This window comes from Neofelis nebulosa, chromosome 2 (genome assembly GCF_028018385.1).
Source record: "Neofelis nebulosa isolate mNeoNeb1 chromosome 2, mNeoNeb1.pri, whole genome shotgun sequence".
Taxonomy (NCBI): Eukaryota; Metazoa; Chordata; class Mammalia; order Carnivora; family Felidae; genus Neofelis; species Neofelis nebulosa.
The window spans coordinates 95,542,330-96,695,762 of record NC_080783.1 but is presented as its reverse complement, the minus strand read 5'-3'; the positions used below and the strand labels follow the sequence as shown (position 1 = coordinate 96,695,762).

General features: G+C 41.8%; 6 protein-coding genes and 1 non-coding gene across 28 annotated transcripts; 4 read left to right on the top strand and 3 right to left on the bottom strand.

The window, feature by feature from the left end:
* The first annotated feature begins 106,334 nt into the window (after window positions 1–106,334).
* On the top strand, window positions 106,335–107,006 carry LOC131503776 (large ribosomal subunit protein uL22). The gene has a single exon (XM_058715461.1). The coding sequence runs from the start codon at window positions 106,376–106,378 to the stop codon at window positions 106,928–106,930; it is 555 nt and encodes a 184-aa protein (XP_058571444.1). The 5' UTR covers window positions 106,335–106,375; the 3' UTR covers window positions 106,931–107,006.
* A 20,996-nt stretch (window positions 107,007–128,002) lies between these two features.
* On the bottom strand, window positions 128,003–128,109 carry LOC131505754 (U6 spliceosomal RNA). Its single transcript, XR_009258530.1, has one exon. It is a non-coding gene; the product is annotated as a U6 spliceosomal RNA (small nuclear RNA).
* Window positions 128,110–292,104: 163,995 nt separating this feature from the next.
* On the top strand, window positions 292,105–629,261 carry MGAT5 (alpha-1,6-mannosylglycoprotein 6-beta-N-acetylglucosaminyltransferase). 6 transcript variants are annotated; one of them, XM_058694949.1, is made up of 19 exons: window positions 292,105–292,184; window positions 339,071–339,120; window positions 416,377–416,756; window positions 434,998–435,162; window positions 481,796–481,912; window positions 488,391–488,467; window positions 489,524–489,613; window positions 505,069–505,140; window positions 507,296–507,457; window positions 510,825–510,994; window positions 514,252–514,386; window positions 519,981–520,114; window positions 535,770–535,903; window positions 584,053–584,202; window positions 593,715–593,861; window positions 601,542–601,658; window positions 608,831–608,905; window positions 622,074–622,231; window positions 627,825–629,261. In XM_058694949.1, exons 3-19 carry the CDS (start codon window positions 416,516–416,518, stop codon window positions 628,021–628,023), a joined length of 2,343 nt encoding a protein of 780 aa, XP_058550932.1. In that variant the 5' UTR covers window positions 292,105–292,184; window positions 339,071–339,120; window positions 416,377–416,515; the 3' UTR covers window positions 628,024–629,261. The 6 variants fall into 6 exon arrangements, with proteins under 6 accessions (XP_058550932.1, XP_058550923.1, XP_058550906.1 ...); XM_058694940.1 differs by having other exon boundaries at window positions 292,108–292,184; window positions 416,374–416,756; XM_058694923.1 differs by lacking the exon at window positions 292,105–292,184 and adding an exon at window positions 292,334–292,472.
* TMEM163 (transmembrane protein 163) lies at window positions 611,810–875,369 on the bottom strand. 4 transcript variants are annotated; one of them, XM_058695092.1, is made up of 9 exons: window positions 875,046–875,369; window positions 869,424–869,543; window positions 738,199–738,242; window positions 736,735–736,826; window positions 683,639–683,735; window positions 645,637–645,748; window positions 637,984–638,034; window positions 637,202–637,343; window positions 634,904–635,917 (listed from the first exon to the last, which is right to left on the bottom strand). In XM_058695092.1, the coding sequence occupies exons 1-9, from the start codon at window positions 875,245–875,247 to the stop codon at window positions 635,857–635,859; spliced, it is 921 nt and encodes a 306-aa protein (XP_058551075.1). In that variant the 5' UTR covers window positions 875,248–875,369; the 3' UTR covers window positions 634,904–635,856. The 4 variants fall into 4 exon arrangements, 3 of the variants coding, with proteins under 3 accessions (XP_058551091.1, XP_058551075.1, XP_058551086.1); XM_058695103.1 differs by lacking the exon at window positions 637,984–638,034; XR_009251633.1 differs by lacking the exons at window positions 634,904–635,917; window positions 637,984–638,034 and adding an exon at window positions 643,478–643,635 and having other exon boundaries at window positions 637,241–637,343.
* Window positions 875,370–978,402: 103,033 nt separating this feature from the next.
* ACMSD (aminocarboxymuconate semialdehyde decarboxylase) lies at window positions 978,403–1,034,353 on the top strand. 3 transcript variants are annotated; one of them, XM_058695069.1, is made up of 10 exons: window positions 978,403–978,514; window positions 984,614–984,658; window positions 993,356–993,452; window positions 998,673–998,722; window positions 1,000,151–1,000,387; window positions 1,004,676–1,004,769; window positions 1,007,340–1,007,435; window positions 1,008,461–1,008,633; window positions 1,026,969–1,027,067; window positions 1,034,148–1,034,353. In XM_058695069.1, the coding sequence occupies exons 1-10, from the start codon at window positions 978,458–978,460 to the stop codon at window positions 1,034,187–1,034,189; spliced, it is 990 nt and encodes a 329-aa protein (XP_058551052.1). In that variant the 5' UTR covers window positions 978,403–978,457; the 3' UTR covers window positions 1,034,190–1,034,353. The 3 variants fall into 3 exon arrangements, with proteins under 3 accessions (XP_058551052.1, XP_058551042.1, XP_058551062.1); XM_058695059.1 differs by lacking the exon at window positions 1,034,148–1,034,353 and adding an exon at window positions 1,031,251–1,032,352; XM_058695079.1 differs by lacking the exons at window positions 978,403–978,514; window positions 984,614–984,658; window positions 998,673–998,722; window positions 1,034,148–1,034,353 and adding an exon at window positions 1,031,251–1,032,352 and having other exon boundaries at window positions 993,378–993,452.
* A 6,834-nt stretch (window positions 1,034,354–1,041,187) lies between these two features.
* CCNT2 (cyclin T2) lies at window positions 1,041,188–1,082,462 on the top strand. 11 transcript variants are annotated; one of them, XM_058694985.1, is made up of 11 exons: window positions 1,041,188–1,041,364; window positions 1,042,169–1,042,250; window positions 1,044,180–1,044,206; window positions 1,062,747–1,062,875; window positions 1,064,266–1,064,326; window positions 1,066,637–1,066,699; window positions 1,069,889–1,069,934; window positions 1,071,548–1,071,711; window positions 1,075,695–1,075,765; window positions 1,076,287–1,077,445; window positions 1,077,547–1,082,462. In XM_058694985.1, the coding sequence occupies exons 1-11, from the start codon at window positions 1,041,207–1,041,209 to the stop codon at window positions 1,077,612–1,077,614; spliced, it is 2,028 nt and encodes a 675-aa protein (XP_058550968.1). In that variant the 5' UTR covers window positions 1,041,188–1,041,206; the 3' UTR covers window positions 1,077,615–1,082,462. The 11 variants fall into 11 exon arrangements, 10 of the variants coding, with proteins under 10 accessions (XP_058550968.1, XP_058550975.1, XP_058550954.1 ...); XM_058694992.1 differs by lacking the exon at window positions 1,044,180–1,044,206; XM_058694971.1 differs by having other exon boundaries at window positions 1,076,287–1,082,462.
* A 3,450-nt stretch (window positions 1,082,463–1,085,912) lies between these two features.
* On the bottom strand, window positions 1,085,913–1,152,971 carry MAP3K19 (mitogen-activated protein kinase kinase kinase 19). Of its 2 annotated transcripts, XM_058694845.1 has the most exons (15): window positions 1,152,814–1,152,971; window positions 1,148,609–1,148,711; window positions 1,142,628–1,142,823; window positions 1,130,139–1,130,327; window positions 1,127,537–1,127,691; window positions 1,124,970–1,125,085; window positions 1,122,001–1,122,116; window positions 1,113,433–1,113,529; window positions 1,105,069–1,105,147; window positions 1,103,558–1,103,808; window positions 1,099,695–1,099,738; window positions 1,095,233–1,097,680; window positions 1,092,929–1,093,078; window positions 1,091,151–1,091,848; window positions 1,085,913–1,086,292 (listed from the first exon to the last, which is right to left on the bottom strand). In XM_058694845.1, exons 3-15 carry the CDS (start codon window positions 1,142,799–1,142,801, stop codon window positions 1,086,226–1,086,228), a joined length of 4,584 nt encoding a protein of 1,527 aa, XP_058550828.1. In that variant the 5' UTR covers window positions 1,142,802–1,142,823; window positions 1,148,609–1,148,711; window positions 1,152,814–1,152,971; the 3' UTR covers window positions 1,085,913–1,086,225. The 2 variants fall into 2 exon arrangements, with proteins under 2 accessions (XP_058550828.1, XP_058550837.1); XM_058694854.1 differs by lacking the exons at window positions 1,091,151–1,091,848; window positions 1,152,814–1,152,971 and having other exon boundaries at window positions 1,148,609–1,149,596.
* Between the last annotated feature and the right edge of the window lie 462 nt (window positions 1,152,972–1,153,433).

Sequence of the window (1,153,433 nt, the reverse complement as noted above, 5' to 3'; positions counted from 1 at the left end):
CCTGGAGCCTGCTTCCGATTCTGTGTCTCCTTCCCTCTCTGCCCCTCTCCCACTTGTGTTCTGTCTCTCTCTCTCAAAAATAACTAAATATAAAATAAAAAATTTAAAAAGGAGGTAGAGATAGGAGGTGAAGTTTGGTTTAGCTTACTGGGAAGTATATGCTCTTTCAGTAGCTAGGAATCCTGTAGTTATCACAATTGTAAACTTGAAAAAGACAAAGATGAAGAAGAAGGGGAGGAAGAGGAGGAGAAGCAAAAAGGATGGGGAAAGAGAGGAAGAGGGAAGACTGAGAGAGAAGGAAGTAAACAAATAAGGAAAAGAAAGGAAGGGAAGAAAAGGGATAAAAATAAAGGACAAACAGCAAGAAAAGGAAAAGAAAGACAGAAAATCAATGAAAATGGAGGCAAGGAGAGGGGAAATGGAGAAGAAAAAAAGAAAGAGGTCAAAGGAAAAGGAAAAAAATAGAAAAAATGGAAAAAGGGAAAGAAGGAAGGACATAGGAAAGTTTAGCAAGAAAAGGCAAGAATGAAAAGAGAAGTAAGAAAAATTGCGAAGGAAGGGAGGAAAGAAAATGGAAGCAGTAATAGAGAAGTGAGAACAGGAAGTGAGAAAAGGGGTAGTGAGAAGAAAGGGAAGGTAGAAATGGAAGTGATGAGAGGGAAGCAAGGATAGGACAGGAGGATGGGAAAAAGGGAGGGAGGGAGGGAGGAGAGAGGGGAAGAGGGAGGGAGGGAGGGAGAGAGAGAGAGAGAGTGGAAGCAAAGCTATTTTCAAATACACATAAGAAAAGTAAGTAATGGCTTCCATGTACATACTCAATTCTAGGTGAGGGTTCTCCCTAGAACCCTCATGCCCCTAGTTCCTCTTGGCCAAGCCCAACTGCACAAGAACCAGACAGAACTCAGAAAGGATGAGAAAACACAAGGAATGACAAACGCCCTTTGCTTAATGTGCCCAGGGCAGCATGAGGAATGGGCTTGTGCTGCCTGAGCCAGAGGGAAATCCAGTTAATGAAAGATTTTTGTCATGTGAGCCAGGTTTAGCAACTCCCTACCGTGAAATCTTTGTTATCCAAAGCATGAAAGAGTGAAGGAACTGACTACATCCACTCATGTTTCCCAGGTGCCCAATGCTCTGCTTGCTTCCCCTCCCTCACGGGGTGCCTGCGGCCCAGCTGCGCTGCACAAGCTTGGAGAGAAATACTATTTATTCCAGAGCTGTGGTGGCTTCTAAAGAAAGTTTTAAGGATGTGAAAGATAAGTTGGTATCATTCCTGCCCTAATATTGAGCACGTCGCCAACTTCTGTCTCTAGGGTTTACGTGAAAAGGAATGGAAAACACACGCTACAAACACTTTTTGCCCGGTGCTAGGCCATAGCAGATAAGATGCTAGTGGGCTTGAATGGAATGCTACTCTCTTTCTACTTTTAAGATCTTGTGTGATCAAAGGATTCCAGCTGTGGAAACCACTGTCCTCTGTTTACAAAAGAAATAAAAGGGGGTGCATGAAAACTCTCATTTTTTAAGTAGAGCACGGAGAGTTTTCATGACTTTATCCCTACAGATAAATGAACATCTGGTACTCCCCCACAACACCTAAAACCTAGCACAGAATTTGCAGGTTGCAGATGTCTACTCAAACTTGAAGCTGTATGGTGTATGGGAAAGAGCCCTGGACTCTTACCCTGGACTGGCGTATTCTCCCTCCATTTTGACAATAACCAAAGAGAAGTCATCCAGCAAGTCACCAAACAACACGTTGTTGACTTCTTCATGTAAACCTGACAAACTGATTTAGTTTAGGGGTCTCAAGCCAGCAGACCTGAAGCTGGATCTGACTAGCAGACATGCTGACTGTGGCAGCTGCTGTGTCCCCAGATTTTCCCCTAGGCTGCCCAGCCCATAAGTCTGATGGCATTCTCCCAGGTTAGCCAGTCTGAAGGTCTTCACTATGGTGATGCAGCACACATTCCCCCGAGGGAAAAACAGACAGGCTAACATCATGCCACATTCCTTCCCACCTCTGTGACCTGTTTGCCCAGGCGCCTTGGGGGGCTGCACTTCTTCTGCCCATTTCATAAATTTTGGGCTTTCTTGGGGTCCTCCACATCCCAGTCTACACAACACACCCTGGGTGCTTGCTTCAATACCCAGTGCTTCCCAGGCTGAGTGCTCATGACTCCCCAGACTACATTTTCATCTCTAAGCTGCTCCGTTTTTCTCCTGAGCATCTCTACTCAGATTCTCCCAAATACCACAGCCTCAACATGTCTGAAGTGTACCCCGCATTTTCTCTCCTCCCTTCTCTAGAACACCACCCCTAGCTGCCCTCACATACCTCTCTCCTTCCAACCTCTGAACTTCGCTGATCTTCCATTTGCTTGGAGTAACCCCTACTCCTTTCTCTGCCTGAAGCACTCTTTCTCATCCTGCAGGTACCAGCTTACTTCCTCATGCAAGCTCTCTCTGACCACAAGACTGCTTCTCTGTGTTCTCACAGCTCCCTGGATTATTACCTCTCTCACAGCACCTGTCACATCTGGGCAGTCCTGCTTTATTCTCCCATTTACTGTCAGCTCCTAAAAACAGGCTCAGTGCCTTGTTTACCATTGCTTCTACTGTATCTAGCACCGTACTTGTCCAGTAAATAACTACTGAATAAGACAATCAAATTAAAGACACAGTGTTCCTCGCTCCTAAAAATGTATAATCACCTCTAAGCGTCCTTTTCTTCATTTCTTTCTCCTAAGCTTAGCTCATAAATCAATGACCTGCCATGATACATTCTTTTGCAGTTACTATCCAGTGATGTAATTTGTGCATCGGAGCAAAAGCTGTTGTCTGCATGGATTCTCCTGTGTTTAAGTCACTGTCTTCATGACAGCAGGCTGTGCACTAAAAGAGAAATGTTTGCCTACAAGGGGAGTAAAAGTTTACCATTTAATTCACAAGTGAGCTGATTTGGTAGAACTGAATTCTACAGGAAATTAGACCTCCCTTGCTGGGAAGGCTTTTCTGTGCCTGGTTAACACACATGACATGTTTCTGGTGTTGCTGAGAACTGGTCCACTTTGCATGTTCACAGAGGGTGGACCTCTCTCTATCTCTCTCATCTCCATCCAGCTTCTGACCCCTCAACACTCATTGCCACTTCAAATGGCCCTGGCGTAGGGATCAAGTGTTGTGTGCCTGGTGACATATTTGCAATTCACCCATTTCTTTAACTTGACCTTGGCAACAGGACAAGGTGGTTACGGTGAAGATTAATGAGACAATTATTTTTACAAGAACACAAACAGCCTGACTTGGCTGTGTTAACAGCAGCCCTGATATGTGTTGCTTTAGCATCAAGATTTAGTTCCTTGAATTCTGAGCAGTGGAAAGTCAATGCAAAGTGTGCTTTGAGGTAATCGCTTATAATGGAGAAAAGTAAATTAAGATAAGGCTTGATATCATTACAACAAACACTATTAACACTGAAGTCTCTTTAAAAATACAAGGATAGAGGGAAAAGCCTCAGAACAAGGTCTTGGCACCACCCGTCACTAACTCTGGCACTCATACAAGCCATCTAAAGACTCAGAGTCTCAGTTTGCTCATCTTTAAAATGGAAATAATTGCCCATGAAAAGGAAAGGAAAAATCAGAATTAATGTAAGAAATGGCTGGGATGCCTGGGTGGCTCAGTCGGTTGAGCATCCGACTCTGGCTCAGTTCATGATCTCGCGGTCTGTGGGTTCAAGCCCCAACTAGGGCTCTGTGCTGACAGCTCAGAGCCTGGAGCCTGCTTCGGATTCTGTGTCTCCCTCTCTCTCTGCCCCTCCACTGTTCATGCTCTGTCTCTCTCTCAAAAATAAATAAACATTTAAAAAATTAGTGTAAGAACCAGCTGCAGCCACTTTTTTAAAAATATTTATTTTTGAGAGAGAGAGAGAGAGACAGAGAGACAGAGAGACAGAGAGACAGAGACAGAGAGACAGAGGGCAAGCAGGGGAGGGGCAGAGAGAGAGGGAGACACAGAATCCGAAGCAGGCTCCAGGCTCTGAGCTGTCAGCACAGAGCCTGACGTGGGGCTCGAACCCACAAACCGTGAGATCATGACCTGAGCCAGAGTCGGATGTTCAACCGACTGAGCCACCTAGGCACCCCTACAGACACTTTTGTGAAATTAGGAATTCAAATCTGGGAAGATAGTTCTTTATTAAGGAAAATACCTTATAAGTTTCTTTGAGAATAAAGCCAGGCCCCTCCAAAGCATGGTCTGAAAAAAAAAAAAGGTTGAAGAAAATCAAAGTTAGAGAAAATTTAAGCCCAGAGCAAAGGGGCAGAGAGTCATCAGAAGTGAGAGAAAGGAAAGATGGAGTCCACAGAGGCAAAAAGAAGGTTCCGACAATATGCAGTGGCTGAATAAGGAGTTTCCCTGTGGTGAAAAGTGCTCAGTATATTTCTGTGCACAAGAACATCTGAATGGAATTTGAAGTGGTTTTTTGCCTGTGGTGTAATTACCTTCCATTTCCCCCCAAACTTCAATAAAGTCTGCAACACACAGCAATCTGGAATGAGCGGTGAATGGTCAGGATGAAGAAAGGCTGCTGAAGGGCAGCACCCCCACAGGTCAGGCAGCTCTCTGAAGCACACACACTGGCAGTGTGGGCTTACCCGGGGCTGTGAAACCTCCCTCACCAGGGCCCCAAGGGGGGCTCATCATCGCTCCATCCTCTTCCTCAAGCTTGCATTCCCTGGAAATTTATGGAACCATGAATTCCTGCTGGCCCCAGACAGAAGGGAGACTGGAGCCCTTTTATTTGGATACTCAAGTGGAAGGGGACCCCAAAAGGCTGGAGCGCCCAGATGCTCTTGGGTTTCATAGCTGTCCTGACCACCTCATAGAGATGCAGTGAGGATTGGATGGAAATAATAGATGTGAAAGGAGCTACACAAAAAAGCTACTTTCACAAAGTAAAATAGCTATTGTGGAGAAAATAATTTTTACAAGCAGTTTCAATAACATACAATGCAGGATACTAATATAATTAAAATTCACTATTACATTTGAGTTTGTGACCCACTTCTTCCAAGCACTCACCAAGCAATAAGATTTGTAGCTCACTGGGGTTCATTAGAAAGGGTTCATAAGGACCCCGGCTTCGGGTGAGCAAGAGCCCCACTTTAGGTGAGCCCTGCTTCTCTCTCTGTCTCTCTGCCCATCATAGGGTTCTCTTTCTCTCTCCCTCTTTCTCTCCCCCTCCTTCTCTCTCTGCCCTTCGTGGGATTCTCTCACTCTCTCCCCACCCCTCTCCTACCTTGCTCATTTGCACCCTGTCTCAATAAAAAAAAAGGAAAAGAAAAAGAAAGGGTGATAATAAGTTATATCTTGCAGTTGTTATAATATTCAGATAACCATATGTGTAGCTTCAAAGCATACTTTATTAATAAAATAACAGTATTTATAGAGAATTATGTGAGAGATGCTGTCTATGGATGGATTCACAGAGAAGAAGTGCTATTTATGGTCACTGAGCCCAGAGATTATAAAGAAAAAGAAGAAAAAAAAAAACTGACAGAAACTTAGCAGGCAAAGCATCTGTCAAATCTGAGTTCCAAGCCCAGCCTAAGCACAAACTAATCGTAACCTTGAACAAACCACTCAGCTTCTCTGTTCTCAGCTGTAAAATGGTAATGAATATGTCTGCTGTCCTATCTACCTCTCAGCACCGTTAAAAGGATAGGATAACACACTACATATGAAAACCCTTTAACTATGAAGTCCTCTGAAAAAGAAGGCATCACTGTGAAGAAGTCTGTTTTTGAGGGTTTGCGGGTTTTGTTTTGAGGGTTTGCTTTCTAGGCATTTTGGTATTAGATGAACTCTGCATTAGCCTGCTCATGCTGCATAAAATATCTGTCCTCTTTAAAAATACTCAGTGAGGGGCACCTGGGTGGCTCAGTCGGTTGAGCGTCCGACTTCAGCTCAGGTCATGATCTCACAGCTTGTGAGTTGGAACCCCACGTCAGGCTCTGTGCTGACAGCTCAGAGGCCGGAGCCTGCTTCTGATTCTGTGTCTCCCCCTCTCTCTCTGCCCCTCCCCTGCTCATGCTCTGTCTCTCTCTGTCTCATAAATAAATAATCATTAAAAAAAGTTAAAAAAAAATACTCAGTGATAAATCATTCACCAGGCATCCTCCAGGGGGAGGGGAGTGGTTGTGGTTCTGCCCCCCTCCCATGTTCTGGAGAATAGAAGGGCAGGAGGCAGCCTGGATGGAAAGTGATTCAGCTCAGGATTACCCTCTGATTGTTTTTATACAGGTAAAAACTGGAAGAGAATACAAAATACTAGAAAATAATAACTGCATGGGTTAGCATAGTGAGATTGAACACCCCTGTTTTATGTTTTAAATGCTTCCTTTTTTATAGCTGCAATGCTCTTATGCAATAATAAAAACAAGGAAGAAAAAAAACCCTGACATGCACTTGGCAACACCTTGCAGTCACAGAGCATTTTCACACAGAGCAATTGGATTCTCACTACTGCTCTGTGATGTCGAGGGGGCACTGTTACTGACCCCGTTTTACAGCTGAGGAAACTGGGGCTTGGACAGGCTGAAGAATCTATACATTCTTTCCATTCTTGGGCTCTACTTCCCAGAAGAAAAGGAGACACTGCTTCAGGGAGGAACTAAGAGAGGTACAAACAAGCAGAGGTTTGCTTGGAGGACCATTCCAGAAAGAGGCAAGGTGAGGCTGTGGCTCAAGATGAGACAAAGGCTCTGAAAAAGTGGTAAAGATGGCCAAACACATGTAAGACAGTGTTGATCTTGCCTGTGAGAAACCAGCCTTGTATTTTCATGAATTTCTTGGCAAATGAGCCAAGAAATCCTTCCTCCCCTCAGAGTAGGATACAAACCTCAGTGCACACAGACATGGTAGGGGGACTGGGAGCACTGGGATGTGTGGCAGTCACAAAATGTTTCTTGTAATTTGATGACTTGGAAATTAGTCGAGGTCTTATAGAAGAGAAAATTGTCCGAGAAGAGCTGCTGTAAGCTAATACCAAAAAGCAGTGCCTTGGGGACAGCAGGGTGGAGATGCACACTGGTGGCCCACAGATCAAACTGAACTCTTGGATATACCATTTGGAGTTCCCAGAGCTATTATCACAGGTGCTGGTGTCATTTTCACACGAATCAGTTGCCAACATTTTACTATGGTTGTATTTAACACAAAAATCTAGGTCTCTAGCTTTTCTTGAAGATATCAAATGTTCTGACTTCCTAGGCTCAGGACACCTGCATGGGGCAATTTGCTACAACATTCTCTGCACCTCCCCAGACACCCCCAGCTGAGGGTCTTCACATACTTTATCTGGATGGCCCTGTATGCAGTTGAGTTCAGGACCCCTGCTCTAGAGCTCAAGCAAAAGTTTGGACGGCAAGCCCAGGTAGGCACGAGGCAACTCCCAGGACCCAGGCAGCCAGGAAACTTACTCTGTCTTGTGCGGTTCATACTCTGTTTTCTCAATTCCCACCTGCCTGAGGTGTCCAGACTTAAAAGTTGACCGTGTCCCTCCCTAAGAAGTGGAAATCATGGCTGAGCACTAGTGCGGGAGCACACCTGGAATGTTTACCAGGAGACCAAGAGCAGAATGGATGGGTTCAGGGTCAAAAGCCATTGGGGGCAAATAAACAGACAAGCAGCAGCTACAAGGGCTCAGCATAAGGAGGTGTGGAAGAGATCCCCTCAATTCAGGTGATTCTCACCAGCATGCCTTTTGAAGACTCTGCATGCCACTCTCATGGGGGCATTTCATCCATAAGACCAAAAATGGTTGTTTCTGAATCCAGTGCCACTGGGCAAGAGGAGGCTGGGGGGGCAGGGGGATAAGGCTTCCATCAGGTTCAGCTCCATGCTTGTCACACTAAAGACCACAATCAAAGTTATTTAAGAAATGAATGATTGGATCAAGTCTGCATCTGAGAGGCTGCTGGTGGGAGGGCCACTGGTACCTGCTCTAGGGAGGGCAACTTGGCTATAGCTAGTAAAACCACCAGAAGACTGGCTTTCACTTACAACGCATCAAACCTACTTCTTGGAATTCATCTTCTAGATACACGTGCACAGGCACAAAATGACATGTATATAAGTTTATTTACATGTAGTTTTGTTTACATGAGAGAAAAATTGGAAATAATCCAATGCTTCTCAAGAGAAGATTGCTTACACAGTTTATGGTACAGCCAAAGAATGGAATACTACACAGCCATTAAAAAATGTGAGACTCTCTATGTACAAATAAAATTTCCAAGAACTGAAATGAAAAAAGCAAGATATAGAATAGTATACCTATAATACCTTATAATATTATATATATATATAATAATATATATAATATACATATATATAATATAATACCTAATAATATATTACCTTATAATATAATACCTTATAATATAATATAAAAAAGCAAGGTATAGAATAGTATACCTATAATATAATACCTTATAATACCTATAATACCTATAATATATTACCTTTTCTACATAAAGCACAAAAGATAAAAGTCTATATTCATATTTGCCTTTCACACTTTACATACACACCCTCAAAAATAAAAAGAATGGTTACCTATTTGGGGCAGTGCAGGAGGATGAGACAGATGGGAGGGGGGTAGAGGCTGGGTGGGAGAAATCCTTTTCAATGACCCCTTTATTGTTTTGCCTTTTGAACTATGTGGACATGTTACCTTTTAAAACACAAGTGCATTTCTTTTTTTTTTTTTAATTTTTTTTAACGTTTATTTATTTTTGAGACAGAGAGAGACACAGCATGAACGGGGGAGGGGCAGAGAGAGAGGGAGACACAGAATCGGAAGCAAGCTCCAGGCTCTGAGCCATCAGCCCAGAGCCCGACGCAGGGCTCGAACTCGCGGACCGCAAGATCGTGACCTGAGCTGAAGTCGGACGCTTAACCGACTGAGCCACCCAGGCGCCCCAGTGCATTTCTTTTTGAATGTCAAATTGGGAGGTGGAGGCATCAGTGGGCCTGGGTGTCAAGAACAGCATGGCTAGAGATGAGGGAGCACCTTCACCTGGCAATACAGTGCTACACTGTTCTCTTGAGGTCTCTAAGAGCCACAGAAGCTAGGTTCCTGCTCTGGCACATGGCACCAGTTCCCTGGAGGTACCTGAAGAAAGGTGAAGGCCCAGAAGCAAACTTAACAAACTTCTTTAGGACGCTCATGGTATTCAAGATTTGGAATAGTTCAGTGACAGAAAGTGACATTCTTATAATTCTTAAAATATAACTGATTATTTACATATGCTGACCAAATGTTAACATTCACAAAAGTGATTCCATTGAATGTGAGGGAAGCAAAAGAGATAGCACTGAAAGTATTGTGTGTTTGTGCAGAAATACAGTGGGGTTATGTGAAGATCTTTTCAGATAATTTCAAATATATTTCTCACCCTGTGACTCCTTGCCCTTAGGGCTTCTAGGCCATGGTCTTGGTGCTTTAAGGGGGAGTCAGCTCCCTACAGCAAATAGTCACAAAAGATTTTGGTTTAAAAAAAAAAAGCTTGAGGGGTACCCGGGTGGCTCAGTCAGTTGAATGCCTGACTCTTGATTTTGGCTCAGGTGATGATCTCAGGGTTTTGGGATTGAGCCCTACATTGGGCTCCATGCTAGGCTTGGAGCCTGCTTAAGATCCCCTCCCCCTTTCCCCCTTACGCACTCTGGCCCTTTCCTACTTGCTCTCTCTCTCTCTTTCTCTCTCTCAAATAAAACAAAAAAAAAAAAAATAAAAGAAGCTTGAAATCCAAGCACTCTTCAAAAAGAAAGGAACATCTAGATTTTTTTAGTCCATCAGGAATGAAGCCTAAAGAACCAGATGATGGCATTTCTTTGGTGGTTGTGGGAAGGAGGAGGAAAGAGATGAAAACAGAGAGGACTTCCTTTTTTGCATTTCTTTGGAAGGTGCAGGCAGATGGGAAACATCCAGACAGGTATAGAGGAGGCAGGGAATAAGACATGGTAGCCAGTGGCAGCTCCCACAGGGGCAGAACAAGAAACCCCCAAGCTTCCCAAAGAAGTCCCCTGTCACAGACTGAACTGTGTACCCTGTAACATTTGTATGTTGAAGCCCTAATGTTTAATGCAACAGTATTTGGAGTTAGGGTCTTTAAGGGAGTGATTAAGGTTAAATGAGATTATATGGAGGGACCCTAATCCAGTAAAATTGGTGTCTTTAAAATAAGAGCAAGAGACTTCAGGAATGTGCATGCACAGAGAAGAGGTCCCATGAGGACACAGTGGGAAGGCAGCCATCTGTAAACCAAAGAAAGGTCTTTGCAGAAACCAACCCTACCAGCACCTTGATCTTGGATTTCTAGCCTCCAGAACTATGAAGAAATAAATTCCTGGGGTGCCTGGGTGGCTCAGTCAGTTAAGTGTCAGGCTCTTGATTTCAGCTCAGGTCATCTCATGGTTCTGTGCTGATGGAGTTGGCCTGCTTGGGATTCTGTCTTCCTGTCTCTCCTCCCCTCCCCACTCAAGCTCTCTCTCTCTTTCTCTTTCTGTCTCTAAATAAACAAGCATGAAATTCTTTTTAAAAGAAATAAATTTCTGTTGTTTAAGCCACCTGGTCTGTAGAATTTTATTAGGGCAACCTTAGCTAAGACACATCTCAATCACCTCTTGTGCCACTGTCAAGTGTGATGTCCCAGCACTATCATCATGAGTTGGCTTTGTGTGTCCCCTGGTGTGCCATGTAGGGCCTCAGAGGTCCTAGTGGGGGTCTTGGAGGTGCTGCAAGCCCAGGTGGCCCAGAAGAAGCCTGGGGTTGCTAAAGATGGGTGGGAACTTTGAAACCAGATACAAAAGGTAGGAGGAGTATCTGCTGCGTGAACACCAACACATCAAGTCATCTGGACAATGTCATGGTTCCTAGTCAGGGGCACCAGTCCTGCACATCGCCATCTTGCCTGAGGCCAGGGAGCAACCAGAGCATACCCTGTGGATGGTCTTCCCTCCACTGCCCTTGGTCACCTATGTTGGACCCCTCCCTCCATTCACCAAAGGACCTAGCTGTCCAAGAGAAGATGGGGGATGGAGGAGGGTACAAAAATAGGAAAGGCAGCATTTATCCCAGAAGGAAAATTACCTGGAGAGACTGTTCAAACTACTGATTCAGACTCAGATTACCAGATTGGACTAAACTAAGTCTCTTCTGGGACTTCTTACCTCTTTCACAGGAAGGGACCTCATAAGGGAAATCATATTAGTAATAGGCAAGATAAGGAAAACACATTTTTCTGCACATCTACTTGTGGTTAAGAGTAATCTATTAGTCCATAGATATTTTTATGAGTATATACATCTATATGTATGTGTACAAACATATATTTTGTAAAAGACCATCAAGTGTGTTACAACGGAGCACTACATTCAAAGGAAGGATTGAATGCAGCCTAAATTTTAGAAAAAATTTCTCCCTGATTTAGCACCCACCCGAGAAGCCTCTGATAGCACTTTCCGTCTGTGGCCAAAGGTCACATGTCCTGATACAGTATGACCCCGCTGGCTGCATTTCTTATTTCCAGGATCCATCTTCCTGCCCCTTCACAGTGGGAAATCTCACTTCCTGGGGACCACAGTGTCTATCCACTGAAGACTGATGAGTGGGATCATTTATCTTATGGTTTACCTCTCCCACAAAATGCTACTACTGCAGGATACAGAGATGTGATGGCTCACGATCCTCACTACAGGTCAAAAATAACAGAAAGGGGAAAACATTGAATGGACAGGTGAGATCCCCAGGTTACTTGTTTTTGCTTTGCTTTTTTAAAAAGTAGCGGTGTGTGTTTTATAGTTGAGAAGCAATTCAAAACAAAACAAAACAGAAATGTCTTTTTAAAATAGGTTTTTTGTAAATATTAAGCAATCAATAAGTATTTATGGAGGAGGCAGACAATCCCAGAGCCCAGGCACCTTGCAGGATCTGGTCCTGGCTCAGACCTTAGGGGGACAGCAGCCTGACTGGTTAACAGGAATAACAAAAATTGCATCCCACTGACCAGGGAAATTTTGAAAATGTATGGTTATTTATTTATTTATTTTTTTTTTTTTTTCTTCATCCACACAGTCACTTCATGTAAAGAACACAGCTCTTCATTTGTAAATGTTTCGTGGTGTTTGGGCAACTTTTGGGGTCCTCTGCAGACATCGTGCCCATTAGCAATCCTAAATGTTTTGAAAGATATCTGAGTAGGCTCATGCTTAAAGCAGGCAAGGCCATTCCATGACCCCAAATAAAGACCTAGAATGTACCTGTCACATTTCGCATTCACAATCCAGCCAAAAAGGTTTTTTTTTTTTTTTTTTAAATTTTTTTTTCAACGTTTTTTATTTATTTTTGGGACAGAGAGAGACAGAGCATGAACGGGAGAGGGGCAGAGAGAGAGGGAGACACAGAATCCGAAACAGGCTCCAGGCTCTGAGCCATCAGCCCAGAGCCTGACGCGGGGCTCGAACTCACGGACCGCGAGATCGTGACCTGGCTGAAGTCGGACGCTTAACCGACTGCGCCACCCAGGCGCCCCAAAAAGGTTTTAAAACTTCCACCTTGGAGTTGGCAAAATATGTAATGGAGAATGATAAATAATCACATAACTGTTCAGAAAGCCACCTGCAGCTCATCAGCAGAATTAGAAACCAGCTCTTCAAAGAGCAACCCCTGATCTCAGATCAAAGGGAAAAAGTGAAGGAAAAAATCCAGACAAATCTTTCACTTCATTGTCTGCTGACCTCCTGAAAACAAACAAACAAACAAACAAACAAACAAACAATAATAATATACCCAATGACATTGTGGCAATATATTATGTCCTCAGTCTCTTTACAGAACTCTCCTTCAATCATCAGATCTTGGACTGGTGTGTGTTTCTTTCATGAATGAAATGGTTTATCTTTTTGAATATGATTCTTTCCCCTTGTCATAAAGATGCAGAATAGTGATTGATTTTGAACTCTGGGTTGGCTGGTTCTCTTTTTGTTGTAGTTCGAAAGAAAGAAAGAAAGAAAGAAAGAAAGAAAGAAAGAAAGAAAGAAAGAAAGAAAGAAAGAAAGAAAGAAAGAAAGAAAGAAAGAAAGAAAGAAAGAAAGAAAGAAGGAAGGAAGGAAGGAAGGAAGGAAGGAAGGAAGGAAGGAAGGAAGGAAGGAAGGAAGGAAGGAAAGAAGAAAAGAAAGAAAGAAACAAAAGTTGGAGATATTCACTTGGAGACATTCACTTGCATTATTGGAGACACTCACTTGGATGGTGGTTGGTGGTTATTATTACTAGTTAATACTTAATTGATTACCATGTTCCTGGCACTATGCTGAGCGCTCATGTGTCTTATTTGGTCTTCATAACAGCCCCATGGGAGATGCCATTATTATCCACATGTGGTGGGGTGGGGGTGAGAGTCTGAGACAGAGAGATGAGGCACCCCAAGTCATACGAGTGGCAGAGCTAAGACTCAACCCAGGTCTGTCAGGTGTCACGCCAGGGCTCTTGCCCACCCAACTACACTGATCTCCATGAAGCTGGGAGATAATCTATCCCCAGAAAATAGTAAGGGGAAGAGAATAAAAAGAATATAAACCAAGTTGGGATGCTTCCAAGGAGATGCCTGTGAATGTATGTGCCTGAGGAGGAGGCTGGAGAATTGAGATGGGCACCCTTTTACCTTATAGTAAGGACAGTGTAGTAAGGACAATGAGGGAGTTCCTATAATTACATAATTTATCAAGTGGCTCACCTTTTGTTTAACTTTTTTCTATTTCTTTGTCTCATAAAGAAATCAAAAGCAATTTTGTATCATTTTAAAGGCAAGAGGATGGGAGAGAAAGTGGTTGCATTCTCTGCTGAGACTTCATAAGGAGAGGGTGAGCCAGGGCCACGCAGGAGGAAGGAGGAGTAAGTCTCTCAGCAGGGCCACAGGGGGAAGGGAAATTGTGCAGGCCCATATACTTCCCCAGGGTACGTCTCTGGGCAGAGCAGGTTTACAATACTGCCAGTGTCTTATGATCAAATTAACTTTGGTTGATCGATTAATCTCCTTACCTACCTTAATGATGCCTGAAATGCATCACAGAAAGTTCTATTAGACGGAACTGGTCCAAAACAATGTTAGAGGGTCAATAGTAAGTCAGTAATATCAGTGTGGGCTCAGAGTATATGGAAACTGGGTTAGGAAAATATTAAAGTATATAATTTTAATATAAAAAATCTTAAAAGTTTAAATCGCTTTAAGATGATTTACATTACTAAATAATTAACCTAAAGGATTATCCCACAAATTTTAAGTCTTGAACTAAAAGAACTCCATTTAGTTCAAGACATCCTATTAAAATGAAAACATGACAGAGTAATAAGATTTTAGGGCAGGAATAGCAAAAGGGCTATCTGGTAAACAGTCTATCAGTAACTAGAAAGAAATCAAAGAAACCTGGGTACAGATTTTGGCTCCACCCCTTAACCAATGTGATATTTGAGGCAGGTCATGTAGTCCTTGGGGGCTTCAGGGTTCTCCTCTCTAATTGGGGACTCTAGCCACACAACATCATTTTACTGTGAGAACTAATGACTCGACATATTGAAAATGCCTGGTCCATGGTAGGTGTTCTGATGGGGGCAGAGGAAACATGCATTGATTGCAGCCCTACTATAGGTGACATTCTTTCACGGAAATTCTCTGTTTTCACAACAATCTTCCATTTTAAGGAAGGATGGAGGATTAGAGAAGTTAAGTAATTTGCCCAGGTTTACATAGTCAGTCAGTGGTAGAACCCAAATTCAAACCTGTATTTTGACTTATAGTGGAGTTTTCCTTCTACTTTAGCAGATGGTCTCTCAAAAGCGAAACAGTAATGACGAGGGAGAGGCCTCATTTGATTTCATCAAACTAGGCCACGTAGCAGCCCTCTGCTCTACCTCCAGGGAGTACAAATTCTATGGTAAAAACCTAGGGTACATTCCCTTCTGTGACACTACAGACCCGATGACCTCTCAAGTGTCCCTGCATTCCCCAGAACCTCTGTACCAGGCCAAGTGGGCAGTATTATGTTATTACAGGATAACACGCAAATCCATGAGGTAAGCACCAGAACTAATTGGGCCTGGTTTGCTATAGATTCAAGTTTTCTGGCTGAGCAACTTGTGAATTGAATTAAGCTAAAAACATGTGACATTTCTGACTTCCTCGAGTCCTGGGCATTGTTGTGTTTTTTGAGAGCCTTCTCTGGGCATTTGGGGTCATGAGTCAAAGAGCCAAAATGCCCAGTGCACACAGCAATGACCTCTTCTACTAACACAAGGGGAACATAGAGAGGGTGGGAGACAATGACAAGGAAGAGAGAAAGAGAAGGGAGTTAGCATTCATTTGATGCCAACCATGTGCTAGGCACTGCATGAGGCACTTTGTATCTTTAAATTTTTTGGCACCATCTACAGTAATTTTTATTACACCCTTTTTACATGGCGAGTAATTTAAAATACTGGTATTCGTAACTTGGCCTTTAATCTTGTCAAATGAGTCTGCTTTTGCCAAATATGAAGGGAGCTCAGAATGACATTTAGCTGGGATTCAGGCAGGTCTGACAACCTGGCAAAGGAGGCCTCCCAGAACATTTCTGCAATAAGACGGAGGGGCCTCCTACAGAGAACTCATACCAAGGGAGGTGAAGGAGAACAGGCATATGTTTGTTGGGTAGCTAAGATCTATTCCTGACCTCTTTCTTATTAAAATAACCTAAATATTGGTAGGAATATCAATATGCATAATTGGACATTTGTTTCTCTAGACTTCCTTGAAGGTAAAAGTGACTGCATTACTGAGTTCTGGCCAATAAGACATGAACAGAAATCTGCAAGGAAATTCAGGGAACTTCCACTTACGAAAAAAAGGAGAGAAATGAAGGTGGTACCACACTTTCCTGTCTTTATTCTGCCTTAAACATGGATATCTGCAGTGGCAGCAGCTACCTGATGACCATGACGCAACAGTATGAAGGAAAAAGACCAAAAGGTTGGCAGAGAACTTGCCTGATATTATTACTCTCCTCATCTGCACCAACAACACTGACCTCCAGATTCCTTTTTGCATGACAAAATCGACTGTTGATTTAAGCACTGTTTTTGGATTTTTCTATTACTTAAGATCAAACATATTCCTAACTGATTTACACAGCATTAAAGCCTTCCTTGGTTTGGGAAGGAGGTTCTCATTCAACATGGATCTATTGCTTTGTCTCCCTTTCCCTTTGCACACTGGACCATTGTCAAAGTACTGAGGAAAGTAGAGGGCTCATGGACAAAATAAAAGTTAACAGAGCTCCTTGGCTGAAAAGACTTTACCCCTCTAACAATTTAATTTCAAACAGGGAGATGTGGTATGAGTTACAGCTCTTTAGGTTCAAAGTGATAGAAAAGGTACACAGATTGATTCAAGCAAAATGAGGAACCAATTAGCTCACATACTGTCAATCCAGGGAGTGGTCAGGCTTCAGGCACACTGGATCCAGGGGCTCAAACATCATCAGGCCTGGATGTGTCCCAATTTCTCTGCTGCACTTTACGTTAGCATCTCTCTTGGAAAGTCTCTCTCTTCACTGCACCCCACTAGCTCTGGTCTTACATTCTCAAAACTGCAAATCTAGCAGACAGGGAACACCTGTCTCTCTCCTGGTACTGCCACAAAAAAAGTTGAGCTTCATTTGCCTGATTTAGGTCATGTGCCACCCCCAGCACTGATGCAGGAAGTAGAAGAATCAGGTCTACCCAAATTACATGGACAGATTATGGGTACAAGGTGGTTTCCCAAGGAAAATATACTCCCAAAAGGTATAAGGAATTCTTGGCAGGGAAAAGCAATGCCATCACTGTTGAGATGCTCTTCTCAGCTCTATTACTTAATACTAAAAAGGCTGGGTCCCAGAAAACCCCACAATTCAGGTGTGGTGGGAATATCGCTCCTTCCTGTATTAAAAAAAAAATCAGACAATTTCAAGAAAGAGATCTCAGATAGTAATGGTATAAGGAATGGGCTTTTGGGGGGAGAACATCTAAGATATCACCTAGAGATATTACTAGATTCTGATGTCCTATATCAGAAGGTAGAATCTGAACCGTGGGCTACCTGGGCTGTGTATTACTACAATTTTTTAATTATTATTATTATTCCCAAAGGCTAGTAAGAATAATGAATTAGACCATCATCTGACAACTGCTGAGTGTTGCCATGTGCAGGATAGTTAGTGGGCTCAGAAATTATTGGCAAATCGAATACTAGAAAACATGCCAGTCCTAATGGATTTTACAAATATCTTCATTCAAGCATAGCTAATAATGCAAAGCAGAACATGCAGAGAACTGATACTAGTTGTGCAGAAAAAGATTAATGAATGCTGAACATGCCAAGGAAGAATCCACAGGAAAGAATGAGAATTTAGGATGTCAAAAGAGATATATCCTTGTTATGAAAAGAATAGCCTTCTTACAAATCAGGACTTTTCTCTTGCTGCTTCTACGTTCCCAACATCTCCAAACCAGCAGTACAAAGGCCACGTTTGACTTTCCAAAATAAAAAAAAAATTAATGTTTTATATATTTTTGAGAGCTAGAGAGAGAGAGGGAGAGACAGAGAGAGAGGGAGACACAGAATCTGAAGTAGGCTCCAGGCTCTGAGCTGTCGGCACAGAGCCCAACATGGGGCTCGAGCTCGCAAACTGTGAGATCATGAGCCAAAGCCAACGCTTAACTGACTGAGCCACCCAGGCGCCCCCTTTCCAAAATTTACCTATTCCTCAGGACTGACCCAAGAAGGGCAGGCAGAGGTGATCCACGAGGACTCTGCAGAGACAGAGCTGAGTGCAGTGGGTGGGCTGAGATGGTGCCTCTGAGCAGGTACAGAGTCCTAGAGGTCCCAGGAGCACACACAGAGCTGGTCCACAGGCCAGCCCACTCTCACCTAATGTGATCAAGCAGCAGCTGCAGGAGAGAGGTGGGCCCTACTTACAGGGCACGCAGGATCAAGGGAGGGCGCTTTGTTTTCTTAGGATAGAGGACACCTGAGTGTGTTTCCCTGCTGAGGAAAAGATTCTGTTTGAGAGGCAGACTTGCACACCCAAGAGGGAAAATTTTTAGAGCAGGATTCCTGAGGAGGCAGGAGGGCTCTCAGAGACAGAGAAGGCTTGGCTTCAGGCTGAGGAGGAGAAGTGTGAGTAACTCTCTTGGAACAGGAAAGCAGCTCCAGCTGGCCCGGCCAGAGACTCCATGGTCAAGAGCAGAAATTCCAAAGTCAAGCAGAGCTAGGCTCACATCCCTGGTCCCCACTTCTAAAGCTGGGTAAACTTGGGCTCCACTTATTCATCTAAAAAAATAAGAATTTTATACTTCTATCATATAGTTACCTTAAAGACTATATGAAGTAATGTACCCAAAAGGCTGGTCTACTAGGAAAGAGTCTAATGTGAACTCTAAGACATAGTAGCAACAAAAAAGAATAAGGCAGATATTTACACACAAGTATGACAAGATCTGCAAGACATACTTCTGAGGGTCTTTTTTATTTATTTTTGAGAGAGAGAGAGAGCACAAGCAGGAAAGGGGCGGGGGGGAGGGCACAGAGAATCCTAAGCAGGCTCCGTGCTATCAGTGCAAAGCCTGACACAGGCCTTAAACCCATGAACCGTGAGATCATGACCTGAGCCAAAGTCAGACACTCAACCAGCTGAGCCACCCAGGTGCCCCCATACTTCTGAGTTTTTACAACAGGAAATTACAAAGTAAAATATATAGTAGGATAACATTTACATTTAAAAGTCCAAGTAACTGCAGTGGATTGAAGAACATGATATATAGGTAAATCTCTGAGCTCATGATTATAGAAAAAGAAACCTAGTAAGAGAAGAAATTTTCAAGGATACTAGGGAACCAATTCATTATTTTGAAATTAAGCAAATAAAGGATTAAATCGAACATTTCTTTTTAAATTCCCTATACAAACTGCACTTCAGGCTAATCAAATAGTTGACAAGGGGAAGTTTCCCAGAATATTACAGCTAATAAAAAAGAAATAGCAGAATTTGGGTAGCACCATTTGGCAACCCCCAGTGAATTAATGTGTCTGACTACTAAGCATCAGTGGATGTCAGCATCATAAAAACAAAACCAAGAAATTAGGCACCTGCTTACAGAAGAGTACAACATCTCCTATGAAGGAGTCCTGCCAAAAAAAAAAAAAAAAATCAAGTCTGAATCTGATCCCACCTCCAGAGCAACAACCAACTTACAGGAAAAATTGAGACAAAGGGATATGTTAAATAGCACCAAGGAAATGTCAGCATTCAAATCCAAACTGTGGAAAACTCTGAAGACAAAGCCCAGTTTCTCAAAAACAAAACAAAAATCTGTAATAAGAACAAAAAGCATGGAAACCTAAAAATTAAAAGGAATTTTAAAAAGTTACCCAATGGTATGTGTGAGCCACATCTGGATCCTGACTAAAGAAGCAAGTTGTTAAAAGAAATAGTGAACGCTGGAGACATTTTAACACAAACTAAATGTTTAAAATACTTAAGTGCTATTAATGTTTTTGGCACCCCAAACCCCTGCTGGGGTTAGGGTCCCTGCAGACAGGAGCCAAGAATCCACATCCCAGTGTTTCATTAAAAAATTTTTCTCCCAGGAAAAATTGGTAAGGGAGTGGGGGAAGGAAAAGAGGGAAAAAGAAGAAATCAGGCAAGGATACAATTTGAGGCAAAGTCCCAGCCTCAGCCTGACACTGTAGGGAGTTCTGGAGGGGAAATCACACTACAGGGTTGGTCCCACCATGAAGTGAGGGAGCTGGTGTTCAGGGCCAGGTGCCAGTCACTGACGTTAGAGAAGAGCGGGATAAAAGGATGTTCTGGCTTTTGGTCAGTCTGGGATGGTGACATGGTCTACATCATCCCTTCTGAAGGGCGCAGTCTTAAATGTGGAAAGGACTGACAGCAATTTCACCAAAGCCTAGGGCCCTTTATGCAAATCAGTCCCTGGGGCAAGCCAGGAGTGTCCTCAACCTCCCTGAAGCACTTATGCAAATCTGGAGCTAAAAGTGACATGTCCTGAAGCATTGTTAACAGTTATCTTTCTAAAATGTATCACTTCCCAGAACTGAGGTCAATGAAGAAAGTAGACCAAATATTATTTGTACTTTTCTAAATGAGTTAAGGTGACCTAAAATATTTCCCATAGAATACAAGTTCCGAACAATGCTGTAGGAGACATGCAAACAGGGTTCTCTGACCGACAAAGTCTGAGAGAAAGAACCCACTGCAAGTTAAGTAGGTGCCTTTACTACAGGCCTTCCCAGAACTGTTAATGTGCTGCTGGGCAGTATGTATCTCCCAAAGGCAAGAATTTCCCAAACCAATAATGTACACCCTGAATTCTAAGATACACATTTCCCCCTCATTTTAACATCTCTGAAATCTGATGCATCTTTCATGGATCTTATGAAATTGGGTTGAGTGGCTACAAAACTAAACATTTTTCATGTACAGCTTCTCATGCTCCAAGTCCAAGTCCATCCTCAACAAGCTCAATGGCAACTCAAAGGCCTACGATGTGCCCGGCATGGAGCTTAGTTTTCAAAGTAGCTTCTACCATAAATGAGCAACTGATAGATCAGAGGAACTGATCTCATAGCACCATAAAGAATTTGGATTTTTATATGATCTATCAGTGCCAGACACGGGGTGAAAGTCTAAGCTCCCTGCTTAGTCTGGCATACACCTACCTAGATATCAAGAACCACCCCCAGCAGATGCTCCCCTAGAACAGACCTCTCAGCCTTCACCGATGGGCAGACGCGTGCCAACAGCCCATCCATGGGGCTCCAGGCAGCCGCTCAGCAGTGTCCACACAGCTTATGACTCAACCAACATTTTTTCAGTGGTTTTGACTCCTGCCACCTTGTCAACTATCCCCTTTTCTCCCGGATACCTTTTGCCCTACTTTACAATGTTTTTCATCTGCTGCGGACTGAGTCAGGTAACCAAATATGCTAGAATGGAGTGTAAACTGTGAGTCAAACAGTTCTGAATAAAGGTCTGAGGTTATGAGGAGGGTTCTGGACTTGCTCAGGCTTCACAGTGTGGTCACTGGGTAAGGAGAGGATGGGATTATGGAGCAGGGGCCAGGAGAGCCCACCTTGTTTTCAGGCTGGACCCTGAGGGGGGTGCCCATTAGCAGTCACCCAAAGGGGTGTTCTGATGTTGGTCTTAGTTCAGGCAGCTCCTCTAGGAGATGTTCCTTCCCCAGGCAGTGGGGCTCAGCTTCCCCGGGGAAGTGGGGCTCAGCAGGAAGACAATCCAAACAGTAGAGAATTCCCGGAGGTCTGTTTGTGAGTACAGCAGCTTCCCAGTGAGCAAGAACTCAGAGTCCACCTACAGTTGGAGACTGAGGTGAGGGATGCTCCTGCCCCACACTGGTGGCAGGAACAGAAACCTGGACCATGCAGGGTGCGCAGACTGAACAGGAAAGACAGAGGTCGCATTTTGTGGTTTGGGCCAGCTCTATTGCCCCTCCGTGAGAATCACTCAAGATTCAGGGTCTCCTGCACAGGAAAGTGGTGACCCCAAATGACCCCAGAACAAGGCAAGTTCCTTCGGAACCAGGCCACGGACCCATTGACAGGGGATAGCTGACAGAGAGGGCAATTCCTTCCCCCAATTTGAAGTTTTGAAACCCACTCTGCTAGACAACCACAGCCCCTCTCAGGGTCACCACCACCAGGGAGACAGATTTAAGATAGGAGAGGCCCCCAGTGAGCACCCAAGACAGGTTGAAGTTACAAGAGCTCTGACAGAGGCCTCAGCTGCACAGGAGACCCCCAAAGCCCTGCCTCAGGCCTTCCTTTGATCACTTTTGTGGCCTCAGCTCCAGGCCAAATGCCCATCCCAAGGCTGACCTCAGTGACAAGGGTTAAAGTTCTTCAGGGACCCAACCTCTCTCCCTTGCTGGATGACTGACCTGGGCTAAGGACGCTGCATCTGTCCCCTGAATGATGAGGGTGTTGACAGCAGCAAGCCCCAAGGCTTTTTTGATCAGTCTCACCTGGTGGCTCAGGAGGCCAACCTGTAAATGGGATCTCACTAGGACATTTTGGGTTTCTTTGGAAGAACCATCTTCCTGAGGTAATATTGAACTTGAAGTGACAAGGAGAGAGATAAGGTGAGACAGACATTTGATCAAGTCTCTGACCCTCATCAGACTGGCAGAATTCTCTTCAAAGAAACAGTATTAAATCACCCTCTTTCTGGCCCCTTTGCTCCTTGGAAAAGCAGCACAGAGACAGCAGCCTTCATTCACTGCTTTGTTCGCACAGCTGGGCCAACCGGAGTGTCCTCTCCAGCACCCTGCACCTGCACTACACAGACACCCCACGCTGTGGGCCCTGTCCCCTAGTCTCACTTCCCATATGGTCATTGCATGGCTGTTCCCTGCTCAGGAGTAGGAGCCACCCTTTCAGGGAGAACACAGCTGGCACAGGGGCCTCCACAGCCAGCATTTCATCTACTGAATTAGGAAACATACTGCACTTACCATGTGCCAGGCCCTGGCCTTTGTACTTCACAAATACTAACTCATTTCACCTTTGTAATAAGTCACTGAGGTAGTTCTATTATTATTCCTATTCACAGATGCAGAAACATAGACACAAAGAGTGATTTACCCAAATTTCCCCCAAAGCCAAACTTTACACGCTATAGGTCCTCATTAGTTATGGATCAAACTGAAATCTTACTGATTGTGTGTGTGTGTCTGTGTGTGTGTGTAATAAAAGAGAGAGAGAACCCATGTGTGGGGTGTATATAACTGCTCCTACATTATTACAAGCAGAACTTAGTTTTTGCACACAGCTTCTCTTTAAAGACAGGTCTCTGTGGCTTGAGTAGGGGTTTGTGCTTAAAGTAGAAAACAGACCAGGTGATATCTTGAGGACTCTCTAAAAAGATATGTCTTGATAGTGCCTGGTATGCCAAGCACCATGCCCATCATTTCCCCTACATTACTTCATTCTGAACGCTTATCACCCCAGTGATGTCAAGTTTCTTTATTGCGCCCATTTTCAAGTTGAGGAAACTGAGTCTTAGAGGGATTAAGTGATTTGCCCAGGATCCTATAAACATGGTCTAACTGCAGACCCCCAGTTTTTAGCCTTTCACATTAAATGCTGAGGTGGTAAAGGGTAAGGGCTTATTTGAAGTGAGGATAGTGGTTTATTGTCCTTATTGGTAAATACAATAAATGCACTTATCAAATTGGTGATAATGAAAAATAATAACAATTTTAACTGTGGGGGAGAGTTTGGGGAAATAGCTACTAAGATACCTCTTGGGAGAGAGTAAACTGGTACACATTTTCTGGAGTGCAATTCAACACAAAAGCCCTTAAAAGTGACTATGCTTTAATTCTGTAATCTCATTTCTAGGCATTTTGCCTAAGAATGTAATTGGACAATTATAGAGACACATGTGCCAAGCTTTTTACTGTAGAAGTTATTACAATAGCAAAAATCTGGGAAAATCAACCAACAATAGGCAACTATTTAAACGATGGAAGGCATGACAAAATACTTAGGCATCCAGGGAAAGTGCTGCTGTAAACCGATATACTGGCAAGGAATGACACACATGATTTATTTAGGTTGACGTATGCAGGTTACAAACCAAAGATAACTTTTCCATGAAAAATTCTGCAGATCAACCCACCCACGGTGTTAGTAATGGCTATTTCTGATTAGTGAGATTTTAAGTAACATTTTTTCCTCTTGATTAGCTGTATTTTCCCCTATAAAATAATAATCATGCAATTTTCCCAAAAATAAAAAATATTTTTAAAAGGGAGCCCTAGAGAGGTGCCCTAGTGGTTCAGTCAGTTAAGCGTCCAACTCTTGACCTCAGCTCGGGTCATGATCTCATGGTTCGTGAGTTCGAGCCCTGAACTGGGCTCTGTGCTGACAGTGGGGAGACTGCTTGGGATTCTCTGTCTCCCTCTCTCTCTCTGCCCCTCCCCTACTCATGCTCTCTTTCTCTTTCTCTCTCTCAAGATAAATAAACTTAAAACAAACAAACAAACAACAACAACAACAACAAAAAAGGGAGCCATAGAGCATAGAAAAAGGAAGTCACGGGAATGGTCCTGAGGAGTACTTCAGGCAAGCATTGTGTCCTGAGTCCCATAAGAAATCCCATACTGAACAGCAACGAACCAAGAGTCACCCTGGCATGGAGGCCAAAATGGGTGAGAAAGAAATAAAAGAACATATCTACCAAGAACCAAAAAAATCTAGGTATTAGCCAATCATGAAAGCAGATGTAGCAGAAATTATTTGAGAGGGAGCTTTTTTTCTTTCCCCTGTAAATTGATTCTAATGCAGTAACTGCCCCTCCAGCAGAGAGACCTGAACCTGGGAGGCCCAGCTGACAGGGAAGGGAATCATGAACAATTTCATGAGCTCAGGTCAGAGAACCAGCACCCAGCATGGGCAGACCACTAGGAAGCAGCCCAGGTTCTGGGGTGACCTTGATCCCCATTAACTGCCAACAGCCCCACCCCATCTCTTTGGGAGCCCCATGCTTTTGCAGCAGAAAGTGCTCACTTCCTGCGATGCTGGGGAATTCAACTCCAAGAATGCCAAGATCCCCAGAGGCTTGCAGGGAATGGGGTCGTTTCATACCTTCCTTGTAGACATGGGAATTGTGACAGCCTTTTTGTAAAATTGTCTGGAAACATCCATCGAAATTAGCTGCATACATACCCAGTAGTTTTACTCCTGGAAACCATCCCACAGAAATAACAGCACCAGTTCAGGAAAACGCATCTCCATAGGTCAGGTACAGTGTTTAAAGTGTATTCTAGAGTTACATTCCTAATTTCCAGATGTTGCTGGTATGGGGATATCTAATCAGGTGACAAGAAAAGATTCCAAAGTGGGGGGGGGGAAGGAAATTCCAAGTTGAAAGTCAGGGAGGCAGGAGGCATCCCCACACAGGACAGGAAGCACCATGAACTGTGGAGGCCAGGAGCATGATCCAATGTCACTCCAGGGGTAGGAGGGCTGGTGTTTTAAATGTATCTCAGATGTATTTCAGTTAGGCATTGTAAGACACACAGACAGGGAATGTCTGTCATGAAGGAAAACATCTTTATACTCATAGTTCTCTAGAAACAGAAGGCACAGCATGCCACACGGGGTGTCACAGGGTAGCAGCAAAGTCAGTCAGGAGGCAGAGGGAGGGAGGAGAAAATATGGGCACGAGCCTTCCCTGTGGTTTTCACAGGGAGTAACCAGTGAGGCAAAGCGAACGGCCTAGGATTGGCCAGTCTGAGTACTTTCATCAGGCTCTGGGGTGTAGAGGCTGTCGTCCCTAGGTGTCTAGAACCTGGCTCTGGTGTGATTAGGGCCAGAGTGTAGTGTTCCCGGAGTATGAAAGTCTGAGAAAGAATGGGGCGCCTGGGTGGCTCAGTTGGTTGAGCGTCCGACTTCGGCTCAGGTCATGATCTCATGGCTCGTGAGTTCGAGCCCCGCGTCGGGCTCTGTGCTGACAGCTCAGAGCCTGGAGCCTGCTTCGGATTCTGTGTCTCCCTCTCTCTCTGCCCCTCCCCCACTCATGCTCTGTCTCTCAAAATAAATAAACATTAAGGAAAAATTAAAAAAAAAAAGTCTGACAGAGGAGTGTCACCTGGGTGGCTCAGTCGGTGAAGCATCCAACTTTGGCTCAGGTCACGATCATCAATGTTTATAAAAAACAAGAATTCTTCATCACCACTATAATTAATATTTGCGACTTAAAAGATCTTTTCCAGGGCACCTGGGTGGCTCAGTTGAGCGTCTGACTTCGGCTCAAGTCATGATCTCACGGTTTGTGAGTTCGAGCCCCACGTTGGGCTCTGTGCTGACAGCTGGGAGCCTGCTTCAGATTCTGCGTCTCCCTCTCTCTCTGCTTCTCCGTTTGCACTGTCTCTCTAGACATATCAAAAATAAATAAACATTAAAAAAATTTTAAAAAGATAAAAGTCTGACAGAGGAGGTGGTGGGGTATGGGCTTTGGATTGCTTGGTTTGCATATGACAGGTGCACTCCCAGGTAGGTCCCTTACTGCCTCTAGGAATTGGCTAACCCTGGGAGGGTTAGTAAGGTCACAGACATCAAAACATCAGAATAAAAAAGACATGCTTAATTCGGCTGGACAGCCTCCACCATCCACTGGTTCAAAATCCTCCACTAGAGTCCAGAAAGCTAGGTGAGCCAACTAATCAAGCTGCAGAGACAGAATCATAGAAAAGTCCCCATCCTATAGGGACCAGTATGCAAGGGGAGAGAACCTTAATGTCTAAATTTGGGATTATGACCTAATTTCAAGACCCAACATGCCAGGCAAAGGCCCAGTGTGACTGCTGCTATTTTCTCTCAGGGTTACATTTCTCTCGGGGCAATAACCTGCAGAGAGAAACTGGAGCCTGAAGCCCCCAGGGGAATAAAGGAGGCACTCGTGGAGAGAGATATTCTTTCCTCTCTTTGCCCCAAGCCTAAATTACAAGGACTTGGCTGGTCTTGGAGACTCTAGGGGAGGTCAGGAAATGAAGCATGCTCTAAATAGGACGTCTGCCTTCTAATGATGCGTGTGCATCCGAGAAAGGAATGAGTTAGCGTTTCCACCCAAACCTGCTCACCTGCACTCCCTCCCTGCCCAACCTAGGTGGACCATGCCTTCCGGTGGGTAGTACCACCTCACTCACTCCAGTTACTTACTTAACAGTGACAGTTAATGGGGTGCCTGGGTGGCTCAGTCAGTTGAGCGTCTGACTTCGGCTCAGGTCATGATCTCACGGCTTGTGAGTTCGAGCCCCGCATCAGGCTCTGTGCTGACAGCCCAGAGCCTGGAGCCTGCTTCGGATTCTGTGTCTCCCTCTCTCTCTGCCCCTAACCCACTCGCATTCTGTCTCTGTCTCTCTCAAAAATAAATAAACATTAAAAAATTTTTTAAAAAAACAGTGACAGTTAATATTGGATTCGTCTGAAAATTTAATAGAGAGAAGTTTTGTCTTCATTTCAGCCAAAAGCTGGATCTCGTTTCAAAGTGCTTATAGTACTTGCATAGAGGCAGATATCTGCCTCTCCTACATGACTGGCATATGAGATGGTCAGGAAAAGAATGGGAATGGCCCCTCTGGCCCACCAATATCTATAACTAATGGAAATTCTCTTAACTGTGAGAGCTGCGTACTTAGTTGCATGCTGTCTCCATCTGCCACGGAACCTGGCCAGCCATATTGTCTCACTTAGTACCTCGAGTCCCCATAGCACAGTCTGAGGCAACTTTGGAAGCCCCTTGGCTATGAGAAATTCCTTGATATCCCTGGATTTTTCCTGAAAAGGTCCCAGCTTGAACTGCCCACCCTACTTTCATTTAAGGAGATGCCTTATGATCCCAGGTGGTTTTTGGCTGCCTGAATTAACTTATCCATGATGAGCCCTCACTGTTTACTTGCCCTTTCCTGCCCCTCTCCCTCCAGGACGCTCCGCTCTTCAAAAGATAAGCAAGTCACTAATCTATACCCTGAGCCCTAAAATGGCACAGATATGTAGCCCCAGTTTGTTATTATCTAATGAAACATGCCAACACCCACCAACTAGCCCTTTTCTCCCCTCCAATGGAACAATGGAACAGAAAACACAGTTCCTGATGATTAATAATGATACACCCACCCTGGGAGGCAGGGCCCAGCTCTGTGATGGTCCCCACCCTGTCGGACTATTAGCTATTGGAGTTAACTTTAAAAAAGGTCTCATAAGTCTGCATTTCTCAGACTCTGAAGAACCTACAAATCCTATGGGAATCTTATTAAAATGAAGATTTGATGCCTTAGGCCTGGGGTGGACCTAACATGGTATTTTGTTTCACAAGCTCCCTGGTGATACTGATACCGCTGGCCTATGAACCACACTTTGAGTGGCAAGGGCATAGGAAACACAGCTCTGAGCATCAATGCATGTATATAAACATGTGCTTCCTAAGGCAAATATCTGCAACTTAAAAGGGGACACTGCAACAATGATCTGTTTGCCTCTTTCTGAATTGGACTGCTTTAAAGATCTCTAAATTCTCCTTATGGCTTCAAGGTGCTATCATTTTGATAACATTTATAACCACATCTTCTAAAAAACTTCTTGCACCCAACCCAGTTTCAAAATTTGACAGGGAGAAATAGAAACAGCTGAGAAAGGAACACACCTTTGGATGCTGGGTAAGTCCCCAGTGACTCAGTGCCCCAGGTGAAATCACTGATTTGTGGATGTGGAAATTGAACTGGAAAGGACTCCAGAAATAACAGCTGGTAGCTGACATCACCTGGTGGCTCAGGGGTGGGCCCAGATCAGGCTGACACCAGTCCTGCCTTGTGCTGTGGCAAGGGGAGCTAACGCTGACGTGCCCACCTGCATTTTTGTTCATAGCCATTTTAGAGGACAAATCTTAGGGTAATTTGACAAAAAAAAAAAAACCCAAAATGTTTTGGAGTTGGATGCTTTTTTATTTTACTTCTCTTTTTTTTCTAGTTTTGCCTCACTTGGAGGTGATATTTGTTCACTGTCCTGTGGCTTTCATAAGCTGTGCCGTAGACATCCTACTCCCTTTGTACAGACTAAATATTTAGATAATACAGGATGAGATCACTGGGGAGATGTCACAGTGAGGTCCATATCCTAACAAAATGAAGCTCTTTGTTTTGTTTGTTTTTTGTTTTTTTCCAACTGTTCAGCCCCCAACCTCTCCATTTTCAGAAGGAAGTCTTGCCTTTAAATGGTCTGCCCCCTTCCCAAATACCTCTCCCATCACACCTCAACTTGATTCTCAGAGAGCTGTGCCTGGGAACCTCACAACGGGCCCTTAATGAATGGACAAAGCTTAGGTGCTGGTGGTAGGAGGTCTGTGCTGAGATTCGTCCCTGCTGAGGGCACCTGAGCTGTTCTTTTTTTTTTTTTTTCTTCTTCTTCTTTTCTATAATTTATTTATTTTGTATAATTTACATCCAAGTTAGTTAGCACATGGTGCAACAATGATTTCAGGAGTAGATTCCTTAAGCCCCTTACCCATTTAGCCCATCCCCCCTCCCACAACCCCTCCAGTAACCCTCAGTTTTTTCCCTATATTTGAGTCTCTTGTTTTGTTCCCCTCCCTTTTTGAATGCAGATTAATGCTCTCTGAAACAGATTCTAAGCTATCTGGCGCCACCTCCTGGAAAATTGCAAACATGGCAAAAGGGCAGATTCCCCCACATGAGTCCCAGTAAAAGAAGAGAGAATACTTCAGCTCATTTTATGGTTGTTGCCATAATAGTATATTGCCTGTATTTCTACCTCTAGTATTGGGCTTTATGTGCTATATTTTAATGTCCTTGAGCCTGAGAAAGCGCACAAGACTTTTCAAAAGAAGCATGGTTTACTGGCACAAAACGGATTAGTTTCAAGAGATCGTTAATGCCCTTGAAGCAGTCTTTGTGGATACAAAACAAATGGTGGGAAATTTAATTGGTCCTCCATTATAGTATTGGAATTAATTCTACTTAATTTATCAAGTCATGTGCATTAGTGCTCTGATTTTATATACTTTTATCTATCAATAAACATTGTAATACTTGAAAAAAAGAGACCCATTCCTATTTGCACTAAAAAGGTTACCAGTACCAGTTATCAGGTTTGCGTAGTGAAGTGGGAAGAACACAGCATCAGGAGCTGTCTCAAACTCTGGCCAGCCACCCTGCGTGTCCCTGGGCAGTTTGCCCACCTGTTCAACTTTACCATTCTCAGCTGTACCAGCTGCCTCGAAGGGCTGTTACTTGGGTCAAATGTCCTAAAATTCCTAAAATTTGGTCCTAAAATGATCTCTTTACAGTAAAAAGGACTTTCTCTTAACCCATATTCTAACCCCAATCTATGATTGTCATATGGATAGATAATGACTCCATGGTCTCTAGAATGATCGATCTTGTTTTGCATTTGTCCAGAGGGTGGGAAGTAAAAAGCACTCTCTGAACATTTTCCATTCATCTATTCTTAGCCAGCACCCCATGGATATAAATGTCCTACTTGCCACTTGGAGGTCTTAGGGTTCTAGAAAGAACAGTGGTCCTTTAGTGGAGCCACCCCCTCAGATGCTCAGTGAGCTGTTAGTATATAGGACTTGAGCTCTCAGATGAAGTATGAAAGGTCATGAGAGGCACAAAGATGCTATTTCTAGCTCTACAACTACCTGGCTGTATGACCTGGCCTCTGAGCCCTCCAATTGTTCCTAAATCCATACCACGTAGGCAGTGATGAGTCTGTCTATGCCCATACCAGCCCTGACCCCTCTCTAAGAGTTACTGGAGTGACTACATATGCTGGAAACAGTAAACCAAAACTCAAAAATGCATGGCAGGCTCACATGTTCCTTGAAAAGCATAATTAATTTTCTCAGCTGCCTTTGTATTTGTAGGTGAATATGTGACACAGATCTGGCCAATGGAAAGCTAGAGGATGTTAATAGATGAGAAGATCCATTAAAAGGGAGGTGACTCAGCTGGCATGTTCCTTTCACCTCTTACCCATTCTCTTCTTCCTGCCACAAATGTGAATGACATGGCTGGAGAATGGCAGCCATCTTGTGGCCATGAGACAAGCATGTACAAAGGATGATGGAGCAGAAAGATTGTAGAAGCCTGGGTCTCTGATGACAGCATAGAGCTGCCCTTCCAATCTTGGACTATGTCCAGACTTCACACTATGTGAGAAAAATAAAGCCCTTTATTGGAATAAATCATTATATTTTGAATATCTGATATTTGATGCTTAAATAAGCAGTTATTATTAAATAAACAACTACCTAGTCAGTCATGGAAAAAAGGAAAGTTTTTTGCCTTTTCATAATCAATATTATTACAGGTACACAGTAACTCTGGCACTAAATAGGCACTTGTTATTTGCCTACCAATTCCAAATCCACACAGAGGAATTCATGCCTTATTTACCTAACACCTAAATTTTACTTCCAGTTGCCATTTCAACCTTGAAATTTCTAAATTTGAATCATTTTTTTAAATTTTATTTTTAAGTAATCCCTACACTCAATGTGGCTCCAACTGAGCAAGCTAGGCACCCCCTCCCTAAGTTTGAATCTCAACAATGGAGTAAGATAAAATATGTAAAAAGCTTAGCACAATGCATGGCACATAGCATTTAATGCTGTGAATGCATTCAGAAAACTAGAGAGTTAACTAAATCTGTACAGTAAAGGGATATTATATGATAATCCCAATGGAGATGTGTTCCTGAAATACTAATTTATCATACATTACAAAGAATGATGGGTTTATCTAATTGTATATACTACAGTACAAATAATAAGCAGATTAATTAAAAATAATTCACTCATTTTACATACGAGTGAAAGAAAATGAAATTCAGAGTTGTATACTTCTAAGGGGAACTACACAGTGCCACAATGGCAAGAAAAGCCACATGGGGAGAAAGTTCAAGAGTCATTCAGGAGGAGGTAATCATGTGGCTCAGGTTAGACTCTGCCAAAGCATGGTCCTCAGCAAGAGTGTGAAACTGTCCCTGGGGACTATACACCCTAATGCATAGTTCTTTTCTCAAGAGTTCAAGTGGCACATCCTCCCAATGAAGGCCACATTTATCTACAATGCAGACAAGCCACGGAGGTGGACAGAAGGCTTGTGGAGTCCTGGGAGCACTAGGGAATCCAAACACAGCTAGCTGGTCAGTACAGTCTCCCTCCCTGCCTCTTCTACTCTGTGCAGTGTTTGAATCTGTCAAACCGATGACCAGGTCTGGCCTCAGATATTTTTGCTCATGGTCCTTTTCTTTGTTCTTGGAGGCGGATGAAGAAGCCCTCTGATATCTTCTGGGTGAAGAGCTGCTTATGAAATATAACATTTCAGGGCACTTGAGTGACTCAGTCAGTTAAGCATCTGACTGGATTTCAGCTCAGGTCATGATCTCACTGTTCGTGAGTTCAAGCCCCACATCAGGTTCTGTGCTGCTAGCACAGACCCTGCTTGGGATTCTCTCTCTCTCTCTCTCTCTCTCTCTCTCTCTCTCTCTCTCTCTCTTCATCTCTCTATGATCCTTTCCTGTTCTCTCTCTCTCTCAAAATAAATAAAAACATTAAAAAATATATAAGACGCTTCAGAGGTGGGCTGGTGGTTGGCATTGGTAGATGTGGAGAATGACATTGCCAGCCTTTTAAGATCCAGCTGGATCGTCTGCCTATGTTTCTTTAAGATAGGCTCAGGCCCTTAAGTTACACATTTCTTTGGTCAGTAATTGTGGATAGAAATTATTTACTAAAACACAAAATAATTGGCAGAGAGGTTACAGAGGAATTAATTATCCTCATTGTGAAACATACTTAATTCAAGAGAGTGAGAGTAGAGGGCTCCTTAGCATGGAGGGTTTGCATTAAAGGACACCAGCCCTCATTCCTGAAGAGCGTGCAGGACAGTTTCTGCCCTTACACCTTTTGAATGGAAGTATACAAGAGTACTCAGAACAATAATGGAACTTTTTTTTTTTTTCAACGTTTTTTATTTATTTGTGGGACAGAGAGAGACAGAGCATGAACGGGGGAGGGGCAGAGAGAGAGGGAGACACAGAAGCGGAAACAGGCTCCAGGCTCCGAGCCATCAGCCCAGAGCCTGACGCGGGGCTCGAACTCATGGACCGCGAGATCGTGACCTGGCTGAAGTCGGACGCTTAACCGACTGCGCCACCCAGGCGCCCCAATAATGGAACTTTTTAATGGTAAGCTACAAAGAACCTTTTATACACACACACATACACATACATCTTTTCGCTAGAGAAATAAGTTCAAAGACAAATAATGTAATAAATTAATACAACATAGATCAATTAAATGGAATATATATGTATTGGCTCTGAAAAAAATTATTCATTCCTCTCCCTTCCTAACAGATAAACCCTATACCCTTCCTTTCGAAAACTGGTGTTAATGTTTTGCCTTGTGTCAGGCCCAGTGTTAGAAATTAGAAATAAAAGAAGGATAAACATAAAAGCTGCCCTTAAGGGGAAGTGACATAGTACAGTGGTTAAGACCTTGGAGCCAAACTGCCTAATTGTGAATACCAGCTCCACTATTTATGAGAAGTGTAGTATGGGCAATTATACAACCTCTTTGTGAATCAGGTTTCTCTTCAAAAAAATGGGCATAACAAAAATACCTACCTCATAGCATTGTTATGAAGAGTAGATGAGGAAAGTGACATCGTCAACATGGCAAAATAAAGTGTCCTACAATCTTCCCCACAAAGAACACTGATTTCACCCATCACTCATGGACAAAATGGCCTTTGTGGATGTTTGGGTGTTCTTCAGAGAAGTTCCAGCACACTGTTAGAACAAAAACAACCCAAGATTGGATACACTGATGAGGATAAGAGGTACGGTTTCACTTTCTCCGTGTTTCCCCTGCAACCAGGTAGCACAGCACAGTGCTAAGAGAGAACTTCTTGGCCTGTGACACCTCCCACAGGAAAAAGCAAGAGCATGTACATCATAAATAAGTGCCCAGCTTCCCTCGCTCTGTGAGACATTGCTAAAGAGATCCCTTTGTCTCTCACCCCTATCAGAACACTGAGTTGTGAGCTGCATAACTGGGGGACAATGAGTGGCTGAGAGGACAGCAGCCAGGACTCAGAATGAAACATATCAAGTGGATGCAGATCCCACTAACCATCAGTGACTCCTTGGGAAGCTTCACCTGTGGATCCCACCAGCTGGCCCACAGTCATCCCCAACATTTTGAACACCTCACCCACAACCCCCCACCCTATTTCAGTGTGTCCTACCTTACCAATGGTGGTAAGAGGGAGCCTTTGCAGGTGGCTAGTGAGCATGTGCAAAAAGGCAGCCTGACTCTACAGGACTGAGAAAAATCACACAGACCTGAGAATATAGCATCCCCCTAAGGAAACCAAGCAAAGGGAGGCTGTCAACAATCAGCCTTCCCTTGCAGGCATACAATCTTAAATTTAAAGTAATTGGTAAGATGGGGCACCTGGGTGGTTCCGTTGTTTAAGCATCCGACTTCAGCCCAGGTCATGATCTCACGCTTAGTGAGTTCGAGCCCTGCGTCGGGCTCTGTGCTGACAGCCCAGAGCCTGGAGCCTGCTTCGGATTCTGTGTCTACCTATTTCTCTGCCCCTCCCCTGCTCATGCTCTGTCTCTCTCTGTCTCAAAAATAAAGACATTAAAAAAAATTTAGAGTAATTAGTAAGAATTGCCCCTCAGGGCACCTGGGTGGCTCAGTCAGTTAAGCAGTTAAGCGTCCGACTTCGACTGAGGTCATGATCTCACAGCTCATAAGCTTGAGCCCTGTGTTGGGCTCTGTGTTGACAGCTCAGAGCCTGGAGCCTGCTTTGGATTCTTTGTCCCCATCTCTCTCTGCCCCTCCTCTGCTTGTACTCCACACTCTGTCTCTCTTTCTCTTTCTCAAAAAAAAAAAAAAAAATAAATTAAAAAAGAAAAAGAATTACCCTTCAAAGGGAACAAGAAATGTGGAGTAGGTGTATCCACAGAAAAGATCTGAAAAAGCCTCAGAATTCCTAACAGAACTGAAAGAAGGTATTTCTCTTCCAACGCCAGTCAGTAAAGACTGGAGGAGGTAACTGCTTCTTCAAATGCAAAGATAGCAATGTAAAACTGCAAGGAAACTAAAAAGTCAAGGAAACAAAAGGCACCACCATAGGAACACAATAATTCTCTAGTACTGTCCCTAAAGAAATGTAGATCTATGACTGGCCTGATGAGGAATTCAAAATACCTATTTTAAGAAGATCAATGAGCCACAAGCAAACCCAAAAAGAAAATTTAGTGAAGTCAGGAAAACAAAACAAGGACAAAATGATAAATTTACAGAAATGTAGAAATCATTTTTAAAAAGAACGAAACACAAATTCTGCAGCTGAAGATACAATGAATGGAGTGAAAAATGCAACAGAACATATTGACAGCAGACTGATATGGAAGAAAGACTCTGTGGAATAGAAGACTGGTCATTCGAAATTATGAAGTCAGAAGAAACACTAAATGAAAAAGAATAAAGAAAGCCTATGTGACCTGTGGATTACTATGGAGAGAATCAATCTACACATTAGTAGAGTCTCAGGAAAAGTGAGGTAGAAAGGGGAACAAAGAATATTTAAAGACATAATAAATAACTTAGAATTTCCCAACTCTGAAGAGAGATTTGGACATCGAAATTCATCCAGATAACTTATATATACCGCCATAATTTTAACTCAAAACAATCTTCTCCAAGACACATTATAATAAACTGTCTAAAATCAAAGACAAAGAATTTTGAAAGCAGTGAGAGAAAAAACTTCTCACAGACAAAGGAAACTACATAAAGTTATTAACAGATTTCTCAGCAGAAATCTTACAGTCCAGGAGGAAATAAAATGATATAGTTAAAGTGCTAAAACAAAAAAGTACCAAACAAGAATATTTTAACCAGGAAGGCTGTCCTTCAGAAATGGAGACAAAAAGACTATTCAAACAACAAAAAGCTGGAGGAGTTTACCTCCACTAGACCTGCCTCATGAGAAATGCTGGAAGTGTTTCATTTCCTAGCTAAAATGAAAGGACACTAAATAGTAAACGTAAATGTAAACATATGACAATATAAAACAATATAATCAACTCAGAATACTCTAAACTGTAATATGCTGGGGCATTAATCACTTAACTATCATGTAAAGGTTAAAGGACAAAGGTATTAAAAACAACTATAGCTACTAATAATTTGTTACTGGATACATAATTTTAAAAGAGGAAAAATATGACATTAAAAAACAAAATGTAAGAAGAGGTGTAAAAAGGTAGAGTTTTTGTATGTAATTTTCAGCTTAAAATAGACTTAAAATTTTTTTTAATATTTATTTATTGTTGAGAGATATATACAGAGCACAAGCAGGGCAGAGGCAGAGAGGGAGAGATACAGAATCTGAAGCAGGCTCCAGGCTCTGAGCTGTCAGCACAGAGTCCGATGTGGGGCTCAAATCCATGAACTGTGAGATCATGACCTGAGTTGGACACTTAACAAAATGAACCACCCAGGCACCCCTTAAAATAGACTCTTCTATTTATGAGATTATTTATGTAATTCTCATTGGAATCATAAAGCAAAAATCTATTGATACACAAAAGACAGAGAGAGGGGAATCAAAGAATACCACTATGGAAAACCGCTGATTCACAAAAGTTCACAAAGGAACTACAAAACAGCCAGGAAACAATGAATAAGATGGCATTAGTATGTTCTTGCTTATCAATAATTACTTCAAATTTAAATGGATTAAACTCTCCAATCAAAAGGCAGAGAGTAGGCTGAATGGGGAAGCAAAAATAGGACCCGACTATATAATGCCTGCAAGAGATTCATTTCAGCTTTGAAGAGACACATAGGCTCAAAATGAAGGGATGGGAAAAAGATATTCCATGAAAATGGAAACCAAAACAAAGTAGGGGGAGCTACACTTATACTAGACAAAATAGCCTTTAAATCAAAAGCCATTAAAAAAACACAAAGATGATGATTGTATAATGATAAAGGAGTCAATTCATCAAGCAGATACAATAATTGTAAGTATACATGCACCCTATATCAGAGTACCAAAATATATTAAACAAATACTAAGAGATCTAAAGGGAGAAAAAGACAATAGTCCGATAATAGTAAGAGATATCAGTACCCCAAGTTAAATAATGGATAGATCACCAGACAGAAAATCAACAAAGGAAACATTGGATTTGAAGTATACTTTAGACTTTAACTGAATGAACGTAATAGATATACACAGAACACTCCATATAACAGCAGCAGAACACAGTCTTCTCAAGTGTGCCCAGAACATTTCCAGACTAAATCCTATGTTAGGTCATAAAACAAATCACAGAAAATTTAAGAAGACTGAAGTCTTAGCATCTTTTCTGACCACAATGGTATGAAACTAGAAATCAATAACAAGAGGAACGTTGAAAAATTCACAAATATGTGGAAATTAAACAATACACTCTGAAACAACCAATGAGTCAAAGAAGAAATCAAAGAGAAATTAAAAAAATATCTTGAAACACATGAAAATGAAAATACAATATACCAAAATCTATGAGATACAGCAAAAGCATTTCTAAGAGCAAAGTTTATAGTGATAAATGCCTACATTAAGAAAAAAGAAAGAGCTCAAATAAACAACCAAACTTTACACCTCGAAAAGTATTAAAAGAACAAGCTAAGGCCAAAGTTAGCAGAATGTCCACACTCAAAGTCTACCCAAAATCTTCTGCAGATTTAATGCACTCTCTATCAAAATTACAATGGCACTCACAGCTAATATCATTTTGAGTGGAGAAAAACTGAGAATTTTACCCTAACATCAGGAACAAGACAAGGATGTCCACTCTCACCACTTTTATTCAACATAGTACTGGAAATCCTAGCCACAATAATCACACAATAAAAAGAAATACAAGACATTCAAATCAGTAAGGAAAAAGTAAAACTTTCACTATTTACAGATGACATGATACTATATATAGAAAAACACAAAGACTCCACAAAAAAGATTACAGAACTGAAACATGAATTCAGTAAAGTCGCAGGATATAAAATCAACATACAGAAATCTGTTGCATTTCTATACACCAGTAATGAAGCAGCATAAAGAGAAATTAAGGAATCAATCCCATTTACAATTACAACAAAAACAATAAGATACCTAGGAATAAACCTAATCAGAGATGAAAGACCTGTGTTCTGAAAACTGTAAAACACTGATAAATTTCAACATGACACAAGGAAATAAAAAGACATTCCATGTTCATGGATTGGAAGAACAAATATTGTCAAAATGTCTATGCTACCCAAAGTAATCTACACATTTCATGCAATCCCTATCAAAATACCACTAGCATTTTTCACCGAACTAGAACAAGCAATCCTAAAATTTCATGGAACTGCAAAAGACCCTGAATAGCCAAAGCCATCTTGAAAAAGAAAAGCAAAGCTGGAGGCATCACAGTTCTGAACTTCAAGTTATATTACAAAGCTATAGGAATCAAAACAATATGGTAGTGGCACAAAAATAAACACATAGATCAAAGGAACATAATAGGAAACCCAGAAATAAACCCATAATGATATGGCCAACTAATTTTTTTTTTTGAGACAGAGAGACACAGAGCATGAGTGGGGGAGGAGCACAGAGAGAAGGAGACACAGAATCTGAAGCAGGCTCCAGGCTCTGAGCTGTCAACACAGAGCCCGACATGGGGCTTGAACCCACAAACCATGAGATCATGGCCTCAGCCAAAGTCAGATGCCCAACTAACTGAGCCACCCAGGCACCCCAGTCAATTAATCTTCAACAAAACAAGAAAGACTATCCAATGGGAAAAAGACAGTCTTTTCAACAAATGGTGTTGGGATACTGGACAGCAACATGTAAAAGAATGAAACTGGACCACTTCCATACACCAAACACAAAAATAAATTCGAAATGGATGAAAGCCCTGGACATGAGAACTGAAGCCGTAGAAATCCTAGAGGAGAATTTAGAGGCAGTAACTTCTTTGACATCAGCCATAGTAACTTCCTTCCAGATATGTCTCCTGAGGCAAGGGAAACAAAATAAAAAATAAACTCTTAGGACTACGTAAAAATAAAAAGTTTCTGCACAGTGAAGGAAACAACCAACAAAACTAAAAGTCAACCTATGGAATGGGAGAAGATATTTGCAAATGACATATCTGATAAAGGGCTAGTATCCAAAATGTATAAAGAACTTATAAAACTCAACATGCAAACAATGAGTAATTCAATTTAAAAATGGGCAGAAGACATGAACAGACGTTTTTCCAAAGAAGATATCCAGATGACCAACAGACACATGAAAAGATGTTTGACATCAATTATCATCAGGCAAATGAAAACCACAAATAAGATATCATCTCATACTTGTCAGAATGGCTAAAACCAATAACACAAGAAATAACAGGTTTTGGTAAGGACATGGAGAAAAAGGAACACTCATGCACTGTTGGTAGGAATGCAAACTGGTACAGCCACTCTGGAAAACAGCACAGAGTTTCTTCAAAAACTTAAAAATAGAACTACCCTATAATCCAATAATCACACTACTAGGTATCTGCCCAAAGAATACAAAAATACTAATTCAAAGGGATACATGCACCCTGATGTTTAAAGCAACATTATCTATAATAGCCAAATTATGGAAATATTCCAAATATCATCAACTGAAGAATGGATAAAGAAGATGTGGCATATATATATATATATATATATATATATATATATACACACATATATATATATATATATATATATATATACACATATATATATATAAAATGAACTATTACTCAGCCATAAGAAAAGAATGAAATCTCTCCATTTCCAAGGACATGGATAGAGCTAGAGAATATCATGTTAAGCAAAATAACAGAAAAAGACAAATGCCATATGATTTCATTCATAAGTGGAATTTAAGAAACAAAACAAACAAGCAAAGGGGAAAAAAAGAGAGAGAAAGGGAGGAAAACCAAGAAACAGACTCTTAATTATAGAGAACATTACCAGAAGGGAGGATGGTGTGGGGATGGATTAAATAGGTGATGGGGATGAAGAAGTGCACTTGTGATGATCACAGAGTGATGTACAGAACTATTGAATCACTACCTTGTACACTTGAAACTAATATTACACTGTATGTTGACTAGCTGGAATATAAATAACAGCTTTTAAAAATTCCAATGACATTTTTCACAGAAATAGAAAAACAATCCTAAAATTTGTATGGAACCACAAAAGAGTCCAAATAGCCAAAGCAATCTTGAGAAAGAACAAAGCTTGAAGTATAATACTTCCTCATTTCAAACTATATTACAAAGCTTTAATAATAAAACTTTATGGTACGGGCATAAAAACAGACACACAGACTAATGAACAGAATCAAGAGTTCAGAAATAAACCTTCCATCATACATTCAACTAATATTTGACAGAGGAGCCAGAAATACTCAATGGAGAAAAGATAGTATCTTCAATAAGTGGTACTGGGAAAGGGCGCCTAAGTGGCTCAGTCAGTTAAGTGTCCAACTTCAGCTCAGGTCATGATCTCACAGTTTGTGGGTTCCAGCCCCATGATGGGTACGGTGCTGACAGCTCAGAGCCTGGGGCCTCCTTCGGATTGTGTGTCTCCCTCTCTCTGTCCCTCCCCCGCTTGTGCTCTCTCTCTCAAAAATAAATAAATATGAAAAAAAAATAAGTGGTACTGGGAAAACATGTTCACATGCAAAAGAATTTAATTGGACTTCATTGTTACACCACTCACAAAAATTAACTTGGATTAAAGCTTGAATGTAAAATCTTAAAACTGTAAAACTCTTAGAAGAAAATATAGTGGAAAAGTTCCTTCACATGGGTCTTGACAACGACTTTGGATATATCACCAAAAGCACAATGAAAGCAAAAATAAACGAATGGGACTACATCAAATAAAAAACTTCTGCAAAGCAAAAGAAACAACCCACAAAATGGAAAGGCAATCTGTTAGAACAGGAGAAAATACTTGCACACCGTACATCTTATAGGAGATTAATATTCAGAATATACATGGGACTCATACCACCCAATAACAAAAAATATTTGTAATCTGATTAAAAATCACCAAAAGGGGGCGCCTGGGTGGCGCAGTCGGTTAAGCGTCCGACTTCAGCCAGGTCACGATCTCGCGGTCCGTGAGTTCGAGCCCCACGTCAGGCTCTGGGCTGATGGCTCGGAGCCTGGAGCCTGTTTCCGATTCTGTGTCTCCCTCTCTCTCTGCCCCTCCCCCGTTCATGCTCTGTCTCTCTCTGTCCCAAAAATAAAAAATGTTGAAAAAAATAAAAAAAATTAAAAAAAAAAAAATAAAAAAAAAAAATAAAAATCACCAAAGGACTCAAATAGACATTTTTCCAAAGAAGAATATGGATGGCCAAGGGGTACATGAAGAAGTGCTCAACATCACTCATCATCAGGAAAACACACATCAAAACCACGATATCATCTCACACCTGTTAGAATAGCTACTATCAAAAAGACAAATGATAAGAAATGCTGAGAAGGATGTGGAGTAAAGGGAATTCTTGTGCACAATTCTTCTTGGTGGGAATGTAAATTGGTGCAGTCACTATCAAAAAATAATATGGTGGTTCCTTAAAAATAACATACAACAAAATAAAAATTAAAAAATGAAATGAAATAAAATAAAATACAGTACTACTATAGGATCCTGTAATTCCACTTCTGGATATTTAACTGAAGAAAAAAAGCAGTAACTCAAAAAGGCATCTGCATTTCCAGTTCATTGCACAGTATTTACAGTAGCTAAGACATGGAGACAAACTAAGAGTCTGACAATGAATAAAGGGATAAATAAGATGTGGTATATATTTACCAGGGAATGTTATTCAGCCTTAGAAAGAAGGAAACCCTGCTATTGGCAACAACATGGATGGATGCTGAAGGTGTTAATTCTAAGTGAAATGTCAGAGAAAAACACTGAATGACCTCATTTATCTGTGGAATCAAGAAAATAAAAGCTGAACTCATAGAAAAACAGAAGGGTGGTTGACAGAGTCTGAGGGGTGAAGGAAATGGGGAAATGTTGGTCAAAGAGTACAATCTTGCCATTAGAAGATGAAGTTCTGGGGATCTAAAGTATACCAACGTGACTACAGTTAATAATACTGTATTATATACATGAAAGTTGCTAACACAGTAAATCTCAAATGTGCTCAACACACACACACACATACACACAGGTGAAGGAAATGTTAACTAACCCTACTGTGGTAATTGTTTTACAAAGTATGTGTATCAAATCATGTTGTACACCTTAAACTTACAGAATGTTATATCTTGATTACATTTCAATAAAGCTGGACATAACAAGGAACGAAGATTCACTGAGTTAGTATTGTTAAGTACTCAAGAGTTAAAATGTATTAAGTGTTTTTAAATAAGTAAAATAAAAGCACATACGGTTAAGGGGCAAAAAGAGACACGTAACCAAGCAATTTGAGCAATGTGAAAAGTGCTGTGATCGAGGTGTGTTCTAGAAGCCAAAGAGGGAAGAGACAAGCCCTGAAGAGAAGGTCAGGAAACACTCCTCAGAGATGAGGAGGAAGATGGTCCTAAACCTGAATTCTTCAGGATAAGCAGAAATCCTCTGGAGAGACCAAAGAGGAAGCAGAGACTCTAATATCCAGGCCTCTAAGTTTCCCTTCTTAGTTTATCTGGTATCTCCACCTTCTAGGTCCTCTCAGGCCCGGGAAAGAGACAAACCCCGAAGCAAGAAGTACTCTCAGCTGGGCTGAAAGAGAAACGCTCTGGAGTTTTACTTTCAAAACCTCCTCCCTGATTGGTCAGTCCTCAGACAACTGGTCAGCCGCCCCCTAATTGCCATCATGTTTCACATGTGACCAGCGTGACTGGGCCAGTTTCAACCAGAGGCGTGCTGCATCGGTGATCCCCACGGAGCCTACAAAACAGCTGTTTGCTCTAAGTCTGAAGAGCCCCACACTGTAGGAGTGAAGAGCAGAGCAGTGTCTGGAGGGCGGAGGAAGGGGAGCCCTCGGTGAATGCTAGCCTTCTTTGGCTGTCCCTGAAGGGCTTTCTTCCAAAGAACTGAAGCCCAGCCTGAAACACCAGGTCTGATGGATACAGGACAGTGGTATCAGAAACCTCCTCTTTCACCCTAATCCTCCTGGCTGTGTGCCCGTGAGAAGAGAATTTTCCAGACTAAGCAACAATAGCAGGATCTTACTTCCTATTCTGAAGCCTCACAGGTAAGAAGACTCTGGCTTTTCTTCTTTGCAGAATTTTGTTAATGTTTATTTATTTTTGAGAGAGAGAGAGAGCAGAGAAGGGGCAGGGAGAGAGAGAGGGAGAAAGAGGATCCAAAGTGGGCTCTGTGCTGGCAGCAGAGAGCCCAATATGGGGTTTGAACTTACGAACCAAGAGATCATAACATGAGCTGAAGTCAGATACTAACCAACTGAGCCACCCAGCCCCGCCCCCCTGAATTTTTTTGAGCTTTTATTGAGAGAGAGAGAGAGAGAGAGAGAGAGAGAGAGAGAGAATCTCAGGCTTGATATTGTCAGCGTGGAGCCCAACATGGGGCTCGATCTCACAACTGTGAGGTCATGACCTGAGCCGAAATCCAGAGTCAGACAACCGACTGAGCCACCCAGGAGCCCCTGCAGCAGAATATTTTAACAAGGCCTGTGGGCAATCTCCATTCCATTCCCTACCTGGGTGTGACTCTTCCACCTACCATATTTCCCCATTTATGCCAAGTGGCTTCTGTTGTAACAATCTCTACACAAGTTAACTGATATCCCAAAGCAGCAGATATAGGGGGACAGGTGGGTAAGTAAAAACAAAACAAACAGAAAGCCTGCCTATCACTGCTTGGCTTTATCTCCAAGAGACCAGTTCCCAGAGCTCAAGTAGTGGGCAGCCATCAGAAGAAGTAATACCAGATTAATGTTCATCTAGAATTTATCAGTTATATAGCTGCATGTTAGTACCTGCTGAGTGTACTTAAGGAATGTTTGGTCTTGGGTGCTATAGATTTATAGGATTCCCATACCCTTACAAGGGGAGGGGTTCTTTTATACCAACTATTTACTGAGTTCCTCAAGTATGTGTGCAGCATGAATTAATGACTATAGCATTAGTAGCTTGGTTCTGTGTAGCCCTGGGATATCCACTTTTTTTAAAGTTTATTTATTTTGAGAGAGTGAGAGGGAGAGAGCGAGAATCTCATGCAGGCTCTGCACTCTCAGCACAGAGCCCAACATGGGGCTCAATCTCACAACTGTGAGATCATGACCTGGGCCAAAATTGATAGTCCAGCGCTCAACCTACTGAGCCACCTAGGCTCCCCGCTCACTTTTGTTTGTTTGTTTGTTTGTTTTTAAATTTTTTTAAATGTTTAGTTTTGAGAGAGAGGGAGAGATAGAGAGTGAGCAGGGGAGGGGCAGAGAGAGAGGGAGACAGAGAATCCGAAGCAGGCTCCAGGCTCTGAGCTGTCAGCACAGAGGCCCACGCAGGGCTTGAACTCACAAACCGCGAGATTATGACCTGAGCCGAAGTTGGACACTCAGCCGACTGAGCCACCCAGTGGCCCCTGTTTGTTTTTAAACTGAGGCAGAGTCCTAGAGAAAAGTCTCTGAAGCGCCTATCTCCCCTATCCCTGTTCTGGAAGTTGGAGAACAGCTCCATGCACAGCTGGTGCCCATTCTGTTGCATTTCCATTGGAATTTGTCTCATCAACATGTCTTGCCAACTGTAATCCCTAGTCTTATGGTTCTCAGCTGTGGTCTCCAGGAAAGCAACATCAGCATCAGCTGGGTGGGACTTGCCAGAAACACAGATTCATGGCCTTTGTGGGCCACAGCTACTCAACTCCGCTGTTGTACTGTGAAAACAGCCATAAACATTATGTAAGATGAATGAGCTTGACTGTGTTTTAATGAAACTTTATTTACAGAAATAAACAGGAGGCCACATCTGGTCCCAGGGAGGTAGTTTGCCAACCTCTGAGCATTTTATGTGGTGTTTCATCAATCAGAACCTTTATTACAGCCTGTCGCTGATGCTGGGTTCTTTTGAAGCTTGTATTCTTTGTGTGTGTTCTTTGGAAATTATATTTACCCACAATAAAGTGTAACTATTGACTACAAAGCATATCTTTTCCAAAGGCCTGGGAAGGATGTGATAGCCCCATTGTACCATGAGGAAACTGAGGCACAGGACTTGATTGGGGCTTGCCACGCTGCACAGTTAAGTGTGTTCCTTGAGCACAAAAGGCTCCATTTCTGCAAAACATGATAGAAACAGTGTCTAGTGGAGTGTGACAGTAATCCAGGACTTGTAATTACATTCAATTACACTGCTCATCCTAATCAAACTTTCTCCAGGAAACAAGTTTCACTTTCCATGATCTAGATAATTCATACTATGCTACCTCGTCTACTGGGGGGCGGGGAGCACCAACCAAGAAATAATAAAAATAGACAAAGTAGTTAATTATTGGCTTATGTATTTCCCTAGATTTTATCAACCAATGATCTATCTGGAGATCCTATTCTGTTTACAGAGCAGCTGGTACTCTTTTCTCACCATTAGTAAAGTATAAACATTTTTCTTTTTTTTATTTATTTATTTATTTTTGGGACAGAGAGAGACAAAGCATGAACGGGGGAGGGGCAGAGAGAGAGGGAGACACAGAATCGGAAACAGGCTCCAGGCTCCGAGCCATCAGCCCAGAGCCTGACGCGGGGCTCGAACTCACGGACCGCGAGATCGTGACCTGGCTGAAGTCGGACGCTTAACCGACTGCGCCACCCAGGCGCCCCAAGTATAAACATTTTTCAACAGGATAGGGATAGTTCTCAACTGAAGAGTGTGGGCTAATGTAATTCCTCCAAGGTCAGGGGGGAGGGTTGGGATGAAGCCTTCCAGCCAAAAACAAAATTATCAAGAAAATGAGAGACTAATGTGCCTGGGCTACTTCACCAAACACACGAGTGGAATACCACGTATTAACTACTGGTGATGGAAAAAGTGTGAAAATATGTGTAGCATTTTCTCATTGCCTTTTGAATTGGCATAAGCTATGTTATCTGAGAGTAACAAACCCCCAAATTCAGTGGCTTAATGCAACAAGGGATTTGGGGTGATGCAATTGCTTCTTTAAGGAAGCTTTCCTCCTATTGCAACTCCGGAATCGGGTGGTTTTAATCTTGGAGCTCTGTCCCTAAAAACACAAAGCCTTCGGCAGGATCGCATGCCCAGGAAAAGACAGAGGGGTGTGTGGGATGACTACCACCTCTGCCTGCAGGTGGCCCAGAACTAGGCACATGACTCTGTCTAGTTGCAAGGAGGCCTGTCTTCCTTATGTGTGGAAGAGAAGGAGAGCTAGATGTGAATCCAGCACTACTGGAACTCATAATTTCAAACACATTATCTCATGTATCTTTCCATAGCACCAAAGGGAGGTCTGCTGATATCTAAGCCAACCACAGCTTAGAGAAGGATTGAACAAGGAGTGTTATTTAATTGAAGTACAGCACACAATGTTATATTAGTTTCAGGTGCACAACATACTGGACGATTGTATACATTACTTGGTGTTCACCAGGATAAATGTAGCCACCATCTGTTACAATGCAATGTAATTACAATATTACTGACTTGAGTTTACTCCCTATACTGTACTCTTCATTTTTATGACTTACTTTATAACCAGAAGTTTGTACTTCTTAATCCCCTTTAAGTATTACACCTATCCCCTCACCAGTTCTCCATATTTAAGAGTCTGGGTTTTTTTGTTTTTTTTTTTTTAAGTTTTTACTTTAACTCCGGTTAGCATACAGTGTAATATTAGTTTCAGGTGTACAATATAGTGACTCAACAGTTAAATACACTACCTGATGCTCATCATGAAAAGTGCACTCTTTAATTCCCATCACTTATTTAACCTGTCTCCCCACTCACCTACCCTCTGGTAACAATCAGATTGTTCTCTATAATTAAGAGTCTGGGTTTTTTTTTTTTTATTGCTTTAATGTTTATTTATTTTTTTGAGAGAGAGAGAATGCAAGCGGGGAAGGGGCAGAGAGAGAGGGAGACACAGAATCTGAAGCCGGCTCAAGGCTCTGAGCTGTCAGCACAGAGCCCAATACGAGCTCAAACTCACAGACTGCAAGAACATGACCTAGTAGAAGTCAGATGCTTGACTAACTGAGCCACCCAGGGACCCCTTAAGAGTCTATTTCTTGCTTTGTTTCTCTATTTCTTCCCCTTTGCTTGTTTTGTTTCTTAAATTCTACACATGGTATCTGTCTTTGACTTATTTTGTTTAACGTTATACTCTCTAGCTCCATCCATGTCATTGCAAATGGCAAGATTTCATTCTTTTTTGTGGCTGAATAATATCCCATTGTGTATATATGCCACATCTTTATCCATTTATCAGTTGATGGACCCTTGGACTGCTTCCATATCTTGGTTATTTTAAACAGTACTGCTATAAACATAGGGATGCATACATCCCTTTGAACTACTGTTCTTACAGTCTTTGGATAAAAACCCAGGAGCATGAATGCTGGATCATAGGGTAGCTCTATTTTTAACTTTTTGAGGAACCTCCATACTGTTCTCCAGAGTGGCTACACCAGTTTGCATTCCCACCAACAGTGCAAGAGGGTAGCCCTTTTTTCACATCCACGCCAATACCTGTTATTTCTTGTGTTGTTGATTTTACCCATTCTGACAGGTGTGAAGTGATATCTTCTTGCATTTCCCTGATGATAAGTGATGTTGAACATCATCTTTGGCTATCTGGATATTTTCTTTGGAGAAATGTCTGTTCATGTCTTCTGCCCGGTTTTTAATTGGATCATTTGTGTTGGGGGTGTTGAGTTCTATAAGTTCTTTATATATTTGTATACTAACCCTTTCTTGGATATATCATTTACAAATACCTTCTCCCATTCCATAGGTTGATGTTTAGTCTTCCTGATGGTTTCTTTCACTATGCAGAAGCTTTTTATTTTGATGTAGTCCAAAGAGTTTATTTTTGCTTTTCTTTCTCTTGCCTCAGGAGACTTATCTGAAAAGAAGTCGTTACAGCCAATGTCCAAGAAGTTACTGCCTGTGTTCTCCTCTAGAATTTTTGTGGTTTCAGGTCTCATGTTTAGGTCTTTCATCCATTTTGAATTTATTTTTGCATATGGTGTAAGGAAGTGGTGCAATTTCATTCTTTTGTATGTTGTCCAGTTTTCCCAACACCATTTGTTGAAGAGGCTGTCTTTTTCCCATTGGGTACCCTTTCTTGCTTTGTCAAGCATTAATTGACCATATCATTGTGGGTTTATTTCTGGGTTTCCAATTATGGTGCATTAACCTATGTGTTTATTTTTGTGCCAGTACTGTACTGTTTGATTACTACAGCTTTGTAATATAACTGGAAGTTCAAAACTGCAATGCCTCCAGCTTTGCTTTTCTTTTTCAAGATGGCTTGGACTATTCAGGGTCTTTTGTGGTTCCATACAATTTTAGGATTGTTCTGTGAAAAATGCTGTTGGTATTTTGATAGGGATTGCATGAAATGTGTAGATTCCTTTGGGTAGCATAGACATTTTAAGAATACTTATGCTTCTGATCCATCAACACGGAATGTCTTTTTATTGTGTCATCTTGAAATTCTTTCATCTTTGGTTAGTTTATTGCTAGGTAGTGTTTTGGGTGCAATTGTAAATGGAAATGTTTCCTTAATTTCTCTTTTTGCCGCTTCATTTTTGGTGCATAGAAATGCATTATTGGTGCGTAGAAATTTCTGTAGATTAATTTTGTATCCTGTGACTTCACTGAATTTGTGTATCAGTTCTAGCAGTTTTTGTGGAATCTTCAGGGTTTTCTATATATAGTGCCATGTCATTTGCAAATAGTTTAAGTTTTACCTCTCCATTACAGATTTGGATGCCTTTTATTTCTTTTTGTTGTATGATTGCTGTGGCTAGGACTTCCAGTACTGTGTCATATAAAAGTGGTGAAAGCGGACATCCTGGTATTGTTCCTGACTTGAGGGGGGAAGCTCTCAGTTTTTCCCCATTAAGGATGATATTAACTGTGGGTTTTTCATAGGTGGCATTTATTATTATTATTATTATTTTTAGATAGCCTCTATTATGTCAAGGTACATTCCCTTTAAACCTATTTTGTTGAGGTATTCATCATGAATGGATGTTGTACTTTGTCAAATGCTTTTTTTTTTTTTGCAACTGTTGAAATAATCATATGGTTCTTATCCCTTCTCTTAGTGATGTGATATATCACATTGATTAATTTATGAATATTGCACCACCCTTGCAACCCAAGAATAAATCCTACATGGTGAATATTTTTTGATGTATTGCTGAATTTGGTTTCCTAGTATTTTATTGAGAGTTTTTGCATCTGTGTTCATCAGGGATATTAGCCTATAGCTCTCTTTTTTAGTGGTGTCTTTTCTGGTTTTGGTATCGGGGTAATGCTAACCTAATGGAATGAATTTGAAAGTTTTCCTTCCTTTTCTATTTTTTGGGATAGTTTAAGAAGAATAGGTTCCAACTCTTCTGTAAATTTTAAGTAGATATAAAAAGGGGGGAGCATCTGAGTCTTAATTTCAGCTCAGGTCATGATCACAAAGTTGTGGAATCCAGCCCCATGTCAGGCTCCACGCTGAACATGGAACATGCTTGAGACTCGCTCCCCCTCGCTCCCCCTCGCTCCCCCTCGCTCCCCCTCGCTCCCCCTCGCTCCCCCTCGCTCCCCCTCGCTCCCCCTCGCTCCCCCTCGCTCCCCCTCGCTCCCCCTCGCTCCCCCTCGCTCCCCCTCGCTCCCCCTCGCTCCCCCTCGCTCCCCCTCCCCCAAAATAGTTCAGTAGGGTTTGCCTGTGAAGCCACCTGGCTCTGGACTTTTGGTTGTTGGAAATATTTTGATTACTGACTCAATTTATTTGCCGATTATCAGTCTGTTCAAATTTTCTATTTCCTCCTGGTCTAATTTTGGTAGTTTATATACTTCTAGGAATTTATCCATTCTTCTAGGTTATTCAGGTTGTTGGAATATAGTTTTTCATAGTATTCTCTTATGATAATTCTGTGGTATTGGTTATTTCTGTTCTTATTTATGACTTATTTATTTGAGCCATTTCTTTTCTTTTTGATAAGTATGGCTAGAGGTTTATCAATTTTATTGATTTCCCCCCCCCCCACCAAAGACCCAGATCCTGGTTTCACTGATCTGTTCTATTGTGTTTTTCCCCCCCACTTTATCATTTATTTCTGCTCTAATCCTCACTGTTTCCTTCATTCTTCTGGTTTTGGACTTCATTTGTTCTTTTTGTAGCTCCTTTAGGTGAAAAGTTAGGTTGTTCATTTGAGATTTTTGTTACTTCTTTTTTTTTTTTAAAGTTTTTTTAATGTTTATTTATTTTTGAGACAGAGACAGAGCATGAGTGGGGGAGGGGCAGAGAGAGAGGGAGACACAGAATCGGAAGCAGGCTCCAGGCTCTGAGCTGTCAGCACAGAGCCCGACGCGGGGCTCGAACCCACAGACTGCGAGATCATGACCTGAGCTGAAGTCGGACGCTCAACTGACTGAGCCACCCAGGCACCCCAAGATTTTTGTTACTTCTTGAAGTAGGTCTGCATTGCTATAAACTTCTCTCTTAGAACCACTTTTGCTATATCTCAAACGTTTTGGACCATTGGTTTTCATTTTCATTTGTTTCCATGTACTTTTTTATTTATTCTTTGATTTCTTGGTTGACTCATTCATTGTTTAGTAGCATATTATTTAACCTTCATGTATTTGTGGTCTTTCCAGATTTTTTCTTATAGTTGACTTCTAGTTTCATAGCATTGTGGTCAGAAAATATGCATGGTATGATTCTGATGTTCTTAAATTTGTTCAGGTTTGCTTTGTGGGCTAATAAGTGATCTATTCTGGAGAATGTTCCATTTGCACTTGCAAAGAATGTATATTCTGTTTTAGGATGGAATGTTCTGAGTGTATCTCTTAAGTGCATCTGGTCCAGTGTGTCACTCAAAGCCATTGTTTCCTTGTTGATTTTCTGTTTAGATGATGTGCCCATTGATAAAAATGGAGTGTTAAAATCCCCTACTATTATTATATTACTATCTATGTGTTCCTTTATGTTTGTTATTAACTATTTGATGTATTTGGGTGCTCCTATTGTTTATTTTGTTTTTTTAGATTCCACATATAATATGTGAAATCATATGGTATTTGTCATCTCAGTATAATGCCCTCTATGTCCATCCATATTGTCACAAATGGCAAGAAATCATTGCTTATTTTCTACGGTTGAGTAATATCCCAGTACACACACACACACACACACACACACACACCACATCTTTGTTATCCATTCTATCGATGGATATTTGGGTTGCTCCTATAATGTGGCTATTGTAAATAAGGCAGTATACATAGGGGTGCATATGGTTTTCAAACAGATGTTTTCATTGTTTTGGGGTGAATATCCAGTAGTGGAATTACTGGATCATACAGTATTTCTATTTACAAGGAGTGTTTCTCAATAGCCCTGACATACTGTGCATACATAATAAACACTGTCATTCCCAAACACCTATTAAACACAGGTCCCTGATGTCCCAGTTCTTTGCACAGGCCTATTCGGGTTTTATTATGATTGCCTCTACCCTTTGTAGGATTCAGATCAGCTGAGGAATACAGACAGAAAGGTTGTCTGTGAAAGAGGGAGGCCAGCAAATTCAAACCACTAAAACCAAACACAGAAATGGAAGTGAAGATCAATCTGTCTTGAGTCTTTCCACTCCCATTGGCTCTGTCACTCAAATATGGCACATCTACCCTTGAGAATCTCCTGTATCCCACTTCAATATCTCAGACTGAGAGATGATACTGAATTAGACCCTGAAAGACAGAAGCTCCAGGACTCCTCTTTCTTGCGCCAATCCTCTTCCCACCCACTCCTCACTGTCTAAAACATGGTTCTTAAATACCATTGCCTGAGCACCTACTGTGTGCCAAGCATGGTGCTAGAAGCTTTATATGTATTATCTTACTCATTACCACAACAGCCCTATGAGGAAGAGGCTGTACTTATTTTACAGATTAGGAAACAGAGAATGAACTACGTTAAGTAATTCCTATACAAGTGTACACAATTAACAGGTGGTAAAGCTAGAACCTACACTCAGGTCAGATGACTCCAAAGCCAGACTGTTATATCTGTTGCATTGCATTGTTTTCCTAATTGTTGCTTTTGTAAACATTTGTCAAACATTTAGAGAGTGCCCACATTGTCCCTGCACTTTCATGAGTATCGACAAGGCAGAGAGCTATGCCCTCCAGTTGTTCACAGTTTAAATCAATGCCACAAATGTGGTAAAAGATGTGCTTACAATCTTTGGGGATCCCTGAGGCAAAAGCTGTAATCTACCTGGAGAGGATGGAGAAGATTCAAAGAGGAGATAGAGCTGTTCTGAAGAGGAAAACTTGGCTTGGGAGGGATAGGAGAGAAGATCGTCACTAGGCACTCTTTTGTGCCTTCAAAATCAGGATCCCAATGGGACAATAGCTGACATGTGGAATTGGTGGTTAACAGGTTCCTAGTGGGGACACATAGATCACACATATTTCTGGCTAGCCACGGCTACCACAACACCACACCACACTTGGAATAGCCCTTGGTTTAAGGCCAGCAAGGCCAAGTGTCGGGACTTTGCTTAGGATTAAATCTTCATTCAAGTGCCCAGAGTGAGGATGCAGCCAAGCCTGCTGAGAAAGAACTAGAACCTTGGCCTTGGGCCAGGAGTGCTTCCAAACTCCCAGGTGAAATTCATCTATAAGAGTTTTCTCTGAAGTAGAGGAAGACTGGCCCTAGAGAGGAAGGGGTATAGTGTAGTGGTCTGAAGCTGCAGTGCCCAGAGCAGCAGAAATACTACCTGGAAATTGGTTAGAAGTACAAATTCTCTCTTTTTTTTTTTTAACGTTTATTTTTTGAGACAGAGACAGAACATGAATGGGGGAGGGTCAGAGAGAGGGAGACAAAGAATCCGAAACAGGCTCCAGGCTCTGAGCTGTCAGCACAGAGCCCGATGCGGGGCTCAAACTCACAGACCGTGAGATCATGACCCGAGCTGAAGTCGGCTGCTCAACCGACTGAGCCACCCAGGCGCCCCAAGAAGTACAAATTCTCAAGCTCTATCCTAGACCTGCTAAATGGGAAACGCTGTGTCCATTCTTACTCTGTGGTGATAATCCACTCCAAGATTTTTTTTTCTCTCCCCAAAGACACAGGAGCTTGAGAGGCCTCCTAGGGTTGTTCATTCAACCCTTCCGTGGGCCGATGCCTCCTGCTCTGCTTCTCTAGGACCAACTAGGGCCACTTCTTCTTCTTTTTTTTTTTTCTTCAATATATGAAATTTATTGTCAAAATGGTTTCCATACAACACCCAGTGCTCATCCCAAAAGGTGCCCTCCCCAATACCCATCACCCACCCTCCCCTCCCTCCCACCCCCCATCAACCCTCAGTTTATTCTCAGTTTTTAAGAGTCTCTTATGCTTTGGCTCTCTCCCACTCTAACCTCTTTTTTTTTTTTTTCCTTCCCCTCCCCCATGGGTTTCTATTAAGTTTCTCAGGATCCACATAAGAGTGAAAACATATGGTATCTGTCTTTCTCTGTATGGCTTATTTCACTTAGCATAACACTCTCCAGTTCCATCCATGTTGCTACAAAGGGCCATATTTCGTTCTTTCTCATTGCCACATAGTACTCCATTGTGTATATAAACCACAATTTCTTTATCCATTCATCAGTTGATGGACATTTAGGCTCTTTCCATAATTTGGCTATTGTTGAGAGTGCTGCTATAAACATTGGGGTACAAGTGCCCCTGTGCATCAGTACTCCTGTATCCCTTGGGTAAATTCCTAGCAGTGCTATTGCTGGGTCATAGGGTAGGTCTATTTTTAATTTTCTGAGGAACCTCCACACTGCTTTCCAGAGCGGCTGCACCAATTTGCATTCCCACCAACAGTGCAAGAGGGTTCCCGTTTCTCCACATCCTCTCCAGCATCTATAGTCTCCTGATTTGTTCATTTTGGCCACTCTGACTGGCGTGAGGTGATATCTGAGTGTGGTTTTGATTTGTATTTCCCTGATAAGGAGCGACATTGAACATCTTTTCATGTGCCTGTTGGCCATCCGGATGTCTTCTTTAGAGAAGTGTCTATTCATGTTTTCTGCCCATTTCTTCACTGGGTTATTTGTTTTTTGGGTGTGGAGTTTGGTGAGCTCTTTATAGATTTTGGATACTAGTCCTTTGTCTGATATGTCATTTGCAAATAACTTTTCCCATTCCGTTGGTTGCCTTTTAGTTTTGTTGGTTGTTTCCTTTGCTGTGCAGAAGCTTTTTATCTTCATAAGGTCCCAGTAATTCATTTTTGCTCTTAATTCCCTTGCCTTTGGGGATGTGTCGAGTAAGAGATTGCTACAGTTGAGGTCAGAGCAACTAGGGCCACTTCTTAAGAGCCACACATTCTCATTGGCTTCTGGAAAGTCATTACATGACCTAGAACAATTTGAGAATGAACAAAGGAACTGTTGGGTGTATCGACATGTGGCATGATGGGTTGTTTGCTTGGAGAAGCTAGAAAGAATTGAATGGGACTGGGTCTTCAAAGGAGAGGCAAAGAGAAGAGACCTAAGACTTCTGGACTACTACTGGAAACTAGTTTTGAGTTATTCGACAAGAGGACAGTCATGCTTAAGGCCTTGTCCTAGGTGCCAAAAGCAGGAGACAGAAAATATAGGAACTCCAACAGGGAAGCCGTTGGACAACAGAGCATTTCAATTTAGCACACTGTTTGCTGAACATCTACTCTGTGCCAGGCACTATGAAAGCAAAGATGGAATGCTGAGGAGTGGTAAGAATGTAGGTCCTGTAGCCAGATGGCCTGGCTTTTTATTGCCACATAAGGTGATGTTCATCCAGTAGTAGCTACATAGCCTTGCTTGCTCTGTGTATGGTAGCATCTCATCTTAGTGGTCACAGTCTTGCTTCTGGTTGCCCAGTGCCTGGATCGTCCTAGTTGTTATAGCTTGTGATTATCATCCATGATGTTTCTTACTCGTGGAGTGTACTTAATGGGTTAAGTGTCTTCCGCCTCTTTCCTTATCTATAAAGCGGGAACAATAACAGTATCTACTTCAAACATTATGAGGAATAAATGAGTTAACATAAGAACTGTGCTTAGAACAGTGCCCAGTGCATAAGTTCTTAACATTAGCCATCATAATTCTTTTCTCCCAAAGCAGAAATAGTGCCTGAGCAAAGTCCAGCTTTCCCAGAGTTAAGATGTCCAGACAGAGTGGCCTGAGTTGCTAAAAGCAGAAACTTGCTTCCCATAGTGACTTAATTCCAGGGCTCAACACCCACAATCAAATGAGAGCAGCAGGAGGTAGCTGGATGGCCACATGGTGGGAGTGATGACACCATTGCCTATCTCCAGCCAAAACAGAGACCCTGCACATGCAGACAACTTTGCTGTCCTCCAGAACATGCAGATGTTTTGGCCCAAGTGCTGGAATAGGCTCTTGGAGCCCATTCAAATGTGGAGAAATATTTAGATCCAATTGAAACCACTCCAGATTGTTGGCTCTTATTTTAGATAAACAGGATAAGCAAACTTGGCCTAAATGAGAACTGGTAATAAATACTCTCTTTTCCTGTTTTCTACTTCTTTAAAGTCAAATGCTCCAAGTCTAAAGGTCTCATGGGGAAATGAGCTTGTTTTTATTTGGTTAATAACTGAAATTCTTTACATTATGTAGACCTTTCACATATGTGCAATGTTCACAATACAGCTAAGAAGAAATCAGGACAGGTGGACTTAACCCTCATACTAGACAATTGGAAATCAAGGCTGTGTGAGTGTAGTTTTGTCTTGATGCTTATGACCATTTCCAGTGGGGGACAATGTGTATGAACCCATCAGTCTCAAAATGTATAGCCCTTCCTCTTCACCAACCAGTTGGATCCCTCTTTCAGTATATTACTTTCCCAAACACTCACCTACCACAGATTGGGTTGAAGGTACCCCATAGGCACAGACCTCCACACACATCATCAGTAAACATGTGGCCTCAGGCAAGGAGCAGAGTGACTCATTCTAGCAAAGACTGAAGATCCCTAGCCATTCTCTTACCACTACCTCCCTTCCACACCAACCATTGAATGCTGCTTCTACACATGTTCTCATACCTCTGGTCACAAAAGAGAGAGTTAGGTTTATATCTTCTGTCTCCTAAAATAGGCATTTGAGAATGGGGAAGAATGAATTTTTTTTTAATATTTAAAGGAACTACACATTTTTATGGAGAAAGTCAACTTCGTATACAAACAGGACAATATGCAAGTATTAAAACGAGAAAGTTAATGTACTGTGCAGCTTTTCAAAGCAGACAAGGGCAGGAAGATACCACAATCAAGGAGAAAATGAACTATACAAAGTACAAATGTACAACTATATTAATATATTTTGGGGCTCCAATCTACCAAAGTAAGCTCTATTTCTTTACAAAAGTGAATAAGCAAATTAAACCTTTCCATTATGTGAAGTCATGAAATCAACTAAGACACTAAAGTACTTTTATTGTGTAACACTCTTCTAAATTTAGGCCAGTGAGCACCAACACTATTTTGTTAGGCAATTAGACAACAATTTAACAAGAGGTGCCTAGTATGTGTAACTTGATATTGGTGCTTCTCCACTGCAGCCAGGGAAAGACCCACTGAGACCACACAGTGCCTCTCTATAAACAGTCCAATCGGGCATCCAGTTGCACCACATGATGGCATGAGAACAGGAGGATGGCCAAGGACCATCAATTCTTTCCAAATAAGTGTAATTCTTCTTGGTCTTCGGATATCACACTAAGCACTGATCCAGGCCCTCCATCATCCCTTTCTCCTGCCCTGACCAGCCTCCAGCCTTTCTCTTTGCCTCGAACGGACCTTGGCCAGATTAATTTTCCTAAACCAGACATGGGTAAACCAGTGGTAGCAGCCAAGCTCCTCTGCCCCAGGGAGTGCCCCATTTGCACAGTCTGGCCCTCCTACCTCTCAGCCATACCAACCATTGCTCCCTAGCAAAATCTGCCACTGCACCTAGAACAGTTTTGATGTGACTGTTCTATCTACCTTCATCCACCTGAGAATACCTGGCCACCTTCTCCTCACTTTCTCCAAGTTCCTTAAATTCCAGTTCTTGACTCCTCTAGTCTAAAGGGCTCTCCTTTTCCAACTTCTAATAGCAATAGAATTTGCCATGGCTCTATTTGCCACCATGCAGAAGGAAAAAATTGTGCAGAAGAGTAAAGCCAGTGCACAGAGAGAAGCTGAAATAGGAAGTGGTATTTATGTATGAATCTAAGGATCTTTCAGTCCTTTCTGAAATTAGGCAAATTGATCATTTTTTATACACCCCTCCAACCACAATAGCTAAAATAAAAAATAAAAACAGTTTTAACAGAAGACAAAACTAATGTTGGCAAGAGGATTAAGCAAATGGAACTCTCATATACTGCTAGTAAGAGAGTAAATTCCTCAATCTTTTTGAGAAAACAACAACTAAAGTTTAGCATACGCTTGCTCCATGAGCTGGCAATTCCTATAAAGCAAATGCACAAATGCACCAGGGGAGACACACTGGAATGTTCACAGCTGCATTAACTGTAATACCCAAATACTAGAAACAATGCAAATGTGCATCAACTGTAGAAGGAATTCATAACTTGCATAAGTAAAATGATGTAAAATACAGCAATGTAAACAAATGAAGTTAGCCCATACTACAACATAGGTAAATCTCATAAAGATAATTGGATGAAAGAAGCCAAACACAGCAAGAAAATGGGGTAAAGGTTAGAAAGGACATGAAGGAGCTTTTGAGATTCCGATAATGTTCTGTTAAATGAACTGGAGGTTGGTTACATGGACGTGTTTGTTTTGTGGAAACTGATGAAACTGCACTCTGACAAGAATTTCTCTTACACATGTTACAAATAACTTATACTAAGGTGTGTGTATGTGTGAGAGACCTACTGACCCAGACCCAGCCCCAGACCCAGCCAGAGCACAGGCAAAGGAGGAAATAGTCCAGAGAGCATGAATAGCATCTGTAAGCACGGAGGGCTGGCTTCATGGGCGTGGGATCTGTGCATTGGCAGAAGACCCCACACAGATAGGGTCCTGAACTCGGTTCAGTGCTCTACTGTTGCTGTCTTACAACTCTTACAACTTTTAAGCCTGTATTTTTTTTCTCACCCTGAGCCCTGCTGATTTCCTAGCCAATTCTGAGTACAGGTTTCTTGCCAGTTCCCAGTATATCTAGTCGATCTGAGAACAGGTCACTGAATTGAAGAGATTCAATCACCAAGAGCACTTTGGGATAGCTTTTCTGGGTAACCATAACTGCAACTGCCTTCACTATAAAGTCCCAGAGAAGTCAGTTGATGTTAAATCCCACAGTGGGTCAACAAGAAGTGGGGGGTGGGGGGCATCGTGGAGGGAGCTGCTACCCTCTGGGCCCTGAAAAGGTTCCTGAATGAACCAGCAAAACCACTTGGTCCAGTCAGATACTAGGAGGAGCATTGTTTCCCCACTCTGCTGGTTGCTACATTTCTGGCTTCTTTTCCTATTAAGGGGTAGAATTACAAATTTGAGAACAACTGGATGTGTTTATCTTAGCTCCCCCTTCTGATGGTTTCTGGTACATCTTTAGGGGAGGGTCTCTGCAGCATGTGAGGGAGGAGGCTGCCTTTTCAGGTACCACCAATTTTTTGAGGGGGAAGGATGAGTGTGCCGAATTCTGGGGGCACTAACAAATGTAAACCATACCCTCCATCCTGGTTTTTACAGCTAATAAAGGTGACATTTGGCTTAGACATTCCTCTCCTTTGTCTTAGTTTTCAAATCATTCAGAACCTGGCTGGGAAAGGGAGCTGACCAGATTTCTGACCACCTAGAAAATTGCTCTGCTTTGTCGCCTTTTTAAAAATGGCAGTGGAATTCTTGTGCGAGAGCCACCTTCAAAGTTTCATGACTGCGTTCACAGGATGAAAACCCCCCTCCAGGCTGGCCTCTATGTGCTAGGTTTCCAGGCAGGAAGTTCTGCATCTTAGAAAAAATAGCCTTCTCCTCTCTCCAAATACTAATGAGCTTGCTTCTTCTCTCCTCCCTCCCACTGCTGGGTGCCTTTGCAGGGAGGAATCCAGTCTGTCATCACTGGGCAACCAGACCACCAAGGTTAGTGACTCTCTCAGTCCTAGCAGGTAGGCATCTCACCCAAAAATCGCTTTCTGCTAAATTAAATCCAATTTCATACCCTGGATTGAACAGCTGATACCACAGCTTGACCATGGGCTCTATTTTCTGCCTGAATTTTTCTCAGAGTTAATCTGCTGAAGGCCCGGGAAATTTTCTGGGGTTATTCCACATAAAAGGAAGAACTCTTATTTTCAACTGAGATAAAATTACCAGGGTACACCTCACTCAAATAACTGCTCTTTCTGACTCTGGTTAACCAGTCTGGTGATGGTACTCAATTTCCATTAGCTCCAAGGAAACTTTTCTTTCTCATGTGATGGTAGCAATAAGAACATTTTTTGTTTACCTGCTATCAACCTACAGAGTTCCAAATAGGAGTGCTGCATTTTGTCACTTTCTCATTTTTTTGAGAACTTGTCCCTCGGTGACTTATTCTATTCATGTGAACTTCAACCTGCACAATTTCATGCTACCATTCATTCATTATCTGCTTATTCATTCAGCAACATAGCACTAAGTGAATGTTCATTCCCCCCCCCACCCTACTATTCTTCTGCAAACCTTTGTTATTCAGTGCCTTCTTCATAGCACCTTTCCCAAAAAACCTTCCTTGATTAAGTCCATCTTATTCCGATGAGGGCTCTCTGATCTGATTGATTTCTTCTGTGCCTACTCACTATTAACAGCTTCGTCTGAAGCAAACTGCTTCATCTGGTTATTACCAAACTCCCAATTCTAACACCCATGGCTTCCTCACATACCATTAAGCTGTATTCATGTCCACAGATTTTCAAATGGGGAGGAGGATTAGCAGTGAATCAGTCTAAAAAGAGGGTCCTTAAAGGTCCTTTGTAGTTTATAAAAAGCATATCCAGTATTTTACTATATTTCAAATAATATTTGTATTGATTTTTGCAAAAGAAGCTATAGTTTGAAGTGTAGTTTGATAAAATATCCCTGAGCTATGGGAATATAAAGAAAATATAATAATTCTCAGTGGGGACATGTCACTCTAGGGAATGACCAGACCCTGAGCCAGGAAGGCAAGGTTTTTCTCTCTGTTTGCCCTAGAAGTACTGGGTTCATCTCTGCCCAGAATATGTTCCATGTTTCATATGCCTTTGTTCTAACTCTTTCCTTGGAATTCCCTTCCTTCTCCATTATGAAGTCAGTGAGTTCTCAGTGAAATCACTATGAAATAACTATGTGCTCAGTGAGGTATTACAAACACCACTGCATACTTTGACTTTCTTGGTTCTACTAACTATAAGTGACCTTTCTTCTGAATGCCCTATAAGATGCCTCACCTATGGCTCAAATTTCACTGTGGCAAATATTAACACATTTTTATCCACCCACCCTCATGTAAGTTCCTTGAGGGTAATCATCCACAACAAGTATGACTTTTACTCCAGAACTTTAGGATACAACAGAAATCATTCTTTCTCTAAACCAAATTAAATTAGTTCTAAGCTTTGCCACCTGACTGGAGAAGTGTTAAAGTTCAGTCTTTGGTGGGCTACCTCCTCACATCTGCCTTCCTCTGTCCTCCTTCCACCACCATGAGACTATACAACGATACTGGGTTTACATGGAACCAGGTAACATGGACAAGGGGCTTCTCCTTTTAATAGAGTAATACCAGCCTTGGTGCTCCCTTTCTAAGCCCACATGCACAGTTTGAATGAAGTGGCCCCACAACCTCATGTTCATATCCCAAGTCTAGGCTAAAGCTACTCTCGACAAGGCAAATCTTGGTCTCTTCTGAACCCCATGTCCTTCACCGTCGTTGACGTTGACTGTGTTCTAGCATCTGCCTTGGCATCTATTTTATATGTACTTACTCCCTCCAGTGAGGCCCACCTCTAATCCTGAAAGGAAGAAATCATCTTAGTCACATTTTTATCTCCTGCCAGTAGCTCATGTAGTGCCTCAAATTTAAGGTATTGAATGAATAGTTAATCATCTTCTGTTCTTTCCTCTTCAATCTCAAGAGGTGCTTTCTGGAGCATACAACCCATAGTGTATAATTCAGCCCCAAAACTCCCCTGTCAGCCACTGACACAGCCCCAGTAAATTTCTTACCTGTCATCATAGCTATTTGCGACATTACATAATCATGTTTCTTTGTGCCACTAGGCAGCAAGCTCCATAGGGGTAGAAGTGACATCTATTTTTGCTCTCTGTATTCCCTGTCTAGAGGTCTGATATCCAGTGGCCATTCAAATAATGACTTAAATAATAAAGGTCTCGTCCCCTTACCATCAAGGTATTTCTCCTCCAGCCACGCTTTTGGTTTCTGATATGTCCAAAGCCATGGGGTAATAGTTCTCCCCTAAGGTAAAAGAAGAGGCTCCTCCCACTCCAGGACCTTCCTCAAAAAGCAGAACATCCAGATCTTCATCCAGCTCTAAGCCACATTGCACCACCTCCGCCTCACCTTCATGTCTCTTTCCTGTTAGGAAAACTCCATACCCCTTTCAACTTTTTCTGCTTCCAAGAGAGGTGCATGCAAGCTTGAGTAGGAATGACAGGTCGCTCACATTTCCGTATAAAAAGCCCTTTAGGGGTCATTCAGGTCATTCTCTAAATACTATTTTCTACCACTAGCATGTGTAGCAATAGGGATTTTAACATGTTTGAAAATAGCAAAGAATTCAATTAATGTTCTGGACACTTGAAAACTAACAGTTGTGTGAATGACATTGATCTCATTTTAGACTAGTCTAGGGATCTGTGAGGACCCTAGTTTCTCAGTACTCATGGAAAAGATCTTAGTTACTTAAAGTTTAAATGGACCTCTTCTAAAAAAAAAATAAATCTAGGGTCTAGATCTGCACTTTCCCACATAGTAGGTATTAGTCATCTGTGGCTATTTAAATTTCAATTAAAAATTAAATTTCTCTTAGGGCACCTGGGTGGCTCAGTCGGTTAAGCATCCGACTTCGGCTCAGGTCATGATGTCACGGTTCATGAGTTTGAGCCCCACATCAGGCTCTATGTTAGGCTCTGTGCTGACAACTCAGAACCCGGAGCCTGCTTCGGATTCTGTCCCCCCCCCCCCCCCGCCCCTCCCCCATTCACACTCTCTCACACAAAAAACAATAAACGTTAAAAACATTTTTTTTTTAATTACATTTCTCAGTCTCACTAATCACATACCAAGTGCTCAGTAGTCACATGTGGCTGGTGGCTACCACATTGAACAGTGTTCTATCATATTTCAGTACAGAAAGTTCTATGGAATGGCACCACTCAAGATGCCTTGAGCACACACCAAGTTGAAAACTCATCTCTGCAAGAGGACTTGCATTAAATTGGAAATGTTCAATAAACAACCACCTTTTTTCCTATGTGCCAGATTCTGTTGTACCTGCTTCACACACAGCATATCATTATATATTCACAACCTGGGAGATAAGTGGTATATTCCTACTCTTCTAAGCTCATTTTATAGCACTGCCATTGCAAAATATCACAGACAGCATGGCTGTGTGTGATGGAAAACAGAAGACCAGTACAATGAGTCAGATGAATGGCTCTACTTACTCACTTCCCCTTTCTTCCTCTTTGCCCTCTGACCATTTGGGCATAAATGTGTCGTGATGAGATGGGTTATAAATCCAAACCGAGAGAGACAGTAATGTTAGTAATAAATCCTTCCCAGAGCCCTGCCTGAAAGGGAAGCCTCCCAGGTGGGGAATGAGCAGCCACCACTCAGAGCAGGGCCAATGTGGGGTACCATATGGCTCAAGTTGAAACAGTTCAGGAATGCCATCATCACCCACTGGGATTTTTGTGATGAAATATGCTAATTACAAATCAGTATGATGGGCAGGGAGTAAGAAGCACCAATTCTCTTCCACAGAAATAAAAATAACATGCAGCCAGCTCTCTATTAAACACAGAAACTGGAGCAAGGAGAACATAGGCAATTAGAGTTATAGACAAGTCCAAAGCTTTTCTTTAGCAAGTGAGCTCATTTTCAGAGGCTTCAAAACTGATTCTAATGTAATAAACAGAGATGGCAATGTTGTGAATGCAACACACACACACGCGCGCGCGCACACACACACACACACACACACACACACACACACACAGCTTGACTTGGGAAAATCCCATGGGAACCAGCCCAGATACCCATTCAGGCTTGACATGCTCCTGCCGAGCCTTTAGTCATCATGTTCATAAACTCACCACTCTTTCAGGACCTTCGGGCTTAATGCAAATTAATTAAACTGCCATGCAGCTCATTTGACCATTATTGAGGTTTTAAAATAATTAAGAGTGAAAGCAATTGATTAAAGCCTTTCCAGGCTGCTGTAGCGGTTTATGAATTATATAAGTTCCATATTAATGTGGCTCCTCAGTGACTGCAGGTTAGCTGGGGGGATATTAAGATGGAATAAAGAGGCAACAGTAGCCATGACATCTTTTTGTTCTGTATTCCCCAGCAGCTTTCCAGGGCATCCAATGTGGAGGCAAAAAATTACCATATTATATTTCAATAACATTTTACAAATAGGATAATATTGCTTGTCCCATTTGATCCTCCCACTAATTCTATTTGGTAATTTGAATTTGGTAAGCCTGGTGTTACTCTCTTTATTTTATGTGAAAAGAAATTAAAGCTTTAACAAGTTAAGAGCCTCACAGAGCAGGAATGTAGTCAAACACCCAGGACTAACTCTCAATCCAGTGTTCCTCCAGTATACCATGGTGCCTCTCTTAAGGATAATGGTCCTCCAAAGACAGTTGGAACCGGTCTGTAATTTCTAAAGAGAAAAGTTCTTTACTTTGGCTTAAAACAAGGATTCACATATTGAAATAGAGAAAGATTTTCACTAAGGGAAGAATAGAAATATTTTTGCTGTGTTTTCCCCTTACATTCCATTAAAACTACAGAAAGAAAAAAAACCAGAGAAATAACACCATTTAATTTTTTTAAGTTTATTTATTTTGAGAGAGAGAGAGAGAGAGAGAGAGAGAGCAAGCGCAAGCAGGGGAGAGGCAGAGAGAAGAGAGAGAATCCCAAGCCACTGTCAACATGCAGCCTGACTCAAGACTCAGACCCACAAACCATGAGATCATGATTGAGCTGAAGTCAAGAGTTGGACCCTCAACCAACTGAGCCACCCAGGTGCCCAAATAACACCATTTTAAATAAGGAAGCAAGCACATAGCCAAAACATAATGAAGTACACCTTGCACATACTACAAGATCTGAGTCTGAGGGAATATGGTGAGAGCTACCCCACCTACCTCAGACAAGGGTGTTCCAGAAGTTGGGGCTGTAGTTAGATTTAGAATACACGATGTATTGAATGGACAGGTACACAAAGAGCACTTTTAGGATGCTGGAAACATTCTTTACCTGGTTAATGGTTAAATGAGTATGTTTACTTTGTATACTTAAGGTTGGTGTACTTTTAGGAGTATTATACTTAAGTAGAAAGAAATACATTTTATTGCCACAAAAGTCATAGTCAATGATCATTACATTAAAGCCAATGATCTTACCATTAAAGATCCAGTGTCAAAGATAGTCATAGAAAAGATAGAGGACAGTTCTATTAGAGGACAGTTCTATTAACTGAACACCTATATAAATTTAACTCTACAGAGTTCAGTTCTTCATTTTTTTAATTATGAAATTTATTGTTAAATTGGTTTCCATAAACACCCAGTGCTCATCCCAACATGTGCCCTCTTTAATGCCTATCACCCACTTTCCCCTCCCTGTCACCACTCCCCCCATCAACTCTCAGTTTATTCTCAGTTTTTAAGAGTCTCTTATGGTTTGCCTCCTTCCCTCTCTGTAACTTTTTTTCCCCTTCCCCTCCCCCATGGTCTTCTGTTAAGTTTCTCAGGATCCACACAAGAGTGAAAATATATGGTATATGTCTTTCTCTGTATGACTTACTTCACTTAGCATCACACTCTCCAGTTCCATCCATGTTGCTACAAAAGGCCATATTTCATTCTTTCTCATTGCCAAGTAGTATTCCACTGTATATATAAACCACAACTTCTTTATCCATTCATCAGTTGATAGACATTTAGACTCTTTCCATAATTTGGCTATTGTTGAAAGTGCTGCTATAAACATTGGGGTGCATTTGCCCCTATGCATCAGCACTCCTATATCCTTTGGGTAAATTCCTAGCAGTGCCATTGCTGGGTCATAGGGTAGATCTATTTTTAATTTTCTGAGGAAACTCCACACTGTTTTCCAAACTGGCAGCTGCACCAGTTGGCATTCCCACCAACAGTGCAAGAGGGTTCCGGCTTCTCCACATCCTTGCCAGCATCTATAGTCTCCTGATTTGTTCATTTTAGCCACTTTGACTGGTGTGAGGTGATATCTGAGTGTGGTTTTGATTTATATTTCCCTGATAAGGAGTGATGTTGAGCATCTTTTCATGTGCCTGTTGGCCTACTGGATGTCTTCTTTAGAGAAGTGTCTATTCATGTCTTCTGCCTATTTCTTCCCTGGATTATTTGTTTTTCAGGTGTGTAGTTTGATGAGTTCTTTATAGATTTTGGATAGTAGCCCTGTATCCAATATGTCATTTTCAAATATCTTTTCTCATTCCATTGGTTACCTTTTAGTTTTGTTGATTGTTTCCTTTGCAGTGCAGAAGCTTTTTATCTTCATGAGGTCTAAATAGTCCCTCATGAATATGGATGCAAAAATTCTCAACAAGATACTAGCAAATTGAATTCAACAGCATATAAAAAGAATTATTCACCATGATCAAATGGGATTCATTCCTGGGCTGCAGGGCTGGTTCAGTATTCACAAATCAGTCAGTGTGATCCATCACATTAATAAAAGAACCATATGATCCTGTCAATCGATGCAGAAAAAGCATTTGACAAAATTCAGCATCATTTCTTAATAAAAACCCTCCAGAAAGTCAAGATAGAAGGAACATACTTAAATGTCATAAAAACCACTTATGAAAAGCCCACAGCTAATATCATCCTCAATGGGGAAAAACTGAGAGACTTCCCCCTGAGATCAGGAACATGACAGGGATGTCCACTCTCACTGTTGTTGTTTAACATACTGTTGGAAGTGCTAGCATCAGCAATCAGACAACAAAAGGAAATCAAAGGCATCAAAATTGGCAAAGATGAAGTCAAGCTTTCACTTTTTGCAGATGACATGATATTACACATGGAAAACCTGGTAGACTCCACCAAAAGTCTGCTAGAACTGATACATGAATTCAGCAAAGTCGCAGGATACAAAATCAATGTACAGAAATCAGTTGCATTCCTATACACTAATAATGAAGCAACAGAAAAAGAAACTGATCCCATTCACAATTGCACCAAGAAGCATAAAATTCCTGGTAATAAACCTAACCAAAGATGTAAAAGATCTGTGTACTGAAAACTGTAGAAAGCTTATGAAGGAAATTGAAGAAGATACAAAGAAATGGAAAAACATTTCGTCCTCATGGATTGGAAGAAAAAATGTTAAACTATCAATACTACCCAAAGCTATCTACACATTCAATGCAATCCCAATGAAAATTGCACCAGCATTCTTCTTGAAGCTAGAACAAGCAATCCTAAAATTTGTATGGAACCACAAAAGACCTCAAATAGCCAAAATAATATTGAAGAAGAAGACCAAAGCAGGAGGCATCACAATCCCAGACTTTAGCCTCTACTACAAAGTTGTAATCATCCAAACAGCATGGTATTGGCACAAAAACAGACACATAGACCAATGGGATAGAATAGAGACTCCAAAATTGGACCCACAAAAGTACCTCAAACTAATCTTTGACAAAGCAGGAAAGAATATCCAGTGGAAACAAGACAGTCTCTAACAAACGGTGCTGGGAGAACTGGACAGCAACATGCAGAAGAATGAAACTTCTTACACCATTCACAAAAATAAATTCAAAATCGATAAAGGACCTGAATGTGAGACAGGAAACCATCAAAACCCTGGAGGAGAAAGCAGGAAAAAAACCTCTCTGACCTCAGCTGCAGCAATTCCTTACTTGTCACATCTCCAGAGCTCAGTTCTTCAGAAGGGCTAGGAGAGAGGAATCTGAAAGAGAAACACTGCCAATAAACTATTCCTGTTTTCTTTTTAATTTTTTGATTAAATTCTTTATTTAGATGTAATTGACATAGCCATAAAATTCACCTTTTTAATATAAATTCCATAGGTTTTGCACATATTTTTTCCCCACTCAGTAGGTTGCCTTTTCGTTTTATTGATGGTGTCCTTTGCTGTGCAGAAGTTTTTAAGTTTAATGTCCCACTTGTTTGTTTTTATTGTCTTTGCTTTGGTGACAAATCTAAAAAAATCATCTCCAAGACCCATGTCAAGGAGCCTAATGCCTATATTTTCCTCCAAGAGTTTGATGTTTACTTTCAAATCTTTAAACTCTTTCAAGTTAGTTTCTCTGTATGGCTTAAAATAATGGTCCAGATTCATCATTTTGTGTATGGCTATCCAGTTTTCTCAGCACCATTTAATGAAGAGACTATCCTTTCCTCCATTGTATATTCTTGATTCATTTGTCATTAATAAATTGATCATATATGCATGAGTTTATTTCTGGGTTCTCCATTCTATTCTATCAATCCATGCATCTGATTTTATGACAATATCATACTGTTTTGATTACTGTAGGTTTGTAATATAGTTTGAAATCGGGAAGTAGGCCTCCAGGTTTGTTTTACTTTGTCAAGATTTCTTTGGCTATTTGGGATCTTTTGTGGTTCCATACAAATTGTAGGATTTTTTATTTATCTGTAAAAAATGCCATTGGAAATTTTTTTTTTAATTTTTTTTTCAACTTTTTTTTTTTTCAACGTTTTTTTTTTTTTTTTATTTTTGGGACAGAGAGAGACAGAGCATGAACGGGGAAGGGGCAGAGAGAGAGGGAGACACAGAATCGGAAACAGGCTCCAAGCCATCAGCCCAGAGCCTGATGCGGGGCTCGAACTCACGGACTGCGAGATCGTGACCTGGCTGAAGTCGGACGCTTAACCGACTGCGCCACCCAGGCGCCCCTGGAATTTTGATTGGGATTGCATTGAATCTGTAGATCATTATGGGTAGTATGGACATTATAAAAACATTAATTCTTCTAGTCTATGAATATAGAATGTTTTTTCCATTTATTTGTGTTTTCTTCAATTTGTTTCACCAAGTTCTTATAGTTTTCAGAGTACATGTTCTTTACTTCCTTCATTAAATTTATTGGGGCGCCTGGGTGGCGCAGTCGGTTAAGCGTCCGACTTCAGCCAGGTCACGATCTCGCGGTCTGTGAGTTCGAGCCCCGCGTCAGGCTCTGAGCTGATGGCTCGGAGCCTGGAGCCTGTTTCCGATTCTGTGTCTCCCTCTCTCTCTGCCCCTCCCCCGTTCATGCTCTGTCTCTCTCTGTCCCAAAAATAAATAAAAAACGTTGAAAAAAAAAATTTTAAAAAAAATTTATTCCTAGGCATTTTATTCTTTGTGATGCATTGGAAATGGGATTGTTTTCTTAACTTCTCTTTATGAGAGTTTATTATTAGTATATATAAATGCAACTGATTTTTTATATTGATTTTATACCCTGTAGTTTTACTGAATTGATTTCTTAGATCTAACAGTTTTTTATAGTTCTTAGGGTTTCTAAATATAACATCATGTCATCTGCAAATAGTGACATTTTTAATTCTACCTTTCCAATTTGGATGACTTGTATTTCTTTTCCTTGCCTAATTGCTCTAAGACTTCCAGCACAATGCTGATGAAAGTGACAAGAATCACCATCTTTGTCTTGTTCCTGACCTTATAGGGAAAGCTTTCAGCTTTTTACCATTGAGGATGTTGTTAGCTATGGGTTTGTCATATATGGCCTTCATTATGTTAAGGTATATTCCCTCTAAATTAATTTTGTTGAGAGTTTTTTTTAATGGTAAATGGTTGTTGAATTTTGTCAAATGCTTTTTCTGTATCTATTTAGATGATCATATGATTCTTATCCTTCATCTTGTTACTGTGCTGTAGTATTACATTTATTTTCTGATGTTCACCATCCTAGCATCCCTAGAATAAATCCCATTTGATCACAACGTATGATCCTTTTAATAGATTATTGAACTTAGTTTGTTAATGTTTTGTTGAGGATTTTTGTATCTATGTTTGTCAGGAATATTGGCCTCTAATTTTCTTATCTTGTATCATTTTTGTCTGGATTTGTTTTCAGGATAATGGTGGCTTTCAAAAATGAGTTTGGAAAAAAATTTTAAAAAATGTGTTTGGAAGAGCCCTCATCTTATATTTTTTACAAGAGTTTGAGAAAGATTGGCACTAATTCCTCTTTAAATGTTTGGTAGAATTTGCAGGTGAAATTGTCTGGTCCTGAACTTTTGTTTGAAGGTATTTTAAATTTATTTTAACATTTATTTATTTTTGAGAGACAGAGAGGGACAAAGCATGAGCAGGGGAGGGGCAGAGACAGAGGGAGACACGGAATCCAAAGCAGGCTCCAGGCTCTGAGCTGTCAGCACAGAGCCCAATGCAGAGCTTGAACCCATGAGTGGTGAGATCATGACCTGAGCCAAAGTCGGACGCTTAACCGACTGAGCCATCCAGGTGCCTCTGTTTGAAGGTTTTTGGTTAATCAATTTCCTTACTAGTAATTGGATTGTTCAGATTTCTATTTCTTCATGATTTAGTCTTGGTAAGTTGTATGTTTCTGGGAATTTAGCTATTTCTTCTAGGTTGTCCAATGTGTTGGTACATAATTATTCATAGTAGTTTCTTGTGATGTTTTGTATTACTGTGGTATCATCAGTTTGATGTCTTCTCTTCCATTTGATTTTGTTTCCTTTGTGAGTCTAGTTAAATATTTGTGAATTTTATCTTTTCAAAGAACCATCTTTGAGTTTCATTGACTTCTTTCTATTGTCTTTTTAGTCTCTGTTTCATTTATTTCTGCTCCAAATCTTTGTTATTTTCTTCCTTCAACTAACTTTGGGCTTTGTTTCTTCTTTTCTTAGTTTTTTGTGTTATAATGTTAGATTGTTTATTTGAGATTTTTCTTATTTCTTGAGGCAGAGTAAATCTTACTGGAAAGCTAAGCATATAGTAAAGGTAGTGGATTAATCACTTATAAGACTAATGTGAAGTTTAGAAGACAAAAGTAAAAATAGCTATAATTACAATAGTTAAGAGATACACAAGAGAAAAAGATGTAAAATCTGACATTGAAAACAAATGTTTTCAATCACTGTGAAGGGCTAATGCTACAAGTGCTTTTGCTACATCCCATAAGTTTTGGTATGTTCTGTTTATGTTTATCTCAAGGTATTTTTAAATTTCTCTTTGGAGTTCTCCTTTGGCCCATTAGATGTTTAGTAGCTGGAATTTTCCAGTTTTCTTCATGTAATTAATTTCTGGTTTCATACCATTGGAGTTGAAAAAGTTGTTTGATGTTATTTAAATATTTTTAAATGTGTTAAGACTTGTTTTTTGTCTAATATATGATCTATCTTGGAAAATAGTCCATGTACACTTGAAAAGAATAGGTAATCTGTTGCTTTTGGATGGAAGTTTTCTATAAATATCGGTAAAGTCCATCTATTCCAGCGTGTCATATACGGTCAATGTTTCCTTATTGATTTTCTATCTGGTTGATTTAACCATCAATGTACATGAAGTATAAAAGTCCCCTACTATTATTGGATTTCTGTCTACTTTTCCTTTTAGGCTTTTTAATATCTGCTTTATATATTTGGATGCTTGCATGTTGGATGCATAAATATTTACAAATGTTATGTCCTCTTGTTGGATGGATCCCTTTATTATTATGTAATACTCCTCTTTGTCTCTTACTACAGTCTTTGTTTTAAAGTTTATTTTGTCAGATGTAAGTATAGCTACTCCAGCTTTCTTTTGCTTTCCATATGCATGGAACATCTTTTTCCATCCTTTCATTTTCACCCTGTGTGTGTCCTTACATCTAACGTGAATCTTTTGTCAGTAGCATATAGATGGGCCTTGGGTTTTTTTTTTTTTTTTAAATCCATTCAGTCACTCTATGTCTTTTGATTTGAGAATTTAGTGCATATACATTTACAGTAATTATTGACAGTTGTGTATTTATCCTATTCTGCTGATTGTTTTCTGGTTCTTTTTATAGTTCCTCTCTGTCCCTGTCTTGTTCTCTTCCTTGTGGCTTTATGCCTTTTTTTAGTGTTATGTTTATATTTCTTTCTCTTTATTTTTTGTGTATTTATTATAGGTATGTGGTTACCATGAGGTTTACATATAACCTATATCTATAATATTCTGTTTTATGTTTTTTGATGTCATATTTTAGATCTTTTTATCTTGTGTATCCCTTAACTAATTAATTATATAGCTATTGTTACCACTTTTGTCTTTTAAACTTCATACTAGCCTTATAAGTGATTAATCCTCTACTTTTACTATATATTTACCTTACCAGTAAGATTTACTCTTCCATAAGTGTTTCTTGTTACTAATTAGCACTCTTTCTTTCCAGCTTAAAGAAGTCCCTTTAACATCCTTGTAAGGTTGATTTACGGTTGGTGAACTCCTTTCTTTAGCTTTTGCTTATCTGGAAAACTCTTTCTCCTTCCTGCAATCCTGATAACTTTGCAGGATAGAGTATTGTCAGCTGGGTTTTGTTTGTTTGTTTTTTTTTCTTTGAGCACTTTGAATATATTGTGCTACTCCTTTCTGGCCTACCAAGTTTCTGCTGAAAAATCTGCTGATTGTCTTATGCAGGTTTCCTGTTTTTCTCTTGCTGCTTTTAAGATTCTCACCTTGTCTTTAACTTTTGAAATTTTCATTATATTGTGTTTTTGTGTGGATCTCTTTGGGTTCATCTTATTTGAACTCTCAGCTTCTGTTTCCTTCCCCAGATTAAGGAAGTTTTGAACCATTATTTTCTCAATAAGATTTCTGCCATTTCTTCTCTCTCTTCTTCTGAGAGCCCTATAATGTGAATGTTATCCCATTTGGTAGTGTCCCATAAGTCCCTTATGCTATCTACCTTTTTTTCCTCCTGCTTGGATGGGCAAATTCTACTTCCTTGTCTTCAAGTTGTCTAATTCTTTCTTCTGTTTCATCTAATCTCCTGCTAGACTCTTCTAGGGTGCTTTGTAGTTTATTTATTGTAATCTTCAGCTCTGTGACTTCTGTTTGGTTCTTTATTCATTCTCCAAGTCTTTGTTGAAGTTCTCACTGTGTTCATGTATTCTAACCAGTTCAGTGAGCATCTTTATGACCATTACTTTGAGCTCTTTTTCAGGCAAATTACTTTTTTACTATTGTATTAAATTTTTATTAAAACTTTATTAAATAAACTAGTTAATAAAATTTATTAAATAAGCTATTTAATAAAATTTATTAAATAAGCTATTTAACAAATTTTATTAAAGTTTTTTCATTAAAGTTTTATTACATTAAAGTTTTTTTCCTGAGGTTTTTATCTTGTTCTTTCATTTAGAACATATTCCTCTGTTTCTTCTTTTTGCTTGACTCTCTGTGTTCATTTCTATATAGTAAATGAAACAACCACCTCTCCCAGTGTTGAAGGAATGGTCTCATGTAGGAGATGAAACTTGTCATTCAACCCTGACTTGGCTCTTTGTCATCTCTCCAATCCTTGTGCTTGTCCAAGCAGTCTATTATTTTTTTAATGGCTCTCAATGGTTGAACATGTGCCAAGATCTGTCACTGTCCCCTATAGGTAGGATCTCAGCACCTAGATTCAGCCTGTTTGGAAGCCAGACCCTCTGGGAGCATCTTTTAAAAATATGCAAATATATACATTCCTTTGGGACCATGAGCATGAGCCCCACTAGCCACCAGAGCCAGGTAATCAGGAGATAGCCCCTGATGGTAGCAGCATCCATAGAACTGGAGTTCCAGACGTGAAAACCAGTGTGTGTAAGCTCCCCTCCAGGAGATATCAGTGCTCTTGATTCTGTTAAAAAGAAAGTGCAAAGATAACACCCACTCTCCTATATCCCTAGAGAGGATTACAGTCTACCTATACTTGTGTGCCTTTCATGGTGCTTCTATGAAGGTAACCTAATAGGCCTCTTTCACAGAAAGACTGGGTGCTTCATCTGTAGCTTCTCTGTAGTGCTCTGGGGATGGTAGCTAGGTAAGAGCTCTTTCTCCATTTGTTTCAGTCTTGTGAGACCTACAAATGATAAGCCTGGATGGCCATCACAGCCAGATGATCTAGAGGTATTCCATGGGTGGCAGTCACAAAATTCAGCATGCCAAACATGTATACGAGCTCCCTTTCAGGAGAGATACTGGTGACCTGAAGTGAGGCAGAGGGAAATCACAAACCCACTGGCCTCAATTGGCTTTCAAAGATAGATATTTTGGTAATCACTGGTGGTGGTGATTAAAGTTGTGATGCCTAATGTGGGGTCAGAGCCCTTTTATAGTTATGGAGAAGCTTAAGCCTGTGAGTTCTCTCCTGGTTATGGGTCACCACATCGAGGCATGTGGTTTATGGCAAGATTGTGTCTCAGCCTCTTCTTCCAGCTTGGATGTGGGTTTTTTTCTCATTTACCCAATGTGTCGGAGTTGCTCAGTTAGTGCTTGGATTTTTTTCAGTGAAAAATTTTCCATATGTAGCTTTAGATACAGTGTTTCCATGAAAGGAGGTAATTTCAGGATCCTTCTATGTCACCATCTTGAATTGGAACATGTCTTTTTTTTTTTTTTTTTTTTTACATTGCTAGATTAGTTTGACAGTATTTTGTAAAGAATTTTTTAGTCTATATTCATAAGGGATATTAACCTATAGTTTTCTTACGTTGTCTTTGTCTTGTTTTAAAATGAATTGAGAAGTGTTCCTTCTCTATTTTCTGGAAGACTATATAAAAATAGGTGTTGATTCTCTAAATGACTGGTGGAGGGGCACCTGGGTGACTCAGTCAGTTAAGTGTCCAACTCTTGATTTCAGCTCAGGTCATGATCTCGCATTTGAGCCCCACACCAGGCACTGCTCTCAGCGCAGAGCCTACTTCCAATACTCCATCTCCCTCTCTGCCCCTGCCCTGTTTGCACACGTGCTTTCTCTCTCTCTCTCTCTCTCTCTCTCTCTCTCTCTCTCTCTCTCAAAAATAAACTTTTAAAAACTTTAAAAAGAAAACAAAATAAATGATTGGTGGAATTCACAATGAAACCTAGGCTTTTTTGGGGGAATGTTTTTGATTACTAATTCAATCTCATTATTTGTTAGAGATCTCTTCAGGTGTTCTCTTTCTTCTTGAGTCAGTTTGGGTAGTTTTTTGTTTCTTTCTAGAAGTTTGTCCATTCCATCAGTTTTCTAATTTGTTGGCATGCAATTATTCATGGCCATATGATCATTTTTATTTCTGTAAGGTCAAGAGTGAAGCTCCCCTCTTTCATCCCTGATTTTATTAATTTGAGTCTTCTCTCTTTTATTTCCTCATATGCCTAGCTAAACGTTTGTTAATTTTGTTGGTCTTTTCAAAGGACCACTGGAGTAAACAAAAAGCAGTATTTATTTATGTTCATTGTAAGAATTCCCCATGTAGAGAGGCTCCATTTCAGCATTCAGCAGCTGAATGTCATGGAAGATCCAGGTCACTTCTGTCTGTCTGCCCTGTGATTCTCATGTTTGCTTGGCTCCTGTTTGCCCCTCCTCATGGCTGCCACCCTGCAGGTATCTATGCAGACCTGATAGCATCCAGTAGAGAAGTAAAAAACAACGAAGTATTTTCAAGACTTTCCTGCAGATCCTCCCCTGTGTTTCATTGACAGAACTGAATCACATGCTCATCCCCAGTACAGTCTCTAACAACGCATAATGAGGACACACAGAAGATGATGAAACCCAACCAAAGTTATAACAAGAAAGAAGGCACCCAATAAATTCTGCCTGCTGTTTAAAAGGTAGTTAAACAAATGTAACTCTAATTCCTGACAGCTTTTCATAATTTTGTACTTATTTTAGAGAGAGAGCACAAGTGGGAGAGAAGGGCATAGGGAGAAAGAGAGAGAATCTCAAGCAGACTCCACACTCAGCATGGAGCCTGACACAGGGCTCGATCCCATGACCCCTGGGATCTGAGCCAGTATCAAGAGCTGGATGCTCAATCGACTGAGCCACCCAAGCATTCCCATTTTTCACAGTTTTAAAATGAATTTTAGGAAGTGTGTGGTTTTTTTTTTTTTAATTTTTTTTTTAACGTTTATTTATTTTTGAGACAGAGAGAGACACAGCATGAACGGGGGAGGGGCAGAGAGAGAGGGAGACACAGAATCGGAAGCAGGCTCCAGGCTCTGAGCCATCAGCCCAGAGCCCGACGCGGGGCTCGAACTCGCAGACCGCGAGATCGTGACCTGAGCTGAAGTCGGACGCTTAACCGACTGAGACACCCAGGCGCCCCTGTGGTGTTTTTTTTTAAGAAACTGATATCTCACACTGGAAGAAACATTTGGCTAAAGTTAACACTTACTTGGGATTCTTTTCTTCATATCAATAACAATATTTTTTTATTTTACAAATATGCATGCTATAATCCTAAATTTCTAAAAACAAAAAGAACTCATAAGGGGTAGTTATTTTTACTCAAATATAAATATCCCCAGGAGTGGTTATATTAAATAAATGTAAACTATCCATAGTTATTTTTTATGTCATTACCAGCCATCAATATCTTGGTCCTAATTAGCCCAGCTTGGTTTATCTGTCATATTAGAAAGCAAAACAGAGCACAGTTTGGGAAGAAAGAAGAGTTTGGAAAGTTGATAGAACTGAAAGGGATGTTGTGGTTGGGAGAGGCCTGGAGGGGTCCTGAGCAGCTCTCAGATAGCAAAGAGCCATGTGGGATAGGCACATGAGCTCTGGACAGATGGTTTTCCTGTATCTCTCCCTTCTAAATGCACAGAAAGCCTCTTGTGGAACATTCGAGATCTGAACCACAGTATCTATTTAATATTGACAATATGGCCTTGGGCCAGAAGTTGATGATACAAGGATGAATACGACTAGGTTCCTGCCCTCAAGCACTCACAGTCTAATGGGAAAGATGAACTCATAAAATGCAATTTTGAGCGTAACAATGGAGGTACAATGGCATGAGCTACAGCAGCTGCCCAGAGGGGGTGGTGATTAATTCAGTTTCAAAAGGCAGAGACAACTCTATAGAGAAAAAACAAAAATCACAGGATGCTTTTGAGTTTATCACGTATACAGCAGAAGAAAGGATTTTCCGGAAACTGAGCAGAGGTTTGAAGCAGCGTGACCTGCTTCGGGAACCGCAAGACAACTGATGTTGATAATAGTGTGGCAGTGGAAGGCAATAAAACCAGAGCAGGGAGATGGGGACTAGACCTCAGAACACCTTTCTTGCCTTGCTAGGGAGAGTGAAGCTTATCCTGGGGATCATGGGAGTCATGAAAATTTTTAAGCAAAGAAATGTCCCAATTTGCATCTATGGTGAACACACCGGATCAGGCCAGTTGGAAGGCCCATTAAAAGGGTGGTGAAGATGATCGATGTTGGAACTAGCAAAGTGACAGTAAGAAAAAACAAGAAAACAGGCACTGTCTATGAGGCTTGGTGGAAAAAAAGCAGTAAAATATGCCACGTAGACCTCTGGTTTGAGCAACTAGATAGGCATATGCTGGAAGTGAGGTCAACCCAAAGCACGCTGAACCCAAGGTGTCATTGGACAGGCCAGGGAGGGCTCATATTTAGCAACTCAGCATAGGTATCTTCCCAAAATACAAACTAGGAGGCGTGAGGTGGCATCTCCCGAAGATACAAAGGAGGGTCAAATTGCCTGGGGAGAGAAGAAAAAGTGTGAAGGGACACTAGAGGGGCCTCCTCCATTCAGGAATGAGGGAAGCGGTCCACAAAGGAGACTGAGCAATGACAATCAGAGGTAGAAGGGGAGACAAGAAAAAACAGGCCATTTGTATCCAAAGGTGAAAAAATTCCTCAAAGTGAATCATGGTCTCTGTTAAAAGAAATTTTTTTAGAGGGGCACCTGGGTGGCTCAGTGGGTTGAGTGTCCGATTTTGGCTCAGGTCATGATCTCACGGCTTGTGAGTTTGAGCCCTGCATCAGGTTTTGTGCTGACAGCTCAGAGCCTGGAGGCTGCTTCGGATTCTGTGTCTCCCTCTCTGCCCCTTCCCTACTTGTGCTCTCTCTCTCAGAAATAATAAATGAATAAGCTTTTAAAAAACTAAAAGAAGAAAAGAGGAAAGGAGATGAGAAGGAGGAAGAAGAGGAGGAGACACATCCATGCATCATTGGCAGAGAATGATCTCTAAGTGTCCCAGAACTGTGCTGCTAGTTTTCTCTGCCATTTCTCTGGGGAAGGGGGGATGTGGACAGATGAGGCCTATGTATGCAGGGACTGGAGGGGGAGGAGCAGAAGCCTGAGCTGCTTCTAGCCACCCATCCTCCTCCATCTACCTGGCCTTGAGTGGGGGAGCTTTCTTGGTCATTTTGTACAGCAAGTGCATTCTCAAATGGAGGTTTCCAGCAACTAAATATTAGGAACATTTCAACCTCCTTCACAAGTAGTCCTCTTCCTCCACCTGACTTCATGAGAAAAAAACCTGAGTCCCTCCCAGAGGCAGCTGAGGAGAAGCCTGAGCAATTGCTTTCCCTTTGATTCCACTCTGCCACGGGCTGTGAGCTACCAGCAGAAGCTTCGTGCAGCCGGCGGCCCAGCAGTGGCCTGCTTGATCTGCAGTCTGAAGGTGGATGGATCTGTTTAAGGACCCCCCCCACACAGAATCTATGAACATGGCGAAGACACCATCCCAGTCAACTTAGGGAACAGGGGGAAAACATAATTTTACCAAGAGTCTACTCAGTGCCAGGCACCAGGTTTGAGCTACATGTCTGGTAGCTCATTACATAGCTGCTGAAGTATGGCCTTTCCTGCCTGTTGCTGAAACTCAGCTGGGGATCCTCCCTAAGACCATTTCACTATTAGTGAATGGCAGAGACAGGGTTTGACACCATGTCTGCATGTCCCAAAGTCCAGAATTTTTCCCTCTATAGTTTCTATTATTTTTGTAATTTGTAGACTTTTTTTTATACTTTATTTTTGAGAGAGAGAGAGCACACAAGCAGGGGAGGGTCAGGGAGAGAGAGACAGACAGAATTCTACATCAGCATGGAGCCCGATGTGGGGCTTGAACTCAAGAACCCCTGAGATCATGACCTGAGACAAAATCAAGTTGGATGCTTAACCACTTAACTGCCTGAGCCACCCAAGTACCCCTTATTTCTGCATTCCTCAGATTCCAATATGCAGATGAGCCTGGGATAAAGACATGTGTCCCTGCAATGTTGTACGCAAACTGAATTTTTGTAGCCCAGGTCATATTTCAAGTATCCTAAGTTTCGTGACAAATCCTCTTTCTACATAAAACAACACTTTCTGAGAGCAAAGAACCATTCCCTAATTTATCTCCAGTTTCGTGTGTCAAGTTTCCTTAAAGTGGAGCTCACCTCTGCCGCTAAAGAAACCGAATACCTTAAAAAAGCACCAAATCCAGAGTCTCACTTTGTTTTCAGTGAGAGCCAGGAAGCAGAGCCGGGGAGCTCTCACAGTGGCCCCTGGAGGGACACCCCACTGTTCTGATCTGTTCTCTGCAGGCAGTTTCTCTGTCCTGAGGAGCCAGCCAGAGCCCAGGGCCGCCTCCTGAGCCCCACTCTCTCAGGTCATTGCAGACTTTTGTTTCTGCACATTCTTGGGAGTTCCGGGGAGGTGCGCAGAACCTGGCTCAGCGCAGATCTGCCCCTACCTTCTGGTCAGGTGGACCTCTCAAGCAGAGACAGGCTCTGGGAGACTTGACTGCTTCGCTTGAATGTATCTGGGGAACTGACTCCTCTGCCTAAGCTTAACTTAAGTCTCTAGGCAAGTTTGTCCTTCCCTTACTCCACCCACCTTGTCATCAAGTTGGTGAATCGGATGGCAAGCACGGGACAGCTGCATAAACACCCTCCCCCTTGCTGCGTCTGTTGTGAATTTATGAGGAAGCTCATGTAAGTCCCCATATACCCTCATGGGCCGAGTCTGGTCAGATGCTGTCCTCTTCGCTTGGATTTAAACTCTACAGCAGGCTCATCTTTTGTGCTGGTCCTCTGTGTCATCCACCAGATGTTTCATGGTCTCCTCCTGAGCACAGTTAGGATTGTACTTCCCAGCCCCTTTAAAGATGGGCCTGGACATGGGGCCACTTCAGTCAGTAAGATGTAAGCAGAGGTATCACATGTCATTTGTTAGGCAGAAACTTTAGGAGCCAGCTTTATTTTTTTTTTTTTTTTTCAACGTTTTTTATTTTTATTTTTGGGACAGAGAGAGACAGAGCATGAACGGGGGAGGGGCAGAGAGAGAGGGAGACACAGAATCAGAAACAGGCTCCAGGCTCCGAGCCATCAGCCCAGAGCCTGACGCGGGGCTCGAACTCACGGACCGCGAGATCGTGACCTGGCTGAAGTCGGACGCTTAACCGACTGCGCCACCCAGGCGCCCCTAGGAGCCAGCTTTAGAAGCACTGAGGTAAAGCTGCTGTCAGCCTGGGTCCCTAAAAGATACTGAACAGAGCTGCTTGCCAAACTCCACTGGTCACGAAGCAAAAAAAGAAAAAAAGCCAAATGCTTTTTATGAATTCGTCTTTCCCATTAGACTGTGAGTGCTTGAGGGCAGGAACCGAGTTGAGTTGTATTCATCCTTGCCTCCTATGTAGCCAGCAAGTATTTCTTGCACTTTCCTCCCTCACGTGTTTGCATTTCCTTCCCTTCCAGATCCCAACCCAGATGCTCCCTTCCTCCTTTTCTCCTCCTCAGGCACCCATTCCACAACCCCCCCTTCTCCTTCCCTGTCGGGACAGAACTGCCATGTTGTTGGCCATGTTCTCCACTCAGAGGGATTCTAGGCTCTTGGAGACAGAGAACCTATAACCAACCCTGAGTTCTTTGTTCAGCCCCAGACTCAACACACAGATTTGAGAGCTTAAGAGGTAATTAATAAATATTTGCCAATTGACTGGTAAATGCCTTGGTTATGAAGTGCCTCTGGAGTTCTAGGTACTAAGTAATGAGAAGAATACTAACAACCATCATAATAAATGAGCTGTTACCATGTGCCAGCTACTGTGATAGGCACTAGAAATATATTATTTAATCCCATCGCCATAGTATTGTTGTCTCTCTTGCACAGATAGGTAAGCTAGGCCATGCCAGGCCAGGTTAAGTAACTTGTTCAGTGTCACCCAGCTAGCAATCCTCAGAGCCAGAGTTGAAATCCAAACCTGACAGGCTCTCAAAACTATAAGCAGCCTTTTAAAGGTGGGGTGAGGGGGAACCCAGACTGTTTTTAGATGGCCATATCCTTGGCTGCTGTCTTAAAGTGCTTCAGTTTCTCAAACATTTGGCGTGTTCCTTAAAGAGTGTGAGTGAGTCCCAGTTTGCCAGCTAGACATCGGTCTCTATTCTAGGACCTGAAAGCGGCCACTAGGTGGCACTGAAAAAGTGTGTCTGAGACACAAAAGCCAGCAAGCCAGGGTGTTTCTGGCTTTAAGGGGTTCCTAGAGATGAGCTGTGCAAACAGGGAGGCAAAGCTGCCCAGAAGGAAATAAGCCAAGGGTCAAAGAAATGGACTGGAAAACATATTTCCTGAGGTGGTGATTGCTGATAGAAAAAGATAGCAGTAAATCTGCACGCTCGTATTTCTGTGAAAATCCTAAACCTGAGAAATGCAGACTATTTAAATACATCTGTTTACCAGAAGCACACAGAAATCCCCATGAGTTCTCCAAAGAAAGGAGAATTATAGGCGCAATCACTGACAGCAAGGATGTCCAAACACCTTAAAAGTCCCTGTTGAAACAGCAGCTCTTAAATGATTCAACTGCCTCTTAGCCAAAACACATAGCAACAGCCATAAATACACTGTAATTAAGATCACACTCGGAGCAAAGGAAACTTTGAAAATATTTCATTTAGTATCTCCAAGGAGTCCTAGATATTCCCCATGAATGAGGGCATTGTCAAATTATTTAGCTAGAGCCAGCTGTGCATTGTCTGAGTGAGAAAACACCTAGAGATTGCTGTGTTTAGTAGGAAGGACGGCCCACTGGCCCACATCCCTGACCTCAGGGTCCTGCTGGAGTCCCGGGTACATGCTGTGTCCCATACCCCTGCTGCTCGAAAGTGGTTCACAAAGCACTTCCCAGCTGTGAATTGTCTGCCGATATACAAGGAGATAAGCCCAGGATGTGAGAGTGAGCCCTGGAAATTTGGATAGCAATCAGACCTTGCCATGACATTGGGGCTGTGATCAGTTCAACAGGGTCGGACCAGTTGAAGTACTACAAATGTGCTGGTGAGTCATGGGTGTCAGGAGATAGGAACCAGCCCTGTGCGATAAACCTACTTGCCGATCTGAAACACAATGGCAATAAACTTGAGAAGAACTGTCCCAAGGCAGATTTCTCCAGCTCTGTCTGCCCAGGGCCCCAGCCTTGCTTGGGAGGCTAAGGTTGCTAGCTGGGTAGTGATCAAGGCCGTGTGGGGTTCCTTTGAAGTCAGGGAGAACTAGACCCCACTGCCTCTAGTTACCAGCTGTGTGGTGTTAGGCACGTTACCTTTGGATCTTTTGGATCTTTCGTTTCCTTAGTCCTGAAATGGGGCTAATATTATATACTTTACCGAGCATTGGGAGAGCTTGGAAAGAGAGAGATGTGGTGAGATTGTGAACACTCTGATGGTTTTCACCTCTTTCTCAATCTCTCTCTGTAAACGGTGCTCTTGATCTGTTTGGAGAGTTTTTGAAAATGAACTCCTCTTGGTCCTCACGAGAACATTTGTTATTCCTGCCATCTTGAAGGTTCATTAGAACCAAAGCTCTGGATTCAATCAGTTACCAAATTCTTCTGGGAAGAGAGGAGAGTATTATAGAGAAAAGAAGGACAAGGGGGTAAGGAATAGTGTAAAGGGGAAGGAAGCATTCTCTTCCTTCCAAAGAAGATCTTAAGACCTGACACAGAAGAAGTGAAGGATGAAGAAGGCCATGGAGCAAGAGCTCAATGCTGATTCTACAGGAAGGTTCCAGAAGAGAGGGTCCACAAACCTGGAAGAGCGGAAAAGGTCCATGGGGCCTAGAACTCCCGGGACGGTCTGGTCCTGGTCCCAGGACAACTGGGTTCTGAGTATCCCAGTTCACAGGTGAGCCCAGCGCCCCTCACTTGTCTCAGGCCCTGTATATCCCTATCCCCAGGGAGATCTTAACTTTGCCCCCAGCATCTCATCCAGTGACCACCTGGGCAGGTGAGGCCATTCCAGGACACATCACCTTGCGGCTTCCTGTTATCCTCTCATCCAGTAAATAATATCTGAACACCTGCTAAGTGCCAGGCACTGTTCTGACACTGGACACTCAGCAGTCAACGTAACACAGTTCCTTCTGTCCTGGAACTCATTTTCCCCGCATGGTGGGAAGAAGACTAAGAAATGTCAAATAAATGACAGTCCTCCCCTGTCACTTGCTTCAGCATAGACAGTGTGCTCTGTGAGTATTTAACTTTACACTCTGGACAGGGATTTTCCTGCTGAGGCCCACAGATCGAGTTCAGGGAAGTTCATGAACTTGGATGGGAAAAAAAAATTACATCTTTATTTTCATTACCTCTAACTAGAATTTAGCATTCCCTTTAAGCACGAATGCAGACAACCGTAGAAGTTCCTGTGACTTTGCAACTAGTAGAAATTACAGATATTTGCACGTTCCATTACTGTTGCAGGTGTTTTAAAATATCATTTATGCTCATCACTGCTCCCCCAATCCTGGCAGTTCTGAGACCTGCCACCAGACTTTAATATTTAACACATTGATAAAGAAGCACATATATTATTATATTACATATATCTGATTTTCAGTTTTTATGACTGTATTCAACATACCTGGTTTTCTTCATTTACAAGCATTACTCGTAAACATTAGTGTGGGAAGGGATCCCTGGGTTTTACTACCTCATCAAAAAGGTCCAAGGCACAGAAAGGATTAAGAACCTATGCTCTAGGGTCTGCTGTTCCTTAACATTTGAAGGACCCTTATCAGGAACCCACACCTTCCAGTTAGCCCCCCATTAACAATCCCAATTAGTCATGCACACCGTACAGTTCTTTTTTTTTCTTTAATTTTTAAATTTTATTTAAATCCAAGTTAGTTAACATATAGTGTAGTGATGGTTTCAGGAGTAGAACCCAGTGATTCATCACTTACATGTAACACCTGGGGCTCATCCCAATAAGTACCCGCCTAATGCACATCACCCATCTAACCCCTTACCCCACCCACCTCCCCTCCAGCAACCCTCAGTTTGTTCTCTGTATTTAAGAGTCTCTTATGGTTTGCCTATCTGTTTTTATCTTATTTTTCCTTCCCTTCCCCTATGTTCATTTGTTTTATTCTGAGGAAGCTTCCCAATCTGGCTATTTTGATCAGTGCTAGAAGGTTTCTAAATTAGCATCTGGAATATTAAAAGCCATTTTTCATTGGTCCAATAGTGGTGTTCAATATATGTAGAATGAAGGCAAATACTGCTAGGCATGCATGAACCTCTATGAAGAGGAATATAAGAATCTAGTGAACCCAGAGGCCTAAACCCTCTGAGTTGGGACACCTGAACTGGGACTCCCATTTGATCTTGTGTTGAGATACCTAGAAGACATTCCAAGAGCATAGTTAAGCCATCTGCCTGTCTTGTCTGGAATATTATCTCGACCTTCAGCCAAAGCTTTGTGCAAGGTGCTGTAGAAGGACCTGGGGAACTGAGGGCTGAGGCTTCCACAAGTCTACACGACAACGTTGTATGACTGTGCTTGCTTGCTACGTTATTTGAATGAGTGGCAGAATCCTCGAGACCTGCTTCCCTTGTGCCATACTACCTGGAAGTAAGGTGGTGGGAAGGAGACTTGGAGAGAAATGGAGACCACCCAATGAGAACACAAGCTATTTAGAGAACACAAGCTATATGAGGACACAAGTGGTTAGCCACCACCACTTGCATTAGGCAGAGACTCAGAGGCAGGCAGAGGAGTGGGAAGGTGTTGCGTGGGCAAAGGGAAGGTTTTGGGTATGCTCTCATTGCTGGTTATTGGTATGAGGAAGTTGGAGACAGACTAATTAGAAGCAGAGGATCTCATGTGATTAGTTTGGGGAGTATTTTTTGCATTCTCTGGTTGGTCCTGAGTTGGAAGTGAGGACCCAAACAAAACAAAACAAAATGGGGAAGTTGGCGGTCGTTGACCATGTCCTGATCTTTCTGGACTTGTTGCTGCAGAGGCTGTGGTTTGGCTTCCTGGACTAGTTGCCAAAGAGGGTGTGGAACAGAGTTGTATTGCCATATATGGTCTGGTCACTGTGCATTGGCTCTTCCATCTGTCAGGGCCTATAGAGCTCACCTACCTCTAGCAGTGACATACAAGGGATGTCTGCCAAAATCAACCTCAGGGCTATGAAAGGCCTATTCTGCTTAGGTCTGTTGACAGCAGGTACATATGCACACTGACATCTCTAGCCCAGTAATGGTCTTGAATACCTTGTAGGGTAATGTTGAGCCAATGTCTCATATTTTTACTTGGAACAGCCATAGTAAATATGTCTTATCCCCTGATGTTGTGATGTGGTTAATGATACCCAATCCATAGGTAAAGATCTGGACACAGTCCCTGACACTGAGAACTTAAGAAAGTAGAGCTTCTCTCTCTCTCTCAAGAAGAGGTAGCATTTTGCTAAGGAGTTAGGATCTATGCCAGTACATCTCAACCAGGAGCTCCCCAGGGAACATTTGGCAGTGAATGAAGACATTTCTGATCATCACAAGGCAGGGGTAAAAGATGCTATTAGCGTCTAGTGGGTAGAGGCCAGGGTTGCTGCCAGACATCCTTCAATACACAGGACAGATCCACAGCAAAGAATTATCCAGTCCCAAAGTCAGTCACGCTGAGGCTGCCTGTCCATGGAGAAAAATGGAGGAAGTGTGGCTAACAGAGGGGTGTTCTGGTGACAGGTCAGCATAGTGATCAAGAGAGAGGACTCTGCATTGAGAAGGTGGCTTGGAACCCGTGCCTGCCACTTCCTGGAGACTCCAGACAAGTTGCTTAACTTCTCTATTAGTGGTACCTCTCTGATAGGATTTATTGTGAACTGATCTAAGCCAATTACATCTCCTACATTTCTTAGGTTCCTTAAGGCACATACCAGTAACCTAAGGGGGTTGAGGTAAGGGAGAGCTGGCCAGCTCTTTCTCTACAAGCCAGCCGTCAAGACAAAAAGAAAGGAAATTTCAAAATTCTACCACACATGAAGACGTTTGTGAGCAAGCCACCCAGAAGTACTTCTAGTGCCTGTCTGTAAGGCCCACGAAGTCCCAGCTTTCAGTCCCTAATGGTCCACCCCTCTTTCCCCCAAGGCAGATACACAGTGAGGAGGAGGCAGGAGTCTATTAATGTTAATCAGCCACCAAATCTTCCTCCTTGCTCATGGCTAGACACCAGACAGATCAGGGCTTTAGCTCTCCTGAGTTATTTCTAAAAATTCAGGCTGGAGGTTTCTCTGAATCTTTATACCCAACTCATGCTAGGGTAGAAAACATTTCTAAAATATTTTATCCAGCCCAAATATCTTGAAGATCTGCTTGCATTAGCTTAACTGAAAGCCCTCTTTCCCCCTCCCCCCATGCGTGCGTGCGCGCGCACACACACACAAATATATTGTCTAAACTAAATCCCGACAACATAACAGAGCTTAGAGAGATCACATGTATAAAGCATTTAGCACTGTTCCTGGAATATTAGTAAATATACAATATATGTTTGATATTAATGTGATCATGTTTAATTTTTTAAGTTTATTTATTTATTTTGAGAGAGAAAGAAGGAGGGCTGTAGGGGAGGAGCAGTGAGAAAGGGAGAGAGAGAGAGAATCCCAAGCAGAGTCCGTATTGGCAACGCAGAACCAGATGCAGGACTCGAACTCATAAACCATGAGATCATGACCTGGGCGGAAACCAAGAGTTGGACGCTTAACCGACTGAGCCGCCCAGGCACCACTTAACCATAATCATTTTAAAAGCCCCTCCTCCAGCTCCTTGAAGAAAGGAAGGACAGTTTTAATATCTGAGAGTGGTGTAGGAAAGAAAGGCTGTGGCATTTTTTGAGCAGCTACCGTGAAGCTACCCACTTCACACGCTTTGTGGCATTTAACTGGCACAACTACCTGGCCAGGTGGCTTGATTATCACCAATCCCCATATGAGGAAGCTGAAGCTCAGATGGCACAGGCACCTCGCCCACACAGCCGGTAGGTGCCAGAGCCAAGACTGAAACTCTCTTGGATGGGAAAGTCTGTAGTAGCCTCTGCCGCCTCCCCAGAGTGTGCTGTGAACTCTCAGTGATAGGGAGATATTCAGACTCAGAAGTATCAGGAAGATAAAGCTGGAGGAGTAGGAGGCAAGTGGGAATTACACAGAATCACTGCTGGAGGCTGCCAGCCAAGATTTCCGTGGGAGACCAGGGGACATGGTGTGATAGATGGAGAGCTAACAGGGTATTCACTTCTTGGAGGTTGTCATGGGGTGGGTTCTCTCAGAAGCAGAACTTGAACCAAAGATTTGGTGCAGGTCACAAAACAGAGAGTAGGGGCAGGCAGCAGGCTGGGGAAGGGGAGAGGGCAGACTTTTGTACAACCACACCACTCGGCATCAGGGTGGGGCCATGGCTCTTAGGCAGCCCTTGAGCTCTTCAGGCTATTCTGGCTCTTCAGTTAACCCTGGAGTGATTGCTCCAGTGAACTTGGGCAGTCCTCTGAAGGCACACAGAGGTGGGGGACCAACACACAGCAAATAAAAGGAGTCCCCGGGCTCTGGGCAGGGCACCAGCAGCGTGGTGGTCATTGCCAGGTCATGGCCAGGATCCAAAGGGATTTATCCTTCAACATCCAGTAAAATCCAAGTCCTTCCCCTGACCCTGCTGGCCTCCTGGCTGACCATGCCTAGACATGTAACTCAGTCCTCCTGCTCTTGCCTCCCTTGTTCTGCTCCAGCCACACTGGCCTCCCCACAGTCCTTCAGAGACACAAAGCACACCCCAGCTTCAGCCTGTGCAGTTGCTAGTCTCTGCTCAGGACACTCTTCCTGGAGAGCTCTCACTTTTTCCAGGGCTTGCCCCAGAGGACATCATCTTGCCCCATCACCCTTCTAAAAGTTGGGCCCCTGCCCCTCTTTCCTTTACCCTGCGTGCCTTTTCCCCATCACCACCTGATTTTGTATTTTTTTTAAATATGAAATTCATTGTCAAATTGGTTTCCATACAACACTTGTTGCTCATCCCAACAGGTGCCCTCCTCAATGCCCATCACCCACTTTCCCCTCCCTCCCACTCCCCATCAACCCTCAGTTTATTCTCAGTTTTTAAGAGTCTCTTAGGGTTTGCCTCCCTCCCTAACTTTTTTTTTCCCTTCCCCTCCCCCATGGTCTTCTGTTAAGTTGCTCAGGATCCACGTAAGAGTGAAAACATATGGTACCTGTCTTTCTCTGACTTATTTCACTTAGCATAACACCTCCAGTTCCATCCACGTTTCTACAAAAGGCCATATTTCATTCTTTCTCATTGACAAATAGTATTCTATTGTGTGTATAAACCACAATTTCTTTATTCATCAGTTGATAGATTTAGGCTCTTTCCATAATTTGGCTATTGTTGAAAATACTGCTATAAACATTGGGGTACAAATGCCCCTATGCATCAGCACTCCTGTATCCCTTGGGTAAATTCCTAGCAGTGCTATTGCTGGGTCATGGGGTAGATCTATTTTTAATTTTCTGAGGAACCTCCACACTGTTTTCCAGAGTGGCTGCACCAGTTTGCATTCCCACCAACAGTACAAGAGGATTCCTGTTTCTCCACATCCTCTCCAGCATCTATAGTATCCTGATTTGTTCGTTTTAGCCACTCTGACTGGTGTGAGGTGACATCTCAGTGTGGTTTTGATTTGTATTTCCCTGATGAGGAGTGATGTTGAGCATATTTTCATGTGCCTGTTGGCCATCTGGATGTATTCATTAGAGACGTGGATGTCTATTCATGTCTTCTGCCCATTTCTTCACTGGATTATTTGTTTTTCGGGTGTGGAGTTTGGTGAGTTCTTTATAGATTTTGGATACTAGTCCTTTGTCTGATATGTCATTTGCAAATATCTTTTCCCATTCCATTGGTTGCCTTTTAGTTTTGTTGATTGTTTCCTTTGCAGTGCAGAAGCTTTTTATCTTCATGAGGTCCCAATAGTTCATGTTTGTTTTTAATTTCCTTGCCTTTAGAGATGTGTCCAGAAAGAAATTGCTGCGTCTGAGGTCAGAGAGGTTTTTTCCTGCTTTCTCCTCTAGGTTTTTGATGGTTTCCTGTCTTACATTCAGGTCCTTTAACCATTTTGAGTTTATTTTTGTAATGGTGTAAGAAAGTGGTCTAGTTTCAATCTTCTGCATGCTGCTGTCCAGTTCTGCCAGCACCATTTGTTAAAGAGACTGTCTTTTTTCCGTTGGATGTTCTTTCCTGCTTTGTCAAAGATGAGTTGTCCATACTTTTGTGTGTCCAATTCTGGAATCTCTATTCTATTCCATTGGTCTATGTGTCTGTTTTTGTGCCAATACCATGCTGTCTTGATGATGTCTCCTGCTTTGGTCTATTTCTTCAATATTACTTTGACCTCCCTATTTGAAGTCTTTTGTGGTTCCATACAAACTTTAGGATTGCTTGTTCTAGCTTCGAGAAAAATGCTGGTGCAATTTTGGTTGGGATTGCATTGAATGTGTAGATTGCTTTGGGTAGTATTGACATTTTAACAACATTTATTCTTCCAATCCATGAGCACGGAATGTTTTTCCATTTCTCCATTTTCCAATGTATCTTCTTCAATTTCCTTCATAAGCTTTCTATAGTTTTCAGCATACAGATTTTTTACATCTTTGGTTAGATTTATGCCTAGGTATTTTATGCTTCTTGGTGCAATTGTGAATGGGATCAGTTTATTTGTCTTTCTGTTGCTTCATTATTAGTGTATAGGAATGCAACTGATTTCTGTACATTGATTTTGTATCCTGCGACTTTGCTGAATTCATGTATCAGTTCTAGCAGACTTTTGGTGGAGTCTACCAGGTTTTCCATGTGTAATATCATGTCATCTGCAAAAAGTGAAAGCTTGACTTCATCTTTGCCAATTTTGGTGCCTTTGATTTCCTTTTGTTGTCTGATTGCTGATGCTAGCACTTCCAACACTATGTTAAACAACAACGTTGAGAGTGGACATCCCTGTCGTGCTCCTGATCTCAGGAGGAAAGCTCTCAGTTTTTCCCCATTGAGGATGATATTAGCTATGGGCTTTTCATAAATGGTTTTTATGACATTTAAGTATGTTCCTTCTATCTTGACTTTCTGGAGGGTTTTTATTAAGAAATGATGCTGAATTTTGTCAAATGCTTTTTCTGCATCGATTGACAGTATCATATGGTTCTTATCTTTTCTTTTATTAATGTGATGTATCCCACTGATTGATTTGTGATTGTTGAACCAGCCCTGCAGCCCAGGAATGAATCCCACTTGATCATGGTGAATAATTCTTTTTATATGCTGTTGAATTCAATTTGCTAGTATCTTGTTGAGAATTTTTGCATCCATATTCATCAGGGATATTGGCCTGTAGTTCTCTTTTTTTTTTTTTTTTTTTTTTTTGCTGGGTCTCTGATTTAGGAATCAAAGTAATGCTGGCTTCATAGAATGAGTTTGGAACTTTTCCTTCCCTTTCTATTTTTCGGAACAGCTTGAGAAGGATAGGTATTATCTCTGCTTTAAATGTCTGGTAGAATTCTCCTGGGAAGCCATCTGGTCCTGGACTCTTATTTGTTGAGAGATTTTTGATAACTGATTCCATTTCTTTGCTGGTTATGGATCTGTTCAAGTTTTCTATTTCTTGAGTTTTGGAAGTGTGTGAGTGCTTAGGAATTTGTCCATTTCTTCCAGGTTGTCCAGTTTGTTGGCACATAATTTTTCATAGTATTCCCTGATAATTGCTTGTATTTCTGAGGGATTGGTTGTAATAGTTCCATTTTCATTCATGATTTTATCTATTTGGGTCATCTCCCTTTTCTTTTTGAGAAGCCTGGCTAGAGGTTTATCAATTTTGTTTATTTTTTCAAAAAACCAACTCTTGGTTTCATGGATCTGCTCTACAGTTTTTTTAGATTCTATATTGTTTATTTCTGCTCTGATCTTTATGATTTCTCTTCTTCTGCTGGGTTTGGGGTGTCTTTGCTGTTCTGCTTCTATTTCCTTTAGGTGTTCTGTTAAATTTTGTATTTGGGATTTTTCTTGTTTCTTGAGATAGGCCTGGATTGCAATGTATTTTCCTCTCAGGACTGCCTTGGCTGGATCCCAAAGCATTTGGATTGTTGTATTTTCATTTTCATTTGTTTCCATATATTTTTTAATTTCTTCTCTAATTGCCTGGTTGACCCATTCATTCTTTAGTAGGGTGTTCTTTAACCTCCATGCTTTTGGAGGTTTTCCAGACTTTTTCCTGTGGTTGATTTCAAGCTTCATAGCATTGTGGTCTGAAAGTGTGTGTGGTATGATCTCAATTCTTTTATACTTATGAAGGGCTGTTTTGTGACCCAGTATGTGATCTATCTTGGAGAATGTTCCATGTGCACTCGAGAAGAAAGTATATTCTGTTGCTTTGGGATGCAGGGTTCTAAATATATCTGTCAAGTCGATCTGATCCAATGTATCATTCAGGGCCCTTTGTTTCTTTATTGATCCTGTGTCTAGATGATTGATCCATTACTGTAAGTGGAGTATTAAAGTCCCCTGCAATTACCACATTCTTATCAATAAGGTTGCTTATGTTTGTGATTGTTTTATATATTTGGGGGCTCCCATGTTCGGCACATAGACGTTTATAATTGTTAGCTCTTCCTGATGGATAGACCCTGTAATTATTATATAATGCCCTTCTTCATCTCTTGTTACAGCCTTTAATTTAAAGTCTAGTTTGTCTGATATAAGTGTGGCTACTCCAGCTTTCTTTTGACTTCCAGTAGCATGATAGATAGTTCTCCATCCCCTCACTTTCTTTTTTTTAAATTTTTTTTTTTTCAACATTTTTTATTTATTTTTGGGACAGAGAGAGACAGAGCATGAACGGGGGAGGGGCAGAGAGAGAGGGAGACACAGAATCGGAAACAGGCTCCAGGCTCCGAGCCATCAGCCCAGAGCCCGACGCGGGGCTCGAACTCACGGACCGCGAGATCGTGACCTGGCTGAAGTCGGACGCTTAACCGACTGCACCACCCAGGCGCCCCATCCATCCCCTCACTTTCAATCTGAAGGTGTCTTCAGGTCTAAAATGAGTCTCTTATAGACAGCAAATAGATGGGTCTTGTTTTTTTTTTATCCATTCTGATACCCTATATCTTTTGGATGGAGCATTTAGTCCATTTACTTTCAGTGTTGTTATAGAAAGATATGGGTTTAGAGTCATTGTGATGTCTGTAGATTTCATGCTTGTAGTGATGTCTCTGGTACTTTGTGGTCCTTGCAACATTTTACTCACAGAATCCCTTTAGGATCTCTTGTAGGGCTGGTTTAGTGGTGATGAATCCCTTCAGTTTTTGTTTGAGAAGACCTTTATCTCTCCTTCTATTTTGAATGACAGACTTGGTGGATAAAGGATTCTCGGCTGCATATTTTTTTTTTCTATTCATCACATTGAAGATTTCCTGTCATTCCTTTCTGACCTGCCAAGTTTCAGTAGATAGGTATATCACTAGTCTTATTGGTCTCCCTTTATATGTTAGAGCATGTTTATCCCCAGCTGCTCTCAGAATTTTCTCTTTATCCTTGTATTTTGCCAGTTTCACTATGATATGTCATGCAGAAGGTCGATTCAAGTTATGTCTGAAGGGAGTTCTCTGTGCCTCTTGGATTTCAATGTCTTTTTCCTTCCCCAGATCAGGGAAGTTCTCAGCTATGATTTCTTCAAGTACACCTTCAGCCCCTTTCTCTCTCTCTTCCTCTTCTGGAATTCCTATTATAAGGTAATTGTTGTGTTTGATTGCATCACTTAGTTCTCTAATTCTCCCCTCATACTCCTGGATTTTTTTATCTTTTTCCCAGCTTCCTCTTTTTCCACAATTTTATCTTCTAATTCACCTATTCTCTCCTCTGCCTGTTCAATCCAAGCTGTGGTCAACCCCATTTTATTTTGCACCTCATTTATAGCATTTTTTAGCTCCTCCTATTTCTTAGTCCCTTGATCTCTGTAGCAATAGATTCTCTGCTGTCCTCTATACTTTTTTCAAGCCCAGCAATTAATTTTATGACTGTTAGTCTAAATTCTTGTTCCGTTATATTGCTTAAATCGTTTTTGATCAATTCGTTAGCTGTCGCTACTTCCTGGAGTTTCTTTTGAGAAGAATTCTTCCGTTTCGTCATTTTGAATAGTCCCTGAGGTGGTGTGGAACTGCAGGGCACTTCCCCTGTGCTGTCTGGACTAACTTGTGTTGGTGGGTGGGGCCACAGTCAGACCTGATGTCTGTCCCCAGCCCACCACTGGGGCCAGAATCAGACTGGTGTGTACCTTATCTTCCCCTCTCCCAGGGGCAGGACTCACTGTGGAGTGGTGTGGCCCCTGTCTGGGCTACTTGCACACTGCCAGACTTATGGTGCTGCTTTGATGGGATCTGGCATATTAGCTGGGTGGATCCGCAAGGTGCACAGGGGCGGGAGGGGCAGGCTCAGCTTGCTTTGCTGTAGGTGGTCCCCTGCGGGAGGGGCTCTGCAGAACTGGGAGGGAGGCCGACCTGTCAGAGGGATAGATCCACAGAAGCACAGCATTGGGCGATTGCGTGGTGCAAGCAAGTTGGGTGACCAGAACTGGTTCCCTTTGGGATTTCTGCTGGGGGATGAGCGAGGGAGATGGCACTTGCCAGCCCCTTTGTTCCCCGCCGAGCTGAGCTCTGTCTTCCGGGGCTCAACACCTTTCCCTCTCAGTGTCCTCTCACCCTCCCTGCTCTCAGGGAGCAGAGCTGTTCACTTTTAACATTCCAGATGTTAAGTCCCGCTGGCTGTCAGAACTTACACAGTCTGCCCCCTCTGCTTTTGCAAGCCAGACTCGAGGGCTCTGCCTTGCTGGGCGGGCTGCCCCTCCACTGCCCAGGCTCCCTCCTGCCAGTCCATGTAACGCACACCACCTCTCCACCCTTCCTACCCTCTTCCGTGGGCCTCTCATCTACACTTGGCCCTGGAGAGTCTGTTCTGCTAGTCTTCTGGCAGTTTTCTGGGTTATTTAGGCAGATGTGGGTGGAATCTAAGCAATCAGCAGGACGCTGTGAGCCCAGCGTCCTCCTACACTGCCATCTTCTCCTCTCCTGGTTTTGTAGTATATGTATTCCTTTGTTAACTTGTTTATTGTGTGCCTCATGACAGAGAAATGTAAGCTCTATGAGGTCACGGACTTCTCTGCCTGCTTTGATCACTGTTTCTTCAGTTGTCTAGAACACTGGTACAGAGTACAAGTCAATAAATACTTGCTGAATGAATACATGAATACATGAATCCCTAGAACATATTGCCTAAGACAGCATTACTGGTAGCCAGAATTCCCTGGGGAAATGTATTATAAATGCAGATTCTTGAGTCATTCCCTGACTGGAAAGGAGAGGAATGCTGAGGGTTCCCTTGGGAGTGTTACCTCCCATACAGCTGTGCAGAGGCCTCCAGAAGAAGGTGCAAGGTCAGTAATACAACAAATATCTGCTTGGCTACCCAGAGAGCCTGGGCCTTGGCCCCAGGGTCCCAGCCCTGCCCTCTCTGCCAGGTTGCCAGACCCCAAGCCCATCCAGGAAACAGCAGAACTGTCAGATTTAAGGGATACCTGTGAACTTAAAAAAAGATAGCTATCAGGGAGCACCCATGGTAGACAGACATTAGAGGGCCCTCACCACTTTTCACACTCTAACCCTTCTTGATTCTCTGACCTCTGGGAAGGGAAGGTCCTCAATACCAACTGAGATTGATGCTTAGAGTCAAATTCTTTTTCAATAAATAAATCACCAGTAGCAACTTGGTATTTTAGTTATTTTTATAACTCACTTTGGGTAAATTAATTATATCTACATCATTTTAACCTTGTTATAATATGCATTCTTTAATTTATTTCTCAGTAGTGTTGATATCTAATATTTACTTGGTGTTAAATGCAAATTATATTCAAGAAATATTAATGCTTTTGAAACTCCTATTAATACACATATTTGAGTTAAAAGATAAAGTGAGAGTATTTCTGTGACCAGAATCAGATTTAATTTGATGTAGAGAAAAATTGATGGAGATGTCTTTTAAATACGGATCCTGGACTCCAACCCAGTTTCACTGAGCCTGAGCCTCTGGTGGCAGGGCCCTGGAATTTGCATTCTTATCAGGCTCCACACAAAATTCTAGCACCTTCTATAAAGTTTGAGAATCCTTGTGACATTTTGCCCTCAGGTGAGTGAGAGGGAGGGATAAGAGCTAGGCCACCCCCGTGTTCCTGAGCACTTGGTGAGGGACCCTGTGATTAAAAGCCTACCTCCCTTTCTTTTAGACATAGAAAAGGCTATTCTCTCCTGGCCCAGAAGACTCTGTCTCTAGAGGCCTGCTGAGGTGGCTAAATAAACCAAATTGTAACAGGCAGGCTTGACTTCATTAAAAAAAAAAAAAAAGGCTAGGGTAGGGGGAGAGAGAACAAAAGAAAAATAGTAGAATTGCCAAATATAAAGGTTAATACTAAGAATGATGTCACTTAAGGTTTCTTTAAGACATAGTGGAAACATTAAAGAAAACAGAAACTCCTTGGAAAGCAGCCCATGAGCTGGATCCAGAGAAAATCTCTGTGGCTTAAGGGAAAGAGTATATAGCTGTGGTGGAGACACCTCTGGTTCGTGCCTGGCTCAGCCACGCATTTGCTCTGTCCTTCTGGGAGAACCATCACATGATCTTTGCCTCGGGTTCCTCATCTCTAAAGGGTGCACAGTTATCTCTGCCCTTCCCCTTGACCTTTGAAAAAGTGGACTGGTGGAGTCTACTGAGAGAAAATTCTCACCTTGGTCATTCATGCCTATACTCTGCAAGATGGGGCAGGAACAGTTGTACCCTCAGTCTCCAGCATTTACTTACAGTTGCTTGACCACAGCAGACCCCTGGCCACCAATACTTTGAACTTTCTCTTCTTTCTTCCTGAAGAGTTTCTCCTTGCCTCCATGTTGGCTTGTGGTTCTTTTTTCTTCCTGGAACATTCTTTCATCTCCACATGCTGCCTTCTTATCATTCAGACCTCAGCATAACTGTCACCTCCTCAGAGAGACCTTCCAGGCCTCCTCTGTCAATATTATTCCCCAATTCCCTTCACCATCCAGGCACTCTATTACAACGTCCTCTTGTATCTTTGTTTTAGGACTTGGCATGCTCTGAAATCATCTAGTTTATCCATTTGTTCACAGGTTTATTGTCTACACCTTCACTGGCATGTGAGTTCCTTGAGGGCAGGAGCCTTTTCCCACAAGCACATTCCCTGAAAAGATGCCCACACATATCCAGAGAATGAATGAACAAGTTACTTGTCCCCCTCTTGTTGCCTCGAAGTCCACCTCCTCTCTGTTCCACTTTCAATTCTCTCCTTTGTCTCTTTTGATCTTTTTATCTATGCCCTTCCCCCAAGCCCCCACCTGTTCCTCTTTGGACTATCAAAGTTTCCCCCAGATGGTGCTGGACGGGAAGATTTGGGGCCCTTCCATTCCATCCAGGGTATTGGTTTGATATCTAGCCTCAGAGGGAATCGTCGAAGACAGTCAACATTTCTCTAGCTAACGCTACTAACAATATGTCTCTGAAGCATTATTTTGCCCACACTTTCTCCTCATCAAAGATGGACTTCTGGCCACTCAGTCCAGGAAGGGAAGAAATGGGGAGGTGGAGGGAGAAAACTCTATCCTGCCACATTGTCTGTCAGGCATTGGTGGGGATATGTGTGAGCTCAGAGTGGAAAGGGCTCCAGAGGACTAAAATAAGACTATCTTCAGATAAATAAGCAGAAAACCCACCAACATAGGATCAAGGCTGCAAGCTGGGGCCAATCCTTCTAAAGGAAGAATCTGTCTCTGACGAAGAAGTTGGTCAGTCCTAGAATTAGGTAAATGTTTATTTACCTTCATTACTTGCCAAATACCTTGCTGAGAGATTTCCTGGCATTATCTCCTGTAATCTCCCCAACAGCCTTTTCTTTGCTACCGTTGGCCTTATCATCAATGGGAACAGGAAGCATATCTTCTGTTTCTCATAATTCTTTTGCTTAATAGTTTGTCCAAACATCACAGTACAGAAGACAATACTGGGAGGAACAATCAACATTGGTGAATTGATTCCTCTAGCCCGGGGGTTCCTTCCTCCCTTCTTAAATAATCTCCCTTCTTAAATAATCTCCTCCCTTGGCTTCTCTTTGTACAACAGCTGTATTGCCCTTCTTCTCTTTCATCTGTGAGGAATACCTCTTTCATCTTTCTTTGACAGACATCACTTCTTATTTTATTTTATACATTTTTTAAAGTTTATTTTTGAGAAAGAGCATGCACAAGTTGGGGAGGGGCAGAGAGAGGGCGAGACACAGAATCTGAAATGGGCTCCAGGCTCTGAGCTGTCAGCACAGAGCCAGATGCAGGGCTCGAACCCACAAACTTCTAGATAATGACCTAAGTCAAAGCCAGATGCCCAACTGACTGAGCCACCCAGGCACCCCAGACATCACGTATTTTAAAGCAATATAGCCTGGTGGATGGGTGAAGGTAGTAAAAAAGCACAAAATTCCTGTTATAAAATAAGTCCTGGGGATATACACCATAGTGGCAACAGTTAATAATACCATATTGTATATTTGAAAGTTGCTAAGAGAGTGGATTTTGAATTTCTCATCATGAGAAAATAGTGTAACTATGTGTGGTGATGGATATTAACTAGACTTACTGTGGTAATTTTGTAATATATATATATTGAATCATTATGCCATGAACCTGAAACTATATATATATATATATATATAGTTATATAACATCATGTCAATTCTCTCTCTCGTATGTATGTATGTATGTATATACACACACACATATATGTAGTGATATATATGTGTATATGTACATATGTGTGTGTATATGTATGTATGTATGTATGTAGTGGCTGGGGAAATGGATAATGGATGTTTGAAAATAAGAGACCATGTTTGAATTCAAGTGCTGCCATGAAATAGCCGTGTGATGACATTGGGCAAATTAACCCTTTGTGTCTGTTTCTCTAAAGGGAAATAGTTCTAAGAATAGCTAGTTCTAGAATTATCTAAGAGTTATTGTAGAGAGTTAAAGTGTAAAGTGCTGTCACAAGGACTTAAAATGTGATGAAAGACAAAACGCAGTACCTAGAAGGGAAAGTCAAGCTGGAGAGAATATTTTGGGGAGAAGATAGTTAAGTGCTGACCACATGATAGTGGGTGGGATTTGTTGTTGCGAGCAAAAGAAATTGCATTTGGCTAACTTTAACAAAAAAAAAAAGGAATTTATGAAGATACTGTGGTGCTAACCCACTTGAAGGGTAATCAGAATGGTCAGCCTTGGGAAGGATGGGTCTGTAGGGATCTTGACTGTTGAAATTCATTTAACAGTCTGATTCTAGGTATCACACTAAGATGATTTAGCTCCAGTTGCCTTCCATTCTAATCCTCATCTCAGTGCACTTAACATTTGAAATCCAGGACAGGGGGCACCTGGGTGGTTCCGTCGGTTAAGTGTCCGGCTTCAGCTCAGGTCGTGATCTCACAGTTTGTGAATTTGAGCCCCGTGTCAAGCTCTGTGCTGACAGCTCAGAGCCTGGAGCCTGCTTCAGATTCTGTGTCTCCCTCTCTGTCTGCCCCAACCCCACTCATGCTCTCTTGAAAATAAATAAATGTTAAAAAAAATTAAAAAAAAAAAAAGACAAAAGAAATTCAGGACAGAAAATCTGGGTCAGAGGTTACCTCTTCTCTTTGGGGAGCAAGGAGGGTAAGCACAGTAACTGATAGTCACCAAGGTCACAGAGAATGGGGCAGGGGTTGAAATCCCCATCAGTTTCCTATTGCTGCTGAAATGAATTGCCACACGCTTAGTGGATTAAAATAATATGTACACTTATGATTTTACAGTTCTAGAGATCGGAAGTCCAAAATCTGTCTCAGTGGACTAACACCAAGATGTCAGCAGTGCCCTGTCCCTGCAGTCTGCACCCACAGTCTTATGTAAATAAGGTAATCTTGGGCTATGCCATCACCTGTGCCATGTACTGTAACCTGATCGATGGAGTGCTGTCCCCTCACATTCAGAGGTCCTGCCCACACTCAACAGGAGGGGATTATACACACCATCTGTGTATAACGTCTAAAAGGTACCTTCTAGGGGTGCCTGGGTGGCTGAGTTGGTTGAGCATCTGACTTTTGATTTCGGCTCAGGTCATGATTTCACAGTTTGTGGGATTGAGCTTTGCATCGAGCTCTGTGCTAGCAGTGCGAAACCTGCTTAGGATTCTCTCTCTCCCTCTCTTTGTCCCTCCCCCACCCTCTCTGTCTATAAATAAACAAACAAACAAGCAAATAAAATGTACCTTCTAGCAAAGTGAGGATAGACAGGTAAACAGATTGTAGTACAGGATAGGAGATGTTGGCACAAAAGCATGTATGAGAATTTATGGGCAAAAAAGTCAAAGTGTCTGGAGCAGGAAGAGAGAAATTGGAGTTCAGAAAGCAAGCAAATTCGGAACTGAGTTTTGATGGATAAAATTTGGTCTCTAATGTGAGCTGCCCATATAAACCAAGGGGGAACCAAATTCAGATTTCTTGATAAAAGACTAATTTAATCTAGACCATTGCTGATTCCAAAAATCCCAGAAATTAAATCTAGGCAGAATTAATCACCTAATCAGCCAGTCAGGCCACTCTGACTTGCTTTGGCAATTTAAGAGAGCTTAGACAACACATCTGGAGCTCATTTCTAAAGCTTGCTGCATCTTGAAATTCTTCTTATTTTAGGATTACTGGTGAATTTTCAGAATCTCTTTGCTTAAAAAAAAAAAAAAAAAAAAACGCCATAAAGGAGGAGGCACATGTGGAGTTGCTGGGAGGAAAAATAGTCATGGTATTGTCTAGATAGTATGGTAGTTGAATTCGCCAATCAGCCAGTTGCCCTGGGCTTATTAGTTCCTTTTTAATCTTACATTGCAATATAGAACTGCAGGACGGCGTGAAATGTGAAAAAGAAAAGAAGGGAGGGAGGGCGGGAAGATTATTAAAGCAAGCACAGAAATGAAAGGGAGCAAGTGGGAAGCAGTGCATGAAGTTCCAGCTGACTACCAGTGATTGATCACTGCACCACTGGACGGTGGAGGGGACGTGGGGGTCCTTATTCCCTAGACATTTCTTTTTCATCAGGTCTGGGGTTGGCCCAGCCTGGAGTTAAGCAAGCCCAAAAACTTGGAGAATTCAAAGGTGTGTCAGGTGTGTGTGTGTGTGTGTGTGTGTGTGTGTGTGTGTGTGTGTGAGAGAGAGAGAGAGAGAGAGTATTTTTTCAAGTAGCCTGTGAGCAAGTTTATAAAATCAGGTTTACAGAGGGATATGTGAAGAAAAGCAGTAGTCTCTGTGGATGCTTCCCCATCCCTGTTTTCAGCCGAGTAGTTCCTGCATTGCCTACACATACTGTATTTATGTCACTCTAGCTTTGTGTACTAATTCGAGGAGAAATCTCCTGACTCTGTTTAGTAGATCAAGGTTTATCTCACCTGTAACATCATACCAACCCCTAACTTCCACTAAAACTTCCTTGAAGCTTTACCACTATTTGTGTTTCCTGTAGTGATTATTGTTATCACTTTCATAATATTCTACAACCTTTATTTCTTGTTGCATTTTCCATTAATAGTAGTACCTCTTGACTTTCTCTCTTGTGTTGGAATGGTTTAACAAGGATGTTGGCAAGTGACAATAGTTACATAGGATGTTAATACATGGACCATAAAAGAGGTGTTTTGTGTATAAATATGTTTAAGAAATGCCAGGAAAATAGAGTAAGTTTCTCTATAATTGGGTCATCTCAGACGCTTTGATGTGCAAATGTGTGATATAAAGCTTCAAAAGGGCATGTGATGTGCAGAATTTCTCAAACTTCTGATCCTATCATAGGAACTTTTTTTCTATGGGACATCTATTAATATCTTAGGGAGATGTTTGTGAAAAGGTAGAGGAGGCAGTCTCCTGTTTAATGTGGTAGGAGGAGCACCAAAATCTCCTTTTAGCAAAACAGGAGTGAACTGCTCACACACCAAGCACCTGCTACCTGCCAGTGTTACAGCAAGCACTAGCACATTACACCCCATGATCTCTGGCCTAATAGCATCTCCATTTTACCAAGAGAAGGACTGAGGTGTAGCAATGCTGAATAGTTTGTCCAGCATCCCGCAGCTAGTTCAGTGGCAGAATCAAGATTCAAACTGAGGCCTCAGGTTTAGAATGCCCTAACTTCTCTATCCTATCTCCCTCATGGCTGCCACACTGCCTGAAATGCAAAAGTGCTTTTAAAAGAGCTTAGTCATTTTAACTAAATTTCTGTGATCATTATACTGGCTCTTACCTCTATAGAGCAAGTTATAATACACCAACAGGATTTACTTTCATTATCTCATTTGAGTCTCACCCAACCTTGTCACACAGGTGGAGCTGATACGTTTATAGAAGTTGAGTGTTCTGGCCAATTCAACATAGCTAACCAAGGACAAAAATAATCAGGAGTTTGCCTTATTACTGGCTATATCCACAAGCGTTCAGTCTCCAGATTTAGCAAATAAAAACATAAGACTCTCAGTTACATTAGAATTTCAGATAAAGAATGAATAACTCTTTCATTGATAATTCTTTAATGTAAATAGGTCCTGAGCAATATTTGAGACATACTTCTAAAATACTACCCATTATTTATCTGTAATTTTTACCTGCATTTTATCTGGCAAACTTACAAGTGAGAATAAAACTCAGAACACAGGATTGAGAGAAGGACAGGGGGACCAGGACAGAGACAGGGCAGGGGTCCCCAGTGAGGGGCCAAGAAGCAGTGTGAGTCTGTGTTGTCTCTGAGCGACTAGTGTGTGCCAGTGGATTAAGATGGACCATGAGATAATGATTCTCTTAGCTTTCGGTACAGCCAAGCAAGCCTGGGGTGGCAGGAACACATGGTCAGGCACCACTCCCCACGGGAGTCTCTTCCAGGGCTCCCTGAAGGATGCCCCAAGTGTGGTGAGGTTCAGTGGTGGGCCCATGCTTCTCTCAGGTGGCATCCAGAATATTTCCATCTAGACCTCTATGTCAGCAGCCAGCTGCAAAGCACTCAGCTGCTAGTCATGAACAAGGGACTCATGGGCCTGCTAGAGTTCATATTCCCCATGCCCACGGAGCAGGGCACACAGCCCTGTGTGCAACTTGTTGGGGTAAAGGTGGCCAGGGGCTCCTGGCAGGTGCAGCTCTAGGCAGTGTGGCCCCAAATCTCTGTTCCATATATATTTGTGGCTGATTGCTCACACTAACATCCTGGCTAGCTTCCTGGTTAGTCATGCATGTTCTGTAAATTGGAGCTTCACTGTTATTTTCAAATACTTGATATGCAGAAGATAGTTGCATTTGTACTCTGTTTGCATTGTTATAAAATAAAATTTAACATACCATTTGTCAATAAAAGGAAGCCTATTAAAATCTTTAAATATAACTTTAATTCCTGTAAGCATTTGAGTGGTTGTAAAAAAAAAAAAAAAGTTTCAAATTTTTTATCACCTCTGTGTGAAACTGTTTTCAATGGTGATGATGAGAATTTGAAGAGAACACATTAAAAAGGCAATTAGGTTTTGCTTGTAACCATTTCAACATAAAACTTGATAGAAAAAGCTTTGTTGGCTTCCACTCCCACTTAGGATGTAGAAAGCCACAAGAGAACATTGCTCCCACCCTAACAACAAGAATGAGCCAGATAATCTACAAAATCATAATTCTTTAAAGGCTGTAGGAGCATTCAGGTTGTAAAGAGGCCTGCTGAACCCAAATCCAAAAAGTGGCAATGACCTCCTACGAGAGCTGCTTTTATGCTTGGCAGTACAATGAATGGAAAGAGGAGACTGATCAGGAACCAACAGCTGAACATTTAGCACAATGTTAAGGGGATTTAAAATCCCCAAGGGCTTGGACACAGGAGTCTGCACCCACCCACCGACTCCCTTGGACCTTCACAGAGAGCTCACGGGACACTCTGAGGATAGGGAAAAAGACAGAGAGCCCCCGAGGCACAGGTGTGGGGAGCCTGCTGACATCTGAGCAGAAGTGAAGGGAACCCCCCAGCGCTCAGAGCGTGGCTGATTATGAGGCAGAAACCTGCCTCTGGGGAAGGATCTGGAGAGTTGAGGAAAACCCCTCCTCTTTTCCCAGGTGCTGGTGTCTAAGGAAAAGTGAGAAATTCCCCCTGACACTTACGGCCTCACCTTACTAGGGTAGGTCCTTTTTCATATTTGGGGAAGGACTGGAGAGCTGAGGAAGACACCTCGGCCCCTGCTGAACTTCTAGGGTAGAACAGGGATATTGAGAGAAACTCCAAGCCTTGAACTGAGGACCAGGCAGGGGCCATGTGTAGTTGGGAGAGGGCGGGATGTTAGGGACAGGCATAAGCCAAAGGCACACAGGGTCTGTGAAAGTCTAAGAGAGGAAGAACTGATCAAATCTCCCCAAGCATTCATATCACAAGTCTTGCTAAAGGGAGGCTGTCATTCCTCTATTAAATAATGTGAAGCCTCTAGCAAACTGAATCTAACTAAAGCAGCAAAACCTTAGGACCAAGATCAATTACAGACAAGAGTGTCTCAAACCTTCCCAGTAATGGCCTGCCAGACCAAAAAAAAAAAAAAAAAAAAAAAAAAAAATCCTACAGGTTCTACCATTTATGTATAATTCATAATGTCTAAATTCAACCAAAATCAAATTAAAAGGCACGTGAAAAAGGAAGCAAAAATTACTTTTCTTCAAAGAGAAAACAGTAAATAAAACCAGACCTGTAGAATAGAACAACTGTTGGAGTTCTCAGACAAGCACTTTAAAATAATAATAAACATATAAAATGATAGAGTGGAAAAAATAAACATGTTTGAACAGATGGACAATTTCAGAGCCAAATGGAATTTCTAGAAATGAAAAATGGATTATAGATAAAGGATCCTTTCAATGAGTTTATTAACAGACGACACATTGGAGGAAGGAATCTGTGAAATTGAAGACAATCAGTTTGTTTTTGAACTCTATTCATATTCAAAATATATATGTAGATATAGATAATATAGAATATATAATATTCAAATAAACACTTAATTTGAGTCCCAGAAGAAAGAATTGAATGGATACATTGAAATGTGAAATATGTGAAAAACATTAACCGAAGATTGAATAAACGCAGCAAACCGAAAGAAGGACAAACACAATTACCAATAAAAGCACTTTTAGACACATCATAATCAAACTGCTGAAAGCAAATATAAAGAAAAAAATCTTAAAAGCTGCCAGTGAAAATAAGACACATTATATAAAGGGAATGACAATAGAAATTGCAGCTTCTCCCTGGAAACAATGGAGCCCAGATAGGGAAAAAAATCAATCTGGAATTCTAGTTCTAGTGGATTATTTTCCAAAAATAAAGGCAGGCAAAATAAAGATATGTTCAATAAGGTAAAAGTGAAGGAAAGTATCTCAGGCAGAACTCTACCATAATGAATACTAAAATAAATGATTTAGGCTAAAAGGAAACAATGCCAGATAGAGACCCAGTTCTTGAGGAAGAAATGAACACCAGAAAGAGAAAACATGTTAGTAAAGATAAACGGCATTAAACACACACATGCACATGCACACACACACATACACACATTTTAAAGGCTCTTGGCCTTTTAAAGTAAAGTAATAACCATGCTATGTGAGGTTCCGGCATATTTAGAAATAGAATATATGGTAAGAGCACAAAGGATGAGAAAGTAAGTAAAGCACATTATTTTAAGATTCTCACATTGTACAATAGTAGAATAATTTTTCATTGCAGATGAGGCAAGTTAGAGATGCATGTTGTAATCTCTAGATCAACCACTACAAATTAAAAGTACATAAAGAGACATAAATGATAATAACACAGAAAACAAAAGTAAAAATACTTAATTCACACACACAAAAAGGCAGAGGAACAAAAACCATAGAGCAGATGGAACAACATAAATTGAGTATCACTACAGTAGATTAAAACCCATGTGTACCAGTAATTACATGTGGACTAAAGAGCCAAATTAATAGCCATAGATTGTCAAACTGGCTACAACACACACACACACACACACACATATATATATATACACATATATATATATATATATATATATACACATGTATATATATACACATATATATATATGTGTGTATGTGTGTGTGTGTATATACAACATATATATGTTGTAGCCAGTTTGACAATCTATGGCTATTAATATATAGCCAATATATATATATATATAAACAAGAAACACACTTCACACAGAAAGACAGAAAAGTTGGAAGTAAAAGAATGGAAAGGGGGAATGGATATAACATGCAAACACTAACCATTAAAAATCTACCATTATTGTATTTTATAACCAAACTAGACTTCAAGACAAGTATTACCAAAATAGAGAGGTTTGTCATAATGATAAAAGGATTAAGTGATCAAGAAAAATAACAATCTTCAGTGTGACAGAACTAAAGAACAGATAGACCTACAATAGTTGTCGAAGAATTTAGCACCTTTCTCTCTGCAATGGATAGGACAACTGACAAAAAATAATTACATATATACATATCAAAGACATGGAAGATCTAACTCGACTTAATTGACAGCTGGGGAACACTACACCCAGCAACAGAAAAGAATCATGTAATCTCCAGTGCACATGAAAAATTCACCAAGGTAGACTATTTTCTGGGCCATAAAACAAGTCTCAATAAATTTTAAAAGTCAAAATCATTCAGAGTTTATTCTCTAGCTGCAACAATATTAAATTATAAATCAGTGACATTAAAATATTCCCGTAGAACTTTCTGCAGTGATAAAAATGCTCTGTATCTGTATTGCCCAATGATAGTTACTGTCCATGTGTGACTATTGGGTACTTGAAATTTGGCTAAAGTGAGCAACTGAGTTTTTCATTTTAATTAATTTAAATTTAAATATCCACATATGGCCAGTGACTACTGTGTTGCATAGTAGAAATCGAGAAAATCTCCAAATATATACCACACACCAAAAAAGATTTCAGGTGAATCACAGATCCAAAAGTAAAAGCTAAAACTATAAAGTTTGTAGTATAAAGCCTAAGAGAATATTTTCATGACTTTGATATGAGTGAAAAACTCAGAGAGAGGGGCACCTGGCTGGCTCAATGGGTTAAGTGTTCAGCTCTTGGTCTTGGCTCAGGTCTTAACCTCATGGTTCAGGAGTTTGAGCCCTGCATCTGGCTCCATGCTGATGACGCTGAGCCTGCTTGGAATTTTATCTCTCCTTCTCTCTGCCCCTCCCCCTCTTTTGCACTTTCTCTCTCCCTCTCATATAAACAAACAAACAAACAAAAAACATTGAGAAAGCAGTAACCATAAAATAAAATATTGACAAATTGAACTTCATTTATACTAAAAATTTCAGCATGCAAAAGAGTATCATTAAGATGTGGCACCTGAGTAGCTCCTTCAATTAAGTGTCTGACTCTTGATTTCAGCTCAGGTCATGATCTCATAGTTTGTGGGCTCCATGCTGACAGTATGAATTCTCTCTCTCTCTTTCTCTCCCTCCCTCCCTCCCTCTCTCCCTCTCTCCCTCTCTCCCTCCCTCCCTCCTTCCCTCCTTCCCTCCCTCTCTCCCTCTCTGCTCTTCCCCTGCTCAAACACTCTCTCTCAAAGTAAATAAATAAACTTAAAAAAATACCGTTAAGAAAAGAAAAGCAGCTCTTCCCGTAAGCGGCCTGAGGTGATCTCTGAAAATGGTTCGCTATTCACTTGACCCGGAAAACCCGACAAAATCATGCAAATCAAGAGGTTCAAATCTTCGTGTTCACTTTAAGAACACACGGGAAACTGCCCAGGCCATCAAGGGTATGCATATCCGAAAAGCCACCAAGTATCTGAAAGATGTCACTTTGCAGAAGCAATGTGTGCCATTCCGACGCTACAATGGTGGAGTTGGTAGGTGTGCCCAGGCCAAACAGTGGGGCTGGACACAGGGTCGGTGGCCCAAAAAGAGTGCCGAATTTTTACTGCACATGCTTAAAAATGCAGAGAGTAATGCTGAACTTAAGGGTTTAGATGTAGATTCTCTGGTCATTGAGCACATCCAGGTGAACAAAGCCCCCAAAATGCGGCGTAGAACTTACAGGGCTCATGGTCGGATAAACCCATACATGAGCTCTCCCTGCCACATTGAGATGATCCTTACTGAAAAAGAGCAGATTGTTCCTAAACCAGAAGAGGAGGTTGCACAGAAGAAAAAGATATCCCAGAAGAAACTGAAGAAACAAAAACTTATGGCCCGGGAGTAAATTCTGCATGAAATACATGCAAATAAAAGTAAAAACAGAATGCTGGTTGTCTGTATTATTAAACGTATTACAAGTATCCTCAAAAAAAAAAAAAAAAAAAAAAAAAAAAAAAAAAAAAAAAGAAAAGAAAAGCATAGGTCCCAGGTGAGGAGAAAATATTTGTAAGACAACATTGAACTGAATATAAATATTCAGAATATAAAGAACTCTTAAACTGAGAAAAACAAATAACCTAAATAAAAACTGAGTAAATTCTTAAACACTTCACAAAAGAAGATTTATAAATGGCTGATAACACATGAAAAAAGTGCTCAACATAATTATTTGTCAAGGAAATACAAATTAAAACAATAATTAGGTATCATCACAAACCAACCAGAATGGGTGGGAGTACAAACAAGAACACCACTAACCACTGACATAGATGTGAAAGCAACAGAACTCTCCCGCATTGATAGCAGAAGTATACAGTGATACGATTACTTTGGAAAACAGAATTTTGTGAAAAGCTAAACACGCATCCGCTGTATCACCCAGCCACTTTCCGCTGGGTATTTATCCATGGAAAATGAAAATATATGTGCACAAAAAACCTGGTGCAAGAATGTTTATAGTAGCTTATAGTAGCCCCAAATTGGAAAAAGCCCAGGTATCCATCAACAGGAGACTGGATAAGCAAACTATGGTATATTCACGTAATGGAATATTAGCAATTAAAAGTAACAAATTATCAATACATGCAATAGGCTGAATGAGTCTGCTTCATAAAAGGAGCAAGACACAAAAGAGTATATACTGTATTATTCCATTTATATCAAGTTCTAGAATAGGCAAAGCTTTCTACAGTGATAGATACCAGATCAAGTAACTGCTTCTAAGCTACAGACATTCACTGACAGCAGGCAAAAAGGAACTTTTTAGGGTGATAAAATGTGCTAGTATATCTTGGTTGGGGAAGATGTGTTCACTGGTCAAAAATGATCAAAAGCATACACTTAAAATCTATGTATTTCATTGGATGTAAGTTAAGCCTCAATATCCATTTCTAATAAATTATAAAGCTTTGTTTAGAAAAGTAGGGTTAAGTTTCTCACTAAACAGTTTAAAATACTTTTGTCTATAAGTGTAGTACAAACTCAATATATAATAATATCATCTATAATATATGTATATTTTCTCCTAATCTCTTATATTCTTTCACCAAGCCTTACCTACATACTCCAGAATGTTCTGCTGTTTTTTAGTGTGACAAGCAAATGTTAGGCTTTTCCACATGTGCCACAATCTGAAAATGCTGAGAAGCTCTGCTCCACCTGGGAGTGAAAAGGGGGGCAGGGAGAAGCCTGGGAAGAGAGAGACCTGTTTGGGAAGCAGGATGCACAAAAATGTGAAGGGATATCTATGTTATGGGGGTTTTGTAAGGATTAAAATGAAATGGAGTCTGTGAAGACATAATGGGATTATGCATCAGAAGTTCTCGGCACAATTCCTGGTTCCGTAGTAAGTACTCAGTAAATACTATTTCCTCTCCCTCTTGAGCACTATTATTTTGGAAGTGTGGATCTGGTCTCTCTATATGGAAACCTACAGGTTGTATTTAGGGAAATGTTTTTTCATACCTTTATTTTCCTATTAAACGAGGTTGAAACAGTCAAGGGATCCAGTTTGGGCTGCTCTTCAGAAATGAGCTATGTGAAAAAAAAAGAAAGAAAGAAAGAAAAATAAAGAATATTCTGAGTCTTCGTAGTTATGGTCTTCAAGTATATGCAAATAAGGAAGTCAGAATTCATTAATTGGTCTTTGTGCAATCATGTGAGTTGTGAAAAGGACAGAGTTCCTACAAAACTAATTACTTTGTCGAAATTAAGATTACAGTAGGCAGCTTTTCAGAAATATAAAGACTGTTTTTCTAGACAAGAGCCAAATACTTATTTAAAATATCAAAGTTAGAAATTCATTTATTTATTGGCATACCTAGTGTTCAAGAAGAATTAAAAAAGTTTCTTCAAACAGTCCTTATGACTTAATCTCAAATTAACTTAGGAAGAATATGTCACTGTTTGATGAAAATGTCTCTTAAGGCAGTTTTGAGCCAGTAAAATGTAAATAAAGAGTTATTATGTTTTTTTAATGTTTATTTATTTTTTGAGAGAGAGAGCATGACCAGGGAAGAGGCAGAGAGGGGGAGACACAGAATCCAAAGCAGGCTCCAGGCTCTGAGCTGTCAGCACAGAGACTGATGGAGGGCTTGAACTCACAAGCTGTGAGATCATGACCTGAGCCAAAGTCGGACGCTCAACCAACTGAGCCACCCAGGCGCCCCAAGAGTTATTTTTTACATGGTACTATTGTTTTAGACTTGGGGTAAGTATCTCTGGGTGTTATTTCATGCTTGGAAGAGAAGGCATGGAAAGCTAGGTTTCTTTTTGGCTGTGACGTATTACATATTTCTCCAACATTTAACTTTTATTTTTTTAATTTTGGAAGACATTTATGGGACACCCACAATATGCTGTGTCACACACATTCCTGAATTTGATTCTCACCGCCTCCTTCTCCCCTTTTACAGATGGCACTGTCAGGGGACAACAAGGGTGGTTGGTTTGTTTACCTAGGGTTCAGAGTTTATAGAAAATGGAGCTGCAGGTTTAAGTGTCACACTGTCCCTATTTCCTAGTGGTTTCTAAAACACCACCTGTCCCTGTGCACCCCACGCTCCATGAGTGAGTCTGAAGGAGAGACACCACTATGATGTTAAGAACCCCTCTGCCTTTTGCGGAGCACCTGCCAGGCAGGGAGACCTCAGAGCAATGTGGTCAAGAGCAGAGGCACCCAGCAGACATGGGATCCTATCAGGGCCCTGCTGGGTGGTGTCTCTGCCCACCCCACAAAGAGTTTTGGTGATGTTTGCTTTTTCTCACTTGTATGCACTTAAAAGAACTTCTGGCCTAGGATCCCTGCCTCCCACCCCCCATACCACGTTCAGCACCACCTTCCCAAGTAGATCCTAGGTGCAGACAACCACACATTTCCCTGCCTGCCAAGGACTGAGGGGGGAATGGGCCACTAGGGTGTAAGCATAAGCAGTACCTAACCACCTTGCATGACTCAAGTGGCACAAAAGGCACCCTTGAGAAAAGATATCACTGATAACTGTCTGTTGCAAGGCATGAAACACCATTGTATTCCCTTTTTAAGGGCCTCTTTGAACTGTTTCTGTTTTAACAAGTTTAAGTGACTTTTCTTAGCTAAGTCTAATATCTCAGCTAACTCAGGAATTGGTGAACTTGGTTAAAATGACTCCTGAGGAAGGCAAAAGGCCAACAGATTTTGCTTTTTTACCTTGGAGTTACCTTGGGCATCCATCCATTTTGTCCCAGGTGAAGCTCACATCTTTATTAACCTGTAGCTTTTCATTTGCCCCATATTGGTTTTATAAAGTGGAAACAGGGATTTGGAAACAACATCCCACTTAGAGTAATGTTATTGACATTAAGACTACTTATCTATATGTTTCCAACAGGTTACTGTTTATATGCGGTTATCTGAGACTTAATTATAGAAGCTTCTAGGACACACTTGACTTTTGAGTGACCATCTGTTGAGTGTCAGGCACTTTACATGCATTTCTCTAATGATTACATTATAACATAGATATAATTTTCCCATTTGACCATTAAACACTCACCATTGTATTCCCCTTAAAAGAGCAAAGACTCAGAGATGTTAAATCATGACGAAAATAATAGAGATAATAAAATTTAGGAAGCACCCACTAGGTAACAAGAGCTATGCAAAGTACCATGTACAGACTTAACAAATAGTATTTATTTCTCATTTTCTCTTCAAAACAGCTCAGCAAGATTGTTACTATCATTATCTCCATTTCACAGATGGGAAAGAAAGAGAGAACAAGTCACTTGTCCAAAGTCATGTCATTGGTGAGTGGCAAAGCTGGGAGTAGAACACAGGTCAGATTGACACCTAAGTTCACACTCAACCACTCCACTAGATAGGCTACCTTCTCTAGAATTTGGATTCCAACCCGAATATACTTTGTACTGCCATATTTCCTAGTAAGAGACACCAACCACAGGAAGCCACTCACAGGGATGATTTAAACAATTCAACTAATTTAATTGGTCTGTCCTGTAATAACCTAACCTAAACAACACCCTTCAGTGTTGGGAGCATACACGTGGACTTTGTTAGACCCATTCCTACTCTGCCTTCTATTGGATGGATGGTCTTGTATATGTTATTCAACCCCTCTGAGATTCCATTCCTGATACCTTAAATGGAAAAATAATAGTACCCACCTGGGAAGATTGTTGTAGGGATTAGATGAGAAAGTGTTGGGAAAATCTTGGCATTTGGTAGATGTTTGTAAATAATAGCTATTGTTATAAAACATACCCAGTAAAGATATACATATGTCTATGTGGGGGAAAGACATATGTGGGGGGAAATATTACCTTTGTTTTTAATCATAACCTTGCTATTATCTAGCTGGATGACCTTGGATATATTACATAGTTTCCTTGAACTCAATTTACTCACAGATAAGAAAAGAACAAAGGGCTAGATGAGTTCTAAGTTACCTTTAAATGCTAATATTTGATAATTCTATGAATGTGCATGAAACTGCTTTGTAATCTAGAAATTACTATAGAATGTACCATATTGTTATTGCCATGATCACTTTTTTTTTATTTGTTATAGAGTTGGGAAAGAGAAGAGTAGAATGACACCTCTTGACTGCTTTATGTGTGCTATTCCATTTCTTTCTCACCTGCCTCCTAAGGTGCCAGTATTTTAAAACAAATATTACAGAATAATCTGAAGTTCAAAAGGATAAAATGACTTGGCTAAGTTAGGGCAGTTAAACAAGAGGAGATAGCTTCCAAATTTACATCTATCTGTCTTACCCCATATGCAGCCTTGAAAGTGGCCTCTGAAGATTCACCAAGCTTATCAGGGACTTTAGGAACCAAGGGGAATTGTTTACCTGTGGCTGCAACAGTGACCTCACCATGGCAGCAATTTTCAGGATTACACCTTTCCATGGATCTCAGCCATGGGGATCAAGAGAACCACCGGGGAAGGGAAAGGGACATAATTCGAGACACCCCGACCTATCACTAGGTAACTAAAATACACACCACATGCTCCAGCATATAGGAACACCCACACAAAAATGAGAGCAAAAATTTTGTTTGAAAGAATTTGCTATCCCCCTCCCAACAAAAGTAGAGAGGTTGTCATTTAAAGAAAAAATTAATTTATAATTTATACTGTTTCAGTGTTGACTTATAATGGGGATAGCATAATTTTAATTTGTAATTTGAAATATTGAAATGGAAGACTCTGAAATTTTTGAGTATTTTTTAAATCAATTAAGCCCACAGCAAAAGCCCACAGAAGGTACACAGAGTTCCAGTGTAGACTTTGCCCCTATACTCACATGACCTCCCCATTATCAGCATCTGCACCTGAATGGTACCCTTGTTACAATCAGTGGACCTACACTGATACATTATCGGCCGAAGTCTATAGCTTACATTAGGATTCACACTTGGACATTCTGTTGGTTTAGATAAATATAGAATAACATATACCCACTATTATAGTATCATACAGAGGAGTTTCTCTGCCCTAAAAACCCTGTTCTTCACCTATTTATTCCTCCCTGCACCCAACCTCTGGCACCTACTGATCTTTTTACTGTCTCCACAGTTTTGCCTTTCCCACAATGTCCAATAACTAGACTCACGCAGTACCCTTTACAGATTGGCTTCCTTCACTTAGTAATTTACATTTAAGATTCCTCCATGTCTTTTTATTGCTTGATAGTGAAGAGGAGGAAGAAATTTTCCTTTGTCCAAGGTTCTTTTAGGTAGGAGAAAGAATTAAATTTACATGACACAGATTAACAGCAGGGAAAAAATGAAATTTTATTGCACGTGCATAGAGGCTCAATAATGAAATTGAGACCCAAAGAAATGATCAAGACAGGTGGTTTTTATACTGCATAAATAAAGAGACAATAAATTGTGGGGAATATACAAGATAAGGAAAAACAGGTGTTTGGGAGCTGTAGCAAGGAATTCTAACAAGAATTTGGGTTGAGCTAACAGATTAGTAAAAAGTAACAAAGTTTGTTTCTACAGCTTTCTCAGCTTTAAAGTTCCTATCTCTGGTGATAAGGATATTTTTTTTTTACTTAGCACCGAGAGGTTACCTTCATATGGATGATTTATTTCCTACTTTCAGGGGGACAGAGGAGGATGTGTGTGTCCTTGAACCTGTTGTTTCCCAAGTAGCTTCAACTCAAAATAATCAGTTGCCATTGTGGTGTGTTTGGGTGGAATGCCCTTAGCCTGGACAACAACTCATTTCTCTTTAGTGTCAGATAATATTTTATTGTCTGGATGTACCACTCTTTATCTGTTCACCTACTGAAGACTATCTTGGTTGGTGCCAAGTTTTGGCAATTATGAATAAACATCTGTGTGCCAGTTTTGATGCGGACATGTTTTTAGCTCCTTTGGGTAAATACCCCAGGAGAATGAGTACCAGATCTTATGGTAAGGCTATATTTAGTTTTGTAAGAAACTGCCAAAGTATCTTCCAAAGAGGCTATGCCATTTTGCGTTCCTAAGAGTAGTAAATGTGGGTTCCTGTTGCTCCACATTCTCACCAGCATTTGGTGTTGTCAGTGTTCTGTATCTGGGCCGTTCTAATAGATGTGTAGTGGTATCTCGTTTTTTTAATTTTCATTTCTTTAATGACATAGGATGTGGAACATCTTTTCATGTGCTCATTTGCCATCTATATATCTTTGGTGGGGTGAATGTTTGAGTCTTTTACCCACTTTTTAAATTGGGTTGTTTATTTTCCTATCGTTAAGTTTGAAGGGTTCTTTGTATACTTTGGTAACAGTCCTTTATCAGATGTGTCTTTAGCAAAATATTTTCTCCCAGTCTGTGGCTTATCTTCTCATGCTCTTGACACTATAAACATTTTAATACTTAAAGCTGTTAAGGTTATAGCCCTGGCTTAACACCTTCTCCACTCTGTCTGAGGCTGGGAAACTTTAAGGAATATATCACTAACACTGATGCCTCCTACTCCCAAATACCAAAAATGTTATCAAGATAAATTACCTGAAATTTAGATCTTATGTCAATATTACCAAGTGGTAGTGATCTGCACAAATGACCATGGCCAACTTTTCTCAAAGGTTTTTATGAAAGAGCATTGGGAATATCATACATGCAGACTGCTGACTCAGAAAGCACAGAATCCTGCTACAGAATCCACACTGCACTATATCAGGAGCTTAACCTGAGCCTTTGCTCTGACAGTGACTGTTGCTAGAATTACAAGTTGGTAGACCCTGAAGATCAAGTCCGTTTGGCAAATAAGCATTCGTTACTCTCATTCTAATATCTGTCAGGTGACCATTGTGTTTATGACACAAATAAATTATAAAGACATAAATTTCTCAAGGTAATTACAATCTTATAGGCACTACAGGACATGTTTATGGCTACAGATTGGCTTTCAGGTAAAAGAGACAATAAATCTTGAGAATAAATGGTGTACCATATCCGTAAAATCTTAGGAAGAAAACTTAGAGTTCATTTCATCTACTCTCCTCTTAATAAAAGAATCAGAAAAGTCTAGATAGGAATTCTGGTTTCATAGGCAAGTTATTTGATATCCTTAGGACTTTGCCTTCTCTTCTGCCTAATAAGTACACTAGATTACTGGTTAGAACAGTTGATAGAACAAAACTATTTGCTTCAACTCTCTCCTGAAACCCTTTTAAAATTACAGCAAAGAATTTTTTTAGTCAAGCAAATCAATCAACATGATACATCACATTAATAAAAGAAAGGATAAGAACCACATGATCATCTCAATAGATGCAGAAAAAGCATTTGACAAAGTACAGCATCCTTTCTTGATAAAAGCCCACAAGAAAGTAGGGATATAAAAACATACCTCAACATCATAAAGGCCATATATAAAAGACCCACAGCTAATATCATCCTCAGTGGGGGAAAACTCTCAGTTTTCAGGTCGGGAACATGACAGGGATCTCCACTTTCACCACTGTTGTTCAACATAGTGTTGGAAGTCCTAGTCTCAGCAATCAGAAAAAAAAAAAAAAGGCATACAAACTGGCAAGGAAGAAGTCAAACTTTCACTCTTCATAGACAACATGATATTCTGTGTGGAAAACCCAAAAGGCTCCACCAAAAAAACTGCTAGAACTGATACATGAATTTAGCAAAGTCGCAGGATATAAAATCAATGTACAGAAATCAGCTGCATTTCTTTTTAATGTGTATTTTTGAGAAAAAGAATGTGAGAGCAGGGGGCAGTTAGGGGGGTGGACAGAGGATCTGAAGCAAGCTCTGCTCTGACAGCAGAGCACCTGATGTGGGCCTCATTCTCACAAACCACGAGATCATAACCTGATCCAAAGTTGGACACTTAACAAACTGAGCCACCCAGGTGCCACAGTTGCATTTCTATACACAAATAATGAAGCAGAAAGAGAAATCAAGGAATTTATCCCATTTACAATTGCACCAAGAACCATAAAATACCTAGGAATAAACCTAACCAAAGAGGTAAAAGATCTATACACTTAAAACTGTAGAAAAGCTTATGAAAGAAATTGAAGAAGACACAAATAAATGAGAAAACATTCCATGCTTATGGGTTGGAAAAACAAATATTCTTAAAATGGTCTATACTACCCAAAGCAATCTACACACTCAATGCAATCCCTATCAAAATAACACCACTGTTCTTCATAGAACTAGAACAAACAATTCTAAATTGTTTATGAAACAAAAGATCCTGAATAGCCAAAGCCATATTGAAAAAGAAAACCAAAGCTGGAGGCATCACAATTTTGGACTTCAAGCTGTTTTACAAAGTTGTAATCATCAAGACAGTTTTGTTTGGCACAAAACAGACACATAGATCAATTGAACCAGAATAAAGAACCCAGTAATGGACCCCAAATGTATGGCCAACTAATTTTTGACAAAGCAGGGAAGAGTATCCAATGGAAAAAAGACAGTGTCTTCAGCAAATAATGTTGGGAAAACTGGACAGCAACATGCAGAAGAATGAACCTAGACCACTTTATTACACCATACACACACACACACCCCTCAAAATGGATGAAAGACCTAAATGTAAGACAGAAAACTATCAAAATTCTAGAGGAGAAAATAGGCAGCAACCTCTTTGACCTCAGCTGTAGTAACTTCTTACTAGACATGTCTCTGGAGGCAAGGGAAACAAAAATGAATGATTGGGACCTCATCAAGATAAAAATCTTCTGCACAGCAAAGGAAACAATCAACAAAACTAAAAAGCAGCCTATGGAATGGGAGAAGATATTTGCAAATGACATATTGGACAAAGGGTTAGTGTCCAAAATCCGTAAAGAACTTATCAAAACTCAACACCCCAAAAGCAAAAAAATCCAGTGAAGAAATGGACAAAAGACATGAACAGACACTTTTCCAAAGAAGACATCCAGATGGCTAATGGGCACATGAAAAGAAGCTCAACATCACTCATCATCGGGAAAATACAAAGATCACACCTCACACCTGCCAGAATGGCTAAAATTAACAACTTAGGAAACAACAGATATCATGGAGAAAGGAGAACACTTTCACAGTTGATGCAGCCACTCTGGAAAACAGTATGGAGTTTCCTCAAAACATTAAAAATAAAGCTACTCTATAACCCAGCAATTGCACTACTAGGTATTTATCCAAAGTATACAAAAATGCTGATTCAAAGGGGCACATGCACCCCAGTGTTTATAGCGGTTTTATCAACAACAGCCAAACTATGGGTAGAGTCCAAGTGTCCATTGACTACTGAATGGATAAAGAAGATGTGGTATATATACACAATGGAATATTACTCAGTGATAGAATGAAATCTTGCCATTTGCAACAATGTGGATAGATGTAGAATGTATTATGCTAAGTGAAGTCAGTCAGAGAAAGACAAATACCATATGATTTCACTCATGTGTGGAATTTAAGAAACAAAGCAGATGAAGATAGGAAGGGAAGGAAAAATGACAAAAACAGAGGGAGGCAAGCCATAAGAGACTCTTAAATACAGAGAACAAACAAGGGGTTGCTGGAGGGGAGGTGGGTGGGGGATGGGTTAAATGGGTGATGGGTATCAAGGAGGGCACTTGTTGGGATGAGCACTGGGTGTCATATGTAAGTGATGAATCACTAAATTCTACTCTTGAAACCATTATTACACTATATTTTAACTAACTTGGATTTAAATAAAACTTAAAAAAGAAAAAAGAATTTTTTTAGCCAAAAGCATCAAGAGAATGGAAGAGAAAAGAATCATGAGAAAAATGCCTGTAGGCAGAAAGAAGCTAACTTCTTTCCGAAACCAAGTCTGGAAACCAGCCAAGTCACAACAATTCAAGAATTGAGAGGGGGACATGGCATTCCTAAATGTGGGAGAGTATAATGGGACAGAAAACAAAAGTATTGGTTAAAAAACAGAGAAACCTCTGGGTTCCTGCTCCAGCCACATGCAGTCACACTGTGACCTTCCTTCACAGCAACATAAGACTGAAGGAAAAATAAGACCAACGACTAGGAAACACCAGGAATAGCAAGGACTGGGCTGCTACACAAAACAGCCCAAGAACAAGAGGATTGAGCAAAAGCCTACATTTTGGATGAAGAGGTCCCAAGCCCCCTGTGTTGGGTCAATTAAACAGCCTCTGAAATGCTGACATCCTAATCCTCAGAACCTGTGAATGTGTTATATATTGTGTGGCAAAGAGAAAATAAGAAACTAGAAGGAATTAAGTTTGCTAACAAGATGGCATTATAATAAGGAAATTACACTCGATTATCTAGTTGGCCCAATGTAATCACAGGGGTCCTTACAAATGAAAGAAGGAGGCAGAGGCAGAGTGGTTCAAAGGAAAATGAAATTGCAGAAGAAAAGCAGTTTGCTGGCTTTGAAGATGGGTAAAGAGGGCCATGAGCCAAGGAATGTGGGTGGCTTCTAGAAGCTAGAAGAGACAAGGAAATAGATTCTGTTCTAGGGCCTCCAGGAAGGAAGACAACGGGAACCTTGACTGTAGCCCAGGGTGACCCGTATCAGACATCTATCCTGCAGGATCATGTGATGGTAGGCTCTGTGTTGTTTAAGCCACCAAGTTTGTGGTAATTTGCTACAGAAGCAACAGGAAATTTATACATCCCCTGAGAAAGCATGAATTTACTGCAAGCATGTCAGTTAGAAATATGGAGTAAATTTTAGAATAAATAGCTGGGAGAATTGAACATAGCTGCTCCTGGGGAGAGGGAATTGGTAGTGGGAGAGAGTAGATAAGGGGTATGCACTTTCTTATCATAGATCCTGTAAAACCACGTAACCTTTAAAATTATGTTACAATATTATGGTAAAAAAGATACAACTAAAAAAGATTTTTATATGGTCAACTTGGGAACCATGCTCTGAACAACTGAGCTAACCACTTACTGCCCAACCACCCTACAACAAGCAAGTGTGTTCTGTATTACACTATTCCATTACAGGGAATTTTTTTAAATTTATTTTTCACTACATTTAAAAATTTTTAACCTTTATTTTTGAGAGCGGGGGGAGGGGCAAAGAGAGGGAGACACAGAATCTGAAGCAGGCTCCAGGCTCTCAGCTATCAGCACAGAGCCTCACATGGGGCACGAACTCATGAACGGTGATATCATGAGCTGAGCCAAAGTCAGATGCTTAACTGACTAAACCGCCCAGGTGCCCCTATTTTTCATTGTATTTTAAACCTATCTCTTATAACGGAGATATTCAGTTTTATGTGCCTAAAGCATAAACACTTTACATTATCATATTTATGAAACCATGAAAAAAATCATGTCTATGTGCATGCAACAATATGTCCTTTACGGTTTTATCATTTGACCAGCGAGACATCCTATAATCTCTTTGTTCCTGCCATGTTCAGCTCCTTATGATCACTATTGACATGCGGTCTTCAGCATTCTGAAGATTTGGGGTATAAAAGATGGCTGCTTAGAGTAAGACATTACTGTATTGAAGTATTTCTCGTCTTAAACTACAGACACTCTAACAAAGTATCCACAATAGAAATAGTCTTTATTTCTATCCTATTATTATTATAAAAATAATTTGCTATTAGGACTTGAAGCCCTTCCAGAATGATAAACTGAAATTCAGAAGCATGGTTATTTCTCCAAGGTCGTGTTGGGAATGTGGAAGGGTCATGCAGGAGACTCTGGTGTATTGACTACTACAGCTCTTCATTTGCTATATTTTCTTAAACTGTTTTTTTAATGTTTATTTATTTGAGAGAGAGAGAGAGAGAATGAGAGAGTGGGGGTGGAGCAGAGAGAGAGAGAGAGAGAGAGAGGGAGACACATAATCCAAAGCAGGCTCCAGGCTCTAGGCTCTGAGTAGTCAGCCAGAGCCTGATACGGGGATTGAACGTGATGAACCTGAGATCGTGACCTGAACTGAAGTCCCACACTTAACTGACTGAGCCACCCAGGTGCCTCATTTGCTACATTTTTAATATTGTCTAAAACATTTTTAAGAGGATAATTTTTCATTAATCTCTATTGTACACTTAAAAAGTGAATGTGGGGTGCCTGGGTGGCTCGGTTGAGTGTCCAACTCTTCATTTCAGCTCAGGTCACGATTCCAGGGTCGTGGGGCCCTGTGTAGACTTACACTACATGGTCAGTTCATTTACTGCAGCCAACTGTAAAAGCACCAACCCAAATTTCGGCTCTGAGAGCTTTCAGCACAAGAAATATGGTATTAAGATTTTTCTCTCTCTCTCTGCCCCTCTCCTTTGCTTGTGCTGTCTCTCTCTGTTTCTCAAAGAAAAAAAAAAGAAAGAAAGAAGCACCTAGATGGCTCAGTTGGTTGAGTGTCTGGTTCTTGGTTTTGGCTCAAGTCATGATCTAATGGTTCATGTGTTCAAGCTCCACATTGGGCTCCATGTTGCCAGTGCAGAGCCTGCTTGGGATTCTCTCACTCTCCCTCTCTCTCTGCCCCTCCCCCTTCTTGGCTTATGTGCATGCTTTCCCCCCTCCTCTCTCTCTCTCTCAATTAATACATAAATAAACTTTAAAAAAAAGTAAATTCAAGTGATGGCTGTGAACACCTATCTCAAACTCATATCACAGCATATCTCTAATGACCTGTTACACTTGTGTTGAGAAAATATGTTAAAATGCCGCTGACATCATTAGTTTCTGTGTAGACTTATACTACGTGGTCAGTTCATTTCTGCAGTCAGCTGTAAAGGCATCAACCCAAATTTCAGCTCTAAGTTTTTAGTGCAAGAAGTATGGTATATTTATACAAGCTATTCTATTTGTACTTTAACCCATGTGAAGAAAAGTTGATTATTTTAATTATTACCAGTCTGTAGGGAGTTATAAACAGACTTAATATTATGCTGTCACTAAAGCATAATTAAAGGATTTTTTCCTTTAGCTGATATTATAAATGCTAGCATTTGTCCTAAGTATTAATTTTGAATAGAAATTTTACAAATTGTGATAACGTTCCCATGTATAGATGTGAATGAGTGATTTAAGTTAATTTCATTTTTACTTTGATTTCAAATCCTTCTTATATTTTTTTCATTAAATAACTTAATTTTCTCCAAATGAGAACTAGTCCCTCTAACTCTTTCTTTGTATCCCCATAAGCACGTGTTCCTTTGTTAAGCCAATTCAACCACCTGGTGCTGAATATTTAAAGAAAATCTCGAGCATCTGGCATTAACTGTCAGTCTTTCTGCATCTGGTTTAGCTGTGATCTTTGTATATTTATGTTTAGTCTTTTCACTGACATTTTATAAAGAAAAAGGAATGTGGGACAAACTAGGAAATGAGAATGAGTAAAAGTAAAGCAACAATGATATGATGTAGGAGAATCTTTATAACATCTGGTAAGAAAAATGTAAAATTAGATGATTATAGAAAGTTTTAAATCTCAAAAAAATGTTTTAGAATTTATTGTGATAGGTAAGATTTCCTTATTTTATAGAGTATGGTAAATTAGACTGGTTGTCAAATTTGGATTATCTTCCAAAAGGAATGATCCATTCAGTCTGATGTTGAGCATACCCTGAAGTGGTGGTTTTAGAACCTTTATGGGGCAGGTAATATTAAAGATTTGGGGATGATGAGCAACAAGAAGGTAGAAAATGTAACTACTTGTGTTACCCATCTGTGTAAAATAAGTAGCTGAGCTTCACAACTGGGGAACATTAAGACAACAAAAGTCAGTTTTCCTACTGTATGATAAATGAGAGGAAATTATCCACTAGGTCCTGAAAACATTACCAGGAGCTTTCTGTGTAAATAACAACTGAATTAATCCTAATGGAAATGAAAGTGCTATAGCTTGTACTTATCTGAAAATCCAATAGGTCACCGTTTGCTGTAGAACTGAGTCAAAATTGAGAACTATTGGTTAACTTAAAATATGCCATGAAATGATAAAAGTATAAATACTTGGGACACAGATTGAAACTGTAGTGTAATTCCACAAATTATCCTTTGCATTTAAAAAATACTAAAATATTGCCCCTTTGTCCAATATTTGCTAAATATCTTAATGGATATGGTTAATACCTATTTCATATGATTTTTCTGAAGATTAAGTGTAAATTTGCATAAAGCACATGTCAAGCACAGACCTTCACTCTTAGAAAGCTTTCTAATAAATTATAGCTATTAGTTGCTACCTGTTCGTCAGACTCCCAAATAAGTGGATATCTAAGTTCCAACCCAACTTTCCCTTGATGGAGACCTTGTCATTTCATTAGGTCATCCATTCCATTGTTGGATCACTCTAATGTTTAGAAAGACAATTTTTATATTGAGTCAGAATCTGTATCGGTTTTTGTTCATTGGAGCAGCACAGAACATGTACTCTGTCTTCTACGTGGCCACACTTTAAACATTTATATGCAGCTACATCCTCTTCCTCTAAGTCTTCTCCCTCTTGATAGTTCTCTTTAGAAAGCTGAACCTGGGAATGACCACAGTAGTCCATACGAGTGCAGCCAGGACAGTTTAGACTGGGGTTACCTCAGGATTTAGTATTTCATAATTATCAAACCCTTATTCCTGACACTATTAATTGGAGCTTAAATTTGTATGTTATTAGGTCATTTTGCATTGCAGATGATGAACACATAATTAGCTTGGGTTAAAAGGGAAGTCATTAGGTTCCAATAGGTTATTAGAATAGAATGATAAGGACAGAGGAAGAATGCAGCTGAGCTACAGAAATAACTGACCAAAGAACCTAGATTTAGACGGAGGTCTCTCTTCCCATCTCTCATCTGTTCTGCTCTCCACAGACCACATTCCTCTGCTGCCCCAATGGTGGAGACAAGGCCACCTACAAATGCAGAGCTTTACCTCTTAGAACCCACCCTTCCCAAAAGAAAACAGCTTACCACTCTCTGATTCTACGACTGTCATATTTTAAAGTTATATGAACTAAATAATCATTAAATCAGAACTTTAGAAATTTCCTATTTCAAAATCCTCATAGATAGATTCTTCCTCTTGAATCTAAATGTCCAATCCTAAACCCACCAAATGTGGCCAGGAGACAAGTTCGTATTATGATTTAACTGCTTTGGTTGTAATCATTTGGGTTAGGTGAAGGGGCAATGTCCGGGAAATAGAAATTTTCTAAAACAGGACAGATACATGTGTTACCAGAAAATACATTATTTTAGTTTTTGTTTTTTGACTGGACTTTAACCCCCCTATGTCATTTGTATTTAAACTGCAATGTAGTCTGATGTGTCCCATTCTGTACTTGTGACATTGGCTACCTGAAACTATGACATCATTTATGCTCATAGAAGTTCAGCAAGTCTTTGTAACCTATTGAAATTTTGTATAATAATTTCTCATCCAACATGTATTATTAACATATTCCAATTGTCTGAAGTCTGGCTTTCACATCTTCATGAGTGTGTGATAAAATGGACAGAGTCATGGACATCCTTGTTGCAGTCTATTAGAAACTTCTTTCAGGGTTGACCTGGATCCATTAATCTACACCTTTTGGGTACAATCATTCAACCAACCATGATGTCTTGGAGATGAGTCTTTCTAGAAGCACATAAATGTAAATGTCAGAGAAACTGAGGTTGGAAGATTCATCTTCTCATCCCACGGGTGGAAGCTATTTAAGGGGTAGCGTTCCTGCAGTATCAAGAGAGACAAATTCTGAAACAGTGACCTGAAGTGCTGATTTCCCCCTCACAGAGGAAGTGGTTTTTGAAATACCCTGTAACACTGTGCAGATCCTTTTCTCAACAAGTCATTTTTCTTGTGATAAGAACTCAGAAGTTTCCAAGAAATGCCAGTCCTGACGGGAAGGACAAAGGCTCTAAAGACCCAGGTAGAAGGAGTTGGGACAGTGCCTTCAGTATGACGTCCAGGTGCTGGCCCAAAGGCCAATAATCTAGGCTACCTCTGTCCTGTGTTCTGAGAAACTCGCAGAACTCAATGCAAAGTCATGCTTGGAAAGCTCTGATTTCCCTGAATATTTTCTCAGCAGACTTCACTTGATAACATCTTATGTTCTAGGTACTTAGTTTTTAACTGGTGTGTCAAATTGTGTTGTCATTGGCATGAATGAACCTATGCCATCCATAAACTGTTAGGTACATTGGTGCTAAATATTCAGTCTATTAATCTACCCCTTCATTCATTCAGCAAGTATTAACCAAGCATTTAAAATGGGTCAAGCTCAGGGCGCCTGGGTGGCTCAGTCAGTTAAGCATCAGACTCCAGCTCAGGTCATGACCTTGCAGTTCGTGGTATTGAGTCTTGCATTGGGCTCTGTGCTGTCAGCTCAGAGCCTAGAGCCTCTTCAGATTCTGTGTCTCCCTTTTTCTCTGCCTCTTCTCCTCTTGCACTCTCTCCAAAGTAAACATTAAAAAAATTAAAAAACAAAATGGGTTAAGCTCTGGTTACCAGAAGGGAGGTGAGTAGGGGTGGATGGGTGAAATAGGTGATGGGGATTAAGGAGTTGCACTTGTGATGAGCACCAGCTGTTGTATGGAAGCGCTGAATTACTACGTTGTATACCTAAAACTAATATTACACTGTATGTTAACCAACTGGAATTTAAATAAAAACTTAAAAGGTACAAAAAAATAATAATAAAATAAAATGGGTCAAGCTCTGGGGAGAATTTGGTTCACAAAACAGATATAGTCCCTGACTTGATGGAATTTAAAAATTAACTCTCGGGGCACCTGGATGGCTCAGTCGGTTAAGTATTCGACTTCAGCTCAGGTCATGATCTCACAGTTAGTGGATTTGAGTGCCACATTGGGCTCTGTGCTGAAAGCTCAGAGCCTGGAGCATGTTTTGGATTCTTGTCTCCCTCTTTCTCTGCACCTCCCCCACTCACACACTGTCTCTGTCTCCCAAAAATGAATAAACATTAAAAAAAAATTTTAAACAAAAATTAACTCTCTGCTTCAACCAAACTAGTCTGCTCACTGACCACTGAAACTTCTAACACTTTCCTGACCAATCCCCAATCCTCCACTCCAGGGTCTCCTGTTTAAATCCATCTCAAAGATGGCTCTTTCACAAGACTCTCCAAATAACACAGTCTACCGTGCTCCTTCTGCTGAGTTCTTGTAACTGAATTGCTTATATACTCATGGACAGCGTTACATTTCTTAAAAAGAAATTAGCTTTTGAGTGGAACAGATCCATGTTTAGAACCTACCTCATTGACTTACTAGATTGTATATTCATGGATTCTTTACTATTTCTGAACCACATCTGTAAAGAGAAGGGTAATGCCAGTTTCATAGAGAAACTGTAAGAAATCATTTATTCCACATGGCCTTTCTTTAAATCCAAACATGTAGTTGTCTGGCAGTGGTGTAGAGAAAAGAGAATAGTATCTGGAGCTAGAGCATGAGTGCCTCTACACTTCTAGGCTTTTGCTCCCTTGGAAAAATCACCCAATATCTGTGAGTCTTAGTTTCCTGGGAGGAAAAATTGGGATAAGAATTCTTCATAAGGTTATCATGAAAAGGAATTGAAGGAATGGATAGAAAAATCCTACATGAGCTAGAAAGCACACCACACATGACAGATTCTGTCTTGGTGACTATTATGAAGGTTTCCCAAGTGTAGCTGTTGTCAGCCCAATTGGGGCAGTGAACCCATCTCCTGATTTTCTTCTCTACCTCCCCTTTTCCTACAGCACACAGAAACAGTCAGCAATCCTGACTGGTGAATGCGCGCACACACACACACACAGACTGTTCATATTCCATTTTATAAATTTTTAAATAAAATACAATATACAATATGCAATAAGTGCACAAATGTTAACATAGCTTGATGAATTTTTACAGAGTTCATAAGCAGTCACCCGCTCAACTCACAAACATTACCAACAACTTGGAAGCTTCAACCTCATATCCCACCCACCCAAAGTTAACCACTATTCTGACTTCCATAACCAAAGATTAATCTTGCCTGTGTTTTTGTGCTTAATATAAATAGAATCATACAATATGAATTCTTATGTGCGTTCAGGCTTATTTTACTCAACATTAAATCTGGAGATTCGCTCTTCATTGCATGTAGCAGTGGCTCATTCTTTTTGTTCGTCTGTGCTATTTATTATATGAATATAACAAAACTCATCCAATCTGCTGTTGGTGAACACATATTGTTCTGGTTTGGAGCTATTTCAAATAATACAATGAACATTCTTGTACATGTTTGTGTACACTGTGTATGTATTTCTGTGGGTTAATACCTATGAGTAGAATTACTGGCTCATAGAATATGCATATGTTCAGCATTAGTAAAGACCATGAAACATTTTTCCAAAGTAGTTGCATTAATTTACACTCAATTGGCCAGCAATGGATGAGAGTTCAGTTGCTCCATTCCCGTGCTGAGATTTAGTATTTTCTGTCTTTTTTTGACTAGCCCAGTGACAGTATAATGGAATCTCATGGTGATTTTAATTTGCATTCCCTGGTGATTGATGAGGCCAAACATGTTTGCATATGATTATCAGCCATTTGGATATCCTCTTTGATGAAATGACTGTTTCAGTCATTTGCCTGTTTTTATATTGGATTAACTATTTCATAATGATTTTTCATTCTTCCAGGCATGAGTCTTTTTATATGTGTTACCAATATATTCAATGTTGTTTGCTTGTGTTTTCATTTTCTTAATGGTGTCTTTTGATGAATAAGAACTTCCTAATTTTAATGTAGTCCAAGTTAACATTTTATGGTTGGTACATTTTATATTATATTTAGAAAACTTTGTTTACCTGAGATAATAAGGACATTCTCATTTTTTCCCCAAAAGCTTCTCTTTTCTTAACTTTTGTATGTATAAATCTGTAATCCACCTAAGATTATTTCTGTAAGTAAAGATTAGTTTTTTTCCATGTGGGTAGCCCAACAACCCAGCACTATTTATTAGGAAGAGCATTCATTCTATACCACACAACAGTATCACTGTTAGCAAATATCAGGTAACTCTACAAATGTGGGACTCTGTTCTATTCCATTGGTTTTTAATCTATCTTTGTGCAAACTTCAATCTGTCTCAATTTTAATCACTTCATGACTGTCTTGACATCAGATAGTGTAAGTCCTCCAACTTCTTTCTTTTTACTAATGAAGTTCTTAACAATTTTTGACCTCTTTACATCCTTGCATGGATTTAGAATTGGCTTGTCAATTTCTACACAAAATATACTGAGATTTTGAGGCACCTGGGTGGCTCAGTCGGCTGAGCGTCCAACTTCAGCTCAGCTCATGATCTCATGGCTTGTGAGTTCAAGCCCCACATTGGGCTCTGTGCTGACAGCTGGGAGCCTGGAGCCTGCTTCAGATTCTGTGTCTCCCTCTCTCTCTGCCCTCCCCTGCTTGCACCCTCTCTCTCTCTCAAAAATAAACATTAAAAAAATTTTTTTTAATCTGAGATTTTAATTAGGATTGTTGAGTGTAAAGATTAATTTAGAGAGAATTTACATCCTAACAGTTTTAACTCTCCTGACCCATGAAGAGAGTGGTGGAGGACTCTTGATTTAGGTATTTTAAATTTATCTTAGCACAGGTTTTTTTTTTTCCATTTTTAAATCTTTTTATTTTTTAATTCCTTATTTGAGTATAATTATGCATAATGTTACATTAGTTTCAGGTGTACAACATAGTGATTCAACAACTCTATGTGTTATGCTGTGCTCACCAAAAGTGTACCTACCATCTGTCCCCCTACAATGCTATTGCAATACCATTGACCATATTCCCCATTCTGTGCTTTTTATTACTGTGGCTTATTCATTCCACAACCAGAAGTCTGTATCTGCCATTCTCCTTCACCCATTTTGCCCTTCATCCCCCTTCCCTCTGGCAACCATGAGCTCTTTATATTTATAGGTCTGATAGTGCTTTTTGTGTGTTTGTTTACTTGTTTTTTAGATTCCACACATAAGTGTCATAATATGGTATTTGTCTTTCTTAGTCTTACTTATTTCACTGAATCTAATATCCTCTAGATTCATTCACGTTCCAAAAATGAAAAAAAACCCACCACCACCAAAAAGAAAACCCTCATCTTTTTTATGCTTGTATAATATCCCTGTGTGTGCATGTGTGTGTGTGTGTGTGTGTGTATCACATCTTTCTTATACATCCATCCATTGATGGACTCTTAGGTTACTTTTATATGTTGATGTTACAAATAATGCTACAATAAAATAGAAGTGCATATATGTATTCAAATTAGTGATCCAGAGATTGTTTTCTTTGGATAAGTACCTGGCAATAGAATTACTGGATCATAGGATATTTCTGCTTTTAATTTTTTTATCTCTCTTTCTTTCAGCTTCCTTTTTCTCCATAACTTTATCTTCTAGTTCACCTATTCTCTCCTCTGCCTCTTCAATCCGAAAAATATGGAACGCTTCACGAATTTGCGTGTCATCCTTGCGCAGGGGCCATGCTAATCTTCTCTGTATCGTTCCAATTTTAGTATATGTGCTGCCGAAGCGAGCACTCTGCTTTTAATTTTTGAGGAACCTCCATAATGTTCTCCACAGTGGCTGCACCAATTTGAATTTCCACCAGCAGTGCATAAGGGTTCCTTTTTCTCCACATTGGTGCCAACACTTGTTATTTCTTGTGTTTTTGATTGTAGCCATTCTAACTGGCATAAGATGATATCTCTGTAGTTTTGATTCCTATTTCCCTGATGATTAGTGATGTTGAGCATCTTCTCGTGTGTGTGTTGGCCATCTGTATGTCATCTTTGGAAAAATGTCTGCTCAGGTCCTCTGCCCATTTTTTTTTTTTATCAGATTTGTTCTTTCAGTGTTTAGTTATATAAGTTCTTTATATATTTTTAATATTAACCCCTTATCAGATACATCATTTGCATATATCTTTCCCATTCAGTAGGTTGCCTTGTTGTTTTGTGGATGCTTTCCTTCACTGTGCAAAAGCTTTTGATTTTGATATAGTCCCAGTAATTTTTCTTTTTGTTTTTCTTGCCTTAGAAAACATATCTAAAAAAATGTTGCTATAGCTGATATCAGAGACATTAATACCTGTGTTCTCTTTAGGATTTTTATGGTGGCATGTCTCACATTTAGGTCTTTAATCCATTTTGAGTTTATTTTTGTGTATGGTGTAATAAAGTGGTCCAGTTTCATTCTTTAGCATGTAGCTGTCCAGTTTTCCCAGCACCACTTGTTGAAGAGACTGCCTTTTCCCTATTGTATTTCTTGTCTCCTTTGTCATAGATTAATGGACCATATAAGTGTGGATTTCTGGCCTCTCTGTTCTCTACTGATCTATGTGTCTATTTTTGGGCCAGGAGCATACTGCTTTGTTTACTGCAGCTTTGTAATATATCTTGATATCTGGAATTGTATATCTCCAGTTTTTTCTTTTTCAAGATTTTTTTTTTTTTTTTTGTCTCTTGGGTTCTTTTATGGTTCCATGCAAATTTTAGTATTGTTTGTTCTAGTTCTGTGAAAAATACTGTTGGTATTTTGAGAGTATTGCATTGAATCTGTATACTGCTTTGGGCAATACACACAACTTAACAATATTAATTCTTCGAATTCATGGGCATGGGATGTCTTCCCATTTGCTTGTGTTGTCTTCACTTTCTTTCATCAATGTTTTATCGTTTTCAGAGTACAGGTCTTTCACATCCTTAGTCAAGTTTATTTCTAGCCATTTTATTCTTTTTTGTGCAGTTATAAGTGGGATTGTTCTCTTAATTTCTCTTTCTGCTACTTCATTATTAGTGTATAGAAACACTATCAATTTCTGAGTATTAATTTTGTATCCTGCAACTTTACCGAATTCATTTATTGCTTCTAATGCTTTTTTGGGCAGAGTCTTTAGGGGTTTGTGTATAGTGTTCTAGTATCTTCAAATAGTGACAGTTTACCTTCTTCCTTACAAATATGGATGCCTCTTATTCCTTTTACTTGCTAACTGCTATGGCTAGGACTTCCAATACGATGTTAAATAAAAATGACTAAGTGGGGGGCGCCTGGGTGGCGCAGTCGGTTAAGCGTCCGACTTCAGCCAGGTCACGATCTCGCGGTCTGTGAGTTCGAGCCCGGCGTCAGGCTCTGGGCTGATGGCTCGGAGCCTGGAGCCTGTTTCCAATTCTGTGTGTCTCCCTCTCTCTCTCTGCCCCTTCCCCGTTCATGCTCTGTCTCTCTCTGTCCCAAAAATAAAAAAAATAAAAAAAAATGACTAAGTGGGCATCTTTGTCTTCTTCCTGACCTTAGAGGAAAAGCTCTGTTTTTCACCATTATGATGTTAGCTGTGGGTAACATGGTCTTTATTATGCTGAGGTATGTTCCCTCTAAACCCACTTTGTTGAGAATTTTTTTGTCATCAATGAATGTTGTACTTGGTCAAATGCCTTTTCTGCATCTATTATGATCATATGATTTTTATCTTTCATTTTGTTGATGTGCTGTATCACATTGGTTGATTTGCAAATATTGAACCATCCTTGTGTTGCCAGAATAAAGCCCATCTGATTGTGGTGAATGATCATTTTAATGTTTTGTTAAATGCAGCTAATATTTTGTTGAATGCAGCTAATATTTTAATGTTTTGTTGAATGCAGCTAATATTTTGTTGAGGATTTTTGTACCTATGCTCATTAGGGATGTTGGCCTGTGGTTTTCTTTTTTTTGTAGTGTCTTTGTCTGGTTTTGGGATCAGGGTAATTCTGGTCTCATAGAATATATTTGGAAGCTTTCCTTCTTCTATTTTTTCAAATAGTTTGAGAAGAATAGGTATTAACTCTTCCTTAAATGTTTGGTAGAATTTACCTGTGAATCTCTCTGGTCCTGGACATGTATTTTTTGGTAGTTTTTTGATTACCAATTAAATTTTATTACTAGTGATTAGTCTGTCCAGATTTTCTCTTTCTTTCCAATTCAGTTTTGGAAGATTGTATGTTTCTAGGAATTTATCCATTTCTTCTGGGTTTTCCAGTTTGTTGGCATATAATTTTTTGTTGTATTCTCTTATAATTATTTGTATTTCTGTGGTACCAATTGTTCTCTTTTATTCTGATTTTATTTATTTTGTTCCTTTGTCTTTTTTCTTGGTGAATCTGGCTAAAGATTTATCAACTTTATCTTTTCAAAGATCCAGCTCTTGGTTTCATTGATCTTTTCTATTGTTTTTTAGTGTCTCTGTTATTTATTTCTGCTCTGATCTTTATTATTTCATTCCTTATACTCACCTTGGGCTTTGTTTGTTCTTCTTTTTCTAGTTCCTTTAGGTGTAAGGTAAGATTGTTTATTTGAGCTTTTTCTTATTTCTTGGGCTAGGCCTATATCACTATATTATTTCCCTCTTAGAATTATTTTTGCTGCATCCCATAGATTTTGGATGATTGTTTTTTTATTTTCATTTGTCTCTGTGTATTTTTTAATTTCTTTTTTGATTTCTTCATTGGCCCATTGGTTGTTCAATAGCATGTTGTTTAACCTCCAGGTATTTGTATTTTTTTTTCTTGTGGTTGATTTCTAGATTCATATTATTGTGGTCAGAAAAATAACATGATACGATTTCAGTCTTTTCAAATTATTGAGACTTGTTTCGTGTCCTACTATGTAATCTATTCTGGAGAATGTATTGTGTACTTGAAAAGAATGTTCTGTTGTTTGTGGATGGAATGTTCTGCATATATCTGTTATGTTCATCTTGTCTAACATCATTCAAAGCAGTTTCCTTATTGATTTTCTACCTGAATGATTGATCCATTGATAAATGGTGTGTTAAAGTCTCCTACTACTATTGTGCTACTCTCAGTTTTTCTCTTTATGTCTTTTAATACTCTTTTTATGAATTTAGGTGCTCCAATGTTGGATACATAGATATTTGTAATTGCTATCTCCTCTTGAAGTCTGTTTTGTATGATAAAAGTATTGCTACCTTGGCTTTTTTATTTTTCTCCCTTTGCATGGTAAATGCTCTTCTCTCCCTTCCCTTTAATTCTGTATGTGTTTTTAGGTCTGAGGTGAGTCTCTTGTAGGCAGCATGTAGAGCAGTATTTTTTACCCATTCTGCCACCTATGTCTTTTGATTGGAGCCCTTAGGTCATTTATATTTAAAGTAATTATTGATGTGTATGTACTTTGTGCCATTCTGTTATTTGTTGTCTGGTTGTTTTTGTAGTTCTACTCTACCCCCTTCTCCTCTTGCTCTCCTTCTTTGTGATTGATGAGTTCCTGTAGTGTTATGTTTGGCTTTCTTTCTATTTCTTGTGTATCTATTATAGATCTTGGGTTTGTGGTTACCATGAGGATCATATATAATATCTTAAGTACATAGCAGTCTCTATTAAGTTGGTGGTCATTTAAGTTCAAACCCGTTCTAAAAAAAAATCCAAAAAAGTTTATTTTTGAACTCCCTTCTCCACATTTTATGTGTATGCTGTCAATTTTACATCTTTTTATTTATAATCTTCTCATGTCTGATTGTGGCCATTTCTCTTCCACTCAAAGAAGTTTCTTTAACATTTCTCATAAGGCTGGTTTAGTGGTAATGAACTTCTTTAACTTTTGTTTGTCTGGGAAATTCTTTATCTCTTCTTCAATTCTGAATGATAGTCTTGCTAAGTAGCGTAACTTCAGTTGTAGGTTTTTTTTCCTTTCAGCATCATTTTGATGATACATACTTTGATACATACTTTGAATGTATCATTTGGCAAAGTTTTATACATTTTAAATGTAGAGGTTTTGATCATCTACCATTAAATGCATTCTAGATTTGATGGGGTTTATGCTAATGTAAATTATATCTTTTTAATTTTAATTTTATTTATATATATATTTTTTATTGCTGGTAAGTAAAAATACAATTGATTTCATATACTGAACTGGTCCCAGCAGCCTGGATAATTCACTTGTCAATTCTGGTAGTTTGTCTCTAGATTTTTAAAAATACTTTTTATGTACACAATCATGTCTCTGTATAATGACAACTTTATTTTGTCTTTTTTGAAACTTTATGAACTTTTTTTTTCATTGCCTGTTACATTGGTTAAGATCTCCATTTTTCTTTTAATAAAAGTAATTATAGCAGATGCTAGTAATCTCAAAAAGAAAGTTTTAAATCACCATTAAATTGATTTATCTTCCTGGTCTGGTAAGAGTTTTTAATCATAAAGCAATACTGTGTTTTATCAGAAGTTTTTTTTCTGTAGCTATTAAGATAAGTTTATTTATCCCCACTGTATTAATAAACTATTGTTAGCTTTCTTAGAATAAACTTCATTTGGTTGTGATGCATTACCTATTTTGTATGTCACTGAATTCCATTTGCTACTATATACTATATTTTTACATATAGGTTCATGCTACATATTGGTCTGTACTTTTCCTTTCTTATAATTTTTGTAACTAATTTGGTTATCAAGGTTATGCTGGGCCCATAGAAATACTGGGAAGGGTACCTTCTTTTTTGAAAGAGTATACATAACATTGGAGTTATTATTTCCTTTAATATTTACTAAAATTCACCAAAGAAACCATCTGGGCTAGGCACATACTTAGTGGAGAGGTTTAAAATAAAACGTTTAATTTCTTTGGTAGATATATGCTATTCCTATTACTCTCTTATTGTGCTGGTTTTAGTAAGTTATATTTTTCAAGGAATTTATATAAATTGGCATAAAGTTATTTAAAATGTGTTCTTTGCACTGTTGGTGGGAATGCAAATTGGTGCAGCCGCTCTGGAAAGCAGTGTGGAGGTTCCTCAGAAAATTAAAAATAGACCTACCCTATGACCCAGCAATAGCACTGCTAGGAATTTATCCAAGGGATACAGGAGTACTGATGCATAGGGGCACTTGTACCCCAATGTTTATAGCAGCACTCTCAACAATCGCCAAATTATGGAAAGAGCCTAAATGTCCATCAACTGATGAATGGATAAAGAAATTGTGGTTTATATACACAATGGAATACTACGTGGCAATGAGAAAAAATGAAATATGGCCTTTTGTAGCAACGTGGATGGAACTGGAGAGTGTGATGCTAAGTGAAATAAGCCATACAGAGAAAAACAGATACCATATGTTTTCACTCTTATGTGGATCCTGAGAAACATAACAGAAACCCATGGGGGAGGGGAAGGAAAAAAAAAAAAAGAGGTTAGAGTGGGAGAGAGCCAAAGCATAAGAGGCTGTTAAAAACTGAGAACAAACTGAGGGTTGATGGGGGGTGGGAGGGAGGGCAGGGTGGGTGATGGGTATTGAGGAGGGCACCTTTTGGGATGAGCACTGGGTGTTGTATGGAAACCAATTTGACAGTAAATTTCAAATATTAAAAAAAAATTTTTTTAAATAAAATTAAAAAAAAATAAAATGTGTTCTTTTAAATGTGTATAGGGGTCTATACTAATGTCTCTTTATTCATTACTATATTAGTTAATTTTTTTAAAATCAGTATTGTCAGAGTTTTATTAATTTGACTCATCTTTTTCAGGAACATACTTTTGATTTTATTGACTTTATTTTTTTTCCTACTTTTTATTTGTGCTTTTATTTTTTATTTCCTTCTCTCTTTGGACTAATTTTGTATGTGTGATATTTTGTTTTTTTCTGTTTTTAAAGATGGAAACTTGAATCAATGACATATGGAATCTTATTTTCTTTCTAATATACACATATTTAAGAATATAAATTTTCCTGGGGCATCTGACTGTCTCAGTCAGTTCAGCATGGAACTCTTGATCTCTGGGTCATGGGTTCACATGCCACATGAGGTGTGGAGCCTACTAAATTTTTAAAAATTTATATATATACATATATATATTTATATATAGATTTATATATACATATAAATCTTCCTCTAGGCATTGCATAAATTTCTTTCAGTTTTTGTTAATCTGACTATATGTTTATCTCAACTTTATATCTGAAGGACATTTTTTTTGATCAATATAGAATTCTGGGTTGGCAGTTATTTCCTTGATCATGATTTAGCTGTTTTCCACATTTTGATACACCATATATTCACTGTCATTTAGTTTAAAATATTTTCTAATTTCCATTCTGTTCCCTTCTTTGATTCATGGATTCATTATAATTTTATCACTTAATTTTAATTTTTTAAAGGTTTATTTATTTACTTTGAGAAAGGAGAGAGAGGTAGGGAGGGAGTAAGGGAGGGGCAGAGAGAGGGAGACAACAAATCCCAAGCAGGCTCCACAGCTATGAGTGCAGAGCTCAACATGGGGCTTGAACTCATGAACCGAACCGTGAAATCATGACCTGATACAAACCAAGAGCTGGACGCTTAAGTGACTGAGCCACTTATGCTTCCCTTATTGCTTAATTTTAAAACAGTTGGTGCTTTCTTAGTTAGCTTTTTTTGTGTGTTTCAAAAGTAATTCCAGTATACTCAGCATATTCTTCATGATTTCATTCCTTTGAAATATGTTTTAGGTTGCTTTATGACACAGCATATGGTAAATTCTGGCAAAGTTCCATGTGCATTTGAAAAGCACTGTGTATTCTGTCATTGTTGGATGCAGTGATATATACTGCATTAGATATCTATATCTATATACATCTGATATGTATATATTTATAAAATATCAGGTATATATATTAGACATATATATCCTAATATATTAGATATTTAAGATACTTTCAGGTTTTTGCTCTTATAGGTAATTATACAATATACATCTTTCTATATATGTAACTTTTTGTTCTTGTTGAATTATGATCTTAGAGTAAATTCTCAGGAGTGGTATTACTAGGTCAAGGCTTAGGAGTATCTATATGGCTTTTTTTTCTTTATACAACATTGCTTGCTAAAAGTATTCTATCTAGTTACAGTGTGAGTTATGATGCATGAAATCACCAAATACCCCACAGTGTTAGGTGTTGTAATTGTTTTGTTAATCATGTGGATACTAAGTTGTAATTTAAAGTTGATGGTAACTTTAATGTCCCTGTTAACTAGACAAGGTAAACTTTTCCAAGTGTTCATTTACTATTTCAATTTCCTCATATAAATTGCGATGCATCTCTTTTACAATCTCCTGGGAACTTGATAATTTTGGAATAAATTTGATGAGTAATTTTATAATATCATCAATTTGCCCTTGGCTTACATATTTGGTGTGAATGTTTTTCCAATCTATTATCTTTTGTATTTTCGCTTTGCTGTTTTTCCACCAATCATGTTCATTTTGTGTCGATTTGAATCTATTCATTTGTTTATGACTACTCTTATCACTTCAAAACTGTGACAATGTTTGATTCTGTCCCAACTGAATATTTCTTTTTTCTTCTTCTCCAAAAGTTTCTGTTAATGTATTGTATAGAGCAACACTGTCCAATAAGAATATAGTATGAGCCACATAGAGGATTGAAAACTTTCTATTAGCCACAGACTGAAAAGGGAAAAAAAATGGGTGCCATTAATTTTAATCATATACTTTATTTAATCCAATATCCAAAATATGAGCAGATTTTGCTTTGCCTGTCAATAGGCATGAATTTCAGTTACTACTATTTAGTTAAGTAATATTAGTTCTGCAATAACACAGTCCAAATTTTAGTTACTATGGCATATTAACTATGAGTACTTGCATAAACTGCAAATTTTGCTGCTAGACTTCAGTCCACAGATGACTACATAACCAATTAGCTATTTATCAGTGACCAGTCATCTCATTTCTCTCAAAGTCTGTTGGTGATGGGTGACTACAGATCTGCTATTCAGTTCACGAAGAGACAGCAAAGTGTGTGGTTGTGTTGCCTTCTTGTATCTCAGTGGTAAATCCAGGTAACATTTTACAAGAATGAGTCATCAAAAGAGAAAATTGGCCAACAAAGGTGAAAGGGCAGTGAAAAAACAAACAAAAATGGTACTGCCGGAATTGAAAGTAGGTGTGATAAGAAGACAGATGACTGGGGCGAGATGACACTTCACTGCCCAAAACACTCTCGAGGTTCTGCTGGAGGAACCTAGGAAGGCAAACTTGTCAACGCAGTAAGGAACGGGTTGTGATGAAAGGGTGCAGATGTTCCAGAGGAGAGGACACCAGCAAAAAGAAACCCCACGTTTAAAGAAATTTTCAGAGATTTCTCACATTGGGAATGCAAAGGATAAAATGTCGGGACCTGATCTCAGAAAGGACTATGACAATTCACTAAGGCTCAGGAAAGACACTTACTTGCTCTAGACTAGAAATTATGTAACAGGAAAGCAGCAAGCATTGTTCAAACCAAAGTTCAAACTTTGGTAAGTTTATTACAAAGAAAAAAAAGCCACTTTAATTCTCATGCTTCTAATATTTGTAAATTACTATGTACCAAATAAACTAATTCTGATTTTCACTGCTGCAAAGGTTGATAATGGACAGTAAGAATTTTTCATATTTTGGGGTGCCTGGGTGGTTCAGTTGATTATGCATCTGACTCTTGGTTTTGGCTCAGGTCATGATCTCATGACTTGTGAGTTTGAGCCCCACACCACTTGGGATTCTCTGTCTCCCTCTCTCCCTGCACCTCCCCACTTAATGCACTCTCTCTGTTTCAAAAATAAATAAACATCTAAGAAAAAGAATTTTCATATTTTGACAAAAATTTTTAAAAGTCACATAATAATCATAATTTCCCCCCATTGATTAGTTAATGATCGTTTGTATGGTTTCAGTTTGTGCAGTCCCTTTTATGGTTCTGCTCAGTCATGCAGAGCAAGGACTGCCTATATTATCATTTCAACAAATAACATAAAATTTTGAAATAGATTGCATTCTCTTTTTCATACTAAGTCTTCAAACCACAATGTGTGTTTTACACTTTCAGAGCATCTCCACTCAGACTAGCCACGTTACAGGTGCTCAATAGCCACATAGGCTGGTAGCTACAGTATTTGACTACTCGAGTCTAGAGTATTCTTCCTTTTCAAGCCAGAGCAGAAAAGTGTTTGTGCTGGTTGGAATACAAGTAACTGACTAGAAACTCACTGTCCAAACAAATCAAAGTTTAATGTGGGCAACAATAAAGGGATATACTTTCTCCCTCAGTGGTAACAAAGGCACGGTCATTACATCAGCTCCCTTTGGAAGAAAGGCTGAGAAAATAAGTCTTGAATTGTTCTCATAAACTCATTGGAATCAGTCTTGTTGGAATAATATGGGGCAGGGATGGGGGGAGGAAGAAGAAAGAACGAGTCTTCCAGGGAAAATACTGGCTCCTTAGTCCCCCACATGAGCTGAAGCAGCTTGGCTCATCTAGGCTGCAGGGCGATTTGTAAGCACGTTGGGTTAACACATTATCTCTGAAATACCAGAGTCTGAGGGCCTCTGAATAGTGAGTAATTTCCTTGGAGTTTTGAGAATACTTCTACAAGTTAGTGAAGTCAGCAAATTATTTATTTGATTTCCTCCTCAGTTTCACATTCTGGAAATTCCCAGCAGCCTAATAGCAATGGCAACAACACCTGCTTGGCTGTTGGGTTGCAGGCATCTTTCTTCCTAATATCCCCCAAATGATCACCCTGCCTATTGTCCTAATATCTCTAGATTTTTCCTGTGTGAACAAGATTACAACTTCTCTGCCACTTTCTTATCCCAGCTCCATCTGGGACAATTGTCCCATAAATATTTGTACACAGTTAACGTGTGACGTTAGATGCAAAGTGTGTGTGGGCACGCACGCACTCAAGCTACTACACTCTAAGGTATTCCTTATTCATAAGGAAAAGAATGTATCAGAGCAGTTTAAAGCACAATCTTTGAAAGCAAAACTGAGTTCAAATTTCAGTGCTATCACTTACTAGATAATGTAATCTTGAACACGTTACTTAAATATTTTTGTGCCTCAGTATCCTCATCTATAAAATGGGAATAATAATACCTCCAACTTCACACAGCTGATAAAGGAATTGAATGGGATCATGCATGTAAAGTGCTTGGTTAATGTTTGTCACACTGTAACTGCTAAAGCAAAAGCCATTTCTCAATATTGGTGTTGCTGTTATTGTCATCATTTTATTATTAGTGTTATTGCTGTTCCAACCTTTGCTTGAAAAGAGCAAAACTAAAAAAAAAAAAAAAAGTGGTATTTGGTAAAGATGTGCTTGGGCAAAGGGCGTCCTTGCAGAAAACCGTATACTATGCCAACTATCTGCACCACTTCTCAGAAGTTCTCTTCTCTGGTGTATCTTGTGGTAGTCCTGCTGCTTCAGAACCAATCCCTCCACCCCTCGGGAAGGGCCTCACCTGCACCAGCAAGCATCTTCTCTCCTCTACCTTCCTCTCTTTGGCTCCAGTCTCCCAGCTCTTTTTAGTTTCTTTTAAGTTTAGACTTAAACTGTGGCTCACTGATACCTCCATATGGTACAAAATTTTAAAGACATGAAAAGGTAATAATAATATATCTTTCTCCCATCTCTGTCTTCTATATCCAGATCCCCGAGACAACCACTGTCACAGGGGATATTCTATGCATAGATAGCAAATACGTACATGTGTATTTTCTTTTTGAAACCCCCGCACTTTGAAACCCCTGCACTTATTTAATAAAACTTAGAGATTATACCATGCTAGTGCCTTAAAAATCGCCTGATTCTCTGTAACAGCTGTATTATTTTCCATGGGGTAGATATACCATAATTTATTTATCCAATCCCCTAAAGATTGTTTCAATATTTTATTATCATAAATAATGCTGCAATAAGTAACTATGTACATATAATGTTTAAATACATTGTTTAAATATTTTATTATCATAAATTATAAAATTGCTTCAATATTTTATTATAAATAACGCTGCAATAAGTTACCATGTGCATATGTAATCTTGTACATCTGTGAGATAAACTAGAAATGGAATATTTAGATCAAAGTGTAGGTGCATTTTTAATTTTTGTAGATTTGGCCAAATTACCCTCTGTGAAGGTTTTGCTAATTTGTAATCCCACTAGTAATATAATAGAGTGTCACTTTATCCACACACTCTACCTGTATAGGTTGTGTTCAATTGTATGACCTTTTCCGTGCTTTTCTTTAAGCAGAGTAATCTCAACTTATTCAATACTGTGTATCTCTGGTGATATGTTCTTATAAAAAATGTTTTTGTCTCTTCTGCATTTTCCTACACTCCTTTGCAATGTACCTGTGGCATCGAGGCTATCTTCTGTCCATAGCCCCAGACCCTTGATCCTCCTCTTCCCCCTCTGTGCTTGTGAGGATCTCCTCCATGATGCCTGTGGGATTTGCATGATCTGGGTCAGCCCAGTTGGGGCTGGGAGACCTCTAACAGGCCTGGGAGCAAATGGCTTAGAGTGAGGTTGCTATCTCCCACCCTGAGTCTGAAGCACCTGCCAAGGGAGGTGCAGGATGGCCTTCACCAAATATATATCCTTGGTGATTTGGCCAGATGCCATTGACTAAATCATGGCATCTATCTACATGGGAATACCAGACATCCCTGAAAAATGAATGAACAACTGCATGAATCAACACAGATCACAGGGATGTATGCCAAGCATAAAAGCAAGCCACATAAAATACATGCCGCATAATACTGTGTCTATTAAGTACTAAAATGAGCAAACAAAATGATGTAATGTTTACTAATGTAAACATGTATGGTAAAACTATATAAATCATAAGAGAACAAAAAATGCAAAATTCGGGATCATGGTATTCTGGCAGCAAGAGGAGCAGGCAGGATGACCTGACCAGGAGCATCAACACTGTTGATGATATTCTCTCTCTCTCTTTTTTAAATGTTTTATTTGTTTTTGAGAGAGAGAGAGAGAGAGAGAGAGAGAGAGAGAGAGAGAGAGAGAGAGAGAGATTGAAAGCATGAGTGGGGGAGAGACAGAGAAAAGGGGGGTTACAGAAGATCAGAAGCAGGCTCTGTGCTGACAGCAGACAACCTGATGCAGGGCTCAAACTCACAAACCACAAGATCATGACCTGAGCCGAAGTCAGACCCTTAACCGACTGAGCCACCCAGGCACCCCAGTGTCAGTGATATTCTTTTGCCTAATTTGCATGGTGGGTTTCTGGATGTTCATTTTGTTCCTCTTCTTAATAATTTCTATGCTACTTACATCATTTGTATGTGTAACTCTTTCATAATTTTAATGGAAAGCTACAGAAATATAAACTAGAAAGAAGGTCATGACATATTAAGGGAAATCAGACAACAAAATAATGTGTACATCATGATCCTTCCTCAAACTAGACACAAACACACACAGACATACATGCATACACACACAAATTCTAGATAGATATTGACCACAGTGATAATAATGGGATTTGAGTGGTGGAATTATAATTTTTTAAGACTTTTCTTATTTTTCTGATATGTATTTCTGATATGTATTGTTTTCAACATACATACCATTTTTTGTAATAACGTATTTTGAAATATTTTTAAAATGTGCCAAGTACCACTACCAAGTATTTAATAACAGCTAACATGTAACCAAGCTCACTCTATGCCAGGTTCTGTGTCAAGGGCATTACAAACATTTTCTTACTCAGTCTTCATGAAAAGTTGGGGTAATTGGCAGCAATATTCCCATTCCACTGAGGACAAAACAGAAGGCCTGACAGGTTGAGTAACTTGCTAACAGACACATAGATAGTCAGTGGCAGGGGCAGAACCCAACTCAGCCTGTCTTCCTGTCAAGCATGTGCTCCTGGCCAAACTGTCATGCAACACTCACTGGCCAACAGAAGCCCGAAGGAGCTATACAATGCCAAAAAATGTTAAGGGTCTAGGATTTCACCTTACATTTTAAGCTAATAAGCTACCCTGTTGCTTTTTCATGGATATTGGCAGAAGACACAAGACTCATGGGTCAGAGACAAAAGCCTTTGGCAGTCACAACCAATGAAGCATGAACATTCTGTTGATTTGTATCCATTCCTCATGCCCCTCAAGTACCAGAGGGTGACACAGGCAGACCTTGATGAATGCCTGCACACACGGTGGGCAGTGCGGCAAGAAAGGAACACTGGAGGATCCACCACCTTCACAGCAAGTGGAAGCAACCTGCTTTTTGTCTAAGAGATTATCCCATTTTTTAAGTTGCTTGTTGCAAACACAGTGCTGAGAAATATCTCAAGAAAAGATCACTCAGTGCCTTGCATATCTAGCAAGAAGGTGCAGGGCCCATGGAAGGTTGCTCCCCAACATATAACCTAGACTCTTTGAGCTGCAAATTCTAGAAATCCAGCTCAAATTTGTTCAAACAAAACAAAGGATGAAGAAAAATGAATTGACTTAAAACTCCTATTTCTCTCTTTTTCTTTCATCTCCTTTCTTCTACATTGTCCCCACTCACTGATAAGCATTCTCCTTAATATCATAGGAGGGCTGCCTGTAACAATAATCCCAAACTGGAACATGATTTGTTCCAGCCCTTCTAACAGAAGTCCTGGAGTTAAGTCTCAGTGGCTATGTTTGATCTGCATTGGGTCCCATGTCCATCCTAAACCAGTTGCTGGGACCAGGTGAAACAGTGCTCTGGGTCCCTTCCTGGGTCCCTTACCCACTTCTAGAGCCAATGGTGGGGTCCGTCCCACCCTAATCATCTGTACTGATGGTGGGATTTTCCCTACAGAAAATCAGAGTGCTGTTAACAGAAGACAAAGGTGTGGATGCTCCACAGACAAAATACACGCTGTGTCCAGGAATGGGCTGTCTCTAAAACATCACACATAGCAGACAGTAAGCTAGTTTGACTGACAAGATGAAATGTAAGGTATTCTGATAAGATTTGCAAAATTCCACATATCTCAGGGGTACTTATGCAGAAATGGTTCCCAACTACTGGTGCTCCCCATGACTTTCGATATTTGAGGCAATTATCAGAAGGTTGTAGCAGCTTGACTGCACCCAAATGCAGTGTGCATGGGGATTTGCCAATACAAAAAGGAGGAAGAAAAAAAGAATGAAACAATTCCAAGCTAATTGGTTTATAATTGATTCCAGTGCTCTCCTTCAGTCTCATGCGTTCTTTCTTCTCAACTCCCCCTACAATGAAGAACCAGGAATAAATAATATTCAAATACAATCATACCCAAGGGAAAAATTATCTAAATACCCAGGATTGCTTTTGTTAGAACACAATATTTTGGGTGAGTAGGGAGCATACCCTTATAGTGGCTTAAGTATCCTTAGCTAAAAGTAGCAGAATCAAAAAGATTGCATCACTCCCAATGCATGGGCTAGGTTCAGGTTCTTAAGGAGGAATGATAATTTTCCAATGGAGATTTGTCCAATTTCTCCTTTATAGCTATACCACTATCATCACCACCCCTTTCTGATTTCAATAAAGTAGCACCTAAATTTGTTATAAATGTAGTGATGCCAGATGAGAGCCACTCACTCAGAGCTCCCCACCTCACAGAAAGGATAAGGACTAAAGATGTCTCTCACAGGTACAGTCCTCCTGGCAAAGATGTCCTCAATAAAGGGCTATTCAGTGGAATATAGAACAGATAACAGGGCAGAAAAGTATATGAGTATATGAGATGCACCTGAGTATAGAATGGGAGCCAAAAAAAAAAAAAGTTGGTAGTTTGAGCTAAATTCAATAGTAGAACAGCCTGGCTTTCTCCTCTCTACCATGCAGTGCTACTTCTCCAACTCCTGCCAAGCCATCAAGTGAAAATGCAAATATTGTCATTTCAAGAAAATGAACTTCTGTAAAGAGAATGTGTTGGCTAGAGGAAACGCATCACAGACCTCAAAAGCCATTATTGCCTATTCAACGTTCTGAGTCTCCCCTCCTTCCTTTTCTACCTCCTGAAGCCTAACTAACAGAACCCATGTCATTATGTCCAGTTCTTCCATCTTTATTCTCGGAGATGCTCTTTCCAAAGAAATTTCATCATAGAGAAAGAGTTACTGGAGGGCAAGGAGCATGTACTACTTATTTATTGCTATGTAACTAATAATTCCAGAGCTTACCACTTTAAAACAGAAGACATTTGTAATCTGTAGTTTCTGAGGGTTAGGAATCAATGTTGCTTAGCTGGGTGTCTCTCCTAAGGCTGCAATCAAGTTGTCAACAAGGACTGAATCATCTCAAGCTCTAACATGGGAAGAAGCCAAGCTCCCCTACATGGCTGTTGGCCAGGGACATGAGTTCCTTTCCACGTTGACCTATTTATGGGGCACCTCGCAACATGGCAGCTGGCTTTCCTCAGAACAAGCCAAAAGAGAATGGGACAGAGTGAACAAGATGAAAGTCACCTAATATTGGATTCTAATGTTGGAAGTGGCACACCATCACTTCTGCCTTTTTTTTTTTTTTTTTTTTTTTTTTTTTTTTTTTTTTGCTAAAAGCCCTATCCAAATGGAGAGGACATGGTCATAAATACCAGGAGGTTGGGATCACTGGGGCCTTCTTAGAGGGTTCCTACCCTCTATCCAGTCATGTGATATGCCTCACACCTAATAGGGAGCCAGGCAAATGGTCAGCTCAACAATACTTGCTACACCACAATTAATCCAGTCCAAAGGACTCATACAAAGCAGAATAGGATACAAGGAATAAACAATGGTGTGGTAGGTATGAATTTTATTCTGCCAACTCAAGTGTGCAAGAATTAAATCTTCTATATCTCAGCCTAATTTTTATTTGAGTCCTCATCCTGCCTGGATGGCAAAAATGTACTCTCAGTCCATGGGAATCCACTTCCCATTTGTCCTGGGCACAAATTTGTAGTCCCATTTGTAGTTTTTCATTTCAAAAGAGATTATTTAGTGGCAAGACCATGGGGGAAGAGAGTGGGGGGAGGGCATCTCCTGGTCCTTAAGTCACAGGTGTTGGAGGAATTATGTCTCACCACATTTGCTCCTCTGTCACCCGGGCACAACCTGAGATGTGTGCCTTTAGGGGCCACTCTTCTCCGTTCCCTTATGACCCACTGTGAAGTTTCTGAGCCAGAATGGGACACAGAATTCTCTCTCTGGTCCATCTTGTGAGATATCTTGCTTAGACACCACTCATCTAGGCTCTTGTGGCCTCCCAGGACTATGGTCACAGAGAAAGTTTATAGAACCCTCTGCTCTCCAGTGCCTCCAAATTCTCTGCAGCTGCACAGGCTCCCAGGCCCTGCCTTTGAAGTAGGGTGCACAATGGTCCTCTCAGACCTGCTAGCTTCTCTGCTCTCATTGCCACCCCTCTTTCTCTCTCCTCTTCCCTCTCAGCCCAACCCTTAACCCAGAGGACACTTTACTATGCACTGGATAGGAAAACAAGACCCGATTCCGTGTTGACCTTGGACATTTTCCCTCAGAGGCACTTTCACTTCCTCTGTCTTCACACTTTCCCATTATGCCCCTGCCCTATCCAGGGCATTTCACCCCTTCTCCCTCATGGGTCAGGCTTCAGAAATAAAGCCAGTGCCTGGCAGGCTACCTCCTGCCCTTCGAAGCCCTTACCTGAGGCACTGAACACAGAATGGAATCTTATTTGCACAGGAAGTCAAAGAGAGAGGAGAAGGGAAATCAGAGGGGCTCTTCCTTCCTTCCTTCCTTCCTTCCTTCCTTCCTTCCTTCCTTCCTTCCTTCCTTCCTTCCTTCCTTCCTTCCTTCCTTCCTTCTTTCTTTCTTTCTTTCTTTCTTTCTTTCTTTCTTTCTTTCTTTCTTTCTTTCTTTCTTTCCTTTCTCTCTCTCTCTCTTTCTTTCTTTCTTTCTCTCTCTCTCTCTCTCTCTCTTCTTTCTTTCTTTCTTTCTTTCTTTCTTTCTTTCTTTCTTTCTTTCTTTCTGTGATTCTTTTTAAAAACAGATCATTTTCCACAATGGCAAATAGTTTGCACCATGTTGGGAGACCTCGGAAGTGTTGGTTGACACTCTGCAAAAACAAGAGCAAGCTCAGGGAGCCAAAGGGCACATAAGGGTAAAAGTGATGTTAGTTACACACACAGATGGGAGACTGGAAGAACAAAAACTGCTCTGCTCATCTCTCTGACAGATGACACTTTCTGTCCTCTCTCTGCTGGCTCCCTTGGTCTCACTATACATGGGCCTCTGGTCCACTGCCTTTAACCACTGCTGCAAGCAGACACTCCTGGTGTCTCCTGAGATTTTCATGATGTGGACACACTCCTGAAAAGGTGCACAGCCTCCACTTGTCCACATAGACTGTCCCTCTGGAAATAGATGGCCCTCTAGAAGAATCTTGGAATCTCACGAGGTGGCAGGCACATTATTATTACTAAGGAAATAGTATACTAAAAATGTTTAAAGCAGCATTTAAACTACTAAACTACCTTACTGCCTTTAAGCTTCTCCCAATTCTCACATCCAAAAGATAGCTATTAATAGCTATCACTGATAAAGAAACTGAGACCAGCAAGACCGGGATTCAAGATGTGAACTCAGATAGTTTCATGCTAAAATCAGTGATCTTTCCATTAAAATATGGCAAAATGAACCTTGGCAAGTAAAAAATAGTAAGGAGCTGAGCAATTTTTTGGACTAGTATAAGCAATCAATGTACTTAATTGATAGACATTCATTTTCTGCACTTTGTTCCAAAAAAGAAAGGTGGTAGCAGCAGGAAGATTAGAATGTTCTCATGTGATTTCTGTTTGCTTGCTTTCTGCTTTTACAAAGAATGGTAGCTGGAGGTATCAGAAAAAATTTTAAGGTATTTTTGTGGCTGATTTGTTCATCTGAGAATTATTGTCAATTAGCTCAATTGTTAGGGTATCTTGAGAGCAAGTATTCAAAATCCAGGTGAGGCAATCAGCATGGTCCACCCAAGACAGCAGGGAAGCAGCTCAGTACAGAAATTCCTTCTCCCATAAAAAAAAAAAAAAATCAACTCATCACAAGTATTGGGTTAATCATGGGATAATTCGCATTGTTATTTAGTTCTCAGGGGCCAGTTCTGGCCAAGCCTCCTTCTGTGCCTGAGGAATTCTGTATAGAAAGATGGAACTGCTACCACAGAAGGACTTTTATGGGGCACTTGGGTGGCTCAGTACTTTAAGCGTCTGACTCTTGGTTTCGGCTCAGGTCATGATCTCACAGCTCCTGAGTTCAAGCCCCACATTGGGCTCTGCACTGACAGTGCAGGACCTGCTTGGGATTCTCTCTCTCCCTCTCTCTCTGCCCCTCCCCTGCTCATGCTCACTCGCTCGCTCTCTCTCTCTCAAAATAATAAACTTAAAAAAAAAAAGGACTTTAATGCTGACCAAAGGTTCTCAAAGTAGGAGCCAGCAATGATTTTGCAACTGGTACAACAGCTCCAAATAAACCACATGTTTTCTGAAGACAGAGCATTTAACATTTCTCCACATTATCCTTTATGATTTCTCAATTATATATAGATACCATTATGAATTGATAAAGCACACATTCTCATAAAAAGCATTTTTTAATTCATAATAGATTTTGTCTTTGTGTACTAAGATAACAAAAGGTTACTATCATTGAAAAGTACAATTTTTATCCTTTGAGGAGTCAACAATAATGTTTTGTGTTATAAAGGGATCTTGATGCTTTAAACGGTTGGGAATCACTGATGCAAGTTACCCAAAGGATCCATGCTCACACATTCTGGAAGCAAAATAATTGAAACTGATCCTGGGTTAATGCAATCTCTATCAAAATCCCAATTTTTGCAGAAATTAACAAGGTCAACCTAAAATTCATATGGAAATATAAGGAACCTAAAATAGCCAAAACAGTGCTGAAAAAGAAAGAACAGGGGCACCCGGGTGGCTCAGTTGGTTGTGTCCAACTTCAGCTCAGGTCATGACCTCACGGTTCATGGGTTCGATCAAGCCCCACATTGGGCTCTGTGCTGAATGATTGCTCAGGGCCTAGAACCTGCTTCAGATTCTGCGTCTCCCTCTCTCTCTGCCCCTCCCCTGTTCATGCTCTGTCTCTCAAAAATAAATCCATGTAAAAAAAAATTTTTTTAAAGAAGAGAAAAAGGAAGAACAAAGTTGAAGGACTCACATTTCCCAGTGACAAAACCTCCTACAAAACTACAGTAATCAAGACAGTGTGGTACTGGTATAAGAATAGGCAAATAGATCAACAGAATAGAACTCAGAATCAATTAATAAAGCCTAACATTTACAGCTGACTGATTTTTCAATGAGGGGGTAAAGACAATTCAATGGGGAAATAGTAGTCTTTTCAACAAATAGTGTCACATGCAAAAGAATGAAGGTGGATCCCAACCTCACACTATGTACAAAAATTAACTCAAAATGGATGATGGACCTCAATGCAAAAGTTAAAACTTTAACACTCTGAGAAAAAAAAAAATGGGAGTAAATCTTTGGATTACTTTGGTTCTTTGATATGGCACCAAAAGTACAAGTGACAAAAGAAAAAACAGATAAATAGGACATCATCAAAATTAAAAGCTTTTTCTACTTCCAGGAATGCCATCAAGAAGTGAAAAGACAACCCACAGAATGGGAGAACATATTTGCCAATCTGATAAGAGACTACAATCTATAATATGCAAGGAATTCTTACAAGTCAACAATAAAAAGTCAAATAACCCAATTTTAAAATGAGCAAAGGATTTAAGAGACATTTCTTCAGAGAAAATGTACAAATTGAAAATAAACACATGAAAAAATCAGTATCATTTATCATGAGGGAAATTCAAATCAAAGCCATAATGAAATACCACTTTACACCCACTGGGATGACTAGAATTTAGAAAAACATGCAATAATAAATATTATTAAGAAGGTGGACAAGCTTTCTAAAACAGTTCACCAGTTCCTCAAAATGTTAAGTGTATAGTTATTGTATGACCTGGAAATTCCACACCTAAGTATATACCCAAGAAAATTAAAAACTTATGTCCACACAAAACCTGTACACAAATGCTCATAGCAGCATTACCCATAATAGCCCCAAAGTGGAAACAACACAAATATTCAACACCTAATAAATAAACAAAATGTGCTATATCTACACAATGGAATATTATTTGGCAATAAAAAGAAATGAAGTCTGATACATGCTACAATGTGGATGAGCCTTGAAAACAATATGCTAAGTAAAAGAAACCAGTCACAAAAGGCCACATATTGCATTATTCCATTTATATGAAATTTCAGAAATGGGTATATAGAAGTATACAGTAGGTTAGTGGTTGCTGGGGCCTGGGAGCTGACTGCTAACGGAGGTGTCTCCTGGAGTGATTACAATATTCTGAAATTTGGCAATGTAATGGTTGTATAATTCTGCAAATACACCAAAAACCACTGAGTTATACAGAGGTGGGCAAACCATTTCTGTAAGAGCTAGATATTAAATATTGTAGGTCTTGGGGCCATACAGTCTTTGTCATAACTACTCAACTCTGTCATTGTAGAGCAAAAGCAACCATAGGTCATGTGTAAGTGAATGGGTGTGGTTGTGTTCTAGTAGAACACAGCTATTATTTACCAAAACAGGCAGCAGTCATCAACCCACAGATGTAGTCGCCAACCCTTACTCTAGATGGTGAAGTCTTTGAGGCAGAGGCTATGCTTTATTCATTTCTAGGTCCCCTGAGTGAGTAGGGTGTGCTCAGTATATGACTACTTGAACTGAACGAGAATGCCCTTGCACCATTTTCCTTCCCTGAACATAAGGAGTTGCTAGTATTTCTTATTGCTCTTGCCCTCTGGAAGCACATGGGGATATAACAACCAGCTGTCCCCTGGTTGGCTGTGGAAGGAGCACTGCAACCTGCAGACAGCTGGCCTTAGATTGAAAGGAAAGGGATGGAAATAGGATAAAAGCAAGTACCAACCAAGTGATGAAAATTAAACAGGAAACCCACTTAACACTTGAGTTGCTGCCATCTACAGCGTTCCTACCTAGAGCGACAGTACTGGTCAGAGGAAATAGCTCTGGTCTAGATGTCTGCCTAGAGGTGCAATTTAGTGCAGACCCATGCATCTCTAGCATGTCTATCGCACCAAGTGGAAATAGAGTCTGTGTTTCTCCCCCAAGAAAGACTTTGACCCATTTTTCTAAATCCAGCTAAGGCTGTGTTACAGTCTTTACCCAGGAAGCCCACTTGCAACATTTATCCAATATCTCCAAGGAGGAAGGAGGGTAAATGCATTACATTTGCCATCCTGACTGAATGAGGTTGTTTCAAACTGTGCATGTCCCCAGACTCTTTGCTCCAGCACGGGCTAAGAAGAGAGATGGAGCAGTAGGGTTGTGTTCCTTTAAGGGCAGTGTGAGAAAATAGGGCACATTTTCCCTCCCTGGGTTTTCCCAGTGATGAGTGATGAGGATGTTCCATTGATCATTTCTGTTCCTCTGCATTCATAGGGCTCAGCTCTCTCCAAATAACACAGCCCTGGTGTTCTCCCTTTGGGAAGACACCACAGAGTGAGCAATAAGAACAAGCTCTGAGCTGTCTGCCAGTGGCAGGGATGGTCACCCTCTCCCTCTGATCTACTTAGAACTTAGTGACCTCAGTACAGTGGCTTATTGTAGATACCACTAAGATAATTAAGGATAAAAACCAACCTCTATAACACCACCTTAGAGTTGTTTGCTATTCAAGTAGAGAATATGTTGGGGGAAAAATTAAGGAATGTATTAAGGAATCTTCTATGTCACAGAACATGTCAGAAATGGTGCTATAAGGCTGTGCTTCTGTTTTTGCACAGGGCTAATTTGCATGTTTGTTATGTCAAGAAAAAACAGAATATGATATTTAGAAGATATAGGTATTCAACATATTCAACATATTGATCTGTGTGTCTTTTATTATCTTTTTAAGTTTTGGATACCAGAGGGAAAAGTTAGCAGATGCATTAGCATTGAGCTAGAAGGGACAAGAGAAGTATCTCTGTCTGGTGTCTCCTCAAAGGCGCATGGGAACAAGGATAAATGGGTATTGCCAACTTGGTCACAAGCTAACAATTGGAATCAAAGATCTGTCTTTGTTCAAGACGAGCACACATATCTCATAATAATTCTGCATGGCTGCGATGCTCTGAAATTACCAGCCTGGCTCCTTGCTGCATCCTAATGGCAGGCATTTCAGAAATTGGTACTGAGGGTACCAGGCTGGGATAAGTTGTGGACATGAGGATAGAGCCTCCCCTTGAAAACGTGAAGTGGTTTGCAAACATTTTTACTTACAGAATTTCTAGGTTGCAATAAAAACCCACATCATGGTGTGAATTTTACTTCCATAAATCAAAAACAAAACAAAACACAAGGCTATGTCATTAGGACACTTGCTGCTGCCAAGTAACTGAACTTACTAAGAAGCTTATACCATAAGTTATTAGATCACATAATATGAAGACCAGAGGCAGGGAGGGGACCAGGAGCATTGTATCAGAGTTCAGCTCCGTATCTCTGCAACTTCTTACTCACACATTCCTCTTGTGCTGCCGTCATCAATAGACTAGTAGCTAGATGGTTATAGCTGGTCAAGGCATCTGGACAGTAACAGCGCTGAAAGGAAAAGGTCTCTACCTTGCAGCCCTTTGTTGGGATCAAGAAACCCTAGATGCCTCCCTGCAGGATCACCTTCATGCTTCATAGGCCAATGGCTCAAGGGCCAATTCTGACTGAGATGGGAACCTTGTAAGTAGGAGGCCACGTGTTTCAGTTATCCATTGTTGCATAACAAACTGCCCGGGCTTAACAGGATAACAGGCAGTTAACCATTGTTGCGTAACAAACGGTTAAAGAAACTGTTATTGGGGTGCCTGGGTGGTTCAGTCGGTTAGGTGTCCGACTTTGGCCTCAGGTCATCATCTCCAGGCTCGAGGGTTTGAGCCACACATCAGGCTCTGTGATGACAGCTCAGAGTCTGGAGCTGCTTCCAATTCTGTGTCTCCCTCTCTCTCTGCCCCTCCCCTGCTCATGCTCTGTCTCTCTCTCAAAAGTAAATAATAAAAACATTTTTAAAAAAGAAACTATTATTTTATTTGCTCACAATGCTATGAGTCAGGAATTTGGTTGGACCCAGTGGAGAAGATTCATTTCTATTCCATGATAACTGTTTCTTTGGACAATTGGATAAGACTGTTCAATCGGGGCTATATATCCGGGACCTAGAGTTTGGTTCTTGGCTGAGTTTCTTGGTTGTCCTCCATGTTGAGAGCTCATATGGTTAACTTGAGCTTCCTCACAGCATGGTGATCTCAGAGTTCAAAGAGCATAGTTCCAGTGTGCAAGTGTTTAACAGACCTCTAGTTTATCACATTGCCCAATATCTCATATCTCATTGGCCAAAGCAAGTTATCTGGCTGAGCCCAGAGTCAATATGGGAGGGAATATACAAGTGTAAATACTGACAGACATGGCCTACTGGGGCCATGAATACAACAGTTATCACATCAACAGTCTGGTTCATCCTGAGTCCTATCCAGCCCTGATCCTGTGTCCCAGTTCTGATGATTGTGCTTCTGTTGTCTCCAGTGAACGTCTACCTTTAGCAGCTTTCTCTATACCCACAATCTAAGTAACAGGTAATCTATAAAAATACAGCAACACCTTTCTCCTCTGCACCTCAGAAATTTTTCCAGACTCTACCTTTTTTCACTCCCCTTTGAACCTCTTCTCTCTCATCTGCTTATCCATCTTTTCTATCTATGAATGATACTATATCCACCCTCTCTTCCTAGCATCTTTCAAATGACAACTACTACATAGGACAAGCTGTTTGAGTCTGGGCTTCAACCCAGATTCTGCCTCTTAGACTATCTCCTTATTTACATGCACCAGAGTCTACTGGATGTGATGCTCATCCCAGGGTTCTGCCTGGGCTTCTGGGTCCAGCACTTTAGACTCTGCATGGCTGAGGAAAGCACTCAGATGTCTGTGTTTGCCTCATGATCCTGAGCCCTTGACTTGGAATTTATTTCGGACCATGTTCCTCTAGGACTCAGCTACCCCTGTTCTCCCCACAGGAGAAGCCCATCCCAGATGTGGAGATTTTGCTGTTGGCTGAGACTTCTCCATGGTAAAAAGAGTTACCTATCTTTTAAGATGTCCAACATCCCCAGGTCCAGGGATCCCTTTATATACTGTCTGCCTGGGAGGACATCCCTGCTGCTTCATTATGAACAGGACACTCAAACCAGCTTAGGCAGGAGATGGGGATTTATGGGCTCACATAATGAAACCATGTGAAGGTAGAACCAGCTCCAGAAATAATGGATGCGAGGACTGGAGCATAGTCCGGACCTGCTTTCTAGTTCCACCTCTCACCATGATGTCTCCAAATGTTGGCCTCACCTTCACTTTCTAAAGACAGCTTTCTCTAATGTCAGGAACTGTGGCCATCAGGAGTCCTGGAGTCTCTGCAACACTCAGAGTAAAATTCTTTAGCTTTCTCTCAGAGCAGATGATTTTATGCCAAAGCTAGTTAGCAATAGAGACGAAAGACAGGTTTATATCTTCTTTTAAAGTGTTTATTTTTACTTCTTTTCCTACCTGTTTTGACCTGTATATGGAAGGGAGACAAGAAGTAGGAGAATGGAGAATAAGCAGCTCAAGTCCATTGGTCTCTCGGGTCCTAGGAGTCCCCATGGCAACTGTTACAGTGGTCCCAGGTGGGTCCAAGACCCATGAAGCTTCCCCTCCTTAGGGTGGCTAAGGAAAGGCTTTTACACACTTGGCTGGGTATATAAATCCAAAAACCCTTAGCCAAGACCTTTAGAGTCAGATGAGTTTTAGAACTTCCCTGATTTTAGACACATAATGTATAGAGTACATACCATGTATTATATATCACCCCCAGTCGGGTGTGAAGCCACATTCCATAATCAAACTCATTAACTGTTCTATGATAGAACGTATGAATATTCACACTTCTAGGATAAATGATGTTTATATGGATCCTCTTGTTAGGTTAGGTCAGCCTTTGCTACTAAATGCATAATGTAAAACCTTTTGGTTTTCAGAAATTGAGGATTTCAAAATAAGGGATAAGAGCTTGTGGGTCTATAAGGAATGTGGAAAGTGATAACTAATACCTGGACTATTGGTTCCCAGTGTTAAAGATGATCTCTGATGGATCTTGAGTGTGTGATCAATTGAACTTGTGTCACGTGCTTATGCTTGTGTCCCACATCCCTATCCTACCACACCATGGCTCCACTATCAGGAACACCACAAAGCACCCCTTCCCCAATATTCCCTGCCTTACTGCTACAATCTGACAACAATCTACTTTCAAAAAAGAGGTGACACTTACAATGGATTGTCTGTCTCCTATCAGAAGATCATCACTGCCACCTCCATATGGCCCTACATTCCTGTTCCCCTAGATTGTCATAAGATGTCCTCAATCTCAGGTCTCTCTTCTCCACCTGGCCTCTCATCCCCATAAAGTTCAAAATATCCCCTAATCAAACCCAATTTCCTATTCCTTCAAACTCTCTTACTGTTCCCTCTGAAACTTACAGCACACCATCAGCAAATTCTCTCAACTCTTAAGCACTGAATGTTTCCTTCTCCTTATTCTGGTGAAGGTATGCTCTTCCTGAGGACCCCTTTCCTCACCCCCATAGTCCTCTCAAGTCATAGATTTATCTCACCCTACTCATACCACTAAGCCTGAGAGCAGAAAATGTCCTTACTCCTCACTGCCATTTTCAGACTTTCATTTTTCCTGTATAAACACACACATACACATACACACACAACTTCTTTGAAACTTATGCCCCATACTACAGCATCTATTGCTCCTCCTTATTGGAGTCATTTAAAGGTCTTTGGGTTACTCCTCTTCATTTCCCTTTCTCTTCCTCTTACTGCCCCTACACAACTTGATGATTTTGCTACAGATGATAACTCCAGGACCTTTACTTCTCAATTTCTCGATCTCATCTCCACCTGCTTTGCCCACCCAACCTCTACTTACCCTCACGTTATTCTTGTCATTACCTTTTACTGAACCCTTCCATAATCTGTATTTTGAATATCCCATTCTGCAAACACAGTCTCTCAAGCTTCTTCCCTCTGTACTGCAATTGTACTGATTTTTAGACCACATTGAGATCTCTAACCCTGCCATCATTTGACTGTCCAGTTGTACCCCAACTTCCTTCATTAGATTTCATGCTCTATTATCATAAACATTCCTTCACAGATATAATCAACTCATTTGCTCCATTCTTCTTCTGTCATACTCACCTGGCAGAAAACTCAGTCCTGGTTAAATCCAACTTTCTGCCTGCTCCATACCCGCAGAGCTGAAAGTGGTCAGAGAAAAGGCATAAAACTAGGATGACTTATCTCTGTTTAGTCACTCCAGTGAGCCTATAGTGCCATTTGTCACTCCTACCACATTCCTTAGTCAGCTCACTCCCACTCAATGGTGAGTAATTCACACCTTCTTTTCTCTTCTCAACTTGCCCACCCTCTTCCCATTCCTACTCTAAGCTGAAGACCTTGCCTGTTATTTCATGGAGAAAATAGAAATAATCAAGAGAGAACTTTCATATGCCTCCATATGGTTTTCTCACCCTCTTATACTCATACTTTTTTTTTATTATTCTATATGATCTTTCATTTCAACTTTTCTCTGGGTGTTTAGTTCAATCTCTTCCTTCTGAAGATCATCATTCCCATCTCACTTTTTCGCTACCATGAATTCCACTATAACCACCTCAAATAGGTAATGGTAGCTTCCAAGACCATCTGACTCCCAGTAGGAAAACCTGATTAGTCCAGCTTGGGTCAAATGTGGATCAAGTGCACCTCCAGTCCAATCAGCTGTGGCCATGGAAGAGGAGTTACATTGCACATGAGACTCTTAGAAAGAGACCTTGCTCTGAAAAGATGGTGTCAGGCAATTAAAAATAAAGGACGGGGAAGAAAAAGGGAGAAGAAAATATAGGGTAGCAAATAGCAAAAAACAAAACAGAAAACCACTCCAAAATTCTGTCTTCCACCGAAAAAAAAAATGAATATAAGGCATTTAACAATTTAAAGAACATGGCTTTGTAGAAACTACTGAGGAGAAAGGGAGCATTACAAGAAAAATCTGAGGAAAGCATAAGTATAATGAAATACATATTTTTTCTGCATCTCATAGACTGTAAGAGTTCCAGAGCCCAGAACTGTCCCTACCGATATTTATAATATAGTATGTAACCTGGTACCTAGCATCCAGTATTTGTTGGATTTAATAGAATCCTCTAGAAAATAATGTGGGGGGGGGGGAATGACAGAATCATGAGCCCTGCAATTCTCCTCATCTATTGACAGCCAGAATTCAAGTTTTCCTGGAGAGGTGGATTTTTCTCTAGCACTGAGTACTGTAAGGAATTATGAAGATAAATCTTTATTTGGGTGACATTTGGTCACATAATGGACAATGGCTTCATCTAAAGCTTTGCAAAAGATTTAGAAGTGCCCTTCAACTGTCTGTTTCTTATATTATCCTTCTCTAAAAGCCAAGGGCATAACGCTACATCATAACTTCGGGATGGCATTTCCATGGAGAGATGAGCTAATGTGGTGAAGTGGGCTGCTTTCTGACCAAAGGCAGGAAGAAAGCTGAGAAAACCTGGATATGTGGTACTGAGCTATGGGTGGAGGACTGGGAGACAGAGAGATAAATCAGAATCATCTGGGAGAATTTTTCAAAATGTAAATCTTCCTCCCCTGCCCCCAAACACTGTGATTCTAATATTGCCTGGGTCCCTGAAAGTAGGGATAGGGAAAGATCAGAAAGAATACTGGCATATATATTTTGAAAAACACAGCTCCCTTTCCCCACCTCTCCCCCTCCTTTTCCCCTCACTGTCTTGAATACCAATGACCTAGACTGATGCATTTGTATTTGATATGTCTTTCTCAAATATCAGTATACATTTTATGTATGCATATATGTACATATTTATATGCCATCTCATTCCAGAAAGGATGGCAGATGGCTTACAAAGCTGCATAAAATACAAAAAAGGAGCACAAAAAATAGAAACAAAATACCAAAGAGAAAAAAAGTTGGAAATTTAAATGTGAGTAGCCCTAAGTGCATTTTCGCAAAATTCAGTTGGCTTCGACTCAAGAGAGGCTGAGCTCACTGAAAGGAGACACAGAGCTGAATGCAAGCTGGGTATTCAGGGAGCACATAAGACTTAGGCACCAGAGAAACCAACCATCTGTCACCTGACTCTTGAGTTCTTACAAAATGGAAGCAAACTTACCTGAAAGAGAGGTGGGCAGCAGGAGTCCCATTTTGTAAAACCAGGGGTGTTTCAGGGCCCCCATTAGAAAGCCTGGCAAAGATAAAAGTTAGAATTTAAGAACTTAGCAGACAAGGTTAAGGATTATTATTATTACTTGGTCTTCTTATTATCTCTCCTACCCAGAGAGATGTCTCAGATTGAGACATCTGGAATCCAGCCTTTATTTATTTATTTATTTATTTATTTATTTATTTATTTATTTAAATTAAGTTAGTTAACATTTAGTGTAGTATTGGTTTTAGGAGTAGAATTTAGTGCTTCATCATTTACATATAACACCCAGTGCTCATCCCAATAAATGCACATCACCCATTTAGCCCATCCTGCCACCAACCTTCCCTCCAGCAACCCTCAGCTGCTTCTCTATATTTAAGAGTCTCTTATGTTTACCTCCCTCCCTGTTTTCATCTTATTTTATTTTTCCTTCCCTTCCCCTGTGTTCACCTGTTTTGTTTCTTAAATTCCATATATGAGTGAAATCATGTATTTGTCTTTCTCTGATTGACTTATTTCACTTAGCATAATATACTCTACTTCCATCCCCATTGCCACAAATGGCAAGATTTCATTCTTTTTGACTGCCGAGTAATATTCCAGTGTGTGTGTGTGTGTGTGTGTGTGTGTGTGTGTGTGTGTACGTGTACACATACATGAATACATACCACATCTTCTTTATCCATTCATCAGTCAATGGACATTTGGGCTGTTTCCATAGTTTGGCTATTGTTGATAGTGCTGCTATAACTCAGATTCCATCCTGACCAGTCACTGAATTACAAATTAGATGTCTGTGTCTTTCTAATCCCGGTTCTATTTGATTGATGTTGCTTATTACATAAAACAAATGTATACCTGGAACATGACCAGGCATTTATGTGAGATCCCACGATAGGACTGAAAATATTGATATACATGCAGACTGTTAGGGCTGGGAAGGCATTTAGGTGAAGGGAGGCAGAGTATCAATTAATTTCATTCCTGGATAATAATGATTATACCTAATATTACTCATGACTTGTTTAGTGCTGAATAAAATAAACCAATCATGTATATGTCTTAATACTCTGGGAAGAGTACATTCTGGTTTGCTCTATGATTTCAAATCCTTCATGTAGTTATCATAAGGAATTGTATATAGGTATTAAAGATATAATTTACTGATTATACAAGTTTCAGGATATATAGGGACAAATTAACAAGGTAAAGCAAATACTTAAGAGTATTTATGTAAAAGGATGAGAAGAAATTTTTCTCTCATGGCTAGGTCTAATGATAAGAATAGATACTAAGTTTTTACTAAATGCCTGCTATATACCAAGCTCTTTACAGTGTCTCTAATCCTTACAACTTCCATGAAGCCATACCCCATTCAAAGAGGAAGAAATTGGAATCCAAGTTACGTTTCTTACAAAAAAGGAAGAAATAGGAATAGAATCCAAGTGACAATAGCATCCTTTCCCAATTCTGTCATCAATTCACCTCAATACTGAAAGTTAATGATGCAAAGATAAACTAATTAAGAGAAAAATGAGCTGCCTTGTTAGTTTGGAGAGGTGCCTTACTAATCTCCTTGGGACCCAGTAGAATGTATGTCATGATATAAATGTTGACCAATGAGGTCATTAAATTATGTTGATTCTCTCTCCTAAATTCCTCCTCCACTCCTTCTCCACTCCTGCCTTAGTTCAGCTGGAAGAAATGTAAACTTTAACCAGGCAAAATTTACTGGTAAGGGCTCTCTAATGTTTAATTTTATGGGTCAACTTGACTGGGCCACAAGGTGCCAAGATACTTGGTCAAAAATTATCCTGTGATGATGTTTCTGGATGAGATTAACGTTTAAGTCTATAGACTGAGTAAATCAGACCTCCCTTCCTAATGTAAGTGTACCTCCTCTAATCAGTTGAAGGAATGAATAGATCAGAAGAGCTAAGCTTACCCTCAGTGGGGGAAAGTTCTCCTCCCGGAGAGCCTTCAAGTGAAAATATCAACTTTTTCCTGTCTTCATACTTGAAATGACACCTCAATTCTTCTGGGTATCAAGCCTTCCCATCTTCAGACTGGGACAAAACCATCACCTCTCCTGGGTCTCCAACTTGCCAATTCACCTTACAGATCTTGGGGACTGGCTAACCTTCATAACTGCATGAGCCAGTTCCTTATAATAAGTTTGTGTGTGTGTGTGTGTGTGTGTGTGTGTGTGTGTGTGTGTGCGCGCACACACCCACCTCATTGGTTCTCTTGAGAACTCTAATACAGGCTCAATGAGCAGAGAATCAATATCTGATGATTTAGCTCAAGGAGATGGGAATATGGGAATAGGTATTAACATTTTGCTTGGTTGGTTAACAGAAATATGCATCCAAAGGTGGTCTCCAGTAAATGATGAAATGCTATAATATCCTTGGTGTACTGTACAGGAAGGTATTCAAGGACCTAAGGAGATTAGAATGCTATAATGGATTAATAACATAAGACCTCCTCATCCATTCTGGAAGGGCCCAGAGGACACACCCTTCTCTAAGTCTGTAATAATCATGAAGGGACCTTCTCCCCCAGCATCCTTAAAAGAGTTGGTGGCTGCCGTTCTCTGTAGGTCAGATATTAAAGTGTGAATTGTGATTCCTAAATGCATTGGGGATTATAGGATTCTGTGGGGCCAAGTGACAGAAGAGTCAACACAGTAATCAAAATAGTCTGGCTCACAAGCTCTTTGGTATTGACTGGTTGATCATGCTGTCCTTAATACTAAAAGAGGGAGTCTATTAAAGTCTTATTTTAACTGTATAGGCAGAAAAGCTCTACGTCTAGTGAACAGAAATCTGGTTTAAGTCACCAAACAATAGAGTCTATAGAGTCTACAGCCTCTCAATCAATTCCCAGGCTTGAGCCAGTTTACCAACTCAGAGTCTATGGACCCTTAAAGAAAGGGTCTACTACACTGTCAAAAATTTATGTTGTTTACCTCCCTCCCTGCTTTCTCCAAAAGGATCTGTGACTATTTTTTAAAAAACTTTTTTTTCAACGTTTTTTATTTATTTTTGGGACAGAGAGAGACAGAGCATGAACAGGGGAGGGGCAGAGAGAGAGGGAGACACAGAATCGGAAACAGGCTCCAGGCTCCGAGCCATCAGCCCAGAGCCTGACGCGGGGCTCGAACTCACGGACCGCGAGATTGTGACCTGGTTGAAGTCGGACGCTTAACTGACTGCACCACCCAGGCGCCCCTGTGACTATTTACCAGGGTGACTATGCATTAAGGAAGGAGAAACAATAAGACTTACCAGGTATTAGTGGGACACACAGTCTGAATGGCACTAATTCCTGAAAGTCTGCAGTGTCACTGTAGTCTACCTGCCAGAGTAGGGGTTTATGAAGGTCAAATGTCTAGTGGCCTTTTGGTTCAGGTCCATTTCATCGTGGGCCCAGGGGATCCCTGAAACTATCCTCTGGTTATTTCCCCAGTTCTGGAGTACATAGTTGTAATGTACATACACAGAAGAATCCCCACATTGGTTCCTTAGTCTGTAGAGTGGGGGCTATTATGGTAGGATAGGCCAAGTGGGAGCCACTAGCCCTCTATACCTAGGAAAACAGTAAACCAAAAGCAACACCACATTTATGGAGAGGCAGAAGAGATTAGTGTCACCATTAAGAACTTGAGAGATGTACACATTTTTGTATAACTTTGTATAACTAGCCTGTAGTAGTTTGTCTATAAGGAAAACAGCTGGGGTATGGCTGTCTTAAACATAATAAGGTGGTGACTTCTATTGTGGCCACTCTTCTGATGTGGTTTTGTTGGTTGAAGGAAACCAACACACCTCATGGGACCTGGCATATGCAGCTATTGGTCAAAACTCTTTTCTCTATTAATAAGACCATCAGAACAATGCCAGCAATTCATCTTCACTGTTCTACCTCAGGGCTATAGAAACTCTCTAGTCCTATCTTATAATTTAGTCTATAAGGATATACCACCTGGCCAAGATGATGAAATGGCCTTTTGAAGACTCAGTTACAGCTCTGGGTAGGTGGCAAAATATTGAAGGGGTGGCACAGTGTCCTCTAGGAGACAGAAAGTGCTCCGAATCAGCATGTGATGCTATTTCTCCATAGCCAGGATTCACAGGTTTGGGAATCAAATGGAAGTGGTACCACTTACCATGACCCTTAGTGATCCACTAGAAAACTTTTGCTGTCTGTCCCCTTGGCTTTAGATTCTGCTGGGCTAGAGGTCTTAGTTCTAAAGGGAGCAATGCTTCCACTAGCAGCACAACAATGACTCCATTGAACTGGACTGCCATCTGGTGATTTTAAGCTCCTGTTCAAGTTAATCAACGGGCCAGAAAATGTGGGGAAGGGGGAGTTACCTTCTAGGCTGGAGTCATTGATCCTGCCTATCAAGGGAAAATTGGGTTGCTACTACACAAGAACAGTCAAGAGGAATATATATGGATTACAGATGATCCTCTGAGCCACTTCTTAGTATTCCCATGCTTTGAGATTATATTCAGGTAGGACTACTAATGGCCCAGACCCTTCAGCAATGAAGGTTTGGGTAACCCACCACCAAGCAAGGAAGCTCAATAAGATGAGGTGCTTGTTGAAGGCAAAAATATGGAATGAGCAGTAGAAGAAAATAGTTATAAAAACCAGCTACAACTCTGTGACTAGTTGCATAAAAACTGTAATATTTATGAATAGTCCTTATGTCAGTATGAATGTTCATATGCTTACTGACTGAATATGTTCCTTCCTGTCTTCCCCTTATCATCCTACATCAGCTGTATTCATAGATATTAACTTTATTTTTGAGTATTTAAAGTAGAAGATATACAAGAGGGAGTATGGATCTCCTAGGGGAAGAATGAACATTATCCAGAGCCAAAAAAACAAAAAACAAAAAACAAAGAACTTCATGTCCTCTTTAAGAGAAAGAGTATTTCTGTTTGCACACAAGTTAGTTGTGTTACAAGGGAACTTGGCTTCATTGTCTTTATTTGGAGATTAAGTATGGTTTCAGGAGTGTGTATGAGTACCAAATGGTCAAGAAGGGGACTGTGGTAACTTTACAATGTGTCAACATGAGTTAGGCTGAGCTACATTTGCTGGAATTCCCTTTCCTGTGTGTTTCTGGTCAGGATGAGCCACAACAGCTATTCTTGTGGGAGACTGGGGTGGGTGCTGGCAAAGAAAGAAAAGCAGCAGGTGCTTTGTAGCTCACCCATGTTCTCACTTATCTGCTGGCTCATCTCATTGGTGTGAGGGAGTGCTCAGGCCTGCAACTGCTCTAACTTCCCCTAAATCCTTCTTCAACTTCAGCAACTCCTGGGCCTGGTGTGTGTTTCACTTCCAGATGAAGAGCCTGAACTTTTGCGGGATGCCCATAACACCAAGGACAGAGGCAATGAGAACTGACAGGGGTTTCAGTTCATGCTCATGCTCAAGGGCTCCAATTTGCCCTTACTCACACTTCACATAAGTTTATATGTATATATAATGTATTACATATACTTGACTGTGTAGAACAGGACAGTCCCCACTATTTATTGGTAAGGAGATACAGATATATAGATATACCTAGACATATGTTCTCCTGGTGGTTCTGCTTCTCTGATTGAATCCTGACTGGTCTGATACAGAATACTGGGGGAGCTCTTGGTGACAGAGACCTCAACCACAGTGGTGTCAGGTTCTTGACTTTGAGAGAAAAAGATTCAAGTATAACAAAAGAAGCTTTACTGCAAAGCAAAAGTACATGGTAGAGAAGAGAAAGTTTGGGCACACTCAGAGAAAAGATCTGAGTCTTGTGGATCTGGTGGATGTGGAACTCTGATTCTTATGTACACAGAACATTCACCTGGAGTTCTGGGAATAGTGGGGGGGATTTCCAAGAACACTGTGTATCATTGCACATGTTCTATGTTAGCTACTATGTGTAGGTGCAGTCTGATTTTTCTGGCATATACACCAAATATACTCTGAATGTGCTATTGTCCCTGTAGTGTCCCCAGTGGAGGGGTCATTCACAGTCACTTGCAAACTACATGGGTCTTGTGCCTCTGCATGCCTTGGGCTTGAGCAACAGCAGGATTCTCGTGACACTGAAAAACTGCAGGTGTATTGCAAGGTTGACTAATGGCCACAACCTATGTTAGGTGTCAGACTCAGTTCCCTGTTTTTTGTTCCTCGGGCAATTGCCCAGCATTTCCCTATTCTACCTGCTTCAGGTACATAGGTCTAGCTCAAAGGGCTAGAGACTCGTGACCACCAGGCACACATCCCATGAGACTTTGGAGAGTTCCCATCCTGGGCAACTGCCAGCAAAAAACTCCCAGCTCTGTGTCTAAAGGAGACTTCACACCTTCACGGCCTCTTCTTCTAGCCTGATTCTTTTTCCCATTGCACTGTCTCAGGGAGTGGTTTATGATAGGGATGATTCCAGAGCAAGAAAAGCTGAGTAAATGAGAAATGACTGCCAAGACCCTTGAATTATGTCCCAGGACTAGAAAAATCACACATCAGCTGTGCTTTTTGAGGACCCAACTTTCCTTCCTTATCCCTGACCATCTTGAGAGAATATGATTTCCTGCTCCTTCCCAGTGAACCATGAACCTCCTCCAGCCTTTGACTAAGAAGCACATATTCCTGTCATGTGAAACTGCACATATTCCTGCTCTTGTCTGATAAAAGTCTCTGAGTTCCCATTCTAAAAGACTTCTGTCCTGCCACCCACTATCTCTAGTGTCTTCTCAGTAAACTCCACCGCTCCCCCACACTAGCAGTTGACCTGACCATTCCTGGAGGGCCGATAACATCATCTTCCACCTTTAATCATCCTGATAATATCAGGTGTGTAGTCTCCCAAAGCTATTTTTCTAGTATGGATCAGGAGCAGGGAAGGAGACAGAATTTTCCACTCAGGAGTGAAGAGGAAGGCAGGACTCCCCAACTCTCCCCCCTCACTCTGGGTGTCAGAGGGGTGTGATAGGAGCCCCCTCTTTCTCCAGGACATCTCTACCCCCTCTGACTCTCTCACACTTCTCCTTGCTCTGGGACAATATCACCCGAGTCATAACCAGGGGGCCCTGTGTCTCAGCTACACTGCAGGGTGCACCCAAAGGGGCTTGAGAGACTGGCCAGAGTGAGGGGTGAAGTCCGGAGTAAGGTAACACCAAAGTCAAGAGCCCTATTTGGAGAGTGAATCCTTGATACTGACTCACTTAGCATGCAGGAGTCATTAAAAATACCCTTACATCCTATAAACAAAAAAGTATATATAGGGTGTTTATCTCAAGCACTCTGTAGAATACTCAAAAATGCCAAACAAGGTGAGTGTTCAATAATAGAATATTGAGCAGCTATGAAAAATCATGTTTTCACTATTTTTAGTAAAAAAGAAGTGACCACAAAATTCTAAATCCTTTTTAAGAGTAAGTGAAAGAATGATATAAGCCCATTAGTTTATTTGCTTCAAATTTTAAATTACTATGTGTCTCCCCACCCCCCCAAAAGTCTCAAGCTTTTAGTAGTGTTTCCTTTGGGGAGTACATTTGGAAAGGCAAAAATTTGTCTTTCTCATTATATGCAATTCTGAATCCTTGGGTTTACTTATCAATAATTATTATTATTGTATATTTTAAAATTACAATGGTTTTGAAGACTGTAAGAATGGTTTTAATTATCATGGTTTTGAAGACTGGAAAATGACACAAAATGTTTAGGACAGGTTAGTTTTTAAAAGTAGGACACAGAATACGTAAAGGCTAAAAACCCACAAAATATCACTAAGAAAAGGTGGTGGGGGGGTGGAGAGAAATGTATTAAAAAGAACGAAATAATTCAACACGTAAATGCAGATCATTTCTGGGTATTAATATTATATGTGACTTATGTCCTCCAGGATACTTTTTGTATTTTCAAAACTTATTTTTTTAATGTTTATTTTTGAGAGAGAAAAAAAGCATGAGGTGGGTGATGGGAGGCAGAGAGAGAGGGGACGGACAGCTGATTGCTGACAGCAGAGATCCCAATGTGGGGCTCGAACTCACAAACCATGAGCTTATGCCCTGAGCCAAAGTCAGATGCTTGACTGACTGAGACACCCAGGCACCCCTGTATTCTCAAAATTTCTAAAACGTAAATTACTTTTTAAATCAGAGAAGATAGACATTATTTATTTTTATAGTCAGGTTTTCTATTAATATAAAGCAAAGCACTAGGGCCAGGGCAGCTGTGTGGAGCTCACATTTCTTTATGTTTTTCCTCCAAAACAAAATTCTTTGGGGACAGTTTTTCTCATGGATACTGCAGTGGCTGTGTTCTTGTGGAGAAAGTTAAGGAAGAAAACTTGGGACCATCTTGCCCCAGGAGTCAGCTTCATGGGCCACCTGGACTGTTGGCTGCCTGGTCAGGCACTCCCATTGTCAAGGGCAGCTATTGCCTCCACCTTATCAATTAACTAGTTGTTAATTAGCCTTCCTCTTACGCAGACTCTTTTTATCCAATTCTCTGATTCATTTCTGCTTTCAAGCATCATTCCCTGTATTTTACCCATAATATATATTGAATGGACAGTATTTACCTCATTGCCAAAAAAGCTCTTTCATAGCAGGGCCAAAACCAGACATGCAACTCAATTATTCCACCATTTATTCAAGCTCCTAGTGTGTGCCAGTCATTGCTGACGCTAAGGATTTAAAACTTACACTGGCATAATCCTTGTCCTTTGGGTGTTCATAATAAGTAGACAGGGAAGGGAGCCAGGGAGGAGCAAGAAACAGGTTTAAAACTAATGGGAATCACTAGTAGTGATGCTAATGAGCAAAGGAAGACCATAGTCATTGCCATAGAAATAGAGAGAAAACATAGGATAGGGCGGTGGAGGAAAGCAGAGCTCAAGCTTATCCATTTTCTGAGAGGTGTGGTCCCAGAATCAACAGCAGCAGCATCCCCTGGGACCTTGTTAGAAATGCATATTACTGGGCCCCACCCCATCATCCTAGAAATCAGAAACTCTGGAGGTGGGACCCAGCCATCTGCACTTTAACACATCCTCCTCCTTCCCCCCTTCTGTCCCCTCAGCCCAGCCCCCACCGTCACCATGGTGTTATTCTGACATCTGCTGAAGCTTGAGGACCACTCATCTCAAATTTAGTGAGTGGCAGATTCTAAACTCAGGAATGCAAAACCACAGCAGAAAAAACCTGGCACAGATGAGTCACCTGCGCCTCCTGGAAAGACCAGAAAATGTGCCCCTGATAAAGGCTCTCTCAAGATAAGCTACCAAAATGCCCCATTCCAATTGCAAATTGAGATCTGGGACCATTTATGATGTGCTAGTTCCAAAGGTGAGTTCAATGCCTATTGGAACAACTCTGAGGAAGTACTCTATCGCCTGTATTTCAGCCCTTCCCAGGAGTGCTGAGCTCAACAACAGCCAAAGTCCATGAATCTAGAAAATCATGTAAATTCAAGCCTGCACAGGTGGTGGGATGTGATAAGTGCTTTATTAGAAATTTGAACACAATGCAACAGAGCACACAGGAAGCAATCACTGCTGCCTGGAGACAGTTAAAAGAAGTCTTTACCAGCAAATGACATTTAATATGGAGCTTCAATTACTGGTAGAATTTTACCAGGTAGAGAAAAGATCAGGAGCAAAGGTCAGGGATGTCTCAAAGGGCTCTGGGTGGGCGAGAAGGATAGAAAGGTATCCTTGAGCCACATTAGGAAGAGCCCAGTACTGGGCCAAGGAAGATAAACTTGCCTCTGCATAAAGTGGAGACCTTGGAAGGATATGAAGCAGAGAAATGGGGTGATGAAATAGACAAATAGATCATTTGGTACAGGAGAAAATGGGTTGTAGAGGGGCCAGTTAAATGAGATGCTGGGTGATTATTATTTTTAGTTCTTTGTATTTTTTTTCCATCACGAATGTATTTTAACGACCACTTCCTTTGTAATTAAGAAGTGCAGCCTTGGGGCACCTGGGTGGCTCAGTCGGTTGGGCGTCTGACTTCAGCTCAGGTCATGATCTCGCGGTCCGTGAGTTTGAGCCCCACATCAGGCTCTGGGCTGACAGCTCAGAGCCTGGAGCCTGTTCCGGATTCTGTGTCTCCCTCTCTCTCTGACCCTCCCCTGCTCATGCTCTGTCTCTCTCTGTCTCAAAAATAAATAAAACGTTAAAAAAAAATTTTTTTTTTAAAAAAAGAAGTGCAGCCTTGAAGAGAAGTGACAGAGGACATAGACGCCCAGGAGAGCCACCTAGACTTAGGAGCTGAGAAGAGCAGGGATCAGGGCCACAAGCGGAGCATTAGCACTGGCAAAGAGGAGGGGCTACTTGTCCTTTGAGATCAGAAAGAAGGGGATAAAAATTCATGAAATACAAATTTTTGGAAGTGGAGTAGAGTTGAGATCATTTGTGCCAGAGTGCTCTGTTTCCTCAGCAATGAAAACAGCAGGATCATCGCCCGAGAATCCAGGGCCAGGGCTGGAGGTGGGAGCTGGAGGGGAGCAGCAAAGATCTGGAACAACTAACAGCCAGCAACACCCCCTGTGGTGTGTGTTATGCATCAGGCACAGTGCTAAGTGTCTTATGTGTATCAATTCATTTAATCCTCACAACAAAATCAGGAGGTAGACACTATTATTATCATACCCGTTTTATTTTTTTAAACATTTTTTAATGTAAAGTTTATTTACTTTGAGAGAGAGAGAGAGAGAGAGAGAGAGAGCAAGCGAGCTGGGGAGGGGCAGAAAGAGAGAATGAGAATCCAAAGCAGGCTTCACGCTGCCAGTATGGAGCCCGATGTGGGGCTCAAATCCACAAACTGTGCGATCATGACCTGAGCCGAAATCAAGAGTCGGAAGCTTAACTGACTGAGACACTCAGGCGCCCCTCTCATACCCATTTTATAGAAGAGAAAACTGAGGCACAGAGAGGTCACAACCATATAGGTGGTAAGAGCCCAAGGCAGGATTTGAACCCAGGCAGTCACCAACCAGTGTCAGGCTTTAGAGAAGGAGTACTCCCAGGATGACCGAAAGATCATAAAGTGGTATTGAAACCTCAGACGACTTTAAAAAGCACCTCTGTGCCATGGAGCCCATCAGAAGTCCTGTTTGACCCTCTCCTACACGGAGAAGGCTGAGAAGGGCTGTGGCACGTTCTCTGGAGGAAAGACTTCCGGGCCACCTTCAGCGCTGCGGGGGCGCAGATCTGCAGCCCCCACGGCCTGTGAGAAAGCCGGGGCTGGCGCGTTCCCATGGGGAAGGCCGACCGTGGGCAGCAGGCGCCTGCTGAGCAGCCGGCCTCGTCTGGTAGAGCGGGAGCTGCGGTGGGAGGAAGGCCGCTTCCCAGCCCGGAGTCCTCGCCTCATCCAAAATGTCGAATTGGAAGTTCTTCAAGTATTTGGGGGAAGAGCAGCTGCCAACTAAGCTGAATCAAAAGATCTAAAAATAGTTAAAGAAAACACAAAGACAGAATGTGAAAATCAGATTATTTGGGAAGCCAAGCCAAACTTAGGAAAACTACAAGATGGGGGTGGGGGGGGGGCAAGAAAACAGAAGGGCAGCCTCCCTCCGCAGTGACAATTACACCCTTGGCTGTTGTCTCTTTGCTTAGCTGTGCTCTCTCCACCGCTCCTCGTTGGTGCAAACTCTCAGGCATTCACCTTGGCAGCCCACCTTATCTAGTCCTGTGCTCGCGTCGAACAAAATCCTGGGATGGGAAAGGGTTTCAACACCATTCTCTCCCATCGGTGGGATGGACCCATCTTACATGCAAGGGTGCTAATTAAACCTAAAAAAGTGCCCAGGCCCTTGGTCCTTACATGAAACATTTTGAGGTGCCCACAGGAGACCCAGCTAAGGTTTGGGTCAGTTAGGATGCATTTGGCTGCCACATCAGAAAACCCTCCCAAACAGTGACTTCACCCATATATATATTCACCCTGCATTGTCAGTGCCTCAGTGTAGTGGGGGCCGGGGGGCATCCTCAGTGTCTGCCACCTGAGTTAGAGGAAGGCTCACAGTCTGCTCAGGCTGACTTCTTAACACCCTCCTCTTCCTAGGGGGTGGCAACATGTTTCCCAGCTATGATCTGTGTTAGTCCCTCTGGCCTTCTCTGTCTTCTGGAGGCAACTTGCATTCCTCAGCTTATGGCCCCTTTGTCCATCTTCAAAGCACGTCACCGCAACCTCTGTTTCCAAGGTCACATCTCTTGCCCCCTCTTCTGACCTTGCCTACTTCTTTGTAAGGTCCCTTGTGGTTACATTGAGCCCACCTGGGCCATCCAGAACAGTCAGACTCTCGATCTCAAGATCCTTAATGTCATCTGCAAAGTCCCTTTTGCCATGTCAGTTAAAACATCCATAGGTTCTGAAGATTAGGACATGGACATCCTTAAGGGGGCATTATTCACCCTACCACAAGGTCTGAAAAGTATTTTGTTAGCTATGTTCTCTCTGCTCTCACTCTAGGGAAACAAGCCACCCTTCCTAAAGATTTATGTCAGATAATTCTAGAAATTTCCACATGTGTTCCTTAGCCCTGTGGGCTACCCTGTGGCAGTTTGGCTGTCCCATGGCAGATATAATTAGGTTAATGGTGACCCTTTAATTTGGATCACCACGGTGATGCTTCTTGACAGCATGTGTCAGGGGTTTCCCAGTTATTAAACACTGGATCACACAATTATGGAATCCAACAAGTCCAAAATCTACAGAGCCCAGTTTGAGTCCAAAGGCCAAGACCTGCCATAGAACCAGGAAGAGCCGATGTTCCAGTTTGAAAGGTACCAAGAAGGAGAATTCTCTCTTACTCAGGGAGAGTCAGTCTTTTTGTTTTATTTGGGCCTTCAACTGACTGGATGAAGCCCACCCACATTAGGGAAGTCCATCTGTTTTACTCAGTCTGCCAATTTAAATATTAATCTCATCCAAAAACACTCTGAAAGAAACACCCAGAATCATGTTTGATCAAATATCTGGGCACTTCGTGGATCAGGCAAGTTGATGCCTCAAATTAACCATCACACAGTTTCTGTGACAGAGGTGGCAGATGTCCTGCTCAGGCCCCACTGAGCCCTGCTGGCATGGGTGTCACCAAGCACTGACACAGTCACTGGTACCCACTGGTCTGCACTGGGGGTGCCCAGAGGCCCCCAATACTATCGCCTATCAGCATAGTCGACACCAGTGGGCTGCTGCAGGCAGCCTGAGGTCCCACAAAGAAGGCAATAACATAACCAGTGTTGTTTGCATCAACCCCTTATTGGGGCCCCTGCTCCCAGCAGAGCCACACAACATGGCCCACCTCACTTCATCTCCTTCCTTACTCTTTGAACCAAACTACGCCCTTGAACTTTCTCTTCCCTTGCCTCTCTTACCTCCTCCCCCACCATCAGGTATCCATGTGATCAGCAAGCCTGAATCGAAAGATAAAAACAATCCACAATTTCAACCAGATTGGGGAGCCTGCTGAAGATCTCAAAGTCTTTGAAAGGAAAAGAATTAGTCTTTGATGTCAGCAGTGCCCTAAGTATCTGGGGGTGGAGAAGAAGTTGGAAGTTGGGGGGCATTGGGATGAGACTGGGGGCCTCAAGTTATACCAGATAGGCCCTGTCCTGTCTGCTGGCTGAACAGTTTTTTTAAGAACAATCCGGTTTACCAGCCACCCCCCACAGAATCCAGCCTCCGGCAGCCTTGCTGGTCTTGAGCCACCCTGGAAACCTGAGCATACGCCCTCAGGACTCGTCTCCCTCCCCTGACAGTGAAGAGCAAAGCAGCTGAACAGAAGAGTGGCTCTCCTCAGCCTGGCTTATCAGTCAGCCCAGCTGATCTGGACAGATACAGATTTCCCAAGACCATAGGAAAAAAGCATAAATATTTCATGGAAACATAATCTAGTTGAGTGTGTGGAGGTTGGATAAGAAAGCCCTCGGGGGTGGGCAAGCAGGATCAGCACAGTGCAGGTGGTGCCCTGAAAGCTGAGAGCTCAGAGGCCCCCCAGAAGGCGGCTGACTTCTTGGGCCTGGCCCGCAGAGGTTGGCGACAGCAGGGCCATTGAGCAGGTTTCAGGTTCAGGGAGCACAAGCTACTCAGGGGCCCTTAACAGAAACCTTCCAACCGGGTCAAGGAAGGGGCTGACTTTCAATCTGCGCCAGACAGGCACCTGTACAGCTTGTTTCCCAAGGGTGAGCCATGAGTACTCGGCTCACAGCACAGGGTAGCAGCTAAGAGCACAGGTTTGGAATCGGCCAGCTCTTGGTCTCAATTCCTGCTTGGCCCTTCGTAGGAAGAAGATATGAAGCCATTTCATCTCTGAGTTATGATTACATATCTATAAAGACCTGTCTCATGTGAAATTTAATGCCAGCATCTTGAACAGCTCCACAGTGTCATTAGGGACCTAGATTTCTCTTTCTACTGTATCTTCCTAGCATGTGGCTTCCATTGTCAAGGTTACTAATGACCTAAGAAAGCCTTGGAGCTTCCAAGTGGCAGGCTAGAAGGAGGAAAGTCAAATGGCAAAAAAAAAAAAAAAAAAAAAAAAAAAAAAGAAAGAGAGAGAGAGACCTCTTCCAGTTTATTTTTAAGCAGCCTATCCTGCTCATGTGACATACATTTATGCTTCTTTTTCAAAGAGGGAGCCTGGTCTCATGACCAAGCTATAAGGTACAGGGGCACCTGGGAAATATGCTTTTATGGGATTTGTTGAATTAGGTTTATTGCTCACCACCTCCAAATAAAATCAGGCTCCTGTTACTAAGGAGGTAGGAGAAATGAATGTCCAGGGAGGCAACAAACAGTTGCCACAAAGCCTCTATCCTCATGAGTCCCCTTTTAGGTCACCCCATTACAGCTGTCCTGCTCACTTCCTCCACTGGCTAGGACCAGGGGTGGGCTTCCAGGGCAGGACTGGGGCTAGGTCACAAAATGTAAGGAGGCCGTCGCTCTCAGGTTTGTGCCAGTGCTGACATTATACTTGCGTGAACCTGAGAGTGAGATCCTCCTTAAATTTTGCATCTAAGGCACCTGTTGTGGGGAGGGGGACAGGAATCTCATCCCTTCTTTCTTCTTATTATGCAGAGAAACTTCTTTCCATTCCATCTGGTTTTCCACAATAAACAAACCTATGTGAACCTCAGAATTTAGGTTAGCTTAGAGTTCTCGGAGATCTTGGACCTCTTCTGACCCTCTAGAACACAGAGGTCTCACCCTCATAGCCACATATTCATGCCCCCCAGAGAGCAGATGAACATGTGTGGATGCTACCTTGCCAGGATGGGCAAAGCCAGTCAGCCCCATGGCACAGCTTCTCTTTGCTGTGGATTTCAGAACTGCTGCAAAAGGCTTGGAAAGAAGCAAGGGCTGCGGCTGGCATTGTTTCCCGCCCCGCCCCCCCACCTCCCACCTCTGTTTCAAGTTCTTCCAAGAACACACCAACCACACTAACACTAGCATTTCTATACCAGCTGGCCGAAAACAAGTTTGGATATGTTGTGGCTTCCATATACAGTGGGTTAATTTCCAGTCCAATTATAATAATGGTAATAATTGGCCACACTCAGGGAGCTGGAAATTACCACTATTTTTAACTTGCATCACTAAGGCAAATGGTTTTATGTACAGCTGGTTCCAAGAGGTCTGAGTTTTCTCCAGCTGGGAAAGTCATGTACCAGAGTTACAGCCCATCCCTCTTTTCTCTGATGTTCTTATTCTAGTATGGCATCACCCACAAGTCCCAGGCTCATGGGACCATCAACCTGTTTCTTCCTTCTTGCTCTTCCTTCCCAGCTGGCTCTCCAAACCAGCAGAGATCTGATTTATCCTATTACCACCAGTGGATACCCAGTGTCTCTTGAACTCTGAGCCCCACTCAGGGGCCCTATCCTTACCCCAACATTCCCAAAGAATGTGTATTCCTAGTTTTATTTTGACAACGCTCTTTCTGAACCCTGGCGTGGATCTCCTGGCTCCAGGCATTTTTCTGACATCACCACAAGGCTAATCTCCTCTCTCACAACCTTTGCCAAGAGAGAGGAGGTGTTGGCAGAACACCAGGAGGCCCACACTTACTAGGAATCAGGAGGAAGGGAACAAGGCAAAGGAGACCCTGCAGCTTTCATGTCTTGCCCCATGGATGAGAAGGAGCGGGTCTAGAGAATTTCTTGTGAAGGGCCTAGAAGACTTCTGGGGCAGACAAAAGCCTCTGGGGAGGGGGAGGGGCCTGACCCTTGGTTGCACCATCTCTTTCTGTGATGCTTGAGTCTATCTCCTATCTCCCCTTCTATACCATGAACTCCTTAAAGGCAGAGATTGTGTATTTTGCTGTCATCAGCCAGGACAGTTTCTGACCCTGTCTGTCCCTAGTAAGTATTTGCTAAATGAACAAATACCATTGGGCACTTCTACAACCTGGATATGCTCAGACCTCACCAACCGAAGATTGAAAATAAGTCACATTAATATCATTCATGTATCATATATGTCATATTGGAAGAAGCCTATAGACAGTTTTCCTCTGTGTGTTCCTCACTGGTTGTAACAAATGGATAAAGGAGAGGACAGAGAACACTAGGGTGAGGAGAGAAAGGCATTCAACTTGGGTACAAAATTTAAGAGGATACCAAAAACTCGGTGATCAAGATAAATAGTATTGTGGGGCGCCTGGGTGGCTCAGTCACTTAAGCGTCCAACTTTGGCTCAGGTCATGATCTCATGGTTCATGAATTTGATCTCACATCAGGCTCTGTGCTGACATCTCATAACCTGGAGCCTGCTTCAGATTCTGGGTCTCCCCCTCTGCTCCTCCCCCACTCATGCTTTGTCTCTCTCTGTCCCTCAAAAAAAAAGTTAAAAATTTTTGAAAAGATAAAATAATATTTTATCGCACCTGTGTTAGTTTCCTAGGACCACCATTATAAAGTACCACGAGTGGATAGCTCCAAACAACAGAATTGTACTTGGTTGCAGTTCTGGAGGCTAGAGGTCAGAAGCCAAGGTGTCAGCAGAGCCATGCTTTCCTCAACAGCTCTAAGGATGAATCACTCCTCGCCTCTTCCTAGCTTCTGCTGGTTGAACAAGTCTCTGGTGTTCTTCAGCCTGTCACTGTGTCACTCTACTCTCTGACTCTGTCTTCATGTGTAGGTCTTCTGGTCTTCTTTTTGTGTCTCTGTGTCTCATGTGACCCTCTCACAAAGGCACCAGGCACTGGACTTAGAGACTGTCCTGCCCCAGCATGACCTTATCTTAACTAATTACACACACAACCACCCTGTTTCCAAATAAGGTCACATTCTGAGGTTCTAAATTTGAGGGGGCATTATTCAAGCCAATAGAGCAATATTTTTTAATCAAAGTTAATGCAAAAAAAAAAATCCATGAAGAGGAAAATTTTTGAATTCTAAATAATTTTTTTGACTTTTTTTTTTTTTAAGTTTTGAAGAGAGACCGAGTATGAGCAGGGGAGGGGCAAAGAGAGAGGGAGACACAGAATCTGAAGCCGGCTCCAGGCTCTGAGCTGTCAGCACAGAGCCTAACGCAGGGCTCGAACTCATGAACCACAAGATCATGACCTGAGCCGAAGTTGGATGCCTAACTGACTGAGCCGCCCAGGCATCCCTTAAAATTCTAAAGATAGGATCCACCCCTGCACCAGCATGACGCACTTCATTCACCTCCCCACATGCCCAGCCCTGATGGAAAAAGCCTCCACAACAGTGTCGGGGAGATAGAAAGACACTATAATCATGGGTTTCTTCTACCAATTTGCTCTGTATACCTTCTCCTGAGGAACTGCTGTCTGTTTCTGGGATTTGACCTCTCAGGTGTCAGGGAACACAGGCAGTGTTGCAAATACTTCTTTTCCCTCTGCTGCCAGTTGTCCATACTCACAAGATCCATTCCTAATGAAAGGCAGGCATTTTGGAGAGAGGCGGGGCCCATGCTCCCTGTCAGATGAGATCTAATTATTGCCAGTGAGGGTCTGAGAGAATAAGTCTGAGAGAATGAAGACAAGAAGAACCCTCCCCAAGGCTCCAGCCCTGCAAGGAACCCTAGGAAAACAGACCTGTGTTTGCACAGCAGACTTACTGGAATTTCTAGAGAAGCCTACCCACCCTTTTACAGAACTCACAATTTCTACTTGTCCGTTGGTTTCTCAGCAAGGGAACATAAGAAATAGCACTGCCTGGGTTGCAGTGATTCAAAAAGTAGGTCATAAATATCCTTGAATCAAATTACTGGGGCTAATGGCTGGCAGCGGACACCAGAGCATGCAGCTTCCACATGGTTTGTTTTTCTTTCCGGAGTTGTGGAGGCAAAAACACCAAAATTTTCAAGTCTCTCTCACTGTGAAATAAAGAAATGGCAGATAACTCAGTATGTTTAATATCTACGGATTTTTTAGTACCTACAAAATTCCGTGTGCTTTCTAAATGTAATTTCCATGAAATCAAACCTATGAGGTTGATACTGAAATGAGGAAGTCTCAGAGAGATATCTGACTGGCCCAGTGTGGCCTTAAGCGTGATGTCAGGATCTGAACCCAGGATGTAGGCCTTCCTCCGAACACCCTCCATCTGGTTCACAGACCCAAACAAACTAGGAATTCTGATAGATTCATGACGCTACAGCTGACTGTTCTTCTGGGAAATTCAAAGACTGAAAACAAATTTGCTTTATATCACAAGCCTTTGAAATGGGCGTTCCATGACCCAAGCAAGTCCACTTCTGGGAATTTGCCCCAAGGACACAACAGATAGTACATGCAAACTTGATCTGTAAGGCTGCTTCTAGCCATGTTACCAATGATAGCAGAAAATGGGGGGTGGGGAGGGGAATATCCCAAATAAGAAATGTTTAAATAAATTAATATACACTTACAGTTAAGGTAACCCAGTCTTGTGTAGTTACCCTGTTATTTAATACTCAAGTAAAATAACTGGACTTCTCATTCTTTATGACACAAGGATTCCTGAATATGTCTCACAATCCATGGGAGTAACTGTAGTAGTTGGAGGCAGCTGTCACCTCCTGACTTATGCTGCTCTTAACGTCTAATGTCTTTTGGCCGTATTTTTACCCTCCTTCCACCTTACTGAAAATATGGAAACAGCCCCCCTTCCTTCCTTTCTCAAGGAATCAATGGGGTGTACAACTGTGTGGGCAATAATCTTTCCTTGATTTTTATGATAAAATAATATAAGATAAAAATAAAGCTTAAGTGTCAAAGTCAGACATCAGCATCCCTACATCCATCTTTTGTGCTTCAGTACAATGAGCTTCTTGCTGACAATCTCACCTCTTTGTCCTGGCCCATCTTCTTATTTTCTATCCAAGTCCTTCTCCCTTTCCTGGGTCCTAGGCCACAAATCCCTGACTCCAAACTCCCAAAGAAAGTCAAAACTCTACAACTCTCAGAACAACTCAAGGAGACAACATTTTTGCTGACATTCATCTCCCTTCTTAAAAAAAAAATTTTTTTTAATCTTTTTTAAGGTTAATTATTTATTTTGAAAGAATGAGAGATAGAGAATCCTAAGCAGGTTCCTCGCTGTCAGAGTGGAGCCTGATGTGGGACTCAAACTCACAAACCATGAGATCATGACCTGAGCTGAAATCAAGAGTCAGGTGCTCAAACGATTGAGCCACCCAGGCACCCCATATCTCCCTTCTTCATCTAAAACTTTGGCTCCAGTGAAGGCATTAGTTCTTGCCTTTGTATAATCTAAAGGCTCATTAAAGTGTTTCTTTTATCCCAATTAAACAATAATAATAATTTCTCCCTTACATAAATTGTGCTGCCACACCTTAGAGAAACCAAGAAAAACTGCCAATAGCTTTGAAAATAGCAACGTATTTTCCTTCCCACCAGACATTTAATTGAATTCCTCAGAGCCATTAAAAGTCATGTTGTAGAAAAGTATTTAATGACATGGAAACAGTGTTCATGGCATATGGATAAGTGACAAAAAAAAAAAAGACCCATCACAAAGTACGTGCAGCAGAATCCAAATTATGTGAACGTTGTGTATATATTTGATTATGATGAGAGGGTAGGATTTGGAAACATATTGTTGTGTTTTTCTATTTTGCCTTCCTACATCCATCTGCCTCTGGGCCAGGCATTGTTACAGATGCCAAGGGAAAGAATTACTCTTCAGCTTTTGACATTCAAAATAAGAATTTCCACCTGAGATGAGCTTGAAAGCTGGGAACTAGTAAAAGAGGGTCATTCAATATATCAGTGGCTTTGCATAAGGGATAAGAGGGAAGAGAAATGGAGACAGTTGGGGAGATATCAGGGAGAAGAAGCTGTGTCCCCTGAGCTCAAGGGACCGAGGGCAGACAGAACCTTACCCTAGTCCCTCTGGAAACTTGGGGCAGAGACCACTGTGCAAGGCAAGCTCAAGGCACATGACCAGTAAGGCAAAGAGACACAACTGAGTCCAGCTAGCATCCCCTCAGGTCATGGACTCCTAGTTAGGACAGGGACAGGTGACAGCATGAGGGGACCAAGCCAGTCAAGAATAAATACAAGATACAGCAGAAACTAAGGGGTCTATAGTACCTCTGGGAGCTATGGAAAGACTTAGCAAGCAGGGGAAGGTCCCTGGCCCCTAGCCAATCTGAGAAAGAACAGGGCACACATCAGCAGTCACAGATGTCAGGAGCACATGCCAGCAGAATGTCCAAAGATGAGACCATGCCAGCTGTCTCTCAGCACCAGGGAGGAACACCAGCACAAGGCCAGGGGTCCCTCTGGCCATGTGGACAAGGACATCCAAGGCCCATATTCCCAAATGCCATTTTGAGAAGACCTGGATGAGGCGGGCAAGGAAAGAATCTGAAAGACTGAGCAATTGTCCCAAGAAGGCACATTAAACCTGAAGGGACTGTATAAATTATTGGCATGGACTAAGCTGAAACTCCAATGAGCTAAACTGAACATCTTTTCTAGCAGTCCCATGTAGCAGATGGAGTAGGAGTCAGAGTGGGGCACAGTGGTTCACAGGGTCAGATTATAGAGCAGTTCTCAGACTTCAGTGTACATTAGAGTCACCTGGAAGGCTGGTTAAAGCAGACTATCTCTGGGCCCACCCCCAGAGTCACTGACTCCTGAGAGGTCTGAGGTGGAGCCTGAAGAGTTATATTTCTAAGGAGTTCCCAAATAATGTCTATGTTGTTAGCCTGAGGATGACACCCTGAGAACCACTCTTATGGAGAGTCAAGAAGCTCCATTTTCTTTGCAAAACTGAATGTAATGATGTTAGGCTTGTCTATCTACCTACTGTCCTACCTGTCTATGACCAGAAGTACATATACCAAATGGTAGTGTGGCTATAACAAAGGTGTAGGATTATAGATAATTTGTATATTCTGAACTTTTCTAATGACCTAAAATGCACATGCACTACTTTTAAAATCTGGAAAAAAAAATATATATATATATCAAAATTGTTATTCTAAAGATAAAAAGAGTTGGTGGTTGGGAACCATCTTACACAGTCCAAGAAAATGAGACTGATCAAGGGGTCAGACTCTCACTCTTCCTTCCAGGCCTGGGCTGGTCCTTCCCTTATCTGAATCTTGTTCTGTGGATACTTTACAGGAAAGACCGGTCTCTTGTATAGATAAAGCAGTCACAAATTAGGTGTTATTTAAGTGATGAAGCAAATCCCACAGACCCTTAAATATCTCCTTCACCTGCCTGCTGTGGCACCAGAAATTATTCAGTAGACTAAGCCCTAAAGAACTGTTGGAGATGTCCAGTCCCTGACTTGGCCTCTGTGTTAACTGGTAAGGATCAATGCTTGCTTTCCAGACAGGAAAGCTGTCATATAATAGAACATCTGGATTGACCACAGGTTAGTAGGAGACAGCACGGGTCTAGGGGGCTGGGACAGGTGACAGAATGGTTTTTCTGGCAGGTTCAGTACCAAAAGTTCAGTGCACACAACCCAGCCTGAGGTAGACAGCTGGGGACATCCAGAGCTCAGTCCAGGGAAAGCGGACCTGGAGGGAGGGTCTAACGATGGACTTGCACAAACAATGTTAAGACTGAGAAGCTCGTGCCCCTGGCTTGGCAACGGGGCAACTTGGGATGTGCTGCAGTTCCCAGCGGGACCCGCGCTGCCTCAGGGCAGCTAATGTGCACAGGGGTTTGGCGGAAGACTTGCTGCAAAGGTCAAATGGCCAACACAGGTGCAAGTAGTGCATTTCGCACACGCTTAACTTTTAAAAGCAGTGGGAGTGTTTGTCCTTTGAATGCGTTGGGATATCTCATTTTCCTAAAGCAAAATTGTCCACACACGAAGTGGTGCTGGAGGCTCAAACCTGGCTCAAAATGAAAACCACAGAGTGTGTGGGGATTCTTTTTTAAGAGAAACTTCCAATCTTACAGAGACCCGACCTGCCCCCCACCAGCACCACCGTCCCACCTTATTTCCAGTCTGTTGCCTTTGTTTATAAAAACAGCTCAAATATAGATTTCTTCAACTCTGCTTCAGGGACATCCCTGGCTTAGAGGCTGAGCAGGCTGATGTATGGCTCTGAGCACACCAAAAGGAGCCATTTACTTAAGGCATTAGAATCCATCCTGTTTGGCTCTAACAGTCTGTTGATGTTATTGCCCTCCCTGTTCAGGGAACAAATCCTTCAACAGACAACATTAACAAGCTGTGGAGTGGTTCTATTGAATTCTGCCCCTGAGCTGACGATCCATGACTTCTGTATACAGGGTGATGCATACATTGCACACAGGGACACGGACGGCCAGCTAGCTATACAGCATTTGTCCATTCCCTGCTATTCTCCCTACTTGTCTGTGAGTTTCTCCAGGACAGGGTAGAAATCATGTCTGAATCTTCACTATAACAGTGAGTGCTTAGCCCTGAGCCTGGTGCATGGCAGATTGACCAATGTGTGTTGAATGAAAGTACAATTCAGTAAATACATAGTAATTATAATGGCTCCCATAGAGACAGCATTTACTGTGTATCTGAGAGTATGTTAAACAACTTACTTTTGTAATTCCATGTAATCCTCCTAACAAATCATTATATGGATAAAAAAATGAGTGGGGGTAGGAGAGAATTAAATAGGAAAAGAAAAAGAAAAGAGGGAAGAAAGATGAAGGGAGGGAAGGAAAGAAAGGCTGAGGGGAGAGGGAAGGAAAAAGGGGTAGGGTGGATAGAGAGGGAGGACAGGACAAGGAGGGAAGCAGTGAGGAGAGGTGAAAAAGAAAGGGATTAGAATGAGAGAGGGAGAGACGGAGGGAGGGAAAGATTTAGAGAGACAACAGCTGGCATGTGCAAAAAGCTTTGCCCAAAGGGAAGCCCTGGTCCAGCACAAGACACTGGAGATTCTAGCTGCACCAGCAGAGTGCACCATCTGGAGGGTTGACCAGAGGAGCCTGGTGCAACGCCAAGACAGCAGTCAGCACCAAGGTTCTGACGAGAGTGACCTGCTGGACAGTGGGCTCTGGCCAAAGGATTCTCCCTGCTGGCCAGATTTGAAAACCGAGCAGGCAGGCTCAGTACAAGTCTGTCAGCAAGTAGTGAAGCCGGACATGCTGGATTAGGAACAAGAGCCCACACTCTAATCCAACGTTACAAACAGAGAGGCAAGAATCCAGTTACAAGACAGAAGCACAAGGGGAGACTGTTGCATCCACACGACTCCTGAAACAGAATGCTACGGGCACCAGTGACAGTCACAACAAAGTTTATTGCAATGAGAGGCAAGGCAAACCGATTGATCGGGACCGACACTTTTGACCAGAGTGCGGTCTCTAACAGCTGGGATACAGAGTTTTTATAGCTGACTACGTCATCTTATTATCACCTGGGAACAGAACAAAGGAATAGTTCCAGGTAGAAACAGTTCAAACAGGCCCTTGCCCCAATCCAATCAAGCGCTAATCCGTCCCTTGACTGATAGGATAAGGCTGTTATCTCTTAACCTATAGTGTTAAAACAAAGCTGTTATCTCTTAAGGCTACAGGTTAGCCCTACCCTTACAGAGACCAGGCAAGATGTCTCATCAGACACTAAGGGGAGATAGTTAATATATTACAGCAAACTGTTCACCTATTTGTTTTTAAAGTAAGGGCTTCCTTGGGTGGGGTGGGGAATGTGATCGTGATAAAATAAAATTAAGCAATACAAAATAGAACAAAGATCAAGTAGAACAAAGGTCACAAAATAAAACTCTTTAGATTGCATTGCCTAGGAGTAAACCTTGTTACTGTTAGATTTCATTTCAGACAGCTCTCTAAGCACATATACACAGAGAAACATAACTAAATGGATGGATGGACTCACTTATGGAAACTTGAATAGGTAGATATTTAACAATTGTTACTTTCAGAATATTAAAATTCATTTTACTTGATTTTACTTAAATTTTACTTAAATTTGCATCCCAAATTCCTACTTCCTCATGGGTTGAAAAACCTTAAGCCCAAAACATGTTTTCAAATCATACCAGACTGTGATATTGCCTTAAGGCACTGAGCAGAAGCAAAATGTGTTTCTTCTTTGGAGGATCTACCTTTATCCTGGGTCCCTGAGAATTACTCCAGAACAAATTCCAAGGAATACAAGTAGCTTAGAATTTAATGTCACAAAACAGAGGAAAACAAGGCATCATGTTTGAGAGTAAGCCAAAAGAAAAAAGGTCTGAAACAATATGAAATATTTTAGGTATTAGAATTGTCAGATATATAATTTATAATTATGTTTAATATGTTTAAAGGAATAGAGGGGGCACTTGAAAATCAGCAAGAACTAGAAACATAGAGTATACCCAAGTAAGAAGAGCTGAAGAGAAATTCCAGAAATAAAAAATAAAAAATAACCTAATAATTGAACTTAAAACTTCAATGGCTACAAAGCAGATTAGTCACTACTGAAGAGAGATATGGTGGACTAGAAATTAAGCACAGACAAGGAGATGGGAAAATTAAAGAATAACAAAAAAATAAATGAACAAAGTTAAAAAGTATCAAGGATGAATTAGGAAGGTACAACATATGTATACTTAGAATTCCAGAATGGAGAATGAGGCAGAAGCAATCTGAAGAAATAAGAGCTAACACTTTCTAAAGGTGATAAATTAGTCTTGTCCACAAATTTTAAAAGGAGAATAGATAAATACAGCCTGGGATGCATCATAGTCAAACTGGAAAATACCCAAAACAAACAAACAAACAAACAAACAAACAAACAAAAAAACTATCATAGAAGTAGCCAGAGAGAAAAGACAAATTAATTTCAAAGGAATAAATATTAAACTACAAACCTCTTTACAACATAAACCAGAATGTAGTGGGATGAGATCTTCAATAGTAGAAATAAGCAATTATGTGGTATCTGTAATGTGCCTAGAAAAGTTCTAAGAGCTTAACTTGCATTAACCCATTTAATCTTCAAACTCACAATGAGGTAGGCACTGTTATTACTCTCATTTTGCACACAAGAAAACTGGAGCAAAAACCTTAAATAATTTTTCCACATTTATACAGCTATTAAGCGTCAGGATCAGAATTCAAAGTAAGTTAGCCTTGTTTCTGAGACTATGCTGTTGACTACTAAATTAATTTTCTATATTGAGAGAAATAACTCAATTTTTTACCTGTGAAAGTATCTTTCTATAATGAGGCCATAGGTAGTTTCCTCCTCTGGTAATGGCAGGCTACATAATTCAATTAAAATATTGAATCTGTAATTAAAAGCTTTCCCACAAGGAAAATCCCAGGCCCATCTGGCTTCCCTCACAAATTCTAACAAATATTTAATAAAAAATGAAGCCAATATTACCCAAACTCTACCCAACTAAAGAAACTAGGGAACATCCCAAATTCATTTTTTGAAGCAAACATAATAATACTGATATCCAAATGTAGCAAGAACATTCTAAGCAAGCAAAATTATAAGTCAGTCTCACTCATGAACATAGATGCAAAATTTTTAACCTAAGCATTAGCAAGCCAAATCCACTAGGACATTTGGAAAAATCTGTTCAGTTAAAAATGGATTCATTCTATGATCAGGCAATCACAGTTCTGGGAGTTTGGTCTATAGATTTAACTGCCCTCATATAAAATGACAGTGTTCACTACAGTATTCATTGCATCATTGTTTGTATTAGAAAAAAATTGGAGACAACCTCATTAAATAAATCATTGTACATCCATACAGTGGAATATTGTACAGCTACATTGAAATAAATAATGACAATCTTTATGTATTGATATGAGAGATTCCTAAGATATACTGTTAATTTTAAAAATCAAAGTATAGAACATATATTTACAGTATGCTGGCTATTGTGTAAGAAAGTAGAAAAATAAGAATTTATATTCACAGCTATTTGTATGTGAATATTAAGAAACACCAGAAGATTACAAAAATCCATCTTTGTGGGAAAATGTGTGAGGAGGTGGATTGTAGACAGTGATAGAAGAAAGAATTTTTTATTGACCTTCCCCTTTTATACCGTGTTTTGAATTTTTGAACCATGGGACTATATTATAAAAACGAAATGAATAAATATCAAAGAATAATAATGTGGGAAAAAGGAAAACAAGATTACAATGAAAATATATGACAAGAACGTATAGGGAAAGAAAGTAGAGCATGACTGGAATTGATATCCATTATTTGAGATATTGAGCAAACATGTTGGTTAACTTTGGTTAACTTATTACATTCATAGTAAGTTAAGTATTAAGGATTTTCATTCATGTTCATAGGCTTTTACCAGAAGAATAGATATGGTATTAATTAACTCCTGAATCCATAAGAGAAAAAAAAATAGAATAAGAAAAAAATATTCAACTCTTCCAAAAGAAGAGAAAAAAACCACAATGGAAAAGGCACAACAAATACAACACACAACATAAGATGATGGAAATAAATCTAAAAATATAAGTAATAACAATATACGTAAATAGATTGAATGTTCATTAATAAACAGACTGCCAGAATTTTTTAATTATGTGCTGTATATGAGAGTATGTAAATAAAAGTGCAGATACAGGAAGCTTGAAAAAAAACAAAAATAATAGAATGGAAAATCTATGCCGGGTAAATATTAACCAAAATAAAACTATGGAAGTTATACTAATACCAGAATATATCAATTTTAAGGCATAAAGCATTTCTTGAAATAAAGTTTAACTTATTCAACATTTGATATAAGATTTATTTAACTGAGGGCTGCCTGGGTGACTCAGTTTGTTGAGCATTCAACTCTTGATTTTGGCTCAGGTCGTGATTCCAGGGTCATGGGATCAAGCCCCACATTAGGCTCCGTGCTGAGCATGGAACCTGCTTAAGATTCTCTCTCTCTCTCTCTCTCTCTCTCTCTCTCTCTCTCTTTCTCTCTCTCTCTCTCTCTCTCTCTCCCTCCCTCCCTCCCCCTTCCCCTCTCCCCAACTCACACTCTGTCTCTAATATCTATTTTTAAAAAGTTGCTTTAATTGGTATAATATGCATCTAATAGCATAACCTCAAAAAATATAAGGCAAAATTTGACAGAACTGCTAAGATATATAGATATGTATCTCACAATCATAGTGAGAGATTTTAATATACTTGGAAAGGTATGGTTTCAAGCAAACAAAAAAATAAGTGAGGATTTAAAAGATTTGAACAACATAAACTATCTTGACCTAATATCCATACATGTAATTCCAGACCCAATGATAAGAGAGAGCATGTGAAGCACACATTAGCATTTGTGAGAATTGACTTTGTACCAGGCCATAAAATACATCTCAATAAATTCCAAACATCTAGTAGCATCAGACTATGCTTCATTACTACTCTGCTATTAATATAGGAATTCACAACTAAAAATGCATATTACATTATAACATCTAAAGAAAATCAATTCCAATCTTACCTAAGCTACCAAGAGGTTATAAAATAAGAATAGCACACTCCAACTCATTATGAGGTGAACATAATCTTGATTTGGAAACCAAGCAAGATGCTATGAGAAAGTAACATTACAGTCCAACTCCACTCATGAGCACAAATCCAAAAGCTCTACAATAAACATTATGCTCTAGGGGCACCTGGGTGGCTCAGTCAGTTGATCCTCTGACTTCAGCTCAGATCATGATTGCACTGTCCATGAGTTTGAGCCCCATGTTGGGCTCTGTGCTGTTAGCTTCAGACTTTTTGTCTCTCTCTCTCTCTGCCCTCCCCTGCTCGCTCTCTCTCTCTCTCTCTCTCTCTCTCTCTCTCAAAAGTAAATAAAGATTTTTTAAAAATTTCTTTTTAACATTATGCTCTATTAGAAGAGCAAGAAAGAGTGGTAGAGATACCGAGGCCAGAATAGGGGATGGCATAAAGGCGGCATCAGACCAAGGAAGAACGCACCCATAGCCCCTGCTCATCACTAGAGGACTTCAGCTCCCTGTTTTACAAGAGTTCTGGGTCTCAGCACCAAACCCAACTTTAGCGTGTGTGTGTTGGGGGCAGGGCACAGAGGGGAGTCTGCACCTTTCTACTCTATGATCAACTTAGCTGTAAAATCTTGGAGTAATTCTATCTTTGCTGCAGAACTTTGTACGTGTTATCTCACTGTGTTCTTTCATGTCTTGTTCCACCAGTTCTTTTTCCCACGGCCTCTCCATTCACCTGTTGGTTGACTCGATTTTATTACGAAGTAGTTGTTGACTTCTTTGCTTCCAGAATGGCTCACATGTACTTATTCTCTATTCTTTAATGTTTGTTAATTTCTGATATAAGTGTTTTTTCATCATACCTTCCCTCATATGATTGTAGATACTGTTTCACTGAGTGTTGCTATGGAAGGTCTAAGGATAACCTGACTCTTGTTAAAAAGACTTTCTTATCCTTCATGGCAACCTAAAAAAAAAAAAAAATGATTCTTTTTTCTTCTCCAATAAATTTAAAAGGATATATCTCAGGGTCTACCATCCAGACTAATGTTTTTCTACAGCACAGTGGTCTTTTACATCCAACTCAGGCATTCCTTTCAGGGAAATTTTTCTTCTATTCAGTCTTTTAATAATTTTTTTTATTCCATTTGTTGGGTATTCTACTTCATATTTTTCACCACCTGATTATTACCACCTGTCTTTTGTAGTTGTTATCTTTTCTTTTTCTAATTCCTTTAGTTTCTTTCTAAATCATTTAAATTTATTGAAATTATCTCTAGCTTTTCCTGGATCTCAGTGATTACATTTCCAGGCATAATTATTATATCCCTCCCTATTTCTAATTTAGTTATTACTTCTATAGTGATAGTGCTTTCTTGAGTCTTCGTTTTTGTTCCTTAGCTTTGCAACCTTCATTTTTAGCTCTTTCACATGTTATTATCATGTAATTTCTGGGCTCTTCTAAAAACTGAATTCAAATTCTTGTTAAATGGTATTAATATAAACATTTGCAGAGAATTTTCCTGTTTCTTGGATTCCTTTTCCCCAGAATAGAATCTTCAGCTGTCAACTACATTCTATGCTCCTTTCTCTCATTGTTATTATTTATATTATTACTATTATTTTTGATTGCTATAGGACATTGACTTAGTGTTATTTGGTTTCCTTTTATCTTGCTTATGCTTACCAGGGATGATTTCTCCTCTGATGGAAGAGGAATGAATTCTCACTGATTTCCTTCCTTCCTGAAATCTGTTTCCCATCACTCCAAACTTTAATTGAAGGGCTAAGTATGAAACTCTATCTATGTGAAGACAGAGGAAGGAATTAGTTTGATCTCTGTAGGGAAATTGGAAAATGTGTCTTGGTTGGAAGACTTTGTTGGAAAATGTGTCTCTGACCTCTCTCATGTTAGCTTCAGCTAAATGTCTTGTAAAGTGTTCATTCCACTTAATAAAGTGGGCAACGTTAGTGCTACACATCAGCTCTGGATTATACTCTTAATACAGCGTGACTCCTTAGAGACTACAGGTCATAGGAGACTGTTGGCTCCAGTTGCTTCCTCTTTGCACCCATGTCTTCCCAGCAGCTCCTCTTACTTCCTCACATGGAAATGATCCTAAGCTTCCTCTTCAGCTCTTATTCTTTTTCCTTACCAATTTGTGGATATTTTCAAACATTCTCAGGATTTTGTTGATTAGTCTTCTTTTCTCATGTCCTACTTCTTGGAGTTGGAAAGAGAAGTATTCAGCTTCTCAATCACCACTTTATGATGGTGTTGTGTGTGTGTGTGTTTTAATTTGGTTGCTGTTAGTTTTATATTTGTATTTGGTTTTGTTTTTTTGCTGCTTTTATCTCTTTAGACATAGAGGGAAATAAATCCTATGCCCCAACTTCATTCCACTACATCTATGTGGAAGCTAGATGAATACATCCTGACATAGAGAGATAATATATAAGTTGTTGAATAAAAAAGCAGGTTATAAAATAGTATTTGCAATTATTTTGTTCTTGAAACATTTGATCAATTTAGGTGTGCACGTATCTCTATCTATATTGATGTGTCTAGATATAGATATAGAGATATAGACTGTATATGTATCAATATATATAGATATATATAACTATAATATATACATATTATTTTTATATAAACTTATATTGAATAAATCTTACATATAAATTTGACAAGATATATACCAAAGTGTTAATATTGGTATTCCCTAAGTGAATAGTTTTCACTTTCTTCTTTTTCCCTTACTACATTTCATAAAATCTCTATAATGCACATTGCTTTTTTTTTTGCATTGCTTTTTTTTTTAATGAGACATGCTATTGTTTCCTTTTGTTCTTGATTTTATTTATAGCCTGTCTTTTTCCAAAATGTATTTTACAGGGTTTTCAGCAGAAGAAACATACAATGAGATTAATGAAATAGAAAATCAGGACCCAGGGAAAAACAAAGAAAGCAAATAAGAAAAGGGGGAGGAGGAAAGGAGCTGCAAGGGTGCTATAATTCTGTCCTGAAATAAGGTGCTACCATCTTTGGCCTGGAGGGGCCAGAGGCTGTGTTGGTTAGTCAGTGGGATCCACTTAGGAAAGGGGAGTCATGCAAGGGGATGAAGCGGAGACTGAACCTACCTCTGCCCTGGAGCTGGAGGTTATTTGCCCATATATCCCAGCAGAAATTACAATATGTAGCCATGTCTTCAATAAAGAAGCTGCTCTTTACGCCAGAGGCAGCCCAGCCAGTGCCATCAAGAAACATAGAGGAATGTGCTTACAGGAAGATTCAAACAAATCAACATTTGGAACATTAAATAGGACACTAAAACTGAAAGCTAACATGGAAACAGTTTCGGAAAATGGCTAATTATTCTCCGCTGTAGGAATAACGCCTTCACATGACTGTAATGTTTGAGGTAGATTATTATCTAGGTATGTGGGTTGGATGAGCAACCCAGCTGCCCTTCCCAGGCACACATACCTAGACTCTTCTTTTGTTTGATGCTGCCTCATTTTTGTTAAGCATGGCAGAGTCCATTTCATCACCTACCGCCTACCCAGCCCCAATCCTAATGCCTCCCCACACTGTCTACAGGATAAAATACAACTTCTGCAAACTGATATTTAAAGCTCTCAACAATCAGTCACACCCCATCCAACTAAATTATTTCCAACTCAATTAGCAAAGACTAAATTAGACTGATAGATGGGGGTGTATAATGCATAAGCTGCTCCCTAAAATCTGATTGCTTCACAGGAGAGATAAGTATACAAATGCCAATAATACAATGTAATGGTAGAATAGTTTATTCCTCTCTGTAAGGTGAAGGGGCTGATAGAGAACCTGAAGTGGATAGGTGTCATCTGAGCTGGGTCTTGGAGTAGGAGGGGAAAATTGCTGGTAGGTAAGCTAAAAAAGGTTATTCCAGGCAGGATGAGAAAAAAGTACAAAGGTGTGAATGTACATTTGGGGAGGAGGGAGACAGAGAGCAATCCAGAGATGGTAAAGTATAGCAAGGCTGTTTCTACAAAACACAAGGATATCGATGACATCACATTCAATGGGAGGCCATTTGTATGAAATACCATGTGAATGGTGCCCCATGAAGCTGTGCAGCATCAGTGGCCCCTAAGCATCCAAGTGAGAATAACTGTACATGTGCCTAAAAAGATAGGTTTAAACGAGGTTATGAGAGACTTGAAATTCTAAGCAATTTATACTGTGTTCTGCAGAAATTAAGAGAGCTATAGGGAATTGATAAGTCTTGGAGTGACTCGATCATGTTTGAGTGTTCAAAAAGATATATTTCTTGAAAGATCATTCTTAAAGGAGGCAGAAATGTGTGTGTGTGTGTGTGTGTGTGTGTGTGTGTGTGTGTGTGTGTGTGTAGAGAGAGAGAGAGAGAGAGGGAGGTGGGGAAAGAAAGAAGCAGAGACTAGAACTCATTGAGGAGGTGATTATAATAGTTTTGGCCAGTGATCACAAGGGCCTTGACTAGAGCAGTGGCAGGAGAATCAAAGGAATGGGATACATGAGACTTTTCAAGATGGACTCCGGTGAAATGAGTGACCCACTGATGCGGTGGTAAGAGAAAAGGGGGAGTCAACACACCCAGGGATTGGGTGACTGGGTGCATGGGAATGGTATTCAGCAAGACAAGAAATTCCAGGTAGGAGCCCAGTTGCAGGAAAAGATGATGAGTTCCATGTAAGATATGTAAATTTAAGAGGCTTACAGAACATTAGAATAACTAGAGAGGTTTGGGATTCATTAGCAAGGTCCTGACTCAAAATAAAGAATTGGGAATTATCATGTCAGTAGCAGTTGAAAGTCATGTAGTTAGGTTTACAGCTTTCGGCTCTGATGTAGACAATTGCAGTGGATCATCACACTCTCTGTAACAACCAGAAAAAAAGTGGCTATGACTTCCCCAAACTGTATTTTTAGATAACATTAGAGAGTTGCAGAAGGAAAGAAGTCTAAAAGACCAAAGTACCAACAAAGGGTGAGACCTCCCTGAGTGAGAAGAGACCAGCATGTCTCTCTGTGAGTCTTGACCCAAATCCGTGGAGAATCTAGTCTATGATAGGTAGAAGAACTTTATAGGGATAAGGAGAAACCAGTGGAGCTTAGAAAAACTTTGTGGCTGGCAAGAAAATTGCAATCTGTAAGAGCTTTAAATGCTGAACTAGTCCCCTGTGCACCGATTCTGCCTGTGTCACTTTTGCTGGGTCTGCAGGCACAGCAGCAAAGGAAGCTAGAGCTGGGCTGGAGAGCAGAGAGAGACATCCACAGTCATACAATGCTTGGCATCCAGAGTCCTGCTGGAAGCAATGGCTTATAACATATACAGGACAGTACCTTAACCTCTATCTCTCACCATGTGCAAAAATTAACATGAGGTGGATATGTGAAATGCGAAGGCTGAAATTATTTTTTAAAATTATCAAATTGGACTTGGTCAAAATGAAAACCTGATAAAACACCATTAAGAAAATTAAAAAGTAAGCCACAGCCTGGGAAAAAATAGTCACCATCTATATCTGCCATAACTTGTATCTAGAATATGTAAAGAATGCCTTGAGAATCAATAAGTGAAGCTACCCAATTAAAAAAAATAGACAAAAGAGTTGAGAAGGCATTTCAAAAAGGAAGATATCTGGATGACCATAAAGCATGTGAAAAGGTGCTTAAAATAATTAGTCATCAGGGAAACGCAAAAGAAAACCATGGAAATACTACAATACAACCACCAGAATGAGCTAAAACAAAAAGCTGACAACTGTAAGCATTGGTGAGGATGTGGGCGATTAGAATTCTCAGAAATGGCTGGTATGAATGTAAAATGTAAACCACTTTAGAAAACTAGCACTTTCTAAAACATGTAAGCATAAGCTTTGTCTATGGCCTAGCAATTCCACTCCAAGCTAATTATCCAGGATATTGTAAAACTATATATCCACAAGTCTTATGAAAAGTTTTTCATAACAATTTTATTCGTAATGGCCAAAAACTACAAATATTACCCATCAACAAGAAAATGGATAAACAAATTGTGAGATTTTCATACAATGGAATACTAACAGACAATTAAAAAAAACCAAAGAATGAACCAGTGATGTATACAACATAGAAGAATTTCAAAACATTGTGTTAAATGAAGGAAGTAAGACATAAAAGAGTATCAACTGCATGATGTTATTTATATGTAATCCAAGGACATGGAAAAGTAATATACAGTGATAGAAGGAAAAATAATGTTTTCTTGGCATGGAGGGTGGGAATAGGCATTGACTGGGAAAGGGCATAAGAAAGCTTCTTGAGTGGATAGAAATAATCTGGGTGTTTTTTTTTTTTAAATGGAGCCCAACGCAGGGTTCGAACTCACAAACCGTGATATCATGACCTGAGCCGAATTCAGATGCTCAACTGAGTGAGCCACCCAGGTACCCCATGAAATATTCTAGATTTTTATTTTGTTGGTTATGTAATATATGAATATGCAAAAAAAGTCATCAAGCTGTACATTTATGATTCATGCATTTTCCTGCAAGTAAATTATATACCTCTAGATATAATACTTTGAAAAGACTATAATTTTACCTATGCAGTATTCTGGCAGAGAATGCATAGCCTCAATCTAATCTCAAGGAAATATCAGATGAACACAAAAGGAGGACATTTCTATTTTTTAATAAAAAGTTAATGTCATAAAATATAAAGAAAGCCTGTGGAGAAGTCCAAGATTAAAGAAAGCTATAGAGACATGATAACTAAATGCAATGCCTGACCCTAGATGGAATCCTGAATTGGAAGGAAAGAGTGCTATAAAAGATAGTTATTAGAAAAACTGGCAAACTGGGATGTAGACAGTAGGTTAAAGCATTGTATCAGTATACATCTGTGAAGTTGACAACTGTACCATAGTGATGGAAGAGAAGAGCCTTATTCTTAGAACATACACCCTCAAGAATTTATAGATAAAGGGTCATGATATACATAACTTGCCTTCAAATGATACAGAGACAGAGCAAATGATAAAGCTAACAAGATTAAGATAAATCTAGGTGAGTTTACTTTTCATAGTATTGTTTTAATTTTTCAAATTCTTGTTGATATGAAATTATTTCCAAGCAAAAAGGTTTTTAAAACAAGAACATTTTAAAAGATGCCCATAGAGTGCCTGGGTGGTTCAGTTGGTTAAGCATCTGACTTCCACTCAGGTCATGATCTCTCTGTTCATGAGTTCAAGCCCCACATTGGGCTCTCTGCTGCCAGCACGGAGCCCGCTTCAGATCCTCTGTCTCCCTCTCTCTTTGCCCCACCCCCCTACCCCCACTCATTCTCTCTCTCACTCTCTCTTTCTCTCTCTCTCACTCTCAAAAATAAATTAACATTTAAAAATAAATAAAGAGGACCATAGTAAGAAAAGAACAGGTTATGTTGGATATGTGTTAGATGACCATCCCAGATTGTTAACAGTTGTTGTTTCTCAAAGGTGGGTTTTTGTAGAGATAGGGGATAAACATTAAATTTTTCCCTATTAATTGAAATTTTCTGTTTTTAATATTATCAGTGAAAAGGTTATTTCAGCCTTTCAGGTAAAAGGTTGGGTTTTTTGTTTTTTGTTTTTGTTTTTTTTTTTTTTTAAGTAAAAAATGATCATTGAAATGTGCGTTGACACATGTTCTATGGTAGCTCAGGCTTGGAGCAACAACCAAAACTTAAAACACCTAAGTCTGTTTCATCATTTAAGACTCAGCTCATATTCCACCTCTTTTGCAAAGCCTTCAGAAAGGATTCTTTTAGATTATAAGTCACACACACCCAACCCAAACTAATAGATACCAGTGGTGAGTATGTTGGCTGTTGAAATACAAGGAAGGCTTGAACAAATAATACAAGGAAGGAAGAAGTTATGGGTGGGCTGTCTGAACAATGGGAACCATGGGATAAAAGGCCACCAGACTCTCCATTTTCTGAATCTCTCTTCATTTAAGCCCATTCTTTCACTGCAGCCCATTTTTCTCCAAATGGCAAGAAATATGCTGCCTACAGCGCATTGGAACTTTATAATGTACACTCTTAGAAAAAAATGGTAACTCTCAATTTTAGTATGAAATATTTTAGGGAAGGAAGTAGATAGGTCAAGCTTGGTCGAGTTCCTTCCCTGGATCAATCAACTATGAAATCGGAGGTATGGATCAGCTTTTGTGATGTCCCACCATTAGACCAAGAGTTGAAATTATGTACAGAGTTGGAAACTCTTTCAGAAGACATAAAAGGAGATAATACAATAACACTCTCCCATAATTCTTAGTTTCTAGCTCTCAGATCTTCCACTTGTGTTATGCTATTTGTGTGTTTCCCATAACTCATCAGTAGACTGTAAGTTTATTGGGGTAGGGACTATGTCTTTTTCTTCACAGATATTCTCTAAACTGATGGCATAATGTTTTCCATATAACAGATAAATTACAAGCTATAAGAGGAGAGAGATGTTTTCCACCATTTTCACTGAAACTTGAACTGTGTCTGGAGCATGGTAGATAATAAATATTTGTTGACAAAAGAATAATATATACTCAATCAATATAAGATGGATGGGTGGGTGGATGGATGGATGGATGGATGGATGGATGGGTGGATGGATGGAAATATGGGTATTCTTCTGGTAAAGAAGATATCCTCTGGGGAAACCAAGGTATGCTTCCTAGTCCTGGGTTGGTGGAGCTAATTGCGGCCACCAGGCAAGCACAGTTAATTAGCATTGGAAAGATTAGGCTCTACTCTTGACTTCATCATCAGCTACCTGTGCATTGCAGCCTTAGGACTGTGGGTGAATTGGAAGCTAAATCAGTCTTCAAAAACTCTCTCTATGAAAGATGAAAAGACATCTAAAAACTCAGCATAGAACACTTGATATATGTATGAATTCAATTAGCAAACTCTTTTTTTAATATGTATATTTTTAAGCTTATTTATTTATTTTGAGAGAGAAGTAGAGGGAGAGAGAACTTGAGTAGGGGAGGGGCAGAGAGAGAGAGGGAAAGAAAGAGAATCCCAAGCAGGCTCCACACTATCAGTGCAGAGCCTGATAAAGGCTTTAACCAACTGAGCCGCCCAGGTGCCCCTCAATTAGCAAACTCTTGGATACCTACTGTGGACCAGATCCTATTCAACATCTGGGGGCCTGGTAGAGAACCAGACAGAAATAGATGTGATAGTGCTGTGAAAGAACAGTAAATATGCTAGCAAGGTATACAACAGAGAGATAAATCTAACCTAGCCTTGGGTCAGGAAGGTTCCCTAGAGGAAGTGACATTTTAAGCTCAAACTTGAAGGGATAGACAGAACTTAACAAATTAGAGATCCTGGAGACAGGGAAGTGTTCCAGGTAAAGGGTATGAAAACCCACAGCTTGACAATTAAGAGAGCTGAAAAATAACCAACTATGTGAATCAAGAGTTATCAATAAGAATGACCATTATAGTCTCATTTATAGGACTGAAAAATTTTAAAAAGGGAATGATTCAATAAACTGTGCTGTAGAGAATTTTTAGGGCAGTGAAAGTCATGGATACATGTCATTATATATTTGTCCAAATCCGTAAAAAGTACAAGAATCAGCCCAAATATAAACTATGGACTTGTAGTGATTACATGTGTCAATGTAGGCCTACCAAGCGTAACAAACATTCCACTCTGGTGGGAGATTTTGATACTGAGGGAGGCTATGCATGTGTGGGGTCAGAGGGTATGGAGGAAATTTCTGTACCTTCCCCTTAATTTTGGAGTGAACCTAAAACTTCTCTTTAAAAAAAGTCTTAAAATAAATTAAAATGTCTTAAATAAAAAACCTTAAAATACATAAATAAGCCATGCTATCTATACAAAAGAATCCAACAAAGCATTAAAAACAAGACTACAGGTGAGGTGCCTGGGTGGCTCAGTCAGTTGAGCATCCAGCTCTTGATTTCGGCTCAGGTCATGATCTCATGGTTTATAGGATCAAGCCCCACATGGAGCTCTGTGCTGACAGTGCAGAGCCTGCTCCAGATTCTCTCTCCCTTTCTTTACCCCTCCCCTGCTCACGCCCTCTCTCTCAAAATAAACATAAAAACAACAACAACAACTCTACAGATGACAAGATATATTAAGTTTTTAAAAAGTGCAAGGTGGGGTGCCTGGATGACTCAGTCGGTTAAGCGTCTGACTCTTGATTTCAGCTCAAGTCATAACCTCATGGTTCATGGGTTCAGCCCCACATCAGGTTCTTTCCTGAAAGTGTGGAGTGTGCTTGGGATTCTGTCTCTTTCTCTCTCTGCCCCTCCACTGCTCACTCTCTCTCTCTCTCTCTCTCTCTCAAAATAAATAAATATTAACAAAAACAATTTTTTAAGTACAACAAAAACAAATTTTTAAGTACATATACAATCAATATGATCAAAATTTTGCTCTATCTCAATTTTATTGTATGTGTGCATTGCACGTATAGGCTGATCATCCCACAACTCTACCTATAGTATCTGAGTAGTGGAATCCAAGTGACGATTTTCTACTTTGTGCTTTCCAGTATTTTTCAAAAATTTTTCAAATGAACAGATACTACTTTTGTTGCAGGAAAAAATGTTAAAGAAGAATCAGTCTTGCTTTCTTGCTCCCTCTCTCAGTGTGTTCTCCCCTGTGCAGAGCACCAGTATGCCTAACGCAGGCCAGGCTGATGGCTCAGCTAGCAGGCCAGGCTGTGCCACACAGCAAATCTGCATCCCTGGGGTCCCTGTGGTGCCACATTCCATGGGAGGCTTCACTCAGGGTTACCTGGGGTTGTGCCGATCCTGTTCCAGCCTCCTGATATGCAGGCATTTTCTCCCTCATGCAGGTTGTTTTACCTTCACTGCATGAGTGCCAATGCTCTGAAAGTGACCTGGCTCAATTAAAGGAGCTTTACTGAGGGGCTTGACTGCAGGAGGAACACAGGAGATGGAGTCAAACTGCTCCTAGTGAGTAGTCTGATGACAAGGGCTCGCCCCTGTGAACACAGCACCAGGAGCAAGTAGGCCTGAGTCTCCTCTGAGCGATTACAGGCTGCTGCCTCTCTGGCACCCATCACCACCTCCCCACCCGATGCAGCAGGGGAGTCCCTCTGCCTGCAAACAATGGACTCCTTCCAAGATGGGAAGATCCCATGAGCAAGGCAGGAATGGGGTGGGTGGACGCTTCTGAATATGTATGCATGCAAGTCTTGTTTCCAAGCATTTGCTCTCAGCCTTGCCCCACAGTGGGAATCCCTTGGAGAGTTTTCCAAACTAATAAAGCCTGAGAGCCACACCTAGAGGTCCTGACCAAATTCAGCTGAGATGTGACCTAAGCCTGGGGATCTGATGCCCTTTTCACCTTCCCTTTAAGCTTTCGTTGCATTTTCCCCGTTCAGCTGTTCCCTGAACAGGAATGCCCTTCCCATGTGGCATACTACCGTCTCTCTCTCCTTTCCATCTTTTTTTTTTTTTTTTGAGAGAGAGAGAGCACACACCTGTGAACAGGGGAAGGGCAGAGAGAGAGGGAGACACAGAATCCAAAGCAGGCTTCAGGCTCAGCTGTCAGCACAGAGCCCGACATGGGGCTTAAACACACAAAGCGTGAGATCATGACCTGGGGTGAAATCTTACGCTTCACTGACTGAGCCATCCAGGCGCCCCATCTCCTTTCCGTCTTTTAAGCCAATTCTGAGATCCCATTTCCTGGAGGAATTTCCAGTTCTCCTGTTAAGGCTGTGTGGTCTTAAGGCAAGTCTTCCAACACTGTAGGGTCAGCTTCAAGGTGTCCCCTCCCTGAGATGTCAGTAACAGCCAGAGTGCAGCCCTCCCCTCAGCAGTCTTGAGTTTTGGCTCCTCCAAGTGTTAATAATTCCAGCCCCTTCTCTTTGTTCCCCAGTTCTAGAGATATAAGCTGCTTCCTACAATGCTACCTCCTTGATACAGTAATACTGAGCAGGAGTAAGCAAATCTTTCCCTGGCAAAGGACCGTATGGCAATTATATTACACTTTGCATACTACATGGTCTCTTTTGAGACTATTTAATTTTGTCATTATAGCACAAAGCAGCCATAAACAATATGCAAGTAAATAAGCATGGCTGTGTTCCAGTAAAACTTTATTAACAAAGGGGTACCTCGGTGACTCAGTTAAGTGTCTGACTCTTGGTTTTGGCTCAGGTCATGAACCCAGGGTCACAGGATGGAGCCCCAAGTTGGGCTCTGCACTGGGCGTGGTGCACTTAAGATTCTACCCCTCTTCCCACCGGCTCATGCATTCTCTCTCTCTCTCAAATAAAAAGAAGGGGGAGAAAACCTTTATTAACAAACACAGGCAGTAAGCCAGATGTAGCCCACAGATTGTAATTTGCACACCCCTGCCATACTCTCTTTTTATCCACTCAGTTACCTAGTTAACAACTTTATACCTAGTTATCAATTCTTTATATTAAATTCTTACTGTTCAAATAACTATTGTGATTTCTGTCTGCTAACTGGACTCAGCCTGATATATTTTATATTAAGTAGGGAGAAAAATTTAACGTATTCTCTTCAACACTACTGGATTGTTTGCATTTTTTATAAGCATATTCTTTTTTGGAAAAATTAGAGCTAAAAATGTGTTTGCCTTTAATAAGCACTTAGTACTGCCGTTTGTCTGCTTTCACAGCAAAGGGAGATTATTTGTGCTAAATACTTCATTTCATTTAAATTTTCCCTCTGAGGATAAAACAGTTATATTCTCAGAAGTATCGCTGCTTATTCCATTGTGAATTTTTGCTGAGATTTTGGCAAATTGTGTTTGAAATATATATTTTTAGGAGAGGAAGAAGTTAAAAAAAGTCTGCCCTGTCAACCTTAGGGTGGTTGTGAAAAACCGATTAGATAATAGATGGACAAAAAGCTTTGAGAAGTTAAGAGTGCTGCACAGATATGAGGAGTTGGAAGGAAACACAAAACCTTTTCAGCCTTCCTAATAGCGGCTCTTAATGTACCTTAGGGAAATACTTAATCTACTTATTTTCTGGTTTTTAAGTGCATTTCTTGTATGAGCGGATATTCCTTGTATGTTCTTCCTAGTCACCTGCGTTATGTGTGCACAGGATGTGGCAGGCAGGGGCCATGTGTCCACCCTCAGCAGAGCAGAGCCATGGGTCACTGAGCACTTAGTAAAAAAAATGCCTTGGGATTAAGAGTTGGTAGGTGATAGGGCCTACATCCTACTTCTTTGTCTGTGATGGCCCCTAAGAGAATCCCCTCTCGTGGAAGCTTTGCATTCCAGGGTATTCTTTGCCAGGGAACGTCTGGGGAAGGAGGAAATTTATATTACACCCTAGAGCAGAGTTCTTGTCTAGGGTCTGTGTCCTTGGTTGAACAAAAATACTGAAGTAAAGCATTTCCTTTCATTCTAATATAGGTAACAGTGTTGGCAGTACCTGTGACCTTATTCCTGCACTAAAAGAAATCACGGGCATTTTCACATCACATTACAATTGTTATATCTGGAAATATATCCTATGCTCACCATTGCTTTGAAATCCAGGACAGTTATTAAACCCACTGCTTTTTTGGGGTAAAATGTTACTACGAAGCACATATGTTACAATATCTTAAATTTGGGTTTTTTATGTATTTTGGTAATTAAATTTCAATATAATTGGTTTCCTTTATAATAATATATATTTCATGTTATGCATTTAAGGAGACCTATAGTCTTCACCAGACTGCCAAGGAGTACAGGGCACATAGAAGGTTAAGATATGGAAAATAGATATGTTCTCCAAAGATGTTTTGTTATTTTTGTTTTTCAGTATATATCTTCATCCTCACTGGGTGTGCTCTTTAACTCCCAGATTCTTTTTTGTTTGTTTGTTTGTTTGTTTGTTTGTTTGTTTGTTTTAATATATGAAATTTACTGTCAAATTGGTTTCCATACAACACCCAGTGCTCATCCCAAAAGGTGCCCTCCTCAATACCCATCACCCACCCTGCCCTCCCTCCCACCCCCCATCAACCCTCAGTTTGTTCTCAGTTTTTAACAGTCTCTTATGCTTTGGCTCTCTCCCACTCTAACCTCTTTTTTTTTTTTTTTCCCTTCCCCTCCCCCATGGGTTTCTGTTACGTTTCTCAGGATCTACATAAGAGTGAAACCATATGGTATCTGTCTTTCTCTGTATGGCTTATTTCACTTAGCATCACACTCTCCAGTTCCATCCACGTTGCTACAAAAGGCCATATTTCATTTTTTCTCATTGCCACATAGTATTCCATTGTGTATATAAACCACAATTTCTTTATCCATTCATCAGTTGATGGACATTTAGGCTCTTTCCATAATTTGGCTATTGTTGAGAGTGCTGCTATAAACATTGGGGTACAAGTGCCCCTATGCATCAGTACTCCTGTATCCCTTGGATAAATTCCTAGCAGTGCTATTGCTGGGTCATAGGGTAGGTCTATTTTTAATTTTCTGAGGAACCTCCACACTGCTTTCCAGAGCGGCTGCCCCAATTTGCATTCCCACCAACAGTGCAAGAGGGTTCCCATTTCTCCACATCCTCTCCAGCATCTATAGTCTCCTGATTTCTTCATTTTGGCCACTCTGACTGGCGTGAGGTGGTATCTGAGTGTGGTTTTGATTTGTATTTCCCTGATGAGGAGCAACGTTGAACATCTTTTCATGTGCCTGTTGGCCATCCGGATGTCTTCTTTAGAGAAGTGTCTATTCATGTTTTCTGCCCATTTCTTCACTGGGTTATTTGTTTTTCGGGTGTGGAGTTTGATGAGCTCTTTATAGATTTTGGATACTAGCCCTTTGTCCGATGTGTCATTTGCAAATATCTTTTCCCATTCCGTTGGTTGCCTTTTAGTTTTGTTGGTTGTTTCCTTTGCTGTGCAGAAGCTTTTTATCTTCATAAGGTCCCAGTAATTCACTTTTGCTTTTAATTCCCTTGCCTTTGGGGATGTGTCAAGTAAGAAATTGCTACGGCTGAGGTCAGAGAGGTCTTTTCCTGCTTTCTCCTCTAAGGTTTTGATGGTTTCCTGTCTCACATTCAGGTCCTTTATCCATTTTGAGTTTATTTTTGTGAATGGTGTGAGAAAGTGGTCTAGTTTCAACCTTCTGCATGTTGCTGTCCAGTTCTCCCAGCACCATTTGTTAAAGAGACTGTCTTTTTTCCATTGGATGTTCTTTCCTGCTTTGTCAAAAATGAGTTGGCCATACGTTTGTGGGTCTAGTTCTGAACTCCCAGATTCTTATATGCACTCATCCCAACTATAAATTCCTCACCCCACTCAACTACAGAGAGCATTCACCTCAGCAACCTTGTCAGGTTGCTCGACAAAATGAGGGTCCCTTCCTTTGAAGATGGTTGACAGATTATGGGTATTTTTTTTCCCTTGAAGAAGACCTTGAGGTCTTAGTTACTACATCATTAGCTTATTAAACTAGTCTGCTCAAGAGTAATTTTAATACATTATTGAAGAAAATAAGACCTCAAATTCCAGGTTTTGAGGAAATCTTTATTATTTACCCAAAAGCCTTGGGGCGTCTGGGTGTCTCAGTCAGTTAAGCATCTGACTTCAGCTCAGGTCATGATCTCACAGTTCATGAATTCAAGCCCCAGGTCAGGCTCTGTGCTGACAGCTCAGAGCCTGGAGCCTGCTTCTGATTCTGTGTCTCCCTCTCTCTCTCTGCCCTTCCTCTGCTCACACTCTGTCTCTCTCTCTCTCTCTCTCTCTCTCTCTCTCAAAAATAAATAACATTAAAAAAAATAAACCAAACTGATCATGGCTAAATGTGCCAACATGGCAAGATAAACTCTGTGGTTATTTTCCTTTCCTTTCCTTTCCTTTCCTTTCCTTTCCTTTCCTTTCCTTTCCTTTCCTTTCCTTTCCTTTCCTTTCCTTTCCCTGAAAGAGAGAGAAAGAGAGAGTGGGGGAAGGGCAGAGGGAAAGGAAGAGAGAAAATCTTAAGCAGGCCTCACGCCCAGTGCAGAGCCCAACTCAGGATTTGATCCCAAGACCCTGGGATCATGACCTGAGCTGAAATCAAGAGTCGGATACTCAACCAACTGAGCCACCCAGACACCCCAATTATAACTGACTTTTAAAACAGGTCACACTCTATTTGTTCAGGAGAACTAGAACTTCAGGGGTTTGTTGTTGTTGTTTGTTTTCCAAGGTCTAAACCAGCAGTATGTGACATGAAGTTTTATTGCTGGGGGATGAAAAGAGGATAGATTTCTTCTGCAGAATGTCATGTCTCCATCTTACTATACCGAGTTTATAGTTTTTTGTATGAATAACACAGGGAAATGTCACATGGTAACTATCAAGTCAAGGAGTTGCAGGGCAGGGAAAGAACAATTTTTCCTGGCAAGCAGTGGCAAGCTACAAAAGCAAGCAAAGAATGTTGAGAATCACACAGGCCACATTAAAACCCAAATGAGCCTACTATTTGGGCCTCCATATGATTCATTGAGACTTCCTTAAAATCTTCACGACCTCTATAGTGGATGCCAGAAAACAACACTTCGTGATTTTGACCTCATCCTTGAAAGATATTTTCAATGGGTGCATTGAGTTGTAAGTTGGCAGTTGTTGTTTTGAACCAGATTGAGGATATGATTTTCTGGCATCCATGTTTGGTGTTGGGAAGTCAGGTGACAATCTAATTGCAACTCCTTTGGTTGTGACCTGTCTTTTCTTTTGGTCTTTTCTTAAGATCTTTGCCATTAGTTTTCTGTAGTTGTGGATTTCTTTCTTTTCTTTGTACTCTTCCTTAGGGTTTCTTATACTCCTAAATCTGAGGATTTGGGCAATGTTCTAAAAAAAAAAAATCTCATAACATTGCCTCTATCCCATTTTCCATCTCCTCTATTTCTGAAATTCCAATAGCATGTATGTTAGAACTTCTCACTATATTCTCCTTGTCTCTTCATTGCTTTTTCATATTGTCCACCTGTCTGTGTCTCTGTGTGGCTATCTGTAATTTTCCTCTCACTCAGATTTTGGCCTGAAAATTACAGGCACTCTTGTCATCTCTTCAAGGCTTTTGAGAAGATTTTAAAACTATATTTTGTACAGCATTTCTGGCAGTTTTCATTAGTACGGTTAGTTTGTATCCTTAGGTCACCATATTCCCAGAGGCTAATGTCTGTGGTTGGAATCTGATGATTGAAGCTATACTTAGGTGTTAGAAAATTTGTCCCATTAAATGGGAACCTGGTCTAGGTGATTTGTAGGGAACCTAAAATATGTAAACATTTTTGACCACATGCATGTGTTTATTTCTGGACGCTTTATTGTATTTCATTGATCTATGTGTGTTTTTATGCCAGTACCATACTGTTTTGATCACTATAGGTCTGTATTAGAGCTTGAGATCAGGAAGTGTGATGTCTCCAGCTTTGTTCTTCTTTCTCAAGATTGCTTAGTCTATCTTGGGTCTTTCATGGTTGCATACAAATTTGGAGGCTGTTTTTCCTTTTTCTTTGAAAAATGCCATTGGAATTTTGATAGCATTTGCATTGAATCTATAGATGGCTTTCAGTCTATTTAGTAATATTTAATAATATTAGTTCTTCCAATTGATGAACATGGAATATCTTTCTAATTTTTTGTGTCTACTCCATTTCTGTTATCAATGTCTTGGAGCTTTCGGTGTACAGATTTCTCACCTCCTCGATGAAATTTATTCCTAAGTATCTCAATGTTTTTGATGCTGTTGCAAATAGAATTGTTTTCTTTGTTTTCCTATCAAATATTTTATTGTTAGTATATAGAAATGCAACTGATTTCTGTATGTTGATTTTCTATCCTGCAACTTTACTGAATTCTTTTATCCTAACAGTGTGTGTGTGTGTGTGTGTGTGTGTGTGTGTGTGTGTGTGTGTAATCTTTAAAATTATCTCTATATAAGATCATGTCATCTGTAAACACAGATAGTTTTACTTCTTCCTTCCAATTTGGATGCCTTGTATTTCTTCTTGCCTAATTGGGACTAGGCTAGAGTTGAGTATGATGTTGACTATGGGTTTGTCACTTAGGCCTTTATTATGTTGTGTTATATTCCTTCTATACCCAATGTTGAAAACTTTTTTATCATGAAGTGGAGCTGAATTTTGTCAAACAATTTTCTTCATCTACTGAGAGGATAATATGATTTTATCCTTTATTCTATTAACATGGTATATCATATTTATTGATTCAGATATGTTAAAACATCCTTGCATCCCAAGGATAAATCCCAATTGATTATGGTGTATGATATTTTTAATGTGGAGTTGAATGTGGTTTGCTAGAATTTTGTTCAGAACTTTTGCATCTATATTCATCAGGGATACTGGCCTATAGTTTTCTTTTCTTACAGTGCCCTTAATTTCAATTTGGTATCATGGTAATGCTGGCCTCATAAGATGAATTTGGGTGGGTTCCGTCCTCTTCAATTTTTTGGAAGAGTTTGAAAAGGACTTACATTCATGCTTCTTTAAAATTTGGTAGAATTCACCAGTGAAATCGCCTGATCATGGGCTTTTTTTGTTGAGAAATGTTTGATTATTGATCCAAACTCCTTACTTGTTATTTGTCTCTTCATATTTTTTATGTCTTCCTGATTAATTCTTGGCAGGCTATGTGTTTCTACAAATTTTTCCATTTCTGCTAGGTTATCCAGTCTTTGCCAGGTGACGTTTTTGTATTTTTGTGGTATCAGTTATGTTTATTCTTTCATTTATAATTTTGTTTATTTGACTCCTCTCTTTGTTTTTCTCGTTGAGTCTCACTAATGGTATGTCATATTTGTTTATCTTTTCAAAAAAAAACTCTTAGTTTCACTTTTTTTTCTATTTTCTTTCTAGTTTCTTTAATTATTTCCTTCCTCCTACTAACTTTGGGTTTACTTTGCTCTTCTTTTTCCAGGTCCTTGAGGTGTAAAATTAGGTTGTTTATTTGACATCTTTCTTTTTCTTTAATGTAGGCATTTATTATTATAAATGTTCCTATTAAAACTGCTTTTGGCTATATCCCATAAGTTTTGGTATGTTGGATTTTCATTTTCCTTTGTCTGAAGATACTTTCTGGTTTCCCTTTGATTTCTTCTTCTTTGACTCATTGGTTATTCAGTAGTGTGCTGTTTAATTTCCATGTCTTTGTGAATTTTTCAGTTTTCCTCATGCTATTAATTCCTAGTTTCATACCATTGTGCTTGGAAAAGATGCTGGATATTGTTTCAGTATTCTTAAATTTGTTTAGGGTTCCTTTGTGGCCTAACATATGATCTATGCTGTCAAATATTCCATTTGTGCTTGAGAAGAATATGTATTCTGGTGCTGTTGGATGGAATGTTCTATATGTCTGCTAGGTCCATTTGGTCTGTAATACTATTCAAGACTACTATTTCCTGAATAACTTTCTGTACGAATGATCTATTCAGTGTTGGCAGTAGACTATCGAAGTCCCCTGTCATTAGTGTATTGCTGTCTAGTTTTCTTTTCAATTCTGTTAATATTTGCTTTAAGTAGATGCTCCAATGTTGGGTGCATATATATTTACAATTGTTACATTGTCTTGATAAATTGATCCCTTCACCTCTACGCAGTGGCCTTCTTTGTCTCTTGTGATCAATTTTAGCTAAAAGTTTATTTTGTCTGATGTAACTACTCCTATTCTGTATTGGTTACATTTTCATAGAAGACCTTTTAGCCAGTTTATCTATGGGTAAATACAGTATTAGGGTATTCTGAATTTGACTACATATTTATGTTTACTAGTGAGGGTTTTTTTTTTTTTGAAGTTTATTTATTTTTGAGAGAGAGAGAGAGAGGCAGAGAGAGAGGAAGAGAGAGAATCCAAAGCAGGCTCCATATGGTCAGCATAGAGCCTGATGCAGAACTTGATCTCACAACTGTAAGAGCATGACCTGAGCCAAAATCAAGAGTCAGATGCTTAAGCAACAAAGCCACCCAGGCGCCCCATCAGTGAATTTTTTCTATTATATGTTTTCATGTTGTTACTAGTGTCCTTTTATTTCAACCTGAAGAACTCCCTTTAGCATTTCTTGTAAGGCAGGACTCATGGCAATGAACCCCCTTAGCTTTTGTTTGTCTGGGAATGTCTATCTCTCCATTTATGAGGGATAATTTTTCTGTGTATAGTATTCTTGGTTGGCAGGGCTTTTTCTTCTTTCTTTCAGAACTTGATCATCCCGCTTCCTCCTGGCCTGCAGGGTTTCACAGAGAAATCCTCTAATAGTCCTGCTAGGGGCAGGAGTTCCCTAAATGATGAATTGTTTTTCTCTTGCCACTTCCAGAATTCTTGTCTTGTCTTTGACATTTAACATTTTGATTGTGATGGGTCTCATAGTAATCTTTGTGATGATCACATCTGGGGTCCTTTGAACTTCCTATACTTTAATGGCCATATCTTTCCCAAGATTTAGGAAGTTTCCAGCTACTATTTCTTTAAATAAACTTTATTCCCTCTTTTCTCTCTCTTCTTCTTCTGGGACTTCCATGATGTACATATTCATTTTCTTGATGTGTCCTATAATTTACATAAGCTTTCTTCACTTTATTTCATCCTTTTTTTTGTTGTTGTTGTTCTAACTGATTATTTTCAAATGATATGTTTTTTAATTCACTGATTTTCTTTCTTCTCCTGATTATCTGTGGTTAGAGTTCATCACTGAATTTTTTAGTTCTGTTATTTATTCTTCAGCTCTAGGATTTCTGTTTGGGTCTTTTGTATGAATTCCATTTTCTTTATTAAACTTCTCATTTTCATCATGCATTTTTTTAATTTTGTTTAGTTGTCTGTGTTCTCTTGAATTTCATTCAGTTTTGCTAAGATAATTATTTTGAATTGTCAGGTGAACCATAGATGTCTACTCCTTTGGGGTCAGTTATTGAAGATTTATTACTTTCATTTGGTGGTATTATATTTAATGGTTCTTTGTGATCCATGTAGCTTTGCATTGGAGTCTGTGCCTTTAAAGGAACAAACATCTCTTCCATTCTTTATTAGGCTAATTTCATCAAGTAAAGACCTTCTCCTGTCCGTTCCCTGGGCTGATGGGATCACCTCTAGAATCATAGTTGTGCTTGGTTGAAGCCAGATATGAGGCTGTTGTTTGATCTGCATTGGAGTCCACAATTGGCCAGCTTGTTATGAAGGGCTCAAGCAGGCTTGGATCCTATCTAGTCCCCAGATGGATGGCACTGCTTCCAGTACTTTGTTCAGCTGATGGCTCTAGAACAAGAATTTCCAAGATAGGGTCCTCAGTCAGCAAGCCTATTCCCACGGGCATGGTGGGTACGGCTCCCACCAGGCTCCTGGGAGGGCTGCTGACTGGTTACTGGATAGGTTCCTGAGTAGGAAGGAATGGCCCTGTACTACAGCTGGAAAGGGCTGGAACAAAGCCCCTAGCCCATTTCAGGTTCCACATCCATCATTCAGGTCTATAGTCCTGGCTTTGTTACAAAGACAACAAAAATTAAAATAGATAACTAAGACTACATTGAACTAAAAAGCTTCTGCATAACAAAGGAAACTATAAGAAAAAAGAAAGGCAATCTTCCAAATGGGAGAAAATACTTGCAAATCATATATCTCATAAGAGGTTAATGTCCAAAATACATAAGGAACTCATACAACTCATAGCAGAAAATCAGATAATCTGATTTTTTAAAAGGTCAGAAGATTTGAACAATTATTTTTTTTCCAAAGAAGGCATACAGATGACCAACAAGTACATGAAAAAGTTCTCAACATCACTAATCAGCAGGGAAATGCTAACCAAACCATAATGAGATATCACCTCACACCTGTTGGAATGGCAACCATCAAGAAGCCAAGAAATAGCAAGTATTAGTGAGGATGTGGAGAAAAGGGAGCACTTGTGCACTGTTAGTAGGAATGTAAAGTCGTGCAGCCACTTTGGAAGCAGTATGGAGGAGGTTCCTCAAAAAAAAAATAATAATAATAATAAAAATAAAACTACCATATGATTCAGCAATTCCAGTTTGGCGTATTTATCTGAAAAAAAAAACACACGAACTTAAAAAGATATATACACCCCCATGTTTATTGCAGTGTTATTTATATTAACCAAGATATGAAAATAACCTAAGTGTCCATTGATGGATGAATGGATAAATACATACACACGATGGAGTATTATTCAGCCATAAAAAAGAAAGAAATCTTGCCATTTGTGATAACATGGGTAGACCTGAAGGGCATTATGCTAAGTGAAATAAGACAAACAGAGAAAGACAAATACCACATGATCTTACTTAGATGTGGAATCTAAGGGAAAAAAATACCAAGCTCATAAATACAGAGCAGATTAGTAGTCACTAGAGGTGGGGGGTGGAGGATGAGAGAAATGGATGAAGGGGGTAAAAAGCTACAAACTTCCAGTTATAAAATAAATAAGTCATGGGGATATAATGTACATCATGGTGACTATAATTAATAATATCATACTGTGTATTTGAAAGTTGCTAAGAGAATAGATCTTAAAAGTTCTCATCACAAAAAAAATCATAACAGATTTGTTGACAGATGTTAACTAAACTTCTTACTTCTTACTTCATTTCACAGTATATACATATATTGAATCATCATGTTGTATACCAGAAATGAAAACAATGTTATATGTCAATTGCATCTTAATTTTTAAAAAAGAATAATAGAAAATATAACTGAGTTTAACAAGATAAAATACATTGTATGATAAACAAATATTAAAAAAATGCAACAGATATTACACTGTGAAATTTTACTCAGAACAAGAGAAAGAACTACATATAATTGCTTAAAATGGAATGTACAAAACCTATAAAGGAAAACTCTAAAACATTCCTGAAGGTAATAGGAGAAAAGATTAGAAACAAGTAGGATTCCAGCAGTAAGAGATCAGGTGAATAGAGCATGGCAAAACCATGCAGTGGAGTACTCTACAGCTAGACAAAAAGGAAGGCAGAGACTTTCTATGTACAAGAAAAGAAAGATCTACAGGTTGTACAGTAAGTGAAGAAAGCAAAATGTTTAACAGTGCCTTTACTATGCTACTTTTTTATGAGAGAAAGCAGGGAAATCAGAAATATTCATACTTGCTTCTATTGCAAAAAAAACTGGATAATAAACCAACAATTAATGTAAATAGTTACCTATGGGGAACAAGCTGGGTGGAATGGATGGAAAAAAACTAAGAGTGAACATCTCTTACATACTTTTTTGTGTTGTTTTGATTTGATTGAAAGTGTATTACCTATTCAAATAAAATAAAATTTATCCAAAATGTTCAGGCAGGAACATTTCTCTAGATGCATATATTCTTTTTAGACTCTACTAAAGGTTTTATTAGCACCAATTCACAAAAGGCGCCATTTTTTATAATTGTAACTAGCATAACACAATTTCAATTCGTTTCAACTGAAATCCCACATTATGTTATATTTGCATAAAGCAATTACTCCTCTCTATGGAGAAAAAACAACAAATCACATTCTCTATATTAAAGTAAAATGTTAAATTTCCCATTCTCATTATATACTTGTTTTTTAACTACCTTCTAAAGTTTAAAGGGATATTACACAAAGTTCTCTATGTTAAAAAAAAAAAACATGTTTTAGAATAACAAGATTCTGAAAGTCACAAAAATCTTTAAAACAAAACAAAACAAAAAATACCTCCACATTCTTGCTATTTCTAGAACGAGAAATTTTTATTCCTTGGCTTGTGTTCTTTTAGTAACAAGTTAAATGTTTTTGAGCTTAACACTATGGTGGAAAATAAAATTCTTGTTTTTCAAGGAGTTTAATTCATAATTTTTAGGTTTTTTTTTTTTTTTTTTTTTTTAATTTATTTTTGGGACAGAGAGAGACAGAGCATGAACGGGGGAGGGGCAGAGAGAGAGGGAGACACAGAATCGGAAACAGGCTCCAGGCTCCGAGCCATCAGCCCAGAGCCTGACGCGGGGCTCGAACTCACGGACCGCGAGATCGTGACCTGGCTGAAGTCGGACGCTTAACCGACTGCGCCACCCAGGCGCCCCCATAATTTTTAGTTTTATACAAATAAATTCCCACACTTTTCCTAGCCATGAAAGCACACATATTTTAGGAAAATATTTCAACAGAAGCACTTATAGCTTTATCAATAGAAGCTTCATATTTTCAATCAAGTATTTTTGAACTATTTAGTTGGAGTGTTCCAACTTGTCAGTCATCCTTGAGACTCTGCAATCACGAAATAGCATTTTAATTCAGTACTCAAACAAATCTGTGTTTGTTTTTCTGAATGATTGTATCTTTGGGGAATTTGCCATGATCTAGTATGTTCCATTGTGACCAGTCATATGAAATTTTGAGACCTAATGGTTATGCATCACTCCTGTGAAGCTTGCTGGGCCTGTATGTGACCACGCTGATGGGTGTGCAGTAACTTCCCTGGCATTGTTCCACCTGTATTTCTATCTAGAGGGCTTCACCCAACCAATGGAACTATTCCAAAATGAAATATTTATAGTAAGACCATGAAGAGAAGACTCACCATTACCAAGGAGGCCATACACTCAAGCCCATTACTGACTTGTTTTCTAGTGCATATCTGCTGAGGTTAGGAAACTGATTACTAAACTATCTGCTGGGGGTATTGGGCACAGATGATCAAGATGAGTAGGAGCTCAGAGACACTGAGATATGAGGAATGTGACAAGAGGGCAGGAGGAAATGTCCTTCTAATAGACACAGCTAATGGCTAAAGCAAGCGAAGTAAAGATGGTTAACAATTCTATGGGAATATGGAAATTCAACACTTTCCAGTCTATGTCTCAAGTCCCGAGGTCATATGACCTGCATCTCCAAAGAGTTCTCTACTACTTCTTTGCCACCTTCACATAGTCTCCACTCAGTGGATGCTACAAGGTGACCCCTTTTCCCTCTAAAGTAGGGGTCAGCAAATGTCTTTTCTATGGAACCAAGGGACCCTGGGTGGCTCAGTTGGTTAAGCATCTGGTCTTGGTTTTAGCTTAGGACATGATATCGTGGTTTCATGGGTTCAAGCCCTGTGTCAGGTTCTGCACTGGCAGCATGGAGTCTGCTTGGGATTCTCTGTCTCCCTCTCTCTCTGCCCCTCTCCCACTCGTGCTGTTTCTCTCTCTCACTCAAAATAAATAAATAAATTTTAAAAACATCAAAAAAACCAGATAGTAAATATTTTAGCCTTCGTGGGTCATAGTAACTCAATTGCAACTTCTCAACTCTGCCAAAGACAACACAAAGACAATGGACATAGCTGTGTTCCAATAAAACTTTATGGACAGTGAAATTCGAATTTCATATAGTCTTCACATTTAATGAAATAGTTGTTTGTTTTTTTTTTCTCTCAACCATTTAAAATGTAAAAACCATTCTTAGCTTGCAGGCCATACAGAAACAGGTGGCAGGCCAGATATGATCTGTGGGCCATTCATTGTGTGCCAGCTGCTGTTAGCAGGAAAACAGGTAGAGTATAAGTTGGAACCATCCTGGGCCATCCCCTTACAATGTTACATGGGCTGAGCTCTCTGCAGAACCACATGTTCATTATGATAATTGGTAAGGCCTCAGACCATTAAAAGTCTGAGAAAACTTTAAGATCTTCATCAAAAAGTCTACCTAATTCTTGCTTAATGTCATAATTTTTGCTCTCTGTCTTACCCAAAGCAATTCAAGCTTATGGATCTTGAGGTTAGAATTTAATGTTTAAAGCTTTACACAAAAATTGGAAAACTTATGCCATAAAATTGTAAATTTAATCTGAGTCTATATTGAGGTATGTGTTTTTAGAACAATGTCTTGGTAGGGGCCTCTGGGTGGCTGAGTCAGTTAGCCATCTGACTTCGGCTCAGGTCATGATCTCGCAGGTCACGAGTTTGAGCCCCACATTGGACTCTGTGCTGACAGATCGGAGCCTGGAGCCTGTCTCGGATTCTACGTCTTCCTCTCTCTCTCTCTCTCTCTCTCTCGCTCTCGCTCTCGCTCTCGCTCTCGCTCTCTGCCCCTCCCCCACTTGTGCTCTGTCTCCCCCTGTCTCTCAAAAATAAAAAATGTTTAAAAAAATAGACCAATGTCTTGGCAAAGTAAAACATCTGTTTTCCTCTAGGGAAATCATTTTCAAAGTGTGGTCACCAGATCTATAGCATCAGCATCACCTGGGAATTTAGAAATGTAGATCCTTAGTCCCACTTTAGGCCTATTAAATGAGAAATTGAAGATGAGGCCCAGAAATTTGTGTTTTAACAACCCCTTCAAGTGGTCGTCATATATGCTATAGTTTGGAAACTACTCTCCTAGGAAAATCTTTGGACCCTCCAGAAAATAAGCATATTATAAGTAGGACTTGGGATTACCATTTCATAAGAGAAGGTTGAATGTGTTTGACCTGCTGGTGGGTGAAAGGCATCCAATTTCTGGTCAAGTCTGGGATGGTTCTGGACCAACCTTCCTGCACTACAAGCAGCACATATGATGACAAGCTGCTATACTGGATAATCCAGGCACACTGGTGGTCCTGATTTGTTCTGGCCCATCTCCTTTCCCAGGTGTCCCCTCCAGCTGATAATATTGACTATTAGAAGGGGCATGGAACTTAAGGGATGACTGTATGGGTGTAAACAAATTGTAAACAGGGTAAAGGAGACACACTGCTGGCTTCCTGATGGACTGTTTCTCATCAGGGCCCCATTCTTTAAGTCATATAGTTTTATCATGGTTGGTAAGTGGCAAGAGGAAATAGATAATCCTTAAGAAAAGCAGCTTCAGTGGTTGCAACAGCCCACACAATTTCCTGACTAATCTCATCTGTGTAAGTGATATGAGATATTGGCCATGGGAGAAGAGTTAAAAGGTATTGGGAATGAGAATATCCTGGAGAGGAGAAATAATGCATTGGTGAAGTGAAACACCAGAGACCTGAGTTGGGATCCTGAGTTTGGAACGATTGCATGAACAGGGTGACATATGCAATAATGTGCTGTAGGTTCTCAAAAAGGCAGCATACTCCTCTGCTCACTTTGAACACAGGTGTTAGGGCATCAAAGTGGCCACATAGACAATTTGACTTCAGTTAGAGCAGAGGGTGCTCTAAGCTGATTTCTTATCTCATTCAGGTAGCTGCCCACAAACAAATGAGACTTCTGCAAGGGTTAAATCCAAGCTGTATAGTGCTTGTGCCTTAGTCATTGTTAGTTTTCCACTGTAGTTTGTCCAGATAGGAGAATCTGGTCCATATATTCCATGTTCAAAGTGCAGAACATAGCTATATTTAATTTACAAAGTAAGTATAAATTCAGTATACATAAAAGCCAAGGAGTAAGGTGTGTTCCTTCATGAAGGGTTCAGAGATAGTTTGAAGTCATCTAGTGAGATGATGGCTTACTGCTTTCCTTTTGTTCTCATAGCAATAATCATATAACCATATAGTGGACAGCATACACAAATGACAACATTGAAAAAGAAGCCCAAGTGTAAGAAAACTGTGTATTTCTATCTGTGATGGGATGTAGGATTGGTAGGTGAAAGGCAAGAGAAATGTTAGCAGGAGTGGTTGAAGCAAGTTGGAAGGACATCTTACATCCTGTTTAAATATAGAGCCAACATGTGGTAGTTTCTGAGGTCTCCTAGGACATTGATTTTGCCAATGCCCTGAGTTTTAAAATAGTAGCAATTTATGGATGGGGTTTAGAGAAGAGTTACCTTCAGAGTGTGAGGTTATGATCCATTGCTCTTGTAAACTTTTAACTTGGAGGAACTTAAAATTAGCTTCCTCCCTTTCTTTAAGTTTTAAAGCAGGATGGCTGCTCAGATGAATTCAATAGCCAGTCTTGGCTTATTGAAGGCTGCATTTTGAATTCTCTCAGAAACTTGGGGAAACTGTCCATATACTAAAATTTGGAGAATGTCCCCCACAAGGCCTTCAATATTCTCCACCATGGAAAATTGCCTGTAGAATTTCAAGCATAAGACTGAGATAGGCAATTCTCATCCATGATATTTACCACGACCTGGGATAGAAGTACAAATGGATATCCACATATCATTTCTACAAACACTTAAAAGTTATAAATCAAAGTTGCAAATTTTTAAATAAAAGATGTTCTATCATCCTACGTAGAAAAAAGATACTTTTATAGTGACCTGGAAGTCCATATTCAAGTTAAAATTCTCAGACTCCTGAAAATTCCATATCAAACATGGGAACATGGACAGAGTCAGGCTCAGGTCTGGCCTTACTCTTCCCAGCCATGCTCTGTTGCATAGTCCCAGGGACTGCTGCATGTGCATAGACACCCAGCCATCTGGCTAAGCTCCATCCAGACACCTGCAAAGATTCCCCTTCTCCCCACACACTCACTGTGGGCCTACGCGAATGGATACCAATGGTACAATCAAGAACAAACTCAAGAGAGAGCACTGTGCAAGTTCCAAAAGCAGTCTTGGACCTATTTGTACAAGGAATTCTGGGTACCCAAGCACCCAGAGCAGGATCTAAAAGATGATAGTGGTGGAGGTGGCATGGGCTTCTGGAGGAAATTAGGGGGACCAAACTGGTTTGTCTGGATCTGCCTGACATGCGTTTAGCTCTGAAAGTCCTCTTTCCTGGGAAACACTTCAGCCAGATGCTAAAAGTCTCACTTTTCAATGTTACATCAAAAGATTAAAGAGAAATTCAATATCCATAGGACAGCCTTCAAAATAGAAGCTGAAAGCAACACTGTTTTTAGTGTCAAATTAATATGGTATAGATTATCCATCTTCCACAATCACTGTCTCATTTTTCCCCAGCCCACCCCCACCAAAAAAAAAAAAAAAAGAAAAAGAAAAAGAGGAAGACTTTCCTAATGTGATTTTAAGAACCTTGAGGGCATTTGTCTGACTTCTATTTATACCCCACTAACTTTTGGATAATTATCTCTAATATAGAACTCGTAGGTACACTTTCCTTATGTCATGTATTAATTTTTTTCTGTTTAAGCTAGCCTAACACAGAGATAAGGAGTTCTAAAGGGATCTAAAAGTTCTTCAGACGGGGGGACAAAGATGTGGCTGGTTGACCTCAGGAAGAATTAACACTCACCCTTGTTGAGGCTCAAAGCTCCTGCCAGAACCGTTTTAACCTCCTCCTCTGTAAGATCTGCTATATCAAAAACACTTTCAAGCTTTGTAGTGAGTCTTCCCAGTTCCTCTCTAAGTTTTGCGAACACTGTGGACATGGCTACTACTTTAAACCCAGCCCAGGAGACACAGGATCCTGAGGGACAGGACAATAGATGGATTTTGACAAAGGGGTTCTTAGGGTATAAGTTTAGAATTATAGATAATTATAGAATATTATATATTATAGAATTATAGAATATTATAGATAATATATAGAATTATAGATAATTGTAGAATTATCAACATTAGTATAATATTCATTCAGTGGAGGCCTCCGTATCTATATAATATGCATTCAAGGACTCTTTCTCATTTACCATGAAAAATAGAACTTCCTAGTGTTACCAAATGATCTATGCCAGCTGCTAACTCAGGAAAGGAACTTGTGAGCCCTGGCACTTCCCCACCAAACTGCTCCGACCCAGGGAATCCCAAGGGGGCCGGACAAATCAGAAGCACAGCTCCTGGCTGGGTTTGCCAACACTGTCGCCAAGCAAATTTGGATAAACTCCTCGACAGAGAAGCCAATCTTAAAGAGTTGAAGATTTGGAAAACAGAAAAGGAGAAATTTATTTCAGGTCCCAGCAGCAGGGGGAGGTGGTTGTAACCCACCTCTCCGCCTGCAAGATGGATACTAGAGTTTTATAGAGAGAGATTTGGGGGTGAGGGTGGGAAGGACAGGCAGTGTGTACAAGAGAGCAGGCCTAGAGCTTGTGGTCATGGGCGGGGGTTGGTATGTGTTCAGCTCACATTCATGAGCAGGGAAGGGGATGTGTGGGGAGTCGTCTTGTGGGCATTCCATTGCAATCAGGGCTTTTCTGGCTTGGCAGTTGGAATGATTTAATCATTGCAAAACACCTTCATCAGTGCCTCAAGAAAGCACACTGAAAAATAAGAACAGTGGGTTTTGATTAGAGCATGAGTTAAGCAATCTTGTCTATTTCTGGTTTTAGCTGTTGGGGTCTATAGATGAGTAAGAGGGCTTGCTACCCTAGGGTAAAAAGCTCAGTATTTTTTATTCATTTTATCTAGATAATGTTCTCTAAGGGACTTCTCAGCTCTTATCAAGATGCAGAGGCCAGGAAACAGTCCCAGGGCCATACTCTGGTAGGGCTGTGGGAAAAGCACTCAGGAAGTCTTTTCTGGGTACCTAAGAAGGCCTTTTTTTTTTTTTTTTTGAGTGTTGAGTCAAGTTTTACACACTTTCTAGGGTATTTGTGTGGGAAGCACTCCAAAATGTATCTCATGTAAGCATCTCTTCCTGCTTCCATCTTAACTCCATCTGCTCAAGATAAATACTCCACAGGTTTTCCCTACATTATGACCCATCAGAAGGAAAGCATAATTTCAAGTCCTCCCTTCCCATATTTTAACCAACTTTATAGACCAAGTAATCTAGTGGCTTCACATGAGCTAAGTAGTTATGGGAATCTTTTTCTAATCCTTGGACGCAGCAGTGCCCTATGTGTGGTCAACTGATTTCGACCAGGGATAAAAACTGGACACTCAAATGTTTTATGGAGTTATTGGGGAGGACAAATGTTTCTTTACCTTTCAAGGTAATTGTGGCTGGTCTAAGAATAAAATTGATATGAGACAGAGTAACAGGAGAAAATAGGATTTAGTTATCTACTGACAGGGTCTCTTTAAGAATATGAGGCCCATGGGTAGGCAGGCAGGCAACTGAGGCTTGCTGCCATCCAGAGTTAAGGAGAAGAGGGTAGGGAACTGCGACTTCAAGGGAAGGAAGCCAATTCATAGGAAGATGGAAAAGAGTAAATGTTTAGTAAATAAATGTTTGCTGGGCCATCCAGAAACAATAGGACAGAGAGGAATTTTAACAAACACACTTTGCAAAGTTGCCCCCTGTCTACCAACCCTTAGTTCATATTATAATGTAGCTATCTATGGTGTTGGTGCCTTCCTGGGACAGCATCTCTAAATTCTTTCAGGTAGTTAGGGGACGGAGACAGATTCTTCCCTTTATTTCATAAAAATCATCAGACTAGGGAACCCTGGGTGTCTCAGAGGGTTAAATGTCCAACTTTGGTTCAGGTCATGATCTCACGGTTTGTGAGTTTGGGCTCCACATTGGGCTCTCTGCTGTCAGCACAGAGCCTGTTTTGGATCCTCTGTCCCCCTCTCTCTGCCCCTCCTCTGTTCTCTTGCTCTCAAAAATATAAAAACTTTTTTTTTAATTTTATAAAAAAATAATAATAATCAACTAAAATAATCTGGCTAAAATAACCCACATGCCCAAAGGACACATTTTGTGTTGGCAAATTTTGCTTCCTCCCAGGTTTTTACAGAAAAGCTATCATAGGTAGAAATGGGTAACAAAGAATAAAATCAAGGACAGCCTCTGTTTATGACCAGAATTGAAATGACCAAGCTTTCCAAACTGAAACTGTGTGGGTTCAGCGACAGCAGCGTGGACCTCAGACAGTAAAGGGAAGTCAAGAGTAAGAACTGAAAGTCCAGCAGTGGAAGGCTACAGTGTCTGCCCTTGGTCCCCATGGTGCTGTCCTCTTCACTGGCCTCCAGGGCCACAAGGTCATAGTTCCTGCTGACTACCTCAGATTGGAAAAAAATGCCAGTGCCTCATATTTTTTAGTAAATTCTGTCATTTACTAAAATCAGCAAACAGGACAAGGAAGGAGGAGCACATTATTTCCCAAAAGCAAGTATTTCATTTCCCCGGTCTTATTACTACCTTAAATTTGGGGGTCAGCAAGCCTTCTTTATAAAGGGCCAGAAGGAGAGTAAATATGTTAGCCTTTCCAGGCCATATGGTCTCCATCACGGCTGCTTAACCCTACTGTTATAGTGGAAAGCAGCCACTGAATGGGGTTGTGTTCCAACAAAACTTTATTTGTGGACACTAAAATTTGAATTTCATATAATTTTCAGATGTCAGGAGATATTATTCTTTTGATTTTTTTCAAAAGAATTAAAAAGTTTCAAAGAGGGGTGCCTGGGTGGCTCAGTCAATTGAGTGTCCAACTCTTGGTTTTGGCAGGTCATAATTTCACGGTTCATGAGTTCAAGCCCTCTGCACTGACAGTGTGGAGCCTACTTGGGATTGTCTCTCTCTCCTTCTCTCTCTGCCCCTCCCCTACTGGGTCTTACACTCTCTCTCTCTCTCTCTCTCAAATAAATTTTTAAAAAGTTTAAAAGCCATTTCATTAAATTACACAATTTAAAATGGTTAATGGTTCTTTTTTTTTTAAGTTTTTATTTTAATCACCCTGTGCTCATCACAAGTACACTCTTTCATCCCCATAATCTATTTCACCCATCCCCACCCACGTCCCCTCTGGTAGCCATCAGTTTGTTTTCTATAGTTAAGAGTTTGTTTCTTGCTTTGTCTCTCTCTCACTTTTTTTTTTTTTTTGTTCATTTGTTTTCTTTCTTAAATTCCACATATGAGTGAAATCATATGGTATTTGTCTTTCTCGGACTGACTTATTTCACTTGGCATAATACTGTCTAGCTCCTTCCATGTCATTGCAGAAGGCAAGATTTCATTCTTTTTATGGATGAGTAATATTCCATTGTGTATATATACCACAGTTTCTTCATCCATTCATCAATTGGACGATGGATCAATGACTACTTCCATAATGTGGCTATTGTAAATAATGCTGCTATAAACATAGCATATATATATAGCACATATGCTATAAACACAGCATAGCTATAAACATGTATAAAGGGGTACATGCATCCCTTTGAATTAGGTGTTTTTTTTGTTTTTGATTTTGTTGTGTGTGTGTGTGTGTGTGTGTGTGTGTGTGTGTGTGTGTGTGTTCTTTGGGTAAAGACCCAGTAGTGTGATTGCTGGATCATAGGGTAGTTCTATTTTTTTAACTTTTTGAGGTATCTCCATACTGTTTCCTGGAGGGGCTGTGCCAGTTTGCATCCCCAGGTTAATGGTTCATTTTTATGTTACAAGAACTTCAACTCAATAAAAAAAAAAAATAATTAAAGCTATTTTAGCTCATGTGCTCTACAAAAACAGACAACTGGCTAGCTTTTGCCTATGGGCTACTGTTTGTCAACTCCTGCCTTAAAGATACAAATGTTATTTTAGATACCTTTATGCAGAACTAGATTAATACTTAATACATTATTTTATGTAAGATCTACTAAGTAAGCTATGTGTGATAATCAATATTGTTTTAGAAATGAAAAAAAAAAAACAAGGTATACATAGATTCATTAATCTCCCCCAGATTATGTCCCACAACCTAATTGTCAATGACAATGTAAGGATCCTAGGTCTTTCTGTGTAACTTTTCTTCATGAAAATTATAAAAGCTAATATATATTGAGTATTCAGCATGTGCCAAACACTGCTCTAAGTGCATTGGAACAGTGCTTCTTAACCAGAGACACTTTTGCCCCTCGGGAGAGGGACATTTGGCAATGTCTAGAAGCCTTGTCAGTTGTCACATTGTGGGGAAAAGGTGTTTACTTGCATGTAGCAGGTAGGGGCCAGGGATGTAAACATCCTGTAATGTACAGAACAGCCCTTCACAACAAGGAATCAAGCCCAAAATGCCTATCAGACTGAGGCTAGGAAATCCTACCTTAGATATATTATCTCATTTAATCTTCAGCATAACCCTAAGAGATAAGTGCCATTATTATTCCCCATTCAACAGATGAGGAAACTGAGGTATGGAGAAGTTAAGCAACATGCCCAATGTCACCCAGCCAGCAAACTGAATTTAAACCCAGGAAAACTGGCTTCCCCATGCTATACTTCAGAATCACAACTGAAGTTGATAACTATACATTAATTGGTGAGATTATTTTATTCTTCCCCTAGACTCAAAGGGGCTTGGACCATATTCTTACCATTCTCTTCTTATCATTGTATCCCTACTACCTAGCCCAGGGCCTGCTCCAGGGTAGATAGTTGGTGAATGAATGAATGAATGAATGAACGTATACTTTAAACACAGGTGACTTCAGAACCTCTTCTTTTACCATCAGTGGAACTTTCCATTTCCCTCTTTTTCTCAACAGATAGGTAGGTAAAATGATAGATAGATAGATAGATGATAGATAGATAGATAGATAGATAGATAGATAGATAGATAGATATCCACATAAGTAGATTCTTCACTGAACTAAAAATCACCTCTTTCCCTTCCAAAACCCTTTTCCTCCAGTTTTGGCGAGAACTATTTTTAAATCTTACTGCACACATTTCTTCGCCTTAAACATTGAGCTGAATAATTAAACTCAAACATTTACTTAGTGCTTTTAAACTCACAGAGGACTTTCTATCTATATTATCTTGTCTTCACAAGAACACTGTAGCAGGTGTTCTACTATTATTATACACCTCACCCCCATTTGGCAAATGTGAAACTGGGGCTCTGAGAGGGACAGTGACTTGCTGAAGGTCACGCAGCCAGTAGATGGTGGACCTGGGACTGACCGCCATGTCTTCTGAGTCATTTCCTCATTTTCTCTTCATTTAGGCCTGCTTCTGCCTCCCATCAGATAACTCTGCCTTGAGAATTCAGGGTCTCCTTCTGCCCGTGGGTTGCCATATACAGGATCCACTGGGCTACATGACAAGTGGTTATGCCCCAAACAGTTCCAGGTACTGTCTTTTCTGTGCATGTGCATTTATTATGTATATAATAATACAGGTTCTTCTTCCCTCAGTCTTTCAGTCAGCATGCCCATCTACAGCAGCCCCCCCACACACACACACACCCTATATTGGCCAGGGTTCTCCAGAGAAACAGAACAAACAGGATACGTACGTAGGAAGAGATTTATTGTGAGCAACTGGATCATGTGATTATGGAGGCTGAGAAGCCCCGTGACCTGTCTTCTGCAAGCTGGAGGCCCAGGAGAGCCAGGGGTGTAATTCTACTCTGTGCCCTGAGACACGAGAACCAGAGGGGCCAATGGCATGAATCCTAGCCCAAGGGCAAGAGAAGACGGATATCCCAGGATTAAGGGATATCTGTCAAGCAAGCAGGAAACAAGAGGCAAATCCCTCCTTCCTTGGCTTTTTGTTTTATTCAGGCCCTCAAGGGATCACATGATGCCCACCCACACTGGGAAGGTCCGTCTAACATTACTGATCCACAGATTTGAATGTTAATCTCCTCTGGAAACACCCATACAGACATACCTAGAGATAATGTTTAATCTGGGCATCCCTTGGCCCAGTCCAGTTGACATGTAAAATTAGCCATCACATATCCCAATCCCTTCTAACATGATGCTTCTAACCTGCTTCAAGATAGAAAGCCAGCTATGTGGACTGATCAAAGTCATACCCGATAAGAAAATAAACAGGTTTGAGTGAAGGCCTGGGAGGTGGTCTTTTGAGTAAGAAGTAGGAGCTTTGAAAGCACCTGGGTGGTTCAGTCAGTTGAGCACCCAACTCTTGATCTCAGCTCAGTTCATGATCTCACAGTTTGTAAGATCAAGCCCCACAGGGGGCTCTGCACTGCCAGTGTGGAGCCTACTTGGGATTCTCTCTCTCCCTCTCTCTCTCTGCCCCTCCCCTGCACATGCACTCTTTTTCTCAAAATAAATAAATAAAGGGGGAAAAAAAAGAAGGAGTAAGAGCTTTCGTGCCTGGTCTTCAATTAGTTGTCATGTAGCTGAGTGTGCAGGATAAGGACAACAAACTCGATAATCTGCATGCTGGGTCAGGAGCATGGGGTTTGGTAGAGCTTCGTAGGGTGGCCATCAGGAAACAGGCCACTAAACAGTTTTAGCCTGGGCTTTCTAGAGGATAAAATTGGTCTCAGAGGTGGGAAATGTTCAGGCCAGCTCTCAAGTCTGAGTCAGAGATTCATCTAGGAAATGCTCTCTATAGTCTTGGGTAGCTGTGGGAGCAGCAGATTTCCATCTCCATTGTCCTAAAGAACCTAGGACTCCTGCCATCTGCTACTTGCTGTCCCCCAACCCGTCTAGATTTAAAGAGACATCTCTACCTGAAAAACTCCCTCCTTCACCACCAACATGATTCTGATGGAGGCAGAGGTCTCCCCAAGAAGAACTGACATGGAATCCATACGGCCCAGGGCTTAGGGTTGAATGATTGTGTTAGAGGTTGTAACTATTGTACAGGTGAGATGAAAGTATGCACATCAATCGCTTCAAACCATACTTGAACATTCAGTCAACTCCAGTTACTATTGCTGCTTTTATTATTTTACTACTTACTATTCCGTAGAGATCAATCTATTAAATCCATGCCAATAACTCCACAGCTTTCGGGGAGCTTCTCAGTAGAAAGTATCTTCCATTTTGTGTCTTGCAGTGATGTTGTGAATGGGTGGAAAATCTGGACAAATGGCCTTATAAGTGATGTGTGTAAGAAAGTATAACGTAAGCAATGTGCCAGCACCACATACTTCCTATGTGACTAGGCGCTTTTCAAAGTGAGTTCTACATAGGTTAATTCATTTAATCCTCATATCACAAAGAGGGAGACGGTATTATTATCCTCATTTTACAGATAAGGAAATGAAGGCACAAGTTTATTCATTTACTAAGTTTTGCTGTCAGGATCACACTTCATACTTCATCCTCCTGGAGCATTCTCCTTTTTCCTCATGCCTTCTCCCCCTTTATCCCCTACTCACAGTTGAAATCTCACTGAGATTTGGAGGTAGATTTCTGACAGCAACCTCCTCCCAAGTGACCTTTCATGATCTTGCTGACTCAGTGGGTTCCTTCCCTTTTGTGAATCCTCCAGAACTTTCTTTTCTTTCTCCACCTCACGCCCCAAACCTGACACTGCCATATAACATAGCTATTTGTGATTTTGTCTATATTCTATAGTAGAGTTTGTCAAAGCACAGGTGTGAAAGCAACTAATGTGTACTGAAATGAGTTGTGAGGTTGTGATCAGCATTTTCAAAATTAATTAGAATAGAGTAAGAGTAAGAATAAGAATAGAGAATAGAATAGAATAAAAGAAAATATCAGAATGTGTCCCATGCATTGAGAGCAAGTATCATTTCATGAGATTTTTATATCAGTAAGGTATATGTACATGTGAGGTGTGCACATGCTGTGTTGCAACATAAAATAGACTTCTGCTGGAGTTGTTGTTTAATGGGTATGGAGTTTCACCTTTGCAAGAAGAGTTCTGGAGATCTGTTACACAACAATGGGAAGTACTTAACACTACTGAAGTGTATACTTAAAAACAGTGAAGATGGCAAATTTTATATTATGTGTTTTTTACCACAATTACATATAAAATTTTCAAAAGGTATTTCTTGCTATATATATCAAGGTCCTAAAATTTTGAGAAATGTTGTTCTACTAGACTGAAATCATTTTAGGGCTTAGAACATGTGTGATTTCTCTTTTATTCTAAGCAACATACACCTAGCACAGCTCAGAGTAAGCTCATTAAATGTCCCTTGAATTGAGTACGTCACTTATCATGAATGTGCTTCAGTGGCCCATTGTGAATAATCCATGCTCTCTCCCTCCCATAGTTACAGCTGCCACAACTGTCTCTGACAGCAAATACTGGGGTAGGAAAATGGGGAAACCCAGGGTGAGGTATATGAATGGAAAACAGTTCTCTGGTCCTCTATGTCCCCTGCATTGCATTATGGTAGGTAATCTGTTTCCTCTTTGAATGGGGATCCTTCCATACAGCCCTCAGTATCCCGGCTGTGTACTGGACAGTGTTAGCTGCTTTGTGCTTCTCAAGAGTTCGTGTTGTCTCTGCCAGGGGAAGGCATGGCTTCCCTGGGTGTGGAGAGCCCCCTGAAAAGCTGATGCCTTAATTCCTCCCAGGACAGGTCCCCAGTGACTGCCTTCCTGCCTGCAGAGCTGGGAATGGGCATAAAGGCTGTGCCTAGAAGGTGCCTGGAGGCTCTCATGGAAACTACAACCACGTGAAATCAGAGAATGAGTGTCCCTCCTTGGAGAGCAGTATTCTTTGTATTGCCGCTAATGGATTAGTGGTCTCTCAGGGACACTATTCCTTTGCAAAGGCCCAGACAAGCCTAGAAGGATTGAGGTGGGGTGGGCAGGAAGAGTGTTCTCACATGACCATAAATAGTACTAGAAAATAATATAACCTATTGTGGGATGGGGTCAGTGCATGAATAAATGTTCTATGTAGGGAGATATTTTACTTTATTAATATGGACTAGAGAAATTGTGATATCTGAGAGAATTAGTGTATGTCTTTGGGAGTTGAGTCCGTAATTACCCCCAGGAAAGCAGAAAGAACAATCTGTGTGAGTAAACCTGACATTGACAGCAAGAGCTCAAAAGCGACCCACCTCGAGTGCCAAGGCCCACAGAAGACAGTCCTGCTCTGCTTAGTGCTGGAGATGGCTGTCTCCAGAGGGGTTGGATGGAGGAGAGGGAAGCGGAACTTAGGTAAGCCCAGCCCTCTGGGCCAAGGCAGTGGGCCTTTCCTGAAGCCCTGGAGGTCTGAAGGGACTCCTCTTCAGGCTGCTGCACTGCACAACTCCAGGGGCACTGTTTCCACTACACTCAAAGTAAATGGCACCTCTTGAAAGTGAGTAGCGAATATACCAGTAGCCTCTGGTCCTCTTTCAAAGGAAGCTGACCTGAGGGGAGGGAACAAGGCTAAGAGCTGGGGCATGTGGCACTCTAGGAAGAGCTAGTGGCCTTTGCTCACAGTTACCACAGATGATAATATAAAGTACAGTGTAATAACTGTTTTCCTCCCATGTCGCCATTTCCTTCCTTACCCCTCCTCACCCCTCAGTGAAATCACACTTCCCCAGATGGCCTTAGGAGAGGTTGCTGGGAAAAATAAAGGGATAGGGTGACAGGTCAGAGGCTCTGCCCAGGTTCCTGTCCTCCGGGTGGAGGCAGTGACACCATGGGGCCAGGAGCAGGAGTCCAGGGCTACTGAAGCTGGCTGGTGTGTGGTATAGGAGGAGGCACATGGCTGTGCTGGGGGAGGGGAGAGGAGCCTGACTCACAGAGGAATACCTCAGGGATGCACATTTGATAAAAGCTTCTTCCCCCTGCAAATATTCCAGAGGAAGCACCCCTCAAAGGGAAAGGCAGACACTTGGGTTGCACATGCCTTTTGGGTCCAAGGGGAATGAATTCACTGTTCTCAATTTTTCAGAACTGTGGAATGTTATCTGACTTTTGACCTGGAGAATCTTTTACCTTTTTTATTTTTTCTCCTTTTAAGAGAATGGCATAAAAACAAATTAAAAAAATAAAAAGCTATGCTCTTACAAATCAGAGGAAAAATATTTTTTCCAGCTATTTTCTCTTGGAAACAAATTTCCTGTTCACATTTCATTCCTTCAGTCTTCCATTGATGTATCCGTTGAGGAAAACTCTTTTTTTTTTTTTTTTTGAGAGAGAGAGTTCGGGCTGCAGCAAATGGGGGAGGGGCAAAGAGAGAGAGAGGAGAGAGAGAGAATCCCAAGCAGACTCCGCCCTGTCAGTGCAGAGTCCAACAACCCATGAATAGCTAGATCATGACCTGAGCTGAAACCGAGAGCTGGATGTTTAACTGTCAGGGCCACCAAGGCACCCCAAGACTTTTTTTAAATTTATTTATTTATTTATTTTGAGAGAGAGAGAGCATGCACATGCAAGTGGGGGGTGGGGGGTGGAGCAGAGAAAGAGAGGGAGAGAGAGAATCCTAAGTAGGCTCCTCACTGTCAGTGCAGGTTTTGATCCCACAAACAGTGAGATCACTACCTGAGCCAAAATGAAGAGTCAGCCACTTAACCGACTGAACCACCCAGACACCCAGAGGAAGACTCTTAATAAGTTGCCCCCTTGCTAGGCCTGCTAAGTGCAAGAAACCAATAATGGCAGACCAGGTCCTAACATAGGAATTGCTGATGTCTGTCCATTTGGAGCCAAATAAAAGCAATCAGTGGCCAATGTCAGCCTCTCATAAAAAAGAGCATGTGTCCCTCACAGGAATTCTCTCCATGGAGGGAAGGAGCAGTGAATCAGAATCTCGGCTCTGAAGGGAATCTGGTATGCCCACCTGCAGGAGCCTTGTTCCCAGGCTGGGAACCCTTTGTTCCCAGTACTGAAGGAGCTCCATTCCCAGTCCTTCAGAGAAAGTGACATTTTAGCAGTCTTGAAGAGAAGGAAATGTTTCTCAGGTAAAGAAGGCAAGGAAGGCTGTGACTCAGGAAAAGGGACCAGAATATGTATACAGAGGGACAGACCCTTGGAAAAAATGTGAGCATTTAGGAAACTTCTAGAGGTCAGTCTGACTGAAGGGTGCCCAGATGGGTGGCAGGTGGGAGCGATGAGAAGCGAGCCTGAGCAGGGAGAACCTGATCAGATCCAGGCTTGAAAAGCTGGAGAGGGGCGCCTGGGTGGCGCAGTCGGTTAAGCGTCCGACTTCAGCCAGGTCACGATCTCACGGTCCGTGAGTTCGAGCCCCGCGTCAGGCTCTGGGCTGATGGCTCGGAGCCTGGAGCCTGTTTCCGATTCTGTGTCTCCCTCTCTCTCTGCCCCTCCCCCGTTCATGCTCTGTCTCTCTCTGTCCCAAAAATAAATAAAAAACGTTGAAAAAATAAATTGAAAAGCTGGAGAATCCATGCAGCTCTCAAGTATTTCCTATGTGTTTGCAGCAAACTTGTTTTCCCCTATTTGGATAATAGTAAGTATTCAGCTGCCAGAGGGGGGTGGGGCGGGGAGAACTTTCAACAAGGCTCAAAGAAACCCATACCTTGACGATTCACTCTATCTGATGAGCACTAAATTAATTTCCATATTAATGCATTATGTGGAGATAAGACACAGAAACACAAATTTCAAAAGATACGTAGGACTCCTACTAAATTTCTGAGGAATGTAGCGTGTGCATTAGTCTGAAGCCCAGGAAACCTAATGCAAGAGAGATTTGCAGGGAGCAGCTGAACAGAGATGGATTACCCTGAGAAATAGGTTTGGCTCTGGAGCCGATGTTTTCTTTTCCTCTGTGAATGGAACAAGATAAGACACATTTCTTACAAAATGTAACCATTTCTGGCATGCTTTCTCCCAGATTCCCACCCCCCTGGTAAGTGCTGCCAAGCACAGTGGCCTGCTCTCAGCAAGACCCAGAGAGTTCATTATCCAGCCCGGTGGGCCTCTCCAACCAGGGCCCCGGCGACCCCTGCTGATGAATTGTGCAAATCCAGGGAAAATGCCAGCTCCTGAGTGTCTCTGGCTTGGCTCTGCGCTCTGTCAATCCAGCTTTGGATGATGAATAGATGAATTTCCCATGTGGCCAGAGGCATCAAGGCAGCAAAGCACCATCATCACTGGACTTCATCCTAATGCCCTTTTAACCAGGCACCAAGGAGAAAAGATTGACTTGAAAAAAATTCCCCAGACAGGCTCAACGGAAGCCAGCAGGATAAGCGCCACTTTCTTGGAAAGGCTAATGGACTGGGGGTAGAAGAGTTTTTAGAAAGTACCAATAAGGGCTTCAGGCCTCCCTGGCCAGGGCGGAGACTGGCTGGTGGCCTGCCTGGTACCTTTCTACACTTCTGCAGAGAGTCCCTCACATGCAGAGCATGTGAGCTACCCTGTCCTGGAAAGAATGGATGGAGACCAGGACAAGAATTTTGTCTGCCCTGACCTGGCCGTGTGACCTGAGACGAGCCATTGAACCTTTCATTTTCCTCTCCCATTCAGTGAAGAAGTTGCCCTGAATGATCTTTAATATCCTTGTAAATGTTAATATCCTATTATTCTTATTATCCTGTTAATTAACAGCACCTTGTGCTTTCACACTGTGGAGACACTATGATGAGCCTCCTAGATGACCCTTCAATGAAACCTTTAATTTCCTAGCAGTCAAGAACATGAGTGAGAAGATCTGACCCTACAGAGAGAGCTGCCTTGCCAGAGTCCCAGCTAGTCCTGAGACGTCTCACGTGGATGGATGTGGGGTATAAAGGCCTGGCCTCTCTCCCCCCTAATGACGCTACACCAAGAGGCATTTTAGCTCCAGAGCTCTCCACGCAATTGGCCAAGGCCTTCATTGGGTCTCACCTTCTCCTTCTGTCAGTCATGCTCCAGCCCCTTGCTTCCACAATGGTGCTCCTACAACTCCTTCTTAACAAGCAGCCTGCATGCTAACCCCTTTCTCAGAGTCACTTCTAGGGAGCCCAGCCTGCCACGCCATTTCCATAGAGGCGTGCAATCTGAGCCTCTGACTTCACCCCTACCCAGTCCTTCTCCTTCGTTGTACAAATGAGGAAATGAAGACTCAGAGAGTGACTCACCAAATTCATTCCATTGGCAGAACTAGGGCTACATCTTTAGTCTTGGCCCTGTCACCTGCCCTCCCCAACCCATCTCATTTTCCCTGAGCAGTGGAGAGAGATGTGTAGGCAGAGAGATGAATCAATTCATCCATCCATCTCCACGGCAAGGAAGAATAATAAGCAAATGCATGAATTCATGAGTTATTCACTGCCTTTACTTTAAATAAATAAACCATCAGTTTTCATTTGGAATTTTTTTTAACCTTCTTGAGAAGCCAGATCACGTAGTCACAATGAGCTCTGGATTAGGAACCAGGAAATGAAGTTTGGTCTCAGCTCCTCACGCTTGCATTGCAAACATGCTGCTGTTTGATATTAGGCTTTTTCAGATTCCAAGACAGACTTCTGGGGGAGAGGGGGCTGGGGAGGTGCTTAATCATGCTGTCAAATAATAACCAGTGATGATGATTATGTAAGATGTCATTGGGGGAAGCCGGGTGAAGGGTATATAGGAACATTCTGTGTTATTTTTGCAATTTCTTATAGTCACAATTATTTCAAAAGAAAATAGCTTTAAAATAATAGTAACCAATGATTTCATTTATTCCAACAAGAAATGGATAACTTGAGGTGGGTGAAGGGGAAAGGTGGGCGGGTAACAGAACATATTCAGATTCCTTTGTTGCAGGCCTAGTGTATTCTAAATGCCACTCAGAGAGATGGGGAGTAAAGAAGATTGTACCATCAGGCATGTATTTTTAAAAGTATGTCCTTCGCTGGACGCCTGGCTGGCTCAATCAGTGGAGTATATGATTCTTGATCTCAGGGTTGTCAGTTCAAACCCCACATTGGGTATAAAGATTGCTTAAAAATAAAACCTTAATTAAAAAAATTTTTCAAAATATGTCCTTCGTGTCTGAAAAATCTAATGACTGAGATTCTTTAAGTCAAAGGCTTGAAAGGTGTCTAATGTGCTAGCATGTGCTATCCTATTTGAGTTGAATCTCCAAGTGAGTCTCTCCTGCAACCAGGACTCCCCTCCACTGTGTCTGACAGGCTTCCTCATTTTCCAGGTGGAAACCTGAAGCCCTGAGAGGTAAACAGCTTGTTCAGGTTACCCAGAGAGTGGCTGATTTAATATAATAAAAGCAGACAATTCCAAGTTGTAAACAGACACCCAGCCAATGGTTTGGAGAGCATCTTGTCATGTTTCAAGAGCCTAGTGGGGGCAGCGGGAGCCACGCACAGCTGGGACCACTGGCCTGTGCAATGGCATGAGGGATTGTCCCCTCCAGCCACAGTCTCCAGTGAGCATCACCAACAGCACAGTCAGGCAGGGTGTCCAGGGCAGTCTCCTGGGAAAGCAACCTGAAAGCAGGAGCTGTTCACGAATCACTCAAGAACTAAGCATTTTCAGTTTCGAAACCGAACCGCATTCCAGCGTACTGTCAATTATAAATCAAATGTCACTTTGAGAAGAAAAAGAACCTAATCAACTGAATGGAGACTGCTGCCTCCTATTACAATGCCATGCAATAAAAGGTCCATTTCTTCCCTAGCTCTAATTTCCTCCTAGGAAAAGGCATGTTTTTGCAGTTACTAACTGCAGTTAATTTTTGCAGTACTAAACAAAACTGCTTTTGAGTCAAAATATAAGTTACCTCGGTAGTATTTAACATCCAGTAAAATAATAATGGCCTCTATTTTGTGTTTCAAAGTCAGAAGTCCTAAGAAGAAGGGTTTGAGGTTTTATCCATGCACATTTAAAAGCATATATATATATATATATATGCTTTTAAATACATATATATATATATACACATACACACACACACATATATATATTTTTAATGTTGATTTATGTTGAGGGAGAGCATATGCACATGCACAAGCAGGGGAGGGGCAAAGAGAGAGGGAGAGATAATCCCAAGCAGGCTCCGTGCTGTCAGTGCAGAGCCCGACACAGGGCTTGATCTCACAAGCTGTGAAATCATGACCCAAGCCAAAATCAAGAGTTGGCCATGTAACCACCAACTGAATCACCCAGGTGCCCTGAAGGCATATACATTTTTCTTTCTTTAAAAAAACATTTTTTTTTAATGTTTACTTATTTTTGGGAAAGAGAGAGAGAGAGAAAGAAGGCAGGGGAGATGCAGAAAGAGAGAGGGAGACACAGAATCCGAAGCTGGCTCCAGGCTCTGAGCTTTCAGCACAGAGCTCAACGCGGGGCTTGAACCAGGAACTGCGAGATCATGACCTGAGCTGAAGTTGATGCTTAACTGACTGAGCCACCCAGGGGCCCCAAGGCATATATATTTGTTGTTGTTGTTGTTGGAAGTTTATCAATTATAGATTTATAGTTAATTTACATATGGCATATATATTTTTAACTACTTTTTTATTGAAGTATAGCCTGTATACACCCAAGTGTACAGAACTGATTATACATATTATATACCTACCAACAGTCTCTCTGGCCAAGATAGAGAACATTTCCAGCACCCCAGAAGGTTCCTAGAGTGCACAAATGTTTACATAATATGTAAATATTATGTAAATTGAGGCCACCATCCTTCACCATCTGGTTGGCCATTTCATCTGAGACCTGGGATAGACCCCGCCCCCCCTCCCCCCAAGGTAGCCAGCTGAGATGGGAGGAAAGATTTATCCTAAAGGCACACTACTCCAACACTCCCCACCCATGCCCTTGAGGACATTTTCTTGACAAAGTAAAAGAAGCTTTAAGGCAAGGAAAAAGGGGTTGAGTGAGGATGGTAATGAATGTGAAATTTAAGGAAAACCCAAACTTGGGCCCGGGCAGAAAGGTAACAGTGAAAACTCAGAGGCTCAATGTGTAAATTACGGTTTTCAATTAGGAATAATAATGCTTATAAGCTTGTTTAATAGCTACTGCGTGGTAGAAACATCCGTCTTGGTATTTTTAAATCCCTGAATTGGCGTTTGCATCCAGCTGCCTTATCTCTCTTTTTGATTATTGAATCAATGACTACGCATCAGTCTTCATTTTTGTTTTTTCCGGTGGGAAATTTCCTTAAACTCTGAAGTGAAGATTGAAGAGCACACAAAGCCCCTGTCAACCCAGGATTTTGGATCTGACTTTGCCAACCTTCTTCATTTTAGGACACATTTAAAAATCCTTCATAATTAGAATCTTCTCCCCGGAAGGTTTCCTCTATGGGAGGCACAACTATATACTCCTCAAATTTACAAACTTATCTCTATCTTCCAAAATTCAAATCCTAGTTCAAAACAGAGGTTTAATAGCTTTCCCCACCTCCCAAAAGCACAGCCTCACGTGTTTCTCATTCAGGCCTGGTTAGCTGATGAATTGAGCCAAGCTGTATTAAGGACTTTTTTTTTTTTTTTTTTTAAGACTTCACGCCCAGTGTGGAGCCCAACACAGAGTTTGAACTCAAAACCCTGAAATCAAGACCTGAGCTGAGATCAAGAGTCAGAGACTTAAGAACTGAGTCACCCAGGTTCCCCATATTAAGGACAATTTTTTTTTAGTTTTTAAAACTTTTTAAAATATGATTTATTGTCAAATTGGCTAACATACAGTGTGTATAGTGTGCTCTTGGTTTTGGGGGTAGATTCCCATGATTCATCGCTTACATAACAACACCCAGTGCTCATCCCAACAAGTGCCCTCCTCAATTCCCATCACCCATTTTCCCCTCTCCCCCCTCCATCCACCCTCAGTTTGTTTTCTTTTTTTTTTAATTTTATTTATTTTTTTTTAATTTTTTTTAACGTTTATTTATTTTTGAGACAGAGAGAGACAGAGCGAGACAGAGCATGAACGGGGGAGGGGCAGAGAGAGAGGGAGACACAGAATCCGAAGCAGGCTCCAGGCTCTGAGCTGTCAGCACTGAGCCCGACGCGGGGCTCGAACTCACGGACCATGAGATCATGACCTGAGCCGAAGTCGGATGCGTAACCGACCGAGCCACCCAGGCGCCCCTGTTTTCTGTATTTAAGAGTCTCTTATGGTTTGCCTCCCTCCCTCTCTGTTTGCAACTATTTTTTCCCCTTCCTTTCCCCCATGGTCTTCTGTTAAGTTTCTCAAGATCCACATATGAGTGAAAATATATGACATCTATAAGGACAATTTTAAATAAGACACCTGACACTGTGGACTGGAGGGAGGCCTTTCATATCAGGTGGGATTATTACCCCATTAGGTGACCCCTGACCAGCAAAGGAAAGAAGGCAATAAGAAGACAACATTTCTCAGAGGAGCCAATTCATTCTTACAATCTGTAAGCCCACTTAGCTCCCCTTGCAATCTACTTTAAGTGAGAATTTTGAAGAAATACCACATCCCTAGGAGCTCAGAATTTTCTTTTTCTTTCCCAAAAGTTGGGGTTTGAGTCATCCTGTTTCAATAGGAATGGAAGACTATGCACATGCAGAACAAGTGATCCCAGTTGAGTTCAAATTGAAGTCTTGCCCCTGCTATGGAGCTAGAGGGCTCTGGTCATGCCTTGGAATTTCTATTTACATTGAACCAATATATACAGAGAGATCTGTTTTCTGGCTTCAGGAAGGAAGAAGTGTTTTGTGCACAGATGTTTGGAGAGAGAAATCCCATCTTGGCCTGAAGTCTTACTTTCTTTCCCACCAGTTATTTCTTACAATGTTTTTCTGATCAGTATACATAAATATCACACATTTATTATAAATATTTCAAACAATTTATAAAAATACAATACAGCAAAACCTTGGTTTGCAAGCATAATTCATTACAGAAACATGCTTATAATCCAAAGCACTTGCATATCAAACTGAATTTCCCCATGAGCAATAATGGAAACTCAGATGGTTCATTCCATACCCCAAAAATATTTATATAAAAATGATTACAATACTGTAATACAATACAAGATAATAAAAAAACAAATATAAAGAAAAAGAAACAAATTAACCTGCAGTTCCCTTTGAAAACCTTTGTGGCTGGTGTGAGGGAGAGGAGAGAGGAAGGTTATTGTAGGACGACTTTCACTGTCACTAACCGAATCACTGCTAGCCTATTGGCTCACTGGAATCTTTTTCTTTTCCATGCAGCTTTAAAAAGGAACCTATCCAATGACACTTGCTTTTGCCTCCTTTTGAGGATTTCTCAGAAATGTGACATTGCATGGTCGTTAAACAGATTCATTGATCACACTGCTACAGCCTTATTTGGGTGGTGATTTTCTACAAAATTTTGCATGGTTTCCCACATTTTACACATCTCCTTAATCTCATTTTAAGTGAGGGATTCCTCTGCCTTTTCCTCCTCCTCCTCTGCAGATGAGATCTCCTCCATAACCTCTTGCTGTTGCTCGCGATGCAGATCTATCAGTTCGTCAGTGGTCCACTCCTGGCCATGTTCCTCCACCATCTCTTGAATGTCATCCTCATTCACTTCCAGTCCCATGGGCTTCCCCAAGCGCACAATTTCATCAACACCTGGTGGCTCCCATTCACGGCAAGCCCCTCTAAGCCATGTCCAAGAATGCAATCAGGCCACAGTTTTCTCCTAGCAGAGTTGAGGGTTCTCTTTGTGACCCCATCCCAGGCTTCATCGATGATCTTGAAGCAGTTCACAACGTGGAAAGGATTTTTCCAAAACTCTTGGAGGGTAAGGTTTGTTCCTTCGGTCCCTCAAAGCATCACTGAAATAGTGCTTTGGTGTAAAGCTTTTTAAAGCTCAAAATAACTTGCTGATCCATGAACTGGAGGATTGGAGTGGTGTTTGGAGGAAGGAACTTGACCTTCATGAACTCAGATTCCTCCAGTAAATCGTTCTAAGAGCTTGGAGGATGAGCAGAAGCATCATCTGTAACCAGCAAGGCTTTGAGTGGCAGATTAATTTCCAAAAGGTATTTCTTCACTGCAGGACTGAAGACCTGGTTGAACCACTCAGTGAACAAGCTATGAGTGACCCAAGCCTATCTGTTGGACCTCCACAGACCATTTAACTGGCTCTTCTGCACCTTGCATTTCTTGAAAGCTTGTGGATTCTCGGGATGATATATGAGCAGGGCTTGACTTTAAAATCCCCGCTTGCATTAATACAAAACAAGACAGTGAGATGGTCTTTCACGGGCTTGTGACCGGGCATTATGTTCCCTTCTTCGGTAATGTAGGTCCTCTTTGTCATCGTTTTCCAAAAAAGCCCCATCTCATCTCAGTTAAGAACTTGCTCCTGCAGGTAACAGTTGGAAACCATGAGTTTCTGGAACTTGTAGCGAATGCCTCAGCTGCCTTAGCGTCTGAACTTGCAGCCTCTCCATGCCTCACTACTCTACGGATGCCACTTCTCCTCTTAAAGTTATCAAACCATCCCCTGTTTGCCTTGAAGCCTTCTTTGTTTTCTGTTGATGTACCTGGCAGTTTATTTACAAGGTTGGTATACAAGGCCTCTGCCTTCTTGCAGATAAAGTTCTCAGTCACAGCATCACCTGCTAGTTGCTTCTCGTTTATCCAAACCAGAAGCAACTTTTCTACATTTTCCAGAATATGTGGTCATTGCTTTGATATTCTTGTGACTCCTTTTGCTGCATCTAGGCCCCTTATTTCTTCTCTCTTCTTTAATATTTTGCAAATGGCCAACGTAGACTTCTTATAAAATCTTGCAATTTCAGCCACTTGCATACCTCGTTCATACTTCTCAATGATTTCCTTTCTTAACTTCCATGATAATCATCTCCTTCTTCTTACTGCCTTTCTGTTCAACCTCTTTCTGCATGGGAGCCATTGTATACGCTTGCACAGATGTTGACTACAGTCAACTTTTGTCATACACTGTAACTGGCAATAAGACAGCAGAGAAAAGGATCTGTGTCTGCAGGCAGCCTGACCTAGAATGAAGCAAAGCGTCCCTAAGCTTACTCTTGTATGGGAAAACAAAGGACTGTCCATAGGTGCTTTGAAGTGACAAAATATACATAGTGCCAGTTGTGGGCACCTTCCAATGTTCTGAAAAATCACTGATTTCTTCCAAACACCATGGCCTGAGACGGAGCATCTGATCATGGGAGATGATCACCCACAATTTTTCAGTGAGAGAGACAGAGAGGGAGAGAGAGAAGAACGATTGGCTCAGTTGTGATCATGTGACATTCAGCATCACGTAATACTCGTATTGCAAGACATCCCTCATTTATCAAGTTAAAATTTATTAGAAATGTTTGCTCATCTTGCAGAACACTCACAGAACAAGTTACTCACAATCCAAGGTTTTACTGTACTTTTAAAGTATAAAATATAATAAAATATATCACACTATTCTAAGATAACCAACACGAATGTTTGGGTGGCCATCTTGTAAGCATCTCTTTATGTCTACATACACACAACAATGTCATTTTGCAAAAATTGGACCTAGCACAAATGATGATTTTTCCTGAGGATACCTTTCCCCACCTCTCTCTATCCTGACCCATATCAGCAGCCCACCCCCATTTTCCACAAGTAATTCATGTGTCTTAGCCAGAAAGCAGAGCCTTTGGCAAGGGTTTGCATGCAAGTTTACTTGGGGAAATGGCCCAGGGAACAGGAATGAGGGGAAGTGACCCAGAGAACAGGAATGAGGAAGTGGAAAGAGTATAAAGCAGGGTAGGAAAAAAAGCAAATGCAAGGGTGCTTTATTGAGCTGGTCACTCCATGAGCAACCAGGGCTCCCTCTAAGGAGTTGTGTAGAATACGCCTCAGAGTGTCCACCTGTGGGAAAGAAGGTGGAAGCACATATTCATTCACTAGCTTCTATCTCTCATTGGTTAAGGATTGCCACATGGAGTATTAATGCTCTCTTAGAGATTGTTCATGAGTGAGCAGATGCCAGACTGGTTCAGAAATCACCTATAGGGTGGCTTCAGAGAGGCCCCCATGTAGACATTGAGAAATGAGATGCAGCTGAGGGAAGATGCTAGAAGGTTATTATCTGCACAAAGCTGGTCACTGCAACAATAGACACAGTTAAAGATAGGTTGGAGAGATGTAAGGCATGAGGCATGAGAGATGTCAAATGTGGTTTACTTCTTATACCACTCAGAAACACTCATGTCCTCCTTGGAGTCTGGTCAGTCACAGGGTCCTTAATGTGGTAGCCAACAGAAATTTCTACAGAAGGCATCATGCAGGACAGTTAGTGGACTAAGCTTCGGTCCTCCCAGCTACAGATGGTCCCAATACCATTGGTGTTGAGTGTCATGTCTCCCCTACACCCATTCCAGACTTCCCTTACCTTCAGCCAGACCTTCATCTTTGCAGAGTTGGGCCTTAGTTCCCTTACCCCTATTGGGTCATGGTTACTGGGATGGACCATTTATACATAGCATTTGGATTGAAGCATCAACATTTCATAGCTTCCAGACATGCTCCTTTCTTACCCCATTGGGAGTGGCAACCCTAGGTCTTCATAGTATTCAGAGTCAATTATCCCTAACAATAGATTTCTTTATGATCCACTGACTCAAGGAATCTAAAATGACTAGGCAACAGTTGTAATTTCAAGTTCATCAGAACCCTCTGGTGTAAGCATGCCTCAAAACCACTTACCTTCAACCTGGGAAACTTCTAATCTAATAGAATATAAAGTTAAAAGTGGGAAGTATAAATTCTTCAAGTGGATCACTGGGAGTAATGGCAAGAGTGGCTAATCCTTCGTTTACCCCTTGGTTCCAGGATCCATGTATCTAGCTATCAAGACACAAACCATTGGTATCCTGACCATTGTTATCCTAACCATTGGTTCAGTGCATATAACACATCCTGAAAGCTACACTCCAACACCACTGAGTGTTGTGCCCAAGATTACATCTTAATGGAGTCTTTAGCAAGTTTTCATCCTTCTATTAAGCTGTAAACTTCAAGGTGATGTGCATTATAATTAGTGACTCCTACAGTTATGCATTCAATGGCACACCTCCTTTACTTAACTGAAGCAATGCTGTATATGCTCTATGCTTATAAATCGGGCATTCTGTAGGCCCTTGGATGGTGATGCTGACAGCCTGGAAGGGGATATCATATCCTGAGTAGGTGTCAATTCTTATAAGAACCAATTGCTACTCCCACCAGGGTGAAGGCATCTGAAGAGATCTACCTGCCACCAGGGAGCTGACTGATCTCCTTGAGTAATGTTATCACATCAAGGGCTTGTCTACAATTTATTTGGCTGGAAATCTGGCATTCATCAGTGGAAGTGGCCAGATCAGCCTTCATAAAAAGAAGCTCATGCTGTTGGGCCAGATGTATAGCCTTGATCTCTGTTACTCTGGCATTCAGGGAACTATTGAAGAAGCCCTGGGGTGGGCCAGGAGAGAGGCTGGCTGTTATTCCCACAAGGTGGACATTCTCCATGGGAGATGCTCTCTGGTGAGAATTAACATGAGACCCAAAAATCTTACCACCGTGCCCACTCCAATGGGCAGTTATGTCCTTCCATTTGGTTCTTTATACTAATAGAATCTTACATAAAGACAAAAGTCAACAACTCCTTTACATATACACATATACTAAAACATATGTTGGGTTGAATTGTGCAAAAATGGGACCACATTTCAGATACATTTCTACAGCTTTTATTTGCAACTCAAATCCCTCCAAATCATCCAAAAGATTTCTAATTCATTCTGATGTCTGCATATTATTTCACAGTACAGATATATCACCATTTATTCCGCCAATTTCTTCTCCTGATGGAAAATCAATTTATTTCCAGTTCTTTTTTTTTTTATGTGAAATTTATTGTCAAGTTGGTTTACATACAACACACAGTGCTCATCCCAACAGGTGCCCTCCTCAATGCCCATCACCCACTTTCCCCTCCCACCCCATCAGCCCTCAGTTTATTCTCAGTTTTTAAGAGTCTGTTATGGTTTGGCTCCCTCCCTCTCCAACTTTTTTTTTTCCTTTCCCTGCTCCATGGTCTTCTGTTAAGTTTCTCAGGATCCACATAATTTCCAGTTCTTTAATATTAAAACACATCTGCAACATACATTCTTATGCACATTTCTGACATCCTAGTGTTAAGCTCTATGGAGAGAGGGATTCAAGGCTGAAAGTCATAAGGACATATTGAGACTGGATACAAGCACTGATGCTTCAGGACCTCAATGATAAAGCACAAGAGACCATCCAGAAGTCTCATCATTGGAGGACACAAATAGCCCAAGGGTTTAAGGAACAGTGGGTCAAGAAGACAGTGTTCTCTCAGGGACATCGGCAGCAGGCAGGACAGGAGCAGATGTGTTTCTTTTTCTTTCTTTCTTTCTTTTTCTTTTTTTTTTTTGATGTTTTTTATTTTTGACAGAGAGAGAGAGAGAGAGAGCAAGCTTGAGCGGGGGAGGGGCAGAGAGAGAGGGAGACACAGAATCGGAAGCAGGCTCCAGGTTCTGAGCTGTCAGCACAGAGCCCGATGCAGGGCTCAAACTCACAGACCGTGAGATCATGACCTGAGCTGAAGTCGGACGCTCAAGCAACTGAGCCACCCAGGTGTCCCATAGCAGACGTGTTTCTGAGCGTAAGTGAAGCACTCCTGGAGACTCCCAGAAATCACCGGGGGAGACTGTGCCCAAACCTTTCCCAGTGTTGGACTGTGCCCAACATTTCCACAGTTGCTCCATGACAATTTGTACCTTTGGGTTGCAGCAGCTTGGGGACATCTGGGTTAAACAGGAAAGGCCCCCATGTTCCTTTTCAAGGTAGCCATGGTTCACATCTCTGTTTTGAAAAATTCAAGGGATTTTAGACACTTGAAATAATCACAGGGGTTCTACATTTTGCAGAGCAATCTAGAGAATTGCCTAAGCAGCTTTGTTTCTCCTCAATAGTAAGAGTAAAATAAATCTGGCAGGCGAGGATGCTGGGAATATAAATGGCAAGTGTCAGAATGATAAAAGATTCCATAAAGTGTGTGGTATGAACAAGAGAGAGAGAGAATTTGGACACATTATCCATTTTCCCTCCCTCTTGTTGGCTCTTAATTCTCCATTTTATTATCATCCTTTTAAAATTAAATTCTCTGTGAGGGACTTCCAATGGAGGAACTATGTCCAGAAGACCCTGCCTGGGGACCCACTCCATTCATGAATATCAGTCACCTGGGTTTATCCTTAAGCTCACAGTGTACTTAAGTAGCCAGTAGAAGAATGGTTAAGTGTTCACTCTGGGAACAGTCTGTGTAACTGCTAAGTCATTTACATAATAATTTTCATGGATCTCTGTGCTGTCTTCACCTGATTCTACTCTTCCTATGCATTCAGACACAATTACAACATTTTAGATATCTTTAAAACTCAGAGGGTAGAGAAAAAGACAAGGCAGAGCAAGAAAGGAAAAAATAATTAATTTCTGAAATGGCCACAGATTTCCTGCCCTACTACCTGCTCATTGCTATCTTTGCTGCCTCCCCCTTTCAACTAGAAGCTTGAATCCTATCCCCAGGGCTCTGTGATGCTTACAGGATAACATTCAGTCTCCCCTACCAGGTTTTCAAGGCCACCCCCAGAACTCACCTTTCAATTTGATTTCCTGCTGCCCCCCTCTCTAAGCAAAAACTTGTCTTGACCACTCCTCAAGTCTCTCATTGCTTCCCACTGTAAATATTTCTTCTGTCTGGATTTCATACTCTTTGTCCCCCTTCTGATGTCTTCTCTCTATCCATCAGGCTCCCCTTCCTTTAGAATCCAACTCAAGCCCCACTCCCTTCAAGAATGTTTCCAAGAATGTTAGCTCCCCACAGGGAAGGACTTTTCAGCCTAATTCATTTACAGATCCTTCCCCATGGTGCCTGACACATAGTAGCTGTTAAATAAATACATTTGCTAAATGAGTGAAAAGCTAAGTCTACTCCTGACTCAGTCCATCTCACCACCCACCAACTACGAGAACATCTTTCCCTCTTACCACTTAGATCCTTCATGGTACATTGCCTCATCTGATCAGGCAACTGTTGCACATTTTGTCTTCTTGTCTTCCTTGTAGACAGAAGGATCCTGGAGGCTAAGGATATCTTTCAATTCACCTTTCCTTTGAGCTGTCAATTGCTAGCACATCACTTGGTTAATGCTGTCAGCTCTGTACTTTACTTTTAAATTCTGCAGCATCAACAGTGTAATAAATACACACATTAATTTTCATCCTCTACCACCCCCAAGGACAGGGGTTAGTTAGTTTGAAATTTCTAATCAGGCATCCACACACCATGAACCTTTAACCACTGTTATACCCAGTCAACACTAGAGGGTTTCCTGAGAGCCTAAGGGATGCTAGAAAGTTTTTTTTTCATCTCTGAAATGTGTAGTGTTCCAGGTATGTGAATTGCCTACAAATATTGTTCAGGCATCTCTGACATTGCTTAAACAGAGCACCAGCCTCTCTCTCTTGGAAAATAGCAACAGCTTCCTAACGCAGTTCCTTGAACCCCTCTCTCTCCTGTATAGTCTTCAAGGAGACTATCCAACTCTAATCCAATCTTCACCATGCAAAATAATATTTCAAAAACATGAATATAGCTGCTGTTTACTCATTCTCTTGAAGCTTCCAGTGGCCTCTGTGTGATGCACAGCAGCTGAAGAATTTTAAGGCCACTAACCCTTCCCATGCACACTTCTCTATCCTCATCTGTCAACATTGATGCCCTGCTGTGCCTCCTCCCACCACACACACATACACACAACCTTTTTGTTCCACATGCACTTAGACCACTCATGCTGTTGGATGAACAGAGTTTGGGGATTCAGACACATGCCATTTCCCACCTTATCTGTGCCTGCCGAATGACAAATGGTGAATTGTGTCTAATAAGCCTCTGTAAGGCACTTCATCTATAAAGCAGAAATACTTCTCTCACTGCTAATTCTTCCCTGCAGGGATTTCAACAAATCCATTGAGGATTCTATGATTTTCATTTCTCAAAGTTTTTTCTCAAAGAAAAAAAGAAACTTTGAGCAGAGGGAGAAGTTGAGGGTGAACTCTGTGTATCTTTGCTTCTGTGTAAATTCTTTTCAGTCTTGGGATATACAATAATATACTAGTCAGGAGAAGCTGTATTCAGGGATTGAATCTCTGAAGCTGTATTGTTTGAGCTCATATCCTGGTGTCATCACCCACTTCCTGTGAGACCTCAAGCAAGTTATTTAATAGCTCAGTGACTCATTTTCTGGATCTGTTAAATAATGGTAGTAACAGCATCTATTTCTCTGGATTTTCATGAGAATTTAATTAATTAATTAATTAATTAATACCTGTAAAGTACTTAGCCTAATGCCCGACACATACTGGGGAATCAAAAGGGCATTAATTATACAGCACTCAACTGATAATCCAGAGATCACTTTATTGTTACCTGGATGGTATTATCACAGGCAGAGGGCAATGGAGCTTGGTTGAAAGAACACTGTGTTGGAGACCTAATTTCCAGTCTCACTCTGCCACTTACTGTGTGACATTTGCTAAACCCTTCCCTAACTCTGCCTGGTTTTCTCATTGAGAGTATTGCAAGAAGCAATGCTATTCAAATTTTAGCAGTGGAACCCTTTTTCTAATGATACCTTTTTTTTTTAACGTTCATTTATTTTAAGAGAGAGAGAGAGAACATGAGTGGGGGAAAGGCAGAGAGAAAGAATCCCAGGCAGGCTCCCCACTGTCAGCATGGAGCCTGATGCAAGGCTCGATCTCACGGTTTGTGAGATCATGACCTGAGCCAAAATCAAGAGTCAGGCACTTAACCTACTGAGCCACCCAGGCGCCCCTCTGATGATACCTTTTATGGAATTGCCGATACAGAAAACAGAATAATGCTGTTGCTACCTTCCAGCTATCCCTGCCCAAACCCTCCGAGATCCCTCTGGGCACCGCAGAAGTTCTGGCCACATAGTTAATACTCAATAAATATTAACTATTATCATTGTGGTTGGTTGTGGATGATGACAAGGGAAGCACTGCTGTGCTTGGCATCCTGACTGGCCATTTACTCATGCACGCTTTCAACAAATATTTTTCAGAGAGTTGGGTCATTTGAGGCACGTCGTCTTTCTACCATGAGGGTGGTAAATTCTCTCCATGGCCCAGTCGCAGTCATAAGTCATAAAGAATCTAACACAGTGATGGGCGTCTGTAGGGACTGGTGCCGATTCCAGGTGCATTCCACAGTCACTTTACTAATTGTTCAAAAGCAAAACCAGTCTCTGCTAACTAGTCATTTCCTTTTTTAGGAATAGCTTTGCAGGAGGTAACACTGAGGAAACAGCCTGAGTTGTCAACCCAGGAAATTCCTAGATGACTCAGTGTGCAAATAAGTCAACAGTGGGGAAGTGGTCCCATCTGGTTGCTTGTATATACCAGGGAAGAGAAGAGAAAAGCAATGACACCTTTGGGAAGGACATCCTTAAGACGGAGTAGAAGTCCCTTCGTGGCCACCATTAGTAGGGAGAGGCTTCTGGAGAGAAGGATAAATCTTTGGGGCCCAGTTTCCAGTGATCACTACACATGTGGAGTTTCTCCCCTCACTTGCAACCGTATAGGATGGGATGGCAGTTTATTAAGGAAACCAGGGAGGTCTCCTCACAGATGCTGCCCTTTACTATGTATCACCCTATGTGACACACAAAAGCTGTGTGTTTTCCACCTATTTCTACATTGGTCTGTGCCCTTCCCATCACTGTTCTTTAAAGAACTGGTCCATGCAGAGGCAGGTGGGGTGAGGGCATTGGCAGGCTGACCCAACAGAGAGATTGGGCTCTCCAAAATTCAGTTTTAGGACACTGCTAGGGAGTGAATGGTGTCCCCCTCCCCCAAATTCATATATTGAATCCCTAACCTCTCATGTGACTATATTGGAAATAGAGTCTTGAGGAAGTAATTAGGATTAGATCAGGTCATAAGGGTGGGGTTCTAATCTGATACAGTTGGTGCCCTTGGAAGAAGAGATACCAGAGAGTTCCCTCTCTTGCTCTCTCTGCACACATGCTTGGAGCAAAGGCCAAGAGAGGACAAGTGGGGACACAGAGAGAGCTGCCATCTACATCACCACAAAGAGAAGTCTCACCAGAAGTCAAACCCTGCTGACACCTTGATCTTGGACTTTCCAGCCTCCATAACTGTGAGAAGATAAATTTCAAGCCACGCAGTCTGGTATTTTGTTATGGCAGCCCAAGCTGACTAAGACAGAGACGTTTGTATGGTTTAAGGGGATGTCTCACATAGGGCTTGGGCTGCTGAGCTGGCTGAGGAAATGTATCGGGGTGTTTTATCATTCCCTAGACAGAGACTTTATGCTGGCAATCAGAGCTGACTCCATTCTACTCTTTATAACTCTCTGGAAACATTCAAATCCTCTCTGGCAAGGCATTTGTTCCTTTGCAATGTGGCAAATAGAGCTTCAAAAGCCTCTGTGAGACCAGGTTTTTGAAAACCTGGCTTAGAGTATAAATGACTCTCGGGGAGGGTTTGGGTTTGTGCAGCATCACTGCTAACGAACTCAGAGTGGGCCCCAGGCTCCTCCACACTGCAGGGCTGAGTGCCTGGTGGATGGTGGTAGAAACATGCTTCCAGTCCAAAACAAACCACATTGTAAAATAAATAGCAATGCATCCACATAGATGAGGCTGGTTATGACTGTAAAAATGCTCATTGTAGAAAAATTGAAAAATTCATTTAAGCATGAAGAAATTTTAAATTGCCCATAATTCCATTGCCTAGATGCATTTCCTTCTAGTCTTATGTGTATGTGTATGTGTGTATGTACTTTTTTGAGAAGAATTGGGATCATACTATATAAAGTAATATATAGTCATTTATATTTATATAATAACTTTGTCATTTCATGTTATGTATTATAAGCATTTTATCAAGCCATTAAGTCTTCTCCGGGAAAAAAAAAGATAGTATTTTAGTGACATTTAATAATGTCATGTGATTTTTACCTAACTCTCTATATTTACTAATATAAAAACATGAACGGGTACCTGGATGGTTCAGTCAGTTAAGCGTCCAACTCTTGATTTCAGCTCATGTCATGATCTCACGGTTTGTGGGATTGAGCCCCAAGTCAGGCTCTGTGCTGACAATGAGGAGCCTGTTTGGGATTCTCTCCCTCTTTCTCTGACCCTCCCCTGCTCACTCTCTCTCCCTCTCTCAAAATAAACATTTTTTAAAATTTATAAAAAACACTAAGGGTAAAGGGAAAGGGGATGATTGTAGCTGAATTTCCCCATGTTTAGCACTCCTTAGTAGTGACCGCCAGTTACTAGAATGGGCTACCAAAAGAAACTGTATAATGTTCTTTCTCTAGAAGAGTTTGTGAACAGAATGTAGCAGGATTCTTGCACAGAGAGTCGTGACACTGAGGTTTTTCTTTCCAGGAAGCAACTTTACTCTCGCCGGCATGGCACGGCTCAGTTGGGTTTGTATCCGAAGAACTGAGCCCCGAACACCATGTTGCATAGTTTTTTATATATTTTCTACTTCTTTGTCTCCCATATATGGTAACACACAAACATGCAGTCTGATTAAGTGGTCTCATGTTACAAGGTCATGAGGGATATTGTCACATATGCATATAGCCGGGTTGCCTTGAGGGTTTTTTTTTTTCTTTCCTTAGGGAGGGGACCCTACCACAGGAAGAGTTCCACCCAGCTGAAGTGGCTTCAGCAGGTGCTGCAGTAGCAGATCAGGACAATTTTTTAAAAATATCCAGGCATGCTAGGCATTTGGGTTCTACTTAGTCACTTAGTTTTTTACTTTTTTCCTGTTGTCCAGACACAGCATTAGGAGGATGCTGACAGACAGGCAGGGGCATCAGTCTTCCTGCAGCCTGACACCCAAGATCCTAGATTGACGAGGCCAACCCTTCATCTCATGGGTCAGAAAATGAGGCCAACAGAGCCAAGGGTGAGCACGTGTGGGGGCAACGCTGAGAGCTCAGCCCTTGCCCTTGATGCTGACTTCCTGTCTTGGTCTATTCCAGCAGCTGTAACAAAAATGCCACACACTGGGTGGCATATAGATAACAGACAATTATATCTCACAGTTCTGGAGGGTCTACGTCCAAGATCAAGGTGCCAATAGGTGTGGTGTCTGGCAAAGGCCCACTTCTTGGTTCATAGATGGCTGTCTCCTCACTGTGTCCTCACATGGTGGAAGGGGACAGGGAGCTCTGTGGGGCCCCTTTTATGAGCACTAATCCCATTATGGATTAGTTCCATTAGGATCCCTCATGACCTAATCATGTCCCAAAAGTGCCACCTCCCAATACCATCACTTTGGGGGTTAGGTTCTAACATATGTAACATAGATTTGGGGTCACATTCAATCAATAGTACCCTCTTTCTCATTTTTTATTATAATGAAGACTTGTTCAGGCATAGAAAAAGGCACAGTAAAATAAGGCAAGTACTTTGTGGCCACCACTCAATTTCAGAAATAAAAATATAAACAAAGCCTCCCATGTTCCTTTTCTCCCATCCTGCTCTTCCTCCTCACCTGACCCCCAAGTGGTGACCACTGTCCTGAATGTCATTCTTCATGCCCACAAGGATTTCATTATCTTTACTACACCTGTACATATTAGATAGTATATATTCTGCATGCTTTAGTTTATATACTTACTGTCATACTTTGGGCTTCTGCAACTTTCTTTTTTTCATTCAACATTTTAAAAACAATTTACCCATGTCTTAACACCTGTAGTATTCTATATTAGGGATATTTCATAGTATTTTTACCTATTGTCAGGTTGTGAACATTTAGGATATTTTAACCATGAATATGGTGAAAATGAATATTCTTGCACGGGTCTCCTGATACTTCTAGTGCTTTCCACTAGGCTACACAGCCTGTGATGATAGTGACTCCACAAATATGTGTAGATTCTAGTTACATACATGCTGTCAGTAAATGTGTGTTGTGCCATCCTGGAGAGAGTGGAGAGGGAACAGAGCACCAGTGGAATGGATGAGCTGGACCCAGAGCAACATGGCAGGTAGAACTACATGTAAGAAAAACCCTGCTAAAAAGTGGAATGAGGATGTTTACAGCAGTGTATTGACAAGAACCAAAGCATGGAAAGAGCCCAAGTGTCCATCGATGGATGAATGGATAAAAAAGATGTGGTGTGTGTATACACACACACACACACACACACACACATACACACACACACACACACACACACACAAAATGGAGTATTACTGAGCAATCAAAAAGAATGAAGTCTTGCCATTTGCAACAATGTAGATGGAACTGGTATTATGCTAAGTGAAATTAGTCAGAGAAAGACAAATATCTTATGACTTTACTCATATGAGGACTCTAAGACACAGAACAGATGAACACAAGGGAAGGGAAGCAAAAATAATATAAAAAATAGGGAGGGTGACAAAACATAAGAGACTCTTAAATATGGAGAACAAACAGAGCATTACTGGAGGGGTTGTGGGAGGGGGGATGGGCTAAATGGTTAAGGGGCATTAAGGAATCTACCCCTGAAATCATTGTTGCACTATATGTAACTAACTTGGGTGTAAATTAAAAAATAAATAATTTTTTTAAGTGGAATGGGGAAAAGAAGCTCCAGGAAAAAGTGTGTACCCCACCCCACCCCCGATCAATTCCTAAACTCCTCTCCTGGAGGAGCTCTGAGGCCTCTAAGAGATGTAGGGTCATACATCAGTATTTACTGGTTAGAAAGGGTTCAGTCTGACTCTAATTTTGTTGATCATTAAATTTAAAATGCCATGAATGTGAAAGTTCTTCTGAAATATTTGACTATCTGGATCTGAAACTTTTTTTTCCACCACTGTCTCTGAGTTTTTTGGAATAGCTATTTAAAAAAAATTTTTTTTTAATGTTTATTCATTTTTGAGAGAGAGAGAAAGAGAGCGTGTGCATGAGCAAGCAAGTGGGGGAGGGGCAGAGAGAGAGGGAGACACAGAATCCAAAGCAGGCTCCAGGCTCTGAGCAGTCAGCACAGAGCCCAACACGGGGCTTGAACCCACAAACCATGAGATCACGACCTGAGCTGAAGTTGGAGGCTTAAGCCACTGAGCCACCCAGAGGCCTCTTGGCATGGCTATTTTTTAAGAGAATGCATGCTCCAGAAAACTTCAAGTAACCCTGTAACCTGATGTTTATTCGTCTGAAGTTCTACATCCATCACCCTCTGGGTTTTTTTTTGTTTTGTTTTAATTCCAGTGTAATTAACATACAGTGTAATATTAGTTTCAGGTGTACAATACAGTGAATCAACACTTCCCTACATCATCCAGTGCTCATCACCACAAGTCATTCCTTAACCCCCACCACTTACCTCACCCAGCCCTACACCCATCTCTCTATTTTGTTTTCAAGATTCTCAGAAAAAGTTAAACATTTATTATTCCAATTTAGTCTGCTATAGGAAGTGCTCAGATTTTTGCCCTGAGTTTGGAGTTTTTAATGAAGCTAAAATTAAAACTGCTCTCTTGACCCAGCTACAAAGGGCCTTCCTTTATGTAATGGCCTTCACTCACATGAGAATCAAGCTTATTAGTCAACCATCCCTCACAGTAAATGAAATTCTCTAAATCTCAGTGAAACAATGTTTGCCTTTGGCCCTCTTTAACTAAAAGAGAAAAGGGTTTAGACACAAAGAAAACAGATAGTTAAAATTTGGGTTCCTTTCCTCCCCAGAATGTGCTCCAAAGTAGGTCAGACTGTGGTGCTATAAATCTTAACAATTCTCTTTAATTCTTTCACTGCTACACTTGGGGGCTTGAAGGAAGGGGGAACTTGTCCAATTAATTAAAGAAAAATCGCAGTAGGAAAAGAAAGGCTCCTCAAGTGTTGAAGGTCTTCATCTCCACCCCCAATGAGTTCATCACCGTGAATTTTATTATCGTAAGAATCACTGGTGCTGAGGCAGTTATACAATGGATGCTTCAGACCGCAAACATTCAATCTCCCTCCTGGTGTCTAAGAAGGAGGCTGACCCAGCTCCAGAGACAGGGCAAGACTGAGCTCCTACAAGGGGAACCTATAATGAACCTTCACCATTCTGAGCTTGATGTTCCTACCCAGAAAGCCCAGAGAAGGGCTTTTCCAACTAAGGATTTGGCAGAAGCTTGTTAGAAAGCATAGAATTTAATGGAGGTGTGTGTGAGTGATGTGAACACGCTAAACGCTTTGATATTCTCTGTGTGCATATTTTTCCTGAATCCAAATCCTTTCTTTTCTTTGGCCCCTAACTTATACTTCTACCTTAACCATGGAGCGGTACAATTGTTCCCAAGAGCAACCTTGCCAGAAAGTAAGTAGTATAGTTTTGCCACCTGATCCAAAGTTTGTCAGTTAATTTTTTTTTTTTAAGGTTACATATCTGTGTCTTCAAAAACGTTTAAATTCCTTTTTCTAAATCATAACAGGCCAGCAAAATCTGCAGGGCTTTAAGGGATTTAAAAAAAAAAAAAAAAAGAAAAGCCTATAGCGTATTCTCTTACCATGTCTGACTCTACAAGAAATTATTCCAGAAAAATGACTCCTCATTAAACTACCCTGGAATAAAACCTTCCAGTGTCCCCCAGTTAACCAATCCAGGACAACACAGTTATCATCAACACTCTTACTTCTATGTGTCTAAAAGATAGAGGCCCTTTTATAGCTTTCACTGAAAGGAAATACATAATTCTAATTAATGTCTATAAAGTTACAATCTTAAATACATTCTTCAACTATTGCCCAAAATATGTGGCCTAATAAACAATCCCAAAACTCAGTGATGTAATGGAAGTATTGATTTCTTGCTCAGGCATCTGTGTGGGTGGTTAGATTGACCTCAGCTAGGTTGGCATCAGGCTGTGGGTTGGGACTTGGGCTACTCCATTTGTCCCTCATTCTCCTCAGATCAGTGGTTTCAGATGATCTCCTGGTGGGGAAATGCAAGAACACAAAGAATGAGTCCATGCCTACCAATAGATTTAAAGTTTGTGCTCGCTCTGTGGGTGAATTGTTTTTGTTTCTTTTGGGGGGGTGGTGGTATTTTTAGTTTAAATGAAATACTTATTTTAAATTAAAAAATAAAATAAAGTCTATGCTCACTTTCCAAATATAAATATTCCTTTGGCCAAAGCAAATCACATGGCTAAATCCAACATCAGTGGAGTAAGAAAATAAACTCCACTTCTCATGGTAGGAACTGTATACTCACAAGTCAGAGGGTATGGATTGAAGAACAAGTGGGGTAAATAATGTGATCTATCACTCTAATGTTTTCTAGTTTATTTTTTAAATTAACAAAATTTTTTTTAGAGAGAGCACAAGCATAAAAGAGGGGCAGAGAGGTAGAGAGAGAGAGAGAGAGAGAGAGAGAGAGAGAGAGAGAGGATCTTAAGCAGCCCCCACACTCAACATGGAGCCCATTTCAGGACTTGATCCCACGAGTCTGGGATCATGACCTGAGCTGAAATCAAGGGTCGGACATTCAACCATTCAACCAACTGAGCCACCCAGGTGCCCCTTTAAGTTTTTATTTTAATCACCTGGTGCTCATCACAACAAATGCACTCTTTATTTCCCATCACCCATTTCACCCGTCTCTCCCACCCACCTCCCCTCTCTAACCATCAGTTCTCTAAGAGTTTGTTTCTTGCTTTCTCTCTCTCTCTTTTTTTGCCCTTTGTTCATTTGTTTTGTTTCTTAAATTCCACATATGAGTGAAATCATATGATATTTATCTTTTGCTGACTGGTTTATTTCATTTAGCATTATACTCTCTAGCCCACCTCCATCCATGTCATTGCAAATGTCAATATTTCGTTCTTTTTTTATGGCTGAATGATATTCCATTTTATATATATAAATACACACACACACACACACACACACACACACACACATCCCATCTCCCTTATCCATTTATCAATTGACAGACACTTGGGCTGCTTCTGTAAGTTGGCTATTATAAATAATACTGCTATAACATAAGGGTGCATATATCCCTTTGAATTAGTGTTTTTGTATTCTTTGGGCAAATATCCAATAGTGTGATTACTGGATATTAAGATAGTTCTATTTTTAACTTTTTGAGGAAACTCTTTACTGTTTTTCAGAATGGTTGCACCAGTTAGCATTTCCACCAACAATGCAAGAGGATTCCTTTTTCTCCACATCCTCACCAATGCCAGTTGTTTCTTGTGTTTTTGATTTTAGCCATTCCAACAGGTGTGAGGTGATATCCCACTGTGGTTTTGATTCACATTTCCCTGCTGATAAGTGATGTTGAGCATTTTTTCATGTGTCTGTTGGAGGTCTGGATGTCTTCTTTGGAGAATGCCTGTTTGTGCCTTCTGCCCATTTTTAAATGGATTATGTGTTTTTAGGGTGTTTAATCTTTTCTACTTTAACTAAAGCAGCAGCCTATAACCCTTTTAGGAACCTTAGAAGACTCATACAATCTGATAGACACCCTGGATTTGAATTTTGGCTTTTCCACTGACTGACTAGGAAAACTATAGATTATTCATTTTTTCCAGGCCCAGTTCCTGAATCTGTAGAATGGGAGAGTAAATAACTTATATGACTATTCAAGCAACTGAATGAGTCAGTATATATATAAAGCTTAGAATAATGTGATGTCCATAGTAAAATGGGCTCAGTTGATAGTAGCTGCTGGTATAGGGTTATTCAATAGACATTTATTGACAATTTACTACATGCTAGGCATTTTGCTAGTGTGTGGTGATAGAAAGATAAATGATACAGTTCCTGAAGATGAAGAATATTAATTATGTTTGAAACAGGTAGCAGTCACTAGGATAGAAATGTATGGGGAAGGGAAGAGGTACCTGAAGCATCGGGAAAAGACTCCTGGTAGAGATGACACATAGAGTCTTAGAAATTGAATAGAAATTTGCCAGATAGGTGAAGAAGGGGATTCAGAGAGGGCATTTCAGGCAGAGGAACAGCCAAATAGCTCAGATGACAGAGTCATTCAGTGGATATGTAAGAAGGAAGGAGAGAAACTGAAGAAGTATGGTTGGGACAGGGGACAAGTTCAGTCATCAGAAGTTTACTTTACTAAGAAGTTAGATTATATTCTCAAGTCCATTAGCCCTCCAGTTGTGTTCAGACTGGAACTATTTACTTAATGACATCTTCTCCAATTTGCATCAATGCTACATCATCCCATTTAAACTCCTATGACCTGGTACAGAGAGAAATTTGGAGTCTGTTGGACGAGAGATCTTCAGTTATAGTTGCTAGAAGAGAGACAGGAACTTGGCTGCACCTTCAATTCTGTGAAATTCAGCAAGGGTTTAATGGAGTGTCCTTTTGTGCCAAGCACTCTCCTTGGCACGTGGGATGGGGGATTGGGGTGGGGTGAAAAAATGGGACCAGACATGAGTTCCGCTTCCAGAAATTCCAAACCTGAGGGTTGGGTTCTAGCTATAGGAAACCCACAGTATGTCCCATAGAATTGCTGCAGCAGTCACATGTGCCCTATTCCTTCAGCCTCCAACAAGCTCCATTCACTTTGGGGGTTACACTTCCTGCATCAATAAGTGGGGATCACCTCCACTGGGCAGGATGGGTGAGAAATGCTTTCCTGGGTTCCACCCAATGCTGACCTTGCCTCTCCTCTCCACACTCCCCACTTTTCTCCTGAGGAAAGAAGATGGAGTCAGCAGGGGGAAGGTTGAGGAATAGGAGAGGCTTGGACACAGGATATGTTGCCTCTACTTTGGAAAGATAAACTGCTTGTAAAGCCCAATTCTGTACCTCATGAGCATTGAAGACACAGATTTTAGGAATGAATCAGTAATGAGTTTCTGCTGAATTTTTAAGTTTTAGCTGTCACACCATTCAGTGGTCATTACCCCTTTTTGATGAATCCACAAGGTTTAGCTTTGTAATTCCCAAGAAATTCTGAGCTTCAAGAGAGACTCTGTATTGTATGCTAGTGAATCCCTCAGGCCATGATTTTTATTTATTTATTTTTTTGTTGTTCTTTTTTTGGAGAGACAGTGTATGAGCAGGGGAGAGGGGCAGAGGGAGAGGGAGAGGGGGAGAGAGAGAGAGAAAGAGAGAGAGAGAGAGAGAGAGAGAGAGAGAGAGAGAGAGAGAGAGAGAGAGAATCTTAAGCAGGCTCCATGCTCAGCCCAGAGCCCAACACAGGGCTCGATCCCATAACCCTGGGGTCATAACCTGAGCCGAAATCAAGAGTTGGATCTTCAACCAACTGGGCCACCCAGAAGCCCCCATGATTGCTCTTTCTAACAGTGGATCTATACCTCCCCATCTAGAGTGCTCTAGTCCCTGGGGACCCCTCATGCTGCAGCATCCTCCTGCAGGATCCACCTCCCTAGATCCTCATCAACCTTTAGGCCAAAACACACTCTGCTTCAGCCACCTGAGTTCATGCCCTTCGTTCTCACCATAACTGGCCCCAACCCTTAATGCCTGGACCTCTAAGAAAATGGTCTTGTCATCTCCTCTTATGAATATTGGGTGCCATTTTATTTCATCTCACCTCAAGACATCTGGAACCAAAGATCAGCTCCTGACATCTGGAGCTCCTTCTAGGCCAGTGGATAGGATTCACCCTCTTTTGTGGATGATGTTGATGGAACTGACCCCCACTAGGAAGACATTGGAGGCAGGCCTTGCCTTGACCTGAGTCAAGCAGGATCCAATTTTCCAATTCTATTCATTCCCTGCTGCAGCTGTAACAACTTACCACACGCTTGGTGGTTGAAAATTGTCCAAAGGGATTATTTTACAGTTCTGGAGATCAAAACTCTGAAGTGGATCTCACTGGGCTAATACCAAGGTGTCAGTAAGGCTGCATTCTCTTCTGGAGACTCTAGGAATCCTTTCCTTGCCCTTTACAGCTTACGGAGGCCACGGGCAGCCCTTGGCTGGTGGCCCCTTCCTTCATTGTCAGAGCTAGCAATGGTGGATTGAGTCTTTTCCCTCTGCATCACTCCAATGCTGGTTCTTCTGCCTCCCTCTTCCACATTAAGGACCCTGAGATTACACTGGGCCCCCTCGACAATCCAGGATAATCTGCTTTAATCAGTCAGTTGATTAACAAGTTTAATTCCTTTTGCTCCTTTAATACCCCCTTGCCAGGTAACCTACCATTTGCACAGGTTCCTGGGCTTAGGACAGGGACATGGACATGTCTGGGGAATCACGGTCCTATCAAGCACACTAATCAAGGAGAAGTGCAGGACAGACATTTCCCAAGCCTGGTTAGTGGGACAGACACAACCGGAGACAGCCACAGGGTGGAATGCTTCCAAATCGGAAGGGCAGAGGAAATACAGTAAAGCATTTCCTCCCCTCAAACTTGTCTTATCCTCAGTATTTCAAGCTGCTAAAAAAGCCGGCGGGGTTGAGGGGTGGGGGTGGGCTTTCCCTTTGTTTAAAGCTGTTGCTCTGACATGCTAATGATGGAGAACTTCTCTAAGCCTTCAAAGAGTGGAGAGGGCAGATGAGACAGGAGCTAAAGCCTGCCCTTCTTCCATCTGCTAGGGGTTACTTAACCTTGTTCTGCGGAGGTGTTCCTCACATATTCCAAGAGGATTAGGCCATCTGCCTCCCTGTCTGTAATTACTTGCACACTTGTGCTTCTGCTCTTAGTGCACTATGTTATTATGTTTCGGGCTTTTAAAGTATGACTTGTGCCTCCCTTTTCTGAATTCAGACTTCCTCAGACGATGGCACAGATTTTCACTTTGATTCTAAGCCTCTGCCCCTTCAGTTCCTGAGAGAGGGCACTGAGCTTAGTGGGTGCCCAAGCGGCTATGGCACTGGCTGTATAAGGAATCTCTGGGGGATGTTTGGAGTCCTCGAGTGGCAGGGAAGCCATAAGCATGCTCTCGCTTCCCAGGAAGGGGGAGTTGCAGTAAACAGGAAATCATCTGACATCAATTGTTAGCCTTGTGCGAGCCGTTCTGCTTTATAACCCAGGACAGCATGGAAGGGCTGCTGGGCATCTAGAGCAGGAGAGACTAGGAGGGAGGGGGGAAGGGGATGGTAAGTGAGCGTGGTACATCTCACCACTTTGTCAGCAAAGAGAAAAATACTGGGATGAGAGCCAAGCAGAGGAGTGGACAGATTGTCCCCTGTGTCCCCAACCTTAGAGGCAGGGACAGTGATGGCAATGGCTTCATAGGTGATCGGAGAGTGAACAGGTTAGAAAAAGAGCAGCAACTTCCTCTGCCAACTTTGTCTGGTGTCACGTGCTCTTGTTATGATTTCAACGTAATACTAACAACCAGCAAATCAACAAATTACCTGGTGGGAGAAATTATTGAAAGAGCTTTCCTTTTAGAGAATGTGCTCGGAGAAAGTAACTGCTGCCCTGAGCACCGGCCCCAGCCGCATCTCTACATCTCTAGTCCATTCCACCTACCCACCCATCCACCCATCTGCTCACGTGCGCTCATGTGTCCACCTGCCCATGTGACCACCCCTCATCATTCTCCACCTGCCCATGCCACTAACCTACACCACCACAGCATCCAGCCTCCAACTGCCCGCCCCCCACTGTCTCACACCATCACCCCTCAGCCAGCATCCACCTGACTGCCCCCTCCTCCCCTGCTAACCCACACCACAGCCAGTTCATCCATGCTCCATCTTTTTTGCTGAAAAGGAGACTACCTCAGCAAGATGGCAGGATAAGAGGTCTTCATTCCCAATTAGGAGGACTGGAAGACTGGAGGGCAAGAGAGTCAGAGCACGTAGTCTGTGGCTCTCCCAGAGGCACATGCTCTTGCAGTGCGAGGAACCACACATCCTACAAGGATGGACATCTTGTCTGAGTGTGTGTGCTGGGGAGAGTTGACCTGGGACCTGCCCTAGTCCCCAACCAGGATTCTGTTGGCATTTTTTTTGTTGGAAAGGCACAGAAAGCCCCAAATGAGTATTCAGAACTCACCTGTATCATAAGACTTTAGCTAAAGCAAATTCTGAGTGTGAACATAGTGTCTATAGGTGAGATCTTTTCTTTTTGAGTATATGACATAGTCACATGCTATTAAATTTAAAAGGAACAAAAGGATACACGGTGAAAAATCCTTCCCCCACCCAACCCCTGGCTCCAGGTACATAATTACTTCACTGAAAATAGCTAACGCAATTAATTTCTTGCATATCCTGCCAGAAAAATGAAATGCATGCACAAGTAAATGTGTATAAGTATTCTCTCCCCTCCCTTTTAATCTTATTTTTAAATTTTTAAAAATAGACTTTTTTTAAAAAATCAAAATATATTAACATACAATGTTATATTAGTTTCAGGTATACAGCACAGCGATTCAACAATTCTACACGTTACCAAAATTCACCATGGTAGGTATAGTCACTGTCACCATACAGTGTTACTGCAATATTATTGACTGTATTCCCTATGCTGCACTTTTCATCCCTGTGACCTATTTATTTTATAACTAGAAGCATAGGACAATTTTAGGTTCAGAGCAAAATTGAGAGGTAGGTACAGAGATTTCCTATATACCTCCTGCCCCCACACATGCAGGGCCTTCCCCATTAGCAATACCCCCCACCAGGGTGGTACATTCACTATAATTGATAAGCCTACATGGACACATCATTATCATTCAAAGCCCATAGTCTATATTAGGGTTCCCTCTTGGTGTTGCACATTCTAGGGGTTTCGACAAATGCCTGTTGTGTATCCATCTTTATAGTATCAGACAGAATAGTTTCACTGACTTAAAAATCCCCTGTACTCCCCCTATTCCCACTGACCCCCTGGCAACCACAGATTTTTTTTTTTTTTACTGTCTCCATAGTTTGGCCTTTTCCAAGATGTCATATAGCTGGAACCATACAGTATGTAGCCTTTCCAGATTGGCTTCTTTCACTTGGTAATAAGCAATTAAAATTCTTCCGTGTCTTTCCACGGCTTGATAGCTCATTTCTTTTTAGCACTCAATAGTATGCCATGGTCTGGATTTACCACAGTTTATTTATCTATTCACCTACTGAAGGACATCTTGGTTGCTTCAAAGCTTTGGCAATTATGAATAAAGCTGCTATAAACATCTATATCCAGGTTCTCATGTGGACATTAAGTTTCACCTCATTTGGGTAAAATACCAAGGAGTATAACTGAGGTGTTGAACAGTCTCCCGTCTCTTTTTATCAAAACAGTAGCTTTCCATGCACAATGTTCTGCATCTTGCTTTTTAAATTTATGTTTTGGAGATCACTCCATATCAGTTCTGCTTAATTCTTTTTTTTTTTTTTTTTTTTTTTTAAATTTTTTTTTTCAACGTTTTTTATTTATTTTGGGGACAGAGAGAGACAGAGCATGAACGGGGGAGGGGCAGAGAGAGAGGGAGACACAGAATCGGAAACAGGCTCCAGGCTCTGAGCCATCAGCCCAGAGCCCGACGCGGGGCTCGAACTCACGGACCGTGAGATCGTGACCTGGCTGAAGTCGGACGCTTAACCGACTGCGCCACCCAGGCGCCCCAGTTCTGCTTAATTCTTAATGGCAGTTAAAAAAAATACATGGAAAGGATCACGAATCTAAGCCTATAATAACCAGGACAGCTTTTCCTTTGGTGGCTTTCTTATGAGACATAATCTGGAAGATGAAATTTCCTGTTGAGGAAGAAAAACATGGAACAAGTAGTTCATCAGCCTTAAACAGTTGGGCAGGGGATTACTTTCTGGAAATAGGGACATCACCATGGGGTACACAGGATGGTAGCAGGATTTGAAAAAAAGAACAAAGGATCTGGAGACTGAAGCTGATTGAGAGTCTGGCTTCCTCTCTTACTAGCTGTGTGGCTTTAGATGGGTCATTCATGAATAAGGACCCTCCATTTCCTCATCTGTAAGATAAAGCCAATAAAAGTGGATATCTCTGAGGTTTTGAAAGAGCCAAAGGAGATAGCACCAAATGGCTCGCTCTGTTTATTCTCGCAGCAACATTTGCCAAATGCTGGCTGTACATCACACAGAGTTCCAGGAACTGGGATGCTGGGTAAAAAGATGGCAAATTCCCTCATGCCGGTGAAGCTTCTGCTCTCCTGGTATGGGGAGACTGAACATATAAGCAAACAAAAGATTTCGAGACGGGGAGCTATGAAGGAAATAAAACACGGGGACCCAGTAGTGAGTGGTTGGACGGGGAGGTCGTAAAAGTGGCCTGCTCAAGAGCTCCCTGCAGGGCTGGCACCCCACCCCTGCAAGGAAGGAAGGGTGTCCAGGCTGTGAGCAAATTCTCCGTGCCCACTCAGTGCCCAGGGAATGCCACCCTCGGGAAGGAAGGTTGGTATCTTTTTTTTTTCCAACAGAATCTTCTCTTCCTAATACTTTCTCTGCCATAGGCATGTCTGGGGCCGAGGGCACGAAGCAGGGCAACAGAGGCCATGGGCCTGTGTAATACTTCTCTGGAACAGATCTGGAACAGGAGACCAGGGGGTGAGCTCCCCCAGCGAATGCATCTTCACTGCTGCCTCTGCAGCTGGGACAAGCTGCTTGTTGTTTTGTTTGCGTTGTAGGGCTTTTTTTTTTCCTGCTAACACTGCAAAGCCGTGCATTTGCGTATATCTGTGCTTGTAAAATGGTGTGCATCTAAAAGGGGAGAAACCAACACATATATAAATGTATACACATATGTAGCCGTATTTCTAAGCTCTTGTGTGCTTTTGAAGTACATTGAGAACAAAACATTTTCTCAGATTCACCCTCCATTCAAAAGAAGGACTGGAGCAGCCCCAGGGGAAGTGAGAGAGGGCTGGTGTGTCTTAAACGGCAGTAAACTAATCCGCAGAGGACTCGCCTGGACTCCTACCCCCAAATACCCCAGAGATTACTGAGAGGCTCCCAGCCCAAATCCAAGTCATTCCCTAGCAACCTTGTAAATAGTAGTAGTAGTAGTAATAACCATCCTTTATTGAAGCATGCTATACACAAAGTCCTCAGGCTAAGTCTAGTCCATATATGTCTAATTCTTACAACAAAACTCCAAGATTATTACTTCTGAGGTGGGTCTTAGGAACTTGTAGGCAGGGGAGAAATCAAAAGGAGAATCTGTGCCATTCTCCAAGGAAGGCTTGATTTAAGTTATATAACTTGACTAAAGGCACAAGCTAGTCAGTGGCAGAGCTGGGATCCCTACACAGACCTATCTGATTGTGAATTCAGCACCTGTCTACCTGGAGCACTCCATTCAGGCCCATGTCTCCCCCTACAAGTCACTGGAATTGTCAGATTGCTTATCTGCTCCTCAGGGATCCCACTAGACCGCCAGGCAGAGCCAGTTTCCTACACAGTGCCCGTGTTCTGGCTCCTGGTGGTGAGAAGTTCCGTGTAACCTCTGACCGCAGCTTGCAGCATGGAGGGAGGCCTGACCCTATCTGTGTTGCTGTCCCATGCGGATCCCTGCCTCTGTCTGCCCTCCACTGACCAGCCTTAGCAAGATGGAAGACAGAATAGAAATCTATTCCAGTCTTTTCTTCTTCAATCAAAGCTTACCTATTCCAAAAGTAGTTTAGTTGTTGCCCAAGGCCAGGTGAGTGGGGGAATGGGGCATGACCACTAATGGGTAATGGCGTTCCTTATTGAGGTGATGAAAATGTTCTGGAATTAGATACTGGTGATGGCTGTGCAGCACTGTGTACTAAAAATCGCTGAATTGATCAATTGTATGGTATGTCAAATATACCACAATAAAGCCACTGAGAAAAAAAAAAATCCTTAGCTGCCCCATTCCCCATCTTTTCGTGGCTAATGGGTGATCAGGTGTGGTGAGTTTTAAATATGTCTACAAATCTTTGATACTCTTCCATTCGACAGATGGCATTTAATTACCTTCCCCTTGAGTATGGGCTGGACTTAGTTAACTTCATCCCAAGGAATGGCGTATGCCAGCAGTGAGAGAGTGTGATTTCCAAGACCAGGACATGGACGACATTTGTAACATCTTCCCTACTTCTCTCTTTCTCTCTCAGATCACTCACTCTTGAGGAGAGCCCACAGCCATGTTGTGAGGATACTCAGACAGCCCCCCGGAGAGGTACACGTGATGAGGAACTGAAGCTTCTTGCCAAGAACCATATGAGTGAGCCATCTTGGAAGCACTCAAGGCATCACATGCAGACTGCAGCCTCTGCCAGCATCCAAACCACATCCTCATGAGAGACCCTGTACCCGAACTGCCAGCTAAGCTGCTCCCAAATTCCTGACCCACACGAACTGTGAGATATAAATTTTGACTGACTTAAGCCACTAAGTTTTGGGACAATCTATTACACAGGAAGAGATAACTTTAGATACAGTAAAATACACATTAGGTGGTTCATTAGATTTTATTGGCTAACAATGTGGACAAATGTTGGGTTACTGTTTTATCCTTCCAGAATAACACCTTTCTATTTTAACAGAGGGACCCTGGAGACACAGTGCCCCAATTCAGAAGCACCGTGACAATGGTGAGCATTTCAGGCTTGATGGCAGATCTGTTGGGAGGTTATTTTTGGCCCAGGGCTGGGAAGTTTATGTGACTTCTAATCACTCCATGCAGCCAGCTGCCTGTTCTTGGTAGGAGTGTCCCTGCCCATTCCTCAGGCGTCCCAGAGAGACAATTCCTGTCAGAGGCAACATGGGCAGAGACTCAATAATGTCACCACTGTCCAAGTGACAGGAGAATGCTCCTCTCTCTGCAGGCTCTCATTCCCCTTGCTTTTTTCCATGGCACCAGCTCCCTTCACTTTATCTCATCTCCCATGAATAAAGTCAGTCATTCTCTCCTTTATCTCCTTCACTGAGGGGGTCTTTCTATCGCAAGTAAATTATGTCTTTGCTGCCTGCTGACTTTTTCTTTTTTCTTTTTTTTTTTTTCATTCCCTCTGTCTCCTTTGACATTTGTTTCTGCTACAGTCCTCTGGAAATCCTAGAATTCTGCTAATTTACCCAAAGCTGGGGATTGGGGTATAAGAGCCCTGGAGACCATAGCAATTACTTCAGAGGTTTTTATGCTTGGCTGAAACAGAAAAGATGAGCACACGCACGCACACAGCACACCATCACAAAAACAGCAAAAAGGGGAGCGTAATGACTCAAACTTCGCCGTTGACAGGCCTTCCTCCTCACACTGAGGCTGAGGATTGTCACTGTATAACAAAAAGCAAAACCATTCCTAAAGGATTAAAAATAATCTCTCAAGCCTATAATATCTCCTTCTCCATAATCTGTACCTTCCAGTGTTTCATTTCTCCATCTACTTTTCATATGTTCATAAATTTTCTGTCTTTCCCTAACAGTATGAACAATTGCTCAGTATCCTAACTCCAGGTTTTGAGTTTCGTGCTTTCATTGCTAATCCTCTTTTAGAAACCAAGAACTACGACGTTGTGACCCCAGGTTTCCCATATTGAGCCCTCAAAGAGCACTGTAGGGAACTCACAGGGGAACACAGGATATTTTACCTCTTTTGATGGAAATGCAGCAAGACTCCACATGGGGGGACAGTAGTCTGAGATAGTTCACAGTTTCACATTAGACCCAAATAGATTCTTTTTGAGAACATTATGTATTTGAAAAGCTGGGGTTTTCGTGGGCATGATGATAAAAAGGAAATGTCACCCCAAATTCAATGTGGAACAGAAAATGAAAATGGCAGTCCCCAATCTGATTCCAAGGTTTGAGAAATTATATAGTATCCAACAGCTACATATGCCCCATTCATAAGGAATTGTGATCTTTTAAGAAGGGAATCATGATATTAGTTTTTTTCTTTAATTTATGTGGTTTTTTTCACATGGCAATGATTGTTAGGACATAAATACCTATTAAGCTGCTTCGACCCACCTACTTACCACGTGGTGTTTCTTTGGGCCTCAGGGCACTGGGGAAAAATAACTGACATACTAAGAGAGCAGTGAACTGAGAAAGTTTAGGAATCTCTCTTGTGACCTGTTGTGCCCTGGCCTCGCCCCATCCACCTCTATATTCCCCTGTCCTCTGCATCCTATGCCTTGTCATACGTAGAGCACTGGGCTCTGTTCCTCGCACTCAGCATGTCTCTTTGCCTCTAGGATTTCACACATGCCCTCCTCTCTGTTGGGAATGGCTCTTTTCTTTCCATGCTGTACCCTCTCATAACACCTGTATTTGCAACTATAATAGCACCTATCACATCGTATTGCATTTATTTGCTTGCTCCCACTAGGCAGCGAGCTTCTTGAGAGTGAAGAACAGATCATGTTCGCCTTGGTATACCCAGCATTGGCTGACCAAAGGATAGGGGGTAAGCCTGTTACTGGAAGCTTAATTGAAAATTCTGCTGGCTAGATGCTGCCTCTTACCCTCTCCTACACAGACAATCCTATTATCCCCAACCTCCCCTGCATCATCTGTACTGCAAGCACAGAGACCAATCATGGATCAGGTGGACTTTCTTCCCCCAAAAAGAACATCATTTAACATTTAACATACTAACAAGGTGACTTTCTGTTCCTCCGAGCAAGGCCCTTCCTCCCTTGGGTGCTCAGTTGAATTACCTGTGAAGGTGAGTATAAATATGCTCTATCTGCCCAAAGAGAAGGCAGCGACCAGTTCACCTCTGAAGGTACACTCACTCCAAGAATCCAGGATTGTACAGTGATTTATGAACTTAGAGTTTCCAAACCACTAGAGCAGAATTTATGTGCAAGACAAATGGACCAATCACGTGCAAAAAGAACTTGTTCTTAATGTGAGTGATGAAATTCATTAAATAAAGGAAATTCTTTTTAATTGGTATGTCCAGATAATTGAGGACTCAGTTCATTGTCCTTGGCCTAAATCAGTAGATATTTTGCATGGGTTTAGGGCAGGTCTGAACCTTCAGTGAGACCTTCCCAGGGCCCAGGTTTATTCCCAAGGCCAACTTTGAACCCAAATAATTAATTTTTCCCTACCTTTCCCATGACACTTTGCTCAAAACCACACGATGCTCTCTGTCATTGCCTTCTTTGATATTTTGGATGGTTTACTCACAAATTTCACCTTTTTTCCTTGAACTACTCTCTCCTAGACCTTCTACTCTCTTTTTCAGGTTTTAGACCCCATCCCAACTGGTTCTTTGCCGAAACTTGTATGCGTATTTAAGCCTTATCCAAAAGATAAACCATCTTCCTTGGTCCCTACACGATCCTGTAGTTCTCCCTCCACCCCATACACCCAAGCTTCAGGAAAGAGTGGTCTGAGCTTGCTTTAACCAGGGTTACTAGGACTTACTAACCTCCATCTAGAACATACCCTCTTCAGGGCTGATGTACCTGACCCTATGGTCAGATGTCCATAGCATCTGACCTCAGCCTCATCTGCCTCTCTCTTCTCTGATACTACTGGTTCTCAGACTTCCCTGGGAGGGCTGGTTCAAAGATTGCTGGGATCCATCTGAGAGTTTCTAACTTAGTATACCTGGTCTAGCACATACATTCCTAACAAGTTCCCTGGAGATGCCAAAGATTCTGGTCTTCGGGCCACACACTGAGAAGCATTATGGGGAATAATTTTGTCTACTCTCCTGTTTGCAGTGCCCTGACCTTCAAACATTTGGAAGTATCTTGAGACATTTTTTGGTAGTCACAACTTGGGTGGGTGAGTGGTACTGGGATCTAGTGGGCAAAGACCAGGGATGATGCTAAACATCCTAAAATGTGTGGAACAGTCACACACTTACCCCCAATAAAGAATTATATGGCCAAAACGGTTAGTGTTACTAAAGAACCCTTGAGAAACCCTCCTCTAGAGACTCTGTCCCAGGCTGGCTGGTCTCTGGTCACCTGCTCTCTGTTTATCCACTCGATCCCTATTGCCCTTTGGTTCCTCTTCGTGTATATGTCTTACCCGTCTCTAATTTTTCATGTCACTATCCCTCCTTATTTAAGATTTCATCATCTCCCATATGGATTACTTACTGCAGTAGCTTCTTCGAGGACTTTTTGACAATAAGGTCATCCCTTCCAAATTGATATGAATTCTGAGTATGTGGCATCCCTAATTAAAAGCTATCAATGCCTCCCTTCCCCATCAGTGCCTCAATGAGGAGATGTCAGGACCTTGGAACATGCTGACTCCTGCCAGCCTCATGAGTCTGTTCTGCCCCTTCCCCACACGCCATGTTTCTGCCCTGCAAAGCTAAACACAGTTGCCCAAAGATGCCACTTGCTGCCTCATCTCCAGGTACATATTCTGTTTCTTCTTTCTAGAAGCCTCTTTATTAATCTCTGCTTGGCTAATTCTTTTCCAACCTTTAAGACTCAACTCTAAGTGCCACATCCTCCAAAGAACATTTTCTGAGCCTACTCACTGGCTGAGTTAGGAGTTATATCTGTGCTCATCTATCCTAATATGAATCTCATGGAAGGGGCAGCATAGCACAGTATTCAACACTATACCTCTGACCTGAATTGCCACAACTTAAATCCCAGTTCTGATGCTCACTAGCTGCGTGATCTTGAATAATCTACTCAACTGTCTGTGTATCAACTGTTTTGTCTGTGAAATGGCCGTGATATGGTACCTACCTCATCAGGTTATTGTGAGAATCAACTGAGTTAATATGCAGGCATACCTTGTTTTATTGTGACTCACTTTATTGTGCTTCTCAGATATTGCAATTTAAAGGTTTGCAGCAACCTTTGTGTCATGCAAGTCCATTGGTGCCATTTTTCTAACACCATTTGTTCAGGTCATATCGCTTTGTCACATTTTGGTAATTCTCTCTATCTTTCAAACATTTTCATTATTATTACATTTATTATGGTGATATGTAATCAGTGATCTTTGATGTTTCTATTGTATTTGTTTTGGGGCGCAGTGAACCACGCCCATTTAAGATGGCAAACTCAATAAATGTTGCATGTGTTCTGGCTACTCCATGAAATAGCTATTCCCCATCTCTCTCCCTCTCTTTGGACCTCCCTATTCCCTGAGACACAACAGTATTGAAATTAGGCTAATTCATAACCCTCTAATGGTCTCTAAGTGTTGATGTGAAAGGAAAAGTCACTCATTTCTAATTTCTTAAATCAAAAGTTGGAATGATTAAGCTCAATGAGGAAGGCACGTCAAAAGCCAAGATAGGCCAAAAGTGAGGCCTCTTGTGCCAAACAGTTGACCAAGTTTTGAATGCCAGGGAAAAATCCTTGAAAGAAATTAAAAGTGGTACTCCATGGAACATATGAATGGTAAGAAAGCAAAACAGACTTATTGCTGATATGGAGAAAGTTTTGGTGCTCTGTTTAGAAAATCCAGCCAGCCACGTATTCCCTTAAGCCAAAGCCTAATCCAGAGAAATGTCCTAACTATATTCAATTGTCTGAAGGCTGAGAGAAGTCAGGAAGCTTCAGAAGAAAAGTTGGAAGTTAGCAGATGTTGGCTCATGAAGTTTAAGGAAAACTGTATCCATAACATAAAAGTGCAATATGAAGCAGCGAGTATTGATGTAGAAGCTATCCAGAAGATCTAGCTAAGATAATTAACAAAGGTGGCTACACTGAACAACAGATTTTCAATGTAGATGAAACAGACTTCTATTGGAAGAAGACACCATCTTGGATTTTCATAGCAAGAGAAGAGAAGTCAATGCCTGGCTTCAAAGCTTCAAATCATAGGATGACTCTCATGCTAGGAACTAATGCAGCTGGTGACTTGAAGTTGAAGCCAATGTTTATTTACCATTCTGAAAATCCTAGAATGTTTAAAAACTATGCTAAATCTATTCTGCCTGTGTCCTATAAATGGAACAACAAAGCCTGGATGACAGCACATCTGTTTGCCATATGGTTTACTGAATATTTTAAGCCCACTGTTGAGACCTACTACTCAGAAAAAAAGATCCTTTCCAAATATTACTGCTCACTGACAATGCACCTGGTCTTCCAAGAGCCCTGATGGAGATGAACATGAGATGAATGTTGTTTTCTTGACTGCTAAAACAACATCCATTCTGCAGCCGATGAATCAAAAAGTCATTTCAACTTTCAAGTCTTATTATTAAGAAACACATTTCGGGGCGCCTGGGTGGCTCAGTCAGTTAAGCGGCCGACTTCGGCTCAGGTCATGGTCTCACGGTCCGTGGGTTCGAGCCCCGCGTCGGGCTCAGTGCTGACAGCTCAGAGCCTGGAGCCTGCTTCGGATTCTGTGTCTCCCTCTCTCTCTGACCCTCCCCCATTCATGCTCTGTCTCTCTCTGTCTCAAAAATAAATAAACGTTAAAAAAATAAATTAAAAAAAAAAAAGAAACACATTTCATAAGACTATAGCTACCATAGAGAGTGATTCCTCTGGTGTATCTGGGAAAAGTAAATTGAAAAGCTGTGGAGAGGATTCACCATTCCAGATGCCATTAACGACATTTGTGATTCATGGGAAGGGGTCACTATATCAACATTCACAGGAGTTTCAAAGAAGTTGACACCAATCCTTATGGATGACTTTGAGGGGTTCCAGACTTCAGTAGAGGAAGTAACAACAGGTGTGGCAAAAATAGGAAGAGAACTAGAATCAGGAGTTGAGCCTGAAGACGTGATGAATTGCTACAATCTCGTGAAAAAACTTGAACAGATGAAGAGTTCTTCTTATGGATGAATGAAGAAAGTGGTTTCTTGAGATGGAATCTACTCCTAGTGAAGATACTGTGAAGGTTGTTGAAATGACCATAAAGAATTTAGACTATTGCATATACTTATATGATAAAGCATCAGCAGGGTGTGAGAAAACTGACTTCAATTTTGGAAGTTCTACTGTGTGTAAAATGCTGTTGAACAGTATCACATGCTACAGAGAAATCATTCATAAAAACAGCAAATCCATGCAGCAAACTTCATTGTTGTCTTGTTTTAGGAAATGGCCATAGCCACCCCAACCTTCCACCATCCTCATCAGTCAGCAGCCATCAACATCTAGGCAAGGCCTTCCACCAGTAAAAAGATTACAACTCTGATTACGACATCTGAAAGCTCAGATGTTGGTTAGCATTTTTTTTTTAGCAATAAAGTGTTTTTTAATTAAGGTCTATACATTTGGGTTCTTTGGAGATAATACTGTTGCATACTTAATAGACTCTTGTGTAAACAAAAGATTTATATGTACTGGGAAACCAAAAAAAAATTATTTCACTCACTTTACTGCAATATTCACTTTATTGCAGTGTTCTGAACTGAACCCATTATACCTCAGAGGTAGGCCTGTACACATAAAGCACTTAGAATAGGGCTTAGCAATTAATAAGCAGTTTCATAGTGATGGCCATTATGATTATTATTTACTTCTCCCTTTACCTCACTGAATGGTAAGCTCTGTGAGGATAGCAACATGTCTTTGATTTGAGGCTTTGCACCTCAAATAAGGATAATAGAGTTTCTCGCTTTCTTCTGCTACCACAATGGAAAGCCATCAAGAGATAATGAATGTATGAAAAGTATAGAACAATCATCAACTGTAAAAGATTTATTTTCCTTACCCACTTTTTTTTTAATGAATCTGGAACAAGGGTCACTGGACTAACCTATGATTATTTGCATACTGCTCTTCACAGAAAAGTTACAGAAAATGTTAAGTGAGAAATAAATTTGCTGAGGCTCTAAGAAGCTAGAAAATGCAGGGAACATCTTCAGGTTACAAAATCATGCTGGTCGGTGATCAGCATTTTCCAAGGAGTATGTCAAATCATTGTTCCAGATGATACTAACAAATGTTTTCTGCTTTTTAGTTTGGGGTGGGAGAGTGGATCTATAATGAAATAAATTTGAGAAATACTAGATTAAACAAATCTAAACAAGTTCCTTTGTGGGATGACTTTTCAGAGACTTTAATAAGCTAATCAGCACCATGAATTTCTAGGAGGGGATCTCAGATTCAAGGGGACAAAATTTCCTAAAGCTATCTGACTTTAGAACACTTTTCCATCAAGGGTCTTGGGAAACAAGTGTTTCACTGTACACACTTTCAAAACACATGGTAGAAAACATTGATTCAGGCTAGCTCTCATGGATATAACATATATATTTTATGTTATATCCATGTCTGTAAATAACTTAAGATATTAAATAACTTACCCAATTGACACAGCCAATGCAAGAGTCTGAGTCCTGCCTGGATTTTTCCAAACAACCATACTAATGCCATTCTCTTCTTAAACTCTCAGAAAATAAAGGCCTGAGGCTTCTGATTTTGTTCCAAAGTGGTTTTCAACGTCAAATTCCAGATTCTCAAATTCTCAAGAAATTTCAATGCAAAGTTTGTGAAGAACATAAATGAAGTAGATTTCATCTACTTTCCAGTCAAATTTTGAATGATCCTAACTTCTCTGAAGTTCTAAATCTAACCTCCCTCTCAAGACCTCTTCTTTCAATGCCTACATATAAGAGGAGCTCAATTAATACTCACTGAGCATTGAATCTTCCATAATTTTTCCTATCAGTGAGAGACCATCTCCTTCCCCCCAAAATACATTTTCTGTGCTCTTCAATGGTAGTTTTCATAACCTCCCATATAACTATTTATACACATTCTCTTTCCAGTACTAGATTACAAAATCCTAAAAGAAAAGATCTTTGTCTCATCCATCCCTATAAATTGATACCAAAACTTGATCCCAGGGAAAGAGCTCCTATAATAATTTACACATTACTATAAATTAATGTTCATCATTCCTCATCCCATATTAACCCAAGCAGATTAAATTTATGTTGCAGTAACAAACAGCCCCAAGATTGCAGTGATCTAAACCAATAAAAGTTCCTCACATGTGTTACAGGTTTCACGTGGGTCAGCAGAGAACTCTGCTCCATACAGTCATTCAAGATCTAAACTCATGGAAGGTTTGACCAGTAACCTCCTTGGTCACTATAGCTGGGAAGTGTGCTAGGGTCTCACATTCAGCATCTCCTGTCTTGACCCAGAAGTGACACAAGCTACTTCTGCTCAAAGCCTGTTGGTTAGAACCAGTTGTGTGGTCTTTCCCAACTGTGGAGCTGGGGAGGGGGGCAGAGGAGCCTAACCATCTCATGCGACCAAAAGAGAAGGAAAATCAGGTGTAGGTAAATTCTGTAAGTCTCTACCATACTGTGAGTCTGTAAAAATTAAGCTTTATTTCTAATAATGGAATGAGGACATTATACCCTTATTAAATGCTTAGGGTAACTTGACTAATGAATGAATTGAAAGTTAGAGGTATTTCCAAGAACAGAGAGTGTTCTCTCTGACCTTGGGCAAGTTTGATCACCACTCTGGATCCTAGTTTTTTTTTTAGTCTGTAAGACAAGAGAGTGGATGACATTACTTCTAAGATCCTTTCTTGCTCAAATATTCTAATATTCTATGGTGTAGTAGGGCATTTATCTCCCAGATTGCCCTCTTTTTATCTATAAAAGAGATCTTGTTAACAAAGGCCCAGCCACACTGGACAGAACTATATCTTGAACACCAGTTGTTTTTTTGTCCGAAATAAATGGGAAACTACAGAGGAGAGAACAGTGCAGAAAGAAAGGATCCAGAAATAGCCTTTCCTTTCAAGCTGGAGTCAAGCAGGAGCCTTGAGCAGACTGGAGACATCCACTTTGCTTTGGGGAGATGCCAAAGTTGTCTCTTCAATCAAAGGGGATTTTAAGAGGAGCACAAAAATTCTTTAACGTTCTCTGAGCTGCTCTCTGGCCCTGGCCCAGGAAAGAATGTTATTGTAACTGAGACGCCAGGACATCTGGCAGTGTTATATTCTTGTTTGGCCCAGTACAGCTCTTTATTTATTAAAGCCTCAGGTCTCCTCAGGCCATGGTTCAGTGTATTAATTTATGTAGTTTGCCTCCCTAGAGAAAAGACCGATTTGAATACCCTCAGCTTCATTATGACCAGGTTTGTTGCTGAGATATTAATGCTGAAGCTTTTTATTTCCTCTCCTTTCTTATTACGTCTGTAATAGGAATGTGGGGCCCACTCTAGGCAGCATTCAAGATCCAACACCTCTCCCTTCCCCTTTCAAGTGCCCCTTTCTTGCTTCGCTGTACCAATATGAATTGGACTCTGGATTTAGTTCATTCCATTGTAAGTTAACAAACCTGATATTTCCTGAGTGCTAAATATATGCAAGTCCTATGTTAGTGTGAATTAAATGAGACCCAGTCCCTGCCTCAGAGAGCCTAGGAATGGACAGACAGTCCCTGACAATAGTTCAACTTATGATTTTTTGATTGTAGGATGGTATGAAAGCAATAAGAATTCAGTAGAAACTGTGCTTTGAATTTTGAATTTTTATCTTATCTTGGCTATACGTTATACAGTATGATATTGTCTTGTGATACCACAGCTCCCAGTCAGCCATGTGATCAGAAAGGCAAACAACCAATACACTTACAACCATTCTGTACCCATGCAACCATTCTCTTTTTCTCTTTCAGTACACTATTCAATTAATGATGAGATAGCCAACACTTCATTATAAAATAGGCTTTGTGTTAGATGATTTTGCCCAACTGTAGGCTAATATTAATGTTCTGAGCACATTTAAGGTAAGCTAAACTAAACTATAATGTTTGGTAGGTGAGGTATATTAAATGCATTTCCACTTATGATATTTTCACTTTAGGATGGGTTTATCAGGACATAATTCCATCTTAAATCAAGGAAGGCTTGTACAGGGGAGCCATACATGGAGACAAACTTCTCCAGGAGAGTGTGGCAGGTGCAGAACTAGAGATCAGTCCAAGAGGAGGGTTGGGGAGGAGGGAGTGGGCAACCCTGCCCAAGAGGTACAGGTGAGACAGATTTCTAGAGAAGGATACTTGACCCAGGTCCTGAAAGATAGGTAAGAGTTTAGCAGATATGGAAGGGTATGTGTCTGGGACAAAGTGTGATGGAGTAAAATAACATTCCATGCTTGAGGAACTTCAAATAATTTCAGTTGGCTCAAGCATGAATTCACTCAAGCATGAGTGAGAAGAAGTACAGAAGTGAGAAAGGAGCCAGATCATGGTGGACCTTGTTCTTTGAAGATGATTTAAACCATTGTCCTTCCCAAGAGTGTTTGGAGAATGGGTTCTCAAAGACCAAAATGTCTCCTGAGGTCCTAAAATACATTTTGATTGTCAAGCAGAGTCCCAGGGGAAAACGGCACTCTCACATTATATGTTTATTTACAAAGGGACCATTGGGAGGGGCATGGTATAGAATAGCCACAGGGAAAGTTCAGTGTCCAGGAGGCCAGTGGCAAAGGAGCTGTCATCACCATCAGGCTGAAGGGATGAGGGGACGGTGTAAGTCTTGGACCTCAGAAGGGGAGAGTCATGTAGAAGAAAGATGTGTAGAGTGCAACCAGTAGAATAAATCCCCCAAACACCATCTCCCTTTTCCCTCCAGTCTTCTGCCAAGTCTTATCTGTAGGCCCTAACTTAACCAGAAGCTAGAGTCCATTGACATACCTAGAATCTACTTTGCAGGGTATGAAAGACAAAATGCACCAGACAATTAAAAAGATGATATGCAGGCTATTGCAATAGAGAAAACATTCATAATGAGCAATGACTCAAATAACAGGAAAGGGGTCTGGGTTTTGTAGAAGCAAGTAAATAGGGGAATTGTGAAGAAGAGTGGAGATGGGTCTTACCTACATCATATGGGAAAGGGTGATTTTTTGTGGTCAGTCATTTCCCTGAACATAGAAGGATGGGAGAATTTCTTGACTGTAACTTGAGCATAGACCTCAGATGAAGTTCAATATTGTTGATTCCTCTGTCATTCAAGATGAATGTGTATTATTCATTCCTGAACATCTCGGAAGCAATCATAAGCCTCCTGAGTGGGACAAAGCAAAATCTAAGAAATAGTCTATCAAGTGGGAATGCAAGCTGGTGCAGCCACTCTGGAAAAGAGTGTGGAGGTTCCTCAAAAAACTAAAAATAGAAATACCCTACGACCCAGCAATTGCACTACCAGGCACTTATCCACGGGATACAGGTGTGCTGTTTCAAAGAGACACATGCACCCCCATGTTTATAGCAGCACTATCAACAATAGCCAAAGTATAGAAAGAGCCCAAATGTCCATCGACGGATGAATGGATAAAGAAGATGTGGTGTATATATATATACAATGGAGTATTACTCAGCAATCAAAAAGAATGAAATCGTGCCATTTGCAACTACGTAGATGGAACTGGAGGCTATTATGCGAAGTGAAATTAGTCAGAGAAAGACAAAAATCATATGACTTCACTCATATGAGGACTTTAAGAGACAAAACAGATGAACATAAGGGAAGGGAAATAAAAATAATATAAAAACAGGGAGGGGGACAAAACAGAAGAGACTCACAAATATGGAGAACAAACTGGGGGTGACTGGAGGGGTTCTGGGAGGGGGGATGGGCTAAATGGGTAAGGGGCACTAAGGAATCTACTCCTGAAATCATTGTTTCACTATATGCTAATTTGGATGTAAATTTTAAAAAATAAAAAATGAAATTAAAAAAAAGTCATTTGTATAAAATAAATTAATTAAAAATTAAAAATTAAAAAGGAGTGCACATCCTGTGATGAGCACCAGGTGTTGTAGGGAAGTGTTGATTCACTATATTGTGCAACTGAAACTAATATACTGTATGTTAACTAACTGAAATTTAAATAAAAACTTTAAAAAAAGAAAAAAAAGAAATAGTCTATCAAGGATTGTTGTTGGCATTGTTCCTATAAAAATCAGTTGAACCATTTGTTAGGGGTGATGGCAAAAATCAGGGGTTTTTTTTACTTGTTTTTTGAGAGAGAGAGAGAAAGAGAGAGAGAGAGAGAGAGAGAGAGAGTATCTGTGTGTGAGATCCAGGGAGAGGGGCGGAGGGGGAGAGAGAGAAAATCCCAAGCAGGCTCTATACTCAGCACAGAGCTTGACATGGGGCCTGATTCCATGAACTTGGGATCATGACCTGATCAAAATCAAGAGCTAGATACTCAACCAACTGAGTCACCCAGGTGCCCCCAAGATCAGTTTTTTTGAAGTTATGGATATCAGGCATCTTACATGAAAAAGAGAAATATTAATATAGAAGGTTGTATTAAGTTGTCAGGAGTTGAAACTTGAGGGTAACCAGTCTAGTGGAATCCAGGTCAGTGGAGGAAAATCTTTCAGTTATGTAACACCACTCATTGGGTTGCTTAAAGCTAGAATGTCAGTGCTCTGGGGATGTGCATGGCATTGGTTACCTCTCATATATGGACATGCATGACCTAAGCATTTCACTGGACCTGCTTCCTTAGTGGCCCCGACAGCAGCTTGTCCAAGAAAACATCTGGCTTATGGTCTGCTACAGTGATGACTCCTCCAAGGCTTATATCAAGTCATTGGACTTTGGCTCTCAGGGCTTCTTCAAAGGCCCAGAGCAAGGCAACTTAGAGTTCCAACAGACAAGAATCTGGCTGGTCAGGTTTTAGTTCTCCATGACACCAGGTCAGGTGCAAGGGAGAAAAATTGAAAAACTTAGTGTGGAGTGTTGTAGCTAGATACCTAAGGAAATGAAAAGAATTGAAAATTTGGTATTATTGACAATGTGAGCAAAGTGACAGGATCCAATCCAATTTTCAGATAGATACCACAAGTGGTTTTTCCAAGGGATGGAGAAAGAAGAAAGTCAACTAAATTTCTATCACATAGTGACAGAATTTGTTTATCAAATTATCTGCTCTTTATGTAGGAGCACAAAATAGCTCAAAGGCAATGAACAACAGGGCCAGAATCTGATAACTGGGAAAAAAGTGCTCTGGGCCATGCAGTTTTCTACTGACACAAAATTTCCCTTTACACTCACCCTCCTCTTATTCAAAAATAATCTCAAAGAAAGGCTATTCCTGATCTGCAAATAAGGATAGTCTCATCAGATATGGCCTGATGATTTATATAAATGAAGCAAGAATCATAATTTACCATTATATAGGTCTTCTTAGATTTGCTTTTCTGGAAGCTTTCAAAAAGAATCTCAGATTGGACTTCTAAAAACCTTAGGAAGCTAGGAAGTCAAGGCAAGAACTTACCACAGATCTCATCTGTAGTACCTATAGATTTCAGTGAAATCCACTCTTCTTGGGGTTCCAAACAAAAATCCTAATTTGCTGGTCTTCCCAAATATGTGACTTTTATACTCACCTGTTACACTAGAAACTCTTAGTATAGAAGAGTTTTATTTATATTTATAAAAAACTCTTAGTTTTTCCAAGACAGCTTTGTAAGCATTGGCTCCCTAAAGTCAACCTTTGTTTCTTATAAGTGTTTGGTCATGGAGCATCAAGGTGATTTAGTCAATTGAGTGTCCAACTTCGACTCAGGTCATGATCTCACAGTTAGTGAGTTCAAGCCCCATGTCAATCTGAGCCTGCTTCGGATTCTGTGTCTCAGTCTCTCTGCCCCTCCCCGACTCGTGCTCTGTATCTCTCTCTCTCTCAAAAATAAATAAACAGTAAAAAAAGTGTTTGGTCATATATGGTTAAATGAGCATCAGTCTCAAATATGTCATTCCAAGTAAGGCTATGGTTGCATGACTAATGTTTCCAATTGTGTTGCTAACATGGAAGACTGGTAAGGATTGAACCTATTCAAATAAGTATATTGCCATGAAGAGAGAATATTTAATAGTTCCTGAATGCTGGAGAGCTCAGGCAGGGAGAAAAAGTTAAATGTGTTATTTCTGGTTTTGGGTTTTTTTTAAATGTTTATTTATTTTTGAAGGAGAGAGAGGCTGAGTGTGATCAGGGGAGGGGCAGAGAGAGAAACAGAGACACAGAATCTGAAGCAGGCTCCAGGCTCTGAGCTGTCAGCACAGAGTCCGACGCGGGGCTCAAACCTACAAACCGTGAGATCATGACTTGAACTAAAGTCAGACGCTTAACCAACAGAGCCACCCAGGCACCCCTGTCATTTCTGTTTTTAAAAGCATAATCTATTAAATTGTTATGAGTTATAGACAGTTTAAGAGAAAAGATACCTTAGTGGCTTCTTTATATCCAGAAAATGGGATATTAAAATATGAACACTATTTCTAACACAAGCCACATTCATCCTTCATCAGTCAGTACTATATAATAAATTCTCTTTCCACTGCAACTTGAGTCAGCAATCTCATGAAGCCATCTGTTTTTTGACTAATGTCTTGGAAATTCTGATTCAGTCCATTTGTCTCTAAGTTGTTTAAGTGAGGCTTTCAGAAGTCTGTCCCCAAAAGTACCTGGCAAAGTCCCTTTCCTTGGGTCTCCTGTTGAAGAAAATCCACTTGGGCATGTACCTAAGTGGTACAGGCAAGACCACTCACGGAAGCATCAGAGTAAAGCAAAACTTATCTGTAGGTGACAAAAGACTCAAAATGATTGTAGTTAATTTATTACTGATCATGTTCAAAAGTGAAAGATCTGGGGGCATGTACCTTGCTCATTTGGTAGAGCATGTGACCCTTGATCTCAGGGCTGTGAGTTCAAGTCCCATGTTGGGCACAGAGCTTACCTTAAAAAAAAATTCAAAAATTAAAGATCTGATGAAAGTTCATTATAAGAATAATGTAGCTGAAAAGTAAATTGAGATGTTTCTGTGGTGTGCAAAACAAAGTGAATCTAAGACATGTTTTAGATAAACTATAAACATGATGATTCGTCCTATTTTCAAAGAACAGTAGATATTGCATCTTTTGTTGTTTTTCAATCTTTATTTATTCATTTTGAGAGAGAGAGACCGAGAGAGAGAGAGAGATTGAGAATCTCAAGCAGGCTCCACACTGTCAGCCCAGAGCTTGACACGGGGCTCAGTCTCTTGAATGGTGAGACCATGACCTGAGCCCAAATCAAGAGTTAGATGTTTAACCGACTGAGCCACCCAGGCTCCCCTTCATCTAACTTTTAAAAATGAATGAACATAATCTTTGAGAGAAAAATATCATCAGATATAGCATGTAATAATCCTGGGACATAATATACAATGAATATTAAGTGCATAGTTAAAATATACCAGGAATATACTGATAGCATCAAGTAAAGAGATTCAGTAAGTGTGGAGTAGGTCCTAAGTATCTGTATATTAATAAAATTCTGTAGGTAAGTAATGTGAATCCTCACTTGAAAACCACTGGCCTGGATGCTAGATTCAAATTAAAGAAATAAAGTTGTTACCAAATTAACATTAAAAAAATAAATTATGACAACAGTATACTGTTGTTTAATATTATGCAAAGTAGCACTAAGACTTTCGTTAATAGAAGCATATCACAGATGGGGAGCCTGGGTGGCTCAGTCCGTTAAGCAGCTGACTTGAGCTCAGGTCATGATCTCAGGATTTGTGAGTCTGAGCCCCACATCAGGCTCTCTGCTGTTAGCAGAGCCTGCTTCAGATCCTCTGTCTCCTCCTCTCTCTGCCCCTCCCCTGCTCACTCTCTCTCTCAAAAACAAATAAACATTTAAAAAAATAAAATAAAGAAGCATATCACAGACAATGAGGGAGCTTCCCATACATCATATTATTTCTAAACATTTATATTAATAACATTTTACCCATACAGATTTAACCTAGGGAAGGTTAGCTCTCTTTTCTGATTTGACAATGTTTTCCATACAACTCATCTATGGTAACATATCAAATAAGCCTAATTATTTCCAGCACCTCTCTTCTCATAAGGGAAAAGAACAAATTGCTTGCGATTTTTCTGGGGACCCTCTGGGAAATCTTAAAGACAGACTTAAAGACACCATTTAGGATTCAATTTAGGAAATGCAAAATACCAAAACTTGTCAGGAGAATTTGAACACTGGTTAAAATTAGGTCATGGTGGGAGTGGGGGGGAGGGCACCTGGGTGGCTCAGTTGGTTGAGTGTCCGACTTCAGTTCAGGTCATAATCTCGCGGTTTGTGAGTTTGAGCCCGGCGTCGGTCTCTGTGCTGACAGCTCGGAGCCTGGAGCCTGCTTTGGATTCCGTGTCTCTCCATCTCTTGGCCCCTCCCCTGCTCATGCTCTGGGTCTCTCTGTCTCTCAATAATAAATAAACGTTAAAAAAATTAAAAAAAAAAAAAAAGATTAGGTCATGGGTTACTGAGAATAATACATGGCTACCAATGTAATCGAAGTGACAGTAACAGAATTAAAAAGCAAACATAGGAGATACTGTGATCATAAAGAACCTAAAATAGCTCTTTCAGAAGTGAAAGACTTTGTTCTCAAATAATCACAGACATGACAAAGTCAACATAAAGCAAAGGAAATTATTCTTATAATACACAGAATCTTTGTCATCTGGGCAGATTACACAGAAGGTACCAATAAACTTTGATAAAGCAACCAATAATCTCAGAAAATCTTGTCATTTTGTTAGGGAAAAATCTGTTGTATCATGGCCGACAGGACTGATAAGGGAATTTCAGTCCCTGCCTCAAGATGTCCCTTCCCCTTCCCGGTTCTTGTTCCCACCCTGCTTGCTTCAGGCGCCAAATTACTACTAATGAGGAATGCGGAAATGGCAGACTATAAATTATCCCCTCTGTTGATGCTCTGGGCTCAGATCTCTGGAGAATGATCTCCTCTGGGCCCACCAGTGTAAAATAAACCTCTTGCCTTCCAAGATCTCCGTGTGCTGGTTCTTCTGCTGGATGATCCAGACCAGTTTCCGAAACAATTTTAATTGAGAAAAAAGCAAATTCTAGTTTTCATCAGTACAATTGGCGCTAAAGATTTAGAAAAAAAAATTTTAATGTTTATTTTTGAGAGAGATAGAGTGCGAGTGGGGGAAGAGCAGAGAGAGAGATAGGAAGATACAGAATCTGGAGCAGGTTCCAGGCTCCACACTGTCAGCACAGAGCTGGATATGGAGCTCAAACTCAGAAACCGTGAGATCATGATCTGAGCCAAAGTTGAGGCTTGGTCGGTTGGGCAACCGACTTTGGCTCAGGTCATGATCTCGTGACCTGACTGGGTTCATGAGTTTGAGCCCTGCATCAGGCTCTGTGCTGACAGCTCAGAACCTGGAGTCTGCTTCGGATTGTCTCCCTCTCTCTCTGCCCCTCCTCCACCCTCTCTCACTCTCTCTAAAAAATGAATAAACATTTAAAAACAATTAAATTTAAAAAAATCTTGTAAGTAAATTATAAACCTTAGCCAACTTTGATCATGTCAAGTAAAATTCCCTTCCTTCAAGCTTTCTATAAGCTTTTATACTTATTGAGGTTTATCCTAAAACTTCCTATTTCTCATTTTGGAACAACCAATCATTTTACTTTAGGACAAAACTGCTGTCTCTTTCTCTCTCTCCCCCACCCTTTTTTTTTAAAAAACAAAAACAAAAACACACCCCCTTTAGTACAATTTCTCAAAGTGGCAAAAAGTAGACATGTTTGTTAACAAGCCCAAAGATATAGCCTCTCTGTATCTTATGAGAACTTTAGAAATATTCATTTCATGTAAGTGCTTATTTATCTTTAAGCCAATCAGAATAGAGTTCTTTTAAGAGATTTTATAATCTAATTTGATAATACCATCTGAATTTTAAAATATATTATAAACTCACAGACACATATACACATGAATCCAGATAGTGTATAGATTCAATTTTAAATTTCACATAAACACAGATATAGAAAACTTCATATCAAAGAGCTGTTCTCTTATTGGGTATAAATTCTTAATCGATTTGAGCTAAAAACAGACCAACTGACAATGGAAAAGAGTAACACGATAGATTATCTGTCATCGCTCACCCATCAGAGACAAGAGCTCTATAAACCATCAATCTATTTGCAGAAATCACAAATGGTCAGATCATAAAACTGGATGAAGCTGGGATTAGACATCAAGCAAGTAAAGGTAACTCTGCTTCCCGCAAGTTTGTGTTCTGCCACTCCACTGTCAGGAAAGACCTACATGAGAACAGTACCGGCTTTTTCCATAAAACTGAAAATCCTTTTCAGATTTCTTCCCATTACTAAAAACAGGTACTAATGTAAGTCTTTCATAAAAGCAAAATGGCATAACTCGAATTTTGGGAAAGTGGACATGTTCTTTGTTTTATACCATTTCAGTTTACAAAAGATTTCATAGGAGCACTCTACTTTCAAATAGTGGGGGAAAACTGTCCTCAAAAAGAATCAAAATAAACTCCTTACTGTACTGTCAACGGGCAAGAGTCTGCAACAGGACTTGAAGTCAGACGCACCAATGGGTCCCCCAGTCACCAGTCACAAATGGAGCACAAGGGGTCAACACAGGGGTCTGGTTACTTGGGTGGAGTAAGTGAGCATCTGAAGGAGAAACCCAACCCAATCTGCGTCATGGCACCAAACTGTCAAAGACAAAATGCACTGGATGATGGAGGAGGTGGGTTGATTCAGGCTGTTGCAATAAGGAGAAAGTCTATTAATGGGGAATCCCAAAGAAAAGGAAGAAGATCTGGGGTTTTATAGAGCCACGTAGGTAAGGGAATTGTGAGGAGCAGTGGAGGCTGTTGTGATCTAAGTCATAAAGGAAGAGGGAAGGGTTCTTTGCCTTCGACTGTTTTCTGAAACTCCAAAGGGTGGGGGATTTCAGAAAACCAAAAGATAGGAGGATTTCTTAACCATTGTTGTTTTCCTTGGGCTCAGGTAAAATTTAACATTGTGAGGGCTCATCAAACAAATACACGTAAGCTGATGGTTATTATTGTTACGTTAGTGGCTTTGACTTTGGCACCATACCACAACAATCATTGTAATCCATTATAAGATGCATCATCAGATTTTTGTTTTACTGTATATAATTCAAACACTAACATTTAAAGGTGATTTATCTTTTGAAACAGGCCCCATGGAAGCATGTAGCTTGTGCAAAAGCCTCCACAAACTGTGCTGGAGCTTCGGGGCCTTGAGGGTTAGGTGAGAAAAGGTGAGGCTGGAGAGACAGCTAAGGACAGGGTGAGGAGGGCCCTTTGGGCCCCTTCACTAGTTAACAACCCAGGCTACAGAATAAGGGGCATGATGCCATCTTGCTAAGAGCCTGAGACTTGGGGCCAACCTCTCTGGGTTTGGAACCAGATTTTGCCTCTTACTGCCTCTCTGATCTTGAGCAAGTTACTTAACCTCAGTTGTCTTTAGTTGTAAAATGATACTAACAGCATCGGCTTCCAAGGACTTTTGTGATTTAACACAAATAAAACACCCAGAACTGTGTCTGCAATGTACTGTTAGCCACAACGACTACCAGAAATTTGATTGTTGTTGTCACTCTTTTCTACTTTTCTTGGTTAAGTGTTGCTCTCTGGGAGCACTGTCACAATGCTGATATTCTTCTATAGGTGAGGCTCATTGACCCAGTCGGGCTGGATTTGGAGTTGTGGGTGGGTAAGGGCTCCACTTGATACTGCCTCGGCATAGCTATTTAGGCAACAGTGACTAGAGTAATTGATCAAGTCAAAGAGTGAGGTTTTGGAGATCGGGGTGTGGGTTAAGTCCTGTTTTTGTGAAACAAAGTGTTAATAAGGGTTTGCACTATATGGCTCCAGGAAGCTTCCCTTGACATCAGTATCTACCCAGTGCCCCTGTCTAAACTTCTGCTACAGTGAAAATGGGGAGTTCAAGTGAAATGGACAGGAAGAAGCACCAAGGGCCTAAATATGCCTGAGGCTTGGAATGCACAGAAAGTCATGAAGCAAAAGCAAAACGTTCAGGGTGCGCCTGGATGGCTCAGTCGGGTAAGTGTCTGACTCTTGATTTTGGCTTAGGTCATGGGATCGAGTCCCACCTTGGGCTCTGGCACTGAGTGAGGAGGCTGCTTGAGATGCTTTCTCTCTCTCTCTCTCTTTCCCTTTGCCCCCTCCCTCGCTTGCACACACTCTCACTTTCTAAAAAAAAAATTATATATATATATATATATATGTATATATATATATATATATATATATATGTGTACATATATACATATATATATTAAAAAAAATCAAAGCGTTCAGTTTGTTTATTGAAATACATAGTGTGTTTCATCAAAATATAGAAATTCAAAGAAAAGCAGCATCTCACCCTTCTCCTAAGGGTAGACACACAAAAGTAGATTTGAAGATTCTTGTCTGACACAGAGATTATTCCAGACTTCATTACCAATGCAAACTTGATTTGCATCTAGTTCCCAGTCCAAGAGAGCTGGTGAATTATTCTGGAGCCTGAGGTTTCTTAGATCACTGTGCAAGTGCCTGCTGGCTGCAGACAAGAGCCACTAACATGGTTCAAAGCCAGCTCTGTCCCGTCTCACTCAAGAATGGCACTGCTGGGGCATGGAGCATGGACTGAGAGAAGGTCAGCAGGGACCACCACTGTCTTTGGAAGTCATGCAAGCAAAATCCCCATTCTTTCCCCATTACTGACATAAACTGTAATTTGTAGCCTGAAAACATTAGGGTGAAATATTCACACACGCACCCTATCCCCCAGCTCCTGCAGCTGCATGGAGGACAAAGAGCAATGCAGAAACTGAACACCCACAGCAGAAACATCCATAGAAAAATGCCTATTTCCAAATTAATTTGGGTAGTGTCACCATTTGCTTTACTGCCGTGTCAAGCTCTGTGTCCAGGGGCAGAAATGTTGTACACAAATAGATTGTTAGTACTGCAGGGAGTTGAAGTTTACTCAATCATTATGAGGGCCATGGCCTTCCAAGCTTTTGACCATGACCCAGAGTAAGAAAAACACTTCCTATTAGGACCCAATGCGCACATCCATAACTGAAGCAAGATTTCCATGATCTAAAAGCTCCCACCATGGCTCAATGCTAGCTATCATCCTGATGTCACCAAAACACAGAACACGGAGTCAGTGAGAGATGCACACAATCGGCTGTTGGCACACAACTGCTACACACCCACAACAGTAACAGCATAATTAAGACAGCTGAGGGGCGCCTGGGTGGCTCAGTCGGTTAAGCATCTGACTTTGGCTCAGGTCATGATCTCATGACTCGTGGGTTCAAGCCCCGTGTGGGTCTCTGTGCTGACAGCTCAGAGCCTGAAGCCTGCTTTGGATTCTGTGTCTCCCTCTCTCTCTGCCTCTCCCCCACTCATGCTCTGACTCTCTCTCAAAAATGAACATCAAAATAAATAAATAACTTTTTTTTTTTTTAATTTTTTTTTTTTAATGTTTATTTTTTTTTGAGACAGAGAGAGACAGAGCATGAATGGGGGAGGGTCAGAGAGAGGGAGACACAGAATCTGAAACAGGCTCCAGGCTCTGAGCTGTCAGCACAGAGCCTGATGCGGGGCTCGAACTCACGGACCGCAAGATCATGACCTGAGCCGAAGTCGGCCGCTCAACCGACTGAGCCACCCAGGCGCCCCATAAATAACTTTTTTAAAAAGACAGCTGAACAGTATTGCAAAAAACACTTTCAGAAACCCTTTCTAATTTCCAAAATTTGTAAAACAAAGAAGAGCATCAACACAAAATGCCTGAAAGCGTTCTTTAGATAATTTTCTGGTCTTTGGAAGTCTTTTTCAGTAAGGCTGAAAGTCTCCCTCATTATTTTAACTTCTGTTGAGGACATTCCAAGAAAGATGATCCCTCTCTTTTACATCATTGCCTTCTCCAATTTTTCTCTGGTCCCACTTTGATTCAGCCCAGACATTTTCTTTGGAAGCAGTTTTAGCAAAGCCCTGACAAATTAAGTTTAATAAGCTATAAAATGAAGAGTGTGTATGTGTGTGCTAAATTCACATGACTCTAGGTATTCTGAACAGATGTGGCCATTGGTAGGTCTTCCTTAGGCCTTAAAATTATTGTGCAAATAAAAGAATTATATTGCTGTTTAATAAACTACCCTAAAACTCAGTGGCATTCAACAATAAGCATCCATATCTCAGATCTGAGTGTTAGCTGTGGAGACTATCTGCTCTTACCTGGGCTTACTCTTGTGTTTGTGGAGCAGCTGGGGGCTCCTAAGCTATGTTTGCATGGGGCGGCTTTTCTCCACAAAGTCCCTCATCCAGCTTGTGGGATCACTGGACTAGACTCGTAGAAACACTCCTCGGGGCAATGGAAATAGCTCAAAAGACAGGAAGAGATTTGAAAGACCCATTGAAAACATCACTTTTGCCTCCTGTCTATTAGCCAAATCAAGTCACAGGGCTAGGCCCAGAGTTCAAGGGTGGGGAGGACACCCCACCCACAGAGAGAGGGCGCTACAAACTGACACCACAAAGGACATGGTTCCAAGGAGGGGTGAAGAATTAGGGCCAGTGGTAAGCTGAATAATGCATGCAGAATGGCACATCCTAATCCCTGGAACCTGAAAATATGACCTCATATAGCAAAAGGACTTTTCAGATGTGATTAAAGTAAGGGTTTTAAGATGGAGAGATTATCTTGGATTTTTGGGTGACCCAATGTAACCACGGATCCTTCTAAGAGGGAAGTAAGATCAGAATTAGAAGAAGAAGACAGGGGTGTGCCTGGGTCGCTCAGTCTGTTGAGTGTCTGACTTTGTCTCAGATCATAATCTTGCGGTTTGTGAGTTTAAGCCCCACATCGGGCACTGTGCTGACAGTTCAGAGCCTGGAGCTTGTTTCGGATTCTGTGTCTCCGTCTCTCTCTGCCCCTCCCCTTCTAACGCTCTCTTTTTCTCTCAAAAATAAATAAACATTAAAAAAAAAGAGAGAGAGAAGAAGGATATGGGAAACAGAAGGAGAAAAGGTGATGTGATGCAGGGCCACGAGCCAAGGACTGAGGACAGCCTCCAGAAGCTGGAAAAGGCAAGGAGACAGAATGTCCTCCAAAGTCTCCAGAAGCAATGTAGCCCTGCCAACATCTTGATTTTAGACTTCTGACCTCCAAACTATAAGAGAATACTTTTATGTTTTTTTAAGGCACTAAATTTGTGGGGGTTTTTTTTTGTATGGTGGAAAATGAAAAGCAGTACAGATTTTGGTATCTGGATGTGAGGTGCTGCTGTCACAAATACCTAAAAATGTGGATGTAGCTTTGGAATTGAGAGCATGATTTAAAGTTTGAAAAAGACTAGATTGCCTTGAACAGTCTGTTAGTAGAGATATGGATGTTAAAAACTGCTTGTAAGGGCTCAGGAGGAAATGAGAAATATGTTGTGGGAATATGGAAGAAAGGAGATTCCTGTGGTAGAAAGGTTAGCTAAATTGTGTCCTATATTTATGTGGAAAGAATTTGTTAGTGATGAACTTGCATATTTCACTGAGGAGATTTTTTTTTTTAAGTTTATTTTGAGAGAGAGAGAGCATGTGTGAGCAGGCAAGGGGCAGAGAGAGTGGGAGAGAGAGGATCCCAAGAAAGCTCTGTGTATTTGCACAGACCCTGACACAGGGCTCAAACTCATGAGCCATGAGATGCTGACCTGAGCTGAAACCAAGAGTCAGACACGTAACAAACCGAGCCACCCAGGCACCCCAGCTGAGGAGATTTCTAAATAAAGTGTTGAAGATGCAAACTACCTGATTCTTATTGTTTGTAGTAAAATACAAGAGGAAAGAGATAAATTGAGAAAAGAAATGTTAAGCAAATGGAACCAGGAATCAATAATTTTGGAAATTCTCAGCCTATCCAGATTACAAAAAAGACCAAAATTAGGAGACTTACAATCAGGAAAGAAAGCCTGGAGAGGAAGCTGAGTGTGTGGGTGGGCAATCTTCTGGAAGTACCTGGGAAGAAATAAAATGTCACTATATTCTGTCTCACAGAGGGCTCCTTGAAGAGATAAAGCATGTGACTAATGGATTTCCTCAGCCATCTCATGGGCCTATCCAGGAAAAACCTGTAGAGGAGACTTTTGTCTAATGGTGGGAATCTCTGTAACATACATGGGAGACCCACAAGGTTCTAGATGATGTTATATAAGAAATGTTGTCACTTTGAACCAAAGGGGACACAGAGGGGACAAAGTAAAAAAAAAACACTCTTGGACTCCCCAACTTCCATAGGCAGGAAACAGGTGGATCAAACTACTTAAGTGAAAACATGTTCTACTCTTCATGAAAAAGAAAGAATGACTCAGGATAAACTCCCATCCTCAGGGATTTGAACCAAAAGCCACAGAGGTTTTTAATTACAGCCCTTGAAATAGTTTTCACAGGTAGATTTCAAAATTGTTTGGGATGAATGACTTCTTCTTTCCCTCTATTTTATTCCTTTTTGAATCGGAATGTCTATAACTATTGTCCTAGGTCTGTCTTATCATTGTATTTGGGGGAGCCAATAACTTGTTTGTTGGTTTCACAAATCTATGGATGGAGAGGAATTTTGCTCCAGAATGAATCGTACCCAGAGTCTTACTCATTCTTGATTTGGATGAAGTGATTTGGGACTCTTGAACGGATAATATTCAGAGAGATTTTGAGCTTTGGTTTGATGCTGTGACAGGTTGAGAATTTGGGGCATAATGGAAAGGGGTAAATGTATTTTGCTGTGGGATAGATGTGAATCTTTGGGGGCCAGAAGGTAGAATGTGGTAAGCTGAATAAGGATCCTTTAAATATGTTCACATCTTAATCTCTGGAACCTGTGGATGACCCTCTAAATGGCAAAAGGGAATTTGCACCTATGATTGTTAGACTATTTAGATGAAGAGATTATCCTGTATTTTCCATGTGGGCCCTAAATATAATCACAAGGGTCCTTATGAAAAAGAGGCAAGAAGGTCAAAGCAGGGAGAAGGTGATAGGATAACAGAAACCGGGATTGGAGTGATGCAATGAGGAGCCAAGGAGTGCCAGAGCTTCTAGAAGCTACAAGAAGCAAGGGGCAGATTCTCCCTTGGACCATCCAGAAGGAACCAACTCCTGTTGACACCTTGATTTTAGCCCATTAATACTCATTCTGGACTTCTGATCTGCACTGTAAGATAATACATTTGTGTTATTTTAGGCCACTATGTTTGTGGTAATTTGTTACAACAGCAACTGAAATATATATATAGGACCAATATAGGACCATTAACACAATGTTATGTAGAAATAAGCCTAGCTCCCCCACTTTTACATACACAGTAAAACTTTGGTTTGTGAGCATAATTCATTCTGGAAACATGCTTGTAATCCAAAGCACTCATACATCAAAGAGAATTTCAAAAACCATTGGCTCAGTTGTGATCATGTGATATTCAGTATCAAGTACTACTCTTATTGCAAGACATTGCTTATTTATCAAGTTAAATTTATTAGAAATGTTTGCTCATCTTGTGGAACACTCACAGAACAAATTACTCGCAATCCAAGGTTTTACTGTAATGCCATCTTAAGCATTAGAATTATTTTTTAAATATAGGCTGTTATTTCTAAATATAGAAATATATTTAAATATAGGCTGTTAATGGGGCGCCTGGGTGGCTTGGTTGAGCGTCCAACTTCAGCTCAGGTCACGATCTCGTGGTCTGTGAGTTCGAGCCCCGCATCGGGCTCTGGGCTAATGGCTCAGAGCCTGGAGCCTACTTCTGATTCTGTGTCTCCCTCTCTCTCTGCCTCTCCCCCGTTCATGCTCTGTCTCTCTCTGTCTCAAAAATAAATGTTAAAAAAAAATTTAAATATAGGCTGTTAATATAGGCTGTGCATTCAAAGATATGCACTTTGTGGACATTTGACATTCTCAAATGTGACTTGGTCTTCTACTGGAACCAGCTCATTTTCCAAGAGAAGGCATCTTTACTTTAAAAATGAAAGTCAATGATAGGGTGCCTGGGTGGCTCAGTTGGTTAAGCTTCCAACTGTTGGTTTTGGCTCAGGTCATGATCTCAGGGTTTGTGTGTTCGAGGCCTGTGTTGGGCTCTGTGCTGACAGCATGGAGCCTGCTTGGGACTCACTCTCTCTCCCTCTCCCTCTCTGCCCCTCCTCCACTTATGGTCTCTCTCTCTCTCTCTCTCTCTCAATAAATAAATTAATTAAATAAAATGAAAGTCAGTAATAGGATCTGAAATACAGAAATCTATAAGCAACTGTAAACACAATTAAAAAGTTAAAGTAAAAAATTATATGTGATGGAACAAAAATTATTGATGTAGGAGCACTGGTCGTCACTGAAAGGAATTTTGCAGTTACAAGGCCCCCTCCTCCCTTTTCATTGTTGCTTGTTGGAAGCCAGAAAATCTACATCATAAAGGTGGAAGCAGTAGGAAAGGAACAAGGAGAAAAGAGAGAGAAAAAGAGTTGGAGCAAGATGCCCTGGAGCTTTGTAGGCTGTGATCAAAGTGGATAGAATATCGAGAAAGGGAATTTTAAAAAATATATTGCTGTAAATGATATAAATGGATCCTCTTTAAAGTTTTCAGGCAAGACAGAATAGCAATATATACAAGTTTTGGATTTCTTCTGTGTGTTGGAATGAAGATACATAGTACATATCTGTATTGTTATTTTGGATCCTTTCTCAAGAGTTACTTTATCATTGAGGAGTACTTTGGTTTGCAAGTGTTAGAAAAGGGAGATAGATTATATCTTAACAAGTAGGGAGGGATTTGTTTCCCTCACAAAACAAGAAGCCTGGAGGCACATGGTTTTGGGCGTGGTTCTTCAAGAGCTCAGGTTATTTTCATCATAAGTACTGATCACCTGAGTGGCTTTTACACTTAGACTTATATCCTATATTTGAATGATGGCTGCTACAGTTCCAGGCATCATGACCTCATTCAAAGGCAAGAAGTACAAGGGTGGCCAAGGTGAGCACCTATCTCCTCCTACATCTCTATTAAAAGGAAACAAATCATTGTTTTCAGCATCCCTCACCACACTTTTCCTTAGATCTCATTGGCCAGAACTGGGTCACTGGTTGCCCCAACACCCAGTACTTGTAGACAGGAGAATGCAAGAATCTGGCTTTCCAGACTGTAGTAGCATGTAGTAAAGAAAATGGGACTGGGAATGGCTTTTGGATGGTTCTCCATTGGGGTTTGAGGAAACGAGCAGTCTCTCTTATTTTCAAGGGGCTCCTGGTTGGTGGTCAGCAGATTTGGGAACTGAGTGAGGGCTACAACTCTGTTGTGAGGTCTGGCCTCCAGAGAAAAGCCACAGCAGTGCTTTTCAAAAATGCTGGCATTCCCTTCCCCAGTGGGCTTCTCAGTGCTGAGACAAATATGTCTTCTGGGGCATCTTGGAGAACATACTATTGGAATACATAAGTAGGTGACACCTGCTGAATCTTTTATGTCATTTTCCCTAAATTGTTGGATTGCTTTCCCTACATAGTATCAAGGTATTTCTGGCATGTTGCCTTCATAAGAACTTCAGCATAGACCTTAAAAACCAAGACTCTAGAACCAGGCTAACTGATTTGAATCTCAGCTTCACCACTTATAAGCTGCATGTGGGAAATTGTTGTGTTGCATCCACACGACTCCTGAAGAAGAATGCTACGGGCACCAGTGACAGTCACAACAAAGTTTATTGCAATGAGAGGCAAGGCCTACCGATCGGGACGGACACTCTTGACCAGAGCGTGGCTTCGAACAGCCGGGGTACAGAGTTTTTATAGCCAACCACATCATCTTATCATCAACTGGGAACAGAACAAAGAAATAGTTCCCAGATGGGGGTAGAAACAGTTCAGGCATGCCCTTGCCCCAATCCAATCAAACACTAATCCAGTTGATTTTCCTTGAACTTTTGTTTCCTTGATTGATAGGACAAGGCTGTTATCTCTTAACCTACAGTGTCAAAACAAAGCTGTTATTTCTCAAGGCTACAGGTTAGCCCTACACTACAATTTAACCCTTACAGTTGAAGCTCCAAATGCCTCAGTTTCCTCTTTTATAAGTAGGCATGATAATACATATCTCAAACTTATTCTTAGGATTGAATAACAATATATGAAAGTATTGCCTTTTTTATAACTTTTCTTCTTAAAATTTTTTAAGTGTTTATTTATTTTTGAGAGAGAGGGTAGTGAAGGGGCACAGAGAGGGATCTGAAAGGGGCTCTAAGCTGACAGCACAGAGCCCAGTGCAGGGCTCGAACTCATGAACCGTGACATCATGACCTGAGCCAAAGTCGGATGCTTAACTGACTGAGCCACCCAGGTGTCCCAATAAGTGAAAGCATTTTAAATAGTGCCTGGTACCTAGCAAGAGCTACATGCGTGTCAGCTAGCATGGTTATTTATGCTCCCCCTGAAGTCTGGATTTCAGCACCAACTGAGCAGATGATTAATATTATCCCCAACTGCTCACATAAGCACTTTGGGTCTAGAATTTTGATAACTGCTTCCATATCAATAGAGTCAGCCCAATCTAAAGCTGCCTTCTTCCTTTTTTGGTCTAGAATTTTCAGAATCTCTTGCCACATGTATTTCCCGGACTTTGCTCTTACAAGTTAGCAGACTGTCAAAACTCCATGTGATGGTTAAGTTTTCTTCAGGGTGTATCTTTTCATTTGGTCTCTTGAGGTATGCTAGGAACCTCATCATTGCCTTCATTTGTTTGGCAAGGGAAGGCAACACATAGAGGGGTGTGATGTACATTAAGTCATCTGAATTTTCTCGTGTCTCTCCATTCAGTCATCAGAGTCCTACTCTGTTCTAATCAATGTCCTTGGTTTCAGATAAGAGAGTGTTTAGGCTGTGAATTTAAGTGATTTTGTAATTCAGTGACCCACAAGATCAATTTTTGTTTTTAGTTTTCACCTATCTTGACTTCTAGTTGCTAGAAAAAAGAAACTTTATTGTTATTGTTGTTGTTTGGTTGTTTAACTGTATTAGAAATCACAGAGAAGTCCCTCATGTATATGTCCTTTGAGCTGAGAAATTAGGAGTCAGAGCTCATTGTTCTCTTTCTCTAAGCTAACTCCAGGAAAAAAAACAACAGCGACAGCCACTTTACTCCCACTTTAGTTCTTGTGTTCCTAAGCTGCTACTTGGTTTCCCCAGAACTGTTTTCAAAGGGTGCTTCATTCTATGTGAGCACAGTGTTAACTGAATAAAGCATTTTGCTACTCCATGCCCTAAACTGCCTTCATGAAAACCGTGTCAACCAGCTGGACTTTCAATCCTCCGTCTTATTCAAACTAGATAACCCAGCCATAACTTCTTCTGTTTTCCTGAGGGTTTGTGTCTGTCGATTCTAATGTCTGTATCAGTCAGGCTACTTAACTACAAGGAACAGAAACATACTCTACCTGATTTAATGAGAAGAGGAATTTATTTATTTTTTTTTTTAAACGTTTTTTTATTTATTTTTGGGACAGAGAGAGACAAAGCATGAACCGGGGAGGGGCAGAGAGAAAGGGAGACACAGAATCGGAAACAGGCTCCAGGCTCCGAGCCATCAGCCCAGAGCCTGACGCGGGGCTCGAACTCACAGACCGCGAGATCGTGACCTGGCTGAAGTCGGACGCTTAACCGACTGCGCCACCCAGGCGCCCCCAGAAGAGGAATTTATTTAAAGGAAAGCTTAGAGTTGGGCTCAGGGGCACATGCGTTTAGAAACAACGGCTCAGATCTTTTCATAGAACTGGTAAGGTGAAGACACTGCTTTCTCTACCACTGTATACGAGCCATGCCGGCTTCCACTATCAATACCATGGCACTGGTCATTGTTACCACTGTCAGCAGCGCCATCTCAAAAACTTGATCACCTTTGCCATTGGCGTCTTTAACTTCCACAGGGATTACATAGTACATAAATCCCAAGCTTTTAAAGATAGTTCAGGTCCTGAGCAGGAAAAAAAAAACAAATCAAAACAAAACAAAACATTTTTATTTCACAGAGACCTGCTTTAAGACTGAAGCACATAGTCCCAGCTTTATAAGGTTTACGTACACAATTGTTATTTGTTGCTTATAACTTTCATACAACTTGAATAGGTTAAGAAATGTGATTTGTGTTTCCTACCTTAAATATCCCCTTTAGATTTTAGTGTACTCTTCAGAGTGATTTCTGCCCTGATCTTCATTTCTTCTTAGTTTCCTGGGGGTGGGCATCATACTGTAATGGAAAGATTTGAGCTCTGGAGTTTGGAAAACTTTGGATTCAATCCTGACGCTGGCCCTAATCAGCAGTGCCTGTTGGTGAGCATATTACTTAATTTGTCAAAGTCTTGGCTGCTTCTTCTATAAAATGGGTATAGTAAATCTGCTCCATGAGTTGTTATGAGATCAGTATAATTCACACAGAGCTTAGTAAGAGATGCTGAGAAACAATGGGCTTGATTGTGTAGACAGAATTGTGTTTTCTACATTTATAATTGAGCAATTATCTAAAGTATGTTACATGGGACGAATATATGGAAAGAAGTAGAGCAGACTTAGCAATACCAGCAGACACTGTTGCATTGTTGTGAAGTAATTCCAAACACCTTCCTTCTTTTAACCTAACATCCTTTGTTCACAAGTGGTGGAAATGCCCAAAATCAACCACAGTTCCTCCGGTAAGCATGACCTTGACCATCAGCAGCCAGGGCTTTCACTATTGAAATCGCACTGTGTTATTTTCTTCCTCTCTAAGTTTATAATGAATTCTCTCTTGAGAGGACGTGATGAAGTACACAACTCCATCCTAGTAAGTATCTTTATGTTCATAAGCAGTATCTAAGAAAAATACTTGAGGGGCGCCTGGGTGGCGCAGTCGGTTAAGCGTCCGACTTCAGCCAGGTCACGATCTCGCGGTCCGTGAGTTTGAGCCCCGCGTCAGGCTCTGGGCTGGTGGCTCGGAGCCTGGAGCCTGTTTCCGATTCTGTGTCTCCCTCTCTCTCTGCCCCTCCCCCGTTCATGCTCTGTCTCTCTCTGTCCCCAAAATAAAAAAAAATAAAAAAAAAAAAAGAAAAATACTTGAGATAGTATTAATTTCCTTCAAAGGCATTGTAAGTATATTATTTATTTAAAAAAAAAAATTTTTTTTTCAACATTTTTTATTTATTTTTGGGACAGAGAGAGACAGAGCATGAACGGGGGAGGGGAGAGAGAGAGGGAGACACAGAATCGGAAACAGGCTCCAGGCTCCGAGCCATCAGCCCAGAGCCTGACGCGGGGCTCGAACTCACGGACCGCGAGATCGTGACCTGGCTGAAGTCGGACGCTTAACCGACTGCGCCACCCAGGCGCCCCTGTAAGTATATTATTTATATAAATAAATAGAATCTATATATATATATATAACACAAATATATTTGTATCATGTAAATACACATAATGTGTGTACATATGAATATTACACCCTTAAACTTTATTTCTCTATATATACATATATTTTTTAAAAGGTCCTGAAATAATCACTGTATGTAATATCCTCTATAGCAGTGGGTCTGTGATGTTTAAATGACTGATGTCTTTCAGAAATCTCTAGGCAACCCGGTGGTACAGTTATTAACCACCCGCAGGAACTTGGCTTTGAAGCAAATCTACTAGATTTAGAATTTGTACCATCCATATTCAAAGCCCAGAAAGTCTTGGCCACCAGATGTCACTCTTCTTCTATTTCGCTTCTAGTGCCCTAAGCACTGTGAGACCTTATTTTCTAACAAGGGACTGAGAAAAATACGTGCCTCGCAACGTTCCTGGGATTTCACCAAAAGGTCTTATTAAGAGGAATAGTCCTGCCCTTACAGATTTCCTTGTGGCTCTTGAGTATCACCTGGACAGTTTCAGACAGCTGAGAATTGTGGGCTCATCCGTTCAAAAAATGTGAGAGCTGTTTACTTGAGCTTGAAGTAAAAGGTAGGACTGACCTAATGTGCCTTGAGAGGAGAGCTAGCTAAATGTAAGAGAGGCCATGAGGTGTGTTCTACTAAGATCCTGGGGTCAGAAGATTTCCCTAACCACTTGGGTGGCCCTGAGAGCTCACTTACAAAATGAGAAAGTGGGGCTAAGTCATTTCTAGGGTCTAAAAATTCCATGATCAGTTTTTAAATGCCTCTGTTGAGGATTGTGGACAGTAGAACAGGGTGATCTAAATTCAGGACAGAAGACCCTAAGGAGGACAGTGAAGTAGATATGGAGAAATCCCACAGGGAAGGTAAAGGGAAGTTGAACCTGATGTAGTGACTAGTTACAGGGCCTGAAACTTGCTGCGGTTATGAATCCTGTCATTTTGACCCCTAGGTGATCCACTAGGCCACTCTTCTTCCATTCTAGATCCTACTTAACAATGATCTATAATGCTCAGCGATGCAACTGTACAACATTGTCTCTCCCAGGGTTTGGTTGGATTTAACATGTCTTCTCAGTCAATGTCTGTGGTACCTTCAGGGCATGGGATGTGTTTTATTTCGTTTTGAATTTACAATAGTACAATGTTCAGCTAGCTCATCCGGAGTGTTTGTAGAATCCAGGGAGGGAAGGAAGAAAAAGAAAGAGAGATGGGATTCATTTATTGAGCGCCTACTATATGCCAAGTATACCTAAATACTTTTCGCATATTTTATTTCATCTCCAAAATAGACTCCTGAGGCAGCATCATGCTCATAGATAAAGAGGCTGAATTCAAATGGCTAAGTGACTTGTCCAAGGTCAAAAAAAAACCAAGTGGTAGACTCAGAAGGCTACCTATAACCCATTCTGCAAAGGACACTGAGACTCAGGACATTTATTAAAGTTGCATGCACCTGTAAATGGGTGAGCCCCCAGTCTTCCCTCACTGGGCTTCACTGCTGGAATGCCCCTAGTGTTTAAAAGCCCCTGGACTGCACCACTCGGGAGGATGCTTCGTCATATGAACATTTGCACACTAACCCCGACCTTGCTAGAATATTATTTATGGCCACGACTAACCTGTCTCCCTCGCTCCTTTCTCCCTTTGGGCTGCGGAATTGAAAGGTTGCTAGAAGTCCTCTCCCACAGAGTTGAGAGTTTGCAGACGGCCCCTGAAAAGCTGGGGCGTTCCGAATTGGCTGAGCGCTCTGCCTGGGAGGGCGGGGAGTTTGCCCAACGTCTCTGACCAGAATCCTTGCCTTTAGGAGCCGAGAGCCCAGAAGCGGGGAGAAGTTGGAGAGGTTAGGCAGGGGGGTGTTGGAAGAAACTGCGGACAGACCCTCGCCCTGGTAGGCTAAGCCCCCGAGGAGTGTTTCTGCCGCGTCCGAGCCGTGTGTGGACGCGCCGCGCGCGGCCCCGCCAGGGCTGGGAGTTTGTAGACCGTCCCTGCCGCGGCCCGCTCGGCGGCGGCCCTGCGGCTCCGGCGGCAGCCGCGGCGGCCCCGGGCGCGATCCAACCCAGGTAGCCGCGCCGCAGGCTCGGGGCGCAGCGACCCCGTGCCCCGCCGTGTCGTGGGCCCCGCGGGGACAGCGGCTGGCGGGCGCTCCCTGCTGCTACTGCTGCTGCTCAACAAGGAGGTGAGAGCTACTGGGTCGGGGAGATCGCGTCGGGCTTGCCATCCCCGCGGGGAGATGCACGCAGAGGGGACCACGGAGGGCGCGGGGAGCTGAGCGCGGGCGGCGAGAGCCTGCACCGAGGGCGGCGCGGCCAGGGGCTTCCGCCCGCCGCCTGCGTGGGTGCCCTGGCTGCAGCCGCTCTGCGGGACCCGGGGAGTGTAGCGGGGGACGCGCCTTGAGGCGCCCACCTGCCCGGGGCAGCCCTCCCCAGGGGAGGCAGGAGGCCCCCCAGGGCCCTTTGGGAAAAGGACTGACCAGAGGAGGCTTTGGTGGCGCGGACCGGAGGCGAGCTGCCGGGGATGGCAGATGGGCGCTCGGACCTCGGAGGAGGCTGGTGGGGTCGCGCTGCGGGTGTGGGCCGAGCTGGGGTCCCCGGGACCCGGGCGCGCAGGGCGGGCTCCGCCACCGGCCAGGGGAGAGGAAGAAGGGAGGTTGGCCCCAGGCCCAGAAGAGAAGGGATGCGGCGGCCGGAGCCGCCGGGCTGGGGGACCAAGGAAGCCCGAGGAAACCCCCACCCCTAGGGGCCAGCCGCCGGCCCCGCGATCCCACCCGAGCGCTCCGCCAGGCTGCCTGGCCGAAGAGGCTGCGGGGAGCGCAGAGCCCACACCCGCGCACACACTCCCCGAGAGCATGCTCAGTGCGGCCCTGGGAACTTCCTGCCGAGTCGCGAGCCGCCCCGGCCCCCTCCGGGTTGGCTGCGAGCTAAGTTGGGGGAGACCGAGCGCGTGGGTGGGGGGCGCGGCGCCCGCCTGTAGCCCTTTGGTGCCCCTGGCCCCTGCCTAGCCTTTGCTCAGCTCCCGACGCTACTCGCGCCGACCGCCCCCGCGGCTGGGAACGGGGGTGTGGATGTCATCCCTCGCTCCCCGAGGCCAGGTCCGAGGCTGGGAGGCCAGAGGCCTGGCGGTGCGGTCGGACCCTCTCTCTATGCACTCGCTGAGCGCGCGGACCTCGCGCAGGGAGCAGACTGGGTGGAAGGGGGTGTGTGAGCCGGGGACGTTCGCGCACACACTTGCTGTCATACACAAAGCCGTGGTTTCGTAGCTACCGCGCGCAAGAGGGAAGAGGTGGCGCTTGCATTCATTGTCCAGCCGCGTTGCGAGCGCCAGCGGGGTGCTCTGCGGGAACCATGCGATGCTTGAGGTTCTCAGATGCCGGGGTCGGGGTCTAGAGCCCGGTGCTCCTGGTTCTGACTGCCAAGCCCCGCGCAGGGGAGGGCACAGTTTGTTTGCACCTGGCTGTGGCCGCCCGTTTAGGGAAGGTTGGACATTTATGGAGCTGTGAAGTTGGGGAGGGGAAGGCTAGGGTTTGTACCGGGCTCGATGGGATGGCCCGGTGCACCTGGAAACACAATTCAGATTCGAGCATGAGCAGCAGGATCTCATTCTAAAGAGAGGCAAGTGGGGGGCTGGTGCCCCTGCCTGTGTTCATTATCAGGACCTGAGCAACTTGGCTGGGTTTTACTCCTCGAGTACCCCTCCCCACCCACCACCATGTTAGCTACTGCATCACCCTTATCCTGATCCTTGACGCAGGATCAGACCTGCCTTGTTTTGATTCACTAAAACAAAAAACAGTTTTTCGCGATGGGCAAGCCCATCACAGATCTGACTTAATAAATGAGTTTTCACCACCACCCCCACTTCCTGCTTTCCTACAAATTCTTCTTGTTCTTGTTCTTGTTCAGGGCTGAGGTAAGCAACCTTAACTTTGTCAGGATTAGAGTGACACTCCATTTTCTAGAGGCCTTTTTAGTTTTCTCCCATTTACCAACTCAATATAGTTGGAGTGAAGTGGAGAGGTTCTGAAAAAGGCCATGATAGAGGAGGGTGAAGAGGGTGACCCTTCTGCCCCTTCTAGGTGCTGCGACAAGAGGAGAAGCGAGTGCCTCTGCCTGACACCCACACTCTGGCAGAGCTGGGTGCTGGCTTTTCCTTTGGTCTCCACCTTTGTTCCAGCTTGCCTGGGTTTGGGACACTTGTGACCAAAATCACTAGGAGAAAGGAGTCTGCAGGCCTGGGTTGAGGCTTTGGGGGTTTGCACCTACAGGAGCAGTTGCCGGCGCTGGTGTTAAGGCGGACTGCGATGGCGGGAGACTGGGGGCTCAGACTCTGCCCATATCTGTCAGTGGCATCTGGGTGCTCCAGCCGTGCTGCAAAGCAGCTCAGGGGCTTTGTGATCCCAGCAGTGCACATTTCAAGCGCTTTGTGTTCCAAGTGTGAATAGAGCAGACATATACACTCACACGTATGTATGTATATGTACATTCTCATAAAGAAGTATGTGCCTATGCAATGTTCTTCAGTAGCATCTTGGAGCTGGAAGGGACCTCATTTCAGGAGAGCACAGGAATTCAAATTTTCTCCCTTCCCATTCAGTTTCTCAGTTTAAAAATAACTAAGCCAGCCTTCTGCCCAGCTGGCCTCCAAAAGCATTGAAATGCTAGTCCCCCTGTGATTCTAGCCCAAGGGGAGGCCTTTGGTTCCTCCCTTAGAAGTGTGGCTCCTCAGGGTCCATTGTAGATGTCCCTCACTTAACATCACCTTTCCAAATGCTCCATGTGGCTTGGGATCTAAGTCATTGCAGAGTCACCCTCAGATTGATTTTGTCAGGGGACAGACAGTGACCGGTATGTGCAGCAGAGATGTCCAGAAAACTGCATAGAGTGGTCATCATAAGACTTGGGTTGGGAGGTTCATGTCCTCTCTCACACTTGTGATCATCTAGGTGGGTAGTTGCCCTGCTCCTTGCCAAGAGATGTAAAAAGTAGTGGGTACTCATTTTATTCCCTCCTCCTTGTGTCTTTCGGCCTTCTGGGTCCAGAAAGGAGGGGTGGTGGGGGGGGTGGCTTTCTTTGTTGATATTATTGTAGTAAATATCAGGAAAGCATATACTGCCAGGAGCTTTGTCTCAGAGGGTTTATTGTGATGAGTGTCAAAGTTTGAGAAAGGGTTCTTGTGTCAGGTGATCAGTTAGTTGATAGTTTTGGCTGAAGGAAGATGTATGTGTTCCAGAATCCAGGTACTTTTTAAAAAAGAAGGGGAATAATTTTATATTGGGGGAGGATGCCATTGTGGGTGACAGTTGAGAGGTTTGGGTCACAAATAAATCTGGTACTTGTCAATGCAAGTTTTACTAGGCTGCCTTTAAAGTTCTCAAGTGCTTTGAAGTATAGAGTCACTCCTAATAACCAGAAGATAATTGTACTTTCTAATTTGTTTGAAATTGAGTAAAGATCTCCCGACCTTTGTTAAAGTTTCTTTCTTTAAAGATTTTTTTAAATGTCTTTGTTTTCTTTTTTTTTTTGAGAGAGAGAGAGAGGGAGAGAACTAGTGGGGGTAGGGCAGAGAGAGAGGGAGACACAGAATCCAAAGCAGACTCCAGGCTCTGAACAGTCAGCACAGAGCCCAACATGGGGCTTGAACTCACAAGCCGTGAGATCATGACCTGAGCCAAAGTCGGACACTTAACTGACTGAGCCCCCCGGTGCCCCTTAGAGTTTCTAATCTAAGTCTTGTCTCTGTGGTATCTTACATCTTGTGTCAACATCAAAAATCTGAGCATGGTGTGACCCCTGCCAGCTGCAGGTGTGTTCATTGAGTGTTTATATGGCAGCTGCCATGAGCCATGCCCTGTGCCGGTGCTGAGTATAAAGACGTCCTTCTTCAAAATTACCTTCTCACTTTTAATTTATCTGACCTTCTCTTTCAGTGTGTTAATGCAAACTAATAGCTCTTGGAAGGTCGCCAAGTTGGGTCCCAGGAGCCTTAGTGCTTTTAACCATGTTCTCTGTTGGCTGGAAGCATGGGGACTTGAGCTGTGTTTGCCCACTTGGGCTGTGTTATTTATTTTTTCTTTCATTGCTTAAATTCATGTTTCCCCAACTTTGTCGCATCTGGAAAGCTGTATGTGTGCAGGAGAGGGGTTGGAAGAATCACTTTATTTCTTCAAAATCCTGGAGCTGTCTTGTCTGAACACATAACTTTCTGCAAAGAGAAAAGGAGCCTTTCTGTCGAGGCCGTTTGTCAGGTCTGAAAAATCTGGACAGGCCATGGGGATCAGCTTTCATGGCTGGGTTTGGTGGGGTTTTCCCTGTAAACCGCCCCCACCCTGCGATGCTTGTGTTAAGGCCTGCTGGACCTTGGCCCCAGCTGAGGAGGTTATATATGATGGCTAAGGAGTATTTCTCAATCCTGTTGGCCATGCATGAATTTAGGAGTGAGGTGTATCTAAGTACTTTATTACTTGCAAGAGTTAAATACTGGTGTTTGCATTTGATTCACTTTTTACCCTTAGAATAGAATAACAGCGTCACTTTTGCATCCCTCTGTGATTTTTGTGGCTGGCCCTGGAGGGAACGTGTGCCACCCACCCACTCCTGTCTAAGCTGCAGTCCTTAGTGTTGTAGTTCTGAGCACAGACAGCTTCTAAGTCCTGTCATGCTGGTGAGATGCTTTTCATAAGTATCCTACACAGAACAGTCTTCCACTATAATAGTTTTGGAAGTATAATAGTCTTTCATGTCTCAGTCCACCCATGGAAGTGTGTTGTGTTGGTGATCATCACAGATATTATGTGTCTTAGTGGAGAAGTGTCAAGAAGAGGTGAGCAAGAAAATAGAGATGGGATGAAAAAAAATTACCTTCTGTAATTGACATGGTTGCAAATGTTTCTTTTGTATTTCCTTTACTCTTTGCTACGACAGTAAGGTGGATACTATTGTTATCCCCATTTTATATATTGGGAGACTGAGACCTTTGCAAGGTCGTGAAACCTGGCCCAGGTCACAGCTGGCAAGTGGCTGGGCCAGGATTCAAACCCAGGTGGTCTAGGTCCGGAGTCCATATTAGCTGCGCTATGCTTAGTTAAGGCTAGCAAGCTCACCCTGTTCCAGCCAGCCCTTCCTTTACAACCAAAGCCAAGAGGCAGCTTAGACACTCAGGGGTTGAAAAGCAGCTCAGGGAGATTCCTCCTGATTCCTTCTCTTTCTAGCTGAGGGCATAGAGGTGCAGAGGGAGAAGGGCTTATCAGCCAGTGGGCAGTAGTGACAAAGCTGGGTTTCACTTCTGACCCTTGGTCTATAGGAGCAATTGATAACAACTGATAACAGATGTGTACCTGCTTTGTCTTCAGAAATGATTCAGGAAGCAAATGTGATAGTTTGTCATTTGACATCTGTCTCTCCCATCCTAGAACCCCCTGTAGGCACACATCCGACTTCACCTTGGAATCTGGTGGGGAGCAGGTGGTATGTCCACATCTTTTTACCATCCCCATGTGGGAGAATCTGAGCAACTTATATTATACCTTTAAGTGAGGTATTCCCTTCTGAATGTTAAGTTTGACATTTTAAGAATACAGTCTGGAATCGATTTTACATTTCACTCTTAAATTCTCTCTCTCTCCTTTTCTGTGTGTGTGTGTGTGTGTGTGTGTGTGTGTGTCTGTCTGTCTGTCTGTTTCTGTCTGTCTATGTGTGTCTCAGGGCTTCTGGCCCCACTCAGCATTGATTTCCATTCTATAGGAGCATGGGGTAGGCAAGGGGTGACCTGGCAGAGGCCTCAGGGCTTCTAATAAAGGGTCCATGAGGACAATCCCACAGTGTCTGTGGATTCCTGGAAGGATTGCTGAGGCCCTGAAAAATATTCCTCTGACCACTGGAATTACCATACTTGATGGAATCTTGCAGTTGGATGCAACAGCAAGCACCATTTCCTTTCATTTTATTCCTTGCATATGACCAGCATTGCATTGGGCATCCCGGGGCTCCTGCCTGTTCCAGATTCTGAGTGTTTCTGGTTAATAAGTAGTCCCTAGGTGCTCAAGGAGTTTAAAGTCTAGGCCTGGTCAGGGCCACACAGAAGAGTTAAGTTCAGTTAGGAGGCAGTATGCAAATGAAGAACACATTAAGTCAGCCCTTGTGACCACTTTGGGCCTCAGTTCTTCTGTGGAAAAGTAAGAGGGGATTGAATGAGCTCCAAAGTTCTGTTCAGTCCTAACGTTGTATAATCCCATACATATGGCAAAGGAGGTGTGGCATGAAGAAAGAAAATTCCCTTACTGAATAAAAAAAGATTGAGGAAAACTCAAGTTGTTTTTGCTTTTGCTGGTAGACTCCCTGTAGTAGACAGTTGAAATGCTTACCTACGAGGAACCAACCCTCTATTATCACTATTCTTCTGGGATGTTTATTTTTGTATATTTAGAAATAAAAAGCCTTGGTCCTTACTACTCCGCCTAGAAATAACCTGTTTCCCCTAGTGAAGCTGTTTTTTCCTTTGGGAACTTGAGATTCAAAGAGCAGAAGATGACCAGGCTCGCGGAGTTCTGTGGTTATGTGGCACTGTGCCCTGGGGAACGAGGCTAAGGATTTACCCTGCCGCAAGCTGGGCCAAATTCTGTGTACATACGTTCATTACAGCTTCCCCGCCAAACAACTACATTAAAAGAACAGGCAGTTTGATATCAATCTCCTTGTAGGTCCTTTTTTTTTTTTTTTTTTAACCATCTGTTATTTTCACTTCCGATTTTTTTAATTTACTAGTGCTCCTGCCAGTGAGTTTTCTACATGACCGACTCTTTCTCTTATGCATGTTTTTTTAGGAGAGCTCCACCTCTGCCTCATGCTAAGTAGGATCTTTCTGTGTTCCTTCGGTGCGTTTCTTGATATTTCTTTCCTATTTCTGTGGGATTTCCCTCACCCCCTCTCCTGTAATTTTTCAGAGCCACCGGGGTTAGAGGCAGAACTAAGTGGGGATTTGGAGGGGAAGGGCCTCCCAAGGGGACATTATGTGGGTGATCTTTCACTAGCCATCATTTAGGACATACAGATGTAATTCTCTTAGGTGAATGTTACCATTTTTCTTCTATAGTTTCACCATTCCTTTTTTGTTTCTTATTTAATTTTCTGAGGTCCAATAAGCTTCAGAAAGGGAAAGTTGTTTCCTAGGTTGGCTAAAAAAAACAATGCATCTAGCCCCAAGGACTTCTCAGAAAGGAGTATAGAGCTCTAGAAGGCACCCTCCCACAGGACCTGTGCCCCTGGCCGCTCACATAATCAGCTGGGCATCCTGCCATCCTGGGTAAACGTCCACCGTGACAGGCGGGTCTGTCTGCAGTTAGCCGGCTGTCTACGTGCAGGTCAATTCAACGTTCTGTGATTCTGGTTCTTCATGTGTCATACGAGGCATCTCTTAGCTTCTCCTACATACGTGGGATTCTTCTAGTATGCCTTCTTGGCTGGGTTCAGCATGCTTATCTAACTCTTCTTTCCTTTACTGTCCTTAATATTCTAGGTGTTCTCCTAGTTTTGAGGGCCTCTTTGGTTGTGCTTGTTTGCAGTTCTGTTTAAATCAATCAGAGGACTTTTTGTGGACATTTTTTCCATAGAGAGAGCACAATTCTTGGGCTCATGAAACCCAACAAACTGGTACTACTGTGTGAAATTGTGTGTGTATTCATGTCTAGGCTGTTAGCACTCTGCCTCATTGTTCTGTTATCTACAATAAGAAGTAGGAGTGGTCAGATTGGAGCTGCAGATCTGGAGTAGCCCTCAATTAAAAGAAGTCTCCAGAAAGTTGGTGTGGAAAGATTTTGTTAATACTGTTTTTCTCCTAGCACAGTCTTATCAGCTGTAGCTAGGATGTCTTTGGAGATTGTATGGCTAATGATTTTATTACACTCTCCTATAGACTGCAGTAAAGTGTTTTCCATGATAATGAGTTGCTTATTCTATCATAGTGCCTTTTCTCTAATTGCCCCTAAAACAGAATCAGATACAGCTTTCCATTTTTGTTGCCGTGCCTGGTTAGTGTTCTCCGAGTTCCGGTTTCTTCCTCCCACTCCAGTGACTTTGAGAGAGACTTTTCTGTTTCCTCATCGTCAGCCTTTAGTATGAAGATTATAAGATTACGCAATCTTTCTATATATAACCACAAATTTAGTGGCATAAAGCCACACAAATTTATTGTTTTATATTTCTGTAGGTCAGAGAGACAACACAGGCCCCTTCATCTAAGACCAAATGTCCACTTCTTCTGGAAACTCTAGGGAAGAATCCACTTCCTTGCCTCTTTCAGCTTCTAGAGGCCACCCACATTTGTAGGCTTGTGCCCCCTTCCTCCGCGGTCAGAACCAGTGATGCTGAGCTGAGTCCTTGTCCCTCTGCCATCAACCTGGCTCTCTGATGATAGCTGGGAAAGGTTCTCTGATATTAAGGATCTATGTGATTAGATTGGGCCCTCCCGGATAATCCAGGATAATCTCATCTCAAGGTCCTTAAGGTAATCCTGTGTGTCCTGTAAGGTAGTGTGTTCACAGGTTCCAGGGATTAGGACGTGAACATCTCTGGGGCCATTTTTCTGCCTCCCACAGTGCTCTAAAATCTTTGTAAAGAATTTTGTTTGTTTGTTTGTTTGTTTGTTTTACTGTTTATGTAGATCTTCTTTCTGTTGAGGAACTTTACTGTCATAGGAAATTTAGGCAAATTCCCCTCATCTTTTTGAATATATTAAAGTCAGCTATTTGCAAAACACTGTATTTAGGATTTAAGTCCTGCTTTGGTTGGACATTGAGCTATGCACATTTATGTGTCGAGCCTTGTGTAATTATCACCAGTCCTACTTCTGTGAGGAAACTGAGGTACTAAGGAAACTTGCCCAGGGTCATGAAGCCAGAATGCAAAAGTGGATCTCATTGATTGTGAAGTCTGTGTTCTTTTCACTCTTTCTGCCTCAGAAGTGATAATGGAAAAACAAAATGAGAAATGGTAAGGGAAATGTAAAATAATGTCAAATTTCTCTACTTCTGCCAACATGATAACAGACAATAAATATTGCCTGTGGTAGATTAATTGCACTGATGGCCCCAGTTAATGGCTTCCCTGTCCCTACACTTTTTGCCTTATAACTCTATAGTGCCCTTTTCTTTCCTCCCCCTCCCCCCCCCCCCCCCCCCCCCCCGGGATTGGCCATGTGATGCTTTGGCTAGTGGGATGTTAGCAAATATCCTGTGAACAGAGTTAAAAAGAGCCTGCATGTTTCTGATTGCCTTTTACACAGCTGGACTTGCTCTCTTAGATCCCTGCCACCACCTGGCAAACATGCCTAGGCTAGCCTAATGGAGAGTTCTGAGAGACACATGGGATGAGCCAAACTGTGTCAGCTGAGGCCATCCTAGACCAGCCAGCCTCCAGCTGAACTGTTGGGTGCTTAGAGTCTCCTGAACATGCCTTGGCAAGGTCAGGTAAATCTGTCCTAGATCACCAGAACCATTCAGCTGACCTGTAGAGCTGTAGAAATAATCGATGATTGTTGTTTCAAGCCACTGAGTTCTAGGGAGCTTTGTTACACAGCAACTGCTAACTGATACACCCCTCATCTCAGATGTTTGAATAGCATAAGAAGTATTTTTAATGTCTGTTTGAATATCATTTTGGACTACTCATAACTAATTAATATTTTTATATTTTAATGTTTTTTGGGGGGGGGCAGAGAAAGAGGGAGACACAGAATTTGAAGCAGGTTCCAGGATTTGAGCTGCCCGGCCCAAGAGCCCGATGTGAGGCTTGAACTCACGGACTGCGAGATCATGACCTGAGCTGAAGTGTGACGCTTAACCGACTGAGCCATCCAGGCACCCCTAATTAATATTCTTTTAACACATTTAATACATTTTAAAATATTCTTTTAAGGTTATAGTTTAGGCTGGAGAACTTGCCCATTGTATCTACCCTTTTTCTTTCTTTTCTTTTCTTTTCTTTTCTTTTTTCTTTCTTTCTTTCTTTCTTTCTTTCTTTCTTTCTTTCTTTCTTTCTTTCTTTCCTTCCTTCCTTCCTTCCTTCCTTCCTTCCTTCCTTCCTTCCTTCCTGAATGTCCTTTAAATTCTTATCAGTTTAAGTCCAAAGCAGACTTGCTTTTCCTCCTCAAAGTATTTGTTATTTCTAGTACAGTGGGTTTGACCCCAACCTACAGTAATAAACACATATTAACTCTTAACTCACATATACATGTATGTAACAGTAGGAAGAGTTTCAAGAAACAGTAGCTACTCCCCTGCCACTGATGTCCTCAGATGTTTTCTATTCCAGGGGGGCCTGGTCTCTTGATTTTGGCTTAGATTATGATATCACAGTTTGTGGGTTTGAGTCCTGTTATCAGGCTGTGAACTGACAGCACAGAGACTGCTTGACTGCTTGGGATTCTCTCTCTCCCTCATTCTCTGCCCCTCCTGCACTGTCTGTCTCTCTCTCTCTCAAAATAAATAAATAAACTTAAAAAAGATCTATTCTATTCTATTCTATTCTATTCTATTCTATTCTATTCTATTCTATTCTATTCTATTCCATTCCATTCCATTCCATTCCATTCCATTCCATTCCATTCCATTCACTTAAAAAGTGCCGGTCAGGAGACAGCACTATGGCCTGCTGCTTATTTTGTAAATAAAGTTTTATTAGAACACAGCTACTCCTATTTGTTCATGTATTTTTTGTCGCTGCTTTCAAGCTCCAATGGCAGAGTTGAGTAATTGTGACAGAGATCATCTGGCCTGCACAGCCTAAAGTATTTACTACCTGGCTCTTGAAGAAAATGTTTTCTGACCCTTGCACTGAATTGATTTCATAACCCATCAGTTAGTTGCAAACCTTCATTTAGAAGACACTGTTCAGGTGACCTTTAGCTCTTCTGATACTCTTCTGCAGGTTACACTAAACAAATCTGGCACATGTGAAAACTACTTTTCCTGGGTCATACTCAGACTTTCTTTTCTATTAACTTAGATTCAACAATTAAGTTTTTGTGATTTAACATTATATCCAACTGGGTTATATAGGAAACTTTTTAACCATTTCTAAAATGTTTCATTTATGGGGCGCCTGGGTGGCTCAGTCGGTTGAGCGTCTGACTTCGGCTCGGGTCATGATCTTGCAGTCAGTGAGTTCGAGCCCCGCGTCGAGCTCTGTGCTGATGGCTCAGAGCCCGGAGCCTGCTTCAGATGCTGTGTTTCCCCCTCTCTCTCTCCCCTCCCCTGCTCGAGCTCTGTCTCTTTCTCTCTCTCCCTCTCTCTCTCTCAAAAATAAATAAACATTAGAAATTTTAAACAAATAAATAAATAAAATGTTTCATTTTAAGAAATATTATCCACCCCCTGCCCCCTTTTCAAATGTAAATGAGGCTTTCTTGTGGAAACTAGCTGGAATTAAAATGGACACAAATTCCATTCAAGTGCTAGTTATTTATTCATTAGATTGCAGCAGTGCTTTTTTTTGTAATATAATGGAGTCCATTAGTGGAAGAGGTAGAGAAACAGTGATCCTGGCCTCTTTCACCACACCTTTCTGGCAACTGGTCCTTATTGCCACATTTCTGAATTAGGGTGCTATTATTCCTGAGCATAATACAATTTAAACACATTAAATCATGGACTTTTGGGGTTGGAAACACTTTGGGGAAAAAAAGTGTTTTTTCATTTAGACCCCTGCATTGGGCCCTTAAAGGCCAAATTTTTCTCACACTTAAATTTTCCAACTCTGTCAAGGAAGGACAAAAGTGTTATTTATGTTGTAGGGCTAACGTGATTGATGAGAAGGAGCTGAGGCAGGAAGGGTTTCAGAATGATCTGGATATATCTTTCTAGAATCTGAAATGCCAGGTGAAGAATGGTCACTGGCTCACTTATTTATTGGCAGTAAAAAAGAAATCAAAACAAATGAGCTTCAACTATAGCATGGAGAGTTTACGTAAAATCTGAGAAATGTCCCCCAAATGAGGTAGCTTCTTTGACGTTAGAATAGATTCTCCTGAGAATTTTTTTTTAAATTTTTAATATTTATTTTTGGGAGAGACAGAGAGAACACGTGGGAGAACACAGGAGACACAGAATCCAAAGCTGGCTCCAGGCTCCAGGCTCCAAGCTGTCAGCACAGAGCTGGACACGGGGCTCACACTCACAAACCGTGAGATCATGTCCTGAGCCGAAGTCGGATGCTTAACAGACTGAGCCACCCAGGCGCCCCTCTCCTGAGTATTTTTGATCCTAGCTGCCTCCCTTAGTTCAGGTAGGTGGTTGGACAGTTGTTATTAGTAAGACCCTCTGGCAACAGAAACCTGATGGAGCTTGCTTCAATAAAAGTGGAGAATTCACATTAGGGCTCCAGGAGCAGGAGGCCACAGTCCATCTTAATTCTCCCTCTGCTTTGTGTTTTTGTTTGTTTGTTTGTTTGTTTGTTTTTTGTCCCAAGGACAGGACTCTTGGTAATAGCATTAGCTACAGGGGAAGCCACCCAGAATGACTAATCTTTCCCTTGTAACACAAATTCCAGTTTCCTGGGCAGTGTCTCTTCAGTGGCCCAGCTTGACATCACCCAGAAGTGGCCAGAACTGGAAATTGCATTGTGGATTTGGGCTAGCTCCAGGGAGTCTTATGGGGGGCTTTTTAGAAATTTCTGGGGGTAGTTTTGGTTGTTAATGATTGAGGAGTGCTACTAGCATTTATTGGTGGGGACCCAGGATGCTAACCATCTATGATGGGTAGGACAGTCTTGCACTCCAAAATGTATCCCATGTCCCACTATGAGACAGTCATGGACAACAAAGCCTGTTTACTACCAGAACCTAGAAACCTATTTTAAAAGAAAACAAAGAACATTTTGTATGTTTTACTTAGCATTGACTTTCTCAGCTGAAGAAGAAGGATTGTGCTTTGTTTTGTTGGGAAATTTACCAAGAGGTGTTTTCCATTTTGGAAAAACATACCACCCATGGCATCACCATGTTACCGTGTCAGTCCACATTTGTAGCTGACCCATTTGTTTTTTTTATTTGACATTAATACACAAGCATCTAATGACCCCATTATGCCTTCTAGATTTGTCTTGCCCAACGAATTGCATATGGAAATACACGTTAGGTTTGTTATCAGTTATTTTCCTTTTATTCTCATTTATGTTACTCTTAGGGCAACAAGTGTATATGTTTGAAATTGTGTTTAGGAGGGTTATCTAAGGATTTGATTTCAGTTAGTAAAGGGATATTAGAAGTTTGTATAAGCTGGGGACTTTAAGGCTGATAGAGTTTAGAACACAGCACTAGGAGAAGTCATTTGTAAAGTCATTTTTTCCTGTAGCCTAATGATTCAACTGAATTAAATACTCTTGGCACTAACCATTTAGAAAAAAAAAAAAAAAAAAAGTGTCTCCTGCCTTTTGTGTAGCTGACTGTGAAAAAAGGAATAGAGATGTTGGCCCCATACTGCTTCTGTCTGTGGATGGTGGACTCTCCATGGTGCAGACCCTCCCCCCGCCCCCACCTCCACCTGCTCTGTGGTTTCTGGCTCCTGCTGGGCCAGGGCTTGCTTGTGGGTCTCCTCATCATCCTCTCCTGTGGAAGAGCCATAGGAATAGAGAATGAAATCAGATTATCACATAAGTTTCATGTGAACTACTGCAGTCCACTCTGTCAGGTTTCAAGCTCAAGCTGTGAACTTTCATGGGAAAATATTCACATCTTGATTTTCACTAACCTCTAACCAAAATGGAGCAGTCCTTAGCTGTTGAATATTGGCCATAAATTGCAGTAATATTGGTATTGTCTATGACTTTGTCACCCGTAGAAATTCAATATTTTCATATCATAGATGTCTGACAGATATCTGAAAATATCAATACTCATTATGACTTTAAAACTATGGTGGCTATTACACCTGCTGCTAGATAGTGTTATTTATTTATTTAAAAAATTTTTTTTTTCAACGTTTTTATTTATTTTTGAGACAGAGAGGGACAGAGCATGAACAGGGGAGGGGCAGAGAGAGAGGGAGACACAGAATCTGAAACAGGCTGCAGGCTCTGAGCGGTCAGCACAGAGCCCGACGCGGGGCTCGAACTCACGGGCCGTGAGATCATGACCTGAGCCGAAGTCGGACGCGTAACCGACCGAGCCACCCCGGCGCCCCTAGATAGTGTTATTTAATGAATGAATAAAGGAGCATATGTGTTATTATATCACAACTGAAAAAATATTTTGGTAACTGTATTTAAATATAATTGACTTCCTCCTTAATCCTGTGTGTTTCATTTTATGCATTTAAAAAGTCCTGAGAAGGGGTCCATAGATCTCCCCAGTCTGCCAAGGGGATTGATGGTGCAGAAATCCCAGTGTAGAATGGTAGAGTGCTCTGGATGGTACTGTCGCTGTCCTCTCTCTTCTGTATCTTGGTAGTTGACAAGGCCTCTTAACATGGCCTTTCCCCAGGACTGCCAGATATGGGTGTGGAAGGGATGTGGGTTTATCTCCAATTGGCTTATTTTCTTCTTAGACCAGACCTGGTCAAAGGAATGAGCTTGATTCACCCTTGGCTCATTCTTTTATCAGACATGAGGAGACAAGTTTGTCAGAACATTCCTCTGGCAAGGCTGTATTGATCAGTACAAGGTACGTGATGCATTTAAAGCCAGAACATACTGGTTATCTGAATCCTAAACAGAAGTGTGATTTCTGGTTCAGTTTTTCAAGTAGAGAAAAACCACAGACATTCCGCAAGAAAATTCCCTATGTACATAAGAACTTCTGTCTTCCTCTTTGTCTGCTTCAGAGTTACATAATCACGACACAACTCTAAGAAATGCCCCTTGCCTAAGAAATGTGTTGCACAAATGGCTGTCAGGGGTGTTCTTCTGTTACTGTATGGCTTGTGGGGGAGGGGCATTTCCTAGAAGTTAGGGTTTGGGGTCCAGGTAGAAGCTCCATGGATGGTCTCATTGCTGCCTTGCCACCCAGTGAGCCCAGCCTTAGAGGGTGCTGTGCTGTGGCTGTAACTGGATTTCTGGGAATGGCCTCAACCTTTTTCTGTTTCTGGAAACTTCTTAGTAGGAAATGACTTTGCCATGGGAGAGCCCACTGCACTGTTCTTTGCTGTCCTCCAGACACAGAGTCATTGTGCTGCCTTGTGCATCTTTTTCCTCTCACAGCTTCTAAGTCTATATTTAGAGCATGAAAATGCTGAACATTTCCTTTCTAATTTTTTAGAAGTTGAGCGTCGGGAGGAATCTTCGCGCATACAACATTAATATCCTGGACAGCCATATTACATAGTAATGGGAATAACATTTTTTTATTCTTTGTTTGAAAACCATATGCTGAAGATTGGAACTGAGTAGTTTCAGATTTTTAACCTCCTTTTTCCTGTGGGTTTAGTGATTGCCCACATTTCTCATGGAGCGGCCTACCCCTGCCCCCCGCCATTACCTGATAACGTTTCTGTCGTCTCGGACTGAGGAAAACATACGTGTATGTAACAAACTTATTAATGAAGTGACAGCGTCTCTCTCACTCTCTCTGTCTCTTTGGAAAATGGAACAATAACATTCTATTGATCGTGAGCTACCGACTGCTGTAGATTTATATGCAAGATTGGGGGTACCACTTGGCCTAATTTTGTTTTTTTTAAGCTTTAGGTAAGTTTTTATGCATAACCTGCTTATTATTTTTTATTTTAATTCCAATATACTTAACATACAGTGTTCTATTAGTGTCAGGTGTACAATATGGTGGCCAACAATTCCACGGTATTCAGTGCTCAGCATGATGTGTATGCTTTTAGTCCCTTTCACCTATTACACCTGTGCCCCCACCCACCTCCCCTCTGGTAACCATCAGTTTGTTCTCTGTAGTTTAGAGTCTGTTTTTTGGTTTCTCTCTTTTTTTTCTTCGTTTGTTTCTTAAATTCCACATACGAGTAAATGAAATACGTTATTTGTCTTTCTCTGACTGACTTATTTTGCTTGGCATATATACCCTCTAGATCCATCATTTGGCCTGATTTTTATTTTATTTTTTATTTTATTTTATTTTTTAATGTTTATTTATTTTTGAGAGAGACAGAGTGCGAGAGCATGAGTGAGGGAGGGACAGAGAGAGAAGGAGACTCAGAATCTGAAGCAGGCTCCAGGCTCTGAGCTCACAAACTGTGAGATCATGACCTGAGCTGAAGTTGGATGCTTAACCAGCTGATCCACCCAGGCGCTCCCAGCCTGATTTTTAAAGTGAGATACCTCAGATCCTTTTATCAAGGAAACTGCCCTACATTGGATCCATAGGCCAGGATTCTTTTGGGGAAAAGTTTGAGAAAGCAGGAAATTCACCAACTTCATTGGCTGAGGAGTGGTGATTTTTTGCTCATTTTGAAGGCTCTCTTACCTCTCCCCTCCCATTTTGAGCCCCATTCACTTGGTCTGGTGTAGTATGAATTTTGATCTTAATCCTGACTTTGTGGAAAGAATCAAAAACATGCAAAAGACCTGGAGGACAGGAACTTAAATATCCATGAGTGATTCATCTCCTGGTCAGGTGAATGACAGAGTTAAATGTGCAGCTGCTGGGTTCAGATAGATCCTGTTACCATTTCATAGATCTTAGCACAATGAAAAGTGGAACATCTATGTGCCGTCTTCAAACAGACAATCGGAAGGTGAGGACCTCCCATACAGAGTAATACCTCTAAAAGTGGACCTCTTGAGCATTTAGCTGGTGTTCAGGGGAAATACCAGGCACTCCTGGGAACCAAGCCTGGAGCATATTGTCTAATTTCATGCTGATGACAGTCCTGTAAATTAGATTCCCTTTTTTTCATTTAACAAATGTGAAACGAGGTTCGGAGAAGTTAAGTGTCTCATCTGCAGTGACTTCACATGATTGTCAGGTGGCCATATTATTTTATCATCCAAATCTGAACACTTTTGAGTGTAAAAGAGGATGCTAGTAATGATTATGCTGGGATTATAGGCATCCGTGGTAGTTATGGCCCCCTTGCTAATAAAGTGCAGATTGGGAGTTTAATTCAGGGCTCTGGTTCCAAGGCCTGCCTATTCTCCATGAGATGTATTAGATCAGGTTGCCTCATCTACAGATGAGTTGGTCAGGCATACACTGAATAACCTTCTAAAGAGGAGTTTTATGCTAGGTATAGAGCCAAAGAGAAATGCCTCTGAGGCTAGGTAAAAGTTCCCTTTGGCAAGAGAAATGTCTCCTAGGGATGTTCTTTCATATAAAAATGTAGAAAGGGTTTTCTTGGGAAGGCAGATGGTTTTTCTCTTCCTCAAAAGTGGTTTTCCATTATTTGTTTAAAAGAAGGGGTCTGCTTTAGCATTTATAAGAAAGATAAAGTGAGACTCATAAACTCTCATATCCAGGCAAACATCTTCATAGCCAGTAGCTGTGATGATACAGAGTGATATAGTAGATTCTTCCATAGTGAGGTGTGTAGATGAAATTTACTACCCCTGTTTTTAGCACTCTGTCCATGACTGTTATTATCAAGGCAGATTTGTGTGGGATAATCATTACTGTGGGATGTTAAAATGAAATCCCAGCACTTGAATATATAGCACTGCCAGTATTGGACATTCCGGCTTGTGATGAGCCTCTGTGCCTCTGTGAGCCTCAGACACACACATGTGAACACACTCAGCAGAGGTGCAGACACAAAGATAAATGAAGCTCAAGGTAGTTATAACTGACATTACAGCCCAACCATGAAAAGTAATAGAGAACATCACATAGCTCCCCAGGATTGTTTATTCCCTATGTCATATTCTCTTGCTGCCTTCTAGGCCCATTGAGGTGTGAAAGCAAAAGTTTCCTAACAGCAGTTCTGTAAACACCAGGCCCCTAAAAAAGTCCTGCCGGATTGCCATTCATCAAGTCAGCGGTGTCAAAGAATGACATGCCATTCAAAGGCACTGCTGGAAACCTAGACCCTGCAGGCGGATGGGTAAGAGGTATGTGGTTGGAAATTTGGGACTTGACTTTCAATTGAGAGCTGTTACTTGGCCTTCCTTCTACACCCAAGTGCCTTGGGGCTCTGCCTTCTGAACCTTGGAACACCCCTAAAAGACAGTCCCCGAGTGAACAAATGAAACCTTCGGTGATGAAGCCTTCTGCCATCAGGAGTGACCAGTGGGCCAGGAGAGATGGACATTGGGGGGCAGGGGGCTCAGGGATTTGCACCTGCTCCTGTGATTTGTTTAAGCCACTCCCTGAAGAATACAACAATCTCTGGTTGTTGTCTTTCTAACATCCAGACTGTAAAAACTACAGATCACAAGACGAACAAGAAAACAGGGCTGGAGAAGGGGAAGCAGGGGATAAATGAAGTGGCCTAGGTAGCAAGCAGCAGCCTTTCTGCTGTGGAAGTGACAGATCGTGGAAGCTGCAGAACAGCTGTGCTGGCTTGGGTAACGAGGGTCTTCTGGAAATGGAGGAGGAAAGATCAGCTGGGAAGTCCGAGGTCTGAGGGCCCATGCTTTCCCTGCCACTAACTAGCTCTGTGAGCCCCTGTCTCTTCTGCAAAAGTGGGCAAGTTGGGTCAGATGCTCTCCAGCGTGACTTCCAGCTCTATAAGTCTTTGATGCTGAGCCACCAAACCGTCTTTGTAGGGCTCAGCAAACATTTACTGAGTACTTAGAGGTCAGGCATAGGGACACAAAGGTGAGTGCAATGTCTGACCCTGTGTCTGCAGTGGGGGCCTCTCATAAACCCTCCCCTTGTTCCCATAGTAATAAGAACAGCTGAGTCTTATCAGTGTTTGTTATGTGCCCGGGAGTTATGGATACTTCCCTTTGATTTATATCTGTTAGCTCTTTTAATCTCCCCAAAAACCCTGTAACGTAGGTACAATTGTCCTAGTTTTAGAGATTAGGAAACCGTGACACCGAGAAGTGAAGTAACTTGTCCAGTTTTATAGTTAACATGTGGTAGAACCAGGATTTGAACCCCGGGAGCCTGACTTTAGAACCCACACTGTAGCTCCTGTGGTGTGTTTGTGTATGTGGTGAGGGTGGGGGTGGGGCGTCACACCTGTTTGTTGTCACCTTTGCTGGACTGTCAGCTGCTTGAGGGCAGCAACCATGTTTGCCTTGTTAACTTGTATTCCTAGTGTCTGGCTTAGTGTAGGCTCTGGGGTGTTTTTGTTGAATGGGTGGGTGGGTGGATGGATGGATGGATGGATGAGATCAATAGGGTCTTCCGGGGAGCTTGTAGTCTCAAGAGGAAGACAGATCCATAAACATCTAATGGTGGGCATTGTCAGGTGGAAAGAGTGCTTTGTCTAATCTGGGGCATCAGGGAAAACTTCCTTGCAGATGATGCCTCAACTGAGCCTTGAAAAATGTGCTGCCGAATTTGGGGACATCAGGTGGGAAAGGCATGCCAGGCAGGGAGATAACTCTCAGAGATAATGTGGGATAACTCTGGCATTGCTTCAGTGGTCAGCTGTTCCTGGAGCACCTCTAGAGGGCAAGGCAGAGAGGCTGTTGGAGATGGGGCTTTCCCTAGGAAGGTGATTGGGCTTGCTCCTGAGAACTGTGGAGAGCTCCTGAAAGGGTTTAACCAAGGGAGTGACATGGGCAATTTTGATTTTCAGATGGGGTGTTCTGGCTGCAGTGTGAGGGGTGGAAGGAACAGGAATGAGGTTGGGGCAGGGGGAAGAGCTCCTGTGGTGGTCTCAGCAAGGGATCATGGCAACTTGAAGTGGAGGTGCAGGGAAAGAAAGGAGGCTGGAGGGGTGAGAGGGGAGGGTGACTCTTATCTTTGGACATGGTAAATTCAAGGCATCCTAGGTACTTCCACAGGAGTGCAAAGCTGGGCTGAGTCTGGGAGGCTAAGGACTAGGGTCAGTGTGGGTTAGGCATTGCTCATATCAGGTGGTGGTTAAAGCCTAGAGAGTGCATGACATCACCCTGAAAACAGTGTTACCCTGGGAGAGACAGTCCCTGGAGGCTAAGCCAGAAGGAAACCCTGTGGGAATATCTAGAGAGGCCTGGTCCTGCCAGAGCAGAACATGGGTTTTATGAGATGGATAATCCTCATTGTAGTGATAACATTTTTTTTGAGCCCTTCCGGGGTGTCGGGCGTATTTATGAGCACTTTGGGTACTTTTACTTCTTCTTCATAGAAGCCCTATGAGGTAAGTGTTCTGATCCCCATTTCACAGCTGAGCAAAGTGAGGCACAGAGAAGTCACAGTTACCAAAGTCCACATGCATTACATGACCAAAGGGCTCTGCTGAGATGAGGCTGCCTAAGTTTTTAATGTGGACATCTCTGAAGACCTTTGCAAATTCCACCAAATGAATCAGAGGCTGAGAAGAGAAGGGAGGGTATTGGAGCTGTCTTGAGGGCAGGAGGACTTAGGGTCAAGGTGGTTTTAAAGAATGAAAGAGCCAGCTCAAAAGGGGATTTTGAAGATGTAGTCAGGAGCTGGTCTGGGGTCTCAGGACCACCGCATTAGGTGAAGGATCATTACATGCAGGAGGAGGGAAGAGGCCTGTGGGAAGGGGGAGAAAGAGGAAAGGGGGAGGGGAGAAAAGTCAGGGAGGGGAAGGAATAAGAAGGGGGAAGCCTGGAGGGAAGAAATCTGGAGGAGCAGATCTGTGGTCAACCAGGAAGTATCCAGAAAGGTAAATCACCCTAGACAGACTGAAGGCAGGTTAGTGGTTTTCAGGAGTTGGGATGAAGGGGAAAATGGGGAGTAACTACTTAATGGGTTTCTTTTTGAGATGATTAAAATGTTTTGGAACTAGACAGAGGTGGAGGTTGCACATTATTGTGAATGTACTAAATGCGACTGAATTGTACATTTTAAGGATTAATTCAATGATAAGTGATTTCTGTCTCAATAAAAAAATAATTGGAAAGGGGAGAGGTGGGAAGGAAGCAAAGTGGGTCACATCCGACGACCAGATTTTTCTGGCCCCTGCCCGCTCCCTGTTATGTAATGGTTTTATTTTCATCACCTCCCAACAACTGACAGAATGCTAGCACTGTGAGATTCAGTTCTCTCCTACAGGAACAGCATGGGAACAGCACGACACACAGGGAATGCTCAGTACTGAGCACTGTTGGAATGAATGAAGGAATGTTGAGCGGATGGATGAAGCAAGTCAGGCAGGCTTCTGGAAATGGACCCGGGGAAGGGGGTGTCGGTTTGGAATCGTTGGCTGAGGATAAAGGGAAATTGGAGCGCCCTGAGGACAAGAAAAAGCCTGAGTTTCTGGTGTCAGAAGAGCTGAGGAGGATGGGAGCGTGAAGTCACCTGGTAACACTGTTCATGTGCTTTCTGTGTATTCATCTCCTTTTTCTGGTACTGCTCAACTGCCTGAGTGCAGAAGAGAAGGTAGACTCTTGCGTGAGATCAGGTTTGTTGGGCATTTTGCTGGATGATGAGAGTGGGAAGACAAGGACTTGGGAAGAGAGGGCTTTGGTAATAAATGGCTCAGGGAGGTAGGGGAATCTGGGAGGGGTTGGATCTGAGCCCTAGAAAATGGAAACAGAACTCTTAGGTGTGGGGGCAGGCCATCAGTGTTGGGAGTGGAGACCAAGACAGCTGACCTGGATAAGGTATCAGGGATGTGGCTCAGGTGGAATGAAGGTGAAGGTCACTGGGCTCCAGGTGGCTACTGCGTTGCAAGCCCAGACCAGTGATTTCCAAAATTTGGGACTCAGGGTAACCCGTGGGGTATGGGAAAAGAATGTGAACAGTTTAACTTACATTTATTTCCATTAAAATCAAGGGCCTATGTGTTAGCAATATATACATGTTTATTATTTTAAAAAGAATGAACAAATCTTAGGGGCGGATGCTTACTTCTTACGAATGGGATAGGTGACCAAAGTAGTGGTGAGGACTACTGGTTTGGTCAGTTGGAAAGGTCCTTGGATAGTCATGTTTGGAGGTGAAGTCATTTAGAAGAGCAGGTCACATGGCTTGCTGAAACAGAAGTTCTGTGTCTCCTGTGTCTCTGTCACCATTTTCTGGTTGACCAAGTAAGGGTGGATACCTACCAGAAGGGCATAAGTTTTCCCTGGAGTGAGTGGCTCTTTGCAAACCCCTTATGTGCTACAGACCACCTTTTTTAAGTGACTACAAACTATGTGTTCAACATTCCTCGTAGAACTTGAATACCCACCAACTTCAATTCTTCAACTAGAATTCATTTCCACCCTTGAAACCTGTTTTTGGGGGGTTGGGTTTTTGTTTTTGTTTTTTTAAATTGGATCTTTTTTCCCATTTTTTTCTGACTTTCTGGATATTCACTGATGTTCTCCCCTCTCCCCAAGAGATTATGACTTAGGGAAGTTTTGTTTTGTTTCGTTTTGAACCTGGGATACCTTTTTCCTTGCAATTGAAATTTGAGCTGAGACTGGCTCACAAGATCTGAGGAGGGGAGGGGTGGGCATGGAGGAAGAGACTGGTCCTGAGCCAAGGTGACCTGGCTTCTAATTCTGACTCTGCTGTTCTGTGCTTCTGGGCAAGTTGCTTCATCTCTCTGACATCTGTTTCATCTTAAAACTGGAGGGGTGATTATTTGATAGGTTTGGGGGGAAATTAAAGGAATTAATGATACATGCAAAAGTCCCTTAAATGTGCTAGGACTCCATATGCTAGTTCTTTCTCCTTGACACTTCCCACCCCACCTCCCGTTTCCTCTTAGGCTCGCCTCTAGTGGACTTCCAGTCTGACGGAAGAGGCGGATAAGAAAGAACAAAGGGCATTATCTCTGAGACTTCCTCTGGGGCTGGATTAAAGGTGTCCGTGATGTAGGCCAGCCCATGTTTTCCTCGTGATCTTTGGTGTGTTCCTTGCCCCAGCCTTTATTCTGATTTAAGGACAGTTTGGGGCATCATCCCAAGTTCTTTTATGGTGTTAATGTTGAAACAACTCATTAATTATGAACCTGCCCCTGTGTCGTTAAATGTGTTCATAAGGAACCGATTTCATAGGGGGCAGAAGAGAAAGTAATGTTAACCCCTACCCCTAACCCCATTTCAGATATTAAATCAAAGGAAATGAGTTCTGAGAATATTTTGAATTAACATGTTTGAGTCGGGTCATTTCAAAAGCCCTAGTGTGGTTTTGGAATAGGAAGCTTCCTGTTTGAAGATCATCACGTTGTCCGTGGCCAGGAGACCCTCCCCAGCCTGTTTGCGACATCCTGTAGCCAGACCCTGGGGAGTGCTGGGTGCCTGTCCCCAAAGCCAGGTCTTTACCTTCGCATGAAGACATGTGCTTGCTTGGTGGATCTGACTGTGCTTCTCTCTGCATTTATTTGGAGTATTGTTACTCCTTCAAGAACGGAGGAAGAATGGCAGAAGTTTAAACATCATTCTGGAGTCTTTAGAAACGTTGTGAAGAAGAATAGGCCTGTGAGCTCCAGGTGGCCAGTGATTTCCAAAATCTGGGGCTCAGGATAACCCTTAGGGTATGGGGAAAAAATGTGAAAAGTTTAACTTATATATTTTTTTCATTAAAACCAAGGGCCTGGGTGTTAGTAATATATTTATGCTTATTATTTTAAAATGAATGAACATATCTTAGGAGTGCGTGCTCACTTCTTACAAATGGGATAGGTGACCTGTCTGTTGCTAGGATAATTGGGTGTGAAGGTCCCTTCCTACCCCAGGAAAATATTTTGTTGTTTAGTTAAAAATGACTACCTTTTCATTTATAACTGGAATTTCAACACAGATATTAATGTATTTGGGGCTTCCCCCCCGCCCCCGCCCCAAGAGAGTTATGATAACATCAGGCTCTGTTTTGAAATTCCTCATCACTTTACTTCTGTATTAGTAAGTGGGCTAGTAGTACAACATAGTCGTGAGCATCAGAACTAACTCAGGAAGAGAGCCTAGCACTGTCCCTGAAGTATCATGGTCACTCAAGACATAATAAGTGGTATTCTAATTTCAGTTTAAAGAAAAAAAGCACTCCGATTCTATGCTGGCAGCATAGCAGTGTATGAAAAGGAACCAATTGATTAAACACTTAGAAAGTTTCAAAAACCTCCTTTTAAATCCCAAGATATTGGCATTCATGTGATGGATGTCTTGAGGAAGATAAAAACAGTTGAATCTTTTTAGTGGAAGAAACAGATCCTTTCACAGGAAGTGGTACTCGAAAAATATTGCTGTAATTAAAATATACAGTGGAGTTAGTTTCCAGGAAATGTACCGTTTTCATGGCTTGAAGGAGCCTAACAGAGTTAGGAAAAAAAAAAGAAAGAAAGGAACAGCCTCTCCTGGAAATTAGCATTTTTCCCCCCTTCTCTCCTGTTTGAGATCTTTCACCTGGTGATAGAACTGATGTTGGGATGAATGGCTCCTGGAACTCTGTTGTAACAGCGCCTCCCCTTCCCCCTCTATTCCTGGGAATCTGTGAGGTTGAGAGGGAAACACATTCCATCTTTATGCACAATGAATGCTAACTGGAATTCGGCATTTTATTCATTTGTGAACATAGGCAACAGACCACAGTAGTATTAGAAGTATCCTGACATGGTGCCCCTGGGTGGCTCAGTCAGTTAGGCATCCAACTCTTGATTTCGGCTCAGGTCACCATCTCATGCTTCCAGAGTTCTAGCCCCACATGGGGGGCTCCGTGCTGCCAATGTGGAGCCTGTTTGGGATTCTCTCTCTCTCCTTCTCTCTCTGCCCCTCCCCTGCTTGTGCAAATAAATAAATAAATACTTAAAAGAAATTTATGGAAGTATCCTGATTTTGTCACCAGTAAGTTCATGTCACATTTTGGTGGTTGCAGATATCCCCAAATATTATTACACTCCTCACTACTTCAAAATGATTATAGATAACAGCTGCTATTAGATCTTGTTACTTGGTGTCTTGATAAAGAGCACCCATTTTTGTATCACATTTAAAAACTAGTGTGATAACTAAATCTGAGTATAGTTTGTTTACTCTGAAATTCTTTGAATTTCATTTGATGCCTTTGAAAAGAATGATTCAAATGTCCAGCGGTCGCACTCATTTGCCAGTGGGGTCCATGGCATACAAAAAGTTAAGACCCTCCTTCCTCTTCTCCTGGGGTTTAAATTTTACCCTAACAGACTAGGACTGGTGGAGTGGCTCTCAGCTCTACCTGCCCATTAAAATTGCCTGGTGATTCCCAGTGCCCAAGCCATACCCCACACCAATTAATTTGAACTCCTGGAGGTGGGACCTTAGTGATTACAGGTGAACCCAGTGTGCAGCCTAAGTTGAGAACCATTGGTCTGTATGTTCAGATAAACCATTGTACTTCTCTTTCCCTTCCTTCCTTATTGTTTAAATAAGAAATTAAGTTTTATGCTCATGGCAGAAAATTCCAACAGCACAGAAGAGCAGAGCTCTCCCACTTTTCTAGAGATAACTGTTGCTAACAATTTTTGTGCATAAACAGTCATTAGAGACCCACACATCCACACGGTATATCTATAGTGGGATTGTATGCACGTGTTACACCATACAGACATATCTTACACATTGTTTTCACTTCTATCATAGAGAGCTCTCATTACAATTTCTGAGCTAGATTGGTCCTTGAGATTAGAAATTCTCTTTCAGACTTTGGTGTTTTTGATTTGTCTAAAACTAGGGAACCTGATCTCTGTAGGCCCAGTTCAGGAGTAATTTGGAGACCATGTATCCTTATTTCCTTCTTTTAGGAACTGGTGCAGTAGAGAGGAAAGAACAGCATTGGCCCATCTGGGGTGTGGGACTCTTGGGGGCATATTGCTTATCCGTGTAAACTTCTTTGAATCTGTGTGCTTATCTGTCAGTTGGAGACAAAGAATGCCTCCTCACAGGGCTGTTGTGAAAGGTGTACGAGGTCTGTGACAGGTAGCTATTATCATTATCCTCCTTGCTGATTGTGTTCCCCAAAGGAGGTTGAAATGTTCCTTGGGCACCTCAGAGTTTCTTTTCCTATTAGTGTGCAGGTAGTGGAAAGCACAAGGGAAATTAAAAAAAAAAAAAAAAATCCTTGCGTACCTACTATAGAGACTCTACAGACCCTACCCCTATATCTTGGGGTTGCTATCCTCTGGTTGGATTAGGAGTTAGGTTCAAGGCCACACTGATGATGATTTTGCCTTATCAGCTGTTCTTAGCTTAGTGCATATACCTGGTTAACAAACTCATAGAAAGGCCTCCACATGCTTATTGACCCACATCTTTGCATTTCATCTCACTTGCAATTTGTGTTCAGAGTGAGAGCCAGTATCAGAGCTCCTGGCAGGAGACAGAATTCACCCCACATGGTTTGAATGAAGACTAATGAAAGGGACAGTCAGTCACAGAGGTGCTGGCCAGACATGATAAGGCACCCAGGGACTGCCAGTAGGGGAGAAGCAGTATCAACACTAGGGCCAAGGAGGCAAGAGGAGGAAGTAGGTTCACCAGAGCCCAATGAGATCTAGGATTGGAAAGGGGCTTCCCAGAAAGAGCTGTAATCTAGAAGAATGGTGCCCAAAGATGTGGCATCCAAGGAGAGAGGGAGCTTGGAAGGAATGCCCTCACCTCTTTCACCCTTTCTGCAGTCCCCTACTGGGCCTTTGGTTAGCTGCTCCAGTGGGAAGGCCAGCAGGCAGGGGAGCCCAGGTGATGTAGTCTGCAACTATTGGTGGTCAGGGCACAGAATAGGTCTGAGAATGGGTCGGGGCCGGACAAACAATAAGCACGTAACCAGCACAGAGCCGTTGAATGTTGAAACTGTGTGAAGTGCCTTCCAGAGAACGGAGTACGTAGATGGTGCCCAGTAAAATTTCCTTCTCCTTGCCTCGTAGGATTTGGATGGCAGCTTATTTACACTTTTCTTAAAAGAGCACAAGACCATTGAGGCAGAGAGCAAAGGAGGAAGAGTTTCACTTACTAAAAAGCAAACCCTTGAATCAAGATTTGTCATATTTTTCTGAGCTCAGAGAAGCTGTCCATGTAAGTTGTCCCCCAGTTCATGGCTGCCACAGGGCAGGCAATATCCCAAAGACATGAAGGTCCAGTCGAGGAGATGTTAATTTGGAAATTCCCTCTCTTGCTCCTTGTGACACCCATGCCTGGAGGTTTCCGGTAGTCATCTCTGGTAGCTAGGAAGTCACACCGGTGCTGGAGCGGCCTCCCTTTCACTCTACAGGTTGCATCTCAGTGCTCAAGACACTGGGCTGCTTCTGTAAGTTGAGCCTTCCAGTGTATTTGAAAAGTGAGCAAATTCATATTAAGATTAGAAACACCATAGGGAATCTTAAATGTTTGCATAGAAGAACGGAACGCTTTTTAACACAGGGCAACATAATACAACTTAATCATGCTTCTCGCAAGTTAATTATAGGAGTTACAAATATATGGAGACAGCACGCTATAGGTGGTGTGGTCTGGTAATGAGGTACCAGTTCAAAGTTAATGACAAAATGCCTTCTGTTTCAACTCCATTGTATCTCTGTGAGGCTCTGTGACTTCTAAGTGTTACAAGTCTGGATTTGAGGCTGCTGTGAATTGGGCTCTTGCCAAATCTACACCCTGTCTCTCCATGTTCGGTGTCCTTTGATTCTCGTTGCCTCTGTGCCTTCTCTGACTCAGGCTTGGAGAGAGTCAAGGTTGGAGTGTGTCTGCATTTTGCATAATTATCCGGCTGACAGAGCATGAGGAAGTGAACCTTGCAGGAACTTCCCTTCCATGGGGACAGCTCTCCCTTTTGTCTCCAGATGTTGACTTTTTTAGATCACTGCTAGTCCACAGAGACCTTAGTGAAGGAAAATAAATGAGGTAAATGTAAAATCAATGTCTTTTTATTTATTTTTTTAAAATAATTAACTACTGTTGAAAGATGTGGGGCCCGAGTCTTGGCTGATGAACATGGAGAACTGTTTTTTGTTTTTTGGTTTTTTTTTTTGTTTTGTTTTGTTTTGTTTTTGTGAACTGTGTTTTATCTCCAAGTTACATGCAGGTGTGACTGAGACCCTCTTTTAAAAGTATGAATGGTTCTCTGACTCCAGCTGTAGATCATCAGTGCGTTAATGAAATAGGGAAGGGGTTTGCAGCATCAGTTACATAAGGACTGAAGGAGCTTGTTAAAAAGGCAGGTAGGTCTCAAGCTGGTCCCCCACTCCAGTCCCAAGGCACGGCTCCCCATCTCAGGTGGCTCAAGAAACAGAAACACTGCAACATAGGATGTCGACCCCCTTTAGCTTTTTTAAAGGTGCTGATGCTTGATCAGATCTTTGGTTTTTTTTTTTTTTTTGGGGGGGGTCAAATCAGCATTGTAAAATTACTCTGCACCTTCCTCCAGACTACACTTTTTTGTTGAGTTTTGTTTTGACCCCCTGAACTTCACACAGCCTGTCATTGGCAGGACAGATGCTCAAGGGCTAATTTCCCTGGAGAGGGATCCTGCTGTCACATGGTGGGAGATGCTGTCTTGTTTAAAAACAGAGAAATAAAACCCTCCATTGAACTCAGTGGTCTCCCTGAAGAGGTCTGAAAAGTAATCCAGTGGCGTGTGTTTGTTTCAAGCCTGTGTTGTTATTAATGCTGTTACAAATGATAATGCTTTCCATTTACAGGCTTGCTGTCTCAGAGGAGTTTTATGTATTGCATACTAGACCCTGCTGGGTGATTAAGCCACTCACTCGGCATCTTACAGGCCACTCGAGGACTATTTGCTTATGGCAGACTACCGCACTTCTTGGAGCGTTTGCTGAGTGGCGCATTCACTGGTGGTTATGGCTCCTTGGGAAGGGAGTGTCCTCGGGGCCTAATGCTTTGGGGGTTGAGGCCCAGAGAGATGGGGCTGTCCTTCTGATCCTATCCCTTTATCTTTCCTACATCATTAGAAGCTTCTTTGTGGGGCAGGGGCAGGACTGTGGCTTTCTTTTTAAGGTCTTTTATCCCATAGGGGAAAAAATACGGGAGCCCTTTAAAAAACAAGAGGTGGTTAACTCAGTACTTTTGTAAATAAGAGGAAGACACAGCATTTTCCACTCCGTGTTAAAGTTTCAACCTAGAAGACAGAGAGACCTGCTGGCTAATTAAGGCAGTGAGGGTAAGGAGGAAGAATATGGGACACATGAATGGTGGGGGGATGGACAGATATGCAAGAGAGCTTCCGAAGGGGCAGTTTGCCCACTTCTGTAGTGTTTAAGACCCAACGCTTCCAAGCTCTGAAATCCATGTGGCCCTTTCAGAACTGAAGTAGGGAGGCTGTGACTGATTTACCTAAAGAACTGGTGCTATCATTGCCCGCCCTTTCCCCAGGCTCCGTGCTTGACCAGTCCATGCTGCGACTGGACGTGCCAGGCAGAGGGCGAAAGCAAGTCTCATCTGGGGAGACTGGAAGCCCAGCAGAACCCCCATTCCACCTGTCATGGGAGACAGGAAACCCAGCGGCTCCACTGGTTGGTTGGCATGTCCCCGCAGCTGGCACAGATCTCAGTCAGTGGCTCTGATTCTCAGGCTCTGTAAGATGACCCTTTCATCTGAAGTCGGCTAACAGTGATCACACCCCTCAGACTCTAAAAAAAAAAATTTTTTTTTAATGTTTATTTATTTTGGAGACAGAGGCAGCATGAGCGGGGGAGGGGCAGATAGGGAGGCACAGAATCCAAACCAGCCTCCAACCTGTCAGCACAGAGACTGATGTGGGCTCGAACTCACGAACTGTGAGATCATGACCTGAGTCGAAGTCGGATGCTGAACCAACTGAGCCACCCTGGTGCCCCAGCTCTCCACAGACTCTAAATCTAACCCAAGAAAATGGCCGAATACCAGCTCTCTCCAAGACCTGTACATTTTACCAAGTCAGAGGTAGATCTTTTGCAAGCCATTCTGACAAATGTGCTGTCTGTCATACCCTCACTAATGAGGGGTGAGGCAATCCAGGCAAATGAAACTCCTTGCTCAAGTATGACCGAGAAGCCTCTTTTTACATCTAAGTTTGATTCTGATCATTGTTTATGAGGGTCCTGTGTGAGGCTATCTTGGCCATGTGTGGCCTTTCCTGGTGAGTAACCGCATCCATTCTAAACAGGGAAGGACTTTTTCCTCAAAATGCTAAAGTTTAGGGATAACAGTGGCTCAGATTGAAGAGGCCGAGTGTGATATTTCTGTCACAATGACAGCCCTGTGTTTTGGGTTAGTCCCACAGGATGGGAGCCCTCTTTTTAGCCCTTATTCTAATTCTGTGATGGGAGATGCAGGGGTGGGTTAGGACGTGTACTGACTTTGTTCGGGACTTTTAGAACTTGGCAGGCAGCCTCTGGGAGAATCCCTTCTTTCTCTGCCACCTGGGCATTTCTCTTGCCTGGACAGCTGTCTCCACCACCACACTGGCCCAGGCCACTACCACTTCTTGCCTGGAGGATGCAGTGGTCTCTGCTTCCATCTGTGTACACAGCATCCACAGAGAGCTTTTGGAAATGCAAACCAGATCACTGCCATAAGCCCACAGCTCCTCTCTCCCTCTGAGAGGCAGCCTGTCGAGGTGGTTGAGGGCTTGAGTGCTGAAGTTGGTTCAGCTCTGTTCTAATTTTCACCAGCTGGGTGACATAGGGCAACTTAATTAACCTCTGTCTTCATCTGTGGAGATGCTGATGCTGTTAGAACCTGCATATGAGTGGTTATAAGGATTACATGTTTATTGGAGTATTTAGACCGGTGCTGAATGTTAGTTAGGTTTATTGTTAGGATTCTGCCTAAAATTCACGGCATCCTTACAAGCTTAGACTCCATCTCATGCTCTTGATGAAGCCTATGGGGTACAGCAAGATCCAAGGCCAGGCAGCTTCTCTAGGCCAGTTACTCCTGCTTCCTTCTGAGTTTTCTACCCATGCTGGCTTCTCTAAAGCACCAGGCTCTCTTCTTCCCCAGGGCCTTTGCACAAGCTTGACCTCTGCCAAGAATGTTTGCTTCCTTTCCTCTTTTCTTGGTCAACTCCTGCTCCTCCTTCGTATGCCAACATAATTGCTTCTTCCTCAGGGAGGCCTCCCTGGATGACTGAGGTGAAAATAGGTCCACATCATTCTCTGTGGTATCCTTCCCCACCCCCATTCTTTTCTTTCATAGCGTCTGCCACAGTTGGTAATTCTGTATTCATTTGTATGTAGGGTTTCTTGATCTTCAAGCTCTCCTGTGCTTTAAGCTCCATGAAGCCAAGAATGGGCCTACACCACCCAGCACAAGCCTGGCTTAGGGCCTGCACTACTCCCTAACTTGTGACGAATGAGTGCTCCTACCCTAGCTGGAATTGTGAGCTTCTTTCCTGGACCCTCTGTTGTTGTATGACATGGTGTTTATTTGCAGAGACCTTTCCAAATAACATTTCTAGGTCATAGGTCAGCCGTGAGGCCAGGAGATGGAGCTTAGTGGTTCTCAAACTGTAGCATGCATTAGAAACACCTGGAGGGCTTGTTAAAGCACAGATGGCTGAGCCCACCCCCATAGTTTCTGATTTTGTAAGCATGGTGTGGGGCTCTAGAAGTTGCATTCCTTTTTTTATTTTTTTATTTTTTGAAGTTTGTTTATTTATTTATTTTGAGAGAGAGGGAGAGGGAGACAGAGAAAATGCGAGGGGAGGAAGGGTAGAGAGAATCCCGAAGAGGCTCCACACTGTCAGCGCAGAGCCCAACCATGGGGTTAGAACTCATGAACTGTGAGATCATGAGCTGAGCCCAAATCAAGAGTCGGACACTGAACTGACCGAGCCACCCAGGTGGCCCTAGAATTTGCACATCTGACAGGTTTCCAGGTGATGCTGGGGCTGCTGGTCTGGCGGCCACGCTTTGAAAACCACTGCTAGGGGAACTCCAACAGTGCCCAGAGGCCTGCTAGGTCATGGAAGGTCACGGAGGGAATAAAGGGCTAGGAGAAAAATAAACAAGCTGGCTTGTTATGGGCGCTTCAGGTAAGTTTGTCCTACTTCCTGCCGTCCTCACTGAGCATAATTCTCTGTGCGGTTAACAACCTCAGAGTGGGAACACCTGCTCTTCCTACTTCTTTTATTGCTCGGGTGGTCAAATGCAGGGGCTATACGGGTTTGAGGTCTGGGATCCCTCAGGAGAAGAATGTTTTAAAGGAGCTTGTTGTAATCATGCTGTTAAGACCCCAAAGCTAGATCCCCAGGGGTTTGATTGAAGCTAGATTTAGCATAGTTGTTGACGGCAGCTCCTTCTGCGGCGTGTTCTAGCAGAAATGTGCCTTGTGAAGGACACTTGAGTGGGCCCTCTCGGGTTCCTCTTCACTGACTGAGAGCGACAAGAAAGCTCTTAGTTTGCAGTGGTCCTAGAATAGGTAGGCACTTTCCAGAAGCGTGATCTCCTTCCTCGTCATCACAGCCGCCATGCTGTGTTCATGGCTTTCAGGGGCTTTACATGGGCCCCAGCGGCAACTTCTTCCCCCGTGTCGGAGCGGGGGACTGGTGTTGCCGCAGCCAGGCCTTTGGCATCCAGGTTTGACATCCCTCCTGTGGATGTGCCTTCAGGTAACTAGCGTCTCGGTCTTTCCTGGCTTATAAGATGGGGATGATGCTACACAGGGCAGCTTAGGGTGTAGGGGTGAAAGCAAAGGAATCAAGTTGAAAAGGCTTGCCACTTCTTCACTGCTGTGACCCCGAGCAAGGTTGAATGTTCTGTAGTCTCCGCATCACCCTTCATCGTGTGGGGATTAGAATGGTACTTGCCTCTTGGGGTTCTTGTGAGAGCTGGTGGGATCCAGGGCAATCCCTAGTTGAGATAATGGTGTTGTGCCGACGTTGAATGCTTGGTTTTGAGAAACGCATTGTGGTTGTGTAAGATGTTCACGTTAGGGACTCTGGACAGTATATAGGGAAGCTGTACTGTCTTGGCAACTATTCGGGAAATCGGGAATTATTCCCAAAGGAAAAGTGTATTTTATCTTATTAACATTTATTCATTTATGAGAGAGCGTGTGAACGGGGGAGGGGCAGAGAGCGAGGGAGACACAGAATCCGAAGCAGGCTCCAGGCTCCGAGCTGTCAGCACAGAGCCCCACGTGGGGCTCGAACCCACGAGCCGTGAGATCATGACCTGAGCTGAAGTTGGATGCTTAACCGAGTCACCCAGGTGCCCCAAGGAAAAGTATATTTTAAAAAGTGTGAAGCATCCAGCAAAGTGCTTGGGATTTAATAAGATCTCAGTAAACGGTAACTCAAAGGGTCATTTTAACCAAAGTGTGTTGTCTGACTGACTACTTTGCAAATGGTATATTAGGGGGCACCTAGGTGGTGCAGTCAGTTAAGCATCTGACTTCGGCTCAGGTTCGGTTTGTGAGCTCGAGCCCCGCTTTGGGCAAGCCCCACTTCTCTGTCTCCACCCTCACTCACTTGCATATTCTCTCTCTCTCTCTCTCTCTCTCTCTCTCTCTCTCCCTCCCTCCCTCCCTCCCTCCCTCTCTCTCCCCCTCCCTCCCTCCAAAACAAAACAGAAAACACAAATGGTATATTAGTTTTCTACTGCTGCTATAATAAATTGCTAACGAGTAGCTTTAAATAACACAGATTTGTTAACTTAGGGTTCTGGAGGTCAGAAGTCCAAAATAGGTCTCATGGAGCTAAAATGAAGGTGTCAGCAGGACTGCATGTTTCCTGGAGGCTCTGGGGGAGACTGTTTTTTCCAGCTTCTAGAGGCAGCCTTGTATTCTATGCCCCATGGCTCCGTCTTCGAAGCTAGTAATCAAATCACTTTGACTTCTGCCTTCATCGTTATATCTGCTTCTGACTCTGACCCCCCTGCCTCCCTTTTTTAAGGATCTTGTGATTACATCTGGCCCATTTGGATAATCCAGGATAATCTTTTAAAATCCTTAACTTAATCATATCAGCAAAGGCCCTTTTACCTTGCCAGGTAACATGTTCATAGGTCCTGGACAGAGATGTCTGTGGGGGAGCATTCTGCCCACCGCAAGTGGTACCTGTTCTTTGATTTTCTTGGGTGAAGTTTATGCGCAGGGGGCAGAGAAAGGAGCTTTGCTCTCCAGCTGTTTACCTTGGAGGTGTGAGCTCTGTGTGGGTGGGTGCCAAGGGTTCAGGCCACTGTTTAATGTCTGTAGATGTGTGTGATGCACAGCTGAGCGTAATGTTACTGAGTGTCCATACGGTCCGTATTCTTGACTTGTGGGCTTGATACTTTTGGGCACAGAAACGGGGATGCCAGGTATGTCTTAGCAGATCATGCTAATGTATGTTCTGTTGAATCTGAAAGCTGATAACCCCAAACCCCTTATAAGCATGGGTTGTGGGTCGTAGATGAGACTGGATGCCACACTCCCTTAGTTCCTTGTTCAAGGCCCTTTTCCTCTTTACCTGCCCCTCTGTGCATCCGGGCTGTCTAGCATGGAAGCCACTTAGCACCGTGTGTTTGGCTGTTGAGTACTTGAAATGCAACTCATCTGAATTGAGATATGCTGGAAATATAAAATACACATCGAATTTTGTGAGGTGAATGTGCTAACCACTATACTAGGGACACAAGAATACACATTGAATTTTGAAGACAGTGTGGAGAAAGGAATGTGAACGAGTTCATTAATGATTAATATCAATTACATGTTTTACAATACTTTACGTTGGGTTAAATAAAATACGTTATCAAAATTAATGTCACCTGTTCCTTGTTACTTTGTAATGTGGCTTGGAGAACATATAGACTTGCATATGTGGCTCCTATTATATATATTTTTTGGACAGTGCTAGCCTAAATTCTGCTAATCTATGGTCTGTGTATGAAGGGTCCCCATTATTTCTGTCCGTGCCATGTAAAAGCCTTCCCCAGAACTTCTTTCTTTCTTCCCTTCCACCCTTCTTTTTGTCTTTTCCTTCTCTTTCTCACTCCACACTCCTTTTCTGTTGGCTTGCAAGGAGCCTGCTAAATGAATCCGTGGAGTTGGGAGTGTTAAATCATTTGAATCATGACAAGGTTGCTCAGAGAGAAAGGTGGCTGGTGCTTTACGCTGGCTCGCGATGTCAGGAAGTTAATCACTATTTGAAGCTCACGATTCTTCCTCTTTCCTCCCTAGGAGATTCTGGGTTTTTTGTTTATCTGTTTTGTTTTAATTGGGGGGTGGTAGCATTTTTTTTTTTTTTTTTTCTTAAGAGCTCCCTCCTTCTCTCAACTGTGCCCTGAAAATAGCTGCTCTGGAGAAGGGCAGTGATCTCGTGCTCGCAAAAGGGCCACAGAATCATCTGGGGAGCAAAAATGCAGATTCCTGAGCTCTGTGCTGCTGAGTTTTGCCCAAAATGAGGCTGGATTTACACCCAACAATTCGGTAAGCACATGTGTCTGACTGGTGTGGCCGTACAGCCCAGGCTAGCGTTGTGTGCCTCAGTTTCCACTCCTGAAAAGTGCCCACTGGTTTGCCAGAGCCGCTGGTGGGAAATACTGATGAGGAGGGGCACCAGGTGTCCCTGGGGATGGGGTTGGGGGGAGGGGTCGGCCAGTGTCCTGGGGACACAGGTGACCATCCCTGCTCCCTAGCACCCAGCACCTGAAGATGGCTTGTCAAACCTGAGACGTCATTCTTCATTAGCACTCAAGTGAGAGGTCAGTGAAAGGGCACACGGTCGAGAGGGGCCAGTCCCGAGGTGATGAGCGAGAGCTCTGTGGTTAGACAGTTGGGGTGCACGTCCTTGGCTCGGCCACCTGTCAGCTGTGCGACTTTGTGAGGTTGTTCTGACTCTGTGTCGCAGTTCCTGCTTCGGCACGTGGTTGTAGCTCCCAAATGGGTCTGTCCTGGAAACTGCACGGGGGCCTTGGCGGGTAGGTGAGCATCCAGCAACACCAGCCACTGCTCTGCTGCCCCGCAGCCTTCACTGATGTTCTCCGATACTTGTCAGGAGCGTCAGGCTTCCACCGGCCCGGAGGGTGCAGCTGACTTGGCCATGTGATCGAGCCCCACCTGCGAGCCCTGAGGTGGGTGTGGGCTGGGGGAGAACAGGGAGAACCGGGCAGCTGGAGCAGGTGAGGAGGCCCCGGGCAGAGAGCTGCCTGCAGTACTCACAGATGCGCAGTGCGTTGGCGGGTCTTCAGAGAGATGGAGGCCCTTGTGAAGCAGCCCGGTTAGCTCACGCCCCTTGGATTCTGACAAGCTCTCCCGCCTAGGGCCTGCATCAGAGGGGAAGCTTCTCTCTGCACCAGACGACTTGGTAAGGTAAGAGCCCCTGTGCCCCAGCAAGCCCAGTGTGGTGAGCCTGCTGGGCCCTGCTCTGGTGGCCGGGGCTGGGCCTGAGAGCCCCCGGAAGAAAGTGAAGTCATTTTCCAGCACTGTGCAGTAAAGGCTGTGGCCGAGAGGACACGTATTTCTGGCGTGAACCTGGTTACCTGGTAACTCCTATAACTTCTGAGCGCTGGCCTCGTGCCCTTCCTCTGCCCTCCAGCAGTTGAGACCTGGGTCAAGGATTCCACCACCTCCCACCCGCGATGCCCCGTGGGCCCCAGGACAGGACCTTGGAGGAGCAGAAAGAAACTAAGTAGCCCCCGGGGCCCTAGGTAGGCAGAGAGTGGGAGCCCCGGGCCTCCCTGTGCTCTGACTGCCCCTCTGAGTTTGCAAAACCTTGCAAAATGTATCTGAAAGAGTTTTATGTTTCTTCCCATTAAAGGGTATCCTCCTGGCTGGGACTGTCTTTAGTGAAGTTTGTAACATCTTATCCACTGGAATGTTCATTCCATATCTGTGAATATTTTTTCTCTCTGCACTTGGGGCTCTTTTTTGTTAGACTGGTTTCAATCACAGATTCATTTTTCAAAAAGTAACCAATAGTAGCAGTGTGTTTTCCATTCAGGAATGGCCTTGCTAGTGTTATGTGTAAATATGAGCAGCTATGAATATTTAGAGATTGACAAAGCTATAAAAATGAGGAGGCACATATTTGCCTTGAGGAAATGAGTCTCCTTGCAGCTCTCAATGTAATTTTTATGCATTCCCTGTGTGAGGACTCTGGCTCATGACCCAGGAGGTGGGGGTTGTCAGCCAAAAGGCCGGCCTGGTTTACGAGCTTAAAGAATGTGACCGGAAGGAGATGACAGATGTGAGCAGGGAGCACGACGTTTTTTTTGTTTGTTTTTTGTTTTTTGTTTTGTTTCCTTTTCCAGTTGTGTTTTGTTTTGAATTAAAATCCTCTTTAGTAAATGCCATTAATTGAGCTGCTCACCATGTACTGGGAATTTCAGATAAAGTCCCTCACTTAATCCTTAGACTGACTCTTTGAGGTTGATTATTTATCACATTTTAGGGATAAAGATACTGTAGCTTAGTGGTTGAATAATTTCCCCGAGGTCCCACAGCCAGGATCTGAATAGAGTTGGGATTTGAACACAGGTGATTTTAATCCTTGTAACCATGTTGTTTCTATGCTACATGTCTCGTCATTCCCCCCCCCCCCCCCCCCCCGCCTTTAAATGTTTATTTTTGAGAGAGAGCCTAAGCAGGGAAAAGGGCAGAGGGGCGCGGACAGAGGGTCTGAAGCAGGCTGTGTGCTGATAGCAGAGAGCCCAATGAGTGGCTCCAACTCACAAACCGTGAGATCATGACTTGAGCCAAAGTCGAATGCCTAACCGACTGAGCACCCAGGCGCCCCTCCTGTCCTCTGAAGGAGGCTTACTAATAACAGGAGAAAGAGGGGTAGAGTAACATTTGTTGAATGTCTACTGGGTGCTAGGTGCTTGGCTACGTGCTTTACCATTGTTTCGAACCCTCCACTCTCCTGGGGGTAGGTACTATTATTACCTGGGTTTCACAGAAGGTGAAAGGGAGGTGTAGAGGTATTAAGTGCCTTGCCAAGCAAGTGGTGGAGCTGGAATTCATGAGGCAGAGGCAGCCCAGAGTCTGGGCTCCGTCCTGCAGCATGGAGCCTCCATGCGCTTATGGTGAATAAACTGTGTATTGAAAGGGTCTTAGTGGTCTGAGAATCCAGTCAGACTAATGGGCTTACAAGCATGGATTGGGGCTCTTTTCAGTGGATTATCAAATATTTGAGAAACATCGGTTTTGTGTAAGATTCTGAGTCTAACATGCTCCTCTGAGATCTGGAAAAGTATGACCTGCCCTGTTCTTGAGGAGCTGACATTCTGGTTTTGAATGTTACCACACACAGGAGGGAACAGCACTTCAGGTTTGGGAAAGTTTCCCAGAGTAGATGTTTGTGATGTGGGAGGGGTAAGTTGAATGTGTTGAGGGCAGGGAAGACATGGTGACAGGGAGAAGAGAGAGTAGTGCTTTGTCTGCCCTGATTGAGGAGGGCGGACAAGGCCAGGGTTTGATCTTAGAAATGGTGGCCTAAGACACCTTGTGAGACGGTGTGCGTGCGTGTGTGTGTGTGTGTGTGTGTGTGGGGGGGTTCCTGAGGTGCATCTGGCAGGTTATCAGGAATGGATTGGGAGGGAGGGGGATGAGGCTGGAGAAGGTCCACCAGGTCACAAAGCCATTGTTGTGAGCCACTGAGCAGGAAGGGTTAATGCTGGAACTTTCATTAGGTCTTGTAATTCCATGGGCAAAGGTGAGTAATGCCCTGAAGACAGGCAAGGGTGGGCCTTACTGATATGACTGAGGCGAGAGAGGAACATTTATCCAGGATCAGATGATTTTCATAGGCTCTAAGAGAGGAATGTGTTAGTTTATCTCCCTTTCACTCCACAGGAAAGAATTGATTTGCATTTTTATTAGAAAACTCTCCACCTGGATTTCTTTTCCTAGCTCTACAGAGTTCCCATTCATTACTTTCTCATCGTGGTGAGAGAGGCCCAGGTGTGATCTGGAGTCTGGGACTGATAAGGGCAATTACCTGAAGGCGTTGGCATTGAAGGTGGCACGTGGACTTGGGCCCACCACTTTATAACCCATGTTGGCAGCCATGGAGACTGACTTGTCTTGGGCATATTGTGCAGATAGGAGGGAGCATGGGAGAGGAAAGCAATGAAGAACTGACCAAGGGAAGAGCTGCTATGCTCAGTGCACTTGGAGGTTGTAATCCTCAAAGGTCAGGTCAGTTACCTTGATGTTTAACATTCTGTGTGCTGTACCCCAGGCTTTCTAATCTAATAGTAACCAACAGTATGTTCCTAGGATCTTGGCCTAGATGGGAGCTGTACCCAGAGTTTCTCAAGTTTTTAATTCCTGGAAATCTTTGAAGTAACTCCTTCCAGGTCAGGTGTCACCACAGGGACAGAGGCTCTCTTTTCTAACCTCTGTCAGACTTTGATTGTCACCAAAGGCTTGTCTCATTGCTAATTATCCAACTTTTAGTGAAGGAGTTGGGTGAGAGTGATTTGAGAAGTGGTGTCCTTGCATTGATTTCTTTAATCATTAGAAACAAGAGACCAAATTTGGGGATTTTGTCTTGCCAAGGAGGAATAGGGGAGATTAACTTCTTGAGAGAGTGTTTCAGTGAGGGTATGCCTCAGGGACACCCTTGTGCATGCGGCTGTGGTTGCTGCTGAGTCTTTCCTGACCTACAGTTGGTTAGCATGGTTATTCTCAAATGGAAGGGCTTATGATGATTGTTTCTTCTCATTTCTCTTCTCCGAGGCCTGCCCTTTATTTCTAAGTCTACAAATGACCTAACTTGTCACGGAACGTTATTCCTTAAAGGATGAGCTCCAAAGACCCATAGGTATGGCCACAGTTGGTCGGATGGTACCCTTGATGAGTTCTATGGTGAACAGACTCAGTCCTCCTGCACACTGTTGGTAGGATATTAAATGAGAGCGTGCCTTCTTAGAATATCTCTGCACCAGCACCACCCGGTAGTACTTTCTGCCATGACGGAGATGTTGTGTAGCTGAACTGTCCAATACGATAGCCACTAGCCACATGGAGACATTGGACCTTTGAAATGTGGCTGGTGTGTCTGAGGAACTGCATTTTTAATTTTATTTTGTTGTGATTGAATTGAGCCACATGTGGTAAGTGGCTACCATACTGGACAGGACTGCTTGAGGCCATGACCAGACATGACCGATCCCTGTGTTAGGACTTGGGTATAGGTCTCAGTTGGGCAGGCTTGTCTGTGCAGGGAGGGTTAAGACACTGCATAGTCTAGTGGACATTAGTCTAATAGCACAGAACCGTGACATTGTATTTAAATGTTGAGATGCAAACAAGACTTAGGTCGGTTGGAGCTAGAGTAGGCAGGAAAGTTTCTTAGAGGAAAATGGCATGTCTGTAGTTGTCAGGTCTTCTGGAATAATGTCTAGGCAGCCATAAGTGTTCTATTTACTCATGCTCTGGGGAAGTAGTGTGGAATGGAAGACTCCAGGCTTGGGAGCTTGACAGATCTGTGTGAAGATGGTGGTCACTTAAGCAAGCTAGGTAGCTTTCTGAGCCTCAGTTTCTTCATCTGCAAACTGTGTGTAATTGTACCTCAAAGAGCTGTGGTTATGTTAACTTATACAAGGTACCTGGTGTCTTGGTACATAGCAGGTCCTCAGTTAATGTAGGCATTATCCTAGAAAATAGGATTAGCATGTATGTGCATACTGAAGCTGCATGTTGAGCCTGAGTTTATGCTCCTTTTTATCCTCTGTAGAAGGCGACCTGTCTATTCAATACCTATTGAGCTAGGAGTCCTGAGACTGTTGTAGAGAGTCTAGAAAACACAAGGGTGGGAAGAGACAAGTAATACACAGAGGGACCCTTGGAAAATTGAGAATTGTAGTGTGATAAATCAATTCATCTCTGGAGTCAGTGGTAAGGGCACAGGTTTACTGGTGCATATTGCAGTCTTCAGAACTCTGGCCTTTATTCACCTCCCCTTCTGGAGGAGTAGTCAGTGGAGTTTACAGCTTAAACACTCTGGGTTTCTGGGCATTTATTTGCATGGCACCTTAAACACATCCTGGAGACAATTCCATTATCATTTCCTTATCTGCATTCTGTGTTTACTTGAACATGAGGTTGATTTAGTATCTTACAAGAACTGAACACTGTCTTCCAGACATCATTAATCTAACCTTTCTTATCCAGCATAAGTGTGAAATTAATCAAAAAGGAAAGGGAAACTAATAATATGCTGGTATTCACAATTCATCAGGAGACCTCACAACAAGTATGAAATTAACTTCTCCAAATTAATACACATATCAACAAATTAAAGGTAGGGAAAAGGATTATTTATTATTTAGGAAATGCTCCTTAATGCTTCCTGCTTTGATAATTAGTTAGATGATGGGTGGTGTCTGGTGATAACTGTTGAGTATTGTGAGGTTACCTTAGGACCACAGAATGCATTAAATCGCCTCCCCCAGCCCCCATATTTCACTTAAGTAAATGAGATACAGCCGGATGGCTAACGTGTGCTTGTTTGATGTCAGTTGGAAAAGGTGCGCCCAAACACTTGGAGTTTTGATTTCTATTTACAATAAGCTAAAATTTGATCCTGGGTTCTGTGTTTCCTTGTTATGACATGTGGTATGATCACTTTCAAAGGATACATTATTGTGAACACATTATGGGAAAGAATGGAGTGTTATAATTATAACTCTCTATTACAGCTTTCGCTGAGGTTGATAAAGGACAAGCTTTTGTTACTGAATTGTTCCTGTAATTACAGCAGAAATAACAGGCAGCAGTCACCTTCCATTAGGGGTGGGCAAGAAGGATCCTTACTATTTAAGTGATCACATAAGGTGCTGAATGAATCATCATCAGCCTCATCATGAAGAATTAAAAATAAACGGAACAGCTGACATCATCCTATAGCAGGTTTTATGGATCCGAGAAATGCCAGATAGTTGAAGGAAAAGAGCTGTATGTTCTGATGCCCCAGCCCATGTGTTAATAGCCTACTGGAAGTGGTTCTTAAATTTGAGCCAGCATCTGAATCTCCTGGGCCCCAGCCTAGTGTCTTCTAATTCAGTAGGGATGTGGTGAGGTCTGAGATTTTGCATTGCCAGCTTCACAGATGATGTTGATATTGTTGATTTGAGACTGCATGTTGAGAACCTTTGGTGCAAAGAACAGAAACAGGTGTAATTTGGGGAAGGTTCAAGCAACTGAATTCCAAGATTAATTCCTTGGTGCCTGTTAAAATAATCTTGATGAAAATACTAATCACTCTTGGGGATGGTGTGCAAGCTTTGTCAAGGGATTCTGCTCTTCCTGACGTTGTGAGTGAACCATAAAAAACAAGGGTAAACCTAGATAAAGGGTGTCCCTGGCTCTCCCGGCCCACTGTCCTCATGTCTTGGTAAAATCTTGGATAAATGTGTTTTTTTTTTAACATTTTATTAAAAAAAATTTTTAATGTTTATTTCTGAGAGAGAGAAACAGAATCCGAAGCAGGCTCTGCACTGTCAGCTTGGAGCTGGACACAGGGCTCAAACTCACAAACCATGAGATCATGACCTGAGCAGAAGTTGGATGCTTAACCAGCTAAGCCACCCGCGTGCCCCTGAATCTTGGATAAACTTTGATGGATACAAATATCTCTAGAATTCAAGTTACCTATGTATGAATTCTCAAGTTGCAAGGTTTGAATTTTTTTTACTTGTCCATCAAACACATTTTACCTGGGGACCATCTGGAGGAGAACAGTCATTTTAACTAAGGGTATTGCAAGTCCCCGGCCACTGAATCATTGTTATTGTCACACCTGCTGTGCAAAATAGCTGTTAGCAAAATGAAAATCTGATGTAACCAGCATTACGAGAGGCTGTGGTTCCAGGCTTCTGACTGGTTCTAGAGCTGCCTTTTTTTATCCTATGAATGATCGTTCAGCAGTAGCAGAATCCCTAATATTTGTGGAGGGTTCCCTGTCTGTCTGAGGTGGTAGCTGTGGTTCTGGCTGTGTTGTGTTAGCTCAGATGAATCCCACTGCCGTTCTGTGAATGAGACACCATGATCACCTCTGTTCAGACACAAGAAGATGGAGACTGAGAGAGCCACTTGGTGGTCTTCACACAGCTTGTGAGCATTGGACTTCTCTCTTTGAGTCCAGGCAGCATGAGCAATGTGGGGCAGATTTAGATTGGACTGTATTTGGGGGGAAAGTTTCAATGGCATTGCAATGAGAGGCCTCCCTGAAATGGAAAGGTGCTAGAAAGTTTTGAAGTATGTTGCAACCAAAAGTATTTAAGGTTAAGGTTGTGTAAGTTCTGATGTCAAGGATCGCTTTAGATCTTTGTAACTGTGCAAAATTTCACTGTGTGGTGAATTTAGCTGCCCTGCCCCACATAAGATGAAAGCCATTTGAAGCCAGCATTGCCATTGTGGTTTTGTTTTGTTTTGTTTTTTTGCTATGTGACTATCTGATATTATCTGATATTTGATCAGGAAGATTGAATGATAAAAGCTTATAAACATGCTTATGATTCTCTCGTGGGTACCAGTAGGTACATCTTATCATTTGAAATGATTTCTGTAGGCATGAAGATACTTTGGACAGAGCCATACACTCCCTTCAACTATTTTATCACATGAATACATGTATGGAACAGCATTGGTGCTGTCCATGAGCCACCTTGGCTTATTAACCTCCAGAAAAGGAGACAGGGAAAGACTGTTTTGAGCTATGTCCATGGTTGTTTGGCATCATGATTCTGAGACATGGAGAGACATGGTTCATAGGGAATAAGACGGTGAAAAATGAGTGTAAACTTGAGAAGGGGATCAACCCAGAAGATTCTGGTGCAGAAGGACATGAGGGGCGAGGAGGTGTGAGATCCCTAGGTCTGGAATTGGCCACCATTATCATGTGTTACTGGATCCAAAGGAGATTCTGTAGCGGTGATTCTCAAACATGCAAGGGAAGGGGGTGGGAGGCAAGAAACTCCAGGGCAGATTCCTTATAGAATACCACCCTAGAGTGCAGAGCTGGTCAAGTAGGGTATTTTGCTACCCATTTGTAATCTCTTTTATCCAAAATAACAAATCATGGGGTTAAATGTTGGTTGAAAATGGGATTCCAGCTTTTCCTGGCTACTTTTTCACTTTGTCTCCTGTGATCACCACCTTTTTCTTTTTAGATTGAATTGAATTCCCATGATGCTTTACAAATGCTCTCCTAATTTAGGTGTAATTAAGAAAGGGAGGAAAATCAAAGCATGAGCCCAAGAAGAGAGTGAGGGAGCCTATTAATGCCCAGAAAACAAACGTGTGGGCGAAATCTTGATGAAGCTGTAAAGTGCTGCTGTTCTGAAAATGTGGAAGGAGAGGAGTGCCTGGGTGGCTCAATGGGTTAAGCATCAGACGCTTGGTTTCAGCTCAGGTCATGATCTCATGGTTTGTGAGTTTGAACCCTGCATCAGGCTGTGTGCTGACAGTGAAGAGCCTGCTTGGGATTGTCTCTCCTTCTCTCTCTGCCTCCCCACTGCCCATTCTGTCTCTCGTTCTCAAAGTAAATGAATAAACTGAAAAACAAAATGAGGAAGGAGAAAGGACTTCCTTCCATGTTTTCTTGATCTAGAGACCTAGCTAGAAGTGACTATAAGTTCTCATTAATGTTTTACTTATTTAGCTCCTCAGCAAATGATAATTTAAGATGAGTTGAACATGAAAGTTTGCTGAGGATAGGAATGAATGGCCCTTTGGTTTCATAGTGACCATGAATTTTGCTAATGATAGAGCCAAGGGTAATGCACTTGTTTTCATAGGACTTGGGGAATAGCTTGTGTGATGCTTAAGGGGAAATCAAGGTTGAGTTTTTAGTTAATGTATTATCAAAGAAAAATTCAGATTTGAGAGCATTGAAATTTTTTTGGGGGGAGGAGGCACATCATGCACATTTAAAAAATCATACAGTCTTAACTGCTCGATCCCAGCCCTCACTCGGAAAATTGCCCTGTAATGCACCAGTTGAGATGTTGATGAAAACAGACAGAAAAGAGCAAAAACACAGAAAGTAGGCCTTTATCATTTAGGTCTAAGGCACGTGGATATTCATTTTGCTAGCTTATGCCACTACACATGATTGAAGGGGTTTTGATATTGACCAAAATGCTCAGGATTGTTTTCTTAAAATACGTCTTGATGACTGGACTTGGTGGAATTAGCAGCTTCTTTGGTTTCACAGTATTGCATCCTTATAAACTGTTCTTTCACCTCAGAGCTGTGTCCAAATGGAGACTGATATAAAAAGGGGGCCACACGATCACTGACATTGACGGAGTGCTTTCTAACCTTCCATCCTTACTTTTTTTTTTTTTAAATGAAGTCCACTTAAAAAAATTTTTTTAATGTTTATTTGAGAGAGTGCATGCAAGTGGGGGAGGGGCAGAGAGAGAGAGAAGACAGAGGATCTGAAGCAGGCTCTCTGCTCTCAGCACAGAGATGTGGGGCTCGAACTCCTAACCATGAGATTATGACTTGAGCCGAAGTCGGCTGCTTAACCGACTGAGCCACCCAGGTGCCCCTGACCTTCTGTCCTTCTTCAGTAAACATTTCTGAGGTAGGACTGATGGCTGGAGTTGGTGGTTTGGAATGACCGCTGGTCAAGCCTCTTCCAAGTGCCCTGGCACACAGCTGTCTGGTATTGCTCAGAGATCATTGACACACAGGTGGTAATGCTGCGAGGGGTAGTTAGTTGTATGCTGTAGACCATATAACAATTTTGATGTAAAAGATTTTGATTTAAAAAATAACCAAACTCAGGGGCACCTGGGTGGCTCACTTGGTTAAGCATCCAACTCTGCATTTCGGCTCAGGTCATGGTCTCACTGTTCGTGAGTTCAAGCCCCCCCATTGGGTTCTGCATTGTCAGTGCGGAGCCTGCTTGGGATTCTCTCTCTCACCCTCTCTGTCTCTGGCCCTCCCCTGATTGTACTCTCTCTCTCTCTGTCAAAATAAATAAACTTAAAAAAAATAGCCTAATTCAGACATTTTGTAGCAGAAAATGATGCATCATGTTCTTCCATGAGGTTCTTCAGTGGTGAAGCAGTTGGTTAGTCTTAGAATACTTCTGGGCAGTCCGCTTGAAGATGGGTCTGTGCAGCATGGTTTTTATTTTTTCCTCCCTCCTCCATTCCCCCTGTCTCCTTCCCTCCCTCACTGTTTAACTATTTCAGTTTTCTAATTCTCTGCTGACAAATTCCAGGAATATCAGAAACATGCAGTATATATCTGTTAAGGGACATGTACCCCCCCCCCTTTTATTTTATAAACGAATATTATAGAGGGAAAATACTAGCTTTATCAGAAGCACATAGATCTATTTCTAAAATGCTTTTCACTCTTTTTTTTTCTTCTTCTTCTTGAAGGTGAAGTGGCTACAAGTAATCTGTTCCATTTGAATGAACAGGCATGTAATTCAATTGGGTTTATCTTCTATTGCAAACTCTTTAGTTTTGGGTAATAGAGCTATCTGTTTTTAAAAATGTGTGCATACATATATTTGGAACTGTGTGTGTATATTAATGCAGTCTAGTCCGGAAAGCATTAGAATTGGTAAAAGCTTGGGTTTAATGCCTCCTGAGATTTGGAGAAGCCCCATCATTGCCAAACATAGTCTTGCTCCTACTGAGCTAATAATGGATGATTTGGGGTTTGGGGTCTTAACACATGCGATCATACAATTTTTTTTTTTTTTTTTTTTTTTTTTTTTTTTATTTAGGTGAATGCCTTTGGGTGTTGAAGTGATCGGGCTTCCCAGCTGGCTATTTTTAGGCTATCTCTTTTTGGGAGACTGTGTTGAAAGTCTCCAAAATGGGAGAAATAAAGTCCATAGAAGGTCTTTGTCAACCTGTTGGCAATAGATCAAGTAGTTAAAGAGGAGAAACTTAACAGTGTCTTGTCTTTGTGATTTCAGGAGTGATTACTGTTCTGAAGTGAGCATTGGAGGAGGATCCATTAGGCTATGTAAGTACTGAAGTAAGCAGATATTCATGTGGCCGATTACAGACCCAGGATATTTGCCGTTGGGAGGGAGAAGTGCAAATAGTTGAGTCAGATGTTAGCATTTGGAACTGTGAGAATATAGACACCTAGTCCCAAAGGGCTGAGAGGTGGCTTTGCTAGTGCCGCTCCAATCCTGAGGGGACATCTCTCGCTATCTGGTTAAGGTCTGGTGGAGCTTAATCTTTTGGGATAATTGGGTAAGGATATTTTAGCTGGTTAGAATTAGTCACGTGACTAGAGCAGAAGTCCATTGATTATTTTATTCAGTCATTATCAAACACAACTTGATTTAGCTCGATCATGGCCGGTTACCCTGACACGGAATGGCTGGCTCCTTCAGAGCCAGTCATCCCAAACCTGACACAGAGGGTCATGGTGGGAATAGAAGTCAAACCGATGAATTGGACAGAATGATTCCTAAAGACTGCACAGTCTCCGAACTGTCTATATCAAGGAGCCATTGCTCAAGAAGTACATGTACTAAGTCCTCAGTTATGAACATATTTTATGGGGGAGGAAATGTGCTAAGTACTTTATTATTTGAACTGTCTGAATAGCTCATAGCAATTAAAATCAGTGTCCAGGCCACCCTTGAGGGTTACCTTGATGAATGAGATGTTCGACTTGGGAGCAGAGTATTTGGATTTCACAGTCTGATAGGATTTGGGTGTCAGGGTTATGGGGCTAACAAAATGAAACATTAAACATACTTAATTCCTGTTTCTTTGATGTATGTGGGTCTTTGAACACACTTTGTCTCTAACAACATCACAGGGGAAAAAAATACCACAGTGGGGGGAAAAAACACCCCAGCAACTCACAAGCAGATGAATGTCTGATAGGAATAAAAGCCTTAATGTTAGAGCTAGAAAATCATATGACCATGTGACTTTTATCAGAGGCTTCTCTCTAGCTGTGACCTTCAGAGTTTGTCCTGCTGGGAGGAACCAGAGAAACAAGAAGTGTCTCTTTTGGAACCTCAAAGGGATTCTGAATTTCTGAAGATGTGGAATTTTGTCTAAGATGAAATAGGCACATTTAATCCATCTCCCCCACCCCACCATGTACACACATGACTTAATTGTAATGGGACTTCATTTCAGGGGCTGGACAACTGAACAGTGTATCTTCAGGAGTCTGTTTGGAAGTGAGTTTACTGCTGACAGAGCAGTTCGTTTACTGCCCTCTGAGACTTGGCAGGCATGGCAGCTGGGGGTAGTGGCTGATGTCCTGGAGACCTGGAGCTGGGTCTGAGGTCCCTGATCCCCAGCTGCTGGGGCTTATGCTGTGGGAAGGATGAAGATCTTTCTGCCTATCCTGTGCTGTGATCCCCTCCTCCCACCACCCCGTGTCTGTGTCTGCCCTTACCTCCTGCTCTCAGCTGTGCACTCTGTGGGGTTGACAGCCTTCATGGAGCAGACAGACGTGTTGGCATTGTGTGGTACCCCTGGGCTTTGTCTATCTGCCACCAAATATGTTGTCACCTTCCCTTTTGAGCCTGCCATATCTAGCTGCCTTTGAAGGAGGCCTTTTGGCTCCTTTGGGAATAACTACTGAAAGAGCAGCTGTCTGTCAGCCTCCTCCAGAGCCGTCGAATTGGGCTATTGTCAACCTGTTGTTGGAAGGGTTCCCAACAAAGCAGACTTGGCTGGCATTGACATTTGTAACTGGGAAGCCATATCACAGATGAGTTTGCATTTCTTTTTTTTTCTTAAAATTTATTCATTTATTTAGGGAAAGAGAGAGCATGCATAATCAGGGGAGGGACAGAGAGACAGGGTGAGAGAGAGAGAGAATCCCAAGAGGCTCTGCAGTGTAAGTGCCGAGCCCGATGTGGGCTCAAACTCACGAACTGTGAAATCATGGCCTGAGCGGAAACCAAGAGACTGACGCTTAACCGACTGAGCCACCCAGGTGCCTGAGTTTGCATTTCTTATAATCCTTTTAAGTAGCCTTCAGAATAGGAAGCAGGTGGCTTTCACACACTTAGGCACCTCCCAAGAGTGTGGACGTTGTTGGGTCTTCCTGAAGGCAGAGAAACAGATCACCATCCTTCCCACACCATCTCCATTCTCAGGAAGTAGTTGCCCTGGCTTTATCTTTATGTCGATGCGTAACCATATGAATCAGTTTAGGTCAGGCTCTTAAGAACAAATAACTGTTTAACTCTGATTACCACAGAGCCTGTGAAAAGAGAGGAAAATAGATGTCAGATAAGGCTTTTCAGGGGTACTTGGGTGGCACAGTCGGTTAATCATCTGACTTCAGCTCAGGTTATGTTCTGATGGTTGGTGAGTTCGAGTCCCACATCAGGCTCACTGCTGTCAGTGCAGAGCCCGCCTGGGATCCTGTGTCTGTCCCGCCCCCCGCCCCCCGCCCCATCTCTGTCCCTGCCCTGCTCTCATGTTCTCTTTCTCTCTCAAAAATAAGAAAACATTAAACAACAACAACAAACAAACTTAAAGGCTCTTCAGATGGGCCTTGTAGATCCCATACCTGGTTTTTTTAATGCCCCAGTTTTTCAAAGAACCACCTTCTAACTTTCATTTCTTAAGACCTGACCTGAAGAGAAAGATGCAGTGTTTGTGGTAAAAATAAAAACCAGAGCCACACCGGGAGATCTTGTGAACACATACAACCAAAGAAAGTGAAGAAGGTGTGAAGTGGAATCAGAATGCCTTTTACTTACTGTGGGTCTAGTAGACTGTAAATTCCTTGAGGGCTAGGATTGCCCTTAACTGTTCTTCTCAGCACTAGTGGCTGGCACAGCTCCTGGCCCATGGCAGCACAGCGAGCTGAAAGAATGAGTCTAAAGTGGGAAAGGTTTTTGGTAGAAAAAGGTGTGTGTTTTAATATTCCGGTAGTATAGACATTGAAATATGTTCATCATCAAATTAAGATTATGGGATTTCAAGTTAATGATGTTTTCCTGTTGGCGTCAAAGATGAGTAATCTTGGAAGAGGTGGGGGCTTAGATGGCAGGCCTGAGATGTGATTGAAATGAAACCCCTTCTCTGCCTGTGCTCAGATTTCTTTCTGCGGTTCTCAGGACATTAGTCATGTCTTAGGAAATGTCAGTGCCTGACCTTGGCTGTGTACTGTGCAGCCAAGTCCAGTGTGTAGGTGGCTAGCCTGCCTGCAGTGGGGTAGGAAGAGACTCTTGAGCCAGCTTGATAGTGGCCACAGGCTTTCGGAAGACTGGTACCTGAGGAATATCTGTCACCATCCTGGCCCTTTGCCTGTGGTGCACATTGGCATCTCATTCCTCTCTCTCAGAGCCCAGCGAGTGCCCCAGAGACGGTAGGACTGCATGCTGGGTAGCCCCCACCCAGTACTGATGGACGGGCATGGTGGATGAAACCCTGCTTCTCTCCCTGCCCGAGGGAAGGGACGGATGTGGCTGCGGGGGTAGAGGACATGTCATCGCCAGGGCACATGTGTAAGGGTAGAGCAGTTGTCTTCATAAGACATGCCTGGCTTTGACTGGACCTAATCACAATTCTTGGTCTCTGGCAAGAGCTTTCAAAACAATGTCATGTATCTTTCTCTGATTTTACCTGAAAAAATAAAATGTTTAAATATTTCAAGTATCCAGAGAAGTGCGGAGACTTAACTAAAACACTCAGATACCCCCCTCCACCCCTTCCTCACCGTATCTGGTGGCTCCCTTTCTGATCTCCTGATGACACATGTCTTCTTAACTGTGAAAGGTGCTTCTGTTAAAATTACCATACTTCTGTCCTTGGACATTAAAAAAAAAAAAATTTTTTTTAACGTTTACTTATTTTTGAGGGGGTGAGAGCATGAGCAGAAGAGGGACAGAAAGAGAGACACAGAATCCGAAGCAGGCTCCAGGCTCTGAGCTGTCACCACAGAGCTTGATGCAGAGCTCGAACTCATCAGCAGTGAGATCATGACCCGAGCTAAAGTCGGACGCTTAACCAACTGAGCCACCCGGGTGCCCCAAGTCCCTGGACATTTTTAAAAATGGGGTCTGCCTGGAACCTAGACCTGTAGCACCCCCCAGCATACCCACACTCTGAGGATGGTTGGTGCTATCTGGATCTACCCTTACCTGTGGTTTCCTTTGTTCATTCTTTCCTTATGTCCTTGCTATCAATTTGCTTTTCTCTCTGTTCAGTTTCAAGAAGATGTGTATGTGTTTAAATCCCTCTCCAGCTAGTTCAGGACTTCCTTGTTTTTTTTTTTTTTATTTTTTTTATTTTTTTTTTTGAAGTTTGTTTTTTGAGAGAGACAGTGTGAGTAGGGGAGGGGCGGAAAGAGAGGGGGAGGCACAGAATCCGAAGCAGGCTCCAGGTTCCAAGCTGTCAGCACAGAGCCCAATGCAGGGCTCAAACCCATGAACTGTGAGATCATGACCTGAGCTGAAGTCAGATGCTTAACCAACTGAGCCACCCAGGCGCCCCTAGTTTAGCACTCCCTTGTAACGGTTAATTCAGTTTGCTGCTTGGCACAGCTAATGCTGTCTCCACGTCCTATGGCCTTGCAATGATGAAGGCTGTTCACTTCATCATACCTGGTGCCACACACAGAGACGACTCACTCTGTTGAGAGCCTCTTATGTCTCCCAAAGTCAGTATGTAATTTCCCATGTATGTCAGCCTCCCTGGAGGAGAGAGGTGATGGCCATTTTATTTTGTCCCTTCAGGCTTGGAGCGATGGATAGACAGCATCTGTGGGGCAGGCTGAGGCTCTCCCTCAGGTTAATTAACATGGGTAAGGCCCATGGACAGGTTTCTAGTCATTTATTCTCTTACCGTGACCATTTTCTGGGACCAGAGTCCTGTGTTATTTTAGCTGTGTTGATTGATCATTCACTTAACTCTTCATTTTGATCAGAGCCTCCTGATAGCTTACAGGAATCAGTGCCCACAGCTCGTGTATCAAAAAGGCTTCTGGGAAGTTTGCCGCCATTTATCTAATGAGATACCATCTTGAGAGGGGGTGGGTGAGCGAGTTGCCCAGCCAGGAGGTTGGAGGACAACCCAGGTGAGGCAGGGAGGATTGGGGAAGGCCATGTGGGAACCCTGGGAATTGGGCTGAAGAGTTTGGGGGTTCTCGGTGACTGGAGAAAGAGGTTTTTAAAACTTCTAAATCATCGTGGATTGGTACAACAAAAATAAATGATTAGGAAGTGAAATTAGAAGAAAAAAAAAAGTCCAGAATACAAGACTTCAGTTTTATTAGTGGATTCAAAGCCAGAAAATTATCCTGTCACATTGCCATAAAAGCTACCAAAACACTTACCCTCAAGTTTGGTGCTTTTTCTTTACACACTAAGTACTTTGTAGACTGGCCCTGCTCTGTGAACCTCCCACCCCCAACTTTGAGTAGCACTGGTTTAGGAGTCGTGAGTCTTAGCTCTGTACCTCATATGCTGGGAGGCCCACCTTTGCATCTCTGCCTCTTGGTTTTTATGCTAGAAGTTGAAAATTGGCTAGCACAGCACTGTTCTCCCCGACGGGAAACAGGGGACCAGGAACAGGTGCTTATTCCTGAGTCTCCCGCCCAAATGGGTTTCCTTGTAGAAATCTTTCTAGAAGGAACATGCTGGGGATTATTTCATATGCTCCTTTGGTCATCTCAAGCAGATGTCTGACCATTTCTTTTGGAAGGTATGTGTCCTGCATGAGGGACCTTCTGTAACAAATGGATCTCCCTTCATGTATGTGTGTGGCTGTGTGTGTGGTCGGTTTGCACCCAGTGTAAGTTTTTTCTAGTTCGTAGTTCTAGGCTAGTGGTGGTGGTGTGGGGTAATGATCCTTTTAGAAGTCATTTGGTGACCAAGACCAAATCGGTCCTGACATTGAAGACAGGCCCTTCCAGATGCACTCTGCAGGGGTGTCTGTTGTAGTCTGTGGTTTGTGGGGAGCATGCAGCAGCCAGCCAGGCCTGGTAGCACATAGCCCCTTGCCATTCATATTCCATTACCCAGAACTCAGTCACCTGGCCCACCTTGCCAGAAAACATAGTCTAGCTACGTGTTGGGGGAGAAGAGAACGTGGATTCACGGAGTAGCAAATGTTGTCCATAGCCTCCCTTCTCCCGATTCTCTGATTCACTTAGCAGAACCGTGTTCGCTGTTACATTCTTTTATCCACGTGAACTCATTTATTCCCCCTTTTATGCCTGCTCATGATGATGGTCAGGCATTACATTTTTATGCAGTGGGGTGAGAAACAATGGAAAGCAAAGAGAATGGAAGTTGCCTCAATTCACGGACAGTGATTACACAGGCTGCTGTCAGCAGCCAGGAATGACCAGTGCTGACTATGAGAGAACATTGGCTATGTGCCATAGGCCACATTTGGGTTTTTTTCAATCCAGGTATTTATGAGTTGAGAGTAATGCTTAGTATTTAAAAAGTAAATAGCACTTAAGCAGAAGGAAACCATTGGTGCAGGGGCAGCCAGTAGCCCATGTTGAAAGGTGGCCGTGGTGATGTAATTTGATAAAAAGCTGAAGTAGCTCTAATGTTTCCATAAGTATGCTTTTTCTTCCTGCAACAGTGAATTGAAACGCGCACACACATGCAAGAAACCCCCAAACCCCGAACACTTTTATTTGCTCTCAATCCAGGGAAGCCAGAGAGTCAAAGTAAGGGAGGTGAGATTGTGGGAGGGTGTGGGGTGCAGGTGAGTATGGGGGGAGAGTCTGGGCAGAGTTGCAGGGCATAGCATCCTTTGGGAGCCTGTGTGTACTTGAGTGGCGGGAGAACTCGACTAGAAAAGTGAGTATGGAGGGGATGGAAGTGGTGAGATACCAAAAAGTCTATCTGTGGCAATCCAGAGATTACCAGCCAGGAGGTTGTCACACCCCTGGGACTGCAGCATGGTGGGAGCTGGTGGTGGAATCACAAAGATAACGCGGGGCCTTATGGGAAGAGCTGCATCCATGGAGGGGATGCCGCTGGGCAGAGACCCTGGCTTCCTCCCTGTGCTGCCCTCCTGGCTTCGGCTGGTGCCTCCCGTAGGTCAACCCTGCATGAAAACCAGATGGCAGTGGGCTTTGGGAGATGTGGTTTCCTAGCATATGTTGCAAAAAGGGCACGGCGTGCAGAGAATGGATCTAAGAGCAAAAAGGTGGATGGTTGCCACAAGGTATGTAACCTCTTGGTGGAAAGGAAGGGAAATAAATAGATACAGTGAGAGATTGAGGGAAAGAAATAGGAGTTTTGGGACCTTTCCTCCATGCCATATTCCCTCTGTGTTTCTCTGTTACCACCTATGTCCCCCTTTCATCATTTTGTTAGGCTTTTTACACCATGTCATGTTTTTTGGAGCCTTTTGTCTCCCCAGTAATGGCTAACATCTATTGACTACTCACCGTGTGCCATGATGGTAGAGTTTTCAGTGCTGTATCTGTCTTAATTCATTGAATCATCCGAGCAACTCTGTGAGGCAGGTTCAGTCAGTCCTCGTTATTTGAAGATTCTGTGAGAAATTTGCCTCCTTGTTAAAATGTATCTGTAACGGCAAAATCAATAGTTGCGGTGCTTTTGTGGCCATTCACAGACACACCCAGAGTGCAGGGAGATTTGAGTTGCCTGATGTGCACATTCCTAGCTGACACTGACCAATGCAACGCTCTACTTTCTTGTTTCAGGTCTCACACTGTGCCTAAGTATTCTCCTTGTGGTCTAATTAGTACCCCTCCTTTGGGGGAACTTTTGAACTTTTCTTGGGTGATTTTATGGTTTAAAATGGCCCCTGAACATAGTGTTAAAGTGCTATTTCGTGTTCCTAGGTGCAGGAAGGCTGTGATGTACCTTACAGACAATTGATGTGTGTTAGCTAAGCATCATGAGGCATGAGTTACAATACTGGCTGTGTTAATGAGTCAACAATATGAAATAGGTGTCTTAAAACAGAAACACAAAACATGATTATGAATTGATCAGTTGACAGAAATGTGGCTAGAGGCTCACAGGAACCTAATGCTATGTTTCCCGTGGGAGCACTGGTTCAGCATTCCCTAATTCAAGGTTCACTGTGACTTTGTAGAATGTAACTGTGGCAACTAATGACCATCAGCTGTACTAGTGTTATCCCCAATTTCTAGGCAGACTGTGGGGCATGTAGAGGTGAAGGAAGTGGCCCAGTGTCACCCAGTAGGATCAGAACCCAGGCAGTCTGGCGCCCGTCACTTTGCAGCTCTGTGCTCTACTGGCTGTGTTACCCGTTTCATACTTGTTTCCACCCTTACGGATCTGCTGTTGCTGCTGGTGAGTCCAACCCTAGGGCTGTTTTCAATGATACAACTCCTTGTGGTAAAGCCAAGGGTTATCTCTGGTTGGGAATCAGGATGTGTATAACTCTGCAATAAAGGTAATAATATTTGACATGTGCATAAAAACCTCTGCGTGTTTCACGTGAGTTAGTTCTCACAGAGGCGCGATGAAGTGCACGTCAGCCTCCGTTTCATAAATAAAAACTGGCGTCTAGGGGGGTTGTGATTTGGGCAGGGCCCCAGGGTGAGAAGGTGGTAGAACAGAGTTTCAGAAACCCAGGCTTCCTGGCTTCAAACCCTTTGGTCCTTGTGCAAAATTGATTAGGCCTCTCACTGAGGCCCTGGGGACTGGATGCCTGCCTGGCCACGGATACCCTCCTTTTCTGTTTTCATTCCACCCTGATCTGGAGCAAGTGTAAAATTGTGTGTAAAATAAGTGATTCCAAGGACGGACCAGAAATATTTTCTTTAAAATGACTGTGTAACAGGGTGCCTGGGTGGCTCAGTCGGTTAAGCGGCCGACTTCAGCTCAGGTCATGATCTCGCAGTCCGTGAGTTCGAGCCCCGCGTCGGGCTCTGTGCTGACAGCTCAGAGCCTGGAGCCTGTTTCAGATTCTGTGTCTCCCTCTCTCTGACCCTCCCCCGTTCATGCTCTGTCTCTGTCTCAAAAATAAATAAACGTTAAAAAAAAATAAATAAATAAATAAATAAAATAAAAAAAATAAAATGTGTAGGGGCACCTGGGTGGCTCATTCGGTTGTGTCTGACTCTTGATTACGGCTCAGATCATGATCTCATGGTTCAGTTTGTGAGTTTGAGCCTGGCATCGAGCTATGCCCTGTCTATGCGGAGGCTGCTTGGGATTCTCTTTCTCTCTTTCTGCCTGTCCCCAATTTGGGCACATGAGTGCATGCTCTCTCTCAGAATAAATAAAAATAAAACTTAAAAAGAAATAAAACGTTTATTTCCATGTATATAGGAAGTCTTTCATGGGCTAGAATGAATGTTTCGCAAAGATGTTGATTTGTTTTTTCTGTTCGTGAGGGAAATATTTGAAAATAAATAAAAAATAAAGGAAAAATAATTTGAGAGGGCTGCGGGCATTTCCACAGTGGCATACTCTTGCCTGAATATTGTTCCTGCCTTGTCTCTTTAGTTTTCTTTTTATATTTAAGTTTATGTTTCAATAAGAAATAGATGTGCTTGTGAAGAGTTAAAAAGGTACTGTGGAAAAAAAAAAGCAAACCAAAGTGCCCCTTCCCAGGGGCAAGCGCTGTGCCTGATTTCTTGTGTACTTTTCCAAAGGTGTTCTAACGTCCAACACAGTGATTCTCAGCTGGCGGTGATCAGGGAACATTGGCACATAGTGGGTGGAAGATGGGAGAGTGTTACTGGCCCTGAGGTAGGTAGAGCCCGGGGGTGCCCATGCACACCCTACAGTGTTCAGGACAGCCCTACAGCAGAGTATCAGCCCCTATACTCAATAGTGCTGAGGTTGAAGAACCCTTCCCCACCTTCAAAGTAAACTACAAGGGCCTTCTTAACGTGTGAAATACAAAAGCTTTTATGTTTGAACTCTGACATGTATTTTGTGTCTTCAGAAGGCTTTTGTTTACTTTTTTTTTTTTTTAAGTTTATTTATTTTGGGAGAGAGCATGCGCATCCCCACCCTGTGTGCATAAGCAGGGGGGCAGAGAGAGAGGGAGAGAGAGAATCCCAAGCAGGTGCCTTGCTGAGAGCATGGAGCCTGACATGGGGCTCGAATCCACAAACTGAGATCATGATCTGAGCTAAAATAAAGAGCTGGAAGCTTAAGCGACTGAGCCACCCAGGTTTTTTTGCTTCTGGTTGTGCCGCAGCTGCTGCTCCCTGGTGGGTCACTTGGGCGTGGTCCTCTCCAGGTGTGCACCAAGGGGTGTGTCAGCTATAGAGACTAAAAGTAATGAAACTGACTTCCTCTCACCTGATCTGCTTTTTTGCTATCACAGTGCGTGGTCGGTTCTAAACAAAGCCAGTGATAAAATACTCATAAAATACTTGGGGGAGGGGGGGACTCTGGTTCGTCTAAGTTCTAAATAATTGCTGCTAATAATGTTATGTAAATATATGTTAATATTTATTTGTACGTACACGCTTAAGATTAGTATATGCTACTACTTACCATTTAATAAACGTTGTATTCTATATGAAAATTAATTGAGAGAATTCCCTGTCCTGGCATTCCTGACACTCGAGGGCTGAGCTACAAATGTTGCTTTGATAGTAACTTCCTAACAGTTCAGAGCTGTCGGAACTCACTTTAGGTGCACTTGCTGCCTCCAGCCCTTGTGGTACAACATATCCCTGTGTTTCCAGAGAGCTTTACAATAAATGGTAGCGCAGTTTAAGAAGAAAAAAATGGAACTTGAGTTTCTTCAGTTCTGTCACTCTGTGTGACCATTTGGAGTTTTTACGTGTGATGGAAATTTAACTGCGAAAGATTGAGAACTCCTAAGTGTAATGTTGTTTGGTAAGTATATATTTCACTTCATAGAAGAAACATTGTACTGAATTTTAGAAGTCACTTTAAAAAGTGACAGGTTAAAAAAAAATGTTGGTTTAAAACCTAAAGAAAGACTCAAGAATGTAATGATGATGGATTATTGTATGCACATTGCTGGAAATAATGTTGTCAAATGGAAGTGGGACTGTTAAATAGTGATCTACCCTGAGTGTCCCCTATACTAGGTATGCTGTGAGGAGGACTGAGATCTTTAAGAAAAATAGAGGTGCACCTACCTGGGTGGCTCATTCAGTTTCAATGCCCAACTTCAGCTCAGGTCATGGTCTCGCAGTTTGTGAATTCGAGCCCCCATCGGGCTCTAAGCTGATAGCTCAGAATCGAAACATTCTGTCTCTGTCTCTCTGTCTGTCTGTCTCTCTCTCTCTCTCTGCCCCTCCCCTGCTTGCTGTCTATCTGTCTCTCTCTCACAAAAGTAAACATTAAAAAAAATCATTAAAAAGAAAAATAATTGAAATGAAAGTGGGCCCAGGAAAGCACTTGGTTGCTTCTGTTGATCTGGTTTCTGTTTGTGTAAAATCAGTGCTCTTTGAAACGCCACACAGGATTGAAGTTCTGACCCATTAAGGTCTTTGTGAAAGTAGACATCTTGCCCTCCATCGTAATGTTTTATTTTTTATTTTTTAAAGTTTATTTATTTTGAGAGAGCACATGAGCAGGGGAGGGACAGAGACAGAGGGGAAGAGAGACAGAATGCCAAGCAGGCTTTGTGCTGTCAGCGTGGAGCCCAGTGTGGGGCTCAAACTCGGGAGCCAAGCTGTGAGATCATGACCTTAGCCGAAACCCAGTCGGATGCTTAACTGGTTAAGCCACCCAGATACGCCCATCCTAATGTTTTAAAACTTTGTTGATTTATACATAGAGAACAGTGTACAAGTTAATTGTGTGCCGTGTGATTAGTTGTCACACCTAAACACTGCTGTGTCAGTGTACCCAGATCAAGAAACAAAACGTGAACAATACCTGGAGGCCCCCTGGTGCCCCTTTGTAGTTGAGATTTCCAGTGACCCCATCTCAAGCATAACCACTGGCCTGACTTCTAACAGCACAGATCAGTTGTGCTGTTTTTGGATGTTACATAAATGGAATTCATCATACGGTACATAAAGAGAAGACTAATTTTAACCCATCTCTCTCAAATTTGATTGTGACTAGAGACATTTGAAATATTTCAAAATGTGCCAGTTAAACATCTTGACGACTTTCAGTGGTAGATTAACAAAAATTTCCAGTCTAGTTCGTGTGTGGCTTGACCAGTAGAAGCGCTGGCCTTCAGGGTAGTACCATTTAATATGCTTGTTTCTGTAATGAAGAACATAAGCAACTTAATTATGATGTGACTTGCTGGGCTTTGGAGTTGTATGCGGAAGGCAGAGAATTGTATGGACATTAAATCGGAATTTGTGTGTTGAAGTAATCCAGTTCATTGGAAGCTAGAGTAGCTTACAGGCTTACAGTGTGGTCAGTAAGTTGCATACACCGTCTAGAAGCTTGTAATTGGATTTAGATTGGAAACCATAACATGGCAGTGGAAATGTATTGCATCAGTGTATTAGTTTCACACTAACGTTTTCTGAGGAGTAAGCATATCTTGTCCATGGAGACAGAATGGATGGGCCGTTGAATAGTTTGGGCCGCAAGGGTCTGAAATTGCCCTTCACGTAATGGGAGGAATTCACTCAATTTGAAGGCCCCTGGGAATGTTGAACTCTTCAATTAACATAAAAGTATTATTTAGGAAAAAATAGCCTTGTCTGCAACCGTCATCCATGGTGAGAATCTGTCTTCTCACCCGTTTCTGGATCTGTCAGAGGCTGGCTCATTCACCATGAGCTGTGGCGGCCAATTCGAGAGGTTGGTGTGGCTCTGACTGAGGTGTTACGTGGCAGCGGGCCACACAAGATGTGAAAAGTGTTTGCCGCACAGCTTCTCTTAGTCCCAGCAGAGATGAAAAGGAACAGCTCTAGCGAAATTGCTAAGTCAGGGATGTTTGTCTCTGGGAAGCTGCTTTTTGCTCACTTAATTTTTTGGTCTATAAAAAAACATTCTTTCTTCCCTGCTTACTGGTGTCTAGCCATCTCAAATTAAAACAGGGAAGAATCCTATATGCCTTATTCTTTGAAACTTCTGTATATCCCCTTGCGAAATATGGGGTTTTTGTGTGTTGGTTGGTAGGTTGGTTTTTTTGCATCTTCAAGCCTCAGATGCAGGAGAGGCAGTGCTTGCGAATAAAAACCAGTTCAGGAAATTGTATCTGAGAGGGGAATTGGATCATGTCGCTCCTGGCCTTCAGGCTCCACCCATTCTTCAGCTACAGGGGAGCCGCAGGTCCTGCTGTGGCATTCAAGGTCCCTGGTCACCTTGTCTTGCTGCTCAAGCCTCAACCTTGCACCCCTGTTACCCCCTGCATCCCAGGCAGGCAGGGGAATATGCCCTTGAGTGTGACTGTTGATTGGTGCCTCTGTTCCATGCACAGGTTTTTTTCCCTGTTGGGGATGCCTTGCTCTCCCATCCACATTTCATCTTTCAGGGTTCCTTCCAGGGCTTTCTTTTTTCAAAGAAGGCTTCCTTGATCCTCCTGGATAGGATGAGAGGCATTTCTTCTGTGTTCTTGTGATATCCTGCATATATCGTGTACTCTTTCATGCATACAAGTTCTGCTGTGCGTCCCGCATCTAGAGCAGTACCCTGCACATAGTAGGTGCTCAAATCACTTGTTGAAATGAATGGACTTCACTTTTTATGTTCTAATGATCAATGGATGTGTCTGTCCCCTCATGACAGTTTGAGAGCAGGGCTTGTGCCTGTTCATTGTCACATACTCTATGCCTGACGAAGGTACTCAGAAGTGTTTGAATGGAAGGCAGGGGAGAGCATTGGAGAGGCAAGGGAGAGTTTTCCCTGTATTATAGTCATCTGTATTAAGTCATGAGTGTATGCACAGAACCTACTCCTGTGGCTTTGTGGTCAGGTGTATCAGAATCCCAGAATGCTGTGGGGTAAGAACTCTAATATTCGTCCCACCCCAACCGCATCCCCACCCCTTGTTTTCCAAATGGGAATGCCTCTGCGTATGGAAAAGTGTTGATGAGAGTGTTGATCTCCCAGAGAAAATGCTTGACAGTGATGATGTTGATTAACTTGCTGATTGCCAATGCAGGAAAATAATCAGTAAAAAAGAAAAACTAAAAAAAAAAAAGGAGGAGGGAGGTAAAGAAAAAGTGGGTTATGTAAAGGCAATATTAATTATCATCCTTTAGAAGAAATGGTTGTCATTTTCGATATAATTACTGTGCAGCCCCATAAAGGCTCTGTGTGTGGCATGTCTTTTTTTGTTTCTATAGTAATTTTGGTGTTGTGTCCCCAGTTCATTATAAAGGTGTTCTTTTTTCATTCCAGAAAAAGACAATAAGTGATGGGGTAGAGTTTTCCTATATATTTGAGTCTTTCTTTCCCTAACCTGCTCAGATCTTTGGCATTCACTTACTTGCCAGTGAATGCCAGTGGGTAGTGGGATGAAAAACTAAGGAAAAAACAAATTCTGTAGAAAAGCAGAGAGAGGTGACTTTTAATATTGAATGCATTCTTTGAAGATGCAGAGACCCCTGCCCATATGTGCCCTGTCCTGTCGGTTGGATTGTTCCTGGTTCAGAAGAAGGGATTCCATGTTGCAGGATTTTCCCTGGTGTCCCGAGAGCCCACCATGGTAGAGGCTCTGCTGCCTTCACAAGTTTGAGGACCCCTGGATTACAAACAAATATCAAAAGGACATTTTCTTTCCCAGGCCTGAGCTGGGAAGGCTCTGTTAGTCATGGTGAGCATGTCTGCTGCGTCACTACCAATGTCCAGGGAAAAGTTGGCTTTGACCACCTTGAAAGTATCGAAGGCAGCTTTAGGGGTGAAATTTCAGGCAGCGGTGAGGTTTTACTCCCCGTCTTTCTTCACCTTCCCCAGTCTGTGATGAGATCCCCACTTTTCACTCAGGCCTGTGTTCCATTGAGGGGGCCTAGGACATACCCTCCCAGACCAGAACACCTGTCAGTCACTGATTCCTCACAGTAAGGTGTAGGGACAGATACATGTTTTCCCCAATAGCGGTTTTAAAGTTCAAAGCATTGAGGTATATAAGCAGTGAGCTGAAATATCACCAGTCTTGTCTGTCTCCCCTACTAGACTTCAGGAAGCCCTCTGACCTAGGGCCTGTTGGGGCTTATCATGTTCCCAGGTCTGGGCCCACAGTCACCACATGGAAAGAGCTCAGTGAGAGGTGGCTGAGTCTGTGCATGAAAGGTGGGCACTGGAGACATTTTCTGCCCACTTGGAAATTCTGTCTATCCATTTACTCATGGAAAGGAAATGTCTACTCCTTACTTCACATTATGGGTGAGTTTATCAACCGAGTGGCTCTTGAGGTCTTTGTGTAAATGTTGGGCTGTCAAGTGGTTTTGTAGGGTGACCTTGTCCTCTTAGTATTGGAATCATAGGGTGATTGGAACAGCTGGCTCTGTGGAAGGGAAGACGTTGCCTTCTGAGTTTGCTGCCAATAAAAACTGATCCAAGAGTGGGTTGTCCCTGAACAGGTGGTGTGGACAGCTTGGATGCACAGGATTGAAGATCATGAGTTTGACCGCATCATCAAATTCATTCATTCCTTCATTTGACATGTATTTATTGAGCTCCTACTTTGTACCTGGCTCTGTTCTAGGCAGTGGGGATGCAGAGGTGAACAAAAACAGAGGAAGTAGAGAAACTGGCGAGTCACCTGTCAGGTGGAGAGGTGGGAGAAGAAGAATCAAATAAGACAAGGGGTAGAGAGCAAGTGTTGGGTGCCGTGTTAGATGTTGTGGCCCAGGAGGCTGCTTCAGGGAGTGATGTTTGTGCAGACACCTGCATGGCAACAGAATCCAGGCAGTGTCCTGGGTGAAAGGAGTTCCAGGTGGCGGACACAGTATGTATAGGTGCTTGAGGCAGGAACAGACTGGACCCATCATGGAGGCATGTGGGTAGAGTGAAGGGAACAAGGTGCTAAGTCTAGAGGTGAGTAGGGATAGAACATGCAGAGCCTTGCTGGCCAAGGTACAGAGTTTGGGTTTCATTCTGTGATGTATATGTACAGAGTTTTGAGCCTGGGGGTCAGGGTGACCTCATCTGATTTGTATTTATAAAGGTCATTTGGCTTGTGTGGAAAACTGGCTGTAAGGGGCAAGGGGCATAGAGCTCAGGTAGGAATGACAGTTGTCCAGTGTAAGGTGTTGGTGGCATAGACTCAGGAGGGGTGGGAGATGGTGACAGGGGTTGGGTACCTCAGGTCAGAAGGATGTGACCCCTCTCTGTCTTTATCTCCCACTACCTTTCCATGATTGATTTTACTGCAGCCATATACATCTTCTTGTGCTTCCCCCATATCTATACTCATTCTGTGTCTCAGAAACATCACTTATCGGGGCACTTGGGTGGCTCAGTCATTGAGCATCTGCCTTCTCCTCAGGTCATGATGTCATGGTTTGTGAATTTGAGACCCCGTATCGGGCTCACTGCTGTCAGCATGGAGCCTGCTTTGGATCCTCTGTCCTCTTCTCTCTCTGCCCTTCCCCTTCTTGCTCTCTCAAAAATAAAACTAAAATTAAAAAAAAAAACACCCCAAAAATGTCACTTGTCATAGCCTCAAATTCTACACATGTATGCACGTACACATATGTGCTCCCACTCACTCATTGCTTCTTTGTGTCTCCTGCGGACATGTGAGTGCCATGGTGTCAGGCAGGTACTTTTTGTCATATTTATTGTGGAGCCTGAGTGCCTTAGAATGCTGCCCAGCACGTCGTAGATGCTCAAAATATTTACTGAAGGCGTGCATCAGGTGGAAGGACAGCCAGCTGTGGTCTTTTTTGTATAATTTCTGCTTGAAAAATCAGCACCATGACTGCCCGAGGTTCTAATTGCAATGCTAAAGAAACCGAAAACATCAAAGTGTAATACCAATTTAATCAAAAAGGGGAGGCACACTGAAGAATATAAGTAATAGGGAAAAAAGAGGGGGGAGGGGGTTTGTTGATCATGGGAAGGTTCTGCCTATGGTGGGGGAAATAACCAAGGAGCAACTAACTTTGAATCTGTTCATCTACTGCAGTGAAATTTGCCAGTTTCATTTACATCTAGTACTGTCTAGCTGTTTGTTGTCGCTGGAAAAGACTTTCGGGGATATAATTAATCTCCCCCAGTGTTACCTGTGTTCTCAGGTAGTTTTTCTGAGCTACAGTTGAAGCTGGATAATTCTGTTACCAGAATGCACACATTGTACAAGGAGATCAGCTTGTGCCTGTCCTAAGGACTGAGAATGGGAGCAAGTGTGGGTAGAGAAGAGCGGTGACTTGGGGCCCCTCAGAGGGGTGGGTGGCCAGCATTCATGAGTTTTCCACCAGGCTTGTGACTAGGGGTCAGCTTCTAGAGACAGAGGGACTTGTTTTGAATCCTGGCCCCTCTACCACGTGACTTTGAATAAGTTCCTCAACCTCTCTGTGCCTCAGCACCATCGTCTATAAAACAGGAGTAACAACAGCACAGACCCTATGAGTTTACTATGAGGAGTGAGTGAGTTAATACATGTAGAAATTCTTAGAATTATGTCTGGGATAGCAGTTACTCGAAACATTTCAGTTTTTATTAAATGGGGAAAACTTTATGATCATTAATAGTTGGCATAAATTTTAGCGGTTAAAGGTTCTGTCAGTTGAACCTGGGTATTGGATCCCTGTACAGCACCTGAGTCAACTGGAAATGTGTGTGTTTGTCTGTGTGTGTGTGTGTGTGTGTGTGCGCGCGCACGCGCGTGCACGCGTGTGTGTGTGTGTGCGCAAGGTGGGGATGGACTCTGATACCAAATGATATACTGCAATAAAATTCTGATGCTAACCACCTGGAATTAGTGCAGATCCCATAAATTAAAAGGTACAGTCCCCAACAAGACAGCTTCTACTTCAGATGCCAGCTGTAGGTAGGGTCCCCAAACCACTAACGCTTCTAACCAGCTGGCTACTAATCTAGGAGTTCATGACTCCCTCAAGTTTGATAACTCACTAGAATGACTCACAGAACTCAGGGAAGCACTGCATTTAGGATTACAGTTTTAATCTAAAGGATGTAAATCCAGGCCATCCAAATGAAGAGACACAAAGGGTGAGGTCTGAGAGGATTCCAAAGCCGAGCTTTCGTGCCCTCTCCTTCTGGGGTTAGGGTCACCTTCCTGGCACATCAACATATTCATCAACCAGGAAGCCTCACTGAGCTTGGTGTCCAGAGCTTTTATCGGGCTTTTTGTTGCATTGGCATGATTGAGTTCATCCACGTGGCCAATGATTTAATCAATCTGAGCCCCCCTCTACTTCCCAAGATTGGGCAGGCTCAAGATCCAGCGTTCTAATCGCATGGTTGGTCTTCCTGATGATCAGCTTCCAGTCTGAGTCTTCTCATCTCTTAGCATAAACTCAGGTGTGATCCAAGGGGCTTGTCAATAACAGACACTTTTGTTACTCAGGAAATTCCAAGGAGTTAGTATCCCTTTTAGGAACCAGGGACAAAGGCCAAATTCTTTATTGTACAATAGGGGATATTTGAGAGAGCAAGGCACAAGATGGTGGCCTGGGAAGGGAGCCCAGCTTTTTGCTTGTCTCTTTGTTAACTGCTCTAATGCAATGTCAGATTGGACTTCCTGTGTCAGGTTGGGCTGATGATGAGGTAGTAGTAACATATATTAGCTTTGATAGCGCTAGCTTTCCTTTCTTTGGAATGACTTTATTTAGTCTCATGGTGATGAAGTGGTCTTTTGGGATTTTAGAATGACCTTCTATTAAATAAGTCACTAAGACAGCTTTTTTTGAATTTGAGTCTTTAAAAAATAGAGCTTTGAAACTATTCTGTGGCACTGTGTGAATAGAGGAAGCCGCTGACCGAGTTGTCTTTTTGAACCTCAGAGGTAGCCTTCTCAATAAGTTCACCCCAAATCTGATTGGACATGGGGTGCTAGCATTTGGATGGGCAGTCTTTCTGCATCAGATGTTCTAAACCACTGACGACCTCAGCTCTGTTGATCTATAGGCTTGTGATAAGACCTTTTCCTGGGGCTTCTTTGTTATTCTCAGTAGTCATTCCTGAAGGCTCACCTGATTTTCCCATTTGTTCTTTGATTCCTGTAGCAAATGCGGTTTTTACAGTCTATTTGATTCTGTTTTTCCTTTGGTATTGCAAAGGAAATGTGAACTCACTTAATGTGAGCATCACAGTATAAGCTGGTCCCTGCAATTAAAGATTGAGTGTATCCAGAGACTTTTTTTTTTTTTTTTACCTTTTATGAAGCATTTATACCATGCTCCCCAACTTCTGTTTGATAGCACTTTCCAGAAGGGCTTATGGGGATCTGATTAGGGCCCAAGTGGCTGAGGCACCCTAAATAGATACAAAACTCATAGGAGGCCCTTGTTTCCAAATCCTGTTTTGTTTTTATTGTGGTAAAATATATATAGTGTAAATCGTATAATCATTTTGTAGTGGTCCATGGCATTAAATACATTCACCTTGCTGTGCAACCATCACCGCTACCATTCATCTCTTGAACTTCTTCATCTTCCCAGGTGAAACTCTGTACCCGTTAAACAGCTCCCTGTACTTCCCACTCCAACCCCTGGCAACCACTGTTCCTTTTCCTGTCTATGACTATGCCTATTCTAGGTATGTAACATAACATAGAATCCTACAGTATTTGTCCTTTTGTGTCTGGCTTCTTTCACTTAGCATGTCTTCAGGGTTCATCCGTGTTGTAGCCTGTGTCACAGTTTTCTTCCTTTCAAGGCTGAATAATATTCCACTGCATATATATACCACATTTTGTTTATCCACTCATCTGTCACCAGACACTTGGATTTCTTTCATCTTTTGGTTATTGTGGATAATGCTGCTGTGAACATGAGTGTGCAAGTATCTGTTACGGTCTTTTCAGTTGTTTAGGATATGTACTTACAAGTGGAACTGCTGGATCCCAAATCCTTTGTTTACACAAGAAAACAAGCCCATTCTCTTTTGTGTGATTAGTGTGAACAGGTATATTGTTACATGCCAAAGGAGTAAACCCAGGTGACTTTTTGGTGAGTGAGCCAATGAAAAGTTAATAGTCTACTTCCGATTTAGTTTGCTGGATCAGAGGATGGTGTCCATCACTTAAAGGACTACCACACCCATAATCATGTTGAATATGTTGAACAAAGATTAGGGAGCGATTGGCACGCTACATTTTCATTGATCCCTCTACCATGTGTTAATCTTGTCCTTTCCTCTCATTCTTTTTGATAGTTGCCCGTGTGATTGTATGGTGTCGTGGTTAAGAGTCTAGACTCTGGAACCATTGTTTGTGTGGGTACAGACTTCAACTCCATTTGCAGGTGGACACATTACCTCACCCTCCTGTGCCTCATTTTTGCCATTCATATGATGGAATTAATATACCTCAAACATGTAAAACCCATAAATAGTACCTGGCACATAGTAAGTGCCTAGTAAATGTTGTTGTTGTGGTTTTTATTAGCAATAGTCATTTGCACCTATTTAGTTGGCAAATAATTTAATTGGCACCTATCCGATTGGGAAAAAATTGTCAAATTTAAGGGACAGTAGAATATAGATAATAGAAGCTTTGGTAAAAGCATATGGGATACGGGTATTCTTACACTTTATTTCTGAGGAGTGTAAATTGATATAACTTTTCTGAAAGAAAATGTGGGAATATTATGACATCAAAAGCCTAAAAATCTTGTTAGTTGACTTTGCAATTTCTTTACTCTAAGGAAATATCTGAAATTGTAAAGGTAGGACTGAAAATTTATTATTTTTTAATATAGAAGAATAAATGCCTAATACTGTGGGATTATTTAAGTAAAACATGTATGTGTAGCAGAGTACTATTTAGTTTTTAAATTGTGGTTGAAAAATATTATCATGGCAGTGTTTAAAATGTGTTAAGACATAAAAGCAGGCTATAAAAAAGCAAGTATAATAACATGATACACATATATGTGTATGTACACACTGTGTGTGTGTGTGTGTGTGTGTGTGTGTGTGTGCGCGAGAGAGAGAGAGAGAGTGAAAGCGAGAGTGAGAGAGAGAGAGGAGGTGGAGGGGTGGAGAGGAAGTAAGAACTATCCCAGAATCTTACTAGTGATATCTGCAGGTGGTGGGATGATAAATGGTTTTTAAAATTTTTTTGTGATTTTCTGGTTTTTTGGCATTGAGTAAGTGTTATGTTTCCATTAGAGAAAAAGGCAGTAACTTCACTTGGGAAAAAGAAGATTCTTGTTGGTTAACTTGAGGTTCAAAGACAGCAAGCCCCAGAGGGAGAGCACTGCCAAGTGGGTTCCTGGCACCCAGCGATTGGCTGGCTTTGTGCCCAGGCTGTGCTGTCCTTGCCTCTCTGGCCCTTCTGCCCAACCAGACTCCTGAGTCTCGGCTTCAGCCTGAGCAAACCGTCCCCCTCACCAAGTCTTTTGGCTTCCGTGAATACAGAGCAATCTCTCCTTTACATGCCCAACGTCTTCGTGGTTTCTTAAAGAGTTTCTAGCGGAGACACTGTGGTGTTTGCTGGGATTCCTGAACGTTGGAAGGACGTTGTTTAATCAAGCACGATGAAAACTGGTTTTTGCGGGATCCCATTTTTGGATCTCATTTTCCAGTCTCGTTAAGTCTTCCTGGCATGCCTAACGCAGACACTTATGTCCTTGTAGTTTTGTGCATAAAAGGGTAAAAATAAACTTGCTTTGCTGCTCAGCATTGATCCTGAGCAATATATCTTCTGCTGGACACGGGCGCCAGATGGTGTTGCACTTCCTACTGGTTTAATGAATAGGCATTTGCAGAGAACCTTGAATTGCTCTTGAATCGTTCTGTGCACCTTAAATGTGAAACTCTGCCAGTGGCAATTTGCATTTGTTTCTGTTTTTTTTTTTTTTTTTTTCTCCCTGTCTTGATTTTAGGAAGGAGAAAGAGGTGACATTGTTTCTCTGGAATGATTTCCTGTGAGTTGAATTAGTTTTATTGCTGGTGTTGTATAGATACATCTTCCTAAAAAAACATATGCTGTGCCAGCTTCTGGGAAAAGTAAATTTCTTCTCTGAGCATTCTGCAACGGAAGCTTTAACACATACTTGTACTTCTGCATTAGTTGGAACAGGATGCATTAGGTGTGCATGAAGGGGGCCAGAAAAAGTGGTGCTTGTGGCTGTAATATCACCTCTGTTAGGATGCTCCACCTGCTTTTGGGATCATTCATTCTCAAAACCTTGGGCAGTGACAAGGAGGCAAGTCGTAGAATATGACCTCTTGAGTCTACCCAGTAGTTGGTCAGCAGCTTGAACGAGGATGAGGTGTCTTGCAGTAATAAAAAACGTTTGAATCAGTCTAGTCTTTGGCTCACAAAGTTGTAAAATATCAATGGGGAGGATGTTTAGGATCAAGAGTTTTGGTCTTCCCAACATGAATTCATTTCCTGCTCCTGGAGGTGTAGACTCCTCAGACTACATATGGAATTACGGTTTTGCTCCATTCATTGAAGTGGGTTCTGAAATCCTGCCTCTTTCCCCCGCCTTTCTAGAATCTTCCTCAATATGGCCCTCATTTTCTGTACTGGTTAAGGCCCTGGTGAAAGACCTTCTGTGAGTGTTTGTATCTCTCCTTGTAATTGGTATTTTGTGGTTCTCAGGGTCCATGCTGCCCTAGGAAGCCAGTACAGAGCTGAAGTTGAGGGCTGTTGTGTACTGATGTACAGGAGTCTCTTCTCCGTGGTCTGTGTGAGTTGCCCAGGCTCTTTAGGTCCAGCAGTATTTTATTAGTGGCTGTGGCTGTGGCGGTCAAGTATCCATTTTACTTCCATGGTCTTTGATCTCCCCAGAACACAGTTGCCATTGGTGGTGTGCTGAATGGAGACTGTCAACCTCCAGGACTTTGGAATATTCCTGTCCACATTTGGGATTTGTTCAGGTTCCCAAACCAGTGGTTCATTCCTCACCTGCCCAAGAAGGTCCTTGGTTCTCAATTAGCAGGTATTGTATTTCATTCGAATTCGTTTTTGAACTTGACTTAGAAAAAATTTTCAAGTATGAATTTCCTTTTTTGGAGAATGATTTATCTTTTCAAACGTTCTGAAAGAGTCTTTTGATTTCAGTCTGGGCCTTGTGTGTAACAGTTGTTACTTTTTAATTCACTTAAGTTAGAGTATAATTTTCTAGGAGCTACCCTAGAAATTAGAGGGAAGAAAGATCCAAACGTTTTAATCATGGAGTCAGAAATGTCCCGTAATACCCTGTTTTTATCTCCAGTATTGGCCATAGCACGTGGTTTTGTAATTCATGTAGGCTCTTTTCCCCTTCACTTACTGTGAGCTCCTTGTGGAATGCATTTGCTTTGGTCTCCTTGATCTTTGAATTCTTAGTACCTGCTGCATTAAGTGAATCCCATTGTAAGGTTGCCCTTTTAAATGTCTGTAATCTTTATTGCTGGGATGTGTGTGTGCACCTGCCTGTGTTTTGGAAAGATCTTCATAGTGGGCTCTGTGATCACCTTTACCAGAATTGGTTTTGTTTGTGAGGATGGTATTGTGGGAGCCTATTAATCAGTGCTGTGCCGGAGAAGATCCCGGGTTAGATCTGTGAGCACCTGGGGTTGGGGGGTGTGGTCTAGGCTTTGCTGTGTTTACCACTGGTTTGTGTTCTCCAGGAAGTCACTTAATATACCTGGGCATCTAAAACAAGTGATCTTGAAAGTTAAGATCCACCTTTAAATGCTATGATTTTAAGAATAAGGAAGATCTGTTTTACTTTTGGGAATTCCAGGGTAAAAGGTTAAGATGATCCTCGCAGAATAAAAAATAACTTTATCCCAGTTTATCATTTGAGGTAGCTCCTCTTAGGCCTCTGTTTAGTACCCTCGACATGGTATTTTTTAATAGTTGAATTTTCTCAGTGGCTGTATTGTTCTCTAACCTTTGTTGGACATTTGTTTAGTCCCTCTGCCAAGCTATATGCGAATAACAGAAGTGGAAAATTTCTGAGCCTAGACTTGGTCCAGACAGACTTCCCTGTGCTTGGGAATTAGGACCTATGACCTATCCTTAATGTTTGAAATAATAGTTTCTTTTCTTTTCTTTGAAAAGATTTTAGGCTGTTGCTCAGGTACTAGCATGGGATGTATGTAAGATTTTTGTTTTCCAGATCTTAGTGTTAAAAAAATGGATATAAGAAAGCTTCTTAAAACAGTGTTTAATGTATATATAAGTGTTTTCTTTTTGTTTCAATGTAGGATTTATTTTCAAAGCAAACTGATAACAAAATGACAGCTCAGATTTCGTAGTGTGCTAGCAAATTGTTTTTCTGTTAGATGTAAAATTGCTTTTCCATTAAGTGCAGCTTCTAATAAATAACAGTTGATGCTCTTAAGTCTCATGGATCTTTAGCTCCATGTTTATCCTTAAAGGCTGTGATTTCTAAACAGACTAAGGTGTAATAGTTTCTGGGGGATACTTGTATTTATTGGATTTGCAAGATTTCCTTAAGTCATAGGCTATGCCTTTGAATTTTCAAAATTACTCTCCAGATAACACAGTTAATTCAACAGTTTCATTCATTAGTTGACTGGACATTGATGGTGTTTCTGCTCTCCCAGGTACTGACATGTAGTGGTGGAGGTTGGAGGGTGTGGTCAAAGATATAAGGATGAATAAGTAGTTCCTACCATCGAGAACCTAGCAGATTCAAGGGTGAACAGGAAAATACCCCACAGTATACTTCAGTACATTTTTTAAAAGTCCTCTAAGCCCTTAGGAGTTGGGACATATTTACATTTTAACTTGGCTGTGATGTTGAGGAATTTTCTAGGTCAGGAAGGGCCTTCTAGGCAGAGGGAACAGCATTAGCATTGGCAAAGCCATGCTAAACTTGTTCCAGAAATTGTGAATAATTTACATGGTAGTTATTGGAAGAAAATTCACTTCAAAAGGTAGATGGAGGCATTCATTGGCCAAAAGAGGAAAGCTTGTATTTTCAGGTAGGTCTAACACTTAAAATTTGAGATTTTGGATTTTAGAGAGGTTTTGAGGTCTCCTGATTAACTTGCTATCCTTTGGAGTCAAGGACTATAGTGTCTGCCATATTGTTAGGTGAAGGAGGAAGAGGTGAGTATGGAGGGACCGTTTCTTGATAGCAGTTATTCTTACCATATTCCCTGTAGAAACGAAAGCCCTTTTATAGGATTCTTGTGTAGCTGCTTTAACAGAAACCCAAGACAGCAGTGACTTATACAAGATACAGTTACACTAAAGTCACCTAGGGTGGCATTCTAGTGTTCTGCTGAAGTCTCCGGCCCAGGCTTCTTCTATCAGGTTGCTGTCCTGTCTCCAGTACTGCTCTTTGTATGGCCCAGGATAAGGGAGGAGAAAGGATGGGTAGACAGGAGAAGGGGGGGAATATGACCCAGAAGTTGCACATATTTCCTTTACCCCTATTACACTGGGCAGAATTTGATCTTGTTGCCACCCACTGCAGGAGATACTTGTGCTCTGCTCTCTTTGTGATTCTATAGAAGGAGAATTTGGGGGAATGGTAGCTGTCTAACACAGCTCTTTTTGGACCTTGTTATCGATAGCCGAATCTGTTGGTAACTAGAAATAAAAGGTTCTTTAAACCCTGAGTAACCAAGAAGGGTAGCCATAGCCTAGTTTCTTGGAGTTCCTTGTATTAAAGAACGAAACAGATTTTATTATCTCTGCCTCTTCAGACTCACTGAGTCTATTAGCCATCGTCAAGCAACCCTCCCCATGAGCTTCACCATCCTGGGCCATGCAAATGCAGTGCTGGGCATGCATATTTCTTGCTCTCAACGTCTGAAGATTTCCGGCATTCTGATGCAGCATTCTGCAGACCTGTCAAGCAACTGGTAGCAGTGTCCAGGAAGTTTACTGGAGGATGTCTTTTGCTCTTGAGTCCAACTGGACGTGAGGCATAGCTGTCTTGGGCCATCTGGACTCCCTCCAAGGTGGCTGAGATCTTTGGGGGCATTTGGGTGGAAAGCAGCCTGTGAACCTGAGTTCTCTTAGTGTGGGTGGACACAGCCCACTCTTGGCATACTTCTTTTTTTTTTAAATTTTTTTTCAACGTTTTTTATTTATTTTTGGGACAGACAGAGACAGAGCATGAACGGGGGAGGGGCAGAGAGAGAGAGGGAGACACAGAATCGGAAACAGGCTCCAGGCTCTGAGCCATCAGCCCAGAGCCTGACGCGGGGCTCGAACTCACGGACCGCGAGATCGTGACCTGGCTGAAGTCGGACGCTTAACCGACTGCGCCACCCAGGCGCCCCTTGGCATACTTCTTAAAGCAGCTGCTCACAAACCTGTCTCATGATCAAATCACCTGGAGGAGGGGCGGGTTAAATTTGTGGTTTCCTGTCATCCACCATAGCCAACCAATTAAGCAGGTTCTCAGGGGTATACAGGAATCAGTAACATCCTCTGCCATGTGGGTTTGGTGGTGGGCCAGATTTGACGGCCACTGCTTTGTTGTAACCTTTCTCTTACTACTTGAAACTCTTAGTAACTGTATATATCACATTTCCCCTCCCACTGAAGAGTGTATATTACAGCTCAACTTGTGTTAGGCACTGGGCTGTTTCTGACGCTCAGTAAGTATGAACGAGACAAAAGTTGATTTTCTGAATGAATGGTATTTGTGTGTAGCTCCCTGGTTCCCTTGAAATGTATTCTCATGACATACTAAGTTGTCTTAAAACATTTTGGTTAACAGAAGGTAGAAATTAGCACACCAGGAAATGTTGCATGTGTATTATTTCAGAGAAATTAAATACTTATCATATCTTCCAAAATTGGTGATAGCTCTGAAAGTAAACATTAAATTCCATTCTGGAGTTTTTCTGCGAAGCCAGTGTTTCTTAGGGAAATCTTTGCCACATCATTTGACTACATTCTTCGAGTACTGAATTCCCTTCCTTTCTGAACGGTGTGTCTGTGCCTCCCTTCCGTCACTGCTCACAGGAGGGCAGTATGTTTTCTGGTTTGCTCCGAGGACTCTGATGCTTGTGTATCCTGTAAGACAGAATCTCCTAGGATGGGGCTGGGGAGTCTTGCTGCCAGTCAGGCAAAGTGGTAAAAGCTTTGGGACCAGCTGTTGATTGAAAGCCACTTTCTTTTTTGTGCCACCTGTGGACCGTCAGGCTGTTCTCTTCCGGAAGCTGGCTTTTCAGGGCTGGTTGCTGGCTGCAGCTGTATTTCGTGTGCTTGCTCCATTTTTTTCCTAAAAGCAGTAGCCAGTACCTCGTTCTTCCATTCACTCTGTGGGGATGGAGCATTAAATCTCTGTTTAGAAAAACATAACGATTTTTACCCTGTTCTGCATGCTGGTCTAACAACTCACAAATCACATTGTGTGATTTTTTTTTTTTGGTAACTGATCATTCAAATACTCATCCTGTGGTTTTGTTCCTCTCCCCAGTCAGGATTTTCTTTTGAGGGCTGACCTGGATTCCTTTGCCTTCCCCCACCCTCCCTCGTTATTAGAACCTTTAACTTTGGGGAAGGTTACCCAGAAATCCTTCCCTTGGGAAATGTCTCTGCATAATGGTTAGTATCCATTGTTGCTCATCAATGTTGGTGATTGAGGGAAGCAGGTATTAATTGGGTAGCGACTGGGTCTCTGTATGTGGAGGTAGAGCATATGGCAATATTGAACATGGTCCTTGCTCGCAAAGGACTTCAGTGGCCTGACAAAAATAGCGCCCCATACACAAGGTCTTAAAGTCATTGACTGAAGTATGTTGTGGAATACTTGAGGATTTATTTTCTGTCTCAGGTCCATGCCTTTGAGATTAAGAATTGGTTACGTAGTCCTGTGCAGACAGCAGTGTCTTTTGTTTGGGCAGTCAGAAATATTTTACCTGGCTCTCCTGCTCCACAATAAGGGCTGAGGAAGTCACAAGTTTGGGGAAGTATTCCAGAAATATATGAATGACTGACCTTAGTAAGGGCATTACTAACAGTCAGGCTTGAAGGGTGTTAACAGTTTTTGTGCCAAGGGAGTGGAGCCTTTGGCCTGAATGCTCCAGACAGGGCTGCTTGGAAGTCCCTTGATGTCATCATCCTTTGTGAGTTCTTCTGGAAACTTCTCTGATACCTGAAGTGATGCTGCCTTGGCAGGGAGGGGCACAATTGTTCTTCTGGACCATGGCAGGTGTTGGCAGTTACTCTGGTCTCTCTCTTTTTTTCCCACTATTTAGATGCTCTGTCCTTCACCTTCACACTCTGTGCTTCTGTCCTTAAATGTAATTTGGTTCAGGTCAAGTGTCCTTAAAGATGTCACCTCTGATAGCTATTAGCTCTTCTCCATTCATTCACTCACTCACTTAAGGAATAGTTGATCACTTACTGTGCACAAGGCCCTGTTCTCAACACCAAGGATGCCGTGGTGAACAAAACAGATGAGTTCTCTGTTCTCGTGGAGCTTATATTCTGGTATGCAAAGTAAACAGGGTAGTTTCAGATAAATATCCACCTGCGAAGGAAAGGGAAAGTTAAAGAGGAATAGGCATTTCATACAATGGTCAGGGAAAACCTGATCCCCAACACTGGAATTACGAGTCCAGGAGGAGTCAGCGTGGAAGGGACTTGCCGTCAGAGGAGAAAGCATGCCCAGAGACCTTGTGAGGTGGGAGCTAAGTGCTGCTTTGTGTCAGGGGTAAGAGAGTAGGATGGAGTGAGGTTGGTGAGGTAGCAGAAGGCCAGATCTCCACAGTCTGCCTGTGGCCAGAGGAAGGAGTTTTGAATTTCCCTCAGGGGCAGTGGGAAGTCCACGGAACAAAGAGGACAGCCCTAGGGAAGCCGTGTACATGGCCTCACGTCTCTGTCAGTGCCAGTGTTCTTGGTTAGCTGCTTGTGTGTGGACATTGGAGACCCACGGGCCGGTTACAAATTCTGTTTCCTTCCTGGAAGTGACATGGCCTGCCATCATCACTGCCTTAATAGATTGATCCCACACAATCAAGGCCTTGATCTGCCACAGCAGAAGCTGTACTTTGTGATCATCTTGACTAGTAGAGGTGCTGCGGAAGGAAAGTTTGGGCCACTCTGCCTGCCTGCCTATCCCCATGTTGCTGTGCTCCTTCTTAACTCCCACTGGTGTGACAGGAAAGGGAAGGTGAATCAAGGATGTCTAGAGCCAGTCACTGTTCCCCACATTCCCAGGGCTATGGCTCTCTTTGTGTGTTCTCCTCTTCCTTTTCCTTCCCCATTTGGGGCTCTGCCTAGTTTTCATCTCCTCCTCTACGTTTCCTATAAAATATTATCAGGGCTCATAAAGACTGAAAGGGCTATATAGCATAATAAAACACACGTCCATGGACTTTCAAGTTACAACGCTGCCTGGGTTTTATATAATCTACTTTGGATCTTGAATATAGATGGAAAAAAAATGGATTTACCCTTCAATTTGTGTGTGTGTGTGGGTGCTTATTTACCTGTGGTATTTATTTGTTCAACTGCCTTTATTAAAGGCCCTCTTTGTGTTTGTTCTTACTCTTGGTACCGTTTCCCAAATGGGTATGGGCATGGCCTGATGCAGGTTGACCTGTGAACCAACTGGTGGAATCAAGTGTTAAATGATAGTATAAAGGTGGGGTCTGTGGGAGCACCAAAGAGGTGCTCTTTGGTCTGCTGTCTTTGAACTGGTAGAATTGGGAGGCGGGATGTTAGAATCCTCTCTTAGGCTTTGGCCATAGTAAGTAAATTGTTTTTGCCCTGCCCTTTGTATTAACGAGCTTCTTTGCTTTCATATTTTCTCTCTGGGAACCAGTGAGTAGGAGAAAAAGATGGGATGATGGGGAGGGTTGGAGGAGAGTATGCAGCCACATGCCCTTTCAAAGCCCCGGGAGGCCCCTCGGAAAAGAAGCCACTGTCTTCTGCCACACCCAGTCAACCTATGACAGCTCAGAGTCAGGGTGGAACAATTTTTATGATTTGTCTTCAGATCCTTTTCTCCTTTTGCCTTCAGGGTGACCTGTGCCTGTCAGATCCCCGGAGGCATGTGTTATTGTCGAGTGAGGTAACAGCTGCACAATGCTAATGAGAAAACTGAATGGTGGTTTGAGGTGGCCTTGGTGGCCGCCAGGCGCCAGCATCTTTATCTGCTTGACACATGGCTCAGGAGTCCACGTTCCCCATGCCAAGTGCCTGCTGCTTTTTCTTTTTTTATTGTTATTAATATGAGAACAGCAACTACCCATCCCTCCAGAAGCTGCTGATTAACACTCAGGCTTAAACTGCTCCAGGCTAATATGTAGTTTGCTGTTTGTAATACAAGCTGTCAGCATTGGGTATGGTTGTTAAACTATTTTCCTTTCTATGATTATTAATATAATAGTTGAGTGATACTAATGAATACATGCAAATAGTTTTATAACATTATTATTATTATTACTGAACAGCCTTGAACCCACCTAATCTAAGACCTTGGACTTGCCAGTAACCCACATCTGTGTGTTCCTGTTCTCTCCCAACCCCTGCCTTCTGCCCCAGCAACTGCTGATGAGAATTTGAAGTTGATTGTGCTCTTGCCCAGCCTGTCCACCCTGTGGCTGGCCCAGGGTCTGTACCCTGATAGGAGTGTAGCTGTGGGTGTCCGCCTCTTGCTGCCAGCCTGTATGGCCGGCTCACTTTTTCTTTCTGTTTTTGTGAGTCGGTAGGTGGGGAGTGTCTTGGGACTTCCCCTGTTAGTGAAATTAACAACAGCATCTCAAAGAATAGATTTGAGCCACGACTTTTTTTTTTTTTTTTTTCTCACTTAAAAAAATTTTTTTAAGTTTATTTTGAGAGAGAGCACGAGCAGGGGAAGAGTAGAGAGGGAAGGGGAGAGAGAGAATCCCAAGCAGGCTCTGCACTATCAGTGTGGAGCCTAATGTGGAGCTCGAACCTGTGAACCATGAGATCATGGGCCCCAGAACCCCAGAGTCAGACGCTCACCTGACTGAGCCACCCAGGTGTCCTGAGCCAGGACCTTTTAAAATCCTTAATCCTGTAAGGCCCATTGTTTGCTTTTACAACAGTTACTTTGTAATGCTCTCTGTGCCATCCCAAATGCAGGTGATAAATAATACAACCTACTAGCATGCACAATTAAAAAAATCAGTGCAAGTTCCTGACTAATATAAAAGAGAAATGAAAGTAATGTATAATCATATAGGTAGTTCATTATCTAAATGCTTGCCCCTCCCGTCCCCTGCTACACTGAGAAGACGAAAGGAGGTAGTCAGATAGATCCTGGTACTTACTGGTAAAATCACCTATAAATGTAACAACTCTGAATATGGGGTCAATTTGGTGACTCATATTCCAGAAGTGTCATTGCCATCAGTGATGCAATTTTATTTTAATGGTTAATAGCTTGGGGTAAACTTCAGAACAAATAAAGTATATTCTTGGCTCACTGTACATGATAGTTGCATTCTGGGAAAATTGAGATTATGTTAAAACTGTGCAAAAAAGTAGTTTGTCCCCATACATGCACCTGTCTAGTAGGTCCTAATTTCCACAGCAGGTCAGAATCCCTGGCACTGCTTCTCATTATAATGCAGATGCCTGGGCTCTACCCCTGGTGATTGTGCAGCAGTGGGCTGGGACTCTGGAATCCACATTTTTAGGGAGCATCCTAGGTCATTCCTGTGTAGTTACTGGGTCCAGGGACACGATTTGACACACTATGTGAAACCATCAGTCTTGACTCACCTTGAGTGCTCTCTGAGAGATGTTCTAGGGAAAGGGGCTACTGAGGGCTTAATATTTGTTAGGAACAGTTGTCTTCCGGGGTGCCTGGGTGGCTTAGTCGTTTAAGTGTCCGACTTGGGCTCAGGTCTGATCTCACCGTTCTTGAGTTCAAGCCCCGTGTTGGGCTCTGTGCTGACAGCTCAGAGCCTGGAGCCTGCTTCAGATTCTGTGTCTCTCTTTCTGACCCTCCCCACTCGCACTCTGTGTCTCTCTCTCAAAAATAAATAAACGTTTAAAAAAAAAAAAAAAAAGAACAGTTGTCTTCCAAGTAAACCTTGGGTCAGTCATAGGAGGAATGATCAGAATTTTGGTGATACCTGGAAAGTACATTTCTAGCTCCATGATTCTTGCATTTAAAAAATCCATTTCTTCTTTTTTTTAAATGTTTTTTCATTTTTTGAGGGGGGGAGGGGCAGAGAGGGATGCATAGAATCTGAAGCAGGCTCCAGGCTCTGAGCTGTTAGCACAGAACCCGACGTGGGGCTTGAACTCATGAACGGTGAGATCATGACCTGAGCCGAAGTCACACGCTTAACCAACTGAGCCCCCCAGGCGCCCCTATAGTCTGATTTTAGAAGAACGAAAGCATTTTCGTGGGCCTGTGAAAGTGTCATGGGCCCTAGGTACTGTGCGTGCTAAGCTCTGCAGGTGACCGGGCCTTGTACCTTTCTGAACATTGATTTCTGCACCTGAAGAAATGAGATAGTAGTTACTTGGCTGGTATGTTGTAAGCATTAAATAGTATGTGAGCACAACCTCCAACATAGCTACTACCTGGCACAAATCGGAGGGTTGTACAAGGGCCAAGAGGAAGCATTGTATGTAAGAACGAGCTTTTGTACAGGCACTTATAAAAGGATCAAACTTGTCCTTTCACTGCTTAATTTTTCTTAATCATGTTTGCATGGAGATCCTTTTCCTTATCTTCCTTCTCATTCATGCCAATATTCATTGCATGTATCCTCGTGATTCCCACCATCTGTTAGGTTTGACACCCCTCCCACCCCTTTGAGAGGATCCTGCGGTCACGTACAAATCTTTTAAGGGAGAGTTTGCTCTTACTACTGGTGGGAGTGTTTTTCATCCCGGTACTAGAAATTCTAATTTCCGCCTGAACGTACTGGTGCTGTACCGTGTCTCCTCCTTCCCAGGCTGCTGACGTGAGCTCTTGGGAAGGTGAATTGAGAGACTCGAAAGAAAACTTGAGTGTTTGCAAGTGGTGTGGTGCCCTGGGGTTGAGAAGCTGGGCAAGCCAGAACTCTGTGAAGGAACAGAAACAATACAAAATGGAACATTAGGGAGCCAGCTGGCTGGTGGAAAGGAGAGAACAGGGCACATGTGGGGCAGAGAAGCCAAAAGAGGGAGTCAGGATGAAGGGCATGACCCCAGGATGGAGAGCTTAGTGCCTTCTTGTAGTAGCCCAGGAAATCATTCTTCCTTAAAACCAAAGACACGGACTAAAACAGTACCTTTTAAGCTAATCTGATAGTGCCCTTGGGTCGTAAATCCACTCAGCAGCTCATGAGCAAGTATTTATTGAGCTCTCGACAGGTGCCAGGCGCTGGGGATACTGTGGCACAAAGGGATCTGCCCTCAATGAGTGTGTATTGTACTGGAAGGAAATCACACCCTGCATCAGTAAACTAAGAACATTTCAGGTATCCCTGTGTGTTCTGAAAGTGGCAGAGTAGGGCAGTATGAAAGCATGTGACTGAGGGGTTGCTCTCACTAGGCTAGAGTGAAACACGTTTGAGACCAGGCTTTAGGGAGGGAAGAGGACAGTAGTGCCTAGATCTGGAGGAGGGGTATCCACGGCAGGAGGGGCAGCAAGTTCAAAGGGCCTGAATCGGGAACAAGCCTCAGCATGTTCCAGGAGATGACAGGTGGCCAGTGCATGTGCCTGCTGGTAAACAGGGAAAGGAAGGAGAGATTGAGGGCTAGTCCGTGGCCAGACCACATACATCGTGGCCCAGTGTGGACTTTGAGTGTATCTGGAAGCCCCTGGATAGTTCACACTTGGGAGTGACCTCTGATTTATACTTGAGAATGATGACCACCTGCTGTGTGCAGAGTGAAGGCTGGTGGGTGGGACCTGTTGCTGTGACCTGGGTGGGTGGTGAGGTAGCTGGGATTGGGATTGAGGGGGTGCAGACGGTGGAAAACAATCAGATCTGGGGGAAATATTGGAGGTGAGCTGAAGGAATTACTGATGGAGTAAATATGAAAGGTGGGATGGAATGAGGAGGATGTGAGGGAGGATGGGGTTTTGTTTGAGCAGTAGGTACCATTTATTGAGCTGACGTGTGCCTCCACATGAAATCAGCAGATCTGTTTGGGGCCGGCTGTGTTGAAGATGTTCCTAAACGTTCCAGTGGAGCCGATGAGCAGGCACTTGGATATTTGGCTCTGGTGCTCACCCATGTGAGGGGTCCAGGCTGGATAGATGAATTTGATGTCATGGGACAGGGTGCACACGCTAGAGGAGAGAATAGAGCAGAGGTCTGAGGACAGAACCTGGGGGTGTCCCAACGTGATGAGTTCTGGGAAAGAAGTCAGCCAGGGAATTGCTGTAGTGTCCTGAGAGGGCAGATGAGTGAAAAGGAGCAGTTCTAAAAATAGAAATAACTACAGATGACAAAAAACCAGCAGTATAATGTGCCCTGAGAAAGATTAGTGATTAATAGGTGCTTAAAGCTAGGATGTTCTAGCCCTGGACTGCTCAAGAGCTACCTGAAGAGGCTCTTCCTAATTGAGGAGTATGATCCTGTAGAGTGTTACATTGTCTTATATTTGTGGTAGGGATTATTGGCTTTCTGAGCAAAGCCCTTTGACATTTGTGGATGGGAGTATATTCATTATTATTAACAGGAATTCCCTGAAACGAATGTCAGTTCTTTTTTCCCCCTAAGCTTTGCTGTCTGAGTTACCATAAAGTTTATTTAAGGAGCTTGTGATTGGTGAGAGGAAAGAGGGAAGGGTGATTTCTGAAGCTTCTAATGGCCACTTCCTGCCAAATCTTGGCATTCTTTCACAGCGGATGGGGAAGAGGGATGTCATTTGTGGATACAAAGGGCCCCAAGGGTAGTGCTGGAAATAGTAGGGATGGGCTAACTCCCTCAACTCACCCAGGCCCTCTCTTGATCTGTAGCATATTTGGGAGAAAAGGGGGGGTGTACTAGTCTCCTATTGCTGCTGTAAGAAATTACCACGCTTAACGGCTTAAAACAACACAAATGTATCTTAAGGTTGTAGAGGTCACAGGTCTGAAGTGGGTAATAGGCTGAACAATGCCTTCCAAAGATGTTAGGCTCCAACTCCTGGACCCTGTAAGGGTTCACTAGATGGAAAGAGGCTTTGCAGATATAAGTAAATGAAGCATCTTGAGATGGAGAGAGTATCCTGGATTATAGAGATGGACCCTGAATGGCATCACAACAGAGCAGCAGAGAGAGGAGGGCTGTAGAGACACAGAACAGGAGAAGTGTGGTCATGGAGGCAGAGATTACAATGACGGAATCACAAGCCAAGGAATGCTAGCAGCCATCAGAAGCTGGGAGAGCAGCGAATGTAATGTCCCCTCAGGCCTCTGGTGGGAGCATGGCCCTTCTGACACTTCATTTCAACCCACTAAAATAGATTTGGGACTTCTGAATTCTAGAACTGAGAAAAATTTCTGTTGTATTAACCCACTAAGTTTGTGGTAATGTGTTAACGGCAGCAGTGGGGAAACTAATACAGAGTCGCACCGTGATCTTTTCTGGAGGCTCTAGCAGAGAAAGTTACCTAACCTTTTCAAGCTTGCACGGGCTGCCCCCTTCTTTACCCCGTGACCCCCTTTCATCTTCAAAGCCAGTCTTTCTTGACACTTTTTATTGATTGATGCTGAAATCTGGGTCAAACATTTGTTGACACTTTTTATTATTATTATATTTATTTATTTTTTAAATGTTCATTTATTTTTGAGAGAGAGACAGAGTGTGAGCAGGGGAGGAGCAGAGATAGAGGGGGAAACAGAATCCAAAGCAGGCTACATGCTCTGAGCTGTCAGCCCAGAGCCCGACACGGGGCTCAAACTCATGAGCCGCGAGATCATGACCTGAGCCGAAGTCAGAGGCTTAACCGACTGAGCCACCAGGTGCCCCTTGTTGACACTTTTTAGACGTTGACTCTTGTGCTTCTTTCATCCACATGTCCCTTACAATTGCATGGGACCCACCTGGATAATCCACTATAATCTTCTTAAGGTCATGTGTTTAGCAGCCTTCATTCCGTGTGCACTTGTAATTCTTCTTTGCCATGGAAGACCCTCCATTCACAGGTTCTGGAGTAAGGACAGGGACGTTTTGAGGGGCCATTATTTGACTTACCACAGGGTGGCAGGTATTCAACACTGGTATGTCAGGTGAAGAACTAGATCTTTCTGAGAAATCTAACTCACTCATCTGTGGTTACACGGCATGTTTTCTCCTCCTCCACCTGAGGCTGACACACTTTCATGTTTTGGCCTTCCAGATCAAGCTTTCTTAAGGCACAGGGCAAACCCCATGATGATCCTAACAGGACAAAAAAAGATAGTTGCCTTCTGGAGACTCTAATCATTTGCTCCTGCCAAGCTCAAAAGTGATTTTAAGAGCCTAGCAATGAATGAGCTTGGAAGGCCCTGCCTTGCACAAGTGTCACTGAGATGAGACACCAGGCTGAAATGATAGGTCTTGTTTGTGCTTTGCTCGGTACCGTCCCCTGCTGCTACCAAGCCGACCCCAGGAGGTCAGTGCCTGCAGTCTTGGCAGAATGGCTTTCCACAGCTCAGGGAAGCTGCCAGGAGAGAGATCCACTTTTACTCTATTGGCTTGTTACTTTGTGGTCAAAACTCAGTAAAGATTCATGAATCTTAGCTGGACAGCAGCCACACCTTGTTTGAAGGTGAAAAGACCTTGTGTTCTATTTTTCAAAGATTTCCTATTTGTCACACTGTCTCCTAACCCCATCAGTTTTGTTGCTGTCATTCTAGTGAGGCCTGCCTAGGGAAGATAAGTGAAGGATCCCTAAGGACACAGCCAGTCAGCCCTTAGAACCAGTGGTTTCTGAATCTTGACTGATTTTTTTTTTTTAAGTGAACCATTATTTTCCAAACTTCAGCCAGTTTTTATTATGTCTGTGTTACTCCCTGTGTTAGTTCCTTAAAATACTTGTTTTCACATTTATTCTAAGTCATTTATTTTGTGTTATCTCATTCTCATTGACAGCCTATGCACACTTGGGGATTTGGTGTGCTTGGGCATGCTAAAATAAATACTTCACTGTTAGAGTAGAGTGTATATACTGTGTGTACCACAGTTTAAATGTATCACACTCAGAAAAAAACTGTATTAGACCATGCTGACTTTCTCAGGAGTCCAGTGGCCAGGGAAGATAGTCTTTGATGACTGAGTCATCAGACAGACTTGTTTTAGCTTCAGCAGCTAAGCAGGTGGCAGCCTAGCCAGTTAGGAGCTTTTCAAGCAGAGTACCTGTCAAGCAGGGAGTGGACATACCTTTATTCCTAGCAAGCAAAGGGGTGCAGCTTCTTGTTCTAGTATTTGCAGTATAAATAACATGCATATGTACATACATGAAAAACCTTTATCTCTATCTCATTTGGGGATAGAGCTAAGGGAGAACTTACATTACTTCTATATGAAATGTTAAAGGAAATAGTGTCAAAATAGAGCCTTTGCCTGAGCCGTGGTAAGCCGTGGAACTCAATATCCAAGGGATGTAAAAATTTAATAAACGTAACTTGCTGTATCTACTTGGTCTTGTTGGCTGGGCTTTTAAAAAAATTATTATGGGGCACCTGGGTGGCTCAGTCAGTTAGGCATCCTACTCTTGATTTCAGCTCAGGTCGTGATCTCATGGTTCGTGAGTTTGAGCCCCACATTGGGCTCTGCACTGATAGTACAGAGTTTGCTTAGGCTTCTCTCTCTCTCTGTCTCTCTGTCTCTCTGTCTCTCTGTCTCTCTCTCTCTCTCTCTCTCTCTCTCTCTCTGTCTGTCCCTGTCTCTCTCTGCCCTTCCCCTGCTGTCACTCTCTCACTCTCTCAAAATAAATAAACTTAAAAAAATTCTTTTTCTTTTTATATTCTTTTTATATCATGTTCTTTGTTTAAATAAGACTTTATCTGACTCTCAGCCTCTGGTGAGAATAAAAGAATTAAATAACAAAGAGAATCAGGAAAGGAAAGGCCCCATTGGTGTGATCAATGTCAGTTTTTCCAGGTGTTGCCTATTGGTCACTGTTCTCTCAGCATAGAGGAAGCTACGTCCATGGAAAGACCATGACCTGTCCTGGTACCCTGTGTCAACAGCATTTACCTGTCTTCTTCTTTCTATTGCTTTGGGGTCTTCTTTAGGGGCAGGGAAATTGTGTATGGGGTTGGCTTCTTTGTACAACATCCTAGAACACCTTAAAATAATGAACTTGATTTCTGGGCCTCTTTTGGGCCAGCTTTGAGAGAATGTAAAATCAGATTTCTCTGGAATTGGGGAGCATGCCCAACTTCCTTAAAAATTAAGGACCTCCTTTTACCTGGAAAATTATGAGCAAGACTTGGATTTCCCATGCTTGCAGTGTGTTTCCCTCCTCTCCATCGTCTTCCCGTTCTTCTCCAGAAATACTCCTTTATGATTCAGTTGTGACGTATAATTTTTTAAGGAGATGTCAATAAGACCTTGAGACGTGCGTGTCTGTTGAGTGACCGTAGTAAATGGACCTTCTGGGATGCTGAGCTCCACATGGCATAGTTGCTGATTTGCTGAAGCTGATGCTTAAGTGAAATGTTTGACTCCTCTGCTCCTTGACATTGAGATACTGTTTTGCTTTTTGGAAACGCTCTGTCTGGACAGGCCTTTTGAATATTTGCATTTTATTTCCAGAGAGCCTATGCTGCTGACTTGGATAAGGGCCTCATGTTGCATACCCTCTCACTTCATTTTCCTGGAGGAAAGAAAGGCAGCCAAGTGACAGGCTGGCAGCAAATTGGAGTACCGGACTGAAATTGCAGGGCCATAAATAGGTGGCTTGGTGGCTGAAGTGCCATTTTGTCTAATCAGATATTGGCTGGCTTTACAAACGTTAAACACATCCAGGTAGTGAGACTTGGGAGTCTCTCCTTTGAAATCTTGCATTCTGAGATAAGGAGAATCATTGTCAGATGGTTTTAGGTTCCAGCTGGACCCCAAACCCTTGGCCCACTTCCACCTGTGATTCTGATGCACATCATGAAATCCAGGATTGGGGGAATGAATGAGAATCTTAGAGTCTTTTTTTTTTTTTTTTTTAATGTTTATTCATTTTTGAAAGACAGACAGAGCACAAGCAGGAGTGGTGCGGAGAGAAAGGGGGATACAGAATCTGAAGCAGGCTCCAAGCTCTGAGCTGTCAGCACCAGAGCCCGACGCGGGGCTCGAACTCACCAACCGCAAGATCATGACCTGAGCTGAAGTCGGACGCTCAACCGACTGAGCCACCTAGGCGCCCCAGAGAATCTTAGAGTCTTGAAAAACTAAAGCTGGGAGCATACCCAAGCCAATATTCATTTTTTTTTTTTTTTTTTAAACCAAATGAGGGAGGTTCAAAGAGTGAAAGAATTGGCCCCAGGCCACAGCACTAGGGAGTGCCTAAGCTGACTAGGCACTTTTTCTAGAGTAGCCATCATCAAGAACCTTGGACCCACCTAACTAATCCGCATTTTGATGGAGAGTCACTGAGGCAAATAGTCACATAACTAAGAACCTAGTACCCTTGATTTTATTTTTAACTTTTTATTGAGATACCATCTATGTGCAGAGAAGGGCGCCCCACAGGTGTGTAGCCTCATCGATGAAATTCCACGGACTGCACACACACTCCCCCTCACCACCCAGATCAACAGGACTTTTGCCGACACTTCCAGCACCCCCTCGTGTTCCTTTTTGGTCACTCGTTGTCCTATGCCTGCAACCACTGTCCTGATGTTTAACAGCACATGCTACTTTGTTCTGGGTTTGTGTTCCTTCTGTAAATGAACTCATGCAGTATGTACTATTGTATGTTTTACTTTGGCTAAGCGTTTGTGAGATTCATCCATACTATTGTGTATAGTTGCAGACCATTCTTACCTCATTGCTGTAGAGTATTCCATTGTGTGAATATGCACATTTAGTGGTCCATTTATTGATCTGTCCATTCTACCAAAGATAGGCAATTGGATGATTTCCAGTTTTCCACAGTTAGGAACAGTGCTTCTCGAAACACCAGTATATTTCTCTTGGTGAACATAGGTCCACATTATGGTTGAGGATACCCTGACTGGTGGAGCTTCCGGGTCACAGGGCATGTGCATGTTCAGCTTTTGAGATATTGCCGGTTTTCCTCAAAGATTGTACCAACTTAGACTTTTGCCAGCAGTGTCTGAGCACCTCTGTCCCTTATATCCTCAGTACGCATAGCATTTGCTGTCCTTTTCACCTTGGCCGTGTTGGTGGGTTTGCATTGTTCCAATGTTGGGGATTTTCAGCTGACCCTTTATATTTGATTCTGAAGGAGTTGCTTATGGGCTTTTGTTTTGTGCTTATAATGGCCTTTGTAATCTTCACTGTTTTTAGATCCTGACCTTAGAAAGACATTATTAAGTTTCCAAAGAGGCTGATGTGTTGTAACAGACTTCATGATCTTTCAGCTGTTCAGCCAGAGAGAAGCTTGTGGAGTTGGTGGCTTTGACGAAATAACATTCTGCTCTCACCATATGTTTGGTCTGTTGCAGTGAGATCAGCAGGAATAAGGAACAAGGTCCAGATCAGGCTGGCTCAGTTTGGTCTGGTTGAATTTGTTAGCCCAAAACCTGGACACTTTCAGTTCTACATGGGGGACTCGGCAGGTGAAAGATGGCTAAGTCTGAAGCTTGTTCACATCCAAGTTCTGAGACTAAACTCGATTTGCAGCTTTTGAGTGGGAAATTCCCCCTGTCTTAACCATGCCAGAGGGGTTGCAAAGATGGAAAATGAAGATGAAGTAACTCAGAACCACTTGACAATTGAAAACACTACCATAGAGCTGCTTCTTAGTCCAGGCTTTTTGTTGTAGGTGTTGTTGCTGTTGGTCAAGGCAGTTTAATGATCTAAAGACTTTAACGTGAAGATTCTGGACGCAAATTGAAGCTTAGCTAGAAAACAGTGCTGGTACGTGAAGCCTGCTGGAGAGACCCAGGTCTCCTTAAGTAAGCAGGTAATGAGTCATTTTCCGGCTATTTTCCTGAGAGTTTCACACCCAGCATAGGAAGGTGATTAATGAAGACAGATCTGGCATTGTTTTTAGGCTGCTTTCCCATGTCTGCTCTTCATCTAGGCACTGTCTTAGGTGCTCTGTGAAAGAGGGTGGTGGGAGTTGGGGTGAGGTCTCTAGAGATGTGATTCCTGTGTTTGACATCCCTTGAGTTGGGGGCCAGCTGGCCGAATAGATTGCAGGTCTGGTCTGCATAAGACAGGAGTCTTGCTTAGCATAGGGATGCTTTTGCCAGAAAATAAAGCCACTGTGGGCTTGGCAGAGAGATGGCCTTCAGTAGGGCAATGGGATGCTGTTTCCTAGGACCCTGATGACTTGTTTCCTCATTAGCTACTCTTTGGATTGTGTAAGGAGGTTGTTAGCCTTTCTAGGAAGAGAGAAGTCCCCGGAGGTTGGTAGGATCCTTAGGGGCTCCATGTCTGTCATACCCAGCATGGCACTGGGGAGAAATTGAATGAATATCTATGTTTTCGGGATATGACTTTCAGGACTTTGTCATTACTGTCATTACAAATGTGTCATTAATATTGGGTGGAAGGGGATGAGTGCGGCCTGAAGGAGTGTTGGGGTGTGTGTAGTGCACTATAGCAAGTGTGTTTTTGTAGCTGAAATGAAGGAAAGAAACTTTTTTTTGAGTACTGATAGCTGCCAAGGACTGTACCAAGGCTTTGGATTTTCATATTCTCTCATTCAATCTCATTTGATTCTCCACTTGCATTATGTGAAACTGAGGCTTGCAAGGCTTCCTAATTTGCTAGAGTCTCCTGGGAGAGTGTTGGGAAATAGGTGTGGCTAATAGCTGAAACTGAACTGAAAGCCACCCTCAAGAGGAAATACATCAAGGAAAGACACTGTCAGCCCCCAATGCATTGTGTGCCCTCAGCAAGGCCGTTTGTTAACGTATTTTATTTCAGAAATTTGGTGGAGTTCAGAGGCTTGCTGCACCACTGCAGCTACAGCCAAGGCAGGTTTGGTCACTAGGACTTTTTCAATTTTGAAGGCAAGCCCTGGGGTTCCTGACCTGCTGGGCATTTCTGACTTTTACAATCAGAAAAGAATAAAGCAGGGCTCTTATCTAACCTCTTGCTGAGAGAAGAGGTCCACCAGAGTGAGTTTGCCGAGTGCCGAAGACCTGTCTGTACTGAGACATGTGGAGCACAAAACTAGGCATTTTACTGACTAAAGGGGGGAAACAGGGAGGGAACTGAAGGACAAAAAGGGATCCTGACTAGAAAAATGTTTTTATACATTGCCCTTTCCAGAAGGATTTGATGGCATCACCAGAGACTGTTGGGTAGGTTCACTGACAGCTGGCTCATGGGCAGGTGGTGTGTGTAGAGGGTGGACGAGATCGGCCACCAGTACATGTGAACCACTGTTATTATTGGCTGTCAGGAAGGGTAGTGGGAAGTGCATTCTTGATGGTCCTTTTATACTGCCTTTCCTCAAGAAAGCTGATCAGAATGCAGAGTGGTAGTGTTACAGATGAGGGCACTGAGGAAGCTAACTTCAAGTAAATCCCTCGTACAGTTTAGAAATCGCTTGTTCAGATACCTTCCAACAGAGCACGTCCTGAACGCCTCTTAACATGTGGCCATGCTTCCCAAGAACTGTGGTTCTCAGTGCGCACAGAACAAAAAACTCCTAGCCCTTCATTCTACAGACATCACTGCCTAGAAGTCAGACTGTTAATTCATTGTCAGTTAGCTATTGCCACATGACAAGCTACCCCAGCACTTAGTGGTTGGAAACAGGAAGACTTTTATTGGTGTTCCTGGGTGTGGGGTCAAGTGGTTCTTCTTGTTGCAGCTGGATTCACTCACATAACTGGGGGTCAGTTTGCTGGTCTTAGCTGGGCTTTCTTACATAATTGGGGCATTGGCTGGCTGAGTCTGGTCTAGGATGGTCTCACCTGGGATAGATGGACTGCCTTCCACATGGTCTTACCTCTTGCAACAGGCTAGCCCAAGTCTGCTTTGTTATGCTTATAACATATAAGCACATATATGTTATAAGCTTGTAACAAACCATAGGCTTATAACAAACCACAACATATATTTGTGGTTTTAAGAGGTAAACAGAACCATGCAATGAAAATCTTTTGATACCCAGGTTCAGAACTGGCATACCTCAACTTCTGCTGCATTATCATTCAAAGCAAGGTGCAAGACTAGGCCAGATGCATAGGGTAGAGACCCTTTTCAATGTGAGCTGCTATAGAGTCTCATTGCACAGGCCATGGGTATAGGGAGACCCTTAATTGGGGCCTTCAGCCGTTCATTCTTTTATTATTTATCCCATAATCCTTGGGATTCCTGAGCAATCCTTCATTGTCTTGTTCCATTCTTTAGTCATTAAAACTCAGGAGTCGGGGGCACCTGGGTGGCTCAGTCCATTAAGGGTCCAACTTCAGCTCAGGTCACAATCTTGTGGTCGGTGGGTTTGAGCCCTGCGTTGGGCTCTGTGCTGACAGCTCATAGCCTAGAGCCTGCTTCAGATTCTGTGTCTCCCTCCCTCCCTCTCTGCCCTCCCCCACTCATGCTCTCTCTCTGTCTCTTAAAAATAAACATTAAAAAAAAAGAAAAACTCAGGAGGGACTATGTACCATTTATTGTGCATTGTCTCTAAGGAAGCCACCAAGACTAGTAAGATACCAGCCTTGCCCTGCAGAAGGTCATAACCAAAGGGATGAGAGAGATGGACATGAAGGCGACCAAGAATGAGATAATTAGAGGAAGTCTGTGTCCAGAATGGCTGGGAACCCAGACGGAGTGCCCCAGATCTGAGTGGTGCAGCTTCCAGAAGAGGAACTAAGTCACCCAGGAACTGGGAGCAGGACATGACTGAAGAGAAGGGCTGAAAGAGAGGGTCTCCAGCAGGTGGAGCAGTGCCTGAGTGGGTAGGGGAGGCAAAAGAACCTCAGGAGCTGCTTCCCGAATGCTTGGTTTCCTGTAGGGGGGGAATGGCGGGAATTAAGGTTGAAGAGTGTCCTTGGGCCAGGTGGAAAAGCTTGCCATCAAGGGCTGAGACATAATTGATGGCCAAAAGGCCCTTGTTAGCACAATTTTTTTCTCCATCCCAGTGACTCATGCACTAAATTTAAAGACAAGACAAGACTGTATGATTGTTGTACCCTAATGCTCTTTCCTGATCAAAAAGAAGGCAGGGAAATGTAGTTCTGTGGATTCCAGATCATGTGCTGAGGGGCTCTGTGGGGATCACAGGAGAGTCACAAGGGTGCCATGGGATATTCCCAAGTTTTGAGGAAAACACAGCTACATCCGCCAGACACTACTCAACTATTAGCATTGAGTTGTTTGGACCTAACTGCATAGGAAATGGAGCTTTTACTATTACTTTTGAGCCTAAGGGTATCATGAAAAACTGCATCAGTAACGGCGCTGTAAAGTGAGCAAGTTTGAGCTTGGGTACCTCTGGTGAAGTCATTAAGAGTACTTGGCTGGAATCCTGCCCTGTCCTTTTATTAGAGGGGTGACCTTGGGCCGTGCATGATTTTCTCTGACCTGTTTCCTCATCTGTGAAGAGTGGAGATGGCAGTCTCCCCCGTCCCCCACCCCCTCCCCTCGCCAGATTATTTGGAAGGAATAAATGAGTTCACAGAAGCAAAGAGCTTTAAATGGAGCCTGGCACAGTGTAAGCACTAGTAACAGTGGCTACCTTACTACCCTTGTTAATTCAGCATTGCCACCGTAACTGGACTCTTGCTAGGTCAGTTGTCTTTTCTTGAAGGCAGGGCAAACACAGCACAGGTACCCCTGTTGGGGAAAGGAAGGTCTGCAGAGAAGTTCATGAGCCTTTGAGCAGCAAATAGGACTTGAAATTGTGCCTGAGATTGGAGCTGAAATGGGACACTGCTGCACATCGTTATCCTCATCCAGAGGATCTCCCTCCCCCCACCCCCCCAGGCTCTCATTTCAGGAAACTTACTTTCTAAACACAGCTCTGGTTTCAAAGTGATGTACTCAGGCACATGCATTCATATTTTGTCCCTTTCCTATGTACCACTTCCCCCACCCCAAGTCAAATGACCCGTCTCTTTAGAAAAAGGCTCAGATGAAAGGAGCACGAGATGATGTCTCTGCCTTGTCAGGTTGTGCATTAATGGAAAGGAGCAGGACGGCCTGATGATGTGGGGGCGCGGGCAGGCGGGAAGGGCTCCTGCAAGTGCGGGCACATCCTCTCTGCACATCAGGTAGGCTTTTGTCTGTAAGTATAAGCTGATTTGTGGCAGCTCAGGCAGCTCATTGTCCCCCATTTCCAGTTGGTCTCCTCTTTTTTTCTGATGAGAGCATCAGCTTGCAATGGGGTAGATTCGTGGGCTGTGTGTGTGTGTACACGCAGGCGCACACATGTGTGAGCCTGTGGGATGCTGTTGTGTTTCGTTTTTCTGTAGCAGGGATCTACCCACTTTCCTCCTCATCCCTCTGTCCCCGACAGTCAGTCCCCTTTTGTCCAGGGAACTTTTTTCTTGCCTTGTCCCACAAATGTCGCTCTGACTGCTTCTGTCTCCAGCTCGTAGCTGGGAGTTGGCTGTGGCCTCATTTCTCATTCTGATCGTGTTCCTTTCGGATTCTGCCAAATCTCTTCTGCATTTGTTTTTCACCTCGGCACTCTATTCTGTCAGCAGTTCAGTGAGCCCTTTCCAAGCTAATTTTTCCCCATTTGCTTTTTAATTAGTTTTCCTCTCCTGCTTCTCCTCTCCATACCTCCATCCCGCCATCCTTCTGTGGATAACCAGCACGCATCCCACGATTTCTTGCACGCTTTGAAGAAAATGTGGGTCGGAGCAATGCCAATCATAGTTATTGTTTCCAGGCTTGTGGCTTTGTCTTGAAATTTTCAGTTCGTTTGTCATCTTGCTCTGGAACAAGGTATGCGACCTGTTTGCTGGCATTTCGTGATCTGCAGTAAGTTTCCAGAGACAGGGACTTGGTATCTCCCATGGAGTATTTGTTGGAAATGATTTGCATTTTAAAAATGAAGTGCTCTGAGTGTTAACCTGTATCTTTAAAACAAGCCTTGCAGAAGCCAGGCTTTATTGTATGATTCAGGCACAGTCTAGGAAACTCCTGAGATGTTAAGTAACCTTTAGTGTCTGTGTGTTTTGGGGGGGAAGAGTGTTCATAGCTTTTATCAGATTCCCATAGGAGCCTGTGGCCTCCAGATATTAGGACGCCCTGCCTGGGTTATTTAGAAAGCCTACAGAGACTTGAAACTATAATACGTGATCTGGAAGCAAAGGATAGAGGCTGCAGGAGCACACAGAAACCTGTTTCTAGGGAGGATGAAGCCCTTTTGGGGCATCTGGCAAGGCACAAGTCCAGGATCCAGAACTATGACATTTAAACAAAGTGGTACTAAAGGAGCTTGAGATGAATTTTTGAGAATGTGTCCCCCCCCACCCCCACCCCCACCCTCTGTACTAATCCCTTACACCTTAAGGGGTGGCTTCTGATAGATTGATTAAAAAAAAAATGTCGTTGCCTTAGGAATTTCCATTCTAAAGCACACCGCACCAAGCTCTGTCCTCTGTGGCAAGTTTCGCTCCGACCCCCAAGTTAGAGCAGGGTGCAGCTGCAGGGAACAAAGATGGCAGTGACCCCTGCTGGAGCTCCTTGGTCTTTGCTCCTCAAAGTGGGGTGCACAGAATGGCAGTGTCAGCAACACCCGGGGCCCTATTAGCTAGGCAGACTTGGAAGGCCTAGTGAATCACAACCCACCAAGTAACCAGATTCTGAGGTGATTCACACAGTAAAGTTCAAGGAGTCAAGTTCTCTTGCAGCCTGTTCCTTGGGCAGCAGCCAGATCTCTCTGAGGCGTACTGTCGTGGGACTGTCCCCTCGGTGTTTCAGATGAAGTTCTGATTGCCTGTCATGTTGATGATGAATTTTCATGCAAACTGATTTAGACACCTGTCTATATGCCTGTATCTGATTTTGTACCTTTGGTTTTGTACCTTTCTGTGAGCGTTCACAGGCAAATGCAGAAAAATAATCCTTTTTTGACTATCTCCTTGAGGTGGGGATAGAAAGATAACATCATGCCTGCCAGGTGCAATCACCATAGAAGGTTTGGAGGATTCAAGCACTAAGACACTGGTTGTGCTTGTGAGAAGTCTGCTCCAAGGAGATAAACATAGAAGAGGGTAATTTCATCTCCTTGTATTGTGTCTTGTGATGGCATAAGGGACAACACAGAAGAGAAGGTGGCTCTTTGCCCTACTGCCCTGTAGTCGCTAACACCTATATACATTGGTAGGGATGATTAAGACATTTCTAGAGCTTTTCCAGACTTCTGACCTCTTGAGGGAGCTGCCCTCCTGCCTCCTCAAACTGAATGAATAGCACCTTTTGTGTGTTCATGTAAGTAGCTTAAGTAATCATTTGTTTGCTTACCAGCCTGCTGGTGTGTGGCTTGAGAGACAACTGTGTGTTGAGTACTTGTTCCACTGCTTTACCCCTTGGCTTAAGAATTCCTGCTTCCCATTAAGGGGAATGACTTCCCCTGCTAAGACTTTGTGTCTTCATGATCTCCAGTTGAAGGCATGTTACATGATCTCCAATTAAAGGCATGTCACGTTTAAATTTAATGCTTTTCCTTCTGAATTGCCTAGCGGAAACATGGTCACTAATCTCTGTGGCAGAATAAACCCCATTTGAAGATTGAGGAGGTAGATTTTGGCTCTCTTGATGCAAGATTGTTAAGAGGTTTGCAAATGACCCTACCTTATATTTACTTTCTGGTTACAGTTACGGAACAAAGACTATCTGGCAAAGAAGTCTCTTGTTTGTAAATCAGCCTTTCATTTTTTTTTTCCTCTTCTTTTTGAAGTAGGATCTCTTTTTCTGTACCCTGACTTAATTTTCCACACCTCTTCCTTTGCTTTAGAGTCCAATAAACTTGGGATCAAATTCTGGAATCACTTACTTGCTGGATATGCTTTGGGAGTACAGTTAGCTAACTCTCTGAACGTCATATGTAAAGTGGGGAGCAAATATTTTAACAATGATAATTAAGAATGAAATGTGATGGTGTATGCAGAGGGTCCAATAGAATTTAAGCAATCATTTATTTGATATTGAGCGCCTAGTATTTAGCAGTTGCTGGAACTATGTGCTAAGCACTACATTGAAATATACTTTGAACGAAAGCAGCAAACACAACCCGCCATTGTTAGATCTTACAGTGCTTTACTGTCCAACTAAACCAGCATGTGAGTCAGGGAGCACAGAGGTGTGAAGTAGCCTGCGTTAGGTTCCGTGGGAGGTTGGAGAACCACGACCCAGTACTCCATTCCTGCCAGGGTCGCCTCATAGGAATGAGTCCAGTCTTAGTGGCTAGTCCCATTTTTCAGGAGACGCCAGAAACCCAGATTTTTATGTGAAATCTCCCTGTTTTTCACTTGTTGGTAACTAATTAAAAAATAGAGTCTTCCTGACCTGATTTCTAGTCTAGCATCAGATAACAAGGGTGTATCCTTATGAACAAAAGTATTTTTGATGTTCTGCCCTCTCTGATTCATTGCTTCACCACAAAGCACAGCCCTTATCTCCCTCCCATCTTTTCTTCCATCCTCTCTCCCGCCAAAAGGATACGTACCCAGGGTCTGGGACCCAGGGCATGGTCTCTACTCTCCTTCTTGGGAATCATGGGTTGTAACAGTAAGAGACTTGACTGTGGAATTGTCATAGTCTGTGAATCAAAACAGTTTAAAGGGCCTATAGTGGATTGAGCTCTGGGTGTCGTCTTTTTATGACCTTTTTTTTTTTTTTTTACAATTTTTTTTATGTTTATTATTGAGAGTGCGAGAGATAGAGCACAGCAGGGGAGGGGACAGAGAGAGAGAGGGAGACACAGAATCCAAAGCAGGCTCCAGGCTCTGAGCTTGTCAACACAGAGCCCGATGCAGGGCTCAAACTCATGGAACTGTGAGATCATGACCTGAGCCAAAGTAGGACACTTAACTGACTGAGCCACCCAGGTGCCCCTTTATGACTCTCTTCTAATAGCTGTTTATGCTTGAACCCCAAAACTAAAACCTGAAATGGTGAGTTTTAGAGACGAGCTCATCTTGGCAGGACCTGCATTCATTCTCCATAGAGTCTTGCATTTATGAGCCCTCAAGTTCTGAGGTACAGCTTTTGCCTTAAACAAATAAAAATGGCCTCTCCCCCCAAAAGTTGGCACCAGCCTCTCTGTTAGTAGGATGTTTTTAACAGGCTGTATTCTTGAAAAGTTCAACTCTTAACACACACTTTCTTACCTTTGAATTTCACTGCATGGTTTCTGAGGGTGAACTGGGCAGGGAGGGCTTCTTCAGTGAGACAAGGCTCTTGGCTTACTCTGGGATAGCATCTCACATGGCCTCAGAATGTTTGGTGAGCTTATGGTGGGTGGGAACTGCACATGCTTCTGTCAGTGCATGCATTCTGGAATGGCAGCTGCTGGTGCTAACAGGTTGTCTGGTCAGTAGCTCTGGAGATCGCAAGTGGGAAGGAGCCATGTTCCTTTTACCTAGACCAGGGCCCCAGTATAGATTTCCGCTCACCTGCTACCTGTTAGAGAGATCAGGCACAGCCTGGTTTAAAGGCTCCAGCAGGGAAGAATTAGATCCAGAGAATACCAGGCTCGTGGCAGTGGTTTCCAAGTGAGAATAACAGCACAAAATTGGAAGGATTTATACAAAGAGAGTAAGCTTTCTGATAAAAGAGGAAAGGTCAGAGATCTCTTGGTCACTGTTTCAGGGCATGGTAATGAGAATAGCACAGAATTAGCATGGGATCAGTCACAACAGTAGCACCTGTTGTTATGTATGTGTGTGATTGTGTGTGTGTGTGTGTGTGTGTGTGTGTGTGTGTTTAGGAGGGCAGGGACAAAAGAGTCAAGTGGAAGTGAAGAAGGGTGTTCCTTTGAAAGAGACTTGAGAAGGATTCTTAGTATTAGAAGGTAAGCCTGTGGCAGACGACAGGGCAAAATAGGCCCCAGCCAGAGGGTAATACACAATTGACCTTCCCTAGATACATGTCTGCCATTTCCTAACTGTATTTGAGAAATGTGTCATTACTGACTTGTGGCCTCTCAACTTCAAATTTGTTGCTTTGTCTGTTCTGTGAAACTTGATCTGGGCCCTGAAATAGTTTTCCTTTGCAGCTGGCACCACGTTAAGCTTTGCCAGTAGAGGGCACTGGAGAAGCATTGCAGGAGGCAGGAGTTTTAGAGTCTGATTCTGCTCTCTGGAAGGGCTCTTCTAGAGTACGTGTCTTCTCCAGTGTCCTGTTCCAGTGGCCTGTGGCAGCCAAGAGCACATACTGACCAGCAGTTTCCCCTGGAATGCCTTTGGGTGATATTGTAGCACAGTGCCCCCATTGAGATACCTCTTTGTTCCAAAACTGTTCTAAAAGGTTAAACATGATTCTTTGGTACCCTAAACGACATGTTTCCAGATGGCCAACTGGCACCACAATGGCTTCTGTGTCATATAGCAAGTCCTAGCTGTACCCTTTCTTACAAAATCAGTATCTCTACCCTGTGGTGGGTACTTCTTCCTTATGTATTCTGTCTCATGCCTGGAGTAATAGCCAGTCTTTGTCTATGCTTTAGAATTCCTTGTATTACTTGGTGCTAGTCAGCCTCTTGTCAGCCCAGTCCCTGGTTGGAGTTCATGATCGTTTATGTTAAGATTTTCTTGTTCAACTTTCTTGTTGAGTTGCTGTGTGATTTCCATTGCATGATTGAATGCTGAATGATGTAACACACCTTAAAAAAAAAAAAAAGAAAAGAAAAGAATTGTCAGGAAAAACTGTGAAAGACTCTGAAATAGGCAAAAAAGATCACTTAGTATCCAGTGAACCTTTCTGGGTTATCTGTGCCTTTCATTTTCTTTGAACTGTGTTTAGTTTGGCAAGTTATAGAAAAGGATGAGTTATAGTAATGGATGCAAGTGATAGTAATGGAAATGATTCTTGTTCAGAGAAATTGAAATTAATTCTGTTCAGTGGAGGGACTGTTGATCCCTCCCAAGAAACATTTTATATGAACAAATTTATTTTAACTTTCCTGATTGCCTACATATGTGTGTGTTCTTTGTATTCTCTTTGAATCTGTTGTGATAGCCTTCTGATTCCCTTTTAATTAATGAGCTAAATAAAATCTTTGATAGATGTTCATTTTATATTTGTAAGAGTCATTATTTTATCTTTAAAAAGAATCTTATAACAGTATGATGTATTAAGAAGCTCATGAGATATGCCCACTTAGATTTAAAAAATACCACAGCAAATGGTGATAAAAAATAGCTAGAAAACAGATTTAAATGCATTTTTAATTCTTTATAACTGGACACAAATGAATAAATAACATCATTTTATTTATAAAGAGAAATATTACAATCAGTTTGGAAGATGGAAGGTTAAGACTCATAACATACCCACAGAATGGGAGAAAATATTTGCAAATTACATACCTGATAAGGAACTTGTATTAAGAACATATTAAAAACTCTTAAAACTCGATAATAAAAAAACAAGTAACCGAATTAAAAATTGGGCAAATAATAGATAATCCCCCTAAAGAGACACAAATAGTCAATTAGTGCATGAAAAGACGCTCACCATCATGAGTCATCAGGGGTGTGCAAATCAAAACCAGAGAGATACCACTATATACCCACTAGGATGACTGTGGTCACAAAGAGATAAATGTTGTCGAGGGTGTGCAGAAATGAGAACCTTCATACACTGCTGGTGGGAATGCAGAATGTTGGAGCCTGTTTAGAAAACGTTTTCATAGTTCTTTAAAAGGTTAAACGTGGAGTTACCATATGACCTATGCTAGGTCATATGGCATAAAAACAAGAGAAATGAAAATATGTCCATACAAAAACTTGGACATGAATGTTTATATAGCATATTTAGTCATAAGAGCCATCAGTTGATGAATAAACAAAATGTGATCTATCTGTACAATGGACTGTTATTTGGGTATAAACAGAATGAAGTATCCATCCGTGCTAGAAGAAGGATGCACCTTAAAAACATTATGCTAAGTGAGAGGAGCCAGTCACAAAAGACCACATATTCTATGGTTCCATTTATATGAAACGTCCACAGGAGGCACTTTTAGAGACAGGAAGTAGGCTAGTGATTGCCTATGGCTTGGGGTAAGGATGGAGGTGATAACTAAAGGGTATGGGGTGTCTTCTGGGGTGATGGATATGTTCTAAAACTATTGCCATCATTGCCCAACTCTGTGAATATACTAAAACCTGGTGAATTGTATCCTTTGACTTGGTAAGTCGTATGGTATGTGAATTGTATCTCAATAAAGTGACAGAATTACCAAAGAAAGACAAATAAACATCAAATAGGCCACATACCTCAGTGATGGGGGGTGGGTAAATGCTGCTTGTACATGAATGTACAGATGTATTGTCCACATGTCAGAAGATCACCATAGATTTTCCTTTTAAGATGTCCTCTCATAAGGAGCTTTTCTTTTGTTTTTTTAATATTTTAAAGTTTATTTTTACTTTTTTGTAGAGAGCAAGTAGAGGAGAGGGACAGAGCGGGGGAGAGAGTAAGACAGAGACAGAGAAAATCTTAAGCAGGATCCACAGTCCATGCAGAATCCCATGCAGGGCTCGATCTATGATCATCACCTGAGCAGAAATCAAGAGTCACAACTGATTGAGCCACCCAGGTGCCCTGGAACTTTTCTTTTTAACTGGGGACACCATTCTTTCAGGGGAGATTACTGCACAGTGAAATGAACAGTTGCACGATTTCTTGATGGGTGTACTTCCCACCCCCTTCAGCCTCCATGGGGAGCACTTTGGAGAATTGATGGTTTGTCTGAACTGTTACTTTTCCTCTTTCTCTATCACTACTTAGTTGTTTGTTTTATTTTATATCCTCGTCTCTCAGGATCTTGTGATAGTGATTGCTGAAGGAATCTAATTTAAAATTATCTAAGTTACAAGTGATAGTAAAAATGACATCTAGACTTTTGATCTACAAAATATTCAAAGAAAACCAATGGGCTAGAACAATGGACTACAGTAACCATATGAAATGTATTGGGAATAAACAGAAAGTTTTGCACCTACATTCGGAATAATCAATTATACCAATCCGGAATGGAGAAACCTGGCTTAACAACAATTCCAATGATAAATAAAGCCATGTTGATTTTTAACTGGGGTATGGCGAGGAGGAAGGTTGAATAAGAGCCAAAGTTTGCTGTGGCTTTCAGAAAAGTTAACTCCGTTTTGTTCAACCACTTACTAACTGAATGGCCTAGGGCAGGCTACTTAACCTTACTGTATTTCCATTTCCTCATCCATCAAATGGGGTAAGAGTATTAGCCTTAAAAGATTGAGACTTTAAGCCAGGTTAATATTTGTGAAGCCTTAAGGTTGTACACGACATATAGTAGGTGCTATATGATGATGATGGAAATGATAGAAAAGTTACAGAAGTAAGGGATCCAGATTAAGGGATGTGACAGTGCCAGTACCAGTGCTTGGCAAGACTCAGGCCCCACTGGGAACACTGGGATCTGGTTAATGGGATCATTGATTTAAAGAGCGTATGGGCAGAGGGTGGCCCTCATGGGGGAGGGGCTGGGAGATGTGAATGCAGTTTAAGCAAATAGTTACTATCTTTTGTAGGAAAGAACTTTTGTGTTAGAGGACATGGGCACAAAAACCTCACACATCACATATGTGATGTGGAGTAAACTAGGGCCTACCAGAATGGCAGTGTGGGTTAGCACAGAGGGTAGGGGCTGTGCCCTGTAGTAGTGTCTCAGCCTTGGGTTTCTCATCCATGAAGTGGATATTATATTGGCTGTGAGGATTAATTCAGATATACATGAAGCACCTAGGTGGTACATAGCAAGTGCTCAAGAAATAGTACCTCCTTTTTTTTTTTTTTTTTAATGTTTGTTTATTTTTGTGAGAGTGCAAGTTGGGGAGGAGCAGAGAGAGGGAGATAGAGGATCTGAAGCCAGCTCTCTGCTGACAATAGAGAGCTCAATGCAGGGCTTGAACTCACGAACTGCAAGATCATTGACCTGACCCGAAGTCTGATGCTCAACCTACTGAGCCACCCAGGTGCCCCAAGAAATAGTAATTTATATACAGCATCCCCAGTAAAATAATCAGAGAAATAAAACAAATACAGAAACAGCCGTGGCACAGACATTTAATGAAGGTCAGGAGAGCGATACAGAGTGCTCTGGGATTTGGAGAAGGGACAGATTGTGTCTGTTGAGGACTTGAGGTGGCAGTGCTTCATTTGAAAATGGCCTCTCTGTCGATAAAGATAAGGGGGGTAGAAGATGAAGAACATGGTGAAGAGGCTAATTTCTGATAATCAGTGACATTGTAGAAAGAATCCTTTTAGAGAAGGTAACAGGGGCTGGCTATTTCTCAGCCCCCTTCTACCTTTAGGAATGTTCCTTTATTGAAGGGGTTCCTGGAGTTTTGATTCTCTTCTCAAAGAAATGCATTTCTAAGTGAAACTTGAGCTGTGGCGCTCTGCCTGGGAAGTGTTTGTGCAGGACCCTCTTCCCCTCCTCCATAACTGGACTCCTACCAGAAAGAAAAATGTGAAAACATTGGTTGTAAGCAGTTCAGTTTTGAAGAGGGGGTGGGGGGAGTCTTTTTTACCTCTGATTCCCCATGGCATTTAGTTCCTTTTATAGGAATACTAGAATCCAAGAACCTCTAGATCCTGTGGGGCATCTCAGTTGGGTAGTTGGATAGCCCTTTTCTAACCGGAGGTCTGTGGGGTCATGTGACTGCATATGGGGTTGGATGGGAGAATGAACTGACCACGGCTGCTGTGGCAGATCAGTGATCGCCCTTGGCACCTGCTGTGCCAAGTTGTGCATCTCCTGGTACTTTATGCCCAGTCAGCTGAGGGAGGGGGAATTTTTACACTCAGGAAGAAGACTGTTCTGTCAGCAATATATCATAGAGTGCTGTAGAACCTTCAGGCAGGTTTCTTAATCCTCCCTCACAGACTGGCTCCTCCCATTTCCTGTCTTGGTGAATGACACTACTTTTTCTCAGCTGACCAAGCTCTAAGTCTAGTGGTCATCCAAGCTTCCTTCTTCCCCATTCCCTCCACTGGTCACTGCCCATTGTTCTGCTGATTTGACCTCTTAAATGTTTCTGGCTCCTGGTTTCTACCTATTATGCCTACCACTACTCTGTCGAGGTCTTTATTTGACTCATTTGTCACCCAGAGTTGCACGAACTGCCTCCCTGGGCTCCTGGGCTCCAGCTGTATTTCTTCTTCAAATTCCCTACACAGCAGCCAAGATCAGATATGGAGTTCTCTCCATTCTTAAAAGTCTCCAGTGACTTACGTTGTTGGGGTAGTGGTTCTCACTGAACAGGGGAGGTTTTTCAGAATCCTCTGTAGACCCTTTTCAAAGTATTTAGGGATAGGTCCCATGCTGGTCCCATAAGTAGAAGGGGAGCACAGGGAAAGGGGTTTGGGCTTCTTTGTCATGGAAAATCTTCCCAAATAGGTAAATAGGCAATAATTAATGCTTTAAAAAAGAAGCTATATTTATAAATAATTATTTCATGAGAACCTGTGAGAAGAGTGTCCCATGAACCTAGTTTTTCCCCGATGGTGTCATCTGATATGCTCTAATACAATGTTAAAACCAGGAAGTTGACGTGGAGATCTTGCTGTTGACTACAGACCTCAGTAATGCATTTTAACGCCTATTTCTCTTGCCAGGTTGGAATGTAGCACTTCCTGTTTCATGAACTATTGGATTATTTCTTGACTTCGTTGGCAAACACTTTAGGAATAGCATGGACAAACTTGATTCTGGGAGTGGTGGTAGTGTGTGTAAGATTTTGACAGCTACTACTTGTTTATCCTTATAAAGTGGATTATATCCCAAAGAGCTTGCCAAGAATAAATTTGAGCAGCGTAATTCTATCTGGTGACCTAAGGTCATAACTTTCTTACGTGAAAAGTCGAACTGCCACAACAGGTTTTGTGCTAGAAGAATAGTACAGACATTTATTCTTCTTGATTCTAAGATGCAGTTCTCTTAAAATTATGTCAGTGTGAGTTGTTTCCCAGGCATGTGTAAATCTTGTTTTGTTTTATCTTGTTTAGATTGTAAAACATAAAGGCACAGAGCTTATTTTATTGTTGTTTTTTTGGTCTTGTTTTGGTCATAATTCTAAAATACAGCATCCGCCAATGTATGGCTCCGTACAGTGAATCATAAAGAGTAGTTTTGCTGCGAGAGATGGAATATTACTATGGGTTATAATGAATTCAGTGGAATGGATCTCAGACTTGTAGGTGCTAACCTAGGAGATGGTTTGAAGTAGCCATCTTTATTAATACTGGGAATTCGTTTTGGTGACTGAGTTCAGCTTGGCTTCCTTATCAAAACTGATGGACCAGATAGAAGCGTCCTTTGTATCAGTTGTGGTGACATTTTGCTGACACTTGCCTGCATTTTTTGTGTTTCACACAGATGTGCTTGCATCTTCTGAGAAAGGGAAATAAAGAGCAATAGGAAAACCACTATGTGCTTCAGAATAAAACTGGGTCAGAGAAAGCAGATAGTAGGTTTTTAAATGAATTCTCCCATCTGAATCTCAGAAGCCTTTGGGGCTCCTTACAGGAGTCCTGAGACTTCTTCAGGAATACCCATCTGTTATCAAGGGCTATTTGATATCAAGGGCTGATATCAAGGGCTATTTCTATAACTTTCCAAAGGAGAACAGGGCCAATTCATGCCAGTGCTGAGATTTGAATCTAGATCGAATTCTCAAATCTTTGTACCGCTTTCGATTTCTTCCCTGTCCAAGCAAGATACTCTGCATTCAGTTCTGACCCTCTTGAGTAATTCTAACGCGGGCTTCTGAGAGGAACACAAAGGCAAACTTCTTTCATGGGTGAGGAGCTGCCTTCTGAGGTATATCTCTGAATGGAGAATTGGGAACACACTAGGTGCCATTTCCCTTGTTGATGGGTAATGACCTCATTAGAGGAGAAGGAGCCTTCATGGCCCAAGGAGAGAAAGAGGCATCCAGCTTAAAGTTAGTTGTTCATTTGATTCATTTCTCTGTTTCTCCTACTTCGTGTTAGTGAAGTAGGAGAATGCCTATATTTTCCAAGGACAACACCAGCAGGCATCTTTATTGACCAAGGGACTTCAAGGAATTTTCCCACCGTATATTGAGTCCATTTGCAGAAGGACATGAATCTCTTCATTCAAGGAGTATGAATCTTAACAGGGAGCAAACTGTGAAACCAACATGTATGTTCATATAAAGAATTATCAGATTATAGGGGATGGGCGGGCATGCACAAGGGACAGCAGTGTGGTTCTGTCTTTCATCTAGGGTGACCGACCATCTTACCCTGCCTGTGATGGGAGGGTTTCCCCTGGGGGGCATTTCCAATGCAAACACTGGACAGGATTGGTCATCCTTAACTTCAGTCTTTGGTGGCCCTGGGCCTGTCACTTAGACTTTCTGAATACTGGGGCCTGCATCTCTCTTTTTCTCTAGATGACTTAGAATCAGTCATCTTTCCAGTTTCTTAGGATTGGCAGTTAGATGTGACTCATTCACAAAGTTGCACTGGGTAGAGCATGTGGACTAAAAGCTAGTGCTCTGTAGCCACTGACAGTGATGATCAGAAATCATTTTAAGAACAGTACTGTCTGCTGTTGAGAATGTTAAGAATGGTTAGACAAATAGGATAAAGTAACACACTTGTTATGATGTGGACTGAGCAGATGAGCAAGATTGTAAAACTCCCTTAAACTTTGGCCCACCTAGAATTCAAAGAAAAAAAAATGAGAACAAACAAAAAAACTAAATTAGTGCTACCATTTATAAACAGATCTGACCCAAAACGCTGGGTTTCTGGATTCTCTGGAAAGTGTGGACAATCTGGTCACCCCAGACTATGTTCCCTTAAGTTACCCAGGGGCTGGAGCTGAGAGGTGGTTCCCTTTATAGATGGGGCATGTGGTCTCTGGCTCATCCCAGTCCCCCCTCCTTCACCCCCTCCCTTTAGACGCGTTCCTCCTCTTTTCTCCCTGCTTACTTAATTATCTATCTGGTAAGATGTATACTTTAAGTCAGTAATTCTCAACTCTAGCTGCACCTTAGAGTTTTGGGGTGCTTAACATTTATAATGGTTTCCTGACCTTCTCAGACCAATCAAATTGTAATCTGGAGGAGGGGGCTGGGCTGATAGGTACATTTTAAAAGTCTGTCCTGGTGATTTTGATGCCCAATGAGGATTGAGAAAGTGCCTTAGCTTGATCCAGTGCCTTAGCTTGACCCTGGGGTGTGGTTTTTGATGGGGAGAATGCTCTTGGAGGAAATGAGGAAACAGTTTACCTGATCCCATTGATTTGGGGGCAGTCACAGTGTCAGTTAAATGTTAACTCACTGGGGAAAAAACTAGGAACTTTTAAAAAGTAAATATCCCAATAGCGTATTCACAGCACGTTTTGCTAAGGTATTAATAAATTCCCCCCAGCTGCTGCTGTACTGCTGTAGGCATTTAAATCATTATAGTAATGACCACGGTTTTTTGCATGGAGTGATTATAAAAGTATTTTTAATGGGCTTGTAAATCTAGTGGTTATGAGAGGCAAGTGACATGAATTTAGTGTATTTGAAACAAGGGATAAAATGGAGGGGGCACAGTTAAAATGAACTTTGGTGGTTTTCTGTTTGCATAATGGCTTCATTTGTCTATAATTCTCTCACTGTAGATCAATTTCTATAATCTGTTGCTCCTCCCCCCCCCCCCACCGCCTCCTTCCACGATCATATTCTGGTCATCCTGAATTATTAAAATAGCTAGCATATAAAATTTTGTTCTTCTCATTTGATACTTAAAATGGTAGGGACTTAGCACCTATTTCTGCTGCTTGATTTTAAGGACAGACAAACGAAGTCTTGGAAATGTTAAGTGGCTGGTTCAAAGCTCTGCCCCTTGTCCTGGAACTTTTGCCCCATGGTTCCCTCCCTTTAGTCCAGGGTGGTTCTCCCCAGGTCTGTTACCTGCAGAGAATCCAGCTATCTCCAGCACTGTGTACCTTTCCCTAAGCTTGTCACTTGCACTCAGTGACTTCAAGAACTTTGTTTTATTCACCTTTTATCTCCTGGTGTCTAACCTGGGGCCTGGCAGTAGCTGGAGTTCTGGAAATGATGGATAATGAAGAAAGAAACTCAGTTCAGTTCATGGGTCTCCATGAAACCTCCTGGGGCTTCTCTCCAGTCCCTGAATCTTTGAGACCCACTGGTAGTGAGCCCTGGCTAGAGGCCCCAGTTGGCAGCGTTCTGTGCTGCCCTGTGTGTGTTGGGGGGAGTGGGAGTTTTCTCCAAGGGCAGGGACTATCTCTTGAACCTTCAGTGTTTTCTCCATGATCTGTAGGACCCTGGAGAGCACACATCGAGCCCTTTCATAAATGTTTGTCTGATGGGGTCTCAGTTCTCTAGTTGGCCTCTCATTGCCCTTTTGTCCAGTGTTCTGGAAAATACTCTAAAATGCCACTCTGATGTCACTTTGATGAAATTGCAAGAGAAAAATAGATTGATTTCTCTTTCTAAACTGGTGACATGTGTTAGTAATCTCTCATTTTCCCCAGGATAGCTTCTGCAGTTGAAGGGATGTGCCCTCTTGCTCTGTACCTGGCTGGCTAGTCCTAGGAGCATACCTGCTTTTGCTCACTGCTTAAATTTTACTTGTTCCTCCTCATCTCTTTAAAATTAAGTTCCCACCATGAGGTTCCATACTCAATTTGTTCTGGGTTCTTCTCTCTGTCATGGGAGCCAAGACACCTTGTAGCAGAGATGCTTCCTTGACTGGGCTAGGGGTTAGGGGGAAATGAGGGGGTGTTTGTGGGATCACTTGGGAAGTTGTTTTCATTTAAAATCCCCAGAGAGAAGCCCAACCCAGAATGAGAAAAACTGAATTTGGAGAGGAGGATAAGCGAGGCCTCTGCTCAGGGCTGTATTTTTTTTTTTTTAAATTCCAGGTTTTGAAAAAAATTCCAGGTGATTGTTATATACCTTTCTGGTTCCTCATTTGAAAATATTTGGCATACAGGGTTTCCTTGAAGAAGCGGGGGCAAAAGCCCAATCCTCAGTGGAAAGCAGGTCATGTTGATGAAGTGTTTATTGTTATATGCCCAATCACGTGATTTAATCCCTTTGGTTTTTTTTCAAGGTTGCTCCATGTATTTATTTCAAAAATTTGGATACCTTCTGGACATCAGGCTATCTGGCTAATGCATCCTAGAGCACTGGTTAAGAGGCTGGACAGCTAGAGTCTCTAACAGCTCTACCGCTTAGTAGCTGGCTGACCCTGAATAGACTGAGTAGTCTGTGCCTCAGTTTCCCCCACTGTGAATGGGGGCTGTTGTACCACCTACCTCATAAGCTGAGAGGATATATAAAGGTGATAACTGGCAGCTTTTACAACAGTGTTGATTAGGACAGCCCCACCTTCATGGAGCAGATCGTTTGGTCGCAGTCAGGGTTCAGAAGAGAAGCCGCATGGTCAGCATATGTGACATACGGGGGGCTTTTGACCCCATCAATGCTTTTCCTGTCTTATCATACAGTCTTCTCTCCTTTTGCACCCTGTGCCCCTTCAGTGCCTTATTTATCTATAGATGAAGAGCTCACCTATATGAATTTTTCTAGAAATCTTCCAGAACTCTGTATTTACGTCCTGTTAATGAGTGATGTGGTGTCATTATTATGAAAATTGGCTTTGGTTGGAACCTACTTAGAGTGGTGCTCCCAGGCACTCCTGAGATCTCTCTTGCCCTTAATGCTAACTGGCTCTCAATGACTGTCCTTTCCTGCAGCTACCTTTTGTGCTGTAGTCTTCATTAGGGAACCCTCCATACTTTGAAGATTCCTAATCTGTTCTACAGGAGTAGAACTAGAGGTTAGCAGTAGAAACTAAATGACCAGACTTGTTATGTCAGGGTCCTTGGTTTTATACAAACAACTTAGTAAATAGTCTAAAATTTCTTGAGGAGAGACTATTCTGTTTTTGTGATCTATCTTCTTCTTTTTTCCACTTTGAAGGGCTCTGTGATTACATGGAACCCCCCTAGGATAATCCAGGATAAACCTGTGTTACGGTCAGCTGCTTAGCAACCTCAGTTCCATCTACACCCTTAATTCCCCTCTGCCATGTAATATAACAGGTTCTGGGGATGCGGGTGTGTACATTATTCTACCTACCACAGCTGTCTTGCTCTTCCTTGTTTAATTACGTGGTATCATGATATGTTCCAAAGAGGATAAACAAATAATACAGGAAGATAAAAATACATTTAAAATTTAGTCAGAAAAAAAAATGAGGCCAGGAGAAAAGAAGGATGGGAAAATAAGAGTCAGGAATAAGGTTTAAATCCAAAATAGACACCAGTTTACCTTCTGGAAGGGGACTGTGATTTTGGCTCTGAGCTTTCCCTAGAGGCTCTCATGAAGAGGGAAGCAATGCCAGTTAGAGTGTACTGTGTGATGGAATAAAATCTGACCAGTTGTTCAGATGCCTGGATGGATATTCTTCCCATCAAGATGAAAGAGAACTTCCTTCTCTAGGTCCTCCTGGGTGCATGCAGTATAATCAGCAAGCCTTTGCCAAGTTAAAAAAAATTTTTTTAATGTTTATTTATTTTTGAGAAAGAGACAGAGTGTGAGTGGGAGAGGGGCAGAGAGAGAGGGAGACACAGAATCAGAACTGCTGAGCTGTCAGCACAGAGCCCGATGCAAGGCTCGAACCTATGAAATCGTGACCTGAGCCAAAGTTGGACGTTTATCCAACTGAGCCACCCAGGGGCCTCCAGCCTTTGCCAGGTTTATAGTGAAAACCTAGTGACTGGTTTTACCCCTCCCTGCTTTTAACTGCTTTCTATTTTAGGTCAAATATGCATTGCTTTGAAGACTTCTTTCGAGATCTGTGGTCAGCACCAGGGCAAATCCAGGAAGATTAGAAATCTCCAAAGCCAGTGGTTCCCATCTGGTAGTTCTCAGGCCCTAGGGATTCTTGAGGGTACCTTGCCTGAGCTTTCATTCCAAATGACAGTGATGTCTGTCTGTTGTACCTTTTGTTTGTTTGTTTGTTTGTTTGTTTGTTTGTTTGTTTTGAAGGCCATTAAATAAAAAATGTTTTTACATACACAATCTTGATCCCTTTTTAAGATGGGAGAGTTGGAAGACCCACCAGCATTTACCGAGAGCTTAGATCATGGTTAGTAGCTTTCAGAGGAGTATTCTGCACTAGGAGGCTGGGAGGTGTTTGAAATGATATGTTATAATAAAAAAAAAAATGTTTATTTATATCCCTAATGGACTGTTGGTTAAAGGCAGGATGCATTAGGAACCCTCAGGTCAAAGTATGAATTATTGAGCATTGAGCTGATAATTCTGCCGATTTTCCTCCGGATTATCTTCCCTCTCGCCAAACGTTGCATTCATCTGATCAGAATTCTTTTTTGGCATATCTTACAGTATTTCTTAAAAATCACTATTTAGAAAGAGAAAATATTATGACTGTGATAGTTATTTCATCTTTTAATTTATTAGGATTAAAGATTCATACACCTGCAATGTGTTATTTTGGAGAAATGCTTTCATATTTCTACTGGAAACCACCTGTCTTACCCTGATATTTGGAAACCAAACAGAAAAAAATATAAAAATAAATTTCTGGGGGTTTGAAGATGCCAGTTAATCACACCCTCCCTTCTGGGTTCTGAACTAGAGGAAATAGAAGAAGCCAGACAAAGATGAAAGTACAGTGCCAGGTACATTAGAGTAAAGCTGAGTTGGAAGATATGTCTAGGTTGCAAAACTTTCTGATCTGCCCTAGATGGAATCCACACTTGTGCCCAGGTGATGGCCTGGTAGCCAAGGGTGGGCTCTGCTGGGTGGGGAAGCCCTGTCCTTTTGACCCTTGGAGGCCAGAAGAGAGTGAGAGTGCCCTCCCCCCCCCCACCAGGGCAGGAAACCCAGCAGCACCCCCTGCCACTCCAGCTTAGATGCTGTCCTTCCTCCCCTCCCCAGGGGCCTATGAATGTGCTGATGTAGGAGCAGGAATAGTCCCCTTTGTGGTTTCTTCTGCAAAATGGAGTGCACATTTTGCAGGAAGACATGTCCAGAGGAAGTGAAGAGTCCTTCCTTTATAAACCATTTGGTTTGTTTTTAAACTCAGATGTAAGAAATCCAAACATCAGGCAGTCTTGTTTTGATGCTTGTCTTGTTTTGATGCTGGGGCTATTAATTAGATTGCTATCTGGTTTTGAATATACATTGGTTCCCACACCAAATGCATACTAATAAGATATACTTTTGGGGCTCCTGGGTGGCTCAGTCTGTTAAGTGTCTGACTTTGGCTCAGGTCATGATCTCACGGTTCATGAGTTCGAGCCCCATGTCTGGCTTTGTGCTGACAGCTCAGAGCCTGGAGCCTGCTTCGGATTCTGTGTCTCCCTCTCACTCTGTCCCTTCCCCACTCTCACTCTGACTCTGTCTCTCTCTCAAAAATAAACATTAAAAAAAAAAAAGACATAATCTGGGGGTGCCTGGGTGGCTCAGTCAGCTAAGCATCTGACTTCAGCTCAGGTCATTATTATCTCATGGCTCATGAGTTCAAGCCCCGCATCGGGCTCCGTACTGACACACCCGAGCCTGGAGCCTGTGTCAGATTCTGTGTCTCCCCCTCTCTCTGCCCCTCCCCTGCTTGCACTCCATCTCTCAAAAATAAGCATTTTAAAAAAATTTTAAAAAATATATACTCCTGGAATTGATTTTATAGACAAATCATACTTTTTTCTTACAGAATTAACTGCTGTGTGTTACAGACTAAATGGGCAAAAGGTGATTTGTCATTAATCATTTTGAACATTAACAAAGATGATATCAAGATGAGTGGACTTCATAAACCTCACTATCTTGTTTTAAAAATGAAATGTGATTTTATTTTAACGTTCCATCTTGGCCATATATATGTAAAAATTAAGACATGACTAAAAAGTTCTAAGGGGTGTGTGTGTATGTGTGTGAGGCGGGGGGAGGGAGAGAGAATGTTAAAGGAGATCATTGTCACAAAAAGTTGAGCTAAGTCAATCTAGAACAGTGGATGGATTGTGTATCCCTTAAGTCATCCTTCAGATATAGTTTCTTTCAACAAAGCTTTGCAAGGCTTTCAGTGGCTCTAAAGTCATTTATGTGCCCTGGAAAATATCAGATATAGAGGCATTTCCAGAAACTCAATATTGGTTGAGATCGTCTTATGCCAAATTAAGGCAGCTTATGAATATGGTTACCTTATTTGAAGGCTATTCACTTTGAATTCAGCTGGAAAGTACTAGTGACTGGTAAGTGGGTGTTCTAAAGTGAGCCTGTCAGCAATTATAAAACAACAACTCAGCCCCAGTGATGTTGAGCTTTGAGCAGAGCAAGGTATATGTTGAGAGGCTACCTGGGGTGACTTACTGTATGGAATTATTTGCTATAACAGAGTTAAAAATTGGAAGACATGTATATAAACTGTCTTTGATTTTAGCATAGTGGGTCAACACCCCACGGTCAGAAAGCATCACCAATTGTCTTACATGTCCTTGTAGTTCACAGTGATAAAACCATGCCCTCTATATTTATAAGTCTCACTTCAGCTGGATGTTTTTTACAGTAATAAGAGTGTAAGACAGCTAGTCTTAGTGACATGACTCCAACTTATTCAAAAGTAATATCAAATCACTGAGTTCTGTGTACATTACAAAAAAGGGAAATTGCACCATATTCATCATCCCCTCCTGAAAACTAGTGTCTGATTTGCCCCCATTCATACTATACCAGATGAGAGAGCAATGCATGTCAGACTTTAATGTGCATCTTGTTGTAAATACCATTTCTGATTCATTCAGTCTGAAGTTGGGTCTCAGATTTTGCATTTCTTTTTCCTTTTTCTTTTGAGAGAGAATGCAAGAGCCAGGGGAGGAGGGCAGAGGGAGAGAGAAAGAGAATCTTAAGTGACCCTGGGGTCATGACATGAGCCAAAATCAGGAGTGTGATGCTCAACCAACTGAGCCATCCAGGTGCCCCAGATTTTGCATTTCTAACTATAGTCCTCTCAATGCTGCTGGTCCACAGACCAGATTTTGAGTAGTAAGGTTAATAGAAGTGCTGGTAACTACAAACATTGGTAAACATTGAGGGTGTTAGAATAACCTCAAATAACTTCTCATCTTTGGAGCCAGATGCCAAGGAGAGGTTGATAAAAGCCCTAACAGTCCAGTATTATTCTCAGTAAGTCCTTCCACGGTCTGGTGGTGATCTAACAGGGCTCTGTAGTGGACTACCTCTTCCTCAAAAGCTGCCTCCTTGGACAGGGTTCCTTGTTCATTGGCCTGGTAAGAGCAGCTTGCAGTTCTTTAAGGAGAAAATCAGTGTACCTTGCAGAGGATTGTATAGTAAGCCAGTGGATCTACACTTGGGAGCAGAGAGTTTATCACAAGATAAACTCTTTTGAAATGTTCAGATAAGGTCACATTTTGGGTCCCACTGGATAGGAACCACAGAGTTGATAAAAGGAGCATCTTTCCAAGGATGTCATAGTTCTCATGTCTGGCCTGGTATTAACATCATTAAAGAAGCTTTAAAATAAGAATACCCCTGCTTGGGCCATACCTCAGACAAAGTGAATCAGAATCTTTTGGTGTGAGACCTGGACATCTATGTTTTTTTTTAAAAAGAGCCCAGGTGATTACAGATGGCATCAAAGTTGAGAGAGTCCCAGGTTTAGGCAGTCTGTAACTTGGAGAGCAGGAAACTCTACTGAGATGCCTCATTCTAGCTTGAGTTAATTTATCATTTTGTGTAATCCGAGGGCTTATAACCAGGTCACAGTCAGGTTGACCCAAGATACTTAGTTTTTTAGGAGAGTTAACTTAAATTTAATAATTGGGGGACAAGTCAGCTTATCAATTAGCACCTGATGATTAAATTTTTCCCTAAGAGAATACAGTTTTGGGGGCACCTGGGTGGCTCAGTTGGTGAAGCATCTGACTTTTGATTTCGGTTCAGGTCATGATCTCACGGTTCATGAGTTTGAGCCCTGAGTGGGGCTCTAAGCTGACAGCGCGGAGCCTGCTTGGGATTCTCTCTCTCTCTCTCTCTCTCTCTGCCTCTCTCTGCCCCCCCCCTCTCTCAAAATGAATAAATGAACTTAAAAAAACCCTCCAGTCCTGAGCATTTGTAACTTGGATCTGCCAAAGCTTAGGGGTCTGCGCTCCATGTGGATTTACTGTAGCCCCATTTTAGAAGTGATGAGAAGTTCATTATAAGCCTTAAATTGGATAAGACTCTGGCCACGTCACATTGTGTGTGTTTGCACATATGCATGTGTTTGCACCTTCTCGCTTACCAGCTAGTTTAAAAAACAAACAATTTAACTTGGTTGTTTTTATCAAATCAAGTGCTTGGAAGGCCATCCCATTTCTGCAGACAGTGCAGCTGAAACACTCATGGGATAGGCCAGCACCCAGCCTATGTCCATCAGCTGGAGAAGGAGGGGTCTTACGGGTGGGGTGATTGGTTTCTAGGGTTCAGGGAGCACTTAAAGAATAATGAGCTGCTATCTCGAAGGCATTGCCCCCCTTTTTGGAAATGATTTTGATGGTATTTTTGACTTTTTAAAATTAGTGATGCCATTTGGGTCCTGTTGTTTTCACGGGTGCTTTCTACATATAGGAAGTTGCCAGAGTCTGATCCTCAGAGAAAAAAGTGTATTGTATACTTACCATAAAATTATTTTGTAGCTTTACTGTCCTTTGGCTTTCAGTGAAAGTGAATCTTTTGAGCATTTTAACATTGAGGAGACCTACCTAACAAATTTACACACTGTGATCTTTTCACAGACCATTCCTTTCTTTCTCCTTAGTCATCAACCTGTGATAATGTGAGTTCCTGGTTTCTTGGGCTAGAAGCCAGGTGACAGTCCTGCTGGATTTTTAAAAACTGATGCAGCTCGTTTTTGCCTTCTCCAAGACTTCTTCCCTGTGTCTGTTGATTTATAGACTAGGGTCTTTGTGGGGTAGAGCCCCAGTGCCATATACTAATTAGTAAATGGTGGCACAGCCAGCCTTGGAATGAGCTTCTCATCTGGCACCAAGATAGTTTTGGCAGTAAAGGATGTGAAAGAGAGACTCCTCTGTCTGTCAGGCAGCTAGGGGCAGCATCAGGAATCAGCCCTCCTCCCTGTGGCCTTCAACCTTAGCACAGGGTCTGTGCCTGCTCATCTTCAGGGCTGGTGATTGATTCCTGAATTTACCTTGGTTTGCTTCTCCTCACCTTGCAACCTCGTCCTTGGGGCTGACCTTTTTGGAGTCTCTTCCTACTGAGTGGGTAAGGTCCTCCTAATTGGTTAAGACAGTAGTTCTTAACCAGGATGCTTTTTTCCTTTAGGGAACGTTTGGCCGTGTCAGGAGGCATTTTTGATGGTCATAATTGGGAGTGGAGGGTTCTAATGTTGTCTAGTGGTGGAAGTTCAGAGATGGTGCTACATCCTACAGTATGCAGGACAGTGCCCCATGACAAAGAATTATCTAGCCCCAAATGTCAGTTATGCCAAGGATTGAGAAGCCCCTGGATTAAAGGAACTTATTATATTTTTCAAAAATCTGTGCTTTTTGCTTTGTTTTAATAGATGTTTTCTGAATTCTTGGAGTTGCTGTGGTTTCACTTTTTTGGGATGGGAAATTCTGTGAACTGTGAATAACCTATGAGCGTGGTGAGTGAAACTCACAGAACATGTGACAATCTTATCTGATCCACCAGCGACAGCTTCATTCTTACTCCTTTGTCCACCTTCCACTTTGTCCACCTGTCCAGTAGTGTGCACACCCAAAGAAGCTAAGCCAGAATGAGATCATCAAGTGTTGGTTTCCAACTGTTTGCCTTCCCTACCACGCCCTCTGGTGGAGATGGCCCTCTGTGAAATGGCCAGAGGACGGTTGGGAGTGAGAACGAGGGCGGGGTTAGAATAGGGCCGGCAGGAAGGAGGGCCTGTTCTCGATGCAAAGTCATTAACGTTATTACTGTATTCGAAAATTAAGTTTGCTATTGATGCTGGGTATGGAGCCCTGAACTGCATTCGGGAGGCAATGTAAGTGCAAGGCAAAATACCTACTTCAGATGGGTGGGGTTGGAGGTTTCTCTTTCCCCACCCACTAAGAATGCAGGTGCAGCATAAGAAATGAAAACACTGGGCACAGGACTGTCTTGGTTTGATTGCTTCACATGTAAAAGGGACTGGGCCATTTAAAACCCAGACATAAGAGAAAAACAACACTGAAACCCAGACATGAAAAAAGCTTCCCCAAGTATCCTAAAGGTGTGTTGTTTTAATGGGTGTCTTTCAGTTAGTGACTCAAAATAGGACTTGTTTAGCCAGGTCTAAAGGGAGCAGGCTGTTTTCATTGAGAATGTGTTTTTCCTGTTTATAAAGAAAAGTACTAGAATGGGTTAGAGGGCCAAGTCCTGAAAGTGGAAAGGAAGGGCTCCTGTTCACACCTGTTGGAGCCAGCACTGCAGTTGGTTCCTGAGATCCTTTGCTCCCCAGGATGGGAGGTGAGCTCAGTGGTCCTCACAACTGTCAAGGATTCCCACTTGAGATTTGGGGCTCTTGCTGGGCAGGCCCTACAACTGGTTTCAAGATGGGCCCTCCAGGTTAGTGAATAACCTCAGAGCCACTCCCCAGGACTTTGGACTTACTTTGGAGGGAAAACGTGCCTTCTGTTTCCTTCTGTTCTCCTCAGCCTCTACGTTTAATGGCACGAGGCCACCCTATTTAGAGCAAGAATCTCCCCCCAGACCGTCTCTATTCCCTATACTAGTAATGTCGTTAATGTGTATTTTTCTTCCTATCTGTTGATTCTTCCAACCCCTTGAGGTTGGTGGGACATGGCATTAGACTTAGAGTTCCTGCATATCACTGGAGTGTGATTTCTGATTTGTGTTTCATATTGGTAAGTCTCTTCCATTTTGAGTTTATGCAGGCAGCTGGTTAGATGTGGCTAGGTATGCTAGAGACCACATCGCGTTAGGAAGCAGGACCTGGCTTGATTCTGACTCTAACTGGAAGACATAACGTTTTCTGGTCCTCAGTGTCCTCTTTTGTAAGTTGAGGGTCTGTACCTAGTTACTGTTTTCCTAAGAAAGACCTAACATAGTGTCCCAGTCTGTCTGAAGGTATTTTACATATTTTAATTTATCATATTTCCTTTAAAAGTCGATTAGGCCAGTGAGTTGCTCTGGGGAGTGCAGTGGGTTGTTTGGTAAGATGGTGTATGGTCTTTACAAGGTTAGGACCCACTTGATTTCTGTATCACATTTTGGTTGCCGACTTGTGGAAACACAGATTCATCTCAATGGCAAATGGTAATGATGCCTGTTATTTTTTAAAAGTAGTTTCCCAGGAGCACCTGGGTGGCTTAGTCAGTTAAGCACCTGACTCTTGATTTGAGCTCAGGTCATGATCTCATGGTTCGTGGGATCAAGCCTGCATCGGGCTCTGTGCTGACAGCATGGAGCCTGCTTGGGATTCTCTCTCTCTCCCTCTCTGGGGAGTCAGACAAAGAAGTCTCTGAAACTTAAAATTTATGACTGACCCACATCTAGCATTTAATTAGGGTATCAGACAGTTCTTTGTCATATAGTTTTATATGAACAGATATGTAGTCTTGAATTTTATAGAACAAATAAGCAAACAAAACCACTGCCAAGCATCAACATTCTGACCAAATAACATAGAAATTCAAAGTTCAAACTCCACATGTACAAAGATAGCTAAGGAAGTTTTGTGTAAAAATTTTTCTAACAGATTTTTTTAAAGAACATATTTTAGGGGTGCCTGGGTGACTCAGTCGGTTAAGCATCCAACTCTTGGTTCCTGCTCAGGTCATGATCTCACGGTGTCATGAGTTCGAGCCCCATGTCAGGCTTTCCACTGGCAGCATGGAACCTGCTTGGGATTCTCTCTCTCTACTCTCTGTCTGCCCTTACCCTACTCGTGCTGTCTCTGTCTCTCTGAAATAAATAAATAAATAAACTAAAAAAAACCACATTTTAGTTTTTTTATTTTTTATGTTTTTATTTTTGAGAGAGAGAGAGCGTGCGCAGGGGAGGGGCACAAAGAGAGAGAGAGAAAGAGAGAGAGAGAGCCAGCCAGCCACAGAATCCAAAGCAGGTTCCAGGCTCTGAGCTGTTAGGACAGAGCCCGACACAGGGCTCAAACTCGTGAACTGCAAGATCCTGAGCTCAGCCAAAGTTGGATGCCTAATTGACTGAGCCACCCAGGCGCCCCCAAACGAACATACTTTAAATGAAGAAAACCAAAATTCAAATGAAAACATTTCTGGAGCCTCAGAGATGGAAACCTCTCTGGGAACCCTGAAGTCCTTTAAGCCACAGTTTGAAAACCAGTAACTAGGATCCTTTACCCCCTACTCATCCAGCTCTGACAGTGTTCTGTGCTTCTGTGACTTTCCCCCTTTCATACATGTAGAAACTGAGATGGTCTCATCTAGGATAACATGGCGCCAGTGAGTGGAGCAAGCTGTAGACCCAAGGTTTCCAGGCCTGGAAGCATGTATTCTTTTGGCTCCTCCTCACCACCCTTTCTGGCATCTTTCTGTGATCATACCATCTTGGATAACCGGTTATGAAACAAGCACCCCTCCTCCCCCCCCCCCCCCCCCCCACTTGTTCCCCTTCACGTCTCTTGTCTTAGATACCTTTTTGTTCCCACAGTCATTGTCCTTTCTGGAATTTTTTTTCTAGAGGTTTGTGTTTTTTTGTTTTGTTTTGTTTTCTTTCTCTTTTATTACCTATCTGCCACCATATCCTCTGTAGTTTAACCCCATCTAATCAGGGCACAGTCATTTCCCACTGCGATGTGACAAGATCTTGGGGTAAAAACTTCTGACAGGTAAGGTACAAATATAGACTCAGAGTGCCCGGGTTCTTTGTGGTTCGCACCAGAAGGAGGTCTTGGAGGTCATTGCTCATTTGTGTTTCTTCATCTCATTTCCACCATCCTGCCCTTTCATCTAGCAGACACTTAATGACCATCCACTGTGTGCAAGATACCACTATTCCTTGCATTTCCTGTGTTTATGGTGCCTATACACCCTGTAGCAGAGATGTAAGAAAGGATTATCCTGTAGAGTAGTAGGTAAGAAGCCCCTCAGAAGAAGCGCAGACTGCTCTGAGTATTCCAGGGAGGATAAGCTCTCTTCAGTTTAGGGAGTCATGGGAGGCTTTATGCAGAAGATGGGGTTCAGTTGTGAGATATGGGCAGGATTCCCCAAGGCGACATGGATGAGCATGGTTGACTTAGGATTTCTTAAATGTTACTGCACAATAGGAAGGAAGATAGGAAGTAGTTGAAGTGGTACATGGTGTGTGGCTAGGACAGAAGAGGGATGTGGATGACTTGGTTTGAGCACACCTGGCCCATGGGAATGTTGGACCAGCCAGCTGTGAAGGGATTGTCCTGTGGGGCCGTAGGAAAAGATGAAATCTCTGTGGTTGGGGTTGGCATTGCTCCTGAAGGGACAGGCAATCCCAGCCTCCTTCATCTTCTAAAGAGAATGCTCCTGATGTAAGAAATGGGCCCCCCAAGGATATTGGATGGGTTCCTGAAGGAACTGCTTCCTCAGTCTCCATTGGAGCTGGGCTGTTGTTCTCTGTGTTCACACGTGGTTTGAGAAATTGGTATCTGGCAGGCAAAGCAGGCCTTGCCTTGTAGGGCAGCGTCTGAGGTTGATTGGGAGCTTGTAAGAGCAGCCATGTCTGGTGAGCTGGTGGCAGATTTCTCCATGTAATTTCCTTCTCTTAGTAGGCCTGTGGTCAGCCCTTAGTAATGGTACCACTGGCCTTGACTGGGCTGTGGGAAATGGGGAGGCGGGGAGAGGTGGGTCCTTGCTGGGTCTGCAGTGGCCCATGCCACTGCCTTTCATCTGCCTTTCTCCTAAGTACAGCTCCTCTTCGTGCCCCCAACTTTGGAGGTGAGTTTGCTTTTTACAGTAACAGCTTTATTGAGATATGATTTATATATCCTAAAATTCTCTCCTTAAAAGTCTATAATGCAGTGTTATGAATACATGCACAGGATTGTGCAACCATCACAATTAAGTTTGGAACGTTTTCATTATCCCCCAGATAAACCCTTGGTCGTCACCTCCCAATTCCTCCATTTTTGCAAGCCCTGAACAATGACTGCTATATTTCCTGGGTCTGTAGATTTGCCTCCTCTAGACATGTTATAAAAGTAGAATGATACAATATGTAGTTTTTTTTTTGTGTGTGTGTGTGTGTGTGACTGCTTTTTATCGCTTTGCATAGTGTTTTCAGGGATCATCCATGTTGTAGCACATATTGCAACCTAACTGATTCTTACTGGTTTAGTAGTATTCCATTATATGTATTTTTCTCATCTATTTGTTGGTTGAAGGACTTTTGGGTTTTGGGGGGTTTTCTGGTCTATTATGAACAAGGTTGTTGTGAATGTGTACAAGTTTTTATGTGTGGGCATATACTTTAATTTCTTCAGGGAGAATTTTAGGAGTGCAGTTATCTGGGTCACATGGTAATTCTGTGGTTAACCCTTTGAGGAAGTGCCAGAATATTTTCCACACCAGCTACATGGTTGTACATTCCCACTCATAATATATAAAGGTTCCGATTTCTGTACATCTTCACCAGTACTCGTTCTTGTCTATCTTTTTGGATTATAGCCATTCTAGTGGGTATGAATTGGTATCTCATTGTGGTTTTAATTTACATTTCCCTAATGGCTAATGATTTTGCTCATCTTTTCATATGCTTTTACTTTTTAAATGAAGAGAACTGACATATTTCCTTGCCAAAGATCTTTGATCAGTTTTGGAAAGGTGGAAGCCAGATTTTATTGTGTGGAGGAGTGAATGGGAAGGAAGGAAATGAACGCTGCTATTTTTGAAGCACAGGAATGGAACAAATGGGTCTTAGGGCATTGAGTGGCAGTGATGGACCTAGAAGCTTAGCTCATTGCAAACACACTTGGTGCAGACTTCTTCATGGAGTCGTGACCTTGGGCTGGCATTACTCAGGTTGGCAACAAGGGCTTCTGAGATAGACTGTCTGCCCTTTTAGTGTCTATTGGCTCCATTTTGCCAGAGGATTCTACCTACATTAGAAAGTCTGGAGACAGGCAGATTTTCTGCTGGATTGACTGCTTTTTGATCACTATTCTGCAGCCTCTTGATGAATTTTGTGGCCATTACTGATGGTGATCATTAAGTCCTTTGATGGCTCCAGCACCTTCTGGTGAGGATTGCTGTCCTGTTGTCCTCCCTTTACTGTGGAAGTTAGGGGTGTCTTCCAGATAATGATTTGGAAGAGGTTTTTAAAATTCTATGTTGGTAGGAATTGTACAGATGAGTTCTAATCCACTTCTCTGCATGTGCTGTGGCTGTGCTAGAATAGGTGCTGTTATTTCACACTGTAGATTCCACTGGAGAAGAGACTATTCCTGACAGCTCTGTGGTTACTTGAAATCTGGGCCCTCAATAATCAGAGCTATTCTCTGAGTTTGGGATTGGGGATTTTCACTCCCAATTTGTATGTCTCTGAGCTGGTGTCATTTAACCTTGGCTGGCTTTCTCGACCACCTTTTTTGCCCTGCAAATGTGCCACCTGGGCAGTTGTGACTCTTCCCAAGGTCAAGGCAGAGAAGCACGCCACCTTCTAGTGGGGGCCCTTGTTCAGTTTTTGGGCCTGGCCTTGCCCTTGCTTCCACTTTGCAGCCTTTAGCAGCTTCTTCAGGGGATTCACTGATGAAGTGGAGTGGAGTTGCGTGTCTAAAAGTTAACAGGTAATTCTTGCATACATTTGGGGTTCCCCCTTAAAATAGTAAAGAAGATTGCCAGATGACTGTCATTTTAGTATAGCATCTAGTGTACTTGCCCTAGGAAAATCCCTTCAGCCCTGGGGTACAGTTGACTCACTGCTGTGAGTTATCAAACAGGAAGTGCAGTCACTTCCTAAGGACCCAGGGGCAGCCCCCCAGTTCGAGTGGTGGCTTTAAAACAGAAGCCCCATGAGGCTGAGATCTCTCTTGTGTTGCTTGTTAAGTCCCTGGGGACCGGTAGCAGGAAGTGCTCAGGATCCACCATAGAAGGAGTGGAGGAAAGAAAAGCCAGGTGCTGCTCACCCTTATTTAGAAGGGCTGAATAGGGGCATCTGGGTGGCTCAGCCAGTTAGGCGTCCGACCCTTGGTTTCGACTCAGGTGGTGATCTCACAGTTGGTGAGTTTGAGCCTCATGTCGGGCTAACAGTGCAGAGCCTGCTTGGAACTCTCTCTTTCCCTCTTTCTCTTCCCCTTCTCTACTCAGGCTTACTTGCTCACTCTCTCAAAATAAATATATTCAAAAAAAAAAAAAAAAAAAGAAAAGAAAGAAAGAAAAGGAAGGGCTAAATAAAGTGCCAGAGTGCCTGGAGGACAAATTCGCTGGGCAGCAGGTGGTGTATTGTGCCCCTGGGGCTGGTGTCTTTCTCTGAGAATGCACATGGAGGGAGGGTCCCTTAAAGGATGTCATGGGATCCCACTCAGGTGAAACTGGCAAATAATCTGTATAGACAAGTGTTTCATTTTACTTTTTATTTAAGAGAGAGAATACACACATGGAGGGGTAGAGAGAATCTTAAGTAGACTCCACAGTCAGCACAGAGCCCAATGTGGAGCTCAGTCTCATGACCCTGAGATCATGACCTGAGTCGAAGTTAAGAGTCAGATGCTTCTTCGGGCTCTGTGCTAGAGCCTGGAGCCTGCTTCAGATTCTGTGTCTCCCCCTCTCTCTCTGTCCCTCCCCTGCTCATGCTCTGTCTCTTTCTCTCTCTCTCAAAAATAAATAAACATTTAAAATTAAAAAAGAGAGATGCTTAACTAAGCCACCCAAGCACCCTAACAGACAAGTGTTTAAACTGAAGACTAGCAAGGGACTTTATGGGCTGTCTGAAGGGCTGTCTGAAGCCATTGTGACCAGAGTTGGGGCTTGGGGAACAGACCAGGTTTGGATTATCAGTGTGATCTGCAGAGGGCCAGCCAGGTAGGGAGAGCAGCTTGAATGAATACGGGGAGACCCTGGAGAAGGAGTTATGGTGTGGGGTTATGGTGATAACTGAGCAGCAGGTGCAGGGGGTGTGCCTGGGATAGAAGAATTGAAGTGTTACAGTATTGCAAAAGGGAGTTTGAGCCACACTGTATAGACAGTGCAGTGGTATGGCATAGAGGTGACATCCATCTGTCTGGGTCGGAGGCTCTCAGACTTGAGTAGGCATCAAAGTTGCCTGGGAGACTTGTTGAAGCACTGATTGCTGCCTGCCCCTCACCCACCCTCCAGAGTTGCTGATTAAGTAGGTCTGCATTGGGGCCTGGGCATTTGCATTTCTCACTGGTGCTTCTGTGGAGTTAGGGACCATGCTTTGCAGAGCCAGTTGCCTAGAACTCAGGGGGTGGTAATCTTGCTCTCTTAAGGGCCAGTAGTAAGTGTTTTAGGCTTCTGAGCTACATAGGATTTCTGTCACATTTTCTTCTTTGTTGCTTTTTACAACCCTTTAAGCGTGTGTACAAACAGATGTTGGCCATAGATAAACAGGCTGGTGGGGAAAGAGGGGTGGCATAGGGGAGACAGGGCATGGTGGGACAGGCTGTACTATCCTAGGCTGTCCCTAGCTTATCCTTCTGCCTCATAGCTGGTGACCTTTGGCAAGTCCATCTCTCTGTGCCTTTGTTTCTTCATCTCCAAAACAGATGATATTAGTAATTTTTACCATGTAGGACTCTTCTAAGAATTTAGTGAACTAAGGCACAAAAAGCATTTATCCCACTCCCTGGGACATACCTAGAATTTATTTATCAGTTGCTGTTGGCAGTGATACTACAAGCTACTAATGGCTGTTCGTAGGTGAAGAAACAGTGAAAAGGAAGACCAACCCAGATCCACCGTATTATAGATCCTGAAAGCCAAATGCTCCAAGAGCTCACCATCATTTCTTCTTAGATGGCTTACAAAGAAGAATGCTTTGAACTAAAACATAACGCACACTCTGAATACATCCTGGGTTAGGACCCCATAGGAGCTCAGCTTTTCCCTTGGCACACTTACAAAATGCTGCCATTTGTAAGCTGGCTGGTCCTTGGGCCCAAGACTCTGATTGAGGGGTTGGAGAGTTTGGCCTACTTATAACCCATTTACAACCTCTACTTGAGCCTCATTTTTTTAGGAAGACTGATTTAAGACCTTGGCCCGAATAGGGCATCAAATAGGATCTGCCTGATCAGGATCGAAACTGTGCCTTTGTACCGTACTCACATTTTGCTGCATGGTGTGAGTGAAAGTGAGAGTTACAGGAAAGGAGTCTTAATCACGTGCTCCATATTTTCTGAGTTGAAGTATGCAAATGAGTGCCGAGGTGCCTCTTTCACTCATGGTAGCTAGAACAGGAAGATCACCGGGTACCCTGGCATAGCTTCTCTGCGCTGGTGCCCGAGGAGAGGCCACCTGGTGGTTCCTGAGAGATTCAACTCCTCTCTCTCTGGACACTGCTAATGAGAGCTGGCCACACTTACGTAATACGGGGGCTTTCTCCCCTTTCCTGGTCTAGCCCCCTGAGGAGGCGCCCACTTTCTTGCTCACCTCTCCAGCAGCATGCTCAAATCTTTGCCAGAGCACATACTAATGACTTTGTAAGCTCAATTTACAGATGCACACGACTACCCTATGTTGATAGGGCTCTGCCCTCCACTTGGGTTTTTGCTGACATTCAGTAGAATACCCTTCCATCTCCTCCCCACCTTGTAAAACAGGCTTCCTGTTTTTGAACTTGGTCCAGACTGGAACAGCCCTGCTACACCTGTTAACATAGTCAGACACACATTTCCTCCTCTGTATTTGTGCAGCTTTTGTCGCCTAGCCAGATTTCCCCTCTCAGCTTACAGATCTGGAATCATAACATAAGATATTGAACCAGCAAATGAAGAAAAAAGGAAGTTTGCATTTTGGAGCCAATTGAGTGAAAACGTGGCTTCTGGTTTGTTTCACTGTGTTTGGCCACGACCACTCTACTAACTTTCCCCCTTCTTCACAGCAGAATGGAAATGAGGAAAGGAAATCAGCTGACGCAGGAGCCGGAGTGAGACCGACGTGCCCACAAACCCAGCCTGCACCATGAACTTGTGTCTCCCTTCTGCGCTTTAAGAGCCAAGGGCAGGTGAAGTTGCTGGAGAGCAATGGCTTTCTTTACTCCCTGGAAGTTGTCCTCTCAGAAGCTGGGCTTTTTCCTTGTGACTTTTGGCTTTATCTGGGGTATGATGCTCCTGCATTTTACCATCCAGCAGCGAACTCAGCCTGAGAGCAGCTCCATGCTGCGTGAGCAGATCTTGGACCTCAGCAAGAGGTACATCAAGGCGCTGGCAGAAGAAAACCGGAATGTGGTGGATGGGCCATACGCCGGTGTCATGACAGCTTACGGTAAGCGTGGTGCTTCTGGGGTTTCTCGATGGGATGTGGCTTTACCTCAAAGTGACTCCAGAGGCTCGCAGCCTTGGTTTTATCATGGATTGAGTGCCTCCCTTGCCACTGCCTTCGTGGCAGGGAGTTGCACACAGAGGGACACTTTTAGAAAGTTAAAGCCATGTCCTTGGGGAGACTGAGTTCTTGTGCACACTGACACTCAGTCCCAGGACCAGTGGGGGCAGAGCAGTAGCACTCGGTTGTGTGTCCAGCTAGCTCCCTTTCCCGCAGCACATTTCTGGATTGCACGATCTCATCCGGGAGTATGATCAGGGAATGTAGAAAAATACTCTTGTTATCTTTCCCTAAACAAAACTTAATTAAGGCTGTGTGGTGGTAAGGTACAGAGGGTGGGGAGGAATGCAGGGTAGAAGGAGGACTAGGGGAGGAGGGTGAGGTAAGGACGGGGCGGGGGGGCTGGGGGGGATGAGAAACTCAGAGTCCAACGTGTGCCTCCCTCTGGCTAGTATGTAGGACACTTGGTCTTATGTGCTGGCTAATTGCTTTAGTCTTCAGCTTCTTCAGTGTTGTCTGCTCTTGTTTCTTGCCCTTGCCTCTCATTGCCCTTATTTCGAAAGAAGTCTTTTTGTACACGTTGCTTTTTTTGTTGGGTACCTAAAAACTCTTTTAGAAATGAGGTTGAGGGGAAAAAAATACATACAGAATATTATTTATTTTTCTCTTGGCAAAAGTTATGCTTAGTATAGAAAACTTTGGAAGCTGTAGACATGCAAAAGAGAAACCCAAGAATAAAGAAAATCACATATAAACCTACTTTAGGAACTAACCACAATTAACATGTCACTGTATATTTTTCTGATATTTTATGTATATGTACAAAAATATGTGTATATGGGTATATGCAAAATACTTGAAAAAGCATACATACACAATACAAACAAAAATTGTAGATGAAATTTGGATCGTAGGACATCGTGGGGAGCCTATCTCCCAGCTCTCCTATGATCACCAAGGATGAGAATGGACTTACTCCATAGAAGATGTCCTGTCATTCTTGCTCATTGACAAGTCTAGTCACTGAATGCAGACTTTAATGGCCTCAGGGTTTGGGACCCAGAGGTGTAATATAAATGAGATGCAAGAATGGATTTGGCTGAGGTGGAAAGGTTTGCTGTTATACATTGTGACACCACAGTTATGGACTCTAAAGTATATGAAGTTCAAATGGTGATTTCCTGAAAATGTATAGCAGCATTTTGAAGCTTGAATTCAAACACAGGAAGTCATACTTAATTTGACATAATTTGTTTTTCTTTTTGAAAGTATCCAGGAAATGTGGTTACTTTTAAATTTCAGCTATATGTTTTGGTAAGGAGAAAATGGTTGCTTTTAATGTATAATGTGGAAATTTCTTTTTCAGTGCCTACTGAACACTGTCAGTAGTGCCTACTGTTAGAATAATCACGCTGTCTGCTTTTAATCTGTTGGATTTGGCAATGTCAATAGGTATGGGCTCTTAATATGCCTGAATAAATGCCACCTTTTTTTGATCTGATGGATAAAAAATGAGACTCCATTTTGAGAGTCCGCACTGAAAAACAACTAGGTAGTTTTTCAGAGTGGATTTTTAAATAAATCATGGACTTCAGTCTTCTATATTTCCCAAATATTGTAGGTAAGCCATCAGAACGAATAAATAAAGCAAATCGTCACCATTAGTGTCACTCATGTGTAACAAGCAAATATAACAAGTAAAATAGACGCCTCTTTCAGGTTTCTGGTTCGGTACATTCTGTGTTAAATATTTTGGGGAATAGGGGAGTAGTTCCTTTGTAATTTCCTCCTTCTGTTTATCTCAGTCTGTCACACTTTTTCCGTGGGAAAGAAGAAAACCCATAAATGATAAATTTATAGAATTAGAATTTTCCTAGTTGTTTTGAATGTTTTTATTTCTTGTTTGCTGCTGAACATCTTCCTAGGCTAGGCTTCCTCGGTTTTCTAAAGGGTAGTGATCTGGTCTTAGCTTTCAACCTCACAGACCTCATGTGTTGTAGAAAGTTACCAGAACCCCACAAAGTTAGAACTTCAGCCCCACATTATATGCTTATAAACGTAGGAGTTTGGAGCTCAAAGATACTACGAAAATTGATAAACCTTAGCAAAGTAATTTTTCTTTTTCTCAAAAACAACAAAGAAACAAACAAACAGCCCCTGCCGGCAAATGCAACACACACTGCTGTTTTTCTCTTTTCATCTCATCAGCTAGGCATGTCAATCAAAGTGTTCTTTGGAGCTGAGTTTGTGGAATTTAACTGGACTGTTCCTGTGCGCTCGAGGCATTGGATCATCATGTGGCGAAATCCCACTAAAACAGTTTGTCATCTGGGCACTTGTGGCATGTGGAGCTAGATAATTCTTTGTTGTGGGGATTGTTCGTTCATGCAGGATGTTGAGCAGCATCTCGGGTGGCCCTACCCACTAGATGCCAGTAGCACCCCCCTGGTTGTAACCACCAAAAATGTGTGTAGACATGGGGGGCAAAATTGCCTCCCTCCCCACCTTGGAGAATCACTGCACTAAGAGTGAAACAGCAAACACTAACAGCATCTTATGGAAGTTTTCAAGCAGATACCTGGTTCCTGTCACTTAAAATTGGACAGCTTAGCTTTCTCCATTTCTCAGTTCTGGGCACCAACAACTGGGATTGAGCAAGGCGATATAGTCCAGGGCCAGTCATAGAAAGCTGGAGAGCCATTCTGCTGATGTGTGCTTCCCCTGGATTCCATCAGTACCAGTTATGGGCACATCAACAGCCAGGCAGCTCTGGTGGTTGATGTCAGAAGATGATGCCGGGGCGTCTGGGTGGCTCAGTCAGTTAAGCGTGTGACTCTTCATTTTGGCCCAGGTCATGATCTCACGGTTCATGACTTCGAGCCCCCCATAGGGTTCTGCACTGACAGCGTGGAGCCTGTTTGGTATTCTCTCTCTCCTCTCTCTGCCCTTCCCTTGCTCGCTCCTTGTTTGTCTGTCTCCCTCTCTCTCTCTCTCTAAAAATAAATAAATAAACTTAAAAAAAGATGCAGGGACTGCAGGATGTTCAGTGGTTTAGTTGGATTGGTGGAGTGGGGATGAAGACACATGAGACATGGGTTTGCAATCTCTTTTTCGGCCACAGATGCAGCCCGTGTACAGAGCGCTGGCTAGACGTCTGCTCTGAGAGAATGAAGAACTGATCCTTTATGGCTGGGATCTGTGCCCACTACGAAGTAATCCCATTAATAGACCAGAAAAGAAAACCACCCTCTTTCTCCCATCCTCATATTGGCATCATCAGAGGCTCTCAGTATGCTACAAACGTGTCTTCAGTAGCCCTGGAAGGTATTTGAGGAATCGTAATAGCTAACTTTAGATTATTACTGATTTTTTAGAATCCCTGGCTTGAGGTCCTAGAGCTGAAGAGTTCAGCAAACTCTTCCCTGTGGGTCAAATTCGGACTTCTGTCAGTTTGAGTAAATCAACTTTTATTGAAACAGAACCACTCCCAATTATTGATAACAACTGTAGTAACAGAGAAACATGGTAAAACAGGATTTATTTTACGGGACACCTAAAACCTGCTGACTCCATCTTTCAGTAGTCCCCATAATTCAGTCTGAAACACTCATTGGAGTGCCCCTCCTTGACTCACAGTTTCCCAGGACTTCTGGGGTCTGAGCTATGGTCAGCAAGCTCACCACGGGTCATAGCATCCTGTTCTTATTTGTAAAGCCTTTGGAATCCTCCTTGTCTCTTGGTTTGTCTTCTAGGGATCTTTGCGTTACAATGGCAGAGTTGAGTAGTTGCCACAGGGACTGTAAAGCCTAAAAGGTTTACTGTCTGCTCCTTTACCAAAAATGTTTTTTCTTTCTTTTTTTTTTTTTTAAAGTTTATTTATTTTGTGAGAGAGGGAGTAGGGGAGGAGCAGAGAGAGAGGAGTGGGAAAATCCCAAGCAGGCTCCTCACCACAAACACAGAGCCCAACTCAAGGCTCAAACCCAAGAACCATGAGACGACAACCCAAGCCAAAGCCAAGAGTCAATCCAACCTACTGACTGAGCCACCCAGGTGCCCCCCCTCCCAAATGTTTGTTAAGCCCTGATCTATCCCCAGGGGAGTCTATCTAAGGGATTTTGTTTGGTATGCTAAGACTCTTTCATCTCTGCGTTTGAATTCACTGAAGACATCCTTATAAGATGTACGTCAACATGTCTTATTTCTCTGTCCTCTGAAAATGCTTCTGAGTGGCAGGAATGAGGTTAGGGGGAGCCAGCCAGTTTGGCTTTGCCACATCCTGGCTGCATGGCCAGGGCCCTAGGGACCCAGACTACTTTGAGAGTGAGTATCCGTTCCTATCTTACTGTGTGATTGTACCGTGTGAACAAGGTGCTGCATGTCAGGGGGTGTTAGTTTGATTAGTCCTCAAACGATAGCAGGACTTTCAAACATCTCATCCCCCATCCTTGTTCTGACTTGAAAAGAGACTTCTCAACTTCTTTTGGGGTTTGGTAATTCAGAAGTAGTGCCTGGAACACGTCCCGGGTAGCCCGTGTAGAACAGTTGGAACATTCGTCTGTGCGGGATGGAGGGCGTTTCTCGTGTGCTCGTCTGTCAGTCCATTCTTGGGGGAATGTGCACAGCCAGGGCCTTCTGTGCAGCCTGAACTGCCTCTCCCAGGCCCGTGTGGCAGGGCCATGCCTGTCGCGGGGATTGTGTCATGAATTCTGTTACCCACCCTAGTCAATGCCCTTCTTATTTCTGAGGTGAATTGATCTCTGTCTCTGGTGGCCTGACCCAAATTCTGATGCTCAGTGATCACCTCTTAGCTATGACACAGGCCCGATCCACCTATGTTCTCTAAGTTAACAGGAATGGAATCTGGGGCAGTGAGAGACTACCTCCCTTTGTGGCCCATCCATATCTTATTCACGCTGACCTTTCTCGCCTGTTTGCTGCTCTGGATGCCGGGACATGGCTCTGGACTGGTCACCAGCTTTTCTGCCACCCCCTTCCCCTATGCCCAGTATTCTGTTTTCCTGCTGCTGGCTTCCCTGCTTGATCTCCTGCTCTGCCTTAGCTCCTGTCTCCTGGTCCCCCCTGACTTCTTGAGCCTCTGCTGTCCCCTCGATTGGCTGTTAGCCTTCAAGCCTAGCACTTTGGGGAATGACTGTGCCCTTCACAGATATATAGCAGTGCTGTATAAGTTTTGTGCATACAGCTAGGAAAAGATGAACAAGGTCCTTGCTCTCATGGAGGCTGTGCTCATTATGGAAGGGAGAAACACTAACTGACATAACCATCAGATAGTAATAAATTCCAGGAAGAAAAATGACAGGGATATGTGATTCTATTATTTTTTTAACGTTTGTTTATTTTTGAGAGAGCGAGGTAGAGAATGAGCAGGGGAGGGGCAGAGAGGGAGAAGGAGAGAGAATCCCAAGCAGGCTCTGAGCTTTCAGCACAGAGCCCAGTGTGGGGCTCAGTCCCACGAACCGTGAGATCATGACCTGAGCCAAAATCAAGAGTTGGATGCTTAACCGACTGAGTCACCCAGGCACCCCAGGATATGTGATTTTTAAAAAAAAGCACTTGAGGAACTACTTGGAATGAGAAGGTCAAAGAAGGCCTCTCTCAGGAGGTGTCTATTAGCCCTACTGACACCAGAGGTTGCCGGGTAGGGTGCAGAGGTGGGGCAGAGCTCAGTTGAGGCAGAACAAGTGAGGCAGACGGCAGGGTGTGTGCCTAAGGCCTGCATGCACCCTCTAGGGACCCAACGGACTTGCTGTAGCTGAACGAAGTAAGCCAGGAAACATGTGGAAGGTGGGCCCTGTGGGCTGTGGACCTCAGTGTGATGGGAGAGGGAGGGAGGTGAAGGGGGATGGATGTTCTTGTGAGTGAGCCTGGTCTGCCCCTTCTTGGGGGCTTTGACCCTGCACTGTTATCCACTGTTACCTCCACTATGGGAAGGGAGGTAAGTAGAAAGGAAGTGCTTCCTGTTACCTTAACGAGGTAGGGCTTGCATACCGCAAGCCCTGGAGAAACATGGTAGGGTTTTTGGTTGCAGATCAAGGTGCAGTGGAGCAGTAACTCCTTTGGGCTTTAGGTAGCCCTCATTGACCTGGGGATTCCCATTTCTGAGATGTTAACATCACTTGGGGTTCTGCTCATAGGCTAACGGGAGACCCTCACGGTGATGCCAGTGTGGCTGCCTGAAGTAGCTCATAAAAGGTAGCCCCTGCTCTGTATTGCAGACCGGGGTAACGTTTGGAGAGTTAGAAGAGTCTTTACATGTGTTTCATTCCACCTCTGCTATGAAAAAGAAGATGAAGAAAACTTAGGTTGGATTTCACTGGATATAAAAAAGCCTGTGGGGACACCTGGGTGGCTCGGTCAGTTAAGCATCTGACTTCGGCTCAGGTCATGATCTCACGGTTCGTGGGCTCTGTGCTGACAGCTCGGAGCCTGAGGCCTGCTTCGGATTCTGTGTCTCCCTCGCTCTCTGCCCCTCCCCGACATGCGCTGTCTCTCTCTGTCAGATATAAATAAACATTAAAAAGAAAAATTTTAAAAAGCCTGTGAATGGTGTTTTAAAATTTTACTTATTTGCTTTTTCCTTTTTGCCTCTGTTCCTATAAATAGGATCAAGGGCCTGTTGTGTTGGAGGGCTGGGGTGATGGGGAACACCACCACTGTCGAAGCAACGATGCTCACCCTTGAGGGAAACACACTGATTTGGAGGGACACTGGTAGGCAGAAAAAAAAAAAAAAAAAAGAGAGCTGGGCTGTTTGGTGTGTCTGAGGAGGACGTGATTACAGGGATGTGGCTGGTGTGATTAAAGAAAGGCCTTTTCTGCTTTAAAAAGCTTAGGACCTAAACCAGGGCTCTCTGGGCTTGGGGCTTCTCCAGGGGTGTGTGGTGGCTGTCCCCCCACGTGGCTCTCCCCTCCAGGCTCCCCGCCTCTCCAGAGCCAGGCCCGGTTTCCAAGCACGCCCAGCGAGGCCCCACGTCTGAGGAGCGCCTCAGGGGTGACAGTCAGAGCGTGTGTCTCCGGAAGGGACTGGAGCCTCTTCTGCTCCCCTGGTTGATGAGGCCTGTTGTTTCCTGCTTCACTGTTGCTTCAAGTCCCAGCTTGAGGAGAGAATGTGCATGATGGGGTGTGCCTCTTGGACTCAGGGTGTCCTGGGCCCTGAAATGAGGTTGCTCCCCTTGCCTGGCAGCCTGTCACAATGGCGTGCCAGTGTGGCCACCCTCAAGAGCTGTTGACCCTTCCCCATCTGCCTAGAAGTCACAGCTGTCTTCTGGGACCAGCTGCGTGGTGGTGGCTGAGCGATGCTGGTCCCTGAGAATCTGCCTTTGCTCTTCCATGTGTGTGCCTTCCCTCCCCCCATAGCTCCTCCTCTCCTTCTGTTCTTTCTCTCTTTCATTCTCAGTCTTCATAACGCCTAAATCTCCTATCGGCACATATTCATTGGATTTGTTCATCGTCTCTCTCCCCCACATAGCATGCAAGCCCCCAGAGGGCAGGGGTTTTTGTCTCTCTTGTTCCTGCTGTAGCCCAGGGCTTAGTGCGTACCTGGCACTTTCTAGTAGCCAGAAGTGATTAGCAGCAGCCCCCTTGTCCTCACTCTACCTGTGTGGAACAGTTACAGCTGGGGCTAATTTGAAAGTAGTGTTTTTAGTAAGACTGGGAAACAGAAAGAGATTGCCTGTGGACTGTCTGTCCAGGTGGCTCCAAGTAGCTGTTATGCATGATTCTAACCTGGGGGCAAGTGTTTATTCTGGAAGGTAGTTAGCGTTTATAGGTGGCTATAGAAGGATTCCTTGCCAGGTGTGTGATCTTGGGCAGGACACTGATGTAGTGTTTTGTTTGTTTGTTTGTTTTTTAATTTTTAATGCTTGTTTATTTTTGAGAGAAGAAGGAGACAGAGTGTGATCAGGGGTGGGGCAGAGAGAGAGAGGGAGACATAGAATCTGAAGCAGGCTCCAGGCTCTGAGCTGTCAGCACAGAGCCTGATGCGGGGCTCCAACCTACAAACTGCCAGATCATGACCTGAGCTGAAGTCGGATGCTTAACTGACTGAGCCACCCAGGCGCCCCGGTAAATGAGGTTTTAAAAGCCTGCTTCCTCTTTTTAAAAATAGAGATATAATAATATCACTTACTTCATAGGCTTGTTGTAAGGATTACATGTTACAAAGCTTATTTAAACGCTTAGATTAGTGAAATGCATTCGGCGTGGTGAATTATCACTAACCTTGGCCTGCATGTACCTACATCTGTTACCACCCAACCAAAATTCTTCATGTGAACCGGACACTGTTTCTGTGTTTGAACACAGGGCTTCAGGAATGTGTTCCTGTAGCTGTCCTCGGCATTTACAGGGGATGACCTGAGCAGAAGTAAGCTCTCCCCAAGAGGGAGGAAGGCAGGCTTGCCACTACCCTCCTTCACAAGACTGGGCAATGCTTGTCTGCTAGAATCACCAGGCAGGCCTGCCTTGGCAGCACCCTTGCTGGGTCCCATGCTGGCCAGGCTCGAGGACAGCTGCCCTGGTCTCCAGACACATGCTGTTTGGCTCCTCCCTGGATCCCTTTTTAAAGCGTGTTCGCTCCACAGAGTGACTTGGGCATTTTGGAAGTGGGAGATGTGATGGTCGTTACCCTGTTCAAAAGAGAAGGCTTTCCCTTGTGGGCTGTGAGATGAGCTGGATTTGGTGAGCTCACTTTGTCTCTGAAGAAGGCATTGCTGTGGGTCCTGTTCCTGGTACAGGAGGTGAGGGAGAGGGAGTAGTGGGCTGTGGCTGCCCTTCCTTGACAGGGAGGTGTGGGCCCACAGGTCAGATTGGGACCCTCCATAGCAGTGGGCTTGACCTCCCAGAGCCCAAGTTCATTTCTCTTCTGTAAAAAGGGCTGAAATGCTTGACTCCTATTATGTGCAGCTGGCTAGATGTCAGGAAAATTGACACAACAGCCCAAGAGTCCATTCTGGATATCTGTAGATTCCATAAAGCACTTGATATCGTCAACAGTCCTAGATAAGATCTTTTCTCAGATTCCGCTGCCTAGAAAGTTCCTTGAAATACTAGCGACACCCACTGTAGCACCTCAGGAATAACATTTGCTTCTGGTATGCACTGGACTCAAAGCTTAAAGTGTGTCCTTGCAGCCTAACCCGGAGAGAGCAGTAGTCAGCAATACTGAGCATCTGAGACATGGTGTGGGTGCCTGTGACAGCTACGGGAAGAGGGCATGTTTGTGACTTTAAGTACAGGTGGGTTACCCACCAGGTGGCTTTAAGAATTCAAATGGGAGGGGCTCCTGGGTGGCTCAGTCGGTTAAGCTTCAGACTTTGGCTCAGGTCATGATCTCTCCGTTCATGGGTTTGAGCCCTGCATCAGGCTCTGAGCCTGGAGCCTGCTTCAGATTCTCTGTCTCCCTCTGTCTCTGCCACTCCCCCACTCACACTCTGTGTCTCTCTCTGCCTCTCAAAAATGAATAAATGTTAAAAAATAAAAATAAAAAAGAATTCAAATAGAAGGCAGTGAGGGTCAGTCACTGAAATGTTTCCGGAGGTGTCTTCTTACCTGACATCAGGTCTTGGGGCCACTATCTTTGAGTTGTAAGGGTAGAACTCACTGCACTATATGTATTTTCAAATAGCTTTTTTTTTTATGCCTTCATGATTGTCAGAGTACAGTGAATATTCATATAAAACTGAGGGCACGTAGACTGGAGGTAATGAAAAACCTTGGACTCTTTTCGGCACTTAACCTGGGTAGGCTTGTTTTCTCTCCTAACGTGAAAGAAGAAAAGTTCATTTTCAGCTTGTGCAGCTGTTTGAGTCACCATTTCCAAATGATTCAGCACAAGATAGAAGATGCTGTCAATAAAACACACAAGGGCAAGGATGATCCAAGCCCATTTTTTTAAATGTTTGTTTATTTTTGAAACCGAGAGAACATGAGCAGGGGAGGGGCAGAGAAAGAGGGACAGAGGATCTGAAGCAGGCTCTTCATCGACAGCAGCGAGCCCCAATGCGGGTCTGAAACTCGCCAACTGCTAACCGAGAGATCATCACCTGAGCCAAAGTCAGACACTTAGCTGACTGAGCCATCCAGGTGCCCTTACCATTCTTAGAAATAAAGAAGAATATAATGTAAAATACTTCTCACCTCCAAATCCAGATAAATTTTGATTTCCCTCCTGTCCTTTTTTAAAATGTGGAGAGATACATGCACATCTGCTCATTTCCAAAAAAAAATTGGAATACTTTATGTGCAGCTTTTAAAACTCTTCTTTGTTGTATTTCCTTATGCCATCAGGTATTTTTAATGGCCATACATGTGTTTTTCATCCATCCATTCAAAAAATAATCAGAGAGCTCCTGATGTTAATAGCCAGTGGTGATAAACAGAGATGACAAGACACCTGCTCTACCCTCCCTGAGTTCCAGTCCAGTGATTTATTCTCTTATGAATGGATGGACATAGATAACTTAATTTTTTTCTTGGGCATTTAGGTAGTGTCCTGATGTGTCTATAATAAACAACACTACAGGGTCCTTGTATGCGATGAATGGACTGTATTTTGCGTATTACTAAAACTGTATTATCTTTCTGTGGAAAGGTCATTTTAAAATTAAAAATACATAACTGATGAAAGTTGACATTCCTGGCAGTGAGTGGAAGTGAGAGGTTGGGGCTAATTCTTTTTTCATTAGCACCTTCCTTTCTCATTAGCGCCCTGTCTTTGCTAGTTTCTCCCAAGAAGCAAGTGAAGCCGTTTCTTGTTGGCACTCTGCCTCTCAGGGCAGCCTTGGTGAAGAGGGACATGGATTAGGAGCAAGCACAGATGCAAATTATTTTTTGAAGTTCATATGTAAATCCTTGTTCATTGCACAGTTGGTTCTGTGTCAGCGAATCATGGTGGCTGCACCTTAAACATAGCCAATTGTGGCTGTGCCCAGAGTCCTTGATTCATGGGGTTCTATAGATTCTGATGGAGTGCCTTGAGGACAGAGCCTGGTAAAGGTTGGCCTGGAGGACAGCAGGCTGGAGAACCACTGCTTTGGAAGCATGAGCCAAGGGAACGGAGTAGGATAGCATCGGCCCCAAGTGATGCCTTTCTTGATCATTCCTCAATTACTGATTGCCTGGGTGATCTGGGCAGTCGGGGTTTGCTGTCCTGTCTCAACAGCTTTAGCCAGTAGACCTATATACTGATAGACCTTCTTCCTACCAGTAGGACTCCCTTTCTACTGAAATCCCATCTCCTTGGGCTCCAGCTCAGGCAGCAAGTCTAGCTGACAGTGCAATCTCCTTGGCTGTCCTGTTCAGGAATGTGGTAGCATCTTTCAGCTCCTACTCACCCCCTAAAGTCATGGCTTTCTGAATATGAAAACTTAAAGAAGCTGTCAGGGCACCTGTTCTGAGATTTTTGTCGATCTTGCCCTTGATAAAAGCACTTCTGGCATGATAGAAAGCAAAGCTTACTTTCCCCAGAAGGACATTTTATATGTTTTCAATTGCTTTGATCTCATCTTTATCATGTACAGTAAGTTTTAGGAATACAGAATTGCGGTAGTGATGTTGGGATTAAATTTTTATGGCTAAGGCTTTGAAGCACAAACAAAATTTTAAAAGCCTTTTAGTAATTGAAAATTGTAATCCTGCTGAGGACACATTTTACTGCTATAATAACTGTAAAACACAATGATAAATATAAAAATGTTACACTAGAATTTGGAGGAATATATTTGCCCTAATTTCTTTGCTAAGCTCTGTGGAAATTATTCTTGGGTGAACAGTCTTATTGGATAAATGGATTATCATTAAGACTAAAACACAAAATGTTCTAGTATTAATTTAAAATTGCAATAAGACTTGTATTTTTGCAGGTTTAACTGTAAAATGCAAAGGTGAGAAATAATTTCATCACCTACAGAGGTATAATTTCTTTAGCTTTATTGGTGGGAAGACCATAGTCCACTTACTTGGTTCATTCATTCATTTGTTCATTTACTTATGTAACACACACATAACTGAGGACTATCATGTGCCAGTTGGTAAGGATACAAAGATGGGCTTGAAGCCCTGTGTGTTTTATTGACACTATTTTTTATCTTGTGTCCAGCTATCTTAAAATAGTGACTCAAATAGCTGCTTGTTGAAAATGACCTTCTTTCATATTGAGAAAGAAAACATCTCTGTCCAGGTAAAGTGCCTAGAGAGTCCAACTTTTCTGATTGCTTTATATTCCATTTTCATTTCAAGGCTGCAGGTTTGGAAATGGAGACTCTTGATTATTTTTGGTGTTGGGGAGTTGCTCACGGAAGAGTGGCATCAGTGAATCTTGAGGATGGTTGGCATATGATTTAACAAAAACACATGGCAGAAGCCCAGAGGTTAGTCCCAAGAAGTGTGTTCAGAAGCAGCAGGTCAGAGATGCTTGCTTGCTGGCAGGTCCATAGTGGTTCTTAAGAGGCAGTGTGGCATGGTAGGGAAGAGCTGTTGGGTCTGGAACCAGACTGTTTGAGACTGAACCCGCAAGCTGCAGTCACCTGGAACAAATTACTTAACTTCTCTGCTCTGTTTTATCATCTATGAAGTGGAAATGGTAACAGTGATACATTCCTCATACTCTCATGGCAGGACTGCATGTGTTAATCCGGGAGAAGTGCTGAGGACAGTAGCTGACACACAGAAAGAGCTCAATCGATGGCAGGGCAGTGGCAGTGGTGGTGGTGGTGGTACAGGGTCGAAGTTGTGATAGTGACCGTCGGCATCCTTCTCATCATTGTGACTTCCTTTAGTTGTACCATGTCACACAGTCAAAATGGTCACTCTCTGGTAGGTGGCGTCAACAAGAGATAGTAGGTCACCCTTATTGGGGACTGTATTTTAGGAATCAAGAAAGACTATCTTCTTTTTATTTTGACTTTTTTTTTTTTTTTTTTAAGTATAGTTGATGCATGATGTTACGTTAGTTTCAGGTCTATGACTTAGTGGTTTAATGAGCTTATTCGTTATGCTATGTGCACCGCTAGTGTAGCTACCATCTGTCCCATCACGTTGCTGTTACAATATCATTGACTCTATTCCTTATGCTGTGCCTCTTATTCCTGTGACTTACACGTTCCATATGTGGAAGCCTGTGCCTCCCACTTCCCTTCACCCATTTTGCCCATACCTCACCCTCTCCTCTGTGGCAGGTATCTGTTCTTTGTGTTTATAGGTCTGATTCTGCAATTTTGTTTTTCTTTTTTCAGATTCCACTTATGAGTGGAACTATATGGTATTTGTCTTTCTTAGTCTAACTTATTTCATTTAGCATAATACCCTCTAGGTCCATCCATGCTGTCTCAGATGGCATGATCTCATCCTTTGTTATGGCTGTGTAATATTCCTGTATGTGTGTGTTTGTGTGTATGTGTGTACCACATCCTTACCCATTTGTCTATTGATGGGCACTTAGATTGCTTCATAATTTGGTTACTGTAAATAATGCTGCAATAAACATAGGGGTGCGTATATTTTTTGAATTAGTGTTTTCGTATTCTTTGGGTAAAAACTAGTAGTGTGATTACTGGATCATAGGGTAGTTCTATTTTTAAGTTTTTGAGGAACCTCCATACTGTTTTCTAGAGGGGTGAAGCAGTTTGCATTCTTAGCAGTAGTGCACAAATATTACTTTTTCTCCACATCCTTGCCAACACTTACTGTTTGTTGTGTTTTTCATTTTAGCCATTTTGACAGGTGTGAGGTGATGATACCTCATTGTGGTTTTGATGTACATTTCCCTGATGATGAGCTATGTTGAGCATCTTCTCATGTGTTTGTTGGCCATATGCATGTCTTCTTCAGAGAAATGTCCATTCATGTCTTCTGCCCATTTTTTATTTGGCTTATTTGCTTTTTTGTGTTGAGTTGTGTAAGTTCTTTATATGTTTTGGAGATTAACCTCTTATTGGATATATCATTTGCAAATATCTTCTCCCATTCAGTAGGTTGTCTTTTTGTTTTGTGGATGGTTTGTTTCCTTTGCTGTGTGAAAGCATTTTATTTTGATGTAGTTCCAGTAATTCATTTTTGCTTTTCTTTGCCTTGCCTCAGGAGACATATCTAGAAAAATAATACTATGGCCAATGTCAGAGAAATTAATATCTGTGCTCTCTTTCTCTTCCAGGATTTTTATGATTTCAGGTCTCACATTTAGGTCTTTAATCCGTTTTGAGTTTATTTTTGTGTACGGTGTTAGAAGGGGATCCACTTTCATCCTTTTATGTGTATCTGTCCAGTTTTCCCAACACAATTTGTTGAAGAGCCTGTCTTTTTCCCATTGAGTATTCTTGCCTCCTTTGTCATAGATTAATTGACCATACGGTCATGGGTTGATTTCTGGGCTCTGCATTCTGTTCCATCAATACGTGTGCCTGTTTCTGTGCCAGTACCATACTGTTTTTAGTACTACAGCTTTGTAGTATATCCTGAAATCTGAAATTGTGATACCTCCAGTTTTTCTCTCCTTTTTCAAGATTGCTTTGGCTATTCAGGGTCTTCTGCAGTTCTGTACAAATATTAGGATTATTTGTTCTAGTTCTGTGAAAAATATTGTCAGTGTTTTGATAGTGATTGCATTAAATCTGTACATTTCTTTGGGTAGTGTAGACCTTTTAACAATATTCTTCCAATCCATGAGCATGGAATATGTCTTTCCATTTGTTTGTATAATCTTAATGTTGATGTGACAGTTGTGTAATCTACCTAAGAGGGTGCTCCACCAGTGACTGTCACCAGTAACTTTGGGTTAGGGGGCTCTGTCCAGTAGTCCTTGTTGCCTTTTAACAAAAGGCAAAAAGTTGCAAAAGGTTACCAGCCCTTGAGAGACCATCACCATGGGCTAGGCTTTGGGAAGCCCCTGTAGGGAGGAGGGCCGATTCTTTCATTGTTTTTCCCATTGTATTTGTAGCAATGCCTGCAATGCCTCAGGGGCATCAGTGAATTGAGGTCACACATAATGCAAGTTCAGTGACTGTTCTCATACTTCCATTTCCTCTCTACAAAGGGGCAGTGAGGAAGATGAGGGTTGGGAGAATATGCTTAATTCTGTGGTTCTCAAATGGGAGCAGTTGTTTACCCCCCTCCCCCTGGGACATTGGCAATGTCCAGAGACATTTTCTGTTGTAACATGAAAGGATTGCTACTGTCATTCACTGGCTAGAAGCCAGACACCCTTCGGTGCACTGGCCAGCCCTCCACAACAACTAATTACCCAGCCCAAAGTGTCAATAGTGTCAAAGCTGAGAAACCCTGATTTAACCTGTTCTAGAGGTTCAGGGCTTCTGTGTCTAGCTAATCTCAATTGCTGGTAGTAGTTAAATACCATTTTTACCTGTGTGGACTCTGGCTGGTGCGAGAGCCTGCAGGCAAAGAGGCTGGAAGTGGAGGCCATTGCTGTCCTTTATCTGAGGGGTGGTTTCTTAACACTGTGGCTGCTTCCTCGTGGTACCATTGCCCCCATCTGCCTTGCTGGCCCCTGGCAATCTTCAGAATTCTGGAAAAGCAGTTGATGCTTTAGGTTCACTGTAAGAACAGAGCTGGTGGCTGACCCCTGCTGTTTCTGCCAGCTAAGGGTGTGCCAGGGGCAGACTGTGAGTCATGCAGACCGTGGGACTGCAGCTCTTGGAGAGCGAGCTCATGACCCTTTGGATAAAGTGGCAAAGCTCTCTGCATCACTCAGGAAGAGATTTCTTGAGGAAAGATGAGAGCATTTCCCAGAGGAAGGTTTCATTTTTTTGTCTATGTGTATCGCAGGCTGTTACGTAGTGATTATTAAGGACATTTTATACATATTAACTCATTATGCCCATGTAACAACCCCAAAGAGGCAAGGGTTCTTACCACTCTTTTACAGGTAAGGAAATAGGAGTGGAGAATGAGGACATAAACTCAGAAACCTTGGCTCCAGAGTCTGGGCCCTTAATCACAATGGTACGGGTGAAAGACACTGAATTTCACACTTGGTTTCTTCTTCTGCCCTCGCGCTTGACTTTTGGCTGGGCCAGTGAGGCAGCCGGGAATTAGGCCAGCCTGACTCAAGTCCCCATTCTGGTTTATTATTTCTATAGCTGTGAGCATGTTATTTCATGTTCTTATCTGTAAAATGAAGTCATTTTACCTCACCTACCTCACGGAGAAGGGGGTTTCTTAGATTTGCGTGTGGCTTGCAATGGGCATTTGGGAAACATTAGTTCCCTTCTGCCCTTCTCGATTATAATGATATTTTTAGCTCTGTTGCTCTAATGTTGTGGCCAGCTTCTTCTTACCTGTAGGAAGTATACATGCTGAAGAGCAAAAAAATAGGCCCGCTCTGGTGTTTGTTAGAATGAACCGACGAATCACTCCAGAAGTTAACAGGGTGAACAAGTCTAATGTTCAGTTTGGGGAGGGTGGTGGGGAGACCATGCTTCTGCCCAGCACAGAACACCTAGCTTCCAGGATGAAGGTGTAGGCTTGGTTTCTGCTGGTAATTTTTAATCCGCTCCAGCCATGCCTCCCATCTGTAAACCACTAAGAAACACAAACTTCCATGCTAATGATATACCTTTGCTTCCATTCTGATGACTTTCCTGTCCCCTTGGCAAAATGGGACTGCCCGAGTGCCTCGCGGCCGGGGTTCAACGTCATTTGGCTGTGTTCTGGGGTTGGTGAATTGATCTGGTGTATACTTCTTTCCTGGCCAGGTGAGATTACCTGCTCGGCTCAAGTTCACCCTGTTCCTAGTAGGAGGGGAAGTGGCAACCTTGCGTTTGTCCCTGTTTAGGACTTTGCACATCCTACTACCCACATCATGCACTTCTCCCCTGGACGGCTCCCAGTTCATTAATGAGGCCCGATTCTATTCACATGGGTGGCTGGTCTGTTGTCCTTCTGACTTCCTCACATGTACAAGTCAATATCTTTCTTTAATTATGAGTTTCCAGAGAAGAGAAGCTAAATTAATCTTGTACATGTGGAATACCTTGTGTACAAACTTAGTAAACATTTACGTATACATGAGGATAAAGTGTCTGTAGTTTGTCCAGAGAGAAGTGCAGCATTTAACCCAGTCAGATGTGTAGGAAAGGAATCCAACTCTATTTTTTACTTATGTGTATTTTGAGAGAGTGAGAGCATGAGCAGGGGAGGCGCAGAGAGAGGGAAAGAGAGAATCCCAATCAGTCTCCGTGCTGTCAGCACAGAGCCTGATGTGGGTCTCGAACTCATGAACCATGAGGTAGTGAATGAATGACCTGAGTTGAAATCCAGAATTGGACACTTAACCAACAAAGCCATCCAGACTCCCCAAAAGGGAATCAGCTCTTAAATGTAAGCATCGTGAGAAAATAGCCCCAGCATCTGGAACAGTGCCTGGCACGTAGCACTTGTTTCATAAAAATTTCTTGCATGAATGAATCTTGTCTTAATTTAAGTATCTTTCTAAACTTCACTACAGATACCTTTGAGTTACCCAGCATGCCTAGAATCTAGAACTGTAGTTTCTATTATTTCTGTAAGTAACCAACCGAAATAAAGACTTTGCATAAAAAAAAAAAAAAATTAGGACATACTAGAGTATATAGCACTAAAAATAACAATGAAATTGATAGGATGCTAAGTAACCCAGAGTTTTCTCTATCAACTTAGTAGCTGGAATTAATTTTATGTCACTTACTGCCTTACATGGACTGCAGAACAGACTGATTTGTGCTCTCTGGGCCACTGTCATCTTTAAGGTATGGTTTGTTAAGGGGGCATCTGGGTGGCTCAGTCAGATAGGCATTTGACTTAAGCATTTGACTTCAGCTCAAGTCATGGTCTCACTGTTCGTGAGTTCCAGCTCTGTGTTGGGCTCTGTGCTGACAGCTCGGAGCCTGGAGCCTGCTTTGGATTCTGTGTCTCCCTCTCTCTCTGCCCCTCTCCCCTGCTTGTGCTGTGACTCTCTCAAAAGTAAAATAAACATTAAAAAAATTAAAAAAAAAAAAAAGATATGGTTTGTTAGGGCAGATGTTTAAGCAGTACTTTTTGATTGTGCCACCCTTTGTTCTTAATGTCAGAGACAGAGAGGTGGTGGGGGGGAGAAGAGAAAGAGTGAGCGAGCGCATGAGCCAGACAAACATACAAGGGCCAAGGAATTTTTCAACTCTTTGCATTTTCTTTCACAGATCTGAAGAAAACACTTGCTGTGCTTTTGGATAATATCTTGCAGCGCATTGGCAAGTTAGAGTCAAAGGTGGACAATCTTGTAATCAATGGCACGGGAACAAACTCAACCAACTCCACCACGGCTGTTCCCAGCTTGGTAGCACTTGAGAAAATTAATGTGGCAGGTAAGAGCAATTGTCCCTGACATGGAGTCAGACCCTGCTTACAACTGGGAAAAGACTAAAGCAGTACAGTGGTTCTTACTGGTATAAATCCCATAAACGTGGTATGGCCCTGGAAAAGCTCATTTTAAATTTATTTTTGATGAACATGTTAAAACACGTTTTAAGTCTCATCATGATGTGTAATATCTGGTGGTTTCTGTGACACATTTCATGAAATGAGCTCCTGGAATTCACATTTAATGAGGAGATTTGTAGCATGGATAAAGATGAAATGAAACAGGTTATCTGGGAAGCTCATGCCGGTTAGAGGTTCTTTCTCCTTCCCATTTTTATCAGTTTCAAAAGTCTGTTCCATATAATAGACTGTCTCCTTCCTGTTGTTAAAGAAGAGCCACCGTTGTAGAAAATGCCTCCTATGTGTATATGGGGAAATGTAAATTCTAGAAATGGCACTTAGGAAATAAATGGCCCCTGCCTGATCTTGGCCTGATTCTGTAGCCACTCATGGACAAAACCCTGCAGTTTTCACTGGGATGCATTTTGTCTAGTCCCTTCTTAAAATTGGATGAGAGAAGAAAAATGGATTAAAAACAATGCCCAAGTCACACACAGCACGTACTGTCCATCGCTTACATCAGATTCCCCATTGCACTGCCTGGGGTTGGCCTCTGGGTCTTTGTGGTTGAGCCAGGACTTGGTCTTCTTAGGGTGACCACTGTCATTTCTTAGAAACCCAGGACAGAGCGAAGAGCTCAAGGTTAGGATGAGGTGCTTTGGGTGAACAGTTGTGAGTTGTCTACACTCGTGGTGGTGGTATCCAAATTCTAGTTAGTGGATAAAATAAGTAGCTGGGTTATTTTTTGGTACTTTGAAAATCTAACTTAGTACTTTCTGGTTTACCTCTACCCCTGACTTGTAGAAGTGCATGGACTTAAGTGGGAGCAATTCTTTTCCTTTCCTACCTCCCAGTGTCAAAACATTTAATTGTTTCACATTATGCAAGCTTGTTGTATTACCTTTCTGTTCTGTTCTGCCCTTTAGCAAGTGTTAAATTACAAAATATATTTCTAATAATCCAAAGTATCCAACCAAACAAAGGTATTAAAAATAACTTTTAATTACAACACAGAGACAGTGTCATCTGGGCCATAAATCCTATCTTCCCTGCAGTTTCCAACAGTTTCTGTAATTAGACAAGAAAACCTCCCACTGTGTTGAGCTGCTTATTAATAAATGGAAGCCATGCCTCTCCGGTCTCTACTCCCCCATTCCTGTCCCCAGTAGGAAATGCTATTGAAGAGGTCCTTTCTGGGTTCATGGCATTCTGCATTATCCTGTTTCCAGACGTGGAGTGGGGTGTTCTGCCTTTAGCTTTGCTGCCTCCCACTGCCTCTGTTCTATGAGGCCCACGTAAACATACCTGTTGTCATTCTCGGCCCTGGTAAGGGATCTTGCTGCCGCTGACTGTCCTGTTTGTGTGCCAGGCTTACAGGGAGACTTCGCTGCCTGGGCTCCAAGCCCCAGGGTACAGAATTGTGGGTAGACGTCCAGGAATGAAATAGTGGAGGGAGGGAGTTGGTGGCTCCTTCTTTCACATGGGGTTCCAGCCCCACGTATGGAGCTAGCTTACTCAAGTAACACAAACCTCTTGAACACATTCTCTAAGTCGTTGGCTCTGAGTGGGTCTCCTTTTGATGTGCCACTGGTTCTGTGTTTACGAATAATTACAGAACCAAAGTATTTCATGTGTTCTTTTAGGGGGGAGGAGGGAGAAAATTTAGAGTTGTGTCTAATAATTAACCTCATTGTCACTCCTTAGTATATTTTGTGTGTGATACACTTTTGAGATTTTTAATGGACATTTAGGAAAATAATATATATGCATAAAATCACACAAATGGTGATCCTGTAAGTGGAGGTAGCTGTGAAGGCTTCTCACACAGGAAGGTAAATTTTGAAGGTGGGTAGGATTGAGGCATAGGGGCCTCATGGAAGAGTTACAGACTAGAAATGCATCATGACCCAGAAAATAATTGGATGGAAGGGGAGGAAACTAACATCTAGCAACCTCCCAGTAAATAACCAGTTACTGTTTGGAACTCTTGGAGGCACATGATTGTACTCTGTCTTCTCAACATCTACAAGAAGCTAGTGGTTTCACTGGTTTCATGGAGTTTAAGTGTTTGGGCAAGGGGGGACCTTTGATAGGGACCTGGAGCTCCCTGAGCTCAGCTTAAGACCTAGCACCATATAGAGTGTGTGCTCCATCTTTCTTATAAATCATCTTGTAAATCATCACAAATGGGTGAGTTTAGAAAAATAGGTCACTATTTTCTTAGAGGTTCCTGGAGAGCTGACAGTTTTCTGGGATATTTAACAACCTGTCTGATAAAAAAAAAAAAAAGTTCTCTGTGTCTAATTGTCTGTTTCTTTGACCAACCTTTGCGAAAGCAAGCTTGTCCCTATGTGTGCATGTGCATTCCTCCCTTAGCCACTGTGATGGCCGCAATGGATATAGAAGTGAAAGAAAGAATGGAGGCATCGCACTTTATTTCTCCCAGAGGGTGGTGGGGCCTTTATATTTTGTCAGTCAAACAACATATTTCTAAACTATTTGCCATATCTGTAGATTGTGGTGCCAAAAAGAAGGACAAAAACTTAACTTTATAACCCTTGTTCAGGATAAAAAAAACCATTTATTGCTGCTTTTGCCCTCTCTGATCTGTGGCCATACGGTCCTCATTACCTCTCTTGTCGTAGCAGAAATGGCACTTGAGCTGTGAGAGGGTTCATTTTTATAGGGTTCCAATGCTGACTGAGTGAAGTTTTTCTTTTTCTCTTTTTGCATTAAGACATGTGGTAATTGCTCAGAAATGTTCTCCCTGGTGTGTCTTTACTGCTTACTCTGGTGTCTTATTGCTTGCTGATGTTTCTGATTGCTTACTGTTGTGTCTTATTGCTTGCTGATATATCTTCTGGTTGGCTATAAACTGCTTCTAAATTGGGTACCATAGCAGTTGAAGAAGAGTTCCTTAAATTTATTTTCTTTTTAGGGATAGCTCTGTGTGTGTGTGCGAGTACACGTATGCATGTGTGCACGTGCGTGTGTGCACGCATGCGTGAGTGCTCCCTTTCTCTGTTTAGCTGTGTTCTCTGTACCTTTTATCCAAAATGGCTTTTCTTTCCAAATTTATCACTCCTGGGCTTTTTTATTATGTGCAAGTGATGTTCCCCTAGAGAAGTTTAGCTGGAAATGAACTTGATTGAAATCAAGAATTAGATTGAACTGCATTTTCGAGCTTGGTTTATCTTGTTGAAGATGAAGGTGAATCGAAGAAATGAAAACCCAGATTTAAGAAAAATTCACACCCTTCAACCAATTGCATAGTAAATCAGTTTCTCTAGATATATTCCCTGAAAGAACTTAAATGTTTCTTTGCCAAAATTATCCACTTTCAGAATGACATTTTTGTTTTTGGAAAGACCAATTCCTCTTTTCTCTACTTTTATTATCTTAAATGATGAAGTGGAGGGAATGGCATTGGAACTAGAATAGCATCTTTGCCACGTGCTAACATAGGGAGAAGGTAAAAAAATATGTGACAATGACAATGCTGGCCTTCTGGGGACTGACAGTGTCCACTTAATCTGTTTTGTCCCTAACGTCTTATTCAAAGCCTCCCTGTTGGGAGTGCTCAGTAAATGCCCACATTGATTGGATTATGCTGGAGGGGACGGCATTTGGTTTCACTGCTAAAAGAAGTTTCTCCTTCTGGTTTCTCTTTTCCATTTCTGCTCGTGGGGAATTGCTTGGAAGTGGTGCTTGGTATCTTATTTCCCTTTCTCAGACCTTAGAAGACATCATCAATGAAGTCGAATTTTTTTTTTTTTTTTTGGGTGGGGGGGGTCTGTCATGGCTGAGCTTTGTAGAGATACTTCTGTGCTGTGGAGCTTTTATAGAATGTGATGGGTACAACTCTAGATTATAATATTTTGGGTAATGGGTGCATTGTGCCTCTCTCTCCATCAGTTGAGGCAGTAAATGCATGTGTCCCTCTGCATTTATTTATTTATTTATACTTTAAAGAGCTAGTTGTTGTCATTCAACATAAGCTGAATAACTGGCCAGCATTCAGGGTTAGCTAGAAGGCACAACTTAATGATAACATTTCTTTCCTGTTACGATCACTTACAATTACAAGGTCATTTGGGAAACACAGCCACAAAATTGAAGATGCAGGCACAACTCCAGTGGCTGTTTTCTAATATTTAGTCTAAACTGAATGTTAGCTAGCCCAGCATTTTCCAAACATCAGTAGCCGCATGCAATGTATTGCAGGTGAAGTGCAACATATTTGAGCCTGGATGCTGTTCTCAATAATAATAATAAAAGAAGAACCATAATTATTATTCTACCACTTAAAAGTTGAAAATGAAAAATGTCCCTGCTGAGTTTCAGGACTTGCATTTCGAAGTGCAATTTTCCCCCTTTCGTGCTGCTAATGGACCTTGAAATTAAGTTGCACCTGTGTTGTTTCCTTGTTTGGGTTACCCACACTGTCATTTGTGGGTTGGGTAGCACCTGAAATGCCCCAACCCTGTGCTCAGCTTAACAGGTGGCTTTCTCAGGATCAGGTAACAGCCAGGCAGTGGCACCCCCCCAAATGCTGCCAAGAAACGGGGCAGAGAGCAAGAGACAACTGTGTCTTTCTCCTGCATGTCTCTTTCTGTTTCCTTCTTTGTAGGGGCAGGAATAAATATGTGGCTACCTGTCAGGAACAATTCTTATGGTATCTTCCTAGAAAAATCTGTCATTGTTGGTGTGGTTTTCACATTGTGTGTGGTCATGGTGTTTTGGTTTTTATCATGAAGAAGGAGAAGGAGGGCAGGAAGAGGAAGACAAAGAAAACTATAGTTGAGAAGAAGTGATGCTGACCTTTGAGCATGGTATTTATAGCTCTCATTCTCAGCTGCAGGCGATTTTGCCCCCCTGGCCATACTTGGCAGTGTCTGCAGACATTTCAGTTGTCAAACTGAGGAAGTGTTATTGACGTCCAGTAGATAGAGGCCAGGGATGCTGCTGAACATTCTACAGTGCACAGGCTAGCCGCCACTACAGAGAACTATCTAGCCCAAAATATCACTTGTACTGTGGTTGAGAAACTCATATCTACAGGATATTGTTGGAGGTGTTCCACTTATTACCATTGCAGAAACATGCTGGAGATGTTGCACTTTCCTGATGAGCCAGCTGAGACCTAAAGTCTCCTCCTCTCTTCCTAGCAAGGTTTTTAGTTGTTGTTGTTGTTGTTGTTGTTGTTGTTGCTGTTGCAAGTCCTCAGCCCCAGCAACTGTTAGCTTTGCAACCGATCTTTGAGACATCCAAGAAACAGATTTTCATAAATTCCCAGAAGGCACTTTTGGGCTCCTGACCTTAAGAAACTCCATTCCTGGACCCAAACCAGTAAATTTTTGGCAACACACATTTTACTCCTGCTTATATAGAAGGTAATTATTTCTTTTCATGAAAGAGCTGCTAATTCAGAATAATGATGGCAAAGTAGTCTGAGAGAGTGGATTTAAATTACAAAAATGTTTTAGAGGAAATTCTATTTTATTAATTTTAAGCAGAGTATGTAATTATCAAGACATGAGAGAGTAAATTAAATTAGTTAAGGAAAATAAGACAGGTCCCCCAAAATCTACTTTACAGCACGGAACACCCTACACTGTGTTTAGAGCAGTAGAAAAGGAGACCATCCTGAAAAGGTAGGTTGAGGGAATATATGAAGAGTTTTCCTTATAAAACTCAGGAGTTTGTATTTGTTCTGTAGGCAGTGACAGCTGAGGAGGGTTTAAATAAAGCAGGAGGATAATAAGATGAGACCTGTATTTTCAGAGAAGAATTGGTGGCCATGTGGAAGTGGGGTGCTTTAAAGGGGGTCCTCTGGGAAGCCAAGTGAGAGAGTTTAGTGCACTGGACAGGGGAAGGCCTAAAATGAGGCATGTGCGTGATGCCCAGGGGAAGGGGGGGTTGGAAACCCATGTCTGGTGGAGCTGATGTGAGTAGGACCTGGTGGACCATGAACGAGGATGAGGGAGGAGCTGGTGTCATGACTGGGTGATGCCTTTATTGATGAAACAAGCCAGCAAAGGCGGGATCTTGTGAAGACAGTACCCATATGTCAATGTGGATTGCTTTGTTGCGAGCCACTTGTTTAGGAATATCAGCGTAAAGGAAGTTGGGACATTGGTTTCAGTGCTCAGGACATGAAAGACTTCGCGGAGGGCGGTGTTTTGCAGCCAGGCTGCCCTGGTTCAGCTCTCGGCTCCGTCAGTTCATTCCTTTGTGACTTTAGGCATCTTTCTTAACCTTTCTATGGCTGTACAATTGGGGAAAAAATAGTAGTTACCCATTTCATGGGGATTATTTGTGAGGATTAAGTGAGATAAATAAACTACTTAGATCATGCCTCATACAAAGTCAGCACTAAATGAGTGTTTGTTGTTTATTAGAATATCACCACTGATAGTGAATAAAATGACTAATATTTGTGTAGTGCTGTATAGATTAGAAAATACTTTCATACATGTTTCTTCATTTGAGTGCTTTAAACTTTCAGTTTCCAAATAGACCTTTTTTTGTCAATCCTTCCTGACCTTTATGAAAGGCTTAGTAGGAAACCCACCTGTTTATCAATAATTTCTTTGCAAGAAACAAAAAACCGTAAACAGAAAGGGAGTTTAGGGCCCATGCAGTTAGCTAGTTCCAGAGATGGTGCTGAGCTCAGCACTGCTGGCTACAGACGTGGGGACCATCTTTAAGAAACTCAGCTGTACCGCCTTCTGAGTTGGCTTCATTCTAAGTCCATCTTCCCAGGGTGGTAGCAGAAAGGGTCACAGAAGCCTCTAGGTTTCTGGCAACATTCTTGGGGAAGATTCTGATCATCTTGCCTATCCATGACCTAGTCACAGTGCTCAGTGACATCTTGATTGGATGTGACTGGATCATGCAGGTCACCCTGGGGTTTCAAACTGGGGACAGGGTCCCTAAACAGATTGCAGGCAGCAAGCAGATAAAATAGGAATGACTACCAGAGACCCTTACCACACTGTGGTTTGGATTCCCACAGTTGTCCTAAGGCTGACTCCAACTTTTCTTGAGGGTTCAGAGGACAAAGCTTCTAGAATGCTGACCTTTCGTCTCCCATTTTATTTTATTTTTTTAAATGTTTATTTTTGAAACTGAGAACAAACTGAGGGTTGATGGGGGGTGGGAGGGAGGGTAGGGTAGGTGATGGGCATTGAAGAGGGCATCTTTTGGGATGAGCACTGGGTGTTGTATGGAAACCAATTTGACAATAAATTTCATACATTAAAAAAAATGTTTATTTTTGAGAGAGAGAGAGAGAGAGAGAGAGAGAGAATGAGCAGGGGAGGGGCAGACAGAGAGAGAGACACAAAGAGAGAAAGAAAGAATCCGAAGCAGGCTCCAGGCTCCGAACTGTCAGCACAGAGCCTGATGTGGTGCTGAAACTCATGAACTGTGAGAACATGACCTGAGCCGAAGTCGGACGCTTAACCAACTGAGCCAGCCAGACGTCCTCTCCTGTGTTAAAGGCTGCTGTGGCTGAGTGCACCAGCTGTGCTAGAGCCAGCCACACCCATGCCATGCTGTTTGTTTATGCTCTTATACATTTACATGTTTTTGTCCTCAGCCTGGAATGACCTTCCGTTTTCCTGGCTCTAATTTACCATCTTTTCCAAGACTCATCTGAAACACTGTTTCCCATAAAAAGTCTTCCTGAGATCCTTCCAAGCCTTCTGGTGCCCTTGCTTTGTATTCGCATGAGTGCTGTGTACATCCTTGGACTTTCCCATGCTTTGCCTGTCTCCACAGCCAGGCTCTAAGCTCCTTAAAGGCATGGGCAAAATACCCTACATTTTTCTTTTGGACCCAGTACCTAGCTGGGAGTCTGGCAAGATAGCAGGTTCTGAATAAGTGTCCGGCTGAATGCCCTTCTCCCTCTCTGGGACATGCGCCAGGTCAACCACTGTCTTAGAACTTTTATCAGGATGGCGATGGCCACGTGGTCAGTTCTAGATCACTGTGTCTGCCACAGCCTGCTTTGACAGTTTCCTGAATAGTTTAGTAAGTCCCAGAAGCACCTGGAAAGCTGACTGCTAACTTGTTCAAAGGGGAAAATGCTTTTGCTCTACTACACTTTCTGAAAACTAAGGTGTTGTAATAAGATAATCTGTTTTGTAACTTTTGGTGGCTAGTTATTAAGTAGGATTTCAACAGTTCAAACTAGCTATACTACAAGAGATTGCCCCGAATGAATATTCCTTGCAGAAATGCAGGAACCTACCAATCTTAATGCCTTTGGACTTCTTACTGACCTTTCAAAGAGTACGTGGCTTTTCTTCATTTCAAAACATCAGAGTATGTATTCCTGTGGAGAATCCCGTTCTTCCCAGCCACTTGAGGGTGAAGAACAGGAGCCCTTAGGAACGTGCACTGTGGGACTGACCTTGACACTTGTGTAGGCTTTACTTTTGTTTATAAAAATGTCCCCACACAGAGCTGTTGAGTGGATCAGAGATGGGACATACTGAAATAGATCTGTTTGTTTTAATCAGAAGGCAACTGATCCCAGTTAGTCTAATTTGGCTAAATGAGGTATGTATATACAGTTGTGCTATCAGTCTACATATGGTATTGATTTAGTAGACATTCTGCAGCCACAGCATAGCATGTGGTTTCTCACAGATACTCCCTTGTCTTGGGCACTCCATCCTTTACCTGTTTGTTTGTTTGTTTGTTTGTTTGTTTGTTTGTTTTTTAATGTTTGTTTATTTTTGACAGAGAGAGAGAGAGAGAGAGAGAGAGAGACAGAGCATGAGCAGGGGAGGGACAGAGAGAGAGAGAGACAGAATCCAAGGCAGGCTCCAGGCTCTGAGCTGTTGGCACAGAACCTGACCTGGGGCTCAAACTCCTGAACCATGAGATCATGGCCTGAGCCAAAGTTGGAAGCTTAAATGACTGAGCTAAACAGGCACCCCCATCCTTTACCTGTTTTTATTGACACATATTTTAGTAGAGGCATTCCAAAGCCTGAGATTTAAAAATTGGGAAAAATTGTAGAATTAAAGTTGTTTCAGTGAGGGTGGGGGACTGTATCTGTTTCTGGGTAGTTAAAACAGTTTCTTAGGTACAGAAGCTTGTGGGGTTTTGATGGATTTTCTTCTAAGCTGTGCTTTTTGGCTTTGCATACCCATAGCTTCTAAAATTAGACGATCTAAATGAAAATCAGTTACTAGTTTTTGTTGATGTTTTTTCCTTCTCAGCGTATCTCAGAAAAGGAAGAGAGAAGGCCGATGTGGTGAAGGTGGCCTGAAATTTTTTGCTGAGTTTAAAAAGGAAGCAAAGAGGTATATAGTTAGATGTGTCACTCAGAAGGACACAGCTGCCCCACAGTTCTGGGCAGCGGATGTCATCTTCATTACTGGCCACAATGGTCTCCTTTTTCTGTGTCTACTTTACCTTTGCACATTCAGCAGACCTCATGCTCAGGATCACAGCACCCAAGTCCATTTATGTCAAGCTGAGGACCTGTAGCATTGACAGAGCCAGCAGGGGGACTATGTGTCTGGGGTCGACAGAAAGTTGAAACTGCATTTTGATTGGCCTTGTGAGAGCTGGCCGATGACACTGTTAGCTGGTTTCAAACTGTCTTGACCTTTCATGTTGGTGAGCTTTTTAAGTCAACATTCACAGTGGGAACTTTCTACCTCCATGCAGCTAGAGATGGGCTCTTAAAACAGTCATTACAGAAGGGCTACAATGAGCGTCAAATGAAGGATTTGTGCTGATGCTCTCCCTACACCCCTTTGTTGGTGACAAGATTGAATGGCAGCTATAGGATTGTGGTTTAGACACAGACTGGACGCTGACAGCCTGGATCCAGTTCTAGCTGTGCTACCTATCTGTGTGTCTTTGTAGACCCAGTCAGTTTCCTCATCAGTAAAATAGTGATAACGTACCTGCACCAGGGGATTGTTTTGAGGATTATGAATTCATACATGGGAACCACTCAAGGCCAGGCACAAATTAAGAGCTTGGTAACTTTTGGCCATTGGGACATGCACTTCTTAACCAGACTGAGAATTTGACCTGTGAGCCAGAGTGTACATGGTCATTGCTTATTGAGTGTGTAAACTACCCAGTGCTAATGCTGTATTTTGTAGGGAAAATAGTATAGACAACATGGGGAAAGGGATTTTTGGAAGCTGCTTGGCAGTCACAGGCTAGACCTAGTCTTTGGCGTTAGACACTCTTGAACAGAACTCCTGGCCCCCTTTTTTAACTCCTTGTTGGCATCTAGTTTCCACTGAGCCTCAGCCTCACTCTCTGTGCAATGGAGATAGTGATGCCAATGCTTATCCTCACATGCCCGTGAGGATGCAGTGAGATCATGTATCTGAGAGTCTGGCATGGTGTCTTAACCCCACTTACTCACAGACACTGCCCTTTGGGGTTAATAACCTCATTAAGAGGGAGAGGGCACAAACATAATCTGGCAAACACTGTCGTATGTTTTATACAACCAACACTGCCTGGATGGTACCAAGCCTTGAGTCAGACAGCGGAAATGCAGCCAGGTGAGAAACTAGGGCTTCTGTTGTGAATGGAGGACCACACCGTGTACTGGAGGAGGAAGGAGTGAGTATTTGGCAGTGCTCACAATACCTTTCTTGACCCTCAGCCTAGAGCTTCTTTCACCCTAGTTCAAGAGGACCTGTTGGCTTTTCCTGACCTTTTGGCCTTGGGAATGACCTTTAAACTCTGTAGCCATCCTAAGGACAAGGATAGGGATAGGAGTGACTGACAGGAATTGGCACAGAGGAGTTTTCGTAATCCTATGGTAGAAGTCATGCAGTTCTGGTGACAGCAAACTGCAGAAGTCTGGAAACTGTGCCTGACCCCTCCCTGTCTTCTCACTCCATAGTAGGGAGGATAATTCCTGTACTGTAGAGCTCAGCTCTCAAGGGAAGACAGTCATTAACCTGTCTAAACTTTATGCTAATAGAACTTTCTCAATAATTGCTTTCATTAAGTATGGTTAATATGAGCAGTACAAGTTATGGCAAGATTAGCAGGAGAACAAAGTAAATATTTAGGACTTTATTTCAGGGTTCATTGGGGTTGGGGCAAAGAGAAGATTAGTAAAAGCTTAATCTAATGGTGTCTGCCATCGAAACATAATAGACCACTTGACTGAAGTTCCAGTGGTTTCTCCTCAGTGGCTCTCTTGAGCCCAACCGGGTGTCTTATAGGTGATGGTTTGAGCTATGTTCTCTCCTTACATTTTGGCCTCTATCAAACAGAGTAACATGGTGAGAAACTGCCTTCCCTCTACTTCCAGCAATGTTGTGAGGATTAACAAGGTGGGTTTTGGCCCATGGCTATGCCATGTAGGGAGGACTGTTATTCCCTTAAAGTAGAGGGCTGTTAGTAGCAGCTGAGTTGGCCAAGAAAGCCCATGATGAGTGCTTGCTTGTGGTTGGACATGCTGACCTGTCTTCTAAGTGTGCCGAGGGGTTCCCTTAGCTGTGGTTTTCATGCTTCTAGGCTACCAGTGACGAAAAGTAGCCACAATCTCTGTCTTTGACTTTATGTAATAATAGGGTGGTGTTTTCAAAAGGAAAGACTTTATGCACTTTTATATTATAAAAAAGGATAAAGTTCTGCTAAAAATTTGCAAATCAAGCAGTAAATCAGGTGAGGAGAGAGTGGGGAAGGGGGTACTGTTTCACATTGGGTAGGTTGTCAGGGCAAACCTCTGAAATGACACTGAACAGACACTGAAATGAGTGAGGGAGGGAGCCATGAGGATCTCTGAGGGAGTTTGTTCCATGTAGAGGGAACATGATGAGACCCAGGTGTTTGCAGCGACAGGAGTACAGGCTCCATGCTCAGGCTGCTGGGGTTTGAATCTGAGTTCCAACAGTGGTGTGACTTGGGCCAGCATGTGGAGGGAAGTAACATCTCTATCCCCTCATCTCTACTGTAGAAGCTAGCTCCCAGGACATTGGGAGGCCACATGAAAAAGTGCATATGAAGAAGGGCTGGCACACAGTGCTCGGAAAATAATGGTCATCATTATAATGATCAAAATGGTTTCAGCAAATGGTTTTAAAAGGCTCTCTGTGTGACTTTGTTCCATAGACCTTTTAACCAACGCTAAGGAGCTTTAAAATTGTATGAGAGGCACCAAAGTGGGGGAAAGTTCTATTTATTTCAAGGAATAAGCTAAATATAGTCAAGACTTTAGCAGAAGGATCACACATTTTGGGTGGGATTTGGGCTTTTGGTCATGAGGTGGGCATAGTTTGTGGAGATCAATTTCTTGTATATATGTTCCTGTCTATTCAAATAAAAAAACATTATTGAGGAATGTAGTGTTCATTTTTTACAGAAACCATCCTCTGGTTTGGGAGTGTTAGTGTGTGACCTTGAGTCCTCAGAAAGCCACAGTGAAGTTGTCTTTAGTTCTTTGTGCTATTTGTGAGGCTTGACCTACCCTGGGTTCTTGGTCATGGTTTAATGTGTCCTGAAAGATGGTACTTGGATAAGTAAGTCATAATGGTATGTCTAGATCCAGGGTCCAAATTTTCTTACTGTTTGAGTTCAACTACTCTGTTCCCTTTGACTTGGGTTAAAATCTTGGGAGTCATGGGTGAAGGTCTGGCCCTACCTCCCAGTCTGCACAAAGCTCCCTTCTGTAGATGACATTCAGTCTCTGACAACTCTGGTCTTAGTCTCCCGGTGGGGAGACTCACAGATTCCCCTGCCCACTGGGTTCTCTATGTGTGTTGCCAGGGCAGCAAAGACTGGCTTGGTGGCTGGCTTGGCTAGGTGGCATTAAGAAGATTTCAGAACATTAGCCAGCCACAAGCTGAAGGATACCAGGCTAGGAGCTGTGAGCTCTGTTGAAGGAATATAGGGCCAGGACCCAGGAGGTCTGGGTTTTGGGCCTGCTGCTGTCAGAACTGACTGTGAGATCATCCATTTTGTCTATTTCTTTTTTCAGAGCCAGGCTTTCATGGCCTTGTATATTTTTTATTTTTTTAAGTTTATTTTTAGAGAGAGAGACAGACAGACAGACACACACACATACAGAGGGACACACAGAATCCAAAGCAGGCTCCAGGCTCTGAGCTGTCAGCACAGAGCCAGATGTGGGGCTCACACTCACGAACCACAAGATCATGACCTGAGCCAAAGTCAGACACTTAACCGACTGAGCCGCTCAGGTGCCCCTCATGGCCTTTTAGAAGTGAAAGAGATTAGCATGACCTAATCTTCCCTCCGAAATGAGGAACTGTGACCTTCCAAAATCCTTGATGCATGATCCTCCAGTCTTATCTGAACAATTCTAGATGTCACATGAATTCCGTGGACCACATTTGCATCATAGTCTCCGTCAAAGAGTAGCTGACTGTGGCCCATGGGCCAAATCTGGTCCACTGCCTATTTTTGTAAACACAGATTTAAAATACAGTCTTGCCTGTTTGCCTTCCTTACATGGCTGCTTCTGTGCTTGTGCTCCAGAATCGAGAAGTTGTGGAAGCTGTCATGGAGACCTTATGGCCCCCAAAGCTGAAAATACTTATGATCTTGCTCTTCATAGAAAAAGTTCGGTGGCCCTTGGTCCAAATGAATGGTGCTCCCTGGAGTGCAGCACCAGCCTGTGCCCTGGGGCCCTGGGAGGGCTCAGCCACTGTAAAAGATAACTGCCTAGGTTCTCCGGGCAGCTCTTGGTGGGTGCTTCCACTTGCTGATCCTGGCTTCGCCTTTCAGACAAAGTCCTACTCATCTTGGCAGACTTGGGTGATGTGTCCCGTGGCATATTTCTTTTCAGGCATACGTACTCACCATCCTCGGGTCTGCCACCGGGCCATTGTTGGTACAGAGTCTTGATCCCTTCCCCTCCGGTTGCCCTCCTTTGAGCACACTCCAGTTTGCCAGTACTCTCCACTTACAGTGGGAAGCCAGAACTGTGTTCGTTCCTCCAGAAAAGGAGGGATCCAGAGCTCAGAGGAAAAGAAGGGGGGGCCTTGCCCTCTGGTTCTGTGCCCTGGGCCTCTGTGTAACCTGAATGTACAGCAACCACAGCATGCTGCAGCTGTGACTCCAGGACCAAAGCTTCCAGTGTGTTCTGTATGGGCTCTTGTTAAGCCAAGTTGTCTCCCTATCCCTGTTCTTCTTTGCCCCCCTTTCACACTCATGTCAAAACTTATTTATATTCCCGGAATATGGAATTTTGACTTGATCCCTATTAAGTATTATTTTACTTATTTTGTAAATATTTAAATGTTATATTGACTCTTGAACGTTTTTGTTGTCTGCTGAATTGTTAGTTTTTTCTTCCAGATGGGTCTTCAGTATTTCATTTGGCTTTCAGTCCACACTTGAGATAGCTTCCAAGTTGACACGGTTCCATAGGTGAACATTGTTTTAGTATAATTGCTCACCCCGTACAAATATAGCTAGCTAGCCTGTCACTCTCCCATTATAGTGTGAAGGGGTTAAAGTCAAGATGTCCTGTCATGGGACATTTCCCTTTTTTCCCCATTCCTGGTCTTAGTACCCTTTTAAAAAGGGGCAGGGAGGCAGCTGTGGATACTGTTAGTTTAATTGGTATTCTCAGTACTGTTAAGTCATCTGTTTAATAACCTTCTCTAGAATTTTGCCAGAAATTCATTAGAAGCTTATTCTAAGTTTTCATAATCGTATGCTTTACCATGTTTGAGTATGAAGGAAACATTTTACTATCTCTGGTCTTCTCAACACTTCCTTAATCATGGTGCAAACCTTCCTCATCCTTCAAATCTCATCATACATTGCCATTCTATAGATTTTGACAGTAGAAATTCAAGGCAGAGTTATTGAAGGCAATACAGAAAATACTTAAAGCATTATATGAAATTATGGTGAAAATAATCACCTAGGTATGCCTCGTGCGGTTATTTGCAGAAGAGAGCTCACACATCCTTTCCAAGTTGATCAAGTTCCCTTTGAAACAGCCACTTTCTTAGTAAAAGCTGCAGTTGTTAACATTTGACACGGCCGGCAAGTCACTGCCCAGTACTGGTCTTTGTAGCCATTCTCCTCTCACCCATTCTCAAACCTGGCACTTGCGGCACATCGATTCTGAGGAGTCCATGGAGGGCTGAGTACACGGTGTTTATTCCTGAATGTAGCTGAACAGATCAGATCTGTGGATGTTTACAAAACAGAACCAAAAAAGATAGAACCACTGTTTATCGATGGCTTATTGTGTAACAGACACAAATAATCATTTCAAAATACTTTATTTTTCTTAGAGCAGACCTGCAAAATAATTACTCCAATTTCAAAAGCAAAGCAGGGTAGGACATGGTGTCAAATCTGCCCAAGCTGGTGAAAGCCTGAGCGGGATTCAGACCCCAGTTGGATTGAACCTGAGTCTGTGTTCAGAAATGCTGCCCACAGCTGGGATGATAGAATTTCACTGAACATCATGCAGAAAGATGACACATGGGGTGTTTTTAAAGACAAGAATAGTTTAAGCTCAGGAGGGAAGACAATCTAAGAGCCAGGACCTTTTTGTGATTTGATGTGATGGGAAATGTTTCCAGTGCTAAGCATACTTTGTTTTCTGAGTTTTGATTTTTTTTGGTCTTCTTTTTGTTGTTGTTTTTGTTTTTTGATGTCATGTATTAATTGCCGTTGAATTTTCTTCTTGCCATTAAATATTCCAAATGAGATCATTTTCTCTCGAGAAATACTAAGAACTGTTTTCCAATTTTCATTTTTTTCCTGCCTTAAAAATTGGAAACACTGTAAAAATGCTTGATAGAGTGATGCAAAGTCATTGTAGGAAATTTGGAAAATAGAGAAAAGAATAAGTAAGAAATAAAAAGGACTTGCAATCCTATTATCTAGAGCACATGACTATTAACATATGATTATTGTTTTCTACTCTTTTTCCTACGCATAAAAACGACAGTTGTACTCCGTGTAATTTTTAAGTCCTGATTTTTAAGGGAGCATTCTCTCATTTTTTTTTTATTCTTTAAAAGCTTTAATTTTTCTTAAAAAAATTTTTTTAATGTTTATTATTTTTGAGAGAGAGCAAGCAGGGGAGGGTCAGAGAGAGAGTGAGACACAGAACTGGAAGCAGGCTCCAGGCTCCAAGCTGTCAGCACAGAGCCTGACGCAGGGCTCAAACTCACAGACCGTGAGATCATGACCTGAGCCAAAGTCAGCTGCCCAACTGACTGAGCCACCCACGTGCCCCAGCTTCAATTTTTTCTTAAGTTCATGTATTTTGGGGGATGAAATGGGGAGGAAGGGCAGAACGAGAGTAGAAAGAGAGAATCCCAAGAAGGCTCCACACTGTCAGTGCAAAGCTCTGTGCTGGGCTTGGACTCAGGAACCATGAGATCATGACCTGAAGTCGGACACTTAACCGACTGAGCCACCCAGGTGCCCCTAAAAGCTTTATTTTTGAAGTAACTATGTAATATAATCTTATTTCCTTAACTAGGTTCCTATTTTTAAATCTCTCCTCCCTTTTTTCCTGTTACAAAGATGATTGTAGTGAACCCATATCCCTATCTCTGATTATTGTCTTGGGAGAAATTCTTAGATGTAGAATGACTAGGCCTGAAGTATAAGCATTTTTTAGGTTTAATTTTAATTTTTTATCAAATTAGGACATGTACATAATTTTAAACCTCAAATACCATGGGCTTATAACAGTCACAGTCCCCTGCCCCCATTGCTGACTTCAGTTCCTCAAATACATATATACCTTTAACTTGTTGAGTTATTTCTTCTAATATATGTTTTCATATTTCTCATTAACATGTTTATCCTGCTTTTCCTTATCTTGCAATTTTCAACATTATCTACTGATTTTCTGTAACGGGGGATGGGAACTTAGCTTTTTGACACTACTTACAAACCTACATTGTATTTTGTGGTTCTACACCATTGCCCACACATTCTCCCTCATCCTCCAGAACCCTGATATCCTGATGCTGTTGTTGTTGAATGAGGGGTCAGTGCTTACTCTATAAAGACACTGCTTAGTCATCTAGTTAAATGGTATGATAATGAATTGCCTTTTTGGTACATCTTTTTGTTTCTCTCAGAGTTAATAATTCTTAAATTTCTTAGTTTTAATTAATTAGAACAATAAATATTTACTAATTACTTTCAGGATGCTGGAAGTACATCAGTGTGAACAAAACAGACAAAAATTCTTGGCCTTACCAAAATTCAGCTCTGAGTTTTTCCATCAGAACTGCTCTTCATGTGGCCAGCAGATCAAAGAGTCCATCAGATACATTTTTTATTGAACACCTTTCTTCCCGGAGCCTTTTACCCTGCTGTAGTCTGACCTGGTGGCTTTCTGGACCTGCTGTTCAGTTGTCCTGGGGTTGTCTGTTCCTGTGCCTTGGGAAGAACCTTTCCCTTCTCCTGTGTTGTTGGGTCTCCTAGTTCCTGGATTCATGTCTTCCTCTTTTTTGGTTTATTCCCTCAACCGGATAAAGCTCATCTTCTAGTAGTTTCCTCAGTACAAGGGGAGAAAATTTTTGAAATTTCTTGAGTATTGGAAAATAAGATTTTAAAAAATTGAGGCATAACTGGCACATTATATTAGTTTCTGATAAACAATACATTGATTTGATATTTGTAATAAGTCTAGTTAATGGAAAATATTTTTATTCTATCTTGAATGATACATTGGTTAAATGTAAAATTAATTGAATGTAAAATTCTAGGTGTAAGAATTATTTTCCTTAAAAACCTGAAAACCTGTTTCTTTGACTGGTTTTTGGTGTTGTTTTTGGGAAGTCCAGTGGCATTTTCCTACCTGGGTGTGACCTGTGGCCCTTCTGAAAACTTCTGGAATTTACTCTCTGCCCTGTGTTCTGACATTTCTTGAGCTGGTGTGGGCCATATTTCATCATGATTCTGACCCCTTCATGGACTCCTGCCATTGAGATGTTTGGGTCTTTCTTGTGTGGAAAGTTTTCTTGAACTATTTATTTAATCGTCCTTGCTCCTTACCCTACCTCACGTTTCCTTTTAGAACAGTAATTGGAATTTGCACATACATGATTGATTTCCCGTTTCTTTATGCTTAACTTTGCTCTCCTCTTACCCTTCTGTTCATCTTTTTGCACTATTTTCACAACTTTGTATGCAGCTTTTCTCCTGAATGTGTTAATTCTTCTATTTTAGTCTTCATTTACCAGAGTGCTTGTTCTCTCAAGGTTCCTTTTTTTTTTTTTTAATTTTTTTTTTCTTTTTTTTTAAAAAAAATTTTTTTTTTTTTAACGTTTATTTATTTTTGAGACAGAGAGAGACAGAGCATGAACGGGGGAGGGGCAGAGAGAGAGGGAGACACAGAATCGGAAACAGGCTCCAGGCTCCGAGCCATCAGCCCAGAGCCTGACGCGGGGCTCGAACTCACAGACCGCGAGATCTTGACCTGGCTGAAGTCGGACGCTTAACCGACTGCGCCACCCAGGCGCCCCTTTTTTTTTTTTTTTTTTTTTTTAAAGTTTGTTTATTTTTGAGAGAGAGTGAGAGAGAGCAGCAGAGGGGCAGAGAGAGAGGAAACAGAGGATTCAAAGCAGGCTCTGAGCTGTCAGCCAGCACAGAGCCTTGATGCTGGGCTCAGACTCATGAACCATGAGATCATTACCTGAGCTGAAGTCGGATGTTTAACCTACTGAGCCACCCAGGAGCCCCATCCTTCTTTTTCTTTCTTTCTTTCTTTCTTTCTTTCTTTCTTTCTTTCTTTCTTTCTTTCTTTCTTTCTTTCTTTCTTTCTTTCTTTCTCTCTCTCTCTCTCTCTCTCTCTCTCTCTCTCTCTTCTTTCTTCCTTCCTTCCTTCCTTCCTTCCTTCCTTCCTTCCTTCCTTCCTTCCTTCCTTCCTTCCTTCCTTCCTTTCTTTAAATAGCATCCTTTTCTTGTTCTGGTTTTATGAATCAATATATTTTTTGCTTATCTGTTAGATACTTATTCCAGGATTACAGTATCATTAAATAATTTTGTTTTCTGCATTATTGCTGTTTCCTCTAAGTTTTGTTCTTTTTTTTCTCTCTCTTTCTCTCAAGGAGTTCATTTTGATTTCTTTCATGTTAGAGTGTTTTCTTGAATGTTTGGTAACCTATCGGTGTTACTTCATATTTGAGGGAAGGCCGTATGCAGTGCTGTGGTTTGCCGTGGATGAGGGTTGACAGCTACTGGGTCTTCTCACAGGGAACCAAAGATGGCATGAGAAGACCCCAGATGTTTGTACTTGTCTTTTCTCTCTCTGGTTAGTTTCCTCAGAGATGAGTTCACAAGTGCCCAGGGGACCAAACGTGTCACTGCTAAAACTCTGCTGCACAGCTGGAGACAGGGGCCTTTGAAAATAAGGAGTAGAGACCTCACTTGCACTTCTCTAGTCTCTCTGCTACTCTAGGTCTAGAACCTTTTTTGTTCCAGCATCTCCAGAGAGCCAACCTTTGCTCTTTGTGACCTGAAGTCTCTCTTGTTAACATGTTAAGACTAGATCGACATTACATGTTACACTCTCACCAATTAAATGCGTATTCCTGTTTTACATTTTCTAAATACTTGGTATTTTCTTAAAACAAAACAAAACAGGGGCGCCTGGGTGGCGCAGTCGGTTAAGCGTCCGACTTCAGCCAGGTCACGATCTCACGATCCGTGAGTTCGAGCCCCGCGTCAGGCTCTGGGCTGATGGCTCGGAGCCTGGAGCCTGCTTCCGGTTCTGTGTCTCCCTCTCTCTCTGCCCCTCCCCCATTCATGCTCTGTCTCTCTCTGTCCCAAAAATAAATAAAAAACGTTGAAAAAAAAATTTAAAAAAAAAAAAACAAACAAACAAAACAAAACAAAACAAAACAAAACTTTCCTGATATAATATATAGAAAATGATATTTTACAAGTGTTTCTGTGATTACTAGAGAAGTGGAATGTTTTCCCTGTTTCATGGGACTTGTATATTATATGAATGTCCTGTTCTTGTCTTTGTTTTTATTCTCCTGAGCACCCACTGAAGTTTGGATTCTGTTGCTGCTGTCTGGAAATGAAGGCCTCCTTTATTTTGTTGGTTTTGTGTGATTATCTCCCCGACATGGCATTAGCAGCCTCCTTTGAGGATAGAGACACTGAAATGCTTTATCTGGCACATGATAGGCATTTCTTATCAGAGAGGTCAACATCAATTCAGCTAAAAGCCTCAGTGGCCATTCTAGACCTGTTTCTGCCTCTTAAAGTGCTATATATGAGTTAGACCAGATGGCCCATAGGCCAAAATGGACCCCACAGCCTATTTGTGTAAATAAATTTTTTCTCGAACACAGCCATGCTTATTGGTTTAGGTATTGCCTATGGCTGCTTTTACATGACAGTGGCAGAGGTTGAATACTTGTGATAAAGATCATTAAAATCTACAACATTTATGGTCTGGCCCTTTAAAAAAAGTTCACCAACCCTTGAACTAGACATTTGTTTGTTGCTTAACACCCTGTAAGTATTTGCAAAGGCTCGTGAAAATTGATGGTTCCTTATTCTCATGAATAAAAACTAATAAGTGTGATTGTCAGGCCTGCTGCAAAAACTAATAACTAAGCTGACACTGGCAGTTCTTTTTCTTCAGACGATATATGTGAGTGAAATCCTACCCTTCTGTAAATTTCCCAAGTACTTGGTTTCCAGGAATATTGCTTTTGTAGCCAAATGGTACCCAAAAGCCATCCCACTTGCATTTTCCCTCTCTTTCTCCATTCCCCACACCTTCTAGAAATACCAGATGTACAAAAGGGGCTTAATGTGCTCAAACCTCTCGTTGTTGCTGTTTTCACAGCACTGCAGAAAGAAATTGTGTTTAAACAATAGTAAGCAGTAGGGGCCCCTGAGTGGCTCAGTAAGCATCTGAATCTTGATTTCAGCTCAGGTGATGATCTCACGGTTTGTGAGTTCCAGCCCCACATCGGGCTCTGCACTAACCATGCTAAGCCTGCTTGGGATTCTCTCTCTCTCTCCTCTCTGCAGCCCCTTCTCAAAACAAATGAACTTAAAAAATAACAAGCAGTAGACAGATGCCAGTGGTTAGCATGTGGAAGCTGAAAGACTCTTCACATGTTTAAACCACCAGTGGTTTTTGGACATCCTTCAGCTCACTTGTCTGTGGGTCCCCAGGCTTCCTCCTGTGGCTTCACCATTGGGGCCATCACCTCCATCTCCTTGGAATCCAGAATTCTCAAGGGCTGTATTTCTGCCGGGGTGGAGCACCCTGGCTTGGCTGTTGCCTGTTGCATGGTCATTGCTTGATGGGGCTGCTTTTCTGCCGTGTAGACCTGGCCCTGCCTCGCGGACTTTATTTAGGAGGAGAATGACTGCTGGGCGCCATGCTCTCGGAGACTGCTTCTCTCTTGCTGTGTGCTCACATCCCCTCTGTGGCTCTTCCTGAGCATATGCCAACAAAATGCCCGTCGTTCGTGGCCTGGACCCAGAGCTGTCAGCAACTGCTTCTCACATGCTCACACGTGCTGTGTGAGGCAGGGCGTGCTGACGGAAGCACAGTGTGTGTTAACGGATAGGGATGTGACAGGCTCAGGTATGGTGTACAGCTATATATGCAGAAAGGGTCAGCACAGCATGTCTGAGGGTGCTGTCCTTGGAAAGCCCTGCTGGCAAGGTTGGCCCCATGGCTGGCATCTGGGAAGTGGGATATTGGGAGCGTTCCTGCCATTCCCCAGTAAGAGTGGCTCACTCTGCCTAAACTGTGCAAGTAATATGTTTATGCCAAACATGTGCTTTCCTCCTGGAAGTCATTACGCTTGTCATTTGAGAGTCCACTAGGAGAGGACTCTAAAGCTTAGGCCTGGTGACCTCTGGACTGCACCCCCTGTGCCTTTCCCTTTCCTGACCTCGTCTGGCATCCCTATGCTGTAATAACTCTTAGCTATGAGTCCTCCACCAAAGTTGGGAGGGGTCCTGGACACCTCCCTCTGGTAAAAGGCCTTATTCTCAGGGCTGGCTCTCAGAATGTCCAGACGTCTCCAGGCTATGTGAATTCGAGACAGACCAGTTAGTGTCTGATCATTCTACACACGTATTCTTACGTCCATCCTCTCTTTCAGAAAGCGTACACTTGAAACCAGTGGAGCGATATCCAGAAGAGCCACCCCCACCAGGTTTCTCATAGCCAGTTGATGCCCGGTGGTGTGTTCTTCTCTTTGACTCTTTGACCATTTCTGGTGGGAGCTGTGTGTTCGTTCTTTCTCTGGTTATGTGGCCAGAGGGGGTTTTGTGGGAAATTAAAGCAAGTGATAGAGACCATTTCCACTTAACAGTGCAATAAATTGGGGGCTGGTGGTTTGCTTGCCTTCTTCCTTCTTGTTTTGTCTTCCCATGCAAACCTGCATTCCTTCCCGCCTTGTATTGTGTCTTAACACTTTGTTTTGTACTGAACTCCAACCCCATAATGGTCCCTCTGAAACCTCTCCGGATCTTCCTTCAGTTCCCCATTGGACATGTGGCTTCCATGGCTGGTTTTAAAAGGGGTGTTCCCTCCCTTCCCATGCCCCTGCCTCCCCCCCACCTGAAAATGGCCACCATCAGGTTGTCCAGGCATAACTAATCACTGTGACGGAGGGGCTTGCCGATTCTGTGGCTTTGTCTCTATTTGGTGTCTGCTGTCAGCAGAGAAGGAACACACCAGAGGGACCGAAATGCAAAGCAAGACCCAACTCGTTAGCAATTTACCATAGTGATAAAAAAGCATAGCAGAAAACACTTCTGTTTGGTGGAGCCAAGTAGAGCTAGAGCAATCACTTGGTGATTACATAGGATACACAGAGTCTGAAAATTAATTGAGCCTCTATTAGCTGCTGGGGCCATAATGTAAGATGAAGGCGACAAAGACATCACTTTCAGGGAGCTTACATTCTAGTTGGGGATACAGGCAGTAGACAAACAGGTTTGTGTGTGATAATAATGTCAAGTAGCAGTAAGAGCAATAAAAACCAGCAAGGTTAAGAGAGAGAAAAAATTACCTCAGACAGGGTGAGAGTGCATTTTGCATGACTGGGAAAGGCCTCAGAGAAAGTGCAGTGTGAGCCAAAATCTCAATGAACTGAGGGAGCCACTACCTGGAAAGACACTGAAGACTGAGGAGATGGCCAAGTGGGAGACAGATGGTCCAGGAGTCCATTCCTTGGCATGTCCATAGTCCAGAGTGAGGCCCCAATGCCCCAGTGCAGCAGGTGAGGGCAGGAGGGATTGGAGCTGAGGTAGGAAGCTTTGTAGGCCAAGTTAGGGTCATTCATTGGCTGGTGTGAGGATATTTTTATGCTAACTATGGAGCAGCTGTCAAGATTACTTGTAGAGTCAGTTTTTCCTAGAAGCTTATAAAACTTGGGCCCTGCTAGAATAATATGATGTTCTTTATTTGGTGGTCACTCAGGCAGCATCAAGCGTTGCTTCGTCTCCCCCTTATATCAGACAAAAACTGGTCCTCTTGGGACCTTCCATGATGATGCATCTACAGGGTTCCCCTCACAAATTTTTTCACACGGAGGTTGTGTCAGACCAGGATGGGATGACATATGTGATTATATCATCTTTTCTTTGTTTGGCATTTGACATTTTTAATTTGTGAAAGTGTCAGGCTCACTTAGAATGAATGAGTAAAATGGAAGCTTTCCTTCACGTTGGCAGATAAACAGTGCCTCATTTAGTGAGTCCTTTTTAGGTTGTGTCTGTGTCTTTGGAATGGAGTGTCTACCAGGAGAGGTAGAACAGGAAGCAGTACTAGAATGTTCCACCGGTGGTCTGTTTTGGAGAACAGTGAGGAATGTCATGTGCTCAAATGGTCCTGCCCTTAAGCAGGAGAGCTGGCTCCATGCTCTTTCCAGTCCATCGTGTGGTATCTGGTAACAGGAGGGTCTGCTTCTGTTGCCAGCCGTAATCAATATCTTTTTTAAAAAAAGTTTATTTATTTATTTTGATGGAGGGGGGGTGCAGAGAGAGAGGGAGAGAGAGAGAATCCCAAGCAAGCTCTGCACCATCAGCCCAGAGCCTGATGTGGCACTTCATTTCACCTCTGAGATTGTGACCTGAGCTGAAATCAAGAGTCAGTCACTCAGCTGACCAAGCCACCCAGGCACCCCACTAATCAGTAGTTTTCATTTAAGGATACATTCAATTCTCGTTTCTTTAATTATGAAATTAGAGGATTTGGGTTCCAACCCAGACTTCTACAACTTTAATAGGATTTAGGTTTATTCCCCCGCCCCCGCCCTGCCACACCCCGGCCAGTCCAGGGTCCCAAATGTCACTGAGTGGGTTTTCTTCTTCTTCTTTGACTTGGGCCATAGCTGGTGGCTGAATTTCCATTTGAAGTCCTCTGTTCCATGAACAACTCTTGGAACCATTGGTTGTACCTCCTATAGACTTTCCATGACACACAGGGAATCTATCAAAGCACGTGACTTCCTGCTTATACAGCACTTTAAAGAGTCACTGTAGTTGAGCCAGATACCTAAGTTGATAAGAACTGGTAGGTACCTGGAAGGCTGAGTTTCAAGGCGGGGCCTCCAGATAGCTTCCCGATGAAAGAGGTTATGGGCCTCCACTCCTCCTTTCCCAGATAATGTGCCTGGCTCAGGGCAAATCCACTGTTGCCACTGGTAAAACTAGCAAGCAGTCATGCCTCTAGGTGAGTATAGGTCCTTAATAGACCTTCACACATGAAAGGTAGTGTATTCTTGTTTAATGACAATTTGTTTTGGGTACCACTGTGCACCCTGGCCCCTTCTGCATGCTTTTATAACATGTATATGATAATAAGTGTTACTATTCAGTGAGTGGAAAATATGCAGATTGAAAACTGGATGGTGGATTCATTAAATTGCAAACAAATGCATTATCAGTGGGCACTTGGTTCTAAGCACTAGGATGGTTACTCATGCTGTGATTTTAGTATAAAAAGCGTGAAGGGAAATTAATGCATGCCTGCAGGTGTTAATATGAATAAATGCTTTGCTGCTTTTTTTTTTTCCTTCCACATATCTACCTCTGTCTTTCTCCTTCCCTGCCTCTGTTTATTCCTCTTCCTGTAAATTGAAGAAAAGCCAAGCTGGAAAACTGTCTGTATTGATAACGGCCAAGCCCCTTGAAGCTAGATTGACTGACATGGGGCTATACAGCAGCTCCCAGGGCTGAGTCTGTGGCTTTGCTAGAATGAGGTGAGAAACTCTTCTGTCCTTACTCTAGGTCCCTTCTTGCACAGAGCACTATGGCAGGTGTAAAACACACTGGGGAGATGGGAGGGCTGGACCACATGCTCTGGAAGGCAACTTGATCCCTTGGCTCCCCTTCCAGTTTCCTGCCTGCTTGTTCTCTGGATGTTGGAGTGTCCAAGCAGGTGAATCATGCAGGGAATAGTGTTGGAACTGCTTCACACAGCATTTCCAATTCAGTAGAGAGGGCCTGTCCACCTTTCTTGTGCCTGAGTGAGGGACAAATAAAGGAGAGAAATGAAATTGTATTCTGCATTCTTTCATGGTGGCTGACCTGCACTGTTCCTGATATTAATTACAAATAGCACCACCTGTTGTGTGGCTTCATGGACCTTTTAAGCAGTGGGAAGACCTTCATGCCAGCATTAAAGTAAGTGTCTGCATTTTCATGTTTTCATTTTTATTTTCCTCTGTTTCCAAGTCTTAACCTAGAGTCCCTACATAAGGATTTTATTGGGATGTTACGTGATTTTGCTTCAGAAACCACTAGGATTTAGTAGTCAGGGTATGAGATTCATACTTCTGGGACAAATATAGACAACAAAGTAACAGAGTCTAACAAAGGGTTTTTATCCCAAGTTCTTCCCACTGCAGGTCAAGTTCTGTCAGAGGGCATGGTGGTTCTGCATGGTGAGGGCTGTGGTTTTATAAAAGGCAGATCCAGATACATGGTTTTCAATGCCATATACATCGATTTACATTTGGTGGCTCTGAAGGGGTTTGAAGATGCCAGAAAAAAAAAAAAAAAAAAAAAAAACTGGAGACTTGGAGTGGGCAGAAAAATCTAGAAATTACAGTTAAGTTGAATACAGTCATAGTAGAGCCAGACTGTGCTAGAAGGATGTGCTGAGGCTGGCCGTGGAATAGAGACCCATATCAGCTATGTGGCTCTCCTCATTCAGGCAAGGAAAATGCAGTCATTCTGGGGTCCTCTTTCAGTCATGCCAAGACATTAGAGCTATGAAATAGAATGTAATAGGAAAATAATCTTGATGGTGTCGATAATGGATTTCCCTGTGATTGGCCTTCTCTTTTGTTCTCTTTCTCTCGTCTCGGTCTTTATTTTAGTAGGTGGCTTTATTATCATTATGACGGGTATTCATTCCATTTTGACCAGCACACAGATTCTCCCTAAGTATTACAAGAGCAAAAGTAGTGGCCTTGCTGGCAACCTGTCAGTGATGTTGCTGGCTTCAACCAAACGGGCAAGGGCTATTGAGAGTTTCTGTAGGAAGCATCAGGAGTACTGTGGGGCAGTGTTGATACCCAGCAGGACCGGGTTCAGGAAGCTTGGGTGACACCAAGCTGCAGTTTGTATTTCAGTTTCTTAAACCTTCTCATGACAAATACTCCCCCATCTTCATTCGGGTTCTCCTTGAGGATAAGGGGGATGAGTGCTCTGGTTTCACAGCTTTCCTTCCAAAGCATGGGAATCTCTGGGTTTAGGATTTGTGGTGGGACCTCAGAATGACTGCGGTTTTATTTGAGAGGTAGAAAGCAAGGTGAAAGCCTTCAGAGGTGAAGGGTGGTTCATCTAGTAGCATTTGGCAGCTTGAAGCACATGTTTGTTTGTTCATATTTGAATTTTGACTCTTTAGATTTGCCATTTAGGCCAAGAGGGGAGGGAGGTGGAGGGAGAAGGGAGTGGGCAACAGACTAAATGCATTAAATTTCATCTAGCATGGAGGCAGAGCCAATTATATTTGAGCTGCTGTAGTTTTCTACATGGCTGTGTACCAGCAAATTGGGGTGGACACATAGTACTCCAAAAATACAAAAAACAAAAAGAAAAACCTCACAATTTAAAAGTCCACTACTACCTTATATAGCTAGGTGAACCTGGACATCAGTTTCTGGAATTTGTGGGCACTAAACACTAAATGTTAAATTTCTTGGTTTGTTATTGAGGGAGTGGCTGGCACATTCAGTTTGTCTGATTTCCTGTTCTTAATATCCTTGGCATCAAGTTTACATTGGTAAAAGGTTGTTAAATATTCTTTCTTTTTTTTTTTTTTTTTCCTTTGTAGCATATGACTAGAATTTAAGGTTCTTTTCCTTCCTCTTTCTTTTTGACCCTCTTTTGTTTCTCCCTTTCACTTTTTGGAATTAATTTTAATCCTTGGAAGAAAAACCACTTATTCTTTACAGCATATATGAAGGACAGACAAAAATAGAGAATCTTTTTATACAGCTGACCTTATTTTGTACATGTTGTAATCTATGTCATGTAAACTCTCTTTTTTCCATTACTTACCTTACCTTGCTAAAATAGCGGAGTTGATAGCCTTATGCCTGGAGTTGCTGCTGTTCTTGACCCCAGCTCAGCAGGGTACTTTCTAGCAGGGCAGGGCAGGCTGAGAAAACCAGCAGCTTCATTGACATAGAGGGGGAGGCTGATGTGATTTGGAGCGGAGTATAGCAAAATCCCATGTCCAGTCAGTAACAGTAGTGATCTTTGGAGACAAAGGGGAGCACAACTGGCTGAACTAGATTAAGGTCGCCTTCTGGTTTGGGGCAAGCAGTGAACCAGAAGACTAGCCACATGTTTAGTATGGAGATCTAGGAAAGAAGACTGGCATAAGTAGCTTTTCTAAGCTCTTCACAAATCTGTGTAGGAGAGAACAGAGAGGGCCACACTGTCTTCTCCTCCTTAGCTGACTATGAACTTGTGTGTACGTACAGAGGCAACACAAGAGGACACAGCAGAAAATAAGAGCCTGGAGAGATTTAAATACTGCTGAATATCGAATATGCTACTGACAAACCAATCTCAGACCAATATTGGTTGGCTACTAAGCTGCACAGACATAAGGGTGATCCCTAGGACTCTAAGCTTAAACACTTTAAAAACTTAGAATTAAAACACAAACCAGGGGCACCTGGGTGGCTCAGTCAGTTAGGCAGCCGACTTTGGCTCAGGTCATGATCTCAAGGCTCGTGGCTTTGAGCCCCACGACGGGCTCTGTGCTGACAGTTCAGAGCCTGGAGCCTGCTTCAGATTCTGTGTCTCCCTCACTCTCTGCCTCTCTCTGCTCAGGCTCTGTCTCTCTCTCAAAATAAATAAAATAAACATTAAAAAAAATTTTAAAAAACTCACAAACTTAAACACAGACATCTCAACAGCCAGATACAATGGAAGAAATGCATTCCACAGATTTAGTCGCGGTAAATTCCTAAACATACAAAAAAATAGCAACAACAGCTCTGGAGGTGGAGTGAGGATCAGAGTCCAGAGCTGCTATAATATATATCCAAGATGTCTATTTTTAGCAAAAATTTATGAAACATGCAAAGAAACAGCAGGTGATGTATACTTGTGGGGGAAAAGCGGTTACTAGAAACTGAGTGGGCTCAGATCACGAACTTAGCAAAGACTTCAAAACACCTTTTAGAAGAATGTCAGGAAACCATGTTTTAAAAATTCAAGGAAAATATGATGACAATGACACAATTAGGGAGAAACTATAAAAAAGAGCCAAATGGAAATTCAGGAGTTCAACAGTAAAATAACTGAAATGAAAAAGTTCACCAAAGGGACCCATGGTGATATTTGAGATGTCAAAAGAAATAATTAGTGGGCCTAAAGATGATTACAAATGATCCAATCTGAAGAATAGAGTATAAAAAGAATGATGAATAGTAAAGTCTCAGAGACCTGTGTGAATTCAAGCATATTAGTATGCTATATATATATATATATATATATATATATATATATATATATAGCATACACACACACATACCATATACACACACATACACATATATATATATATATATATATATATATATATATATATATATAGCATACACACACACACACATACCAGGAGCTGAAAAAGAAGAGGAAAAAAAAAGATCAGAAAAAACATTTGAAGAAATAATGGCTGAAAACTTAAAAAAAATTGATAAAGACCTATATATTCAATGAATCCAGAGTAAAAAACACAGAGATTAACACATAAGCACATCATAGTCAAACTATTGAAAGAGAAAATTTTGAAAGCAATAAGAGAAAAACAACTTATCCCATCAAAGACAGTGGTAACTAGAAAGCAGTGTTGTACAAAGTGGTGTAAGAGAAAAAAACAGCAAGTAATTCCACTTCCAGCAAAACTATCCTTCAATAGCGAAGGCAAGATGAAAACCTGTTCAGACAAATGAAGACTCAGATATGTTGCTAAGTAGACCTGCCTTACATGAAAAACTAAATGATCTATCTCTTATGCTAAAAGAAGATGTCACTAGATGCTAACTTTGAATCCACACAAAGAAGTAAAGAACACAATATAAGGCAAATGTATGGGTAAAGATACAAGATTATAGATAGAGGTGGGTATGTTTTTTTTTCTTAACTTGTTTAAGATTCTATAAAAATAACTATAACGTTGAGTTGATAACACATATTGTGATTTAGAAGTTTAAACATTTGTATTAGAAGAAAAGTTTCAATCAATAACTTAAGCCTCTACACTAAGAAACAAGAAAACGAGGAGCAAAACCAACTCAAAGCAAACAGGATTCAGAAAATAATATAAGGTGAAAATCAATGAACTAGAAATCAAAACAATAGAGGAAATCTGGGGCGCCTGGGTGGCTCAGTCAGTTGGGCGTCCGACTTCGGCTCAGGTCGCGTTCCTATGGTTCATGTTTCAAGCCCTGTGTCGGGCTCAGTGCTGACAGTTCAGAGCCTGGAGCCTGCTTCAGATTCTGTTTCTCCTTCTATCTGGCCCTCCCCTGCTCACTCTCTCACTGTCTCTCTCAAAAATAAATAAACATTAAAAAAATTTTAAAAACAATAGAGGAAATCAGTGCAACCAAAAGTTGGTTTTTTGGAAAGATCAAGAAAATTGACAAACTCTTAGGTAGATTGATGAAAAAGGGAACAGGAGATAAAGCTACCAAAATCATGAGTGAAAAGGGAACATTACTAATGACCTTACAGAAATTTAAAAGATTATAAGGGAATACTATGAATAAGTTTATGCCATCATAGTAGCTAATGTTGATGAAATGGACAGATTTCTGGAAAGACACAAATAATCCATACTGACTCAAAAATGTCTGAATAACTTGATAACAAATAATGAAATTGAATTAGTCCTGAAAACTCTTCTTACAAAGAAAACTCCAGGCTTACTTGGCTTTACTTGTGAACTTTATCAAATATTTAAAGAGGATGTAATACCAATCTTTCACAAACTTTCATAAACTATAGGAGGCATTCCCTCCCCACCCTTTCTGTGAATCCACTATTACTTAGTTGAACAAAGACCTCACAAAGAAATCTACAGACTATGGACTCCTATGAACACAAACACAAAAATTCTTAAAATCCAAAAATACCAAGTCCAGCAACATATAAAAAGGATTACACATCATGACTAATTGAAATTTATCCCAACAATGCAAGTTTGGTTTAACATTCAGTAATTATTCACATATTGCCATAGTAATAGAACAAAGGTTAGAAATCACACATCACCTTAATAGATTGAGAAAAAGCATTTGAGAAAGTTCAACATTGACTCATGAAAAAAATTCTCAACATCATAGGAAAAATCTACAGGTAGTATCATATTGAATAGAGAAGAACTGAATGCTTTTCCCCTAATATCAGGAAAAAGGCAACATTAGCAAATTATTTCCATAAAGACTTAGAAAAAATAACCTAGATTATTAAAAAAACTATTAAGTCCATAAAAATGTTGTGTTTTCTTTTTAGCTAAATTGTTTAAGGTCAATTATTTTCTTTTAGAGTATAAATGTGTATCTCTTTATATGTTAATGTTGAATTCTTTGAATAAATAATATAATTAAAAATTTAGCATTAGAATATTATTTCCATTTTCCACTCCATAAGTCTTGTCCATATTTTTTTCACCATCTCTAATGCCCAGAGAATTGCAGAGCTATTTTTAAGGGAACTGGACATCATTCACATCAAATTCTGTTGGTACAAATCTTTGCTTATCAAAATTTAACACCAACAAAATAAATTTCTGAGTTTCCAGTTCTTGGAAACTATTTTCATTGTGACATAAATTCAAGACCACAGATGAATTTGTATGGTCCCTTGAAGTCTGTTTCCGTTAGATGTTACCCGAAGTACCTCAAAGAACCAAATCTGGGCTGGGAACAGGGGAAGGGTGGTTTTCTATGGTGGTTGAGTGTTGATGTTTGGTTGGGGGCTATTTGTGTTTGGCTCATAGGGGCCATGGGTTGGAATTGGGCTGGTTAGGTGTAATGTGTAAAAGCTGAGACGATTGCAAGGCAACAAGCATGAATGCAGGTTCAAACTCTAACTTGCTCTGAATGAGGAGGGTGAAAGAAGAATGGAGTAAGAAAGTGACATTTAAAAAATGATTCTTCCCCTTTCCTCTGAAAAGAGAGTTGTCCCCATTTGAGAATAATATTTTTGCCCAGGTCTTTTTGACAGCACTTTTCCATCTTGACCAGAAACACATGAGCTTGTCATTTCTCCTTCTCCCTAGGGGTTCATATTTGACCTTCCCCACCACCATCACCATATTTAATTCACAGAACCTGTATCAATTGTGGGAGCCGTTGTTGTTCTGTCATTCTGGGGAATACAAAAATAGACTGGTACATGGCCACTGACCCTGCAGAATTTAGTCTTTATTGACTTTGCAATTATTTTTGGGTTATGCTATTGTGCACATGCAAACATACCCCAATTAGAGGACAAAGTGAACACAAGACAAGCTCTAGAGGGTGCAGTACAGACGAAAAATTTTATGGAAGTTCACAGGCAGCCTGTGGGTATCTACTTGAGCTGAAGTGTTCTTGCAAAATTTCACGCAAAAGGGAGAATTTGAGCTACACCTGCAGGCTGTGTTGGATATTGAAAGTTATTTGAATGACCTTCACTAAGTTGAATAAATGGAAACAAGATTTATATTTAAACTTCTGTAACTCTTTGATTTTGCTTTATTTTTGAAAATAGGGGGCACCTGGGTGGCTCAGTTGGTTGAGTGTCTGACTTTGGCTCAGGGCATGATCTCACTGTTTGTGAGTTTGAGTCCCGCATTGGTCTCACTGCTGTCTGTGCTGTCTGTGCGGAGCCCGCTTCAGATCCTCTGTCCCACCCACCCCCCCTGCCCCTCTCCCACTCGTGCTCTCTCAAAAACAAAATATTTTTAAAAATGGGACGCATCTGCATCAGGATCTTGTTTCAGCATGATGAACTACTAGTATTGATGAGGGTGGTTGCACTGTCTGTTCTGATTCCATAGTGGTAGGTCCAATCCAAATGGGAAGAAAAGCTAAAAGAACTTGGAGAAATTCTTTCCCTCTCTTATCTAGGATTAACATAATATTTAGATAAACATTTAGTATTTACCCCCTCTCTCGTCTTTTATTCCTTAACAATTTCAAATTGGGTATGGATAGGCTCCATCCAAAAAAAAAAAAAAAAAAGTTTCCTCTTCAAAGCTGTCTTTAACCCCATAATGTGTGTCCAAAAACCTCCTTGGGCAATGTTCCCTTCCTATAGGAAGCACTCACCCCTGGAACATATAAACCTTGCCTCTTCCCAGCTTCCACCTCCCTGGCTTTCCCTTTGCCATTCATGGAACTCTGTGAATATCTCTCATTTGGTATCATTCAGCTTTTGTCATATAGTTATGAAACTCATTAGTGATTACTTTATAAAATTTTTTATTATCTTTAATAATATCCTGTTCTACTCTTGTGATTCTAGGGAGTTTTCATTCCAAGAAATGAGACATTTATTTTTTATGTTGCTAGAATCCTTGCTTTTTACTTTTATATTTTATTATTATTTGAATTATTGTTAAAAAAATTTTTAGTAGACTTAACATACAGTGTTCTGTTACTTTCAGGTGTATAATATAGAGATTCAACAATTCTACACATTACACAGTGCTCATCATGATAAGTGTACTCTTAATCCCCATCACCTATTTCTCCCATCCCCCCACCTGAAATCATATGGTATTTGTCTTTCTCTGATTTATTTCCCTTCACATAATACTCCCTGGATCCAGCTGTGTTGTTGTATTGGCAAGATTTCATTCTTTTTTATGGCTGAGTAATATTCAATGCTATATACACACCCCACATCTTTTATATATGTTCGTTCATTGATGAGAACACTTGGGTTGCTTCCATAATTTAGCCATTGTAAAGCTGCAGTAAACATAGGGGTGCATGTATCTTTTTGAATTAGTGGTTTTGTATTCTTTGAGTAAATAGTAGTGGAATTACTGGATCGTATGGCAATTCCATTTTTAATGTTTTGAGGAACCTCCATACTGTTATTCACAATTGCTATATGAGTCTGCATTCCCACCAACAGTGCCTGAGAGTTATTTTACCTCCACATCCTCAGCAGCACTTTGTATTTCTTGTCTTTTTTATTCTAGCCATTCTGACAGGTATGAGGTGATGTCTTACTGTGGTTTTGGTTTGCATTTCCCTGATGATGAGTGATGTTGAGCATCTTTTCATGCGTCTGTTGGCCATCTGGATGTCTTCATTGGAGAAATGTTTGTTCATATCTTCTGCCCATTTTTAAATTGGATTGTTTTTTTGTTGTTGAGTTGTAAAAGTTTTTTTGTATGTTTTGGATATTAACCCCTTATTGGATATATCATTTACAAATACCTTCTCCTATTCAGTAGATTGTTTTTTTGTTTTGTTGATGGTTTCCTTCACTATGCAAAAGCTTTTTATTTTGATGTAGTCCCAAAGGTTTATTTCTGCCTTTTTTCCCTTGCCTGAGGAGACCTATCTAGAAAAATCTTGCTATGGCTGATGTCAGAGAAATTTCTCTGCGTTCTGTGTTTTCTTCTAGGAATTTTATGATTTCAGGTCTCACATTTAGGTCCTTAATCCATTTTGAGTTTATTTTTACATAGGTTGTAAGAAAGTGGTCCAGTTTCATTCTTTTGCATGTAGCTGTCCAGTTTTCTCAACACCATTTGTTGAAAAGATGGTCTTTTCCCATTGCATATTCTTGTGTCCTTAGTCATTGATTAATTGGCCATATAACCATGGGTTCATTTTGGGGCTCTCTATTCAGTTCCATTCATCAGTGTCTGTTTTTGTGCCAGTACCATACTGTTTTGATTACTACAGCTTTGTAGTATATCTTGGGATCGGGGATTGTGATACCTCCAGTTTTGCTCATCTTTTTCAAGATTGCTTTAGCTATTTGGGGTGTCTTGTGGTTCCGTACAAACTTTACGATTATTTGTTCTGGTTCTGTGGAAAATGCTACTGATACTTTGATAGAGGTTGCATTAAATCTGTACATCTCTATGGGTAGTATGGACGTTTTAACAATATTTGTTGTTTTAGGCCATGAGCATGGAATATCTGCATTAGTATTCAGTTTCTTTCATCAGTGCTATATAGTTTTCAGAGTACAGGTCTTTCTTTTCCTTAAGTTTATTCCTAGATATTTTATTCTTTTTGGTGCAGTTATAAATGGGATTTTTTTCTTCATTTCTTTTTCTGTTACTTCTGTTAATGTATACAAACGCAATGGATTTTTGTATGTTGATTTTGTATCCTGCAACCTTACTGAATTCATTGATCAGTTCTAGTAGTTTTTTGGTGGAGTCTTTAGGGTTTTCTTCATGTAGTGTCCTGTCATCTGCAAGTAGTTTTACATTTTTCTTACCAATTTGGATGCCTTGTATTTCTTTTTGTTGTGTGATTGCTGTGGTTAGGACTTTCAGTACTATGTTGAATAAAGGTGGTGAGGGTGGACATTCTTGTCTTATTCCTGATCTTAAGGGAAAAGTTCTTAGTTTTTTACTGCTGAGGATGATGTTAGCCATTTTTTTTTTAAATATATATATATATATGTTGAGGTGTGCTCCCTCTAAACCTACTTGGTTGAGAGTTTTTATCATGAATGGATGTTGTACTTTGTCAGATGCTTTTTCTGCATCTATTGAAATGATCATATGGTATTTATTCTTTCTCGTTGATGTGATGTATAGTGATTGCCTTTTGATCTGCTAGTAGGTGGCAGAAGTTATGATTAAATTAAGGTCTATGTTCTAGTGAACAGAATGGAAGTAAAGTGAGATTAATTCCTCCCAGTATTGGTTGTTCACTGTAACTTTTGCAGGAGCAACTGTTCTCTGACCCTTCAGTTAATTACTGTATGATTGCTGAAAAATGAAAAATTCCTAATTACTCCTGTTTCCCTCACTTAGACTCTTTTTCCCTTTTCAGTACTTGTTTAGGCACTTAGTTTGAGAGGAAGCAAGCCACATATCACAGGCTGAGAAATCAGGTTGCATGTTGTAAACTGAATTCAAGTGATTTCTGTCAAAGGCTACAGACAGGGAGGAGTGAAATCACAGGCTTTCCTCTGTAAGTGTCTTTCGGATGATTATGTTTCAGGACTGCTGACTCTTTGTGCACACACGTGGCTACATTTTAGAGCAAAGGCCATTACTTAAACCCCTCTTGAGCTTCAGGCTGAGCACTGTAAATACTCCATTAACTAGTCCACTCCAAATAAGGGGCACCTAGATGCAGTCAGTAATCGAGAAAAACACATTACCAACAGATTGTACTTGGCCCTGAGATTATAATTTCCAGAACAAAGATTAAATGTCAGCTCTCTCTGTGCTTTTTTAACCAGTGTAAACTAAGGGAGCCCCTAGCACAGTCACTCCACAGTAAAACAGGTGATATTGGAGGCCCTGGAAAGTACAATTATTTGAGATGCTTTAAGACCTGTATGAGTTTATTGGAGAATAAACCTTGCCTTCTGAAGGTGCTTGGCAAAGGTTAGTGGAGATTAGCAAAGGAAAATAGTGTTCCTTCATATGTACTCCTCAATCACAGAGAAAGCATACATTTTTAAAGCAACTTAGCTTAATTTTTATGTCAGAGCAAAATTACATAGAATGCAAGGCACAGATCTTAAGTGGCACCATTTGATGAGTTTTGATAAATGTGTACATCCACAAAACCAGCCCTGCAGGGCAAGATACAGAACATATTCATCACCCCAAAATGTTCTCTCCTGCCTCCTTCCATTCAGTCTCCATCCCCCATAGGCAGTCATTTTTCTGATTTCTATCACCATAGATTAATTGTATCTGTTCTTGGGCTTCATAAAAATGAATCATACAGTATAAACATTTTGTTGTGTCTGGCTTCTTTCAACAAAATATTTTTTTAGAAATCATCCATGGTGCTGCCTATATCAGTAGGGTTTTTTTAAAAAAAATTACAGAGTAGTTTTCTGCTTTATGAATATAGCATAATTGATTTATCTATTTTCCTGATAATGTACCTGTGAGTCATTTCCAGTTTTGGACTAATAGGAATAATGCTGCCAGAAATACACAAGCTCATCATTTCTTCTAAGTAGTAGACTGACTGTATTCCTGTAAGTTGTTAATAATTTTCTCTTATTCTTTTAACGTCTGCATGACTGGTAGTAACATCCTTTTTTTAATTGCTTATATTGCTCATGTGTGTTTTCTCTTTTTTGTGATCACTTTTGCTAAGGGTTATACATCTTATTCATCGTTTCAAGGAACCAATTTTGGCTTTGCTAATTTGTCTCGCAGTCGGGATTAAATAGAAACGTAGAACACTAGGAGCGGATGTGTGTGGGTGTGTGTGTGCAGGTACATGCCCACACAAGTGTGTATGTTAAGGAATTTGTTGAAGGGCTTTGACCTTACAGAGTAGTGGGAGCTGGTTTAACAGTTTCTCTAAGTCTTTGTGTCTGACCCTGGAGCTTGAAATGCAGGCTAGGCAGCCAAGAAGTGAGGATATATGTTAACTAGAGTAAAGTAAGAACCTGCTGGAACCCAGAAGACTAAACTGGAGTCCATGATGACAATAGTAATACCTTTTGTTTTTATTTTTTGCCTCTCACCTTGGGGTGTGGAAGTTTATAGAAACTGGGGCCCTTTGCCTTGAAATGAAAGAGATTTGGGTGGAAGTAAATCATCACTGCTCTAGCTCCTAGATACCAAAAAAAAAAAAAAAATCTGTAAATAGTCACACTGACAAAAGGACTGTGTAGGAAAAGGGTTGACAAACTTTTTCTTAAAACATGAGATAATAATAAATATTTTAGCTTCGTGGACCGATGATCTCTGTTACAGGTGTTTGACCCTGCCATTGTAGTGCAGAAGCAGCCATAGACAATGTGTAAATGAATGGTGTGGTTGTATTTCATTAAAGTTTATTTACCAAAAAAAATCCACAAAAAACAAACAGTGGACCGTGAACCATGGACCAGATTTGGCCTCTAAGCTGTAGTTTGCTGTCCCCTGTTCTAGAGATTTTGATATACCTTTTCAACTTAGCACAGTCGGCCTAGGGTTAATATTTATTAACTTTGTGTTTAGTTCCATTATTCCTGCACCCTTGGTTCTATTGTTAAATATTTTACATCTACAGATGTTTTTAATTTTTTTTTTTAAGGTTTATTCGTTTTTCAGAGGCAGAGAGACAGAGCGTGAGTGGGGGAGGGGCAGAGAGAGAGGGAGACACATAATCGGAAGCAGGCTCCAGGCTCTGAGCTGTCAGCACAGAGCCAGACGACCCAGGCCGAACTCAAGGACAGCAAGATCATGACCTGAGCTGAAGTCGGACGCTTAACCGACTGAGACCCCTAGGCGCCCCTACATCTACAAATGTTTTAAACCTCACTATACCCTATTATGACTTTCATATTAGACGGTCAACTGATAAAGAAATTAAGGGAAGGAAAAAACCATAGTCTTTGATATTTCCCCTGGTAGTAGCATTTATGATGCTTTTCATTCCTTTCTATGATTCTAATTTCCATTTGATGCTATTTTCCTTTCAGCACAGAGAACTTTTTTCTTTCTTGCTTGCCATGCAGGTTTGCTGGGGTGAATTCTCTCATCATTTACTTACCTGAAAATGGCTGTTGCGGGGCCAGCATTTTTCAAGGGCAGAGATAAAGAATGCTGGTAGAAAATTCTAGGGTGATGGTAGTTTTCTTTCAGCACTTCAGAAATACTGTTTCTTTATTTTCTAGCCTCCATCTTTTTCTGATGAGAAGTCAGGTCACATTTCTATCTCTGTACCCTTTTATGTAATGTGTCTTATTTTTCTCTGCTGCTTTCACCATTTTATTTTTGGCTTTTAGCAGTGTGGTGCTGAGAAATGTCATTGTTTTTGTCTTTATGTTGCTTGTGTTCCATTGAGATATTGGATCTAAAGTTAATGTTGTTCACCACATTTGGAAAGTGTTCAACCATTATTTTTTTAAGTATTTTTCTTCCCCATTTTGTCTCTTTTCTACAAGTGTTTTCTCCTTAGTTTTTATTGTCTTCTGTCTTTCAGATTGAATAATTTCCATTTGTTTCCAGTTGATTGATCCTTTCTTTTGCATCTCCAAACTGTTGTTAATTCCGTTTTGTGAATTTTTCATTTTAGGTGATGAACTTGTCAGTTCTATTTTTGTCAGTCTATTTTTTTTAAGTGTTCCTTTCTTTGTCTTTAGTCATATTTATAATAGCTGCTTTAGTTTCTTTGTCAACTGCCACACTTACATCATCTTGGAATATATTTTTGTTTACTGCTTTTCTTGACTTTGGTTCACTTTTTCCTGTCTCTGACTGTATACTAATTCTTTATTATATATTGGACGTAATAATGATACATCGTAGTGTGTCTGTATTCTGTTACTGTCCTCAGAAGAATGTTGATTTTTGTTCTAGCAGGCAGTTAAATTACTGACTTACTACCTTGAACTTACCAAGACTTGATTTTATAGTTGGTTGGGTATGCCTGTTTCAGTTTTTTTCCTAGTCTTAGGAAGTATTAAGTCCTGGAGCTGATGCAAGGACTTTCTGGGGTTCCAGTGGAAGGCCTGAAATGTTAATCAAACCTCTCTGTATTGTGAGGATTCAAATTCAGACTCCCCTTCAGTAAATAGCAGCTCAGCCTTTGAATACCTTTAGATCTTTCCATGGAGTCTCTCCTACAAATGGTCTCTTATGGGGCAATTCAAAGATTTCAGGGTAGTTTATGTGTGGATTTTAGGGCTCCCCTTCTTTGGTTCCCTCTTTTTGGGAATATCCTATCTCAATTTCTGGCTACCCTGACTGCCCAAACATAATCCTAAGACTGTAGCCTTTTACTTACCTCCTAGTCATCTCTCACCACCCAGACTGAGAGGTCCCCCTCAGGGGCAAAGTGATATAAATGTGGATCTTATCCAGGGCAGTGCAGTTCACTTCTTTTAAGGATCAAATTCCTTCTGTCTACCCCTTTTCCTTACTCTTCAATGTCTTATTGTAAGTATTACCTGTGGGAAGATTATGCCAGGGTAAGCTTCTGTACAATTTCCAGTATATAATTTCTCAGCTTTGTTTTATAAAAAAAATCCCAAATTAAATTGATTACCTAGTTACTGCCCTAGTAGGGCAGTTTAGCAGTCTGCCACGGCCAGCAAACAGTTTGAGTTGTTTTCCTATCACTGCTCTGAAGTTCTCCTGCTCCTTGGTATGTATGTCAGGTCTTTTTTGCTTTTGATACAATAACCACCATTTCTAGGTTGGCAAGGAGAGTGTGCCCCTCCCTCTGCCCTGGACACCTTGGCTAGGGAGTAAGTGAGTGAGTGCAGTTTGTTTTGGATACTGGCATGGTGAGACGGGTCTTCTGAAGGAGATCTTCAAGTAATAATCCCCCCACTAGAAGATGAGAACCCTCCAAGAACTGACTGAATTAAAAATGAAAATTCCAGTCTAAGGATAGACCACTTCCTGAAACAAATTCCCAGGCATTTGAAAACCTTTGAGTTTCATTTACTAGCCTTTTCTATTGAGTAAATGAATAGGATTTCAGGGTAACATAGTATTTAAGAATATGCACATTACTCTTATAACTTGATAAGCTGAGTATCCCTGTCCAAATTTACATGGTCTAAATACCAGGCATGATTTCTTTCCACAGGAAGAAAAACCTACTAAGGGCTAGGAGAGGTAAAAGGAATTAAGTTGTAAGACAGCCTCATTTTTAAGAGACCTACCTAGCCAAGCACCTTTCTAACAGGCATAGTGTGTAGGTTTCATGCCAATGGCCTAGCAGATTTCATGCAACTCTGGATAAGTCAAATGAGACCTAAAAATTAAGCAGCTCTTAGCCTTTCTTCAAACTTACATCCTCAGTATTCTGGGACGTTAGCTTCTTTTTTTGATTTTCAGTTTCTTTTTCCAGTAGCCCAAACTTACTATCAGGGTGTCATCTTAATTCTAAATTAACTTATAACTTATTTTTCCATGCTAAAAAGGGAGAAGGGAAGCTATAACCAAGCAACCAAAACAAAATGAAAACCTCAGTTCCTATGAGAGAGTGAAAATAAAAATTTATCTTGATCGCCTATGTAAAGAATAATCAAAATACTTCCTTGTTGCCTGTAGATGTCTTGGGTGTCCAATTAGAATCTCTGTCCTTTATAGCAGCTGCCATAAAGGCTTGTGACAGGCAATTCAAAAAAGGGTCATTGTGTAATGTGGAAAGAACACACCTATTTTTGACAGTTGGTACAATTAAAATAGCCTAGCCCATCTCCCACAGTTACTAACTCTGTATTTCTTCCCTTCCTTCTTAAATTTCAACAAAGAAATAAACACACACGTGCGCGCGTGCACACACACACACACACACACGCACACACAGTGTAAACATTTCTCTAGTTTCCTAAGAAAACCCAAACTCCAAGCACCTTTGGCAATTTGAGACAACAGTCAGAAACATGTGAGCTTTGCTTAAGTCACCTGTTTTAGATGAAAAATGGAATCACTTGTATTTGGAGGAGATGAACAAAGGGGCATACACTCCACGCTCCAGGGGCATGCTGCTGTTCCAACCAGGGCATTATGCTTTCTTTACCAGTAAACTTCATGTGAAAAGGGCAAGTTAAGTTATTTTTTTTTTCAATAAGCAAGGGCTGTGTGCTACCTGGCTTATTGGAAAAAAATAGGTGTAAAAATCACTTTGGGTCCCCAACCTGAGTATTTGATGTAGTTTTGCAAGCATAATGTTGAATTTTTAATGACTGTCACCTACTTTCCAGCATATTTTCTTAAACATAAATTGACGACTGGGGATGCACCCAAATCTGTCAGTATGGTATGTTATTTTGAAAAATATTACCTACTGAAACTTTATTTCCTGGAAATATGACATCAGTATAATTTTTTCTTTTGTTGTTTTCCTTTTTCTTTCTTTTGCTTTTCATGTATTCTCCCAATTTAATGACTGCTGTGCTCATTTATTGTAACTGTGTGTGTGTGTGTGTGCGTGTGCATGTGTGTGTGTGTGTGTATAGTACCCATGTGGAATATTTTATGTCCCTTATATTATTACTAAAGAAATACTATTAAATGCTAAAGAACATTTTGTTGCAGAAGAAATGATAGCAGAAATTAAGTATAAACTTACAGAATATGGCATTTGCATAGAAATGAATACATGTAGATTTATGCATAAAGAGAACTCTGATTATCCAAATCATATTGCAAACTCAGTTTTATTTTCTAATCCCAGAGCTATTAGAATATATAGTACATGCTGTTGTGCTATTTATTTCAAAAGACTTGAACTTTTTTTCCTTCCATAAATCCACAGCATTTTAATCACTGCCTGTATCTCACACTCTCCCAAACATTGTGACATAAAATGAATCAGAGATGGGCAACACAGACATAAAGTGTATGCAGGCAGTAGGACAAGGGTATTGAGCAAATAGATGAATTGAGTGAATGAGAGCTGGTGTGGGGACGTTTCTGTGTGTTGGAGGCAGTCTCTCTTCCACATGGTCTTATCTCCCTCGGCATTCCACATTTGACTTTGAAGGTTGTCCTGAGGGTGACGTGAAGCAGTAGAATGAACACCAGGCATAGTACCTGGCACGGAAGTGGTAACTCAGATGTAGAAGGTTTTGCTGACTTTATTTATTGCATGAGGAAATGTAGACTCATGATGGTTCACTAACTTGCCTAGGTTGTCCAGCTGGTCAGTTGTAGAGAGATACTCCCTGCTGAGGTCTCTTAGATGACCCTTCCAGCCCTGCCCTTTACAGTACAAATTCTTTGCTCACCTTTTCTACCATTTCCATGGCTGAGGCTGGAGTGTGGTCAAGTACTTGAAAAAACAGCATACAGGAGTGCTGCTCTGTCTTAGGATGTTTTATCATGCCTCCTCCAGGAACAAGTTGCTTCCTAGTGAGAAGATATCCAACATGGTGGCCATGATGGCATTTTTTGAGAGGATTAATCTACCATTTGAAGATTAGAGAGCACAGGTTTTTATGGCTTTATAACTTGAGAGGCTGATGTCTTGTCCTCTTAAAAATACCTGTGAAAATTTGCAAAGGATTTACTACTTACTTACAAAGTAGGCACTAGTGAGAGTTTAATTAAGTGAAAATGACATTTTCAAGGGCAATTTAAGAAAGGCATTAGAAACTGCTATCAATGAAAAGGAGGGGTTGAACCTTGACTACCGTCTTTATAGACCCTGTGTTGGAGAATATCTTGAGTTTCCTGACCAGCAAAAGACACATTTTGACTCCTTGATGACAACTCACTTTAGGTATAAACTCTTCCTGAAGACTTCATACACTAGTATCTTTTAGCGTGCTGTGGTCAAAATTTTATTCTTAAACTATGGCTGATGCCCCCTTAAAACTTTTTTTTTTAATTTCGTATTTTTCAGCATGTTGCTTTTCTACTCAGAGACTGACTCTGAATTACTGCCCCACACCATTCTACCCAACTTTGCAAGTGTGTGCAGCCATCCTCCTGTTTCCTGCAGACGCGAATTGTGTTCTAAGCTGGAATTCACGATTTTGTAGCGTGACGTGCTACAAAAGCTTGCCCTTTCCAACCTTATTTCTCGTCCTGCGTCCTCTGCTTTAGCCAACTTGGTCCCCCTTCACCCTCCCCACCCTCTCAGACATTGATGATTGATTGGTAATGCTTATCCACTGGGGATGGACTTGCTTTTTTGGTAGAACACTCTGGGAGTTGGAATGTGAGATAAAAATCTGTTTTCCATTTCTGGCCTTTCCTCTTCTTGAGTTTCCCTGCCTTATTTTACCATTTAGTCGACTGGTTCCTAATGGTGGCTGCCCATTAGAATCATCTGAGGTGAGGGGAGCATAAAAAGGGATAGTGGCTGAAGCATTCCCCAGACTATTTAAATCAGAACCTTGGGAGGGTGGGGTATCTTATGAAAAGCTCCCCAAGTGATTTTAATGTGCAGAGAGGGTTAAGAAGGGCTGATTGATTCTGTGATCTTGGCCAAGTTACTTAATCTCTCTGGGCCTCAGTGTCTTCTATGAAATGGGGATTACATGCATTTATTGCTTGGGCTTCCTGGGAGGAGGATGTGAGATAATGCACGGGAATGAATTCTAGGAGGGCGTAGTCGGCGTTCTGTCCATGTTGGCCTTTGCTATTGCTGTTCGTCTGTATGCTCAGCTCTCACATTCCCTCCTGAATATTCCAACTTGTACTTTAAAGCTCAACAGAAACCTCACTTGTTTGCTGATGACCGCACATACAAATTAAGCTCCTGTAACACCAAGACCTAAAAATGAGTGTTAAAATGAGACGGGGTGGTTTCTGTTTCACGTGATAACCCAGTAACAAGCAGTCCAGGCCTGACGGTGCTGCTCCGCACCGGCCCTTGAGGACTCCTGACCCCCATGTTGCCGGGCCGTTGCGTGTCCATCTTCCAGCCCACAGGAAGTGGGCCAGAACTATAGATTCAGCCACACAGATTGTCCTGAAGTTGGAGGTTGCTGACAATTTCCTCTCCCATCCCATCTCTTTGACCTGAACAAAGTCCCACTGAGCTACAAGAGAGGCCCTAACTGGATGGCCAGCTGTTCAGCTAAACGGTGGCATGAAGGGAGATGAGAACTGAGAGAAGGGCAGGGGGCCTGAGAAGTCTAGGCCACTGCACTCAGCTTCTTCCTCTTCTTGCCTGCACATCTGTGGTCTGTGTTGCCAGACCATATTCTGTATTGCACAGTATGTTAACTACCCTTTCTGTTTTGTGAGTTTTAGTTACATTCTAGACTCCCTCGAGGTGAAGATGGCTTTGTATTCCTGCAGACACACTTCTTAGGAGGGTGCTAAAAGCATTACAGATGCTCATGTAGGTGCAGTCTTTGTTGAAAGAACCAGTGGCAGATTTTTGTTTTTTTTATGATTTCTTATAACAGCTTTATTGAGATAATTTGCGTACCATACAATTCATCCATTTAAAGTATACATTTCAGTGGCTTTCAGTATATTCAGAGTTGTGCTACCACATCACCACAATTTTAGAACATGTTTGTCACCCCCGAAAGAGATCCTGTACTGTGAATTTTCACTACCCCCTCCCAACCTCTACTTCCCCCAGTTCTAAGCCACCACCAGTTTACTTCTCTCTCTATAGATCTCCCTATTCTAGACATTTCATATGTATGAAATTACTTGTCTTTTGTGGCTGCCTTCTTAGACTCAGCTTAATGTTTTTAAGGTTCATCCATGTTGTCACATGAACCAATATGTCATTCTTTTTTATGACTGAATAATAGTCACATGGCTATGACACATTTTGTCTATCCATTTATCACTTGATGACCATTTGGGTTTGTTGCCACTTTTGGCTCTTAATAATGCTACTGTGAACATTTGTGTATAAGTTTTTGTGTGGACAGAGCATTTTCATTTCTCTTGGGTGTGTACCTATGAGCAGAATTGCTGGATCAGATGGTAACTCTTATTTTTAGCTTTTTAAGGAACTTCTAGACTGTTTTCCCGAATAGCTGCACCATTTGAGATTACCACCAGCAGTGTTTGAGTATTCTGATTTCTGCACATCCTTGCCAACACTTGTTACTATCTGAGTCTTTAATTATAGCTCTTTTACTGGCTGACATGCTATCCCACTGTGGTTTTGATTTGCGTTTCCCTGATGACTAATGATGGTAAACTTTCTTTTTCTTGTCAGTGGCAGATTTTCTGCCCACTACACATATGTGCTCCTAGGTGTGTGATAACCACCCTTTTTTTGCCTGGATATTCCTAGGAATCTGACATGTTTTTATCAATAGAAAGTGCCTGGAGTGTTATCAGAATGGAGGGGTGGTGTGTGTGTGTGTGTGTGTGTGTGTGTGTGTGTGTGTGTGTGTGTGTGACATTCTTTTAGACTTGGCCTCTCACACTGGAAATCTTATGCTAAGGTCCTCTTCTTAATTATGTTTCACCAACAACATGGAAAACGTTATTAATGCTGACTTAAAAATTTGTTTGGCAGATAACCCTGAAAAAAACCACAACAATATTGCAAGAGGGCATGACAAAGGGCAGCATAAATACTCTAGGATTATTTGGCTGTTACTGTGTTTTCATGGTCCTCACAACTGCCTTCTTTTTCCATATTGGTTCCATTCTTGAAAAGTACCTGGAGAAGCTGTACATTGAATATGATTTTCTCGTTGACTTGCATGACGCCCACAGCATTGGTGTGTGGGCAGTCCTGAGGCTCTCGGTGTTTAGCAAGTCCATAAGGTCCTTGGAGGTGTAGCAAGGAGTAAGAATTTGTCATTTCAGTCTTCATTATTGACTTTTGAGATTCCCTGTGCAGAACGTGAAGGTGGTGGTGATGGTAGTGGTGGGCCTTTTAGTAGCTGGGAACAGTGTGGTGGTAATAATCTTGACTAGAAGATAGAGGCCTGGCTTGAACATGTAGCATACCTTGCATATGGGAGATGCTTAATGAGTTTTCCTTAATCACTGGATGAATAAAACACTTCATCTCTGTAAACCTCTGTAAAACGCATCAGGAAACATCAGCAATTTGCTGATAGGGCTTCAGAAGTCCTTTGCAACTGTAAAAATTTCTGGTACAATGATTGTATTTCTAGCTTCCCAAGTTAAAAAACAAAATACACACCATTCTTTTCAAGGTGCCCGGTATATATCCCTCAGGGTCTGTGAGTGAGTTGTGTATGTTACCCACTGTTGTCCCCGGCTCCTTTTGGTGGGCAGAGAGCTTCCTGTTCCCGTGAACCCTGGGGCTGGAGTGACTCAGTTATAGAAATTAAATCACTTTTTTTATAATGCCAATGTAAAGTGGCCCTTAATGAATATTTGCCAAGCTGAGAATGACCGGTGAGGTCATTTTTAATGGGAGATTATATTTCACCATGGCTGATTTCTGTCCGATTTACTGCTATTAGCTCCTGAAGCCAGGCCAGCTGATGGAAGTGCTGGCAGGAGTTTCGTCTCCAGGCTGAGCACAGAGATGGAGTCCGTTCCCAGATGGCGAGGAACAGCTGGGCCAGTGGCATGCACACGTGGGTGCTTTGCAGGGGCCATCTGATAACGGGGGCTGCATGTTCCTATCAGGTGTTCTGAGAGAAACACTGCCTTGTCCTACACACAAAATGCAATCACTGGAGACCCTTTATCTTTTGAGAGGAAATATATGTGGGGTGACTTTTGGCGGAATCGAGCCCTCACTCGTGTAGATGGTCATCTAAGCTTTTGGCAAAGGAAGTGGACGAGGAGACTAAATTCAGTTCCCTAAAACTTCCTGGGGTGAGGTTTCTGAGATTTTTTTTTAACCTACTTTTTCTTTACTTTCCTTCCCCCTCCCTATAAAATAGCTCTGAGGGAATCAGACATCCTTAACCTCTCAGATGCATATTCAGTTCTAGATCCAGAGTTAATGGTACTGTTGTATAAGTATGTTCTCCAGTGTCCCACACTTGAAAACAAGTGCCATTTCAAACACTAGTCATCCTTGTTATAATTAATATACAGAAAACTGAGTGTTGACAGAGGAAGCTGTCTTTTTGGTAAGGTCAGCTTTCACTCTGAAGTAACTGTTCTGTGTGGGACTCACTTATGACCACCTCCCCCTCCCCTTCTCTGTCCCCTCCACGTCCTCACTTTATCATCATTGCCTAGGATTATGGACTCAGGTTTCTTATGTACAACGCCACCTAGGAGCCTTGATAGAATCAGGATTAAGGATGACACCTGATTACAGCCTCCTCTTTTTTTTTTTTTTAAATATATATGTATATCTCTTGATTTCTCTCTTGTTCAGCAGTAAAGAGCAGTTATTATTAACTTGAAGTTAGCATAGGTGAGTGTTTCATGAGGCAGCATGGTTAGTAGTTGACGATGCTTTGAATAAGCACACGACAGTCTCTCCGTGTATGTGTGTTGAAGTGGGCAGCTAAAACATAGAGGGATCCTTGTACGGTACCCAGTGAGTCTTGCATCGGACGTAAAATGTGATGACATACATGCTGTATTTCTCACAAAACTATAAGCCTCTCTTTTTAAAATCCAGTAAGGTGTGAACATCAGTAATTCACATGGGGGATAGGCCATGTCCTGCTCCATGCGTCTGAAATGACTCTTCTTTGATTGCTGCACCTTCCTGCCATTTTTCCTTACATCAAACCCAAATTCCTTTGCCTCTATTGATGTGTAATCCAGAACTTGAAATGCTTGGTACAGTTACTAGACATGAGGATCTCCTACCCCCTTTCTTCTGTCTCTCTTACTCCCTTCTCTGGAACTTGAGCTTTTCACTCCTTTGTTATATCCGTCCATCCGTTTGTTGAGAAGAGTTCTGTGCATCTGGCAGTGTGCCAGGTGCTGTGTTGGGCACTGGGCCAAAGCACTGAGGGGCCTATCCTGCTTTCCGGGGGGCTGGCTCAGCTAACGTGTATCTTGCTCTGTCATATGAGGACCCTCCACCCCCACACCGTGAGGGCGCAGCCCATGTCTTGTAGGGATACAGCTTTGACATTTCAGCACGTGGCAGGCAGCAGGCGTTTGAGAGACAGTCCTGGTGACTGTGGGCTGAGTTTGGAGGTATGTGCTGAGGATTTTAAAGTTTCCCCTTTCCAAGCTATAAGATGAGGTCACTGCCTTCCTTTTCAGGAGGCTGTGGTTAGTATAAAATGTAACCATGTATGTGCCAGCACCTTAGGAAGGCAGGTGATACCTCCGGGGAAGTTAGCACCCATTTTCATTTCCTACATCACCTATTTCTGTCCTCAACTATCTCTGAGCCTGTCTGTGCCCTCCTTCCTTCCTCAGAGGCAGGCAAGCAGGAGTAAAAATCCTCAGTGTGTCTGATTCTATCTCTCTGTCTCTGTTGCTTCCATGTATTTATTGAAAGTGCTACTGTTTCAGCACATCTCTCCCTCAGCGTATATGCCTATGTGGGGACTGTCACGGAGAACTTGACTCCACACTTGACAGGGACACCTGCTCTGTGTGTGTTTATGACCTCTTTTGCCACTTCTGTTCCTCCTGCACACGTGTTGCTCCTGAGTGGTGAGCATCTTTGAGCATAAGAAAAGGGTTTTTTTCTTTTCTTTTTTTAAAAAAATTGTTTTTTACATTTATTTCTTTTTGAGAGACAGAGAGCACAAGTTAGGGAAGGGCAGAGATAGAAGGAGACACAGTATCCGAAGCAGGCTCAAGGTTCTGAGCTGTCAGCACAGAGCACGAAGCGAGGCTCTGACTCACAAACTGTGAGATCATGACCTGAGCCGAAGTCGGATGCTTAACTGACTGAGCCACCCAGGCACCCAGGGTTTTCTTTTTTTCTTGATGTTTGTTTATTTTTGAGAGAGACAGAGTGTGAACCAGGGAGGGGCAGAGAGGGAAGGAGACACAGAATCTGAAGCAGGCTCCAGGCTCCCAGGTGTCAGCCCAGAGCTCATTGTAGGGTTGGAACTCAATGAGCTGTAAGATCATGACCTGAGCCGAAGTTGGATACTTAACTGACTGAGCCACCCAGATGCCCCAAGAAAAGTGTTTTCTTAGGTTAAACCCAATATCCAAGCCCCTGCTGTACTGTGTGGGTCCAGGTGACTGATAAAACAACACAATTTTCACGCCTAGGCTGTCTGCCTTTTGTGTAATACCTGGTTGACAATGCTATATGGTCAGTGCTGAGGTGAAGTCTTTGGTGAAAGACACACTTGGGCTGGTTTGGGAGGGTAAGGGATGAAACTGAATCCTGAACAGTAGTAAGAGCTGAGCTTCTTTGCTTACGTTATCATCTTTCTTTTCCCCTTGCCCTTTTACCATGAAAAAATTTGACACTGGGAGAAAGAACATCAGGTGAATGTCAGAGAGAAGAAGCTTCCGGTAACATACTGTGGCAGAATCCAGTCCCTTTTTTGAAAGTGCTTAATATATAGTAAGCTAAATCTCCCCTGAAAAGCGGTAACATTAACCATTTTTGACCTGAATTTTTGTTTTTTAACCAACCTTATATTGCAGGGTCTTTCTCTAGGTCGCAGTGTCTTCTGTGTACAGACTAATAAAAAATGTCATTGAATGAGTTTTCGTCTTTGTGATCGAAACAAAACGGGGAGCTTTCCTCTTAGATGTGCTGAGACCCCTTAGGACCTGGGAGGTGATGGGGGGTTGTGCTCAGTTTCCTGGGAGTCAGGTTACTGGTGGTTGGATTTAGGGAGTAGCTCCATCCCTCCCTGGGAAGGCCTGCACTTTCTATTTCTTCCTTTCATGGATCCCTCCAACCCCAGAGCCTAAAGCCATTTAACTCCACTTCTGGACGGCATTGCTTATGCAAACTCGTCACTCTGTAACTAAATAGAAAACCCGTCATAAATTAATGGAATTGCAAAGAAAACCCTTATGGATTAGTTGACGAACTGCCAGGTGGAAGAGAAGGAAAAACGCTGCTCCAGCACAGGTCTCTGCTCAGTCTGGTTGTCCGGGAGCTGAAGAGTCAGCGGGGAGAGGTGAAGCAGGTGCAGCAGGTGTGTTTATTCAGTCAGCCGGCACTTACTGAGTGCCTGGTGATGGGGCATGGAGACATAACCTTCCCATCACTGCCTTACATCCTAGGAGGCAAGTGGGCACATGTGGAGGAAAGAACGAGATCACTCACTGCTGTGAGAGAGACTTGAGAGGGAGGCAGCACTAAATCCTAACTAAATTCTGGTTTGGCATGGGAAGGAGGGATTGGGCCTAATTCTTCCGTGGGTGAATCTTGAGCTGGGTCTTCAAGGGCGGGGCTTTAACCAGGTGGTGAAAGGGTAGGGGCAGAGGAGTGTCTGCAGGAGTCCTCAAAAAAGTCATTTCATCAGATCTTTGCAGCAACTAGGATCCTCATTTTGTGACTGTCTTGGCATAGCAAATATAGGGGTCTGTGCCTGTTTTTGAAAACAAAGTTTTATTGGAATACAGCCACGCCCATTCATTTTCCTATTATATGTGGTTGCTTTCCTGTTATAATCCACAGTGGCATAGTTGTGGCAGAGACAGTGTGGCCTGCCAAGCCTCAAATATTTACTCTCTGGTACTTTGGAGAAAAGGTTTGCCAACCGTTGGCATAACATATTGTTATTCCTTGAAACTCTTTATGGAAAGGACCCACACTGTCAGCAACCAGGCTTTCCTTGCAGGCCTTCGTGGACCTGTTGGTTTATGTTACCATCTGGTGATTTCTGTTCACTCCATGGTACCATACCTCTAACTCTATAGACTCTAGCTTCCATAATTTCTGGCTCTGGATGTCTGGAACTGGTGTAATGCTTATAGTGTGTGAAAGAAGGGGGGAATTTCTCCGTAATCATCCCTCTAAATGTCTGATTGCCCCGACCCCCAGCTGTTTCAGACTTCTGCTGTCTTGGATCCTGTGCTATTTATTTGCTTGGTAAACGTTACCAAGCAAAATCAGAGACAAAAATAGGATAAGTAGTCACTGAAAAGTGCCTCTGTCCTTTGGTGAGGCATTTGTTAGTGGTTTCTGAGGCTGGCTGTCCCCTTACAAGTGAGAAAGGAGGAGAGCTATAGGGAGATGTACCACCTCAAGCCTGCATTTATCTCAAAAACGCAGAGAATGCGTTTCTAGAAGATCCGTGCTTTTGAAATATTGCTTTCTTAGATAGAGTATAAGTGGCATGGAATTATATAGCGAATGCCAACTTTTTAAGCACGCACTGTGGTCTGTGGCGAGAGTCAGCTGTTGGGAGTGCCAGACTAGACTTTGCACAAATATTAGCTTACTTAATAAGAGCTGGATGAAATAATGGTAGTTATTTCAGTGCTACAGACGGAGAAACAGAGGCTCTGACAAGCTAAGTATCGGCCATGTTCACTACTAAATGACACTGCCTCCAGTCCATGAGGAGGGTATTGATTTTATGCTGTAGTTATCCAGGTGGCGGGTGGAATGGTGATGAGAACACTGAATCAAGAGGTGAAGAATCTGTTTCAGACTGTCAGAGGAACTAATTTTCAAGGGACAGGTACAATTTCTGTTTTAGCCCCAGCAGCCACCAACATTGAATAACACTGTCAAACAATACTGTAGTTTGGGATCTAATTTCTCATTAGTACTTTGAACAGAAAATTGTCAGCCATAAGTAATTGTGGCATTTTCCAAACGTGTCTGGAAAATACAGTTGGTCCTCAAAGAGAAACATGTAGTTTTAGAGCTGTCCCAGTTTCCAGCTAAAATGATCATTCCTAAACATAAGGCTGATCTTAACTATTCCTTTCTTAGAAGCCTTCAGTGCCCTGCCCTTCCCTTCCCTCAGCTTAAAGTCTTTATCAGGGCAGGGACGCCTGGGCGGCTCTGTCCATTAAGCATCTGACTTTGGCTCAGGTTATGATCTTGTGGTTCATGAGTTCCAGCCCCACAATGGGCTGTCTGCTGTCAGCACAGAGCCCACTTTGGATCCTCTGTCCCCCTTTCTTTTTGCCCCTCCCCCTGCTCGCTTGCTCACTCAATCTCTCTCTCTCTCTCTCTCTCTCTCAAAAATAAACACTTGAAAAATAAATAGTCTTTATCAGGGTGCTTGCTTGAAGTCTTTCTGGTTTGGGCCCTGCCTGATTTCCTTTCTGACCACTCAGTACCTCCCATTTCTGCATTCCACTCAGTGTGCATCCTTGCATTTGGAGCCTGTTCCTTGAACACCATCTCTACCTTGCCCCTTCACCTGGCATACTCCTGCTTCATCTTCCTATCTCCACTAAGATGTCACTAGATCCAGGAAGTCGTCTTTGACCCTAGAGACTGGGGTGGGTGTCCTTCCCTTGGCCCACCCCAACATAATGTCTATTACACTGTTGTTCAGTGGTTTACTTGTTTGTCTGTGGTCCACCACTAAACAGTAAGCTTTTTAAAGGCGTTCTTTTTTGTTCTGACTCTTGTCATCAAAAGGAATAGGAATCCCCTAGAGCCAGCTAATAGAAAGGGAGTTTATTGTGAGGAAATATTTGAAGCATAAGGAGATCTTTGCAGAAATGTAAGAACCACGTCCAGAAGATGCTGTACCTTGCTGATGTGTCTGGTTGCTTTCTCCTCCTCTGTACTACCGTTCTATTTGCCTATTTTTTGCCAGCTTCTCAGCTCAAGCACATGTCATGAAGGTATTCCTGACCTCAGTTTGTCTGCACAGCCTGACATGGCCCTGGTGGTCCCTCCCAATCTCATGGCTTCATCTCCTGCTCTCCACTTGTTTGGTTTCTCTTACCAAGTTGCAAATTTCCAAGCAAACCCTCTGATTGGTGTAGCTCACCCGTTCAGGCTGGGCCACATGCATCATAGGTCTCTGGCCATCCTACAGGTGGGCTGTTCTTGGGCCAGGTCCTCACTGCAGACCAGCTGGACCTATTGGCAGCTGGAGAGCTTCCACAGTTCAGAGCATGGCTCCCAGTATAGACTTCCTGTTTCTGTTTCCTTCCCTGCCCATTGCTTACAAAGATGGTAGGTTTGTGTTTCATAAACTTCATGGTATCCTTTGTTCTATTTCATCTTTGCAGATATCATTAATGGAGCTCAAGAAAAATGTGTATTGCCTCCTATGGATGGCTACCCCCACTGCGAGGGGAAAATCAAGGTAAGGCCCAAGTAATGTTTATTCATTCCCTTCACCTTTTTTCTTCACTAACACCCTCTTCCTTCTCCTCCCCTCCCCTCTCTCTAACTCCCCAGCAATACAGATGGCAAGCAAGCCCTTTAAGGGAGTCATCGAAGGGATGCCTCAATTCTGCCAGTTTGGGGCTGTGGCCATGACAACCCTTGTGTGCTTATGCCAACTTCATGGGGTCAGTCCACAATGGCTCTAACTGGTCAGAGTGAAAGAGCCTGGGCCACTTTGGGCTCCTGCTGTGTCTTTGAAGCTGCCTCCCCCTGGCTTTCCCAGCCTCCAGCAGGTGATCCTTCAAGGGCCATTGACAAGGAGCTGCCATTATATAGAGCCCAACTTCCCTCTCCCCCAGTCCCCAGGCCCCCCTGCCACGAGTTCTCCAGATTGTGATTTAAATGTCACATTTGCATTTGCAGCTGAGTAACCTGAGACATTTGGACACTCTTTCACTCTTAGGATTTTTTTTTTAAAAGTTCTTTTTATATGGCCTGCCCTGAGGGAGACCACAACCCTACTCACTAGTTTTCAGAGAAAAGTCTTGGTTCCAGTGTATGCTTAGGATGGTGAGCGCAAACCCCAGAAGCATTAACATGGTTCCTCTGTGGGACTCACACATGCCATGCACACCTTGCACGCCTGCTCTCATTCACACTGTCTGTTCCAGGACCTGTCCTGTGGCTTATGCAACTGTAGCTCTCTGGGCGAAAGGGGTTTTGATTAGGCAGTTGCTCTTGATAAAACTCTCCTGGCCACTGCCTGTCCTGGGCTTTACTGCCTGGTGGTCTCACGGCCTTCCTCTACCCTGCACACCTCTGCTAAGGCCCAGCTCAAGCCAGCGTCTACCTGTGATTCATCTGGAAAACTGGGCATCTGTTGTCCTGACCTCAGCTCACTGACAATGAACCTCAGGCCCGTCTGAGCCATTCACTTCTCCTTGCCCTTCATAGCCTTCTCTGTCATGGGATGTACAGGGCCACCGAACGCAGTCTGCTTGTAGATGTCCTTACCGGGTTCTTGTTGTTTCAGTGGATGAAAGATATGTGGCGCTCGGATCCCTGCTACGCAGACTACGGAGTGGATGGGTCCACCTGCTCTTTCTTTATTTACCTCAGTGAGGTGAGTTGCTTCTTTGGCTTCAGGGTGTGGAAATAAGTGGTGAGCCTATTGTACAGCCTGAAATTTGTGTATTGTTTTTACATGGTGGACCTGTTGTTCCCTGCTCTTTAATAGGGTGATTTTTTTTCCCTTGAGGAAAAAAAAAAAAAAAAAAAAAAAAAAACCCGGGCTAATGTAGCTATTTACATTTTCTTTCCTCAGTTAAAAACAATCTAGTAAAATAGGGGCACCCGGATGGCTCAGCTGATTGAGCATCTGACTCTTGGTTTTGTTTCAGGTCATGATCCCAGGGTCATGGGATCAAGCCCCATTGTGGGGCTCCATGCTGAGCCTGCTTGAGATTCTCCCCCTCTCCCCCTGCCCCTCTCCCTTCCTCCCTCTCTCTCTCTCAAAGTAAAAAAATAAAAAAATTTAAAAAAATTAAAAAAATAAAAATAAACAATCTAGTCTAATACATGTAACATAAAATTTGCCATCTTGACCATTAAGTGTATAGGTCAGTGGAATTAAGTATATTCATATTACGATGCAACCATCACCACCATCCACCTTCTGAACACGTCATCTTGCAAACCTGAAACTCTACCCATTAAACAATGACTCCCCATTCCGTCTCCCTCCTGTCCCTGGAAACAACCATTCTAATTTGACTTGTGACTACTCTGCTTGTGACTACTCTCATTATTCATATAATTATACAGTATTTCCCTTTCTGTGAGTGCCTTATCTACGCATCATGAACTCAAGATTCATCCGTGTCTTATTATAGCATATGTTAGGCTTTCCTTCTTTTTTTAAAGCTGAATAATACCACATTATGTTATATACCACATTTTGCTTATCCATTTATCCATTGATGGATATTTGGGTTGCTTCTACCTTCTAGCACTTGTGAATAATGCTGCTATGAACATGGCTGTACATCTCAGTCTTTGAGACCCTGCTTTCATTTTTTTTGGGGTGTATATCCAGAAGTGGAATGGCTGAATCATATGGTAATTCTGTTTTTATTTTATTGAGGAACCACGACACTTCTCCAAAGTGGTTGCTCCATTTACATTCCCACCAGCAAGGCATGAGGCTTCTGTGTCTTCACATCCTTTCCAGCCCTTGTTGTTTTCTGTTTTTTGAAGTAACTGTGCTAATGGATGTGAAGTGGTAACTCATTGTAGCTTTGGTTTGCATTTTCTTTTAAAAATTTTTAAAGTTTATTTATTTGTTTTGAGAGTGTGTGTGCATGCGAGAGTGTGTGTATGTGTGTGAGTGTGTGTGCAGGGAAGGGGCAAAGAAAGAGGGAGAGAGACAATCTCAAGTAGGCTCCATGCTGTCAGCATAGACTCTGATGCAGGGCTCGATCCCATGAACCATGAAATCATGACCTGAGCTGAAAGGGATGCTCAACCGACTAAGCCAGCCAGGCGCCCCTGGTTTGCATTTCATTGATGATCAATGATGTTGAGCATTTTTTCCTGGGCTTTTTGGCTGAGTTAGCAATTTGCTTACAGGCTGAGTTATTTCCAGCCTGAGCTTCTTTTCCATTTCTACCCTTGAATTTAAATTGCAGCTTATTTTCTTTTTTTTAAGTGTTGCAGGACATTTTACAGACCATCTGAAATTTGTCCCAGGCTTTGATGATTCTCATGTCACCCTGGAGGGAGGTGGGGTAGAGTCAGGACCATATGGGGACAAGTACAGGGGAAGAACTGAGTAGGGGATCAAAAGCTGGCTTCTCCTCCACGCTTCATGGACAAATGCAGCCCGAGGGGCTTGGGAACTGGGTGCTGTCTAATTTCAGAGGATGTGCCCTTGCGTGTGCTATTGCCATAATAACAGCTCCATGATGCTACCACACAAGAAGGAGAATGCCTCCGTTTTGAGCCTAAATGACATAGTCTTTCATGTGGGACTCAGGCACCTCTCTTCTGTGTCACGGGGTGACAGGGAACAGCTTTGGGGGATGGAGGCCAAACCAGTATTGCCACAGGGCCTATGGCCCTGAATTCTGTGCAGTGTGTCTCTTTACTTTATGTCCCTTTCCTTTTTAAGATCCACTTAGACCTTTTTTTCTTCTTTTTTACATGGTCACACCATGGCCACCCCATGAGACTTTTTTTTTTTTACATGGTCACACCATGGCCACCCCATGGCCATCATAAGAAGCATCAGAGCTAATGATAGTTAAAATACCTCTCGGAAATTAAAAGCCCAGAGAGTTGGTTGTGTGATGCTCCTATTAGCAGACTGCCGGCAAATTAATTCTGTAGCATTTGAGCGTGTTTTTGGCTGAGGTGGCCTGTGCCCCACCTTCTCATCTCTTTCTCCAGAGGAGTAAGGCGTGGGGTCTTGGGTGAACCTGTGCTCCAGTGAGAAGTCAATTTAGAAGCCCCTTTCTAGCCCTGAGGAAAAGGTTCCTCATTCAGTTTAATTTTCAAAAGTTGCCTTCCTCTTTCCACTTGATAGAATTCAGCCAGAGTCCAGCTGTGCTCCCTGATTGACAGGTGGGGCTAATTTCCTGCCTTTCTGAGAGTTTGCATGTTGGGTGTGCTACTGAGTTACAGGTAGAGCATTACCTCCCATGTCAGCCTTCCCTCCATCTCCTGAGCCAGAGCTGGGAAGGTGTGGAAGAACAGTCCAGATGGAAAGGGACTGAGATTATTGGTGACCCAGTTCCCTTCCATTGAAACTGCCATGCAACCCAACTCACAGTGAAGGAAGGATGTCGATAAGGTGAGAGAAAAGTGAGGTTCTGATGAGTGTGGGACAGACTGGGCTGTGCAAAGATGTGATGAATCATATATTCTTTTTTTAACTTTTTTTTTTTTTTTTTTTTTGAGAGAGTGTAAGTAGGGGAGGGGCAGAGACAGGGGGACAGAGGATCAGGAGTGGGCTCTGCACTGACCGTGGCAAACCTGATGTGGGGCTTGAACTTAAGCACCGAGGTATCATGACCGGAGCTCAACCGACTGAGCCACCCAGGCGCCCCAATGTAGTCTTAATACTGGAGCCCAGGTGTTTCATTGCAGAACCTGTAACTATTTTTTCCCTTTCCAAGGTGTGGATTGGTGCTTTATTAACCTTTACCTCACTCTTCTTACGCAGATGATCAGGCTTTTGTTTTGTTCATCTGAATTCAGTTCAGTGAGCACTTACTGAACCTCCCTTATATTCATTGAATGTCAGCAATTGGTGAGAAGGAGTTTTCTTGGCACCATGGTATGCATTCATTAAGAGTCTAATGGAAGAGGAAGAATGGAGGCAGGTGGTGGAGCCTGGACAGGGTGGAGAGAATTTCCCTGGGGAGAGAACCAGGAAACCCTTTTAGTTTAAATCTGAAAATAACCTTGGAATTCTGGCCTTTAAAAAAAAAAAAATGCGTTTTATCATAGCATCTTAATAGATACTCTTTAAGAGCTGGAGAAGAATTTCACCACTGTGGCCTCTTGGATGGCAAATACTGCCTTTCAAAAGTAGTAATTTTAATTTTGTCTTTAAAGGATCCTACTGTGAGGATTCCTGAGTGTATATGGGAACATGGTTAGAATAGAGCCGGGCAGATGGATGACGTTCAGTAAACACGGTCGGCATTTTTATGGGTTTTGATAGTGTCATTATTTGCGTTCAGTTATGGGGACATTTTATGTGGGAGCTCGATTTTGTTTTATAATTAGAACCAATTTCTGGTTCTAATTCATCATTCTAATTTAATTTTAGATCCTTTGACTTCTGGTAACGTAGAAATTCAGCTATTCCCTGTGACTTCTTCTCTCTGCATATGGCCCTTGTGTTTGCATTGGAGCTGTGAGCTGGCCCTGTGGAAGAACATTGCGTCCCTGCCGTCGTTAATCTGAAATGGCTAGAGGTGGTTTTTAAAGCCAGTTAATTCTGTGCTAGTATTTTAAAAATCCTGGACAGCATCTGGTTTCTGGTCTCGGCTTTTGTTTTGTTTTCCCTCTTGCTTTCTTGAAACCTTCCTTCTTTTTTTTGGTACTTAATTTAACCACATATCATATGCCAGGTTTCTCTTGGAATTGGAAAGACAATTAAGACAGACATCTTCATTTGATTTGTTTACTTGATCAACAGATGTACCAGTGACTTTTCCTCTTAATCCTTCTTGAAGAGCCAGTTCTGGCTTCTATCTCTGTGTTTAACCTCAGAGCTTTGACAGATAAAAAAAAGGACTTGAAGTAACAACGGTCAGTCACCAGTTGAATTGAGGCATTGAGATTCAGCCCGGTCCTAGGAGGTGGCACTCTGCCTTCATTTTTCTTACCCTGGGTCGTCTCCATGTGCCAACTTCCACTGAATTATGGGGCTGTAAACTTGTGCTTGTACCCTCACTAACTTGCAGTCTACACGTCTTTCTTAGTAAATCCCAGAAAGTGCAACCATCAATATTTCCCCACATTATTCCCACAGATGCTTGCTATGTGTCTGACACTGGACTAAGGACTGGATGTGGTGGTAAGGAGTTTGGTGTTGCCCTTGTTTGGTAGAAGACAGTAGGAGAAGAATGAAACATTACTGAGCCCCACTATAGGCCAGACACCTCAAATGTACAACCTCACTTAAACCTCTCCCCCGCTCAGAGTAATAGCCAAATCAGAGCGGCTCAGAGTGGTCAAGTGCTTAGTGTTTCTGCACTTGGCATTACTGTTGCCCCTTCATGTCAAAGGAAAACTGAACTCAGGTAAATAAGTGATTTACTACCTTTGACTTTGCATTCACTTCTATGCTCCAAGCCTGTTGTGTTTGAAATATGGCTATTTGAGCTAATTTGAATTAATGAATCTTCATTGCTAGTTTATGAATACTCAAAATTTTGATACCCTCCCTCAAAAGGAGAAACAGCACTGATTCTCCTGAGGATGTAACTCATGAAAACCAGGTGCTCAGCCATTTCTAGTGGTGACAGTGAATGAATGATTCATTAGGCAGCTTTGCATTTCCAGATCATCGGGCAGTTTATTTTCTGTATCTGTTTTTGCGAGCCATGTAACTATTCCCCTCATAGAGACAAGGCTCTATAAAGTAATTACTCTGTCATTGTTTCAGGTATATTAACTTAGCTCTCTGCAGGGCCTTTTACTGCTAACAGATTTTAGGAAATTTGGAATGAATTTCTTTACCTCTCTTGATATTACATTGATAGATGATGCTGATATACCTGACACCCACACAGTTTTTTTCTTCTCTTTACACAGTTATTCTAGCAACTAGCAACTATCATACCCTTCTAGACTTCTTAATTTGTTTGTGCTGTTTTTTTTTAAATACTTATGTTGCCTTTGCATGTATAGTTGCTCGGAAATAAGCAAATTACCCAGCGATCGATGGCTGGATCTTAGGATTTATACAAGCCTGTTGCTTCAAATGCCAATTTGGGCTGGACTAATGAGTGTGTGTGTATGTGTGTGTATGTAGGTGTGTGAGACTCCTTCATGAAGGAACAAAAGAAGCAATTTCATGCCTTACTCATCAATCTGTGTCTTCTATTTCACGAACAACAGGCAGAAAGGTCTTTGCCTTTTTCTGTTTTCCCTTGGCAATATGTAAAACTAATATTGGCTGAGTATGCTATTAACCTTGAGTTTAAATTCAGCGTACTTAATCCCTTGATTAATGCCAAGATTAATGCCCAACAGCAAAGGTTGAAAGCTTAAATGTTTGTGAATGCGAGCATGAAATGAAATCCTAATAACCAGTACAATGATTTGGATTTATGGGCTGTGTTGGCTGCTAGAGATAACTTAGAAATGGTGTTGCATAGACTAATTTGTCAGAGTGGGCAGCGATGAAGAATTGACTGTTTTGGTTGCGGGAGAAAACCTGAATGAAAAAACATAAGTAACATTTTGGGACAGGTCAGGGAGTTCTTTAAAAATATCACTAGACTGTTGCCTGAGAATACCAACACATACCTTTTAAACGTGTAACCATTTGAGATGGGAAATCCCCTTTCTGTGAGATAATATTTCTTGGCAGTAAAGCAGGTAGCAGAAATTTATGATCTTCTTTCTACTTTTTGAGCTCAGCCTTTACTGGTACCTTTTTCATCCGTGTGTTTTCGCTGCTCTCATTACCTGAATTCTAACGCATCCTTAGAAAATTGATTTTTTAAAAACAGTTCCTGAGTCTACAGCTCAGTGTTTGTCAGTCACCTTAATGGATCTGTTGGTTCTGTGGGCTCAGACTCCCCCACACTCCTCCAGGCTTATCTTCTTGGTGACACCTCCTGTTGGTAAGCTTCACATACCACATCATTTGTGCTTAGAATTCTTGCTCTGCCTGCTGCCTTAACAAAAATTAGAAGGGAAAATTCCAAGACTGGCAAACCCCACACCAACACCCCTTGGCTCCTTCCTTGAAACCCATGTGTCAGACAGGGCTTCAGTGCAGTCGCCTCCAATTTGTGTTTTGCCAACTTTTCAATACTGTCTCCTGCCATTTCTATTGCATGCCAATAAAATCACTGTAAAATTTTTATGTTTTGAACTTTTTTAATGTGGAAAATTTCAAACATACCAAAGAGAAGAGTATAACAAAGTCCCATGTACCTATGACTCAGTTCAGCAGTTGTCAATTCATGGCCAATTTCATTTACTCCCTCCGCTGGTCCATTATTTTGAAGCAAATCCAAAGGTCTTAGGATCTGTGAATGTTTCAAAATGCATCTTTAAGACTCCTTGGAATCCTGAATCTACTCCCAGTGTAACTGATAATAATACCATCTTATATCTAAAATTAACATAATTCCTTAATATCATATAGTCCCAGGTTAGTGTTTGCATTTTCTAGGCAGTCTTGTAAATTAAAGGTTATTTATTTGAACTGGGTTTCAAGCAGTGAGCATACATTAGAATTGTTGGTGTCTCTAAAGTCTCTTTTTAATTTTAGGTTTCCTTCCATCTCTTTACCCACCCCCTTTTTTTTCTGTTTGTTTTGTTTTTAAGAAACTTCTTCATTTGTCTTAGTTTGTTATACTCTGAATTCTGATGATTACATCCTTGTGTCATTGTATAATCAGGTTCTCTCCCCACTTTATTTCCTGTAAATTGATAGGTAGGTCTGAGACTTGATCAGAGTCAGACTTAATTTTTTTTTTTTTTTTTTTTTTTTTTTTGCAAGACTTCTCCATGGATGGTATTGTCTACTTCTCTCAGGAGGCACACAGTGCCCAGTGTCTCTGTTTTTATGATGTTAGCACCTGTTGATGGTTGGCGCCTGGGTTCATTAATTCATTAGGGGTTCCTTCTTAATATACCAGGAATACTTGATGAGGAGAGGTGACCACTCCTCTAGTATGTAGTTGCCAGGAGAGGTGGCTCATATAGGAACCATTGTGTCTCTGTTGGTTTATTAACATCTTCCATTGGGCCAGTATTTTGTTAGTATGCTTTTTGGTTTTATCATTATGAAGTCATTGATTGAAACATATTTGATATGTTCAATCTACTCCAATTATTTTCTTACTGGTTCTCAAACTGCCCTTTCTTTGGCCAATGGGAGCCAATTAATATTGTCTTCTGAATCCTTTTGACATGACTCTGATGGTTACTAATAGTTTTTATTTATCTAGTATGACAAAACCTTCCAGATTCATCCTACACAATTTCTACCCTAGACCTGAAATTGGCCGTTTCTTCAAGAATCACTCGTTCCTGTTAGTAGGAGAGCACAGTTTGGGTGCCAGAAGCCTTCATTGCTCTCGGGTTTTGCTGGGTGCTGGGGGATATAACAATGAACAGAAAGGTGAACATTCCTCATTAAGGTTATGTTTTATAGGGGAAGACAGCCAAAAGCAAAAGTAAAATATATATCTTTTAGATTGCAATAAGTACCGTAGAGAAAAATAAAACAGGAGAGGGTACTAAGAAGTGCTTACAAGGAATGATGGTGTCAGTTTTATTTTATTTTTTTAAGGTTTTATTTTTAAGTAATCTCTACAGCCATCGTGGGGCTTGAACTTACAACGCCAAGATCAAGAGTCACATGCTGTACCGACTGACACGAGCCAGGTGCTCTGATGGTGTCAGTTTTAGATAGACCAGTAGGGAAATGCCCTACTGAGAAGATGACAGGATGATATTTGAGCACCAATTTGAAGGAGGTGAGAGAGTAAGAGGTGCACATGTCTGGCAGAGGTGTTAAGTGGGCAGTGGCAACAATAAGTTCAAAGGTCCTGGGGTGACCATCAACATCCATTATTTTTTTTTAATTTTTTTTAACATTTATTTATTTTTTGAGAGACAGAGAGCATGAGCAGGGGAGGGGCAGAGAGAGAGAGACACAGATTCTGAAGCCAGCTCCAGGCTCTGAGCTGTCAGCACAGAGCCCGACATGGAGCTTGAACTCACCCACCGCAAGATCATGACCTGAGCCGGAGTTGGATGCTTAACGGACTGAGCCACCCAGGCGCCCCTAACATCCATTATTAAAAACAAGTGCGTGGAAATTAATCTCTGGGGAGATTTTTGTCTCTTGTTCACAGAAATAATGGTGTCTGGCATACTTATTTATTGAATGAAATATTTTATTTAAAGGCTTTTTTAAAAAAAAGGCAATAGAAGTTTTATTTGTTCTGAGTAACTTCTCCCAGCTATCACCTTTCTAACCTTGAGAAAAATGTGAAATTTGTAGCATTGAAAATCTGTTAAAACATTGAGATGTGAAGCCAGGGGTATTTCAAGCACTTATTAACAATTGAAGATAATACTCTTTCATATTAGATGTATGAGGCGTTGCAGGGGTTCAGATTGGACGGTTAGAATGGAATGGACCAGTTTTATTAGAAGGCACAGTTTTTTTGCCCATGTTTTATTCTCACTGTCACTTTAGCATTATTTGCCTGGAACTATGCCTCAGGCAAAATTGCCTATGAACAGAGAAGAGGAACTCTACCCGCGTTTAGAATGTGACTACTTGTGTAAATTGGGTGCCTTTGGCTATCAAAGTGTAGATGCAGCCCAGTGGGTCCAGTTTGCCACTGGGCCTTGCACAGCAGGAAGCATGCCTGGGGACAGCTGGTTGGTCATAGGAAGCATGTCAGTGCGTCTCCGTGTGGTTGGCTGCAGAGGAATTCATTTGCTGCCTCTCCTGTGTGAAGGAAGATTGATGCTGCTTCTCCTGCAGTGATTTGGGATGGATTTTTGAAACTCTATGACATGCTGTCTTTAGCACCTTACTAGTTTTTGGCACGTGGAATACTTACTGTAGCTTTGGTTTAAGTTCTTACCCTTCCCTAACCACCAGAGAACTATGTTGGATTGCTCAGCCCTTGGCTCCCTCTTGCACATTGGAACTTTTTGCTGAAAACATTCCTGCCTCCCTTGATAGGGGGCAATAGTACCATATTCTAGAAAACACATGAGGCTCCATTGCCTGCCTGGATACAACTACCTATGTTGCCTATAGCTTTCCATCTCGTTCTTCTTCACTGAGATCAGGGGAAAGCCTGTGTCACCTGCCTTGGTTGTATTGTTGGAAGGTTCTCATGAAGTGATGAAAATGGGGAAATGCCACATACGTGGAAAAGCATATCCTCATGAATATCTTTAGTGCTCAAGTCATGTCTTTGAATTATTCACCACTCAAACTGTGAATATAATTTGCACAAGTAGTGAGTGTTCCAAGGGGGAAAAAAAAAGTAGAGTAAGGACACAGAGTGGCCAAGTATGTGGGTCAGGAAGGCTTCTCTGAAGAGAAGTTAGAGCATAGTGTGGAAGTAAGGGACTGACACATGGAACTCTCTGGAAGGAAGAGTGTTTCAGATGGAAAGAATAGTAAATGCCGAAGTCCTGAGGGTTACCAGGTAAAATACAGGGTACTCAATGATAGTTGAATTTTGGGTAAAGAGTAATTTTTTTAAAACTATAAGTAGGTGACAAAGACGACATGGGACATACTTGTACTTTAAAAAAATTATTATCTGAAATTTTGATTTAACTGGGTATCCTTCCCCCACCCCCACCCCCACCCCCAATATATATACATGAATCTGGCAAGCTGTGTGAGGTAGGAATGTTCTGTTTGGACTTGCCAGGATGGTCTCATGTGTAGAGAAGGGGGAGTGAGGCAGGCACCGTAAGGATTGAGGTGAAATTCTATAGGATCTCAGTATGAATTCTGTGTTTTATTCTAAGTGCAAGGAGAAAGCCACTGAAGGGTTTGAGTTAGCGTAGGATGTGATCCAATTTAGGCTTTAAAACAATCACTCTTGCTGTACAGAACAGACGTTGGGGGCAAGAGTTGCCAGCAGGGAGCCATTCCTGCTTTCATTGCTTTTATAGCACTTGCCACACAGTAGGAGCAGAGCAAACTTGTTTTGAAGGATTTTATATAAAAGATTTAGGAAATAATATTTTAACATTGAAGACCGTGCTTGCAGGAGTGTAGGACACAGAGGTCTGGTTTCTGTGCACATCACGTGGGATGAAGCACATAGGCTCTGGGGCAGGACAGATGGCATATCAGTCCTCAGCTGTGGGTCCTTCCTGTTCTGTGTCTTCATCTGGCATGATAAGTGGCCTTTCCCAAGGGATTATTTGAAGACCAAATGAGGTAATCAGGTGCTTATCCTAGTGCTTGGCTCCCAGGAGAGTATAGCTTTTGTTTTTATCCTTTTTTCCCTCACCTGTCCCCCATACACAACCATTTTGAACAAACAGTATGGCCAAAATATTAATCAGCTCAGGTGTTTCATGCAGAGGACCAGTCTGGAGAGCTAAACCACTTACTGATGTGTAGACATCTTTGACCATTTTCATTGGCATTTTGAAACTTGAGAAAGGGGAGTGAGTGGGGTAGGGAGTGGGATAGGGAAGTCCTTTTTTTTTTAAGTATATATCTTAATGAGTAAATTGATTTGATATGTCATCAGTATGACAAATGCATGTATGTATATGTGTGTGCCTATATATGTATAGTCAGTGTATTAAATGAATAGATACATAGTCAACTATATCCTTTGGATATATAACCAACTGGCCCCATTGGATGATGTAAAATTATCTTTTCCAGATCTTAGAGTTTAATCAGTCGGATTACAAGAGGTCAGTGGAGCCAACTACTTGATTTTGTAGTTGAGAACACTTAGAACCCAAGTGGTTTAAGGTTATATGCAAGTTGTTGGCAGAGCTGGGCACAGAATTCATTTTGGCTAATTCCACATTCAGGGCTCTTTCCCTACTCAGCAGCTATCTGTTCTCCATGAAGGTTGACCTTTAAGGATGGCTGTAATGTGTCCCGGTCAGGGGAGAGGCAGGCCGCACTCGTCACCCACCCCTGCAGCTCACTGGTGAGCTTACCTCTGGAAGTCCCCAACCCCTTGGAGCCTTGATTTCCTCACATGTAACCTGGTGATGGTCCCTGTGTCACAGGGCTCTTGAGGGGTTCAAATGATGTAATGCATGCTAGCTTATTTGTTTTTTTCCCCAGAGACCTTCACTTATTATAAACCTTCAGTAAATGTATGCTTGTATAATGTCATTCCTTTAAAAATTATTCTATTAATAAACATTCATTATAAAAAATCATTGTGTGCAGATTAGCATAAAGAAGAAAATGAAAAGCACCCATAACACCATCATCCAGAGATAAGCTCACCTTTCTTATGCACTTTTCTCATTTAATTTTGATTGCACTTACTATCTGAAAAATACAGCATGAAATTCTATATGTCAGTGATCCATTAGAGCAAAACACTTCACATTAATCACAAGAGAAGAGGCTGTAACAGTGCCTCATCATTATTCTTTCAGAAGAGTAGAACGTTACTATAAAGAGTTATACCAGTTATGCATAAATACATGCATCTGTGTGTTAAATCTCCTATTAGTTTTTGCTGTAATCTTATTACTTCTTTTCTCTCTTGTAAGATCTAACTCAAGGGGCACCTGGGTGGCTCAGTCGGTTAAGCATCCAACTTTGGCTCAGGTCATGATCTGGCAGTCTGTGAGTTCGAGCCCCAGGTCGGGTTTTGTGTTGACAGCTCAGAGCCTGGAGCCTGCTTCTGATTGGTTTCTCCCTCTCTCTCTCTGCCCCTCCCCTGCTCATTTTCTCTCTCTATCTCTCTCTTTCAAAAGCAAACATTAAAAAAGTAAATATATAAAATCTAACTTGAGTTGTAAATGTATCTACCAGCAATTTCTTTTTTCTTAAGTATAATGAATTGTCCATTCTACTACAGACCTTGAAAGTAAGCGTGACCTACTTGAGCCGTTGAGGGCCTTTGTTTTTATTCACATTGTGTATGATTAAGCTGCAAAACCTTCTCAGGTCAAAGAATTTTACATCATTGGGAGGGGGCATGTCAAAAATCAAATCAGTTAATTTTGTATCTCCTCATTCCAGAAAGGTGATTTATAGGTCCCTCTCTGTGGAATACATTTTAACATTCCAAATTTCTAGCGTGGTTGGTCTTTTTCTGTTTTTCCTTCCTCTTCATTTTGTGGCCTGAAGATAGTGTGTTAAAAAGATTGGTTCTGTGAAAGGAGTTTGCCTTCAAATTGAAGGTTATTTGAGTAATGGTTTGGCTCCTCTATTGATTTTTGTGTGCCTACTGCCATGAACTCAGGTGGTTTTCAGTTCTTAGACGTGCTGTGGTGACTTGCGGACTATCCTTGGAAGTGGGCGTGAGGAAGAGCTCCCCAGTGCCCAGGAGCCAGGCAGGGGTGGGAGTGAACAGTGCCACATCCTGCGTTCCTGCTCCCAGGGCAAATACAAAATCCTGTCCCAGGGAGGGCCCCCAGGGTCACAGTTAGAAAGGTATGGCCAAAGGAATGGGTGGGAAAAGGGAGCAGGCCGATGCAGGCCCTGAGGGTTCTGAGAACAGAAGAGTTGGTAAGAATGGACTAGAAATCATCCACAGCAGGAAAGCGGTGGGCTCATGCTGGGGTCCAGCTTTCTTGGTAGGATGCCCTGCTAGGGGGTTAGACTCCTTAAACGGCCCCAGGTAAATCAGGCAGAAAACAAAATTAGGGATTAGGAGGTTGAGTTATTAGCCTTGAGCAAGATTTTCCCTGAGTGTTATTAATGACACTCTTATTTAGGAAAATGTTGCTCATTTGAAGGCTGTTTGTTTCAGTACTTAGAGTTATTGCCAGTACTGGCTTGCTTCCAATCTTGGTAATCCTCTGAGGTTTCAGGGGGGAAAAAAAGTGTTTTTTTCTCCCCATGGAGAAATAGGTTTATGTATAATTTAATTATTTTGTTGGCCAGTCACCCTATCACTGTGTACAAAAACAGCAACCTTAAAACCCCACTATCTTCATTAGGTGTCAGGATGTTCATGATTGGTTTGTCCTCCATTACGAGTGAACATGTAGCAGAAAGATTCCTTGCTAAAAGCTACAATACACTGACTCCATATTCTGCACTTTCAGGGATGCCCTTGAAGCCTTGCAAAATATTACCCAGTGATTTAGAGTAACAAGAAGTGAGATGGATGATCAGTTTCAAAGAGGAATTAAAGTTTTGAATATTCTGTAGTGAAGTCATATTTCAGAAGATCACCTTGGACAGTATTTTCATCAGAGGGAGTTTTGGAAGGTTCTTTTTAGGACGGAAGAGTGAGGAGGGAATGTGTTCTCCTTTATCAGTATCTCGTCTTGCTAATCCCTCTCCTTTCGGTTGACTTTCTTTATTCATCGTCTTGTTTCATCTTTCCCTATTATGCTATTTGTGGGGAAATTTTTTATCCTGACGTGTTGCCGTGAACATTTTGTGACTGACTTAGTGTGAGGCTGACTTCAGATCTGTGCTCTGGTTGCTCGTCATCCTTCTTATATGAGGATGAAGCTCTCACAGTGGAAAATGCTAGCTGCGGTCCATTCGAAGCCTTCACGTTGCAAATATGCTTCTAGCAATGTTTTATTGAGTGCATTTACAAAAATTTAATTTGAATTAAATAATTCATTCTGCTCTAAGAATACAAGGTACAGATGTTTGCACTGCTGCTGGGACCAGCTGAGGCTTCATCTGCTTGCAGGCTGCTTTTCGGCTGATTTTGCCTCATTTTTCACATTTGTGGAGCTCCAGATATTGCTTCTCCTGGTGATATTGCTGTAAGGTCTCCGTAATTAGACACGGGCATCCAAGGCAAGCTAGTATTTTCGTATTTTATGAGTAGAAGCCCATTTCAGCTTTCCTCCTGGGGAGTCCTTTTGAGTCTCTGAAGTCATTCACAAATATGGTAGAGTCTAATTTTATGCCACAAGAAAAAAAAGAGAATATTGCTCTTTTCCTATCCAGGGATTCCACCCTCCCCCAAGCTTTGTTCCCCTCCACTTACTGCTTTCACTTCATTTGCAACAGCAGATGGCTTTATGCAAATCACCCAGTTATTTTGGTCATAGTAAAAATCACCTTGCATTAAGAGCAATTTCTAGATTAGGGAAACTGCTGTGTTTATTTGAAAACACACCCAGGGCTGGAGGGCAGACCATCCCGACCGAGCCTGTGTCACTGATCTCCAAGGCAGTGGCCGTACGTGTACCTGCCTGCTCGCTGGCCCTCCGAGTGCCCCCTGTCCACTTGCTCTGTTCCTACAAGTCCATCTCACCAGAGAAAAATTGTAGAAAAAAATACTTTACATGGCTCTTTCTTAGCCATCTTTTAATAATCTCACTGCATATTTGTACGTGGGTAACGTGCCACCTTGGAATTGTATGGCCAGCAAGATTAGTCAGTGCAGTTCTCTTTTTTCTTTTATCAGAAATGGTGATTTTTGCCTACTTTTCTTCCATAACCTTTTTGAAGTAATTTCTGTAAAACCTTTTCCTCTTTCCCCCAACTCTCTCAACTTTTGTGCATTTGACAGAGCAGTCCATCTTCTAGAATGGCTCTCACAAGATTACTGAGGGTTTTTTTTTTTTTATCCTTTTTCCTTTGATCTCTTTCTCCAATAGTTTTTACCATCTTCTTCCTTGAGATGAGATAGTGTGCAGTGAACAGCCATAAAATGAGGGAAAGCCTTGATCAATTAGCCTTAAACGATCAGCTGCTTTCCTAATTCTGAGATAAAAGATTGAGCTCCGTGCCTAAAATGCCCTGCTGTTTCCTTTCCAGACATGCCACAGCAGATAATGAATCATTCCTGCCTTCCATTCTCATTCCCCTGCAATCTCAGTCTTGTCCCTTTCTGCTGTAAGACCCCCTCTCCTTCTGGTGGAGACACGTGAGGCTTACCCGGTGAAGGAATCAGTCGCTGTGAAGTACTTTGAAGGACAGATGTAAAGTGTGGACTGTGGGCTCCACAAGACCTTTGCTATTATTGTTTCATCTGAGGGGGCACCTGTCTCTGTACTACTAGCTGAAATCATGAATATTACTGATAGTAGTAATAACCACTTAAATGTAGTGCTCCATGTGCCAGGAAGGTTGTGTGGTGCTTTGTTCATACATGAATTAATTTCCAGGTGAACCAGCATACTTAATGTCTCCAATGTATTTTTCAGGTTGAAAACTGGTGTCCTCATTTACCTTGGAGAGCAAAAAATCCCTATGAAGAAGCTGATCATAATTCATTGGTGAGTTGGGTTGTTGGGAACTAGGCTTACAATGTGGTTCTGATGCTAAGTAATACGTGTGAAGTCTTCTAGAAATGCCAACTGTAACCTGAAATAATGGTAACCTGAAGAACTTGTATCCGCAGGCCTGTGCAAATTTGGATGGTCAAATCAGTTAAGCCGTAGTGTCTGTTTATTGAGCAATTCTCTGAGGGTTCCTGAGTGATATGCTACCCATAGGAATAAGACCTGGTGCCAGATGTGGGGGCGCTGTGTGACCTAATGAAGGTGATGGTTGAAAACAATGTCCGCACCTGTGCGAATGCCGAATGACAGTCCAGTGGAAATGAATGTGGAAGTGATGATTTTAGCCTTCAGGGCTTAGGACGGGTCCAAAAAGAGACAGTGTCTTTAGAGCTAAATTCCAAATGATGAGTGAGTTCATAGTAGATCAGGGAGAGGAAGGTGTATCTGATGTGCAGCAGAAAGGTGCACGTGCAAGGGTTGGTTTTCAGGGAGTAGAGCATGGTTCAGTGGACGAGGCCATAGGGGTTTGGATGAAGATGGTTTGGGGGAAGATGAGATTGAGAAGATCACGAGTGACTGTGAAAGGTTTTCTGTGCCACCCCAAAAGCTTAAGTCTTTATTCTTTAAACCAGGGATCAGCGGAGTTTTTCTGTAAAAGACCAGATGGTAGGGGCGCCTGGGTGGCTCAGTCGCTTAAGTGGCCGACTTTGGCTCAGGTCATGATCTCGCGGTCTGTGAGTTCTAGCCCTGCGTCGGGCTCTGTGCTGACAGCTCAGAGCCTGGAGCCTGCTTCGGATTCTGTGTCTCCCTCTCTCTGACCCTCCCCTGTTCATGCTCTGTCTCTCCCTGTCTCAAAAATAAATAAACGTTAAAAAAAATTTTTTTTTTTTTTAAAAGACCAGATGGTAAATATGTTCATCTTATCAGGCTGTAAGGTCTCTGTTGGAATGGCTTAATTCTGACCTTGAGTGCAGAGGGCAGCATAGACAGGATATAAATGAGCAGGCATGGCCATGTTCCAGTGGAACTTTAGGTTACCAAAATAGGCAGCAAGGAGGATGAGGATCTGGCCCCCAAGCCACAGTTTGCTGACCCATGCTGTAGACCATGAGAATCTTGGGAGATGGCTGGGTCAAGGAGGGATCAGGTGAGTTTTGAGAATGAAGTGTGATGACTCCTGAGAGAGGGAGTTAGCATGTTCTACATGTTAGATGAAATAAATACAAGTGTTACTGTTTTTCTGTTATTTCAGTCACTGGTTGTATCCAACTACATTAGAAAAATGTTCTTCCTGGCTTTTAAATTATTCTGTCCTGAATTTTAAATTTTATGTTTTTATTTTTAAATTTTTTTAAATGTTTATTTATTTTTGAGAGAGAGAGAAAGACAGAGTATGAGTCGGGGAGGGGCAGAGAGAGAGGGAGACACAGAATCCGAAGCAGGCTCCAGACTCTGAGCTGTCAGCACAGAGCCTGACGCGGGGCTCGAACTCACGGACCGTGAGATCATGACTTGAGCCGAAGTCGGATACTTAACCGACTGAGCCACCCAGGTGCCCCCTGAATTTTAAATTTTATTTAGCTGTGGTAGGAAAATGGTATTCCTGGCTTTTAAAGTCCTTAGAAAATAATGAACTTTTGTTTGTTTGGGACTGGGACAAAACTGTAAGATGAGCATTTGTCCCCTGCTTAACTTTATGGACACAGGAAGGCTTTTTGGCACCCCCATAATGCCAACAAGCCTGTTATGAATTGATTTTACTTTTTCCTGGAGTCTGCTGCCTCTCAGTAGATCCAAGGGGTGATAAATTTGGGTGTGGAGAATTTCAAGGTACATCAAGCATACCATTTGTAAAAAAAAATAAAATAAAAAGGCATTGTAATATAACTCAGGGCTTTGCAATGACTGTGCTGCCTTTCTCAATTTCTAATTTTTTAATGATGTCCCTTACAGCATATCAGCAGTCAGGGGCCTTTAATTTGTAATCCTGGAGCCTTAAAGTAAGGCTGTGCAGCAGACAAGCCTCACTTTTGAAGCCCTATATTTAATTGACTATCTCTTTCAAGTTTTCAAATGTCACATCATGACAACTATTAGGCTTTCTGACTTTTTATCTTCTGTTCATTTTTTATTAAATTTTTGTTTCTAGGCGGAAATCCGTACAGATTTTAATATTCTCTACAGCATAATGAAAAAGCATGAAGAATTCCGGTGGATGAGACTCCGGATCCGGCGAATGGCTGATGCATGGATCCAAGCAATCAAGTCCCTGGCAGAAAAGCAGAATCTTGAAAAGAGAAAGCGGAAGAAAGTGAGCTTCTGATTAATTCAGTTCAGTTAGATGCCAGTTTTCTTTTAAAATCGGATTTTGCTTGGAAACAAGACTAAGAGGAATGTCATGTCTCCAGTGATATTCCCTCAGGGTGAATCTGCTCAGTGTCTTGTACAGCCATTTTTGGGCTTTCCTATCCCCAGTTAAAATAATCCTGCTTACCAGGGACCGGCACACATGTTTCTTGGGTGAAGCCAAGCAGGAATCTCGGCCTGTAAGATTTCCCTCTGAACCATCCTGTCTCCTCCTGTGGCATCAGGAGACTTAACCCTCTTGGCTCTACCCAGGTACAGCCTTAGAGAGCGGGCTGTTCCATTATAACAGCAGTCTCCTGTTTGGGGTATTTGTCAGTTCTGGGGTTTGGGCAATTGGTGAGTTCCACTGCTGCTACGTTGGGTTGGTACTTGGGCTTATGTTCCTGAGAGAGAGAGATGCTGTCAATTAAACTAGAGGCAGTTTGTTTGAAGTTCACGAGGACTTTATTCGAAAACCTCTGGAATAACCCTGAGCGTGAAGGATTTTATACCCTGTTAGTTATAGGTTCAGTGGCCTTGGCTTTAGATTAACTGTTCAGATGACAAACAGCAGAGCAAATTAAACAGTCTTTAGTATCCGCATATAAAAATTAATTAAAAATGACTTTGGTATTCCTAATTTGACTAATTTGATATCCTCAAGAAAAGGAAATACAGATGAACTTGCGGAACCCCAAGTCATACTTTATTGATTCCATTTAGATTCCTTGAGTTTATGAGACAGCCGTTCCAAATGTTCAGGTACCAAATAGTCCTCTGTAGAAGAGTATGAGGTCCAAATTCCAGGTGAGCTGTGAGAAATAGAGTATTTTTATATAATCCTATGCAATAATCTCTAGGATATATTGTTGGAGGAATAAATATTAGGTGGAGAAATGTGAACATTATTTTTAAAAGCAGAATTGTATATATCTGTATACCTACAAGTATACGTAAAGTTTTGTACATACGCACACATGACCTATATATAATATTACATTTATGCTTCCTCATATTGTTAAAAATAGAAGGATAAACCATGAAATTAAAAATAAAGGAGATGGATAATAGTGTTGGTTACACAATATTGTAGATGTATTTAATGCCACTCACCTATGCACTTAAAAATTATTAAAACGTTAAATTTTGTGTGAGCATATGTTGTACCACAATAAAAAGGGTCAAATATGGGGAAAGAGGGACTAGCATGGAGGCATAGAAACTAGACTTATCTAAACACATCTTACTTTGTAGATTTGGTGCTAGAAGCATTTTACATGGTGTAAAACAAAATTTCACTACAAGAAAACCGTACCTAAAAATTACTAGGAAAAGAAAACATGAACTGACTACATACTCATTTTTGCAGTAAACACACGGAGAAGGGCTGTTCTTAGTGACTAGAACACAGTTAGTCAGCATTTCTGAAGGAGTATCACAAAGGACCAAAAAACTGCAAAATATTTTAAGAGTTTTACTAATTGTGTAATTGGTGATGGTGTAGATATTCTCATTGTGAATCCTTTGAGCATATTAGAATAAAGCAAAATACTTATGTTAGTATCCTTGAGAAGTGGGATTTTCAGTGTGGGAGAGAGGAAATAACATATGTAAGGTAATGTTATGTAAAGATCCTGTAGTCCTGAGTTTGAAGGGGAGGTACCAGAATGAATTTATGATTTGTTTTATGCTGGAGGAGAAATAAATTTCAAGCTATGTCCATTGAAAAAGGCTATGGACACTGATCAACCAGAGTCCCCTAGGCTCCAGACCTTGAACTTTAGATATCATCTCCACTGGATGGTATAAGAGGTTCTTGGAAAAATTGTTGGTGAAGGTCTGAGATAGAAGTTGTACATGATGAGCTTGGGACACCTGTCATACCAGAGAGCAAAGTAACTCTCCAAGCCTACTAGAACTATGTCAGAAGAACTTAGAAGTCAACTTGAACAGCCTCCCATTGGCAAGAAGGGACAATGTGATAATCCATAAGGATTATAACTACGGTTTATTTGAAACACATCAAATATACTTCTATCCATGATTTGATAATGACACCTTTAAAAAATTTCACTGATGGTCTTTAGAGTATGCTAAAGAGCAAATTGTAATTTGAAAACCGGTAAATGAAGGGCAAGAGTCAAGTATTTACCAGGCTTTTTCTATATAAACTGTACTTCAACAGAACCAAATAGTTGATGGAGGGGAGATGTTTTAGCTAGTAAGTACAGAAGGAGTGATAGAATATGACCATTTTGCGACCCCTGTGGATTAATGCATCTAGTTAGTGATTATCAGTAGCTGCTAACATTACCAGAGACACGCGATGTCCCCACTGGCGGAAGTACACAGCACTACCGATGCAGTAGTATTGCCAGAAGCATCCAATGTGAGTTTGATCAGGCCTGCAGATCTAATTATTAATTTACTATAAATACAAGGGATGGAAGAGTCTGGTGTATAATCAGCAAAATCCAAAGACTCTACTGGAAATACTACCCAGTCCCTTGGACAAATAAATGACAACTCTCCCCACCGCCAAAGGATGGGGTTAAAGAAGCCTAAGACGTAAATGAGACAATTAACAGTTTATGTACTTTATTTGACTTCTGACTCTAAAAACTGCCCTTGGGAGGAAAAAAAAAAAAAAAAAAAAAGGAACAGTTGAGGAAGTATAAACATTAGCCGGAAAATGAATGATATCAAGGAATTAATAATTTTTTAGGGGTGATAGTGATGTTACCGTTATATTTTTAACTGAAGATTTTTTCCTTCTAGAGATACAAACTGAAATATTTGCAGATGAAAGGGTATCTTCTTTAGGATTTCCTTCACCATAAGCTATAGTGGTTGGGAGAAAATGAAGGGTATACATTAAATAAGATTTGCCATAAGTTAATAACTGTGAAATTTATGTGATGAGTATGTTGGAATTGACTACATTGTCATGTCTGATTTGGGATATGTTTGAAATTTTTTATGTTAAAACCTTAGAAATATCCCAACTGTGGGGGGAAAAAAAAACCCAATATTGTTAAAACGATATTTTATCGCTCTGGCTTACTCTCCATTAATTCTGATTCTCCAAATATATCCTTATTTTTCAAAACAGATTGTCCATATCTCCTATTCATACCCATAGAAAGGGCAGTAGTGACTTTATTTCCTTCCATTTTGGGGGTACTTTCTAGAAAAATGTTACGGCACATTATTTCATTAGAACGTAAACAATACTTTAGAATTGGTTGATTGCTTTTGGTGTGTTACTATGGAGTTTGTACTCGGTTCAGTAGGAATCAATATATGCTTCTCCTTTGTTTTGTTTTTTTCAGGTCCTTGTTCACCTGGGACTCCTGACTAAGGAATCTGGATTTAAGATAGCAGAGACAGCTTTCAGTGGTGGCCCTCTTGGTGAATTAGTTCAGTGGAGTGATTTAATTACATCTCTGTACTTACTGGGCCATGACATTAGGATTTCAGCTTCACTGGCTGAGCTCAAGGAGTAAGGAGATTACTTTTCAATTTTAAAATCAGAATACAAAAAAGAAATTGTAAACTCTTAAAGCCCTCTATTAGTGTGTAATTTCTTGTGGAGGAAAATGAAAGTGATAATTCACTAAACAGGAGATAAGAAGATTATTTTCAGGAGCTAAATACATACACTGTGAAAAAGATAGTATGTTTTCATTGTAGCTGCAGGCTCCAGAGGCTTCATAAATGAATGCCAGAAAATTCAAACTAAGGAGCTTATTCTTTGCTATTACAGGTGCTTCCAACATGTGCACCACAAAACATTATTGACTTTCCTAATTCCCTGTCTCTTGCTGAAATTCATACCACTCCCTATTCAACTTCAAGCTTTCTAAATCTTAAAACAGAGCAGATTCCTTTTTTATAATTTAATTTGGGTAGAATGAGTTTCTTGAAAGCTCTGATTCCATCCTTTTTTTCAGTAAAGCCAACTTTCTAGTCTAACTGTGTTCACTCTACCTGGCTTTTCTGTTTCACTGAAACCTACTTCTGGCTTTAGCCCTCTCTTAATCTCTTTTTAGATTGACACAGCTGGCTAGGCAGGAATGCTTATAGCCCCCTTCACTCCTTTTGGATAGCTGCCCATGGAGACTTACTACCCAGCAGCCAAGTGATTGTGTTGCAGTGTCAAATGTTCCAGATGAAATGCCTTGAGAGAACATTCTAGAGCTGGAAGGGTGTTAAAATATATCCCACCCTGCGTCTACTTTATTGTCTAGGATACTGATGCCCGGAGAGGCCACATGTGTTAGGTCCAAAGTCCACACAATACATGGCAGTGTTGAGGTGAAAGCAATAATATCAGCAAGATGATACAGTGTCATATTTTAAATGAGTTCTATATGCTAAAACCATGATAAGGGCATTAGTTAGTGCAGTGTCAACAAGTTATGACAACTGGAATATTGATGATGACTGGTAACAGTCAACATTTGTCAAGAACCTACTGTGCATCAGATACTGAGCATTTCATGTATTCTATATTACTCAGCCCTTAGCACAAACTTTTGGAAATAAGTGCCATTGCTTTCTGCATTTCAAAGATGAGGAAACGGAGGTTTTCAAGGTCACATGGAAAACATGTGAGAGAGCTAGGATTTGAGTTTTATCCTATGACTGTGTTCTTGACCACTGTACTACAATGCTTCTTTTGGATCTAGATCAACCTGAGATCTTCTGAACCCTTAAACACCACCCTTGTCCCTTCCACGTGCTGCCTCCTGCTTACTTTAAAACATGTTGTACACATGACCCATGAAGTAGATGCATTCATACATTCAGTAGTTGTTCATTAGTGCTCTCTGTGGACTAGTTCTTGCTCTGAGATGTAAGGAGATGACCAGCATGTGTTCAAGGAAATGCCAATCTTTTGGTAATCATAGCTAATATATTATATAATAATTACACTAATTGCACTGTGATTAGTACTAATTGAGGCATGAATGCTAGAATGTAAGCTAAGGGAGTGCAGAAACTGAATATTGCTCACTATGGTGTATGTGGCACCTAGAATAGTGCCTGGCACCCATTGGATGCTCGTGACTATTTACTGAGCAAATGAGAGATGGGGTGAATGAATGAATGAATGGGTGAATAAATGGAGAATGTGGGATCCCTAGGGACAAGTGCTTCCTAGGGAGATCAGAAAAGGCTTAAAAAGGGCCTACCAGGCAGAGACTTAATTTGTTGGTCAAGAAGTCTATAGAGGTCTTTAAGCATTGGTGATGGGACCAGATGTGTTTTATTTAAGAAGAGAATTTTGGGCACAACATAGAGCAGCGGTTCCTGAATATGCTTGCACATTAGAATCACCTGGGGATCTTTATAGACTCCCAGAGCCTAGACTATGTCCCAGACTAATTAAATCACAATCTTTGGGGATAGGACACAGGCATGAGTATCTTGATGTCTCCAGGTAATGCCAATGTGCAGACAAGTTTGGGAACCCCTAAAGAGACAAGGTGGACCAGGAGTCTACCAACTCTGGCTCAGCGGGCCAAATGCAGTCCTCTGCCTGTTTTTGTTACTAAGTTTCCATGGGAACACAGCCACACAGATGGTTTGTTTATGTATTGCCTAAGACTGCTTTTATTCTATGAGGGCCGAGTTGAGGCAGAGAACATGTGGTCTGCAAAGATGAGAGGATTCACTACCTGGCTGTGTACAGAAGTATTTTCAAATTCTCGGGAAGAAATACACAGCCTCGTAAGGTCAGTAGGCCAGATGACAGGCGAAGGGTGCCTGAAGCAGTGTCAATGTGGAGCTGCAGAGCAGAGCCCTCCTTTGAAGTAGGATCGCCATAATTCGGTGAAGGACAGTTATGCGGTGTGAGCAGGGATAAAAGGCACCAGTGATGGCTGATGTTTGGGTGAATGGCAGTGTAGTTTGGTTAGCACTTTTTTCTCCCGCATCTGAAGTTGGCATACGATCAGGTACGTGGGTGCTCTCAATGCAAGGGTGGGTTTCTATGGATGGGTGAGGAGATGGGTGGATGGAAGAAAGGGTAGTGAAAAACCATAAACCATGGTGCCAGGTATGTAATACAGTCTACTTGGAAGGAAAATTTGACACAGAAAAAAAAATAGGAAACAATATAAGACAGTATAGAAGTTTATATTGTAGCAGCTAGAAATGGACATTTAGGAGGTCAGTATGGTCTGGAGTAATGAGAACAGATTATGTGGGGGAAAGTGAGAGTCACAACTCAACGAATATCTGATATACATTAGGCACTTTCTACTTAATGCCTCATGTAACCACCCAAAGAATCTCTGACAGGTTGCTATCTTACTGTCTTTTCTGTAACAAATCCTGTTTTGTGGTAGATTGGGGTTTTTTGTTTGTTTTTGATGAGAAGGAAAGACCCAGAGAAGTTAGTGACTTGTCTGAAATCTCACAGCTGCTAGTGGATTTAGATAGTAGAGACAGATTCAGAGCCAGCTCTTCCTTAGTTTCAAAGTGTGTGTGTGTGTGTGTGTGTGTGTGTGTGTGTGTGTGTGCGCGCGCGCGCGCGCGCCTCACCATTTGCTTTTGCCAGAGTCAGAATCTGGACTCTGGATAGGCCTTGATGAGTGGGTAGAATTTGGATAGGCAGCAGATTGGGACAGGCTATGCCATCCTCCCCAAAAAAATTCTTGGGAGGTATATTTGGGTATTAATGTTGCTAAGTGTAGTTAGCTTGAAATAAATTATTTTTTTTATGTTTCCTCTCTTGTGCCCTTTTCCTAGAATAATGAAGAAGGTTGTAGGAAACCGATCTGGCTGCCCAACTGTAGGAGACAGAATCGTTGAGCTCATTTATATTGATATTGTGGGACTTGCTCAATTCAAGAAAACTCTTGGACCATCCTGGGTTCACTACCAGTAAGTGCTACATGCTGTCCTAAAGTTTATAGAGCTATTTTATTTTTTATTTTTTTTAACAAGGGTAACATGGTTACAGACAGAAAAAGCTTATCAAATATTATCTTTTGGATAGTGTGGAGCGGGTTTCTCATTCCTAATTGAAATTCAGATTCTCCACAGTGACTTTATACTTTCAAAGGCTATTCATTCTTTTCACTGATTTCTTTGAGAGAACAGAAAGGGTCCAACTTCCTCTTTACCTTCCCTGATGCTCAGCTTACCTCTCTCAGTGCGCCTACGCCATTCTCATTTGTTTAAGTAACAATTCGGATAAAACGTGGAAAATGTCACTTCTTGTGCTCCTCAGATTTGAGAGGATGACTCATTTCTCTTCGCCTTTCCCTCATCAGTTGTCATTTTTGGAAGAGAAAGCTGTGAATACGTTGTCTGAATGCTGGGGTCTTGCACTTTTTAGGACAAGACCCCTGCTGAGCATGACTTGAGTGCATGTCTTTATCACTTCAGAGAAGAACCCATTGTTCTCTGCAGTGTGGGAGTGGGGCCATGTTTTTTTGTTTGAAATGATTTTACATCGTGCACAAGCATGGCACTAAATAACAGTGAATTACATAATGAAGTTTACCAATTTTTCCATTTTCTTCCAATCTTTCTAAAAAAGGTTTAGTTTGATGCTACCATACCTCCAGCATGTCTTGTAACACTTACGTGCATTTTTAACAAAATGAGTGTAGCTGTAAGTTTCAGCCTTAGGCAAAGTATCCAGTTTGAATTTAATAATAATTTTTGAAGAAGCAAGCTTTTTTTGTTAGCTTCCACTTACTACAGCTGGTACTGACTTTTATTTATGGTCTCTCAAAGTTTACAATAAACGTAAATAAACATCATATTTTATTTAATGGTGTCAGTGGTACCTAAATTTGGTTAAAAAGCATGATGTTAGTACCACTTGACTGATAGTGAATGTTGATCTATAGTTTAAACCAAATTCTTAAGAAAACATTTGGAAAATCTTTCAATTAGCATGACTTAGAAATTCCTCCATGTGTTTCTTTTTTATTGTTTTTGGGTAAAGAGCTGTTTTGATGTGTTCTTCTAACTTAACCAGTAATTGAATCCATAACGACTTGAACTAGGTCTGTTTCAGGTTAGTTTCTAGTTTAACATTATTTATTAACTTTAAGCTTATGTCAGATTGCAAGTCCTTTAGAAATTCAAAAGAAATAAAAAGTCAAAATAGTAGGAATCTTCTCCAAAACACAGTAGAGAAAACACCCATTTTCTGTAGAATTTTCTTGTCAGTAGCTGTAATTTTTCTCACTGGGCGGTGAAATACGCAGTGACAGAGGAAAGGGATTCATTGAGAAGAGATTGTGTATTTTTCATTTTGTTTTGGATATAGTTTCATGAGAAAGCAAAAGCAGAATCTTGGTTTGGGCCAGGATAACACTCTACCTTCTGCACCCCTTTTTTCCTGTTCTTTTTGGTTTTTTCCTTGAAACCTTCATACATCTCAGTTATGTTCTCATCACATTTGTTCTCAGTTATGTGGAAATAACCATCTTTCTTTCTGGTTAATAAGCCATGTAAGTAAATAATCATTTTTCCCCCTTTTTAGCTTCAGTATTAAAAAAAAAAAAGAAAGAAAGAAAGAAAGAAAGAAAAGCAGAGCTCTTGTTCTCTGGCATTTAGCAAATGGCAGGCATCTGGTAGATGTGCAAAAGGAACAAGACCTTACGGGCATCTCTAGACTCACATATCCTCACCATTAAGAAGGGCTGTTGGGATGGAAAAGTGTCCTCAGTGGTAGTGTTTAGGTCAATTAAAAAGGACTGTTTCATTATTAAAATGGTTACCACTGATGGGTATTTGAAACTTGTTGGATGAGAAGGGACCATCTCAGAGGGTTTTATGGAAGGGTGTAATATTTATCTTCCCTTTCTTTAATTAATTATCTACATTAGTGATACTAGCTGGCAGGAGGTCTGTTAGGACTTTGGCCCTGCGGTCTTTGCTATGTGATGAAGGTAAGATTTCATCCAAAGACCAAACAGGTCCTCTAGAAAGTTACTTGCCCATTTCTTTCCCTTTTGAAGATTAGATATTTTCAAGACTGTCTGAATTCATCTTTGTGGATGGTAGATGGTATGAATTCCCTTAAATCCATTAACTCTGATCTTTCATTTAGGAGCAAACCTTGAGTCCTGTTGATCTTGGAAAAATACTTTTTTTTTAATTTTTAATTTTTTTAATGTTTATTTATTTTTGAGAGAGAGACAGAATGTGAGTGGGTTAGGGGCAGACAGAGAGAGAGGGAGACACAATTCGAAGCAGGCTCCAGGCTCTGAGCTGTCAGCACAGAGCCCAACGCGGGGCTCGAACCCACGAGCTGTGAGATCATGACCTGAGCCAAAGTTGGACGCTCAACCGACTGAGCCACCCAGGCGTTCAGAAAAATATTTGTAAATTCTGTCCAGTTTATGTGGGGACCCAGGAAATTCAGTTAAACCTGTTTGCAATGCCTACATGCAACTAGTATACCTAGGGACTGCAAAACTCATAACTATTTTGCTTCATATGAGTTTTTAGCTGACATTGAGGACACACAGGAAAGTGAAACACAAATAGTACAAGATATACCATGGGGTTTTTTTGCTTTATTTTAGAGAGAGAATGTGAGTGGGGGAGAGGGGTAGAGGGAAAGAAAGAATCCCAAGCAGGCTCCACGCTCAGTGAAGAGCTCAGTGAGGCTCGATCCCATGACCCTGGGATCATGACCTAAGCTGAAATCAAGACTTGAACATTCAACTGACTGAGCCAGCCAGGCGCCCCAAGATAAACCATATTTTACATCAAACTCCAAAGTAGAAAGTAGGTCCTGCCAAGGAAGTTGTGAGCGTCCATCTTATAGTAGTGTGGCTTGCAGCTAAGAGAATGTTCCAGGAGTCATTTGGCATTACTGCAGCGATTCCTGTTAGAAGGAGGCCAGCTGCCTCGGGCAGCAAGGCAAATATCTTTTTAAGTCATCGGGCTGTTCCTGATGCTTCAAACACACAAAAGGCATTAGAGGAACTACATAAATATTAACAGCACAAACCCAGTTCCAAACACACAGCTGTAGAATGTGATCGAAGAAGGAAAACTATAATGTTAAAGCTTCTCTGCCGTACACAGAGATCATTCCCCTGCCTCTGGTTTATGAAACAAACCCAGGTCAGCTAAAAAAAAATGGATGATTCCCAAACCAAAGCCTAAGTGTAAGGATGTAGAATTACCAGTTTCTCAGACATTCAATCATTCATTCTATGGCTTTCTGCTGGGAAGAAGCCAAACATCAATAGCACTGTGTCTAAGTCTGGGCTTGCAGGCATTAGGCTCCTACCAGTCCTCTTTACTCATCAGTGTTCATCTTAATGATCCAAATTCACAATAAAACCAATAAAACACAAAGTTAAAATAATAAGCCAAAGCTAGAGAGGAATATACCCTGCTAGAGTCGATTGCAAATGAGTAGAAGTAGCCAAAGCCTTCAAGACAAAGGTTTCTCATGATAAGGGTGACCTGTTCCTCCCCACTGTGCCTGCACAGAGCACTGTAATCTTTGAGTCCCAGCCCTGGCCCTTCGACAGGAGCTGAGCAGCTCCATCTGTCAGTGTGTGTCCCTCTGTGTCCTCTTCTCCAACGATCTTCTACAGAGCAAGCACTGTCATCCCTGCTGTTTTCTGAATGATGCCATCTTTCACAGAAGAAAATGCACTGGTTTCAACCAGTGGCTTTTGTATCTTATTTAAAAAAATAAGTTAAAGGGTTAATTAATGTTAGAAGTTTAAATTTTAAAAAGGGATTTTTATATAAATTTTTTAATGTTTATTTTGAGAGAGAGAGAGAGAAAATGAGCATGTGTGATGGAGCTTGTGGGAGGGGGAGAGAGAGAATCCCAAGTAGGCTCCATGCTGTCAGTGCAGAGCCCAATGCAGGGCTTGATCTCATAAACCATAAGATCATGATTGGAGCTGAAATCAATAGTTGGATGCTTAACCAACTGAGCCACCCAAGTGTCCTTTCTTTTCTTTCTTTTTTTTTTTTTGTTTTTTACATAAAAGTTTTTATATTAAAAATATATATAAGTTAAGGAATGGGAATCTTTTATTAAGAGTAAAGGAAGTTCCCGAGCTATTCAGAGAATGGGGAAAACACACACTGGTCAGTTCTTGGGTCCCTAGCTTTCTTTTTCCTGTACTGTGGGCTTCCATTTCTGTCCACTTCTTGGCTGCCAGGCTGAAGATGCGTTCTTTGTGATATTGTGAAAATTGTCAGTGTAATGGTAGCATGTTCCTTGAGAGCCACACAGGAATCAAAAATAAGGAAACATTTTGTATGGTCGGCTTGTATTTCCTTCTGCCCTCTTCCTTTTCCTCCCTTCCTTGTCTAAACAAATGGTGGTGATCTCTGATGAGAAAATTCTCACACTAAAGTGGCAGTCTACTCTTGATTTTTCTGGAAAATCCAATCTGATGTTTGCATTTTATTTTTCTGAACCACACAGTGATGTAAAAGAAAAAAAAAGTTGAGAGAATGCCTTCATAATAGTGAGAAAAGGAAGAAATAAACGGAATCTGATACTTAGAACTCACTTGTTCTTATCTGATTCTAAAATGTGGGTTTTAAAATTTATTTGCTTTTATGTTTATTGGTCCATTAATAGCCATCCAGAAGTTTTGCAGATGTATAACCACAGAAAACAGACTATTTTTATTGGCCAGGCACAAGCTAAATTTACATTAATGTTTTGAGAATCAGTAATGAAATGAATGTAAGCAAATTCAGTAAATTCTGTTTCAGCATCAATTCCTTTCTTGGAATTGGGATTGGTCACTCTCTGAGTACTCTAAAGCAGTGATCAGTAGGCTCTTTCTGTAAAGGGTCATGTAGTAAATATTTTAGGCTTTGCTGGCCACATGGTCTCTGTGGCAACTACTGAAGTTAACTGTTAGTGAGTAAAAGTAGTCATAGACCATAGGTAAACAATTAGGCATGGCTATGTTCAAAGAAAACTTCATTTTTGAACACTGAAAATTGAATTTCGTCTAATTTTCATGTCACAAAATACTGCTTTAAAAATTTTTTTGACATAAAGATCTTACAGTAAGTAAGCAGATGGGATCTGCTTGTAATGGTTTGGGCTCAGAAGTCACACATGGCGATGTTTGGTATATGTATTCTGGAGTCTCTCACTGCCTGCCCAGTAGGGTTTCTGATTAAAAGTATTTACTAGGCCACCCCATGGGCTCAGTCAGTTAAGCGCCCAATTTCAGCTCAGGTCACGATCTCATGGTTTGTGAGTTCCAGCCCCACATTGGGCTCTCTGCTGTCGTTGTGAAACCTACTTGAGACCCTGTCTCCTCTCTTTCTGTCTGCCTCTCCCCCACCCACACACAGGCACTATTTCTCTTTCTCAAAAATAAATAAACATTAAAAACAATTAAAAAGTGTTTGTCCATTTTTGGCTGTCCCTGCAGGAGGGGTTAGAACTTTTAACTTCGAAACTTCGGGGTCAAGGTTGTAGTTTTATCCACATTGCTTTTTCCTTTTAGGTGCATGCTCCGAGTCCTGGACTCATTTGGCACGGAGCCAGAGTTCAACCATGCTAACTATGCCCAGTCTAAAGGCCACAAGACGCCCTGGGGCAAATGGAATCTGAACCCACAGCAGTTTTATACCATGTTCCGTGAGTATTCATGCCTTACCTCGGCTTTTCAGAATGCCACCGAAGACAAATGGGAAAAGAAACTAGATGGCCATGTATTTTGGGTTATGATTTCCCAGGGCTCTTAGCTGTAGGAATGTGTGCTGTGGAGTCTTTCCCTTGGGAGTAACTGGGTTTTTTTTGTTTGTTTGTTTGTTTTGTTTGTTTAATTGGAATTGAAAGGTCATGTGAGCATTTTGTGAAAAGCCTTAGAAATTTTCTAGAGGAAAAAAATGTTCAACATGAAGTATCACTGGAAACCATTTGAGAAAGTACTTCGTGTGGACTCTGGACTGGCAGCCACTAAACACAGTTCATTCCACTTGGTGCTGCATAGGGTCTCCTTAATTACTGATGAGGAATGAGGTCTTTCGTGTAGATACACTTTCCAAAAAAATAAGTCTTAATTATTTAAGCATCAAACCTTATAAAGAAAAAAAGTCAGCTTTTTTTTTTTTTTTTAAGTGAAACTATTTTAAGCTCAGTATCATACTTAATCAGCTTCTTAAGTACAGGCCCCACAATGAAATCTCACTTTCTCTTGCTCACAAGGTGTCATTGTTGCCAAGAGCGGTGATAATTTTAGGAGGTGTTAAATGGACACCTAAAAAATGATGTCCTAACTGACCCCAGCAGTAGGTATCTGCGTTTTTCTGTTTCCGTATTGTTCCTTTCCCACTTTTATCATTTTTTACTGCTGCTATCAATTTATCACCTCTAGCCTCATTACATTTTTAATTAGCTGAGGACTGTGGAGGAAAATCCCAAATTTGATAGTGATCATGCCAAAAATAAGTTTATGGTTGAAGTCCGCATACCTTGGTGATGAGATGAAGTCCTATTCTAGAAATGAAAGGTCACGTGAGTGAAACATCAGTTCATTTGGATGCTCAGAGTGGAGAATTCACATTTTCCAAAATTATCAGAATGATTTTAATCCAGAGATTTTCATCCTGGAGTTAGCATCTGATCTGTGAATCTCTTTGCTTTGCTAAGACCCAAGGGACCCGTGGCCTAGTTTTTCCCTGTGTGGTTGCCCCTCCCCTTTGTCTGCAGTCACCTGAAGATGACCTTTTTCTCAGTTTCACTAAACATCACGAAGAACACATTGGACTCATGCTTGCAATGTGAGGTGTGAGACCGAAGAGTTAAGAAGGGTTATGGCAATTGGGAGATGGTGATTTAAAAATCAGCTCATGGCCAAGCATTTTCTTTAGCCCGGAAGGATTTGTGAGAGCATGTTACATGCATGGTGAACATGATAATTGTCCCTGGAGTTAGATCATCCTGCTATTGCAGCCTGTCCTGGAGCACAGTTTAGGGGCTATACTAATATATGGCATGTTGGGTGTCAGATGGCTGGCCAGTACAGTAAGGCATGATTGGAGTTAACCTTTGGTTTGACTTTGTTGTGTAACTTTGAGGGGCTGGGATGAGGTGGTACAAAATAACATAAGATGTGATCCAGTGATTTTCATCAAATCAAATGTTAGTTGTGTCTAAAATGGCCAGACTTGCCTGAACGATATGCTATGTGTATGCCCTCCACAAGATGGTGTTGCCCGTATCCAGGAAATAGAAATAGGAAGTGTTCCAGAAAGTATAAAGTTCTCTTTTACAATGTTGAAATTCAGAGTCCTAACTACCTGTTTTATTCTCCGTGAATGGAGGATTTCAGCAATGTTGGTTGACTGAGTTGAAAGGAATTCACTGCTTAAAATTAAAATGAAAACATAGATTAATTCCCATTTACCTGGGAAGGGGATGAATTTCCTAAGTGACTCAGAATTCAGCAGGAATCGGGGAAAACGGATACATTTGATGACCTTTGAAAAAAAAAGTAAAAAGAACCTGTGGGGCAAAAACATAAGCAAATTCTATCTTGGAGGGTTGTATTCTTTAATATATAAAGAGCTTCTAAAAACTGAAGAAAAAGTGGTGTGATGCAATTGGAAAATGGACAAAGGCCATTACTTGTTTAGAGGAAAAAGAAGCTTATTGCTCCAAACATTTGAAAACACATTACCCTCACTCATCATAAAGAGAAATGCATATTTTAACTTCACCAAGATACCATGTCCCAAGGATCAGGTTGTCCAGAATCCAAAAGTTGGCAGCATAGCTATTCCATTGGTGAGGGTCCGTCTTTTCCCGCCCTGCTAGTGAGCATGGTACTAACTGGGGGACTGTAGTTGTCACAATTTAGCAAAACTACCAATACATCTTTCCTTTGACTGAGCAGGTCATATCTAAGAGTCTATCCCAGAGATAAGTGAGCAAAAATTAAAAATGGTGTGTGCGTAGGTCATTTATTGTGGCGCTATTTGTAATAGGCAAAGACTGGAAATAACCCAGATGTTTTTAATAGGGGACTGGGTGAATGGCATGGTCCACTGATAGAGGGAAGCAATGTGAAACTGTAAAGAGAACTGAGGGCAGATGGGGCACCAGGGTGGCTCAGTCGGTCAAGCATCTGATTCTTGATTTTGGCTCAGGTCATGATCTCACAGTTCATGATTTTGAGCCCTGCATCCAACTCTGCATTGACAGTGAAGAACCTGCTTGGGATCCCCTCTCTCCCTCTCTCTCTCTGCCCCACCCCTGCTTACACTCTCACCCTCTCTCTCAAAATAAATAAATAAATAAACTTAAAAAAAAAAAAAAAAAACAGTGAGGGCAGTCCCCACTGTCTGGGGAGATGACTGGGATACTTTATGTGATAAAACCAAAATGCAAGGCAGCTTCTCAACCTGTTCCCTTCTGTCTAAGAAGGCAGTGTGTGCGTACATTAGTGTGTATGGATTTGCCTGTACTTTTGAAGGAAATTATGCAAGGATAAATAACAAGCCGATGAAAATGACTTCCCTTGGAGGAAAGGTGTGCAGGATCAGGGATAGAAAGTAGATTTTTTTTAATGTACCTTATTTTGACTTTGCAACCATGTAAATGTTTTGTGTAATTAAAAAAAAATCATTCACTAAAAACTGAAAACAGATTGAAAACATGAAACAGGCCCAGTGTTCTATCAGATGAGTGTGAGTGTCCCACGCAGAGAAAATAATTACTTCAGGAGTGACTTTTAAAGCTCAGTCTTTGGTCCATACATTCATAATGGGAAATACTTAAATTGATATTTGAAACCTTTACAGGTATACTCTAAGAGCCGCAATTTTCAGGATATGAGATCAGGGGGAATATTTAAAGAATTTAAGTAAAGACTGTATAATCTTCAGCTTAACTAGGAAGTATCAATATAAACTCATTCTTTATCTTTAAGAAGGAAACGTTTCCTAGTTCTGTACTTTGAAAAGGATCAAGAGTAAAGACAACCCAGTAGTATGGAATATCCTTGGTGCTCAGACTGGGAACCCTTAAATACCTTTCCCACTACAAGGAACCTCATACTCAGATAAATAGCTGACCCCAGGTCTAGCGCGGGAAACTTTCATAATGGGACATGTCGACATGCCAGAAAGCAAGGAAACTGGGATGGAGTCAGAACGATGGCAGAGTCAAAGATGGGGTAGTTTGAGAATCACAAAGAACAGCTACAGAGGACTGCAGTCAAACCGGTGACAGATACTCCATGAGTCCAGGATGATCCTCCAAACAAGAAAACCCACAAAATCAATCTGTCCCCCTTTCAAAGTTGCCAGGGCACCACTTCAATACTCTGTAAAATAAAGGGAAAGAATCCAACTTTGATGCTGCCTTTCTAGGACAAATTGTACTTGAAGATAATCAAAGAGCTGATGAAAGAAAATTGTTAATCATGAAGAAATCACAGCTAATAAATGCCAAAGGAATAAAGAATTGGAAACTCAGCATTTTGGGGGCACCTGGGTGGCTCAGTCAAGTCAGTTAAGTGTCTGACTCTTGATTTCAGCTCAGGTTGAGCCCTGTATCCAGCTCTGCACTGAGAGCACAGAGCCTGCTTGGATTCCCTCTCTGCCTCTCCTTCTGCCCTTCCCCTGCCTGCACTCTCTCTATTTCTCTCAAAATAAATAAACTTTAAAAAAAATCAGCGGGGTGTTTGGGTGGCTTAGTCGGTTAAGTGTCCGACTTTAGCTCAGGTCATGATCTCATGGTTCACAAGTTTGAGCCCCATGTTGGACTCGGTGCTCACAGCTCAGAGCCTGGAGCCTGCTTCAAATTGTGTCTCCCTTTCTCTCTGCCCCTCCCCCACTCATGCTCTGTCTGTCTCTCTCTCTCTCTCAAAAATAAACATTAAAAATTTTTTTTTAATAAACTTAAAAATATAATCATTTTGGTAGTCCTGAAGAGACAGTGGAGCAAGGCAGGAGTCGTCTGTGGTTGCTTCAGCCATCACATTACAGGTTGATGGCAAGCTTTCTCATGGATGACACTGTCTTAAATGGAGGAAATAGGGACATGAAGAAGGAAATTAAGCAGTTTGAGACCTTTATCATGTTGTGATGTGTCTGGGCTGGAGAAGTGACACAAAACAGTGACTCCCAAAGCCTGCCCACAGAGAACTCGAGTGCCTCCTCAAGAGGGGGTCCCATTCTTTCCATGTGTCAAAAGGGTGGATCCGGTCTACCATAGTCATCCCCACAGAATCCATTCCCTCACCTTCTGGATAAATGTGGCTATTCTAGTGGTCTGAAGGGGAAGACTGTTGCTTTGAACATGAGGAAGTGTCAAGTTATATTTATGTATTGTTAATTTTTTTTAATGCGACAAATCTACTAGTGTTTACTGTGTGGGTCGATAGTAGGCATTGTGTAGTTGAGGTATAAATCTTCACATGTATTACAGGTGCACTAGATGGTGCTCTGCTGGTAAGTTGCAAAATGGAAAGTGTGGCTCCGCAGAAATAGTGTTGCACTTGTAGAAGTCTGTTGTCTTTCCAGTCCGGCTGTTGTGTGACCAGATTTAGCAGTGTTCGGGCACGTGTGGAGTGCAGAGGGAGGCTGGGAAGCTGGTCAGAAAGGACCCAGAGGAGGATAAAAAAAGAAAAGGCACCATTGCTGACACATCTGGAGGATCAGTGACCTGAGGTTGTCCTGACCAGAGCGCTTTTGCTTTTAAACATTCAGAGCACACGTCTTGCTTTAAAGCAGCTTCTATTTCTGCTCTAACTCATCTCCTCCCTAAATTGGTGGAGTTTTTACAAGTTGAAAAACCTGATTTTTCTTGTTTGCCCCAGATCTCAGAATTTCATGGAAACTGTTCTCTTTGTGTATTCGGTTTGCATTAGGGCATTTTTGTGCGTGTCATCAAAGACCATTCTGGACGCCTCCCTGAGTGGCTTCTACACGGACCAACTGAGTGGTCAGACAACACTGAGTCCTTTCGGCTACATGTACTGAGTGATGATTTTTTCCAAGAAGCTGCAAAGTTTGGTGGTTCCTCCCTCACGGTGGGCCCCTCGTGCTTGCACTCACCTCTTGTCCACGCTCCAGGTGGCCTGTGGGCTGGGCACTAAGGCCATCTCTTGCCCCACAGTGAGATCTTGAGAGCTCAACTTGGTTTGGGCTATCCCTGATCAGAGACTACAGTGCCCTCCCTATGCCCTTCTCTCTCCACCTCCGTACCCCTCCCTGGATGCTGGCCCCAGTCCCCCTGACAGCCCGCTGGTCTCTGAAGATGCCCCCCCAGATGCCTCCCCACTCTTGCTTCCTTCAAATCACTCTGAGAGCAAAACTGTATTTTTTTTTTCCTTGAAGAGTCTATTTAAAAGACTTCCCCTATCATCCCAGTTAAATTGAAGACAAAGGTAACCCAATTTCAAAAACAGAAAAAGCCTCCCCTGATGGAAAAAGGCCCCCCATACCCTAATATAAGCATTATTTTATTTTTCGTAGGTATATTTTTACGTAGTTGTAAATACATAATGAAATTCTGTATCTCCTTTTTTTCCCCTTCACTTAAGAGATCATAATATTTTTCAAGGTTCTGCTTTTAAAATCACAATTTCCAAGGCTGTTTTATAGTCCATCAAGTGACTAGCTCCTAATTTGTACCTATTTGGGGAAACTTTTGTTGTTTCTTGTTGAAAATTAACTGCTTTCTCTGGGCTTGACAGGGACTTGGCTTGACCCTATATTTAGGCATTATTTCAGTCGGCAGTCTGTGCTCTAAGGTACATACTGCTTTTTCTAAACTCCTAAAGGCTGTCTTTTATTTTTCTCAGTTCCTGACAAGGTGTATTGTACCTCAGTAAATGAATGCAAGCCATTTTCCCGTCCCATTTCCAAGATAAAATAAAGCCCTGAAGTTGACGACTTATACCTGGAGTTACCCGTACTTGGATAGGTGTCATTACCTGCATGACACCCTCTTCCACAGCTTCATCTGGCTTATGTAAAAACATCATCAGTGGTGAAACGTCTTTATCTGATTTGTGTTTCTTCCTCCCCTTCCCTGGAGACAATAGCTGAAAGTAGAAATAGCAGTGATGACCAGATTCCTCACCCCCGGTCTCAGGCAAGTTTGTCCCAGACATCCCATCATTGGAAAATTTCAGTAACATCCAACTGTCTGCTGAACAACCTCACCGTTCATGTCACCATCAGAGAACATTTTCTGTTCCCTACACAAAATCCGTTTGTATTGGTTTATTTTTAATTAATTAGTGAATTAATGTTTTGAGAGCCTGCAACATTTCGGCTGTCATTCACAATCTGAAGACACCAATTTGGCTTCTGGGTGCTCACATTGTGCACTTGCAGTCAGGGCTGGGGAGTATTCAGCATTTCTCCATACATGTAGAAGTTTGGGGCAGAAAAGACAGGGAGCTGTCATGGAGTTAAGTGAAGAGGAGGCTGGGATTCTGGAGGCATTAGTTGAGAGCCTTCCCATTTCACCTCCACCCCTCTCCTTTCTTTACACCATCTGGCCTGTCTCATGCTGTTCATCTCCTCTTGGCTTTTATGCATCTTCCAGGGTGTCACGTTTTCTCTGACATGCACATTGCGTGTGTGTTCCTGGGTCTGGAAGCCCCTAGCCCTTACCCCCAACACATACACCCTTGCTTATCCTTCAGGGAAGCGTCCTGTCCTCCAGAAAACCTTCTTTCCCTGAGCCAGGCACTGCTGCTCTACGATTCTTGCACCTGTGTTCCAGCCCCAATTCCTACCTTGTGAGTCCCATAAGCGTACTCACTGCTCAGTCCTCCATACCTAAAGTGGTAAACATCACTGGTGATAAATAATTGTTGAATGAAGAATAAAAAGACTCCATTTTTCCCAACTACAGAATGGCACTAATGAAAACATAAGTTAGATCATGACACCAAGATGCTCACAAAGACATGGCATCTTACTGTAGGGAAAGACCAGTCATCCCAGTGGCCTCAAGGCACCAGTACCTGTCTGGCCTTGTCTCTTACTCCATGTCTTCTTCCTCACTGCTCTGTAGCCCCCTACCCTGTGCCTTAGGTGGGCCAGGCACGCTTCTACCCCTGGACCCTTGGATTAGCTATTCCATCTTCCGAACATTCTTCCCTTAGACTTCTATGTCTCTTTCTTGAGGTTTTTAACTCAAATGTCACTGCAGTAAGACCAACCCTGAGTCCCCCTCTTTTAAATACAACTTCTTTTTCGCCCCATTTCCTGTGGCCCTTCCCTGCTTTATTTTCCATGTATTACCAGGCAACATTTATGCTTCACTTTTTTTTTTTTTTTTTTTTTTCCCTGCCCTGGAATCTGAGACATATAATAGAGTGTTTGTCTGTTTGGTTCATTGCTGAAACTCCCAACACCTTGAAGAATTCCTGGCTTCTGGTAGGCATTTATAAAATAATAATTGAGTTAAATTAAGTTGAACAATATTGCCTGTTCTGTTTTAGTCCATGCAACAAGGTAAGGAAGAGTGAGATGTGTTATACAAACTTAAAATTACAGAAGCTTCTCTGTTGAAACTGCATTGTACACCTGAAACTAATGTAACATTGCATGCCAGTGATACCTCGCCCTCCAAAATAGGTTGGAAAAAAAAAAAAAAAAAAAACACCTTACAAAAGTTTCTTAGGGCCAGTGGCTTCGAGTTGCTCTCTTTTCTTCCCATGGAATTTGTTCATGTGGTTGGGATTTCCAGAGTTCATTTCATACTCTTCTTGTTGTTGACATTCTAACTCTGAATTTCTCCCAGAATTTGGGGCTCACGGTCACGTTTATTTGCATGATCCGTTGAAATAGTGGCTTGTAGACCAAAAAATTCTGCCTGACAAAACAGGACTTAAAGAAATGAGCCACTTTCCCTTCTTGCAAATGATAAACCTGTTGGTTTCAGCTGAGATCAGTTGCTTCCATATACAATTTTATTTTTAGGGCCTGACAAGCCAAGGAGTTGTTTGTGATTCAAACTGCCTTTTGGCCTTTGACTTCGATCAGGAGGACTCTTGCCTTTTATTTCTGTGCAGACCAGTGAGTGATAGCATCAGGCTTACAGTTCCTTTGTCTGAGTCTCAGCCTTCAGGAGCGATGTTCTTCTGAGGAGTCCATTCCCTCCTAAATTGCTTTTTGACACTTGAGAAATTTGCTCTCCTGTGCCTTTGTCAACAGTTCAGGTGCCCATCATTGCAGCCCAGCTGTACATAATAGTTTCCCTAGCTTGCATCCTGACCTCTCCTCTCTCTCCCCACCTCTCTCTCTCTCTCTCTCTCTCTCTCTCTCTCTCTCTCGCGCGCGCGCGCGCGCGCTCTCGCTCTTTCTTTCTTTCTTTCTCTGAGCTCATCATCACCACCATTTGAAAAAATTCAGTTTTGGTAAAATTTGAAGTATAACATCACTAGCTGTGTAGTTTTTTTAAAAGCAGGTAACTTCTGGGGTGATGTGACTGCATTTTTCAGTAAAGTTTTTTCTATGATGCCAGTTACATCATCAGGATCTGCACCAACATTCTGAATGGCAGTCAGTATTCTTACCCTCTTTGTTAACAAAGTCTTCAAATATACAAAAAGGGTGAAAGAAGTGTACAAAAGAAACCCATGGCCTAGACTCCACAATTAACAGTTTTCTTTACTTGTTCTGTGACCTGTCAATCCATATGTCTCCCTTCTCTCTATTCATCAGTCCGCACTTTTTTTTTTTTTTTTTTGATGCATAAAAGAAAATCCATAGGTGTTCAGCATATCATTAACTAGACTTCAATACTGGTCACCAAACCAATTGTTTTTCTTTTTTTATCTGTAACATTGCATTATTTTACTCTTTGTGTCCCCAAATGAATGTAAGCTCAGTAAAGGGAGCTTCATTTATGCTGGTTTTATTCACTGGTCTATGCTCAATTCTGCCCAAGTTGTTTTCTGGCTCATAGTGAGTACTCAACAAATGTGCTGCTGATGAATGAGTTGATAGTACTTAGAAACCTGTGATATTAAAATTTTACAACTCTGCATCACTCATTTGTTTCCCTTCTTCCCACCGTCAACTTTGTGACCTAGATTCAAAGATAGGTTAGTTTATCAATTAAAAAAATATTTATTGAACACCTGTCAGTAGGCATGAACTAGGTTCTGGAATAGAGTGATAAGCCGCCTTGGCAAATGGTTAATTCCACGAAGAACAGGCTTTAGTTTTGGAACTTTTGTGCAAAGAGCCTGGTGCTGGGAATAGTTTAGGCATGACCTCTGATGCTTGTTAATGTAGATCAACCTACAAGAGTCTGTCACACCAGTTAATTAAGCATTCCCCGTTGACTTAGTTGTGTGTGCTAAAGATATTTGCTCAATTCCTACTATGCTCTGGGAGTCGGCATAAGACATGGTTCAACCTCAAAGAGCATGCAATCTGTCATGGGAGATATTAACGTGTGAACGGGGCTGTAAGTCTTCCTGGACTAAGAGGAGGGCTACTTACCTCAGTGTCAGGAAGTTAAGGAATCCCTCAACTAGGAGGTGGAGGGAGCTGAGCCTTCAAGGGAGGAGGAGGTAAAAGACACACCAGACATGTGCCAGCACAAGACAAGATGGAGAACATGCATTGCAAACCCCAAGTAGGTCATCAGAGAGCAGAAGTATCAGAGGGTGACCTGAAATGAAGCTGGGATGACAGGTAGATTGGCCCGTGCTTCATCTGGAAGGCGGTGAAGATTTTTAGCCAGAAACTGCCACAGTTACATGATTGTTGCAAAGAATACTGTGTTATTACAGATGATGTATTGGAACAGGGAGCAGGGAAGGAGGAAGGGCAAAGCTGACGGTACAGAGACCACTCAGAAATCCACTGCAGAAGTTAGAAGAGCGAGGGACGCCTGGGTGGCTTGGTCAGTTGAGTGTCCAACTCTTGATTTTGGCTCAGGTCATGGTCCCAGGTTGTGGGATCGAGCCCCACATTGGGCTCCATGCTGAGCGCAGAGCCTGCTTAAAATTCCTCTCTCCCTCTCTCCTGCTCTGCCCCCTCTGTCCTGCTTGCTTGTGTGTGCTCTCTCTCTCTCTAAAAAGAAATAAAGAGCTACAAGAGTGTGATCATCTACAATACTAGTTGATTTCAAGTTGGAAACATCCTAAACATCTTGTAGGATGTATTAGTCTGGATTTCTGTCTTGTCAACTTGGTCACAAGGGTTCGTTGGCTCTTGTCCCTGGGAATTGTTGAAACCAGCTTTAGGTTGAGCTGGATTTGGGCTTGGAGGATATCTTTATTTTCTCCCTCTCTTGTCTTTGCCTTTCTCTGGATTCACTGGCTTCATTCTCACGTGGGCACACAGATAACATCTGCAGCTCTAGACTTCCACCGTGTCTGCTTGGTGATTGAAGTAACTGACTTGTCTTGGAGCAGCTGTGATACGTGGGACTTGGATCACACACCTATCTTTTAAAATGAGCCATAGTCACGTAGAGTCTTCTGTATTATGTGTCTATCCTTGGAGGCATGGGGCATGGAGACAGCCAAGGGGTCAGGACTGGCGGCACTCCAACCACCTAAATAAAACAGAATTGCATGACTTGGGGTAAGTGTGGTTCTATAAAGCGATCTGGCAGACCAGAACCATGGGGCATCCCAGCTGATGGAAAGAGTTCATGCCCTGAAATACTATACTAATTTAACAATCAGTGATGAGCTGTGGGTATTAACCCACAAAGATGCCTATGGTGCATTTGTAAGTGAGTAAGAGTAGGTATAGTAAGATCCAGTTTTGATTTTAGGATAAAAAAAGTCATAAGTATAGGGGAAAAATCCACCAATGGTAGTTATTTCTAGGTGGTAAGGTGATGGATGGCATCTTTTATTCTTACATCTTTTTCTGTGGTTTACAGTAGAAAGTTTTACACAGAGGCTATGTCTCTGTTATAATCAGGAAAACCTAAATAGTCATTTCGACGAGGCCAAAACAAAACAAAACAAAAAACTTCCCTGTTACAGAAGTCCTGACAAGAATCAAGGTCAGAACTAAGAGTGGTGCAGAGGAGGAAGAGGGTTGAGATTTTCGAGCAAGTGAACATCATCAGGACTTGGTAAGGGCTGAGGAAGGAGCCCAGGGTGGGTCTGTAGTTTCTGCCCTTGGCGACCTGCTGGTGTGGGAGTCCCCAACGCGGAAGCACCAGCTGTGGTTAAAGGCCAGCACAGGAACTTTTAAAACGAATATTTGCACATTTTAGTGCAAGTGCTTAGGACTTAGTGGTGGAAAGACAGACTTCAGAGATGTAGGCACTGAAAGAAGGGTCGATTTGACTGAATACAGTTTTTTTAAGGTTATTTATTTGAGAGAGAGTGTGCTCACGCACACACATAAGTGGGCTAAGGGCAGAGAGAGAGAGAATCCCAAACAGATTCCCCAAACAGATTCAGCACCAAGCCCAATGTGGGGCTCAAACTAACAAACCAGGAGATCATGACTTGAGCTGAAATCAAGAGTTGGGTGCTTTAACCAACTGAGCCCCTGACCAAATAAAATTCTTGAATTAAATTTGAAATGAGGATGTTATTTATTATTGCTTGGTAGGAATAAATGTCTCATTTATTAAGTAGTTGGCAAACTGTGAGGGCAGAGACTCCTCTTGGTGTTGTCGTCTCTCAACACCTCGCATTTAACCTGGTTTTTTACAGAGTGCTCTAAAATGGTTGTTGTTGAATGAATTATCAAGCTAACCTCCCCATAGTTCTTAGAAGAAATCATCGCTGTGATCTGCTTAGGAAGCCCATCAGGCTGATTTGTAATCATTTGTAAATAGGTGTTTCCAAAGTACTTAAAATAATGCTTTTCTTAAAAAAAGAAAATACTTGTTCTGAGTTATTTTAAGGCCACTGTTAATGTTTAGCAAATCCCCTTCTGTTTGTCACATGTAAAAAATCAGCTTGGTCCCACAAATATGTAGCATAAGTCACTCAAGAAACTGGGGTAATCTTAGCCACATTTTTTCCCCTTGGGTCTTTTCGTGTGTATTTTGGTCTACCTTGTAGCATTATTTTCCTCAGAAGCGTGTTTACCACTGTAGACAGAGCCCAGAAAATAAAATATTTGGACCACGAGGCTGTATGTTAAAATGTTTTAAGGAGCTTGGGCTCTGAGACCAGCTGGTGTGGCTCTGAATCCCAATGTGTAATTTCCTTGCGTGCAGACTTGGGTAGTTGAAGTATCTCCCCCCATTTTCTCATGTGTACAAACAAGTTAAAAGATTGTCATGAAGATGAAATGAAACAGTCACTGTAAAGCACTTAGCACAGGACACCGCACATAGACAGTACTCAAATCTTAGCCATTTAAAACAAAGTCACATTTGTTCACCACCTGGGATGAGTAATTTCCAAAAGTGCAGGATTTCCTGTATCCCACTTATGACGAAAAGTTTCTTTAACATTTATTTATTTGCGTGTGTGAGAGAGAGAGAGTGTGAGAGAGATAGAGTGTGAGGAGGGGAGGGGCGGAGAGAGAGGGAGACACAGAATCTGAAGCAGGCTCCAGGCTCTGAGCTGACAGCACAGAGCCCAATGCGGGGCTCGAACCCACGAACCAGATCATGACCTGAGCTGAAGTCGGATGCTCAACCAACTGAGCCACCCTGGTGCCCCTATGATGAAATTTTTAAAATTTACCTTGACATGTAAATACTTTCTCTTTGAAACCCTCCCACCACAGCTAAATTCTCTATTCCCATCTTCAGGCAGAGCAAAAGACAAAGCTTGGGATGGAGTTGGATCTCCACAGAAAGGTCATTTCGGAGAGCTTCAGTCTCTCTTGATGACTTTTGACTTATAATTAACTGATTTTAGGAATATGTGTGTTGAGACCATGGCCCTCAGGGACGATGTCACCAGGCAGGTACCCAGCTGCTGGCCAGCTCCTTGGAAGGGAGCCACATCAGGGCTTGTAGCTACTTCTGAATCACCGGCTAGGCAGGTTGCAGCTGCATGACCCCTCCTGGCCCCCTTGCCCGGTGTCCTGTGGCAGGTTCGGCATTCCCTGGGAAGATTCATGGGAGGTCTGACCAGCGCCAGTGAAATGTGGCCGTGCCATTGATAGGTGCAGCCTTGAGTCTTCTCCACGGTCCTTACCAGCGCTTACAGGCCACCCATCCCCAGCTAACACCTCCAGACCAGAGAGAGGAGTCAAAATAAAGTGTTGGCGTGAAAACTCAGAGAAGAGCATGTCTCTGTAATTGTTCATACAATGTCAAAATTGATTTAGTACCAAATGACAGTCGTAAAGCAGTCGTAAAGAGCCCACTGTTTCTCACAAGTTTTTTAAATAGGTTGTTGGCTCTCTCACCCTCACTGTTTAAGCCATAAGCTATGGGAATTTTTGACGCAAAAATACATACATGTATGAGTTATTCTTTTCTTTTTTGGGCTTTGATGATTTTATTTTTGACTCTACCTTAGTATGTTATATTTTTTCACCCTTTGAGTTGTTTCAGATGATAGATTCAAAATTCACCCTTTTAATGAAGTGCCCATATAGGGACTGGATAACTGAATTTCAGAGAAGATTACGTAAAGCATGGAGGTTTAGTCACCATATACATTTTCTGAAGGTAAAAAACACAGACTCAAAGTTTAGACAGTTTTTATTTCAGAATTTTGACAGCTAGAAGTTTCACAAAGAGATGTTTTAAGCTGCATTACTGACCTTTTGAATGTGCTGTGCTCTCTTCCCCGCCCTCATCCTCCTTCAAAGCCCCTCACCACCAGCTCCTCAAAGAGAAAGAAAAGGCAACCATTGCCCCTTGTTGACAGTAGAATTTATTCACTCATTTACTTTCCAGCCAACTGCAGCCATTGCCATCGCCTCTGGGCACTTGTTCAAGAACACAGAAATGAAATAACAGATTGGCCAGACCGAACACAACTCCCCAGTCACAACCCTATTATCTCCTCATTCTGTCACCCCCATTAGGCAGAAGCCTGGGAGACTAGATGGTGATAACACAGTATTTACGCAGCTCGTTCATGTCCACAGTTCACGGCTTTCCGCTGGCGTTCCCTCATTCATCTGTGTGCGGGGCAGAGGAGAGTGAGGCCTGGGGCTTTAGGTTCCTAGGTCTTTGCACAGGCCTCCCCCTGCCCATTGTAAAGGTTTTCTGTGCAGGTCCCCTGCCTGGGAAAGAGCTCCTGCAGCCTGAGGAAACCAGAGTAAGACAAGGGGGCCAACCGGCTCCGTGTGCTTAACCACCTCCCTGGGGAAGGAGTGTGATCAAAGCCATACGTACCCCGCATTGTGTGGATTTGCCTGAATATTAAGTGTCTCTCCATTTAGGGTATTTATAGCCGCTCTATTCAGGTCAGAATCAAGCAGAGCAGTTGCTTTATTTAATATTATGGGGCCTCTGCAGGGTCATTTCCTGAAAAACACATTTCTCTGGGCAGAATGTGTAGCAGAGGAGGGTCTCTGTTTCAACTACAGAGAATTGTTTTCTGATTGTTGCCTTCCAGTGAAATTCCTCTTAAAATGATAGGCACAAGAGACCAGTGTTGGAGGGAGGTGTGGGGTTGCTTCCCCACTGGATCAAGTGTTGAACTAGAGAAGTTTGAGAACTCATGTGAAAAGTGATCCAGAGGAAGATGCCTTGCTCTTCCAAGATAGTCTGTCTTGTAGACGAGACACTGCTCCTTGTGGTGGTTGGCTTCTCAGGGTGGCTTACATCCCAGTAAGTTTCACCTTTCTTTCTGTCTTCATTCCCTCCATCTGTTCAGTGTAGTTCCATAAGGACATCTCCTGTTAGTGAGTAATTCTTAGGGGAGGCGTTGATTGGTTTGGCCCCCGGCTCCCTTTTTACCCAGCTGGCATGAGATCACATGGCATGGGGCTGCCAACAGTGGCCTCACCCCTATGAGAACCCTTGATTCAACCCTGCTCTGGCCATTTGTTGGTAAAGCCAGGAAGACAACATTTCTGTCAGGAGATAGCGGGCCTTGTGCTAAGGAAATAGGAAGGAGGAGAGCACACAGCAGAATGCTTTTCAGACAGATGTATTTTATAGGCGGGGGTGGCGGGAGAAAAAGGCAGGATTTGGTTCAGGTTAATCCATCCTGGAGAGAATTCTTATGTGAAGGTTCTGCTAGGAATATGTGGGAGTAGGCAATCCCCTGCCTCCCCCTTCCCAGGTTAAGAAATAGAACAGGGTAAAATGAAAACATCTAATTATGTGCAAGATGGTTTATCTCAAATTTGTGATTGTTGCTTCTTCTTGCTGATTAAATCCTAACTGCCCTGTCCTTTCCTTTCCACATCAGCTCATACCCCAGACAACAGTTTTCTGGGATTTGTGGTTGAGCAGCATCTAAACTCCAGCGATATCCACCACATTAACGAAATCAAAAGGCAGAACCAGTCCCTTGTGTATGGCAAAGTGGATAGCTTCTGGAAGGTGAGTCGGTCTGTGTGTGTGTGTCTCTCTCTCTGCCTCTGAAAAGAAGCTTGTTGGGTAATTTAATTTAACTTTGATCCAGGGAGTAATCAAGCCAAGTGCCCAGGGCTTAATGGGATCTGCTTAGAAGTGAACAAGACTATGCAAGGATTTGGCGGTTCAGCATGTGGGTATCTAATAAAGGCTGTATCTGCTCGTTTGCACAGTGGTTGCACAGAAAACCCCTCCACTCTTTGTTGAAAGTGACATGTTACAGCTTCTTTCACATCCTGTACTTGCTTCTAAAAGCGAGGGCCCTGCAAGGGCTGGATATCTTTCTGGAGCAAGGCATTGCAAGGCATCCCGTACCAGGTGACTCTGCCTGTGCCTTTTGGGACATGGTGTGTGAAGCTAGAGCATTGCTCTCTGCCTGGGGGAGTGCAGTGGTCTTCTCATGCCCTCTTAGCTGTGGGCAGCACCAACTACCCGGGAAGGGAAAACACCTGCCAGGGCTGACTACAGGCACTTTCCTCTGAGGGATCTCGGGCGAGGCCACATCCTTGGCTATAGCCTGAGCCAGGTTTTCCAAAATCACTGGACCTGGGGACCTCCTGGATGATTTCCAGAGTCCATCTGGGAGAGGTACAATAGGAGAGGAGCTGGACGAGAGAGTGTGATCTGTTGACATGACTTCCAAACCTTTTTATATGCAAAGTCTCCCTGTGTATGCCACTGCCATAATTTTGATTGAGGACATGTTTGTATAGGACACAACAGTCTCCAGAACTTCAAAACATGACTCTTCCTAAACATAAAAGCTATCACTTTCCAGAATGATCAGGGACTGTGGTCTCTTGTTGTGTCTCTTGTATTGAGGAAGTTGGAAATCTGACCACTGAGTGAGCACAAGTGGTGTATGGGGTAAAGAACTCCCTGCTGTTGATTTTCTGACCCCATGTTCAGAAAAGAAAACGCCTTGCTGTCCTCTCTTCAGTTCTCTGATGCTAATGATACCAAAGGGACAGTTAAATCAGCCTATTTCCAGGGAAACTGATTTAATTCCAGGTAACTGTCTTTGCTGTAAACAACTAGAATTCTCCCTTAGTTTAGTACTGTGATCCTCATCGGGGGACACTTTCACCCCCAAGGGACACTTGGCAGTGTCTGGAGACCATTTTGGTTGCCATGACTGAGGGAGGTGCCATTGGCTTCTGGGAGATAGAGGTCAGGGATGCTGCTGACAGGGCACAGGACAGCCCCACAACAGAATTACCCGGCACAAAATATCAGCCGTGCTGAGGCTAAGAAACCTGAGCTGGTAAATAAGATTTATTTCTTACATCCATTATTTCGCATTTTCTCCTCTTGAGTAAAATAAAATCATGCAAGACTAAATGGTTATTTAAGACGTTCCCATGCACTTAGACATCTTTGCTTCCTTTGCATCAAAACCTGCCCTGTGTCAGCAGTTTTCAGCTGACTTTCAGCCAAAGAGGTTAAAAGGGACACTTTGGGTGTTGTCATTCTCAGCTCAGTTGTGAAGTGAATGAATCATGGCACTGGGTTTAGGAAGACATGGGCTCTTTAAAAAAAAAAGCGTCACTCCTTTCTCTCCTCCACACCTGCTCAAAGGAAATAGTTTGCATGTCTGTGTGAACTTGACCTTGCAATTATATCACTTCTGTTTTGGAACCAAGTGCAGCTTCCTTTTAGGTGCCTCTGGCAGTTTTTCAGTTTCCCTAGAAAAACAAAATAATACATTGGTTCTGAAAGCTTTTTGATCACCTTTTTTGGGATAAAGGAATATTTGACTCTAAAAGAATGATTTTGTTGATGCCAGTCAGAATCCCAGAAGTGTTAGCTGTGTTGGCCCAAGGGATTTGTGGCATGATTTGGAAATCCTTCTGAAACTCCACAAATGACCCAACCTTCCTCTTACTATGAGTCATCCAAGTATTAAAAATGGGTGAGTGGCAGTGTGTCTAAATTAGTCTTCAAATACCTCAAATCTGGGATGTTAACTTCACTTTTATAGATTATTGCCCAATACTCTTTCTTTTTAATGTTTATGTATTTTGAAGGGGGGCGAGGAGGGAGGGAGGCGGGTGGGTGGGTGGGAGCAGGGAGGGGTGGAGAGAGAATCCCAAGCAGGTCTACGCTGTCAGTGCAGAACCTGTCACAGGGTTTGATCTCATGAACTATGAGATTATGACCTGAGCCGAAATCAAGAATCAGATGCTCAACCATCGAAGGTCACCCAGGCACCCCTATTGCCCAGTATTCTTGGATGAGAAAAGGCCCAAAAGATGAAAAATGTGGTGAGGTTTTTACATCAGTTCAGGACATCTCAAACTTTTGAACACAATACAGTGTGTGAGAATTGTTACTTTTAACAAGACATCCCCGTCCTCATAGTGGCTAGTGAGTGTGCACAGAATACAAACGTACCTTAAGTGTGATGTTAGTGCATCCACATTTCCAGGGTTCATCACTGCCTTTAGCCTGCAGGAAGTATTATATATTGTTTTTCCTAATCCATGCCCAGTCTCTCCCCACCCAATCTCCTTTGTTTCTAATCTCTTTGGGAAGAGGGGTGACCTGTGTCCTGGGAGGCTGAGGATTTTAGTGGGGGCATGTGGGCAGTTACATGTTTGAAGTCGACCATCTCGGGATGTCCTCCTTCTCCCTCAGATTCTAAGACTCACTGAAATTCTGAATATGTCTGCTGTGCCTTCAATCCTGTTGTATGTCCTCCCCTCTTTTGAGGGAATCTGCCTAGCTGCTGGGACACTTGAGTGGGGGATGCCACCACATGCCCCCTCCGCCCTTGGCTCAATGGCTCAGTGGGTTGTCCTCTGACCCAAGGCAGCCCAGCACACTGGTGTTTGGCAGCCATGATTCTGGCTCAGAAAGCCAAGCTGGACCCAGGAGATTCTTCCCTTGGCATTGGAAAAAAGAGGGGACCATGAGCCGCACAGACAGGAATCAAAAGGACATGTCCAGAGTTGTGATCAGGCTGAGGCAGAAGCTTCCCAAGAGTGCAGTAATTAGGAAGTGGGACCGATTTGGAAACAGGATGCTGTTGAGAGAATGATGGAACAGAACCCCAGGGAGGAGAGGTACCACCCTGAGAGAGGTGGGGTGCTCTGGAGGAGCCAGGAAGGAAGAAGAACAGACAGAAACCACCCATGCAATGTGCAGAGAAAGAGAAAGTAGCTGCCAGAGTTCCTCAAAGCCTTTTTTTTTTTTTTTTTTTTTTTTGTAGATCATATATCCCTTTATCACGCTCTGTTCCCTTGCAGTATCCTAAGGGGTTTCTGTTCCTTAGAGTCATATGTAGGATAGCTACTAAATATTTGTCTTCCCTGCGTTGCAAATGCTTATGAAGAAACATAATTTGTTAAATATAGAGGCTAAGAAGGAGTGGGCTACCTCTTAAGCTCCCCCCAGTTCTGCCTGAAATTGATGGCAGACGGACCTGTGGTCTTATCCTGATGTTACAGTACATAGTAGAGAGGTGGGAGGGGACCTTGCTGCCAGAATGCCAAAGGCACCCACTTAGGAAGCATCACTAAGCAGCCAAGACCCTTAGCAGCACATGAGACTGCTAACAGCTTAATCCCAAGTACAGATATCTGTCTTAGCCCAGGAACCTATGGGTCTGAGTTCTTGATGTCTTCCTCTGGGGCATCCACTGATCAATCTGATCACTGGCATCCACTAACACGTGCCTAGAAGAGAAGTCTACCCAGTGTGGTGGCCAGATTCAAGGCCCCTCAACATCCTATTACCAAAGTCATTAGGGAATGAAAAAGTGGTTGATTTTGTAAAAATAAGACATTTAAAACATTGTGGAAATTAATATTAATTGCTGTCTTGCTTAGCTGTATTATTTATTTCCATATTTCTTTAAAAATACTATCCTGAGGGGCGCTGGGTGGCTCAGTCAGTTAAGCATCCGACTTTGGCTCAAGTCATGATCTCACGGTCCGTGAGTTCGAGCCCCGCGTTGGGCTCTGTGCAGACAGTTCAGAGCCTGGAGCCTGCTTCGGATTCTGTGTCTCCCTCTCTCTCTGACCCTCCCCCATTCATGCTCTGTCTCTCTCTGTCTCAAAAATAAATAAACATTAAAAAAATAAAAAATAAATAAAAATAGTATCCTGGGCCTAATTGAATCTTGTATTGATGATGCAGGGTCAGCATTTTACATAGTTGTGATCCCACCTTCGTGTTCTCATTACTTACCGATGTATCATTGCTGTGAAAGTAAATGTCTTAAAGGTCTTGCTTTGAGCACCTCAGGGGAATAAGCACAGCCTCTGAACAACCAGCCAGGGCAGCTTGTGAGGTAATTAACTGCTTTGAGCCTTAGGTTCCTGGTCTGTGAAATGGGTATGATAACACTACCACATAGAGCAGGGCTTCTGGGATGTACTCTTGCATATGAATCACCCAGCATCTTGTTAAAATGCCCATTCAGACTCAGACCTTCAGGGCTGGGGCTGAGACCCCCAGGGGTGTTTCTCACAAGCACCCAGGTGCTGTTGATGAAAATGCATTTCAGATAGCATGGCCTTGGGGGTGTTGGGGATTGTGTGAGGTCCCTGGCCCTGACTAGCTAGCCAACCAGTGAATAAATAATTCCTTTTTCCCCTTTCCTTTAGCTTTCCTGCTGTATTTGTCAGGCTGCCAGCTGTCACACTACTTATCACTACTGTTAGCACCTGATTACAGTGACCTCCCCTCCCCCCCCCCCCATCCACCCAACCCACCCAGTCTCATTTCCCACTAGCACATTTGTGGAACCTGGTCCTTTAGAATGGAGTAAACCTGTGGTAAGCTGTGGGCCCTGAGAGGAAGTGAGAGGCGTGGTGTCATCTGCTGTCCTGCTTTGTAGCATCTGTGCCTGCTGGGCCGTATTGCGTAGTGGTCAAGGACACAGGCTTGAGCCCGATCGCTGTGTTCAAGTTCTGCCTCTTTCATCAGCTGCTTGATCAGGAGCAAGTTCTTAACTTCACTTGGCCTCTTTTCTCAGATGGATGATAATAGGGTTTCTATAGCGATTAAATGACTTCATATTTGCAAAATGCTTGGAACAGGGCTTGGCACACAGTGAGTCCACACAGTGATATTATGAATAGCACTACTGGGCCAGATAGAAGACATAGAGGGAATTGATGGGAGTATAAGATGGAGAATAGAGCCTGTGAGGAACAGGTAAATACAAGCCTGTCCAAAGATACTCAGATTCCATTTTTTATAAATACTTTCTCATGTTTATTTATTTCTTTTGAGAGAGAGAAAGAGAGAGGGCACAAGCATGGGAGGGGCAGACAGAGAGAGAGAGAGAGAGGGAGAATCCGAAGCAGGCTCCATACTGTCAGTGCAGAGCCCAACGTGTGGCTCGATCTCCTGAACTGTGTGGTTGCGACCAGAGCTGAATTCAAGAGCCAGACACTTAACTGACTGAACCTCCACTTTCCAGTTTTTTTAAACTATGTCAGTGGTTGGCAACCTCTGGCTCTCTAGCCATATCTGGGCCTCTACCTATTTCTGTAAATAAAGTCTTACTGGAGCACAGCTACACCTGTTTGTTGTCTATGGCTGCTTTTGCACCCAAATGGCAGAGTGGTATAGCTGTGACAGAGACTCTATGACCAGCAAAGCCTAAAATACTTATTATCTGACACATTACAGGAAGTTTTCCAACCCTGAAACTACACCATGTCCCGTGTAAACCAAGTCTCTCTTGGAGGACACATTTGGCTAACCGTCCTAGGCATGGATCTCATCAGATGTCTTTTTAGCTTATTCCAGGGGCTCTTGATCATGTTCTGTATGATTGAGGCTGATGGGTAAGCAGCACATGGAAAAACAAAGTGTCAATTTACCAAATTCCCTGTTACTCCATGACAAAGCCTCAGTCCCTGAGCCCGGCATTTCTTAACAGGCATTTCACACAGTCTGCCGCTTATTGGATAACTGTCGCCTTGGTGGTGAAAGAGGATCTCAGCTTAGTGCAGGGTTAACATTTCTCTGAGCCCTCCATAGCCATCACTTAAGGAGGCACTCCCCGATTCCTCATGAGATGGTGAGACAGCGGCAACCCTCTTTCACCATCTTGGTTTATAGATGAGGAACTGATTCAAGGAGGAGGAGGGACTTGGCTAAGGTCCTGTAGCACATGATGTGACAAGTGCAGAACCAGGATCAGGGCTCTCTCTGTCTCTCACCTCCCCTCTTGAGCACATGCCTCCTTTGCTTGAGGAGCTGTCCTGTGTCCCTCCCCTGGAAGGTGGTTCCATGTTGAGAGCAGGATTCAGAAGCCAGGAAGCAAGGTTCGCATGAGTGGCTAACATGCACAGCAGGCATCCTGGGCAGAGGCTGGTGTAACAGGTAAAACACTGCTCCTGGTTGCTCACTACACAAACAGGGAGGCCTGCGACGGCCCTGCAGCCAGTTTTGCAAAGAGTAAGTTGATAGACCTTTGTGAGCAATTCAAATTATTACTAGCTCTGGACCCCCAGGGCCTGGCTTACCTGAGCCCTAGCCTGCTCAGCAGCAGCCAAATTCATCTAGTCCCCACTGAATTTGGAAAGCTTCTTTTTATCTAAACATCCATGACCATGTAGTTCTAAAGCATGGTCTAAGACAACACGTAGGCCCACAGCCAGAGGCCTATGAAATTGGGCACTAGGCCATCTAGAAATGTGATGCAAGCTTTGCCTTCTCTGTCCCTAACTTCCTAGCTTTCTAACTTTGTTTTCTGTGCAGCAGCAGCTGCCAGAGTGATTATTTTATATATATATATTTTTTAAATGTATATTTTTGAGAGACAGAGAGCAAGTGGGGGAGGGGCAGAGAGAGAGGAAGACACAGAATCCAAAGCAGGCTCCAGGCTTTGAGCTGTAAGTGCAGAGCCCGACCCGGGGCTCGAACTCATGACTGTGAGATCATAACCTGAGACAAAGTCAGATGCTTAACCGACTGAGCCACCCAGGCGTTCCAAGAGTGATTGTTTTAAAAATATAAATGGCATTGTATTACTCCTCTTCTCAAAACCCTCTAGTGGCTTCATTTTAAACTTAGAGCACCTTACATTTATGGTGAAATGCAGTCTCCGTCAAATGGTTTAGTGAGGTTCTCTGCAAGCAAGCCATGTCTGCTCTTCACCCACCATCTCCCTCAGCTCCCCCAGGCTCTGGCTACATGGAGTCCCACGCACCCCTCCCTTCCCCCCGAGGGGCACAGCTGCCGGCTGGAAGGGCTGGCTGCTGCCGGCTCTAGCTTGCCCTAGCCCTAGCCTCCAGGGGCCACCCTGTCACATGCACCCTCAACCAGATGTCATCCCCCCCACCTCTATCACAGCATCCTCTTCCTTCCTTTTAAACAATGTTAATCACTTTGTGATCATGTATTTCTTTTTCTGTCAGCCTCTCCTGGTTAGACTCTAAACTCCTTGAGGGCAGAGCTCACTGATGGTGCTTTACCCAGCACAGTGCCTGGCACATAGTAGGTGCTTACTAACTACTGGATGAATGAATCCATCTCCTCTCAATTTCATCTAATTTATCTGATTTATCTGGGAATCTTCACATACAGCTTGGAATGTGTTTCGCTCTGGGCATTGCCCTATGCTCTCTGGTCCCAGGGACACAGGAAGAAGGGATTTGAGGAAACGGAGTGGAGCTACATGGGTGCCGACTCTGCAGCCCCCACAGATGTGTCAGGAGGTTTTCAAAAACCCTGGTGACGTGAGCAGTGAAATGGCCTGGAAGGAGGACATTGCGCGGGGAGGCTGGGGGCCCGCCTCGGGGCCAGCTCGGCCGGCATCTCTGTGATTTGGGGGCAGGCACCCCCAAACATATGCATGGAAGTATTAGGGAAGAGGAATGAATTACTGATCCACACAACATGTGTGTACCTCAAGTTAGTGCTGAGGGCAAGAACTAAACATCAAAAGAATCTACAAGGTTGATTCTACCTATATAAAACTCTGGAAAATGCAGATTGACCTATAGCGACAGAAAGCAGATGGGTAGTTGCCTGGAGAGGGGTGAGAGACAGGCGGGCCCATGTCCACTGTGGTTGATGATGGTGTGATGGGCTCACGGTAGATCTTTATGTCAGCACATATCAAATCGTATGCTTTAAACATGCATGGTTTCTTATATGCCCATTATACCTCCGTAGGGCTATTAAAAATAAATCCATGTTGGCCAACAGTGACCTGTGGGACAAACCTGGCCTCTGGCCTGCAAACTAAAAATGGTGTTTTTACATTTTGAAAGTCATAAAAAGAAAAACCAAAAAAGCAAAAGAATATGTGACAGATCTTGTATGTTCCCACAAAGTATAAAATGTTTACTGGCTGTCCCTTTGCAGAGCAAGTTTGCTAACCCCTGAGTGAGAATAATAATTATTCCCCTATGTTCTTTGGAGCCCTGGGGACTAGCTACTATGGGAAGTCAGGGGGCAGCCTCACAGTGGCCCCACCTATCACAGCAGCTCTGATTTACCTGTGGCATAGGTTTGGATTCCCAGTAAGACTTCACTGGGGAAAGGGTTTAACTGCTTTAAACAGCCAAACATGTTGAAAGTCTCTAGACTAGTCAACTTCTGAGTCTGAGATAGAATCCCATTCTAAAAACTATATAATTATCTAGCTTACTAATTTGGTTGACTTGGGCTCAGTTTAAATTAATGCAAAATTGGAAATGGGAGTAGTTTGGAAAAATGCCATCTTATTTTGCAATAGGAATTAGCTGCTCTTAGTATATTGTTTTAATGAACCCCCAGGGACCTTTGTAATTAAAGAATGTATTGGAATCCTTGAAGCGAACACAGTTTTATAGGTAGGTTAAACCTTGTCCTGTTTGTTTTTTCTGATTTTTTTTTTTTTTGGCTAGACTTTTCTTCCCAGATAATGCAGAGATAAACCAGATAAATTTAAACCTACCTTGAGTTAAATGGGTATACGTTTTGAAATAATGAAATTGGAATCAGTTCTATTGAGTTTGCTTGAAAATTAATGTGATCATGGTTCTTGCTAAAAAGGTATTCCAAAACATCCTTCTCTCTCCCCAGTTTTATTCCCCATGGGAGAAAGCTTAGGTAGGAAAGATCCTCTGGGGGTATAAGCCTCTCTAGGGCAGACACTCAGCCATCCTCAGTCACTTGTGCATGGGTTTCCTCTCTGGCTCAGTTTCTGGCACAAGTTAAAGTGCAGTCATATCACATAGCTTTTCTGCCAAGTTGAAGTACAAGCTTGGAGTTGGGGGGAAGGGAACAGAAAAGAGAAACCAAATGCAAAGAGAAATATCTGAAACAAACCATTGGCTTTTAAGTTCTAAGGACCATGGTGCAGGTGACTTAAGGATTGTTCAAAAACAGTGTTGGTTGCGTGCTAACTGTAACCGAACCCCGGGTGCTATCCGCTGTAAACACATCATTGTGCGGTAAGCAAATGAGTGCAGGTTTGAACATCACTTTGGGAACTCAGAGAAACCGTGGGCAGCCTTTTTTCCTGTCTCATCAGCTTTGTGGTCTGTTGTTTCTGTTGCCTGTTTCAGCAAGCTTTTTGCTCTCATCTTAAACCCATTGAGGTTTCCTTGTCCACTGGCAGAGAGAACATATTCTCCTTGTCGTACTTCTGTTTCAGCCCAGAAACACTGATTAGAGACAGTCTAGAGCAGTTGGAGGAGCCCTGGATGGAAGAGCAGGCACCCAGATTCTAATTTCAGCCACACCACTCCCTGGCCGTGCCTCCTTGCAGTTCATTAGCCCTTGGGTCTTGCTTTCCTCATCTGTAAAATGAGGCAGAGGACTGAATGTTCTCTTGTTTTGCTCCCTAGAGTTCTTATGATTCTATAATCTAAACTCTTTCTTGGCCTTCTCTAATTCCTTCAAGAGCAAGGGCACAGAGAAGATGGCCTACAGGACAACTTTATGGGCCATCAGAAATAGGGCACAGGGATGATAATTGGGCCAGGCCAGGCACAGAGTCCATAAAACCAACTGTCCAAGAAAAGGATGAGGTTGCTGTGACTTAGCATCCATGTGTGTAAAAGAGATTTAAGGGATTAGTTGACAGTAAGCTCATGTGAGTCAAAAGTGTGGGAAGCTGCCAAGAATTGATAATGGACCTTCAGTTGAGGCATAACATGTAGAATGAGGGGCCAGTAGTTCCCATCCATTTGAGAGCACCTAGCATCTCCAGTTCCTGCTAATGCTCAGGGTATGTTGGGGCACTTCCTTCCTCTGCTGGGTGAGGCTGGCAGTGCTACAAGCATGGACTGCAGGGCTAGACTGGTGGGGCTCCATCCTGGCTCTACACCGATGAGCTTGTGATTGCAGGCAAGTGCCTTAATCTTCCTATGCTTCTGTTGTCTAATCTATAAAATGAGTGGTAATAATAGCACCTACTGGAGGGTCCCTATGAAGATCACATGAGTTAATAAATGTAAAACTGTTAGTTTTATAGTTCTATAATGCTTGGTATTCATTAACGTCTGTTAGTTTTTGCTGTTACTAATATTATCTAGGCAAATTAGAGCTTTTGGGTTGAAAGGAGTAAAATGTGGGGAGACTCAGAGCCTACTTTATGTAGGCTGATGGAAGAAATGACATGTCTGGCCAAGAAAAAAAGGCTTCACTGAGGCGGGTGGGTGGGTGAGGACTCCAAAGGGATGGCATACAAATTAGGAATCAGATTGTCCTGAATGACCTTCTGAAGGGTGGGAAGTGGACTGCTAGTGAACCTTCTGAGCTTTCAAAGAATAACAGAGGAAGCTTAACTCAACTGCCAGCTCCATCCAAAGATGAGGTGAGCCACCTGAGAAGCCATAACTCCCTGTCATTGTTGGCTGAAGGGACATTGGCAAGGCTTTGAGAGAGGTATCCCTAATTCCAGTAGGACATTGGACTGCCGAAATTGTACCAGTGACTCAGAGGTTCTGTGTTTGTAGAATTCAGGTGGAAAAGGGTAGGAAGACGAGGGACAGGAAGGAGCACTCCAAGGAGGAAGAATTTATTCATGGGCTGACACTATCAAGAAAACATGCTGGGGAGGGGGGTATCTGGGGGGCTCAGTCTGTTAATCGTCCAACTCTTGGTTTCGACTCAGGTCATGGTCTCAGTTCATGAGTTTGAGCCCTGCATTGGGCTCTGTGCTGACAGTGTGGAGCCTGCTTGGGATTCTCTCTTTGCCTCTCCCCTGCTCGCTCTCTATCTCTTTCTCTCTCTCAAAATAAATAAATAAACATTTAAAAAAACAAAAAAAAAAAAGGAAAGAAAGAAAACATGTTGGCCAGTTGACTGCTCTTTTGTGAAGGCCCAGCTGTATGCCTAAAGTAACAGATACAGCCTCAGACCCCACAGACCAGTTTTAACTCACAGACATTTTTCTTTAACCAGTATAATATTTTTTAAATAGGGGAAGTTTTCCACTTGGGAGAGTTCATCTGAAAAGCCAGAAGTCTCAGCTTCTCTTAACAATGCAGATGGTGTGGCAAATTGGACTCTTAATTCCTCACATGCCAAACATTGGCTGGAGCTTAGTGGTGGCTGCATCAACATATAGGTTAGGGGTTGTTCTGGGGATGACAGTCCTTCCAGGGCCTTCTCTAACCCCTGTGTTTGGCCCTCAGAGGTATTTGAATATTTGACCTTGTACTGGGGAGGCAAGGGAGAAGATACTTTTGTCTAGTTCTCTCAGAGAATAGGTATCCTCTGAAGAAGGTAAAGTTCGAGAAGGAACTTTGAATGCAATCCTGAATTCCATGTTTCACCCAGGCCAAATCATCTCTTGAATGGCCTGTTCAGAAGTCTGGCACTTTTTGAGGCATGAGGGTGGACCAAGCAGAAGACCAAGTTCCTTTTTCTCCTCACACAGCTCCAGCAGGAACCATAGGTTCTTAAAATCTTTGTTAGACTCAGAGGCTTTTCTTTCTTTTTCAGAGCCCATCCCATGAGCACTTTCCAGTCAGCAGCCCAGCTCTAATAGGAGCTTCCAGAGCTGCCTCTGACAGGTTACCTTGTGGTTGAAACTAAGTTTTTTCTTAAGTTTTTTCTTTGGGTTGGCAGTGAGGGGGTGGGGGTTGGCATTGTTTAGGGAAAATGCATGGCTGGAAACTCTGTACCTAGTACCTGGAACCTGTTGGGTCATTGCTCTTGCATAATGTAATAAAGTCTTCAGGTTTCTTTCCACCTATGAATGGAGACCTCTCTTTAGAACTCCACTGACAGATCCCCCCATAGCTGCAGTGGGAAACCATAACTCTGTGTTAAGTCCATGCGGACACCTGGTGTGTTCTTTGGCATAGCATTGATTTATTGGGTGTTTTTTTTTTTTTTTTTTCCTACTGAAATGATTTCCAATCTATGTTCCAGGGAATGGCCCAAAAGCTTAAGTTGGTTCTCATAATCTAGGTCAATGGTAACAAATTTGCCCGATGTTAAATTCCACCTGGGAATTTGTTAAATACCCAGATGCCAGGGACTCCCCTCCAGCTAGTCTAATCAGAATCTCCAGGGAATTGTATGTTCAACAAATGTTCCAGGTGATTTTTTTTAAGAAGGCAAGTTTGGGAAACACTGTGCCAGCTAGTCACCCATTTTCCTACAACAGAAAAATTCTACTTGCTTCCTTTCCACACATGGTGCACGGCTGCCGTGTGGTCAACAACCACCTCACACTGTGAGCAATACTTACGCCCTTGTTTTACAAGGCTGAATCCTGAGTCTGGGCCCTTGATTGCCAGGGCAGCACACCAGCCTCATGGCCCATCCCCCACAGATCCGCCTTTTTATTTCCATGGTAATAGCAAGTCCCCTAAATAAATCCATGCAAGGGTACAGTCAGCTGACAGAGGTTCTCAGGAATGCTTGCCTTTTAGCTCAGTCACTCCTATGACACTTTGCAGAAATGGGAGTGGCTACAGAGCACTTGCACATAGAAGCACGTATCAATTTCACAGGTGATAAAACAAAGTCTGAGAGATGGTTAGGAGAACCAAACCCACCTTAAGGTATGGAGGAGTGATAGTCTTGATGTCATTCCTTGGACCGCAACATTTATACTTTAGAAAAGTCACTGATGGTCCAAAGGTTTGGATGATGAATGGGAGAATTTTAGGCTTTGTCTCAGGTGGCTGGGGAGGCGTTTGAGGGGCCTCAGGGTGGAGAGTAGTTTCCTTGGTGCCCCTCGTGAGAACCGCCAGCAGTTGCCTACTCTGTCAGAGACTGGCAATCCTCCCAGAGGCATAAACAGCTGAGTGCGAATGAGTGCAGCTGTGAGAAGAAAACATATAAAAGTATCATGGGTGAAAAGAGGCCCCTTGTGCTCAGCAGAGGGTCTCCTCCAAAAGCCAGGACTGGCTTGGGTAGCAGGAGGCTGAGGCAGCCAGCGAACATCCTGAGGGCGGGGTGCTTCTGGAAGGTTCCAAAGCACTGCCTGCCTGCTCTAATTGTGCTGGGATGAGTTCATTTGTAACTCTTAGTAAACACAGCTGTTGTGGTTGTAATTTGCCTCGAGGCTTTTTACTATTACTCCAACCCTAACAGTTTGGCAGCCGATCTGGGAACAATGGTGATTAGGGGATGGGGAAAGAAGTTGCTGTCTGAGAACCGGAGGGAGAAGAGCAATGGCTGTCCGTGGACAGAAGCCACTAAGCGAGTCCAAGTGTGTGAAAGCGCACACTGTGGACAGGGGGACAGCATCCAGGTGGTGACCAAAGGGCCTTAGGTGGCCAAATGGTGAATAGCATGGGGAGAAGTCCAAGAACCCGTGCAGCATGGCAATATTGTTCATTCAAACAAGAAAGGGTTAAGACTGTGCTTGGAAGGAGAGACCTAATCCTGTGAACTTAGGACAGTCTGAGAGTCCCAGCTTTCTGAATGTGATTGGGCACAGATGTGTAAGAATAACTGAAATGATGTATCGATGATGGTATTTTCCCCCTATTGGACACTGTTAAAGCACAGCGTATAGGAAAACTGTTTCAGATGAGAATTCTAGGTATAGTCTGAACTCTTCCAAAGGCAGAGTTGCAGCTTGAGGGGACATACCTATACCCAGCCATGCCAGGCAGCAGTGGTTGGGCCAGGGGGGCAGAGATGCATTGTTGGATCCTGAGATACTGAGGACCAGGGCAAAACTATGGGCGGGGGTAGGGGTGGGTGGGGTTCCCACACACCTCCTTGCAGCTTCTCAGCCCAACTGAAGTTGTTCAGTCCCAGGGGACTTGAGAGATTGCCAAGGACGCTGCCACCCTCCCAACTCAAGGAAGACTGCCTGGGAAGGAGAGGAACTTGGATGTCTTCATTCTTTCTTTGTTTCAGGATTGAAAGTCCCGGGGCTGTCCCAGCTTCGTCCTGGGAGAATAAAGTTCATTCCCCATGAGCACTGCTGGGGAGCAGTTCAGACATACCTGAGAAAATGATGCTTTTAAATGAGTTCCCTGTGGTCTTTACATCAACCCTTGTTTGGAAGCTTAGCATAGAGAGCACACTCGTGGCTGTAGAAAGAAATCAGAAATTGGATTTCTGGTTGTTCTTGGGAGAGAAAAGCAAAGTAGCAGTATTGCTTTAGAAGGAAATAGAGAAGCAACTGAAAAATCTGGGAATGTGGATTCAAATAGTCCAGTTGAAGGCAGTTTGACCTCTTTCTGCTGCTGTCTGCACTGCCATGGATAAAAGGTATGTGGCTGCTAGTGTGAGATGGCCCCCAGGTAGTTTCCCATTCCCACTGGAATTCTTGAGAAATAATTTTTGGTAGAAGCTTAAACCATGGAATTTACACAGTGGAACCTGCTACCTCACTGAAGAGTCCTGTCATTGAGACCTTAAAACAGGTCCTGCAAGGACAGAACTTGTCGATAGAGTTTTATGTGAAAAATACAGAGTGGGAGCATATTTCACCTTGTGGGGTGTTTGTTGGAAACACCATCCACCATTGTATTATACAAAGAGGTAATATAACATTGAGACACAGTGGTAAACCAATTTAGAAAAAAATTATAAATGTACTGTGTGTGCTTCTAAAATCATATTTAGTGTCTATATACAATTTCATACTTAAATAAAAATCATATAAGCAGCATATGCTCATAAAATCTGGCTATGCAGCCCCAAGTACTGAGAGTCCATCTGTACTCAAGATAAGTCAGGACTCCCCCTCAGGAATCCTGGTCCAGCCTCTAGGGACTGTGGAGCTCCAGGGAACACTGGAGTTATCTCTGCTCATTTGGAATGTTTACAGCTGGCTGGCCTTTGCTTCTCCCTTCCCTGATTCTATTTCTGACTGGATAGAGCCCCTTGGGGGAAGTGACGATGGTAACTGCCAATATTTGAGCACTTCCTATGTGCCAGGCATGATCCTCGAAACAACGCAGTCAAGTCAACACTGGTATTAACCCCATTTTCAAGTGAGGCACGGAGGCAGGTGGAGGTGAAAGTCTCCCAAGCAGTAAATGGCTGAGTCAAGCTTTGAGTTGAAGGGGCATATAGTGTAGCCAGTCCTCTTGATGGCCTCCTAAGGAATGGGCTCTGTCTCTCTGTGGCAACTTCTTTCTCGTACATGTCTCTTCAAATCTCAAGAGGCCGAATTAAATCCATGATGGCATAGGACACATTTCGACAAATAGTTCTGTAGGATTCTTAGTGGAAGAGCTAGTGAAACTGAATGGGTGAGACTTCTTTGCCTTTGTCTCAAATCTAAAGACTTTTATAATAATATAATACAATAATAAAAATCTGGCCATTTTTATTATTTGTAATGATTTGTTGTAATGACTCTTTCATCTGGGACCAGTTAGGAACCTACTTGTATATCAGGACTTACAGAGACATGTCTGCCCTCTGGGAGCTTGGTCAGAGACAGAAGTACTGATCTGGCCATGTGAAAAATAGGGGAAATTGAAAAATGAAATCAAACTAGGTGGTAGAGTACCACGTGATTTTGAAGGATAAGTCAAGAGTCTGCAGACAAAACTCACAAGACATAAGTTCTGGTCCACGTGCTCTTGGTTTGGGGGAATCCACCTCATTTCCTTAATTAAGTTCCAACAGGCATCTCCTAGTGGAAGAGGGAAGAGAGGGCCAGTGGTTATGGTTGGTGGGAGGCAAAGGGCCTGTGAAGCCTTGACCTCTGTCCTTCTCCGTCCAGGCTGCTGAGGGGTGTTGACTGCAGAATGGGAGTGTGTAGGGCTACCCCATAGACTTGTCCACCATACAATCCCAGAGGACACCATTCCCATTGCACGGAATGGAGTAAAACAGGGTACACCCCTGTCATTCCAGACCAATTAGTGATCATTCCAGGTCGTCAGAGCCTGCTACGATTTGGCCAGGCCTCCAGATGGTGCTAGTATACTTGCCGGGAGTAATGCCAGACAGGCAGGAGCTTCCCAGCAGCCCTATGGGACAGCACAGCTACCGCATTTTCCCAGGAGGAAATCAGGGTCTGGGAGACACGGATTTCATGCCCCCTGCCAAAGAGAGGCTGCGCCTAGTCTAAAGGCCTCCTTTTTCCTTTTTTCCTCTATTTCCTCCCTTCCCCCTCCTTTTTACTTTTCCCTTCTTTCCTCTCCTCCCCCTCCCTTCTTCTCTCTTTTCCTTCTCCCTTCCCTTTTCTCTTCCCATTTAAAATAAAATTTGTTTCATTGGCTAGAAGTGATGTAGATCATTGGCTGCAGTTGGTGGAAAGAATTGTCCTAAATTAGTGTCTCTGTTTTTTGTTCCTCAGAACTCCACGATGATATTTTTGTGGAGTTGGCATTTGGGTCATTTAAACCAGTGGCAGTTTGAGGGGTGCCTGGGTGGCTCAGTCGGTTAAGCATCCTGACTTCAGCTCAGGTCATGATCCCTCACCTCGTGAGTTCCAGCCCTGCATCAGGCTCTATGCTGACAGCTCAGAGCCTGGAGCCTGCTTCAGATTCTGTGTCTCCCTCGCTCTCTGCCCCTCTCCCACTTACACTCTGTCTCTCTCTCAAAAATAAACATTTAAAAAAATTAAAAAAAAAAAAAAAAAAACAGTGGCAGTTTGAGTAATAACTTGGAGAGGCAAAGGTGTGGCTGCTTTTGCAGACAAATCCCTCACCACTTGGACCACAGGGTGATTCCTCCTCAGGCATCTCTAAGCACAGAGTACCACCTAATCTGGAAGAACCTTGTTGGTGAGCCATGGGTAGGAGGCAAAGGATCCCTCCTCCTTACCCAGTACCCTGTTGGATGCAGCTGGAACTACCAGGCCTTCTTCCATTCTTCACCTGAGGCCAGGATCCAAAACAATACATGGGTTTTGCTTACTTACATCTTGTGAGAATGTACTAGCTCTTGGAGGATCATAATGCAAGGGTTGCGCCTCCGAACCTGAAACTCAGTTGGCCGACAGGGTAGGTGTTTCTACCGATGCCATCCAACGTGTGATGACCTCCGTAGACCTGGACAGATCCCAGCTCTGACCAAATCACATCAGTGCCTCAACCATGTGCTTACCCTTCAGATGGGCTCAGAGCACCTGTTATGCCTGAAATAAGAGTCAGACAAGAGATACTTGTGAAATACAAGAGATACTTATTAAACTATCCCAAGCTGGACAGCATGCCCATGAACTTCTCCCTTGGATCCACCAGAAGTGCATTCAGCTGAAATGAGCAAAACGCCTCACCAATAGGGATCAAACAGGGCTTACCCCTCTCACATAACAAGGTCTTGAGGTCAGCAGCCTGGGGTAGGGGCAGCTTGTCCACATTAGAATCACTAAAGACCCAGGCCTCTTCTGTCCTTCTGCTTTGTCATCCTTATTAGCACATTGGCCTACTGCCTTCTGCTCGCAGAGACTGCTGCAGCTCCAAGCAAGTATCGTATCTGTGGTCAGAGCAGAACAAAGGGTGAAGGGGCTGGAGCTGGCCATGTCTGTTCCTTTTATTAAGAAACAGAAGCTTCCCGGGGCATCTGTGTGGCTCAGTCGGTTGAGTGTCCGACTTGCTCCCATCATGATCTCGCAGTTCATGAGTTCAAGCCCCACGTCAGGCTCTGTGCTGACAAAGCAGAGCCTGCTTGGGATTCACTGTCTCCCTCTCTATCTTCCCCTCCCCCATTTGTGTGTACACTCATGCTCTCTCCCTTTCTCTCTCTCTCTCTCTCTCTCTCTCTCAAAAATAAATAAACATTTAAAAAAAAAAAAAAAAAAGACACAGAATCATGCCCTGGTCATCTTTCCAGTATATTTCTCATCATTCAACCTGGGTCACATGGCCATCCTTGGTCACAGGGAAGACAGGGAAAGTGGAGGAGGGGACAATTGTGATTGGCTTATCAATCAGATTCATTGTTCCTCAAGAGTGTTCAGATTCTTATAACAAGGTAGAAGGGAAGGGAAATGGATTTTGTGTGTATAGCACATTCGCTTACCCCTTGCTCTTTCATCAAAACCAACAGTTGGGATAACAGAGCACATCAGAGACAGTACTGGTAGAGATAAAGTCAAAAGCCTGTGTCCTCCCAGGACTCTGGCTTCCTTAGCTGACGTGACTTGGTTTTTCAAGGGATCCTACCATCAAAACTGGTAACTTTTTTCATAGGTTGGTCCTTTCTCCTCAACCGGTTTCTCTGCACCTCTTTCTAGATCAGACCTGCCGCCAACTTCTCTTGTACAGAGAACAAGCTAATGCTCACACTGGCCCTATCACCAGGTGTGTGTCCAGGCAGGTACTTCAGGCTTAATTCTAGCAGTCTTCAACAAAATCCATGTGGTTTCTACACCCAGCATGTGCCTAGCCACTTTTCCTAGCCCTCCACTCTCTGCCGGCTGCTGGCTTAGTGCTGCTCACCTCCAAATTCATCCTTTCTAACTGCTCTGTGAAAACGAATCTGGGCCCTAGAAATATTTTTCCTTTGCAGCTGGCAGTAGAGGGTGCTGGAAAGATATTGTAGAAGGAAAAGGATTTTTGTGCCTGGTTCTCTAGTGGCCCCTACAGCCCCCAAGTCCTGCAGCCATGGAGGGGACATGGGGACCATGAGGATGAGCCAGAGTGTGTGAGCTCAGAGCTTATCAGCTGGGACACAGCCTGTGGCAAGGTTGCAAATTTTTTTTTTTTAATATATCATCTCTGTCTCTCTCTAATTTACCCCTACCACAGTCAGATTTAACAGGCTGTCCAACCATATAAGTATAGAAAACCCTAGAGGCAGGATGTAGCAATTAAGAGCATGGGCTTTAGAGACAGATCAGGATTCATTTCCAGGCTCTACCACTTACTCTCTATGTGCTCTTCTACCCAACACCTCACTAATCTGAGCCTTAGTGTTCCCAGCTGTACAATGGGGGTAGTAAGTACTGACCCACAGGGTTATCTGGAATGCTTGAGGTCATTGTCACCAATGAACATATGTACTATAAGGCTGGGCACATAGTAATCTCTCCATAGATACTCAATAGCCGTGGCTATTGTGGAGGCACCCCGGCTCTCAGTGGGTGGTTGGCCTGGATAATTCCTTAGTGCTCACCACTTCGCATCCTGGCTATAGTGGATGGGCACCTGGCTGCAGGCCTCCTGCCTTGCCTCATCCATGTATCTGCTGTCCCCTCTTTCTCTTCTCTGTTCTTACCTCTCTCTCCTGCTCTTCTTTGTTCTAATGCTTCTCTCAGTTCTTTCTCCCTATATTTAAGCTTCTACTGTAATGAATTAACAATGTTGGATGAAACAATTTAGAAATATTTGCTTAGGGCTTTGCAGAAACACATGTGCGTTTGTTCTGAATATTTTATTCTCTTGTGATGACGCGTTAGTATTACTTGTCTCTAGGGTCCCGTGTTCCCTTCTAGTTGTGTTCTTTCAGAAATGAGATGAGAAGGAAGCATGATTCTGGCCGTGACCCAGAAGACAGATGAGTCACAGCTCAGGAAGAGACACAAAGGTCCCGGTGTAAGCGGTTTCTTGTCCTTGTGGGGAAACATCTGTAACTTTCGAGGGCTCCCCTTCGCCAGCTGGATATGGAGTTCAAAGAATTAAATTTCATGCAGGCAAACCAGCAGACAGCGACAGTCCCCTGGCACCTGAAACCCAGAAAAAGTGGCTGTGTGGGCGAGTGCTGCCTCTGATGTGGCCGGGACTTCCACAAGCCAGCGCCTGGGGCCACACTGTGGCTTCGTGATGGCAGGCACCCAGGGGTCCCATTCACATGGTGAATCCTCACTGCCTGGCCAAGCCCTGGCCACAGGAGTAACAAAATAATATTTGAAGAGAGTGAAATGTGAACATGTGGACCGGTGGACCCAGAGAAGTGTGCTGTTGATTCCGTTAATAATAGCAGCTCTAGCCTTTTTCAGGGAAAGAAAAAAAAAAAAAAGTGGTTGGCATCCTGAAGCCGTGTTCCCATGGCGAAGGGTTAGACCATGGGTTCTGGAGTTGGTCCTGACTCCATCAGTTGCCCCCTGACCCTGGATACATTTTAACCTCCACGGACCCAGCTTTGTCCTCTGGAAAAACAAGAATGACACCGACAGTGCTTGGGTCGTAGGGCTGTAGAGATGAAATAAGGAAGGTCAAAGAGGGCTTAATTTAGTGTCTGCCACATAGTAAGTTCTCAAGGAAGGTTTGCGGCAGCTTCCTCTCCCTTAAGTCAAGGAAGGTGTCACTCAGATTCTTAGAGCTAAGAAAGGGATTAAGAGATCATTTTCTGGTCCGCTGTTTCTCAAACCTCTTTACCCACCAACTTTTTTAAACTTCATCAGGAAATAGGGATCATAGTACACATCTCATGGGCTTTGGGGAGGGAGTAAGCTAGAAATATACATGCAGTGTGGTTCCTGGCATATGGTAAATGTGCAATAAATGGTAGCTATTATCTTACTACATCTTATTATTCAGCACCAAATCCTTATTGTCTGTGATTGCACTTAAGTTAGAAAACAGCTTTGTGCCATTACAAGGCAGGTGAACCTTCCCCAGGCTTGCTGTGCTGCAGGTAGTGTGGAAGAGGAGGGGGGGCTCTGATGAGGGGCAGACCACTCCCCTGCCCCCTCACCACCCAGCACCTGTAGCTTTCAACAAGCCACCTGTTCTCTCTGAGCTTCGAGTTCCTTATCTACTGCCAGCAGGTTTGCTATGGAGATGTCAAAGGAGAAGGGTGTAAATGTTGGGGCCATACCAGAATGGGAGCCGTTGTTCTTAAGGTTCTGTCTTAATTCCGGGTTCTTTCGCTGCCATCCATGTGGTTAGCTGTTGCCATATTTAGATTTGTGTGTTTGCTCTGCCCCAGCCAAGTGGGTTATATTCAATTTCTAACTTTCCACAGGGCAAGAACCTTGCTTCATTTATTCAAAATACATGTGTCTTGGGTGCCAGACATTGTTCTAAGGTCTGGTACTGTAAGAGTAAATAGGTTGTAAACTTGCCTTCAAGGAGCTTATATTTGAATAAGGAAAAAGAGGGCAATAGATGACTGAACAATTATATAGTACAGGGAAATGTTGAATAAGCAATAGTAGAACAAAGTAAGGACATGGAGAATGATGGAAGCCCCTCTTTTTTGAGTGGGGTACTCTTTTTAATGTACCTCTACCCTCTCCCCAAATTCTAGTAAAGCCCTTAAAAATAGAAGAGGCTGTGCATTTTGTGTGGAAAAGAGTTCTGATTTCTTTCTGAATCATGGGAAGGTTGAATTTCTGTCTTTGACCTGATTATCTTGACTTTATAGAATAGTTGTGGTTCCAGGTATCCAGATAAATGCCTGGTAAGAGTGGTTGTTTCCAGAAATGGCAACATTTTTCGGAAATCCTGCCCAGACTCCCTAATGAATTTCATGGTCTTAGCAGTTTCAAAACTTGGATTCAGCTGTTGTGAATTTGGCCTTTAGAGGTCTGTTCTCTCAGTCATTTCAATGAGCAGTTCTTTAGAAGTTGATTTTAGCTGCCTACATTCCCTGGGCCCTTCCTAAGTATGGATGTAGGTCTTTTATGGGAAAAACATATTCAAAATGTGTATTTTTTAATGAAAACTGTTACTTGCCTAATAAACTCCAGTGATGTGAGACTGGTTTGAGTTCTCAGGAATGTGGAAGAGCCTATAGGAGCTGCCCATTTATAATGTCAGCCCTGGAGTGTTGTGGTGGTCCCCAGCCCTACCTGCCGCTCTTAGGTTACTTGGAGAGCTGTTAAAAATACCAGTGCCCAGGCTCCTCTCCCTGACCAGTTGGATCCCAATCTCTGTCACCCAGGTGAAAGCTCCCCAGGTGATTAATGGGCACCCAAGGCTAACCACCACTGTTGTAGCAACTTGTGGGAAGTTTTAGGCTGCCAGGCAAGCTGTTTCAAAGGGTGGTTTTCAAATAGAGCATGCATCAGGATCACCGGGAGCTCAGCAGAAGCAGGGATCATCCCAAGATTTGGATGCAGTAAGACTGAATGGGACCTCAGGATCACAGATGTTTGAGATGATTTTGGTATAGGTAGTGGGTGAACCAAACTTAGAGCTTTTCATCCTCTGCACCACCCCCACCATGATTCCAGGGTTGAGAACTACTGTACTGAAGAGGTGAGGGTAGAGATAAGGGTCTCTTGACCAACCTCCACTTCTCAAAGATCTGGTTAACCTGTGTCTGCTGTTGGCCTTTGTCAAGCATCCCAAGGCCAGCAGCCCTCAGAAAATTGGAGCTACCGCAGTCTCCCCCACCCCCGGCCAATGGCCATGACCTTCTGCACCCACGTTTTGAGTTGTCTGCACAGCAAGCATCAGGTGTGTCTGCTACAAAACCTGTTTATGCCACATACCTGTTTGGAATTACATAGTCCCATTAACTATTATCTATTTACGTAAACCAATGCAATGTAACGTGAAAATAAAGAACAGTCATTTATGTACCAACATGGTTGTAGCTTTGGACGGATTTGATGAAGGTTAGTCCTCCAAGAAAACAGATTTGCTGCTAAATTATGGGTGGTTTAGAAACCAGTAAAATAATGGGAAAATAAAAATTTTGAGGCTCCATTTACATTGTTCCACAAGTACCTTTAAGTTTACATGACATTTTAAGGAAACTTGAATGATCGCATTATAGTTTTAGGTTAAAATAAAACATTCATGATATATAGGTATCTTTTCCAATTTTTCTCTGCTTTAAAGGATTCTATTAGCTGATAACTACTTCCCCCTCTTATGTTGACTAAGAAACAGTAGTGATGTCTGTTGTGGGTGAGAGAAGCTGTGGTTAGCAACTAACATACTAATACAGCATCAACTTTCTACTTGATTGTTATTATTTTTTAAATTTTTTTTAATGTTTATTTTTGAGAGAGAGAGACAGAGCATGAGTGGAAGAGGGACAGAGAGAGAGAGGAAGACACAGAATCCAAAGCAGGCTCCAGGCTCTGAGCTGTCTACACAGAGCCTGACACAGGGCTTGAACCCACGAACTGTGAGATCATGACCTGAGTTGAAATCAGATACTCAACTGAGCCACCCAGGTGCCCCTCTACTTGATTATTTAATGTTTGTTTATTTTTGAGAGAGAGTATGAGTGGGGTAGGGGCAGAGAGAGAGAGTGAGACAGACTCTGAAGCAGGTTCCTGGCTCTGAGCTGTCAGCACAGAGTCCACACAGGGCTGGAACTCATGATCAATGAGATCATGCCCTGAGCCCAAGTCGGACTTTCAACTGACTGAGCCACCCAGGTGCCGCTCTACTTGTTTATTTAAACAACAGTACATAACTTACTGAATTTTCTAGTTTTCTTATAAAACAAAGCACCTCTAATTTAAATTAAACACTGAAAAGAGAAATTATCCAAGGACCCATTATTTATCTAGCTAGTGAACTGTGTACTTCTTTAAAAGATTTGCTTTGGGGGGGGGGGGTATGTATGTATGTATGTATGTATGTTATTTATTTATTTATTAAATAGTTCTTTAACAAATTGGTTTCCATTACAACACCCAGTGCTCATCCCAACGAGTGCCCTCCTCAATGCCCATCACCCAGCTTTTGAGAGGCTCCTGGACAGCTCAGTTGGTTGAGCATCCAACTTTGGCTCAGGTCATGATCTCATGGTTCGTGAGTTCAAGCCCTGCATCAGGCTCTGCACTGACAGTATGGAGCCCACTTGGGATTCTCTCTTCCCTTCTCTCTGCCCCTCCCCCACTTGCACTTTCTATGTCTCTCAAAATAAATAAACTTTAAAAATAAAAAGATTTGCTTTGAAATTTTCCTCTTGCTGGCCACCCTCGGCTACTTTTGGTACTGTTGTTGTTCACTTTTACCAGCTGGTATCCAATTGTTATTTATACGTGGTTGATTGCATCCTTAACAGATCTCGAACCTTTGAATCAGGAGTTGGCAAACTGACCCAGAGGCTCACCATCTGTTTTTGTATGGACCATGAGCTAAGCATAGTTTTTATGTTTTTAAATGGCTTAAAAAATAAAAAAATCAAAGAATAATTGTGATATATGGAAAAATACACGTGATTCAAATTTCATTGTTTCATAAAGTTTTATTGGAACACATCCACACCCATTTTTTTTTTACTACTGTCAGTGGGTGCTCTCACCCACAGTGTCAGAGGCCAGTAGTTGGAACACAGACTTCATGGTCCACAAAGCCTAAAATATTTTTTTAATTCAATTTAAACTTTAAAAAATAAAATTCACCTATTTCTTCCACCTCCTCGACCTCCCACCTCTGGTAACCACCAGTCTGTTCTCTTTATCTATGAGCCATATATATATATATATTCACACAGAAGTGAGATCATATGGCATCAGTCCATCTCTTTCTGACTTGTCCTTCTGACTTATCTCACTTAGGATAATGCCCTTAAGGTCTGTCTTCTCACAGTGTTGTCACAAATGGCAAGATTTCATACTTTTTTTATAGCCGAGTAATATTCCATTGTATGTCTATACATCTTTATCCATTTATCCATTGATGGACACTTAGGTTATTTCCATATCTTGACTATTTTTACATAATACTGCCACGAACATGGGGGTACCTATATTTTTTGAATTAGTGTTTTTGTTTTCCTTGGATAAATACCCAGGAGTGGAATGGCCGGGTCATAGAGTAATTCGATTTTTAACTTTTTAAGGAAACTCCATATTGTTTTCCATAATGGTTGCACCAATTTAAATTCCCATGAGCAGTGCATAAGGGTTCCTTTTTCTTCATACTTCACCATTACTTCTTGTCTTTTTGATAATACCCATTCCAGTAGGTGTGAGGTAATATCTCTTTGAGGTTGTGATTTACATTTCCCTGATTAAGGATATTGAGCACCTTTTCATGTATCTGTTGGCCTTCTGCATGTCTTTGGCAAAATGGCTATTCAGATCCCCTGCCCATTATTTAATTAGATTCTTTTTTTGCTTTTGAGTTTTATGAGGTGTGTGTGTGTGTGTGTGTATGTGTGTGTGTGTGTGTATGATATTAAACCCCTATCAGATAAATGACTTGCATATATTTCTTCCATTCTCTAAGTTGCCTTTTCATTTTTTGATGGTTTTCTTTTCTGTAGAAGCTTTTTAGTTCAATATATTCCCACTTGTTTATTTTTGCTCTTATTACTTTTGCTTTTGGTGTCAGATTAAAAACATCATTACCAAGACCCATGCCAAGGGCTTATCACCTAAGGGCTTACCACCTATGTTTTCTTCTGGAGTTTTATGGTCTCTGATCTTACCAAGTCTACAATACATTTTGAGTTAATTTTTGTGATTGATGTAAGAAGTAGTTGTCAGTTTTTTCAACACTATTTATTAAAGAGACCATCATTGTATATTCTTGGCTCTTTTTGCATAAATTAATGAGCCATATATGCGTGAGCTCTCTGGTCTGTTCCATGGATCTAATGTCTGTTTCTATGCCAATAGCATATACTGTTGCAATTATTATAGCTTTGTAATGGGAGTTTGAAATCTTCTTTCTCAAGATTGCTTTGACTATTTGGGGTCTTTTATGGTTCCATAGAAATTTTAGGACTGTTTGTTTTATTTCTATGAAAAATGTCACTGGAATTTTGATAGAGATTGTATTGAATCTATATATTGCTTTGGCTAGTATGGACATTTTAACAATATAACTTTCTCCAATTCATGAGCACCGAATATGTTTTCATTAATTTGTGACTTCTTCCATTTCTTTCATTAATGTCTTGTAATTTTCAACATACAGGTCTTTCACCTCCTTGGTCACATTTATTCCTGGGTATTTTATTTTTTTTGATGGAACCTTAAATGGGGTTGTTTTTCTTAATTTCTCTGTCTGATAGTTCATTATTATATAGAAATGCATCAGATTTTTTGTATATTGATTTTATATCCTGCAGCTTTACTGAATTTCTTAATTCACAAAGCCTAAGGTTTTTTCTTATCTGGCCCTTTAAGAAAAAAGTGGTGGACCCCTGACCTAAATGCCAGCTCTGCTTGAGACTCTTGCTTTTTCAGCTGTCCTTCCAGGCGGCCACTGTTCCTAGTCCTACATTGTTCCACTGTCCTTGAGGGCTTGCTTGTAGCCTGCCTTTAAAGGAAATGTGTTGAATGTAACTGGGTCAGTTTTTCAGGGGTTCTTTGTTCACCTACTTAATTCTGGCCAATCCTCTGGTGTGTGAGAACCAAGCTCCTAGTTCTCTAAACCATAAAATATTTATAAAATCAAACCCCAGCTTTTAAAAATGCAAATGGTTTCATAACTATTTGATTTTTTACGAATACACATTTATTTTAAGTTCTGGAAATTTATTTTGGTGTCACCATTACACTTTTGAAGTTCGGAGTATGAGCACTTCTGATAGATCGTGGTATTTGCATTCCTGAGAAATCTCAAATTATGAAGTCACAGACTAATAATAGAATTTATGAGAAAAGCAGAGTTGAGCAAGGCCAATGCAAATCTAAACACCTTTAACCCACAGCCATTATAAAACATAACAAGCCTAGTAAAAATGGTATCAGAGTTTCAAAAGACACATTTAAAGCCTAAAAAGTAATATACTAAATACACAACTTTACCCTTAAACAAATCCAATTAGCATGCTTGGGTAGTGGGGGACGTTGGGATGATTTGAGGCTACTTTTACTGTATGAAACAGGGTAGTGTGCACAGTGAAGGACAAGAACCCCACAGGAGCACTTCCATGACGGAGCCTGTGGCCACAAAACAGGCGTGTTGTGTACTACCATGTCCCTGTGTGGCTTCTTGCATGCATCTAAGTGATGTATTTTGCATGAAGCTGCTGTTACTGAGTCTACAGAATACTAATGTGCTGGGGAAAGATAGAACGTGAACCACAGTGACTTACGTGCTTCACCGACATCCTTCCCTACTTTATCCTTCCTGTATGAGCTTATTGACCTTGAAGAAACATGCATTTTAACAGAACTGCCTGCACCTCCTCCTTTATTCTCTCTCACTTCTTTTCTTTCTCTAAATAATATTACTCACGAAACAGCAGGATTGGCAAGAGAAACTGAATCCAGTGACTGGCCCCAAAACCAAGTAGATTTCAAGTAAGCATTAAAAATCTCAGGGCAGCAGTCCCGTCAAGACAGCATGTATACACCACAAGGTATATTAAATCTACAGAGAATGAAGAATAAAAGGGTGACTGGAATGCCATTAATCACTTAATCCTTCTCCTGCCATTTAAAGCCCCTCACTTCTGGCTCCCAGTTTGGGAAACTCTCAGCTGCTGATTGAATAGCCTGTTCACATGGGCTCCATTATGTACAAATACACATCAGACAAACTGGGGTGGATGTGGAGGGCAATAGTGTTTGTAATGCCACTAAAATGCAAGGTAGCAAGGTAAGCCCCAAAGAGCAGGTTATAAACATACATATGAAAAATTTTAAAGACATGTAAGGTTGGGTACTTACTTAAAAATATGTTTCAACACATGTATGAGGCATGACAGCAGAAAATGAAAAATTGTTGTTAATATGACACTAGAGAAAGATAATAAAACCACTGATGGTATAGGATATTGAGCATTCTCTGGAGGAGGAAGAAATACAAAAAAATGAGACTTTGATAAATGCTTGTTAGAAGGAAGATAAATCTAACATTTTTTACACAGGGCTTATAAAGTGAGGTCCTATTGTTCCTAATGGATGGAGAAAATATGGAACAGCTAAGCAACAGCCATGCTAAGCAACACTAAAGGCTTGGAAGGTGAGATAAGGTGTGAGTAGCACCTTGTTATCAGCCAGAATCACATCACAGTAAGCTCTGAGAGCATTTTGGTATGCTGACAGAAATCCTTAAAAGAATGTCAAAGCAAAAATTTGTTGCAAAGTATAGTAATGGGTTATTTTTAAATGTGCAAAATTAGCTTGTGAGTGGACTATGGAGAATCAGTTCAGTGTCAGAATATGAGCAGCTGTCAGAGGCAAAATAAGAAATGTTTGAACAAGCTATTGATGGAAACTGCAGAAAGGTGAAATAACCTCAGAGGTGTTAGAAGAAATGCCATTCAAATGAGGGACTAACTAGATTAAAATGGTAGTAGTAGTTTCCCAAAACTAGAATGTTGCAATGGGTAAGTATATCAATTAAATTAGGAATTTAAAAAAGGCAATTTAGGGCTATTTTAGTGGCCTATTATCAGGGACCCAGGCTGCTTCTGCCCTTCTACTCTGCCATCTTAGTAATGACGCCTATCTTCAAAGTTACCTCTTGGTCCAAGATGACTGCTGGAGCTCCAGCTGTTATGTCCTCAATCCACTTAGGATGCAAGAGAACGAAGGGAAGGATAGAAAGGGTGTACTTCCCTGCTAAGGCAAGCCACTTTAAAGAGCCCTCATGGAAGTTGTACCCAGTCTTTACCTCACTTCCTAATAACATTGGGAAAAATGATCTCTCAGTGGGGACTGTTGCTGCCCCAGATCAAAGTGTGGTTCTGCTGAAGGAAGAAGAGGGTAGCCAACAGCTGTCTCTACCACAAAGTGGATATGTGCTAAGCCAATCTTTGTATTGAATGAAAGGGTAGGGGGAGGGTAGTAGTATATACCCAGGTAATACGTGTGCAAGGGACATCTCAGCATAAGCAACAGTTAGGGTGAAGATGAAAATAAAAACACAACAAAAACCTTATCAGAGTAGACTTATGTCAGAGGCCACTTGCCCAGATATAAGATACATATATTGCGTTCTCTTTAACAAGCTGGCACAAAGACTGGCTTTTGTAGAACGGTGGCAAAGAGCTTCATTCCAATCCTGATTCTGCCATACAACTTATTAGATGACCTTACTGATGCAAGTGTTTTGATGTCTGTGGGCCTCAATTTGTCCATTTGTAAGGTGTAAATAGCAGTTAGTCCTTTCCTCCTAAGATGGTTGTGAGGATTAACTGAAATCCTGCATAGAAAGTTGTAGTACAGAGTTGTGAGCTCAGCACACGGGGGCACCACACCCTCTAGTCTGGCTGTGTCTGTGCAGCTGGAAGTCCTCTCTAGCCAAGAGTAAGTCACCTGCCGGTAAGTCACCTGGCGAGCTCTTGCATCATGTCCCCTTATGCTGGATGGGGAGGGAGGAATCACACCCATCCTCACGGCCAGTCCTGAACAACACAGAGAGTTTTTTGTTGAAGGGGAACAAGAAAGAGCAGGGAATAGTAGGGGAAAGCAGTCGTCCCATAGCTGTGAAGGGTTGGATATTCAGTTATGTGTCCAAGAACTCCAAAGCCAGAAGAAAAATGTGTCTGTGAATGGGAGACTGTCAGCGGAAGGCCCCAACAGAAGATGAATGGTTGGGTGATTGTCAGAGAATCAGGACACTTGCAACACAGAATTCTGTGATCACAGCAGACACAGGAGACCACAGAATCACCAGTTTGATTTCATGGGGGTCAGAGCTGGGGTTTTAGAAGGATGCACAAAAAAAATGAATTAAGGAGAGGCAGAGAACTAAAACATAAGGTTAGAGCTGTCTAAAGCTTAGAAGTTGCCACCTCTTACCCCAAAAGTCAAGGACAACAACAAAAAAGCATTCTCACTTTTGAGAGTTTGAAAGCTTTTCTCAGAATAAATTATAGTGACTCTTATTTAGGTGGAAAATTTATCCATTTATCATAGAAAAAAATTTAAGTTTATTTGAAAGAGAGAGAGAGAGAGAGAGAAAGAGAAAGAAAGTAAGTGGGGGAGGGGCAGAGAGGGAGAGAGAGAATCCCAAGCAGGTTCCGTGCTGTCAGCACAGAGCCAGACGCGGGGCTTAGACCCACAAACCGTGAAATCATGACCTGAGCTGAAGTTGGATGCTTAATCAACTGAGCCCCCCCAGTCGTCCCTATCATAGAAAACTTGTAATGAAAGTATAATATAATGAGCTTCCATGCACCCATCCAGCTTCACCAGTTATCAACTCCCAGCTCTTCCTGTCTCCTCTGTATCCCTCACCCTCAGATTATTTTAAAGCAAATCCAAGACATCATTTCACCCCCACGTATTTCAGCCTGTACCTCTAAAATACAAGGACTCTTAAAAAAAATCAACCGCAATACCATTATCACACCTAAAAATAATTGATAGTTCTTTGTTGAATACACAGCCCGTGTTCAGATTTCATAGATTGCCTCATAATTTCTGTTCATTTTCTTCAATCAGGTTGCCAACAGGAGCCACACACTGTGCTTGGGGGTGTTCCTGAACTCCCCTTTAATGGGAGTCTGTTAAAAGAACCAATTTATCCCATAGAGTTTCCCCCAGCCTGAATTTTACTCAATGCACACTCATGGTGTGGTTTACTCTCCTCCTCTCCCCTATTTCTTTAATGGGTAGATAAGATATTACAGCTTGATCAGATTAAGGTGTAATTGTGCAAGGCCACTTCATAGGTGTGGCTGGGTAGTAACGTTGGGAGACACTGAAGTCTGTTTTTCTTCCTTCCCTTGATGTTCTCAGCCATTATGACTCATTGCCTACATCCATTAGTTCATTAGTGCTCGCAAATGGTGATAGTCTAATTAAGTGTCTTTATGAACTCACTTAATTTAAATATATTTGATGTTTCTCAGTCTGCTGAAGTTATTCTTACTGATGTTTTATTGACTTTTAAATTTAGCCCATTTAAATATCATAAATGCTAAGTTTGGGAACGTCTGAAAAGCCATCTGAGGGGAAAAGACCTCGCTAACATCTGCACTGAGATAGCACCCCCTGCCTTTTCCAGAGTCCCTCCTTTTTTTAAAGGAAAGCTTTCTTACTGTGATTTTTTTTTTTTCAAGTAGAGTAAAGCCTTGGCCTCTGCACTACCTCCATATGCTTTACCAGCTGAACTAGAAGACCTACCAGCTAGATGGGTTCCCCCATGATTAATTTTTTTTTTTTTTTCCTGGAGACCCTGAGGCCTGCAGTCATGCACATATGGTACCTAATGGCTTGGTGGGTAACTTAGTTAATGGTGTGTGAAGGTGACCTGAATAAATTTGAGATCAGAACTAATGTGGAATATGGCAAGCTGCTCTGATAATAAATGTGGAGTACTTGTGTTTCTGCCTAAGTGGGTGTTAGGTGACTGTGGGGGAGAAAGTACAAAGCCCTGAGCTCAGAAATTCTGTCAAGGACACAGGAGACCAAATGCCTCCTCTTCTGAACCTTTTTAATGAGGATGTTCACTGTCCCTTTACCACATTCTACTGGAATTTTAAAGCTAATTGTCACTCCCCTTTTATAATTACTCTTTCTCATTGGGAACTACAGGTGACCAAGACAGGGGCATTGGTGTGGTTTCATCAGGTTTTTCCCAGCCTTCCCTCTAGGAAAAATAGATGCAGACAGAATTTTATTTGTTCACTCCATTTTGTTGACAAGTGATTATTTGCAAGCTTCTCTTCAGGATTATACTGCCACTTGGTCTTCAGTTTGTTTTTGATTGTGGCAACCATGTCAGTGCAAAAAAAAGGGGGGGGGATCAGGACCTCCCAATCCATGGGTATTAACTTATTAAAAAATGTATAGTGCTGTAATAATATTATGTACATTATAATAACGTTGAAAACCGTAAGCAAAGATTTTCATATTTTTTTCTGCCATCCCGGTGAATCTTCCAGTGCATGTTACTTTGTGCAGTCCACTTGATTAGTTAGATCAGGGAGAGTGTGAGTTTCCAGCAAACACTTGGTACCCTCCAAACAAACCAGACCCCAAAAGCAAAATTCAGCTTCAGCTAATTTTTATAGTCAGAAAAGGTGGAAAGAAGTTAATTATCTTCAACATAAAAGTTTCTATTGTTTGCAGAAATGGAATTTTATTTTGAATCGCATGGCAGGGCCCCATAACCATTTCAGAGGGAGGACTTCTCCAAAGACTGTACTCTGTTTCCACCAGTATCTGTCCGGAGTTGCCTGTGCCATCACAGAGGACACATTTAAGTCACATGTTGTATATTCTAGTCTATGAGAATTAAAGCCCTCAACCCCGGAATCTGGGACCATGGTCACTGAATTTTGCTGAACAGTCACTGCAGAGTTCCTTTCAAACATGAAATGATTTGGGCCCAGATCTTCCCCAGGAGTGGACCCCTTCTTACCCACTGCATGGTTTGTCTTACTGAACGAATGTCACATCTTCAGTATCAGGCCAACTCTCAGACTTCTGTGCTCTTTGCCTTGTTTCAGACCTTAGAGGTCTCTGCTCTTGGACTCCTGTTTCATTTAGTTTCTAGACTAATGATCAGAGGTGTATGGACTAGGTCCTTGCCCCCCCCCCCCACAAACACCCCAGGAGCTTGGAAATGAAGGACAGTAAGGACACACACCCAGCTCAATCCGTGTTGACCAAGGTAGGAGACAGTACAGAGGGGGGAATTCAGGGTCTTTTGGCAGACAGGACAGGGGGAGGGTACAGGTCATGCTATTCGTGATTTGCTTGAGGAAAATGTCAAGAAGAAGTGTCACTCTGAGTACTTCAAAAGGAGGCCTGCCTGGGATGGTCAATGGCAGGCAGCATTTAAGCAGGAAGGAGTCTCTAAAACAAAGACTGGAAGCAGCAGTTAGCCACGAACATGGCATAGAGAAGAAAGGCTTGACTAGTACAGAACACAAAGTTTAGAAAGTGAAGTCCTGAGAAGATCTAAACCATGGCACAGCCTTTTGTAGTTCCTGAACCACTTATGCACATCATCTCCTATGATCTTTGGGCCCTCTCTGGAAGGGAGAGTGGTTATTACCTGAAGAATCTGGGTGCAGGTGGGTGAAACCACTCACCCAAGGGCACAGAGGGAGAGCTCAGGCTGAAATCCAGATCTGACTTTGGTCCTTTTCCCTGTACCTACCTTCCTAGGACAAGTTATGGTGGGCATTTGAGTTGGGGAAAGACCTTCAGAGCTCAGTGCCTGAGAAATGTGAGGAGATGGAGGAAAGGTACTGATTGCGTGGGAGAGAAGAGTGTATGGAAAGTACGAAAGAGATTTTCCAAAATGATAGTTGATTTTGAGACCTCAGCTTTGCTTCCGCGTGTATCATAGTTGTGTCTGTTTTCAAGCTCCTGCTTCTAAATTAGATACTGTAGCTGCTTTTCCTTCTAAAAACACTTATTTGCAACATTTTAGATTCAAATGTGTATGAATTAAGCTGATCACTTTTACTTTGCTCTCTTTATGTTTTCAAAAAGTCAGGAATGAAGGGAAGAAATTTCAAGAGATGTGATTTATTTCAAGGAGGTATTTTTCACTTCCTTCGTAAAAAACAATCTTTCATGTAAAGGCCAGTGGTTAGCTGTCCTTTGAAGGGAACCTTCACTGCTGTGCCAAAATCAGAATTTCAGTCTGGACACTGTGGCTTCCTCAAAAAATGCAGAGAGATTATGCCTGGAATTTAGAACATTGCTCTCCATTTGATTGGAGCAGAGGAAGGAAGGGGCCCAAGAGAGACTTGTGTTTTAAATGGCCTGGTTTATCACATGTCAGGTCCTAGCCTTTACAACAAAGATGTGTTGACACTTCCTATTCTGAGGAGAGAGATTATGTACATTATTACAAAGTGACACATCCATCATGATGAAGTTGTGGGTATTAATGGGTATGGCACTGGGCTGAATGCCTTGGAGAGGAAATTTACCAAGCACAGCCCTTATGCACTCTAGCTTGACAGAGATGAGGAGCACCAGAAGCGAGCTTGTGCTGTCCCACTCACAGGTGGAGCTCCCCTTGGTCAGAGGCCCAGTGTCGAGGTCAGAAGACCCCTTGGGGAGTGAAGGGCCTGCCCTACAGCACATGAAGACATTGCACGCTCTGAGATCTGTGCCTTGTCTCTGACATAACAGAGTGCTGGGTGGAGCTTGGAGAGGCACAGTGGAGAGTGGGGTGTGTGATTGTGTGTGTGTGTGTGTGTGTGTGTGTGTGTATCAGACAATGTGGTGGTAACTGTGACCCCTTCACATAACAATGAAAAAAATCTCATTTGTTTTTGTGGATGCTCCAATGAGATAATAGGGCAGGTATAAGAATAAAACCCTACATCTTTTCATTCTTGACCCATACTGCCTACTGAAATTTACACAGATGTGGATGGATGCCCAGAAACAGCCAAATTACTTCAGATTAATGCGGGGATAGGGGGTGAGGGGTGGAGGCCTGGCCTGCCGGTGGAAAGGCAGCCACAGGCAGAGACCAGTTCTCTCCTCTCTGACTCTGAATAATGAAGCAGGATTGGTGACAGGTGACCCAACCCTGCCATCCATTCTCGAAGACCGTTTTTACCCTGAATGCCTACTGCTGGTAAGAGCCACCAAGCAAAAGGATCTCCAGAAAGTCCTGCGTCTTTTTGAAGCAGTGCTGTTCACCCTGGCTATATCCATTCCAACAAGGAGAACTTCCTGGCACACTAAATTATGTCTTCCTCGGAGATGTCACCCTCCCGTGCAGACTTTGCACTCATGATCTGGGATGGCATCAGAGGGCGCGTTTGTGATCTGTATGAATCTGTTCATTTGTCCTGATTACCCCCAAAGAGGTGCTTTTTATACTCATTAGGGCTCCAAAGAGAAGAACAAATACTACCATAGCATCAAATCATTGTATTCTCTTAGAGGAAATTAAGTAGAAAATGAAACGTTTTTCAGTCCCTGACTATGTGTTGCTGTGTTTCTCTACAACATGATATCCTGGTGTTTGTTTGTTTTTTTTTTTAATTTAGAATCACATTAATAGAACTGGTCACAGTCACCCACCACACCCCCCCACACCCCCGATGCTTTTGCACAGTCCACGGAGAAACACTTCACTGGAGTATAAACCCCTGTCCTTTGTGTGGGGTTCAGCAGACTGTAGCTTTCCTTCTCATTCTGGGGTGGGAGAGCCTCGCAGGAGGGTGAGGCCTATGGGGGGCCCTCTCTCTAGAACGCACGCAGTATGCACTTCCCCAGGGAGGTGGGTTCTGGCTCATAATGACTTTTCTCTTCCTAGTTGCCCCCTCACTTCCCAGATTTCTACCTTAGTCACTACATGTGAAATGTGTCCCTTCAGGACTGCCAACTGTGATTTTGGACATAAGTGTTATTTTTTTTTTTTTTTCCTGTTTGTAAGGTAATTACTTGTGGAAAAGCTAGAAATTGCAGGAAAGCAATTACTTTTCCTCCCAGCATGCAGTGTTAACCAGGTTAGATATGTGTCCTGCCTGTCACTTTGTGTGTTGTATATGTATCTTGCATCATATGAAAGAAATTGTTTGAAATTGGTAAAAGTGTTCTGCGATGAACTATAAGGTAGATGGACAAGTACAGCTGTACTGTCCATTAGCATGAATATATGAAGAATGGATTCTGACAGAGTCAGTGACAGATGTACAGAATTTATTAATACATGAATGAAAATAGAAAACGTGATGGAAGAGATGAAAATAGAGATAGGTTTTTCCCCTTTTATAAAAGAGTATATTGAAGTTACTAAAAAGTATTAATAATCTCTTACTTTTTTGTTTTCACATGGTAATCCTTTTTAATTCTTAATTGACATATCCAAAGTTCAGAAAACAAGGTGTCCACTTTTCCAGTCATTATTCACTTTATGGTTACTACTGAAAATAATCTTTGACCTAAAGGAGTAGTGTTAACAAATGATCCCCTTTGGGCGGCAAAGGCTCCAGGTGCAGGCACTTCATGCATTTTCACTTGGAGACCCACCTGGGTCTGATTCTGAGGGAAGTGGAGGTAGAAAGTGGATGGTTCCAGAGTTGGAACCCCTCCCCCCTCCAGGTCATTGGCTGTCTTCAGTGGAGGGCAGTTTTCTATTCACCTTAACAATAAGCACTAAACAATCAGGAACACGTTTGCTGGTAGGAGAGGGAACCTGGGTGGCCATCAGCAGTCTCTGCGCCTCATTTCCTTTGCAGACTATTAGCTGTGTAGTCTCTGGGAAGGCATGGAGGAAGGTGCTTTAAGTCACAATTTAAAAATCATGGACAGGGTGCCTGGTTGGCTCAGTTGGTCAGTTGGTTATGCCTCCAACTTCAGCTCAGGTCAGGATGTGTGCTGACAGCTTGGAGCCTGGAGCCTGCTTCAGACTCTGTGTCTTTCTCTCTCTCTCTCTCTCTCTCTCTCTCTCTGCCCCTCCCCCACTTGTTCTCTCTCTCTCTCTCTCTCTCTCTCTCTCCCCCTCCCTCCCTCCCTCCCTCCCTCCTTGATTTCCTATCTCTCCCTCCCTCAAAAATAAATAAATATCTTTTAAAAATCATGGACTTTAGGGCTCAAAGGACCTTTAAATCAACAAGCCCCTCATTTTACAGCTGAGGAACTTGAACTTGCAAAAGATAAAGCAGGTTGTCCAGGCTTATCTAAGCAGTACTGGGTAACCTGCAGGTTGTAGCCCGGTCCGCTGTCTCCTACACACTTCACTCTGAAATAGCCTTGCACACATTTACCCAAGAAAAAGACTTTCTTCAAATAGTGTGAGAAGTTCACCAGGGAAAAGGTCGTTCCAGGTCAGACCCGGGGAGTGAACTTCAGGCACGGTGTTTGCCGAGGAGTATGCAGTTGGCAGCTCCCACGGGGCAAAAGTGTGGTTTATGAGGAAGCTTTCCATCCCTGGATTTTTTTGCAAAGTGAGATGACATTAAGGGAGGGGAGTTTACCACCTTTTCCTTTAAACTCTCTGGCCCATCCATCCACCCACCTCTTCTCTCTCTCTGCACCCTTATTGCTCAGATTTTGCCTGGTGCCTCTTGCCCTTCTCTGTCCTGCTGTCTGATAAAGGGAGTGACCTGAGTCCCCTGCCATGATCTTGCCACCAGTGTGGTTGGAAGGATGACAGAATGTGGCCTTTCCCCACCTCTTAGTGAAGTGAGGCTCTCTATCACACACTTCTTTTAAGCATTAGGTTCCAAACTAAAGTCATCCACACCAAATCCAGACTTGTTACATGCATACCCCACCTGGACTATTAATTACTTAGTATTTTTAATGGACTCATTTTGAAAATAGTTATTTTAGCTTTTTCCTAAAGAGTTAATAAACATGAAACGCCATGGGTGTGTTTTTCTAAGCCATATTTAATAGGCTTACAACTATTAAAATTAAGAATTTTTATCTGTGCTCTACCTAAGATCATCTCATATATGTAAACATTAAGTTGAAAGAGTGGGATTCTGTCGAATTCAAACATGAAACAACTTTTTTTCTCTCTTGAATTGCACAAGTCTTTTTTGCCCCTTGGATGCAGTTTTGGGCAAGTCCTATAAAACTCGCAATTAATAATTAAAAAAAAAAACAAAACTCTGTTACTTTTAGTTTTAAGAATCATCCAAGTGCAGTAATTAAAATACCTACTCTGATTTAGTAGTGGAAACTTTGAACATCATCTCAAGTTAAGCTCCTTTCCTTCTGCTTCTAAGTGCTGCTTTGCCTGAGAAGCCTGAGATGGACTTATGGCACCCTCCCAAGGCTGTTTCCAGCAGCCCATCCTCCCAGTGCCGCCTCCTCGAACAGAGCCCTTCCCCATAGGATCCAGCTGGGCACCACTCTGTGTGGTCCACACCTGCACCAAGGGAAACCATTATCCATTCCTTTGAGAAACCCTGGGAGCTCTGGCCATTGCTGACTCCTCCTGGAGGGCATCCTCCCAGCTCCAGGCTCCAACCATGAGGCATTTCAAAGCTTGGGTCTGGCACTAATCTGTGTACCCCAGAAGTGCCCAGGGATGCATGTGAGGCTCTCTGAGTGGTCCTCTAGAACCTTGCTCACCTGCTTAGGTAGAGAAGGGAAACCAGCCAACAGCTTCCCAGGGATGACCTCCCTCCTCCCCTTCAGGGTGGTGGTACTTTGAGTACTTGGTACCTGTTGTTTGGTTGCTGGCCTTTGGGACCTCAACTTAATTGGCAGGAGAAGGCCCAGGTTCACACCTGTTACACCGCCTACCGGTGTGAACGTGATTCTTTGAATCCTTCCCTGAAGACACACAGGACAGTCCCACCAAGTGGCCACTTGTCCTCTGCTTTTAGACCACATCTGGTTGTTGGGCTCTGGTCTAAACCCACCAGGACCGCCTCTCCTCCACTCTGTCAGCAGTGGATGAGACTCCTGGGTCACCTCCGTTCAGTCTACAATTCACTGACCCCATGCACGCTCTATTTAAAAAAAAAAAAAAAATCAAGTTCAGTTTTGCCAAGGCCACCTCTTGGTTTTCTTTTCCCTCCATTTTGACACCTGGAGGGGTGGCAGGGTCTGTTTTCAACCCATCAGCCTGTTTTCTGAGCACAGTAGCATAGCTGGTGGGCTTTGTTGCTCTTGGCCTTAGCAATCAGAGCAGAGTAAGGGGCATCATTATCCCTTAGTGACTGCATTTGCATGGGGGGGAGGGGATGTGAGGGAAGCCAGCTTTACAATTTGAAGACCTCCTGCCCTTCCCATAGTAGAAAGGAGAGTTGATTGTTTTCACAAACTGGCTGGCAGGTCCCCAGAGCCCTTTAAGAGGCATTTGTTAAATTGCAGAAAGCTCTCGTGCTGAGGCAGAGATCCCTGAAACCTGAAAGTGCTGGGAAAATGGGGAAGTGTGCCAGCAAATCAATGGGTTCAGACAGAAAGGTCTGGGGGTGGGGCGGGCTTGGGTTCCAGTTGGGCTGGGAGGCGAAGGCTTTAGCCATCTTGGGACTCATTTCTAGTTTGTCCCTTTTTATGGTGTGGGGGTAGTGTGAGCACCATATATTTTTAAATAAAGGTATATATTTAAACAGCTTTCATGTACATTGTATTCCCAATTCTAGCTCAGCACATATAAAAGGTGTCTAATATAATTGGAAAATGATATTATCCCATATTCCTCATTCCATCAGCAAAAACAGGGCTGATGGCTCTTTGCACATTACCCATTCAGCCACAGAAGTCTAAATTTCTTCTGAGAAATTTCTCAAATCTCAGCATCTCTTTAGGTCAAACACCAAAATGTTCACCTAAACAGACAGTAGAGAGTAAGTCAAGGACTGGTGAATATAGTCTTCCCTTTCCCTCATTCCACATCCATTCTTTATCCTCCACCCAAAACTCTGAGGTAGGTAGGTTCTAGAACCACTGGTATCATACTTACAGAGTGCAGCTTACATGCAACTACTCGCCCATTGCCCTGGATGAGTTGTAATTTATGCCACATGAGGCCCAGTCAAGAATAAGTGTGGAGCCTGGCACAGTGAAAGGAAGAAAATTCCCTTCTTTTTGTTTTGCCCATGGGCTCGTAGGTGGGCCACAGTCCAGGCTGGAGACAAGAGTGCAAGGTTCCCCTTATTATTCCCACTATAATTATTAAACATCATCCTTTCTCCTGGAAAGGTAAGGATTTAGAGAGACGGGGTCAAGGGTGGTAGGTTTGTAGAATCTTAGCTTCCCAGAGACTTCCAGACTTCTAGGAGGCATGACTGAGACTTAGCAAGGACCACCCCTCCCCAACACACACACCCAATACACACCTTAACCTTGGGTGGTTACTTGCAATAAATGAGCCAAGGACTGTAACATCTAATTATTCTATAATGTAAATTGTTTCTACTTCACTGCTGAAATTCACAGGTTTGCATTTTAGAACTTCTAATCTTGGAATAAAAGAATTGTTCATCCTTGTTGAATTTTAGACTTCAGAACAGGCTGATGAGGTAGGGTTCTGTTTTTTTATTTTATTTTATTTTATTTTATTTTATTTTATTTTATTTTATTTTATTTTATTTTATTTTATTTTATTTTATTTAATGTCTCCGTCTCTTCCTCCCTCCTGTCTTTCTACCTCAAAACTCCTGAGAGAGCTAGGTTATAAGGAAGACAGCTCGACTCTGAAATACAGCTTGTGTGGTTTGTACCTCTCATTTTATTTTCATTAAAATACACCCTTAGGTAAAGTCATGGACCTTAAGCTCATTTGCTGGGAGAAGGTTTTGTTGCAGAAAGAAGAATCTGGCTTCTGAGGCAGGGTGGGAAGGTGGGCAGGACCGAGTGGCAGAGTTAAGTCTGAGATCCATTAATAATATTGTGCTCGGTGTGTCCTCTCTGTGTTCTCATACAGCCAGTACTTGCTTCCTGAGCTCCTGCTCTGTGCCAGGCCTCTGCACACTGAGTCTTCAGTGTCTGCCCTTGAGAAGTTCACAGTCCTGTTGGGTGGGAAGACAATGATAAAGCAGCCCAAAGAGGCCAAGCAGGAAGTGACTGTTAAAAAGATAAACTGAGGCACATTAAAAAGGTTAAGAGTTTATTGGAAGAAAAATCAAAGTCAGGCAGCTCCAAACCTGATGCAGTTAGGAGCACTTCCCTGACAGTAGCTGGGGAAAGACTTACGTAGAGGAGGTACGAAGCAGAGAAAGGAAATTATCTCATTGGCTATGGCTTACAGCTTTGTTGGCTGTTTGTGATTGGTTGTCTCCAGCGTTTTTATTTCATAACCTTGAGGCATTTGCCAGCTCAGCTTATGTAGGCCACCGTGGCATTCGAGCCACCTCAGTCTAATGGCCTCCTTGTTTCATTAATTTAACAGTACTAAAGACACAGAAGAGGTAGCAGCTAACTTCACCTGGGTGAGCCCAGGGATTGCCATCTTGCAGAGGATGAATAGGGAGGAGTCCAGGAGAGAAAAGGAGGCCAGAAGAAAGGGGGTTTCAGGCCGAGGCAGTGGCAGGTGATATGTATGCAGGAGAGCAGAAGAGGTTTGGGAGCAAAGACTGAGCCAAACGTAGGTAGACCTGACACAAAGGAAAAGAGGAAATAACAGGAGATGAAGCTAGAAAGCTTGGAGAAGCCCACATTGTGAAGGGCCTGTGTGCATAGCTGAGAAGCTGATCTTTCACTGCCATGAAGAGCCTTTCAAGACTTCATATAGGGGAACTAAATCTTCATTTTTGGAAACTAGCCCTGAGGACAGTAAATTGAGGGGTTGGGGGCTTAAGGTCTTAGCCCAGGGCCTCTAGAAAAAAGGCCTGAGGCAGATGCAAGTATTATTCCTTACTGGGGAGGGAGGTGCAAGGCCAGAGGCTGTAGGAGTGGAGGAGGAGGGAAGCGAGGCCAGGAGAAGCTCATGGGGATAAGATGGAGCGGACAGCCATGTTGGCTCCTGCTGAACAGACATTGAAGCGTGGTCCCTGGGCGCTCTGCGCTCCTGGAAGGTTTGCAGAGAAGAACTCTACTTTGGTATAGTCTGCAGAAGAGAGAAAGAGGGGAGTTTTATTTGCCCTGCCCCCTTCTGTATTCTCATTGTCCCTGGCTCACCTCCCAGGAAACTAGTGGCCCTGTCCTTCTGGGATGCTCTTCAGCATAGCAGGCCCCACGATCCCCCACTGCATCTCACAGTGTAGCTTCTGTCCTGTCTGAATGCACAGGGCAGCGTCGGTAGCGTGAGCACCGACTGAGTGAAAAAGTAGAGTAGGCAGTAAGGGGAATCTGAGAAGGCTCATAAGTGTGCACCACCATTTAGACAAGGAGCTCACCTCAGAGGCTGTCATTATTCAAGGAGGAGCAGATAGATGCTGTGAATGCAGGAGGCCCATGTAGAGAAAGACTCAAAAGATCTTGGTTCAGTAAAATGAACCAGTCCAACCCCAAGCTTTCAAGGAGTTTCGTCACCGTAGTAGTTAGTACAGGGTTTCTGGGGTAGTTTGGGGCAAGGAATACTGTATGGACTGGGGTTTCTTACACATTTTTTTTACTATTTTTTTTTAATGTTTATTTTTGAGAGAGTGAATCAGAGCACAAACAGGGGAGGGGCAGAAAGAGAGGGAGACACAGAATCAGAAGCAGGCTCCAGGCTCCGAGCTGTCAGCATAGAGCCCAACATGGGGCTCGAACCCACAAAACTGTGAGATCATGACCTGAGCCGAAGTAGGATGCTCAACCGACTGAGCCACCCGGGCGCCCCTGGACTTGCATTTCTTAAAGTATATGGTTGATCATTATATATTCATAAAACCAAGGAATAAACCATTTTCTGTATTTGTAGGGGAGGAAATGGAGGCTACTGCATTTAAAATGATTAAAAATTCATAACGGTCAAAATAAAAATCCAGTCTCAGTGTACTGGTCGGGACTCTTACTGCTAAAATGGTAGAAGCCCAGCTTTCCTGGCTTTGGCCACAGCAGGGATTGCCTGACTCTGGGTACCCAGAGAACGGCAGGGATGCATCTGAAACATGACTGGAACTGAGGTTCAAGACCCTGCCAGAACACTCACTCTCTCACATTTGACCTTCTCTGAGTGAGGACTTAATTTTTCTCTGTCTGGACCTTGACCTCCATGTGCTGGCTCTAGCAATGTGGCTTTGCAGCCCACTGCAGAGGGCCTGGCTCTTCCATACTCATCATCTCTTCCTGGGAGGACGCCACTAGCTAGGCACTTACCAGGTGCTTTCCTTGGACCAACGAACTCTGGGCAGGGCTGTATAATAGTTTTTTAATTTTTAGTTTATTCATTTTTTTTTTGAGAGAGCACACACGTACCAGCAGGGGAGATGGTAGAGGGATAGAGAGAATCTCAAGTAGGCTAAGCGTGAAGCCCCATGACCTTGTGATCATGACCTGAACCGAAATCAAGAGTCAGACGTTCAACCAACTAAGTCACCCAGGCGTCCCATTGTATAATTATTTTCTTTTATAATGACAGGTCACAAGGTTACCATGTGGATGAGGGGAGTTAGAGGCCAGGAGAAAGGATGGATATGCCTGCATTGGAGAGCAGGGGTATTGCTGGGGAGAAGAGTATATGATATCACTGCAACCAAAAGTTCAGAGTACTGACATTTGCCAAAGCACATTCCTGTACCCCTAATTCACTGGCTAGAAAAGGAAAGCGCTCTTGATTCTACACTTGTACTGTCTGCCTCTCCCCCTGCTGCAGAATGGCACATGTATTGCTTTAGATTGAACTGCTTTCCTAAAGCTCTCTTTTCAAGCTCTGAATATCTTATGACCAGTTTTGAAAATGCACCTGCCTCCAGCCACAGACACACTGAAAACACTATTCCTTTGCTCCAGTGTGTTCACTCCGTGTCCTTTGCATCTCCCCTTCCCCCTTCTTCCAAATGATTTTAAGTAGATTTGACTTTTAATAGGTTTGATTGGTTGTTTTTAATGGGAATTTAAATTGAACTAGTGGCTGACAGAGTTCTTGGGCTTCAAGTTGCTCAGCTGGGACTGGAGACATTTCTGGACATGTTTCTCTCAGCCCCCCGAGAGGGGCGGCGGCCCACCGCAGTGTGATATTCAGTACAGGATGCTTGTGACTGCATCTCAGTAATTTGTAAGTGATAGGGTTTGGGGAGTAAATAATTTTCTTTGACCTTGGTCTTTTAGGTCAGAGATGGAAAGCTTTCTAGGGAGTGATCCGAATCTAGTTCTTGGATCAACAGGACAGTCAGTTCCATGGTAGTACCTTCTTCCTGGGCTTGGATATCCAAAATAAGGGAAGGGAGGGACATGCTGGAAAACATCTGCACCCCTACACATCTCCCTCTGGATTTTTGCCCTTCCTGTGTGTTGGGAAAGGCAGGTAGGGCCATGCTTAATTTAAGAAACATCAGCACCCTATGTCTTAAACACAAAAGTTAGCGATGTACATCAAACAGAGAAGAAGATCCCTTGAACCTCTTCCTGGCAAGAACTGAGTCTTCCAGTGACATGGAAATGGTGCAGACTTTGAAGTCGTACAGACTGGTTTCTGTATTTTCTTGATTGCATGTATTTAAATTTTTTCTATTTTAATTATCTAATATATCACATACCCACCCCCAGATTTATAGATGTTAATATTTTGCGATTTTTAAAAAAATGTTTTTTAGAGAGCATACACAAGTGGGGGAGAGGCAGAGAGAAAGGGAGAGAGGGAATCCCAAGCAGGCTCTGAGCTGTCAGTGCCAGGCTTGATGCTGGGCTCAATCCGTGAGATCATAACCTGAGCCCAGATCAAGAGTCAGACGCTTAACCAACCGACCCACCCAAGCGCACCAGTATTTTGTGATTTTTAACAGAGAAGTTATAAATTACAAATATCACTGAAGCTCTGTCCACCTCCCTACCTCCTCAGTAATCTGTATCCGGAAGTTGGAGTCTGTCATCCCCATGCATACTACACTACAAACATCCATATGTGCGAACATTGTCCGTATGCAGAATATCGCTTTATGTGGTTAATAAGTGATGTTGAGCCATACACATTGTTTGGGGCTCCGTCCCAGAGCTGCTGCTCCCTTGTAAAAATCTTGGACAAGGTGCATTGCCTTTGTGAGCCCCCAGGGAGACGTGTGAGGATACCAGTCGTATGAATCCTGGCACAATCCAGGTGAGCAAGGATCAAGGCCTTGAAAGGAGGAGACAAATTTGATGTGTCGAGTGACAGTGGTGATTCTAGTGCAGGTACTTAATGAATCTGGTGCACATTAATGGCCATCCTGAGATCAAGAGCACACAGGGGGATGCTGGTCAGGGAACCTTGGGGGACGGCTTACCTTTTGGCCCTGTTGAGTTGGAAATGCCTGCAGTACATCAAGACCGCCAGGGTTAGGAGGCAGTTAGATATTTGAACCTGAAATTCCGGCAACAGTCCTAAGCTGGCGTTGGCTCTTCGGGCCCCTTTGGCATCCAGTGAGCAAGCATTACCTTTGGGCAGGGAGGCTGCTTGGTGTGAGCGGCTCCCCTGCACCTTTACCTGGAGCCCATGGCGTGATTCACCCTCAGCACATTTCTGCGCAACTCTTGACAGGCGGCAACAAGAGGCCTGAGGTGAATCACCTAGCTGTCAGGTCAGCTTCAAAGCTTAGAGTTCTGTTGGAAACATTTGTTTTCCTCTGATAACCTGTTTGATTTTGTTCTCATTCCTGAAATCACTTAAATCCTCTCTGAAGGTAATTTCTCCTTTCTGATTTGACCTGGCCTTAATGTTAATAAATTCACAGACTTTATTATTAGCCCCTGCACATGCTTCTGAGCTTGTCCCCTTGTTGTGTTTCAAGGAGGCCCAAACTCTTCTGGGATTGATGGTGATACATGTGTTGTATCCTATATATTGTTCACTCCCCAGGCATTCGGTCCAGGAATCCCAGTCTTGCGTGTGTCTGTCTGCAGTGAGGATTCTCCAGGACAGGAACCAAGTGGGCCATTCACTCTTTGTCACCTGCTGGCCAGACCTAGTTCATGGGCCTTTGGTCTATCTTCACTAGTTAGCAGCTGGCTTTTCACAAGGAACTGTCTCTTTTTGCTTAAAGGAGAGAGGCCTGGCCTGCCCAATCCCTGAACAAAAGCCCAGCAAGATGTCCTGACCGGCCTCCTTTTGGATGATAAGAATCCACCCAAAGTAGCTCAAGCAAACTGTGGGGTGGGGATACGTTTGGGCAGCTGCTGTTATTATTACTGGAAGAATCCAGAAAGATCTGGGAAATTTAGGATAGGGAACAGCTGTGGATGGAGTGGGACCGGGTTTTCTCTGTTCTGGGTCTGTTTTCTTTTCTCACTCTATCTCATCATCTCCTTTCCTCCTCCTATCCCTCTCTTGCTCTCTCTCTGTGTCATGCTTAGAGGGGTGATGTCTAGGTCCCTATTATTACCAACTGTCTGGCTCAGTCTTCCCCTTTCCTCCTTTCAGCTCTCATCTGGTTCTCTTTCTACTTCCACCCCCCAAAACTGGCGGCTGGCTTCCTCAGAACTTGTATCTGGATCATAATTACCCAGACTCCAGCACTGAGTGACCTTTTGGCTCTATAGCCCACAGCCATCTGGCAGTGATCTCTCTGTGTACAAGACTCTGAGCTCCTGAGAGAGGCTCCTATTGGCTCAGCTTCTCCTCCTGAGCCTGGCCACACTGCCCCAGGCTCCTGCCTAGCCTAGAGATGGGTCCCCCTTGGGTCAGGCACACCCCACCCTGGGCTGGTCAGCAGTGTCAGGGGGCAGGGTCACCAGATTTTGTCCCCACCTACCAGGGGCTGTGGATGAGGTTGGGATCCCTGAGAAGGGGTTTTGTGGGGACAGGAGTTACCAGGTACATGTGGCACAAGAACTGTATGATAGAACCCCTCAAAGTAATTTATATCAGCAAGGTGATCTTAAATTTGTTTCAGCCTACAAATAGGAAGCCATAGTTTATAAAACTGTTTCTAGTCACCTCTGCATTAATTCAAGGGTGTACATCTCTGAAGTGATAAATTTAGTATCTTCTAGCCATACTAAACATGGCATGAAAATTAAACTTTCAGTCCACGTGTTCATTTTCTTTGTACGTTAGGGGGCAGGCATGGACTCGGTTGATTCTGAACAAAATCATCTTGGTGCATAAAATAGAGAATGGGAACTAGATTTGTTTTTCCAGCCATGAAGACTTTTGATAATGGGTTTGAGACATGTGTCTCACAAAATTGAGCGTCCTTTGTGATCTTCTCTACCAGGGCAGTGCCTGGCAGAGGGCAGACCCTGAATCCAGCTCAGAACTTTGTGGGGAGGCAGAAAAGTGCTGCTTCCCTCCCCCCATGAGAGCCCCTTGCCTGTCTCCAAGCTCTGTGGCTGCTGATGCCACATGCCTACATCCCTTGCAGTCTTTACTCATAAAACTGGCTATTAATACATTTTCCTGGAGTGTGTGAAAACGGGCTTAGAATGAGGGAAAAAAAAGCTTGTCCCACTTTTATACAACTGGAAAACATTACAGAACTTGAATTTTTCAAATTAAAAAAAAAAAAAAAAAAGCAACCTACCAAATCCAGCCTGTGCTTCTTAGTCACACGGAAATGTGAAGAGGAAGGGAAAGTCACTTCTGCCTCACAGGTGGTTTTGATTTAGAAAATGTGCCTCGAAATTCAGTACAGAAAAGAGGTTTTGTTTTGCTTCTAATAAAAATAAAACTACTTTTGAATGTTTCAGGGTTCATCAAAGTTTACATTTAGTCTTTTTTACATTTTTGTCTACCTGGCTATTCTCATGATCTGTCCAGCTACCGAGCCAATCAATGTATATTGTGGGAAACTCTCATCTTCCCCCCGGTCCGAAGTAGGTGGGATCCAGTTCTGACAACATGCGTTAATCATAACTAGAAATGCTGGCAAGAGCTTGGGATGTTTGCATTCCTCAGGGACAGCTTAGCATCTCCAGCTAAATATTTCAGCCCAACTGACTGCCTTCTCTGGGCTTTCCTTCCCCAAACATCCTCCTCCGTAAGGCAGAGGAGCCAAATGCAAAGTGTTGGGTCCCTGATAATTTACAAAGTGAGGATAATACTTTAAAACTCTTGGCCTTGAGACACACCTGGGTGGCTCAGTTGGCTAAGCCTCCAATTCTTGGTTTCAGCTCAGGTCATGATCTCACAGTTTGCGGGTTCAAATCCTGCATCAGGCACTGACAGCATGGAGCCTGCTAAGATTCTCTCTCCCTCTCTCTGCGCATCCCCACTCGTGCTCCCTCCCTCCCTCCCTCTCTCTTTCCTTCTCTCTCTCTTTCCCCCTCTCAAAATAAATAAACTTTAAAAAGATAAAAAAACAAGACAGTTGGCCTTGAGCTATCATTGGTATTCAGTAATATACTGCTATATTTTCTGTTCTTCCTTACAGAATTGTACAGCAGCAATATGACTATGTTTGCCCTCAAAATCCAGGCATATCACTTTTAAAAGAAATATTGGGGGTCAGATTGCCAAATTCCTACAATTTCCATATTAAGAACTCCATCTCTGTGGCCTCCAGCTATGAGACAGGTTGTTAAAAGGATGAAAAGAAAAAAATGCCTTCCCCTTGTGTCCCCTCTTTAGAATAAGAAAATCTACTTGGACATTATTCACACGTACATGGAAGTGCATGCGACCGTTTATGGCTCCAGCACGAAGAATATTCCCAGTTATGTGAAAAACCATGGCATCCTAAGTGGGCGGGACCTACAGTTTCTTCTCCGAGAAACCAAGGTAGGTTTATAGGAATTTTTAAAACGTCCATCAGTGATGTTTACTGGTTGTTTCTGTTGGTGTTGAAAACGAGATCAGAATCTCTCATGCTGTCTTTTCAATGCTGTAGTAACTTATGAAGTCATTTCTGGGCAGTGGTTTTCTAGATCAGCTATAGCTTAAAAGTTCGTGAATTGTGGAAAGAGGTTGCTACAGTTGAAAGCCTGCTTACCCAGGACCTACTCCGTGCCAGGCATCAAGCGAGGGGCTGGGGATACAGTGGCAAACAGAAAAGGTAAGGTCCTGTCTTGAGGGTCAGACCTTGTGATAAAGAAGCAGCTTTCACAGCAAGCCTGGGGTGCTCAGCAACCCTACCTCTTTAATCAACATCGCTCAAGGAGTCGGGCCACCAAGTGGCTTTTCTTGCACCTCTTCATTCACAGATTTGTACTGGACCCTGAAGAAGTTCAGATGGGGGAAGAGTCCCTTCAGGCTCTGGGCGCAGGGAAGACACTGTGAAAGATGTCGGAGATGAACAATTGGCGGGTGGGGGGCAGGTGATACCCAGGACACACAAGAAGGAGAGTCAAGTGGTGGAGACAGAGATGACACATTCAGGAGAGAGCCACAAAGCAACCCAGCTGCTCTATTGCTGGGAAATAGTGGAAGGTGACTTTTGGTAAGGAGCTGAGGGGCTGGTTGTCCCAAGCATAGACCCCAGGGTGTAGGCAGCTTCAGACCCCATGATGCAGGCAGCTGGGGGAGCCACTGAGCGAGGTCTATTTTAGTGACATGCTGAATGCATTGTTTTGAACCGGTGCCTGTAATTCTGCCATGAAAATACCAAATGATGTTAGGGACTTGCAAATAAACCAGAGTTTGGCCTTAAAGGGCCAGACCTAGTGCAAGGGATGTAAGAGTAAGAAAGCCAGTGTGAGCCCTGCCTTGAAGCATAGGACAGCTTATTACCAACAGTGATTTTCTCAGTTCTGGGCCCTGACTGGCTGTGTTTTCATTTTTAAGGTAGCAGGGAGGCTGAGTGGGTGAGAGGCTCTGTGGCTTAATAGCGACTTTTTATCATTTTATGATACTTGGATTTGGGAGAGCAGGTTCACATATGCTGCCTTGTTTGATTCTCACAAACAAAGCCGTAGATGGGGAAGGTACTGTTAACTTCATTTTAAACAGCAGAAAGTAGGCTAGAGCATTTGGCTTGCTCACAGTCACTGACTTTGCCTGGGCGGGGTGACCCTTACGCATGATTTTTTTTTTTTTTTTTATTGCAAATTAAAGGTCTGTTAGGCCCTCAAGGCACCATCCTCCTGAATAAACACCCAAACTGGAGAACATTTATTGGACACTCCCTTCCCAACAGAATAAGCATCTCCCTCCTGCCTCAGTTTCCCCATATGTAACTGCATTTGATCCTTTCTATCTCTAAGTCATTCGTCTGGTGCCATGAATAAAATAGATGGATGAATTATTTATCTCCTTGGCCAAAGATCTGGTTTGTATTTATTAAGATTTCATTTCCTTACAAGGTCATCTGTAGTCTGATGCTCGTGTGTGGCAACCCCGGAGTGAAGTGTGTTCCCCACTTTGCACTCTTGGCTTTCTGTTCTTTTTCTGTCTCAGGATGACATTTTAGAATCGTGAGGATGTCCGGGCCCTTTAGTGGCAATGCTATTTTTGCCATTTGCCTCATTTTACTTCTCCCCACATCAGCTGGTGGAAAAAGCTCGAGCCTCTTTAAAATTACATTTGGCAACGCTGGCTCTCAACAGCGTGTCATTACTGTCTCGCACACTCCTATTAACCCAGCCTCGTGAATGTCTTACTCAGCCTTGGAAGTTTTGAAAGAACCCTGACTTACCTACCATCCATTTACCCTGTCAGAGAATGGGGAATAGGCCGAAGCAGAGGCCGCTGATATCCCAGGGAGGAAAAGAGAAGAGGCTTGGAATATCCGGGCCGTGATGTCAGAGACTGCCTAACAGCCAAGGACTGCAGACCGAATTTTGAGTGTGAGGGGCATATATTTATCCTTGAAAAACGGGTGCCTTCACAGGATGTCACTGATCCCATTTTGTATTGCCTGCTCGTCTGACTAGAATATATTAAAGCCCTCCGAGTGGAATTATGGCTAAAACAGTTGGCAAATATGATGGAAATGAGGCGCTGTGTCGCCGAGACTCCCCTTATACCCAGAACACAGCAGCAGGCACTAAAATGAATGGATCTCGGGCTTTGAAATAATGACACTAAAGACCAGTCAGGCTTTGCATTTATAACCCTTTCTGCCTCTAACTCCTTCCTCTGTGTCTCTGAGCAATTTAAAAGCGATTTATTCCAATCCACGTTGAAAGTGGAGAACTGGAGACACAGAGAAGTAAATGTCGGTAGAACGAATGGGATTCACACGCTCCTCGGGCTCACTGGAGAGGAAAGCGAGTCTGGTGCTGCTTCAGGTTTGGAGACGGGCTGAACTGACTGATGTTTAATCAGCTCCTCACTTATTATTTTTCTTTATGACACGTCTTTGAAGCCCTGCACCCAGGCCCAGGAAACCCTTTGCTCAGCAGTATCTCGCCCTGGCATGCCACAGGGGCCCATGTGTCATCAGCAGAGTCCGGCTGAAGGGAGCCTATGAAGATGGAGGAATTTGGTGTGACACTAAAAAGGGGCTAAAAGAGCCAGGGAGTTGTTGAATCTAAAAGACTCTTCTAACAGGCATATAAATTTGGATGCATTAATTATTTATCGGCGGACCATAGACAAGGCTTTCAGTCCAGCAGACTCCGGGAGTGCAGCTGAAGCCAGCACAGGGTGGCATGTTTTTATTTTGGGGTTAAGTCCTCATCACTTTTGATGTGATTTCTTTCTTCTTCCTAATTTTAGCCTCTTCGTGTCCACCTCCTCCCCAGTCTTAGCATGGGAAGCTCCTGATAGTATGGAGCATTCCTATCCTGTATTAGATTGGAGGCACATTTGGAGTGAGCCACAAGAGAACGTATTTTTCTACAGTAAAAGCCAAGAGCAAATTCTGGCTGTGGCAAACAAGCAGGGAAAGCCACTGCTGTCTGTGGTGTTACCCTTGGTACCCAGACCTCTGGCCATTCACCCTCCAGCACTTGGGTGGGTCATGACCTATTTCCCTACCCTATCAGCTCATCAGCTTAGCTGTGGAACTCACTTAGAAGCCTGGGCAGGATTGGAGGATATGCAGTATATGCTGTCCCTTTTCCATCCCATCCCCAGCTCTGGCACCCACCTCCCCCGCCCCCAGCAACCATGACTTTTCCCATGAGCTTGGATATAGTTGCTCAGTCTCTCAAGAATCCAGGGCTACCACCCCTGGAATCAGACTGTCATGCAGTTCCATGATGGCAGAGGGGCTTTGCTTGTTCTGTTTACAGGTACATCTTCAATGTCTAGAATAGTGCCTAGCTTGTAGAAGGCTTTCAGATAATTATATAAAGAATGAAGGAAAGAGTCAAGATGAAATCCATTAGCCATCTGGGAGCTTGGGACCATGCCCGAAAAACTGAGTTCTTGCTTTGCTCATGAATCACGCACCTAAATCTCCAAGACTTCCACAGCAAGCGACGCTGTCCTTCTGACACTGCACGCCTGCCTCTCTGTGGTATTGCCTACACATCACACAGGTGTCGCCTGTGGGGGAGAGCCCAAGGGCTTCCTTACCGACAGAGCAGTCCACGTTCCTTCTCAGATGCTGAAATATTCACCCTCAGACAGTCAAGGAGGCTTCATCTTATGGCCAGTATCTAAGGTTATTCCTATTCCAGCCAGATGGGGAAAACATTTTGTATACACATGTAATCCTCTCTCCCTCTTTCCCTCCCACGTATGTATGTACAATTGCACAGTTGTAGCGAGATGATTCAGTACTTGCTCTGACTTCAAGGACAAAAGTGCATCCGCACACTCAAATACACACGAAAACATTCAACATCTCTTCATCCTCATGAAGACACAAGACTGCTGGAAAGATCTCATCTATTAGTATTTATTCTTTTGCTCATTTTCCCTACTGAATACATCCCAGGCCTCATTCCAGGCATTCTTGCTACAGGGATGACTAAGGAGTTTTGCCCAAGATGAGTGTACAGGCATGGTAGAGGAGACCAGCACGGAAACTGGGGACTATAGCAATGCAAAAAGTGCACAGGTAGAGGTAGTAATAATAAAAAATAGTAATACCGACGTAGAACTTCTGGGATATTATAAGCAGGCTCAACCATTTAGTTGTGTAAAATGTTGCACCGTGACTTGTGAAGCCACTCATATGAGAGGATGAGCCTGCTCCTGGAGGACAGGAACTGATTTTCAGCCACATTTTAACACAGCGCATCTGTGTCATCATGGTACACATGACCGTGGGGATTTATTATGGCAGTGACAGCCATTTTCTCTCACCCTCACCTGTGCCTTCTCCATGAATTATCTCTTATCGTGAAAGTCCTCTGTGCTCAGTACTATGAGAGCCCATCCTTAATGTGACGTGAATAGGCCTGTTGTGCTGCCTTACACCTTCTAATGGTAAACTTTTCATGCTGTCATGGCGGGAGATGGCCAACATCCACAGTTGTCAATTTACCCAAATATTTGCTTACCCCCCCCCCCACCATCTCCATCTCCAAATCAGTGCATGTATAGTGAATTGTAGCACATTGGATTATGAACTGGGGTTTCCAAATGACTGAAGTGTATGAACTTTTGGTTTTGATATTGTGGTTTGTGTTTGCTTGTGTTTTGTTTTATTTCTGAAAGGCTACTTAGAAAAAAAGGATAATCTGGGTGTCTACCCAGTGAGCTGGTCTCCAGGAAATAGCCTCTGACATAGCAGCTGACTCTGACAAACTTTGGGCACTTAAACATACCTGACACGTATCATTGTCTTGTCTCCTTTGCCTTTCTACCTCTTCACAAGAGAATCTTCTTGTAGTTTAGGTTAGGGGCTTGGGCAGCCCATGAGAGGGTGTAACCAAACCTGTATAGAAGAGATTTTGGCCATGTTCTGTTTCTTCATCATCAAGTACAAAAGGGAAGACACATGTCCAGAAAAAGACCCTTCAGGCCACTTGAAGGCATAACCTCTCAGGAGAATACATTTCCTCCACAATCAGCCATTGTATGGATTCTTTTTAAAGATATAAAATGTATCCCTATTACCAAAAATCCGGGGATTTCCAATCATTATATGAAGAATAAACAAGTAAGGCTTAGCAGTCGTACATGCTCATGGGACAGGCCTTTCCATGAGGCAGTCACTGTAAACCATGTCTGCTTCCTCGTCTAATGGCCGTCTCTCCCTTTTTTTCTAAAAAGTCCAGCTACTTGATGAAACAGTGAGAATTCGTAAATATGCATGCAGGTGCTGAATATCGTGTAAAACCCACAACCACAACTCGGGCACACCTAAACCCCAGCTAAACAATACAAGGTCACGTACATGCAGCTGCATGAAGTTGAATCTGGTTTTGAATTTGGACTACTGTTCAGTGAACGTTTACTTCAGTTCCAAACCTTGAAATACATCATGTGCATGAAATACCTCATTTAAGCCTCACACCTGCCCCGTGAAATAACTATTATTTTCACCATTTTACATATGAATAAACAGTGTAGAGAGCTTGCGTGACCTTGACTCCAGTCCCATAGCTGGAGAGAATGTTATAAATGGACCTCCGATAATCCATAGGAAGTGGCAGGTAACTCTTTCCCTCAGTTACAGAACTAGGAAGTGAGCTGGTCAGGATTTGAACTTTGGTCTGCAGTTAGACCCCGTACAGTTAGTTACCGCATTGTCCTGATCACTGGGCCAATATTCAGTTTATTGGATAAGCTGAGATTGATTCATTGCTCAAACTCCCTCCCAAGCCACTCCGCCAATTTAGCTAGTTCAAACTAGTCAGAAAAGCTTATGTTGAGAGTGTGTCTTCTATTTTGGATTATCCTGCTGTTCCCCATCAAGAGTGACTGGAAACTGGCTAAACCCATGTAGAGTCTTCCTATGAGCCACCTTTATCCGTGTTGAAAGGAGTCCATGTTAACTACTCCAGTTAAGGGTTTAAAACAATTGTTTCTCCTTTCACACAGAGTAATAAGACTGAGTGGTTTTACTGAACCGTTTGTCAACATGTAGGAATGTCCCAATCCTATGCTGTGAATAAAATCTGTGGTGCTCCATCCATTCTCTTTTAATAGTACTTCAAAAACTTAATTTCAGAGCATTTAATCCCTGGATTTAGAACTGCTTAATGAGGGCGCCTGGGCGGCTCAGTCGATTGAGCGTCCAACTTCAACTCAGGTCATGATCTCACGGCTCGTGAGTTGAGCCCCGTGTCGGGCTCTGTGCTGACAGCTCAGAGCCTGGAGCCTGCTTCAGATTCTGTCTCCTTCTCTCTCTCTGCCCCTCCCCTGCTTGATCTCTCTGTCTCTATCTCAAATGTAAAAAAGTAAACATTAAAAAATGTAAAAAAAAAAAAAAAATGCTTACGGATGGGACAGAGTTGCAGCCGTGAAGATGTTCTGTCATCTGGAATATCCTCATTAGATTCTGGGCTTCTGCAGGCCAGATGAAGTATAAATAAAATATGCCCAGTTTCCTCCTGAAAAGTTAAGCCTCTGTGCTTGAATGCATTCTTAATGGTGTGTCTGTCCCCCCCATGCTAAAGATATCTGTAGGGAGCACAATGGAAGCTGGGGACTAGGGGAAAGGAAATTTAGTGTGGTAAAGACACCAGTGTGGCAAGGCCATGGCATTCAGAAGTTTACGGGATGTTCTTTAGTGGTGATGAACTCTCTCTGCCTATGCTTTTGTGATTCAAACCTCAGGTGTGTTATTTGACCTTAATACATCTGCTCCATTATAATGTCACAGGTAATGAGTACACGGGAAGCAAGAAAAAATTGCTTATTGACAGAAGTGACAAAGAACTGTTATTTTGGTGTTTCCAAGTCTTGCATTTCCTGCAATCCTAATTAGTGTGACAAGAAAACTCATTGCCAAGAAATTGTATGGTATTTGCTTAACCTTCATTCTAAAATTGTGAGGCTTTGGAGAGTTAGCCCAAAATGTTTACTTTATGTGTCCTGAGATATTTTGATGCCAGCAGGGCAGCAAAGATGGTGCAAATTGTTATTCAGATATCATTAAACCTAGGTCACATTCAAGTCCATTAAACAACAGCTTCAAATCCTTTTAATTAATGGGTTCAGATTGGTTGGTCTGAAGGAGCTAATTACATTTTTTTCCCAGGATTTTCTATTTAAATAGACAATTATTGTGCTTCCTGCATTTCCTCCAAAGTTCTTTGCAATTTAGAGTTGATGAAGGTATCAGCACTTTATGGCAGGCCCTGATTTTCAGAGGTCAGGACTCACTGTAGGCTCAGGTCTCTGGCTAAACCCACAGAGACCCCTGTCTGCATCTTCTGGCACCTTTCTTCTCAGAGTCAAAAGGATCTGGAAGCCCTGTGCTTTCCTGTACCCAACCACCACCTGAGAGAGGTCATCTTTTCCCTGGGGAGATCTTTCCCAAAATCTGATAGGGAGCAGATCACAGAGCTCAAAAGCCTCAAGGATGGTAACCCTGGATTCTTCATATTTAACAAAGCTGTGATCTCTTGGGACTAGTCCTTCCCACTCTTGCCTTCCATTTCTCCTGCTTCTGTCAGGCGTCCGCCCCCCATTCCCACCCCTGAGCCACATGCTCAAGCCACACCCTGTACGCTTAAGTTCTCTTTGATAATCTCACTCCTTTCAACTACTTAGTAAGAATAAAGAACATCGAGAAAAAGGGCCTCCAGATGGTGGTGGAAATGCCCCTTAAATCCTCTATCTTCCAGGCTCCTGCTAACGCAGTGTTCCTCACCCCCATGTCTCCAGTGGATCTGCCCAAGGGGAAATGCCCCCAGCCAATAGTGGGAGCTCTGCTGGCCACTCAGAACCTCTCTCCTCAGTTTACCCAGTGGATGTCCCTGATGGTATATTTGGTCATGTCAAGGTTTACAAGAAACAAAAGGACAAAACAAGCAAAAAAAAAAAAAAAAAAAAAAGTTAGCTACCCTGTTTCGTGCAAAAAACCATACAGTCATAGGATAGGGAGTCTAGCCACAAAACCTGGAATTTTGTTTCTTGTCCCAGAAAAACTCCTGTGGGGGCTACGTGATTCTCCTGTATGCCCAGCAGGTGCCAGCTCAGTGTTCAGTCCTGGAATTGAGTGCCCAGCACATACTTTCTGCATCTCTCAGTGGTGCCCAGGGAACCTGGCAGCTTGGACTCCAGTCTCCCCAGACAGAACCATTCTAAGTGACAGTTGATTTTAGCAGCTGCAAAAGATAGAATTTTTGGGAGAGGGCCCCAGGAAAGGAGAATCAGGCATGCGATATATCCAGTTCACCAATATCCTTCCCTCTCGGGGGGGGGGGCCTGGCTGTGTGGGTGTTCCTCAGTGATGGCAGAAGGAACGATACCCTGGGGCCCAGTTATCCTGTGGCGATTGATATGCCCTTGGAGGCTGGAGTGATCTCAGCATTGGCTCCTTGGTGTGGTAGGGAGATCTCAAATCTCACCAAGCCCAGACTTGGACCCTGCCGTCGATAGCTTACAGCCCTCCAGCAGTGTAAAAGGTCCCGAGAGGGGGAGATGCAGTGAGGCATTTCTCTGAGATGCCGTTTCATTTTTGGACCCAGGAACCATTGCCAGGGAGCTGCAGCAAGGCCCCTTTGTCCCAGCAGCTCTGAGCTACAGTTTGCGCGAGGACTTGAAGAGTGTGTTTTTGCCGCCATCTATTGTCTGCCATTGGGAAAGCAGACTGCTGGCTGCCCATTTAGCCACTCAGCACCCTCTCCCCTCGACTGAGGGGGGAGATAAAAACAAAGTTGTTGGTGTCCCCCAGTGAAAACCCCATTATGAAAACCTGTGTTTACTGACCTACCATCATTTTAAAGCAGCTCCGTTTGAACTGTAATCAAACCACCAAGTGACCTTTCTGTCCCTCCACCCAGCATCACTGAAAGGGCCTGTTGTTCCTTTGCTTCAATGAAGAAACCTTCTGTTTAGTTAAGCAAGTGTTTTTCCAGTCATGTCTCCTGGTGAGTTACAGAAAGATTATTGTTGGGTTTTGGTTTTTGTTGTTGTTTTTTATTCTTTTAATACCCCCACCTCCGTACCTCCTCAACCGCCCACCTCCCCCACAGCCCCCTCCATGCTTATTTCTTCACTTTTGTTTTTGTTTTGTTTTTTGTTTTTGTTTTTACAAAGGAGGAGAACATAATGAGCTGAGTAGCTTCATGATCCTGTAAAGGACTCTGGTACTGTTTTGCAGTTCCTGATGTGAGCTGCCTTCTCTTCACCACCACTACCCCCCATCCCCGCCCAGGGTCTGGGAACCTTCCAGAGTCTCTGAGCCTTCCACATGGGAATGAAGCACAGAAGAGCCCCCTGTGAGCCAGGGACGCCAGTCCTGACTGATGTGTTTATATGTGGTGTGCTTTTCTGTGTTACAGTTGTTTGTTGGACTCGGGTTCCCTTATGAGGGCCCAGCTCCCCTGGAGGCCATCGCAAATGGATGTGCTTTTCTGAATCCCAAGTTCAGCCCACCCAAAAGCAGCAAAAACACAGACTTTTTCATTGGAAAGCCAACACTGAGAGAGGTAAGCATCTATAAAAACAATCATTCTACTTTCAACAATATGAATACCAGCTACTTACTGAGTGCTAGGAGCCCATTCAGATCCCCTAGCGTTGGGCTGCTGGTATCATCAACCTCACTGGACATAGTTGGACGGAAGGAGGAGGCGGAGGATGGGCAGGGGCTCAGGGAGGAATGGCCGATGCTGTCTCCTAACTTGGTGGTGGCACAGCCAGGACTTGCATCCAATTCTGTCCCTCTGTGAACTGTGGCGTCTTTCCACTCTGCCTCAGCCCTCTCCTAAGGCACGCAGACATCTCCAGCCTTCTAAGTAACTGAGCTCTGACTTTCTGAATGTTTAGAATTTTTTGAATAAGGAAATCAACTGGCTAATGTGTATTTTTGAAGAACCAGCTCCCGTGATAGGCTGTGGGGAATAAAGGGTGGGCAGTGGAGTCCTTAACTGTCAACCTTGAGAGACTGAAGTCATGTGCCTGGTATTTTAGGCCACCATCAGGAGGCACCGTTCTGATGCTTGAACTGTTTGCAGAAGCCTTATTTGAATTGCTTTCAGAGATCCTCTTGAAAATCCATAGTGGGTGATGAATCACCACTGAAGGCAGTTGGATTCGATTTGGGGCAATAAACAAGTCATTTAGAGCATGTGAGTTATCAAGCTGGGTGTTTCTGTATCTAGTCAGAAACAGGTGTGTGCAAGAAACCGTAAGATTGATTTTCTTATTTCTGTGGCTCTGTGGGCTGCTCACGAGGAGGAAACCTCTACGAGCTAGAGTCCTTGGATTGCCCCTGTCATTTGGGGCTTTCTACTGGGGGACGACACAGGTGGAAACCCATGACATAGATGCAATATAGCAGCACTATTTTTTTTTTTTTAAGATTTTTAAATTTTTTTATATGTTTACTTATTTTTGAGAGAAGGAAATAGAGTGTGATCGGGAGAGGGGTAGAGAGAGAAGGAGACAAAGAATCAAAAGCAGGATTCAGGCTCTGAGTTGTCAGCACAGAGGTGCAGGGCTTGAACCCACGAACCATGAGATGGTGACCTGAGCCAAAGTCAGACGTTTAACCGACTGAGCCACCCAGGCGCCCCAGCAGCGCTGTTATTAAAGCATGCGTTTTTCACTTCTGCTACTTTTAAACCTTTCCAGGTAGATTCTTCTGACACCTCCCCCACCACACACACCAAAAAGAAAGAAAGAACATGAAATGCATTTTCCATGCTTATTGTTTTTGCTCAGTCAGAGATCTTACCAATTCACCGAGCTGATTATTTTGAGAGTTCTCTTTTCTGACCCTCCCTGTCAGTCAGGGTGACAGGCCCAAAGGGGATGGAGGAAGAGATCCATAGGTTTTTGCGATCTACAGATTATCCTCAAAAAGAACCTGTTGCCCACACAACCTCTGAAAAGGGTTAACTGTGTGTGTGTCGTCTTGCATGCTTGCTTTTCCTTCTGCTAATAAAATAAATTTGAATTCTTCACATTGAGGAGTTGTTCCTGTTGGGGAAGTCATTCCTCAGCAATACCTACTGCACACCTGTGTGCCAGGTGTTGTGGGAGGGGCCAGGGCACAGACCAGGAGCGTTCAACCTGGCACTGAAGAGCTGATTCTTGGAAAGATTCGAGAAGATGTTCCGTGGCAGTGAGAACATCTCAATCTAGGAATCTCTGTAACTGACAGAGATGTAACTGACTTCTCTGGAAACTTTGGAGTTTGGGATAGAAAACTTAGGCTGATAACTTCAGCTCAGGTCATGATCTCACGATTCGTGGTTTCAAGCCCTGCCTCAGAGTCTGTGCTGACAGCTCAGAGGCTGGAGCCTGCTTCGGATTCATATTCATATTCTCTCTCTCTCTCTCTCTCTCTCTCTCTCTCTCTGTCTCTCTCTGTCTCTCTCCCTCTCTCCCTCCCTCCCCCCCCCGCCCTTCCCCTGCTCATGCTCTCTTTCTCTCTCTCTCTCTCTCTCTCTCTCTCTCAAAAATAAATAGATGTGAAAAAAATTTAAAAAAAAAAAAAAGAAAATTTGGGCTGATAAATCATGCCCACATTTTAATTTAGGTGTAAGAAATCTCTGAAGTTCTTCTGCCTACCTTGTAATAATTATTTGTAATTTTGTTTCTTTTTCCGCCTTTTTTGGGGATTAAACATACATAATTTAAAACAGCGTTTTAACCATTTTAAGTGTACAGTTCACTCGTGTTAAGTATGTTCAAAGTCTTGTGCAGCCATTGCCACCACCTACCTGCAGAACTTACTCATCATTCTAAACAGAAACTGTGTTCATTAAGCACAACTCCCCATTCTCCCCTCCCCGCAGCCCCTGGTAACTTCTCTTCTATTTTCTGTCTCTCTAAACTTACCAAGTGAAATCATATAGCATTTGTTCTCTTGTGACTGGCTTGTTTCACTTAGCTTAAGGTTTTTAGGGTTCATAGCATGTGTCAGAATACCATTCCTTTTAGCGGCCAGATGATATTCCATTGTGTAGATATACCACATTTAATTATTTGTCTGTTCATCTGTTAATGAACACTTGGGTTGTTTACACTTTTTGTCTGTTGTGAATAATGCTGCTGCGAACATTTGTGTACAGGTATCTGCCGAGGTTCTTTTAATTCTTTGGGGCATATACCTACAAGTGGAATTGTTGGAATTTACTTTTTGTTTTGAAATAATTTTAGTCTTATGGAAAAGTTTCAAAAATAGTACAGAGTTTGGGTATATCCTTCATCCAGCTTCCCCTAATGGCAACACATTACAAAACTGTGGTAATCAAAGCTAAGACATTAACCAGTGTTACCTAAATTACAAACTCGATTTGGACTTCACCATTTTTTCCACTAATATCCGTTTGCTCTTCTGGGATCCAATCCAGGACCTACGTTGCATTTTATTGCCACGGCTCCTAATCTCTTCCAGTCTGTGACAATTGTTCAGTAACTTAATTGTCATTCAGTTTTAACACTTTGAAAGAGTACTCGTTGGGCTTTTTGTATACTGTTGCTCACTTTGGATTTGACTGATGTTGTCTCATGGTTAGTTTGAGATGACACATTTTTGGCAAGAATATCACAGAAGTGATGTGGTCTTCTCAGTGTATCCTATCAGGAGGTGTGTGATATCAATATGTCTCATTCCTGATGGTGTTAACCTTGATCTCTTGGTTAAGGTAGGGTCTGCTAGGTGTCTTTACTATGAAGTTACTGGTTTTCTCTATAATGGAGGAAATATTTTGAAAGTATGCAAATATTCTGGTTTTCTTCAACCTTTTGCCCATTTATTTTTACGATATGTTGGTTGGTCTTGCCTACAACAGTTATTCTGGTGGTTCTGTAGTGATTTTCTTTTTCCCTCATTGTGATTTTTTTTTGAATACATGAGCAGCAAAGAAACCTGTCTCTTTTTTACTGCTGTTTCTATATATGAGCCTTTGGACAGTGATAAATCAAAAGCATCTTTAAGACTATATTGACAACTGGCACCTTTTTGTTATTGGTGTTTCTAAAGATTTTGATGACTCTTTGCTACAAATGAGTATTTTTTCCTGAAAAAATTTAGGACACTCAAGCACAATCTGTTTCCCAGTGAATGATGTAATGTCACATAGATCAGAGCAGCCAGTATGAAATTATTGAAGAACGAATGTTCATCATTTCCTATCAGTTGTCATCATTTAGTAATTTGCTTTTCATTGAGATCGTGAAGGGCTTTGATTTTTCATGGCTTAAAGAGAATAGGCATAAGAGCTGCCCCTACCAGGCGCTTGGTCCCTCCCATCCCTTTAGATAATTCCACCAGTACGTAAATGAGACTCGAGTTAGAATGGCTCTCTGGGATCCTCAACCATTGCTCAGCAAGTGACTTCACACAGATGACTCCATCAGTCCTGGGCTTCCGCAGGAGGGCCAGGATACAGAAGGTCAGTTGACAGATGCTCGTTGTGTCCCCACAGGGTTCATGGTAGTAGTTGCTGCATTGGGGAAATTTATCAAGACCCATTTCCTATTTTCCAGGAGCTCAAATTTTGATATGGAAAGAAACAGCTAAGTCAGTCACTGAGAGGGTGTCGCCTGGGAGTTCTGCCAAGTGGAGAGTGTGCTGGGTTAACTGAAAAGGAGGTGGTGCAGGAACTGTGCTATAAAGGCAAAGGAGGAAAGGGGGTTTCACACTTAAGAGGCATGAATGTTGATGAGCTGCAGGGAAATCCCAAGAAGGTCACTTTGCTTTATGCAGGAGGGCAGGTTCCATCCGATGTCTGTCTCCTTCTCTGCTAGAGACAGTGCAGAGAGCAGGCTGGGAGCCAGCAACATCACACAGTTTTGGGAGGACTCAGTGAAGTTGACCTCAAGGCCTGGTGGGCCACTCACTCTGCTCTTTCAGCCCACAAAAGCCACAAAATCCCCCTGGCCAAAGCTACTTTTCAAAGGGAGAGAGCTATCAAGAGTTCTATAGATGTTGAAGGGTCAAAAATCTCTAGAAATTAATTTTTTTTTTTTTTTTACTCTGCAAATGGAAAAATTTTAACCCAAGTAGACATAATTACAAAGCAATTTTTTGGCTCCCTTGCTAGTCTTTCCAGTTAAGCAAAAATTGATCCGTATAAATCAATCCATATAAATTGCATATATGTCCCTCCTTTGCTTTGAAGAGAAAAAAAGTCTAAGTTTCTAAATGAGAGTTTCATTTTATTTTTGTCTTTTACATTGGATCAATTTTTAAAACCACGATGTACACTCGAGGGAAAAAGTTCCATAACGCCTTAAGTAATGTTGTTGGTTCAAGCCATACTTTCAATGTGATATAAATTGGATTTTTATCTTTATACTGGGAAACACATTAGTAGGTTCTTAATCATTATTTGGACATTTTGTAAACCATTAGAAATTCTCTGGCTTCAGGATTTTTTTCCATAAAGAGAACTCATGTTCTCCTTAGAAATTTAATAGCTGCTCTGAAGTAATGTCTCATATTTAATAAGATTTTCATTACTTTTACAAACTATACTCCAGTAAATTTACTGATTGATGTAGCTCAGATCAGACGGTTCTCAATAAATTAATGGGGAGGAGCATAACATTCAGAGGGGAATAATGAATCACAAAACGCCTTACTCATAAAATTAAGTAACTCTCAATAAATGTAAATGAATAAAATAATAAAGCCTCGGCATTTTGTATTTTCCAAGTGCTTGGAGCAACCTTGCAAAAAAAAAACAGGGACCTTATCAAGGGGAGGGGGCGAGAGACTGCCAATATGTAAAAGGCTGTATGGGGACATTGACAGCAACTTTAATTTACCCTGATTCCATTGGAAGAAGTCATCAGTTTGTTCTCAAGGCCACCAAGTGAAATGGTGTGACGTTTTGCTCATCAGGAAAGGTCTAATTCAGGCATAAATTCAGTCCTGAGGTGTTTTTTTTCAGGTTGGCAAGTTGTAAGAACGGATTAAAAGCCTGGAGCTTACTTTGAGCTTCTTTTGGTCTTTGCTTAAGAACCCAATAAATACTTTAAATTTGTCGTCTTCCTTTCTGTCAAAAGCTAATATGTTGTTGAAGGGTCTAGATTTGAATTTGCTCTGCTCCTTCCTGGCACTGTGGTCTTGCAGAATTGTAAACCGCTGTAAATCTCAAAATCCTCATTGATACCCCGGAAACCTGGTAAATTATGCAGATGCAGGTGATTAGCACAGTGCCTGGGCCAGCCAGGGGCTTCATTGATAGGTGTTGAATCTAAAATGTGAGCTGAGGGAAAAAAAGAAAAATGGATGCTTCCAGGCCTATGAGGCGACGGTCATCTTGTAGGTTCTATCACTGACCACGTGGCTGAGCAAAAGAAGAGGGTACATGTCAGAAGAAGGGGGAACTTAACAGGCCAGCAAGGGGCATGATTGTGACAGAGGAGGCAGGAGCAGAGTCTAGGATATCTTCTCTTCAGAATCATGCTTTTCTTGAGAGGATGCTGCTGATGGCTGGGGGCTGAGGCCTGGTGACCTATATTCTGAGTTCCCTGCCCTAAGTAGTGTGGGCACACAAGTGGTGAGGTGGGATACGAAGAATGGTGGCTAGGAGTGAGATGGAGAGAGGCCAGTTAAATCACCCCATCCTCTGAGGATACCAGAGACAGAAGAAAGAAAAAGATAACCAGCTTAGCCTCTAAAGCAAGAGCCTCAACCCTACCAGACCCAGCACCTGTTATACTACAAATATATTATCCACTCTTGTGTCCTGAAAAAAATTAATAAATAATATGCCCTGCCTACTTATGTAATTTCAAAAAAGAATGATTCCCTTAACTCTAATATAAAGGAAAATAATTCACAATAAGGAAATACATATTTCAGTCTGTAAGTAGTTAAGAAGTATACCATTCCCAAGAACTATAGTAGAAAACATGTCTCATCCCTCCTTAGAATGAGTAAGTTTGTGTCTGAGAAGAGTAAAACATACAGCTGAACATGAGTAGCCCTTTTTGCTTATAAGCGATATTATAAAGGAGAAGCCAAGTTAAAAAGTGTCTATACATACATAAGTATATATGTAATTGCCGTTTATGTGAGAGCTACAAACACAGACTGGTTTTGGGTATGTTGTAATGGAGACTCAGGTAATCTGAGTGACATTGACTTTGCTGCCCTAGTTTTTCCAAAGTTGGTAACAGCTTATTGGTGAAGTTCCAACGAAAACAGAGTACAAACATCCCTTGATTTACATGGTAATTATGTTCCTGGGAAATTCAATCTATATTAAAACTGTGCCAAAGAGTTAGATTCTGTGAACCCACATGAAAGCCAGCGGGGCACATGGAAGCTGTACGGGAAGTGGATGGCCTGCCTTGGGCAGGACTGTAACCCATAGTGAGGCATCATCTACACTCCCTGGTCCTCACCCACGGATTCACAGATCAAGGGTAGCACCCCCAGTATTTGTGCAAGCTGAGAATGCTCTCACTAATATCCAGAAAGCTCCCTTCACCACTGCCTGAAAGGATACAAGAAAAAGGTGGAAGGCAGTTGGAGGGGTAAATTTAGCTGTCAAAGAATGGACTCTTCAAGAACTGAGAATCACCAGCTTTCATACTGGGTTTCTTTGGCCACCTTTGTTCTTAAAATAAAACCTCTGAATTTAGAACTTTGCTGAATCCACATTATCTTTAGAAGTATTGAGGGTCCAGTGTTATGCTAATGATCACTCCTGAAAGCATTTCAAAATTCTCTGTTTTTCTGTAGCCTTATTTCTTTCTGTCACATTTCGTATATACAATTACTCGCCCTCCTATGACTTTAAAGCTCTTGACTATATTGTAATTTATTTATGCTTACCTGTCCCAATTGGTGTTTTATAGCAGATACTAGTTTGATCTAGGTGATTTTCAGGGCTGGGTTATGACCAAGAGTGAAATGTTCATTATATCTTGGTGTGACTTTGGGGGTTGAAGCCACCTGTACCAACTGCCGTGTTCCCTGGTTTTGACCTTTTTCCAAGTGGGATTCAAGCTGTGGAGCTCTGACAGTTTTGTTGGTCTCCACTTATAGGTCCTCAGGAGGTTTTGATCATCACGGAAGGACAAAAATGTCTTGTTACCTATGCAAGCACAATGCCATAAAAAGCATAACACTTCATCTAGCACAGAAGGTGGAAAAAACAAAAAGTATCTGTGAGACTGAGGTGCTCTTTCTTTTCCAGCTGACATCCCAGCATCCGTATGCTGAAGTGTTCATTGGCCGGCCCCATGTTTGGACAGTTGACCTCAGCAATCAGGAGGAAGTGGAGGATGCCGTGAAAGCAATTTTAAGTCAAAAGGTTGTCTCTTTTATTCCATTTTCCCCCATCTGTACTGTGAACTGAAATGTGTGGGCCTCACAGGCCCTCTGGTTGAGTAATTAGAAGTTTTCCTCACCAGCTTCCCTCTGGGATGAGAAAAGGGCCATGGTGTTGGATGTGGCCGGGGGAGGGTTCATGAGTGCTCTGGCAGACAGGAGCAGAGCTGGTACTCCTGTGTGGATTCTACAGACCCTTTTGGCATGACTGCTGGGTCCCAGATACAGTAGTAGGAGTTTGAATTACACTTGTTTTAGTGCCTAATTGTGTACTTCTCACCGAGATCAGAAAACACAAACCTGCTCCCCTACAAAAAGTAAGAATGATAGGAACTATTAAGGAAATACTGGGAAGTGTTTTTATATAACATTTATTTATTTGTTTTTTTTTTTTAACCTACACATCTTTTTGTTTAAGTTTATTTATTTATTTTGAGAGAGAGAAAGAGCACATGTGTATATGCAAGTCAGGGAGGAGCAGAGAGAAAGGGGGAGGGAGAGAGAATCCCAAGCAAGCTCCTTGTTCAGCCCGATGCCAGGTTGGATCTTACCAACCATGAGATCATGACCTGAGCTGAAACCAAGAGTCAGAAGCTTAACTGACTGAACCACCCAGGTGCCCCCAATTAAGTACCTACCATATGCAGAGCACCCATGGAGTCCCTATAGGGGACACTCACTTCTGTAGACAATTGAGGCTAGCTCCCTGCCTGTAGACGCTCACCACCCAGTAGCAATGGGCCAAATTAGCCTCTCCCAACCCCTAGACTGCCTTGGACGCTCTTCGGGTGCACCCTGCTATCTGGACTCCTCCTTCCAGACACTGCTTACACTCTGTCACAGAGAAGCATATAGACATGGCTGTACTGAAGACAGGCTGGAACGCTTGAGTTGAGGTTCCAGCTCTACCACCTACTTGTAGCATCCCCTAGGGCAGTTACTTAATCTCTGAGCCTTAGTTTCTTCATCTCTAAGTAGGTTTGTATTATCTACTATATAGGTATTGGTAAGGATTCAGTGAGATAGTGTAAAGCCCTTAAGCATACCATCTACCACATAATAAGTGTTTAGTTGACATTACCAAGTCACTATTACTAATACATATATAATCATTTTTGTTACCAACAGTCTGGATTTGCACTAGACTGTCAGCAACATGAGGACAGGAAATCTCTCTCACTGCTGTACTCTCTACCCAGTATAGTGATTTACCCTGTGGATTAAGAGAGAGAGGAATAGGTGTTTGCAGACTATGTTCAGTGCCAAAAATAATATGCAAAAGATCAAGAAGCAGAAGTAGGGGGAAGTTTCAGGAAAATGCAGCACTGAGTTAAGTCTTTTAGGATGAGTAGGAATTTGCAAAGCTAAACCGAGAAGTGGACCCAGATGGGCATGGGTCCAAGGCACAGTGTGAATAAAGGGGAAGAGGTTGAGTGGAGTGTGGCCCCACTGGGCTACCTCAGAATATCTGCCACTCATCCATGGCTCCACCACCAGGGAGTCATTCCTGTGGAGATCGATGGTTCTTTCTTTCTTGAGTCCCTGAGTCCCTCAGAGGATTAGCTTCTTAGGGCTACCATAGGAAAGAACCACAAACTTGGTGGCTTTAACAACAGAAATTTATTCTCTCACAGTTCTAGAGGCTAGACATCCAAAATTAAGATGTCGGCAAGGTCATGCTCCCTCCAAACAAAGCCTATAGTGGGGGAGTTCTTCCTTGCCTCTCCCACCTTCTGGTGGCCCCAGGCATTCCATAACTTGCAGCTATAGCACCTCAATCTGTGTGTGTGTGTGTGTGCCTGTCTTTCCCATTCTTGGAAGGACATTGGTCATACTGGACTAGGGACCACTCTAATTCAGTACGACCTCATCTTAACTTGGTTACCTCTGCAAAGACCATATTGTCAAATATGGTCACGTTTACAGCTCCTGGGAGTTTGGAATTCAGCATTATCTTTCTGAGGGACATAATTCAACCCACAGCACTTGCTTAAGTGCACATGCCCTTGAAGATGAGTAATTTAAAAGCTAATATAAAGGCAGAAAATATTGGATCATTGTGTACAAACTTTTTAGGTACTAGATCCCTTTTGTCCACCAAATGGGAATGCCTGATACAAAGCACAGAGAGTGAGGCACACGGAGTTGTACTTGATCATTCCTACATGAGATTGACTTCACCCCATGGAACCTCTGGTGCTCTACATTTTAAAACCCTGATCAATCTTTTTCCATCTTATTCCAAAAACTAAGATCACATAAGGAAAAAAAAAAGTAATTATAATAGTAGCTCTTATGTAGAGAGAACTTTCTACACATCTAGAATCTATCGATATCTATATGAGCCTGGTCTCATTTAATCTCACTTAATTCTTGTACAGATGAAAAGATTGAGGTTTAAAAAAAATAACTATGAAAAAAAAATTAACTATGGGCATCTGGGTGGTTCAGTCAGTTAAGCATCCAACTTCCACTCAGGTCATGATCTCATGGTTGGTGGGTTCAAGCCCCACACTGGGCTCTGTGCTGACAGCTCAGAGCCTGAAGCCTGCTTCAGATTGTGTGTCTCCCTCTCTCTCTGCCCCTCCCCCACTCACACTCTGTCTCTCTCTCTTTCTCTCTCTCTTTCTCAAAAATAAATAAACATTAAAAAAAATTTAAAACAATAAAGAAAGAAATTAAGTAATTTATCCCAGATCACATAGCTAGTAAGTAGTAAAACACCCGGATTGAAACCTAGGTCTTTTTGACTAGTGTGTTAAGATAATATAAAATTTAAAAAGGAGAAGAAACATGGAATGAAGTAAAGGGAAGTATAAGTAAGTAAGTTGAGTAAATAAGTATCTTTTAAATGAAGGCTGAAGTTGGTAATGAAATTAATACAAAAACTTATTGCCATAAAAATCCTTATGCTTGTTAGAAATGGGTCAGAAATTTAGTGCCAAGCTTTCTCGTATTTAATTACAAGACTTTAAATTTCATGACATTCAAAAAGTCAAGGTAGCATGACCCACCTAGAGATGACCCAGATGTTGGAATTTATTCAAAAGCAACTTGGAAGTACTAAGATAAAGTATTAAAAGATTTGTTAAAAAAGGTGGACAGTATATGTGAGCAGATGGGGAATTTCAGCAGAAAGATGGAAACTTTTTCTCAAAGCCAAAGGAAAAAATGCTAGAACTGAAAAATACATCAGAAATGAACAACTCTTTCAGTGGTCTTATCAGCAGAGGAAACTACCAGTGAACTATTCAATAATAGACTTATCAATAGAAACTATGCAGATTGAAACAAAAAGGGGGTGGGGTGGGGAGAATGAAATTTAAAAAGAACATATGAAACCTGTAGGACAATTTCAAACAGCCCAGTTTATGTGTAATTGGGATCGCAGAAGGAGGAGAGAATGGCCAGAAGAAATACTTGAAAAGATAATGGCTAAGAATTAATGAATGACATCACCCTGCAGACCCTGGGAGCTCTATGAACCCCAAGCAGGATAAATATGAAGAAAAACACTTAAGTATACATCGTTGCCAAACTGCAGAAAACAAAAAGTTAGGGGAAAAAAATCCTGAAAGCAGCCAGAGAAAAAATGTGAAAGCAGCCAGAAGAAAATGTATTACATTTAGGGAGATAAAAATATGAAAGACCACCAATTTCTCATCAGAAGTAATGGAGACCATAAAAAGATCCCTTGGAGGCAGAACGTGTAGGGCCTTTAAAACAGGCCATGACAAGGATTCAGAGCTTTAAGTATGATGGGAAGTTTTGAGCAGGGGAATGGCATGACCTAGTTGCCATTTGAAATCATCAACAGAAATTGCAGAATATGTCTGACGTAAAATCCTAAAGTTAGTAGATAGAGGAGATCATTAGGACTCAACTCCTGGTCTTCTGGTACCTTCTGAGACCATCTCTCATTGAGTGATGGCAACCCTCGTCTGTCAGGTGGGACCATGGTGGGGTCAGCTGATCTCTGAGAGCATTTCCCAGTAGGAACTGTACTCTGACTTAATGAGTGGGTACTAAAAGAGACAGTACATCTCAGAAGAAGGGAGGTAAAGAGGAAAAAAGGAAGGAGAAGGTGGGAAGTTATTGGGAAGTTTGTAGCAGGAACTACACAGTGCAGCCTGCAGGCATCCATCCTGTGGCCATATGAAAAGCAGTCCTTTTCCCACAAAGCAGGATGGCCAAGAACACTTCCCCTGTTTCTCCACAACTGGCCCTACTTGGGTTTCTCCAAGTAGGGATGTGGACTGAGCATTCCCTTACATTCTATTCCCCAAGAAGGCCTTGACTTGCTGAAGGATTATCATGCAGAAAATTATCACACACCCCCTACTCAAATCCACACAATAGCTCCCACATCAAAGGCTTAGCAGTGTTCTTTATATCAAAAGCCAGGAGTCTGGAGAACTTTCCCACACAGAGGGCCCTCCCTGTTCCTGTCCACAGCAGGATGGCTAATGGAACTCACTGGTAGGGCTGGTTTAAGAATACAATTACCCACTTTTTTTTTTTTTTTTTTTTTTTTTTTTTTTTGCTTTGCTTTTCCTGTAGAGGAAAATTATTTGGCTTCATATTATTTAAAATAGTTAATGGGCCACAAAGCAATTAATGAGTCAGCATCCCTTTGGTTAAATTGGGTTAGATTTGTAGGAGGATACAGAAAGAGCCATTTTTCTGTATTTATTGCATTGAGCCGTTTGAATTAATTCACTTCCATTTCTAATAAATGACCTTTGGAATAAGTTGTAGGAATGGCCCCAGAGTATTCAGCCTGTTTCCCATCACATAATTGGATCTGTTGATGTCATGGCAGATGGCCACTCATGTTTATTTCACTCTAGAAATTCAACTTGTCACCATATAAATGAGCTTGAAATGCCAAGTCTTCTGCTGTAGTTTCTTTCCATTCCTTCTGTGAGCCTTTAAGAGGAGACATAGCTGTAGGCCAGTCATAGAAAGCTTCTAGAACCACTCATAAGTTGAGTAAATAAATATCCTTTAAAAGAAAGGGCTATGAAGGGCTATATCTGGGTCAGAGAGGGCAGAGCAAGTGTAAAAGCTTGAGATGAGAAGTGGCAGGCTTGCAACATGGAAGTCAGTTTTCTAGGTATTTTGAGCTCTTTTGAGGTGATCTATTAAGGAACAAAATGACCTGTGTTCCTGCAGAATAGCTCTGCCTTGATAGTATAATACTTATGGCTCAGCCTCTTTTAGCTCTATCTGGATGGTTGTGGGCAGGAAAGGCTAAGATAAAACCGGTGTGATTTTATGATTGCTGATGTGAAGATATATTATGAAATTAACAGTCATGGTTAAAGAAGACTTCACATACAATGTGTGAATCAACACACACACAAAAGGGGAAAAAGTGCCTTGATACCAGCTGTTTGGCTGCCCGTGGAAGGATGTCTTCTCTGTCAACTGTTCCGTTTTACTCAGGCTTCGACTCTTAAGTGTTTTATCCAGTTATCCACCCTATAAATTTGAGATAAGCAAGTGTAGATAGACCTAAGTGGGAGATAGTGAAGGTGGCCCTCTATCCCGTTGCTGGCAAGTACTGTTGGGTTCTCTGAAGCTGTAACAGACTAGATTGCTAGTGATTTTGTGCCAAGTGAAATTTCCATTTCAGGTTGGTGATGTTTGCTGGCTGCCCCCAAAACACAAGCCTTGTAACGTTGGCATATTATACTGTGCAGCAGAGATCAAACCTACATTCTTCCCCTTTCCCAGGTGTCAGTATATTGATCATATTGTCTCCCCAACCCCAGAGAAGCACCTTCTGGGATATCCCAGAATCTGGTAAGATGCCCAAATTCATAAGAAGGCAGTTGTTAGGAGCAGGGCTTTAATGGTGAAATTAACAGTGTATAATTCTGGTATATACCATCAAATAAAGCTTAGGCTCCTTAGTATAGAAATCCCTTTGTGGAAGGGTTGCCTGGGTGGCTCAGTCAGTAGAGCATCCAGCCCTTGATTGCAGGTCATGATCTCTCAGTGGTGAGATCAAGCCCCGCATCAGACTCTGAACTAGGTGTGGAGCCCTCTTGGGATTCTCTCTCTGTTTCCCTCCACCCCTCCCGCATTTGTTACATGCGTTCTCTCTCCCTCTCTGTCGCTCCCTCTGTCTGTCTCCCTCTCTCCCTCCCTCCCTCCCTCCCTCTCTCTCTCTCTCTCTCTCTCTCTCTTTCCCTCTCTTGAAAGGAAGGAAGGAAGGAAGGAAGGAAGGAAGGAAGGAAGGAAGGAAGGAAGGAAGGAAGGAAGGAAGGAAAGAAAGAAAGAAAAAAGGAAAGAAAAGAAAATTAAAAGAAAAATCCTTTTGTGTTAATGCAGTGAACCTCTTCCCAGCCTTGTTTCACCAGCCTTCCTGATCCCAAGCTCTACCCACCTGCTGTTCTTCTTGAATGTCTAACCCACTACTTGCTCTACGTGAAATGCCTTCCCCATTTTGGCTTGCTAGAATCATAAATGGCTTTAAAAGCCCAGCATAAGCAGAAGTCTGCTTTGACCTTCTGGCCTCCCAAGACCTATGGCTGAACCCTCGGCGGCACTTAATTACTCTTTCTGCCCCACAAGTTCTTTACGTATGTGCTCACCTCACCTGCTAATGCAGACCAGTGCCTTAGTCACCATAATGGGTCCTTAAAGTAACCATCATGTGCTTTTCTTACACCATTGAGCATGCATGTATTCAACAGGTGTTTGCTGAATTCCTGGGTGTGCCGCCCAGCTCAACACTGGGATACAAAGACAGCCCAGCAGCCATGGAGCCTGCCCTGTGGGGCTTTCACTTCTAACAAATGATACTCTCCACCTTTTCTTGAATGCCTACTGTGTTCTAGACCCTGAACTAAGCACTTTACTCTTTTTTTTTTTTTTCATATAACCTTCAGCTTAAAAGAGGTAGATTTTTCTTATCACCATTTTACACATGAAGAACCTGAAGCTCAGAGATGGTAGGTAATTTGGTCAGGGTCCCACAGCTAGTGTGGAGCAGAGTGAGGTTGTAAACCCAGGGCTGTTGACATCTAAGTTCATAGTCTTATCCCCTCATGAGGCACCTGAGTGTGAGTGAATCAGGGGAGGATTGGGTAAGTGTCCTAGGTTCTGTGTCCTCCTCTTTCATGATACCATGTTCTGTTTCCACAGATTGAGCCATACATGCCATATGAATTCACATGTGAGGGGATGTTGCAGAGAATCAATGCTTTCATTGAAAAACAGGTAAGGCTCTTCAGATGTTCTTTTGGCCCATGACCCCAGGGAGCTCTCATGAATAGCTAAGAGCTCACCATGTTTCTGTGGTTATTTTCCTGCTTTGGAAGACTCCAGAAGCTGGATAAATGCTTGGTGAAAATTTGAAGCACACACTGTCATGGTCACCCAGGAGACTTAGCCTGTCCTTGGGTTAAGAATGTTCTTTATGATGGTAGAAAGTCACAACGGAAACTTAGGATGGGAGAGACTGGATGATCAAGTTGAAGACCTCCATAACTATCAGACTTGTGCCCAGAATGGGTTCTGAGGGGCATCACAAAGACTTTGGTGATGAGGGAGAGAGAGAAATGGTTTTCTGATCTTGCCAGATCTTCATTTATTACCCTAAAAAAGGCAAGGATTAAAACCAGGGGGTTCTAAGCATTCCCTTAATACATGTTCAAAAATTCCAAATATGTTAGGACTTTTCAGTGGTTTTCAAACATCTTTTAAAACACGACCCCTTTTCAAATGAAACTTTACACAAAACCTAAGTATCTAAAACAGATCAAAGGACGGCTTCGGTTCTAAAGTAGGGGGAGGGTTCCATGAGTCCCATCACCCCCAACAGAGCTTGCACACTGTGGCTTGTGCTCGGGGCGGTAAAGGCCAAGAGCACCATTGGCATCCTTCTATAAAATCTCAATTCCTTCGTCTTCAAAAGCAGCTCAGAGCTACAAATAGATTCAGAACCCCTGTGGGCAGAGCAGTATGAACTCCTTGACCACATTCAGAAATGGGGGTCTCCTCTTCAAGGGCAAAGCAGAATGTCTTGGGGCGATAAAGAGATCTTTACACAATAGGGGATGAGGACTGTGCAGGCTAAAATAGAAATGGCTTATTGAAAATGTAAGTAGGCATAGACTGGAGGTCCAGGGTGGTTTTCCAAGGAAAGGTTTGAGGTGATGGACTGGATGCTGCTGTTGGAGGGGGAGAGCAGGAGGCACAGGCTCCAGGGTGGTATGTGTGCTGTTCTGGGTGCTTGTTAGTGGCCAGAGGGCATGCTCTGCAGCCCCCACAACTGTTTGGTTGTATGACTTGGACATGTTACTCACCTTTTTGGGCCTTAGTTTCCTCTCCTATAGAATAAGGACAATAATAGAATTTGTAGGCACAAAGTGGTTAGAACAGAGCTAGCACATAGTGCTCCATAAATGCAAACTAGTACTGTTGCTTACATAATATGGTGCTATATATCCTATCATAGTCTATAATTATATTGTGATACAATATAATGCAATACGATACAACTCATTGGACTTCACCCCAAGAGCTAAGCATCTGAATCATCATCTTATTCAGTCTTTAAATTTTTTTTTAATGTTTATTTATTTTTGAGAGAGAGCATGAGTGAAGGAGGGGCAGAGGGAGAGAGAGCGAGGAGACACAGAATCCAAAACAGTCTCCAGGCTCCACGCTGTCAGCACAGAGCCCGATGTGGAGCTTGAACCCACAAACGGTGACATCATGACAGGAGCCAAAGTCAGATGCTTAACCAACTGAGCCACTCAAGCACCCCTCATTCAGTCTTTATATAATGCCTCCATTAAGAATGACCACATCAGGAGCACCTGGGTGGCTCAGTCCCTTGAGTGTCTGACTTCAGCTCAGGTCACGATCCCATAGTTTGTGGGTTCAAGCCCCACGTCGGGCTCTGTGCTGACAGCTCAGAGCCTGGAGCCTGCTTCAGATTCTGTGTCCCCCTCTCTCTCTGCCCCTCCCCTGCTCGCACTCTGTCTGTCTCTCTCTCTCAAAAATAAATAAACATTAAAAAAAATTAAAAAAAAAAAAAAAAAAAAAGAATGACCACATCAGCATCCTAAACTGGAAAAGCCATTTACCTACAGATGTCATGGCCGTGAGTACCAAACATGTCATGGGCACACCGTCTCATTTAATCCTTGCAATATCCTGGGAGGTGGTAGGAATAACTGCTGTCTGCATAGTGGGGACCAAGATCTGCAGTTTTGGGCTCCAAGTTTGTTGCTGGTTTGGTCTGAGCCCAGGCCATTGGTGGCAGATGCCCTGGAGCTTTTCTTCCCATCTTCTTTTACCTCACGGAGCCAGCTGCTGGCCCTTCCCAAAGGTGCAGAAAAGAGCAGTGGGTTCTCCCCTGGCAAAGAGTTTTAAGCTATCACAGCTCTTACCACCATTACAGGAACCAAGCTGAGATTTTACTAGAATCCCTGCAGCAGATTCTGAAACCACTTCCTCCTTTCCTGTCTCCACTTCCTCCCAGGGAAGATGGTTACTCCACCACGTATAAAAAGACTCTTTATCAAGTTCATTTGGAGGCTTGGAGACCATTGAATCTCAGCCAGTCCTTAAAAGTTCTCATGTGGGCTGTTCACTGTAAATCTATTACTGGCTTTCCCTTCACACAGGAAGCTGGTATTCCCTACATTGGCCTTGCTAAATGCTCCATAATGCAAGAGCACACCTGGTCCATTCACCTCTATGTCCTATGTGCCCCACCCAGCACACAGTAGGGGCACAGTAACACCCATTGGAAGGAAAGAATAAATGAAAGAGAGCATGTGCACGTGCTTATGCTTTTTATTCCTGTGTCCCAGGAGCTAAGAAGCTAATCTTGGACCTTAAGATTTGGAATACATGCTAATACAACCGCTTTCACTTTAGCTCCTTGGCCCAGACTTGTGCATAGCTCTGCAGTTCGCAGAAATCCAAAGGCTTCTTTTTTGCCTGCTGTTGTTGATTCACCCATCCACTGGGTGAATGGTTGTCAGCTGGAGTTCCCTGTGGACTGTGCTGGGAGGCAGGGAAGATGTCAAGGGACGAATTCCCATCCTCAGGTAGCTTTGGGTCTCACAGAGATGCTGGTCAAGTCCATAGGCAATGCCACCATGTAACTGGGATGCTTAGGGATCACATCACTCGGGGAGAGATGGGGAGAGTCTATCCAGAAGCATTTTGCAGGAGAGGAGTCCTGACGGCAAACTGGGGCTGGGGAGGGGCGATGGGTACAGGGAGGACTCTGCAGATCACTGTGCAAAGGCCTGGGGAATAAAAGAGAAATTGTGGTGAATTATCACAAGTTTAGCTGTGACTGAAGAGAGGTGAGGTTGGACAGGCTGGAGGAGGAAACACATAGTAAGATGACACTCAGGTTCAGCTGAAGAATGCAGATTTGATTCTGGCACAACAGGATGAGGGCAGGGGGACTGTCACATTGGTATTTTAGGAAAATCCTTATAGGAATCTTGGTTTGGGGCATTTCCTATTAAACATTCTTTCAGTGCTGCCCACAATCCCTCAGGAAACCTGTTTCAAGTTCATCCCAAGCCTCTGTGGGAGAGTTTTGTTGAAGCCGTAATGTTGCCCCAACTTCAGAGTGGAGATGGGAAGTCAAGACCCCATTGACTCACAGGTTGGGTCTTCTACCTCTGACAAATATCTCCAGGCCTCAGGATTTTAGAGTGTTTGTTATTTCTGCAGTGAGAATATTATCAAAGAGCAGTGAGACTGGAGAGAGGGGTGTTTCTGGTGTGAACAGGAAAGCCTCAAGCTCTGAAGAGGTGCTGGCCGCCCAAGCTTCTGGTCCCTCAAACTGTAGGAGTGCTGCAGCCCTAATTAGGCTGATCTCTGCCTTCAGAGTCTTCTGTGTGATCTGCCAGGGGAACAGGGAAGCTTTTATCTCAGAACCTTTTCAAGGTTGTCCGTCATGCTCACACAAGGCAGCAAGAGCCAGAGGAAGCCAATTGACCACAACTGAGAAAGCCCCAGGCTTCAATGTACGTTGAGCGGTTGACAGCTGGAAACCTACCTCATACCCAGCCAACCCCGGGCTCACTCACCCAGTGGGAAAGAGTCCTGACTTGAGGAAAACCACTTGCTTTTTTCTCTTAATGTCCCCCTCTACATACCACCCCAGCTTTGCTGGACTGGAAATGTTGATTTGGGTTGCGTGCTCTTCTAAAGCAGATCTCTACAAGAGGTGCTCTCTCTAGCCGTGGGGGAAAAGCCAGAGGGTGGTGGCAAGGCAAAAATCCCTTGTAATCTAAAACCAAGAGCATTTTTCTTCGCTAACCTGAGCATCCAGGCCTGTTAAGGTTCTCATTACGCATTTCTTGGGAAGGATTTAGGTATTTGCCTCAGGCCAGAGAGTATAGAGCAGGTCCTTTGGAAGGAACGGCAACGTTCAGGTTGATTTCTGAAAACCATGCATTTGTTCCTCAGTCTTGTTTTCTACTTCCTGTAAAGACCCTGTAAATACACAGAATGACTATGCTCATATTAAAGAGCTGTATAATTCATGGAGAAAGCATTCTGAAGATACAGAGGGAAAAATGAGTTAATTCCCAAGAGTCACTGTGAAATCAGCTTCAGCTCCTGGGAAATATGGCTTATCGGGGACCATCTTAAACCTCCCTGGGGAGTGTTCTAGATGCAAAGACAAGCCTGGTAGTGAATCTGAATAGTCCAGGGTAGCAAGGAATGGTGGACAGAAGATGCAGGGAAAGATGAAAAGGAACTAAAGAGGGGAGAGGGTTGCCTTCAGTTTGGGGAATGTTTGCTCTTTGGAAAAACGGATGGCTGCTGTTTGCCTAGCCATTCTCCATCTCAGACTGAGTAATGATTAAGCGCTGGAGCCTGGAGTCTGGCTCTTGCCCCACTCTCTGTAGCCTTGGGCGAGTTCCTAACCTCCCTGTCCTATTGCTGCTTCTGTGCAGTGGGGATAACACTACCTACCCCATAAGGTGGATGGAGGAATCATGTAGGGCTGAGAACAATGCCTGACACAGAGCAGGTTCTCGGAAAGCCTCAGCTACTTGCTGATGCAGAAACCCAGCACCCAAATGAGGTATGCTTTTTAAACAGCTTCGTTGACATGTAAGCTACAGATCATAACTTCTCTGTGAAAGGATACAATTCAATGATTTTTTAATCACATTGATAGAGGTGTGCACTTACCACCACCATCTAGTTTTACAACATTCCCATCACCCCAAAAAGCTCTTTGCCTCTGTGCCTCTTTGCAGTCAGTCCTCACCCCAGCTCCCAGTGACACACTGGTCTGTGTTCTGTCTCTGTAGATTTGCCTTTTCTAGAGACAGCTGGCTTCTTTGACTCATCATAATGTTTGTGAGGTTGATGCAGAGTCATGTAGCAGTGCTTCATCCTTTTATTTATTGCCGAATAGTGTTCCACTGTATGGATACATCACTGTTTATCCATTCACCAGTTGACGGACATGTGTGTTATTTCCTGTGGCTAATGTGAAGAGTGTGGCTATGAACAGTCACATGCATGCGGATGTACGTTTTCCTTTCTCCCGGGTAGTGTCTCAATACAAGATAAGTAGAGGATGTGGGACATCTCTGTCTAACTCCTTTAAGAGTGAGCTTGTTGGCTCGTTGATTTGCACGTGTAGAGGTCATCCATGGAGACCAGTCACTACACTTCAGCATCACATCCACCTCCTGTTGTACCTGTGGAGACACACATCCACGCCCACTGCTAAGAATCAGTCCAGGGACCACCTGTGGACAAAATTCACTCTTTTGAGGACAGCACAGGTCAAGAATGCTGGGTACCAATGGGTAACAGAAGTCTTTAATCCAGTCTTTATTAAACACCATTTTTGTGCCAGACCCTGTGTCTCCCAGCTATAACCTAAATAACAAATGTGATCCTTACCTTTCTGATAGCTGGCTGATTTTGGCCCAGACCCCAATTTCAAGGCCTAAAACCTGTCCCTCTCCCTCCCCCCGCCACAAATTCCTGGCCTTAATTCCTCTAGATCCTGCCCCCAGACCTGAATCTGAACCCATCTTCTTGGCTTCACATAGTGAATTTCTACAGAAATCCACTTGGACCTAATCTGTCATGGATGTAGTAATGGTTTGGCCAGGACAGATGGGGCTGGAGGGCTTGTGGAGGAGATCCTATCACAAACAAGGAGAGAGAGGAACAGGCAGGCCCCTCCACTTCATGGGGGAGGGGCAGGGAGGCAGCATTCCATCATCTTCTCTAGCTCTTTGGCTGTTTCTGGGAGTCACTTTTTCTCCATGCTCGGACTAAGCCTTCACTGCAAAGGCAGCACCCTTACTTCTTATCCACAGTAAGTTGTCTTCACTCATTCAAACATTGCTTTTTCTCATAAATTTGTTGACAGTAAACCTTCCTTATTAGAGTCACTGCAGGAAAATTTCAGAATAGTCATGCAGATTTAAGGGAATTTGGTAGCTGGTTGGAATAGTTGTTAGAGAGGAATGCAAGTGTTCTGTGTTCAAAGTGGGCTTATTAACCAGATTGGAAACGACTGTGTCTCGTTCTGGCTGTATAAAACTGCTCTGAGTTAGGAAGATATTGTCCGTTTCTCCTTCTACTCTCAAAGCCTCAGGAGGACAAAACCATTCATTTCAGTTCAACAGCTCTTTATTGAGCACCAGTTATCTGCAAAGCACCATGTTTGTGGTACTTCCTCCTGTTCAGCCTACAAAACCCAACCCAGAAGTCTCTATTTCCTGGGACCCTTGACTGAGTGCTCCCACCGCCACACTTGCTGTCCCCTGAGAGTTAGTCATTTACCTCCTCTAGGTGGCCTTTACATCCTGTTTGGACCTCTACTTTCTATTCTTCTGCAATTCTTTAAATGTTGGCCTCTCTTGCCAGACTGTGCGCTGAGGCTTTGAGCCTAGAGACTGTGTTTCACGTATGTTCATGTTTCCAGCACCCAGCGTAGATTTGGATAGGTTTTGGTGAAGTTTAGAATGGATGAATGAGAACCTTCAAAGCCACCACATGATACGAATGTTTCACAGAGGTGTGTTTGAACTCCAATGCCTGGGTCAGTCCAAGGCCAGCCTCTCTATCCTGCCTCTGCTCCTTCTCTGGCTGTCTTTTCTTTTTTTTTTTTTTTTTTTTTTTTAATTTTTTTTTTTTCAACGTTTTTTTTATTTATTTTTGGGACAGAGAGAGACAGAGCATGAACGGGGTAGGGGCAGAGAGAGAGGGAGACACAGAATCGGAAACAGGCTCCAGGCTCCGAGCCATCAGCCCAGAGCCTGACGCGGGGCTCGAACTCACGGACCGCGAGATCGTGACCTGGCTGAAGTCGGACGCTTAACCGACTGCGCCACCCAGGCGCCCTCTGGCTGTCTTTTCTGAGCACAGCACATCCTCTCACTCCTGCCCAGAACTTTCCAGTGGCTTTCATCTTACTCTTAAGGAAAAGCCAAAGCTGTGTGGGGTGATTCCCTCGGACCTCCTGGACCCCATCTCCTGCTGCTTTTGTCCCCCAACACACACACACACACACACACACTCTGCTCCTACTACGTGTAACTCTGTGGTCCCCTGGAAACCTGCTAAGCACTCCCTTGTCACAGCCTGTGATCTTGGTTTGCCTCTGCCTGGAATGTTCTTCCCAGATGCTTGCAGGGCTCATTCCTTTACTCCTTGAGACTTTTCTGAAATGTCCCCTTTGTCAGTGGTGCCTTATCTAGACACCCTCTCCCCTAACAAATCTTAATCCGTTTTTCCTCACTCATTCTTTCCTAGAGCCCTTACCACCTTTGAATATATATATATATATATATATATATATGTGTGTGTGTGTGTGTGTGTGTGTGTATGTGTGTGTATATATAAATGTATGTATACATGTATATATAATGTATGCATGTACATATATATGTATATATAATGTATGCATGTACATATATATGTGTGTGTATATATATATGTATATATGTCTTTCTCATTGACGGTAAGGAGGCAGGGGTTTCATTCCTTTTTTCTGAGTCACCAGTACCCAAGGGCCTAGAAAAGTCACTTGCACAGAGAGTAATAGTAAGAGCCAACCTGTAGATGGCAGTATTTATATCAGGCACTTTTCTGAACACTTAAAACATTATAGTAGCTACCCCTGATATGCGGGGTATGTGTTCCAAGACCCCCAGTGGATGCCTGAAACCTCGGATAGTATCAAATATATATAATATGTTTTCTCCTGTGGACACATACCTATGATAAAGTTTAGTTTATGTATCAGCACAGAAAGAGATTCACAGCAATAATAAAACAGTTTTAACAATATAGTGTCATAAAAGTTAGATGAATGTGGTTTCTCTCAGAACAGCTTATTGTCTTGTGTTCACCCTTCCTGTGATGCTATGAGATGATAAAACACCTATGTCAGGAGATCAAGTAGGTGAATCACTCAGGCACTGTGAGGTAACATCAGGCTTACTATTGACCTTCTGACAAACCCTCAGAGGATCATCAGCTTTGGGACTACGGTTGACCACAGGAAACTGCAAATGGCAGTAGGTTTGTGGGGGGAGGGAGGACTACTGTGTAGTTAACTGAATCCCCTCTGCAGCTCTGTGAGGTAGCAAATGATACTTACTTTATCTTAAAGTTGCGGAAACTGAGGCAGAGAAAGATTATGCAACTAGCCAAGATTACTTAGCTAATAAATGGAGGAGCTAAGATTCAAACCCAGACAGTCCAGAGTTCTGAACCCGTGGGCTTTCCTGCTTCTTAGCAAGTGTTTTGTTGACTGGATGCATCTGTGAATGGGTAAGAGAGAATGAGTGCTTCCAGCCAGAAGACGAGGCAGGTCGGCATTGACATATTTGCCTGTTCCAAGGCTGGAGGAAACAGTGAGGGCTTGCACTCAGAGGTGAGGCGAGACCTGTTACCGGGCTGCCAGTTTGGTTGTGCCCTGCAGGCACCTGGGCAAAGAGGTGGCTTTCACAGGTGAATTGTCCTGTCCTGTCCTATTCAACATTTACCTCTGGATCTGGTAGCAAATAATGTTCTACCTTGCAATATTATCTCTACTATCTCTAGGTGCCTTCTTGAGAGTCCCCTCATTTTATCTCACCAGAACTATATAAGGACTGAAGGACAAATGATATTTTCTCCATTGTAGCTGTGAAAGCAGGCAGAGAGCTTGAGGGCCATCTGTGGGTGTACCATACCTGGTGGCCAGAATCGTAAACCTGGTCCCCACACTCCCTCCTGCCTCACCTGGTGTCATGCTTACCAGGACATCTTCAGAGTTTCCAGATGGCTCACCAAACCTTCAAAAGGTTCCGCTGCTATTTTTACTAATTTTTATCCTACTGGCCCCCAGACCAGCCCCCATGAGCCATAAAGCAAGCATGACTGGGGCCCAAAAGTTCATGGGCGCTTGAGCTCAGCTTGCCTGTTGAAGGGAGCCTGGAAGAGGCCGACTAGAGTGGTTGACTGAGAAATGAGCCAATGGGGCAGGTCCACCCTGCAGCATAGCTTTGAGGGCACATCCCTTCATGCAGACCTCACAGTGCCAACCTGCCCTTCATAGGATGTGCTGGGCTCCACGTATCCAGGGCTGCCCTGGCTTCCACAGACGCCAGCGCTGCTGTGCCCCCAACCCCTGTACAGGGCAGAGGCGACCCCTCCGTGGAGGGGCAGGAGTCAGGAGATGAGTGTCAGTGCAGCACTTGGCTGTTGGCCAGCCTTCTGTCAGCTCCGTCCCTTACAGTCTGTCAGCATCGCTCCACGGACAAGCAGTGCAGGCAGGAGCAGAGCGGGTAACCTGCCCGAGCCAGAACGGGGGCACAGCTCACATCTGCGCTCTCTTAAGTCAAAGCACTTTCCTTGGCACATCACCTCCTGGCCTAACACAGCAGACAGAGTATTTCTGCTTGTTTCGGTTTTACTCCTTGGACTGCTTCACATTCTTCACAAGGCTGAGAATTAATGAGAAACAGTGTCTTAAGAGTCTACCAGATTCAGGGATGTGTAGGCGGCTCAGTCAGCTAAGTGTCCAGCTCTTGATTTCTGCTCAGGTCTCACACGGTTCATGGGTTCAGGCCCCACATCCGGCTCTGCATTGGCAATGTGGAGCCTACTTGGGATTCTCTCTCTCTCTCGCCATCTGTCTCTGTCTCTCCCTGCTTGCGCTCTTTCTCTCTCTCTCAAAATAAATAAATAACTTTAAAAAAGAAAAAAAAGAGTCCACCAGACTCAACAAGTGTAGAGATACTACCCTCCACTCTAACTGCCTGTAGGTGTCATCTGAGAAAAGACATTCTGTGTTTTCTTACAAGGTATAAAAGCCAGAATTTGAGCCATTAGCTCTCTTGGGTTTCCAGTTCCCCCAGCCTAATCCAGGGTTGGGCCAAGCTAAATTCTGGAAGCAAAGAAAAATTCTCACTTGGCTCCTAGTATAGACAGTATAATCTGATTTGATTTCCTGTGTGTTTGTCCATCCTGTCTAGTCACACAGCAGGCTTTGGTGTTGGATTTAAAAATCTCTTTATTATAATATTTAAAGGCTGTAGAAGTTCTAAGATGGCTTTTCAAGAATTATAAGCAAAGTTGCTTGCATTAGTGAGCCAGAAAAAGAGCCAAAAAGCAACACTTAACGTTTTCCAAATATCTGTGCACCTACTCGGTGCTGACCAGTAACTCCAGTGATCATCACGTGCTTTCCTTCTTCCTGTTTGGTGACAGCCATCTTCATGGGACGGACAGAGTACCAAAGGCCAGCCAGTGAATTTCCATATGCTCCCGGGGAAGGGAGGGACAGCCATCAGTGAACAGTGATCTTCTGTGGGGTGCCGTGGGTCTGTGCAGTCACCCAGTTATTGTGCTGCCTGTGGCTTAGCAGGCACATGGATTATGTTCAAGATCATTGTGAATCTGAGGAGTCAAGTAGGGTCTGCTTACTGCTCTGTCTGTGGTAAGCCCAGACACTCTGCTCCCCCTCCCACCATGCATCACTTTCAGCAGGTTAGCCTGGATCCTAATATCTCTAAACAATCCAGTGTATTTCTATCATCTCTGCATTGTTAGGCTTTCTGGAATCTTCTGTCTTCAGCTGATATGAGTCGGTGTTCAAGGTGTCTCAACCACACGCAGTAAAGGATTTGTCTTCGTTAGCCACCAAACTCACTCAGCCTCGAGCAGTCCAGTCCCCTCATGATAGAATCGTGTGATATGGAGGGCCACAGTGGGTTTGCCCTACTTGTTGGGGTCTGCGTCACTGATTTGAGGAAACTAGAATAGAACCCAGCACTGACTACTCACTACCTGCCAGTCAACTTTCTCACCATGTAACAGCATCACGTCTTTCAGGGAGGAGGCGAGGAGAAGCAGGAGCCTTAAGAAGTCTCAGTGTCATCATCTTCACTTTCCTAATGAGTCAGGATGTACCCTCAGAACTGGCTGCCTGCAGGGCCTGGGGAGTGTCCCCTTTGCTCTTTTCTGTTTTCTTTGGCTCACTAAAAGTCGTACAAGCCCAAACTTAAAAAAAAAAAAAAAGTGCAAGCAGTACAAAAGGGCCCTCCTGGGTGTACCTCCGGCCTGCTCCCTGGGGCTGCACCCACTTCATTGCTAAGGGACAGGACAGCGGCAGGCCCTGCCTGCAATGCTCCAAGTGACCAGCCCAGGGGCCAGGGTGGGTATGAAACATTTCCTCTGCTGGTGCCAGTTCTGGGAGCCCAGGGTCCTGAGATTACAAATCAGCTCATGTACACAGAGCAAGGAAAGGAAACATGAGGACACAAAATATTCCAGGAGGACATACACTGAAAAGTAAATTTCCTTACCACTCCAGACCATGTTACTTAGTTCCCTTCTCAGCACCACCCACACCAGACAGATTCTTGTAAGGAGTTGATGCGTGTTTGGAAGAACCTTTCCAGCTCCTCCCCCACTGCTTGACACAAATGAAGACACACTGTACACCAGCCTTCACCCTGCTTCTTTCAGCCCTCAGTATGTCCTGAAGAGGTCTGCATGTCAGGACATAGGAATCTGTTGCATCTTGGAGTATAGTTTGTGTTTAAACAGTTAGCTGTAGTCTTTTGCTTCTACTCTGGCAGTGCTGCTGTGTTACCCTGTGTGGGTTTCTTTGAACCCCATGTGTCCCCGTATGTCTGTAGGGTGCATTCCTATCAGTGGAATTCAGAGCCCAGGGTCCTGAACCCCTCTGAGTACTCCCGAGAGCTAGTCTGCCCCAAGAACAAGTTAAGCACATGTGGCTGCTCAGGTGTCCTGCCCAGGCGCCACCTTCTGCAGCCTGGACAGCCCAGGGACTCCGCAGTTTCCCAAGGTTTCCAACTACACTGTGCAAGCCAAGCAAGCTCTGGGAGCCAGACGTGCATGAGTTCCCACCACGTGCATGAACAGGCAACCTGTTCAGGGTTGCCTCAGCACAGCCCAAGTGCAAGCCTGGGGTTCCAGGTCACAGAGAGCTTCCTGCTCCTCATCAGCCCTTTCTCCAGCTCCTCCTGGTCTGCTCGTCACCCAGGGCACCCGATCGTGCCACACAGTGGCCCTCCCACCCACGTCACATCCCTCTACCCACACTGTGACTTCCTGGGACACGCTAGATTCCTGCACTCCCTCTAGATCCCAAAATGACTGGCCCTGCCTCATTCTGCATACCCGCTGTGGCTTCTATGCTGCAGGTGCCTCTCTGTGGGGGGAGGGGGGGCCGGAGGGGAGGGAGTTGGGGGGGGCAGGTCCCTTCACGTCCTATCCTACGTCTTCTGACTATTTCTCTAGCTGTGACATTAGTGCCCCATTATCATTATTGTCACCTAACGAGCCCTGAGCGCCACCAAGGCCGTGGCCCCACAGTAGGCTCTCTCAGCCACACCTGCAGACTCCCTTTCTTCATGAAGTCTGACTAGCACTCGAAAAATGGTGTCATACAAGGTAATTGCCAAATTGGGTAGACACGGTCAAAGCGTTGGGAATCAGAGCCAGAACAGAACAGCTGGTGAAGGTGGGCCCAGAGGTAGACCTTCAGGGGCAGTGACTTCTCATGGTGGATGGATGGGAACGATGAGGATTAACAGCAGCTACTGGCAGGTGCGATGCTGTGCCATGTGCACATGCCTTGTGCTCCCATTCATCCTCAAGCCCTGCGTGGGAGATACTGTTGTCCCCCTTTGTGGCTGAGGCAGCTGGTGGGTAGAGAGAGGTAAAGACCTGACCCAAGGATGTGTTCCAGCTGAGCCCGGTTGCAACCCAAGTGTGTGTGGCTCCCACCTCCTGGCCTTCGCTGCTCTCTCGGCGGGATGCTTCATCTTGTGTGGGCAGCTTGGCGTGACAGCCATCCCCACCTGAGTCCTTGGTCCCTGGACTGATGGTTTCATTGTCATTTTAGGATTTCTGCCATGGGCAGGTGATGTGGCCGCCTCTCAGTGCCCTGCAGGTGAAGCTCGCCGAGCCCGGACAGTCCTGCAAACAGGTGTGCCAGGAGAACCAGCTCATCTGCGAACCTTCCTTCTTCCAGCATCTCAACAAGGACAAAGACATGCTGAAGTAAGTGCAGGGGTGGGGAGGGCCAGCCCAGACTCCAGCTCACCTCCGGGATGCCATTGTGCCGAGAGGGACAGGGTTTGGGGAGCAGGTGGCAGCATGGTCCCCCTCTCCGCCCTGCCCCACAGAACATTAGGCCAGCAGTTCTGGTGTTAGATGAGATCACCTGGCATGCTGATATATTTGGAATCCATATGGGGGTGTTGTATTTGCATAAATAACACGGTGTTTGGAATTGGAAATTGTGGGATGTGTTCATTTGGCTCGTGATACACCCAAGATCTGTGGGAATGGAGATGGGCGCAGAACCACAAACATGGAGGGTCCTGCTCCTGGGCTCCCCTGGCAGAAGCCAGGTCTGCAGAGCCTGATCCGTGCAGGTGGCAGGTCATGGTCCATGCTGAAGTGTGGAGCCCGAGAGGAATGAAAAATGAGCATAAGGAGCTGGCTTAGAACTGCCCACGGCACATCCCTTGCCACCTTCCCCTGCTGCAGCTCCCATCCCCTTTTGCACTTGATTGCGACACCCTTGGAATTCAGTACATTACAGGGGCCTGAGCAGGCCTGACTTCCCAGCCCCTTGGCAGGGAGGCGGGTGCAGCACAGGCCAGAGCTGTGCCCAGAAGAGGCCTTCTGTATCGCTTGAGTTTTTTCTCCTCTTGCCTGCATTACTTTTAGTGATCCCATTCATTTCCCTTTGCTTGGCATTTTGATTTTGGCATTTGCAGATCCCAAATTTCTACGTGAGGATTCTTCTGGCCTCTGAGTCATGACCTCTGTCCGTGCTAAATCTGTACTCCCAATTTCTATTACACCCACCCTGGGCCACATATTACTTAACTACCTAGCCCCTCCCCCTCCCCCCTTAGTTGCCCTGATTAAGCACTTTCCCTTAAGAGACTTGCTATGTCCCAACCCAGGTACTGAGGAGAGCCATGGTACCGTCCAGTGGTACCGTCCAGTCTCGAGCAGGATGTTTCAGGAATAGTGCACTCACTGCCCATGGCTTGCCTGTCTCCCATTCTGGCTTCCTGCCCTATTACAGCGGTTGGCCACTGTGGTTGTCTGTGCACAGAGGTCTGAGCTGGCCTGGTCCTGTGTGTATGTCTTCTTATTCTCAAATGTGGTATAAAACCCTTCTTAGAGAGTTTGGCCTGTAGCATCTCACCTGCAGGAAAGCTCTCAAGCAGGGATGTGGAGCATGCTATTTTTTTTACCATTCTTTTTATGTGAAGGCCGAGTTCAGAGGCTACCTTGATTCTACTATCAAAACAAATGCCAGAAGAGAGGCAGTGTGGCATCCTACTCTGCGACCAGTAAAACTTTGTGATGGGGCGGTGGTGGTCTGATATTTAAGGGAAGACTCATGGTACTAGAAGCTTCCATTTCCAAAGTACATATCCTGAATTCTCGGGTTCCAGGAGGGGCTTCCTATTGGCTCCTTTTGCGGATAACTTCTGTAGCAAGGTTGCTTTTTGAGAACCCTGAGTATCTCTCTCTGGTTATATTGGAAGTGTGGTTTCGCTGGGGATAGACTAGGGAGTGTGCATACAGAGCTGTCCATGTACAGTCCTTGTCTCCACCTCTGGAAGAGGAAACATAAGGAGCTGCATCCTGGGAATGGAATCCAAGTGAGACTCCTCTACTTCATGGTCCTTGATTCCTGGCCAGGCAGGAGTCCGGGCTCCCACCTATGTATGATGATCACGACCTGGTTCAGATAGGACAGAGCCCCACACAGCAGGCCTGTCTCTGGGACAAAGGTCTAGATCCAGTGGAGGGACAGGAAGGAGAGCCAATGGGTTAATTTCCTCTGCTCCACCCACTTTCTTACCTGTAAAATGGGGGTATCCTGTGTGAGGGTGAGATAATGCGTAGCTGGTGCCCAAGACAGAGCAGAACAGCCCCTTCATCCAAAGAGCCTTGGGCAGCGGAGCAGGCTTGAGGCTGCCACGCTGAGACCAGAAAACCAGTCCCCTCCCCAGCCTCCCTCTGCACCTCTCATACCATGCAGAGCCCATTAGAGTGGAAGGCCTTGTGGGGCTGTCCCATGGCCAGGCCCTGTGCCATGGGATTGCTTAACAACCCTCTCCCAAACCCCATCATAGCTACGTGGGTTTTCTCCCAAGGAGGCTGCAGTGAATGCTAATTTTGTAATAAAGCTGCCTGAAATTAATTCTGTGAATGTAAGAGCCCTATTGAATACCTCGTTCCTGCACTTGTAAATACCGATAATGTTGTAGAACCCCAGCTATCTGGCGGTCTATTGAGTACCTCCTCACTATGACACAATCCTGGCTCATCCATATTCATGGCCGATTAGCAATGAGTGGCTCCCACAAGCCCATGCTACTTTTTCTTCTCCAACTTGGGGCCTGGTCTGAGCGTAATCTCCTTTTAGTCTTTGGGTGTCCGTGACCTTGAAGGTCCACCTATCCTCATATCACATAGATCAAGGCCTTTGGAATGTGCTCTTGTCCTGAATCAGGGGGAATCAGGGAGCTGATGCTGGAGCTCCTGTTCATGCAGAGCCTGTCGTAAGTGCTGGAGAGGTGACCACAAAGTCTTGTGCACAGAACATGCATGATTCAGGTGTGGCCTGACGTGACACAGACAGACCAGGGGCGGGGGTCCAGAGGCAGAGGCCTCAGCAAGAGCCAAAGTCCATGCTGGTGTGGCCCTGTAGGGAGGACCTCAGTTCCATAAACAGGAGCATGTGTTCATGTGACACCTCATTTGTAAGTTTGCTACCTATTTTGGTGCCTGAGTCCGAGTGTTCACAAGTGAGTTTGGGGGACTTGGTGGATTCAGGGTTGGAATAGGCAGGGGGAGGGGGTGAGAGAGGGGAGGAACTCAGGAGCGGGGAAGAGACCAGCAGATGGGACCTTGTTTGCATCCCTTCACCCTGTGTGTGTCTGTATGTCAGGAGGAATGGGTTGTTTCTATCCCCAAAGTTGGGGCTTTGCCTTTTTATTCTTGGTCAAGAGCTATAAAATGTAAAGCAAGAGCTGATGGGCCTCAGAATCCCACTGCCATCCTGTAAGAGGCCATTTGGGGAGAGGTCATCACCACAAGGTCCTACAGAGAGGAAACAGTGTGCTAAGGGTCTCTGAGTGAGAGAGAGAGAGAGAGAGCGAGAGAGAGGGAGTGTGTGTGTGTGTGTGTGTGTGTGAGACAGAGAGAGAGAGAGAGAGAGAGACAGAGACAGACAGATATCACAGGAACAGGGAAACTGAAACAACACACATGCTCTGAAAAGGCAGGGGATCCACCGGTGAGGAGTGAGGACTGCTGGGCATGGAGGCTGGTTTCCAGATGCACTCTAGCAACTAATTCAGCAAGGATGGTGGAGTGCTCTTCCTGCCTGCCCAGTGCTGTGGGACAGGGGCCTACATGCTAATAGAAGGGAAAGCTCCCTGGGGGCCAGGCGGTTGGATGGCATCCACAAGTGTGTGGGGCCCCATATTAGCCGAACCCACAGGGAGCTGCTTCATGGCAGGTCACATGGAGATCTGGGGAATACCAGCTGCTTGAGCATTGTGTGGTGGTATTTGGACCCCATCCCCAGGCAGGCCGCTTCTGCTGCAGCCTCAGCTGAAATGTGTTCACAGACAGGCACATGTGTGTGCTCACATCCCAGGAGCATGTGCCTGGGTCTGAGTTAGGTGACCAGGGGCAGGAGCCATGAGGCTTTCTTCATGGCTTCTCCCAATTATACCCCTCCCGTGGGGTCTCAGACTGGTTGTAGAGATTTCCAACTCGGGTCAGCATCTACTAGGCAGATGGCTGGAGCTAAGACTTAGCAACTGCTAGAATTCACCTAAATAAAGAAATAACCTAAGCATAAATCTGTATTCTAAAGCTACATTCCATCTGGACATTTCTAATGCACAGTTGAGTTTTGGAGAACCCTTTCTGTGCGTAGGCCAGTGGAGGGGTCCTGTGAGAAGGACCTGATAGCCCCAAATCTCTGACTCCTTTTTTCTCAAGGAAATCCATAAATCCCCACTTCCTGTCTGTGCCGTCACTGGGCACCCACACCCCCCAGCTGGCACACCAAGACCAGAGGTGTTAGGGCATTTAGAGAAGTCACAGAGCTCCCTGGTGACTACAGGAACAACATGACAGTGGGTGAAGCCCTCCTGAGCACCAGGGACCAGGCAGGCAGGCCCAGAGAACTCTTCAGAAGCCCCAGCAGACGTGCTGGGAATTGCCCAGTTCACATTGGCAAGGGCAGGCGCGGGCCGGACAGTTTATCGGCTGGAGGAAGACGAGAAGGGGCAGGAATAACAGTGAGTATGATGCTTTTCCCCTGACATTTGGAAGCTTCCCAGAGGCAGCAGGAAGCCTAGAGTGCCCCATATGGGTCCCCATCTTGTCAGCAAGAATCAAGATTTATGTGAACAAAGCAGAACAGAGATGGTTGGCCTGTGTGTAAATTCACACCCTCCAGCAAGGGAGGCAGGTGACAGAGCCAGTGTCTGCCAGGCCAGGGTGATCATGGTGACAGTGGCGGTGGTTGTAGTAATGATAACGGCTGCTGTTTATTAAATACTTAACCCAGAGCTACCCTCTGCCCAGTGCTCTGGAAGCACTAATTTAATTTCTGCATCTCCCCTGTGAGTTAAGGATTATTTGATCCCCCTCTACACAGAGAGGCTTGGTCATTTCTCCATGGTCTCACAGCTCATAAGGGATAAATTCAGGACTCATACTCAGATCTGTCTGGCCCCCCTATACTTTTTCTCTGAACTAGTCCCCACCTGGCATATAGGACACGGTGCTGGGCACCTGCTGAGGCCTCCTTGTTCAAGGGGAGACCGTGTGGGTGGGACCGGTGTACCCCAGACCAGAAGAGAAAGGATACAGCTCTTCTTTGAGGTAACAGGCCAACACGGTTGGTTGTCCCCAACCTGAGGAAGCACAGCCACAAGGGTTTGCAGTCAGGGCTTGGATTCGGACTCAAGCTCCACATGTCCAGAAGCCTCAGGCGCTCATGTCTCAGGAAGTGGGCGGGAGGGAGGCTGCTATTGCCACACACCAAGGTGACTGTGGAGGTCCAGTGAATTGATGCCCTGGGACAGCACCCTCCCCTAGGAGACCATCTGATTGCCTTCCAGTGGGAGACTAAGGCCATGTCCCATGAATTTTTTTTAAACCATCAATAAAAACATTAAACATCGTTTCTGAAAATCATTAAATAATGTCCATCTTTGCCCCAGTCTCACTCCTCTGAAGTAACCATTGTTAAGGCTTTAGGGTGTAGCCCTCTTACCTTTTTAAGCACAAGCTGATCCCAGTCTCCATCTCATTCTGTTACTTAACCTTCCTCAGGTTACGTTGCAGACAGCGCTTCCGTAAGCAGCCTTGAATACACATTCACACACACACACACACACACACACACACACACACACCCCTTTCTCCAGCCTGGATTCCTAGTGGTGGGGTAATTGCTAGGTCAGAGGGTGGCTACCCTGTCCTTTCTACAGCAGATGAACCAAGCATGCTCCCCACACCTGAAGTGGGATGGAGGTGCCAATGACTAGGACAGTGCCCGCATCTCCAATCCTCATGCCTTTCTCTTCCTCTCCAGATATGAGGTGATCTGCCAAAGCTCAGAGCTGGCCAAGGACATCTTGGTGCCCTCCTTCGACCCCAAGAACAAGCACTGTGTGTTTCAAGGTGACCTCCTGCTGTTCAGCTGTGCGGGCGCCCACCCCAGGCACCAGAGGGTCTGCCCCTGCCGGGACTTCATCAAGGGCCAGGTGGCTCTCTGTAAAGACTGTCTATAGCGGCCACTGACTCGGCCCCACACGCACTCTGCTGGGGAAACGGTGGCCCCAACACCATCGGGGCAGGGCCAGGGGGCAGACGTCATTCAGGGACTCTCGCCAGAGCCTGAACTTGATGGTGGAAGGTTTCAATTTGGTATTTCTCCTTCTGCGGTCAGAGCACCATGGCAGAGTTTTCCCCAAAATGAAACGAGCAGATGTCAAGTGGGGAGCCTGGCTTCTCACTGGCACAAGTTCATTTTTTATTTCTTGAGGAGACTGTGTCTATGAGGCTGCTCCGAGGTAGAAGGAGAGTCTCAAGATGCATTTAAAACAGAACCAGAGGAGGAATGGAGCTTGTTGGAAAGAACTTGATACGGGAACATTCCTAAACCCATTAACTTATTTATTTGGGTGGGTGGGAGGGGGAACGGGAGGGCAAAGAGGGATTGATCACATGTCTTGTTTCTTTGATTTCCCACTGTTTACTGTCCACCTTCATTGTATTATTATTCCCGTCTGCTTCCGGAAGGAAGCAGGAGGGAGACAGGGTGCACTGTGGGGCTGGTGGCTCGCTTGAGGGCAGCTGCAGGGATCTGGCTCCTCAAAGTGGATGGTGGCAGAACAAAAGAAAATCTTGTGTGTGCTTGACAGATGGCAGCTAGAAGACGGGCACCTCCTGGGTGCAGGGACGTGCCTGTGTTGTTCTGAGAGCCCAGCCAGGGACCAAAGATGGGGCTGCTTTGCAGTGAGAGCTCCTTTCCTTGACCCTCCCACTTGCCCATCTCACACACACACACACACACACACACACACACATACACACACCTCGGCCCTAATTTCTGATGAGGATCCCTTTGGGAAAGAAAGAACACGACTGGGGAATTGACATTTGCTACTTTGTGGTAAATCTACCCTCCCTTAAATGCCACTGGAAGGAGGAAAGTACAAAAAGGGGACTAAAGATCATGCTTATTTACCCCTAAAGAGGTTTATCTGAGCTGGGGTGTGGACACCCATGAAGCTGGCCCCTGAGAACCAGTTCCATCACCAGAGCTGTGCTCCAGACAGATGCACTTGTGTCTAGTCCTTCTCATGTCTCATGTCACCGACGTCCCAGAAATGAGGCTCTCAGTGGACCTGATATTGGCCGGGGGAATAGGGCAGGCCAGGACGAATGTGGTGGGCAGTCCTGGCCGCTCACCCTTGGGTGTGGGTATGTGTGTCTTGCATGGGGTTGGAGTCTGATGCTGACTCTTCCTCATATTCTGAGTTGGCAGGTTGGCCCCGTCAGTCATTGGATGCCCCTTCCAAACCCTGGAGTCCCCAGTCTCTGCCTTGGTGTGAGTTCCCCGCCCCCACCCAGCACTGTTTCAGTGCTCTGGCTAGAAGTGTGTGTGTTTCCTGTGAAGCCCCTGGCATCTTCATGCTGATAATAATGAGTCCTTTTCTCCCTCTTACAGAACATCCCAGTTATGAGCTGTGGTGTCATCCATCTAGCCCTCACTGGTGGTTTTGAGTGCCTTGGTCACCTAACACCGTGCTCCCCACCTCCCACAGCAGTCCTGTGCTTCCTAGCCCACTCCCTGCCATCTGAGACAGCCAGCCCAGCCTCAGCCAGACAGAACTGTTCGGCAGGGCCGATGGCTGGTTGGGCCTTCGGGAAGTGAGCTAAATCACGAGGATCACACGGCAGGTGGAGCCTTTAGGTAGCGGAAGTCAGATTGTGCCCTAGTGCAGAAGTAATATCAAATGCACAGCCAGCCTTTTTTTTCTTAGTCTATCAGTGGGTCTGAATTGTACCTCTGATCCCAGAGAGTGAAGGGGGTAAGGCGGAGCAGCCAGGGTCTTCCCCACCTCTCAGGTGGCCCCTGAGCACATGTGACAGACTTCTGATAGGGAGACCTCTGCCCTGAGCGTCAGTGCAGGGGCCCCTCAGGAACTAGCAGAGAACAGCTTCTACCTGGGCCCAGCAGCAAGGGTATAAGTCCAAAAGGAGTCTTGGTTATAGGGTGTGAGTGTGTGTGTGTGTCTGTCTGTCTGTGAGTGTGCGTGCATACGTGTGTGTGTGTGTTCCTGAAGTTTTGCAAGGGCAATGCCTGCTGTGAGAGAAGCAACGGCCTTCTGTGTTGTTAGGAGCAGTTCTTCCCTAGGAATAGGTCTCTTGGTTTCACCCTAGGTTGTAGGAATTTGCTTGAGTTCCCAGGGCTGCAATTCCTGGGCCAGTGCCGCCCTCTCCTGGGCTTTTGTGGGAGCTTCCAAAAGTGAAGATGTCATGCAGGCATTGGACCAGCAGGGGGAGCCTATGGGCTGAGACCGATTTCTCTAGCTCAGCCAGATTAACCCATTTTGCAGAGCTGTTTAAATAAGCACAGGGACTCAGAAAACAAGGAAGTTGAAAGGCAACATTCCCAGAAAGATGCTGTGCCTGCATGGTATTCCAAAGGCTGCAGGGATTTATGGATTTATGGATTTATGGCTGTCCCGTTTGCTGAGCTCAGGGCCTCTCCGCCTCCCCATTCCTCTCTCCTCTGTATCAGGACTCAGGTCAAGCAGTCCAGCAGAGCACTTTATTTCCTGCACTTGAAGATCCCAGCTGCCCACCCCCCAGCCCAGTAGTGGCCGGAAGTAAGAAGAGTTCTGCAGGTGGGGAGCTGCTGCTTCCCAGGCAAACCCACACCCCAGCTGTCCAGGGCTTTATGAACAGAGGCGGCAACACCCAAATGTACAGCAGCTCCCAGGCCACCAGAAGCGTGGCCCAAGTCTGGTCTGTGACCCACAGGAGGAAATTGGAGAGGGCATCTCCATCTGCCCTGTGTGAAAGGGGCACGGTCCCTGGCTGCCCTGGGAGAGAAGGGTGCTTCTCAGAGTAGGAGCTGGGAGCCTTTGGTGGTTCTGCTACTGCCAAACTGAACGGAACCCTAAACCCATTTTTAATTGATGATTTCCACAGGGACAGAAATCCCGAGTCAGGATCAGTGTCTTCCTGTGTCCTAGGCACACCTTGCCTGGTCTGTTTTTGTATGTTTTTTTTCTAAGTGAAATTTGGCTTCCTGCTCCCCACCCCCCTGCAATGTTATCCTAAATTCTTAAAACAAAAAAAAAAAAAAAAAAAAAAATGAGGGAAATTTATCTAATTTATTAAAAGAGAGAAAACTTTCCTTTGAAACATAAACACTTTGAGAAGTAAAACTCCTGAAAGGGGAAACACACTTACTTTAATGCCAGTAAACACCTCATGTATCTCATGTATATAGTTTGATTTGCACATGTAAAAATGGAGATACTTTTTGCATTTTTGCCTGGATTGGGTTTTTGTCACTGCTTTAGTTGGCTTTTTTTGTGTGTGTTTGCTCTATGTTTCAAAATATTAGGAATCTGTTTCTTTGATATTTATTGTTTTCACTTTTGATGTGCCTTTTCACTTTTCTTTGGGATTGGTTTTTAGAATCTGGGTACCATTTAAGGAAGATCACAGACTCCTCCAGTTTAGAAGACACATCCTTGTATCACTGCAGATGTGCAGGCTGGGCTCCAGAAATGCCCTCCAAGCCCCCGGGCCACAGCATAAATGCCCACACACCCGTACGAGGCCACAGGAACCCTCAGGAGAAGGACTGGCTTCCTCCAGACCAGTCTGTGCCTCCCTGGCTGCTCCGGGTCTTTGGCTCTGAGGACAGCTGTTTGCCAGTGTGCTAGTGGGCCCGTGCTGCCTGCCAGCCATGTCCTGGGTGAGGTCTGAGTTCATGAGCAGCACTAGCCCCAAAACACTTTTTCTGATCATCATAAAGGGAAAAGAATAGGCACCCTTTTTGTTTCCTTAGGGAACACAGGGTTTAGTAAAGGTGATGAAACCGTATGCTGTGTACAGGTGTGTTTGTGCTTTTTAGACCAGACTGAGGGAGACCACCCCATTTCTCCAAGGTGGTTTACCTAGATTGTGTATATATAATTGGGACAGTACTAGCCTCTTCCATGACCCCCAAATCCTTGATTAAAAAAAAAAAAAAAAAGTCTATTTTGTTAACGACAGGCTCTGTTGTGTTACTGTTCCAAGCCTGGATTGCTTTATTTATTTGAAAGTATTTTATTTTCCATATTGGCTTCGTTCTAATCCCATCCATCCCATAGGGCTGCAGAGCGCCCCCCAAGGGCAAGAGATGGATGGACATAAGTAGATCCAGACTTCTTTAGGAAGGTGGGAATTTCCTAAAGCCGAGGGTGAGTTCCTTTCATTCTTGTTGGCTTCAACAAAAACCAGAAACTCAAGTTTTTATAGCAAAAGGCCAAATTAGCTGTACAGTCTCAGAGGCAGAAAAAAATTACCCTAGCTTTTGTAGCACCTAGGGTTTTTGTGAGGATTCAGTGTTTAGCAGTGTCTGGCACGTAGTAAGCCCTCGTAAATGTTAAGTATTGTTATTAGCATTTCATAAAATTTGAGAAGGAATACCTACAGGAAGATACTATTCCCAGTTGATGGAATGTGGTAGGAATTACTGGTATAGGTTATCCAAGCCCCGTGCGTGCCCGTCCTGCTGGTTGAAATGTTACTGTATCCCTGAATGCACTGACTGATTTGCAAATATGCCTGACTTCAGCCCCAGATGAAACTAGGCTGTAGGTATGTGTAAACTGGAGATGAGAAGGGTGACCCACATGCTGGACTTCACCCCTCTGGTGTCTTCTGGACCATTCCAGGGTTCTTCTCTGCAGAATTGTTTGAGCTAGAAATTAAAAATAAGTTCTCTAACAGACTCTACCCCTTAAATCAAGCTTAACTACATTCCTCTGAAATGAAATAATACAGACTTTCTGTGTTGTTATTTACGGAGAAAGGAATGACCAGTTGAACACTTTCTCATCCCCCAGGAAGTCCCTTTGCTGTTCCCTGCCGGCCAGGGTGGCTCCTCCACAGTCCAGCCCACAGGGATCAGACCCTGGGCTGGTTAGCTGCCATGTGTTTGTTCTGGCCCCAGTCCCCGAGAAGACTCACCTCCCCTCCAGGCCAGCTCAGCCTGGGGACCCCCCCAAGACTGACCAAAAGTGGAGCCAGGGGGTGTGAAGGGGCGGCGGGGGAGTGGGGTTAGAATCACTCCTGAGGGCTACTGCGTTTCAGTGGTGTTTTCCCAATACACCTCTGTCAGTTTTCTTTTTGTTTTATTGGGTTTTTAGTCTCTTTCTTCCTTGATTTATTAGAGTTTTGTCTTTCTTGGCACTATTCTGGATAGACTGCAATTGGGAATATGGAGGAATTTGCTGGAGTGTAGGGTTTTTCTAAGTTCCTTTGGATGCTTTACTGAATCAGCAGTCCTGTACATCTTTGGATGTAAGATTGGAATTTACCTTCTTAAAAGCATCATTCCCTTTACCCCAGATTCTTTGGAGCCTTAGGACTAGCCCCACCCTCCCCATGTGTTGAGGCACAGCAAAGGGCAGCTGTGTGCTCCTGTGGTGGGGGGGCCCATGTCTGGGGAGGGGGGGGGTGGCAGGGGTGGTAGCAGGCACTCAGGTGGGCAGTGCCATGGGCCTTGAAAGCCTTGCTGGCACCGGAGGATGGGAACTTAGAGTCCACCACCTCCTCCAATGCCAAGGTGGGACAGACCTGGGAAGCATTTTGCTCACTGTCATGCCCAAGTATTAACAGGACAAGAGCAGGATAATCAATGCCAAAGGAGATGGTGATACCCCTTCTACTGTAGTTGCTGTCATAACCTTGACGTCCTTAATCTAACGGCCATTTGCGTCTGTGTCCCCAAACAGCTCCTGGTACAACCATTTTCTATTGTTCACTTCTGGGGTGACGTAGTGCAGGATTCTACAAATAAGGTGTCACTGTCCAAGTGTACTGTACCGGCATAGAGAACACTGCTTTGTTTTCCACTGTTGTAGAGAAAACTAGGGAGAACTTTATTTTTCAATAAACTTTTGTTGTGTGACAGGTGGCAGTGGTTTTTGGGGGTCATTGGGCGGGGGGGGGTGCAGGGTCACCGATGGAACAAATCCAGCTGTGTCCTCCAGTGCCGGCATCCACTGAGGACATCCCACCATCTGCAAACACCCTGTGGAAAATGCTAATGAGAAGGTATGTTTAAGGGGTGGGGAGGGAAGGGTTTTACTATGGAGTGTTCTATCACATCCCCCAATACTGATGTCAGAGCACGCCCCCTGCTTTGCATTCACCTACAAGGGAACAGAATTGGCAAGAGAACTCATGGGCTTTGTTTTCTTTTTGAGATGCCCTGGAAACAACAAAGGTCATGGCCAGCCTTTCTGCACCCGGCGGTATTCCTGGCTACTGCCTGGAACGCAGACACCATGCAGTTCTCATCATGCATCTATGGGACTCAGATCCCCAAAAGTGCCAGCAAAAACTTGAATGCTTAAGTTTGGGGGGTACTACATCATAGCTTCCCCTCCCTGAGCTTCCACAATGTAGATGAGCTACAGCGAGAAAACGTGCAAAAAAGAAACCTATCGAATCTTGCATTTCCCAGATCCACTCATACAGTCGACCCTTTTTCCCATGTGACATTTTAACATCCCATAGAACCTCCTCAAAATGCTGTTGGAGGAAGGAAGCTACACGGGAAGCGTCAGATTGAATCAAGGTCAGTGACCCCTCAGAACGAACCACCTCCCCTCAGCCGGCCTGAGACAGCCCCATGGCAGATGGGGCACGGCGGGCAGGGGTGAGGGCTGGGGGGCAGAACCCGGCAGTCCCAGGCACCCCCACATGCATGTGCAACCACCCTACCTCACAGGGTCTGCAGAGCCCATTAGGACCGTCCTTGAGGGTCTCCCCACTCACCACCCCCAGGCACAAGTGACTCCTTCCACATCATCCTTCACACCGGAGTACCTACCCAACACAGTGACGCTCCAAGATAACCTCCCCGTACCATACAAAACAGGTAAAGGTCTTTATTGGTCAGACACTGTTGCTTGGACAAGCTGCAGTGCCAGAGGTACAGAATGTTGTGTGTCGGGGGAACATTTTTACAGAATCTATACCTAATGTTACATCAACGGAGAACATCTTGTTCCTTACAGAGGGGCAAGCCATCTCTAACAGACTGTAATGTACCATTACCACTTAACACAGCATATAGATATATGCATAAATGGATAGATTATATAATTATTTATTACAAATAAACTGTAGTTTCACATCTCTCAAAAATGGATCCTGTTTTTACATGTATGTTCAGGTTCTGAATGTACAAGAAAGGGTCATGTGCTTAGTTCAACCATGCAAAGCTCATACGTGTATCACTAAGTACTTTTAAAAATAGAATGGTCTCCTTTTGAACTCTGTTTAGATTGGGGATTAGTAAAACAGTATGAAACTAATGAAATACCTTGATAGAAATTAGGAAATGATCTATACTGATGGTTCTGGGTATGTAAAGGGGTGAGGGACAGAAGGTACGGTCGTCCCTTAAAATCTGCCAGGAGATACAAGAGTCTGGAAGTGGAGGTGGGTCTGGGCAGGTGCTATCCAGATCAGGCTTCAAGCACCACAGAGGAGCTTTTTGCCATGTAGAGATTGTATCCTACCCACAAAAACATTTTTACTCCAGGAAATAAAAAAGGTCAGTTCTCGCTGGAGGTGGGGAAGCCTGTCCTCACCCCTGTGCGTGTTGTCCTAACATATTTGACAGGGGCAGTGGAGCAAGGGGGAGCAGTGTGGACCGACCAGCTGGGCAGACCTTGTTCCCAGGAACACAAAAACCTCCTAAAAAGTAACTGGACGTTCAGTTAAATATTGGCACCATCTGCCTGCGTGGAAACCTGGTCCTCTTGACTGTCTTCCTGCGGATGCCGAGCAGCCCGCTCTGGCCCCGCTGGCCGCCGTCACTCAAACATCTCGTAGTGGCGGGTCTGCCTCACCCTGGGCACCATGTCAATGAGGAGTCTGCAAAAAGCAAACACGCAGGTCACCCCAACAGCCCTGGAGCTTAAGCACTTGGGGAAGCAAACAGAAGGCTTTTTTAAAGCTATAAATCACATACAGTAACATTCAACCTTTTTATAAACAATTCAGTGTGTTTTGGTATATTCATAGATTGCACAAACCCTAATTAGCCACTGTCGAATTCCAGAACATGTCTATCGCCCCATCCCCCCTGCAGTCAGGCCCCGGTGGTCCCCTCCTGTGGAACCTGCTCATGTACTCTTGGTCTTTACGCTTGGGCCTATTCTGGACATTTCGTATGTGTGGAATCACATACGTGATCACATAACGTGGCCTTTCGTGACTGGCTGCTGACACCACGCTTTTGAGGTTCCACCACGTTTTGGCATGGGGCAATACTTTGTTCTTTCTGGGGCTGAGGAGCACCGTGCGGCTCTACCATACTCATCCACTCACAGACTTTTGGGTTGTGCCTACTATCAATAACTTTGCTGTGATGGTTGATGTGCAAGTCACTGCGTGGCTGTGTGTTTTCATGGCTCCAGAGTAGACAGCAAGAAGTGGGAACTCCGATGTTGAACATTTGCAGGAACGACTCCTGTTTCACATTGAAACCAGCAATGGGTGATGCTCTAGTGTCTCCTCATCTTGGCCAACGCTTATGGCCCATCTTTATTATAGCTACCCTCACGGGATCCAGGAAGTGCGTCAACAATGAGAAACACAACGCCTTTTAGAAACCGTTCTCTCAAAGCCCAGCTCTAGCCCGGATGTGTGAATACCGAGTCAGTGATGGCTGGGCAGCACTTCTTCAATGAGAGGACTTATGGTGGGTTTATCCTCACAAGTGGTCCTTTTGCACTGACAAGTCCCTTTTGTAAAAAGTTTCCTTAGGTGGGGTCTGTCCGGGTGGTGCTGCTGGGCCCTGCCCCCTGATCATTCCACAGAAGCAGGCAGCAGGAGGTGCTTACCCAGTGTGTCATTACAGAGAAAGGGAAGGACACACATCCTCAAGCACAAAGAGAGAAGAGGAAGACCGTGGAGCAAGCTGTCAAGACCACAGATAGAAGTAAGCCTCTGACAAGTGGCCTAGGCTTTAACTCCTAAAAGCCCTTGGCTCCTTTCTGTGCCAGCCACAAAAACCTCTGACCCCTGCTGGGGGCTTTTCCAATCACCTAATCTCTCCCAGGCTCGGGAGTGTCACAGGTACAAGGGGTGACTGTCAGGAGTGGAAAATATGGCACTCCTGGCCACTGGGAAAGCAAAGACAAAAGGAGAACTTACTTGACCCCGTAGGCAAATATGGTGAGGCCGATGAGGACGCCTATGCTGCCGTCCAGGTACCAGATGGCCGCGTTATGCTTGAACACCTCCGCACTCAGAAGGATGGAGAAGCCCATCACGCCACCCACAAGGGAGTTAAACCCTGGAGAGACAGCAAAGAGAGGCTGACAGCAGTGCCAAGTAAACTTTCTTAGCCACCAATGAAACCACCCAAAGGCCAGGCGTGCCTCCACATCCTGTGCTGCAAGGAACGCTGCCCAGAAGCACTCGAGAGTGACAGCCACCACCTCAGACACCCACATGGTGCCTTGGCAAGTGTCCAGGCCCTGCCAGGCACCGAGGCCCATGTGACACGTTTGTCGTCACTGTCCCACACACGAGAATGCAGACCTCAAGAGGAGCAGGGGCTTCTATCCCTGTTGAACTTGTAGGGTCCAGGACAGCATCTTTACACAGGAGACACTCAAATCCTTGGTGGCTCAAATGTCTGCTGGACCAAAGACCAACCTGGAATCTTCTGCATCGTATCAAGTCAGATCTTTATCCCACTTAACCAGCGAGAGAGCTAAGCTGAGCAGAGTGAGGCTCAACCCGTTGACCGAAGGTTACACAGATTGAGAAAGGCAGGCTGGGACTCTACCTGAACCCATGTCCTTTCCCTCCAGAGCCTCACATCAGCTGGGGATTTTCACTCTCCAAGAAAGGAAATGCAAAGTCTAGAATTTGTGACAGGGTTGCAGAGATGGCAATCAAAACAGAACCGGGCGCTAACAGATACTGACCAGAGTCTCCTTTCACAGATGGTGCCTCATTTGATCCCCACTTCATTTGACCTGTGAATTTTCAAAAGCCACATGGGAATGAACAGCTTGGAGTGGCCGCCGGGGGTCACACCTGCCTCAGCCTGACAGTAACCCCGAGAGAAGCTCTAGGCCCACGCACCTCCCCCACAACAGGCGCCCCTGCGTGTCTGGGGCAGCGCCACCTGCTCAACCCAAAAGCATTGGCATCAGGTTCAAGCACAAAGATCGGGACTGAACCACCTCATGTGTATACATAGCGGGCCATACATGTGGAGAGAGGAGCTGAGCAACGCCTACATCCAACCCCTTTCTCAGGATCCAAGGAGTGGACTTGGGCAGGCCACTCCCCAGTGACGGGAACAGCTGGACCTAGTGGGCAAGGAATGATGGTCACTGAATGGGACCCTCCCTCTCTCCCCTCAAGTCTGCCTTCTCCCCACTCCAGCTCTCTGCTGCTGCCATGACCGTGGACTGCTTAGAGCACGTTGGTCCAGACAACATTACATCATTTTCCCAACACCAACCCACCACCCACTGTCCGAAGCTGCTGTCCCTGCATAGAGCCAACTTCATCTCTGTCCCTGCTCCTGAAGCATCCTTCCTGGAAGAAACCTCACATCCCCCTTCTCAGACTCCTTCCTGAACCCCATGCCACCTCCACCACAACCTCAGCTCTGCTGCCCTTCACACAACTCCTGGAAGAGCTGTCTCCCTGCCACGGCTCCTGCTCCAGTCACCCTTCCTCCTCCGGCTCCACTGTGGCGAGGTCATCAGTGACCAGGCTGCCGCCTTCCAGGGATCATAACCTGTGCTCTGCTTCACAGGGCTGGCTCTCCTCTCTGCCCTCCACCCATCCCTTTCCCATCCTACTGCTGGATCCTTCTCCTCTCCCCTGGGGGCGCCCCCTTCCCCGGTGCAGTTGTGGGAACCCCTCCTCTGCCTGTGCCCTCTCCATGTGCTCTCTTTGTTCTGACCTTCTGCTGAGCTGGAAACCCACCCCTAAGCATCTCCAACTGAATATGGTTGAAGCGAAATCTCAATTTTTGCACCCAAACACCTGGCCCTCTTGCTACCTTCTCTATATATGGTGCCACCATCCACCTAGTCCAAAAATCTAGGACCCCGTCCTTAACATCGCTCACACCCAAAATATCAAGTCTGACCAGTCAAGTGATTCTTTCCAGCTGTTACCTCCCAAAGTCTACCTCTCACCACCCCTGCGCACCTGCCCCTTGACTGCACCCCTGCAATAGCCTCTCAGCATCTTCCCTGCTTCCCTCCTCCCCACACAGCAGCTGAAGGCCTCCAATCGAAAAGCTGCCCAATTCTGAATAGCATTCAAACTCTGCAAGGCTGACATGAGCAACCCCAGCCACCTCTCCCCCATCACACACACGGACCTCCCAGTGCATTGTGCTCCAACCACACTACCACCTGCATCAGCCAGCCCCGGCATCCCCCAGAGCCTCTAGACTCATCACTGTCAGCCTGTACCCCTCTTTCTGGGGTGTCTCATGCTGCCTCCTTCCCAGCCTGAACTCTCAGCGCCTGAAAGTGATTCCTCCATACCCATCCCTCCTCTCCTACCTTCTCATTCGTGCTGTTATCAACCTTCTGCAGAGCTCTTCCCTTCCAAAGATGGTATTTGTACTTTTTTTCTTGTTACAGATATAAGCTTAAGGACAGGGGTTTTCTCTCTTGATATATTCCAAGTCCCAGAACAGAAGCTGAGGTGATTACTGCATTAATCAATGAGTTAATAGATGGAGGAGAGGAGGGAAGGAAGGCATGGAACATGGCCTGGGCTGTGCCAAGAGGGCTCCTACTTAGCAGCAGCTGGACTCAGCTGTCCTGAGAGAGGAAGCCATCCCAGGCAGGGCCTGTGGTTAGAGTGCTAGAGAGACGCCCCGGCTCCCCACCTGAGAGGGGAGGTTGGGAGCTCAGGCAGAGATTTTGTTCCCGCAAGGCAGAGGGATAGTCAGAGGCTCCCTGGAGACTCAGCTTCCCCACTCCCTTCCAAGCTTGCTCAAGGGTCATGCCTGGAGAATGCTGCCAACTCAATTTCACCTGAATAAAGGTGATGGGGACTGGAAAAGGCAAACACCTCCACCTTCCCCCCATCCGGGGGCCACATCCTCCAAAGGCCAGGCCAGGGAACTATGAGGACACAGAGGCCAGGACTTGCTGGCAGCCTGGAGCTAGGGAAGGCTCTGCCTGCACTCCCATGTCTAGCCAGGCCATCCCTGCCTGCCACCCACAGTGAGCACCTCCACCCTTCACCAGAGGTCTCTTCTGATGGCCAGCCAGCGCAAGAGCTAGCTCTAGATGCCCTAGAGAGAGCAGGCCCCACCCCATTTTGCCTCCTGGCTTCCCCACGTCAGTGTGGCCTCTGTGTGGTTGTCATCTATGCTTCTCTGTGCTCATCTACCTTTAGACCATGAAGAAATGGGCTCACCATCCTTTCCATCTCCACTGTCCATGCAGCGCCTGTAGCAGACGCTTCTAAACCCTATGTTTTAAAAGCATCACGGCCCACCTGTAGCCCTTTGTCACGGCAGTGGGAAGCTTTGTGCCAGCTGAGTCCATCCCGGGCCCTGGCATGTGGAGCACCCGGGCCCTCCCTCCCTCTTTGGTTAGCCCATGATGTTGCCCTCTAAAATCACATCCTCAGTGGTGCCTCACCCCTCGTGAAGTAGGCAAACAGCAGATCTGGAGAAGCAGAATTTCCTTCCTGTCCACTGATCCATCAAGATCCCATTTCCCCTTCCTATTATGAGAAGCACACATTGACCCTCTTGCCTCCAGCTGTCCCTTGCATCTTCCTGTCCTTTTTAATGCAAGGACACAGGCTACCTGGGCTGCAGTTAACATCTTGGGCTTTCTCAAAGTTGGGGGAATTTTGTTTCAGGGTGGCTAGAAGAAAGGGGGAGACAGGGAGGAGCTGACCACTGCCCCAGGGCACACTGGATTCATCTGCTCCCCGCTCCATCTTTATCAGGGGCACAGGTGAGCCCCTGGAGCCCTCAGAGAAGCAGGTGGAGCTCAGAGAAGATGCAGAGAACAGTGAGAGTCCCCCAGTCAGCCACTAGGTGTCCGCTCAGCTCCACCAAGTCACCTTGCTCTGCTGAGGCCCAACCCACGCAAGCAGCTAGTACACAGCTAGTGAATTCACTGAGTCTCCCCTCACTTACACCTTCTGGGAGCAGCTTCCAACTTGCTTGGCTCTGCTCACCTTTGCTTAGGGCAGAGCCCGACGCAGTTCAGCCCCACCTCTGTAAGCCTGCACAAGAACACTGGGACAAGCACCAGGGACTAGGGGACAATCCCCTCTTTGCCCTGCCACATCCTTCTGAATTGAGCGCCTTTGCAGCCAATCATTTCACATGAACCCGGAGCTCACAGTAATGCTGGCCAGGTGCATGCAGCACACAAGGCCCAGTGGTCACTCACTGCTGGGTCCCCCCACCCAGGCTCACAGCTTGTTCCTGACCCCTTGGTTAAAACCAGAGCTGTTGTGAAGCGTAAATGCTATTATCACATTAAAAATGCAAAATAACATCAGAGGCTTTAAGTAGAGGCTCTGGAGCAGCTGGGTGGCTTAGTCAGTTGAGTGTCTGACTTCAGCTCAGGTCATGGTTCATGAGTTGGAGCCCCACGTCGGACTCTGTGCTGACAGCTCAGAGCCTGGAGCCTGCTTTAGGTTCTGTGTCTCCCTCTTCCTCTGCCACTCCCCTGCTCGCTGTCTCTATCTTTAAAAAAATATTAAGAAGCTCTGACCTTAATGACTAGGTAAGAGTCTGCAGAATTAAAAACATTAATTTTATGCAGAAAATTCTAATTAAAGTTTTTCATGTGTTTGAAAGCCATCATAGCCTCTTGGTGTTCTAGATCTTGAGGGAATGAGGACAGTTGGCCCAGGCCCCTCAACTCAGGTTTCCATCTGTCCCTGCTGGCCCCTAGCTTGGAACCTCCCCCAGGCACCTTTCCACAATCTTCCTCTGTTTGATTTGTACTATTAACTTGCTGCACAAAGTCATTCTACCTTAATGTTTATTTTGAGAGAGAGGGAGACACAGATTCCGAAGCAGGCTCCAGGCTCTGAGCTGTCAGCACAGAGCCTGATACAGGGATCGAACCCACAAACCGTGAGATCATGACCTGAGCTGAAGTTGGACACTTAACCAACTGAGCCACCCAGGCACCCCCTTAAATAACACAAAGCCAACTTCAGCCTAGTCCTGACAGGAACAATCTCATGTTGACTGAATATTCAAAGCAACAAAACCAAATAAGATTTATTGCACTGTGTGGCAAGAGTGGGAAATTCCAGAATTTGCCCACACTCTGTTGTCCCCCTTTTCCTAAAGATCCGCTCTCTGGCTGTAAGGACACAACCCAGCGACAAAGGATCTGGTGGAGTCAGCCCGACCCAGTTCACACACAGCTCCAACGTGGGAAGGGCCACCACTCCAGGTGACAGAGGAGGCCTGCCCACCCTTCCTGCACCAGAACTTACTTCCCTCTTGGGAGAGAAGCTCCGGGCTTGCCCCCAGCCTTTGGCCAGACATGGGAAGGGCACTCCCAGGCAACCACAAAGGATGCCCTCCAGAACCAGCCCCTCGGAAAAGCCCCTGACAGTAAAGATAGGCATGGCTCCTGAACCCCACTCTGCCCCTGCCTCCCAAAGGGATGGAAGAACAGAAAGGAGATAGTTACACACAGTTCCCTAAGATCTGCTAATCAATAAATGAGCAAAACTGGGACCCCAGATGATCCAGTTAGCAGGAGGCTGTAATTACTGCTGCACAGTCGGCTGGTGCTCCCACCAAGCAAGAGACTGTAGAGCTCGCCGACCCCCCAGGGGCCACTTATGGGTAACAGGCTTGGGATGAGGAACTGGCTACTCTGCACTTTGCAACAGTGCTCTCTGTCCTTCTGTATGTGTGTCTCTCACCAACCCCATGGGCAATTCAACTAGGAGCCCAGCCCATTTTACAAATACTATCACCATTTCAATTCCCCCCATCCTCCAGCCCTCTGCCCTCCTCCGTCCCCAGCTGCTGCCACCCCCTTGGCTCCCCAGAGACTTCTCCCTGCTGCAGATCTCCTTCCCTTCACTCTGTCCTCCACCCTGACAGCCAGAGGACTCTTTAGAAAACATCCATCATGTCACCTCCTCTGATAAATATTTAACAAAACATCCAGAATCCTGTGGATCTGAGGTCCTGCAGGATCTGACCTGTGCCCCTTCCCCCTGCACCCTTCAGGTACCCCAGGCTCTCTCCCCATACCATCCCCTCTGCCCAGGAATGCACCCCCCCCCCCCCAGCTTCTACCTGTTGGTGGAACAGTTATCACTCAAACTGTCCACTTCTCTTTGTCATGACCCCTCCCTGGTGCAAGACTGCTTGTGTGTAGTTGGTTTTGTGTGTAAAAATTAAAGAGTCAGAAGTGAAAATTTTAAAAAACATACTTATGGGGGCACCTGGGTGGCTCAGTTGGTTAAGCATCTGACTCCTGGTTCCGGCTCAGGTTATGGTCTCATGGTTCCTGAGTTCGAGCCCCTCATTGGGCTCTGTGCTGACAGTGCAGAGTCTGCTTGGGATTCTTTCTCTGCCCTTCCCCTGCTTGCTTGCAAAATAAATAAAAATAAACTTAAAAAAAAAAAACAACATACTTATCATTGTGGTCTTCTTGATACACCTTATAAAATGGTGGGAGTTTAGAAGGACAATGAAGCCTAAACAGAAACTCAGTATCTGGAATATCTAACTTTAAGTAAAACTATCACTCAAGGCAGAGGGCCCCTTATTCTGAGAAGAAGGGGTCAAGCTCCAGGATCATGGTGGGGGGGTGGGAGGGCGGGTCTGACTGCTGGGTCCACACTCAGGCTTCTGGGGAAACACTGCCTGTGTCTCCACTGCAGTCAAGTAAACAGATAAAATGCTGATGCTCTGCAAGCCAGGGGGCTTTGTGACTTAGGTGCCCAGCTCAAGACTGGAAGAAGAGCCCCAGGTGAGAACGTACCACTGGGAGCCTGGAAAGCTGTGCTGACCGGCCCAGCCTGCCCCACACCTGCCTCCTTTGCCCCTCATTTTCCAGGTAAAGAGACACAGAGAAGGAGGCACAGAACCGCCACTGGAGAAGCCAGGGTCCAGCCAGGTCCAGTCAGGCCTCTGCCCTGTTTGGGCCTACAGGGCCCTGTCAGGGTGGTGTCCCTCAGAGCAACATAAAGGAACCTCAAAGGTGGCTGGAGAACCCACACCCAAACCCCTGCCTGATGCCCATACAGCCTTTAGCTCTCAGCCAAGCACACCCTGTGCTTTCATCCCGGAGTAGAGAAAGACTCCGTGTCTACACAAGGCATTTTCTTTCTCAGGTTACAAAACACCAGACCACAAAGATCACAGAGAAAGACCACTCCTGCTCAGATTCTGGGTGTGCCCCCAGAGAGAGAAGGACACCCATATGGGCCAGGGTCTTATGGGACCATATACTAGGCTCAGCTTAATGTAAAGCGCCTATAAAGCCACAGTGTCTCAGTGGGTGACAGAGACCTCAGAAGACTGGTCCAGGCTGTGGCCTCAGACATTCTCATGTGACTGAACCACAAGTTCTTCAGATCCGGCTCTGGGAGAAATCAATTCATGTATCTCAGAGAGGTTATCTAATTTGCAACTCCACTTCTGGGAGCCAGGACCCTTCACAACAATGGGACAGAAACCTGAAAGAGGTGATTCTGATCCTGTGTTAGGAGGTGGTTTCCACAGCTAACGTGGCACTTAGCACAGTGCCAGGCACAAAAGAACTCTGTAAAACCCAGGTGGTCCCTTGCTACTGCAGCATCATGTTCTAACAGCAGCAAACACAGGGCCTGATGTGGGCCGAACCCTGCCCGCCCCCAGCCTGCCCTGGGATTCACCTGGGAGCTTGAGAAGCCAGGTTGGGCCACCTGGGTTGCACACACAGCGTCCCTCACATTGCTGAACACAGAACAGCAAAGAGGAGGGTTCAGTGCCAGTTGCTGATCCTTCTGCTATTTTAAACCGCTTTTACTGCTTAAAAAGCTTGGGTTTCATATGGGCAAACGGCCTCCGCAGCCCAGGAGAAAGGTGGCACGTTCCAAGTCCAGAAGCAAACACCAGGCCCTGCAGGAAGTGGCACTTGAGGAAGACTGGAAAGCTGGTGTTCAGAATGTCATGTAGGAGCGCTAGACACGACAGGGTCCATCTTCCCTGGTGTGACGTGGGATCCTGGCCCCTTGGACTGGCCATGGAGGCAGCACCAAATCTCAGTGTGCATCGAACGGGCTGGGGCGCTGGTGTAAATATGACTTCCTGGGGTCTGGCTCTGGAATCTGTATTTTTAACAAACACCACAGACTGGGAAGCCCCAATCTACCCTGTTAAGAGGTCCGAGTGGAGGTGACTCATGAAGTTTATTAAATTCCCAGGGTACCAGATATCTGCCCTAATATGGGAATTCTGAGAGTCATTAAACAGCCTGGGGAGGGGAGGATGGTGAGGAATAGATTCCAAATTGTTGAGCTCTTGTACAGGACAAGCAACTGAATAGTAGCTTCCCTCACTGGGAGCTCAGCCCCCAAAAATCAGGCACATTGGCCTTACTCACCATCTGTTATGAGTGCTCTGCTGGTCAGAACCTTCCCCAGCATAAACTTCAACACAGCCAAGATGCTGCAAAGGATCCCACTTAAAATGGAGACGCTGAATAGGAAGTCATCCTAGAAGAGAAAAGTTCCAGATTTCAACAGTTCACCTCCTGCTAGAGCAGATTATCTGCAAACCACTTGCCTTAAAGATCAGCTTTGTTCCCAGAACAAATAATCAGGCGAGTATGCTGCCACCAGGTGGGAGTATGTTGCTTATTCTCATACCTCAGTTACCTGTGTCACTGGGAATTGGAAAAGATGATCAAAAACAATCCAGATTTATATTTCCTTAGACATTAAGTATTTCTTTTCCTTCAGGATATTCCCCTTCATGCTATTCTGCCAAAGTGTTTGGCAATCACTGATCAATAACAGAATTGGTCAAAATGCTAAAATCAGCATGTGCTATGTGGGGTTTTTCACAAGTAATTCAAAAAGCAGCTGGAGAATAGGGGAACATGTAAGTACACCACTGGACTAAGAACACTTCAACACAGAGCTGACTGAATTGGCCACAGGGTCAATTATGGCTGAAGCTACCTAGAACCATGTTTTAGCCTTAAATTCACACAATGCAATTAGAAGTTCAAATATAGCCCTCAAGGTGGGGAAAAGGCATCTAAAAATATAGTCTGCTATTGACGTTATCTTAGCACTTCCTATAAGTTTTTACCTTCGCTTTGCAAGCAAATGAATGAGTCACACACACAAAGGCAGGCACCACTATCTCATGACATTACGGTCCACTGAGCTCCTCAGCCTGGAGCTCCCATGCGTCACTGCCATGAGACTCAGCCTCCAGACTCTCTCCAATATTAAAATGCAACTTCCAGCAGAATGTGATAAAGCATTACATATACACAAAGAAATAGGATTCCTTAAGCATCTTATTATCTAAATTCACTAACCTAGCAACAGAAAGCTGGGAAGAAGGAAGACAGCCTGTTTTCCCAGTTTTGAAACTAAATAAAGTCATTTGAAAAGTCACCTCCCTGGAAACATGATATCTGCAAGGCATGAAAGCATCTCCCCCACAATACTAATCGACAGTGGTTGATTTTAACTTAGGTGCCCAGATCCTTTGCAAATACTTCTGGGAGGTGCAGCTTAATTCCCTCCTCCCTGAGTGTGGGCTGGGCTCATGATGGGTATCTAACAAATAGGGCATGAAAAGGGGAAAATAGTAACCTTTCAGTGGAGAAGCCTGGCATTAATAAACCCATTAATAAGTTATGCCAATACCATGTGCTTCCTGATGTGACATCATGAGAACACGTCTTAGTGTTCTACCCAAAAATCCATAACCTCAGCTGAATCTTGAAAAACACCAAACAAACTGAGGCACAGTCTACAAAATGCCTGACCACTACTCTTCACACATGTCAAGGTCTTGAAAGACAAGGAACAACCAAAAGAAACTAATTGGAGACTAGGGAGAGAAGGAGGACTAAATCCAACATGGTGTCCTGGATGGGATCCCTAAAAAGAAAAAGGATATTAAGTGGAAAAGCTGGGGAAAATGGAATGGAGCCTGGAATTTTATTAACAGTTTCGGTAATCTCATAGTTTGGGCAAATGTGCCCTAGTAATCTATGTGAGATATTAACCTCCAGGGAGGCTGGATGAAGGGTATACAGGAACTCTCTGTAATATCTTTGTGACTCTTCTATATATCTAAAGTTATTTCAAATTTTAAATTTATTTAAAATAATCACCTCACTGAATTATTATTATTTTACCTCCTCAAATTATCTATCAGTAATGACTGTGCCAAACTTAACCTCTTGGCAGATCCCAAGTCCCTGCTGTGGATGAGGTGACAAAGCAAGGTCAACAGGGAATGAGGATAAGGGTGGGGCAAGGATCTCCAAATCCCATCACCCTTTGTGCAGGGACTCATTCTAATCATGGGTGTTGGCACCCACAGGACATAATGCAACTGTGATTAAGGAATCACATGTCAATGTAGACCCAGCTGCTGACAGGCTTCAGAAAGCCTAAGTTGGGAGAATGACATAATCAAGCACACTGAGACCCCAAATTCAGAGGCTGAATTCTCACTTTGTTCTCCTCATACCTGAAGCCTTTCTGATTCCATTCAATCTCTCTGTTGACAAAGCCCTCATCTCTAAATTCCCAGGAGAGAAAGTCTGCATTCACCCCATCTGAGTCCCAAAGAGCTGGGGTGCCCTCCCCCCAGGTGCATCTTTAGAAGAGCCACTATGGCTTTGGCAGTCCTCTCCTGGGTCTGCTAAACCCAGGGGGCTCACTGCTGAACAGGGGCTTGGCTGAAGGGCAGTGATGCACCAGCAGACCTTTGCTCAAATCTGGACTTCACTGCTTACTGGGGAAACAAGCCCGAACTCTCAAATCTCAATTCTCTCTTCCATGGGGTAGCAGATAATGTGCAATAAAAGGTAGCAATTGGTGTTAAAGGGCCCAAGCACATTATCCATGCACTAACTGATTCCACCAAACAGCCACACTAAGTGCTAATGATGAGCCCCAAACTATGCTAAGCATTGCTGTAAAAGAAACGTAGCGAACTTGTTACCCAGAAAAAAAGTATGCACAATGAAATGTAAATAGAGGAAAAACTATTAGTGGGACCCACAGTGGCTTGTCAAAGCTTCTGCTACAGATCCCGTGTCTCTGAGGCTAGGCCAATAGGGGTCAAATGCAGTTCCAGTCCATCTTCCAGTACCAGTTGTCCTTGCTCTGCTTTGCTCTGCGCCCACATTTCCTTCCTTCCAGGCAGCCCTGCTGACTTCAAGGACAACAGCCTGACAGATGCTTTTTCTGCAGCCCCCAACCACCCTGCAAAGTCTCATCCCTGCAATAAATCCCTATTCTGTACAATTTAGAGTGGTTCCAGTTCTCTGATTGAACCCGAAATACTACTTCAGAAGGATGCTTCAAAGTGTTTAAAACAGTGCCTGGCTGCTGAAGAAGGTCAGCAAGAAGACGTACTGCCAGGTGACCTGCAAGCTGGACCGGGCAACTGGAAGCTCCCCACCCCCCACTCTGTCCTTAGAATGTGAGTTCCACTTGCCTTCCCCACTGCCAGAAGCTGTCCCAAGGATATAGCCTTGAAACAGAAATGTGGTGTTGGGGCTGTCTGGACTGGGTATGTGTCTGAACCTAGTTAAAACCTCTATATATAAACGTTTGAGATCTGGTGTACAGGTTTATGGAAATCTGCTTATCTTGTGGCCACCCAAGACAAGCCTCATATATAAGTTCACTTGCTAATAGAACCTGCCACCTACCAATCTGAAGTGCTCTTCCTCTTTCTTCTATCTCTTCCTGCCCTCAATGCATGGGGGCCAGGTTCAGATTACACCTGGGAAGCCCTGAGGAGCTTGTGAACTAACAGCTGGTGAGCCAGCCAGGAATGAGGCATCTGCAGGGTAAATCCTAAATTGGCCATCAATTTCTATGTGGGGAGAGATGGCCCATATATTAGATGCTTGTGGACAACTATGTGAGAGCGGAGGTGGCCCAGAAATACCTGTTGTTTCAATGCACTCATCTGAGGAACCGCACAAAGGACACCGAGCAAAGAGAAACAAATGGTGCCACAGTGTGCTGGCCTCGACTGTGGGCAGTTCGGCTGGACACTGATGCCCAACTAGAGGCTGGAGTTCAGGTTGGAGTTGGAGGAACAGCTGAGGTTAGAGAAGGACATGCAGTGGTCCGATATTCTGCTGGCTTCAGGGCTGGCCAACAAGGTGGGAGAGCAGGATAAACAGCCGGAGACCTTAGTATGCCCTTTGGCAAAGCTAGGAGGGTGCAAGGACCTTGGGTGAAGATCTAGGCTCTTGTGACAAAGCCTTGTTAGGATGCTAAGCAGTGGAATCTCTGGTAAAGTGAGGAGAATGAAGAGGAGGATGTGGTGGTAACTGGTGAGGAAACAGACCAAAGAGCCCCATGCCATCAACCTTTAATAGAAAGGAAAATTTTAAATGGCAATTAAAACACTCCTAGGAGAAAACGTGCATTCTTTCTCAGTCCCTTTAAGTTGTAAATCTTATCTTGCCTTTGAAATGTAAGCACCCCAGGAGATAACCACAAGAATCCTCACAGAAACTGAGGAGGAAAAGGGGGAAAGAGGATTTTTAAGTACAGACTGCTAGAGGAATTTCTTTGTCCCAAATCTAGTCATCAGCCTCCATCAGGTTTCAGAATGAAAGTGATGGGGTCTCTATTTATATCTGTATGTTTATGTATGTCTATGGATCTATGTTATGTGTGTGTGTTGTTTTTATACCTCCAGAGGGTACTGACAAAATTATTCTGTAAAGGAGCCCTATTTAATTGGCTTCAAGAAAAATAAGCTTTAATAACAAACATGAACTAAATAACATAGAACTAAATAACATAAAACTAAAACATAGTTTTCTTTCATCTGCTAAAAGGACAGTTTTCTTGCACTATTGGTCTTCTTTTGATGAGATTATGAAGTTTTTATTTACCTTTTAAGTAATCTATCCAGGAAAAAAAAAAAAAAAGGTTGTTTTGTCAAAATAATTTCCTGTGCTTCATGTTATCTCTATCATGTCTTTGATTACTTAACAAAACTGCGTTTCTGACAAAAAGGGAGTGTGTTTTTTACAACTGTGTAACTTTCTGCATTTGCCTTTGAAGTCTTTGTCACTTTGGTTAAATAGATAACTAAGTATTATTTCACCGTGACCTGTGATCCTATTTAATCAAGTGTTTTTAAACCTTTGGGTATTTTTTACAAGCTTCCCCAAAATCAAATTCTCAATGAAATCTTAACTATGAAAAAATTTTGGAATATTCCAGAGGGTCCCCAGAATATTTCAAAAGATACATGTTCTTGAATGAAATCTGGCCATTTGTAGCAATGTGGATGGAACTGGAGAGTGTTATGCTAAGTGAAATAAGTCAGGCAGAGAAAGACAGATACCATGTTTTCACACCTATGTAAATCCTGAGAAACTCAACAGAAGACCAGGAGGGGAGGGGAAGGAGGAAATAGTTACAGAGAGGGAAGGAGGCAAACCATAAGAGACTCTTAAATACTGAGAACAAACTGAGGGTTGATGGGGGGAAACGGGGAGGGGAAAGTGGGTGATGGGCATTGAGGAGGGCACCTGTTGGGATGAGCACTGGGTGTTGTATGGAAACCAATTTGACAATAAATTTTATAAAAAAAAAAAAAAAGATGTATGTTCTCCTTATGAAAGGAAGATGTTGAACTAATTAGGCTTATTTGGTATGTTAAATTTCTTGGGAAGCATTGTCAAATATGAATGCTGCTAAACTTCCTTTAGGCATATTTGTTTGAAATTTCTAAAAATCTGGTATGTCCTGGTAAAACACCGTCAGTCATAATTTCAAAATGTATGTCATAAAAATAACCACATTCTCTTAATTATGTTTTAATGAATTTTCTTCAAATCTTTAACCTTGGACATTTTTAAGTCTTTTGTCATTTTCAGATTTTATTCTGATGCTTTGACAAAAAGTGTTCCTGCAAAAGTACTTCATCGTCAAGGAGATTCATAGAAAAGATTCTGACTAGTAACGGTTTCCGATAACTAAGATCCATTTTCCCTCATGTGGAAGGGACAATAATGAACTTTTCAAGTACTCCCCCAAGGCTACCTGCATAGCCCCACAATATGTCATGGGATGGTAACTTGAGACCTGTCCCTGTGTCTCCTTTCCCCCTATCGGTAAAACAGGCCCATGACACTGATGATCTAACGTTAACATGTGAAGACTGCCTTTGCTGCAGGCACTGTGCAGGCTTCGCTAGAGTATCTGCAAGGGGGAAAATGGGCAGTGAACCCACAGAAAACTCAAGGCCAAGGTGCCGCAATAAGGTTCAAGGAGTTGTTTGGTCAAGTAAGATTCTCATTGTCTCAGAAGCTGTGACTGATAAGACACCAGCCTGTTCATCCCCTAGGAGTGTGAAAGAGATACAAGCCTTGGTAGGGATCTGGAGTTTTTAGATGATTTATATTCCCCACCTGGCACAGTGCCCCTCTCTCTCATGCCACCTGGTAAAGAAAGGGCACATATGGGACTGGAGATTAGAGCAGCAAGTCATGTTTGAGAAGGCAAGAATATTAATGACACAGATGAAAGCTCTGGGCATCTCCCATCGAGAGCTACCATTTGAGTAAGATGTGTCTATGACTCCAGAAGGTATGAGTCATACCACAACATGTGGCAGAGACAACAAAGGAGAAAGTGCCCCTAGGATTTTGGGTCCCAGATCTGGAAGGGGACAATCCCTGATATACCCCCACAGAGCAATTGCTCCTAGCACTGTGTATAGCATTCCTCCAGATGGAGCCTCTCCAGAAGGAATCAACTGCAACAGCCACTTGGCTGCCCAGAGCTATCCGTGAAACCTAGCTATTAACCCTCGGCACTGACAGTTGGGCTGTCCTAAAGAAATTAACCTATGGCTTAGACAGTGAGAAACCAAGGGATGGATGAATCATAAGTAGACCCTTGTGGGATCAGTATGTATGGAGGGGCATTTGGTCTGCCTGCAAGAGCCTAAGGCAGTCCTTGCTATTTTCTACATCCTGGCTAATAAGGCATTGGATACCTCTGACAATCAAGAAGCTGATGCCCTAAAAAATTAAAAAAAAAAAAAAAAAGAAGCTGATGCCCTATCCCAGAACGAGCCCCAGAAACAGACCCTTCAATAGATACCAAAAGAACACTGGGTACATAGAGAGTGGCCAACACAATGTCATGAGATGGCATATTGCCAAGGATGCCAAACGACACTTGAAACACAGTGACTTGGATATTGCTGTAACAGCGTGTCATGTGTATTCTAAACACCCAAGGCAACTGCCAAAGGAGTCCAAGGCCAACTACCAGAGCTCTCAACCGGTGAGGGTGGCAAATTGATTAAACGGGTCCCCTCCCTCTGAGTGAGGGTTCTAAATATGCCCTGGTTTGGGCAGACACTGAACCTGCCCTAAGCTTTCCCATGTCACTGTGCAAATCAGGCTGCTCCTTTAGGGGATTTAAAAAGCTAAGTACCATGTATGGACACCCTTGTTGAACAGACAGTGATCAGGAGGGGTCACATTTCAAACGTCATAACAAGCAAGACCAGGCAAAAGAACATGACACTGAATGCAGGTTCCACCTCCCCTATAACCCATAAGTAGCAGGGTTGGTATAAAGGAAAATAGAGTATTAAAGGAGCAGACTAAATTACTAACAAGTAAAACCACCGCAACCGGGTGGACTAAAGTACTGTCTCAGGTCTTAATACATTTAAATGAGCAATCAGGAGGGTCTGTAATGCCATATGCCAGACCAGGGACCCCTGCCGAGGCCCCCAATACCATAAAGGTATGGAAGCTGCCGTTAAGAGCCACTGCCCTGACTCTCGCTGTGGATCAACACTGAGAGAACACCAAGCCCTCTCACGTCAGGGAAAAGGAGTTACCTACTGAAATTTGCAGTGGGATGTCTGCCAAGGCGGGTGAGTTACTTCAAACCCTGGGGTAAGGTAGAATTAATCTCCACCGAGATCCTGTTGCCCTGATGCATGCACCACTGAAAGAGGGGCAAAGATGGGGGTCTGGTGTGTCACATCTCGCCCCCAATCCATCATCCTCATACCTGACAGTGCTGCGTCCCCCAGCAAACACATAGGGCATACACCACCAGGTCAAGTTTCTAAAGCTGCCAACCTCCCCATCCTCAAAGCTAGGTGGGCATTTTTTTCTTTCCCACTGGTACAATCATTTGACTGCCATCTTTGTTCCTTCTACTGGCCTAGGGATAGGTTATAGCCACCCAGCAATCCTTAATTGATAGCCAAAAGTCCTGTCCTTATTGAAATGTCGGTAATGAGAAAGCTATCCTCCAAAATTGGATAGCCTTGGACATTACTACTGCACGATTATCTGAACAGAAGGTTCTCTGTTCGTATCTGATGAGTCTGCTATTGTGTCATCTTTATTAAATCACATGATGGTACAAGTGAATACCGAGTGATGTGATGCCCAGCCTAGGGGACTTACTAAATTGTTTGAATCATGGGGCTCTTGGTGGAAAAAGCTGTCACCTGATTATGGGAATCACTGTCTTACTTGTTTTTTCTCTTGCACATGCCTGCATGGTTGCTGTGGCATCTGCCAAAGAGCTGCCAAATGAGCCACTCCCAAGCCAATGGGCCCCCTTGCTTGACCAATCAGAGAGAACGGTGGAACAGGGGCATGTAAGATTGTAAAAGCCGGTCATGAGGGCTGAAATGTTGGAGGAGGTCATCAAGAACACATGACCACCAGCTGGCCTGTAAACTGGACCTGAACACTTGGAGGTTCCCCACCCCCTCCTCTGTCCTTGGAATGTGAGTTCCACTTGTCTCCGCCACCCCACCCTCCCATTCCTAAAAGGTGCTCCAGGGATACAGCCTTGAGACAGAAATGTGGTGTTGAGGCTGTCTGGACAACGTATGTGACTGAATGCAGTTATAACCTCTATATAAACTTTTAAGATTCTGGCAAGCAGAAATTACTCGTCTTGCAGCCGCCCAAGACAAGCCTTTTAAGTCCCCTTGCTTATCACACCTGCCACCTACCTATCTGGAGTGGGCTGTCTCTCTTTGGTTTGTCTCTGCCCTCCACTTATGGGGGACGGTTTCAGATTACACCTGGGAAGCTTCCAAGGAGACTGCAAACTAATGCTGTCACAGAGTAAATGCTATATTTAAATGTGGAGAAGCCAATATGTAAAACTCAGGCTTTTCCTGTCCGTGGATTATTTCTACCAACCACCCTCTGCTTCCAGGATCAGCTCTGAAGGAAAAACCGCTTTCTTAAAGTCTGGGAGAACAGAGATTGTGGCCATCTCAAAGCCTCCCCCAGAACTAGGAGGTTTTGTTCACCACTGCTGCACTGATCTGCCTCAGAAAAAAGTAAACCCTAGGACCTAGGCTAGCATAGACCTGCCAAACTCCCTTTCCCAAAACCAGCTTTCAACATCCTAGAAATCCTCTGTAATTTCCCCACCCAAGCCCACCTGGCTCTCCTCTCTCCACATAATGCCACAGAGAAGTAGTCATCAGCTTGCTTGACACATCAGTCCCTGTTACGGACTGTGTTCCCCCAAAATGTGTATGTTGAGCCCCTAACCCCAATGCAATGGTTGTGAGATGAGGCCTTTGGGAGGTAATTAGAGTTAGATGAGGCCATGAAAATGAGGCCCTCATGATGGGATCTGTCCCCTTCTAAAAAGAGGAGGACATCTCTCTTGCTCTACCTACATGCCCTGAGGAAGGGCCAGGTGAGCCCCTTGTGAAAAGGCAAGCTGTTTGTCATCTAAGGAGAGATCCCTCACCAAACTCTGTTCCTGTTGGCACCTTGACCTTGGAGTTCCAGGCTCCGGAATCATGAGAAATAAATTCCTGTTGTTCAAGTCCCCAAATCTATGGTATTTTGTTACAGCCTCTCCCACGCGGACTGAGAAAGTCCTGAATGTATATAAAAAGGAGTTTCTGAGAGGATCCCTTCCCAAAGGTCAGGAAGCCAGAGCAGATATGGCTAATGATGAGAAACTGCAACCCACGCAGGTATGTGCCGCCACTGACTTCTTTCAAAGCATAGCCATACCAGTCATGTCGCATTTAATTCTCATAGCCCAGCCACGTGGGAATCTGACGTGGAGAAACAGATGCACAGAGGCTAAATGACTTGCTCAGGGTCACTCAGCTAATGGCGGGACCTGGATTTGTTCCCAGCTGTAACATGTACCAGAGTGTCTCCTCTATGGTGTCGTCAATCTCGCTCATGTTTTACTGAACTGTGGACTCTGTTAAACAGGGTGATAGCCTTCTCCTGGTTAGGTATTCAGTTTTCACTGTTAAAGGCAGTGGGCCCCATGGTTTCTCACAGCTGAATCTTTATTTAATTAATAGAAGATCAGGGCAAAAAGGTTAAAAAAAAATAGCTACTCACTCATAAGCCATGGACAAAAATATATTAAAGGTAAATGATACCTGGATTATGTCCATGCTGGCAAGCCTCTTTATGACCTTGTCATGCTGCAAGCCTTTTATAACCATCTCAAAGCTACAAAAAATTGATATACTTTACTACACAAAAAGTAAAACATATGCAGGGGATATGTTATACACAAATACACAGTAGGAAAAAAAATATTATCACAAACGGTTAACCTCCCTAATATATAAACAGTTCTTAGAAATCTCTAAAAAAAGTCCAAAAAACTAACAGAAAAGTGGGCAAAGGACAATTAGAAACAACAATTAATTTTAAACCTATGAAAGACACTTGAACTTACTCCTAAAAGCAACAAAACCAAATCTACACTGAGATATTTTTACCTAACCAAAAATATTAACAACTTTTGCTGCTTGAAAGACACTATTAAGAAAATGAAGGAAAAAACATTTGCAAACATATTTGTCAAAGGACTTGTATCCAGAATATATTAAGAATTTCTACAACTCCCTAAGAAAACAGATGACTCAGTTTTTTCTTAAACGAGCAAAAGATATGGATAAACATTTCACCAAACAAGATATATGACTAGCTAATAAGCACATGAAAAGATAGCCAAGATCATCAGTCAATGCAGAAATGTAAATTGAAACCACTGAGATATGACTACATACACACGCATTAGAAGCAGTAAAATTAAAAAGAGGTAATACCCTCAACGGTGAAGATGTGGGGTGAATGGAATTCTCATATGCTGCTGGTAGGAATATATATCACTTTGTATAAACAGACTGGCCATTCCTTATAAATGGAGACTTACCATAGGACTCAGAAATTCATTGGTATTTACCAAGAGAAACAAAAGCTTATGTCCACACAAAAGCCTGTACACCAGTGTCCTAAGCTACTATTTTCATAGTGTCAAAAAACTGAAAGCAACTCAGATGTCCAACAACTGGTGAATGGATAAACTGGGATGTGTGCCTACAATGGCATACTAGTCAGCAGTGAAAATGAACTAACACATTCAGCAAGAACATGGCTGCACTGCAAAAGCATTATGCTAAGTGAAAGAAAGCAGGCATGAGGGACTAAATTTATTATTTCACTTCTATCACATTCTAGAAAAGGAAAACTACACTGACAGAAAGCAGTTCAATGGTTAAGGACAGGGGGTAATTAATACCCTCAGAAATGCATAATGGAACTTTTGGAGTGACAAAAATATTCTATATTTTCATGGTGTTGGTAGTTCTGTGACTTATATGCATCAAAACCCACCAAATCCTATGGGCGAATTTTACTGTATGTACATTATATTTCAATACAACTATATTTTTTTAAAAAGCAATTCATCAGGGCATCTGGGTGGCTCAATCTCTTGATCATCTGACTCTTGATTTCGGCTCGGGTCATAATCTCACGGTTTCATGAGTTCAAGCCCTGCATCAGGATCTGCACTGACAGTGTGGAGCCTGCTTGGGATTCTCTCTCCCCCTCTTTCTCTCTGCTCCTCCCGTGCTCATGCCATGTCTCTCTCAAAATAAATAAATAAACTTTAAACAAATTTTAAACATTAAAAAAATTAAAAAGCAATTTATCTCAGGGATCCTTAGGTGATCCTTACTAATATTTACATAATTTAGCTTATGAAGATTATCATAATGTACATAATGTTCATTATCATAATGTGAGTCTGAAGACAGATATCAAAGCATAGTCATTATGAAGATTAAATCAGAGGCTTAGAGAGGTCAGTAGTAGAACATGGGCCCAAAGGGTCTGACTTCCAGTCTCATGAATTTCCGAATGATGTATTTGCACTGTCTGAATGAGTCAACACTCCTTTTTATAGACTTATCTCAAGTGTTTCCTCCTCTAGTAAGTGTTTCCTGACAACTCACACTCTAAGAACTAACACTTGCACTCCACGCCCCCTCCCTCTGTACCAGGTTCACATGGGTCCCGTGACACGGCCTTGCACTTACTTCTGACAATGTCTCTCCCTCCTACAACCTCACTAAGAGGAGAGATCCTTTCTCATCTACCTCAGTATCTACCCCAATGTAAGAAAAAGTTTTTGTGATATGACCCCAGACCAATCAGAATGACTAGTATCAAAACCACAAGAAAGTAAACGCTGGTGAGGATGTAAAGAAAAAGAATCCTCATGCACTGTTGGTGGGAATGTAAACTGGTGCAGCCACCATGGAAAATAGTACAGAAGCTCCCCCCCACCCCAGATGAAAAATAGAACTACCATATGATTGAGTACTTCTACTACTGGGCATTTACCCAAAGAAAACAAAAACACTAACTTAAAAAGAGACATGCTCCCCATGTTTATTTCAGCATGATTTACAATAGCCAAGGTATGGAAGCAACACAAATGTCCATCAACAGACAGGTGGCCAAAGAAGGTGGTATATATACTGGAATATAATGGAATATTACTCAACCATAAAAAATAATGAAATTGTTCCATTTGCAACAATACAGATGAACGTAGAGGGGGGCATTATGTTAAGTGAAATAAGGCAAAGAAATACAAATACTATATGATTTCACTTACATGTGGAATCTACAAAATAAATGATCAAAACAACAATAACAAAAACAAACCAATTCATAAGTACAGAAAACAAATTGGTGGCTGCCAGCGGGGAGAGGGATGGGGAGAAATGGGCCAAATAGGTAAAGGGGATTAAGAGGTACAAACTTCCAGTTATAAAATAAATAAGTCATAAGAATGAAAAGACCAGCATATGGAATATAGTCACTAATATCGTAATAATATTGTATGGTGACAGACGGTAACTACACTTACTGTGGTGAGCATTTGTAATGTATTTAATTGTTGAATCACTATTTTGTACACCTGAAATTATTATATACGGAGTATACTTCAATTAAAATTTTTTAATTTTTTTTAACGTTTATTCATTTTTTGATAGAGAGAGACAGAGTGTGAGCAGGGGAGGGGAAGAGAGAGAGGCAGACGCAGAATCTGAAGCAGGCTCCAGGCTCAGAACTGACAGCACAGAGCCCAACATGGGGCTAGAACTCACGGACCGTGAGATCATGACCTGAACTGAAGTCGGGTGCTTAACCGACTGAGCCACCCAGGCGCTCCCATTCAATTAAAAATTCTTAAAAACATACTGTAGTATACAAAGGGATGTCAAAATCATAATCAGCAGTCTTTTACAAGCCATTTTATGGAAGACACAGAAATGTTTATCCACATAGCCACTGGGAACCCTCAGGGAAAGCCAAGAGCGTGGTGTTAAAAACCTAACTTAGGAAAGGCATTTTGGGGGTAGAGGGGATACATAAAGAGGCTAGGCTGACTGGTTCTCTAATGGTCAAACAGGATGCTGGGATGTACCTTGGAGTGGGAAGATGTACCACCCAGGGAGTGTTCTTGAGCACCAGCTGTTTACCTGGACTGTTGGAGGGAAGCAAGACATCGGTGAGAACAAGACTGAAATTCTGGGAGGCTTGACCCTCACACTCATGCTCCAAGATATCAGACAGACATGGGATGGACCTGAACATATCCCTCTGTTCCCTGCCAGCCAGGGCTGTGGGACATAGAGGCTTGATGGCAAGAACACTCCCCATGCCCATCACCACGGTTGCTGAGCTCCTCTTGTCCATGATCTCCCAACCCAAACTTCAGGACAGCTTAGCAGAAGCTACCTTAGCCTGCTTTCAACACAGACTCTGTCTTTCAGACCACATGTGACAAAGGCCAATAGTCCATCAGCCTATTAAAATAAATAGTTTTTCCAAGAGCTAGTAATGCCTCTGTAATTTTCCTACTTCCTTGATCTCCAAATGTGAAAAGCAATGCTTTAACTCAATGGAATAAATCTCTTCAGGATGAATTCCAAGAATCTGATAGACTTCAGTGATACAAAAAGCTTTCCACCCCACTCATTAGTCTACACCAAGACTAATCCCGTCTTATCTAAGAGACTGAGTCATTGAGACACGCCCCAGCATCACCACAGCCAGCCCCCCAAATCTGGACCACCACCCGACAAGGGAGAGCACACCGTATAACATACTCTTAAAATGAAAGAGCATTAAAGCTGGAAGAGGACTTAAAGACCATCTGATCTGGGCTGCAGATGGGAAAACTGAGGCTAGGAAAGAGCAGGTGATTCCCCCCAAAGACATCAGAGAAATAGTAGCAGAGCTCAGTGTTCCCAGCCATGCTCCACCTCTCCCGGGGCAGCCTGACACTACCAAACCCCTTCTAATTCTCTAAGCCCAGGTTGGGATGTGGTGAAAGCCACAGGATTAGTTTTAGGATTCAAAGGCAATTAGGGGAGGCAATAAATCCTGATCTGGGGGAGGACCTTTGTCAGATGTGTGATAGTTATCACATATCAGCTCAGGAGAACTTGGTCTGCCCGATCTGGACTTTGGGTAGCTCTTCTCTAGGAGAACACAGGGCCCCTGCACTGCCTCACACTGCCTGCTAGCCTGGCAGATGAGAGCCACCACGACCTGATGTGCCCTGATAAGAGGAAGATCTTTTCCACCTCTTCCCAGCCAGCCAAACTTAACCAAACCAAGTGGATGAAGCGGACTCCTCTGCCCTCACCTTTACCGCTCTCCCCTTTTCTCACTTTGCTCCAGTCTCTGCCCTTCTCCTCTAGCACATGGAACATGCTCCTACCTCAGGACTTTTGCTCACGCTGCACTCCCTCTCATTCCCTCACTTGCATCATACTTGTGCTCAAATATCACCTGTTCAGTGAGGTGATCCCTCCCCATCCCCTGATCTTTTTTTTAAAAATAGTATTTTTCACATTTAAACATATGTGTGGCCATTTAAATTTATAAGTAACAAAAGTGAAAACTCAGTTCATTTGACTAGCCACATTTCAAATGCTCAGTAGCCACATATGGCTCTTGGTTATCATGTTGGAGAGTGCAGATTTAGAACATTTCCATCATCACAGAAAGCTTTCTTGGATAGTACTGATTTGGAAACAAGAAGGTTATTGTCTCTGAACTGGGATAAAGCTAGGCTAGGAGGTGGTCGAGACAAGTGCAGGAGAGGTGCCGATAAACATTACGACCTGGCAAATGGTCAAAGGAAGCAGTTAGGCAAGGCAATCAGCCTTGAGTTCAGCAAACAAATACAGAGCTAACATTCATCACAGCTGACTAACACCCAGCCTCAAAGGGGCATCTAGGGATTAGTTTTGTTTGTTTTAAATATGATATACCTTTTTATTGAGGTGTAATTAACATACAATAAAAGGCGCAGCTTTTAGACATTTGATTTGACGCATTATGTCAATAGTAACACCCATTTAACCACTCACAAAACAAAATATAGAACATTTCCATTACCGTAGAAGATTCCTATGTGTCCCTTTCTCCACCCCCTGCGACCACTTTCCGACTACAATCACCTGAGAATAATTTCGTCTATTTTCTGGATTTTACATACACAGAACCACACTGTATGTATTGTTCTGTCTGGCTTCTTTCTTGTCAATATAATGTGGTTGAGATGTAGCCATGTGCTGCAGGCACCAAGTGTGTTCTGTATTGTCATTGTGTCTTACTCTAGTGATTAGTTTCACAGCCCTCCACATGAAAGGCTTTTTTATAATTCAATCTAAACACCTCCTGTTGACCTCCTGTTGACACTAGAAAAACACTAGTGTTTCTAGTCAGCTTCCCTAAGGAGATGGGGGGTTGACAATGTACAGAACAGGTGAAGGAACAGGAAGGAAGCTGGTGGGGTCTGGTCCCCACACCTAACACAGGAGACCACCTGCTGTCGAGAGCTGTACCTACAGGTCAAAATACCAGGGTGAAATGAGCTCCAGTGGACAAGCTGCTAGAACAATCTCTCCCAGCAGCCTCTAAAAAGTCCAGCCTAGTCATTGACCAAGGTCTTGGCTGTCAGGCTGTCTCAGGGAAACCTTCTAACCCCTTTGACTTGCTAGGCTCACACACCTCCACCTGCTCTCCCTGCTAGGGACATGTCCTCCCCCACCCCAAATCATCTGTTGTAGCCCTAATCCACACTGTGATGGCATTGAGGAGTGGGGCCTTTAGGAGGTAACTGGGTCAAGAGGGTGGCGTCCTCACGAATGGGATTAGTGTCCTCACAAGGATCTCACTCTCTGTCATGTGAGGACAACAGCAAGAAGGGAGCCATCTGAGGGCACCTAGGGGGCCCAGTCGGTTCAGCTTCCAACTTCGGCTCAGGTCACGATCTCATGGTTCATGAGTTCAAGCCCCTCATTGGACTACACACTGACAGTGCAAAGCCTGCTTGAGCTTCTCTCTCCCTCTCTCTGCCCCTCCTCTCTCTTCCCTCATCTTCCCCCCACAAAATAAATAAAATAAACTTTTAAAAAAAAAGCCAGGGGTACCTGGGTGGCTCAGTCAGCTAAGTGTCCGATTTTAGCTCAGATCATAATCTCACAGTTTGCGAGTTCAAGCCCCATGTCAGGCTCTATGCTGACAGCTCAGAGCCTGGAGCCTGCTTCAGATTCTGTGTCTCCCTCTTTCTCTGCCCCTCCCCCACTCACACTCTGTCTCTCTCTCAAAAATAAATAAAACATTTTTTAAAAAAAAGGCAGCCATCTGTAAGCCAGGAAGAGTGCTTCTCACCAGACACCACATCTGCTGGCAGCTTGATCTCAGACTTGCCTGCACCCAAGGTTGGGAGAAATAAAGGTTTACTGGTCAAATCACCCCATCTATGATATTTTGTCACTGCAGCAAGACACACTACCACATTGCCCATCACTCCCACCAGTAACCCTTGCCCCAAAACAGAGGTAAGCGAACACCTGCCAGCCAGAGTCCTCTTGTGACTGATTCACACCATCACATAAAATGGACAACCCGTGTCTCTGGCTGATCAGCAGCCAGAGGCAGTTTCTAACACCATAGCACTGAGTTTCTGCATCCTTCCTGCAACCACCCCCATTTTTCCATACAGCCTCATCTCAAAGCAATTTTATTCATGGTGCTGCTCACAGGAAAACCTTTCATACAAACGATTTTTTTTTTTTGCAGTTTCACTTGTCACCTCCTACTTTAAGCTTATTCCTTATCATTGTTGACATCAGCAGTCGCAATTTGAGGTCACAGTGAACTGTGGCCACTAACACCAGATAGGGGCTGTGTCTGAAAATCCAACTCGCCCTTTCCCCCAAGAACAACACTTTCCCTTTTCATAACATGTGTGACAGCACGTGGGGGGATAGGGAGGCTCGCTTGCTTATGCTTGCAAAAAAAAGGCGTCCTTTGCTTTCCTAATGAGGACAAATTTCAAATCATCCTGACACTACATGTGTTACAGAATTATCCAGGGAAATGCTAGTGCTGGCTGAATAATAAATGTGTATCGATTTATGGCCCCAGGTGAAATTAAAAGTCACTCTCATCCTCAGATCTTTTCATCACACCCCCCTTCCCCAGCCAATGAGAAAAATGGCAGATGTGGAGGAAATTACACCAAGCATGAGCCCTCAATTTCCCCCCAGTTATTAAATTATATTGACAAATTGCCACGGATTCACATTAAATGACTTCACAATTTTTAAATTAGCATCAGACCACTTTGATGTCAGGCGGTCAAGAGTTGGTGTTCACACACTCATGCAAACAAATGTTGTGCAGCCACTGGACCTGGGCCACTGGTGGGGCTTGGGATCCCAGTCCCTTGGGATTTCTGGCCAGATTGGCTAACCTGACAGTGGAGGACCTGCAGTCGTGTGAAGGGAACAGATGCCCAGATCCATGGGCACCACAGAGCTGACACTGCCAGAGTCACGAGGTGCTTCAGAGGAGGACAAGATGGCATCAGCCGAGGCACTGTGACTGCGTCAGGGACAAGGGGGGCACTTTCAAGTGCTTGGCTGCCATGCCAAGAGGCAGCCTGGCTTCTGTCACACAAGGCGGCAGTCTGATTGCTGTTTTCTGATGCAAGATAGGAAAGCCAGGCTCACGGGGAGCAAGCATCCTAACCCCTGAACGCTGACTGCCACAGAATTGGAGATGAGCCATTCTGGAGGCAATCACACACTTTCTCCCCCTGTAACCATGGGACATTTAAAGGAAGTGATCCCTCTGGGGGTCCCCAAAACCTGAACAAAGCATGAAAACGCGTCAGCTAACCCCTCATGACACAGAGCTACTGCTGCGTTTGAACAGCTCTGTTTCACAAAGGAAGCACGATCTTCTGGCTGCCTGCTTTTCTACCTTTGTTGGTATGAATAACATGCCAATACCCCTATACCAAACTAGAGAGTTCCTTATGTAACAATCCTAACAATGCAAGCCATACTACTATTAATGCCCATTACAGACAAGGTTTTTTTCCAAAGCCTTAATAGACAATTTAATCTCATTTTAAACATAAACATTTCAAGATTCCTGCTATGTAGAAATTATGACTATAAACAAAAAGGCTAAGTAACCCGCCTAGGGTCGGGTCACACAGCTGGTCAGTAATACAGAAGGTATTCAAACCCCTAGCTGTCTGGCCTAAATTCTACTACACGTAGATATATAGGACAGTCTTCCTCTAAAGTTGCCTGATGGCCCTGACTTTCAATGTTGATGAAATAAAAGGAAAAGAACAAATAATTCACAATGCTAAGAACATTGGCAATGCCTTAAAAACCAGAAGAGATTCCAACTGAAGATACTGAAATAGTCACAAACATACAGGTTTTCTAAGAACTACTAAATGGAAGCACAGGGATTTTTCTTTTCTTTTCTTTTCTTTTTTTAAGCATAACCCCCCCCCCCCCCCGCCGCCCAAGGACAATAGCCACAAAACCATGTCAGTTGAGACAGTAGACAAAAGAGTTGTACCTGCCAGAAGGTACAAAAAATGGTGGAATCTTAGAGCAGGCGGTAAGGGCGAGAACATATCAGAACTCCTGAAAGTTCAGGAATCAATGCCACTAGGTGCTACTGCAACAGCAGTGAAAGAGGTAGGACTAAAAGGCGGGGGTGGGGGGGGTGAGATTAACTGACAATGTCCCTAAGAGGCCTGGGCCCCCTCCCCCACTGCTGAGTGTGTTGGTACAGTTCCCCAACAGGCAATAAAGCATATGCACTGCAGAGAGCAAAACAAAGGCTCTTCACACTGGGCACGCCAGGTTCCGCTGGAGGCAGGGGTTATTACTGCATTGAAAAGAGATGTTAAGGTAATTTACCTACTACCCCACAAAGTTGAGTAACCCACAGAATAGAGAAAATGACTTTAAGTGCATAGAATAAAATAATAAAATATGTAGACTTAGAAACAAATTATAGTAGCATACATCTAGTAAGATATAAAAAACTGTGCTTTAATAGGTGCTTCTAAATTAATGTATTAAATCGCAAAATAAAAAAGCAGATCAATTAAGAACAGTTATTTTGTAATAAGCACAAAAAATATTTTGAGATATCTGCCAAAACTAGTCTTAGACAAACAAGATCTGATTTTCATTGGTGACAAAGTTACAAGGACTCTAATATTGCCAGCTGTGGTTTATTGCCTAATTTTATGATGGAAAAAAAGGCTAAATTTCAGATAAAGGGTAAATGCAAAAGAAGACATGATTTCTTCCCAACCGAAGTTCATGGATCCTCTAAATACCATCCATGAACCCAAAAACTAGGTTAAAATCTCCTGCTCTAGCATTAAGATCATATTTGAGAAGTCTCACCCCCATACAATCATAAATACATTTTTCTTAAATATAATCAGATAGCCAGCCTTTGGGAAAGCCAGAACACTGAGGGCGAATGGAAGATCTTGCCTTCTAGAGGGACCAAAGGGCTTTAAACAACAAAAACAACAACAAAAGCAGGTTATTAAATAGCATTAAATTTCTAAAAAGCAACACTAGCAATACTAGAAGACAGTGGAGCTTCAGAAACTCACTTCCATCCAGGAAACCTACCAAATAGTGTGAGGCTAGAACAGCAACAGTTTCAGACATTTTAAGTCTCAAAAAATGTTGCCTTCCTTCTGTCTGTTCTTAGAAAGCTACTTAAGGATAAGCTCCTCCCCAACAGTGGAGCACACCATGAAAGACAACAACATGGGATCCAGTAAGCTACAACCCAGGATTACAGTGAATGAGATCCCAAGATAACAACTGTGGAGCTGACCTAGAATGTGCACATGTGTATGTATGTGTGTGTGTGTGTGTGTGTGTATGTGTGTGTGTGTGTAATTTATATTACATGTCATTTGCTAGCATCAGGGAACACACAGTGTAATGCAAGAAAGAAAAAAATAAAAGAAAAAAGTAAAGCCATGTAGGCTCAACTACAAATAATATTTACAATCCTCATAATAATATGGAGTGTTGATCTAATCAAAATGCCAATGCAAATACACTGGGAGGTAATGAGGGATGCTTAAAGAGCCCACCAGAGTAAGAAGTCAAGAAAGCATGCCTGTAACTGACAAAGCAAAAAGTAGCAACATATGCATGCTGCTTAGAGAAGTGGAGGTTGAAAGTTATAAATGGCTGCTTCTAGAAAGGGGGTGATTTTTTTTAATGACTCTTGTAGAATAAATGGTAATTTAAATTATAAACATGCACTACTTGGATAAAAATCAAAACTCAATATAAAGAAAATACTTCAGGGCAGTAATTTGTGAGTATATTAGTCAGAGAAAGAGAACCAGTAGGGTACCCATATTAAGAGATGTACTGCAAGAAGATGACTTGTATGACTGTGGGGACAGGCAAGGCAAGTCCAAGATCCAGGGTGCCAACTGGCCGGAAGGGCAGGCTGGAACACAGGCACCAGCTGAAGCTGCTCTCCACAGGAAGAGTTGCTTCTTCCTCAGGGAAGCCTCCTCTCTGCTCTTAAAGTCTTTCAACTGACTGCATCAAGCCCACCCAGATTACTGAGGATCATCTCCTTTACTTAAAGTCAACTGATTACAGACATTAATCACTTCCATGAAATTCCTTCCCAGCAACACCTGAGTAGTGTTTGACTGAATAATTGGAGACTACAGCCTAGCAGCTGTACACGATGTTCAACACGGAAACCTGACATCACACTGGGTAACACACTTAAACTCCTGCCCTGCTCTGTTAGTCGGTTACCCTAAGAGCTCTCACTGTGGTTCAGTCACCAGAGAATCTGAATTGTTTTTCACATGTATAAATATCAGGCCTTCAGGACACCTGGGTGGCTCAATCGGTTAAGCATCTGATTCTTGATTTTGGCTCAGGTCATTATCTCGTGGTTTGTGAGTTCGAGTCCCACATCAGGCTCTACACTAACAGCATTGAGCCTGCTTGGGATTCTCTCTCTCTGCCCCTCTCCTACCCTCGCGGTCTCTCAAAAAGAAACAAAAGCTTTAATATACATATTATATAATATATAATATATAATACATAATATATAATATACAATACATAATGCATAATACATAATATAATATATATTAATATATATTAATATATAATACATTATATAATATATAATGTATAATATATAATACATTATATAATATATAATATAAAATACATAATACATAATACATAATATATAATATATAATACATAATATATAATATATAACACATAATATATAATATATAATATATATATCAGGGGTCCATTGGAGGTCCTTATCTGGCAGAGTGTAGGTGAGGTCAGATTCTAAAACTTGCCCAGCGCCTAAAAGATACAATGTGCAGAACACACTTCTGTGCAAAGTGTTTTTGCTGCACCTTCCATAAATGTCTATTTTGTCCCTCTCTTAGTCTGAAAATAAAACGGGGGAAAATGAAACACCAACAGCAAAAATTAAAAAGGAAAAATAAAAAACATAAAACTTACTTACCCGCCCCCAAAAACCAAGTGTGAACAAAATAGCAGGAACTACTAAAGATGAGAGCTTAATGAAGTAGAAAGCAAATCAGCGTGATCCATGAAATCAAATGCAGGTTTTCTAAAAAGATGAATAAACTTTTGGTAAGCTGGCTTAAAAAACAAAAAGCAACAGCACAAATAAACATTAGCAATAAAATAAGGCACGTAAGTACAGATGGATTTAAGGTTTTTAAAAAATCTTTTGCGAATAATATGAGCAAATTCAATGCAATAAATTTGAAAGCCTAGATAAAATGGGGAATTTTCTAGAAAAACTAATTTTGAAAATTGTTCCAAAACTATAAACTATAAAAATGTTTGAGGCAGCAGGGGGAAAATATCAGGAATAGTGGTGATAATAATAATAGAACAAAGTGCTGAACACTTTTTAAAATGCTTTTTACATTAATTAACTGGGCTGATTCTTACAACTCTATGGGATAGGTACTAATATTGTGTTTATTATACGTATTTTACAGAGGAGAAAACTGGAACCAAAGCAGTGAGATAACTTGTCCACGTCTCACAGCTAATGCACAGAGGCAGTCTGGCTCTAGAAATCACTATCTTAACAGAGGATGTACTTTACTGCCTCTCCAAAAGGCAATAGGCTCCACTTGGCAGGTAAGTTCTACTAAAACTTAAGGAACAAATAATTTCTACAGTATAACCAGTACTCCAAAGCACAGAAAAAGAACAGAAAAGCTACAGAACTCATTATATGTGGTGCACAAGGACAGGGTCTTTAGACTAATGTCACTTATGAGCAAAGATGAAAAAATCCTAAATGAAATAGTAAGCAAAAATGAGCAATGAATTAAAAGAATAATACTTTCTGGATGAATAGGGTTTGTTTCAAGAATTCAAGGATGCCTCAATATTAGAATATTGATTAATTAAAAATATTAACCTCTTAATGGAAAATAATTATCTCAGTATATACAGAAATCGCACTCAAAATTCAGCATCTGTTTGTGATTTTAAAAAAAAAGTGCTCTTAGCAAACAAGAAATTGAATAGTCACTCCAAAATCAGCAGCAAACTATTTAACATTGTATTGAAGACCTTGGCTAATAAATAAGAAAAAAAGAGAAATATTGGAATTGGAAAGGAGAGAGGAGCTGTTGTTCAAATAATACATCCAAAATAATCAACTGATAAAACAAAACAAAACCTAGCAAGGTTATAGGTTAACAAGATCAATATCCGAATATTAGTGTTAATTCAGTAATAATATAGAAGTGAAAGAAGTATTAACCCTTAAAATAGCAACAAAGCTCACAAAATATCAAGGAATAATCTTAATAAAAATGTATAAAGTCCTTATGGAGAACAAACTTTCACTACCGGACATAAAGACTATGGAGAAAGACGAAATGGAAGGGAGGATTCCCTTACTGGGTTGTTGATCTTATTATCATCAGCTCTTCTTTATATATTCTGGATAGAAGTCTTTTGTCTGATATACATGTGTGTTATCTGTGCTGTCTGGTCATTTTCTTAATGGCATCTTGGAAGAGCCAAGGTTTTTTATTTTGATAAACTCCAATTTTCAATTTTTTTTTTATTTTAATGGCTCATGCTCTTCATGCCATATCTAAGAAATTTTGCCTGTCCCAAGACTGCAAAGATGTCCTCCTTTGTTTTCTTTTGGAAGCTTTGGAGTTTTAGATTTTACATTGAGGATTATGATCCATTTTGAGTTAATTTCTATATAAAGGCTGGTGTCCATTTTTGTCCATATGGCTACCTAGTTGCTCCAGAAACATTTACTGACAAAACTTTCCTTTCCTCCATTGAAATGCCTTAACACCTTTGTCGAAAACCAATTAACCAGATATGTGTGGATCTATTTTTGGACTCTTTATTCTCCTTGAACTCATTTAAGCCAATAAGAATCTGCTTTCATCCGTGCTTGGTTTCTTCTGTGTAGAAGTCTGTAGGCCCCTGGCTATAGGATGCATGAAGAGGTCAGTCTTGCTGAGGTAATGGAATTATTCTGTTTGAGGTAACAAGCCTGGGACAACAGTGATGTCTGACACCACAAATTTCTGCCTTTCTTTGTGCAGTGCTGAGGAGATATTGGCAGAGGGGATCTCAAAGACCTTGAGTGTGTGTGTGTGTGTGTGTGTGTGTGTGTGCGCGTGTGTGTTTTAAGTATGAGATAATACAAATCAGAGTTATGCTTGAGAGCATGTCATACTGAAGATGATCTGTCTATTGCTGATGGTAGATCCAGAAATTATAGAATAAAGGTCCACCAGCTTCCTTAGAAACTTCTCTGGTCCAACAGCAGTATCAGCCAACATTTATTCAATAGTTATATGCTAAGTACATTACCTACATCTTTTTGTTTTCTTAACAGTCTTACAAAGAGAGTACCATTATTAATTCTTTTTTAAAAACAAAGAAACTGGGATGAATGGGTGGTTCAGTTGGTTAAGCATCCAACTTCGGCTCAGGTCATGATCTCACAGTTCGTGAGTTCGAGCCCCATATCGGGCTCTCTGCTGTCAGCACAGAGCCTGCTTCAAATCTTCTGTTCTCCTCTCTTTGCCCCTCCCCCGTTGATTCTCTCTCAAAAATAAATAAATATTAAAAAAGAAAGAAAGAAACTGAGGCAGAGAAAGGATAAACAACCTGCCCAGATAGCTCTAGTTAAAAAGTGGCAGAGTTGGGACCTATGTCCCTGACTTTAGTTCCCACATCCTTAGCCACAAGACTACACTGCCCCAGAGTACTCACTCACAGCTGAGGGAACCATTAAAAACTCACTCCCACGAATGAGGCACTTGCCTCAGGCAACCTGAGGCTGGCAAGCTGACTGGTGGGCAGCACCTCTGTGAAGCCACTTACCTGGTCCCAAACCTTTATGCTTGCCCCACCTTTCTTCCTCATTTCCTTCTTTTCAATAGTGTTTGTTTTTTTTTTTTTTTTTGTCTCAAAAAGGACACCATAACGAATGGGCTTGTAAGACTGCCAAGTGCAGGCTGAGGGGAGGCAGGGTTTGAAACTGAGGTGACAAGAAGAATGGGAAGGGAGGGGTGAGTGTTTTCAGATAGAGCACTTTCAAGAACAGCACAGGCTGAAGGGAGGTGGGGGGGAAAAGGGCTAGAGAGAAAATGACTGGGTAAGAAGGCAGGGAGTGACTAAAGAAAAGGAATGAGGGTAGAAATGAGATTTCCAAGGAGGTGGGCAAGGAGGGAGCTCAAAGGGTTAAGTGTGGGAAGCGGAGAGGTCCTGAGAGGGAGGGTAGGAAGAAAGAAAACTGACAACAGAGGTGTGGGAAGGAGACTTGTCAACCTGTCTCCACCCTCTGCATAAGGTAGAGACTCCCTGAGAGCATAGTAATTGGCTTAAGAGCCTAGAAATAACTCCTACCAAGCCAAGCTATAGTGCTGAATGCTAAACACTTCACAGTCAGTACAGATTACTGCACAAGGAGGAGCCTACAGCATTACACAACCTGAGCTGGGAACAGTATCAAATCCTACAAATCAAAAGCCTATGAATTCAAGAATCAGTCACTTCAAGGGGCGCCTGGGTGGCGCAGTCGGTTAAGCGTCCGACTTCAGCCAGGTCACGATCTCGCGGTCCGTGAGTTCGAGCCCCGCGTCAGGCTCTGGGCTGGGCTGATGGCCCAGAGCCTGGAGCTCGTTTCCGATTCTGTGTCTCCCTCTCTCTCTGACCCTTCCCCGTTCATGCTATGTCTCTCTCTGTCCCAAAAATAAATTAAAAAAAAAAAAAAAAAAAGTTGAAAAAAGAATCAGTCACTTCCACAGGTAGGAAAATCCTTGGGCACGTTCTTGGCTGTAACCTTGCAAGTACAATCCTGAAATGTCCTTTACAAGAGGTTTATCTCTGGTTTTGCTCCTAAGAGTGGAATCCCACATGCGGCTCCTGCGGGAACACCACAGACCTTCTGCAGAGCCAGCCCAACCTTCAAGTGTGGGAGACACTTGTTGAACAGATACACCAATGCAAGAAGATGGCCACTATGCCAGGGGCTGCCTTCACATTCAGCAAGGACTGGAGATGAAACAGAGCAAGAAAATGAGCAGCTGAAAGGGGTTCACTTTCATTGCTAGAAGTTCCTTTGTTCTGGTGGGTAAGCTGGCATCTGAGACAAGAACTTAGTAGACAGATAGTCAAGGGAGACTTGAAGGACAACCTTGCTACTCAAGGAAGAATCAAAATTATGCTAAGCAAACATTTCTGACTTATAACACAAAGTTATTTTTCCCTTCTTCCTTTGCCTCCTCCTTCTTTGCATTTTTCTCTCTCAATTCCTTCTTCCTACCCAGAGACACTGGTGCACAAAGGAAACAGAGAAGAGACAGAGGGGGGTGGGGGAGAAACATGAACACAGGCTCCTGCTGCCACTGCTATGCCTATAACAGCCTCCTCCTCCTAGACTTCACCCTACCCTCTTCTCTGCAAGAGCCCACCTTGCTAATTCCCACTCCTCCTCAGATGTTATATGGAGGGTCTGCTCCTCCAAGAAGGCCCCAACACACCTCCTCCACCTCTAGGCTTAATATGGAAGCATTCACTGTATTCTCACATGATTGTTTCTATTGCAACCCTTATCACCATAAACTGAATGTATCAGCAGATGGGGCTTTCTCCAACTGTGAATTCCCTGGGAGCAAAATCCAGCTCCTATAAAGAAGTCAAGGGCTTTGCAGAGCAATGAAAAAACTCTAGCCACTAGTGCTATTTGACTTTGAATCCTCAGTGCCTAGACAGAAGGTCTGGGGACTAGCACACATTCCAATGGTATGATTATTATAATCAACACATAGCCATATATTATTTATCGCCAATCTGTAGCTATTTTAATTACAATTGTAATCACTATTACTGCCACATGACCACTTAAGGAGATTGGACCCAGACAATAGCTAGGAGCTCAGGGTGAAGAAGTCTTGGTCCACTACAGGCAGAAGAAGCAATGAGCCAGTCCAACTAAACAGGACACTGAGAAGCTCAAGAGCAAGGATGGGACTGCTATGGCCTTAGAATCAGAACCAAGATACACTCTTTCTTTTGTGAAGCACAACAGCTTAGAGAGCATTTTCACATTCATTGTAACATTTCTTTCTGGTGGAGTAGGTGACCTGACGCCCATCTACACAGATGAGAGTCTTGCTCAGAGAAGAGACATGATTTACTAACAGTCACAAATCTGATCAGTTGGGAGGTAGGCTTGGAGGTCAGGTCTTCCCACAATGTGTTGAGTGTTCTCCCAAAGACTGGCCCAAGATTAGCTATGGCCCCCTAATCTCAGAGAAAACACCACCAGCTCCATCCAGCCAGGGGACTGAGGGACCAAGTCTGTGGTTATCTCAGGTCACAACTCAGGGTGACTTTGATCAGTGATTCGGAAACACCAAAAATCAGAATGTTGGGAGCAGCAGCCTCAACAGTAGCACTGTCTTCTAATGACTGTTATTTTAAATAAATGGCTCATTTGATCTTATCCTAAACCTCTGACATGAGTATTATCTCCAGTTTACAAATGAGGAAGGGTCAGGGAGGCTAAGCAACTGGTCTCATGGGTAAGGACAGGCCAAGAGGGGCCCACACTTCCAACAGATCAGCCTGCCACACCCACATACTTTCTGCCATGCTAAGCAGCTCCCCTAAAGTGCTTCCTTCCATGTGGTTCCATGCATCCCATGGCTCCTCTCATTCCATACTTGTCACACAGCATTCTGAATCGCCTCTTGGCTAACCTGCCTGTGGGGTTTTCAAGAGGCAAATAATCTGGACAGAGAATGGTAAGGAGTGGAGGTAGCAGGAGTAGCCAGAAAGGCTAGAGATGGGACTTGCTGGGGGCCTGGACCTCCCCTTCTAAGACAGCCCTAGCAGAAGCCCCTTTCAGTACAAGAGCACAGGAGGGCCAGACCTGAAAAGCCAAAGAACAACAGGACCATAGTAGCCCCAGAGTACCAGCAGCCAAGACAGCTACGAACTAGGAGACAAAGGTTCAAGCCTAGGCTCTGCCGCTGACCACCTCAAGGAGATCACTTCAGCTTCAGAGCCCCCACATCTACCAAAAAGTAGAAACACACCACCCGTCCCTTCTCAACATAGGCAGGGCATGCTGGGGGTAAAAACGGTAAGAAGGTGATGTTCTTTTCAAAGCAACCCAAAGACACAAGGCAACCACTACACTTGAGGCACTGCCCATTCTCCTGACTTCTAGAAGCACAGTTCAGATAGAGTTTCTGAGAAGGTTATTTTGGAATCTGTTTCATTAAGGATCCGATGTGGTCATGTGCAGGTTGTGCAGGACAGACTGCACCATTTAGTCATGAAGCCCTTGCAGTAGAAGGCACAGATTCCTGTGCTGGGGCCCCTGGAGAGCCCAGTGGTCTGGCTTCTCCAGCACGACGCTGAGGGCCCAGCGACACACCCACAGTTCAGTCACTATACTTCATAGTTGGGAAATTCCTAATTGCATAGCTTTCTTAGTCAAAGCTTACACATTCTTGCAATTATTCTCACTCTGAGAATTGTGCAGCTACATTAAAAAGAAAGTCGTTGATGTGCCTGGGTGGCTCAGTTGGTTGACTGTCCGACTCTCGATTTTGGATCAGGTCATAGTCCCATGGTGGTTGGACTGAGTCATGGGTCAGGCTCTGCACTAAGCATGGAGCCTGCTCAAGATGAGAAAGAGAGAGGTGGGGGAAAGGGGAGGGAGGGAGAGAGAGCGAGAGGGGTGGAGAGCAAGAGGGAGGGAGAGAGAGAGAGAGAAAGAGAAAGAGAGAGAGAGAGAGACAGACAGACAGACAGACAGGGGCAGAAGGTTTACTTGAACAAATTATAGCTGAGAACTTCCCTAATCTGGGGGAGGAAGCAGACATCCAAATCCAGGAGGCACACAGAACTCCCTTCAGACTCAACAAAAATAGGTCTTCACCACGGCATGTCATAGTGAAACTGGCAAAATACAGAGATAAAGAGAGAATTCTGAAGCAGCTAGAGACAAATGGGCCTTAACCTACAAGAGTATTACCTTACTACATAAGGGTAGTAGCAGACCTGTCCACTCAAACTTGGCAGGCCAGTAGGAAGTGGCAGGACACATTCAATGCACTGAATAGGAAAAATATGCAGCCAAGAATCCTTTATCCACAAGGCTGTCATTCAGAATAGAAGGAGAGATAAAGGCTTTCCCAGACAAACAAAAACTGAAGGAGTTCATGACCACTAAACCAGCCCTGCAGGAGATCCTAAAGGGGACTCTGTGAGTGGAATGCTGCAAAGATTACAAAGGACCAGAGATATCACCACAAGTGTGAAACCTACAGATAACACAATGACACTAAATCCATATCTTTCAATAATAACTCTGAAAGGAAATGGACTAAATGCCCCTATAAAAAGACATAGGGTATCAGAATGGATAAAAAATTAAGATCCATTATATGCTGTCTACAAGAGACTCATTTTTTTCTGTCTTCTTTTTACATTTTACATTTTCATTTTACATTTACAGTTTTTTTAAATATAATTTATTGTCAAATTGGCTAACAGACAGTGTGTACAGTGTGCTCTTGGTTTTGGGGGTAGATTCCCATGATTTATCGCTTACATACAACAGCCAGTGCTCATCCCAGCAAGTACCCTCCTCAATGCCCATCACCCATTTTCCCCTCTCCCCTGTCCCCGCCATTAACCCTCAGTTTCTTCTCAGTGTTTAAGACTCTCTTATGGGTTTGCCTCCTTCTCTGTTTGAAACTATTTTTCCCCCTTCCCTTCTCCCAAGGTCTTCTGTTAAGTTTCTCAAGTTACACATATGAGTGAAAACATATAATATCTGTCTTTCACTGACTGACTTATTTCACTTAGCATAATACCCTCCAGCTCCATCCACATTATTGCAAATGGCAGGATTTCATTCTTTCTCATTTCCAAGTAGTATTCCATTCTATATACAAACCACATCTTCTTTATCCATTCATCATTTGATGGATATTTGGGCTCTTTCCTTGACTTAGATATTGTTGAAAGCATTTTAACCTGAGGATACCCTCAGATTTAAATCGAGGGGATGGAGAACTATCTATCATGCTACTGGAACTCAAAAGAAAGCTGGAGTAGCCATACTTACATCAGATAAACTAAATTTTAAACTAAAGACTGTAACAAGAGACAAAGAAGGTCATGATGATATAATTGGGGGTCTAGCCATCAAGAAGAGCTAACAATTGTAGATGTTTATGCATCCAATTTGGAACACCCAAATATATAAATCAAGTAATCACAAATATAAGCAATCTTATTGATAAGAATATGGTAACTGCAGGGGACTTTAATGCCCCACTTACAACAACGGACAGATCATCTAGCCAGAAAAATCAACAAGGAAACAATGGCCCTGAATGATACACTAAACCAGATGGACTTGACAGATATATTCAGAACTTTTCATCCAAAATCAGCAGAATACAGGGGCGCCTGGGTGGCGCAGTCGGTTAAGTGTCCGACTTCAGCCAGGTCACGATCTCGCGGTCCGTGAGTTCGAGCCCCGCGTCAGGCTCTGGGCTGATGGCTCAGAGCCTGGAGCCTGTTTCCGCTTCTGTGTCTCCCTCTGTCTCTGCCCCTCCCCCGTTCATGCTCTGTCTCTCTCTGTCCCCAAAAAAATAAATTAAAAAAAAAAAAAAAAAGAAATACTTTAAAAAAAAAAAAATCAAAATCAGCAGAATACACATTCTTCTTGACTGCACATGGAATATTCTCCTAGACAGATCATATACTGGATCACAAACAGCCCTCAATAAATATAAAAGAATTGAGATAATATCGTGCATATTTTCAGATCACAATCCTATGAAACTTGAAATCAACCACAAGGAAAAATTTGGAAAGCCTCCAAATGCACGGAGGTTAGAGAACATCCTACTAAAGAATGAATGTATCAACCAGGTAATTAATGAAGCAATTAAAAAATATATGGAAGAAAATGAAAATGAAAACAGAACAGTCCAAACTCTGTGGGATGCAACAAAGGCAGTCTACAGAGTAAAATACATTGCAATCCAGGCCTATCTCAAGAAACAAAAAAATGCCAAATACAAAACCTAACCACATACATAAAGGAACTAGAAGAAGAACAGCAAAGAAACCCCAAAGCCAGCAGAAGAAGAGAAATAATAAAGATTAGAGCAGAAATAAACAATATAGAATCCAAAAAACAAAAACAAACACCAGTGTAACCAATCAATGGATCTAACAGCTGGTTTTTTGAAAGAATAAACAAAATTGATACACCCCTAGCCAGACTTCTCAAACAGAAAATAGAGAGAACCCAAATAGCTAAATCATGAAATGAAAGAGGAGAGCTCACAACCTACACGAGAGAAATACAAACAATTATTAGAGAATACTATGAAAAATTATATGCCAACAAGCTGGACAACCTGGAAGAAATGGACAAATTCCTAGACATCCACACACTACCAAAACTCAAATGGGAAGAAATAGAAAATCTGAAAAGACCCATAACTAGTGAAGAAATTGAATCAGTTACCAAAAATCTCCAAATAAATAAGAGTCCTGGGCCAGATGGCTTCCCAGGGTAATTCTACTAGACATTTAAAGCAGAGTTAATACCTACCCTTCTCAAGCTGTTCCAAAAAACAGAAATGGAAGGAAAGCTTCTGGACTCATTCTATAAAGCCAGCATTACCTTGATTCCCAAACCAGACAGAGACCCCACAAAAAAGGAGAATTATAGGCCAATATCCCTGATGAACACAGATGCAAAAATTCTCAACAAGATACTAGCAAATCAAATTCAACAGTATATTAAAAGAATTATTCACCATGATCAAGTGGGATTCATTTGTGGGCTGCAGGGCTGATTCAATATTCACAAATCAATCAATGTGATACATCACATTAGCAGAAGAAAGGATAAGAACCATATGATCCTGTCAATAGATGCAGAAAAAGTCTTTGACAAAATACAGCATCCTTTCTAAATAAAAACTCTCAGGAAAGTCAGGATAGAAGGAACATATGGTAAAAATCATATAAAAATCATATATGAAAGGCCCACAGCTAATATCCTCAATGGGCAAAAACTGAGAGCTTTCCCCTGGGATCAGGAACATGACAGGGGTGTCCACTCTCACCACTGTTGTTTAACACAGCGTTGGAAGTCCTAGCATCAGCATTCAGACAACAAAATGAAATAAAAGGCATCCAAACTAGCAAAGAAGAAATCAAACTTTCACTTTTTGCAGATGACATACTCTACATGGCCTCCACCAAACAACTGCTAGAACTGATATATGATCACCAAAATCGCAGGGTACAAAATCAATGTACAGAAATTTGTGGCATTTCTACGCACCTATAATGAACAGAAAGAGAAATCAAGAAAGCGACTTCACTTATAACTGCACCACAAACCATAAAATACCTAGGAATAAACCTAACCAAAGATGTAAAAGATCTGTATGCTGAAAACTACAGAAAACTTACAAAAGAAATTGAAGAAGACACAAAGAAATGGAAAAACATTCCATGCTCATGGATTGGAAGAATATATATTGTTAATACTACCCAAAGCAATCTACACATTCAATGCAATCCAAATAAAAATTGCACCAGCATTCTTCTCAGAGCTGGAACAAACAATCCTAAAATTTGTATGGAAATACAAAAGACCCCAAATAGCCAAAGTAATGTTGAAAACGAAAGCAGGAGGCATCACAATCCCAGAATTTAGCCTTTACTACAAAGATGTAATCATCAAGACAGTATGGTATTGGTACAAAAACAGACACATATACCAGTGGAATAGAGTAGAGAACTCAGTATTGGACCACAAATGTATGGCCAACTAATCTTTGACAAAGCAAAAAAAGAATATCCAATGGAATAAAGACAGTCTCTTTAGCAAATTGTGCTGGGAGAACTGGACAGCAACATTCAGAAGAATGAAACTGGACCACTCTCTTACACCATACACAAAAATCAACTCAAAATGGATGAAAGACTTAAATGTGAGACAGGAAACCACCAAAAACCTAGAGTAGAAAGCAGGCAACAACCTCTTTGACCTAAGCTGCAGCAACTTATTACCTGACATGTCTCTAAAGGCAAGGGAAATAAAAGCAAAAATGAACTACTGGGACCTCATCAAGATAAAAACCTTCTACACTGCAAAGGAAATAATCAACAAAACTAAAAGGCAACGAGCAGAATGAGAGAAGATATTTGCAAATGACATATCGGACAAAGGGCTAGTATCCAAAATCTATAAAGAACTTACAATCTCAACACCTGAAAAACAATCCAATGAAGAAATGGTCAGAAGACATGAATGGACACTTTTCCAAAGAAGACATCCTGATGGCCAACAGACACATGAAAAGATGCTCAATAGCACTCATCATCATGGAAATACAATTCAAAACCACATTGAGATACCACCTCACACTGGTCAGAGTGGCTAAAATTAACAACTCAGGAAACAACAGATGTTGGCAAGGATGTGGAGAAATGGGAACCTTTGTGCATGGTTGGTGGGAATGCAAACTGGTGCAGCTACTCTGGAAAATAGTGTGAAGGTTCCTCAAAGAGTTAAAAATAGAATTACCCTACAACCTGGCAATAGCACTACTAGAAATTTATCCAAAGGATACAGGAGTGCTGATTCGTAGGGGCACATGTACCCCAATGTTTATAGCAGTACTATCAACAATAGCCAAGTTATGGAAAGAACCCAAATGTCCTTCAACTAAAGAACTAAAGTCCAGCAACTAAAGAAGATGAGGTTTATATATAGAATGGAATAATACTTGGCAATGAGAAAGAATGAAATCTTGCCATTTGTAACAATGTGTATGGAGCAGGAGGGTACTATGCTAAGTGAAATAAGTCAGAGCAAGACAGGTATCATATGTTGTCACTCAGTGTCACATTTGAGAAACTTAACAGAAGACCAAGGGGGAAGGGAAGGAGGGGAAAAATAGTTTCAAACAGAGAGGGAGGCAAACCAAAAGAGACAAATACAGAGAACAAATTGAGGGTTGATGGAGGGGGAAGTGGAGAAGAGGGGGAAATGGGTGATGGGCATTGAGGAGGGCACTTGTTGGGATGAGCACTGGGTGTTGTATGGAAGCGATGAATCATGGGAACCTACTCTTGAAGCCAAGAGCACACCGTATACACTGTATGTTAGCTGACAATAAGTTATATTTAAAAAAAAAAAGATTCTCTCTCTCTCTGTCCCCCTCTGCCCCTCTTCTGTGCACATATACATGTATGCACACACACATGTATGCACACACATGTGTATATATATATATATATATCTCACTCAAAAAATAAATAAACATTAGGAAAAAAAAAAGAAAGAAAGAAAAATAGCCACCAGGGATCAGGCCTGGGGTAGGGAAAATGCTGCTTCTGACAAACCCACAGTCAAAACAACCTGATAGAAATCACACCTAAAAAGGTAGTTCTGCTTCCATTGACTGGCTATTATATATAATGCTACAATAAACAGAGGGGTACATATATCCATTCGGATTAGTGTTTTTGTATTCTTTGGGTAAATACCCAGCAGTGTTATTACTGCATAGGAGGGTATTTTTTTTTTAATTTTTTGAGGAACCTCCATACTCTTTTCATCAGGGGCTGCACCAGTTTGCATTCCCACCCACAGCGCAGATTTCCTCCAAGTGTCCATCAATAGATGAATGGATACAGGGGTGCCTGGGTGGCTCAGTCAGTTAAGCGTCCGACTTCAGCTCAGGTCATGATCTTGCGGTTCACGAGTTCGAGCCCCATGTCAGGCTCTGTGCTGACAGCTCAGAGCCTGGAGCCTGCTTCTAATTCTGTGTCTCCCTCTCTCTCTTCCCCTCACCTGCTTGTGCTCGCTCGTGCGTGCTCTCTCTCAAAAAAATAAATAAAAGCATTAAAATTTTTTTTAATAGATGAATGGATAGAGAAGATGTGGTATATATATACAATGGAACATTATTTATCCATAGAAAAGAATGAAGTCTTATCATTTGCAACAACATGGATGGAGCTAGAGAGCATAATGCTAAGTGAAATGAGCCAGTACAAGAAAGACAAATACCATATGATTTCACTCATATGTGGAATTTAAGAAACAAAACAAATGGAAAAAGGGAAAAAAAAGAGACAAAAGAAGAGACAAACCCAAAAACAGACTCTTAACTATAGAGAACACATTCATGGTTACCAGAATGGAGGTGGGTGGAGGAATGGATGAAATGAGAAAGGGATTAAAGAGTACACTTATGATGAGCACTGAGAAATGTATAGGATTGTTGAATTACTACATTGTACACCTGAAACTAACACGGTATATTAACTACACTGGAATTAAATATTTTTAATGTGTATTCATTTTTGAGAGACAGAGCATGAGCAGGGCATGGGCAGATAGAGGGAGACACAGAGTGTCAGCACAGAGTCCCATGTGGGGCTCAAACCTACAAACTGTGAGATCATGACCTGAGTCAAAGTCAGACACTCAACTGACTGAACCACCCAGGTGCCCCTAATTTTTTTTTAAAAGGCAGTTCTGGGGTGCCTGGGTGGCTCAGTCAATCATCTGACCTCAGCTCAGGTCATGATCTCAGGTCCGTGAGTTCGAGCCCCTGCACCAGGGGAGCTCAAGCCCTCCTTCGGGTGAACTGGGACCCCGCTTCGGGTGAGTGCCACTTCTCTCTCTCCCACCCCTCTCTTTGCCCCTCATTCACTTGTGCCCTCTCCGTCCCTCCCCCCCACCACCCTAAGGAAAAAAAAAAAGTCAGATATGCAGTTGAGGGCAAGGATGAGGCTGTAACTTGGACCTAAATTCATGACATCACGGCCCTGAAGACCAGTCTCCTGGTTTCAACCACCACAAGCATACTTTATTTGGCCTTCATGAAATTGTCCACCCACTCCCAACCAGGGTTTTCAAAAACATTTAATGAGTTGTCCATTCATTTCACATTAAGCACAGGCTTCCACTGTCTGGAAGACTTGGAAGGTTTGACATCTCCGGGGCCACACACCCGCACAGCAAGTCTGCACAGCACCGCTAGAGGGCAGGCCTTTCCTCCAGGCACACTTTGTCCCCATGGACCACTGGTTACACTAGAGCTTCTCCTGCGTTCAGGACTGGCTTCGGTGAGCATCTGATTACACCTCCTAATTCAGATGTGGAAAAATATTCATGCTGAATTACTGCAGGCCAGGGGTCAGGGGTCTGGCCATGGCCTGCTGGCTTCCCCAAACTTCCAGAGCAGAAAGTGGGAACCCAAAGACTTGGGACTGAAACACTGTCAGCTACCACCTGGTATTCTTTTCTTAGAGTTCTGATGAGATGACCATAAATGGGTCTGATTCTTAAATCCCACACCAGAACTGATAAAAGATGCAGTGGGTGTGACTTCTCCAAGGACAGGTCCAGTCTTGCACAAAATCATGGACCTCTTCGCCCTCTCTGAAGCCTACATGGGACAGGGCATCAGACATTTATATCTTGGTGTGCAGTTTCAGTTGGTGACCTTCTTCCCTTAGGGGTATTTTCACTACATGATATGAGACTGTTCCCAGGTAAAGAGAGTTCCACTAGCAAGAGAAAGACAAGGAGGGTCCTTGCAAAGGTCCCTGAGCACAGCTACCCATTCCTTATCAAGTTAGCCCAGCTTCAAATTAATGGTTAATGCCTAAATAAATGAATGTCTCAACTAGCTTAGTGCTGAAAATTCTCACCAATAAACATTAGAGTGGAGGCATATTTCCATCCCCTGTAAAACACAAAGATGTTATCTGACAGACATCTTAACTAATCATACTTAATGCTTTCAGCTGTAAATTTTACCTAATGTCCGGGTTCTGACAGAATGGAACATAGGATAGCAAGTTTGAAGGAGAAAAAGGATGGAAAAGTCCAGGATGCCAGCCCACGGGGAGATCAGAGTTAGGGAATACAATCAATCGTGAGACTAAGAACACAGAGGAGTAAATAGGAATATTCCCGTCAGCTAGCTCTGCTCCCAACACAGCCTGAAAGCCATGGGCGGGTATCCATCTTTCCTCTGCCATTACTGAGATATTAAAGAACAAGCTTCTGGCCCCTGTGACAACAACAAATAACAGTGAAGATCCTGGTGAGTTACCGAAGGATGGCTCTGATCTCAATTTCAGTTGTGGGAGGGGGGTAGCAAGTTCAGGCAGCCAGTGTCATTTCTCTCCTAAATGCAGTGAGATGCCCCATTCATTTTAATCCTCCCCATAAACACAAGCAATACCTCACTCCAGAAAGAATTAACATATATTTTTCTAAAAGTGAAACGAAAGTTCTAAGAATTTAGGCCTTGTCTAAGATGGTGCATGTAGCCAAACTCAAATCAAACTCCATCTTAAGAGAAAAGCCCATATTTTTGCATTTAAATCACTATGTGACTTTTAAAGAGAGAATCACTGTAATGGCAGCATCTTCGTCTCTCGGTAAGTAAGCCAGCTGCTCTCTATGAAGATAACCCGATAGGAGACTATAAAAGATTTTTTTTTCAGCATTACTAAGAGAGGGGGGCGAGAATCAGACTGCAGGTAATGACTCTCACCCAAAGAACAAAGCAGTCAAAGAGACTTTAATATGAAATTGCATCCTCCAGTTTCTGCATCCAAATGTCAGTTGCGCCAGAAAAATCCAATGTGAATGGATTTATGTGAGATGCAAAAGAGAAAAATAATTCTTATTACAATAACCACTGAATAGACAAAGGGCACAGATTGGATCACTCTGCTATACAAGCATCATCCCATTTCTTCTTACATAAAAGACTTATTGCTCTAAAAATAGTCAAAAAATCTAAGGAGAGAGACACAGAACCCAGAACCACCTCAACTATGTGAAGTTTTTTCGTCTTGCCCAGGGCTTCTCTCTGCCAAATCATTCACATTCTTTAATGAATTCTTCTACACTCCTAAAACATTGTTTATTCTCTTTCCACCTGCCCAACTTCCCCCAGTAAATCCTTTGTAAGAGGTAACATAGGAGGCTGGTACCTCCAGGAAAAATTATTAAGGAAGAAGGACCTTACCACTTCTGGGAGCAGCCTAGTTGAGAGGTCATGGATGGCTTTGACCACTATGCATATGGATGACAGAAGGAAGATCACCCCCAAGATGACACAGGCTCTGTAAAGAAACAAAACATTGAGAATCTTAACTGTGAGAAGTCCACTCTGCTGATTCATGCAATAACACAACACAAAAGGCACTGGTACCCAACCATAATTTGCCACACTCCCACCATGACTGTCCATAGTCTCAGAATTGAGAATCTCTCCCTGAATCATCTCTAGGAGAATATAATTTAGAGTGTTAACAGCAAAACCAACCCCATGGAAAAAGGGCTCACTATCCTACATAATCGCAGAGTATCCCATGAGTGCTAACATGGGAGGAACTTCAAGACCGTTAAATCCATCCCTCAGGCCCAAAAACAAAACACGTTGGTCCTCTTCCAGCTGGAAGGTTCGGTGTTTAACAGCAGAGTGAAGGCTCTGGCATGAGACATCCCAAGTTTTACCATTTACCATGCTTGCTCTTCGCTAACCTACTGAACTTCTTTTAGTCTTTATATCCTCACCCGTAAAATAGGAATAAAATTTCCCACCTGAAGATGAAATGAGCATCAAAAAATAACCCATCGATGTTGGCTTAAACAAAGGCAAAGTCTACTCTGGCTATCTCTTTCTGATATGGCATGATAGACACTATTGTATTTTCCCAAAGATAAAAAAGAAGAATTATTAGTAACAACAAAAGATAGAGTGTTTATGCCAAAGCGGAGTAGAACTCTTTAAAAAGGAGAGGAGAGGAGAGAAGGAAGGATGAGATCAACCAAGGCACCACAGGAGGAGGCAGGAGCAAGTTAGGGATGAGGTCAAGGGGAAAACCAGAGGATATACAGCCAGGGGAATGGGGTGGGGGCTAGTAAGAAGTCTGTGAGGCCTCAGGACATAGGAGCTCTCTCTGGCAAATCAGACACAACAACTTGCAAGAGAAACAAAGATGAAAATGGAAAGTAAACAGGAGGACTTGATGATAGTAATACAAGAGTCAAAACATGAAATGAAAATGAAAAAAAGAGGAAAAAGTGAATGACTACAGTTAGCCCTAAATCATTTCTATCCCAACCTGATGACTCCATCACTTGGCAGCCTCCTCAACCCTTTCCCCTGAGCTATCAAATAAAACCGTTTTTCTTCGTCCATCTTGGAGTCCCTTCTCTGGATTAACAGAATGGCCTCAAATTGCCCACCTAACATTGAAGTAACACTTGCTTAGAATCCTAATGAGCCTGTGGACAGACATGGTCCCCAAAACCTAAAAGTCAGAAATAAGCAGGTAAACAAGGTTGCTTGGAGCTCACTCAGTAGGCTTCTAATGCACACTCTAGTTGTAGGTTTTAGTCTTTCAAAAACACAGACAGGAAGAAGGGATCATTGCAGACTGGTGCAAAACACAAAATATAGAGATTGTTGGAAAAGCAATGAATGGGTTGGGGATCCTGGTACAGACTCAAGCAAAAGAGGATCTGGCCCTATGAATCAAATGGGTGAGCTGCCCCCGGTGCCATACATCCTCATAATGAGCCTGGGGGAGAGAACACATGCTCAAGATAGAGAAAAGATATTTCAGGCAATAAGTATTCACTGATGCAGTGGCAGGAGGGAAGAACACTGATTTGAGGCATTGAGCCTGGGGCTGGTAACCCAGTCCTGGCAGGACTATGGGGCAAAAGAGGCTGCAGCCAAGAGAGGTATCGTGAGGGAATGAGGCCCATCTAACAGAGGGTCTTTAGTGACAAGATACTGGAGCAAGACCAATGAATCCCAGGGCTCGGGGAATCAATGCCCCCAATGCTCTGGCCCCTGAGACCTAGCTATGCCCACAGGGAAGACTGCTATAGGCCAGCTGTGACCAGCACTTGAAATAACCACTCCTCTCTGCAAAGACTGTGAGCAGTCCCATTATAGGAAAAGAGCCTAAAGTCAGGGTAGGCCTCCGATATAAATTTTGTGATGTGCTTTTCTCCATTCAAAAAAATTCCTGAGTGTCTACAAAAGAGACTCTCTGTGATTCACCCTTTGAGATAAATTTAACCACCAACTCAGTGCTTCTCAACCCAAGGGCATTCTGTACTCGTCTGGGATGGTTTGTTTGTTTGTTTGTTTGTTTGTTTGTTTGTTTGTTTTTTCAACAGCTGCTCAGAGACCACTCCAACTGTACCAGAATCTCTGGGGGTGAACCCAGACATCTACGTTTTTTTGAAAGATCCCTAGTAATTCCCACATGCACTGGGGCTAAGAGTCCTGCACCTAAACCCAGGAGAGGCTGTGTCCTTAGGGAGCTTCCACTGTGGTGTAGAAAACCACAACTCCCTGGACAGAAGGCAAGGAGGGAGCCGTCATCCCAGCTGGTGAGGAGGGAACAGGTCTAATGATCCCTAAGGGATGTGTAGTGTATCTTTTTACTGAGCAGCTTTCTCTCCCTGAGGCACAAATAGGCCAGCCACCACTTGGGTGCTAGAACTTCTACAGACAGTTTATTACAACATCTTCAGGAAGTTTTCATCTCCATACTTCTCTGGAGTAGGGGGTGGGAGAAGAAACAAATGTCTGAGCTTCTAGCTGACAGGCAACAGTAATGCTACAGGAACCTATTTTCTCCAGATGACTGCAGACACATGACTGCAATGCACAAAAAAGTGGATTTGAATTTTGTTTACATTTCTTAAGGAGACAAGATGTAAAGGATGTGATGGTCGCCTTACATAATATCTTGCTTATATATCTTTAATCAAAATTACACTACAAATCTCCTAAGGGCAAGAACCATATTTTTATTTTTATTTTTATTTTTTTTAATATATGAAATTTATTGTCAAATTGGTTTCCATACAACACCCAGTGCTCATCCCAAAAGATGCCCTCTTCAATACCCATCACCTCCCCTCCCCTCCCTCCCACCCCCATCAACCCTCAGTTTGTTCTCAGTTTTTAAGAGTCTCTTATGCTTTTGCTCTCTCCCACTCTAACCTCTTTTTTTTCCCCTCCCCCTCCCCCCCATGGTTTTCTGTTAAGTTTCTCAGGATCCACATAAGAGTGAAAACATATGGTATCTGTCTTTCTCTGTATGGCTTATTTCACTTAGCATAACTTCCTCCAGTTCCATCCACGTTGCTACAAAGGGCCGTATTTCATTCTTTCTCATTGCCACGTAGTACTCCACTGTGTATATAAACCACAATTTCTTTATCCATTCATCAGTTGATGGACACTTAGGCTCTTTCCACAATTTGGCTATTGTTGAGAGTGCTGCTATAAACATTGGGGTACAAGTGCCCCTATGCATCAGTACTCCTATATCCCTTGGGTAAATTCCTAGCAGTGCTACTGCTGGGTCATAGGGTAGATCTATTTTTAATTTTTTGAGGAACCTCCACACTGTTTTCCAGAGTGGCTGCACCAGTTTGCATTCCCACCAACAGTGCAAGAGGGTTCCCGTTTCTCCACATCCTCTCCAGCATCTATAGTCTCCTGATTTCTTCATTTTGGCCACTCTGACTGGCGTGAGGTGATATCTGAGTGTGGTTTTGATTTGTATTTCCCTGATGAGGAGCGACGTTCAGCATCTTTTCATGTGCCTGTTGGCCATCTGGATGTCTTCTTTAGAGAAGTGTCTATTCATGTTTTCTGCCCATTTCTTCACTAGGTTATTTGTTTTTCGGGTGTGGAGTTTGGTGAGCTCTTTATAGATTTTGGATACTAGCCCTTTGTCCGATATGTCATTTGCAAATATCTTTTCCCATTCCATTGGTTGTCTTTTAGTTTTGTTGATTGTTTCCTTTGCTGTGCAGAAGCTTTTTATCTTCATGAGGTCCCAATAGTTCATTTTTGCTTTTAATTCCCTTGCCTTTGGGGATGTGTCAAGTAAGAAATTGCTACAGCTGAGGTCAGAGAGGTCTTTTCCTGCTTTCTCCTCTCAGGTTTTGATGGTTTCCTGTCTCACATTCAGGTCCTTTATCCATTTTGAGTTTTTTTTTGTGAATGGTGTGAGAAAGTGGTCTAGTTTCAACCTTCTGCATGTTGCTGTCCAGTTCTCCCAGCACCATTTGTTAAAGAGACTGTCTTTTTTCCATTGGATATTCTTTCCTGCTTTGTGAAAGATTAGTTGGCCATACTTTTGTGGGTCCAATTCTGGAGTCTCTATTCTATTCATTGGTCGATGTGTCTGTTTTTGTGCCAATACCATGCTGTCTTGATGATGACAGCTTTGTAGTAGAGGCTAAAGTCTGGGATTGTGATGCCTCCTGCTTTGGTCTTCTTCAAAATTACTTTGGCTATTTGGGGCCTTTTGTGGTTCCATGTGAATTTTAGGATTGCTTGTTCTAGCTTCAAGAAGAATGCTGGGGCAATTTTGATTGGGATTGCATTGAATGTGTAGATAGCTTTGGGTAGTATTAACATTTTAACAATATTTATTCTTCCAACCCATGAGCACGGAATGTTTTTCCATTTCTTTATATCTTCTTCAATTTCCTTCATAAGTTTTCTGTAGTTTTCAGCATACAGATCTTGTACATCTTTGGTTAGATTTATTCCTAGGTATTTTATGCTTCTTGGTGCAGTTGTGAATGGGATCAGTTTCTTTGTCTTTCTGTTGCTTCATTATTAGTGTATAAGAATGCAACTGATTTCTGTACATTGATTTTGTATCCTGCGACTTTGCTGAATTCATGTATCAGTTCTAGCAGACTTTTGGTGGAGTCTATCGGATTTTCCATGTATAATATCATGTCATCTGCAAAAAGTGAAAGCTTCATCTTTGCCAATTTTGATGCCTTTGATTTCCTTTTGTTGTCTGATTGCTGATGCTAGCACTTCCAACACTATGTTAAACAACAGCGGTGAGAGTGGACATCCCTGTCATGTTCCTGATCTCAGGGGGAAAGCTCCCAGTTTTTTCCCATTGAGGATGATATTAGCCATGGGCTTTTCATAAATGGCTTTTATGATGTTTAACTATGTTCCTTCTATCCCGACTTTCTTGAGGGTTTTTATTAAGAAAGGATGCTGAATTTTGTCAAATGCTTTTTCTGCATCAATTGCTAGGACCATATGGTTCTTATCTTTTATTAATGTGATGTATCACATTGATTGATTTGTGAATGTTGAACCAGCCCTGCATCCCAGGAATGAATCCCACTTGACCATGGTGAATAATTCTTTTTATAAGCTGTTGAATTCGATTTGCTAGTATTTTATTGAGAATTTTTGCATCCATATTCATCAGGGATATTGGCCTGTAGTTCTCTTTTTTTTTTACTGGCTCTCTGTCTGGTTTAGGAATCAAAGCAATACTGGCTTCATAGAATGAGTCTGGAATTTTTCTTTCCCTTTCTATTTTTTGGAATAGCTTGAGAAGGATAGGTACTATCTCTGCTTTAAATGTCTGATAGAATTCCCCAGGGAAGCCATCTGGTCCTGGACTCTTATTTGTTGGGAGATTTTTGATAACTGATTCAATTTCCTCACTGGTTATGGGTCTGTTCAAGCTTTCTATTTCCTCCAGTTTGAGTTTTGGAAGTGTGTGGGTGTTTAGGAATTTTTCCATTTCTTCCAGGTTGTCCAGTTTGTTGGCATAGAATTTTTCATAGTATTCCCTAATAACTGCTTGTATTTCTGAGGGATTGGTTCTAATAATTCCATTTTCATTCATGATTTTATCTATTTGGGTCATCTCCCTTTTCTTTTTGAGAAGCCTGGCTAGAGGTTTATCAATTTTGCTTATTTTTTCAAAAAACCAACTCTTGGTTTCATGGATCTGCTCTACAGTTTTTTTAGACTCTATATTGTTTATTTCTGCTCTGATCTTTATTTCTCTTCTTCTGCTGGGTTTAGGGTGTCTTTGCTGTTCTGCTTCTATTTCCTTTAGGTGTGCTGTTAGATTTTGTATTTGGGATTTTTCTTGTTTCTTGAGATAGGCCTGGATTGCAATGTATTTTCCTCTCAGGACTGCCTTCACTGCATCCCAAAGCGTTTGGATTGTTGTATTTTCATTTTCATTTGTTTCCATATATTTTTTAATTTCTTCTCTAATTGCCTGGTTGACCCATTCATTCCTTAGTAAGGTGTTCTTTAACCTCCATGCTTTTGGAGGTTTTCCAGACTTTTTCCTGTGGTTGATTTCAAGCTTCATAGCATTGTGGTCCGAAAGTATGCATGGTATGATCTCAATTCTTGTATACTTATGAAGGGCTGTTTTGTGACCCAGTATGTGATCTATCTTGGAGAATGTTCCATGTGCACTTGAGAAGAAACTATATTCTGTTGCTTTGGGATGCAGAGTTCTAAATATATCTGTCAAGTCCATCTGATCCAATGTATCATTCAGGGCCCTTGTTTCTTTACTGACCATGTGTCTAGATGATCTATCCATAGTTGTAAGTGGGGTATTAAAGTCCCCTGCAATTACCACATTCTTATCAATAAGGTTGCTTATGTTTGTGAGTAATTGTTTTATACATTTGGGGGCTCCCGTATTCAGTGCATAGACATTTATAATTGTTAGTTCTTCTTGATGGATAGACCTGGTAATTATTATATAATGCTCTTCTTTATCTCTTGCTACAGCCTTTAATTTAAAGTCTAGTTTGTCTGATATAAGTGTGGCTACTCCAGCTTTCTTTTGACTTCCAGTAGCATGATAGATAGTTCTCCATCCCCTCACTTTCAATCTGAAAGTGTCCTCAGGTCTAAAGTGAGTCTCTTGTAGACAGCAAATAGATGGGTCTTGTTTTTTTATCCATTCTGATATCCTAAGTCTTTTGGTTGGAGCATTTAGTCCATTTACATTCAGTGTTGTTATAGAAAGATATGGGTTTAGAGTCATTGTGATGTCTGTAGGTTTCATGCTTGTAGCGATGTCTTTGGTACTTTGTCTCACAGGAACCCCCTTAGGATCTCTTGTAGGGCTGGTTTAGTGGTGAATTCCTTCAGTTTTTGTTTGGGAAGACCTTTATCTCTCCTTCTATTCTAAATGACAGATTTGCTGGATAGAGGATTCTCGGCTGCATATTTTTTGTTTTGTTCATCACATTGAAGATTTCCTGCCATTCTATTCTGGCCTGCCAAGTTTCAGTAGACAGATGCGTCACTAGTCTAATTGGTCTCCCTTATATATTAGAGCACGTTTATCCCTAGCTGCTTTCAGAATTTTCTCTTTATCTTTGTATTTTCCCAGTTTCACTATGATATGTTGTGCAGAAGATCAATTCAAGTTATGTCTGAAGGGAGTTCTCTGTGCCTCTTGGATTTCAATGCCTTTTTCCTTCCCCCAGATCAGGGAAGTTCTCAGCTATTATTTCTTCAAGTACACCTTCAGCACCTTTCCCTGTCTCTTCCTCCTCTGGAATACCAATTATGCGTATATTATTTCTCTTTAGTGCATCACTTAGTTCTCTAATTTTCCCCTCATACTCCTGTATTTTTTTTATCTCTCTTTTTCTCAGCTTCTTTTTCCATAATTTTATCTTCTAGTTCACCTATTCTCTCCTCTGCCTCTTCAATCAAAGCTGTGGTCATCTCCATTTTATTTTGCAGCTCATTAATAGCATTTTTTAGCTCCTCCTGGCTGTTCCTTAGTCCCTTGATCTCTGTAGCAATAGATTCTCTGCTGTCCTTTATACTGTTTCCAAGCCCAGTGATTAATTTTATGACTATTATTCTAAATTCACTTTCTGTTATATTGTTTAAATCGTTTTTGATCAGTTTGTTAGCTGTCGTTATTTCCTGGAGGTTTTTTGAGGGGAATTCTTCAGTTTCGTCATTTTGGATAGTCCCTGGAGTGGTGCGGAACTGCAGGGCACTTCCCCTGTGCTGTCTTGAATAACTTGTGTTGGTGGGCTGGGCCGCAGTCAGACCTGATGTCTGCCCCCAGCCCACTGCTGGGGCCACAGTCAGACTGGTGTGTACCTTCTCTTCCCCTCTCCTAGGGGCGGGATTCACTGTGGGGTGGTGTGGCCCATCTGGGCTACTTGCACACTGCCAGGCTTGTGGTGCTGGGGATCTGGCGTATTAGCTGGGGTGGATTGGCAAGGTGCACTGGGTTGGGAGGGGCAGGCTCAGCTCACTTTTCCTTCGGAGATCTGCTTTGGGATGGGCCCTGCAGCACCAGGAGGGAGTCAGGCCCACCAGAGGGATGGATCCGCAGAAGCACAGTGTAGGGTGTTTGCAAGGTGCAAGCAAGTTCCCTGACAGGAACTGGTTCCCTTTGGGATTTTGGCTGGGGGATGAGCAAGGGAGATGGCACTGGTGAGCACCTTTGCTCCCAGCCAAGCTGCGCTCTGTTGTCCGGGGCTCAACAACTCTCCTTCTCAGTGTCTTCCAGCCCTCCCGCTCTCTGAGCAGAGCTGTTAACTTATAACCTTCCAGATGTTAAGTCCCGCTCGCTGTCAGAACACACTCCATCCGGCCCCTCCACTTTTGCAAGCCAGATTCGGGGGGCTCTGCTTTGCTGGTAGGCTGCCCCTCCACCCCGGCTCCCTCCCGCCAGTCCGTGCAGCGCGCACTGCCTCTCCACCCTTCCTACCCTCTTCTGTGGGCCTCTCGTCTACACTTGGCTCTGGAGAATCCATTCTGCTAGTCTTCTGGTGGTTTTCTGGGTTATTTAGGCAGGTGTGGGTGGAATCTAAGTGATCCGCAGGACGCAGTGAGCCCAGCATCCTCCCAAGCCACCATCTTCCGATGTCATATTCTGTTTTTCCAAGAACCATATTTTTATAGCTCAGTGTCTACAGGAGCACATAGCAGGTGCCCCATATGCATCTGTAGAATGGATGTAGTCACTAACCAATTAAGTAATCAGAAACTGATTTCTAAGTGTTCCCACACGGAGTTTAAGGGACATCAACTACTTACTCACACATATGTGAAGGGGAAAGACACTCTTAATACTTTAGCCAAAATGCCTATGGAATAGCCCACATTGTAAACCCACTCTGAAATGTAATGGAAATCAAAAGAAATTGATGGTTTGGTTTATTAATGTTGAATTTTACCAAAGTATAATCATATTTTCTACACAAACATACCTGTGAATACACTTAAAAATGTTTTAAAGCCCTATTTTCATCCTGTTTTAAATGTGTTGCCAATTCAAAAACCACAGTCACCCTTCCTTAAACAGTGCTAGGAGCTTGCATGTCAAAGTTGCTCTCACAGCCTAAACCAGCTATTATTAGCAGAGAGTGTGACGCTATTTTTTAACATTTTATTAATAATATATTGTGTTTACATAGCAGCTTTGTCCTCAGGCACTCAGAGTTCTGCACATCAGCTCATAAATTCCCTGGAGGCCACTCACCGGATCTGAGTTTCTGTTATTCTGTTATTTTCAGTCTGAGAAGGAAAGAAGTGTGTTTCATAAACACAAGTGGTCAAAATGGGAAAGTCAAGGATTAGGGGGCTTGCCCAGTATCACCCAAGGAGTTTGAAGTCCACTCAAATACAACCCAGTCTCCTGACTCCCTCCCAGAGGCCAGACCCAGTCAACCACCTGGCCACTAGAAGGTTCTTGGCATCCATGTCACATCCTCACGACTCCACTACCCTGGGAGAGCAGTGGCCTCCAGGATGCAGGGAAGATTTGGGTCAGGAGCCAACACTATATGGCTGCTTCCTTCTGCAAGTGTATGCTGCTTCCTGCTTTGGGAGGAGGCAGAAGGGGGAGCAATGGTGGGTAACTGCCCCATCAGCACATCCTGGCCTTTACCTGGAGAGGCTGGCCTGGCAAGCAAAGGGCAATGTGTCCATGAGCCTGACAGCACTGGGCAGCCAGGTCACTGGAATGAACACAGATTCCTTCTCCCTCCTGCCCAAACCCCAGAGGTGAAAAACATAATGATTCAGAAAGAGGCAAAGGCATTGTCCCCATCAACATAATCCCCCAAATGAACACATACTGAAGTTGAATTTAACCAGGACCACTGGGTGTCAAAGAGTGGTCTAAAGATCAGCAGCACCAGCATCACCTGGGAACTTGTTAGGACAGCAAATTCTTGAGTCCACCCCAGATCTGCTGAATCAGAAACTCTGGGGACGGCATCCAGTGATCTGTGTTTTAAGCCCTTCTGGTGTTTCTGATGCACAGTCAAGACAGAGTCTGTATTAGTCTTACCCAGGACACATTTAATGTCTGAAAGAAGACGAGTAAAATCTAGAGAAATGATTAAAGCCACTGGCCATCTCTTTTTCTTCTGCTAAAGGCGACAAACTGCTCACTGTGCACGGCACTGTAATTCTATGAATAACCTTGCAGTAAGCATTCATTTTCTTGCCTCTGAAATCTTAACGGCAAAACCTGACAGATACCCTCACATCCAAAAAGATGTCAGGTTGAAAGTCTTGTCCCTTACCAATTGTTGGTTTGAAGGTCTGTGGTTCACATTAATAAAGCATAAGTCTTATACCAATTCTAAGTTATTTTCCATGAGACCCAAACAGCCAAACAGAAGTTTTGTCTAGTCATCCCCTAATTTACAAAAGCCCTAAAACACAGTAGCCCTGGTAATTAATCAGTTCAGTCCACAGCTTAAAGTGTCAATGTTTTATTTATCATCTTTCACCCTGGTGCCCAAAGCATTTGTAATCTGGGCCATCATTCAAATGTGAAGTAATGAAAAATAAAAGACTGTCAAGTGATGAGCATACACACAAGTACTTAGAGAGGCACAATATCTGTGTTATTTTATTCTAGGTCCTCTCTCACTCCATGTATTCTTCCATTTTAAATAAGGCCACAAAGTCCATTTAGAGGCAGGATAAAGGGAAGGAGAAAGTGAGCAATGAATGCTTATCAGCCATTTCTCATTCTCTATAATGGCTATGCCAAACATTTGCCTCAAGATCACCATCTTCCTCTTACCCTTGATTCTCCTAAAACTCTAGACCCCATCTCCTTTCCTACCCACTTCCCATCTCTCTTCTCTACCTTCCATCCATGTGCTGCACTGTGAACAGGTTGTGATGTGAAGGGAAGTGGCTTGGATGAGGAATGTTCCCTCAAACCAGAACTCTCTAGGCAAATGGTCCTTACCTTCCCCTGGTAAGATCAGCCTCAGCATGTAACCACCAACTCACACATAACCACCTCCCTCAACAAACAACCTTTTGTTCATATCCATATGAATATACAAGCTGACTAGAACCCACCCAAGTAAAATATCATTTACACAGGACTTTTTTTCCTAGCTTCAATGTTAGGGACAAAAGTCAACACAAGGGATTTATAAAAGAATTAGATTCTATAGCAATGCAGTCCAATAGAATTTTCTGTGATGGTGGAGTGTTCTATTCAGCACTAGCCATATGTGTCTATTGAGTGCTCCAAATGTTGCTAGAATAACTGAAGAAATGAAATTTTCATTTCAATTACTTTCTATTAATTACAATTTAAATGGCCACATATGGTTAGTGACTACCTCATCAGGTAGTGCATCTCTAAAGGCTGCACTGAAAATACAGAAGTTCATCAATGTATGTATATATGCATGCTGTCTGTATATATTCTCTTTATATCTATCTATCTATCTATCTATCTATCTATCTATCCATCCATCCATCCATCCATCCATCCTCTATATTTTCTTGATGAAAGGAAGGGAGGAAGGGAGGAAGGGAGGAAGGGAGGAAGGCAAGCCCAGAAGCTACTTATCAGGATCAGGTAAATTTATGTGGGCTAGCAGGGTCTGCTGTAGGAAATTTTGCAAAGATGCATCATGCCTTTAGTATCCTCCACAAATGAATGCATCATTTCTCTATCCAGTAAAGCCCTCCAACTCCCCAGGTTTACATGCCAAGTCTCACTCTTGTTCTCATCTAATGTCAGCCAATCGCAGCTATAGCTACTGTTCCACCAGAGGTAACTGCATTTTAGAAGGGGATTTGTACTTCAGTCGTTCACATTTTAAGGTCTACATGCCAAGTCCTGAGGCTAAGGAAAATGTCATCTATTCACAGCCACCGGAGAGCACAAATGTAGGAAAATCATCAAAGGAAGTCATTACTTATGAATGTGAAAATGGGCAAGGAACAAAATGAACAAATGGAGTAAGGTGGTGAAATACAACCTGGGGACAGAGTGGGAAGGAAGGATGGCTCTGCAGTGGGACATTTGAGCTGGGTCTAGAAGAATGGACAAGAATCATCAAGCAGGAAAAAATGGAAGGCTAGGGAGGACACTCAATGCAGAGTGGACTTAATGAGCAAAAGTGTGAAGACATAGCACTGTGGTGCCCTGCTTCAGGGAAAAGTGGAGATGCTACATATGAATATGTTCATGCCCCTATTTAGGACAGGTCACATGTTAGGCCACAAAACAAGTCTCAATAAATTAAGGAAAACTGAAATCATATCAAGCATCTTTTCTGGCCAAAATGTTATAAAACTAGAAATCAATTACAAGAAAACAAGTGGAGAAAACCACAAACATAGGAGGCTAAACATGCTACCAAGCAACCAATGGGTCAACAAAGAAATCAAAAGAGAAATTTAAAATACACCCAGAGACAATTGAAAATAGAAACACAATGGTTCAAAATCTTTGGGACACAGAAAAAGCAGTTCTAAGAGGAAAGTTTATAACAATACAGACCTACCCCAAAAAACAAGAAAAGTCTCAAATAAACAATTGAACTTTATACCTAAAGGAACTAGAAAAGCCCAAAGTTAGTAAAAAGAAGGAAATAATAAAGATCAGAATGGAAATAAAAGAAATAAAAACTAAAAAAAATAATAATAAATGAAACTAAGAGCTAGTTATTTGAAAAGACAAACAAAATTGATAAACCTTTAGCCAGATTCATCAAGAAAAAAAGAGGGGCACCTGGGTGGCTCAGTTGGTTAAGCGTCCGACTTCGGCTCAGGTCATGATCTCACAGTTCGTGAGTTCAATCCCCGCGTCGGGCTCTGTGCTGACAGCTCAGAGCCCAGAGCCTGCTTCACATTCTGTGTCTCCCTCTCTCTCTGCCCCTTCCCTGCTCATGTTCGGTCTCTCTCTGTCTCAAAAATAAATAAACATTAAAAAAAAAGAAAAGAAAAGAAAAAAAGAAAGAAGGGGTGCTGGGATGGCTCAGTCAGTTGAGTGTCCAACTTCGGCTCAGGTCATGATCTCGTGGTGTATGAATTTGAGTCTCGTGTCAGGCTCTCTGCTGTCAGCGCAGAGTCCACTTTGGATCCTCTGTCTTCCTGTCTCTGCCCCTACCCCATTCTCACACTCTCTGCCTCAAAAATAAATTTAAAAAAAGAAAGAAAAAAAATAAGATTCAAATAAATAAAATCATAAATCAAAGAGAACTCAAAATCCAAACTACAGAGATACAAAAGATTATATACAATACTATGAAAAAATATATGCCAATAAATTGGACAACCCAGAAGAAATGGATAAATTCCTAGAAACATACAATCTTGCAAATTAGATTCATGAAGAAACATAAAACATAAACAGATGAATTACTAATAACAAAATTGAATCAGTAATCAAAAATTCCCAACAAACAAATGTCCAGGACCAGATGGCTTCCTAAGTGAATGCTACCAAACATTTAAAGAAGAGTTAATAGCTTGTACACCTGAAACTAATGTAACACTGTATGTTAACTATACTGAAATTAAAATTAAAAACTTAGTAAAATTTAAAAAAAAATTAGGAACAGAGGCTTTGAAGAAGTAGGGGTGAAAAAAGAAGAGTTAATACTTATCCTTCTCAAACTATTCCAAAAAATAGAAGAGGAAGAAGTGCTTTCAAATTCATTCTACAAGGTCAGCATTGCCCTGATAACAAAACCAGATAAAGACACAATAAATAAATAAATAAATAAATAAATAAATAAATAAATAAATAGTTATAGGTCAATATCTCTGATGAACATACATGCAAAAATCCTCAACAACATATTAGCAAACTGAATTCCACAACGCATTAAAAGGATTATTCACCATGACCAAGTGAGATTTATTCTAGGAATACAAGTGTGATTGGGTATCCACAAATCAATCAGTATGGTATACCACATTAAGAAAGTGAAGGATAAAAATCATATGACTATCTCAATAGATATAGAAAAAGCATTTGACAAGATGCAATATCCATTCATGATAAAAACATTCAATAAAGTGGATTTAGAGGGAATATACCACAACATGATAAAAGCCACATATAACAAACCTACAGCTAACATACTCAATGGTGAAATGCTGAAAGCATTTCCTCTAAGATCAGAAGCAAGACAAGGATGCCCATTCTCACAACTTTTATTCGACATAGTACTAGAAGTCCTATCCATAGCAATCAGACAAGAAATAAAAGGCATCCAAACTGGTAAGAAAAATGAAACTATCATTATTTGCAGATCACACGATATTATATAAAGAAATCCTAAAAGACTCCACCAAAAAACAAACAAAACCTCTTAGAAATGAGTTCAGTAAAGTTGTAGGATACAAAATTAATAGAGAAATCTGTTGCATTTTTTAAAAACTTTTTTAATGTTTATTTTCTTTAACATTTATTTATTTTTGAGAGACAGAGAGAGACACAGAGTACAAGCATGGGAGGGAGAGAGAGAGAGAGGGAGACACAGAATCCAAAGCAGGCTCCAAGCTCCAAGCTGTCAGCACAGAGCCCGATGTGGGGCACGAACCCAAGAACCGTGAGATCATGACCCGAGCCAAAGTTCAGTGCTTAACCAACTGAGCCACCCAGGTGTCCCAATGTTTATTTCTGAGAGACAGGCAGATTATGAGCAGGAGCGGGACAGAGAGAGAGGAAGACACAGAATCCGAGGTAGGCTCCAGGCTCTGAGCTATCAGTACAGAGCCCAATGCAGGGCTCAAACCCACAAACCGTGACATCATGACTTGAGCTGAAGTTGGACACTTAACTGATTGAGCCACTCAGGCACCCCAGTTGCATTTCTATACACTAATAATGAGGTGGCAGAAAGAGAAATTAAGAAAAAAAATCCCATTTACAAAAAAGAATAAAACAGCTAGGAATAAATTTAACCAAGGAGGTGAAAGACCTGTATTCTGAGAACTATATGACAATGATGAAAGAAATTAAAACAAGATAAATAAATGGAAAGATATACCATGGTCATGAATCGGAACAATACTATTAAAATGCCCATACTTCCAAAAGCAATCTACAGATTCAATGCAATCCCTATCAAAATGGCGATAGCTTTTTTAAAAGAGTTAGAACACATAATCCTAAAATTTGTATCAAACCACAAACACCTCAAATAGCCAAAACAATCTTTAGAAAGAAGAAAAAAGCTGAATGCATCACAATCCCGGATTTCAAAATATACTACAAAATTGTAGCAATCGAAAGAATATGGTACTGGCACAAAATTAGACACACAGATCAGTGGAAAAGAACAGAAAGCCCAGAAATAAATCTATGTTTATATGGTCAAATTAACCTACAACAAAGGAGGTAAAAATACACAATGGAGAAAAAGAAAGTCTCTTTTGATAGATGGTGTTGGGGAAATTGGATGGCTAAATGAGAAAGAATGAAACTGGACTACTTTCTTACATCATACACAAAAATAAAATAAAAATAAATTAAAGACCTAAATGTAAGACCTGAAACCATAAAACCACTAAATGAAAACACAAGCAGTAAACTCTGGAACATCAGCCTTAGTAATATTTTTCTGGATCTGTTTCCTCAAGCAGGAGAAACAAAACCAAAAATAAGTGGGATTACATAAAACCCAAAAACCTTTTGCACAGTGAGGGAAACCATCAACAAAAGGGGAATCTATTGAATGGGAGAAGATATTTGCAAATGATATATCCAATAAGGGGCTGTTATTCAAAATACACAAAGAACTTACACAACTCTATACCAAAAAAAAAAAAAACATACTCCAAATAAAAATGGGCAGAGGAACTGAATAGATTCTTTTTCCAAAGAAGACCTATAGATGGCCAACAGACATGTGAAAAGATGCTCAACATCACTAATTATCAGGGAAATGCATATCAAAACCACAGTGAGCTATCACTTCACACTGGTCAGAATGGCTAGTATCAAAAAGACAACAGAAAACAAGAGTTGGTGAGGATATGAAGAAAAAAGAATTCTTGTACACTGTTGGTGATAATGTAAACTGGTGCAGCCACTGTGGAAAACGGTATGGGGGTTCATCAAAAAATTAAAAATAGAGATACCATATGATCCAGCAATTCCACCTCTAGGTATTTACCCAAAGAAAATGGAAATACTAATTTTAAAAGATATATGCACCCCTATGCTTACTTACATTATGCAAGATATGGAATAGAAGCACCTGAATACCTAACAACAACTGAAAGGATAAATAAGATGTGATATTGGGGCGCCTGGGTGGCTCAGTCGGTTGAGCGTCCGACTTCAGCTTAGGTCATGATCTCACAGTCCGTGAGTTCGAGCCCTGCGTCGGGCTCTGTACTGACAGCTCAGAGCCTGGAGCCTGTTTCAGATTCTGTGTCTCCCTCTCTCTCTCTGCCTCTCCCCCGCTCATGCTATGTCTCTCTCTGTCTCAAAAATAAATAAAAACATTAAACAAAAATTTAAAAAAATAAGATGTGATAGATATAGATCTATAGATATACACACATACATATACATACACGCACAGACAGACATACACAGAGAGAGACACACAATGGAGTATTAGTCATAAACAAAAGAATGAAATCAGGGCACCCAGATGGCTCAATGAGTTGAGCCTCCATCTTCAGTTCAGGTCATGATCTTGGTTTGCGGGTTCGAGCTCCACATGAAACTTGTTGCTGACAGAACAGAGCCCGCTTCAGATCCTCTGTTCTCCCTCTCTCTGCCCCTCCCCTGCTCATGCTTTCTCTCTCAAAAATTAAATAAATATTTAAAAAATTAAAAAAGAATGAAATCTTGCAATTTGCAACAACACAGATGGACCTAGAGGGTATAATGCTAAGTGAAATGAGTCACTCTAAGGCAAGTAACATATGCTTTCACTTACATGTGGAATCTAAAGACAAAAAAGCAGAAACAGATCCATAAGTACAGAGAACTGGTAGATGCTGTTGAGGGCCAGGGGGAAGGGCATGGATGAAATAGGCAAAGGGGACTAAGAGGTATAAACTTCCCAATACTGTATAAAATAAAAAAGTCACAGGGAATGAAAAATACACCATAGGGAATATAGTCCATAATATTTTAATAACTTTGTGTGGCAACAGATGATAACCACACTTAACCATAATGAGCATTTTATAATGTGTATAATTGTCAAATCACTGCATTGTACACCTGAAACTAATAATTGTCTGTCAACTGTACTTTAATTTTTAAAAAATGTTTTGATTTTTAAAAAAGTGAAGATGCTATTCCTAGAGCATTTGCCTAAGGAGAGCAGCCATGCGAGGACCACATGAAAAATGTCCCTCTGTGTCCTGAAAGTCCCCTCAAGATGGCAGATGCAAAATCCATGGCACACACAATGGCTCTTAGATGGTTACATGGACCAGAGTGTCGTATTTAATAGTTATGTATTTCAACATACAGAAGGAAAAAACTTGGTTATCATCCCATGCCTTCAAAGACTCTATTGGGAAAAATTAAGATTATATTTAGACAAATATTCAGTAAATAACAGCATAGGTGGTATGCAGATAGGACAAAGATGATCAAGGTGAAACACACATGTCTGAGTAATGACAGGAAGTCACTGGAGGATTTTAAGCAAGGAAGACCCATGGTGTCTGTCATCAGGGCTTTACAAAGACCCTCTGACTGGGGGTGGGGTTTGACAGGGTTGAAGGGAAACTAAGAGGGGATCAGCTGGGAGATAGTGCTCGTGGCCATGAACACAAAGTGATGACTCCCTACCAGGGGGCCAGGACAGCTGAGAGGGATCAACAAGGAAAGACACTAAGGAACCTAAATTGATCAAACTTGGGAACTGACTAGATATGGACAGTGGACACCAGGACAACCTCGATTTTGAGACTGGCTGAAAGAGAAGTGGTGCCCATTGATGAGCAGGCATCGTGAGGCTGGAGTGGGGAGCTGGCAGGGAGTCTAGTTTGGGACTTGCTAAGCTTGAGGAGGAATACCCAGACAGCCAGATGAGCTTAGTCAAAGAGGCATCTCTTAAGGCTGGTCTCCCAGGGCCATTTTCCTGGGGCCCCCAGGTCTCACATTGTTGTTTCTGTGGTGTGGAGAGAAGGAAGGAGAGAAAATAAAAAGGGAACAGCCATCCTAAGAGTGGACAAACCCTACCTAACACCTCTACTTCCAATATACACTACAAGGGAAATGCATGTCTAGACCCAGGACCCAGGCTCTTTGAACCCATCAATACTGATTTGACACCTACTGTGTTCTGATGCAAGGATTCAGCCACAAACAACAAAGTGAATAAACACTTGCTCTCCCAGAGCTTACCCAGGGAGAGTCAGACAATGAGAAGGTAAACAAATGAGCATATGCTGTACAGAAACATAAACAACATAGAGAAGGAGAATGAGGAGAGTATTATTTTTTTTAAGATTTTATTTTTAAGTAATCCCTACACCCAAGGTGGGGCTCGAACTCGCAATCCTGAGATCAAGCATCACCTGCTCTACCCACTCAAGCCAGCCAAGCACCCCAAGAGTGTTCTCTCTGATGATAAGACACTCAGCCGAAGACCTAGAAGATAGGAGAGTAAGCTGTGCAGCTAACTACCTGGGAAGAACACTCTGGGCAGGGGGAACAGAGGGCAAGGGCTTGTGCACAGAAGGGAACGCAGCTTATTCAGTGAAGAGCTAGGAGGCCAGCATGGCTGGAACGCAGCATCCGCTCAGGGCCTCAAGGTCATAACCAGAACATGGGCCTTTACTCCAGGTGGGATAGGAAACCAACAAAGGATTGATCAGAGAAATGATTTCCGTTTAAACAGGGTGGCTACGGCCACTCTGCTGGGAACAGGCCAGTGGAAGCAGGAAGACCAAAGGGAAGGTAACTTCAGTGAACCTCAAAAGAAATGATGCTAGCAGAGGGCAAAAGTGAAGGTGGGGAGGGGCAGTTCCTGTGAGATCCAAGGCACGTTTGCTGATAGTTCACTATTTGCTACCTAGTGAAGAAAGAAGGGGACTGGTGGTTTTTAGAAAGATTTGAAAAGAATTTTCAGGATGAACCTTTGTTTCTCAGGAGAATAAGAATATCCAGAAATCACTACTTAGGCAAACCGGTTATTCGAAGTGAACCATTTAGGAATTTTCAGGAAAAAAATTTTTTCAGTTTCAGCTCAGTTATCTGTATCAATTTCAATTTTGTCTATGCATAGTACATGGTAATAGCCTCTGCAGAGAACAGAGGGGGAAGGAGAGGCTTGCTTTTCCCTTCATACCGTATCATGCTTTTTGTGTTTTTTTAAAACAATGTGCAGGTACCACCTATTAGAATAAAAAAAAAAAAAAAAACACCACATCAATCTTGAGACTAAGGTTATTTCCTGACGGTCTACCAGATGCCAAAAAGCCTGCCATGTACTAGATACAATGACACAAGAGTCCTTTTCCTCCAAGAGTAGAGAAAGAGGGTATCTAAACCACACAGGAATCTTCTAGGGGCGCCTGGGTGGCTCAGTTGGTTAAGTGTCCAACTTCAGCTCAGGTCATGATCTCACAGTTTGTGAATTCAAGCCCTGCATTGGGTTCTGTGCTGACAGTTCAGAGCCTGGAGCCTGCTTCAGATTCTGTGTCTCCTTCTCTCTCTGACCCTCCCCCACTTGCTCTGTCTCTCTGTCTCTCAAAAATAAATGTAAAACAAAAAAATTTAAACCACACAGGAATCTTCTAGAGAAGTTGAGATTGGAGGTGACTTTGAAACACCCAAAGCAGCTAGGTTGGTAAGCAGGAGTGAAGAGTATATTCCAGGAAAAGGGAAATTATGTGCAAAGGTGTATTAGAATTCACTTGTTCAGCATGCTTTCATGACAAACCTACTTTGTGCCACCGGCACTGCTCTAGGGAGGGAGTCATGCAGATACAGGGGGAAGAAGCTTCCAGGCAGAAGGAAGAGCAAGGGTCTGAGGCAGAAGACTGCATGCCATGATGGAAGAACACCAAGGCAGCTGGTGGGCTAAAGAGGAGTGAGGGAGGGGGAAAAGGATGAAAGTGAGGTCAGAGGGTAGGGGTCATGTAAACTCTTAGATCTACTCAAAGGATCTAGGCTTTATAAAGATAGGAAGCCACTGGAAGCTGTGACTTGGAGATGCTGGGATGTCACATGTTCTAACAGGATCACTGTTGCCTGCCAAAGACAACCAGGGAGGACAGTCAGAATGCTGCCGCAGTGACACAGGCCAGAGGAGCAACCAATGGGTTCTGGGCCAGGAATGCAACATGCAAAGGGTGAGCCATTGGATATCTTCTGATTTCAGATTTTGGTCTGATCAGGGATATATTCTGAGGGTACAGTTGACAAGTTTTGCTGACATGTAGCTGAGATAAATAAGATTCAATGATTGGAGGTTTGTGACCTTGAAGGATGGCGATACCACTTCCTGAGTTAGGGAAGACCACAAGAGAGGCAGGTTTCTTTGAGGGGTGGCGGGAGAGGGGGATCAGGAGTTCAGTTTGGGACACACTATGTTTGGGATGTCTGCTAGGCAGCCAAGTGGAGGTGCTGAGAAAGCAGATGGAGATAAAAGTTTAGTTTTGGAGAAAAGTTCAACTGGGGACATAAACTGGAGTCAAAAGATTGTATTTATATCCTTGAAAGTGGACACGACCATTTTTTAAGAATCACAGTGCTTGAGTAAGACTGGAGTGAATTCTCCAAAAGGGATCCTGGCCAGGAAGCCAGGCAGAGAGGTAGACAAGGGTCAACGGCGAAGAACATCATGTACTAAGCTAAGGTGTATATATCTTTCTTATGAAAACCATGCAGAGCCTCTGAACACTTTGAAAATGATGGAGTAAGAGGATTAGAATTGCATTTTCTTTTTTTTTAATGTTTATTTGTTTTTGAGATAAAGAGACACAGCGTGTGAGCAGGGGAGGGGCAGAGAGAGAGGGAGACACAGAGTCTGAAGCAGGATCCAGGCTCTGAGCTGTCAGCACACAGCCCGATGCGGAGCTGGAACTCATGAACTGTGAGATCATGACCTGAGCCAAAGTCAGAGGCTTAACCAACTGAGCCACCCAGGTGCCCCTAGATTTGCATTTTCAACAGCTGATGTGGGCAGCACCTCTTAGGAACATCTGCTGGGGCTTCTCTGCTCCACATCCATTCCCCTTTCAGTGGTAGCAGGCCTCAATCCTCCTCATCATCCCCACTGTTCTCAAAGGGGGAACTGATAGCCACTACAGCCTGCCTTGAACCAAGCCACCCAACCCAAGCTTGGCCTGATCAGATATTCTTCCATGGACTCTGAATCCATGATAAATGATAACAAGGAAGGGAAAACAGAGATGCTTCATCCCACTGTAGGGATGACCGGAAGGTCAAGCTCAGCTGGGACTCAACCAGAGGGGTTAACCAATGTCTCTCCAGGTAGTCAGGCTTCCTACAGAATGGCCAACTCCCCCAAAGCAAGTGTTCCTTGGGAATCAGGTAGAAGCTGCCAGGCCTTCCTTGGAAGTCATGCAGCATCGTTCCAGAGTGTTCCGTGGGTTACAAGTGAGTCACAGACCCGCTGAAATTAAAGGGAAGAGAGAGAGATACCACCTGTTGATGGGAAAATGACAAGGGAATATTGGGAAGGCGACATACGAGGTTAGTAAATCCTTTGCTTCTGGAGACTTCCTTGCACTAGGACAAAGGTAGTTCATGCTGAGAGCCAGGTTCTGCACGGCAGTGGACAAGAGGATGAATGCATGTCAGAAGAAACTGGGGAGGTCAGTTCCCAGGAGGCCTGTGGCAGATTGCATCACTGTTCATAACAACTTGATCCTCCACATTCCTTCTCTTGCCACGTGCTTCTCAGCAACTCTGTGCAGGGGAATTGTGCATCCCACCCACTGTCAGTCTTGGATGGGGGACTTGCGTTGGCCAATTGAATGTGAGTAGGGATGCCATACACCACACCTGAGCAGAAGTTCTGCATGGCTGGTTTGGCCTTACTTCTGTCCTGTGAAATAAGCACAGAAATCCTCCAAGAGGAGTTATTTAACCAGCCCAAGACTTGAAATACAAACTCCATTCGTATGAACGTGGCTATCATCAAACTTTGGCTTAAGTGGGAAATGATGGAGAAATTCACGTGTGTGGTTTAAGTAAGGCACTGAGATCTGGAAGTTGTATGTTACCGCAGCAAAACTGACAGATAGGAGGTTCCTGGAAGAGAAAAGTCTTATGGTGGTAGCAGCAGCAGCAGCAGCAGCAGCAGCAGCAGCAGCAGCAGCAGCAGCAAAAAGCTATCTCAAAAAAGGAGCCCCTGGACCGGAGCACATGGCTGCCAGTTAAAAGCCGTGAGAGAACACCTGTCCGATGGCAGCTTTGTTTCTGCAGGCAGGAGTCCACTCAAGGTTTAGTCCACCCTGAAAAGCAGGCAATCCCATTGTCACAGATATGTACAAAAACCACTCCTTGAATGATTATTTTTACTGAATCAAAAAAATATATACAAGAACAGAAGCCTCCTTATGACCCCTGGACCACCCAAGAGGCACCAGGCACCAACCCTCCTGTCCTGTCTCTCTGGGACCTGAAAAGCTCTGCACGTTCAGGACACATGCTTATCAGCAGGATTTGGTTAATTGAATCTTTTCTTTCTCTTCATCCCTAAAAAATACTCTTATCATTTGCTTAGTAACATATTCTCCAGTGTTCCTAGCCTACTTGATCGTGGTATTTAAAGTAATTGGGTTAAACTGTACACTCCCTTTGATCCACTCCTGGGAATCTATCCCTAAAGAAAAAGCTTTTTGGAGAAGAATGTTCATAGCAGCATTATTTACGTTGAAAAGTGGAGAAGTTAAATGTGCCACAAAAGGAATATTGAAGTTACTGTGATACACTAATTCAGGAGACCATTAAGTGCTATTTAAGAGTGCTTTTGATGATAACAAAGTGTCCAAATGATAAAATATTAACTGAAAAGTCAGGATATAAAATTTCATATATACAAATTAGAAATATATAATACAGAGGCGCCTGGATGACTCAGTCAGTTGAGTGTCCAACATCAGCTCAGGTCATGATCTCGCAGTTCATGGGTTCAAGCCCCGTATCGGGCTCTGTGCTGACACAGCTCAGAGCCTGGATTCTGCTTCGGAGTCTGTGTTTCCCTCTCTCTCTGCTCCTCCCCTGTTCACACTCTGTCTCTCTCAAAAATAAACATTAAAAAAAATTTTTTAAATACATAATACAAATAAGTCTAACCTAAACTAGGGGAAAATTTTGGGCAGAAAATATACTAAAAAGTAACAAAGAGGGAGAAGATAGACTTCTTTCTCTTTTACTTTTCTGTATGTCCTACTTTTATAATGCAAAGAAAGTTTCTAAAAATGCCTTCTCCAGCTACCTCACTTTTAACATTTCCTTTTATCGTATCCTCATAAGACATCAAATGCTGCTCACTATCAAGTTTCAAACTTGGTGCAAATTAATCAGGTTTTAACGGAGCATCTCCTGCGTGTCCTGCACAGTGCAGGGGCACAGGTGGAAGCTGTGCTCTTGGGTCAGTTACAGCACAGTTGTGGGGACAGTATAGTAAGCTTCTATTCAAGCTCAACTGCTCATGTTTCCTCTTCCAAGACATGGAATTTTTCAATTCAATTATAAGTAAAAAAGGAATGATAAAATAACAAAAACAAAAAACACTACTTTCCTCCGAAAATTGTGAACGTAAGTAAGATGATGAATAAAATGCCACATGTCAGTAAGATAATATTGAACATTGGTAATAGGTAGGTAAAGAAAACATTTCTAATTTAATCCTATAGCATTTTCTTCCAGTCCTGGGACTTCTGGTAAAACCTCTCACTTAGCATGCCCTATCCGAAAGAGAATCTTAGGACCAAGTGCTATGGATATGAATTCCTCAAGGCAGACATGCCCTGGCATGTGGGCAAGAGTCTGTGACTTCCAGAGAACTTTCACAGACTTGTGGACTTCTCATCAGTGATGCTTCTGGCAAGTTAGGCCAAGAGAAGGGCAAGAGCGGAGAAAGAGAGAAGGGCAAGAGCGGAGAAAGGCCTCAGAAAAGTCTGGGCCTGACCAGGATTGTAAGGCTAGTCAACAGCTGAATTGGGCTCAAATCCAACTGTGAGCCTTGAAACATAGATAAGTTGGAATTTTCTTTATCTGTCAATTTGAACACACAAATTGTTGCAGAGTTTATGTCCAAACTGTTGGATTGCTGGACTCACTGAGTTGGGGTGGGGCTCAGGAGTTCTGAGTTCTAGATCTATCACTGCCTTTAATTTAGGGAAGAATAAGAAAATAGTCCAACTTCTCTAGACCTCGGTCTCCTCCTTTGAAAATGAGCAACTTTGACTTAATCATCAAGATCCTGACACTCTCAAATTCTAGTCTAAATGTAGCAATGGGAATTCTGGCTCACTAAAGATTTTTATTTTAAATCAATAGGTTTGAGGCACAGATTTAGTGGCATAACCAAAATATAAGTGAACAGTAGGTATCATTTACCTACTGGCAAGCTAGAAGGAAAAAAAATACAAGTTTCACACTGAGCAATGTGTGAATTATGGGCTTCCTTTAATATATTACTACAGGGCTGTCAGATGGCAAAAAAGATCCACCATGTTTTTGGCTGAATCTTGCTTATTTCTGCAACTTCCTTGTGACCTATACGCTCTACTATTTTGAAGGGCTGACATTTCTCAGAGTAAGAGAGAAAAAATAGATAATACAAAAAGAGAGTATTTTAAAAGAAAATGTTATTCATCCACTGAGTTGGGAAACTGGTTTTCTAAACAGAAAAATGATTTTAAATTGTTTGAATATCAATATACTCTACCCTCACTCTATGATAACTTAGGAAAAGCACAGGAATGATTAATCCTAAAGCCTTTGCCTCAAGGAGCTAGTTCCTAAAAATTCTGGAACTTTAAGCTACATTGCTATCTCTTACTGGATTCGCAAAAGGCTAAGTCTTCTCTTTAATACACAGAACTGAGTTTACATAGGCCATTGATTTGGTCCCTAAATCAGTAACACAAGCTAAAATCACCACCCATCACACCATCTTAAGAGATAAACGTTAGTGTCTACACATCCATTATCATTCTGCCTATCTTAGGACTGCAGAAATTAAGGAATTTAAACATAACCTGCCATAGTGCTAAATAAATACAAAGACATGTCAAAGTAAACTTGGGGCCAGATATTTTTACCCCCTGGGGATCACCTGAAATATCACAGGGGGCTGGGAGGTATAGCAGATGGTTTTGAAGTCACACAACATCCCCTGGGCCATTTCAGACTGCAATTGTCAACCCAGTGGGTGACTCCATGCTCTGCAACAGAGTCCCAGCCCAGGATGCCATGAGGTATACTTCTCAGAGGCTGGTGGCATTAAGCCCCCACTACAGAAGCCACCACAATAGCACATCTTCAGTCTTTGTCTCTCTTCCTATTTCCCTCTCCCCTCTCCTCCCTTCCCTCTCCTGGGATCCTGCTTCCTGGGATCACTCTCAGAATCACTGCCCCATCAACTACTTGCAGCCAGGTCCTTGGAAAGAATTTGAAAGACAGGGATGCCTGGGTGGCTCAGTCAGTTGAACATATGACTCTTGATTTCAGCTCAAGTCATGATCCCAGGTTCAAAGGATCAAGCCCTGCTTTGGGCTCTGCACTGAGCATGGAGCCGGCTTAAGATTCTCTCTCACTCCCCTTCTGCCCCTCTCCCCCAATCACACTCTTAAAAAAAAAAGACCATGAAGGACAAACTCAGAGTCTGACCGTCAACATCCACATGAGCAAACCAAATGTGGATCCAGGACAGCAGCTTCAACATTCTCCTGTTTTTGCAGATTAAATCTGTCCACAGCTCTCAGAACTGGGTCATTCACCCAGACTCAAGTCTCCAACCAATTGGGCACAACTGTTATAGGAATTTATAATTCCCTGTTATCTTACAAGAAACTCACAGATCTAAGAGCAAGGCAAATAAACGGAATTGGAGAGCCAATAGAAGTGAGACTTTCAGGGGCACCTGGGGGGCTCAGTCAGTTAAGTGACCAACTTCAGCTCAGGTCCTGATCTCGCAGTTTGTGAGTTCAAGCACCGCGGCAGGCTCTGTGCTGACAGCTCAGAGCCTGGAGCCTATTTCAGATTCTGTGTCTCCCTCTCTCTCTACCCCTCCCCTACTCACGCTGTCTCTGTCTCTCAATAATAAACGTTAAAAAATTTTTTTTAAAAAAGTGAGACTTTCACCCTTCAAATCATTACAAGGGGCAAGGAGGCAGAAAGAGATATGGGCTTCCTGTGGCCAGATGAACACTGAGAGTCTGGCCCCCAGTCCTCCTGATGGCTGGCACTGTCCAGAATGGCAGGGAGGGCCTGAGGGCTCTGTCATCTGGAAAAGCTCAGAGAGTCAGAAAAGGAAAGTGATGTGAGCAATCTCTAAAACACATGAATGTCCACTGTGATGGGCGACTACAGGGAGAGGCGGGTATGCATAACTACATAACTATATGCCAAATGCATTCAGGGCCACATTTTTAACACAAAGCAGAGGCAAAGACAGGTCACATGACCAGTCCACCATTGACATACTCATCTGAAAACCAAACTCTTATGCCAACAGGCAGGGTGGGGGGGGCAGGGGGGATGCAGAATGACAGAGGGAAGAAACCTTGTTATAATTTATCTAACTGTACACACTACCACCTTAGAGAAGAAGGGAGGATGGAATCATTTTAATAAGACAACCTGTCACTCTGTAGTTAACACAGCCATACGTTCCCCCCAAAAAAGAACTAGGTCAACGTCCTAAAAATGACTGAATTGTCAATTCGTTAATTAAGGATGTGGACACCTCCCATCAGGAATTATCATACACAATTTCTGTGACATCCATTGTAATGCCCTGATTATTGGCAGCAACCATGAAAGCTCAGCTGAGCCATCCGTCTGAGGCAGCAGAGCAGTGCTCAAAGTGCGGGCTCCAGAACTGGTGTCTGGCCACACTGCAGTGTCAGCACTTAGTGGCAATCTAGACCTTAGGAGAGCTTATTTAACTTCTCTTTCTGCCACTCTCTTGTTGTCTGTGTAATGGGATGGTGGTAGGAATGTTGTGAGTTAACTCATGAATAGAGCTTATTTAGCACAGTGCCTGGCACAGGGTTTAAGGAATAAAAAAGGAGCTATTTGGATCATGCACAGGATGTAAGTGATCCAAACGCCAACTCCTCTCATGTTCCTGGCCCATACTCCCATGTATCTGTGATAGAGGGCCCACAGCTCACCGTCTGAAGTCCAAAATGCCTCTTCCTCAACAACCTCACTTTCCCATTACTCACCCCGTGGGCCAGTAGGGCAGATAGTAAACTTACATGCAGAAGACATCTGTAACAAACACGTCTACCCAGAGCCCCTGGCAAAAGGACCATGACAGGAAGCCTCTGGTCCCCAACTGACTGCTAATCAGAATCAGCTGTGGGCCCTTTAAAAATTCAGACTACTGGACTCCACCTTGATATTTCTGACACTATAGTCTGTAGTAGGGCCTAGGCAGGCATTGTTATTTTTCATTTTTTTTGTGTTTGTTTATTTATTTTAATCTTTATTTAATTTTGAGAAAGAGAGACAGAATATGAGCAGGGGAAGGGCAGAGAAAGAGGGAAACACAGAATCTGAAGCAGGTTCCAGGTTCTGAGCTGTCAGCACAGAGCCCACGGGGCTCGAACTCATGAAACACAAGTTCATGACCTGAGCCGAAGTTGGACACTTAATGAACTGAGCCACCCAGGCGCCCTGCTTGTGTTTATTTTTTACAAAGCTCTCCAGGTGTTTTATGAAGCAAGAGGCCAGAGAACTTTTGTTCTAAGGCATCAGCAAGTTAGTGGTTCTCAACCAGAGTGATTCTGTTCCCCAGTGGATAAGAGGACATCAGCAATGTTCGGAAACATTTTCTACTGAATTAAGTTGGGGCAGGGGTGCTACTGGCATCTATGGCTAGAGCCCAGGGATGCTGATAAGCATCCTAATATACACAGGATAGCCCCACACAACAAAGAATTATCTGGTCCAAAATGTTAATCATGCCAACCATGCCTATGACATGCCAGCATATGAATCCTACTCTACGCCCTTTTTAGAGTGTAGGATCCTTTTGGGGGTGTCCAGAGAATGGACACCAGGTTCCCCATTTCATCAATGGGGGCCAATTCACAGAGCCATGAGAACCGAATTGGGTAACACATGTTGGACTGGTGAAGAACAGTTTTGAAAGAGCACTGATGAGTTCACACAAAACCACCATAACCTCTGTGCACAACGGGTAAACATAAACTTCATGTAGGAAGAGCTCACCGGTAATTCCAACACTGGAGACATGTCAGATGACAGAGCTGTTCCTTTAGACCAGTGAGTTCCAGCCCTGCATGATGAAGAATACCTACTAAGTGGCGGGCACTGGGGAGAGGCTCTGTCTACACTACCCCATTCACTCCTCACAACTGTCCCTTAAGACAGATATTATCGACCACCTGGAGCAGTTGAGGAAACCAAGGTTCAAAGGATTTAAGGAGCATGTTTAAGCCTGCCAAGCTGGGCTGTGGACCTCCTCCATATGTATCACTAGAAGCCCATACCATGGCCACCTAGCATCCTACAGTCACCAAGCAGTGTGCTTGTCATCTTGCTCCACATCTCTGTTTCTCCAAAGCATGATCTGAAGCACATATTATACCTTGCACACCATGGCCCCACCCTGGATCTGTGGAAGAGAGAAAAATTTCTGAGAACCAGACACTGTCCTTTGATGGGCTTTGTTTGAGCATCTTACTGGGGCTGGTTACCGGGGTTTTTTTCCTGCAAGAGGCAGAGTCCGACTCTGCTGATAAGCCCAACAACCAAATCCCCTGAAGACAAAACAAAACAAAACAAAACAAAAAAAGATGTTGGCTCAAATGATCAGAGAGAAGAAAATATCTGAATTTGCACCCCTTTATTTGGGGAAGCTAGCTCCAACGAAAAGAAAAGAGTGTCACCACGCAGGTTGGTCTCTTAAACTATTCTGGCACTAACAGTGTCTGAAGGGCCAGCATGTTGGGGCTTTGTAGATCCATGGATTGGATAATTTGCCCCCCAAAAGTCTTACAGTGGGGGTGCATTTATAAATAATCCACTGTGCCTGTGTGGGGCCTCAGATCTAACAAAGACTTTATCAACTGTGACTGTTATTTTGCCAACAACAGAAGCAGTCTTGTAGGGACAGGTTGCCAGCCACATGGGACGAATGATTATGGGAACAATAAAAAGGAGAGTCATTTATTATTCCCACCATAATATTCTACTGGCTTATCTAAGGCTCATTACAATTTGCCCTACTGCTATAAGTACCCTATTTTGCTCTAATTTCTCTGCCCAATAATTTTGAATTAAAGTAACCTGCCATTGCTTTTTTTTTAAACAAAGGGGAATGAAAGATCAGATTCCATACATGTTGAAAGAGAAATGCCATGTGGCTCTGAGCAGCCCTTGCAATGCCCATTGCCTTCCTAATTACCAGCCCATTGGCTTCCTGACAGATGGAAAAGAATGACACTGCCCCTCACAGAGCTTATATAATGAGGCCCTGGGTAATCACAACTCAACATTCAATCTCCCCATTAATGCCAGAGGTGGTTCAGCCAAATTAGAGAATTAGGGTCTGTGGATAAAGACTGACACATGTGTACACAGTAATTTTATTAACCATTAACATGCTTTGTGTAAAAAGGTTTCCAGCTCAAAATCATGAAAGACATCAGCAATTTGCACCCTTCACTGACTTAATAGCTTGTCGGTGGGTGTGGAGGTGGGGGCTGGATTGTGTGCACTGTCACTGAACTGCTACATCACAGAATAAAAACATCACCAGTCAGTCAATTAAGAGAATTATTCATGGACTTGTTAAAAGGTCACATGCCAAAAACTTCATTTAACAGAAAGGAGATGAGGTGTGGCATTCATTTTTTTTTTTTTTTAACTCAGAGATCACTGCAATGGGGACAAGCAAAATCTCACTTAGAAATAAAGCTATCACTAATGTCTTTCAAAACCCATTATTCAGAAAACTACTAGGGCACTTCTGTGCCCCATCTCAAACCTTCCAACTTCCCAGGCATCTACTATTTCATCACTATCCTGCCACCTTCCTCTGCCTTAGGCAAAGGACCAGATATGTAACTCATCTTGGTTTGAATTACTCCAGTCTCTTCCAGGCACTTAGGATCAGTATGAATAAGTAGTTCTTCCCATGATCAAAGGAATAAAACTTCCATTAACAGAGAAATGTGAAGAAGTGGGGAAGGACTCTTGAGTCCAGCCTCAAGAAGTCATGTACCTCCATTGATTTTCACCCAGGGGAGATATCTATCCCACCATCACCCCCAGGAGACATTTGGCACTGTCTGGAGACATACTTGGTTGTCACAAGCAGGTGGAAGGTCCAAGTAGTATCTAGTGAGTAGAGGCCAGTGATGCATAGGACATCTCTACAGCAAATAATTATCCAGCTCAACATGTCAATAGAGCTGAGGTTGACACATGCTGTTCTACTCCAGTATTTTAGAGCTTCATAACCCAGTGTGACTCATAGACCAAAAATATTGACATCACTTGGGAGCTCATTAGACTCTCAAGTCCTTATCCAGATCCCCTGAACCAGAATCTGCATTTCAACCTCCCAGAGTGATATGTAAGTACATTAAAATTTGATACACACTCAGAACAATGGTTCTCCAAGTTGCCTGCTCACTGGAATTACCGGGATAGCCTGATAAGCATCAAGCATTTTAAAAGCTCCTCAGATGATTCTAATGTGTAGCAAATGTAAGAATCATGGTCTTCAAAAAATTAAGTTACTGTTACTCAAAGTGTGGTCCCTGGACAAGCAACACCAGCACCACCTGGTAACTAGTTAGAAATGCAAATTCTTGGCTTTATTCCATCCCTCCTGATCAGACACTCTGGGGTGGGGCCAACAGTGTGTGCTCTGACAAGTCCTCATGGGATTCTGGGGCCCTGAGTCTGAGCAGCACTGCAGCAAATAATATGTTCCCAGGCACCTAGCAGTTACTGATCATTTTGAATTATATCACTGTGTTCTTCCACTCATCATAAAATCAGTCACTGAGGAGCATTATGAGGGCTTTAGTTTCCTTTGTTGTGACCCTGTAAATATTGTATGAAGGTGTGTCCAATAGAACATATGGTGTGTTTTTCAGACTGACCTCTGGGTTAAAGGTGCAAGTGTACACAGTTTGGAACCACTCAAAGGAGCTTTGACCTCTAAGCCTATATTTAGAGACTCACTGAAACCAAATTTGCCCCCTACTCCTGCCCAACATACCAGAAAGGAAGATGGGCACCACATGCAAAACACTACAGAGAGCCTGCCCTAGCACCTGTTTGGACTTCATGGGGCATCTCTTCCAATCAGCCTTTCAGACCAGGAGACCAGGTGTGGAATCCAGAAAAGCTTTCCGGAGGGGGGTGTCTCTCTCAGGGCACTAAGGTTAAAGTAAGTGGAGTGAAGAGCCAACAGGAAGGAGAACTTCACGAGAAGAAGATAGGGATGCCACAGGTCTGCATATAGCACAACAAATTCATCTGCCAGGCTATAGAAAAGGATTTCTGAAGAGAGAAAGCTGGAGAAATGGTTTGGACCAGGTCTGGGATATCCCCTGGGTGTGACTGCCTCTGGTGCCAACCACAGGCCTGGGCATAAACCTTTCATAGCTGTTTCAAAGCTAGATGTGCTCGGCCTACAACTGGTCAAAAACCATGGCTACTTTCACTCTTCACATTTAACACTATCTTTTCTGATGCGAGTAGGGAGAAAGAAAGGCATTTTTCTGTGGTTTAATCAAAGAAAAAGGGACACTTCAGGGATCATTTAGCCTAACGATAGAATTTCATAAAACCACCAACTTTGTAAAAGATTTTAAGTAAATTATCCATGTCAACCATCTCTCAGAGAGAAGCTTTATTAAGATCTACTGTACGACTATGTTAGACAAATCGACTGCCTGACATCAGCCTTTATGCAGTTAATAAAATTGCTGTACCTAAAACCAGAGCTAACATTACTTTGGACATGGCAGTGAAAACACTCCAGCAATGCAGGGGGCTAATAGGTCCTTTAGGAAATCAATTCCAAACGTTACTGTTTCTAAAACTCTATGTCTGGCTTTGTCCTAATTGGGCCATTATAATTTATTTTAAGAAGGACATGGTTAAGACTCATCTTCCATGCCTTGTCTTTTACCAACCCCAATCAAATTTTCACTGGGAAAGCTAATAATAAAAGCTTATATAAAATATCACTATGAGACAGCAAGGTGCAGTGGGTATACTGGTAGACACTGACGAAATCTCCCATCATCCATGGCCTAAGCCCTGACCCCTGAACTACGTTACATCCTATAAAAATCCTCACCTCAAAACAAAGCAGTGGCGAATAACTAGTTTTCTAGCAAGCAACTAACTCCAGTAAGTCTATCTCCTGTGCTCTTCACCTCCTTTCCAATCATAGACTATTTTTCAGACATGACTACAGATCTTCCTTGACTTATGATGGGGTATGTCCTGTTAACCCATTATAAGTCAAAAATATCTTAAGTGGAAAATGCATTTAATACATCTAACCTACCGAACATCATAGCCTACTTTAAGAATGCTGACAACACTTACATTAGCCTACGTCAGGGCAAAAACATCTAATGTAAAGCCCATTTTATAGTAAAGTGCTGACTATCTCATGTAGCTTACTGAATGCTGTACATGTAACTTACTGAATAATGTACTGAATGTGAAAATCAGAATGGCTCTAAGAGTACAGGGTGGTTTTGACTATATCGGGTGCTTGTTCTCATGATTATGTGGCTGACTGGAAGCTGCCACTGCCCAGCATCATGAGAGAGCACTATAGTGCACATCACTAGCCTAGAAAAGGTCCAAATTCATAATTCAAAGTATGGTTTCTATTCAGTGAGTACTGCTTCCCCACCATTATAAAGTCAAAAAGATCCTAAGTCAGCCACTATCTTTACTGGCCATAACTAGGAGAAATCTCACCTTCTTGGTAATTAATTCTTCATCACTTCACCTCTGTTCCTTCATTCTCACTTCCCCTGGTTCCTTACTAGGCCTTCCTGTTCCTGCTCTTCCAGTGTCCTGGGCAAGGTCACCACTGTTACCTCTCCTAACCTCGGGACTCATTCTGGTCCCAGTTGAAACCAAGAACACCAGCTTGAAAAATGTCAAGACTGAAAGAAAGGATGCTCAGAAATAAATCATCATGACAGTGGGGGAAACTTGGATTAAGTGAGATTTAAGAAAATACTCAGTCAACTTAGAGTCACAATCAAAAGAATAGTGTAAAAGTCTATGTTAGACATAGGTCCAAAATAGGCTGAGCTTTGAAAAACATCTTTTCGATATTTAAGGCAAAAGCAGGAAATCTTTTCAAGTGCCATTCAGAGCAAAATTCTCAGGTAGGCTGCAACTCAAGACAAATGGTCCATGTTAGAAGACAAAGAAAAGCCAAAAAAGTACCACTTCCTCTTCATTTCTTCCTCCTGGCCTTCCAACCAGTCAAGGAACAGAAAATAAAACTGCTGAAGAGGACACAGAAGTGCAACAGGACAGACTTGTGTAGAAGCCCCTGGTCTCTAACAAGATCCAGGTCCCAAAACCCATTAACCCAAATACAAAAGATCATTCAGTGTTATTGTAGAGAATCTGTCAGGAGTCTTTGAAAAGGAATCAGCGCAAGGAAGAAACAATTCTTCAAGTCTAGAAATAGGTTTCCATATTTTTAAGTAGATCTTGGAAATTAAAGATTAATAAGAACTTGACTTCAAACACTTAGATGACTTAATTCAGCAGATTTATTAGATTTATTACAAACATTCCAAAATGAAAAGATTTCATCCAACTAACCAAGGTTCACCAAGAATAAATCACACTGGCCTAACTTAGTTTCCTTTATAGATGGCTTTACTACCCTAGTAAACCAGGATATTGCCTTGGCTTGTACACTTTGATTTTATGAAGCCATCTGTCAAAAGTTTGTCATAACATTCTCATGAACAAGACAAAGAAATGAGGGTACAGTTAGGTGAACTAAACTCCTAATTTAACACAACATTTCCAGAAATTTTGATTAGTTACACACAATCAATTTGGAGGCCTCTAGTGTCATTTAAAAAAAAATTATTTTAAAAAGTAAACAGAGTTGTAATGGACATCACTTTGCCTCTTCAAACAAATTTTTAATGAAAATAGCCACTTATTAGATGGAATATAAATTGCCATAAACTTCTCAGAGAATAATTTAATAATATGGATCACAACTCTGACTAGCAATCCCATCTCAATGAATTTTCTTCCTAAAAAGTAATCAGACACATGCAAGAATGTACAAGGCTCTTCCTTGCTGTATTATAATGAAGAAAAACAAGTATTTAACGAAAGGAGAATGGTTAATAATGGCGCATCCAGAAGATGCAACATTAAGAAACACTTAAAGTGAAGTCTATTAAGATTCTTTATGACAGAGATGCTCATACTCTAGAAAGTTAAGTGAGGAAAATGTAGGATGCACAACACTTAATATTAATATTAACTCAATTTTGTAAAAATGCACTTAAACCTGTGCACATGCATTAAAGAGATGGAAAGATTTTTTTATTTTTGTTTTTTCTCCTTTTTATTTTATTTTATATTTTTATATTAAATATGATTTATTGTCAAATTGGTTTCCATACAACACCCACTGCTCATCCCAACAGGTGCCCTCCTCAATGCCACAATGGAAAGAGAATTAACCACTGTCTCTGGGTAGTGGGATGAGAGGTGATTCTGATTTGTACACTTTGAGATTTTCCAATTTTAAAATAATGAATAAAGGGGCACCTGAGTAGCTCATTCAATTAAGCATCTGATTTCAGCTCAGGTCATGATCTCACGGTTTATAAGTTCGAGCCCCATGTCTGGCTCTGTCTGACAGCTCACAGCCTGGAGCCTGCTTCAGATTCTGTGTCTCCCCCTCTCTCTGCTGCTCCACTGCTCACACTCCGTCTCTCTCTTCTCAAAAATAAACATTAAAAAAAATTTTAGGGGCACCTGGGTGACCCAGTCAGTTGAGTGTCCGACTTCGGCTCAGGTCATGATCTCACGGTTCATGGGTTCAAGCCCCACGTCGGGCTCTGTGCTGACAGCTCAGGGCCTGGAGCCTGCTTCGGATTCTGTGTCTCCCTCTTTCTCTGCTCCTCCCCTGCTCATGCTCTGTCTCTTTCTCAAAAATAAATAAAGATTAAAAAAAAATTTTTTTAAATTTAAATAATGAATATGCATTAATGTAAAATCATTAACTGTTATTCAGATTTTTTTTTTCCTACTTGGTTTTCAAAAATCATAAAAAAGAAAGTTTTGGGTTTCCAAGTGAAGGCTGATGGGCCAGCACTCAGGTTTTAACAGCAATGCAACAGGGAGGGTTTCTTTTTCTTTTTTTTTTAAGTTTATTTGTTTATTTTGAGACAAAAAGACAGCATGAGCCATGGAGGGGAAGAGAGACAATCCCAAGCAGGCTCCTCACTGTCGGTGTGGAGCCCAATGTGGGGCTCAAACTCATGAAATATGAGATCGTGACCTGAGCCTAAGTCAAGAATCAGATACTTAATGGACTAAACCACCAAGGTGCCCCAACAGGGAGAGTTTCTACACAGGGCGAAGGAAACAGAGCACCTGAGGGCCCCAACGCCACATCAAATTTAGAGACTAGACCAGGCCTTCACAGGAAAATTATAATCATGCAGGTTAGGAAGCCTCATATCCTCATTTGAGTCCGAAACCAAAAGTAAGAAATATGTAGGGGGCTGAAGGAGGGGCAGTCTCCTTCTCCTTTCAAGTTCATCCTACAAAAGTTCCCATTTCTTTAGATGCCCAAGGAATAACTTCACCATGGACACCCTATGACTTTACTCTTTAAAGAGGCAGTTAGGAGGAAAAAAATGGAGTTCCCAACATGTAATGGGTCCAGTGAAATGCCCCAAAAAGTCTTCCTCAATAAATCTACACAAATCATTCTTATGCATTCAGAAAAAAGCCCTGAATTACTAGTTTAAGGCTTTTAACTCAATAACATATGCCGTCTTTGGAACAAAATCTAATAACCTGGGCCCCCCACTGGGATGGGAGGGGAGTGGAATAAATCAAAGTAATTATTTCTGGAAAGTAGCTAATGTGCAAATAGATTTTCTCTCACAATAAAATTTTCCCAACACACACACACACTTCCTCTGAAATGAGTCAATCAAATATTATAAAGCTTAAAGTGCAAAAAGAAACTGATTTACATTCTTTTCTATATTTCCTTAACTATGCCTTGATTCTTTCCAGCCTGAACTCCAACTTTTATCAGCTTCTATCATAATCTGGTTTTGATGCAGAAGAGGGAGTAAGGAGGTTTACATTTATTCTGCTTTGCCATCAAAATTCCTCCTTTAAAACGGGGGATACATATGTTGGCTTATATGCTAAACCTCTCCCCAAATAGTATCTCGTGGAGGTGCCTACCTCCCCTGCCCTGGAACAGGTAGAAAGAAGCAGTGGGCAGAGATTGACCACAGTATGGTGAGGTAGACCTGAATGAACCTCAGGTCCAAACAACACACAGCTAGTCTCAAGCACTGTGCAATTCCTCCCCAAACCTTTCAATAAGGCCAGACTTCTTGGACTGCCACAGAGATCAGGCGCAACAACACATGCAGAAAATAACTCTCAAGTCATTTCTTTCTCCCAAACCTTTCATCAGACAAACCCTTCTCCCACAGCTCCTTTGCTTTTAATAAGATATGATATTTGCAAAGCATCAATTCAATAATAAGGAAATGTGTATTTGGTCCTGACCATGCTTGCCACTGCCTCCAACAATCACGTTGCTGGAAACACAGAGTCGCAGGTTAATTATGCAAAGGGCAGACCCAGCTTTGCATAGCCTATTGTTTGTAAGCCTGTCCCGGGCTTTAGTTACTCATGATATTCGGGAAAGCAATCTCATACAGACCTGCAGCTGTGCCCACACAGTGACAGGGGCTTGGGGAATAGTGCTGGCTTGACGTGCATATAAAAGAGGTGAGCCTACCCTTCCCTGCATATGTTCCTCCTTCTCCCGTGCATTTGTGGCTGGCAGCATTTCCAATCACAGTGACCACCCACCCCATGAATAACCAAGATTACAGATCAGTGGCAAACAACAACCCCACCATACTTGGGGACTGACAGGTCTCCTGTGTAAGGCACGTTCTTGCCAACAGACCAGCCTTCACCCTCATTCGGAATACAGATTGGGCTAGGATGCACCAGGGGATTGTTAAACTCACAGTTTAGTTTTCTCTCATTACTGAAAAAAGTACCCCATATTTCAAACACAGGGCCTAGAAGAACACACAAAGAGGTGTGCATAGATTCAAGCAGAAGCAGTAACAGCAACACAGCTTAAAACAGCCAAAGCTTGAGGAGGGCACCTTTTGGGATGAGCACTGGGTGTTGTATGGAAACCAATTTGACAATAAATTTCATATATTGAAAAAAAAATTAAAAAATAAATAAAAAAATAAAACAGCCAAAGCTGAAACAACTCAGATCTCCTAATACGACACTGCAAAATAAATTATGGTACAGCCAACAGCAGAATTCCATGAGGCCATTACAAAGAATGAGTGAGATATACAGGCAGGAAATTTTTAAATGTCCTTGGTTTTATATTAGGAGGAAAAAAGCATGTTGCAAAAGCAATGTCGACAAAGACAATCCTATTGTCATTTACACTTAGTCGTGTATGTATATAAAGCATATGGGTGTGTACCATATTTTATTTACACACAAAATATTCTGGAAGCACACACACCAAACTGTTCATTGTGATTATATTTCATGGGGGAGGGAGGAAAGGATGAGGGTAAGTATGAAAGAGAGAAAACGTTCACTTTAAATTTTGTTAATTTAAATGTATTGTTCTACAAATATGTACCACAGTCAGTGACATGAATAACAATATTTTCATTTTTTAAAGAAATGACATAAGGCCTCATATATGAACAAGAATGGCAGAATTCCCTTGTGACCAACCACCTGAGCTCTCTGACATTAATTACATAATCAGATCACTTCACCCCCGGCTTAATGACTTGCCCATGGCTTCCCACTGTTCATATAATCAAGATCCCTCCCGAGGGTCCCCAAGACCTGGCCGCTTCAAAGCATCATCTCCCGCACTAACTGGGTCCAGCTACAGGAACCTATTTTTTCAACCCTCCAGACACACCAAGCTGGTTCCCACCCTTAAGCCTTTGTTTTGCCAACCCGACTGCCCAGGGATGCCTTTTCTCCAGGCTTCTTCACACCATCTGAAGTATCGGTTCAAGGACCTTCCTTGACACCTGGCTTCAGAGGACCCCTCCCCATAATCCCGGTTACATTTACCTGGAAGATTTTCTTCACAGCTCTCACTTGTCTCTGCAATTACATTACTGTCCATCCTCTCCTTTCAGGCCCATGAGAGTGGGACCTGGTGGGTTTCTTGTTTCCTGGTACCTCAGGAAGTACCGGCACATTGTGGGCTCTCAGCAACTCGTTGTTGGGTGTTAGATAATGCATCTCCTGATAGGAATCTGATCAGCACAACTGGACCTTTTCAAAATACATTTCACCTTCTCACATATGAAACAAAATGGACACCACCTTGACAGAACAGCTACCTGACCACAAACTGGATGCCTAGATCATCATTCTCCACTCAGAAATGCAGATTACCTGGAGAATTCAAAATCAGGATGAAGTTGAGATTCATTGTTATTTCAGGGAAGTCCATCAAGATTAATTTATCCGTAGTAATATTTATTTATCCACAGTAATCCTTACTATGCTTGGGAAAGGCAGGAAAGTAAGTTTCTCCGTGACCACCTTTCCTGAGTTGTCAATCCAAATGGCCAAATGAACCTTGAGGAAGGTGTTTAGCCAGGTTGGTCTTAACTGGAGCCAGCAAAATAGCTTGCTCAAAAAACGGGTACAAGAGGGTATTGAGATACAGGGGCCTAAATATGTCATTTTTTCAAACTTCCATCTGTTCTCTCAGACAGGACTTACCAAACAATTCTTCATATCACTGCTATTTTTTAAGGATACTCAATTTCAGATGCCAGCATGTACCTTAATATTCTGGAAGAATTTCACCTGTGATAACCTGGTGTTCCCATGATCTCTTAGTGGTTTTGGGAGAGAGGGAGAATCCAAACTTTAAGAGCAGGTAAGGTCAGTGTATCGCTTGTTTTTAGGGTACTTCCATGCCACTGACCTATCTTTTGCATAGGTTTTCTCATTGAAAACGCATGCACAGAAAAAGACAAAGATTTCTTGGCTGAAAATGCCAAGGAACAAATCCTGTTGGGTGCTAAGACTCACACTAAACAATCACTTTGTAGCAACAAACACAAGAGCAAATAGAGACACCTGGCCTCCCTGTCGCCCTAGGAAGGCTACGGAGGACGGGAGTTTAACCCTCCCGTTTAAAACTTAGAGCAGCCTTCCTGCCCAATACTCAAGTCCTCTTGGGGATCTTCCCCTCTGGTGACCTGTGTTTAAGAAGTTAAGTTAAAAGGAAGGGATAAACAGGGAGCTGCCCTATCAAAAGGCATAAATTTTCAGTCGTACAAGATGAACGAGTTCTAGAAGTCAGCTAGACCACACTGTGCCCCTAGTAATAATGTTGTATATACCCACTTAAACATTCCCTTAGGGTAGATCTTACATTAGGAGTTTTTACTACAATAAAATTTTTTAAAATTTAAAGAATTTAAGTTTATTAATTTAATTGCATTTAAGAAATATATTACTTTTGGGGCGCCTGGGTGGCTCAGTCAGTTGAGCCTCCAACTTTGGCTCAGGTCATGATCTCATGGTTCGTGGGTTCAAGCCCCGTGTTGGGCTCTGTGCTGACAGCTCAGAGCCTGAAGCCTGTTTCGGATCCTGTGTCTCCCTCTCTCTCTGCCCCTCCCCTGCTCATGCTTTGTCTGTCTGTCTGTCTGTCTGTCTCTCTCTCTCTCTCTCAAAAATAAAAAAAAATTTAATTCAAAAAAGAAATATATTACTTTTATACGCAAAATTTAATATTTATTTACTATATAACATAGATATCTGTATGTGTGTATACACACACCTTTTTCAATCCTTCAAAACATGTTCTTCTTTGGTTCTTTTCTGATATCTCCTGCTGGGCAGTTAAGACAGTAATCTTAATATTAACCTAACAGATAAGGAAATGAAAGCAAAGGATAGCTACACTATGTGTAGCAAAAATAGACTTAAAACACAGATTTATTTATTTTATTTTTTTGCCTCTCAAGTTGGGGCTAAAGTTTGGGGCTGTTCACAGCTGTTTTCTGCTAAGTCTTACTTCTGAGCCCACGGTCACACCTGTCATCAGCACACAGGGAATCCATGAGGCTTCTCACCTGAGCAGGACAAACACAGTACTGCCCCAAAATGAAGGCAGCACCAGGCTTTGGAGTCCAGCAGGGCTTGGTGCAAATCACCAGCACTAATCCCAGCTCTACAACTCTGGGCAAGTCACTGTACCTCTCCATATCCATTTCCTCATCTATATAATTGGGGTAGTGATACCTATACCTCACAGGATTGTTCTGAGGATTAAATGAGACAAATCAGAGAAAGTACTTAGCACAGTCCCCAAACGATGGCAAGAAAATCAGTGGTTAATACTGGCCTAAAAGTTTAACTTCTAGATCAAAACCTATCAGATCAGAACAAAAATTCTACAAAAACCCCTTGACTCCCTACCAGACCATAAAACCCACAGCTATATGTTGAGGGCCTACAGGCACTCTGAAAATATGCAATAGAAAAGGAAAAAGAAAAAGAAAAGGAAAAGGAAAAGGAAAAGGAAAAGGAAAAGGAATCTTCCATTGCCAGCAGATGCTGATAGTATTTCTCCCAACAGGGAGAAAAATTAAGAAAACCACATGGATATCCAGACAAGATTCTTATGATGACCATACTACACATCCACTAATAAATTGGCATCCTGTTTTTATACATCAGTTCTATGAGCCTAATTAATCTGAGTCTCCTATATTTGTGTCATTAAAACCAAAACTCAGTCTATAAGGCCATTAGCCAGACTCTGCAGAGCCATAAGGAGGCCAGAGGACATTATCAATAGGGTGATAGGCCTCTTGAAGGAAACTTCTTCCAGACAAACTACTTTACTAGCAGGGGTAACATAGCTTCTAAAGGTTCTATGGCATTAAGAGGAAGAAACAAACAGGGGGAAAGTATGGTGACTTTCCAAATGCATAAGAACCTTCAAGTATAAATCAAAACCACGATAAGACACCACTCATACCCACCAGGATGGCTAGAATTAAAAAAGCAGATAATAACAAGTGCCGATGAGGATGTGGAGAAATTGGAACCCTCATACACTGCTGATGGCAATTTAAAATGGTGCAGCTACTTTGGAAAAGTTTGACAATTCTTCAAATGTTAGATACAGAGTTATGATATAGCCCAGCAATTTTCACTTATAAGTACAAAGCCAAAAGAAATAAGAACATTATTTCCATACAAACACATGTATACAAATGTTTACAGCAGCATTATTCATAATAGCCAAAATGAAACAACCCAAATAAATGTCCATCAACTGATGAATGGATAAACCAAATGTGGGACATCCATATAATGGAATATGATGTAACAATGAAAAGAAAGAAATTACTGATACATGCTACAAAGTGGAGGAAGGCTGGAAACATTATGCAAAGTGACAGACTAAGGGAAGGAAGAAAACATGTGGAGCCACAAAGGACCACAGAGCGTATAAATCCACTTCTATGAAAGCTCAGGATTAGGCTAAACTATATAGACCAAAAGATTAGTGATTGCCTAGGACTAGGAGCAGGGGAAAGGCAAGTTGGAAGTAGAGGAAGCTAAAAGGAGTGGGGCTTCTTTTCATGGCAATGAAAATGTTTTGATCAATGCTATGAATATTAAAAACCATTGACTTATACACTTTAAATGCATGAGTTGCAGGCTGTGTGAATTATATTTTAATAAAGTTATTTTTAAAAAACATGGTTAGGGGCGCCTGGGTTGCTCAGTTGGTTGAGTGTCTCTTAATTTTGGTTCAGATCATGATTCCAGGGTCATGAGATCAGGTCCTGCATCAGGCTCTACACTGAGTAGAGAGCCTGCTTAAGATTCTTTCTCTCCCTCCCTCTGCCCCTCCCCCCTCTCAAAATAAATAAACATTTAAAATCAAAACACCCTTATCTCTATTTTTCCTGGCCAATCTACTATTAAAAATAAACCCCATTTATGAGATACCTACTCTTTGTCAAATGCTAGGCCAGGCAACTTACTTATATTATCTCATTTGTTTCTCCTAACAATTCTATGAGGTAGGCAAAAAACAAACAAACAAACAAAAACCCAAACAACTCAAATATTCCTGTAGATGCCTTCTACTTAGTGATATGAGTAGGCTGAATCCTGATACAGGGAGATGCTGGTAAAACCCAGATGACTAAAAACTCAAAGGGTGCAACTATTTAGAGAAAGGCAGGAGATGGGGAGAAAAAAATCACCATAATTCCATGAAAATGGAAAATTCCATGTGAAAAATTCCATCATTTCATAGACATCCTTGCCCAGGGAAGGCTGCATACACTGGCAGGTCCCTTCAGAAGAGGAGTAATCATATGTAAAAGCACCCGGTGGTGCTGATGTGGAGTACAATAGCACCCAGTAGGATAATCAAAGGAAGGCAGTACAAACATCAAGGAGATGAGTGAGAGTTTTATTCCTTGTTCCCAGACTGGCTTGCTTTTTATATTCCCCCAAAAGGAAAAAGTATCTTTGATAGGATTACAAAAATAGCATCTGTACCTTATAAAATATTTTTCAGAAAATGCAAGCTGTAATAAAGAAGAAAGTAGTCATCAAGCCATAGCCAGCACCAAGAGTTGGTGTTCATCAGTAGTCAATGGTACTACACACAGTTAAATTGAATTGCAATGTTCAAAAGCTAACACGCAGGAAAAGATCTGGAGACCAAAGGGAGAAGAAATGTGCCCTGAAAAACTCTGACCCTGAAACTTCAAAGATGACTATGGAGAAACCAAGTCCACAGACCTGTCCTCTGAAAATAGGACCACTGAGAGAAGGCAAAGAGCCTGCCGAAATCTCCCACCACCAAAAGTGGTCACAAAAAGAGAATGACCCCATTCTCACCTGTCTACCTTAAACCTCCCCACTTCAAGGAAGGTTCCTGAATTAAATCTGTTCACCACAAAGCACAGGGACCAGAGTGGAAGATGGAGAAATGACAAATATGGTGACTTCCAGGCTCAGGTTTCCAAACAGTGACCATCCTCAGGTGAAGGGGCCAGGCCCATTCACAGTGTTGGGCCCTGGTGTCCTTGGGGATGGAACCCTCTCCACTCAACAAATGCCTTGTTCCAACAGTGGGTGCCAAAGGAGAGGCCACAGCCACGGACAAAGGTGTGTTCCTGCTCCTTTATAACAAACCCACAGAGCCCTTGGCCCAGGATCCAGTAGGTCCTACACAGCTGCCAACTTGATATGAAAATAAGAACCAAAGCTTCAAAGAGCATGCAAGAAGTCCAGGCTGCAGCTAAGACAAATGATCTTCATTTCTAAGACCTTTGAGACACAGGAGGGCCATGGTACTTGTCACAGCAGCCATTTGCCAAGGGACCAAGACATGACAGCTGCTCCTGGGCATGGCATCCTGCCCCTAGATTGCCCTAGCAGTTTATCTATGTCTGGCCAGCAGCCAACCATTTCCCTACCTACCAGAGTTAGAACCCAAGCCCAGGACTGAATTTTCAGTTGTATTTTTTTATAGCTCTTAATCCTTCTGCATCCATACCACTTTTCTTCTCCCTTACAATTAAATCTGGCTTGCAGAAAATTGCTAAGAAAGGGCATTTCCAGGAGGAAGGTTGGGGGGCAGAGCGGGGGAAGGAGCTGGAATGAAAAACTGGTAAAACAAAGACACACAAACGATCATTTGAAGAGGCAGTGTTGCCTAATGATTACAAGGAAATTTCAGAGCAAGCAGAAGGTAGGTTCAAACCCCAGTTGTATCCATTACCAGCCGTGAGCCTTCAGAAACACTATTTCCCTTCTCTACCAGGTGTCAAATAATACCTCTACCTAACACAAAGCCCAGCATGATACCCAACACACAGGAGGTGTTGAATAAATACTTATCATCTTAATAAAAGTTATTGCAACTTTACATAAGATGAAGAGCTCCCATGATTCAATCTTTCATTCTGCATCTCTTTAAATGAGCAACTAGTAAATGCCAGGTGGAAGAAGGTTAAAAGATTAAGACACTTAAGGAATACCCTTGCCCTTGTGAGCTTAAAGTCTTTGAGGGCAATAGACACTCAACAAATATACCAATACATAAATTAATGCAGGTATTTAGACCTGTGAAAGAAAAAAAAAAAACCATGGCACTGCAAAAAAAGAATATGGTGGGGGTGGGGGTGGGGGTGGGAGGGGCAAGGCAGGAAAGATCTGATCAGTTATTAAGGTGTACTTTCTTTGTCACCTAAGTTCTATAGCCTGTGTCTGGGAAATGGTTCAAAAAGGAAACAAAAGGATCCTCATTCCCATCTGAAATTCTGGCAACCCAGTTCCCAAAAGAAATACAAATGCCAAAACAAATCTGAGAATGTGCTCAGCCTGATAACTAAACATGTGCACCTTAACGTGGAGAATTCGATTTCCCACCTGGACAAGTAGCTCAGCTCAAAAAGAATGGTAGCACTTAGTGCTGGTAAAGGTGAGTCAACAGACATCCTCACCCATACTGGTGCAAATGTAAATTCGTATGACCTACTTGGAGAACAGTTTCACACTGGGCATCAGAACTATAAGCATATTCTTCGACCCAGACTTCTAGTAATTTATCCTCAAGAAATAAGAAGACAAGCATTATAATACGAACGTGTAAGGACAGTTATTTCAGGTTGCTTCTAGCCCCAAGAAGCTGGAAACAACCTGCATCTTCAGTAGAAAAGTACTTAACAAAATATGTTAAATCCATGCACAGAATACTGAATAGCTTTCAAAAAATAACATACCTCTATTTATCCAAAGATGGGAAAATGTCCAAAACATGGTGGTAAGTAGAGAAAAACCAGTTTGCATAAGGGTATATATAGATTATCTCTATTTATGTAGGAAAAAAAAAAAGATGTATGTGCACACACCAACACAATACACAACTAAACTTTAGCTATGGTTCTCCCTGGAAGGCTCTCTGACAATTGCTATGTCCTTTGTACCTGTATGAATTACCTTAACTTTTTACAAAAATCATATATTACTTTGTTGTGCCCCACACAGATGAGATTTGTTTTAGGGGTGGGATGAAGAAATGAAATCAGGAAATCAAGCAATAATAATCTTTTATTACCTCACTACACTATTACCCCATGTCCCTAGGTCAAAAGCAACTTTCTCAATATGCGAGTATATGTCTGGGTTTTTAGATTTTTTTCCTTGCAAAGTCCTTTGTTCTATACTGTTCAAAGGAAATTAAAACAAAAGCATAATTTCAAAGTATCCCACTATGACTATTGAAAAAACATTTTCAAAACTCCAAGGATGGAAAATAAGTGATCTAACATTTTTTGAGCACATACTCATGTCACATTCAGTATCGTGTCTTATCTTCACCACAACACCATTTGGTAGTTGTCACAGCCCACCCCCTTTCACAGAGGAGGTAACTGAGGTTTCGAAAAATTCGTGCGTCACTCAAGGTCACAGAGCAGTTGAGTGCAGGTCTGATAGGAGACTCTTCTCGGGGACAGCAGCAGTTTTCCAGTGGCTGCTGTAACCAAGCACCACAAACTTAGGGGCTTAAATAAAAGAAATTTACTCTCTCACAGTTCTGGAAGCTGGAAGTTCAAAATCAAGGCGTTGGCAGTGGGGCCCACGCTCCCTCTGAAACCTGTAGGGCAGAATCCCTCCTTGCTTCCTTGAGCTACTGGTGTTTGCCAACCATCCTTGGAGTTCCTTGGCTTGTAGATACAGGACTCTGAACACTGCCCCTGCTGTCACATGTGCTTCTGTCTTGGTGTATCTTCTCCTCTTCCTATAAGGACTCCAGTCAAATGGGATTAGGACCTCATCTCACTTAGTTGTATCTGCAAAGACCCTATTTCCCAAAACGTCACATTCTGTAGCAGTGGGGATTAGGATTTCAGTATCTTTTGGGGGACACATTTCTACCCATAGTAGACTAAGGAAGCCTACACTTCTTTCTCTAACACATCCTGCCCACAGCACCACAACCCATTAATATCATGCCTGTGTCATGGCAGGCTTCATAGAACTTCCCACAACTGTGGAACTTCCCATGGCAACTCTCTTTGCCTTCAGGCAAGACTAAATCCAAACTGGTCAAGGCATGTGAGCTCAGGTCCCGCTATCAAGGCTCTCTACCTTCTACACTGGTTCTCATCAGCTGTTGAGGGACTCTCTGAAATTATTTATTCTTCCAGGTTCAGGTTCAAAATACACTCAAGAGCTTGGTAATGTTAAGAGCACTAGAAAAGTGTGGAGGAAAGATGGTTCACTCTCCCAAAGCCCCTGATTTAGGGTCAGACCGAATGCTCTGTGCAAAGAGGGGGAGGGAGGCATGGTACTACTTCACTGTGTTCCTGGTATAACTCCTGGCCTTTGCAGTCCTCTTAGATCAGACACCAAAAGCAAATTGCCGATATGCTATTTCTTGACTGAATCAGTTTCTTTTCTTTTTCAATTTCCAGAGCTGTTTCCAAAAGCAGCAAGAATGTTGCTGAAACCAGTCATCAAAACCTATCCTGTCGACTGGTAGTTTTCAGGCCAAGGCATTTGGCTCAGCAGATTGGGGGCGGGGGAGAAAGACCGAGCAAGGACCCTGCATGGGTGAGAACCGGCGTGCCCCATTTATTTCACATGAAGAGACACACCAGGATTTATGCCTCTCTAAGAATATCTACCCCAGAGCTCTCAAATTTGCTTTCCAATATGCTGCTGAGCATCATGCCATGTGGAGGTACATTTGGAACAAGTGAATAGCCTCCCAGGTTGTGTTTTTGCCTCAGTGTTGCAGAAGTTCAAGCCTGTAAAGGTGAACAGCCTCCCATCTGCCTCCACCTCTCCATCTCAGCAAGCTGACGAATGGCCCAAGGAGACAGCTGGGACTGGGGAGTGTTCACGGGCCTCCCACCTGTGTTGAAATCATGCAAAATGTCAGAGGCCTCCAATGAGTGTCAAGCTGTACCTTCCATGGCAAGCATCCTGATGGCCCTCCACAGCTGATGGCAGCAGGAAGCTGTACTTCCTATGGCCTTACATAGTACACAAGGCTGACAATGGCTGAGACAGGCGCGAAATGCCCTGTGTCATTTGGCCATGCCAGGTTCCTCCTACACTAATTTCTCCCACACCCACCTCCTCCAGCACCTCCTTCCTCCCCTACCTTTCTCTCATTTCCAAGTCCCCTGGACTTTGATTTAGTAACAACTTTGTTTTTAAAAAATGGATTAGGGGCGCCTGGTTGGCTCAGTCGGTTAAGCATCTGACTCTTGATTTCGGCTCAGGTTATGATATTCATGAGTTTGAGCCCTGCATTGAGCTCTGCACTATCAGGATTGGGATTTTCTCTCTCCCTCTCTCTGTCCCTTCCCAGCTTGCACGTGGTCTCTCTGTCCCTCTCAAAGTAAATTTTAAAAGTTAAAAAAAATTTTTTAATAAAAAAATGGATTAAAAATTATCGAACTACCTAAAGAGGTACTGTCCAATACAGTAGCCACCAGCCACATGTGGCTATTTATGGTTCAATTAATTTAAATAAAGTTAAAAATGTAGCCACATAGCAAATGGTGAATGGCCACACGTGGGTAATGGCTTGATGATACTGCACAGTGCAGCTATAGAACAATAATGATTGTAGAGATTTCTGCTGGACAGCTCTGGTCTAAAGGATATAAAGAGCATCTCCTCTCTTTCTTCTGTCCCCAGTCCCCCTCCCTGAGGAGATCTTGCTGCCAGTCTCCTTTATATCCTTGTAGAGATTTTTTTTATATGCCTAAACAGTGTGTGTGGATGCAAACCTCTTTTGTTAAAACAAATGAGAAGAGACCCTAAACGCTGTTTTGTTCTATGCTTTCTTCACTTAATGACACTTGGACATCACAATGCACATGTACACATAGTGCTTCATTCTTTTAGTGGCCTCACAGCAATCTACTGTCACCAGGACAACCATCACCACCCTATCCTTCTAGCCACGCTCCTCTGTGTCCCCCTGTGTGGCCCTGCACCCTTCCTTCCCCAAAACACGTTCATCCTATCCCACTCTCCACATCCTCAGACTCTTTTCCGCCTCTTGCTCTCACCAGTTGGCCTAAGAAAAACCTGGTTTGGGGCGCCTGGGTGGCGCAGTCGGTTAAGCGTCCGACTTCAGCCAGGTCACGATCTCACGGTCCGTGAGTTCGAGCCCCGCGTCAGGCTCTGGGCTGATGGCTCAGAGCCTGGAGCCTGTTTCCGATTCTGTGTCTCCCTCTCTCTCTGTCCCAAAAATAAAAATAAACGTTGAAAAAAAAAAAAAGTTTAAAAAAAAAGAAAAACCTGGTTGCTCCCTGAGGAAGCTGCCTCCCCCACCTTGGAAGCAGAGGCAGTGTGTTCTCTCTCATCCACATACTCGCAGCCTATGTGCCTCATGGTGAATTACAAACCAGTCCTCCGGCTTTTTCCCTTCCATGCTTCCAGTCAGTCTCAGGCTAAACTAGTCAGGATGCGTCCTTGCCATTAGCCCCAACCACCTGGTCCCTCTCTTTTTGTGGCTGATGGAAACAACACCTGCTTCACTGCCTTCATCTCCTCCCCAACTCTGCAACCATTGCTTCAATCCCAGATGGAGCATCTGGCCAATACCTGGTGGAACGTACGTCCCTGACCTTTTGTTCTTGCCTGACATCAGCCACCCATTCCCAGCCTAAATTCACACCAGTAGGCAAACCGCCTGTGAAATGCTGGATTTGAGCATCTCATTCTCAGATCAGTGCCCCACACCTAGGACTGTCTACCTAAGCAAGATTTCTCAACCATGAGGGCCATTTGTTAATTTTGCCATGGCCATTACATTTAGTGAAAGAAGCCAGTCACAAAACAAATAGCTTATGATTGTACTTATGTGAGGTACCTACAGTAATCAAATGCATAGAAACAAAGTAGAATCATGGCTGCAAAGGGCTGGGGGAGAGGGAAAAGGGAAGCTGTTTAGTAAGTATGAAGTTTCAGCTTTGCATGATGAAGGAGCTCACAACCGTAAAATGAATATATTTAATACTACTAAACCACACACTTAAAATGTTTAAGATGGTAAATCCAGTGGTAGTGTTTTTTACCACAATAAAAAGGAAGTGCAAAACAAAACGATTGAGGGCTACACCCTATGGTGATGCTAAAGGCATCCTCTCTTCCGCTGGGCATCAAGCACCCAGCCAGCACACACAGTATCAGGCAGCAAGGCTGACAAAGGTCCCACTGCTCCCTGTACTGGCAATTCCAAGCTCAAGATTCTCTCTGAAGCTTAGAGTCAAAGTAGGACAAATTAGAGGAATTAACTAAGGACCAGTTGGGTATTTCCTCATTTATTATTCTCCAGCAACTAACTGAAAACCAGTGGTTTTTCTAGCTATGCCTCTCATAATTCATTCATGCCCATTAATACGCAAACATCGGTTTCTCATCTGGCAGTGATTCCATGAATTTTTAATTACATGGGATGAGGCAGAGATTAAAACTTTAAACTAAAGCCAACAATACAATGGATTGTGGGATATTGTTTTAATCCCTACATTTAAGAATCTCCAAATAAATTCACTGGCATCATTGCATGAATCTGGGAATTATCAAAGCAACTACTCGGAATTTTTGCCTTTGGGGTATCATGAGAGATATACATTTTTGTAATGGTACCTATTTTGCAACCACTGAAAACCAAAACACATTTCTTGTCATCAGTCTTTTCATCTTGGAAAACTCAAGGCCACCTGGCAAATGCTCAAAGAGATCCTGACTATGGAAAAGCTACAATAATTTGTAGATTTGTGACTAATACATAAGAAACTCATTTCAGCATAAAGGAAATCAGATTTAAAAGAGCAAATTAGAAGAGAGAAATTGAGTAACACTGAACTCAATTCCTTCTGGAATCGCAAATCAAATTCTGGATTATTATTTCTAAAGTAAGAAAAGACAGAGAGGGAAGAGCTCTCTCTTTTGAGGTCAAGGCCCAAAAGAATTATACTATAAGCCACATAAGTAATTAAAATTTTTTAAAAGCCACATTAGAAAAAAGAAACAGAAGCAAGTAAAATTAATTATAATAGTTTAATCCAATATATCCAAAATATTCTTTAAAAAAAAAAAAGATTTGGTGGGGCGCCTGGGTGGCTAAGTCAGTTAAGCGTCTGACTTCAGCTCAGGTCACGATCTCACAGCCCGTGAGTTCGAGCCCCACGTCGGGCTCTGGGCTGGTGGCTCAGAGCCTGGAGCCTGCTTCCAATTCTGTGTCTCCCTCTCTCTCTGCCCCTCCCCCATTAATGCTCTGTCTCTCTCTGCCTCAAAAATAAATAAACGTTAAAAAAAAAAAAAAAAGATTTGGGGGCGCCTGTGTGGCTCAGTCAGTTGAGCATCCAACTTCGGCTCAGGCCATGCTCTCACAGTTCATGGGTTCAAGGTCCGCATCTGGCTCTGTGCTGACAGGTCAGAACCTACAGCCTGTTTCGGATTCTGTGTCTCCCTCCCTCTCTGCCCCTCCCTGCTTGTGCTCTGTCTCTCTCAAAAATAAATAAACATCTTTAAAAAAAATTTTTTTTTAATTTTAACTTTTAAGTAACCTCTACACCCAACATGGAACCTGAACTCACACCCCCCCACCCCGAGATCAAGAGTTGAACGCTCTACCAACTGAGGCAGCCAGGAGCCCCATATCCAAAATATTCTTATATCAACATACAATCAATATTTTTAAAGTTATGAATAAAATGTTTACTTTTTTTTTTTTTTACTAAGTCTTTGGGATGTAGTGTGTATTTTATACTTACAACACCTCTTAGTTCAGACCAGCTACACCTAAGTGCCAGAATAGCCACCAGCAGTTATTGCACCAGACAGTACAACTATAGAACCAAAGAACATATCATCCTCGGAGAGAGACAGGACTAACTCTTAAAATGTGAGCATATTTCTAGATTGTTCTCACTGTATTCCTCAAATCATAGCCAGCAACCACTTGGGTTGTTGCATTGGCTGCTCCTTTGGCTGCACCACTGTTAATTCAACTTTGATCATTATAGTACCATAGTTTGAAATTTCACAAAATCAATTTACTACAATTGTTCTCTTAAGTTTTTCAACCATAAGTTGACTCAAAAAAATCAACTTCATCCTGAACAATATCATCTGGGGCATCATACATTCGATACTTCATATTTGTTAAAAGAGCTAATGTACATTTAAATAAATATGTAATACTTAAAAGAAGTTTCTATGCTCTACCTAAAGCCAACAATGAAATAAAATGTGTTCTCATTTGTGAATCAGCTATAGCATCATCTTTCAAAAGCTTTCCATTTGGCATATGCAACCCCAGATATATTACTACCAGAGTCCCCTAGCACCTAACGTTTGTATCTCAACATTCATACATTTAAGTATGACACAGCATCCTCATCAAGAGAACCTTCTGTCTGGGCACCACACAAATCACACTGTGGATAACATTTACTCATTTGTATTAAATTGTCCAAAAGTACAGAGGTAGGGTAAATGACCAGTGGTGGCTCAGTCTCAGGGGAGCCCCCTTAATAATTACCTAATAATAAAGATGGCAGCTGAACTACATGCCAAACTTATATATTATATATATGTTATATAGATATATAGATATATACACAGACATTATATATACATATATATACACATATACATACTGTTCTAATATAACATATATTACATTATATTATATTATACATATATAATATATACAATATCTCTGTGAAGGAGCTATTGTTGTTTTTCTGCTTTTCTAGATGAGGAAACAAGGCATAGAACAGTTAGCAACTTCCTATGGTCACAGAGCTAGCAAGTGGTAAGCTAAGATTCAAAGCCAAGATATCTAACTCTGGAACCTGTGCTATCAGCCTGGAGATTTAAAATGGAATAAAGAGATGCAAGTTGGAAAAGATGTGTTTTATGGTCACAAACTCAAATTCCTCAAAGACAAAACCATCACCCACAGGATGTAGAGACTGGGAGAAGCCACACCCTCTAATAGAGGAATATAAGACCAGTAGGGTAATCTAGAACACCCTCAAGATATCTCCCATAAATTACAGTGGAAAAGTCATCTTACTTACGAAGAAAAAAAAAAGCATGAAAATTCCAGAGAACAAAGATTCCAAAAACACATAGAGAAAGAGGATGGAAGAATGGATGGATTGAAGCATAGGTCAATGGATAGATGGACAGAAGGACAGACAAATGAGCATACAAACATTCACTCCAGACTCAAGAGCAGAGGACAGGGAGAATTATAAAAGGATGTCCCATCTCTGTGACCATCCCAGAAGGTGCCTATCATACGGCTGATATCACAGCAGGCACGCTCAAAGTAAACTTGGGTCCTCATTCTCATCCCTGGAACCAAAGTTGCAAGGTGAGTTATGCTGACAGCCTAATTACGTGGCCTTCCTTTGCAAGGGTTCGGCAGCCTGGGACAAGATAAAAATCCACTTACATGTACTCCCTATGGGCAGAGTGTACAGCGGCAGCATTGCTGTAACGCCACAGGACAATCGCCGATGACAGGACGTCGAGGATGGCATCAAACTAGGAGAAGGAGACACGGCATTAGTGTTTTCCAGCGTTAAAAAAGCATGACGGTGAAGACACAAGACACAAAGGCTTGGAATCTGAGCCAGTGATCTCAGAGCAAAGAAGCTTCACATCATCATGATATAGGCTACTCATCATCCTCATGTTGGGTCCTGGGAATATGGACCTGAGGTCACCCGACATGCCGGCCTGGTGGCAGTGCCATGGCTTCTCCTCAGAGCTCCCACTGCTCCCACGGACTGAGAAAGCACACTCTGTGGTGCAGTGGGCTCTGCTCCCTGGGCCCCAGCTTCTAGCGCTCTGGAGATACAGGGAGATATGGGGAGAGTTGTACTGTTCTGACCCATATCCCCCAGCAGACAAATAATTGCAGCACTTTCCCCTACATCCCAAGTAAAAGATTCAGGATAAGGATTCTATGTTTCCGGCTCTCGATGCGATTGTTCTATATAAAGTTCAAGGGTGAGACTGAGAGTAAGGTTCAGGGTGAGATACCCCAAGGATTCTGGGAAATCTAACATTTCAGAATTGTATAAAAAATTCAATGCTCTTGTTTGAATGAATGAGTGAACGTGTGAGGGACAGAGACAGAAGAAAGGGGATAAAAGGGAGGGGTGGGTGTGGGGGGGGCATTTTTCTGGAGAGACTGTCCATACCTTTCAAAAGATTCTGAAAACAATCTACAACCTCCAAAACTTTAAGTTCTCACATCAAAGGGCAGAAGTGGGTTTGGGAACAGGAACACATGCCCTCAGGTACAGGAAACCCTAAAGCTACATAGGAGGATGTTGGAGCTCTCCAGATGAGTCACTGCACCACATCTCACTTTTCAGCTGGAAAACTCCAAGCACTAGCACTGTCTTGAAGGAATGTGGGGAAACTACACCCAAGCTTGCAACATGCCTAGCCTATAAAACATCTGAGATCTGTTTTCTCTGACCAATTCCCATCAGGAAACAGGTTCAGGACCCAGGTTACTCCTAATGGGGCTACAGACTGACTTGTCTAGTGCCAGCAGCCCCAATCCTAACCCCAACACCTCTGCCTGTACCAGTAAATGCTTCACTCCAGTGTGTACCCACTTTCAAACCTACAACCTTGAGGGAGAAAAACAGGCTAAAACCATCCTCTCAACCAGGCGTGGAAAATGAGGTCCCTAATCTGTTCTGGAGACGTGTAGAGTATCGTTGTTTCCTTCAAAATTGTAGTTGTTTTTTTTTTTTTTTATAGAAGCTATTTCCATAAAAGGTTTGTCACGCTAAGCTCTCTTCAGCTAACCACCCTCTGAACTGCCAGCCCAGAGTGAGATTTGTGGGCTCAGGAAAAACGTGCAAAACTTCATAAAAGTACATTTCAGGTTACTTACTGCAAACCCAAAAGCAGAGGCGCTGTACCTCATAACGGAGACAGCTAAAAAGAAAGAAAATATTATTCAGCATATTTTAAGACCTCATGGATATTTTCTCTCATTTATGAGTATATTAATATAGTTGATAGGGCCTTTTAAACATCAGTGGAAAAGTTCCAAGAGCATTAAGTTAAAAATTAACTGTACTTGTCAACCCTATGAACTGAAAAAAGTAAAGTGAAGGTGAAAAGATTGTGGACTCCACTGGCAACAGCAACCCTTCCCACTGCGTCCTCTAGCACCAAAGGGCTGGCTTCAGAATGAAAATGCCCAAGCACCTGTCAATCAAATGGCTGCTGAGACTTTGAGACTTTAGCAATTGGGAACAGAGAGCTGGGAACCACATGAAACTGCCAGGGTAAAAGTGCCACCATCCACAATGTTCCCATCATCAGGTAATTAGTTGAGGTATCTACACACACATGCCACTGCTAACACAGTTCAGAGAAATCTCTTTCCCATCAGAGCTGAAAATCCAGTGTAGGCGTCAAGAAAACAGTTTGGAAAAACCATAGCAAATGATCTTAAATAAGAGATGTCTACAAATAAGAGATGTCTACAAGTTGTAATAAGGACATTTCTCCATGTTCAAAAATCTATCTACCTTTTTGGGGGGAAAGTCAACTGAGTGGTGTGTCTGTCTAATTCTGTGATCTGTGCCCATGTCCAGCTTCAAAGACTGTTGTTCTCAGTTTGACTTAAAGCCATATTATCAAGCATATGTCCACCCTCCAACAAAGAATAAAACCCTACCCAGTGGGTCAGCAAAGGTTTGAAGTAGATTGTCCCATGCACAGGTATGAAAAACATTGACTCATGGAGTAAGTGAGGCATAGGTGTGGGGCATGGAGGTCCATACCCATTTGAGCCCCAACTCAGCTCACCACATGGCCCCATTCTCTGTCCTCCCCATAACATCCAGGAATGGACCCTGGACAGCCATATTGTGCTTTGTGCCCCTGCCCCCAGCTTTTATGGGGTCATCTGACCCAATGTGAACCAAGCATACTTCATTTTCTGTGAATTAAGAATTGAGACCAAGAGAGAATCTAGATGGTTGATTAATGTTGTGAGAATTGAAACCTAAGAACACAGAAGTGGAGTTGGCCATCGTTTGCTATAAACAACAAGGAGTGGAGAGACAAGCATAGGGTAAATACAATTCTGGGGCAAGAGAACCACTGGCTTCTTCACGTTTCCAAGCCCTTCCAGGGAGTCAGCTACACTCCAGCCCTCAGGCTGTGTAAGACCAATGCAATTCATTCAATTCCCAACCATCTCTGGCTCTTGCAATGAGCTGCATCATTATCCCTGCATTGTTCCTGGGCATAAGGAGAAGGGCAGAGCCAGCTGTGAGCAGTGATGGGGTGTAGCTTTTGTGGGCAACACAGCCGTGGTGATGCAAAGGGGCTCTGGCTCTTCCCAAAGAACTCAACTCACAGGCCACATTGACATGAGCAAATATAGCAGGAGATCCCTTGAGGAATTGCACTGAGCACCAAGATACACTAGAGGACGGTAAGCCTGACTTGCACCAAGTTCTCGGTAACTTGTTAAGCTTCATAAAATTTCACAGAAACAAGTATTGGGTTGTTGGTTTTTTTGTTTTGTTTTGTTTTTTGTTTTTTTTTTTTACTTTACAGTCTGTGCTTTTTGTGGATTACTTGTTCATCAGCAATGGAAACCTTTTTAGCTCCTACTAACATCTTGCCCAGATGCTCAATATACACAGCAGATAAAGAAGAGCTCCTGCACTGTCCCCACCCATCACTGTCTGCCCTGGGCACCATGGAATGGAAGGCACAATGGATAAAGTACCACATTTGCCATCCCAGAAGACTGCCTGCTTTCCCAAGAGGTAAACTGTTACCGGTTACTGTAAAAAGCTTTAATCAGCTATTCAGTAAGACCACACATTTACACAGTGGATTACAGATTTCAAAGAGGTGTACACCCAGTTGATTATGTTGACAAACTCAAGGAACTTTACCTTAGAGACTCTGGAATCCCACAAAGGAGATGGTCATTGATGAGGGGTTTCCCTGATTCAGTTGGAGTCAGTGTCTATGATTTCAAACCTTCTCACTGGGTGAGTACTTCAAGCCTGCCCAGGGGATGAATAACTTAGAGCACAAATGGAATATTAATATTATTCTATCCTCCATGCACCAAAGAAAGTTTGACTAAGAGCTCCAGGTTAACCAGAGTCCTTCACAGAAGGGAAGGACTAACATGTATCATTTACTTATAAATTGGCTCCATCTGATCTCCCTGATAAGCTGCAAAGGGAGATAATGCTAAATTGTGTGGGGAATCTGGGGTACATTGAGGGGCCCTCCACAGGGCCTTGGCTCTGACAGCTTCCCTTTGTGGGCAGTTCCCACTTGGAGAACAGCAGACCGGAGCCAAGATGACTGACCACCAAGGTAGGGATTACAAAGCAGGTGCCCCTGGAGCCACAATCATACTTGGCTTAGGGTAGCTGAAAGCCACCACAGGTCCAACAAAAGTCTAGCAATACCTTGAAGGCAGGTGTACATTCAACAGTGGGTGACAGATAAGGACCCTTTCGACCTCAAAATTATGCTGCCAGCTGGCAATATGCACAGAGAGAAGGCAGTGGGGCTGCTGTGAAGCGGAGCTCTCTTACGAAGATTGCTCTGGGTCAAGGCAAGGGCCACAGAAGCTGCTGAGGCTGTCAGCTGGCAGTGCGGGACCTGCATGACAAACACCACCTCTGCTCTGGAATGGAGTGCCCTACTGTCAGGAGCCTCTAAATTCATCCGGAGAGCATTGCTATCAGAACACCCTAGGGAAATTTTCCAGAACACTTCTGCTCCTCACATTTAGAACTTGTCTCCACTGCTCATAATTTAAACATGCACTCCGGGAGCCAGTGGCTGCCAACAGCCGACGAGGCATGCAATCACAGGCCACTGGAGCCTCATTCCCCAGGGGGCCCAGGCCTGCGTTTCCCCCCTCACGCCTGCCTCCCTTTCCCTGGAGAGAGCAGCAGTAGACCACCATCTGATTGGGCTGGCCTCGCACATCCAAACACGCATGCTTAGGATGTGACTGGACTCCCTTCATTTTCCGTGCCTTTTTTTTCTCCCCTATGAAAGCACAGAGTTTCTAAAATGTTCCTAAGTAAAATGAAGATCTGTAGTTTTGGGGCCTTCCCCACATCCATTCCCCATTGAGGTAAGAGCACCCTGAGTCTCCCCTGGGGAGAGCTACATCCTTATCCTCAGCGTGTGTGGTTTGTGTTGAATGACATCATCAGCTCCACTCTCATATACCCTTGTCCCACAGCCAAAGGTAAAGATTCAAGAGGGGCACAATTCAATGTGAGCCAGCGAGAACCTGTCCAGAGTTTGTGCCAAAAATACTGGGAAGGGGATGTCTTTTCAATATGGGACTGTATAGTTGGCAGCATGAAAACAGGGGCTACAGGTAGCAATTTTGTCCTAAATGGGGAGAAGCTGACTTAGAATGAAGCCAACACAAAGGAAAGCAGATATGAAGGATATCAGATCCCTGATAACATGCACTGAACCTCTGGAATCAGCCCTAACTGAAGTCTACCCCTGTATTTTTCAAATATGTCAGCTGGTAATTTCCTTTAATTTGCTTGAGCCAGCTTGAGTTGAGTTTGTACCACTTGCAGCCATGAGTCTGAAGACAATTTACCTTATTCGGTAATCCCATGTCCAAGAATCTCTTTTAATGACTAAGAAATGGAAAAACACGTTATGGGGTGCCTGGTTGGTTCAGTTGGTTAAGCATCCAACTTCAGCTCAGGTCATGATCTCATGGTTCACAAGTTCAAGCCCCACATTGGGCTCTGTACTGACAGTGGAGAGCCTGGAGCCTACTTCATATTCTGTGTCTCCCTCTCTCTTTGCCCCTCCCCAACTCGTGCACTCTCTTCCTCTCTCAAAAATAAAAACATATTTTAAAAAAAGATATGGAAAAACACTTTATACACAAAAGGTTCATCATAGGTTTATGTAATTTATAAGATCAAAACACTGGATGCAATTTAAAAGTCCAGTAACAGGGTGATGATTAAAGTACACTCCATTAAAAAGATTAAGCTACATGTAAGGTATTTCAAAATGTTGACAAAAAGTACATTTAGTTAATGCTTCTATGAGCACATTAGTTAGAATAATGATATTGATAATAAACACATAGGTGGCATGATAGGTGTCATCAGCACTGGGTGCCATGAAAAAGGATGGGCCTATGTCAGGAGGCATCTGGCTAGCACAGGTGAAAACTTAATGGGGAGGTCAGAAGAGGCTTCACTGCAAAGATGACATTTGAGCAAAGACGTGGAGGAGGTGAGGGAGTGAGCCATGCAATCACCTAGAAGAAGAACCTTCCAGATAACAAGAAGGGTCAGTGCAAAGGCCCTGAAATAGAATGTCTGGTATGTGTGAGGCCATTTTGCCTGATGCAAGAAGGAGTGGAGGAAAGTTATGTGAAATAATACATTTCCTTATTGTTTGAGCAAAAATATGAGGTAGAAAAGGGTTATACATGTGTATAACTAGCTTTACAGTACAACCATGTTTTTAAGATGCATTGCAAACAACTAGAAAAAAAGCTCAAATGGTGATAGTGGTCAGTCTTTAGTGGGTGGGGATATTTGAGTGGATTTCTTTCCTATCAATTTTTTTTGTATTTTCCACATTTTTCTACAACCATCATACATGGCCATTCAAATTAGAAAAAGGAAATCCATTTTATTGGGGGGGGGGGGAAATTACCCAACGCCTAACAATATAGCCAAAGATCTAAAACAGAAGAGTGGAAATCAGATTTATGACGTACACTGGGGGGCAGGCTGCAGGGCTTCTGGCTAACAGGAAAACGTACTATCATACATGTCTTCATTACAGCTCAGTTTCTGAAATCCATTTCTCTAAGCTAAATCACCTACCTGAGTGGACTGCTAATGCCCCAGAGAGTTTGCAGAAGCACACATCAGGGTCAGGTGAGCCAGGGTGTGGCACATAAGTAAAATGTCCCTCTCTGTCCATGGAACCTCCTGTCTCCCAGGTTTTCTCTTGTCCTACACTCTACTTTCATTTCTGTGTCGAAGGGGTAATAACAGCTACACTCCCAGAAGCACACAGACAACAGAAGTCTTAAATAAATATTTATACAGGTCTGGTCAAAGACCTTCCTCGACTAAGTCACACATGGGCCAGAAAGTCCATCAGACTGAAAACTCAAAATTCAAACAGAAAGACAGCTGGGAAACGGAGCAGACCCAGGCAACCCATTGTTAGGGCAAAGCCAAATGCAAATCACGCAGTTGAATAAGCCCCAAGCTTGAGAGAGGGGTGTGGAGGTTCAAAGTGCCTTGGAAATGCACAGAGAGGTGGGAGCGCCAGCAAGGCAACTGTGGTCTGAGCCAGAGAGCCCCTCAACAACGTTACACAAAGAATGCCATTTCCATTGCAGGCTAGATTTACGGCAACAATGAGGTCCCATCTGTCATTCTCTCCTAAGTAAGGCAATAATTATCTTGAGCCTTAGCACTCTTTAGCAATACCCCAGGCCGCGTAACACCTCCGAGTTGCTAAATTATGTGGCCAGTAAAGCGCTAATAAATCAATCCCACTTTAATTAAACCATCTCTGTCACTCAGACGCCTGGCAACCACCTCACCCACAGCTTCATAATTAACCCAACTTGAGAATTCTTTCCATCACCACCTTCATCGTGCTTGCTACTGCCTAGACGGCAGAAGAGGTGGAGCTGAGAGGAGTCAAAATTAACTGATCTACGTTCCAACTCACTTCCACAGAGCGTCCAATAACTTCCAGACTCTCTCACACACAAACAGATTAGACTACAATCATCTGCGATAGGATGCTGAATTCAGTTATCACTGGCAGAAAAGAGGGAGAAGTGGTTTGAAAACTCAAAACTGCTTTGCCCATTAGACTACTCCTCCTCAGTCACAGCATAACAACTTGACTTTGTATTTTATCTGTTTAGACCAGAGTTGGCAAAAGGGCCACCTGAGGATGAAATTTGAAAGTTTTTGTTTGACCTATATAGTACTCTTCAAATATTAGAGTTGGCTACTGCCATTTTAAAATCAGGAGACTTCATGGGGCGCCTGAGTGGCTCAGTCGGTTGGGGGTCCAACTTTAGCTCAGGTCATGATCTCACTGTCTGTGGGTTCGAGCCCCACATTGGGTTCTGTGCTGACAGCTTGGAGCCTGGAGCCTGCTTCAGATTCTGTGTCTCCCTCTCTCTCTGCCCCTCTCCCACTTGTACTCCATCTCTCTCTCTCAAAAATAAATAAACCTTAAAAAAAAATTAAATCAGGAGACTTCACAAATTAAAACAAAGAAGAAGAAGACCTGGATTTTTGGCTTCCCTGGAAAACCTGAGATCAGCCAGTGTGGGTCTATCCCTTTCTCCCAGCGAGGCCATTGCTGGACAGGGCATGTGCTCTTGGTCACCTGCCTCTCCTGCAGCATCAGACCCAGGTGGCCTCCCTTACCTGCCTGGCCACCTCTGCTATCTAGCTGACCCAGCAGGCTTGATTATGGGACTTTAGATGCAGCCCACGAGCAGCTTAAGGGAAAGGACAGTAGATTCATCTCCATATCTGCAGTCCTCAGCAAAATGCCTGCCAGTCATTGTGCTGCTTGGACAGTAGACTCTGGTGTTTCCTACTGTAAATTACAGTAGGAATTTACAACAAGCTCTACCATGGACTAGGTTCTAAAGCCGTTATCATTTCTGTAGAGCTTCCCCAGAATGGAGACCCATTAGTTAGTCCCAGGCCTGCGATGGACACTTCCCCCTACCTTCCTGGGCTCTGTCAGCCTGTAGACAAGCAAAGCCTTGCCAAGACCCCAGGGATAATCGTGAGACTCTCCTTCTCTCTTTGACATGACCTAGAGGTATGTGGTCATGTATAGAAAGTGGCCAGATGTTCCCTCTCCCAATTACATACCCACAAGACCATCTGTAACCCACAGCAAGAGAGGATTTGAAGAGGTTGGAGAATATTGCCTTTGTGCTAGTGCTGTGGAGGTCCAAATGTCATTTAATAGTGGCCTGGGCCACTTTACAATGAAAGATACATTTGCATTCAGGTTTATAAGAGGGGGCAACCGCAAAAATGTCTTGCCTAGACTCCTCATATTCTCCTAGCCATCCCCCCTGCCTGTACCTCTGCCCCTGCATCCATGACATGCAGCCAGAGTGGTTCTGCTTGTTGTACTCCATGTAAAGGCCAAAATCCCTGTGCACTGACCTCCCCCCCACCACCAGCCACACCAGCTCACTGCTTTCTAGCCCAGGGGCCTCCTCACTGGCCTCCTGCCAGGTCTGGGCTCTAGCAGAGAGCATTCCTACCCCAGGATGCAAATGGCCCACTCCATTCCTTCAGGTCTCTGGCCAAAGCTCACCTAGGCCTGTCCCGGCCCCCCTATTTAATACTGAAGCCTGCCCCAGTTCCCACATCTTAGTTCCCCCTGATCTTGCTCTACGTTTTCTTTAACCAGAGCACATATTATCTTCTACCCCACTATCTGATTTCTTATTCATAAATATTGCATACCATTATGCCCCCCTCGACCCATTAGAATGTAAGCACTACAAAGTCCATAAGCTTTTCTGCTTTGTTTCCTGATGTCTCCTACATACCTATATCAGTGCATAAACACATGAAAGCATTCAGATTGATTCCTTGATTGATTGACTGATTGAAACAACAACTTCTCCTTAGCTCCAGCTTGCTGTGAACTGAGTCTTCAGAGAGAAGGCAGACAGGACCACAGATTCAATACATTGAGGCCCATCTGTGTTACCAGGCAGCCATTCCATCAGCAATTGGATTGACAGTTAGCACTTTACGGGGCACAATGGAGAAACTGGCCTCTATAAGGACCATTCTTTCAAGGAGAACTTGGAGCATTTGCAAATTGCAAATACCTAGGACTATGGGAAGGGCAAGAACAGCCCTAAAACCAGAAAGCCAAGAACTAGCACAGAATAGCACAAATGAAAAAAATTAGAATGAAAACAACCCAAGGAGAGTCTTCCCCCCAAGGAGAGCAGGGCACCCTGACTGCCTCCGACACACACAATATATTCACCCTGCTTCAGTTAGTGTAACATGAAACACACCTGACCCCCATTCCAGAACTAGAGTCAGTGTTACTGGAATGTAGGCAGGACAACTGCCACTCAACAGGAGATACCTAGTTTAGACAGGTTCTCAGAAGTACCACACACACAGGAGGCACCAGCTCAGGGACAAAAAACCAAGAGCCATGCTGGTTTTCTCAACCACACACACCTTCACTTTGCTTCTTCTACAAAGAAGAGGGAATGAAGAGGAGGGAAAGCTGCTTGAAGCCCTGGCTACCTAACTTTTATGAATATTTATGGACTATCTTCAATCAAGTGAACCATCTTCCCTCACTTGTTGGTACACGGACTCCAAAGACCTCACTGACCAGAACAAATAATAGGATCAGGGTTCTTGCTGAATGTCAATTACATATTTTCCACTACATGTGATTTGACTCCTCTCTGTGCTGTCCCTGTGATCCCAGCATGGCTTTCAAGAAAGTAGTCTGTTGCCTGTGAGCACTGGGTGTGCTTGGGCATCCTCAGACTACACTCAGACCTTGTCCTGCGACCCACCCTGTCCAGACCAACACGGACAGCCTGAGCTCACCAATTATTCTTTCATTTAACAAACAAATGTTTACTGAGTATCTACTACATGCTGCCTACTGTTGCGATGGGCTGGCGATATCGCGGTGACTTGCTGAACGATTTGATGAAATATGCCTCTTAATGCACTAACTAGCCCTTCATCACAGAACACTGCTATTTTCACCTAGTAAATAAAGCATTCATTCAATAGAAAACAGAGATGGGGAAATTTTTACAAAACAGAACCCTCACAGTTGGTCTTCTCTAGCCTTCTGTTCTGAGTGCAGTTGCTGCGAAATGCAAGCCTGAATGCTCACTCACAGCCCATTATTTATTTTTAAATTTTTTTTTAATTTTTTAAGATAATTGTCAAATTGGCTTCCATACAACACCCCCCAGTGCTCATCCCAACGAGTGCCCTCCTCAATGCCCATCACCCACTTTCCCCTCTCCCCCACCCCCCATCAACCCTCCATTTGTTCTCTTCAAGAGTCTCTTATGGTTTGCCACCCTTCCTCCCTGTTTGTAACTATTTTTCCCCCTCCCTTCCCCCATGGTCTTCTGTTAAGTTTCTCAAGATCCACATATGACTGGAAAAGTATGCCATCTTTCTCTGACTGACTTATTTTACTTAGCATGACACCCTCCAGTTCCATCCACATTGCTGCGAATAGCACGATTTTATTCTTTCTCATTGCCAAGTAGTATTCCATTGTATATATAAACCACATCTTCTTTATCCATTCATCAGTTGATGGACATTTAGGCTGTTTCCATAATCTGACTATTGCTGAAAGTGCTGCTATAAACTTAGGTGTACATGTGCCCCTATGCATCAGCACTCCTGTATCCCTTGCTCATGGATTAGAAGCACAAATACTGTTAAAATATCAATAATACCCAAAGCAATCTACACATTCAATGCAATGCCAATCAAAATTGCACTAGCATTCTTCTCAAAGCTAGAACACACAATCCTAAAATTTGTGTGGAAACACAAAAGACCCCAAATAGCCAAAGTAATACTGAAGAAGAACACCAAAACAAGAGGCATCACAATCCCAGACTTAAGCCTCTACCACAAAGCCGTAATCATCAAGAGTGTATGGTATTGGCACAAAAACAGACACATAGACCAATGGAATAGAATAAAGAACCCAAATTGCACCCACAAATGTATGGCCAACTAATCTTTGACAAAGCAGGAAACGGTATCCAGTGGAAAAAAAGACAGTCTCTTTAGCAAATGGTGCTTGGAAAACTGGACACCAACATGTAGAAGAATGAATCTAACTTGGCCCAGGACTCCTCCTCTGCCACCCAAGGCTCCCACCTCTACTGCCCTCATCTTGTACCACACAGAAATGATCCTTGTCTTCCCCAACCAGCTTATGAAAACCTAAGTCAGGGGTTATATTGTATTCAACTCTCTATACCCAGGGCCTGTGAAAGCACTAGTACCTAGTTGGTGCTCAATAATTGTTTACTGAGCAGGGTACCTAGGTGGCTCAATCACTTAAGCATCTGACTCTTGACTTCAGCTCAGGTCATGATCTCAAAGTCTGTGAGATCAAGCCCCATGTCCGGCTGCACACTGACAGCACAAAACTTGCTTGGGATTCTCTCTCCCCTCTCTGCCTCTCCCCACCACTCATGCACATGTGTTCGCTCACACTGTCTGTCTTTCTCTCTCCCCCTCAAAACAAAGTAGCATTTTTTAAAAATAGTAATTTCTTACTAAAAAAATAAATAAATGCTTGAGTAATCCCTAAACCTAATAGTAATGTCTGGTTTTTATTTAACATGCAATGATTAATTCACACCAGAACCAAAAGCTAATGTCCTGGGCAATGAGAGCTAGCAATAGCATGGATGTTGTCACTTAAGGTCATCCTTGTAAGATCACTAAGATGGTCCTTCATCTGACACATAAAACCACACAATGGACCCCTTTGGTTTAAAGAGTTACTAAAGGAATTAAAAAAAAAAAAAGAACATATTATGGGGAAGAGGAGTACACTAAATAAGACTTCAAAAATTTGGCTTAATGAAATGGTGCTGAATAAATATTTACTCAATGGCACTAAATCAAAGCCATTAGAAGATCATCAGCATTATCACTTGGAGAATAAAAGTCAAACCTGATAGAATAAAGACCTTCTGCCTCCTCCCTTCCTACCGCTCTCCTCTACGAAACCCACCAAAGCATGGAATGCTAGAGAAAAAATATAATGATCAAAGAAACTAGCCAATGGTCAACCTTGAAGCCCCAATTACAAAGAAAATCTACAAATACATTAAAATTTACATTATACTGAGGAAGATGTTGAGAGCTGATAATATACCTGAATCTAATCTTAGGCAGAGCTCAGAGTTTTCCACAATTTGATGCTATAGCTTATCTATAGCCCAAACAATTACCACTTACAGGCATAACAAGTTTGGTTGTAAGTAGATGTGGCTCCTGATCCAGAGCCACTCCTTAACCTTTTCCCCATAACCCGCACACTAGAGAGAAAGGGAAGTGAAACTAAAGGAGTAAGGGCTCAGACACCCACTGGTGTAAGTATCAAGCAGCTGGAAAACCAATGGCATTTTCAAAGAGAAGAGCAGAGGTTGCACAGCGGACCACGCAGTCTTCTCTTGCTCACAAGGAAGCAAGATGCTTGTCAAGGTAGATTATCAAGATTTGAGGTAAAGCACCCTGGGAAAAGATACTCAAATTAAAACTGCATGCTGCTCCTTTCATGCCCACCTCTCCATAAAGCCCCAGTTTTTGAACAGTGAGGTACTGGCAAACTGGCAGACAGAATCAGAGAAGCAAAGAGGATTAAGATGTGCATTCAGCATACATAAAACCACCAGGCACTAAATCAACACACAAGAACCAGTTATTTCTATATTAGTCACCAACAGTGAGAAAATCCAAGTCTAAAAAGATACTATTTTGAACCGAAAAAGTCAAATATCTAGAGATAAACTAATGAAAATGGTGTAATACCTCTGCCTAGAAAAATAATAAAACATTACAGAGAGAAGTTAAGGAAGACTAAATATATGGAGGGATATACAATGTTCATAGATTACAAAATTTGATATTAGCAACCAAACTTCTAGCAGGTTTTTTGTGAGAGAATAAGATGATTCTTAAGTTTAAGTGGAACTTGAAGAGTCAAGAATAGCTAAGATAATACTCAACAACCAAAAAACCTGGAAGACAGTCATGACCAGATATCAAGATTTATTTCAAAATCTTCTGCTAATTGAGACAGAACAGTATTGGCAAAAGGATAAACCAAAAGACCACAGAACAAAATAAGATCCACATATATGTGGTCACTTGATTTATAACAAAGGCACTGCTGAAGTATACTGGGGACAAGAAAGGTCTTTTCAATAAATGGTACTGAGACATTGACTCTACCTCACCATACACAAAAAACAACTGGAGACGTTCTGTGGGTATATATGATAAGTACAAAATAATACAGTAGATATCTATTTGAGACATGTATTTCATAACACTGGAGAACATTTTCATACCTTTGGGGGAAGGACAAGATTTCTTAAACAGGAAATAAACACATTAATCATAAAGGTAAAGATCAGTAAATTAAACTACATTATAAGATCCCATTAAAAGAGCAAAACAGCAAGCCACAGAGTGGAAGAAGATATTTACATACTAGTAACTAACAATGGACTGTATCCAGAATACATAAAGAAGCCTTACAAATCAATAAAAGAAAAACAACCCAAAAGGAAAATGGGCAAAAGATTTAACAGGCTTCTTATGAAAAAAAAAATGATATACAAATAATGAATAAACACATGAAAATATGCTCAACTTCGTTAGCAACCAGGGAAAAGAAAATTAAAATCACAAAGAGATACCCCTACAGAAGAAAAATGGCTGACCATTTCAAATGCTAGCAAGGATGTGTTCCAACTGGAACTCTTAAAAACTGCTGGTGGAAATGTAAATTGGTATGAATGCTTTAGAAAACTGGCTGCCAGTATCTATAAAAAATTATCTCACTCTACGATGCAGCCATTCCACTCCTAGATATATACCCAAAAGAAATATATATATATGGATATGAAAAGACACTTACAAAACCATTCACAGCAGCATAGTTAACACAGCACATTTCCTAATTGTCAAACTGGAAACAATCCAAATGTTCAACCGTAGAATGGATAAACTGGTGGTATATTCATTCTATGGAATAGTAGACAATTGTGACAATAAATGAAATACAGCTACTTGTAGTTACATGTATGAATCCCGACAAATAATGACAAGGGGAAAGGAAGGAAAATAAAGCATTCACTGAGCAGATGATCTATTTATGGTTCTGTTTGTATAACATTCAAAAAACAGGCAAAGCAACGTATGGTGGTAGAATTCAAGATGTGATTACCTCTGGCATAGGGAGTAGTGAGTGGGAGGGGACAGAAGAAGGTCTTCTCAAGTAAAAAGATGAGTAAGTGTGAGTGGTCATTACACAGGTACATTCATTTTGTGAAAATTCATCAAACTCTCATTTTGATCTGTGCATTCTTCTGTACGTGTATTATACTTTAGTTCTTAAGAAAGGAACACTTACAAATCAGCATTTAAAAAAAGCAAGAGGGGGTGCTGGGTGGCTCAGTTAGTTGAGTGGCCAACTCTTGATTTCAACTCAGGTCATGATCTCACAGTCCTGAGTTGGATCCCCATGTTGGGCTCCGTGCCCAGCATAGAACCTACTTAACATTCTCTCTTTGCCCTTCTCCCGTTCATGTACACACACTCTTTCAAAAAATTAAATTAAATTAAATTAAAATAGAATAGAATAGAATAGAATAAAATAAAATAAAATAAAATAAAATAAAATAACCCCAAGAGCCTAAAGGATAAGAGCTAGCAATTTCACAAAAAGACTTTAAACAGCCAATAAACTTAAGATGGCAAAATTGGATAAAAGAAAACATCAGTTTTATTTCATCTGTCAGAATGGCAAGAATAAAAGAACTTTTTAAGTGCCAAGGGTTGGTGAGGGTATGGGGATACAAATTCTCTCCTGCAGTGCCAATGGGAAAGCCTCTTTGGAGGGACACTTGGAAATGTTTAGCAAAATTTATAACACAGATCCAGTGAACCCAGCAGTTCTACTTTGAGAAATGTATTCTGTACTTGTACTGGCACAGGTGCAGAAAGAATACACACAAAAATGTTTATTACAAATGCATAACGGCAAATCATTAACCACATAGCCATTCATAAGAGAGTAATTTAATAAGTCATTGTACATTCATACTATGGAATGATACCATAAGCTCTTCAAAAGATTTGTAATGATGCAAAATGTAATGAGTGATGAAAGGAAGTCAATTAATAGAGTGATTATTAAAGTGTGTGTGTGTGTGTGCGCGTGTGTACACATAATTAAGAACACACGTATGCAGATAAAATGTCAGAGAAGTTATGTAACAGCCTGTGGATGGCGATCGCCTCAGGAGTGACTGGCAGTGGACGTGGGAAGGACGCCTTCATTCCACTGCATATCCTTTTGTGTGCTTTGGTTTTCTTATTCTGTGCATGTGCCTTCATGTATTCTCAAAGTGGAGATAGAGGTTCATGTGCCACAACCAAAGAAAGAAGCCTAATGCCTTGTGACATGGCCGCTGTGGATGAGTTATTATGTGGTTGCTTGCTGTCTTGGACTTAAACTGGATTTAGCCAAAAAGGACTTGCGCAGAGATTTGAGCAGTGACTGGCATTTGAGACTACCTGGGCCTGCTCTCCAGTGAGAGATCAAATACATCTACTATTTGTCAACACCCACAAAATAAAATAAGAGATCTCCCAAAATCAAAGCCCCCCAAATAGGACCTTTCTCCATTTGCAGCAAACTGTTTTCTTTCCAGCTGAGTATGACACTAATGGAGACTCAAGAGGAGGAGGAACAAATGTGAATATTCTCGAAGACACAACTGTCCTGGACATTCACTGGGTAGACACAAAGGTCAGGAAACTTATCTTGCACTGGTTTTGTGGGTCAGGTACTCAACTACACTGCCTCATTTGTTAGGGCCGGAAAACTTCTAGGTTCTCTTTTTTAAACACTGCTGTCATACCTGAAGTAGTTAATTGCAAAACCTTAGCATTCTCATCACTTAAAATAATAAAACTAGACCCAAATAAGATTTGTAATAGAATACGGTAATTTACTCAACAAATAGGAAAGCTTGTGTTAACTGATGTATTTTGGGATAACCAAGGTCTGTTACATTCCAGTAAAGTATCACCAGCTTTCATTAACCTTGAGCATGAGTTGTTATGGCCTACAAAATGATAGAAACAAGAACAAAAGTGAAGAAATTTTAAGGCTAGGTTCTAAGTCAACAAATGCATTAGCCATAACAGGTGCCATGTGAGCATTCTGAAGGGAGAAGAATATACAACAGCAAATAAAGACATCATCAGATCTATCATACAATCAATACAACTTCACAAGAGAAGGCTAGGGATGAGTCACGTGAAGAAACATGGAAGATACAGCCCTCTAAAGTGATTTACAGAGACACCACGATGTCACTAAGCCAAAGACCCATAGAGCAGCTAGTTACCCTGATACAAATAACCTGAACTGAGCTCCGATAGGATGTTATAGATGGAAAGCTGTGTTTTTGGCATTTTACATGAATGGGGACAATCTCCCAGTGATACTGAGCTATAAATCAAAGATGAATCAGTGCTGATGCCCCCAAAAGAAAATAAGAGTAAGAAATCAAGCTTTTTCTTGATCCTATGACAATAATTCTTCCCTGGATAGGATCAACTTTATTTCTACTCAGTGCTGACAAATAACTCATAACTAGGCATCAGGACAGTGAAGTAAACATTTCAAAACTCTCTGGCATGGTTGGCCCATCCAACACAGAGTTCTTCAAAATAATTTCTCAGAACACTATAGGTTTAAGCACTGAGGGATCACACAGTGATTTCTTCTCTCTCTCTCTCTCTCTCTCTCTCTCTCTCTCTCTCTCTCTCTCTCACACACACACACACACACACACACACACACACACACCCTCATTTCAATTAGAGCAACTTCCTTCTCACCTCTGTTAAAAATTAGGTCTCTCCATAAATAACACTTTTCCAAAGAAGACCTCCAGATGGCTAACAGACACATGAAAAAAGATGCTCAACATCACTCATCATCAGGGAAATACAAATCAAAACCATGATGAGATACCACCTAGCACCTGTCACAATGGCTAAAATTAACCACACAGGAAACAATAGATGTTGGTTAGGATGTAGAGCAAGGGGAACCCTCTTACACTGTTGGTGGCAATGCAAACTGGTGCAGCCACTTAGGCTGTATGGATGGCACAGTATGGACATTCTTCAAAAAATTAAGAATAGAACTACCTTATGACCCAGCAATTGCACTACTAGGTATTTTTCCAAAGGATACAAAAATGCTGATTTGAAGGAGCACATGGACCCAATGTTTATAGCAGTGCTATCAACAATAGCCAAAGTATGGAAAGAGCCCAAATGTCCATCAACTGATGAATGGATAAAGACGGTGTGTCATATACAGTGGAATACTGGCAGTCAAAAAGAATGAAATCCTGCCATTTCCAACAAGGTGGATGGAACTGGAGGGTATTATGCTAAACGAAATAAGGCAGTCAGAGAAAGAAAAATATCTTATGATTTCACTCATATGTGGAATTTGTGAAACACAACAGATGAATATAGGGGAAGGGAAGGAAAAATAAGATAAAAACAGAGAGGGAGGCAAACCATAGGGACTCTTAAACACAGAGAACAAACTGAGGGTTGCTGGAGGAGAGGTGGGGAGGGATGGGCTAAATGGGTGACGTGCATTAAGGAGGGTACTTGTTGGGATGAGCGCGGGGTATTACATGTAAGTGATGAATCACTAAATTCTACTCCTGAAACCAAAACTACACTATATGTTAACTAACTTAAATTTATATTTTTTTAAAGGGGGATCTGTCAAAATTTAACTGCATGGATTCATTTAAAAAGAACACTTGAAAAACACTTATATAAATGAAGACTTCCTATCCATATCAATAAGGGGGATGGTCTTCACACTGCATACCATCCTTTGTAGGTAGGACTAGTGCTCTAACCACAGTCACATCCCCAGTCCCTAGCCCAGATCAAGCCTCTGATACAGTTACTGCCCATCAGCAAAGTAAGGTCATATTCTCGTTCCATACTCAGAGATGGTCCTCAAAGATGTCCATCAGCTACCACCAATCAATGGGACCCACAACACTCAACTTTGTGGATACCATGGAAACTTTTCCTGGGATCTACACAGACATATACACTAGATAGCTGTTTTTGCTCATTCTGCTTTCTTTTTTCTTTTGGTAAAAGAAATCCTCTTTTCTTTTTTGGACTCCTTTCCTTCCCAGGAGGGGTACCTTGCCTTCAGGGACAATGCAAGGCCACCACATATTGGAGAGCTGGCCTGAGAATGAAGAGCTGACACAGAAGAAAGGAGAGAGGACAGAAAAGGAAGGAGGCAGGAAAGAAGGAAACAAACAGAATTCTGACAATATCACTTGAGGCCATGGATCCAGCCAAATGCATTCTGTAATATGTTCTCATTTATTTTGCTTAAACTAATAAGAGGGCTTTCTATTGTCTGTGTCTGGAACACTCTTGACTGCTACAACATACGTACACCTCTTTCAATCAGATCACTCAATGCTAAGGCTCACACTCCTCCCCCACTCAATTTGGCTTCACTTCAAAGATAAATTAGGAATCAATTCACAGGAGGATTTCTTCAAACAATAAGCTCCTCTCAAATTATAAATAGCCTCAGTCTTAAGACTCCAATTATATTCAATTCAACAACATAGAAGGACACACAATGGGTAAAATATAGAATAGGATAATGGCTAAAATGATATTGCCTGGTTACCGTCTCACTTTGCACTGACCTTTTCTCACTTGTATTTATTTTCTTACAGTCGAAAGCACACTTCTAATGGCCAACCAAGCTATGGCTTGACCACATAACAGGGGGATTTCTGCCAGCTCACTCTCTACCATGACCTTGTCTCACTACCAAGGTAAGAAGGGGAAAAAAGCCTAAGATACGGAAGTAATTTTTATTCAGGAAAAAAAAAAATCCCAAGAATTCTACTTTATAGATTTTTAGAGAGTTTTAGAATATTTTTACCAGAGGTCCTCAAGACCCCAGGTTTGGTGATTCACGAGAAGGGCTCACAGGATTCAACATGTAATTCTACCCATGGCTGAGATTTATTACAGCAAAAGGATACAAAGCCAAATCAGGGGAGGGAAAAAGTGCATGAAGTAAAATGCAGAGAAGACAAGGCAGAAGATTCCAAGAGGCCTCTCCCAGAGAATTCAGGAAGGGTGTGTTTAATTCCCCCACCAAGTTGTGACAACACGTGCAAAGTGTCGTCTACCAGGAAAGCTTGTTAGAGTCAGCACCCAGGGATTTTCTCAGGGGCTCACCACGTAAGAACCTTCTGTCTAGCACATACCAAAATTCCAGAGTCCCAGAAGGCACACAGGTGTTCAGCATAAACTACACTGCTTGCACAGAACGTTCAGGCTCAGTGAGCCTCTCTTACCGCTGAGAGAAAGTTTAAAATCAGTGTAGAAAAGTGTTTATTTGCCAGGTGCCCAACATGCCACCCAAAGACAAACCTTGCAAGCAGGCTTTTCTAAGGACAAACAGGCACATGTGCTATGTGCACACCTTTTCTGCACAAGACCAAAGCCCAATTCCTCACATTAGGGTGACAGCTGAGCCCTGAGACATGGAGCGGCTTGCCCAAAATCACATAGCACAGCTAAAACTAGCACCCAGGTCTCCGAATTTGCAGAGTGGGGAAAATACGGCCACCCTCACCCTCAGCTTCCAGACACATGCACACATATTTTCCAGTGAAGTTCGCTTCTAAGGCTGTAAATGAAGAAGACACAAAGGCAGCTGTGATTCTCAGTCCACAAATTCTCCATGGCAACATTAATTACATCCATCGGTTGAAAGTTTCACTGATGGAATAAATATAACGTTTAAGCTCCTACCACTATCCTTCCTCTTAGAAAAAGACACCTTTCTGACTCAATTTAATTTGAAAACTCCAAGCTCATTATCACTTTAATTAAAATCATACATTTTCACTTAAGCTAGAAGAGTCCTCAGAGGTGGTCTATCTAGTACTATATCTCTATTTAACAGAAAAAGCACTGGGCTCCAGACAGGGAAACAACTTGATGGAGACTGCATCAACACGTGCCACAGTCCTGCTCTCCTGACGTTAAGTCACGTGCCCTCCTAGTGCGTCTTGCTGTCCTATCAGCCCAAGCTCGGAGCTCAGAAGGCCACGTGCTTATTGCAGGGCCCTAAGTGCATAATGATCTGAAATGTGTTCCTGCTCATGACCTGTGCAGGGAAGTGTCTACAGTTCCGTAAAAAGCCAATATTCTTCATATAAGAGAGCTAATAAAAATGCTATACTGGAGGAGACTTCATAGGACATTTACGTGCTATTTGTATGCATTCCCTTTTAAATATTCACAATTACCCAGATGTAAAACACAGTGCTGAATCTGCAAAGATTCAACATGCCAGAGACATCTATGACCCACAGATGAAGCCACTGGGTTGACCATCAAGGGGCCTTCCACACTCTGTGGACCTGCTGAGCAAGCTGTGCATGTATACAGGAAAGAACAATATGGGGCTTATTTACATGTTCAGAGGAAACAGAGACTTTAGGCTTCCCTGCACATTATCATTGCACACCACAAAAAGACAGCCAGCCACAAAGGCACATGAAGACCAGTCATTTCTCTTCAGCACAGATTTTTATTGTGTGCAATCTACCAACTGGGAAAACCAAAATGATGAGGATGTTTCCACAGTCTAGTATGAAATACAGGTCAAATTTAAAAACTGATGGACTGAAGGAACTCAGTCTAGACAGTGACATTCAAGCTGTATGAGAAAAGTGTAAACCCACTGCTTCTCAACTGGGGGCATGTTGGCCCCCCGGGGGACATTTAGCAACCTCTGGGGACCACTGTTTGTCGTCACAGCTGAGGAAGGGGGCAGATACTCCAGGCATCTTGTGAGTAGAGGCCAGGGCTGTCGCTCAACACCCTATAATGCACAGGAAAACCCCCTCCACAAAAATGATCTAGCCCCAAGTATCCAAAGTACCAAGGTTGTGAAGCCCTGCTTTCAAGAGATAAAGGCCAATTCGCAGTTCTCGACAGTATCTGGATAAATTAATTCTGAGATTTTTGTGCTGTTTTAAGTGTCGAATACGAGGATAAAGGTAAATTCAATTCAAACGATAAAATGGCATTAAAGGCATAATTCAATTAACCGGAGGAGTCCAGATGACATAAATTTTAGACAGAGTTTTAGTTTGTTTAATTCAGTGCTTTAAGGCTCGTGTCCCTTCATTCTGCAAAACTTCCAATGCCGTTTGGCTGGAATTTGGTCATTATTCTTGGGACAGCAGGTGCAGATCTGCCTCTATTATTAGAGCTCCCAGGGACTGAAGGACCCTCTGTAAACCTGGAGAAGGACCCACAGAGCAGAGCTTGCTGAGACAGCCAGCAACCGTTACACGGCCTTCAGGCCAGAGCCTCTAGCTACCGCTCAGCAGTTTGTATCTTTAATTACATTTCTAAGGGTTTCGAGTAAAATTTTCAAAACCACTATGAAAACACTGGTAAACCAAGGGAGCAATTAGGATTGAGAAATAAAACCCATATTGCCAAACAGTAAAGAAGGAGCAGATCCTGGTAACTTAGGAAACCGAGTAGGTGAATACAATAAAGATAAATAAGATCTGTACATGGTATGTTTACAGAAAAAGAAAAACAGCCAAGCATGAAGACAGCAAAACACAGCCAGTGCAGGCTGTACCAGAGACCAGGGGAGGTGTGTTCAAACATCACCTTCTCCAGAATTATTTACTACCTGCCAAGGACTTTTGTTCTTCAAATTTGCTCCCAGAAAAAAATTTAAAAAATAAAAAATAAAATAAAATAATAAAAAACATATAAAAAAAACTAATTTGCAATCAGAAAACACCTATTTAGATGAAGAAATTATCTGAAAACCAAATGGGAGGGTAAACTCGTTAGTGGGAGCTGATATGCTTGCAGGTTTCCCAGCTGATTGCATGATTACATGTGATACAAAGCCCCACATACAGCTGTGCAGGCTGTTCACTGCCCAAGGGCTTCCTGTCACTGAGAGCAGAAACCCAGGCCAGTGGGCCAGCCAAGCTGAGCACCCTGATGAGAGAAGCATATCCACACTCAGGAAAGACTTTTATTTTTCTAATACGCTCAAAGGTACCTCACAGCAATTAGAGTGCATAGTAGAGACAAAGAGGCAGGAACCACTTGCCAAGAAAGGCAGCCCAAACATGTGGGAATGTGGGGAGAAAAAGGGGCAACATAGGGTTCCTGAGCATGCAGAATGAGGGGCCAGATGGAGGGTGGGGGAGGGAAAATCACCTACTTGCCCTTGGACTTTTTTTCAGCATGGCTTGGGTGAGAAGAATCAAGAAGGAAATGATCACAAAGCACAAGTACAGATATTTGGGGATAACTTTACAAAGATGCTTGCCCTAGGGGCACCTGGGTGGCTCAGTCAGTTAAGCATCTCTTGATTTCAGCTCAGGCCATGATCTCGCAGTTCATGGAATTGAGTCCCATGTCAGGCTCCGCGACTCTCTCACTCTCTGCCTCTCCCTTGCTTGGGCTTGCTCGCTCTCCCTCTCTCCCTCTCAAAATAAACTTAAAAAAAAAAAAAAAAAACAAACAAAGATCCTTGGCCTTGATTTTTCACCTACAAAATGGAACCTGGTTAAAGCAGTCTGGAAATAAATCCACCTCAACCACAGTCAGAGGTCCCCCACCCTCAATCCCTACCATTTCTGCCTCTGTTCATCCAGGAGGCAAGGCTAAGAAACTGCCCCCTCCATTGTCAGACAATTTCCCGGGTCATGCTTACACCTGCCTTCATTTTAGTTCTACACTCATTACCGAGGGCCTGCGGTGTGGGCAGGGTTGCAGGGCTGAAGTGAACACAACAATCCCTGCCCCTCAGCTCATATTTACTGGGGGAGACAGACACATAGGCAGGATTCATGGGATTATTTCATGCCATGCCACCCATGTGTCACATTCCTGCAATAACACTCTCTCGCCTCAAGAGGTTGGCCATTGCTCAACCCCTAGGAAGACACAATAAGTTTGCTGGGCAGTCTGTCTAGTTTGGCTGGGAGGCAACAGAGAAGATTTCACCAGGGAGCCTAGTTCTATTTCCAGTTGGGTAGGATTTCACCAGGTAAGCAGAAGAGAACATCCTATGTTAAAACAAGGCAAGTTTTGGGGAGACAGGCTTCCAACTAGTGCTGAGCCTCAGGACAATCACTAAGCTTAGGGAGGGCCCTGGGACTTGCCCCCCAAGAGTCAGGTCCAGGGACATGGAGAGATAGTTCTCCATGTCAAGAAGAATGAAGAAGGACCTTGGGCAATGCCTATGCTTAAGAGGTGAGCAAAGATGGAAGAGTCAGGGAGAAAACAAAAGGAACCATGTGAGTGGACAAATGAGAGCTGGAAGGTTTAGTACCTTAGTGGTTGAGGGAAGGGTTTTCAGAGGTTGACCATCAACAACGTCCATGGGTGGATAAGCCCCTGAGGAAAGGACACTTGACTGGTCAGTCAAGGGGGGCATGAGGGACACAAAGTGAGAATAGAGGGGATATGAGGATTTTGAAATCTCTTGGTGATCTGAAGGAGAAAGTCATGAAGTATTAGGTAGGGGATTATGACCTGGCTGTGAAAGTCTATGAAGTGGTTTTAGTCATCCACGAGCCTGTTACTGAAATATTTCTCACTAAGCCCTAAATTAGGATACCAAAAATGCCGATAAGGCCTTTTGAAGCATGTTTTTGGGAAAGCTGCAACCCTAGTTTAAGGGCTTGATCCCAGATGAGCCTAATTTTAGCTTGCAAGGTAGGCTTTCTCAATATAAAAGGCTACCCATTAAGTGGAAGTAAGAATTTTAACCTTGAACAAATGGCCCAGCAGGACTCCTTACCAATCAAGCTGAATGCCTTTCAGAGGCCAAGATTTTCTTTTTAGGAGAGAAAGGTCTCCCACACAAACCAGCAGGAGAGGGAGATAATGGCCTAGCCTCTCCTGAGCCACTCGGCTTACAAAGCTGAGGGTTTAGGGCCTGCAGGGGACAAACCTTCTGAAAATCTAATGCATCTGCAAACGTTTCAAGTCCCCAACAGAAAGGGCAACTGTGCACTTGCAGACAGGTCCACCTCCATGCTTCTGATGCACATGGTGTCCTTCCTTCCTTCTCCTGCTATAAACACTGCCTCAAGATGAGAGGTAGGAAGAACCCCTTAAAATCCCCTCAGCTGAAGTATCGTTAAACAAAGACACTAATATGTGCTCCCTGCTGAAATGCTGCACAGCGAGCTATTTCTAAAACTTGTAAATCCCTTCAGCCATCCCATCCACACTACTAGGGTCCACAACTACCTTATTCTTATTTGCAGACCCCTCCTCCAAGCTTGCCCCAGTGCTAAGCAAAGAGGCTGACACAAAACAGCATCCAATAGATATTTCCTGAACTGAAGGCAGCTGCCATTTTTTTTTTTTTTAGCATTTTAGATAGACATATACAGGTCGCATACACACACATATATACACTACACACTATAACACACCCACACATACCCCCCCCCACCCCGCACACACAGAGAGATGTAAGCATCAACTCTAAATCAACTTCTCTCAAGAGCCAAAACCTATGTTCTTTATGGGAATCACATCATCTCTCTTCTGGATGGTCCTTTCCTTCCCCCAAAAGTCCCCTCTATTAACCAAGGTCCCGGCAGGGAGCAGAAGTCACCCTAGAAGCCTCAAAAGAAGAGACTTTACCTTGTAGGGTTAAAGGTCAAAACTGGACCCAGTAAGTCACCCAGAAACCAGTAACAGTCAGAAGCAGTTCCACACTAGGGCTGGAGTGACAAGGGGAGGAGACAGTGTCCCCAGAGCCAGCAGGAACTGGATCCCTGCAAGGGGTGATACCCCAGAAAAAAGTTACCATATATGCCAGAGGCTCACAGCCCAGACTGAGAGAGTAGAGGGAAGTGTCTGGACCACTCTCCCTACTCCCTGCTATCTCCTCCAGGTGTCCCCAAGGTACTCAGGCCACACCCACACCAGCTGGGAGTCATTTCCCCAGCTCTCCCCCACCTGTCAGTGTGAGCAGCTGTGCCCACAGGGTATTTACTTCTGTCCTAAACAAGGGGAAATTATGGCTGACTGACTCTTTTACCCCTCCAATGTTCCTACCTTTGATAATACAGTTATATTTGTTTCATAATTTCAAAGTAAGAGGAAGAGAAAGGATGGTTTTCAGATGAGATGTGCACTATTTTGGCAGTCTTCCATTTAAAGTCTTGATCACAGGATTTAGCTAGAAAAAGCAAAGTCCACATATAGATTTTTCTCACACTATTTTGGGTTGTGGATTTGCCCATTTCAAAAACGATTACTCTCATCAAAGCCAAAGAGGAGAACCCAGACTCACCCACCTCAGGGAAGAGCAGACGTTTTGGTTATGTTCATGGCTCCACTGCACTGGTACAGCCTTTCTGGAACCAGAAATGTAATGGGTGACATTCATATCCACCAATTATATTTACATCTTGCTACACACACGAGCTGTGAAGCATTTACCACGTGGCTAGATTTTGCATGTGTAATGTCGTGTGCATCCATTTGGAGAAGATTAATTTGATAATGAATTGCAAAAGGCATCAGACAACACTTCCCCATGGTAGAGCTAATATAAAAAATAGTGTACACATCCAAAATAATATTAATATGCAGCTGTGACTACTCTCCATCTATCTTGTCCCAGTAATCTGAAACACAGCCTGGACATGGTAATTCTGATCATGTAAAACCTCACAGCCTAAGTGGATTATAAATAACTAAGTCTGTGTGAATGTGCATATACAAAGCAATAATTTCTCGACAGCTCAGCCAAGTGGAGCCTACCGTGTTCTAAAGAAAGAGAGGGGTAAAACGAGACTGAGTGCTCTATTCCCCAAGAGCTTCTTCCATCCCCAAATTCCCCACCACAGAGATACAAACCTCTATCCTGAACCCATCCAGTATTTAAATAGACAATCAGAAAAGGAAATAAAATGGTTCAATTATTCTAACAGGAGATCAAAAGAAAGCATAGAAGTTTCCAGCAGGTACAGTGCTTGGAAGGAACCCCAAACAGTAGGATGGCATCAAACCCTCCTAGAACTGGAGGGGGGTCTAGTGTATCACCCCCACCCCACTTTACTACAGCAACCTCAGCTATCCTGTGAAAGCTTCCCCACAGCTCCCAGCTCCAGCTCAACTCAGGTCCATTCAAGGGGCAACTAGTCCCATAAGAGCTTTCAATGCAAGAAATATCACTAAGTTTTCCAGTTTTTCCAAAACACATATAATATGGACACAGAATTCTTTTTCAAAACTCCATTTGTTTTGCTCATACTATAAAATGGACGTAAAACCACTCCACCATAAACCTATTTACCTACAAGACTGAGACCCTATAATTACCTCTGGTAATTTTTCAGGATGATTCCTCCAGGATATTTTCTTTGCAAGTAAATCTGAAATTTCTTCCACAAAGTACTTTTTGAGGGGTTAAGAAAAATGGACAGCCACCGAATTACAAAGTTCTGGATTCACCTGAGTTCTCAATATTCCTGCTGTCATCGCTGAATCACGTTCATCCCTTTACCCCCTAATCTCCCCTTTAAGAGGGACCCAATGGGAAGGGCAAATACTCTTTCAGGAATAGCGTGGTCAGGTTGGCTGCACACGGCCTTGAGACAGACACTCGTGGATTTGAATCCAGTCATGACCCTGTATCAGCCATGCGACAGGACAAATCATTCAATGTCCCCAAACCTCAGCTTTCTTATCTGCAAAGTGATATAATGACTTGAGAAGTTGTGAAAATTAGAAGGAGTATGAGTCACACAGTGAACCACTTACTTCTTACTGCATGAGTATTTCTTGCTAATCTCTTTCTCAAGTACTTCTTGCTAAAGAAACAAATTTTTGGCCCTTGGTCAATAATAATGATTTCTTGGGGCTCCTGGGTGGTTCAGTTGGTTAAGCATCTGACTTCAGGTCAGGTCATGATCTCACCGTTCGAGAGTTCGAGCCCTGCGTCGGGCTCTGTGCTGCCGGCTCAGAGCCTTGGAGCCAGGCTTTTTTCGGAGCCTGGAGCCAGGCTCCCTGTGTCTCCCTCTCTCTCTGCCCCTCCCCTACTTGCTCTCTCTCTCTGAAATAAACATTAAAAAATTTTTTTCAATCCTATAAAAAATAGTAATGATTTCTTACATATGACATGAAAGATCTCAAGATACCAAACTGGGAAATCTAGTCATAAAATAAAGTAAAATAAAATAACAAGAAACAAGAAATACCATATGTATCAAAGATTAACTATTAAGCCAGAAGATTTGGTACCTAAAAGAAATCTCAACCCCAGGCTTTAATCAAGAACTTCAGTAAACAGCAGAAGTATTATATGTGTCCAATTACTCAGTAGTAAAGGAATTTTCTTAAATTGAGAAGATGCATTTTCATGGCACATTAAAAACTCCTCCCTAGACCTCAAGGACTTTTTATAGGGAAGGAAACAAAGGTGAAACGAGAATTCATTCAGGGTCGAAAATTAATTAGTCCATATCAACCCACAAGTCACAGCCATCAATTTAAGAGACATAACACCATACTCTGGATTTTAATTAGGAGGGTTATAAAACTGTTTAAGAACCAAAACTTAACTGTCAAGCCCAATTAAGCAGGTTGATAGAACATACAGTGTGATGCTACAATGTGTTCTTTTTGCAAAAGAAGAGTAAAATAAAATCCTTGTTCAGGGCTCACCAGCTTCGCTCCAAAATATATAATAATATATACATAATATCAATGATTCATTCATTCATTCATTCATTCATTGTGCAAAGGATGTCAGTTTTGGGAACGTTAAGAAATTAATCTGGAACTGGGCCCAAGATCAATGCTTTTATAAGTCACCACACAACCCTGGGACAGAGGCAAGAAGTGGATGGTGGATCTGGCTCAGTCCAGCTCTGGTCAACTTCCCTCCCCAGGAGGGGTTTCATGAGATGACCACCGAGGCTCAATTCAGTTCCGAGATCCCATAAAGAAGACAAACCTCCTGACCATTACTGATGCTGGTGCCAGGAAGAAGTCTGCAATAAGGGTCAGAGACACATGAGGCAAATCAGGTAAGAGCACTGAGTCCAGAATGTATCATAGCATCCTGAGACACCATCTCGGTTGGCCCTCATCTTCCTTTTGTTTTTTTAAACCAAGCTTCTATCACCAAACATAGCTACTTGAAAAATAACTCAACAGTCTTCTTCCCATTAAAATCAATTACTTCCAGGGCGCCTGGGTGGCTCAGTTGGTTAAGCGTCCAACTCTTAGTTTGACTCAGGTCATGATCTCACGGTTTGTGAGATCGAGCCTCGCATCTGGCTCTGCTCTGACAGAGGGGAACCTGCTTGGGATTCTGTCTCTGCTCCTCCTGTGCCTAAGGTCTCTCTCTCTCTCTCTCTCTCTCTCTCTCTCTGCCCCCTCTCTTTTCCTCTCTCAAAATAAATAAACTTTTAAAAAACCTTTTAAAAAGTCAATTACTTCTTAAAAAATAACTAGGAAATACATATCACAGAAACAGTTTTCACACTCTCTTTGTAAGTGTCTACATGCAAATAGCCTCAACAACATGTCATACTTGCCTCTTTCAGAAAATCTCTGAAATTCTCCACTTTGGTGAGGAAAAGTGAATGTCAACATTCACATTCATTTCAGAACTGGGTCCATTTTCACCCAAATATAAGATAGCAGCTACCATCTGATCCTCCCCAATCCCATCCTCCAACAATCCCTTCCCTATAGGAGCTTAAAACATTCTTTGGATATGGGAAGAGCTTTTTATGAAGGTCATGAAGAAATATTTTACTTTTAGTTTCCTCATCCTTTCCTATTATACACATCAGCACATGTAATTGATTATTCCATGTTGGCCATAAAGAACTCCAACTTTACATGAAGCAATAGAATCAAAAAGGCAACTATCCCTCCTACCTTTGGACCACTGGTTCTCTGTTTCAAATATTCAGTGGCTCGTCATATGACTACCTGCATTTGAGGACTTTGTCCTTCCTGAAGATGTCATGAAGCTTGAGGGGTGTCTCTGCAACCCTGAGTTTTGGTGGAAATATCAAGAGATACTTCTATCAGAACTTCTCAGGTTTACACAGACACAGACACACGCACATCCCAAACAGCAGAGGGTCGTGACAGAGCACAAGAAATGCAAGAATTTGAGGAAGCTTTCAATGGGTTTCCTAGAAAGGGTGATCATTTCAAAAAGTGGGGAAAGATAGCTGTATGCTATGGAAAGCTGCCTGCTGAGACAGAAAGGAACTAAAAAGGGGACAGAAGCTGGGGCAGGCAAGGGTAAGTTTTGCAAAGGCATGTCTAAATTTTGCAAATGTATGCACTTGGACTAATCAGAAAGCCTGACCCACGAGCTGGTCTTGGTGCACAATGACTTGCATCCTATCAATTAGTCATAAGAAATGCTGGAAGGAGGAAGAAAATCCAACTCATGTCTTCTTTTATGGCAACATTAAGTCACTGGCGGCTGAAGAAGAGGAGGTGATGGAGCTTTGTCAGGTGGGAGTGATTAGGGGCAAACTCCACCTTGAGAGGAGGGGAAGCAGGGGCAGAAAAACTGCTTCTGGGACTCAAGAGGCCTAAGTTCTCTCTTAGCTGGAAGCAGTGGAAAAGAATCCACCTGCTGGAACATACACCAAAGGCTTCCTAAGACATCTCTACTTCCACTTCCACTAAAAATGGCACCAAAACACACTTCTCCATTTGGGAAGGAATCTCTGTGTAATGGTTCCTTGGAGAAAAGGATATACTCATTTTTGCTCACTCCTGTGGAAAAGAGAGACCTTGGAGCTTCTAAAGAACATTAGTATTGGCATAGCAGTTACTTAGAGGGCCAGCTTTGTGAGCCAGCTGCCTATACTTGGATCCTCATCCCACCCTCGATAAGCATGTAAAGATATTTCTTTAATATCTTTATGTGTTGGTTTCTCTACCTGCAAAAGGGGAATAATAATCTCTAACTGACGGAGTTGCTGTGTACTGAAGGCATTGACACAGGCAAAGCATTCACAGCACACAGTAAACACCTACTGGCATGCAAACTTTAACTCATCAGCTCTCCTCAGGCGTACCTCTGGATTCTAATATTTGCCATGCATGTGATAAAACTTTCAGAAGACAAAAATCTGCTAAAAGGTTCCTATAGATTAAAGGGGAAAAAATCAATCAAGCTAAACCCAGGGCTAATGAAGCCTCTTACTCAAAATTCCACGGAGAAGAGGGTGCCTGGGTGGCTCACTTGGTCGAGTGTCCAACTCTTAATTCAGCACAGATCATGATTCCAGGGTCATGGGATCCGTGCTGAGTGTGGAGCCTGCTTATGATTCTCTCTCTCTGTTGTTGTCACTCTGCTTTCTCTCTATTCTCCTCTCTCCCCCTCTGCCCCTCTCCCCAGCTTGCATGTGCTCGCTCGCTCTCTCTGTCTCTCTCTGTCTCTCTCTCTGTCTGTCTCTCTCTCTCTCTCTCTCTCTCTCTCTCTCTAATTAAAAAAAAAAGGCAGGGGGAAACAAGACAGCAAACACATCACTCAACAGCCCTCACTCTTCTAGGATGAAATCACATTTTTGGATGCCCTAAGTAATACCATGTAAAGTTTCTCAACTGTTGCCAGGAACAGAGCTTAGAAACAACACAAACTCCTGAAATGAATAACAAACATATCACACTGCCAAGAAAGGGCTGGATCAGAGAAGGGCATCACCTCAACCCACTGCCCAGCCATGATATTCAAAGCAATATCCACAAAAGCATGTATTCACAGAGCTCCCACAAGGTCATGCAACAAACACTCAAAGAGTGTTTAGAAAGGTTGCCAGGTGATCTGTACAACCACCTCACTGTCGCCCATGTGAAAATCCCAGGTAGAAAATCCCTCCCAGAAACTTGGTTTCAAACCTCAACATTTATTTGAAAGGCAAAGTAACCCCAACCAGGAGTTTGAAGTCCATTTCATTTTAGAAAACCTGTCTGAAACTGCTTGTAAAAAAATAAAAGACCAAAAACACAGGATGAAGACCCATATTCTTGCTAACGAAAAAAAGGAAGTATGGGCAGAACTTGTACTGGATTCATATGTGACAGTTTGTCCAAATTATCTACAATGTGAAACTATCGACAACATGCCTGAGCAATGCACCTGGCACGTAAACTTATGGAAGCTGAGGCCCACCGTCAGCTGTGATTTAGAGCAGGTAGGCTGTAGAACCCGGTTCAAGGCCCAGAGCTGGACCCCCACTGCACACGGTGAGATCAGCTCACTACCTCACAGAGCTTCACGGCCAAGACAGTTCCAGGACACTTCAATGATCTTTGGCTAGGAACTTTAGAGACAGTCCCCAAGCCTCCATGCTCTGCCTGCAGACATTTTCATTCTATCATAACCACATCACATGTAGAGGTGTTTATTAAATGTATACATTCAATTTCTACTTCTAGAAATAGGAGTAGAAAGAGTTCACAGCCTCATTCTCTAAACCTAATCACTTCCCAGGTAATGGCTGCAAATTGAATCATCTGAAAAGCCCATATAATCTCATCTTCACTTCCTAGCTGGGTGACTTTGGGCAAATTACTTACTCTCTCTGTTCTCCTCTATTTCCTCTTAGAGCACTGATGTAATAAGGAGCAAATGAGTTAATGCAGTAAAGTGCTTAGAATGGTACCCAGCATAAGTGATGCTCAGTAAGAGTTAGCTATTATTATTTCATATAAATGTAAGACAAAATTGGGATATTTCATTAAGGAAAAGTAACCATGAAAAGAAAGGAATAGCTACCTGCCTTTTTATTGTTTAAACATAAATAAAGCCAAAATTTTAGTATCAAAGCCTTATCATAAATGTTCCTCCCAGGGAGGATTTTTGCACACATGCTTTTTGAAATAAGAGCTCAACGAAGTCTGTAATGAAGAGCGAGCAAGGCTCTAAGAACCTCTAAACAGTGTTCAAAATTTGGGTCGTCAGTTGTAACAAGTTTACAGTTGAGTCCAATTACACAAATGCCATTCAAAGTCTTTGGATGATACTTGTTACAGAAAGGACTGTTTCCAGGGCAACTTGCTTTTCTTTGGGGATCCCTTAATCTCAGCCAAGCTTGTATTAGTCGGCTAGGGCTGCCGTGACAAAGCACCACAGACTAGGCGGCTTAAACAATAGAAATATATTGTCTCACCGTTGTGATGGCTGAACATCTGAGATCAAGGCGTCAGCAGGGGTGGTTCCTTCTGAGGGCTACAAGAGGGAAAGGGCTCCATGCCTCTCTCCTAGTCTATGGGGTCTGCTGGCTCTCTTCGTCTTTCTTTGGCTTCTGTTCTATCACCCCAATTCTCCGCCTTCATCTTCATCCTGCGTTTCACCCTATGTGCGTGTCTGTGTCCAAATTTCTTCTTTTGAGAAGGACACCAGTCACATCGGATCATGGGTCCAGCCTGCTCCAGTATGACCTCATCTTAACCAATTACATCTGCACAATCCTATTTCCAAATAAGGTCACACTGTGCAGTAATGGGGGTTGGAACTTCAACGCATGAACCTGGGGAGACACAATTCAACCCACAACAGCCGTTGATGGGGTCTAGTAGGCTTCTACCAATTGGATTGGTGAGCCGCCCCAACAGAACTCGAAGCCCACCATGAGAGGGCCATAAGTACCAGTGCTGGCTATTCCTGAAGGCTTTATTTAATTAACCACAGAAATGTAATATAGTGGCAGGGGTTAATAGAGCAAGCCATCTTAAGTCAAGAATCACCTATATTTGGTCATTTAATCCACCAGAAAAATTCAAAAGGATCCTTTTATCCTTTCCACACCTAGAAACAGTAGACAAAGTGGCACTTCCTTTCTCATGAGATCTGGGCAAAATAAAAAAGGTGGGAAAACTGGGGTCTAAGAAAGGGCAATTCTGATTTATTATCTAGTCCCAGAGACCTGAAAAACTATGGCCTTTAAAGTCCTAAAAACAGAATCCAAAAAGATCTACCCTTGACCTTGAACCAAAGTACCCTGCCCCCCACCATCATACGGGAAACTGGGTTAAGGGTACTATGTATAGCAAACTGAACTTCTGCATAACTCTCAGTCCCTGATGCCAGCCTTCCCACATGTCCAGGTGTAGATGTTTGTGCCAAAGGCCATTGCAGACACAGAAGAAACCAGAACACACAGGCAAATCACACAGCAAGGGCACCGAGGAACTCTGTTTCCTCACTATTCTAATTCTGGAGTACTAAAACCTTAAATAAGAAAGTAGTTCCTTAACCAAAGAGCCCTAAATCCTATGTCAGGGTTTCTGGCTGGTTGGACTCCTTTCTTTGGTAACAAATTCAGTTTCGCCACATGATATCAAAAACCTGGAAGGCTCCAGAGACCTCCTAGGCACTGACTGATGAAGAGGTATTCAAACACATAACAAGAAGGGATGCACTCCAAATCCAATTACTACAGAGCGTGTACATTTAATTTATTTTCAGAAGGAAATCGACTCATAGTATTCTCTTGTGTTACATGAAAAATCATTCTGTCCTGTACAGTCTCTGTGAATCACCACATCCAAATAACACATTACAGAAGCCCAGAAAAAAAATTGGATGTGAATGCCTTCAACGTCATGTAGATTTGTATCCAACTTGTAATATTTCCCTAAGCCAAAGTCCACTTCCCTTTGGGCCCTACATGAACACTTCTGGAACAAAGAGAATTCACCAGGTAAATATGAGGACTGTTGTCTTTCCAAAACACCTACCACATACAGAGCTCAAAAGGAACCTGGACAAACAGTCCAGCCACAGGCTATAAAGTTGGTAACTTGTCAATGGAATTTCCTTTCTCTGACAACTCCAAGAGACAAGAGTGAGTCAGAGAACAAGAAAGGGGGGCGGGGGGCGGGGAATAACTGTGATCCTGCAAAAGAGACATCTGCCACCATATCTAAATTATGCCAGTCACATCTCGTCACATCATCATTTGGCCAGAGAAGCAAAGCCAAACAAAGAAGACAATTACCACCTTGGGGTGCACTCTACAGCTCCTAAATCAGATGAAAATGGAAAGGCGCTGCATCTGAGAAGGAAGACAAGGCCATCCCAGGGTGTAGGGAGATGACACTCAACTAGCACATGCCATCAACCAAGGCAACACCACAGCTCCTCTCAGAAGGATAATCTTCCATTCAGACAGTCATTAAATTCCTACTGTGTGCAAAGGCCATATGTAAATGGGGTAGAGGAGAACCTACTTATGTGTATACCCCAGAATATACACATGGACCTGAATGCCTAGAAACTCACTCAATAAAGCAAATATATCACAATGTAAAGTTTTCTATCAAAGTATACAAAGGGCCATATGATTTATCACTTGATGATGGCTGAATCAAGAAGGGCTGCATGGAACAGGTGACATATCAGCCAATAATGAAGGGTGGCAATCAGCAAAAATTGCAAAATATGGGAGAGATATGCAGAACTTTGTAGAGGAGACTCCATTCCCAGTGGAGGGCAGAGAAGCAGACTGAAGTGTGGGGTTCATCAAGGGTCCTCAAGAACAGGATGGGCTGTATTTAGCAGGTAACAGGGGCCATTTAATGTCACAGGGAATACAAGATGTGCTTTCAAAAGTTTACTCCATTATCCAGTAACCCCTAGGATGGACTGGATGAGACCAAGGCTAAAGGCAGGGAGTGTAATTATGAGGCTATCACAACAGCACATGCACAAGGTCATGATATGCAAAACTGAGAGGCAGCATAAAGACATCAGGGACATGGATGAGCTCTGATACACAGAATACACAGGATCCAGGCGCTGAAAGGGGGACAAGAGAAGGCAAGAATCAAAGAGAAAGCAATGCTTAGGGGAAAATGGCCCACTTAGCCCTCGCTGAGTGCCTACTGTGTACGCTGCACTGGCAATGCAAATATATGATTAAGACACACCCTAACCCTCCAGAAACCTAAGAGAGGCAGAAAATCAACAACCACACTATAATGCAACAGCTGTACGATTGGGGTTTAAGGATAAATAGACTTGCTTTTATTTAAACTTCCCATCATCTTCCAGGCCTTCTCCTACCATCCAGTCCAAGCCTATGATTCTTATTTTTTTTATTTATTTATTTATTTATTTATTTTTTTTTTTTTTAATATATGAAATTTACTGTCAAATTGGTTTCCATACAACACCCAGTGCTCATCCCAAAAGGTGCCCTCCTCAATACCCATCACCCACCCTGCCCTCCCTCCCACCCCCCATCAACCCTCAGTTTGTTCTCAGTTTTTAACAGTCTCTTATGCTTTGGCCCTCTCCCACTCTAACCTCTTTTTTTTTTTCCCTTCCCCTCCCCCATGGGTTTCTGTTACGTTTCTCAGGATCCACATAAGAGTGAAACCATATGGTATCTGTCTTTCTCTGTATGGCTTATTTCACTTAGCATCACACTCTCCAGTTCCATCCACGTTGCTACAAAAGGCCATATTTCATTTTTTCTCATTGCCACGTAGTATTCCATTGTGTATATAAACCACAATTTCTTTATCCATTCATCAGTTGATGGACATTTAGGCTCTTTCCATAATTTGGCTATTGTTGAGAGTGCTGCTATAAACATTGGGGTACAAGTGCCCCTATGCATCAGTACCCCTGTATCCCTTGGATAAATTCCTAGCAGTGCTATTGCTGGGTCATAGGGTAGGTCTATTTTTAATTTTCTGAGGAACCTCCACACTGCTTTCCAGAGTGGCTGCACCAATTTGCATTCCCACCAACAGTGCAAGAGGGTTCCTGTCTCTCCACATCCTCTCCAGCATCTATAGTCTCCTGATTTCTTCATTTTGGCCACTCTGACTGGCGTGAGGTGATATCTGAGTGTGGTTTTGATTTGTATTTCCCTGATGAGGAGCGACGTTGAACATCTTTTCATGTGCCTGTTGGCCATCCGGATGTCTTCTTTAGAGAAGTGTCTATTCATGTTTTCTGCCCATTTCTTCACTGGGTTATTTGATTCTTATTTTTTCTTTTTTTTTTTTTTTAATTTTTTTTTTCAACGTTTTTTTTTATTTATTTTTGGGACAGAGAGAGACAGAGCATGAACGGGGGAGGGGCAGAGAGAGAGGGAGACACAGAATTGGAAACAGGCTCCAGGCTCCGAGCCATCAGCCCAGAGCCTGACGCGGGGCTCGAACTCACGGACCGCGAGATCGTGACCTGGCTGAAGTCGGACGCTTAACCGACTGCGCCACCCAGGCGCCCCTGATTCTTATTTTTTCTAAGAGTATTGACAACCTACACCCAAACCAGTAATATGAAGTCCCCATTTTCAGACAAGGATCTAGTGGAGATTCAGAAAGGTTAAGTAACTTGCCCAAGGTCACACATTCAGTAGCCAAACCAGCTGGTGTGTGTCTCACCTCATGTTCTCACTTGTGTCCCCTCCATGAAACTTCCCACCCAGCCCACGCATTCTCAGAGCCCTCAACTCAGCCTGATCACTGTCACTTGCCATCTGAGCTACTGTGACTACTCTTAACCATACACTGCTGATCTGGTTTCTCCCAGTTCTTGCCCAGTGCTCCCACAGAAATCTGCCTAAAACCAGATTCGTATCACACCACTTCCATTTACAAACGTTCATAGCTCTGCCAAACAAAGCTCAAATTCCATAGTCTGACATTCAGGGACTCCCACCACTGGTCAAATGCCACCACTTACAATATGTTGCTAGCTCCCATTTGGCTTTTAGGAGCAACAACCATTTGAAGTTTTTCTGCAGTCTTCACAGCCCATAAATGTGCACATATAAGGCAGTCATTCTGATTTTATACATATATATATATACATATATATATATATACACACATATACATATATGAGAGAATATGTATATATACATATACATATATATGAGAGAAAAGCAGTGTCATAATTATCATGCTCTGCCCAGCTTTTTCCCCAAGTTACATAGCATCCTCAGGCTCCAGGAGCTTCTGTTTCATTGGGAATACAAAATATGAAGCTTTTAGGAAGACAGTAAGTGATCGATACCTGGGTTGTGTGGGAGAGATTAAGCTCCTGTGAGCTCAGAGAAGGGAGAAATCCATGTGAGCTGGCACGACCCAGCATCAAAGATGGATGAGCTCTTGGGCTGGCTTTAAAACTGAGGGCAGAATTAAGACATATGAAGAAGAGACCGACACTCTCAACTCCTCAGAAAACATGCAAATTCCCTCAAAATTCCACTGTGATTCTAAACGCATTCGTTTCAGATTTCATTAGGAACCCCCTTTCTGTAACACAGAGCCTGAGAGCTGACAATAAAACCAGACCAACACCACACCATCCCCCTGGGTCTGACTGTTGAAAAGAGCTGCTCAAGCTGACAGGTCCCACTCCCCCACCATGAACATCTCCCAGGATCTGAGCAGGACTGTTCACCACCAGGCTCTTCAGAAGACACATACTCGGTGCTATTCTATTTGAAAGAGATATCCTCAGAAACTGCTCTGTTCAACATCCTTGTTGAAATTCAGGTGGTGAGAAGGGCAGGATGTGCAGGATGGAGGGGGCAGGAAAGGAGGGGAGGGGTGGAAGGTAAGCCAAGCCCAGAACTGACTGCGATTCCTTCTCCAAATCAATCAGTCTGGGTCCAGGCAGTTCAGAACATGCACTACTGCAGGGTTAATAGTTTCTAGTGCCTAAAAGCTTGATTCATAAAAAATTGAACATGACTCTGACTCTAGGACTTTTTTACATGCAGAGGTTTAACTCAGGAAGATGCTGGCTGCCTTGTAGCGATTAACCCCTACAAAGGTTGCTCAGCTGCCATGCAGTCTTTCTGGAGCATTCCTTCCAGGGGGGAGTGTGGAAACCAACACTGGAGACAGACAGAAGGGTCATCTAATGAAGTGTTCAGGTTCTCTAGGTGAAGAATTTGAAGGTCAGGGGTAACTTCTTAAACAAAGAGGAAAAAAAAAAGTCCAGTTATAAGTGCAAAAATGGGAGTGCCGGGAAGAGCTTCCCCCATGCTACCCAGCAACCAAAAGCATGTGCCATCTAGCTCACTCCAGACACACTTTTAATCTACCTCATTCCAATTTGCAAGAAATGAAGGAAGGAGAGAGGTGGGGGGGGGGGTTGAAGAAAAAGAAGGAGGGAGAGGGGGAAATGCTGGACATTAAGGTAGCCTAAAGGTTGTCTATTTCATCACCAGGTTTATTTTCTTCCATTATATGTGGACTTAAACATTACCAAGATTTTTAATGAGTGTGATGCTGCCTGATTTCTGCAGAAGTGGTAATTACATCCCATAACTTATTAAATAAGAGATTCCATTTTTTTAAAATCATTACCACTAAAAATAAAAATGGAAGCTAGCTATTTATATGCTGCCTGTCACAGTGCCCTCTCACACACACAGCAGGATAAAAACAAAGACATATGTGACACAAAAAGTTACTCTCCGGTTCCCTGAGAGCCAGGATGTAGCAGAACTGTAAATCCGGGAGGCGCACCCATTGGCAGAAATCCTGCTTGCTGAGTTTGTTAATTTAGATCCATTTCCATCTACTAGTTTAGATGATCAGCAAGTAAATACTATTTCATCGAGCACACACACAAGCATGCTGGCAAATCCTCTGAATCCCATGGAATCTGCAGAATATGGACTCTACAATGCAACATGTAGCATGGGGTCAAGGTCGCTCACTTGTGCACACTCCTGTGCTCTCACTCTCTCTCAAAATGGCAAGAAGTTGTGGCAAAGGAGCAAGGTAATGAGTTTCAATGAACAACAACAAAAAAGATGGAAAATAGGGGGGTGGGAGGGAGGGGAGGGTGGGTGATGGGTATTGAGGAGGGCACCTTTTGGGATGAGCACTGGGTGTTGTATGGAAACCAATTTGACAATAAATTTCATATATTAAAAAAAAAAGATGGAAAATATATTTCCAGGCAGCTTCATGCATGTTCTGAATTCCAGTATGTACAAGTGGATGATCAATTATATACAGAGGAAAACCTCTCTTAACTGACCTCCACTTGGGCACTTGCCAGAGTAGCGGCCACTCCAGAACACTGACCTATCTAGGCTACCCTCTCTGGACGCTGTTTCAGTTCTACATCATGAGTTTTTAGCCAAGAAATCATGTAATCTGTTCTCAAACCTGCTTCTGCCATTGTATTTGTTAGTACAACTACATAATACTAAATATAGTAACAATGATAGCTAACATGTACTAGTACCATTGTTCTAAGGACTTTATTTATATTGATGGTTATAATTCTCACAGCAGTCCTATGAGGTATGTCTGATCATTAGGCCTATTTTACCAATAAAAAATCTGAGGCCATAGCCTGAGTTTAAGCTAAAAGTAGCAAAGCTCAGAGAGTCCAGCTCTACAGCCAATGCTTTTTTTTTTTTTTTAATTATTTAAGTTTATTTCTAACAGAGAGAGAGAGAGAGAGATCTGTGCAAGCGTGAGCTAGGGAGGGGCAGAGAGAGAGGGAGACACAGAATCTGAAGCAGGCTCCAGGCTCTGAGCTGTCAACACAGAGCCTGACACGGGGCTCGAACTCACAAACCATGGGATCATGACCTGGGTTGAAGTCAGATGCTTAACCGACTGATCCACCCAGGCACCCCATCCACAGCCAATGTTTTTAATGACTATCCTTTGCTGCACAAATATTAGGTAAATTGCTATTCATAACGCAAAAAGAAATAGTAGTTTTTAGGGGTACCTAGGTAGCTCAGTAAGTTGAGTATCCAACTCTTGATTTCAACTCAGGTCATGATCCTGGGGTCATGGGATTGAGCCCTGTGTTGGGCTCTGTGCTAACTGTGGAACCTGCTTAAGATTCTCACTCCTCTCTCCTCTCACTCTCTCTCTCTGTCTCCCTCCCTCTCTCTGCCCCTCCCCTGCTCATGCCCTCTTTCTCTCAAATTAAAAAAAAAAGAAATAGATTTTAGAAATTAGACTTAACACTTAAAAAGACTCACTGAAACTATTTTGTGGAAAAACAGTTGACCTCATACCAGGTTTACCAGGTGTGGTAAAATAATTGTAAAAGATTGGGGGGAAATCATTAAAAATGTATAATTCTGGGCTCAGGCGACAAGTATGTACTTACTCATTCTGCTTAAACTGCAAGCAAATGGAAATCAGAGGCAGTATGTTCTAGATACGGCTTATAACAAGTTGAATTCAGAACTCCGGCCACTGTATCTATATTCAAAGAAAGGGTCTACATGTTGTAGGTATAGACATGTAAACTTTATACATATAAAGTAAAAATATGACAGTAAAGACATGTATGTCCCCAGCTTTACCCTACTTTTTAATAAACCCAACACCTATTCCTAATCACCTCTGGTAAAGAGGCTTCCGCTGTGTGTAGGTATGTTGATATGTACACATCCCACACACATCCAGAGCTATCAAGTATCTCAAAACAGAAAATTCTGTCTAAATAAGTCTAGTGTTGCCCCAAATGTAAACCAAGCTCCTTAAGAGCTGGGTTTGCCTGCTCTGTTCACTTCTATATACCCTAGAAAAACACCAGCCACATAAAAGGCAATCCACTGATCTTTGCTGAATGACTTTATAACTGAATGAACGAGAATTATGTGCAACTGTAATATTTGCTAGGTGAAATGAGGTCTTGATAAGCAAAATCGTACAAGGAATTGGAAAAGACCCTCACCGATAATGAAGGTGAATGTGGTTTCTATCTGTCTTAATTATTTAATGGTCTAATTCTTCAGCTGTCTCTGATCCAAGAGTGTAATGAGCAAACAATGGCAAAAAGTATAATGTGTGCAGAGGACTCAAAATGCTATCTAGTGGAAGGAAAGGAAGGGAATATATAGGGGCACCTGTGTGGCTCAGTCGGCTAAGCATCCAACTTCAGTTCAGGTCATGATCTCGGGGTCCATGAGTTCAAGCTCCGTATCAGGCTCTGTGCTGACAGCTCAGAGCCTGGAGCCTGCTTCCGATTCCGTGTCTCCCTCTCTCTCTCTGCCCCTCCCTCACTCACACTCTGTCTGTCTCTCAAAAATGAATAAATGTTAAAAAAAAATTTAAAAAGAAAGGGAATATATAATACCTGAGGGCCTACTAAGTACCAGATGCCTCCAAATACATCTTCACTTTAAACACAAAAATCTGTAAAGGAGGTCTTAACCCCTTTCTGAGTCTTAACAGCTTACCTAATAAGTCCCTCCCTCCCTTTCAGACTTGGCTGATTAGCAACACAGTAAATTGTGTGCCTCACAGAACGACAGAATGGAATGAACACAGCCACTGACAGGTAACCTCTTTACAAATGACTAGGGGATGCAGCATCAATAAGCAACTGCTGAATAATTAAAATAAATGAAATACACTTAGAGACAACACTCATCTAAGCTACTTCTTTGGAAGGTTTTTCCAAGAAGCATTAGCCAGTGGCTCAAAAGAACTGAATATGACATTAACAGCTCACCAATGTGGTTTTCAACCAAGCACAGCCTCTCAGTCCCCATTTCCCTCATCTGTGAAAGGGGCTACATTTTCCCCAAGAACTTGAAGACAATTTTAGACCCAAGTCCACCAGATTCTGACCCCAGGCAAATTCATAACCAGGGCTACATTATGATTTTTGTGTGCTCTGGGCACTTTTGCCCCTTTGTCCAGCAATTGCATATAAATTACAGAGCAAACACATTAATTACACAGTATATTTTACCACTGTATAGGTAAGTACTGTAATATTATATATTAAAACATTTTCTTTGACCTAAACATTTTCTATTGATTTTTAGAGAAACTAAAATACTTCCATAGGCACCATATGAAGGCATCACAGACCCTAGAAAATGTCTGTGGAGACAAAAGAGTGCCTCAACCTAAACATATTCCACATGAACATGGAAGCCCAGCCCTCCTCCCCACCTCAAACCAGACCATGCACAGAGCTGGTTCATATAGCACACGGTCATGGGATCAGGGGAGCACCACAGGAACACCTGTCTGGCTACATGTCCAACAGGCACAGGAGAAGGCCAGGCTGGAGTCCTGGGGGCAAGAAGGCCAGTGAGGCGGAAAACAACCCAACGGTGTCGAAGTAACTCAACGAGGAATGTGCCGAGGACAGATGCCAAGGCAGCTAACTGCAAAGACAACTCTGTTGACTCGACCACCAACCATATTCTTCCTGTCCTCCTACGTCCTCAACTGGCTCCAAGATTTTCTGGTCTAAGTGCTTCAAATTCAGTTCACTCAACAAAAATTATAGAGTGACAACTCTAGGCCAGACACTGTTCAAGACAGTTGATTAGGAAATAAAACAAACATCCCTGCCCTGGGCTGATATACTGGGACAATAGCTAATAAATAAGCCTAACAAGTAACGATATTGTACATCCAAAAGTAGTAGGAGATATGGAGAAAGAGGTGGAGCAGTGAAGGAGGATCAGCAATTCTTAGTGGGGTTGGGTGCTGAACACAGGGGACAAGCCCATCTTCACCACGAAAATGAGGTTTCATCAAAGACATAAGTGCAGAGAGATAAAGACCTGGGGGAAAAGCATTCCAGAAAGAGGGGACAGCTTGAACAAAGGTTGGAAATAGAAATGTACCTGTTGGACTACTCCCTGAAGGAGAAAATTAAAATCTGTTACCAGAAGCTGAAAGCAATCTCTACTTTATCTTTTTTTTTAATGTTTATTTATTTTTGAGACAGAGAGAGAGCATGAACGGGGGAGGGTCAGAGAGAGAGGGAGACACAGAATCGGAAACAGGCTCCAGGCTCTGAGCTGTCAGCACAGAGCCCGACGCGGGGCTCGAACTCACGGACTGTGAGATCATGACCTGAGCCAAAGTCAGACACTTAACAGACTGAGCCACCCAGGCGCACCCCTAGCAATCTCTACTTTAGATGGAGCTAGGGAGTTGTTAAGATCTAATTGGAGCGAGTTGAGTCTGAAATGTCCACTAAGAAATTAGACATGTGGACCCAATAACTGGAGAGAGAGAGGAGGACTGTAGGTATGCCTTTGGTATTTTGGCAGAGTAGAGTTAAATGCTCACCAATTCTGTTTCTTAGTCTTGGCTTTCCTGTACAATTACGTTGAGATCATGTGATGTAGTTCTGGTCAACAGGATGTGAGTGGAAGTTAATTATGCTGCTTCCAGACCTGGCCATACACCCCCTGCATGCATGCTGGTCTGTGCTTCGTCTTGCCCCTTCCACAGCAACTGCAGTGAGCTCTTTTTTTTTTTTAATGTTTATTTTTGAGAGAGAGACAGAGCATGAGTGGGGGAGGGGCATAGAGAGATGGAGACACAGGATCTGAAACAGGCTCCAGGCTCTGAGATGTCAGCACAGAGCATGAATGCGGGGTTCAAATCCACGAACCATGAGATCATGACCCGAGCTCAAGTCAGCTGCCCAACTGACTGAGCCACCCAGGGGTCCCTGCAGTGAGCTCATTTTTAATGGTAGCATCAGGGGCACCTGGGTGGCTCAGTCAGCTGAGCATCTGACTCTTGATTTTGGCTCAGGTCATGGTCTCACTGTTTGTGAGATCAGTGCAGGTGCAGAGCCTGCTTGGGTCTGTCTCGGTCTGTCTGTCTGTCTGTCTGTCTGTCTCTCTCTCTCTCTCTCTCTCTCTCTCTCTCCATCTGCCCCTCTCCTGCTCACTCTGTCTCAATCAATCTAATCAATCAAAGATGGCAGCATCCTAAGATAAAAGGCTCTCAGATTCCCAAGTCACTTCTGGGAGGACTGCTGTCCAGGAGGGCTGCCCACACAGGACATGGTATGAGCAAGGAACCAGGAGTTCATTTGGTTAAGCCCTGAGATTTCCAGGGTTGTTATTAAAGCAGCTGGCTTGAATTGCCCTGACTAATGCAGTAGACATCTCTATGGAGCAGATACTTAAAGTGGAAAGGACCAACATCACTGAGGCTTTATGCCTCTTTTGAAACTGCCCAGAAAAGCATGAATGAAGATCTCCTTATTTCTGAGGACAAAGGACACTCATTAAACCTTTATCCTACTCAGTATGTCTACATTATTTCATCTTTTCCTGGTTAAAACTCTGTCTTCCTTAGGCTTCTAGAACCAAGTCCTTCCCTGGTTTTCTGCTTGTCTTATTGACCATTCCATTTTTTGTCCTGCCTATCCCTGGGATGGCTAACATACTTTCTCCCTGAGGATCCTACTTGCTCTGAAAGCTTCAATTCCCTCTTGTACAGTCAAGAGTTTCCCACCTTATCTATAGTCCTTACCTATCTCTTGGGCTATAACCCCTATTTGAACACATCTGTCTGACGGGGTGTGACAGTTAATTCTATGTATCAACTTTACTGGGTCACAAGGTGATCACATATTTGGCTAATATTATTTCTAGGTGTGTCTGTAAGGACATTTCTGGATAAGATTAGCATTTGAATCAGTAGACTGAGTAAAGCAGATTGCTGTTCCCAAAGTGGGTGGACATCATCCAATTCATTGAGGGGTTGGATGAACAGAACAAAAAGGCAGAGAAAAGGAGAACTTGCATCTCTGCCTGACCTATAGAGCTGGGACAATGTCTTTTCCTGCCCTTACATGGAGACTTATCCTAATGACTCCTCTCATTCTCAGGCCTTCAGACTCAGACTGAACTATGCCATTTGCTTTCCTGAGCTTCCAGCTTGCAGACAGCAGATCATGGGATCAGGGGAAGTCCCAGTTTTCATAACTATAAGAGCCAATTCCTGAAAACAAACCTTGTATGTGTGTGTGTGTATACATACATACATACACACACACACACACACACACACACACACACACACACACACATATATATATGTATGCATATCCTATTGGTTCTGTTTCTCTGGAGAATCCTAATGCATGGTACATGGGCACTGTAAACATAAAACTATATTTCAGCACAGATTTATCTTGCCTACAGAACATGCTGTCCCATCTACAGTCAGCTGGATCAGCAATACCATTACCCTTCTGACCCCCTGAATTACAAACTCAGAGGTTCTCATGACTCTTAATTTTCTTGCCCAGGCCCCTAACCAACCACAGATCATTGCCCCCTTATCTCTTTCTGCGGGAAGAGATCACCCAAGAAATCTTCAAGAAGCATGTGCAGATGTTACCTTTTTAAAAACTTTTTTTTAATGTTTATTTATTTTTGAGAAAGAGAGAGACAGAGTATGAGCGGGGGAGGGGGAGAGGGAGAGGCAGAGAGAGAGGGAGACACAGAATCCCAAGCAGGCTCCAGGCTCTGAGCTGTCAGCACAGAGCCTGACGCAGGGCTTGAACTCATGAACCCTGAGATCCAAAGTCTCAACCGACTGCACCACCCAGGTGCCGCCAGATATTACCTTTTAACAAGGCTTCTTCCTGTTGGTTACTAGACTCTCCCCTAAATTAGTTCAAGTTCAAAGGCTCTAAATGCTATTTTAAAAGATGCTAGAATTTCATTTTACTAAAATAGTGTGGATGTGGCCATAAAGGCTACATTTGAACTGAAGAGCACCAAAGATTTTAGTAAAGTCATTTAAGATGGTAAGTAAATGTGACCCATGAACTCCTGGATGTCCTAGTAAAAGAAGTCCATAAAGAAGGGATCTTTCGGCCTTCTTCTCAGGGTAAGGTGAGGTGACTACTGTGGCATCTTCTGGAAACCACTAGTAGAATTGCTGTCCCTTCCCTGATATATATATATATATATATCCCTTCCCTGATATATATATATATATATATATATATATATATATATACATATATACATATATATATATACATACACACACATACATATACACATACATGCCATATAACACTCCTCAGGACTTCAGGTGAGATCACATGTGCATGCACATGCACACAACACATACATGCACACACAAGCCCACAAGCATGCCCACACTCATGATTTCAGCATATGCCAGGTCCTACCTGGCAGGTGACAGCTGTAACTCTTAACCGTCCCTGGGATAAGGACTCTCCCCTTCTTCCTCTGGGACTATCAGTCACCCACAGTGCTTATGAAAACAGACTGCTGGGCTCCACCTGAGTTTTTGATCGACCCCAGAATCATGGACAGAGACCCATGGACGTATATGTCAAATGAATTCCCATTTAGCATTAGCATCGCTTGTGAATTTGATGCTTTAATTTTTCTGCCCAAAGAAGGTATCTGCATCCAAAAGTTCACCCATGTGTTGGCAGCACCACGTTTAAAAGACCTCCAGGATGCATGCAAGGTTTGAGTCTCAACCTTGCCTGCACCTCAGTCACCTGGGAAGTTTTATGAGATCCATCCCTGGGTCTCCCCCCAGAAATCCTAATGCAGTTTGTCTGGGGGAGGGGCCCAAGAGTATTTTTTTAAGCTCCCCTGGTACAGGCAATGAATAGTCACAAATGAAAACCACAGCCTTAGGGCATCAGTGGGAGGAGAGTAAAGATTATGAAGAATCCTTAAACCCAAAGAGCTTCTTTACCAAGACAGTAATTTCTACTGCCAAATTGTCTTATGAAAGAGGCAGGTCAGTGGTGTCTGTATAACTAACACAAAATTTAAGGACTATTACCCAAAAAATCTACCTGTGGCCAAAAGTCAGTCACTATTTATCTCCATTAAAAAACAAACAGGGGCACCTGGGTGGTTCAGTCAGTTAAGCATCTGACTCTTGATTTCAGCTCAGGTCATGATGTCACCATTTATGAGAACAAGCCCCACATTGGGCTCTACACTGAGAGCAAGGAACCTGCTTGAGATTCTCTCTTTCCCTTCCTCTGCCCCTCCCTTGCTCTCAGGCTTGAATGTGTGTGTGCTCTCACTCTCACTCTCAAAGTAAATAAACATTTAAAACATACAAACAAACAAACCTATGATTTCCACCAAACAGCAAACAGGATATCTCAGAATGGCAATGATCACTTACCTATACTTGGGCCTCACCCAATTTTGACACCCATTCAAACATTTACTGAAAATCTAGTGGGTCCTCAGGCACAGTACTAGTGATGCAAAAATTAATAAAACAGAGAAATACACTCCCTATGAATCATAGAGATGCACAGGCTAGAGGGAAGAGACAAGTATCTAAACAAACAAACAAAAAGTATAATGAAGTGTTAAAGGCACCATGACAGCTATTTCTATGGAGTACAGTGCAGCCATAAGAGTCAGTGCATTGTATTTATCTAGGGGAGCAGGGATTGGTAAGTATGATTCCACAGAGACACAGAAAATCGACTGAGTCTTGAAATATTGAGAGGCGTTTACTAGGGTGGAGTTGGGATAATAAAAAGGAAGGGCATTTCAGGGAGTGAAAAGCAAAAGATTGAAGACAGGCCAATATACATCCCATTATTTTCCTGAATAGTGCTGGGCTCAACCCATTTAACACATTTTTTGTAAGTCGAAGGAGACCTGCCACAGTGGACTCTTCGCACTTTGAGTTTACACCAAAACTTTGCAGAAAGAGATGCTGACCCACCAGAAACCACCTGCAGACCTCACATCCGACTACAAGAGCAGAGAGCAAACAGCACAGCATCATACTGGAGTGAACAGGTATAAACAATGGGCACTTGCAGAAAAGTAATCCAACAATAGCCATAATGACAGGTTCATAAGTGAACCCACAAGTTTGCCCAAAAACATTGGCCCACCTGGTACGAACAGAAAATATACTGAATCCTTAATATCACTTAAGGCACAATGTAGTTCAAGGAATGATACAAAATCACTAACATCAACGAAAACTAAGTGCTAGTTTTAGCATTTCCCTCAGCAATTGTAACCTAGAACTGCTTCATATCCAAGACTCAAGTGCCTTAACTGAAAAATGGATATGCCACCTTCTTCACAGAATTTTCAAAATGACTAAATGAGGATATGTATCTCAAGGGCTTTTGCATGATTCCCAGGAATTAGAAATGTTGATGGTAATCAGTATGTTAAAATAATAAGCTGATAATAAGTAAACATTGTTCTATGTCTCTCAAAACCCCTCAGGGAATATGCAACAATAAAAAGTTCTAGAAAATGATGCACTGCCTTGCACTAAATATAATCTCCTTCACTAGAAGCCCAGTGAAAACCTAACAATTCATGAACAGAGAAGACAATAAAACAATTAATATGGAAAGACGTGTTTTGATAAATTCAAGAATAAATGACCCCTATGGAATTCCCATGAGAAATAAAGCTGTTTTTAATAGCTTTATTGAGTTATTATTCATATAGCATAATTCACTTATTTTAACAGTGTGTTTCAGTAGTTTTTAGTGTACCAAAAAAAAAATTTGCAACCATTACCACAATCAACTTTAGAAGATTTTCATCACCCTAAAAAGAAACCCTGTACCCATTAAGTCATGCCCCATTCTTCCCAAGCCCACCATCCTAAATCTACAAATGTACTTTCTGTATATATTCCATTTCATATAAATGACATCATACAACATATGGTCTTTCACTTGGCATAATGTTTTCAAGTTTCAGCCATGTTGTTGCCTATACCAGTACTCCATTCCTTTTTAATGCCAAATAATATCCCATTATATACATACAGCACATTTTATTTATCCATTCATTGGATGATCAACATTTGCATCATTTCTACTTATTAGCTTTTATGAATATGCTACTGAGATCATTCAAGTTTTTGTGGTGAATGTGTGTTTCCATTTCTCTTGGGTATACACCTAGAAGTGTAATTGCTGGATCGTATTGCAATTGCTAAACTGTTTTCCAAGCAGTTGCACCACGATACATTCCCACCAGCAGATTCCAATTTCTCCACATCTTTGCCAACATTTGTTATTGTCTTTCTTATTAATTATGGCCATCTTGGTGGACGTGAAGTATTATCTCATTGTAGCTTTGATTTCCATTTCCCTAATAACTAATGATGAACAACTTTTCATGGTTCTTTTTTGAACATTTGTATATCATCTTTGAGGAAAATGTCTATCCATGTTCTTTGCCTCTTCTTTTTATTTATTTATTTATTTATTTATTTATTTATTTATTTAGAGAGAGAGAGAGAGAGAGAGAGAGAGAGCAAACACACATGCAAGCGAGAGAGAGATGGAGGGGTGGGGAAGGAGAGAGAAAGAATCCCACGCAGGCTTTGTGCTCTCAGTGCACAGCCCCATGTGGGGCGAAAGCTCAAGGACCATGAGGTCAAGACCTGAGCCCAAATCAAGAGTCAGACGCTCAACTGACCAAGCCACCCAGGTGCCCCCTTTGCCTCTTTTTAAATTATTTTTTTTCCGTTCACTTGTAAGAGCTCTTTATGTATCCTGGATACTATTGCCTTATCAGAGACATGATTTACAAATATTTTCTCCTATTATTTATCTTGTCACTTTACTGATGGCAAAAAAGTTCTAATTTTAATAAAGTTTAATTTACCTACTTTTAATTTTGTCCCTTGTGCTTTTGTAGTCATATCTATGAAGGATTTCCCTAACCCATGGTCACAAAGACTTAACTGTATTTTTTTTCTAACAGTTTTGTAATTTTAGCTCTTACGTTAAAGTCTACGATCTATTTGGAGGTAATTTTTGTGTATGGTGTGATTAAGGAGGTCCAGCATTAATCCACTATTTCTCAGGTGGATATCCAGTTGTTCCAAAACCATTTGTTGAAAAGTCTATTCTTTCCCTCATTGAACTGTCTTCACAACTTGCTGGTCTATTTCTCAGTTCTGTTCCATATGTATCTACCCTTATGCCAATATCACCCTGTCTTGATTACTGTAGTTTTCTAATAAGTCTTGGAATTAAGGGTTAGTCCAATAACTTTCTTCCTTTCAAGACCGTTTTATCAATTCCATGTCCCTTGCATTTCCATATGAATTTCAGGATGAGCCTGTCGATTCCTGCAAAATAAGAAGCTGAAATTCCAATAGGGATTGCATTAAATCTGTAGATCTATTTGAGGAGTAATGCAATCTTAAAAATATTAAGTTTTCAGATCCACAAATTTGGGATGTATTTCCATTTATTTGTGTTTTCTTTATTTTCTTTCATCAGTGGTTTGTACTTGTAAGATCAAGTTGTGCACTTGTTTGTTAAATTTATTCCTAAGTATTTTATTCTTTTTTTGTTGTTAATGTTTACTCATTTTTGATAGAGAAAGAGAGACATAGAGCAAGTGGGGGAGAGGCAGAGAGAGGGAGACACAGAATCTCAAACAGGCTCCAGGCTCTGAGATGTCAGCACAGAGTCTGACACGAGGTGCGAAATCACAAGCCACGAGATCATGACCTGAGCCAAAGTTGGACAATTAACTGACTGAGCCACCCAGACACCCCTATTCTTTTTGATACTATAAATGAAATTGTTTTCTTAACTTCATTTCCAAACTTTTCATCATTACTGATACAAATATACTTGATTTTGTATATTTATCTTGTTTGTATCCTACAATCTTGCTAAACTCATTTATTAGTTCTAATAGCTTTTTAGTAGATTCTTAGTATTTTCCAAATACAATACTATGTGACCTGCAAGTAGAGATACTTTTCTTTTTATTTCTTCCTTTCCTATTATACACACACACACACACACACACACACACATACACACACATATTTTGTTTCTTTTTTTCCCCCTAATCATCCTGACTAAAACTTTCACCACAATATTGAATAGAAATGGCAAGAGAAGATATCCTGATCTTAGGGGGAAAGTATCCAATGTTTCACCATTAAATATGATATTAGCTGCTTGATTTTCATAGACATTCTTTATCAGACTGAGAAAGTTCCCTTTACTGCTAGTTTGTGGAGTGTTTTGATCCAGAAAGGGTAAACTTTATAAAATGCTTTTTCTCTGTCAACTCAGATTATTCTGTTTTTTGTCATATTCTATTAATATGTGGTATTGCATTAATTGATTTCCAGATGTTAAACTAACCTTGCACTCCTGGTTATTGTGTATAATGTTTTTACAACCTGAAGGATTCAGCTTGCTAGTATATAGCCTATATTTTAACTTTGCAAATAAAATAATTTTGCCTTTTTGAAAAATGATCTTTGGTATCTCTGTCAAAAATGGAATAGCGCATTGAAGAATGAGCACTGGTGTTAGGAATTTACAATAATATTGCATGGGGGTGCCTGGGTGTCTCAGTCAGTTAAGCATCTGACTTCGGCTCAGGTCATAATCTCACGGTTCGTGGGTTCAAGCCCCGCATCAGGCTCTGTGCTGACAGCTCAGAGCCTGGAGCCTGCTTCGGATTCTTTGTCTCCCTCTCTCTCTCTGCCCCTCCCCTGCTCGCTCTCTCTCTCTCTCCCAAAAGTAAACAAACATTAAATTTTTTTAAATAATATTGCATGTGTTAGGTGATTAATTAGTGTAATACCTGAGACTTTTAAAGCTCACAGTAATCTTCAATGACCAACCAAGAAATGACTAAAACAGTATTAATTATATGATCTAAAGGGCATTGTTAAGTTGGATTATAAACTGTATTTTCTTCTGTAAATTCCAATGAAGCTCAAAGTATAGCAGGCTTGAATATTCCAGTATTAATGTCTGTAACAAATTAACCAAGCCCAGTTTTAACAGTATTTTAGTTTCTCTTATATAACTTCCATTAATTGTCCTATCTTTATGGATTATCACAGAGAAAAATGAGCACAAAAATATTTTTCTTTATTTCTCTAAACAAGAGGTATACTACAACAGCAGAATAATCATGATGCAGGATCCCATCAACCTAGATCAGTAGACTCAGTTTGAGTTCACCTTACTAAATGATAATAAAGTATTTAACTGAGAATGTCACATCCATGTTCATTATAAACTTGTTTTTATTCTACTAAGCACTAACATATCCTCCACCAAGCTGTTTTCAAATGCTCCACATATTCCAGACATTTTAAATCATAGGCAAGACTGCAGGCAATGAAGGAGGGAAGAGGTCACTAAATCCTTTCTCTAAAATACAACACTGTAAGTAGATAAAACTGTCAAAAAAAAAAACCAATAATTTTAGGTCTCTGGAAATCAACCAAAAGACATACAATATATTGAGTGGGAGTCTGTTAGATTCTTGCCTAGAGCTACCATCACCCCCAAGCCCAGCTCAATAAACAGAATAGTTACACAAAGGCAGAGCTAGCTACAAAAACCAGTAGCTCTGCTGCTAGGAAGGGGCTGACTTGATTTGGACCCCAGCAGGGAAAACCCATGCCCGGTGAATAATATGAAAAGCCCACCTATCCTAGCCTGAAGTTGCAATTCTTATTGGGGTATGCTGACTGAAAGATAAGCCAGATATTTAACAGGAACTGTCTGTGTGGGACTTGCAGAATGATGGACTACAGATCTAGGTTAAAAAGGACCAACAATATTATAAAAAAAAAAAATGGTCAAAATCAACTTCTTTTTTTTTTTTTAATTTTTTTTTCAATGTTTTTTATTTATTTTTGGGACAGAGAGAGACAGAGCGTGAACGGGGGAGGGGCAGAGAGAGAGGGAGACACAGAATCTGAAGCAGGCTCCAGGCTCCGAGCCATCAGCCCAGAGCCCGACGTGGGGCTCGAACTCACGGACCGCGAGATCGTGACCTGGCTGAAGTCGGACGCTCAACCGACTGCGCCACCCAGGCGCCCCCAAAATCAACTTCTTAAGAAGTCTGGGTATTAACCAAAGACTTAGAATACTTCAATCAGCATTTACAATTTATTAATATGTTGAACCTCAGTAAGTATAGTTGGCTCAGGGCATCTTAACTCAGCTTACTCCCATCCTTCTCTCTCCGGCTCCACAGTAGCCTTAACATCCAGCAGCCCTGCAACCACAATGACAGAAAAGCAGTCGCTTTGCGGCCACCAGAGGGAGCAAACTGGGCTTGGGGCTCCCTAAAAAGCCCATCCCCACAATACTGCCTCTTTCTGACCTTTGTCTCATGAGTCATCATATCCCCAGCACCGGTGTCAAGACTCTCTGTGTGAGAATCCTGCTACATTGTCTCACATCATCACACAAAAAAGAGTACAGTACAAGAAGGTACTGTAAGAGAGAGACCACATTCACATCAGTTTTTATTATAGTATATTGTTATAATTGTTGTTTTATTATAAATTAAACAATAACAAGTTAATCTCTTATTGTGCCTAATTTATAAATTAAGCCTTATTACAGACATGTACGTATATACGTATATATATATATGTATATACGTATATATGTATATATATATATGTATATATGTATATACGTATATATGTATATATATATGTATATACGTGTATGTGTGTGTGTATGTATATATATATATATATATATATATATATATATATACACATATATATATATATATGGCTCAGTATCATCTATAATTCCAGGAATCCACTGTTGGTCTTAGAACATATTCCCTGGGCGGGGGGGGGGGGGGGGGGGGGGGGGGGGGCTGGGGGAAACTGTATTTCTATATCCTGTATTCTAATAGTTAACAATCTGAAAAGGACATTAAAAAACTATTCTCACTCAAAATAGCTTAAAAAAAATAAGAACAAAATTAACCAAAGAATTTCAAGACTTGTACACTAGAAACTACAAGTTTTACCACAAGTAAAGATTTCAATAAGAGGAGAGATATTCCATGGTGGTAGCTGGTAATATCAAGATGGCAGTTGTCCAAAAATTTATCTATAGATCTAGTACAAACATTATTAAAATCCAAGCCATTTTTTAAAGAAATAGACAAGCTGATTATAAAGTTTATATAGAAATAAAAAGGACCTACAAAAGTCTAAACAATTGTTTAAAAGAACAAAGTTGAAAGACTACATTACCTTATTTCAGCAGGATAAATAAACTACAGCAACAAAACAATGCGGTACTGGCATAAAGACAGACCTCATCAAGATAAAGCGCTTCTGCACAGCAAATGAAACAATTAGCAAAACTAAAAGACAACTGACAAAATGGGAGAAGATATATGCAAATGACATATCAGGTAAAGGGTTAGTATCCAAAATTGATAAAGAACTTATCACACTCAATACTTAAAACACAAATAATCCAGTGAAGAAATAGGCAGAAGACATGAATTGACACTTTTCCAAAGAAGATATCCAGATAGCTAACAGACACATGAAAAAATGCTCAACGTCACTCATCATCAGGGAAATACAAATCAAAACCATGATGAGATACCACCTCACACCTGTCACAATGGCTAAAATTAACAACTCAGGCAACAACAGATGTTGGCAAGGATGCAAAGAAAGGGGACCCCTTTTGGACTGCTGATGGGAATGCAAACTGGTACAGCCACTCTGGAAAACAGTATGGAGGCTCCTCAAAAAATTAAAAATAGAACTACCCTACAACCTAGTAATTACACTACTAGGTATTTATCCAAGGGATACAGGTGTGCTGTTTCAAAGGGACACATGCACTCCAATGTTTATAGCAGCACTATCAATAATAGCCAAAGTATGGAATGAGCCCAAGTGTCCATCGATGATGAATGGATAAAGAAGATGTGGTATATACATACAATGGAGTGTTACTAAGCAATCGAAAAGAATGAAATCTTGCCATTTGCAATGGTGTGGATGGAAGTAGAGTGTATTATGCTAAGCAAAATATGTCAGTCAGAGAAAGACAAATGATTTCATTCATATGTGAAGTGTAAGATACAAAACAGATGAACATCAGGGAAGGGAAGCAAAAATAATATAAAAATAGGGAGGCAAACCATAAGAGACTCCTAAATACAGAGAACAAACTGAGGATTGCCGGTAGGGTGTTGGGGGGGGGGGCAGGGAAGTACTAAAGGGGTGAGGGGCAGTAAGGAGGACACTTACTATGATGAGTACTGGGGGTTATATGTAAGTGATGGATCACTAAATTCTATTCCTGAAAAAAATAAACAAACATATTTTGATTAAAAAAATTAATTGAAACAGAATTGAGCATCTAGGAAACACAAACCTTACATTTATGGTAAATTAACTTTTGACAAAAGTGCCAATGCAATTTGATAAAGGAAATACTAATCTTTTTCAACAAACATCACTGGGAAAACTAAATATCAAAATGCAAAAGCAGAAAAATGAACTCAGACCTTTTTTTCATACCATATACAAAAATTAACTAAAATGGATAATAAACCTAAATGTGAGAGCCAAAACTATAAATCTTGTGAAAGGAAACGTAGGAGAAAATCTAGGTGACCTCAGATTAAGTGTCAAGGTTTTTTAGATATGACACCAAAAGCAGAATCCACAAAAGAAAAACTTGATAAATTGGACATGATCAAAATTAACATCTGTGCTTCAAAGCCATTGAGTGGCCCCTGAGTGGCTCAGTCGGGTAAGCATCGGACTCTTGATTTTGGCTCAGATCATGATCTCACCAGTGGTGAGATCAAGCCCCACAGCAGGCTCTGCACTGGGAATTCTGTCTCTTCCTCTCTCATGTGCATGCTCACACTCTCTCTTTCTGTCTCAAAAAAAAAATAAACATTTTTTTAAACAGATACCATTAAGAAAATGAAAAGATCAGCCAATACTGGGAAAAACCTTGTACATCGTTTTTGTGATAAATGACCTGTATCTAGAAAAAATATATATACATGTATATGTATCTCATATCATTCAATAAGTCAAGCAACTCAATTAAACAACAAGCAAATGGGGGTCCTGGGTAGCTCAGTCAGTTAAGCATCCGACTCAGTTTCGGCTCAAGTCATGATCTCACAGTTATGGGGTTTGAGCCCCATATCAGGCTCTGGGCTGTCAGTGCAGAGCCTGCTTGGAATTCTGTCTCTCCCCCTCTCTGCCCCTCCCTTGCTTGTGCTCTCTTTCTCTCTAAATAAATAAACTTAAAAAAATAAATACACATCTATTTTTTTTAAAAAGCAGGCAAATAATTGGAATAGACATCTACCAAAGAAAACATACAAATGGCTAATAATCACATGAAACTATGCTCAGCAACATGAGTCATAGGGAAAATACAAATTAAAAAACAATGAGATGCTGCTACATACCCATTAGAATGGCCATAATCAAAAGAAAAACAGTAATAAGTGAAGGCATAAGATTTAGGAAAACTGGAACTCTCATACATTACTGGTGGGGACGTAAAATGCTACAGCCACTTTGGAAACCAGTTTGACAGTATCCTAAAAGGTTAAACATAAAAGTTACCATATAATCCAGCAATTCTATTCCTCAGTATATACACAAAAGAAATGAAAACATATATCCACGCAAAGCCTTGTATGGAAATATCCACAGCCACATTATTCATAAAAGCCCTGAGCTAGAAGCAATCTGAATGTCCATTCACTGAATGAATAAATAAAATGTAGTGTACTCATACAATAGAATACTTGTCAATCATTAGAAAGAACACACTACCCCCCACATACACAGTCAACTAATATGGGACAAGGGAGCCAAGAACACTCCATGGAGAAAGGTAAGTCTCTTCAACAAATGGTGCTGGGAAAACTGGGCAGCCACATGCAGAAAAATGAAACCAGACACCTGTCTTACACCAGTCACAAAAATTAACTTAAAATGGATTAAAGACTTAGATATAAGCCCTGATACCATAAAACTCCTAGAGGAAAACATAGGGAAGAAGCTCCTTGACATTGGTCTTAGCAATGATTTTTTAGATACAAAGCACAGGCAACAAAAGCAAAAATCAACTACATAACACTAAAAAGCTTCTGCACAGCAAAAGAAACAATTAACAAAATGAAAAGGCAACCTATGGGAGGGAAGAAAATATATGCAGAACAAATAGGGAATAAGGGGTTAATATCCAAAATATACAAGGAACTCCTACAACTCAACAGCAACAAATACCAATTTTAAAAATGGGTAGAGGAACTATATAGATGCTTTTCCAGAGACAGCCAAAAAGCTAACAAATAAATGAAAATATGCTCAACATCGTTAACCATCAGAAAAATATAAATCAAAATCACAATGAGATATCACCCCATTCCTGTTAGAAGACAAGACATAACAAGAAGACAAGACATAACAACTGTTGGTGAGGATGTGGGGAAAAGAGGACCCTAGTGCACTGTTCATGGGAAGGTAAATCAGGTGAGCCACTATGGAAAACAGTATAGAGGTTCCTCAAATAATTAAAGAAAGGGACACCTTTGTGGCTCAGTCGGTTAAGCTTCTGACTCTGGATTTTGGCTCAGGTCATGATCTCATAGTTTGTGGGCTGGAGCCTTGCATCAGGCTCTGGACTGATGGTGCAGAGCCTGCTTGTGATTCTCCCTCTCCCTCTCTCTCTGCCCCTCCCCTGCTCGTGCACTCTTTCTCTCACTCAAAAATACACTATACACACACACACACACACACACACACACACACACACACACAAATGTATCAAAAAGATACATGCACTCCTCTGTTTATTAGAGCATTATTCACAATAACCAAAATATGGAAAAAAAAAACTAATTGTCCATCAATGGATTAATAGTTGAAGAAGATGTGGTACATACATACAATGGAATATAATTCAGCCATGAGAAGGAAATCCTGCCATTTAAATGGGACAACATGGTTGGAGCACATTGTGCTAAGTGAGATGAGTCAGATGGTGAAAGACAAATACTTTATGATATCATTAACATGCAGAATCTAAAAAAAGCCAAATAAGTAAAAACAGAGAGTAGAAGCGTGGTTCCCAGGGACTAGGTAACGGGGGAGTAGGAGAAATGCTGTTTAAGGATACAAACTTGAGGGGAACCTGGGCAGTTCAGTCAAGCGTCTGACTCTGGATTTTGGTTCAGGTCCTGATCTCATACTTTGTGAGTTCAAGCCCAGTGTGAAGCCTCCTTGGGATTCTCTGTCTCCTGCTCTCTCTGTTTCACTCTCACAAAAATAAGTAAATAAACATTTTTTTAAATGTAGTTTTCAAGATACAAACTTGCAACAAGTAGATAAATAAGTCCTGGAGGTCTAACGCACAGCAGGGGAATTACAGACAATACTGTGCTACAGACTTCTAAGTTGCTAAGAGACTAGACTGTAACCATTCTTACCATAAAAAAGAAATAATAACTATGTGATGTGATTGAGGTGTTAGCTAACACTATGACAGTAATCATATTGCCACATCTATCCATGTGTATATATCAAATCAGCATGTTTTGATACACAAAATGTCAATTATATTTCCTACGCAATAGTTATGTCAATTATATGTCAATTTATTTAAAAGAATTAACTACCAGCACTTGCTACAACATGAAACTCAAAGACATTATGGTAGATCAAAAAAGCAAAACACAAAACATTCACACTGCATGGTTCCAGGGATATGAAAGTTGCAGAAAAGGCAACACTAGAGAGACAGAAAGCAGACCTGTGATTCCTTGGGGCTGGGGGCAAGTAATGAACCCAAATGACATGAGGGAACTTTTCTGGGGTGATAAAATGTTTTATAACCAGATCACGGTTACATCACTTTATAAATTTTACAACTGGCCAATTTCATATGTAAATTGTACTTCAATAAAAATCATAGCATGGATGGTATGGCAAATATGTTTGTTTTCCATCCCCACATTGCCGCTGTCACTTCCACAGCAGAGAATCAATGGCTTCACTTCCTTACAGGGAAGGTGCTAATTGTGTGATGGAACATGCCAAGAAGATCATTTTGCTAAATTACAGCAAAGGCTATGTCTTCGCATCACCAACAGATGGGTAAAAGTGAGTCGCAGTGAAGCATCTGGCTTCAGAGTGCAAAAGGCACCAAGACTGATAGTCTGATATGCTTACTGGGGCAAATGATAGTGGTTACTGCTTATCCCACTGACTTAAAAGCAAATTCCCAGTAGAAAGTACTAGGAGAGGCAGTGGGTGGCTCATCCAGTTGAGCGTCCGATTTCGGCTCAGGTCATGATCTCAGTTTGTGAGTTTGAGCCCCATATCGCACTTTGCACTTAATAGCATGGAACCTGTTTTGCATTCTGTCTCCCTCTCTCTGCCCACCCCCATCTCAAAAATAAGTAAAACATTTTTTAAAAAGTACTAGAAGAAAACTACAAATGCAGCACAGATAAGACCATTTAAGTTGTGGTGTGCATTGATTTTCATTATATTAAGTAGTTCCCTCAAGTCCTGAGAAACTATCAGGCTACTTGCTGAACGAGGCACTGATTGTCTGGAAGCAAAGGGCAGGCCCTTATTTTAATATTAAACAAATCTCCTTTGCCCACCACAAGTAGAAAAGAGGAAGGCAGAAGAACAGAGGTGGTATCTAAAACACACAAATGACCAAGAAATGTTCCCTAACCTCAGACCCAAGTGCCACCAAGTTCTCAAGAAAGATTTTCAGTGGACTGCTCCAATTCTTCCCTCCCCTCCTGTTCTCTCTCTCTCCTGAAGATTTCTGATGGTGGTGCAAAAGAAAATATAAAGGAATAGAAACTTCATGTTCTCATCCACACTGGCTTTGTGTATTTCTTCCTCCATACCAATGCAGATCACAAAGTCTGATGAAAGCCACCAACTAAGTCTACATACCCAGGACTGCACTTAAATTCATCTATAACCTCCATTTACACTTTGCCAAGTAGCACTCATACCTGAGGACTAGATTCAATTAAGAATTCTAGAACATTAGACATGGAAAGGACCATAAAGTTCACAACATCCAAATTCCCCTATTTTATTAAAAGGGACATAGACATATGGGGCCAAAAGGGGTGAACTGAGTTTTACAAGGTGCTCTTAGCAACAGGCTAGAGCAAGAACTCTGGCCTTCTGAGTTTAGTGCTCTTTCCATAATTCCAGGTGTCACTTATACAACACAAAAATCATCCAAGACCAAAGAGAGCAGACAGTAACAGAACTGCTTGCTCTTGCCAGTGCACACATACAAACATCTCACTCCACAACTAGAGTTTCTTAATCAACATCAAGACGTTATAGTAAGGAAATCACTGAATGAAGACAGCAGACAATCTTTGGCCTATAGGTTACTTCATCAATGGTCAGAAACAAGAATCCCCAGGCACCACCATCTACCACTTCTTTGATATAAATCTAAGTCTTAAAATAAATACCTGCTAACACTAAGAGTGCTTAAAACTACAGTCAGGTAGTAGAGTTACATAGAAAGGAGCATCAAGTGTACCTAGAAGTTTCTCTTCCTTTAAAAAAAAAAGTATTGGGGCGCCTGGGTGGCTCAGTCGGTTAAGCGTCCGACTTCGGCTCAGGTCATGATCTCACGGTCCGTGAGTTCGAGCCCCGCGTCGGGCTCTGTGCTGACAGCTCAGAGCCTGGAGCCCGTTTCAGATTCTGTGTCTCCCTCTCTCTCTGACCCTCCCCTGCTCATGCTCTGTCTCTCTCTGTCTCAAAAATAAATAAACGTTAAAAAAAATTTTTTTTTAAAGTACTGCTATATTTAAAGAAATCAATACACATTCATTGCCAGAAGTAGACTCAACAAAGAAGCATCGACAAGAAAATAGAAATCACCCCTAACCACCACCACCCCCACCTAGAATCAGTCACCAGCCTTTTTTCTGCCTAGAACTACACAGAGCCATCTCTTAATGGAACAACGCCACACAGACACATTTCCCTTCAGTAGGAGAGTGGTGGGTTCATGATTACACAGCACATGCAGTTCCCAGAGTCACTATGGGCAAATGAGGATTTGGGGATATCAGGAAGTTGGAAGCAGGGATACCTGGAGAGTGGCTCTGACTCTTCTGTGAGATGTCGCCTTGCTGATACTAACTTTAGCCTCAAAACCCAAATTAGGTCCTGAATGGCTGAAAATATTACCTATTGAAAAAAAAGATCCTTTCATAGATCATTCCTGAACAGCAACAAGAAAGGGACTATGACATAGGACAAAATTAAGCCTGAGCTTTTCTAATCCGGCAAGCTTCTACTTTTGGCAGACAGGGTCAACAGCTTATCCACGAGTCTGTTGCAAGGGGGAGCACCTCAGCCCACCAATCATCTCCCTGTGATGACATCCTGTCTGCCAGACCCATTTCCAGCCTGTGAGCTTTTCCCTAGTGTACTGGTTTCCTACTGCTGCTGTAACAAATAACCACAGACTGAGTAGCTTAAAGCAGCACAAATTTATTATTTGACAATACCTGAGATCAGAAGTTCATAATCAGTCTCACTGAGCAAAAATCAAGGAGTTGACAGAGCTGAATTCCATTCAGAGACCCTACAGTCTATTTCCTTGCCTTTTCCAGTTTCTAAAGGCTACCTGCATTCCTTGTCTCACGACCCCACATCACTCTGACCTCTGCTTCCATCATTAAATTGACTGCTCTGACCTTGACCCTCTTCTCTCCTTCTCAGGAGCTCTGTGATTCCATTACACCCACCCAGAAAATCCAGAATAATCTTCCCATCTCAATATTCTGAACTTAATCACACCCAGTTCTGCAAAGTTCATTTTGCCATGTAAGGTAACTTATTTACAGGTGCTAGGGAGGAGACATGGACATCTATGGGAGCCATTATTCTACCCAACACACTTCAGTATTGAAACATTCTTCAGGAATATTGATTTTAACGCATGCTTAGTAATCCATTTTGTAAATAAGTCCGATATTCTCTTATTGTTTTGGTTAGGTTGTTTCTAAAATTTTTGCTGTTCTCAATAATGCCAAAATAAATACCATAAAAAGGAATGCATGTCTGTGTCCCCCCAAAATTCATATGTTGAAATCCTAACCTACCATGATATGGTAGCATTAAGGGGTGGAGCCTTTGGGGCTCATTAAGTCACGAGGGCTTGAATGGAATCAGTGCCCTTATGAGAAGAGATACAAAAGCTTGCTCTATCTCACTATTCTCTGCCATGTGAAGGCTCAATGAGAAGTTGGCTATCCCCAACCAGAAAGAGGGTCTGCCAGAACCCAACCATGCTGGCACTCTCATGTCAGACTTTCAGCCTCCAGAGCTGTGGGAAATAGGTTTCTGTTGTTGGGTTCATCTCTTACAGGCATATTCTTCAAATATCCAGTTCTTCATTTTATTTTTGCAGTATCTTCCATAGGATACTTATGGAAGTTTAGGACTAAATAGTTGAATCCTCATAAAAAAAATCTGTTTGATTGTCAGGCTTTTCCCTTTAGTATGTATTTTCCCTTATGTTGACTTCCTTTATTGTTTATAAGCCTAAACTGGATGGAGTGTAAATGAACGCTGAACTGCAAGCAGCAAACGTCGTATATTTGAGTTTTAACACAAAAATATTCTCATATTAAAATCATATAAAAACCATGTAAAAACAGAAGGACTTATTTTTTACATTAAGTTATTTAAATGAAGGATCAGCAAACTTTCTGTGTTACTTATTTTTTATGGCCTATGAGTTGTTTGTGAGGGGACAAAGAGGGATGTGCAACAGAGATAGTTTGGCCCACAAAGCCTCAAGTATTTACTACCTGGTCCCTTATAGAAAAAGTAACTCATTGGAAATGTCCAGGAATGGGGGAGGGGGGGATATGGGGAAAAATATAAACCTTTTTCTTTCAAAGAAATTACAAGTGCCCCAATACTTATGTATTATACCTTTCCATTCTTCTAACTCAAATGCCACTTAAATTCAAAAAAGCTATCAAAATGGCCAGTACACATAAAAAAAAAATGCACCTAAAATGCCCTAACTACAATGAATCACAAATTAAATTTACATGATGTCAGTATCAGACTAGAAAAGAGCATAAAGATCTATAATATATATATATAACATTGGAGAGGATGTGGGGAAATATCAACCCTGATTTTCTTGGTGGGAGTGTGAGAGCAACCTTCTTAGGGACAATATTATAAAACTATCAAAAGTTGAATTTAATTGGCTCTTTGACCCTAGAATTTAAATTGTATTCATTTTTAACCACAAAAACTCTCACAGGAATTTATAAGACAATGTGCGTGCAGCTACCTCTTTAGTATTATTTACAAACAACACTAGCAAATTACTATAAATGTTCTAAATGCCTACTTGTGCTGGTTAATCACCAAATCTGGATTCATCAAACTCTGCACATTCCCAAGAAAGAATTATCTCAGGAATGGCTCTTGGCTAGCTCTGGGAGCTCTGAACTCTTGGAATATTCTGCCTGATTAAGATTGCTTCTGTATGCCTGAGGCTGTGAGCCATGCAATACTGGTTTCATCAGACGGTTTATGCTAACAATATGATATGCGGCTGACACCATTTTTTTTTTTTTCTGAAAGGCTGGAGAGTGATGTGCTGAGGCCAGTCACACAGGCACCACATACCTACATAATGGCTCTCAATAAAAATCCTGGACACCAAGGCTTGGTGAGCTTTCCTGCATGGCAACACTTGGTGTATGTTATCACACACCATTGCTGGGAGACTTCAACGCATTCATGCAACTACACTGGGAGGACAACTGGAAGCTTGCGCCTGGTTTCTCCTAATTCACCCCATGCACCATGTGCCTTTTCCCTTTGCTGACTGGAAATTGTGTCATGTCACTGTAATAAACCATCACTACATATATATATAACAGCTTTTGAGTCTTTCGAGTCGTCCTAGCAAACCATCAAGGCTAAGAGTGGTCTTGGAGACCCCCGACACACTACAACAAGAATTTCAATAAACTGATACAATGCAATAATACACAACCATTAAAAGGAATGGAAGAGATATATGTGGGTAAGTATACACTCACAGTAGATGCCTACAGTATGTTGTTAAATGACCAGTTAATTCCGTATGGCCTGACATGTTTATTTTTCTTAATGTTGATTTATTTTGAGAGAGAGAGACAGAGAATGAATGAATGAATGAATCCCAAGCAGGCTCCGCACTCTCAGCACAGAGCCTGATATGAGGCTCTATCGCATGAACCTTGAGATCATGACCTGAGCCGAAATCAAGAGTCCAATACTTAGCTGACTGAGCCACCCGGGCACCCCAGGCCTGGCATTTTTTAAAGCTAAAATTTATTGGGGTGCCTGGGTGGCTCTGTCAGTTAAGCATTGGACTCCTGATTTCGGCTCAGATCATGATCTCCAGGTTCGTGAGTTTGAGCTTCACATTAGGCTCTGCTTGGGTTTCCCTCCCTCTCTCTCTACGTCTCCCCTGCTCATGTTCATGCTCTCTTGCTCTCGCTCTCTCTCTCTCGCTAAAAATAAATAAACTTTTAAAAAAAGCTAACATTTATTGAACGTTCGTGATGTGCACCAGGCTTTATACACGTGTTTTATATATATTATTACTCCATTTGATCCTCACAATGATCCTGTATATACTGCTATCATCATCACTTTAAAGATGAGAAAAACTGAGGCACACAGAGATTAAATAACACATCCAAGGTAATACATCCAGGATTTGAAATCAAGCTGTCTTACATCAGGGGCAACATTTTTAATGAATAGCCCATGCTGCCTCTCTTTCAACATGTGTACATATCTCTAGGTTTATTTGTAATATACCTCAAAAAATATCAGTAACAGTTTCTTGTTGGGGGTAAGATTACAGGAAGATAGGACTTCTTTGAACATTCATATGTATTGTTTTTGATGCATAAGCACATATTAATGTTATAATAATTATTTATAGGTTATGAGATCTGCCTATCATATGCCCAGTTTTATTGACACATTGGCACAGGCCTGTTTTGGTGTTCTCTTTCACTGATCACACCTTACACCACTGTGTTTTATTTTAATGCCCTCAACTTCACTGTGATTCTGATTATACTTGTCCTTCCTTACCAATCTCTGTCCAAATTGTGGGTTATTTTTGCATATTTCTTTTTCTTTTTTTTTTAATTTTTCTCAATGTTTATTTTTGAGAGAGACCGACCAAGTGCAAGTGGGGGAGGGGCAGAGAGGGAGACACAGAATCCAAAGTAGGCTCTAGGCTCTGGGCTGTCAGCACAGAGCCCGATGTAGGGCTCGAACCCATGAAACCACGAGATCATGACCTGAGCCAAAGTTGGACTCTTAACTGACTGAGCCACCCAGGCACCCCTGCATATTTTTCTAAATAAATTTCAGTATTGCTCTGTCAAGTTCTGCAGTAAAACTTCATTACTATATTAATCAGAGTTATTTGCACAAGTTTCACACAGGGGTACAGCCTTATTAATAAACAGAACACCAATTCAGAACTTGTCAATTCAAGAGGGCTGGCTCAAGGTTGACCTCTGCTGTTTGTGAAGACAGCATTGAGTGGACAAACTGATGGGTGCTGACCAGGCATTCCAGATAGAGGTATAAACTAATGGGAAGATCTATATCTAACACTGATGATCCACTTTTCTAATCTGAGGATATGTTGAACTGTGCCTCAATATCAGTATTCACAGGTCCTCCGAGGACCTCGTCAGTAGTGATGCATTCTCATTGGTGCAACATGCATGCTACATGCCTGCCGTCTATCAAGACTATTCACAGGGCATGACTGAGTAACAGCATGGGTGTTTGTTAGAACTTCTGTTACTTAGTAGCTGTGTGATCTTAGGCAAGTTACCTAACTTCCCTGATCCTAATTTTTTTCATGTGTAAAATGAGAATCTTAACAACACACCTTTGAAATTACTATGAAGATCAAATTAGGCAGCACACAATAAGTTTCTAGAACATGGTAGGTACCTAAGAAATGGAGAGTTTCATCACTCCTAATGCCCCTGCCACACAACTAGCCTATTGCCAAGTCATAGCTTATTTCCAGAAACACCAAAAAAAAAAAAAAAAAAAAAAAAGACCTCTAAATAATACTCCTTTTATTTCCAGCATTTTCTAACCAGTGATGTCCAGCTCTACCTGAATGTCCTTTATTAAGTCCCTCATCTCCAATGTAGCACTGTGCAGAGAATAAGAGATGCAGAAAGAAAGGGAAAACACCTGATACTGGAATGTGACAGAACGGCACCAGCAAATAACATACATAAGGGCCCAGCCAACAAAGCCACCTCCACACAGGCACTTCCATTATGTTCTTACAGAGTCACAGACTAATCCCGAGAGTGAAGTAAGAAGTAAGACATTTCTGTGGGAACAAACAGGGGTCTGACAGCCTGGCCCCTCTACCCCTCCCCCCCTCCAGGTTGAGTTAGCTGTCACACAGTCACCATGGCAACCCTCCCTGAGAAGACATACCACCTCCAGTCTGAAGCAGGCAGCCTGTTCTCTTCGGCACTGTGAAATGTCTAGAATGCTTTTTGAGACTAATTTTTTCTATCTGTGATCTGTGTGGAGATGTGTGAGAGGAGGGGGGAGTTCTGGCTGTTAATGCGTGGCTCAGCAGATTAAACAAAAACCACCACAAACACACACAATGCAGAGCTAAGACACAGTATGCTAATGATAGAAGTAAAACATTTTGACAGCCTCACTCAGCTAAGTGTCAAACACTTGAGAAAAAGAGAAATTGGTTTAAAAAAGAAAATCAGCAACCAAGTACAAGAGCAAGCCTAAAAGGAATGGATGAAAAGGCAGCCCAGAGCCTCTCTTCCAGTCATAGAGAAGGATGTCCCAGTAAAAAGGAAAAAGCAGACCCGAAAGAGACTTACCAGATCTTTGATGGGGGTGGATGGAGATAAATGAAGGTGCACAGAGAGGTTCTAACTTCACAGGCAGGTGAGAAGGGCCAAAATAAACATAGCTTGTTCAGTACTCACAGCAAATAATAAAGAACAATAAAATGTGGGCAGGCATGTATACACACACCTTACGGACACAGCACTTAAGCCTATACCTATGTGGCCGTCACCACTTACAGTTTCCACAAAACTGTCACCCGTTCATGAGTAGAAAATTCCAGAAACACAGGTAACCTGTACAGCTGGGTCATCTTTCTCTCAAAAAACATCTCACCTCACACTTAACCAACATGACAGAAGGGGGTTCTTGCTCCTCTAAATTAAAAAGTGCCCCCATTATATAGCCTCTCTCACTGGAGCAGCCTTCAAAGGCCTTTTAGCCATATTGATGCCCCAAAGAGGGGAGTTAAAATTTTAGTCCTGGTAGAGAACTCAAATAGCGCGATGATGCTGCACACAACAAAAGACAGTTTTAAAGTTTTTCTGGTAACAAAAAGGAATCCTGATATAAGACAACCACTTTCGGCCCAGCCAGCGAAACAAAAAAGTAGCAGAGAAACACAGGGAAAAAAATTTTTTTTTCCTGATTTCTCCAAGGCCAACAAAGGAATGAGTTTGCAATCCCTGCCTGGGTCTGCTGGATGATGGGCGAGAACATCAATGGGCAGACACTCCTAGTGCCTCCCAAAGATCCATTTTCCTTTATCTCTTGCCATGAGAGCTCCTGTTCTTTACAGTCTTTAACACAGTTTTTCTTTTTCTTTTTTTTTTTCTTAGAGAGCACACGAGTTGGGGAGGGAGCAGAGGGAGAGAGAAAGAGAGAATCCCAAGCAGGCTCCACGCTCAACACAGAGTGCAACGCACATGGATCAACTTGATCCAACAACACTGGGATCATGACCTGAACCAAAGCATGAATTGGACACTCTAGAGACTGAGCCACCCAGGCACTCCGAGAACTTTTTTTTTTTTTTTTTGAGACAGCAGAGAGAGACAGAGGGAGGGCACAAGTGAGCTAGGACGAGAGAGAGAGAGAGAGAAAGAGAGAGAGAGAGAGAGAGAGAGAGAAGCAGGGCTCACCTGAAACGGGGCACGAGTTCACCTGAAGCAGGGCTCAAACTCAGGAACTGTAAAACTATAACCTGAACTAAAGTCAGATATTTAGTGACTGAGCCACCCAGGCACCCACGAACTCCAGTTCTGATGGGACAGCAATATGCCAGGTTAGGCTGCCTGATTCCCAGCCTCCCTTGCAACTGGAGGTGGCCACACAAATCAGAACCAGCCCATGAGATGCCAGTTGTACATGCTCTGACCTTCTGCCAGGACTGGGGCTGCCATGCGTGGAGGTAAAATAACTATCCTAGGAGCATGACAATAAAACTCCCATACTGTTAATGCTAGAGACGCGAAAGGTAGAGGGCCTGGACCCCTAACAGCATTGTGGACTGCCTTCAGTGGACTGAGCTCATTCCAAAAGAGTGATTCTCCATAAATTAAATTATGCTTTTCTCTTTTTGCACCTGGTGGCATTCCAAAACTCACCTGTGGGGAAAAGACTGGAAGAAGGGAGGAAGGACAAATATATGATCTTGTTTGCCCACTTTGCCCCAAACCCTTACATGGTGAAAGGTAATCCCCCTTGGTGTCTGCCATTGGCAAGGGGAGCAGACTAGGTTGTCAGCATCCTAAAGGAACAAGCACTGTGCCTGGAGGAAACAAGCTTTCTTTGTTTTTTTCTTTATTTTCTTTGGTGTTTTTAACAAAACAAACCCTCTAAACTGTAAAGTACCACTCAACTAGGTACATTTGCAGGTCCCAAGGAATGGCAAATATTCCCACCTTCCAGCTTCCCAGACTCCACCCTCATCAGGCCTTCAGGAACTTCCCCAGATAAAACCTTTAAACATGGTACTTAGGGGATTAAGGGGGAAAAAAAAGTTTCACTTTTATTTCTTCTGATTATTTAAAGCCCACGCGTGTTCAGCCCACTTATACATGGTTTCCATTTCTTTTGAACTTCCTCCCCACAAATTCTTTCAAATGTTCTAATAATGAGAGAGAAACCTGGAGAATTACTGACCTGATGTGATGAAGGTGGGTATTATTTTATATTACACACATTTTAAGCCTCCATAATGATGTTAATTATCCCCATTAGCTTAAACACTACGAAAATGAAAACAATTTTGCATCTTAGTACACCTCTTGAAAAAGAAGTGTCTATTAAATTAAAATTAAAATATCAGGTTTATAATACTCATTCAATTAATTAAAAAAAGACTCTGAGTCACAGTCTGCTCTACTTTAAGATTTTTCAACCTCAATGCTATTGCTTTGTTGTGAGGGTTACCCTGGGTAATGAGAGTATTTAGCTGCAGCCCTGGGTAGAGACAAAAATGTCTCCAGACATTGCCAAATGTCCTCTGGGGGAGCGAAACCACCCCCTGGTACTGCTGCTCTACCTGAAAAGGGTCATTATCCATATCCACTTTACAGATGAGAAAACTAAAGCCCAGAATGGCCAAGAGGCAGGTCCAATGTCATAGAACTGAATTAGCAGCCAAGACAAGGTACATGCCAATGAAGCTACTCCTTCATCCTTCGTATTCCAACACAATGAACTAGCATGCGTTGGGACTTAGGCTGAAGACAACAACAGTATTTTAATTTAAAATAAATGTTACCCAAAGCATGTCTTGTTTTTCTTTTTTAGTTCCTTTAGCTATAAGGTTAGATTATTTGAGATTTTTCTTGTTTCTTGAGGTAGCCTTGTATTGCTATAAACTTCCCTCTTAGAATAGCTTTTGCTGCATCCCAAAGATTTTAGACCATTGTGTTTTCATTTTCATCTGTCTCCATGTATTTTTTTATTTCCTTTTTGATTTCTTGGTTAACCTATTCATTGTTTAGTAGCACATTACTTAGCTTCCACGTATTCTTGCCAGATTGTGTTCTTACCACATTTTTTCTTGTGACTGGTTTTTACTTGCATACCATTGTGCTTGGCAAAGATGCATGATTTCAATCTTTTGAATTTACTGAGGCTTGATTTGTGGCCTAATATGTGATCTGTTCTGAAGAATGTTCTCTGTGCACTTAAGTAGAAAATCTAATCTACTGTTTTTGGATGGAATGTTCTGAATATATGTTAGGTCTATCTAGACTAATGTGTCATTCAAAGACTGTTTCTTTGCTGATTTTCTGTCTGGATGACCTACCCATTGATGTAAATGGGGTGTAAAGATCCCCTACTATTGTTGTATTACTATCAGTTTCTTCCTTTATATCCATTAATAGTTGCTTTATGTATTTAGATGGTCCCATGTTGCATACATAGATATTTATAACTATTATATCCTTTTGTGAGATTGTCCCCTTTATCATTATGTAGCGTCCTTCTTTGTCTCTTGTTGTAGTCTTTGTTTCAAAGTCTATTTTGTCCTATATAAGTATTGTTACCCTAGCTCTTTTTTCCCTTCCATTTGTGAGATAAATGTTTTTCTATCCCTTCACTTTCAATCCCTTCAAGACCTAAGGTGTCTTTAGGTCTGAAATGAATCTCTTATAGACAGCATATAGATGGGTCTTCCATTTTTTTCCATTCAGTCACAGACATAAAGGAAGAAATTGATTGGAGCATTTAGTCCCTTTACATTTGAAGTAATTATTGACAGGTATGTACTTAATGCCATTTTGTTACTTCTTGTATGGCTGCTTTTATAGTTCTCTAATCTTTTCTTCTGCTCTTTGTGGTTTGATGGCTTTCTTTAGTGTTATGCTTGGATTCCTTTCTCTATTTTTTATGTATTGATTATAGGTTTTTAATTTATGGTTACCATTAGGTTCATATGCAACATCTTACACATATACCAGTTTATATTGATAGCCATTTAAGTTCAAACCCATTCTAAAAGCACTAAATTTTTACTCCCCCTGACCACATGTATCTATTATGTATTTGAGTCATATTTTATATCTTGTTTTTATTTTTTGTTTTATTTATTTTGAGAGAGGGAGCATGTGCATGAGTGAGGGAGGATCTGGGGCGGGGGGGGTGGGGGTGGGGGGAAGAATACCAAGCAGGCTCCATGCTGTCAGCACAAAGCCTAACACAGGGCTCACTCCCATGAACCATGAGATCATGACATGAGTTGAAATCAAGAGTAGGACACTTAACTGACTGAGTCACCTATGCGCCCCTTTCATCATTTTATTTTGTGAATCTCTTGACTGATTTTTGTACATACTTTGTAGACTGATTTTATTGCTTGTGTGCTTTAACCTTCATGCTGGTTTTATAAGTGATTAATCTATTACTTTTATTATACGTATATGTAACCTCTCAGGGGGCCTCACAGGGAGAGCACCTTGCAGTTTGGTGTGACAGCAGCCCTAGCAGATAGACTAAGAACAGTCATATGGTCTAACTGGTGACACTGCCCAACCATAAGCCTGCAGTAGCCCTAGGCAGACCCTCTAACAGCAGAGAGACCAAACTCTGCCCAGTGAGCCTACAATAGGCAAAGTGGGCCATTACAGCCAACTGGACTGTAGGGAAATGTAGCTCAGCCATGATAGTAAAGTGCACACAGCCCACATAGGAAACACCCCTTAAGCACCTGGTTCTGATGAACAGGGGGCATTGCATTGCAGGGTACCATAGGACCTCTTCCTTATAAGGCCACTACCTTCAAGATCAAGAGAGGTAGCTGACTTTCCTAAACATAGAAACATAAAAAGAGAGTTAGTCAAAATGAGGAGACAGAGGATTATGTCTCAAATGAAAGAACAAAATGAAATCACAAAGAGCTAAATGAAATGGAGGTAAGCAATATGCCTGATAAAGAATTCAAATTAATGGTCATAAAGATACTCACTGGACTTGAGAAAAGAGTGGAAGACCTCAGTGAGAACTTTAACAAAAAGGAACCAGTCATAGGAAGAATTCAATAACTGAAATAAAAAATACACTAGAGGGAATGAGTAGTAGACTAGAGGAAGCAGAAGAATGGATCTGCAAGCTGGAAGATGGAGTAATGGAAAGCAATTGAGCTGAACAAGAAAAAGAAAAAAAATGAATAAAAAATTTGAATACATTAAGAGAACTCAGCAACACCATCAAATGTAGTAACATTGGCATTACAGATTTCCTAGAAGGAGAAGACAGAAAAAAGGGGACAGAAAATTTATTTGAGGAAATAATAGCTGAAAACTTCCCAAATCTGGGAAGGAAACAGAAATCTAGAACCATGAGGCACAGAGATCCTCCAACAAAATCAACCCAAGAAGGCCCACAAAGATACATAATAACAAAAAATGGCATAAAGTAGTGATACAGAGAAAATTTTAAAAACAGCAAAAGTAAACAGTTACATGCAAGGGAGACCCCCTTAAAGCTATCAGCTGACTTTTCAACAGAAACTTTGCAAACCAGAAGAGACTGACATGATATACTCAAAGTGCTGAAAGGAAAAAAAACCTGCAACCAAGACTACTCTATTCAGCAAGACTATCATTCAGAAGAGGAGAAAGAAAGAGTTTTCCAGACAAAGAAAAGTTAAAGGAATTCATGACCACTAAATCAGCCTTACAAGAAATGTTAAAGGGAATTCTTTGAGTGGAAATAAAACGCCATAATCAGGAGTCAGAAAATTATGAATGGAGAATATTTCGCAGATAAATGCAATCATATAATAAAAGTAGATTATTTATCAAATTACTTATTTATAATTATTTTATATTATAAAATTATTTATAAAAATTATTTATTAAGCTGAGTGAAAGAAACCAGTGTCAAAAGGTTACATGGTGTACAATGCTATTGTAGGACATGCTCAAAAAGACAAAACTAAGAGACACAAACTGGTGATTGCTAGGGTATAGGTGTGGGGAGTTGGTACAAAGGGATTTTGAGGGAGGTATTGAAACTATTCTGCATCCTAATTATAAGTGATAGTTACACAAACCCAAACATGTACTAAAAGTCACAGTACTATATACATCAAAAAACAAAGTCAATTTTACTCTCTGGGTTTTGTCAGTTTTTATTTATTTATTTTGAGAGAGAGTTCACGAGTGAGTGGGGAAGGGGCAGAAAGACAGGGAGAGAGAGTGAGTGGGAAAGGGAGAGAGAATTCCAAGCAGGCTCCACACTGTCAGTACAGAGCCCAACAGGGGGCTCGAACTCACAAACCATGACATCACGACCTGAGTCAAAGTGGGACGCTTAACTGCCTGAACCACCAAGGGCCCCTTACTCTATGTTAATTTAGAAAGTAAAGTTTCAGGGGCGTCTGGGTGGCTCAGTTGGTTAAGTATCCGTCTTCAGCTTAGGTCATGATCTCACGGTTCCTGGGTTTGCGCCCTGGGTCAGGCTCTGGACTGACAGCTCAGATCCTGCAGCCTGCTTGAGATTCTGTGTCTCCCTCTCTCTCTGCCCCTCCCCTGCTTGCTCTCTCTCTCTTTCAAAAATAAATAAACATTTAAAAACTTAATTTAAAAAAAGAGAGAGAGAGAAGAAAAAGAAACAAAGCACCAAAGTGTAAGGTTTTGTCTTGAGAAGGAAGAGAAAAACACTGGATTAATCTGCCATTAATCAGTTATGTGTTCTTGGCCAAGTCATCCAACTTCTCCATGGCAATATCCTCCACATTCCCTTCCAGCTCAAATGGAGTTCATATTATTCATTAACTCATTAACCAAAATGTCTATGAAGCATTAAAAACTGAGGAAGCACTTATGCCCCAAAGAAGGTCATAAAAAGAATAGTCTCAGTCTTGTTATGCAATTTTAACAGCAGCCCACACCTCTCAAAAGGAGCTAGAATCTAATGATTTTTCAATGTCCTACCCACATCTAAAATAACCTACAGAGGATTCTCTTCAATAATTCCCAAGCACTCATAGACCCTCTAGACCTTCATTCCATCTGTATTTGACTGTACATTAGGCAGTCAAGTTCGATGTAAATTGTGGAGACTGTAGACTGAGTCTCCTGGCACAACTGATAGAGGAATTTATGTTCTCTATGCCCCACAGATGTTAATAGCTAACAGATGAAAAACACATCACCCACCGCCAGTTTTGAGTATTCAGAAAACCTTGCTGAGGAGTAGACAAGACTCCTATTATGGATATGAAGAATACCATCAAGCTGGCAACAACCACAAATTATTATATTTACATTTCTATTTGAATTGCATGCTCAAAGACATAAAAGCAAAAGACAACAACTCCACACAAACTCGTAAGTAGTCAATCTGTGTAAGTATTATCACTTCTAATTATAATTGGCTTTCTGAAATGGGTAGCAAGATTCGTGGTGCTAAGAATTTGCTTCCTGCCAATAGTATTAAATTGTAATAGTTCTCATATCTTTTTAGCCCTTGCCAGTATGGGACATACATGATGCACTTCAACCATTAGTAAACACTTCCTCAGGTACAAGAGTTGATGACTCATGGCAGAAACTTCCACAATGCTGAAGAATCATTTTGAACACTAAGGAATTGCTATATATCCATTTATTTGTAGTAGGAAAAGACAAAATAGAAAAAATGAGTATCAGAACTGACATGTCAGAATTGAATGGCAGAGTTGAATGGCGGAATTCTCAAGACAGAATTCTCTGTCCCATGGCATATCAAAAGAAAACTTAAACATTTTTGAATGTATCAAAGTAAAAAAGTGTGTGCAACAAAATACAAGGCAAAAGGGTTGAAGAAACTATTTACATGAAATATAACAAAGCCTGACATCTATAATGCATAAAATTTTCAATCTCATAAAGAAGTCAAAACTTCAAGAAATAAATGAACAAAATATATGTAAAATTAACAGAAATGCAAAGAAACACTTGAAATGTTCTTTCTCAATTACTAACCAAACAAAACTTAAGGGATCCTCCTGCTTAGGAGAACACAGATACTCATTCTCACTCTTCACCCTCTCATGCCCCAGTGCTCAGAACCAGCACACGTGACCATTGCATCCTCAAAGTGCTAGCTGCACTGGAAATGTTTACAATCCTCTTTGCAAACAATAGTGCAATGTAACCCATTGAGGCATTCTCTATACTAATAAAAAGGTGGGATTAGGAGCATAACAACTGGGGAATGTTTAGGGACTTTATGGCTAAAAACTGTAATCTTTTTTTTTTTTTTCAACGTTTTTTTAATTTATTTTTGGGACAGAGAGAGACAGAGCATGAACGGGGCAGGGGCAGAGAGAGAGGGAGACACAGAATGGGAAACAGGCTCCAGGCTCCGAGCCATCAGCCCAGAGCCTGACGCGGGGCTCGAACTCACGGACCGCGAGATCGTGACCTGGCTGAAGTCAGCCGCTTAACCGACTGCGCCACCCAGGCGCCCCTAAAAACTGTAATCTTAATAACAAACAGAAACGTGAATAAATGTTTATAATTGCTAAAAACCTGTAAGTACACTGAAATTCCATTAAAATATGAATGCATAGGGGTGCCTGGGTAGTTCAGTCGGTTAAATATCTGACACCTGATTTTGGCTCAGGTTTGTGAGTTCGAACCCCACATGGGGTTCTGTGCTGCCAGTGCAGAGCCTGCTTGGGATTCTCTCTCTCTGCCCCTCCCCTGCTCATGCGCATGCATGCTCTAAATAAATAAAATTGAAAAAATATGAATGCGTATTTTAACAACTCAAGATTTGAAAACATTTAAATGTCAACCAGTATTGAAATGGGTAAAATAACATAAGGTACATCCATAGAACATAAAGCCATGATAAAGAACACAGCAGGTCTGTGTGTTTTGGCATGCAAAGATGTCCACAGTATATTATTGAGAGAGAAAAGGAGGGTGTTAGGGCAATATGTACAACATGACCATATTTTTGTATAGAAAAAATTACACTCAGGGCACCTGGGTAGGTCAGTCGGTTCAGCGTCTGCCTTCAGCTCAGGTCATGATCTCGCAGCCTGTGAATTCGAGGCCCACATCAGGCTCTGTGCTGACAGCTCGGAGCCTGGAGCCTGCTTCTGATTCTGTCTCCCTATCTCTCTGCTCTTCCCTGTTCTCTCTCTCTCTATCTCTCTCGCTCAAAAATTAATAAACATTTAAAAAAATTTAAAAAAGAAAAAAACTACACTCTACCATATCTTATTATGTATGTGTATGTGTGTCAACAATTTAGAATTACATACATCAAATCATTAACACTTTAAAAATGTGCCCCAAAACTTAAATTTTTAACTTTATTCCCTGCTCTATCATATATATATATATTAACAACTTAAGTACTTTCAACTTAAAAAAAAGGCCAATTGTATATTTAGCTATCAAACTGAAATCAACAAAAAATTAAAATAGTAATGCTGAAGCAGTGATATTACAGATGATAGAAAACAAGCTTCAAAGGTGTATTTCTAAATAAAAGTCTGCTTTTGCAGTTGCTCTAACATGCAGGATTGAGAATCAACTATTTCATCATTCAGTGGCAGGCTGGGCACAGCCATTCACCTGCAGACTCCCAGAAAAGTCAGAGAACTTCTGAGATGTGTGAGTGAAAGCCTGTGAGGGCACAAGGCAACACCCGCCAAAGATCAGCAGAACTTGCAGGAGAAAAGCAGCTAAGAAAAAAATTCAGCAATGTTCACTCTCACAACTTAACAGCTCTAAGGTCACAAAAATCTAGTGTTCAATTCAGGATTCTGTTTGCTTCCAAGGACAAAAGCAACATGCAAAAGGGCCTTTGTGTAGCTTGGTTTAAAGGGTTAGTTCTCCTGGTGGCATTATGCTGAAAGGTAGTCAGTGTATAAAATGGAAAAATTGTACATATATATTTAAGATTTTTTTAAGTTTATTTATTTTGAGAGAGAGAGAGAGAGAGAGAAAGATGGAGTATGAGTGGGGAGGGGCAGAGAGAGAGAGGGGGAGTGAGAGAATCCCAAGCAGGCTCCACACTGACAGCACAGAGCTTGATGTGGGGCTCAAAATCATCAACTATGAGATCATGACCTGAGCTGAAACCAAGAGTCAGATGCTTAACCAACTAAGCCATCCAGGCACCCTATTTTTTTTTTAAGATTTTTAATGTTTATTTTTGAGAGAGAGAGAAAGAGAGCGAGCAGGGGAGGGGCGGAGAGAAGGGGACAGAGGATCCAAAGCAGGTTCTGTGCTGACAACAGACAGCCTGATGTGGGGCTCAAACTCACCAACCGTGAGATCATAACCTGAGCTGAAGTCAGATGCTTAACCAACTGAGCCACCAGGCACCCCGAAAAATTATGTATTTTTAGTAAGTTTCCAGAACAAATATCCTGGTCTTGTTTTGAGTATTAGTATGAGCAAAACAACTATCATGCTAATGGAGGAAAAGCTAAGTGCCCAGTCCAAAGCAGGAGATAATATAAAAATCCTTCATGTTTTTATGACACTTGGGCTTGCAAAGAAACTCAAAATACTTCAGAAAGAATGGGGATAACAGGCTTTGAAGTCTGAAGATCCCGGAAGACAACTGAGACCCCCCCCACCACCGACCCCCATACTGAGCACGCACTCTATAATGACTCTCAGACTATAGCATGGGGTGACTCTGAAGCAGCTCTTAGGATGCCACTATCCAAGACACTCCATAAATAGCTGGAGACGGCAGCGAACTCACTTGCTTCTCAGCAGGGACACACCATCTCCTGCTGGCATGTTGGCTTATTTACTCCACAAATATTTGCCATGCACCTTCTATTTGTTCTAAGCTTTGAGGTGCAAGAGAAAGACAAGTCCCTGCCGCTGTTCTCAGGGAGCTTACATTCAAGCAAAGGGAAACAAATAGTTAAGTCGACAAAGGAAAAAAAAAAAAAAAGCCTTCACATAATGTCAAGTTTATGAAGAAACAGAACAAGGTGATTTAATCAAGTAATATGGGCAGGGAGGTGCTACTTTAGATGTGGGTCAAGACAGTCCTCTCTACAGAGGAGATACCAGAGTCAAGACGTGAATGAGTGATCTGAGCACATGGGGGGATCGGGTGCGGGGACAGAATGGAAGGTGACTGCAGTTGGAGGGGAATGAGTGAGGCCAAATGCTCCTATCGGCCCAGAGGGCTGGCAGGGGTCAGACCACTAACCATGGTGAAAAGTTTAGATTTTTGTTTAAGGGCAATGGTGGACCACTGAAAGATTATAAAGGAAAAGAGTAGGAAGATTTCATTTATAATTCAAAGAGATGATCTAGCTATTACGGCAGGGGAGGGGGAAGCCAGCTTGGAAGGGACTGGAAACAGGGCTTGTGGGAGGTCACGGGAATGTTCAGTCAAGAGATGACAGTGGCCTGAAGCAGCAGAGATGGCAAGGAATGGGTGGATGAAGGACACGTTTTGGACAACTGCTAACAGAATCCACAGACGGACTGGATGCAGGGGTAAAAAAAAGGGGGGAGGGGGGTAATATCAAAATCTCAAAGATGATTTTGAAAGTAATTGTTTTTATTTAAAAAGCAATTATCTTCCTAATGCCCAAATCAGCAGTGCATGCTATATGATGTCTCTCTGTAGGCGTACTGATTTGCCTGATCTTCCAAAGGGGCCTACCTGCTAACACATAGCCAGCATTAGAAAGCCAGGCCTGAGGTCTACTGTGGAGCCAGTTTGTGACAGAGACAAGCAAGAGAAACCAGTCCATCAAAGAAATCCAAGTCAGACTCTCACTAGCTTTGCACTTATAACAGTTGAACCAAGTGGGCACAGGCATCCCCAGGGGTATTGCTGGAGATCTCTAAAACAACTGCCCACTCGCTTTAAAAAAGAGAGAGAGTAGTTTTTTACTGACAGTTCAGAAATTTAAAAAAGACCTTGTTAAAAAGACCTTCACGTACAAATGGATCATTTTCACCATGTGCTTATTCACAGAACTTACTTCATTAGGCCGGTGAATAAAATCTGCCACCAGATTCCTCTTCCCTAACAATGACTTCACGCAGGCAGGCACACAGCATCATTCCTAAGGGTTTTTTACAGCAGATCTAGATGAAGCTCATGCAACCAAATCCAAACAAGGTTCAATGTTATGGCTCCTGAATCTTTCAGGTGGGACACAGCAACATTTGTAAAGTTTCAAGAGGCTTATGATGCCCTCAGGGAGTCGTTTATAATACATAACCCATTTAAATTCTACACAACAAATTTAACTTTTTTCATTCAGACATTAAGCAAATGTGTGCACAATTCACACACTTACACACTCTTGAAAAACCATTTTGCCAGCTAGGATCCCCAGTTTTCAGGGGTGGGGGGATACGTGTTTTGGAGAATTACATGATTTTTAAAAAGGGTTGTTGTTGTTGCTTTTAATGGACCTCAGAGTTGGAAATAAAATGTTCAAGTATTTCAAAAAAGTATTCTTGGGTTTATTACGTTTCATCCACTCAATCTCCACTCTTGGAACCACTGTGCATCACATTATATAGTTCCTCCTTCTTTAACATGGGTATTTGAACTGGCTAGGATGTGAGCTCTTCATACACAAAGATGTAAGGAAAGGTTTAATAAAAGTACAAGAAAGATAAATGCCAAACTCATAAAAGTGGATATCTTTAGATATGGAGGAGACAAGGCCAAAACGGAAATGGTAATCAAAAACTTTAGATTTATCTGTAATGTTCTGTTCATGAGATGATTTTTCATCTAATTTCAATTCCTGTATGCATACAGAAAAAAAGACCAGCTACAAATATGACTAAAATGTTAATACTGATTCACTCTGGGATTTGAGAGGTGAGTCACCATTCTCCCCTTTATATTTATTTCCTAGGAAAGAAAAAAAAAACGAAGGGAGAAAGGGCATAATTTCTTTGTTGTAATCTCTTAGCCTTGCTGACCTGAAATGCACCAAGACTTAACAGATCACGGCCTTGTCAGGAGTGAGGGAGAACGAGAAGCTTTCCAAGACCTTCAGTGACACTTTATACATAATAACCGAATTACGGTTTCTCTGTGCCAGGCCTGGCAGACCCTGGGGCTGTCTGCCCAGCTGAGAAAACCCCCCTTTCTCTGGGAACCAGCATGCAACAAGCCCACTCCAGTAGGTGCCTGGTGGTGACAGTATCCTCCCAGCCACCGCTGACACCACAGCTCAAACCGGCCACCGACGGTGGGCCAGTCAGACTCTCTGGACTGGAAACCACAAACCAGATCTGCAGGACTGTTTCATCTTTTGGTGTGACTGACCCTCTCTCGTAGGCAGCCACACTTCACCCTGTGGCCTGGAGAGTGAAGGAAGCCCAGTGCAGAGCCCTGAGAGAGGTGGGAGATGATGGCCAGAGCTTTCCAGGGCCTGAAGGGGTCTAGGGTCCTGGCTCTGAGCTTCCAGAACCTCTTCTTATATGAACAAGCTTTACGATTAAGCCCTGATTTTCACCTAAAATAGCTCAGGCTGGTTTCCGTTACTTAGAAATGTGTTAGTCCTAATATTCCAAAGCCTGCTGGGTGGCCCCCAAGATTCTTGGTCTGGTTAGTGAGGCAAACATGCAGGACAGAATTCAGCAGAGGTCTCAGAAGCTCATCAAATTCAAAATTCCTCATTAACTTCTTGCTACTTCCTAAAAATTCAAAGCTAATAAACCCCTAAGGGAGGCTCTGGCTTTGGCTCTTCAGACCAGTACTGCATTGTGTTCTGGGATGGATCTGGAGAGAAACATCTTAGAAGCTGTGGTCAAGTGCTCTAAATTAGTGCACCAAAGGGCTCTAAATTAGAGCCCTTTCTGCCTGATGTCCCTGCTGCAGCCTCAGTTTGAAGCATCACCAGGAGCAACGTGCTGATCTTCCTTCTGTTTGGCACAGACACTGAATGCTCTGCACACACCCTCCCCCACCTTGCAAAGCAGGAATCACCTCCAACCCATGGCTGGAGGTGGGGGGTGGGGGGGTGGTGCTGGGACGTTAGGCAACACATCTAGGATGCCCAGCTAGTAGGTGGCAACACTAGGACTCTCAACATCTGATTCTCGCCCTTTCCACCACGCAATGCTCTGGAAGCTACCAGTGACGAATTCCTACCTCAAGGCCACCCCAACAGGTGCACTTCCAACCTGGACAATCTGCTGACCTTCAGTGACCCTGCAGGCATGGTCTTGTCTGAAGGACCAAACAATGCCATCTCTCCCATTTTTGTTCCATAGCTCTTCTCTTCCCCCACCTGTCCCATGGCATTTTCATCTAGAACCATGTGCCCTTACGCCTTCCTAAAACCAGGTCTGGAGTTTTCAGACTAGCTTTCCTTGTGAGCAGCAAAGACAAGTTCTCATCATGGCTAATGCATCCTGGTTCTTGTTACCACTTTATATCCTTGAGGAGAAATGAATCAAGGACAACACAAGATGCACAAAGCCTTAACTACCATTTCTCAGCCCATGATTCAGTGGACAGTTTCCAAGTAAAAGCTGAGCTGCGTGGGCTCAATGCCAACTTCAGCATCCACAGTGTGATCTAAGGGGCTCATTAAAACTCAGATTGTTGGCCCCATACCTAGAGTTTCTAGATTCAGTAATCTGGGGTGGGGTGTAAGAATTTATGTTTCTAACAAATTCCCAGGTGTGGCAAGCTGCATAATGCCCCCCCCCCCAAAGATATCTAGGTCCTTATCCCTGGAACCCATATTTGTTACCTTGCTGATGTGGTTCAATTAAGCATCCTGAGATGGGGAGATTACTCCAGATTCTCTGGTGGTCATAAATACAATCTCAAGGGCCCTAATGAAAGGCAAGCAGAAGAAGGTTCAATGACAGATGAGAAGGCAATGTGACAACGAGGAACAGAGACTGCCATAAGGCAATCTCAAGCCAAAGAAGTCTGGCAGCCGCCAGATGCTGGAGAGGCAAGAATGGGCTCTCTACTGGAGCTTCCAGAAGGAGCCAGCCCTGCTACCTTGATTTTAGCACCCTCAGAACCGGCTCAGACTCCTGGCCTTCAGAAATGTAAGAAAATACAACTGAAGCCACTAAGTTTTGATACTGATAACAACAGTCAGTTACAGGAAACTAATTCAGCCAGTGATGAACTGCTGGCTGGGGTTCACACTTTGGGAACCCTGCACTCCATCTATCCCTGACCATACCTAATGCCACTTGGAAGATCAAGGTCTGTGGAAACAGCGCCCTGGAAGATCTGATGACAATTCTAAACAGCACACTACAAGGGGAGTACACACCACACCAGCTCCTTCCCTTCTCTTTAACTCCTTCAGCAGGAAAGAGCACAGCAAAGTGGTTGCAGAACTGAGTTCAAAACCTGGCTCTGCCATTCTCTGGTCCTGTGGTCTGGCCAGTCTCATAACCTCCCTGTGCCCCAGTTTCTGCGTCTGCAACTTGGGAACAACACCGCCAGCCTCAAAGCACTATAGACAGCATTAAGTGAGATGATGTGTTTATGTTCTGCCTGGTTCATAGAAAGCACTCACCAAACATCTGCTACTAATATTATTATTTTACTTAAAGTAGCTGAACACATATGCCCTGCTCTGATCAACAGAAGCCTTCTCCTTGATGAGGTGCCTTTATTGACAAAAATTAATGAGTGGCTTCCTCTGAGATCTCACTGGATCATCTATAAATTATCAAAGTTTTTTCTGTCACGGGACCTAGTCTCTGAAGCCTAATTTCTCACTCCTCACCCATACCCACTCCCACATAGACTATATACTTCCAAACTTACTAAACTACTTCTTCAAAATCCACTCTTGTTTCTGCTTTCACCTACACCTCTTCCGCTGCCCTGAAAGAGTTTTCCTGGTCTCCACCTTCAGCACAGCCATGATACATTGACCGTCTTCAGGAAGGAGTCCTCTGTGCCCCTGCCAGGTTACAGGGCAAGGGATGATAAAAGTTGGGCTATTACTGTTCTGGAACAAGGGGGTGAACACTACTACAAAGTTTTACTGTCCAGTGGGGAGAGTTTCACTCAAGACTAAGAACAGGGGGCGCCTGGGTGGCGCAGTCGGTTAAGCGTCCGACTTCAGCCAGGTCACGATCTCGCGGTCCGTGAGTTCGAGCCCCGCGTCAGGCTCTGGGCTGATGGCTCAGAGCCTGGAGCCTGTTTCCGCTTCTGTGCCTCCCTCTCTCTCTGCCCCTCCCCCGTTCATGCTCTGTCTCTCTCTGTCCCAAAAATAAATAAAAAACGTTGGAAAAAAAAAAAAAGACTAAGAACAGGAACTCTGGGGCCAGTGTGCCTGGGTTTAAAACCCTATTCCACCACTTCCTCATTTTATAACCTTGGGCAACTCATTCCAGTTCCTAATCTATGAAAAGGAGATTAAAATAGCATTAGCCTCCCACATAAGGATTTTATGTGGATTAAATGAGATAGCCTATGTAACAAAGGATATCTACCATACAGTAAGTAAGTACCTAGTAAAAGTTAACTGTTAACCAGGACTCACACCTGTGAGCATTCTCCCTCAGAGACATCATCCTGGGATACGGTCTTCGGTCAAAGCTGCCACTCTTCTGAATATCACCAACGCCCCTCTGTGATATTGTACCTCTCAGAACCAGTATGTGAGCCACGCTAGAAAAAGCCATTCATCACTGATGATTGCCCCTTGTTTATACTAGGAGGAGCACAACCAGTGCTGGAACATCCTTATTCATCAGACTTGGCTCAAAGGGCCAAATGATACTCAAAAGTCAAACCCACACCCAATGATGTGCTCCTTCTGAGAATCATCAAAAATAATATTGGGACAGAGGCTGTTGGTAATCCTCAGATATTTATTGCCTCCTTCTTTTACAGTAACAACTCCAGTATCGAGAAGGATTTCATTTCCAGCTTTCCCTGCAGCTGGGGATGGCCAGGTGAAGAAGTTTTGGCCAATGAGATCTGAGGGAGAACCACATCTTCCAGGTGTTTCTGAAACAGAAAAGGATAATCCTTCTGCTCCCCTGTTTCCCTTCAAACAGGTATGCATGTGGATGTGGTAGCCATGGAAAGTGAAATGTGGAAACCTCTTCTAACCACATGGACATGATCAACATGTCCATGAGTAAACAGAGCAAAAAGAAAGGAAACAGTGTCTCTGATATCATGGAGCTATCATAGCAACCTTAGAGTGCTTATGGCCAGGCTACAGGTTTAAGCCACAACTATCTGGCATCTCTTACAGCAACTGAACCTGTATTTCAACTAATTCAAACATTTAATAGCTTCTTAAGGTATCTGCAAAAGTTTAAAATATATTTTAAGCAAAGATAACATTGTGGGACATTTCCCAAAGTGACTACTTGGAAGGTAACACTTGTTCAGCTACAGTGTTAGAGTATTATTCGTTTAATGAGTCACACTATGTACAGTTAATCATTACATCTCCTGAGATGGGAAGAAAAACCTATCCAGTGGTCTAAATCCACCAATATGTCCCAAACACATCCAGTGACATCTACAAAGTTTTCTTCTAACAAATTTTTGGACCACAGAGTTGGAAGAATGTGGGCTGTTCTAATGGACAAAGCTCTGGAGTAGCTGCTGGAAGGTTTGGGCTGTGGACGCAGCCCTTCCAGGCCTCATTTTCTTTATCTGTAAAAGCAATGAGGCTGAGAGACTCAGAAGGGAGGAGGAACCAAACCTCCACAACCAAAGAAAGATGTGGTCCAAAAGTAGCAACTGGCAGGAGAAACAAAACTAGTAAGCACAAAAAATGAAAAACCTGAACCAAAAAAATAGCCTGTGGGAATAAGCTTCAAAGTGGGGAACTTGGGGACTAAGCTCAGGGAATTCCTAAGCTTATTCCCCACAATAGCCCATCAAACCTGTAAGCCATGGCCATAGTACCACCCATCCCCAGTCAGCACACAACCCTCTCCTGGAACAAGCCCAGAGTTTCCATCTGTGTTCACTATTGGACACGTCTTCCTCTTGGCCAGGTAATTCAGAGGGGAAGAGAATGTAGGGATGGGGTCTACAGAGCCCCATCTCTTGCTCATTGCCTTTAACATTCTTCCAAATACTCCCAAATACTCAGACCCAAAATTAAAGTCCTCAAAGCCCAGAGAGCAGATCCTCACTCATTTGGGGGGAGTCCTTTTGGCCATTTCTGGTTCCTCTTTCACTAGGATTAAAGAACATAGTTGTAAAATATGGGCCTTCAGGAGCCCTTTCTCTTTTTCACATCATAATGTGGGCTTACCACATGGTAAGTACATAGTTAATTTGTTTCAAAGAAATGACTGATCCCCAAAGAAGCCAACCACAAAATAACCTACAAAGGGGGTTAAATGTATACATCATTTTCCTTTGGAGGCAGGATGAGCCCATGTCTGCTTCACACGGACAAGACCAAAATCTACCACTTATTGGCATTTCTCCACTTCACTTACCAAACTACATTTCCTAAAGAAACTCTTACACCGAGAAACACACTGGCTCACAACCTCCAGGGTGTTCTACATCAAAGAGACCATGACCAAGGAGGGAATCAAACAAGAGGCCAGGGCACCCGTGGCCACTTCCTAACCACAGCAGTATCCTGTGAGAGCAGAGCCTCAGGCTACTCTCCCTCACTTCTGAAGAACAGGATGGTGGCAATGAATGCAAAGTCTTTTGATCACTTTCAGGATATATTGGCACTGTAAGGACCAAAAGTCCCTCCCCAGAGCTAATACTAACCCCTTTTGAAGGCTGTTACTGTGTTCTAAGCTGCTTCTTCCCTTCAGAAAGTCTTTGCTTGGTCAATGGCCACTAGGGACTTCCAAAGTCCAGCTCTGTCCTCAAATCACCGAGCAAAGAAGTGTCAAGAGTCATAAGCTCTGGCCACCTCCATGTCCTTTTCTTCTTGCTCTCACTTCTGATCACCTCCAAAGGGAAGCAACTAAAGAAGACTCTAATACTACTGTCCCAAAGCCCGTCAGCTTTGAACAAAATTCCCTATCCTAGGGTGTGGTAGATTGTAGTCTCCAAAGACGGCTACACCACTTTCTTTCCCCTTCTGTGTGGACATCCCACAATGTAACTCTGACACTCCTCATTGACAGGTGGGTCTAAATCTCCTCCCTGGAAGTTGGGCAGATCTTTGTAACTCCTTCAACCAAGAGAATGCAAAAGAGATGCAGCACAACTTTTGAAGCGGGGGCGTCCAGGGCAAATCAGCTTCCACCTGGTTCTCTCTTGGGACACATACCTTCAGAGCCTTGAGCCAACACAGATGAAGTCTGGTGACCCTGAAGCCACCATGCTAGAGAGAAGACACGGACAGGCAATGAAAGGATGGAGAGAGATGTCCAAGGAGCCCTGTTTGTTCCAGCTCCCTGTTTTTCAAGGGTTCCCTGACCAGACCCTCAACATGTGAGTAAAGAAGGCTTCAAGATGACCCAAACCCTAGCAATTCTCTGAATACAACCTCACCAAGGACCCTGGGCTAAAACCAGCTGAGCTGCTCCCAAATTCCTGACCCACAGAAACCTTGTGAATTGTTTTTAAGCCACTATGCTTTTATGCAGCCACAGTGACTGGAACACAGGACCTTTAGAAGACATGGCCCCTTTTCCCAAGATGGCAATTTACCTCCTCTGTGGTAGGTTTAGAACATCTGGTCAGTGTTTCATTTCACAACTCAATCTCCTAGTAAAATAATGGCACTTCTATCTTCATACATAAGTGTTTAAATTTTTACTTCAACATATTGAGAATTTCACAATACCTCTTTCAAGATTTCTTGATAGACCTTGAAGCATCTCCAACTGGAGTTAGGCAATCCCCACAGCTAAAAGCATATGACCCTACGGTGCTTCCCAAGGGCAGACCCAGAGCCAGGGAGGAGAGGGGGGAAGGGCAGAGCTGGGCAAAATTTGGACCTTCCCACTGCCTCTTGAATTTTCTTGCCCTTACACCACCCTTCTTCCCCCGTGACACCACACTGATGGAGCAGGCCTCTAAAAACCAAGGCTCACTTATTAATAAAGAACAACAGAACAGGACTGGTGACATTCACTAAATCGGCTACAGTTGCTGGAATCCAATGGCTGTGGATAACAATGGCAAATGACATGTAAGGGGAAGAAAGGCTTATTATTAAAATGAGCTGAGGCCAAAGCTGGGAAGAAGAGAAAGGGGTGTGTCATGAGAGTAGGGAGGTTCCATTTCAGAAAACCAAAGCCCTTTTAACTGAGTTTGGCTGGAATCTGAGATCACCTGCTCCCTATTCGTAACTGGAAACCTTTCCATAAAGAGTCAATTACTTGACATTAAAGTCCCCGATTTTAAAGGACTTTGAAACCAATACCACCTAAGTGCTTGCATAAACAAAATATCTGTCTGTGCGATTCTGATTCACTTCTTCCTTTTTTGTTTGTTTCAGGTTTTTATTTAAATTCTAGTTAGTCAACACATGGTGTAATATTGGTTTCAGGAGTAGAATCTAGTGACTCATCACTTACATGTAACACCCAGTGCTCATCCTAACAAAAACCCTCCTTAATACCCGTCAGCCATTTTAGCCCACCCCCCATCCACCTCTTTCCATCAATCCTCAGTTTGTTCTCTATGATTAAGAGTCTTTTATGGGCAGAAGACATAAATAGATATTTCTCCAGAGAAGACATCCAGATGGCTAACAGACACATGAAAAGATGTTCAACATCACTCATCATCAGGGAAATACAAATCAAAACCACAATGAGATACCACCTCACACCAGTCAGAATGGCTAAAATTAACAACACAAGAAAAGACAGATGTTGGTGAGGATGTGGAGAAAGAGGAACCCTCTTACACTGTTGGTGGGAAGGCAAACTGGTACAGCCACTCCAGAGAACAGTACGGAGGTTCCTCAGAAAGTTAAAAAATAGAACTACCCTACAACCCAGCAATTGCATTACTAGGTATTTACCCAAAGGATACAAAAATACATATTCAAAGAGCCACAAGCACCCCAATGTTAATAGCAGCACTATCAACAACAGCCAAATTATGGAAAGAGCCCACATGTCCATCAATGGATGAATGGATTAAGAAGATGTGGTCTATATATACAGTGGAATATTAGCCATGAAAAAGAATGAAATCCTGCTATTTGCAATGGGGTGGACAGAGTCAGAATGCATTGTGCTAAGTGAAATAAGTCAGTCAGAGAAAGACAAATACCATATGATTTTACCCATATGTGGAACTGAAGGAACAGAACAGATTAACGTAGAGGAAGGGGAGAAAACAAAACAGAATGGTTCATTTTTTTTTTCTTTCCATCGCTGATCCCTTCTTCCTAATAGTTTATGCATCTTGACACAAATCTAGAAACTCAGTGCCTTGTCCTGTGAAAGGTCTGCCCTCTGCACACCACATTATTTGCAAAGGCTTCCCTCTGGGGATGATTTTTGTCTTGTCAAGCCCTGTGTGCAGCCCTTTGACTGGGATGGTGTCCCCATCCTTCCTCACCAGCAGTCTGTGGACCCACAACAAAGGGCAATAGCAAATAATGCAAAGACTGGCATCAGACCCACAGCGCTCAGGTTCCCAAAGGCTCCAAGTCCCACCTGCTGTTCAGAATCCTCACAACTAGCAAAGCCAATAAAACAGGGCCAGAGAAACTTAAGTTGATTCCCAAGAGCACAGACACTGTCTGAGGCCAGCCCAAGTAGCTCCATCAGCAAAGAGACCCAACCCTCCCTGACTCCTGGTCCTAGGATCTATCACCAATTCTTCCAAAACTATTTTGGATCCAGTGACAGATGCCCAAAAAGCTACACTCCCTCCCTTGTGCCTGACATCTCTCTCTCCCCAGCCTAAACCTGTGAACACTGACTGACCACACTGGGCTAAAGCTCCAAATCAACCCCTCTGCCCATAGTTGGTGACCGAGACCCCCTCCCTCATGCTGCAGACCCCAGGAATGTGGCTGCTCTCTGCTCCTTGCTGACACTCCCCTCCAACCCTCTCCCAGAGGTCTCTTCTCCCCAGAACTGGCTATCAAACAGAAATGTTGTTACCTTCCCCCACATAGCCCACTTAGCTCCCACTTCCTTGGAGAGACAGCATGGCAGAGTAGAAGGGACACAGGAAATGGGCTGATAATCATGAATACAGCCTGAGCCCCACCACTGATGGGCCTCACACAGGCTTCAGTAGTCACATTGATTCTCTGAGTTCAAAGCCTAGCTCCATACCTCACTAACTGTGTGACTTAGGGCAAGTTACTCAAGCCCACTCTGAACCTTCACTGCCTCATCTGCACAATGGGATAATAAACTATCTTATAGGGCTATTGTGAGAATGAATCAAGCTAATAAATAATGATAATCTCAGAACCTATTTTGGCATGGTAAATGCTCAATATATATATTATCTATAATCATTATTTATTATCATTACCGTCACAAGACAGTTACAGTTCACCCAGCACCACCCTTCACATGACTGCTCTAAGGATAAAATGAAATTTGGTTTGTGAAAAGTACCTAGTAAATTACAAAAGCACACAAAATTTGTTAGCTGTGGCTACTGTCTCAAAAAACTTCCTGGGGCACCTGGGTGGCTCAGTTAGTTGAATGTGTGAATCTGGATTTCAGCTCAGGTCATGATCTCGAGGTTCATGGGATCAAGCTCTGTACTATCAATGCGGAGAATCCCTGCTTGGAATTCTCTCCCTCTCTCTCTGTCTCTCTCTCTACCCCTCCCCCACTCATGCTCTCTGTCTCTCTCTCTCAAAATAAATGAATAAAAAAAATTTTTTTAAAAATTCCTAACCTAGGTCCTGCTCATTTTAAAGGTTTAGTGCTACTGTAGAGGGGCAGAGTGGTGGGTATCATAGGAAGAACTTAAAATACAGAAATATAGGTCGGGAATATCTATACCTGTATATTCTAGAAATCTCTATGCCTTTTTATTATATACTACTCACCTCCCTGTGGAAGTCCTATAGCCCATATGACATGAACATACACGAAATTCAATTTATCATCTCCCTCTCATGCCACAATGACCCCCACTCCTGATCATCATCCTATATTCCCTAAGGCCATGAACAGGGCCTTCATTCGTCCACAACTCCACCCTCCTCGGTCAATGTCATTGAAGTTCTGTCAGTTCCACCTCCCTTATCTCCTGCAGACCAGTACTGCTGCTCTATTCCATCACCTGTCCAACCTCATCATCCCTGGCTCCACTGCAGGGATCTCCTAAGGATGTCTCAGCCTCTCCCCTCTTCCACCCCAGGCTGGTTTTCCAAAATGCAAATTTAATCATGTCATTTCCCTAAGTAAAGTCCTTTGAGGTTTCATCGACCACAGCTGTGGCATTGAACTCTGAGTTCACAGACCCCACTGCAAATCTGATAAACATCATAGACCCTCTCCACGGGAAAATGCACGCATGAGCTCACACAAGTTGGTCTGCCTCCAACTACCCACTACCTTCATTTCTAGCTCTTTTTTGCCTTGTACTAAAATGACCCTCTAGCATCCCCCATTCTTTCATGAGTCCCCTTCTCCTTTCAAAGCTCTGAAACCTGCTGAAAAGCAAAAAACTACACCATTAATTTCTGTCTCCCTAGGACCAAGAGTTCAGACATGGAAATGGGTGCTAGAAAATAAGCAAGCTTACTCTAAGCTAACAGTTTGTCTTAAATTTTGTGGTTGACAGAATCAAGCCCCTCAAAGATGGCCATGCCCTAAACTCCAGAACCGGGGAGGATGTTACCTTAGTGGCCAACAGGATCCTGTAGATGTGATTAAATGAAGGACCTTCAAATGGGGAGATTATCCTGGATAATTCACTTGGGCCCAGGGTCATCACGGAAGTCCCCACTAGGCAAACAGGGAGGTAGAAGAGTCACAGAAAGGGACCACATTGCAAGCAGACTGCAGTGATGGGATTGCAGGCTGGATGGAGGCCCCAAGTCAAGAAATCTAGACAGCCACCAGAAGAGCACCTGGGTGGCTCAGTCGGTTAAGTGTCTGACTTCAGCTCAGGTAATGATTTTGTGGATCATGGGTTTGAGCCTTGCATTGGACTCTGTGCTGACAGCTCAGAGCCTGGAGCCTGCCTCAGATTCATTCATTCATTCATTCTCTCTCTCTCTCTCTGCCCCTCCACTGCTCACGCTCTGTATCTCTCAAAAATAAACATTTTTTTAAAAAATGTTTAGGGGCACCTGGGTGGCTCAGTCAGTTAAGTGTCCAACTTCGGCTCAGGTCATGATCTCATGGTCCGTGGGTTCCAGTCCCGCGTCAGGCTCTGTGCTGACAGCTCAGAGCCTGGAGCCTGCTTCAGATTCTGTGTCTCCCTCTCTCTCTGACTCTCCCCTGTTCATGCTCTGTCTCTCTGTCTCAAAAATAAATAAACATTTAAAAAAAATTTTTTTAATGTTTAAAAAAAGAAAGAAAAGAAATCTAGACAGCCAGTAAAAACTGGAAAAGGCAAGAAAACATTCTCCCCAGGGCCACCAGAAGGAACACAGTCCTGTCAACAACTTGATTTTAGCCCACTGAGGCAGGTTTGGGACCGCTGACCTCCAGAAATTTAAGATAGTAACTTTGTATTCCTAAGCCACCACGTTTGTGGTCATTTGTTACAGCAGCAATAGCAAACTAATACAAACTACTATACAAACCAATGTTGTTGTGTATTCTAGTTACATAATGTTAGAATTCTAAAGCTGTGATATTCTCAGCATCCATCCATAGGAGCCTGGTTAAATATATTATGGTCCCTACATATAATGAAGTACTTCACATCTATGAGGAAGGAAAAGATTGCTCTATTTGCTTATTTATGTGCATGCGCATATGCACACACACACGCTTACACACACTTTTGTCAAGGGCAGAAATTCTTCCATATTTGGGGGTATACTTTCTGTACAATCACATGATACTGTGTACAATGTTCTCTAATCTGCCTTTTTCACTTAATACATTACACATCACAGGGATCATCACAATTCATTTAAAAGTATCTCTTCCTCATCTCTGAGGACAGGATTAAGCATCAGGTTTTACTTTCCATGTGCTAACTGTATTTTATAATATATATTATCAGGAGTGCCTGGGTGGCTCAGTCAGTTAAGCGTCTGACTTCGGCTCAGGTCATGATTTCACAGTCCGTGAGTTCAAGCCCCGTGTCAGGGTCCATGCTGACAGCTCAGAGCCTGGAACCTGCTTCAGATTCTGTGGCTCCCTCTGTCTCTGCCCCTCCCCTGCTCACACTCAGACTCAGTCTCTCTCTCAAAAATAAATAAACATTAAAAAAATTATAATATGCATTATCAAAAATAAATACATGAATACATTTCCATTTGAAGAAAAGACTCTCAGAAAAATTTCATGTCAAAATTTCATCTTGGTTGTTGCACAAAGAAAAAATTCATACAAATTTTAGTAAAATTTATGAAATATATCATCCTGCTACTCTTCTTATTAATAAAAAAAAATAACCATTGAAAGAAATCTGAACCATGTAGGTGTGCAGAGAATTCTATCTGGATTTAAACTTTGGCTGCCTGTATCACCTGAGATTTCCCCAAACCCTCTATTATCTGCACGGTTTCCAGTGTGGCTGGCTGTCTAATTACTAATCTCACTGAGAGCTGTTAACAAACTCACACAATAGGAACAGCGGTAAGATATATTGCACTGATTTCTCACGGGACCAATATGCACGGTTCATAATGGGAAGAATATGAATAATTCAGATATTTCCTGTCTGGAAAAAAAAATGACTTTTAGGTATATAAGCCTAAATCAGATTGAATTAATTAAAGAAGATGAATAACAAGCAAAGTGGATTCTGCGCCTTAACTTCACAAGTTCCAGTTACAAATTTCACGGAGAGCTCACAGCAGGTAGGGCAGCCTCTAAGTGAGAGAATAATGCTCATGAACAAATCTGCTCTCAGGATCTGGGAAATCAAATTGTCTTCTTTCTCAAAAGCAAGAGACCATGCCAACGCAATCACCACTTACCAGCAGACAGTCCACAGAGCTGCCGTTTTCAAGCTATCAACCTGATGTCACCAGTTTACGAAAATCCTGAAAATGTAACAGTTGCCTTTCACAAGCCAGCCAACTCCACTGAGTAGCTCTCTACTTATGCTTCAAATAAACAGGGGCACCTGGGTGCTCCTTCAGTTCAGCGGCTGACTTTGGCTCAGGTCATGATCTTGTGGTTCACGGGTTCAAGACCCACCTCGGGCTCTGTCCTGACAGCTCGGAGCCTAGAGCCTGCTTCAGATTCTGTGTCTCCCTCTTTCTCTGTCCCTCCGCTGCTTGTACTCTCTCTCTCTCTCTGTCTCTCAAAAATAAATGAACATTTTTTAAAAATTAATAAAAAGAAAAAAAGAAATGTAAATCTCTCACAACTAGATGCATTCTTAGCATAAGGAATTCTCTCTTTAAGGGACATGTCCTTCCAATGGGTTATGTATTAACTGCATTGTTTAGTACTGCAGTAGACATACATAATTCATATTTTTTTCAGTTTATTGAAACATAATTTACACACCATATTCACTGACTTAAAATGTATAATTCAATAGTTTTTAGTATATTCAGAGCTGTACAGCCATTACATTTAATTTTAGGACATGTTCCATCACCCCAAAAGCTCCTTACCTTTGAGGGTCACCTCTCACTGTCCCCCAACACCCCCAGCCAAAGGCAACCATTCATCTACCTTCTAACTCCACACATTTGCCTCTTCTGGATATTTCACATACGTGGAATCATATCGTATCATACATATATTTGAGGTGAACAGACCATACTTAATTGGTACTGTATGAGGCAGTGTTCATGAAAAATAATCACCCTCACTGTTATCTTATAGAACCAACTGATAAAACACCAAAAGTAGAGTGGGGAAAAATCCAAGAGAATGTGCCACATTCACGTTTCTGTCAGCAACTGGTCTCCCACAGTTCTCTGAAGAAGGTATTTTAACCAGACACAGGTGCCTAGGAGAAAGAGATAAAAAGTATTAAAAGGTCACACCCCATTAGGGTGATGTGTGATGCTCCAAAGTCAAAGCAGGCCCGCTTCTGGTGACCTTGCTCTGCCAGCTTCCTCCCACAAACACTGTGACTTTGACCTTGCAAACAGAATGACAGCTTTGAAGATGTTCCAGGATCCCACATCCGGACAGAGGCTGTAGAGGCTGGGTGTGGCCCCGGTGGACCACCACGTGGAGCTATTTTTAAGGGTGTTAGCTGCTGATCTTGCCACGGACCTCCCTCAGAACAAAATGTCACTCCTTGTAAGAGACACACTACAGGCAAAAGGCTTACTGCAAAATCAAAGCAGGATAAGGCACAGGGAAGACTGAAAATAAAGATGCCTTTTGAAACAAACCACCTTTGTTTTTTTTTTTTTTAACTATACCATCCATTATTACTTTTGTAAGCAAAGGGCAAATTTTGTTTTTGGGGGAAAGGGAGATAGTTTCAGTCTCTGAAAAGTCTTTTTATAGAAAGTCACCCAAAACCAGAATACCAAACTCTATAACACGACCGCAGCTATGTTTCTGAAAATGGATTAAGAAAGTGATGGGGATGGGGGCGCCTGGGTGGCTCAGGGATGGTTAAGCATCCAACTTCAGCTCCAGTCATGATCTTGCTGTTTGTGAGTTCAAGCCCCGTGTCAGGCTCTGTGCTGACAGCTGAGAGCCTAGAGCCTGGAGCCTGTTTCGGGTCTGTCTCCCTCTCTCTGCCCCTCCCCTGCTCATGCTCTGTCTCTCTCTCTCTCTCTCAAAAATAAACATACATTAAAAAAAAATTTTTTTTAAAGAAAGCCATAGGGATGAACCAAAAATAGTAAAATGACTATCCCTGGGAAACAAGAGAGTGGAAAATTATTTTCTCAGTTTTCTTCAAAATGAGTGTTATTTTTATAATATTACTTTGCAATAAATACCTAAGTAAGCTTTATCTTTCTAAGAAACGCACCCATATATCACCCACTCATAATGTAATAATGGACAGCTGTTCCTCCAACATCGCTGGACACATGGGGCTGAATGAATGAGGTCACTCCATGTAGTTGGACAGCAAGGCGAGCACTCCAGCTGTGAAAAGTCCCTCCACCTTCCAGGAAACCTGCCTACAACCAGATGCAGCAAACGAGTGAGGGTCCCACTGCCCCACCCTGACCTGCACTATCAGGGTTTCTTTCTGGTCCCAGGAAAGCAGATGGATCCTAGCTAAGTGATTCTACTGTTTCAGTTCCAGAATGCACATTTTCAAGAACTGCACTGAGCTAACTTAAAATCATTTTTAACACATCTGCTTCCCCGGTCTACTAGCCAACACCCACAGGTAAAGAGAACTGAGACGGGCCCTCAGAAGCTCTGAAGGTTCACATCCGAGAACTACACCAGAGCAGGGAGGAATCTTCATGCTCTAGAATGAGCAAACGTCTTGTGAGACTCAAGGTCAAAACAGTGCAAAAGGCATGCCCACTCAGGTCAGCACATGAATTTGTTGATCTGGGTATGTTCTTAGACTTTATGGGTTACCAGTGGCTCTGGAGGGGAAAAAAAAAAAAAAGGAAAAAGAGTTTTGTCTTTTGGTAAGTAACATGGCGTGTGGGGACTATTCATTTTTCTATCAAGATCCTTCTCACTAGAATGAGATCCTATGGGAAGGGACAAGGGTGTCTCTATCTTAACAACTTTTCCTTCATGTCATCTAGCAGGAGAGAGGCTAAAGGGTATCGAAGTTAGAGCAGCAGGTCTGGAACGTTCACGCCTGGGTTCAAACCCAGGCTTTGCTCCTCCCAAAATGTGTCACCCTGCAGAGTTCCTTCTCATCCCTGAACCTGTACAAAAGGAACCCCAGCAGATTCACTGGGCCGCATGCACCACAAGCCTGGCACATTCATGTTAGGCAATCCAATGGTAACTGTTTTAGAGAAGTTATTATTTTTCCAAGCACAAAGCAGGTGATCAATAAATGTCTGCTAAATAAATTAATCCTTGCAAGTTATTGGGTTTTAATTGCTTCAAAATGATTTTTTATTGAGTTGTTTTGTTCTACTTGAACTTCAAGTAGATAAGCCACATTTAATGAGGGTACTGTATTTGTGAACAACTGTTAATTCAACTGCTGCTACTGTCTTTCACCAGGTTAAAGAAAAAAAAAAAAAACTTTCCAAGATCCATCTATGTACATGATAATAATGGATTTGCACACAGGGGTCACAATCAGAATATTTAACAACTAGCAGAGCTCTGGCCCCCATCAGCCGTAAGGGACAGCATCTGCTCCCTGGCTGGGGTAGGCCCCAGGGGCCCACTCCCAGGCATCAGCCCTTTGGGCTGCCAGGTTTTTGGTATGACCCAAGGATCGAAGGAGTGGGGGTGGATGCAAGGGTGGAGGCAGGAGGCTTGGGGCAGTGGCCGATTACCAAGCCACTCTGCTGTTTTACCAGCCAGTCATCCTGGTAGGTACCCACTGACCGCCAGCCTTACGGTTGGTGTATGTTGCCTGACCGCATTTATCTGTTCCAACAGCTTTTGGACAAGTTCACTCACTTCAGGTCACACATCCTAACCTTAGCAGAGCTTTTCCTCACTTCGGGCAAGACCCGCATTTCATGTAGGTGACAGGTGTGTGCCATCACCCACCCCACCCACTTCACTTAGTTCCATACCCGCCTGGCCCCTGTGAGGATTCACATTTGCAAAGAACAATTTCACCCAGAGTGAGAGTGAACGACACAGTGCTCTGGGTTCAAACGAAGAGCACAACATGAAGCACAAACTTGTTCTGGAACTTATTGGGGCTTTCAAAAGCATTTTATTTGATTCCTACACCTATGTTGGAAAGGACCAACGGTGATTATCACCTCCACATTCTACAAATGATTAAAGAGGCTCTGAGAGACTCAGTAGATTGCACAAGGTCACAGACATAGTAAAGGGTGTCCTGGCTAGAAACAAGCTTCCTAACTCTGGATACTACTCCCCAGCTCCCACCACCACCCCACAACTGACTGATGCAGAGGTGAGGGGCTCAGCCACAGGGCCCTCACTGCCCCTGCCCCTACTAGCTTGCTGTGTCCTTCTGCAACCACATCTGCTTCCCGTTCCCCTAACCACGCCACCCTGTGCCTGCCAGAATAAACCTATTCTGACATGTTCCTTTATCACCAATTCCTACAAAAATACAAAGCATGTGCAAGAAATACCTCAGGTTATGTGGTTCTGTGCCCTAGGGCACAATGGCTAGAAAAGGGACATTGCTGAGGCAACACTTCGGAACTGTTAAGAAGTCTCTTGGGGCGCCTGGGTGGCGCAGTCGGTTAAGCGTCCGACTTCAGCCAGGTCACGATCTCACAGTCCGTGAGTTCGAGCCCCGCGTCAGGCTCTGGGCTGATGGCTCAGAGCCTGGAGCCTGTTTCCGATTCTGTGTCTCCCTCTCTCTCTGTCCCTCCCCCGTTCATGCTCTGTCTCTCTCTGTCCCAAAAAATAAAATAAACGTTGAAAAAAAAAAATTTAAAAAAAAAAAAAAAAAGAAAAGAAAAAAAAAAAAAAAAAAAAAAAGAAGTCTCTTAACCTCGGAAACAGTTTCATGAGAAAATCAGGTTTTCTACAAAACTTTCTGGAATAAACCATTTAAAATGAGGCCTTAAAAGAATTTTTAATCATTTTCTAAATAATTCAATCCTGTTGTCTTTTCACGGGGTCTTCATTTTAAATGGACATTTACCCTCAAGGGATAGGTAAAAGGATTAAATAAGAAGACTAAATCAAAGAGGGATTTAACACACCAAGAAGAAACCCAACTAGCCTTTAAAAAGTCACTGGTCAGGGTACTTGGGTGGCTCAGTCGGTTAAGTGTCCAACTTTGGCTCAGGTCATGATCTCATGGTTCATGAGTTCAAGCCCTGCATCAGGCCCTGTGCTGACAGCTCAGAGCCTGGTGCCTGCTTCTGATTCTGTGTCTCCCTCTATCTCTACCCCTCCCTTGCTCATGCTCTCTCAAAAATAAATAAACATTTAAAAAACTTTTTTTTAATAAATAGACAAATATATGAATAGATAAAATAAAAAGCCACTGATCAAATTTAGCCAAACATCTACCTCCTGCAAATCCTTCACTTTTTCATTACATAAATCACCAAATCTGGATATTCCCTTCCAGTGCTGTATTCTCAAACGCTGGTCAGGGACCAGGTCGCAGTGCAAGCTTCCTATCAGCCTCGTGAAGGCCAATCTCTTCGCAAGGAGAGTCAGAGAAGGCTGCAGGCAGGCACAGCTTCTCCCTGGTGCATGGAGATGTCCGATGACCACCGTCCCGGGCCTGGGTTTGAATCCATGCCACCACGTGTGGGCTGCAGTGTGTTGCACATATTGTTAACCTCTCCATGCTTGTGTTTCATCATAGTTGTTGTGAGAATCACACAGAAATACGTGGAGGACTCAGAACATCGCATGGCACACATTAAGTGCTCAATAAAGATTCGCTTTAGAGTTATTACGGCTACAACCACTGTGGACTACTAGAATGAAACACAGTGAAACAGGCACGTTTGATAATCTGGGAGGGAAATGGAGTAGTAAAAGCATACCTTCTCCCAGCTCCATCACCACTTCGATCAACTGCCTGAGATGCTGGGGCAGTTTAAGGGCACCTTAACAGCTACTGGAATTTCCTCAGTCTCTCGCCCATCTCCACGCAATTCACATGGGACTCATATCCAAGGTGGTTCTTCTGCACGAAAACATCGGCCACAGCCTGCTGGCGTGGCACCCTGCTCCACGCCACTGGACCGGCTCAGGCCACGCTTTCAACTCACCAACCGTGGCACACCTGCTCCGAACGAGAACCTCGGCTACGCAGCCCTGCGTCCCCTGCCCCCAGCCTCCTCCTGCTTAGCTTCTCCTACCTCCTCTTGCACAGACCTGACCCTGTGCCCCTCCCAAACTGATCTACCCTCCTGCCATTCCCCAAAGGCACAAGGCTTTTGAGGAACCCTATCCCAACACACATGCGCACGCTCTCGCTCTCTCTCTCCCCCCCCCTCCTCCCCCCGACCCCAACCCTAACAGGAATGAAGAGCCCATCTGGAAGTCCCACTCTTCAGCTTCCATAACTGGGCTCAGGCATCATGCCTTCCCCTAGCAGAGCATCCCCGCAGCACAGGGTATACTCTGGGGTTTACACATCATCCCTGCCTGCCTGCCCCAGAACAACACCCTGGTCCCAGGCATGCAGAGACCTCAGTCAGGGTCTGAGGAATGGACAGGTCACCAATAAGCACCTTTTTCCTCCAGTAACAAAAGATCCTAATGTCCTTATATGGCCAAGTTAGTTTTCCTATGTCCAAAAGCATCCTCATAGTAGGCATATTTTCCTAAGTGTAAATTTGGAACTCGGACACAAAGGGAATTTTTTTTTTTGTTTAAATAATGCTGTGAGGAGATGGGGATGCACATTACACATGACAAACAACTTTTTTTCATTACATACCTATTTAAGAGATGTCTGAGGAAAAAATACAGAATCTGTATGCAATGAACCCAAAGGATACCATTTAGCCTTACAAGCCCTTCTCAACCAGGAGTCCTCATCTGAGCCACAGACCACAGAAAATGATTGCAGTGAGTTTTCTCAGCTCCCTGATTCATGGTGCATGGCTACCCCAATTCTAGATGCATGAAACAGTGAATTCATTGCATACAATACTCTAGGGCATTAGGGCTTACTTCTCTTGCACAACTGAGGTTAAGAAAGGCTGGGGAAAGGGGACCTTCCTGCAATTTTTATTTTCTTTATCACTTTACAAAAATGAAAATGTGTCTTTATGTCTGTGGAGGCCAAGAACACGCACCGTATCAAGCCTCATTTATTTTGGGGGCCAAAACTGTGTCTCAGTTAGCATTTTGTGCCTCAGCATCGTCCACAGTAAACCAAAGCAAATGGGGCCCATCCCTTTACAAGAGACATATGGAAAGAAAATCAGGGAGAATGTGGGCCCAGACTCGCAGAACCACTGGCTGTTAAAGCTGGAGCATACTTGATAGAGTCCTTCAACCTCATACCTTACAAAAGAATATGGAAGCCACAGCTCCAGGATCTACAATCCCTGAACCTCAGAGCTGTCAGAGCTGGGGCCTCCGGTTTCATACTCTCTCCACTGCATCCAACTCCTTAATTTAAAACCAAATGTATCTGGGGTGCCTGGGTGGCTCAGTGGTAAAGCATCCAACTTCGGCTCAGGTCATGATCTCACAGTTTGTGAGTTCGAGCCTGGCATCAGGCTCTGTGCTGACAGCTCAGAGTCCAGAGCCTCCTTCAGATTCTGTGTCTCCCTCTCTCTCTGCCCCTCCCCTGCTCACGCTCTGTCTTTCAAAAATAAATAAATGTTAGAAATTTTTTAAACAAATGCATCTGTTAAGCTATAAACAATTAAAATAACTTTCTAATAGAGTAAACAACATGGCGATTTCAAAGTCTGACTCACTTGACACGAGAACCTAAGTTTCTGTGTAGTAAAGGTTCTGCAAATGTATTCATTAAACCTGTAATAAGTCATGCTCATTTCCAGGCATGCTGAATGGCAGGTGGCAGGTCTTAATGACTCCTGTGTCCCCCACACAGCCTCTGCTTAAAGGCAGGTGTTTGGTAGACATGTGGGGGTGGGGAGAGAGGTGGGGGAGCTTATCAGATTTTGCTATGAAAACAAATACGGCCAGTGACAGGTGAAGGACAATGAGGGCACTAGAATGACTTGCTTCAGCAATTCCCTAAACCTGATGTGTCAACACTAAGATCCCCACCAGTGGGAAACACAGGACACTTATTTAACACTATGCCCTTAGTTTCTTTTTTTTTTTTAATGTTTATTTATTTTTTTGAAAGAGAGAGATACAGAGTATAAGCAGGAAGAGGAGGAGGAGAGAGAGAGAGAGAGAGAGAGAGAGAGAGAGACAGAATCTGAAGCAGGCTCCAGGCCTCAAGCTGTCAGCACAGAGCCCAACACAGGACCTGAACCCATGACCATGAGATCATGCCCTGAGCCAAAGTCGGAAGCCTAACTGTCTGAGCCACCCACACACACACCTTTTTTGTTGTTGTTTATTTATTTATTTTGAGAGTGACAGAGACAGAGTGCAGAGCACACAAACAGGGGAAGGGCAGAGAGAAGGAGAGACAGCATCTCAAGCACGCTCCGTGCATCAGGGCAGAGCCCCATGTGTTCATGACCTGAGCCAAGATCCAAAGTTGGCTGCTTAACTGACTACACCACCCAGGCATCTCTATGCCCTCAGCTTCTACTGGTCTGTAAAGGGGATCAGATTGTTTGAATCCAAAGCAGCAAAACAGGCAATTTATTAACATTGACTGATGACAATTGTGGCTGCTTGTTTGTACTGTAACAACCTAGGCAGTGGCATACATTGGCCCCAGTACTCACCACAGCCCTGGGGTCAGTACTGTTCTCTAGCCTTACAGATGAGGCAAGCAAAACCTATAGAAAAGTTCAGTAAGTTGTCCAAGGCCACAGAGAGAACAAGCAGTACTTGGTCTTTACCTCAAACTATACACCTCCCCTGCCCCATTCATTCACTCTCTTAACAAATGTTGAACTGAGTAACTTCTATCAACCAGCACTTGAAAAAATTTGTCAACATCTATCTTACCATTAAGGGGCTTCTCTTATGAGGGTTACAGACATATCCAACTATCACCCACGAGGCAAAATGAAATGAACACCAACTAAAACCCTGAGTAGCAGTGCTTTAAGAGCACGAGTGCAGGGGAAACGTAAGTAATTCTGACACTGAGCATGAGCAAAGGCTCAGAGCCTGGGGATGGGTGGAAGATTCTCCCAAGGCCAGGGACAATGGGAAGGGGGTTTTCTCCTGAGGGAAACCCATGAGTATGGTGGAGCCACCAGCTGGTGGGGCTGGACTCCAGGGGCACCAAATGAAAGGGCACAAAAACAGATGGAGCCCTACAACCCCAGTGTTCTGGAAACACAGAGAGACATCCTAAGAGCCAAGAATGCATCAGCTCCCAAGAACAAAGTCCACACAAAGCCAGACACTCCAACAATTCCCACACCCTCCAACCTAGCTCTCAGCCTTCATGTCCTCACCATGTTGGTGTTAGAACTAAAATAAAGCCAGTGCTTCTCCACACCTGCCCTTGGAGATTCAGCTGGCAAGTTAGCTGAAGGTGTGCCTAGTGAGGGGTCACACATGGTATCACGTTTAAAGATCCTGGCTAAGGGGTACCTGGGTGGCTCAGTCGGTTAAGCATCCGACTTTGGCTCAGGTCATGATCTCGCAGTTCTCGTGGGTTCGAGCCCCACATCGGGCTCTGTGCTGACAGCTCAGATCCTGGAGCCTGCTTCTGATTCTGTGCCTCCCTCTCCCTCTGCCCCCTCACTTGTACTCTGTGTCTCTCAAAAATAAATAAATGTAAAAATTTAAAAAAACAAAAAAAAGATCCTGGCTGAGCCGGCTCCTAAAATCAGTCATTACATCTCTGAGATGTCTGATCCTCAAAAATAACTGTTTCCAGAAGTCCCACTGAGCTGCCCTAGACTTCCACCATAACCCCAGGCCTCAGGACTTTCTCCCTCTAAACAAGTCTTCAAAGGATGTGTTACCTCTTGAGTAACACAAGAATTCCTAATCCAGGAAGATCTGTGGATAGATAGAGAACAACCAACAACCCAATCAGTAACTCTAAGTTTCTATCATGAGCAATTTTGGGGGGAACAATTTGCTCTTTGCTAAAAATAGCAGTTCAGAAGGCTAGGAATATCAAATTATGGAAATGAATTATTTATGAGTACAAAAGCAGAATTTGGCATCATATTACACCTATATGAGTTACAAAGTAAGGAGTTTCCCAGAAAAGTCACTGTAAGGTTTGGTAGGAGCTTGATTAGATCCGAATCCCCCCACTATGGCCTCTACACACCACGCGTCTCCATCAGCATTTCATGTAATCACTACAAAACTATTATGAAAGGAATGTAGAAGGAATGTAGAAGGAAATGTATGTAGAAGGTATGTAGAAGGAAACACAGTCAAAACAAGGAAAAGATTCTCTGTCTACAAATCAATCACGTATCATTAAACCTGGTTTCTGAAACGATCACCTTAGAGATTCTTGGAACATAATCATGCTCTTTGTTACCTACTCAGGGAAGGCAACCAGGTTTCATATTCATTTGGACTTTTTCAGCACCAGAAGTGGAAAATCCAAACCAAGCAGGCCTCAGCAAAATGCAAATGTATTGACTCGTGTCACAAAGAGAAAAAGTCTAAAGCAAGACTGGCTTTACGTATGGCTTCAGCACAAGGCTCTACCATCCTGTGTACCCGTCACACCTGATCAAAGAAACGCCTGCCAGGTACTATGCCTACAATGAAGCCAGTAGAAAAAGAATACTATATGGTCCTTCCTGTTCTTTTTTTTTTATATATCAGAAAAGCAAAAACTTTCCCTGAACCCAGCACCATAATGACAAACCTCTGCTCATGTGTCATTGCCAGAAAACTTGCACACCTACCCTCGATGGCACGGGAAGCTGGAAAATAGGAGATATACCTTATCCAGTCTCTGAAGCAGACAGAAGAACGGAGAGAGGTTGTGAATGGGGGTTGGGACCCTGCCACCAGGCTCAGCAAAAGCAGGTGTGCAGCTCCAAACTGAGGACACAGTGGGGAGCAGTTACTGCTCCGAGAAGTAGGTCTTCAGTACAAAGGATGATCTGACACTTTAGCCATGTGCTGGTTTTTTTACATATTAACAAGTTGTTAGAGAGCAAGGGAAGACTTAACTAGAAGTTCAAGAAAAATCATCACATGAATATTTTTTTTAATTTTTTTTAACGTTTATTTATTTTTGAGACAGAGAGAGACAGAGCATGAACGGGGGAGGGTCAGAGAGAGAGGGAGACACAGAATCCGAAACAGGCTCCAGGCTCTGAGCAGTCAGCACAGAGCCCGACGCGGGGCTCAAACTCACATACCGCGAGATCGTGACCTGAGCCAAAGTCGGACGCTTAACCGACTGAGCCACCCAGGCGCCCCTCACATGAATATTTTTAAGAGGCAACTAATGACTTCAGGAGCAACAAAAGAGCTACAGAAAAGGAGATATAATCAGAGCATGTTACTCAGCTCCTCAGTGTACAGCTTGTATATAGTCAAAATTACAAATATACCTGATACAGAGGTAACCCAAAGACCTAACTGGGGAAACTGGGGATATGGAAATGAAAAAGCATGAAAGGTCTAAGATTTTCCCTGACTCCAAGCTAACAAGTTAGCTTGCCAGCTTCACAGATCCTGGCAGAAGACATGAGATTTGGGTCAGAGACAAAGGACAATGTATTACTCACAGCAATAGCAGCAGCCAGGGGATCAATATGTTTGCCTTGATTCCCCAGGTCCCCGTTCCCCCTGGCCATGCACTGAGGTCCTGGTGATACCTGAACACACAGTGGGCTGTGTTATAGGAGAGGAACCCCATGTTTAGAGAAGCTGAGTCTTTCATCATGGGCAGTAGGCAGGCCTGCTTTTGCTCTGGCGTGAGACATCAGCTCTGCCTTCCGAGGCTGTAAACCAGCCGGCCCTCTGCTCTGGAGGAGATACTGTATCTACCTTCCAAGGCTGGTCACTATAAAAGTATCTTTGAAAAGAAAATCTGAAACAAAGGAGTTACATGAGAGACCCAGGAAGAATTATCTCCCAACAGGGAAGAGAGTTAAAATCTCTACCTACGAAAATAAGTTAGTAGAAATGCCAAAAAGTGATGACCTTTAGAAACACAGGGTTTATACAAAAGCACAAAGAACCATTGAGAAGTGGTGGCCTCTGGTGTAAGAAGTAGCTGTGTGAAATGACAGGACGGAAGGGGACACAAAGGGAACAGGTTTTTTGTTATCAACTTTAGCACTATTTGACTGAAATCATGAACATGCATCATTATGATAAATAAACTTAACCTTCAAATACAATTCCGACAATGTTCGGGCTCTGTGCTGACAGCTCGGAGCCTGGAACTGCTTCAGATTCTGTGTCTCCCTCTCTCTCTGCCCCTCCCCCAGTTGTGTTCTGTCTCTCTCTCTCAAAAATAAAAATATTAAAAAAAAAACAATTCTGATAATGTTACGCAAACTCTGAAAACCAGAGACCTCTCTGTGAAGGACACAGCGTGGCTGCGATGGAAGTACAACCAGCAGAGGTGGCCATACTCATTCTTACATGACATCTAACTGTGAGATGCGTGACCCAGCTGACATTTAAGTAAAGCTATTACAAGGGGAGGTCAGGTCTTTATAAATCACACATGCCACGATCAACATTTATGTATCCCATGTTATTTTCATCAGAAAAAAATGGATCTTTGGCAAAAAGCAGAACCTAATTTATCAGCCAAATAATGGAACACCAAACTGTGTGCCAAGTACAATGAGGTGGTCAAAGGAAGTATTCAAATGATTCCCAAACTCAAGGAGCTTCAATCTAGACTGCCAACACCATCCACCAACTCTGGTTAACAAACAGAGAAGGGGCTTGCCCTGGAAGGAGTTCAGAGTTCAGAGAACTGATGCAAAGATTGACAAAACTAGCTCTGGAAGCTGGGGGAAACTGAGGGAGGCCAAGTGCTGACAACATCGTGGAGAGTGTGGGTTGCAAAGCCTCCAATGGTTGCTCAGCCCCAAGTACCTGACTCCTGGCTGGGCTGCTCTCTCCGCTGTGGAGCCCGGGGTGCTGCAGTCGTCCCCAAAGCTGGAGGGACTCTTACAAGGCACTCCTGCCACACCCAAAACCCCAAGTGGGAATTTCCATATTGAGATAACTTCACTTATGTGCCTTAGCCCTAGCTGCAAGCATCCTGGGAACACAAGTTTCTTCCAGCCTCCCAGAGCCCTGCCTTCCCTCTCACCAACACACAAATGGTGAGTGTCCTCAAAAAGGAGAGAAGGGTTCAGAGGCTGGCAGACAGAAAATAAAACAAAAGCATCATCACAGTGGGTGTACAGAACACACCATGAAAAGCTAGCAATTAGCCAGTGACCAAGGAGAAGGTAAAAAAATCCCTAGCCCCTACAAATTTCCTCTTCATACACATCCCTACTAGATGTGGATGTTAATCCTCAAAATTTGCTTAAACAGGTAAGAATAATCAGCCACATTTCACTTGGGCATTTAGGTAGAAAATAATTTTCGGCCTCCTATCAGCCATCACTGTGTCTCCAATAGATGCATTTATACGTGCTCTTCTTTACGTATTTCCAGGGAAACAAAAGACATCTGGCAGCAATGGAAAAAACGACCCTCAGTTTTCATCAAAGTTTAATCCTACTCACGTATCTCATAATACTGAGCAATGGAGTATCTTCCTCCCAGGACACAAATACGCACACTCTCTAGAACCATGCAATCCAACATGGTAACCACTAGCCACATGGAACTACTGACCACACGAACCATGGCTACTCCACACTGAAACGTGCTTCAGGTGTAAAACACACATTGGATTTCCAAGATTTAGCATGAAAACAAAACATCTCATCCATAATTCTTTTTAATTTCTTTTAATGTTTGTTTATTCTTGAGAGAGAGAGAGAGAGCAGTGGAGGGGCAGAGAGAGAGGGAGACACAGAATCCCAAGCAGGCTCCAGGCCCTGAGCTGTCAGCACAGAGCCCAACGCAGGGCTCGAACTCACGGACCTCAAGATCATGACCTGAGCCGAAGTTGGACGCTTAACGGACTGAGCCACCCAAGCGCCCTTCTCATTAATAATTCTTATGCTTTATTACTAAATACTGAGATACTATTCTGGATATGTTGGGGCAAATAAAAAAAAGATCTATAAAATGAATTTCACCTGTTTCCTTTTTACTTTGTGTAAGGTAGCACCAGGACAAATTATAATTACATATGTGGCTCACATTTGTGGCTTCATTCTATTTTATTTCTATTAGAGGGCACTGCTCTAGACACACAGTTCATCCAGCACACCCCAAAGTGATTGGTGCTGTAACATCCCCTCCAAGCTGTCCCTCCCAAGAGACCTGTCACAACTCAGGGGAACATGGACCCAGAGGCTTTTGGGGAATGGGGGGCACCCTGCTCCAGGACTGGGAGAAAGAGGCAGGAGAATGTTTGCCCTTCCTCTTTCTATGGCACATATGAATGATGCAGTCTGAAAAATTAATAGCTTGAGGTTTTCTGACCAAATACTCTGGCTTTCTAACTTCAACAACAACAGAACACACACACACACACACACACACACACACACACACACACACTGTAAAGTTACATGTGGACTTTATTTCAAACAAATGACGAAGCAAGTATAAGCCCCCCTCAAAAGTCTCTCCCAAGAACTGCATGTACAGCCCAAGAAAACAGTTCACACTGCCCTTTGCTTTTATGTGAACTAAATAACCACTGATTTATCAAACTTTAGCTACATCAGCAATTCATACAAGAGAAAAGTCACTAATCAAGTTGAAGGGTGGATTTAATTACATCAGAGGAGAAACCACTAAATTCTTCAGAGCCTTGAACCAACTATCAGAAAACACAATGCTTCCCTTTGACTTCAGCTCAGTACAATTAAAAACTTCCTGACCTTGGCTCTCTTTACTCTGCTATTCTCCAGGCTACCTAATCAGACCTTGAACAATCAAAATTGTGGCTGTTCCCACCACTGTCTAATCAGACCGTGAACATTCAAAGTTGTGGCTGTTCCCACCAGTGTAAAGCCAAATACTAGCAAAACGCAAATGCCAATGAAACCCAAACACCCTACTAAAATAAAGATAGAGCCCTAATAACAATTCTGAGACACCTTACTCGTTAATTTATTCAGCAACCTCTGACTGCCCGTCTACTCTCCTCCAGACAGATAGCATCCGAGGTGCTGGCCAAGGGAACAGAGAACTGCTGTTGAGATGCTCCCAGTGCAATGGGGGGTTCAGGGGGAGACACGCTGACAACCAAGGGGGACACATCAGGTGGTGGTCCATACAGAGGGCAGCAGGGACCCAGAGCAGGGTGAGACTTCCGGGAGAACAGGAGAGCAACTCAAACGCCTGGTGAGTGTCACGAAAAGGCAGAGCAGCGCCCCCTCCTCGGCCCTCTGCAGCTGGCCTCCTGCAGAAAAGCCTCGGAGTCAGCACCTTCATTCCAGGGCAGTGTGGAGAGGCACTGTGCCTCCCTGGAGCAGGCAGCAATCAAGTCACTACATCTGTCTAGTTTAGGCACCAAATGCAAAGAACTTGTTGAGACTCCATCGAAAGCCCCATTCTCCAACCTGGGTTTATCAGCAATGCAACTGATATTTTGCTCTCCATCTGTCTGACTTCTCTCTATCCTTCTCTCAACTGGCTCTGAACTTCAGAAGAGAAAATGGATGTCAGTTGCTGGGTCACCAAGAAAAATTTTAACGTAAACAACACTCACACACCCACACCCTTTTTACACCACCTTGAGGCATCCTCAAGTTTCTCCAACAGGTAACACTGTGCTGACAGTGCCTCTCCTTCTCCAGGGCCCACTCCTATCTCCTGGCAGCCTGCTCTCCTGCCTTAGCACTCTGACATTATGTTGTCTGCAAGGTCACTAGTGACTTCCTCAACACCAAAGGTAATGGACAGACTCCTCAGGCTTGACCCCACGTAGCCCATCACGCTGCTGGACACACTTTTACTTCTTCAAGTGTTTTATTCAGCACCTATATCCCTGTACAGTTTTTATTCCCTGTGGTAGGCTGAAAAATGGTCTCCGAAAGATATCTGCATCCTGTTGCCTAGAGCCTGTGAGTATTACCTTAAATGGGGAAAAAAAGTTGGCGGGCGGGGGGGGGGGGGTAGTCTCTGCAGATGTGAGTAAATGAAGAACCTTAGATGAAGAAATAATCCTGGATTACCCGGGTGAGTCCTAAATGCCATCAGAAGTGTCCTTATAAAAGAGAGACACAGGGAGACTGGACACACACAGAGGAGAAGGTGATGCGAAGAGAGAGCAGAGAGATTTGGAAATGCCTGAAGAATGGAGTGAAGCAGCCAACAAAAACCGGAAGGGGCAATGAACAGGTTCTTTGCTAGAGCGTCTGGAGGAGCACTGCCCTGCTGATCACCGACTTCAACCACTGGTACTGATTTTGGACTTCTGGCTTCCAGAACTCAGAGAGAATACATTCTTGTTGTTTCAAGTCCCCTGCCCCAGTTTGTTACCACAGCCACAGGAAGCTAATACAATCCACCCCAACTGTTCTGATCTCTGAGTCTTCTGCTAGTTCCTTGTTGTCTTCCCAAAAGGGGTCAGTCATTCTCCAAATTCTGTCTTCTGCCCTATCCCCTCCTGGCTTAGCTCACGCTGTCATAATCAACACCACAGGCTGGTGGCTTAAACAAGAAGAATTTATTTGCCACCATCTGGTCACTGGAAGTCCAAAATCAAGGCACCAACATGGTTGGGTTATGGTGAAGGCTCTCTAAGTTGTAAACTGTCAACATCCGGAGTCCTCACATGGCCTTTCCTTGGTATGTGCAGGCAGGGAGAGAAAAAAAAGAGAAAATGCTCTCTGGTGCCTCTTCGTCTTTTTTTAAGGACACTGATCCCATCATGAGGGCCCAACCCTCATGACCTCATGGAAACCTAATTACCTCCCAAATGCCCCATTCTCAAGTACCATCACACTGGGGGGTAGGGCTTCAACATATGCATTTTTGGCTACAAAATTCAATTCCTGGCACCTTGTCTCTCAGCATGATCCTACACCACTGTCTTACCCACCCCACTTCTCTAAAGCACAACACCCCCACTGTCTCTCTCTCTCTGCCCTACCTATCTCAGTCTCCAGGAACAGGTTTCCAAATGGCCACCAGATGTTTCTTCTCCAAGAACCAGCAGGACCTCAACTCAGTATCAACAACTGAAGCCACCCCCTGCCCTGGCTTGGCCTCGCCCTCATCATTGCCACCAAAACCAGCTATTTTTCTCAAATCATCAAAAAGCCATGAGCATCCGCAGATATTGGTATAAGCCCTGCCTGAAGAACAAAATGTAAAAAAATAAAAAATAAAAATTAAAAAACAAATTTTAACTCCAACATTTTAGGTGACAAAAATTGAACCAGAGCCTCCAGCATGAAGCGTCTAAAACAAATGCCAACTTTCCCCATGTTCATGTGACTTTGTGTGACTTCTGCACTTCAGAGGTAATGGCTGATAAAACATTCCATGTTGAGGACATAACACAGGACAGTATTCACCTCTGAGGATCACTTTAAACAGGACACCTTTAAGTCCAGACACTGTTGGCCAAGAGGGTAGTCTCCAAAAACCATCTCACATGGAAAAAACTGAAGAATCCGAGATGCTGAGGCTTTAGAAGAGGTGACAAGAGGGAAGGGTAAGCACACACCCAAGATCTGCCTCATGGAAAGTGAGAACCATCCTGCGGTTCAGAGCACAGACTGTCAGGTACATCAAGATGTGGATCCAGTCTCTACCTCTTACTAGCTATGGGACCTCCACAGAATGCCATGACTCTGCTGAGCCTTAAAGCTTCCATCCACAAAGTGGAGATGAAAATGTTATCTCAGAGCACTGAGAGAATTAAGTATAACTACACACATAAAGCACTTAGCACGGTGCCTGGCATGCATGTGCTTGATAAGTGTTAGCTAAAAAAAAATAAATAAATAATTACTAAGAAGCAGTTCTTCTGCTGACAATTAAAAAATATTCTAACTTAGGACTGGATAACATAAACTGGGTCTCAGGAAATTACTAGAATTTGCAGGACTAGAAGTATTCAAACCAAAGAAGTATTCAAGGACTCTTAGAATTTACCTGAACAGAGTTAAGAATCTCAGTGATGACGATTTAGACATGCTGGTATCTGGAAAGAAGCAATTTTCCCACTGCCCTATGGCAATCACAGTATTGGACAACTGGAGGACAAATGCCATTAGCATGGTGACTTTGCCATTTAAAGGTAATGAGATTGGGGAGCCTGGGTGGCTCAGTCAGTTGACCATCCAACTTCATTCAACTCAGGTTGTGATCTCACGGTTCGTGGGTTCGACCCCCCATTGAGCTCTGCACTAGCAGTGCAGAGCCTGCTTGTGATTCTCTCTCTCTCTCCCTCTCTCTCTGCCCCTCCAGGACTTGCACCCTTTCTCAAAATAAATAAGTAAACTTTACAAAAATAAAAAAATAAAAAAGGTAATGAGATTTATTTACAACTAAGAACTTATTCTTATTTTCACCAGAGATAAATTGCACCTCTCCTTGCTCAGAACAAAATATAGCCACCTCTTGTCATTTAAAAATCATTCCCTAAGATTGCTCTCTTTATGGGTCATGTAAAGTCTAAGCTTCTGCTTTCAAGAGACTGGTACATCAATAGCTCCACGATAAACATCTGTTCAGTTCTGTTACCGTATCTCCTCATTTGCACTAATTAACAACCTGGCATCAGATCCAAACTGTCACACAATGACTACATATGTACATACTCTTTTTCAAAAAAAAAAAAAGAAGTCTCCATTTTGAAAACGTACTTCACCACCGATAAACCAAGTTCACCTGCCATCTAAAAATGCTACAGTGTTTCTAATTGCAGTTAACAAGAATCCCAGGAAACTCCCTGGATAAATAAAGTCATCCTGGAAAAGGTACCTAGGTAGGAAAGACAAAACCCAAGATTTTCTGTAAAGATAGAAATGGTGGTGAATGGTTTTTTTAAGTCTCCCCGAATACCCCGCTAAAAACATTAGAGAAACTAGGATAGAAAAACCAAAACCTCAGGGTACCTAGGTGGCTCAGTTAGTTAACCCACCAACTCTTGATCTCAGCTTAGGTCTTGATCTCAGGGTCATGAGAAAGGGGGAAGAAGCCTTTCTCTCAGGCTCCATGCTGGGGGTGAAGCCTACTTTAAAACAAAGCAAAACAAAAACCTCAAAAATCTATAAAATTTAGGTGAAAGGCTTGCCACAAAACATAAAATATGAGCACTGACCTATATACTATCGGCAATGATCAAAAAGCAGCAGAGGAAGGAAAGAACCCCCAAATCAATAGATAATTACTGGAATGAATAGGTCAATCTAAGAAAGGTAGCCAAAGATGAATGAAAATTTTACAAGCTCCAATTTGTAGTGAAGTCCACAGGAACAGCAGCAAAGTCCGATGGTGCAGACGCTGTCTGCACGCTCTGAATTAACAAGTCAAAGCTCCCTTTTGGAACAAACCCCCTCACTGAGAAGAAAATTCTAGGAGTAGAATCCAAATTGAATAGGCCAAAGACAACAAGCGCAAAGGAAAGCTGAATCATAATGGAAAATGAGGAAAAGGAGCAAAACCAACGAACATAAGGCAGAACCAACAGGGGAGGCCATATTTTTTCATTACCCTGTGAAAAAAGGAGAGAGGAGAGTTCTAGGACCATGATGCTCAGAAAGTTCTCCAGACTTAACTCTTCTTGTAAAAGTACAAGACTCATTTCTCCTTAATAGGACTAACAGAAGAAGTTTCAAACTCAGATATTATACAAATAAATACAAAAGCAGGAAAATGTCCCGATATGTGATTAGCACACACCAAGAAAAAACATGCTTACCACACTGATGCAAACTCATAGTTTCTTAAAACAAGCAAAAAGAAATGAAAATGATACATGGATGGAAATGTACACATAAATCTGAATTTAAATTTCAGATACGTGTGATTAGAGAAATAAAGCACGTGTGGGGAAAAAAGATAAAAGAACTCAGAAAGGCTTAAAACCCATTTCAGCAATAAACAGAACACTAGAAAAAACAGAGAAGCAAGAACAGTACTACTTTTAAAGAGCTCAAGATGGAAAGGAGAAAAATCTTTACATTCAAAAAGAAATGAAAGATTTGAGGGAAATGAACAGATATAGATGACAGATAAGGAAGATCCAACATACATATGCCAGAAATTCCTAAGATGTAAAACCAAAGCAATAGAACCACACTAATTCTAAAAATCATAAAGCAAGCAATAACACTTTTCTGCAACACAAAGACAAGCAACTACACCCTATACTTAGGAAAAGTCAGAGAAATAGTCATCACCAAGACACAGTTTGGTAAAACTCTCAGACATTAAAAACAGAAGAAGAAGAAAAGAAAAAAGGTAATTATTTGGGCATCCAAGAAAAAGATCAAGTCACTTTTAAGAGAAAAAAGATCAGACTGTTAGCAAACATTGATAGCAATGCTTTACAGCACAAGGCAATGGTGTATTATACCTAAGATATTTAGGGGAGAAAATGTGAACCAAGCATTTTACATTACCAACATGTCCTTTCAATATAAATGCCACAGAAAAAAATATTATAAACATGCAAGAGCTCAAGAAATATTGTTCCCATGAATTCTTCCTGAGGAATCCAGGGGATAAAGAGCTGAAATGAAGCATCAGTATAAGAAAGGCAGTGACTATTAAAAATATATTAACCCACAGAACTAAAACTAAATGATGGTTATAAGGAAAACAGTAGAGTACATAAGATCTGTATGATCTGACAACATAGATGCTATACACTGTTTTAAAGGAGGGGAAAGCACTGGAAAGAGTACATGAAAAGAAGAGTAGGTTCACTGAGGGCCTTATGGATACAGACTGTGAGTAAAAGGTTATTATTTCAAATTAAATGCTGTGGGAAACAGGGGTGTGTGAGAAAAGGTTACAGATGCATAGCAAGGAATTAACAGACAGCAGCCAAAACTGTTGGGGTGGGGAGAACAAAAGGAATCCCATAAAGCTTTAGATACATGGTAACCATTTATTTAACCTTTTGACCTTTGTCTTACTCATTCTTTTGCTTTGTTGTCTCCAGATTATTCTGTAAGGTGTTTTCAGCATATAATGATATAAAAAACGATGAGAACCAACACGAGCATATTCTCCACCCAGTTGTGACAAATGCTAACACTTTATACATTTGTTCCAGAAGTGGCTGGAGGTTTGTTGGGTTTTTTTTTGTTTTTTTTTACAGACATCACAGCTATGGTTGTAGCCTTCTGCATATCCTTCCTTACTCCCTTGTCTTGCCCGCCCCAAGACATTCACCATCCTGAGTTTAGCTTATCATTCCTATGATGGATGTTATTCTCTACTTATGTATCCACAAGCAGTATGTTGTGTTCGTTAAGATTACATAATTGATTGAGTCTTACAACTTTTTTATCCCTCAACATTGTCTTTCAGATCCCCCACCCCTACCTGCACCCTGAGTTAGAGATTCTAGTTCAGCAGTTCTCAACAGGGCAGTACTGCGGCCTAAGGGGCATGTTGGAAATCTGTAGGACTGTCACTGCACTGGGGTGATCACTGTATTTAGCAGGTGGGTGGGAGCCAGGGATCTTAGTATCCTAAAATATTCAAGAGTCCTCCACTATGAAGAATTTTCTCTAGTCCCACAGGCTTTCAGAAAACCCACAAGATACACATTTAGGTGAAAAAATATCTAAGTCTAGAACTCAACTCTATTTAGGAGAGTTTGTATAGGGAGAGTTTGTTCATCAGCATATACTGATTCTGTCCAGGAAAGTAACTGGAGTGTAAGTCAAGAGCAGAGTGTATTTGGTTTTACTCAGGCCTTTACAGAGAGTGATAAACCAATTGACCAATGTCACCAATGGCAACTTCATTCCAGGTACTCAACACAGAATACAAAAAACTTGTATCAATCTGTTCTCACAGCAGTCACATTCATGATGATACTACACATGTATAACCAGTACACCTATTTAGCCCTTATTTCAAATGTCATACAAAAAAAAAAAAAAAACAGGTCACAATATACATGAGTCTTTTCTTCTCTTAGAGTCCAACTTTCTCATTATATGCACATGTAAGCAACTACATACTTGGTGTATCTATTAACATCAAAACAAATATTTATAGATTCAAAAATACACGATTTTCTTCACAATTACCTTCCTTTGATGTCTCCACTATATTGCATTTAGCATAGAATACCTACTTTTATAAGGGGCACATATTGATAAGAATTAATTAGAAGTGGGGTGCCTGGGTGGCTCAATCAGTTAAGCATCTCACTTCGGCTCAGGTCATGATCTCACGGTTCGTGGGTTCGAGCCCTGCATCAGGCTCTGTGCTGACAGCTCAGAGCCTGGAGCCTGCTTCAGATTCTGTCTCCCCCTCTCTGCCCCTCTCCCGCTCACACTCTGCCTCTCTCTCTCTCTCTCTCTCTCTCTCTCAAAAAAAAATTTTTTTTAAAGAATTATAAGATAGAAAAATGGGCATAAAATATTAGTTATAAAAAGGGTACATTGGGTCTGATAAAGCAGAAAACTTTATATGTAGACCAACTATATTAAGACACTATATGAAGACACTAAGACACTACAGTTTGTTTATCAAATGCCCTGTTAATTGACATCTGTCTCCCTCCCAGTTTTTTGCTGTTTCAAACAAAAGTGCTATCAATAGTCCACACACCTCCTGAAACACATATAAAAGTTACATGTTTATAAATATCTTCCCCCAGTCAGAAGGTCATCTTTTGTTTTATGTGGTTTTTCTCATGCCCAGTGTTCTTAGTCTGCTTGCAGTTAAACTGAATGATGTTTACTTTATGGATGTCTATTTACTGATGTGAAATCTACCACTGTGTTAAATTTGCATAAACTTGCTATAGTTTGTTTGTTTGTTTGTTTGTTTGTTTATTTATTTTGGCTATAGTTAAATTTGTTGATGTTTGTGCTTTCTGTGTCTTAAATTCTAAAAATCTTTATGTCCAGGTCATAGGGATATTCTCCCATTTCCATCTAAAAGTTTCAAATTCTTACCCGAAAAACAAATAACCCAGTGAAGAAATGGGCAGAAAACATGAATAGACACTTCTGTAAAGAAGACATCAGCATGGCCAACAGGCACATGAAAAGATGCTCAATGTCGCTCCTCATCAGGGAAATACAAATCAAAACCACACAGATATCACCTCACGCCAGTCAGAGTGGCCAAAATGAACAAATCAGGAGACTATAGATGCTGGAGAGGATGTGGAGAAATGGGAACCCTCTTGCACTGTTGGGGGGAATGCAAATTGGTGCAGCCACTCTGGAAAGCAATGTGGAGGTTCCTCAAAAAATTAAAAATAGACCTACCCTATGACCCAGCAATAGCACTGCTAGGAATTTACCCAAGGGATACAGGAGTACTGATGCATAGGGGCACTTGTACCCCAATGTTTATAGCAGCACTCTCAACAATAGCCAAATTATGGAAAGAGCCTAAATGTCCATCAACTGAAGAATGAATAAAAAAATTGTGGTTTATATACACAATGGAGTACTACGTGGCAATGAGAAAAAATGAAATATGGCCCTTTGTAGCAACATGGATGGAACTGGAGAGTGTGATGCTAAGTGAAATAAGCCATACAGAGAAATACAGATACCATATGGTTTCACTCTTATGTGGATTCTGAGAAACTTAACAGGAACCCATGGGGAAGGGGAAGGAAAAAAAAAAGAGAGGTTAGAATGGGAGAGAGTCAAAGCATAAGAGACTCTTAAAAACTGAGAACAAACTGAGGGTTGATGGGGGGTGGGACGGAGGGGAGGGTGGGTGATGGGTATTGAGGAGGGCACCTTTTGGGATGAGCACTGGGTATTGTATGGAAACCAATTTGACAATAAACTTCATATATTGAAAAAAAAAAGTTTCAAATTCTTGCTTCTCAGGTTAAGTCTTTTAATCCACCTGGAATTTATATTTGGGTACCATGGGAGAGATCTTCAGGTTTTCTACACCATCAATTGTCCCAGTATCATCATTGTGCTCCCTGATGTGTGATGAGCAATGATGCCTCTCTCACATATCGAATTCCCATGTATGTGTGGTACTATTTCTGAACTCCCTATTCGACTTCATTGGTCCATTGGAACCAACTTCCTTGGTCCCTAAAAATATCACAATCTGCCCTAGTTTTTAAAGTTTTGACAAGTTTTCTCCACTAAGGAATTGTACATATATTAGATTCTGTTTGGTTTTTAACTCTAAGAAATAGTTCCTTTTGGTGTGTCTCCCTCTCTCCCTCTGCCCCTCCTCCCCCCACCTCAAAAAATGAATAAACATTAAAAGAAAATTTTAACATAAAAAAAGGACAGGAGCACTGGGGTGTCTCAGTCGGTTAAGCGTCCAACTTTGACTTAGGTCATGATCTCACAGTTCTTGGTTTGGAGCCTCCTGTCCGGCTCTGTGCTGACAGCTCAGAGCCTGCAGCCTGCTTCAGAGTCTGTCTCCCTCTCTCTCTGCCCCTTCCCCACTCACTCTTGCATGCTCTCCCAAAAAATGAATAATCATTTAAAAAAAATTTTTAAGGAATAGTTTCTTATGACAGTTCAAAGTTCTACTTCTGTGTTGCCATTATAGAAGAACACAACTGATTTTTGTATATTAAACTTCTATCCATCCACACTAGCCTTGCTAAAGTTTCTTATTTCTTCTAGTAGTGTCTGCAGGCTCCCTTGGCTTTTCTACATAGACTATAATTCCATGAGTAGTGGTTACTTTTCTTCCCTCTCCATTCCATATACTTTTACTTCTTTTCTATACTGGCTAGGGCATCGAGAATAATGTTGAGAATAACTGGTAATAGCAGGCATTCTTATCTTCATTCCAGATTTTAAGGGGCTGCTTCTAATATTTACCACTTAACAATTGTTGCTGTTTTAGGTTAGAAATTCTTTATCACATTCAAACAATTCCCCCTTCTTAGTTTGCTTCAAGTTTTCTATCTTGCCTTGAATTCTATCAAATGCATTTTGTATATTTACTAATTGTATATTTTTCCTCTTCACTTACAATCACGGTGAATGATATAACACTTTAATTACACCATTCTTGCATTCCTAAAATAAACACCATTGCTATTGATGGTTCGTTACATAAACATAAAGAGATTCGGTTTGCTAATATCTTAAGATGTTTGCATCTGTATTCATGAGGGATACTGATCTATAAATTCTTCCCTATGGTCTTTGGTTTGGGTATCAAGTTAGTACTAGTCTCAGAATGATATAGGAAGCTTTCCTTCTTTTGCTGTAGGAACAGAGTACATGAGGTTAGGATTATCTGATGCTAGAATATTCATAAAAGCACCAATAAAAAAAAAAAAAAACATGTTAGCCTAGATCAGCTTCTCAACCTCGGCACTACTGACATTTGAGGCCAGATAATTCTTTGTCATGGGGGCCTGTCCTGTATATTATAGGATTTGTAGCAGCAACCCCAGCCTCTGCCAACCAGATGTCAGGAGTATCTCTACTCCAAGTTGTGATGATCAAAAATGTGTCCTGATATTGACAGAATGGAACAGGAATGGAAGGGGATACAAAACCATTGGCCTACAGTAACTGTTTAAATTTAAATCATGTGTACTTGGGCATTTTTTTCCTTGAGACATCTTGGCAGATTATTATTCTAGGACACTCTGCATTTCACCTCAACTTTCAAAGTTATAGACATAAAACATATAATAGTCTCATTTTCTAAATTTTTCTTTTTTCTCATTACTTTTTACTCATTGCTATTCTTCTGTGATCAATCTTACCAGAGTTCAGCATGTTTTATTATTCTTGATTAGCTTTTAGTTTTGTGGATTCTACTGTTATCATTTTCTTTCATTAGTTTGTACTTTTAAACGCATTATTTTCTTTTTTTCCACTTACTGCAGATGATTGTTTTTCTGTTTCCTAGCCTCTGTTTTAGGCAGTTTTGTTCACCAATTTCAGTTTCTTACTTTAAGTTCAAAGTACTTTTTAATATTTAATAAAACTTTTCTCCTTGAAATGCTCAGAAATATGTTCAATTTCCCAACATAAATCATAATCTATATGGGTATTTTAGCTATATTTGATTTCAAATGATCATTGCATTGTAGGCAGAGAATACGATCTATAAAATACCCATCTTAGTAATTTGATGAACCTTTCTTTCTCACTATGGAAGTGGTCACCTTTTATACATGTTACATGATGTTAAAACACACTGTAGAATGCATGCTTCTATATTGACCTATTGGACCAGGGCTTTTTAAACTAAACGTTAAAACCCACTAGTGGGGCATAAGATCAATCAGATAGGTTGTGACTAGCACTTTTTTAAATGAGGGAAAAGAAAAATGATCATAGCACACATCATTTTTCTTTCCTAATTTTAATATATCTGACATCAGGTCACTCACACAATGAATTACACGATATAGTTCAATGGCCGCACTTTTTAAAAATTTCCTAGTAGCACAAAAAATCATGTTGCATATTATAATCAAAAGCTTACACATAGGGGCACCTGAGTGGCTCAGTGGGTTAAGCGTCGGACTCCTGATTTCGGCTTAGATCATGATCTCACAGTTTGTGAATTCAAGCCCTGCATCAGGCTCTGCACAGACAGTGAGGAACCTGTTTGGGATATTCTCTCTCTCCCTCTCTCTGCCCCTCCCCTGCATGCGCTCGCTCTCTCTCTCTCTCTCTATCGCTGACTCAAAACAAATAAACTTTAAAATAAAGTGGGGGGGATGCCTAGGTGGCTCAGTCTGTTAAATGTCGGACTCTTGGTTTCAGCTCAGATTTTGATCTGATGGTTCATGGGTTCGAGCCCCAAGTCGGGCTCTGAGCTGACAGTGAGGAGACTGCCTGGAATTCTCTCTTTCTCCTCCCTCTCTCTTTCCCTCCTGGGCCTGTGCTGTCTTTCTCTCAAACTAAATAAACTTAAAAAAAAAAAAAAAAAGGCTTACATATGATGACATGTAGTATATATACACATAAGTTCATTTATACTAGGCCACATATGCTTATCTCACTAAGGACAGCAGTCAAAAATGTTTGAAAAATATTCAATTACGTAAGTCAATCTTCGGGTGCCTGGGTGGGTTCAGTCATTAAGCATCTGACTTCAGCTCAGGTCATGATCTCACAGTTTGTGAGTTCAAGTCCCACATCAGGTGAGCTCCAGCTGTGCATCACATGAACACTAGCCCCACGTCAGGTAAAAGCACAAGCCCTGGGTGAGCCCCACTTCTCTCAGTCTCTCTCTGTCTCTTATGGGATTCTCTGTTTCACTGCCCCTTACTCACTTGCACCTTCCCTTTCTCTCAAAATAAAAAATTAAATCTTCAATGTCTTCACTAATTTTTTATCTTTCATTTACTGACTACTAGAAGAGGTACAATAAAGGCTACCATTCTGATTATGATTTGTTCGTTTCTACCTGTAACTCCACCAATTTTCAGTTAGGTGCCTTGGAGTGTTTCTGATGTATACAAACTCACAAATCCATGATGGATTGACCCTTTTGTTTATATAGTTACACCCTTTAATGCCTAATAATGTTTTTGTCTTTAAGTCTATTTTCCCTGATTAATATAGCTATGCTAACTTGATTTTTTTTTTACACCAACTTGATTTTATTGGTATTTTCCAAATAGATCTTTTTCTGTCCCTCTAGTTAAGCCATTCTGTGACCTTCTGTTTTTAATTTGTCTCCTATTAACAGTAGAGCCATAGATTTTTAAAATCAATCTATGTCTTATTTTAACCTGATGGATTTAATCCACATATACTTTTTTTTTAATTTTTTTTGAGAGAGAGAGAGAGAGAGAGAGAGAGAGAGAAAGAGAATGCAAGTGGGGTAGGAGCAGAAAGAGGGAGAAAGAGAGAATCCCAAACAGGTTCCATGCTGTCAGTGCAAAGCCTGACATGGGGTTCAATCCCACGGATCATGAGATCATGACCTGAGCCAAAATCAAGAGTCAGATGCTCAACCGAATGAGCCATACAGGGGCCCCTCCATTTATACTTTTTTAATTACTGGAATGTTTGGGTTGATTTCTACATTTTATTTTCCTTTTTTTGTGCCATTTTTTTCACTTCAGCTATCTACAGAAGAAAGTCTGTTTCCTCATTTATTTTTCCCTCCAATGGTTTGAGAAGTACTCCATCCCTCCCATCAATTCCCAAACAGTCTCTGACACTCATAAAAACACTAGTCTCTATTTCCTCTCTTCTTTGCTATCAGAATTCTTACTTGTTTCCACTGGAACTTTTCCTATCTTCCACGTCTCTTGAATAGAAAATATGAAAGGGAAGTATCACTTTGTGCTATATTCTGGGTAAGTTCCTCAGACTATATTTTGGTTCACTAACTATGTCTCAATGGTTTCTGATTCACTTACTATATATTTCATTACAAATTGCTCTGTTTAACATTTCCAGAGAAATGTGGCAGCATAGTTCCTCACGTTTACTTTTGCTTCCTCTAAAATACCCGCTAAACTAAGAGTAGAGGGATTTTTTTTTTAAAGAAAACTCATTAGAAAAAGAAGATAGAGGAGGCAACAAGAACTATTTTTAGAAGGTAGAAAACATATGGGCAAGTAGTAATTTATTTAACAGACTCCAGAAAGCAAATTCCTAAGACAGCCCTGCGAAAGCAAAAAGGCAACCCAATTTACACCTCAGGACACCAGGAAACAGAAAACTGGTAGCAAGATGTAACAAAGACAAGACTGAAAATAGTGTGCTTGGTACAAGGCCTGGTGGACAAGCAGTTCTCTAGATTCCCTCCCCAGTTCTGCACCAAAAGGCAATACCCTGCCCCCACCCCAAACTCTGCTATCAGATGACTGGAGGTTTATCTTCTGGATGAGGTACAACAGCCTCCGGTGTCAGGGACACCAGGCTCAGCTCAAGGTGGGAAAACCAAACTGAAAATAGCAAAGTTAAGAATTCCAAGTAGAATACTGAGAGATCAAAATCTTCCTCCTCAACTCAGCTTCCAGAATTCAGGCAGTCAGGTGCTCAAACTCCAGCCAGATCAGAAGGCCCTCCTCTGGGGAACATGTGCAACCCAAGAGGATGGATCTAGAAATGTTAAACCAGAAACTCCAATGAAACAGTCTGTGTCTCTACAGTAAAAGCCACCACAAGCTTGGAGCTCTGGTCAGTTTAACACTCACTGTCACTATGAGCAAAGTACCAAAGATCACCTCTCACAGGATCCCTCCCCTAACATGAATGATGAACCCAAGGCGGGAGGGGGGGCGGGGGGGGCAGGAATCTTGGGAGAAGACAAGAAACAAAAAAGATGGTTTTTTTTCACTATCACTAATAGTTTCTCAAAAAGATAAGATCTATTAGAAAGATCAATAAAATAAGAGTTGGATGACTTTTAAAAGGAACACTCAGACAATTTAAAGCAAAACTTGACAGTAGCAATGACAAGTTCAATAGAAAGGTAGGAACATAAAGTTGAGTCAATTTCCCAGAAGTAGAGCAAATAGAAAACAAAAGTAGGGGGTACCTGGTTGAAAAAGACCCCACCACAATGAGTCTCATGCAAAGGATCAGGATTTTTGATAGTTTAGGACTTTAATACCAACATCAAGAAACAGAATAGAATGGAGCCAAATCTTCAAAACTCTTAAGGAACACTGTTTCCTAATGAGAAGTTTCTATTTAGCCATCAATCAGTGTCAAGATATATTAACAACATTTCAGGCTTGAAAGCTTCGCCCCCTGCATGCCACTTTCCCAGGGAGCTAGGAGAAGTTGCATTTCCTCCAAATGGGTTTATACCAACCAGAGAAGAGAAAAACATGGCATCCAGGAGACAGGAAATTCAACAGAGGAGAGAAATAAAGGGAATACCCCAAGAGGTAGTGAATCGCAGGTGATCCCAGGGCACAGCTATGCACCAAATCAAAAGGGCAACCAGAACGAATCCGAGAATGTCAATCGGCTCTGAGGGATTTCTTCAAGAAGAGGCTGATAGAATTATCTATGCATCTGAAAATACCACAAGGAAGTTGAGGTTGGAAGAGAAATGCTGAGTTCAACTTCAATAAGAAACAGATTCAGAGAAAAGCAAACACAGGAATAAACAAAACAGATATTAAAATCAGAGAGAATAAAAAATAGGGCAGGCAAGAAGTAATCGTTCTTCACCATATGGCTCTGTGAGCAGGATTTATATAGTCATAATAATGCCAAGTATGGCTATTATGCAAGGATAAAAACTCAGAAGTCAGCATGTTTGTATGGGGCCAGGAAGAGGGTATAAGAGTAAATTATCTTTCGTGGTGAGAAGTCAACAAATAATGGCTAAAGACACACACACAATCACGAAGCCTGTTATTTATACATATACAGTTGACCCTGGGACAACTCAGCGGTTGGGGCACTGACCCACCGTATAGTCAAAAATCCAGATATAACTTTTGATTCCCCCCAAATTTAACTACTAATAGCCTACTGTGGACCAGAAGCTTTACCACTAACAAAAACACATATTTTGTATGTTATATGTATTTTATATTGTCATCTTCTAATAAAATAAGCTAGAGAAGAAATGTTATTTAAAAACTCATAAAGAAGAGAAAATGCATTTACAGTACTGTTTTTATCTTTAAAAATCTGCATAAAAGTGGACCCATGCAGTTCAAACCCATGCTGTTCAAGGAACAACTGTATACGTAAATAAAAGAATCCATTAGAAGAAGTAAAATGGTTGGCGAGAGGAAGACAGGGGAGAGAGAATTTGTCAGTAATTCTCTTATCTCGAATTTAAGTTCTAATCATGCTGCTTGAATGTTTCTCAGTCCTATGGACCTTTTCCCCAGAAGCTGATCAATGTTAGATTGTGAGTTCATCTTTGGTAGAGCTTCATCCATGAGACACTGCTGGGCCTTAGTTGAGGCTCTCCATATGCTTCTTTCAGACACTCCAGAGCATTTCCAACCTCAGACCACATCCATGTTGTATCTCAGCTTGAGAGTTCTTAGGCTAAGCGGGTAGTATAAACTCTTATCGTGGATGCCATGGTGCATCTCTTGGATCCTCCCTCAAGATCTGGGCACTCAGTTCTCCTGGTTGCCAGAGGTGAGGGCTGCTGATGGCCCATAGCTGCATCCTTCTCCTGAACTGCCCTATACTCTCTACAGAAAAAAACTGCCTCTCCCGGTGTTACACTTCTCCCAAGGTTATACCTCTCCCTGGGGCAGCCCCTCCACACTGGTCTGGCCTTCTTGCTCAGTTGGACAACTGCAGGGCCATCCCAGCTCCTAAGTCCCTCTGGGGAAAAACTACAAGGCAACAGCACTGAAGTTCAAATTCTCACTCTGCCCAATCCTGCTGCCCTTGCTCCCTTTCATGTATTATTTCTGACAACCTCCTCCAGCCCCCCACCCCTCCAGCACTGGCAATTTAATGCACTTCCTGCAGTAAATCTCAGAGTCTCAGAGTCTATTTCCTAGTATATTGATCTATGAAAATTCCAAACACAAATATAGATGAAGTCAGTCTCATGGTTATAAATTCTAGTGGAAGGCTCCCCTACCCTCACTCCACACAGAGCTATGCTGCGACAAACAACCTTCCTCATTGTCTTAGTGGTGGATAGGTTTATTGTGGTCCACCCTTTTACTGAAGGTCAAGTCCTCTAGTGTACTTACTTTATTCTGAGAACTTAGTTTCTTCCACCTGCCTGGTGCTGGCCAACGCCATTGTTATGGACTGAATTGTGGCTCCCCCCAAACCCCACCAATTTCATATGCTGAAGACCTAACCCCCAATACCTCAGAATGTGACTGTGTTTAGATATGGGGTCATTAAAGAGTGAATGAAGTTAAAATGAGGTCACCAGGGTGAGCCCTAATCCAACAGTGTCCTTTTATGAACAGGAAATTAGGACATAGATACACACAAAGGGAAGATCAGGTGAAGACACAGTGGGGAGACCACCTTCTACAAGCCAAGGGGAGAAGCCCTAGGAGAAACCAACAGTGCCAACACCCTGATCGTGGACTCCAGCCTCCAGTACTGAAAGAAAATAAATACCTGTTGTATAAGCCTCTTTGTGTGTAATGCTTTGTTAAAGCATCCCCAAAAAACTTCTGCCACTACGTTCCAGCCCTGAATGGACATCATAACCCAAGCCCCTCCTACTGAGCCCTGCAATCTTCATGAATTCTCACCCCAGGGAATATCCCATATTCTGTATCAATAGCTCTGATTTTCAACTCATCCTTTTTGGGCAGCAGAGGGCTCCTGGGGGCTGGAGACTGTCCTGCCTCTAACAGATCAGTGATGTCTTTTCTTGAGTATTCTATGTGTCTAACAGAGGAGGGTGAGCAGGTTCCAGTTTATCTTTCCTACCCCACTGCCTTATCATTTGTCCTGACAACTATAGGACTCATCTTCCCAGGAGACCTGAGCTCTTCCAGGGGCCTGAAGGACTGTCCCACTTCCCAACGTCCTCTGTGTCACCTGGCACAGCAGACTGTGCTTTGCCAACAGGCACTCAGTAAGGATTGGATGAACACATTCACTAGCTGGGAAGAAGGATGGGCAGTTGGGTATGGAAGATGGTGGCAAGTGAGGAACAGGTTCCTTTCCTGGGGACAGAGGTTCTCTGCCTCCCTCTGGCTTCATCATCTCCAAATCTCACTATGCCTACACTTTGACCCCTGGGAACAGAGTACCAGAAAATAACCTCTTGTCCAGGAGCAGCTACACCAGAAATTCACCTTCAAGAGACAACTCCCAGAGGATGAAATCACAGCCCTGGAATACAAGCAGACCCGAAAAACCCCTTCCTCTCCAACTGGCCAACCAAGATGACTCAAAAGTGACTGAGAGGCAGTAGGGAAAGCCCTCACAAATTTCCCACAGGGAAAATTTGTGCCCAGGGCTCAAGCAAGGAGAGGCAAGGACATGCTGGGCCTATTGAGAGGAGTCCAGCTGGGGCTCACCACCCAGCTCTCGAGCCACTGCCACGGCTGTGTGACGAGGACACCCCTGTGCTAATGACTCTGGACACGTTTTTAATTAAATGCTGTATGCAGCACACAGAGAGAAAGGGGGGCAGAACATGGAGGTAGAAACAGCAGCTACGAGTACATCATCTGGGGAAGATGTGCTCTCCGAACAGCAGCAAAGGAGACCCTTTCCATAGAACCCTGGACCCTTCTATCCAAGAAGAAGCGGAGGGTGGGGGGAGGAGGAGGGGGAGACAAGGGGCTCTGGCATCCCCACTATTTACGAAGTTGCAGTTTCCTCCTATTTTCATTCACTTGAAAAAGTCACTATTCCTTTTTCTGGGATCTTTACCTGCAAACATACATCCTGAACCTGCTGCAGCCATGGAGGCCTCAGCAGGGAGAGATCAAAAATTAGTGCAGGTCACCAGATGTCTGAGTACCAACTGTATCAGGGGCTAAGAATACAGACTGGAGAAGACAGGGCCCCTACCTTTGAGGAGTGTGCAAAGAGCAGTAATTCAATGATTCAAGTATTATGTCAAGTTTCTGACTGACAGGTGTCCAATGGGCTACAGGAACCAAAGATAATTTAAATCAGCATGGAGGGCAAGGGAAGGCTTCCTGGAAGAGGTGATCTTTCATCACAATTTAAAATTTAACTAGGAAACAAAGGGTGGGGTCAAGAACAAAGAGCATCTGAGGGGTGCATGGTGTTGGGGCCAAGGGCAGGACACAAGGTTTGGGGTACTACAAGAACATTTGTGGGCTGGAGTGGCAGGAAAATGGGAGACGAGAAGAGGAGTCCAGCCAGGAGGGAGGGGCAAGACAACCGGGGTCCTCATGGAAAGCAAGGCAAAGGGATCCGACTAAAATGCCACTCCATATTCCATGTCCCCTCAGTGAGCTAGTGCCCTCAGAGAATCCTTGACGATATGGCCCTGAGGGTATGAGGGAGGAACCTGGGGGCAGGGAGCTTTGTCAGGATGACGTTCCCCACCACATTTCTGCACTTCGGCCTGTTCTCCCCTCCTGGCTTCCACCTCTCAGAAGCACCCGTAGTTATCATTCACCCAGCACACTGACAGGAGCAAGTTATCCCACTGAACACCCCCAGGATGTGGCTCACAAGCTTCCTGCCCACATCCCCCTCACCACGTCACCCGCCTCAGAAGTGGCAGCCAGACGGTGGTTGGGAAGTTGTTCCTGAAGGTTCTCCACATCAAATCCACTTCACACTAAACTGTGAAAACAGCAGCCTGTGAAGAGGCCCATGCTAACTCAAAGACCAGCAGGGATAAGACATCCTATCTAACGTAAGTAGCAACCACAAGCCGGGTGTCTCTGGGCTTATAAGCGCACACAAATATCTTGAAGAAGATACGAGGCACTGGCAACAAAGCTCGTCCACAAGCAGCAGGATCTGGGAAAGAAAGAATTTAGGATGGGACAGAGATTTGCACTCTGTGTCTTTGGTCTCAGGAACTTTTATCATGTGCATATACTGTTTTTATCAATAAAAAGATCAACAAGCTACACAAAAGATCATTCTTCAAGCAGAATGTGAAGTGCGTGTTTACAGGACGTGGCACAAAAGACTTGGGCCTCACATATGACATTATCTAACGGAGGTGGGGCACAATGAGAAAAACTGCAATGAGGAAAATACACAGTGTGATGGATCACATGCCTATGGGGGATGGGTCCAGTCTGTGTGCCTGGTGAGGCTTCTTTGAGGGGTCAACCATGTAGAGATCAGTGGGAAGATGAGCTTGCCTCAAAGACATGCTCTCCAGTCCTAAGGAAAGGTTGGGGTGTCTGAGAAAGGGGGGCAAAGTCCAGGTCAGGGCTGACCTTGCAGGCCACTGTCACTATTCAGATGTTACTCTCAGAAACCACTGGAGGGTGTCATGCCTTCCCCATCTCACAATATGTCAAATGAGAGATTGAGATTAAGAAAGTTCTCAGACCTGCTTTGCTGGGTTTATAGAAGACGTGTGTAATCCACTCGAGGCCTCACAACTTACAAATAAAGAGAATTAAGTCCATTTATCCAATCATTTTTAAGGGACAAGAGTTCACACTAAAATCAGATACATTCTTTTCTAAATCCCCACATATAAAAAGAAAACCATCCCTTTCAGAAATTTTTTTCTAATTCTTAAATCTATTGATTCACTAAATTTTTGAGTGAGCTTTTTCTGGGATCTTAGTTTGGAGTACTTTTTTTATTTAATGGAGCTAGGTATCTTAGGAAAGTTTTTCCCCTGAGAATGTTTCAAATATATCTTCATTCCCCACAGAACGTGTATTGAGTGACTCAAAATTAACTTGCACTCATTCAAACCTCAAAAAAGAGTCAGAATGCATCTTCCTAAATCATTCCGACAAAGACATCAATGATGTCAAAACCCTGAGTTTTGAAACACAACTTCTGTTCTCTTTCTAGCCTTACTATTAAAATAGACTTTTTTCAGTTTGTCCCTAACACGATTGGCATTTTCCATGCTGCCTACCGATTATAAACAGAACCAATTTTAAAACCAAACTAGGGCTCTTTCTGCAATATTCAAGATGTATTACCATCTGGTCTTATATCGGCATTTTTAACGGGTCCAAAATCTCTTTATTACGAAGTATTATCACAAATGATCCATATCCCTTTCAAAGCACACATTCTTTTCAAGACACTTTCAAGTCACAAACTTTGAAAGCTCACTTAATTTTTCAGGCTATATCAGACATGAGAATGTCAACCATAGTTACATACACAACTGATTTATCACAGATATAACTTGGTAATACTGACCAAAGCTAGTCTTTTAGGAATTACTAACCTGAGAAAACACAGCATACCAGCATACCTGAGTACTTGGAAGCTTAACAGGAGGTGAAGGGTCTTTATGTGCAATGTACATCCTATGTAAAAGATATAAACCTTTCCAATAGACTGAGAAAAGAAGCATCCCTAAAACTTACACAATCCATCATCACTTCCAAACACAAAAAAGACAAGAGCATTTCTTTAGAAGATGCTTAGCAAAAATCAGCATCCAGGATAAAATAGAAAATGGCAGGTAAGGAGATCAAGATGGGAATTCCAAGTGACTATGGTAGATGCCACTCCAAGACACTGCCCTTAGTAAGAGAATGGCCGTGATGAGGAACGGACTGTCCCAAAAACGTGTCAACAGTTTGTAAAATAAATGAGATCTAAACCTGGTATTTAAATAAACCTTTAGATCACATTTGTCTTTTTCTAATATTTTCCCTCCACCTGATTTTAAAACCAAAAAGAAAATGGGGCGCCTGGGTGGCCCAGTCAGTTGGGCGTCCGACTTCAGCTCAGGTCATGATCTCATGTTTCGTGGGTTCGGGCCCTGCGTCAGGCTCTGTGCTGACAGCTCGGAGCCTGGGGCCTGCTTCGGATTCTGTGTCTCCCTCTCTCTCTGCCTCCCCGGCTCATGCTTTGTCTCTGTCTCTCAAAAATAAATTTAAAAAAATTTTTTTAATTAAAAAAAAAGAAAGAAAAGTGGTTTTTTTTTTTTTTTTAATCTCTTTCAGGTCATTCATTCAACAGTCTTGCATACTGATTCCATACAAGGATGGATGCTCCTCCTTCTCCCAGAGTGGCAAGACATAATGATTACTAGCCTTCTTCTCATTGCCATGATTATCAGCCCCTGTCAACACGCACGCGCGCGCACACACACACACACGCGCGCACACACACACACACAAATGCAAAGACTTCTCTGCCATCTCAAAGCATCACAGGTAGTTATTCAACAGCAATCCTCTTTAAAAAGCCTAACTGCTCAATAGGGGCACCTGGGTGGCTCAGTTGGTTAAACATCTGACTTCAACTCAGGTCATGATCTCGCAGTGAGTGAGTTCGAGCCCCATATCGGGCTCTGTGCCTACAGTTCAGAGCCTGGAGCCTGCTTGGGATTATGTGTCTCCCTCTCTCTCTGCTCCTCCCCAGCTTACACTCTGTCTCACTCTCAAAAATAAACATTAAAAAAATAATAAATAAATAAATAAAAATAAAGACTAATTGGTCCAGCCTAACCATTATCGTTGGATAACGCAGGAGTTCACCAAGCTAACCTACCCCATTTCATCCCACATCTCTGTCAACCGCCTCCCTGGAAAATAAGAGTGGGGAGGGGATCAGCGTTCTTGTGACAATTTTTTTTTTTTAATATAATGGGGCACCTGGAGGGCTCAGTCAGTTGGGTGTCCGACTTCGACTCAGGTCAGGATCTCACGGTTTGAGAGTTCAAGCCCTGCAGCGGGCTCCCAGCTAACAGTGCAGAGCCCGCTTGGGCTTCTCTGTCTCTCCTTCTCAGCCCTTCACCTGCTTGTGTGCTCTCAAAATAAATAAATAATCCTGCTTCGGATTCTGTGTCTCCTTCTTTCTGCCCCTCTCCTGCTCACATGAGTGCACTCTCTTGTGTGCTCTCAAAAAAATATATATATATATTAAAAAAAAATTTTTTAAGTCTATCAACATGTAAAATGTTGCTTTAAAAAGTGTTTTAAATATTTAATATTACAAATACATATAGGAACCTAAAGGATAAAAGGAACAACCCTAAACAATACAACCAGAGAGGACCACAAAGCTTTAAAATATCAACTATAGGGGCGCCTGGGTGGCTCAGTCGGTTGGGCGTCTGACTTCGGCTCAGGTCATGATCTTGCGGTTTGTGGGTTTGAGCCCTGCGTCGGGATCTGTGCTGACAGCTCAGAGCCTGGAGCCTGCTTCAGATTCTGTGTCTCCTCCTCTCTCTGCCCCTCCCATGCTCATGCTTTGTCTCTTTCTCTTGATAATAAATGTTAAGAAAGATAAATAAATAAATAAATATAAAATATGAAATATAAACGCACGCGTGCGTGCGCACACACACAATAAAGCTACTCTTCATAAAGTGGGGAAAAATAGAACTCCTACATTTTTTCATTTAACTTGAAACCAACTTGGGAATAAACTGAATGTATTACAGAAATTAACACAGATCATGATATGATAGGCCAATGCCAACATTTTATAGGCAAGAATTTAGAGGATTTAAATGAAATACTTGCTAAAGTGGTAAAATCGTTTTAGAAGAAAAAGAAAACCCTTTTAAAAAGCAACATTCTAATTCCATATGCATTATGCAACAGTCTCTTCCTATTCAAGGAAATGGAACAAAATTTTCAAGATAACCCAACTGATCAGGCATGCCATATGAAACCAGAATTTCCTCATAGTTTTTCCTGGTTATGAGATTAAGTACATCAAATGTAGTATTATTCTCCCAAAGGAAAGGCTTGTTCAGTATTTCTTCACAGTCACGTCCTCATTCAAACACCCATTTGATAAAATCAAAACAGCTCTATTAGGCACATGGACAAGTCTGAATAACTATTATCCTATTGGGAAATCACCACCCCTCATACCATCTCTTTCTTTACATATGTAAATGATGGTGTGGATCCAGAGCCCACCACCAGCCACCACAACCAAATTACTCTCCAGGGACCTCAAAGGGACTTGTTATTCTTGCTTTAGCATTTAAAAAAAAAAAAAAAAAAAAGGAGGCAAGAGGAAGGAAGGAAGAGCTATTTTCAGGAATCAGAATTTCTCTTGATTAGATTTCTGGCTCACTGTAAATGTTTATACTCTGAAATGCATTACCCTCTGCTTCTAAATGTTTGGCTTTTTCTAGAGCCAAGATAAGGTACAGTGTTTCCAATATAAATTGCGTCAAGTAATATATGCCTAGTTTTGCAGGGAGCATTTGGTCAAATTCTAATATTGCCTCTTGGGAGCCAACACCACCTTCCAGCAGCCAATCTGTGCAGAATAGAATTTTAAACACACACAGAGCAGACACAGCCCTTCCAGCAGACACAGCCCTTTCTTCTCCCACTGAGGAATGTCACATGAGACATCTTGCATGACACTTATCACTAAGAATATAGATCTTCCTGTTAAGGTAATGAATTAATCACAAAATGCACAAAGTACGTTCCTCTTACCCCAGCATTAAAAAACATGGTGGTTTCTACCAAGGTTGAGATGAAGCTTAATGTCATTGCTTAAGCTTATAAACCACTGCACAATTAATAAGAATTAATAGCACATGCACATTTCTTCAGGCTGCAAATGTTAGCTAAGAAAATGCACATCAGAGGGCTTCCTAACACCCAAACAGGATTATCCACAGACAGAAAGTAGATTATCCATAAGCAGAAAGTGTTCAATTATCTTAGTTTTTCTTGATTGTAATAAATGTTTTTGTTTGCATTGCCAGTGAAAACTTGACAAAGGACCTCCCATTTGTCTTTCATTAAAATGTGCACATGATTTTCATCCAAACCTTACACAGATATAAGGGGCAGAGAGAGGATGTACTGTAATATTGTACTCATCTGGTTGCATTAGGCTCAAAATACAAATCTCAAGGATATAGATTTGTCACATGTCAGCCCAAGCTGAAGGCATCCACCAAGAGAGTATTTTCCCTATTCAAGCTGGCAGCCAGAATTCACTGCCACAAACCGACATACTGATGAGAGCCAAGGCTCCCAGTATCCCTCTCCATTTCTTCTTAACCACCTCTTCCCTCTGCAGAGAAGCATTTTACTAATTTATAAGTACCCTGACTCTCTTACCATCTACAAAAATTTACTCGTCAATAATAGTCAACTAAAAGCAAAAGCACATCCCACAGGAGTCAAAGAATAAAACACACAACAGCAGCACGGATCGATCAGCAGGACTCGGGCTACTTACTAAAGGCAGCCACCGCCAGGGCCAGGGTGACAATAATGGAGAACCAGGAGACCCACAACGCCTTCTTTCGGTAGTTCTGGGCTTCGTGAGGTTTGAGTCGAGTGCTGCTTTCTAGTAAGCCTGACAAAAACAAGGAGAAAAGGAAGTTAGACATTTCCTTATTAAGAAACCCACAGCCAGAGCTACACTTTCTTATCCAAGGATTGCAAACTGACAGCCTGTGGGCCAAGATGTGTTTTGTTTGGCCCACGCTGTGTTTTAACAATTAGGAGAGTTCACATGGAAATCAGGCTCTCTGGCATCTCGTGAAAAATCATAGGCTATAGCAATACGGGACATGGATTCCTGCAGTGTGACAGCATTTGTACACTTTAGAAGGAGCCCACAGACCCACTCACCATATCGGTCATCCCCTGCCCTCATATTAACTCAGCTATGTAAGTGTTGCCCTAACAAGGCCCTTCAGTTAAGAAAACAGCACAATTAGTCCACGTTCAACTGGGCATTCAGGCTCCTCAGCTGTAGGCATTGATTTGCACTGATCCACCAGCACCGCCCCAACTCGGTCGAAGAAACTTTTCCCAAAGAGTCACGGACCCCAAATACCTTCATTGCTCCCTTCAACAATTAACAGGAAGAGAAGGAGGATTTCTCTTTGATCACAACCAACAACGGTCATCAGGCCTACATTATAGGCCATGTTTTCTTCCCTTCTCTTTCTGCTCTACAGTATGTATCGCTTTGTATCAAAGCTATGTCAAACAACTCTCAGATTATTAAAGAAAGCTAAAACTGGAGGTCACTTTCTGGGCAGGCCATGTGTAAGAAAGATTTGATTTTGTCTCCGATGCTTTCAATGTTGAGGGTCCTTGACACCAATAGAAATTCATGATGTCTTAAGAGGCAAGGCTCAAGCTTCATTTGCCTTGGGTTGAGGACTAAAACATCTTGAGCATGATCCTGATTTATACTTTTTCTTCTTCTTTGGAAATAGATCGTATATGGCATCTCTTAGTTGCATGAAGAACCAAATTCAGTGACGCATTCCGTATCAATAGGAGCTTAGAACAACATCTCTGGCTGAATAGCCCACAATACACCTTTCAGAGGTGGAGAAGCTTCATCCTAACAGCTCCAAACGATGAAGAAATAGGTGGTCAAAGCTTAGGCACCCATTTGTACAGTGTCTCATAGCATGCAACAGATCACACCTGGCACACCACGTAAAAGACATCATCCCATTTGACCAGGGGGGTGGCACACTCAGCTTCTGGCTGCTGAATACTGCACCCTCTTCAAAAATTACAACAAAGACCCTGTTAAAACTTCTCAATTCCATTTACTACCCAGACTCAAGCACTTTGAACAAGTCCTTAAACAAAGCAAGAGGAAATGTCAAGGAGAGCGCCCAATGAACCCAGCCTACAGCCCAGATATTTTTAAATAATCAAAACCTGTAGATTTACATCAGAGCAAAAGGTAGAGGAGGTTGCAAAAGGTAGATATAAACACATCTCTATTACCTCACTGTAAAAATCTCCCCAAACCTTCTTTAATACATGTACTTGAATGAAAAAAGAAAAAACCTCTCTTCTCAAATTCTGCCTTAGGTACAAATGATTTCAAATTAAAATCCCTTGTCTGTTTTTTTCCCTTTGTCTACTTTTCCCCTAGCTACCATACAACACCTTATTCCAATTTTCAACGACAATCACCCCAGTCTCCTGTTCTAGTCAACCTAGATCAAGCGAGTCCTACAGCCTCCCATTTATTTTCCTTTTCCAGAAGGACATAAAAATTTTCCTTTCATTCTGGACAATTGATTTTGAGGAGGAGTGAAGCTGTAACACTCACGTACTGACTCAAATAAGCAGTTCATTTGCTACGTATTCTGACACCAACAATCTTAAGAGGCTTATCCACTGGGGGTAAAAACAAGGTTCCTTTTAGAGGATTTAATTTTCTAAGATAAAGGACAATGATCTGGGTTTTCCATTCTGCCGTATAACATTTATTTTTCCTTCCAAAGCCAGCTGTTTGCAACAATAGGACTGGTCCTGACCACACACACCTGCCACATGCTTCACCCCACAGCGAACCAGCACTCTGCTGAAGGAGTCTCAGGGGTTGGCGCACGTGGGCTGCACTGCCCTAAGAGGGCACCTGAGTCCTCAAAGCAGCAGGACTGGAGATCCTTCCCCAGATCTGATCCTGTGTGTGTCCCCCATGAGAGATTTTCCATTTCGAAATTAGGGGTGCCTGGGTGGCTCAGCTGGTGAAGCAACTGACTTCAGCTCAGGTCATGAGCCTGCAGCCCATGGGGTCTGAGCCCCACATCGGGCTCTGTGCTGAGAGCTCAGCGCCTGGAGCCTGCTTCAGATTTTGTGTCTGTCTGTCTGTCTGTCTGTCTCTCTGTTCCTCCCCCCACTCGTACTCTGTCTCTCAAAAATAAAAAAATTAACATTAAAAAATATTTCAATAAAAAAATAAAAATTGGAATAATTGTAAGGCAAAGACTGTCCAAGAAGGCAGGTACTTCCCCATTTCCAACCTTTGTTTATCATCTCCTCCTACTGGTTTTCCCCATAGAATGGAAAAACTTCTCCTCCTCCAAGGGGAGTATGATGACCTAGGAAGACCCATTAATGACCTGTCTACATACAGGTGCCTCTACCTCTGCCCCACACTGGCTGCACGCGAACTCACAAGCAGTGAGGAGGATTCCTAAAGTTTTCAGGAAGCTGTGCTTCATAAGTAAAAGGCAGCCCAGCCTAGAGAAGCTAAGGCAGGCCGCTTATTGCATGCAGGGCTGTGTCCCTTCCTAAACATAGTTGGCCTCCACATGCAGATTTCCAATCTCACTCAGATTCCATATATTAGTAATCTGGGCCTGAAATTAGTAAGCTTAAGCATTGTATGAATGAAAGACTGATAACTTAGGATTTGAGAGGGAAATGCAAATATATGTGGTTAGGTTGAAGCCATTAGTCATTTCCATGCTAGTAGAATTAGTCCCAATTGCTTTCTCATAATAGTCACACTTGGATTTTTTGGAAAAATGGGGAATTTTTATTATATAGAAAGGTAGTAAGAAATGCAGAAGCATGTAACACTCTAAGCCTACTTAGGATTTGGAGCAGAATGAAGGGAAAATGCTTGTGTTAAGAAGAGTGGATATTAAAAGAATGGGGGTGGAAATCCCAAGATAAACTTAGCCTATTTATGGGTGTCTAACCCCTATAAGTATTAGACCACAGAACTCTTGCTCCCTGACTGCAAGGCTCAACCAAATGGCACTGCACTATCAGCTAGCTGGGTTTCTGGGAAGCAGCCCACATCACTTCTAAGGGGAAAATACCTCTAAAGTCCTAAAATACTGGCTAACAAAGCAAGCTTTTGATGGGAGTTAGACACAGTCTGCAACCAGGTCTAATAGCTCCAAAGGAAGTTAGGACAAGGACAAATACAGGTAACATGTCCAGGGTACCCACCCCCTCTCCCCCACACACACACCCTATAGATATTTAGGCCTAGAAAAAAGCAAGCCAGGCATGATGGAGAGATGCACAGCAGGCGAGTGCTTCGGCTTCCTCCTCCCCAAACCCTCTCACCATTAGGGAAAAGGTAGCTGCAATCGAACTGTTCCCAAGGGATACAAAAATCGATATGGGAACGATGCAGCCCCTTAAGAAAAAATAACACAAACACAAAAAATTACAATAAACCTCCCCATGTAACCTGGTCTATTTAATAAAAATGATTCATCCATCATTAACTCTTTCCTGTCAGCAATAGGTCAAACAAAAGAATGTCACACTGACTTTCAGCTTTCAATGCCACACGGCACTGGGTTCTTTGGAGGACAGGGTCCATCCTAACAGAGAGGCTGTGTGTGATATACAGTGCTTTCACACAGTGACAGTTTATAAACAGTGAATGCTTTCATGCTATAATATAATGGAAAATGAAATTCACTTGACCAGTGAAAAAGAACCCTAAGATTTAATTCACAAGGGCTTGTTACACTTGAGCACGAGCTACAAAATGATGCTAAATATTAACTCGCCCTGGCACTTTTTTCTCCTCCTGCCGTTTTGTGGGGTGGGGAGAAATAGGCCAGCTTTTACAAATGACCTGCAATGCAACAAAAATAAGCTCAGCCCAGACTTCTTCTGTTGCTCTTCCATACAAAATGTTTAAATCCTACAATATTAGTTGCACAGAGGGAAAGGTAAGTAACGTGCCCCATAATAAAACCGATGGGTTTTGTCGGGTGCTGGTGATATCACCCACCTTCGGCTCTATCACAGTAACTAGTTGTGTCGAACAGGGGGGAGAGGAACCGCAACAGAGGTTATGACTGGAACAGCCCCAGCTCTCCCGGAGCAATCCCGGCCGGTTCTCTGGGATTGCTGTTTCCATGTCATTCTATCTCACATGCCACAGTTTAAAATTTCTACGAGGAAAAAGATCGTGCATCCGAACACTAAACCGGAATAAAAATGTACAGGAGATACTAAGAATAGGACGGAAAACCTGCTAAGACGAAAATATAAAAATCCGCCACAGCCAACAAAATAAGGCTTCCAAGAAAAGGGGGTGGAGTGGCGATGAGCCGGCTCCCCCTGAAAAGGGCCTGGCTGCAAGAATGCCGCTTCGGCCACTAACCGGTTTTAGCCCAACCACTGAGTCTTTTTTGAGGGGGCCGAGCTGAATTTGGATTAAGAAGCAGAGAATATAGACGTGGCCAAGAAAACGGCTCCCTCCAGGCGGAAAGGAAATGAAGCAGGGAGGGAAAGAGGGATGGAGGAAAAGAGGCACGGGAATGAACAACGGAGTCTCTCCGGTTTCGTGCGGGCAAGTCAAAGGGGGCATCGGCTGTGTGTCGTGAAGTTAGGGTTGGCCTCCCAGGAAAGGGACGTTCTCGGGATTCCAGGCCAGTGTCTCAGGAGGGGCTGGGGACGTGCGCTCCAAAAAGCACCAGATTTCAGTGGCATCCATCCAGAGGAAGTTGGTGGTCCAAGCACAAGTGCCCCGGTCCTCTGCTCCCATCACCGGGGCAGCGACCCGCGGTAAACTGGATCCCCTGTAAGTGAGGGCCGGGGGCCGCCGGACTTGCCTCGCCAGGACAGCCAGCTAGGCTCTATGGGCCAGCTCCCCGAGGCTAAACCCGCAGACGGAAGTTCTCCCCGGGAGCCGCCGGGGGTCGAAGGGGGCTTGGAAGGAGGATGTACTGAGCTCAGGACCCTCCGAGCTGAGCCGGGCCCGCAGTCCCCCGGGAGCACGGGGCTCCACAAGCAAAAAAAAACGCCCCCCCGCAAACTTTTCCAGCGGGCTGGCTGAGAGGAGAGCACTGGCCCGCGCGGGGTCGGCCCGGAGGCTGCCCGGTTCTGGGGCTCCGGGGAAGGAGCGGCGCCCGGGCGGCGCCGGCCCCGGGAGGTGGGGCTGCCGCGCTCCGCGCCCTCGCGGGGAAGTCCCGGCCCCGCGCCCCCGAGCGCCCCGAGGCGCCGAGCACCGCGCCCCGCCAACCTGCGAGTCGGGAGAGGCGCGCCCGGGGCAGCGGCTCCTCGCCTCGCCTCGCCGGCCGGCCGGGAGAAAGGAGCCGTGCCGGCGTGCGCTCACCTCGATCCTCCAGCCCGTCGCTGAACTGGCCGCTCTCGCTGATCCGCAGCTGCCGCTCCTCGTCGGGCTTGGGCGTCTCTCGCGCTGGGTAGTTCTGCGAGCCCGGGCCGGGGGCGGCGGCCGAGGGCTCGTGGCCCCGGGGCGGCGCCGGGACCGCGGGGCCCGGGGGGCTGCGGCGCTCGCTGCCCGCGGCCGGCTCCATGGCGCGAGGCGGCGGGGACTCGAGTCAGAAGTGCGAGGCGCCGCGGCTCAGGACCGGCAGAGGAACGAACCGACCGCTCGCGGAGGGAGGACGGGCGCCGAGGAGCGGAGGTGCGCCGGCAGCAGGCGGGGCGGGGGTGTGGGAGAGCCGCGCGGTTAGCGCGGCGGGTGGCAGAGGCTGGGGCAGAGCGTCGCCGCCGCGCTCCGCCCACGGGGGCAGGTGCGGGCTGCAGGGACCCGCCCCAAGGCCCCGGCGCCCGAGCCGGAGCCCCGAGGCCGGTGGGGAGGGAGGGATCCTGCCGAGCCCGGCGCCCGGAGGCTCGCGGGAACTGCTGGGAGGGGGGGAGGAGGGGGGCTGACGAGGGTGTGACGGGAGACCGGCCCCACCCGCGCCGCGGGATGGTACCCGGAGGGGACGCGCTCGGACCCGGTTCCCCAGCCGTCCGGGAAGGTGGCGGCCGCGTTCGCGTAGGAGAGCGGGCAGCGCCCTAATTTGACGTCCTTTCTCCTCCTGAGCTGCACTAGCTTCCGAGGCTGTGCAGGGTCTCCACCTGGGTTACCAGCCTCACCGCCCAACGCGGGAAAACGAGATTCACCTGCCGCCAAGCCCTCCCGGCTCTGGCTTTCCTCTAAGGAGCTTTGATTGCCCTCCCAATTTTTCTCTCCAGCTACTTAAGGGAACCGGGCAACCTTGGAACCACTCGAGCTCTAGAAGATATTTCGATGCCAAGGCTCCCCCATTGCGACTATCCCTGGGCCTTTGTCCTGGCTAGTCCCCTGCCAGCTCGCTATTTCCTCTCGTGGTATCCAAATCTTGCCATTTCTTCAAGACTTGGACGGAAGCCTCCCTCCTGCAAGAAGCCTCCCCTGACTGTCCAGGAGCAGCCGACCGCGCGGAGCCCGCACCCTCGAGCGGTCGGGCTAGTCTGCCCAACGAGACAACCACCTTGCCCACGCCAAGGCCCACGCCAGCTCTCTTGGAGCTCCGGGAGGTGCAGGGGGCAGGGGGCGGGGAGCGGGGAGCTGTTGGGGACCGGCCGTTTATTAGATTAAGCTTGAATTGAACGGTATCAACATCAAAACTCCAGAGTCTAGATTTCATCTGTAGATGAACATCAGACTTCAAATTTAATGAGTCCCTTAAAATGCCAGTTCCTCACTTAAAGCCTGCCTACTTTTTTGAAGAAGCACGCTTTTTTGAAGAGTAACCAGTTTCCTTTCTCATTTTCATTTTGCCTACAACCGAAATCAGAGTGGAATTTAAATGTCTTTGTGGTGCAGTGGACACTAGAAACGGGAAGAATGTCTCGTTTTACTTTGTGTTGTCGGGTTGGGATGAGAAAATCTTAGTTGACCTTGGCCAACTCACTTTACCTTTTTTAACTTTTTTTAATGTTTATTTATTTTTGAGAGAGAGAGAGAGAGAGAGAGAGAGACCGAGCGCCAGCGGGGGTTGGGCAGAGAGAGAGGGAAACAGAATCTGAAGCAGACTCCAGGCTCTGAGCCCTCAGCACAGGGCCAGACCCTGGGCTCGAACTCACCAACAGCTGGATCATGACTTGAGCCAAAGTCGGAGCCTTAACCTACTGAGGCACCCAGGCGCCCCTACTCACTTTACCTTTTTAACCACTAATTTCTTTACAGACTGAAAAGGTTGGACTAGGTCATTTCAAATGTCCTTTCTTGATAGGGAAAGAAGGAGCAAGGGAAGTAAGAAAAAATGAAAAGAAGGAAAATCACTGCTTGGATTTAAAAAACCATGAATACTTATACCACCAGTCCTGGTCCTGTCCTGGAGACAGACAAGCCTTCAGATACTGCAGACACCTTCCCCCACCTCGTTCGTTGCTCGTGCTCACCTAGACTTTTTCCCTCTAGGTTATCCCCACTTGATCCCTCTTGTCAGTGGCTCTCAAACAGTAGAATCACGGAGAGGAGACTTTAAGAACAAAAATACGCAGGGCTCTGCTGCGGCTGCTGGAAATCTGATATCATAGGTGATGAAAGTGGTCTGGTCTGGGATCTTAGCTTGGGTATTTTTTAAGCTCCTTTCCCATTCTAAGAATCACTTGGGAAGTTATTTATTTGTTTAAATGCTGATTCTGTACAGCTCCTCAAGATTCTGACTTAATGGATTCTGGGGTCTGGCTAGGAATCTTCGTTTGCATATTACACACACATACACACATACATATCCTGGTGTAGATTGTTCCGGGACCACATTGTAATTCTCATTACCTTACCACCCTCTACAATGTGGACTGTAGCTCTGCCCCTGCATGCATGCACACACCCCTGCTGGCTCACTCGCTCGCTCGCGCTCTCTCGCGCGCTCTCTCTCTCTCCCCCCTCCCCCCACAAGGTTTGTGTTCTCTCAAAGGAGCATGTAGCATTGTTCTTTCTTCTGGTTCCTCAATTGATTCTCTACTTCAGCACCTCTGAAATGTGAATGTGCAGGTGCATACCCGGGCTTCGTGTTAAAAGGCAGATTCTAACAGTTGGTTTGGGATGGAGGCTGAGATTCCTTGCAAACCTCCAGGTGCTGCTGAGTGGCTGATCTGAAGACCACACTTTGAGAAGAATCTAGGAGTTATTTATTATTCATGGAATAAATATATTTTCCTTCAAGTTCCAGCTGCCCTAGTTCACTAAGCCATTCTTGTCTGCTCCGGAAAGATTTCTCTGACTCCAGCTCCCCCTGGGTGCTCCTTTTTGTGAACTATAACTGTTTAATAATTCACTGCTTATTTCAAGTGTGAGGCAGGAAATGTGGTACTTGTCTGATCCTCCTTTCCACTCACCCACCCACATCTACCTGGATGCCAAGGACACAGTGTTCCCCCAATCTCTACTGATTGGGAGATAATATTAGCTTACATTCTTGGAGGACATACCGCGTGCCAGGCACCTTGCTAAGTGTTTTACGTGCATTGTCTCCCTTACTCAACTACTACTATCCTTTACAAAGGAAGAAATCAAGGCAAGTCTACTGTTTAAACTCTAGAACCACAGCCCGCAGTGGTACCGCCCCCTAGGGGATGTTTTGGAAACTTGCAGGTGCTTTAATTTGTTACTCCAAAGAGGGGCAGAGCTAGGCTGTGGCATTTAGTAGAGGAGGGTCAGGGATACTGGGGTCCTGCCCTGCACAGAACGTTGCAGCACAATGAAGATTATTAGTGTCCCACATGGCTTTTATATGTCAGGCTGGACATTTGGGTTAGTTAAAATGTGCTTCTAATTACATTAGAGTCCTAACTCTGTTTTACATATAAACACAAAATATTTTGCACCACACTGAATTTTCTGTAAATGCAACTGTATACGTCCAGGGAAAATCGCACTTTGCTCACTGTTTTGGAAAAGCAGGACACTGAAGCCAGTTCCACTCATGGCCTCTGAGTCAGCAATCAATACATCTGTGCCAGTCGAATGTATAACTGCCACACGGGCCCAGTAATTCCATGTGTGTACATGAATATTTTTATTTAGTTCTTATTTCAAAATGTCAAAAAAAGGTGTCAATAATATTCCAGAGTCTTGTCTTAAATTATAAGTAGGTGCAAATACCTCACTACTTCCCTTTGACTTCTGAGGCAATTCTGACTAAGCATCTATAAAAGCAAATACATATTGGACTTTTTTGGCTTTACTTTTACCCCTCCTTTATTATGATTATGTCATTATATTGATGTTTGAGCATGTAAGTGTTAGCTATGAAATCCATTTCTTGACCACCTAGTGAATAATACAAAATAACCATTCTCAAAAGGGAGCCCTAAGTATCACAGCCAAGAGGAGCCTAAGAAGACACAACTAAATGTAACACGGTATTCTGGAAAGGATCCCAGAACAGGAAAAAACATTAAGTAAAAACTAGGAGTATCTAACTAAAGCATGGGCTTTAGTTAGTAATGATATATCAATTATGGTTCGTTAGTTGTAGCAAATTTATCATACTAATGTAAGATGTCAACAATAGGGGAAGCTGGGTGCAGCATGTATAGGAAGTCTCTGTACCATCCTCTCAATTTTTCTGCAAATCTCAAACTGTCCTACAAAATAAATTCTACTTAAAAAAAAAAGGTAAAGTGGCAAGAGGATAGAGGGAGATGGGAAGGCTTGAGTCTAGAAGTTAGACATCCTAACCTTGAACTATGAATGCCCATTATAGAAGAGAGACCATGGAAAAATAAAGTATATGAGGTACTTGGAAACTCTAATACGGTTATCCAAAGAGAAATGTTCACCAACAATGGCAAGAAAGATAGAACAGGACAAGAATTAAACTAATATTTGTAATATTAAGCCTCTTCCACTGGCTTTTACCAGAATGTATTCTTAGTATCTTAAAGGATTTAAGAAATTTTACAAATTTTGTGAAATCTCAAATTTTCAAATCACCAGGCTTCCACCAGGACATTTGGGAAAGGCACATTTGGGTAAGAGCTTATAGACATATAACTCGACTGTTGAAAGATGAGAAGTTGAGTGATGGCTTCTTTTTTATTCTTATCTATTCTTTTTTGTAATTTCAGTAAATGTCTTTAGATCCCTAATCCTAGAAATACACACAGAGAAGAAAAGCCAAGAAGCTGAAGGAAACAAATGAGGCAGGAAGGGCCTCAGCTGGCACAGAAGTCACAGTTAATCTTGCTGGAGCCACCTGCTGAGGGTCATGAGTCCTAAAATGCTCCACTAAGAGTCCACTTAGTCACCACAACCCTATAAAGCAGGTATTATCAGCATGCCCGTATTGAAGATAAGGAAACTGAAGCTCAGGTTACATACCATTGCCAGCGGACCCAGCAGTGGAGCTCCGAGGACAGTGCCCCTAACCATTGTGCTACAAGGCCACTATGGAAGAATCCAAAGATGACCAAGAGGATGGCTTCTATACCTGATTACCCTACATCATATTTTAGATTAAAGTATACTGTTTTTATTTCGTTTGCATGTAGACTTTGGAAACCCAACTACAAACATATTCACCTTTTTGAAGTCTTGGAGAAACGAACATGACATTTAGAGCTACTTACTGCGCCTTGCAGTAAACTGTCCCATGACAGAGTATCTAAACTGAGTGTCAGAGTCAACCCAGAACAGCATTTGTATAGAAGGACCCTAAGATGTTTTCTTGGAAAGTGAGAAGTGTCTGTATGTATGCTTGCCTGTAGGTGTGACTGTTAAACTATAAACTCCCTTCCCCATACAAAAATTATAAATGAGGGCATTAGTATGGAACATTTGGAGAAACACCGTATCAGTAGGAAGCATTATGAAGAGGCTTGGTGTGCAAAATATTGTAATATTAAGACATACAAAAGAATTGTTAAGTGCTAGTTCCGCCTTAAAGGGACTCACATTCTAAACAGGATGGTACAGTCCTGCACTGCCCACCTTAGCCATGTGCTTTCTCCAAGTGTGTCTCCACTCAGTCTGCATGTTACAATCACCAATTTGTCCTGCTTTGTAGGGGATAGTTCCTGGTTTTAGCACTGAAAAATCTGAGTCCTGGGAAACCCCCTCAGTGGGTCACCTTACTGGGATGCTTCTAAATATCCTGCTGCCCAAACCAATCCCCTGCCCAGTTGAATCAGGCTGTCGGGTTTCCCTGGCACATCCAGCCCTCATTGTACGATCCCGACAGCCAAAGTCCACCTGGCCCAAATCCTCTGAGCTCTGCAGACCGCTGTGTGGCAGCAAGCAATCCTTCCCTTCAGGGGGGCGCTGGGCTTCACATGCTGGCAGATGGGGCCCAGCACCACTCACAGTGTTTCCGGACCTGGTAGCAGTGCGTCAGCACACATGTGATGGTGAGGACAGCCAGAACCACGATGGAGAATATCACCAAGGCGGTGATGGCCCGCTTTTTCTGGTTGGCAGCCGCCATGGCCGGGAAGGTTTTGGAAGGAACTCCCCCACCCCACCCCACCCCCACAAGCCCACAGGAAGGTGATTCCATTGTGGAGCCAAGGGTGAGAAAGCACTGCTCAAAGATAGTGCTTCTCCACTTGAATGTGCACAAGAACCACCTGGGGATCTTGGTAAAAAGCAGATTTCAGCTAAGTAGGTCTGGGGTAGGGTGTGATTTTCTGCATTTCTAACAAGCTCCCAGGTGACACCAGTATTGCTGGTGCACAGACCACCCTCTGAATGGCAAGGGTCTGGCATGCACTAGCATTTCTACTTTGAAAGAAACTCCAATATTGTCGAGAAGGGGGGAATGTGGGGGCAAAATTAACAAAAAGGAAAAATCACATAAAATATAAATAACTCATGATATACAATACAGAGAGTGAGCAGGTTCTAAGATAATACTCCTGAATTTCTCAATGCTCAACATACACAGTGGGCATTCAACACATAGAAAAGGGTAACTGGAAATGTTTCGTGGGGGTGAGTGCTAACAGTGGTTTGCAGGGCTGGGAGAGCATTCCAGGAAAGGCCAATGATGAGCATGAATATTCTGTGAGAACATTAGCTAAAACTTTGTATAAATGCACAAATCCACAAAATGGTTACTCCTGGGGGAAGAAGGGGATTGGGATTGGGTTGGGGCATGTTGAAAGGGCTTCTGGGTGCCTGCTTCTAGTTCTTGACTTGGGCAGCATTTACTCTATAATAATTTATTAAGCCACACATTTGATTGGCGTGGTTTTCAGTGTCCATGTTTTATTTTACAATAAAAGTGTTGATAAGAAATTCTATCCAGAACAGCCACATAAATTGCAAGGGCGAGGTCTTCCCTGGCTAAAGCAGTTTGTACAGAACCCAGTCAGAGGTTGCTAGGGGAGACTGCATGTGCAGGGCTAATGAGTCATCTCACTCAGCTCAATGGAATGTCAAAGATATGAAGAGTAGTAGAGCATTAAGAAGAATAAAGTTAGCTGAACCTGATAGGGGGAAAGGGAGTTATATAAGCTTTAAAATACTGTTATATTTTCTTTGCTCATGTGAAAAATAAAGTTATGGTATCTACTCTCCCCTGATTCTCCTCCTACCCTTCTGACCTTTTCAGCACCGTGGACCCATAAATCCAACTGTCCCTGACATTCTCCAACTGAGTAAGCCCCCCTAATTCAACGTGTCCAAAAGCAGAATTCATCATCTTTCCCCCGCCAAACATGTGCATCTTCGATCTCCCAGTACTGGCAAATTGCAGCACCATCCGCCCTGTCATTTTGGGACAGAATCCTAGCAATACTTCCTCTTCACTTCACTCTTCCTCATCCCTTCCAAGCAGCAGGTGACTAACTTCTGTTGATTCTACCTTCTTAACACCCCTGTTATATCATCCCACCTCTCAACTATGTTGCTATTACTTTATGGCAGAACCCACGCACTCTCGCCTGTATTATAGCAGTCATCTCCTGGCCAGTCTGTCTTCCTCTGGTCCAGCTCCCCCAGCATCCTCCACACTCCAGTGACAGTGCTTTCATCCAGAAATCACTTTAGCCATGCTGCTCTTCATTCTTCAGGAGTGAAGCCTTAAATCTTTCGGGTTAGTAGGGAACCTATATCCTGTCACCTCTCTCTCCTACTGTACTGACCTCTCCCCTTCCTTCTAGCCCCTATCTCTCCAAATGGGCAAATTTTCTTTAGCTCCCCAAGTTTTCCTTGATAACTCATTTATGCCCCTATGCTTCTGCCCTTGCTATTACCTCTTCCTGGAAGTATCTTGTGGGCTCTCTCTCAACCCCAGCCTAATGCAGGTACACCCCAGTACCTTCTGGTCTTTCAAGAGTTGAGTTCTTTACAAGTCTTTGCTGATACATCTATCTACTAAGGGGTTCTGATTTGTCTCTCTGCTTCTCTCCTACTATTTATATCTTAATAACACTTTATTTCTCTAAATGTGTTTATATATCAACTTCTTTCTGCCTTATGGGAAATTTCTCAAGGCAAGAACACAGTATATTTATCCTAGTATTTCAGGCATTTATCACCATGCATTCAGAGAGTTAAAGAGGCATGGGGAGTGTTGAATGAATACATGAAATAACTCTTGGGGCACCTGGATGACTCAATCAGTTCAAGCGTCCAACTCTTGGTTTCAGCTCAGGTCATGATCTTCAAGTTTCATAAGCTCCATGTTGGGCTCTGTGTTGGCAACACAGAGCCTGCTTAGGATTCTCTTTCTCTCTCCCTCTCTCTCTGCTCTCCCCAACTTGGGCTGTCTCTGTCTCTCTCAAAATAGATAAATAAACTTAAAAAAAAAAAAAACTCTTAGTTACTGCCATATCATGCCTTAGATAACTGAGTTGACCAGATTGTTTGTGACTGATTTCACAGCCAGCCAATGAGGCAGTTCCCAAAAATTTCACCCCCCTCCAAAGCCCCTGCATCAACAGGAAAAGAAAGAGAAATCCATGTTCTACCTTTTTAAATTGCTAAAATGGGAGAACTGACAGGAAAAAAATATATAATTTGTACCACCCTCTTAAAGACAGCTGACAACCCCTCCCATCTAGCTCTCAATGGCAGATGCTGTTGAGATTACATGGTTTTAAACTTGGTGGTTCCTCTTCCCAAAGCCTGCACTATTTTATGTAAATATTTTGTTGAGGTTTCACATACGTGTAGAAGAGTACACAAATCTTAAGGTTAAAGCTCAATTTTCACAAAGTGAACATGGAACCACTTCAATAAACAGAATATTATCAGTCACCCAAAAGCTCCCCTACTGTCCCATTCAATCACTAAACCCCCACATCAAGGGTAGACTGAAACAATCCCAACATTGCTTTGATTCAAAACTATTTTGTGAAAAGTTTATGCATTTTTATGTTTTATATACCAAAAAAAGTAAAATATGTTCATGGTAAAAATTTGAAACTAAACAGAAGTGCAAAAATGTAGAAAGAGTTGGCAACAATTTCCCCACATTAACCCTCTGGCCAAATACATACATGTACAAATACCCCATTCCCAAGGTTTAACACTTATAATGGTTTGGTGCATGTATCAGTGAAGACTATTTAACAAATAAGAGATAATTCTAGGGGCACCTGGATGCCTCAGTTGGTTAAGCGGCCGACTTCAGCTCAGGTCGTGATCTCATTGTTTGTGAGTTCGAGCCCTGCGTCAGGCTCTGTGCTGATAGCTCAGAGCCTGGAGCCTGTTTCGGATTCTGTGTCTACATCTCTCTTCCTCCCCTGCTCGCACTCTGTCTCTCTCTCTGAAAAATAAAGACTAAAAAAAAAAAAAGAGATAATTCTACTCAAAATGGATAGAACAATAGTATAACATATTGACTCATAATTTATTTAATCATTTTCTGAATGAATGAATATTTAGGTTGTTTGCAATGTTTTGCTGCTACAAATAATGCCATATCCACCATTTCATTTTGAAATGTAAAGTTATTCTGAAAGTCCAGAGGTAGGGAGGCTTTAGGATTTGTTTTCAGCCATAAAAATATGTCACCAAAGACTCAGTTTCTATCTCCTTGCTCTGCCTTCCAAGATACCAGTTTCATCCTATGCCTATCTCCCTTCATGATTGAAACATAACTGCCAACAGGGCCACATGCTTCATCAGAGGGAAGTAGTGAGGGAAAGGAAAGAGAGAAGAGAGAAACTCAACAACCATGGAGTGAACATCCTAGTTTTCATTCTGATTGGACCAAATATGGCCATGTGCTGATTTATGAACCAACTATTGAGGCTTGGGGAATGCCATGTATTGATTAAATCAGTTCCCATTCCTGAATTGATCTGTATGGCAGGAATTATCCTATTTACTTCTTGAACAGGGCCAACCTCTGGAGTTGGGCATGGAGTCATTTCTACCCAAAGTGAGTAAATAGCTACTACACAATAGGCTATGGTTGGAATGGATAATGGGAAGCCACCATTTTATTCACTACAGTGAATATTCTTTGAGACTTTTTTTTTTGTCTAAACATAGATAGATCGATAGATTCAAGTTTTAACTAAAATTAGATCACGTTATCCTGTAACTCACACTATTCTGCAACTTTATTTACATATAAATCTACCTTGGCTTTTAAAATTGTAGAGTCTTCCATCATATGGGTAAATAATAATCTATGTAACCATTCCCCTGACAAACATTTAAGGTGTTTTAAATATTTCTCTTACAGGGGCACCTGGGTGGCTCAGTTCATGGAGAGCCAGCACTGTGGCTAGATACACAAACTCTGATCAGAACTCCCAGCCTTGGGAGCACCTGGGAGGCTCAGTTGGTTAAGTTTTTGATTCTTGATTTCAACTCAGGTCATGACTCACCATTTGTGAGATCGAGCCCAGTGCGTTGGGCTCTGTGATGAGAGCATGGAGCCTGTTTGGGATTCTCTCTCTCCCTCTCCCTCTCTGCCCTTCCCCCACTCATGCATGTGCACTCTCTCTCTGTTTCTCTCAAAATAAAGTTTAAAAAAAATGTAAACATTTCTCCTACAAAAATTCTATGATGATCATTTCTTTCTGAACATCTTAAACAGACAATATAATTTTTGAAAAAGATATTTTCAAATGATTTTATTATACCCTAAAATTCATGAACACAAGAGGACAGAATATTCTTTAAAAGTTAGGTAAGGACATTTCTATTGGTCATTATCCAAAGAATGATTCCCTTTCCTTTTACCATTTTGTTTAATATATATGTGTATACACACACACACACATGCATATATATATATACACATACTATACTTCCTCTGTCAAGGGGGTAGTAAATATTTCATTATTGCTTTAGATTGAAAGGAAATAAAAGCTAGTTGCAGAAACAAAATTCAGATTTGGAGATGTGGAAATGTTATTTGGCCAAGGAGAAACCTGAAATTGATGGAATCAGAGGATTGAAATGAAGTCCAGCGGCCACCCAGCTGTTCCCTTGCCTTCACCCTGGAATTCATTCAAACACCCAGAAACTTAGCTAGAAAGCCTCCTGGGAGCAATTTGGAGCTGTAATACAAAATATGTGACTCAAAGAACTTTCATGAAGCAAACTTCCCATTGCATTCAACCGTGAACACAATTCTTTATTTTCTCCCCTCCGTAATATTTTTCTAGTTTTCATCATAACTCTTGTCCCTTTTATCCATCTCCTTGACGGAGAGTTGATTCAGTCTCTGAATGTGGGTTCTAGTCTTTGCACCCTCCTTTCTGATATCTAGTCTAAAATCCCCCCTCGTCTGTTCAGGCCTGTGTTCTCTCACCCTGTCCTTGATAGAAAGACTCCATTTATGTGCTCTCTTTTCTTGTGGGTGTCAAAACCTGCCTGCCCTATTATCCCTTTCCAGCTCTGACCCTTTCTAACCCCCAGTACCTCAGAATGTGATTGTATTTGTAGATCTGACCTTTAAAGAGGTGATTAGGGTAAAATGAGGTCATTAGGGGGGATCCTAATCCATCCTGATGGATGGTCTCTGTAGCCCTGCTCCTTCCTGGTTCTACTCGTTACCTCCGTCATCATTCCTACAGAGCAGTGGTTTTCCAGTCTTGGAGAGCTAAGAATCACTGCTTTGAGAATTCAGCTACGCAGACCAGGGCTCCAGAGATTCAGAATCACTAGTGCGGTAATGGGCCTGGGGAACCTGCACCTTAAATAAACACTCCTGGGTAATTCTGAGAAGCCCCATCGGAGATACTTCCTCATTCCTGTCTCTCTGACTCGGTGGTCTTCCACGCTGACCACACATTAGAGTCACCTGGGGAGCTTTCTAAAACTCATGCCCAAGCCCTTCCAAGAGACTCTGAGTTAATTAACCTGGGTTGGGGCCTGAATATTGGTATTTCTTTAAGTTTTCCAGGTGATTCCTACGTTCAGCCAAAGAGGGAACCGCTGGTGCAGCTCCACTGCCATGTTCCCTAAAGTCAGGCCATCCTCATAGTCACCAGACTTGAGCAAGAGCAAGAGCCTCCCTAATGTCTCACTGGGTTTCCAGCTCTCCTGCTCTCCCCACCCAACTCACACTCCCCGATGCAGTCAGAATAACAGTTCTAAAACATGAGTTAGTCATGTCTTTCCCCAGCTACAAATGCATCAACAACTCATTACTTCAGGTTGGTGTACACAGCCTCCTAAGCCTGATATCCAAGGCTCTCTGTGTTGGGCCTCTGAGGGTCTCTGCACCTTTATATATACCCCCTGGGCTCCCCCAAGTTGCCGAGCTCCCTCACACTTCTGTCATCACTCTTGCTTTCCCCCTGCCTGAAATGCCCTTCTCCCTGACTAATGCCTTCAGTTCTGTGGTGGCATGGTCTGGGCAAACTTCTCTGATGCCCTCCCCATGCCTAGGTGAGGAGACGAGCCACTCCTTTCCTAGAAGCCCACCAGTGCACGCCTCTCTCAGAGCACTCATGACCTCTCTGTATTGTCTCTGCTGCATGTCTGTCTCACCTGACTTCCCCCTTCTTTCCTCTTAGCATCTCTGGGTCCCAAACAGTGTGTGTTTATGCAGAAGGGCTTGGTGAACATTTGTTGAATAAGTGAATGAATGACTCAGTGGCTTCCCTGCCCTCTCCCGCTGTGCCCACTGCCAAGTGCCTGCTGTCTAATGACCATCCACACACGGGCTTGGCTTCCTCAGTCCCAACACTCCTCATTACTGCTGTGTCCCACACCTACTTTAAAAAGTGTCTGCACTGGGGCTCATCCGGCCGAGAACTAGGAATGAGAACAGGTCATAGAATCATAGCTACTCTGGACTAGGCACTTTCCAGTCTTTAACACTCACAACAGCAATACAAAGTAATCATTATCATCTCCATTTTACAGCCAAGGAAACTGGAGCTCAGGGAGTTTGAAAGTGACTTTCCCAGGGTCACAAAGCTGGGGGTGGCTGACAGAACTGGAACCGAGAATCTGGCTCTGTGAGTTCCAGCCCTTCCTGCTGGGCCACATGGACATCCACCGAAAGGAGATGCAGCTAGGTGGATGAGAAGGAGGAATAGCCACCCAAGACTCAAGCTGACAAAGTGATTCCATTCCCATGAATGGCCCTGGGGCAGTCCCCCAATTCTACAGCCTTCAGAGCTTCTCTCATTTGTCACATTGTACCCAAGCGACCTATCCATAATGCCACCCTCCATCAAATATGTTTAGAATGTGTGGCCCATACAAACAAGGGCTTTGCCTATTTTGTTCACTGATGCCTCCAAAGTGCCTAGAATGGTGCCCGGTATTAGGTAAATGTAATAAATATTTTTTGGTTTAATGGGAAAACAAGAGTGACTTAACAACAATCATCCTATTGAAAGTACTCAGTGTACTCCTCCTCAGTACTGTGCAGGCTTTTAGAACCCAATTCTCCGTGAACCCACAGATAAGGGTTGAAAATATGTTGTTTTCTCTCCTCTGTGATGTATTCTTCCCCTTTTCCTCACGCAGAGACTGAAATTTTTAAGTACTCAGTGGTAGAAATACACCTTAAGATCTTCTGATGAAAAGCCCCCTAATAGGTGAAAAAATGTCCTGATGTTACTTTAATTCCAAAATAGTAATCCTGGGTGACACAACCTCGTGAGTGCTTTGTAGCTGTTTATAAACTTGAGAATTGGTTGTAATTCATCACCATGAGCTATATTGCTCATCACCTTGACTCTGACTTTCAAGTCCTCTCTGAGTCTGATCTTGAGTTCTCATTTCCCGATACTAACACCACTGAAATAGGCTCAGATTGTTGTATACCCAAACAAAATACAGGCAAGAAGGACCTCTTCTAAGACTTTTTAATCTAATGAGAACAAAGAGACACGTGATTGGGTTCTCTAGTTCATCTCTGCCACAGCAATGTGTCCTCATTATATCTCACTGGACCTTGATTTCTTAATGTCCAAAAGAGACATGGACACGTATTCTATCTAGCCCAAAGGAAAGCCAAGATAATAACTGTACAATGCAAATATGAGAATGAGAGTTAGAGGAGGCCTCAGAGGTCACCTAAGTTTGGCCAAGTCCCCCCTATATAGATGAGGAACTTTGAGGCATAGTGGGGAACATTATTTTGCTATTGCTGCCATAACAAATAATCACAGACATGGTGGCTTAAAGCAATACAAATGTCTTCTCACACAGCACGGGGGTCAGAAGTCAGAGATGAGTCTTACAGGGCTAAAATCAAGGTGTCAGTAGGGCTGGCGGGAGAATCCATTCCTTGCCTCTTCCAGCTTCTACAGGTGCCAGCTCTCCTTGAATTCTGGCCGCATCACTCCCATCTCTCTGCTTCCGTGGTCACATCACCTTCTTCTCTCTTTGATCCTCCTGCCTACTTCTTACAAGGACCTTTGTGATTACCACCTAAATACTCTGAAATGATCTCCTTATCTCAGGATTCTTAGTTTAATCACAGCAGCAAAGTCCCTTTTGCCTTATAAAGTAACATCACAGGTTCTGGAGTTTAGGATATGGACATCACTGGGGGCCATTTTCAACCTACCCCATAGAGTAAAGATATTTGCTTAAGTTAACACCAGGAAGAAAGAGCCAGGCCTAGGGCAGAGGTCTCTCAGCTGCTTCTGTTTATTTACCACCTGGGTATCAACAGTGGCCTCTCTGTCATTCAAGATTAAGTAAAACTAGATCCAGCCCCTATTCTACGTTCTGTGAGTTATTGAGCTCTATAGATTGGGCTAACACCCCTACTGTGTCTTTTCAAGGTCACCTCTCCCTGACACCCTCTGAGCTCCTGCCACCATTGAACTCCTGATTTTACTGCATCTCAACCCATGTGGCAGTTCTTTTCTCTGGGTTCCTTGTTGTCCCTCATTCTGTGCTGATCCAGGCATGGGACTCAGCCCCTTTCCTTGATTTACCTCAAACCACTCACATTGGCAATTACCATCATTCATACATATGTTCATTCATTCATTCATTCATTCAGAGTTCTCCAGATGGACTGAGGTTCAGTTACACACTGGGGTAACTGACTTGATAACACATCCCAAATTTGTTACCCTTCTCTGCCTCACTTTCCTACCCCACTATCAGCACTTCTTAAGATTACTTCCCAAATAAATTACTTGTATCTGAATTCTTGTCTCGGAGTTGGCCTCAGGAGCAACTCAATCCAAGGCAGCACGCAAAATCAGTCCACTAGCATTAGTTAGCAACTTCAGGGAAGACAGAGTCTCCAAAAGGCACCCATGATCATGTACTTGTACTTCCAGGAAGGGAATAAAGCCTCCACAGCACTTTTAGCCAGAGATATCTTCATATATATAAACAAGAGGTTCTGGAAGGATGTTTTTTTCCACTCCATCAAGAAATATCTCTTATACTCATTACTCCCTAAAGTCTTTAAAGTCTCTTAAAGTCCTGTTTTATTATCCAAATATATACCTAGCTTCCATATTCTCCTGGAGAAAAGCATGCAACATTCTAAATTCACATGAAGGTGTAGTTGACTGATACCCAATCCTCTCTTGAGAAGACACTTCAATGCAGGGATGAGTATGGGCACAGAAAATGCAGGCCATGTGATGCAGAAGGACAAAGAGAGAAACTGACTAGCACTTCCTGCTTCACCCACCACCAGAGCTGTGACTAGATCCCACCTGCACAAACTCTGGTCAGAACTCCCAGCCTCGGGACGCCTGGGTGGCTCAGTTGGTTAAGCATCTGACTTTTGATTTCAACTCAAGTCATGATCTCACATTTCTTGACATCAAGTCCCACATCAGGCTGACAGTGCAGAGCCTGCTTGGGGTTCTCCCTCTCTTTCTCTCTCTCTCTCTCTCTCTCCCACTCGCTCTCACTCTCTCTCTCTCTGCCCCTCCCCCACCTGCGTGCACTCTCTCAAAATAAATAAATAAACATTAAAAAAGAAGAACTCCCAGCCTCACCCTGAGTATTAGCCCCTTCTTCCAACTTCATTTCCAGATCTTTCACTGCCGAAAAGAGCTGAGACAGACGGTTCTGCCTAGGGGATTCTGACTGGATCAGATTCCTCAGCTCAGAGGGCCCTTCCAGCTGATTCACATCCTGGCCATTCACTACCAGGTGCAAGGTTTGGTAACTATCTCCCTGTAAAAGCTGGGGGGTTGGAATAAAAAGAACAGGACCTGTTGTAGGAGACCTTATTTCTGGTCCTAATCCATACCCTCTGAGCTGCTGGGGTAAATCTAGACTGTTCCCAAGAATTCTTGCACCTGGAAGTGGCATCTAGCTGTGTTCACTGTTGGTCATAACTTTTTCAGGTGCCACAAACTGAACTCAATGGAAGTCTCACCCTGGCTTGTGTAAGCAGGAAGGAAAGGGTACATCAAGTGTGAGACCTACAACTGCTTCGGTGTGGTCAAGATTTCTCTCTACCTCTTGGTGCTTTTCGTACCTGGGTGTTAGCTTTTCTCCATGACCTCGTAAGGGCTTTTTCCATGCATCAGGGAAGACGGCTGCTGACAGCCTCAGATTTAAGTCTTTCCAGCATCTCAAAGGCAGAAGGCTATCTTTCTCCTTGGTGTCTACAAAACAGTCCCAAAGAAGGGCTCCGATTGGCCTGGCTCGGGCATGTACTCATTTGTGAACCAACCTCTGCAACCAGCAGAGGATGGTTCACTGGTCCAGACTGGGTCACCTGCCCACACTGTGACTGAAGTAGGGGGGGAAGGGTGTGCTATCAGTGAGACAAGAGAAAAATCAGGCTCCGCAGCCACAATCTATGGCTACCTTAGCCCCTAGCTTGTCTATGTGTGTCTGATAGCCATGGTCCATGGTGGATGGTGAGAAAGAATAACAACACAGGAGCCAGGGGGAGAATGAGGATGAGAGAGAGTGAGTGCAGAGGGTGTAGAGGCTGTGAAGGTAAAATTCCCCCTCTTAGCTTTCAAAGGCAGTGGATTCAAAAAGGGAAGCTGAGGAAAGCACTCCCCGGTGAGCAGGGAGCCCGGGGTGATGTCACGCCTCCAGAAATGAGATGGAGTGTCTTTAAAAGTGGAGACGGTACCTCCAGCTTCACATTCTTGCTCTGTAACATGCAGATGGTAGTTCTGGACTCCTCAGGTTTGCCCAAGATTCTACAGAAGCAAGATCTGAGATGGGGATTCCTGGTATGAGTGCTCTCAGGAGGAGAAGGAAGGAAGCAGCCAAGAATGATGCAGGTTCACTGAATTCTAGCTTCATCCTGATCCCACAGGGGGCTCAGTAGCACCAATGGCACCACAGAGTTATCCTGCCTTGAGACAAGGGATCAGGCTTTTGCACCCCAGATCTGTCAGTCATTGGCTGAAGGTCACCTCCAGAGGGAAAGCAGTCATTTCTAAGCAGCCTGGAGCTCCGAAGGAAGCGTATGAGAGCCGGGAGCCACCCAAACTCACTGCTGCTGGAGGCAGGGCATAGAACAAAGTAAAGGCTATCTGGTGTGCCCTGACAGCATCCCCTATTAAAGTACCCATCCCAATGCTGGGAGCTATCATCATCGTCATTATTATTTTATCCCTGTTATGCAAAAGTAATAGTAAACATCAAAATAATGCATGATTCTCTGCCCCACACCACCCAACATAGGCATGAACAGATGGTAGGAATCTAGACAAACCTAGCTTCATATCCTGTGCCAGCCCTGCCATCAACGAGTTCTGTGATTCAGGGTATGCAATTTAACCCCTTTGAGTCTCAGAGTTGCAATGCACAAAATGGGCTAATCACCAGAGCTGCTTCCTGGGGCTGTTGTGAGAATGACATGACATCACCTCTCAGAAGCTCTTGGTGCAGTGCTTGGAGAAGAGGAAGCTCTCAAGTGATTCTTAGTTATTATTAGCTTCTGTGGCTGGACTATCTAAAATAGCCAGCACTTTAGCTCACAGACATGTGAAGGTCATGTGGACACTGACTGGTCTCACAAAGACAGGAATAAGAATTTGCATCATGTAAGAGATGAAGCCAACTGTGTTTAAGAGAGCGAATCCAGCTTCAGAAAAAAGGATGTGAAAACCCAGCCTGAGTGCGCTCTGAAGATGTCTGCAAGTCATCAAGCTGGTGTGGAGTCCGGGAGCCTGTGTAGCCACTCCTCGGGTCCGCATGGATCGCTGTTCACAACACAGGGGCCTTGCCCCTGCCTTCCACAAAGATGTGTCAGCCCCAGGTCACTCCCCGTAATTTCGTGGATCAGCTCTTCCCGCCTATAACCAAAGAGGATGTATGTCCAGGTACAGATCAGCATGGGCTCTACCATCTGACAAACCCAGGGCGTGCCCTGGCTTTGCGCTCTAACAGCTACACGGCCATAAACATATCGTTTAGCCTCTCTGAGTTTCATTTCCTTCTCGGTTAATAGGGGGAGATAATATCTGTATTTAGGGTTATTACAGAGAATTAAATTCAATGATATTTGTAAACACTTCAATCGCTGGTTCTCAAATCAGTTCTTTTAAATCAGTGCCTGGTCACAATGAACAGCAATTATTGTTGTTATTGATGTTAATGTGTGTAACCAGCATTCCTGATCACCTACTATGTATCAGCACCGTCTCTGGTAGTGGGAAGACATTGGCAAGAAAAAAGAGAAGGTTCCTACTCTTAAGGAGCTTCCATTCAAGTGAAAAGAGATAGTAAATAAACAAGAAACACACCAGGGCATGGTTAACTGTTCTGCAGAGAATTAAAATAGTGTGATGTGATAGAGTGATGAGATAGATACTTTAGTCGGCCACTTCTTTAGAAAGGAGGGGAGCTTCAGGCTGAGATGTGAAAAATGGGATGGCGCCAATGACAAAATGTCCTGGGCAACCTACAGGCAGGCAGAAGAAGCAGCTACTGCAAAGGCCCAGAAGTACAAGTGAATTGGGCACAGTCAGAGCAAGGACCATATGTTTGAGGGACACACAAAAGACTAAGATGGTGCAAGTCCAGTGGAGACCATGGTGGACAGATAAGAGATGAGTTTGGAATAGTACAGAGAAGAGACCCTGTAGGACTTTTGTACGCAAAATGAGAAGTTTGGATCTTAATCAAAATGGGATAGAGGGGCTCCTGGGTAGCTCACTGGGTTAAGCACCCAACTCACTCTTGGTTTTGGCTCAGGTCATGATCTCATGGTTCATGGGTTCGAGCCCTGTGTCCAGCTCCACTCTGACAGCGTGGAGCCTGCTTGGGATTCTCTTTCTCTCTCTCTCTCTCTCTCTGCCCCTTCCCAACTCATGCATGTGCACACATGCACTCATGCTCTCTCTCCCAAAATAAAGAAATAAAAAAAAGTAAATGGGATAGAAAGCAATAGAAGGATTTTAAGCTAAAGAGGTATATAATCTGACATATGCTTTAAAAGTCCACCCGGATAATTTCATAAAATTTTTAAAGAAGTAACAATACCATACTACTTTATCTTTCGGAAAATTAAGGACACAGGAACACTTCTCAATTTATTTTATAAGGCTGGTATTATCCTAACAACAAAGCCAGACAGACTTCATAATATCTACAAGAATACAGATACAAAAATCCTTAACAAAATATTAGCAGTCTGAATCTAGCAGCATATCATTAATGACTTTGACCCTTCAGCAGCAACCTTCCAGAACTCCCTCTCCTAGCTCCACTCATGGTCTAAGTCCAATATTGAGACTATTAAATCACTAATCTTGTAAAAAAAAAATGCATTTGACAAAATGCAACACCCATTCATGGTAAACAAAACAAAACAAAACAACTTTCAATCAAATTGATAGGACTTCCTCAATCTGAAAAAGAATATCTGTAAAAAACCTGCAACTAACTTCATACTTGATATGAAATTGCTTGGTTTACCTTTGAGACCAGGAATAAGGCAAGAATGTTCCCTCTCACCCCTCTCATTTACCACTCTACTAGAGGTTCTAGCCACTGCAATGAGGCAACAAAAAGAAAGAAAACACACCCAGATTGGAAAGGACAAAGTAAAACTGTCTTTATTTACAAATGACATGATTCTTATGCAGACAATCCTAAGGGATCTATCAAAAAACAAACATACCAACAAACAAACCCAAACCACTTCAATTAATAAATTCAATGACAAACAATCCAACTTTAAAATGAACAAAGGATATGAATAAACATTTCACTAAAAGAGGATATTTGAATAGCTAATAAGCACATGAAAATATGCTGAACATCCCAAGTCATTAAAGAAATGCAAATTAAAACTAAAATGAGCAAACTGGTGCAGCCAATCTGGGTAATAGTATGGAAGTTCCTCAACAAGTTAAAAATAGCATCACCCCATCACTCAGCAATTGCACTACCTGGTATTTACCCAAAGGATATGAAAATATTGATTCAAAATTGCACTCCAATGTTTATAGCAGCATTATTTACGACAGCCAAATTATGGAAACAGACCAAGTGTTCATCGACTGATAAATGGATAAAGAAGTGGTATATATATACACAATGGAATATTACTCAACTATCAAGAAGAATGAAATCTTACCATTTGCAATGACATGAATGGAGCTAGAGTGTATTATGCTAAGTGAAATACGTCAGTCAGAGAACGACAAATACCATAGAATTTCACTCATGTGTGGAACTTAACAAACAAAACAAATGAATGTGGGTGGGGGGTGGGCTGGGGAAGAGAGGCAAACCAAGAAACAGACTCTTAACTATAGAGAACATGGAGATTAAGGAGGGCACTTGTTGTGATAAGCACCAAGTGTTGTATGTAAGTGTTGAATCACTAGATTCTATACCTGAAACTAATATTACACTATATGTTAACTAACTGAAATTTAACTAAAAACTTGGGGAAAAAAACTAAAAAGAGATATCACTAGATACCTACTAGAGCTGTCAAAAAGATTGACAATACCAAGTGTTGGCAAAGATATGCAGAAACTGGAATACTCATACACTGCAAGTGGGAACGTCGGATAGCACAGTCACTTTGGAAAATATTTTGGTGGTTTCATAAAAGCTAATAATGTACTCACCATACAACCAGAATTCTACTCCTAGATATTTACCTAAAATAAATGAAAACATGTCCACATGAAGACCTGTAATTTTTTTGTGTATGGTATTATTTTTATAGTATTACTCATAATAGCTAAAAACTGAAAATAATCAAAATGTCTATTAACTATGGAGAGATCATCAAAATGTGGTGTATTTCAGCATAAGACTGCAGAGGATCAGAGTAAAAGAACGATCAGTTAGCAGTCTGTTGCATTGGTCCAAGTTGAAGGGGATCGTGGCTTAAACCAGCACAGTAGCAGCGGATATAAGAACTGGTGGGATTCTGGACACATTGGCCTCATAGAGTTGACAAGACTGCTCATGATTTAAACATTCAATGAGGAAAGAGAAGGGTAGAGAGGAATTGTGCTGTAATGATAGTTGTGTTACATTTTGCAGTTAAATTCTGATGTATCCCCAGCACCCAATGCTGAGGGCTTTAGCCTATATGTGAGTGGAGAGATGGGATGCTGGGAGAAAGCACTTTTTGTTTAAGTGCAGATCCTGCAGTCCGAGTCTACCAAATCACAATTGCTAAAGATTGTGTCATGTTATCTGCATTTTTGCAAATTCCCTCAGATGATTCAGAAGCACTGCAAGATTTGTAAACTACTCTGTTACAGACATTATTTTAATTTATTGTTCTGTTTGTTTTATATATGTTATATATAACATACCTATGTCATATCTGTTTATTTGGGGCTTCTTCAATTTTTTTCCTTAGTGTCTTGTAGTTTTCAATATACAGGTCTTTCACCTCCTTGGTTAAATTTACTCCTAGGTGCTTTATTATTTTCGATGCAATTATAAATGGGATTGTTTTCTTTATTTCTTTTTCTGATAGTTACTTATTAGTGGAGAGAAATGCAACAGGTTTCTGTATATTGATTTTGTTTCCTGCAATTTTACCAAATTATTATTTCTGAAAGGTTTTTTTGATAGAGTCTTTAGGGTTTTCTTTATATAATATCATGTCATTTCCAAATAGTGACACTTTTACTTCTTCCTTTCTAATTTGGATGCCTTTCCCCCGCTAACTGCTCTGGCTAGGACTACCAATACCACGTTAAATAGAAGTGGTGAAAGTGGGCATCCTTGTCTTGTTGATCTTAGAGGAAATGTCCTCAGCTTTTCAAGACTGAGTATGCTGTTTGCACTGGGCTTGTCATATATGGCTTTTATTACATTAAAGTATGCTCTCTCTACATCCACTTTGAGAGTTTTTATCATAAATGAATGTTGAAATTTGTCAAAAGCTTTTTCTGCATCTATTGAAGTGATCATATGACTTTTTATCCTTCATTTTGTTAATGTCGTGTATCATATTCATTGATTTTGGATGTTGAATCCATTCTTGCATTCATGAAATAAATCCCACTTGATCATGGTGTATGACCCTTTTAATGGATTATTAAATTCATTTTGCTAATATTTTGTGGAGGATTTTTGCATCTATGTTCATCAGGAATATTGACCTGTAATTTTCTTTTCTTGTGGCCCCTTGTCTGTGGCCAGAGTAATTTTGGGTTCATAAAATGAATTCAAAAGAGTGCCCTCCTCTTTTATTTCTCACAAGAGTTTGAGAAGGATAAGTATTAATACTTCTTTGAATGTTTGGTAGGATTCACAAGTGAAGCCATCTGGTCCTGGACTTTGGCTGGGAAGTTTTTGATCACTGATTCAATCTTCTCACTAGTGATTGGTTTAAATCGTGGTAGGTTATATGTCTCTAGGAATATATCCATTTCTTCTAGATTGTCCAATTTGTTGGCATATAATTGTTCATAGTAGTCTCATGATCCTTTGTATTTCGTGGTATCAGGTTGTAACTTCTCTTTCATTTCTGATTTTATTTATTTGAGTTCTCTTTTTTTTCTTGGGGAGTCTAGCTAAAGGCTTGTCAATTTTGTTTATCTTTTCAAAAAACCAGCTCTTAGTTTCACTGATCTTCTCTATTGTCTTTTTAGTCTCTATTTCATTTATTTTTGCTCTAATATTTGTTACTTCCTTCCTTATACTAACTTTGGGCTTTCTGTGTTCTTCTTTTTCTAGTTCCCTTAGGTATAGAGTTAGGTTGTTTGGGACTTTTCTTGTTCTTGGAGTAGGCATGTATTGCTATAAACTTCCCTCTTGGAATTGCTTTTGCTGCATTCCACACATTTTGTTATATTTCCATTTTCCTTTGTCTCAAGATATTTTTTGTTTTCTCTTTTGATTTCTTTGATTCATTGGTTGGTCAGGAGTATGTTGTTTAATCTCCGTATATTTATGAATTTTACAGTTTTCTTCATGCAATTAATTTCTAGTTTGATACCATTGTGGTCAGAAAAGATGGTTAATACAGTTTCAGTCCTCTTAAATTTATTGAGACTTGTTTTGTGGCCTAACATGTGATCTATCCTGGAGTACCTTCTGAGTGCACTTGAGAAGAATGTGTATTCTGTTGTTTTTGGATGGAATGTACTGTATATACCTATTAAGTCCATCTGGTTAATGTATATTTTAATACCAATGTTTCCTCATTGATTTATGTCTAGATGACATTGATGCATGTGAAGTATTAAAATCCCCTAATATTATTGTATTTCTCTCAATCTCTCCCTTTATGTCTGTTAATATTTGTTTTCTATATTTAGGTTATCCTATGTTGGATACATAAATATTTACAAATGTTATATTCTCTTGCTGGACTGACACCTTTATCATTATGTAATGCCCATCTTTGTCTCTTATTACAGCATGTGTTTTAAAGTCTACTCCAGCTTTCTTTTGGTTTCCATTTTCATGAAATATCTTTTTCCATCTCTTCACTTTAAGTGTGTGGATCTTAACACCTGAAGTGAGTCTCTCATAGGCAGCATACAGATGGGTCTTTCTCTTTTTTATCCATTCAGCCACTCCATGCCTTTTGATTGGAGAATTTAGTCCATCTACACATAAAGTAATTGTTAATAGTTATGTGTGTATTGCCATTCTGGGAATTATTTACTGGCTATTTTTGTAGCTCTTCTCTGTTCCTTTCTCTTTATCTTGCTCTCTTCCTTTGTAGTTTGATGATTTTCGTTAGTGGTATGCTTATATTCCTTTATCTTTTGTGTTTTTACTACAGGTTTTTTCCTTTGTGGTTATGATGAGGCTTACATATCACCACTTATAATAGTCTATTTTAAGTTGATAATAACTTAAGTTTGATCTTATTCTAACTTTTACTACTTTTGTCTTTTAAACTCCATACTAGCTATATGAGTGACTAACACTACCTTTGCTATATATTTACCTTTCCAGCGAGATTTAGTCTTTAATATATTTCAAGTTACCAATTAGTGCCTTTTCTGTTCAGCTTAAAGATGTCCCTTTAACATTTCTTGAAAAGCCAATTCAGTAGTGATGAACTACTTTAGCATTTGCTTGTCTGGAAAACATTTTTCCTTCAAGTCTGAATGATAAATTTTCTGGGTAGAGTATTCTTGGAACTTTTTTTCTCTAAGCACTTTGAATATATCATGTTACTCCTGGCCTGCAACATTTTTGGTGAAAAATCTGCTGATAGTCTTATGGCAGTTCTTTTGTATGTAATAAGCTATTTTTCTCTTGCTGCCTTTAAGAGTTTCTCCTTGTCTTTAACTTTTGACATTTTAATTATAATGTGCCCCAGTGTGGGTCTCTTTGGGTTCATCTTATGTGGAACTCTCTGTGCCTCCTGAATCTGGATATCTGTTTTCTTCTCCAAGTTAGGGAAGTTTTCAGTCATTATTTCTTCAAACAAAATTTCTGTTCCTTTCTCTCTCTTCTCCTTCTAGGAGCCCTATAATGTGAGTGTTAGTCTGTTCAGTGTTGTCCCATAAGCAACTGAAGCTATCTTCACTTTTTTTCATTCTTATTTTCTTTTTGCTGTTCTGATTAGGTGTTCTTGAGTTGACTTATCCTTTCTTCCACTTCATCCAGGCTGCTGTGGAACCCCTCTAGACTACTTTTTAGTTCAGTTATTGTGTTCTTCAACTCTCTGGATTCTATTTGGTATTTTCTTCTATTCTCCATCTCTCCACTGAAATTCTCATTGTGTTTATCCATTCTACTCCCCAGTTTGGTGAGATCTTTATGACAAGCACTTTGAGCTTTTTGCCAAGTAAATCACTTATCTCTCCTTCATTAAGGTTTTCTTTTCCTGTGGTTTTATCTTGTTCTTTCATTTGGAACATATTCTTCTGTTTCTTCATTTTGTTTGACTCTCTGTGTTGGTACTATACAGTAGATGAAACAACTACCTCTCTCAGTCTTGAAGGGGTGGCCTTGTGTAGCAGATGAATCTTGCCGTTCAACCCTGCCCCAGGTCTTTGTCATCTCTCCAATCTATGTGCATGTCCAAGCAGTCTATTATATTTTAATGACTCCCAGTAGTTGAGGATATACCAAGACCTGTCCCTGTCCCTGTCCCTGTCCCTGTCCCTAAGGGGAGGATCTTAGCACCTAGATTCATGCTATTGGGAAGCCAGACCCTCAAGCAGCACCTTTTAAAAGTATGCAAGTATAGGGGCACCTGGGTGGCTCAGTCGGTTAAGTGACTGACTTCGGCTCAGGTCATGATCCCAAGATTCATGGGTTCGAGCCCTGCGTCAGGCTCTGTGCAGACAGCTCAGAGCCTGGAGCCTGCTTCAGATTCTGTGTCTCCCTCTCTCTCTCTGTGCCCCTCCCCTACTTGTGCTCTGTCTCTCTCTGTCTCTCAGAAATAAACATTAAAAATATTTTTTTAAGTATGCAAATATATATAGTCCTATGGGACTGCAAGCATAAGCCCTGCTGGCCAGGTCACCTGAATGTATTCCCTGAGTGGCAGTCACAAAAATTGAAGCTTCAGAAGAGTGTATAAGCTCTTTGCTGGGAGATACTAGGAAGCTGGAGCAAGACAGAGAGAAAGCACCAAATTGACATCCACATTCTACATTCCCTGAATGCAACCCCATTGCCCACTAAATGTGTGCTAAACTGGAAGCCTGCCCCTCAAACCAAAGCTCCTAGACAAGCCAAGTGGCTTCCTTCACAGAAAACTGGAAGGGGAGGTATGCCTCAGTCTGCCATCTATACGGTTTTTCCAAAAACTGTCTCTCTGATCGCCATAGTCCTATGGGACCCAGGAATGCAAGCCCCCCTCACCACCAGATCAAGGCAACCAAGGGGCATCCCTTGGGTGGCAGCTGCAAATATCAGGGCACCAGCCACCTGTAAAGATCCCCTCCAGAAGACACTAGTGCTCTGGAGCACAGTAGAGGGAGAGCATACAGTTTCCATCCTTGTGGGGTCTGGAAAGGGTGATGATTAGCTCATAGATGTGTTTTAAATAGGGGGCATACCTCTCAAGCCACAGCCATGATAATGAGCTAATAGTCATCTTTCACAGAAAGACTAAGTTCTTGGGTATATTGCTTTTTGGTGTGTCCTGGGATGGTAGCTATTTAAGAAGTCTTTCTCCATTGGTTACAGTCCTGTGGGACCCACAAGCATAAGCTGCACTGGCCAGGTGATACAGAGGTATCCCCTAGTAGCAGCTACAAAAATCAGTGCCAGACAGGGTATAAGCTCCTTTCTAGGTGACACTGATTATTACAGTCCCATAGGACCTGGAAAGTAAGTTCCCCTGGCCTCCAGAGCAGGTGGTCAAGAGGCATCCTCTGGGTGGAAGCCACAAAGATTGGGTCACCAGGCACATGAAAGAGCTCCCTTCCAGGAGATACCCGTGCTCTGGAGCACGGCAAAGGGAGAGCTCAAAGATGTGCCCACCAGACTCCAACCCTAGAGAGTATTCCAGCAGGCTCCTAGGTGTATGTTTTTAAAAGATGTCTACCCCTCAGGCTGGCACTTTAATATAACCATGGTGGCCTCCTTCACTTCACAAATTGTGGGCATGATTGACCACCTCTCAGCTGGGCCATGGGGCAACTGAGTCTGAGTTCTTGAGCCCTTTAAGAGCCATTTCTCATAATCATAATCTTGTGGGTCTTGGGACATGAGCCCCATTGGTTTTCAAAGTTAGATGTTTGGGAGGCTTGTCTTTCAGGTACATATCCTGAAAGTAGAGGTATCCTATGTGGACTTTAGACCCTTTTCTCCTTGGGGAGAATCTCTGAGTTTTCTCCTGGTTGTGCATTGCTGCAGTGGAGGGTGGGGTTTATGTGATATTATGTCCTACTCTCTCCTACCTGCTTCAGTATGGTTTTATTCCTGTTTGCCCTATCTATAGTCTGTACTCAGCCAGGCTTTAGGTTTTTTAATGAAGAAATTGTTCCATATGTAGCCATAGACTCACTGTATCCATGGGAGGAGGTGAGTTCAGGATCTTCCTACATCACCATCTTGAACCTCCAGACATAAAATGTTACAATGCTTGACTCCTATTAATTGGTTCCTATAAACTTGTCTAGTGTCTCTTCAGTGTCATGAGCATGGATGTTCTGTTCTCATTCACATTTCTTTAGCCCTAAAAACACCAAGATCAAAAGCTCAGCATTCTCTGTAAACTCTGTTCTTTCACACTTATATTCTCTTCACCCAGAGTGGGAAGCACCACTCCCATGGGAGGGCATGGCTTTGGAAGAGAAAGGGTGAGCAGAGCTGGTGTCTACAGTTCCCCATGCCATGCCCTCTCACTAGGGAACATTTTAATGTGATCCAAACACAACTCCTGGATGAACCACAATACACTATTTAGAATTCAGTGAATTTACAAGCATTTCCACCAACCCTTTAAATTGGTCTTCCCCTCTTTTCTCTCTGGCAATGCTTTCCTTTTCTTAAAACCACTGACAGAAGATTTATAAAACCTGACTTTGAATCCTCATATAGAATCTAATGAGCCATGTGGTCTTATTGTAGTTCTGGGACACAATGAGTTTATCTATAAAGGGAAAATGGAACAAAGCCTGTGCTTAATCCTGGCTGCATGCTAGAATCACTAGGGGAGAGTTGAAAATTATTGGTGCCCTGGCCACATCCCAAGTGATTACATCATAATTTCTGGGTAGTGGAACCCAGTATTCTTGGAAGATCCCCCAAGTTGATTCCAATTATAGCCAAGGCTCAGGGCCATTGATCTAAGTGATCATTAAGAATTCTCAAAGTTTTTTTGCTGATTTATCTTTTCCTTGACTCCCATGACCCCACCCATGGCTACCACTCTATGGCAAGGGTGATTAAGGACACTTTTTTATGGCTGGGTATCTGGCCAGTACTTCAGAGGATGTATCTACTCAATTTGATAAGGACCACATCTTGTCTGGCTGCTGAAGAACCAGTATTTGAAGGTGTGCTTTTGAGCAGGTAAGCGAAACCAACCTCCCTGGGTTGCATTTGAAACCCTGCCCCTTTGGTGTCCCCTAAATTAAGAAAAACTACCATTTTATGGGGAACAGGAGATGTAGATTTTAAAGACATTTCCCAGAAGTCTCCAGGGTCTACAGAAAGGCAAAGATGGGTTGATTTTCATCCTTTGTTTGTATCAAGTGGAGTGAGTCAAAGAGAGGGCATGTTCACTTCACAAAGAGACAATTTTTATTTATTTATTTTTTAATGTTTATTTATTTTTGAGAGAGAGAGAGAGAGAGAGAGAGAGAGCAAGCAGGGTAGGGGCAGAGATAGACAGGGAGGTACAGAATCTGAAGCAGGCTCCAGGCTCTGAGCTGTCAGCATAGCCCCAAGTGTGGGGCTAGAACTCATGAACAGTGAGATCGTGACCTGAGCCGAAGTTAGATGCTTAGCTGATTGAGCCAGGCGCCCCAAGCAAAGACTACTTTTAAACTTCAATGTGACTTTTTAAAAGATTGATCGAGGGGTGCCTGGGTGGCTATCTCTTTCTCTTTCTCTCTCTTTCTCAAAAATAAAATAAACATTAATTTTTTTTTAAAAAAAGATTGATCAGATGTGGGGCACCTGGGTGGCTCAGTCAAGTAAGCATCCAACTCTTGGTTTCAGCTCAGGTCATGATCTCATGGTTTGTGGGTTCAAGCCCCGCATTGGTCTCCATGCTGGCAATGCAGAGAGCCTGCTTGGGATCCTTTCTGCCCCTTCCTCACTGATGCACACATGTATGTGCCTGCTCTTTCTCTCTCTCTCAAGATAAATAAATAAACTTAAAAAAAAAAGATTGATCAGATATAAACATTAGGTAGCAGAGTCCTGGGAAATTTGTAAGAAGCTAAATTGCATGGAAATCTCTAGACATCTTTTATATCTATGGATTAGACATTTCCCATTGTTCTATATGACATAAAGTATTTTTAAACCTGTAAAATGAAGAATTTGAAGGTAAGAATATTTGAGGGGCACCTGGCTGGGTTGGTCAGTGAAGTGTGCAACTCTTGATCTCAGGGTTGTGGGTTTGAGCCCCACATTGGGTGTAGAGATTCCTTTAAAATAAAAACTTAAATTAAAAAAAAGAATGTTTGAAAACTTCATACTTCCTTCTTCCCATTTTAGCCATGGTAATTCTAACCATCACCACCCCCGCTCCAGGTTTCCCATCTCAGCAACATCTAAAAACCCTGAAGCATCCTGATTTGGGTTTCTCACACCTATATGCCTATGCCATCAGCAAATCCTATTGGTGAAACCTTCATGCTATATTCCTAGTCTGACCTTTCTCCCCCACTATTTTCTAAACTACTGTCATCTCTTCCCTGCGTCTGGCTCTAGCACCCACTTGCTCTGTGACCCAAAATAGGAGGCATTGGCGTAGCTAACCTCTGAGGTCCCAGTTAGTACTAAGAGTCTGGTCTAACTTAGAGAAGGGAGTAAACTGAGCTCACTATGGCCCAGGTGATCTACTTTTGTTATTTTATTTTATCCTCATAGCAACCTAATGAGGCAGGTACTATTCTCCCCCTTTGAAGGAGACTCAGACATTGATGGCTGCCCACCCAGGACTATTCTCCCTTGCCTCCTTGTTACCAGAGCCTGATTTTGTTGAGCGGTGACAATGAGCCCAGTTCACAGTGAATCAGCGAGTCAGAATTAGTCAAAGCCAGTTTGGGTAACCATACTCCACTTTACTCATGATTGCTACAGACATGGACACAAGACATATAAGGGAAAGTCTGGTGGGAGTTCATGGGAAGGTGTTTTCTCCCTGATGAGGGAAGAGAAAGCCCTTTATGCCATGTCCCTGTTGCTTCATGCTTTGGATATTATCAGGACAGGAGGTGTGGCTGACAGCTTTGTCAGTCTTGTGACAGTCATGAAGTGGGGGGATGGGATGTGCCTGGGGATAGATGAAGGAAAGGATGAGAAAAGTTTGGTCCTTGGTGGTCTCATTGAGCCTGGTACTGCCTACCTCTGAGCTTCTTCTCAAGTAAACCATAACGTCCTTCTGAATTAAGCCAGGCTAGCTGAGAATCCTGTTACACGGAAACCAAAGCGTCCTTACACGTAAACAACTCACTTGAGGACATGCAGCCAGAAACGGTCAACACAAGGCTGTGAAGCCACCTGTCTGTCTGTAGAGCCAGAGTGGACAGGCTCTTGCCTCTGCCCCACCCCTAGTTTAATTTGAACTCTACACCACTGGAATGGCACGGGTTTAAACAAGTATGCTAGCATTTATCCTCCGCCACAGCTGGTACTGGATCCTTATCTGAACACAGCTGCACTCCTCACCCTTCTCAGTGGGGCCTTCCTGAATGTTGCCCCCGTAGGAGCCAGGTTCCCCCCTCAGCATTGTGGAGACAGTTGTCAGATGCCATCATAATACCCAATGAAACTCATAGGAAGTCACTGGCATCCTCACTCATCTGCCTTCAGGGCATCCCCTACATTTGACTGTGCTTATGTCTGGAGCTTGATTGACTCCATTTAGCCTGTTTTCAGGAGTTAAGGTAGATCCTTCCCTCAAATGAGCATGTTCTCATCAGAGGCCTCAGAAATCAAGCCACTCATTATTTTACTGGACTCAGAGAGCTTGGTGGGGGGGCTGTAATTGGAATGTTCTCTCTCCCCACTCCTGGTCTAACTCTGCACCAGATTAATTTGACCTATAGATGTTCAAGCAAATAGTTCCAAGAGATGTCAAAAGGTTGGGCTACCTTCAAATGTCTCTCCCACTAACCTGCTCCAGGGTGAGATATTCCTACCCTTAGTCAGTCCTAGGAAATAGAGTATTTCCAGAGTGTATCTTTTGCAAAACAAATATTTTGCTTAGCAGGGATAGCACATCATCTCCCTTGCTATACATAAGACTCTCACATGTTGCCTCCATTTATTTTATTTTTTTTTATTTTTTTTTAAAGTTTATTTATTTTTGAGACAGAGAGAGAGAGAGCATGAACAGGGGAGGGGCAGAGAGAGAGGAAGACACAGAATCTGAAACAGGCTCCAGGCTCTGAGCTGGCAGCACAGCGCCCGACGCGGGGCTCAAACCCACGGACTGAGAGATCATGACCTGAGCCGAAGTCGGCCACTTAACCGACTGAGCCACCCAGGCGCCCCATGTTGCCTCCATTTATGTGGACATAAAACCCATCTCTGTTTGAAACTCTGTACTTTTTAAATGTGACTTTATCTGTTTTATCTTTATCTGTTTTTCTTTCTCATATTCTGTGAGCTTTACAAATGTGAGAGGCCTTATTTTTTTTACTTGCTACTGGAGTCTGGGCATCTAGGATGGCACTTGACATTTAATAGGTATTTAATAAATCTAGATGGAAAGAATAAATGAACTGAAGCACAAGGGAGAGTGAAAAGAGTAAGGAAGTGGAGATGAGTGCAAATAATTCTTTTAAGAAAAGAGAAAAAGATAATGGGTGGTAAAGAGGGGCATGGAGAGAAGGGAGATTGTTGTTAATGGCAGACTGAGAAAGGGATGTAGGGAAGTAGGACTTTCAGATAAGCACTGTCCACTGCCAACTCTGGGTGGCATAATTTGCATTGCATTGCATTGCATTGCATGTGATTGGCACCCCCTACAGTTGTGCAATGCAGTGGTCCATTTATGTAAGATGGTCCAGTTATGTAATAACTGATGAAGAAGAAGACAGGGTGGGGATAGAGAGCATAGGATGGCCTTAATTAGAGTCTTCATCCTTTGAGACTGGACAGGGGTAAAGTGGGAGGGAGGAAATTAAGGCAGCTCTTCCCTGATGTAAGCCATTTTTTTGGTCATGTAGGAGATAAAGCCATCCAACTATGAGAGAACTGGGGTTGTGTGAAGGGCTTAAGGAAATTAATGAGGGTTTGGAAGAGAAGGGAGAGTCGACTAAAGACAAGTAAAAGGATGTAACTAAACCACAAGGAACGTTCTAGGGATCACAGATCTATTCTGGCACCAATACAAGAACTGGAGATCTGGGATCACCCAAGAGAAAGAAGAGAAGGCTGGGAAATACATTGGTGGGGAGCGGTCAAGACTGGAGAACTGTCTTCTATGCACAGCCTCTAATTAGACAACTTAACGAGTTTTGCAAACATTTGTCAGACACAGGAAGTATATTCCTATTGGAACTACAGTTTACAATGGTTTGATTCTCCAGCCAGCAGTCTGTCAAAACGCATTTATTCTTCAGAGTCTGTGAAGTCATGAACTAATGTTGTATTAAGCCTTCAATGTCATCTCCCACTATTACTAATTATAACCTTTCTGTGGGAAAAAGGTTACAGTTCAGTAGACCAGGAACACCTCTCCCTACTACCATCCATCTCTGAGGCTCTCACCTTGCTTGTCAGTCCAACAAGCGGTGAGAGTTCAGAGCTAGCCTCATCAGTGGGACCAAACCTCTATACACTATTGTTAGTTGCAAAACTCTATACACCCTTGTTAGCTTCATTCACTGAATCAGGCACTGGACCCATATGCATTTGTAAAGGGACTGAGAGCTCCCCTAGGAATTCCAAATTCCACACTGCTGGCAGTGCCACCACTTGGGCTTGGGGGAGGGTCGTGTTAGGGAAGGGCACATTCTCAGACAAGTCTTCCTTTGATGGAGTGGTCATTCCTAAGTCATAACACTTCACCACGGAAAGGACCTTTAGACTTTGAACCAGCAGATCTATTTCTAGGAATATATCTGGTTGAAATGCCTGCACAAAGGTGCAAAAATAATGCTCAAAGCTGTTCACTGTAGCATTGTCTGTAATTTTAAAAAGGTGGAAACAATGCAAACATTCGTCTGGGGGAGAATGTGACCTTTAAAAGGATATGGTAGATCTACAAGTATTAACATAGTATATGACTGATATATTCATGATACAGAATTGATTTTAAAAAGTGGATTATAAACAATATGTGTTATGTCAAATGAGATATAGCTTTATAACAGAATATACACAGGTTAAAATATGTATGTATATGCATGACTACAAATGTACTTATTAAAAAACACCTTCTAGGATGAACACCTCATCACTAACAGTGGTTACCTCTAGGGGAAAGATTGAAGTGAAGGGCTGGAGGAGAAATGGAACTTCCATACTCTACTTCATACATTACAGAATTGCCAGAACTTTTTTACAATGAACGTGTATTATTTCTATGATAAAAACAGCATTTGAACTAATTTTTAAAGGATATTAGACATTGTAAATGTATCAGTGCACCATAAATTAATCTATAAATAGAATGTTTTCCCAATGAAAATGCCACAAGGGCTTTTTTGGGAATATAACCAGCTGATTCTAAAGTTCATATGGAAAAATAAACATACTGGAATAACCAGAAATTTTCTGAAAAACAAGAGAAATGCGAGGAGACAAAACCTACGCATTAAAATGCACTATCAGGGGCTTCTGGGTGGCTCAATCTGTGAAGTGTCTGACTCTTAATTTCGGCCCAGGTCATGATCTCTAGAATCATGAGATTGAGCCCTGCATGGGGCTCCACCCTGTCAGCTCAGAGCCTGTTTGGGATTCTTTCTCTCCCTCCCTCTCTGCCCCCTACCCCTTCCATGCTCCCTCTCTCTCTCTCTCAAAATAAACATTAAAAAATATATTTTTTTTAATTTATTCATTTTGAGAGAGAGAGACAGACAGACAGAGCACATGAGTGGGGGAGGGGAAGAGAAAAGGAGAGAGAAAGAATCCCAAGCAGGCTCCACACTGTCAGCACAGAGCCTGATGCAGGGCTCAAATTCACAAACCACAAGATCATGATGACCTGGTCTGAAACCAAGAGTTGTTGCTTAACTGACTGAGCCACCCAGAAGCCCCTGAAAAGATATATATCTTAAAAATGCACTGTCAAAGCCACAATAATTAATAGAATTACCTGGGTAGTGACCCGTGATTCAACAGGCAGCTAATTCAATAGAAAAGAGCCCAGAAATAGACACAAATGCTTATGAAAATTTGTTAATGGATAAAGATGGCACTTCAAACCAATGAGGACAACAACTCCTTCATTAAATGGTATCAGGACAACTAGGTTGCCAGCTTTGGGGGAGAAAAGAACTGAATCCTTCATCTGATCTCTACACCTAATAAGTTCCAGGTAAATCTAGATATGAGATTAAAGATAAAACCTATAAAAGTATTAGAATAAAGTATGAGAGGCTATGAGAATATTTTACACTATAGGAATGGAGAGTGTATTTCCAAGCAATATGCAAAGCCCAGAAGCCATAGAAAAAAATCACTGATGTATTTGACTTGATAAATTAAAATTTTTCTACACGACAAATATCATGAGCAAAGCAAAAACAGACAAACCACATCCTGAAAAAAAACACCTGTATAATAAATGTCAGGATGCTAACTTCCTTTATATATATATGCCTTCTAAATTAAAAAAATTTTTTTTTATATTTTTTTTAATTTTTTTTAACGTTTATTTATTTTTGAGACAGACAGAGACAGAGCATGAACGGGGGAGGGTCAGAGAGAAGGAGACACAGAATCTGAAACAGGCTCCAGGCTCTGAGCTGTCAGCACAGAGCCCGACGCGGGGCTCGAACTCACGGACCGTGAAATCATGACCTGAGCCGAAGTCGGCCGCTTAACCGACTGAGCCACCCAGGCGCCCCACTAAATTAAAATTTTAAGAGTTTAATGAACCAGTAGAAAATGAGCAGAACCATGAATAGGAAATTCACGTAAATATAAGTACTGGGGCACCAACCAGCATCCAACTCTTGATTTCAGCTCATGGTTCACGAAATCAAGCCCCATGTTTGGGGTTCTCTCTCCCTCTCTCTCTGCCCCTTCCCCACATGCTCTCTCAAGCACATGATCTCCCTCTCTCTCTCAAAAATAAACTATACACACACACACACACACACAAAGGGCTCATGACGACATAAAAGATGGTCAACCTTGCATGAAACATCACAGTATCATTTTTCACCTATTAGCTTGATAAAGATTTTTTTTAAAGTTTAGTAATAAAGTTTTAGTAAGGCCATGAATAAGCAGAGACCCCTACAATGTCAGTGTGAAGGGGAACATCCTCTTTGGAAAGGCACTTGGTGGTATCAGAATAAAATGGGCACCCATCCCTCGATACTGCATTCCACTTCTAAAAGTTCATCCTTTATAGCTATGCATGTGTGTAAAGATGTATATTCAAAGACTATAGGAGCAAAGACTAGACACAACTAACCTACAATCACTAGGGAAACGGGTTAAATAGACTGCGGTACACCCACGTCAGGGAATGAAACATTATGCAGCTCTGGAAAAGAATAAGGAGTTTTATGTATGCAGATATGGAACAATCTTCACTATATTCTTTAGTGGAAAAGCAGTGGGCAAAGCAGTGTGTGTAATATACTGTAATTTGTGGACAAAGGGGAAAATGATATCTGTATTCATGGAATCTCTGGAAGCATGTATAAGAAAGTGGTTACAGTGTTTGCATCTGGGGAGAGAGACCAAGGACTACAAGTTTGGGATTTGGGGACTTACTGTTCTTACACTTTATTCAGAGTATTTAAATTGTTTCCCAAGCACATTCATTCATTTTCAGTTAAACAAACAAAATATGTTTTAAAGCACAGCCTGAGAGATCATTAACTAAGTCCAAGCCTCCCATTCCACAAAGAAAAGGAAACCCAGCCCATTCACACATTTCCTCAACAGACGTTTTTGAGTGCCATAATAGGTTCCTATTGCTGCCTAGCAAATTACCACAAACTCATTGGCTGAAAACAACACAAATTTATTCTCATATTTCTTGCGATCAGAAATCTAAAACCCAGTGCCAGGTCTGTATTCCTTCTGGAGCATCTAGAGGAGGATCTATTTCCTGGCTTTACCCAGCTTCAAGAGGCTGCCCACATTCCTTGGCTCATGGACTCAAAATGTTTATTTTGCTCTTTTCAAAATGTTTATTTTCTAGCAACTGCATCATTCCAACCTCTGCTTCCCTCATGGGATCTCCTTCTCTGACTCTGCCCTCCTGTTCCCTTGCTTATGACGTCCCTCATAATTATGTTAATCCAGATAATCCAGGACAATTTCCTGATCTCAAAACCCTTAATCACATCAGCAAAGCCCAAAGAGCAAAAGGCCAGGTAAGGTAACATATTCCCAGGTTTTGGAGATTAGCACTTAGACATCTTTGGGGGCCCTTGTTCTACCTACCACAAGTTCCTTCTGTGAGCTGCTGTTCACTGAGGATACAGCAATGAAAACAAGATACACAATTCCTGCCTCATGGAGGTCACATTTCACTGGGGTCAGGGGAGATATAGAAGCAATACAAGTAAAATAAATAACGTTAGATGGTGACTGGTGCTTTCAAGAGAGAGAGAGAGCAGGAAAAGGACAGTTGGGACTGGGGGAGGGGGCATTTTTAAACTAGGAAGCCCTCCCTGGGAAAGAGATATTGGTGAGAAGATGTGGAGGAGGTGAAGGAGAGGCTATGCAGTCATCTGCAGGAAGAGTGTTCCAGGTAGAAGGGACAGCAGATGCAAAGACCCTGCAGCTAGAGTGCATCTGCCGTGTTCATGGAGAAGGTGATACATGTGGCTGGAGAAGGTAAGGGAGATGGTAGGAGAAGAGGCTAGAGAGTCACAAGGGGGCACATGGTGCAGGGTCTTCCAGCCCACTGTGAGCCTGCTTTTTACTTGGAGTGAGATGGAACTTCTAGAGGAATTTGAGCAGAAACAGTAAAAAAATCCATCTTTTCAAAATGTTTATTTATTTTGAGAGAGAGAGAGAGCATGCATGCCTGAGTGGAGGAGGGGAAGAAAGAGGGGGAGAGAGAGAGAATCTGTCAGCACAGAGCCCCATGTGGGCCTCAATCCCATGAACTGAGCCGAAATAAAGAGTCAGAGACTCAACCAATTGAGCCACCCAGGCACCCCAAAACAGTGACAGGATCCGTCTTAACTAAAATTCTGTTCAAAGGCAAGTGAGGAAGCCAGGAGACTCCTGTGGGAATCTGGGCATCAGACAGTTGGTAGTGTGTTCATGGCACTACCAGTGGAGGTGAAGAGAAGTGATTTGCTTTTATGATATGACAGGATGTGACATATATGCTAGCCAGATTTACAGACAGATTGTTTGTAGGATGTGAGAGAAATTGGTAAGTCAAGACTGATCTAAGGATTTTGGCCTGAGCAGTTGGAGGGATGGTACTGCCATTATTAGAGAAGCAGGTTTTCAAGAGTAGTGGACTTGAGGGGGATTATTAGCTCAGTTTTGGAAATGTGAATTTGGAGATTCTATCGGATGTCGAAGTGGAGTTGCTGAATAGGTAGCTGTAAATTCAAATCTAAAATTCAGAAAAGAGGGCCAATCACAGATGAAAATGGGCGTCAGAGAAATGGCATTTAAGAACATGAGCTTGAACAACAGGCCATCTGTTGGCTAAGCCAAAGCTTGACCCCAGATCCCCTTGCTCCTGCCCTTCTGCATTGGTGATATGAGGTAGAGACTGACTATCATTCCTTATTCTTCCATTTATAAAAGAACTAATTTCTCTTTTTTAATAGGAAAGTATTTCATGTTCAGTTGATAGACTGAAAGCCAGATAATAAACGTCAAAAATGCAAAAGACCTATAATCCCACTTACTGTAAATAATCGCTATTAATCATTTGACATATCTCCCTTTCGGACTCTTGCCCATGTAAAATACACATTTTTGCATGTTACAAAATGCCCAAAAGGGATTCATTGACTTAGGTGTTTTGTTTTGTTTTTTTACCTTGTAAAGAAATATGAAAAAGGAAATGAAGGGCCCCTTGGGAAGCTCACCTGGTGAATATCCATCCATGAAATTATCATCACCATCCCAAATGCAGGCTTTCTGCCCAGGATGCTTCATTTTGCAGGATGGCCAGTGCCTCATCCTAGGGTATACAGCCACTCAGCCCTGCCATATGTTGAATAGACAAGGGAGCCTGGTTTCCTCACATGCACCCCTGGCACCTGGTGATAAATACATAAATGAGCACTGGGCTGGTATGACTGTCTTTTATATAATATGCCTCACCACCACGGAGCTCCTACCCTACACCATAGTTGAGTAAGTCAGAGGCTGTTTCTGTGGCAGCAGGAAATTTATTTCTTTACCCAAACTGTGAGGTTCAGGAAAGGTTATTGAGCAGTGGTTTCACAGTGGAAAGAGAATTGTCTCAGACAACAGGGGGGAAAAAACCTTTGGGAATTCATTTTGTCTTTCAGCTCCCAGAACATCTTATTCAGATGGGAACTGTCACCTTTCTATTTCAGACCTGGTATGACGCTCAGAACTAATGGCCTGCCTTTCTCCCAAATTTCTTTGAAAATGTGAGGCCCAAAGAGAGTCCCTGGGGAGCATCTGCTCCAAATACTGAATGGCGAAAGGAACAAAGGGTGTGGAGCAAAATCTGTTAGCTCCACCTCCTGCACCCCCCCCCACATACTCCCCGCCCCATCCTCCCAGCTGCTACCACCAGGACAAGGCAAAACTGTGCCATGACCACTGGGGCCCCACAGTCAGAGTTCTCCTCTCTTATCACAGCAACTTTAGGACATTAACTGTCACTCACCCCTGCCAAGAGCCCAACATATTGCACTTGTACAAGCATAAATTGTAGAGGCAACACAACTGTGCTCAAACCCCACCTTGAACAAGTTACTCAGTCTCTCTCAGTCTCTTTCTGACTCAGTGTCCACACCTGAAAAATGGGGATGATAATACCCACCTTTTATGTCTGTGGGGCAAGACTAAATAAGATGCCTGTAAAGCCCCTGGCTCTTATATGGTGACAGCAAACATACCTTCCCTCCCCTTCACTGAGGCCAGCCTTGTAGATATAGATTCCCCCTCTGTGTGTTCCTTTTGGAGACCTTAAAAGGTCATCTGGTGACACACTTCTCCTTTAGCATCTCCAATGGTGCTCCAGAAAAGGAATCACACGTCATTACCTCGACATTTGCAGTCAATACTAAAATAGATGTGATATGAAGTGCAAAGACTCAAAGTCACAGTTCAGGGCCTAAAAAGGGTTCAAAATAAAAATGACCTGGGGCAAGACATTCAATTTGGGAGAATGTGAGTAACTTTCTTTGGGGGAGTATATAGATGCTCTCCAAAGTTGCCTCAACAGGAAAAGTCAATAGGAGGGAGGCGTGGGGGTGGCCTTCATATAGAAAAGAAGTTCCTGTCCTGTGGTCTGAGGGATGTCCTAGGATTAGAACTGCTGCTCTAGTCCAGGTGAGGTCGTCAGAATAATTGTGCATGTGGGTCTTGAGAGAAATGCCTGAGCCCTGCTAGTATGAATCGTTTCCTCAGATAATCAAGCCGACACCTCACAGGTGGGAAAGCATGAGATAAGCGATCTCATCCTTTTCTACTTAGGCATCGTCAGAAGACACACAGAGGACAGCAGTGGTGAATAAAAAACAATTTTGATTTGAAGTAAAGATCTAGTTGTAAGATAATTCATACAAATGAGTATTAAATGAGTAGGGTGTGACAGGTAAGACAAAGGCCAACTCCTCAACTTGGCAGGCTATGCCCCTGCATCCTTCCTTTACATGCTCCCTACCAGTTGTCCTGAACTCCATTCACTTCCTCAAACACATGTGTCTCACACACTTGTGCACCTGCACAAAAACCCTTCATTCTTCCTATCTCAGCTCCAGCGGTGAATAGAGGCTGTGTCCAAGGCCAGTCTTGGTGGATCCATTTCTCACACAAGTCACTGGTTTGGGTGTCACCTGGAAACACAGTTGTGGCAAAGAGATGGAAGGGAAATGTGCTAAAGGGGAGAGAGGATTCAGGAAAGAATTTTATTCACTGATTAAACAAAACAGCACATTAAACAAAAAGTTCTTATTCTGCCAGACATTGTCACATGTGTGTGTGAAGCCTGGAAGCATGGCAGTCATTTTGTGACAGGGAGGGTGATAAGCAGATATGATGAGGACTGCAAAATGGGAAGATGGAAAGAATCTGGGGTTTTGACATTCTTTGAGTCACTGTACTAATAAGCCCAGCAGTTGCCCTATCTCAGGACTTCTTGCTAAGTAAGATAATACATTTTCCTTACAGTTGTAGCCATTTTGGATTCTCTATTCATTGCTACCAAAAGAATCCTAACTGATACATGACTTGAGGTCAATTTTTATTCACATAAATTTTAGTCATATAAATAGTTGCAAGGCTTAATTGTCTCTCTCTGAATTTTCTAGTTTGCTTTTTGAAGGGGTAGGGGAAATTGAGGCCACAGTGAGGGAAAGAAAGCAAAATCTTTCTTGTCTGTCTATAAACTAGTGCTCGCCTTTGCCTGAACGTTTGCTCCTGAGGAGATGAACAGTTACTTTTCTACATTGTATTAGGGTGTGTGTATGTGTGTGCTTTAAGATGAGATACACTTTGACAATCATTTATAAAAGATGAGAAGCTGAGGATAAAGGGAAAATGGGCTTTTTTGGTGAGAAGTTTTATGGGAGTCTACACTTGAATGGTCAAGACTCTCCCTCCACCTGACCAAAGGAGTGAATGGGCACAAAAGTCTAGCCCACTCTGTTCACTGAGTCAAGTGCCTTGACACAGCTGCATCCACCTGGAGGAAGGGGCATGTTTTTCTAATCTTCACAAAAAGACTATAAGGGCTAGTGGTAGCCTAATGGGAAATATTGTTTCAAGGCCAGTAACTAAGTGTGGCATAGAGGTCATAGAACAGGAAAGAGGATCTATGTCCATATTTTACCCAAGAATGTTCTAGAAGTCCAGCAGTAGGGAATTTGGCAATAGCAGAAGAGAGATCCTTGAAAGGGATGTTCTTGATAACTTCAGGAACATGCTAATGTTTCTTTAAATAGCTTTAAATATTTCATCATAGGGCATTGAGGAGGGCACTTGTTGGGATGAGCACTGGGTGTTGTATGTAAGCCAATTTGACAATAAATTATATTCATTAAAAAAACCATAAAAATAAAAATAAATTAATAAATATTTCATCATAGACCAGATGTAATTATACACGTGCTAGTTAGTTCAAGCATCATCTCTAAGCCTGTCAGCTGTCCAAACCAAGAATATGTGTTCTAAGGATGATCAGTTCTGTCAGAAGGACCACAACAAGTGCTTCTTAAATCAGTATTTCCATCAATGCTTCAATTGTTAGAATAGTAAATGTCAGAAATTGTTTTCACAAAAGAAGGGAACATGCTCCCAAGAGTGACTGGCTCTTCCTCCAACTGCCTCCAGATAGTTCAAGTTGGCAGCATAGAAAGATCCTGACCTCACCTTCTATGGACACACCAAATCCACACCTACATACAGAGCAATTACTCCTGAAGAAGACCTGTGGGCTGAATGAACAGCTTTTGAACAACAAATGACAGAGAGACCACATAGACAAAGGTATGAGACACTGAAACACAGTAAAAACAAGAATGCCACCCCTGACATGGTGACCTGCAGTAAGAAGGGATATCATTTGAGGGGCCCGCATGTAGACTCACCCACCCTGGGACACAACAGAAAAGTTAAAAAAAAAATTAGCATTTTTTTAATGTTTATTTATTAATTTTGAAAGAGAGAGAGAGAGCGGAGGCAGGGAAGGGGCAGAGAGGGAGAGAGAATCCCAACCAGGCTCTGCACTGTCAGCACAGAGCCCGACACGGGGCTCAATCTCACAAACTGAGATCATTACCTCGCCAAAATCAAGAGCTGGACACTTAATGGACTGAACTACCCAGGTGCCCCAAAATAGCATTTTAAAAGACAACTAGACCATAAGTGAAAGAAATGGGCAGGAAAATGCTGGAACTCTCTTCAAGGTCAGAAATGCCAGTGAGAACCATTTTTTACATTTCCCCCTCATCTTGATAGTGTGAATAGGACTAGGCCCAGGCACCCTAGCTGGCCTGCTCAGGCCACCCCAGTGAGCTTCAAGCCCCTAGCATATACCAGCTAGTCCCTCAAGGTAGCCTGGGCATGGCATACCCTAAGCCCCCCTGCCTGGCCTTCCCCAACCCCAACCATCCTGCCAAAGCAGCCTCAATGCAACATACATCAGAACTCTCCTGGCCTATGCCCAACCAAGGTGACCCAGGATGGCATACCCTAGAACCCCTCCCACCCCAGCCTTTGCCACCTTCAGCTCCAGCCATCCTGTCAAGGTGGTCCAGGATGGCAAACTCTGGGACCCCCACCCTATCACATTCTTACTCTAGCTCCAGCTATCCCTCCGGGCTTCCCTGGTGTGGAGAACATTAGGAACTCCTGGGTCACACCTACACCAGCTCCAACCATCCTGTCATGATGGCCCAGGCATGGCATACCCCAGGACTCCTCCCACCTCCATCCATGCCCAATTCAGCTACAGCTGTCCCATGTAGCACCAGCATGGCAAGATCTGCGACAGCCCCTCCATCACATGCTCACTCTAGCTCAAGCCATCCCATCAGGATGGCCCTGGTGTGAAGCACTCCAGGACTCCCTGAACTACACATGCCCCAACAGCTTACCTGCTTACCTGCCCAGTTGGTCCCAGCAAAGCATACCCTGGGGTGCCATTGCCCACACATGCTTTAGTTCCAGCAATTCTGCCAAGGTAGCCCTAACATAGTGCACCCTAGCCTAAGCCTGTTCTAGCTCCTGTCATCCTGTCAACAAGGCCCCAACACTACATATACTGAAACTCCACTGGCCTGCACCCACTCCAGCTCTAGTCATCCAGCCAAAGCTTTCAGGTACACACAATCTACACAGGGAATGCTCCCACACACTGCCACTCCTTCAAAACCAAGAGAACTAGCTGTTCTACCTAATCCATAGAAACAAAAACAGGAAGCCAAACAAAATGAGGAGACAAAGGAATGTGTTCCACATGAAAGAACAAGATAAAACCCCAGGGGATCCTGAGAAACTTAACAGAAGACCATGGGGGAGGGAAGGAACAAAAAAAAAGACGTTAGAGAGGCAGGGAGCCAAAACATAAGAAACTCTTAAAAACTTAGAACAAACTGAGGGTTGGTGAGGGGTGGGAGGGAGGGGAGGTTGGGTGATGGGTATTGAGGAGGGCATCTGTTGGGATGAGCACTGGGTGTTGTATGGAAACCAATTTGACAATAAATTTCATATTAAAAAAATAAATTTAAATTTAAATTTAAAAAAACCCAAGGGGAAAAAACCCAATGAAATGAAGATACATAATTTATCTGTAAAGAGTTCAAAGCAATGGTCATAAAGATGCTCACCAATGTTGGGAGAACAATGTTGGGAGAACAATATAGTGAGAACATCAATCGTTAAAAAATATAAGAAAGAACCAATCAGAGCTGAAAAATACAATAAGTGAAATAAAAATAAATACACTAGAGGGAATCAACAGCAGATGAGATGACACAGAAGAATGGATCAGTGATCTTAAAGACAAAATAGTGGAAATTATCCAATTACCTAATCAGAACAGCAAAAGGAAAAAGGAATTTTTAAAAATGAGGGTAGTTTAAGGAACCCTGGGACACCATCGAGTGTAATAACATTTGTATTATAGGGGTTCCAGAAGAAGAAGAGAAAGAAAGGGGCAGAAAACTTATTTGAAGAAACAAACAGCTGAAAATTTCCCTAATCTGGGGAAGGGAACAGACATCTAGGTCCAGAAAGTACAGAGTCACAAACAAGATGAACCAAAAGAGATCCACACCAAGACATGTTATAATTAAAATGGCAACAATTAAAGATAGAGAATCTTAAAGGCAGCAAGAGAAAAAGAAGGTCACATACAAAAGAACCCTCATCAGACTATCAGCTGATTTTTCAGCAGAAATTTTGTAGGCCAGAATAAAGTGGTAAAATATATGTAAAATGCTGAAAGGGAAAAACTTAAAACCAAGATTACTCTACTCTGCCAGATTATCTTTCAGAAATGAAAAAGAGACAAAGAGCTTCCAAGAAAGCAAAAACTAAAGAGACTCATCACCAATAAACTGGCCTTACAAGAAATGTTAAGATATCTTCTAATGTTTTTTAAATAAATTTTTTAATGTTTATTTATTTTTGCAAATAAGAGAGACAGTGTGAGTGGGGGAGGGGCAGAGAGAGGGAGACACAGAAACCGAAGCAGGCTTCAGGCTCTGAGCTGTCAGAACAGAGCCCGATGCAGGGCTCAAACTCAAGAACCATGAGATCATGACCTGAGCTGAAGGCAGATGCATAACCGAGCCACCCAGGCACCCCTTAGGTATCTTCTTTAAGTAGAAAAGAAAAGGACATAGCTAGAAATAAGAAAATATATGAAAGGAAACAAATCTAATTTGTAAAAGGCAAATATATAGTAAGGCAGTGGATCAGCCACTTAAAAAGGTAGTGAAGGTGAAAATAGTAATATCAATTACAACTATAATAAGTAGTTAAGGGATATATGAAATAAAAAGATTAAAATATGATGTGAAAAACAAAAGGTTAGGGGGAGTAAAGATGCAGTGCTTTTAGAAAGCATTTGAACTTATGCAACTTAAAACAGACTGCTACATATATAGGTCAATATATATGAACTTCATGGTAACCATAAGCCAAAACCCCACAAAACACTCAGAAAATAAAGAGAAAGAAACCCAAACATAACATCAAAGAAAGCCATCAAACCACAAGGGAAGAGACCAAGAGAAGAAGAAGGGAACAGAGAAGAACCAAAAAACAAGCAGAAAACAGTTAATAAAGTGGTGATACCTATCAATAATTACATCATATGTGGGGCACCTGGGTGGCTCAGTCGGTTAATCATCTGACTTTGGCTCAGGTCATGATCTCCCGGTTTGTGGGTTTGAACCCCGTGTCAGGCTCTGTGCCGACAGCTCAGAGCCTGGAGCCTGTTTCGGATTCTGTGTCTCCCTCTCTCTCTGCTCCTCCCCTGCTCACACTCTCTCTCTCTCTCAATAATAAATAAACATTAAAAAAAATTTAAAGACGCACATAGATTGAAAGTAAAGCAGTAGAAAAAGATATTCAATGAAAATGGAAACAAAAACAAATCTGGAGTAGCCATATACTCATATCAGACAAAAATAGACTTTAAAACAGAGACATTAACCAAAGACAAAGGGAATTATGTAATGACATAGGGGTCAATTCCAAGAAGAGGATATAACATTCATAAATATTTACAATCCCAATTTAGGAGTGCCTAAATATATAAAGCAAAAATTAACAGACATAAAGTGAGAAATTGACAGCAATTCAATAATAATAGGGGACTTTATCAATGGACAGATCATCCAGACAGAAAATCCATAAGGAAACACTGACCTTAAGAGACACATTAGACCAAATGAATTTAATAGATATAAAGAAAACATTTCATCGAAAAACTGCAGACTACACATTTTTATCAAGTGCATATGGAGCATTCCTCAGGATATATCACATTAGGCCACAAAATCAGTCTCAATAAATTCAGAAGACTGAAATCCTATCAAGCACCTTTTCCAACCAAAAGAATATAAAACTAGAAATTAATTAAAAGAAGAAAACTGGAAAAACACAAACATGGAGACTAAGGAACATGTCAATAGCTCAACAAAGAAATCATAGAGGAAATTAAAAAATACATTGAGACAAATGAAATTGGAAACACAATGTTCCAGAATCTGTGGAATGCAGCAAAAGTAGTTCTAAGAGGAAAGTTCATATTGATACAGGCCTATCTCAACAAACAAGAAAAATCCCAAATAAATGATCAAGCTTTGCATCTAAAAATTTAGAAAAAAGGAAAAAAGGAGCCTATAGCTAGTAGAAGGAAGAAAATAATAAAGATCAGAGCAGAAATATATTAAATAGAGACTTTTAAAAATAGAAAAGATCAATGAAACTAAAAACTGATTCTTTGCAAAGATAAACAAAATCAATAAACCTCTAGCAGGACTCGTCCAAACAACAACAAAAAAAGAAGGCCCAAACACATAAAATCAGAAATGAGAGAAGTTACAACTGACACCTTAGAAATACAAAGCATCATAAGAATTTACTAAAGGGGCTTCTGGGTGGCTCAGTCAGTTAAGCATCCAACTCTTGATTTTGGCTCAGGTCATGATCTCATGGTTTGTGAGTTTGAGCCCCACATCAGGCTCAACTAATACTGACAGCACAGAGCCTGCTTGAGATCCTCTCTCCTCTCTCTCTGCACCTCCCCTCCTCTCAAAATAAATAAATAAGTAGCTTAAAAAAAGAATTTATTACAAATATTAATAAGCTAATAAATTGAACAACCTAGAAAAAAATGAGTAAATTCCTAGAAACGTACAACTATTCTATAAGAATGAATCACGAAGAAATAGAAAATCTGAATAGACCAACTACTAGAAATGAAATTGAATCAGTAATTGAAAAACTCCCAACAAACAGAAGTCCAGGACATGACAGCTTTGTAGGTGAATTTTACCAAACGTTTTTTTTTTAAGTTAGTACCTATTCTCAAATTATTTCAAAAAATTGAAAAAGAAGAAATGCTTCCAAACTCATTTTAAGAAACCAGCATTATTCTATTACTAAAATCAGACAAAGACACCACAAGAGAAGAAAATTACAGGCCAATATCCCTGATGAACATAGATGTAAAAATGCTCCACAAAACATTAACAAACTGAATTCAACAATCCATTAAAAGGATCATATACCACAATCAAATGGGATTTATTTGAGGAATGCAGGGATGATTCAACATCTGCAAATAAATCAATATAATATATCACATTAACAAAACAAACAATAAAGATCATATAATCAGGGTTCCTGGGTAGCTCAGTTAAGTGTACAACTTCAGCTCAGATCATGACCTGATCTCACGGCTTGTGTGTTCCAGCCATGTCGGGTTCTCTGGTGTTAGTGCAGAGCCCACTTTGTATCTTCTGTCTCCTTCTCTCTCTGCCCCTTCCCCACTTCCTCACTCTCTGTGCTTGACAGCTCAGAGCCTGGAGCCTGCTTCAGATTCTGTGTCTCCCTCTCTCTCTGCCCCTCCTCTGCTCATGCTCTTTTTCTCTCTGTTTCAAAAATAAACATAAACATTAAAAAAATTTTTTTAATCATATAATCATCAATAGATGCAGAAAAAAGCATATGAAAAATTCAACATCCATTTGCAATACAAATTCAACAAAGTGGATACAGAGGGAATGTACCTTACTATAGTAAAGGCCATGTATGACAAGCCCACAGCAAGCATCATACTCAATGGTAAAAAGCTGCAAGCTTTTTTCTCTAAGATCAGGAACAAGATAAGAATGCCCACTCTTGCCACTTTAATTCAACATCATATTGGAAGTCCTAGCCAGAGCAATTAGGCAAGAAAAATTTAAAAAGCCACCCAAATTTGAAAGGAAAAAATAAAACTGTCACTATTTGCAAATGACATCATATTATATGTAGAAAATTCTAAAGACTCCATCAAAAAAACTGTTAGAACTAATAAATGAGTTCAGAAAAATTGCAGTATACAAAATCAATATACAGAAATCTGTTCCACTTCTATACACTAAGAACCATCAGCAAAAGAAATAAAGAAAACAATCCCACTTACAATTGCATCAAAAAGAATAAAACACCTAGGAGTAAATTTAATAAAGGAGATGAAAGAATTGTATGTTGGAAACTATAAGACACTAAGGAAAGAGATTGAAGAAGACATAAATGAATGGAAAGATATACTGTTCTCATGACTGAAAGAATTAAAATTGTTAAAATGCCATTATTACCCAAAGCAAGCCACAGATTTGATGCAGTCCCTATCAAAACACTAACAACATTTTTTGAAGAACCAGAACAATAATACTAAAATTTGTATGGAAGCTCAAAAGACCCTGAAGAACAAAGCAATCTTGAGAAAAAAAAAAACAAAGCTGGAGATATCACACTCCCTGAATTCACACTATACTACAAAGCTATACTAATCAAAAACAGACACATAGATCAATAGAACAGAATAGAGAACCCAGAAATAAACCCATGCATATTACTTCACAACAAAGGAGCCAAGAATATACAATGGGGAAAGGACAGTCGCTTCAATCAGTAGTGTTGGGGAAACTGGACAGCCACGTGCAGAAGAATGAAACTGGACTCCTATCTTACCATACACAAAAATCAGCACAAAAAGAATTAAAGACTTGAACATAAGACCTGAAACCATAAAACTCCTAGAAGAGAATATAGGCGGTAAGTTTTTGACATTGGTCTTTTTATTTTTTTAAAGTTTTTATTTTGGAGAGAGAGAGAGAGAGAGAGCACAAAGAAGGGGAGAGGCAGAGAGAGGGAGACACTGAATCCGAAGCAGGTTCCAGGCTCCAAGCTGTCAGCACAGAGCCTGACACAGGGCGGAAACTCATGAACTGCGAGACCATGACCTGAGCCAAAGTCAGACGCTGTACTGACTGAGCCACCAGCTACTCCAAAATTGGTCTTCTTTTTTAAGTTTATTTATTTATTTTGAGAGAGAGAGAGAGAGAGAGAGAGAGAGAGCAAGTGGGGGAGGGGCAGAGAGAGAGAGGGATAGAGAGAATCCCAAGCAGGCTCTGCATTGTAACACAGAGCCTGATGTGGGACTTGAACTCACAAACCAGAGCCAAAACCAAAAGTCTGATGATTAATTTCTGAGCCAGCCAGGCACCCTTTGACATTGGTCTTATCGATATTTTTTTTGGACGAGTCTTCTCAGGCGAGAGTAACAAAAGTTAAAATAAACAAATGGACTTATAACAAACTAAAAAGCTTTTGCACAGGGAGGGAAACCATCAACAAAACAAAAAGGCAACCTACTGAATTAGAAAGGATATTTGCAAATTACACATCCAATAAGGGGTTAATATCCAAAATATGTAAAGAACTTACATAACAATATTTAAAAAGCACAAAACTACCCAATTAAAAAATGAACTTGAATAGACATTTTTCCAAAAATGACAGATGGCCAACAGGCACTAATAATATGCTCAACACCACAAATCATTGCAGAAATGCAAATCAAAGCCACAATAAGACATTATCTCACACCTGTTAGAATGACTAGGCTCAAAAAGACAAGAAATAACAAGTGTTGACAAGGACGTGCAGAAAACAGAACTCTCATGCACTGTTGGTGGGGATGTAAAATCATGCAGCCACTGTTGAAAATAGTGTAGAGGTTACTCAAAAAATGAAAAATGGAAATACCATATGAGCCAGCAATTCCAATTCTGGGCATGTATTTGAAAAAAAACGAAAACAATTTGAAGAGATACATGCACCCCTATGTTGACTAAAGCATTATTTACAACAGCTAACAAATAGAAGCAACTTAAGTGCCTACTAATACATGAATGGAAAAAGAAGATGTGATACACACACACACACTGGAATATTACTCAGCCATAAAAAAAGAATGAAATCTTGGTATTCATGACAATATGGATAGGCCTAGAGGGTATTAGGCTAAGTAAGTCAGACAGAGAAAGACAAATTTCATACAATTTCACTTATATGTGGAACCTGAAAAATAAAACAAACAAATGAACAAAACAAAACAGAAATTGACTCACAGATCCAGGGGGGGGAAAATGTTGGTTATCAGAGCAGGACGGGTTGTGGGGAGTGAAAAAGGAGAAATGGATTAAGAGGTATAATCTTCTAACTATAAAACAAATAATTCATGGGGGTATAAGGTACAACATAGAGAATAAAGGCATTAACATTATAATAACTTTGTATGGTGACAAATGATAACTAGACTTATTGTGGGGACAATTTCTTAATGTATAAAAATATTGAATCCTGGGGTGCCTGGGTGATTCAGTCAGTTGAGCATCCAATTCTTGATTTTGGCTCAGGTCATGATCTCGTGGTTTGTGGGATCAAGCCCCATATCAGACTCTGTGTTGACAGTGCAGGGCCTGCTTAGGATTCTCTTTCTTCTTCTCTCTCTGACCCTCCCCTGCTTGCTCTCTATCTCTTCTCTCTTTGAAAATAAATAAACATTTTTAAAATATTGAATTCTGAATTTAATAGGATATTGTATGTCGATCATACTTCAATTAAAAAAGAAGTTGCTTTTCAATGATGAAATTAGCAACTTTTTTTTAGTGACTTTTTAATTAACATGATTCATGGTTAGAAACACATTCTCATTAGTGAAAAAAATTATATTTAAGATATGTAGGCTGGATAAAATATTTCAGTGACACTTCCCATCTTTCATAATCAAGATGTAAGAATCCTGCACCCTGAGGAAGAATTGTGCCTAATTGGTATCATATCCAGTCATTGTTTCAGAGAGTGTCTGGTTGCCAAAGCCAGCTCTAACCCAAGCTGAATTTAGCCTCTAGAATGTTGGAGTGACTTTCTTGATTGAACTTTTGGGTAAGGATGTGGTCAGAGTAACCTACAAGGCAGAGAGCTGGAGCTTCACTGAAATTACACAAGAGGTTTTAGGGACCTTTTTGGTCCCTGTTGCTTGCTAATAAAAGTTTGTGTAATAAATGTCTCCGGGGGTGGCAGAGTTTGGTCTGAGGTTTGTTTTTATTACAACAATATTGTGGAGGTCCACTGAAATTTCCCATAGCCATCCCTAGGTTAGTTTGCAATAGAGAACCATCATCTATGGCAATATGCAGTGAGGTTACTTTAGGAAGTTTCTAGATCAATGGATATTGAGCCAAAACATGACAGAATGTGGTAGATAAAAAAGAAGGCACAGGGGCACCTGGGTGGCTCAGTCGGTTAAGTGTCCAACTCTTGGTTTCCGCTCAGGTCATGATCTCACAGTTCATGGAATCAAGCCTCTGTTGTCAGACTCTACGCTTGGGATTCTCCCTCTGTCTCTGGCTCTCTGTCTCTGTCTCTCTCTCTCTCTCTCTCTGTCTCTCTCGGTCTCTCTCTCAAAATAAATAAATAAACTTCAAAAAAAGGAGAGAGAGAGAAAGAATACGGTGACGCTGCATGGTAACTAGTGGACAAATAGGTTTGTAAGCTCTTGTGAGACATCCCTTTAGAGACTTCCAGAAATAAATAGGAGGTTCTTGATAAGAGGCTGCTGAAACTTCAGAGTACAGCTGGTTGAGGTTTGATCCATTTTAGTTTGATCCAAATGTTAACTTCAAATATACCTACCTACATTTAAAAACTGTACTGGAAAAACCTGAAATATTAGTTACATCCAGTGAAATTAACCATAGTTATATACAATAAATCATTTTAAAAAATTTTAATGTTTGTTTATTTTTGAGAGAGGGAGAGACAGAGTGTGAATGGGGGAGGGGCAGAGAGAGAGGAAGACACAGAATCTGAAGCAGACTTCAGGCTCTGAGCTATCAGCAGAGAGCTGGACGTGGGGGTCTAACCCACGAGCCATGAGATCATGACTTGAGCTGAAGTCGGATGCTCAACCGGCTGAGCCACCCAGGCGCCCCTACAATAAATCATTTTAAATGTACAGTGGTTTTGGTTATAAGCTATCCTGGAAAAAAACGGCTGAGACAATCCAAGACTGGAAGCTATGATTCAAGCTATGGCTTCTACAAGGTTTAATGGGGACATAGTCCCTTTACTCTACTAGACTTATAAAGAATTTTTATCAACTGCTTCCAATTATTTTACATGTATATTCCTAGGAAGGGTTGAGGAGTGGTGTGGGTGGTAAACATTCTGCCAAAGGCTTGTCATGGGAACCTTCTAGTTGACAGTACCAAAAAACAATTACTGAGACAATTGGGAGATTTACGGGTGTCTTGGATTTTCATTTCACCTCAAGGGAACATTTTGATGGGATGACTATTCAGGAGCATAGGCACCCCACAGAAAGAGAAAATTTAGATGGGTTTTAAAATGAGTACTTCACTACCACAGGTTAACAGGACTCAGCTGACCTTAGTCGACTGTGTCCAGGAAAACAAAATGGAAAGTTGAACTAGTTCATTAGCAAATAGGTTTTGTGCTCTTGTTATGTGCCAAGCCCTGTGCTGGGGACTGTGACCCAGTCCTGCTATGAATAGTCTTGTTAATAGCAAAGACAAAATAAAACATGTCAGTAGTTGCAAATCAAGTAAGGAAAAAAAACCTATGCCTTTAGGAGCCAGGGATTGCCATTCTAGTTGATTTGTTAGCACCAGTAAGTAGAACCTCTTCAGGGATAAAACTTATTTCACCTGAGCCTTGATGTGCAGCACTCTAGATTCTCTTCTCCTCCCTTCCTTTCTTCTAGTAATGGAAGAGTTTTGAGCATCTTATGATTCTGATGATACAGAGATGAAAACACAAGTTATGGCCTTCTGGAAGTCATAATCTTGTGTGTGTGTCTATGGGAAGACTGTGATTTAAAAAAATAGCTTGATAAAACAATAAAAATACTGCTTGAAAAACACAGTGAGAATAGTGGGGCCACAGAAACCTCAGAGGAGATGCATCAAACTCAGAAAATATGTTGAGGCTATAAAGACAATTTCCTTGGTGGTGATACCACTTGAGCCGAGTCTTGAAGGACAAGCCAAGTGGCCAGGGCAAATTACCAGGATGAAAAACACTCGAGTAGTTTGGCAGCATGTGCAAGATTTGTCGTTATGACTGTGGGAGGCTAAGGGGGGACAGCTGGGGTACAGGATGCACTGGGGGAAGAGGAATGCGAGGAGAGGGGTGGCATCAGAGAAAACCAAAGCTTTAGGCCAAGCCCAGATCAAAGAGGAAATTCAACTTAATCCTGATGTGCTAGAAAGTCAAGGATTTAAAACAAAGAAAGAACAAAAAATTTTTTGATGATGGAAGAAGACAGACTAGAAAACAAAGATAGAGACAATGCCATGGCAGTGGTTTATACTGTAATTCTTTTATGAGCCCTTTCAGGTGTATTTACCCATATCAGTCTACTCCCACAGGCAGTCTATAAATAAGATTTTTAAGTTGACATCTCATTACTCTCTAATACTGGTATTTGAATCAAAGAATACTATTCATCATTTCTGATAAATCATGTTGTCACCTGTTGCTTCAGCAGTTCTTCAATGGTTCCTTGCTTTAGAGACAATCAAAGAAATCATAGCTCAGCTTTAAGTTTCAAATCAATTTGAAGTCCATAGTGAAGATAATAGTCTTAAGAGCTAGGTTTTGTGGAGTGACAAAAGTAGGTTTTTTTTTTTCCAAATTCTGAAAATTTCCCTTTAAATAACAAGAAGCAAAGCTTGGATCATAAAGGCAATAACTTAGATAAAGCACAACATTTGAAAAGGGAAAGGAAGAAAGAGCAAAAGGTCAGATGCTAATGCCATTGTCTTGTGGGGTGGAAACTTCCAAATATGTGTAAGGAGCCAAGTGTTATGTTTTCAGAAACTCTGTGCCAGAGGAGACTGCAGGACATTCAAAGAAGATCCATAGTGGACAATTCAGCCCTGTATCTGAAGCCTCACAAGGAGTGATGGGGCAGCTTCATTCAAGTTCAGTTAGTGACCCCAGTAGACCACACCCTACATACCACATGTAGGGCCCCAGGAGAACCTACAAGTGCCAATGGTGGATGTGGGGGTGCAAAGAGAACTGGTAGACCAGTGGAAGCCTAGACAAGAAGAAGAGGAGGCCACCTATCATAGGATTTTGTGACTAAAGGCTGTAGCAGGGGCTCTCAACTTCATCAGTGACATCAAAATTCCAGCCAGGATGCAGTACTCCTCAGAATCATGGGTAGAGATGCCCCAGAGACCCTGCAGGTTGGGTGTCATCTCATGAAAGGCAAGGGAGACCCAGAGACTCCCTCTTTGCTCCCAAGTATCCAGGGAGAGGGGAGATAGAGCCCTGAGGAAGAATGTGAATTAGGATCCACTATTTACTCCAAATTGACAGTTTTAAACTGGAATACAGAGTTCAATATAATAAACAATTTTAAGTGTCTTCATTAGCATAGGTTTAAAAAAAAGTCAGGGGCAGTCTCTAGCAGAAGGGGCTCAGTTCCAGGATATAAAGTAACTTTTTTTTTTTAATTTTTTTTAACGTTTATTTATTTTTCAGACAGAGAGAGACACAGCATGAACGGGGGAGGGGCAGAGAGAGAGGGAAACACAGAATAGGAAGTAGGCTCCAGGCTCTGAGCCATCAGCCCAGAGCCCGACGCGGGGCTCAAACCCGCGGACCGCGAGATCGTGACCTGAGCCGAAGTCGGACGCTTAACCGACTGAGCCACCCAGGCGCCCCTAAAGTAACTTTTTAAAAAAAATTTGAGTTGTGGTGGGCAAACTTCTACTCTGCTTTATCTACATACCACACACACACACACACACACACACACACACACACACACACACAGGCTTTTGGATGCTTTCTCCAACAAAAATCATCATGTCCAAAAATATGGTCCAAAATATCAGACAACTCAAGATCCTGGGGAAGGCTGGCTTTCAAATGGAAAGGCTGAGGACTCATTTACTCATCAGGAGGCAACAGAGTGTATTAATTAAGACCATGGAGCCTGAAGTGTTGTATTCAAATCTTGGTTCTACCACTTATTAGCTGTGACCTTCGGCAAGTCATTTTTATCTCAGTGCCTCAGTTTCTTCATCAGGCAAATGGAAATAATAATCATACTACCCTCATAGACTTGCTATGAATACTGAGTTCATATCTGGAAAGCACTTGGAATATCTCCTGGCATACAAGTGGTGCCATGTAAATGTTTAACAAACTAACTTTGGTCTCAGAACCTCCTATGCCTGAGGGACTTGTGATTGAAGGCAGGGTCATGTATAAAATGGTGATTTAGATTAAGAACCATAAGGTTTTTTGTCCATACTTCTTGTGAAGGTGGGCAGTTCTTTTGGCCATAGTCCTTCCTTTCCCATAAGTCTCTCTGTCTATACAGTGCTATACAGTGGATAGAAGATTATTTTGTCTGTTTCAGACACTGAAGGACTGTGAATATTAATGAGGAAGATGTCTGTAAAGTGCTTTGGATTCCTTAAAGGAAAAGTGAATCATAAAGAAAAGGTAAAAGGGAAAGATGGCAGCAGAGCAGGAGGAACCTAGACTTGCCTCGTCCCATGAATACCAAGAGATAACTATCAAATAATCCTGAATACCCAAGAAATTGATCTGAAGACTGGAAGAACAAATTTCACAACTAAAGGTAGAGAAGAGGCCACATCAAAGAAGGTACGAAGTGTGGACACATGGTTTGAGAGAGAAACGGATCAACAGCCACTGTGCTGGGGAGGGAGCTGCAGTTGCAGAGAAGGGCAGGAGACAGACAAGCACACAGGAGAGCACTGGGAAGACAATCCCCAGAGCAATTGACTTGGAAAGAGAGAGGACCCAAATTTCATGAGTTTTTGCAACCAGTGGAGCTTTAAAGCCTGGAGTTTTAAAGGTCAGCATGCTTGGCTCTGGGAGAGCTCAGAGGATATTGGGGCTGCTGTGGAAACAGCAATCTGAAGAGGGCCTGGGGCCCACGTGGGGAGGTTAGTTGCTCTTCTCGGAGTGTGTCCCAGAGAGGCACCATCCACGGAGAGACTCCTCCTTCCTTCTTTCCTTGGAAGGAAAGACCAACAATGGCAGTATGAAGGTAGGAAACACAGAAGCAGTAAAAGTGAATATTTCTGTAAAAAAATCAGTCAAGGAACTCACAAAATAAAAGGATGGAAAAATATGACACCGTATACCTAAAATGTGGGGAGGTGAGGAGTAAAGAATAGACTCTCAACTCAATATAGACCACTATATGCAGAAGAGGTTATATACAAACCTAATGGAAACCACAAATCAAAACCACCAATAAATATGCAAAGAATAAAGAGAAAGACATCCCAATATATATTTAAAGAAAATAGAGAAAGACAAGAAATGATCAGAGAAAATATTCAGAAGCAACTACAAAACAAGTAATAAAATGACAATACATACATACCTATCAATAATTAATTTGAATCTAAATGGACTAAATGCCCCAATCAAAAGACATAGGGTGACAGAATGGATAAAAAGTAAGACCTACCCATATGCTGCCTACAGGAGACTTATTTTAGACCTAAAGTCACCTGCAGATTGAAAGTGAGGGTATCCAGAACCATTTATCATGCAAATGGATGTCAACAGAAGCCATAGCAGCCATACTTATATTGGACAAAATAGACTTTAAAACAAAGACTGTAACAAAAGACAAATAAGGACATTATATAATAATAAAGGGGACAATCCAACAAGAAGATAAAATAATTTTAATATTTATTTATGCATCCAACTTGGGAGCACCCAAATACATAAAACAATTAATAACAAACATAAAGGAACTAATCAATAATAATACAATAAAAGTAGAGGACTTTAACACCCCACTTACATCAATAGATCATCTAACAAAAGGAAGGAAAAATAAAGATTCGAGCAGAAATAAATAAAATGGAAAGCTAAAAAAAAAATAAATAAAACAGATCAATGAAACAAGGATCTGGTTCTTTGAAAAATTAATAAAATTGATAAACCTAGCCAGGCTTACCAAGAAAAAAAGAGAAAGGACCCAAGTAAATAAAATCACAAATGAGAGAGGAGAAATAACAACAAATACCACAGAAATACAATTATAAGAAAATATTATGAAAAACTATATGCCAACAAACTGGACAATCTAGAAGTGGGTAAATGCCTAGAAACATATAAGCTACCAAAACTGTAATAGGAAGAAATAGAAAATTTGAACAGACTGAAAACCAGCAAAGAAATTGAATCAGTAATCAAAAAACTCCCAACAAACAAAAGTGCAGGACCAGATAGCTAGCTGCACAGGAAAATTCTACCAAATATTTAAAGAAGTTAGTACCTATTCTTCTCAAACTTTTCCAAAATATAGAAAAGGAAGGAAAACTTCCAAATTCATTCTTTGAGACCAACATTACCCTGACACCAAAATCAGAAATGACACCACTAAAAAAGAGAACAAGAGGCCAATACATCTGATGAACATAGATACAATGTGATACATCACATTAATAAGGGGAAGTATAAGATCATTTCATTTGTGCAGAAAAAGCGTTTAACAAAGTACAACATCCGTTCATGATAGAAACCCTCAACAAAGTAGGTTTAGAGTGAACATACCTCAACATAATAAAGGCCATATATGAGAAGCCCACAGCAAACATTATCCTCAATGGGGAAAAACTGAGAGCCTTTCCCTTAAGGTCAGGAACAAGACAAGGATGTACACTCTCACCACTGTTATTCACTATAGAACTGGACGTCCTAGCCACAGCAATCAGACAACAAAAAGAAATCAAAGGCATCCAATCAGTAAAGAGCAAGTAAAACTTTCAACTATTTGCAGATGACATGATACAATATTTATAAAACCAAAAAGACGACACCAAAAAAACCCTGCTAGAACTGATAAATTCAGGAAGTCACAGGATACGAAATCAATGTACAGAAATCTGTTGCATTTCTATATGTCAGTAGTAAAGCAGCAGAAAGAAATTAAGAAAACAATCCCATTTAAAAGTGCACCAAAAATAATAAGACACTTAGGAATAAACCTAACCAAAGAGGTAAAAAATGTGTACTCTGAAAACTACAAAAGATTGATGATAAAAATTGAAGATGACCCAAAGAAACAGAAAGACATTCCACGCTCATGGATTGGAAGAACAAATACTGTTAAAATGTCTATACTACAAAGCAATCTACACACTTCATCCAATCCCTATCAAAATATGAATAGAACTAGAACAAACAATCCTAAAATTTGTATGGAACCACAGAAGTCCCTGAATAGCCAAAGCAATCTTGAAAAAGAAAAGCAAATCTGGAGGCATCACAATTCTGGACTTTAAGTTATACTACAAAGCTGTAGTAATGAAAACACTATGATACTGACACAAAAATAGCTGCATAGATCAACAGAACAGAAAAGAAAATCCAGAAATGAACCCACAATTAAACCCTCAATTAATCTTCGAGAAAGCAGGGAAGAATATCCAATGTGGAAAAGACAGTCTCTTCAACAAACGGTGTTGGTAAAACTGGATGGCAACATGGAAAAGAATGAAACTGGACCACTTTCTTATATCATACACAAAAATAAACTCAAAATGGATTAAGGACACAAACGTGAGACCTAAAGCCATAAAAACTCTGGAAGAACCACAGGCAGTAATTTCTCTGACATCAGCTCTAACAACTTTTTTCTACATAGGTACTCTGAGGCAAGGGAAGCAAAAGCAAAAATAAACTATTGAGACTACATGAAAATAAAAAGTTTCTGCACAGCGAAGGAAACCATCAATAAAACTAAAAGGCAACCTATAGAAAGGGAGAAGATATTTGCAAATGACATATCTGATAAAGGGTTATTATCCAAAATATAAAAAGAACTTATAAAACTCAACACCCAAAAAAACAAATAATGCAATTAAAAAATGGGAAGAAGACATGAACAGACATTTCTCCAACAAAGACACACAGATGGCCAACAGACACATGAAAAGGTGCTCAACAACACTCATCAGGGAAATGCAAATCAAAACTACAATGAGATTATCACCACACACCTGTCAGAAGGGCTAAAATCAACAACACAAGAAACAAGTGTTGACAAGGATGTGGAGAAAGGGGACCCTCTTACACTGTTGGTGGGAATGCAAACTGGTGTAGTCACTATGGAAAAGAGTATAGAGGTTCCTCTAAGAATTACAAATAGAACTACCCTATGATCCAGCTATTGCCTTACTGGACTTTTAGCCAAAGGATACAAAAACACTAGTTCAAAGGGATACATGCACCTTGATGTTTATAGCAGTATTATCTACAATAGCCAATATATGGAAGCAGCCCAAGTGTCCACCAACTGATGAATGGATAAGGAAAATGTGTGTGAGTGTGTGTGTGTGTATACATATATACTATGTATAGTATATACATATATGTACAGTATATGTACATACTATGGAATATTACTCAGCAATAAAAAGGGGTGAAATATTGCCATTTCCAATGACATGAACTGAACTAGAGAGTATAATGCTAAGTAAAACACATCAGAGAAAGACAAATACCATATGATTTCACTCATGGTTACCAGAGGGGAGATGTGGGGGATAGATGAAATAGGTGATGGGGATTAAGGAGTATACTTCTAATGAGCACCAGGTAATTACAATAAAAACTTGAAAAAATAAAAGAGTGTATAGTATATTACCACAAAAAAATAAGGAAAAGGCAATATAACTTTTGAGGCATTTTTTTTCACAATCTTTAACATTCAAGTGTTTCATCATTGTTGTCGTTCTTCTAGCATTCTCCATTTATTTCCCAGATAAAAAAGAGAGGCAATAGCAATCAGAAATACATTTATGTTTCATGATGTTTGGCATTTAAGTCTCTTATACAATTTAGAACTGAATGGCCTACAGTTTTGATACATATGCTGGTAGATTTTTAAAAATATGTATTTTATCACAATGGTAGCATTTAGCACATGAGAAGGGATTTTTCTTAGACCTGAAGCCAGAAAATTAATCTGATGCCTATCTAAAAATAGAGACAGTTTTTCTTCTATATCTCTTTCTCTATTTTTAAAAGCCCGCTACTTATTCATTCGCCTTTCCAGACGTTAGCTGGGAAATCTAAATCTCTCTCTCTCTCTCTCTCTCTCTCTCTCTCTCTCTTTTTTTTTTGCAGCCTCACTAGAAGAGCTCATAGGTACACAAAAGTGTTGATAACACCAAAGGTGCAACTTACATCAAAATCTCACGGAATTAAAAAATTTAAGTATCTGTTGTTGCCACTTAATCTTCCATTATTCCATGCATAGAAATCACAAGGCATGTACCTGTGAGAATTTCATAATTAACAAACATCCAAAATGTAGTACTAATGGGAATGACATTTAGGCTTTGAGGCAGAGCTAAATTCAGATTTCTGAAAGGTTGGTCAGCTGCTCCATGCAGATGTTGTTTTTATCTAGTGTTATGATCATTTCATCATATAAGCAGGTTTCTTGAAGTGACAGGAAACTTGGGGTTTGAGACATTTTTAGAAGAGGTAGTTCCTATGATCCTCCTGGATGCACATATGAATTACACTCAGCTGGGTCCACTCCCATGATCTAAAACAGTGCTTTTCAAACAGGGTCATGACCCAGTCATAGGTGTTGAAACCACCATGTGAATCAAAGCCAACATTTAAAAAAAATAGAAGAGGGGTGCCTGGGTGGCTCAGTCAGTTGAGCGTCCGACTTCGGCTCAGGTCATGGTCTCACATGAGTGAGTTCGAGCCCTGCATCGGGTTCTGTGCTGACAGCTCAGAGCCTGGAGCCTGCTTCTGCTTCTGTGTCTCCCTCTCTCTCTGCCCCTAACCCAGTCACATTCTGTCTCGGTCTCTATCAAAAATAAATAAACATTAAAAAAAATTTTTTTAAATAGAAGATAATAGAAAAACATAGTATCATACCCATGTAATCTATGTCAAAAGAGGAAGCTTTGTTTCAGTGAGTCAGTGTGTGTGTGTGTGTGTGTGTGTGTGTGTATTGGGTTATGATACAAAAAGTGTTTTTTGGGGTGAGTCAGCAAATATTTCAAAAATATTTGAAAGCCACAGATATAATATGACTATATGCATGTTTCCCAGCCAATATAAATTACTAATAAGAGGAAATTAGTTCAAATCTGATGGAAACTAACATTTCAGAAAGTTTCATAGACCTTGAAATTATCCACAATCTCTAAACCAGTTATTCCACTTTCAACTATATACTTTAAGGAAATAATCCAAATTTCAGACAAAGATTTTTTTTAAATTTTTTTTTAACCTTTATTTATTTTTGAGACAGAGAGAGACAGAGCATGAACAGGGGAGGGTCAGAGAGAGGGAGATACAGAATCTGAAACAGTCTCCAGGCTCTGAGCTGTCAGCACAGAGCCCGACGCGGGGCTCGAACTCACGGACCGCGAGATCATGACCTGAGCCAAAGTCGGCCGCTTAACCGACTGAGCCACCCAGGCGCCCCAGACAAAGATTTTTACATAAGAATATTTGCCACACTGTTACTCATTGTACCGGAAACCCCAAACAGTTGAAATACTCAGTAACATAGCAACATTAAGTCCATTTTAGAACATGAAATTAATTGAGCACTGTGTCATCATTAAAAGCAATATTTTCGTAAGATTTATAACGATGAAGAAAATGATCATGACATAATATTAAATAGAAAGGATTCAAAATTGTTAACACTCTAGAATCCCAATTGCAAAAACTTGTTAGAAGAAAAATGCTAAAGGAGTGGTTTTCTGAGAGACTGAGTTACGATTTTTGATCTGTTCTTCTATATTTTTCAAGTTTTTTTACAGTTCACATGTGACATATTATCGTCTAGGGTAAAGAGTATTTCTTTAAAAAAAAAAAAAAAAAACAAGTTCCCTCTCACCAGGATAGTTTGTATTGTATTCTGATTAGCCGGGTAATAATGTGGTGATAGTCACAGTTTGCTTTTGCAAAGATGCCACCTTGATTGACTCCCCTGTTGGGCCAGAGAGAAGAAGATTTCCCTTCCTTTAAATTCATTTTCACAATGTGATGATCTTCAAGGATCTGTTTCACATTCTTCCTGGATGATTCACACCAAAGCAATAGTACCAGGGTCAGGATCTCAGGCCTCCCAAGCAGAGTGCCCCACAGGTGCTCTTTTTCTTTCCTCAAGACCAGTGTGTTAGCTTCTTACCCCTACTGTAACAAACTACCACTAACCTGGCAGCATCAAACAATACACATTTATCTTACAGTTCTGGAGGACAGGAACCCAAGATAGTTCTCCCAGGGCTAAAACTGAGGTATCACCAAGCCTAAGGTCCTTCTGAAGACTCTAGAAGAGAATCTGTTTTCTTGCCTTTTCCAGCCTCTAGAGGCCACCTACAATTATGGCCTTCCCTCCATCTTCAAAGCCAACAGCTTGGCATCTTGACCACTCTGTCTGCTTCCATTTTCACATCTCCTTCCCTGACTCTACCCTTGCTGTCCCCCTCTTAATAAGAACCCTTGAGATACACTGAGTCTACCTGGATAATCCAGGCTAACTCCCCATCTCGATATCCTTAAATTAATTAATGACATCTGCAAAGTCCCTTTCGCCATGTAAGTAACATATTCACAGGCTATGGGGATGAGGACATGGACATCTTTAGGAGGACCATTACCGCCACAACCAGGCTTCACAGAGCAGCTTGAAACTGGGAGTTCATTTCTCTTGCATTGCAGACAGCCTGGTCTGAAAACTGCACTGTGCCCAGTTAGGGGTCCCAAATGTGTATGGCCTTGTGATTTTCCACTAGAGGGCAACATCCAATAGGAACAGGGTCTTCAATAAGTCATTGGCATTGGCCAAAGGTTAACAACCAAAGAAGCGATGGTTTCTAGCTTTCCTGTTAACGATGCAAGTCCACAGCATCAAGGTGCACAGGTGTGCACAAACAGATGCTAGAGTGCATGCAGCTGCAATCACAATCCCTTTCTATCGTTACCTCTCAGGCTATTGCTGTGTAGAAGGCCAATGAACCAGAGGAAGGAGATGGAGGGGTCAAAAAACTCCTAAGTTATTCTAACTTGCTTTTGTTTTTATTTTAGAACTTTAGCTCTTTAAGTAATACCACATTGTAAAAAAAATTGGAAAATACAGTTAAGCAATGAGAAAAGTACTGTCTTTATGTCTCTTTTGGCTCTTCAAAGCTGGATACAAAACAACTAAGTGTTGGCGTTTTATTTTTTAAAGACGTTTTACGGAGTTGTAGACTTAGAGGATTAAAATCCATTTAAACAACTAAATTAAACTTCAAAGCAATAAGAACAGTTGGTTATTAGCCTAACTATCTTCACGCCTACTGTTTTTGGATTGTCTTAAACTCAATAGCACACTATTTTAAAAAAATTAACTTCACTGGGGCGCCTGTGTGGCTCAGTCGGTTGGGCGTCCAACTTCGGCTCAGGTCATGATCTCGTAGTTCGTGGGTTTGAGCCCCGCATCGGGCTCTGTGCTGACAGCTTGGAGCCTGGAACCTGCTTCAGATTCTGTGTCTCCTTCTCTCTCTGTTCCTCCCCTGCTCACGCTCTGTCTCTCTCTCTCAAAAATAAATAAAGATTTTTTTTTAATTTTAATTAACTTCACTGAAATTAATTAATTTAGAGTCATGGAATTATCCACGTCTGAGCAGACCCCTCTGTCCTGCAGCTCTTCTTTTATAGATTCGAGTTAGTGTTTTCCCTGCTTTTCATCAAAGCTTGATAAATAAAATAAAATGTCAGCATTCACCAGCCAATGAGAATTTTCTTTTAATTCCTCACTATGGAAAATAAAGAAATTTGATTCTTTCCTGTCTGTCTCTTCATTTCCTTTAAGCTTTTTCTCCTCAAGATATCATCCTGCCTAAAATATTCCAGCTTCATGCCTGCTTGCCTAATTTCTCCCCACCCTCTCAGAGCTCTGTTCAAACACTGCCTCTTCCATAAAGCCTGAGAGAACACAGAAGCCAAAGCTGATTTCCTCCTCTCAGAGTTTCTCTAGAACTGACACCCTACCCCACATCTGACACTTAATCACTAATGTGTTTACCCCGCACTTGCATGCAACCCGGCATTAGTTTCCTCATCTCTTAGGCTAAGGGGCCTCACCTTGGAGAGGTTAGATAGCTGTCCCAGAGTCTCACAGGACACTCAGCAGCAGCCTGGGCACTCCAGACAGGTCTCCTGACCCTTTCCCAGGGCTTGAGTCACTACCCTATGCCACCTCTTGGGCCCACTAATTTGCCAAAAACAGGTGTTTACATTTGATGATGGGATTAAGCTTTCAAATATTTGTATCTTGTCCCTAGACACATTAGGAACTGCTTGAAGGTGGAGATCACATTCATTCATGCCAAGTACAGTGAACATAGATGGAGGTCCCACTCTTTGCCAGGCACTGTGCCAAGTGCTAGAAATGTAAGGATAAAGTAAGATAATCCTTACCTGTAAAGTTGTTAGAGTCTGGTGCAGAACAAAGAAGGACACTGGGTGTGAAAAGCGTCCTGATATAGGAAAACACAGTGGGTGGCACAGACAGCCTAGAGATGGGGAAAATCTTTCCAAAGGAAAGGTCCTCAAACTGCAGAAAAGGCAGGAAAGTAGAAACGAGGGGGATTTGCATTTATTCAGCGCGCACGCTGTGCTCAATATGGACCAGGTGCCATTCATATATCACCTGATTTAATCCTTACAGCAAGCCTGGGAAATAGGTGGGGAGGGCAGAGGAAACCAGACAGGTACCACTGCATTTCACCATCCATGACTAGTAACAGCAAAGTCCAATGTAGCACTTCTTATATGCCAGCACTATTCCAAATACTTCACGTGCATTACCCCTTTGATCATTACAACAACCCTGCAAGGTAAATATTGTGGCTACCCTGATTTTACAAATCAGGAGAACAGGTACAGTTCCCACAGTCACTCAGCAACTAAGTGGGTGGGCTGGATTTAAACCAGGAGGTCTTGCTCCAGAGTCTGTGCTCAGAAACCACCACACTAAGTGACCTCTACCAGACTATTTTATCACCCCTTCAATATTTTATTAGTAAAAGTAATTATTCTTACTGAAGAAGTCAACAACTCGAAATATATAAAATGTCATTTTCCACACTTCTCGTTATTCCATTTCCAGTATTATTGGTGAGTTTTGAAGCTAAATCTTATTAACTCCATTTTACAGATGAGAAAAGTGAGTCTCAGGCATGTTAAGTGATTTTCCTGTTGTCACACAGTTAGTAGGTGGAAAACTGGGATTCAGATCCAAATCCATCTAGCTCTAGCAACTGTGAGGGATCTACCAAGCAAACTAGGGGGTCTGGAGCAGAGCCCCCAGGCAACAACTAGCATGTGCTCCATCGGCAAAATCAGAAGGGCTGCACATGCCATGCTGATGTAACTGGGCCCTTCTCATTGGTGATGCACAAGGTGGGGGACGTGAGCCTACTGGACTTTTTAGGAAGGTCTTTCTGGTGACAGTGTGGACGGTAGATCAGAAACCACAACTTGGAATGAGGTAGTGGAAAGGATTGACAAATATTCATGATACTAGTGGACAGAGTGATAGACTTGATGACAGATCTGTCGTGGGGATTGAGGGAATAGGACATGTCTGTCATGCGTCCCTGGCTTCTGGCCTGGGTGACTGGAGGGTGGGCACTGGTACCATCCCCAGAGGTAGGCAGGAAACTTTTTCCCCATGAGGAATTTGCTTGTTGCCGGAAGCTGATGCGTGGTCAAATTCCAACATCTGTTCTAGGTAGAAAAAAAATTGTCTTTGTTATCCTGGTTGTGGAGCTGCCAGGAAATTTACTTTCCTCAAAGTAACATCTCATTAAAAGTTCTAAAAGATTGCTTCAGATGGTTCGGGCATTCTGAAGTTACTTTCCTGGTGCCTTCCTTCTCTAGCCACTCAGGGAAAAGTCTGCCACTCCTGTAATTTTCCACCTGTTGAGTTTTCCTTTCCTGCCAATTTCTCTACCTCTGAGCAACGAACTTAATTCTGGGATATGGTTTACCAGCTGCACACAGTAACAACCCATCTCTCTGTCCAGCGGCACCAACCTCAATGGCTAGACTGTAAGGTGAGTGAGTAGTGAAGAAAAGAGTGGCCACAGAGCCCATGCTGAATGAAAGCTATGTTGTAAAGTTTGTCAATCAGCTTATAAAGACCACTGTGTGAAAAACCTGAGTGGTCTTGCCCTAGGGAGGCCTAGACCAGGGCAAACAGGAGTAAGAGGTCTTTGCCTCAGAGTCCAAAGTCCTGACCAAACCACAGGACATACTGACTCAAGGAGGGCCACTAAAGTACTAATCCTTCAGAACTCTCTAGAACTCAGAGTCAGCAAGCAGATCTACTACAATATCTACTCTGGGGTTTCCAGACTTTTTTTTCCCCCTGTTTTTGTAGGCTTAAACAACTCAGGTCTACCCTGCTAAGTCTGACCCTGACAGTTTTCTGGACTCCATGAGAACACTGATATCACTTATGGCAACCATTGATCAGCTGAAAGATCTGAAAATCCAACAAACGATATACAAAGTGATCTACAAAAGGAAAATAACTGGGGGTATTCAGTATAGGAGTCTGCACCCTAAGAAAATCACTGTAGTGCAAAACTATATTATATTAAGGGTAATGCTATAGTCATTTATGTACAATATCATCATTTTCCCTGGTGGTAAAGCAAAATATGTATTTAAAAAAATCCCTTCAGATGGCTAGAAATTTAAATTTGTGTGCACAAAGGATACATTTCAGGTCCTTGGAAAACTTACTCCTCATGGCTGTGAATAGATAATGGGAACTTGTCTGACTCATTATCTTCCCCACCCCACCCCTGCCCCCCCACCCCCGCCCCAGTTTGGATGGCCCAGGGAGAGACCACTCATCTGAAACTACAGGGAAATGTCCTTAGGGTGGACCAAGGTCAGCTGGCTTCGGCCCCACCTCAATGGCCTGTAGAGGAGGGGTGGGAGTTCTGGAGCAAAGCGTGGCAGGCAGAACCTTCCACAGTGGGTTACTTGAGAAAACTGAAGTTCAGGATCTGAATCACAACCTGACCCCACCAGGGCAGCCAAAAGAACATCTCTGCCATCCCCTCCCTTAGGCTACCCCTGTTTCCTGTGATTTCCTTTCCCTCCAAGTCTCATTTAACCCATTTCCCTCGGACAAATATAACCCAGTGGATGGTTTCTCAGACCTTCTCTTGACAGGCAAATCTTTGGCAAACCGCACTGAAAGTTCCAGACTCCGATGCCTCACTGGCCAGGTATGTAAGGGAAACGTGTGAAGCAGTCAGCTATAAACTGGAAGTGGTGGAAAACGTGGCAAGATCAAGAATACGTTTCTGCAAGCCTAATCATTCCAGTTCAATTTTTTTCTTTGAATCACCATGCTGGTCAAACAAAATACAGTCAATGCTCATTACTTGGGGATTCTGAATTTGCAAATTTGCCTACTCACCAAAATATATTTATAACCCTAGAATCAATACTTGTAGCATTTTTATAGTCATTTGTGGGCATGCACAGCTCCTGGGGCGCATGTTACCAGCTGACGCTGAACAGGCCAATGCTCTGTGCCTTCTTGTCTCAGCTCTCATACTGTTAACAAGTGTTCATCTCCCTGGTCAATTTAGTGCCACAGTTTTCTCATTTTTATGGTTTTTTTTGTTGGTGTTTTGCTGCTTAAAATGGCCCCCAGTGTAGTGCCGAAAAGCTGTCTACCGTTCCTAAGTGCAAAAATGCTGTGATGCGTGTTATGGAGGAAACACATGTGTTAGATAAGCTTCGTTCAGGCATAAGTTACAGTGTTGCTGGCTTTGAGTTCAAGGCTAATGAATCGACAATATATATTAAATAAAGGGTCTTTAAACAGAAACACACATTAAACAAGGTTATGTATTGACTAGTTGATGAAAATGCTGTGATCAGAGGCTCGCAGGAACCAAAACCTGTATTTCCCCTGAGAGCACTGGTTCAGTTCCTGCTACAACTTTATAGAATGTAACCGCCAATAATAACGAGTATCATCTGTATGCAAGAGCTGTTCACTCAGCTGTCAGTTTGGGAGCTCCTATTCCACGACCTTATCCTGGTGCTCAACATTCTCAGAGTTCTCAGTCATGGGACTTCTAGAGTATGGTAGGTTATCACCTGGGACTCATAATCAAGTCCTGGAGTTTGTATATGATTTTTTAATTATTAAGCAAAACTTGAGGTTCTTTCTCTAATAATATCACTTAACATACTGGAATGCTTTCTAGAATGGGAAGACATACCAGTCAGAGCCCCCACCTCCTAATATACTGTGGAGACAGCTCTCAGATCTCTTGCCAGGGGTTTCCCATTGACCAAACCCAACTGGAAACAAGCTGACAAAGGAACCTGGGGTTGACCTCTAAAGCAAAAAGAAGGACAAAGAATGGGTCTGGGAGAGGGGTAAGTGGAGAATTAAACTAGCACAGGGAGCCAGATATTAATCAGGCAATCCTATTACTAATGTATAGATACATACTAAGTGCTCTGAACAAAAAGAACTTGGTGTTCTGACAGCTTAGGAGGCAGGAGCATGACCCAGACAGGGAGTGAGGGGAGACTTCCCAAAATAAAGCTTAGTAGCATTTGAGCTGAGATCTGAAAGATGAGTAAGGAACAAGCATCTTAGTACAAGGAACAGCATGTGCAAATGCCCTTAGAAGACAGGGAGCAGGGTGCTCACAGGGAGCTGTTGGTAAGATGTAAAATCAATAGATTTCTGAGGGGTAATTTGGCAATTGCTATAAATTTTTTAATGTGCATACTCTTCAACCCAGCAAATCTCATTTAGGTTTCTATCAGAGAAGAACCAGTTGCACATAGGCACAGAATAGCATTTAATTTGATGTTGAGGACCACAGGCTTTATCATAACAAAACTCTGGAAACAGCTTAAGTGCCCATGAGTAAGGAAATGGTGAAATAAACTATAGAACTTCCATCTTATGAAACACCAAACAACAATTAAGAGAAGTGAAGTAGAATACGATATGATAGTTTGGAAATATCTAGAAGACTTAATGACTAAGAAAAAAACCACAAAATTTGAAAACAATATAAATAGCATAATCACATTTATGTAAAAATAAATCTATATTTATAATACATATACAAATATAATCACAATGGGAAAGTCTGAATGGATATATACCATACCAACAAGGGGATTATCTCTGGAGTGGGGGCAAGAAAGAACAATTTTTTGTTTTTCTTTTTAAAGTTTATTTTTATTTGGGGGCTGGGGAAGCACACGGGGAAGGGCAAAGAGAGAGGGGGAGAGAGAGAGAATCTTAAACAAGCTCCACACTGTCAGCTCGGTGCCTAAACTGTCAGCCCGGAGCCCAACACAGGATTCCATCTCATGAACTGCAAGATCATGACCTGAGCTGAAATCAAGAGTCAGACACAATTGACTGAGCCACCCAGGTGCCCCCGAATCCAGTGAGCTTCTTATAAATTCTGATGCTCAGGCCCATATCCAGAGATTCTGAGTTAACTGGTCAGGGTTGGGGCTGAGCATGGGGATTTCTTTTTTTTTTCTTTTTTTTTAAATATGAAATTTATTGTCAAATTGGTTTCCATACAATACCCAGAGAGCATGAGGATTTCTTAAAGCTCCTCAAGTGATTCCAATATGCAGCCAAGGCTGAGAAAACCTGCTCTATGACATCTTTATCCTATGGGTTCTTAGAATCAAAATCTGTCTGAGGGGTTTAGTCACCTTGGAATTAGCACTCTCTTGCACCACTTAGTGGCTGAAAAGGGTATTGCTAAAGCTGACATCACCCAACACTATGAGTTACTATTGAAGCCAGAAGGCACACACCTTGGCAGTGGAGTTGAGAATCTACCACTGACCTCCATAAGATTGCAAAAGATGCACAGGCAAGAAATAACTTTGAAGACAAATATAATGACAGATGCCTTTACTCATGTAGTTATTTACTGAGCACTTACTATGTTCTAGGTCCTTTAGAACAGAACACAGATTCTATGCTCAATGAGAGGTGAGAGTATCAACAGATATTTCTTAGAGCAAAGGAAGCTTCAGGTGTGTTTGAGACTGTGTTTACAGGGTGGACAAGATATTTATTTCAGCTCTGATCCTTTGTTGCTTTCTTATTGCTGGCACTTCATATTAATGGGCATAAAGCAAGAACTTAAGGTTTTTAGCTCCAATGATTTTAATTTTATATGCAAGCAGTTAAATGTCCATTTGAGGTTTAGTCAAAGTAGGCTGAGTCTGTTGGAAATTCAAAAGTGAAACTAACATCTGTATGCTCTCTATTCTAAGAAATCTGAAGATGGGGAAGGTGGGTCACCCATGGGTGACCACTGTCCCTGTTTGCCTGGTGCTATGGATTGAATGTTTGTGTACCCCAAAAGGCATATGTCAAAGCCCTAACCCTCTGAGAGGGAATTAGGTTTAGAGGAGGTCATGAGGTGTGGTCTTTGCGAAGGGACTAGTGCCCTTATAAGAGATCAGGCATCTTGAACTCTCTCATGTGCTCCACCAAGAGAGGACTCAACAAGAAGGCAGGTGGTCTATAAGCCGAGAAGAGGGTGCTCACTGGAACCGAACCCTCCTGGCAACTTGATCTTTGACTCCCCAGCCTCTAGAACTGTCAGAAACAAGTGTCTATGGTTTAAGCCACTCAGTCTATGGTATTTTGCTACAGCAGCTGAGCTGCCTAAGACAGACACCCAGGATGCAAGACTTTCACTTTTAAAACACAGACAGTCCTGGCCAACCATTCCAGATTGCTTGACACTGAGAAGTTCCCTGGGACTTGCATGTTCAGTGCTAACACCAGGAAATTCCAAGCAACCCAGTACAAGTTGGTCACCCCAGTCACTATATACAACACTCCCCTTTCCACATGAAGTTTTTCTCCCTTTATTGGACACGGGCAGAATTGTTGGCAACTGTGCACCAGAAGTTATCCCAGATTCCATCACCCCCATGATCTGGCCCCTGGGTGGAGGAATTTACAAATAAAAACTAACTTCCTTGGACCCTGGACATACTGCTTTCAGAAAACTAAAGTGGAAGGCTCCTTCATGAGTAAAACCTCCGTTAATTTCAGGACTAGTCTGACTGAGAAAGCATTGTATTTATTTTCTATTAATAAATCTGGGCTTTTCTCAGGGTACCAAGGTAAGCTTGATTAAAATTCCCTTTGAAATGATCCTGGAGTGGTAGCGTCCTTGCCTGTTATTCAAAGTCAAGTGCGGCTCCTTGTCAAATGGTTGCCAGGAGATAGCATAAGAGCCAACTCCCCACTTCCTCTGTCATGGCAACGCGCCCTTATTTCCTAATCCAGCTTCTTTCTGCTTGAGTCTAGATCTCTGAGAGTAGTATGCTACCCTTGATTATTTAGTTAGCCCTGCAGACAGAAACCAACACTTCTAACCTCCCTTCTTCACAGAGACCTCTTCATGTGGTAGCAGCCTACTACTGACTTTTCTTTTGTGATCATGTGCTGTAGCTGCCATCATTCTTTCTTATCCTCTCGCAAAGCCTCAGTGACACACATCTGGAAGCAGAAATACACTTTGAACCCTTAAAAATAACAATAGTTCACTTAAATGGTGACTTCACAAATAGGAGGCAAGGTCTTTGTAATATTTTCTTAGGAACCGAAAGTGTGTTGAACATGGAGTTGATGGAAATGGGGCTCACTAAGTGTCTCAGTTTACCCATCTGTAAAATAGGGATATTCCCTTGTAGGTTACTGTGAGGATGAAATGAGAGAGTGTATTTAAAACTCCTAGAACAGTGCCTGGCACACATTAAATGCTCAGTAAATGTTAGCTATTATATCATTATAAGATTTGTTCCCATCCGTTTTTACCAGGAGTTTTAACCAAATCTACAGATAAAAAGAACTAAATGTGAATTGTTAGGACTGTTTTGTTTGTAAGAAATTACTCAAGTTAGCCTATGTGAAAAAGACACTGTACTGGCTCCAGCTGCATTCATTCATTTATTCCCCTTTTACTCTCTACTTGGTGTGAGGGATACAGTGATCAAAGACACCACTTCCTGTGCCTGAAAAGTTCTTAGATCACTGGAGAGAGACAAAGAAAGAACCCAGACATTGACAAGACAACACAATAAGGGCTATAATATATAATTTTTGCATAGGGTGATATGGGACACAGAAAATGTTGTGCGGGGGCTGTGAGAGGCTGCCAGTATTTTACCTGTATCTGCCCCCACCCCCCAGACTCTAAGTCCTTTGAGGGCAGGGATTTATGTGTTTTCATCTTAAATTTCCTCAGGTACAAGGGAGGATGGGGCAAGAGTAATTCTGAGGCAAATCCAGGTTTAGTGGGGCCCAAAACTTACATCATTTGGAGGCTCTCTTTAAGAAAATACAGAATTACAAATACATAATTAGATATAAGGATGAATATGTATTTAGAATGAGAAAAGAAATCAGAATAAACTACTTTCCCTTTAATATGAAGTCCCTTTAAACAACTCATCAAAAATGCTTATAGAGCATTCCGTTTGCTAGCTGGTTTTGCTTCCCCACACAGTGTACTCTACACCTTTCAGCAGCAATCAGCCCCCAGGGGCCGATGTGAATGAGGGGCCTTCAGGCTTCAGTTTCAAGAGGTTCAGGATAAATTCACTTCTGATGGAGTATTCCCTCCTCTCCCTGCTTCTCCACTGAAGATCATAGCTCCACACAGCTCTCTCTCTGCCTCTGGGTTCTGGTAACTACTCCCTCCTCTATCCCTTCAGGCTTAAAATAAGTAGCTATACCCACTGTTTCCAACTTTGGAGTATTGCACTATCCAAGTAGCTTCCCTACTCCCTGTTCCCTACTTTGTAAATAGTTCCTTCATTAAAGACTCTCAAATTTTCTAATTTGAAATGCTATCCATTTCTGCCAGGACCCTTGTTTGATATAGAAGATAAAATGTGTTCATTTTTTTGGCCCATGAGTAAGTGGTGTCTAAGTATTATTACATTATATGCACCCCATATTTTGTGTTATGCACCCCATATTCTACATGACTGTCATTATTATGAGTATATACACCATTGCCCCAAAGTCAAATAGGGATTTGGTGGCAACCGACATCACCTATAGTTCAGGGGCCTGGGCTGCTTAGGGAGCAAATGTGTGAGATCTTTGCTTCAAGCAAACACAGTTCATCAACAAGTTTCAGCAGGATGCCCCACAGACCACATCACCCCCAGCAACTAGCACTTTTTCAATGTGCCAAAAGAGGTAGCAAGTAGAATGAATACTAGAGTCATCCTGGAGCTCCAAACTTTAGCCAATAAGCAGGATTTTAGCATACCAAAGAAACCAAGTTTCTCTCTCTCTCTCCCTCTCTCTCTCTCCTTTTTTTTTCTTTAAGAAACCAAGTTTCAATAGCAAGTGATACATATCAACTTGAAGTGCCTTAAGACAAAAAGAAATGTATTGACTCATGTCACAGAAAGAGTCCAGGGATAGATTTTTCTTCAAATGCAGTGGGATTCAGATGCACAAAGTGTCATCAGAAATCTCAGTCCCTCCCTTCTTCTCTCCATCTCTCCTTCTCTTCCTCTCTCTCCCTCTCCTCTCCCTGTCTCCCTTTCTCCCTCCCCATTGCTCACCCCACTCGCTGCTTTTCTCTCTTTCTTTCTCAGCTCTGCTTTCCTCAGAGTTGGTTTTCTTCTGGGTCAGGTTTTTCCCAAGTGGTGGCAAAATGAATATAAATACCTCTAATATTACATTCGACCAAATAGTCACCATCCTTCTCCATAGCAACGAAGACCTGAGACTGAATCTGATTGGCCAGATTTGGGTCACATGTTCATATCTCTACCAATCATCTTGACCACTATCCAGGCTGGAACCAAGGGCCGTAGTTGGTCCCACTGAAACCAAAAGAACAGAATTGATGCTGTTAGGTAGAAGAAAAAATCCTAAATAGGAAAACACCACAAATGTCCATCACACCAATCAGGAAAGGATCCTTCGATCCTTGGATCCTTGGATCACTGTCTTTCGTTTGAGGGCAGGGCTGTCCCATTGGTCAGATGACCACTGACAGTGCCAAATCAAAGTTGAGAAGGAGTAAGTTTATAGTGGGAAGCTGCACACCAATATCAATGATGGCCAGAATTTGGAATTTCAGTCTGTCAAAAGTATGTAAAGACCTTGATACTCATTTGAACCCTTTAGGCACCAATTGAATTCCATTTGCTACTGAAGCTAAATATCCATTAATCTCACTGCTTCCTTTTCTATAGAAATACAACCACTATACTTCAATCGGGACAGACCCCACTGAGAGCTTGAGGTCTCATTGGGTGATCTGGAGTTGGAGCCTGGGCATGGAAAGCAGAAGATCTGGCCTTAATATTTCCAATCTGGTTTTTCCCAAAAGGGTAATAAAATCAAGGGATGTTCAGAACAAGAGTATTTAGACAATTACTTGCCTGCTGGTTTCTGGTTAAATTAATTATCTGCTTAGTTACCAGTGCCGTTAACTACATGTTATTTACATGTATTTATCTCTGAAATCCTGGCCACCAGTAAGGAAAATGACCTTTTCTACAAGCACTCTTCACTGCTTTAAGTCTGCTCTGACTTTTTGGATAAGGGTTATATCATCTGCAGTGGTTCTCAAAAATTTTGGTCTTAGCACCTCTTTTTTTTTTTAATATATGAAATTTATTGTCAAATTGGTTTCCATACAACACCCAGTGCTCATCCCAAAAGGTGCCCTCCTCAATACCCATCACCCACCCTCCCCGCCCTCCCACCCCCCATCAACCCTGTTTGTTCTCAGTTTTTAACAGTCTCTTATGCTTTGGCTCTCTCCCACTCTAACCTCTTTTTTTTTTTTTTCCTTCCCCTCCCCCATGGGTTTCTGTTAAGTTTCTCAGGATCCACATAAGAGTGAAACCATATGGTATCTGTCTTCCTCTGTATGGCTTATTTCACTTAGAATCACACTCTCCAGTTCCATCCACGTTGCTACAAAAGGCCATATTTCATTCTTTCTCATTGCCACGTAGTATCCCATTGTGTATATAAACCACAATTTCTTTATCCATTCATCAGTTGATGGACATTTAGGCTCTTTCCATAATTTGGCTATTGTTGAGAGTGCTGCTATAAACATTGGGGTACAAGTGCCCCTATGCATCAGTACTCCTATATCCCTTGGATAAATTCCTATCAGTTAGCACCTCTTTTCATACTTAAAAATTGTTAAGGGCCCCAAAGTACTTTTGTTTATGTGCATTATATCTATGAATATTTACTATATTAGAAACTGAAACTAAGATTTTTAAATTTTAATCCCAGGATAATTAACATACAGTGTTATATTATTCAGGTATAGAAACTAAGATGTTTTAAAAATATTTAATATTTTATTAATTTAACTCTTATATATATGCTATTAATATATTAATTTAAATACTTAAGTCACATTTTATTTCTATGTTATGTTAACATAACATTTTATGAAAAATAGCCATTATAAAGTGGTAGGGAAAGAAGTATGGCAGTGTCTTTTCATTTTTCAAATCTCCTTAATATGTGGCAGAGTGAAACACTCCTGGATTCTTATATCTGTTTACACACTCAGTTTGTTATGATATGTAGTTTTGGTTGAAGGATATGAAGATTATCAGGGCACATATAGTGGGAAAAGAGAAGACTATTGCAATAGCTTTTTCAGATAATTTTGGATATTCTTCAATAGTAGACTGAAACTTGACAAGTGGTAGTTTCTTTTTTTGTTGCTTATTTATTTATTTATTTGTTTATTTATTTTGAGAGAGAGAGAGAGAGAGAGAGGAGGGGAGGGGCAGAGAGAAAGGGAGAGAGAAAATTCCAAGCAGGCCCCATGCTACCAGCGCAGAGCACAACACAGGGCTCAATGCCACAAACCGTGAGATCATGACCTGAGCCGAAACCAAGTCTGATGCTTAACTGACTGAGCCACAACAATTACCCGAACAAGTGGTAGTTTCGTAAAAGTTAGTTGCAATGTGGAACCTGAAACCATGTCAATTAATTTTTTGTGATTAAAATTCATTGGTCTATCTTGCATTTGGAATGATTTTATAATGCATGTATTCCAACACTGGGAAAATATTGTTTCTTTGAATTATGCAGATCTCCCAAACACTGACACATTTCATTATATAGCATTTTTAAAGTCACATGCATTTAGGGACGCCTTAGTGGTTCAGTTGGTTCAGCGTCTGACTTCAGCTCAGGTCATGATCTCACAGATTGTGAGTTTGAGCCCCCCATGGGGCTCTGCACTGACAGCTCAGAGCCTGGAGCCTGCTTTGGATTCTGTGTCCCTCTCTCTCTGCCCCTCCCCAGCTCGTGCTCTGTCTCACTCTGCCTCTCAAAAATAAATAAACATTTAAAAAAATTTTTTTTTTTTTAAATTTTTTTTTTCAACGTTTTTTATTTATTTTTGGGACAGAGAGAGACAGAGCATGAACGGGGGAGGGGCAGAGAGAGAGGGAGGCACAGAAGCGGAAACAGGCTCCAGGCTCTGAGCCATCAGCCCAGAGCCTGACGCGGGGCTCGAACTCACGGACCGCGAGATCGTGACCTGGCTGAAGTCGGACGCTTAACCGACTGCGCCACCCAGGCGCCCCTAAAAAAAATTTTTTTAAGTCACATTCATTTATATTACTATCGATCTCATCAGAAAATTCTTTTAAGTATTGGGAAACTATTAACTTCATGGATGTAGATGGAAGTTTTCCAAAATTAGAATTTTGGAAAGCTTGCCAGAATTTTATCATTGGTTAAAAAAAAAAAAAAAAAAGACGTTGCTAGTTGTTTTCCTTAAAACAACAGATTCATTTTGTCAATTTTCAAGAAATGTCAGCCATCCAAGTCTCAATGGCTACAGTTTATCTGCTACTCATTCTTTTAAGTAAAAATGGTATTTCATGAAAAAGGCGGCTAATTCAGCTCATAACTCAAATAATCACTGAAGTACTTTCCTCAAGATATGAATTCTTCAGTATGCAGCATAAGTTCATTATGCAAACATCCTATCTTGCCACACAGGGTATTAAAAAGACACAGAATCATGACTTGAGATTTCATGAAATGAATAATTTCTACTGCCTCATCAAGGACATTCTTAAGTTAAACTGGCTTTTTCTTTAGAATGCTAGTGTGTAGTGGTAATAATACAATCACTGCTAGCACAGTTCCATGCCATTGCCTTGATTCCAGCTAAGGCATCAGCAGTCCTATCCTTCATTGCTTCGGCACTTCAATGCAAATGCCAACACAGTGAAAAAGGCAAATAACATTTTGGTAAGATTAACAAAATAGTTTTGATGTGCACTGCTGTGTGACCTTTCTCGAGTTCTTGTCAGCTGCTGGGTATAAGCGAGGCTAGGATTCTAGCAGGCAGGTACAAGAGAGACAGAAAAGACCAGGTAAGCTAAGAGTCTTTTCTTTGTTTGTTTATTATTAATTTATTATTAAATTTTTTTTAATAAATTTACTTTTTTTCATTGAGAGAGAGAGAGAGAAAGAGGGAGAGAATCATAAGCAGCCTCCACACTCAGGACAGTGCCCATGATCCCACGACCCTGGGATCATGACTTGAACTAAAATCAAGAGATGGATGCTCAACTGACTGAGTCACCCAGGTGCCCCAAGTTAAGGGTCTTTTAAAGGGAAGGTGTATAGTATGTATTTGGAATCTGAATTGAGAAAAAAAGTAGTTGAAAACTAAGAGGGTGATGGGCAGTAAGAAAGTGGTATGATCAATGGAAGGACAGAGGTGATGCTCCAAATGGGATGGTGGCCATTGAGATGTACAAATACTATAGTTACTGGTGGTTTCAAGTCTCAGGTTTTACTCTTGACAGAAAATAAAAATGATTGATAATAACAACAGTAGTTGGTATGTGGCGCCTGGGTGGCTCAGTTGGTTAAGCATTCGACTCTTGATATCAGCTCAGTTTGTGGGATTGAGCCCCATGTTGGGCTCTGCGTTGACAGTGCAGAGCCTGCTTGAGATTCTCTCTCTCCCTCTGTCTCTCTGCCCGACCCCCCCCACTGGCTCTCTCTCTCTGTCTCTCTCTCTAAATAAATAAAGAAACATTTAAAAATAACAACAATAGCTGGCATTTACTGAGGAACTATGCAAAGTACTTTATAAAGGTTGTATCATTTAATCTTTATGTCAGTTCTATAAGAGAGGTACTATCATCACCCACATTTTGCTGGACAAAAAAAAAATGGTGGGATTAGGGAAGTCATATTCTCTACTCAAGATCATTTTGTATTGGAATTGGGTTTCAAGCCCAGGTCTGCTGACCCAGAGCCCATCTTTTTCATCAAAATGCAATAGTTTCCTATCCCCAAGAAAGCTCAGACATTTGGAAGTCAGGCTTGGTCAGCTTTTGCCATTATAATGAAAGAATATTTGTATGTGTGAGGTGATGAGAATTAATAAAACACCATGGTGAAGACCTAAACAGACAAATAAGAACACATGGTGTTTTTCTTAGAGGTGACATTACCTCTATTTTCTCCTGCAATAGTTGCTTCCATTCAATGCACAGAAACTGAGTTCTTCCCTGCTTGTATATTTGAACTTTTATTACAGTCTGTTCCTTAGTCCGTGGACATGTGACTCAGTGCCATGAGTCTAGAAAAAGTGGGACACACTATTTGCATGTTAATTTGAAATTGAAAATCTTTTTTTATATATGGGCAGATGCATTTTGTTCATTGAGATATACAACATATGTTTTGAATAAGAACAGATTGTATTACTGATTTGCAGAAGTTGACAAAATAATGGCTCAAGAGTTCACAGTTGTCTTTACCACGATTCTCTATCTAATGAGACAAGTTTTTTTCCAACTGGGATAACAGATCCACTTTTGAGAAAAAAATAATAATGGCTTTTTTGCATAATGCTTTATATTTTTTCCAAAAATTTCATTCTTTCATATGTTAAAACTTAAATATAAATATATAAAATAGAAAACAATTATATAGAAGGTCTATTCTGTGACCAAATGGTACCAGGCTTAAACACAGAGTATAAAGCTAAACCAAATACACAGTTCTATTATTATAGTCTAGTTGGGGATATGTTAAAGGAAACAGCAAATATATAATTTTCTACAGGTAATTTCTCTATCTCAACCCTCCCAACATCCTGCCCAGTAGGTAGTTGCAGTAGGCAGAATAATGGCTCTCCACAGAAGTCCACATCCTCATCCCCAACACCTGTGAATATGTTACTCTACATGGCACAAGCAACTTTACAGATGTGATTAAGTTCATCATCTGGAAATAGGGAAGCCATCCTGGATTATCTGGGTGTAACCCAAAGTAATCACAAAGGTCCTCTAAGAGGGAGACAGGAGAGTCAGAAGATGTGACATTGGAAGAAGATGTGACAATGGAAGCAGAGGTTGGAGTGATGCAGGGCCACAGATCAAGAAATTTGGGAACCTTGAAATGTTGAAAAGGGCAGGGAAGCAAGTTATCTTCCATACCTCCAGAAGGAATGTAACCCTGAAAATACCTCCATTTTAGCCAACTGAGACCCATCTTGGACTTCTGGCCTCTGGATAATAAATTTGTGGTGTTTTAGTTGCCAGAAGGCAGAGGGTGGGAGGGTTGGGCAAAATGGGTAAAAGGGAGTAGGAAGTGTAAGTTTCCAGTTATGGAATGAGTCACGGGAATGAAAGTTACAGCATAGGGAATACAGTCAATGGTATTGTAAAAGTGTTGTATGGGGACAGATGGCAGCTACGCTTGTGGTAAACATAGCAAAATATACAGACTTGTCAAATCACTATGTTGTACACCTGAAACTAATGTGTAACATTGTGTGTCAACTATACTTCAATTTTAAAAATGTGATGATTTATTATACCAGCAACAGGAAATTAATACAGTTGGATACCATTATTGGCCCTATTTAAAAAGAAAAAAATGATTGAAAAGTTCACATGACTTAAAACTCATATATTTTGGAGGGAGTACAAAATGGCATAACAACCATGGAGGACACTTTGGCATTATGTATTGAAATTACCAATGCATTTACTCCACTTATCCCAAAGCTACAGATATACATACTCAAGTTCATTCACAGCAGCATTGTTCATTACAGCAAAATATTGTAAACAATCCAACTGTTTATCTCCAGGTAAGTAAGGAAATAAACTTCACAGTGGGATACTATGAAGCTGTGAAAAATAATGAGGAAGCTCTCTATACACTGATATGGAAAGATCTCCAAGATTTATTCTTAAGTGAAAAAAACAGGTAGTGTGCTCTTTTTTGCGTATGAAGAGGAAAAAAATCAGAACATGTATACATACTTACTTACACTTGAATAAAGAAATATTGAAAGGATACACCAAAAGCTAACAAAAGTGGTTCTTACCTATAGAAGACATAACCGTGTGGGATGAGGTGGATTGAAATAGGGGTGGTGGAAAGATTTTTCAGTGTACATCTTTCCATGTCTGATTTTTTAACTATGTGAATGCACCAACTATTTTTTTTCTAATTAATTTTAAAATGAGTTTAGGTAACTTACTGGCCTAAGGCTGCACAATCAATGATAACAGTAGTAAGAAGAGCAGTACTGGCAGCAGCTACCTCTTGTTGAGCATGCTGTGTACCAGGCTCTTTCAGGTCTTTCGCATTAAATCCTTACAATACCTCAGCAAGGCAGGGATCACTCTTATTTACTACAGATGAAGAAACTGAGGCTCAGAGAAGGTGAGACTTTCCTGAGGTCACTCAGGTTATGGGCAGAGGAGTTGACCTCCTAGCTTAGGTCTCTCTGACTCCAAAGCTCATGCTCCTGGTCACCAGGTTATAGTGCCTAGAAACCATGTCATTGATTTCCAGTGTTAGTGTTTTCAATATCACAACTCAGCTTCTTACATACAAGTTGTTGATGGGCTAAGGTGAGAACCAAGTTGGCTAAGTGAAGCATGAGGGCTTTTTTTGAGGGAGTGGGGACCAGGGGATGGCCAGGCTTTTCTGTGAGGCTTTGGAGAGCTTGATTTGGGAACAATCCATTGTAAATCTGTAAAATCAGACGGTCAAATTGGTATCTTTAGTGGTTACTTTATGGAATTAAATTGACAGGTTCTTCCTTACTCTTCCAGGCCAATATCTGGGTGCTAATCCACCTGCCCTGCCCCACAGACCAGACTCTAAAATTTATGGGGTCTGGGGCCAGGATATAAATGGAGATCTGTGTACCATATTTATGACATTATTATAAGTTATAAGCCAAGCTAAGAAACTGTCAAAAAGAATATATTCTATCCACCCACCTTAACAAACACACTTGCAGAACCATGTGAAAGGCCATGTTTGAAGTTAAAATTCTTGGGCTCCTAAAAGTTCTGAGACCAAAAATGCTATTGCAGAGAGCTCCAGTCTCTGGCCCATGAGGCCCATGTGCTCCCTCTCTTCCCATTCCTATATCCCTCTCCATGCCAGAATCAGCCTCAAAATCCCAGCCTACTTGTCCAAACTCCATTTACACACCCACAAACAGCCACCCTTAGGCCATCCTTTGGACTTAGGGGTATGTATTCACATTCTGTCTTTGGGAAAATGGACCCAGAGACAAAGCCCACATAGACCCTGGAAGTAGGCTCAGGGCCATTGGGAATTCCAATTCCAAGACAATGGTCTAAATGGTTAGAGGAAGGGCTACATGAGTCCATGGCCTCTAAGACTTCTCACCCAATAGGGAGAGGGAAGCCAGAGGACAGGCAGGGCCAAAGTCCACTACGTTATGGGGCCCAGAGAAAGTGGCCTTCTTTCTCAAGCCCGATAGAAATACTGCCTGCCCCTATAAGTGTTCACAAAAGCGATCTTACGAGGTGGACAAAATACAGGCTCAAGCTCAATCAATCACTTAGTGAACAGGAGAAAATAGTGAGGAGGAAAAAAATCACATGGTTCATGGTAAATTAATGTGTTACACAAGCAAATATTGGGGAAAAGCAACTAGAGTAGACTCAAAACTCTGGTGCAGTGATGTTTTGGAAATGTCTAAGCTTTATTTTAAAAGAGGAGCAGTTTCTAAAAAAAAAAAAAAAAACTATACAAAAGACCAATGAAGACAATGAAACCTGGTTTTTGAAGAGATAAACAAAATTGATAAACCTTCAGCTAGATTGATTCATCAAGAAAAAGAGAATGAGAGCTCAAATAAATAAAATTGGAAACAAAAAAGGAAAAGTAATAGCCAAGACCAGAGAAACACAAAGGGTTATAAGAGATTACTATGAAAAATTACATGCCAAAAAATTGGACAGCCTAGGAGAAATGGATAAATTCCTAGAAACACACAATCTTCCAAAACTAAATCAGGAAGAAATAGAAAACCTGAACAGTACAAACACTAGTAACAAAATCAAATCAGTAATAAAAAAACAAAAACAAAAATGTCCCAACAAATAAAAGTCCAGGACCAGATGGATTCACAGGTGAATTGTACCAAACATTTAAAGAATTAGCACCTCTTTTTAGACTATTTCAAAAGCCAGAAAGGAGAAGAAATCTTCCAAATACATTCTATGAGGCTGAATACCTTGATACCAAAACCAGACAAAGACATTACAAAAAAAAAAAAAAAAAACAAACACAACAGACCACTATCCATGGTAAACATACCTGCAAACCACATTCAAAATATTAGCAAACCACATTCAAAAATACACCAAAAGGATAATTCACCACGATCAAGTAGGACTTATTCCAGGGATGTAAGGATAGTTCAATATTTGCAAATCAATCACATGATAAACCACACTTACAAAGCAAATAATAAAAATCATATGATCATCTGAATAGATGCAGAAAAGGCATTTGACAAAGTATAACATCCATTCATGATAAAAAAAAAAAACTTTCAACAAAGTGAGTTTAGAGGGAACATATCTCAACATAATAAAGGCCATATATGAAAACCCCAGAACTAACATTGTACTCAATAGTGAGAAACATTGAGCATTTCCTCTAAGACCAGGAACAAGACAAGATGTCCACTCTTGCCACTTTTATTCACACAGTACTGGAAGTCCTAGTCACAGCAATCATACAAGAAAAAGAAATAACAGGCATCCAAATTGGTAAAGAAGTTACCTGTCACTATGTGCAGATGACATAATACTATACATAGAAAACTCTAGGGGCGCCTGGGTGGCTCAGTCGGTTAAGTGGCCAACTTCGGCTCAGGTCATGATCTCACGGTCCATGAGTTCGAGCCCCGCGTCGGGCTCTGTGCTGACAGCTCAGAGCCTGGAGCCTGTTTCAGATTCTGTGTCTCCCTCTCTCTGACCCTCCCCTGTTCATGTTCTGTCTCTCTCTGTCTCAAAAAAATAAATAAACATTAAAAAAAATTTTTTTAAAGAAAACTCTAAAGACTCTACCAAAAAAAAAATTGTTAGATGTAATGAATTCAGCAAAGTTGCAAAATACAAAATTAATACACAGAAATCAGCTGTGTTTCATATACTAATAACAAAGCAACAGAAAGAGAAATTAAGAAAACAGTTCCATTTACAAATGCACCAAAAAGAATAAAATACCTAGGAATAAATTTAACCAAGGAGGTGAAATCTGTTTTCTAAAAACGAAACAATTTTGATAAAATGAATTACAGATGACACAAAAAAATGGAAAAATATTCCATGCTGATGAACTGGAAGAATCTATATTGTTAAAATGTCTATACTACTGAAAGCAATCTACAGATTCAATGTGATCCCCACCAAACCATCAACAGCACTTTTCACTGAACTGGAACAAATAATACTAAAATTTCTGTGAAACCACAAAAGACTCCCACATAGCTAAAGCAATCTTGAGAAAGAAGAACAAAGCTGGACGTATTGCAATCCCAGGTTTCAAGATATACTACAAATATTTAGTGATGAAAACAGTATGGTACTGACACAAAAATAGACACATAGATCAATAGAAGAAAATAGAGAGTCCACAAATAAGCGCATGCTTATATGGTCAATTAATCTTTGACAAAGGAGGCAAGAATATACAATGAGGAAAAGATAGTCTCTTCAATAAAGAGTACTGAGAAAACCGACAGCAACATGCAAAAGAATGAAACTGGACCACTTTCGGGGCGCCTGGGTGGCGCAGTCGGTTGAGCGTCCGACTTCAGCCAGGTCACGATCTCGCGGTCCGTGAGTTCGAGCCCCGCGTCAGGCTCTGGGCTGATGGCTCGGAGCCTGGAGCCTGTTTCCGATTCTGTGTCTCCCTCTCTCTCTGCCCCTCCCCCGTTCATGCTCTGTCTCTCTCTGTCCCAAAAATAAATAAAAATTTAAAAAAACGTTGAAACTGGACCACTTTCTTACACCATACACAAAAATAAACTTAAAATGGATTAAAGAATAAATGCGAGAACTGAAACCATGAAAATGCTAGGAGAGCACAGTCAGAAAATTCTCTGATATCAGCTATAGCAACATTTTTCTAGATATGTCTCCTGAGGCAAAGGAAACAAAGGCAAAAACAAACTATTGGAACTACATCAAAATAAAATGCTTTTGCACAGTAAAAGAAGCTATCAACAAAATGAAAAGACAACCGATTGAATGGGAGAAGAAATTTGCAAATGATATATCTGATAAGGAGTTAGTATCCAAAATATACAAAGAACTTATGCAACTCATCACTGGGAAAACAATAATCCAATTAAAAAGCAGGCAGAGGACCTTAATACACATGTTTCCAAAGAAGACATACAGATGGCCAACAGACACATGAAAATATGTTCAACATCACTCATCATCAGGAAATGCAAGTCAAAACCACAATGAGATACCTGTCATAATGACAGTGAGATTATCTGTCGTAATGACTAAAATAAAAAAGACAAGAAATAACAAGTGTTGGAGAGGATATGGATAAAAAGGAACCCTCATGCACTGTTGGTAGGAATGTAAACTGGTGCAGCTACTGAGGAAAGTTTCCTCAAAAAATTAAAAATAGAATTACCATATGATCCAGTAATCCCACTGTTGGGTATTTATCCAGAGAAGACAAAAACACTAATTCAAAAAGATATGTGCACCCCTATGTTTATTGCAGCATTATTTACAACATCCAAGATATGGAAGCCATGTAAGTGTCCATCAATAGATGAATGGATAAGGGAGAGGTGATATATACATATAGTGGAATACTATTCAGCCATAAAAAATAATGAGATCTTGCCATTTGCGACAACATGGATGGACCTGGATGTTGCGACCGGTGCAACACCGAGATCAGGGTCCTGAGGGTAGGGGAATGTAAGAAAAAAAAGAGAAGAGAAGTCAGTTTGGGAACAGGAGGGTCCCCTGGGCTGATGGTCCAAGTGACAGCTTTATTGTTGCTGTACACAATCTTTTATATCAAGACTCTTATGGGTCAGGCCATTCTAAGAATAAACAGGTTTCACATGATCACTGCCAATCAAAACATTTAGTTCTGTGTACCTTGTGAACTTTCTAAACGGGTCACAACAAGACCTTGTTGATAGATTGCTAGCAAAACACAGTTCCCATGTTTGTTTCTCTTTGACCCAGGGTAGAAAGGGGGGTAACATTACTGCCAACACCCACAGACCACAGGCTTCAGGAATTAGATTTCTCAGCCTTGACAAGGCTTTCGTATGCCTTTGCAAGTGGTGGAATGGGAGGGGGAACCACCAGGTTGGCTGAGTCAACAGGGGAGCCGTTGCTTGACCCGGTCTCAGCCAGGCACCGGGGTCTGGCCTCCCACACCTGGAGGGTATTATGCTAAGTGAAATAAATCAGAGAAAGACAGATATCATATAATTTCACTTATATATGGAATCTAAAAACAAAACAAACAACAAAAAGCAGAAACAGATCCATAAACACTGAGAACACATTGATGGTTGCCAGAGGGGAGGGATGGGGAGAGGGGCATAACAGATGAAGGGGAGAGAGATGCAGGCTTCCAGTTATGGAATGAGTAAGTTACAGGGCTAATATATGGAATATAGTCAATAGTATTTTAACAGTGTTGTATGGTGACAGATGGAAGCCACACTTGTGGTGAGCACAGCATAATGTACAGACTTATCAAGTCACCATGTTGTACACCTGAAAGTAATGTAACATTGTCTGTCAACTATACTTCACTAAAAAAAATTTTAAGTAAATTACCCCCAAAAAATACCCAAATAACTTACTTTAAAGAAATTATCTTATCAATTTTATTTTATTTTAAATTTTATTTAAATTTACATCCAAATTAGTTAGCATATAGTGCAACAATGATTTCAGGAGTAGATTCCTTAATGTCCCTTACCCATTTAGCCCATCCCTCCTCCCTCACCCCCTCCAGTAACCCTCTGTTTGTTCTCCATATTTATGAGTCTCTTCTGTTTTGTCCCCCTCCCTGTTTTTATATTATTTTTGTTTCCCTTCCCTTATGTTCATCTGTTTTGTCTCTTAAAGTCCTCATATGAGTGAAGTCATATGATTTTTGTCTTTCTCTAATTTCACTTAGCTTAATACCCTCCAGTTCCATCCACGTAGTTGCAAATGGTAAGATTTCATTCTTTTTGACTGCCGAGTAATACTCCATTGTGTGTGTGTGTGTATGTGTATACATACATATATATATACACACATATATATACATATATATGTATGTGTGTGTATATATATATATATATATATATATATATATATATATACACCACATCTTCTTTAGCCATTCATCCATCAATGGCCATTTGGGCTGTTTCCATACTTTGGCTATTGTTGATAGTGCTGCTATAAACATAAGGGTGCATGTGTCCCTTCAAAACAGCATACCCCTCGATCCCTTGGATAAATACCTAGTAGTGCAATTGCTGGGTCGTAGGGTAGTTCTATTTTTAATTTTTTGAGGAATCTCCATACTGTTTTCCAGAGTGGCTGCACCAGCTTGCATTCCCATATCTTATCAATTTTAAACCTGTACTCCCTACTTAGCAAACAATAAGCACCAGTACTTAGGGAAAATAAATAAATAAAAGATAAGCAGTTGAGCAATGATGAAAATTTACCATTTTCCTTGCTAATGTTGTCAGAATATTTAAGCTCCACACACACAGTTTTTACCTTAGAAATCATCCACTCTTGGTATGAAAGTCCCTATCTAAGTTTGGACTCTGTTGATTACAAAGAATTGAATGTCCCTCAGGACCCTCAGGAAGTTATGGGGGTTAGTCATTAGCATACAGTGGGTCAGATTATTAACCTACTCATATCTTTAGACTTTCCTCCTCCCACCACCACAGAGAAGTCTGCTGGGGCTGCTCAGGCTGGTCCTACTCTTTCTGCTAAATCAGACCTTTGGGATTTGTAATGCACAACTCAGAGTAAAGGGAAAGGAGAAGAAAAACTAAAAATCCAAAGGCCAGGACTAGATAAGAATTGGGGGCATGGAGCTTTCTATGGAAAATAACACATATAAAGAAACTTTAAGATGCCTTATTTTGGTCTATGTGTCCCCTTCATAATGTTTGGGCAATATAAGTTGCAAATTACTTTGCAATTACATTTAATTGCCAGGATACCCTCTGTTGGTGGTGACTTGGTAATGTGACTAGATCCCATAGGGGAAGGCTTTAGGAGCTTACAGGTGGATGTGGGAACAAGGATCTTGGGAATCTCATAGAGATGGGGGAACAGCCCTGTTAACACATTTCATAGTGACCAGAACATAATCCAACAACTAAATGTGGGTCAGGACCAAAAGCAGCTTTGGCCATTGTCAACCATTACATCACTCTATCTCCAATTACTCCTGCCACTACCAACCAAGCAGCCAGGGGTTTCCTCAATTCATGGCTCTGATGGTATCACACCCTGTGCATGCTATTCTCTTTCTGTGTGTTGTTTTTAGTGGCAGTCTCATGTGGTCATTAGAAAGCAGTCTGCGAATCTTTTGGCTCCCTCTCCTTCTAAGCAAATGCTCAGATTTTATTCATCTGTTCCACTAGAAGTTATGTGCGGCCATATGATTGTCTTTAGCCAGTAAAACTGAATAGAAGTGACATGTGTCACTTTTGGGAGAAAACCTAAGAGCCAGGGAATGCTTCACCATGGCCAGAATGGTCCAGATAGAGGCTGCTCCATCAGTCTGGGTCTCTATGAGAAGGCTGACATTGCAGAGCAGGGCACCCAGAAAACTTATTACAAACATGTGGCCCAAACAAGAAATAAACCTTTGTTTCCTTCATCCCCTAATATTTGGAATTTGTTTGTTACTACCACATAAACTAACCCAGTAATTCTCAAAATGTGGTCCCTGAATCTAAAGTAGCCGCATCACCTGGAAACTTGTTAGAAATGCAAATTTGGGGGCGCCTGGGTGGCTCAGTCGGTTAAGCGTCCGACTTCAGCTCAGGTCACGATCTCGCGGTCCGTGAGTTCGAGCCCCGCGTCGGGCTCTGGGCTGATGGCTCAGAGCCTGGAGCCTGCTTCTGATTCTGTGTCTCCCTCTCTCTCTGACCCTCCCGCGTTCATGCTCTGTCTCTCCCTCTGTCTCAAAAATAAATAAACGTTAAAAAAAAAAAAAAAGAAAGAAATGCAAATTTGGGGGCGGCAGCCCAGACCTACTGAATCAGAAACTCTGGGGAAGGGGCCAAGAATTCTGTTTTTTTTAAATGTTTATTTATTTATTTTTGAGAAAGAGAGAGAGCAAGCAGGGGAGGGGCAGAGAGAGAGGGAGACAGAATCCCAAGCAGTCTCCATGCTGTCAGCACAGAGCCCGATGTAGGGCTCAAACCCACAAACCACGAGATCATAACCTAAGCCAAAACCAAGAGTCAGACACTTAACTGACTGAGCCATCCAGGCACCCCTGGAATTCTGTCTTTTAATAAGCCCTGCAGAATATTCTAAGCTCATTAAAGTTTGAGAGCCACTGAACTACCTATCCTGAATGATTCTGCTTCCATTACCTATAAACTGACATTCTGTACCCAAAAATAAAATTCCCAAAGGAAGAATCTGGTCTAATTTAATTATCATCAACCCATTGGGTGGAACTCTTGTCCCACAGCACCTCATAGGCCATAACAAACACCTCATAGTTATAACAAACACAGAATAATATACAGAATATAGGACAACAAAATAGAACACTCTAAAGGAGTTGCAATAGGTTCTACTGATCTGTCAAGAATCATTTCCCATCCTTCTTTTTTCCTGTTTCTGTCAATGTTAGTCTACAGAGGAGACCTCTGAAGCTTTAGCCACTGTTTCTGAATCTTGGTGCACATTGCAAACACCTGAGGAACTTTCAAAACTACCTAAACTGTTCATTCTGAATCTGGGTGGGATGCAGTGGCAGGAAGCTGTCAGATTTAGCAACTAAAAATACAGGATGGGGGCGTCTGGGTGGCTCAGTCAGTTAAACATCAGACTTCCACTCAGGTCATGATCTCGCAGTTCATGGGTTTGAGCCCCGCGTCAGGCTCTGTGCTGATGGCTTGGAGCCTGGAGCCTGCTTCAGATTCTGTGTCTCCCTCTCTCTCTCTCTCTCTCTCTGTCCCTCCCCTGCTCATGCTCTCTCTCTCTCAAAAATGAATAAACATTAAAAAAAAAATTTTAATATAGGATACGTGGTGAAATTTGAATTTTGGATAAATAATGATTTTTTTTAGTATAAGGGTGTCCCATGGAATAGTTGAGATACACTTATACTAAAAAATATTATTCATTGCTTATGAGTTTAAATTTAATCAGGCCACTCTGGACAGGGGGAACAGGAACAGGGACACAAGGAGGGGGCAGGCAGATCAGTATTTTTAAAGTTCCTCAAGTGATTACCATTTGCAGTTTAAGATTATGAATCTCTGATTTTGTTCAGACCATACTTAACCCCACGGGATAAATGATTATTATTATTCTCTATCATCAGAGTTTTGAGTAAGTATAGAGTGGAATTCATTCTTTTCTAAACACACTTCAGGTGACGGATTTCATATTCATTTATTTTTGCTTCTCCCTCCATAGCACTGTAAGAATGTGCAATGATTGACAACCCTACCATTGCTATTATGAGTGAACAGCACATAATCCCCTGTTATGCAAATACCTACCACCTCATTTCTGAATTAAGTATCAATTATTGCAATAGCAAGTGAAGGGATTTAGAGAGAGAGAGAGAGAGCAAGAGCTGATCTCTGACTCAAAGTCGCAGGGGAAAAGAAGATGAATAAAATTCAAGTGTACAACTAGCTTTTAGGTTGCCACCCATAAAGCTCATTTAGTGTGAGCAATTCATTTTCCTGAGTTCCAGTAGCCATAGCTCTTTCCAGGAATATAGAATGGTATCAGGTTATTCTGATCTGGCAAAAGCTAATGTAATCAGAGGAGATCCTGGATTGGATTGTAATTCATGGCTCCTGCAGTTGATTGAAAAAAATAGTTCAGGGGGAAATCAGAGTAGAATGTATATTGCTATGGGATTACTGACTCAATCATTGGAACAAACAAGTAGGCTGTATCATATCTAGGTTATCATAGTGAAACAAGAATATCAGATTAACCTATGATAAAATACGTAAAGGGAATTAAGAGATACAAACTTCTAGTTATAAGATAAATAAGTCATGAGGATGAAAGGCACAGTATAGTCAATAATATCATACATTGACTTGTATATTATATATTAGATATTACTGAATGTCGTCAATAGCATTGTAATAACTTTGTATGGTGACAAATGGTAACTACACTTATTGTGGTGAGCACCATGTAACATATAGAATTGTCAAAGCACTATGCTGTATGTCTGAAAACAATATAATATCTGTCAACTGTATACTTCATTAGAAAATAAAATTGCTTGGAGAAGACAAACCATTATGATTCACAGCCAAAGATGACACCAGATATAGTGACTTTTGAGAACACTGACAATGTGACACTTCATTACATTCTTTTTAAATAAATGTATATATATATATATATATAAATAAATATATATATGTATGTATGTGTGTGTGTATATATGTGTGTGTGTATACATATATATATATGTTTATTTGTGGGGAATAAGCTTAGGAATTCCCTGAGCTTGCACTGATGGGTTAACAAGGCGTAAAGAAATAGAAAGTCACAGGATGTACTCATCCAAAATAGGGTAAAACATATTAGGTAAACAGGACAAAGGTCTAGAAATAGGAAATCTCAGGATGGAAGCATCCAAAATTAGGTAAACAAGATTAGGTATTCAGGGCAGGAAAGCCACCCAACTTAGTACAATCACAGAAAGCTGCTTTCACAGGAAGGAAGGACCAAAATTGGTAAACAGGTAAACACAGCTATAGACCTCAGCAGGGCGAAGTTGCCCAGAGAGGAGCTAATTAGCAAAAGAAAGGTGCCTTGTTGACCTTGAGGCAGCATGCTCTGTCTGTCTTGTCCCCTAGGCTAGCTAAGATAAACAGATGTGGTGCCTCACGTCTGCAGTAAACAACCATCTGCCTGGCACCAGGACTTGGTTTTGTATTGACCCAAACGCTTAACACCTTATATCTTCAAAACCCCCTTTCTTTCATGCCCAAGACTTAATGTTCCTGATTTTATTGTCTTTTTGTGCAAGTCCATCATGCTTGTAAGCCTTCTGATCCTAATAAAAACGGAGCAAGAACCCTTAATCAGGGTTCTTATCTCCTCCTGGACATTAGCCTCTCTCGCATTTCAATCCTGTATCTGCTCTCTTGCTGGACAAGAGAGAACTCCAGACCCAGAGTTTATGACATTTATTTTATTTATTTATTTATTTATTTATTTATTTATTTATTTAAAAGAGAAAGAGCTGGAGCAGGGAAGGGGCAGAGAAGAGGGAGACAGAGAATCTGAAGCAGGCTCCAGGCTCTGAGCTGTCAGTGCCAAGTCTGATGTGGGGCTTGAACCCATGAACTGTTTAAATCATGACCTGAGCAGAAGTTGGATGCTCAATGGACTGAGACACCCAGGTGCCCCTAAATATGTTTTTATACACATTTCCAATAACCAGAATATTATAACTTCACTATAAAATATTTGAAAATGTAGATATAAGTTATTCAGAATATCACTATTCTAACAGAATCATAATGTGAACTTGGCTGTCTTTTCTTCTGTTTTTTTAAGTTTATTTTTATTTATTTTGAGAGAGAGAGCAAGCAGGGGAGGGGCAGAGAGTGAGAGAGACAGAATCCCAAGCAGGCTCTGTGCTGTCAGCAAGCACAAGGCTCAAACTCACAAACCATGAGATCGTGACCTGAGCTGAAGTCAAGAGTCCAACACTTAGCTTAACTGCCTGAGCCACCCAGCAGCCCCAGCTGCATTTTTGTCTAGACTAGAAATTCCTTTGTGTGTTTTCAAGTGGTTGTTCATCAAACATTCTTAAAATCCAACTACACTGTAGCCCCAATGCTGCTCTTCACTACCTAGCAAGCAACTCAAATGCCATTTTAAAACTATTCCTTTCTTTCCTTTCTTTTTAAGTCTCTAACCCTATCTCGGTGGATGACCTTACTTCCTACCTCAAAAAGACCATAGATACTAGTAACTCTTGAGAGTTGATTACCTTCAGTTCAACACATCATGGTCCCCTCACATCTTCCCCTTCACCCTCTAAAGAGAGACAATCCCTCCTCTCCTAAGCTAACAATCTTCCTAGTCTCCATCACTTCCTGTCCCCTGAGTTAACCCTCCACCTGTTCCCTGGTCCTCAACACTCCATGCTCCCTCCCCTGCAGTAAATGAACCCTCCACATATACTCTGATCTCCATTGCTCCATGTTTCCTCAAGTGGCTCACATTCATTGATAATATGACTTATACATGGTGGGATTATCAATCCTAACATCCCCCCAAAAAAATCTCCCTACCATATAATAATACCTGGAATTCCTAGTTGAGCTTGCAAGAATTTCAGATGTCTCATTGTACAAATGTATATAAAATGTAATTGTCTCTAATTTTCTGTAATACCTCTCAACTGTTAATACAGGTCTTTATGCCATCAGATGGCAGAAACAATCTCAATTACGTCAGTATTTCTCTTGCTCACACACTTTCTTTGAGGTTTTGTCTAAATTCTGACAGGCCTGTGTGATAACAATACTATGAAAAACAATGACTAACCCTACGTGCCACTTACTCTGTGCTACGCATTGTTTTATATGCCTTCCATGTCTTAACTCATTTGATTCTTACAACAGCCCAAGGTAGGATCTGTTAATCTCCTATTTTATGTATGGGAAGATGAGTACATAGGAAATTAGTTATTTGCTCAAGGAAACAAAGCTTTTTTAAAATTTTTAAAAAATGTTTATTTATTTTTGAGAGAGAAAGACAGAGAGAGAGAACATGAGTGAGGGAAGAGCAGAGAGAGAGGGAGACACAGAATCTGAAGCAGGCTCCAGGCTTTGAGCTGTCAGCACAGAGCCCAATGCAGGTCTTGAACTCACGAACCATGAGATCGTGACCTGAGTTGAAGTCAGATGCTTAACCAACTGAGCCACCCAGACACCCCTTAAGGAAACAGAGTTTTATAAGTCATGCTATAGTCCATGCTCTAAACCATTACCCAAGGCCCCCCCTTAGTCTGTAAGGGCTCTGAAGCTGAATCTGTCTGGTTACATTTCAACCATGTATCTTTGCCATCCTCCTAGGCAATGCTTGGGAATGAAGTCACAGATCCCTTCTACTACAGATGAAGATCTTGTGACCTATCTAGAGTTTCTTCTACCACTCAACCCCCAGGCTTGGCCATGGAAGGCAGGACATAAGTATGTCCTCCTCAGGGACCCACAGTAACACTTGTCTCTCCTTCCTGACTCCCCTCTTTCTTGTCTGGGAGGTCTTTACTTAGTCAGAAGGAAATTTGATCTCAACCCTGGATCCTCTAAATTTCCAAAGTTTATGGCTCAATCTTTCTATCAATCACTGGAGGTAACCAAGGCTTTTAAAACTCAATATCCAAGAGTTGGCTTCTGTTTTCACTCTTGAATACCCAGTCTTCCAAATACAAAAAGGGCCACAGCACTCACAGAAATACTAAGAAAGGCACCTGTTGCTGCATGATATTGAGTAAAGGTTAATTTTTTCACATAAAAGTTTCATATGAGGTTTAGATAGAAATGTTCCTGAAAAAGATATTTTATCCACATATTCATGTTTATTTACTTATTTATTATTTAGTTTGTTGTTGGGTATTTATGAAACATTTATAAAACACTATATTAGTCAAAGTTTCCAGATAAATAGAACCAATAAAATATGTATAGATAGAAAGACTTATTTTAAGGAATTACTTCATGCAATTGTGGAGGATGAAAAGCTGCAAATCTGTAAGGCAGGCTGACAGGTTGGAGATCCAGGGAAGAGTTGACACTGCAATTAGAAACTGAAGGCTGGCAGAATTCCCTCTTCATGTGGAGAGGTCAGCGTTTTTAGATTAAGACCTTCAAATGAGTGGAGGAGGCCTATCCATATTGCATATCTGCTTTTCTCAAAGTCTATTCATTCAAATGTTAATCCTATACCCCCTCCCCCCAAAAAAAACCTTCACAGAAACATCTAGAATAGTGTTCAACCAAATATCTAGAGACTGTGGCCTAGCCAAGGTGACAGATAAAATTAAGCATCACAAGCACCTCCTCAGCTGTTTTCCACTAGGGATGTAACAGACAAGACAAACATGGTCCCTGGCCCCATGATGTTTATTCAGAAATTCATTAATTCAACAGTGCTTGGATGTAAACAAATTCAAACTCAAGTGCAAAAGATTGAAACTAGCTCTTTTCCAAGTAGCAAGATTGATAAGCAAGAGAAAGAGATAAAGAGGTCTCTCGGTGCCAAAAGCTAGAAGCCAGGGAAAAGGTAGTAGAAGAGGATTCTGGTATCCTTGAAGATGAGCTTAAAATCATTCACAGCTTTGTCAGGGTCATTCCTACTCATTCCCCCAGCTAACTCTTCCAGGAGGAGGTAGTCCCTTTTTGCCATTTGGAGATGGGTATTGTCAGGAAAGGCTTCATAGAGGAGGTGATGTTTCAGCTAAATGTTCAGTGATGGATAGATGTACATTTGGCAGGAAGGACAGGGAAAGGTTATTCCAAGCATTAGAGGTCAAAGAAGCCATAAAAAAAAAAGAGCAAAAGGGAAATATATCATATTTAGGGAGGCACGGATATTCTCTGTGGCTGGAACACAGGGCACAGTGGCCAAGCACAGAGACAGAAGAGGTGGAGAATTACCCAGGGGCTTTGTTTCCCATGCATGCTTGGACTTAGCAGTGATAAACCATGACAAGTGTTACACTGAAGGAGAAGCAATTGTTTTGTGTTTTAGAAAGATCATGCTGGTCAAGAGTGCTGGGGATGGATAACAGTGGGCCAAGACTGGAGCCAGAACCATTAGTGGGCAATTAAACAATCCTGATAGAAATTGTAAGGGCCTCAAAGTGAGACTGGAGAGAAGAGAACAAGGTTGGAAGATGCAATGGGATTAGAATAAAAAGACTTGTTGGTTTATTGATGGCAGGGGGGGAGTGGGGGAGAGGAGTGGTCCTTTCAACCAGTGGAGCTGTCCACCTTCAAGTGGAACACACAGGCCTGCCCAAGGAGAAACATAATCATGGTGACCACAGTAGAGGGCACACCCCTATCCCAGAGTAATGGATCACATAAACCCAAGGTTCTTATATAATCTAGAAAAGGGGGAGTAAGCTCCCTCAAATTGACTAATATCAGACTTACTGCCAGTCTTTGCATATGGCAAACTAAAAAATAATTGGATTAGGTGTCATGGTGTAATTCATAGCTGGTAGTTTTATATTACTCAAGTTAACACTTACAATAACTCTATGAGATCAATTCTGTTATCACCCTTATTTGACAGAGACCTTGAAACTTCCCCAAGACCATCCAACTGATAAGCAGTAGTCAGGAGTCAAACCTTGGTATTTAAGCTGATTCATAGCCATCAGATTAGGGCCAGGAGAAAGGAGCTACCTAGACTTAGTCTAAGCCATTTTTTTTTTATTTGTTATAATCCAGTAGTGAATAATTTAAGGATCTCTTGCCTCTTTCCACGAAGGAATGCCAATATAAATGAGTATAAAGCTCATCTGATTTATAATTCATTTTCTTAAATGTGAAGATGAGATCTTATACAATTTTCCTTTTTGTTGTTACTTTCCTCAGTACCGTAGTGGGAAATGAGAGGGTATAATGTGTTTGCTTGAGGACCCTACAACCTCTTGCCCATTTATCCAAAACCTTGCCTGTCTTTATAAGCAAAAATAAAAGCATTGCCCTCTTCTTCTGTTATAGGTACACCAAACACACAGGACTCAATGGATGTCGTTACATATGCATCATTTTTACATTTCCACTTTCCCTTTAATACTGCTTGGTGAAAGCAGTCTTCCTCCTCCCTCTGGATGAAAACCTATGCAACTTACTCACTTTTAGGTAATAAACATTCTTAAGATCATTTTAAATTGCAAACCCAGTCTTAGCTGGAAAGGTTAAAATACTCACTGAAATATATTGATAATCTCTTCAACCCTCATTGAAAGGTTAGGCTTATCCCCCTGAAGACAGGCACATGAGTCTTTCTTCGCCTTTCCCAACTGGCATTTCTCCTCCTCCCTGAGCTTGATCTCCTTCCCCAGTAGGACCAAAGCAGAGAGGGAGAAGAAATGTTAGGACTACAGGACAAATGCTAATTAAATGACCCTGTGGTAAAATGGCTTCAAGTTCTATGGACAGGCGGGAATTTAACATGTTCTCTTTCTCTTTCTCTTGTGAAAAGCTTTTGAGTTTCTTTAGTGGCTTCCCAGCATTGGGCTCTTTCTCTGCAGCTCCCTGTAGATTTTTATTTGACTTACCAATAATTGAGAGACATGTGTTGGAAGATTTTTCAAATAAATGTACATTTGCAATACATGTTGTGGGCATTGCATATTTTGAGGCAATCTGGTATGCCAAATTTAGAATTATTATGGCTTTGTATTAGCTGAGCCTTTTATTATAGTGATCCTCCTTTGCCTTAACAATGCTTTTTGTATTGTATTGTACTCTCTTTGATTTGGACTAACGCGAAGTATTTACGACAGACATGGCTGTCATGATTTTCTTTTGGTTAGAATTTGCTTATTTTCTCTTTCCTTTTTACTTTCAAACTGTCTCTATCCTTGTAATTTAAATATGTTTCTAATAAACAACACTTAGCTGGATTTGGTTATTTCTGAAATTTATTTTGTGCTATTTGCCTACTTTTTGTTTCTTTTTTCCTCTCTATTGCCTTCTTTTAAATTGATTTGGGGTGGTGGGGAGGTACCTGGATGACTCAGTCAGTTAAGCGCCTGACTTTGGCTCAGGTCATGATCTTGCGGTTCATGGGTTTGAGCCCCACATCAGGCTCTGTGCTGACAGCCTGGAGCCTTCAGATTCTGTGTCTCCCTCTTTCTCTGCCCCTCCCCTACTTGTGCTCTATCTCCTTCTCTCTCAAAAATAAACATTAAAAAAAATGTTTAAAGAAATAAAGTATCTTTAAATTGATTTTTTTTCTTATTCCGGTTTCCACTTAATGGGGTTGAAAGTTGTATACTCTGTGTATATTCTTTTAGCAGTTACTTTTGAAATTTTAGCATGCCTCATTGTGGTAGGCTGAATAATGCTCCCCACTCAAAAGTTTCCATGTCCTATTCCCAGAACCTGTGAAAATGCTACTTTATATGGCTAAAAGGACTTTGAAAATGTGATGGTGTTAAGGATTTTAAGATGGGGAAATCATCCTAGGTTATCTGGGTGAGTCCAATGCAATTATGTGATTTTTTTTTTAAGAATTTTTAAAATTTTAATACAGTTCAAATCAGTGTGCAGGGTTCATTTCAGCTTCTTTACTGCCAAACCTGGGGGCAGGGACTGTTTCAGTTTCTCTGCCTACTCTTTGTCTGTGATGACCAAAGCGTAAAGGTGTCCTCTGCATCGGACTTTAAACTTCACATTATCCTTATTTCTCTTGATCTTGACGGACTTGGCATCCTTTTGTCTGGCTGTGAGCAGAAACTCCTTGATTTCTTCAATTTTGCAAGGCGTGGTCACAAGGGGTGCAGGTGAGCGCATAGCAGGCAGCCCATAGTGGATTACCCCGGATTACCCATCAGAGCCCACATGAATCTTTATACAGGGAGATAAAAGGGTTAGAGTCAAAAACTGTGATGACAGAAACTGAGAGAAGGACTGCAAGATGCTACCTGGCTGGCTTTGAAGATGGAGGAGGGGATCTGAACCAAGGATACAGACAATGTCTAGAAGGCAGATAAAGCAAGGAAACAGATTCTTTTCTAGAACCCTCAGCAGGAACACAGCCCTTTTAGACATCTGACTTCCAAAACTATAAGAGAATAAATTTGTGTTGGTTTAAACCACGAAGGATGTAATCTTTGTTACAGCAGCAATTGAAAACTGATATAGTTTTCAAAAAGAGGGTAACAAATACAACAAAATGTGAAAGTGGCTTTGGAACTGAGTAAGGGGTAGACACTGGAAGAGATTTGAGGTATGCAATAGAAAAAAATCCTAAATTGTCTTGAATGGACTGTTAATAGAAATGTGAATGTAAATGATTCTGCCAGTGAATCCCAGAAAGAAATGAGGACTATGGTAGAGAAAGCCTATATTATGTAAGATAATATGTAAACCATCATAAATAGATCATTGACAGAAATATGGTGAGGGCTCAGAGGGAAATGAGGAGCATCGTAGAAAGTGAAGAAAAGGTGATCCTTGTTATACAGTGGCAGAAAACGTAAGTCAATTGTGTGTTCTACAGTTGTGTAGAAATAAGAATTTATAAGTTATGATTTATAAAGGAGATATTCGGCTGAGGAAATTTCCAAGCATGTTAAAGGTTCTACCTGGTTCCTTCTTGGTACTTATGGTAAAATGCAAGAAGAAAAAGACAGATTGAAAAACTAGTAAGAGGGGCACCTGGATGGCTTTCAGTTGAGAATCTGACTCTTGACTTTGGCTCAGATCATGATTCCAGGGTTGTGGGATCCAGGGTTGTGGGATCAAACCCTATGTTGGGTTCCATGCTGAGCATGGAGGCTGCTTAAGATTTTCTCATGCTCTGCCACTCACGTTCTCTCTTTCTCTAAAAAAAAACAAAAACAAAAACAAAAACAAAAAACAAACAAACAAACAAACTAGTAAGAAAAAAGGAATCAGGACTGGGTGATTTAGGAAATTTTCAGCCTATCCATATTGCAAAAGATGTTAAAATTAGGAGATTTGCTGGCAGGAAAGCATACCTTGGAGAGAAAGCCAAAAGTATGATTGGACAAACTTTTGCAAGTAATAGAACTCTGAAATGAAGACATTATCATTGTTATTACTGGCATTATTTTAAATATTTAATATTATTTAGATTTACTTATATGATTACAAGTTTCTCACCTTCCCACTTATTCTTATATTGCCAGAGTCTTTTTCCCTCCTTTCCAAAGTACATCATTCGGAATTCCTTAAGAGAAGGTCTGTTGGTAGCAAACTCAGTTTTAACCTGAAGATATGTTTATTTCTCCCTCATCGTTAAAATTAAATTTTACAAAGTAGATGATTCCAGGTTGACAGTTCATGTATATCAGCCTTTTGACTATATTTTCTATTGTCTTATGGCTCCCATCATTGCGAGAAGTTGGCTGTCAATCTAATTGCTGAGTTTTTAAGGCGTTAATTCTCTCTATAGCAGTTCATAGGATCTAACCTTTATTATTAGTGTTTTGTAGTTTCACTACAGGGTTTCTAGAAATGAAATTCTTTCTTAATCTTTCTTGATTAGTTTTTGATAATTTTTGGTTCTTGGATCTGTTGGCTCATCAGTTCTGGAAAATTCTCAGCTATTATCTCTTGTGTTCTCTCTCCTCCTGTGGGAAATCAAGTAGACATGTCCTGGGTTAGGAGATTATAGGGAATGCATTGCAAAAACAGCAGAAAACAGCCTCTGGTCTTGCTGAAAACAGAGGCCATGCTTTGCTTATCTAGTTAATGTATTTCCAGGTGGCACTCACTTTACTTAACTAGTAATATATATCTACGTGTTAGGTCCTGCCTATACTCATAAATTCCTTAGGCCATGTTATCACATGGAATATTTTATCCTGTCTTAACTCATTTTTCTGCACATTTTCTATACGTTCTTACTGGCACGTAGCCCACCAATGTATTGCTCATTGTTTCCCTAAAGGTATGCTCAATAAATACGGGAGCTTGTGACTAGCTTGGGAAGACTTCCCTTAGCCCCTCTTTCACCTCTGTTGATTTGCGTGGAGTCCTTTCTGCCATTCTCAGCCTTGTTGGACAAAGCCAAAAGCCAAACCCACATCCTCCAACGTCTCTCTCCTCTCTTATAGCACTTTTGTCAGACTCCTTTTAGACTTTCTTACTCTATCCTTTGTACTCTGTGATATTCTTAAATATGCTCAGTCCCCTCATGTCTCTGCACAAGTCTCTCTTCCCATTCATTAATTCTCCATTCAATTATGTCTATTTTGCTGTTTAATCCACCCATTGAGTTTTTTACTGAAATTATTATGTTTTAATTTACAGAAGTTTTATTTTGTCCCTTTTTTTAATGCTTATTTATGTATTTATTTTGAGAGAGAGAAAGAGAAAGAGCAGGAGCAGGGGAGGGGCAGAGAGAGGGAGAGAGGGAGAGAGAGAATCCCAAGCAGGCTCTGCACTGGCAGCACAGAGCCTGATGTGGGGCTTGAACCCACAAACCATGAGACCATGACCTGAGCCGAAATCAAGAGTCAGAATAACTGACTGAACCACAAGGTGTCCCTATTTTGTCCGTTTTCAAATTTGGTCAATCATTTGATAGTCTCTCATTTTTTAAAAAACATTTCATATATAATAAACATATCCTATGCTTAACAATTCCAATATATATGTCCTTGGAGGCTTAAATCTATTATTTATTATTTCTGTGGACATCCCTTATGGTGGCTTTTTTCCTCACATGTGTATAATTTTATACTATGAGCCAGTATATTCTTGGCCTTATTCTGTGGCAATACTGAAGGGACTAAGTTGATATGCTCTCCTTCAGGAAAGATCTCCATTTTCTCTTTCTGGGCATGAGTAGAAATAGAGTAGTCAAGGATTACCAACCTGGTACCACTTTAATTAAAACCTTCAGGGGTGCCTTGGTTGAGCACCCAACTCTTGATTTTGGCTCAGGTCATGATCTCATAGTTTGTGAGCTTAAGCCCTGCATCAGGCTCTGCACTGACAGCCCAGAGCCTGCTCAGGATTCTCCCTCTCCCTCTCTCTCTGCCTCTCCCTGTTTTATGCTTTTGCTCTCTCACTCTCTCTCAAGATGAATAAACATAAAAAATAAAAATAAAAATAAACCTTCAGTACCTATGTTTGGATAATACTTCTCAAAGAAATTATCAAAGAAAACTGTTATTCTCTTCTTTTTCTTCCTTTTTTTCTCATCATGGAAATAGATGTCCTTACAGACTCCCTTTGTTGACCAGTGGATTTTTTACTTCTAGTATATTTATTTGCTAGGGGTCTAGCCCCTTCAAGAATTCTAGTTTAATGAAGGGGTCTCAGTTTTGTACAACTCATGGTATAATATCCTATTAATCTGTGGTATATTTATCCTCAAAGTTCTAGAACTCTGACTCTACACTTCCAGGGTTCAAGTTCTGTCTCTATCACTTATGGTGTGACCATGGACAAGTTACCTAACTTCTCTGTGCTTCAGTTTCCTCTTCTATAAAATGGATATTGATAATAGTTCCTCTTTCATAGGACTGTTACAAGGAATAAATGAACTGATATGAGTAAAATGCTTGCAACAGTGCCTGAGCCATAGTGCTCAAAAAGTGCTTCCTTTGGGTATTAGCATGTGCCTCCAGGTTGATTTAAGGCTCACTTACTCAGTTTCAGCTCACTGAACTTTTTAAAAATGATCTTGAGGATTCCTGTATTTTTTTTTCAAACTGAGCAGCACTGAAAAGAATGTTTGTTATAATTTATCCAGAATCTAGTTTAACTTGTTATAATTTACCCAGATTCTAGTTGAAAAGAGTATTTGTTACAGTTTATCTGGAATCTAGTTGAATAGCCTAGTAGGAAGGCCATGACTTAGTCCCTGTGCTGTGGAGACTGAAATGAAGGAAGCATCCCAAAGGAGTTTCAAGGCTGTGCCAGGGACCCCAGGTCCTTGAATATTTCGAGCTTTCCAGGAATAGGAAAGGTTAACATAGAATAACAAAGGGCTGCTTTGTTCTAGGTTCTCTTTAGAGGCATGACCATGAGCCCCACTTTCTGTTCCAGTGGAAACCCTCTCCCAACTGCTTTGACAACTCCCAGCGGAATGGCTACTTCGTTCTTTCCCCTGTACTTAGGCAGCATACAATCATCTATTACAACATGTGCATTATTTTACCTCATTCAACCTTATATCCTTAGCACATAGAAGTTCTCAATAAATGTTAAATGCATGGTGAACATATGAAAGAAAAAGACAATGGAAGAAATAACATGTATGAAGGATGGGCTCTTTCTCTGATTTAACAGTAAAGGTAGAGACATCTGGCTGGCTCAGTCAGAACAGCATGAGACTCTTGCAATCTTGAGTTCAAGCCCCACATTAGGTGTAGAGATTAAACAAATAAAACTTTTAAAAATAATAATAAAAAGGTAAAAGTAAAGGTGAAACTTCACCCACAACTTTTCAACATGCTAAATCTTCATGAACAAGCCAATTGATCAATATTGTTTAAAGACATAAAGGTAAATAGCTGAACAAAAAGCAAAAGCATTAAAATTGGTTGCTTCTGAGAAATGAAACCAATGAAAAGTGAGTCAGTGATCTATTGTTTTTTAAAAACCCTCTGTACTATTTGATTTTTAACCGTGTCCTATTTTATTTTTTACTATGTATATCTTGAAAACAATTGAAATATTTAAAAACAAGTATTAGCCAATTTTGGACCTGTTGGAAAAAAAAGCACCCAGCAGTACATTTGACCTTATGAGGTTTAGTACAGTCCTTTATTTTATTTTTAAATTTAGTACCCAGAGTCCCGATTACCAAAGAGTTGATGACTCAAAGACAAGTTGACAAATAAACAGAATTCTGAACTTTAATAGGGCAGCTCCAGTGGACCTAGACGGAGCCGAGTAGGCCTACTGACTGGTGCCAGAAGGGGCAACGTAAATCAATTAACTCCATGGTTTTTATGGAGATCTCTTGATACCAAAACTTCTTTCTTCTTTACGTGCTTCTCCTCTGATCCTGTGGAGATGAAAATTGACATCCATAGTCATATTCTACCAAAAGAATGGCCAGATCTAAAAAAGGTAATGGTGGTTAATTTACTGAATTATTTCTGGAAGTTTTCCAGGGTTTCTTACTGCTTCTACTACAGATCTATCTCTTCTTTGGGGAATTAGATGTTAAGTTTCTCTGCTCTAGGAGTGATGTAAACTTATTTGCTATCTCTGATTTCTTAGTTTTTAAAAATGACTTTTACATTTGTTTTGAAAGAACACTGATCAAAGAAATAAGTGCCTTCTCAAAATCCCCTTTTCCCCTCAAACGAAGCATTCTTTAAAATTTCTGGCCAATTTAAGTCAGGCAGTTTTACTTCCATTTAAATCACATATTCAGCTGCTTGGAAGATACGTGCCAACTACAGAATTTAAAGTTACAGTTTCAAGTAAAAGACTATTAAAAAATGGAATGTGATAGGCTTCCAGGACTTCTAAAACACATCTCCTTTCCAAAATGTTTAAAATAAGTTTTAGAAGCACCAAGACATAGCTTTGTGGGATTTTTTTTTAAGTCTATTTTAGGACACTGTCTGAAACCTTTCCTTTTGATGTTCTTTAAGCTGTAAATCCTTGTTATGAACTAGAGAGTAGGAACATCAAAAAAACCCTAGAGAAAATGACATGAAGCCTTTGTACAATGAGTGTCTCTTTCTCTGTATTTCTCAAAAGAGGGAAATTTCCTTTTGTCATTAAGAACTTTTGAATGAATACTAAAAGAAGGAGGTGGAAACATGAAAGAAATTTACAATTGGCTTGAGTTTTATTCAGGCTAAGTATCAGGTTTTATTCAATCTTCAGCCTTCTCTAGTATTTTCATGCCACTGATAATGTTTCATCTTTTTTGTCCCAAGTGGAGGAAAATGAATTAACCCAAACTCTAATTAAAATGTGGTTTATTGTGCAAGTAAGTGAAACTATTTTTTTCTCATAGCTGTCTCCTGGGAGAATGTTAATCTTATTTCTTCGTCCTTTGGCATTTTAAGTAAGATAGATGGTAGACATTTTAGACTGAAAAATACAAATGATGCTGAACCATCTTTGAAAGGGTTTTCTGCTATAGCAGGTAGTGAAAACTAACTGCACCAACTGACCCTCCAGAAGGGGTCTAAGTGCCTACTTGGGAACTTGCTACTCTGAATGCTACTGTCCTCATCATGTTTTATTAAAGTGTAAACACCACTTCACAAGATTAGTGATGAAGACCCATAGCAGCCTTAAAAGGTACCTACCTCTTCTTTGCTGAAGGGGGAAAACTTCCTACCTAGTATCCTGTGCCACAATTCCACCTCCTGTTATCTGCCTCCCACCTGGAAGCCTGCCTCCAGTTTGAGCAAAGAAGTTCTCACCAAAAACTGATAATTTCTAGGTGCCCTCACCTAATGCAGGGCCCTAAAGGCAATGTTAAATCTGCTTAGGAAGCTGAAAGATACAGAGCTCAGGGAGGCTATAACCATAAATGTGTGCCCTGGAGACTTCCCAAGCACACTTGCTGCTGGCTCTTTTTCCCCCTGCTCCTTCTTAACGTCTACCTGTCCCCTCAAAAGATGGGAGGGGCATTTGTCCCAATAAACCAGGCTAGTAGTCTCATATGCTGTAAGCAGATAACTGATACACTGAATAACATTGATGACATAATGATAGTAATAATAACCATTATACTCTTATACTTCCAGGGAGCAATATATATATTTGATTCACACAAAATCATGTGAATTGCAGATAAAATTTATATTATTAACCTCACTGGACCAATCAGGTAACCGAGACTCAGAAATGAGCCTAGAATCCCAAAGCTATATGGAACCATGGTGGTCCCTCTTTCCCCCAGTGCCTTTCTCAACACCAGACTGTTCCCCAATTCCCCACACTCAATAAACCCATGGAGGGCCTTGTCAAGGGGTCATTGGAACCTGACTTCAACCCACAGGTCAAGCAAGTGGATCTGACATGTGATAGAAGTTTTCATTTGATTGCAGGTAGGCCAGTGATGAAATAACCAGCAGAAAACAGTTCTATGTTTTCAAACTGGGAGGAGTGAGATAAAGAAATAGACATGTAAATAGTGCTAGTATCCTTCTCCCTCTCTCCCAGTCTATATTGTCACAGTAAAGTGAGTATTAAAGTGATGTTAGGCAAGAACACAATTTCCTTGGTATTCAGGCAGTTCAATAATCACAGTAGATTTTCCTTTGTCTTCAAATTGTTTCTTAATGGGTAAAATATTATTTCAATACATCAGTCTCTGATCTTTTCTCATCACGTTTTCAAAATTCCCAATAAAAGAATGAAAAGAAGCCGGTACTAGTTTTATTTTAGAAGATGAAGCCTCTTTGGAAGAACTAGTATCTGTTTTCCAACTTGCCTTTCCTCATTAAACATTAATGGACACACCTCAATAACCTTGGCCTCTTACTCCAGTGAAGAAACAGAAAAGCAGAATCAACATTCCTGGATTGATAATTAACTAATGATTACAAAGGATTAGGATTTGAGAAATGTTTCCATTTTCACTTGCTAATGATGACTTTACTCAGACTTAACAGTTAAGATCCTTAGGGAGCAAAATCTATCTGAGGTGGAAAGAGCATATTCAGGAGGTTCTTGATTAAATTGTTTCTGATGAATCAAGAGACCCACTCTCTGCTGTCATAAACAGGAGGATGGTGGACCAAGGAACCATGGTGAATGTTGTTTCAGGTTTATCCACAATGAGATTATTCACAGCAACAACAATGATGATAAGGTCATGGCTTTCTCCTTCAGCAAGACTTTATGGACCACCTACTATGTGCCCAATAGTAGGATTTGCAAAGATTCTCCTAGTTTTAAATGGGGTCAAAAGTTCTGGCCTTTACTTAAAAAAAATTATATACTTACATCTTTTTTTTTCATTAGCAATGATTTAATTACACTTGATCATTGTAAGGTTATAGGAGTCAAAATCCCAGACATAGCCTGACTTTCAAACAACCCCTCTGAGGAAATAGATACCTGTTTTTATCACACAGGAGGTTCCTTATTCACCTCATGGAAGTATGAAGTCCCCAAGACAGTAAAAATGCCATTCAGTTCATCCACCTCTGATTCATACAAACCAATTTCAGAAACACATCTTTTGTATATAGAACTGAACTCCCTTGAATTTTTTAGTTTGGTTTTTTATTGACATGCCCTTAAATGCCTATGGGATACTGGTCATTGTCAGTCAAACATTTTCAGACAGTAAATGCTTCTAGGCATATGCTCTCATCAGAACTCTCAAGGTCATAAATTTCAGACCCCAAGCTTGGTTCAACCTAGGATGACAGCTGTGGAACTATGTAGAGCCTGGACTTGGAGCACCTGCCCTAAATAGGTTAGGCCTTTGCAGGGGGCTTAGGAGAAGCACAGAGTATTCAAATTTTGTGCTTCCCAAGAAAGGGGAAGGAGGAACACAGGGTGACACACCTAAGGATAAAATAGACTGTCACCACTAGGCTACCCCCAGTGCTGTCCATCTGCCACCCCCACCACCGCCAAGCTCGCCAGCACAACCATCACCACTACCACCTCACAACCTCTCCCATTGCCAATACCGCCATTGCCATCCCTACAAACGTCACAACCATCGCCATCACCACCTTTGTTACCACCTCTCCCACCTCCAGCACCACCAATGCCACTGTCACCACCATCATGATCACTGTTTGCATTGATGAGGCCCTTTCTATAAGCAGGGTCTGGAGTCAATAGCTTTCTATGAATTTTATCTTAATGAATTCCCATAAAACCCTATGTCACAGCTACAGCTATCAGCCTCATTTTATACATAAGGAAACAGTGACTTTGAGATGCTAAGTTACCCCAACAAAGCCAATGATAATAGAAGTGGCTTGTCACGTGTGACAAGATCCCTTTGTTCTGCCTCCCTCTGCTTTTCTGTTCTTCCTCCAATTGAATACTTTAGGCTGATAGCTTACGGGTTAAAGTTCCTTAGCAAATTAACAAAATGTAAGAAAAAGACTGAGGAAAGAGGGAACAGAGAAGGAAAGAAGAAAAGGAAAGAAGGAAATAAGAAAACAAAACTTTTCTTCTACAGTAAAGTAAAATTTCAATGGCAAATTTTAGTTTGAGAGAAAGTTTGTTTACTCTAAAATGTAATTGGTTGAGGCTTTATTCCACCCCCTCCTCCAATATACATCTCTCAGCAGCTTTAGCCAGGAGAAGACAATGGGGGAAGCACTATGGTATCAAATGCATGAAAGGAGGAGAGTGGGGTGGACGGGTGCAGGCAAAGGAGAAACTGGGTACGGAGGAGAAGCTAAGGCCCCTGGTGAATAGTTTCTTCTGCATGCCCACCCTACTACTCCAGGTCCCCTATTGTCACTTAGGAAGGAGGCAGGTAGACTTTCAGAGCTAATATGATTATTTGGAGTTAGAACTCAAGAACAGACCTTATGCCAAGGTAGAATAAAGCTGGTACAGAATTGACCAAACCTTAAATCTGACTGGCAGTCCCTGGTCACAGACACAGAGACATACAAACACCCTTGTGCTGTAGGCGCAGACCTCCCCTCTCAGTCTGGAGGTGAGAGGGCTGCTAGGAAGAGAACCTGCCAAGACCTGACTCCCTGAAGACAACTTCCCTGTAGCATGGCATAAGAACCAACCACTGTTATCTGGTTTCATCCAACTACAACAAGCAAGAAGTTGAGCTAATGTTCAAGTTCCCTACCCATAACTACTGACCAGAGTGTTGATGAGCTTCTCACACCATTGTTTCTGGCCCAATACCTTCCCTTCCTCCATCAAGAGGCACTCATCTGAAGCATGGAAATACAGAACATTGGAAGTTACTCTCCAATATGATCCCAGACTATCTTTTCAACCTCCCTTCTTAGACACCACCTAACCCAAGTTGTGCTTTTCCCGACTCCCAAAGACCTTGTGTGTTAGTCAACCACAGCAGGTCTCACACCCCATTACCCTTTAATACTTGCCAGCCCAGCCCCACATGTTCAAGCCTGTGTTCCACACAGGCTTGAAGTGTCCTTTTATTTTCTCTGCCCTAGTAAGGCTGGTTAAGTGTGGGGGTTCCTTGAGGGTTTGAAGAATGAATGAACAAAATGAGATTTTATTTATTTGTTTGTTTTAGGATAGGGGATTTTTAAAAGTTTATTCATTTATTTTGAGACAGAGAAAGAGAGAGAGCACAAGTGGGAGGGGGCAGAGAGAAAGGGAGAGAGAGAATCCCAAGCAGACTCCACACTATCAGCACAGAGCCCGATGCGGGGTTCAAACCCATCAACTGCCGAGATCATGACCTGAGCTGAAATCAAGAGTTCAACCAACTGAGCCATCCAGGCATTCCATGAACAAGTATCTTTTAATGTTAATCCTCATGTATTTATTTTTAATTTTTTTTAAATGTTTATATTTGAGAGACAGAGAGAGAGAGAGAGACAGTGCGCAAGCAGGGGAGGGGCAGAGAGAGAAGAAGCCTGAAGCAGGCTCCAGGCTCTGAGATGTCAGCACAGAGCCTGACGCAGGGCTCAAACCCAGGAACCTCGAGATCATGACTGGAGCCTAAGTTGGACACTCAACTGACTGAGGCACCCAGGTGCCCTGATGTTAATCCTCATTTAAAAACTGCAACCTAGGGGCGCCTGGGTGGCTCAGTCAGTTGAGCATCCGACTTCAGCTCAGGTCATGATTTCACGGTCTGTGAGTTTCAGCCCCGCATCGGGCTCTGTGCTGATGGCTCAGAGCCTGGAGCCTGTTTTAGATTCTGTGTCTCCCTCTCTCTCTGACCCTCCCCTGTTCATGCTCTGTCTCTCTCTCAAAAATAAATAAACGTTAAAAAAAATTTTTTTTTAATAAAAAATTAAAAAAAATAAAAACTGCAACCTAGATAAAACTAGCATTTCTATGATACACAATTTTCTTCCTGAATAAATATATTTGAGGGAAAAAAGTAAATTGACTTAAATATCAATATCGAAAAAGTGATACATGGGTGTCAGGGCAGAAAATGGGAAGGTCATAATCTGAAAGATTGGAGCTCAGGACCCTCTGCCACAAGGATACCCCTTTATTGCAGTCATCCTTATTTTGTTCCTCCAGCCTGACTGTGCTTCTCCTCCACAGAGATTCGGCTATGGAGGCTGGGTGCAGCTCCAACATCACAGCAAGGTGAGTTTCTCCAACGTGTGTATGTACCTTGGACCAGGGACATCCTGAGCCTGAGACGTTCTTGCAGGCAGGCCTCCATGGAGCTCAACTCAGGTCCTCTTACTGACTTTGTAGTAGGCAAGGGAGCAGCACTGAGTTTCTCAAAATGACTAGGAAAAATGAGGGTGACTTCAAAGAGCAGGATTTAGGAAACTAAAATTGCAATTTGAGAAGTAATTAAGAAATCTTATTTTTTTCCTTTCTTTTTTTTTTCCCTCTGCCCTAGAATCAATTTTAGCATTTATTGCTCTGCCTCAAGGAAGAGAGGTGGGCTCCTTCCATAGGTTATTACATTATATTAAGGCCAACCAAATAAATGGCACAGTTTAAGTTTGAGCACAAGCTGGAGAAATTAAACACCGGAGACAAGGAGGAGAAAAAGCCATCGCTATTAAGGGTTGAGTTTGGTAAGAGGAAAAGCAAGAGGAGGAAGGGCTGGGGCAAAGCATTCTGCAAATAACAAGGCCCACCTAAAAGTGAGCTGAAGTCTAGCCCTGCACACAGGTCAGGACTGACTTCACTTTCAGAGGCATTTTCTGCTCTGGTGGAGCTCAGAGGGAACATTCCTGAGCTTCCCGCTAGACATAGACAGGCCCTGGGAGCACACCCTGGAGGAATTGTGGTCTGAGAGGACGCAGTTACCATGTGCAGAGGTAACTTGGGAGGAATGTAAATTTGGGGGTCTCACCCCAGATCTACCAACTCAGGGACTCTGAGGGTCAGGATGGCAATCCGTTGTTTTGACAAGCCTCTGGGGATTCTGAGAACCACTGGCTTAGACATTCATTCACTTACTCACTGATTTATATTGACTCCTATTTTGTGTTAGGCCCACCAGTCTAGACACCAGGAATATGCTGGTGAACCAGTCTGAGACACTTGCTGCCCTCATGGTGCTCAAATTCTAGGGGATGACAAATGTGATCACTACAGAGAATGGAATGAAAAACAGTGCTGTGGTTGCGAGTGACTGGGGAAGATTCACTGGGCTGGCTGCTCAGGGAGCCAGCTAAGACTTAGAAGACAGGAAGGAAAAGCCTGGGCAAGTGTCCCTGGATGAGGAATAGCAGTTGCAAAGCCCACCAAATGAGAAAGAGCTGTGTTCAAGGAACAGAAAGGAAGGGAATATGGCTGAAATGTAGTGAAAGAGGGAGACGATAGAAAATGAGATTGGTGAGGTAGGCAGGGGCCAGGTCATGGAGGGATGCTGGGGACATGCTGCAGAGTCTGGATTCATTCTCAATGCACAGATGCTCTGGAGGGTCTTAATGGCTTAAAAAGACCACCTTGATGGCTCTGTGGAAAATGAACAGAGACAGGCAGAGTTTAGGGAGCCAAGGGGTGTGAAGAAGCCAGAAAGGTGGGCAGAAGCCTCATCAGACGGGGTCTTGAAGAACAGGTGCAGGCCTTTGTACTTGATCCTGAAGGCAGTGGAGAATAAAGAGTTTTGAACATCAGAATCTCTGGGGTGGCTCGTTTTCACCTTCATTAAAGAACGCCCACTAAGTGCTGGTTTAGACACTGTGCTACACTCCTCCCATTAAAAGTGCTAGTTCTACCCCAGGAGCTGATGATCTCAGCTGGCCTCAAATCTGCCTAAGGAAGAGAACAGTCTGGGTGGAGCTGATTTCAAGGCTACTGAGAAGCCCCAAATGCAGGACTGGGAAGTCTGTGATTGGTTTTGAAGTCCAGTTTGTAACCTTGGTACTGCATTTGAATGACTTTCATTTCATTTTGTTTTTATGTCAAGAGATTCATAAACAGGGGCGCCTGGGTGGCTCAGTTGGTTGAGTGTCTGACTTCGGCTCAGGTCATTACCTTGCGGTCTGTGAGTTCGAGCCCCACATCAGGCTCTGTGCTGACAGCTCAGAGCCTGGAGCCTGTTTCGGATTCTATGCCTCCCTGTTTCTCTGCCCCTCCCCCACTCATGCTCTGTCTCTCTCTCTCAGTCAAAACTAAATAAAACATTAAAAAATTTAAAAAGAGAGAGAGAGATTCATAAACAGTAAATCTCCTAAAGAAAACAGGAACGAAAACATTTCATATCTACCACCTACATATTTCCAGCAAAATTGGATACAATTAAATAGAACAAACAGTAACACTCTTCTTCCCTCTCAAAAACAAATCAAAACACAACAGAACCGGATCTGTATTTTTCATAATTATAGTGGTCAGGGATTACAGTCACTGGAAAAACAACTTGCAAATGTAAATAAATATGGAAATTAGGCTAAGCAATGAGAAAATCCAGTATTTGGTAGTTGAAATTTCTTTCTGTTCTCCCACATTCTTTTGAACAAATATTTTGTAGCCCCCATGACTGATTTACCTCGGAGACTCTTGTCCTCTGAAAAATCTTTCCAAAACATTTCTCTGGTCTTCCCCATGTGTTTGTCTTCTTAAACTTTGGTTTTTCATTGCTCTTGGAATGAATCGAGCTTTGTTCACAACTAAAACACACCATTTGTCATTTGGTTGAGTATTTATAAAAGTATAGGTAGCAAGTCAGTTTGTATGGCCTCCTTTCAGAGCCGGTGGGGGGAGAACACCTGGGAGCATTTCAGAGGGTAGGCATGGGGTCCTTTACAAATCCTTGGGTCAGAAGCATCAAGAACATCCACTGAGTGCTTTTCAGGCCCTTGGGAATACAATACAGACATGCATGCACATGCACATACACACATACACATTATTTCTATCTGTTTAGCATTTTCACACATACTATTCTGCGTGATCTCATTAGGTTCCTGCTCTCAAGATTATTTCCCCCATAAAGAAAAACCTGGAGCACCTGGGTGGCTCAGTCAGTTGAGTGTCTGACTTTGGCTCAGGTTGTGATCTTGTGGTTCTTGATTTTGAGCCCCACCTTGGGCTCTGCTGTCAGTACAGAGCCCACTTCAGATCCTGTCTCTCACTCTCTGTGCCCCTCCCCTGCCCGTGCTCTATCTCAAAATAAATAAACATTAGAAAGAAAAAGAAAGAAAGAAAGAGAGAGAGAGAGAGAGAGAGAGAGAGAGAGAGAGAAAGAAAGAAAGAAAGAAAGAAAGAAAGAAAGAAAGAAAGAAAGAAAGAAAGAAAGAAAGAAAGAAAGAAAGAAAGAAAGAAAGGCCTACCCAGTTTTTCACCTGGGTCCCAAGCTCAGGACCTTCCATCCCTATAGAGTTGAGATGCATTCATCCTCCTGCTGTGGATGTGTTCTCCATTCTGGAAGCTCCCAGAAACCCATGCTATTGGGATTCTTTGGAGGCTTTCTCATGTAGACATGTTCAATTATTAACTCCATTTCTAGAAGTGGTGGGAGGACTGGAAATTCTAAGCTTCTCATCATGGCTTGGTCTTTCTGATGACCAGCTGCCATCCAGGAGCCATCCAGGAGTCTACTCAGAGTCACATCAATAGAACAAAAGATGCTCCTGGTGCTCAACCACTTAGGAATTTATGAGGGTTTTAGCAGCCCTAAGTCAGGGGTTCAAAGACCAAATGTTAAAGTAAGAGATGCTCCTAGGGTTCTTATTACTTAAGAAATTACAAGGGTTTCAGGAGCTTTGTGCCAGGAACCAGGGGCAGAGACCAATAAATATTTTTTCTATTATCTCTCATTCCGTCACTGGGGAGCCAGGAAGCCACTCAAGTGGATAAAGAACACACAGCTCACCCTGCTTCAGATTCTGTCTCCCTCTCTCTGTCTCTGTCCATCCCCAGCTCATGCTCTCTCTCTCTCTCTCTCTCTCTCTGTCTCAAGAATAAAAAAAATAAACTTAAACACACACACACACACACACACACACACACACACTTTTAATGACACATGCAGTACCTGTCATTTGAATACCAGCCATATTGGAACTTATTTGTGGATAGTATTAGAATTAGAATGTGAAGAGCACCTGAGTGGCTCAATCAGTCAAGCGCCTAACTTTGGCTCAGGTCACAAGGTTCTTGAGTTCGAGCCCCACGTTGAGCTCTGTGCTGACAGCCTGGTGTCTCTCTCTCTCTCTCTCTCTTTCAAAAATAAATAAGCATTTTTTTAATTAAAAAAAAAGAATTAGAATGTGAAAACCAGAAGTGTCACAGATTAGGGTCCCTGGAAATCAGACTCTAAGACAGAAAGTAGCATGCAGGAGGTTTATCAGGAAGTGTCGGACAATGGACACCAGTGGGAAGTGAAGAGAACAAAGCAGGATAGAACAGAAGGCAATGTTGAGCTGTGATGTTTCAATGGAGCCTCAGCCAACCCTACCTGGAGCTCTAAAGCTAACCTTCAGAACTGTCCCAAGTTGGGGGTGCGGGAGGACAAAGAGAGGGGCCTTTATAATTCTGTGTCAACCAGTCATTGGAAGTGGGCTGCCCTGGAAATGAAGCAGGACCTGGAGGGAGGGAGGTGACTCTTCTCAACTGAGGCAGTCTTCCTATCTCCCCATAGGGGCTGATAGCCCAGAGCTGTCGGCAACACTCCCAGAAGCTGGGAGAAAAGGTGTTTTATTCCTGCAGGAGGATTGGAGCAGCATATTACACCATCCTGGGAAGAGACCTTACACATCACTTACTCTAAACTCTTATTTTATAGTTAGTATCTGAGGTTCTGGAGGTTAAGTGTTTACACATAGGATCCTGGTCTCCTGACTTCTTCAATACCATAATTTCTATTATGTCATGGTGTTCTGGCTTTAAAAATATTAGAGGTATATTTGAAATGGTTTTTCTGGGTGGCAATCATTGGTTGGGAAGCTTTTAAAAAAAGAACTTGGTTTTCTTTAGAAAGTTTAGAAAAATGAAATTTTTTTGTGGGTTGAATAAATTAGAGCAGCTTACTCCAATTATTTGGTTATTAGTTTAGTTTAAGATCTTGGTTGACACTGATGTTAACGATAAAAACATAACCCAAGAGACTCCTCTGTCCTACCCCCAGCACCAAGTGCTGCCCTCTGAGGCACATTTGCAGCCCTGAAAAGACACTGGGTCCCCAAATGTAAAGTGAGAGGGATCAAGAATTGATTCTTAACAATGGCTGTCAGGTCCCAAAATTCTGGCTGAAGAAACAATGAGAATTGGGAGCCTATTATGGGACACAGCCGCTTCTCTGTGGTACTTGACAGTCAGAAAGACTTCTACTGACAGTTACTGTCATTCATTAGCCTTACCATGGATCCAACAGGAAGGATGTGGAGAGAGAGGTTTAGTGAGTCTGATTCTCCTGCCATGCAATGAGTACAATCCCCTCAAAAGATCAGAACGTTTAGGAAATGATAGTAACTAACCTTTGCCTACTAGATAGCCCCCAATTACCAATATCAGTGTGGTGGTGTGGAAAATGGCTCCATAAACTTGGGTCTTATCCCTGCCCTAAACCAACTTAGTGTATGACTTTGGACAAGTCAATGCATCCATAAGATGCAAGAATTGAACTAAATGACTCATTTCTGCTTTAATGTGCTCTTCTTTGTCTGAAACCAAAACTTACTCATCTATCTCCCAGAAAAACCCAACTTCCTCCCCTGCCATTGATAATATATGGTAAAATTTGGTCCAAAATGATTGAGCATATTCTCTGACCTGGTGCTAAATTCTTTACTAACATTCTACTATTGGGACACCTGGGTGGCTCAGTCAATTAAGGCTCAGGTTGTGATCTCACAATTCATGAGTTTGAGCCCCGCATTGGGTTCTCTGCTGTCAGCACAGAGACTGCTTCAGATCCTCTGTCTTCCTCTGTCTTTGCCCCTCACCTGCACACACACTCTCTCTCTTTCTCTCAAAACTAAATAAACATTAAAAAAAATTTTTTAAACATTCTATTACTGAATCTCCTGTTTCACTCAGTGTTCTAAGATGCAAACAAAAGAACCCACTCTAGCTTGCTTAAGTGGAAAGGCAGCTCGCAGACCTCCTGGGAGGACAAAAGATCAATCCATGAGGCTGTGCTAACATGCACAATGCCCAATCATACCTGGGGGTGGGGGGGGGGGGCTGTGTCAGCAAAGATGCAAGTGCTGCCTCTTCTAGCCAGAGACAGGAACCTCACACTCAGGCTGAGACTGGAGACCAAAGTGCTACCATTTCTGCTCTAGCCACGTCTGATACCTCAGACAGCACCCATACCAGAAGGTAGCTTTTACACGCATGTTAGTACCCTCACTACAAGGGAGGCTGGGAAAGTGAAGTCAGGAATCTCCCTCATAAACTTCCCTTACACACAGAAGTGTTCCAAGGATGCTGGGTGGCCACAAGCATGACAAATATAATCATCTACATTTTGCAGATAGAAAAAGTGAGTCTTCAGCCCAGAAATCCCCTAACTTGGTCAATTCTACTGTAGTAAGTATTTTCATGAGATTTAAACCCAGGTTTGTCAGAATACATGCTCTTCAGCACTCTGCTATTCTGATTATTTTATGGTGTTTAAGCTTCCCTATTTAGGAGTAAAAGAAACATAAAGCCTCTAATTTGGCAAATAAAAGTTTATTTCTTGATTTTTTTCTTTTACCGTCATTCCTCTCCCCTCCCTTCTTCACCAAATGGAAAGACATGTGTTCCTATATTCTCTTTGTGCAATCAGTATCATTCAAGATTCTTGGTGGCAAATAACAAAAACCAACAATGGTTAGTTTAAGCAGAAAAGGAATTAGTTGCAAGTATTTTAAGCCCCTCAAGAATTACACATGCCTAGGGAACCACAATCATAAGATGTGCAGGTGATTGAAGCCACAGCCAATGCCACACCACAGGACTAGCCTGGCTAGGGCATTGCTGCCTCCTAGCTGGACACTGGACACTGCCACTGGTACCACTGCCAATGGACACAGCATGTAGCCACTGCTGGCATCGCAGGGAGAATAAATTCACTGATCCTGTCTTTTTGCATCCCTTGATCTTGATTAAAACCCAAGCATTGACTGATCAAGCTTGGGGCAAGGAGAGCAAGTATTGGAGCTTTGGGGCTTTATCAAAGGGAGTCTGGGACCTGCCTCCACCAAGACTCTCACAGGAGATTCCCCAATCTGGGAAGGTTGTTCAGATGCTGCCAAGGTCAGAAAAGGATGGGAACTGAAATCAATCCTGATGTCCAGAGACTCAAGTCTGCCGAGTTGTAGACATCTCAGTTACACAAGTCACTTGCTTGCTGACCTTTTCCACAGCCATCAGAAATGAAAACATAGGGTCACCTCGGTGCCTCAGTTGGTTAAGTGTCTGTCTTTGGCTCAGATCATGATCTCACAGCTCATGAGTTCAAGCCCTACATCAGGTTCTGTGCTGACAGCTCAGAGCCTGGAACCTATTTCAGATTCTGTGTCTCCCTCTCTCTCTCGGTCCCTCCTCTGTTCACTCTCTGTCTCTCTCTCTGTCTCAAAAATAAATATACATTAAAAAAAAATTTTACAAAGAAATGAAACATGAATGTGAGGTCTTACTTATGCATGCCAAATATGAACGGTCTGCCACACGTGAAGGTAAAAAGTAGCTGGCTTCCTCCATGTAGGAGGCAGGGAAGGTCTTATCCATGGAATAGAAGGATGGAGAAGGAAGCTGTGGCAAGGCCTGTGTGCAACTCATGATCAAGCCAAGAGGACGAGCAGAAGGGCAGAGGACTCCACCAAGCAGAGCACAAGGCCTCTGATCACCACATACCCACTAGGCCAAATCATATAGGGCCCAAAGGCAAGTCTGAGCCCCTGAAGCACCACAGAGGTAGTGTGCCCTCAAAGCAGGGGAATATCAGGGGATAGTCTAGTCCCTAATTAGCCATACATCATGAATAGCAAGTACTTACAATAACCAACACTTAACATGTGTCAGATACTCCACTCAGTCAGTACCTTATATGGATTACCCATTCCATGCTTACAACATCCCTTTAAGGTAAGTAACATTATTCCTATTTTAAAGATGAGAAAACTGAGTCTCAGAACTGTTTTTTTAACTTGCTCAAGGCTACACAGTAAGTGGTAGAATGGTGATTTGTACCTGATGACTCTGATATCAAAGACCTGGATAATACTTTTCCCTTTTCTCTAGGGATCACCAAATGGAAGTCCAATTTAGAGGATCCCTGCACTGAGTATTAAACATGGTGTATACAGGCAGACATGATGCCTGGTGGAAGCCAGCAGCTCAGCACCAAATTTCATACATGCTACTAAAGTGATTCACTTCATTGCCTGCCTCCTACTGCAGGTGTTGACATCAGTGACACTTGCTCTGCTAGATAAATCATTTACTGTCACTACCCATCTGTTGCTCCTCTATAAAACAAAAAGGTTGGACTAGATGTCTATCTTAGAGGCCCTTTCCAAATCTAAAATGTTATGGATCTGGATTTTTCCAGACACTGGGCCATCCTCTCAGGTCTTGCAGCCAGCAGTTCAGATCAGCAAGGTGACCAGCCATCCTCAGTATGCAGCCCCAAAGGGCTATGGCCATGACCTTTTTCTCTCTATGTCCAGCCACAGACACTCACAGAGCACACCCCTTTGATTCAAAGTCAACATTAAGGCATGAGGATAAAAAGCTGAGGCCTGTTAAATGAACAGACTTCTACTTCTTTGAGGACTAAGTAAAAACCCCTAAAAACATTAGGGGAGAACCATGTTCCAAAGCATACAATGAAGAATAAGTAAGCTTAGGCCACCTTTTGCTGATGTGAGTTTTGTCTCCTAGGGGGAAGCAAAGATGCTGAAAGATGGGAGGGTCTTCAGAGTGGTCCAAGAGAACTGCTGGGATCCAGAAGTTCGTATTAGAGAAATGGACCAAGCAGGTACTTACGACAAGAAATGCTACCAATGTTTGCATCTAATGTAAAAGGAATGTCTGTGTCTAAAATGTGTTGACCACCACTTGATGTGATTTGTGTGATAAACAGCTTCTGATTGCCTTTTTACCATGGGCCAGCCTATTACAGCTTTGCTGGGGGAGGGATGGGACCTTCCACTTACAATGTTTTTAGAGTGTGGATTTAAATTTTTTTTTTATTAGGTATAACCTATTTTAAAGTAGAATGCTATGTCATCAAAAAAGATAAAAGTGGTATTTTATTACTTTAAACTTTTTAACTTCAAATGTCTTTACTTACTATAAAGTCAAGTAAAACAGTAAAAATTAGAATTCACAGATTAAGGATGCCAATTGCTTGTTTAGTCAGATTTGGGAATCCATTTTCTTTCTATGGTTTGTCTCAGTGCACAGTACACAGAACATCCCCATTGACATATAAGGGGTGGGAAGGGTAATAGTTAAAAAGAAAGTTAATCATATAATCTCAGAATACTCTACAATGAAACTAATCCAGAACTCTGAAAGAGGAGAATTAGGAAATTCTTGTTTCAAAGCTGAATCACTAACAATTTCTAAGAACTGCTTGGTTTTCCTTATCTTATATTTAAGATATAAAGGATTTATAATTTAAAATTAGAATTAGAATTTAAAAGAATTTCAGGGCCACCTGGGTAGCTCAGTCAGTTAAGTGTCCAACTCTTGATTTTGGATCAGCTCATGGTCTCATAGTTAGTGAGATCAGGTTGCATGTCAGGCTCTATGCTGACAGCGTGGAGCCTGCTTAGGACTCTCTGTCTCTCCCTCTGTCTCTGCCCCTCCCCCACTCTCTCTCTGTCTCTCTCTCTCTCAAAATAAATAAACTTCAAAGAAAAAATAATTTCAAAGACTATCTAAAATAAGGTATGATGGCCATGTTGTGCTTTCACTTATTACTACCTGGTTTACTATGCCACCTGAGGAACATATGCTCCAAGAAGCTACACTGAGCCTTCTGGACATGCAAGAGCTGTGCCCATGTGCTATGATGGGGAACTCACCACTGCAACACCATCAGGCCTAAAATTTGACATTAGTCGTCTAGATTTAAAATGGAAAACAAATAATGCATATACATAAATGAAAGAGCAGTTTAGAATTAGCAGCTTCTTTATCAAAGACCAATTTATAAGATCTTCAAATATATACAGAGACAGCAGAAGATGTTTTATTCCAAAGTCTGCACAAAATGAGTAACCTGCCAGCCCCAAATGAGGAGGTAGTCTCTAGCATGTTAGAAATTGTTCTAGGATTGGGGCACCTGGATGGGGTACCTGGATGGAAGTTAAGCATCCAACTTCAGCTCAGGTCATGATCTCATGGCTTGTGAGTTCGAGCCCCGCACTGGGCTCTGTGCTGACAGCTCAGAGCTCAGAGCCTAGAACCTGCCTCCAATTCTGTGTCCCTCTTTCATTCTGCCCCTCCCCTGCTCATGCGTTCAGGTACTCTCTCTCTCTTTCTCTCTCAGGAATAGATAAACATTAAAAAAAATTTTTTTTTTAAGAATTTGGTCTAGGGGCACCTGGGTGGCTCAGTCAGTTGGGCATCTGACTTCGGCTCAGGTCATGATCTCACAGTCCGTGTGTTCGAGCCCCGCGTCAGGCTCTGTGCTATCAGTTCGGAGCCTGGAGCCTGCTTCAGATTGTGTCTCCCTCTCTCTCTGCCCCACCCCCACTCACGCTCTGTCTCTCTCTATCAAAAAATGAATAAACATTAAAAAAATGTTTAAAAAAAGAATTTGGTCTAGGATACTTTTGGTCAGGTACTGCTTTACATATATTTTTTAAACAATTAAAAATATATTTAAATGGCATTCAGGGGCGCTTGGGTGACTCAGTTGGGTAAGCATCCAACTGTTGGTTTTGGCTCAGGTCATGATCTCACAGGTTCGTGAGTTAGAACCCCATACTGGGCTCCAAGCTGACAGTGCAGAGCCTGCTTGGAATTCCTTCTCTCTCTCTCTCTCTCTCTCTCTCTCTCTCTCTCTCTGCCCCACCCCACACACATATGCTCTCTCTCTCTCTCTCTCTCAAAATAAATAAATAAAGTTTAAAAAATAAAAAAAAATAACTGGCATTCAAATTGAACATTGCAGAAAGTCTGAAGCATTTCTGTAGACTATTCCACAGAACACAAGAGTATATGCCCCAGTTCTAGAAGTATATGGGGTGGGAGGGGAGCAAGACAGAACAAGCTTCCCAGACCTAGAGCAAAGAGCAAGGTTTTGCTCTAAATGTGAAGCTTGAGGGGCCCCTGCGTGGATCGGTTGGTTAAGTGTCTGACTTGGGCTCAGGTCATGATCTTGTGGTCCATGGGTTCGAGCCCCGCATTGGGCTCTGTGCTGACAGCTCAGAACCTGGAGCCTGCTTCAGATTCTGTGTCTTCCTCTCTCTCTCTGCCCCTCCTGGCTTGTGCTCTATCTCCAAAAATAAATTTAAAATGTTAAAAAATAATTTAAATGTGAAGCTTGAGCAAGGACCCACCCTTTCAAAGAAAACTTAGTGGAAATGACACTCAGATAACTGGTGTCAGAACCACTGCCTATGACTGCAGTTTAGATGAAGTGTGCTTCCTTCAGTTTTTGTTTTGTGTTTAATTCCATGGCTATCCTTGAGAGAACCATTGTGACTAACCTTTGCTGAGCATTTACTTTGTGCTAGGCACAGCTCTCAGCACCTACCATGTATTAACTCAATTAACTCACTATAAATTAACTCACTATAACAACACTATTATTATGCCAATTTTATAGATGAAGAAACTGAGGGACAGAGGTTAAGCAATTTGTCCAATATCACACAGCTTGTAGGGAGCAGAAACAGGATTTGAACCCAGGCAGTCTGACCCAAAGGCTTAACAACTATATCCTACCACCTCCATGGAGGTAAGAAAATAAAATGATGAAGGCCCAGCATAGAAGATTCCAGAAATCCATGCCATCTTCACCGGGAGGGAAATGTAACTGGCAGCCACTGGGTCTCTTCACTACAAGATCCAACACAGAGCTGAGAAAGACCAAAATAAGATATCAATGAGATGACATTTTTGTGTCTCCAAACCCTCAACTAGGTTGAATTCTTCTTGAAGCTGGTTCTGGAACCAACCCAGGAAGGTTAGAATTGGTGAGGGATGGAGTGGGAGCTCAGTCCTCTCTACATGAAGGAAGCTAAAAGTCCCAGAGAAGTCAGAGGGATGTGAGCACATACCTGCTCACATTTAATCCTCCCTCAACAGTACCTATTATTACCTAAGGAATGCAAGGAGGTTAAGTAATTTGCTCAGGATCACACAGCTAGTAAATGGCAGAGCTAGGATTGTACCTAGGGCCGCTTCTCTCATTCCACCACAAAAGCTTTCCCCAAACCTGTCTCAGGATAAGGATCACCTGTGGTGCTTGCTAAAATTCTTTTTTGGGCCCCATCCACTGAACCAGAATGTCCAAAGGAGGGCCTAGGCACTTTTTTTTATAACAACATCCCTTACCATTTTAATCAACAGGTAAATTTGGGGAATATCGTGCTATGTCATAGGGTCCAAGACCCTTGTTTTAAAACATATAAGCTCCAATTAGATTAGATTTGGTTTTTTCCCTTTCAGCTCCCAGAGACCAAAGAATATGTATCCAAACCAACCAACTCACAAATTGTGCAATTTACCATGCTAACATGAGATCTATGACATGCAATGGCCACTGGGGTGTAGGGAAAGAGCAACGCTGGACAGGAGCCTCATTCCACCACTTTTAAGCCATGTGACTTCACACCTAATCTACAAACTGTAGAAATGAAATAGAGCAATGTAAGCAAAAATATTCAGGTAAAACGTAAAGATTTTACAATTGAAAGGAGCTTATCTCTTTTCTACTAATCAATGAACGTAAATATTATCTTGTAACAATGTTTTGACAGTGCTCTCTAATCAAACACTGTCATCTCTAGTCCTCACTAAATAATAGTTTATTCTTTCATTCATTGGGTCTGGTCTACATGCCAGATACCTCTCTGGACACTAGAGATATAGACAGGCTTACGTGGTTTTTACCTTGAAGGAGGGGAAACCACAGAGTGAGCCACTAAACACAGTAGTGACAGACTGCATAGAAAAGGAAAGGAATGGAACAATGGGTGAGAGAGTGGCTGGAGTTGGGGAAGACCTCTCTGAGGAGCTGACATTTCAACCAAGAACTAAATGTGAAAAGGAGCCTATCCTATGATGAGCCAAAACAAGAGCATTCCAGACAGGTGGAACAGCAGGACAGTAAAGTGCTCCAAAGAACAGTCAGGAGGCCAACAAAGAGCAATGGGAGCCCTGGGAGAGACTGTGTGGGGCCTCCTACACCATGTTCAAGTCTAGATTTTACTCTAAGTGTGATGAAAAGTCCTTGGAAGCTTTAAGCAAGGAAGTGACTTGATCTGAGTTTTACCTCTTACTCTGATTTCCGAATAGAGAACAAACTGTACGAGAACAAGAATGAGGGTAGGAGACCAGTTTGGAGCTTCTGCAGTGGTCCACATACGCCTGTGGCTTGGACCAGGTAGTAGCAGGAAATGGGAAAGATGGGCAATGAAAGGAACTGGAGTAGAACTAACAGGACTTGCTAGTGGGTTGGATGTGGGTAAGGCAGAAGGAGGAACCAGCTCGGTTGGGCAGCATCTCTCCTAATACCCCAGCTCCAGGAGCTTGAAGACAAGAGATTTTAGGCATCCTGGTTGCTGGATTCTGGGACCAAACCCAGAGACCCATTTTGGGCATTCCATTCCAGACAGTGGGACTCTACCCAGAGTCCCTTAGGAGATGAATTAAAAGGGAAGGTGGCTAAGAAACTGTCACCCATGAACTAAAATGAAAAGCTCTGAAAGAATTAATGGAAAAATGACTTGCTTAAATAAAACTTCACAGGAAGGAGGGTAGAAATAGCTCTTGACAAATGGGGCAAATTAATTTTTTCTTGAATGATGTCATTTTTGTCCAGCCTTCATCCCTCCCCCTAGACTCGGGGCTGAGGGATAAGGGAGGCCTGCAGCAGAGAGCCTGAGAGAAGGGAGACAGGGAGGAACAGCAGGGGAGGGGAGATTGAGATGGAGACTTCCTGGGCCTGGGGAAATGCCGGAAGAGTGACTGGACTATTCATGTCATTGTCTTTGTCTTTCTTTATGTCTGTGTCTAGGGGTGACCGTGCAAGCTCTTTCCACAGTTCCTGTCATGTTTAGTTACTGGGTAAGTGTGAACCTGAAATCATCTCCTTGGTGGATGGAGGCCCATGTCAGGCTCACAAGAGAGTAGACAGATACCTCAACTCTTGACATCACCCCCCCACACACACCAATTCTCCTCTTTAGAGACCAGCAGTCACCCCCAGCTTCTCATACTGCAGTGTCGCTTCCCCAGCCTTTTTCCTAGTCATGTTCTTGCTCTAGACCCGCATGGTCCAGAATGGTAGCCAGGAGCCACGTGTCAGTAAGTGACTTATATTACATTTCCACTGAATGGGTCAGTTCTAGACTCAACCTTAATCCCATCAGAACTTGCCTGTCTCATGATTCATTCCTGCACTGCCTTGCTGAGTAAATGACAAGCAAGTTTATTCTGAGACGACAATGATTACAGAGTGAGAGCGATAATAATGGCCTCATATGTTGCCTCTTCCAGGGAAACACACAGTTCAAAATGGGATTCCTGCAGTTGGATGCCTTTCCCCAAGTGATCAAGTCTCACATGCTGAGTTTCAGGCATGATCGCAAGCCTGTGGAAGGTCATTTTTGTACATAGCTGGGGGTGCACTAAGTATCCATTCAACCAAGTAAATATTCATTTGTGTTGTGATTTAAGGAGCAATGGAAATAGCACCTGCTCCCACATAGTTCCCCCCACCTGTGCTCATAGTCCAGCATTAGTATTTTAGTCTTTATCCGTTCCTGTGATTAAACTCATTCTTTAAAATAAAAATGCCCTAAGATTTCAATATGGTCAAACTTATAAGATTGCATACCATTTTGACTGGACCACTGGAATTTCAAGAGAGTACCAAATTCCTGGCAGTGGGGTGGGATGAAGTTAAAAGGAAAGAGAACAACAAAGAAGGGAAAGTTAGGGGAACAGAGAGCCAACCATCTGCATTCAACATTTTGCTAAGGTAACTCTTGAGTGTCACCGCCAATGGGAAGGATGCAGAGGAACACAGACAGGGACAGGAGGGGGTCCCATGATGAGGCATGACAAGAAGGTGTGCTGCTGGTGATGTGGGGCACTCACCAGGCCTTGCCTCCTGCCTGGAGGAGCTGTGGTGCTCTGTGTTCAGCCTTTCAGGCCCTTGTCTGAGCTGGGATGGGCGGGGGAGTGTGGCCCATCCTCATTCCATCTCTTCTACAGAATGACAGCAGGTCCAGTAACTGTGTCTATCCCTTCCAATGATAGCTTCAATTTTCTAATCAATCAGCAATATACTAGCAGTTTTCTTTGTATTTACAGTGATCTGCTTCAGGGTCCCCTGCAGCCAGTGCCTATTTGAATGTACCCCAGCTTGTTGAGGGGTAAAGCCATAGAGAATGACAAATGGTTCAGCCCAAGGGAGGTGTTGTTCAGAGCAAATATCTAAAGAAGTATAGGTTTTGAACATTATGGTTCTCCCTTACCTGTTTCTATCAGGCCAAACCTCAGGACACTTTAGACCTGTGCCAGCTTTTAAACAACGACCTAGCTGCCACCGTTGCAAAGCACCCCAGGAGGTTTGTGGGTCTGGGGACATTGCCCATGCAGGCCCCTGAGCTGGCCGTCAAGGAAATGGAGCGCTGTGTGAAGGAGCTGGGTTTTCCAGGGGTCCAGATTGGCTCCCACATCAATGAATGGGACCTGAACGCACAGGAACTCTTCCCCATCTATGCAGTGAGTATGCAGCGCTCGCTCAGCCAACGCGCAACTGGGCCAGGCACTGTGCTCGGTGCTGGAGGAAAGAATATCAGTGTGCCACTCCCCTGGCAGGGGGAGAGAAAGATGCCTGATGACATGCTACACACAGCAGGAAACGTGGACAGAGTCCCCCAAAAGAAATGGGCCATTCCACTAGAAGAGGGACAGGCAGAAATGCTTCCCTGATCAGCCCAGAGTTGGCTCAGGAAAATCTCTTACTTTCCATCCCTCATGCTATCTTCCTACTCTTTCATTTGGAAGCTGAAATATTACCCTCATCGTAGCCATGGTGTAAAAGACCATGCTAGTGACATGCAAAAAAAAAAAAAAAAATTATTTTGTTTTAGAAAAAAAATACTTTTTCAAATTATGAAGTGATTTTGAAGAAATTCTGGAAAATACAGAAAATCCCAAAGAGAAAAACAAAAATAAACCATAATCCCACTACCCAGAGGTAAATAACCACTGTTATTATATATTTCATTTGACTTTTTGCTTGTGTGTTTCTGCATATATCTATATTTTAAATCTGAATTCTACTACATATGTGATTTCATATCATAATCAAGAATTTCCAATATATATCAAAATTCTTTTAATGTGTGATTTTTAAATAACTGCATAATATTCCAACATATGGATATATTTTCATTCATTTAGCCAGTCCTCAATTAAGATACTTTCTAAGTCATATATCTTGAAAATGTATAATTAAAATATGTAACACAAAACAAAGCCACAAAATGCTAACATTTGAAACTAAACTGGTGAGTATATATGGAAGTTCATGGTACTATTGTTTACAACTTTCTATATTTGAAATATTGCATTACAAAGTATATTTTTAGGAACTCAGTGCCATTTTCATCTCTTAAGTATCCCCCTAAAGTATCCACAGTCCCATGATCCTCTCTACCAGTCTTCCTCCACCCTGCTGTTCTTTCTGCAACTAAATCTGCTTTTCTTAGTATCAGGAATCAAGATGCATAATTCTACTTTCAATTGCACTTTTTTATTTCTTCCCTCCTAGAATTATAACAGTATTGTTTTCTATTCTTTTCATTGCAAATGGAAAATTTTCAATAATGCATTAAATAGATGTAGGTGGACTCATTAGGCACTGTAATCACTGATCATTTATGTATTCCTTTAATATTTATTGAGCTCTGACTACATGCAAAAATTTTTCCATGTCTGTTATCTGTGGACGCTGCCCACCAGTTGAGGGTGGGGGTTACCTATTAAATTGCCTCCTAAATAACCTGAAAGATTTAATGTTCCTCTAAATATTGAACTCCCTGGAGATTACTGGCTGCAGTGGCTGACTGATGCAATGAATGTTTTCTAGAAACTTTAATGGGCTCTGAAAGAGGATTTATTTACTTGTGCATCCAAGTTGTTTTCAACACAATGTAAGAAGCCTTCGACTGCAAGTCATTTTATTATTCACTGGGATTGGGTTTATGAATTACTAAGGAGCTCAAAAAGCAAGAGCTACCAGTTGCCATCCCAAATGGATATTTTCCATATAACTAGCTCAACCCATCACTCATTCTAAATAAGCTGTTTTGGGGGCTGGTCTCTTGGGGGATTCAGGAGAACATCCAGGCCCGGCTGACTTGTGGTATCTTGGGGATGGCAGCATAATTGTTTGGTTAGCAAGACTTGGCAGCTTCACTAGTCTCTAACTTGTGTCAATAACATGGCTGAAGCAAATGAGAGGAGTTACCATGAGCCAAGCTGACTTTGTCATTTCAAGGGGATCCTGGAGTTCCAAAGTGTCTAACCATCCCCTTTATCTCCAAGACTACCATTCTTAGTGGGTGAACCCAACCATACATGCTCAGGTCAGTTTTCAGGCACAAAAATGATCTTGTTACAAGTTACAGACTGATAGTGGCAGATTGCCTGCCTCTCCCATTTACCAGCCGTAAGACCTGAGTGAGTTACCCAGCCTCTATTTGCCTTAGTTTCTTTCTCTGTAAAATGAGAGTAATAACAGTGCTCATCCCAGAAGGTGTTATGCTAAGTGAAATAGTCAGAGGAAGACAAATACCATATAATTTCACTTTTATGTGGAATCTAAAAGACAAACGAACAAATAAGAACAGTAACAGAGGGGAAGAAGCTGTGGGATGGGCAAACTGGGTGAAAGGGGACGGGGGGTACAGGTTTCCAGTTATGGAATGAATAAGTCACGAGGATGAAAGGTACAGCACAGGGAATATTGTCAATGATATTATAATAGAGTTGTATGGTGACAGAAGGTAGCTAAGTTGTGTGAGCACAGCATAACATACAGAGTTGTCACACTGCCATATTGTACACCTGAAAGTAATGTAACATGTGTGTCAACTGTATTTCAATTTTTAAAAGTACTCATCTTATAAAGGATTAAACTAGTTAACAACTGTAAAATTCTTATAACAGCTTTGGCACATGGCAAGTTCTCAATTAATATGAGATATGATTTTGAGAGTTTAAGTACCTTTTTGTGTTCTCTACAATGCCTCACATACAGAAGGGATCAAAAGTATTTACTAATTTGAATTGAATAGAAATGTACTGTAACAGTCACATAGAATAAAGTTACATCCTAATGAGGAGTGAAATCTCACTGAGATACCATGATTTTGTAACTTTGTCAAGTCAATCCATCCGAAAAAGATGACCCAGACTAATTATCAGAAACTAATTAGCTTCTCTTCCTTCTGCCCCCAGAACCTGATGAATTAGAAGCCCTTTCTCTCCAACCTACTCTTTACCTACCACTTCCAGAATCCCTTACTGTCCAAGAATTGCTTTTCCATTTTATTTTTTTTATTTGTTTCATGTTTATTTATTTATTGTGAAGGAGAGAAAACACATGCATGAGCAGAGGAGGGACAGAGAGAGAGAGAGAGAAAAGAGAGAGAATCCCAAGCAGGCTCTGCGCTCTCAGCAAAGAACCCAACACAGGGCTCGATCTCATGACTGTGAGATCATGACCTGAGCAGAAATCAAGAGTCAGACACTTAACAACCGAGCCATCCAGGCACCCTGCTTCTTCATTTTAAAAATGCTTAAGCCCAGAACTTGCATTGCATCAGCCCGTTTAGCCCACATATTTATATGTAAAGGTAGGATGAATCACTCCAGCACCTCAATATTATTTGGGAAAGATACGCTAAGGAAAATCTGTTTTGAACCTTGTTAAGCACTCATACTCAATGCCTATTGAGGGAACTTTTTTAAACTAAACATTTTGTTGCACAAAAGTCATTCCATCCAGATAGGATTTCCATTTCCCAGAATGTCCTGAAAGGTTTGCCCATGACATTCATCTCAGTACCTGCCCAGCTGAGGCACTGATGGCTCTTGATGTTCTAAAGTCATCTCATTCTCAACAGACTGTTCAGGGACTCAGCTAGGCTCCTAAGACTTCATGAGTACCCAGAGATCCCCGGAAATTTCCATCTGGTGTCACACTCTGAATGGCTGACGGCTTGGGTCAGGCCAGCCTGCTCCAGGCCAGTCATGAGCCCCTGGCCACCAATGCATCACTTCTTCACTTTCTACATCCTCAGGTTTCTAAGTGGGGGAAAATATGGGAACACGCTAGCCTTGACTGTATGGATACAATCTGAACAATCCTTTTCAAAGAATGGATCAAGTCAAAACCAGCAGGGAGAATTTCACCTGCATCTGATGTGTGGGATCAGTCCTTAAGCATTTTGCTCTCAGCCAAAACAGTTGAATGATGGATACTTCCTGTGACTTTTTTTGCCAAACAACATATTAAATTCATCAACCTCAATGATAAATCCACCAACCCCCTTATTAATTCTAAGTGACACTTTTATTTTCTAAGCAGGAGCAGAATTTCTCAATGACTCTTTTACATAGATCAAGAAACAACTTCAAAAATATTTTAACTTATTGGGGCACCCGGATGGCTCCATCAGTTGAGCTTCTGACTTCAGCTCAGGTCCTGATCTCACAATTCGTGGTTTTGAGCACTGTGTTGGGCTCTGTGCTGACAGCTCAGAGCCTGGAGCCTGCTTCAGATTCTGTGTCTCCTGTCTCTCTGCCTCTTCCCTGCTCGTGCTCTCTCTCTCGCTCTCTCAAAACTAAATGAATATTTAAAAATTTTTTAAGTATTTTAGCCTATTTACTCAGATAAATATAGACCCAGAGAAAAATAGTTTTCCTAAAATAGTCCACTATATTTGCTGGCTCATCCAAATAACTCTAACTTTCTCTCTCTCTCACTGCTTCTTTAAAGGTGGCTGAAAAGTTGAACTGTTCCCTATTTGTCCACCCCTGGGACATGCAGATGGATGGACGAATGGCCAAATACTGGCTCCCTTGGCTTGTAGGTTTGTGTCAGCTCAGAGTCTGGAAAAGAGGATCAAGCCTTTGAGTTTTTTTTCCAATTATCTCTGGAATACTATGTCAAAAAGAGAAAGTATGAATAATGAACAGAATTGTGAGTTCCTGAGCTTTTAGATAAGTGCTGTATATATTATTTAATTTTAGTCATATCCACACAAAACTCTTTGAGGTTGACATCATAATAACCATTTTATAGGTAGAGAAACTGAGTCTTGCGGTGGTTAAATAAGTTGTCCAAGTCATGCCGTTAATAAGTGAAAATGGAATTTACACAAATCTGTCTGACTCCAAAGCTACCTCATTAAACAGACTCCCAAAAAGGTCCGCAAAATAACTAACCATGCCTATCTAATAGATTTTTTTTAAGGAGCCAATAATAGCATCAGGTCTTGCAAATGAGAACACTGGAGTTACAAGTAGAATTTCCAACACTGAAGGATCTGAGGCCCTATATTGTAGATAACCCAGGCTTTTAATTTTCCTATTATCTGCTTCTCTCTTCTGCTCTTTGTTCCTGCACTATTCATTCACGGTTCCACATGAGAGTAAGGGAGAGGAAAAAAGGAGAGACCTCTGCTTGGCCTATCCAATTTCTCCTTATTACCCCTGATAACAAGAAATGGAGACAGTAACTGTGGCCACAAGTAAAAAGTGCAGCTCATCTATAAACCCAATGAATAGTGGGGTTCCCAGATGAACAGCCCAGGATTTTCTTTAGGGAAGCCATTATCCATTCTCTCCCCTCAGCCCAATTAGTACAAGTAATTATAAAGGAACCACAATGAAGAATTAAATGGAGCCATATATTGAAATTAAGAAAACTGAATTTCAGTTCCAGCCAGTCTCTATTTCTATAACATGTGGCAAATCACTTTACCTTCTTAGGCTCATTTCTCATGTTAAAATGGGAGAGCTGGTCTGGATTATCTTTCTGCTCTGACATTTTATGCCTCTGTGATTTCTTTTTTAGACCAATGTATTTAGTAAGGCAGCTTCCTACCCATCCCCCACCAAATTCTCGAGCAACAATTAGCAAGAAGAGATAACTTAAGGGCGACCAATGCTGTCCAGCTCCAAAGAAAATCTCATCCTAACTCACATAACACTTTGACAAGTCCCACAAACTTATTTACATTACAGCCTCCCACATGAAAAATAGAGGAGAACATATGCATAAAGAGTCATTTCATCATTCATTTATGCAACAAATATATGTTGATCCTCTCCAGCATGCTGGGCCCTGTACCTAGCACTTTGGATATTGACATGGACAAAAACCTCTGCCTTTCTGAAGCCTATGTTCTGGTTAGAAGAAACAGGTGACAAGCAAATATACAGACCATAAACAAACAAACAGGCTAATTTCAGAATTCTATTGTGAATGGAAAAGTGGTCATTAGCAGATTAGAGAATTCCCAGCAGGGGAGGGCCATGATGCAACAGACACTGAAAATATTCCACTTTGGCTCCTGTTTGGAGAATGGATTATGCAATCATGGTCCAAGTAATTGATGGAGAGCAGAATCACAGGACCAAAAAGAAGTGATGCTGTCCATCTCCATCTCTCTGCCTTCAGGAAGTTCTGCCCACAAACTTCTCCCAGGTGGATATGAATCATTGTGCTCCCAGAATTCCCAAAAGGTCAGGGAGCCAGAGGTATCTCTGTCCATAGAGCAATGAGAGATTTGGAGCAGGGTGAGCATCTAGTAAATCCCCACTTGGCAGCCAGAGAGTCAGTCTTCCCCAGAAGGTACAGGCTTGCATATGGATTCCCCCAGAGATTTTTTAGTCATAGTCTGAAAAGCAGTAGCCTGGAAATGTAACCCAGACTAACTCTGTGGAGGTAAAGGGGTCAGCATGGAACAGTTACTTCTAGGAGCACAAAGCACTTGAAATAATTCATTTTAATCCAGTTATTTTCAGCCTCATCTCTAAGATGCAGCAAAGATTTGGCAGGAATTATAATTTTAGTTGATATTTATTGAGGACTAGTGGCAAGAACAAACCCATTGTACAGATGAAGAAACTGAAACACAGAAGCAACTAATATTTGTTGAACACCTCTAATGTGAAGCTCTGGCCAGTGGCCAGGAACTTTCTCAACATCATCATTTGCAAGGTTCCATAATAGTCTTGCAAGATGGGCAACAGTGTCCCCATTTTACAGGTGAAGAAGCACAGGCCTGGGGGTGTTAAATAATTTGTCAAAGGCCAGGAAGCAGAAGATTGGAAGAATTAGGGTTCAACCCAGACTCATTGTACTCTGCTTGCCCTACAACATCCTAAAGTGAAGCTGGAGGAATCAGGACAAAAGCTAGGTCCTCTGGCTCCTTGACTATGTTGGCCATTAAATGACTCCACCTGCAAGTGGCACATAGGAAACTTCAGATGGTCTGCTTGCCAAAGTAAAGGTTGTCTACAACCAAGCCATGCTGAGGCAGCAACCTCATGTTTGTCACAATCACAGCAAGCAGACGTTCCCCAACCACTAGCATCACTGAGCTTCTTGCTGGAGATGACCAGCTCTGTGCCCTGTGACTGCTTCCTCTTTCAGGAATGCCAGCAGAGACCACCACAGCCATTTGCTCCATGATCATGGGAGGAGTGTTCGAGAAATTTCCTAAACTGAAAGTGTGTTTTGCACATGGAGGTAAGACCGTATCTGCATTACTCAGCTTGATCTACCATAACAAAATACCACAGACTTGGTGGCTTAAACAACAGAACCTTATTTTCTCATAGTCCTGGAGGACAGAAGTCCAAGATCAAAGTGCCAGCGGGGTTGGTTTCTGGTGAGACCTGTCTGCCGGGATTACACGAGGCCACTTACTCACTGTGTCCTCACATGGCCTTTAATCTGTGCATGCATAGAGAGACAAAGATCTCTGGAGTCTCTTCTTATAAGAACACCAATCCTATCAGATTAAAGTCCCACCTTATGACTTCATTTAACCTTAATTACCTCCTTAAAAGCCCTGTGTCCAAATAGAGTTATATTGGGGGTTAGGGCTTCAACATATTAATTTTGGAGGGACATAATTCAGCCCATAACATGCTTGCAGCCATCATTCTAATCATAAAGTATATGATGGTTTGGGAGCCAAATTCCATTTTTGAAGTCAAGGTTAGTTTGGTTGGCATAGCTTTTGTTTTATTTTGTTTAAATTCCTCTAGTCAGACTACAAGCTCTCCAGTTTGCAAGAGTCCCTACCATTCACCATTATTTACAAATAGGCCTATTTCAGTAATTTACATTTCCTGCTTGATCCTTACGGGAACTGGAGTTTGTGACTCTTGGGCACACACACAAACACCCCCACAACCACCACTTTTGATGGTTGCATGCATGGCAGTACATTTATGGATAGGCCATCATTATTTGGATATTTCCCAGCTGATAGGTTGCCTCTGTATTCTGCTATTTTAAGCATGCTACATTTGAAAACCTTGACCACATAACTTCACACACTTGTCTTCTTTCTTTAGAATAAATTCCTTGAACATGAATTCATAGATGAGTTCATATCATTTGTTTTGGGTCATCTCCCAGCATTTAGGTTCCAGTACATTCTTTGTAAATAATAGACTACAGTAACTCCTCTTTGCATACAATATGAGGATTGAAAAATATCTTTTCCAATGACACTAACCTCTCACTAATGGGTTTACTTGCAGGTGGTGCCTTCCCTTTCACAGTAGGAAGAATTTCCCATGGATTCAACATGCGCCCAGATCTGTGTGCCCAGGACAATCCGACCAACCCAAAGAAATACCTTGGTTCCTTTTACACAGACTCCTTGGTTCATGATCCTCTGGCACTTAAACTGTTAACAGATGTCATAGGAAAGGTAAGTCAGGTCTGCCATGTGGACAGCTTCTGGGAGCAGAGTGTAGGATCAGCAACCAGTTACTCGGCCTCTCTCTAAAAAAGGGATGGAAGAAAAGGCATTAGGAGAAAGGGGAGGGACAGTGAGATTTAGAATTAAATTTACTTGCACAGAAGATCTTCTCCAGAGTCTCCTTCAACATAGAGAGTGGATCACCAGGGAACCATTATATATGCCAGAGAAATCCCACATAATCCACACAGCTGGGTAGTTCCCTTAGAACAACTCCTGCGCCTTAGAGACATCTTTGTACCCATCCAAAATGACATGTCACAATATGGTAGGCAGGAAATAGCTACCAGTTTTGAAGTCAAATTGACCTGGGTTAAAATCCAGGCTCTGCCTCTTACTGATTTGGTAAATTGTAGTGTCTTCTTCCACTAAATGAAAATTGGAACATTAAAGAAGGAGGAAATGACACTTCACAGGGAGGCAGGGGAAGATGATAAAGGGTCTCTGTACTATCTTAAATTTCTTTCTGGAATAATATGGGCTTCATTTTGAAAACAATTCTCTCATTTGGCCCCAAAGACCAACATGGTATTACTTTAAACTTCACAAGAAAAAGTCTTTCCTTTGTTGTTATCTGCAGATCTCTCTGTTGGTGACATTTCCACTTTTAAGTATTTTTTGAAAATGCTAATTCAGCAAATTACATCATTTTTAAGACAAAGTCCAGTTTGAACTAGTGAAGTCTGAAATATTTACTATTTCAATTCAATATTATTTCTAAATATCTATAGACAGTTTCCAAATTCTCCTAAGGAAAAAATTTTTGAGGATTTCTTTAAAAATATGGACATATTTTGGGGTACCTGGGTGGCTCAGTCAGTTAAGCATCCGACTTCAGCCCAGATCATGATTTCATAGTTCATGGGTTCGAGCTCCACATCAGGCTCTGTGCTGACAGCTTGGAGCCTGGAGCTTGCTTCAGATTCTGTGTCTCCCTCTTTCTCTGCCCTTCCCCCTGCTCACGCTCTGTGTCTGTCTCTCTCTCTCTCAAAATAAACATTAAAATTTTTTTTTAAATGTGGGCATATTTAAAGATTTTCAATATGGTACTTGGATTGAAAGTAGACTCTAAGGTTTTTAAAATCTTTCCTAGCAGAAAAAGAGGTCCATCATTTCAAAGTTGCAAGAAGTTCTCTGTCTCCAGAATGGGGACTTACCTTACTTTAAAGTTGTTTCTCTGGCTTAAGAAACTCACTAGAATATAAATGTTAAACATTCTGGTTTGGTAATAAATTACATAGTTGAGCTGTGCTTCTGAACCTTCTAGCTTTTATGTTGTTCCTGACAAAATGGATACTGAATGGGTTGTGAATGCTGATGATTATTGGTTTGGAGAGAGGAAATTACAAAAAGGAAAAACTGAGAGACTGTGAGTTCCACAGTACAGCAGTGGAGGAGGGGGTGTAGGGAAGTGTGTGGACTTGGGGAAAGAGTCATTGATGACCTCCCATCAAACCTAGTACCCCTGGCATTCTTGGAAATAGTAACATCAGGAGAAAATGCCCCTGGCAAATATAACGTCCATTTTATGAGGGATACTATCAGCACCTTCAAACAATATTCAGGGCAAAACATATTGCCAGGGAGTCACAGCAAAAGAGGAAGAACATGGCAAATGCCTTGTGGTGACCAGCAGATGGACTAGCTAGTGAGCACACATGAGCATAGTCCTATTAGGGATCCCCAGAAAAACTCAGTGGGAACTTTGCAGTTAGTGGTATGTAGATCTTGCATTCAAACTGTGAAGGCTTGAGCCATTATAACTTGGGCATCAAAAGCAAATGTGACCTCATTTTATGTGACCTCACTGGCTGGTGAATCCAGGACATAGAAGCAGTATATATTAATAATCTGAATCCCTCTAAAATATTAATGCTTCCTCATTCTAGTTATATTCACATTAGCAAACTCTCTCAAAAACAAGCCCCAAACTAAAATGCTAAGGAAAGTCCTAGCATGACATTTAGACAAGAGAGCAACCTGTCCACAAGGACAGAATCCTGTGAAGGGAGGTCTCCACAACAGAAAAAATGGAACTGATAGATTATTTCATGGGCTTTTGAGTTTGAAACAATGATTACCAGGCATTCAACAGATCTGTTGATGTATTAAGAACAAACAAGCCAGGGGCACCTGGGTGGCTTGGTCGGTTAGTCGTCTGACTTCGGCTCAGGTCATGATCTCAGGGTCCGTGAGTTCGAGCCCCGCGTCGGGCTCTTTGCTGACAGCTCGGAGCCTGGAGCCTGTTTCGGATTCTGTGTCTCCCTCTCTCTCTGCTCCTCCCTTGTTCATGCTCTGTCTCTCTCTGTCTCAAAAATAAATAAACGTTAAAAAAAAATTTTTTTTAAAAAAGAACAAATAAGCTGTATGTACATAGAAAATTAAGCAAATGAAAGAAAAGAAAATAATTTACTCCAAGAAAACAAACACCTATATGAGGGCAGATAATCATTGTGAGTTACTTGACTCAGCAGTGAACAATATTTATGGTTGTAATAGTATAAATATGATGTACTAGTTTAAGTGAAAATTCTAATTCTACTGGGAAAATGGAGGGGAGAAGTTGGGATAACAAAGCAATTCTCAAAGGTCATAATGAGAAGTCAGTAAATACTCTCTAAAGCTAATAAATAGAGAATAGAATAAGCTAATTAGAGAACAATGAAGGTGATTATCAGAAGATGCAAGTTACATAGTAAATGTGGCTGCTTTGGAGGTAAGAGTTAGGAAAGTAGGCACAAGACTACTTTTAATGAGAAAGATACTTCAATGATATTTGATTATTTATGTATAGGAATTACTTTGATAAAACAAAATTTTACATAATACCCTAAGAACAAATAAATAGAAATAGAGAATAAATAGAATAATAAATATTTAGATATATATACATATATATATATACATATACATATACATATATATACCAACACTACTTATTGAGTCCCTACTATTCCTAAAACACTGTGCTAAATGGAGGACTTAAATTACATAATCTCTGACAGGTGTGAGGTGATGTCTCATTGTGGTTTTGATTTGTATTTCCCTGATGGTGAGTGATGTTGAGCATATTTTCATGTGTCTGTTTAGCCATCTTAATGTCTTCTTTGGAAAAATGTCTATTCATATCTTCTGCCTATTTTTTAATTGGGTTATTCATTTTTGAGGTGTTGAGTTTTATAAGTTCATTAAATATTTTAGATAACAGAGATACAGATAATTATGTATAATTCAGATATATCATTTGCAAATATCTTCTCCCATTCTGTAGGTTGCCTTTGAGTTTTGTCAATTGTTTACTTCACTGTGCAGCTTTTCGTTTTGATGTAGTACCAATAGTTTATTTTTGCTTCTGTTTCCCTTGCCTCAGGAAATATATCTAGAAAAAAGTTGTTATAGTCGATGTCAAAGAAGTTACTGCCTGTGCTCTCTTCTAGGATTTTTGTGGTTTCAGGTCTCACATTTATGTCTTTCATCCGTTTTTAACTTATTTTTGTGTTTGATTTTAAGAAAGTGGTCCAGTTTCATTCTTTTGCATGTTGCTGTCCAGTTTTCCCAACACCATTTGTTGAAAAGACTATCTTTTTCCCACTGGATATTCTTTCCTGCTTTTTAATAGACCATATAGTTGTGGGTTCATTTCTGGTTTTTCTATCCTGTTCAATTGATCTATGTGTCTATTTTTGTGGTACTGGTACAAAACTGTTCTGATCACTCTAGCTTTGTAATATAACTTGAAGTCTGGTATTATGATGCCTCCAGTTTTGCTTTTCTTTTTCAAGGTTGATTTGGCTATTTAAGGTCTTTTGTGGTTCCATACAAATTTTAGGATAGTTCATTCTAGTTCTGTGAAAAATGTTGTTGGTATTTTGATAGAAATTGCATTAAATGTGTAGATTGCTTTGGGTAGTATAGACATTTTAACAATATTTCTTCTTCCAATCCATGAGCATGGAATGTCTTCCCATTTCTTTGTGTCATCTTCAATTTCTTTCATCATTTTTTTTTATAGTTTTCAGAATACAGGTCTTTCACCTCTTTGGTTAGGTTTATTCCTAGGTATCTTATTGTTTTTGGTGTAATTGTAAAGGAGATTGATTCCTTAATTTCTCTTCCTGCTACTTCATTATTGGTGTATAGAAATGCAAAAGATTTCTGTACATTGATTTTGTATCCTGTGACTTTACTGAATTCATGTGGTTTTTTGGCAGTCTTTTGGATTCTCTATATAGAGTATCATGTCATCTGCAAATAGAGAAAGTTTTATTTCTTTCTTGCCAATCTGGATTCCTTTTATTTCTTTGTGTTGTTTAATTGCTGAGGCTAGGGCTTCCAGTACTATGTTGAATGAAAGTTGTCAGAGTGAACATTCCTGTCCTGTTCCTGACAAAAGAGGAAAAACTCTGTTTTTCATCCTGACGATGATGCTTGTGTGGGTTTTTCATATATGGCTTTTACTATGTTGAGGTGTGTTCCCTCTAAATCTACTTTGTTGAGTGAGGGTTTTTATCATAAATGGATGTTGTACTTTGTCAAATGCTTTTTTCTGCATCTATTGAAATGATCATATAGTTCTTTTCCTTCCTCTTATTCATGTGACGAATCACATTGATTGATTTGTGAATATTGAACCACCCTTGCAACCAGGAATAAATCCCACTTGATTGGGGTGCATAAATTTTTTAATGTATTATTTGATTTGGTTTGCTATATATTTTATTGAGAATTTTTGCATCCATGTTCATCAGGAATATTGACTTATAGTTCTCTTTTTTAGCAGAGTCTTTATCTGGTTTTGGTATCAGGGTAATGCTGGTCTTATAAGATGAATTTGGAAGTTTTTCTTCCTTTTCTATTTTTTGGAATAGTTTGAGAAGAATAGGCATTAATTCTTTAAATGTTTGGTAGAATTCACCTTTGAAGCCATCTAGCCATGGGCTTTTGTTCTTTGAGAGTCTTTTGATTACTGATTCCATTTCTTTGCTGGTTATCAGTCTGTTCAGGTTTTCTATTTCTTCCTGTTTAACTTTTGGTAAGTTATATGTTTTTAAGAATTTATCCATTTCTTCTAGGTTGTCCAGTTTGTTGGCATATAGTTTTTCATAATATTCTCTTATAATTGTTTGTATTTCTGTGGTGTTGGTTGTTATTTCTCCTCTTATTTGTGATTTTATTTATTTGGTCCTTTCTCTTGTTCTCTCACTCACTCTTTTTTTTTTTTTTTTTTTTTTTTGATAAGTCTGGTTAGAAGTTTATTGATTTTATTGATTTTTTTTTTTCAAAGAACCAGCTCCTGGTTTCATTGACCTGTTCTATAGCTTTTTTAGGTTTCTATTTCATTTATTTCTGCTCTAATCTTTATTATTTCTTTCCTTCTGCTGGCTTTAGGATTCATTTTTTGTTCTTTTTCTAGCCCCTCTAGGTGTAAGATTAGGTTGAGATTTTTCTTGCTTCTTGAGGTAGGCCTGTGTTACTCTATACTTCCACCTTAGGACAGCTTTTGCTGCATCCCAAAGCTTTTGATGTTTTCATTTTCTTTGCTTTCATGTATTTCTTAATTTCTTGATTTCCTACCTGATCCATCCATTGTTTATTACCATGATGTTTTACCTCCATGTATTTGTGTTTTTTCCAGATTTCTTCTTGGGGTTGACTTCTAGTTTCATAGCATTGTACTTAGAAAAGATGCATGGTATGACTTCAGTCTTTTTGTATTTGTTGAGTCCTGTTTTGTGACCTAATATGTGATCTATTCTAGAGAATGTTCCACATGCACTTGAAAAGAATGTGTATTCTGGGTCACCTGGGTGGCTCAGTCAGTTAAGTGTCTGACTCTTTATTTTGGTGCAGGTCATGATCTCATAGTTCATAAGTTCGAGCCCTGCATCAGGCTCTACACTGACAGTGTGGAGCTGCTTGGGATTTTCTCTCTCTTCCTCTCTCTCAAAATAAATAAACTTTTTTAAACAAAAGAACCATTTTTTAAAAGAATGTGTACTCTGCTGTTCAAAGATGGAATATTCTGAATATATCTGATAAGTCCATCTCGTCCAATGTGTCATCCAAAGCCATTGTTTATGTGTTGACTTTCTGTTTAGATGAACTGTCCATTGGCTTAAGTGGTGTGTTAAAATCCACTACTATTTATCATCAATTAGCTTCTTTATGTTTGTTATTGTTTTATATAATTGGTGGCCCCATTAGCATGTCCCATATTTGGGTGCGTAAGTATTTACAATTGTTCTATCTTCTTGTTGGATTGTCTCTTTCATTATTTTATAATGCCCTTCTTTGTCTCTTGTTACAGTCTTTGTTTTGAAGTCTAGTTTCTCCAATATAAATATGGGTACTATGGCTTTCTTTTGACATCCATTTGCATGATAAATGTTTCTCCATCCTCTCACTTTCAATCTGCAGTTGTCATTAGGTCCAAAATGAGTCTCAAGGCAGCATATAGATGGGTCTTGTTTTTTTATCCATTCTGACACCCTATGCATTTAGTCCATTTACATTCAAAGTAATTATTGATAGATATTATTTTCTGCCATTTTATTATTTATTTTGTGGTTGTTTCTGGAGATTTTCTCTGATCCTTTCATGTCTTCCTCTCTTTCATGATTTGCTGATTTTCTTTACTGATATATCTGAATTTCTTTCTCCTTATTCTTTGCATGATTATTAGTGGTTTTAATATATGGTTACCATTAGGGTGTAAATAACCTCTTCTGAAATAGCAGTCTATATTAAGTTGATGGTTGCTTAAGTTTGAACCCATTCTCTTCTCCTCCTCTCCTCCTATTTCAGATATGTGTTATTAAATATTATATCCTTTTTGTGCATTTGAGTTCCTTGACTGATTTTTACAGAAATACTCATTTTTTCTGCCTTGTGTTTCCTGCCTTTATCACTTTTGGTTTCTCCTTCCCACTCAAAGAATCCCCTTTAATATTTCTTGCAAGGCTGGTTTAGGGTCATGAAGTCCTTTAGTTTTTATTCATCTAGGAAACTATCTCTTCTTCTATTCTGAATTATAACCTTGTTGGATAGAGTATTCCTGGTGGCAGATTTTTCTCATTCAGCACTTTGAATATATTATGCCACTCCCTTCTGGCTTGCCAAGGTTCTGTTGAGAAATCTCCAGCTAGCCTTATGGATCTTCCCTTGTAAGTTAATAACTTCTTTTGTCTTTAAGATTTTTTTTCTTTATCACTACATTGTGCAAATTTAATTATATGTCTCGGTGTTGGCCTGGTTTTGTTGTTTTTTTTTAATGTTTATTTTTTGAGAGAGAGAGAGAGAGAGTGAGCACATGAGCAGGGGAGGGACAGAGAGAGGGGACAGAGGATCTGAAGCAGGCTCTGCACTGACAGCAGAAAGCCTAATGCAGGGCTTGAACTCATGAATCGGGGGATCATGACCTGAGCCGAAGTCAGATGCTGACTGAGCCACCCAGGTGCTCCTGGTTTTGTTGATTTTATTGGGAGTTCTCTCTGCTTTCTGGATCTGAAGGTCTGCTTCCTTCCGCAGATTAGGGAAATTTTCAGCTATTATTTCTTCAGATAAATTTTCTGCCCCCTTTTCTCTCTTCTTCTGGGACTCCTACAATATGAATGTTATTACATTTGAAGGAGTCACTGAGTTCCCTAAGTCTATTTTCATTTTTGCATAGTTCTTTCTTTTGTTCAGCTCCATTGCTTCCCAACACTTTGTCTTCTAGGTCATTAATTTGTTCCTCTGCTTCTTCCAGTCTGCTGTTCACTGTGTTAAGTGTGTTTCTAATCTCGTTTACTGCTCTCTTATCTCTGATTCTTTTTTAACTCTTATCTCTGTGGCAAGGGTCTCACTAATGTCTTCTTTTCTCAAACTCAGTAAGTATCCTTATGATCATTGCTTCAAATTGTCCTTCAGGCATGTTACTTATATATGTTTCACTTAGATCTCTGGCTGTGGCCTTATCTTGTTCTTCATTTGTGATACATTCCTCCATCTTCGCATTTTGTCTAAGTCTCTGCCTCCTCTCTGTTAGAAAAGCCAGTTACGTCTACTCCTCCTAAAAGTAATAGCCTATGAAAAAGAGGTCATGTAGTGCCCAGAGCCTGGCACTTCAGGGAGTGTCTCTGGTGTGTGCTACATGCACTCTGCTATTGTGTTATGGCTGCTCTATCCTTCATGCCAGCCATCTGCAGAGGTTCTACTTGCCAGCTGTGGGCAGTGTTTGGTCCCTGACCGGAATGTGGCGAGTTTTAGCTACGTGGTCTCTGGCCTGCTTGTGAAATGAAATCTGTTAACCACCTCTACTAGAACTGAAGCCATGCAAAACTCTCTGGTTGGGAGATGTGGTATAGGCTGGAGTTTGTGCTGGTCTTATGAAGGAGGGGCCACTATTCTGTGACTGAGGCAAGCATTGACTAAGAAGGGTGGTTCTTCCAGAGTGTGTGGGAGTGGGGCTTGGTGTAAGCAAGTTAGGCAGCCAGTGTCTGCACTGTGCTGCTTCCCACAGATGGCTCTGTGCTTATGCTGAGGGGCAAGGGAGGAAAATGGCATGGGCTTGCTCCTTTGTTCCCAGAGAGGTGTCTCCATGAACACTGCCTCTCACGGATGTGCTCCAAGAAGAGCAAATAACCTCCCCTCTGTGTGTCCCTGGAGCTCTTCAGATCACTGTTTCCATGCTGTCTGCCCCTGGGTTGTTTGCCTGACTTCTCTCCAGGAGCAGTACAGTGCTCTCCCAGCTCTATCCCAGCCAAGGCTTCTGACCTTTAAAACTCCAGGCTTTAAGCCTTGATTGTTGTTGAACTCATAAAATTCAGTCCCTCTCATTTTCCAAGCCAATGGTTTTGGGGTAACATTCTCTTTGTGTGTTCCCCTGTGTGCGGCTCTCTCCCATCTCCATGACAGCAGCTCCCTCCCCTCCACAGCAGCCATGAACTGCTTCTCCCCTAACCCACGTCTCCTCACTTCTTATCTTCTTCAGGGTGGCTCTTCTCTCCCTTTAATTGCGGGGTTTGTTCTGTCAGTTTTCAGGTCAATTTCTGGGGTATTTAGTATGATCTAACAGTTATCTAGCTGTGTTCATGGGATAAGGCAAGCCTAGTATCCTCCTATTCCACCACCCTCTTCCTCTCCTCTGATGCTCAGGTGACATTTCATATTAAGTCATTTATCCCTCTCACCCTCAGGTTCCTCAAATGTAAAATGGAAATGATAAAACCATGCAGAGTTGATGCGAGGAGCTGATATAATACTATGCCAAAAGACTATACAAATGTCAGCAATTTGTATCACCTACTCTAGTGCTTTACAAATAGGAGGTATTAAGTTAATGTCTGTTTAATTGAGTTTGTATAATGGTTTTGCAGATATAAGGCTAATCTTACTTTGCATTGATTAAATTAACCAGGCTCCTCCTCTAGGAAATTATGTCTCAGGGAAACTGAATCCTTGGTAAGGTAGAATTTTTGTAATAAGCTACATTATAATAGAGTTATGTTGTATTTACTGCATATGCTACTAATGGAATAGGCTAATGAGATGATAGCTAATTGTTCCTTATCTAGAAGACAAATGAACTCTCTCCTACTGTTTGAATTTATTTGGCAAGCCACATCTTTCAGTGTTTGCAGCATTCCCTGAAAATGTGAGAAGTTAGTACATCCCAGCAGGTGAGCAGTTTATTTCTTTTCCCTGGCAGGAATATTAATCATTACTACTATCCTCTCAGTAAGTTTTTGACCTCATAGGGAATGTGTGTTACCAGCTTTCAGGAGGGAAACGTATGTTGGGGTAGTGTTGGTGCTGAGAAATCAATCAGGATTATCCATTGCCTAATAAAGCCATTGTCTACGTAGACAGTATAATTTCAGGATCCCAGAAGAAGCAGCCGTGGTAACTAAAAGGCCCACCATTAGAATTATTCCTTTGGGTTTACAGACTCTTTAGAAAAGTCCTCTAAAATGTAGATGTTGTCAAATGTTACATTAGCACAGATATCCTTAAAAATTGGTTCATGAACATGGTGGATCCCAGGGGAATAGAATCCTAGACCAAAGAAGACAGAAGAAAGTTCTAGCTTTGGGGAAGTCAGAATCTGGAATGTTACTTAGGAACCTGAGATGTCATGAGAGCTTGGGTTTCCCCAAGAGCTTGGAAATGGGGCAACAGTCATCCAAGTCCACACTTTATGCCTCCTTAACCAGGATTCTCCAGGTAATCCCTCTAAAACACAATTTGTAGTTACGAGATAACAGGTGGTAAAAATAGCAATATAAAAAGTATTTTTTTAACTCAAGAAGTATTTATTAAGCATCTATCAAGTGGAGGTTGCTATTAAGCAATAGAGTATGTGACCTTCATCATTCAGGACTACACTTTGAGGAATTTCTTCTCCCCACCTCTTCCCTGCTACTCTCTCTTCTTCCTCTGAACAAGAAATTCCATTAATTAGAACTTCATTTCCAGTTCTTCTATGCCCACTTCATTCTCCCTTATGAAATTCCTACCAAGTTAGAAGTGGTTGAAAATTTACCAGACAGTATCAATAAAAGTTGTACAGATAAAGGGTATGAAAAATTAACAAACCAGATTATCATAAGTGGGTAATTAAACTCCTATAGAGAAGAACTGTGAACAATAGCTACTAAATAATAATTGAATACTGCCAAACCATGAGTTTGGAGTTTGGCAAAAGGCATACATAATCAAGTTAGCTAGGAGAGCAGGGAAGTATCCTAACCAAGAAGGATTAAAATGCAGAGAAGTGGTTTTTATTTCTGCTTTAAAATTCTTTGCTCTCTCCATATTAAAATGGGACAACACCCCTCCCACCACCACCAAATGTATTTGTATCCAGGAAGACCATAATACTGGGAATGGAAGAATTCTTGACTAGAAAGCAAAATAAATTTCTAAATTTCAATTTCATGTAATGTAGTTAACAAATGTAATATAGCATGGGACTTTTTAAAATTATGTTGTGTTTTAGAATTGTAAACAGCTTTAGCAAGAGGAGCAGAAATAAGGACAAATGAAGCTCCAGTGAATATAAAACAGGCAGTGCAGAAGGAGATCAGCTGTTGGCACAGATGTGAGTAGACATAACTTCGGGTCTTTAGGGCTTCCATCAGCAGGTGTATTTGCTTGGTTTTTTACAGTAATGAATACAAGAATCTAGAAATAGAGTTGTTAGTCCATCATGGCCTTCCTCTAACTTTCTTATACACTTTCCCATATTATTTCATGTAAATGTATTCATAAAACCTAGTAAAATCTTTTTTTTTTTTTTTCTGGTAAAGTGTCGTTTATTCTTACAAGAGGTCAAATTTAGCATATTCAAAATATATTTAAGGGGCACCTGGGTGGCTCAGTCAGTTAAACATCTGATTCTTGATTTCAGCACAGGTCATTATCTCATGGGTTGTGAGTCTGAGGCCCACATCAGGCTCTGCACTGGCAGTGAGGAGACTGCTTGGGATTCTCTCTCTCTGCCCCTACCACACTCATGCTTGCGCTCTCTCTCTCTCTCTCTCTCTCTCTCTCTCAAAATAAGTAAACAAAGAAATAAACAAACTTAAAATATATTTAATATTTCAGGCCTAGTAACAATCAAACTTCCCTCTTTCATACATTCAAGTATTCATTCCTTCAACACGCAAAGCCACTCTCAGATTGATTATATGCATGTCAGAGTTTTATTTCAAACATGTTTCAAAAACAGGCTTTCTGAAAAGTCCAATTCAAAGAATCCTGGCAGAGATATTTTATAGGGGAAAAGATGGTTAGTTATTTTTAGACTGGATTTTAAGGAAGAAGATAACTATCTAGTCAAGGACAATTAGCCTCTTTGCATTATTGGTTACAATTCTTAGTCTAGTTTGAAGACTAATAGTCTTCCTAGGGTATGTCCTAGGAGCTCGTAAACTCATTAAAGTCTACCAAAAAAAATTACCCAAGTATTTTACCAAGAATGCTAATCTATGTTTGGTGACAAATGTTAACTAAACTTATTGCGGTGATCGTTTTCATAACATATGCAAGTATCGAACCATTATGCAAGACAGCTGAAACTAACATAATGTTATACATCAATTATGCCTCAATTTTTAAAAAAAGAATGCTCATTATTCACCAGGCAGAATAGATAGCCATATCAGGCCACAAAGCTCTGCCCCAGTTTAGATTTGGGACTACTTTTTTTCTCACATTTACTGGGGGCATTTTGTTCCTTGCTAAGAAATTTGGGTTGCACCTTCTGGACAAGAGGAAATTATTGAAAGAGCTTGAGCAGGGATGTGGCATGATCAGATTTATATTCAAATCAGCACTCTCTCCAGTGTTAGATATTGATTAAAATGGATGAGACTGGAATCAGTTATAAAATTATAGTAGTGGTCCAATTTAATTCAATAAACATCTACTCTGTACCAGGCCTTTGGCTCAGAGCTAGAGATAATTTCTATCCCACTTCTTAGCTGAGTGGAAGAAATGGAGACACAAGCCTTGCTTTACCACATACTAGCTGTGCAACTCTAAGCAAGTTAGTTTTCATCTCTGTTTCCTCGTCTGTTGAATGGGGACAATGATGGGATCCTTCTCCTAGAAAGGCTGTAACGAGGGTGTTTGCGTAGCTCAGTCGGTTGAGCATTTGACTCTTGATTTTGGCTCAGGTCATGATCTCATAGTTCATGAGTTCGAGCCCCACATCAAGCTCTGCACTGACAGTGAAGCCTGCATGGATTCTCTCTCTTCCACTCTCTCTCTGACACTCCCCTGTTCTCTCTCTCAAAAATGAATAAACTGAAAAAAAAAAAAAGACTTAAAAAAACCCTTAAAATTGGACATGAAAGAGAGGCCATTACTACAGATCTTACAGAAATAAAAAGAATTATAGGAAAAAACTATGAGCAAATATATGCTAACAAATCAGATAACCTAAATGAAATGGAGAAATTCCTAGAAAGATGACAGAAACTGACTCAAGAAGAAAAAGAACATCTGAATAGACCTATAACAAGTAAAGAGGTTAAACTCATAATTTTAAAATGTCTCACAAAAAAAAAAGCCCAGGACCAGATGGCTTCACTGGTGAATTTTACCAAAAAATTTAAAAAGAATTACAACCACTTGAATCCATCACAAATCATTTGAAAAAATACAAATGAAGGAAACACTTCCTAACTTATTCTATGAAGCCAGCATCACGCTGATACCAAAACCAGACCAAGTAATCACAAGAAAACTACAGGCTAATATCCTTTATGAATACAGATGCAAATTTCCCCAATGATATTTATTAAACTCAATCTAGCAACAGATAAAAAGAATTATACACTATGACCTACTGGGATTTATCCCAGGAACACAAGGTTTTTCAACAGACAGACAGACACACACACACACCAGTCAATAGCATATTAATAGAATAAAGAACAAAAACTACAAAATCATCTCAATAGACACAGGAAAAGTACTAAACAAGATCCAACAGCCTTGAATGATAAAAACACTCAACAACTAGAAGAAGAGAGCTTCCTCAACCTGATAAAGAGCATCTACTAAATATCCGCAACTAACTAACATTAACACACTTAATGGTGAACTGAAAGGTTCTGCTCTCACCATTTCTATTTAACGATGCACTGGAGACTCTGGCCAGGGAAATTAGGGAAGGAAAATAAATAAAAGGCATCCAGATTGGGAGGGAAGAAGCATAAATATTTCAGATGACATGACCTTATACATAGAAAATCCTATGCTCTCTCTCTTCCCTTCCCCTGCTCACACACTGTCTCTCTCTCTCTCCCCCAAAATAAATAAATTATTACAAAATTAAAAAAAGAAATGGGGGGCACCTGGGTGGCTCAGTCAGTTGAGCGTTTGACTTTGGTTCAGGCCATGATCTCATGGCTGGTGAGTTTGAGTCCCGGGTCAGGCTCTGTGCTGACAGCGTGGAGCCTGGAGCCTGCTTCTGGTTCTTTGTCTCCCTCTCTCTCTCTCTCTCTGCCCCTTCCCGACTCACACTCTGTCTCTCTCTCTCCAAAATAAATAAACATTAAAAAATTAAAAAAAAAAAATTCTAAAGAATCTACAAATAAACCATGAGGGCTAATAAACAGATTCAGCAAGACTGTAGGTAACAAAATAAATATATAAAACTTAATCATATTTCTATATACTAGCAATGAAAAATCCATAAAAATAATCCATATTATAAATCTCATCTATAATAGCATTCAAAAGAATGAAATACGTAGGAATAAATCCAACTAAAGAAGTGCAAGACTTGGGCACTAAACTATAAAACATTGCTAAAGAAAATCAAAGACCTACATAAATGAAAAGACATTCCAGGGTGCCTGGGTGGCTCAGTCAGTTAAGCGACTGACTTTGGCTCATGTCATGATCTCGCAGTTCGTGAGTTTGAACTCCACATCTGGTTCTGTGCTGACAGCTCAGAGCCTGGAGCCTGCTTCAGATTCTGTGTCTCCCTCTCTCTTTGCCTCTCCTCTGCTCACTCTCTCTCTCTCTTCTCTCTCTCTCTCAAAAATAAATAAACATTAAAAAAATATGAAAAGCCATCCTATGTTCATTCAAGAGTGAACTTGTGATGAGCAGTGGGTGATGCATAGAAATGTTAAATCACTACACTGGACACCTGAAACTAATATTACACTGTATGTTAACTAACTGGAATTTAAATAAAAACTTAAAAGAAAGACATCTCATGTTCACTGATTGGAAAACTCCATACTGTGAAATGGCAATAGTCCCCACATTGACCTACAGATTCAATGCAATCCCTATCAAAAATCCAGGTGCCTTTTTTTTCTGTTGCAGAATTGACAAGCTGATCCTAAAATTCATATATAAAAGCAACAGACCCAAAATAGCCAAAACCAATGTAAAAAGAACAAAGTTGAAGGACTCACACTTCTAATTTCACAACTTTTTACACAGCTACAGTAGTCAAAACTGTAGTACTAGCATAGGGCAGACACAAAGATCAACTGATTTAGAACAGAGGTGCCAATGGAATTAAATGAGGAAAGAATAGTCTTTTCAACTTATAGCAGAAAAACAACTGGGTATCCACATGCAAAAAAATAAAAATTAAGTTGTACCGCTTATTTATACCCCACATAAAAATGAACCCCAATAGATCAGAGACCTGAATGGACAAAGGAAAACTACAAACACTTAGAAGAAAATATAGTTGTAAATCTTTGTGACCTTGGATTAGGCAATAGTTTCTTAAATATGACACCAAAAGCATAAGGAACCAAAGTTTTTAGATAAATTAGACTTCATCAAAATTAAAAACTTTTGTACTTCATATATACTTCTAGTAAAATGAAAAGATAATCCACAGAATGAACAAAATATCTGTAGATATATATCTGATAAACCTCTAACATTCAGAAAGTATTTTATTTTATTTTTTTAAACAAAATTTTTTTTAACGTTTATTTATTTTTGGGACAGAGAGAGACAGAGCATGAACGGGGGAGGGGCAGAGAGAGAGGGAGACACAGAATCGGAAGCAGGCTCCAGGCTCTGAGCCATCAGCCCAGAGCCCAACGCGGGGCTCGAACTCATGAACCGCGAGATCATGACCTGAGCCGAAGTCGGACGCTCAACCGACTGAGCCACCCAGGCGCCCCCAGAAAGTATTTTGAAACTCTTACAACTATAAAAAAATAAATGGGCTGGAATAGACACAATGTTCTGAATAGATATCTCTCCAATGACATAAAATGGCCAATTAACACATGAAAAGATGTTCAAGATAATTATTCATTAGAGAAATGTAAATTAAAACCACAGTGAGATATTATTTTATATCTATGATGGCTATAATTAAAAAGACAGACAATAGCAAGTGTTGATGAGGACTTGGAGAAATTAGAATCCTCAGACATTCCTGGTCAGAATGCAGAATGCTGCATCCACTGTGAAAAGCAGCTCCTCAAAATGTTAAACATGGACTTACCACATGACCCAGCAACCCCACTGATAAGTGTATATCTAGGAGAAATGAAAGCATGTTGATGTAAAAACTTGCACAAAAATGTTCAGAGGAGGGGTGCCTGGGTGGTTCAGCCAGTTAAGCATCTGGCTCTTGATTTCTATTCAGGTCATGATCTCACAGTCATGAAATCTGCAGACAGCACAGAGCCTGCTTGGGATTCTCTCTCACCTGCTCGCTTTCTGCCCCTCCTCCACTCATGCTTTCTCTCACTTTCAAAATAAATAAAAATTTTTTAAAAAAGTATTCAGAGCAGCATTATCATAATAGCCAAAAAGTAGAAACAACCCAATGTCCATTATCTGGTAAGCAGATAAATAAAACATGGTACATCTATACAATGGAATATTATTCCACATAAAAAGGAAAGAAGTATTGATTTAGGCTACAACATGGATGACCTTGAAAACAGTACTCTAAACAAAAGATGGCAACATAATACATTGTTCTGTTTACATAAAATGTCCAGAGCAGGCAATTCCTAGGGTAAATTAGTTTACCCTAGGAAGGGAAGAAAGAGGGAATGGGAAGTGCCTGTTAACAGGTATGGGATTAACTTTGGTATGATAAAAATGTTCTGGAATTAGATGATGGAAATGATTACACAAATACAAAAATATATTAAAACCCACTGAATTATATATTTTTAAAAGGTATATTTGTATTAAGCTAATTACATTCCAAAAGGGGGAGAAGGGATCTCCTCCATCCCCAAATCCTAATGTTCTTTTCCAGAGGCAACTAATGTTACTTGTTTCTTGGGTACAATTCCTTAAATAGACTGCATACATACAAACATTCATTTGCGTATCTATATATTCCTTATTAAAAACAGAAATATGAGCATAGCAGATACATTGTCCTAGACTTTTTTCTCTTTACAATTTAACTTCAACATCATTCTATCTTACAATATAACTCAGTGATTATTCCAACATAGGTAAGTATTCTTCATTCCTCTTTATTTCTTAGATATGCTATAATTTAGTTTGCTAGTCTTTTGATGCTACAAATAATGTTGCAATTAATTTTCTCATATATATTTCCATTACAAGTGTATTAGTGGAACACATCTTTTTTTTTTTTAATTTTTTTTAACGTTTTTATTTATTTTTGAGACACAGAGAGACAGAGCATGTACGGGGGAGGGGCAGAGAGAGAGGGAAACACAGAATCAGAAGCAGGCTCCAGGCTCTGAGCCATCAGTCCAGAGCCCGACGCGGGGCTCGAACTCACGGACCATGAGATCGTGACCTGAGCCGAAGTCGGACGCTTAACCGACTGAGCCACCCAGGCGCCCTACACATTTCTAGAAGTAAAATTTCTGGTTGAAAATGTGTTTTTCTTATTTTATTTTAATAGATTTCCATTATTGATTTAATGTCACTCTTTTTTACCAAATTACAAGTTCTCTGAAGACAGAGAACGTTTGTTTGTTGGCCAGGATAATCTAGATTCTAACACATTGCTTGACATACCACTTTATATATTTGTAGATGGACAAGACTTTGTACTTTGTTGTACAAAGTATCAAATAGAGATTCAAGCTACATCATTTAAAAAAAAAACAGACTGGTTCAGTTTATAGAGATAGGAATTATTTGGGGATTGGTTTTTGTTTGTCTTTACTTTTTATCCAGTTGTTTTTTATTTTCTCCCTTCCAACTCTAGCATGTTTTCAAAAATCATGGGACCAGGGGTGCCTGGCTAGTTCTGTCCATGGAGCATGCAACTCTTGGTCTCAGGGTTGTGAGTTCAAGCCCCACAATGAGTGTACAGATTACTTAAAAATAAAGTCTTTAAAATATATACATATGGGATATATATATGTGTGTGTGTGTGTGTGTGTGTGTGTGTGTGTGTATATATATATATATATATATATGGGATCAATTGCAACATGTCATTCTAAGGAATACAGAACCCTTATTTTGTCTAAAGATATCAGCATGCTTTATTGAATAAATACTTCCTTCTTATATTTGAGAATTATATATTCAGTTATTTTTTTTTTTTTTTTTTTTTTTATATTCAGTTATTTTAAGAAGGGAGGATGGGGGTTGATTTGCAACTTTAAGAAACCAAATAGCGACACCTGCTGGACAAAATGTCAGAATACATTTTGAATTCATTAAATCTTTAACATTTTAGATCAGTTTGTTTCTATTAACTGGAAGGAATTTGTTATTTTATCATAGGAGTGCTTGTAATAAGTTAATTGTATTTAGAGGAGGTTCTTTGATGCTCTATAAAAAATTTTTTTCAGGATAAAGTCATTTTGGGAACTGATTACCCCTTTCCACTAGGGGAGCTGGAACCTGGAAAATTAATAGAGTCCATAGAAGAATTTGATGCAGAAACAAAGGTATATGCCGTTTACTTCATGGTCTTTTCCCTGAGTTTTCTTGCTCTAATTCTTTGGTTTCAGAGTATGTACTTTGATACGTGACAACAAAGAACAAGGGAAATATTACACCTAATATTCCTAGAACTGTTACTGGAAATAGCAAAACTGTTAAAGAGCAAAGGAAGATGTGGTTTATATATGTGTGTGTGTACACACACACACACACACACACACACACACACATATTACTCAGCCATAAAAAAAGAATGAAATCTTGCCTTTTGCAATAACATGGATGGAGTTAGAGTATAACGCTAAATGAAATGAGTCAAAGACAAACACCATTTAGTCATATATGGAATTTAAGAAACAAAACAAATGAACAAAGCAGAAAAAAAAGAAACCAAAAAACAGACTCTTAACTATAGAGAACAAACAGATGGTTACCACAGTGAGGTAGATTGGGGGATGAGTAAAATACGTAAAAGGGATTAACAGTACAACATCTTGATGAGGACCAAGTAAAACTACTGAACCGCTATATTATACACCTGAAACTAATACAACAGTGTACGTTAACTAACTGGAATTCAAATTTTTTTAACTACTTTTTTAAAAAGCTGAAAGCCAACCTAGTACAACTAAATTCATAAAGCAGAGAAAGGAAACTGTCAAGAAGCGTATCACAATAACACATTTATGTTTACATGTTAGATGAATAAGAAAAATGCCTAAGTTTTTCCTTTAATATTTCTGTAACAAATCTACCAATCTCAAAAATTGTAATGATTCCCATTATTTGGATCTTACGGCTAAAGTCTTGATTAACAGAACTCAAAGAACCAGAACTCTCAAGTAACAATTTTCTTCTTTCGGCATTTGACTTTTAGGGTGGGTAAAAGATACTAAAATGTGCTATAATGCTGCCACTGCCTATTCTGCCCTTTAGGCTTATGAAGTCAGATGAGTTTATAATGAGACGCTGTGTCCCCAGATCCCCTCTCCTTTGTCATCCTCTTCCCTTCCTCACCCCTAACCCTCAACAGAACAAGTTCTTCCTAAGGGCCTCACCATTAATCCCAACTGGGGTCAAGGGTGGCCAAAGATGAAGACATAGGGACAATTATTAACTGGGAAACTTCAGACTGCTTTCTACAGAAAGTTTCCCCTTTGCCACTTACCCATCGTAAAGCACTGAAAGTTTTGGATTGTTAAATATTCACTTATTTAAAGTAGGAAGCACGGTGCCTAGGTGGCTCAGTTGGCTAAGTGTCTAACTCTTGATTTTGGCTTAGCTCATGATCTCGCACTTGGTGGGTCTGAGCCCCACACTGGGCTCTATGCTGACAGCGTGGAGCCTACTTGGGATTCTCGCTCTCCCTCTCTCTCTGCCCCTCCCCGACTCAGGCACATCCACTCTCTCTCTCAGAATAAACATTTAAGTTAGCTTAAAAATAAATAAAGTAGGAAGCTGTATGTAGTAAGGTTGTTTTTTTTTATTTTTCTTTTTGCAACAAACATTGAAAATGAAAAACTTTCTATAAAGGTAACCAAAATTAAACTGAAATCAAATTATCCTAAGTATCCCGATTAAAACTTTAATGGAGGGGCGCCTGGGTGGCTCAATCGGTTAAGCATCTGACTCTTGATTTTGGCTCAGGTCATGATCTCACAGTTCATGGGTTCAAGCCCCACACCTGGCTCTGCACTGACAGTGTGGAGACTGTGTGGGATTCTGTCTCCTTCTCTCTCTGCCTCTCCCCTGCTTGTGCTCTCTCACTCTCTCAAAAAAAGTTAAAAAAAAAAAAAGAACTTACAAAACTTTAATGGAATAATAACTACTATTATTTTATACCTCTAGTTTTTTAATTTTATGTGCTATGATGTTTTTTAATATTTCTTTATTTATTTTGAGAGAGAAAGTATGAGCAGGGGTAGGGGCAGACAGAGTGGAGAGAATCTCAAGCAGGCTCTGCACTGTTAGCATGGAACACACCATGGGTTCAAGATCATGACCTAAGCCAAAATCAAGAGTCAGTCACTTAACCAACTGAGCCACCCAGGCGCCCCCATGCTTATGACTTTTAAGGTCAAAGTTTTTAAAAACTCTTGCATGAAAATTTTACACTGTCACAAATTCATGACATTCCTTAAAAGACTGCTCACTGTAACACTGTTTATAATAAAAGACTGAAAAGAATCTATAGGGGAATAAACAATAATATATCCATACAATGGAATGTATAAAAAAAATTAAAAATCAATTTCCAAGATATATTAAGTTTAAAAAGCAAGGTACAAAACAACACATATAGTGTACTTCCATTTGTGTATAATATACTAACCATTTATGAAAAAACCTATATACCTAAATACAAGTATTTGCTTATATATGCATAAATACCTTTGGGAAAAACAGACAAGAAACTAATAACTCTGGGAAGAAAAAGTACTGGTTGGGTGGCAGTAGTGAAAGGAAGCGTCCATTTTGTATCTTTCTAATTTTGAGCCATATGAAGGTAAATCTCACTAAAACATTTTTTAAATGAAATAAATAAACCCATTTGATGACCATAACAACACTGGGAGGTAGACAGGTAGTTGCATTCCAGCATGCAGATGCAGAGGAGGAAAACAAGATTTGGATGCTGGGTGATTTACCAAAGGCAATATTAACCATTGGATTATAGCACATGGACCCAATCCCAAATCCAACACGCCAAAATGTATCTTCTTCAAACGGTAGTTGGTCCCAACCTATTTGTAAAGGTAAAGCACACAGTTTCTCAGAGGAGCTAGAGTCACTTCTAAAAGCTTTCTTTAGAGGGAATGGTCCAAGTGTGGATCAAGGAAGAACCCTGAATAAGAGGTCCCTGCTCAAATCACCCACTCTCCAAGGCTGTTTGAGAACCCTGAAGCCGTTAAGATACACTGAAATGCATTAATATCCACAAATGTTACACAACTCCATACATTTCCTTCTATTCTTGCCTGCCCTTTGCAAGCTGGACATATATCAATTAGGGTATCACAAAAGTTACCCCTTAAGTCACAGGAGTTTCTTTATGGAGCTGACCTAGTCTATAACTGGGAAGAAAGTGAAGAAAAATTTCAGAGTCCTTTTCTCATCTGAAATCTATAAATATACATACTTGTACCATATTCTGAGGTGCTTCATCTGTCACTTTTCTTGTACCAAAAGAGCTTACCTTTTATTCAGGGCCATGTGAAGGGATAACACATATGCCTAGAAACTGGAGGATGGCTACAAGATTTCTGGGCACTGTTTCCAGCTCTCCTGTCCCACAGACCTACAGTGTACCTTTTCTCTATGCAGTTGACCTTTGAACAACACTGAGTTAGGGATGCTAACTCCTACATCAAAATTCATGTATAACATTTGACCCCCCAAAAGCTTAACTACAAATAGCCTGCTGTTGACCACAAGCCTTACCAATAACACAGTCAATTAACACATATTTTGTATATTACATGTATTATACACCGTAATGTTACAATAACACCTAACTTTTTAAAAAACTTTTCAGTACTTTTAGGTTACACAGTTTGCGAGTTTTTCCAAATTGTCACAAATCTCAAAAAATTTTTCCAATATATTTATTCAAAAAAAATCCAAATGTAAGTGAACTTACACAGTTCAAACTCCTGTTGTTCAAGGGTCAACTGTATTTGCCTCTAAATAGTCCTTGAAACCCACTAGAGGGTCCTGCAGAGGTTTCCAAAGAAAGGCGTTTTTTCCTAAGAGAGCTCTCCCCCCTTATAATTCTTCTTTGTTCCCATGACCAAGTTTGAAACAGATTTCAAATAGTGGGGCAAAACAGGGGTCAAGAGATTCATTGTTTAACTTGCTAATATTTTTCTCTCACATTGGGAAATTCATCTTTTAAAAACCTGATAAAGACACTCAATAAGTATTTTAAAACAACCATTAAATAATGCTTTAAAAAAAAAACCTTGGGGCACCTGCGTGGCTCAGTCGGTTGAGCATCCCACTCTTGACTTCAGCACAGGTCATGATCCCAGGGTCATGGGATTGAAGCCCACACTGGGCTTCTGGCTGAGTGTGGAGCCTGCTTAAGATTCTCTCTCTCTCCCTCTCTCTCTCTCTCCCTCTCTCTCTCTCTGTCCCCCCCCCCTCAAAAACAAAACAAAATAAAATAAAACTTTTTTTCTTTTGCAGGATAGACTCAAAGCTGGCAATGCCCTAGCATTTTTGGGTCTTGAGAGAAAACAATTTGAATGACTTGCATTTACTACAAAGACAAACATTCAAGAAGATATTTTATTTTTGTTTTTAAATATGTATCACACATGCATTACTAAAATCTTATTTTGAACTATTTTATCCAGAAATAGGATATACACAAATGTTCTAAATTATTCATAACAAAAATGAGTCACAGAATTTGTTTTCATTCTGAAAAGCAATATATTATTTCATGTGCAAATCAAAAATGATTTTCCCAGCACTTTTTAAATTAATGGCAGAAATAAAAACCAAATGTCATTCATGATTTATATGGAGAAAGACCAAAACCAGACTCATCCTGGAGGGCTGAGGTAGGTTCTCCACTTTGAGCAAGTATATGTGAATGGGGCCCAAATAACCTGTTTTCATTCACTTTTAACACCTTCCATTGGACCACAACTGGACTGGGAATGCTTTAGAGTCCACAAAAATAAGTGATATGTACACACACACACACACACACATATATATATATACATACATATATACACATATATACATACATACATATATAATATATCCCATAATCCCTAGAGAGTTTATAGTCCAATTAAAGAGGCAAGACACATGTTCATGGAATAATTACTAAGCAATATATTAGGAGTTATAGAAGTTTCATTAAGAAAAATTCATTTGGATTCAAACTGGAGCAGATCTGCACAGAAGTTGGGCTGAGTCTCTAAGGATAGAAAGGCTTGTTCAGAGTTGGAGGATGGGAAATAGACAAAGGGGCAAAACTATAAGAACAGGGGTTTCAAACTGAATGAGAACTTACCTATTCTGGAAAACAGTTCCAGTCTATAATTTACCTTTACCAGAAGCTCTTTTAATTTAAAATACTGAGCAAAATGTGTAAAGCTAGTTATGGAGATTGAGCAGAGTGATGATACCAGGGTAGCCTTATTCTACTTACTTCATTTATGGTGGTCTCATCTGGGCTGCTGAAAATGAACTTGGTCTTGGAGGGGTGATAAACATCTGTGGTTCATGTACCTCTGGCTGAATTCTAAAAACCACATATAATTTTTTCAAAATTACCCTCTTGCCTTGTATTCATTCATAGTTCTTTTCCCTTCCATTAGTTCAGAAAACCAAGAGTTCAGTATTGGCATGTAATTTTTAAGTTTTTTTGAAAAGTCAATACATGAATATATTAGAAGAGTTCAAAAAGATCAAATTCAACCTATCCTAAAAGGAACCCATTTTAACTGTTCTTTTGGATATTCTTGCAGAGATCATCTAGGACAATACAAGAACTTACATGTGCAGATTCCTTTGTTCATTTTACCCAGACAGTGGCATCTTGCTTGTTTTTTCTACTAAATACCTTGGTGACCATTCCACATTTAAGCTGCCTTCTTTTTATAACAGTCTATCTTCGTTGATAAGTTTGGATGCATTCTAAAGCTCTACAATTAAACTCAGCCCCCACGTTTTATGTCTTTCATACCACAGTTTACATCTTTTTATCTTATGTATCCATTAACAAATTATTATAGTTACAGTTAATAATGCTTTTCTTTTAACCTTCACACAAGATTTAGAAGTGATTAACCCAACACCTTTGCAACATTAGATTATTATGATTTTTACTACATACTTACCTTTATCAGTGAGATTTATATTTTCATATGTTTCTTGTTACTAATTAGTACCCTTTAATTTCAGCTTAAAGAAGTCCCTTTAACATTTCGCGTAAGGCCAGTCTAGTGGTGAGGAGCTCCTTGAGATTGTCTTTGTCCAGAAAATTCTTTATCTTTCAATTCTGAAGGACAACTTTGCCAGGCATTCTTAGTTGACAGTTTTGTTTTGTTTCCCTTTCAACACTTGGATGCCTTCTTCCTTTTACTAGCTGAACAGTATTACATTGCAATTCAACTCAAGGACAGTCATGCTTCCACTCTTTTGCAGTGATACACTACTACTAAGAACACCCTTATGACATAAAAATGTTGAAAATCTTTTCATATGCTTATTTGCCATCTGTATATCTTCGTGAGATGTGGGTTCAGATTTTTTACCCAGTTTAAAAGTGGGATGTTTTCCTCTCAACAAAGTGGGTTTAGAGGAAACATACCTCAACCTAGTAAGAGCCATATATGAAAAACCCACAACCAACATCATACTCAATGGTGAAAAACTGAAAGCATTTCCTCTAAGGTCAGTATCAAGAGGATACCCACTCTCACTACTTTTATTCAACATAGTCCTCAAAGTCCTAGCCACAGCTCAGACAACAAAAAGAAGTAAAAGCCATGCAAATTGGTAAGGAAGAAGTAAAACTCACTATTTGCAGATCTTATATATAGAAAACCCTAAAGACTCCACCAAAAAACTATTAGAAACTGATAAAAAATAAAATATCCAAGAATAAACTTAACCAAGAGGTAACAGACCTGCACTGTGAAAACTATAAAACACTGACACAAACAAAAGGAAAGCTATTACATACTGATAGAGTCCAAGAATCAACATTGTTAAAATGTGCATACTACCCAAAGCAATCTATAGATTTAATGCAATCCCCATCAAAGGTAACAGCACTCCAGATGATTTTATGTGTTAACTTGCCTCAAGATAAAACATTCCTTACTTGCTAACCTGAGTCCCTTGATCTGTAACAGAACTAATTTACTTTCTTTGAGATTTGCAGACCACTGATCTTGAGGAATAAGGACCAGAACTTTCCCAGGTCACAGAAGCCAGCAATTCTGTTTGAAGCCACCTTGGCTTTCTCATTAGCCTAAAATTTTTTTAGCAAAATGTTTTTCTTTTTCTAGGCCACACAAATGATTTTACTGACCTCTCATTGTTATCTGTAAACCCAGCCCTTCTCTGCAGAAAGAACAGAGTACTACTGCATATCATGAAACAAGAACCAGACTCTGTTGCACAACCCACAAACACTGAGATAACTTTTGTAGCTGGCATCAAGTCTTCATATAATCAAGAAAGGTTGCAGGCCACTGCACTCTGTTTGCTGATTAACCACCCTAAACCTCTTTAAAAACTCCTGCACCAGGCAGAAACCTCGGAGTTGGCTTTTGTTTTGTTTTTTTTAATTTAAAGTTTTATTTAGTGGGGTGCTTGGGTGGCTCAGTTGGTTAAGTCACGATCTCATGGTTTGTGGTCCTTGTGTCAGGCTCTGTGCTGACAGCTCAGAGCCGGGAGCCTGCTTCAGATTTTCTCTCTGCCCCTCCCCCACTCACTCTATCTATCTCTATCTCTTGCATGTGCACGCTCTCAAAAAATAAACATTTAAAAAATAAAATAAAGATTTATTTATTAATTTTGAGAGGGAGAGATAGAGTGTGAGTGGGGGAGGGGCAGACAGAGGAAGACAGAGAATCCCAAGCAGGCTCCACACTGTCAACACAGAGCCCAACTCAGGGCTCGATCTCACTGACCACGAGATGATGACCTGAGCCAAAGTTGGACACTTAACCAACTGAGCCACCCAGAGGCCCCTCGGAGTCAGCTTTTGGACAAGAGTTCACCTTCTCCTCAGGTTGCCAGCCTTCAGATTAAAGCTCAAATTCCTTTCTAATCAAAATTTGTCTCTTGAGTGGCACCTGAGTGGCTCAATCAGTTGAGTGTCCAACTCTTGATTTCGGCTCAGGTAATGATCTCACAATTCATGGGATCCATCCCTATGACCAGAGCTGCATTGACAGTGGGGAGCGTGCTTGAGATTCTCTCTCCCTCTCTCTCTCTGCTCCTCCCCTGGTCATGCACATGCGCTCTCTCTCTCTCAAAATAAATCAATAAACTTTTAAAAAACAAACGAAAAAATTTGCTCTTGAGTAATGGCTTTTCAAGCAATGGGCAGTCGAACTTGCTGGAGGTATCACAATCCCAAATTTCAAGATATACTACAAAGCTGTAGTAATCAAAACAGTATAAAAAATGGACACATAGATCAATGGAACAGAATAGAACCCAGAAATAAACTCATGCTTACAAGGCATGAGGCAAAAATATACAATGAGGAAAAGACAATCTCTTCAATAAACAGTTCTGGGGAAACTGGACAGCTACATGCCAAAGAATGAAAGTAGACAACTTTCTCACACCAGACACAAAAGTGAACTCAAACTGGATTCAAGATCCGAGATCATAAAACTCCTAGAAGAAAATATAGGCACTAATCTCTTGGACATCAATCTCAGCAACATCTTTGTATGTATGTCTTCTCAGGTAGAGGAAACAAAAGCAAAAATAAACTACTGGGACCACATCAAAATAAAAAGCTTTTGCATTGTGAAGGAAACCACCAAAAAAACAAAATGAAGATATTTGCAAATGATATATCCGATAAGGGGTTAATATCCAAAATAAATGAAGAACTTATACAAGTTTACACCAATAATAATAATAATATAATAATAATAATAATAAAATTCCAATTAAAAATAGGCAAAGGAAAAAACATTAAAAAAAATTTTTTTAAATGCTAAGGGGCTCCTGGATGGCTCAGTCAGTTAAGTGTCCGACTTCAGCTCAAGTCATGATCTCACAGTCCGTGAGTTCAAGCCCCGCGTTGGGCTCTGTGTTGACAGCTGAGAGCTTGGAGCCTGCTTCAGATTCTGTGTCTCCCTCTCTCTCTGCCCCTCCCCTGCTCATGCTCTGTCTCTGTCTCGAGAATAAATAAAACATTAAAAAAAATTAAAAATGGGCAAAGGACCTAAATAGTCATTTTTCCAAAAAAGACAGATGGCCAACAGACACATGAAAAGATGCTCAACATCACTAATCATCAAGAAAATGCAAACCAAAGCCACAATGAGACATCAACTCATACCTGTCATAATGGCTAATATTAAAACCACAAGAAATAGGGGTGTCTGGATGGCTCTGTTGCATCCAACTTTTTATTTCATCTCAGGTCATGATCTCACGGTTCATGAGATCAAGCCCCGCATTAAGTTCTGCACTATCAGCAAAGAGCCTGCTTAGGATTCTCTCTCCCTTTCTCTGCCTCTCCCCTCCTTGCACATGTGCTCTCTCTAAAAATAAAAAATAATTAAAAAAAAAAAAAAGAACGAACAAGTGTTGGTGAGGATGTGGAGAAAAAGGTACCCTTATGTAGTATTGGTGGGCATGTAAACTGGTACAGCCACTGTGGAAAATGGTACGGAGGTTCCTCAAAAAGCTAAAAATATGGGAATGCAAGCTGGTGCAGCCACTCTGGAAAACAGTATGGCAGTTCCCCAAAAAACTAAAAACAGAACTACCCTACGACCCAGAAATTGCACCACTAGGCATTTATCCAAGGGATACAGGTGTGCTGTTTCAAAGGGACACACGCACCCCCATGTTTATAGCCGCACTATCAACAATAGCCAAAGTATGGAAAGAGCCCAAATGTCCATCGATGGATGAATGGATAAAGAAGATGTGGTATATACATAAAATGGAGTGTTACTCGGCAATCAAAAAGAATGAAATCTTGCCATTTGTAACTACGTGGATGGAACTGGAAGGTATTATGCTAAGTGAAATTAGTCAGAGAAAGACAAAAATCATATGACTTCACTCATATGAGGACTTTAAGACACAAGACAGATGAACATAAGGGAAACAAAAATAATATAAAAACAGGGAGGGGGACAAAACAGAAGAGACTCAAATATGGAGAACAAACTGAGGGTTACTGGAGGGGTTGTGGGGGGGGGATGGGCTAAATGGGTAAGGGGCACTAAGGAATCTACTGCTGAAATCATTGTTGCACTGTATGCTAACTAATTTGGACATAAATTTAAAAAAATTAAAAATAAAATTTTTTAAAAAAGCTAAAAATATAGGGTTCCTAGGTGCCTCAGTCATTTGAGCATCCGACTCTTGATTTTGGCTCAGGTCATGATCTCATGGTTTGTGAGTTCAAGACCTTCAGGGCTCCATGCTGACAGTGAGGAGCCTGCTTGGTAGACTCTCTCTCTCGCTCTCTCTCTGCCCCTACCCTGCTCTCTGGCATGCACCCTCTCTCTCAAGCTAAACTTAAAAAAAAAAAAAAAAAGTTAGATGGGGCACCTGGTTGGCTGAGTTGGTAAGCATCCGACTTCAGCTCAGGTTATGACCTCACAGTTTGTGAGTTAGAGCCTCGCGTCGGGCTCCTTGCTGACAGCTCAGAACCTGGAGCCTGTTTCAGAGTCTGTGTCTCCCTCTCTCTCTCTGCTCCCTCCCCTGTCCATGCTCTCTCTCTCTCTCAAAAATAAATAAAACATTTTTAAAAAGTTAAAAATAAAAGTACCCCATGATCTAGTAATTCCACTACTAGGTATTTACCCAAAGAAAATGAAAACACTAATTTGAAAAGATACATGCACCCCTATGTTAATTGCAGCATTATTTACAATAGCCAAGATATGGAAGCAATCCAATCACGCGTCTATGGATGAATAAAGACATCAAGTGTGTGTGTGCACACACACACAATGATATATTACTCAGCCATAAAAAAGAGTGAGACCTTGCCATTTGTAACAACAGAGATGGACATAAAGGGTGTTATGCTAAGTGAAATAGACTAAGACAAATACAATTTCACTCATATTTGGAATCTAAAAAAACAAACAAAACTCTTAAATACAGAGAACAAACTGGTGGTTTCCAGAGGGGAGGTTGGTAGGGGGATGGGTGAAATATATAAAGGGGATTAAGAGATACAATTTTCCAGTTATAAAATAAGTCAGTGAGATAGAGTACAGCATAGGAAATATAGTGAATAATATTGCAATAACATAAACAGATGAAAAAAACTTATTGCAGTGAGCATTGAGTAATGTATACAATTGTTGAATCTACATGTTCTATGCCTAAAACTAATATATGTTAATTATGTTTCAATTTTTTAAAAATTGGGATGTCTTACTGTTGAATTCTAAGAGTTCTTTTATATTTTGGATATAAGTATTTTATCAGATACGTGTTTGCAGATTTTTTCATAGTTTTACTTTCTTTGCAGGGTCATTTGCAGAGCAAAGGTCTTTAATTCTAGTGAAATCCAACTTAATCTTTTCTTTCATGGATCATGCTTTTGGTGTTGTATGTGAAAACAACTGCCAAACAAACAAAAAAAAAGGTCACCTAGTCTTCTCTTGTGCCATCTTCTAGAAGCTTTATAGTTTTGCATTTTACATTTAGGGATATGATCTATTTAGAATTAATTATTGTGAACAGTGTGAGGTCTGTGTGTAGCTTTTTTTTGCATATGAATATCCAGTTTTTCTGGCATCATTTGTTGAAAAGACTATCCTTTCTCAATTATATTGCTTTTGCTCCTTTTTCAAAAATCAGTTGACCATTTTTGTGGGTCTATTTCTGGGTTCCCTATCCTGTCTCATTGATCTATTCTTTTGCCAATATATGCTGTCTTACTGTAGCTTTGAGATCAGGTAGCATCCGTCCAACTTCTTCAGATTGTGCTGGTTTTGGACAGTCTTTTGCCTTTCTGTGTAAACTGCAGAATCAATTTGTTGATATCTACAAAATAACTTGCTAAAATTTTGATTGAGATTGCACTGAATCTATAGATCAAGTTGGGAAGAATTGACATCAAATGATAGTGTCTTCCAATCCATAAACCCAAAATATTCTTCTTTTTATATCTTCTCTGATTGCCTTAGAGTTTTGCAGTTCTTTTTTTTTTTTTAATTTTTTTTTCAACGTTTTTTATTTAGTTTTTGGGACAGAGAGAGACAGAGCATGAACGGGGGAGGGGCAGAGAGAGAGGGAGACACAGAATCGGAAACAGGCTCCAGGCTCCGAGCCATCAGCCCAGAACCCGACGCGGGGCTCGAACTCACGGACCGTGAGATCGTGACCTGGCTGAAGTCAGACGCTTAACCGACTGCGCCACCCAGGCGCCCCGAGTTTTGCAGTTCTACACATAGATCCTGTAACATATTTTAGATTCATACCTATTAATTTTTATAAATGGTATTGTGCTTTAAATTTCAAATACCAATTGGACATTGCTGGTATATAGGAAAGCAAATGACTCCTGGGTAATAACTGTGTATCTTAAAATCTTGCAATAATCACTTGTTCCATTTTTTTTCAATACTTTGAAATTTCCTACAAAAAAGTATGCTATCCCTCAACATATTTTTTTTCCTTCTCAATCTGTTCACTTTTTACTTACCTTTCTTACTGTATTAGCAAGGATTTCCAGTACAATTTTGAAAGGTGTGATGAGAGGGGACATCTTTGCCTCAGTAGGAAAGCGTCTAGTTTCTCACCATTAATTATGATACTAACAGGAGGGTTTTTACAAATTTTCTTCAACAAGTTGAGAAGTTCTCTTATATTCTTAGTTTGAGTTTGTATCATAACGAGTGTTGGGGGTAAGCACCTTATAAATGGTGCTTAAAATCAATCTATCCCAGAACTTCTCTAAGCAGGGACAGATGTGAAGCAAGCAATGTAGGTAAGAGATAAAGTTACGCAGACAACTGTTACAAACTGCCTACTGCAACCAAATCAATAGCTCTATATTGAATATGTAACCGATACAGCCAAAGCCAAAATACGGCAATACACTGCACATAGGCTAAGCCTCCAAACGAGGACAAAGGCCTGGAGCATTAATAAGAAACTCACTTAAAAGCATTATCGGTTGCTTTTTAGAAATACTTCTGCCTGTTCTCTGTAGTCTTTGCCAAATAAAGTTATTTATTTATTTATGGGAGCAAGAGAGCACACGCGAGTGGGGAGGAGGCAGAGGGAGTGAGAAAATCCCAAGCAGGCTCTACACTGTCAGCAGAGCCCAAGGTGAGGCTCCATCACAAGTACCTCAGGATCATGACCTGAGCTGAAATCAAGAGCCCAATGCTCAAAGACTGGGCCACCCAGGTGCTCCCAAATAGTTGCAATCTAGAAGATACATTTTATTCACAGACCAATACGCAATGGCTCAGAGTCTGAGACCTATCTACTCGCGGAAAGAAACTCTACTGCAGTAGTCTCTTACAAAGGGGGAAGAGATTAATCAATTGATACATGTGGTGTTAGTCTTAACCACTAAGCAAAAATTTTACCTTGTACTGTTTCTCCTTTTGTTTTCAATCACAGCATGGTTTAAAAACACGCTACCGAAATCTCGTTTAAAAAGTCAGGTCTTACACTTTCTAACTGGATACCTTTTGGCCCAGAAATCACAAAAATAAACCCCACGGCCTAAGTGGCTGTGGACAACATAGGGGGAAAAAAAGCACTCAAGCACAACACACAGGTGGAGCGCTGTTACTCATGCACTCTTCCCAGGTGCGTCCTCCGCAGAGCCGCCCGAAAGCAGAGGCTTTCCGTCGTGGACACTTTTCCAACTCGGGGAAATGCCTACGAGACTGCGCAGACCAAAACGAGGAAAGTGGAAGTTGCGGCGTGCGGCTGGAGAAGGGTACGGCTTTTCTCCCTTTCAAACGCCACCAGACTCCCAGCCCGAGACGCCACCGGGACTTCAAAGTCCACGCCCAGGCCTCACGGCACAACCGCCCGCCGGCTTCCCTCTCTACGCGACCTCTAGCCAGCCCCTTCCCTCCTCTCCTCCCCGCCCCTTCACCCAGCCAATCCTAGACCCAGCGTCCCTCGCGCCGACCTTTTCCCTCCGAGCAGACCCCCACCTCCAGGCGCCTCCAAATGACAAGCGGCGCGGGGCATTGTGGTCCCGTGCGTAAGAGCGAGGCCCGGGGCAGAAAAAAGAAAGCAAAAGACTAGGGCGAGGCGGCAGGGCGGCCCCGCGCACGCGCACGGGCAGCGACAAGAGTAAAAAGGGGCGGTGCGTGTTCTACGGCGAGCGGACTGGGGCGGGGTCGCGCGGCCTTGGCGGGGAGTCCGCGAGCCGGGAGGGGAGGGGGGTGGGTGAGGGAGCGGGCGGAGGAGGAAGTGTCATGGCGTCGGGCCGTGGAGCTTCTTCTCGCTGGTTCTTTACTCGGGAACAGCTGGAGAACACGCCGAGCCGCCGCTGCGGAATGGAGGCGGATAAAGAGCTCTCATACCGCCAGCAGGCGGCCAACCTCATCCAGGACATGGGACAACGTCTCAATGTGTATCCTTTCCTGTTCTTGGCCCTCCGCCGCTCACGCCCTGTCCCCCCTCACTATTCTCCCGGTCGCCTGTTCTCCGGGCCTGGTGCCCCGCAAACATGGCGCCGCCGCCTCGGCCTTCGCTGAGACTCGCCCGCGCCGTAAGGGAAGGCGGGCTTGGGCTCGGGAGGCCGAAACCGGCCAGTGAAGGAGGGGAGGAGAGGAGTCGTGGAATGCGGGCTAGGAGACTGCGTTGTGTAATCTGTTTGGGGCCGCGCGTGGTGGCGGCGGGGGATGGGAAGGCCGCCGAGGCCAGGGGGGAATTTTAGAGATTATCGCAGAAAAGAGGCAGCTATTTCCACTTCTCGTCGGAGAAGGGGCCGAGAAGTAGAAGGGTTACCGATGCTGAAAGGCGTGAAGTCTTCTCCGCAGCTTCTCCCCGCGTTCCTCGCTGGTTTGATGGCGGGTCTCATACCTTGGGAGCTCACTGGAGGTCTTTATGTTCTTGGCGTGGTTTTGTATGGATGTGCGCGCGCGCATTTCAACTGTCTGATGCTGAGTTTAGTGAGTCGTAGCCATTGATAAATCCTTCCCGGGCTGGCTTAATAGCAATATTGGAGTGAAATGCTCAGCACTTATTATAGTTGGCGTCGAGCCTACCATCACCACCACCCTGCGGGGTTTTGTTTTATGTGTATAGTTTTGGGGTTCGTTTTGAGTGAACTGTAAGCATTGGAAAAATACCGTAGGTGGGGAATTTTCCATCAAAATTGTTTTGGAAATTAGGTCCTTTTTTTCTCGGCTATTTCCTAAATGTTACGTTCCAGCTCTCAGCTTACAATAAACACTGCGATTGTTTATATGCACAGGTTTTATATGCACCATTCTTTCACCAAATTCAGTAGAAATGTAAGTACTATCTTATAGCTTGTTTTTACCATAACCAAATTTTGAAGTAAATCGATACGCATAAAAAAGTTGGTCGTGGATTTCACTTTTGATTTAGTGTTCTAAGGTAACAGCGAATGTAAACCGTGTGATAAACGTTTTGGTTGAAATGCAAAATGTTTCTAGTTTTTTAATTTGTGATGACAAGCTGCTGGGCACTTTGTTAGGCTTTGCCAGGTTTTTGAGATAAAAGGTAAATAAGAAACATTTACTCTAACAGTTATGACATCGGTATTCATTTAAATTTTATAGTTAACATTTGAATAATTTTAAATAGTAATGTACAGTGTAATTTGGCCTAGTCATTCTGTTGTACATCTTAATTGTATTGGATTCATTGTTTCAAATATTGTGAATTGGGCTTAATTTAATTCAAACATTCTTTTGAAATGATCCTTTGAAAGTTAAATGTTTAGCAGAAATATTTGATTTGCTAACAGTAATTTCTTATGGTGTCAGCGTTCCCATTTATCACAGCATTTGTTGTCTCCTTAAGTTTTTGGTGACCTAAACGTCAAATTTTCCTTCAAACAAAATGGCAGAGGTGTGTATAATTAGTTTTGAAGTAAAACTTATTCTCCAGTACTAAAGAATATAACCTGCAACCTGTAAATCTTGAAAAGTTGAGTAATGCTGTTTAGTTGAAAATTTTATTTTAATTTGTGAAAGGTGTGAGTTTGGTCTTTTTTTCAGAGTAACTTGCATACTGTGTTGCATCTGTTAACAGAAAGTTGCATATTGTTTAAACATACTTAACCTTGTCTTAATTCTCACTATATTTTTTGCTCTTTTTATCACAGCTATTTTTAGAATGTTATTCTGAAAGGCGTGTGTAGAAAAGATAGACTGTGGAAGACTATGCTATTGGTAGATTGTTATTAGGACCTTTTTGCTAAGAAAAGTCTTTGAAAAGGTCCATAAAATATTTTTTTTTCTATTTGGAAGGAACAGCTTCATAGCTTAGATTGATTCCTGTTGTAATCTCTTCTGATCATAAGTGATTTGGTTTATCAGATTGTCATAGAGGTTTATCTTGTTTGAACAGTATATGTGTTTGTATACATTTTGGTCTCCCGCAGGCTCCTTTGCTTCTCTTTCTCTTTTAAATCTACATGAGTCTTATTCTATTTCCATTTTCCTAGTTATTTCTTGTGCACAGAACTTAGGTCAGTGATAGTGTTATGGAAGAGAGAGGAAGCCTCTTTGGCAATAACAATTTAGATCGAGAGAATTACATTTTTATTAAATTGGCTCCAAAGGCAGTCGTAAACTAATGAATACTAATACAAATGTGACTTTCCTTAAGTAGCCTTGGAAAATGCTGGTAGAAATCACAAGTCAAAATAGTTCTGGAAATTCTTTATGTGGCTACAGAGGTCTCATTTGCTGAATCAGGCTTACTTTTCTACTTCTAGTAATTATCTCACCACAAGACTATACTTCTCTTTTTGAACCCTCCCTCTTTCATAATTTGTCTCTATGGCCTGGTTGGTGTGCTTTAAAACAGATATCTTGCTTACAGCCAAAATTCACAGCTTGACCTTTAAATTAAATGGTGAAGCCTGGGTCACTTGCATTCTTTCCCTAATTTACTTAAATGCCATCATTCATTAAAAAGCCAAAGTATTATTTTTATTACCCCACTTAATGCCATATATGTATGAAGGTAAACTTCAGCATTTTACATTAAATTGTTATTAGCAGGATAATTGAAATCTGAAATCTGATGTTAATTTCTATTTTAAAAAGTAACATTGCACCCTTCATATCTAACTGTTGTCTTTTTTACCTTTGCTATTTTATCAAAAGTGGTTTTAATATTTGTATTGGTGCTCTTGCATCAATTGCACAGCCTCACTCTTTTATCTTTTTTTTTCCCTATTCTTTTAGGGTGAAGGGGGTGGTCTCAAATTGAATGTGAGTCACTTTTAAATTCATACTCCCCCACATCATTGGGAAAATTTTTCTTATAGGGTTATAATGGAATGTCATAGTAAACTTACAAAAAGCATGAGTTTCACCACAAACGGAACACCAGTCAGTAAATTAAACCCTAACAAGCTTAAATTTTGAGATGATAGTTACAAACTTTATCTAGTTTCATAATATATGCATTAATTATATCAAAATATGTTTAATGTTTATGTGGATTTATTGTATTTTCCCACAGTGGCTAATTTAAAAGTAATATCTCCCCTAAAATTTAAGCACTGTTGTGTTTGAGAATAAAGTCAGTGTGGACATGTGTTGGTGACCCAGAAACTATCTTTGAGTTTTATTGTCAATTTCTCTTGGAGGGTTGGATCACTGTCCACACTAAGTGACTTCTATATGTAACCTAATTAGATAAGTCTACCCTTTGCCCACTGGATGCAGTAAGGTTTATGTAATTGGGGTTAGAAATTAAAGAATGGCCTTACAACGTGAAGCTCAAGATAAATCTGGTGAAGTAGAAAAGCCCTGGCGCCAACAGTATCTCCAAGTTCTATACTGTGGGAGAACATCCTCTCCAGTATCAACCTTAGAATAAATATTGATTCAGTTTCTCTTAGAAACTCTGTTCATTAATTTTGTTAGTCAAGTTTATGATGCATTTGTTTCTTATATTCTAATGAATTGTCTTAAGATGAGATTGTGGAGAATACACTGTTCTCTCTGTATTTTTGATGGTCATGGTCTGTTTTCATACGTCTGTTCTCCAAATCCATGGTCATTTAAATCTCTTTACCTAGTTTTATTGCCTCTGTTTTTGAGCTGCAGCAGTCGGAGCTGTATCCAATATGCCAGATTTAAATGTATTGTAGTTTTTATTTAATGTATTGTATTTCTGCTAAGGTCCCAAGAGTATACAGTTAAGGATGGTATTTAGGACTGATGATTTTAAGGAATGACTATAATGATTTCTTTTTTCTTTTTAAATTTTTGTTGTTGTTGTTGTTTTTTAGAGAGAGACAGAGAGCAAGCTGGGGAGGGGCAGAGAGAGGAGGGAGACACAGAATCTGAAGCAGGCTCCAGGCTCCAAGCTGTTAGCACAGAGCCTGATGCAGGGCTGGAACTCACGAACTGTGAGATCATGACCTGAGCTGAAGTCGGACGCTTGACCGACTGAGCCACCCAGGTGCCCCATGACTGTAATGATTTCTAAGATTGCATCATCTATGTCATATCTACATTTCATTTTATACATCTAAGTTAGCTGTACACCTTAAGTGAACTTGTATTTTTGCTTGTGATAAAATTTGATTACCACTTTTTGTTCACAATGTTTATAATCTTAGTTGACTTTTGATTAGTAGATGTCATTTGGAAATTTGCAGATGTTCTTTTTGCATTCCTTTCATCCCCTGTAAAGACTTAAATGAGGAAAGCTATTCTTGTATACATCTAGAGAAGTGCCCACAGTCTCTGTTCTTTAATAATATAGCATTCTGCCATTATAATTATTAATTACAGTCTTTGCAATAGAAATTTATTTAAGACTTTTTTAAAAGTAGGTTTTATCCAGTTTACACTAACTGCTTTTTTATATTCAAATTACTGATGACATTGTCATACACTTGCATTTTGTGAAAGAAAACATTTTGGGGGAATTGGTTAGTTCAAGGCTTTTGTTTATATTTTTACCGTGAAAGCCCTAAATTTCTATCAAACATAGTAACGTAGATGCAGTTAAATGTAAAAATATCCCCCAACACATCCATTCAGGCTAGAAGGTAAACAATGTAAGGACAGTTTTATTTGTTTCCTTCCTTTCTTGGCTTTAGTCACTGTTGTGTCTCCAGTATGTCACATAGAGTAGATAAATGTAGCAGCTATTTGTCAATAAAATGGATCAAATCTTGTTGCTCACAGGTCTGTTGAATGACTCCTTATACATTTTTCTCTGTGTATGTCCTCTCCCCAGTGACAACACTTTAAATGCTTTCTTTTATTTTTAAAAACTAATACAGGTATATGGTAAATGAAAAAGGTAGAAAGGGAATATGATAAACCTCTCTTCAGCTTGAGTAAGCCCACTGCCCTGAAACATTTTCTGTTAACAGTTCTTGTGTGCCCTTTCAGAAATACTTTTTGCTTGTGAAAGCCTATATATATGTATCTTTTTCAGCACAAAAAAGGGGTTTGTTTTGGTTTCCCAGTTCTTAGATGTGACACAGCTGCTGTGTGAGAGCATATAGAATTGGACTGGTCCTAGTTGGGTTTAGGTGTGGCTACTCCTGGGGAAGTAATTTTTAAGATGGCACCAACTGCTTTTTAATTTAATAAAGCTGTTAATCCAAGAATAATTCTATGTTCAGAATCCATTAATACTACTGGGAAATACTGCAGTGCTGTCCAGTAGAACTTTCTGGGTAATGGAAGTATTTTGTATCTTTTCTGTTCAGAGTGATACTAACCAAGCACATGTTTCCTGGGTTGTAAATTTGAGATTATTAGACTAGATGATTTCTAAGTTTACTTTTCAGCTATCAGTTGCACAGATGCTAAAGTATTATCTTCCTGAAGAAACAGATACAGTTACTAAGTGACTTGTCCAAAATCAAAGCAGCCATTATATGATAGGCATTTGAACCTAAATTCCTTGCCTAATCCCATACTGTTCTCACTTTTGTCTGACCCTAGTGTATTTAAGAAATTGGGCAGAGTATTGAAGCTAGTGTTTTCTTTTATTTTATTAAAAAAAAATTTTTTTTTTCTTAATGTTTATTTATTTTTGATAGAGGGAGACACAGCGCGCGAGCAGGGGAGGGGCAGGGAGAGAGGGAGACACAGAATCTGAAGTAGGCTCCAGGCTCTGAGGTGTTAGCACAGAGCCAGACACAGGGCTCGAACCCACAAAATGTGAGATCATGACCTTAGCCGAAGTCGGATGCCCAGCCGACTGAGCCACCCAGGCGCCCCTGAAACTGGTATTTTTTAAAGAGATGATCAGTAGACAAGTAAATAGTGAAAATATTTTCTCAGATTTTGATCTGCTTACATCAATTGGACAAAATCCAATAAAGTCTTCTTTTGAATTAGGCCCCAAATTCCCCTTTTAGCCCTTTTAGACTTAGCATTTATGCATTGCGCATCCTTCTTTTTCCAGATGGTGCAGTCTCTTCACTTTTCATGTGAATGTGATCTGTCAGGTTTTAAAACAGGTGAAGTTTCAACTCTTCATGAAGCATTCCCAAGATAACTCCACTCTTGTACTTCTTAATTTCTGTCTATCTTATTCTTTGGATCCTATTCACATCCTTTTGTACTCCATCTATTTGGTGTCCTTTATTGCTATAGCATAACTATATTATGTGTTGAAGTTGAAGTAGGTTTTTCTTTTTATTAGAAAATAAAACACAAACATAAAACCACCAAACAAATGAATAGCTGAAAGGCAAACAACCTTGTAACCCAAGAAAGAGAACTTTGCCACCTATCCCAGAAGTGTTTCCATATGCCCCACCCTTATGTCAGACCCTTTCCTCCCTCTACAAAATAACCAGTATCCTTGATGTAGTAATCACTTTCTTCGATTTTGATACAGTTTTACCACCTAATTCTGCACTCTTAAATGCCACAGTTTAGTCCTGTGCATTAAATATTTGATTTTTTAAGTCTCAATATATAGGTCTCCCCTCCAGCCTTTTCACTTAAATTTTATCTGTTGAAGAACCTAGGGCATTAGACCGTAGAATTTCCAACTGTCTGCATTTTGTTGATTGTATACTCCTGCTGCAGTTTGTCTTGCTCCTTTGTTCTTTAATTCCCTGCAAATTGCCAATTGGATCTAGAAATTTCATCAAACTGACTTTAGATCCCTTTGGCAAGACTGCAGGTGGTTTTATGTTCTTTCATCAGATCCCTAACGTCTTATCGTGTATGATGTTAGTAGCTGTTGATATTCAGTCCCTAGATCCTTTCGTTCATTGTGATACTCTAATTCTATCATTTCTGGGTTTATTAATTGGAATATTTTTATAATGAAATGCTGTGATTCATCTATTTAGATACCCAGTGGTACCGTTCATAAAGGAAAATACATGATTCTTGCCCTACATTTACCACCTTTGTTGAAATGTGATTCATATACTGTACATTTCACCCATTGAAAAGTGTACAGTTCCATGCAGTTTTTTAGGTGTATTCACAGAGTTGTGTGTGAATTTAAAAATTTTTCATTACCCCAAGAAGAAACCCTACGTTCTTTGGCTGTCTATTCCCATTCTTCCCTCCACCCCCAACCTATTCCAGACGTTTCCTATGAGTGGAATCATACAATATTTGGTCCTTTGTGACTGGCCTCTTTCTCTGACCACATAATGTTTTTAAGGTTTATCTGTGTTGTAGCACATATTAGTACTTCATTTATTTTTCTTGCGGACTACCATTATACCACATTTTATATATCCATTCATCAGTTGATAGACATTTGAGTGATTTGCACATTCTGGCTATTATTTTGCTCCTGTGAACATTTATATATAAGTTTTCAGGGGGACGTATGGTTTTGGATTCTCTTGGTTGCAGGAATAGCATTGCTAGACCATAAGGTAATTCTATACCCCAATAATCTTGGATAGCTTCCTCACTGTGTTATAGCACAATGTTCCACGCTCATCTTGTACATTTCCTTCTCCACAGTTGTAATAGCCATTTCTTTCAGAAACCCTCCTTTCTTTTAGTAGGAAGTGGTATTTCAAAAACCAGGAGCTGGATATTAGGGATACTCATTGTTATTGTGTTGGTCTTGTTTGTAGGCATCTTCAGTGAACAGAATGAGGAAATATTTAGTATGGTAAATATATATTCATTATGTACGTTGATATGTTAAATGTTTATGATTTACTTACACATTAAATATATAAAGTATACATTAACCAGACTTGTTTTATCTATTTATTTTAAATGTATTCTTTACCTCAGGAATTTTCTAATTCAAAATAACAGCATTTTTTATTTAACCTGTCTTTTGTACATTTCTGTGACCTTTCACACCAAAATCTTAGTTGTTAAGAATGTGGGATTAGAGACTTTATCCCATAATCACTCATGAACTTAACCCCACATTACACAAATAAGTCTCAGACTAACAGTACTTTTGTCATCAGCAGTATAATTATGGAGAACAATAAAATGTTTTTGTTTTGCTCTCCCATCTCATCCATGTTTTTTAAGGTCATATTATAGCTACGTTATCTTAAATAGCTATTACACAACTTCTTTTCAATCTTTATTTAATCTTAGTTCTGCAAGTAACCATTTTTGTTCACTACCAGTGCTTCTGTTTAAGTCTCTGTAGTCATTTTGATTGTTACAAGTTCTTTTGAAGATGATGGAAACCATATTCTCTGAATCCTTGTGTGTTGATAATAATTTATCTTTGCCCTTTAGACCCAAGGTCCGTTTTGCTGTGTATAAAATTCTCGGCTCCTGCTTTCTTTTCTTAGATATCTTAAATATGTAACACATTTTTTTTCCTGGCATAAAGCACTAGTATTGGTGGTAATCTAGTCTTCTCCAATTTATTTTTGCCTAAGTGGCCAGTTTTTTTTCCTTTATAATCCAGTAATTTTACTACAGTGTGTCTTGGTGTTGGTTGTTCTGGGTTAATATACTCAAGTGTGTAATGTGATGTTTCGATATGTGATTTCATATCTTTTTTACTTATGTTTTGTGTTTTGAATCATTTTTAGTGTCTAATAGTTTGGAAGTGTGTTACTGTTTTACTTTGTGATTTTTTATTGTAAAATAGACAACAAAATTTATCATTTTAACCATTTTTAAGTGTACAGTTAAGTGACATTAAGTACAGTATTCACATTGTTGTGCAAACATCACCACCATCCATTTCTAGTACTTTTTTATTTTTTCTAACTGAAATTCTGCTCATTGAGCAAATGCCACATTCTCCCACTCCTCCAGACCCTTGGAACCACCATTCTATTTTGTCTTTGGATTTCACTATTGTATCTCTTAGAAGTGGAATCATGCGATATTTGTCCTTCTTTGTGTGTGTCTTGTTTTACTTAACCATAATGTCTTCAAGATTCACCCACGTTGTAACGTGTCAGAATTTCCTTCCTTTTTAAGGCTGAACGTTACTCCATTGTATGTATGAACCACAGTTGGATTCCTTTTATGTTTTGGTTATTGTGAATAATGCTGCTGGATTGTGAATAAATGTGGGTTAAGTTCTTGCTTTCAACTCTTTTGAGTATATACCCAGAAATGGAGGATCACATTGTGATTTCATGTTTAATTTTTTGAGGAACTGCTATATTTTCCACAGCAATAAGCACTATCTTACATTCCCACTAGCAGTGCACAAGTGTTCCAAGTTCTCCACATCCTCACAACACATGCTCTTTTCTGGTTTTCTGATAGTAACCATCCTAATGAATGTGAAATGGTATCTCATTGTCGTTTTAATTTGCATTTCTCTGATGACTTAATGATGTTTTAGCATCTTTTTGTATGCTTATTGGCCATTTATATGTTTCCTTTGGAGAAAGTTTAACCAGTCTTTTATCTATTTTTTTTTTTTAAGTTGTAGGATTTCCTTGTATATTCTGGATGTTAATCTCTTATCAGGTACATGATTTGCAAATATTTTCTTTGATTCTGTGGGCTGTCTTTTCACTTTCTTGATGCACAAAAATTTTTTGCTTTTAGGTTTAATTTTTTATTTTGAGAGAGAGAGGGAGAGACTGAGAATCCCCAGGCTCCACACTGTCAGCACAGAGCCCGATTCAGGGCTCAAACCCATGAACCGTGAGATCATGACCTGAGCCGAGATCATGACCTGAGCCGAAATCAAGAGTTGGATGCTTACCTGTCTTAGCTACCCAGGTGCCCCTGCACAAAAGTTTTTAATTTTGATGAAGCCCAGTTTACCTGTGATTTCTTGTGTTTTATGTGCTTTTGGTTCCTATCCAAGAAATCATTGCCAAACCCAAAGTCCTGGAGTTCTTGTTTTCTTCTAAGGGTTTTATAGGTTTAGTTCTTACATATAGGTCACCAATCCATTGTGAGTTAATTTTTGTATATGGTGTAAAGTGAGGGTTGGATTTCATTCTTTTGCACTTGGATATCTGGTTTCCCCGGTACCATTTGTTTTTGTTTTTGTTTTTGTTTTGAGCAGTTCTTTCTAGTGTGATTTTTATTGCTTAGGGTTAACTCTTCTGATTCGTTTCTTACAGTATTTTTGTATGACCTAAATACTTTTCAGTTACATATGCAGATATATAGCTTGCTTTCTAAGGTTCCCTGGCTGTGTTCCCCCTCCCTCATTTTTATCTTTTCTTTGCCTTGTCCCTGTCCTGCCATTTCTGCTTTGGAAGTTTCAATATTGAGTCCTGGAAAAGAGCCTTGGGAGATCGATTTGAAAAGTACATGGAAGTTGGCTTGAACCCTTTAAGCCCTACTCTAGGCATCTGGCATCCACCCACTTACTGAAATTGACAAAATTCCTCCCTGGTTTAGCTGCTGTTACCAGATTGGCCCACCGTGATTTCCAATAAATGCTTGGGGGCTACTTTGAAGTTCTTACCAACTCCAGCAAATGCCCCATTCCGTTCCTTTGCTTCTTTTTGCATAGATGCTGATAGTGGGACGCTCTTGTGGCTACACAGTAGTCAGTTTTGTCCTTAACCCGTTCAGTATTTTGGAATTTCCTAGGAATGCCTTGCCAAATAGTTTAGTTATAAATATCCATGGGGTTTTGCTTTTGCTCTAGTTACTCTGGTTTTCTATGGGAATTTGGTTACCACCTCTGCCAATATCTATCTTCTCAGAATTCTTCAGATAAACATTAAAAGGTAATCCACAGTCCCTTTAAGAGATACAGTAATTTCCAAACACTGCAGTAGACTATCATTTAAATGTACAGTTGACGCTTAACATGGATTTGAACTCCATGAGTCCACTTATACACAGTTTTTTTTTTTTTTCAGTAAATATATTGGGAAATTTTTTGGCAAGTTGCAACAATTTAAAAAATTCAATGACAAACCACATAGCCTAGAATTACTGAAAAAGTGAGAAAAATGAGGTATTATGAGAATACAGTAATAAGTGTAACATAAAATATGTGTTAATTGACTATTTATATTATCAGTAATGTTTCCAGTCAGTAGTAGGAGTTTGGAGAAAGTCAAAAGTTATACATGTGTTTTTAATTCAGGGTGGGAGTGGGTTGGCATCACTAATTCAGTGGGTTGGCCCACATTGTTCAGGGGACAACTGTACTTTAATAGGTATAAGTTCTTCTAAGAAGATAAGGATATCATTTTTTTAAGAATCATTAAGTCACTTGAGTTTCATTCTGTTAAACAAGGAACATAATCCATTTGGGAAAGTTTATTAATAGACATAAAAGCGTATGTGATATTCTTGATTGATTTTGCATATTAATTTTGAAAAGAACTCTAGAAAGTTCTCCCACAAAGCTTTAATGTTATTTTGAAACATGGCAGTTTGTCTGCCTAATTACAGGGATGTTGACTGCTAAATATTGGGCTATATATTATAGGTCTCTATAAAGTCTTAATGAATCACCTTGTTTTCCCTCCTCAAAATTAGATGATTGTAACAGGTCCAAATCACATCTTTTGTACACACACACACACACACACACACACACACACACACACACATTTATGTTCATATGCTTCTATCATAGCTTTAGCTCATCTGTCCCAGAAATAAGAAAGCATTTTATTTTTATTCTAAGAAAGCATTTTATATAATTTGGTAATGTAGTGCTTCTACACTAACTCTGGTCTATAGAATAGAGCAGAATTTTACATTAACAAATGTGCATTGAGTATTTGCATTAGCCAAGCCACACAAAGGCCTCTGCATAAACATTGACTATGTAATTTATAAATTGATTTTGAAGGCAGTTAGAACAAGAATTCTGAAGATGTTTTTATTGCATAAAATTGATAAGGTAATGTTTTTAAGGGAAAATCAAATTAGATTGCTGTGTACTTGTTAATGGTTCTAGTTGTAAAGCTGCTGTATTAAGTACTCCTATGATCATATTTAAGGAAAAACATGTAATACGAAGTTTCTCTTTAAATCATTTGAGTCTGGAGGTGCCTGGGTGGCTCAGTCGGTTAAACATCCGACTTTGGCTCAGGTCATGATCTCACGGCTGGTGGGTTTCAAGGCCCGCTTCTGGCTCTGTCCTGACAGCCCAGAGCCTGGAGCCTCCTTCAGATTCTGTGTACCCCTCCCCTTCTCATGGTTTCTCCCTCAAAAATAAATAAATATTAAAAAATAAAATAAATTATTTGAATCTGATATAGAAAAAGAAGCAAATGAGGACTTGTTCGGTGTAAAATTTTAAATGTTATAGTTTCAGTGGCTTGTACTTAGTACCCGATGCTATGTGTTTATATGACAACGTAACAATGTTATTCCACAAACATTAAGTATGTATTATGTAACAAGCAGTATGCAAAGAAGGTATGTATTTTCTTGTAAATAAATAAGAAATAGTGCGGGAAAGGAAAAAAAAAACCATTTGTCTACTGTGGGAATGACTAGGAACAGTAACCAATTTGAGCTATTCTATGGTGCCTATAACATACAATACATTTCCATCTGCTTCATATCATTTTAATGAACTTTCTCTTCAGAATGCCAATTGTGGGGGTTAAGCCTGTGTACTAAATATATATAGCCACTAACTCGAAGTGGTTAATTTCACATTTCTTTACTATTTTAACATGGCTACTAGGAAATTTTTAATTACATTTGTGGCTTACATTGCATTGCTCTTTGATAGTGCTGGTTTGGGCTATAAACTTATTTTAATTTTTTTTAATGCTTATTTATTTTTTGAGAGCAAGCAAGGGAGGGACTTTGGGGGGGGGGGGGCACGGAGAAACAGAGGATACGAAGCAGTTCTGTGCTAACAGCAGAGAGCCCGATGCAGGGCTCAAACTCATGACCCTTGAGATCATAACCTGAGCCCAGGTGGGACACTCAACCAACTGAGCCACCCAGGTGCCCTGGGCTAAAAGCTCTTAAAAAGTAATACCAATCAACTAATGAAAAGTATAGACATTTGTATCTGTGAACAAAATTATTTTGGAATTCACACTGTAGTAATTTGTTCCATAGAAAAGTTTGCACATTCAAACTAAGCTTAAATAGTGGCCTTATTTACAAGTTGAAAAAAAAAAAATGATTCTTTTCGGGTCAAGAATTAAGAGCATGAAAACTGTCGTAGTTTCATGCTTGGGGAAAGAAAAAAATAGCTTTGAGCAGGGAAAGGAAGTTCTGAGGATTTGAGGGCAGTCTTTAAATGGTATTTTGATTCAGAGAAGATACCAGATTTTTACAAGCTCCCACATCCTTGGATAGTTGGTATTGCTCTAGCTTAGTGATTGCTATTTAGATCACTAACAGAAGTAGCCATTTGAATCAGTGGTTTCCTTTATGTAGACTTAAACATCTGTTCAAATTATTTTTGTTAACTAAACAACAAAAGTTTCCTGAAATAATTACATAATTTAAATATCAAAATTAGGTACGGCTGGGTGGCTCAGTCACTTGTGTGGCCTTGGCTCAGGTCATGGTCTCAGTTTGTGAGTTCGAGCCCCGCATTGGGCTCTCAGCTTTGGGTTCTCCACCTTCTTTCTCTCCCCCCTCCCCTGCTGGCACACTCATTCATTCATTCATTCATTCTCTCTCTCTCTCTCAGTAAATAAACTTTTTTTTAAAAAGTCACAATTAAATGTTGTTTAAGAAATGGATATGTAGTATACCTTCTTAAAAAGAAACCTAATTTTCCTTTTAAATTAACAAATGTGCTATGAAGTTATACAGGGTTAAGATAAATGTTGTTTACCAGTGTTTATTGTGCTGTGATTAGGTTTCTGGTTTCCTAGAAATTCCCTTTATTGGCAATAACTTAAAAAGGGAAGTCTTTGACATTAGCTCCTTTAAAAAAAAATCTTTATTGAAATCATTCACAGACCGTAAAATTCACCCATTTAGAATGTATAATTTAATGGGTGTGTTTACAGAGTTGTACACTATCATTGCAGTCTAAGTTTGTAATACTCTCACCACCCCAAAGGAAACCCTATACCCATTAGCAGTTGTTCGCTGATTTCTCTCCCCCTTTCAGCCCTGGACAACCATTTTCTGTCTCTCAGTAGATTTGCCTATGCTGTGCATTGCATATAAAATGAAATTATATAATATATGGTCTTTTCACTTACAACGTTTGCAAGATCCATCCATGGTGTAGCATGTATCAGTACTTCATTCCTTTTTACTGTCATCATTCCTTTTTACATTCCATCATGTGGATATACATCATTTTATTTATCCATTTATCAGTTGATGAACATGTGGTTTGTTTCTGCTTTTTGCCTATTGTGAGTAATGCTGCTGTGAACATTCCTGTACAAGTTTTTGTGTGGACATTTTCATTTTTCTTCAGTATATACCTAGGAGTGGAATTGCTGGGTTGTATAGTAACTCTATAGACCTCAGTAATCTTGGAAAGCTTTTTGAAAACATTTTGAGAAGCTGCCACACTTTTCCAAAGTAGTTATACCATTTTACCTTCCCACAAGCATTGCATTAAGGGTTCCTTCCAGTTCCTCCACATCTTTGTCACAATTTGCTATCTTCTATCTTTTTCTTTCTTTTTTTTTTTTTTTTTTTTTTTTTTTTTTTTTTAATTTATTTTGAGGGGTGGGAAGAGCAGAGAGAGAAAATGAGAATCCCATGGAACTCTAACTCAGAAACTGTGAGATCATGACCTGGGCCAAAATCAAGTCAGACACTTAACCCACTGAGCTGCTCAGGCACCCCTGTCTTTTTTTTTATTATTATCATTATTATTATTATTGCCATCTTATGGGCACGCTAGTGAGTATAAAATAGTAGCTTATGGTTTCATTTTGCGTTTCCATAGTGACTGGTGGTGTTGAGCATCTTTTCGTGCATTTATTGGCCATTTGTAGTATCTTTGGGGAAATGTCTACTTAACCCTTTCCCATTTTTTAAATTGTATTGTCTATTAAGTTGTGAGAGTTCTTTGTATATTCTAGATAGCAGTTCCTTATCAGATACAGGATTTGCAAATATTTCCTCCCATCCTATGGGTTAGCTTTTTCACTTTGTTGATGGTTTCATCTGTAACACATGCATTTAATTTATTAGGATTTTTCTTTTGTCACTTGTGCTTTGATGTCATATCTAAGAAAACATTGCTTGATCCATTGTCATGAAGGTGTATTCCTGTTTTCCTTTACAAGTTTTTATCTCTTAAATTTAGGTCTATGATCCATTTTTAGTTAGTTTTTGTATATGGCGTAAAGAAAGGGATGGATTTCATTTTTTTGCATGTGGATATGCAGTTGCCCCAGCACCATTTGTTGAAAAGACTGTTTTTCCTCTATCCAATTAAATGTTTATTTCTGGAATCTATCCTATTCCATGATCCTTATGTCTTTCCTTATACTATTACCACATGGTCTTGATGACTATAGCTTTGTAGTTTTGAATTCAGAAAGTATGAGTCTTCTAACTTTGTTCTTTTTCAAAACTGTTTTTGCTTTTCTGGATCCCTTGTGTTTCCATATGAATTTTAGAATCAGCTGGTCAGTTTCTGCAGAAAAGCTGAGATTCTGACAGGGATTGTGTGAATCTGTAGATCAATTTGGGGAATACTGTCCACAATATTAAGTCTTTTGTAGTATTAGTTATTTGTTTAGCCATCTGAAGGAAAGGGGACTTTGAAAGATTGATGTGGAATATTTGAATATCTATGCAAGTTGCTTCCCAATATTCTATGACTATTGACCATTGGCTGGTAGGAGCTGAGTGTATAAGGGAAAATAGAGACTTAACTGAGTTTTTTTTCATTTTTGTAAGTTTCATAATGGTAACTTATCCTCCATAAATAAATACTTAAATGTCAGGTTACAGTAAGCATTTAAATACTTTTAAATATAATGTAGTTATTCTATGGAAATCAGGCCTTATTCTCTTTTTTTTGTTTTTAATTTTTTTTTTTTTTTTTACGTTTATTTATTTTTGAGACAGAGAGAGACAAAGCATGAACGGGGGAGGGTCAGAGAGAGAGGGAGACACAGAATCTGAAACAGGCTCCAGGCTCTGAGCTGTCAGCACAGAGCCCGACGCGGGGCTCGAACTCACGGACCGCGAGATCATGACCTGAGCTGAAGTCGGCCGCTTAACCGACTGAGCCACCCAGGCGCCCCAGGCCTTATTCTCTTCATTATTACTGCTTTTCAGCAGTACTGAATAATAGTATTTTTCAGTCTTATATAGCCAGCTCTCTTCAGATATAATTAGAAATCTAAAATAACATCCAACCTGAAGACTTTGGTATTTCTCAGCATAAATTTTCTTATGTTGACAGTATTACACTCACACATAATTATATGGGTAGGAAAACTAAAATACCAGGCTGAATTAATGACATTTTTTGTAATACTGGAATGTCAGTCTTTTCAGTACAACAAAATTAAGGATGTAAACCAGTTTGTACTGAAATTTTGGCTTAATTGGTCAAGCTTGGTGAGATCTTTACTTTTTTTTTTTTTTTTTAATATATTTTTATTTGAGAGAACACGTGAGCAGGGGAGGGGGCAGAGAGAGAGAGAGAAACTTAAGCAGGCTTCCGGCACAGTGCGGGTTCGATCCTGCAACCCTGGGATCATGACCTGAGCCAAAATCAAGAGTTAGACACCCAACCAACTGAGCCACCCAGGCACTCCAGTGATCTTTGTTATTAACAAATGGACATTTTAACCTATTTTCCTCTTTGTTGAGGAGCCATTACCCCCTTTATTTTTCCATATATCTAAGCTTATACTTCTCTTTTCATATTCTGAGACCTTTCTGGGAATCTTCTAAAGTTATGCCATTACCACTTTTCTTTAACTGTAGCCTTAGGCATGTGATTTCCCAGTTTTTAGCTGTGATACCTAGAACTAACTGGATATTAATGAAGTCTTTTGAAGGCACAGGGAATAGTTCTCCTAGTCTTAGGAGGGGGGAGTTTGGAGGCAGTTAACAAACAGGGAAGAAATGGCTTCACCGGCTTATAGGACCTAAAGATGAAAAATAACAATAGATTAGAATAAGCTTCTTGATGATGTATTAGCAAATAGAAGGCAGATGTGGAAGTCTTTTCTTTGTTTCTCTTAGGACTCTTTTGGACTAGGAAATTTAAATTTGAAGAGTAATAAAACAGCTGTGGCTTCTTCTTAAATACAAATGTATACATAAGGTGTATGCAGAAATATATTACTAAAAGGATGAAGACCGGAATGATTTCATTTGAAATTGACTGGTATGGCCATCATCAGTGGCTTTTGTTAATTCAAACTGACCTTGCCTCCAAATATCAAGGTTGAAGCCAACATTGGAGAGTGAAGAATGTCAGCAGTGAGGGCATCATGAGCAGAAGGGGGAGACAGCGGCCAGGAATGGGCAGGAAGAGAAAGGATGGAGAAGGAAGGGAGTCAGATCAAGAGGTAGGATTGGAAACATATAAAGGAATAGAAAAAGAGAAGGGGGTAAAAGGAGGGGAAAGGGATGAAAGGAATACTGGTGTAATCATTGAAGTAATGTCGTGTATCATCATTTTGGTGTGTTTGAATTCGCTTAGTTAGGGCTCCAATGGAACCTTTAAAGAATTGAGTTTAACTGTGGAAGGAAGAAGGTGAGCAAGAAAGAAGGGAATTTTTAAAAGCATGTTAAATCACCTTTAAATTTTAAGATCAGCATTAGCAATACACAATTGTTGTTTACAGCATAATAATAATAATGTACTTTACAGCATAATAATAATAATTTCAGTCATATGACTCTGGGCACCATTCTAAGTGCTTTATGTATATTGATTGATTTAATTCTCACCACAACTTTATAAGCAGATACTATTTCTCCCATTTTACAGATGCAGAAACTGAGCCACAAAGAGAATAAGTAATTTGCCTAGGCTAGTCAGATAACAGAGCCAGGATTCCACTGAGGCACCCTGACTACTATGCTACAGCTGGCTTCATCACCTCTACCTCCCCCTCTCCATGATTTGTATGGTATATTTCTGTAGAAATTTGTCTTGTTTTGAGAATGTGATAGCCCTTGGAAACAGTTGTACATTTGCTAGGCTGACAAACTTGACACTATTTAAAAATCAGTTTTTATTTCCTTCATTTATAGTAATTCAAGAAAGTTTATTAAAACAGATAACAGAACACAAAGATGGATCATGCATGGTCCTTGTCCCCAGTGAGCTAAATCTCAGGTTGTAGTTGCTCACTTGAACCAAGTATCTACTCCAGTATTGGTGTGAATTCTTTGACTTTGAACCAAGTTTACGTGCACTAATGAATGTCTGTTGCCTTCAAAAGGATGCTCCCTTTAAAAGCCACAGGCCAACTAATAACATAGCCATTACTTAAAACTTTTTGGAGTTCTTTTCCTTTCAGTAAGCCACACAGCAAAATCCGCTTTCTATATAAAAAAGCAGAGGCACCTAGCTTGATTACCTTCTTTAGTCATTCTTAATTAAAATTAAAGCCTCACATGGATATTCACAAAGTATTTATCTAAAAAGGTGTTTTGTTTTGTTTTGTTTTGTTTTTACAGCCCTGATGGAGTAAAATGTTTGCAGGCTGTAGAGGAGGAAATGTGAATGGAGTTAGTGGATTTCACCAGGAACTTTGGAAGAGTGTTGGGTATTAGTGTTGCACTGGAGGAGGATGAGAATTGAGCCCTATTTAGAGGGAACAGAAAGACTTCTGTGAGGAGTGTGGGTAAATAAACCAGGAATCTACCCTGAAGATCATTGCTTAGTTCCCCGAATATTTAATTTTCTTAATTATTTGTAGAATTTTAGAATCATTCATTAGTAAACATACTTTGTTTCCATTGAGACTATATTGTAAGGAGAAAAAAGTCTGTGGTTTGAAAGTACTTGATATTGAGGCTTATAAAAAGTCTGAAGAGAATGGAGCAATCACTGGGAATCCTAAGAGGCTGTGCCAGGAAAAGCTCATTGGAGACTTTTAGAAGGTACCTTTTAGGCAAGTAAGAGAAATCTTGGATCATCTGGCACTTAGGAAAAAAGTTTATTAAGTTCAGTCTAATTTGACATGTGGCTTGAGCCTGTATTGCTTCACTCTTTGGTAAATAGTGCTAGCATTTGATGGCCGGCTTAGCCATTCCCCTCTTAGACATGAATTAGGTAAAAAGTGAGAGATTGTGGGACACTGAGAGTATCTTTATTGTTTCTTGCATTTCTTTATTATTATTTTTTTTTAATTTTTTTTCAACATTTTTTATTTATTTTTGGGACAGAGAGAGACAGAGCATGAACGGGGGAGGGGCAGAGAGAGAGGGAGACACAGAATTGGAAACAGGCTCCAGGCTCCGAGCCATCAGCCCAGAGCCTGACGCGGGGCTCGAACTCACGGACCGCGAGATCGTGACCTGGCTGAAGTCGGACGCTTAACCGACTGCGCCACCCAGGCGCCCCTGTTTCTTGCATTTCTTACCTTTGTATTGGCTGTTAGATTTTTACTGTGGGATTTGGAATACCTAGAATTTAACATTGGTGCCTTTATATTTTTATATGTGGATTATCCACCTATCATTCGCTTGGCGAATATACTGAACAGCAGCTGCACAATGCAAGACAATGGGAATGTGAATGAATAATTCAGTGTCTATATTTAAGCTGCTTCTGGACTAGTAGGGCAGACAAAATTAGTAAGCCAGAAGTTAGAATACAGCGAAAGTACAATGACAGAGGTGTACACAGTTTCCTATTGAATAAAGAAGGGCACTTCATTTTGACTGAGGAATTTTCCTTAGGATGAGGTAAACATTTAAGTAGAAAAGGAATTAAAGTAGGTAGCATAGGAAATTCTCAGTATGTGGAAAAAATAACTGGGATAGGAAATGATTGTCCACTCTCTTGTACTTTCTACATTTCAGAAAAATCCCTGCCCTGTATGGCTGCTGTTTTACTGGTATTTCAAGAATATTAACTAATTTTCATGTTACTTAATTAAATCTTTGGTAAAGAATAATAGTAGTTTATTCTAAATCTAAGAAAACTACGAGTAAGTTGCCTTTTTGAGTATTCTTAATTTTTAAGTCTTTTCCTTGTTTTAATTTTGAAAGATGGAAATAAGTTGGAAAGTCCAAGTTGAAATTATTCAGTCCTTTTAAGATAACATTACTTGTTCTTTGGAGCCAAACTGATGTAATTTTACGTCTGTTTTGAAGTCATTTTCACTCCATTTACTCATCTGCAAATGAAATTGGACTATCTAGAGAAGGTCCCTTTCAGATCCAAAATCCAGTGATTAAATTTCATGGCTCAGCATTATTTATAAGTTGTTTTAAAAGCTCAGAGGAAAGAATCTACCTTCTTGTATCAGAAATTTTGTCCTTAACTACCCAAATCATGTAGCATGCTTAATGCCTCTTTCTGTCCTCCCCTCCCTCTTCTGGCATTGTTTCTGTATAGTGATTGGTGATCCCTAAGATACAGTAAGATTCAGATGTTCATCTCTTGAAAAATAACCTGAATCTTGACTTCTAGAAATCATCTTCCCATGAAAAATTTCTTCTGTGTAATCTTAGAATATTATTTGAATTTAGAGTATGCCTGTTTTCTGAGTCAGCAGTAAATTTGGCTTATTACTTTTTGGGTAAATATTGCTCAGAATTGATGTTTCTCTAAGTCAATGTCTTTATAGTGCTGTGTTCTTATACTTCAATCCCAAGAACATATAACTTAACTAAAGCTTAAAAAAAAAATTGCTTATTTCTTGATCTCCATTTGGCAATGTCTCTACTCTGTTGATTTATCTTACATGTTCATTATCTGGTTCTTTAGCTATTGTTAATATTGCTATAGTGAAGTAATAGAGTTACTCAGTAGCAATTTCATGTTCAGAATCTTCTCATTTTGCCTTGTCCTTTTTCTGTCCTAAAGCAATATTGCATAGCTCTTAGCCACACAAGTGAATTGTTGGTTAATTTAAAAGAAACCTAGAAAGTAGTGGCTGTATCTAAAAAGAAGGAAAATCTAGGTATATTTTACCTATTTTTCATTTTTTTAAGCTACGACTTTATTATTTTGCTTGAGTTTTTATTTTACCTCCACAATATGCATTAATAATAAGTTAAACTTTATTTTAGTTTGCCCAAGTGTAAGTCTTTTTCCTTTTTCCCATTGCTATTTGCAAAACAGTAAAGCAAGTTTTAGAGACTAGGGTAACTAGTTCTATTTAATGAATCACTTTATTAAAACTCTTACATCCGTCTTGTTATAGCCCAAGTCACAATTCATATTTTTAATACTACATTCCTTCCTTGCACGCCCCACCTTAGAAAGTAGAAGGTTTTTCCAAAATTTTTTATTTTTAAATCACCAAATTTTTATCTTTTCTGCAGATAATATCACCTACTGCATTATTTTTGGCTGCAAAAGTGGAAGAACAGGCTCGAAAACTTGAACATGTTATCAAAGTAGCACATGCTTGTCTTCATCCCCTAGAGCCACTGCTGGATACTAAATGTGATGTATGTAAAAATAATTCAATTGGCGTTGCCTTCCAACTGCTGCTTGTTTCTCTTACCACTTAGGAATGCAATACCAGGGAGTGATCTAACAGAAACATATTTCATGCATATACATGAATTTCAGTATCATTCTGAATCATGTTAAGGCTGTGATTCAAAGGTGGTTTTAAGTGTTTCACATTTTATTGCTTATCTTCACAGCAAAGCTATGATATATGTAGTGGTGATCTTATATCACTTCCATTGTTTGGGTGCATTTGAGACCAAAGATGAATAACTCTTAAAATTTGTCAGCAATGTAAAAAAAAAGAAAGAAAGACCTCTGGTTTTGCCTGTAGACCAGTAAATAGTAATTTTACAGAATTGTTCCTTTATTAATGCATATATACTAATAGTTATCCCTGTCATATGTAAAAATGCACTGAGATAATGGCATTTAAAGGAGTAAGATAATGATGTTAGCCATTTAATAATAGAGAATGTATGATGATGCAAAGATTGTTCTTGTAACTTCTATTAACATGATAAATTCGGAATTATTTTTGGTGAATACTTAGGGTATTGTTCAAATGATAGAAATCTATGTTTAAAAAATTATTTTAGTGACCTTTTCAAAATGGGGCATAAATAAAGGTGTTTTTCACTCTTGAGTTTAGCAACATGTCCTTACATGAATATTGATGATGTATTTTTTTTTATCACCTTAGTTGTTACAATTTAAGAAATTTGACAGTGATAGAAATTTTTTTCATACATCTATTCCCAGAGCAGTTGCAGTAGGAGAATAATTTATTGAAGTTGAAAGAGAAGGCCTTCTGTTTCCCCATGGTGTATGATACATCATTTTGGTATTTTATATCTAAAATGTTTTAATCTAGAGATTTGAGGGTTTGCTTTGATTGTATTGGTCTTCTCTAAAGAGAGGAAATTCTACACAATAACTCTGACTGTTAAGGAATTTCCACTTGAGATATCTTAGGTTGAATTGATAAGCCTTTTCTTCAACAGGCAGGTTTGAATTTGATTTTCTTACTTGAGTTGGTGCTTCCTTTGGTAAAGTGTCTTGAAGCACCACTGCCTATGTCAAGTTTTACGTTACAGGCTGGAGCGTTTGTTGTTTTCAATGAAGCTCTACCTCCTTTCATGTTATCATTGTCTTGAGGGGTTTTGTTGCTATTTACCTTTTTTGCATATCCTGTATTAAAAGTAATTCAATTTAGATTGGTTGCAAAATATAGGATTTCCCTGTCACCCTCAGTGTATTTCCTTCATGTTCCTAAACTAATCTGGCTCTTCTGTAATCAGTCTGTGATTTACATGAGACTTAGCGGTCCCATAGTCTCATAGTGTTGATCTTAAGCATTTTAATAGTATTATTTTTACCTGGCAGGCTTACCTTCAACAGACTCAAGAACTGGTTTTACTTGAAACCATAATGCTACAAACCCTAGGTATGTACTCATGGCTGATGCTATTTTTGTGGTGTTCTAAAGAAAGAAAAAAATTTCTGGAATAACTTTATCATTGAAGATGTTTCATTTTAAAACAAGGTTTGGGGCCAGTATAGTATAGCCTGGTTATAAGAAAAACTTTTTTTTTTTTTTTTTAATTTCATTTGGCATAATTTAATTGAATGGTAAACATAGTTTTCATTGTGAAAGGCTGTTGCATATGATTGTAATGTGCACAAGTATTCATGGCAGTCTTTGCTCTCATAGCACTTGTCAGTTTTTAATGAATTTATCACATCATTTTTAATATGACATAGTGTAGTTATTTAACCATTCATCATCCCCTTCTAAAAGTTATATTGTCTTCAAGTTTCATGCAGTTTAAGTGATCTCTAAAGATTATTTATTCTGATCTTTAACTTATGAGGAAATTGAGGCCTGAGAAGGTTTATCTTGTATAAAGTCATATATTACTTCTGGAAGAGCCTAGCGAAGTGTGATGGAATCACATGGGCTTTATGGAGATCTTGGTTTAAATCTGTAGGCCTTTGACTTGCTTTGTAAACTTAGGCAAAGTTCTTTGATCTTGTGTACCTCCATTCTGTATATGCAGGATAGAGTAATAATGTCTTAAGTCTTAACACTGTGAACTTAAGAATGAGAGATAATGTATAAAAAATGACTACATGGTGTATATGTCATAAATAGCCACTATTCGTTATGGTAGTTATTTCATATGTTACTCCGTTCCCAATCATTGAAGAGAAGTGCAGTAATAGTCTCCCATCATGACAGATTCTTTTTATTAGAAAAGTAGTTTGTTTGAAATATATACAACTTATTTGATGTTGTAATAGTATAAAAAGATATAAAAATAAAAGTGAAAATCTTATTCTCACCAAATCCACTGACTTAGCATGTTATTTTTTATATAAAATTATATAAATATGAAATTTATAAAGACTTGTGTAATAAAGTTTGAAAGGAAAATTATATTATTTTAAGGGGAACATTAGAATTGACAGTATACACCCCTGGCTTTGATTAAAGTATGGTTTTGCAGGTTTAATTACAGTAGAAATATAAATAGATCACACAACAACTTTATAAATCTAGATTACCTGTGTATTAGGATGTCACTCGTTTACTGCTTCTGAAGATGCTAGATGTGACCTCCACTTTAAAAAAAATTTTTTTTTAATCTTTAGTTTTGAGAGAGAGACAGAGTGTGCGCAGGGGAGGAGCAGAGAGGGAGATACAGAATCTGAAGCAGGCTCTGAGCTGTCAGCACAGAGCAGGATGCGGGGCTCGAACTCAAGAACCGCACGTGACCTGAGCCGAAGTCAGGACACTCAACTGACTGAGCCACTCAGGCACCCCAACGACCTCCACTGTTTAAAAAAAAAAGAAAAAAGCCTGCCTTACCTAAGGGTTGAATAGACATTAAAAGCTCTTTCAGCATTTTATCTTTGGTTTTAGAAGAAGTGATTTAAAGAATCTTGAGGCTACAAGGTTTACTTGTCTTAATCACTTTATTATTAATGAAACGTAGTTATAAACTAACTGGTTGAAACCCTTTGATTTAAGGCATACTAAGAAAATAAGAGGACCATAAATCATTGAAATGGTCTTTCTTCCCACTATGGGGCAGATTATATTTATGAAAAATACCCTTTTTACATCTTATAAAAAGGAGAATTGGAATACATTTTAAAAATATATTACGTGGACACCTGGGTGGCTCAGTCAGTTGATCATCCGCCTCTTGATTTTGGCTCAGGTCATGATCCTAGAGTCGTGGGATTGAACCCTGCGTCAAGCTCTGTGCTGAGCATGGAACCTGCTTAAGATTCTCTCCCTCCCCCACTCACACGCATGTGCTCTCTCTCTCAAAACCTATATGTGTGTATGTATGTGTGTATATATATATATATATATATATATATATATATATATATATTCTGTAATTGAATTATTTTATTAATGGTTGTATTTTTCATATATTTCAGTTTGTTTTTAACCTGAGGGTAATCATAATTAATTGTAAATCAGAATTTTTAATAACTATTACCGTAATCTATAAATAACTTTGCTATCAGTTTTCCTAAGTGGACATTGTTTTTGAAAAGAAATTATTTCTCATCGTTGATGGTATAATGAGCATGTCAGTGACAGAAAATAACTTTGCCTTTAGATCTTTTTAATAATGAACAATATATTATACATTTATGGTTGTGCTGATGAATGGCATTTCTCAGTCAAGTATTGTAGTGTGATAAGTGATTGGGAAAAAAGTGCTTTTCATTTCAGGTTTTGAGATCACCATTGAACATCCACACACAGATGTGGTGAAATGTACCCAATTAGTAAGAGGTAAGTGATCTTTGAAATTTCTGAATTAAGTGTTAATACTTTTTATTGTCTATAATTGATTTGAATGAGTTTTATTAAAATGGGGGAAATACCATTTTGAAGCAACATCTTTTGTTGTTCTACATCTACCTATTCATCCGCTTCTGTATGTGGTGAATTAGCTTCCTTTAAACTTAGGTGAGAATCTTTCAGTAAAAAAACTAGAGGGCTTCCAATTAATAGGACTCTCTCCACCTACTTATTAGGCTAATAAGCCAGTTCCCATTTTAGTTAATGTTTAAGAAGTTGGCCATTAACACATACACACAGAAAATTTCTGGTTTCTGTCAAACTTCCATTGACCTCTAGGAAAATGATGACAGTTTAAGAATTTGGAGGCCATCCTCATGTCTTTCAGATAAAAATTGTCTTAGCAGATTTGCCACTTTGGAAATGTTTTCCCCATATTCATTTGAAAACAACAGATTTAATACATTTAATACATTCAAAGTTCTGTAGCATTTCTAAAAATAATTTCCTTTTTGTGTGTAATGGGGAAGTATATAGTATGATACAGGCAGCATGTGATGTGCCTTTTAAGCCTTTTAAAACAGGAGTAGGAACTTTTTTTTATTTGCTTTACTGCTTATAAAGCATGTGGTACACACTTTTCTACTCTTGTTAATGAATTCTATGTATCTGTTCATGTATCCCTAGAAATATTTTTTACATAGTTGCATGTTATTACACTACTTCTTACTTCTTCTTTCCTGTTTGCCATTTGAAGTGTTACTGTACTAAGAGCAACCACTTGGAACCTTCAGTGTGCCTTTTTCTGTTACTTTCTTTTTTGAAAATTAAATTTTGCAGTTTCATTCTTTTACCACCAGACTTCTTTTCTTTAGGTTTATTCTAAACAGAATGGGTAAGACTTTTGAAGGCCTTTTTTGATTTTTAGTGTTTACCTGAATAGTCTCACATTTTATTCATTTTAAATTGAATTCATATACCTACGTAGGATTTTATTATGTTAATGGCTATATTTAAAACAAACAAACCTGTTGTCACAGTGTCATTGTTCAGAACTGGACTTCTGAAAGAAAGTACCTTGTTTGTTTGTTTATTTTTGGTTTTTTATAGCTAGCACCTGTTATGACTTGCAAAGTAGAACATATTTAATTATGGTTCCTGTTCCTCAGGGTTATCTGAATATGATTGATAGCACATTTTTATCCACAGAATTACAGTGTAGTATAGAATTCATATAGATAACTAGTGTACATGTTGAATTAAAAAAAAAAAAAAGCCTTAGAGTAAGCTATTTCTGTTAGAATAATGGAGAGCCATATAACTTTGCTCTAAACTAAGCCTGGTGAAGAAAGACGTTTTTATAGCTTAAAATACATATACACAGATACTTTTATAGCTTAAAATACACACACACACTTAGTAGGAAATGAAACTGGATTTTCAGCTTGGTATTATAGTGACATTTGAGTCATCGTTAAGATCCTTAAAGTTTAGTAGCTGTTGTACGTGTTCCCATATATCTAAAGCTAGAGACATGAAGTCCATTCATTTGCAAAGTTGAATAGTAAGTTTTAAAAACATTCACAAAAACTGCAAATTTGATATTTTATCCAAAACAGAATATTTAAATCTAATTTTTTGTTGTTAATGTTTAAAATGTGATCAGTTCTTAAATTGTAGTGCAAATTTTATATATGTTTAACTTCATTTTGTCTGACTAACATTTCAGGTAACTATGGTTTACATCTCACTCCATTTAAAAACATTGTTTCATGTTTGGTGTCTGTTTTCTTTGCTCTGTTATAACTTTCTGCTAACAAAACATTTTTCCTGCATTCTTCCTGTGTTGCACACTGATTATTAATAGGTTATTTTGAATTTAGATATATTCTGAGGTGAAAACTGCTATGGCAATTTAAAATTATTTTTTATTTCCTTCTCTACATATTTTGATTCTTTGTGGGGATGGGGGGTAGTAGTTGTTTGGTTTCTTTAAGGTTCTCCCCACCACCCCCACCCCAAGATGAGAAAGTTGATATTATGCTACTTTGCTGAAGAATTGGCTAATGTCATTTTACAGGGACCTTTCATTTCTGTGATTTCTCCTTCCCTCCCCACCAGGAAAGAATGCCATACATAAGTCACACTGCCTCCAAGACATCTGATGCTTTGACACTCTTCCTTAGCACAACTCTGCTAAGCCCAAATCCCTTTTGTATACCTTATGTTGGTGATCCACATGGGGCAGCAGGGATTACAGGTGCCACGAATAAAAATAGAGGGCAAAGAATTTGAGGCCTGTTAGAGAGGGGTGAGTTGAGGTGAACTGATCCTAGGTGAGCAGAGGGGAAAGGTACATCAATGATTATGAATGTAATTGGGGGAAAAGGGAAATTATAGCAAAAGAATCCCCATTGGGAAGAATAAGAAAGCAGAAAAAAAGTGAGCGGGGTACTACTATTTTCAGTTTCCATGACTTAAACTAGTTAAAAATTGCTTTTCTTTTGGGGACCAGTGCTGAAGCATCCTGATTGCCTAGAGTATGTGTATCTTTTCTAAAGTTGACAATTGGATACTGTAAGAAATATATATGCAGTGGAGTTTTCTATATCTACGCCCTTGGGATGTTTCTAGGTTGTTAATTCTCTGTTGATGCTTAGTAGCATGAAAAACAGCAGTTTGTGCTGTCTTGAGTTTGGGGGGTGGGGGGTTTGTTTTGTTTTCTTTTCTTTGGATGGAAGTACTTAAGCCAACTTAAATATGATGACTGAGGATTAAGTCTGGCAGGCAACTCTTTGTATTTTGTACTAGACTTCAAAATCTTTTCTTCTTCTTCTTCTTCTTTTTTTTTTTTAAATCCAGGAGAATGCTTTATTGCAACTTTTAGCTGACTAGATGCTTAACTTAGTAACAAGTTTAGCCCTTGTAACTGGCTAGCTAAAAGCAAATCGGCTTGTTTCTCAGATCTTTGGGGGATAGCAAGAAACATTTGAGTGAATGTTGTTGAAGATTTTCAGTAGTATAGAAAATGATGGCGCTCTTGTGATATTTGTAAGTAGTAAGTAAAATTTACTTTTTGTGTACAAAACTTTGAAGTTTTTGTTGTGTTGAGAACTTTTTGATGATAGCACATTAGAGCTGACAGTACTGTCTTCGTTTTTTTTTTTTCTTTTCTTACAGCAAGCAAGGATTTGGCACAGACATCCTATTTCATGGCTACCAACAGGTTGTTATCCTGACCCTCTTTGTTGCACTGTTGTAGCACACTATAGCTTCCTTTAATGCAGGGCCCCCTCAATGTGTCTCTTACCCTTGTTGCAACAGGAGACTGGACCATCTACTGTGGTGGTACCTTCCTGTCTGCTTTGCGGTGTATTGTACAAGGGACTTTTGGCACAGAGGGGTTAAATGCACATTGTGAAGTGTAGTGGTGCTTTCTGATGACATATTCTCGATTTGTGAGTGCATAAGTCTAAAATTGGTAGCCTGAATAGCAGCTAAAGATTACAAAGAGCTAAACTTAACGTAGAAATTCGAGCAACTTGGTAAGTATAAAGCTATTTCTAGTTTACAATTATAGTTAAATGACAATTTTTTAAAATTTCACATTGATCCAATTTTAACTTTAAAATAATCATTAAAGTTTTTTTAATAAATAAAATTTATATAACTTGGGTTTTTTTCCAGATAATACCCACTAGTAGTAAATCAGAACTAGCCAAGTCCTGTCAGTGCCTAGATTTGCAGAAATACAATTTTTACTTTAAGAAAACTTAACTTCCTTTTCATTTTACATAAAAATTTTGGTGTGGGTTTGCAGTTGATGAACATTTTTCATCTCCATCAATTCTGAACTGAACTGAAAGAATAATTTTTTAAAGCCTTTAATATCTAATACATAATTCTGTTCTGGATTGATTATATGAATGCCTTAAATTTGTTTTTTAAATGGGTCATTGGGGAGGAGGGCACCAAAGTAGCCTTGTATGGTCCTTAATTTCTTGTGACACTGTTTTAACTTTTATTTAAAACTTTGGATTGGCAAATACCAATATATTTTCTTAGGTATATGTTGTTGGGATTTAACTCCTATCCCTAGGAGTTTTGAACGACAAAAAGAAAGTACTAAATTTAAAACTTTGGTTAGAAAAGGCATGCTGTAACGTGTTATCACATGCCCAAATTTGGGACATAAAGTGGAAGGAGAAAAGTAGCATTTTTATAGTATTTAGCAACATTGGGCCTTGAAGCTGTTCAGCAAAAGGTAAGTTTTCTCTGTGGCTTTGCTGAAAAGACAGAGGTTTACATAGATAAGTATTAGATTCTCTTTAACTTACTTGAGAATTCTGTTAACCCACATCAAATGGTGGAATCCCTGATTCTGACTTCATTCTGTAATGTGATGTTGAAATTACTTGGCAGTTTTATGGAGAATCTTCTGCTTTTTCTTTACTTTTTTGCCATGACATTACAAAAGAAGCAAAAATACCACAAAAAATTAAAATGTTACACTTGTTTATGCTGATTATTGGAAATATGTCTTCCCCTCCTTTTATAAAGAAGTAAAAGTACTTCAAAATTTAGAAATATTAATATATTACTATTGATAAAATATTAATATAATGCTCTGGGAGTCACAGTGTGGAGAATGTTCATAATCTAGTATTAGAATTTTATAACTATAGTGTTAGCTTTTAATTTAAAAATAAGGTTTTATACTCGACTTGAAGAAAACCTTTATAATTATGTTTGTGCTCTAATCTTACTGGTAAATGTTTTTCTTTGTTTTACATACTTGAATTACTATGGTTCTTCGTTTTCAAACCTGCTCCACAACAGTCTACACCTTACCACCTTCTGTCTTCAGTACAAACCAACAGTGATAGCATGTGTATGTATTCATTTGGCTTGCAAATGGTCCAATTGGGAGATTCCTGTGTCAACTGATGGAAAACATTGGTGGGAATATGTCGATCCTACAGTTACTCTAGAATTACTAGATGGTAAGTAGAGAAAAAGAAATTTTTTTTTTTTTTACATTGAAAATATTTTTTTATTATGAAAAATTCTACCTACTTTTGTATAGGTTTGAAAATAGCGAGTCTCCGTAGACTCATACTTAAGTGAACAGTTACCGATTCTGGCCAATCCAGCATCTCCCTCTCCCCCTGTAGTTATTTTGATATTAATCCCAGATCTCTTTATTAATATTTGTTTGTGTTTCAAAAGATTCCTCAAAAACATAACTATAATTTCATTTTAACAATTTGGTAATAGAATTTAAAAGTATAATTTACACGATCAAATGAACAGGATGAAAATAAGGATTCATTAGCCTAAAGAAAAACAACTAAAAAATAAAAACTTGAACATATTTTAACTACCAATGAATATAGCCCTGTCAGGACTTCTCAAAAAACATTATGATTTATAATGCTATAGGTTGACAATGCAAGAATCTCAAAGTCAGGTATAATTTATTGTAGAAGATGTGAAGCTATGAACTAAAGGTATTTTCAGGGTAACATTCCTTGTTCTGTAGTTCCACTGATAGTGAAGTGTGTCATTGTTGCCTTGTATTATTAAATATGAATTGAAAAAATCAGGGGTGCAGATTCTGTAAATTGTGAACCTGGAATTGAGTCTTCTGATAAGAAATTTCTTTGGTAAGAAATAAGCTGACCAGAGGCAGGAGAGATTCTTGGGGATTAAGACATTTTAGCCAAATATGTAGATTTCAGAAAGGAATTAGATTATGCTTCTTGCCTAAAAGATACACTGTTAGGTTTTTGGCTGCTTCTTTTTGTGAGCTTTCCCCAACTTCTGTTGAAAGATTGAAGCTCATGGGAAAACAATTTATATCTATTCCTATTGAGGACATCTGTTACATAGAGACCCCTTTGGGTTTCACATGTGATCTTCCAATAAAATTTCAACATGTTTCTGTAAGCTAGATGTTTCTTTTCTCTGATGAGCCAAATAGTAATAACTCTTTCAGAGTTTATAGACTTTTTGGTCTATGCCAACTACACAACTCCTGCCCCTGTAGCTGGAAAGCAACCATAACCAATCCGTAAATGAATGGATATGGCTGTTCCAGTAAAACTTTGTTTACAAACATGGGGGTATAGGTCATAATTGTGATAGTTTGCCTTCCTTTTTTCTAAAATATGCCTCCTTTTTAGATCTCTTGATTTTCAATTTTTGTTTCCTCCGTGAAAAATTTCATCCAGTGTATGTATCTTGTACTATATTACTGCCACATGATTATGCTCTTTTCCTTACATTGCCAGAGGTTTTTTAAAGTTTAACAAGAGAAGAAGGCATCTTCAGTCAGTTAAAATGGCATCTTTTAAAAACCAGTGGGGGGCGCTTTTTTTTGTCATCTGTGCCTTGAAAATTAGGTTATCTGTGCTTCCATCTTACTTTGGCAGTTAACAGATGAGAAGAAGTAGGCATCGTCTGAATAAAAATAGTTTATATACATGATCCTAAAGTAAAGGTCACAAAAAGCAAGTGATCTGCCTTTTATACTGCTCCTAAATTGTACTTAAAGTTTTTTTTTGACATGACAGAAGCTACCCAAATAACCATCTGCTTCTGTGCTGAAAAGGCTCAAGTTTATTAAATTGGAGAGCCACTGAACATGAATCTTGGGACATGTAAGACATTGACAGTTTCAACATGCTATATAGCAGCCTTTCTCGGTGTTTTGATCACAAAAAAAGAAAAAAGTAACAAAGGTTAAGATATATCTGAATTTTAATCTGGTGTTGAAGCATCAGTGTTCACTGAAATAATTCATGTAATGACTCTTCCAAAAACAGCTTTGGCTTGGACTTGGCCTGCCTGTAATATTTTTTGTTGTTGTTTTGCAAGGTTTGTTTTTGTTTTATAATTAATAACAAACCCTCATCTGTTTTTTGTATTTAATTTTTTTCTGTATACTTAGCCTTGAGAGAAAAAGGCTCTCTTTTAAGGACCATACTGTGATTTTTGTGTATATAACTAATATATTGGCAGTGATTATTTGACAGATTCTTTTGATTGTCCATTGTAAAATTTAATAAGAAAGTAAAAACAAGCCTTATGTTTTATACCTGCTATGTAGGCAGGTTTGGGACCAGAAACTTTTTTAATTTATTTATTTTGAGAGAGAGCAGCACAAGCAGGGGAGGGGCCGAGAGAACGGGAGAGAGTGAATCCCAAGCAGGCTTCGCACTATCAGCACAGAGCCCTATGCAGGGCTCTATCCCGTGAACCATGAGATCATGACATGAGCCAAAACCAAGAGTGGGACGCTTAACCGACTGAGCCACCCAGGCACCCCTGGACCAGAAACTTGATGTGCATTTAATCTTTGACAACCAAGCTGTTAAAGAAATTGAATCAAAACAATTTCTTGTTAATTTTGAACCCAAAATTATTGTGTATCTGCTAGATTTATTAGTGTCCAAGTGGAAAGGTGTTTGTTTGCTTATTTGTTTGAAATTAAAGAGTAGTGGTCCAGTCATTAGATAGCTTTCATTCAAACTGAATCAGAAAGTTCATGAATCTTGAGCAGGTTATAGTTATCACAGCTTATAGACATATAATAAATGCTAAGTTTTTGCATATTTTTTACTTTAAGATAAATTCTGTATGGTCTTAATTTTCGTTATCAGTTTAGCATGTTTGCCTAGAATAGTTTACAGAGAAGCTTACTATGTATACTAAAAAATAATAAATGAATCTGTGTAGTCTCTACTGAATTGGCATTATTAATATTATGTGATACTATAATTCATTTGACTGGTATTAATATTTGTCTTGAGTGGTCAATAGCCTAGTGGTCAATGTCACTATTTGGGGGTAGAAAAGTATAATTCACCATAACCACACCATTTTGGAAATGAGTCATTTCACTGTGATCCTAAATTTAAGGGGAAGATGAGGTAAAAATATATGACCCAGGGTAGTTTTAATAATATGTTAATAGTAATGATTGCTAGGAGAATATGAGTGTAGGTCGAGGAATTCTTTTCATTTAACTTTGAAATAATTTTAAACTTAAACTACAAAATAGTAGTTTCTATATACCCTTTACCTGGTTTCTCTAACGTTAACATCTTATAAAATAATACATGATTATCAAAACCAAGTAATTAACATTGGTACAGTAGTAACTAAATGACAAGTTTTATTTGATTTCCTCAATTTTTCTGTTCTAGGATCCTATGTTCCATTTGGTTGATGTGCCCCTTAAATCCCTTCCAAACTATGACAGTTTTTCTATCTTTCCATTTTTTTATGACCTTGACATTTTGAAAAATAATGGTCAGTTATTTTATAGAATGTTCCTCAATTGGACTTTGATGTTTTCTCATTATTAAATTGGAACTTTGTATTTTTGGCAAGAATACTACATAACTGGGAAATGGGTTTTGCCTTACTCAGTGCACCTTATCAAGGAGTCCTTCATATATCAAGGGGTATATCTTACTGGTGATAATGATAACCATGGTCATCACTTGGTGGTATCTGCTGGGTTCCTCCATTGTAAAGTTACCGTTCTTCTCTTTGTAATTAAATATCTTGAGGAAGGTATGTTAGGATTATACAAATACCTCCTTTTCCTTTAAACTTCTGCCCATTAGTTTTAAAGAATCTATCGATGGATCTTGCCTGCAATAATTATTACTATGATGTTTGCCTAGTGAAGATTTTCTATTTGGGGGGAATTTTTTTAATGCTACTAAATTTTCCAGAGATTCTGAGTAAGCATGGGGGCAGGGGGAATGATATTTATTCATTCATTCGTTCATCTGTGATTCATCTTTGAAAATAGTTCAGATCTGTGTCTAGTTCTTTATTTGCTGAAGGTTGAATAGGAGGGTAATAGTGAAGTAGATGAACTCTTGAGGCCCGCTTTTTAATATTGCCCACTTGAGAGAAATATAAATCCTAAAGACACCTTCTAAGTTTTAAATTTAAATTTTATTTTTAGAGCTAACACATGAGTTTCTACAAATATTGGAGAAAACACCTAGTAGGTTGAAGAGGATTCGAAACTGGAGGGTAAGAGAATTGGCAGGGTTTAATAGAATATCAGTTTGTCACTTATCTAACAAGTACATAGCTAACCAGTTTGAATTTTTTGGTTAAATATTCTTATTTCTGGTATTCCTAACTAATTACAGTGTATCATAAACTGCATACACTCATAGTTTATTCAACTGCTGTGTCCAGTGGACTTTGCTAATAAGTACTTTATAAATTTCTTGTTTAATTCTCACAGTGATTATAATGGAAATATTCTCCTTATTTGACAAATGGGCAAATTAAAGCCTAGACACGTTAAATTACTTTCTCAAATGCTGGGCTAGGATTTAACCTGTATCTAACTCTGAAACCAGCGGTTACCACTTTATGTAGCCCCCTTTTGTGCCTCTAAATAAGATAGTTACTTACCGGCAACATAAAGCCTTGAACCCCAGGTGGTTTTGTTTGCATATATTTAATAGAGATTTTTATAAGGCAGAGAAAATTGTATTAAATCCCTTTGCTGTCATCACTTCTTTTGTGTTTTATTTAAATAGGCCAATCAGGCGGCTAAGAAACCAAAAGTAGATGGACAAGTTTCAGAAACGCCACTTCTTGGTTCATCTTTGGTCCAGAATTCCATTTTAGTAGATAGTGTTACTGGTGTGCCTACAAACCCAAGTTTTCAGAAACCATCTACATCAGCATTCCCTGCACCAGTCCCTCTAAATTCAGGAAACATTTCTGTTCAAGACAGCCACACATCTGATAATCTGTCCATGCTAGCAGCAGGAATGCCAAGTACCTCATACAGTTTGTCATCACACCAAGAATGGCCTCAGCATCCAGAATCAGCAAGGACAGAACAGATGTATTCACAGAAACAAGAGACCTCTTTGTCTGGTGGCCAGTACAACATCAACTTCCAGCAGGGACCTTCTGTATCACTGCATTCGGGATCACATCACAGACCTGACAGAATTTCCGATCACTCATCCATTAAGCAAGAATATACTCAGAAAGCAGGGAGCAGTAAACACCATGGACCAATTTCTGCTACTCCTGGAGTCATTCCTCAGAAAATGTCTTTAGATAAATACAGAGAAAAGCGTAAGCTAGAAACCCTTGATCTGGATGTAAGAGATCATTATCTAGCCACCCAGGTAGAACAGCAGCACAAACACGTGCAGTCACAGTCAGCCAGCAGCAGTTCTGTCACTTCTCCCATTAAGATGAAAATTCCCATCACAAACCCCGAAAAACCTGAAAAATACACGGTGGATAAGAAGGAAAAGAGTGGATCGCTGAAATTACGGATTCCGATACCACCCGCTGATAAGAGTGCCAGTAAGGAAGAACTGAAAATGAAAATAAAAGTTGCTTCCTCAGAAAGACATAGCTCTTCTGACGAGGGCAGCGGGAAGAGCAAGCATTCCAGCCCACATGTTAGCAGAGACCATAAGGAGAAGCACAAGGACCATGCCGTGAACCGCCACCACCCCAGCGGGCACAAGCATTCCCACTCCCACAGTGGCAGCAGCAGCGGTGGCAGTAAACACAGTGCCGATGGAATCCCACCCACTGTTCTGAGGAGTCCTGTTGGCCTGAGCAGTGATGGCATTTCCTCTAGTTCCAGCTCTTCGAGGAAGAAGCTGCATGTCAATGATGCATCTCACAACCATCACTCCAAAATGAGCAAAAGTTCGAAAAGTTCAGGTAGTTCATCTAGTTCTTCCTCCTCTGTTAAGCAGTATATATCCTCTCACAACTCTGTTTTTAACCATCCCTTACCCCCTCCTCCCCCTGTCACATACCAGGTGGGCTACGGACATCTCAGCACCCTCGTGAAACTGGACAAGAAGCCAGTGGAGACCAACGGTCCTGATGGCAATCACGAGTACAGTACAAACAGCCAGCATATGGACTACAAAGACACATTCGACATGCTGGACTCGCTGTTAAGTGCCCAAGGAATGAACATGTAATCATTTGTTTAGGTCCATTTTTCCTTTACTTTTTTAATTTAAAAATGGTTAGAATGGAAAACTTCCTCCTGATCTAGCAGTGGTGACACCTGCTATTGCTGCCACTGTTTCAATATTTGTAAGTGCTGCTTTATTCTTCATTCTGAAAAGAAGAGATTATAGTAAACAAGTCTTTATCTCCACATATGATAGTGTTATAAATACTGTAAAAGCATGGAAGGTGCAAAACTCAGTATTTCTACAATTGCAGCTAAGAACATTAGGATGAATGGCTGGCTGCTTCTAGGAATATAAGATGCCTCAAGCATTCATTATTTATAATTTGAATACTGTAGCTATTTTATGTTGTTGTTGCTTGGCTTTCGAATGAGTGTAAATTGTTTTCTTTTTGTGTATTTATACTTGTATGTATGATTTGCATGTTTCGATGATAAAGGGATAAAACAGTATACTGACAACTGTTTACAAGAAAGTGGAGAAAAATGTACATACATTTTTGTATGTTTAGATATTACCATAAATACTCAGGATTGGAGCTGCTTGTAAGTATAACAATATAACTTTATTTTATCTTGTCCGAGTCCATCACTAATCTAAAACAAAGGTGGCACTTTTTCATGTTAACCTTAAACTCTAGGCCTTACTGGAAGCCACTGAAGGGGGACACTTCACTACAGATGGGTATGCAGTGCCACAGATGGTCATTTATTTACACTGTGAGGCACTGAACTTTTGCCTTCAGAGCTTCTGACCAGGTTGGCTGCTGAAATAGCCCCTACTTTTCTGAAGGCTTGAAGAGGAAAAAAAGTTTACATACTCTTGATGTGAAGTGCATTTTAAATGTGTGTTGGCTTGTTGCAGTACTATAAACACAGAGCTGTTAATAATGGTTATGTAGATTACTGTGATTTGAAAACTAAACTCACAAAAACTTATATAGTGAAGAATTAGTAAGTTTTTTTCTTAAATAAAGAACTTTAACACTACATATTTTACCAGTAAACAGGGATTGCTTTTCCTTTAGTGTTCAGAATGACACCATATTCTTAAACATACTCCTCCCCTGAAGTGTGTTCGTGTGTGATGCCATATTTCTTTTTCAGGTAAATGCAGTCTTCCTTATAGAAATGAAATTAAACCTGTTGCTCTCTCGGTTCTTTCATATTCTAACAATAAATACAAAGAAAAGATCATTGACTGTGCATTGTACCTATATATACAGCTTATGGTTGTTACCAAGAAGCTCTGTGAGAAAAAAGGGTTAGCCTCCAGGTGAACAGCTAGTGGAGGTTTTCCGTTTGTTGCACATCCCAGTATATTCCTGTTGAGGTCAGGTTTGCACAGTCATCTAACTTCTGAACAAACAATAGACTTTAACTTGTTTAAAATTTGTCTGAAACACCAATAATGTGGCTCCAGTTTCTCAGCTAATCTTGAATTTATTCTGTGGTAAATCTTTGAGCTGTTGAGTATCTTTAGATGGGGTGAATTCAACTTTTGTTGAACTAAAAACTGTCTTAATTTTTTCCTTTATGTATATGAATTATTTTTGTTAAAAAGCCACTGATACGTGCACAATTGTAATTTTACTCAAGTATGTTGCAGTTGTAAATATTAGAGTTTAATCTCGTGCTCTACTTTATTTAGCAATTACTTAATTTGCCAGTAGCTCTATAATTTTTTTTAAGATAATTGTTCATTATTTTGTCAATGCTATTTGAACTTAGGATACTAGGAGCCTCTTTCCAGGGACTTTGCCTAGGGAGCATGTCCTAACATTTGTTCTTTGTCTTGCATAACTTTAGTAATCTTTGTCATTACGTGTAACTTTGTTGCTCTGTATGGCATATTATTGTATCCATAAACACAGTAATTTTGATACAGTTCTACTTTTACAGTGGTACATAATTCGAGGACTAGTATAGAATTAAGCTGAGTGCAAGATGAGGGAGGGAAGGGTTTTGTTCTTGGTAATTTAGATGTGAAACCTCTAAGGAGCTATCATGTGAAACAACATAGGGTGGTTGTGCTACTGTATAATTGGGGATGATAATACCAGGAATTTTAATAAGATTTTGTAAAGAGTATCCAAAAAGTAGTGAACTTATTTTCAGTATGACATAGAAACAATGTGAATATTTAAGGTCTGTGACTATACTTAAACTTCACTAAGAATTTGCAGAACTGTTTCGAGATGTGGGAATAAAGGTAATTTTGTTGAATCTTTATTGGTGCTAATGATGGACAGTTTAAAAGGTAGCTAGTATATATTGTTATGGGTCAGTACTTATTAGTACTTCCAGAATTGAATTTGAAATGCTATGTATTCACTTTTCACTCTGTAAATGTAATTCTTTACGATGACTTTATTTATTAAAGGGCAGCCAGTTGTAATTTGTACAGGATTGTGTGAGCTATTCAAACTCTTTAACCTCTGAACAGGATTATAGCTTCCAAATGCACCGTGGGGATGAATATGAAAATCCTTTTAAGTTTCATTTCCATTAAATGAAAACCCCTATTACTCATATTACTGTTAATTTGCTTTACCCATCTCATTTGCATAAAATAGTTCATCAGCCTAGTCCCAATAGGCTCAACCAAAGAAAAAGACTCCAATGAATGGACGTTATTACCGAGTCTTTTTGTAAGTAGCCATAAGTAAACCAAAATAGTATCATCAAATTTAGGTATGAAATTCCACATGTGCAAAGTACTGTTAAGGTGATTTACATTTTTGATGAGATTTTTTTTAAATATTTGAAATATTAAAAAGCATTATCTTTAAACATCCTTTAAAAGAGTGATTCATTTTTTTAGTTGTCTTTTCCCTAGGTCATAGTTTTCTTACCTTTATGCAGAAGCACATTGCATAGAAAGGCTTTACTTCTACCTCTCTAAGTAGTTTTCCAGTATTGAGCTGTGCCCCCCTATATATTTGCCTTAGCTACTTTAAAATATGCTTTCGGAACCAAAAAGCAAAGGAGAGTTTGTTTTTCACTGAGACATTCTTGGAGGCCTGCTTAACCAAACTAGTGGTGATATCCTTTAGTGGTACAACCTTGCAAAATGCCCCAATTCCTTCTTGTTTTACCTGAGGTTCGTTTCTTAGGTTTGTCTTTGGAAGCAGTTAAAGGTGCGTCTTGGTCTTTCTCTGCATGTGCAGATGCATTCTGGTTAGAATCGTTGAGTCCACATTTCTTCCATGCCATGTGAGAGGTGCTTGCATCACTTTGTTACCAACAGGTTATAATTAGGGTAGGAGACCTTATATTTTTGGCCTACCCTCCTCCAACTTAACAAGATGACTAGTCTCCTTCAGAGAACCAAATTTTAAATGTTTTTGTTAGTTACCAGTTGCCTTGCCTTAAAGCATTTTGAGCACATTTTTTGGTTAGATTTGAGAATTTAAATTGCTGATTTTTATTCTTTAACCAACCTTAGAGATAAACCACTGCTTGCCTATGCATCACTGTTGTGTACTGTAGAATTATCTTTGGTTGATCAGATATTTTAGGGTATTTTGCATTTACTATGGAAATAAGGAGGGTTGTTTTGGGGTTTGTTTGTTTGTTTACATGGTAGTAGTATCTCTAAAGGAAGACAGTTATGTTCTCAAGACACCTCATCATTCCCAATTTTTATCTAATCAGTGAGCAGTTGTTTCTTGCCTAGTACTGTGCACTTTTAAGATCTCTTTGCTGAGAAACATTAGAGAGCTCTTGTCGAAGAACTCTTGATTCAGCAGTCTCTTGCTCGAGAGGCTTTCTTGGAAGGCAATAGGGTTTGCTAACTGTATTTACAGATGAAGGATCAGTTAATCCCATGCCCAGGTAACTTGCATTAGCTGAGCTAACAGAATGATACTTAATTTTGTGTACCCATGTATTTATGATAGGCGATTTAGAAAACAGCACATTCTGTCTCTGGCGTCCTAGGGTGTGAAGTTATGATACCATCGTATTGAGATTTCACAGTTATGTTAAGATCTGAAATTTGATTGCTGTAAGCTGACGTATGTAAGTCAAATAGAAGTTCGCTTGTTTTGTAAGGGAAGTTTGCCTTGGAAGCGTCTGTCTTTATAGTAGAGATGATCTTGGCCAGTGGGACTGGAATGCTCAGTGTTTGAGGTCTGATGCCGTGCATCTATTTTTTATTCCACAATGTTGATGTGTGCGCTGCCAGCTTTTGTTTCTGTGACTCCTCTTAACTCTGTTCTATGTAGTTTACTAGTATCTATTTTCACCTGACAGATTCTTTAGAATAGGTTGATAAGCAAGACACATTGAAGGTTGTGTGGCTCCAGCTACGAGTAATTGTGTTTTCATCAAGGTGAGGTAACCCGTTCCCTGTGATCCTTTAACCCCAAAGGAAATTCTGAGGGCTAATTTCCTTTATTTCAAGCTTTTGGGAGGAAGCCTTCCTTAAAATTTGTTTAGTAGTTGGTTTAATTTGATTGCCTGTTGTTTGTTAAGTAATGAGTACATTCTTTCTTTCAAGGTGTGTTTTTCAAGTGGATTTACTTGGTTTGTAAAACCTCACATGTACTCATTTGTTGTCAGCAACGATTGGGATTTTGTTTTCTGAATGTACTCAAAACCCCCAAGGACTACTGAATAGGGTGTTTGCTAATAGAAAATCCAAAACAGGAATGTGTATATGTGGCATGAATTTGATTAGTCATTGAATTTCAGCTCCGTATCTATTACAAGGAATTATTAATAAAATGTGTTTATTGAAAATGTCAATCCAAGGCTCTAACATGTCTTGTTAATGTGAATCAGAGATAATTTTCAGTCCCTGGGAAATGTGGGAAATCAGACCTTAATGTAAGTTTCTCTTTATCTGAGTAACTTCATATAATCAAGGAGTGTGTTCTCTCATTCAGATTGTCCATATTCTCGTCCCAGACCCACCACTTAGCTGATATCCTTGGGTGAATTCGTTGACTTTGTGCCTTGATTTCCTTACCTACAAAATGTACCTATTCTTAGGGTTGTGAAGCTAAGGAGGGAAGGCTAAAGAGAATAGATGGCATTGAAGAGAATCTTGCCAGAGGTATATTTTAGATATCGGAGGGAATGAGGAAGCCCAGTCCAGGTGCATTAAACTTAGGTGTGTATTAAACTACATGCCTACTGTTTCTAGAATTTCAGTTCGTTCTGATTCATACTTTGTGGTTTTCTTGGTTAAACTGTTGCATCAACTCCCCAAAAAGCAAAGAGGAATTGCAGTTATCTGGAAGGGGAATTATCCATGAAAAAAAAATGTTTAATCATAAACTGCTTTATTATTACTGCCCTGTCCAACCCCTTGATTTCCCCACGATTTGCCCATACCTTCCACTTGAAAGAAAATTGAAGCCATGCAGGATAGATAGAAAAGTTACTTTCTCTAAAATGCATCTAAAGCCTGAATGTAAAATAAATGTTTTGAAATCAATTAAAGGAGAGTTGTCTTCATCTTCTGTTGATAACACCAGTAAGGGCCTATTGTATTAGCATATAAAAAGTTACATGAGTTTGATTTAGGAACATTACAAAATCAGTTAATTCCACTTAAAGTTAATAATTCCATTTTGTAATTCATCCTACTCCATTGTGGTTTTTTTTTTTTTTGCCCTGTTTTCAATATAATGAAAAAATTGTACATTTTTGTTTTAGCTCTGGTATATGACCTGCCTGTTTCTTCTCCCCAATACTAACCTCCTGTGGCAGTGAAGAGCCTCACTAATGAAAGGGTTTTTATTTTACTGGCATGAAATTAAGAGCTTTCCCACCTTACAAGTGTCCAGTCATACACCCAAGATCAGTTTGGGCGTACTGTTGTTTTTAGTCTTTCAAGGCATAAATCTGCAGGAGTGGTTGCTCTAGAGATGAATTCAGTCATAGTTTTTCACAAGTTTGAGAAGTCATGCAATAGGATGAAGTACTTTAGCTTTTCTCAGGCTTGTTTGCTGTTCTGGTTTTTCACTCTTGTTAATTTTGTTTACCACCAGTGAAGATACAGACTGCCTACATTGGGTACTTTTTTTTTTTTTTTTTAAGTTTATTTATTCAGAGAGAACGCGAGCAGGGAAAGGATAGCGAGGGAGAGAGAATCCCAAGCAGGCTCCATGCTCAGCACAGAGCCCAACTCAGGGCTCAGACTCATTAGGGTGAGATCATGACCTTACCCAAAATCAAGAGTTGGGTGTTGAAGCGACTGAGCCATCCAGGCGCCTCTCCACTGGGTACTTTGAAGTTGACAGAATCCCCTGGAAAGCTGTTTTAGATGCAAGGTTCTAAGTTACATAGCCGCTTTAAGCTGAATTAATACTTACAAATGCAAGAAGTAATATGACTAAAGATGGCCCGGTAGGTAGGTGATGGAGGCTTTTGACTGCTTGTTGAACAGATTAGGTGGTTTTTATTTTGGAGCTACTCATTACCATATAAAAGGCCCAGGACTGCTGTAGTGTGGTCATGCAGGAGGAAGTGGATAATGGAATACTGTACGCTCCCCAACCCCATATTCCAGAGCTTGCTCTTTTCCACTATGGCAGTTCTCTTCACTCAGCCACCGAGGAATGTTTGTTTACCCTGTGAGGGCTAAAATAGGTTAAATGTAAGGAAGTGCTGTAGAGTTGGAACTACTCTGACAGTTTTACCTGAGGACTTAAATTTCTTTTGGTCGAGCTTGGGGCCCAGGGCATACGAGAAGATTTAGTACATAGTGAAGTGCACTTTTGGATATAATTAAAAACTTGAATTGTGTGTGGTGAAAAGGGAGGTGGTCATAGAGAGGAAGGCGATACTGTTGCTAAGTGAAAAATGAAAAGCTTTTCATATCATTAACCAAGTTCACTAACCAGACTGGTGGAATTTGTTTATCAGCCTCCTCGTGAGGTTTTGTCTGAGTAAAATTTTATGTAATTTTACTTATAAATCACACATCTGAGAGGCAGCAGGGAAAGGGCTGTAAAGTCACACAAATCTGGGTGGCTGTCTCATCTTCCACCTACAAGTAGGATGGCCTTGAGAAAGTCACATTTTCACTAAGAAAATGAGAATAATACAAACCCAAATCAACCAGAATTAAATGAGGTGCTTTTTTATATCAGGAGCTCAGTAAATGCCCTTCCAGCCACCACCTATCTGCACTCCCAATCTCCTTTCAGACCTTCCTTCTCCCAAAGGAACATAATAAAGGGAGCAAACATCTAGGCAATACTAAGAGCATAATTCCAACCTGTTAGGTCTTAGGCACAAAAGACTAACAAAATGATATTTTAGGTTATGCTAATATACAAGTAAATAAGGGACATAGCTCTTAAATTCTTACCAAATACGAGAAAAGAACTGTACAAATTGGAAAGAAGGAAGGCATAACCACAAAGACCCATCTAAACGTGTTGACTAAAATCTTTTACCTCCAGTTGACTGCATTTCAGTTACTTCTCAAAAACTTCTAAAAAACCAGCTTGCTTTTTAACAAAATCCGACAACTGGTGTCGGAATACACCTAAAGTTAGTTTGTAATTGTGCCGCTTTGAAATGATAGCAGCCAGTACAAAAATTCTGTAGAGAGAGCTTCAACCAACAGGAAATGTAGCAGATGAGTGGAGTCACGGCAATAGAAACCTTATCAAAAACGTTTAATCCACCAACTTACAACAAGGCCTTGTAATAATTCAGACAACTTGTCCACTTTTTCTGGTGAGGTTTCCATTGGTCTGAAAATGGAAATGAGGCGTGACCTCAGTGGAGATGTCCATTCAAGTGAAGTGAGCAAAGTGCCCTGAAAAAGTTGATACGCTGCCCCCCCCCCCCACCCCCGGCCCTCTTTAAGAGCCAGCTTTTATTCTACTAGCTGGCTTAGGTTTAGCTAGTTCTAGATGTGGCCATGACCTAATTGACTCTGCAAATAAGTGAAGTCTTCCAAGTCATACTACAAATTTCAGGGGAAGCAACCTGAGGCTTATGGGGCCACCTTGAATAGTACAGCTTATTATAGCAGAAACTTGGGAGGAAATAGGGGACCCTCTGATAATGAAATGCCAAGGCCCTTAGCTCTTACTGTTAATTTTGAGGCTCCTGCAATCTGCAAAGGTTACTGCTAAACAGAATCTAGCATCCTCCAGTTTTTAATTTATCACCTTCCTCTGGTTTCCTTTCCAAGAATTAAGTGTCTTTACCAGCCAAGCAAAAAATAAACAATTTTCTTCTTGGTTTTACAATTTATTTTAAAGACATTAAAACTGACAGGCCAAAAATGAAGGATAGTCAAAACTGTAAACAGCAATACATTTTGTTATTGTTTAAGAAAATTTTCTCATATACATGGGTAACCACGCCTGAAGCTTGAGGCTAATATTTACCTAAAAACATTTTAGTTAGGGACACTGCAGGATCTGGTTGAGTTGAGCTGACTTAACAATAGGAAAACAAAAGTCCCTTAACCATCATTCCCACAATGAAGCAGTCACGGAGTGTATCTATAATGGAACTGGAAAGGAAAGTTGATGTATGTTCAATGACTTCTTATCAAGAAGGAGTGCTTCAGGAGCTGGGCAGCAGAAGGTCGCTCATGCTGGTCCCTAAGAAGGGAAAAACACTTTAGAAACAGCACCCAATAAGTGCCTCCCAACTGGATCCACCTGCCAACTTAAAAATGGAAGTACAGGGGTGCCTGGGTGACTCGGTTAAGTGTCCAACTCTTGATTTCAGCTCCGGTCATGATTTCACAGTTTGTGGAATCAAGCCTTGCATGGGGCTCTGCACCTGTTAGCCCTTGGGATTCTCTCCCTCTCTGCCCCTCCCCTGCTCACCCACACTGTTTCTCTTTCAAAATGAATAAATAAAAAAAAAGAAATGGATCTGCTTACAGGTGCTCAGGAAAATAAAAATAGAAGCACAGTCTTGGCCAAACAGACTTGAGGTGAGTCTACACTTCAGTTTTGATCAGTATGATTTTAGGTAAGCACACAAAGTCTTCTCATTAGTAAGATGGAGATAACAATAACAATTCTTTGGAGAATTAAATAATGTACATACAGGTTTTGAACAGTGTCTGGCACACAGTAATAGCTCAAAAAGTAGTTGTTATGATTAAAAGCTAGTCCCTACTTTACATTTTACTTTTGTTCGATTTGGGGTATAACTTACACAGTAAAATTCTCACTTTTGGATGTACAGTTTAATGTGCCTTTAATTAGCATTAAATTTACTTTTAAAATGTAGAGGCACTGGAATCCAGAATTGAAAAGCCTTTAAAAGCAGGGATGCCTGGGTGACTCAGTTGGTTAAGCATCTTGACTTCGGCTCAGGTAATGCCCCCACAATTTGTGAGTTTGAGCCCCACGTGCATTAGTCTTCTGTCAGCACAGAGCCCACTTTGGATCCTCTGTCCCCTTCTTTCTCTGCCCCTCCCCAACCCTCTCTCTCTCAAAAGTAAACATTAAAAAAAAATAGCCTTTAAGAAGTAGACATTTAGGGGCGCCTGGGTGGCTCGGTCGGTTAAGCGTCCGACTTCGGCTCAGGTCATGATCTCCCGGTCCGTGAGTTCGAGCCCCGCGTCGGGCTCTGTGCTGACAGCTCAGAGCCTGGAGCCTGTTTCAGATTCTGTGCCTCCCTTTCTCTCTCTCTCTGACCCTCCCCCGTTCATGCTCTCTCTCTGTCTCAAAAATAAATAAACGTTAAAAAAAAAATTAAAAAAAAAAAAAAAAAAAAAGAAGTAGACATTTAAATGCATTTTGGTGATTAATTGAAATAATCCCATTTGGGGCCCTCTTGGATGAGCATAAAATAATGGAAGACAGTATTATTTTGGTTTAGGTTATTTTTCCTCAAGAAATTAAACTTTTGCCAATGAACTAGTCAATGAACCAGTGAACCAGTCAATAGTTACCTGCAATGACCTACTTGAAAGGCATTATTTTGGCTAAATTGGCTATCTTTTGATAATTTGTGCGAGGAGGATTAATACCAGGAATAGCCCAGGTGAAAATGGACATAAAAATAAAGTGACTATAAGTCATTTTGAAATAAAAGCTCCCCTTGTGGAGGCCCTTTTTTTTGTCTTAAAAATACACAGAAATCTCTCTCTCCTCTCTCCAAAAATCTTTTCCTTTAGCCAAACCCAGTGGCTTTTTTTCAACCTTCATTATCCTAAATCCTTACTTACTCTCTGTCCCACTGCACTCTAGAAATTGCCCCTTAAAATTTACCATGATATTCTCATTAAATGAGTTCATCCTCCTTGTCATCTCTGTAGTAGCATTTGAAGCATTCACTAACCTCTCCTTTCAAAACAGTCTCTGCATAGACTTCGGGAAAACTTCTCTTGTTCTCCTGCCTTGGGACAACTCCCTTCCCTCCTTTCTTTCCTTCAGCCATGTGCTAGACTTAATGCCATGAAGGTTGTTACTTCTCCTCTGAGCATTTTCAAAAACATTTTCCTATGCCCTCTTAAATGGTTCACGACTATAGCTACAAACCTCAGGATTTCTAAATGTGTACCTCCAATCTTACTTGCTTTCCTGGACTCCAATTCCATAGCTTCGAATGTTTCCTTAAATGGTGGATCCTCTGGGGCACCTGGGTGGCTCAGTCAGTTAAGCGCCTGACTCTTGATCTTGGTTCAGGTCATAATCTCACAGTTCCTGAGATCAAGCCCCATGTGGGGGTCAGCACTGAGCATGGAGCCTGCTTGGGATACTCTCTCCCAATCCCTCTCCCTTTGCCACACACCCGCATGCCTGTTCTCTCTCTCTGTCTCTCACAAAACAAACATTTCTTTAAGTGGTGGATTGTCTTCAATTCCCTCCCCTGCTCCCCTTTCACAACTTTCGATTATTTTTTCCATTATCCATACTCAAAACTATGCAGCCTCATCGTGCCTCATCACCAAGTCCTGATGCCCCTTCCCCTGGAATGTTTTGGAACTCTTCTCTTTACAGTTCCCACTGCTTCAACCACAAGGCTCTTGATTCCTGCATGGCCTTCTAGTCTCAAGCAGCCTCCGTTTGAGGTCCTTAATACACTGCCTTCTGACCTGCTTTCCCAAAGGCCATTTTCTTTATGGCATGATCTTTCCCAAACTCGTTACAGTCCCCTGCTCTTTGCTGCCTACTGCAACAAAGCCAAACTACTTGGCCTGACTTCCCAGAACTTTCAACCTGCCCATAGGAATACCCCCACTCACAGTTCTTACTGCTCCCCAAAGTTCATTTCTGTTCTATTCATTTGTTCTATTCAGTCCTTGTTCCTTCTCAGTACCTACTCATCTATACTTCTGAATCTTTAAGAATGCCTTGCCCCCACTTTATTTCTGACTATCCAGACATCCAAGGAATACCACCATAGGGCAAGATTCTAGAGTCCTTAGGGTCTTTTCCATAGAATTTCAAAAGATAATTTTACGCTTGTATGTGACACTAATTAGGTAAGATGTATTAGTATTCTCCCAAGTAGTATTAACTGCCGAGCCCTAATTATGTGCCCCATACTCTAAGTAATTTACATATACCAGTTCACTTAACCCTCACAACAACCCTATTAATTGATCCTTAGTGGTGTGAGTTGTGTATTAGTTAATGAAGCAGTGGTTCAAAAGGAAAGTCATACACATACACACACACACACCATTCACATGAATGTGAAAAACATTTGGGTTTGTTCTGATCTTCCTGAGTGTTAGAATGCCCAATGTTTACAAGAGCTTGCCTTGAAACACATTAAATGGAGCTCGTTTACAAACTGGTGTTCGCAATAGCATCCTGAGGTAGAGAAAACATCTCACACGGATAACACCTATGGACATAGATACACAAACAAGATGCAAACCAGCGTTAGCCTTTGTTTCACTCCTATCTGTGGAGAGGACATGAAAGACCCAATGGCCAAATCTCCCCTATAAAATAAAATTAAAAAAAAAAATTAAAAAGGAAAGTCATAAAAAAGATTTCACCCTTTCTCTTTAAAGCTGTGTGTGTGTGTCTGTGTGTGTGTGAGAGAGAGAGAGAGAGGTGACAACTGGAAAGAAAATGAAAATGGCATGTATTTTCTATGGCTCAATAATAGAGAACTGTTCAATTCAGAACATAGCAACTATAGTAGTCTTAAGAGCTAAGACCAATTCTAAAACTAGTACTGGTTCATATGACATTTCTAACACCTTTATGTCTCTTGTGAGGTTTCTTTGGGTGAACAGGGGGCAGCTCTGTGCCTGGGGCTCTGTCCACACAATCCATGCTGGAACATATCTACATCTAGGAATAGCCAGAACTGGAGTATGAAGTATGTATTCCTGCCTTGGCCTATATGATCCCCATGAAATCAACCAGGACACTCTGACACACGTCTGGGAGAGAGAAACAGAATCTGAAAGAGAGAAGCACATTTGTCAACAGACAGGGAGAACTGCAGGTTCTGAGATTCATTAAGAAAGAGAAAAACCCATTTTGGGAGTTGAGAGGCACTAGAATTTTTCATCCAGGAATAAGAAAGCACATGTCTCAGAAAGCAAGAATTGTGTTTAGGTCTCAGGCTGTCCTCACCTTGTATGTATGACTAAATGTTGAGCCTCACTAGGTGCATAGAGGCCAGGTGGGTGGGCTCCACGCCCCCCCCTCCACCCTACTGTTTAGCTCTCTCCCTCATCATACACATACAGTCATACTTTAACCAGAGTCATCTCTCTGCTTTGAATTAAAATCTCATGTGAGTAAAGACTACCTGTCTAAGAAAAGTTTGAAAACCACATGAGTGGATAATCTCTAAGGTCCCTTCTAACATTTTACCCAAAATTTTATTCCATAGATACTAGGGAGCATCCGAACAGGAAAAAACAAGCAACTTTCTGGGCCTTTTCTGCCTCCCCAAATACTCTCCACACTTAATGCATGAAAAGCTTCAATTAGAGATTTGTTCCTTTGGGTCAAAATGTTTCCCTTCATTTTAAATGCAAGTATTTTGGGGGTGGGAGGACCAATACATTAAATTTTCCAGTCATCGATCAATTGATTCTTATCAATCCCTCAATATGAATGAATTTCTCACATACTTTCCTGAGAGCTGGTTTTAGGAAGGAAATGAGACACTGGTTCTCTGAGAGGGAAGGTAGCTCAGGAAAGGGAAACTTAAGGACAGGCAATGTCATTTCACCATGACCAGTCCCTGGGAAGATGTCCCTCTCATAGCCATGTTCATGCTCCCATTGATTTGGGGAAGTATTGTCTGTCCCTGATAAGTACTGTCAAACATTTAATTGAGGCACCTCCTACCTGAAGCATTGCCCCCATACCCTGATGCAACAAGGAGCACAATCACCCAATATAGCTAATCATCAAAATCACTCCCTACTTGCCTTTTTTGTGGGCCATAAATTTCAGGGGGAAAGGTCAGCAATCTTGGAATCTCTGGGGATTTCTCTTCCTCCTGTTTTCAGTTTCTTACCTGGTCAGGCACACACGCACAAAGTCCACTGCATTTTCTGAGAAGTGTTCTGGTAAAGGAGGCATCAGCCCTCGGTGTGCTCCAATGTAAAACATGGCTGCCATCCTGTCCATGGAAGCCAGTGGAGGCTTCCCTGTGGCCATCTCAAACACGGTGCAGCCAATGCTCCAGATATCTGACTTCCTTCCGTATCCAGACTCATTGATGACTTCCGGGGCCATCCAATATGGAGTCCCATGCATGGACTTAAGCATGTCACTGTGGGTGCCATTTATGCCAGCCCAAGCCAAACGCTTGGCACAGCCAAAGTCAATTAGCTTTATTATTCCAGTTGGCATGAGCATAACATTGTTTCCTTTGATATCTCGATGCACCACACAGTTCTCATGGAGATAAGCAACACCTTGCAGAATTTGTCTTGTATATTTACAGAAAACCATCTCAGGCAATGGCCCAAAACGGCTTATAATACTAGAAATTGAGCCACCAGGAACAAATTCCATGAAAATGCTTACGATGTTCGCTTCCAAGCATGTCCCCAGATAGGCCACAATGTTGACATGTTTCAGTGCTTTGAGCAAATCTACTTCTTCCTGTAGCTTCTGGTATTCTTTCTCAGTAGCTAATTTATCAGAGGTATCCAAAGCCACCTGTTTTACAGCTATTAGCTGTCCTTGGCTAGTAAGACCACAATATACCTAGAAGCAAACCTTATTATTAAATATAAATGATAGAACTTGTTCACAAAATGCCTCAGGTGACACTTGTCTTTCCCTTCTCCTCCCAAACCCTGTCTTTCTCTAAGTTGATTCATCCCTACATAAATGCAAAGTACTTAAGCAAAGTCAGTGTTTCAGTGAGGCCAAAACGGGGATGAGCAGCATGGTGAATGGATATCATAATGGCTTGGAGTTCAGTGGCCTGGACTGGTTAGAATCCTGGCTTAACCATTCCCCAGCTGTGTAAATTTGGGTAAGCTGTATAATCGTTTTGACTTCAGTTTTTCTCATCTATAAAACTGGGGTGATTATCCCTCACAGATATCTACATGACTACAATGGCAAAATTGCTCACCAAATAAATGAAATAGGGCTGTTTCAGTGCCAAAGCTCTAAGGAGAGAGAGGAAGGCAGAACTGGGGCAACTTGTCAGTGACCCCATCATGCGTTTTCAGTGGTTTCATGTCTTCCCACCTTCTTGCTGATATGTCCCCAGCTAGAAACATAACCTATCTTCTTTGGGGATCAGTCTTCTTGTAACTGATGCATGTAAATACTATCTAATGTGCTAGGACTTTAGATGATCTTTCAGACAATTCAAAAAATGTAAGGAACAGCTTTTGTTTTGGCCACTCAGCAATGATTCTCAGCAATGGTAACATCCTGAGCTGTTGAACAATGAGACATCTTTCCCACTGGACTTGGATCCAGGAGAATGAGAGGCTAGAAATACATTGGTTATTGTACCACCACGTGTACCCTGAGAATAAGACCTATTAGAAGAGATACAAAGAGGCCAGACCCTGGTGATATTTTTTTGACCCCTGAAATCACCTCCGCCTAGAGCCAGACCTACTCCAGACCCTTCAGTTACATAAAACAGTGAACATCCTTTTCCCTGGGCCAGTTTGGATTGAGTTTCCTGTTATTTCCAACTGAAAGAGTTTCAGGTAGAAGAGCATAGAGGGTGTGAAGGGTGCACAAGAGGATTAGGGAGGAAAAGGTAGGTCAAGAAGAAGTGGGGATTTGGGATTTCATCATGTTTCCCATTTAACTTACTGTGCCATAGGCTCCCTTCCCAAGGACCTCTCCCTTAGTCCACAGGATAGATTCTTCATACTTTAAACTATTTTCAGGAAATTTCTTCTTTTCATTTGAGTTGAGAAATTTCTTGTCCTTGTCATATATGCTGAACCCATTACTATATCTCTGGGACAATGAGAAAAAAAGAAAAGTCACCATTAAACTCTGAGTCATTGGGATGGGGAAAAAGGGCTAAAGAGTAGAGTCTTACTTTCTTCTAACTTGGGACCAACTAGAGAAAGCCAGATATGCATAAGTAATCATATAGGATGCCACTTGTTAGCCTGCCTACAGCTTCCCCATGCCAACAGCTTCCAATCAGGGCGTAGTAAAGGCTTCCCTTTTTCCTGCCAAGAATCTTGCCCACTCCTCTGCCTGCCTTTGAGTCTCTGCCAAACACAAGTGATGGTGGCTGACTTTTTTGCTATAGTTAAGTTCTGAATAACCTTGTTCTTCAATTATTTCCACAACACATAGAATCAAACACACACACACACACACACACACACACACACACACGCCTATATACATACATATATATACACTTATACACAAACATACATATATATACTCTTTCACCCTCTCTCACACACACACACAAACACACAGCCACAATGAGCAGGTCTAGTGATCAAGACTAGCTGTAATACACAGAAGATCTATGGTCTTCTAGACCCTTGCTATTCAAAGGAAAATCTGCAGACAGATGTACCAACATCACATAGGAGCTTGTTAGACATGCAGAATCTCAGGCCCCAGACATACTGAATCAGTGTCTACATTTCAATATGATCCCCAAGCGATTTGCCTTCACAGGAAACTTTGAGAAGCCCTGCTTCTCAACAAATATCTCTTTGAAGAACTTAGACCATGTTTTCCAATTGGTTGATTGGATCAAACTGCTTTGCTTTGATCTCTTCTACAAGTTCTTAAAAATAAATGATGGTGACACAGAGACATGGTGAAGGCCATTGGAAGCAAGACTTCCTGCAGGGTCTCTCCTTCATCATGAAAGAAAGGGCCATTTGGGTTCCTCTTCCCCATCCTTTCATTGTTTCTATCCCAACTAAATTTTAAGGACTTCTTAGGGAGGAAAAGGCTGTAAAAAGTCAGTTTTGACTCCATCATTGTAGGATGAGGTTACAGGCTGATGATATTTACTAGCTTGTTAGCTTTTCTTAAATTTAAAATGACAGAGTGGTAGATTCATCTCCGACACACAGGTGTGCACACACATATCCCCATTTCCTACCCAAGCCTGGAGGCCTCCAGGGATCACTCTCTACCCCCAGGAGAGACCAAATTCGCCATAAGGACAGGGCTGATATTTCAGGACAAAGAACCATCTCACTGTGTCGTGATTAAGGGTGTGGTCCCACCACTCACTGACTGTAACTTTCTAAGCCTCAAATTTCTCATCTGCAAAATTGGGACTTGTTATTACCTTTAGTTATCTCATAGAGCTGTTCTGAAGCATATAAAGAAGACAGTATAAAATCCCTCGCTCCTACGTGGTAAGTTCTCAATAAACCTGGCTATGATATAACTATATACTTCATGTATCCTTAGATAAACTATCTAAAATAACTGTTCCTGATCGTGATACAGTGTGATACAGCCTGAATCAGTGTTCAATAGATGATATTTCAGCTAAGCCTACTGTTTCTGTCTTTAAAATTTGAATAGGACAGGAGGCTCAAGTATTTCAGTGAGAAGTGAAACCAACAAAACAATGATCCCAATGATCTGTTGCTATTCTTCTTCCCCATGCCCACTTCCATGCCAAAAAAATTTTTAAAACATTTTTCAGGATTGTCGCTTATCTTCCTTGAGAACAATGGCTAAGTCTTGTTCTAGTTCTTAGCCCAGCGCCAGCAACACAGTAGGTACCAATGATATTTCTGTGTTAAAGTTTTCATATTTCATGTCTTCATATGTTTTTTGGAATTAGGTGGTGATCTACTCCAGGGGCTACATTCAGTTCTTTCTATCTCACATACCACCTAGAGCAATACTTTCCCCATAATTACCTCTCTGCTATTTATTAATTGAAAACATCTTCACCGAATAAAATATGAACCTACTTTAAATAAATAGTTTTGCTATATTAATGTACCCAATGTGATTCCATTGCAGTGTTAGGCTAGCTGAACTCCAGAATCAAGGTGGCATAATGAAAACATCTTAGCCTGCAAGTCAAATAAACTGGATTCCAAACTTGCAACCGTCTCTGAGGTCCCTTCCTGCCTCTAATGAATCACTGATTCTAATTATACCAACCTGTATTTTAACATTGGTTGTCTCTCCGCCCAATTCTTGTGTGGTTTGTCCTCTCCTACTGAAGACAAGATTTAGATTTTCAGGATCTGTTTCATTTGCCATTATTTGGCAAGAGGTGTTACCTCTCTCGTCAAGAGCTAATAGTTCTGCAGCTAGACATCCTAATAGTTCATCCGTCAATTCTTCATTCTTTACAGAATCTAGAATTCCTTGCGAAATTGAATTTGCATAATTTAAAGTTTGTCCAAATGTTTGATATGTAATTGATTCATTAACTAAACTATCATGATCCAAAGAATGTGCCCAATGTTGATAAGCTTGGGAAGATGCACTCTGTTGTTTCTCTTGGAAAGAGAAACTCAAAAGTCTCTCAGACTTACCTAAAACACTTTCAAACCCTACATCATTAGTTAAAATTTGGTTGGCATCTATTTTAACAAGCGATGCTGTATTCTGCTTTTCTTGCAGTACGTGCTTATTGGAATTCTTCTCACTGGGCATTGCCCAACTGTTTTCTGAAAGGACAAATGGGGTCTGGTGATGTAGTTCTTCAAGTTTCTGTAGATCTCTGAGGCTCGTGGCAAGTATTTGATTGTTAGAAATGTCTCCTTCATCAGCAGACTCTTCCATAGAGACTTCTTCAACAGTGGACAAATCTGAAACAGGAATGACTTCATTCTGTTCAGTGGACTGCTCATGAGGCAGAGCCAAGTTCAAGGGCTGAACTTCATTATTAGAAGAAAGAAAGTCATCTCCTGAAGACTTTATCTGCCACTGTGAACCTGAAATATCATCACCATTTTCCATGTCTTGTACGTTGCTACCTACAGCCTTGTAACCCTTTTCTTTAGAAATTAAAATTTTGTTCTTTTGTTTAATGCCAAGTGAAACCTTTACAGGTTTAACATGTGGTCTTTTCTGAGAAAATCTTGTTCTGCTGTTGCTGCTCCTCTCACTGTGTGAAGATCGACATTTATTGGTAATACATCTGCCAGATGGAGCTGAGCATATCTCTCGATAATATTTGTTCTCATGACGTTCAGCCTCTCTCATGTGACAATAAACAGGGGTCCCAAACATTTCATAGATTCCAGGACCATTAGCAGTTGAATTGATTTCTTTGAACATGTCACTATACTTAAGATCTAAGTAATTTAGTCTTGGCTCTGTTGGTTGAGCAGAGAGAGGAACAGAAGACTTTTTTATTCCTGAATTCTTACCGATGCAAGGAAAAGATTGCTTTTTAGGTTTCAGAGCCCGGTAAGTTGATTGCTTCTTTTCTATCTGTGGCATTCTCCTTTGAAACTTGGGTGGTTGCCAAGGTCTGGGGTCAACAAGCCCCAAAGCAGGGAAAACTGGAGTTTTTATACTGGTTTTATGTATGGTAGGCTTAATGGAACCTTCAATGGAAATCATGAAATTCTGGGGTGTCCTATTACTGGTCTTGGTCTTTGAATCCAACTTATTTCTGGGGGTTTTCATCTTATGTCTGTCATTTTCTTGATGTACAAGAATATTGAAGCTATTGCTGCTATGAAGAGTGCCCTTTCTTTTTTGGAGGCTTGGTTTGGCTACTGCTGGTTCCTTGGGAGTTTCATCTCCAGGGAAAGTGATGTGGATAAGAGGCACCATCCCATTCATTTCCGGTTTGGTTGCCTCCGCCATTGACATCTTTATGTTTGTCTCTGTGCGTCTAGGACCTTGCGGAATCTTTTCAGTGGGGCCATCAGGGACTACATTGGACAAACTTTTAAGTACAGTATACTCTTCTAAAATATGATTTGGCTCAACTGCTTCACCTTTATGTACTGAAGTACTTTTTAAATCAGCTTTATCATTTCTAGTCTCTTCATCCTGGCTTAGAATTACTTCTGAATGCTGGGCTTCTTGGAACTTGACTGGCATGTTACATCCAACTTCAAAATCTGTAAACAAGTTTCTGGCTACTGAACCCTCTTTCTTTCCTGATAAAAGATGTTGAGAATTCTCTTCTGCTTTTTTCATTTCACAACCAAGGTAGTCAATATCCACTTCCCTATCTGTAGGAAAACTGCGTTCCTTACAATTCTCAAAGGACAACAAAGATTGTCCTTTTTCAAAGTGAGAGATTGAAATTTTGTCACTTTCTTCTGTTTCCTTGGATTTCCTGTTCTCCATCTCCATATGTTGTCTGTGATGGTTAGCCTTCCAAAAAGAGCACATGTTTCTGGACCAAATAGAGCTATCAGAGCACCTGAGAGTCTGATCCACAAACACCTTAAACGGAGCTTCCTGCTGCTTGTTCAATGGTCTAACCTCATCAGATTGACTTCTGGGCTCTGAGAGCTTAGGTTTGAAAGATACAAAGTTCAGAATATTTTTTTCTCTCTCCTTTTGATCCATGTGATCTTGGGGGGCAGTATGAAGACCAGGTTTCATGGGCAAAAGTGACAATGCTGGCAGAGGGAACTAAAAGGAAAGAGAAAAAGCTAATGAATGCAGAAACATATATGCATGTCATGTTAATTGGTTTAAAGTAATTCAAAGGGATTCTAAGATTCTCTTTTTTTTTTTTTAATTTTTTAACTTTTTTTTTTTTTTTTTTTTTTTTTTTTGAGAGAGACAGAGCACAAGCAGGGGATGGGCAGAGAGAGAGGCACAGAATCTGAAGCAGGCTCCAGGCTCTGAGCTGTCAGCACAGAGCCCGAGATGGGGCTTGAACTCACAAACCGTGAGATCATGACCTGAGCCAAAGTCAGTCACTTAACCAACTGAGCCACCCAGGCGCCCCTCTAAGATTCTTTTCAGGGAGGCCTTTAACAAAGTACAAGGCTATCCTAGAGATCCCAATTAAAAAAAAATAAAACCTCATTCCCAGTATTTTTGGTAAAATTGTACTTCTAAAAACCAAGATTTGGGGGGGCACCTGACTGACTCAGTCAGTGGAGCATGTGACTCTTGATCTTGGGGTCATGAGTTCAAACCCTACGTTGGGTGTAGAGATTACCTAAAAATAAAATCTTTTAAAATTGAATAAATAAAAAATAAAACCCAAGATTATTATAGACATAGATTCATGTTTATGTATTTAAAATAAAGGCTCTACAATGTAAACATTAAAATTTTAAGATGAGGATTTTATTTCTCTTTTCCTTTCCATAGAAGTGATCTAAGATTTTTTAAAATTCCCACTTAGAACAGCTTAAAATTTGTTACATTTACCTTAACAATGATCATTAGCTTACAGACTAACTCAGATTTTGTATCTGGAACACAACTACTCCATATTGTTTTACTGAATTGTTTTGTTGAGGTGCGGTCATAAACATGCCACACCATACACTTGAAAGTTAGCAACCCTGAATGGTTTTTACTTCGTCCTCCAACTACTTTCAAATTAAGTTGGTTTTTGTTACCATTAACCTCTAGAGGTCAGTGTAATGCAATATATAAAATACAGCTTTATGATCATTAAGCTATAAACTCTAACTTTAAGCTTTTTTTCCATTGTGGCTTTTCCCATGTATACAGATTTGATACCTAATTATATTAGAATATTTATGAGCATGGATCATGAGTGGTAATTGAGAGCTGTCTGTTCAATTTTCATTGTACTGCCACCTGTGTATAAGAGAATAGGAAACTGACACTAGAGATCTAGGCATTAGAAGTAGGTGAGGGGCGCCTTGGTGGCTCAGTCAGTTAAGTATCTGGCTTCGGCTCAGGTCATGATCTCATGGCTTGTGAGTTCGAGCCCTGCATTGGGCTCTGTGCTGACAGCTCAGAGCCTGGAGCCTCTTCAGATTCTGTGTCTTTCTCTCTCTGCCCCTTCCCCGCTCACACTCTGTCTCTCAAAAATAAATAAACATTAAAAAAAAAAAATTAGAAGTAGGTGAAATGCAGTGTAATCCCCCAGTTTTATTGCCTTGATGATTTTCTTCCATCACTGAAAAATAACTTTGGAAATAAAGACAGATTCTGCCAGTGCTAAAACATCTCCCTAGTAGCAGCCATTATTATTTTTTTAAGATTAATAAACTCTAATAAACTGCTTTTTACAACACTAAGCAGGACCCATGCACTTTCTCAAAGGCTCATAGGATACAGAAGACACAGATAGTCGAGAGGTTCACAGGAATATTTCCAAAAGCTGTACTAATGAGACAATTAGGAAAACCTTTCTACCACTAGGGAAAAAATTTACCTAATTTCTAGACATGCTAAGAGAAGACAAATTAAAATACGTCTAAAAGAGTTACTCACCTCATTATGTAGAGAACAGAAAACACCCCAGGAAAAAAACATAAATGGCAAACTAGCACTCTCCCAGAAGTTATTTGCGACTCTACAAACTATATATAGTTTTCCAAGCTAAGCTGCTGAGGATTTTGGTTCTGAGTTCTTTGATAGAGTTTGTCTCTATCAAAGACAACAAAGTTCTTGGTTTTAATTCTTAAGTCAGAAATGCTAAAACTAATCTTACCTCAATTCTTCGGCTACTATACTTCATATCAAGAGTAGAAAACTCTATAACAAGAAAAATAAAATAATTAGATATTCTTAGTAGTAGAGTGAACACAGCCAGCCTTAAGCCAGAGTTTGGAGATGGAGTGATCGTGATGTTGGTGCTAAGGTCTGAGGAAAAGTCAAAATTAATTTTTTTCTGTTGTAATCCATATGGAGTTGGGCATGGAATGATTACACAAAACTTTAGGCTACTGCCACTGAAGGGGGTTGTTGTTTTATATATAATGTCTTTTTTTTTTAAGTTTAGTTATTTATTTGGGAGAAAGACAGACAGACAGACATGGAGGGGCAGAAAGGGAGGGAGAAAGAATCCCCAGCAGGGGTTCGAATTCACGAACTGTGAGATAGTGACCTGAGCTGACATCAAGAGCCAGAAGCTTAACCGAATGAACCACCTAGGCACCACTATAATGTTTTTATATACAGTTGACCCTTGAACAACACAGATTTGAACTGCATGCATCCACTTACATGTGGATTTTTTTTGATAAATACATTTGTAAGTATTTTATAAGTACTTACTATACTGATCAATAAGTACTGTAAATGTATTTTCATTTTCTTAATAACATTTTCTTTCCTCTAGCTTACTTTATTGTAAGAATACAGTATATGAAACATGTAACATACAAAATATGTGTTACTTGACTGTTTATATTATGGATTAGACTTCTAGTTAACAGTAGTAGTTAAGTTATACATGGATTTTCTACTGCACGGGGTCAGTGTCCCCAATTCCCACATTGGTCAAAGGTCGACTGCAAATGTATATTATATATATAACATTTATGTACATATGTTTATGTTTGTACTTACATTCATATTCATAATTATATTTATGTTTATATTTATTTTTTTAATTTTTTTAGTATTTATTTATTTTGGAGCAAGACAGAGTGCAAGCTGGGGGCAGGGGAGCAGAAAGAGGGAGACACAGAATCTGAAGCACACCGCAAATCCCCACAGGGCAACACAATGGGCACCAGATGTTTACCTGTGGGGAACCACCACAGGAGTGAACCCTGAAATTATGAGGCTCAGAAATTATACCAAATGATTGGCACTCCAACCTATCCCTCTTTCCCAAGAAAGAGACCTTTACTATGAAATGTAAGCAAATATTTCCTGGAGAGAGGGGAAATGTGTCTCTGGGTTTTATAACTCTAGAATGTAAGCAAACAGCTCCTGAGGAAATAAATGTCTGAATCTCTCTGGAACAATAAACAAACTCTAATTTCTAAGACATATTTATCACTCAATCATCTTTTAACCTAGTTTCCTAGCGCTTTTTGGTCATAAAGCTTGGACTATGCAGACATGTTAAAAATTCATGTATAATTGTCTCCCAACAGTTGTTTGAGCTCAAACATGGAGTAGATCATAGATGGGATATACTAGGTAGTGTAAAACCTAGTTGTCCTCTTACCAAAAACCCCACCCACCACCACAGCTTGAAGTTGAAGCCAAAAGCTCCCATGTGTCCAGCATCAAAGCAGATCATATAAATGGATGAAGTGGGGCAGATAGACAGTAGTGAGCTGAAGTTGTGCGCCCCAACAAAAGAGACATCCATTATTACCCAGTCCCAGGTGATGTTGTCCATTCCAGATGGATAATCTAATACTGCTAGATTCTCTAATTGTCAAGAAAAACCAGAGAACTGCAGACTTCATGTGAAATTTCCCTCCCATCCCTTTTTTAAGTGCTGTGAAAGCCAAACAAAATATATCACAGGTCCATTCTAGCCATAGGCTGCCATTTTGAAATTTGACTTTGAAACAGACCTCTCTAAGATGTAGCACAGGTAAAGAAGATATTCACAGATGAAAAATGGTAACTAAGAAGAGGATACCAATAGGAGGGGTTCAAGCGTTCCCCTTAGCCACAGCTACCAAAGGCACCTCCCCCCAATTCTTTATGCATTTAATCAACAAATAGTAATTGAGTGCCTAATGAGTGACTGATACTGTCCAGAAGATGGCAATATGGTTGTGAACAACAAAGACAAAATCTTTGCACTCTAGGAGGTCATATTCTAGAGGCTGTTTCCCTGTTGAAAAGATGCCACAAGTTAATACCAGAAATTCAAATGAATGGGCGCCTGGGTGGCTCAGTCAGTTAAGCATCCAGCTTCAGCTCAGGTTGCGATCTCACGGTTTGTCAGTTCAAGCCCACACTGACAACGCAGAGCCTGCTTGGGATTCTCTCTCCCTCTCTCTCCGCCCCTCCCCACTCGTGCTTTTTCTCTCTCTCTCAAACTAAATAAACTTGATAAAAGAAGAAATACAACTAAGTATAATGTATAATTGTGTGCATATGTATAAACTGATTTAAAAAAGAAAAAAATCTTTCAAGTATTATAAATATTTGGATAAATATTATCCAGTGTTGGTAAGAAATGACATGAGGTAGAAAGAAACGCAAACATTTCTGGTGAGAATGTAGAAGTGAGGTCTGGCTTACAGGTAATTTGGCAATATATGTTGAAAGCCTTTTACAATGTGTATGAAATTCCAGTTAAAAGATCAAATGTACCAGTTTTTCTCCATTTCATAAACCTCACTAAAATGATAGTAAAGGAAAGTAAAAAGGAGTAAATTAAAAAGGAAATTAAAAGCTCAGAGGATAAGACAAGAGATGAGCAAAGTCAAAATATTTTGGACAGTGAAAATTTTATGGATGAATAATAATTGATTAGTTGTCAGCTTTCTCTGTTCTGCTCAGTGCCTGCAGGGGGAGAACTCAACAAGAAGTAAGAACTCCAGAAAGGAGCAGGAATTGACGATACCAGGTACCTCTGAAGGTAAGGATGAAGGTAAGACTGGAACAAGGGGTTGCTTGTGAATCTGTGGAAGAAGTAGTTTCACCATTCCCTGTCCTGCCCCATGAATCAGGAGTTGCTCTTCTCCATTCCTGGCAACTGGCTGGAAGTTTACTTTCCAGAGAGTTTGGAACAAAGATGCTAAGTAGTTAGGTATAGCTGAGAGTAGCAACAGGGTGCTGGAGTGACAACAAAAGGATGAAGGGGAAGTCTGCACATTGATAGGTGAGTCCCAGCCTTTCAACCCACAGTCAGGGGCTTGGGTTATCCCTGTCTAGGGAAAACTGGCCAAGAGAAAAATCTGTCTATGCACACTGACACTTGGGGACTCCCTCACTCCACCATCTAGGTCTCTCTATGCAATTTACCTGGAGCCCACAGCACTCTTCAGTACTGCCAAGAAACACAAATAGATAGCCATGGAACAGTGGATATGTGAGAAAAGTCTCTAATGTGAAAATACAGAGAACAAAAAAAATGGAAAGAAAAGAGTTCAGAAAAAAAAAGAGACGACGAAAAACTATCATTAATATACTTCATGTGCCTTTTCTCAGGAAGCTACTAGAACTGCACCAAACTAAATACCCTACCCATACAGTTTCTCTGCTGTGCGATCTCTCTTATTGCAATAAGCCAAAAAATGCAACTTGTTGGATTACAGGTTTGTCCCCAGAGGCTTAGACCAATTGGTTTAGGACAGTAGTAAGCAAATATCAAAGACAGCATTGCCCTAAGAGGAATGTGCTAGCTAGTAAACAAGTCTTGGGCTAGAGAGAGTGGCCAACTCAAATCCTGGAGGAAAGCATCCTCCATGTAAGGCCCCAAGATTCCCAGAGGTAAACATCAACCAAATGGGAGTTTGTGGTAAAGATTTTTCAAACACTGAAGAAAAATAAAGATGATAGATAGATAGATAGATAGATAGATAGATAAATAGATATAGATAGATAATTTATCGACAAAAGGATAGAGAAATCACTCTAATTAAATGAACTCACCTTCAGATTTTCTTTGCTGCTCCTTCAGAAAGTGAGGAACATCTTCTCTGACTACAGATGTGGAGATGTTTGGTTCTAAGCAAGGTCTTGGCAACAAAAAGCCCACATTTGCATCACAGAGCTCCTTGGAACTTTCCTCCTTCTTCTGACCCATGGTCAGAGTCTTTGTCTGGAAGTCCACCATGTGAATTTCATTTGGAAGAGAAACAGAATGTGCTTGTGCCCTTTCTTGAATCACTGGGGTTATCTGACTAGAAGGGAGGAGAACATGGTTTCATTCAAAATTCATTCCCTGTATCTTCTGGATCTCCACTTCTCAGTCTAGACTGAGATCACCAGAAAGCTCAGAGAACTATTTCCAAATGATGCTGCTGACTGGAAGAGCTGTATTCTTCAAAGGACAAGACCTCTCCACCCTCCTATTCACTCCCCACCTCGTCTGCCTTCTGCACTCTACACTTTAGTTTCCCCAGCCCCTATTTCCTTAGAGAAATCAGGTGGGCAAAGTGCAGGCATAGATGATGTACTCTTTCTTTTACTTCTTCAAATGCTTTAACCAGCTCAGTACTTCTCAAACTATCTTTGGTAAAGGACCAGTTTTAAAATTTTCCAGTCCATTGTGGAATGAAACTGTTGTAAAACTTCTGTAATAAAAGTGAATTACTATAAGAATAAATCAAAAATAAAAAACATAAAAATAAACCCCAAGTTTTTCATTATCAGATCAGTAAATCTAAGATTACTTTGTCAAACTGTAATACAACTCTTTAAATGTTTACATTTTCGGGGCGCCTGGGTGGCGCAGTCGGTTAAGCTTCCGACTTCAGCCAGGTCACGATCTCGCGGTCCGTGAGTTCGAGCCCCGCGTCAGGCTCTGGGCCGATGGCTCGGAGCCTGGAGCCTGTTTCCGATTCTGTGTCTCCCTCTCTCTCTGCCCCTCCCCCGTTCATGCTCTGTCTCTCTCTGTCCCAAAAATAAATTAAAAATGTTAAAAAAAAAAAAAAAAATTTTAAAAAAAATAAATGTTTACATTTTCAAGTTCTATCCTGACTTCATCATGGACTGGTAACAGAAGGACCACAGAATCACATTTTAAGTGGCACTGCCTCAGGGTCAGCAAACTATGACCCCTGGGCAAAATCTCTTTTTTTTTTTTTTAATGAAATTTATTGTCAAATTGGTTTCCATATAACACCCAGTGTTCATCCCAACAGGTGCCCAAAATCTAGTCTTCAGTCTGTCTTTGTAGTTTTATTGGACCATACTCCTTTGTTTTCGTATTGTCCATGATGACATTCAAGCTACAATCAGAGGGTTGCCTCATTGCAACAGAAACAATATGGTCCACAAAACCTAAAACTGGTATTATCTGGCTCCTACCACAATAATATTTATTACAACCTCTGCTTGAGAGTGTTTTTTGGGAGGTGAATTACTAAAAATGTAGGTTATCACACAAGTATCACTTCATACTTAAATTTCAATCTAACCTTTCAAAGTATATTCCTTACCTGTTTTCTTGTAAATCTTCTTGGCTTATTTCTTGGGGATAACTGACATCTCTTGGAAAAGTAACAATAATCTCAAAACCTATAGAAACACATGACAATAATAAAAAAGAAGAAAGTAATGAATTCCAGTGGCAACTCGGAACTGAGTATTTTATTCCTGGTTAGTTAGCTAATCTATTTTTAATAATTACAGAATGTGGAATAGAATAGAGAGCCCATAAATAACCCACAATTATACAGTCAACTAAACTATGACAAAGGTGGCAAGAATATGCAATGGGAAAAAGACAGTCTCTTCAACTGGGATATGTTGGGAAAACTGGACAGCTACATGCAAAAGAATGAAACTGGATCGCTTTCTTACACCATACACAAAAATGAGCTCAACATGGATTAAGGACCTAAATGTGAAACCTGAAAACATAAAAATCCTAGAAGAGAGCACAGGCAGTAATTTCTCTGACATCAGCTGTAGCAACATTTTTCTACATGTCTCCTGAGGCAAAGGAAACAAAAACAAACTATTGAGACTGCACCAAAACAAAAAGCTTCTGACAAGCAAAGAAAACAACAAAACTAAAAGACAAGCTAGAGAATAGGCGAAGATATTTGCAAATGACATATCTGATAAAAGGTTAGTATCCAAAATATATAAAGAACTTATAAAACTCAACATCTAAAAGCAAATAATCCAATTAAAAAATGACAGAAGAGTTGGGGCGCCTGGGTGGTTCAGTTGGTTAAGCATCCGACTTCGGCTCAGGTCATGATCTCGCGGTTCGTGAGTTCAAGCCCCGTGTCAGGCTCTGTGCTGATGGCTCAGAGACTGGAGCCTGTTTCAGATTCTGTGTCTCCCTCTCTCTCTGACCCTCCCCCGTTCATGCTCTGTCTCTCTCTGTCTCAAAAATAAATAAACGTTAAAAAAAAATAAAAAAGAAAAAAGAATTGACATTAAAAAAAAAATGACAGAAGACATGAGTAGACACTTCTCCAAAGAATAAATACAAATGGCTAACAGACACATGAAGAGATGCTCAACCTCACTGATCATGAGGCAAAGGCAAACCAAAACCACAATGAGATATCACCTCACACCCGTCACAATGGTTACAAGCCAAAAACCCATGGAACAACAAGTGTTAGGGAGGATGTGAAGGAAATGAACCCTCCTGCACTGTTGGTGGGAATGCAAAGTGGTGCAGCCTCTGTGAAAAACAGTACAGAGGTTCCTCAAAAAATTAAAAATAGAACTACCCTACAATCCAATAATCACACTACTGCATATTTACCCAAAGACTACAAAAACACTAATTCAAAAAAACATATGCACTCCTATGTTTATTGCAGCATTATTTATCATAGCCCAATTATGGAAGCAACCTATGTGTCCATTGATAGATGAATGGATAAAGAAGATGTGGTATATATACACAATGAAACTCGGCCATAAAAAAGAATGACATCTTCCCATTTGCAACGACATGGATGAATCTAGAGAGAAAAATGCAAAGTGAGTCTGAGAAGGACAAATACCATATGATTTCACTCACATGTGGAATTTAAGGAAAAAAAATGAACAAAGGGAAAAAGACACAAACCAAAAAAACAGACTTTTAACTATAGTTATTCAAACTGATGGTTACCAGAGGGGGTGGGGTGGGGAGGGTGAGTGAAATAGATGATCAGGATTAAGAGTACACTCATCATGATAAACACTGAGTAATATATAGAATTGTTGAATCACTATATTGTATACCTGAAACTAAAAAATAATAATAACAATAAAAATAATTACAGATTGGTATCAGGGTAATGCTGGCCTCACAGAATGAATTTAAAAGTTTTCCTTCCTTTTCCATTTTTTAGAATAGTTTGAGAAGAACAGGTATTAACTCTTCTTTAAATATTTGACAGAATTCAAACCTATGAAGCCATCTGGTCCTACTCTGATTTGTTGGGAGTTTCTGATTACTGATTCAATTTTGTTGCTGGTTACAAGTCTGTTCAAGTTTTCTATTTCTTCCTGCTTCAGTTTTTGGAGGTTATATGTTTCTAGGAATGTATCCATTTCTTCCAGGTGTCCAATTTGTTGGCATATAGTTTTTCATAATATTCTCTTGTAACTGTTTGTATTTCTGTGGTGTTTGTTTTATTTCTCCTCTCTCATTTGTGCTTCTTTTTTGGGGTCCTTTCCCTTTTCTGTTTGATAAGTCTGGATAGAGGTTTATCAATTTTATTGATATCCTCAAAGAACCAGCTCCTGGTTTCACTGAAAATACTAATTCAAGGGTATACATGCACCCCGATGTTTATAGCAACATTATCTACAATAGCTGAATTATGGAAACAGATCGAGTGTCCATCAACTGATGAATGGATAAAGAAGATGTGGGGTACAAATTACTAAAATGTATTGTAACTTTACAAATTAAGAATAATTTTTAGGCCATTAACTAGTCTTAGGGGAATGTTATTGGAATTGAATCAATGTGCTATAAAATGCAAGTAGCAATGTCAGAGACTTAAGACTGATGACTCAAAAAAAGTACAATATATGTTCTGTCAATGCCTTTTTGTTTAACCATTTTGTCTAACTATTTTATTTTAAATACTATATTCTGTGGATACAAGGCAGACACATTAATCAGGTGACATTGCTTTATTCGGCTCTGTAGATGTTGTTGATCAGTAATTAATTTCTGTTGTGAAGAATTTGTTAACAAATCCTGAATTTATGTCTGATGGAGAAAAATAAACACTGATCATATTTTTATACTTAAAAAAAAGATGTGGTATTTATATATATACAATGGAATATTAGCCATAAAAAATGAAATCTAGGGGCACCTGGATGGCTTGGTTGGGTGTCTGACTTCGGCTCAGGTCATGATACCATGGTCTGTGGGTTTGAGCCCCACATCAAGCTCTGTGCTGAGTGCAAAGTGAGTCTGAGAAGGACAAGTCTGAGAAGGCTTGGAGCCTGGAGCCTACTTCAGATTCTGTGTCTCCCTCTCTCTCTGCCCCTTCCCTGCTTTTGTGCATGCTCTCTCTCTCAAAAATGAATAAACATTAAAAAATTTTTAATTAAAAAAAATGAAATTGTGCCATTTGCGATGACATGGATGGGTCTAGAGAGAATAATGTTAAATGAATCAGAGAAAGACATAAATACTATATGATTTCACTCATATGTGGAACTTAATAAACAAAACAAATGAACAAAGGGAAAAAAAGAGAGAGAGAGGAAAACCAAGAAACAGACTCTTAAGTATAGAGAACAAACTAATGGTTACCAGAGGGAAGGTGGGTGGAAGGATGGGTGAAATAGGTGAAAGGGATTAAGAGCACACTTATCATGATGAGCATTGAGTAATGTATAGAATTTGAATCACTATATTGCACACCTGGAACTAATATTATTTGTATGTTAACTAACTGGAATTTAAGTAAAAACTTTAAAAAATCACAGGGACATTAACCAGGGACTGAGTTTCAGCCATCTTTATATTTTTCCTATCTAGCATATGACGGGTCCTGAATCAATGCTTGCTTAAAGAGCAAAAAAAAATATGTAACAAAACTTTCCAGATATAAAATAAAGTTTTATGGTGAGCAATGTTTTCTCCTTGGATGGAGAAAACAGGCCCTCCTGTAAAGTGTAACTAATGACACCTACTTCACAGGACCATTGTGAGATTTAAATGAAATCATTTATGTTGCCCCATGGGAACTTGCTTGTTATATGAATTTTGGTCAACTCCTTTCTGCTTCCATGGAATGATTCCCACTATAACCCTTAAGCCAGACGGTTCCAGCTTGTAGCATCAATGCTTGCTTATAATATAACATGCTAAATTTACATTTAAAAAAACTAGTGGGGGGGCGCCTGGGTGGCGCAGTCGGTTAAGCGTCCGACTTCAGCCAGGTCACGATCTCGCGGTCTGTGAGTTCGAGCCCCGCGTCGGGCTCTGGGCTGATGGCTCGGAGCCTGGAGCCTGTTTCCAATTCTGTGTGTCTCCCTCTCTCTCTGCCCCTTCCCCGTTCATGCTCTGTCTCTCTCTGTCCCAAAAATAAATAAAAAACGTTGAAAAAAAAAAATTAAAAAAAAAAAAAAAACTAGTGGGAACCATGCCACTTTTAAGATTTGTTCATCTATTCATGTTTTTCCATTCAACAAACTTTTATTAAGTATATGCCAAGCCCAACTCTTTGTGCTGAAAATACAGAAATAAACAAGGTGCTACTGTGACCTTAGTAGACAATAAATAAGAAAGCAAAAAGCATTTCAATGTAAACATTGTGATAGAAGTGTACAAATGGTGTTATGGGAACACAGAGGTGTATGCTTTCCAAACAACCCAGTGCTTGTCCCAGTGTTCAGTCCTGTCTATGTATTTCTGAAGGCCATTTAGGGCATCTCCCTATGTCTAGGGGGGCTATGGTTTTAAATAGCCCCACTGATGGTATGCTAGGGAAGAAGTGGAGCAGAGAAGATAAAAGGGTATGAATCAGACAGATCTGGATCTACATCCCTCCTCTGCTTTTTATGGGTGATCTTGGGAAAGTTACTAAATAATCTAGCTTTGGTTTTCTTGATGTTTTTCAAATATGACAACATGATCGGATGTTCTCTGCTATTATAAAATAGCAGGGATCACATCTCCAAAAATGAGGTTTCCTTGGAATGGCCAATATATTTTTAAAATTTTTTCAAAGATGCTACCACCATGCTATTCAGCAACACAAAATAAGATGTTTGGAATTACAGAGCTGGAAAGAACTTAGAGATCATCTGATCCAAGCCCTTCATTTTATAGACAAAGAAACTGATAACCATGAAGTTGTGTGATATCATCAAGGCTGCTCTCATACTTGAAAGGAAGATGGATGTCTTTTATAATATTTTTGTAGCCATCAAGTGCAAAATCCTAGCTGACATGTTAAAGTAAGAAAAACATACAGCATACATTCCTAATCACTAAACTGTCAGTGAAAAGAATAGTCTATACAAAGGCTAGCTGCAGTTAGTACTTTGCTGTGAAAGTTGGAAAACTGTGTGCAGCATATTCATGTGAACACATTCTTAAAAATGACTGTACTTTTACAATTATTGAGAACTAATAAACCTAGAATGTTTTTAAGCAAATTTAATGTGTTCAATAGTTTGTTAATTGGTTGATTTCTTTTCAAACCAAGGAACAAAAGATACAATAAGCAAGTATAAGAAATACCTGCCCTTGCGGAAATTGTTCAAAGTTAGTGGCCCCATCCTAGGGGTGCCTGGGTGTCTCAGTCAGTTGAGCATCCAACTCTTGATTTTGGCTCAGGTCATGATCTCAGGGTCGTGGGATCAAGCCCTGTGTTAGGCTCTGAAGTGAGCATGGAGCCTTCTTAAGACTCTTTCTCTTTCTCTGTCCCTCTTCCCTGGTCATGCTCTCTCCTTCTAAAATTAAAAAAAAATTAAAAAAAAAAAAAGCGCTAATGGCCTCATCCTAATCGTTGGGTCATAAATGGAGGGCAAAAAGGTTATAGAATGTATGGACTCTGAAATCGACTGGGAACATACAAATGTTCTCCATTTTGTCTCTTCATTGAGCATGAATGGTCATGGGAGCCTCTGAACCTACCAGGTTCCAGAACCACCAGGAAAGATGATGCATTGTCACATGTAAAAATAAAACACTTGTTCTTGAGTGCATCTTTCCACATAAGAAGAGGTAAAGTAACCCCATCAGAAAATGTTACAGTAGAAAGAAACTAAGAGGCAGCATTTAAATATAGCCAGAAACAATTTCACAGAAGAGGTGAAAATGATATTCAAAGTGGGAAAACGATCATTAATTTGTTAATGTTAAGCCATTATTAAAATGAAAACTGAAAATTGTCCCAGTCTAATTCATTCAATGAAGAAAAATTATTGCCTCCAGAAGAGTCTTACTCTCCTGTGTTTTCTGCTTGTTGTGTTTAAAATATTTTTAAATACCCTCTCCACATTTTTATAATTTCCTAAATAGTGACTCTCGACACAGGTTTTTTAAACATTTATTTATTTTTGAGAGCGAGACAGAGACAGAGCATGAGTAGGGGAGGGGCAGAAAGAGAGGGAGACACAGATTCCGAAGCAGGCTCCAGGCTCTAAGCTGTCAGCACAAAGCTCAATGTCAGGCTCAACCCCATGAACTGCGAGATCATGACGTGAGCCGAAGTTGGCCGCTTAACTGACTAAACGACCCAGGCCCTCCTCTATTATCTTTTAAAACCTTCTTCATTGCTAACTCAACCAGAGTAAATTCTGTTATCTGCAGTTAAGAATCCTGATGGATATGCACTGCGTTAAAAAATTCTTTTAAGCCCAGTAATTTTAGTATATAGGTTCTTATCCATTTATGAAAAGAGTAACTTTACATGCTCAATGCAGTCTACAACGTTTGCATCTGATCATCGTTCTAGGAAAACAGCTGAGTGAGGAGTGCTAGAAGATTTTTATACTAAGGAAAAGGATGAAGGATTTTTAGGGGGCCATAAATTGTATTTTACAAATTATCATCTATAAAAGCCTATAATTAAGCCAATGTGTACAGCAGGAATACTTAGTTGTTAAAGTCCATGGGTGTGATCCAAACATTATATATATCTTATTGATGCTCCCTTTTGAATAGAATACAGTGAGCAGAGATAAATTAAACAAATGTGTATGTCTGCAACAGAATAGATACTCATATGACACATACATAAAGTTTTTATAAAGTGTGCAAGCATTTAAACATTAACAACTTCAAGTACGTTAGAAACGTGTAAATGGGGTTTAAAGAGATTTATTGATACTTAAGATGAATACAGTGCACAATAGTGCCCCAGATGTTTTTATTTCACACTTGTGACTTAAGAATAACTAATAAAGACTACGAACTATGAGAAGAAAATTAAACAGACACATAATTGTTTCTTTCCAGTTTGTATCCCAAGTTATTAAAGCTCAAATTTTAGGCAAGAGCTTAGTGGAGATGCTACATAAATGCTACGGCTCCTATACGAAAACCTTCAATTATAAAACATTATAAATCATGTGAAAAGAATGGAGCAAGTCATCTCCAAACTGAGTAGAATAAAGAAATTATTTAACCTCTTGGGAGGTGCTTCGGACACAACTGTTCCTAGAACTCTGCTCTGAAATGTTTGAAAGTCAAAGTCAGACCACGAGGAGTGTTTGGAAGGATTAGGCCAGGATTTTTAAATTTTAATTAGATGTTTCAGGTTTTGTGGTGTTAATTATTTCAAATGTTACTAAATTATTCTCTGCTCTCGGCCTGGAGAAAGGAGATTCCAAGTGAGTTTGAGAGAGGCAGGAACTCCCCAGGAGAGGGCAGCATCACATAAGGCGACAAAGGAGACAGTGGCTCGGACAGCAAAGCAGTGTTTGGGGAGGTTGACGGGGTTGCGGAAGAAAAGACATCCGAGAGGACAACCTCCCGGAGTTTAGAAATGGAAGTCAGAAACTGCCAGAGAGAAATTGGAACAGTGCTAATAAACATTTAATTTATGAAGTTTAGGGACGCCTGGGTGGCTCAGTCGGTTAAGCATCCAACTTTGGCTCAGGTCATGATCTCGCAGTTTGTAGCAGCTCAGAGCCTGGAGCCTGCTTCAGATTCTGTGTCTCCCTCTCTTTCTGACACTCCCCACTCACGGTCTCTCTATCTCTCTCTCAAAAACAAATATTTTAAACAATTTTTTTAAATGAATAAAAAGTTTATAGGTGAGTAGATGACAGATCATTATGACTGCTGTCGAGACTATTTTCTGAGGGGAGAATCTGCAAATACCTTGTGGTCTGTTAAACGCAAAGGCTCTTAAGGATATGACAGGATAACATATTTGGAATGGGTGTTGTTGTAGAAAAATTCCAGACTTATATACTCATAGAATAAAGGACTGAGACTTGGGGCTTTAGTGCCTTGTTCAGTCTCCCATCTTTCCCTGAAGAGAGGAGCTTTGGGATAACAGCTGATGGAGAAATGCTTGATTCTGGAAGAGAACAGATCCCTGGAGCTGATAGAAGATTCTGAGAGGCAATAAACGGAGGGAAAGATGTTGTCAGAGAAAAAGGAAAGAGGCAGAGAATGGCTGGCTGAGCTGGAGCAGGGTGGAATCAAGAGAGACACATAAGAGAGATAGCCATTTGGGCCAGCAAGTTGCCAAGTCGTGCTGATTGAGATAAGAACCAAAGGATAGGACGATGACTGGGTCCTCTTTCCCTTGTGCTGTTTTCAAGGTTCTGCACCAAGCACTACTGAAATTGGGGTGGTGGCAGGAATCCAAATAACCAATGTTAACTTTGTGAACGCATCAAGGACAGAAGCCAGATACCTTCTGTCCTGGGTTGCCAATCTTGTCCATCACCACTTGGATCCTCTCCTTCACTAAGCAATATGGAATGACTGCAATCCTCGTCTTGGTCAAACTCCTGCAGTATCAGGAAAGAGTAACTCAGTTATTCAACATACTACTTTGTTGACAAAGTGAATATCGATTTTTCTAAGCTAAAGTTTCATACCATGGATTCCTTTTAAATTAGAGAAAGTATTTAGAACTAAAATAATGGGGAAAGTATCTGCTCCTGGAGCACCAGGCTCAGAGAGACGTGGACATGATTAATTGTATAACTGAAAATGAAGATCAAAGCTAAAACCACATAGACACATAGGAATTCAGTATTTTACACTTTTTTATCATGTCAGTGTCCAGGCTGCTAACCTGCCACAAATTCCATCTGGGTGGGTAGCTGGAGAGAATCCTTTGGCCACAGCAGTGAAAAACCCCAAATGAACGTGGTCTTTTCCATAATGCCTCCCTGGGGCATCATTCACAATTGGTGAGGATGGAAATCCCTGCCCCATATGGAAGCTACAGATATAACTCTGGACTGAAAAGAGGCAGCAAGGCTTATTAAAGTTTTCACTATGACATCTTTCTGATCTAATCATGGCACATAACCTCTCAAGGAAGGAAAAACTTCCTTTTTATCCTCTAGAAAATAATCTTTATGCTTAAAAAATATGGTAGAAAACCAACCTGATTTATGAAAAGTACTGCTCTCTAAATAAGTGTTTTCTTATTAGAATTCATTGTTGTTGACAGGTTCCTTCATTAGAAGTTGTTGCCGCTGGTGATTTTGCCCTATTTAATGTATCAAACAGTGACAGATGCAAATAGTAGTTAAAATACCCCATCATAACCCAGAAGTTACAATTAGCTCTCTGGTTTCTATGATCTGTTATCTATTACCACTATTTAAGAGAACTGTTGGATAAAGTCTTTGCCCTAGGCTCAGATGCCTGTCACACAGGTGGGAAGTCTATCATTCTGGTATTTCATTCATTCATTCCCAATCAAGCTTGGGAAGTTTTCCACTTTGTTCATTTTAATTATCACAGAAAACAATCAAAATAAAATCCTTTATTTACGCTGCCATTAAAATATTTTAGGTATTCAGGGGCACCTGGGTGGGTCAATCTGTTAAGCGTCTGACTTCGGCTCAGGTCATGATCTCACAGTTCATGAGTTTGAGCCCCGCGTCAGGCTCTGTGCTGACGGCTCAGAGCCTGGAGACTGTTTCTGATTGTGTGTATCCCTCTCTCTCAGCCCCTCCCTTGCTCATGCTCTGTCTCTCTCTCTCTCTCAAAAATAAATAAACATTAAAAAAATTAAAAAAAAATTTTTAGGTATTCAACTGTAATAACTTTATAGTCCTACCTTTTACATAGCAGCAGTACCTGCTTTTTAAAACTTTTTTTTTTTCTAAGTAGGCTCCATGCCTAGTGCAGAGGCCAAAGTGAGATGTGAACTCATGACTGAGATGAAGATCAAGAGTCTGATGCCACTTTTTAAACCACCCAGGTGCCCCTTTTAAAAGCATTTTATTAGGTTCCTGGGTGGCTCAGTCAGTTGAATGTCTGACTCTTGATTTTGGCTTAGGTCATGATCCCAGGGTTGTGGGATAAAGCCTAGTGTTGGACCGTTGGACTCTGCACTGAACATGGAGCCTGCTTAAGATTCTCTCTCCCAATCTCTCTCTCTCTCTCTCTCTCTCTCTCTCTCTCTCTCTCTCCCCCTCTCTCTCCCCCTCTGCCCCTCTTCCCCACTTGCACTCTCTCTCTCTTAAAAAAATTTTTTTTTTGTAATAAAGCATTTTCTATCTCCTGGCAAAGGAGGTACCCTGTCTCAGACCATCCTGGTTGTCAGTGGCAAAAAAGAGATGGGGGCTGGTTCACCCTAATACTAATACTAGACTGTTGTGAATTTCACTGCTTGCTCTTTTCTGCATTTCAAAAATTCTGTCACTGTGTGGCAAATTTCTTCTCCTTTCCATGCAATTACAATGGTTGGGGGGGGTGTTCTCTTTTTAGACTATATAGAAATACAAAAAAGCATTTTTAAAATGCACTAGAGTGGTGCCTGGGTGGCTCAGTCGGTTGGGCGTCCAAGATCAAGTACTGTGTCTGGCTCTGTGCTGACAGCATGGAGCCTGCTTGGGATTCTCTCTCTCCCTCTGTCTCTGTCTCTCTCCCAATAGTGCTCGCTCTCTCTCTCTCAAAATAAATAAATAAAAATTTTTAAATGCAGTAGGAAAAAATCTGTCATCTTACAAATAAAAAAGCAAACACGATTAACATAGAAATAATATTTCATCTTTTTCCTAAGTATTTAAAAATACAGTTGCATCACATCTTATTTTGTCCAGCCTTTTCACTTAAGGCAAGTACAAATTACATAGCAATTTACTAAGTAAACATCATTTTAATGTAATTATAAATTCTTTCTCTCAACAAGTATCTATCAGAGGGTCACAACAATGTTTAGTAAACCCCATGAGTCTTACAATATAAGCCCCATAATGCTTATTAGTCAGTTTTTAATTCTTCATTATTACACATAGTGCTGTGGACACCCATGCAATTAATACCCAAATTTTTATTATTTCTTTAGAGTAGGTTTCTAGATATTGAATTATTGATCCAGAGAGTATGAACATTTTTAAGTTGCTTTACACATACTACTTTAAAAGTAAAGTTTCCACTTAATGCTTACACTCTACCAGCAGTTCATGAAGGTGTTTCACTACATCTTCTCCCCGATTTATCAATTATCATCACTTTTCATTTTTAGTACTGTAATTTATGGAAGTGGTCATCTTGTTGTTTGAATGTGCACATTGTGATCAGTAAAAAAGTTTGGAGACAGTTTCACATGTTTATTGACCACTGAATTTTTCCTTTTAATAGATATAGTCTTGTTCAGATCCTTAGTCTGGGAACACTCTTATGAGACCTCAAAATATATTCCTACCATTTCATATAATTACAGTGATTCAATTAAATTTTTATGATAAACTCTGGCAAATAGCAGCCTTCATGTGGCAGTGTTAATATATAACTGGGGGGTGTCTGGGTGGCTCAGTCAGTTAAGTGTCTGATTTTGGCTCAGGTTGTGATTTCACGGCCCATGAGTTCGAGCTCCACATTGGGCTCTGTGCTGACAGCTGACAGTCTGGAGCCTCCCTCAGATTCTGCATCTCCCACTTTCTCTGCCCCTCACCCACTTGTGCTCTGTCTCTCTCAAAAATAAATAAACATTAAAAAATACACACACACACACACACACACACACACACACACAACTGGCTCTCATGTCAGGTGTCTATGTTGATTAATGAGCTGTGATCAGTCTCAACTGCTCAGTTCATTTATTAGTTGGTCCTTTAGGAAAGTTGAAAGACGCGGAGTGTGGGCACACCTACCAACAAAAATCCATTTTGATGACTAGCATCTACACATGTAGGGTCAGACACTCCTCTATGTAACATATATATATTATATAATTTAATCCTCACACCAACTGAAGGTAGGAATTATTGTTTTCTTTTTACACATGAGGCCCAGAGAGGTTAGCCAGTGGCAAAGTCAGGATATACACCCAAACTCTGAAGTCTGGTTCCAGAGCTCTTAACCCCTCTGCTTTCTTGCAACCATGGAAAGTTCAAAACAAAGAATCTCAAAAAGAATCAGAAAGAAAAGAATCAATAACAGTAAGCAAAATTTAGATAAAGGATACTGAAACCTAATTTATAAGTTTTGCATGGGAAAAAATAAAAGGTATGTGATACCTGCTAGTATCTGACAAAAATTTCTTCCATAGAATAAACTGAAAAACCGTAAACATCACACAAACCCAAAAGGATGTAGGGAATAATATATGTTTTGAAGGCTTATCACGGAAATGAAGACTCTAAAACAGAAACAGCTCTGGATTCTCTAATTTATTTTAGAATGCTAAATAGGAAAGACTTTAAGATGTACTTGGGTGCCACAAGGACAACTGAAATAATGACACTCAGTCATGAGTGAAGAAGAGAAAATATTAGAATAGCACATCCCCAGTATAAATGGATTTCATAAGCCACTGACAATGATGCAGGAGGTGACAATAGACTAGAAAAAGTATAGCATTCTAATCAGCAAACAACAGAATCTCAAACATACAGAAAAGAGGCATAGAAATCATACATAATTAAATTTGGAAGGAAGAGTCTCTTTACATGAAAGGAGACTCAATTTCAAGTACTGTGATTGGGAGAGGCTGTAAAGTCTCTCAGAGGCACTCCTACAATTAAGGCAGCTGCTTATATTTGTAAACTATGAAAACCTATTGCAGACCACCAAAAAGAAAAGCAAGCTTTCATTTAAAGAAAAGAAGTGAAGGATGACCTTGGGTTTTACAATTTAAACCTTAGAGAAAGCACTAGAGATGAAAAGACAAGTTCAATAGTCAGAGTCTATTTCTCCCTCAGAAATGAGTTCAAAGTTATTTCAACCATAATAACAAAAATATAGAGTGAGGTTCAACAAAAGTTTTTAAATTGCATGAAAAAAATGTACTAATATAAAGGGATGTTTAGTCCTTTTACAAAAGAGAATTCCTTAAATATGCCACAAAAAACGAAAAGCAAATGTGCTTTTGTTTAGCAATTTCTAATGCATAACAGTCACTTAAAAAAATTTTTTTAACATTTATTCACCTTTGAGAGACAGAGAGAGACAGAGTGTGAGCAGGGGAGGGACAGAGAAGGAGACACAAATCGGAAGCAGGCTCCAGGTTCTGAGCTGTCAGCACAGAGCCCAACGTGGGGTTTGAACCCATGAACTGTGAGATCATGACCTGAGCTGAAGTCGGACGTTTAACCAACTGAGCCACCCAGGCACCCCAGTCACTTTTTTTTTTTAGTTTGTTTATTTTGAGAGAGAGAGAGACAGAGAGAGAGAAAGAGAGAGAGAGAAAGAATATGAGTGGGAGAGAGGCAGAGAGAGAGGAAGAGAGAAAGAATTCCAAGCAGGCTCTGTGTGTCAGCAAAGAGCCAGACTTGGGGCTCGATTTCAAGTACTGTGAGATCATGACCTGAGCCAAAACCACGAGTCAGACACTTAATGGACTGAGCCACCCAGGAGTCACATGACGGTCACTTTAAAGACTGATCTCTAGGTATTTTATTTCAATTACTATGTAATATTAGTAACCAAAAACAACACAGCCTTTACAGTTGTGACAAAACCTGCTGCGTAGCAGGGTTTCTCAGCCTCACCACCTATGACATTTGGGGATGGATAATTCGTCATTGTGGGGCTGTCCTGTGCCCTCTAGGATGTTTAGCAGCATCCCTGACCTCTACCCACTAGATGCCAGTAGCACCTCCACCCAGCTGTAACACCAAAAATGTCTCCAAATGTTGCCAAATGTCCCCTGGGAACTCTCTGTTGAGAACCAGTGTACTAAAGCAACTGTGGTTTGGTTTTTGGTTTTAGCCTGTTTAAAAAAGTTGTAAAAGAAAAATATTCAAACAGTATGAAATATGCTATTGTTTAATATTAAAAAATAGTAATAATAGTATTAAAAATAAACATTTCCATTCTACCCCATCCCATCTCATGCCTGAGAGGAGTCTTTTTTTTTTAATTTTTTAAATGTTTACTTATTTTTGAGAGAAAGAGAGAGACAGAGAATGAGCAGGGGAAGGGTAGGGAGAGGGAGACATAGATTCCGAAGCAGGCTCCAGGCTCTGAATCCTCAGCACAGGGTTCAACACAGGGCTCGAACTCATGAACTGTGAGATCACGACCTGAGCAGAAACCAAGAGTTGGACGCCCAACCAACTGAGCCACCCAGGCGCCCCAGAAAGAGAATCTTGAGCAGGCTCCATGCCCAGCACAGAGCTCAGATGTGGGGCTCAATCTCACAACCATGAGATCATGACCTAAGCCAAAACCAAGAGCACGATGCTTGATGCTTAATCAATTGAGCCTCCCAGATGCCCCACCCTTACTTTCAATTTAAGTGTAGCATACTTTCAGAAAGTGCATAGATTCATGAATGTTTATAAACTGAACATAATTGTGAAACCAGGACCCAGATCAAGTAAAAGAATTCTTAGACAGGATGTAAGAATTAAGACCCATAAAAAATAGATAAATTGGTTTTCATCAAAATGAAAAGCTTTGGGGGGTGCCTGGGTGGCTCAGTCAGTTGAGCATTCTGCTCTTGATTTCAGCTCAGGTCATGATCTCACAGTTCGTGAGATCAAGGCCAGTGCTGGGCACTGTGCTATCAGCATGGAGCCTGCTTGGGATTCTCTCTCTCCTCTCTCTGCCTCTCTCTTGCATGTGCTCTCTCTAACTAACTAACGAACCAACTAACTAACTAAGAAAAACTTCTATTCAATGAAAGACCTGTTACAAAGGTGAAAATAACAAGCCAGTTCTTCTATTGACTAGTAGAAAATATTTGCAAATGACATATCCAGAATATATAAGGGATTCTTTAAACCCAACAGTAAGAAAACAAACAATCCAATCAGAAAATAGATTAAAAATTTGAACAATTCATGCTGATGGGGAATAAACCCATAGAAAAATGATGTTCAACATCAGTCATTAGGGAAATGGAAATTAAAACCACAATGAGATACCATCATACTTCTACTTAAATGGTTAAAATAAAAAATACTGACACTGCCAAATGATGGCCAGGATACAGAGATACTGGATCTCTCTTCATTGCTGATGGGAATATAAAATGATAGAGCCACTCTGGAAAACTGTTTGGCAGTTTTTAAAAGGGTTAAACATACATTTGCCATATGATCCAGTATTTGGATTCCTGGACATGTATCCTAGAGAAATGAAAACGTATGTTTATATAGAAATCTGTACACAATTGCTCACAGTAGCTTTGTATATAATAGCCCAGAACTGGAAACAACCCTAAATGTCTCTCAACAGGTGAATAGTTAAGTAAACTGTAAACACCTGTGCCATAGAATACTCCTTAGCAATGCAAAGAAACTTGATACAACTTGGATCTATCTCAAAAGCATTATGCTGAGTAGAAAAACCAATCTCAAAAGTTTATACATATGAGAATTCCTTTTATATGACATTCTCAAAATGACAAAATTATGGAGATGGGTAACAGATCAGTGGTTGCCAGGCGTTAAGGATGGAGGAGGGTGTGGCTATTAAGAGGGCAGTAGGAAGGGATTCCCTTGGGGTGACAGAACAACTTTGTATCTTGACTGTGGTGATTCAAGGGATAAACGTCAAAGAACAGTACACTCAGACACATGCGCAAACAGAAAAAACAATGCATGCAAATACTAGTGAAATCCCAGCAAGGTCTGTAGCTTAGTTAATTATAATGTGTCAGTGTCAATTTCCCAGTTTTGACAACCTGCTAGAGTTACGATAATAGTTCCCTTTTGGGGAAGCTGGTGAAGGTTACACAGGACTTCTATGTACTATTTTTATAGGTTCCTGTGAATCTGTAATTATTTCAAAATAAAAAAGGGTTTTTTAAATTAAATTTTTGGTTTTTTTTTCTTTGTTGTTTTGGGATGATTTTTGGAAGGAGAAAAGGACTCAAAAATATTTACCATCTCCAAAAGTCCTCATTATTTATTATATTATAGTCCACACCTCATTAACTTTGTAAAATAAATAATTTGTGGCCATATTGTTTTCTTACCAACAAAATATAGAGCAGCAATACTTTTACCTGTCTGGGCTGTGTTAATTTTTGTAAAAATTCAAAAGGTACAAATGAATACACAGCACAAAGTCATCTCCAATTCTCTCCCTATAGGCAACAATTGTTACCATGTTACCAGTTTGTTGTATATCTTGGGTATTGGTCCACAGTTTTCTATGGATTACACTGTTACTAGTACTGTTACTGTACTGTGAGGGACTTCATGTGGAGTCATTCATCATGGTGGGGAGCCGGGGGTGACCAGGGCCAAGAGGAGGCACCTTCTTTGTGGTACCCTGTGATGGATTTGACATGATCAGATGAGTGATCTTCTCCTTTTCCACATGAACACACATAAACACAAGCTGCATTTTATTATTTAGTATCGGTTCAACTGCAACAATATTCTGTGGTATTAGATACATACACACAAAACGCAGGAGACTCTGAGCTGACTAGCTAATTACAGCTCTGAGATTAAACTTGTGGAGCACTGCCTTATTAATTTTGCTTTTAATTACCTTATGATTACATTTAGAAATAAATTATGATATATGATTGCTGTAAAATATTCAAGCAACACACATGAGGTAGTAGATGGAGTAGGTTATCCATTTTTTGTTAGTTTCTTTTTTTATATAAGTTTATATATTTATTTTGAGAGAGAAAGCGAGCAGGGAAAGGGCAGAGAGAGAGAGGAAGAGAGAGAGGGAATCCCAAGCAGGCTCCTCACTGTCAGTGCAGAGCCCAACACAGGGCTCAAACTCTCATGACCTGAGCCGAAACCAAAAGTCCAACACTTAAGAGATTGAGCCACCCAGGTGCCCTTTGTTGTTAGTTTCTTTAAAGAGAACATCTTACCTCACTGCTGCTGATACTTTGCAAGATTATATTTTGGTTTGTAGTAACTGTCATCCTATCAGTTGGAGAAGAGTTAGTATCATGACAAATATCAAGCAATGATTCAGCATGTCTTTCTGCCAAAAGAAATAGAATAATGTGTTTTGATAAGACTTATCTCCATCAATTTCGTCAGAAGATCTAGCTCTGTGTTCTAAGACTGGTTCCATTCTGTCAAAGATTTTCCTAAAATAGTGGTCTGGGATCCTGATGAAGCTTTAGGCAATACTTTTCACAGGGAAGGATGTGAGTGAGGATAACAAGAGTCCACAGAATGGATGTGTTTTTGTTTTTGTTTTTAAGTTGGGCAAAGCTGCCAAGTGAAACCCCTAACAATGGGCTGGAAATTACATTTGCTCTATAGTTACCAAAGACATGGCACATTTTCTGTGTAGCAGAAGTCACATTAAATTGGCAGAGTTCTGAGCACCCATGAACTCCCAGTTAGTTCCCAAGGGACAGTGCTCTCTTATATCATCCCCCTCCTGCTATCGTGACTTCTTCAAAATAAGCATGGGCTCTTCGATGAAAACGTCTTTCTCTTCCAATGGCTTTTCCATTTATTTTGTAACTGATACAAAATTGCACAAGATTATCTCTACTCAGATCGTCCATTTCTTCACCATATTTCCTCTCTGCAATCTATTTCCTGCCTCTATCTCATCACTGAAACTTCTCACTTCCTTGCCACATCTGCTTTGTAATCTCTTTTCCAATTTGACATTGTTTCCCTCTCCTTGCTTCTTGTAACTTTCTCCCAATCCCCTCCTCTCTCTCTCAGCGCCCTGAGTCCCTATGTACATACCACCCTCTAACTGTGGGTACACCTCCTTGGCTTGACCCCTTGCAGTTCTCCCACCATCCTCAATCCGCCAGGGATCTTACCTACTTCCAGGTCCTCACAGTCTCCTTTTTGTAGTGAACTCCCAAACTAACATACCAACCCACCCCTTCCCACCGGCCTGTCCAACAGAAAATCGCTACTTGCAAGTCCCAAGGTTCTGTCCAAATGCAATGCTTTAGAACCCATTGCCTTCTATATCCTCACCAAACCAGAGTGGTCTTCTATTTTATTGATTGCATTTCCATCTCCCCACTTCCCAGGGCTGAAACTTGGGAATCATATTTAACTCAACTCTCTCAACTTTTGTCTCTCTCAGCTTTACATCACTAAGTTATGTGAATTCTTCTTTCACAATAGCTCTTAGGCTCACCACACTCAGCACCTGTCAGGCACACTCCCACACCAAGCCCAGGACTCTTCCTGGTTCCTGTCACCACACACAGGCACTTCTATAGTTTCTTAATAGAGCTCCCTGCCATGAGTCTCTTCCTTTGAATCCACTCTTCACAATAACAACAGCTTAAATTTCCTAAAACATGGGTTTTCATCATTCCCTGGCTTAAAATTCTTTAGTGACTCTGTTTTATTGGGGGAAAAAAACCCTTCATTTAATGAGTATTCAATGGACTCAGTTTCTTTATGTATTTAATTTCTAGTCTCTTATTTGCCCCTATGATAAGTGAGGCTCATTTACAGCATGATGCCTCTGCTCCACAAAATTAAATCCCACTGTTTTTCGAGGACCAGATTGAATCTTACCGCTTTCATGAAACCTTCCTGGGAACAGCTTTGTTCCCTGCCTAGAAGTTTTGAATAAAAGCCAATCAGACCATAAAGTCAAGCAGCTTTCACAAGGTCACATATTGCTCAGTGGTACTTTCTTTCTTTCACTTTTCTCTGTGGCTGTTTCTGTCTTTGTTTTCCACCTATATCAAACCTTCTCTCTTGTTCTCTTCCTTCCAAATCTTACCCAGCATTTAAGGAACATAGTAAGTCCCTTCTCTTTCTTTTTTTTTTTTTATTTATTTATTTATTTTTTTAATATATGAAATTTACTGTCAAATTGGTTTCCATACAACACCCAGTGCTCATCCCAAAAGGTGCCCTCCTCAATACCCATCACCCACCCTGCCCTCCCTCCCACCCCCCATCAACCCTCAGTTTGTTCTCAGTTTTTAACAGTCTCTTATGCTTTGGCTCTCTCCCACTCTAACCTCTTTTTTTTTTTCCCTTCCCCTCCCCCATGGGTTTCTGTTACGTTTCTCAGGATCCACATAAGAGTGAAACCATATGGTATCTGTCTTTCTCTGTATGGCTTATTTCACTTAGCATCACACTCTCCAGTTCCATCCACGTTGCTACAAAAGGCCATATTTCATTTTTTCTCATTGCCACGTAGTATTCCATTGTGTATATAAACAGGCACATGAAAAGATGTTCAACGTCACTCCTTATCAGGGAAATACAAATCAAAACCACACTCAGATACCACCTCACGCCAGTCAGAGTGGCCAAAATGAAGAAATCAGGAGACTATAGATGCTGGAGAGGATGTGGAGAGACGGGAACCCTCTTGCACTGTTGGTGCAAATTGGTGCAGCCGCTCTGGAAAGCAGTGTGGAGGTTCCTCAGAAAATTAAAAATAGACCTACCCTATGACCCAGCAATAGCACTGCTAGGAATTTATCCAAGGGATACAGGAGTACTGATGCATAGGGGCACTTGTACCCCAATGTTTATAGCAGCACTCTCAACAATAGCCAAATTATGGAAAGAGCCTAAATGTCCATCAACTGATGAATGGATAAAGTCCCTTCTCTTTCAAGCTCACAACAAGCACTTTCTCTACTGACTTATGTGATGTGTCCCTTACCCTATTGAACACTTTCAGGAGTTTGGACAATGTTTTAGATTTCTTTACAACCCTTAAGGGTACCTAGCCTTGGACCTTCTATATAGTCACCGATTAATAAATAGTTGTTGGCTTGATTTCTTTAAATGAATCCATCAAACACATGTAGAAGAAAGAGTTCTAATAAGGCTTTTATAGTTGGGGAGCTTTTGAAAGTGGAATAGAAGTATTTACCTGGTTTTGGCATAGAGTTCATTAGAATGTCCAATAACTGCTGTTTCTTAAAACTATGTATTTGCGACACATAATGTATTGCTGATTTTCCACTAAAATCACAGAGTTTAGGATCTCTAGGAAGAATAGAATTAACATAAAAATTATTTAGTTAAATCTATTGAAAAAATATGAGAAGAAAAACATTGACATCAAATAAACAAAAGTAATCATGTGCTTTGGGGCTAACAAGAATGATTTTAAAGTGTATGAGATAGAAAGTGATAATTTTTCAAGATTTTAAATTAAAGGAATATTCTGTATATCTTATTCCCACTCCATCCTAAAAGTATTCCAATATTTGCAGAAAATGTCAAACTTTGGACAAAACTTTTCATAATTCTTTAATGACAAGTAAATCAAGTAAGGATCAAAACATCTTGATAAGCTGTTGTCTTATTACAAATAGCTGACTTGCTTAGTTTTTTCTTTCCAATGAGTTAAGCTTGCTTTCTTGATAGCTTTTTTTTTTTTTTTCTAATGCTAGCAGCTAGCCTTTTTGCCAGTCAAAACTGTAGAATAGAATAGAATCTCTCTTGAAAAGTAAGCTGGGGGCACCTGGGTGGCTTAGTCATTAAGAGTCCAACTTCGGCTCAGGTCATGATTTCGCAGTTCACGGGTTTGAGCCCCGCATTGGGCTCTGTGCTGACAGCTCAGGGCCTGGCGCCTGCTTCAGATTCTGTGTCTCCCTCTCTCTCTGCCCCTCCCCTACTCACAGTCTCTCTCTCTCTCTCTCTCTCTCTCTCTCTCAAAAATAAATTAAAACATTTTTAAAAATGTAAAAGAAAGAAAGAAAGAAAGAAAGAAAGAAAGAAAGAAAGAAAGAAAGAAAGAAAGAAAGAAAGAAAAAACTAAGCTGATATGCTTATTTCACAGGCTCTTGGATGAGTGGAGCGAACTTGTCATAAAGTCCCTCTGCATGACCTCTTCATCTTTCTTCGCCTTGCCCTGTGATTGTTAAGCCTGACCAGCTAATCTCAGGGCTCCTTGCAATAGTACAAATATCCTCTCCATGTTGCACTGAATCTGAGGATTAGATAGATAACAGCTCAGAGAGATTCAAAGGGCCAATAGTAAGAGCCCTATTGGCAGATTATGGTCTGCACTGGTCACATTCTGGGACACAGAACATGTTGAGCATGGTCTCCAACCTAACAGCTTTGAATTTGAATCTTTTTATTGCTATAGGACTGGGAAATGTTTTATCCTCTGAAAAAATAACCCCTTATGAGCTTTTCTCCATCAAAGGTCATGATTCAAAAGAAGTAGGATAGGACCAAGAATCAGGGGACTGCCTCTGTCTTTTTTTTTTTTTTTTAATTTTTTTTCCCAATGTTTTTTATTTATTTTTGGGACAGAGAGAGACAGAGCATGAACGGGGGAGGGGCAGAGAGAGAGGGAGACACAGAATCGGAAACAGGCTCCAGGCTCTGAGCCATCAGTCCAGAGCCTGACGCGGGGCTCGAACCCACAGACCGCGAGATCGTGACCTGGCTGAAGTCGGACGCTTAACCGACTGTGCCACCCAGGCGCCCCAGTGCCTCTGTCTTGATAAGTGGCCTTAAGCAAGTCACTTAACTCCTTGGGACTTCAGTTTGCTCATTTGCCTTGATTAGTGTTTCTCAATGTGGCACTTTTTGATTTCCTATATTCTGGACCCCACTCCAGGCCTACTGAACACCATCTCTGGGGTGCTGTCCGGTACTCTCCATGTTAAACAATCTCTTTAGTTGTTTCTTAACACTAAAGTCTAAAGTAGCTTCAAACTTCCATCTTTATCCTATTATAGTAACTGGTCCTTTTACAATAGCTCGTGTTCTTGACTATGCTTTTGTTCTTGAAGCTCTCTTCTACTTTTTTTTTCTTTCCAAAACAAAATTCATATGAAATTCTGAGAAAGAGCTGCCCATCTGTTCTTATTGGATGATAAGATATCTAGGTAACAGCATTAGGAAACTGCAATTCTAACATGAAAAACTGCTTATTAACCTACTGATTTTTTTAAAAAGTCAATTGTTTACTTCCCCTTCCCCTAAAAGAACATGCTGGCATACAGTAATTTTTAGATAATTAGAAATCAGTATTATAAATTGCTTTTGATAATTGACAATGCTTTCTGAAATAATTAGTAACATGTTGGGGGTAAGAAGCTACATACTCAAGGATTATCTGACATTCTAAAAAAAAAAAAAAAGAAGAAGAATTATTTGACATTCTTCATAAGTACCAAAAGAGTATTTACACAAATAAAACAAATAGTCAACATCATAAAAATAATAGATAGCAACATCTAACATTTGCACATTACTTTGCAACTGCTGAAGTCCCTTTTATGAACATGAATTTGCATTCGATATATAAAATTTTTTTAAGATTTTACTATGAAGCAATTTCTATACCCAATGTGGGGCTTGAACTTAACAACCCTGAGGTCCAGAGCTGCGTGTCTCTAAGTTCACAAGTGACTTCTGACAATAACAATGACATAGACTCTCTTCCACTGGTGCCAACTGACCACTCATACTCACGCATGATGCCTGAGGAGCTCAGACAGAACCTCCACAGGTCTGTAGACTGTTAACATATCAAGACTCTCAAACAGATCCACATCCCTCACAGCCAGCATCAGAGGGGTCAAGCCATGTTGGTTTGGGAAATTTATATCCAGGAACTCTTCAGATGCCTTTGAAAACATGAAGCTTTATTTTTATTATGTTTTTACTATTTATACTAATCTTTGCATTTTCCTTGCTTAGCCAAATTCTCATTTTAACTTCAATACATTCTTTTTCTGTTGTTGTTTTAAGTTTATTTATTTTTGAGGTGGGGGAAGGGGAGAGAGAGCAAAAGACAGAATCCCAAGCAGGCTCCATGCTGTCATCACAGAGCCTGATATGGGGCTCTGGCTCACAAAGCATGAGATCATGACCTGAGCCAAGATCCAGAGTCAGATGCTTAACTGACTGAGCCATCCAGGCACCCCAGCTTCAACACATTCTTTCTCAATATCTATATTGATGAGGAGCTGATGAATTGAAAGAACACAGGCCTGAGAGACAGACCCGGGTTTGAATTTTACCTCCTTAAGCTGATTATTTAACCTCCCTGATAGGATTATATCAAGGGCACTTGATAAGATCACCCTGTTAAAATAAAGGATATCCAGCTAAACAATAATTTTCACTGGCGACACAGTAATACTAAAAAATTTACTTGGTATTTATCTGAAGTTCAAATTTAACCACGTGTCCTGTATGTTTGTTTGTAAAATCCAGCAGTCCTACTCACTGACCTTCAGAATCCTCAGCTCTAGAGTAGGAATAACAATGTCTTCTTTGTGGGGTTGTTTTGATGATTGGTGATAGAATATGAAAAGCACTGAGCAGAGTGTTTGACACATGCTCAGTAAACATTTCTGGAATGAATGAATGAGTTACAAAAATAAGGCAGGTGTGTGTGTGTGTGTGTGTGTGTGTGTATGTATACACACACACACACACACATATATATACACATATAGTCAAATGCAGGTGGATATACAGATGATATTCGTTGTTTTAATGAAAGCAAAATTTAATTTGGATAATTCAGAACTGAAAAACCACTGTAAGGCCAAATTATCCAAACTGTTTCTTTTATTTACCAAAATAATTTGCTACTTTCCATCTCTATTTCACTTTATGCCATGTCAGTATAGTCTTGTGTTTCTACCTCAGTTTCTCTAGGGACAAACTAGAGATAATGATATTACCTCAGAGGGGTGCTATGGGAATTAATTAATTTTTTTTCAGTCTCTGAAAAGAAGTCACCTCTTAATATCACTGTTTATTATTAGCTAGCACCAACACGAAAGGTTTAAACTGAGAGTAGTCTTGCAATAGCACATTAATTCAGCACCTGCTTATTAAACTTTGGATTCAGGTACAGACACCAGTTTCTTAAAATGTGGCTGCTAATCTTTATGGGTGAAAATGTGGTTATGAAAACAGATACTGGATTGTAACAACCGTTATGAATACCATTAAAATAAAATTTATTGTCTTTCAAAAAATTTCTTAAAATTTTTTTTTCAATGTTCATTTATTTTTGAGAGACAGAGACAGAGTGTGAGGGGCAGAGACAGAAGGAGATAAAGAATCTGAAGCAGGCTCCAGGCTCTGAGAGGTAAGCACAGAGTCCAATGCGGGGCTCAAACTCACGAGCCATGAGATCATGACCTGAGTTGAAGTCAGACGCTTAACTGACTGAGCCACCCAGGCACTCCTAAAAAATTTCTAAGCTTTAGTCATGGTTTATGACAATTTTAGACTATTGTTTAGTACAACAAAAGTATTTAAGGAGTTCTTTGGATTTTGTTGTAGATCCCCTTGAACTCTAGGTGACCAGAATATTGTTCACTTTTTCTTTATCTGTTTGTGTCTTGCCCATAAGGGAATGGAAGAAACTGTTTCCTAGCAGCAATTGATTTTCTTTCAGTTGGAAGGTCATGTGATCTGACAGTATCTCTGAAGGTAAATACCAAGAATAGACAGTTGCTGGTCACCAACAATTAGAGTCCTTGGTTATGCATATGGTTTTGTAAGTTACTTCAGGAAAGAGGATCTATGGGTAGAAAATCTAAATAAGAAAATCAATAACTTGGGAAGAAAGTATTTTAAAAACATATCCTTTTAACTCCTTTAGTTACAACTAAATATTATGCAAAGCATAAGCTCTCTGATTCCCTTTTCAGGCTAAAGATAATAAGTGCAGCTGGTCCAAAGGGATCTAAACAGCAATTGTACAATAGGCAATGATGTCAAGGGAACTCCTCTGAGCAAGTTGACAGCAGTTCTCTGGGGGGCATCCTGGGAGCATGTTATTTCCCATGGGTGCTATGTGACTTCTTCTAGCATCCAGCTGGAGGAAGGTAGATATAGCCTGCTGTTGTGTTCTTTTATTATCCTGTTTTCCACCCCAATGTCCTATTTGATCCTGTTTCTTTCTATTTTCTGCCTGAAACTTTCTAGGACTGCATTTGAAAAGAACTCATTTTTATTTAAAATGAGTCATATGTAGTCTATGCCTTTCATATCACTCACCCACCCACCTACCTACACAAAGGCAGAAGCAAACATCAATATAACTGACCAGCAAGTGTTGAAGTTGTTCAAGATCACCTTGCCATGAAGTTTGTAGAAGTTGCATTTGGGGAGCCTGGATTCCATTGATAGCCAAGAGTTGTCTTTGGACGTGGCAATTAGCCACATGAACTGCAGTTTGATTGCTGTAATTACAAAGGGTGATATCTGCTCCCTTTTCCAGAAGAAATTCAACAACCTGCAACAGCACAACATTCTTATGTAGCATCTTTGAGTGCAAAGAGTATCTTCAGGGCTATGCAGAAAACTTAGACATGACTTTGATTCATGATACAGAAAAATAGAATAAGAGGAGCATAAAAATGAAGAATTGATTTTGATGCAGCTGACTGCTATTTGCCTTTTTTTTAAAAAAGATTTTATTTTTAAATAACCTGTATAACCAACGTGGGGCTCAATCTTTACAACCTTGAGATCAGGAGTCACATTCTTTACCAGCTAAGACAGCCAGGTAACCTTTGGGGATACTATCTTTGTCTTAAAACTAGATGTCTGTGAGTATTTTATGTTAAACCCACATAAAGCATCAAAGTCCTACTAGTATCACCTACAATTTGGAATATAAAACCCCTAAGTTTAGACATAGATCCTTGAATGTTGCAAGTATTTCCACAAGTATTTCTAGGGAGCAAATAAATGCTATTCAAAATATTGAATGCATAATTTATTCAACAAATAGGATTGAGTGATTAGCATTGGTCAAGAACTGTCCTTGGTGCTGAGACTTCAACAATGAAGAAGGCAGGGACCAGCCTTGAAGGCATTTACGAACTAGTGAGGAAAAAAGACAGATAAAAAGACAAATTGCAACACAGTGTGTTAATGCATTGATAGGGTAAATATAGAAGGCTGAGGGTGGGGGCGCCTGGGTGGCTCGGGTTGGTTAAGCATCCGACTTCAACTCAGGTCATGATCTCACGGTCCGTGTGTTCGAGCCCTGCGTCAGGCTCTGTGCTGACCGCTCAGAGCCTGGAGCCTGTTTCAGATTCTGTGTCTCCCTCTCTCTCTGCCCCTCCCCTGTTCATGCTTTGTCTCTCTCTGTCTCAAAAATAAATAAACGTTAAAATTAAAAAAAAATAAAGAAGGCTGAGGGTGTACTTAGAAGAAGTGTATTAAGCTGTCTTGGGACAGTTTAAGTCCAAGAAGACTTAAGTTTAAGCCTTAAGAGAAAATTATGTTTTTATTTTAAAAAGAAGTTTAAGTCCAAGAGAAAATTATGTCTAAGCTGAGAACCAAGGGATCAGAGATGCAGTTAACCAGGCAAAGACTGGGGGAAAGATTGCTTCAAGCAAAGGATATAGGATAAAGTACTGTGGATGCTATGGACTGAATTATTTCTCCTCAACATTCATATGTTGAAGCCTTAACCTCCAATGTGACTGTATTTGGAGAGGGGGCCTCTGGGAAGTAATTAAGGTTAAATGAGATTGTAAAGATGGGGCCCTGATCTGATAGGATTAGTGTCACACAAGAGAACTTGTTCTCTCTCTCTCTCTCTGCCAAGTGAGGACACAGAGAGAAGGTAGCCTTCTATAAGTCAGCAAAAAAGTTCTCACTAGAAACCAAATTGTCCAGAATCTTGATATTGGACTTCCCAGTTACCAGAACCATGAAAAAAATAATTTCTATTGTGGAACCTTAGTGGCTCAGTCAGTTAAGCATCCAACTCTTGATCTCCCTCCAGGTTGTGAGTTCAAGCCCCATGTTGGGCTCCATGCCAGGTATGAAGCCTACTTAAAAAAAAAAAAAAACAACAAAACACACCACCTAATTTCCATTGTTTAAGCTACTCAGCTATGGTATGTTTGCTATGGAAAGCCCAAGATGACTAATACAGAGGGCAAAAGAACAAATAACATTTAAAGCTCTGGAAGGAATTAGGCATAGCTGGAGCTCAGGATGGGGGAAGGAGGGTAAGGAAATGTGACGGAGAGGTCAAGAGTAGCTAAATCCTAAAAGGCTTTACCAACTCCATTTAGGAATATAGTTGTATCTCCAGTGAAAGATTTTAAACAGAGGGATGACATGATGAGATCAGCATTTCAAAAAAATTACTGTGGAGGGGCGCCTGGGTGGCACAGTCGGTTGAGCAACAGACTCCAGCTCAGATCATGATCTTGTGGTTTGTGAGTTTGAGCCCCGTGTCGGGCTCTCTGCTGACAGCTTGGAGCCTGGAGCCTGCCTCGGATTCTGTGTCTCCCTCTCTCTCTGTCCCTCCCCTGCTCATGCTCTGTCTCAGAAATAAATAAACATTAAAAAAAATTACTGTGGATAAGGGTAGAAGTTGGGAGACCAATGAGATTGCTACAGTAGCTTCATGGAGAAAAAATGGCTACTGAATCAGGGAAATAGATTGATTCTACTGAATCAGTCAGTAGAAATGGAGTGACTGAGGGTATAATCCATGAACACTTAGGAGGTAGGGCTAATTAGATGTTGGTGTTGATGGTGAGTCAGAAATCAAGATAACTCTCAGGTGTTTTACTTCAGTCCATTTTTGTCTATCTTTCCTACTGTCACTGCAGACAGGGCTACCATGATCTGTTGCCTGAAACAATGCAATGACCTTCTAATAAGTCTCTCCATTTCCAAATACCTTTGTCTGAAACTCATTACAACGGACAGAATAAAAAAGTTAGATAACTGTAAGTGTTACGAGGATGTGAAGAAATCAGAACACATATACACTGCTGTAAATGGTACAGCCACTTTATTTTTTATTTTTTATTTTTTTTTAAATTTTTTTTTTTTTAACGTTTATTTATTTTTGAGACAGAGAGAGACCGAGCATGAACGGGGGAGGGTCAGAGAGAGGGAAACACAGAATCTGAAACAAGCTCCAGGCTCCGAGCCATCAGCACAGAGCCCGACGCGGGGCTCGAACTCACGGACCCGCGAGATCGTGACCTGAGCCGAAGTCGGCCGCCCAACCGACTGAGCCACCCAGGCGCCCCTGGTACAGCCACTTTAAAAAGCATTCTGGGGGCACCTCGGTGGCTCAGTTGGTTAAGTGTCTAACTTTGGTTCAGGTCACGATCTTGCAGTTTGGGGGTTTGAGCCCTGCACTGGGCTCTGTGCTGAAAGCATGGAGCCTGGAGCCTGCTTCAGATTCTTGTCTCCCTCTCTTTCTCTGCCCGTCACGCTCCCTCTTTCTCTCTCTCGCCCTCTCCCTCTCTCTCTCAAAAATAAGTACTTAAAAAAAATTTTAAAAAGCATTCTGGGATTTCCTCAAATGATTAAACATACAGTTTCCATATGATTCAGTTAAGTCCACTTCTAGGAATTCTAGGAGTGGAATGAAAGAGAAATTAAAATATATGATAACTTTAAACTGTATGCAAATGTTTATGGCAGCATTGTTCATAGTAACCAAAACATGGAAACAACCCAAATTTCCATCAATGGACAAATGAATAAATAAAATATAGTATACCCATATAATAGAATATTATTCAGCTATAAAAAGGAATGAAATACTGATGCATGCTGCAACATGAACCTTGAAAACAGTATGCTAAGTAAAAGAAGCAATCACAAAAGATCACATATTATATGATTCTGTTTATATGAAAGTCCAGAATAGGAAAATCTACAGAGACAGAAAGTAGATTAGTAGTTGCTTAAGGGCTATAGCAGGGAAAGGGAGGAAAGATAGAAAGTGATAGCTGAAGGGACAGGGCTTCTTTTTGGGGGGGCAGGGAGGTGTAGAGTTCTTTTTGGGATGATGAAAATGTTTTAAAATTGACTGTGGAGATGATTGCACATTAATGTGATTATATTAAAAACCAATGGATTCCACACTTTAAATGGGTGAATTGTATGATATGTGAATTATATCTCAATAAAGCAGTTTTTAAAAATCCCTCTTCATGCCTTTGTGGCCCTGCAGGATCTGGACCTGGCCTTCCTTTCCAGCCTCATCTTATGCCACTCTTCCTCCTTCCTCTGCAAGTTCTAGTCACATTTTTGCCTTAATATGCAAGCTTCTTCCTAACCAAAAGGGTTATCTCTGTTATTCTCTCTCCCCCAACTGCTCTTCAAATGTCATCATTCATCATTATTTTACTTAGCATAAATGTAACCACCTCAGTGGGGATTTTTCCAGCCACCTTATCAAAAGATGATTCACTCTACTGGTTACTTTAAAGAACTAAGAGTAATTTGTAATTTAACTAAGTGCTTTTTGTTTCCTTATTTGTTGTGTTTCACCTTCAATAGAATGTAAGTCCAACATTGCAGGAGACCTTATCACATGAATAAATGTTTAAGGAATGAGTGAATGAACAATTTAAGATAAATAGGTGGTGATGCTATTTAATAAAATGGAAAGCACTGATGCTGGCACTCCTCAGAAGAATTAGATTTGGGGATAAAGACAAAGAAGACAATGAGGACATACTGTGTTTGAGGTCTTTGACATGAGATGTAAATGGAGATATATGGTTGGAAGCTCAATATACCATATATATACTCACACAGATCTAGATCTAGATCTAGAACATATATGTATATGTCTGTGTATACAGTGTGTATATACTATACACACACACAGAGGAATTCAGGTGAGAGATGTGGGCTGAAGTACAGAACTAAGAGCTATCCCCACAATATTAGGCAACACCAATATTTAATGGATGAAAAAAAAAAAGAATCCATAATGAGACTAGGGAGATACTGCCTGGGAGGTGAGGTGAAAATACAGGAAGAAGCTAATGGAAGAAAGCATTTCATGAAAAATTGGTGTTTAAAGTCGCTAAGATCTGATAGGTAACAAAGGACATTATAGGGCATGTTGGCAAGAGCAGTTTCAGTGGAGTAGTAGGGAAGAATGCCAGACTGCAGTAGTCTTAAGAGGTGAGAAAGTGGAGGCAGTGAGAATCAACCAAAGGAGCACTCTTTATAGGGGCTGTTGAAAGAGAATTCTCCAGGGGCACCTGTGTGGCTCAGTAGATTAAGTGTCTGATTCTAGACTTCAGCTCAGGTCATGATCTCTCAGTTTGTGAGATACAGCCCCATGTCTGCCTCTGTGCTGACAGTGTGAAGCCTGCTTGGGATTCATTCTCTCTACCCCTCTCTCTCTCAAAATAAATAAATAAACATTAAAAAAAGAAATGGGGTGCCTGGGTGGCTCAGTCGGTTAAGCGTCCGACTTGGGCTCAGGTCATGATCTCACAGTTTGTGGGTTTAAGCCCCACGTGGGGCTCTGTGCTGACAGCTCAGAGCCTGGAGCCTGCCTCGAATTCTGTGTCTCCCTCGCTCTCTGCCCCTCCCCTTCTCCCGTTCTCTCTCTCTCTCTCTCAAAAATAAATAAACATTAAAAAAAGAGAGAGAAAAAGAAAAACAATTCTCCAGAAACTCCGGGAACTTGTGTTCTTGTAGGTCTTGTGAAAAGAGGCACTGACTGCCTTTGCTCTAGACCATATTTAAAAATTTTTTTTAAATTTTTTATTTATTTCTGAGAGAGTGAGCAGGGGAGGGTTAGAGAAAGAGGGAGACAGAGGATCTGAAGCAGGCTCTGTGCTAAGAGTGGAGAGCCTGATGCAGGGCTTGAACTCACGAACCATGAGATCATGACCTGAGCCAAAATCGGACATCCAACTGACTGAGCCACCCAGGTGCCCCTAGACTATGTTTTCAAAGATGTTTGTATAGTGAGTGACTTTGCAAGGTAGACATAATGTCTCTTCCTGGAGCATTGGGAAAACATGCTTACTTTCCTAGGTTTCCTAAGCTCAGGTTTCCTCTCTTATAATTCAACCCATTGTATGTGCAGGTATCACCTCTTCATACTGCCCTGTAGAAACTGGGGCTCAGAGAACTGAAGCAAATGCTGATACTATTATCATTACTTTTGTGAATAGTAAACTGTCATTTTTCTGACTCAGGAGTCTCATGTCTTCTGCCAGACTCTGGAACTGTGGTAGGCTAACTTATTAGGTAGCAAGTAAGGAAAAATCTCAGATACTTCACAGTTCCTAATTTTTGCAAAAAAATGAGGTGATTCTGAAAGAGATAGGAATGACAGAAGAAGAACGAGGGCTTCGTGGGGGGTAATTAATGAGATTTAAAGAAAGTTCATGGGAAGTGGTAGCAAATACATTGACCAAATTGTATGGTCGATTAGGTAATAAATGATCCTCCATTTTATTGACTATTAACGCCTGTTTAAGGAATTGGGAGGCAGTTAAAGGCTAAGTGCCAGGAAATAAGTTCAAAAACAACTGCTTCCTGGTTTTTGATGATTTTTCTATGGGTGTTATCTTCCTCACCCATCTGGCAGTCAGCCTCACGACCATGCCACTATAACAAATAATACTAAGATTTGTCCTGGGTAGGCAAAAGGTTCTACTTCCTTTTAGACAACAGTTACAGAGATACGTATCTTTTCTGGGCTGGAAAGAAGGAAAATTCATGACTGATACGGGCAAAAACCAGGCAAACTTGGAACTTTGGCTCATTCATTTGGGATATGGGTAGTGAGATGCATTATGCTTGTTAAGGAAGAGTGACATTCATTATCTTAACAGCTCAGTCCTTCCTGCTGACAACCTTAGATCTATTTAATGATGATAGTGAGGTCTCAGAATTTTTTGCAGTGGGTTGCAGCCACTGTAAGGGAGCTTTAGACCTCCTGGGGAGATTTCCTTGAGCGGACAAATTCCCATGATAAATCACAGAACTAGTGTTCAGGTTCTTATGCCCTGGATGGGATTATAATACTGTTGAAGATGACCCAATGGTAAGAGAGAAAATGACACAAAGAAATCTAACAAATTTTTTTAAGTAAAATTCTTTTTCTTTTCTTTTTTTATTTCCTTTTTTTTAAAAAAATTAAGCCTTATTTATTCTTGAAAGAGAGAGAAAGAGAACGAGTGGGGGAGAGGCAGAGAGAGAGGGAGACAGAAAATCTAAAGTGGACTCTGAGCTGACAGCAGCGAGACAGATGCAGGGCTCAAACTCATGAAATGAGAGATCATGACCTGAGCCAAAGTCTGATGCTCAACCAACTGAGCCACTCAGGTGCCTCATTAGCAAATTTTTGTAATTAACCCCACTACCCTGGAAAACTCTTCTATTCCTTATGTTAAAACCAGGTAAAAATTTAAAGATGTTATCATGACAAAGGATTATCAAATGATTCAGATTAAGGTAGAATCCTTAAAAAAAAGAAAAAAAGGCCCTACTATGAAAACCCAGCCTGAGTCAACCAAAGGGTGCAAACCCTGAAGCTCCAGTAAGAAAGTAATGTGCCTATGGCCACTGAGTCAAGGGATCCCTGAGGCTGAAATCAATGGTGTCAGTAACAACGACCTTGCCACCTGATAGAGTGCTTTGTATGGACCAAAAACATTATAAGTTCATTTTGTTGAACAAGAAGAAGCCTCAATGCTTCTGGAAACCAAAAATAAATATGCGTTGCTTATTGGTCTGGAGCCATTCTCTTTCACCATGTTCCTAATCCCTCCCTCCCCCTGTACCTCAACCTCAACTGCTTTAAAGATAAAGATCATTATAAGTGGGGCCAAGGATACACAGTCTTCAAAGGGGCCTGAAGGCTATAGCCACTGACATGACTAGGTTGATGAACAGTGGGAAAGGAGAGACTCAAACTTTTATGGGTCTCTTAGATACAGATTCCCAAGTCACCATCCTGCCTAGTCCCTTGGGAAAAGTGGGTGCCTGAACTCAGTTAATGGGGTTTGAGCAAAGTTTGCAGTAGGTAAGGAAAGCTAAAATGATTCTGTGGGCAGGGCCCCTTGGGCCAATTCAGTGGATTATAGCTGTGGCTTCCATCTGAATGTGTAATGGGAATTAATGTGTTATACATGTATACTCCCTAATTCCATTAAGTGTCAAGAGGATTCTTCTGATTGTGATGAGCTATTATGTAGAGAAGTGCTAGTATCTTCAGAGTTCCTGACCCTTTTCAGTCTATGACAATAATTTTGCCAATTGGGGAGCTTCTGGCAAAGGGAGGCAGCCTCTATCTGGAGGTATTTCTTGGGGATTTGGACTTGTTGCCTCTTTGGCATGTCTACTAGATACATCACTTTTAAAAAGCAGATATTAGGGGTGCCTGACTGGCTCAGCTGGTTAAGCATGCAATGCTTGATCTCAGGTCTATGAGTTTGAGCCCCACACTGGGTGAGGGATTACTTAAAAAAATAAATACATTTTAAAAGGCAGATATTAGCTTGCTAGTGGGTTCTTGTCAAAACTGAATGCCTAATCCAAGGAGATCTTATGGCTCTCAAGTGCAATATTTCCATTTTGGGGGTGAGTCAACTAGAACTCAATGAATAACAAGGTAGGAAAAGCCCAACAAGCCTTGTTTGTCAAGTGGAAATGGTGTATTTAAGAATGCAACCAGTCTGGGCACATTGGCATCTCTGATTTACATGAAAAAAAAATGGTATCTTTCCCTTTGCTGGAAATTTTAACCCCCACACCACCACCTGAAGCAAAACTGCTGGCTTAGGGGTACTTTCCTTCACAAGGATTTCCCTTGGTGCCTGGGTGTATGTCACTAATGGTTTAGCCAAGATGAAATCTGATGGTGTGCACTGGACTATTGCAGCTGTTTGGCCTCAGTGCCAGCTATGCAGAATTGACAATGGACATGTTGTTCCACTCAATGGGTAGAACTCAAGGCTGTTCTCAAGCTCTGACCAATACTCCCCTTGATGAACCTTGTTATATTTTTATGGATTCTTGGGCTGCTGCTAATGGTCTAGCTCTTGGGTCTACCACTAAGAAAATTCCAGACTGGCAGATTAAAAACACTTCTCTTGGAGCACCTGGGTGGCTCAGTCAGTTAAGTGTCTGATTCTTGATATTGGCTCAGGTCATGATCTTAGGTTGTGGGATCCAACCCTGTAATGGGCTCCACACTGAGCATGGATTCTCCCTCTTCATCTCTGTCTGCCCTTCCCCCAATCTTTCTCACTCTCTCTCAAAACAAATAAATAAACATTTAAACAAAACAAAACAAAACAAGATACTTCTCTTTAGGGACATGACCTATGGAAATAAATTGTCTGGGTCAATTCATGTAGAACTCCAATGCAAGGATCCATTCTCTGATGAGACAGACCAGAATAAAACTAGTGAACGATCCTGCACAACCCAGATTGCCTCCATTGCTGCCTGAAACCATCACCTTATTAGACATGGCAACACAGCCATAAATACAGACTGGGCACAAAGTAGAGAACTCTGTTTCAGACACAGGGGTGAAGTTGCAGCCATTGAAATGGGATACACAGTCTTTGTGGTGGTTGAGGGAAAGCAATGACCCTGGTACCTAAAAAGAGAACATCTTCAGTCCCATGAAGTATAGGGAAGGGAGGGACATTGATGACCTTTGCTCTTCAGAACCACCCTGGGAATTTCCCTCATGAAAGAAAATGTCCTGGTGTGTCTCTCCCAAACCATTCAAAGCAACTTAAAAGTAACTGACTACTAGGTCTTCTATCCCTTGCCAAACATCCCTGTTCATGACATGATTGCCAATTTCCTTAGCCTTACCAGGAAGTCTATTACTAACTGCAGCCAACAGCTTTGCCTCTTGCACTTTCCATCTAAAAAACACTTGTCTACACCTCCAGATTTCTTCCCACTACCATCCCTGCAGCCACCACTCCTCATTCTGTAGGGTGCATGAATCCTGCCTGGCTGTTGGCAGGGACAAATAGGACTGATAATTCTCCTAAATCAAGAGCCAGACTCCATTATTCAGATTGAATTGGGAATCCTAAGATCTACCAGCCAGTTGAGAGATCACAGGGAGACATTGTCAACCTGTGCCCCTTGACTAATGTAGGTCCCACTCAGAGGGGCCCAACAATTATAAGCACACCTTTTTGTCCCCAAGGGATACCCCAGGATTATATTTTTTGTAGAGAAACCTGGCATTAACTTACATGCCTCCTGAAAACATGATGACTTACGCTTTAGGGGTGGTCATAAGAGACCTTCAAATCTTTAAGTAAATACCATCAGTAGATGATGTAGCCTCAGATGACTTCAGAGCTCTCCCCAAAATGATGCTGCCAGGTTACTTGAGGGAGCTTCCCAGAGGGGTGGCTGACTTGTCACTTATGTGCCACTGTGGACAATTATCCCTAAGACAGATGTCCAATTAGAAAAAGTAGAACAAAATTTGTTCCTGCCTTTACCTAAACTTATCAATGATACCACCTCACCTCTGCAGGACATTCAGGTCATCAGTCAAGACAATGGCCAGGGTTGTTATGAATGATAAAATTGCCCTAGTCTTCCTCCTTGTGGGCCAAGATGAAGTCTGTGCAATGGCTAATACAGACTTTTATACTTGGGTTGATGACTTGGACCAAGTGAGAAGATCAACAGAGAAACTTAAGGAGAAAACCATCTGGTTTATGGGATTTGTTCAGCTGGTGGTGTTCAGGACCATGGATTGCATGGTTGATGCTAATCTACAGTATGGCCTCATTCTGCTCCTTGGAGTTCTATTGATAGCAGTTTTAACTGAATGTTGTATGAGACAAATTAATGGATTTGGTTCCAGCCTCTGTTGATCAGATTAGTCAGAGTGGTATGCTCATGGGAAAATTCACCAGAAGCCAAGACAATGTATAAATGAAGGGTAGATATTTTCAGGAGACAAGTCTCCCTTGGTCTCACATTTCTACAAGTCTTATGAGCAGAGGCATTGACTGCCTTTGTTCCAGGGTCTCTTTTCAAGCTGTATAGTGAACAGCCTTGGAAGATATCTCCCTCTCAAGCAAGGAGTAGCTTACTACTCCTTACTATAGGAGATTTGTGTTCCCTAAATTTAGAGTTCCTCCCCTGCAATCCAACCTACTGTTTGAGCAGAGGTCATCTGGTCCTCTTCCTACCATCCTGCGGGAATCAGGACCGAGGAAAATGATACAAAAATGATAATACTCTGCCTAATGTTATTGTTATGAGTAATAAACTGCTCTTTGTCTCTGAACCAGTTTTGTTCCTTATGCCAAGGGTCTAAGAAATTGGAGCAGGCTAACCTGTTAGCTTGTAAGTATGGTAAAATCTTACATCTTTCATAGTTCTTGACATAGATCTGCAGATGAAGAGGTCTGAGAGAGGAAAGGATGTGATTAGAGGACGATGTGGGATCAGTGTTTGTTTATATGTCATCAAAAAGGAGATATCTAAGCACGTTAAGTTCTAATGGAAAGTAGCATCATTGTCAGTAATAACATAAATATGGACAGCACACATGTGTCCATCAAAGTAGGAGAGACAGATAAGTTGTGGCATAAATAGAATACTAGATATCAGTAAAAGTGAAAACCCATAACTACATGTCTCAAAATGGGTGAATCTCAAAAACCAATAATGATCCACATATGAGTGAAAACATATGGTATCTGTCTTTCTCTGCTTGGTTTATTTCACTTAGCATAATACCCTCCAGTTCCATCCACGTTGCTGCAAATGGCAAGATTTTATTCTTTCTCATTGCCAAGTAGTATTTCAGTGTATATACAAACCACATCTTAACAGAAGACCATGGGGGAATGGAAGGGGAAAAAAAAAGTTACAGACAGGGAGGGAGGCAAACCATAAGAGACTCTTAAAGAGAACGAGAACAAACTAAGAGTAGATGGGGGGGTCGGGGAGAGGAGAAAGTAGGTGATGCGCAGGGAGAAGGGCACTTGTTGGGATGAGCACTGGGTGTTGTATGGAAACCAATTTGACAATAAATTACATTTTAAGAAAAGAACAAATAATGAAGAGAAGGAGCAAGTTACAGAGGAACACATGTAGTATAAGTTTGTTTTTATAAAGTTCAAAAACAGGAAAAAGTACATTATGCATTATTTAGGAATATAAGCAGAGATGGCAAAACCAAGGAAATTATTACCCTAAAATTCAGGATAACGATTATGAAGGGTGGGGGGCACAATTCAAGAGGAGCACATAAAGGGCTTTTGAGGCAAGGCAACGTTCTAATTTTTGGCTTGGATGGTAGGTACCTGGGTGCTACTGTCATTTGTGTTTAAGTTGTATATATGTATATATATTAGCATATATGCTACGTTGTACATATATATATAAGTTGTGTATGTATATATGTTTGCATACATATATATATATTAGCATATACGCTACATTTTATAATTTGTTTAAAAAGTGTTAATAGGAAGGAGCCAGAAGAGAAAAAAAGCTAAGAATACAGTGAAGAGAGAGGCTAATTGAGATGGCCAGGCAGGGTTGAGGGTTTACACGCATTTAGACTCTCAAGACATTACAGAGGCATCAGCCTGCTGTGTTGAGTGAAATGTGTCTTATTCATCCTAGTGTCCTCATTGTAAGCCCTTTCCTATCCCCCTTGAAGCCTGTCTTCAGGCATTCTTTCATGGAGGTAAGTGATTATGCTATTCACAAACATCTCATTCTTGGAATCTTTAGCTTAGAAGATTACCCATGGGCCCAGGACATCACATGGTACCTCTGTTAGATTTTCTTCTGCTGCAGTAATGAGAGGTGTATTTCCAGTCGTTGGATGCTGAAAGTTAAGGTTTCCAAGGATGGAATGGACTTTACTAATATAGTCACAGATGAGTTCCACATCACCCCTTGAAACTACTTCCAGGAAATCATGAATCAGTTTATTTTTATTCATCTTGCTAAGTCCATAAATTTGCCTGGCAAAGAAGAGAAACAATTAAATGAGAGTCAACAAAGCATGGGTGGTTCAAATGTAACATAGTCTATCTTTAGTGTCACCTCTTTCCCTCTTTTATGTATAAAATATTGTAACAGTTTTAAAGACAATTTTGAAAAAGAGGAAAACTCAATAATCCCACCAGCCTTGGTTTTTTGCATACGTTTTAAATTAGAAATAACAATTTTCACCATCACTTTGTGAGATCTGCTGTGGTATAGGAGAAGAAAGGATGGATCTACACCAGAATGGAAAGAGCATAGGCTCTGGAGCCTGAAAGAATTTGGGTTTCAATCCCTCATCCATAGATTCCCAACTGTGTAACCTTGAGCATGTCATTCAACTTCCCCAAATTTAATTTCCTCATCACTAAAATGGAAATGACAATTCCCTCTTCAAATGGTTGGTGAGGATCTGAAATACTATATACAAAGAGTTGGCACATTCTTTGGTGAAAATTCTTGTAGGATTTTATTTTCTCTAGCATTGATTAGTAAAATCCCTGTAACTATTTTCTTTATGAAAGTCCTATTTTCCTAACAATATTATAAACTCCTCAGCAGCAGGGACATTCCATGCCTTACACTTTTGTATACGCAATGACTCTAATACAGTGTGAGTCATTGAAGAGCATGGTGGCCACTGTTCTAGATTTTCCAGGAAAGTCCTAATTTTAAACATCCCATTTTGGTTTTCCAAATCATTGAATATCTTAGACTGCAATTTTTGAAATCACCAGATTACCTTCTCCATGGAGCCTCTTGCTGCTGGAAACAGCAAAAAAACATGTATCAGACCCTATATTCCAACTTCAGCTTCCAATACCATAGTCACTGCATGTAGACACACGCTATTTCATTGAATGGGCAATTTACTTGCAATGAACTGGCATTTTGTTGAAAGCAAGAGAACAAAAAGCCCATTTCGTAGTACAACTTTGTAGATAAAAGTTAACAAAAATAAGCAAGAAAATGTCTAGAATTGGCCTTTAATGTTCTAAATACACAAATGCCTTCAGAATTCATAGACCAGACTACATAGAACTTTTTTTTCCAAAGAGAACATGTACTTGACTCCAGACATAGTACTATTTGATAAATTCATCCATTCGTTTAAGAGGATACTATATGTCCTTCAGTTGCTTTTATTGACCTATTCACAATCAAAAATAACATAAAATAGTTAAAGCAATGGGGTGCCTGGGTGGCTCAGTTGGTTAAGCCTCCGACTTTGGCTCAGGTCATGACCTCACGATTCATGAATATGAGCCCTGCATCAGGCTCTGTGCTGACAGCTCAGGGCCTGGAGCCTGCTTTGGATTCTGTGTGTGTCTCTCTCTCTGCCCCACCCCTGCTTGCACTCTGTCTCTCTCTCTCTCAAAAATAAACATTAAAAAAAAATTTTTTTTAATGTAGTTAAGACAAACTGTGAGAAAAAAATGCATGGTTAAGAGTCAAAGCAAGCAACAAATAATGAATCTTATGATGTCAGAGAAATGGGATGGCCACACGGCTGAAGCACTCCATGGGAAAAAAGTATCGATAATATTTGGAGAGCTGGAGAGAAGAGGAAAAGACAGTTTTGATGAGGGAAAGGGCAGGAAAAAGGCCAGTACCCAAGGTCAATGAAGAGAAAGTGGACCAGATGGGAATTTATACTACTTCTAACCAGGATGGGAAGCCCATAGAGAGTTTTAAGTAGTGTGTTGTATGGGGTGCCTGGGTGGCTCAGTCAGTTGAGCAACTGACTTCGGCTCAGGTCATAATCTCGCGGTTTGTGGGTTCAAGCCCTGCGTCAGGCTCTGTGCTGACAGCTCAGAGCCTGGAGCCTGCTTCACATTCTGTGTCTCCCTCTCTCTCTGCCCCTCCCCACTCATGCTCTGTCTCAGAAATAAACATTTTTTTTTCAACGTTTTTAATTTATTTTTGGGACAGAGAGAGACAGAACATGAATGGGGGACGGGCAGAGAGAGAGGGAGACACAGAATCAGAAACAGGCTCCAGGCTCTGAGCCATCAGCCCAGAGCCTGACGCGGGGCTCGAACTCACGGACCGCGAGATCGTGACCTGGCTGAAGTCGGACGCTTAACCGACTGCGCCACCCAGGCGCCCCAGAAATAAACATTTTTTAAAAAAGGAGTGTGTTTTAGGAACAGTGGGACTTTGGGAAGGTTATTATGATATAGAAAGGCAAAAATAAAAATTGAAAGTAAAGCTTAAAGGGTTTGTGACTGATCGACCATGAAAAATGAAAATGAGTCCAAGAGGCAGTGTTTGAGCAACTGGGGAAGACCTGATGCTGGGGGAGGGGGGCATTTGTTTTTACAGAATGATAATCGATGAGGTCAGCAACAGAGCCAGAAGGTAAATAGGATATCTTGTTTCCTTGAATCAAAGAAATGTGGCCTTAATTTAGTGCAGTTTCCTAAACTAGCTTGAGCATAAGAATTATGCTGTCCCTTTGTTATGAATAAAGATCCAGGTTCTTTTTGATTTAGTATGTATGGTTTGAGGCTGGAGACTCTCCACATTCTTTGTTTTAATTTAAAAAATAATAATACACTGGTTTTATTTATTTTTTTAATAGACTCAGGTTTTTTAAAAAAATGTTTATTACTTTTGAGAGAGAGAGAGAGAGAGGGAACGAGCAGGGGAGGGGCAGACATAGAGGGGGACAGAGGATCCAAAGCAGGCTCTATGCTGATAGCAGAGAGCCAGATGTGGGGCTCCAGCTCACAAACGGCGAGATCATGACCTGTGCGGAAGTTGGACTGAGCCACCTAGGCGCTCCTATTGATTCATTTTAAATAGACTTTATTTTTTGGAGCAGTTTTAGGTTCACAACACAACTGAGTCGAAAGGGTAGAGAGTTCCCATATGCTCTTTGACACCACACATACATAGCCTCCCCATTATCAACATCCAGCACCACAATGGTCCATTTGTGACAACTGATGAACCTACATTGACACATCATTATTACGTAAAGTTCAGAATTTACTCTTAGGGCTCACTCTTGGTGCTGTACACTCTAGGACTTTGGACAAATGTATAACGATATGTATCCACCTTTATATTATTTAGAGTAGTTTCCCCTAGAAATCTTTTGTGCTCTATCTATTCAACCCGCTGTCCCTGTCCCTCAATCCCTGGCAACCACTTATTATTATTATTATTATTATTATTATTATTATTATTATTTTTACCATTTCCAGGGTATACCTTTCTTTGTGCGAGCATTCAGGTGATTTCTATCATTAGACAACTTCTGGAAACATTGACCCAGTGATGAGAATCCAATCCACAATCTTTCTTGCAATTCATTTTATTTTATTATTGGTATTTAACATTACCATGTAATCCTTTTGACATAAACTTCCTAGGATAAATACCCATTCTTTCCCCCTAAATTTCTAATAGAGAATAAGCTGAAATAGAGAATCAATTCCTCAAGTCTCTCCTTACTTTTGTTCAAAGTACCATTACATGGGGGTGGGAGGGTGGGGAGGGTGGGTGATGGGTATTGAAGAGGGCATCTTTTGGGATGAGCACTGGGTGTTGTATGGAAACCAATTTGACAATAAATCTCATACATTAAAAAAAAACAAAGTACCATTACATAATGATAACATAATAATTACAGCAGTAATATCCAACATTTATTGAATGCTGAGTACATGCCATATGTTATTCTAAATAATTTATATATAGTTTATCTATTTTATTCCAAACAACACCATCAGGAGAGGAAGATTATTATCCATATTTTACAGATGAGGAAAACGAAGCACAGACGTTGGCAAAATGAGATATCACACGGGAGATGTGTTGGCGCTAGTGCCCACAAAGACTTAACGCAACTGGCATTTAAAGGAACATTTGTAAAATACGCCTATTTTCATCTCCTTGTTTGGATCTAGCTAGAAAGGTTGGGGTTAATCATACCCATTAGCAGTACTGGGCTGGGTCTAGCTTTCCTCTTGTTTTATTTTATTTTTTCTTTCTTCACTTTTGATCTTCTTTCCAGCTCCCCTGTGCCTCACAAGACCCAATCTAATGTGCACAAGAAGCCTCAGACATGCAGATATCTTTAAAGGCATATGGTGCTGTTATGTATGTGTGCATGTATTGTAATATATAGATCTTGTTGCTTACTTTTTAACTTAACGCTTTGTTTTTAAGCTTTAACCTTATACTTACATGCACCTCTGGTTGTTTGCTTCTAATGGCTGTATAGTATGCTTCCACCATACTTTATTATCCCGTCCCTTGGTTATGGACATGGAAGTTGCCTCCAACTTCCCACTCCATAAACAGCACTGCAGAAATACACTTGTTCAGGCCATGTTATACACTGTGCAGAAGTTTCCCTCAGGTGAATGAGCCGAATATACCTAATTTCACTAAATACTGCCAGATTATTCCCCAGAATAGCTGTATCAATTTATACTCTCACTGGTAGGGCCTGCCTATTTTCTTTAAGTTCTTCTAAGGGAAGCAGACATTCGGTTGATTGCTGTCACTTAATCATCATTAACATTAGCATTGAATAAGCAGTGTACTTGGAACTTTCCTAAGGGATGAAGGATCAAATGATACACTTGAAATTAGGCCATAGATAAATTTAAAATCAGTATACATATCTGTCCCAGCAAACAGCTTCAAGCATGAATTTATGTACTTATTTTGGAAAGTGCAACGGTACTTGCAATATCACAGGTAAAAGAAACACCTTCAGAAATAAAGAATAATTAAAACCTGTCTTTCAGTAAAGCTAAAAATCAGATACTCAAATAATGACTAGGCAAGAAATACATATTTATATCACCAGTTTACTCATAAAGTGAAAATAAACCCCCAAAGGAATTTCTTTCCAAAGTTATTACCCTTAGCAATGAAATGACAATAAGTGTTTAAGAGTTGTGGTTTAATTCTTTAATGTAACCTTCGAGTGAGAGCATTTCACAAGTAGTATCTACTATTTCAATAAAAAACAAACATTAAGATTTAAACCAAACTAATATAAGGCTGTAATTTTAACTACACTGGAATTAAATTTTTTAAAAGTAGGCTCCATGACCAATGTGAGGCTTGAACCCCTGACCCTGAGTTTAAGAGTTGTATGTTCTACCGACTGAGCCAGCCAGGTGCCCCTGGAATTTAAAAAATGTTTTAAAAAGAAATAAACTAGGGGCATCTAGGTGGCTCAGTTGGTTAAGTGTCCGACTTCGGCTCAGGTCATGACATCCTAGTTCATGAGTTCGAGCCCTACATCGAACCTACTTGTAAAACAAAGTATTTTATTACCCTGCTTACGTTTCATTTGACATCTTATGTAATTAAGACTTAGAGCAACGGGAATCTCCTTTCACGTTGAGAAAATACGGCTAGGACTCATATATATCATACTGAATATTTACAAGAAGATTTATATCATGTAAAGTTATCACGTATTTAAGTGACTAAACTAAAATAAAAGATTGTCCCTAGGTATATTTAAATCGAACCAAGTATTGTATACTTTTCTTCCCCTTACCAGTTTAGCTTGTGATCTAGATCACCTAAATATTAGAAAGGATTGTCTCAATATTTGAAAAATCAAAGATAGTTTATTACGGCAACTCTAAGGATATAATTATTTGAGATTAGGACAGTTTCCTCTATCAGTTTACCTGATGTTCCTCCTCTGGGACAACCTTTGGGGAGAAAAAAATGTTGCAACATATGGCATTACCTAAAGTGGGCTGAAAAGGAGATTTGGCTTACCTATGTCGTGTTTTGCTGTGGGAGCTGATACACAGTTGAAGAAAGATGGAGAAAAACAGCAGTCCACGTCATCCTAATTTTTGGTGGCAGATTTCTGGGGCAGCTGTCAACCAACACTTCAGTGAGGGATCCATTTAAAAGCAGCATAGATATAGATTTTTTTTTCTTTGATTATTTTCCAATGTTGCACAGCTCAAAGTACTTAAAAAAATAATTAAAGCTGACTCTGTGTGCACAAACCCTTCAGTTAGCTGCAAAGAGACTGCTTAGTTTACAGGCTGTCACCCAGGCAACCATCCACTGTGCATTTAGCTTTGAGAATTGAAGGCAGGACAATCTTGTCCAGGAAGGAAAACAAGCACTGTACACTCTTCAAAGCTGCCATTTAAGTGCTTAAAAGAGTTGGATGTTAGTGTCCTTCCATGGTTGGCACAACTGCCGTTATCATCTTATGCAGTGAAATTTTCTCCAGGAAAACCATACCTTTGTAATTGCCATAATGTGGTAGAAGGATGCCTTTCTGAATCTGAATATAAATTGCAGCATGAGAGAAACCAACAGGTTAACCCCAAACCCTAGTTGCATTCTTAGAGTTATATTTGAAAAAGCACCAGAGAATGGAAATTCTTACATGAGAACATATTTCTTGTCTAGAGTTGTGATATTCCCAAACAAGGTCTTCAGTTAACAGACTGCATGTTTGTCCCAGTCATAAACGCTAATAAACCCAGCTGAAAGAGACTTTAAATTCTGGACAACAAAAACACTCTCATGAGGAAGTAGACTCAGGCACTCTAAAACATAGGGTCATCTGCCATTTGTATGCTGCTAGATTTTTTAATGCAACTTACTGGAGGATGCAGGGGGTTTTCTTCTACAGATGTACTTGTTATATATGTTCAACTGAAGAAGGTGAAAAAAATACTTTACCATAGTAACAGCTAACATTTATTAAATGCTTACTAGGTTAGTCCTTTACATGAATGACGTCATTCATGTTGTACCCCTGTTGTAGGGGTACAACAGCGCCAAGGAGTTGATTCTATAATCATCATTATTCATCCATTTTACAGATGAGAACATTGAGGCTTAGAAGAAATTTAAGCTAATAAATGGCGGCACTAGGGCCTGAATCAAAGCAACCTGACTGCAATGTTGAAATATTCACCACTTACTATGCTAACATGCAACACCCACACCCACACTCACTCACTCACATACTCCTCAAATGAATGAACACTTCAGGGTAAAAGACCACTCAGAGATTGCTAGGTTTATGTATACTCTTCCATCACCCATTCAGCCTGGAGCACTTTAACGCTAATCCAAGCACATGCAGGTTGTTACTCTGTTTTACTTTCTATTTTTTACTTTTATTTTAGCGAGAGAAAGACAGCAGGGGGAAAGGGACAGAGGGCGAGAGAAAGAGAAAGAATCCCAAGCAAGTTCCATGCTCAGTGCAGAGCCCAGTGTAGGGCTCGATCCCATGACTTTGGGATCATGACCTGAGCTGAAATCAAGAGTCGAAAGCTCAACTGACAGAGCCACCCCAGTATCCCTCTCTATTTTACTTTCTACAAACTTCCTTGTTTCTGCTGCCAGCAGGAATGGTATTTTTTCTTAGCTTTTATGCCAAGACGAAGTTATAAGTACTGTACTTTCTCATGTTTAGGATTTCTGCAGGGTTATCTTTGGGCTTAGGCTGGTCTGCAATCCATGAATCTTTGTGTTGGTTCCTAAAAACAGTAATCCTCCTCTTGTCTCTCATTTTGAGAAACAGTCATTCATTCAAATCATGTTTTTTTCAAGAAACATGAGTTTTCAGAAAACAGTGGCAAGATAAGCATGCAAACAAGGACAATCCAGTAGTCCCCCCTTATTGTCAGGGGATATGCTTCATGACTCTCAGTGGATGCCTGAAACCTCAGATTGTACCTATAATAAAGTTTAACTGTAAATTAGGCACAGTAAGAGATCAGCAACAATAATTACTAAGAAAATAAGAAAATAGAACAATTATGACATGATACTGTAATAAAACTTATATCAACATTGTCTTTCTGTCTCTCAGAACAATTTGTTGTCCTGTGCTCACCATTCTTACGATGCTGTGAGATGATCAAATGCCTATGTGATGAGATGAAGTACGTTAACAACGCAGGCATTGTGCTGTAGTGTTAGGCTACTACTGACCTGCTGACAATCCATCAGAAGGAGGATATTATGCTTCCTGAGGGTGGTTGACCTTGGGGAACTGAAACTGGGGAAAGCAAGACTGAGGACAAGGGGAGACTCCTGTATTGTATTAGGAGATAAGGCTGCCACAGAGCTATGTAGTAGGCTCTAGGGAAGCATGGAAGGGGAATGCCTAGCTTTCTGAGTTGGAAGGGCTGGGGTATATTAATTAGTTTGCTAGGCCTTCCATAACAAAATACCACAGACTTGGTGGCTTAAGCAACAGTTCTCACAGTCCTACAGGCTAAGAAATCCAAGATCAAGGTGTTGGCAGATTTGTTATCTCCTGAGGCTCCTCTCCTTGGCTTGCTGGTGGCTGATTCTTACTGTTCTCATACGGTCTTTTCTCTGTGCACAGGCACCCCTGATGTCTCTCCACACGGCCTAATCTCTTTTTTTTCTTTTTAATAAAAACACCCATATGATTAGATCAGGGGCCACCCTAATGGTCCCATTAACTTAATCACATCTTTGCAAGTCAACTCCAAATATAGTCACATGCTGGGGTTCTAGGGATTAGGGTTTCAGCATATAAATTTTGGGGGAACACAGTTCAGCCCATAACAGAAAGGCATAGGGAGCCTTCAGAGAATTATCTGAGCTGAATTTGAAGGACAAATAGTTCACCAGGAAAATCACAGATGGAACGATACTGCAGGATAAACTAAACAACAGCATGTCCAGGGGAAAGATAAAAGCATGAAACGCTGAAAATACTGTTTCACGTGTGTGTGTTTGAAAAGCAGAACACACATGGCAGGGCTCGGGGGGATGGTAGGGGTGGGGTGGAGGGGAAGTGGGACTATTTCCAGCTGAACTGGGAGACAATTAAAAGATTTTATTCATGGAGAGATGTGATCATATCTGTATTTTAGGAAGATCCTCCTGACTGCAAGAATGAAAATTAATTGAAGAAGAGGTGCAGATAGAAATGATTAAAGATTATTAAAATGGGTCAGGAAAAATATGATGGTGACATAACCTAAATCAATGGCCGAAAAGATAAATGACCAAAGAAAAACAAGTGAAAGATGTGAAATTACTCTTTATAGGAGATGAATACAAATGGCCAAGAAACACTTGTAAAACTGGCTAAGCTCACCAGGGATCAGGAAAACATAAATCAAACCATGTTTTGTTTAGCATACTGACAAAAATTTAAAAGAGTTATTATAATATTAAATGTGTGAAAAAATGGCTACAATTATACACTATTAGAGGGTATGTAAATTTGTAACATTCACTTTGGACATTGCAATCTGGTGCTATCTATTACCTTAAAAAATTTGCTCATTTTTTGAGAGACAGAATGAGTAGGGGATGGACAGAGAGAGAGGTAGACACAGAATCCAAAGCAGGCTCCAGGCTCCGAGCTGCCAGCATAGAGCCCGATGCGGGGCTCAAACTCACAAACTGTGAGATCATGACCTGAGTGGAAGTCAGAGGCTTAACCGACTGAGCCACCCAGGCGCCCCTTTATTACCTTTTAAAATGCACACATTCTTCAGCTTGGTATCCCCATTTCTCAGTATTCACCCTAGAGCATTGCTACAGGGTGCATTCTGATATGTGATCATAAAGATTCAGGTATAATGAAATTTTACCCTAGTTTTTTTTCAGAAAACTTTTTTTAGAAAATTTATTTTGGAAAATTTCAAACATGCAAAGTAAACAGTATAGTATAATGAGCCCCCACGTACTTGTCATCCATCTAAGGATGTTATTTTTTTAATTATTATGTTTTTGCAGGGGAGGGATGGCCAGAGGGAGGGAGGGGGAGAGAGAGAGAGAGAGAGAGAATATGAATCTCAAGCAGGCTCCATGCTCAGCACAGAGCCCAATGTGGGGTTCGATCCCACAACCCTGGGATCATGACCTGAGCCAGAATCAAGAGTCAGATGCTCAACCGACTGAGCCACCCAGGCATCCCGAAGGATGTTATTAATAGCTTTAAACAGTAGATCACTTACATGTCAAGTCACAGAAGACAAATAAAAAGTAGTACATCTATGCTTTGAATTCTGGAATGCTGTGCAGCAGATTAAAAAAGGAGGAAAGAGCTTTATAGTATGTCTTAAATGGGATCCAAGTCATATAGTTTAGTAAAAAAAAAGCGGGTTGCCGAATAATGCATATACAGTAACATGATACTTGCATGATGTGGTTGGGAGCACACCCTCAGGAGCCAGCCTGATCACTTAGCAGGCATACAGCTTGGGCAAGTTACCAATGCTCTTTCAGCCTGTTTTGTCATCTGTAAAGTAAGGGTGTATAATAAGAACATTATCTACGTCACAGGGCAATTATAAGAATGAAACAAATTAAATATGAGTAAAACACTTAGAAGAACGCCTTAGAATAAGAAAAACACTGGGGCGCCTGGGTGGCGCAGTCGGTTGAGCGTCCGACTTCAGCCAGGTCACGATCTCGCGGTCTGTGAGTTCGAGCCCCGCGTCGGGCTCTGGGCTGATGGCCCAGAGCCTGGAGCCTGCTTCCGATTCTGTGTCTCCCTCTCTCTCTGCTCCTCCCCCGTTCATGCTCTGTCTCTCTCTCTCTGTCTCAAAAATAAATAAACGTTAAAAAAAAAAAA

Excerpts from the sequence above, each read along its gene's own strand:
- LOC131503776 (XM_058715461.1), top strand. The coding sequence starts at position 106,376 with ATGGTTCGCTATTCACTTGACCCGGAAAACCCGACAAAATCATGCAAA.
- MGAT5 (XM_058694949.1), top strand. The coding sequence starts at position 416,516 with ATGGCTTTCTTTACTCCCTGGAAGTTGTCCTCTCAGAAGCTGGGCTTT. Across the intron at positions 481,913-488,390 it reads TGGGCCAGTGGCATGCACAC|ATATCATTAATGGAGCTCAA; the intron begins GTGGGTGCTTTG and ends TCATCTTTGCAG. Across the intron at positions 505,141-507,295 it reads AAGCTGATCATAATTCATTG|GCGGAAATCCGTACAGATTT; the intron begins GTGAGTTGGGTT and ends TTTTGTTTCTAG.
- TMEM163 (XM_058695092.1), bottom strand. The coding sequence starts at position 875,247 with ATGGAGCCGGCCGCGGGCAGCGAGCGCCGCAGCCCCCCGGGCCCCGCG. Across the intron at positions 869,544-875,045 it reads CGACGGGCTGGAGGATCGAG|GCTTACTAGAAAGCAGCACT; the intron begins GTGAGCGCACGC and ends TGTTTTTGTCAG. Across the intron at positions 638,035-645,636 it reads CAGAGCACTCATAACAGATG|GTCAAATGAAGTGGGGATCA; the intron begins GTGAGTAAGGCC and ends GAAAATTCACAG.
- ACMSD (XM_058695059.1), top strand. The coding sequence starts at position 978,458 with ATGAAAATTGACATCCATAGTCATATTCTACCAAAAGAATGGCCAGAT. Across the intron at positions 998,723-1,000,150 it reads CTGTCATGTTTAGTTACTGG|GCCAAACCTCAGGACACTTT; the intron begins GTAAGTGTGAAC and ends TGTTTCTATCAG. Across the intron at positions 1,004,770-1,007,339 it reads CTGGCTCCCTTGGCTTGTAG|GAATGCCAGCAGAGACCACC; the intron begins GTTTGTGTCAGC and ends TTCCTCTTTCAG.
- CCNT2 (XM_058694971.1), top strand. The coding sequence starts at position 1,041,207 with ATGGCGTCGGGCCGTGGAGCTTCTTCTCGCTGGTTCTTTACTCGGGAA. Across the intron at positions 1,066,700-1,069,888 it reads ATGTACCCAATTAGTAAGAG|CAAGCAAGGATTTGGCACAG; the intron begins GTAAGTGATCTT and ends CTTTTCTTACAG. Across the intron at positions 1,075,766-1,076,286 it reads AGAGGATTCGAAACTGGAGG|GCCAATCAGGCGGCTAAGAA; the intron begins GTAAGAGAATTG and ends TTATTTAAATAG.
- MAP3K19 (XM_058694845.1), bottom strand. The coding sequence starts at position 1,142,801 with ATGAATAAAAATAAACTGATTCATGATTTCCTGGAAGTAGTTTCAAGG. Across the intron at positions 1,099,739-1,103,557 it reads GCAGCAAAGAAAATCTGAAG|AGTTTTCTACTCTTGATATG; the intron begins GTGAGTTCATTT and ends TTCTTGTTATAG. Across the intron at positions 1,086,293-1,091,150 it reads GTGCGTGTGTGCCTGACCAG|GGACCAGCATGAGCGACCTT; the intron begins GTAAGAAACTGA and ends TTCCCTTCTTAG.